Genomic DNA, 1130563 nt, shown 5'->3' on the forward strand with positions numbered 1-1130563 from the left:
GAGAATTCCAAAATTAATGAAAGAAAAAATTCAGCATTGATGAAATAAGTGATAATTTCAGAATCAATAAAGGAAATAATTCCAGAATTGATGAAGGAAAATTCAAGAATTGATGAAAGAAATGCGAATTTTGTTTTTTTCTTCCCTAAAAATGAAATATTTGTTAGTGATTTGACGAAATGCGACAATTTACAAGCCGCTTATGAAGCAGCAGTTTATTTTTTCCGGGTAAATTCTTTAGAGGGAATAATTGTTCCCCTAAATGTAAGAATTTTTTTTACAATCACTGGCGAAATTTGGGAGATAAAAGAATTTTTCGGGAGTCCACAGGAGATAAGAGTAGAAATCCGGGAGACTTGTCAGCTATGCCATTCTGGCGAGGGGTGCTCGATTCCCAGGAGCTGGAGTCGATAAGGTTTTACGCCGGTGCATCTGCTTGTGAAGGTGCCTCAAGAAGCTTCCTCTCTAATGCCGGCACTTTGGACAGCAAAGCATAATCGATGCCGAATCAGTCATAGGCGGCTCAAATTTACGATCAATGATCGATTACGTAATATTTTTCCGTTATGGTCACTTTGACGTTCTGAGTGCACTTCTTTTACCGATGTCAGATGCAGCTCAGTCCATGGTTGTCAAGCTACTTACACATTAACACTAGAAAACGTCACGTACAGTGCGCAAATTCATATTATTTAAAACGTGATAAATAATCCAATATTTAGATTCCACTCATGAACACAATCGTCCATTAATTGATTATACCGGAATTATGATTTTATTGGAGAAACACCCAGGCTCTCGGCTCAGTAGTAAGCACTTCACAGAGGGGTACGGGTGTCTCAGGCAAAGGGGTCATTCAAGTATTACGTCAGCATCGATGGGGGGAGGGGGGGGGGGTTTGGATGATGCTTGCGTCATCAACCACCCTTTATGAAGATATGAAATATTCTTTAATAGCATCTTATGCGGTGCGCCAAAAATGGGAAAAAGAATTTCGGTAAATCCCTTACAAAGCCACTTTAGTGATCTCTAAATGTTTCACGGGTCCTTCAAGTGCTCTGTAAACGTGCTCGGGTCGCTTAAGTGCTCTGGAACTGTCACTGGTCACTTAAGTAATCTACGAGTGATCTCTCCGCGGCTCATTCCCAGATTACTTTAGTGATCCGTGGCACAATTACGGATCACTTGAGTGATGCATGACACAGTTCCAGAGCACTTAAACGGCCCAGACACATTTCCAGATCACTTGAATCCGCGAAACATTTAGAGGTCACTACAGTGGCTCTGTAGGGGGAAACTTATCAATAGGTAGAATGTTAGTTCAGATGCCCACAAAGTAGCGAAAGGTTTTTTTTCCCGTTCTTGGCGCACCAAGTAAGATCTAAGATGCCATTAAGAAAATTCCATATTTTCATAATGGGTGGTTGATGACGTTAGCATCGTCCAACCCCCCCCCCCCGTCATCAAAAATCAGCAAATCGGACCCCCCCCCCATCGATGCTGCTGTAATACTTGAATGACCCCAATGTAATTCGTGTCACTGCTGCAGCCGTGGGAGCTACAGCAGGGGCTATCATACCTAGTGCTCTTTAAGGAATTCTGTAAGTTATTCGTAGTGAAAAATAAATCATCCCGGAAATTTGCGGAATCGGGTCGCTGGGGGTGTGGCGTCTGCTTGGATTTGTGGGCTCCTCCTGGGTTTGCCCCGGGGTGGGGGCTGCAAGTTGCTTCGGACGATGGAGGTAGGGTGCCCCAATTATAGGGGCTGGGGCATAAGCGGAGATAGACTTGGAAGTCTGGGGGGGGGGCACGATGATGATGATGTCAATTCACATATGCATATATACATTAGATCAGTCAATTTCACCTTTGACGCTGGGGGGGGGGGAGGCAATGCCCCCCCCCCGTATCTCCGCCCATGGGCTGGGGGGGCTTGGTCCAACTTCCTCGGGGTAAAAGGCTTATATCCCTCACGCGACAGCCCCCATGACTGGTCTCTCTTTAAGGCAGAAGCATGGAGAAAGGGGCCAGTGCCTTCTATACAAAAAAAGCAACCAATTTGAGAGACCATTAAATTATTGAAGACTAATACGCTCATCCCCCAAGAAAAATAGTTGGGACTTCCCTTGCAAACAAACAAGCAACTCGCTTTCTCTTGCGGAAACAAATAACATTGGCATTTATTCCCTCTTTTGAGCGTCCACTAATTTTTTTTTCAGTGGGAAAATACAATTGTGCAACCACTCTCTCGTGAAATGCAATAAATTTCCAACTTCCTAATGCCAGTTGGTACCCAAAACACCATGGCGTGCCAGAAGTAGGTTTTATTTTGCGTAATAAAATAAAACAGACGTAATACGTATACTGTATGTTGCATTTCCGTTGATCGAAATACAGTCAAAACTCGTTAATGAGTCACTCTTGGGAGAGCAAAAATATGACTTCGTAAGCAGAGTGACTCGTTAAACGGAGTAAGCCATAGCTGTGCCGATTCCTGCCTGAGGACAATTGGGACTTCCAAAAAGTGACCCGGTAAGCACAGTGACGTGTTAACCGGGTGATGCACTAATGAGGTTTGACTTTATATATATATATATATAGACACATTTTTCAACACTTCTCTCGGTGCTTACATAAAATTTACAAATACTGTTTATCTTTTTCCTATACAACACATGCACCCATACAGACTTTATATACGAATTACATATATACGGTGGTTATCTCTATCAGTCACCAATGGCAATAGCCATAGCCACTTACAAGGGTGAGGCCTCCGAGACTTCTAATTATTGTTTTTCACACTATAAATTCACTGTAGAAGCAGAGGTCGGATTTATGATTTTGCCGCCCTTCTAGTCTAATTTTTTTGATCAATCGTTCCTCGAATTCACCGCCCTAGACTATCTGCTCAGCACCCAACCCCTATAAACATGCCTCTGTTGCTAAGTCACTCACATGCTTGCAAACTTTCTTGGTCAATCTTTTGGGCATTCACTGACCCTTGCTTACTTATGTACACGCACTTTCTAGGTCACTCTTTTGGTTGATCACATGCTGTCACAGTTTTGGTCATTCACATACTCACTCTACGTCACTCTTATGATTTTTCACCGACCTGATCCCACGCTGTCTTGGTCACTCATATGCTTGCACCCTATTTTGGTCATAAACTCTTTTTTGCCTGCTCACTGACTTGGTCCCTTGCTTTCAAAATCACTCACATGCTTGCAAATTCTCAAGGCAACTAGTTTAGTCACTTACTAACCTAGTCCCTCGCTCTCTAGCTGAGGCAGATTTATGGTTTTAACGCCCGTGAGAAAAAAAAATTTCCGCTTTTCTCACATTTTCTCTTCCACTCATTACTTAAAATTTGCCGCCCTGGGCTATAGCCCGCTAAGCACCCCTTCAAATACACCACTGTGTAAAGATCCCAGGCCATACCCCTGACATCCTGGAATGAAATCCTTAGAACAGGATCTCTGGGGGACCAACATTCCCCCAACACTGATAATTTTATATCTTTCTGATAAATTCATATTTAAAAAAATTGATTCCAGGCTCACGGTAAGCCTGGGTACGCCCCCTTCACGACAAATTCGGGGGCCCTGACTATGAGTACCGTATTGTTTTTTTAGGAGCAAAAAATTTTATTTTTGGCCATATTTAGTTTAGGGAGAGAATTTTAACAAAAAAAAAAAATCATTAAAAATCAAATTTCACAGAGTACGGGGGGGGGGGGGGGGGGCACCCAAGGCCGAAACTAGATACGTTGCTGACCGAGGCAAGCACGCATCTTGGCACCGCGTAGTGTCGAGATAGCAGTTAAAGGGTGAATTTGGTGCCCCCCACTAATCCAGAGCCCGAGACACCAGACCCGCCTGCTCCTCCCCAGTTGCAGACCCGGTAGCAATCCCACCTGAACAATTATCCGGGCGGAGAATTCCCCCCCCCCCCCTCCTTTCGAACAAAAATATGGTCCCGACATTCCTAGCTACGTCTCTGTCTTAAAGCATGGGCCCACAACTTCAAGTGCATAGGGGCCTTGTGATGAGATTTATTACTATGATTCCGCAGAGTATGTGTGTAAATAGGTACTTTAGCTACATAAAAGGACCTTCACTACATCACTTTGCCTGAGGGCGGGGGAGCACTATACGGTTAACACGACCCTGGACACTGACTAACGTCTGAGCCGGTGATGCTTGAGCGAATCTGGTATTTTGTAGCATTGGGGGTGCTACAAGAATTAAACAGAAACAAACGTTTAATTCACAACACGTACATTTTGACATGCACCAATTCGTTTGAAATTTCATAGAGGAATGTGTACGAGGTATATGTACAACCGTACACATACCTCCTATACATCACATTTAGTTATATGAAATTGTAATTTATTACATCAATTTGTTTGTGATATGCAAAAAATATGAAAAAAAAAATTCATTTTGGATTTTGTGGGGGAGGGGGGGGGCCCATAGAAATTGATCTTCGCTACAAGAGATCTGCGGTGCATTGACCTTCACTCACGCATAAGGCTGACAGGGCTTTAGCCCAGGGGTTCGGGACTTACAATTTTTTTGGTTTTTCAAATGAAAATTTAACTGTACAAGGCACCGCGAAAAATCTGGCTCGAATATCACGAAAGATTCCAGTCTATGGCCATGGACAGAGTCCGGGTCATGTCTGGTTCTACAGTCTAGGGCCTTGATGCAGGATGTGGGGTAGGGGTGGGTCCATGACATCAAACAGGTTAGGAAACTGTTCTACATCTACATGAAGCTAGGGGGGGGCAATAAAACCTTTGCAATAGCAACTCTACCCATAAGACTGAAACACTTCAGATACCCTTCGGCAGAAAGAAGACGGCATTTAGATCAGCAACTCTACCCATAAGCCTGAAACACTTCAGATACCCTTGGGCAGAAAGAAGACGGCATTTAGATCAGCAACTCTACCCATAAGCCTGAAACACTTCAGATACCCTTGGGCAGAAAGAAGACGGCATTTAGATCAGCAACTCTACCCATAAGCCTGAAACACTTTAGATACCCTTCGGCAGAAAGAAGACGGCATTTAGATCAGCAACTCTACTCATAAGCCTGAAACACTTTAGATACCCTTCGGCAGAAAGAAGACGGCATTTAGATCAGCAACTCTACCCATAAGCCTGAAACACTTCAGATACCCTTGGGCAGAAAGAAGACGGCATTTAGATCAGCAACTCTACCCATAAGCCTGAAACACTTCAGATACCCTTGGGCAGAAAGAAGACGGCATTTAGATCAGCAACTCTACCCATAAGCCTGAAACACTTTAGATACCCTTCGGCAGAAAGAAGACGGCATTTAGATCAGCAACTCTACTCATAAGCCTGAAACACTTTAGATACCCTTCGGCAGAAAGAAGACGGCATTTAGATCAGCAACTCTACTCATAAGCCTGAAACACTTTAGATACCCTTCGGCAGAAAGAAGACGGCATTTAGATCAGCAACTCTACCCATAAGCCTGAAACACTTCAGATACCCTTTGGCATAAAGAAGAATAAAACAACATTTAGATCAAACATTAAGACATTTTATTATATAACACTAATAAAAATGCAGTATACATATATTTTTTTTAACAAACATGCCATAAATTACATATTTATACAAAAACACAGGCCTATGGCTTTCAAAAATAATTAAGCTTCAGTTTAAAATGTCACCTCTTTTCACATTCCCGAAACTTCATTTCAATTATTTTTCTCTCGACCCCTTCGAAATATAGAAAAAAGAATGTACTTTAGATAGTTCATAAAAATTATAAATGATTTCAATTAATTATCATTTAAAATTTTTACCAAATAAAACTTTAACCAGGCAATAGTTTATCCTGACTGTACTCAAGCTATCTATCCCTCCCTATCTCTTGATTGGGTTAATATTCTGAATTTCCTACACCACTGTTTCTTGACCTTTTTTCTCGTGCCCACTCCCCTTTCAAACTTTTTTTTCTTATGCCCTTCCCCCATTTTGGGCAGTGCTGTCTTGACGCTCGGGACCCACCCGGGCACTGCCCAGGGGCATAGGCAGAGATAGACGTGAATTTGGAGTGCAAAAAATGAATAGTGTGAAATTCTGGACACGGCTGTCTTTACGATTGGGTGTGGGCCACAGAGGCTCCTTGATGCACTGGGGGGGGCTTTTATGACCTTGTACAATAATTAACATCAAATTTTTCTAGAAATGTATGGGGGGGGGGAATGGTTCATTTACAGACTCAGGATGTTGTTAAGATGTGTCCCACCCCCTCCAGCCTAGGATCGCCAGACTAGAGTCCTGCCAGCCTCCCTCTCATGGGGGGTTCCCTGCTGGAATCAAAAATTATTCCCACTTTTTCCCAAAATATTTTTAACTCTTTTTTTGTTTTTTCACACTATAAACTCACCATACAGGAGAAGCCGGCCCCCCCCCCCACCACAAATTCCACCCCCCCCCCTCCCCGCATAGTTTAGCCCAGGGCTAAACTTCAAAACTTAAATTTCATTTTTTCAACAATGCAAAACCTACTTACCATCCAAATTGGCATAAACTTCAGAAGAGGAAAAAGTTCCGTCGATCTTGATGAGATCCTCAAAGTCGTCCAGAGTGCCTCCAACGCCGAAATAATATGACTTTGCTGCGAGATAGCTTCACAATGTCAAGGTTTGTAATACCTTCTCTTTCTCTAGATGAGTTTATAAATCAGTATATCCAGAGGTGAAATTCTGGTTTTGCCACCTGCGAGGTCACTCTTTTGGTCATACACTCTTTTAGTCATTCACATGCTTGCACACTGTTTGGTTACTCTCACTTTTGGTTAGCCTACTCACACCTTGTTCACTCTTTTTTTGTCGCTCACTGACACGGCTCCTTGCTTTATAGGTCACTCTTTTGATCATTTAAAGAGTAGGTAATTAGGTAAATTCCTTTGGTCATTCACAATGCTTGCACACCGTCTAGGTGTGCAAGGTCTCTTGCTCTGAGTGTCACTCTTTTGGTCATTCATATTCTTGCTTGAGCTCTAAGTTACTCTTTTCACTGACCTAGTCCCTTGCTGTCTGGGCAAAGGCAGATTTATTGAGATTTATACAAATTTTGCCGACCTTCTATCATTCCAGTAACTTTCTTGGTCACTCATTCCTCAAATTTGCCACTCCCTGAACCTGCAGCTCTGAGCTATTTAGCCCACTAAGCCCTCCACCCCGTAAATATGCCACTGAGCGAATCTCAACCTCTCTGAATGGGGACCAGTAAAATATCCGAAAACATTGACGGACCCTCCAACTTACACAATATGCATTCCTTTATTTGAATCTATATAAATATAATATTCATGACAAACAATTAAATAATTTTCATTATAATTTGAATTAACTTTTTGAATCCACTAGCAGACCATAGATTTTCATGGCACAATATTGAATGATTCTAATTTAGTTGGAATTAACTTTCTAAGTGCATTTTAGTTGAGAAATGCCAATATAAACATCATATCGATGAATACAGTCAAACTCTGTTATAACAACCACCATTGACATCAGTAATTGGTTGTCCATGCCGATTCCCTTGTTTATCCTCCCTGAAAATACAATCACCTTAGATATAACGACATATTTTTCGTGGTTTTTGCTTCTGTTTTAATGACATCGTATGAAAAAAAAAATCCTAGAATTACAGCTCATCACATTGAGGCAATGTTTTTGTCTGAAAAAATAAACCTTACACTTAAAAAATGATGGGATGTGAAATTGTGTTTGACGCTCAGAATCAGTCGTAGATATCACCTGTGTGTACAGGACATTCCCGTATTTTTTCGTTTTACGTACCCTTCTTTGAGCCAATACGATAAGTCACCCCCCCCCCCCGTGCTAAGAAAATAAAAGCCACTGAACCCTGTATTGCAATATTCAGCACGTAGCAATGTAAAAACAATAATTAGTTACCATTTTTCTCACCCAAGCTAACAGACACCCCCCCCCCTCTCTCTCTCCTGAAATCTTACGAGAGCTCCTGGTTAAGAACCCCTGATATAAACTACTTTTGAATAGTTTAAAAAAAAAAAAAGGATACATCACACCTGTTGGATTTAGAGAACATTTCATAAGATTCAACAAATGAACGTGGTTCGCCTTCTCGTATATGGTTTCTGAAGTGATGATCATATCGTACCTTTGAAGACAAAATTAAATGAAAAAATCATACAGATCACTAATGTTTCAAACTCATCTTTGCCTATATTACATTTCTTAATACCAATAGCTGTTAGAAACAGAACTCTTTTAAAAATCAGATATTTTAATCTTTTCCCCCCTGGTGGGGAGTACCACACTCGTATTTCATTGGGCAGGCTACCCAGTGGTTTTTCCCTGAACAATCCAGTATTATCTGAACTGAAATTTAACAATATATAATTTATAACCTGTGGATCATACAATATCAAGAAAATTGATTTGAAAATGAAGATATTCAAAACTTTTGCTGGCTTCACAGGAAAAGGTGATTAAAATTTTAACGGCAAAATAATTTGTATGAACTCACTTCGTCGAACCAGACGTTTCTTTTCCATAGAGTTCCGACCTGATATTATCCCAGTCCCCGCAAAGAAAAGTGCATCTTTCGGAAATAGTGTCCTTACAGTGGGATGGAGTATTGATATGAATGTTAGGAATCGTTGAGAATTCTAGAACTTCTGAGTTCTATATTCAAAGAAATTATTACTGACTGTCAGAAAAAAGTTTAAAAATAACACAAACTATATGCATCACAAATTTTTTAAAAAAAGTCAGAATTTGTTTTTGCCGTTTTACGGATGGTTTTTACTAGCTTTACTGTCCCGTCTCCTCTCGCTACGATTCAACCGCACAGAGATTGGTGCAACTACCCATTTTGATATCAGGTAGGCTACTTACTACTACTAAACCAGACATGCACGTCCTCCATATTACTCTGTGGAACTTCTAACGAATTGGTACATGTTGGAATATGTGTGTGTGTATAGTAAACCTTCCGTAAAGTGTTTCTGTGTAATGCTTGTTATGTGTAGTGCTGCCATCTGCAATCAATTTTTTTAAACTAAGTTTTTTCTCAACTCATAGTGAGTGAAGTGTGGTGAATGTGAATAATTGTAACGTTGTAGGCCTGTTGCTCTCAGCGGCGAGACATCAGGTAGCCAGAAAATTCTCTGGGTCAAATACAGACACCATCCAATATTCTTCAGCACATAATTCTTTGATAATGTCCTCAAGATTCTTGAACGTTTTTTTTGTCTCCATGAACTTCTCTGATTTTTGTCTCCTTAAACTTCTCTGATTTGTCTGCCTCCTTTTTCTTCCTCACTTTTTCTTGAATGTCTGCCTCTCGCCATCCTTATTCTTTCGTTGTTTTTCTGACCTTCCACTACTTCCCAAATTTCTATCCTCCTCACTTTTTCTTATAACTTCTGTCCCCTTCCTTGCAGCTTTTCTAAATTTCCTTCATATATTTGTGTTTCCCACTTTACAATTCAGAATTTTTTGTGGTTTTTTTTTTTGGACGCCGACATCTCTACAGGTCAGAATGGTGCATAACAAAATTAGTGTTGAATTTTAAAATTTTCTACACACAATTACAACATGGAATGTCATCATCAAATTGCAAAAAAAAGAAATAATTATTCTGAACATCTTAAAAAAAAAGAAAAATAATGATTCATGGCGCCTAAGAAGTTCGGATTAAGCCTAGATTTTTTTTTTTTTTTGAATTTGTTAAGACTGAGTTTGAACATGCATCACGTCATGAGGTACTGATCTCCAATAAACTTTTTAGAAGCATCTTAAATAAGTGTTTGAAACCAGAAAAAAAGCAGTGATATAACATAAAACCTAACCAACACCGACTTACATAATCTTGAAATGCCACTTTACAACCAGAGAGATAAGCAACTAATCCAGGTATACCAGCGCCACATCCTAACTAAAGAACAAAAGGTCATGCATTAGAGAGGGCGGGGAAAAAAAAGACATACATTAAAAAAACTTCATGTGTGGTGGATATTAAAAACGTACGGTAGAACCTCAATTAACCAGAAAAATGTGTATTCAGAGTCAACTCCGATATCAAAAGCCTCAGTTGAAGAGGCGATTGCTGAAACGAAACAAAAGTAAAAACCTGTCTCAATCAAAGGTAAATTATATTTTCTTCGTGTATAATACAGCTCTCTAATTCCATGCTGTTTCTAAAATTTGTTGAGCCAACGTTGAATTTGTCGGCGAAACACTCATCACCACCTGGCTTTCACTGAAGACCATTCCCTTCCCCAGCAAAATGCTATCAAAGATAGGAACACCTACGCAACATTGCTGTCTGAATCAAACAAGTACTGCTTTATCAAACTTGCAAAATCATTATCGAGTCCATGACAAAAATCTTTCATTTTCAGTTTCTGATTATACACATATCCACACCTGAACAGGGATTCAAACCTAGACCTGCACAGTTAGAGGCTAGTTCCCTAACCACTGGACTGCCAGGCAGTGAACTGATTATCCGAGGATGATGTCACTATCCGCTATCCATACGAATGTTTTTAACCACTGGCTTATACAAAGTTATACTTTGGAAAAAGAGAAAATTCAACTGCCCCTGCGGGGAATATGTCCACACCCATGTCCTTTCACTTGCTAGGTGTGCAATGCCCTAGACCACTAGACTACAGAAGCAATGAATATCTCAATTCAGCTTGTGTGCAATGGGACTGTATGGTCAGACCTAACTCTGGTCAACGCTCATAAATTGCTGACAATGCCACCAGAAGGCAACTTATCTGAGGATGATGTCACTCTTCGCTATCCGTACGAAGGTTATGTATAATGGTATAATGAATAGTGGAGAGGGACATCATCCTCGGATAAGTCACCTTCTAGTGGCATTGTCAGCAATTTATGAGCTTTGGCATGAGTTAGGTCTGACCATCCATGTACAGTCCCATTCAGTGCACACGAGCTCCAGGGAAAGATTGAGATATTCGTTGCCTCTGTAGTCTAGTGGCAAGTGAAAGGACGTGGGTTCGATCCCCCACAGGGGCAGTTGAATTTTATCTTTCCAAAATACATCTCCACATCAGCCAGCTGTTAAAAAAGCCTTTGAGTGATTGATTAATTTGTGATTTTAGACTATTTTAACTGCTATTTCTTCCCTCCCTCCCCCCCCCCCTCCTCCACACAAAGACATCGATACCACAACTCTCTTCCATTTATTTACTTGAAATCGCCACAATGTAAAAGTGAAAAGACCAGGTGTCACAATTAATGGACACCTGATTAACAGAGATTCTACGGTATTAAGGAAGTTGTATTTTTTGCAAAAAAGCAGAACTCTTAATTAAACAGACTGATTCTCACCTCTAATACGTTGGGACTACTTTTGAAGCACTCTTTGCTATGCAGATACTCGGCCAAATCCAATGCACATTCCCAAATCTTGAAGCCACCTGTAATTAGTTTTAAAACATTTTTTTCTTGAAAATTATAGCGAAACCATAGATAATAGACACGCTTAAAAAAATTAGTCTGCTAATGGGAAATTAACGGGTAGTGAAATACACTGAAGTTTTATTCTCTGGTATTCAGAACCAGAGGTGCCGATATGACAAACACATTGAGGCGGGTTGAAACGCTAGTCGTCCTGCATATACGGGACTCAAACACGTACACAGGAGAGGGAAGGTGTATTGCATTGTTTTTTCCAGAAATTATTGGGGGGGGGGGAGCCTCAGCCTTCTTACAAAATTTATTGGGGGGAGGTCTCAAATGGCCTCAGCCGCTAGGTTCAAGCACCTATGTTCAAAACAAAGTGTATCCATTATGAGAGGTTCCTCAGTGGAACCTCTAGTTAACAGACACCCAATCAAGGGACCTTGATCAAGTCTTCTTTGTGAGAAGTATCATGGGAGGTTTCTCAGTTCAACCTTTCAATTACAGATGCCCAATAAGATCAAAAATGGTCTGCTTACTGGAAAGTGTCCATTATGGAAGGATCCTCAATAGAATCTTTCGATAACAGGCACCCAAAAAACTAAAAACAAGTCTACTAACTACAAAGTGTCTATTATATATGGTGAGGTCCTCATTGGGACACCTGAGAAGACCGAAAACGGGCAGCAAACTCTGGAGTGTCCATTTTGTGGGAGGTTCCCCAATTCAACCTCTTGATTGCAGACACCCAACGGGACTCTAGATTTACAAAATGCTATGAAAATAAACAACGTAAATTTTATTCATATGAATATCGAAAGATAATTATGACATTGTTGTGTGAGGACGAAATCATAAGTGTGAACAATTCCTATTTTCCCTGGAAGCGTGCATTTCCATCTGCAATTGCAGCACCACAGGACCAAAACGGTCTGCTATGGGAGGTTTCACAGTGCAATGTCTTGATAACAGACACAAAATGGGTCTAGTGTGCGCCGTTATTGGAGGTTCCTCAGTTTAACTGCTCAATAGCAGTTGTCCAATGGGACTAAAAATGGTCTACTAACTGGAAAGTGACTGTTATGGGGGGGGGGGGATTCCCAGTGCAACCTCTCAATAATGAACACTTAATGGGACCTAAAACGGTTCATTGAATGGGAATTATCCATTAATAGGTAGTGAAGCCTTATTCAATAGGATTTAAAAAAACTGTTAATTAATGGGAGGTGTTTGCTACAGGGGGTCCCTCTAGATCAGGTGTCTTCAACCTTTTTCTAGTCATGAGCACTGCCTTTACACATCACCAAAAGAAGAGCACCCTTACAACAAGTTTGACGTACGAATGCATGGAATCAGGATGATTTCAATCCTCGAATATAGTTTGTACAAGGTATTTGATTGGAAATTGGATCAAGTGCTCGCAAGCACTAAATCGGGCATGAGCATTGAGCACTCTGAGTGTTTTAGGGAGCACCATGGTGTTTGCCAGCAAGCGAATAAATGTTAAATTATTGACTTGTTCACAGATATACGTAACCAATTCTAATTGAAATGCACCAACACACACACACACACATTACCTTCATAAACTCCTGGTATCAAATCCGAGTCACCTCCAAAATCTGTGAATCCGTGACCGGGTCTCTTGGCAGCAAACTTTGCAGCAACAGAAGCCGATGCGATGTATTTGATTGCGTGAGATCCTACATTTATTGTGTTGACGTCATCTTTCACAGCCTTCAGAAACAAGAGGGGGAAAAAAATACTGTTGAATGTTAAAATGCTGGTAAATGTCTATATTTAAAAAAAAAAAGTACAGGAAATATAACATGAGAGACCCGCCAGTTGCCAACATTACGATGGGAAGTCCCGCAGATTGCCGGAGCACACTCCGCGGGGGATCGTCATCAAACACAGTGAAATAGTGATAAAAGAATTGTGCAATATAGCCTAAATTTAAATTGCAAATGTTTTGCGAAAATTATACACGAAAATGCAATATTTTACCTTCATGCAATCAGTGGGCTCACCGTCACCATAGTGGTGGTCTGCGCTGAAGTTTGTTTTCTGTGGTTTCCAACTTCGAGCCACAAATGCGAACCGATCTCCCCGTTAAAAAGTCTCGACACAGAGAGCAACAGGCCTACAATGATGCAATTATTCAATCATTACACTTCACTCATAGTTAGAAAAAAATTATGGCAGATGGCGGCACTACACATTACAAGCATTACACAGAAATGAACTTTACGTCAGGTATACTACACGTACACTCCAAGATGTACCAATTCGTTAGAAATTCCGCAGAGGAATGTGGACAAGGTGCATGTGTGATTTAGTAGTAGCAGTAATCTATTGTCACTAATTACAGCGAATACTTGAGCAAGTCCCCTTTCCGTTTCCAATGCTACTGACTGGGGGGAATAGGGAAACATGGGGTTTATTGTCTTTCCCTAGCGATGGAGGAAGGCATTGTGGTTGCTCTTATAATGTTTTTATGCTACAGGTTCAGGATGGACAGGCCTCCAACCTGGCGGGGAGGGCTACGATTGCTCATATAATGTTTTTACGCTACAGATTCAGGATGGACAGGCCTCTAACCTGGTGGGGCTTGTCATTGCTCTTATAATGTTTTTACGCTACAGGTTCAGGATGGACGGGTGCTTATAATGGTTTTACACTACAGGTTCAGGGTGGACAGGCCTCCAACCTGGGGGGGGGGGCTTGCGATTGCTCTTACAATGTTTTTACGCTACAGGTTCAGGATGGACAGGTTCTTATAATGGTTCTACACTACAGGTTCAGGATGGACAGGCCTCCAACCTGGGGGGGGGGGGGGAAGAGGCCTTGTGATTGCTCTTGTTATGTTTTTACACTACAGGTTCAGGATGAACAGGCTTCCAACCTGGGGGGGGGATGCCTTGTGATTTCTCTTACACTGTGGTCGGGTCGCCGGACATGTTTGTCTCCAAAAATCGCCAAGTTATTCCTTAAACCAAAGCCGTTCCCTGACTTCAACAGATTTAAATGAAATCGTGTGGGGGGGGGGGGGTACAACTTAATATTTACTCCAATACAATGTATATAATAATACAGAATTTGTCATTTTTTTGGAACTTTACGCTACAGGTTCAGGATGGACGGGTGCTTATAATGGTTTTACACTACAGGTTCAGGATGGACAGGCCTCCAACCTGGGGGGGGGGGGGGGCTTGCGATTGCTCTTACAATGTTTTTACGCTACAGGTTCAGGATGGACAGGTTCTTATAATGGTTCTACACTACAGGTTCAGGATGGACAGGCCTCCAACCTGGGGGGGGGGGGAAGAGGCCTTGTGATTGCTCTTGTTATGTTTTTACACTACAGGTTCAGGATGAACAGGCTTCCAACCTGGGGGGGGGTGCCTTGTGATTTCTCTTACACTGTGGTCGGGTCGCCGGACATGTTTGTCTCCAAAAATCGCCAAGTTATTCCTTAAACCAAAGCCGTTCCCTGACTTCGACAGATTTAAATGAAATCGTGGGGGGGGGGGGGGTACAACTTAATATTTACTCCAATACAATGTATATAATAATACAGAATTTGTCATTTTTTTGGAACTTTAGAATTGTAAAACTGATCATTGTAATTATAATCGAAATGATATACTTTTAAATACGCTTCATCAATGTCGGGACTGATATCCTTGAATGATGAATGTCCGGAACTTTTTCGCTTCCTCTCGATACATTCTTCACTGGAAATGGCGGCAACGGAATCGCTTTCGGTTCCGTCCGGACGAGGGAAATCGAAGCGGAAAGTTTGACCCGAGGATTGACCAGAGGCAATCACGTTCACTTCCATGAGCTTCTACACACACTTTCTATTTTGAACGCAATGTTTATTCACGAGGATTGCATTGTTTATCTTCTTCTTCTTCTTCTTCTTCAATTATACAGGGCTTTATGCCTTCGGGCCATCCCCTGTTAGAGAAAGAAACTTCCACAAGAGCATAGAATATGTTATAAAAATGTACTAACGAAAGAGCTTTCAACAATCACAGAACACATAGAAATTTCAGCAATTTCCATTCTTCCTTCTTCTTCAGAAGGGTATGAAAAAAGGAAAAAAAAAAAACACAAACCAGACGAAACAAACGCAGATGGAGATGTTATATGAGATGGAGAAGAAGTCTTCAGGCTTAGGGGACGATGCTAAGCCGCTTTAAAATGATATGATGACATGGAGTCCCTGGATGAGTGTGTGGTAACAAAAAATGAAACCAAACAACCAAGGTAGAAAAGGACAAAAAACCAAACGAGAGAAAGAAAGAGGGGGAGAGAAAAAAAACAAGAAATAAAAACTCAAGAAAATCGTTGACTAAGGGTAACAAACCTCTCAAAGCAACAGATAATGTTCTCAGGTCTGCCTGAACAGAACTCGGACCAACACCTAACTGGTGGAGAAAGAGAATTAAAAGTTGAGAACCGAACCTGGGAGAACCTAATACAAGAAAACAAAAAGTGAGAGGAAGTTTCAGGAATCTTGCATTGTAGACAGAGAGGGTTAGCCATTTTCTTAATACGATGTAGGTATTCGTTCAAGGGAGCTCTATTGCAAATAAGTTTGTAAAATAAACATTCCAACCTTCTATTCGAAAACAAAGGGGAGAAGTTCTGGCAGCAGTTATAGAAGGAGCTAAACTCAGGAATAGATAAGAAAAGAGCATTGCGAATATTTTCCTTGAAGTGGCGATAGTAAAGAGAACGAATGTCCTCTACATAAAGGCTAGAAGGTAGAAGATCAACAGTAGTAGAAGCTACAGTACGAACATGATTGTCAATAGTTTCATTAATGGCAATGCCCGAATGACTTGGGACCCAGATTAGTGATATGCTGTTAACCAAAGAACTAGTATGAACCAGTTGAGCATACAGTAGGTGAGTCACCGTAGATGAATGAATAGAGAAATTGTCGAGAGCCATGATGACTGATTTGGAATCCGTAAATATGAATATTGAAGAATTAGACGATTGAATGAAGGATCTAAGACCTAAAGTAATAGCAAGGGCCTCCGCAGTGAAAACTGAGGAGTCTTTATTAATGAACCAAGACTTGATAACTTTTGTAACCAAACAGAAAGCTCCACAAACCACTTGAGATGATTTAGACGCATCCGTAGCAATTACATGAGCATTCAGCGGCAGAGACTCAATGTACTCTTGGAATATTGTTTGATAAGGGATGGTAGACTTAGTTTTTTGGAAGTTAAGACCCTCCGATATGAAATAGATATTTGAGGGTATCCACGGCCAAAAAGAATAAATTGGACGCAGCATGGACCTGTGGGAAAAACCAATGGTATTATTGAACTGTGATATTTTCCTAGCCAAAGATGGCGAGAGGCGACAAAAACCCGAATCTATATGGTTAGAGTGACCCTGCGTGGGAGAGGCTGTGGCAGAAATACAAGATAACCCAATCCTGAAGAGAATGGAATCCTGAAAGGAGGGTAGGGCGAGAATGGTTCTGAGTTTATCTATGCGAGTTGACGTAGGGAGGCCTAAGATAGATCTCATCGAGGAGTTATAGATTGTGTTTATCTTGGTGAGAGAAGATTTGGCTGCATTAAACCAGGCCACAGCTCCGTAACCAATGGTACCTCCAATGATGCTCATTAGCACAGGTTTGAGGAACTTGCAAGGAATATTTCTTGATGAGTGAGAGATGGAGCGACAAATGTTTAAATATAGAGTGCCCTTAGAACGCAGAGATGATAATTGTTTTTTCCAGGTGAGAGTACAATCCAGATGAACACCCAGAACTTTCAAGTACGGATCAAACGGAATGGATTCGCCATTAATGTTGAAAGAAGGAAAGTATGGAGGTCGTCTCCGTGAAAAAATAGAAAAACGAGATTTGGATAGAGAGATGCACAATCCACTATTTTCAGCCCATCTGAGAATGTTAGGCAAGGTGTTCATCAATCTGAACTCAGCATACTTCCCATCTAACGCATTCATCTGAAGGAAAATATCATCAGCATACATAAAAAACTTAATGTCAGAATTAATATATGAGGTTATATCTAATGTGAACAGGGTGAAAAGTACTGGGGAGAGGGTAGAACCCTGTAAAAGACCGCAGTTGGGAGCAAAGGCACCAGATATGGAACCCCTCCAATGAATGACATGTTTACGGTTCGAGAGATAATTAAAGAGCCAAGTTAAAAATTTACCATGAAAGCCCAAGCGGGCTAATTTGGCAATGAGCAAATCATGCCTCACAGAATCATAAGCAGCTCTCAAATCTAGAGCAATAATGTAGCTAGTATAGCCCCTTTGGAGGGCATATGAAATAGAGGACACCATATCTCTCATGCAAATCTCAGCACCAGTTTTTGGTCGAAAACCATAAAAATTTTTTGGAAAGAGCTCAAATCGTAATGCAATCCAGGTGATCCTAAAAAGAATGATTCTCTCAAAGATTTTGCTAATAGTGTTTATAAGGGTCAGAGGACGAAAGTTCTTCGGATCAGTAGTTGGTTTTCCTGACTTTGGAATAAAAATAATACGTCCTTCTTTAAAAGACGGCGGCACCAGCGATGAAGACCAAAGGGTATTAAAAGCATTCAGAAATTCAATCCCCTTATTTGGAAGGAGTTTGTACACCTTCAATGGAACACCATCTGGACCAGGGGTAGTTGAACGACCAGAACAAATGGCTCTACGAATTTCCGTGGGAGAGAACGGTGCATCCATCTGAGCCTGGAACTCACGAGGAGGACCATAAAAAGTAACGGTTTGAGATCGGCCAGGTGAAGAGAAGTGGTAAAATTTTAAAAGTTGGATCTGTACGAGAGGCTCGACATAACTATTATTAGCAATCTTGAAAATATGCCGGGAATCATCCCAAGTTTTCGCCACGATATAACGGTGTCTACGCAAGACAGAAAAGAGAACTGAGGGCTGAGTAAAAGGATGAAGTTCTTGAGCCAGAGTCTTCAATCGTAGAATGCGAAGGTGGCGACGAAAAACCGAAGCTAATTTTTTATATTTAATCCAGTTGGCCTGAGAGGGCACACGGCGAAATAAGCGGAAAGCCCGTTTTTTTTCGATAAGAGCAATACGCCCTTCTTTATCCAACTTAAGCCAAGGTTGTTTCTTCCGGTACACAGAGTACCTAGCTGAGTTAACAATGGAAACAACATGATTGTAGATACTGTCGAAATCGTTAGTAGCGGGGATGACAGAGAGACCTGCCATTACTGCTGACCATTTAATGTAACGGAATTCCTGAGATATGAATTGTTTATTCAAAGAGACGGAAATTTTAATTGGCAAATGATCACTATTGAATAAGGATTCACAGGGAGTCCAGATAATATATCTATAAAGACCTGGACTACAGAAACATAAGTCGATATAAGATTGTGAGTCCTTGCTATAAAAGGTGGGGCAAAATGGAGGAACTAGACAAAGGTTATGATTAAGATACCAATTAAATAACATAGTACCTGCAGGAGATACAATATGTCCTCCCCAGTTTGGATGATGACTGTTGGAATCTCCGATTATGATGAAATTCCCAGAGATGTATGAGAAAATATTGTCAATAGCAGCGATATTGAAAACACCTGGAGGACGATAAAAATTTACAACATACATAGAAAAATTATTTAGAAAAACTTGAACAATCATAATTTCAAAAAAGGGGTCCGAAATTTTCCATATTAAAGATGAGGAAAGAGATGAATTTACCGCGGTCACTAAACCACCACCTGGGAGAAGTCGATCATTTCTAAAAATCTGAAAACCAGCAAGAAAAAAATGGTCCTTCGGTTCCAGAAAAGTCTCCTGTAAACATAACATATCATAGTTTAAACAAAAATTTCTGATAAAGGTTGACTTGGACTTGATGCCTCGGACATTCCATTGAAGAACTCTAAAATTCATATTATTCATAGTATTTTTTTTTTTTGGAAAGGATTAACTAGAAAAATATATTGAACTGAAGAGAGGGAAAAAGCATCAAATTCACAGAAAAAAAAAAAACAAAAAAAACAACACTTATTTTTGGGAGAGAAAAAGGAAATATCAAGCGAGAAAAACACAATAGGAAAGGGAGGGGAAAAAAAATCAAACGAAGCTCGATTTGATCACAAAAATAAGAATACTGAACTCTTGTCAGCTCTAAATGAGGTAAAGAAAAACCATTATCAAACTCGATAACAGAGAGAAAGGAAAAAAGATCAAACGAGGAACAAACTTTAAACGAGAGGGGAAAAAAAAGGGGGGGGGAGACAAAAATGAAATTAAGTGAAAAACTAGGTTCCAACATTTGAGGCCAAGTCATTTTTCAGTCTCTTAGCTAATCGTCTTTGTTTAACCCTTTCCGCAGGAGAAGTATAGAATTTATTCGATTCAGGATCTTGTGAAAAGTCACTATCATCATTATGCTCAGGGGGCAAAGGTTGATTGAAGATAGCAGTCGAAGGACCAGAAGTGTCCATATTTACATTCGAATTAAGTGGCGGTATTATATTCACCTTATGTACAGCTAGGTTAACCGAATTGACTATTTCGGGAATAAGCGCTCTAATAGAGTCATTCAGCGATTCCTGAAGACTTATTTTCAGATCTTTAAGTACAATTTCTTTGATGGCAGATACTTCCGCTTGGACCAGGGAACTGATCTCAGCCTTGAGAGCACTGAAGTCAGATGACATGGAAATGCTGGTCCGAGCAGCATATGAAGAGGAATTCATTTTACATCTTTCTCGAGCGATGTTTATTGGAACATGATGTTCGGCTTTATAGTGATATGCTTTTGACTCCAAGACATAAGCAGGGCACTGACGATCAGAGGCAAGATGAGTGGAAGCCTTACAGTTAATGCAGGAGATAGGGTTTTGGCAGGTTTCATGGTTATGATTTTGGCCGCATCGTTTGCAGATCTGAGATGATACTCTACAAAACTTTGAGCGGTGAAAGTAGCTCCAGCAGCGAAGGCATTGATTAGGACGCTCAATAAATTTACGTGGTCGAAATATCAAGAACCATAACTTTATTTCCAGCGGAATGTTCCTACCAAGAATCGTTACCAGAACAGTTTGTAAAGGAATTCTTTCTTTTATAAATCTTCGAATACCGATGACCTGTAACCCCTCCGATTGCAGTTCTTCCGCAATTTCTACTACTGCAATATCACACGGAATATTTAGCAAAAATTTGGAGGTAATCGAATCCTTCAAAAGGACCGATTTAACGGGAATGTTCAAAATCATATCTATTTTTTTTATCTCTTTCGCAGTGTGAATATTTTCCGTAGAGATTAACAGCTCACTTGAGCGTGTGAATCGAATCTCCGAGATGTGTTTAGGAACAGAGATTTTTGAGCAGATATCCTTTTTCAGGCACAAAGGCCTGGATCTGGGAATAATTTCTGCACCCGAAAACTTGAAAGTTAGCAAAATGCGAGGGGACTCACCAAAACCGTCCAAGATGTCTTCATCAGATAATAAAGTATTCCAATTATGACTTGTAGACGAGACTTTGTCTGCACTGCCCGCTGGCTGTGTATCTATTTCAACAGCCATAGCTGCACATTTGAAGGAGTCAAACTAGACCCCGGAAACGGGCAGAGCCCTAACCAAGAGCCTTGATCCTTCACTTCAGGAAATTAAATAAAATTACTCCTACGAATATAATAAATAAAGAAAACTGTACTTAAAGAGGGAAATACTAGTAAAAAATTAAATAAAGGGTAAGGCACAAACGCAGAGCGAGAGGGGCGTAACACCAACCACGCTGCCTACATTATGTCATAAACCGCATTGTTTATATTTACATTCAATGACCCCGAAAAATTTATTGTACTCGTTCAAACTCTGGGTCTTTCCGCCTGTTTCGGTTTCGTGAGATGCTAATGACATCTGGCGGCTGATAATCTTTAAGTACGTTAGCTATTTCTTTGTTCCACATTTGAATTTTATCCTCTACATTCAGTTCGCAGCTCATTTCAAATTTGATTTGTTTTCAGCATGAAGATAACTTATTAACAAATAATCTAATGATTTCAATGATCTTCAGTACAAATGTAACAGCACTGATACAAAAATTGTGACCATATTTTACCGAAGAAAAGGCGTGACATTGGATCCAAAATACGGGACATCACCAAAAAGTTGCCAGGCGGCAGCCAATTGCCAAATATTGCTGCATTGCTAAAAAAAATTAAAAACTACGGGGGCTACTATAAACTGATATACTAAAGAGCTACTATAACCTCGCCCTTTTTCTTTTATTGGGAATTACAAAACGAATATTTATTTGCGTTATTTTTTAATTTTTCGAGAATAAAAATGAAGAAGAATGAAAATAGCTGTAATCAACATTATTCAACAATGGAAATGAAATAGCACAGAAATGAAACCTGCTCTAGTGTAACTAGTCTTTGGTAAGAGTGTCAGGTTTAGCATGAAGGGGTCGATTCCCAACTGCAAAACCTTTCCCAGAAGCCCACGACCTCTTGAGGTCATTCTGCACATGGGCCCATCCAGGCACTGCCCGCAGGCTTCAGGTGAAGAAAGGGCCAAAGAAAATGTGGGGTCTGGTCAAATTTCCGACAGTAAATAAGTAAATTGTGTAGCAGGGTATTTCTAGCCAGGTATGGGGAAGAGCCCAGAAAAATCACTTTGTCCAGGGCCTGTGATGACGTTAAGACGGCTCTAGTAAGGCGGAGACTTGAGAATGTGCGTTAAAGCAGCCCTAACTGTAAATCACAGTGAATATTTAAAATATTTGAGAAGGGCCGCAACTATATGCTTTATCACCGGCGAACCGGCATTTTGGCTCCCACGTGCCATGTAGAAGAAGCGTTAGGCAGTTAAAGGGTGAATTCAGCACCCAGGGCACCAGACCCGCGTCCACTAGTTGTGGCTCTGAATTGCGTGAAAGAAAAAAAAATGGGGTAAAAACTCACTGGCTGCCCAAGGATTTGACGATGCCCGGAGCAAATTTTGAGCTTCCTAAAATTACGACTGACGAAATCTGCACGCCTGGCCGTGACTAGGTGGGGCCTCATCTGTTAAGATAGCCCAAGGTTGTATCTCTCCCCCTCCCCTCCTCCCGTTTGGACACACTCCCGCATCAAATACAATTCATTAAAAACGAGGTGAAAACAAACTTGTTTGTTCAAGTCGTGCACCTCGTTGAGTGGCCTCTTTCTCTCTTATCATCTCGCTTCTCGAGTATGTTAATAAAACAATACAACTGTTTTCGTCGCTAATCTCTATTATACGTTCCCGTACGTCTTGGTCACCCCCAATGCCGTCTTATCGCATACGCTTACCCGGGCATGACCGGGCCTCAAGAGGAGAGGGGTTTACAAAAATGAAAAGTGGTTGAAATTTTCCAGAATTTTCCAGGTAAGGCCTCAAAACCCTCACTTGACCTTGGGGCCCCATGACCCATGATGTTCTTTTTTTCTTAACAACATATCTTGTCAGACATCCCCTCTGTGAGGGTCACGAAAAAATTTCGTTTATATTCATTTTAACAACGAATAAAATCCCCAGACTTTCATGTCTATCTCTGCCTATGTATTCCGGATAATGTCATTGAAATAAGCAGAGGATGAAACAATTTGCAGGACTTCACAGATTTATTTCACAGAAAAAAACTTTTTACACTTATTCACAAACAACGGAAACACGTTCGACAGATAACGTCTCTCCTTCCGAATTCATTTCTACAAACCGACCTCGTTTTAAAAGACACATGGAATTTTCCACATATTCTACCGTAGTACCAGTCTGGTGGCACCACCGTATGGAGGTCAACGAAGGCCGTTCTAGATCTTTCCACACAATTGCAATGTTTTTTACGCTTCCGGTTTGGCAACACGAGATTACTGTCCCGAGGGTTTATCAAAAAATTGCGCTACCGATATTTTTCGTAACACTGTCCCTTCCTTTAAAATTGTTCGTATCGAGAATTCGGCCCTCTAGTCGGTGGGTCGCACTTCGTCACTCACCGTGGTAAGGAGCCAAACCGTTCAGTCGAACCACCTTGCATTTTGACGATGGTGTCTTTTGAACCCGAACCAGAGCATCGTTCAATGTCTTCACGACTCTGTAGGCTCCTTCCCATGACGTCTGGAGTTTCGGGCTTACTTTCCGGTGCTTCGGGTTCCAGAGCCAGATGAGGTCTCCTTCCTCGAAGTCATGAGACGTTGCCTTCGCTTCGTAGCGGTTCTCGGTAACGGTCCCAAGACGTCCTTGGCGATTTCCTCGAACGGCGCTCCAATGTTGTGGTTGAAGACGAGCCCGGGTGTGCTTTGGAGGCGTCGCAATTCTTGCAGCACTCTTCCACATCGCGATCCTGGATTTGTCCCAACAAAACCGTTTAAGGGCCTTCAATAAAATCTTAATTATTGTTAGTCGTAATTATCTGAAATGTCCACAGGTCGGGTTTCCGTGCAATTCTTTCACACAACTCCTTGGCAGGACGAGTTGACACCGGAACGTCTTTCCATCCTCCGACTCTCATTTGCGGTAAAGTACGCCATCTCTCATCTCGAGGGAGTCCCATATCACACAGTACCTTTTGGTCGTTGGACTGGAAGAGGCAACGGGTTGCGCTGGTTTATTCCCGGTGGATTCCTTCAAGTCCATTATCGGTCGTATGTCAGGATCTTCTAGCTGGGCCTGCTCTTCTCGCTCCAAGGGTCGTAACTTGAGAGTCGAGATGACAGTTGGCATTTATATGCGCTTTTTCTTCAGGAGACTGGAACTTCCTCTTCATGTCATGGGAGATGAACTCTTTTTCCGCTTTCGGAATGGCCATCATTTTTCGTGGAGGAAATTCAACACGACCACCTGACTGTCTGCAGCGTCAGCGATGGTGGTACGTAGAGAAGTCGTTGCTGGAATTTTTAAGCCAGGTCCGTCCTGACGATGCTCACGTTGGCTCACAGGTGTTGATTACCATTCTACACGGGAGTCCATCCATTTTGTCTCTCACGTGAAGTCCGTGGTCTCCACCATGCAGCTGTGAACGTGATACACTCGGCATGGCGCGTATTTCCCGTACCGGCAGCCGCGATTGAGCACGCACTCCTTGTTGTGTTTTCTTTAACACTTTTGTGAGCCGAGTGGATAACACATGGGTATTTATTTTGATGAGTATTTATTATTACGTTAGACTTAGATAGATTACATACATATAGATAGGAAGAATTTATAAAGCGGAAAGAGCAGAACATTTAGACATCTTGTCTACTTGATGTCCGAGGTGGAACTCCCTAGTTCCCCTTACACAACACTAGGTGGCGTTGTATGTTCTTATCAGTTTAGTTCTTTTAGTCATTTCTTATAAGGACACCACATTCCTCCCCGCTAATTTAAAGATCCAACCGGACAGGAGCTTTCCTGGTTCGTTGGGAACGTCGCAAAGGAACGGGAGTACTGGACATCGCTGGTGGCTTGCTGGACGTCGCTGGTGCCTTAGCTGGTGTTAGGTAGATCGCTACTGATCTCTGTCGGAGTTGTCTGTTCTTCTGGAGCAATTTGTACTTCGGAGTCAGCAGCGACAGGAGTTGATGAAAGTTTGCCTGGAACTCGGGGTATCACCAAGCTTGGCTGGACTTGATTGCCAGCTGCTCTCATCTGGTCGATGTGACGTCGGAAGAGAGTTCCATTTACATCTACAGTGTAGTGTAGAACTCCGTCTTTGTTGAGAACAGTTCCGAACTTCCACTTGTTATTGGCGGATCTGTAATCTCGCACAGCCACACGATCTCCTGGCTCGAAAGTTCGGTCATAGAAGTCTGTGACCTCATTTCTGATCCTTTCTTGAACCCTGTTCTTGATATTTGGCAAAACTAGGTCTATCCTAGTTCGGATTTCTCTTTTTAGGAATAACATTCCTGGGCTTTGCTTGGTAGTCGCATTTGGCGCTTTTCTGTAATTCAACAGAAACGTGCTCACTTTTTGCTAGATGTTTCCGGGAAATCTTTGCATCTCCCGAAGGGATTGTTTTAAGGTGTGAACGTATCGCTCTGCCTGCCCGTTGCTTGATGGTTTGAAGGGAGCACACGTTTTGTGCTTTATTCCATTATTCCTCATGAATATTTCAAACTCGTGTGATGTGAACTGAGGACCATTGTCACTCACTAACACTAAAGGCAGTCCAAATCGAGAGAAACAGTCCCGTAGGCATTCAACTGTCTTGAACGTGTTTGTTGATTTCATCGGGTATACTTCCATCCATTTAGAATGAGCATCGACTACGATCAAAAACATATGCTCGAATATGGGACCTGCGAAATCTACGTGAATTCTCTCCTTGGCCGTGAATGGCTATACAAAATCAATCTAGACTGGAACTCTCTTAAGGCTGTGAGGACCGCTAATGACATGGATCTCAAAAAATTGTTGGATGATTATAAAGAAATTTTCGACAACAAATTGGGTGAGATAAATAACCATGAAGTGGAACTAAAGCTAAAACCAAATGTTACCCCAGAGTTTCGTAGAGCGAGAACTGTGCCCTTCGCATTAAAAGACCGGGTTGAAAAAGAAATAGACCGGCTTGAAAGAGAACGCATTATCGAGCGAGTTGAAACTTCAGATTGGGCTACACCAGTTCCCGTGGTGAAACCAGACGGATCCATAAGGTTATGTGCAGATTATTATGTCACATTAAATCCTAAGCTAGAGGTGCCTCAGCATCCCTTACCAACGTTTGAAGAAATATTCTCATGTTTAAATGGGGGTAAACGATTTTCAAAATTGGATTTCAGTCATGCATATTTGCAAATGAAAGTGCACCCTGACAGTCAACGACTCCTAACCATAAACACTCATAAGGGATTATACGCCTGTGAAAGATTGATGTACGGCCTAAATGCAGCTCCAGCAATATGGCAGAGGTACATTGATAGGCTATTCCAAGGAATAGATGGTGTAAAAGTTTTTATGGATGACGCCAGAGTGACCGGAACAAATGACGAGTCGCATCTCAGGGCTTTGGAAAAATTTTTCAAAAAATGTCAGGAGCACGGGCTGAAGTTAAATTTGAAAAAGAGCAGAACATATAGACATCTTGTCTACTTGATGCCCGAGGTAGAACTCACTAGTTCCCCTTACACAACACTAGGTGGCGTTGTATGTTCTTATCAGTTTAGTTCTTTTAGTCATTTCTTATAAGGACACCACACTCCTCAGGTGGCCTTTTTAGGGCTTTTCCAGCACACCCGTGACTTGTCTTTCCTGTTCCCACGATCGTTGGTGTCACTCTTCAGGAGTCTTTTCAGCTCTCTGATGATGTCCGCCGTAGAGTCCTCCGCAACAGAATCGCTTTCCATTCGGCTGTTTCTCCTCGAAGCTTGCTGGTCTGTACCGGTTGAGGGCCCCGGGCGTACAAGAAAATATAAGGCCGTGAAGCCTGGTCTTCCTACCTCCATCGTCGAGAGGAAGCCACAGCCCGCAGCTCCCCGCACCCAGAATATACTGCGGACCACTTAAGTGATCTGTAAATGTATAGTGAGTCACTCAAGTGATCTGTAAATGTGTAGCGAGTCACTCAAGTGATCTGTAAATGTGTAGCGAGTCACTTTAGTGATCTGGGAATGTGCCGCGTACCTCTTAAGTCAGAGGTATCCAATCTTATTAGTCACCAGCACTGCCTACACCCATCATAAAAAAGAGCACCCTTAAGGAAAGTTAATTCATGAAATCAATGTGATTTTAATACTTTAATGCAATTTGTACAAGGTGTTTAATTGGAACGTACGTTGATAAAGTACTGGTGAGCATGAAATCGAACACAAGTATCGAGTGCGCTGGGTACTTCAGGGAACACCGTGGTGCGGGGGTTTGAAGATGCTTAACTTAAGCGATGTGGAACTGCAGAACAGATAGAGTCTGCATCGCGGGTCACCGATCTGTGGTAATGTGCCACTTGGTTTATTTTTGAAAAATTAGCTGTAAGGTCACAGACCACATCAGATGATTCCTAGGGCCACATTTCGGACCTTGGGTTGAGCATGTATGTGCTGTAGATCATACACTACAAAGACACGACTGTTTCTTTCGTCAGCCTACAACACTTAAAAAAAAGAAACTTTCAAGATATTAATACAGGCAAACTTTGGTAGTCACTAATAGAGGCGGATTTAACGGCGAGCGCACCAGGGGTCCCGACTTCTGAAGAACCCCGAAAATCACAATCTTTACTTTTTTTCTAATTTCAAGGGCCCATTATTTTGTCTTACGCCCGGGGCCTCAACTGACTAAAACCCGCTTCTGGTCACTAACCAATGTACGACAGAGACACAACTATTTATCTTCTAACACACACACACTAATTAGCGCGATGCGCTGCGTAGAGATATAACATCTATAAAAGGCAGCAAAATACCTCGCGAGACTCGCTAGTAGGCCCAATGGGTGCCAGCATCGGCTTTTGTATATAATTGTAAAAAATACAAGTTGATGAATAAATCATCGAGCGGTGGGACTTCGCTGGGTGGTGCGCATGCGCAGCATCGGGGGTTTACCGCTTGGTAAGGAGCCGGATGGCAGAATTCCATCATATCTTACAAGTCCCCAAGTCCCCTTACAAGTGGCCCACAGGGGCGGTCCAGCTGTTTTGCCAGCTTGATGGGACGGGATAGGGGCCCTCAATATGGATAGGGGAGGATAGAGAGTTGGATGTGCCGGAGCGGGGAGCCATCGAATGTATCTCAAGGGAATCCCGGTCGGGCACATTTAGCACTCTCCAGCACGGACCAACTCAGCTGAATAAATGGCTTATATCCCTAGCGGGACAGAGCCAAGACTCTGCCTGGTAAAAAACAAATCCATAAAACCATCAGCATGGTATGGCCGTTGGCAAAGTGATGCCAACAGCACGCGGTCTTCCCAGGGCAGGTGGTCACCCTCCCAAGTACTAACCGCGCCCGATGCTGCTTAACTTCGGTGGTGGGACGAGAACCGGTGTTTTCAGTATGGTATGGCCAGGTGGGTGCTGTGGGTGCTCGAGCACCCACGGGTCTGAGCACCCCCAGAATTGATTGAGAAATCGTAATTTCCACTATAAAAGCTCAAGACGAGCACCCACAGGTTCGAAACATTTCCTACGCCCCTGCGCAATGTGGACTTTCTTTAAATTCAAAAGAAATTAAAGTAGCATTTTATTATGTCTTTTGTAATTGCCCCTCTAATGTCGTCGTTTATGAGGAGGACTCCAAAGATGACGTCAGTTATTGAAAGGAAAAAAAAAATACATACGATGAATGCAAATTAATCGATATAAAATAATTAAAGAGAATAATTTTACTCTTTAAAAAATAGCTTTCAATTTTTTTTCTCCATCTAAATTATTCATTTAAAAAAAAAAAAAAGGCAATTAAAAATGCCTAATATGACTTGACTTGACTTGCCCAGCCTCGTAAACTAGATTTGCTCGGCTGTGATCGAGGATTCGGACGTGAAATATCCCCCCAGACGATTATTTCTCTCATTCACCACCAACCACAGTCACAGCTGCTTGTGAGCTGAATATTTCGTGTTGAGCGAAAAAAGTCACACACAGTCTCGTCTCTCTCTCTCTCGTCGGTGGTTTTGTTCGTGTTTCACAAAAGAAAAGGTTAATCATTATTTTAAATATTTAGTTTTTTTTAAAATAATTACCAACCGATAATTAATTCATAGAAAATCAATCTTTTTGTTTCCAAATTCATTATTTATTTTTCATTATTATTATTATTTTTTTTTTCTTTGATCATCCGAATTCCAATTGGCCATCCTGTCCCTATGTAGTTTTATACGTCAAGACTTTGTGTGTGTGTTGTGTATTGCAGTATTATTGCGAGAGCAGCCTCTCTATCACATCAATCGCAATCGTGAATCATTATTTCATGATTAATCATAATAGTTCGCTGATTAATCACGGAAAAAATAATTGGTAATTATTTCTCTGCACAGGTAAAAAAAAAATCTATATCCCGTGAAAATTTTTTTTTTTTAATATGTATACCTGTGAAAATTTATGGATATAAAAGGTGCGTGGGATGAGATGACTAATTCGTTAATTATTAGTATTTAAAAAATAATTTGGCAATTATTATTTTGTGTGGGATATTGTATTTATAATGACCTTATTAAGATGGGTTTTCAATTTAGGCTATTTCACATAAACATACTGGATATAAGTTATACATATGTAATCAATGTTATAAATGTAATTTGGTTTTCTCAACATTATTAATATATTAAACATAATGTGAATGTTATAGCGAGTTATGAAGTTAAAATTTAGTGTGGGTTATGTATTGAATATCTCGTGTTAGATGGCTTGAATTTCATCTTTGTGATTTATAATTTGGTGGTTTTTCACTGATATTGGTGGTGTTTATGCAACTTTTTGAAAGTAAGTGTGTTTTTATGAACGGGTCTTTCAGTGTTGAGGTTTTTGAATACGAGAGAAAAGACTTGAAATCGCTTGTTTTATTGGACGAAATCATTAGTGGAAGTCTGGATATACTTACAAATGGGAGAAATAATTATAAAGCACGAATCTCTCTTTGGGATTTACTTGAAGAATGAGTTCGAAGAAAATTTTATTGAACTATATTTGGAGTGGGTGTGGTTTTCGAATGAAACACAAAACATGTTCAAGACTATGTTAATACTTTTGTTGGAGTTTAATAAACAAACTCACTATAATTTTATGCTATATTTCTCATTTGTTAGGCGAAAAGAAAAAGGTACTACGAGAGGGTGGCTACGAGAAAAATGTATCTTCATTGAGGATTAAAGTAAAGTGATTACTGTATGATGTTTCATCAGAATTATTGATATCGCGAAAAAACATAATGAAGAATCCTATTCAATGATACTCTCTATAATGATAATTGCCTATATAACGATTGCTCTCGGGTCCCAATGGACTTTTCATAGTGGTGAACATACATCTGGAACGATGACTCCTTTACAACGATATGATTTTCTGGTCCCTTCAGTATCTTTATATAGGCGTTTGTATTCTCACTTGGTATAAAACACATGAGTTTTAGAGTGCTGTCAAAAAGCATTGGGAATGAGTTATCAGTTGTGTTGGTTTGTATTGAGTTATAAATGAAATTTGAGTGTGGTTATACGTATTGAAGCTTTCACGTTAGATGGCTTGAATTTCATCTTTGTGATCATGATTTGGCAATTTTTCACTAATATTGGCTGTGTTTATGAAATCTTCTAAAATTTATTATGGTTGTATGAGTGAGTTTCTCAGTAGTGGATTTTAAGTATAAGAAAAAAAGACTTGAAATCACTTGTTTTATTGGATGAAAACATCAGTGAAGGTCTGAACATACAAGTGAAGAAACAATTATAAAACATGAATCTCTCTGCGGGATTTATTTGAAATATGAGTTTGTAATAAATTGTTAAAATATAGGAGGAGTGGGTGTGGTTTTGAAATGAAAACGCAAAACACAGTGAGAAATCAAGTTAACACTCCCAATAGAGTTAAAAAACAAAAAATCAACATAGTTTTGTGTCATTTCTCATTCACTGGGCTAATATTGTACAAGAGAAAAGGCTATCTTCATTGAAGATTGAGTTAGAGCGTTTAATGCATGATATTTCATCAAAATAATTCAACATACAGTGAAATCATATAGTTAGGCCTATACTGTCTATAATGATAATTGCCTTTTTAATGATATTACTCTATTCACAATCCACTTTTTATGGTGTTAATATAATTCCATCTATAACAATAACTCCTTTATAATGACATGTTTCTCCAGTCCCTTGAGTATCATTATATTGGCATTTCACTGTATTTTGGTGTTGATATTTGAGATTTAGAGCACTATCAAAACATTGGGAATGAATTATATCATGTGTTAGTTGTATTGAGTTATAATGGAAATTTGAGTTTGGTTATATATCAATGCTTGAGATAACGGTTTAATAGCTTGAATTTCATCTTTATGTATATCAGTCAGGGATTTTTTATTAACATCAGGAGTGTTTATATATGAGCGAGTTTCTCGGTATTGAGGTTTTAAGTATAAGAAAATAGACTCTTTTGAAATCGCTTGTTTTATTGGATGAAATCCTTAGTGAAAGTCAACATATTTACGAGGAAAAAAAAACCTTTTTAAAACATGAATCCCTCTTTGGAATTTATCTGAAGAATGATTTCGAAGGAAATTGTTAAAAAATAGATGGAGTGGGTGTGGTTTTCAAATGAAACACAAAACATATTCAAGGTTATATTAGTACTAAGATTTTCAACAGCTGGCTGATGAGAAGATAAATTTAGGAAAGAGAAAATTCAACTGCTCTTGCTGGGAATCGAGAACCCACGTACTTTCACTTGCTGGATGAGCACCCTAGACCATTAGACTACAAAGGAAATGATTCTCAATCTTTCCTTAGAGCTTGTTTGCACTGAACGCAGTCCCTCGCAAGGGCAGTTGAATTTCCACTATCCTAAATTCATCTTTGCATCAGCCAGCTGTTGAAAACCTTCCTAAGGATAGCAAAGAGTGACATCATCCTTGGATATGTTAGTGCTCCCAATTAAGTTTAAAAAACAATGTAATTTCATGTTGCATTTGTTATTCGTTAGGTTAATATTGTATAGGTTATCTTCATTGAAGTTAAGTGATTAATATGCACAATATTTCATCAAAATTATCCTATTTAATTCACGGTTTGAAAATCCTATAATGATAGTATATAACAATAATCACCTATATATAAAGATATTGCTCTCTGGATATAACTATATTATTCTATGAAAACTCCCATCTATAGAGATAACTCCTTTATAACAATACATTTCTGTGGTCCCTTGAATATCACTATATAGGTGTTTTACTGTATTTTGTTTTGTTTTCTTACTTGGTGTAGGTACTTGAGGTTTAGAGAGTGCTATCAAAAAGCATTGGAAATGAATTATCAGTCAGGTGTTGGTTATATTGAATTATAACTGAAATTTATGTGAGTTTGGTTAAATTGAAGATCAAGTTAGATGGCTTGAATTTCATCGGGTTATAATTTGGTGATTTTTTTACTAATATTGCCAATGTTTATACAATGTCCTAGAAGTAATTGTTTTTTTATGAGTGAGTCTCTCGGTATTGAGCTTTTAAAAATATAAAAGAAAAAGACTTGAAATGGCTTGTTTTATTGGTTAAAACCATTAGTGAAAGCCTGGACATAGTTACATGTAGAGTAGGTGCGGTTTCCAAATGATACACAATTTCTTCCGGAGCTGAAAAAGCCATGGAAAAAATCGGCTGGAAGAAATATGTTTCTTCTCAGCGGAAGAAACTAGTTCTCTTCTAATAATTTATCGTATAAGCTAGAATTTATGCTTTAGATTTACAGAAAATGTATATTTTCTATAATATTAAGTAAATTTAATTTCAATAACTTAATTATGTATACAAATCAATAAGTGTATCAGTCTCTTGCAGAGTTAAGCAGTTTCTTAAACTGTGCTGTAACAAACCAACTCTGCTTCTTCCCAGCAGAAGAAACTAGTCTTCCTTTCATATTCATCATTTGCACTTATAATGTAAGAATTATATCTTTTGATCAAGGTCACATATCTAGCTGAATCTTTTCATTAGACCTGGAGAAATTTCATTGGAAGTCTTAAAATACATTTCATCTGATTTCAATCTAATTGACAAAATCACTTTTGACTTTTTCAAGTCAAAACAATAAACAATTCATTTATTAAATGGCACTGATCTCTTTCGTGCTATCGTAAAAAGAAAATTTCGTCTTAATTTAGAAGTCATTAAAAACAGGTTATTACAAGCTATAATTGCAATTTACAATATCTGAAAATAATTATCAAAATCCTCATTTTCCTCACTGCAGTGCAACACTGAAAAACAAAAGTTTTTTAGCAGTTGTGTGCTGTAATTCATTTCTCAGCTTATAAAGAATAAATGTGCAAAAGACAAGAAAATTCTTTTGAGTCATGTGCAGAACTTAAAGGAGTGCTTTAAAAGCATTTCGACACACAAAATTCATCAGGTATGTTGTGCCAGGGTCAGGAATTTTTAGAAAAAGGCAGCCTCGGGTTTCTTCCAAATGAATGCAAAAAGAAATGGAATAAACCAATTTATATAAAACATTAGTTCATTTTGTAGTCATGCAATCATTATTCACTGCAGTTACTACAGGATTTTATCAACTATAATGTTAATATAGTGCCCATTTTAAAAGGTTCTGTTATAGTTATATATTAAATAAAAACTTTATTTATGCATAAACTTTAAACTACTTTTATTGACAAGAAATATAACAGTTTTAAAATTAAAATTCTTACTTTTATTAGTTCAGTTCAACATGGTGTAATAAAACCTTTTTTGTTATGGCAGCCAAAAAGCTGTTCCAAAAATGAGTGGATAAATCCAAAAATATAAAGTTCTTTTTAAACCTGCTGAATTTTTAGGACAACTTAGAAATATTTGAACACAATCACAGCCTTTTGAGAATTTTAGATGTTTAACACATTCTTTCTCACCACGTTATTAGATTAAAAGTACTTTGAACAGTATCACTGAAATGAGTTATAAGTTTTTGCACATGCAATTAAAAAGACAAGTTCGTATATTTTGCCACTTGTTGCTGTTTACAATTTAATCTTTCACCCATTAGGGTAAATTAAAGATCGATAAGACATGCAAACAAATGATGGGGAAGAGAATGTCCTCTTCATATCTTAATTTTATGACCTAGAAATAAGGTATGAAGTCAACATTTTGTAAAAGGCCTCATCCATTTCGTTACAAGAATCGGGACTATTTACACAACCTTTCTGTCACTGATACATTGAGTGCTATAGAAATGGGTTATAGTTGCTTCATTAAATCTTTGAACTCTTCATGCAGACTAAAATTTCTAATTATGTCAAGAATGCTTCTAACCACCCTCACACAGATAGCCATTCACCATGAATTAAAAAACATTACAATTGAAAATGTTTCTAAGCATTTCAATTGGCTGTTTTATGCTGTGTTTCCCAACAGCTTTGGTCTTATTGCATTACCATTTTTTTACGTTATCATTCTTTTTTAGGAAACCACAAACCTGACATTTTTGGGCCTTGCACAATGTGTTAGGCTTAGCCCATTGAGAATTAAGTTATTGTACATATTCATTACTTGAAGCTGTAAATGCCCTGACTACAATTATATATTACATACTGGAATGTGTTTCATCTTATTGCCATTATGCACGTAATACAAGACTTTTTTAGATAGGGTTGAGATTATCACCATTTTATATAAGATAGATTGGTGATGAATTCAAATTACTTCTCTGAACGATATCTAGTTCATGTTTTAGCCATATTATCATTGATAAAAATTATCACACATAAATGAAATCAAGAATGACATGTGATTGGGTAAGTGCTAGTTTTAGAAATGAGACACTAATTTTTTGTGTTGCATACAAAAACCATTGTAAGCAGTTGCACAGAACCTATGGGGGGGGGGGGGAGGAACTCATTGAATTACCACATGCTTTGTTTTGCATTAACTTTATAGACAGATGCAGAGGGTTATGTGTTGATACATCTGGTAACATACAGTGTTGTCCTTTCATATATCTTGTAATATGATTCCAACAGTAGCAGCAGCATAGTCCTGCGCTTGTTAAAATATTTTGTTCAAACTCTAGCCTAATCAAGAACAATGCTGGAAATTCTTCATTACTAATATCTCTAATCATATTGACTTAATTAGCAGCATGATCTCGTGAGCATTTCTCATGAATTATTTCGATATTTTTTTCCAGGGAATATATCAACAAAGTTCACTTTTTTCCATCAGTAGTATAGGTATATAGTGATATAATTACAGTCTCCCCAGAACAATTCATTTTGTAATTGACTGGGAAGAAATTCAAAGAAGTGAACCCACAAATAATAATGCCCAACAAATTCACTGCATTATGTATACTGCAGGGCTTGACAAACCGGGGAAGGAAGAATTTGGGAGGGCATCAATTTCATAGGCATCAAGCATTTTTCCCCGTGATAAAATTGGTTCGAAATAGTGTATTCTTTGACTTGGGGGACCCCATCCCCTTTCATGCCAGCTTATATAATTTCCAATAATTTTGTGCTGCCCTCAGACTTCATTTCAATTATCATATATTAAAAACATTAGGCACAGTATCAATTTTTTAGTCACCTGGGATTTGTCAAGCCCTGTCATACTGATAGCCTATATGATAAATTAATTTTTAAAAATTATAGGATGTTCTAAATATTTTTTAACGTCGATAGTATTATATTATAAATATTATTAACGTCGATATATATATATATGTATATATATATGGAGAATTATCACTCCAACTGAAATTAGCTGAGATAAATTAAATGATTTTTTCAAGGATTATTTGTTTCTTTCTTATTAACAGTTGGAGGAAATCTCTTGAAAGCTCGAAGCTTTTTCTTGTTTTTCAATCGAAAGGGCCGTCAAAAATGATATCATTTAGGAGCTTTATGATTGTAGAAGCCCCCCCCCCCCCCCCCCATCTGAGGAAAAAAAAAACGGCTAAGTAATCCAGATGCACATACAGAATAGCACTCAATTTTCATCCTGTCAGTGACACTTCAATACACAAGTCATTTATCTAGGGGATGGTTGGGTTGAAAGGGCAAGCCCCCAAATGTAGGAAATGATCACTTGAACACATTTAATGGTAAGCTAAGACAGTTTATTCTATCTTGGTTAAAAATATGAAACAAAATAATAAAACAAAATCATCAGAGTGTGGGAGACCACGCACGTATACGTCGATGTCTGCGTCTCTCTCAGCTCAGCTCGGTACCCATCATCAGAGGGCACTTTTATCTTACCGAGAAAGATAGGATATCTTCTTTCTTACATATATAAATAAACAAATACATCTAGAGAACTGGCCCTCGGCTGTGCAAGCCGGCAATACCCTACTCTTCTACTTCTCAAATGAATAGCTGTGGGTGAACCTTTAGCTGGATGTGGAGGGCATGAAGAAATGCTGGGTCCTTGTGCATTGAGCATAATATTGAAAAGAAAAAGTTCCAGTCTGCATTGTAAAATCCTAGGCCTAGGCAGTTAATTGAAAATTTCAGATCGTGTGCCCAGCGAAGGGGTTCTGGTTAGAACTGCGTGTAAATTTTGTGTTCAATATAATGAACATTACAGCAGTTGTTTTTATATCAGTTTTTTTAGCTGTTTTGTTTAATTGTGTAATTAACATTTTTTTTTTGCATCTTCGATGAAGTTTTAATGCCTGTATCAATTGCTAAAGTTTATCACATGACCCTATTTGCTCATTAGCAATGTATTCAAATTTAATGGATACAAAATTACTTCAGCTCTAGCCTTGAGAACCATACAGGGTGTGATTTATTAGCTCAGCAGGCAATGATGGGATGAAAATTGAGTTTTTGTCTGTGTGCCTATCGATGCAAAAGGTAGTTTGGTCTTACTAGGGTTGAATTTATATCCTATCTCTAGAATTTTTATGGGATAGTAAATGTTTATCACATTGTCCTGAATTGGCCTAACCAGGCGTAATATCTTAATATCTTAGAAATCTGAGTAATCAAGGAAACATTTTATTTTCTGGATATTATGCTGAGGTGAACTCGGAAAGAAAAATCATCTTGTCTCTGCTGGGACTCGAACCCAGGCTCTTTTGCATACCGGGCAAGCATGCTACCATCTACACCACTGGAGACATGACCCTGATTTTCCTTATTTCATGCACTGTGGCGTGAGGCACTGAAGTAGAGACGTTAGTAGCCTCTCTTAACTTCAGGAATTGGCCCCCAGGTGGGACGGTATTATATATATATAATATATATATATAATATATATAATTTATATATATAATATATATATATGAGATTATTTTTTGAATTCCAGAAACTTCAGTCACTGCTATTTTGAAATTTTTTTAATTCTGACTAAACTTAGTGATATTTGAGCAAGGTTAGTGATGAATAAATAGAGCAATTTTTCAATTTTTATTTAGTATAATTACTACTTATATTGGACAAATTATGTTTAGGACAAATCAGCTTTTTTTTGGCATCATCAGAAAACTGTGAAAAACTGAAAATCAGTGTTATGAGTGATGGCTGAGATTACTTTGAAATTTCAAGTGTTCAAGTTATATAAGCTTGTTTTTTGGTGGTGGTTGTTTGACGTACCTGAGGCATATTCACTTAACAAATGAATCTCTAATGTGACAGTGATCTCATAAAAGGACCTGTCAAACTAGTATCTACAGTTTAAAACTAAATCTAAGCGGATATTCTATGCTCCTCATTTAGAGATTTGAATCCAGATTTGTCAAATCACGCATCAAGTACTCTCTCAGCTGCCAGATGACGTATTTGAAGCAAAATCTGATTTATATTAATATTTGAAAAATATGTGTGTTAAAACATTAACTGGTATTAATTTTCAGTTGAAATTTTTCTTTCTTTTTTTCCAGTTTTATCCAAACATCGTTCTAGCTGAAATATGTCAGCAAATAATGAAGATCGAGAGGTAATTTTTAAATCGTTTTCACAAAATATATAAATCGAGAAATGTGTACTAATTTTTGAAGTTATAATTTTTTTTTCCTAATCTATTATCTGATACTGATAAATTCATTACAGTCGTCCCCCATATTCACGGGGTTACATTCCGGTGACCGCAAATATGGAAAATCTGTGAATAACCGAAACCATAGGGATTTTTTGTATATTTCATTTATTGAGCATCATGAGAAAGAGCAGGGTGACGCAGAGGTAGAAGGGAATGTAAAAGAGGGTGCAGCGTTTGTTGGCGATGTTTTCTGAAAGAGCACTGTGATTTCTGTTTGCCGTTTCTTCTTCATATCATCAAATATGTTGGAGTGTGTTGACAAAGCTAATTTTTCTACATGCAAAGAACATAAAATAGAGGGATCTATGGGGAAATAATCTATTGCAGATTTGAGCTTGCAAAGCTCCTCCACTATGTTACTTGTGGCGAACTTGTCTTCTACTTCTTTATCTTGATCTTCATCTGGTACAACTTCAGTTTCAAAACCAGTCAGCTGTATTAATTCCTCCTCGGTCAATCCAGTATATCAAAAGAACTTTGAATGGCTTGTATTTCACTTTCAAGGTACCTCCTGACTGCCGGAACGAAACACCATTTAAACCAATCCAGGAAAATTGTTTTTGTAGTCCAAGCCTTTTTATTGTTCGTCCAAAATACTGAGCTTTGGCTTATCCTTCCATTCAATGCTCACGCATTTGAAGATTTGAAAATGATGATGGGCTTTATCATGTACCCATACGCATTTGCACAAAACAACATAGTGAGTCTACCTGTACTTGTCTTAAAACCAGGGGATCGCTTTTCTTCTTGGGTGATAAATGTTCTTTGCAGCATTATCTTCCAAAATAGTGCAGTTTCGTTTGGTTATGCACCTCAGCTGGTGTTTAATACTTTCTCAACAATTTTTTGTAAAGTCTTTGGAAATTTTCTAGCTGCCTTCTGGTTAGCAGAGGCTTGATTGTCAGTGATTTTTACATTGTGTGATCCAAATTGTTTCTTAAACCTATGAAACAACCTTTACTTTCATAAAATTCTGATGACGTTTCACCAGCCCTTTCCTTACAGAAAAGTACAATTTTTCACCTTTTCTGTTATAATATTATAATCAATTGGAATACCTTTTTATATCAGTCTTGTACCCACAAAAAACAGCATTTTCTGTATGAGAATCACATGGATCCCATAGGTACTGTAAAATTTTAACTGCCACGGGTGCAACTACAGCCATGGCTGAACAAATTTCAGATTTCTTTTTCTTGATATATCTCACCGTAGATTCAAATTGATTCCGTAATGGCAGAATTCCTTCCACAGCAGGTATTGACTTACTTTCACCAAGTATAGTTTTCATCAATATATCCAATTTTTCTTGTCAAGTTTTCACTTTTTTTTGTCTTTTCAAAGCAGCATCAGTAGCACTAGAAGAATGAGCCATCCTAAACACGCACAACTCAAATTTTGTAAGCAAAACATGTGAATGACTTGCTGAGTGTTGTCAAAAAAATATTCCAATGAAGGAAAAACCATGAATACAGGTTGGGGGGGGGGGAGGCGACTGTACTTCAATTCAAACAGAAAAAAGTTTTTTTAAGTTGAAGTTTTTTGTTGTAACCTTCATAAATAATGATTTGTGAGTTTTTTTCCCTCCTTCAATGTAGTGCCCTCTATGTTTAGAAGCTTTGGAGTTGGATGACTTAAATTTTTTCCCTTGCACATGTGGATATCAGGTAAGGAAACATTTTTTTCCTTCAAACATTTAAACATTTTTTTAATTATTATGCAGCATTGCATTAGATTTTCCTATGTATATTAAAAGATCTAAAAACTGTAACGCAAAAATTTGGTTCCACCCTTCCTTATAGGCCTATATATATATATATATTTTTTTTTTTTTGTATTTTAATGTTCTTCCATGAAAAAGTAAAAGCAATATTGCTGATTGACAAAGGAAAGGTATTTTATCAAAAAAGTGCAATATGAATCTAGTCAAACTATATTATTAGGGGATAATCACATTAATATAACTCAGGGTTTGTACAGTCCTTGAAAAGTAATCGGAAAAAAATTTAATTTCAAACTCTTTAAAAGTCCTTGGAAAATCATTGCAGTCTTTGAAGGAAAAAAAAAATTCAAGTGCTTAAAGTGCTTGAAAATTTTTTTTCAATGGATTTCTTACATCAATTTTTGTTTCCCTTCAACTAAATCCCCTTTTCCAAATCATGTTTCACTAAGGTGAAAAGGGGTAGAGCAACGACAATGGTGAGCTGAGAAACAATGTTCAAAACAGAACATATGGTTACGCGTACCTGAGATATTTCTGAACTTGAAAAGATGCCTAAAATCTGGTAGCAAAACACTGTGCTTAAGATATTAGTTCAGTAGCTCAAAATATTTTTAAGCAATGAAATGTCAGTTGCGTGTATGTAGGCTGACCACGTTTCCTTGATAAAAAATACTGGAAAATCATTCCAATTGTCAGCAAAAAATGATACCAAAGGTGACAAAAGTTTGCAAATTACCGATAAAATAACCAAAAATTCACCAAAGGCACACAGTAAATGAAGCACCATTGCATTGAAGCAGTAGATTTACATGAATTCTATGAGAAAAAGAAAAAAAACTTGAATATGGGAGATTAATATTTATATTTTAAGTCGTACTTATATAATTTATAGGGTTAGGAAAATATAATTTTAATACTTAATTTCAGTAAAGAACGAAAATTCAAATAAGCTTTGTTAAAAATATGGGTAATAACGAGACATTTTTACATTTTTGTGAAAAGGTCAGAATGGTCAAAATTACATGAAACTCTAAGAATATCTCAGGAAATATGGGTCATATGGTTACCCCACATATGTGACTACATGCTTTCTGATTTTTTTTTTTATTGAAGGCAAATTTCAATATTGTTTCAAACATAAAATGATCTCGGCTTGAATGCTTATTTGTATAGTAAACTACAATGTTTTTCATTTTTTTTTAAAAGCAAGATCTTTGCAACTTAATATTGTATACAAGTTGCAATAAGAATTGTTTTAAAAATTATATATCTTTAATAAATTGGCATTTTGAATAAATCTATATATATAAAATTGATTTTGTGTGTGTGTGCGCGTGCGCTCTCTATACAAATCTACAATTTTAGATCGATCGTCAATGGGCAAAAAAACCGTAGGGCAACAATGGTTTTTGGGCCTCAACAATCACTTTCCGAACGTTTACTTTGATTACCGTGGTTCCCTAGCAATCCGTTTAAGACGTGTATATGCCTTTACAATGGTTTGCCATTTCTTCAACGCTGTCAATATATGTATGATATTTATGCCTTTATAATGGTTTGCCGCATTTTCAATGCTCCCAGTAATGAAGTTTTTTGAATGACGTCATAATCATCATCAGCATCGCTTTGAGGGTCAGGAAAATGGTGATCCTCATAAAAATCAGTGTTAAAATTGCCGATTTTGATGGAGAAATGCGGAAATTTGGTGGGGTTTTCTGTCACATCAATAATTTTAAAAATTGTATTAAATACTCGATTTTTGAAATATTGAGGTCGCGTAGAGATATACAAAGCCCAGGAGATTAAATATGAAGTAATTAGCTGGACCTACTTTCGAGTTGGATATCCATGCAATAACATTGATTTCAACTTTTCATTTATATCTTCTCAAGCATGAAAATCAATGTCTCCGTATTGTCTTTTGATATTCAACTGCATAAATTTATGTGGGTTAGGTTGTTTTAAAATTAATTATGGGCCCGTAAAAAGTACATCGAAAAAATTCCACAGCTTTAATTAAGTATTTTTTGAAGCAGAAACAGGCAGAGATGGTTAACTTGAAGTTCAAAGGGGGGGAATAAAAATACCTAGCACCCTTTAAAAAAAAGAAAAATATATTTATTTATTTTTACGTTTCTTTAAATCTAGATTTCTTTATTTCATGAGTTGCGTAGGAAGTCGCCATATTGGTCAACTTGGACACGGTTTGCATGTCCCTCAAACAAAGAGGGAGATATCACGTGATCCAAAAAAGCCTCATTGAAGAAAGCCCAGGCAACGCCGGGTATTACAGCTAGTGCTTAATATAAATTAAGAAAATCTGATTAATTTAATTTCATTCTTTTAAAAAGTCATAATTTTTATCAACCGCGTTATGAATCTCCTTGAATTTTAAAATTTTGCCTGGAAAAGTACTTGAATAGTCCTTGAAATTTTTTACTTTCAAAGAGTAGGAACCATATGATGGTGCTTTGATGGTATATAAGTGCTCTGATTTAATGTATTAATTTGGTGTGTCAAGTCTTTGCTTGATTTTTATTTTATCTGATGGTGTTCATTAACTCTTTGAATCCAGAATTCACTTTGCAATGAATTTTCTTGCAATTTTTGTGTTATATTAGCTTCTAGTTTAAAATAAACTTGAATTAAAAAAAAATAATTTTTAAGTTAAATTTTGCAGTGGAAGTTGTAATGCTTTATTCAAAAGCTTTTGCATGAAGCTTATTAAATTCTTAGTTTTTATTAACAGATGGAAAAGGTTCTTGTACAAGATAGCTTCCGCCAAGTAGAATAACTGATAAAAACAATTATTTAATGCCATCATTTGGAGACTCGCAAAAGTTAATTTTAAATATCACTTTTATCACAGTCAGTAATTGTCATATTTGACACAAATTAGTTGATCAAATCATCTAATATCTAAAATTTTGAAAAAAAAAACAGAAAAATTCAATTTATGTATCCCATGGTCAGGGTGTGCAGATTTAAATCAGTTGATTTAAATTGTGATTAAAATCTTGGTTTAAGTTACTTGATTTTTTTTAAAAATCTGATTTCAATTGCAAAATTTAAATTTCATTTTTTTCTTTGCATTAACTTTAGTGATATTGAAGTAAAAGTGAAAGTATGGTATGCATGTTATTGATATGTGGTAAAGTTTGTGATTAAAAGACTTATAGAACATCTGGTAAATATAGACTTTAATGTATAATCTCTAGATACAGTGCTGCAGAAAGATAGCTGTTGTATTTATAGATTTTGTACATGGAAAAATATAGGGAGCGCTAAACTTAGATATAACTGCACTAAGTGTTTTTAATGTATTACAATGGGGTAGTAAGATTCCCCTGATAAAAAAACAAATTAGTTTTTGTATGAAGTCTTGAATTCTATGCCCCATATAATTGTTGATTTGAAATAATAGATGCTGTACCCACATAATATTGCTGGACTTGAAATTTTAATAGGGAATGTCTAGAGCATAGTTTCTCAACCTTTTTTGTCCTATCGTCCCTTTAGAAATTTTTTCTCCCATCACCCCCGAATCCATAGGATCCTATGTTATACCCATAGCTTCTACTGTCCCCTGGAACATTCCATAGCCCCCAGGGGGCGTAATGCCCACATTGGGAATCACTGGTCTAGTTTCCTAATTTTTTTTATCAAAACTCATTAAATCTGTGAAAGAATATAACTGTGTAAATTATTAAGCAGCAACATGCAAGTTGTAAACACATAAATACATCCATAAATTGTGCAAGAAACAATCTTGTCCATAGAACATGTTTTTAATTTTGTTGGTGCCGAATGGCCTTTTGGTTGCACATCAAGTGAATCGAGAAACCTGTGCCATATGTGATACCGAGTTGCTATCAAACATTTACTTTAGGGAGGGGGGACGATTTGGGAATAAAAGAACTTCTCTCTACAGGAGAAATGTTAATCCATGAAGTTAAGTTGGGCTCAACAACCTTTCAGGTTACAAAAACACAGATTTTTAACGTTAATAGTTTTTGCTGGTTGTTTGTTTGTAGTTTATTCATTAATACTTACTTATTTACCGAAATGGCATTATTCATTAATACTGAATTAAATTTGAGAGGTGAAAAAAAATAGTTGATATAAAGACATGCATTCTTAATTGGACATTTTGCCTGTTGTGGCGTTGTATTTGTATAATGATTAACAAAGTCACCAAAGTTTGCATATATACCAAATGGGGTCCAATTTAAATGATAAGCCACTTTAAAAATTCACCAGAGCCAGGCAAACTCTGGGAATGGGCAAAAAACTGTAGGGCAACAATAGTTCCTGGGCCTCAAGAATGACTTTTGGAATATTTTTTTGTTACCACAGTTCCCTAATAATTTGTTTCAGACATGTATATGCCTTTACAATGGTTTGTTGCTTCTTTAATGCTGCCAGTACAGGTGAAAAATATAGGCAGCATAGGTATTATATCTAGTAATCAATAATTTTCATTATTTCAGATCTGTCGGTTTTGTTGGCATAGAATCAGAACAAATGAAAATGGATTGTGTCCAGCTTGTCGAAAGGTATTTGTATTGTTGTTAACATATTCAGTTGAAATGTGCAGGAACCATTTTTGTTTAATATTATTTACAGTATTTTTTTATATTGAAAATAAACTCAAGAAACTAAATTTTTTAATATAAATTTTAAATTACATTTTATTTTTCTATTTTAGCAATACACAGAAGACCCAGCAAACTTCAAACCTCTCACAGTTGAAGAGTATGTATAAATTTCTCTAAGTAATTTGAAAATCCTGCATGAAGTCAGTATATTTCAATTGATATGAGAACCAAATCTGAAAAAATAAAAAAATAACTTAATCGGTGATAGAGTTTTCATTTGACTATGTTTTTGCTACTGTAACACAATGAGATTCTTTCTCTGTCTGACTGACTGACTAACTGGCCATCACAAATTTGAATATCAACTCACCATTTCTCCAACACCAGCAGCTGTCTGGCCTTTTTTTATAGGGTCCTGTTTTGTGAAAATTATCCATAATTTTGTGGGAAACTAAACAATCCAGTTATCTCTATTTCACATTGCTATTATACTGATTATTTTGTAAAGTGGTCTGTGGCCTTCATTTTATTGCCACAAAGTGTGGGTGCACTTCCTCTTAACAGCACAAACAGTCCCTGGAGCACAGAAGTTTAAGAAACCACCCCTCTATTAGATAAAACTAACTGAAATGAATGGAACAGAATCAAAACCAGTATTGTTTGTCTTGACTGACTGAATAGTGGGAAAATGCTATTTTCAGACTCAGCTTGATCTTTTGACTCCAGAGATTGGTTGTTCACCAAAACATCCAGAATGCTCTCCACTGGCTGGTAGTAGCAGTCATTTAATTTGTTCTTATATTAATTCTGATTTTTGCCATGGAACAGTGTTTTGTGCTCCTCAAGGTGGGAGGGGGGGGTCCTAGTTTGACGTGGATATGCCAGAGTGGCGTGGTTGTAAGATGCTCTTCTGCCACTGTGAAGGTTGCTGCTATGGTCCCAGGTTCAAACCCAGGGGAGAATATATGACCACTGATAGATGGTGCCTTCATTTCCAGCCCTACTCATTTAATGGCAGTAAATTGTAATATATCGATATGGCCAAAGTTGGTGTTTAGTTAAGTAGTTTGACTTAGATCTATTTGCATCTTTCATTGCCTATTAGCAATATTTGTTTTAATGGAGGGATTTACTCTCAACAAAGTATTAATGATGACTTCTTTTAGCAATATTAAAAGTATTATGAATTTGACCCTTTTCTTCCTGAATATAGCTAATGCTTATGAAAGTCTCAAATTTTTTTTACTGTGTTTTAAAGAGTTCTCTAATAGTTTATGCATAATGAGGAACTTAATTTACTATAGAACTTTTTGTTTGTTAAAAAAAAGAGGGTTTTCCTTAAAAAAATATGGCAGATGGATCAAATAAGTTTTGTGAATCAATAGAAATTTTATATTTTTACTTCAGGCTTCAGCGAATAAAAAATGAAAAGAAGCAGAAAGACATGCAAAGAAAGCAGAAAATTTCTGAAAACAGAAAACATCTCGCCAATGTCAGGTATGGTGTTATCATTTTCTATAAATTACCAAAATACAAACTACTAACACATTTTGTTGTTTTTCCAAGTGATACAAGACTTTGGTAATGTGTGTTGTAAAAAAACAAAATTGGTGACCAGGGCTGCAACTAGATGCTTGGTCAGCCAGGGCAAGCAGTAATTTTGGCACCCTTTTGTAACGTTGAAGGTGATTGAATGGCAAAATTGGTGCCCCTCTGGTACGACGCCCGGATCCCCTGCTCTCCCAGTTACTAGCTCCCCCCATAACTGTGCATGTATGAAGATTTTTCTGTCTAATTTTACGAAATTTTTCTTCTGATTTGCCTAATAGCAGTTTTATGTTTGTTTTTAGGGTAGTCCAAAAGAACTTGGTGTTTGTTGTAGGTCTCCCGCCTAGGATAGCTGATCCAGATGAATTGAAAAAGCCATCTTATTTCGGGAAATTCGGAAAAATAATTAAAGTCATTGTAAATTGCAGCACATCTTACGCTGGATCTCAGGTTTTTTTTCTTTCTCTCTAGATACAGTAAAACTTGTTCAGAGTGGAAACATGAGACCAGATAAATTTTCCATGTGGGCTGAAATTCTGTTTTACAAAAAATAGCAAAAAAATTGTAAAAAGCTGTGTGGGCACTTTTGTAGATGATGCAGATAACCCTCTGTTTGATTATTGAAAATCAGAGATGTATGTTATTAAAATGTACACTATAGTACACAATATTAAATTATCAGGAGAACTTTCCCTAAGTAGAACCTAGGGCCAGTCGAATGAGAAGAATTTTGTTCAAACTGGGAACTTTAAAATAAAATATAAGAAATTACATTGTATTGTACATTGAACCTATAAGGTACCCTGTATAATTGAAAAGTTGCATTGCATGGATATTTTTATAAATACTTGACAAATAACAGCAAAAAAATTAGGAGATTATGTTTTAATAGAGCAAATAGGGATTTTCATCCGATGAATAACTGTGCGTATGTACCTTGGTAACACAAGATCAATCGTAATCAATAGAGCCCGGAAGTTTATGCACTGAAAATGGTCAAAATAGGCAGGCAAAAAGGCAATAAAAATGCCAAAAATAGGCACTAAAAAAAGGCATTTATAATTTATGGAAGAAAGAAAAAAAAACCAAAACTAAGGTGTTAAAGGTCTAAAAACTAGCTGAAAAATTGGTTGCATTTAATCCCTCTACTGCTTTAATTATGGTTTATAATAACTGCATCACTGTTCAAGTTAAACTGATTTCAAGCCCAAAATAAAATGTTAGCTGACCCTCAGGATTAGGTTAATTATAGGGCCATCAATACCAGATGTGGAGCCCGTAGAAAAAATTATCTTTGGGGCTCCTTTGAGTTGCGAATAATTCTCATTTATTATTATTTTTTTATTATTTGGAATAATGATTATCATTTCTATAGTTGAAACATAGCTACCTTGTGTTGTAGTAAAAAAATTTAATTTTTTTTATATTATCACATATGCAAGACTCCTTCAAGTGGAGGGCCTGCTATGGCCGCATTTGTTACACACACCCCTGAGGGTGACTCAGGTCGATTTAATTGAATGTTAAATATGTGTGTAAGATAAGTAGCCTTGGTGGTTTGCAGTGTATGGTGTGAAGAAAACAAAAAAACAATCGGAACGTGGGACCTGCAGTCCCATCTACCCCTACTCCACTTGTGTGAGCCATGATGTCAACTGATGACTTATTGGAACAGTCATCGGTCAGTTATACATAAACAATGCCGTCCAATGTCTGAGCGAGACATACGAAGCACGTGGCGAATCAAAACTTTCTAATTTTCCTCTGCTTTTCTAACATGGGCTGCGTTCATGTGAAACAACATCATTATCGTCTAACACCATCCGGTCAAACGAAAGTTATTACATGGCAACACCGATCTCTCAGATCACTTATTCATGTTTAAATGGGCCTGGTGGGGGCTTTCTGATGATAATTAGTACAGAAAGTTGGAAAATTTTAAAAGAGCAATTCCTTTGTTATCGATGCTCAAAATACAAATGTTTTACAGATTATGGCCTCTGAAATTCACTAATAAACTTAAAACTATGGCATTAATGGCAGGAAAATTAAAAAAAGGCAGTTTTACCAAAAAGTTTTAAAATGGGCAAAAAAAAGCATGTATTTCATTTTTCCTGAACTTCCGGGCTCTAGTGATCAGTGTTTGCAAATACGCATCTAGATGCAGGATTTATGCATCAGAATTTAATTTTACTACTACAAATTTTGTTGGTATTTGAATTTTCATTGGTGTGAGTGCTAGAATTCTCAATTTTTAATTCATCAGTTTTAAATTATCATTAGTTCACAGATTCGTTAGGCCTTAATTTTTTTTTCATTAGTTTTGAAATAATTTCTTTCATCAGATTAAAATTTTCTTCAGTTCTGGATTTTCACTGATTCAAAATTTTCATTAATTTTTACATTTTTACACTTGATTGTGTATATTTGGTTGAGTGGATATTTTTAAGCATTCCTGAACATTGTATATTCCTGAACATAGATAATGAATGAATCTATGGATGCTGACTTCTCCCCCCCCCCCACAAAATATATGAAATCGTTGTTAAGAAGCCCTGACATTTTTGCACTGTGCCCCACATGTGATAAGGACGGCCCTGACTCCACGTGCGCTACTGCAAAAAATGAACTGATTAGTTTTTTGATTAGCAGCAGCATCAGTGACTTCATGTTTACTTGCCAAGGAACAGGTGGAACAAAATCTGATATCACTGTGTGGGTGTGAAAGTAGGTTTCATTTTTATAACACTATCAGCGTTATACTAGAGGTTTTCAAAATAAAGTTTTCTATTTCCTTGTAAGTAAGACAGATTTCACATTTTGCAAAATAAATAACACTCTATAGTCCCAGCCAACAGGTGATATAATTTTTCACTTCAAGATAATTTCCACCTTGGACAAGTTTTATTGTAAAAATTTGAGTTCATAAACAATAGGATTTATTACTTTACCATGAAATAAGCTATAAATATATATTCTTTGATATTTCTGCTATATGCTGGGAGACTCGTTAGATTAATCTCACTAGGATAAAAAGAAACTGTTATAGAGTGGCTTATAAAGTGGTTTTAATCATTATAGTGAACAAATCAGAATGATAGCAAAAGCAGCTGTTAGATAAGAGTTAATGCTTATTTACGAGTTAACAATATGTATAAAATTTACCTACTGAATAACAGTACAAATTTTTCTTTATTGATAGCATTGGTTTTCCCATATCTTCATTTCATATCTTTTCTACAAAGAGCCAGTTTTGAGTAGTTTATTGTGATGAATGATTCTCACACTGCTCTTAGGCCTTGATTACACTATAAAAGTTTGACAAAAGATTTTTTCATAAAATTAAAAAAACGACCAATAAGCCTATAGGTTATATTCACTCGTGAATGTAACTGATACACTTATTGGTTGCATTTTCCAAGTTTTAAAAGAGAACTTTTATGAAACTTTTATAGTGTAATCCTGGTTTTAAAAGTATTTGATTGTTCTTGCTGACCGCAGGTATTTTTTTTCCTCATTCAGTTTTATGAAGAAAGAGGTATGTCATTCTACCTATCAAAGGATTTGGAGAAAAATCAAAATTTCAAGCAGTTTTTATTGAACATGTATGGTTTTTTTTTTAATATTCCTACAAATTCAAGGAATCACAAGTTCTTGTTTCTTATTCGTTAATTTTTATTTTTCACCAATTCTTTTACCATATATGCATCATGCTATACCTTGTTTTCACTAAAAACGTTGTACGAGAATATTATTTACAATGGTTTTTAGGGACTGTTCGAATTAGCCGTAAAGAGATTATAAAAAATAATCCTGTAATAAATTGAAATTAGATTCTGTATTCTGTACTGTTTTTAAACTTTGTTTTATCAGTAGAGTTAGCATATATGCAGTCAATCTCGTAATTGTATATTTTAAATGTTTTTGTAGTAACTATATAGAAACTGGTAGTATAGTAAGTGTTATAGTAATTATGTGTGTGTGTGTGGAATGAATTTTAAAAAAAAATTTCATGGCAGACACCAAGATTTCACAAATAATATTCATTGGTTATCACTGCAAAAGGTGACCGTTTTGCTCATTAATAGATTTTTTTTTGTTTTGTTGCAGCGAAATGCAATACGACAGTGTGTGAGTGAGAGAACTATTCTAGCTTGTAGGGGGGCTGGGCTTTCATTGCATAGCCAAAAAATTTTGTTTAACACAGATCTTGATGTGAATATATTTTAAATGTCAGAAACTTCAAAAGAATTGACACTGTTTTTGCCATTTTACAAATTCTTAACAATAAATGAATAAACAAATCTCTTATAAGAGCATTGAAATCAGTTTATGAATAGTTAAACTTGGTTGATTAAGAATTGGATGATTGTTATCCTTTTGTATTTGCTTTGCGGTTTGGAAAAACATTTAATCAAATAGATTTTTCTTCCTGTACTGAATTGGCCCAGTCTTAGAATTAAATCTCGTTATAAATTATTAGCAGTATTTATTAGTTAATTATGTATATTGGTGGTATAAGTTATAGAAAAGTTTATACAAATAGGTGTTTATATCAGTGTATGGACTTTTTAGGGTCCAAGTGCTAGTGCTTATGTGACATATTACAAAGTAGAAGATGCTTTGAGAGCAATTCAAGCAGTTAATAATTCCAAAGTTGATGGTAGAACACTTAAGGCATCTCTTGGTACAACGAAGTATTGCAGCAACTTCTTAAAAAAGCTTCAATGCCCAAAGCAGGTGAAAAAATGATCTATTTTTCCATGTCTAACAGAATATGGATTTGTACTTTTTATTGGTGAAAATAGTCTCTCTTCATTTATTTCTCATAAATGGAATTTTCTCATTTTATTAAGGACTGTATGTACTTGCATGAATTGGGTGATGAGGCGGCTAGCTTTACGAAAGAAGATATGCAAGCTGGGTAAGATATGTGCGAAATCTTTTGCATGTTTGCAGGTGAAAATCCATTTCCAAACATTTTTCTTCATGGTTTCTGCATTGAATTTCTTGAGTTCCAAAATGAATTTAAAATGTTCAGGCTTTCTTCAATTTTTTCTTCAAATAAGATCTAAAATTTTCTCATGTATACTCATGTTATTTTATGTCATTCAATTTCTCAAATGAGTAATTTTTTTTTTAGACTGCATCAAGAATATGAAAACAAATTACATGAGCAAATGTTAGCAAATGAAGCATCTCACAGGTATTTTATGTTTTTTGAAATTTGATCTTAATGCTGCAATTAAGGTTGGTTTAAAAAAATATCTTATCCCCGGGCATAATTTTACTCTACCAGGCTTGAATTCAATTCTTATATCTATACGGCAGAAAATGAACTGGTTTTTTATCCCCACTTGTATTGATTCTGTGCATTTCTGAGCAGCTAATAGTAGTGTTTGTAAGTGTATTATTAGTGAGGTTTTGTCTTGGCAGATCCTACACAACCTGATGTTAGTAAATAATCTACCCATTATCATTTATCAAATTATTACCACTACTAAACCAGACATCAGGGTTGGTAAAAAAAACGATTTTTTTTAAAAAAACCAAAAAACCGGGGTTTTTTTGGTTTAAATCGGGTTTTTTTGGTTTAAAACGGTTTTTTGTTTTAAATGGTATTAACATTAAAAACAATGAAATTTCTGAAAAATCATTCAAACTTCCAATAATTAACTAAAATAAAATGTTTATTAATGTAATTAACACTATTCCCATGCTAATTAATAAATAAATATTTATTACATTTTAACAAAAACCACCTTTTCAAATTTAATTATTTTTTGCTTAACTCAATGGATTACTGTGTGTTTGAAAATTCTTTCAATGTTATTATTAATCATAAAATATATAAAGGTTTTTCTCCAGTTACTTTTAGTATGCTTAATTATGAAGCTATTTTGCAAAAAGTAATAAAAATTAGGTGAATATAATGTATTTAATGAAGCATAAATAATGCAGATTAATTAGCAATGATTTACGATATACAGGTGATTATAACTAAGGTTCTGATTTCAAAACACTGTAAAAAAAGAAAAATTGTCAGAATGACTTGAAAAGTGACATGAATATTCCTGAAAAAATTCAATTTTATTTGATAAAGGGGAAAAAATACTTAAAAATGTAAAATTAATGACACATCATCCAACATGTGGGAAATTTGCTCGCAGAATGGAAACAATAGCCAGTCATGGCAGAATGATACCTTAATTATAGCATTTCACGATTTCATAATTCATGGAAACATCACAAAAAACGAAGTGATTGAACAAATAACAACTTACTTAAGAAATGTTAAATATGTTGTCCACCTCGTGTTCTGGCTATGAGGTTGAAAGCACAAAAATTCTTGTTCGACAACAGAATCGGAGTATGCCATGGTCATAATGTGGATGTGCTTGCAAATCAGCTTTATTAAACCAAACACGTCCCCCCCCCCCCCCCCCCGTTAATATTTCTAAGGAACTTCTAACATATAGGGGATGTGCTGGAGATTGCAATTCACCAAAAGTTTGCAATCTGACCACTGTTTATAATATTTTGAGGTACTTCCACAGCCAGAAGTTGCAAGGGTTAAGGTGCATCCTGTCATAATGGGTCTTCAGCAGCTGCTTTGCTGGTATTGCAATGTGCATCTTGATAGAAGTTCTATCCACACACTGATGCTGTGGAAGTGTCGAAATGATGTGGTTGCACAAAATATTTATACTGCTGGCCAAGTACAGCATCATGTACTTGCACATTTTGTACTTTTTTCTTTTGCGAAAGAAACTTCCATTGCTTCAGGAGTATCCATGCAAATTTTCAAGTCATTCTGATCAGTACTTATTGTATAGTTTGGAATCAAATCTTAAATTATAATCACCCCGTATATAGCTGATTATTTTTCATAAATCTGTTACTACTATACAGTAGAACCTTGATTAACTGGGCTTAACAGTGGGTGTGTGAAAGTATAAAAAAAGAACTATTGAATATTAAGACTGGGAGATATACAGTAGGAGATGTGCTACTTCTTATGGGAATGAAAATGTATGTGAGGTAATGTAACCACTAGTACACTAGTCTTTGTCCTTTAAGAACAGCTGGTGTCTTTATTGAATTATAGGACCACCTGCCCCTAGCATGATGGTGTCACTACTGTTGCTGCTTCTTTGCGAAGGGAAAAAAAAACCCTGTCAGATAATACACCACTACATTTAGATGTGTGATGCAATCGTCATTCATGAATTTGCTAAAGATATATAGAGCATCAGAATGTAGGCAAAGGTTAGAAAATGTTGTAAGAATGAGAAATTTTGGCTTTTATATATAACTTTAAATAACTAAGATACTTCATATGAAATATATATATATATATATATATATATATATATATTATTCTGGCCACTTTTATGAGACTTTTTAAAAAAAACCACTTACAAAATCTTATGTCATTTAAAGATATACCATCAGAATGTACCCCAAGGATATAAAATGTGGTAAAAATGAAAATTTTGGCTAATAATGAACCAATATGATATTTTTCAAGGAAAAAAAATGATATTTATGCAACTTTTATTTGATTTTTTGAAAAAAAACACTTGGTTAAAGCCAAGGTTTAAACCAAACAACCCTGCCAGACATGCACCTCGTCCAGATTCCTCTGTGGAACTTCTAACGAATTAGTATGTGTTAGAATGTGTGTGAATGCATGAGTGTAGTGAACCTTCCATGAAGTTTGTTTCTGTGTAGTGCTGAATCAAATTATCACAATAAGGGTTTTTTTAGACACTCCAATTTTTTTTTTTTTGCAAGACATTCAGTTTTAATGAAAATGTTTAAACAATTGTATTAGCCTGCTAAGGCTTTCCTTAAGACTATAGATAGACTTTATATAGTAATAGTCAAGAAAATTTTCTGATTTTCATCAAGTATCGTCCATATTGATGGTTTTAAAGCATATGAAATAGGTTCAAGGATGTTGTGTTTCTATGTCTTGTGTTTCAATCACAGGTTTTAAGAAATTAATTTTAAAAATACATTCTCCGTTACTTTTTTTACACTCTTTTAATATTTTGTTCAACTGCCCTCTACAAAATTTGTGCATACATTCTCCTATTGACATTAAGAGATATTTCAACAAATTTTTAATATCAATGTTTCGCCAAATCCAAAATTTCCCTTGGTGGATCCCAGAAAGATTCATTTGACTTGTCAGATGTCTTTGTAATAAGTTCCATAGGTTCTCAGTTAGAATTAGGAAGGCTGTTGGTGGATTACACTCTGCATGTCAAATGATTACTTGTGTTCTTTCAACCAATTTCTCGCATTTTTTAGGCATTTTTGTTCTCAAATATTTCATCATCTTCAGTGAATAAAATGTCCATTGATGGGTGAATATCTATGCTAAGATATGTTTAAGTATTAAACTGTGTAAGGGAGGGTCCTGTTGATTTTTTATAAAATTTTTTATCGAGGTAAATTAAAAAGGTAATGTTAATTTCGCAGGGAATTTTATAGCGAATAAAGAAAACAAATCCATATTTTAGGTATTCATTTGTGTGAAGAAAAAATTCCAGTAATCTGTTTGAATTTTAAGTATTAAACTTTGTAAGGGTGGGTCCTATGGGGGGGGGGGGAGTTGATGATAACATCATCAACCCCCCCCCCCATCATCAAAAGTCAGCTAATCCAAAACCCCACCCCCTCGATGTACATAATACTTGAAGGGTCCCATATTCACCAGGCAGGTTATATTCACCAAATCGCCCATATTGAATCTGCAATCTTGCACTTATACAGGGGCTTGAACGTGACAAGACTGGTTACTCATCTTCTACGTATATTCTATCGCTGCACTATCACTCTTTCTTCATTGTTCACAGATAAGAAAATTTTAAAATAGGAATTTTGCTTTTTTCCACACCAAAGTTATTCTTATAATTGGCGATTCAGATAAAGAGAGTTTGGGTAATTAGAGTTCTACTGTAGTTATCTATTATTGTTATCAGAAACCCAAAGTCCGGATGTGATCACATTAAGGAGCGTGCATTGTATTTATTTGTATTCTTTAATATAAATAGAGATATCTTTGCCAAAAAAATTTGTTTTTGAATATTTGCTGTTACTGTGAAATCTTGTCTGTTTTGATAGTGTATATATTTCCCATTGATACATCTCTATAGTTTTCCAAACCAAGTTAAATGCTTATATTCCTAGATTAAGCATTTAGCCAGGTTTGGAAAATTATTGTACCACTCCTAATATGTACATTATTTGCAGAAAACAAATTTCACCAATTGATCATGGTGCAACCCAAGTCTTTCCTAAGGAGAAGTGTCCTTCAAAGAAAGATCATCAAAGTTCACATCCTCCCAGTCATTACAGCGACTCGCCCCAGTTTGATAAATCAGCATCAAATTCAACAGCGGAAAATAGTCCTGAACCTATCGAACGAAAAGATGATACACCTTCAAATAGTGGACGGTAAGTCAATTCAGATTATTCATCTTTATGTTTAGCATAGGTTTTATATCTTTTTTTTATGAAAAAAATTATTCCTTTTCCACATGATCATATACAACGTTTTTGTCTCCCCTTTAGGTGCTCGGCAGACCCGGTTTCTCAAGTATTGGAGAGGCACAGTGTTCCATTAAATCATAAAACAGTGGATAGTAACAGCACCTATGCACAGGGACAAAATGTGCAAAACTGTGAAATGGCAAACTCTGGAATGTGGCATAACCCTGTCAGGGAGATGCCTGCTGCGTTCAGAACATCAGAACCACAATATCTGCAGAATACGGATCCTCCTGCTCAAAGACAGTCTAAATTATCTCCGTATGAAACTAGTTTCATTTCAGCACATTCAGAAAATATTTTACCACAGCTACAGAATGGTGTTGCAAGCAGATGTCAACCAGTCAATTATGAACATTATGATTCAAAATCTTCACAGGTATTGCAGCAGCAGCAGCAATCTAGCCTCACCAATGGTCTCGGTCATGATGCGTCTCATAAAACCATGTTGCATCCATCATATAACTGGCCAAACGGACAGTCTAAAGAATGTTTAAAATCGTTATTGTCTGAAACAGTTCATAATGCTTCTTCAACAGATCTGCCTAGCTTTTTTAATAACGTTCCAACAAAACCATCATCAATGTCATTTTCTGGTACTAGGAACAATATTCCATTGAGCTTGTATTCTGGAGTTCAGTCAATTCATGGTGAGTAAATATGATTTGAAATGCACTTTTATAAAAAAAAATCAGACATTTTTAAGTATTTCATTACATGTATCGTACTGTACATACTTGTGTATAAGTCAACACCCCCCTCCCACTTGAAGACCACCAAAATAGGGAAACATGTAAAATCTATATTTAAGCTGACCCCTCAAAAGTTTGATACATTTCAGAAAATTGTCTCTAACCTTCTCAATCTTTCTTCTCTTTATTCGGCTGGCAGGCTTTGAGACAGCAATAATGTTTTTCTATTGCATGAGATGAATATGCTATCCATTGTATTGTACGAGAAAGCATAGGTGTACAGGGTGTACCATATTTCAGTTCGCTGTGGCCAGATATGAGAGAAGGCTATCATTCATGGGCAGTGTGTAATATGCAAATACAAAGGCCACAACGAGCAAAATGCCCGCCAAGGTGGTTGAAAAAAGTTGCCCATAAAAATATGGATGTCAAATGTCAATATGTTCTGCTGTCCTGCTTATATGGGCATTAGGTAAGGTGGGTGTCAAATACAGTGATATACCTCTGCTTACAAATTTTTCAGGTGATGATTTTTTTGTGCCTTTGCTAACAAATGCGGATTTGGCTAACAAACATTTTTGTTGATATGGATGCACATGCTGATATAAACTAGTGGTATTGTGACAGGGTTCGCACATCCTTACAAACTCCTTAAAAACTCCTTACTTTTCATTTCCCTCTGGAAGGGCCCTTATAACTCCTTACTTTTTGCAGCCACGCCTGAAAAAGTCTTTTTTTTTTTTTCTCTGAAGGGATGATCTTTTTTAGAATAGGCGTTCCCCACGGTGATGAATAGCATTGCCTAAAAAAATAAGAGTAAGCTTCCCCCCAATATAAAGAGGAAGAAAAGATTTAAAAAAACGCGCTCTCCCTTTATAATAGGAAATGTGAAAGCAGGGGATGGGATTGGAACATCCAATGGTTGTGCATACCTGCCAACCGTTACGATTTTGTTGTATTTAGTAAATTAATACGATTATACGCTTTTGCTTCTGAAAATGTGATTTTTTACCGAATCGCTAGTTTTGACGTGTTTTCCTGCCTATGTCGCAAACTGGTCAGCGTTGGAAATCGATGGTCCGTAGAATGACATCACTCCGCTGAACCAGTAGCCGAAAATTCCCCCATGCCCAGTGGTGAGAAAGTTTTTACTTATGTGGCGAAACGATGTCTCGAACCTCCTATATTACGCAGTATACTGAGTGCAGACCTCGCAGCTTTCCTATTTATCCTACTATTTTCCTACTTTCGCCGCAATTGTCTTCTTTTTTACCACAATTCTCTCCAACTGTTCCTATTTTATCCCTCCTTCCTATTTGCTTACAGCCAATATCTCACTACGAAAATTCCGAGAAACCGCAAAATATCACTGCTTTCCGCAGTTTTTTTGACGTGTTTTATTCACATTACAACTCGCTACTGAAAAAGAAAGGAAAAAAATTTCGAGTAAGGGACGACGACAAGCGTATCTTTTCGCCGCCGCGCCTTAAAAGGCTAAAAATTGAAGTCCAGTGGGGAAAGCGAATCTGTTTCGCAGATTGGTTGCCGTAAATAAAAAAAAAAAGAAAAAAAAAAGAAGAGGTACAGGCTCTATCCACATACAAGATTCCATGAGAGAGAATGGGTTTATCTCTCCTGGGATCTTGTAACGAGCGTTCATCCCTGAAGCCAGGTTTTCCTAGGAGTAGGCTTTTTGCGCCGCGTGAACCTAACTGGATCATTTCGTGTCGGCAGAAATGAGTTACATAATGGCGTTACGCATTTGCGTTTTCCAAGCGTGGCGCATCGGCTCAGGATGGCTATATAGTATATGACCCTGGCGTCATCTACTCTATCGGCTGCATGCTCCGGTTTAAAGGGAAGAGACACAACACGAAAATGAAGGGAAGATCGCTGAAACGCGCGGCACACGACGCTTAACTCACTAGAAGCAGTCTGCCAATCACGCCCGATGTAAAGCGCTGTCGTGAGCCGTATTGCGCTCTATAGGAAAACAGTCGTACTGCTTTTCATATTGATGAATAGACGGCGTGTAGCACTGGGTGATTCATGTTGCGCGTGGCATAGAAAACCTGCTAGTAAAACCCGGCTTTTAAAAGTGACAGTCCGAGCCACGTCTGGTTTTACAGGAGGGGAGGGGGGAGGACGAGCCGATCAGCCACTATAGCTGAACCCACTTTTTTTAACCTTTTAACCTTCTGAAAATAACTTTCGGGTATCTTTATGTTAGGGGTCATTCAAATATTACGTCAGCATGGATGGGGGATTTTTGATTTGCTGACTTGATGACGTGGAGGGAGGGGGGGTTGGACGATTCTTACGTCATCAACCACCCTTTATAAAAAATATGAAATATTCTTAATGGCGCCTTACTCGGTGCGCGAAAAATGAGTAAAACTTTTCACTAGTTTGTGGGCACCTGAACTAACATTCTCCCTATTGAGTCCCCTACAGAGCCACTCTAGTGATCTTCAAATACTTAGCGGATCCAAATGCTCTGGAGCTGTGCCGCGCGTCATATAAGTGATCCGTGATTATGCCGCAGATCATTGCATTTTTAATTGGGTTGCTGTATTTTTGAAATATGACATCCATATTTTTATGGGCATCTTTTTCTTAGCCACCTCGTTGGACATTTTGCCTGTTGTGATGTTGTATTTGTATCTCTCTCTGGCAGAAGTGGCCACAGCTCAAGCAAGATAAAAACAAAATTTATTGCAAACTCAATACATCACTTCCGATTTCTTTAAATCATTTTAATACTATATACTACCGCAACTCTCTCTCTTCTTTCTTACTACACTTCTCAATACCTAATCTTGATCATCATGCTCTGTTACTGTTCAAATTTGTGTTCTCTTGTCGCTTGTTACTCGTGCGTACAGTCACGGCATATCTTTCTTTTCAGCTGAATTTGCTACCCATCATACCCTTTATTCTGAAAGTTGAAGTCTTGGAAACATTGAAAAAGAAATTAAATGAAAATCAATTCACATGTGGGCTTCTTTTATTGTCTAGTGGTGCAATTTTTTTTTCGGAGGGGGCGTGGCCCCATGACACCTTAAAAACTCCTTACTTTTCATTTTGAAAATTTTATATGAGCCCTGAAGAGTTGCTGCAAATATAAATAATTTTGTAAGAAAAATCTTTGTTGGCTGTGGTTTTTATTTTGAATAATTGGAGGGGGAATGAATATCACTTTTAGAATTTTTATAATTTATGTGATGCTATTATGAGTTATATTTTTGACTAACACTTGAAGGTTTTAGAACACTTTGGTGATGACAGAAAGCATGTACGTGGATTGATTATTTTATGAATTCTTATGATGTCGGGTAACAAATGAAAACTTGTAATTTTTGAACCACTTCTACATCTATATTTTTGAGAAGAGGGAAAGTTTGTTTGCAAATTCAAAATAAATTTGCATATGTGCCCCGCCCCCTTTTTTTTTGCTGTAAAACTTGTAAGTTATGAAGTTGGCCATGACTCCTTAAAAACTGCTTAAAACTCCTTAAAAAGTCCTTAAAAACTCCTTACTTTTCATTTTGAAAATTTTGTATGAACCCTGTGTGAGCTAAATTTCCACTCCAATCATCAGAATTACGCTTGCTCAAGCCTGATTAACTCATGTCCACCTCCAATATTTTTCAAGATGTACCTCAACTTTCTGAAATTTTTTTGAATCATTTCATGTAAAATGAAATGTTCAGCTAATAATGCATTGAAAAAAAGCCTATGTTCTCAGAGGGTGCTTCCCGTCAGTGCAAGACTCTGAGCATCAAACTGAACAGTCTGGACATTCTAGGAGCTTATTTTTTCCATCTGCATGTATCAGACACAGACATGAGCTGACTAAATCACAAATGGGGACACCTACAAACTCGACTAGGTTGTGTCATCACCAGCTTTGTGTGTGTGTGTGCGCGCGTGTGTGTGTGTGTGTGCGCGCAAGCAATTTTCTATAGAAACCTATGGAAAATCATGTTTCAGCTTACAAAGATTGTTTCAGCTAACTAACGTGATTCTGGAACGAATCATCTTTGTTAGCCGAGGTATCACTGTATAATCGAAATACAGCAACCCAATATAAAAGCATATATGTATCACGAAAGAAAAAAACCAAATTTATACTATAAATGATACTTCCTATAAAAAAGATTATGGTTTTCTCATTCTAAGTATGGATAGCTTCTTGATTTATCCCACTGTGCTATCATACTTTTTAAACGTGTCAGTTGTGTTAGAATTCACAACCTCCAGAGGTAAACTATTCCATTTAGAAACTCCCTACAACTCTATTAGAGAAAAAATCCCTGCGACACCTCAACCTTGAATTGTCCTTTACTAAATAGTACTGGTGTCCCCTTGTCGAAGCAGTTGATTGGCGGTGTATTAATAACTTGTGGTCCATTCTATCCATCCTGTTGAAAATTTTAAGTACTTAGATCATATCCCCAATATCGGCTGTAGCGTACTCAAGCTACTATCCAGAATTCCCTGATCCCAATTATGTTCACAGGCAGCAAATATAACAAAGTTGGGTTTCAAGATGTGTCAAATGTTATTCATTAAATGCTTCAATTAAAAATTAAACCAATCAGATAATTGGTTTCACATAAATCAAATTAATTTTGATTTTATGACAAGAATATAATCTTAGTTTACTAAGGATCTCGCCCAATTCTGTTGAAGGCGGTCCATGTATCTTTACACTTCATTGCAACATCCAGGTAGTCAGGCAATAATAGAGTATCCAATCCACCAAGTTAGATGAATTTCTCTGATCATGAAAGAAAATTCAGTTCCATTGCACACCAAGTGACGAACATATTTCAAGACATCAGAGGATTTGACAAATGGCAGGAAAAGGCAATTTGGATTATATCAAATGACCACATTCATCAAGACAATCACCAAGCACAAAATGTTAGTCCAGGAGATGAAATACTATCTGCCAACTTTCAGAAGTTATCCTCACTGACGAAGCATTATTTCAGCTATATACCATTAATTCTTCCTGGAAACTATTTCCAAATTGACTAGAACATATTTAAATTTTAGTTATAAGGCTTAGTAAAACATGATTAAAACTTAACAACCTGGACCAGCTGGGGTAGCGATAGTGTGTGTTAGCACAAAAAAAAAAATTGATAATTAGTAGTAACCACAATAACTAGTTGTTAGTAAACATCAGCAGTCAAACTACTATCTGCTGCTATGAACAACCAATGCAAGGGTGCAAGAATGAATGAATATGATCGTATACCTTCCTTGGTAGCTTATACCCAAGTTGAATGGGTTCTATTTCAGTCCAATCGGAGTTCGGAGTACCTTCGGCGTACAGAGAAAAAAATATGTCATCGGAACTATTTTATATATAGCACACAGTAGTGAAATTTCAACTATCGATATTTTTGGATGGCAACATTTTTAACATCATAGAGGAAGCTGGTGAGGCCTCCCCAATGTGTCAACAATAGCCTATTGTCTGTGAGATCAAGATATTATCAGCACCAGCAGAAGAGTATGCGCATCAACTCTGCTAGTGAGACAAGGCATTTGACTTATAAAATTATTAATGTTTGTATTTATATTTCTACATCTGAAAATATATATAATTCATTTAAAATGTATAAATTATTCTCATTGACTCAACTGGGTCTTCTTCCCGGGAAATAACCTAGTATTTCCTGAATTAGAGGTTAATGCTGGCAACAGGACACAGAAATACAGGAATATAGCTCAAAGAGCGATATGTTACCCTGCGTTCCTCCAATGTAAACATATTCAAGAAATCAAGTCTTTCCTCATAGCTTAAGCCATGTGTGCCAACAAGAGCACATTTAGCTCTTCTCTGCATCCTCAACGAAGTCTATATCTCTGTAGGTAGGGTCTCCAAAATCTTATGGCATACTCCAGTCCAGGATGAATTAAGCATTGGAAAAGTGGAAAAATACTTTAGGACAGAGGTTCTCAACCGGTGCTTCGTGTGAACTCCCCAGGGGCTCCACGAAAAATACAAAAAAACCCTGTAAATTCGAAATAAATAATTATTTATTAAAGTATTTTTGAATAATAATAAATCAGTAACTTTGAATGAATGAAATATAGGCCTACGGGGCTCCTCCACAGAAATTATATACCAGAAAGGGCTCTGCGAGTCAAAAAATATTGAGAACCGCTGCTTTAGGAGAATGCAAAGAGGCTTTTTAAGAATGAAACCAAGCATTCTGTTCACTTTTTTGACTACCCCTGAACAGTGTTCAGGAAATCTAAGCCGCTCATTATTAAGAATACCTAGCTCGATAATCCTAGCTGCATCTGGAATAACACCACTCAAATCATAAGTGAAACATAGGTTGTTTGAGCAAAATGAGCGACCATGCACTTGTCAGCGCTAAACATCATGCTCCATTCATTAATTTATTCCGCAGTCCTATTTAAGTTGGGCTGGAGCATCTCTTTATCGCTTTGATTCCTGACTGCCCCCATTAGCTTCATGTCATTTGCAAATTCGCTAATAATCCCATCAATACCCTGTTCGAGTTTATTGATAAAAAGTGAAAAAAGTATTGCCCCCCAAGGACACTTCCTTGAGAGACTCCACTTTTGACACCTGTCTAATCAGAAAATTCCCTGTTCATCATAACCCTTTGCCCTATCTCATAACCACGATTTTATCCAATTCAAGTTGGCCCCAATCCCAATCAAACACTTCAAGATTTTACCATGTTGGACTCAATCTAATGCCTTCTGTAAATTAAGATAAACTATGTCAATGTTTTTATTATTTCCCAAAGCATTAGTCATGTGATCATAGAAGCAAAGTAGGTTAGTTACACATGACTTCCCCTTCCTGAACCCGTGCTAGTTTTTTAACAATATAGTCATTCCCTGTATTCATGGTTTCCGTATTCGAGGTTTTTTCCTTCATTGGAAAACTTTTTTTGCCAACGCTCAGCAATCATCATTCATGTGTTTTGTTTATGAAATTTGAGTTGAACATGTTTAGGATGGCTCTTTTGTCTAGTGCTACTGATAATGTTTCGAAAAGACAAAAAAAGTGAAAAGTTTACAAGAAAAATTGAATATATTGGCTATGTTTGGCGGAAGTAAATTAATTGCTGCTGTGGCTCGCCAGTACGGAATCATTAAATCTACAGTGAGATATATCAAAGAAAAGGAATCTGAAATTCAATCAGCTGCACCCATGGCAGTGTAGACTTTACATCGCCTACTGGATCCATGTGTTTCTCATACGGAAAATGTTTTTTTTTGTGGGTCAAGACTGCTACAAAAAAAGTATACAAATTGATTGTAATTCCTTTTACCACCCTTTTTAAATATCGGAACCACATAAGCAAGCTTCTGATCCCCTGGAACAATACTCTCAACAACACTACTTTTGTAAATCTGTCTTGACGATCTGTCTTCATTTGCACGTTCCCTAAGGACCCTAGTATAAATATTATCTGGTCCTGGTGCTCTGCTGGCACACACATTTTTTAAAAATTTTAGGACTTCCATATCTACTTGAATATCGGAATATAGTGTTGTGTAGATTGATACTTGTGTCTCTGTGGGACCAGTGATTGAACTAATGGTCGGACCTAAATGAAATCTGTTCTAAATAACTAATTTTCCCAAAAATATATTAGCATTTTGAAAGAGGTATGTAACACCAAGGGGGTGTGTGTGCAAAAAGTCATAAAAAATCCACTGTACATCTGTGATTCTCCCATAGGAGATTCTTCTGTAGCTAATTTATCACTGCGAGAGGGGGGGGGGCAAATTTTTTTGATATTGGTTCCGCAGACCACCACAATTTCTTTCTCGGTAGTCCCATTGTTTAATCAGTGGTCTCAGACCGGCGAACTACCAGTGATTTCGAACGCTGTTATCTATAAGTGGATAAAAATTTTCCTTCTCAAAAATTGCAGCGTATGTAATTTATCCGAACCCTCCTTCCAGTACAGAAATGAATTTAACAAAAAAAGGCTTATATATGGGATATTTTAAATTGCTTAATGATGATAGAACATAGTTTCCCAAACTTTTTATTCCATCGCCCCTTCAGAAAATTTTTCTCTCCCATCACCCCCCAACTCAAACTCATAGGATCCTATGTTATACCCATAGCTTCTATCAACCCCGCTGAACCATTTCATTGCCCACTTTGGGAAACACTGACAGAACAAGGTTGTGCTCTATAAAAAGACATTATGGTATCATATTTAGGTTATATGCTATGTGACTTAACCTGACAGCATATGTGTCTTATATTAAAATTTGGACTCCGAGAGGCATGTAGCGCCTCTGAGAACACACCCTTCAATATTTATTTCAGTGATATCATTGAAATACATCGAAATGATTATTTTTTAATTCAGAACGCTCCACTTCAACCTATCCAGAATTTTTTTCATTTTAACTGTTTTCGTCGCTAGCTCTGGAACCTTGTAACTCTGCGTCAGTTTCTAGGTCACTGCAAATTCTTTCATCACTGTCTTTGATAATTTGTCTGTCTGAACTGCTTATGGGGGCCAAACGGTCATATTCCCACCTCCATATCTGAGGCAAACTTTTGAGACATTTTGAAAATTGAGCGAAAACAGGCATGAGACTTAATATATTTTGATTCGTTCTTTTTATCAGAAAATTATTTTTGACAAAATGTTATGTCTTTCTACTGCACTATGATGATAATGAACTTGGACACTGCTAGCAAAAGAATCAGGCCCAAGATACTCGTGCTACTTAGCAGCATGAAAGTAACATGGTTTCGTTCTGCTAAGTAGCATGTGTATCCCAAGGTTAAGTTTTATTTTGCCTGGATTGAGAGGACGACCATTTTATATTGAGTAGTATTTGTTAGACTCCAGCTCAGTGCTGTCAGGTTACCAGTCTTCACTTTATAGTTGGTTAGTTAAAAGACTGAGTCACGTGCAGAATAGTGGTATTTCTTATCCCAGAACAATGCTAAAGGTCTATGCTCAAGGCTCAAAGGCTCTCTTCCTAAATATTCATATTTCAATTAGACCATGTTTTGTTTTCAAGAAGGATTGTATGTACTTTGATAACATTTATGCACTTTTATTCATGGTCATAACTAGGATTTTTTTTAATCCTTTAATCCTTCACTGTGTAAGACTTCTATTTTATAACGAAATGGACAGGACCACAAGTATGGCATACTTGGTCAGCCGGAACAAGCATATATTTTGATGCCCCCATGCAATTTCAGAGAGGTTAAATGACAAAATTTGCACCCCCATCTGGTCCGGTGTCCAGGACATCACAGACCTGCCTGCTCTCCCCATAGTTGTGGTCCTGTGAATGGGACCCATTAGTGGACAAAGAGTTGTGCACCCCCTTTGCCCCTATGATTTACCCCTTTGCCTAGATCCCTGATTTTCATATTTTGAGATCTAATTCAATCATCAAATTCAAGAAAATAATAAATGTTTAATCAAGGAGCAAACACGAGATTCTAATGATATTCTTTTTGAAGTATTCAATTTCATCATGGAATCACGGAAATTTCAAGTTCCATGATGACTGAATTATATATTACTGTCAAATCTCACTATAGTGAACTTTTTCAGTGGTCCCCACTGAATACCTATTTAGCTAATGTTCTTTTAAATGCTTATAGTGAACTGTGTGTGCTCTGAGAAAAAGAAAGTCAGCTTATAGTGAACTGAAATGTCCCTTCTGTAGATTTTTTCCACTTTTTCAAAGGTAAGCTTACACATTTAGGATCCCAAAAGACAGCATTTTCCTTGATTCCCATGTCAAATCCCACTCTTTCACCCTCCCCGCCATTTCTAGGAATCCACTGGTCCACTACAAGATCCCCAAAACTTTTTATTTTTTGAACCACCCATTCAAAAATCAGAACAAAAGACCTGGAGGCAAAGGTTTATATAATAGCGTAGAGGCATCCATTGCCCCCCCCCCCCAATATTCTGCCGCTGCCTTTATATCCATATGACTGTTTCAAACTAAACAGACATTTTGCCATCTCAGCAGTATCTTTAAAAGAAAATCAGTAAAAATGGTGAATTTCGTAAAGAGGAAAGCATTTTTAATTGATAATAAAATAAAAATAATCTAACATTGAAGAGGGAGCCAATCAGGGCTGTAGCTTACCTTCTCTGGGACAGACATTTCCTTGAGCCCTTAAAAAAGGAATAAAATGCAAAATAAGTGTACATTTTTCATGAGACCACCCCCAATTTGGCTCAGTGCCAGGGTCAAAACTAGAGGGAGGGAGGCAGACAGGCAGTCGGGGGGGGGGGCGACTGGCCAAGGGCAGCAAAATTTAAGGGGTGGGAGTTTTAGGTAGGAACTAAAAGCACCGTTACAAAATTATCAAACTTTTAAGTTGTGGGGGTGGTAAAAATCCTAGGTCCTGCTCAGTGCACCTGTTGCTCAAGCCCAGCTATGGCCCTGGAGCCAGCAATCAACAATATGCAAGGAATTTTCCTTATTGAAATCTACAGTTTCCAACATTTGGAAAAATCGCAGCGTGGTCATCACACTGCTCATGAAAAAAATCAGGATGGAGGAAAGAAACTATGTCGGTCTGAAGTGAAAGCGGCTGCAAACATTCCGAATACTTTCTTTTTTACGGAAAATGAGGACAAAAAAGACTTTTGTCTTTTTCATTATTGTCAATAAGAAAATTGATGAGCGTTACTTAAAATCGAAATGCATTAATAATAATTTTTTTCCATAGGATTTGTAAAAACAAAATCAATACTACTTCAAAATTTTTCCTTTCTAATATTTGATTAATTTTCTATTTAAGTGAATCATTTATTACTAAATTGTGTGTTATCGCAGTGAATGTTTCCAACAAAACCACTATCAAATGTTAAGAAATATCAATGTTTCAACAAATTTGGATATAGTGAACCTTTGGTTATAGTGAACTTTTTATTGGGTTTGCAGATGGTTTACTATAACAGGGTTCGACTGTATTATATTTCACTCCCTTTGCCAATAGCTATGATTTTTACTCAGTTAATTTTTATTTTAATGCATATAAAAAACAAAATGAATTTTAATGATTTTATTCATTTTAATTTCTAGAAGGACTGAGTCATGTGCAGAATAGTGTATCTCTGTTATCCCAGAACAATGCTAAGGGTCTATACTCATCATCAGGAGAAAGTTTTCTTAATCATGATGATGATCTTGGTAAGTGCGATGGTCCTTGGTAGTAAATATTTTTTGGTAAAATGTATTTTTTTAGCCAAATATTTTGAAAATCAAATATTTTTTTAATATACAGGGTGCATAGTGAACAGGGGGGAACTGCATTTTACTGGTGAACCGTTGATCCTAGAAGTATACTTCCAATTAGAAAAAGTTTTCAAATAACATGTAATACTCAGCTATGTCATTCATGTTTCAAGGGGTTGTATAGTTATTAAAATAATTAACTTTTTAGACATTCCTGATGTGCCCCAATTAGAAAGTTGTTGCCCTGTCTCTCCTGATGCCAGCAAAAAAAATTCTGTTTCTAATTGCAATATTCACTGAAATGTTTGAATTTGAAATGGAAGGGAAGTGTCTGTTTTTTCCCCTGCCTTTAAATGATAGTGGCTGTAAATAATTTTTTTATAATGATCTGCTGATGAATGAGTGTAATGATCGGGTAAAATGCACCAATTTTTGCTAAAATGAAACAGTTTTAAGGCTATTATTTTTCTGACTTTTAAAATTGCTCAACCTGCTACAGCGTAACCACCAGCCCCTGGATTGTGGTGCAATTGTTTTTCATTTTATGAATTTTCTAGGGCTCAGCATTGCAATATACCAATATAATTGCTATAATATTAATCTACATCAGCTGTGCTCAACTCTTTTCATATAGTGGTACTTGTGTTACTAAAATACTGCAACACTCTTAGAAAAATAAAAATTCTCTTTGTTTTCAAAACCACTGAATGCATAACAATTTGACAATATGTTGCTGAAATAATGTCATACAAAACTGTCTAGTAGTTAGATTAATGATGTTTTCACATATGTTTATCAGTTTCGTGCATGCCCAGTCCCAAGGGATTTTACTGTTTAATTACAAGGCGTCACTATACTAACTATCAAGTCTGGTCCAGGCGGACCATGCAGTACCACATTGAACAAAGCAGAAATCAATATTTTGGAGTGGTTTGGCACAATTGAGTAGATTTATTTGTAACGACACTGAGTGGATCTTGTTTGTCTGAACATGATGCACAATGTTGCAAAGTTTGCCTTCAGAATTATTCACACTGTGCTGAACCCCCCTCTTTTAAACTGCTTTTATCTGATTCTGTGCTGTAGTTGGTCTGGACCTAGTTTCTCAATTTTTATTAATTCCATGTGTGATAATTATTTAAGAGAGATTTTTTAAGATAACTATTAATATTAAATTTATGTAAAAGTTTGATTGTTTTTTGACACAGGTTTTGATCCTTGGCAAGAATCCGCTAAAGGTTTAGCAGATCTGATGCTCAAAGAAGCTGATGAACGAACCAAAGCTAATGGTATTGTGATGAATAGACCAGCGAACTGTTCGAGAAGAAACGTACCATTTAGTGATTCCGTTACAAGGAATAATACTCTATCGGAACTATCCCGATATGCGCAAAGGCCAACTACTACTACTACTGTGCCACCACCTGGGTTTTCACTTCACAATTGTGGTGCCAACGCTGTTCCAAGGCCTTTATTTGGAGGTAAATGGAAATACATTTTTGTGATTTTTATTTATTTTTCAATGTGTTAGGTTTTATCTCACTATTTTCAAATTCGTAAATTTCATTTCAATGAAATGAATTTGATGTCATATATGTTACGGTAAATGTGATAAATGCAATTATTATACATAATAATTGGCTATTATATATACCTACCAAGCATTTTGGTATACTTATTAAATTTGTATGTTATGTAAATTTCTCCCTAAATTTATCACTTTTACCAGCGATTGTATGCATAGTACCCAAGTGTCATTGGTAAATTTGATAAATTAATCATTTTAATTGGTGACTACACATAATACTTAAGCATTGCATCGTTGGTAAACATGATAAATCGTACTATACGATATACTATACACAATAATTCATAAATGTATTCCATCATTATATCGGGGTCCAACATCACACATACTGGACTCATTTGGGATTTTTTTCATATTTATCAACTTCATCAATTACACTTGGGTCACAGATAAAAGTGATAAATTGCAAGTATTCATCAAACTTACCAAGGATGCTTGGATGTTATGCATATTCGTGGTAAAAGTGATAAATTTATCAAACTTACCAAGACAATTGTTAAGTATGCATAATAACCGATTTATCACATTTACTGTAATATATATTCTGGATGGCAAGTTATTGAGTTCATAAGTCATCAAAGAGGTGTTATAATATTTGAAATGGGAGGTGTGTTTGGATGAAGTTACATCTGGGTTTGACAAATGGAGAAAAAAATCTAGGCACAAATCATATTATAATAGCCTATTTTTTTGTCCGAGCTAGTAATCATGTGTAGACAATTTCATGCGTCAATACCAATTTTCCAGTCACCATTACAAATCTCGGATGCCAGATGGCCAACACCCGGTTTTCATATTTTCCATGCAAATAACACTTTTCCCTCTCATTGAACATCTCGGCAGCATTGACTACCAATAGGTCATATATGTCCAACTAGTTCAAAATACTATTAGGAGAAAAATAAGTCATTCATTTCAACCCTTTCTGGCGCAGTATCCCCATAGTGAGACCGCCTGTTTACATTGCTTTCTGTGGGTTTTAGAAAAATGTCTGCCCTTAAAAGGGTTAACAGTTCCAGTTTGTATAAAGACAACATGCAAATCTGTTTATCTTTAAAAAATTTCAAACAATAAATTTGGCTTTCTGAGACCGCATTCGTGATCTCCTCCAGAACATAATTCCTGCGAATACTGAGGGATGATTGTAAATTGTTTTGAAGTTATGTAAGAATAGTCTTAGAAATACTATGCATTTGAAGTAAACAATTTTTTTTCCTTTTTTTTGTGCAGAAACTTTTCATAATAAGTCATTACCTGTGATGAATTCATACAATCAATCTCCAAGTGCCCAAGTATCACATTTTCAACAGAACATGCCTACACAAAATGGCTTCACATTTAATCATATGTTCAACTCTAGAGATACAGAAGTTAGGCCACAGGTAAATTCAGTCTACATGTATGTGTTAAATATATCTATTATTCTTTACAGAAATTCCTTATTTTTCTACATTTTTTGTATTTTATACTCAAATAGTGAGTTTGAACGAGTAGCTGCAGTAATTTTTCAAAATTTAGATGGCTAGCCCTTTTACTTACACATTTTTAGCAATGAATTTGGAGATTTTTGGACTTTTTTTTTGCTAATACTTCAACAAACTGCTATCTTTGCTTCCACATAGGAGCTTTGTTTTGAAATCTTTGCTTGCATTAGCACACAATGAAAGGGTGGAAATAATCTTTTATGGAATTGATTTCCATAGTCGGTGGAATCTTAATGAATGTGCCCACAGGGCTTGGAAATGAAGCCCTAAGTCAAACAAGCCCCCCCCCCCCCAAAGTCGACTTTTTGGTAATATGCACAGGCAATGCATTTTAAAACTTTTATTTTTCATTGGCCCCCCGTAAAATGCTTGAACCCCTCCTCCTGAACATGTTAAGACTGTCTTTCCGGCAGTGAGAGAAAAAGAGCTGTCAGCTTAGTTGTGATCATGTGACACTCTTCAGACAAGAAGAATATATTCTTATTGTCTGAAGATAGTCTGTAAAAATATGTGAAGCCTTTTACTGATTAGTCTTCGTGTAGGAGCATTTGGTATACATTTTGTTTGTATTGCAAGACTTCGCTTGTTTATCGAGTCACAATCGGCTAAAAATTTTTGCTCATCTTCCAAAACTATCACTCAAATTCCAAAATTTTACTTTGTATTGAAGGCTTGTAATTTTCTGATACTATTGACTAATCCATATTTATATTTTTGTGAACTTTGAAGAACAAGTGACAATGAAAGCTCATTGTGCAACAGTTGATCACATTGCAAAGAGCTGGAACTCAATCGTATTGGTTTATAAATAAAATTTTGTAACAGATTTTTTTTTTAAATCTTATGATTGATTATGCATGCTCTTAATGTTTTTATTTGTTCATCGATATTGATGAATCGATAAAATTAGCTGAGTTTTTCTGTATGGTTTTATGAATAACACAAAACTTTATTCAATTACTTTACTTTTGTAATTTTTTTTTTCCAGACGTGTGATTGGCAAGACAATTTCGCAAACATGCAACAAAGAAACTTAGAACTTGCTTATAATCCAATTTCACATCAGTTGCCAAACCATTTGGGAGGAAGAATTTCATGTAAGTTCAAATTAATTTGAAAAAAAATTGTGTGTTTATAAAAATATTTTTTACATAATTTTTTGAATGGAATCAACCTTGAACAAAGTGGCCTCAAATAACCTTGAAAGTGGCATTAAAAATATTAATATATTTCCAAATGTATATAAATGTATATGTATATTCCACATATATTCCAAATATATGGCAAAAAAATATTAATTTTTCTGAATGATCAACCCAGCCACAGCCTTCAATGTTTTTCAATTAAGTTTGTGGCTTATGTGAAACATGACAGAACAGTGTTGCTTCTGTTTACTTCCATAAATTACGTATAAGAAGCTATTGGTTGAAGACTCATCAGCACTTTTGAGATCACATAGAAGATTTACTTACAATCATTTTTATTAGTCCTCAGTTATGAATAAATTTTCAATCGGAGATGAGTTAAAGTAAAAACTTGTAATACAGTTAAATTCTTGAACCCAACTTCAGGTCATACATAGTTGCTGAGCTTGACAAATTGAAAATAAATTCAACAGCCAATTTTCTTAGGGGTCGAGCCTTATTTTTCTTCCAGAAGAATGGTCCAAAATTATTTTTTTTATTTTTCTGAGACTTCAGTTTCCATGTAAAAGAGACACAATAACATAAATCTCAAAATGTTTTACGTTGTGTTCAGATTTCAATTTAGTAATGGCTAATAGATAATTTTTAGCACCAATTCCATTTTTCTTCAAGTCGCCTGTGATTGATTAAACCTTTATCAATCAGGGGTGCACAACCCCCAGCCCGTGGGCCAAATGTGATGTGACAAAGGGCTTCAATTGGCCCACAAAAAAAAAGATTTTTTTTCAAAAAACTGAAGGTTTTCCGTTAGAAAAATATCAGTAGTAAAAAAGACTGACTATATTTACTTCATTGAGTAGTCCGAAGTTTACAGGAATTCCTCTCTTGAAACTGAAATATTTACTTCATGAAAATATGAGAAATATATATCCATATGGCACATCAGCAAAAAATTATCAAAGGTAAGAGATGATTCATTAGAGATGGTTGCAGACCATCTCTAAAATTGCTGAAAAACCACCAATAGTGAGAAATAGTTTGATCCATTGCAACTTGCAATGGATCAAACGGTAATCCCTCCACTCAAAAAAAAAAACCGCTATGTATATGTTTGACAAATATGTGAGATGAATAGAGTGATTGTACGACCCTATTCTCCAAGTCATTTTCATAATTTTGGCCATCTCAGACTTTTTTAAAAATGTCCCATTATTTCCCGTATTCTCAACAAAGCCTATTTAAATCATTATTCTTTACCAGAATCACAAGGATTAAAATTATTTCTCAAATTTTTACAAATTATATTCTTAGAATTATGTTGTGAATATTTATCTCGCATATTTGTCATGGTAATCCACTTATGTGTGTAATTCATTTCAATCCAATGTGATTTGTAGCAGTGTTCCATTTTCCCTCATTGGCAATTTTAAAGTGATTTTTAGCAATTTTGCGTACCTTTGGCATAATTTTTTGTTGCAATAGGTGATTTCCTGTATTTTCCCCAGGAAAATACGGTGTGTGCAAAAAATTAAGAGAATGTCCCATAAAATCAGGGTAATATGGTCACCCTGTACATGCCAAATTCTGGCTCGCAAGTGGTACAAATACCACATATCTGGCTGTAGACTGAAAAAGTTGTTCACCCCATGAGAGCTTTGCTAAGTTTGTTTTGTTTAAAGAAAAAAAGTGTTCAGTTCTGAGATTATGGTTGCAGAATTAAATGTATGAAAAGTATAGCTTGTATACTAAACCATAAAGTATAAACCACCCCAGTTTTTTCTTTTTAATTTTTTAAAATGTGGCTTGTGCCTCGGAAAGCATAATTCTTTTTGTGTGCAAACTTAAAAAAAAAACAAACAAATTCTCTTACCATATCATTTTTCTTAAATTTCAGCTGCATCATCATCATGGAATAACACCTCACTCAGCGAGATGTTGTGGCAACAGCATGACCAGACAGTTAACCAAGGTTTGTAAACCGATTGATCTTGATATTTTCTATGGTAGAGTCTCAAATCTGAGCCTTGAAATTTCAAGTTTCCGGATAATCCGAGGTACTGAAAATTATCAAATTTCCTTCTTGAGACCCCCTTTCTCTTTTTTTTTTCTCTCCAAGCACCAAACTTAATTTTTCTTCCAGGAATACTACATAGTATGTACGTTATTATACAGTCATTTCAGTTTGAAAGGGACTGGGCAGCCCCTTCCCCCCAGCCCTATAATGAGTAACTGGTGTAATAAAATACTGTTACTCCCTTGAATGGATTTAGACCATTTTAACTTTTGGAGGGTCACTGAGAAAAAGCAGGTTTGACTTTTCTGCGTAATGGTGGACATTGTACCCTAACGGTTTATGCAAAATCATTAAAAAGGCAATTGAAAGCTATCTGTTTCTCTGCATCATTCACCATCAATCCCATCCCCAATTCCTCTCAACATTGTATGGCTAAGATCTCTACTCTCTGTGCTGTTTGTAATCTCTGTGAATAAGGCAAAATGACTTTAACAAGTAAAAGAAAGTTTCTTTCTATGCTGAGTTTGAAGCTATAAAAAGATTAGGTAGAGGTGAAACAATTAGAAATGCTACATATATAATAAGTATGCAGTTACTGCTTTTACTAGTCTTTTTTAAAGTAAAATCAGCATTTAAAGTATTTTTTGTTTTTCAAATAGAGTTTCTTTCAATAATTTGAGATGGCTTCGGTCCCATCCACTTTGAATTGACTCTTCTGCAGAGGTCTTCAAACTTTTTCCTGTCATGAGCACTACCTGTACTCATCATCAAAAGAAGAGCACCCTTACAGCAAGTTTGACATAGGAATGCATGAAATCAGGATCTCAATCCTTGAATGCAATTTCTGCAAGGTGTTTGATTGGAACGTTGATCAAATGTTTGTGAGCAGGAAATTGGACATGAGCGTCAAGCACTTTGGGTACTTCAGCAGAGTTCCCACTTGCTATGAGTGGCAGTAGTGAAATACGGATCTACGGGATACACTCTCAATACTATGGAAATTGGTTTTAAAAAAAAATTGGGTCTTTGAGTTTCTTGTGGTATTTTACTTATTTTTACTATTTTCTATAAATACAATACAATACAAATACAACGCCACAACAGGCAAATTGCCCAACGAGGTGGCTGACTTAAGAACATCATGGATCCCTGTGCCATTTTTTGGAGGCCCTACCTACTACTGCTACACCACACATGCACCCCGCCCACACCCCCCGCGGAACCCCCAACGAATCGGTACATGCGGGAATGTGCGTGTACGTATAGTGAAACCAGACGTGAAGTTTTTTGTTTCTCTGTAATGCTTGTTATGTGTAGTGCTGCCATCTGCCACCAGTTTTTCTAACTAAAATTGCATTGATCTTTCCTATAACAATGAATTCGTATATGCATTTGAGAGAGTTCGAGAGAAGACAAACTCAGAGCCGATCTGTTTTGTTTGTGTGTGAAGGCAATCTGTGAAGCTGCATTTAAACCTGCCGCTCGACCAAGACCTTCTGACCTTCTATAGCAGAAAGCCTCTGCGCAAAGCTTGTGCTGTCACTGAAGTCATTCATTTCACCTATAGTCATTATATATACTGCAAAAAAAAGTAAAGATTTTGCATACGTCGTCCTGCTTTATCCAATAGCTGCAGGTGAAATGGATGACTTCAGTGTCGTCAAAGCTTCGCGCCAAGGCTTTCTGCTATAGAAGGTATTAGCTCTATTCGATATTCAAACGCACAAATACCTGTTTTCCAGTAAAACCAACCCACGCTGTGGGATAAAAACAGGTTTTTTGAATGGTCATGGCGGGTCCGGATGTGCCTTCATTTGCATAATGCACGGTCAAGCTCGCAGAACTTGTGTTGGAAAGAATGTTTCATCGTAGAGCTCTAACATGAAGAAAACTGGGATGGGGGTCTAGGGTTGCTAGACGTCCATATATACAGACCAACAAGAGCGTATGCAGGTTGGGATTGCATTGAATATTCATGAATTATTAAAGAACCTGGCGACCTCAGAACATTGTTGCGGGAGGCTGGGGGCCTCGTGACTTGAGCCCTCTAGGTTCCAGTGTCATTGAGGTGCTGTATTTAATGAACTTTGAATTAAAATTCAAAAATTAATTTTTGAGTGATTATTTTTTATTGTACTAATTATGTTGTCCCGGGGGGTACCTCCCATGGCAAAGACGAACATTCATCACTACTGAGGAGCTTAAAGCCAATGTTGGCATGTCTGCTTCAGGGAGCACAGTGGTCCTTGTGAGCAACAAGTTGAAGATGCCTGCTCTACTATAATACAATTTTGTGTGCATATTTTTATCAATGTAATTGTTGCCTATGCATATGAAATATTTTAATGTTTTTGTGGCTCTCTCTTATGGCCAACCACATAGTTTTTGGCTTTTTCTTTTCAAAGTGTACATTATATACAGGGTGGAGAAGAAAATTTAAAAAATTGTGTATCAACCAATTGACATAAATGATATGTGTATGTGTGCTTTGCACTAAAATATTGGCACATATTGTCACTGTGAAACGAAGAACTCGATATAACATAAAATGCAACACAAACAGTGCATAATAAATGTTTGTGACAATTTGTCACATAAAACTAACATTCCCCCCCCCCCTCTCTCTCTCTCTCTCAATGGGAGTGCCTATTTTAGCTGTAGATAAATTTGAATAGGTGAAAGGGTGTTCATGTTAAAATATGGTAATTCTGTGTAATGCAAATTGTTATAAACATTAATTATGCACTGTTTGTTTTGAATTTTATGTGTTTTGTCGAGTTTTCCATTTTACAGTGCCACCTGTGAATGAAATTTAAACTTTTTTATTTATCAAGAATGAAAAAAACTAGGCCATAAGAATTTTATTGTGAACCTCTCTTTTTATGTCAATTGGTTGATTTTTTTAATTTTTAAAATGTGTCCAGGACTTGTCCACGTTGCATATTTCTTTGATTTTTTTTTTTTGTCCCATTAACTCCTGGCTTTTGTTTACAGGTAGAAACATTAGCTCTCTTCAAGTCGATAAAATGTTACAACATCTCAAGTTGAGTGACCAAAATACTGGGCGAATGCAAAATCATATTAAATACACACCATTTACTTCATTCAAGGGTAAGTAATATTGCATTATTATTTTTTCCTTGTTCCAAAAATCTATGTGTGTGTGTATGGAGGGTGAAAACTTTTAGCTCAAATAACTTGTAAACCATTGGTTATAAAAACATACTTTCAATAGAAAAAAAATTCAAATAATGTGGCCATTTTTGATGTGTCATTTTTTTCTTCTAAGGTCATGTGTATGTACCGAGATACAAAGTTTACTTATTTTATGCAGTACACTCACCTTCCCTCCACTGTATTCCAATTTCCAATTGGGAAGTTTTTTCTCTGTGTCTCCTTGAGCTGAACAAAAAATTTCATGTTTCCAAGTTCAGTATTAGTTTACATTGAAGGGTGTCATTGCACAGTTCACATCGGCCAGTGAAAGACTGGTGCACCCTCCCTTAGACTCCTGGTTACAATATAACTCAAATTAGTTTTGTATGCAATTCATTGTATGTGTTGTTCCTCTTGATGGGTGCTATCACCCTTTCTAAAAAGTTTAAGAACACCCTGTGTATATAGTGTTCTTGTCCTCATTTTCAGCAATTTTGAAATTAAAATTTCTTAGCTAATACTGAGCTCGAAAAACATGGATTTTTATTTTTTGAGCTTAAAAAAGACAGAGCAACAACTTTGCATTTGGAAGTAATAGGACAAAAGCACATATATAAAATGAAATTTTTATATCTGGTACATATATACGAGTCTCTAGTAAATGTATATCTGAAATGGGCTTGTTATTTGAATTCTTTTTCACATTTGAATTTTTTTTCTATAACCAATGGTTTATGAGTGATTTCATCTGCAACAGACCAAAATGGAAAACTAAAAAGTTTTCTTGCTTTATAGTGCTGCATTTTTCGTAATAAGTACGTCATGGGTATGTGTCTTGGCAAAAAAAGAAATTGTAAAACCATAATGTGGATGCACCACACCTTTTACAATTGAATTCAGCACTTTTATATTGATCTGTTTCGCTTTATCTCCCCCCCCCCTCCTCCCCATCAAAAAAAATGTCAGCAAATATTCTATGATCGATATTAATGTATCGCTATTATTAAATGATCGATATTGGTTCAGAATATTTTAAATATTATTTAATTGATATTTCAAGGTTCCTACAACCAAAAAAGTTAGGGAAATTTTTTTTGTCATTGATCAGACGTTGAAGTCATTGAATTTCGGGGAAATTTCTAAACACAGATTTTTCTCAGCCTGTGAAATGATATTCATCAAACAAAGGAATAATTTGAAAAAATTCTCAATTTAGTACAATGCTTTTAATATTCTATATTATCTGCATATTTTCATCAATCGATACTAGCACATTTGTTTTAAATGCGGGGTTAAAATTTGCTGAAAGGGGAAAACTAAGCAATGTTTTTTTCGGGCATGTAAATTTTTTTAGATTTGTCCTGCCCTGGTTGACTGCATTTTATATCTCCCACGATATCCTTATTAAATTTTCAAGCTATCATGTTTCATTGCTTGTTATATTTCTCACTGATTTTTTCGCTCTATTGTTTCTTACAGGTGGCAACAGTTAAGTTTCTCCTGTACACTGGTATTTCAATATAACGTTTTCGGTGTGTGTGATGGTGCAGCTTTCCTTCTCCCCCTCCCTCCCTTCTTTTTATATCTTCAAAACTCACACCATTGAAAGCAAAAGGACTCTTTGAGTGTAAGCTATCTCTTCTTTCATTCAGTGAATATTGATTTCCCTTCACTCTCTTAATCACAGTAATTTCACCACTGTTTTATGTTTGTAATCCCCTATTTTTTTCGGTAGTTCACATTTATAATTATTTCATCTGTACTGAATACTTTGTATTGATTATTGTGTGCAGAAAATCTTGATTCGAGCTCAGTTAAAAATTTTAAATTTAAAATAAAATTGTTTGGTATGTATTTTTGGTAAATCTGAAGGGTTTTTAGCTAGTTTGTTAATATCCCCCGATTACCGCAAAAAATTCTTATTTTTAGATGCTTTTTGTTTTTAAAATTTTTGTTTGAAATGATTACATAAATTATCAGATTTTTCATAGTTTTTGTCTATATAGTGGAAATTAATTCTGATTTTTATAATTCGATTTGATCGAAATCATTCGCAGTTCAGTCTTCAACTGTTTGAGTTGGTTACAGCTTATTTTTCTTTTTACTGGCATTTTATATTATGTGCAAGGTTGTTGCATATTTTTTCCTGATAATCGCAATAGCCACTTCATGCTGAGAGTTCGCTTGCTCTCGTTGCCTCTAAGAAGAAAGAGAGGAGTGTCTGAAGATATGATTACGAGATTGAGATTATTGTATCAATTGTTTTTGTTTGATAATCAAGGTTTTTTTACACTTAAAATAAACATGACATTCGGATGCGAATATGAAAAAATAAGATATTGGAGAAATCTTTCTACCCTCAGTTCGGTGCTGTTATCTAAGGTATATATCAGCTTCAAAATGAATCAGCTGATTGTTCTTCCTTTAGCATAACTGCCAGATCTCTCATATTTCTACTCCATCTCCTGAATTCCTGGAAAATTCTTTTTTCTCCCGTGTTTCGACCATGATTATAAAAAGTCCCAACTTTTTGGGAGGGAAATCACTCCCAAAGAATTTACCCGAAAAAAACTTGCTTTCGGTTTTTATCCCTGTAACAAAGTTACAAACATAATGCAATTGTAACAATTTACATCGATCACAAAAAATAAGAATTTTTAAAGACAAAATTCGCCAAACAAGCAGCATCAACTCGACCTTTTGGCATCCGGGATTGGCAAGATGACTCGTATCTGCTTTGACCATGGGATTTTTGAAAAACAATGCATAATTTTTCATCAGTATAAGTAAGTTGTTGAGATTTTTCCCATTGCTGATTAGTCACCAATCATCTCCACTCAGTAGGTTAAATTGCTTGTCATTACTATTCTCAAATTGAATCTCGCCAACAAAGAAATCACTATCAGGCCCAAAACAACATATAGACTCAACAGGAGTCAATGCAGATAAGAGTCATCTTGCCAATTCTGGATGCTTGGCATTAATTAAAGCATAGCTGCCAGCTTTGGAGAATGAAAATAGGGATCCTAATTCCATACACAAATAAATACAAAAGGATTTTTGAAAAACAATCACACAATGTTAGTGTTAAGATGTCGAGTATATTTTTTGCTTGTTCAACTTATCACGTTTTTTGCCGAAGAAAACTTAACTTATGCTGGTATTATGTATCATTTTAAAAGATTTGTTGTAGTAATACATTTTGTGAGGTTTTTGCACCTATTATGATATCATAAAATTCAGTTCTAAGAGTGGTACAATATTTTTTTAGGCGGTTTGGCCATCATAGTATTTTTTTTCTCAAGTGGTAGGCATCTTCAACAGCTATAAGAACCTATGTTTGTAGTTCTGGGTTAGTAATGCTCCATCCGAATTTCTGATTGGCTTCTGTTTTTTCCAATTAAGTTTGTGATTTCTGGCTTTCTTGGTGCTTTAATCCAGGCATTGCTAATTTTTTTTTGTCTCAATGACATCTCTGAAAAATATTGTATTAGTACTTAGTAAATAAAACTTTGAAGAAATGAAAAGTGATTGAAATTGGCAAGTTCTGCATTCCAGGACTAGAAAAAGCAAAAAAATTACCTCTAGACTTGAAACAAATGGCAATGACCAATCACAGCCAGAGTACTGCAAGCAGAAAAAAAAATCTCTCTAGTTAATACTGCTTGCCTTTCACGTAAAACCCTTGCAGGGTTCCCAGTGACCTGAAAAGTCAGAGAAATAAAAAGTGGTCAGGGAAAATGTAAAATATTAGGTGCAAGTCACAGGAAAATATGCAAATATTTGAAAGTCGGGCTGTGAAGGGAAAAGACAAACTGTAATAAGAAAAACTCAGTTTTAGAAATTTATAATTTTGAATTATATTTCTTTCGAAATTTTGGTCAGGTGGGGGAACCCTGCCTTGACGAAATAGCTTGAAAATGTTCTCTGCCCCTCAATAAATCTCTTATAAGTTGATAAAAATGATGTTCGTTCACAACTATATGCTAAAAGTAATCTTCTCTATCTCACTACTTCACTTTCTTCTATGACAACGGCAGCTAAAATCCAGCTTTCTAAACCCATTTTAATATCCAGTGTAAATTTATAAGTTTAGACGATAGCGTTTATATATATTTTTCATAAATTGTTCCTTTCTCTTAAACGTTCAATGTTATAATGAGTATATATACTATAATAATATGTAAACGAAGCTCATTTCTATTTATATTTTGTTTTTCAGATTTCTCGTCTTATTACTGATAGTTATCTTGTCTATAAACGTTTCAACCGAAAAAAGGCTTATTAAAACATTACACACACACACACGAGCGCGCATATGCTTCTGTCTCATCTTTCTTTTTTATAGTCTTTTCTTCTTTTTCTTCTGTTGGAATGCCAAAATCATTTTTAGTCAAAAGCTTCACATTACTGTAAATTTTTTTCCCCCGAAATCGGTTGTATGTACCAGTATTATTAAGGAATCAAAACTTTGTGATATTTTGTTTCATTTACGTATAAAAAAAAAGGCATTGATGAAAAAGCATGAATAAGTTATTTTTATTATGTGACTTTTTTTTTTTTTTGTTTTCGTGTTTAAAAATGTGTTCCTATAAGGTGTGTAAATTGTATTTAAGTATATCTTGTTATAACTTGTTGAATAAAATTGTATTTGAGAAACCTTTGGAAATGAAGTCGCAGGTTGTGTAATTATTTTAAAATGTTTTTGTTTCGATTTCTAGTGTAGTGTGTGTTCTCTATGCACATCTATTAGTTAAAAATTTGACATAACAATACGGTATAAGGCTCAAAAGCCAAAGAAGGACGAAAAAGCCTCAGGACAATGAAAATCGCGAGAACTGAAGAGGGGCATTCAAAAATAAAAGGGGGGGAGGAGAGGTGTGTAGAAAACAATCGAGTAGTATTGTTGTCTTCAGTGTACATTCTTATTCTAATTTTTACTAAATTCCTGTTTAAGTTCGTCTTCATGAGTGCACTATTCGGAAAACCTAGGGACACTACAGATAGTTAATGGGATTTTGAAAGATTTTTTTTTAATTTTCAAGCACAATGTATGGTTTCGCTGTCTGTAGGCTACACAAGTTTTGATGCTTTTCTTTCATTCTTGTTTTCTTTTGACCACTCATTCCTTGAATTTGCTGCCCACTCCTGTAAATATGCCTGGTTTTTTTTTTTTAAGTCGCATACTCTCTAGGTTACTCTTGATCATTCATTGGCTTGAGACCAGATTAACAGTCAGGAAAAATAAGCACGTTCTTAGGGGCGTAAGGGGAAAAGGAACATCGCGCAAATATGATCAAATGGTATATTGTTTTTAAATGTGTTTTTTCTTAATATCAACCATCCATCAGAAAATCTTAAGAATCTTCAAGTGCTCTTAAAATTTTATCGAAAGGTTGACCAGGGCTGCAACCATGGCCCCCACCCTAGTTCAGAGCTGACAGGGAAAGGAATGATTCTTATCACTGATTTTTCACTCTTCAAATTAACTGTGGGGAGGGGGATCTGTACCCAAGCGCTTGACCAGGAAGGGCGTCGAGTTTACTCCTTTTCCTTAAAAATTACTGAGGACACTCGGTGCAACGCTCCAGGAGGCCGCGACGCTTAGCGTACTTTGAGAATTACTGCTGTATACGGATTGGTTTACGGAAGTTTTGCCCCGTCATTTCTTCCCTGACGTTTCGTCTTCACAAATTTCATGCGCGACATTTCGCATGCCTTGACCATGTGAGTGACTAATTTTATCATTTTTGTCCCACCGCGGTCATTTTCTGCATACGAGGGCTAATTAGACCGGGACCTATACTTTATCGATTCTGAACGGCAGCCTTTTTTATATACTCACTGAGAGGTTGATGCGCTAACCCCTCGGTGTGGGAGTCCCTGCGGTAGCATTATTTTTCCTGTGTTCGTGACGTTTCTGTTGTACCCCGGTGTCAGGAGAGTTTCTGACGAGAACGAACCGGATATCGAACTCGCGACACCTCTCAACATCCTTTTGTACTTAAGGAGAGTATCTTATCGACCTAGGTTCCCATGAGTGGCTGAGTGATCATATCAGTGACCAATAAGTTTTCCACCGCGGCCCACGTCTCCTGAGACGAACCAGCTTATATCTCCTGGGGGATACAGCGGGAGTCACGGTTGGTCTGGAGGTGACCAATAAGGGATGATTAATCAATTGAGTTAGTGGGTGAGTGACAGTATGCTAGACCAAGTGTGGTCACTCCTCTTGGCCATTTAGTCACCAACTTGATCGCAAAAACGGTCACGCACCTATTTACATAGTGCCACTCACTCATGCAGTCTCTCACATTCACTCCCACTAGCTTCTCATAGTCACCGACTCACTCACTTGCTCTCATATAGTCACTGACTCACTTATTCATACAGTCACTCGCCACTTCCATGGGGGGGGGGGGGTTTGAAATGTACTGAGGACAAAACGTACCAGGAATGAAACGTTGGATTCGAAATTTCCGGATACCAATACTGTGTGTAAAGTCCTAAGCAATTTCTACTTTTTTTTTTTTTGAACACCTGGAAATAATGGAAATTGTTTTTCCACTGGCGCCCCCTGGTGATAAGGCTGTATAATCATTTACACAAATTGTTCCCGTCATCATTAAGGTAAGAAAAATAGATTACATCGTGTTTAACGACACAGAAAAAGAGGCGATTTTTCTCAATAGCCGCAATCACTCAAAACCATGTAAATGGAGGAGGGCAAAAGAAAAAAAAGGGTTATTATAATTAAAGGGAGGGTATATATAAAACATGTATATAGTCTCTTGACGTCAATTGTATGCCCCTTCCCTTATACATACATACATAATAATAATAAAAGGGTTGTGTTGCGTTGGGCAATCCTTTGCCTTTCATCCTTGCGCTCTTTTCTTTCGGAATTTTTTCTTTTTTCACCCTCCCATTTCTTTTCCCTTCAGATTGGTATGTAGGTCGCTCGAAGGCGAAACCGAAAAAACAAAACCTGCAGAGAAAAATATGAAAGATTTAGGCTTTTTTTTTCTTTCTTTCTCCCTTCATAATCTGAAAGCAAAAGGTTTCTATCGCGTATCTTCTTAACGTAATAATAAAATTAGTAATGTTTCATAAAATATGGCTGTCGGTAGGTTTTTTTTTCTCGTGTATAATCAGGTTCGAGAATAGAGGAAAAACCAAATTGCGGACCTCTGTTCGGTATTTTGATACTAATGTAGGGTCATCGAAATCAGAGTCAGTCGTCCTTAGGGGTGTGTGTGCTCCGCGTTTCAGGGTATGGGGGAGGGGGGGCGCACTTACGGAAATGATAACTTCTTACGTAAAATTTTTTTTTTTTGAATTTCTTCACCCATTCTAGAATTTTGCGTTTTCAATTCTAGAAATATCTGCATTTTCATCTGGAAAAAATGATTCTGGAATTTTATGCTGCATTTTTATCTGGAAAGAAATGATTCTGGGAATTTTATGGTGCATTTTTATCCGGAAAGAAATGATTCTGGGAATTTTATGCTGCATTTTCATCTGGAAAGAAATTATTCTGGAATTTTATGCTGCATTTTTATCTGGAAAGAAATGGTTCTGGAATTTTATGCTGCATTTTTATCTGGAAAGAAATGATTTTGGAATTTTATGCTGCATTTTTATCCGGAAAGAAATGATTCTGGGAATTTTATGCTGCATTTTTATCCGGAAAGAAATGGTTCTGGAATTTTATGCTGCATTTTATCTGGAAGGAAATGGTTCTGGAATTTTATGCTGCATTTTTATCTGGAAAGAAATGGTTCTGGAATTTTATGCTGCATTTTTATCCGGAAAGAAATAATTCTGGGAATTTTATGCTGCATTTTTATCCGGAAAGAAATGATTCTGGAATTTTATGCTGCATTTTTATCTGGAAGGAAATGGTTCTGGGAATTTTATGCTGCATTTTTATCTGGAAAGAAATGATTCTGGAATTTTATGCTGCATTTTTATCGGGAAAGAAATGGTTCTGGAATTTTATGCTGCATTTTTATCTGGAAAGAAATGATTCTGGAATTTTATGCTGCATTTTTATCTGGAAAGAAATGATTCTGGAATTTTATGCTGCATTTTTATCTGGAAAGAAATGGTTCTGGAATTTCATGCTGCATTTTTATCCGGAAAGAAATGATTCTGGGAATTTTATGCTGCATTTTCATCTGGAAAGAAATTATTCTGGAATTTTATGCTGCATTTTTATCTGGAAAGAAATGGTTCTGGAATTTTATGCTGCATTTTTATCCGGAAAGAAATGATTCTGGGAATTTTATGCTGCATTTTTATCCGGAAAGAAATGATTCTGGAATTTTATGCTGCATTTTTATCTGGAAGGAAATGGTTCTGGGAATTTTATGCTGCATTTTTATCTGGAAAGAAATGATTCTGGAATTTTATGCTGCATTTTTATCGGGAAAGAAATGGTTCTGGAATTTTATGCTGCATTTTTATCTGGAAAGAAATGATTCTGGAATTTCATGCTGCATTTTTATCCGGAAAGAAATGATTCTGGGAATTTTATGCTGCATTTTCATCTGGAAAGAAATTATTCTGGAATTTTATGCTGCATTTTTATCTGGAAAGAAATGGTTCTGGAATTTTATGCTGCATTTTTATCTGGAAAGAAATGATTCTGGAATTTTATGCTGCATTTTTATCTGGAAAGAAATGGTTCTGGAATTTCATGCTGCATTTTTATCCGGAAAGAAATGATTCTGGGAATTTTATGCTGCATTTTCATCTGGAAAGAAATTATTCTGGAATTTTATGCTGCATTTTTATCTGGAAAGAAATGGTTCTGGAATTTTATGCTGCATTTTTATCCGGAAAGAAATGATTCTGGAATTTTATGCTGCATTTTTATCTGGAAGGAAATGGTTCTGGGAATTTTATGCTGCATTTTTATCTGGAAAGAAATGATTCTGGAATTTTATGCTGCATTTTTATCGGGAAAGAAATGGTTCTGGAATTTTATGCTGCATTTTTATCTGGAAAGAAATGATTCTGGAATTTTATGCTGCATTTTTATCTGGAAAGAAATGGTTCTGGAATTTTATGCTGCATTTTTATCTGGAAAGAAATGGTTCTGGAATTTTATGCTGCATTTTTATCTGGAAAGAAATGGTTCTGGAATTTTATGCTGCATTTTTATCCGGAAAGAAATGGTTCTGGAATTTCATGCTGCATTTTTATCCGGAAAGAAATGATTCTGGGAATTTTATGCTGCATTTTCATCTGGAAAGAAATTATTCTGGAATTTTATGCTGCATTTTTATCTGGAAAGAAATGGTTCTGGAATTTTATGCTGAATTTTTATCCGGAAAGAAATGATTCTGGGAATTTTATGCTGCATTTTTATCCGGAAGGAAATGATTCTGGAATTTTATGCTGCATTTTTATCTGGAAGGAAATGGTTCTGGGAATTTTATGCTGCATTTTTATCGGGAAAGAAATGGTTCTGGAATTTTATGCTGCATTTTTATCGGGAAAGAAATGATTCTGGAATTTTATGCTGCATTTTTATCTGGAAAGAAATGATTCTGGAATTTTATGCTGCATTTTTATCTGGAAAGAAATGGTTCTGGAATTTTATGCTGCATTTTTATCTGGAAAGAAATGATTCTGGAATTTTATGCTGCATTTTTATCTGGAAAGAAATGATTCTGGAATTTTATGCTGCATTTTTATCTGGAAAGAAATGATTCTGGAATTTTATGCTGCATTTTTATCTGGAAAGAAATGATTCTGGGAATTTTATGCTGCATTTTTATCCGGAAAGAAATGATTCTGGGAATTTTATGCTGCATTTTTATCTGGAAGGAAATGGTTCTGGGAATTTTATGCTGCATTTTTATCTGGAAAGAAATGGTTCTGGAATTTTATGCTGCATTTTTATTGGGAAAGAAATGATTCTGGAATTTTATGCTGCATTTTTATCTGGAAAGAAATGATTATGGAATTATTTCCTTCATTAAAGTCTTAGATTTTCATTAATTCTAAAAATATTTCTTACATTTATTCTGAAAATTTTGAATCACAGTTTTACAAGTATTTCTCTTATTTATTCTGTATTTCAATCAGTTCCGGAATTATTTATTTAATTTATTTTGAGTTTTCATCAATTCTGGAATTATTTCTCTCACTTACTCTGAATTTTGATAATTTTTTCGAATTATTTCTCTCACTTATTCTGAATGTTGATCATTTTTTCGAATTATATCTTTCATTTATTCTGAATTTTGATCACTTCTAAAACTATTTCTATATTTCATTCTGAATTTTCATCAATTCTGGAATTATTTCTTTCATTTATTCTGAATTTTGATCAGTTTTCTCGAATTATCTTTCATTTATTCTGAATTTCCACCAGTTCTGGAACTATCTCACTTATTCTGAATTTTGATCTTTTTTTTTTGAATTATTTCTTTCATTTATTCTGAATTTTCATCAGTTCTAGAATTATTTCTTTCAGTTATTCTGAATTTTGATCAGTTCTCGAATTATTTCTATATTTTATTCTGAATTTTCATCAATCCTGGAATTATTTCTTTCATTTATTCTGAATTTTCATCATTTTTTCGAATTATCTCTTCGATTTATTGTGAATTTTGATCGGTTCTAGAAGTATTTATTTCATTTATTCTGAAAATTTTGATCGGTTCTGGAATCATTTCTTTCATTTATTCTGAATTTCCATGCAAGTGCTGGAATAATCTCTGTCAATTATTTTTGTTGCTTCTGATCAATCGATTCTATATTTTCATTGGTCCTCAGACAAATTCACTTTCATTAGGTTTCATAATTTTAATTGGTTTCGGAATTAGGTCTTTCATCAATTTCAAATTTTCTTCAGTTGGAAATTCCATTAAAATTTTTTTTTTGTATTCATTTAAACTCGATATAAATGTAATATATTGTGTCTATACTTTTTGTATGGTTATTTCTCAGCATTCATGTATACAGGGTGGGCAAAAAGTCCGTACGTATAAACTTTAAAAATTCATAAAAATCGGAAAAATAACCGAAATAAAAAACGGTTTGCAGGGTTAGCATCGCTAGGTCACGAGAATTTTTTTGATAGGGGAAAAAAAACAGCCGATAGGTAGCGCTGATGTACACAAGTCAAAGAAAAGGTACGCAAATGACGAACAGAATGTCCCCAAATCGTTTATTACAGCAGTATGTGTTCCACATGCCCCCACTACAAGGGATAACACATTGCAGGCGAGTCGCAAATCCAGCAACGGCAGAGTGCAGTAAGTCCACATACGCGTTTACAACGGTGAACTGGTTGTGGATTAGGAGCGCAAGTTCTTATAACAGTCTCATTTGCATATTTCCACCGAAGTCACTCGTACCAGCGCCACCTATCGGCTTTTTTCGAGGTTTTTTGTCCTGTCTAAAAAAAAAAATTCCCGTGACCTAGCGATGCTAACCCTGCAAACCGTTTATTATTTCGGTTATTTTTCCGGTTTTTTTTATTCATTTTTAAATTTTCTACGGATTTTTTGCTCACCCTGTACTTTGTAGAATAACAGCAGCTCAATCCACCCTGTATTTGACGAATTCCCCTTTTTTCTCTTTTATTGTCAAGCGATCCGGTAAGCGGTTTTCTCTTTCCTTGTACTTACTTTTCCGCTTCATTTCTGTGACTAATTGCTTGTCGTATTATGGAATTATCTCGTTAAAAAATATTATCAATGCATGGGCAGTCAATAATCAAACCCTCAATTTAATTGGGATTTCCGGTGTTATTTTCATTCTTCTTAGTTTCACGTTGTACAGGGTGTCCAAAAAAAATTCGTGAATAGTTCAAAAATTCATAGAAATTGAAGGAATGAGTATATTCTCACGAAGGGGGGGATTTTTTTTTTTAGGTTAAATGGGGGAAAAATGAGTTCGATTTTTTTGTCGATAGAGGGCGTGCTTGAACACTGCGCGAAAGCAAATTACTGGAGCCCTATAAAATGCAGGATGTACGACCAACAGATCATTTCTGAATTTTCCTGTCACTGCGAGAAAAACTCATGGATTGATAAATTCAGAATTTTCATCATGTCTGGAATTATTCATTTTTATCTAAAAAGAAATTATTCTGCATTTTCATCTCGGAAGAAAGTGTAATTCTGGAATTATTATTTTTTTTAATTCTGAATTTTCACCCTATCTGGAATTGTTTGTTTTTTTTTTAAATAAATTCTGAATTTCCATCAATTCTGGAATTCTGAACTTTCACCATTTTTGGAATTCTGAATTTTCATCAATTCTAAAACTATTTCTTTCATTTATTCTGAAAAATTCCATCAGTTCTGGAATTATTGCTTTGATCTATTCTGAAATTATTTCTTTATTTATTTCGAATTTTCATCAATTCTGAAATTATTTCTTGCATTTTTCTGAAGTTACTTCTTGCATTTATTCTGAAATTACTTTTTGCATTTATTCTGAAATTACTTTTTGCATTTTTCTGAAATTATTTCTTTCATTCATTCTGAATTCTCATAAACTCTGAAATTACTTTTTGCATTTATTCTGAAATTATCTTTCGTTTATTCTGAATTTTCATCAATTCTGAAATTATCTTTCGTTTATTCTGAATTTTCATCAATTCTGAAATTATTTCTTGCATTTTTCTGAAATTATCTCTTGCATTTTTCTGAAATTATTTCTTGCATTTTTCTGAAATTATCTCTTGCATTTTTCTGAAATGATCTCTTTCATTTATTTTGAATTTTCATCAATTCTGAAATTATTTCTTGCATTTTTCTGAAATTATTTCTTGCATTTTTCTGAAATTTCTTTTTGCATTTTTCTGAAATTTCTTTTTGCATTTATTCTGAAATTATTTCTTGCATTTTTCTGAAATTACTTTTTGCATTTATTCTGAAATTACTTCTTGCATTTATTCTGAAATTACTTCTTGCATTTATTCTAAAATTACTTCTTGCATTTATTCTGAAATTACTTCTTGCATTTATTCTGAAATTATCTTTAATTTATTCTGAATTTTCATCAATTTTGAAATTATTTCTTGCATTTATATTCTGAATTTCCATGATTTTCTTTTATTTCCCGAATTTTCGATTCCCCCTTGTTACACAGAGGAGACAAATCGGATCTACGGGGCTTCGCTATTATTCTCGCATCGGGTGAGGGCGACCCGGAGCCCTGCCACCCCTCTTTACGTGGGGGCCTGATGCTTACCACCTCGAGGGCTCGTTTGACTTTCACAGTGTGTAATAAGCATCTAGGCCTTCTAAAGGTCCTTTATTATTTTTTGTTGTTGTAACAAGGTCGAAGGTTAACCTCGATCCAATGTAATGACGATCGATGCCACTGAACCCCACAACTCGTCTCATTGGCTGGCCTTTTAAGTCGGAAGCAAGCAAAAGCGGCCTAGAACCCCAGCTGCGAGCCCGAATTCCTCTCTTCTTTTTTCTCTCTCTCTCGTTCCTACTGTAATTAGGCACATTGCCTATGAGTTCTTACCCTTTTTCACTTCTTACCTTGCATCACACGCACACGCAGGCGTTGCTTGTTAGCTCTTTTTTTTTAGAGAGAAAAAGGGCCAAAGACCTTTTAAAGAACATTCCGGGCCGGATAGGCAAGAATATACACAGAGTGTTGAAAATAATTCTCCTAGGCGCAATTTTTAATAATATAAACAGGCGTTCAACTTGATCCAGCGGTGTTTAAGTCGATGTCACTGTCGGGCCTTGCATGTTTCTCCTCCTCCTCCTCCACCTTCTCATCAATCATGACTAAAGGCCTGCCTAGGATATAGAAATAGGCCGTGAAATTATTACTCCACTGATTTTTCTCATTTTAAAAAGTAATAATAATGTATTATTATATTATTTCCTCGCCTATGCCATCAAAGAAGGACGAGGCCTGTATTTAGGCCATTTTCTTTGAAGAGTGGATGAGGTTCACGGAGGCCCCCTCTGACATTACGAGTTGTCATTTGATGGCCTAGATTTTTTTTTTATATATATTCCATGTTGTGTTAAAAAAAAACCTCCTTCAGCATGTCTATTAATAGATAAAAAAGAGTCATGTCCAGTTTGCTCAAGCATGGTCATTACTTTTCATGAACGTCCATTTTCATTAGCCACTCCATCAATGTAATTGCTATTAACGTTTTGAACTCTGACATCTGGCGGCTGTACGAGAAATGAGCACGGCCTTTATGAGTTTGTGGCCGTGTATATGGATGTTGAATAATTTAGCTAAAGTTGGGGGGGGGGCCCGATTTTGGAATGACGTGGTGGGGGAGGGGGAACCCTGGGTAAAACAACTATGGAAGAGTGTGGAAGACGTTTGATTAGTGAGATGCAGAGCCACATCCTTAGTGGGTTTGAGACAGATGCGGTCACACTGGACCCAGCGTTTTTTTTTTTGGGGGGGGGGGGGGCTCGCCGCCTCATTTACGATAAACAATAATTTCTTTCATGAATTCTGAATTTTCATCAATTCTCGAAACCTGCATTTTCATCTAGGAATGAATAATTCTGGAATTTTGCAATTTGCACAATTTTGCAATACACAATGGCTCTCAGCCTGGGGTCCACATCCCCCTTCCCGTGCTCCTATGATATTTCGGGGGGGGGGGGTTGTCACAGTTGGGCCGGAACTAGGGGAGCGGTCAAGTCCCCCGGTCAAGCAAACCGGAATTTTGGCTCCCCTTGCATGCAGAGGAAGCAGTTAAAGGGCGGATTCGACAGCCCCTTCTGGTTCAGCGCCCGGGGCACCAGACTCGCCTGCTCCCCTCCTAGTTGCGGTCCTGGGCCCAATATCTGGTGGAATGATAACCTGAGAAACCAGGAGCAAGGTCCTTAAATCAAACACAACACTACACACGCACTCAGACTGATAGGTACACACACAGTTACCCTTCCGGCACAACTCACTAGGTAGTAAATCGCCCATAGATGGTCATAGACCTGAGTTGTGCGTTCGGTTTGAAAGAAAAGAAAGAAGGGGCAAGGTTCCCCCCCCCCCCGGACCATCAGAAGAAGAGTGCAAAGAGTGACTGACGAACGTCAGAGAGACAGGATTGGAAGAATATATGGGAAAAAGAGCAATGCAAACTATATAACGTGGACATCGTCACGGCCAAGGATCAGGCTTTCAAGCGGCTCCTCGAGGAGACGGACAACAAGATGGGAAAATGAAAACATTCACAGATGGGGCCGTTCAAGTATTACGTAAGCAAATTTTTAGCCATTTTTGACCCCTCCCCCCACCCCTTGTCAGCAAAAGTCAGCAAAACGCTGACACCCCCCCCCCCCCTCCTTGTCAGAAAAATTTCATCATCAGCTCTGCCCCTCTGAATCCTAACGCGTATTGGTGGAATCAGAGACGTACACAGTTCGTAATGACCTTTATATGTTATTATAATCGATTTCGGTTAATTTCAATGTTATTTGAAGGCTATGAACTTAAAATTTATATCTTTAATAAATTCATTGCGACTCACCCTCTATAAGCCATGTAATGATAAATCGCATAAAGGCCCTTGGCCCGCGGATCAAATAATGGCCCTGGGGGGTTATCTGATGCAGCCTGCCCTCTTCAAACCTAATTTTGTAAAAATGAACTGAGCGGCACATTTACAGATCGCTTAAGTGTCCCGTGGTACAATTCCAGAACATTTAAGCGGCCCGTGGCATATTTTCAGATCACTCAAATGACACATTTAGAGATTGTATGTTGAGCTTCCAGCGATAATTTTAAGTCTTAGGCCGGGATTAAACTATAAAAGTTTTGTAAAAGTGCTTTTATGAAACTTGAAAAATAGAACCAATAAACTGATCGGTTGCATTTGCACGAATGTAAACGATCAGCTTATTGGTAGTATTTTTCGAGTTTTATAAAATCACTTTTATAGTTCTTAGACTGGCATTACACTATAAAAGTTTGATAAAAGTTCGTTTATCGAACTTGAAAAATGCAACCAATAGGCGGATTAGTTAAGTTCGCTCGAATGTAACAGATGGGCTTATTAGTTACATTTTTCAAGTTTTATAAAATAATTTTTATCAAACTTTTATAGAGTGTAATGATAATGTTTTTGTTTGTCGCGCAATTACTTTGAAGTTTTACATGTTTTTGTTGTTAACTTCTTTTAAGCTCAGTATATTGTCGAGAGAGTTGTTTGCTTTTATCGCTGTGTGATCGCTGCGTCGAACCCACCTTACCGTATGCCTGTAAAGGCGGGGGGGGGGTCGGACTTATTGATATAAGTTTGCCACGAGTCACTCGAGTGGCCTGTGAATGTGCCGCAGGTGACTTAAGTGATCTGTTAGTGTGCCACAGGCTGCTTGAGCGATCAGGAACTACGTCGCAGGTTAGTTAAACAATCTGCAAATGTGCAGCAGGTCACTTAAGTGATCTGTGGATATGCCGCGGGGTTCTAAAGAGACTTGGAACTGTGCCGTGGGTCACTTAAGCGATACTTAAATGTGCCACAGGCTGCTTGAGTTATCTGGATCTACGTAGTATTGTGTATCTACTAAAAAAATGTGTAGTATGTCACTTAAGCGATGTGTGAAATGTGCTGCAGAACACTTAAGCGGCGTTCAAATGTGCCGCGGATCACTCAAGTGATTTGTGAATGTGCCGCAGACCGATTAAGTGATTTAGAACCGGCATTCACAGCAAAACGCCACCACGTGGGGTAATGACTGTTTTAACCAAACAATACTTATTTGAACAATGATTTAATTCATTTTTACAAAATTAGGTCTGCGGTGCTCGCAGTCCACATCCGATGACTCTGAAGGCCACATTTTTCCCGCGGGTCATGGGTTGAGCATGTATGATGTACATCAGGGATGTACAACTTTTCGGCTCACGGGCCAGAAACTTGCATGTATGTATGTAGTGACCATACGACCCGTATTTTACGGGACATTTATGTAATTTTGGTCATCCCAAATTTTTCATAAAATGTCCCGTTTTTTCCCTCCATCTTTCAGCAACGCTTGCTTGGATTGTTTGAAATTCAAGAATTGACATTATTCTCATGACATAAATTAATGCCGTTGACTAATATTTTTGGCTGTAATTAGCCATTAACAATTAAAATTTTTGCCTGTAATTACTAACTTGCATTCGACATTTTTTTGTAACTACAGCCAAATTGCGCTTGACAATTTTTCATGATTATTGGCGATATCCCGTATGGATCCGTATTTTTATGAAGGAAATATGGTCAACCTATACTTTAAACGTGTTGTGTGTGTGTTGATACTTTTCTACCGGAGCACCTTTCGCAGGTCGGACTAAACTTCTTAGCGGGCCGCATTTGGCCCGCGGGGCCATTGGTTGATCCACAGGTTTTTTTTGCACCGTCCAGACACAGACTTGGACCATCGCATCAATCCCTATAGATAACGAAAAGGCCGTATCCATTCCGTGATAAGAAAAAACGGTCCCCCCCCAGAACTTATCTCTTATTATCATCACGTCGCAGAATAACTTATCGACTCACGAATAACGAATAAAAGAAAAAAAACAGTGAAAAATAAAAACATACACATAAACGGCCATTTGTATACAAGAAAAGTAATAGTAGTAATAATAAAAAGAAGTTATGTCAGGAGAATAATGATAATAAAAGGGAATATAAGAGGAGAAAGTTCTCTCGGCCGCGCAGAGGAAAAACAAAAACAAATACAAGCGTACGCTTTCGTAACGTTACACCAAGCATACGGGTAACGACGCCAGGTGAACTAAATTCCTGGCATACTTTTGTTTTTGTTTTTTCTCTCGGCCGATTACATTCATAAGAGAAACCGAAACTAGTCCCTTTTTTTACCCGTTTTGACCCCGTAGCAGCAGCGATGATATTATTTATTTCCTTCAAGAGAAAATGATCTTCTCTGTCAGGTCAATCAATGGCTGATTCAAGCCGAATACGATTAAAAAAAAAAAAAAATGACACAGGAAAACTCGGTTATAACGAAGATTCCCCCCCCCCACGAAATGTTGACGTTGTAACCGATGTTGACGTTATCTACAGGGTGGGAAGAAAGATCCGTAGAAACTTTAAAAATGAATGAAAACCGGAAAAATAACCGAAATAAAAAACGGTGTGCAGGGTTAGCATCGCTAAGGTCACGGGAATTTTTGTGACAGGGGGAAAAATAACTCGGAAAACAGCCGATAGGTGGCACTGACGCACACAATTCAAAGAAAAGGTACGCAAATAACGAACAGAATGCCTTCAAATCGTTTATTACAGCAGTATGTGTTGCACATGACCACTACCACATAATGTGTATAATGTGTGATAATGTATTATCCCCCCCCCCCCTGTGGTGGTCATGTGGAACACATACTGCTGTAATAAATGATTTGGAGGCATTCTGTTCAGGGTGACCATACGTCCCATACTTCAGGGACAGTCCCGGTATTTTTTTTTTCTGGCCGTCTCTACTTTTTTAGCAAAAGTGTCCCGGTTTTCCCGGCGGTTTTCCCGGTTATACGAAGAGAGCCTGCTTTTATTATTATTTTTATTTTTTTATTTTAGTCACAGACTAAAATTATTTTTCAACTCATAAATTATATTATGATAATTACAACTATAAATAGGAATTTTAATTTCCCACATTTGTCTTTGGAGGGGGGGCATTTTTTTTTTCGTGGAATTCATTTTAATCCACTGCAATTTGCAGTGATGTTTCATTTCCCGACATTGTGACTTTTTCGTAATTTCAGCAATATTTGGCAACTTTGTTCAGTAGTGGCGTCATTTTTGGCGATGTCCCGTATTTGGAATCACAATTTCCCGTATTTCTCTCGAGGAGATATGGTCAGCCTAATTCTGTTCTTTATTTGGCGTATCTTATCTTTCATTTGCGTACGTTAGCGCCACCTATCGGCTGTTTTTAAGTGTTTTTTTCCTGTCTTCAAAAATTCCCCTTTTAGCAATGCTAACCCTGCAAACCGTTTTTTATTTCGGTTTTTATTCGGTCATTTTTCAGGTTTTTATGAATTTTTAAAGTTGCTACGGACTTTTTGCCTACCCCGTATAAGGCCTTACAACCCTCTATGTTTCAACCCCCTTAAAAACGTGTTGAAAAATATTTTTCGGATACAAGATTGTGTTGTTGACGAATATTTTAATTGAAATAATACATCAACGCAGCAATTTAACTAATTAAAGTGTATTCTTTAATTAGCTAAAATGGTTAATTAAGTGCAACAAAAAGTATGTCATTGGTTTTAATAATATTTTTATTGACAGATAAAATCTTGACAGAATAAAATAATTGACAGAGTTGGATTTACTTGCATTTTATTTCCAATTCTCTTAATTTGGTGCGATTTTATACATTTTTGAACATGTGCGACATTTCAGCTTCCCTCAAAAAATAAATCAACAAAAGAATCAACTCTTTGGAGCCGTTCAAATATTATATCAGCAAATTTCTAGTCACTTTTGACCCCCCCCCCCCTGTCAGCAAATTTTTAGCCATTTCTGACACCCCCCCCCTCATTGTCAGCAAATTTTTAGAAATTTTTGACCCCCTCCTGTCAGCAAAATTTCGCCATCAGCTCTGCCCCCTGCCTCCTAACGCATATTGTTGGGATCAGAGACGTATGCGTTTGGGGGGGGGGGATAGTGGGGCTCGTCCTCACCCCCCCCCCCCCCGACGATCGATTTTTTTTTTTTTTTTTTTAACGTAGGAAAAAATTAAACTTTCGGAAGAAAATACCTCTATATGTGTGTTAGTTCAATCAATTTCTGTTAATTTCAATGCTATTAGGCTAAGAACTCAAAATTTCTTTTTAAGAAATTCATTGCGACCCACCCTCTAAGCCATATATGATAACCCCTTGGTCCGCGGACCAAATGTGGCCACCACCTCAAGCGAAATTTTTGGAAAATGAAGTAAGAGCGGCACATTTACAGAATAGCTTAAGTGACCCGTGCCACAACTGCAGAGCATTTGAGTGTCCCGTGGCACATTTCCAAACCACTTCAGTGGCAATTACAGAACACTTGAGCGGTCCGTGGCACATTTAGAGATCCATTAAGTGATATGTGGCACAGTTTTAGAGCACTTAAGTGGCCCCGCCATATATTTCTAGGGCACTTAAGCGGCCCGGACACATTTCCAGATGACTTGAAGGATCCGCGGAACATTTAGAGATCACTAAAGGGGCTCTATAGAGGACTTATTGATAGGTAGAATGCTAGTTCAGGTGCCCACAAACTAGGAAAAGGTTTTTCTCGTTTTTAGTAAAGGTGCCATTAAGAATATTTCGTATTTTTACAGAGGGTGGTTGTTGGCGTAATCATCATTCAAACCCCTCCCCGTTGTCGATTAGGGGTTAAAAGCGGACGAGACATATGCGGACATGTCGGAAATCGGGACATATGCGGACACTTTATGTTTACCAATAATCAAACGTTACTGGCGAGTAATTCTGGCGAATTTTAAGGTACGTTCTCTGGTCGCGATCGGGTCAAAATCGGACATTTTATGTTTACCAATAATTTAACACTTATTGGCGAATTATTCTGGCGATTTTTCGAGCTACATTTTTAAATGTGTTTAATGGGGGGGGGGGGGAAGGGGAATAAGTTCTTGGAAAGTTTGAAGAAGAATCAATATATGTCGGCTGCCGACCCCATGGGAGATTGTACTATGAAGAAGAATAAATTGACTGAGAGCTGGGAGGATTAGAGTCAATTGTCGCCTTGTTTTCTTCTGAGAAACGTCGTTTTCTAACATTGCCGCCCGTACCTCCAAATACGACTCTTAGCCAGCCCATGAATAAAAAAGTAATTTTAAAACTTTGAGAAGGTTTAAATCAAAGGACTTTTAAGAAGGTGTTTTGCAATAATCTCTGCCTCAGAATTAACAATCGCTGACTTCTGCAAACATAATTTAATACACTAATACACTACATTCCTCATAATGAAGCTTGGCAAAAAGTGACTTACACAGGGGCGGCCGTTATCAGACACGGGGCCATCTCAAAAATTTCGAGGCATCAAAAATGTTTAGGACACCATTAGCCCCGATTTTATATATTTTGTGGGGGGGGGGGGGGGGGAGAGATCATCAGCTATTATTTCAGAATATGCAGGAATGCTGAGAATTATCCTAACAAAAAATTTTAAATGCGTAAATAAAACAAATTAATGATAATTCAGTAGTTAAAGGTAGTTTCAAAGTGATGAGAGGAAACAATATTCCAGAAACTGATGAAAATTTTAGAATTGAGGAATTAAAAATAACTGTAAGAAATGGATCCGACACCAATGAAAATTCAGAATTAATTAGAAAAATAATAACAGAATTGATTTTTTTAGAGTGAACGGAAGAAAAAATTCTAGAATCGATGAAAATTCGGAATTAATGCAAGAAATAATTTAAGAATTGATGGAAGCCTCCAATAAGTTACCGTGAGTGCGGGGCCCGGTGCAACCGCACCTGCCGCACACCTCTAAGGGCGGCTCTAGACTTACAGAACCATGAATTCCGTTTGGGACGTATTATAACCAGATTGCTTTTCAGGCAGAAATTTCTAGTGCTTTGACACGTAGACTGCTCAACACTAATTTTATTGAAAAAAACTTTTTAGTTATTTCAGGGTAATTTTGAGTGCTCATTCTGTGTGTGAATCTGGCATTATTTTTTTTCAAACGCTGTAATTTTTAACATAAAGTGAAAATTAAATTTCAGTAGTACTGCATAAGCAGCACACAAATCGCATTTAAATCTGCGAGCGGAGTTTACATCACTAGAAAGCTTGAATCAATGGAATGAATAAATTTAATCATGAAAAGTAATCAATACATAAATTGCAAGATAAGTCAATACATAAATTGCAAGATAAGTCAATACATAAATTGCAAGATAAGTCAATACATAAATTGCAAGATAAGTCAATACATAAATTGCAAGATAAGTCAATACATAAATTGCAAGATAAGTCAATACATAAATTGCAAGATAAGTCAATACATAAATTGCAAGATAAGTCAATACATAAATTGCAAGATAAGTCAATACATAAATTGCAAGATAAGTCAATACATAAATTGCAAGATAAGTCAATACATAAATTGCAAGATAAGTCAATACATAAATTGCAAGATAAGTCAATACATAAATTGCAAGATAAGTCAATACATAAATTGCAAGATAAGTCAATACATAAATTGCAAGATAAGTCAATACATAAATTGCAAGATAAGTCAATACATAAATTGCAAGATAAGTCAATACTGATGATACTTAGGGCCGGACTTGGGCAAGTGTGAAGGTTGGCCGCAACCGGGGCGTTAAATGTTAGGGGCCGCAAAAACGTGATGAAAGAAAATACTTTGATTGCATTTTAATTTAAAAACTTCGTTTTCAACAAAGCGAATGCATTTAAACCTCACTACAACGATACTCAATATAATGGTAAATTACTCTACAACGATATTTTTTCAAGCCTTGTTTGAAAATGCCTATACTCTAATGTTAAACTGTTACCTCTCGACATAACGATATATAATCCCTACATAATCTACAACGACATTTTTTCTTGGTCTGCAGAGTCGTTTTATCGAGGTTTCGCTGTAGCTTAAAATTTTGTCTAAAACCTTTAAAATTCAGACATCGAACCCTATTCCACTTGCCTAGGGTTTTCACAGAACCACTTCCTCCAAGTCAAGTAAAGGATGGAGGTGGATCTAGTGCTCCGGACGATGGTTTGCTAAATTCTTCTTTTAAAATTTAAAGAATTACACAAGGCATACATAATGCATACTTGCCCGGCCGAAAGAGTATGAAGTTGAGGTCCTGGGTAGGTAATCGGTTCAATTTCCCCGACAGCTCTCCAACCTTTAAATGTCTGGAAGCAGCGGGCAATATCGTTTAAATTTATTGTCAAATAATTTTTTTCTCTGTGACCACACATAAAATAGTAGTTTGATGTTCATTCTGCCTATGTAAACCTGGCGTGCTCCAGGGTGTTCATGGTTACTCAGGGATTAGGAAACTCCGTTTTCGAGGGCCACAAAATGCTTAAGCCCGTCCTTGATAATAAAATAATGCGTATTTGTAAATCAATAAATGCACATCTTTAAAAACACTCCACTCAGTTATCAGATTTCAATATGCAGGCAATGCACGTCACACGAAATTTGTGGTACATTTATGTTCAGAATAAAAGTAAAACAATATATGTATGTATAATATACATTATACATATCGTGTATACATTTATGTATCGTATAATATATGGAATGAAAATAAGGGAATATATTTAGGATATCAGAATAGATCAATGCAGTAATGATATGCTCTATAATGTTGCATTTTGTCCACTAAAATGAACACAAAATGATATTAAATTAATTCAAGGAGAAGCACTTGCATGATTTTCTGTTATGGGTTTTAAATGTCTTTCATAGGAGGCTTCGGTAGAGTAATCAGCCATCATACGCGAGGCTCGAGCTTGCCTTGATACTTCTGTTCCATTACTTTCATATCTTGATGAAACCGCCTCTCGTCATTAAAATGACTCAGATTGTCTGTGAAATTGGACTAAGTAACTAAGAAGAAAATGCGCCTTTGTGCTCATATATTAACAGCCTATTTTTCAAACGTTTGAAAATTTTTAAATTCAAATTACAAATTAATCGTATTTTACTGCAATTCTTCATCGTTCTCTGCTTTGTCAAAAAATTCTCAACAACCGATACGAACGAAACATGATCAAACTGAAGATTGACCGGATTGAACGGATATTGATTAATATCCGTCAAAAACGCTGAAAATTTCGAATCTTTAAGAAATTTATGAATTTGAGAACCATCAAAAATCCCTGCTCACAGCTTTTCATTGTTCAGTCCAGGAAACGTTTTACAAATTAATTGGAAGCACTCGCCACTTTATTTATTGAGAACCTTTATCGAATTGCTTCACTAAGCCGAGTTTTATATGAAGTGTTGGGAGATGTATTTTGTCTATGAACCGCTGGCTCTCTAAAAATATTTTCTTCGTTGTCCCAGTAAGAGGTTCATCAGCTCAAGATCATGACAAATAACGAATGTCTGATGATGTGATATACGCAAATTTTGCGCATAAAATTTCTAAATTTCGCAAAAAAAAAAATTTCTAAATTGGAGATTTTGCATTTATTCGCAAAAATGAACAAAACTAACGATACATTTTTCCTTCAGGTTTCATTTTGAAGCGAAGTAATAAAGTACTTAATTAGAAGCTAATGTTTCAGTAGGCTCCCCATATCTCCTTCTTTAATAGTACTTCCCTCTGTGAGTAGTAACGGCGTTGTAGGTACATAATACAGTCGACTCTCGGTTTACGAAGTTAATTCGTTCCTGAGGTAGGTTGGCAAACCGAAACACATTTGTCCATAGGAATTAATGTAAAAATAGATTCATTCGTTTCTAAGACCCCGAAGATTCCTACAGTGTCAATTTTTACACTTTTTCACGCTCAAGTGAATAACTCGAAACCTATAATAATCATACTGACACTAAAAACACTTTTTTTCCAGAGAAAATCCAGACTTTACGAGAAAACGGGCATATATGCTATACATGGGCAGAGCTGTACCCATGTCTAGTCTGATTAATTTCATCTATTGATCTCAATGTCAAAGCTCTCGAAATTTCTGCCTGCAAAGCAATCTGGCTACAATGCGTTCCAAACCGAATTCATGGTTTTATAAGTCACTTGCTGCCAAAGTTCATCAATAAGTTCTATGAGCAATGTGGGACATTAAAATGATGTTTCTAGAAATCAGATAGTAGTAATTATATATGTATCAGAGGTTATTGCAAAACGTGTTTCAAAAATTTCTTTGATGATAACCGTCCCAAAATTTGAAATGACAAGCTGATCTATGAGCTGGATAAAAGGAGTCGAATTCGGAGGAATGCGTTTGAAAAAATCGAAATGTGGCCGTAGACACTTCAATTTCTCCATTATCATTTCGAATTTAGTCAAATATTTACCTGCTTGCGTGTTCGTAAACCGAATCAATTTTTGTTGTTGGTAAACCGAATTTACGCAAACCGAGACGTTCGTAAACCGAAGGTTGACTGTGTCAGCATTCTTGCTATTAGCGGGACTACGAAGACTTTGAATTACTGCCTTTGCAAAGTAGGTAGTAGAATTTCATTATATTTAACATGCGCATAGCCATCAACAGAAGTATTTTAGATGACTACTGAAAGTAGTATGATTCTATTTATCAATGACTTCATACCATGCCATAACGTTGCAAAAAATATTATCTTGGAGAAGCTTTCCAAAGTACAAAATTTGGGTGCAAAGTTGATGTAAGTGTTGTCACGGCGTCAGATACGCCCAGCATAAAACCCACTGTATATGCTGCAGAGTTTAATTTGTCGCGTCGAATATCGTGTAAAATAAATGTATTTAAACTCTTCTGCTGCTGTCAAACTTTTTTCTGTCTTTTCGAAAAAAATGGCTCTGACTTCTACGTTCATGAGAAAATTAACTTGATGCGCAAAACGTGCGCGAATGGATATATAGTTTGGTCCTTCTATAAATAGTCAATAACAACCATAATTTTCGGACAGAACTCAGAAACGGAAGGCAACTGAACTCTTAATTCACGAGTTAGAATTCAAAAGCATTTTGCTCAGCAAAATCACGACCTATTTTCGCTTAACATTGTAAATCTTCGAAATTTTGTGGAAAAGTTATAAAAATCAAAATTTTCGTATTTATTCATCTACATCGGCTAATTTCACTTTTATCGCATTTATTCCGTAAATATGAAAATTACGCTTCCTTAATGATGCTATGAATGCAATAATATTGAGAATAAGTTACGAAAATAAATGAAAAAACACAAAAGTAAAAATCTGCCGCAAAAAATAGTGATTAAAGACTGCATTGGAATGTTGAGAATATGTACTATCTCAAAACTAGAGTCATTTCGTCAAAACCAACACCAGTTTTGGAATCAGCAGCCCACTAAAACCTAAAACGTTACCCTAAAACCGTTGAAGTTTCTTTGGTAAACCGATTTTTTTTTTTTTGTCTTGAGTAGTGTTATAGAGGATATTTTAACACTTCTAACGAAACTAGACATTCCCTGTCTCTGCCCCAGTCTGACTTTCTCTCTCTCTCTGAGGGAATTCGTTTTTAGTTTATTCAAAGTTCTTTATGACTTTTTTTCAAAAACGTTATAAGCGGGATCCGAATTGGACGAAAACCAAGACTGTCATGTAAAACCAACAGATCTATCCACCCTATTTTTGTAGGTTAACTATCATTCTCCTTCGACAAAGAAAAAGGTTTACCCCCCGCACTCATGAGAAAATCTTCCGTACACTACTGAATGTAATTCGCTGCACACACAATGTACTTAGAGTTCCCGTTTGAACTAGACTGGGACAGAAGGAGTCTTCTCCTGAACTGGGGTCTTCCGTGTACCTATAATAATTAGCTAAAATTTTTCGCAAGCATCTTTATAGTTAATTTACTGTGCCATCAAACAAAAAATATAGCATTCATATATCTGCAAACCATGTCAGTCTCCCTTATAAAGATGTCATGGATCTTCGCAGTCCCAATCTGTAACGAATTAAGTTATTGAATTAATAACAAAGGGGGAGTTGAATTAATAAAAGGGATTAATAACAGGGGAGATTGTGTCTGAATAGGCAGGTCCAAAGAAGAGAAACTAGAAAAATAATTGTTTTAATGTAATTATTATACAGTATGTCATCAAATGGAAGTAAGTTCCTTATCGCCGTTAACTGCTCATGTTTCAAATGCCGCTACACAAGTAGAACGCGGATGGGGCTCCAGCTTTGTGAACCAGGATATAAACGTAGTATTTTCTTAACATTTTTTATTATATTTACCTTTAAATCAATATAGCCCCCCCCCCCCCTCTCGAGAGTCGTTTTCTATCGTTTTTCGGATAATCCGAGTCGGTGCTGTGGGTTCTGAGCACCCATGGTAATTTTTGGCATGCATCCGACACCTGCAGAATCGATCAGAAAGCAAATTTATTTGTTTAAAACAAAGATGAGTACCTACTGGTTTGAAACACTTCCGAAACTCTTGATCTTAGTCCTTGGTAATTTGAGGTAGTCTCGGTGTCATTCACCCCAGATTTTCGTCCAGTGACCCCAGTAATTTTTCTCTAACGATTGAATATAAGCAAAGGGTGTCCGGCCTCCTCCTCCGGTCCACATTCCTCTGGAGCATTTGAAATAAATTTCTTAGTAAATGTAGTTATTCGTGCTCTTCACCCATTTTCGGGCAAGTGTAACTAATGATTGTTCATCAATAAGAGCTGCAATGTGGATCAAGTTATCAAGCATAATCAAGAACAATAAAAAATCCTGGACCACAAAACGGGTAAGTTTATTTAAACGTGGGACGTATGGTCACCCTTATTTTTTTCTTCAATAAGGTGGAAGCTAGCATGAATTACGCAAGTTCCATTAACTGAAGGTTGTACCTAGACCAGATACGTATTGAGCTCCTGAATGAGACAAAGAACATGGAAAGGGAGGAAAAATAAGAAAATAAGTCGTAAATTTTATGATACATTACTATATAGTTGGGAGTAAATAATGGCTGAGACATTTTCTTGATTAAAGACGTAAAACTGGTAACGAATGTTGAAAAGGAAATTGATTCCATAAGTAATATTGAAATACAACACATCATCGTTAAATTTGATTGTCATTATCTTGGCAATAAAAAATTTTTCAATATTTATTTAAATAATAAATAGTATAACTAAAATTCAATGTCAATCATTTGAAATTACAAATAATTTTATTTTCAATTAAAAACCCCAATTTTATTTATGATTGTGTTGAATTTTAAGAAAATACATATTCGGCCGCCGAGTATTCGGTTATTCGCTCAAATCACTATTCGTCCCATCCTTTATAAGACAGTAATATAATTTCAATTCTGAATCAATTAAGCATGAAGATCGCATGTATCTAATTGATATCTATAATTTCGATTCATTATGCTCAACTCAAAGATTTTTTAATAGACCACGTATTATATGCAAATGCATAAATATTATATAATACAGTGGATCCCGCTTATAACGTCTTCCAAAAAACTGTCATGAAAAACGTTGTAAGCGAGAACCGCTTTAAATGGGAAATCTTAATGAGAATTACAGTCGATTCTGCTTATATAGTTTTCCCGCTTAGTACGACTTATTCTGGTGTTTCCAACTCACTAATTCGCTCTAAGATTTTCCATTTAAAACATTTCCCCGCTTACAATGTTTTTGTGACAGGTTTTTTGAAAAAAAAGGTTACAAGCGGGATCCACTGTACTTAGAGTTGAGACCACAGAAATAAGTCGTACTAAGCGGGAACGTTAAAAACGGGATTGACTGTAATCGGAATAAGTGTGTGTGTGCATAGTTTTAGATCACTTCATTAGAATAAAATATTTTTTTAATGTTTCTGTCGAACTAGTTCACATGTTTTCTATATTATCATATTTCTATCCACGTGTGACATCTGTGAGTTGCCGTGATTTTTATTGATTAAATTTAGTTCAGTTGATGTAGTTATTTTTCTTTTCCCACGATATATCTTGCATGTACGATCAATCGATATCGTTTATGTATATGATCGTATAAGTGCTCATTAATTTATGTATGATTTTACTAATTTTCCCTCTTATGAAACAATCAACTTCCTTTGGTTTGACAATGCCGTAGTCCACGCACTGTGCTGACAATACTCAGGCGAGATTAGTTGTAGAGACCCTTCCTAGCATAGAAATCCCTCGGGATAAGGACCTCCGCGCCGAGCCCGGTAATAATAATGACAATAGTTCTACTGAAGCTATATATTATTGTAGTGTTAGTTATGTCGGCGTTTTTTTGTTTTTTTTTACGTGTAGCAATCCATCACTTGTCAGTGGTTCAAAGAGGACGGGTTTTTTTTTAACTTGTTCTGGTGACTGGTAGACGACTCACGTCTTTCATTGTTCAAATTTCATCAAAAGTTTCTCTGCATGTCTTTATAATGTCCATCAAAGAGAAAATCGCCACTTAGCAGCTTGGTGGAAAAATTAGGGATAACCCGCCAACATCGCCGGCTCGGCAAAATTTGTCCGATTTTGACCCGGTTTCTTGTTGTATCCATTTTGTCGCCATTTAACAGGTTGGAAAAACAAATGGGAGATACAGCGCCAACATCGAGGGCGCGGCAAAATTTGTCCGATTTTGACCCTATTTCCATGTTGTCCGCATATGTCCCGTCCGATTTTGACTCGCTACCCCGTTGTCATCAGAAGTCCGCAAACCCGAAACTCCCCTCTCCCCCATCGATGCTGACGTAATACTTGAATGACCCCCCCCCCACCCCCTAATGATAACAAATATTTCACACACCCTGCGTTACGAATATAAACCTGATACACGCGCTATATGGTAATATGGGAAAGATTTATTGGCTTTGGTATTGATAAATATGTAGAAAAAAACAGTTTTTGTATCCTTAGGTATAAATAAAAAAATCGTATAATTATCGATAATCTCCTTAAACAAATCCGACGATACGCTCCAATTTTTTTTTACTTCCTTGGCCGATAATAATGTAAAATGGGTTGGATAGTGTATTCATAATAATAATGATTATAAAACTTCTTAATCTTCAAAAATAATCTACTGGTGTCTAGTATGGGTTCTCTCTGATCGTCTCTTTCATGTCATATGGTAAGTATGAGAAGGCGCCACCAGAATATAGTCATTGAATTTAAATCATATCCATTTCAAATAATTGAATACAAAGTAATTATTTTAGCGAAGGTTCGACCTGTTGTGTTTTACGCACCCCCTTTCAAGGAAACCCATATAAGCAACCTTTTAAACAACCCAGGAAAAAATCGACTAGAGAATATTTAGTATATAATATTAAATAATAAGCGTAAATTGTTCTGTTTTCTACGGACCTCCCCTTGTTAAGAACCTCGGTTCTAGACTGCTTGTGGTTCTAGATCGGTGACCGTTCCTTCACGGTTTCTCATGGCTATTTAGGGTAGCGTGAGATCGGTCAGAGGGTGCTGCATGAAAGCAATTGGTACAAAAAACTTGCAACGGTGCGGCAATTCAGGGCGCCTTCAAAATGCCACGAGATCAGAGAGCGATGCAGATGAAATACCGTAATTCCCTGCGCATAATCCGCTAGCTGATTAATCCCCGATCGATGATGGATTAATCAGTTTTTCGATATTAAAGAAATCTGCGGAATGTTTATTCACGAAATCTGCAGAATTTTTCTCTCTCGAAATCTGTAGAACTGTTTCTTCGCGAAATCTACAGAGTTTTGCTAAAATTTTTGAGTCAATTGTATATGATGAAATCTATGCTCAAATTAATACCCGTATTTCCCCAAATCACTATGTTTTCGTTAGAAATAGATCTATAATAGATCTATAAATCTTATATCTATCATAGATCTATAAATCTTATATCTATCATAGATCTATAAATCTTATATCTATTATAGATCTATAAATAGATCTATTACAGTTACACCAATCTTCTTTCCCTCAATACCCGTATTGTTGAAGCCATAGCTAATAAACGTAAGCTCGATGTAATTTACACAGATTTCGCTAAAGAATTTGACTGTGTTAGCCACTCTAACACAAACTAAAATAAATTGGTTCCTGTGATGATACTTGTAATTTATTTGCTTCGGACCCAAATAGACAGATTGATTTTGTATCTTATGGCTCGTCTCTTAGTGACGGATTTTGTGTAACATCTGGAGTCCTTCAGGGGTCTGTCCTTGGACCTCTATTGCTTCTCATTTTTATTAATGACCTTGCAACTTCTGTTCATAATTACTTATTATTTGCTGATGATTTTAAAACATTGGACTTTATTGTAAATTTTGAATCTTTTTCTATTATTCAAGATAATCGAACAAGGTACCACTGGTGTATCGAGAATCATCAATACTTGAATATAAACAAATTCTTTGTAATATCTTTCACCCGTAGGAAAAATCCTATCCTATACTCTTATTATATTGGACCTGATATTTTGCAGAGAAGATATTCTGCTTCTGACTTGGGTGTAATTTATACCTCTGATTTTACATTTCGTGATCATATTAACGACATTTGTAATAATTCATATCGCAAACTTGGCTGGCTTAAAAGGATAAATAAAGATTTCCACAAATTTGGATACAATGATTGATCTTTTCAACTCTATAATACGATCAAAACTTGAATATGCATCTGTTGTTTGGAATCCTCATTTCAAAAATGCTATTGATGATATTGAAATTATACAAAATTCATTTATGCGATATTTGTGTTTTAAAAAATTTAGAACATATGACATTGCAATGTCAACAACTTTCTTTCGACAAACTTTTTTTAATTACCACTCTCCAGAAACTTCATTCTTTTTGGAATTTTTCTGGCGGTTGCTCAATGGTAATATTGATTGTATTGTTCTTTTCTGTTATCCAAAATAGGATTCTTGGTCACACGGAACTACACTGAGGATCAAGTAAATAATTTGATATAGTTCATTTTAGGGCCTTCGATTGGTCTTTCTTGTGCTGTAAACAGATTTTGTGTTTTTCATATAGCTCACCTGACGAATTTGATATATTTGCAACACCTATTGGTAAATTCAAAAGAGCTTCTTCCCTTCAATGAGCGATTTTTTTTCTTTACATGATTTGTTGTATGTGATTGTTAAAATAATCCGTTTTTTGCTTATTAATTTTTCATATAATTTTTTAATACTCGTGGCCTTCGTTTTTCTTATTTTGTATTCACTTTGTGTTTGTTTTTATTTTTGTATTTTATATCTGTGTATTGCATTTTATCCAGTTTTAGTTTATTTTATTTACATTTCCATGTCTGACCTCGCTGTAATTAGATTGTTTTCTGTAGCTTGGTATATATTCAAATAAATAAATAAATAGAACTGACATCTTCAAGAAATCTGCAGAACTGTTTCTTCCCAAAATCTGAAGAATGTTTCCTTCGCGAAATCTGCAGAACTGTTTCTTCCCAAAATCTAAAGAACTTGTTTCTTCACGAAATCTGCAGAACTGTTCCTTCACGAAATCTACAGAACTGTTCCTTCACGAAATCTTAGAATTGTTTCTTCATGAAATCTACAGAATGTTTTCTGCGCGAAATCTGCAGAACTGTTTCTTCCCAAAATCTGAAGAACTTGTTTCTTCACGAAATCCGCAGAACCGTTCCTTCACGAAATCTACAGAACTGTTCCTTCACGAAATCTTAGAATTGTTTCTTCATGAAATCTACAGAATGTTAAGGGGCCGTTCAGGTATTACGTAAGCAGATTTTCAGCCATTTTTTACCCCCCCCCATCCCTTGTCAGCAAAAGTCAGCAAAACACTGACCCCCTCCCCCTCCTCCCTGTCAGCAAAATTTCGTCAGCAGCTCAGAATATTTCATATCTTCAAAAAGGGGTGGGTGATGACGTAAGCAACCTTCAAAAAACCCCCCTCCCCCCCTTGTCATCAAAAGTTAGCAAATCCGAAACTCCCCCCCACCTCAATTCTGACGTAATACTTGAATGTCCCCTAAATCTGGAAAAAATTTCTTTCTCGAAATTTACAGAATGTTTGTTCACGAAATCTGCAAAAAATCATTTGTTCACGAAATCTGCAAAAAACCATTTGTTCACGAAATCTGCAAAAAACCATTTGTTCACGAAATCTGCGAATAGAGCTATTCCTTCATGAAATCTGTGAAAATTTTCTTCAGCGGACTTTCAGTGGTCCACAGAAATGAAAAAGTTAAAGAACACTGTTCTGAACGATTTGGTACATTTTTTTTATATTTTTTATTTATTTATTTTTTTTTATGTCACTGATTGAAACTACTAATCAAATGAAAATCTACCGTTCGCAACCGAATCAATCTCAAACAACTTCACTGAGGCATTCAAGGAGGAGATTCAAAAGCCAAATTTAGCAACGACTGACCACTCGCCAATCCGAAATGACCATAGTCGATGGCTCTCAGGATCAAAAATCGGAATTATGTCGTAAGACCTACCATCATTAGGTGGTACTTTAATAGGTCTTAAATCATGATACCAGTGCCCATCGGAACGACTTTGGTCCTCGTCCACCTCTGGGGGTCAATCGAATCTCGATTCTAAAAGATTCGGATAGCCAACAGGAAGAAAACGAAATCCTTTCGATTCCATTCAAAGAAAGATTATTCCCATTCATTATAAATATGAATGCACAGCGGGCAAGACCAGACTTGGTCTTGATGAACGCAAGCAGTTGGACACCGCCACTACCACCACCATCATCATCATCTATCACGCATGGCTTGACCCAAATAGATCCCATTTCGTCGACCTCTATCGCTTCCTTCTCCGCCAAATGATCTGTTCTTGTGAGAGACTAAGTTCTTAATCTCTCGTGGGAAGTTTTGAGGAATCATGAAGAGATATACGATTTATAAATGATGTCAGCTCGAACATGTGTGCGAAAAAAAATAAAAAAATCTCGACAATATAACGTTATATAGATTGTGTATGAGAGAGAGAGAGAGAGAGAGCTTTATTATATATTGAGCGCGTGCTCTAACTAAGCCTTAGTATGTATGTATGGTATGGATTGCCGAGTTTAAAGGTCTTTTCTCTTCGAGCAAGAACTATCTTGTGAGTGTGTGCCAACGTGATTTCGCTTCGGGAAATGTGTCATAAGTGAGGTCAAATTGAGCTGTGTTGTGTGTGTGTGTGCCTCCTTTTTTTTTCCAAGTGAATTCTTTTAGTCGTTCTTCTTCTTATTATTATTGTCGATGAAGACTTGGTTAGGAATGTGCTTGAAAAGTTCGGAGCATTATTTGCCGGTTATGCGATCACTAGGTGGCGCAAAGCCCGATGGGGGAGACGAGAGTTCTACAGAACTGTGCAATTCATTTTTACAACTGCGTACCGGTAAAAGTAGTGGAAAAATTTTCGCGAAACGCGGTGGAAAAAAGGATTTGCGGACCGAAAAAAAAGTGAATACAAGGGGAGGAATAATAAATATATAAAAATTGGAGAAATAATTTGTGAACCGGTAAAAAAAATGATATTAGCAGGAAGAATAATTTGCGGGCCGGCAAAAAAATAAATAGATAGGAAAAATAATAAATAAATGGGGAAAATAATAAATAAATGGGGAAAATAATAAATAAATAGGAAAAATAATAAATAAATGGGGAAAATAATAAATAAATAAGAATAATAATAAATGAATGGGAAAAATAATGAATAAATAGGAAAAATAATTTGCGGACGGGGAAAAAAATAATGAATAAATAGGAAAAATAATTTGCGGACGGGGAAAAAAGTAATGAATAAATAGGAAAAATAATTTGCGGACGGGGAAAAAAATAACATTAGTAGGAGGAATAACTTGTGGGCGGCAAAAAATAAGTATAAGAAATAATTCGACGACCGGCAAAAAATAAATAAATAGGAAAAATAATCAGAGGACCAAAAAAAAAAAAAATAAATAAATAAACAGGAGAAATAATTTGAGGACCGGCAAAAAATAGATGGGAGAAAGCAATGCGCAGACCTGCGGCCGGGCTAAGATAGAAATGAAAAACGAATTGAGAGACGGTAAAAAATAATACTTAAAATCTAAAAGAATATATAGTGGCTATTTGATTAAAAATTTTTTCGTGGACCAAGGGTTGAGGGAGTGCCCGAGTGGTCCAGTGGCAAGATGCTCGTCTTACACCATGAAGTTTGCAGTCAGGGTCCACGGGTCCAATTACAGGAGAAGGAAAAAAAAAAAAAAAGCTCTTTTACCTGCCGAGCATAAGGCGACTATCGATAGATGGCGTCTTCGTCTCCCACCCAACAACATCGGTTTGAAATGGCCGTATGGCGACAGGACAGGAGTTGGTGTGTGGTAAAGTATCGGTTGAGAGACACTGTTTTAGAGAACCCTTGAGGACAATGACTCTCCTCCAAGGCCCCCGACTGTGCAAGGCGCGCCTTCCAAACTGTACCCCCCTTCTCTCAAGGTACCTTTCAGTACCGTGACCATCTGCTTTGAAGGTGCCACGGAAAAATTAAAATATGCACTTATGTTTTACATTATACATAAATTGTTTGTGAGAATAACTTCGTGCAAAAAGGGCATTAGCCACAGAAACTAGTTTCTGGAAAACACAGCAAAAAAGAAAACTATTTCCGTAACCTGCGGAATTTTTTGTTTACGAAATCTGAAAAAAAAGTGTCTTCACAAAAACTTCAAAATTGTGTTTTTACGAAACCTAAAATAAATCTCTTTTTTTCACGAAATCTCAAAAATGTTTTTTCCAAGAAATCTCAAAAATGTTTTTTCCAAGAAATCTACAAAGTGGTTTCAGCAAAAAAAATTTTTATACATGATCATGAAATTAGCAAAATACATAGTTCTTGAAGAATTCAAGGATTGCTTCTCCTTTTTCTAATTGAAAAATTTTCTTCATTGCCCTTGAAGTCAACGAAATACATTACATAGTTTCTCATGAAATCATGAAATTTTTCAATGTAGAATCATTTCTTCATGCAATCTGAAAAAAAAAAACATTTTTCCTTCATTAAATCTGCAAAATTTTTTCTTCACGAAATCGGCAAAATTGTTTCTTTACGAGATCTGCGAAAAGAAAAAATTCCGATGTTCAAATGAAGTCAACAAAATATAATTTGTAAAATCTGCAGAATTGCTTCTTCACATAAAGAAGCTGAATTGTTTCTTCGCGAAAAAAGCAGAATTGTTTCTACGCGAAATTTTGAGCATTGTTTCTTCGCGAAATATGCAGAATTGCTTCTTCGCGAAACATGCAGAATTGTTTCTTCGCGAAACATGCAGAATTATTTCGTAACGAAACATGCAGAATTATTTCGTAACGAAACATGCAGAATTGCTTCTTCGCGAAACATGCAGAATTGTTTCTTCGCGAAACATGCAGAATTGTTTCTACGCGAAATTTTGAGAATTGTTTCTTTGCGAAATTTTGAGCATTGTTTCTTCGCGAAATATGCAGAATTGCTTCCTCGCGAAACATGCAGAATTGTTTCTTCGCGAAACATGCAGAATTATTTCGTAACGAAACATGCAGAATTGCTTCTTCGCGAAACATGCAGAATTGTTTCTTCGCGAAACATGCAGAATTATTTCGTAACGAAACATGCAGAATTGTTTCTTCGCGAAACATGCAGAATTATTTCGTAACGAAACATGCAGAATTGCTTCTTCGCGAAAAATGCAGAATGTTTTCTTCATGAAGCATGCAGAATTTTTTCTTCTTGAAATATGCAGATTTATTTCTTCGCGAAATATGAAGAATTGTTCTTCGCCAAATATGCAGAATTGTTTATTCGCGAAATATGAAGAATTGTTTTTTCGCGAAAAAAGCAGATTTATTTCTTCGCGAAAAAAGCAGATTTATTTCTTCGTTAAATATGCAGAATTGTTTCTTCATGAAATATGCAGAATTGTTTCTTCATGAAATATGCAGAATTGTTTCTTCATGAAATATGCAGAATTGTTTCTTCATGAAATATGAAGAATTGTTTCTTCATGAAATATGCAGAATTGATTCTTCACGAAATCCACAGAATTGTTTTACACAATCTGAAAAAAAATTTCTTCCCGAAATCCTATATAATTATTTCTTTACGAAAGCTGCAAAATATTTTCTTCGTGATCGTTCGTGTTGATCATGCTAAATAATTTTTCACTCTTTTTACGATCCCCTCATCTCCACCTATATCTGAGGTCATCATGAATAATGATCGAGTCAGTACGATTCAATTAACTCACGAAATACGGACATAAATTGTAACTTAGGATTGGACCTAAAGGCCCCTCGATTTCGGGTCCCTCTTAGATGATCGTAACAAACTGGGAAAAGTCATTGCAAATGGACATAAACACGTTTGAAATGATTAATATAATGACTTGAGAATAAAATGACAAGGAAATTAAGAGAAACTTTCCTCGCTATGTATATGACCTTAATGAGATAATGTCTTTAATTATATTATTTCTCTGGTCAATTAGCTCGGAATGTCTCTCACCCTGCACCACTAATTACTGAGTTTGGTCGGAAAGGCGTGTTCTATTGGGATATTTGAGGAAAATGGCATAAAAGATACAAGAAAGGTCTTTCGATCCACCACGTGATTGAGGTCATTTTGAATTTACAACAAAAAATTTGCAAGAATTCGTGGACTATACGAACTGCCAGAAAATGGGATACCAGTGGGAGAGGCCAACATTTTCTGTTTCGATTGACGAATTTCATTTTCAGAACCATAAACTTACAGCACTGGATTCTTGACGAGGAAAAGAAAGGGGTACATCGAGGATCCTAAGGACAGGGATGCAAAAAAATGCAAAAATTTTGAGAAACAGAAAAGTTTAAAGACTAGAGTCTTTGTTGAGGAGGATAAAGTACCACACCGATGAAGAGTCTTCAGGAAGACAAGGATGCAAAAACTTCTAAAACTTTTAGAACCATAAAGTCCAAGCACTGGGTTCTTGTTGCGAACAAGAAAGTGGTACACCGAGGACTTTAAAGAAAAGGATGCAAAAAATTATACGATCTCGAGAACCATCAAGTTTAAGGACTGGATCTTCGCGTTAAGGACGAGAAAGTGCCTCACCGAGAATCTTAAGAACAAGGGTAGAAAAACAAACACAGCTAAAATTTCGAGAATCATCAAGTTCAAGGATTGGATACGTGTTGAGGACGAGGAAGTCGTACACACCGAGGATCCAAGGGCGCGGTAACCCAGCTCGATAAGATACTCGCCTAAAGTACTAAAGGATGTGCAGAGATGTCGTGAATTCGATACCCGGTTCGTTCTTGTCAGAAACTTTCCTGATGTAGGGTACATCAGAAACGCCGACGTGACCACAGAAAAACATTGCTACCACAAGGAGTCCCACAGCGAGAGGTTAGCGCTCCAACCTCTCAGTGAGTATAAAAAAGGCTGCCGTTCGAAATCGGCAATAAATTGTAGGTCCCGGTCTAATTAGCCCTCGTGTGCAGAAAACGACTGTGATGTGACAAAAATGATTAAATTACAAGGATGAAAAAATGCTAAAATGCTGAGAACAGAAGACCGGATTCTTTATTTAAGACGATAAAGTGGTATATCAAGGATTCTAAGGACAAAGACACAAAACAATTCCAAAATTTTTGAGAACCATAAAGTTCGAGGACTGGATTCATGTTCAAGACGAGAAAGTGCTGCACCGAGGATCCTAACAACAAAAAATGCCAGAATTTCGAGAACGCGTAAAGTTCAAGAGCTAGATACTAGTTGAGGAAGACAAAATTGTACGCCAAGAATTCTAAGCACACAGGGGGGCATAAATTGCCAAAATTTTGGAAAATGCAAAGTTCAAGGAGTGGATTCTTGTTGAGGACGAGAAAATGGTACACAGAGGATCCTCAGAACAAGAGCACGAAAAATATGTCAGAATTTAGAGAACCATAAAATTCAAGGAGTGAATTTCTGTTGAGGACAAAAGTAGTAGTACACTGAGGTCTGCCGAGGACATGTATCCGAAAAATGCTTACATTTTTAGAACCATGAAGTTCAGGGACTAGATTCTTGTTGAGGATGAGAAAGTGTTACACCGAGGATCTTAACGACTAAAGTAGCAAAGGCTACTAGAATTTTGAGAACTAAAAAGTTCAAAGACTGGATACTTGTTGAGGATGAGAAAATTGTATACGGAGGATCCTCAGGATAAGAACACAAAAATGCCAAAATTTCGAGAAACAAAGTTTAAGGACTAGATTTTCTTAAGGACAAAAAGTGGTTTGCCAAGGATCCTAAAGTCAAGGATCCAAAAAATGCTTAAATTTTGAGAACGATGAAGTTTATTGACTAGATTCTTGTTGAAAACGAGAAAGTGGTACACCGAAGATCTTAAGGATAATAGATGAAAAAATGCTAAAATTTTGAGAAACTTAAGGTTTAAAGACTGATTCTTGATTTTGAGGACGATAAAGTGGCACATGGAGGCTTCTGAGGGCAAAGGAGGCGAAAAATACCAGAATTTCGAGAGTTATAAAGTTCGACTAGATTCATGTCGAGGACAAGAAAGTGTTCCACCGACGATCTCAACGACAAAGCCACAAAAAAATGTTAGAATTTCGAGAACAATAAAGTTCAAGGACTGGATCCTGAGGATTAGTTGTTGAGGATGAGAAAGTTTTACGCCGAGTATTCTAAGGACAATGATGCGAAAATTGCCAAAATTCTGAGAACCGCAAAATTCAAGGAAATGGATTCCTTCTCATTCAGGACGGGAAAGTGGCACGCCGAGGATCCTAACGGCAAAGCCGTAAAAAATCCAAGACTTTCTAGAACTCATAAAATTTAAGGACTGGATACATGTTGAGCACGAGAAAGTGGTACCTCGGGGGGATCCTTAGACAAGAATGCAAAAAATCAATCCGTGGATTGGAATTCCTACTTGAAAGTGATTTCGGATAAATCAGCTGATGATTCACGGTTTCGGTGAAGGGTCCGGGGGTCACTTTCACGCAACACAGACCGGACTTCCATCACTTGAAAGAGTTCACCAGTTTCCCATATGTATTCAAGAACATAGTGGACACACACACAGATCATTTTCCGCCAAAATACATCTCATCAATGAAGGGCTTAATAGAAAAACGGGCCCTAAAGCACCTCAACAATCAATGAATGATGCCGTGTTTCATCATTACCATCGTTATTACATATATAATCATTATACATAATAATATCCCCCCACCCTCCCCATTTCTCTTCTGGGCAGTGTAATAAAGCTTTCTCGGAATGATTCTGATGACGGACTTGCTTTTATTTTCTCCATATGAGGACACACAGACACTCCATCCATGCATTTCGCTCCCTAATGATGCGGAAGTCCAGTCGCTTTTTCGATGGAACAAAAGACGGCTTTTATTGCTGTTAGAAAAGGGGGGGGGGGGATTGGATCAGAGAAATGACGCATTCATATGCGACGAACTACAAGGATCCAGACTGTGTATTACCAGCAAGGAATACACGCCAATGGGTGTATCCCGACACGTAATCGTCCTAATGATATACTAACCATCCGTAAAATGAGTTCTGTGCCCGTCATTTCTCTTTCCTCTCTCTCTCTTCCCGTCGTGGTGGTGGGTCTTGGTGGGAAGACACCCATGGTCTGTGAGATCCAGGATGTCTGTCAATCGGATGTTTCGATCAGCCGGTCAGCTGTATCTTGAGAGGACGGGAGCTGATCCAGAGGAAGCGATCGTCCCCCTCCCAAGAGAGAGAAATACAATGTAAAATAATGGTTCCGTCTCGTAAAATACTTGATGTATATTTACCGTACGCAATTTGCTCTCAGTAATTCGATCCCCCGCCCTAAATATGGATTTGGATCTGATCTTGTCCGGGAAGGAGAGTAATAGGGGCGACCGTCCTCCAAGAGCTCGATAATTTCGGAAAATGGACCTGCCTCGTGAAATGGTACCTCGGTAATCTATATATAGATTTGGGCCGATCTTGTCCGGGAAGGAGAGTAATGGGGGCGATCGTCCTCCAAGAGCTCGATAATTTCGGAAAATGGTCCTGTGCCCCGTGAAAAATGGTACCTTGGTAATCTAAATATAGATTTGGACCGATCTTGTCCGGGAAGGAGATTAATGGGGGCGATCGTCCTCCAAGAGCTTGATAATTTCGGAAAATGGACCTGTCCTGTGAAATGGTACTTCGGTAATCTAAATATAGATTTGGACCGATCTTGTCCGGGAAGGAGAGTAATGGAGGCGACTGCCCACCAAGAGCCCAGAGCTAACACCATCTATAGCAGACGGCATCCGCGCGAAGCTCGTCATTGTCATAGCAGGCCGATGCATGCGCCATCTATACCCTTTTTTGTAGTGTATCCAATGGCTATAGGTGAGATGACCTTCTTCAGTGACGTCACGAGCTTCGCGCGGATGCCTTCTGTTACAAATGGTGTCGCCAGAGCCCGATAATTTCAGAAAACGGACCTGCCCCGTAAAATACTGGACGTATATTCGCCGTATGCACTTTGCTCCCATTACATATAGATTTCGTCCTTCCCTTAAATATAGATTTGGAACCGATCCCCCTGTAGGAGAGTAATGTGGGGAGGCGATTACCCTTCAACATTCTGATAATTTCGGAAGATGGATCTGTCCCGTAAAATACTGGACAATAATGACTATTAATGCACAACAAATTGCTCTCTCCGTCACATCAGACTGGGCCCACACCTGCTTAAGGATCTTCCCTAGGGCTGAGTTTTATCGACGTCATTTGTGTCTAACGTCTTATTGAATGACACATGCACGTTAAGGCCGTCTTAAAAAACAACAACATGTCCCTGCCTCCATAAGGGACGTTACTTGACGGCTGCTGGGGGGCACTACAGAAGTGGTGGTTCGGGGGGGGGGAGGAACTGCTCGGCATTTTGGAACTTTCTCCATCACGACAACGCTCTCCAGGGCACTAAGCTTATATTGCAGTAGCATCAAAGCCTGATCGTGATCGGTTCATTCAGTTCAGTTCAGTTCAGCATCATAGCCCCGGGCAAAGTAAGGTTCTTCGGCTTTGAACTGGCTGAAGTTATAATTGTACTTGATCTCGTTATTACGGGCCCCTTTGTGCAAGGGACTTTGAGATTCCCGGCCGAACCCGGATGAAGGCTCCCCAACGTCGAGACGGCTATGATACACATGTGAAAATGATTCAACAGCCCCTACATTTCTGTGGGGACCTTGGTTTTGGATCAAACCCCCTACTAGATGGCACATACATTATATTAAAGATTTAAAAATATATAATTTTGATCATTGAGGGTCCCTGCGCTAGACTCTGTCAGCCTGTTCTGCGTGGAGGCCGTGTTTTCAACAGCATAATGAGCCCTCGAGTAATGAGGGGCTCTGGGAGGGGGGGGGAGCTTCTGACAAACTTAAAAGTGTCAGAATCTTCTATGATGTGTCAGATGGTATTTTGTTTTGCATATGGTCTCGTTGACATGAGGGCTTCTATGCACCTTTCTGGCCAAGTTGAGATGGTTAAGATGGTTTGGCGCATGTATGACACTGTTTGAATAAAAACCGGAGAAATAACCGAAATAAAAAACGATTTGCAGGGTTAGCATCGCTAGGTCACGGGAATTATTTTAAGACAGGAAAACAAATAACTCAAAAACACCCGATGGGTGGCGCTGACGTACACAAGTCAAAGAAAAGATACCCAAATAACGAACACAATGCCTCCAAATCGTTTGTTACAGCAGTATGTGTTCCACATGACCACCCCCACCACAGGGTATAGATAACACATTGCAGGCGAGTCACAAATCCCAGAGTGCAGCAGGTCCACATACACGGTTTTACAACTGTGAGCTGGTTGTGGATTAGGAGCGCAAGTTTTTATAACCGTCCCATTTGCATATTTCCACCGAAGTCGCTCGTACCAGCACCACCTATTGGCTATTTTTGAGTTTTTTTCCCCCGTCTTAAAAAAATTCTCGTGCCCTCCTGCGATACTAACCCTGCAAACCGTTTTTTATTTCGGTTATTTTTTCCGGTTTTTATTCATTTTTAAAGTTTCTACGGACTTTTTGCCCACCCTGTATTTATGCACCAAAGTCGGATGCATGGTCTATCTATTGACCCTCTCCCCATTGATATTCCAGTCTAATATTTCCTTGACCACTCATTCACCCTAGATTTGCCTGCTTAGCCCTCTTCTATCCGCGCCTGCATCCACACTGGTCCTCCAGGAAGATAATTAATTAATGACCAATTGAGATTAAGTCCTTGTCGTTGGGGGGGGGGGGGTTCCTAACCCCTAAGTCGAGAGGACCCGTCTTTCTCCCAGGTTCCATCATGTCGTCTTAATCTGGTTGTGTCTGGGTAATTCTCGTCACGCTTCTTACCGGGTCGTTGTTCAGAAGACTTCTTAGAGCGAGTGTTCATGCGCAACAGGTGAATTTCATTAACAGAGAGAAGAAGCTGGGGCCCAGGAAAGCGTAAAGACAGGAGGGTGCTCTCATCCATGATGACGATGATAATGATGACAACGATCGATCGATAATCCCATCGAGTATCATCAACAATAATTCGGGATCCGTGAGAATCATGTATCTTCGCGATTCCAATGCAGTACATACAGGGTGTCCCGAAAGTGCTAATGGTGCCCTTTATCTCGGCAAGCGTTTGTCGTAGACGTATGCTTTCAATTTAAAAAAAAAAATGCTCAAAATGTGTTGAACAATTACCCTGTATCAGTTTTGAGAGTGAAAATACAGTGAGCAACAAAATAAAAAGTAAAAAAATCTAAACTAAATTTTTATACGGCACCCCCTTTTCTCTAAGGGGGTCATTCAAGTATTACGTCAGAATCGATGGGGGGCGGAATCCCGATTTGCTGACTTTTGATGACAAGGGGGAGGGGGGTTTGAAGGTTACTTACGTCATCAACCACCCCTTTTTGAAGATATGAAATATTTTAAGCTGCTGACGAAAAAATTTTGCTGACGGGGGTAGGGGGTCATTGTTTTGCTGACAAGGGGGAGGGGGTAAAAACTGGCTGAAAATCTGCTTACGTAATACTTGAATGGCCCCTTATAGATAAGACGGCACTGGACCCCCGTGGATAGCATCAAATTCCTTCCAAGTTTTCCAACCTTTTTTGTCCCATCGCCCCCAACGCAATCTAACCCATAGGGTACTATGTTACAACCATAGCTTCAACCGCCCCCCCCCAGAGCATTCCATCGTCCCCCAGGGGGCGTTAACGTCCACGTTGGTAATCACTGATATAAGACATGTATTGGTACTTGGGCAGTTTTGTTTTTTACCCGAAACTGATTGAATTGTTTGTTCGACGTTACATGCAAACCTGATCGTGTGTAGGAGCCATCCAAAAAACTTGCGCAGTTTCTTTAAGTGAACAGATTGGTTTCTTCATTCAACATACCTGTGCAGGTAAACCTGGATGCGTGTATAGGCCATCCGGTATGCATGCGCAGTTTTCTTTTGACCTCCTGAACGTGAGTAAAAAGTGATCCGTTATACCAGCCAGCACAGTTTTCTTTTTTTAAACCTATGTAGCATGGATTTCTTTCTTCGTTGGATGCATTTCCTATGCATGCGAACCTGAACTTGTGCAGGAGCCATCCGGAAAACTTGCTCAGTTTTTCGACCTGAACGGATGGGTTTCTTACTCGATGCAATTCTTGTGCATGCTAACCTGAACCTGTGAAGGGGGGGGGGGGCATCCGGTATAAAAATGCGCAGTTTTTTTTCTTTCCTTGAATGGATTGCTTTTATCATTCGATGCATTTCCTGTGTATGCAAACCTGAACGTGTGTAGGGGCCATCTGGTTTACACTTGCCCAGTTTTGTTTTACCTGAACGGATTAGTTTCTTCATTCAACGTAACCGTGCACGCGAACGTCAACGTGTTTAGGGGCCATCCGGGAAACCTGCGCAGGTTTCTTTTTCCCGCCTGCGCAGGTAGACCTGAACACGTGTAGTGTTCTTATAGATAAGACGGCACTGGACCCCCGTGTGCGGATAGCATCGAATTCCTCCGCGATGCAAAACATTCGCAATAAAAAAAATCATCATTTGATGGCGGAAGTCTTTTCATGAGGCTTTCTCTCTACCCATACGCTTTCATAACACGCTTTTTTGTTGTTATTATTATTATTATTATTGTTATCATTATTATTATTTCTCCCCCTCCCCCCGTACGTTCTTTTTATTCATGTACCAAACATTCCAAAAAAGCCGACCTTTCAAGCTAGACTAGTCAAGGACGACCGCTTCTGTATAGCGGGTCACCCTCGGGCTATACGGCTAACTCTCGCAGCATCCCTTGCATACATCCGCGTGTAGTCAGAGCCACTATTCGAGGGGTGTCGGAGGGTGGTGGATATATATGCGTACGTACGCTACATACACACATGATTGGAACCCAGGAAGAAGGTATACCAGAAAAAACTGGTAATACCAGAGAGAGATCAAGAAACTGGATTTTTTTTCTTTTTTCCTTAAGACGTTATTACGGCATCAGTCATTCATGACTTCTTCTTTTATCCATGTTAAATCTCTAAAAAAAAAGGTAAAAGAAACACCCCATGGGTTTCAATGTACAATTTCCTTCACCGCCCCCCCCCCCGGTTCTTAATACACACATCTCTGCTCTGCCACCCACCAAACCTTTTCTGGTTCTTGAATCATCAATCTCCTTTTAGAAATTCCTCTAGATGGAAGTTCATCGGATGGTCCATAACCGATGGGGGGTTTTGGAAATTTTCTTGTTTTTTTTGGGGGGGGGGGGGTCCGTAGAGTAAGATGATGATGGATTCCCACCTCTGTTGCCATCCCTCAGGCCAGGATTGATGGTTGTTGTTGTGGTCGTATTGAGTGAGAGTTATATAGGTAAAGGTCGTTAAACCTCCACCCCTCTGAAGAAATAGGATGTGGTTGTTTTTTTTTGAAATCGCGTTTCCTTGGCCAACATCCGTAAACAAGATGCAAGATTCTGTAGGAATGCGTGGATTGTTAGGGAATGGATATTAGCTGCAAGTGTGAGTAGGGTTTAGAAGCCCCACACCCTGTCCCGAAAAAACAGTCACAATTAAGCCAAAGATAACAGGGGGAAACGATAGCGCTGTCCCGTAAAAAACGGGACGCGTGATCTAGTTCCGCTTCCCCCCCCCCCCGAAGCAGCAAGAGGTGCAAAAGTTTGGGGAATTAGAAGACTTTTCTCGAAGTCACAAGCACCATCTGTGCCAGTTGTTTTTCACCAAGGTTCACGGACCCCCTTTAGTTGTCTTTGGAGAGATTTCGGGGGGGGGGAGGGAGGGGGTTCCATGAGCTTGTATGAGGAAAACAATTAACTTACGCTGAATATTATTCCATAAAGGGGTCCCTAGCCTTCATCTTATTTGCGAAGGTCTCTGGCCCCTCGTCTTATAGAGGCAAAAGGTCCGTTGAACGTAAAATGTCATGGACCCCTGAAATCAAGGACCCATAAAATTTGTTTTAGGCTTTTGGTAACTATAAAGTTCAAGGACTGGATTCTTGGTTGAGGCATAGAAAGTGGTGGTAGAACTAGGATCCTATTGACAAGTACGCAAAAAATGCCAATATTTCGAGAGCAATCAAGTTCAAGGACTGGATTCTTGGTTGAGGCTGGGGGAAAGTGGTAGATTCTGTATACAAGGATGTAAAAAATGCTAACATTTCAAGAGTCCAAGGACTGGGTTCTTTAAGAAAACGAGAAAGTACTAATTACAAGGTCCCGAAAATGCAAAAATCTTGAAAACCTTAAAGTTCAAAGACGATTCTTGTTTGAGGACGAGGATCCTAATGACAAGGACGCAAGAAATGCTAAAATTTCGGGAACAACAGAGTTCCAGGACTGCGTTCTTGTTGAAGGAGGAGAAAGTGGTACACACACACCGAGGATCCTACGAACAAGGACGCAGGAAATGCTAAAATTTTGAAAACAATAAAGTTATCGAGGAATCGGGAACCAAGCAGAGCCGCAGCTGGGACCTTTTTCAGGCCCTTTCTGCCCCACTGTAAAGTCAATGGGGTACTTTTTTTTTTACCCTAAAATTTGCAACCCGAGGGGTGATTGCCCCCATTCCTTGTCCTAGCTCCGGCTCTTCTTTTGGGAACCCAAGTCCAGAACTAGGATGCTATTCAAGTGTTCACTCCGGATATTAAGACCGAGGAAACGAAATGTAGCAACTTATGGTCATGTCGGCTCTGACCTCGTCCCGCTTGGGATTCCGTATTATCGCGGACTGTGTAATTACCGATTCCTAATTACCACGTCCACATGGCCAAAAGGGCTATTTTCATACGTTATAACTTTAATGTCCTTAATGAGTTTCAAAAGAAGGAGAATAACTCGTCTTACAGCTACATAGCTGGCTGGTAAGTACACACAAAAGAGGAATTCGATCAAGGACGCCATTGTATCCTCGATCAATTTAGATAAAAAAGAATGGAAAACATTTTTCCAGTGTATGTGTTTTGTGTGTCATTGAATGGAATTCTTCTTTTTTAAGGTATGTATATAAAAGGCTCTTTTCCATGCAAAACAAGATGGCGGATTCATACGCAAATGACACATGCGAATCTTGAATGCACTGCAATGGAAAAATGAAATGCGGGGATATATGGAATGATATAGAGACAGAGAGAGTGTGTGTATGGTGGTCATTGAAAGAATTGACCACCAATGAAGATGAGTCCAAGTTGTGTGGTGGGCATTGTGATCATGGGGAAGGACTGAAAATAGTGAGGTGGAATCACGCGCGTATTCAGGGAGGGGGGGGGGCAAGAGCTAAAAACGCATGAAAAAAAAATTGATCTGTCCCGTAAATTTACGGGACAATTCAACGAACTTAATGATGTCTGCCTCGGCTTTATTCGCAGTTGAAGATGTGTCAGCCTTCACTCAATTCGAAGGTGAATATGTCTGCCTCAGCTCCATTCGAAGCTGGAGATATCTGCCTCGCTTTATTCCCAGCTGAGGGTGAGTGTGGGGCCTCCGCTTCGCTTTCAGCTGAAGATGCCTGAATTCACTCACTCTATATTCGCAGCCTTCTCACTCTAATATTGCCTCAATTTCATTCGCAGCTGAAGATATTTGCCTCACCTACATTCGCAGCTGGAGATATCTGCCTCACCTACATTCGCAGCTGGAGATATCTGCCTCAGCTACATTTGCAGCTGAAGATGCCCGCTTCCGCTTCATTTGCAGCTGTTTATTTTTATGGGCATCTTTTTCTCAGCCATCTCGTTGGGCATTTTGCCTGTTGTGGCGTTGTATTTGCAGCTGAAGATGCCCTCCTCTACTCCATTCATTGCCGAAGATGTCCGCTTCCGCTCTTCATTTGTAGATGGAGATATCGCCTCAGCTTTATTTGCCGCTGATGGTGTTTATCATGGCCCCATTCGTAGCTGAAAATATCTGCCTAGACTTTATTCTAAGCTGGATGAGTCTACCTCGGCTACACCCGCAGCTGAAGATGCTTGTCTCCGCTTCATTCTAGTCTGAAGATGTCTGCCTGCCTCTACTCAGTGATGAGGGAGAATCAAAATGGTGGACAGTTTTTAAGAATGCATATTTAAATTTGTGGGCAGTGTAGGCTAAAGTAATATTCGGAATTGTCTTTAAAAGAATAAATTCGTGGGCCAGAGCGGTCATGGAAATAAGGGGAAGTGTGGGGCAGTGCCGTCTTAACGCATGGGCTTCACCCGGGATCTTCAAGAAAACAGGGGGCCTCACAAAAATTAGAACCGGCTCAAATTTCCGAGAATTCGCCAAGTAGGGCCTTAGAAGAATCACTTGGCCCGGGGGGCCCATGATGCTCAACGGCCCTGGTGTGGGGGGCTGATTTTGATCGAAGGGGAGGAATCAAAATTTTCATCATAATGGAAGCCATCAGCATCATTTCCTCCGGGGGAAAAGTGATGTTCTGGAGGGGGGGGGACATATCTAGCTGGAAGTAGGCCTCTCCACCCATGCCTACAAATTCACATACTTACTCTGGAAAATGATGGCCCCGGAAAAGGGGGGCCTATGCGTTAAGACGAAAGAAGAGTGGAAAATAGTGAGTGATGTGGCTCATAAGCGTGGGTACGATTTACACGTATAGCGGTAAACAAAAATGCGTACTAAGAAAAGAATATTGTTTACCTCGTTTTTAACGTATTCAGACACAACACACACAAATACACAAAACAGGAAAAAAAAAATGATAACATTATCATTTCCTCATCCCCCCTCGTTATCTTATCCCGATACGATACGATAGAGGATTAAGACATCATAATCGACAAGAAAAAAATATTTAAACAAAAAAAAAAAGGGTTTATTATTCTTAGTACGTATAATATTACTTATAAGGAAGTCCCGTACAAAATGGACTTAATTCAGCTGCAGTTGACTGTTTAATAAGGGCAACGACGCCGAGTTTGTTCAGCGGGTTCAGCCGCAGGAGAAGAAGAAAAAAAAGAGCTTATATTTGATGCGGAAATTGAGAATTATATGTATTTACTTTTGTTTCAGTAAATTAGTTATGTCCCGTTTCATTCAAACAGAAGGGCGTCTGGAATGTCTCAAAATTCAGAGGGGGGTAGGCCGCCATTTTGTGTCCATTAAAAGGATTCTTTCTTCCTTTGATTTTGCATGTTGGCATTATGTGTACATGAGTAAATACATTATAATGACAGGGGCGTTTCCCCCCTTAAATACACAAACACACACAAATAACAGCAATGTAATATTACACCGATTACTCTAATGGAGTAGGAAAATGAATGTTGAGAAAGATTCCTGTTTTCGTTTTTTTGAAATGTAAAACATGTTCTGCGACATGGTATTTAGGCCCCGAATACCTAACAACATGGCAGGTTGATGACTGCCGGGGCGTTTTCTGGTTATTCGGGAAGGACTCTCTCTCTCTCATTCTCTCTTCAACATGTTTTAAAGAGAATGGAATTTCATTGATGCTCATTTCCTACTTGTCGTCGTGTTTTAGGGCCGAAAGGGGTGGTGTGGACGAACTTCTCGGGTTTCCAAGAATCTCTGGGTGGTCCAACGTGGCCTGTTACTCATAAGGAAGGGCCCTGGGTAAAAATACAATTTTTTTTTTTTTTTTTGGGGTCCTTATATGAAGTGTTCTTTGAGGCATACGCAGGAAGGAGGGAGGGTATGTGGGCCCCACGTTTATAAAATACAGGATGATTGTAATTAAAGTTCCCGTACTCTGAGTAGTTTTTCGCAAAAACTACTCAAGCTAATATGGACCCCTTTATCAGGGCCGTCTTAACAGCATCATGGGTCCCCGGGCCAAGTGATTTTTCTGAGGCCCTAACTGACAAATTTCAACGGTTCTTATTTCTCCGCGGCCCCTCTTCCCTTGAGGGCCCCCGGGCCGTGCTCGGGTGGGCCCAAGCGTTAAGACGGCACTGCCCTTTATATTCGCCTCCGGCGACAGGGACCAACTGTAGCCTCTTTATATTCGTCTCTGGCGACAGGGGCCACCAGCCCTGGCTCATAGAGCGGGATGGGGTGGATGGGGGGGGGGGGTGCACTGCACCAAAAGCCCCCCCCCCATCTTCGGCTCTCTTTGAGCCCCGCCCACGAGAGGGAGAGAGTGGTCTTGGGTGTCCTCTCTTGAGGGCATGCCCCAGATCTCTCTCGGCTCTGGTCGAGCCCCCCAAAGTACTTAACCCCCAACTACAGACAAATTTTTAGGGTACCTTAATTAGACCATAGGAAAGAGATTTATGAAATAAAAAAAAAAAGGTTCAATTTTTGACCACCAGGTGAATAAGTGGAGCTTTTGTTTATTGGACTTTTCTATTTTCCATATAGCGTATATACCAAGTTTCAATGGAATACGTCCACCATAACGGGCGCTATATAGGTCTGAGTGGTGTCAGTATACTACTACTTCACCAAACACCAACTCTGGCCATATCGCTATAGTGCAATTTACTGCCATTAGTGAGATGGGTTGGAAGTGAAGGCGCTGTCTATCGGTGGTCGCCTCGAGTTCGTTAGGGAAATCTTATCAAGGTTCGAACCCGGGACCCTGACAACAACCTTCACGATGGTAGACGAGCATCTTACCACCATGCCACTCTGGCACGGTGTCAGTATACTGAAACTATTCAGACCCCTGTTGCGCCCGTTCTGGTGGACGCATCCCATTGAAGCTTGGGAAATACGCTTTGTGGACCATGGAAAAAGCACCACTTATTCACCTGGTGTTCAAAAATTGAACTATTTTTATTGCACAAATCTCTCTCCCATGGTCTCATTAAGCTTTCCTGAAAATTTGGCTGCATTCAGATGAGTAATTCTTGCGAAAAACTACTCACACAGAGTACGGGAACATCAATTATAATCACCCTGTTTTTTGGGGCCCGAAAAATTTGTTTGCTTGGGACAAGTACCCCGTTTGCCCATGCAAGAACAAGCTCTGGGGTTCATAGTTTATGGGCCTCTAAAAATCGGTATTCGGAATCGTCGACTCTCCGTGGTGAAGTGTCATTTTGCGGAGAACGGGAATGGAAGTCCCAGGGCCGCAATTGGGGGTGGGGGACAGGCGGGTCTCGTGCCCCGGGCACTAGACCCGAGGGGGAGCAAATTTCATTCTGAAACCTCTCCTTCCACATTACAAGAGGCGTCAAAATGCGCGCTTGCCCTGGGTGACCAACCCTGGGAGGTCCCAATGCCCAAGTTAAAAATGACGATCCTCTATTTTTTTGAAGGCTTTTATACATTGATTCCGATATTATTTCTTTCCCCAAAAATGAATTATTTATGAAATAATTTATTTCACTCATTCTAAAAAAATGTGTAGACTGATTTCGGAGTTCTTCCATTAAACTTAAAAAATTTTCTTTCTTTGATTTTGGAGAATTATTACTGTGATATATTATAAATTTTTTCTCAATTCACTAATTCCGAAATTGTATTCATTGATTTTTAATTTTTACTGTGATCTGAAATTATTTTTCAATATATCCTCAAATCATTTCGTTCATGAATTCTGAAATCATTTGTTATTGATTCCGAAATTATTTCTTTCATTAACTCTGAAATAATTTATTTCATTAATTCTGAAATAATTTCTTTCATTGATTCCGAAATCATTTCTTTCATTAACTCTGAAATAATTTATTTCCTTAATTCTGAAATAATTTATTTCATTAATTCTGAAATAATTTTGTTCATTGATTCCGAAACCATTTCTTTCATTAATTCAGAAATAGTTTGTTTCATTAATTGTGAAATCCCTTAGTTCATTAGTTCTTAGATCATTCATTTCATTTTATAAATATGAATTTTCATTTTTTTTTCAATTATTTCTTTCGCTACTTCTAAAGTTTCCACTGATTCTGAAAACTTTTTTTTTCTTAATTTTGAAATTCATTTGATTTAAAAAAAAATTTCATTACGTCTAAATTGGTTTTTCATTGACCCTGAATTTTCACTGATCCAATTTTCTTTAATTAATTCTGAATTTTCTGCGAGTCTATTTTGTTTCATTAATTCTGAATTTTCTGCGATTCTATTTTGTTTCATTAATTCTGAATTTTCTGCGAGTCTATTTTGTTTCATTAATTCTGAATCTTCTGCGAGTCTATTTTGTTTCATTAATTCTGAATCTTCTGCGAGTCTATTTTGTTTCATTTATTCCGAATTTTCTGCGAGTCTATTTTGTTTCATTAATTCTGAATTTTCTGCGAGTCTATTTTGTTTCATTAATTCTGAATCTTCTGCGAGTCTATTTTGTTTCATTAATTCTGAATCTTCTGCGAGTCTATTTTGTTTCATTAATTCTGAATCTTCTGCGAGTCTATTTTGTTTCATTAATTCTGAATCTTCTGCGAGTCTATTTTGTTTCATTTATTCCGAATTTTCTGCGAGTCTATTTTGTTTCATTAATTCTGAATTTTCTGCGAGTCTATTTTGTTTCATTAATTCTGAATCTTCTGCGAGTCTATTTTGTTTCATTAATTCTGAATCTTCTGCGAGTCTATTTTGTTTCATTAATTCTGAATCTTCTGCGAGTCTATTTTGTTTCATTAATTCTGAATCTTCTGCGAGTCTATTTTGTTTCATTAATTCTGAATTTTCTGCGAGTCTATTTTGCTTCATTAATTCTGAATTTTCTGCGAGTCTATTTTGCTTCATTAATTCTGAATTTTCTGGGAGTCTATTTTGTTTCATTAATTCTGAATTTTCTGGGAGTCTATTTTGTTTCATTAATTCTGAATCTTCTGCGAGTCTATTTTGTTTCATTAATTCTGAATCTTCTGCGAGTCTATTTTGTTTCATTAATTCTGAATCTTCTGTGAGTCTATTTTGTTTCATTAATTTTGGGATTTTTTTTTCTCCATTAATTCTAAATTCTCATTGATTCTATTCTTTCACAAAATCTGATTTTCATTGATTCTGAAATTTTATAATTCTGAAATAAATTTTTTTTTCATTAATTATTATGAAATCGTTTCTCCCTCATTAATTCTGAAACCATTTCTTCTCTATTTTGCTAGCCTGCCCCAGGGCCTTTTGAAAGACCACAGATAGAGTTATCTAGTAGTAGGCGTTAAAAATTTCTGATTTCGGTTTATTTTATTAATTCTGAAGTAATTTCTTGCATTAATAATTCCACAGAATAATTTCTTCTTTTCCTTCGATTCTGATTTTCACCAAAATTATGAAATTAGTACTGTTTTTTTTTTACTAATTGTCGTATGAAACAATTTCTTTCATTAGCTCTGAATTGTTTTTATTCGGAAGTTATTTCAAATACAAAGAATTTTTATAATTAATTATAAATTATACTGATTCTAAAATTATATTATTCTGAGATAATTTTTGTTTATTTTTCGAATAATTTTCGCGTTTCTTATTCATTTCTGTGCATTCTGTAATTATGCAAGCTTTTTTTGGATCCCGAAATTTTCCTCCCAAAATATTAGAATTATGATTTAAAAAAAATGTTTTTGGTCCCAGTGCCCCAAAATCGATAAGTCCCAGGGCCCCGACTCTCTATGATGGGAATCCTATAAGATTCGAAACATAATATCCACGGCTTTCTTGAAGCAACCATAGTTTGAGTAGCACCTGATTCAGGTTCCGAAGGGATTCCGGAAAATTTTCGGCAGTGCCTATCCGCTTGTGGACACTAGCTGCCTTCAGAATAGGCCCCTTTGGGGACCAGTATGAAGAGAGATTAGATTTATAAGCTGATATATTCTGGAAAGAATATTAATTCGAATGTTGTCTAGTCTTAATAATTATGCCACTAAGCCCATGGGCCACACATTTAGGTAAGACTAATTTTGGGAAAGCTCGGGATCAACCCCCTCTATTTTTTATTGAATAGAAAACAAAAAATCCTGTGTCTTGGGGTCCCCCCGAATACGACGGAATTGAGGTCCTGCTGCATTTTGCCCCGAAATCACTTTTAAAAGATTGTTGATCAGTGAATCGCGAGTGCCATCAAACTCCCCCATCAATACTAGAGCGTATTTGCGGGGGAGCTTAGTGGGCTGTAGCCCAGGGCAGCAAGTTCAGAGGGGGTGACAAATTTGAGGAATGATTGGCCAAGAAAATTAGTAGAATGGGAGAAGGGCTTCAAAAAAAAATTTTTTTTTTTGTGCAGCCCTCAATAAATTCGCCTCTGTCCAGACAGCTAGGGGCTAGGTCAGTGAGTGACCAAAATAGTGACCTAGAGAGTTTGCCTGCACGTGTGAGGGAGCAAAAGAGTGACTTGGAGTGTGTGTGCAAGCATAGGCGTACGCAGAATTTTCTCGAGGGGGGGTTTCAGATTATTTTCCTTCTGGGGGGGGGGTAACGTTTTTCCCTGCAAAATAACACTATAATCTTGACTCGGGGGGGGTTAGAACCCCAAACTCCCCTCCCCCCTTGCGCACGCCAATGTGTGCAAGCATGTGAGTGACTAAAGGAGTGACTTTGAAACACGGGTGTACTTGCAGGAGAGGAGGAAGGCCAAGCGGGTTACAGCACAGGGTGGCGAATCGGAGGAAAGAGAGTCAAGAAAATTAGTCTAAAATGAGCGAAAGGGCGGCAAAATTCGTCTAGTAGTACTACAGTGTCCGCGAGCAACAGGTTGAAGACGTCTGATCCTGAATATTTAAGCATTACTGATACGCATGCAGTTCAAGAGGTATTCGACCTACGCGGAAGGAATTCGGTAAAATTATATATTCCGCCCTCTCTAATGCTGCATATTAAAGAATATAATAGGCCCTTAAGACACGGGCTCGTCATCCATTCTCCGTAGAAGGAGGCGTGATGTGAAGCTGCTAATGATGACGGTCATCATCAAAAGAGTTCATCTCCATTCCGGGCATGTTTTATGAACTCTTCAGGTGTGGTTACAGAGTCATTAGAACCATTAACATCATCGTGTAACGGCCATCAACACTTTGAGATGCGGATCTGCACAATGAGGATGGATGGATAGTCGTGGTGAAGATTCGAGCGAAACCCCATGGGCATCCATAATCTAGTAAAACGTCTATAGAAGATAGCGTTCCAGAGCTCCTGAAGGGGCTATATCAGGGGTGGCTCGAGCTTACCTGCCTGCCGCCCGGGTGCGAAACCTCGTGTGCCGCCCCTAATGGTGGCCCTGGCAGGAAGCTGGCAGGACTTCAGTGAAGGGGACCTCGAGATAAACCTGATTAATTTATTTTTTTGAGAAGAAAGACGCACAGCATTGTCTACCGTGCAAACTGTTGTGTGACCATATGTCCCGCTTTTGGAGTATAATTCTTTTTTTCAGAGGTGTGCCAGATACTCCAGGGACCGGACAAGTGAGAAACCGAATTTTTCCTTCGCTTTCATCTGACTATAGTGGAACAAATTCTGGGTGAGAGCATGTCCCCACATCCTAGAGAAGGGCCCCTAGGCTGGGATATTTTGTGCCCTCAGTCAGACTTCGCACGGGTTCTTCTATAGTTAATTTATAGCGTTACAAAGTCAAAAAATTAATTGTCCGGGCCCTTGCGGGGGCCATGGGCAGTGCCGTCTTAACGCATGGGCCCACCCGGGCACGGTCCGAGGGGCCTCAAGAGAAGAGGGCCTCACAAAAACGAGAACCGGTTGAAATTTTCTAAAATTAGCGAGACAGGGCCTCAGAAAAATCACTTGGCCCGGGGGACCATGATGCCCTTAAGACAGCCCTGGCTATGGGAGGGAACCAAAATGTACACTTGCCTTTGTGATGGAGCACAGGGGCAGCGCCTGGCCATGACCTATTGTGGTCGCACGGTGGTGCCGCTCAAGAAGGGTGCTAAATCCGAGGTGAATGGGTAAAAAAAATTTTCATTTCCGAAAAAAATCAAAGAAAAGGTTTTTCTATCTGGCTCCGGAGAGGGGCGCAAAATCCCAGATGCAAGGGCGAAAAAATATTTTTTTTGTTAGGAATTGTTTGGATAAATTGTGAGGGAGGGGGCATGACCCCCAAGGGTAGGGCTGACAGAGCTCCAGCTTGGGCTCGGGACTAAAATCCTTATAATTTTTCTTTTTTTTCACTTTATAAATTAACTACAGAAGGGGCCGCATGGAAAATCTGGCTTGGGCCCCCCGAAATATTCCAGCCTAGGGGCCCTAACGCAGGAGGTAGAGCTATGGAGGGCAATAAGTCCCGCACGGGAAGAGATTTTTGTCTCGAGCCGCCCCGGTAGCTTACATTCTAGTTTCTGGTATTGCGGTCAGAGGTCCTGTATATTTTTTCGAGGTGTAATAACTCAAAAGCGGGATGTCATGTGAATTTTTACTGAGTTAAATTTTGGGGGGGGGGGGGTCTTAACTAAAGTCTACGCTGCCGCCCGGGTGAGCCGCACCCCTTGCACCCTTACTTAAGCCGCCCTTGGGCTATATTTCCCAATTCGCGAAATACTGATCTAGTACATGGGATCACAAACAAGAATAAAAAGCCGCCAACATTCTGTAAAAATTGAACTCTCTCTCTCGGGGGACATCACAAATTAAAGCCAATATTTTCAATGAAGTTTTATCAAGGATGACAAAAAAAAAATCTCAATTCATTATTCTTAGCTATTCGAGCCAGGGCATTGCCTCCTAGATATAGTCGAACCCCCGATTTAACGTCATCATTTTATCTCTAAAAGAGATTTCGGTGCTTCACTGAGTTTGGCGTTGTTGTATTGAATCACGGTTTTAGCACGTGTATAGGAAACCTATTAACTAGAATTCTAATGCCACAAGAAATGGGAAAATTTGTTCAATTGAAAATTTCTGCCGCTAAGCGGGGTCGTCACGATATCGGAGGAGAAGGGGATGCTATAACGGGGTTCATAGTATATATGTATATGTATACATAGTATCACGGCCCTCACACGGGCGGGGCTGGAAGGGCTCTAGCTCTGGGGCCCGAGACAATTCTCATAATTTTTTGTTTTTTCACGCTATAAATTAACTATAGAAGGACCCGTGGAAAGTCTGACCGGGGAGGGGGGGGGGGGCGTAAAAGATCACAGCCTAGGGGCCCTGCTCCAGGATGTGGGGGCCATGCATAGTATATACGTAATATGGATCTAGGAGGTAATGGCCATGAACCTTAAAAATCTAAAACGTATATGTTTGGAAATATGAATCCGGAGAACACGAAATGTGAAGAAAAAAGCTCTTTTTCAAATCAAATTCAAACTCAAATGTATAGCATTACTAGGGGGGCTGGCCCCCCCCCTACAATCTTTGGCGGCCAACCCCCCCCCCCTTTTCCCTCTTCACAACATATCTTGTTTATTTCGTCCCACTTCATCAGAGTGCTATTGAAAGCACCAGATTACTGAAGAAACGAATTTTATAATAATAAAGCAACAAAAAACAAATGTGATCCTTCTAGTACCCCCAGAAAACTTCTCCATGTATGTCCCCAGACTCCAATTCCCTGAATTTTAGTGGGGCCATAGACTGGATTAATCTCGGGCTACCAATGTTGTGCAAATTTTACAATGCTAAACAACAAAAATCAATGAGATTCAACCAGGGGAACCCGAAATGAGGCTTGTCGGACGTCCTCCCTGTGAGGGCCACGAAATTCTTTAATGTTTATTAATTTTACAACGAATAAAATCCAGGGCTCCCACATCCAGTAGCGGGGACCCTATACGCAGATTTTTAGAGGGGGGGGGGCAGACTGGATTTATCTCGGGCTTCCGCTGTTGTAATATTCCACAATGTTGATCAACAGAAGAAAAATGAGATTCATCCAGGGCCCCCAAAATTATTCCTGTCAATTTCCACATGGGACCCCCCCCCCCGTCTTGGAAGCTTGTCTTACATCCCCCCGCTGCGAGTACCACGAAAAATTTTCATTTTTATTCATTTTACGAACGAATAAAACCCAGGGCCCCAACCAATATTACCCGGGATCCAATTCTCATACTTTTTAGTGGGCCCCAGATTGGCTTTATCTCGGGAAACCGATGTCGAAAATTTTACAATGTTAAACAATAAAAATATATGAGATTCATCCAGGGCCCCCGAAAACTGTCAACTTTTTCATGGGGGGGGGCCCTGACCTGGAGGCTTGTCGGATATCCCTCCTGTGAGGGGCAGCGAAAATTTTTCATTTTTATTAATATTACAACGAATAAAATCCAGGGCCCCTACGTCCAGTAGCGCGGACGCGATACGCAGATTTTTAGTGGGGAACCCAGACTGGATTTATCTCTAGCTTTCCCTATTGCAAATTCTACAATGTTAAACAACAGAAAACAATGAGATTCATCAAGGGCCCCCAAAATGAAACCTGTCAATTTACACATGGGGAGCCCCCCAACTAGGGAAGCCGACTTTTTTTCTCCACAGTGTATTTATAAAGATTTCGTACGCTATAAAATTTCCTCCGAAATAAATTTAATAATTTGATGAAGTAGAAAAGGTGCTTCACTCGCTCGCTCCTGAATGTGCGAAAAGGGGGCCCCTGGATCCCCTCTTTCATATTCAACCGGTGTTTCCTCAACCTTTCCAAGAACAAGAACCATTAAAATGCCTAAAAACAACTTGACATACCAAAAGTCAGCCTGCGGACCGACCGACACTATGGCATAGGTCTTGAACCTTTTTCCGTAGCCGCGAGCACTGCCTGTACCCCATCATAAAAAAGAAGAGCGCCCTTACGGTATGCTTAACACACAAATGCATGAAATTAGGACGATTTTAAATCCTTGAATGCAATTTGCACAACGCGTTTAATTGAAACGTTGAATCAAGTGCTCGCGAGCACCAATTCGGATACGAGCATCGAGAATTCTGGGTGCTTTTCAGTGGTGCTCGCGAGCGACGGGTTGATCATGCCTGACCTATGCCATTGTGTCGCGGACCTGAAACGCTGTATCGCAAACGGGGAAAAAAAACCGTTCTAATCGAGTAATACCGGTGTTCGTACTACCGAAAGTGAGTTTTTATATATAGGAGAGAAAAAAAAAATTACTTTCAATGCCGACTTTCGTTATAACGGGGGGGGGGGAAGAAATAAAAGCAGCGAAAACGCGTTGTTTGAGGAAGAGAAGTCGTTTGTTGTTGTTGGTGTTTTTTGGACTCCTTTTATAGCGCATGCGTTTTGTTCAGAATCGCCAGGTATGTGCGGTGTACAGGAGCATGCGTTACAAGGAGACATGGTTATTATGGCCAAGAAAATAATAATAATAATAATAGAATCTTGCATGACCACTTTTGAAAGAAAAATCACGAGGGTGGTCATGAAATTTTGCTTCATCGCTTCGGATTTGGCGACTTTTTCTCTACCCCCCCCCCCTCTCAGTCCTCCCGCCAAATTTATGACGTTATAAGGGGCGTGCCTCTTCTAAAAAAGACGTTTTCGTTTCTTTTCCATGCCGTTATAACGGAATGATATCAATAAGAATGACTCACTATCACTGTGATAACAATGGAGCGATCGATATCTTTTTCTTTTTTTTTGTCATCATCGTCTATTGCCGTTGTGTTTTTTTTTTTTTTTTTGTCAATCTTTTGAATACATATTGAAATTGAGAGTCAATGTGCGGTCAAGGGGGTCGCAAAGGTCGAGGTCTTTGACGGTACCCCTGGGCCGGAATTTTCTGTGGCCACCTTTCTAGTGAATTATAGTTGGAAATAATAATGATTGTATTTTTTTTTTTGGGACAATAATGGTGATTTCCCGATTTTCTTTTTGAATTGATAATAATATTGGAATCTGGAGCACAACATTTTTTCGAATTTGTACGGATATGGGATTTGGATTTTGAAATTTATGGTTGAAATTTTCGAAAATGTTAGGTTTTTTTTTTCAGATTTTCAGGTCTCTGGTTCGAATTTTGAAGAATATTGCTTATATATAGATTTTGAGGCCTTCGGTTTTCACGCGAATTTTCAGAACATTGAATTTAGATTTTGAGGTTCGTAAGATCCAATTTTGAAAAATATTGGGCTTTGGATTTTGACATCCTTGGTTCAGATTTTGAGAAACATTGGCTTCGGATTGTAAAATCCTTGGGTTCAAATTTTGAAGAATATTACCGGCTTCTCATTTTAAGATTTTTGGTTCAAATTTTCAAGAAAACTGTATCTGGATTTTGACATTCGTGGTTCAAATTTTGAAGAATATTAGCTTTGGATTTTGACATCCTTGGTTCAGATTTTGAGAAACATTGGCTTCGGATTGTAACATCCTTAGGTTAAAATTTTGAAGAATATTACCGGCTTCTCATTTTAAGATTTTTGGTTCAAATTTTCAAGAAAATTGGATCCGGATTTTGACATTCGTGGTTCAAATTTTGAAGAATATTAGCTTTGGATTTTGACATCCTTGGTTCAGATTTTGAGAAACATTTGCTTCGGATTGTAACATCCTTGGGTTCAAATTTTGAAGAATATTACCGGCTTCTCATTTTAAGATTTTTGGTTCAAATTTTCAAGGAAATTGGATTCGGATTTTGACATTCGTGGTTCAGATTTTGAGAAACAGTTGCTTCGGATTGTAACATTCTTAGGTTTAAATTTTGAAGAATATTACTGGCTTCGCATTTTGAGATTCTTTGTTCAAATTTTCAAGAATATTGGCTTCGGATTTTGTCATTCTTGGTTCAAATTTTGAAGAATATTGGCTTTGGATTTTTACATTCTTGGTTCAGATTTTGAGAAACATTGGCTTCGGATTTTAATATTCTTGGATTCAAATTTCGAAGAACATTGGCTTCACATTTTCAGATTCTTTGTTCAAATTTTAAAGAATATTGGCTTCGGATTTTCACATCCCTGGATCAGATTCTGAAAAATATTGGTTTCAAATTTTCACATTCTGGTTTCGGATTTTAAAGAATAGTGTTTCTTAGATTTTTTTTACAGTGCCTATTTGCATTTAAAGAATATTGGTTTTGGATGTCGAGATCCGTGTTTCAAATTGCAAAGAATATTGATTATAGATTTTGTGGTTCCAGGTTCGAATTTCCAAGAATTAGGCTTTGGATTTCGACGTCCTTGGTTCAAATTCTAAAGAATATTGGTTTTGGATGTTTCGATCCATGCTCCAAATTTTAAGAGATGTTATATCTAGATTTCGAGATCCTTCGATATATATATTGCATTTCAAAGAGTATTTAGCATTGGATTTCGATATCTATGATTCAATTTCTGAAGAATATTGGTTTTATATATTTTGTGTTTTTTCTTTTGTTGCACCAAAAATCTTGATATTGTCTTTCGAGGTCCTTCAAATTTTGTAGAATATCGGTTTTCTTTTTCTAATTTCTAAGAATACTGGCTTTACATTCTGAGGTCCCTGGTACAATTTTTCCAAGAATATTGGCTTTGGATTTTGATTTGAATCCCAGTTTTCAAAAACACTGTTTTGAATTTTCATTGGAATTCCAGTTTCCGAAAACATTGGCCTTGGATTTCGATATGATAAAAAATACTGGCAATGGATTTTTTTAGATCTATAGTTCAAATTTTGTAGAATATAGGTTTTCGTTTTTTCTTTTTTCTTATTTCGAGAATATGGCTTACCACTCTGAGGTCCCTTATTCAAATTTCCAATCAAACCATTCAAAATTCCAAAGATTTTGATCTGAATTCGTTTCCATAAATATTGGCTTTAGATTTTAATTGGAATTCGTTTCTAAAAATATTGGCTTTAGATTGTGATTTGAATTCGTTTCGAAAAATATAAGCTCTGAATTCGTTTCTAAAAATATTGGCTTTGAATTTTGATCTGAATTCGTTTCTAAAAACATTTTCTTTGAATTTTGATCTGAATTCGTTTCTAAAAACATTTTCTTTGAATTTTGATCTGAATTCGTTTCCAAAAATATAAGCTCTGAATTCGTTTCTAAAAACATTGGCTTTGAATTTTGATCTGAATTCGTTTCTAAAAACATTTTCTTTGAATTTTGATCTGAATTCGTTTCCAAAAATATAAGCTCTGAATTCGTTTCTAAAAACATTGGCTTTGAATTTTGATCTGAATTCGTTTCTAAAAACATTTTCTTTGAATTTTGATCTGAATTCGTTTCTAAAAACATTGGCTTTGAATTTTGATCTGAATTCGTTTCTAAAAACATTGGCTTTGAATTTTGATCTGAATTCGTTTCCAAAAATATAAGCTTTAGATTTTGATCTGAATTCGTTTCCAAAAATATTGGCTTCCAATTTTGATTTGAACTGAAGTTTCCAAAAATATTTGCCTCGGATTTTGATTTTAATTCCATTCCCCAAAAAAAATTTACTTTGAATTTTGAAGTCGTTGGTTCGAATTTCTAAGAATATTGGCTTTGAATTTTTGTGGGTTCCAGATTCTAGAAGAGCGTAAGACAAATGCCCTATAAACAATGAATTTCCGCAATATTCCTACAATCCCTTCTTCCCAAAATCCTGCGAGAATAAACACACGTGCATCAGCAGGTGCGTGTTTTGTGCAACTTTTATCAGCGTTTTTTTCCCCCCCCCCCGTATATTTTCTGGAACGCATTGGCGAGTTTGGCGATAGATTCTGATCGCCAACATAGTCAAAGAGAGTGGTGTTTTTTGTCGTTTTCTTTCTCCTCCCCCTAAGGAAGGAATTAGTTTCTTGGTGGTTAGAGCGGGTTATAACACTGAGGCGAGAAGGGAAGGAGGCAGCTGTTGTGTGTTCGGTGGTCCTTTCTTCGGCTTCTTTCAAGAAAAAGAGAAAAGTTTTCACTTTTTTTGTGTGTTTTGTGTGAACTGATTATACAACAAATAATTTGTGTGTTTATTAAGGTGTTTTTTCACCCGCGATTCAGTGTTCCGTTGGTGTGTTTCGTGCGTAAATTCGGAATCGACAGTTTTTTTTTGACAAGGATTAATAATATACACGCCGAATTGGATTAATAATAGTGGGAGGAGGTGAGAAAGAGAGAGGCTGTGTTGCGCTGATCCAAGATTTTGTTCTTTCTCTTGTGTATCATCTCTCCTTGGTATGCATTTGCTTGCAGATGGTGGTGTCGTAGTGGTACAGCAGCGTCCCACTGCAGGTAATATATATTTTTTTGAGTTTTTGTAAAATATTTTATTCCATAAATGTTTGTATCTGTGGTTGTGGGGTTAGTGGGCAGAGGCGGATTTAACGGCGGGGCCGTTTTGAGAGCATCATGGGCCACCGAGCCAAGCGGTTTTTTTAGGCCCCTTCCAAGTAAATTCCAGAAAATTTCAACCAAATCTAATTTTTGTGAGGTCCCCGGCCCATGCGTTAAGACGGCACTGCCGGGCGCCCCGATTTCTAAAGGGGGCCCGAAAAACCAAAAACCACACTTTTTTTTCTAATTTAAGGGGGGGGGGCCCGCGGTGGCGGCAACATTTCCTCTTGCTCCCGGGGCCTCGACAGACTTTAATCCGCCACTGGTGGTAGGTACGTACGTGGATGGCATTTGAAAGGTTTCGGTGACAAAAACTTAAAGCTCGAAATAGTGGATTGATGGCAGGGCCGGACTTGAGCAGGTGCGAACGGTTGTGGCTGAACCGGGCTGCTAAATTTTAGGAGTCGCTAGAATGGATAAAATTACTTTGATTACATTTTGACCTTAACTTCTTGCAGGGTTAAGAAATTTGGACACCCCCTCCCTTAAATTTCAACAAGTACGTCCCTTCGATAAAATGCTGGCTCAAATTTCCAGCGTCAAAATAGTAAAAAATGAAGGACCCCCCCCCCCTAATTACTTGTTAGTGGGGAAGGACGCGTTATTATCCCAACCTTGAGAAGCCATTGATTATGTGACATTTACAATAGAATTTCATTTTTTTTGACAAAATGTTTTTTGGTATGTGCCCCACGTGGATCCTATTCATTTCTTTGCTTTTTTCGTGTATGGCCCCTTTGGAACATTTATTTTCTCGCGACTCCCCCCCCCCCCCGTCTCATCCAAGGTCCGGCCCAACCAGACATAGATCCAGGCGATGTGTCGGGAGCGGCAATTAATTGTGTTGGATCGTTCCATACTTCACGAGAAATAGAACAATTTTTCCCACATTGTCCCCCGCAAGGTCCATAGGCAGTGCCGTTTTACCGCATGGACCCACGGCTTACGGCTTCAAGTACATGGGGTGGCCCTTCGTGGTTATGATGATATCTCGTTAAAATTTCCCTATGTTAAGCATGTAAATTGGTTAAGCATGTAAATTCAGTCAGGTAAGGGGGTGCCCTCAAAAAATTGTCCCCCCCCCTCCGAAGCTTCTAATATGGCCTCATGGCCGTGAGGTACAATCCTCTTGCATTTCACCCCCTGGCTAGCGGGTTCCATTTAAGTAGTGAATTTATAATGTGAAAAAAAAAATGAGAATCTTCTCGGGTCCCCGAACTGGAGCCCTGATATCCCCTCTTATGGGGATGTGCTTAGTATTATAGCCGCTCGCTGTATTCTCTTGCTACTATGGTGTAAATAGTAGCCTAGGGGATCGTTGGGCAAGTGTAATTCAAATACACTGGTGTAAGTCAGCAAGGGGCGTTGAAAATGTTTTATACTTGCGGGTGCTCAGTTTGAGGTTTGTGTACGAGATTCTTGATTTCTAAAAAGGGTGCTCGGTCTCTTGGTCGATGCATCCTTGGCATGATTTTTAGTCTCATTACAATCATTATTGTCATCGCAGATAGCCTCGAATTCGTTTTATTCGAATCGTTTGTCTAGTCCAGTGGTTTGTCTCTTCCCCGCACCCCCCCCCCGGTTTCCGGGGGTGTTCCGAAATTTGTAAAGAGCGTCGCACTGAGCTGAGGACCCGTGTACGCGCTACACGATGATCAGCCGTGTTTACCCTATTATTCAAACACCTTTTGCTGCTATGAGGGCGTCACAAGGGTGTATGCCTGTACAAGGAAGCTGCAGGTGAATGGCCACCACCACCAGGGCAGTTGAGCCTAAACGAATTAGAGCTAAGGTAAAGTAGGCAAAGGTGAATAAAGACTAGGGAACATGCGGGTATATGACTATTAGGCCACGGGTAAATAACTCGGGCGAATCATCATGGCAAAGAAGCCCTGATCACTGCCAGAGGCGAAAAAACATCGAGTCTTGCTGGGGTATATGTCATCCTGTATATACAGGATTCAATGGTGTGCGCCATGATGGGGGACGTGCGATTTATTGTAGTTAATTGATGAATTATTGGGGGCCTTGGTCCCCTCACAGAATTCTACGGGACCCCCCCCCCAAAAAAAAAATGTTATAGCACCCTAGGTTTCTGCGTCTATGATCACTAGAGTAAAGGGAGACGCTTGTAAACTATCAGTTACTGCCAAGGCTGCACGTTAACAATTAAGCAGGGCTTTACAGATCCCAGATACCATGGCGACTAGAAAATCTGTGTTGGCGCCTAAAATTTTCTATGTGATTGCTGCATTGAAGTCCAAGGATGACCAAATTTTTCTGGTTTCATGACAGGGGGGTGTGTGTATCTCCGAACATGGGAAGGGGTAATTATGTCCGGAATAGGTGGAAAATCATCATTTAGGACCGTTTTCTTAGGGGAAAAAAGATAGCGGGGCCTATATGCAATTTTTTTTCTATTCGTCAAGTCCTGCAATTACGAGGTGGGGGCCAGTCGCAACTGGATAATACTTTGTTACCCGGGGCAAACACACATTTTTTCGCTCCTGTTTAATGTAAGTCCTTCTAGTCCAGCGCCCGGAGCACCAGATTCATCTCTCTACCCAGTGACGGCCTTGGCCAAGGAAGCCCTAAAGCTTGACAGACTTGTGGGGGGGAGGGGGACTGACTATAGCGTATGCGGAGAGTTCGGCCGCACCGGGCCGCTGAATTTTCGAGGCGGCAAAACGGGATTACACCTTTGACTTCTCAACGAAGTAATAACTTGAAATTCTCTTCAAAACGGTGCCAATATAAATCTGAAGGGTTCGTGTATACAGGGCCGCCACTAGTTAATTGTGTCCCGCGGCACATTCCCAGGTCGCGTGCGTGGTATAGTGACGAATCACCGCGGAATAGCCCTAGAGGACTTGAGTGACCCGCGGACACTTGGTCTTTAAATGCAAGTCTTGCGCAAGTTTCCAGCTGGGAGCGCCGACAAACTGCATTGAAACAAAAAACACCCCCAGGGATGTCTGGAAATCGTATTTTGCTACCTCCATTCTTTCAAAGCTTCTGAATATACAGATGGGAAATGAAAAGCTCCTCCATTTGTTTATTTACACCGACCTTGACTCAATAGCATAGAAAATTGAATTCCGGCATTGATGGGTGGAACAAATTATTTTCCCACATGTTTTCAATATAATAATACTCAATACACACAATGGCAAGAGAATAAAAGCAAAAATAAAAGATGTTGGTATTGTTCTCATTTCCAGTGAAAACAGGATGCTCAGTGTCTCGTAATTACCGAACGGGGGCCAGCAATTTATTTACCTATTCTGCAGAACGGCTCTTAGTGGGGGTGGGTGTGCGGTCGCACGGGGGGGGGGCAAGGTTTTCACCAGTTCTTAGATTTCTACTCGCATTTATTCTGATTTTTCATCTATTCTGTAATTTTTTATTTATGCCGTTAATTCTGGATTTTTATCGATTCTGGATTTTTCCTTCCTGTTAATTATGGATTTTCTTCCTGTTAATTCTAAATTTTCATAGATTCTGGATTTTCTTCCCGTAAATTCTGAATTTTTATCGATTCTGGATTTTTTCTTCCTGTTAATTCTTAATTTTCATAGATTCTGGAATTTCTTCCCGTTAATTCTGGATTTTCATAGATTCTGGATTTTCTCCCCGTTAATTCTGAATTTTCATATATTCTGGATTCTCCCCGTAAATTCTGAATTTTCATAGATTCTGGATTTTCTTCCCGTAAATTCTGGATTTTCAGATTCTGGATTTTCTTCCCGTAAATTATGAATTTTCTTTCCGTTAATTATGAATTTTCTTTCCGTTAATTCTGAATTTTTATCGATTCTGGATTTTTTCTTCCTGTTAATTCTTAATTTTCATAGATTCTGGAATTTCTTCCCTTTTAATTCTGGATTTTTATAGATTCTGGATTTTCTCCCCGTTAATTCTGAATTTTCATAGAGTCTGGATTTTCTTCCGGTTAATTCTAATTTCCATCGATTCTGGATTTTCCCCCGTTAATTCTGAATCTTCATCAATCGTGGAATCGTTAAATTAATTCTGAATTTTTCACAAATCGTGAAACTATTACATTAATTCTGTACGTTTTTATGCGTTAATTTTTCTTAATTTTCATTTATTCAGAATTCTCGTTAATTCTGGAATTATTTGCTCCTTCGCAAGACACAGTTTTAATTAAGAAATCTTGAGATAAGTGAATTATTCAGGTTGTTTTTTTTTAATCTCGGAGATAATAATGGCCGTTCTTTTATTTACCGAACGGGAATCACGTCTCTTTTATTGCCGCTGGTGCAACATTTCTCAATAGGAAATCTTATCTCCGTTGCTGTAAATCATTGTCTTTTCCATTTTTGTGTGTGTTTTCTCTTCTCCGTGTGGTAATGCTCACATACCTTATTGTACGTCTACCTTTTGCGTGTGAGCATAACTCTTGTCTGCATTTCTTTTCCTTAATGTGAGAATTGATTGATTTATTTTATCGCGTATCTATATTTGCACAAAGAAAGCGCCGTTGATCTGATTTCTTTTCGCCCTGACGTTGACTCATTGGGAAATGCCAGGTAAATTGAGGAGGCAGATTAGACTGTTTTTTACACTGACTGACTTACGCATTGGTGACACTCGTGATTAATTAACAATGTGTTAAAGTACGGGCCAGCAAGGGATAGCGGCCCGATGTATGGACATAACGGGGCAGCCGATCCTTTGAGAATTGGTTTTCCAAGGGATAAATGAAACCTAAAATTACGTGTTGTTTGCATCTGTTTTCCTGGATGAAATTTCTGACAAAAATTCCGTTTTTGAATTCGCGGGTTCCTGGATTGTGGTTTTTCGACAAAAAAAAAAATATCGTGGTTTTGAAATATTTATTGAATTCGTAGGTCCCTGGTTCAAATATATCTGTTTAGTCACGTTTTCTTTCAACTTTCGCACCTTGTGTTGCAGAAATTGATAGAAATAAATCAATTACGTGTACGATATTGGGTTTTTAAGAATTTCAATTTTTGAATTCGCAGATCATGTTTCCAGGAATTATGGTTTTGAACCGATTGTTAAATTCTAAGTTCCCTTTTCCAGATAATTTTTACGTGAAATCTTTTTTGAATGGGTACCATTCAGACCATTTGTCGAATTCACAGGTCCCTGGTTCAATTTTCTATCAAATCCCCCCACGGGGCTTTCTTCTAACTTTCTGTTGCAGAAATTGGCGAAAATAAATTACGTGTATAAATTCCCGATTTTTTAAGAACTGTTCCTTGAACTCGCAAGTCCTGGGATCAAGTTTCCGACAAGAATTGCATTTGCATCTGAACTGTTTTTTTAAATTCGCAGATCATGTTACCAACAGGAATTTGGGTCTTGAATCGTCTGTCTTGGGTATCTTGTTCGTGAAAATTTTGATTTAAAACAACAGTTCTTGACCGTTTGTTGAGTACGCAGCCATTGGTTCAAGTGTCCCCATGGCCTCCCTTTAATTTCCGCACTTTTTCTTGCACTGGAAATTGATAAAAATAAATTAACTACGTACTATGTGCCAGAACCTGTTTTTTGTTTTGAAGTCACAGATTTCTGGTTCGAGTTTCTAACACGAATAATGGTTTTGAGAACTGTTGAATTCTCAGGTGTCATGTTCGAGATAATTTTCACTTAAATTGTGAATGAATAATATAATCCGAACCGTTTGTTGAATTCGTAGGTCCTTGTTCAAGACCGAAGGACTTTTAACTTTCGTATAGAAATAGTGTCCCTGGCTTTTTTCAAGAGCCATTTTTTTTGAATTCGCAGGTTCCTGAATCAAGTTCCCGGCCAGAACTGGTTTTTTTTCCCCCTCGAGATTCCCAACAGTAATAGTGGTGTTCGAACGGTTCCTTATTAATTTTGAGCTCTCACGTCCATGGTTCGAGTTTCCGACCAGAATCGAATCTTAAAAATTCTGTGGTTCCCAACTTCGAGGCGAACTCCCCTTTAAAAAACAGGCTCACAACGGTACAATTATTCAACCATTGCACTTCACTCATAGTTAGAAAAATAGACGGCCGAATTGCACATAACAAGTATTGCACAGTATCAAACTTCACGTAAGGTTCACAACACGTACGCGCACATTCCAACATGCACCAATTCGTTAGAAATTCCGCAGAGGAATGTGGACAGAGTGCATGTGTGGAATTATAGTACTTTAGTATTGAGCTTAAAAATCGTTTGTTGAATTCGCGGGCAAAGTTTTCGTCAAGAATAGTGGCTTTCGAACCGTGATCGCTAGTCCAATTTCCATAAACTAAACATAAGATTACCTGTTAGGCCGGGATTACACTATAGAAATTTTATCAAAGAGCTTTCACAAAACCTTTATAGTGTAATCCCGGCCTAATCCAGGCCGGGCTATTATAAGGCCGAGATTATACTCTATAAAAGCGTGATAAAAACTTTTTTTTTTATAAAACTTGAAAAATTCAACCAATAAGCGCATTGGTTACATTCGAGCAAATGCAACCGGTGATCTTAGTGGAATTTTTCAAATTTTATCAAAGAACTTTTACAAAACTTTTATAGTCTAATTCCGGTCTTAGGGTTTGTGTTCGAGGAAATCTTAACTTGATGTTTTTTAATGGTTTCCTAAACCGTTTGCTGAATTCGCTGTTGCTGCTGGAATCGTGGCTTTCTTATAATTTCCGCAACTTTTGCGGCAGAAATTAACAGGAATAAATTATATAAGTGCAAATCCCTGGTTCAAGTTTTTAAGAACTGTTGTGTGAATTCATCTGCTCCTGGTTCGAGTTCCCAACAAGAACAGCTGTCAAAAATGGCTAAAAATTTGCTTACGTAATACTTGAACGGCCCCTTACTTGTAAACAGTTTTTTTTGAATTCTCATGCCCGGGGTTATGGTTTCCGACAAGAATCGTAGCTTAAAAATCGTTTGTTGAATTCGCAGGGCAAGTTTCCAACAAGAATCGAGGCTTTAAAATACAGTCGAATCCCGTTATAATGAAAATCTCGTTTTAACGAACACTTTTGTAAACCCTGAGGTAAGTTTACATAGGAACAATGCATATACCTGGAATTCCTTCATAACGAAATTCCGTTGTAACGAAGTGATTCCTTCGATCTCTTGGAGTTTGTTATAACGGGATTCGTCTGCAGTTATTTATTTTATTCTCATGTTCCCGGGTTTCAGTGAGAGTTATGTCCCAAATGTGTGGTTCGTTTCTACGAAGAAGGTTAGCATGTCGGGCTTTGGATTAGCGAATTCCGTGGTGTTGATTTTCCAGTTCAACCGTTGAAATAGGTTTCATTTTTAAATTCAAGATGAAAGTTGATGCGTTAAGAGTTGATAGGTGAGGAATATGTGAAATAGAGTGACGATGGTGACAAAATATCACAATATTCATAATCAGTATTACCTCCAAGCTTAACGATGAACATGTTTTCTAAGAAAGAATTAGCGTAATACGATGCATATATTTTGTGTTTAAGCTCGCTTATAATCCAATGTCAGACTAGTTGTTTTTCCCCGAAAAGATTAGTCAAAAACCTAAAGGCAAAACGCGGCCACTGGGCCTGACTGACTACGCGGGACTTATTAAGTGACCGATTTCGCGTTTAATTAGCGGGTCGCTGTTTTTGTAATTAAGGAGGAGTGAATGAAGAGAATGAGAAAGAGATGATCATTCATTTCATACATCTGATAAACAATGAGTCCACTTATTGTTGTTGTTATTAAAAGTGAGTGTAGGAAGAGGCCGATGTCTTCTCTTGTGCCTGCACGCGTTCGCTTGAAGTCTATATAGGCCTGTGCTTTCCCCCCCCCCTTTTATGTTGTTCTTAATGAAATTCAATGGCCTGTGTGTAATTCATATCGATTTCGTTTTATTGTACAGCGAAAGTGACGTTGTCGTGGACGCTCGAGACGTGTTCATTAATGGGGTTTTCGGATTAAATTGTTCAGTGGTGCAGTCTCGTTAGGTCTAATCAACGATGCCTTTTTTTAAAGGCCCACCCATTAAGTTAGGACTGACAAGGCCCCGTACGATTATTATAAATTTGTTTTTTTCATGCTATAAATTTCAACGAGATATCATTTTTATAAATCCCCTCCCTCTTCTCTTGAGGTCTCTAGGCCGTACTCGGCTCGAAGTTACCTGCCGCCCGGGTACAAAGCCTCATGTGCCGCCCCTAAAGACGACCCTGGTAGGAGACTGGAAAGGATTTCGACTATGGGACTCTGGGATATAAACCCGATTTTTTTATCCTTCCAAAGCTGCAGGACATTGAAAACCAAACAAAATGCTCATGACCCTGCGTCCCGCTTTTAAAAAGAAACTCCCATTCTGGTACACAGTAGTTTCACCATTCTTAATTATGCCAAGTAACATTTTTCCCCCGTTACAGCTCTTTTTGGATGAGCCTTCATATTTTCCTCCCTTTTGGAGCTGAATTTATTTAATTACTCTCAAATCTCCAACCTAGAGTTGAGCCTTGCTAACGCCAAAACATCTACCCCCCCCCCAAGGTGCCCAGGAACTAGGAAAGTGAGGTGGGAGCTCTCTCTCTGGTGCTCTCTAGGCCCTGGACAAGTAGGAATTGGAATTCTTTCTTTGCCTTCACTTGACCGATCCTGAGGAATTACTGCGGAGGGGGGTGGGCACCAAGGGCGTAGCAAGGGGGGACCCAGACTCCCAAGTCCCCCCGCGAAATATGAGAAATGATCCGAAAAAAGGGAAAAAGATGGCCAAACCTATTCTATCACTTTGGTTCCCCCCGAACGAAATTTCTGGCTACACCACTGGTGGCCACAAAAATGCACACTTCCCCCCTTGTGATAAAGTATATTCTTGTTTGTGGTACTGCAGCAGCCTCTGGCCCTGTCTGTTTCCTAAAGTTTTCTAAACATCTTCGTTGTCAAGATACGACACAAAAGAGTGACAGGGCTGGTGTCTTGTGAATTTTTACTGTTCAAAAATTTGAAAATTTATGTTCCTGAGTAAAAGCCCAGGCCGCCGCCGCCCCTTACAATTTGCCATCCGGGTGCACCGCATCACCCTTGCTTAAGCACACCGCTGGTGCGCCCGGGTTGGCCCACGCGTTAAGACGGCAATGGCCGCAAGGGGTTTTGTGGAGTAACTGGAATAAAATCGCAAAAAATATAATAATTTTCCCAAGATGGCCGCGTGTCGGAAATCTTCGTGTCTTGCTCTTGTAGACAGCAATGCGGAAATGATCGTGAGTCGACGTCTTCCATTTTGACGAGTTGAGAGTATCTCGGGCTTCTTCCCAGAAACTTGTTGTACTTGCCTTTTTGCCTCGGGGCAGCCCCCGTCATCATCATTGCCGATGGTTGGCAGTGATGGAGAGAGAGAGAGAGGAAACAACACTAACGCTCAATAAACCGTGAAAAAAGAAGCACCTCCAACTATTCTCTAAAATCAGCCGTTTTCCACGAAAACAGTCGGATTCTCACAAAAGGTTTTTTTTTTTTTTTTCATAACACGTATGCACGCAGAAAGTGGAACCCCCCTCCCCGAGACAATCTACGATGGCCCGGTTGTGGAGAATCTTATTCACATCGGGTGACGTTTCATTTGCTTGAGTACTATGTGGACAGTGGCGTCTTATAACTGGTGGGCCAATAGGTTCTCGAGTCAAATAGCCCTTCTCCCCCCCCCCCTTCTTAATTATTTCAGACTTTCGTTAAAAAATTGTGAAATTATTTTTATTCATACTGGACTCCTTCATTGAATCCGAAATTATTTTTTATTTTATAGAATCATCAATCCTGAAATTATTTTTCATTAAAAGAATCCAATTCTCAAATTATTATTTTTCATTGAAAGAATCATTAATTTTGAAATTAATTTTTTTAATTAGAATCATCTATTCTGAAATTGTTATATTTCATGAAAGTAATCAATTCTGAAATTATTTCTTTTGTTAGTTCTGAAATTATTATTTTTCAATAAAAGAATTAATTCTGAAATTATTCTTCACTAAATGTATCAATTCTGAAATTATTATTTTTCATTAAAAGAATCAATTCTGAAATTATTATTTTTCATTAAAAGAATCAATTTTGAAATTATTTTTCATTAAAAGAATCCAATTCTCAAATTATTATTTTTCATTAAAAGAATCAATTCTGAAATTATTATTTTTCATTAAAAGAATCAATTTTGAAATTATTTTTCATTAAAAGAATCCAATTCTCAAATTATTATTTTTCATTAAAAGAATCAATTCTGAAATTATTATTTTTCATTAAAAGAATCAATTTTGAAATTATTTTTCATTAAAAGAATCCAATTCTCAAATTATTATTTTTCATTAAAAGAATCAATTCTGAAATTATTATTTTTCATTAAAAGAATCAATTTTGAAATTATTTTTCATTAAAAGAATCCAATTCTCAAATTATTATTTTTCATTAAAAGAATCAATTCTGAAATTATTATTTTTCATTAAAAGAATCAATTCTGAAATTGTTTCTTTTATTCTCTTCAAACCTGAGCCAAAACTGAATTCGTTTTGATTGATTTGTGTTCATTGTATGTCAAAATTTCCTTCTAAAATAATTTTTTTTATTTAATTGACAACTTGGGTTGATATTTTTACTGGGATCATTTATATTTGAATCGGTAGCCATTTGTGCACCTCAGGTGTTAACTTGGGAAAATAATCATTAAAACTATCAAAAATTAAGGTACACACGTGTACCTCTGAAACAAAGATGTTAATAATTCTGAAATTATTTGTAGGAATGGGACGAATATTGGTTTGGCCGAATACCGAATATTCAGTGGCCGAATAGCAATTTTCTTAAAATTCATCACAATCACAAATAAAATTGATGTTTTTAATTAAAAACATTTATTGGTAATTTTTAAATGATTGAAATTGTATTGTAATTATGCAATTTATCATTTAAATAAATATGTAAAAAATGGCAATGAGGAGATATACACCACACAATAAAATATAATCAGTAAATTTTTATGGGAAAAATTCTTATATAATTTTTTTTAAATTATCTTGTACTTAGATTTACACAGATATTCGGCCGAATACCTTGGCAGTATTCGGCCGAACTGAATATTCAGCAAAAGGGGCCGAATAGCAACCGAATGCTCGTCCCATCTCTAATTATTTGTTCTATTTATTCTGAAATGATTTTTTTTCATTTATTCTGGAATCATTCACCACTTTTGTAATTTGTTATATTTTTCATTAATTCGGAATTAATGAATCAATTCTGAAATTATATGTTTTATTCATGCCGGAATCAATTCTGAAATCATTTGCTTCATTAATTTTGAATTTTCATTTTCGTCCAGTGCGTGCATGTTATGCATAACATACATTTTCCGTACATTCTGTAATCACGCGTACCTTTTTTGGATGCCTACCAAGTGATTTTCCCTCCCCCCACCAAAATATGGAACCTTTGTGTTCTGGGGGGTAGCAAGAAATGCTCGGGGCCACTCATTTCCCCGGACTTGGTAAGACTGGGGAGCCCACGACGAGAACTACAGTACTTTATAAAACGACCGGGAGTCCGTTATATGGAAACTGAAAGTTGTTTATGCCCGTACTGTGAGGCAGAGAAGAGAATAAACGCATTGTCCGGATTTTGAGAGAGAGAATTAAACTGCGTCACCATCGCATAGTTTCGTAACATGATGGAAATGGCAGTGGTGTGTGTGGGCTTTTGTAACTGACCTAAATACTGAAGAAGTTGTTGCTGTTGTCCATTGTGAGGGTCGTTTCGTCGGACTTCCGTTATTGTAGTAACGGGCCGCATTATATATATATATTTGGTGCAATTTTCTCCCCCTCTGTTTTTTTTTTTGCTGCTTATTTTGTGTATTATGACAGGAGAATGGGAAATACGTATAATATACGCAGATGCGATGACATAACAAGGTCTTGATTGGCTGAGAATTTTATTTTCTGGATTTTTCTCTGTACCCTCTCCCTTAAGGAGCTGCTCAATAAGCCTGGCCTGGTTCGAAAACGAAATTGCGTGTTTCTTGAATTTCTGCCTAATGCGACGAATGTAATCCAGCTCAGCATCATCACGTGGACTGGGAAAGTGGTTTGCAACCGGCGGTACGCGTATACCCTTGTTGGTATGCCTAAATGGGGCTCAATCTTCAGGAGAGTGTGGGCCACTTCATTGGTTTTGAAGACTTGTCGCGGGCCGCTTAAGTGGTCTTTAAATGTGCCGCGATTCACTTAAGCTATCTAAATGAGCCGCTGGTCGTTTAAGTGCGCTGGAATTGTGCCGCGGGCCGCTTACATGCCCTGGAACTGTGTCGCAGGTCACTCAGTTAGTACTCAAGGCTGGCCGTTACTCAAGCGCGATCTATAAATAAGCCGCGGGTCACCGATATGTGACTTGAGTGATGTGGAAATTTGTCGCGGGTCACTCACATGACCTGTAAAAAAGGCTGCGGGTCCTTTGAGTGATCCGGAAATGATTCATTTTTAATGAATTAGATTTGAGGTCGCGGGCCATATCATGACTCCGAGGGCCACAGTTGGTCAGTGGGCCATGGGTTAAGCATATTTGGTATAGCTGAAAGATCATTCAGTTATAGTCCCTGTGTAAATTATGATAAGCGATGGCGTAAAGAAGGATAGAGTAATAAAGTGCAAAAAGCTTTTCAATCAGTCTCATGGCGCAATATACAAATCAGTACGAGCCTCCTGCACATTTCTAGGTGTAGGTACGTCGTTCGCATTGTGTATCCGGAGTACGCATAATCTAGAGAGTACAAATGAATGACGGTACGCACACACACACAAGCCTCTGGCGTCTTAGGGAGGTGTCGTACGATTCTTAAACATTTCCTTGTAGTACTTTACGTTTTTCGATGGGTACGCATATACGTACGCAAATTTCGATAAGTAGCAAGGCCTCCTACGAATTTTAAGGGGTTACGCGTGCTTTTTCTGCGCATTTCTGACCAATCCTCCTGCGTTTTTCCAGGATACGCAACAGTTTTTCCGTGCATTTCTCCGGATACACCGGCCTCTTACGCATTTCACAGGGTGTACATGAAGAGTCTAGTCGAGAAATAAACTGGGATTGAGGCTAGGATGAGGATGCCTGCACGGCATAGTGCGGGGTTGGTGGGGGATTGTCCAAACTGTGAGGTCTCTACCAGGGAGATCCGGGAAATTTGGAATTTTTACAACTACGAATTTTTTTAAGCACTACACTATTTGAATGGTTTACGGAAATTTATTGAATGGTTACGAAACGCTCCTGTCGCGTTTCTCCCCCCGACATTTTGCTTGTGCTGATCGTATGAGTGACCGAGTAAATGACTGACTGTGAGAGTAACCAAGTGATTGTGCGAGTGGCCATAAGACTGACCAAGTGTGGTCGCTGTGAGGGAGAGACCACATGAGTGGGTGACATTTCGCTTGCCCTGATCGTATGAGTGACTAAGTGACTGACTGTATGAAAGCCCATATAAGTGTGTGACCGTATGACTGACCAAATGAGTGATTGGGTGACTGTAAGCGACAGTTCGTGACCGTATGAGAGGCCAAGTGAGTGTGGTCACTAACGTGGTCACTAGTCGCTAATTTGATCACGAAAACGATCGCTCATATTCTCTATTATTCACTCACCCATACGGTCAGGGGCGAAATGTACCGGAGGCGAAACGTCGGGGGCGATGCTACCGTATCCCATTTGAACATAGGGTGGGAAGCAGGACCCATCCATTTCATTCCTAAGTTGCTGGCCAGCTAAGGGGCCCTCGAATGAGTGCTAATTGAGGAACCACCACGCAAGGTCTTCTCAACGTATGGGCATGGCCTCACGCATTAGGGAGGAATCCATAATGATCTGGTACTGCAAATTTCGAGAGTAAGTATGTGCTGCTTCGAATCAGGTAGATAGCCCAGAGCATCACTTTCCCCCCCCCCCCCCCCCCGCAACCCCCGATGCTCTTGAGACGGCCTTGACACTACCCGGGCTGAGTCTCCAGAACAAAACATGACAGACGGGTGTGTTTGAGTTCTGACTTCTTAGGTCAAGACGGAAGCTCGAACATGACTCTCGCATATTACATTCGTTTCAAATTCGAGGCCTAGCTTGGCTTAACGCGGCCTTTTCGGGGCTCTTGAATACACACAAACACCTGTATTGATATTGGGTCGTCGTCATCATCATCAATGATCTAGAATCAGGAGTGTCGAATACCCGTGGGAAATAATGAAGAATTAATGAGAAAAGAGCAATGAAGGGTATAGAGTCTTAAAAAAGGACTCGCGTTTCTATTGGTTCAGATCTTTCTTTTAATATGGCCTGGCACAGGCCTAGGCGGATAGAGTACGTGCGATCAAGTTCAACAACACGCATTGTACTTCTTTTTTTTTGCATCTGATTGGTTGATTGATTTATTGCCCCGGGTAAATCTCGTTTAATTGTTCGAGAATTCTTTCAATTTCTTGATAAAAAAAATTCAGGCCGAAGAAGGAAAAAAAATCTTCTCTAGGCCTTTTATTATTATAATAAGGCGGCCCATCTCGAATATTACTGGCCCATAATCTCATGCAGACCGTGGGCAATTTTGTTTTACCAATTAAACTTTTTTTTCCTTCCCCCTACTTCATTAAGGGCCAAAGGTCAGAGAAGAGAAGTGTGAAATGTGGCCGCCCGTCGCATCTGTGACCCAATTGCCGTACAATGGCCGAAATGCCCATTTAGATACGCCGCGGTGTAAATTCGTTCATTCATTCGAGAGAGGTCCTTTCTCTCCTTTAATCAAGTCCAAGGACCTACTGCTGCTTAGGTAATGAGTGAAAATGGCCCACAAGCGACCACTTTTTTTCTTGTCGTTAATTGCTCCTCGACGGCGGCCACTTTTTCATTATCGTGACATTATAAAAGAGTTTATTATCTCGCGCGCGCTGGACAGTGGCATTGTCCATCCGTCCCGTCGTCCTCTTTTGTTGTGCCGTTCGGACTGGACTTCATTGAAATTCCGTAGATAATGGAATGATTGTATAATCTAGTAATTTATGTGTGTGTGTTGTGCTGGTAAACAATACTTGCTTTTATTGGACGGGGGGGGGGGCGGCTGTCTTTCGTTTCTTCGTGTGGGTTTTAGGTTCGAGATTAGAAATGTTCAGGGACGCCGGAACATATATGCTCATGTTGCTGAACGTAACACCAATCATCATTCAAATATAGCTCATCCCTCCCGTTCGGGCGATGGGAGATTTAGCAAAAACGGGACATTTTTGTTGAATGTGTGACGTATGGTCTTCATACATATCCAAGTGAACATTATGTTCATTATTCGAGTCATACCGAACATTTTTGATTTCCGGCGTCCCTGGAAACGTTAGTGGGGGGGGGGGGAGAGAGAGAGAGAGATGGAAAACAAGCGTTTTTTTAGGTCTCGATCAAGGGTGTTGAGACTTAACCTTATGCGTTAGTGATTAAAGATTGTTTTTCCCAATCTTTAAGGGAGTGCGGGCCACTTCGTTGATTTGGAAACGTGTCGCTGGGCCACTCGATTAAGTGATCTGGAGATGTGCCGCCGGTCAGTTAAGTTTCTTATAAGTATGCGCCGGGTCCCTTAAGCAAGCTAGAAATGTGCCGGTTAGTTAGTTCACTTTTACAAAATTATGTTTGAGGTCGTGGGTCACATCAGATGACTACGGAGGCCATTGTCCGCGGGCCATGGGTTTCGATTGCCATCTATCTTTCACAAGAAAAGATAAAAAAAATTGTTACGCTCCTGCAGTGAGAGAAGCATTGTCCCTGCTGTTCCCGCAACCAATATGAGTCGGTGGGTAAATGGACAACACCTAACGCAAAGACAAAAATTTGGTTAAACCCATTGGTCGAAGCCTCGTATATAGGAAAATTGGACGGTCGCCAAATTCTGTAGAGGGTGGTGTTTTGCTAGCCTTGGGTTTGAAAAAACCTTGTGGGCAGACGCCGATCCGGAGGAAAGCAATGGGGGCGATAGTCCTTCCCAAAAGCCAGAAAAATTGGTCTGTTCCGTAAATACGGGACGATCATACGAACTTACACAATTAGTCGCCCTTCCCGACACGTTGGCTTGCATTCGCGTGCGCTTGTGTATGGCGGAGGGCATTCCCTTCTTTGCACGGGCTCACTAGACCACGGCCCTCAACTGCAGAGGGGCCTCATGAAAAATGGGATATGTTAAAAATTTTCGCGTATAAACGTGTGCATGTTTAAAGCATGTCAGTTGAAAGGCACAAATTTATTACCACGTAGGAGCCCCACGATGCTCTTAGACGGCCCTTTATGTCTGTGTGTGTGTGTGGGGGGGTGTTCAATTTAATACGGGTTGGTTTATGGATTCCGTGGATCCAGTAGACCTCGAACTGGCTTTGAACTGGAGCTACGTAGAATTATGGGCTCATACAAAGCCCGGCTTTTTTCTTTGGAGCTTGCTTTTTTTCGGTCTTGAAATTTGAAACCGCTCTCTCCTAGGTGTTTATGATGAATGTCACGGAAACTTGTGTGGGGTACATTAAAAGTAATCGTATTCGAGAGCACGTGCGATTTTTTTTTTTGGCTTTTCGTTTCAAGATGGGAATAAAATAGGCATATGGAATCCTGTCTATCTTGATTTTTTTTTTTTTTAAGGCTTCATTTCGTAAACCGTAACCTCCACAGAAAACGGACACATACACACACGTGTTGAAGAAATTCCTGACAATAATAAACACAAACTCTCGGGTGTCTAGTTTCGGTCATTTCATGCCTAGTTTTTGTTAAAAAAACAAAACCGAAACCACAGGTTGAACCGGAATCAAGTTGGCCTATACCCCAGTGAGATAGATGCCTGCCTGCCTATAGCACTCACTGCCTTGACACTGTTTCCGGACCTGAAGAAGAATTTTATTCTTTTGACAGAAAAACGATTGCATTAATAGAGAAATTTGCATCCATTGACTCATTCGCCATCTTTTTTTTTTTTGTTGCTTTCTTGTATTATTATTTCTCGTTTTGAAGATGATACGAGATGAGAGAAGAGCCTTGTAATTACGTTTATGCAAATCCGGCCTAAGGAACTGGTTTGAATGTTCGGTAATGCCTATGTATAATAATGCGTAGACTTTTTTTTTTTTTTTTTTTTTTTTTAACATGGTTCGAATTTTGGTAAAGGTTGTAGAATTGCTTATCTTTAAAATTTATAAATGTATCTCAGAGAGGGCACTAGAATTCCTTAAGGCCGGGGGATTACACTTTAAAAGTTTTATAAAACATTGTTTGCAAAACTTGAGAAAAAAAACAACCTATAAGCTTATCTGTTGCATTCGAGCGAATGTAACCGATAGGCTAATTCATAGTTTCCCAAACTTTTTTGTTCCATCGTCCCGAATCCACGCCAACCTATAGAATACTATACTAAACCCAAAGCTTCTACAGCCCCACCCCCCGGGGGACGGTATTGTCCGCTTTGGAAAACACAGGACTAATTGGTTGTTTTTTTTTCAAGTTTTATCGAAGAGCTTTTACAAAACTTTTATAGTACAATGCCGGCCTGAGACAGCCGTAGTGAGCTGGACAATATTGTTAGAATAGGGATTCCACAAAAAGTGTGCCTCCTCATCGTGGGCCCTGCGTCAAACTAGAGCTGTGATTCCCAACGTGGGCGTTAACGCGCCCCCCCCCCGGAGCGATGGAATGTTCCAGGGGGCGGTAGAAGCTACGGGTATGACATAGGATCCTATGGGTTAGATTGCGTCGAGGGGCGATGACAGAAAAAAAATTGCTTTGGGGGAAGCGATGGGACAAAAAGGTTTCTCAACCTTTTCTGACTCGCTTTTCAGTGTATAAAAGAGGAGCCCTTTTTTGTATATTATTTATATCGCGGTACCCTTTAGGCCTCTTTTTTTTGTTTGTTTGTTTATCAAATTTATTGATTTATTTTATTATCCTCGAGTGGCCGCAGAGCCCCTGGGAAGTGCATAAGGAACCCCAAGGGCTCCGCGGAGCACTGGTGGAGAACCGCTGAACCCGAGCAATGTTTTTCAACGGTTGGTCCGCAAAAAGTTTCGTCCAATACATGTAGAATAATTTTTCGAAATTTATTAGATTTTTTGACGGACCGCAAAAATCATCTTCCATAATTTTTTTTTTTTGGCGTTTCGTAAATAAAAGAAAAATTTTGGAAAGGGGAACTGTACAAATACGGGACTCCTGTACTTACATAGGCTATGTCAGCACATCCCCCCCCCCCTCCTGAGTCCTCAGGTTCTGGCGTCTATGGCCTTCAACTAATTCACCCGTGGCACGCAAACGCTTTTAAAAAAATGGAAAAAATTCTATTCCATTTTCCCCAAAATCAAAGAAATTCTCTCCAACTTTTAAACAATCTGTTATGAATGATGATCTTGTAGGCTGCCAAGAGAATTCTAGTTTCCCGTAAAAACGGGATGTATGGTCTGCTTTTTTTTTAAAATTCATAGAGCGGCACGTGCATTGAAAATAATCTTGATTGTGGCACGGCTTGGGAAAAAGGCTGACCACACTCCTGATCTAATTGACCGGGGCGAGGTGGAGGGGGGGAATCCTTAGCCTTCGTCTCATTGGCGCAAAAGGTTCCGTTTGGAATATAAAAGGTTAAGAACACCCCCCCCCCCCGATCTCTAGAGTTCCAATCGAACATTAATTTATATCATCGCAGACAAAAGCTTGCTGATCTTTGGGAATTTGGAGCTCCATGTGGTCATTTTTGGATCCGTATTGAAATACGATTCGATGCCTTTGTCTCCCGCTAACGACTTGTTCGATGCGATATTGTCTTACGGACACTATTCCCATTTGACACGCGAAGGTGATGACATACTCGAGCTGGTTTTTTTTCCCCCCACTAACTAGGCTGCGTTGGCCTATCTGTATTACTACGTTCTTATCAAATGGAGAGTCGAAATATACATCTCTGGAGTTTTTTTTTCACACCTCACGGAACTCTCAGAAAAATGTCTTTTTTCCCCCTAACGATGTCTTTTAATATAGGCCTATAGGCCTAGAATAGTCTCCGAGATGATCGAGATAAGATTGCCTTTTTATATACAAAAAATACGGCCGATTCTCTTGGAAGGATTTACTGACTATGGAAAGAGAGAGATATCTAAGGTTTTAATATCGTCGTTGACATAATGCCGTTTTGCACCATGGCGTATCGAGGACGTGATACATTGACCCGTTTGGGGCCCTAATGATCTCCAACACCCGATAAATCCTCGCTTACGGGGGTCCCGAAGATAAACAATGATATCGTATTCTGATATTTTAGGCCTACACCTTGTCAATTTATTTCTGGGTGCTCACTGTTGCTCCCGAAAAGTTTTTAATGCTTGAAAAGTCTTGATCGACACACACATTTAAACCACCCAACATACGCCAGCCACGTAGGAAGTAACGTCGTAGCCAGGGGCGCTGTGTTTTGTAGAATAAGTGACGCGAGCACCAATTTATGAATAGTTCACAAATCGGAATTCGCTCAAGCTGAGCACCCATAGCTCTAGACTAATTACGACACTCATGCACATCGGTGTCGGGCACATAGTGGTAAGGAATAGCTACTCCAGGAGGCGTGCACCCTTCGACTTTCAAACAGTGCATATGTTTTTTTACGCTCGCCTTATACGCAAGTCTACGGTTAAATAATTAGTTAATATTGCGTATTTCTTGGGTCAGCCGTTCATTCGTATTTATTTCGAGGATACGGACGCCGCCTACGAATTTCTATTGGTAAAATCGGACTCGTGCATGTTTGTGGAACCGCGAGACTCGTATTCATTTCTAGGAATACATTACGCTTCCTATATATATATATACGCATTTCTAGGAATACATTACGCCTCCTATATATACGCATTTCTAAGAATACATTACGCCTCCTATATATACGCATGTCTGGGAGCGCGAGCCTCGTACTCATTTCTGTGGAGACATGCCTCTTGCACGCATTTCTAGGAATACAATACGCCTCCTATATATACGCATTTCTAGGAATACATTACGCCTCCTATACATACGCATGTCTAGGAGCGCAAGCCTCGTACTCGTTTCTGGGGAAACACGCCTCGTACGCATTTCTAGGAAAACACGCCTCGTACGCATTTCTAGGAATACATACGCCTCGAAAACCGGTCTGGAAAAGCAAGCCTCGTACTAATTTCTAGGGGGGAGGGGAGGTAAGTAAACCTCGTATTCATTTCTAGGAATCAAGTAAGTGTCGTATGCTTTTTTCAGAGAGTAAGCAAGCCTCTGTCGTATGCATTTTTAGAGAATAAGCAAGCCCCTCTCCCGTATGCAAATCTAGGAATGCGGCTCTTATGCATTTATGAGAATACGCTGTCTTGAAAAACTGTCTGGGAAGCAAACCTCATACTCATTTCTGGGGGTAAGTCAGTCTCGTATGCATATATTTCCAACGTACATATTTCTAGGAATATGCGTACGTATTTCTAGGAAATACGCGAGCCTTTTCTACGGATTCTCGGTACAAGAGATGTTGTGAAATCATATTGGTCTATGGTTAGGGGATCTTTAACGTATGGCCCACCGAGCTCTTTGATTATACATATAGCTTAGTAGCTAGCGGGCTTCATTAAAATGTTAATTGTGACTCGCGCTGTCTAAAGTTGAAGATGTCTGGTCTAGGGTAGTATCAGGGCCTTTTTTTTCCCCTACATCCGTATAAGTCGCCCCAGTGTAGTAGTGACAGCTCAGTTACCGAACCCAATCACGGCCCGGCACTGCGTATAGGCGTCTACGGCGTAACAAATGATGGCAAGGTGACATTTTTCGATGTCACGGCCTCTGATTGATTCGTCATTGTCATTTTCTGGCTCCGATTCAAGAAGAAAAAACTGTTCGTGCGTATAGCGAATGTTTTCTCCTACGGGCAATAAGATAACGTCATGGCCTATGTACGGAAAAAATTGCAGGGCTTTTTGAGACATGGGCCTGCTGATATCATTAAATCGGGATTAAATTGATATTTTCATTGATGACCACTTTCAAATATCTTGTGTATTATATGCATGATGGTGATTGCTTCATCTCATTCGTGAAGTGTAGCCAAAAAACATACCGTCACGTAGGCGCTGCGTATTTTAAGTCGAAACGCCTATTACGCCTACATTTATTTTTTTAGCGGAACGTAGACGGGCATTTTTTCGATGACAGGGCGTTTATATTTACTCTAACGTTCGAAGTGTTCGGGTGCTTACGAAGGAAAACCATCTTTTTAATACGACGCAGTAAGTCTGATCGTAGTTTTATACTGTATTTTTAGTGTCGTTTCGGCCTGAATTCTTACTAGGGCCTATGATGCCTACCTTAACAGCGAGCTTCATTCGAGATCGCTGGAAATTTCAGGAATTTTTCCTTCTAATTTCGAATGGATTTAATTTTAATTCATGCCTGGTGTTAGGCCGATTTAGCCTATTTTAACTTAACTGTGGAAGAACCGATAATAGAAACGGCCTGAATACGGTTTTTTTCTTCTAGTATTGAAGGTTTAAATTGGACATCAGTCACAAAGTTCTCGCTGTTCTTGAGCACAGTGAGTGGTGCTCTTGAGAATATTAGATGCCCGTTTCATGATTTAGTGCTCGTGAGATATTGGGGGGGGGGGGGGTTGTCTCTTCTGATTATCTTCCAGCTGGCGCGCGTATGTAGGAGATGGCATATTTATAGGCTGATGGAGAAGGCTAATGGACACTCGGTGCTCGTAACCGTGAAAATAAGTTTGTGGACCCCTAGTGTCTTAATCATAAATTTAAAGGGTTATTTAAGGGTTGCCCCTTAGTAGAGAGGGCATTCATTAGTTCAGTCACAGATGGGATTTCTCAAGAGGAGAAATTTCTTAACTGACATCTTCCGAACACCGCTGTGCTCACTAAAGCACCCAAGAGCAATTTATCGTGTCGTGGTTTCATGCTGGCGAGTATTCATTGATCGATATCCCCCCCCCCTCCCCACCTGATCAAGTTGCATATGAGAATTCACATCAGGATTGTCTCTTAATTTAAGCATAGCATAATATATGACCAGGGCCCCAACTTGGAGGGGGGAGGTAGGAGGAGCAGGCAAATCTGGTACCTTAAGTGTCAGACCAGAGGGGGTGCAAATTTCTCCCTTTAACCTCTCCTTCAACATTACACATACGCCAAAATGCGTGCTTGCCCCGGATGACCCGGCTTCTAGCTGCTGCCCTGACTATGACGTCTTATTCAGAGATCACCCATGTTGTACATCAAAATGCTTGTCTCGATGACTTCTATCGATATCTGCAGAATATTTTAGTCATGATTAGACGTTATATTCAGATATCATCCATATGTTGCATGCCAAAATGCTTTTCTGGATGATCCCTATCGGTACCTGTAGAATGTTTTAGTCATAGTTAGACTATGACGCTATATTCGGATATCATCCATGTTGGCATGTCAAAATGCTCGTTACGATGTTACCTCTTTGCTCGTTACCTCTATCGATATCTGCAGAATATTAGTCATGATTAGACTATGACGCTATGTACGAATATCATCCATGTTGCATATCAAAATGCTCGTTTCTATGACTTCTATCGATATCTGCGAATATTTTAGTCATTAGACTATGAAGCTATGTTACGGATATCGTCCATATCGCATGTCGAAATGCTCGTTTTGATTGCCTCCATCGGTATCTGCAGAATATTATAGTCACTATGATGCTTTACTCATGTATCATCCGTGTTGCATGCCAAAATGCTCTCTATCAAAATGTGCAGAAATCCTCGTTCCTTTTTGGGATACCCTGTATGCGAGTGTATTTTCATAGTTTGTGACGGGATGGATTTGGTCTTCCGGGAATTTTAATCAGCTTTCTTGGAGAAAAATAGCGTAATAATTATTTTTGTATATTATTCAGTCGCATTATTTATAAGGAAGGAAAAACGCTGTGTTAATGGTCATCACAATGCTGTTTATAAGTGGTCTTTTTTTCTTTTCAAGAGCGATTCCGTCACTCGAAAGTGACCTTGAGGAATCGGGCACTTTGTTTTTCCTCCTTCCCACGTTTGTTTTCATGCATTTCATGCCGTACAGGGAAACAAAAGCGCGGCGTAAAAAATTGAATTTAAGGGTTTTCCTTTTATTATTTGCAGAATTATTGGTAAAGTTCCCGAGAAGTTTTTCCGTGACCTGTCAGGGGGAATTAATTAACTTTGTTTTTGTTTATTTTCGTGATGCATTATTTGAGTGGACATGGCTGTACATGTACAGCGGGAAATGTCTAAACACGTGTTTTCGACTAGATTAATGTGGAAAATCGAACCAAGGAAGCATGTCTTTGATTAGAATAAAGCAGGGGAGGGTTCTTAACCTACGGGTCGCGACCCAAACATGGGTAGAAGGACTTCCGAGACGGGTCGTTCAAATCAATTGACTGCCAGGGGCTCTTGAGCTATGGATCCCGGCCAAAACTTGATTCACGAGGGCGTCCGAGATGGGTCGTACAAATTCTTTCAGAGCTAGGGATTCTCTAGCTGTGGGTCACAACCTGAGCTTGATCAGCAGCACTTCCGAGATTGGTCGTACAAGCACGCTTACTGCCAGAGTTTCTCGAGCTATGGGGTCACAACCCAAGCTTGATCCGCAGGGGTTTCCGAGCTGGGTCGTTCAAATCCACTAACAGCCAAGCTTTTGAGCTACGAGTCCCGACCAAAACTTGATTCGCAACAGCTTCCAAGAAGGGTCGTACAGTTACAGCCAGGGTTTATAGAGCTGTGGGTCGCAACCCGAACTTGCTTCTCCGCGGGCCTCTTAGATAGGTCGTTCAAATCCACTTACAGTCCTGTTATAAATACTACATTTATTGAATCAATGGTTTCTCTTTCGTAAAAAAAAATTACACGAGTCGCGAAGTTGATCCTTATGCTGCCCTTGTTTTGGGTCGCGGCTAAAAAAGGTTAAGAACCCCCATGGACTAAAGGGGTTTCTTAACCAGGGTCTATGGACTCCTTGGAGAGATTTGAGGAGGTCCGTGAGTTAGAATGAAAATTAACTCATTGTTTTTACATTGCTGTATACACGGAATATAATTTGTAAAGAAGTCCCTGCCCAATCTTATTGGCACAAAGGGTCCGTGAATTATAAACGGTTAAGAACCCTTGAGCTAGAGCATTCGATTAATTTAATGATTGCCCTAAAAGATGTGTAAATGGGTTTTTCATTTTTTTATCATTTCCTAGACACGGGGGCCCCTCTACGCAAACCAAGACTAGTGCCCCCCCCGTAATGAACGGATTTTCGGTGTATGTATAAAGCTAAAAAAATAATAGTTGGCCCCGAGCCCATCGGCTCGGGTTCTGCCACATCTTTTGGGGGAAAGGGGGGGGTGTATAAATATTTATTGTATAGATGGCCGCAAAATGGCTGGGCCGGATATCTGCCTAGTACTCGAGGAGGGATTCATAATGGAAACCCTGAGAGATTTGAACATACCCGATCTAGTCTATGTAAGCAACGCTTCTTCACCCTCAAAGCCTAGTTATTCGTAGGCGGTCACTAAGGTCACCTGTTACTCGGTGAACCCGGTGTGTATGAATGAATTTTAGAAACGAATTCTTCGTAATGCGTAGTCATGTTTGTGTGTGTGTGTCACTCTCGAGGATGCGGCCCTCTCTTAAATCCGCCTCGTCGTCTCCTTGGTGCAGGCTTTCTCTCATATATACATACATAAAACGGCGGCACCCGTTGTCTAGAAAGATGGGCTGAGAGATACCACCCCGACGCCCGTGTGTGCAATTCTTCCCACAAGAGGATACTCCCATTATTGCGTGGGTCCTTCGAATTCGGGCTTGAGGAGTCACAAGCTAAAGATCCTTATGGAGGCCTATCGTAAAAATTTACGGCTCTTTTTTTTTATTTGAGGCGCAATAAAATTCAGGCTGGCATCTAAATTAAGTTCTTGACTGCGTCTTGAGAATAAGAACCATAGGCCGAAGCTTTCTGTCAGTAGGTACTTACCGGGTGTGCTTGAGACGGTATGCTAAGGTACGTATAGGTCGAGTGCCTGCTGAAATTTGCTTTGAATGAGAGGAGGTGGGGAGGGATCAGTTGTACTTGACCAGATTTGACCGTTTCCGTGAGAGTCCCGATTTTTGAATTTTCTCGCCAGAGGATGTATTTTTTTCATTTTAATCCTCCATCCTAGATTGTAGAGGCCATGAATTCGTACTTCTCTGATCCTAGATAGGCTATTCAATCGTATTTTTTAAAATTCTATATGCAAATGCAGGGGGAGCTGCAGCAAAGCCTTCTATGGATACTACTTGAACAGTTGAAGGTTATGCGAGCGAGATTCGTTCACCTATTCTTCATCCATGGCCCTACCGTCTTACATAGGTAGTGAAAAAGTTGTTATGGTGTAGGCGAAGGTGAACATTCGCGATCCCCGTGCAATATACACTTTCGGTGGTTCATCTTCCCGTATCCGCTCATGCCGTCTTAATCACTGTCCGCTCCTTGTAAAGTCAATCTCCCATCCCCCCCCCCGAGCTAGATTCGAGTGAGCTGCTCTCTTGTGAAAGTTCTGTTCAGGGCCGTCCCAACATTATGGGCCATCGGGTAAAGTGATTCTCTAGGGCCCCGAACGTAGCTGGAAGTAAGTTACATATTTACTCTTAAAAATCGTGGCACTATAGAGCTCACTCGTGAACTCATCGTGTAGATCCCCCCCCAGGCCATGCCTAGATGTGCCCATGCGTAAATATGGCTCTGGTTCCTTATACCTGGTCCCTGGTTATATGGCCCTGTCCATGGACAATTCTGTTAGATGTTTAAGGTGATGCCACTTTTTTTCCTTCGCCATATTTTCACGTGAAAAAATTTCTTCATATCTATATTTTTCATCACAGCTTTCTAGGGCGCACTCAATCACCTTCCATGGCCCCACTCTCACTTCATTTTCACTCGGGGTTTCCTTATAATATATCTTCCCCTTAGGGGCCAAAGGAGAACCACTGCCCCTAGCCCATCTTTGGCCTCTAAAGCCTTCTTTGCCCAGGTAAGAGTCCAGATCTTCTATTTTCTAGAGCAAATAGATTCATCAGTAGCAGGTGCTTCCAAAGCCTCGCAGATGCTACTAACTAAACCGCACACGTACCTCGTCCATATTCTTCTGCGGAACTTCTAACGAATTGGTACACGTTGGGATGTGCGTGTCCGTGTTATGAACCTAACTTGAAGCTTGTTATAGTGCTTGCTGCCATCTACCACATATTTTTCGAACTGTGAATGAAGTTTGAAGATTTTATCGTTGTGGGTCTGTTGCTCTCTACGGAGAGACTTTAACCGCAGATGCTACTAAGTAGTACATATCTAGGAGGCTTTTGTACTACCCGAAAGCCCCCACCCCCTCCCCGACATCATTTGAAAAAAAAAAACTCTCAGCAGACACCTTCAGGCAGACTTAACACGATACTTACATAACGTGAAAATTCAGGTACTTATTTTCCAATTCCAAAATATACTACTACACCAAACACTAAGTCTGGCCATATCGCTATATTGCAATTTACTGCCATTAATGAGATGGGTTGGAAATGAAGTCGCTGTCTGTCGGTAGGTCCAAAATATAGAAGACAGAAGGAAGCAACCAGTATAGAAAACGAAATACGTACAATTCTGACAACATCAATAGTGGCCATTCAAGTATTACGTAAGCAGATTTTCAGCCATTTTTGACCCCCCCCCCTTGTCAGCAAAACACTGACCCCCCCCCCCCCCCGCATCAGCAAAATTTCGTCAGCAACTTAGAATATTTCATATCTTCAAAAAGGGGTGGTTGATGACGTAAGCAACCTTCAAACCCCCCTCGCCCCCTTGTTATCAAAAGTCAGCAAATCCGAAACCCCTCCCCCCCCGATGCTGATGTAATACTTGAATGACCCCTTTGGGAAACCATTCAAAAACATCAATTAAAGTTTTTCCCGAACACGAACTCTAAGACCGGAGAATTACACTATAAAAGTTTTGTAAAAGCTCTTTGATAAAATCTGAAAAATTCCACCAAGATGTCGAATTCAATGCGCAAAAGTCAGCAAATCCTAAACCCCCCCCCCCGATGCTGACGTAATACTTGAATGACCCCATACGTTAGGGCCACGCATATACCAGCTTACAAGGAAAGGGTCCCAAGGTGACGTCTTTGAAAAGTGAAGTTCTTGAATTTAAAAAATCCCAAAACCCTAGAGTGATAGTGACGTCATTCAATCAACACGTGATCAAGTACAGCACAAAGAAACAGAAAAAAAAATAATAATAGAAATAACTAATTTCTATAGAAACAGAAACTGGAGGAAAAGAAAGTGAAAAGTTATTTTTCTTTTTATAGATATCGCCAAGAAGCGCGGAAGGGGATGAGTAGCCAATTGTTATAATTGTTAATAGCTTTTTGCCGCCATTTTTTTTTTTCTATGCGAGATGAATGTCCTTAACGGGCGCGGTAGCCGAGGTCGATAAGATACTCGCCTAAAGTTTCAAAGGATGTTTAGAGGTGTCGCTAGTTCAATACCCGGTTCGTCCTTGTCAGAAACTTTCCTGACGCCTGGAGGTACAACAGAAACGGCGGCATGACCACAAAAAAAAAAAAAAAAATTGCTACAGCAGGGAGTCTCACACCGAGCAGTTAGCGCTCCGATCTCTCGATGAGTATGTTAAAAAAAAAGGCTACCGTTCGGAATCGGCAATAAGTTGTAGGTCCCGGTCTAATTAGCCTTCGTCTGGAGAAAATGACCGTGGTTGCCACAAAAAAATTACCAAAAAAATATATCTCTATTCCTACTGCTATCTTTTCATTGCTGTTTTTTCGTCCACCCTTTCTTTCATAAAATATTCAAGAATCGGGACACCAGATTCTTAAATGTTGGAGGGGGAAAGCAAGGTCTGTCGGGGATCACACTGACTACATTCAGTACATTAATACCAAGTAGTGTAAAATAAGCTAATCCTCCCAGTAATTGAAGAAAACCCGGGCAGCGCAGGGTATCATAGCTAGACATATAGAAATGTGAAAGTATGTATGTTTGTTCAACCCCATACAAATCTACAATTTTAGACCGATCGTCGCCAAACTTTGCGCATATACCAAACAGGACCGGGGCTCGAACCATAGGCTACTTTAAAAGTTCGCCAGAGCTGGGCAAATGCCCGAAATGTCGTGCAACAATGGTTCCTGGCCTCAACAATCACTTTCGGAATGTTTACCGTGGTTCCCTAACATTTCATTCCAGACATGCGTATCCCTTTACAATGGTTTGTCTCTTCTTCGATGCTGCCCGTATTATGTACATAATAGTTTATTCCTTTATAATGGTTTGCCACTTTTTCAATCCTCCCAGTAATTGAAGGAAACCCGGGGCACAGCTCCGGGAATTGTAGCTAGTTTCACTGTATTTGTTTTTTTTCTTCACCAGTTAAGGGTCATTCAAGTATTACGTACGCAGATTTTCAGTCATTTTTCACCCCCCCCCCCTCCCCCGTCAGTAAAATTTCGTCAGCAGCTTAGAATATTTCATATCTTCAAAAAAGGGGTGTTTGATGACGTAAGCAACCTTCAAACCCCTCTTGTCATCAAAAGTCAGCAAATCCGAAACCCCCCTCGATGCTGACGTAATACTTTATCTTTATCTGAAACCGACTATAGCTCAGGCCTACCACAATGAAGTGATTTTCTGCCCTTTACCCAATTGGGTGAGCTATAGCGGAAAAATGAGCCTCGTAAAATGACGTAATACTTGAATGACCCCCTTAGGCCAGATTTTTTTCGTTGTAGTTAATGTCATCATCTGTTTCACCATTTTTTTTCTTTTAAACATCACACGGTCAGCAAAACAATTCTCCAAAGCAGCCTTTTTACTTATTGAACTATCATTAGCTATGGAGCAGATCAGTGTTTCCTGGATTTTCGTGCAAAAATCTATTTCTCTCGTCTGTGTAAACTGTTCTCTCCGTAAATGTTTGATTTTTGCATTTGAGTTCTTAGTATTTCATTTTCTGTCTGTTTTATTTATAACTTTTCTTTCTTTTTCCAATTGAATTAAACGTTTTTCGCCATTTTGGACTATTTCACAAATCTTTTGCATGCTGAAAAATCACGCCGCCGCCATTAATGGGGGTCGGGGGAAGCAGGAGTAGAAGCTAGAGCGGATGCCAAATCCGTATTTTATCTCAAGGGTGCTCAATCTTTAGAAGAGTGCGGGCCACTTTGGTTTGAAAACATGTCGCGGGCCACTTAAGTAGCATGCGGTGCTGTTCTGGATCACTTGAGTATTCCGCAAATGTGCCGCGAGGTCACTCAAGTGTGCTGTAAATATGCCACGAGCCGCCCTCCCTAACGATTTGTGAACATGCCACGGGTTGCTAAAGTGCTCTGGAATTGTGTCGCTGGGTCACTCAAGTGATGTGTGAATTTTCCGCAGGACACTTGAGTGATACGTAAATGTGCCACTGGCCACTTGAGTGATACGTAAATGTGCCACTGGCCACTTAGGTGATGTGGAACTGCACCACGAGTCAGATGACTGACCTGGAAATGTGCCGCTTGCAAGGGAAAGGGGTCCAAAGGTGTCATCCGCAAAAAATTCAAGTGCATTCATCTCACCCAGAAATACGCAAAAACAAAAAAATTAGGGACGGAATGCTGTTATTAAAGCCACAAAAAATTACTCAAAATAACAATTGACTACTCATCACCTCTCGCGCTTCTTGGCGATATCTATGGAACCCCCCCCCCCTTGTGTTCTTTCCTCCAGCTTTTTTCCCCTTAGAAACTCTATTTCTTTTTCTCCCTTTTCTTTCTCTGTTTGTGCTGTACCTTATTCGTTCGCCCCCCCCCCACACACACACACTCTCACCCAGGAGCAAGACCCTTTCTACTTATTGAATTGAATTTAGTCAAAACTACATTTAGAATGAACATAAATTTCATAAATAAAAATTGATCTGGGCCTGTGGGACGGGCGCGAATCCAAATAGGAGTGGGTGATCATCCTACCCCAAGAGCCGAATTAAGTTTGAAAAATTTGTCCGTCCCGTACAGTATGGGGCAATTCAATGAGAGAAAACCTACACAATAAATCGCCCCTCCCCCAATGTATCGCCCTGGATTCGTTCCTGTCGTGAGCCAGAGTTCAGTTAAGCTTCCTTCTTAAAGGAGGGGGGGGGGATTCTATGCAGGGCCGTCTCACCATAAGGGAGTCCTCAAGCAAACTGATGCTCTGGGGTCGCAGCATACTTAACGGGGAACAGCAATTTGTTTTCATGCCAACTGACTCGAGAAGATCATTGTGTGTGATCTAGTCATCATTTTGGCACGGGGCCCCCGGTTGATGCCTGGATGGGCCCATGCATTAAGATGGTCCTGGTTTTAATGGGCAGCTTTTCTGAATTCTGATAGTGGTCACATTTTTCCCCACCATACTTCACTTCAAAGCTTTATTTCTTCACAGATTTCTGTTGCCTAGTAACTATCACTCATGGCTCCCCCTTTCACCTGATTTTCACCCGTGGCTCCCCCGGAATATCCCAGAGCCACAAGGGGGGTGGGGGCTCAAATTGAGAACCACTGCCTTAAACCATGCTAAATTAATCTCTCATTCTGCGAGTTGGGGGCTGGAGGGAACCCCCACCAGGAATCCGTTCTAAGAAATCCGCAGATAGACGTGTTTCCGCGTAGTCACAGATTCTGATCCCGTCAAAGAAGGACCACGGGTGACTTGAATTCGCGGAAAACCAATTATCCATCATGATGGGAGTAACAAGAATCGCAGCTTGCCCTCGAGGATGCGAGATGAAAATATGCCTAGAATTGCAAACGATTTTTCCCGTTCCGGAAGAAGTAGAAGGGGAGGCCTTACACTTATTAGAGAGAGGCAACGCCGTCTAGACGGGCCAAAGCGTAGGCCCGTTCGTGCAGAACGGGCTCTCGCTTATTCCACGCCATCTTCCTTCTGAAAGAGGCCGCTTGTGCAATTTACCGTAAAAAAATTACATTTTTTTTTCTATCTCTAGCTCAGGAGGAAGACGTTATTCTCACTTACGTCACATCGGGACGTCGTCGAGACGTCACTACGCGCTTCTTTACACCGATTCAGTCAGTTTCGACGTGATATCGATATCCGTACTTAATTCCCTACGAGTTTCAGTTCTAGGACCCCCCAGACCTTGAAAAAAAAAAGCCTTTATCCCCCGTTAACAATGCATAATGGCCAAAATATGACCAACCCTCGTCGTATATCTTTGGTGTTGCCCAATAACTAACTGTTTGTTATTTTATCTGATCTTTGTTTGGAAACTTTCGATTATTTTAGGACTCACCGGTCCTTCAAGGTCATTTCCATTAGGTAAAAACAAAGAGAAGGTTGGTGCCATCTGTTGTGAAAAGCGTTTAATATCTTGTTAATAATAATGGAAATAATTCATAATATTCATGCCGCGTGGCCTTCGTCTTTAAATTGTTAATTGTTTCCTGCTGAGACATCCGGGGAATTGTCTTTTTTTTAGTTCTGCATTTGCTATTATGCTCTGACAAGGGTTACCTCTCTCTTCAACGTAATAATAAATGTCCTCTGGAGAGAGAGAGTCGTGAGCTGTTCTGGTGACTTGAGCGATTCTTTTGAATTTGTATAAAGAGTCTTAACAATGCTTTATTACACAATTAGCCGCTCTTGCAATGGTGACGGTCCGGTCGAGTTGGTCAGAGCGACGGACTCTCGTCGCGGGGACTCGAAACTGACCCCTTGATCTGTCCCCCATGAGCGGGATATAAGCGGGTTACTCACCCAGAGGATTTGGGCCATGGTGAAAGAACGATGTGACGCCCGAAGTGCTAAGCACCGAAAGACCGACCACCTGCGAGCTAAAAGACACAAAATCGAGGTTACATTGAGCAGGTGCTTACAAAGATGGTGGTTGGTTGACGTTCGTTTTTCTGCGGGTTCCCAATTTTTCGAGACACGAATTCGAGCCGATCTCCTTGTTAAAATCTCTCCACAGAGAGGAGCAGGCCTGAGAGAGAGAGAGAGAGAGAGAGACACGGGACAAATATTCAATCGTTACACTTCACTCACAATTCGGAATATAGATGGAACCACAAAAAATGCGCACACAACGCTATATACGCACTCAGGCCGGTAGCCGAAAATTTCATTCTGTGGGGGGACCAAAGTGGTCGAATTTTGGCCACTCTCACATTTCGGGGGGGGGGGGGGCAGACTCTCCTCTCGCTACGGACTTACACTTCCGGCACAGCTCGATCGGTAGTAAATTGCCCATGGCGAGATAGACCAGAATTGTGCCAAGTTTCAAAGAATTGATGACGGTGGTTTGTTTTTGGTTAGGGGTCATTCCGAGCTTGACTGCTGCATGGTAAAAGTGGGGACATTCTTGTCCAAATTCTCAAGCTTTGTAGTCAGGCCGGATTAAGGCCCTAAGCACTTAAGTGAGTTTTGGTGCCCCCCCCCCCCATAAGTATATTTTACTAAATATTGCAATCAAAGCAAATTTCAACTTTCAAAAGCAATTAACCAGGGCTGCAACTAGGTGCTTGGTCACCCGTGGCAAGCGCGCATTTTGATGCCGCCTTGAAATGTTGAAGGAGAGGTTTCAGAATGGAATTTCGCCCCCGCCTCTCGGGTTCAGCGCCCGGGGCACGAGACCCGCCTGCTCTTCCCTAGTTGCGGCCCTGCAACCAACCTCTAAAGGCAGGATATTGTTAGGAAGTATAAAAGTTGGGGAAAAAGAGGACAGCATGAATTAGGGGAAAGGAGCGTTGCCCCTAAAGGCCGAAACACACTACACTGACGTGATGTGATCATAACATCACGTCAGAGACGTTGTGAATTCTGATTCATGGGAATTCGGTGAAGTGGAAATTATATGACGCAGAATTTCCACGAATCAGGATTCACAACTTCTCTGACAGGACGTGAAATCACGTCACGTCAGTGTATTTCGGCCTTTGGTTTTTTTGCTGTTCTTTTTATAACCTTTCCCCCCAATTTTTGAATTCAAATATCTCAGCGAAGTTGGAAACAGAATTAATTTTTTTTTCTGTTCGCTACAGAAGATACAGGGCAATAACTTTCTAATTGGGAGTTAGAGGATAGGGGGGGTCGCGTATAAAAATTTTGATTTTTTTTTTTTTGTGACACACTGTATATCTTCACTCTCAAAACTGGTGCAAGGTAATTTTTGACCGCACCTTTGACCATTTTTTTTTTTTTAAATTGGAACCATACTTCTACTACGAACGGTTGTGATCAATGAGATAAAGGCCGCATTAGCTCTTATACGAGACACCCTGTATATATCAGTCTTCAAACATTTTTCTAGTCGCGAGCACTGCCTGTACCCATCATCAAAATAAGAGCACCCCTCGAGGCAAAATTTAACATACGAATGCATGACATCAGGATTCATTCCAATTCTTGAATGCAATTTTCACAAAGGTGTTCAATAGGGAACGTTGACCAAGTAAGTGCTCGTGAGCACGAAATCGGACTCGAGCACTCTGGATACTTCAAAGAGCACCGTGGTGCAGGCGATTGCTGTATGAGAGGCTTTCCTCTTAAAACTGTGGTGATGAATAACAACGAGCCTTGTCCTTTCCAATGTCATTGTTAAGAACTTCCTTCTAAATAAACGATGACTCTATCGTTTCCTTGAAAACATCGATTAAAAAATGGTTTTTGGGGGAAATTTGAATACGAGAATTCTCGTGAAAAACGCGAAGGACTTCACTGTTAGGTCCTCTGGTCCTACAGTCAAGGCCCGATTCTGAAAACTTAGCTGTAGGTCGTCGAATCCTACTCGACATTGAGATGACTCGACATCGTGGATGACTTTTTCCTAAGGCTGCCGAAATGGAAATCCTCGTGTCAAAGGTCACAAAGGCCTATACCGGCCCATTAATGAGGAACGGAAAAAACATTCAAATGAGGGCCGAATTTTTTATACTGTACGCCTTTAACGCATTTCAATATTCAACGGACATTCTGCTTCCTCGTCTCGCTATAATTATGCACCGGAATGCTAATTAGGCTGGACACATTAGGCCGCATTGAGCAACGGCAGTTCACCCGATTCCGAATCTTAATTATTATTATTATTAGGAGGCCGTTGCACGTGTCTTAAGAAGGGGGGTAATGAGGTATTTAATTGGATGAATGTCCCAGGTTTCTTTTTTTTTAGATAAACATTGTACTCAAGGCCGAGCTTAGGTATTTTGCGGCCCGTGTCCGTTACCTTCATAAAGAGGAGGTTGATGGAGAGGCTCTAGCTTAAAGGCTCGGGATCTATCACCTCACTGGAAAATCAAAGCTTTGATTATGTAGTTCGATTTTGACGACTCCCTACTATTTTTTGTGGCTTCGCTCAGTATCATCTTAAGAGTCGGGCCGACGGAATCTGTAGTCATGGCCCCACCCCAACAAGGGTGGGGTGTCGACAGGTCTCCGGGATATGTTTTGTGTGAAGCGCCCAAGTGGCGTGGTGGTAAGCTTTTCATCTACCCAGGGCTGCAATTAGATGCTTAGTCAGCCGGGGCCAGCACGCATTTTGGCACCCGTAATGTTGAAATAGAGGTTAAAGAGTGAAATTTTCGCCCTCACCAGTCCGGGACACCGGGGCCTGCACCCCCTCCCTAGTTCAGGCCCTGCGTCTACAACCTTTGCCGTCACAGTCCCATGTTCCCCGCGAGCAAAATATCTTATCTATATTCCTCCCCGGGTTCGCCCAAGGAGGAATACAGATAATATATTTTCCCCTAACGGGCTTGAGAGGCGACCACCGATAGATGGCCCCCTTCATTTCCAACCTAACTCATTAATGGCAGTAAATTGCAATATAGCGATATGGCCAGACGGGGTATGAAAATATCATGATTTTTTTCAAATTTAAAAAAAAAAAAATCGGATTTTTTTAAAATTAAAATTAATTGATCGCTCATTAATTGAAACAAATCTTGTTAATCATTATGAATGCATATTTTCATGTCTCCTAATCTCTCATATTTAATTAAGCATTAATGAATAAACTGCAAACGAACTACGAGCAGAAAATACGAACACCAAAAATCTGTGTAACATGAAAGATCATTGATCCCAAATTAACTTCATGGATTAACATTTCTCTTGTAGAGAAAAGTGCTTTTATTAAGTGAATGCGTGGTGGCAACTCAGTATCACGCATACCGATTTCTTATTTGCCACCAATTGTGGGCCTTTCCCGGCAACCTTACATCGCTTTAAAGCGATTGGTACGTCCCTGCACTACGCTTGCCACATGCTGTCCAGAAACTACGCTCTTTCCCTTCCGTTCGCCGGCTGCCCATCTACACGGACCCAGTGATGGTAATTCGTGGGAAATTTTGAGAGTTCATCAAACAAAAGAATTTTTGCAAAAAATGAAGAAATTAATGCATTGCAATACTTTTCTATTGTAAAATACTTGATTACGTATTTTTCCCGCTAGATGACAGCACATTTTTCTGAATGCGTGGGGGGGGGGGATTTAGTCAAAAGGGAAATTTCGCTGGAAGAGGTTACCATCACTGCACGGACCATAGATACTGCTTCGCATACAGTCGAATCCCGTTTTGACGAATACCGTTGTAGCGAAAAAAAAAATCTCGTCTTAACGAACACTCTTCTAATGCCCCCCCCCCAGATAAGTTAACATGGGAACGATGTATGAACCTGGAATTCCTTTATAACGAAATAATTTCTCCGGTCTCTTGGAGTTCGTTATAACTGGATTCGACTGTACTACGTCGAGAGGAATCAAAAGAAAAGATAGATTAGAAAATGGTGAGATTCCTTGACGGACATCCCCCCCTCGAGAAGATAGGGGGATCCGTCTCCCCCCCCCCACTCCCACCCAGCTCTTGTAACTCCGGTACCAGCGCCGTTAAGGAGATCGCCGCGTCTTCGTCCTGACAGTGCGCTGGTCTGTTTACAAGCGAGGATCAGAATGAATCCCAAAAATCTGATGGTCCCGAAGAAATTTTAAAGATCCTCGACAGTGGACGAAGTCAGTCAGTGACCTAACCGTGACCTGATCAGGTCGGTGAGCGATCGCAAAAGTGACCTGGGGTGTGTGAGCAAGCACGTGAGTGCACCAAAACAGAGTGCACTGACATGTGAATGACCAAAAACAGTAATGCAAACGTGATCGACCAAAAGAGTGACCTAGAGAGTAATAGACCGAATCAGTGAACGGCCAAAAGATGACCTACAGAGTGTGTGTGAGCATTATAGTGTCCTAGTGAGCGAAGGATCAAGTCAGTAAACGGCCTGAAGATTGACCAAAAAACATATGAGTGACAAAAAAGAGTGACTTACGGACAAATGCGTATTTACGGGGGGGGGGGGGTGAACCATAGGCGGAGACTTGGAAGTCTGGGAGGTCACGATGATGTCAATTCATATATACACATATACATTAGATCTGCCCACTCCACTTTTGCACGCCCCCCCCGTATCTCCGCCCATGGGGTGAACTTAGGGCGGTAAATTTTTGAGAAATGGGTGGTGAAAATAAATCAGACTAAAATAGGAGGTCTGGCGGCAAAATATGTGTTGCCCAAAGCCGGCAAGGCCACAAATCCGCCTCCGGCCCCTCCCCACCCATTCCATATCAATGTGGGGGACAACCAGGGCCGCAACTAGATGCTTGGTCACCCGGGACAAGCGCGCATTTGGACGGCCCCCTTGTAATGTCGAAGGAGAGGTTTCAGAATGAAATTTGCTCCCCTGTCGGGTCGTCCAGCGCCCGGGGCACGAGACTCGCCTGCCCCCCCCCCCATAGTTGTGGCCCTCGGGGGACAGCATTCACGATACCATCGAAATCGGGACACACTTCTCTCATTCGCAAACTAATTCCAATAGCGATTCGTTTCGATCACGACCAGAGAATGGAATCTCGCGTTTGAATCAAATCCTCAGCGTGTCCCAACAAAATGGATCCGAGATATTCGCAAAGATGATTGGTTTGGGAACGGGGTGAGAGAGAAATTGGCTTGGTTTTTTTTTTTTCCCCTCGCCGTCTCTCGTATAATCTTGTTTATCTAATGAACTGAATACATTAAGCGGCGATGCTGCCACGTCGAGAGTATGTATGTTCTGGCCACGAGGAACCAGCGCCCGTACCACAAACAAAAAAAAAATCAAGGCCGCGATCTGCATTTTGTTAGGAAAAACAAGAACCTTGATGGCGCACTTAATATTTCTCTTCTCCTCGTTGTAACGGCTTTTCATTTTTTGCTTATGCATGCGTCCTCGCTTTTCGGAGGGGGGGGGGGCGTTCTCGTATTCATGATCATGAATGGACCTAGTTTTCGTACCGTGTATAATATTATCATGAGATATTTTTTCGATGGTGCTCTGCCTTAGCTGTCAATGGAAGTTTTATCCGTTTCATCAAAACCCCCGCTGCATCTTTATGAGCCGGGGCCCTATAGGTTGAGATCCTTAGCGGGACCCTCCCCCAGGCTAGCCATGACCTTTTTTTTTCCGGATCCTCCCCACTATAGTATTATTGTGTGAAAACAAAATAATAATGGAATTATTTATCATCCAGGAAGGACAGGCGTCCCTGCTGGGTACTACGGACACGCTTGAAAATGAGCAACGCATAGTCCAACCTACAGCAACAGAAAGTCCGTAGAAACTTTAAAAATGAATAAAAACTGGAAAAATAATCGAAATTAGAAACGGTTTGCAGGGTTAGCATCGCTAGATCACGGGAATTTTTTTAAGACAGGAAAAAACTCAAAACAGCCGATAGGTGGCGCTGACGTACACAAAGAAAAGATACGCAAGTAACGAACAGAATGCCTCCGAATTGTTTATTGCAGCAATATGTGTTTCACATGACCACCACCACAGGGGGATAACGCATTGCAGGCGAGTCACAAATCCAGCAATGGCAGACAGAGTGCCGCAAGGTCCACATACACTGTTTTACAACGGTGAACTGATTGTGGATTAGGAGCTCAAGTTCTTATAACCGTCTCATTTGCATATTTCCACCGAAGTCGTTCGTACCAGCGCCACCTATCGGCTGTTTTACTTATTATTTTCGAAATTCCCATGACCTATGCTAACCCTGCAAACTTTTTTTTATTTCGGTTATTTTCCCGGTTTTTATGAATTTTTAAAGTTTCTGCGGACTTTTTTGCCCACCCTGTACATATATGTTACGGTAAATGGGATAAATGCCTACTTATACCAATGGTCTTGATAAAGTTTGATAAATTTATCACTTTTACCGGCGAATATGCATAATAGCCAAGTGTCGTTGGTAAATACTTGAAATTTATTGCTTTTAGATCTGTGATTATGTATAATACCCTATAATTGGCAAATTTGATAAATATGAAAAAAAATCCAAATGATCCTAGTATGTGTGATGCATATAGTCGGACCCCCCACCATAATGATAACAAATTTTACGATCGCACCCCGATAACAATGATACAATATATGCATGATGTATACGATTTATCGTGTTTACCAGCGATGCAATACTTGAGAACTATGCGTAATCGCCGGTAAAAGTGATAACGTTAGGGAAATTTATCAAGATAACCGGTTAATTACCGAGCATTTTGATAAGTTATTATGTATAATAACCGGATTTTTTTTTATCACATTTACCCTATACACACCACAGGAGCTCCTATGCGAAAAAATATTGAGGGGGATGAGGAGGCCAAAGCCCAGACGTTCCATTTATTGGTATTCAGCGACTTACGTTCTGGCTCAGCTTTTCACTAAATCACTTTTTTACTAATTTCACTCAAAATTAGCCTAGAAATGCGTGGAAGTTATACTCGCCTCTATTGAAGGTCGTGGAAATATGTAGTGGGCATGCGCACCTTTAATAAAGATGCCTTAAAAATGCGTAAAATAAAGGTCTTGCTTATCATCTAGATATATATGCCTTGTGTTATTAGGCAGAAATGCGAGGACGACGAATCGAAAAAAAAATTTAGGTGCCAGCCAAATTTCTTAGAAGCCAAGCTTGGCTCTTTTTCAAACTCAGACTTAGATTCAACAATCGAAACAAAAAAAATTTAGGTGCCAATATCGAGTTTCTAGTCACCACGGTGACCTGGCGTATAGAGAGAGAAATGATTTTTTTAAAGTTTTTATTTCTAGAAAAATTCACTCATCCTCTAGGCATGCCTAAAAGACGCTCGTAGTACCAAGAAAAATGCTAGAAGCCGCGCCTACTCAGAAAAAATGCGCATTATGTTGCTCGTTAACAAGAAAAATTCGTCGGAGACATTTCATTACTGAAAATGCTTAGAAGTCGTGCGCACTTAGAAAAATACGTAGAAAGCATTTCTTTACCACAAATTCGTCGTGAATGCTCAGAAAAATGCGTATGAGACGGACGTACCTGGAAAAAATGCGTACAGAACATTTCATTGCTACAAATGCTTAGAAGTCGTGAGTAATCAGCAAAATGCGCAGAAGATGGACGTACCTAGAAAAATGCGTCGGAGACATTTCATTACTAAAAATGCTTAGAAGTCGTGCGTTCTTAGAAAAATACGTAGAAAAAATTTCATTACCACAGATTCTTCGCGAATGCTCTGTGAAATGCGTTGAAGACGGAAGTGCACAGGTAAAATGCGCAGAATAAAACTTGCACTGTATTACTATAAATGCTTAGGAGGCGTGCATACCCAAATCCACATTGTGCCATACCTAATTTCCGTCATTGCTGATTATTTTTTTTAGTTGTATTCCTGACTGGGTCGTCGCGTACCACTGGTCGGGAGCGACTAGGTATATACCATATCATCAATAATTCCGTTACAAGAACTTTGGTAACAGAGTTCACGGGCACAAGCAAGTAAAGAGATCTCGATTGGATAATTAGCATGGCATTAAAAGCTAAATCTAATTTTAATTATGGGCGTGTGCTGCCCCAGACCGAACGAAAGGTCGCAATATTTAGGACTTGGTTGTGGTGAATTGTGGTGCTAATTCGTGACTATGTATTATATGGAGAGAGAGATATGTAAATGTTTATGACCTTCGAGGGGCGAGACGTGCCTCGACACGGACCGCCATTAACGTATCGGAGCCGTGTACGATCTCCGGTGTTTTTTGTTTTTTTTGCATTTTTAATAGGTCAATCGTATTAGTTGTGGTATGTGAATTACGTCATTTGCATAAGTAAATTACGAAGCACTCTGGCTTCCTATAGGTGCAAAATTAATTATTTTTTGATAGCTTTCGAAGGTTGTGGGCCACATCAACGCATAGGCACACTCTCGGAGTCCCGTCAGATGTATTTATGTATTATTTGCCCCCCCCCCCCTCCCGAATAGGACACGCCCAGAGGTTCCAAACTGCCTCTTTAAATCTGCCGATCTCCTTTAAAAAAAGTCTCGCAACAGACCTACAAAAACAGTACAAATGTAATTCAATCATAACACACCACTCACTTCCCTTTTGAAATATAGATGGCAGCACTGAAAAAAACAACATTACATATGCACTCATACTATTAGGTACACACACAGTTACACTTCCGGCACAACTTACTAGGTAGTAAATCGCCCATAGATGGCGATAGACGTGAGTTGTGCTCGGTTTGAAAGAAAGAAAGGTTCCAAACAGCGGTATTCGTACCTCATGGAGGGGAGGCGGGGGGGTTTACGTAAAAGGTAATTACTAATGGTGGGGGGGGGGACCAGTAAAGTAATAAAATAAAAAGAGCAAAAAAATTGAGTATGGTACCGTATAGCAAGACGGTACGTAACCTTCTGTTGCGCAACTTTCTAGTAGTATAAGCAAGTCTCCTACGTATTTCGATGAGTAAGTACACCGTTTCAGTATCTCTAGGGGTCTGGCAAGCATTTCTAGGGATATGAAAGCGTTCGCGTTTCTTTAAGGATGTGAAGCATCCGCAGGAGTAAGTACGTACGCCTCTTGCGCATTTCCAGGATGTTAGCAAGCCTCCTGTGCATTTCTGGACAGGGGCGTCGGAAATGTTTCGAAACTGTGGGTGCTCGTCTTTTTATCGGAAATTTTAATTTCTGAATCAATTCTGGGGGTGCTCGGATCCATGCCACAAATTACCGTGGCTGCTTGACCCCCGGCTCCGACGCCTCTGTTTGTAGAGGTATGAAATATATGTTCTGTGTATGTATTGCGTATATAAGTTATGAATATTTTTCCTTTATTCTTTCTGTTCAGGTAAATGAAGATTCAACATGCCAGGGGTAACTTACGGCCAGAGATGGTATAACAGAAGTACAAGATCGACCAGGTACGTACTCTTTTATTAGTGGCTTCCCTACCATAATTATTGTATAAATGGTTTTATTGAAATTACGTAATATTCTGAATGTGTCAATGTCCGTCCGTCCCCACCAGTGACTTGAACACAGACTCCTTGACAAACATGGCGCCTCAGAAGAAACAGCATGATCCTAAACACACCGGAACTTCTCAGTACACCAACGGTTATGGTAAGTATCGATTTCCTATAACACGTACTACCTAGCACAGTACTGGATAAACTCATTCAACTTATATAAGGCTCACAGAGAGAGGGTCGGCCTATATATATTCAGCTTTGCACAGTCCACGAAGATGTTATTCCGATTTCATGTGGTCCTCTAAGCAGGGCCGTCTTGGGGCCCCCGGGCCAAGTGGTTTTTCTGAGGCCCTACCTTGTAAATTCTAGAAAATTTCAACCGAATCTCATTTTTGTGAGGCCCCTCTTCTCTTGAAGCCCGCGGGCCGTGCCCGAGTGGGCCCATGCGTTAAGACGGCACTGCCTCTAAGTAATTAATCTTTCATTCGGCCCGAAAATTTAAACTCCTTTCGTGTTTTTTCTCCGCAGAAATCCGTAAAAAGCGTGCTTACACCCCCCCCCTCCCCCCCAGAAATGCGTAGCATCCGTGGCTCGCCTGATCCCAATGATGTGCGTAAAAGGTACCGTGGCGCACGTGCCTCCCATAAGAAATGCGTAGGATATTTGCGTAATCCGTTGGCATGCGTAATAGGGTGTATCGAAAAGTTAGGAAATTTTTTTTTTTTTTTAAATTACTTCTTCCGGTGCCCCTAGCGCCCCAAAAATAGTTAAAAATTGACATATTGATGAAAAATTTATTAAAAAATTGGTTTTTTTTTTAATTACTTATGGCGTGGGGTGAGAAAGTTGTGTCTTGGATACATTTTATATGTTGCATAATTTTTTTTATTGAAATCCATTCATATCTTCCGGTGGCCCGAGTGCCCCAAAAATAGTTCAAAATTCCCACTTTCATGAAAATGTATTAAAAAATAGTAAATTAATGAAATTTTTTTTTATAAATTTTGCGAAGTATTCAGTTATTAAAGTATAAACCCATAAATAATAATTTTATAATAATACACGAAGTATAAATTTAAAAATCAAAGCAATAAATCACAAAACTTATGAAAGTTGAACTCAGGGCATCATGGGCCCCCGGGCCAAGTCTTTTTTGCCAGGCCCTACCAGGCAAATTCTTGAGAATTTCAACGAGATCTCATTTTTGTGAGGCCCTTTTCCTCGCTTGAGGCTCCCGGGCCGTGCCCAGGTGGGCCCATGCGTTAAGACGGCACTGGTTGAACTTATATAATGGCTTTTTTAATTGTATTAATTTGAAGATTTGCATATTTTTTGGTATTAAAATGTTTTGAGATATGGCTTCTTTTGGTTTTATCCCATTCAATATGAAGCCTCTTCTCCTCTCCATACACACATTCCGACCAGGGCGGTCTTAAGAGCGTCATGGGCCCCCGAAATGGTTCTTTTGAGGCCCTACTTTGCAAATTCTGGAAAATTTCAAACGGATCTCATTTTTGTGGGGGGCCCCTCTTCTTCTGAGGCCCCCGGGCCGGGCCCATGCGTTAAGACGGCATTGTTTCCGACGCCTCAGACACTAGGCGAATGCATTTTTCAACTACTTGGGTTTGGCATGAATATTTTCATCATTCCTTCCAACTTTTACTATTTTACGCATTTAATAATAAACATTAAATGATTTTTCATTCTCTGCCTATATTATTTGCCCCGTGAAATCGATTATTTAACTCATTTTTTTTAAATTGCGAATTTGCATAAAAATCTATTTTTGGCAAATATTTAAGTGCCTTGGGGAAGCACCGGAAGAAATTAATTGAAGTTGGAAAAAAAATTTGCATTTATATACGCTAGTATGCTTAAAAGACAACTTTTGTACCCCAAGCCGATTCTTTTAGCCACATTTCGATTTTTCGATCCACCCTAATGCGTATAATGCCTTCTATAAATCCAGACATGCGTATTTCCTCCCCTAGAAGTGCATAGGAAACTTATATAATCCGTTGATATGCGTAAAGAGCGTTCGGTAACCCCCCTTCAGATGCATACGGGGGCTTGCATCAGGGCCATCTTAAGGACATCATGGGCCCCCTGGCCAAGTGATTTTTCTGAAGCCCTGCCTGTGCAATTTTCGAAAATTTCAACCGGTTCTGGTTTTTGTGAGGCCCCTCTTCTCTTGAGGGCCCCATGCGTCAAGACGGCACTGGCTTGAATACCTTTTGAGGAACCACTGATTAAGGTAAAATATGTCCCGATAGCCGATCACAATTTGTAAAACCACGATGCAGTGTCGTAGACTATCGGGTTATTAATTACCATGTTGATACCCTTAGAGATTTGAACCCCCCCCCCCCCTTCAGGTTCCAGTCCTTAATTAGCACGAAATGACCATGGTGCGACAAAAAAAAACAGACTATCTATCCGAGACAGGTAAAGCCGAATTAGGTTGTATGTGATAAGAGATCTCGTTCACGTGACTCGAATGTTAAAAAAAACGAGTCGTCGTTGTTGTTGTGCCAGGTTAAATAGGAGTCGGGGGAAAGTGAGTCATTGTGCTAAATGCATTGAAAGCTCGTTGACCCCTTCACGCTGTTGCGGTATGCGGTCCGGACACAAAAGGTTTGGACACATGCATATCCCACCACCACTACCAACAACATCCAGGGATGCCTGCGCAGTAGCTATGATACGCGTGTTAAGCACACACATGCAACATGTATGTGATTTTTTTTTTTTTTGTTTATCTTTTCATATTATAACTTGTGGGTGTGGTGTCCATTGGCCGGAATAGACATGATTCTATGATTAAGTATTGTCGAGAGTAACTTTTGACAACATCCCCCTTTCCACATCCTGTGTGATGCCATTGGTGCGTTTGTCTAAACTGTGCACAACGTAGTAGTTTTGTGTCTGTGTCTGTCTGTTGTAACATTTGCGTCGTCTTTTGCAGATAGGAACAGTGACATATATGATTACTATCCCACGTACCTCTTGGAACATTTGGCGACTTTCTCTGTTGGTTCACAGTACGGTGAGTATTGCACATAATTTTTTTTATAATTTATTTATTGTATCTGGGTATGTGACCAGGGCCCGACTTGAAGGGGCCCCTGGGAAAAAAGAGGTATTATCCCCCGCTCCTTGTGTGGATAAAGAGGTTTGGTATGTCAGCATGTACAGTACATGCTTGTAAACACATCAAAAAATAATATACACTATTTTAGATGAGAAATGTAATGTGAAATTCTCACGAAATATCTTAGGCCGGTATTACGCTATAAAAATTTAATAAAAAATTCTTTTATAAATCTTGAAAAATGAATGTAACCAATAAGCACATCTGTTACATTCGAGCGAACTTAACTGATCTGCCTATTGGTTGCATTTTTTTCAGTTTTATAAACGAACTTTTATCAAACTTTTATAGTGTAATCTCGGTCTTAGAATTTTTTTTTTTTGCACTCTCATATGAGCAAAATCATTGATAATGTCATCAACTCATCAGAATCTAATTTTTTAAGTTATCTCAGCTTCACAATGCACAATAAAGCTTAGCGATGATTTTATTCTTTTTAATAACAACAATGATCTTTCTGTGGAACAGTTTGATATTGGTGATGATGTCAATTATGATTCAATGCTGTCTCATCATTTGGAAACATCTCTTCTAAACAGGGCCGTCTTAAGAGTATCGTGGGCCCCCGGGCCAAGTGGCTTTTCAGAGGCCCTACCTCGGTAAATCCTAGAAAATTTCAACCGGATCTCATTTTTGTGAGGCCCCCTCTTCTCTTGAGGCACCCGGGCCCCATGCCTTAAGACGGCACTGCTTCTAAACCTCTAGCGTTATTTAACATTTTTAGCGTGTCACCAACCTGTAACAAGAATGAAAATTGTTGCAGTTCGTCTGAAAATTTTTTTTTTGCAAAATCAGATGAATGAAGTTAATATTGCAATAGATGTGCATTGCACTTGCTGTGTAAAGTCTAGTAATGATTGGTATAATATTAAAATTGATATTCAATAGGGTTTGCTAATAATGGGCAGTGAAATTCTTTAAATTCCAAAATTCTATCAAATGAAGTTTATAAAACTTTTAGTGAAATATATATATACTATATGATAAATACGCTCTGCCTTAAAACATGCCCGTGTTGAGAAATCGGGCTCTGTACGTGACCATAATACATAAAATTACCGTACACAAGATTATGGTTGAAGTTGGTAGGCCTTGTTTGCTACTATTTTTTTTAGCTCAGCGGTTCTCAAAATTTTGATCGCTCGTGCCTTGCCCTATTCACGGTTCATCTGTAGCTCTCCCAAAGCCGTTTCCAACCTATGGTCCGCGGACCAGTGGTGGACCGTGACGGTGCAGCAACGCCTAGAGATAGATCCAGGGCCGCAACTAGATACTTTTTCAGCCGAGGCAAGAACGCATTTTGGCGCCCACATGTAATGAAGAAGCAGTTAAGGGGTCCCCTGAATTACAGCGCCCGGGGCACAAGACTCGCCTGTCCCCCCCAGTTGTGGCTTGGATAGATTTCTCTCTAGGAGGTGCAGGACGGCGGCACGGGGGTTCCGCAGACAGACGCAAGGAAGTTAGAATTACTCCCCTTGAAAGAATCGTATGAGAACCCCCTCTCTTCAAGGCGCACATCGATATTTTCAGCTCGTCGTGAAGCCCCTAGGAGAAACACAAGGGTGAGGGGCTGAAAGGGCTCGACAGCTCTGATTATTTTGTTTTTACACAATAACTTACTGTAGAAGGGACCGCAAAAATCTTACCAGGGAAACGCCATTGACCCTATCCTACGGGCTTTGCTGCAAGATATGGGGGGGGGGGAGCATGCATCTAAGAGAAATACGAGATTGGTGCTAATCGACTCTCCCAAGCAGTGCCTCAATTAGATGCTTGGTCAGCTGGGCCGAGTGCTCATTTTGCGCCCCCTTTGTAATGTTGAAAGAGAGGTTAAAGGGTGAAATTTTCGCCCCCCCCTCTCTCGTCCGGCGTCCGGGACATCAGACCCACCTGTCCCCCCCCCCCCAGTTGCGGCCCTGCTCCCAAAAGCTGGATAATGTGGAGAACATTGTCTGCCCGTGAAATACGGGTTGATCCGACGAACCTGCACTATTCGGTTAAACGCCACTCCGTGCCTGGATACGTGGGTATGCTTAAGGGGGATTGCGTACAGTATCTCTCTAAAAATGCGCTAAAAGGCTTGCATGCGTCCAAAATACGCAACAGCCTTGCGCACCCTCTGCTACGCATAGGGAATTTGCGTACGTCTAGAAATGCACAGAAGGTATTCATAACCCCCGTTTCCTCACTAGAACTGGTGGGAGCAGCAGCAGGCGGGCCTGGTGCCCCAGACGCCGCCAAATTCAAATCTATCAATCAGGACCGTCTCAAGAGCATCATGGGCCTCCGGATAAATTGATTTTTCTGAGCCCCCCCCCCCCTGACTAGGAATACCTGCCTTTTCTAATTTACATACTTTCGAAAATTTGAACCAGATCTCATGAGGCCCCTTCTGCACTTGAGTCTCCCGGGCCGTGCCAGGTGGGCTATTCCGTTAAGACGGAACTGTCACTAACCATTTCAATGGGCTACCCGGGGAGCCAAAATGCATGCTCTTGCCGTGGCCGACGAAGTATCTAATTGCGGTTCTGACTCCCTCGAAAGTCCTTTCTGTAGTTAAAAAAGTACTTGTTTGTTACCCCCCCCCCCCCATCCGTGTCTACATTCTCTAGGCGATTTTAATTTATTTTAATGTAATTCTTATTAGTTTTTGGCATGCAATCAATTGTGAAAAGGGTTGTCTTAATGCTCGGGGTCACCTGCAGTGTTGTATTAAGGCATGGGCCCACTCGGCCTCACAAAAATGAGATCTGGTTAAAATGTTTGAGAATTTGCCTTGTAGGGCCTAAGAAAAATCATTTGGCCTGGGAACCAAAGATGTTCTTAAGACAGCACTGCTCAAATGTAGAAGGCCCCCCCTTCCTTCATTATAATAAGATCTGGTTGCAATTTTCGAGATTACACAATTATAGCTGTAAGCAGGTGCTTCTAGCCCAAAAAAAAATCATGTCTAGGTAACCCTTCAAAAAAAATTCACTTTACCCAGAGGCCTATGATACTGTTGAGACAACTCCGTGCAACCGGGCCATATCAAAGCTATCTTGGGGAGGGGGGGGGGGTCTCTTACCTAGCTGTAGAAACACCAGTGATCTCACATTTCAAGGGAGATGGACACCCCCACGGCTGTGGATCAGCCCATGTGTTAAGACAGCCATGTTTTTCCCTCCCCCAGCACATGTTGTTCAGTTAATGTATGCTGTGAAGTACAGGCCAGAGGTGGATTCAAAGTTTTTCTGCTCTACTTCTGTTTCAGTCCCACTTTTTTTACCTCCAATCATCCAAGTTTGCTACCCCCCCCCCCCACTTTCTCTGTAAGATTAACCAGATTCTGATTGTGAATACTGTAAATGTTTTTGTACTTGATGTCGTTGGTTATATTATACTGCCGGTTTACAATTTACAAAACATTGACAAATCACATCATTCTATATTAGTTGGCAGATTCACCATTAATTTTTCCGATTTTTCATCGCCAAGGGGTTAGCTATTTTCTTGTTAACTAAACAAAATTAAAATTTATGATTCCAGAAGCGAATTTATGATTTTGCTATCTGTTTGCTAAAGAAATTTTGCCACCCTTCTCCAATATTTTCTTGATCACTCATTCTTTAAATTTGCTGCCCTAGGCCACCAACCCTGCAAATACACCTCTATCTTTGTCACTCTTTCGGTCACTCCCATACTCAGATAGGTTACTCTTTTGGTAGCTCACTTCCCTGGTCCCACACTCTGTAGATCACTCTTGACTCTTGATTGCATGCTGTTTTGGTCACCCGCATGCTTGCAAACTCTTTAGGTGTCACTCACATGATTGTAAACTCTTTGGGTTGCTCTTTTTGTCACTCATGACCCAGTTCCTTGCTCTCGAGGCTGATTTACAGTCTTACCATCTGTGGTCAATGAAAATTTTGATTTCCACTTTTCTGCCTATCTACCAATTACCTTGACTACTCATTCCTCTAATTTTCTGTCCTGGGCTATAGCCTGCTAGCCCAGTAAATACATCTTTGCATGCATTAAAACTTAAGTATACCGACATAATGAAGCAAAACCATAGGCGGAGATTGACTTGGAAGTCTGGGGGGGCACGATGATGATGATGTCAACTATATACATTAGATCAGTCGAATCCACCTTTGACACTGGGGGGGGGGGGGGAGGCAAAACTAATTCCATTAACTCTTGATTGATCAAAGAGGGTAGATTCCGATATTGCCAATAAAATGATTTGTATCTGTAGGAAATGAGGTAGGAACTTAAACCAATTTCTAGTGGTATACATATATTTTTTTTCAATTTCATGTGGTCTAAATGTGTGTGTATCTTACATAGGCATTCAAAGTCCCAAAGATGGCCTCCGACGCCTGCTGCAAATGGAGAAATCGAGTGGGATTTGGACCCAGAAGATGCAAATGAGACTCGAGAAGAAATGGGTTATCATAATTGATAATGAAAACGGGGTACGTATGGAAACGTATAATTCATCATGCAAACTGAATAACCACTAGCTTTGTTACCATTTGCTTACATTTCTATTTGACTTTCTTTTTTAGGATATCGTCGAAAGATTTCCTATGAACTTGATCAGTGAACCTACTTCATATACAAGCAACGACCCCAGAGAACTGTACAATAACGTTTTGGTGTTTATCGTCAAGGACGATCCAAAGAACAAAAATCACAACCCGCCAGAGATGCACATATTCCAATGTGCAAGGGTTTCGGTAAATGCTTTCTGCACTACATATATATGCACAGTATATGTGTTGGAAGATTATTTCTTATGACACATTAGAATTTGCTAGGATGAAATAAATTTCTATCATAAGTTTCAACTTGAAAGGTTAGGAGAGATGTGCAATAAATGATAATGTCATTTATTTAGAACATCAGTCAGCTGCTATCGTCAACACTGAAGAATGGGAGAACTATTGTTTCTTCGCCCCTCCCCGAACCATGCAATTTATATTTCCACTGGTAATGTTGATTGTCTATGTCAAAACTCTTGCCTAACCCGTCTGACAAAGAATGAGGCAGACGCTTCGGAAGGGTTTTAGACCTACTGGTGCGATGCACAGCTCTTGAGGATTTCGATCTGAATCAATTCTGGAGAGTGCTCATCCTCCTGCTACACAAAATACTGAGGTCTCGCAGCACTTTGGCTCCAACACCACTGCATTGAAATGCCAGTATAATTTTGCAATGCAATGATTGTATGGCTACTATTGGATGTAGAGTAGTCTTTATTTAAAACATATATGCTCAACGTATGGCCTGCGGGCCAAATATGGCCCTTGTAGTCATCTGATGTGGCCCATGACCCATACTTAATTTTGCAGAAATGAATGAAACAGCAAACTATCAGCTCACTTAAGTGACCCGAGGTGCAGTTCCAGATCACTTAAGTAGTCAGCAGCACAATTTTAGGTCACTTGAGCAGCCTGCAGTACATTCCCTGATCAGTAAAGTGACCCGTGGCACAAATACAGATCACTTAAGTGGCCTGTTGCACATCTACAAATCACTTACGTTATCTGGAGCACTTACTAACCAAAATAGCGACCCAGTCCATATTCCGAAGAATTTCTAACTGATAGGTCACCGCCATGGTAAGATCTGGAGCACTAGTGATCTGCGACGTAGTTCCAGATCACTTAAGCAGCCTGCAGCACGTTTGCAGATAGCTTAAGTGACCTGGCATGCGTTTTCAAACCAATAATAAGGCCAGCACACTCTCCAGCAGGTTGAGCGCCCCTGCTTTAAAATATTGTCTCAGGCTTTCTTGGCTGGTGGCATTCACCGAAAAATATACAGCTTCTGTCTGCTAGAAGCCATAATCTGTGACATTCATAAAGTTCCAGTCCAACCAAAACCAGTGCAACTTTCAGGTTCAAACCTCGGATTATTGGCAGATATTATGCCGAAAAGAAATTTTCATTGTGAGGAGGGGAGCAATCTCCTTCCCTCCTCTTCACATAAAAAATTTCATTATTGGCATAGGATGAAGATGAACAATCCCTTCCCCCCCCCCCACCTCTGTATCTGCTTATGTCTCAGACATGTATTAGTAGCAACTGGACACAATCTGATGTACAAAAATATTTTTCATGCTTGTCAGAGACTTACACATTACTAAAACTAGCTTATGGTACATCACTAACCCCATCCATGCCATAGCAACTTAATTCCGAAGTGACTGTCATTACGTTGTTGAATGTGATGTATGTATCGATTTGCTTTTTATTTCATATCTTAATATATGATCCTAAATGTCTCGTTTGTATTGTCAGGCTCAAGAGGTTGTCAGTGAAATGAAAATGTTCATCAGCGGTAAATGGAAGCCTGGGTAAGAGAAAGCTACATCCATTTATTGCATTGAGCGAATGATAACAAATTTCATGAAAATATACAATCGGTAAAAAACAGTTTGTCTATAAATTAGATTGTGTTTTTTTTTTAAATGCTTCCAATAATTATTTTCAGAGCAAAACAAACACGAACCATACCTCCACCTCCCACTAATCCTCCGCCAGATCCTCCAGTGAACGGAGTTAACGTTCGTGAACAAGTCAATCTGTTTAACGCTGTTGCAGCAGCTGCAGCGTCTCCTCCACGAAGTGGTAAGTTTTAACTTTTTCATTTAAGACCTGTTTGTTGAATTTTTTTTTTTGCCATGTGGGGGTGAAATTTTGTCCATGTTCGTGAAATATCTACACTAAAAGACGTTCTCTTGGCTGTTATTTTTTGACCAGATGTATTACTCACGCTTGAGTGAAAGAGGACGCCAAGATGACATAACAATACATGGCTGCAGAAAATTTTCCTATTCCAAGCATGTTGCTTTGCAAACAAGATGTTTTGCTTCATGAAGTGAAATGTTTTTTCAATGGCAGCAGAGAAAATGGGCAATGGCAGTCTTTTGCATTGTCCAATCTAGTGTGGCTTAAGACCCATAAGTGCATGGGGGGGGGGGGGAGAGAGAACGCATGATGATAATGAGATTTGGCACTGCAACTTTTAAAGTGTTGGTTGGTGTATTTTCATCCAGGCAGGGAAGGCCCAGAACATTACTTTTTCTGGGAGCTCTCCCATGGCTCTAATATACAAATAGAAATGCATGCCTGTGACTGGTGAAAATTGATACCACCAGTTTGGGTTTTCAATGAAGAGGATCACTAGTCTCAAATGAAGTCTCTTTAAAAAATCTCGTCGCAGAGAGCAACAGACCTACAACGGTATAATTATTCATTCATTACACTCTTACTATGAGTTGAGAAAAAATTCGTAGTTTAAAAAAATTGATTGCAGATAGCAGGACCACACATAACAAGCATTACACAGAAACGAACTTTTGGCACAGCATTTGAACACTGCGCTTTGTTTCAAACATACCACTCATACACTGCTTGAAATCGGTGAAGGACTTCATTTGCTGCAGCAACCAATCAGGACATTGCTTTAGACTTTTACATGCAGGCACTCTGGCTTCATTCTGACCCATGCCCTTTGACTTAAACAGATATACACTTCTTTCTGCTGAGCAACCAGGAGTTGAGATTTGATAACCAACTCAAGTGGGATCCCCAGTCAGTATGATAGCGGTTATATTTACCCTCTGAAGACGGTGCCCATTGGGTGTTAAAGTATGTTAGGAATTCTGTAGTTGTTCCTTTTTCATTGGATCTCTCTGAGATTTCATGTTTAATTTGAATCAAACCTTTCAGTTCACCATAATAACATGCAAGAGAGAAACACGAACACCTGTTAACGTATTGCTAATTGCTTTGTTGCTAAATAGTAAATAAGCGTTTCAATGAAATTAAATGTAATTAAAATATGGCAAAACGGTCTATTGTGCCACCATTATGTGCCCAAAATGACTAGAGTAAAATTCAAATAATAAAATAATGCAATTACAGTCAAGCCCATAACTAGACCGGAGCAACCGGGGCCCTGAGCAGAAGACCCCCCCCCCCCCACAAAACATTTACACTTATTTTGCATAGTAATAATCCTCTGGGGGCCTCCAGGGAAGTCTGCCCAGATGCCCGAGATGGTGCGTTACGGTCCTGATTACAGTGATACCCTGGCTTACGCTACCCTGATTTGCGGGATTTCAGAGTTACACTATATTCTATGAAAAATGTTTGGTTTTTGAATTTGGCACATTTCGTAAGCTTTATGGGATTATAGCTGAGATGGAAACTCAGTATGATGTTATTACCAAGTAAAATTATATTGTCTGTTCAATCTGAACACCATGTGTAGCAAAGATGCACTGATTTTTAAGGTGCTAAAAGTAGAAAGCCAGGGAAACTGCTCGAGATCTAAACTTTGCCAGAAATTTTGAAATTCCATTTGGACCCGAGGACCCATGTGGAAATATACCTTCCATTTTTTTTTTTTTTTTTTTTTTTTTTTTTGAAGAATGGTTTTGCCATCATTTAAATATGTTGAGTTCAAAATGATGCTACTTAGAATTTGTTGACAATGCACCCAGTCACTCACTTGCCAAGTAATTTCGACACTTTACTTGACTCTTTACTTCACACTTCATACAAAGAAACAAGAACTAATAACAAAAATATTACGCAGCTTTAACACAATAAGCCTGCTTGTTTTGATGGACCAAAATGTCACCAAATATTCACTATATATTCTCTATACAAATCTACAACTTTAGATCGATGATTGCCAAATTTGGCATATATACCAACCAGGCTCGGATTGAACAATGGGCTACTTTGAAAATTTGTCAGAGCAGGGTGAAACAAATGATAAACTGCCAGGCAACAATAGTTTCTTTGCCTTAACAATAACTTTCGGAATGTTTACTTTGGTTATACAGTGGTTCCCTAACATTGTGTTTCAGACATGCATATGCCTTAACAATGGTTTGTCACTTCTTTAATACTGCCAGTATTATATATAATAGTTTATTCCTTTATAATGGTTTGTCACTTTTTCAGTCCTCCCAGAAATTGAAGAAAACTCTGGCAGCATTGGGTACTATAGCTAGTTTGAAAATCTTAATGAAAATGTTTTAATTACATGTAGGAAAACTTTCAATTTGATTTTTTTTTTTGACAAAAACGTGTTTCTCGGATATAATGGTTCCAATTAACAACTATTTAATGTATTTGTATGTAGAATTTCACCCTGACTTACGCCCTTAGTGTTGGTCCCACCTATCACATAACTGTGTTTACATTACTTAAATTCTTTGTGTTGGTCCAGAATGTTGTATTTTTGCTTCTTTTTTTTGCAGAGGGAATGATTCAAAGAATTTCATCATCTGGCTATCAGAAAATCGAGAGGATGGACAATGGTTCAGACCAAAATGCTATTTACAGTCGAGATTCCAATGACGAGACGAGCTCAACAAGCAGTGAAAAATATGAGAGGGATGTGGTAAGTTTATTGTTGGAATCATTTCTAATAATAACCCACTCTATTCAAACTCGCTCTTCAATTGCTTTAATTACATAGCTATACAAGCATTTAGATCCCCTTTTCTTCCTTTAATGCAGGCTATTCTTAATCACTGTTTCGATGATATCGAGCGATTCATTGCACGCTTGCAACATGCTGCAGCTGCATTCAAGGAACTTGAACGTCGTCAGAAAAGGCGAAAAAATAAAAAGAAAGATCTTGGAGGTTTGTAACGTTTTCAATGACTTTAAATCTGTAGAATTTAAAAGAAAACTCAAGATCTTTTCAATCCTTAAGGATATTTTTTCTCATGTGAGATTTCTTTTTCTTTCGTAGATGGAATGTTGAGCATGAGGGCGAAACCACCTCTGGAACGCGAGTTTATGGACATTTTGCAGAAGTTCAAGCTATCATTCAACTTACTGGTAAATACTCAGATGCTTTTATGTTAAACTGTATTATTGGAATTATATGCATTCAAATGATTCTAAGGGCATGTTTCGACCATCATATTAAAATGTCTTTTATTTTATTGTACATTAGGCTAAGCTGAAAAGCCATATCCATGATCCAAACGCTCCAGAGCTGGTCCACTTCCTTTTCACACCACTGACATTGATAGTAGATGCAGCTAAAGACTCGAATTACAGCATCGTTTTGCCTTCCAGAGTAGTATCACCACTTCTCACGAAGGATGCGATTGAGCTTCTGATGAACTGCTGCACCTCAAAAGAGAGTGACATGTGGCATAGCTTAGGAGATGCGTGGATAATACCCAGGTACATAGTTTTTCTCTTTTGAATACTGCTACTAGTATTCTGAGTGCATGCGTGTCCCTAAGGCATTTATGTTGTTGTATGAGTTATGCATTTTTCATGTTCTGGTGGTGCTTTCTTTCAAATCGGGTACAACTCCATTCTATCGCCATGGGAAATTTACTACAAAGTGAGTTGTGTCGGAAGTGTGAGTGTGTATATAGTGTTGTCTGATTTTTCAGTGCTGCCATCTATATTTCAGAAGTGAAGTGTAATGATTAGAATATTTGTGTACCATTGTAGGCCTGTTGCTCTCTATGGGGAGACTTTTTTTAAACACCTTTTTAAATTAAAAAATATGTTGAGATCGGCTCGCATTTTTGCAACTGCAAAAAACCAACTTTAACCGACCACCACTGTGGTGGTGATGTGGGGTTTGAAACTAGGTCCTCGCTATGGGAGTCGGTCACTATGACCACTCGACCACCACAGCTGCTTTTATAATTTTTGTGGTGATGGCATATGTCCTCCCTATCTTGAACTGAAAATGGCTGATACTTGAATTTTTCATGTTATGTAAGTAGAGTCCAATCCCATTTTAACGAATACTATTGTAGCAAAAATCTTGTTTTAATGAACACTTTTCCTTATTCCCCAGATAAGTTTACATAGTAACAATTCAAACACCTGGAATTCCTTTACAACAAAATTTCATTATAACGAAGTGATTTGTCAGGTCTCTTGGAGTTCATTATAACGGGATTCGGCTGTATTGTATAAAAGATCAGCTGGCTCTTTGCAGAAAGACTTTCCCAAAAAAAAGGAGACCGGTTTGCATTTGCTTGCATCTCAGAGTTGAAAAACTGCGTAAAACCAACTTCATCTGACCACCACTGTGCTGTCAATGAGATTTTAATCTGTATCCTTGCAAATAAGAGTCCAGCAGAATGCCTATACAATCTGCACAGCACCTTTTTGAACTACAGTGGAACCTCTTAATACCCCAAGAGGGGATGAAAAAAATGCACGTTTTCCCAATTTATCAAACAAAAATGTTTGTTTTATATGTTTGAGTTTAAAGATGATTCATGATTGGACTGTAACATATAGAGGACAGCTATACTTATTTATGTGATAACTTTTTTTAAATATAATTAGGGAGCAGTGGAAAGGCTACGAAGCTACCTATCACCCAGTCTTTTCTGATGGCTGGGCTCCAGAATATCCATTCTCAGAGAAACGTGAAAGAGTTGAGGCTACTGCCGTAGCAGCTGCTTCGATGGCAACCAAGATAAGAAAAGATGATCTTCAGCACTCGTCCCGTGAGGAGGTAAAATTTTCCATCCTTGTAATTGGCAATAAGATTTAATATTTGATAATATTTTGATGTGAATAAGTCTTTTAAATCATCTGATTATACTGGGTGAATTCGGAAAAAAGCTGCGTAATGAAATAATTTAAACACTCGTATCTCGGGAATTATTAAGAACATATCTGTGTTTTTAATGTTTACGGGTAGATCTCATTATGATGAATCCAATGATACCACTCTGGTTCTAATAAATATTCCAGTCTGTGCACCAAGTTCACGGCTTGCTTTCCTTTCAAAATTGTTTTACCCTATATCTCGAGAGGTTCGCAATGTAGGTAGAAGCCAATGGTGTCATCTGATGGGCATTTTTGAGACAAATTTCCGATTATACCATTATGTGCTTCCAATGATTTTAATGCTGTTGATTTTATTATCTCTTCTGGTCTGGGCACTAGACCCACCGCCCGCATTCGCAATGAAATTGTTTTATAATATATCTTGAGAGAAGTTAGCTACGCTAAATAGGTATTGTTGGTATATATTGGTATCGTCTGTTAGCTATTCCAAATGTACCAATTATACCAATTTCATTATGTCAGTAACTACTATGCAAAGGTAGGCACAAAGAAAATATTCACGTCAAAACTTTCGAGCGTGTCTAAAACAAATTTATGATGGGTAAAACATTTTTTAAATGTACAACTGAATGGCCGTGCAATGGCTTCTCGTTATGGATAATGATAGCTTGAGTTGATCACACGTATAATTTGCTAGGATGTCTCGTATAAAGATGTGAATTGAACATGACAAATTTCTCTTTCAGCATCCAGAAGTCAGGCAAGATTACCGAGTGCCCTCACGACAAGAGGTTGGAAGTAGATATGGAAGTGAATTCCATTACAGTGAACGCAATGAGAGGGCAATATCTCCTGGTGGACGGCATTCGCCAGACATGTCGCCCCAGCAACAGCCGTTTGAATCAAGATATTACACAGGCCATAATTTTGAGATGCCTTCCAGAGATTCTTTTGACAGGTGAATGAGGGCTGCTCAGTTTACTTCTGTTTTGTTACCTGAAACTATGTTGTATAACCACCTACAAATGTGCTTGTGCATGATGAAGAAAAGTATAGTAATATACCCGTTTTATTTGATTAGGAATGGTGCCATTACTCCGATATCTGATCATGAATATCCTGATCATCGTGACATGCGATCAGACTTCAGTGCCGATTCAATCGATCATGGGAATTCGCTGGATCATCCGCACAGGCAGATGGAGAACCAGCAGAAACTGTTCCTGGAAGATATGAAATCGAGGGGAGCAAGGATAGTCCAGGTGATGTACCCAAGAACGGCCAACAATGACAAAGAGCTGACTGTGGTGAGAGGCGAATATTTAGAGGTAAGTTTGTTTGGTTGGGTTTCATCACGTATGCAATCGCACTTGATTGCACACAATACTTTTCTCCGTTCATTGTAAAAAGCATGTATTTTAATTATTTTTTTAATCAACAGGTTATTGATGACAGTAGAAAGTGGTGGAAAGCTCGAAATGCTCATGGCCAGGTTGCACATGTGCCTCATACGATTGTCGGTTCCGTGGCATTTGATGACGATGGCTTCAACAATCCTATATATGGAAGTCGCACCAATGGATCTAAAGATGGCATGTACACACCGGTAAGCATGAATAGAATTTCAAAATTTTGAATTGTGAAACATGTTGCAATATATATAGCGGGGGGGGGGGGAGACAATTCTGGCAATAGATTTGTAGGAGGTCACAAAATTTATTTTTGAAGTCATCTGTTATTGGTCATCTCATCACATAGATTCCTGTCCTGACCCTTTGCGCCGTCTACCCCAAGCATAACCAGCCTCAGCAATAGCGGCTGATTTTATTGGTCTGTGTTTGCTTGATTTGTCACACTATCCGTTATTGGTTTGAAAAAAAACCATACCGATAGATGATAGCATGACAGACACCTGTTGGTTTCTTTTGCATAATTTTGTGGTCATCCATAATACCTTGGAGTATTCACAGAAGACATCCTGGTTTATGCAAAATGGTGCAAGGTGTCTGACAGGCTGCTTAAGTTTTCTGATTTCCCAGATGGAAATATCGATAATCATGTCATTGCTCTGAACAACCCATGCTTCTCCTAAGATAGGGGGGAGTTGAATGGAGTGGCTGCTACATGTTCACCAGATTCAAATTTGTGCGTTTTCTTTCTTTGGAGGCACTACTACTGGAAATACTCTAAGAACTTGAACAAGTAGTAATTTTATAGACATTTCACAAGAAGTTTCAGGCAAATTTATTCTATGATTTCGACATGTGATACGGCTGAAGGTGGACATTTAAAAAATATTGGAATGCGATTCATAGAACTTGATGATTGATTGGACTTGATTGAACTTTGTGATTTATAGAAATCGACAAAAAAATGAAGAAAAATTAATATAAATTTACGATTGGGATCTCCCAAGCAATCATACGTCCATCCAGGGGCAGATCCATGGCATTTTACACTACTACTACTTAACCAAACATGTACCTCATATACATTTCCTCTACGGAATTTTTAACAAGTCGGCACATGCTGGAGAATGCATGTTCTGGGTGTATGCTTTGGCTCTAATGTATTTATGTTGAGTTGCGCTTGTTTCCAGGGGCGTAGGCCAGAAATTTCATTCGGGGGGGGGGGGAACCAAAGTGATAGAACAATAGATTTGGCTATCTTTTTCCCCTTTTTTGGTCATTTGCTCAAATTTCGGGGGCGGGGGGACCAGACCCCCCCCCAAGTCTCCCCCGCTACTCCCTTGCTTGTTTCATGTTCATGCTGCCATCTGGTTTCCATTTTCTGAAGTAAAGATGGAAATGCTTGAATTTTCATGTTTTATCAGTATCGTGTTGTAGGCTTACCTGCTCTCTGTGGAGAGACTTTTTTTCAAATGGGATATCGGCTCACATTTGTGCCTCGAAGCTAGAAAACCACAGAAAACCAACTACAGCTAATCACCACTGTGCCATCAACAGGGTTCAAACCTGGATCCTCAGGACGAGAATCCAGCAGGATGCCCACATGACCGCACAGTGGCTGACATTTTACACTGCATTTTTTTTTTCTGTGGCAACACATACCATTTCTTATATGGATTATTCTAATCCCATCACTTTCAAAGTAGTTGATAACAGGGGCGTAGCCAGAAATTTCGTTCGGGGGGGGGGGACCAAAGTGACAGAACAATGGATTTGGCCATCTTTTTCCCTTTTTTCGGTCATTTTCTCACATTTCGGGAGGGTGCCAGACCCCCCAAGTCCCCCCCCCCTCACTACGCCCTTGGTTGATAACACTGAAAACTTCATACACACTAATATGACCTATGTGATCTCACATTTGTGCCGCCTCATCCTAACATTTTTTTCAATCAGACATATTTTCAGCAAAGCTGGAAGGCTTTTCACGTTGCATCCTTAGATAAACATGTTTCCCTGATAGTCACTTGAAAAAAGACGAATAAATACGATTAAATAAAATATGCAAATTTATCTCCAGCAGAGCATTACCATTGGAAATTTTTACCTTGATTTACATTGTCAGTTTCTGAACATTTTGATGTAAATTTAGGTATCACTGTAATATTGATAATTATTATTCGTTATCAGGGTGAGTTCCGGACATTTTTCAAGTGTAAGCAAATAATATCTTGGTAATAAAAAATCGCCCTTCCCTTTTAGTTTGTGACCTTAAGAAATTGACCTCCTTCAGATTTCACCTTCTGTGGATGTGTAGTTTGCAGGATTCAAGGTCTGGTCCTGCATAGTATCCACAAGTATATGCATAATTCGTAGCAACTTCAAAAATGAATAAAAACCGGAAAAATAACCGAAATAAAAAATGGTTTGCAGGATTAGCATCGCTAGGTCACAGGAATTTTTTGAAGATGGGAAAAAAATTACTATAAAAAATAAAACAGCCGATAGGTGGCGCTGGTACGAGTGACTTCGGTGGAAATATGCGAGTGAGATGGTTATAAGAACTTACGTTCCTACTCCACAACCAGTTCATCGTTGTAAACCGTGTATGTGGACCTGCTGCACTATGCCGTTGCTGGATTTGTGGCTTGCCTGTGCTGTGGTGGTGGTCATGTGGAACACATACTACTGTAATAAACGATTTGGAGGCATTCTGTTCGTTATTTGTGTACCTTTTCTTTGACTTGTGTATGTAAGCGCCACCTGTCGGTTGTTTGTGAGTTATTTTTTTCCTGTCTTAAAAAAATTCCTGTGACCTAGCGATGCTAACCCTGCAAACCGTTTATTATTTCGGTTATTTTTTCCGGTTTTTATGAGTTTTTAAAGTTTCTACAGACTTTTTGTCCACCCTGAACAGTGAATCTTGCTTTTTAATGTTTTTCAAAAAAACCATTATGGAAAAATTTTGTAAGCGAGTAAATGCTTCAAACAGGAAATCTCAATCAATATTATCAAGAGTTGGGACCATGAAAGTAAGTTTTGCTAAGTGGAAAGGTTGTTTTCGTAAAACGTGTGCATCTAAAGTATTGGAAATTTTTGGTCCCAAATAGATTATTTGCTTTTCTTATTGTAAATTTATAGGGAAGAAAAGCTATATAATGGCTATAAACTGCAGTAAACTGATATGCACTCATGCTGCAATGTCAAGTTTAAGCGATTATTAGTAAAACAATCCCTAGCAATATGTTTCAAACATGCATATGCCTTTACTTGCCTTTACATGTTTGTCACTTCTTTAATGCTGTGCCAGTATTATGTATAATAGTTCATTCTTTCATAATGGTTTGTCACTTTTTCAATCTTCCCAGTAACTGAAGAAAACCCAGGTATTGTAGCTAGTATATAAAATTGGTTTTCTGTCTGTGTGTCTGTTCTCCATATAAATCTGCAATTTTAGGCCGAATTGTTGTCAAATTTTGCATAGATACCAATCCTGACTTAAACGATAGGCTACTTTAAAAAATCTTCAGAGCTGCGCAAATGCCTGGAATGAGTGAAAGCTGTCGGCAGCAGTGATTCCTGGACCTCAACAATCACTTTCGGAATGTTTACTTTAATTAGTGTGGTTCTCAAACCATGCGTTTTGGGCATGTATATGCCTTTACAATGGTTTCACTTTTTCAATTCTCCCAGTAATTGAAGAAAATCCAGGCAGTGCAGGGTATGAGAGATAGCGAGATATATGTGAGATATAGCTAGTATTGTATGTACATAATCTGATTTTCAACTGCATGTACAATTTTAATTGTAATTTCATTGGTAAAAACCAAACTGGTTAAAATTTGTAAATTGATATTTTATTATTCTTACATATTGGGTAAGTTTTCATTATTTCATGTGTAGAAAATTTTTTCATTGTGCACGATTTTCCACTCATGGGGGAAAAAGTTGATTTTAGTGACTTATCAAGACATGTTATAGCTGTTCTCATTTGTTTTCAGAGCGACTCACCAGTCGGTCAAGATCGCTCTCCCGAAAGTGCCTTAAGGGAGCCGCCATCATCACAGCCAAAACCGCACCCAGTCTTGCCAAACCCAGCTCCCGCAGATTGGATCAAGAGGGAACGACAAGGAAAGAAAGGTGAATTTAGATACTTCTGAAAAATGCACCCTTCTTCCTCAAGCTGAACTTTTCTACCTTCCTACTCCTCTTTGCTGCGATTCCATCCAGTTATTTTCCTGCCAAAGCCAAGCATAGAAAAAAAAAAATTACCCTTCGTTGTAATGTCATTGTGTGTCTTGTGTATATATAGAGCAGCTTCTTGTAGTACGACAGAAATACTGGGGGCAAAAAAAAAAATCAAAACTCATGCGAGTGTGTTCCTTTTGTGCTTGCATCCGCTTGCTTTGCTTACCAAGAACTTGTTTGTGAAGAACAGTGCATATATTTTTGACTGATGAAAATTGAGTACAAAAGATATTATATTAAAGACACTTTTTTCGGAAAGCCTATGTATCGGGAACCAAAACAAAGTGATATCGAAACTTGATTTCTCTTCGCATTAAAAGGTTCACATCATCGGACATATGCAGAATTGTCATCCAACTATTGTATAATGTATGTATTTTTATCGGAAAGAAAATGTTGTTCGGGCGTTATATTTCCCAACAATATGCGCCACATTACAAAAAAAAAAATGAAACCGAATTTTCACAAGTATAAAATTCGATCAAATCGCACCACATTGAGATTTGTTACTTGGACATATACAATGTATATATACATGAAGAATATATTTTTATGACGAAATTTTGATGTTTTTTATAGATTTTTTATTATTATCATGGGTGCTAATAGGTGCTCGAAAATGTTTTGGACGTTATTATCAAATAATATGATTCCACGATATTTTCTTTTTTTAGAATCACAATTTTATATAACTGAGTTTTTTTTTTTACATATATAGTCTCAGGAAGTTTATTTTCTTGTAAATGTCTCGGTTTTGTTATCGAAGTTTCGCTGAAATCATTTTATATGTATAAATATATTTGAATGTACATAACACGATATTAGCTTCGAGAGAAAAAGAGTATAATATGTAATTATATCCCTGCTCAAGACAATGTTATTCAGATACATATTTTTTTTCGCATATACGAAATAGCTATTGTAACTATTTTCCCTAGTTTAGTCAAATAATCAGATTCTTCTCCGCAAAAAAAAAAAATAAAATAAATAAAATGTTAATTACGTGAATTTGCATTTTATTTTATTTTTTGTGTATATTACTATTTATGTGCACTGCCAAAATTACAAAACTATTGGTTTTTTGCTATTTTCGTAATAAGAATTTTTTTTTCATTGCCATTTCTGCCGAACTTAAACCATTGCTGATATATATTGAAGGACCGGACACAACCCCGCTTCACATCTCGAGATATTAAAGTGTTCCTGCACTTGAAATTTTTAATTTTTTTTCATGCCCGTCACTTGGAGTCGGGGGAGGGAGCTCCCCTGACTAGCATTTAGACATTTTTATGCGAGAAATGTAAGGGCGTAGCGAGGGGAGGGGACTTGGGGGTCTGGTCCCCCCCCCACCCCGAAATGTGAGAAAATGACCGTAAAAAGGGAAAAGATGGCCAAATCCATTGTTCTGTCACTTTGGTCCCCCCCGAAATGAAAGTGGTTCCCCCCCCCCCCCGAACGAAATTTCTGGCTACGCCCCTGCAGAAATGTTATGCATATATTGAGTTTATGTTCTTTGCTCTCTCCCCCGGAAAAGAGTTGAAATGACGGGGCCCCCCCCCCCTTTTTAAAAAAAAAGATATGATGGCCATAGAGATACTATTCCAATCTGAGAAATGCTTAGAAAGGCGATCGAAAATTACCCTGTACTAGTTTTGAGAGTGAAAATACAGTGTCAACAAAATAAAAACCTAAATTTTTATATGGTTCCCCTTGTTTTCTAACTTCCAGTTAGAAAGCCGCTGCCCTGTCTCTCCTGAGGTCAACAGGAAATATTCCATGTTTCTAAGTGCAATATTCGCTAAGATATTTTTGAATTCAAAAATCGGAGAAAAGTTACGAAAGGGGAGCCAAAAAAAACTAACACAACACTCCCTTTTCCTTCGTTTTCGCTGTGTTTTCCCAACTTTTTCTCTGATTTTTGAATTCAGGGCAACAGCTTTTCTGATTGGAAGTTAGAGGACAAGGGACACTGTTTAAAAATGTAAATTTTTTTTTTATTTTGTTACACACACTGTATTTTCACTCTCAAAAAACAGGTACGAGGTAATTTCTGAATGCCTTTTTGAGCATATTTCAAACTGGAATCGCACCACTACGACGGACAGCTGATGAGATAAAGACCGCATCAGCACTTACGGGACTCCCTGTATGGTGGCGGCCCCTGCCTACGCCATAGTGTCACATGAAAACTACACCGAGAATATTTCCCATGTCATGGATATTTTCCGCACGTTTACTGCTACGCACATATTTTCCTCGTAATTCCTAAATGTTTTACAAACGATTGATTCTTTTTCACGACGATCCATGGCCTCACTTATTTTCCCGGACCATGTTTTGGTCCGAGCATAACCAACATCAGAAGAGTACTCCATGGTTCCCACATCCTGGAGTAGGGCCCTAGTCTGGGATGTTTTACGGACCCTCTTATGATGTATTTACAGCGTGAAAAAACAAAAAAATAATGAAAATCGTCCCGGGCCCCAGGGCTGGAGCCTTGCCATCCCACCCCTTGGGGGGGCCCCCCCCATGGAGCACTCCTCTGATACTGGCTATGCTCGGTGTTCGAGCTTCGAAAGAGGTTGATCATATCCATTGGGTGCACAAACTCTGACCCTTTATATTCTTATTTGGCCTGCGAAACAATTGTATACGGTTTCAACATGACCAGGGCCGTAACTAGGACAACCGGGGCACACCCCTCCCCGGACCCCGCAGAAGTTTACATTTGTTTTGCATAATAATTGTGGGGAAGGGGGGGGGGTTAGCTCAGTCTGGGTAGAGCGTTCGCTTTGCATGTGAAAGGCCCGGGGTTCGATTCCCCACGTACCTCCACATTTATCTTAGCCGCTGTAGTGAGGTCGAATGGCCATAGTGACGGATTCCCATCGCTAGCCGTAGAGCTCCTTGTGAAAAGCAGTCACTCCGACTTCTCACAAATATGGCGGATGAGTCAGAGCCTGAGGTTTCCAGTAACTCAAGGAATGGCTATTCCCCTATCCTAAGAATGGAGGACGGCGAGTCCACCCGGTGTGACACAGGCGCCAAAAAAAGATGAGCGGGCTCGCCACCTATATTTAATTTAAAAAAAACTGGTTTGCAGCTCCAAGCTATGTCTCGGAACTTAAGAGATGTGTAAAAAAGCAGGGCAGGGGGAATAGCGATTGGCTGTAGCACACTAACACTGAATTCACAATTCCTCTCATAGATGGCAAATGAGGAGCTGCTTTGGGGGGGGGGGGGGAGAAGCAATTCACCATAACTGACGTCACGCTTTGGCTCAAAGATGGCGGATGAAGTCAGCTCTACGATCGGCTATAGTGGTGATACTGACGCCAAACTTTTGATCAAAGAATAGAGCGGATGGCGGACGAGTCAGCTTGTAGTTTCAAGGATTCTCTACAATTGTGTATAGCGATAATATTCTACACTTCAGCTAAAGAAAATGGCGGATGAGTCAGCCTGGTATTTTTCGAGGAGCTCTAGCTATAAAGCTGAATGGTTACGACCTACATATACGAAGAAAATCTACGAATGTAAGAGACATTTTACCATGACAGAATTCATACGCTAGAGCAGGCAGGGGCTGTCGTGAGAGCATCATAAGCCCCTTCCCCCCCCCCCCAAAACAAAGTAATTAAAAGCCCCTACTCCAACCTCCTTACACAAACACGAAAATTCTTGCATCTGCTACTTCTCGTTAATGTAAGACAGATAGATGGCAGCACTTCTTCTCGAACACAAAACGCACAGACATTATCAAATGCGTAGTTCCACGCGCACGCGCAATGCATTCGACATCACGTCAGATCATTAGAGATAAGCCTAGTATTCCAACGCCCCACTCCCCAATAGGAACGAGACTCTTATTAAGTTATACATGTCAACTCATGGCCCGCGGGGACAAATGTGGCCCTTGGAGTCACCCATTACTACTCTCAACTGTACGGGCACCTCGTTAACATTCCTAAGCGGAATTTCTACTCCGGTATTGCGTGACCCTAAAAAAAAAAGTGTTCATGTTGTCTGTCAGAGTTGCGCTTGTTTCGTGTTCTTGCTGACGCTGACATCCGTCTTCCATATTTTGAAGTGAAGATGGTAAATGATTGAGCTTTCATATTACGTAATTATCGTGTTGAAGGTCTGCTTGCTTCACTGTGGAGAGGCTTTTTTTTTGCCGGTCATGGAGGACCGGTTCATAATCGTGTCTCGCAGTCATCTTTCTTTCAGACCGAGCACAGCTCCGGTGTATCGAAATGCGCAATTTACTACCCATTGAGCTGTGCAGGAAGTGTGAGTGCGTATCTAGTGTTGTATCTGATTTCTCGGTGCTGCCATCTATATTTCAGCAGTGAAGTGTAATGATTGAATATTTGTATTATTTGTAGGCCTGTCGCTCTCTGTAGCGAGACTTTTTTTTAACGGAGAGATCTGCTCAAATATTAGCGCTGTCTCAAAGTCAGAAAACCAACTTCAGCCGACCACCACTGTGCCACCGACGGGGTTCGAACCTGGATCCTCAGTCAGTCACCTGATGTGGCCTGCTACCTGGAATGTAATTTTTCCAAAGTAAAAGAAGTAGCACATTTCCAGATAGATCAATTAAGTGGCCCGCGGTACAGTTCCACATCACTTGAGTGCCCCCTGGCTTATTCCTATATTCCCAGATAACCTCAGTGGCCCGCGGCGCAGTTCCAGAGTACTCGAGCGGCCCGCTGCATATTTTCAGCTAACTTAAGTGACCCACGGTGCAGTTCCTCATCACTCAAGTGACCCGCGGCACATTTACAGATCGCTAAAGTGACCCCCACCACAGTACCAAATCACTTAAAAATGACATGCGGCATATTTACGGATCATCACGGCACAATTCCAGAGCACTCAAAACGGCTGACGGCCCATTTACAGATCACTTGAGCAAGCCGTTACACAGTTCCAGGTCACTTAAGTAACCCGCGACGCTTTTCCAAGATAACTTAACTAAATGGTCCGCACTCTCCTTAAGGACTGAACACCCTTGAATGTTAGAAAAAATCCCAACTCATAGAACCGATCACAAAAGGTAACCGCCCACTCCTCTACGAAGAAAGATCAACCATAAGTTGCGTTCTTATTACGATCACCGATCACTATAACCAGCACGCACGCACACGCGAATATTTCCACTAATAATAATAATATCAATCTAATGGCACACGGGAATGATCTTCCAAGAGCTCTCTGATGACTGCCTCTTGAGTGAGCACTAGCAGTATAATGAAAAAGATGGCGCTTGTATATCATTTCGATACGCGACCAAAAAAAAAAACAATAGAAGTGTTCGATAAAGTGAAAACTACACACACTGTTATTGTTATTAGAGTTTTTGTTATCGCATCCCGGTTATCATAATTGTTGCTGTAACAGCCCGGTTATTCGGGGACAACCGACACGAACTCTGATCGAGGCCTATCATCACTGATATGTTGTCAAGTTGCAATGGTGGTAACACTGCAAGAGTGATATCATTATTACAATCATCAGCAAGTGATATTCAGATAACACTGATAACAAAAACTGAAGACAATCATGAAATGAACTTTGGGACAGTAGAGAATTACCCCTGTCATGTGATCGAAGTCATAACATACTTTATGCAAATTATATTATTATTGTTTTGGATGGCTATATGGTACATAGAGTGTAGGTGTTGTTTTTTCTCTAGGCTGGTGGAGGGGAACACCGTTCCCCTCTGTCCATGAGAACGGAAGTTTGCCCACATGGGCCCCCCTCGGACATTCCTCAGATGGAAGGGTCCCGCTTCCACTTTGAAGGGGTCGGGTGGTCTAAGTTTTTTTTTGGAAACTTTCCGTGGCGTAGATCTCATCCAACACGCGATGGCTACGTTAGACAGCTAAGAAACAATGGCTGAGTGAGACCCACTAGCAAACGATAACTATTTAAGGTGCTTGGCAAATAATGGTTAGGTGAGACAGCTGGGGAAACGATGGCTGAGTGAGACCATGGCAAACAATAGCTGGGTGAGACAGCTGGGGAAACGATGGCTGAGTGAGACCATGGCAAACAATAGCTGGGTGAAACAGCTGGGGAAACGATGGCTGAGTGAGACCATGGCGAACAATAGCTGGGTGAGACAGCTGGGGAAACGATGGCTGAGTGAGACCATGGCAAACGATGGCTGAGTGAGACCATGGCAAACGATGGCTGAGTGAGACCATGGCAAACGATGGCTGAGTGAGACCATGGCAAACAATAGCTGGGTGAGATCATGGAACGATGTTTGAGTGAGACCATGGCAAACAATAGCTAGGTGAGACAGCTGGGGAAACGATGGCTGAGAGAGACCACTGGCAAACGTTGATTGTTTAAGGCCGTTCGTAAACGATGGTTGAGAAAGCCCACTGTCCAAAGATAGCTGAGTGAGGACACTGTAAAATGATGGCTAGGGCAAAGGAGCCGCTATTAAACGATGGCTAAGTAAGGCAGCTTGGAAACAATGCCTAAGTACCGCTGATTAACGGTGGCTGAGTAAAGGCAGTGGTAAATGACGACTAGGGCGAAGAAACCACGGGCAAATGATGATCAAGATAAAGGGAGCCGCCAGCAGGGCCGGCTAAAGAGCATCGGCTTCCGGATAAAGTCATTTTTCTGAGGTCCTTCCTCGCTATAAATGGCTGCCTACCAGTTTACTGGTTACCCTCGAAAATTTAAACCAGGTCTCATTTTTATGGGGGCCACAAATAGGGAGGCAGCAGTTTAGTCTGGTGCCCCGAGCACAACACCGGGAGGGAGTGGCGCAAATTTCACCCTTTAACCTCCCCTTCAACATGACGGGGGGGCCGCCAATATGCGTACTGGTTGCCCCGGCTGACCAAGCATCTACTTTCAGCCCCCTCCCCGTGCCCATGCACTTGAGGGCGTGCGATACGTTAAGAGTGCACTGACCACAAGTTAATAGTTGCTAGGGCACAGAAGAGAAGAGTTTTCCGACCACAGGTCTATGCTCATCATCCCCCCCCCCAAAGCGAGCACAATACCATTGAGCACTCTTGGGTAAAACGAGCACCGAGGGGAACTCGATCTTATGAATTTCGTTGAGACAGGGAGAGTCGGCCACCCAGCACCCACCCAATGCTAGCTTGAGTTAGATTTCTGATGAGAAATTTTATTCCCAGGCATGTTGTTAACATGAACCAACATTGTTAAAAAGTGCTTCTGAACACCTATTTTTTGTTTTAATCTTTTAAAGTTTATGAAGAGCTTCAAGCGGACATGGTCATCACGGACGATGCCGATGACGTCGACGAGAAATTGACCAATAACTTCAATAGAAGCGTTTCGCCGAGATCAGCTTCTGCGAATGGCAGTCAGGCTTTGCCCAGAGTGTCTCTGATGAAAACTGGTGAGAATTTATGCATATCTGTATACTAATGGGTTTTTTTTTACGATCCCGTAACCAAGCTCCCCATGCATTTTACAGAGTACGCACCCTCTTTACGCATTTCTGGGAATAAACACTTTACCTACGCAGTTGTAAGAGTACTGAAGCTTCCTACGCATACTGAAGAGTACGCACACTTCCTGTGTATTAGTAGGATTACCTAAGCTTCTCTCCAGCCGTTTCTAAAAAGCCGTTACTAAGAGTACGCACCCCCCCCCTTGCATTTGTAGGAGTAGGCACACTTCCCACGCATCTACAAGAGTACTGAAGCTTCCTGCGCGTTTCTGAGAGTACTGAGGCTTCCTACGCGTTTCTGAGAGTACTGAAGCTTCCTACGTGTTTCTGAGGGTACTGATGCTTCTTACGCGTTTCTAGGAATAAGCACTTTCCCCACACATTTGTAGGAGTAAGCACTTTTCCTAAGCATTTCTAGGAGTGAGCATTTTTTTGCGCATTTGTTAGAGCAGTGGTTCTCAACCTTTTTTTGTCCATGCCCCCCCCCCTTTCAACCATTTCTCATTCCTGTGCCCCCCCCCCTCTTGCGAACTTGTTTTCCCCATAAAAACATAAATAAAACATTCCATAAAACATAATTTTCAACTCCCCCCCCCCCCGTTTTCCCATTAGAAGATAGTTATTCAAAAATTGTCTGAAGTATATAAATATGTCTGAATTTAATTTGATTAATTTTCAATTTATGAAAATAACGAAAAGAGCAAAACAAACGCAATAGGAATACAGTAAAATATAGAATAAATTATTTTCAATCAATGTAAACTCTGCGCTTGAAGACGACACAAAGTCATCAAGTTACTTGTACTGGATGAAAAATTTGTATTATTTCCAAATTAGTTTATTTTTGTGTAAATGCGATTATGGTTTCATTGAGAAAATGTCAGTTGTAGCTTCCAAAATACAGTCAAACCTCGTTAATGAGTCACTCTTGGGAGAGAAAAAAATATGACTTAGTAAGCGGAGTGACTCGTTAAACGGAGTAAGCCCTAGCTGTGCCAATTCCTGTTTGAGGACAATTGGGATTTCCAAAAAGTGACCCGGTAAGCGGAGTGACGCGTTAACCGGGTGACGCACTAACGAGGTTTGGCTGTACACATTGTTATAGTGATAAACATTGCAAAAAGCGGCAGCATTTATTGATTTTATTCTCTTCATGCGGATAAAAGTATAGTAATGACGGAGTACATACACACACAGAAATGAATCACAATTGAAAAGTTCAACCTTTCACATCGTTTTCAACGATAATACATGTATCAAGGATATAGGTTCATGTTGTAGTCCGCCCTACTATGAATTTAAAAAAATGAACTAAAATACGTGTGAAAAATTTGTAAATAATGTTTTGAAACATTCATATTCCAGAGAGATTATGCACTCAGTCAGGGCCGGTTTAACCATTAAAGAATGCTATTAATGATTCTGCCAAAGCAGAAATTTTATCATTTTTAAGGTTATTTGGGGGGGGGGGGAGGTGTATGTGGACCATTTGGTTGATTAATTTTTCATTTGCTTAGTTGGAGGGTTCAACAAGTATAGTAGTCATTAAAAACTTCTGTCTGGATGGGAAAATAATTTTGTATTTATTACTTCATGGTCTTGGACAGTAACTCACATTCATCATTCAAAATTACGGTGCAAATAGGTGAAACAACAGTTTGCATTTCAAAGAAGTTGGATACATAGGCCTATTCTAGGTTTGATGATTCTGATGCTACCCAATAGCATTCAGTGGTCTTCTGTATTTTTAAGGCATGAAGAGGCATAAACAATATTTACAATGCTCAGCAAAGAGCTAGAAATGGAAGTGCTTCATTTGTCAAAAATGATTACACTGGCATTGAACAGTAAAATGTGAACAAATCCCTTTAAAAACTATGGACAGCGCAGTAAAACTATCTGGTTCACCTTGCCTTATTTATATCGGATCTTGTAATCTGTACATTTTGCACACTGTGCTTTTGAAAGTGGTTTCGGAGGAGAGTCATTCTTAAAAAACGTACGTCTTCAAAATTTGCTGTGCATTGTCGAAGAGAGTCGACAAGCTCTGCACTTTGGAAGAATGTAATATAATTATATGAGGAGAGACAGCAAAGAATTATCTGTGGTTGCTAGTGCACTGTTTTGGCCAAAAATTTGTTTTGTAACCGTCATTTATCATTTTGCTTTGGCTTGAGTCAATCTTATAGGATTGACTAATAGGATCTAAGGGGGTTACCTTCCCCCCATCCTACTTTTTAGTCCTGCGTTTTCCTACTTTTTCTCATTTTTTGAGTGGGAGCCCTTCATCGATCATCCGATAGAAGATCCTAAAATTTTAAGAACACTTGATTGTATAGTTGAAGATCATTATCACAAGAAAGGGTGGCACGAAAGATGAGAAACTACATAATAATATTGCAAACTAGACTTCACACACACTATTGCTCAGTTTTTCGATTAGCTTTTCACACTTTTCATAAAGTACGCCCAGGGCTGTCTCTTAACATTATCATACGCCCAAATACAAAGCTATTTTTCTGAGAGAGGCACTACCACATAGCTAAAAATCCCTACCTACCTATTCGCAAATTTACTCTTGAATATCGGAACCAGATCTAATTGTCACTTGGTTGCCAAAAGTGCTCAGGTGGGCCCACGCAGTAAACCAAGTTCTACAGAATAAGGACGAGATTTTTGTGGGTCATTAGTGGATCAACTGTGTAGTTTGATCTATAGAAGTAAAAGAAATGCTACCAGGTGTAAATTACGAACTTGACAGGGGCCGTTCAAGTATTACGTCATCATGGGTGTTCCCGATTTGCTGACTTTTGATGAGGAGTGGGGGGGGGGGGGGGCGTTTGGATAATGCTTACGTCATCAACCACCCTTTATGAAAATATGAGTTAGGATTCAGAGGGGCAGAGCTGATGACGAAATTTTGCTGACAAGGATGGGAGGGGGGTCAAAAATGGCTAAAAATTTGCTTACCGAATACTTGAACGGCCCCTGAAAAGAAAAAAATACCCAATATATAACTGTGATTCGTCAGAAATAAGAAACCTACTGGCAGGGCAACTGGATACTTGGTTAGCCGGTTCAACTACTCATTTAGGCACCCCCCCCCCCCCGTAATCCTGAAGGATAGGTTGAATGGTTAAATTTGCGCCCCCTTTTGTGATGCGGCCGGGCCACCAGACCCGCTTCACCCCTCCTCCCCCCCCCCCACTAGTTGCGGCCCTGCCTATTGGTAATTAATATTATGGCCATTCTAAGATTCAATGGTTTCTCCTTGGAGTGTTGTTACAGTTTTTATCTCATCAACCGTTCTAATTTTAAAAATTCTCAAAATGTGATCAGAAGTTATCCTGTACGAGTTTTGAGGATGAAAATACAGTGTACACAAAATGAAAAATTAAGATTTTTATACGATATCCACACCCCCCCCCCCTGTAACTTCCAATTAGAGAGTTGTTGCTCTTTCTCTTCTGAGCCCAACAAACAAATTAGTACATGTTTTTAACTGCATTATTCCCTGAAATAATATTCAAATTCAAAAATGGGAGACAGGTCCGGGCTTAGGAGAATTTTGCGGCCCAATGAAAAAACAATTTTCGGGGCTCCCTATGAAACTTTTTTATGTAGTTGCTCCCCGACTTACAAACTTTTCGAGTTACGGTAGTAAATCTTGAAGGGAAATTTCTTTTTTTCTATTACATTCATTTTTTTTCATTATTTCAGGAACGCGTTGATAGTCTGGATCGTAATCAAACATGATATCCATTGAGAGGGAATGGCATTTAAATTAAATTCTGCCAAATTCATAAATTATTAATAATAATTAGCACGTGGTCCACGTGCTGACACTTCATCGTGGCTCGAACCATATTGAATAGACATGAATTTTTGTCATCATCTTTTTATCAAATATACGTTGCAATTCGATAACTTTGATCATTTTTCGAATCTTTTATAGCTGTTTCTGTTTAATTAATGTAAATTAATAGAAGTAAAGGAATCAGGTACTGGAATTCCATGACCCCCCACAAGAGTGGGGCTGACAGGCAGGATCGTCGTAGGCCCTCGAGCCAGAGGACTTTTTAGGAGGCCCTACCTGAAAATTTCTCGAAAAATTCAACTACGTCTCGTTTTTCTGAGGCACCTTTTCTCTTGGGGGGGGGGGGGGCATGCGTTAAGATGGCACTGCCTAAGGTTCGCACCAGGCGTCCTCCTTTTTCAGTTTTGAATCTGGTAACCCTATCTGAAGACCACATAATCCGTGTTTTCACTTATTTGTTCGATCATCCATATTGTCCGAATGTTTTTGTGGAAAGAAATAATTATTTTTTCTACATAAAATCGATTCTTGCAAATGCACGAATTTTGTTATCGAAATTTTCGTCTCATAAAAAAATTTTATGCCAAAAAATAACAAAGACAACTCTTCCTATCTCTCTTTCATCATCTCATGAGTTGCGTGAAATTTCGAGATTAAATGGCAGCACCAACAGTATATAAATCAAGCCTCCGGAGAGAGTATGACGTCAGCGGTCTCCACCTTTGCAGTACTGAGAACTAGAACTCCTTAATACAGATATGGACGTATATGAAGGCGTCTTACTGAGAACTGTCCCCCGACCCCCAATATCTTTCGTCGGAACATCACGTGACTCGATGAAAACAAACACGATCCCCCGTTATTTTCTCATGGCATAAATAGGAGTTTAAACAATGAATGAAAAAATAATTTCAGCATGGACGAAATAATTCCAAAATTAATGAAAGTTATAATTTCAGCATTAAATAAAGATAATGTCAGCATTAATGTAATAAAATATTCTAGAATTAATGTAAGAATTGATGAAAGATATAATAATGAAATTGATGAAAGATATAATAATGAAATTGATGAAAGATATAATAATGAAATTGATGAAAGATATAATAATGAAATTGATGAAAGATATAATAATGAAATTAATGAAAGAATTGATGAAAGATATAATAATGAAATTGATGAAAGATATAATAATGAAATTGATGAAAGATATAATAATGAAATTGATGAAAGATATAATAATGAAATTGATGAAAGATATAATAATGAAATTAATGAAAGAATTGATGAAAGATATAATAATGAAATTAATGAAAGAATTGATGAAAGATATAATAATGAAATTAATGAAAGAATTGATGAAAGATATAATAATGAAATTAATGAAAGAATTGATGAAAGATATAATAATGAAATTAATGAAAGAATTGATGAAAGATATAATAATGAAATTAATGAAAGAGACAATAAAGTTAATGAAAGAGATAATAATAAAATTAATGAAAGAGACAATAAAGTTAATGAAAGAGATAATTCCATAATTAATGAAAGAGATAATTCCATAATTAATGAAAGAGATAACAATAAAATTAATGAAAGAGACAATAAAGTTAATGAAAGAGATAGTTCCATAATTAATGAAAGAGATAATTCCATAATTAATGAAAGAGACAATTCCAGAATTAATTAGATATAATTTCAATGACAGAAATAATTCCAGCATTAATAAAAGAAATAATTTCAGCATTAATGAAAGAAACAAATCCAGAATTGATGAAAGAAATAATAATTAATAAAGGAAATAATTGCAGAATTAATGAAAGAAAATTCAAGAAATAATGAAAGAAATGATTCTCCAGTATTAATGAAATAAATAATTTAATCTTTTTTCACCTTTAAATGAGTTCTCTCTATCCTTTTTTTAAATCTTAATCTTTTTTAAAAACCCAATATTTAGAGCCCGAACTGTAGATTTCTATGGAAAAATTGCCAGGCGGGAAGTTTGTTTTGACCGAGTGACGTGATGCATTTGATGTCGCTGCAGTCGCGGTGGCTGGATGCTCCCTCCTGTAATATATAATCTCTGTCGTCTGCTTCTCTCCAGGTTACTTGTTTTGGGCGTCTCCTTGTGTCCTGAAAAAATAACTGAACTGGCAGCTCTAACTTCCAGTTCTGTTTGTGAGCTTAGCTTGTAGGGAACCGAACGAACCGTCTGTCGTCTGCTCATTAAGAGGTTCTTTGTTTTGGACGTCTCCTTATGCTCAAATAAAATAACCGAACTTATAGTTTAAATTTCCAGTTCAGTTCACGAGCTTTGTTTATAAGGAACTGAGCGGAATAAAGAATATAGTTTTTTTACTTTAAACTTCATCACCACATGAGTCAGTTTTAAATTTGACATTAGATGGCAGCACATTACTATAAAGTGGGGTGTGGAAAAATTCACTTTTTACGATCTTACCCGTCGTCTGCTTGTGTGGAGGTCCTTGGTTTTGGATGTCTCTTTGGGTCTTGAAAAAATTACTGAACTGGAAGTTTGATCTTTCAGGTCAGTTTATAAGGAGCAAAGCTGAATGAAGAATTTAGTTTTTTATACCTGAGCTTCGTCATCACCACATAAGGCACTTCTAATTTCGAAAATAGGTAGCAGCACCAACAATATTTTTAAAAATGAATTTCTTAAAGTATTCTAGAGTATTAAATATTAATTTTAATTAATTTAAAGCTGTGTTAGTGCCATTGCGAATTCGCTGCAAATGCTACAAGGCAAAAAAAAAAAACTGCTTTAGCGGACGGCGTAAAATTTCGAGTCAGCCGGTATATACGGGTTTTGTCATTGCGTAACGCAGTGACCAAACTGTTCGCGTGAACATAATAATGATTCATTATCAGGATTTCAAGCCCATCGGATAATATAAATAATCAGATTTTCAAATAAGAAAATTATCAGTATAATGTTGACTTGAATTTCGATACGGTGAAAAATCTGATATTTCATTGGAGCTACCTTCAAGTGGCTTTTTGGTTCATAATGTGGCCGCTCTCTCGCAGGCGAACGAAACAACGTGCGAGTTGGCTTAAACACAACACAATATTTCACATAATAGTCTGTACTATATTTAATATACAGGGCGCATAGGTAACGGGGCATATGGCATTTTAATGGCGAACTATTGGTCCTAGAAGCATACTTCCAGTTGGAAAAAGCACCCGCATAATGTGTAGTACTCAGATATTTGATTCATGTTGCCAGGGGTTACATATATGTAACCCTGTGCCCCAAAACACAATTGGGAAGTTGTTTCCCGGTCTCCAACGAAAAAATTCATCGTTTCTAAGTGCAATATTGACTGAGATATTCGAAGAAAGTTTGAAAAAAAACCATCATTAAATGCGAGGAAACCATTTTACTCGCATTTAATGCTGTTTTTTCCCCAAATTTCCTCAATTTTTCGAATTCGCACATGAATATTGCACTTAGAAACGTGAAATTATTTTAGTTGCCATCGGAAAAGACAGAGCAACAACTTCTTAATTGGATTCTTTGGCACACGGGGATGGTATAAAAAGTTGTTTTTAATTTTATTTTATAACTAAACAACCCCTTACAACATGAATGGCATATCTGAGTTGGGCACGTGATTTGGGTACTTTTTCTAGTAGGGTATGTCTCAAACATTAACGCCTCGCCAGTAAAGTGCCATACGCCCTGTTACCCATGCAGTCTGCATATGCACGTAAAAAAATAGTTTGAGGCGAAATACAGTCGACTCTTGTTTCAACGAATACCGTTATAACGGAAAAAAATATCGTTTTAACGAAAACTTTTCTAATCCCCCGGATAAGTTTACATAGAAACAATATAAAAATCTGAAATTCCTTTGTAACGAAATTTCTTTATTACTCCGGTCTCTTGGAGTTCATTATAATGGGGTTTGACTGTATTCCCCCCAAAAAAAATATGTTATTTTTCCACTAAACTAAAGTAATTGAACTTTTGCATTTCTTATGATTATGTCATTTTACTTTTATAAATTTAGGAAGGAAACAAAGGAAGAAAGGGTGGGGAGAAAAAATAGTCAAGAGGGGTTCGGTTGTGCGTAAATGCCTTGAAATTCCTCTTGTGCGCAAATGGATTCGCGCCTCAATCTCAGTTTTATGACAAAATTTCACATTTATGAGACGTTTGATTACGGGCACGATTAATCTCTCTCTATATATATATAGCTTTCAATATTAAAATATTTCATTTATACGAAGCACAATTTCAATTATTTGGCATTTTCATTCGAACTCCAAATCTTTGGCATTTAGACATAATTTCCAACTGTCAAATCCACGAGGTTTTTGCAGATTGTGAAAAATGAGTCGCTGAATCGGTTTTGCATGCGTATTAACAACACTAAAAACCATAAATTTTAGGTTGACAGATACAAAGATACGCATTGAGCGGGTTATGGACATTTCAAAGTGAAGACTTACGTGAGAATTTATAGCACTTTTCTGAGAAATCAACAGACACAGTGAGTCTCAAATAAACGGATTTAAATTGCTTTAAATGTGGTCATACGCCATTTTAGAATTTTTTTCTCCTCATGTCCACAACATTGTTCCTGCAGAATACTACTACATCAAACACCAACTCTGGCCATATCGCTATATTGCAATTTACTGCCATTAATGAGATGGGTTGGAAGTGAAGGCGCTGTCGATCGGTGGTCGCCTCGAGTTCGTTAGGGAAAATATCTTATCTATATCTTTCCTTGGGTTCGAACCCGGGACCCTAACAACAACCTTCACGATGGTAGACGAGCATCTTACCACCATGCCACTCGGGCACTTCTCGCAGTATAGGAAAATTGCATTGAAATTATTTGGGATGTTTCAGGCCAGTAGTAGGCCAGCAGCAGGCTTACATAGTAGGGCAGTTAATAGGAAGCATTACAGTATAGATTAAAAAACTTTAAAGATGTGGTGTCAATCTTAGAGGAAGTCCCCATACATTATCTGCTTGGATTGCATATAGAAACCAATCAGCACAAACCAAATGACGTTAAGACCGTCTTAAATATGTTTAAAATTACGTTTTCCTGTTAAATTGAAAGGAATGACATATGAACACTTGCGATTGAGACACAACAGCAAATTTATGCAATTACAGTTTCTTGAGTTATACAGCAATGGAGTTTTAAAATTTTTAAATTTCGCGGGTATTTTTCCCCCATGTATGATTTGATCTGTTGGAGTTCGTTATAACTGAATTCGACTTTATTTCTTTTCAGCAGAGGCAATGGATTGGCACCCCCTTTCAAAATTCATAAAAAATACCCCAGAGCAATCATTCTCTATTCGATTTTTATAAATATATTCCCCATCAGACCACTCAGTACTGGCTGAAGATAGCTTTGTGCTAAACTAGATGGCTATCCATCTGTAATTGCATGAAAACGATGGGTTTTTTATAAGCTTTCACTTTTCACCCATCTACTTCTATGATTACATTTACTACCAGCACTGAAAAGAATGTCAATGAATGGTCAACAAATCTTTGTCTGCTTTCCTTATGGCAGCCCTCTTTGAATGAAAAGTCTTCGAACACACACAACACTTTCTGTCTTTACAGTTACTCCATTTTGCTTTAAACCTCTTCTATAGTTTGTGTCAGGGCCTACTGTCACCCCCAAGTCGCGAACCCACCGAGATTACATGCAACGCTTTTTTTATTTCCTTCCTCATGTTAATGTTACTTGAATGGGGAAAAATTACGAAAAAGATATTCTATGCATTTTGCTTGAAATTAATTTTTTTTTTCAACAGAGTGACTAAAAAAAATTTAATTCCACAAACTTCTTCGTGGCCCCCGTATCAGTAGCCGTGGCTCCCCTTTTGCCAGATTTTCACCCTTGGCCCCCCTGGAATATCCTAGGGCCCCCCTGAGGCCATATGACCCCCGGTTGAGAACCCCAGCTTACCGTTGCGTTTGTGATCTTACCCAAGATTCCTAGTTACACTTCCAGTAGGCACACTTCCCACGCATCTACACGAATACTGAAGCTTCCTACGCGTTTCTGAGAGCACTAAAGCTTCCTACGTGTTTATGAGAGTGCTGAAGCTTCCTACGTGTTTCCAATAGCACTGAAGCTTCTAACGCGTTTCTAGGAGTAAGCACTTTCCTCACGTTTTTCTAGGAGTAAGCACTTTCCTCACGTTTTTCTAGAAGTAAGCACTTCTCCTATAAATTTCAACAACAACAAAAAAAAGCACGTGCACTTCCCGTGCAATTTCTACCGGTAACACAAACTTCCTACGCGGTTCTTAGGGGCACAGTCACACACTTTCCACGCATAACATGGGGTTAGTAAATGCCCCGGGCATTCCGTGGGGAGAAGGGGGAATTCAAAGCATGAAAAATTTGAAAAAATAACGAGCATTTTTTTTGATGAATTGGTAACCACACACTCTAAAACAATGCTTCTTTATATAACGTGTTTTATGTGTCACAGATTCGTCTCCAAAGCGCAAGGCCCTGCCAACGAAAGCGGCGTCGCCACCGTCTCCAAGTCTGCAAGACTTGCTGCAAGAAGAGCTCAAGAAGCGGGTCACTCTCGGTCCCAAGAGCGGAGCGAAGCTGACAACGGCGGCGGCAGCGTCATCGGAGCAGCACCACAAGTGCAACATCACGGCCGATTCGAAACCCGATGACGTACAGATATGGCTCGATTCCAAGAAGTTCAGCTCCAAGTACGGATAAGAGAATTTCAATATCGCAGTACACACCAGCATACACATGCTCAACCCACGGCGGGGGTCACCCCCACAGCATATTCAGAGATCACATGAGTGATCCGCGGCGCAGTTCCAAATCACTTTAGTGAACTGCGGCACCGTTGAAGGTCACGTAAATGAGCTGCGGCATGTTTATAGGTCACTTGAAATACCCGCGGCGCACTTCTAGGTCACTTAAGGGGCTAGCGGTCCAGTTCCAGAGCACTTAAAACACCCGCGGCACAGCAGAAATCACTGAGCCCTCCCCATAAAATGGCATATATTTTTTAAATTAAGCAGGCTTTCTTCCGATTTTCAGCAAGTGCAAAGTAAATTCCGTAAGGGAATGTGTACGAATTGCGTGTACGGTTAAGCAGTAGCACGTGTAAAGGGTATAGGGAAAATTGTTTCATTGACAAATCAAATTTACAAAATATCTGGGCTTGCCACGATGCTGAAATACGAAGCTTTTAAGGAGGCGGATATCTCGTCAACGCCACATAAAGGGTTAAGCAACCCGCGGCATAGCTGCACACAGAACCAAACACGATCCTCCCCCACCCCCAACTATGTCCCTTGCAGGATACAAATGGGTACTCGCAAGAGTAGACAGTGCTGGGTAAAACCACGCACATTCCCAGCGCGGGCAGGATCCCCCGCGAGTGTGCCAAGCCCAGCAGGATCCAATCTCAAGGAACAGTTCTGAATTATCTAACCCCAGCGGCACCGCTGCAGATCACCGAATCGGCCCGCGGCACATTTTCAGATCGCTTAAGTGATCCGCGGTGCACTTACAGAGCACTTAATTAAATGGCCCTCGACTCGTTTTTAAAACCAGTGAAGAGGCCCACACTCTTCTAAAGCCGGGTTTTCCACAGCGCACGCAGCGTTTTCACGGTGCAAAAGTTCTACTCCTAGGAAAACCCGGCTTGAAGGTTGAGCACCCTTGTACGCGTAGTACAGTGAGTATCTAGAGTTCGTTTCTTTGAGCGTAAAAGCTGAACTGGTGAAAATGCAATGTCTTTTTTTCCCTTAGGACTCGACAATTCCTACAGAATATGAACGGGAGAGACGTCTTCACGATGACCAAGGATAAGATGGACAAGAACTTGGATTCCCAAGAAGCGACGCGTCTCTTCAATCAGATCACCATCCAGAAGAACATCTGTGGGGTAAGCGAGACATTTTCCCCCTCCTTCCCAGAAAAATCGGGCTCAACCATTTCCCTGACCGAAACTCCTGAAAGAGAGCCAAAGTCTCTTAACCCTCTTCAAGTGTTTTCCGAGTTTCATTTTTTTTTCCCCTTCATAGGATTTTTCCTCTGACTTTTGCCAAATATTTTACGTTTTCCCTGACCATTTTCCATTTCCCTGATTTTTTTTTCCTGGGTATTTCTTTGACCATTTCACATTCCCCAAACCATTTTTTCATTTCCCTGATTTCTTCCTGGGTATTTTTTTGACCATTTCACATTCCCCAAACCATTTTTTCATTTCCCTGATATTTTTACTGAGCATATCCTTCACCATATCTCATTCCCCAAACCATATCACTTTCTCACTCGGTCACTCACTCACTCAGTAACTCAATCGCTCACTCCCTCACTCCCTCGCTAACTGACTCGCATTGAACGGTTGTCGGTGAATTTTCCTAGTGGTGAATTGCATGGCAGTGAATTGTCGGTCGGTGAATTTTCCTAGCGGTGAATTGCATGGAGGTGAATTTTTGATTTTTTCCTGGGTATTTCTTTGACCATTTCACATTCCCCAAACCATTTTTCATTTCCCTGATTTTTTTTCTGGGCATTTCCTTGACCATTTCTCATTCCCCAAACCATTTTTCATTTCCCTGATTTTTTTTCTGGGCATTTCCTTGACCATTTCACATTCCCCAAACCATTTTTCATTTCCCTGATTTTTTTTCTGGGCATTTCCTTGACCATTTCACATTGCCCAAACCATTTTTCATTTCCCTGATTTTTTTTCTGGGCATTTCCTTGACCATTTCTCATTCCCCAAACCATTTTTCATTCCCCTGATTTTTTTCCTGGGCATTTCCTTGACCATTTCTCATTCCCAAACCATATTTCATTTCCCAAAACATTTTCTATTTGATAAACCATTTTTCCCCTGTGTGCATTTTCCAGACCATTTTTGATTTCCCTGACTTTCGCAGATTATTTTTCATCTCTCTTTGTGTGACTTTCCCAGTCTATTTTTTATTTCCCCGATTTTCCCATGATTATTTTTCACTTCCATGATTTATCACGGATAATTTTCCCATTACTTTCTGATATTTTCCCTGATTATTTTTTCGTTTCTCAGATCGTTTTTCCCTTCCATCATTTTCCCTCGCATTACAAGTCGCTACGAACCCAGTCTAAACCTGGGGGGATCTTCAACGCTCACAGAATTAATGAGGAATATTCTCAGAATTAATGAAGAGCATTTTCAGAATTATTAAAATAAATATTTTCAGAATATTAACGTAACTTGTTTGACTCGGAGCTCTGGGCTCCATTGAACTCACCCGTTAAGAGGCTGCCACTATGTGAATCTGGATACCGAGGAATTCTTCATGGGAATTCCAAGAACTCCCATGAAGAATATTTCAAATCTGGAAATTGAAGACGCCCCCCACCCCCAGTTTGGACCAATCACGATCGCGGTTTATGTCACTGTGTGAGAACACACAAACACTGATATATATATTATCTGTTTTTTCTTTTTGTTAGTTCAAATCCGGATCCTGCGGGGAGCTCAGCTACATCTTGGAGGAAAGACGGAAAAACCTGGATCGGCCACCGGATCCGGACACTGAGGAAAAACGTCGACGTCCGGAACGGGAGGGCAGAAACGAATCCAGGGATCGACCTATCGAACGAAACGACTCGGACAAAGCGCTTTCTGGAGGATGGTTTTAGTCCGGCCACCCCTTTAGTGTCAGCGTGGTGCCTGACCATCGGCACCTGAAATGCATTACTATGACATGCCTAGAAGACTGTATCGTACACAGGGTGGGCAGAAAGTCAGTGAAAAACCTTAATAATCCATTTAAAAAAACTGGAAAAGGTTATAGGTCAGAAGCACGGGAGATTTAACTTTTGTTTTTGTCATTAAAAAGTTACAAGAAACACCTATAGGTGGCGCTGACGTAGAAAAGGTTTCAAGGGTGTCCCATAAATTCGTAAGCAGTTTAAAAATTTATAAAAATTGAAGGAAGTGGTGCATTTTTGAATACCGTTTGCGAGAAGGTTGTTTGTTTTCACGGAAGGGAATTTTCTTCAGAGGGGGGGGGGGAGTTCTCGTCGACAGAGGGCGCTGCACGGAAGCAGGTCGCTGGAATTATGAAAATGGAAAAACCTATAAAATTATACATGCAGGGCGTGCCGTTAACAGGTCATTTCTGAATTTCCGGTCGCTGGCGCTTACGTAAGGTTTTCATTATGGTGTCATTGGTATATTGGTGTAAACTTCAGCCACGAACGTTTCGGGCACAGATGAGATGAAAGGAAGATTCATATCCAATTAAAGGTGATTTGCTTTTGTGCAGCGCCTTCCATCGGCAAAACTTTGAACTTATTTTTTCCAATAAAAAAATAATTACCCCTACGTGAGAATAACTTCTTTGCAAACCATTCAAATTGCGAATTCCTTCATTTTTTATAAATCTGTTTACGAATTTATGGGACACCCTGTGTATTCATCATTAGTGATCTCTGCATCAGCGACACCTATTGGCGATTTTCGTAACTTTTTTTGCGCCAAAAAACGAAGAAATCGGCAGAAACATATATATAAGTAGTCTTGATACACAAGCCTCCTGAATGTGCGAAATTTATCCACGACCCATCCTGCTATGCCTTAGTGGTTGCGCCCTCTATCGGCAATTTTCGTTACTTTTTTTCCTTTAGTGAAGAAACAGAATCGCCCGTGCTAACACAATATTGAGTTCGATTCTATTATTTTCTTAATTTTTCATGAATTTTAAAGTTTTTTCCCATAGGCTTTCTGCTCACCTTGTGCGTAGACATACGTCGAAGAAATTCATCGGCACCAAACTTTTGAAGCGTTGCATAGAGAGTATAACTTCGGACAGTATTCTATATAATTACATAGTTTTTAACCAAAGAAATAACCTAATAAACATATTTTATGTCTATTTACGGAGTGATTTTTTTTTCCATGCAGAAAATTAACGTGTAAATAGGGTTACCAAATTCGTGAACCTCCAAAATGATGACACGCTTGTGCCGCCTCAATACGACTTATTTATCTCTGTTCACCATAGATGACGCCACCGTAATTGAACAGAACAGAACTATCAAGTAAAAAGAATTGTTTCGACCTTTGATTTAAGGTTACCAGATTCTGAAACTTATAAATGAGGGCACGCGCACTCGTGGCAGAGTCGCGTATTTTCACAACAGTGGCGTGTTTCCCAACGTTCTTTAGTCCCACAGCCCCCTTCCTCAGAATTTTTTTTCTCCCATCGCTCCCCAACGCAATCTAACCCATAGGATCCTGTGTTATACCCGTAGCTTGTACCCCCCCCCCCTGGAACATTCTATCGATCCCCCCCCCCGGGGGGCGTTAACGCCCACGTTGGGAATCACTGATCTATACCAACAAAAACAGTTGTTTTCCAACTGAAAACCGAGACGTATATAATACGTGCAGTGGAACCTTCCATAACGGTCTCTCCTTTAGCGGACACCTCCCGTGAACGGACACTTTTTTTTTTAATTGCATCGACGGGTCTCGATGTATTTTACTATCCATTAATGGACAATACTCGTTGGCGGACAAAACCTTCAGTTTCAAAGATGTCCGTTATCGGGAGGTTCTACGGCAGACTATTTTTTTAGATGGGGGGCCCTAGGCTGCAGTTACCCTTCTGTTTGGATACGAACTCTTTGTCGGTAAATTTTCCTGTCGATGAATTGCGTGGCGGTGAATTTTCCGTAAAGACGGCATCCCTGGAAACTGACACCTTGTTTTTTCCCCTCCTTTCAACTCGGGCACCCACATGGCACCGCTGGTCTATATCGCAATTTACTACCGAGTGAGTTGAGCCGCCCACAAGTGTAATGACTCTCATAAACTCCCTCAATAACCCTCTGTGAATGCGAATCCAGCTCGAGTTCTTATTTTAGTGCTGCCATCTATTTTTCAAACTATTAGTGAAGTGTAATAATCGAATGTTTGTACCGTTGTAAGTCTGTGGTGAGACTTTCCAACGGGCAGATCGGCTCTCGAATTCACTACTCGAAATTGAGAGAATCAGAAAACCAATCTTCAGTCGAGACTACCACAGTGGTTCGAACCCGGGTCTCCGCGATGCGAGTCCGTCACTGTGACTTTTTTTTTTGACGCACACGATCCGACAGCATGGAAACTGGCACTGAATATACTCGGGCCGAGTTTTGCGTGAGTTTTCACTGAGCAAATGAGAGGTGAGCAAATGAGTAACCAAGTGAGCACATGCATGAGTGAATGAGCAAGCAAGTGAGTAATCAAGTGAGAAAGTGAGTGAGTAATCAAGTGAGAAAGTGAGTGAGTAATCAAGTGAGAAAGTGAGTGAGTAATCGAGTGAGAAAGGGAGTGAACAAGTGAGTGAATGAGCAAAGGAGTGTCCAAAAATGCATGAGTGAATGAGCAAGTGAGTAATCAAGTGAGCTAGTGAGTGATGAACAAAGGAGTGACCAAGTGAGCACATGCATGAGTGAACGAGCAAGTGAGTAATAAAGTGAGCAAATGAGTGAGCAAGTGAGCACATGCATGAGTCAACGAGCAAGTGAGTAATAAAGTGAGCAAATGAGTGAGCAAGTGAGCACATGCATGAGTCAACGAGCAAGTGAGTAATAAAGTGAGCAAATGAGTGAGCAAGTGAGCACATGCATGAGTGAATGAGCGAGTGAAAGAGCAAACCAGTAACCAAGTGAGCGAAAGAATGAGAATGTGAATAAGCAAGAGAGTGATTAGAGCAACCAAGAGAGCAAATGAGTGACCAAATGGGTGAATGCGCAAATGAGTGAGCAAGTGAGCACATGCATGAGTGAATGAGCAAGTGAAAGAGCAAACCAGTAACCAAGTGAGCGAAAGAATGAGAATGTGAATAAGCAAGAGAGTGATTAGAGCAACCAAGAGAGCAAATGAGTGACCAAATGGGTGAATGCGCAAGGGGGTGACCAACTGAGCAAGTAAATGAGCAAATGAGTGATCAAGTAATCGAACGAGGGACCAAGTGAGTGCATGAGAAAACGAGCAAGTCAGTTTAGTGAGCAAGTAAATTAGCAAGTTATCAAGTGACTAAGTGAGTGAACGAGCGAGGGAAGAGTGAACGACCTACTGACAGAGTGAGCGATGTGCGGGCATGAGTGAATGCCAGTGACTGAGTGCGGGCTAACTAGTCGTGGTTACGAGCCGGTTTTTTTTGCAGTCCTATTTAATTTTTCACCCAGCAAAGGTTGCTCTCAAATTTTCAGTTCCCTCGCCCTAGCGATGACATGCTTGCGGTTCCATTACCATTGGTCATTCATTCACCAACGTGCTCGCTCACTGGGTCACTCACTTACTCACGAGCAGAGCTCACTGAAGCGCGTAGACTTGACAAAAAGCGGACAAGCATGCATGATCAAAATTCATTCAATTCTCAAGTCGCTTGTACAATCATAATGCTTGCATAAAATTCTCATACAGACAGTCGCTCGAGCATGCTTGTGCAAAACAGATCGAGCATGAATGCTCGCCAAGCTTGTGCAAAAGAGATCGAGCATAAATGCTCGCCAAGCTTGTGCAAGAAAGATCGATCATGAATGCTTGCCAAGCTTGTGCAAAAGAGATCGAGCAGCTCGCCAAGCTTGTGCAAAAGAGATCGAGCAGCTCGCCAAGCTTGTGCAAAAGAGATCGAGCAGCTCGCCAAGCTTGTGCAAAAGAGATCGAGCAGCTCGCCAAGCTTGTGCAAAAGAGATCGAGCATGAATGCCTGCCAAGCTTGTGCAAAAGAGATCGAGCATGAATGCCTGCCAAGCTTGTGCAAAAGAGATCGAGCATGAATGCTCGCCAAGCCTGTGCAAGAAAGATCGATCATGAATGCTTGCCAAGCTTGTGCAAAAGAGATCGAGCATGAATGCCTGCCAAGCTTGTGCAAAAGAGATCGAGCATGAATGCCTGCCAAGCTTGTGCAAAACAGATCGAGCATGAATGCTCGCCAAGCTTGTGCAAGAAAGATCGATCATGAATGCTTGCCAAGCTTGTGCAAAAGAGATCGAGCATAAATGCTCGCCAAGCTTGTGCAAGAAAGATCGATCATGAATGCTTGCCAAGCTTGTGCAAAAGAGATCGAGCAGCTCGCCAAGCTTGTGCAAAAGAGATCGAGCAGCTCGCCAAGCTTGTGCAAAAGAGATCGAGCAGCTCACCAAGCTTGTGCAAAAGAGATCGAGCATGAATGCCTGCCAAGCTTGTGCAAAAGAGATCGAGCATGAATGCCTGCCAAGCTTGTGCAAAAGAGATCGAGCATGAATGCTCGCCAAGCTTGTGCAAGAAAGATCGATCATGAATGCTTGCCAAGCTTGTGCAAAAAAAAATTGAGCATGAATGCTCGCCAAGCTTTCGCAAAAGAGATCGAGCATGAATGCTCGCCAAGCTTGTGCAAAAAAAAAAGATCGAGCATGAATGCTCACCAAGCTAGCAGTTACGTGTGTTGTAGCTGCATTAAGAAGAAGAAAAAGAAGAGAAAAAAATTCACGCGTTTTCGGAGAACGGAGAGGGAACGATATCCCGGTGTAATTTGATCCTAATCGGAATTGCATTGAGTCCATCCGAATTCAATTCCATTCCGGTTTTTGCTGTCGGAGATTCATCGAAATTCTGGATGAGGTCATGGATACGATCGAGATACTCGTAGATTGCGACCCTCAGGTGACTGCGGCAGTAAAGAACTCTGCAAATAAAGGTCCTGCCGTGCCGAAGACCTGCCGAGTCGAGGACGATACACATTCCGCTGGCAAGGTGGTGGCGGGGACCAGAAGCGATCCCGATCGGGCTCGGGCAGACAGCAGCGACCAGTGCCCGAGTGACGAACCGCACGCCATAGCGAGCACGGGATTCGTGTCGACCCTGGAGAAGATAAAGGAAGAGATCAGGTCGTCGTCTTCGGATGACCAGGCGAACACCGCGATGACGGATAGGTACAAGATGGCCTGCGTCAGGTACGGCGAACTGCCCATCCAACAATGCGTCTTCGGGAAGGTCCTGGATCGGAGAGTCGTGGACCTGTCGAACTTGAACGTCGGGGACACGGCGTTCAGACCGGTCGTGGAAACGCTGTTCTTCTCGAACCGCGTCACGAAGCTGGTTCTGTCCAACACCGAGATCGGACTGGACGTCCTCGAGAGGCTGTCGTACCTCTTCGAGCTCAACGAGGGAATCGAGTACCTGGACGTCGGCGGAAACAACATCGGGCCCGGGTGCGAGGAATACATAGAGAGGATCTTGAACAACGGCACCAGACTCGAATACCTGGACATGTCGGAGAACGGCTTGGAGGACTCGCAGCTGTCGGCGATATCCCGGGCCCTCAACAACTCCCCGAGGCTGTCGGTGCTGATACTGAGAGGAAACGACTTCCAAGGAGGACTGGCGGCGATGGACCTGGCGGATTGCCTATCATCTAATGACAAGCTGCAGAACCTGGACCTGTCTTCCAACAAGTTCGGGACGTCCGGAGCCACGCGCATATTCCGGAGCCTGAGGTCGAACGCCTGTTTGAAAGCGCTGAATCTGAGCGCCAACGAAATCGGTTCCGGGTGCGGCGTCGACTTGGGCTTGGCTCTGGATGCGAACAGCTGCCTGGAGGAGCTCGACCTGAGCCGGAACCTCCTGACCAAAAAGAGCACCGGCCCCATAGGCAAGGGGCTCAAATCCAACACTGCCCTGGAGTCCCTGAGCCTGGCTTACAATCCTCTCTTCGCGGAAGGCGCCGCCGTCTTGCTGAACGCGATCGCATCCAGCGGGAACAAGGTCAGGTTCCTGGACCTGAGCGGGGTGAGGGTGGACAAGCCGTTCCTGAGATCGTTGAGCAGGATCAGGGCTTCCGGCAGAAGCCTCGAAGTGAAATACGGCCACCGGATGCGCTGCGGGCTGTGCGAGGCTTCCTGGCCCCGGACCCTCTCGGAACTGATGGAATACGCCGACAGAAAGGGCACGGACCTGAGGAGCGTCATGACGGAAATCCACGCCAATTTCTTCAAGGGCGTCGAGGAAGGGGACAGTCCGCCCAAAACCGGAGCCAAGAAGAAGGACACGGTAGCAGTCACCGACGCGTCGTCAACGAAGGCCTACATAGAGGCGAACAGTCTGGTGCAGAACCTCGTGATGAGTCCCATCAGGGTCCCGGGATCGCTGGCGAGGCAGTTCGTCATCGAATTCGCGAACGATGAGGGCATAGTGGACATCGCGGAAGTAATCCTCAAAATCCCCAATCGCGTCACTCCGAAGGAGCCAGAGAAAGCGAAGGTGACCGCACAGGCTGCCGAGATATAAAACAGTGCGGCGCAATAAATTCCTAGAAGATTCAGATAATTTAGGGGTATTTTATGGCATTTGTACCACCGTGAATATCCATTGTCATGATTAAAAAGTATCTACAGAAAAAGAAGTCTTGAAATAAGCGGTGCTTTATCTAGTTCAAGGGTACTCAACCTTTAGGACGGGGGCTTCCCTACATGGAGGCCTCCCACAAAGGTTGGGCTGACAGGGCCCGTAGCGTGGTGGTAAGATGTTTGTCTACCACCGTGAAGGTTGCCGTCACGGTCAAAGTCTGGTCTGGGGAGTCAGTCAAATGTGCCAACGGGCCCTGCTCCAGGATGTGAGGGGGACATGGTTTCGAACTTAAAGTTTCTCGCGGAACCCTTGATTGTTGTAAGGCCGTTCCGCGGAACCCTTCATGATAATGCTGCTGCTGTTCTACGGAACTCGAGCAAAGTTTTGAATATTTATCCAATAAACAAAGGTCCCTACTGCCCCCCCCCCCCACCACCAGGACAATGATCGTTCATTATGTAATTTTTCGCCTGTATAAATAGTCATATTATGTAAAAACAAGAATTGCGTTGGCGAGTTTGGCGACAACAATGAGGTTCCAATGACGTCATGGCACCAAAAGAAATTTTCTCGTAAGAGATCCCATTCTTTCTACAAAAAAGAGAAGCGTCTCGAGTTTTCTTTCCCCCATATATATATATATGTTACAGCCAAAGCCCGAAGTTGGCTACTTCGCGAACTGACCAGCCCAGTTAATCCGACTTTTGGGCATTCGTTGGCCCCTATATGTCGATCTCCATACATCCCTACATACGGATCACTAAGTTATCAATACAGATTCCTTTGATAATGACGGTTGCCATAGCTGTCCATGATAATTATGGTTAGCTATGGCTAATTATAAATGGCCATAATTATCACACACACAAAAAAATATGCTAACGTGGCGAATGACCCACGCGAAGCTCGTGACGCCACTAAAGGGGGTGAAGCGTTCTCACTTATAGCCATTGGATCCGACCAGTCCAACGCATGCGCCATCTTCACCCCTTTTTTTTTGTAGTATATCCAATACTGTGGGTTCCCAACTTCAAGACGCAAATGCGAGTCGATCTCCCCGTTAAAAAGTCTCGCCACAGAGAGCAACAGTCCTACAAACAGTACAAATATTCAGTCATTACACTTCACTTCTGAGATATAGATGGCAGCACTGAAAAATCATACACAACACTAGATACGCACTCAGACTGTTAGGTACACATACTTACACTTCCGGCACAACTCACTTGGTAGCAAATTGCCCATGGCGATAGACCTGAGTTGTGCTCGGCTTGAAAAAAAAAAAAAAAGTATATCCAATAGCCGCTGTGGTGGTCGAGTGGTCATAATGACGGACTCGCATTGCGGCGACCCGGGTTCGAGCCTCACCGTCACCACAGTAGTGGTCGGCTGAAGTTGCTTTTCTGTGGTTCCCAACTTCGAGCCGATCGCCCCGTTAAAAAGTCTCGCCACAGACAGCAACAGTCCTACAAACAGTACAAATATTCAGTCACTACACATCACTCACTTCACTTCTGAGATATAGATGGCAGCACTGAAAGATCATACACAACACTAGATACGCACTCAGACTGTTAGGTACACGCACTTACACTTCCTGCACAACTCACTAGGTAGTAAATTGCCTATGGCAATAGACCTGAGTTGTGCTCGGTTTGAAAAAAAAAAAAGTATATCCAATAGCTATAAGTGAGATGACTGTCTTCAGTGACGAAGCAGAGCCCTTCTGCTATAGACGAAGAATAGGGGCCGGCCAAAGAGCCTGAATTTCGGACATTAGAGGGGCCAACTTCAGGCTTTGGCACTAGCATATATATGTTCCTGTAGAAAAGTGCCAATACACCATAATAAATACGTAACATGACCTTATTTCTTTCATAAAAGTACGGAAAAGCGGGGGCATTGCAATTATTACCACCAAAAAATTGTCAAATGCAGGTAAAGTTGCCCATCAGGTCTAAAATATTGTCAAATGCAGGTAAAGTTGCCCATCAGGTCTAAAATATTGTCAAATGCAGGTAAAGTTGCCCATCAGGTCTAAAATATTGTCAAATGCAGGTAAAGTTGCCCATCAGGTCTAAAATATTGTCAAAGGCAAGTGAAGTTTTCAATCACATATCCAAAAAGAGATTGTCAAACATTAAAAAAAAAAAGGCTGTAATAGTACATTTGTCAATTACAGCCGGAAAAAAAAAGGTGTGAAAAAGGGCAGTAAAAAACTGCCGATGACAGCTGAAAGTCCAAAGGCAAGTTGCCAACTATCGCTGAAATTGCTGAAAAATCGCCAATGACGGAAAAATAGACAGTGCCGTCTTAATGAATTGGGCCCAACAAAAATTAGAACTGGTTGAAATTTTCTAAATAGGGCCTCAGAAAAATCACTTGGCTCGGGGGCCCCATGATGTTCTTAAGACGACCCTGGAAATAGATGGTAGCACACATGAAATCCTCTGTCTTCTGAATTTAGAAGAAAACAGCTCGGCAGTTTGATTTTATTTTACATTTTCATGGGAATCATGACTATTAACCAAGGCAGAGGCATTGACATGAAGAGTATATTGTGTGTGTGTGGGGGGGGGGGGAATGCATACGCTGGAGGAAAGGGGGCTTGCATTGTATATTCATTAGTTTTTGGGGGCTCAAATAACCAGAGCCTTTAGGAGCGAATCCATGTGTCGGACAGACAAACTTCCCCACGGCCCCCACATCCAGGAGTAGGGCCCTTCTATAGTTCAGGCCCTGTCAGCCCCGGCCTTGTGGGGGCCATGAACTTCCCGCATTATTCTACTCTTAGATCCGCTCCTGAGTAAAGGCATCTTCAGCTGCGAATGACGCATAGGCAGACATCTTCAGATGTTGATGGAATAACTCACTGATTCGTTCAGGCGTCGGAACGTAGGGGGCTGAAGCCATTTGGAGCCCTCGCCCCCCAAATAATTTCTGAAAAACAATGAATTGCAACCTCCCTCTCCTGCGTACGCGTTTGAGTCCCGTATATACGGGATGACCAGCAACTATTTCAGCCCCCACACTCCAATGTTCTCTTCATGTCGACGTCTCTGCAGTGCCGTCTTAACGCATGGGCCCACCCGGGCACCATCTGGGGGGGGGGAGCCTCACAAAAATGAGATCTGGTAAAAATTTTCTAGAATTTACCAGGTAGGGCCTCAGAAAAACCACTTGGCCCGGGGACCACGATGCTCTTAAGACGGCCCTGCTAATGGAACGGACGAAGGAATCTTCAGCTGCTAATGAAGTGAAGGCAGACACGTTCGGCAGGCCTTGACATCCGAGTTGTATTCTGTATTTACGCCCACAACACTATATGCCTCGGTCAGCCGGAACAAACACGCATTTTGGCACTCCGGAGAGGAAAAAATGGTGAATTTTCCGCCCCTCCCCTGATCTGGCGGTTCGGGGCACGAGACCCACCTGCTCCCCCTTTATAGTTGCGGGCCCGGTACTTCAATGTAACAGTTAATAATAGGAATAATTTTTAAGAATGAAATAAAATTACTCGAGGCACCATTGCATTTACAAGAAAAACTGACCAGAGGTACATGTTTATGGTGTTGCCTCCCCCCCCCCCCCAAACCATTCTCTAGGTCTAATTTTCTTGACTACTCCTTCCTCGAATATTCGCCCCCCCCTCCTCTTCCAAGTACATTGTGTCTCTAGAGTCACCCCTTTTAGTCACATGGTTGCAATGTTTTGGTAACTCATAATTGCAAACGCTTTAGGTCACTCGCTCGGTCATTCACATGCCTGCCCAATCACTCTGGAGTATGGGCAGGCTCTTTGCGCACTCACGTGCTTGCAAACTCTCGAGGTCATTCTTTTGATCACTCACCGACATGGTCCTTTCTGTCTGCGCAGAGGTGGATTTATTGAGGGCTATACAACTTTCTTGGCCCCACACTTGCCGCCGTGGGTTATATATAGCCCGCTAAGCGAAAACCATCTATAGCAGGTTGATGCCAAAGTTTCTAGAATATATATTGGATTAGTTGGATTGATGCATCATCATATCCAACCACAGTACAGTGGGGGTCGGCTGAAGCTGGTCTCTCATTTGAAAAATTCTTTCCGCAGAGAACGGGAAGACCTACAACACGATACTGACAAAAATTCAATCATTTTCATCTTTGCTTCAGAAAATGAAAGACAGATGGCAGCACGAACACGAAACAAGCGCAACTCGACAACATATATACGCTAGGGCCAACACACAATTGGTCGATTTTATTGGTCGGAACAGTGACGCCATCTATTGGGAAAATTGGGATAAGTGACGTCACTAATGGTGCGTGAGTGCACAGACGTCCTCCTTTGTGTCTTTGGATCTGGTAATCCAAGGTCAGATGACCTTCAATGACGTCACGAATTTCGCGTGGAGGCTTTCTGCTATAGATGGTGTTAGCTAAGCCCCCCCCCCATTGTAAATACGCCACTGTTAGAGACGCACCTAAACTAAATGAAGCACAACCTTCATGAGAAAGCATATAAAAACTTTAATCGTAACAGATTCATACAGAACAACATTCTCTTACGAGGAAGGATCAATTAAGTTTTAAGTTCAACAAATATAACAGATATAAATGACTTATTCGGACAAAAATTTCTCGTTGCGAAAGCAAAATAATCGAAGTCCTTCCCAAAAAAAAAGAACATATTCAATAATTAAAAATAAAGAAATTGGCATTTCTCTCCAATAACAGTTACACCATAGTTCTCGTGGCCATTAGATTAAAAATAATTGTCTTGTTAAAATACTAGTAATAATTACGATGTGGAAGATTTTTTGAGCTGAATAGCATTGGTCGAGAGGAATTTCGATCTACAAGTCCTTCATTCACATCAGAACGAGCGTTTCTCAACTGTCAGGACAGGGCATTGACTTTGCCCATCACACCAGGTGGAAGCAAAAGGCACACTTTGAAATTTAACGGTTTATTTTACCGTTTGAATCACAATTTCACATTCAAGGAATATTTTGTGGCCCCCACACACCATAGCTATTGACTTTGGAGAGAGATTTCTGTGGATGCGAATTCCGTACACAGACGATATAAAAGGGATTTTTTGATAATGAAAGTAAAATTGTAGGTGTGTGAGTGTTTGAGATGACCCTTGGCTACAGTCATTTTGACCATTAGTTTGAGCCGTAGGCCAACAAATTTTCGGAGTCATACTTAGTGTTCTTTGAGGAAGTGTTTAAAAAGTGCTTTTATTACCCCTTTGGAAAAATGTACAAGTCATTGTCAATCAGCGCCAAGCCGTAAATTAACAGCAAACAGCAAACTCAAATTATGTGTCATTACTACACTCAAATCAAAGATGCAGCACCAACAAAAAATCACCACCGAGGCCAGAAAATAGGACATGCAGACTAAATGGGATGTATAGTCATTCAGGACGCAAGTCATCTCGTTACTTCAACTATGGAGGGACCAAAGTAAACTAATGTGCAGAATGTTTGGAAAATATTCATTCCTCACCCAAAATGAAATATTTTTTTGTAATTTATCACAATGGCGAAAATGTACTTTAAAAATGAGAAATCATTGGGGGGGGGGGACACATGCTTTTCCTGGGTGAATTCTTTGAGAATAATTTTCCCTTAAAAGTAGTTTATTTTTGAAAACGATCGAAAAATTTGGAAAATAAGTTTTTGGGAGCCTGGGAGGTGGAGTGTCAACGTAGTTCAAGTCTTTGATCACCTGCCCATATCTTTGTTGAGACGAAGCGGCGGGCCATGTTCTGGTTAGGAAGAGATGTGGAAAATCTGGTGCCTTAAAATTTAAGAGACCTGACAGCTATGACACATAGATGTATCTTAACACTTTTAGCGGTTTTTAAAACTTTCCTGATTTGCATTATAACTGCCACATTGTGAATACAAGCGTGTTAAGAACCTGAGCTATTTCGGGGTGACCAAAATAAAGCAGATCAAGTTTGATGAGATATCTTGGGATCACCGCTGTAAGGGTAAACGTTTGAGTCTTTAGGAGGGTCAATTAACTGCGCTTTTTTTATGTTTTTTTTTTTTTTACATGTTTATTAAACATGGTCTGAAACTACATTCCTCTAAACCTGGTAACTAACAATAAAGATCCAGGAAAAAACAATACCAAGATTGGCTGAACACTGATGGTCAGTGACAGGCAAGAGAGATAAACTGCGACTGCCCTAGTTTTAGGCAAGAGCTGATGAAGTTCAGCAAAAATGGTATTCGTAGAGCTGTTGGTCTGCTTACTGGCCACTGTAAAAGGCATCTTAATGTCATAGGAGTTAGTAGTGACTCAAAGTGTATTGTTTATATAAGGAAGACACATCTACTCACTTTGTGAATGCGAAATGTACTCTGCACACAGGTTTGAGCACTTGGGCGAGTCCAAGGGCGTGGCGGCGGCGGGGGGGGGTCTTGGGGTCTGGTTCCCCCGAAATGTGAGAAAATGACAGAACAATAGATTTGGCCACTTTTTTTCAATCACTTTGGTCCCCCGAATGAAATTTGTGGCTACGCCCCTGGGTGGGTAGTCATTTGATTGAACCATGTGTGGGAGTGCTTCAAGATATTCCTGTTATATCTCTGCTGAACTTTGCTTCAGCTACAGGTCTCTATTAGAGACTTCTCTTTTCTTTTGGGGATAGTACAATAGACCTCTGGTCGTAGTGCTAGGTTCTGTAGAACCGCCCACCCATAAGTCTCAGTCTAAACAATAAAGATCAACTAGACTCGCTCATACTGGACGTGGACAAGAAAACATTTCAGAATCAAAATTTCTCTGGATCATTTAGCTTTTCAGACCCAGACTCTTACCGCAAGTTATCTTAAATCTTATATAACAGATTATATTTCAAAATTTATTGATTGAATTCACACAAAAAACAGGATTTTCTTGCATAGTTTCATTTAAAATTACGATATAGTTGATATTTTTAAAAAAATATTTCTCTCTACATTAATAACAAATAAACGAACTGCACTCATTCGAAATACACACACATGTTGTATAATTTTCCAACTACAAAATATTTTCCCGAAAAGAAAAAAATACGCGCACACACACATATTGCAACCAAAAAAAATAACACGACTAATTACCTACAACCAAAAGAAAAAAAAACACGCTAAAATTAAAACTGCTTGGTCCACTAATTCTAGAATAAAACATGATATATTGCACCTTATGCACAAATGGTTTCCGTAAATTCAAAGACAAATAATGGGAAAAAAGGCAATTTTCAGCATATTGTAAAAATAATAATGTCCAAAGAGTAATCGTTTTAAGATACAAAATTTTCTTACAAAAGCTTTCAATGAGGAGAAAAAAATTAGGACAAATATAATAAATTCTAATGAAGGTCAGTCCGAGGCCTAAATAATGCAGGGGTAATATCTTGACATCAGTCCATACAGTATTAATAACACCTTTCCCACAAATAATTGTTCTGGAATAACATTTTGTATACAAATGCCACAACAGGCAAAATGCCCAACTCTTTTGATTCCAAAGTTTGCGGACACAAATTTGGACATTCAATAAATTATCATGCATTGAATATTTTTATCGGTAAAAAATTAAACAAGTTTGAAATTGAGTGTTCTGCAATACATACGAAATTGAATTTTCTGGATGTTATGGCCAAACAAATATTTGGAAAGAAAAGCAATACGCCTCCTCCACGAATAAAACCTGAATTTCCCTTGCATACCAGGCAAGTGGCGCTAATTAATACACCACAGAGACTTTCCCAGTATGCAAGGAGCATGTACTTTTATCGACGTTAGGTTCAATACCGAGGACAGTGGAACCAATCACAAAGAACACTTGGGACACGTGCCCCCTGATAAATAGTGATACCTGGGACACTAGATCTGACCACAAGCGACACTAAGTCACCAGAGTTTGATTCTCGGAGAGGAGACAAACCACTTCTCTTTCCAAATATTTGATTCAGCATAACATCCAGTTTCTCAGTGTATCTCCTTATTCCGCAATGCCATTTGAAAAAAAAAATCGAAACAAAAGTCGTTTATATACCGTGTATATATATAAGGGGGGAATTTTATCAAAATTTCTTATATTCAGGATCCCCCTCCTGGACAGTCATATTCTGAGGGCTTTCTACCTTGCTAGAAGTACCAGCTTGCAAATTTATGTACTTGTTCTAGAAAATCAAAGCACCAGATCTGATTATCACAGCCTCACTGTACACCTGAGGCTCTGGACCATGCCAGCAATACAAATCAACATAGCTGCCGAACTTGGAGAAGGAAAATTTACGGGAGAGATTCAAATTTAAAATTCCTTATAAAAAATTTGTTTTAGATTTCTGTGTGGTGTTGACTCCCTTGTAAAATAACTTACTCTCAAGCAAGTACCGTATGTACTTATATATAAGACAATCTCACATATGAGAACAGGTAAGATTTTAAATATAAAAATTGAAGTAAACTGGGGGTTTATTGAATTCAACTCAATATTTTGTATATTCACAGATAAGCGCAATATTTTTTTGGGCGCACTGATGTAAAGGCAGGGCATCGTATTGCATAGGAAATTTTTTAAATTCTACAACCCAGGATCTGATGCAACTGTCTGGATCCATGTCTGGCCTAGGGCACTGAATTAAACAGGGAGCCCCAAAAGTATTGAAAACATTTACAAATTTTGAAATTACCTCTTTCATAAATTCACAATTTCTATTAATTCTGGAACTATTTCTTTCGTTAGTTTTCGAATTGCTTTATTCCCCCAATTCCGAATTCAATTTTTTTCATCAATATTGAATTTTCAATATATAAATCCCGAATTATTTTCTGCCAGTCAAAATCATGAGTGTTTTGGAGTTATTTATTAAAAAAATGAATGGGAATTAATTTGTGTTTCAGTGTATTTTTTTTCGATATTCGATCGTGCATATAGGACGTCATCGTTTTTGAAACCGTGAAAATTAAATGAAAAGTCTTATACTCGAGTAAATACGGTATATATAAATGAATGAGATTTGGTAAAGAAATATTTTTCATCAATACCATGGGATTTTTCATTTGAAACACCCCCCCCCCCTTCCCAGGGGATTTTATTTCCCCCCCCCCTACAATAAAGTGAAATTACAATTTAAAAAATCGAATGGCGATCTAAACTGCTTTGAAAGAAATAGAGAAACGAGAGCAAAATAATTATAGCCAAATGGGTCAGCTAATTCAAGGGGTCTGTTGAGACTTTTTTTTGTAAGGTCCTGTTTTTGTGAAAATTTTTCTTATTTTTGTGAAAAGCGAAATAATCTAGTTAATCTATCACAAAAGAAATGAAACACCAAACTTGTGGTTTCAAAATTTTATTTGGTGAAGGATACGTTTTCCAGATCAGGAATTTTGTGAAAGGTCCGGGATACGAACCCAAATTTTGGTCGGACAGATCCTTGCAATTAAACAAAATCCACTTGTATAACTTGCTATAATCTAAAAGGTTTTTTTCGGCAAAGTGTTGGCCGACCATCACCAATAAGTGCAAACAGTTGTAGAGTATTATCTTGACATAATCTTGCCAATTTAGCTGAATAAAGGGCACTTAGTTGGGGAATACATTTTTTTTTCTCCTTCCAATTGAAACACTGTCATGATTTAGCAAAATGGCAATGAACAGTGCAAATACTGGTTGTCATCATGACTCTGAAAATGGGCATTCAGAAGCCAATGTTGTGCATGTGACATCATTTTGGAAAAAATAACAGAGGCAATGGCCATTTTTTCCAGGACCAATTCGTGGTTTTTTTCTGACAAAAATAGAGATTCCTTGCACTTATAGTAAGAATTAAGATTTAAGAAAAATTTTTTGGGGGCGTCCAAGAGCCTCACAGAAAATCGGGAGTTGGCAGCTATGTATTAAGACGACCCTGCTTATATTTTTCATTTAAAGAAACATTGATTCAACACATAAAAAAAAAAGTACACAGTAATTTTCATTCGTTACTTCAAAGTAAAAAAAAAATTAAATCAGTTTAATAATACGATCAAAATCAAATGTTATTAGTTAACAAAAAATTTAACAACTTTTAACAAATGATTAGCTAACAATGTCAATAGAAACCAAAACAATTTCTTTTGTATACTGTGGGCATTACATAAACACAAAACAACTTTTTTCAATTTAATAGCATTGGGCAACAATTAAAATTTGTGTTATTAACACAATCTTCAAGAATATACAGGGTGTTGTCTTGAAGTTGCGAGAAACTCTGAGGGGCGATATCAGACATCAAGAGGAACAAGTATTGCCATAGAACATACCTCAAACCACGTTTAGTCTCTGAAAACCACAAAAATACTTAGGAAGGGTGTGACGTCAAGTGGAACAAAAAGAATAATAAGTAGAAAAACATTTGACAGCATGATTACAAACACAGCCTGTGGTGTCAGCAACTCCTACAATCATTTCTCTTCTGCTACTTTCCTGACACCAAACTATGCTGCACAGGCTGTATTGTAATCATGCTGCCAAGTAAAGGGTTTTTGTACTTATTTTTACTTTTTTGTACTTATTATTGTACTTTAATTTGACAGCATGATTACAACACAGTCTGTGGTATACAAAATAATGTTTTTCCTACTTATAGTCTATTTCTCCAACTCATCGGCATGTCCTTCATAAGTATTTTTGTGAATTTTACCGACCGACCAAACACGGTTTGTGATACCATGTTCTATGACAATTTTTGTTCTCTTTATGCTTAATATCACCCGAGTTTGTCGTCACTTCACGGGAACACCCTGCATACAAAATAAATGTGTTCTTCATTTAACCCTTTTGCCATTACTGTAAAAAATTAACACATGTTAGAGTGAGAATTGAGAGAGTAATAACTTTATGCTGAATTGGTTATGGGGAAATCTCACAGGTTTTATCTATAATTATGAATACAAGTTTCCGCAGGTCATACTGAAGTTGCACTCATAGCATAAATATAATTTTTATGGCAGTCATAATGCAGTAAGTATTTCATAACAAAATGGTCTATGAACAAATGAAATATCTAACATTTATTGTAGGGAAATCAAAAATCTCACCACCTTAGTTACAGGTCGCTATGAATGCAAATTTTTTGTGCATTATATTGAAATCTCATTCATCACATAAACGATGCAAGCATATCGAAACGAAAGGGTCTATAAATGTCTAAACAGGGGTATTTATTGTGAGGAAATCCGCCACAGTCTTAGTCACAGGTAGTACCTATGAATACAAATACAGCAATGAATACAAATTTCCTATAGTTATGAATACAAAATGTCATACTGAAGTTGTATTCACAGAATTTTGTTTTCGAGGCATTCATATATTCAGTAGCAAAAAGGCTTATGAAATGTCTAAACAGGACACAGTGGCAGTGGCATGGCAGTCATAACAAAGTATTTTGCAGAGAAAGGATATACAAACAAATTAAATGGCAAAATAGGACATTTATTGTGGGGAAATCTCGCTGACTTAGTCATAGGTTGTATGTAAATAGTTAAATACAAATTTGTGTGTAGGGCCATACTGAAGTTGAATTCACAGCATACATATTGTTTTTGCAGCAGTCATAACACAGTATTTCGCAATGAAAGAGTCTATGAAAAAAATATCAAAATAGGACGTTTTGTTATGGGGAAATCTCACTATCTTAGTCATAGGTTATATCTGCAGTGAAGCCCGTACAAAAAGGAACTTCAATAGACTGAAATAATGTTCCATTTCAGACAGATTTCCATTTTATAAAGGTGCAAATAAAAGCACTAATCATTGTGAACAGACAAATTTAATAATTCCATTTAAGACAGGTTTCCATCTCGTACAGTGCCAGTCTCAAGACGGGTTTCCATGTATTTAGCTATAAATGAAAAATTTCTGCACGCCATACTAACATTGCATTCACAGCAAAAATTAACTGCTTCAAAAGGGTCCGAACAAATGAAATATCTAAACAGGACATTTGTCATGCGAAAAATATCTCACTGTCCTAGTCAAAGGTTGTATTTATAGTTATAAATACAAAATTATGCAGGTCATACTGAAGTTTAATTCTCTCACTGCATAAATATAATTTTCATGAGTCTTAACAGCAGAAGGGTCCATGAACAAATTAAATGTTTAAATGGGATATTTATTGTTGGGGTAAATTTCACTGCCTTAGTCACAGGTAGTATCTGTAGTTAAGAATATAAAAATTTCTTGGGTTCATACTGAACTGGCATACACTGTATAAATATAGTTTTAAAGACATAACATGTACATGCGTACAGTTATGAATACAAATCCATAGTTTTTGTTAGTCATAATGCAGCAAGCATTTTGCAACAAAAAAGTTTGTGAACATGTGAAATGTCAAAATAGGACATTTATTTATGGGGGAAATCTCACTACCTTAATCACTGGTTGTATCTATATAGTTATGAATGCAAATTTCTGCAGGCCATACTGAAGTTGCATTCACTGCCAAAATAATGCAGGAATTATTTCACGGCAAAAGGGTCTTGAGTAAATGAAATGCCTCAACAGGACATTTATCAAATAAACTTAGTGGCGAGAAATATGCCATTTTATATATCGCAAATATACTTTACACTTAGTTTTTTAATATGAATTTATGACATAGCGATTCACATAAAATATAGCACAGCTACAAGTAAGATATGAACACTTTATAAGAACACAAACAAATGGCATATTAACAATATATAATAATTAAATTTAATGTTAAGGGGACATTCATATTTACCTTTAATTCCGTCCCGTTTGGAATCGAAAAATATTGAGCTCAACAAACTATATATAATGACAACTATGGACTCATAACGATAATATAGAATCAAATGCTAATCTTCGTTTTTTTTTTCCTAAGACAAACACTGCGTAAAACTTCTAGTTACTGATACATTCTGCTACACTGTAGCTACCGAACAGATAGCAAAAAACATATACTAGGTTTGGCAGTTCCATGTGCACAACATACAAAAAAAAACTTTTTTTTGTGCACAGTGTATTTGTTTTACAAACGCATGACTATCGATATTTTTTTCTAACTTTTCTAAAAAAATAACAGGAACAAAACTTTTTAGTGAAAAATATCTAGCACTTAGCAATCGAAAAACACTATTTTGTTTAAAAAAAAAGAAAAAAAGTGATGCTCGTCCCTCACATTCACTGCATGATGTGCTCAATTTATAATATACAAGTTTTTTTTTAATTGTAATGTTATGCAGCAACGGAATCTGGACAATGGTTCATCGAGAGTTACCTCTTTCCATGATTCGAGACTTTACTGTCTGTGTCTTTGGAAGAGTCTTTGCTTGCAACCTTATCTGAACTTGAGAACTTGTGTTGGCGACGTTCCAGTTCAGCTTTGAAGTTTTCAATGTCTTGTTGACTATAAACGTAAGAGTTTGAAAAATACATAACATTATGATTGCAAAACAATAATTACAAAGTTAAAACTAATGGTTTTTTACTACAATAAATTATTTCGTCAAGAAAAAGTAAACTTGGCTTTTATGAAATCATTGGAACAAAAGGTTGTAATGAAAATGAATCTTGATCACATTGCAAGTGTTGCAAGACCATATATTTACAGTTCTCTGCTTCAGGGCTAGATTAACCACTAAGCAAAATAAGCACATGCTTAGGGCATCAGGTGAAAAGGTACACCACTTGGTTGACCAGGGCCACAACCAAGAAAGGAAAAGAAGGGGGATTCAAAGCTCAGGGCGGTGTCTCTATTTACTCCTTTCCTATTGAAAATTATGGGGTGGGGTAAGAGCTTATGGATACAGAGCCCAAGTGACAGAGTAAATTTGTTTTTCTAGTTGTCCAGCGGGTGGCGCAAAAGATAAAAAACTAATTTCGAACAAGAACTCACATTAATGCTCAGTTTTTGGATCGAGATTTCACTCAATTTCCATAAAGTAATCCCAGCCCAGAATGTCTCAAAAGCATCACAGGCTGCTCCAGGTGAATTTTTTTTGTTCCTCTAACTAGCTATAAACCAACCTAGCAATTTGCATACGTAATCTCACCAAAATTTTAACCAGATCAAATTGTCACAAGGTCTTTACAGCACTTCAAGCTCTCGAGCCATGGCACCACAGGGCACACAAAATGATTTTTCTCAATCCCCCTTCCTTACTCACCTAAAAATACTTTCTTACCAATTTACTCTTAAAAATTATAAACAAATCTAGTTCTGATGAGAGGCCCCTGGACCATGCATTAAGGTTAATAAGTAAAGGAGATGGGGCACCAAAATCACTCTAGTGCTTAGGGCTATCATATAGGTTGATCCAGCCCTGCGTGTGCACTGCTTTGGTGTTTTTGTAAAGTGTTTTTCGCAATGGTTTTTTTTAGAAAAAATAATGATTTTTCTACTAGCAGTTAAAAGTATAAATCTTAGAAATAATAATTATTTTTGGCAAATTAACCCTTTATTTGGTAGTGTTGCTCTTAAAAGTAGCAAGCGTTATATTTTTCAACAAAAAAAAATGTACTTTATATTCTGAGCTCATTTTGGCATTAATACTTTAAAGCAACTGCTAAATATATGGATTTTTACTTGTGAGCAGCTCGTGCAGTTTCCATAATTACCAGCAGAATAGCTCAAAGGTATATATTGTCTTTCAAATAAATCATTTTTATACTATTCAAAAATCTGCGTAAATCATAAATACAGTGTTCTCCCCAAAGTGCAATATCTCATTTGTTTTAAAAAAATATTTCTCCTAAAGTGTGATACTTATGAATCAGATTTCCTCTAGCATGTGAACTTATTAGGCCCTACTTTACCACCAGGACAAGAGAAATACTCATCCACTGCATTTTCACTCCACAGTTACTGGCATGAGACTTGCCCCCATCCTCTTCATTGCCTGCTGCTAGAGCAGAGGTCTTCAACCTTTATCTAATTGCAAGAACTGTCTTTGCCCATCACCAAAAATATCACCTTTACGGCAAGTTTAACATATGAATGAATGGAATCATGATTTAAATCCTTTAATGCAATTTGTACAAGGTGGTTAGTTGGAAAGTTGATCAAGTACTCATAAGCACCAAATCGAACATGAGCATCGAGCACTCTCAATGCTTCAGGTAGCACCATGGTGCTCACGAGCAAACAGGTTGAAGATACCTGTGCTAGAGGATAATTTCTCTCTCTGGTAGATTTCAAAAATAATTAACACTGAATTTTTTGCCCTATCTAGATTATAAAAAAAAATAATCCAAACTGTCGTTTGAAAGGATAATTTGATTAACTCTGTGGGAAAAGAGTACTCCAATCAATTTAGACAAAATGGGGAGATGTTCACAAGAAAAATGAAATTCAGATTTGATATCCCACCAATACAGAGTTGAAAAAAAATTATCAAAAGCAATTCCTAAAAAATAGAAATAGAATAATTACCTAATTTGGACAAAAAGTATACCGTTGATTACATTCAGCATATCCAGCACGCTGCTCAAGGATGGAGGTTGGATCTATAGCATTAAAAACACAATTTACAATCATAGTGATGTCTGGTATACAAACATAAATTGTATAAAAGAACGAATAAGAAAAAATTACAAAATAAATTTCATCAAAACTGGCTTGATGAATCAAAAGTCTGATGCGAACATGCATCCCTATTTTTGAACGAGAATAGCACAAAACACTTCATTGTCAATATATAATATCGACAAAAAGATTTTATTCTCTAAAACAGTATTTAAAATACAGGGTTATTCAAAACGATGTATGGTATTTTAAAATACTATAATATAAACTCGCTTTCATTTTATTGCATTATAAATGTTGTATATGACATAGTTACACGGAAAAAGTACAAACGATAGTCTAGTTCTAGCCAAACTCGTTTCAGCATGTCTAGTGTCACCAAGTTCAGAGCATTACATATGCATGTGTTTAGGACACCTAAAGTTGTGTGATAGCGGTGGCACATGCACGTTGACTTTCACAAAGCCCCACAAGAAAAAGTCACATGGGGCACTCAGGCCTAACCTCAGAGGCCAAGCATGCAGCATTCTCGCCAAGATGTCATTTTTAGTTATAGCAATAGTAGCACCACCATAGCACTACCAGCCAAGGGAAATTTGAAAATTTAAGTTTCCCTTTATTTTAAACCCGTTCTAGTGAGTGTTTAAAAATGAGTTTATTATAGTGTTTTAAAATACCATACATCATTTTAAGTAACCCTTTACAGTAAAACCTCCATAAGTCATCACTCACATTATTGAAAAACTGACTGCTTAAGCAGAGTGAAAATTTAAGGGAAGGATCGTCAGTTTCAATGTGTAATATTGTGAAAATCCTGTAAATTTGAAGTAATGTAACATTAAAATATAAATTAAAACTACCATATTAACAAATTTATGGCTTACGAAATTTTTTATTTCCGAACAGAACGGTGGTATATTTTTATATTTCTCTCTCTCAAACTTTTCCATAGTGACAAGTTGACCGAAATTTACGACTAGTAAACAAGGATTTTGTAACATTGTCTAAACCTGAACAGGGCCGAAGAAAAATGACGACTTAACAAGGTTTTACTGTACTTCTTAAGTTCACAAAAAAAGTTTTCCTTCATTAAAATCTTAAAAACAAATTATATGCTACAAGACAATCAACCACAATTTTTTCCCTAATTTTACAAGGATATCAATAGGAAAAACGAGAATTTCTACTTGTATAGGTGGAAGCATGGTCCCAGAATTCCCTTTATAAATTTCATTCATTTTCTTCTGGAGTACTACAGCCTGTTGAGTTAAGTGACGCAAACACTCGGAGCTTTCCTTTGTCTTCTCGTGTTCCTCACCCAACTGGAATTGTGACAAATTAGATTAACTTTATAAGATATTACTTAATTCAAACAAATAATATACATAACGGAAAGAAACTGAATCAGTGGCAAAAACAAGCAGACCAAAAAAGAATGCTAAATTTACACTAACCTGTTGCTTATATATGCTGTACGTCTCTTTTTCATTCTGTAGAGCACCTCTGAACTCTCCCATACATGACTGGGTTCTGGCTACCAAGTGATAACTTACAGCTACTTTTAAGCTTTTATTACCATAATATCTGGAACAGGTAGAAAATAATATAAAAATTTTGAATGTCACTATTTGTATCTTTTGGTCATAAAAGTATGAAACAAAATACCAGTACATACAACCAAAAATTACCTTTGTTACAAATGCATTAGCATGCATTGATTACGTTAAAATAAAAAGGATGAGAAGACAACGGTTCCCTCATATTATGCTTCTCTCAGAGACTGAACTTAAAGATTTCCTACTTATATTTTTTCATATTGTTTTTATGAGAAATTATTTTAGTTTTTTAGACATAGGTTTTGAATTTGGACTGTTTCGGTACACAGGCCCCATATTATACAGCATATAGATACAAATTTAAAATTCTCAAGCATGTTCGAATAGTTAATTTCATTCAGCTTTGATACATAATTAAACTCAGAATGTTTTTCACACTTAAAATTCAAAAATTTATGCACAATTTTTTTCCATTTTATTATGGGATAGTTAGTTTTTAAATGGTTGAAGAAATGCGTCAGAAAAATTTTTACTATATACAGTCGACGCCCGTTGTAACAATCCCACCTCGCCTTATAGAAACCATTCCATTACGAATGTTTTTGCAGAACTATCATATATGTTTTATTTTTGATATAATGACTCGCCCAGTATAATGTCCATTTTAGATGGGGCAACAGGGGATTGTTATATTAAGTGTCGACTGTACATATAAAAATATATATAAATGCATAAGACATTTTGCAATCTTTCTTTTCCTATCAAAGTTTGTGTAATATCAGAAATTTATAAATATCTGCATGTTAAAAAAAAACTTTGTAAAATAAAGAAAAAACTTTCAATGTACTTACTCTATATTTAACCTCAGTGCACTCTCCAGGAATCGCAATGACAGGTCATATTCACCAACAGCATGGAGAATGAGACCAATGTTGCTCTGGAAAAGGGATAAAAAATAATTGCAATTTATAAGCAGGGAAAAACAAAATCTCAAAGCCAGTGCAATATTTCTCAAATAAACTGAGGCACTAGGCTCTAGCTGTTCTTTTTGGCTTTGAAGCCTGAAATTGTTTTAGCTGAGTAACTTACATCTAAGACTGCCATCTCTGGATGACTTTCTCCACAAACAAGAAGAGCAAGATACCTGGCTCTATACAGTAGTTTCAGTGCAGACGTCACTTGTGAATTTGCAAAGCAGTACAGAGCTAAATGAGTCTGAAATTTTAAAAAACATTTATATTGTTTGTAAAAATCATTTGTATAAATATTTGATATTTATTGAGTGAAAAAGACTGGAAATGCAATCACAAATTATGAGTTTTGGACAAAAAAAAAAAACTTCGGCTCAAACTTTTAAAACAAGAGTGCTTCAAAAAAGATAAGCAGAACAAAAACAAACATATTAAAATTTCACACCAAAAAAAATTATACTCACATATTCAGAGATGGTGTAAGGATGATCGATGCCATTAACTCGCTCACTCATCAATACAGCCTTCTGCTGGCATGCCATAGCCTGATTTCAATTTTAAAAAAAAAACAACTTGAACATGCTAAACAACTTTACAATGCACTACTGAAACTCTAATCACAAGTACATTTCACAGTCAAGTTCTTAAAAAAAGTGATGAATATACAGTTAGACACTCTGTAATGTGTGATTTAGTAGCAGTAGTCAGACCTCCATACAATATCACGCCTGTGGACTAAAAACAATTGGGGGCAGGCTGTGTCATAGACACGACAGCATGTTTTGACGTGAATACAATTTTTTTTGCCTTGAATTGCATGATAGGTCATGACATAATTAAATTGATATTAGATTTGTCTTTGGAATAGCTAACAGACAATACCAATGTTGTCTATATGCATTGCAAACCTATCAAGGTATAGCGTAAAACAATTCTGTTACAAAAGCGGGCTGCAAGCCTGGCACCTAGACTGCAAAAGATGTTAAAATTGAAGTGGTATCAATGGATTTGTCTCAAAAATACATATCAGAGGACAGCATGGGTTTTTATTGTTGAAAACCCCTTGAGATGGAGCGCAAAACAATTTCGTTGTGAAAGCCGGCTGCAAGCCTGGTGCTCAGACCAGAAGGTGTTACAACCAGAGGGGTATCATTGGATTTACTTTAACAAGATCTACCCACAGACATCAAAAGCACTGATATAAACTGAATACTTGAGAAATTAACCTTTAAATTATTTCGTTACACAACTTTTGTGAATGACTCAGTATCATCAGATGATTTAAAAGATTTATTCATGTCAATAAAAATGACTTCATAAGGGTGATAACAAGTTATCCCAATTCGCTAATTATGCTGGCAAGACCTTTGAAAATGGATATTATAAAGAAATTGATGTTAAAAGTGATAGATATTATACCTGCTTGTATACATATTTTTTCTTGAATTTTAATGACAAACAAAAATAAGAATCACATTTATGTTACAATCAATTTTCAAAGTCCGGACACTTCTCATACTGGTCAATGTTTGCAGTTCAAACAATGTGCAAAGTTTTCAGTCCAGACTTTAGACATTGGCAATGATCATTTGTATAAAAAAATATCTTACCTCAACATAATCACCCATAATATAATTGAGACGAGCTAACATTCTGAGACATTGAGCAATTTCAGGATGCACAGCACCGTAAACATTGTTCAGTAAATTCAGGGCTTCACTAATGTATTCGTAGCCTTCTTTCAAAAAACCTTGCTGTATCTTAGACTGCCCAGTTGTATAAAAATTGTATGCATCACTAGCCTACGAAAAAAAATGTGTATTCAAATGAAGACTTTTCAAGAAATTATAGGAAAAGACATGATCATAAAACAAAACCAAAATGATAAGTTCTTAATTATTCATAACTCAATATGACAATCGAGAGCATTTACATTTCCTTAGTTCAAAGTAAAAAAAATAAAGGCGCAATCATCATATTCAAAAAACTGGGACGTACATTGCAGAACCATATCGGGAAGAATTTTAAGAAAAGTGTAGAAAACATTATCATGGGAATTTTTTAAAACAGAAAATTTCCAATCAGCTGAGGATTCATAGCAGAACATTGCGAAAAATTCTTTTTCTTCTCTGGTGTCCACAATATTATAGTATATTCACTAAGTCAGTGTTTCTCAACCCTTTTCTAACCAAAGGGATCCGTAAAATGTTAAACATTTTGACAGACTACTGTGAGTAGTTGACTACATGACCGGTATTTTACGGAACATTCCTGTTGGACTGAATTTTTCTATATAATTTTGTTTTTTCAACAAAGTGCATTTTAATCAGTTATCTTTAAAATTGTAGATATATATTTTTCATAAGTTATAAGCTATGTTCCAATAATTACAACTATTGTGAACATTCATCTCAAATTTTTAATTTCTTTTCCTCAGGATCTGCAATTTCAAGTAGTCCCTCATTTACCTCCCGTTGGTGTTTTTCCCCTAGCAATTTTAGCAATAGTTGGTGATTTCGCTGACTTACGACCAAGTTTTTGCTACAATTGGTTATATCCTGTTTTTTGTCGTAATCAAGATCCCAATTATCTGTCTTATTTTTCCATAACGAAATGTCATCACCAGGTTTTAACTTTTGCGAAATACATTATTTTCACTGTGATTTGCAATAGCACTTAATTTCAGCAATAATTGGCAACTCGATGGCATATGAACATTTAAGCCCTGTTCACATGGGAAATGGAAAAAGTGGGTTTAAAACCTGCTTCAAGAATTTTCACCAATTCCTGATATTCATTTCTTTCCTTACAAGGAAAAAAGTCATCAAGCAGGTGCTAGAGCTCCAAATCCTAGTGTAACATTGCACACTTAAATGGGGCTTTAATGTATAAGAGAGTCTAGTTTTTTTATATGAAAATCCAAGAGAATATAACTAATATTAGTTTCACAACTGAATAATTTTTCATTCAATTACAATTAAATCGTAAAGACTGCCTGTGAACCACAGGTTCAGAAATGCCATGCTAAGCTAATGAACAAAACTTAATAACAATGTTGAAAATATGTGCTTGCGTTCAAACCAAAACAAAAAGCTTACCCTGGGATTTATGTGCTTCACAACAGGAAACATGTTCAAGATGTCATCCTCAGTGAACGTCGGCCTTCCCCTATGGTCAAAATTATACTCTCTCAGCAGGATCTGTACACCGGTTTTCAGGCAAAATGAGCGCAAAACAGATATTTTCTGCAAGCTGCAAGCATCACAAATTGAATCTATGTTGATGTCATAGTCATCTGTGTCCCAATCATAATAGGATATGAGCTCACTTTTCATGTTTGCCCAAAATGTTCTGGGTGTTAGAAGGGCCCACTCATTGGAATCTGTAAAAATAATGTTTTGCAGGGGATTAATTTTGGTACAATATGTGTGAAAAACCACCCAATAAAAGTTATCAGCAGAAATCAACGTGCAAGAACCTGATGAAATGAAAACAAAGTTCATACCTTCATACTTCAACGGGCTCTGTTTCCCCTTCTTTTTGCCTCGCTTCTTCGTTCTTACTTGTAACTAGAAATAACGAAGAAAAAAAAACTAATCCATGATTCTGGAACCAAACATCATAAACACATTTGTGTATGAAACAATCAGAAGAGGTATGGGTTATTGAACAGTGATCCTGGAGGAATCAAACCAAACATTTTGTCAATATCTATGGTAAAATCTTCAGTGACCACAAAGTGATTTTCTCGGCTAACCAGATACTACTCAAGCCAAAGTTGTGCTGGGTATTCATAGTTATAGTGGGTTCAGGCTGCATAGGCCTTCAGTAGAGCTGGACCAATTGAGTTGGATGAACCAACCACGGAACTGACAGGCTTGGGTAGTTTTCTAGAGAGCTGAAAGCCAGGTTCAGTCGATATGAAAGCTTCTTTTCTATTAAGCAGGACTTCGGAAAAAGCAGCCCAAAACTTTCTGTTCTGTGATTGTTTCATTCATTTTCTTCTGCGATTTCTTTACAGCTCGACGTTTACTCAAGTCCTGAGCAACCTGAATCCCAGTTGACATACCAGCACAATTCTGGCCTTGGTTGAATCTGATGAGCCAAAGATATTCCTCTGTCATCACTGAAGATGTGTATCATAGGAGTAGAAGAAATATTTTGTTAATTATGCCTATACAACAAATCTGTTGTCTGAAAACTTCTTCCAATGAAATCGGCTGTGAAAACTTATTCTTTTATTGATTAGAAAAGACACTAAAAATGACAAATGTTTTACACACAATTCAGTCAAAATTCACTGTACTAAAAAAAAACACTGAAGCGAAATTATAGAGCTTGTCAAACTTACATCTTCAGATGAAACTGGGCATAGCGAAGACTGGCACGATGAAAGGAAGCAGTTCAAAAAGTGGCTGACCGCATTAGATATGCTCATGGCATCAACGCCTTGAATATAAGTGTTGAACAAATGCTTTGCTGATCTTGTCAACAGCTCTGACACCATGATTCCCTGAAAGAATGGGAAATTATTTTTTTTTTCAGGATCTTGGATTTGCCTCTTAAGAAGTACATATGATTTATAATGAAATCAATACTATTAAATCAAACATGCACCTTGTCCATATTCATCTGCGAAACTTCTAATGCATTGGTACATTTTGGAATGCGAGTGTACATGTTGTGAACCTAATGAGAAGTTTGTTTCTACTACTCTTTATTTCTTGAACAGAGAGGAAGACAATGTCACCTGAACGACATTGTAGGCCTGTTGCTCAATGTGGCGAGACTTTTCAATGGGGAGGTCAGCTTGCATTTGCACCCTCAAAGTCATTAAAAGTTTAAACACTTATAATGTTTAAATACAGTTGACAATGGGTAAACTATTCCCGGACACTGTGCCACAATAATCTAGGGTACTTTTAAACCGAACATGGCCTATGCTCTATCGCCCCCAGGGCAATTTAAGCCCTTTGTCTCATCAGGGGCTGGACCAATACTTCTAAAGCTAACAGGGTGTCGAGCCTCAAAGTCTTTTAGAATTTTAAAATATGCCACATGAACTTATGCTCATTCATTATGCGTAAGGTGAGTGTTTTCTCCTTTATCAAATATTCTGATTCTTCAGTTTATTAATATAACTCTTAAGAAAGTATCCATTACAAGAGTATATCTATGGAGGGAGGGAAGCTAACCAACATCCAAGCAAAATGTGATAATTCACGAAATTTTCAGAACTTCTATATGATAATACTGTGAGCATTCAATCAGTCTGTTTAAAAAGACATCACATTTTATGCTGCGATTAAAAAAAGGAATTTTTCTTCGATGAAATTAGGCTTTTGAACACTGAAAATGGTTTTTGCAAAAAAGTTGAAACAGCTAGAAAAACAAAAAATAGACCGGAAAATATGGGACATATGGTCACTCCATTCATAGCAAATAATTTTCAGCAATTTATAAAATCACCCCTCCCCCTTCTGCCACAGCGAGCTCTAAATGCGCCCATGATCCATTAATTAACTTTTAGAAAGGGTACTTTTATAGGAAGTGGTTTTAAATACTATGCTTATAAGCTCTTTTTTTTTACACTGAAACAGTTGAGATGTGCAAACTAAAACTTCTGAAATTGTCCTTGATACAACGAGATCCTGCAATCCCTCTGCAATAAAGTGTTTTCTTGGCCTGCAAAATATTGTTATATTGATGCTTTTAGATAGAAATTTATATCCGTTCATTCAACTATGATAAACAACAATCACATAATAACAAAGTTTCTGAACATTCAACACCAACAAGTGATTTTCCATCAGATGGCCACAAACTTCATGGGTTTCTCTATTTTAATACAGTAAAAGTTAAGCATCAAGTATAGTGGAAGTCTGTTATGAAGACAGGTCACAATCACGAGCGAAAATTATTGTGTTGTAACAGATTTCTTGCTCTAAGTAGTAATTTTTCTGCCTGGCCAGAGCAAAAAATGGAAATTTTACTCCGTCTAGGCAGAAAATTACTACTTAGAGCAAGAAATCTGTTACAACACAATAATTTTCGCTCGTGATTGTGACCTGTCTTCATAACAGACTTCCACTATACTTGATTAAAACTTGATCTCCATTAAAACGTCCTTTAGATCGTTTTGTTCCAATATTAATAAATGAGCAGAACTCTAGACATGAAAGTGATTTTTGAGGTCTCACAGCAGTTAATGTTTTAAAGATATTTTTGCATAGAATTTTCCTGTTATCAAAGCATTTCAGGCGATCCAGCTGAACAATTACAAGTCCCTATTATATCACTGCTCACTTCCGTGGCGCTTCATGGATTCGTATAATATTTTCCCGCTAACAAATTTTTTTAGCTTGATTTTTTCAATCATTCGGAAACAACTTTGAACCGCAAGTTCTGGTCCCGTGATCTCCTGACACTGGAAGAGACAAAAGTCACATAAAATCATCACATAACCCATGTGTATAGTGGTGGGGGGGGAGGGGGGAAAGAAATAAGAGGTTAAAACAATGACTTTTCTGTGCCCATCCTTTGTTCGAAATATCTCAGAATAATTTTAAAGCGAAGCATATGCCTGTGTCTCTAAATTACTCTTTCTGTCACTACCATGCAGACAGACTCTAGGTTTCTTTTCTTTTTTTGTTGCTCACTGACCTCTGATCCCCCTCTCTGTCGAAACAGATTTGTAATTTTACAACCTGTGGGCTGTATAAATTTTGCTGCTCTTGGCAAGGAAAGAATTTGGGTTCTCACTTGTCCAATGTCTGGAGCACCCTTTGCACTCCCCTAGTTTCCACCATGGCAACCTTGCAATAGGTATTTCGGCATTAACAAGGGGTTCAACTCTATTAAAAAAAATTAAATTAAAAAATTCAACTGTAAAGAAAGAGAAATATGGTGGCTCATCAACACTAGATGTAATATAGAAAAAGCTATCGGGCATAATTAAGAATGATGAAATAATTCTGGACTAAAACAACGGAAAATGGTTAAAAGTATAGTTCCTTTTGGCTGAAGCCCTTTCAGCCTTCCACCAGGGTCATCTTTAGAGGCACATTTTGCACCTGGGTGGCGGGTGAGGTAGAGCCACCCCTGGCTATTTGGCAATCATTCGTAAAAGTAAGTTTGTTACAAGACGCACTAGTTATAACAGACTTTTACTGTATTAACAGCATCTTGTCACATATTATGCAGTTTGGCATTTCTCAAACACAAGAGAAAACCACTAAATTGTAGGATAAATTCCCTGGGCCACCATGAAATTTCCTTTTTAGTCATTTGGTTCCCATTCCTTCACATACCCAAGTATTTTTTTTTAAGCAAAAACTAATTTAAGCAAAATCACTTCTTGCATAAATTAAGAATTTTCAAGTCGTTTTGAAAGATAATTTTAATTTCAATCAAACTTCCAGATCTATTTACAGGTCATGTTTTTGAATCACAGGTGGGAAATACTGATATAAAACCCAATGAAATCATATTCCAATGTTAAAATCTCTGAAATAATACAGTTGACGCTTGTTATAACGACTCCATGCTATAGCGACCATTTCATTACGATGACCGGTATGACAAGTCCCAAATGTTTTTATAGAACGGCTATCACATGTTTTACTTTTGATGTAACGACCCAATATAATATCTGTTTTTGAAGGGACAAAGGAGGTCCTTATATCGAGCATCGACTGTATGAAGATTATGTCTTCCTATAAAAATCAACCTAAATTAAAGTAACTTGGGTTGTGTGCATGTCCTAAAGCTTTTTTTTTCAACAGAATTGAACATTCTTAAATCGACATGAATTAGCTTAAATTATATACTAGAATTGAAAGAAAAAATTTACACCTCAAATTTCCCTCCCGCCTTAACTTTTCCCATTCCCAATTAACATTAACAGAAATCTATTGTGAGCAGGGCCGTCTTAAGAGCATTATGGGCCCCTGGGCCAAGTGATTTTTCTGAGGTCCTACCAGACAAATTCTTGAAAATTTCTACCAAATGTCTTTTTTGTGAGGCCCTCTCTTCTCTTGAGGTGCCTTGGAAGCACTTAATGCGTTAAGACAGCACTGATTGCGAGTGTTAAATATAACAGCAGAGGTTCTCAACCGTTGTTCCGCAGTGCTTTTTGGGCTCTGTGTGCACTTCCCAGGGGCTCCACAGCCACTCGGGAGAAGAAAAAAGTAAATTTGAAAAACACATTTTAAACAATGAGAATAAATCAGTAACTTTCTTTCAACAAAAAGAAAAGGCCTATCAGGCTCCACCATGGACCATACAGACCAAAAAGGACACACAGAGTCAAAAATTGTTGAGAACTGCTGAACTACAGAATTCTAATAAACATACGATAGCACTTATACTTGCGAGTCTTTTCTGCAATCTAAGTTAAAGCCATTAGCTGAATATGAATATTCATTTCAAATCAACGCTACCAATGAGCATAGAATTTTGCATTTTATATATGTGATTACCAAAAAAACCAGATTGTAATACAAATATGAAAAACTTACATGAACATACTTCAAGGGCGCAACATTTGCCATCATTTTTGCCATTTTTCCAATGTATCGTATGCTGATTCCTCTGAAGAGAAATGTATATACAGTTAGAGGAGCAATGGTCAATTTAATAACGAAAATTTCATTTAACACCAAATCGACCACAAATAAAAATAAAACAAATAAGCTTGAAAATCTAAAAACATTCACCTGGAATGAAGAGCTTCTGTTAAAGTTATTCCATCTATTGGCGAAGCAGAATGGTCCAAACAATCTCGAATCTAAAATTATAGAAAAACTATGATCATAACAGCATGAGAACACGAAAAAAAATTCAAACAAAATTTCTTATCTATAAAATATATTTTCTGTGAGTGTATTCTCTATATAAATCTATAATTTTAGATCTATCGTATTCACAAATTTTGCATATATACCAAACGGGACCCAACTTGAGTTGGAGAGTGCCCAAGTCGATGGTGTTAAAAGTCCATCAGATCTGGGCAAATGCCCGAAATGGGCGAAAAACTGCCAGGCAACAATGGTTGCTCTGCTCAACAATCACTTTCGAAATGTTTACTTTGGTTACCATGGTTCCCTAGCAATGTGTTCCGAACATGTATATGCCTTTACAAATTTAATTATGTCTGTCACTTCTTTAATCCTCTCAGTATATGTATAATGGTTTGACATTTTTCAATCCTCCCAGCAATTGAAGAAAACCTGGGCAGCGATGGGTATTCTAGCTAGATGGATATAAAGTGGATCTTGGACAATACAAGTAAAAAAACACCCGTAATTTCTAATGCATTGAAATAGCAAACCAGGGAGTTTAGATATTTCTGGTCAATGGACCACAATTAGTCACGCTCATAATAAGAAAGTTCAACTTTAAAAAAAAGAGAAAATTTTTGCCAATAAAAAAAACTTTCTAGTCTGATTTTTCCACAAATCTGATACTATGTTAATGAAATAATTTTTTTACTTACAAATCCAGGAATCTGGACAGTCAGTAGAAATTCAGCTGCATCTTTAACGATCTGCTTCTCCTTTTGGAAACGTTCACCCTGAAAAGTATTCAAATGTGAAATTTCAACTCTAGGAAGATATCAATTATTCTAAGTTTATTAGAACTCAAATTTTGGTGCTTAAAGTGAGACTGATTGAAGGTGGAAACTTATGGGTGTAGTACACAGAGATCAGCTGAATGAATGAATGAACGCCAGAACTTTGCCACTGGACTTATCCCGTTGTCGAGATCTCTTCCAGCCCAGCTTCGTGGCAGAGTCTGGAACACTTTATTTTGTGTACAGAGATCAGCTATGAAATTAACAATCTAATTTCTCACCTCATGGTCAGGATGTTTGAGTCCTGGTGAAAATACATCAGGATTGAAACGTATGTCGAACTCTACAAAAATAAAGAAAAACAGGAAAATATTATGTCCTTGCTCCAATAATTTTTTTTTGTAATTCAAAAGCATGTAGTTAATCTAACTGGAATGCGAATGAGATGAAGGATTTAAAAATTGGTTCTCAGGGAGGAGGAATTTTCAACAGCTTCAGGTAGTTCAAACATCAACTTAAAGAGTGTTCATCGTGCAAAGCTGCAGTATTAAAAAAAATACATACAAATTCAGTCTTTAGAGATACAGCTTTTTTCTCAGCTCAGTATATGAAGGAAACATTTTTTGGATTTTATGCTGAGATGAACTCAAAAATAAAAGTCTCTGCTGGAACTCAAACCCAACCCTCGCATATCGAGCAAGCATACTACCATCTACGCCACTGGAGATATGACCCAGCTTTCCTTAAGAGAGGCTACTAATGCCTCTACTTCAGAACTTTATGTCACAATGCGTGAAATAAGGAAGGAAGGGTCGTATCTCCAGTGGTGTAGATGGTAGCATGCTTGCCTGGAATGCAAGAGGCCTGGGTTTGAATCCCGGCAGAGACTTTGATTTCCGAGTTCGCCTTGGCATAAAATCCAGAAAATATGCTTCCTCAATTAAGTCTTTATTTCCATATTGGAAACTTTTTTAGGCCAATATTACAGAAGCCAGCTTAGATAAATACTATTATGCTATGAAATCAGTGAGAAACAACATTAGTCATTGAGAGGAAAAACGTATCAAACGTATGCCACACTTGGCCTTCATTGCTACAAAAAAAAAAACAGAGCATGTTGAGTTATTCTGTACAAGAAACTATGTCAAGTTCATGGATGTGTGTAATCAATGATACAACTTAATATGTTTAATATGATACAAAATTTATAAGAAATGCTAAAGCCTGGATTCAAGTTTTAGTTGCTTGAAAGCATGTTTTACATCAAGATAAAGGGAAATCTGACTGATATTATTTACCTCCTTCTTTCAAAGATCCAACCATTTTGGCTGCCTTCTTTATGATTTCACGTGTTTTATCAGCTAAAAGCAAATGACACATTACAACACAACTGCAAATTCAAAAACACTAAATACATATATACTACTGTATGCTAGTTACTAATACAACTTCACTCTTCAGAATGTACAGTACGTTACAAGTGAATATCAAAATTAAAATATAAAACTTCTAGATAGCAATTCAAAAATTAATATACAGTCAGACCCTGATATAATGAACTCTGTCTAAAGGAATTCCTCTATTTCTAAACATTTTTTTTCTCAAGTTAAGACAAAAATAAAGGTTAGACCCCCCCCCCCATTCAACAAATAGAAACCTTCAATATAACAAATTTTTTTCAAACTATATATTTTTTATTTCTCATCACCCAAAACCATAATCTGAAGATTTAACTTCCCAGGATTTGAGACAGTTCTTTAGAGACAAAAAAAATGGGAGAAGCTGGGGCCTTACCCCCCTCCTCATGCTCATAAAAAGAAAACCAAGAGAAACTGACGTCTAGCGCTGGTGATTACTATAGGTGACCATTCTGAGAGAGCATGTGCATTAGAGACAAATAGATGTTCCAGAATTGATATATTTAATTATGAACAGCTATCAGCAATTGTTGAGCAGTTGGTACCATGACCATCGATGCAGAATCGAAGGCAGCAGAAAAGTTCATGGTTTGAATCCTGCCAGTGTAACGTTATTTTTTCCCTGTTTTACATCTTCGATTTTTTTTAATGCTTTATTTATTTATTTTTCACTTGCACTCAAAGCTGTTATTAAATGTCCCAACATTCCCAGAGGTGTGTCGGGTCACAATGCGCTTGCTGGGGGGGGGGGGGGATGATGTATCAGCCAGCCAGCCAACATACATACATTTTATTACTTTTTGCATAGCGAAATGCAAGTATTTGAGGTTTTGTGATTGTGATAACGCAACGCCATCACAAGTATAAAATACTGTAATCCAAATATCAGCCAGTCGTTCCCTCCACTTCTTGAACAAGCATTGTTCTCCGTCCGTGTATTCTGAAGAAAACCCAAAGAATCATCTGAAGAAGTAAAGTAAGAGGAAAAATAAAGTTTCGAGCGGGATTCGATCCATGAACCTTTAGGCTGCCTTCGATGCTGTGTCGATCGTAGTCATACCAACTACTCAACAGTTGCTGATACCGGTTCATAATTAAATATATCAATTTGAGAACTATATTTGTCTCTAATGCACATGTGCTCACAAAATGGATACCTATAGTAATCAAGAGCGCTAGATGTCAGTTTCTCTCGGATATCTTTTTATAAGCATGGGGGATGGTAAGGCTATAGGAATCTGTTCCATTTTGAGCAAAGGAAGCAATAAAGCCATTTAGAGTGTGCCAGTGAAGGTTTAAGTGTCCAATTGGTGAGCACCAATACCATAAAACATTGGTGCCATTCCCATGTTTAGATGTTTAGATTTCAGTGAGGAAATAAAGTTACTTCAAGTTCAAGCTCTTAAAAAAAATAAAAGATTTAATCAGAATTCGATAAAAACGTTAAGACATACCAAACATCTACCAAGCAATTTTTTTCATGCATTCTCACTTTATTCTTAAGTTTATAGATTTTCTTCAATTGTTGTCAGAAATAAGTTACAAAGCAAGCTCAATGTAAGTACGTTTCATAATTTACCGTTTTGAGTGTGTTTATGCTCCCAATTAATTTGGCTCGATTTAACTAATAAAATTATCAACTTCTTCCAATTCATTAAATCTGGGTTTAACTGTAAATTAGAAATAGAAAAAAAACTTTTCATCATCACTTACCATCTGATTTATCAGATTTATCTTTACTTGCAATCGATTCAACTATCTTTTTGTACTCGTCTACTTCTACTTTCATCTTTTTGTCACTGACAACATCCAAGTCTTTTTTTGCTATAGCTCTACTGTCCAATTCATAATTTGCCAAATTTTCACCAGTTTCCTCATCTGGAACCGTATCGGCAGCAGTATCAGACTCATCTTCCTCATCATCCTGCAAAATACAACATAGGCCACAATCAATCAATCTACATGAATAAAGCAAATATAATTGATTTGTAAAGTACCATAGAGTGAGGTTACTTTGACTAAAGGGGAAACTTTGTGACAAATTTTTAAAATTAAAATTTGAAAATTTGGCACACAAGGTTGTGTGCCAACCTTCAATTTAATGTAGAGAATGATGTGTTAACAAATAAGGGCAGTGTTTTGTGCCATTTTTTTTGAAAGATTTAACACTGATAACAGCTGATTGAGAGACTTCGTGCATCTGCAGCTAACTTCCACTTGCTGGGGATCACCAAACGTTTCTTGCATCATGTATTAATTTTACATGCCAAAATTACTGACGACATTTATAGCTAATTTTTGAAAATCTGTTCATCGTTGGTGGTACCACAGGTACTTTGACCTTTATCCAGGACAACTGACTAAAATCAACGCAGGCGCTGATAAGTCCCCAGTCAACTGCATGGCAAAGAAGGGGGGAACACAATAGGTTTGGTCTGCTCTGAAAGATGAAATTGTTTTTTTCGGCCAGAGAACTGATGACAATTAGCTCTCCACGACAAATGGAGTGTCGAGAAATCTTCCAGATTCCCGAATTAGAAGAAATGTGATGAACATTGTATTCACCAGACATCCTCTGTTTATACACATTTTTTTCCTCCTTTCTTTTTAATCGCACCGTGTTCTTTATTGAAGTTAATTGGAGTACCTATTTTTTCCCTTTTTGAACCTTTCAAAAAATTAAAATTTATTCTGGTTACGTTTCATTTTACTTCCTAGATGAAAAATGAGAAAAAAATAGGTTATTAGGTGATAAAATTAAGATTGCTTGTGGTATTTTTCGAGTAGTAAGGGGGAGTGCAAGGTAACATCACAACAAAAAATTCTGAATGTGTTTTCTATGTGGAAAAAGGCTGTCACAAAGTTACCCCTCCTTATGGAGTGAAATTATGACAAAAAAATTGTGACTTAAGTTATCTTATGTACCAAAAAATTTGTTCTGTTCTAAAATTGTACCTGAGGTGTAAAAGTAGCAAAAAAAAAAAATTATTTCAAATTTAAAAACCTATTTCAACGTACCCAAAAAATTACATAAATCAAAAACTTATCAAAGTAACCTCATTCTATAGTGTAATTACATTTAAAATAATCTTATGTAAATTTTTTTTACCTTCTCTTTCAACAAATTTTTCAAACCAATTTGTTGTAAGTGATATGCTGCCATTTTGATGAACATCATGTAACGTGCCCTATAATAAAGTTAAAAATTCATGAAGTGAATCATTATTTTCGCAAACAGATGACTTTCTATTATTCCATGCTCATAACACTGAACGAAAAATTGACAATTTTTTTTCATAATTTAATCATTTTTTTAAATCAGAAAAAACACAGTAATTTCTCATGTAATTTGGTATGCTGAACATGAATTAAAAAAAGATGGATTGGCCACAGGTTTTCTCTGAAATTACACATTTAATACACTTATAACATAAGTATATAGAAAGCAAAATATGAATACAGAAACAACATATAGAAATTCAATATATGTAGAGGCACAATATTGAGTGTCTGACATGTACTCTGTTTTGCACTGTGTGTGTACTGGATATAAGGAGCGTCTTTTAATTGCCCAACAGTAGTCAGCCAGCATCAAGGTTGACCTTGGTTGACCTTTTTCCCTCATAACGTTATTCTATGGTCCAAACCACTTTTTCACCATACAATAACGCTCGTAAAGTGCTTTTTAAACTGTTAACAGGGTAATATCTAAAAAATAAGAGCCACAAACATTTTCATGATTCTATTCGTGTTCAGCAGGTCAAAACCAATTCAGAATTGTATATTTTTATGTTAGACGCGATTTCATCGTTGTCCAGTGTAATTAGCATTATCTCAAGTTTGATGCAATGCACAACAGACACATTGCACATAAAATGTGAAGGGGACTAAAAGCAACAAAATATTTAGCAATCCAAATTCAATCATTTCTTTCAGACCTGATCACTCATTTTTTTGAAATATTCAAGATGTTTTTGCATTTTTGATACTCAAAAAATACATTAAAAACATAAAATGTAGGCAGATCTTTTATTTTTTAAAATTTTATTTTTCTTTCGTAAAGAAATCATTCGCTTCAAATTTTCCCATCAAGATGATGCAAGGTAAACGTCTTCATATACAATTTTTTCTAGAATTTTATTGCTAAATTTCATTTAATAAATCACACTTTTCCCGGAGGCACTTTCTACTGGAAGCTTAAAACAACCTGAAAAAGTTCAACTTTGGTAAAACTTTAAACTTCAGTTCAAAAGTGCTGCCCTCTAATGAAAGCCCCCCGCCCCCACACTCCAAAGTTCATGCCCACCATATTTCTAACTCAAGACTTACACTATCTTTTATGCCAGGGCTTAATTCCGAGGTTAAATGAAATTCTATATTGAAAAAAAATCAGATAGCATTTATGGCACCAGGGTTCGAAAGGGTTTATAGCAAGTAGTAAATGCACAGTAAAACTTTGATTAACCATCAGTTTCTGTTATTCATCATCGTCTAAAGAAAATACGTAAAAAAACAGCCCCAGATTTTTAAGGTCCAAAAAGATTGGATCACTTCTATGGTCTGTGCAAATGTCACCGTCTATCCTCGATTGCCCCTGCTCGTAATTGGTAAATCCAAAAAATCATGTGCTTTCAAAAATTTCAATATTAACACATTGTCTGTGTTATTATGCCCAAAAAAGTGTGTGGATGGACAAAACAATTTTTATAGAATGGTTCCTCAATGTTTTTGTGCCTCAAGTTACAGCTCATATGGCTGAAAAACAATTGCCGCAAGAGGCACTGCTGTTAATGAACAATGCTTAGACATACCTCTCTTGTAAACTCAAAAGACATGATGCCAAAATAAAATGCCTCTTTCTCCCAACGAATACAACTCCATTTATCCAGCCTATGGACCAGGGTATAATTAAAAATACACAGCGTTGTTACAGAAAAGCTTTTATTTAAGCTTGTTTTCATCTGATATGACGGTCAAAAAATTTTGAAAGAAATACAACATAAAGAATGCTATTTTCAATGTCACCACTCTGCCTGGGCTGTTGTCTTATATTGAAAGTTTATATTGAGTGTTTTGCACGTGTGTGTATAAAATTAAATACAATATGTATGTATTATTAACTTTGAAAGAATTTAATTTTCATTTTCTTTCAAAGTCCACAGTGAAATCACGTTACTGTACATATGTATTAAGAGATTTCTGTTATCCGTCATAGCCCTGGTCTGGACAGTGACGGTTAATCAAAGTTTTACTGAATTATGAAATACATTAAAACACAAAATGTATATATACCTACACATAAAAATTGGGGTAAGCTGGCCACAAGTTCTGACATGAACACACTTTTTGCACCTTGAATTGCGTTTTAGGCTATTATCATCGGCTTCATCTTCGGAGTAGCTAACAATCGATACCAATGTCTCTTTTTGTTTCTGCTGCTCGCTCAACTGCCTGAGATATAGTGGCAATTTTTTTTTACGAATCAGGGCCGTGGGTCTGGTGCCCAGACGAGAGGAGATATTGAAACCAGAGTGATATCATTGGATGCACCTTTGCCATGTGCATCTGATGGTATTGCTTTTGACTTGTGTTAGATACTTCCTGAGATACGAGCATTAAAGAATTTCATTAAGGAATTTTTTTACGTCAGGCTGCCCGAGTGGTGCAGTGGTAAAGATGCTCGTCTTCCACTATGAAGGTTACCATCAAGGTCCATGGGTTCGAATCTGGGCATAGAATATCAGAAGAAAGTTCTTTACCTACGGAGCCTAGGGCGACCACCGATGGATGGAGCCTTCATTTCCCACCCAACTCCACTGGTTGGAAATTGCCGTATGGCGATATACGACTGGAGTTGGTATGCGGTAAAGTAATAGTATCGTCAGGCAATTTAAAAGACGTATTCACATCCAAAAAATATGTCAAATATAATAAGAATAATGTAATAGACACTTACTCAACAAATGCATCAATCAACTCTTGTCGTAAACAACACAATTTGTGCTTGTGCAAACGTGGGAATCCTAATGCAACACCTTCTCTTGACAAAGGTTCACCTTCCACTGCAATAGAATAACAAAAATTTCAGCAAATGGCAAAACTTTCATGGCATGCAGCAACATAAATGTCTGGATATTAGTAATAGGCTGATTGAAAATGTACATTTAGTAAAGTCACTATTCTAATTTGCCTGGGTGTAAATGATGTAAAAGTGTGCCATGGGACAAGGACTTTTATGCACCCTTTATGAAATTTCAAGTATTGGATACACCTACAGCGCATCAGTGACTTAACAGGGATTTAAAATCTGAAATTGGGTCCACAATACGTATACTGTTGGTTGACTTAGAGAAATTTGCTAAGCTGATTTGGATAACATAATAGGTTACGATATAAGCAATGCTCCTTTGGATCAATTTTAAAGTCTGTAAATTGAAAAGAATCGTGCCAGGAATTCTGAATCTTCAACCGTTTACAGGTTGAATTATGAATAAAATTGCTTATTGCTTTGAAATCTGGAATTCAAGGTTCTTTTGCATGCCTATACATATATCAACTTTGAAATTTCAAGAAAAAGAATTTATTTCTTTGTTTCCCATGATGTTCCATAAATGGAAGATTGGCACTTCAAGAGATGAAAGCGAAAACTGGTATTGCCTATATTCTCATGATTTTTTACTTCTAGAGTAGTTATCAAACAAAATTTTATATTTTCTACTACAAATTCAAATTCGCAACACATGCCAACTTTTTTAACATGAAAATGTGTGCAAAAAATTCAATTTTTGGCCAATGTTCCATAGATGGAATATGCATATTTTAACGCGCGTAGCTTGTTCACGTGTAATAGTACAAAAAAAAATAATTGATTTACTTTGATATATATCAAGAGGTAGTAACACAAAATAAATTTTCAATTTACTTTAAAATTGAAATTTTGGCTTTCAAAATTTTCTCCATTTCCAATCAAAATAGAGAAAAAATACCCAAAAAAGTATCAAATTTCAAAATTCTGTCAAAAAACTTTATATGAACCTGAAGTTTCCAAATTTATTTCAAAAAATACTTTGAACTCTTCTCTATGTATGATACAAAACCGGAAATGTTTGAATCAATTTTTATCTGATATTTTTGTAAATAAAAACTGTTCCATTTATAGAACATTGGCTTTTAAATGGTTAATGGCAGAAAGCTGTGACGATATGGTCATAACCAGTTTGTCTATGAGTGTAAAAGAAAATAAAGAAAAAGCAAGGAAGGCCCATTTATAATTATGCGTGAAAGAACCTGAGTACATGTAGTGTGTGTCAACCTTCAATTGAATCAGTCAAATATTATTCAAGAGAATAAGTTGATGGTAATCATAGTGCAAATTATTTTCTAGAACTTAATAAAGAGTAACATTCCGAAAATCTACATGCGGATGCATTAATATCTACATAATATTTAGCAAGTATAAAACAAGGCCAAGCACAAGAAGAAATGTCTAATATTGATGGGGGGAAAATATCCCACACACGTGAAAATACCAAAATAATAATTACTCACAAACCAGGAAGTTTACGTCAGGGGGAAATGTTCTGAGCAGATCTAAAATGTAATGTCTTCCATCATTTCCAATGATACCCTGTAATAGAGAAACATCTGCATGTCATTATGCAGATCACAATAATTAGACCTTAATTTGAACTAAAACTTTTGTCAGCCGAGTGGATGTATGAACACACCGGAACTTACCTTGCATTCAACAGACGAGCAGAGTTCCACTTCTTCATTTTTCTCATTTATCACCCTAAACATGAAAAGGAGTGATTAAATGATAAAATTATATACAGTTCAACTCAGTTATCATGAGAAGCAATATGACATTTGCTTGTCTTAATAGTAAAATCAGTGCAATATAAAAAGTGGGAAAATTAGTACCATCGCTTAATTACACATGCAATTGAATTGCACTTAAGTACACAATTTGTGCTTTGAATTATCACCATAATTTGAAGCACATAATCTATGAATTATTCATTTAAAAATAAGAACCAGATCATTGATCATTTTTGTCATACCATGGTCATTTTCTGCACATGAGGGCTAATTTTTAGACCAGGACCTACAATTTATTGCTGATTCCGAATAGCAGGCTTATTTTGTTTTATACTCATTGAGAAGTTGGTACGTTATCCCCTCAATGGGGACTTCCTGCAGTAGCAATTTTTTTGTGGTCATGTCGCCATTTCTGATGTCAGGAAAGTTTTCTGACAAGGACGAACTGGGTATCAAACTCGCGACACCTATAAATGTCCTTTGGTACTTTAAGCTAGTATCTTATCGACCTGAGCTACTGCGCCCCAAATAAATAAGAACCAGAATTTTTAGAACAGATTGAAGTCCACTGTATTTTATATGCAGTCATTTTTTTATTCCTTGAAGGTTGGAATAGGAATGAATATTTTGAATAATATTTTTTTTTTTGATGTGATATAGATGGGAGCAAAATAAATTCATAGAAGTGTTTGAAACAAATACAGTTGACACTTGATACACCCACCCTCCTTCGCCATGTCAAAAAGGGGACAAAGGGTCATTATATTGAAAGGAAAACATACAATATTCATTATACGAGAACATTTGAGACTCATCCTACCACTACTACTTGGCCATGCATACACCTTGTATACATTCCTCTATGGAATTTCCAACAAATTGGTACATGCCGGATTGTACTGTATGTGTTGTGAATCTAACGTGCAGTTTGCTTCGGTGTAATGCTTATGTGTATTGCTGCCCTCTGCCATCAATTTTTCTATCATTGAACCTCACTCATAGTTAGAAAAATTGATAGCAAATGGCAACACTACACATAACAAACATTACACAGAAACAAACTTCATGTTACATTTACAACAGGTTTATGCACATTCTAGCATGTACATCTGGAATTCATAGTGTTTAAAACAAATACAATCAACGCTCGATATTACGATCCCCTTCGCACAGTCGAAAACAGATGTTATATTGGGAGTCTCGTTATATCAAAAGGAAAACACATATGATAGTCATTATACGAGAGCATTTGAGACTTATCCTACCAATCGTTGTAATGGAATGGTCATTATAAAAAGCGTTGACTATATATATGTGGCCTACTACTAAACCATACATGCACCTTATACACATTCGTCTACAGAATTTATGTATGCGGTTATAGCCTAATCAATTTCTTAGGATTTCATTATTAGAGAATGAAATTTACGTATCATGCCGATTACATCGTCCCCCCACCATACCAGAAACTGGAATATGCAATATCCTTGGGGGGGGGGGGGGGTAAAGAACGTGGGAAATGACTTTTGAATGTTTACTCCACACACTCTATAGAAGTTCCTAAAATGTTTTGTAACAAGTGTTTCAATAGGGATACACATGTGTTTCAGTCGCAACTTAGATAGCAAAATAAGGTATCCAAACAGCCGATTAGAAAAAGGAAAATTTGCACACATTTGTGCTTCTGGCATGCAGGAGACAATATGCAGCTGAGGATTATATTTTTACTCAAAGTAACAAAATTCTTTGCTGATTACATTTTTTTATTAATGTCGTATAAATATGTGAAGCTTTTCAGGAAAAAAAATTCCCAATTTTAGATTCACACAATCTTTTTTAATGTTAAAATTTACAAAGAAAACATTTTTAAATCAAATATTCTTTCTGTTAATGCTTTATTATCTTCCACTTATTTTATAGAGGGCAGTCAGTCAATGTAAAATTTATTAAAGAGTTCAAAAAATTGCATAGGTGACTTCCAGTGCTTGTAAATAGCATTCAATTAGAAATGTTCTCGTATTTTGCATGCATTCTACCATATTTTAGTGAAACCTCCCCTAATGGCCACTTTCCCGATCCAACGGAATAGGGCTTTAATGTTTTTTATTCCCCATAAGCAGACAGTAAAATCAGGCTAACTTTAATTTATTAATTTTTGGTCATAAACCGAGAAGAAAATTTATCATATTCAACTAATTTGAACCCAGTTTGACCCCAAGCTTGTGTTAATAAATATGACAAATCCTCAATTAATTATTTAAATAATGACCATAATTATGGTCCAGGATGGCAAATTCAATTGATATTTTGTTTTTGTTTATAACATGAAGAAAGCCAAAATTACAAGACTGGTAATGTTATGAATGTTTTTACCTTCACACTTAATTTTTATTGAAAAATATCGGTAGAGCAAGTAACATGTACATGTAAAAATTAATCAGTTTAATGAAGGGAAGGCTACAATTTTTCCAACATTTATCACTTTCCAACTTTATTTCGGAATTATGCATAATCGCTGGTAAAAGTGACAATTGTAGTAAAATTTAATAAAACTTTATTTATTGAGATGATTAGTGATTATGCGCGTGCACACACACAAAGCCACCCAGCATACCCCCTTTTTTTACAGTAACAAATTTTAACATTGAACTGTATAGGAACCAATCGTGACTGAAGCCAAATGTCGTATATAAATGTGAAAGGTGTATAGACAAGATTCCACCGTATAATCGTTTACCTCTCTGTTAGCAGACAAAATTTTTGGTCCCACGAGAGGTTCTACTATGCTTATAAAATGTTTTATATATACAATCAATTATGAGCAGAAAAAAAACCGAAAGATAATATTAAAACCTTTAGATGGGTGGAAAAAAAAATTACTCACTTATGAGGAAGAATTTTCAGTGGTTGGCCAGCCTTCTGAAGCTGAAATATTTGAAATATAATTTTTTTACATACATCTCAATGTTTTGATAGCACACATATAATTCATGTAATTGGTGTTAAAAAGAAGTTTACCATTTCAAGGTACTTTGGATGAGTCAAAACAGTCTTGCCAAAATCTACAGATCCGTATACAACAGACTGCTCCTGTTCTCTTTCCAAAATACCTAATAAATGGAGTTAAAGCAGTTAGAACATGAAGTTCATGGAATAAAAGCCATGTAAAAATACTAAAGAGAAATTTTATGAAAAACAGCTGTATTAAATATTTCCGGATCCCCAAAAATAAGGGTGCATCAGATCAATGGCATTGCAAGCATCAGCATAATTCATGTTACTTTTGGTGTGTTGTACAGGGTTTCCAGTAAAATCTGCTTGATAATTACCCTGACCAAAATTTCAAAAATTTTTTCGGCTCTTTCCCCTAACCAAAACTCCAAAAGAAATATACAGTGAAATCTCACTATAAGTGTACTCAATATAACGATAATCCCTCTTCAACCATATTTTTTCTTGGTCTACAAAGTATCATTACATTGAGGTTTCACTGTAATTCAAGATCTCACCTTTCAAATTCCAAACTTTTGTTACTAGAATTTTGTTTTTCTCTTCACAGAGCTTTTCCCTGACATTTAACAAATACAGTAGAACCTCAATAACTCAATGCTCAGAGTATAGATGAACATGTTGATTTAAGCGAATGTCTAGTTCGCAAGGTTTCACATACATTTCATCTCTCCCCTCCCAATTTTTAAACATTATTTATGCCCTGTAGATGTACAAATACTAATACATGCAGAACAATTCCAACATCTTTCTAACATCTATAAATTAATAAAAAAAATAAAAATTACCTGCAATTTTTTTCTATGAAACGTTTCTGCATAATCTCAAATTATGGTGAAAAAAACACAAGTGTATCGAAATATGTTATTTGCAAATAAGCAGAGCAATTGCTGAAAGTTAGGTCTAAAAAAACTCATTTTTTTTTAGCAAAAAATTCTTGATCTAAAAAAGTCCTTTTTTAGCTTATTCAACCATCTTTCTCAAAAATTTCAAATATCATCTGCGCTTATCTGTGACTTTCATATTCCACAGGATAAGTTTCCAGGCTCCACAAAAATGGAAAATTATCATTATCCCCAAGGTACAAGGATGTATTTTTGACCAAACAAAAAACAACGAAACAAAAAAATTGTTGACATACGACAGAAATTTGACAAAAATTAGCTGGCCAATCCACAGTCAATTTTGAAAAATTAGCTGCGATAGCACATTATGAATCGTAGTCGACTTCGACTTAAGCAGGATTTAGCTAGCTTGCGTAGGGTTAAAAAGGTTTCCTCTCCTATTGTGAATTTAGTATTACCCCAACCATGAAAATAATAAGTGTTGAGTTATCAAGGTTCTACTGTATTTGCATATTTCCCTGTCTTTCTAGGTCCCTGGAAACAATGGTATATCAAGTTTTTATGATACTGTGTCATCTGTGAGTGAAATGGACTATTTTAAAATTTACCAAAAAAAAAACTGCCACGATAAATATTTCAGTACCAGCCACACATATTGATTGGGTGATTTTTTAAATAAATTTTTGAAATGCGTCATGAACTTTTCCCACACACTGTATATATCTGTTTATACACTAGCTCCCCTCCCCCACACCAAGTCTCAGATTCAATGTAACATATAGTAGTCACTGACGAAGAAAAACAAAACAAGTTATTACACAAAAAACATCAACTGTTTATATATTGGCTTGTTCTGTTTTAAATGAATGTAAAGTTTGTGAACATTATACAACATTAAATTGAAAAAAAAACAATGATCGGTTGATTTTATGAAAGGAACAATTTTTGGGTATAACAGCTGAGAAAAAATGCAGAGAATTATAAAAATGATGCTCCAAAACTTATTACTGATCTAAAATTTGTTTTGAACTGAAATTGAATACTATACCTGGAATAATTGATTGTGCTGTGACCCTGTAGCCTCTGTAGTCAATGACAACAGTTCCCAATGTACACAGACCTTCAACATCAACAGCACTGTATGCTCGCACACCTTGCAGATCATTATTCTGCCAAAAGAGTAACACTAATTTAAGAAGAAAACACCATAGCAAACTGGAAATGATTTACCTACAATCCATTTAAAAATCAAAAATTCTATGAAAAGCCAAAGTTAGGTTTTTCATTATGAATAACTGGACATTAAATGAATAATAATAAACAAAACAATCAGTTAGATGAAAAGCAGATTCCATTATCAAGGGATTTAAACCCTGATATGCCAAAGTTGGATTTTAGAGCTAACCACCATGCTGCCAGGAAACTCATTTCATGCACCTGTTGACACAATGATTTTTGAGAGAGAAAACATTCTTGCATGATAACCGAAACAAAGAAGAGAGATGAATTTTAAAGGCACTAAGGGTTTAACTTTGTCATAAATTAAATTGATAGTATGAAAATATATTGAAACAGAGCAATATAAAATAAATGTTCGCAAGTGAATTACCGGAGCAACAAATGCAGCAGCATCCCCACCAACTTCTTTGTAATGATCTCGAACATCAAAACCAAGGCTGAAGAAGATATTATTCCAAATGAACATTTGCATCCTGAGAAAAAAAATTTGAGATGTTAAATTTCTGTCACAAACATTATGTATACCTTATGATTAACAGTGGTTTCAGGTGGCAAACAATTAACCCCTTCGCTTACAAGCTATTGGCAAGAAATTCGAATGATCTCTATTTGATAGTTCAGCGATAAATATGGTAATCTTGTCCTAATCTAACCACACATTAGGAAAAAGGGGAAAAAGTAGAAAAAAAATCAAATGAAAGGGGAAAAAAATGAAAAATAAAAGGAAAACATAATAGATAAGTTCATAAGAGTATGTACAAAGTAGATTTCTCTTTTCACCCTCCCCCTGCCTGTTCTCTCTTGCTCTTATATGAATATAGTAGAAGGATACATCACATATGGGGGGGGGGGGGAAATTACTAATGGGAATATAGAAAAAAATGAAGAGGAAAAAAAATTATAGGGTTACAACAAAGCTATGCAATGATGAGGAGAGAAGAAAGCAAACAGAACATTTGAATTTATGATCCTTGATCATTAAGTGCTTAAAAAAATACGATTCCAGTACACTTAATGGTCTTGTTAAACCCCCTAACAGATGTTAGAAAATAAATTAAATTACGCATTTTACATTGAAATAAATTCAAGAAAATTTTCTCACTTTGTCTCTTCACCAGGATTCAAAGCCATGACATTCCCATCAACAACAGCTATCGCCCCTTTCGTAGCTGCGGTAACAAAATCGCTGTGCACCTTGAAAATTGCTCGTTCACGAATTAAACGCTCAGGAAGGGTTTTTCGAGGTAATTCCCTTGTCGTCTGGAGTTCTTCATTCCAATCTCTTGTCTGACCAGGTATGTGCTCTTCATAGCCAAGTTTTGAGGAAAATGCTAAGAAACAATAAAATTAAGGCATATAAAAAATGCACAAAAAGAAAAAAAAAAATTCACAATCTATGTGAAAGAAATGTAAAGTACTTAATTCTCCCTTCTAAATTTACATGAAATCACTCAAACAAGAAGTATGATGGTACATTAGTTACCATCTTCAGCTCGGATCGAATCTACAGTGTGTTCCATGCTGGGAGCACACCAGCTGTAAACTTGATAAGGAGTGGCAACTCTCTCAAATGGGTGACGCTGTGTTCGTTTCTTTTGGATGACACTGAAATTGCGCTTGAACATTGGACTAAGCTGAAAATAGTTAAGAAAATTTATGAAAATTAGTGGAACGAGATATCTTATCAAGTTATCTTCAATTATAAAAAAAATTTCTCATCCTTGTGGATTGAATTGAACGATGACAGTGATTCATCTACTTTTCAAATAAATTGCTTAGTTTTCATTGCTAAATACTAATACAGTCGAACCCTGTTATAGCGCCCCCCCCCCCAATGTAGCATGAACCCAAGCTTAGCTCCACATATTTGCATGAAATTTTCCAAATTGGAATTATAATGTAAGAAACAGGGCCGTCATTTCAACTTTTGCCAGGGCAAAGAGCATTTACTAAAGGTACATATATACATATATATTATTTGTATATATATATACCATTTTTAAGGTATTTTCCAAACGCCGGGTTGGGGGGGGGGACTAAATGACGGACCTGGTAAAAAACTTGTTTTAGCGCAAACTCTTTATCATCCCAGCTTTTGTTTGGATGCATACAGTCAATGTGTCATTTTTCAAGAGAATTTCTACAGCATTTCTTATGCTTTTTTCTTTTCTAAAAAGGAGTCGACGATTTATCCTTATTATTTCACTGTTATTACAGCATAACAATGGTTCAGAGGAAATGAGTTAATGAATAAAGAATGGTATGGTCAGGGTGTCTTAGAAAGCACATTGAATACCTGAAGGTGTGTAGGGACCAAAACAACCAATATGTATAACAAAGAAAAAAGATTTATTGATAAAGGAAAGTGTACAATGAACCTACAGTACCATTATGTTCATGGTTGTCAAGAAAAAATTTTCAACAGTGCATGTTTTTACTTGCTGGTCATTACATTTCGAGTGCCCTGGATTAACTCCACTCAAATCATGTCAAAAGGAGTTATTCTTTCAATGTATAAAAAACTGGAAATTTGTGATTATAAAACCAACACGGACTAAAAAGCAATGACGCCATTATTTTCCTTTGTTTATATTACACAGTGTTATTCAGTGTTCACAATTTTCAAATTTTCTCAGCTTAAGAATGAATGCATATAAAATAGGTTATTTATGGAGTAATACTAAGACACTGAGATACAGTAGTTCATAATAAACGCGTGAATTTATGTAATGGAACTTCCTTAAATGCTATTCCACCCATGATCTGATAAAATGTCAAACTTGCTATAGCGACAAAATTCTTTGATATGGATGGTGGTGCTATAACCACAGGGTTCGACTGTATATATTTTTTAACTTTATCTGAATTTAAGTGTGCCATGGAAGAGATTATTTGCAGGTTTGAGTGTAAAAAGAAAGTTTTAAAAACACTGAATTAAACAACCAAGATATTCCCAGTTCATTAATTAAAACTGCTATAAGAAATTAATCTAGAAGACTTACTTGGCCTAGTAAGTCTACCAGAGAATGATAAACATGTTTTGGACTAGATGCTTTCGGATTAAACTCATCATCTGTTGTCCTACAAATAGAGAAGAAAAAAAAAAAACTTGATTTCCTTTTTACAACTATTCAAGTAATAAATAATATGAATATAACAAGACGTTCATCATGAAATTGAAAGGACAGCAGGGAATCTTAATTACTTATGTCCCACTTATATTTTCTCGCTTAATAAGACTTATTTTTGTGTTCCCAACTCTAAAAAATTCTCATTAGAATTTCCCATTTAAAGCGTTTTCCCGCTTACATTTTTTCATGTCGATTTTTTGAGAAACGTTATAAGCAAGATCCACTGTATTAGCTTTATTTACTCCCCACTTCTACTTTTAGCAGCCAATCTTCAGAAGTGATAATTTACATTGTGACATCACAAAAGAGAACCTACTTTTAATAACTCAGAAAATATATTTAATAACTCTCTTTTGTAAACTCAGAAAATCAAAACTTCAAAAATCAAAGACCTAACCACTTAACACAGTTTTTAGATATCCGAGGCAGGTTCAAAGAGTCCACATTAGCTCTGATAATTAGGAACCCCAACTGTACATCTATTAAGCTAAATATAGTTTATTACTTACAGAGATTAAATTCATAGAACTTCATTGAGAAACCAATAATGCATTCTTAAATATACATACTGGTTGACATAAAAACCTCTTGTTGAAGCAGTTATATGAAACCTTTTGTCTTCCATTGTAACTACATAAAGATACATCAAATCACCTGGGAAAAACAGCAAAGAAAAAGACACTCATCTCAGACACCCAAATATTTCTAATTATTGAAAACATTGTAAGCATCCACAAAGACATAAAATTTAAAATAAAAACGATCATCATTACAGTGGCTCTCTAATTTTTTCCGCTGGCAATTCCCTTGGCATTGTCATCGCTTATCCTTACCACTCCCCAGAATAGTTTAGAAAGAATAATCCAAAGAGCTGAACGGGCACACATCAATACACCAACTCTTTGCTGAGCAAGGTTGCAGACACTCCCATGATCCTCTTTGAAAACCACTACAGTACTAGATCAGTCTTTTACAACTGCTGGGACCAGATACTGATCACACAAGGTTGCAGGAGGATGGTTCTCTTGGAAATAACCATTTCATTTTTTCCTTTCAACCACAAATGTTTTGAATACATTGTATAGCCGTGTATGTGTATGGTTTACTCTCACCATTTATTGCCATGCATTAGAATCGGGCTATCTTAAGTTTTGAGACCTTGTGGCCCAAACATTTAGGCGACTCCCTTTTTCAGCTTCCTTTCAGTGGTAAAACAATGAATCAAATTGGCAGTAACAAGAAAGGATTTAAACGATAAATAAAAGCATTAATAAAAAATTTAAACCAATAAAAATGTGAGGATGATGTCACTCTCCGCTATCCATACAAAAGTTTTTAACAGCTGACTGATGTCAAGTTACATTTTGGAAAAAAAAGAAAATTCAACTACCTTACAGGGAATGGGACCCATGTCCTTTCACTTTCCGGGTGAACGTCCTAGACCACTAGACTACAAAACGAATGTCTCAATCTTTCCTTGGAGCTAGTGTGCATTGAACAGGACCATACATGGATGGTCGGACCTAACTAAGGCCAAAGCTCACAATTGCTGGCATTGCCACCTGACCATTTTTATTAGTTTAAGTTTTTTATTAATGTTTTTATTTATCATTCAAATCCTTTATTGTTACTGCAAATTTGATTCATTGTTTTGCAACTGAAAGGAAGCTGAAAAAAGGGAGTCGCCTAAATGTTTGTTTGGGTCACAAGGTCTCAAAACTTGTTAAGATAGCCCAATTTTGTGTGCTTCTATTTTTCCAAAATATAACTTTGCATCAGCCAGCTGTTACAAATCTTCGTAATAAAAGTCTACAATGATCCATTTCTAGATGTCATTAAAATACGAAATAATTTATATAATCATTACCATGTAATTTTCTAGTTCCAGGAGGTGGATTCCAGCCACTTACAGTCAATACTTTTAATGCAGGAGAAACCTTAAAAAGGGGAAAAATATGAATTAATGAATGTACAAAGTGTTCAGGAAATTCCCTACCAGAAAATTCTCAGACAACAATTCACCGCTGGGAAGATTCACTGACAACAGTATAACACGAGTGAATGAGCAAGTGAACGAATGTTTATGAATAGTGAATCACCAGGTCGTTCACTTAACCCTAGAATTATAAACAATCGTCTCACAGACCACGCAAAATACGTAAACACTTGTAACTTTTAAAGTGAAAGAGAAAGATGAACTTCTAAGTACCTTCCTAGATCGTTCAATAATTAGTATTGCGCCTGTCGCATGTCAGAGTGCACTAATGCTAATGGAGTTACAGTGAGTAGGTCGTCCCACAGATGACAGTGTTGCAATTGTAGAACGGGTGAGATTATTTGAAATTGCATAAGTTCTTGGTGAAACTTCTCTCGCTGATCAAACACAATCCTGTGGATCTCAGAAAAAAATTTGTGCCTTCTGTGATTATAAAAAACGTTGAATGACAAGGTTTTGTTGTACCCAATGTAAAGAATTCATGTGTATGGATCACCACGGTTTATTATGTGTCGATTGCTCAGAATATTGTGTTCATTTTAGAAAATTAATGATTAATAAACAACTTTTCAGTTTTAAAGTGTATTTTATTACTCCTTTTATTCTATGAAACCAAAAATCATCAATATAATATGCTCGTATGAGAGACGAATGTTTATGAATAGTGTATCTCCCATGTATGTTTATGAATCTAGGGTCAATGACTGGGTTGTTTACTCTGTCACACACTCAATCACCAGGTCACAGGCTTATGCACTAGGTCACTCATTCTGTGACTCAATCACTTAGTCAACCACTGGATTACTCACTATGGCACTCACTAGTTTGCTCACTCACCAACACTAACCCTCACCACACTAACTACTTTATAATTTACTGACTCACTCGGTCATTCCTCGCTCACTTACTGGTTCCCATTGATGAATCGTTGGGCAGCGAATTTTCCAAGCAGTAGATTACATGATGGTGAATTGTAAGGCTGTGAATTTTCCGTAAACCGTTTAAACTACACTGTGCTAAAAGCAATATATCTTCAATCATACTTCCTACATAAAATTCACCAAACATTTTTTTACTTACTTTATATTCTTTTAACTGAGGTTGAGAAGGAACAAGAGGGTGATCACGAGATCCTGGCAATGTAAAATCAGGAGGTGTGCAATCAACAGAATCGGGACGAGATTTTTTCTTCTCTGCAGTAATATATAATGTTTGTGAAATATATTGACAAATGCATGTTATTTACTCATATATTTTTCTTTTGAGTAAAGGGTTCTACTTACCAAGTATATCACCCTGTGTAATAGTATTAAGAAAAGATAAGGAACTACATTCCAATCCGTTATAGGCATCAGCTGATTCCAAGGATTTCAGGAGGTCCCTGACATGCCGCACATGTATTCTTGCTTCTCTCACTGTGTATGGTTCTACAAGAATATAAACAGAAATATATATATATATATATATATATATATATATATGAGAAATTTTCAAATTTAACAAAAGAACACCATAGCGGGATTAGAAATACAATGGAATAGAAAACAGATTGGTCATAGAGATATTACTGAAGCAGGCAGATGTTGCATTCAAGGCATCTGGATGATTTTTAGAAATAATGGAGCCGTCAACATAAAAGAGATGACAGATTACGAGAAGAATTTCTTCTGTGAGACAGGCAATGCCGCCTATAAAGAGTCTTTTATCCCTATCTGAAGTTGGGTGAGCATAGGCGGAGGTATAGACCTGAAAGGCTACTGCTACTACTGAACCACACATGCACCTCATCCATATTCCTCTGTGGAACTTCTAACGAATTGGTACATGTTGTATATGTATAATGAACCTGACGTGAAGTTTGTTTCTGTGTAATGTTTGTTGTGTGTAGTGCTTCCATCTGCCATCAATTTTTCTTGCTATGAGTAGTGAAGTGCAATGATTGAATAATTGTATTGTTGTAGCCCTGCTGCTCTCTGACCTGAAAGTCTGGAAGAAGTGGGGAAAGGGGAAATTGTCAATTCATACATGTGCATTAGATCAGTCAGCTCTGCCATGTATTCACATGAAATTATCATTTCGCTTTTTCTAATCTGATGCAATGGCTTACATTATAACAAAACAATTTTTTATTACGTCTAAATATGGAGCTCTGAAGTTAATTTTTAACTTTCGATACAATGATTTCCCAAAAAAAACTACTGTTTTCTGTGGAATGATGGGGATGACAAAGAGCATCAAATGAATATCATGGTTTGCAACTGATGATTTAGATATATATACAGTAAATGTGATAAATTTGTTATTATTGTACATAATAACCAATTACTATGCATACTTAACAATCATAATAACCACTTACTATGCATACTTAACAACCATCTTAGTAAATTTGATTAATTTATCACTTTTTACTGGCAAATATACCCAAGGGCCATTGGTACATTTGAAAAATACTAAAAAAATTATCACTTAGCAAAAATTACGCATTATAACCAAGAGTTTTTTTTTTGGTGAATTTCATATCATAAATACCTGATATTTATCACTTTTATCTGTGAAAACATGGACGATACCCTAGTGTAATTGGTGAATTTGATAAATATGAAAAAATTCCAAATGAGTTTAGTATGCGTGATGAAAATAGTTGGACCCTGATATAATAAAAAAATTTACAATTGTATCCGATATAATGATACAACACATATCGTATAGTATTTACCATGTTTATCAATGATGCAATGCTTGGGTAATATGCATAACTGCTAGTAAAAGTGATAAATTTAGAGAAATTTATTGAACTAATCAAAATGCTTCATTACGTATAATAACCAGATTTATCACATTTACCATAACATATGTATACCTACGGTCAATCACTTGAAATTTGAGAACCAACTGAATTTAGCCATTTCATTTGAATATCACAGCTGGAAGAATAAGGTTTAAACAGTATAAATTTTTCTCTGGGTGTACAGACAGTATATACAGAATCCCCCCCCCCCCAATAGAACTGACTTATGGCAAAATATTTTCTTTTTACCCCCTGAAGAATCAAGTGGGGTTCATGGGGCAGAGATACAGGGTATCTCCGCCCAGGGTATATCCCAATGTCAAAGGTAAAGCAGACTGATTTAATGTATTTGAATATATATGAATTGACATCATTTTCCTCATGCCCCCCCCCCCCGACTTTCAAGTCTATATCCGCCTATGGTGGGGGTTGCATCAGAAATGTCTAATGAGAGCAGCCTGTAATTGGAACGAGTGTTTTCAGAGATACCACTGATACGTGTGTTAAGTGTCATAGCTTGTGATATGTTCGGAAGCATGATTTTACCTTCAACTACTTTGATGATTGATCCCTCTTTCAGTCCATCAATGTTTTTTAACTCTGCAAAATTATCCATCGTTACACCATCAAGTTGCAAAGAAAAACACGTGCGATGGCAGGTTTCTTCTCTGTCCATGAGCATCTGATGAATTTCTTGAACTAATTCTGTAGAACTGACCTGCAATAGCGCAAATTTTCTATCATAACATATACACAAAAAACATGTAACAGTCATAATATTGAATCTGGTCTCACTTAGATTTTATTTATTAATTTCCATAAGATACAATAAATAACATGAGGTCACCACAAAAACATTTGTCAATAATGGCGCCACATGTACAAATTCCTTGTTCAGCACACAGAATTACATAAGAAATTACTTTTTATTTAATGCAGAAACTGTTAAAATTAGTAGTCAAATGTTATTGCACACCACCCTGTCAGATTAGTCATATGGTTAGTCAAGCCAATGTGATAACGTTGAGGGCTGACCATTTCTATGTTTCATATATGAAAAAGATAAGCTCCTAGAATGTCTCAATCATTCAGTTTGATGCTAAGAATATTATGTGCTCTGCAAACATTGAATTCTGAACATAAAAAATACCTCGGCATATTCATTCATTTTGTGTGAAATGATACAAAACCGCCCACTCAAAAAATTAGAAATAGGACCAGGGGGATATCTTATACTTAATATAAACTTATATAAAAAATAAAAAAAATTAAAATCAATTTACTTCATAGCACTATTTCAGCCAAAGCAAAATGACAGGTACAAATAATTTTGGGCCAAAACATACTAGCAACCATATAATTATTTTTTCTGTCTCTTCTCACAATACAAAATTTTTTTCCCCGATGAGTCTTCTAGTCTGTTAACTCTCTTCCTTGATGCATAGGCAACTATGAAGATATGAAGTCACCAATGAATAAGGCAAATATACAAAAAAATATAAAACTGCTACTGCATTTCGACACACATTGGGTGTCGCCTTCAGAGGGGAAAACATACTTAACCACTAATCATGCTGATCCAGGATCCTACTTGGGTTGGGTACCAAATCTAAACTCTTGTTTGCTCAGCAGAAAAAATATATCTGTTCACTTCAAACGTCGTGGTCAGAATGAAGCTGAGAGCCTACGGGTTAAGACCAATACATATTCCTGATTGGACGCTTGCGAAATGGAGCTACCCGATTGGTCTATTGAATTTTTTTCTTCGAATTCCAGTTCATAATGAATCTAAGCCATGCCGTTGTGATCGCTGATGTTGATTTATTGCTGTTAGTGACAATAAATAATCTTCGTTCTGACCACGATGTTTGAAGTGAACAGACGTATTTTAACAATGAGCAATCGAGAGAAGATTTAGTACCCAATCCAAGTGGTTTGCTCAGTCAGTGGTTAAATATGTTTTCCCTCCGAAGACGATGCCCACCATGTGTCAAAATGCATTGGGAGCTTTTTTTGTTTTTCATATATTTGCCTTATTCGTTGGTGACTTCTTAATTTAAGTTTTTAAGAATGAGGCTCCTTCCAGACGACTTCCAAAAGCACAGTACAAAATGTGCAAATTTGTACTGATATAAATAAGCCAAGGTGAACCAGACACGCCCGAAATTTTGCTCGTAATTTAAGCTTTGAACTTCTGATCTGGCGGTTTTTTTTTAATGAATTTCATAACTTGAGTTTTTTGTCATAGGACAGTCAAATTTTGGTTCATAGAAGACAGGTGCGTAATCTCATGGTGTTCTGTGAAAAATAATTAAAGTTGCTTTTGCCGCTGTGGTGGTTGAGTGGTTATAGTGACGGACTCGCGATGCGAGGATCCGGGTTCGAACCCCACAGTGGTGGTCGGCTGAAGTTGGTTTTCTGTGGTTCCCAACTTCAAGGCGCAAATGCGAGCCGATCTCCCCGTTAAAAAGTCTCGCCACAGAGAGCAACAGTCCTACAACGATAAATCATTCAATCATAACACTTCACTCATAGTTAGAAAAACTGGTGGCAGATGGCAGCACTACACATAACAAGCATTACAGAGAAACAAAAAAAAACGTAGTCAGGTTTCACTACATGTACACGCACATTCCCGCATGTACCGATTCGTTGGGGGGGGGGGGGGTCCGCGGGGGGTGTGGTGTAGCAGTAGTAGGTAGGGCCTCCAAAAAAAAAAAAAATGGCTCGGGGATCCATGATGTTCTTAAGTCAGCCACCTCGCTGGGCAATTTGCCTGTTGTGGCGTTGCGTTGTATTTGTATTTTGCTGCACTGTCCATCTTTTTTAAAGAAATCTGTTTGCATTTTACTGTTCAATACCAGCATCATTGTTTTTTTACTAATGAAGCATTTTCATTTCTAGCTCTTTGTAGAGCTTTATATGCATTGTTTATGCCTCTGCATGTTCTAAAAATACAGAAGACAATCGAATGCTATTGGGTAGTCACAAAACCTGGAATAGGCCTATGTATCCAACTGCTTTGTTATGCAAACTGTTGTACAAAATACCTAATGTACAAAATGTGCACCGTAATATTGGATGGTGAATGTTAGTTACGGTACAATGAATAGCCCAATACCAATGAAGTAGTAAATACAAAATTATTTTTCCCACTCAGTACACAAACTTATTGGTAAAAGTTATATGACTTCAATTATCAAAATCTGGCAACAGATGCAAAACCGTTAAAAAGTCTCGTCACAGAGAACAACAGGCCTACAAATGGTACAAAATATTCAATCATTACACTTCACCCACTCTACTTCTGAAATACAGATGGAAGCACTGAAAACTCAGACAACACTAGATACTCACTCCGACTGTTAGGTACACACATTCACACTTCCGGCACAACACACTCTGTGGTAAATTGCCCATGGCGATAGACCCAAGTTGTACTCTGAATGTCTTATTTGGAAATTTTAAAAACAGTAAAAAAAAAAGTAACCAGTAATGTGCAACATTTTTCCACCCATGTGGCTTTTAATTTTTTTTATTTAATAAAAAACAGTTAGATCATTTATTGTGTTCTCATGTGACGGGTTGAAAAAATTATGACTAGTACGATTTAAATAATTTAGAAATGTGCATTCAAAAATATTTTTCTTCCTATGCACCCATACATAAACAGCCAAGGTTATTTAACCCTCTTAAAACTAAGGAACAAAAATGTAAATGGAAGGCAAGTAATTTTAGAATGACTTTACCGCATATGTATTTCAACGTTCCCTTGTTGAGCTTCAAACTTCGATAGCTTGCATTTGTAGTTTTCTCGAATGATTCAAACTAAAACTCCCCAGAGTAGAATGTTTTGCATTTTTCTGCAACAAGCCCTTGGCTGACTGGAAATGTTGTGCAGTAAAAATTCCCAAAATAGTGTTTTCTACAATTTTCCTTAAAATTCTTCCAGATTGTTCTGCATTACCACTGATTGTTCTGTGACATACGTTGCAGATTTCGGCATATCCTGCTTTGGGGCTGAAATTCATTTCATTCAACACAGCACTCATTTCTAGCACATTAATTTACATTTCAAACCTGTATTTACGTTAAACTATTTTTATAGCAAGGGCCACAGTGGGACACATTTTTTGGTTTACAAAATAATTTTTCACGCAAATACTATTGAGATCCATGCTTTGAGAAAATTACATGGGTAAATATAAGTAATACAGGGATATTCATGATTTTTTTCACATAGATCAGTGTTTCTCAATCTTTCTGAATCTGGGGACCAGTAAAATATCAAACAATTAAACGGACCACCAACTTACAGCATGATGGTGTCCAACTATATTGTTGATTTTTTTGCTGACTTCTGGAAGTTTTGATGACAATCAAATATGGCATGATACAGGACATCGTCAAGATCCTAGCTTCCCATATTCTACTCAATGAAATATAATCATGAAGTCATGATGAATGCTTTTTGCAAGAAATACATCTTTGTTTCCTGTGATTTGAAGCAGATCTTTATTTCAGCGAATTTTTCAATATTTAGAATATTTGTCGTAAATGGCATTTTTGACTACATTTAGTGATATACCGTATTTGGGATCAAAATTTCCAAAATTCTCCCCGATGAGATATGGTGACACCAAGTATGAAGCTGTAATTTTTATTTGAACCCATAAGAATATCATTAATATCAATTACACCGATTGCACAACTTTACAATTGATTCAGAAGCAAATTAGCAAGTCAGCCTGTGAACCACCTTTGTCATTGCTACGGACCACAGGCTGAGAAACGCTGACATAGATTGATTCATAAATTTCAGAGAAAAATAAAAACTTCAAAAGCAGTCCACTGTGTCCCACCTTCCTTTACATACTGTGGGGTTAGCAAATTTGAAACTTTTCCCATATACTTTTAAAAATATTTCAGATCTTCCTTATTTGATTAAGGTGTTAATGGCATACCCAATTTAGATTCCAGCCCCGTTATGATTGAGATATTTCTAGTTTCGGCTCAAGGCAGGTTTGAAAGCAGCAATAAAGAGAAAATTAAGATCTTATTATTCAACGGAAAAAAAAAAAAAAATTCTTGCAACAACATCATAAAGGAGGTCCCCCATTAACTGGCATATTTGCAGGGGGCCCCAAAGCAGAATATGCCGAAGTCTGCAACATACTTTGCAGAACAATCAGTGCAATTGCAGAACAATCGGGAAGAATTTTAAGAAAAATGTAGAAAACACTATTATGGGAACTGCAGAACATTTCCAGTCAGTCGAGGGCTCATTGCAGAACAATGCAAAACATTCTGCTTTCGAGGCAGGGGGAGGATTAGCAGGCTATAGCCCAAGGGGGTAAGTACAGAGGGACGGCAAATTTAAGGAATGAGTGGCCTAAAAAACAAAGAATGGGAGAAGGGAGGCAAAATTTCTATAATACTAAATAAATCTGCCTCTGCCGAGACAATAAGGAACTAGGTCAGTGAGCGATTGAAAGAGTGACAGAGTTTGCAAGCATGTGAATGACCAAAAGAGTGACTTAGAGACACGGGTGTACTTGCAGGAGTGGGCAAACAGGTTATAGCATAGGGTGGCAAATTCAAGGAAAGAGTAGTCAAGAAAATTAGACTAGAATGAGAGAAGAATGATGAAATTTGTACAGCCCACAGGCAGCACAACTATAAATGCCCCTCTGCCCCTATTAATAATAATGAAAACAGGGTTACAATAAGAAACATTGCAAAAGATCCATCGATTATACATAAACAGTTATCTCAACAAAATTTATGAATTTTCGAGCATCGGTATAGGACATACTGATAACAGAAAATGATCTTATTGCTATAAATTAATAACTTGAATATGAAAAAAATTCACCTGAATTTCAAATGACTCCAATCCAGGAGCGATAATTTGTACAGCAAATCCAGTGTCGTGTATAAAAACTAATTCCTGCTCTTTCAAAGAGTCACTTTTTTTCTCCTCAATGGCAAGTTCATCTTTATCACATTTAATAGAAACAGTATTCGTAGTATTAACGGGAGTTGGCGGATCACAGTCATCGATATCGTCTTCAATGAAGCCATTGAGTTTTCTAAGACAAGTATCTGTTGAGCTCAACTCTGCAGATATTTGATTGTTATTGTTATTATTTGTTGTGGTAGTAACACCACCACCACCGCCACCTTTTAGTGTAGCTTCTGTCATGTTAGAGTTAGCATCGATAGGATCACAAATGTCACTTGATCCATTACTACTGTGTCCATTCATTGATGAAGTGGCGAGCGGGATCGATGGCTCTTTCACCATTTTTCAATCTCCTACAAATAGACAGAAAAAGGTACAAATTAAAATTAATCTTACAGATACCTGTGAAATCAATGAAGGAAAAATGAAATCAGTCAAAGCATTTTTAGTTCCAAGTCTGAAATGCAAACTTATTGGGGGCATTAAATAGTTCCATATAACAGTCTTTGTTCTCATTTTAACTTATAGATTATTTTAAAGCTCTGGAGATCTTGCTTTAAAAAAAAATCCCATTAGCATACTATATACAAACTACTAAAAATCCAATTTATAGTGTACAATATATTGGTGTACACCGTCACCTACGAACAAATCACGCTACGTTTAAAATAGAATTGAAATTTGTATATGATAAAAAAAAAATCTAAACAGTGATATATGGAACTAACATTCGTTAATTTGATCAATTTAAATATTCTGGAGAAAAATCTTTATAAAATATCACTGCGATATCATAAACTTTGAGAAAAGAAACTCCATCTTGAATGAACAAAAGCGTTCATTAGGAGCTATGAAAAATTTCTGTATGTTGTAGCACGATATCGAAAAAGCATGGAGAGAGGGAAAAAATTAGTTGTGAAAATTTTTTTTTTAGTTAATTACTTTTGAAAAGATACATATCTTGTTTCCTAACTGACAATTATTCCCAAAGATAGTGTATTGCCTACTTCTACAAAAAGCCTGTAGTAAATTCCATTCCAGGGATAAAAATCTGTCTATACAGTTAAGACTTTCTTAAAGACTTTACTTTCTCCATGGGAAAGTTCATAGAAGAGAGACTATACACCTCTTATAGAAATGTCCTCTCCACTTGTTGATACAAGATTCATTGAAAGACTGGTTATTTCTGGAGAGGAAGATAACAAGGATGAAAATTCATTACTGCCCCCATGGGGGCTCATTCACGAGCTATTAGTTGATTGCTGCCGCTGTACATGTACGGTGCCTTTCAACATATGTATTATATACGCTCCAAGGTTGAAATATTGTATCTGCTTCCATAGAGCTTAGATGGTAGAGCACTCGTCCGGCAAGCGAGAGACCGGGGTTCGAGTCCTCGTGGGGGTAGTGATCTTGTAATCTTCATCTCCACAAATAACCAGTCTTTCCATGAACCTTGTATACACCTTTTTCTCTAAAATCTCCTAATCTTCCGAGAAAAACTGAATTGATTCTACCAACCAGACTCTTCACTCAAAACAAATCTTTATCACATTTATTTAAATATTGATTAATGTGTAAATAATTAAAACATGAATCTTACTATCTCTTATTTACTTTACACCACAAAAGTTTAAAAAAAAATATTCAAAATTGTTTGAAATCGAGATCCCCTTCCGAAAAGGAACATCTACTTGTAAAACGAGCACAACCTCTGCTCATCGCCATCGTATGGGTGATTTACTAACTTAAAGGGAGGACAACAACACACACATGCGGAAAAGTCCGATTCAGAAATCATAAAATCAAGAGATAATCGACCAGAATGATGAGGAAATGAAAAAGATCAGACAGTTGACGTATGCCAAATCAACCTGATACCCGGAAAAATTTGTTCTTAGATGAATATTGAAGTAAATCTGAGGCTAATGGGAACATTAATCAAATGTTTCATAAATATTCAAGCAATCATGAGAAAATAACAGACTCCGCCAAACATCTAAAGGCTGAAACACACTACACTGACGTGATGCAATAATCACAAGTCAGAAGCGTTGTGACTTCTGTGACGTGGAAATCTTTACGTCACAGAATTTTCACGAATCTGAATTCACAACGTCTCCGATATGACGTGAAATCAAGTCACGTCAGTGTAGTGTGTTTCGTCCTTCAGTCACTTAAGATTATGTAAGCGATTTCCCTGAGAATACTGTACAAGAACTATTTGTGCACTAAAATACCAACATGCTAGTTTGAGATTAATCAATTAGTAGCAAATCGCGCTTATTATCACAATTCATCAGTGTGTTGCATATGTTACTGCCAAAGTCCGAAGTTGGCCATTTCGCGAACTGGCCGGTCCAGTTTATCCGGCCGATGTCCGAAATTCGGGCTTTGGCCGGCCTTTATACGTCGAAACCTATATATGGATAGCTAAGATATCGAGATTCAGATGCCTTTGATCGTTAAGGCTGCCATAACAAAACCATAATAATTATGGTTAGCAATGGCTAATTATGAATGCCCATAATTATCCCAAAAAGATACGCAAACGGGGCGATGACCCCGAATCATAGGGATCGATATGCAGGGGCCGGTGAAAGACGGAATTTCGGACACTGACTGGGTCAACTGGGCTGGCCAGTTCACAAATTGGCCAACTTCGGGCTTTTGCAATAACACATACGCATCATTTTTCCCTTAAAAATTTTTGAATAAAAATTCCCTTCAGAAAATTTTTAAAGTTTAATTTTTGATTTCCCTCCCCCGTTATAAAAATCGTCGCCTAACTACTATCAGAATAAGTGTTATTTTAATCCACTGTACTAGGAAAACAATCCCGAGATTCCCCCCCCCCCTCCCCAACAAATAACAAATTTATGGGCATAACAAAATCAGGGACTAGAGCACAGTCAACCTCCCACTTGGATAGGGCCATACAACTTCATGTTTCAGAGCAGTCTTCCAGACTCATTCCCCACCCCCCTCCCACTTCTCAAGAAAAATTCCCACCGCCCCTACCCCGGCTAAGAAAAAACAAAAACATACAAATATAAACATTGTAGAAACACATGGTGCATTTGTTGTTTCAAACCCCCCCCCCTCCCCCCAAGGGCCGTTCTATCACCTCCCGCGGGGATGTCATCTGCTTCGGGAAATATTATTTTAGAGTGCGTAGAGTATTTACAAGCACGATCCGAAAAGCATCGCAATCTCCGACTGAAATTTCTTCACGTGGAAGTCATAAGCGGATATAGGATCCTCGAATGGGAGGGGATCCGTTCTATCACCGAGGGAGTGTATAGTGAACGGGGGGGGGGTGCGAATATCCATCTTCCACCCCTCCACCTATGCCAATAATACAAATGTTTTACTGAAGTATCCGCCTATGGTAGTAGGAACAATTGGGAAATACAGGCGAACAACCCGATATAGCGAATCACGAACCTCCGATTGTAACGAAATTTCGGTCCCGTCTTACAGAAAGTTCTCATTAGATCGGATGTTATAACGGACCACATTTTCGGAGCCTTGAAGTTCGCTGAAGCGGGGTACAAATGTATCCCAATGCTCGTTACAAGTCAAAGTGGGTTTACTAAAGCAGGATTCGACTGCACATATGTAAACAATGTTCATGACCTTCATCTACCCAATGTACAATGACCCCTGTACAATGACCAGAATAGGAATATATGAAAGTCCTTTTCCCAAGTTCCTTTACATATTTCAGAAAAGTAAAGTACATACTGTTTAAACCCCGTTATAACAAACTTCAAAGGCGAGAGGGGGAGGGGGCTGAAAATTTTCTTCGCTAAATCCAGCGGTTCGTCATATCCGATCATCCTACGGAAGTGTTTCCCAAAGCGAGCAGTTGCAAATGAAAAACATCAAGGCATACTTAGGCACCGTCTATATTATTCAGGCACAGGGGAAAAAAATGTTCCGATGCAAACACCTTTACACGATTTATGCAATTTTTCTATATCTCCACTCATTCTTTCAATGACATTCACGGCGTTAGAAAACCCTGTCTCCAACATAATTCACCTCACCAAAGGGCCACATTGGAGGTCAAAGTACATTTACATAAAAAAGAGAAATGAATGACAATTCAATTATGCGTCGGTAATGATTATTAAAAAAATTTCATAATTTTCGTGACAGGTGACCATCATTCCGGCACAATTATTATTCCTCTTCCGCCGGCTGAACGGAAGCACGGCCCAAGAACACGAACTTCAACCCTCCGCGAGGTCAAAACCAAAACCAGTCTATTATGAAATTACTCTAAAGATGATGCCGCACGAACCTTTCTCTTATTCAACGCACCTGCATCTGATCAAACACACACCTGCTTACAAGGCTTTGTCAATATTCTTCTTATAACGAGGAGCCTGTCAAAAGTGAACGCGTGGGAAATTATTTTAATTTACTGCCGTACATACTTCGTGTATAAGCCTCAATTCGTGTATAATTTCATTCAAAAATCGGTTCCAATATTTTGGGGGGGGGGGAGAAGTAATACACGAGTTTTCGAGGGGAAAACATCAAAACCTGAATTTTTTGAACCCCCCCCCCCCCACGTTTATAGCTGAAGTGCACTGACTTCGGTCCATAGGCCATCTGCATGACATCATGGGGCCTTTCCAGCCGTGCAATCCGCAACCTACTAAATAACACACATTCCTCATCCATTCTATATTCCTCTCCGGAACTTCAAACGAATTGGTACGTGGTGGAATGTGCGTGAAGTTTCTCCCCACATCCTGAAGCAGGGCCCCTAGGATGGGATTTTTTATGGGGCTCCCCGACCAGACTTCCACGGGGGCCCTCTTTATGATGGATTTATAAAGTGAAAAAACAAAAATGATTAAAATCCTCCAGGGCCCAAGGGCTGGAGCCTTGTCGGCCCACCCCTTGTGACTAACAGCGAAGTGTAATGATTTAAGATATGCATCGCTGTATACGCCTTCTCTCAGTAGCAAGACTTTAATTGGGATATCGACTCGCATTCGCACTTCAAAATTGGAAACGAGCACTGAGGCTCCTCTTAGAAATTGAATTGATGGTAATTACTGCAAAACTTACTGTCAACTAAGACAGACTCCTCATACACCAAGAGGACCTATAGCAGTCAGTGCCGTCTTAACGCACGGTCCGGGGGTCTCAAAAGAGCGGCCTCAAAAAAACCAGAAGTAGTTGAATTTTTCGAGAATTTGCCAGGTAGGGCCTCGGAAAAAATCACTTGGCCCGGGAGCCCATGATGTTCTTAAGACGGCCCTGATGGCAGTGCCAGAACGAAGCTGTGGGAGTGCGTGTGTTGATAGCTGATCAAATACATTGGAGTTCACTGAGAAAATTCAGTAAAAGTGTCCATTAGTGGTGTCCGCTAACAAGAAGAATCGGTTATGGGAGGTTCCACTGTATGTATATACAGTAAAACCTCTTTCGCGGACACCGGCGGGACAAAAAAATTCGACCGTAAAAGGGGGGAGGGGGGTGACCGTTGATAAGGGGTTTGAAATGCATACTTTTATTATACAAAGGGAAATTATTATTTGGCCGTAAAGGAGGAGTGACCGCATCTGAGGGGTTTTTTTTACCGTACTTTCAATATTAGAAATTCATATTTTTCTAAAATTTGCCTATTTTCGCAACTGGGTTCTAAATTTTTTTTCAGTTATTGGGGGGAATCCCCAAATTGGAAGGGAGGGTCGGCTCATACACGAATAGGCAAATAGACGAGTTTATACGGTATACGTATATAGTTAAACTCGGTTATAACGACATCGAATATTCCATAGAAATTTAGCGTTATAACCGAATATCGTTCAACCGAGTTTGAGGAAACGACTTAAAAGCGGAAGCAAAAACGATGAATAATGTGTCGTTATATCCGAGGTCGTTGCGTTGTTATGGACGTCACGAGCAAAGGTTCATCGGGGGACACACACACACACAGAGGGCTCGTGCTTCCTCCTCCAAAGCCGTATCGAAAAAAAATCTTGCAATATCGAAGGAAAATACTTTCAATACGCTATTTTAATCTATTTCTGTTGATTTTTTTTGAAGGTTAGCAACTTAAAATTTCTTAAACCCCCCCCCCCCCGAAAAACTTTTCATGCTCCCTTCTAAACGTCGATCCTGCGAACGAACCCTTGTCCCCGCCCCGATTTCAACGGCGGCAACCCTGCTTATTAAAACCAGAAACCCGTTACAGCACCAGAATTCGGCGAGATAACGTGGTTCAAATCTCAAATCGGAGTTCGACGTCGTATGTAAAATCGGCTACACTTTTCCCATTGAGTACTCCCCATTGATTGGGCTCCACAAAGATCAGTTAAGAGGTATCTTTAAACCTTCTCAAATTTACCATTCGAATTACGTGTGCCGATTTAAACTTCAATCAATTAGAGTGAATCACTGGGCACGGGGGAATAGAGTGTATCATCGATACAAACGCTTACAAGATTCGTCCAAGCACATCATTTATCAATCCAATCACTTTCAGACGCATTACATGTAGAAACTCTTATTTTTGTTTCCAGAAGTTTTGAGATAGACGAAAGAGGGGGGGGGAAACCACGCACCCCTAAACCATCAAGAGACGAGGTAGAGAAAGAGAGCTATATCGATTGTGACGACACTAGATCTAGACAAAGTGGAGCTGGGAACTGCAAAATCGATATCATGCTCTTCGCAGGATATAATACAAGGTTTTTGCAGAGCGAGAGAGAGGGGGAGGACGGAAGAACGATTTTCCGGAAAGGAAGAGAGGATATATATAAATGGTTACAGCACATACAGACCACGTGGGTAGACACACACACACTACTGTACTGTAAAGTGGTCACAGCAATAATGAGAAATTGGCGAAAGTAAATTTCCGAGCAGCTTCCATGCGATACACGTCGCATAGTGTAGACCGGGTCTCATCGCCGAATACACTCCAATATGATCGAGATCGAATAATTCTATTTCCTGTCGGAAAGGGTTGCTGCCCTTTTCGTTTCGATGGCTTTCCACGAGAATAGAGTCGGCGTCAGCATTGGATGGAGGTTTTGCGCATCGGGGGAGGGGGTTCCACCATCAAAAACCACCGTCCCGCCAGCTGGACACGATCAAACTGCACAAGAGGGTGAAACAATCGAAGCAGCAGAGAACCTAAAACCGTGGATGCTGCAATGACGATCGAAGGGAAAACAAAATTGTGGATAAGCACTAAGCTATAAAAAGACGCACCACACCCCGTCATATTATTCCGAGTGATATTGGTCATCAAATTGGATGCACGAACAGTTGTTAGAATTACGGATGTGATAGGTTGATTAATGGCTTTCTTTTACATTTCGGTCATCGACCGAAAGATAGATTACTTCAGGCCGCAAGAGTGGTGTGTACAGCGCGGCCTTCATATTTTTCAAAAGTTTCTGAATAGGCATTGTTTTAGATACGATTTTCGCTTTCTCCTCCGCCGCTAGGTAGCCGAGTATTATTAACACAAACCAATGGTTTTACATATCTATCCCAGTAAGAGGCAAGAAAACAAGACCGAGAATCGGCTACGAAACTGTTGAAAAAAAGGTCTAATTCATAGTTTCTTTAACTTTTTTCCCATCGCCCCACAACTCAAGCCAACCCACAGAATCCTATTCTAAACCCATAGCTTCTACCGCACCCCTGGACCCATAAGCGGATACAGGCTCCTCGAACAGGGAGGGTTTGTGTAGTGAAAGGGGGTGGTAGTGTCCGCCTATGCCAAAAATATAATTTTTTACCGGGGGCGATCACCCCCTCTACCTGGGTTATTCTATCGCTCTCCTAGGGGAGGTATTGCCCCTTGTGGGAAACGCTGGCCTAGTTTGTCCTCATACTCCCAACATTTAAAGCTTATTATTCAACTATAAATGCGTAGAAAGCTTGTCTACTCTAAGAAATATGCAAATCTGCATAAGACGAGTCTATCGTATAACTTGGAAACTCGTAGGAAGCTTACGTACCAACTGGAGGATCAACTACAAAGAAGACTGACTGATAGTACAAGACCAGTATAATGTCATGGAAATCGACCGATTTAAATTGAGGATGAAATCGATTATGAATTTTATCTGATTTTTATTATTGATTTCAATATGTGATTTAGGACTTTATATTCGAATTAAGATATAATATGGAATATATAGGATTATATGCTTGATTTCCGATTGTATACGTAGATTTGTGATCTCGCAATTGATTTTATACTTAGATTATGATTTTATAGTTATGATTGTAATGTATATTTTGTAATGTATGCTTTTTTATGAATAAATTGCCAGAGGTATCCAGTCCGTGTGGACAATGAGCCGATATTGCCATAGGGCGATGTGGCCTGGGTATCTTTCGGTTTGACGGAGGAAAGTGGAAAGCGAGCGTACCAACTGGAGACAAGTGGACCTTTAGAAATGCGTAGAGAACACCCCCCCCCCCCCCCAACGACGGCAGAGCTGGAACGGGACGATTCTCATCTTTTGTTTTTTCACGCCATAAATTCACTATAGAGGGTCTCTGCTACAGGTTGTAGGGGAGCTTATGTAGACAGGCATGCACCAAAATGTGTGTAGGATTCTTGCATATCTCTAGAAACGAATAAGACAGGACTTGACTAATCTGAAAAAAATTTAGGAGCATGTCAAATTTCTCAGGAGCCGCCACCCCCACCCCCATAAAAATGGTCCGAATTTTCCTGGACTTGGTTGACTCTTTCCCGTGCTTGTCGACGCGCATACGTATGGTGATCACCGAGTATAGTAATCACAAAGAATATTAAGCAACAATGGCAATTTTTTAGAAGCCCTGGAGATCTGACGCCTGGGATCAATCAATGGATCATAAACCTGCTTACGAGAATCACACGACCCCTAGATATGAGTATTAATTTTTTTCATAGTTGCAAAGGATAATCCATTGCCTCGTTTGGAATGAAACCGCGGCAGTCTTCAAAGACTGCTTCAGTACTTTATGGCATCACGGAAGAAATTCGAGTCACTGATTCTACAAAATTCTTACATACTGAATCTTTATTTTAAAAATCCATTTAAATGGCAAAATGCATATCGAGATCTTTGTTAAACTTCGCTTTTTCCCGGCATGCCGGGAACGAACAACACCCCGACATACAAAAAGCTGATGCCCCTCGAGCTTTAAGGCATGCCGGCGAATACGGTATGAATCAATTTCCGAATATGTCCAGCTTGCCAAATTTTTTTCCCTTTGCTTTTAGCCCCCCTCCCCCACTTCTAAAAAGGTTTGCCCATCACTGGACCAGTGCGTTAACCGTTCGGCCATAACGCGTCACCAGGCGGGTCTAGGACATGCCAGCCGAGACAGAAATGCCATTATTCTTTAAACACTGAACCGTGTTTTTAATTAACCTTGTGTTGGGCGAAACCGCATAACTGACTAACTCCAGTTCAGCCGTTACTGACAACGGCGGGAAAAAAGTGAAACCCGGAGGCTTTAAAAGAGGTAATTTAAACGGGTTATGAGAACGCATCTCGTTCTCAGCCCGACATGATTGGAGACATGAAAATAAATGACGCGACGAATTCTTCCAAGCTATTAACAAAGATTTATTCGACACGGCTTTCTAGCCACGAGACGGAAGAAAAAGTGTCCAATGGATGTCGTGATCGAATTGATGATTCCGATCGAAAGCGCTCAATTTGATCGTCTTCGAAACATCACATTACGTAATTCTCCGACTATTTTGCCATCTCAACTCCTCACAATAGATATCATTACTGGGTAATCATTCGATATTGGCCTTCGGATTTGGCGATTTGGTAATTTTTTCCTCCTTCACAAGATAGAAGAATGTGCAGATTTCTAAATCGCTGTTCTTGATGGTGGCCATTGAGGAAAAACACATAAGATAAGATGCTATCTTTGAACTCGTTTATCTTTCAACTGAGATGAATGGGAAAGAACACGCAGTTCATTTCACGATAAATCACTAGGGAATGGCAAATATCAAATGAAAAAACTCACACTTAAAAATCCAGTAGTGTGTACGTCCTTGGATTCGAAAAAGTTTTATCCGAATCATTAATTTGTTTACGAGCTCGAAGAGGTGACAAAATAGTCACTAAAAACACGGCCGTACCGTTGGGGGGGGGGGGGGGGGTGGGGGAACGCATGGGCCTCTGGGAAAATATCCGTCCGGGACACACGGACGTTAATTTTTCCCTCATCTAATTAGCTCCCAACGTACTCACTGTACTTGAACAATAGGCTAGTTTGAGTACATGGACTTCATTTTATTGACATAAGGGTTACGCGAAGCTTAAAAAAGAATTCCTGCTTTGAAACTACTGCCAACATTTTTCAGAAACTCCATTTTGTCAAATACATCACAAGCTTCCTTAGGGCAATTTCGGAAGGGGGGCGGGGGAAAAGACAATCCCTGCCGGAAAATTGCCATAATATTGAGATATGGCGCGATTTAAGCCAGCTATTGCACATCACGGTACTGAAAATGCTGCCACATATTGTACAGCCTATTTCCCTCTTTCGAGTACCGATTAGCAATACCTTTTTACTTCCCAATCTCTCATATTTATTTGCACGACGGCCCCCCCCCCCCGTCCTTTCCCAGGAAACCCTTCCTTCACGAGGCGTCGAGCTCACCCCCCGACACATTGAGCAGATTAGCGTACAGAGATAAAACTCGACAATATATATATTTTTTCTGCTCAAACGACTGCACATATAGTCAACGTTTATGTATTTACTCCCATGGAAAAGGTGCTTATGATAATAAATTCCCCTTCGGAGGAGCAGCTTCCGGCGATGCTTGAACCTCCCACTCTACACAACACCACATCACAGGAGGCACAGAAAGAGCAAACGAGCAGCATCATGGATTCGACGTTTAACTGAGGACGACTCTCTTCTCCTTGGCGTCTCTCCAGAATCGTTGGAGAAATAACAGTGAAGAACAAACCTGGAGAAGAGCAAGATATTATGGGGGGGGGGGGGGAAGACGCTTCAAAGACTTGACCTTTAAGAAGACATACGGAACACACCTAGCATTCCGACGGAAAATAAGCTCGGTGTGTCCGACCGTGTGAAAATTCGGACCTCACCTCTCTAGCAGCCCACAAAGCACAGTAATTCTACGGGGTAATAATGCAGACTCGCTAGGAAGGATTTTTTCCAAATTCAACATCTAAAGGGGGTGATAAGGGGTTTTCAGATTACGAAATCCAAGCAAGCAAAGCCGCGGGCAACAATGACCCTCCCACGTCCTGGAACAGAGCCCCTTGGCCCTTGGGATGAGATCTTTGAAGCCTCCCCCCCCCCCCCGCGAGCCAGACTTTTCATGGGCCGTTCTATAGTTAATTTATACCGCGTAAAAAAAAATGATGGCTATTGTCTAGGGCAGGCCCCACCTTTGTGGGGCGGGTGCATGCTATAGTAACACATAAAATTCAACCCAAACATTGCATAATTTAATGTTTATGAAAATTTGCGTTACATAAAGCTACCATATTTCAACATGAGCACCCTTTCACCCGTTTAGATGTAGCCCGTGCTAAAAAAGAGCGCTCATATTGAAATGTGATGTAACGCAAATTGCCGCAAACATTAATTATGCACGTTTTGTTTGCGTTTCATTTTACGTGTTATCTGGAGTAACAGCGCCACCTGTTAGTGAAATTTGAACGGTTTTTTTTTAATTTATCAAAAAAAAACACTCTAGGCCATAAGTATTTTAGTACAAACCGCACCTTTTAATGTCAATTATTTGATTTATTTTTAAAATGTCCAGGACTCTCGTTCACCTTGTATTACCTTCACTCAGAAAAAAAAGATGTCAGAACTACTACTAATATCCAGAATATGCTTCGATGTCCTAACGGTATTCGAGAAACCGGCATTTTATAATATACATAACTGATGGGCCATTTTAAAAAGGGGGCATTCCAATAGGAGCTAGCTCTAAGGCTGTGTCTCATAAAGTGGGTAATATCGTCCCCCCCCCGAGAAGGGGCGCGATGGGAAGGTCAATGGGGCGGGGCGGTAGAAGCTATGGATTTGGTATAGGATCCTACAGTTATCTTGAGTTGGGGGCGATGAGAAGGAAAATTTTTCGAACAAAGAAGCGATGAAACAAAAAGTTAGGTAAACTGCCGGCAGAAGTCTTAACCTTTTTGCAGTCGCGAGCACTGTCTGTACCCATCATCAAAAGAAGAGCACTCTTATACAATTTTAACATACGAATGCATGAAATGACGATTTCAATCCTTGAATGCAATTCCTCCAAGGTGTTAAATTGGAACGTTGATCAAGTGCTCGCGAGCACAAAATCGGATACAAGCATCGAGTACTTCAGGGAACACCGTGTTGAAGATGCCTATTCTAAGGCAGTAGTTTTCAATCTTACACACAAACGCAGTGACCAATGAAGTAAAGATTTCGCACGTCGAGTTGCTATATCCAATGGTTACATGTGAAATGGACAAAAAAACTATGGAGGAAAACTATAGATGTTGGTCAGTCAAGACATGTTATTTTATGTGTAAAACATCAACTGGAGCCCCCTTAGGAACCTGCTGCAGTACCATCTTTTGCGACCAGACTAAGTAATATGATTAAAAGCACATAGCCTACATGGTAGAAATTTGGGAAATGCAAATGAAATGATTTCACAAAACCTATGTAATGCCGCGGAAGTCATAAGGAGCGATGCAATCGGTGACATACCCTCCGCCCAAGAGTACACGTTATTTCTCTTCACTGATGGGCCAAATATAAGGTTTGATGGGCTTTATGGGACCACCATTCAGCATGTCAAAAAGAAAGGCTACGAGAAACGTATGCACTGAGTGCTGCTTCGATTCGAGCGGAACGTGGACGAGAATGAATTAACTCGCCACCAACGGAGAGCGAGTGGTGTACCAATAAATATCCAAAGCATAATTAACAAGGCAGAGAATTCCCCCACACTCTCCACAACCATTCTTTCTCTCTCTATCCTTGATTTCTCTTGTACATAGAAGAATTTCGTCGAGTGAAATAAATTACTAGGCCGTAGTGTGTGTGTGACGCACGTACAAAGACGCGAACCGTCCGAAGACAAGCATCAAGACATTCATCACAATTCCGAGCCGCTTTAGCAGGAAACCGGTTATTGGGATCTCTGGGCTATCTAGAACGCGCGCGTGTAAAAACAAGGGCCCACCGATGGGGTCCCGTCATTATGTTGTTTATCACCCAGATCGGTTCCGACCTAATCAAAGCCACCAAGAAAACCCAATTTCTCAAAGGCTTTAGCTTAATCCACCCTCTCCCTTCCCTCCAGAGAATCACAGACTTTTACGACATCCATCAACGGATTCATCGTATTTTCGTTCCAGAAAGTTCTCCAACGGACAATATACTCAGGATGGCATAAGTCGTGCCTAGCAAGTGGGAAAACAAAAATTGTACAGCATTAAATCAGGGTTTCACAAGTCGAGGAGAAAAAAATCTAGGCACCAAACGAATATTTTAGGAGCCAAACGCATTTCTTTTTGACCGAGCTAGTACGTGGAAAAACTAAGGGACCAATAACAATTTTTCAGTGGCGACCTGGCACTCGTCAAGCCCTGCACTAAATGCTCAAGGAGTGGTCATGCATTTTCCTTGCAACCGCTTATTGTGGTCCATTATCGTACTCCATATGGGTAGGTATCACCGACATTGAGAAAATTTTTTTGGGGGGGGGGGGGAGGAGCTGAAAGTTGCGTCATCCCATATATACGGGATTCAAGAGCGTACACAGAAGTTGGAAAGGTGCATTATATACTCATTAATTATTGGAAGAGCTCAGCCCGCCCCCAAAGAATTTATTGGGGATGACTTAAGCCCCCGGTTTCGGCACCTATGATATAGGTGAATTCAACACGACATACCATACCAAAATGAATAAGCATGCTGTGTGTAAAGCCCTTAAAAAGTTCGGTTCCCCGTGCCAAAAAAAAATCGCTCTGTAGATTTAAAAGCTTGAGATTAAGTTGGCAGGAATATCCTTTTAAAAATAAAGAGCGGAGTCCTCGTTTTCTCTTATATTCCAACAGGAAAAAACCTCTCAGAGAGGTAGGTTTCGGATCGAACAAAGAAAAATGACAAAATACTATTATTACAGCCTTTCCACAGCCTCTGCGAAGCGAGGGTGTGGCCCCGATAATACGAACGTCTTGGAGACAACGAGAGGAAACAGCGCACAGCACATCTGCTTGGCACCAAGTTCCCTTTTTCACTCTCTTGGAGGACAAAAATTCTGAAAATAATATCTCCGAGAGAAATAATACTGAGTAGGTATCCTCCTAGACAGCACAATCCTGCTCTAGGTCAGCTGTGAAATCCAATTTCCAAATTATCGATCCGGTATCGAAGGTGAGAGAGCTGAGAGGCACCACTGTGTGCCAATGCAGATACAATAGGATTTAAAAACAGCAGTAGATCACTTTCAAATGCAATTTTGTAGATCAGGTAACCCGAAGCGGGAGACACTGCCCTGTAGGAACCTGGGGAGGGGGGGGGGTGAACTATAGATGGAGTTGGTGTCGACAATATGGGCTTGCTTCAAGGAAGCACTTTCTCAAGGTGGGAATTTTTGCTGGGAATGTTTGGTCGGCCATATAAGTTGAAGAGGCCGTGTTTGGAAACCCCTTGCGTGCCCAAAACCCTAGAAACACTATCAAGCGGATACGGAAAAACTTCTATGAAGCATGGAAGGTTCCTCTCAAATAGGGTTATACCAGTATTTCCTGAAGGGGGGGGGGGAGATGGGAAGGCCTAGGAGACGGTAGACGTTTTGGATTTAGCAGGATCTTATAGGTTAGCTTGAATTGGGGGCGACGAGAAGAAAAATTCTTTAAACCAGCCTTACCTAAAAGAAAACCCAGGTTCGTCCAAACAGCACCAAACACCCCGGTGGTTCCTCCGACCAAGCTCGAGGTACCTACCCATCTGCTGATTACCTTGAGCAAGACACTTGAATCAGTTTTTCCAATCCGGGTGCTAGCGAGAAGTCTTTCTCTCAGAAACGATTAAAGAGGCCACACTCAAGTCCAGCCTGACCCAATACGTCCCAAAGTTAGTCATGGGCGAGTAGTATGGTCGCCGTCAAATGTTGAAGGCTGGTCCAATAGAACGACCAGGAACTACCCGCCCCTGTCCCCAAGTAAAAAAAAAGGAGCAGCCTTCCTTCCCGATCCTCCAATCTGTTTGACCACACATTGGTCGAAGAACGCCAAGTCAAAAAACACGTAGTACTCTGCAAGCAAGTATTCGCCAAGGAACATCATTCCAGTGCGTAGTCAGCCGATGCCGCTTCAGTGCGAGGCAAATATTTGTGAATAACTATTGGACCAGGCTGGATACGACTGTGGCCCTAGTTTCGTTGATTTAAGTAGCCAAGAACCTACTGCCCTCGTGAAAGAATCGCCCTTAGGCACCACAAAACTGCAGACCTATGCCATGAATGTAGAACGAATAGCAGCAGCAGACACGCAAATAACTTTACTGACCAACCATCTTCACGGTGACAACTAGGATTGTGTTATATTTATAGAATCTGCTAACCAGTTCTTTGTGCATGTTCGTCTTAAAGTGCAGCCATCCTTCTTGTGAATCGGAAGTGAGAAACTGGAATGTTCCTCGCTGTGTGTGAACCAACAAGGCCCGAAATGAAAGCCAGAACTCTGCCGCCGCACTTATGCCGTCGCCGAGATCCCTTCCAGGCCAGCTTCGTGACCGGAATACGGGTAGGGGTAGTTACAAATTATTCTTACCATTAAGCACATACAAGGTTTTTAGTGCATGAACTGGACTCGAAGAGCCTCCCGAAAACGTTTATCCTGCGGAATTCATTAGGACTTTTCTGATGGGTGGTACATTGTTTTGAAGATGATGCATCTTGATTAATATGCTAGTAATGGGGGAGGGGGGCTGAAACTTCACTCGTCTCGACTCCATTGCTGGTAAGTCTGGTATGACATTTTAACGCACACGTGCTCAACCAATGGTCCGCGGGCCAGATGTGGCCCCTGAAGCTAAATCTAACATTATCAGCTTTCGTGAATAAGTTTAAAAAAAGGCAATTCCAGATTTTCTGGGAGGTTGATTGTTCCGAAAAAATTATCCTAATTAGCTTCCCTTTTCAACTTCTTGCAGCCTTTTCGTGGTAAAATACTGAATAGAATTGTCCAAATTAGAATTAAATAAAATGTTGAAGGTTTAGAACGAAAGAAAAATCCTTCAATGATATTAGGCCCTATTTGACCACCCGTTAGACCAGTGTTTCTCAACCACCGGGCCCTGGCATCATTCATACCTTGCCGCGAGTGATTGGTCGTTTAATTCCCCCTCCCCCATTCATTCGTCATTAGCCGTATGTTATCGGGCCTTCTACTTACAACAATAAATGAAACCGGGTTTGCGGAATTCCAAAAGGTTGAGAACTACTGTGTTTAGATGACACCAATTCGTTGTTCTTTGAAATTTTCATTGCAGTATTTAGAGGAAGAGGTAAGAAGGCGTAGGAAAAGTGGGGTCAGGGTTCACGCTGCCGATCGCCACTGCGCCAAATCACGACAAAATATTTAATTTATCGTATAAATGAAAGAACAAATTCGCCAAATCGCGAGTGTCCATTCGGCCTCTTGATGGTCGAATTGGATATTTGTCGCAGGTTTGGAATTCGCATTTCATGACGCGTCAATTTGGCTAAGGTTCTCTCTCATTTGGCTACAAATTTTTCCATCTGATTAGCCAAATTGCTAGAATTGATAAAAAAAAAGTCGGGGGGGGGGGGGAACCCTAAGTAGGATAGTTGCTTTCACCCATAAATAAATTACTTTAATTTGCTCTTGTTTTTTTCCAATGCAATGAAGCTTTCAATGCTTAACATTTATTGCTTGCAAACTTTGGACAAACATTTACCTTGTCATAAATTGAAGAAAAAAAATTTCACTATTCAAAAGTAAATAAAAATTATTTCACAGAATTAAATGCAAGTTTTATAACTATTGGAATGCAAATTGGATGGACAAAGAAGTTTATTTAAAAGAGAACATTCAGTTAAACATTTCTAAGTATATCGAGGAGCAGTGCCGTCTTGCCTGGGGGCCTCAAGAGAAGGGGAGGCCTCAGAAAAACGAATAGTTAAATTTGAGAATTTTCCAGGTAAAGCCTCAGAAAAATTACTTGGGCCGCCAGGTGCCCATGATGCTCAAGACGGCTGTCATCCAGCTTGAAAACTAATTTGTGCTCGACTTTTATGCATAAGTCCACTAGAGCAGTGTTTCCCAAAGTGGGCACTATCACCCTCCCTACGGGTATATCATGAAACCCTGTGGGTTCTCGAGATGGGGCGATGAGAAAAATTGCTGATGGAGGGGAACGATGGAACAAAAAGTTTGGGAAACTATGCAGGCATCTTCAACCGGTTGCTCACGAGCACCACAGTACTCCCCTACAAGCGCGTATATATTAGCGCGCGGATCGTGCAATGAAAGCATTCGCAATTGGCTGTTCAGTAATTTGTACGCTGTTGTGAACGATTCTTGAGCCGTTTTTAACTGGAAACGCCTGACAATGGGGTTTTTTTTTTGAACGAACACAAAGGAAAGAAAGCAACAAAGGAAGTTTTTGTATCCACGAATGGAATAGAACCGGGGGTCGTACGTCGCAAGATCGGCACGCTAATGTATACGCACCTTAAAGCACCCAGAGTGCTCGATGCTCGTGGCCGATTTCGTGCTCGCGGGCACTTCACCAATGTTCCAAATGAATTCCTTTTACATGTAGGATGGAAATTATCCTGATTTCATGTATTTGTATGTCGAACTTGCCGAAAAGGGGTGCTCTTCTTTCGATGGATACAAGCAGTGCTCGCGACTAGAAAAAGGTTAAAGACCTCTTCACTAGAGGGATGAATGGTGCGCATCAATTTAATTCGTTTGAAAATATTTGACAATTTTACAATTGAAGAGTTTTCTTGTATTTAGAGCCATTCAACTGTTATTCAGATTCTTTACTGATTTTGACGAATATGTAGTAGTTTCCTTGTTTGTGAACAGGTATTTCTTTTCATACTTTTGATATGGGTCATTATTTAAATCTGGTCATAGGAATATAATTTTCGAAGCTTTATCAATGTTGCGGTCGTGATTGAAATAGTAAAACCTTTTACGGACACCAACGGGACGAAAAAATCCGTCCGTAAAAGAGGGGTTGAATCAGGGGTTTGAAATGCATAGTTTTGTTAGGTCGGTGTTACACTGTAAAATCTTGATAAAAGAACTTTTATCAACTCGAAAAATGTAACCGAAAAGCGCATCGGTTACATTTGAGTGAATTTGAAATATTTTCACCCTCCAACTCCTGTCAGCCCATTAGGGTCCTATACTAACCCCATAGCTCCTACCACCTCCTTGGACCACTCCGTCGCCCCCTAGGGGAGGGGTGCCCACTTTAGGAACTACTGGTCTAGTGATTTCTGCTGTTCCGTTTACAGGGTTAATGCTTTAAATTTCTATCAGGTGATTGGCTGTACTGGAAGGTGTGATTGTAAACCAGACTCGTGGACGATTCATCCTATATACAAAAAGTGCAACGCAGTGGCCCACCCAGGCACTGCCGGCGGAAGGGGGGGGGGGTGGCTCGGGAGACTATTTGAAGGTGGGGGCACGATAAGGTCATGCAGTCGAATCCCATTATAATGAAATTTCGTTATAAACGGAATTCCAAGCTTTTGCATTGTTCCTACGAAAACCTATCTGGATTAGAAAAGTGCTCGTTAAAAAGAGATTTTCGCTATGGGGGTCATTCAAGTATTACGTCAGCATCGAAGGGGGGAAGGGGTCTCCGGATTTGCTGATAATGGGTTGAAAGGGGGGTCAAAAATAACTAAAAATCTGCTTAAGTAATACTTGAATGGCCCCTATAACGTGTTCGTTAAAACGGGATTCGACTGCATATGGCCCTTTGGAAGTAAGGTCATGCGAAGATCAAACATAATTATCTTTGCAGTGGGATAGGTCATAACTTCACTGAAAGAGCCGATTCATTTGATGTAGCCGGCTTTTATGACGAACGTTTCACACACCCCCCCCCTTCTACAATATAACGAGCAAGTTTTCAGACCTCTCATAAAACGGACAGAACGAACACTATGGACGCTACACTGTGCAATTACCGGGCTCCGGAGATACCTGGCTCGACGGCGATCCCAACCAGGTAATCCGAGAAGATCGAAGATAACCAAGCCACACCGATTGCGTCAGACACTCACTCTCGCTCGCGAATGCCGCGGTATCTCTCCCCCCCCCCCCCAATCTTCCTCTAAAACCAAGGGATGCCCGTTTTCAAAGTTATCACTTTTAAAAATTTTTACAAGGAAATTAGAAATTTCATTGTAGCATTCTCGAATGAATTCTGCAATCGATTTCATATCTAGAAAGTCCCGATTTTACGGCCGTAGAATGCCGACGAACCACACGGAGAGAGGGGGAAAAAAAATCCCATAACTTCCTCGGTGCCATGCAATAGTCACTTAACTCGTAAAAACACAATTAAATCTAATAATAACAATAAAAATAGGTAGCTGCGCGCAACTCACCTTGAAAATGTGCGTGTATAATATATCCTTCAAGTCTCCGGCAGTTAGGAAAATAAAAAACCGAATATACACACACCAAAATATATGCACTATTGTGAATTTGATAGAGAAGGTGCCCGCTATGTAGGGGTAATTTTTTTTGAGAAGGTATTCCAGAGAGATCAAAAACACACACACACAAATAAACAAACACGGAAGAGCACACTATAGAGAAAAAAATATATATAAAAAAAAACACCACGCGCACACACACACAAAATAAATCCAACGAGAGAGAGAAGAAACAGAAGCCGGCGTTTTCTAAGCAAAAATTCAAGGAGAGAGAGAAATTGAGAAATTTTTTGTGCCCTAGCGACCTTTCCGATAATGACGTAACGAGAGATCCGCGCAATCGCGTTACGCGCCTCCGAAAACCACGTGCAAAAAAGACGGGAGGCGCAGAGAGAGAGAGAGAGACGAGAGGGAAAAAGACGAGGAGAGAGAGAAGGGGGGGAGGACTCGTCCTCTTTCTCGCCACGCTCTCACACAGCTGATTACGATGCCGCTCTCGTCACGCCCTCTGCCGGTGACGACGACGGGATCGAAGATTATTACGTATATATATATATATTAGTGTTATTATTATTACTACATGCGGCGGCTGATGCCCGTTTTTTTAGGGGTTAATAAATTTTTAAACTTTCCGATCTGTGGTGTGGAAACGATCCGATCCGACTGGTCAAACGACTTTCCTCTGGAATTGATGATGATTAGGGACACGTAAAATTTTTCGTATTTACGAAATTGATGCGATGAATGCGAAATTCGCGGATTTTGACGGAGAAATGCGAAAACTTGACTTTTTTAACTACTTTTTCTGCGAAATCTCAATAATTTGCAGTTTTAAAAAAGGGAAATCGGTCATAATTCTGTGGTGTTCGGTCAGAACATGACAACTCCAAAATCATATTTTTCAGATATAAGCATTTTCATTGCCAATCAAAAATAAAGCATACACGCAAGTAAAAATTTTAGATGTGGTAAAATTTTCAAAATCTGGTTAAAGAGAACGCTGGACTTGCTCAACTGAATCATCTCGGGATGATTTTTACTTTTACCTCAACATTTTTGGTTGAAATTGCCGTTTCTAGCGAAAAAATGCGAAATTCTTGATTTGAAGTGTTTTTTTTAATAAGAAATTTCTGATTTCAAAACTTTTTTTTCGCCAGAAATTGTTTTTTTTATTTACGAAATTTACGTATCTCTTCTAATGATGGGGAGGACAAAAACAAATCCGACAGAACAAGTGATTACCGACTCGGAACATATATACGCATCACTCGAGGGAAAAAAAGGATAGTCCCAGTGATGTAGAACGCCGCTAATCCGAATTAATTGGGATCAGACCCATGTCAAGATTAGCTAAGAATTCGGATCACCGATGTTCATCTTTTAAACATTATTATTTTTCTTTTATGATCAGCAGCAAACGTAATCAGCGGCGGTTACTTTGGTCAGAGACGCGGATCCAAAAGATGGCGATCGCCCCTTTGAAGAGCAAAAAAAATGGTGGGGGGGGGGGGGAAGAGCCGTCTGTCCCGTAAAATAAGTGAAGATTTAACGAACCCAAGCATTAAATCACCTCTACCGACACATCGTCCTGGATCCGCGCCTGCTTGGTCATCGGAGATGATTACTCGGACCTTGAACACAGAGTCGCCGTCAACAGTAGGACATTCCATAACGAACACAACCGTATTGGAAGTCATTTTCGTCTGGGGGAACGTATTTTGCTACCTATGCCACTATAGAAAAATCAATCATTTTATGTTTTTTTTTCTCGCAAAATGTCCAACCATTTGAAATCGGCTGCAAACTGTAAGTTCGGGCCTAATCAACACCACCTACAGAAGAAGGCATCCGCACGAAACTCGTGACATCACTGAAGAAGGCCATCTCACTTATAGCGATTAGTGCAGGTCAACGCATACGATATTTACCCTTTTCTGTAGTATATCCAATGATCCAATGACAACACCTTCTATAGCAGAAAAACTTCCGCGCGAAGCTTTGACATCACTGAAGTCGTCCATTTCCCCTGTAGCCATTGGATATAGCAGTCTGACGTATGCGAAATCTTGACTTTTTTTTTTTGCAGTATATCCAATGACTACAGGTGAAGCGGACTACTTCAATGACGTCACGAGCTTCGCCCGGAGGCTTTTTTGCTATAGGTGAGATGACCTTCTCAAGTGACGTCACCAGCTTCATGCGGTGGCCTTCTCCAGTGACGTCACCAGCTTCGTGAGGTGGCCTTCTCCAGTGACGTCACCAGCTTCGTGCGATGGCCTTCTATAGGTGGTGTTGGCCTAATAGGCTCTGACAGTGAAAAAAAAAAGATACCCTGGAAACAGCCATTTCAGCAAGGCGGATGAGGAGTCGTGTTCGCCGTTCAGCCACGCTCAATCACGAGTCTGATAGAAATCGTAAATTCGTGGCAGATACTCGAGCGGATAAGAGATTGGATCTCCTAATTGAATATCAATTTGATACAAAGCTTCTGAAAGTGAGGGGAGGGGATGGGGGGAAATAACAGCAAGCCTCTTTTCATCCTTTAACAAGGTTAAGAAAGAAAGAAAATTAGTTTCGTTGGTTCGTGTGTAGAGAAGATGATGTAATTCTGGACCCAAGACATTTCGCCTGCTGGCAAACAAAAGTGAATTCCGTCGAAGAGGGGGAAAAAGGTCGTCTCTTTCTCTGGTGACATTCCAAAAGAGATCTTAGATCATGTGGTGCCGTCTGTTTTATTCCTTAAAGTTCAAAAGTGGGATTTTTCCTTCACGGCAGCAGCTTTAATAGGCCGTCGAAATTAACGCGTAGTTTTAAACGAAATGGTTGCGGCATATATAGCACGACACACAAAATCACGATTAGATGAATGGCTTTTAATAACGGGCCATATACCCGAGGCTGGCAGAAGGGTATCCTACAAAGAGTTTAGTGCATACATGTTCAGCCCGTGGCACTTGGGGGTCATCTGATTTGGCCCGCTACATCAAACACAGTTTGTAAAAATGGTGGCCGGCGGTACAGTTCCACATCACTTGAAAAAAAACGACCCGTGACTTTTTCCCAACAACAGTTGAGTGAATCGAGGCACATTTCCGCATGACTCAAGTGGCCCGCGGCACATTTTCAGATCACTTGAGCGGATCGAGGCACGTTCCCAGATGATTCAAGTGGCCCGCGACTCGTTTCTAAACCAATGAAGTGGCCCGCATTCTCTAAAAGCTTAAAAATTTTTGTTTTAGTGCCATTCTTTTACAGCAGGGGTCCCCAACCCAGGGTGCGCGTACCCCCTTGGAGGGAGTAAGTGATGGGCTATTCAGGGTTAGAGCGAAAAATAATCGGCAAATGGCCGAAAAAATAGGCACGGCAATGAAAAAAAACTGTATTTGATGGTTTCATAAACCAGGAGGTACGCAAGCATACTTCTTGCTAAGAATACTTTCAGGAACTTCTCTAGGAGTACGCAAGCCTCCTGCGCATTAAAAGGAGGTACAAAAACTCGCGTAAGCATGCCTAGGAATGAACAAGCTTCCGACAAGGCCCGCTCCTCACAAAGAGTTCGGGTCCTGGACAAATATGAAATTTTTGGGTATGTAGGTCATCTTTGAGGTTGAGGCGTATGTAGTGGACTGTTCCTAAAATATACAAAATGCAGTCAATCGTGGAGCCCCGGAAATTTGTGGGTCCTGGGAACGTTCCCCCGTTTGCCCACGCAGAGAGAGCCAAGCCCTGGCTACCGACACATTTCAAGGTGCCTGCAACGTACGCTTCTTACGCATTTCCAAGCACTTGGTACATAAAAATTTTGGGAACCACCGCTTTACAACGCAGGAGAAAAACAGGGCAGAAAGCTACAAAATTTGCAGAACTTTGAAATTACACACTTCAAAACAGTGAGACTTCACCTCATTCTGTAGACGTTTTTGCGAGTCTTGAGCACCTATGTCCACATCACAACAAAAAAAAAGCGCACCTATACGATAACTCTGCCGTACGCTTGAACGCAAATGCTTATCCTTGAATGAGGGTATCTAATTAAGGTGTCGATCGACGCCCCGCGAATGCAAAATCGTGCACAGGCTTCCAACACTCTTATTGGGTTGCACAAAACTTTCCGGCTTGTTGCGGGGAGTGAAAAAACAATTCTGCTTACTCGCTTTGACCTTGGGGTAATGGACGAATACGCAAGCATTTGGCGTACCCACTCCCAGATGCACAACCCGGTTGCAATCGCAGAGCCACAGACTTAGCTACACAAAAATCCAAGGAGAGCGATCCATGTCTCTCCGATGTACCGACCGTTTGTGGATCCTCCAACGTTTGACGTTCGTCCAGCGCTCGTTTCTCGGTTTTCAATAAACTAATTTCATGACATCCGCCGCTGTAGATGTACTTTCAGACCAATTTAGCGTCTGCACACCGTATTAATCAATCAATCTAAACATACATGTTCTCAACTGCTTTTCCAGCTGGAGTTTATATATACTGCAAGCGAATGTACCGATTAATTTTGTCGACCAATATTGGCACAAGATGATCTCCAGAGTCCTTAAGCCACAAAACACCGAGATGCAATCCAACTTCAAGAAGGCTGGTGTCCTTCGAGTTTTAACGCATGCCAGCTAATGCAGGGAATACGATATAATTAGTGAAAAGAGTACACGTCCAAATTGGCGTACGCAAGGGAAGGGGGGGGGGTTCCTAATCCCGTCCCCTCAAGCCGAGATTATAGTGTTATTTTGCAGGAAAAAATGTAACTCCCCCCCCTCCTTGAGAAGAAAAAAAATTGAAACCCCCCTGCCCCCCGTGAGAAAATTCTGCGTACGTCTATGAGTCCAACAGCTAACGTCCGACCAACAGCATTACAAAATAAAGGAATCCTTCATACACATTCGTTCACTGCCAAATTTAAAGTTAGATGGCGGCGGCAGCAGCACCACGCACACGGGTTTTCTTTGAGGGATCATTCACGTATTACGTCAGCATGGGGGGGGGGGTTGGATTTGCTGAATCTTGATGACAAGGGGGAGGTTGCTTACGTCATCAACCACCCCTTTTTGAAGATATGAAATATTCTAAGCTGCTGACGAAATTTTGCTGACAGGGGGGAGAGGGGGGGGTCAGTGTTTCGCTGACAAGGGAGAGAGGGAGGGGATCAAAAATGGCTGAAAATCTGTTACGTAATACTTGAATAGCCCCTTAAGGAACAATCCTGACACAACTTTCATCTCCGAGGGGTGAAAAAACGGTAGTAAACTGTCTAATAAACGAGTTGAGGTCGTTCATCAGAGGAAAGTAAAGGTACCTATGAATGTTCTTTAGAAGAGCAGAAATGAAATCGTTCGCATTTCATACGAGCACCTTCACTTATAAGTATATATATTCATTTTTTTCTTCTTCTTCTATATATAGGCCTATGAATTTTCGTTGTTGTGGTTTCCCCCCCCCCCCAATGACTGCTGTGTGGAATCAAATAAGACGGGAAGGAGGTGAATGCTCCAATAATAGCTTCGAGGAAGAGAAAAAAATTGTTTGGAGGAGCACGAGAGAAAGTTAACGGGACAATCCATTCTTCGCCATCTTTTCCACCCTTAAAAATAAGAAGACAAGGACGACGTCGTCGAGCAAAACTACATAAAAAAATTAAATTTCTAAAAATAATAATAAAGGTGGAGGGTAGGTCTGTTCTCTCCCTGGAAAAATGTCGGGTGAAAAATGGCTGAAGAACACCTCAGGTGCTGATGATGCAAAGCCAAAAAAAATTACCGTTGAGGACGAGAAGCTCGCTCTCGTTCTTTCTTTCCTCCCACAAAACTAAACGTATATCAGCAGAAGCCCAACTCCAAAATCACAATGAAGTAATTCATTTACTTAGAGAACTATAATTAAAAAAAGCCATTCACATGGAAATCGCTGGTAATGCGTGGATCCAGTGAATGCTGATATCAAGGGCTGTACGGATTCCGACATCGAGGCATTTCATAAGGATTCCCAAACTTTAGAAGATTAGAATTTTAAATCTTTCGCTGCAACCCTTTTCGATCCCTAGGGCCCTCTTCAGCTCTCCCCCATCCAGTGTTCTCAAAAACGTAGTGATGAACTGACTGGGATTCACAGCCCTAATTACTATTTCAATTACAATTCCATCTTCAAAATATTTCACGGTACCCCCACCCACCCCCACATACACATATCTTGAAAAAAATAACTTCAGTGACATCGGTAAAAAAAAGCTAAATGTCGCCAAAAATGATGCCAAAGGTGAGCAAAGTTGCTAATTATGTAACTGAAATCACTGAAAAATCGCCAATGGCGGGAAATGAAGCGCTACTACAACCCAAAGTTGATTAAAGTGTATTCCACGGAAAATGACGTTTAGCATGATAAATATGTGAGATGAATATCAAGTTATATAAGTATCATAATACCATTAAGTTGGAAAATAATTCTAATCCTTGATTTTTGTAAATAATAATAAAAGACGGCCGAAATTACAGGAATTTCCCGGAAAATGCAGGTCATACTGTCACCTCTAAGATTCTTAATTTCTTATAAGCAATTAAAAAGAATTAAACCCCTCTTGAAGTCTCCGTCAGACAAATCCGCCCTTCGGAAAGGTTGGCTCCCTGTATAGAGGTTTGCATGATCACTTTATTTTCTGCCATTGTCGAATTTTCATTGATTTCAGGTATAAATAGCAACTTTGCTCCTCTTTGGCATCGTTTTCAACAGTAATTGGCAACTTTTTTTCACTGATGGCACTGAAGTTATATAAGCATCACAATACAATTAAGTTAGAAGATAACTGTAATCCTTGATTTTTGTAAAGAATAATAATTCAATTCAAGAATTTGAATTGGAGAATTATTCTTTTCTTCTTTCATTCTGTTGAATGATTTATTTTTCAAGATACCCAAATACAGTCGATACCGCTTATAACGTTTTCTCGTTCTCGCTTAGTACGACTTATTTACTGATTCTCACTGAGACTTCCCACTTCCCATTTAAAGCGTTTTCCCATTAACAACGTTTTTTTATGACCGGTTTTTTGAAAAACGTTATTAGTCGTATCCATTGTAGTTAATCAGGGGTACAGCGAGATATTTTGGAGATGGAATTATAATTGAAATAGTAATGGGGCAAATTATCCCAACCGGTTTATCAATGAATTTTAAGGGGCACGTCGATGGGGGGGGGGGGGGCACAGATCAAATGGAATTGCAGCAGAGATTCAAAATTCTAATCTTATCAAGTTTGGGATGCCGGGATCCATACAGTCATGCATTCACTGAATATACGAATTACTAGAAATTTTTACATAGTTCCACTACTTAAACGAATTACTTCATTGTGAAGTACGAAAGCCTGGATAACCAAGCGGGGAGATGAAGACTAAGTTCGGAAAGAGCATTCACATTCCTCTGCAGGGAATCGAACCACCAACATTGCCCTGTAAAGGGAAGAAAATATCTGTCCTCTGTGGCTCGATGGTAGTAAGAGGATCTGCATCTCCACTTGATTATCCAGGCTTTCGTACTTCGTATGAACTGCGGAGAGACACATCGTTTCTCTGTCTACTTCATTGTACCCTTCTCAATATTCAGGGGAAAAAAATTTTCTAGTAAAGAATGAATGGCCCTGTTGGGATGCGGCCTGTTTTTTTTTTGTTTTTTTTTGGGGGGGGGGGCATGGGCAGAGATATCGGGTGCCCCCCCCCCCAGCATCAAAGGTGAAGTCGACAGATCTAATGCGTATATGTATAGATGAATCGACATCATCATCTTGCCCTCCCCCAGACTTCCAAGTCCATCTCCGCCTATGGGGGAGGGGAAGTAGTCAGACAGCATTTCCTAGATAGAAGGCCTCCACACGGGTTGCCATAAACGTCATTCAGACTACCAAGCAAGTTTGCCACATTTCGAAACACAGCATCCTATTTAGTTTCTTCTTATTTGCGTAGAATTTTCCTGATTGACTCACAAATACCGCATAGTGATTGGATGTTTGGCATAGAAATTGCCAATTCTGGGCCCGATCATTTCTTTCCCGCACAACGAGAGCAGGGTTTTCCCTGAATATTCTGAGGGAAAATGGACTACTTACTGACGTCACAAGCAGCGTGCTGAGTCAGTCCGTCCGTCAGAGTTTTTCACCACACATAAACAGTACCTGAAAAAAAGCGACTCGTTAATATTCAACCAATGTAACTCTATAACTAATAATAAACCACCGAATAGAGTGCGCAGTCAACCGGACTATATTTATTATTCCAGATTCATTTCACGGATTATTATCTCACTGGGCGGCACAAGTAGATAAAACAAGGGGAGATCATCCTCAATATTCCACTTTCCGTAACGCAGAAAAATACACAGTGATTTTCCTTCACCACTCACATTTTCCAACTCCTTTTCCCTATTCTTTCTCCCTTAAAAATAAACGCGTACACTCAATCTGTTCCCAGCTCTTCCGCCAGCGAAAGTCTCAGCTCTAAAAGCACGAAAATTATGGAGCTGAACAATGAACGCACACCCCCCGAATGTTTATGTGCAGCTAAAAAGACATAGACAAAAGACAATAGGCCTTCTTCCTTCCTTCCTTGCGTCAAGATAGAAATCTCTCAATATAACAATAAAGGCTTCTTCCTTGATTCGAAGAACAAAAACCCCCCTCTTCTACTAGCACATTAAGAAATAGGTTTTTTTCCCTGGAAAATTTCGAAGTGGAAAACAATAGCGAAAGGAGGATTGAAAGAAAGATGCATATTAAAAGTTAGCGTATTTTCTTCCAATCGATAAGTATTTTGAGAAACGTTGAAAAACGCGACAACAACGCCAAATACAGTGTAGAGCCAACACCTTCTAGAGCTCTGCTTTAGAAGGTATTGGTAGAGCAGGCATCTTCAACCCGTTGCTCGCGAGCACCATGGTGCTCTCCTGAGGCACCCGGAGTGTGCTCGGCCCTCGTGTCCGATTTGGTGCTCGCGGGCACTTTATCAATGTCCCAATTAAACACTTTGTACAAATTGCATTAAAACGTTGAAATCACCCCGATTCCGTGCATTCGTATAGTCAAACTTACTGTAAGGGTGTGCTCTTCTTTTGATGATGGGTAATGGCAGTGCTCGCCACTAGAAAAAGGTTGAAGACCTCTGCAGAAGAGCATCGATTATGCTCGAACAATTGGAGACTAGGGTGTTCGAATAACTGATTTTTCAAGGGAAAATTTTTTTACCAGGGTCATAGAAGCAATATGAAACAAAATGGTCATTTAAGTAGGCCTACAGTTTAGGAAAAGAAGTCCAAAATTTCCTTTTGCTTCACTAAAAGCACTATCGGCCGCTAGCGGAACTTCTACGTAGAGCGGAAAATTTGAATTTGCCGACTGCGGTTAACCGATGTTTCGGTTAATCGATAATCGACGTTCTACTGTACATGTATTATTCTTTGACGTTATCCATGACCCATCAACATTCGTTTTCTCTCTAGGACAGGTCTTCAACCCTTTTCCTTGTCGCCAGAACTGCCTATGCCTAACCTCAAAAGAAGAGCAAGTTTGACATACATCAGAATGATTTCAATCCTTGAACGCAATTTGTAAAAGGATGCTCAGCTGGAAAGTTGATCAAGTGCTCACAAGCATCGAGCACTCTGGGTGCTTCAGGGAGCATCGTGGTGCTCGCGAGCAACGGGTTGAAGATGCCTGCTCTAGGAGGTGGACTGCCAGACCCCCCCCCCCCCAGAGAGCCCGTACCCGATACGCAACTGGCTTCTCTATTAATTACAGCAATTTTGTAATTCACACTCAACTTGCCGATTTATTGTTCGGTGAAATGGCGATCGACAGCACAAACACAGTTACGTAGGCCAATACAGTGGATCCCGCTTTATAACGTTTTTCAAAGAAATCATCAGGGAAAAAAAACCGTTTAAAGTGGGAAAACGCTTTAAAAGGGGGAAATCTCGATGAGTATTAGTAAGAGTTGACACCACGAAAGCAAGTCGTACTAAGCGGGAACGCGTTCTAAGTGGAAATGTTATATGCAGATCCATTGCATATTACACAGGGCGATTCAATACACCAGGATGTAGAATACCAAAATGAACCATTTCAGCACAGGAAAGCATGATCGGAAACGTCACACAGAGATAGGAGACGCTGTCCTCCGGCGTTCCAAGTGATAAGTTGGGACCTAGGTTTTTTTTACCTGTAGGGTGAGCAAACATCAAAGCCACAGCGTACGAAACATTCGTTGCCCCCACCCTCCTCTCCTCCTCCCACGCTTTGAAATTTACCTCCTAACAAGAATCATCATCGCCGCAATTAGCAGCGATGCATGATGACGACACCGGCAACAGGAAACAGCTGGTGTTCCGAAAAAACACATTTCGGAGGCACCATTACATTTGAGAGCCCCCTATACACAGAATGAGTCCCAATGGTCCCCGTGTGGTGGCAGCGAACAACGACTCCTATCTGCTTCGAGTGACGTTTCCGGCCAGACTGCCTGGAAACAGGACTCGGATACAAAAAACAACACAGAAATAAAAATAAAAGCTTCCAGAAAGAAATAATATCAAAAATCAAACTCAATTTCAATTCAGAATCATCGAAATCCAGAATCTATCAAAGAAGCAATTTCATAGCTATCGAAAAACCAGAATTGATGAGAGAAACAATATCAGAGCTATCGAAAGAAACAATTTCAGAATTAAAGCATTGTCTAAGTTTTCATGAATGGCATTCATTGAATAGGTGTAAAGCAGGGGGTTCTTAACCAATGGGTAGCCACCCAAATTTAGGTCGCCGGTGCTTCCAAGATGGGTCGTTCAAATCCACTAACAGCCAGGGAATTTTGAGCTATGGGTCACGATCCAAACCAAATTCGCAGGGGCTTCCGAGATGGGTCGTAAAAAAAAAACCACACAGCAAGGAAATCTTCAGCTATTGGTCACGACCCAAGATTGATTCGCAAGCAGTGGCGTCGGAACCGCTGGAGTAATTTGTGAAACGGGTCTTAGCATCCACAGAATTCTCAAGTTACCGGCGGCATATTTACAGCTGACATTAGTAACCAGAGGCACAGTTCAGACACCGGCGTTGTAGTCGGAGAGCACACACACACACGGTAATTTGAGACACGAGTCTAAGCACCCACAGAATTGAGATTCAGAAATCAAATTCTCCCGGCATAATACTGATGACGAGCACTCGCAGATTCGAAACACTTCCGACGTCACTGTTCGCAGGAGCTTCCGAGATGGATCGTTCAACGCCAGGCATTCTTCAGATTCAAACAGTTCAAGGGGCTTTCCGAGAAGGGTCTTACAAATCTATTTATAGCCAAAGAATCTGGAGCTATCGGCCGACCCACACAAATAAACTTCTCTCGAGTTATCGGTCACAACACAAACTTGATTCGCAGGGACTTCCGAGATGGGTCATACAACTCCACTAGGAGTCACGGGTTCCGAGATAGATCGTACAAAGATTTCAGCCAGGGACTCTTGAGCCATGGGCTACGACCCAAACTTGATTCGCAGGAGCTTTCTGGATGAGTCGTACAAATCCACTCGCAGTCTCGTCATAAATGGACTTATTGCGGCACTGGTCTCACCACAATTTCAAAAAACAACCCCGCGGGTCGCGAAGCTAATCTTTTTGGTTGATTTTGGGTCGCGGCTGAAAGAGGTTAAGAACCCCTGGCGTAAAGTTATTTTGGAAATATTGGGAAAGCTCAGAATTATTGGGTGGGGTGGGGGATCACAAACATATTTCCATAAGGTGGCAAATGTTTGGGGGGTGGGGGGGCTTAGGCCTATGGAAGTTTACGCCTATGGTTCAATGAATTACATGTCTTATAGGCGTTGGGTTCGAGCAATTGTTCGATTTCCCATTATGGTCAGTTGTTTTCGTCATCACTTTGGCATTCCCTTTGTCTGCTGGTTAACACTGCTTTTGTTCTCAAAGATATTTCCGTGATTTCAGAGTGATTTTGGGGCGCTGATTCCGAATCTGGCATTGGTTTCGCCGAATCGGGCCGTTTTTGAGACGAAGTGAAAATTAAATTTCAATGGTAACGCCTAAGAGGCATACAAATCGCAATGAAACTGTGTGATAAATGAATACAGTAAATCACTGGTAAAGAAACAGTATTTCAGAGATTTTAGAGTCATTTTGGGGCGATGATTCAAAATCTCGCATTAGTTTTGCCTTGAATAGGCTCTAGTTTTTGAAATAATGCATACTCTCAACAATGTGATTTGTATGCTGCTTCTGTGTTACCATTGAAATTTAGTTTTCACTCTATCTCAAGAACTACAGCCAATCTGACAAATCCAATGCCAGATTCGGAATCGGTACCCCCCCCCCCCCCACCCTTATACCCTAAAACGATCAAAATTTCCTAATTGAAGAGTCGGCATTAAGCTGTTTGACAGCGTGTTGTTCTTTCGCACATATGTTATTCAATTTTAGAATTAATGCGTGAAATAATAGAAAATACTTAGAAAACTTGAGTCAATGAAATTCAGAAACAATTTAATATTCATCAAAAATTCAGAATCAATGAAAGAAAAAAATTTCGCCATTTTCAAAAATTCAGAAAAAATGTATGTCTTTAATAATTGTGGTACTCTTGTGTATTGACTCAGAGTCCACGTTGCTCCCTCTTTCCATATGCATTAATAACGTTCTAGATTTTGACTGAAAAAGCTCATTTTTAACCTGGTGTATTTGTCTTCGATGAGTAAGAACCGTCAGCTCTCATAAGCTTTAATCTAAATTAATAACACAATTTATTTGAATTTAATACAGGAAAAAGTAATATTAAATAATGCAGTTGACCCCCGTTGCAACAAATCAGTTAAGTCCGACTGTTTTTATTTGTTAAATCAAGGCTAAGATCAATACAAATACAGTATAAGCACAGGAACTTCTAAAAAAAATTTGTTAAATCAGAGTTCGCTACATCGGGGTATGACTGTATTTTGGATTACTATGAAATTTTATAATTAGATAGTAAACATTTCAAACCGGGACAATTACAAACTTCAATCAAAGCAAACGAGAAGTAAAAAAAAACATGCATTATAATAATTGTTCAAGGCTTCGGAAAAATACATTTGTATTCTGTACTAATCAGTCATCTCTGGAAACCATCTCTTGGCAAAATGCTGCAATAATTTTAAGCTTTGTGGAATTCTCAACTCTTGGCAGTGTTCGAACACTGCCAAGATTGTACAAACTGACAAGGAAAGGGTCTCAAGGTGACATTTTCAAAAATTGTCATAGATTCTACTCATTTAACAAGGAAAAAGAATCTGGTGGAATTATGGGTTACTCAAAATTTTTTTTTTAATTAATAAAATATTTAGGGCGATATCAGTTGTGGGTTTCTCAAGTTTTTGGCGACTATTTCCAGGGGGGTCTATCCAGCCTAAATTTGGGTCCAATTTCTGGACCCTTCAGAACAGCACCAGCAAGACCATAAAACAAGCTCGACTTTAACAACATAAATATGGTAGGGCCAAACATATACACGCACAACACTTTCTCACATGTACTGATTTGTTGGAAATTCCTCAGAGGAATGTGTACGAGGTGCATGCGTGGGTTAAGTGGTAGTGCAGTCCCTTCAGAAAATGCAAATCAACAAAATCATAAATTTTAAATTTCTCCAATAAGCATCTGCTTAATCACTTATCGTGTGGACACTTTTTTGAACAATCTGTAACTTAAAATTTAGTACCTACTTAATTATTTAATGTGTGAACAGGCCTTAAGCTCATTAACCAAAGTTCCACCAAATTAATTTGTTGATGCATGAATCACATATATACCTATGGCAGTGATTTTCAGCATATGCGTTGTGTGTGTGGCTCCTTTTAACAGTGCAGTCACAGAAACCTGGGGGACGTTAATACATGTCTAAGTATTTTATCATGTGTATATATTGTTTATAATTTGCGTTAATTGCATTTTTAATGGGGTTGCTGTATTTTTGAAACATATGACATCCATATTTTTATGGGCATCTTTTTATCAGCCACCTCGTTGGGCATTTTGCCTGTTGTGGCGTTGTATTTGTATTTGTATTTGTATAAGTGAATTGCCGTGACAATGTTCTAGACTGATCTGGCAAATAAATTATGACTTTGAAGATTGAAGTCCTGGACACACCTCATTACACTAAAATACGAATGATGGATAGGACAACAAGACCACTGCCCCCCCCCCTCTAGGGCATATGATTTGACACCAATACTCCCTACTCAGCAGACAGAGCATTTCAAAGTCAGTACTATGGATATTGACATAAAATGTTGAGGAATAAAAATGCTTATAAAGTGCATGCGCAGTGTATCACAAAGCGATCGCAACTAAAAAGTTAAAGCTAACCTCTAAGCTTTGATGTCATTGAAACCAACCAGTATTGAACAAACGGACCCATTTAACACATGGATAAGAAGGAACTAATAATTTGGGGGCACTCATATAGCGTACTATACTCTCATGCCCCATACTTCCTCCTCCAGAGGGGCCCGTTGGCTGGGATCTTTGGCAGGCTTCCACAGGCCAGACTTTTGTCGCTGTGGTGTGGTGCTCGTGTGGTCATAGTGACAGACTTGCATTGCAGGATCCAGAAACTTCAGTTCAAAATATAGATTTCAGCACTATAAAACATAAAGAAACCTCACGTTAGGTTCACAATACATTAAGCTCTACCCTATAGTCCAGAGGTGTATTTACGGCTTTGCCACCTGTGGGCCATACAAATTTTGCTGCCCTTCAATTCTAGTTGAATTTTCTTGACTACTTTTTTCTTAAAGTCACTGCCCAGTGCAATAACCTGTTAGACCCCTTCCCCCCCCCATACTCCAGCAAGTACACCGTATCTGTCTAAGGCCAGGATAAAGCTATAAAGTTTTTATAAAAGCTCTTTCATAAAGCTTGGAAAATGCAACAAATAAGCAATCAGTTACGTTCAAACGAATGTAACTAATAGGACTGTTGGCTGTTTTTTTCAAGTTTTGTAAAAAAAGATCTTTTATCATACTTTTATAGTGTAATCGCGGCCTAAAGTCACTCTTTTCATTATTCGCATGGTTTTACATTATTTTGGTCACTTACATGCTCACACTCTTTTGGACACATGTGCTTGAACATTACTCTTTTGCTCCCTCATGTTTGCAAACTGTTTTGGTCACTCACATGCTTTGCACACTGTTTTGGTCACTCACCTACTTGCAAACGCTCTAGATCACCTGTTTGCTCACTCACCTACTTGCACATGCTCTAGATCAGTGTTTCTTAACCTTTTTCAGCTCATGGCCCCCCATGGATCACATTTTTTTCTCGTGGCCCCCCGGTCCTATCCAGGGCCCCCCTACCTTCATCCAAGAGTTAGACACTTTCTATATTTTTATTACGAATGAAATTTTAATAAATGAGGCCAATCTCACAGATTCAAATTATATAGTAAAAATGGGTCGGTGTAAAATACGGGACGATCCAACGAACATGCATAATAAATCGACCCTCCCAACACATGAACCGTTGCTCTGGCGGCCCTCCATACTAAGTTGGTACTAGATTTGGTACTATGATTTTCACATGTAAGCTATTCTTACATATGCCCCTGGTTCTATGGACGGATCTGATGAATTCTGAAAGTAGTAACATTTTTCAACCATGTTTCACTTTTAAAGCTTTTCTCTTCACAGCTCTCTGACTCCCTTCACCACCTGTCGTGGATCACCTTTCTTCTGATTTTCTCCCGTGGCCCCCCTAGAATATCCCAGGACCGCAAGGGGGCCATATGGCCCCAGGTTGAGAACCACTGCTCTAGATCACTTGTTTGCTCACTCATCCACTTGCAAACTCTATAGATCACTTGTTTGCTCACTCACCTACTTGCAAACTCTCTAGATCACTCGTTTGCTCACACACCTACTTGCAGATGTTCTAGATCACTCGTTTGCTTACTCACCCACTTGCAAACTCTCTCGATCACTCGTTAGCTCACTCACCCACTTGCAAACTCTCTAGATTACTCTTTTGGTCACTCACCGACATAGTACCTTGTTGTCTGGGCTGAGGTGGATTATTGAGGTTTACATACAAATCACACCACCCTTCCCCCATTCTACAAATTTTCTAGGTCACTCTCTCTCCTCAAATTGACAGCCCCCCCCCCTGAACTTGCCGTCATGTTGTAATATAGCCCGCTAAGCCTCCCCCCTACCTCCCCCACTGTAAATACGCCGCTGCCTTAGTGATAAATAAACTACAAAGCCTACTTCGCTCTACGCCTCTTCTTCATTCAAATTGAATTTTTGAATGCACCCTAAATGAAATTGGCATTTTAATAAACAATTCCGTTAATAAAAAAAAAATAGTGAATTAAATAAATGATTTTAAAAGAAATTTAGATCTTATCATCATGGAAATTTATATAAATTATATAAAGGTTTTAAAATTGGTATCAAAATTACATTTCGGTGAAAAACTCACCTGTTTATTTCAACAGCAAGGGAATAATTTCTTTATTAATTATTTGATCAAATTGCGAAACGTATTGATTTTATAAAAGATTTACGATCCGATTAAACAACGACGCCGACAAAAATCGCTCAAGTCGTAAATAAAAAAATGAAACACGTGGGACTCAACTGTTGCCAGATTCGTAAAATTGAATTCAAAATTAGTTTTTGTTTGGTTTTTCTTTTTCAAATGTGAAATTATTTATTTCCCGTACTGTTAATTTTTAAACTGCTAAAACTTTTGATTAAATAAATTCAACTGTAACAAATCTACGATACTGCTCTTAATAATACTAAAAGTTGTGTTACCAGATTCGAAAGCCGAGAAACGAGGACTCATGCGCGTGCACTCCTGTTGACGTCCCTTTTCTAATTTTCCGCAACAGATAGCCTGTTGCGGATATACTGACGGGGAAGGGGAAACCGCCGTTACATTAATTTCCCCCAACCAAAATAGGGTCACCAAAAGCCCTCGTTCAAGAGAACATGTATGTACTTGATGTGATGTCATTATAAATGTCCACCTACGTCCTCCTTTTCAGGCTTCCGGAATTTTTCTCCTTTTTTTCTTGAAAATTTTTTCCCCAATTTGAAACATAAGGTTTTTTTGGATCACGTGATATTTTCCTCTTTCTTGAGGGACATACTAACCGTATCCAAGGTAACCAATATGGCGACTTCCTGTGCGACTGATGAAAGACACAAATCTAAATTAAAGAAACGTAGAAATGAATTTACAAGATTCATCGAAAGACTGGTTATTTGTGAAGATGAAGATTACAAGGAAGAAAATTCATCACTGCCCCCACGGGAACTCGAATCCCGGTCTCTCGCTTGCCGGACGAGTGCTCTACCATCTAAGCTATGGAAGCAGATACAATATTTCAACCTTGGAGCGTATATATATGTTGAAAGGCACCGTACATGGATGGCGTCAACAATCAACTAATAGCTCGTGCATGACAAAGGCCAACCAGAGGCCATATGCATATAGAAACGTCCTCTCCACTTGTCAATACAAGATTCATCGAAAGACTGGTTATTTGTGAAGATGAAGATTACAAGGAAGAAAATTCATCATTGCCCCCACTGGGACTCGAACCATATTCTATTTCTATAGAATAAATTCTATATGCATATAGAATAACCAGTCTTTCGATGAATCTTGTATTGACAAGTGGAGAGGACGTTTCTATATGCATATGGCCTCTGGTTGGCCTTTGTCATGCACGAGCTATTAGTTGATTGTTGACGCCATCCATGTACGGTGCCTTTCAACATATATATACGCTCCAAGGTTGAAATATTGTATCTGCTTCCATAGCTTAGATGGTAGAGCACTCGTCCGGCAAGCGAGAGACCGGGATTCGAGTTCCCGTGGGGGCAGTGATGAATTTTCTTCCTTGTAATCTTCATCTTCACAAATAACCAGTCTTTCGATGAATCTTGTATTGACAAGTGGAGAGGACGTTTCTATATGTAGAAATGAATTGTTTTTTTCTCTTTTCTCTGGCTGTTTTTGCTTCCAAAAATGCTTGCTTAAAGCTGTGGAATTTCTTCAACGAAATTTATGAACACGAAAATTATCAATACGGAGACATTAATTAACATTTTCGTGCTTGAGAAGATATAAATGAAAAGGTGAAATCAATGTCGTTGCATGAATATCCAACTATATCAAATGTAAGTTTGGCTAATTATTTTATATTTAATTTTCTAAGGTTCGTATCTCTAAGCGAGCTGAATATTTCGAAAACCAAAGATTCAATTTAATTTTTAAAATTATTGATGTGGCGGAAAACTCTACTAAATTTCCGCATTTCTACTCTAAAATCGGCAATTTTAACATTGATCTCTGTGGGGATCATCCAGTGTATGTCCCTCCGGAGTGATGATGATCATGGCGTCTATTCGAAAAGCCTTATCTTCATTAACAAGAGTGTTTTTGTGATTTTTTTCATTGATGACCAATGGCCGTCGAAATTTCCAGAATTTTTTTTTACTGTTTTCGTTGAAAAAAACTATTGTTGTGTCCGGTTTTACCGGTCAGAAAAGGGACGCCAGCTGTTTTGAAAACTGGGTAAAGTAACGTCACTAAAAGTGCCGCAGGCATCCTCCTTCTCCAGTTTTCGAATCGGGTAACCCTAAACTAAAACAACCGCAAACAAAACAACGATCCGTCTCCCTTCGCCTATAATCAATTGCTCACACAGTCTGGTCAGTTTTATTACTTTGCCTGAAGCAAGGTGAGAAATTTTCTTTCTCTACCCTCAGACGTTGTTTTCCTTCTTCTGGGACTCGCGTCGCGAGTATCCGGGTTCGAACCCCACCGTCGCCTTAATGGTTGGTCGGCTGAGATTGGCTTCCTGTGGTTCCCAGCTTCGAGGCGTGGATGCGGGCCGATCTCCCTGTAAAAAAACTCTCGCCACAGGGACCTACAAACAGTGCAATTATTCAATCATTAAACTTCACTCACAGTTAGAAAACTTGATGGAATTTTTTTTCCACTCTGAAACAAAAATCTCTCCATTGGCACGAGTGTTTGTGTTTCTTTCAAATAACATATTTCCACGCTTTGACCAATCGGCTTCTGAATTCCTAGAAAACAGAACAAGCGTTACCATATTCTAAAACTGAGAAAGAAAGACGCCTGCGTGCACCCTTGGTCATTCCAATTTTAACAATAGATGGCGTCCCTATACTGACCAAACAAACGACCACAATAGTTTTTCCAGACAAAAACAGAACCGCTAATAAATACAAAAAAAAGAAACAAACAAAAACCCGTCTTTCTAACTCCGTCCTCACGACCAAGGCCAAAATTACACTATAAATGTTTGATAAAAAAATCTTTTATAAAACTTGAAAGATGCAACCATTAAGGGTACCGGTTATATTCGAGCGAATGTAATTACGGAGAGAATCGAAATATTTTATAGAAATTCCTTGTTTTTCTTGTATTTTCAATAAAGTCTATTCGAATTTTTATTACGTACTTAAATCTAGAATAAAAAGTAATTTCCCGACTCACAAATAATTTTTTTTTTATTGGGGTAGTTATAACTTTAAATACGAATTTCAGAATATTCATCTAACACATTGGTAATATTGAACTTTTTTTTCGCAGAATTCATTTTAATTCACAGTAAAGTAAAGCTTCATTTGTCCCCATCGGTGAATTTAGCTCACTTTGGCACCAAATGTCGATTTTCCGTATTTGAAATCCTATACCGTATTTTTCTCAAGGAAATATGTCACCCATCAATCTCGCATATTTTTCCATGTTAAACTTTTTCGTTCCTTGGAGGCCTTCAGTCTGCTTCAGTTTGTTGGCTCCGCTCATAGGGAACTGAAATTAATTGATGTCCACCTGTCGTCTGCTTTTTCCGAGGACATTTGTTTGAAGTGCCTCTTTATTTTGCTGACTCAAAAACTGAACTCTAACTCTAGTTGAGTTTGTGGGCTGCGTCCATAGGGAACTAAAATGAATGGGTGTCTACTTGTCGTCTGCTTCTTCAGAGGTTATTTGTTTGAAATGAATCCTTAATGTGTGACCATACGTCCCGTATTTCCCGGGACAGTCCCGGTATTTTTTGTTTTTCTGGTCGTCCTGACTTTTTGGCAAAAGTGTCCCGATTTTTCACGTTTTTTACACGAAGCCTACTGGGATTTTTATTCCTTATGGAAGTCAAGGATTAAAATTATTTTTCAACTAATAAATTATATTGTGATAATTACAACTACAAATAAGAATATCAATCTCCCACATTTGTCTTAGTGAACGTTTCTTCTTTCGTGGAATTCATTTTAATCCATTGTAATTTACAGTAATGCTTCATTTCCCACCATTGTGATTTTTCCGTTATTTCACCAATACTTAGCAACTTTGTATAGTTTTGGCGTCATTTTTGGCACTAATTAGCGATGTCCCGTATTTGGAATCTCAATTTCTGGTATTTCTCTCGAAGAAATATGGTCAGCCTACTTATGTGCTTACTCAAGAACTGAACTCAAAATCATATATAGATATCCCCCGTCGTCTGCTTCTTCGCAGATGATTTGTTTTGGACGCTTCCTTAATGCGCTGACCGAAGAACTGAACTCCAAATCAAGTCCGTTAGTAAAGCCGGGTTTTCCTAGGAATAAGTTTTTCGCGCCACGTGAACCGAATTTTACCATTTCGTGCCGGCAGAAACGTGTTACATAATCACGCTACGCGTTTGTGTTTTCCTAGCGTGGCGTATCAGATCGGGGCAGCTGTATTATAGTCACTGAGCTATAAGTTTTACTTATAGATCAGTGACTATAAATTTCTTATAAGTTTACTTATAGCTCAGTGGTTTTGGCATCGGGTAACCCTATCTAGATGATATGGAGGCAGCAACCGCGACGCTTTGAACGCCTTCTACCGACTGGAAACATTCATAAGAACTCAATGGTTTCAAAAATGTGTAGATGGCAAAAACAAAACAAACAGAACCTTGTTATGCCATCTTGCGATTGGGGTATGAACTCAAAACAGTTGTAGTTGAAAGTGTGCAGGAGAGATGTGTGTGTGTCAGTCAATGTGCTCTAAGTAAATCTAGCTCAGTGGTGTTGAGTTCTCATGAATATTTTCAATCACTCCATTCGATAGATGCCGCTCAAAGCCTCGCGTTCGCGAGGTATAGTAAACCTTATAGGGTTATAAGTAAACCTTATAGCTCAGTGGTGTCAGCAGCGAACGCGAGGCTTTGAGCGGCATTTATCGAATGGAGTGATTGAAAATATGCATGAGAAATCAACGGTTACAAAATTTCTGGAAGATGGCAGCACTAATCGCAAGGCTTCGACCGCCATCTATTGATTGGAGTGTAAACTCAAATATTGTCACAAATGAAAAGAGTCTGTGAAGCAGTTGATGTGATTTAGCGATTAGGAACTCGAACGGCTACAAACTCTTTAGAAAATTTTACATATGTAGATTTTCCTCGTACAATTATTACTTAAAGCCGGGTTTTCCTTGGAATAGGTTTGTTGCGCAGAGTGAACCGAATTAGACTATTTCACGCCGACAGAAACGTGTTACATAATAACGCTACGCGTTTGTGATTTTGTAGCGAGACGCATCAGATACGAAATCAAATTTGAGGTCGCGGGTCACATCAGATCACTCTGAGTGCCACATTTGGCCCGTGGGCTATGGGTTGAGCATGCGTAATGTAACAACAGCACAGTGGTATTGAATGCACCCAAAATGGTGTGAAATTTTCACTAGACTTAAAAACTTACGATTCGATAAAAACTTCAGAGACGAAAATCCACAAAATGCATACTTTCACTAGAAATGACGTGATAACGGGAAATTTTAAATTTTCTCAGAGTTCAATGTAATTTTGTCCCGTAAAATACAGAGTACATGGTCATGAGATTTCCCGACAGAGTTCCATCTTAAAAGATAGCAACACAAAGTCATCTTGGCGACTTGTTTCGAAGATGGAAAAGTATTATTTCTTGCCAAATATGACAAACTAATAAGTCAGTCCATGCCTACGTCACTCCCTCACCAGCCAATCGTATAACTGTGCCTTTTGGGATTTAACGGCTCGTCCCAAAGGACCACCCAAAACAAAGGACCTCCACACAAGCAGACGACAGGCAAGATCGTAAAAAGTGAATTTTCCCACACTGCACTTTATAGTAATGTGCTGCCATCTAATGTCAAATTTAAAAGTGACTCATGTGGTGATGAAGTTCAAAGGTAAAAAAACTATATTCTTTATTCCGCTCAGTTCCTTATAAACAAAGCTCGTGAACTGAACTGGAAATTCAAACTATAAGTTCGGCTATTTTACTTGAGCATAAGGAGACGTCCAAAACAAAGAACCTCTTAATAAGCAGACGACAGACGGTTTGTTCGGTTCCCTACAAGCTAAGCCCACAAACGGAACTGGAAGTTTGAACTGCCAGTTCAGTAATTTTTTCAGGACACAAGGAGACGCCCAAAAAAAGTAACCTGGAGAGAAGCAGACGACAGAGATTATATATTACAGGAGGGAGCATCCAGCCATCGCGACTGCAGCGACATCAAATGCAAGGAAATCACGTGAGTCGGTGAAAACAAACTTCCCGCCTGGCAATTTGCCCATACAAATGTACAGTTCGGTCTCTAAGGCCGGGTTTTTTGCTCAGCGTGAACCGAATTAGACTATTTCGCGCCGACAGAAACGTGCTACATAATCACGCCACGTCTTTTTGTACCAACCTAGGGTATCACGCCACGCGTTCGTGTTTTCCTAGCGAGGCGCATCAGATCAGGGCGGCTATATAAAGTATATGGCTTTGGCATCATCGGCAAAACCGCAGCACACGACGCATTTGACTCCGGAAGCAGTCGGCCAATCACGCCCGACGTAAAGCGCTGTCGTGAGGCGTATCGCGCTCTGTAGGAAAACAGTCATGCTGCTTTTCTTATTGATGAGTGGACGGCGTGTCGCGCTGGGCGAATCACGTTGCGCGCGGCACAGAAAACCTGCTTCTAGGAGCAGGCTCTCTCCAAGCTTAGTACAAGATGTGCTGCAAGTGAATACTCGTAAAAAAATAGGCAAAATAGAGGAAATATACGTAGAGATGGGCGAAATACTCGAATTAATATATCCGTATATTTTTTAATAGCGAAATACAGACAACGTTCAATTGCCTGGATACCAAGCATAGGTGAATTTCAGAAAGAAAATCCACATTCCCCTCCGTAGGGAATCAAACCATCACTTTCACTATCTGGGAGTGATTTATCCCATTATAAGCTACAGAGAATCGACATTTTCTCCAATAGATATGTTGGTTTGATTCGCCACAAAGGAATGCAAATCCTTCCTGATATTCATCTTCACTTGGTATCCAAGCAATTGTACTTAGCATGATGTACAGCGAGGCTCATCGTTTCATGTGATGAATATAGAATCACAAAGTTTTCAAAAGGTGGCGGGAGAGAAGAGTTCACATTTTTAAAATTTAAATGTTTTGGGGCACCAAGGCATAACAATTTCTGGCCTTTATTACTGCACGGGAAGGAAATGGTTAGCCACTGGGTTTGCCCACCAATGTGGCAGGATTTTTACAGTCGGGCCTATATCCGTATCAAGCTACAGCTCGGGAGGATCAGGAAAGTCAAGTCAATGGATAAGACTGCTCCAATGACGACTCCAGCATATCCCAACGGGGAGAGCTTAGGCAAGATATATCCCAGGGCAGCAAGTTCAGAGGGATGGCAAAAGAAGTCAAGAAAATTAGACAAGAATGGGAGAAGTGCGGAAAAACCATAAACATGCTGTCTTCCAGTCAACATCATCCACGAGCTCAGCAAGTCCCGGAACAAAAGAAGCATACTTCAACATTCAAACAAATGAGCATGAGTAAAAACAAAATTAAATACAGCAGTTCTCTGTAATTTATCATCTAACAATGAGCAGCTCTAATCCTCCAGGACTAAGGATGCATGAAACTGGTTTACGGGATACTATACCTACTAACGGTTCACTGCCAACAGACACGAGCCAGTGACTGAGTAAGCGAATCAGTAAATGAAAGAGTAGCAAGTGGTTACTGTTGATGAGTGGCAAGAGGTAAGTGATAAAAGTGAGTGTCATGATAAGTGACCCAGTCAGAGACCGATACGCCCGGGTGGCACAATGGTAAGATGTTTGTCTTCCATTATGAAGGTTGCCGCCAAGGTCCATGGGTTCAAATCCAGCCAAAAGATCATCATAGAAAGTTCTTTACCTACCAAGCCCGGGGCAACCACCATAGATGGCACCTTCATTTCCCACCCAACTCCATTAGTTGGAAATTGCCATATGGCAATGTATAACTGGGATTAGTATGCAATAAAGTAATGGTAGACTGAGGGATCTAGCGAGTGAACTAATCAGTGATGCGAGTCAGAGAGCTAGCTCTAGAGCAGTGTTTCCCAAAGTGGGCAATATTTCCTTCTGGTAGGCGATAGAAGCTACGGATCTAGCATAGAATCCTATGGGTTTGGGAAAACTGCTCTAGAGTGACAGGCTGAATTTGTTCATTCGTTCACGTGATTACTCATTCACTTGTGTCAATGAATTTTCCGATTCAGTTAATTTTCCAGACACGTATGGAATTATTGGATTTACTTGATATTTTCCATATAAACCCCCATTTCGATATGAATTCATTATTAGCTTCCAATCTATATTGGATCTTATTTCCCCCCATTTTAAGATTCTACAAAAACGCTCAATGGAACGCACCATACTATCACCACCACCATAGAACTTCATCCACTGCAACAAGCACTTTTTAAATAACCTTTATTACCTTAACCTCTTATTTACTTTTATGGGGGGGAACTACGTATGAGCACAATAATATGAGGTTTCAACCTACTGCAATCGACCAATTAGTTGAGAAAACTGAAACAAACATCAATAAAATGACACAGACGGAAAACACCTGAAGTATAAAAAACTATAATCATAGAGGTAAACTGGTATACACATTGTAGCTATTTTCCAGGATGCAAAAAAAAGTGGAATGCGATCCAGACATACGGGCAAAAAACGTCGCTATCGCAACATCTTGCTGAGTTTTCGTTATTAGAGTCCAAGGCATTTTTTTTCTTCTCTATTTTTTCTCTCCTCCTCCTTCCTTCTCCTTAGAAACCATGAACTTTCAGCTGCTCTGCCTTCGCGATGCCAACCTTCGTCAAGAACTGGCAAATATTGTTACGCTGATCGCCTTGCATTTGGATCACTTCACCATATTCTGGATGGTCTACGACTGTTCCGTTACAGGCGAATTCCTATGGGGAAGAAAACATCAAAACTGAATAATTAACTATAGCATTCAAACTATATTGCTGTCCTTTATTTTTCTCTTCAGACCTATTTTACTGGATGGGACCCACCCACCAATACAGAGATGTTATAAAAAAAACCCCTTTACTCGAGAAAGATAGGGATTGTTTACAATTACTGTAAATGCACTAGAGAATTCCTCCTGGTACTGGTCAGTTACTACTACTTAACCGTATCTGCACCTCATACACATTCCTTTTGAGAATTTCTAATCAATCGGTATACACCGGAACGTGTTGTGTACATATGCATGGAACTAATGTCAGAGTTGCGATCGTTTCAAACCACAAACCAGGATATGCCGAGATCTGGAAGAATTTTAAGGAAAAGTGTAGAAAACACCATCATGGGAGTTTTTACTGCAAAACATTTCAGCCGAGGCTCATTACAGAGCATTGTGCTTGGGGGAAAGGAAATTGTGTTCTTGCTCATGCTTGCTCAGTATTTTCAACTGAAGATGAGGAAATGCTTGAATTTTTCATGTTAGCAAGATGTTGAAGATCCGGTGCTCTCTGCGGAGCCTTTTCCAAATGGAAGACTGGCCCACATTTGTGCCTCAAAGCTAGAAAAACGGGAGAAAGCAGCATTCAGCTGACTACCACAGCACCGCCAACTGAATTCGAACCCAGATTCTCGAGATGAGAGTCCAGCCTGATGGCTACATGGCTGCACAGTGGCTTACTGGCTAGTTACGAGAAAGACCACTGGCACAATTCAAAACACTTTCAATGGTAGCCTGAAAGCCAGTAGCTTCATCATCACCAATGGGCAGCCTAGTGACCAATCAGTGCCTCCCCAAAGCAGAATGTTTAGCACTGTTCTACAACGAGTCCTCTTGACTGGAAATGTTCTGCGGTAAAAATCCTAATACATGTCATAGTGGTTTTTTGCACTTTTTCTTCTAAATTGTTCTGCAGTAGCACTAATTGTTCTACATCACAGATTTTGGCACATTCTGCTTTGGGGCAGTGCCTCAAGACAATGTTTTTCATTTTTTTCGACAACAAGTCCTCGGATGACTGGAAATGTTATGGGGTAACATTATGTTATTATGTAAAGATTTATATATATATATTAAAAATTAATTATGTAAAAATAAATTTATAGTTCCTATACGGCAATAGTCTATTATTACGGCATATCTCAATAGTCATATTACAAGAGTCGACAGGATAGATAAGGAAATGGATTCTTCCCCCCCCCCCCCCCGCTGAAAGCAAAGAGGTAGATTTCCTTGTCTTATTACATATATATATTTGAATATTTACCTTCTTGCAGGCTTTTACAATTTTCTTCTTGTCATAATCATCAGATATTCCTTGAACAGTTGTTAGAGTCTTACGTCCGTTACGCTGCTGGATTCTAATGTGGATTAATTTATCCTGACCACCTTGTTCATCCGCCCGAATGGCATCAGCAAATGGATCTGCACAAGCAAAAAAAGAAAAATATGTTTATACCTTCCAAAGTAATTTTTTTGCAAATATAAAGCACAGAGAACCTCGATAATCTTCCATAAATAGGTTGAGCACAGGGTGGATGATCAAATAAAAAGCGGGGGATGCCAAATACCCATAATATACACAACTCTGTTATAGCTTTTCTCTCATTTCATTGAAAATTTTCCAATTTCAATAGAGAATTTCAACAAATGAATCTTCCTTGCAAAGGGATTACACCAGATAAATCATGATTGGATAAGATGCAAAAAACACAGCTGCCAACTTTGGAGACTGAAGAATTAGGAAGGTTTTTATGTTGATCTAAATTTTGAACAAGAATATAAAAAGGGATTTTTAAAAAATTCTAGGGATATTTTTCATAGGTCAAAGTAAAATTGAGATTTTTGCCTTTTCAAAAAACATGACAGTGTGCAAACCATTGCAGATGAGCACCAAGTCGCCAACCAGTAGGTTAAATTACCTGTCATTACTACTCCCAAATCAAATGTCACCATCCGGCTTGAAACAATACAGACTGAATGAAACATATGGCCAGGGCAACAACTAAGGAGGAGAAAGCAGGTCTGGTGCCTCGGGCACTGTACTAGAGGGGATGCTGAATTCATCCTTCAACACTGCTCCTCAACATTACATGGTGGTACCAAAATGTGCGCTAGCACCCCCAAAGCAGAATATGCCAAAATGTGCGACGTACGTCGCTAAACAACCAGTGCTAGTTGAAGTACAATGTTACTAGAAAAGTACAATTTGTTTATACACATACGGCAACTTAGAAGCTACGCGAAACTCTTAGCAGCCCCCAGAACTCTGCTGAATAAATGATTGCGTTAAACTGGGATCCAACTCTACATTAAACTAATGTACAGTCAATCAGGACACCTTTTGTTCCACTGCCGCATCATAAAGTTGTTTCCACCTTTTCTTCCTGGTTGGATATTTTCTTTCATTGATGTTTATTTTTCTTTATTTCCTTTGACTTGTGGGATTGCTATTTAAATTACCCCCTACAGGTTGCTGGTAACAGGATTTTGTGTTAAAGAGCACTGCAATTTAATCCCAGAAAATTTTGAACCTTAATTTCTTTCTCTTGCACCATTTGTCAACTTTTTTATGGCAATTTCCTTTCTGGACAATTGATGCACCCCCCTTCCGATCAGCTGTTTTCTTCCACTGGCGTTTTTCCTACAGCTTATATAGGTTGCTGTTTCCCCATAGCGTTGGTCTGTATCTCATCTAGAATGATGTTTTGCTTGTTATTTTTGTAATTCGTTTTTTGTCAGTCTTTTTGTTTTAAAGACAATAGTTTTCCTCTTTGAAAGAATAATGCCCAAAAGAACGACTGTTTCGGTATTGACTTCTCATCCATACTTTGACGTTTTCTCCTCTTAGGTGAGAAACCTGTCTGAAAACATGACTTTTCCTCTTTGCAATTTCTTCATCATGCTTTCGGATATTTTTCTCACCAAAGTAAAAAAAAATTGCTAACACATCGCCAAACTGACAAGCACCAAAACTTAAAGAAATAGGCCATTCTCAAATGACTCACCAAAAGAGGATAGAGGTTAATGCCCTATACATAGTCTGCTTGATGACACTGGAAAAAACAAATTTAAAAATCCATGTGCTTATGGAAGTTATATTCAAACTACCACCACCTGCATCACAAGTATGGCCGCAAAGAAACGAAATGGTAACCTAGCACCAATAGAGGACTGGAGGAGGAAAAAACTTCAGTCTACCGGTAAGGAATTTGCCAAAGAAATAGGGGCAGAAGCCCTTTGAACAACCCAATAATTAGTGAAAAAAAACCCAATGTAATGCACCTTCTCTTCTATGTATGCGCTTGAGTCATATATACGGGGACGAACAGCAACTTGCAAGCCCCCAAATATTTTCATGTTGGCAACTCGGGATTATACTATAGCTGTTAACTTCATTTCACCCAGTGATTTTGGCACAAATGCAGTATAATCCAGGCCACCAAGACAGGCATAATAATGCAAGGTTAATGTAATTTTTTTTAGATTTTTCATTCCAAGTGGCGCTAGTAATGCGGGGTATTCAATTGGTGCTTCCCTTTGTGTGATAGTATTTGAAAAAGTGTCATTTCGTTGTCCAAATGTCTCACTAGGTATGTTTCCATCAGGTTGTATTTTTCAGATATTTATTCTTATTATTCTTTGTAACTTCTGCCTTTCCGTTTTCAGTGTCATAAAGAAATAATATTTTAGTTTATTATTTTAAAGAGTGATGCCCAGAAACTTATGCTCGGATCGATTTATTATTTCAAAACGAGTTCAGGTTTCATTTTTTCCATACTGAGAATATTTATTTGTAATATTATTGTTGGTTTCTACTTTTGTTACGTTTCCTATGCTGGTTTTTCTTTCTTTGGCGTCCATAGTCACGACCTTGGCAACTTTTCCTTGGGCCATCAGACGTGTTTGGCACCCAAAAAAAAAAGTCGCCAAAGGATCTGGATTTTACTGCATGTGTAGCCCGGATTTTTTTGTTAAGCTTTGTGATGCCCTCCTCGCCACAAATGGACAGCACTGTAGCTGTTCCGATCACAATAAAATCAAGGGACCAACCCAAATATTTCAAGAGCCAAGCATATTTTTTTTTGCCAGAGCTGGTAATTACACATAGAAAATTCTAGGCGCCAATAATGAATTTCCTAACGACCATGGTTTGACCTGGGTTTCGCCAAACCCTGTTGAATATATCAAGCAATTCACATATTACACCTCGAGCGAACCAGACATTTCACTAATAGCGCCAATGAAAGTCCCATTACTACATGCTACACCCCCAATAACAAACTATTCATGCATTGAAACCGCAAGTGAAGCGGACATGGCACTGAAGAATGATGACCTTGGCCTTAATAACCATAATTACATGCGGGAATCGCGTACATCAGCAAATAAATGGAATAATTTCAGTTTAATAGACGGGCAATACAAAATTTATCATTTATATCCAAACAAGCATCATAAATGCAGCTAGGAAGTAGATATCCGAGTTTTCCATTTCGTGAAACATTTGGCCTATTTCAATCCGAAGAGCTATCCTTAAGAAGTCGAAGGGCTAAGTTTTTTAGATATTTCAAAATCACGACGCAGAGAATAAATAAAAAAAAAACTTAGTTCTTAGATAACACGAACGGAATATAAAGTAGAATTTAATTATTTTTTCTTCTCCCCCTTCAAACAGGCATCACGCACGAACGAGGATGCCATGTTACCACCACCCAAAGCAAGCTGATTAATAAATCGAAGACAATGAAAATGACTCACCAAAAGTATTTAGATTCTGGATACCGGTAGACATAGATTTTTCCGATCTTAATCGGCTATATTTAGCCTCACTATGCAGAAGATGAAACTTTTTCAAGGGTATCTACGAATTTATTCAACTAAATATGACTTTGATTGACGGAAAAACTTAGTACAACGAACACTACGGCAAGGGTTAACTTCTGAAAAGGAGCGATCGTGAAGTTCGGAGATCCGGATTCCTGAACGTGACGTGTGAACGATCAGTTTTGGATCCGTTCGATCTGACGCGCTCACGAGACACTTGGAAAACAACGAATGAAAAGTGATTTAACATTTTCAGTTCTAGTTCTGTATATACAACGTTTGTTGTGATTGATGTTGAGTCATTGAACGTTCTATGAGATCAGATCTTTATTTGCATATTTTGAAAGAGAAAATTTTCTTAGAATGTAAATTTACTGAATGGAAATGTAAAATAGACTTGTAAAATGGAAATTTACTGAATAGCTTTGTAAAACTATAGCGAATGACTTTATTTTCATTTTTTTTTATTATTACAACCATAAATATCCGAAAGTAAGAGATCTGATTGTACGTCCCGTTTTAAATAGCATGTGAATTTTGTCACGTTTCTCTGAGAAGGTGAATTTTAGTACTGATATGTATCATTATTACTATTAAAATATTCCACCAATGTCATTTATTCGTGTAACTGACGGTTGAAAGAGATTCAAACTTTGTGAACAGTTGTTGTTATCTATGCTGCCATCCAGTGACATAAGTGGCACAAGACACTAGTGGCAATGATGCTGCTTGTGAACAGATGGCAGCACAGGTTCCATTATGGCTGTGAAATTTTTCAAATCGCAAGAATTCTATACGACAGGGATGAAACTTAAACGAACTGCATTCAGTAATTTTTCAGGAAATTGTTTTCCGTTTTCTCATTTGTTGGTGACAATTAGTCTTGCCTCCAGTGTATCCATGGTCTAACTTGTGAACAGTTGTTCATATCAAATTCGGAAGGTGGATGTCAGGATCCGAATCCATACCATGAGATCTACTCACATTACACGTACTGTTAGGTTTTACAATTTTCTATTCCGCCGTAGCTCTACTATTCGGGGTGGGGGCGCAGGGAATCCAGATCCAGAGGGTAAAGGAGCTTAGTGGGTGACAGACATCCCGCGTATACGAAATTCGAGGGTGCACGTGTAGGGAGAGGTTACGTATTGCAGTTTGTGAATTATGAAGTCGGCTTAGGGGCTCTCGCGAGACTAACATTGGTGGGGGGGGGGGGAAGAAGGCTAACTGTGTTGGACAAAGTCACAACGTGCTTTTTCGGGACTTTTTTCTAGGGAGCCCCCTTGAAAGGGTTACGCTCAGAAAAACAAGGGTTTGGAGGTCTCCATTAATGGAGGGGCACCTACAACCAAATTTGGTTCTAGTTGCCCCTACCCCACCCTAGTTACGGGCCTGCTGGTGGATTTGAACATTAAAGTGGTCGATAAGCGATCGTGGTCCGTAACAGGGTTCGGGCCCCGGGCCGAAACTTGGGAAGGGCAAAGGGTCTGGTGCTCCAGCAGCAGGGCCTCTTGGCCGGGGTCTTGTTGTCGAAATTTCCACGGGCCCCTCTATTGTGAATTTATACTGTGGGGGGAAAAATAATAACCATCTCGCCCCCACCCCTCACCTGGAACTGTCAACTAGGAATGGCTCGAGAAAATCCCCCTACCCGTACGGAAACTATTTTTGGCGCCCCCCTCACCAAGACCACGCTTTTTTTTTTGGTGACGAAACTTTTTTCCGCCTGTTCAACTTGTATTTGGCGCCTCCCTCTCAGATCGGTGATCCGTGCGAGTGGTCGCATAGTCCAAGAGCCGTCTCTTCTGTCAATCCTACCCCGGAAGGGGGTTATGGGCCCAGGCCCTCGACCAGGAAGGGTTGCACCGAGTTTTCTCTTTGTTTAAAATTACCGGAAGGAGGCGCCAAAATCTTTACTAGCCCCGGTGTCTTCCGGAGGAAATATTTACTCGATTAATACTTTTTTTCTCTAGTTCCAGCCCTGCATGACCCCCCCCCCCCCCGCCGTCCTTCAAGGGTAGGATGAACATTGCTTTCAGCCCGAGGGCCCAGTGTTATTCTTATTTATTTTTTGTTCTTTTTCCTCCAATAAAAATTCACTATGGATGGAACCGTGAAAAATCCGGCCTGGAAGGCGCCAAGGATCCCAGGCTATGGGCGGGATGTGGAGGCAGAGCCGAACAGTCCAATATAATCTCCACTAGTCTGGTTCTACAAAACGCAGTTTCGATATTTTATTTTCCTAATAGGTTTATTTTATTCTCATGACCCAAGGACCGAAACTGGGGGAGGGGACGCCCCTTTAACTGATCCTTTTACATAACATGGGGGCGCTAAAATGCGTTCTTTTCCCGTCTGACAATAAGTACTATCTACTTGCGGCTCTGCATGCCCCTTCTTCCCACAAGGATGGGGATGAGACGGCTCCCACCCGGAAGCCCGACAAGATTTTTCCCATATTTTGTTTTGTTTTTTACACCATGGGTGCTCAAACTTCAAAGGAGTGCGAGGCCATTTCATTGGCGACTTGAAAACAAGTCACGGGCCCCTAAAGTGATCTGTTAGAGTACAGCGGGTCACCTACGTGATCTGTAAAACAATCATAGCGGGTCACGTACATAGGCTTCAAAATTAGGGGGGGGGGCAGAATGATGGTGATGCCAATTTATATAAATGCATATACATCAAATCGGTCGGCTCAGTCATTGACAATGGAGGGAAAGAAGTTATTGCCCCCCTCCCAAGGGGGTGGGGGGGGGGCTGACAGGCTCTAGCCCTGGGGAACGGGACAATTCTCACAATTTTTTGCTTTTTCACGCTATAAATTAACTATAGAATGGCCCGTGAAAGTCTGACCAGGGGGTCCGCAAAAGATCCTAGCCAAGGGAGTCCCTTCTCCAGGATGTGGGGGCCCATGGAGGAACATATCCACCCATGTCACGTAAGTGATCTAGAAATGTGCCGCGAGTCAATCTTTTTATCTGTAACTATATATATGCCGAGGGTCACTTGAGTGAACTAACGTGCCGAGGGCCACTTAAGTGATCAAGAAATGTGCTGTGGATCACTTAAGTTATCCGGGAAACTTGCCGTGGGCATTTAAGTGATGTGCACCACGCATTGCCGAAACTAGGATTTTTGCCACTAGAGGCAAACATGATTCATCCGCCCGGACAAACATTAGGGCCGCTCTAGAACTGTGCCGCGAGTCATTCAAGTTATCTGTAGTTACGCCGTGGGGCGTTTGAATGATTTGGAAACGTGCCGTGGACCACTTAAGAGATGTGGAACCACACCAAGAATCACTCAAGTATCTGTAAAATATGTCGTGGGTCATTCAAGTTTTCTGAGAACGTGCCACAGGTCCATGGCCCCCACATCTTGGAGAAGGGAGGGCCCTCTACGCTGGGATCTTTGGTGGGCTTCCATGCAAGACCTTTCACGGGTTATTATCTATAGTGAATTTACAGCATGAGAAAACAAAAAATGGTGGGAATTGTCCCGGGCCCCAGGGTGGAAGCCCTGTCAGCCCCACCTTTGGGGGGAGGGAGGCAATGTGTGGGGTCACTTAAGTGATCTGATAATGTGCCGCTTATTTCGTTATTGAAAAATGAGGTTTGAGATTACTGGCTAAATCAGATCACCTCACTCTGAGGGCCACATTTGGTCATGTGTTGAGCATGTATATTTTACAGAATGAATTCATGATATTGAGAAGGCCGTAAGAACTCTGGCCAGGGGCCCACCAATGATACCAGCCTAAGGGTCCTGCTGGAGGATGAGGGGGGGGGCATGTCGATTCATCCCGTTTCCGTCTTTGACGCTTAGACCCATCCGGCAGCTCAAGTGTTCCAGATGCAGGGTGAGGGGGGGGGGGTTATGAGATCAAGATTAGTTTAAAAAGTTACATTTTTGGTTCTGGCGGGGGAATACATTTTAAGTGATCTGGAAATGATCACTTGAATGATCACTCCCGGTGTCCCACGTGATAAGTTTTGTAATCACGTGTGTGACGTTAGTTTTTAATCCAAGTGTGACTTCACAGACGGGGTGCGTATCAGTGCCATCTTAACGCATGGGCCCACCCGGGCGCGTTCCGGAGACCTCAAGTGAAGAAAAGCCTCCTGGAAGTGAGATCTGGTTCAAAGTTTTGAAAATAAGTATTTTAATTGGTAGGCAGTCATTTCTATCAAGGTGGGTAGGGGGGCTCCAAAAAGCAACTTTGCCCGGGGGGGGGGAGGTGCCCATGGTGTTTTTAAGACGACCCTGGTATGTATTTATGGAATGAATTTCTACAGGAATGCATGACTATATGTCGTTGGTGCTTCTATTCTATCCAGTGCTCGAAATTGACATGGGGGGGGGGGCCTTGGGCAAAGCAGAAATTATGAGGCTCCAGTGACTAAGATCAAAGATGTTTGGTTAGCCCAGGGGTTTCTCACACTTTTTCCGCTTGCGGCGCCCCTCACCCTGATCAACGTTAATCCGCGACTCCCCAGAGCAGTTTAACATTTAAAAAAAAAACCCTTTGACGGGCCTGGACTTCACTGAGCAAAGGTTGGCAGCGCACAGTTTGAGAATCTCCTGGGTAAGCCAATGAATGTATGCTTATTTAAATTTTGAAGCCTCCTGGGAAAATGCGCCACTTGCACATGCCGAAATCGGACATGAGTGCAACCAAATTAGAAGCCATCGATCATAACGGAGAGAAATGAAAATATTTCATTATCCTTATCCAGGTTTTGTGGTTTTCATTGAGGTTTTTCATTTCTTCTAAATTATAAACATAGCAATGAATGTGGTAATGAATTACAGAAAATTCATTACTATTTCAATTTTATTTTAGGAACTTCGGGTGACTTTAAACACAAATATGGCCTCTATATTCAGGAGCAGGGCTGGGGGGGGGGGTCTTCAGCGGACAGCCCTCTAAAGTGAATTCGTAGCGTGAAAAAAACAAAAAATGATGCGAATAGTTCCGGGCCCCAGAGCTGGAGCCCTATAAGTAGAGTTACCAGACGTCCTCCTTCTTGGTGTCATTTCAAGCGTCCTCCGATGTTTTAAAAAATTCGACCCTTTGTTCTCCGCTTTTCAAGTTTCCAGAATAATTTTTTTCACCCTGAAACATACATCACTCGTTCCCCCCCACCCCCACAAACACATATTTTTGCAGGTTCTGATCAATCACCGTCGACATAGCCTCCACAAGGGCGTTGCTGATAGGGCTCTAGCCCCTCCCCCTCCATTGAATCTATAATCATTTTTTTGTTTCTTACATTGCAAATTAACTTCAGGAGGGGGGGGGGTGGCGTCAAAGATCCCAGCCTAGGGTCCAGCTCCAAGATGGGCGGGGGGGGGGGTTGGGTGGCCATCAAAATTTCCAGAGTGAAAGAGCCGTAGAATATAGCAGATACACTTTTAACCCACGGACTAGCTTGCCTATCATGTTAATATGAAATGGACAGTCCGAAAAAAAGCTCCTGGAAGAACATAATCGCAACAGCCATTTTAAGAATGCCATTGTGTGCTCATCTAAGCGTAAGAATGGGCAAGAAGGGCACAGGAATGGCTAGTTACGGCACTGCTTCTGAGGGTAGAGAGAGAAAGCTTCTCGCATTGCTTCAGGCAAAGTAATAAAACTGACTAGACTGGGGAAACAAATCATTATAAGCGAGGGGGGAGACGGATCCTTATTTGTTCTTTTTTTCTTTTTTTAGCTGTTCAGTTGGGAAAAACTATTGTGATGGTGGTGTTTTTTGTTAGTATTGTGTCGCAATCCGTTATAGAAATTGGGGGGGGGGGAGGTGAAACCACAACGGTGTGCGGGCAAGCGTCTCCCAATTGGGATCTTCAAATCTGGTAACCCTATCTATCAGCCCCATCCCTGTGGGGACCACGCAGCAGTGCCGTCTTAAATCATGAGCCCACCCGGGCACGGCCCGGTGGGCTCACAAAAATGAGATTTGGTTGAAATTTTCTAGAATTAACCTGGTAGGGCCTCAGAACAACCACTTGACTCGGGGGGGCATGACGCTCTTAAGATGGTCCTGCCACGCAGACGTCCCTCGATGCCAGAAACTGGCTGAAACACTTATAAAAAGTATATTTATTGCATTCGGTACGGAACTCGAACCTGTTGAATTGAAGGGGGGGTGATGCGTTAACCATTCGACCGCCCGGAGTCCGAGAACTCGCACTTCTTAAGAGAATAAATAAAATCACTCTCCCGAAAACGCATCATCGCATTGAAAGATGATACTCACAAAAGTTTTTTTAAGAATTTATTCTTCAAAATCGTATCAATCTTGATCAAGATCAGCTGTGCACAAATATCGATAAAGATAACTCCCAGACATGAGATGGTGTCTGAGTAATAGCGATAACTTAAACACCAATCAGAATCGATTTCAGAACCAAAAACTATCATTATTGAAATAAGAACTGTATTTTGATTAGCTGCAATGTCAACGACACTGCGAGAAGCGAATTATGACGTCACAATAGAGGAAAAAAAACAACAAAATAGTGGGCTATCGTGACTGTGTGTCAGTAGTTGAACACGCTCGAAAAATGTACATTGAGTTACAGACCAGTGTTTGCTACCCAAACATGCTACGGGGTTTCGTGTAATTTTAGAACATCGTTTTTGTCGTTTTCTTCTCCCCCCCTTCTTTCTATCTCCTTTATTTTTGTTGGGAGAAATTATCTCCTCATTTTAGTGTATCATCATCATCGTAGTTTTTCCGGGAGATAAATAATATTATAAAAAAAAAAGAGAGATGGCTGACGTATTTGATCTGGAATTACACGAAGCAAATGAGGAAGACGAACTAGACGATGATGTCGAAACTGAAGTATGTTTTATTCTGATAATTACATTTGAATATTATATTATTGAGTTATATCATAGGCTATATTGATTATAATCCCCCTCATGGTCACTGATGAATATTCGTGGTTGGTCAAGAATATCGCCTCGGGGTGTTATGAGTTTTTTTTCCTTTCCTTGTACACATCATAGGAAGTTTTCATTGAGCATATGGGTCGATGTTATTGAGTTTAATCATCAATTAATCATTATTAAAATCCCTATGTTGGTTTAATATTATAGCTGGAAATCTATTCTGTGTATTCTCCACAATTGAGTGGATAGTTGACAGGATAGCTCTAGTGGATATGTGTGTCAGTAGGTGACCTTGGCTTGGCAGTTCACTTTCAATGTGGATCAGGAAGATTTTCAATGAATTGAAAAGAATGTGGAGATTCAAGTTTTTTTTTTGGCTAGGATATGTGAATTTATTTATGATTGATAAATTGAATAAAGGTTAATAGCCTTAGTGATAAAAAAATAATTAGAAATGTGAAAAATAATTTTTATTCGAATGGTGATCGAAGAAAATGACCTATTTGCGAAATCGGTATCGGGTCATTATTCGGTGTCACTTTCATGACCTGGAAAGTATTTCGAATTGTTTTTTTTTTTTTTGTTAAATCTAGTTATAGATGGAATTGCGAAAATCTTGATAGTTTTTTTTTCTTTTCAAGGCTATTCGCTCATCACGCAACGAGGCTCGTTTTAAAACCGTATCGTGACATTTAGGGTAATACAGTGAGGGTATTAATACACTTTTGTTTATGACTAAGGCTTATTCGATAAGTATTTGATGTGATCTAATGTTCCCGTTCGCATCACTTTTCGGATAAAGCTTCAATAAAACAAAAAAACCAAGCTTCAATTCAGTTATTCAATCAAGATGGAATAGCAAAAATCTAATTTTTCAAGGATATTCTCTCATTATATAACGAGGTTTATTTTTTTTAAAATTATGACGTTTGTGCTAATACCTTGATATATTAATACGTTTGGTTTATAACATGTATTATTATTCAATGCCGGTTCAATTTTATCTAATGTCTCCCATCCTATCACCTTTCACAAAATGAATGTTGGGGGGGGGGGGGCATTGAAGTATTACGTCAACATCAATGGGGGAGGAGGGGGTTTCCGATTTGCTGACTTTTGATGACAAGGGGATTTGGATGATGCTTATGTCATCAACCAACCTTTATAAAAATATGAAATATTCTTAATAGCATCTTGGTGCGCACAAAACGAGAAAAACCTTTCGCTAGTTTTTCTAGGCACATGAACTAATATTCTCCCTAATAAGTCACCTACAGATCCACTTTGGTCATTTCTGAATGTTTAGCGGAGCCTTCAAGTGCTCTGGAAATGTGCCATGCATCACTCAAATGATTCGTAATTATGCTGTGTATCACTTGAATGATTAGGGAATGTGCCGTGGGGGTAACTTCAGTGATGTAGAACTTCACCGCTTAAGTGCTCTAAAACTATGCCACATGTCGCTCAAGGGATCTCTAAATGTGCCACGGATCACTTAAGTGTTCTGGAACAGTATTGCGGGTTACTTAAGTGATCTGTGAATGTGCCACAGGCTTACTTCAGTGATCTGAAAATGCACCATGAGCTGCTTAAATGATCAGGAATTGTGCCACGCGTCATTTAAGTGATCTGTTTAATGTGCCGCTTAGTTCATTTTCACAAAGTTAGGTTTGAGGGGCAGGCATCATTTGGTCTGCAGGCCAAGGATTTACAGGGTCCGACCAGTTACAAGGTCTTAAAGGATGTCACAATGAATTTCTTAAAGAAATTGATTTCTTAGCCCTCAAATAGTATTGAAATTAACAAATTTATTGTAAGATTATGATTATACATATAAAGGTAGTTTCTTTCAAAATTTAAATTAAAAATACTTTTTATATTTAAAAAATAAATTTTCGTCTAGGGGAAAGCACGAGTTCCCCCGTGCCCCTTCCCGTGTATATCTCTGATTCTCACCAATATGCGTTAGGAGGTGGGGGGCAGTGTCAAGGTTTGACAGATTTTTCTGAAGCTGGGGGAAAAAAATTGCGGAAAAAAGCCAGCAGGAAGAAATAGCAAATGTATATTTTTTGTGAAATAAAGTAAATTTAATTATGTGTGCAAATTAATAAATGCATCAGTTTTTTGCAGAGTTGGGCAGTTTCTTCTGCTTGGAGAAAAACAGCAGACTGTGCTTCTTCCCAGCAGAAGAAACGAAGGGCATTACCATCTCTCCCCCCCCATGTTTATAAAAGGGTATCAGAGAGAAACTGACGTCTAGGGCTCGTGATTACTACAGGTATCCACTCTGAGACCACATGCGCATTAGAGACAAATAGATGTTTGAGAATTATTGATATATTTAATTACGAACAGCTAGCAGCAGTTGAGCAGTTGGTAAGATGACGCAGAATCAAAGGCATCTGAAATGTTCATGGTTCAAATCTCCCCCTTAACGCTGTTTTTTCCTTGCATTTTTAATTTTTGAAATGATTATATTTATTTTTTGTATACATTTTATATTTTTTGCTTGCACTCAAAGCTGTTAGTAAACGTCGGGCATTCGTAGAGGTGTCTGGGGTCACTGCACTTTCTGTGGGGATGGTGTATCAGCCAGCCGCCCCACACACATTTTATTACTTTTTGCATAGTATAATGAATGTATTTGAGGTTCTGTGACTGTATTATAATTGCTTTCTCAAAAATAAGAATTTTTTACAAATGCAACACTATTGCGATTGTAAAAAATACACTAATCCAAATACCAGTCAGTGGTTCCCCTTCAATTCTTGAACAAGCATTGTTTTCCCTCCGTGTATTCGGAGGAAACCCCAAAGAATCATCCGAAGAAGTAAAGTAAGAAAGGGGGAAAATTCGAACCATGAACCTTTCGGTGGCCTACTATTCTACTTCATCATACCAACTGCTCAACAGTTGCTGCTAGCTGTTCATAATTAAATGTATCAATTCTTGAACATTTATGTGTCTCTAATGGACACTTATAATAATTGAGAGCGCAAAACATGATCAAATGAAACATCGAATTGAATTATAAAAATTATAATTAGTCTTTTGACCAAGGTCACATATTTAGCTGAAACTGTTCACATTAGACCTAGAGAAATTTCATTGGGCTAATTCCCAATATATGGTATACCACTGTTTGACGACTAATTTTTTTTATCACAAAAATTAGAACTTTGCCTGTGTATCGTAAGCCATTCGCTATCTCCATGCCACCTCACGGAAAATCCTTTCATCCTCCTAATCAGAAACTTTTGACATTTTCTTCTTTTGTTCATCGAGCACTAAAACTTTGCAGTGATTCAGCCTCCCTCCAGAATGAACTCTATATCCTTCGTGATATCGCTTCCAATCGTGGTTTCTCACCTTTTCACGACAAGATCCTAAAAAAAAATGACCCAGACTCACACCACAAACTTGCTCCCAGCTGACTCAATAAAGTTATCTAATACCGTTGTTCTTCCTTTTGATTCTTCAAGTTTCATGATCTCATCTATCTTAAAGAAATTTGACTTCCATACAATATTCCAGCCAACAAATAAACTCACCTTTTCCCCACTCAAAGATACTATCTCACCCTCCAAAGAATCTGGTATCTACTTCATCCCATGCAAGAATAGCGAAAAAGGTATATTGGCCAAACTAGGAGAAATCTGAATATTCGAGTTCTCGAACACCGAAAGCATGTTGAGAAATGGAAGACAACACTGTTGGCAACTTTCACATTATTTTGATTTTGAGAAAGCGTCCGTTTTTAAAAAAACAACACATAATTCTGAACTGAATTTTCTCGAGGGATACTTCATCAGAACATGCCAGGATTTACTTGTTAATGGTAGAAGGAACACTCCACCTATTTCGTCAGCTTGGACAGGCTTTATTAACTCGAGACAGAATTTTCAACACTTTGCAACAGATGGCACCCCAATTCGCATGCAAAGACCCTTGGACTCAGCAAATACAAAAGCAAACTCTCCACGACGACCAGACATAAACATCACCCCTCCACGGCTCATTTGTGTGATTTCTGACCACGAGATCCTGATGATGGCTCTTCATTGTAGAGCTGAAACGCATCAACCATTCGACCAATTAATTTTGTCTTAAAAATGTGTAAATTTTTTGTATAAAATAATTTTTTTTATTGCTAAATCCGATTTGGAGCTTTTTATTAATGTTACAGGCAGGATGATAGGAATGCCCAAACCATCTGTTTTAGTTCCCAGGGAGGATGATGTTGGTGACAAATCGCTGTTTTGCAGTAATCAAAAACTTGGTGAAAAAATGTGTTCCGTATATTGGGAATTAACCTTTCATTGAAAGTTCAAACTCCATTTCATCTAATTTCAATCCAATTGACAAAATTATTTTAAATTTTTTTCGAAACAAAACAAACTGAGAAATTGAATTTTCTGGATTTTATGCCGAAACAATTATTTGGAAAGAAAAGTGATTTGTCTCCTCTGGGAATCGAAACTGGTGCCTTTTGCATACCAGGCAAGTGTGCTAAGGGCAGTGCCATCTTAATGCATGGGCCCATCTGGACATGGCCCAGAGGCCTCAAGGGGAAGCGAGGGCCTCAGAAAAATAAAATGTGGTTGAAGTTTTTGAGAATTTGCCTGGTAGGGCCTCAGAAAAATCACTTGGACTGGGGACCCCCATGAAGCTCTTAAGATTGCCCTGTTCAAGGGAGGCTGCAATGTCTCCACTCAGCACTTCACGCTAATAAGGTGTTATGAGGAATTGAAAAGTATCTCTCTAGTGTAGTTAGCTCACTTGCCCGGAATGCAAGGGGATCTGGGTTTGATTCCTGGAGGACACATCACTTTTCTCTCCAAATGTTTGTTTCGGCATAACATCCAGAAAACTCAATTTCTTGGTATATTTCGGGCTGACAAAAATACAATCTCTTAAAACAATTAAACATTCATTTATTAAATAGCTCTGGTGTCTTCCGTACCATTGGAAAATGAAAATTTAGTCTTATTTCAAAGATCCATTAGAAAACACAGATTATTATTATGAGTAGTAATTACAAAATATATCAAAAATTATAAAAATCTTCATTTTCCTCACTGCAGCGTAACATTGAAAAACAAAAGGTTTTTTTAGAAGTTGTATATGCTACAATCAATTTCTCAGCTTAGAATGAATGAATGCAAAAGACAAGGAAATTCTTTTGAAATCTATAGAACTCGATAGGGTGCTTAAAAGCATTTCGACATATCTACAAAGTTCATCAGGTATGTCGCTGCCAGGATTAGGTAACTCCTTCTGATGAAACTAATTCCACTGAATGCGAAAGATGGGAGAAACTGATTTCTATAAAAAATTACTTCCTTTCATACTCATGCAATCTCATGAGCTTAATTTACTGCTGTTACAAGAGGATTTTGTCAACTATATAATGTTATTATAATATCAATTTTAAAAGGTTTGATTAGTTGTATGTATATTTGGATAAAAAGTTCTTTATGAACTTCAAATTACTTTTATTGACAAGAAATACAGTTGAATCCTGTTATAACGAATTCCAAAAGACCGGAGGAAGGAATTATAGAGTTTTGCATTGTTCCTATGGAAATAACAAAAGTGTTTGTTAAAACGAGATTTTCGTTATAACTATATTCGTTAAAACAGGATTCGACTCTATAATCATCTTAAAAATTGTTCACTTTTGTCAGTTCAGTGCAAAATGGTGTAACAACTTTTTTTTTACTATGACAGTTATTAGGCTGTTCCAAAGTTTGATTGGGTGGATCCAAAAATATATATGTAATTCTTTTTTTTAAACCTGCTGAATTTGCAGGACAACTTGGGAGCATTTCAACACAATCACAGCCCCCAAAGAAGAATATGACGAAATCTGTGACATATATTTCGCAGAACAATCAATGTTAATAGGCTACAGAACAATCTGATAGAATTGTAAGAAAAGTGTAGAAAACATTCATGGGAATTTTTATTTACCGCTGAACATTTCCAGTCAGTCAGCCGAGAGCTCGTTGCCAAAGAATGCAAAATGTTCTGCTTTGGTGATCACATCCTTTTGACAATTTCAGATGTTTAACACGTTCTTTCCTACCATGATACTATATTAAAACTTGAATGGTATGACTAAAGTTTTGCACTTGCGCAAGAATAAATTGTTGTCCTCACTCACGTATGCAAAGTACAGGCCCACCTATAAAAACCCACTGGCTTTTTGCTAAGGGGTCATTCAAGTATTATGTCAGCATTGAGGGGGGGGTTTCCAATTTGCTGAGGAGGGGAGGGTAGGGGGTCAAAAATGTCTAACAATTCGCTGACATAATACTTGAATGGCCCCTAAGAATAATTTTATCAGTCCACAAATCTCACTTACAAAGTCTTTAGCAAATAAATTTACCTATCTTTCTAGCCTTAGGGGTTTTTACATTTATTTTTTCAAATGGAAATATATATACCAACTGAATACAATTTCTTTGCATAGAAGAATGAATGTTATCCTAATGTATATGAAGTGCAGGCCCGCATAGAAAATGAGTTTTGCTAGACATCAGGTTTTGCTGAAAACCATATGTTAGCCCACAAATCTAAATTATTTAGTGTCTTTAGCACAATGACAAAACCTTTTAGCCCTAGTTTTTTTTTATAACCTATATAGAAATTACTTAAAAATCCTACATGAGTCTATTCACATAATGATCATTAGAATCACCTGGTAGGGTAAGCTCAGGATGATTGGCACAGAAATCAACGAAAGTGCATATTTCACTGCAGAAATATAGGAATTTGGAGTTTTTAGCCACATCAGTAATTTAAAAATCTGAATTCTTTGTTTTCAAATTCTTGAATGTATTTGGAGATAAGGGGCCGTTCAAGTATTACATCATCGATGGGGGTGGGTTTGACTTTTGATTGCTGACTTTTGATGACAAGGGGGGAGGGTTTGGATAATGCTTACGTCATCAACCACCCTTTATGAAAATACAAGTTAGGATTCACAGGGGCAGAGCTGATGACGAAATTTTTCTAACACGGTGTCAGCGTTTTGCTGACTTTTGCTGACGGGGGGGGGGGGGGGGAGAGGAGGGTAAAAAATGGCTAAAAATTTGCTTACGTAATACTTGAACAGCCCCTAAGCTGAGAAAATTATTGTAGGAAAGAAGACGTCCTATCTTTCACGGTAATATACGAGCGCCCTCTGACGATGTATACAGAGCTCAGGCAGACGTCGCCGTGTATGTGGGTGAAACCAGAAGTGGCCTCCCACACTGACGCTTTTGTTGTATTATTGTTTTTTATTTAATCAGGATCAACATAATAAACTATCTTAGTATCCCTTTTAATTGCATTAATGTGAGCATTCCCCACATTATTTATAAAATTATATGCTGGACCTACTTATGAACTCAACCCACACAGGTAAAAGGCTTATATCCTGGAAGGAACAGAGCCTGGGTCGCATCTGGTTTGACGGACCTACTTATGTGTTAGATAGTCATGCAATAACATTGATCTCAACTTTTTCTTTATCTTTTACCAAGTATTAAAATAAAAAGAAATGATGTTTTATTACTTTTTAATATTCAATTATCAATTCATAGTAATTCATACGATTTTTAAAAATTTATAACTATAGCCCATAGATTACATTTAAGAAATTTTACATCTTTAATTGAAGCATTTTTTTTGACTCAAAAACAGATGGGTAAGAGATATAGATCAATCCTACCCTTGAATTTAAAAAAAGCTTTTGCAATATCCAACTGTGAAGAAACGAAATCTGTCCAATTCTACATTTCAATACATCAGATTCCCCCCCCCCTCTCAAATGAATAAAATGAGCATCTGAGGAAGTTGCCATGTCTGTTACCTTCGATACGGTTTATATTTCTCAAAAGCCTTTCGCTTAGGAAGGAACATATGCTACATAACAAGTCTATACACCCTGTACAACAATAATCACCTATGCAACAATATTTGGTTCTGGTTATTCTTTCTGTAGTCTTAATATATTTCGTCTGTAACACTAAGTTCCACCTGCCTCTTTACTATCGTTATATAGGAGTTTCACTGCATTTTATACAGGGTGATCAGCGAATAAGCCCTTATTTCAAAATTAAATATCTCTACAGCAAAGATCAATAGAATTATGCGGTAAACTGTACGTTTATTAGCAAAACTGTAAGAATGTTGTACAGAAATTTTGAAAATTTAGTTTTTTTAAATTTTTTAAAATTAAAAAAAAAAAAAACTGGAGATTTTGGGGTTCCGAAAATCCTCATTTGTGTGAAGAGAAACCACTGCAATTGCCGAAAGTTACTGCATGGGCTGCGGTATGCGCCAGAGGCATTATCGGCCCCTTTTTCGTGCGAGAAACTATTACTACTGAACATTACGTTACAATTTTGGAACAATTTGTCAGCACACATGGTGCATACCGCAGCCCATGCAGTAACTTTAGGCGAATGCAGTGGTTTCTCTTCACACAAATGAGGATTTTCGGAACCCCAAAATCTACAGTTTTTTTTTTTTTTAATTTTAAAAAATTGAAAAAAAACTAAATTTTTGAAATTTCTGTACAACATTCTTAGTTTTGCTAATGAACGTACCGTGTACCGCATAATTCTATTGATCTTTGTTGTAGAGATATTTAATTTTGAAATAAGGGCTTATTCGCTGATCACCCTGTACCATTTGAATACAATTTCTTTGCATGAGAAAGAGAATGTTATTCTTGTTCCCACTTAGAACACTTTCCCGCTTAATACAACTTATTTTCATGGTCCCACAACTCCAACAAATTCTCATTAACATTTCCAGTTTATATTTTCCTGCTTACACAAGGTTATGTTATAATATATGCAAAGTACAGAAAAGTTCAGAAACGTTTTAAAGAAATTTAGGTTTTTTTTAATATTTTAAAAGCTCAATCTCACCAATACTTATTTGATAACTAGCTGATACCCGGCGACGTTGCCCGCCCCGTAAAAAATTTATATATGTATAGCTTATTAATTACTTCTTAATCAAAAAAAATTCTGCATCAAGTAAGAGAAAATTACTTTTATATTTAAATATTTTAATTAAAATCTTCAGGCAATCGCTTGTGGATACACAATATTTTTTCTTTTTCCATCTGGTGTGTAGATGTACAAATTTTTGCTATTACCAACACGCGAACAGGTGACGAAAAGGTGTGAAAAACAGGGCTCAAGTAAGTTGATACCTGCCACTGCTAACAACTGGCCTTGCACTGTGTTGATTCTCATGGCAAAAGCTAAACGAATCGGGAACTGTAATCGCTTGAAAGTGAATGGCATTTCTTCTGTGATGATTGGGATACGTGGAATGAAGACTTCTTTTTCTTTGTAACATCCAGTTAGAATCGTTGCTTCAATGATGCAATTGTGCAATTTCTTAACGCAGAGTCTGTTGCCATAGCAGAGTATCGGTGTCTCCAAATTTCTTAAAAGCATTACAGGTGCTCCGACTTTGAGGGTCAAATTGTGTGGTGGCACACCCGGAATATCCAAAGAGTTCAGAAATTCTGCAGGATACAGAACTGTCTGCGCTGTGTCTGTGACAGTGTCAACCGATTTGTAAGATGTGGAGTCTCCCGGAATAATTTTTAGGATTTTTCCGTTGATCTTGTTCACACTCATTTTTCGGTGCCAGAATTGCACTCTCACAAAGCCACTCATGGTTTCGGTGATTTTGTTGAATGTTTGGGAAGACTTTGTCTGCAAGTTCTTGAACTGAGTTTATATATATAAGAACTGGCAAAATCCATTTGGGAACGTTATCAGTCCAGTGCTTGGGTCTACGGGAATTCTTCTATTGCCAAGTTTGATCAACTGATGTGAAAATGATAGCAGTGCTGAGTCATTTTGCAGTTGAACTCGCATGTTGGTGGATAATGATAATTTTTTAGCTTCGTGCCAGAGTGTTGATGTCCTAACAAACTCGAGGCGACCACCGATAGACAGAACCTTCACTTCCAACCCATCTCACTAATGGCAGTAAATTGCAATGTAGCGATATGGCTAGAGTTGGTGTTTGGTGAAGTAGAGTGCTGATGATTTGAGGCAAGCATGAACTCAAGTTCATCAGCTGGCGTAGAACATTTTTATTCCCTGTTTTATCGTCGTAGTTGTTGTTCTCTGTTGTTAGTGACGTCAGATGTCCAGCTTCTGCAGCGAATATTATTCAAACTCCTTTTAAGCACTTTTTAAATTGAAACTATACCTCAACGATGGGTGGTTGATGAGATAAAGGCCACATTAGCACTTACAGGACACCCTGTATACATGCAAGCAAAAATATCTGGCGCCTCCAGGGTTTTCTTCAATTACTGGGAGTATTGGAAAAGAGCCAAACCATTATAAAGGAATAAACTGTAATGATGGCAGCGTTAAAGATGTGACAAACCATTGTAAAGATATATACACGTCTGAAATGCATTGTTAGGAACCACGGTAACCAAAGTAAACGTTCCGAAAGTGATTGTTGAGGCCCCCAAAACCATTGTTGCCCGACAGTTTTTTGCCCATTTCGGGCATTTGCCCAGCTCTGACGAACTTTTAAAGTAGCCTACGGTTCAATCCCGGACCTGTTTGGTATATATGCAAAATCTGGCGACGATCGGTCTAAGACTGTAGATTTGTATAAAGAGCATACATACATACATACATACATACATACTTTCACATTTATATATAAGATAAAATTTAATTATCATGATATTAGAATATTAATTGCTAAGTACATACAGCTAATTAGATGTATACAAACTATTTTTATACTTATTACTTAATTTTGTAGGTACATTGATATGTAATATTGCAAACAGTATATTCAGAAAAACCCACAAAAACCCAGGTGGGTTGGGCTTTTCTAGAAAAACCCGGGTTTTTGCCAATCCTAATTTTTAAGCATTTCAGTTGGCTGTTATATCTGATATCTCCCAGCACCTTTGTCCTTATTACTTTGGGAATGCCTGTCGATTATACACAAGTCCTATGATAATTCCGTAAATACCTTTACACTTTTGTTAAACGCGACATATTACTCCTTATAGTTAAATATTGCGAAGTGATTAGAAAAATGTGCTGAACATATGAAACTATTTTCTACAAACATGTATTAATTAATACTTTAAATTGCATAATATTTTCTACACACTCAGATTAACATTTTGAGCAGTAATTGAAATAATTTGTTTTAATATGTGTGTGCTTTACTGGGAAATTAAATACTGCACATCTCGGCAAGATATTTATAATTAAATGTTAAAAACAAATATTGTTTTTGAAACACATTTGATATTCACAACCAATGGGGTGAAATAACAAGCATTAATTATATACACCCGAGTGGCGTGATGGTAAGATGCTCGTCTACCACTGTGAAAATTGCTGTCACGGTCCCGGGTTCAAAACAAAGAGAGGATATAGATATTTTCCCTACTAAACTTGAGGCAACCACCGATAAACAGCGCCTTTTTTTTCAACCTATCTCATTAATGTTCTTTGTTCCAACCTAAAACTGCTATATCCCTAAATTCTGCTGCCCGGGGCAGTTGCGCCCTCTATTTATAGCCCTGACATCAGGCCTTATTGACAACAGACCCTTCACAAAATACAAATTTATGGAGCCGTAATGTGGCAATTTCATTTCTTTTGTGATTAATTAACTAGCTTATTTTGCTTCCCCCACACTATTACTTATTTTTCATAAAATTAGTAACTCTTTTCACAGAAATAAAGTTTTTTTCCCTCACAGAAACAGGACCCTACAAAAAAAGTCTGGACAGATCCCTGGACATGTCTTCCTAAAAGAAGACATTAGTAACCCTGCTCCAAGATTTATCATTCAAAAAAGATGAATACAATGAGATTTCCATGAATTTTTGGCAAAAGTGTTGAAGCTTGTAGAAATGAAAAGTGGGGAAGAGGTTAGTAATGTCAAGTGCATGGCAAATATAAAGAGATAGGTTTCCCTATTTATAGCGTTTATGTTTCCCTTGAATTATCTTATCAGATGGAAGCACCTTATCTCTTTTCTTTTTTTTTTGGTAAAAAGATTTATGTTTGACATAACACTGTTTCTTTCTTCATGCACAAAGAGTTAGAGGGAGTGCAAATGCCTTTCTCTGGAAAGATAAGGAGTTGAATTTCAGTGGAAACAACATTGCTTGCTTACTTCTAAAACAACATAACGGTGTGAATTTCTTTTCTTCTGAAAGATACAAGCAGTTGTTCTTGAACTTATTTCTGAAAATTTATCTAATTTTGAAATAATGTTTTAAGGTTTTAATCTCATACACAGCAAAGGTTTCTGAAATCTTCATAACTGAACTTTTAAAACCTCTCGTCATGACCAAGAAAATATTCTAAGAATATTCTCAAACGAAAAGTTGCCGTTGGGGGGTGATTATGTCAAAAATTGCTTTGTTTTAAATGTTTCAGGCAATGAAAACTGATTTATATTTCACAATATAAACAAAATTAGTAAAAAAAATTTAAACTATTTAAAAGAAATGAATATTCTTGATTTTTCTCAAATTTTTACATCCAGGAGAATATGTTCACCTTGCATCTCTATTCTGATGGTATAAGTGGTTTTTCACGATTCTTTCCGAAAAGTGCGTGTTTTATTCCACTGTACTTCAACTGTCGCCGTATTTAAACTCTCGGCCCATCAGGCAACCCAGATAATATCTGTGATCGTGCAACTGAAGATGGTTTGCAATTATCTTTCAGCTTTAAAGCACAAATGCGAGTCAGTTTCCGTTTAAAAAAAAAAAAAGTCGCCACTGGAAGGAATTACAGCAGGAATTACTGTAGTCGATCGTCATTGCGTCAAATCCAGATGTTTCGTGAAAAAAATTTCATTCCGGGAGTAAAAAGAGCATGTCAGTCGAATTACAATTGCTAATTTAGAAATTTTATGACAGCCGCTCTTTCAAACAAGGTGTGAAAAGCCTGAATCACCAAAAACAAAAAACAAGCTGATAAAAAGATGTTTGATAACAAAAGACTGTGCAGTTATTTTATTTTGAAAAGTGGTGAGAGAGAGGATTAACGCAAATATTCTTGTTAATTTCGCTGCTCCAATTTATAAATATCTTCTCAGAATCCTAGATTTTGCTGCTCCAAAACTGCTCCGAATCCTCAATTTGTTGCTCCAAAACTGCTCCAAATCCTGAATTTTGTTGCTCCAAAATGGACTTTTCCCACCCCTGCCTGCTTGAACGATTCTTTCTCACCTGCTGTAGTCGTGCTATCTCGTGACCTTGAAAAAATAGTGTTGTCTGTTGGAAAATGTAAGTTTTTTGAGTTGAGTGTGCAGCCATGCTGTACTTTGAGAGGCCATGAACATTTGGCTGCTATTGGATATTTGTCCTATTCAGCCCTCTTGCCAAACATTCGATTCGGTTAAATATGTGTAAATCTAAGTACATCAAACTAATTAAAAAAAATACACTTATTGGAATTTTTCCCATAAATTAGAAATTTATACTGATTATATTTTATTGTGTGGCATATATCCCTTTCTGTAAAACCGGTTGCTAACGTTGGAGGAAAAGAATAAAGAAAACATGAAACTCTAAATAGAATCCTATTGCAATAAGGTGGAAGTGAGCATAAATTATACACAAGTTAACTGAAGGATGTACCCAGACAAGATGAGTATTGAGGTGCTGAAAGAGCATCTAAAGATGATGAATAAGTCTTAAATTTTATGATTCATTACTACAGTAGAGTCTCGCTTATCCGATATAAACGGGCCGGCAAAATGTTAGATAACCAAAAATGTCGTACAATGGGAAGGTTTTAGGAAAAAGCCTCTATTAAATGTCAAACTATGTTATAATTATACACGTTATGAACTAATCATGTTTTACAACAGAACAATAGAAAAAATTAACTTAGAGTTACAGAATATTCTGAAGTATATATACAGTGCTTAAAAAAGTTCAGTCCTGTGACGATTTAATGACATTTTTGATTGTCTGCTTTCCTGAGTACTGTTTCTTCGTTGCCAAGTCTAGCAAACTTTGCAGCATCATTATGTAGATTCCTGTAGCTTCTTGCTACTCAATGTATTTAATTGCAGTTACCAGAGCCTTTACATTATGTGAAATTCTGAGATTCTCAACAGTTGGTGCTTGATTTTTTTTTCTTTTTGCGGTGGGACGTCGGATAATATGTAATGTCGGATAAGCGAAGGTCAGATAAACGAGACTCTACTGTAGTTGTGTGAGAGTAAATAGTGGTTGATGTTTTTCTTAATTAGATGTAAAATTATTAGTAACAACTGTTGAAAAAAATTAATTCTGTAAGCAGAGCTGCAAACTTTCTGGATTTAGCCCAGCAATACTGGATTTCGCAACGTGTACAGGATTTCCGGATTATGAATTCGTATTTCCAGGTTTCAATTGCTCCATTAATGTTTAAAACAGTGCACACACTTTCAGAAAAATGACTAAAAGAATCATTAATTTTACAGTTTTTTCCTGCTGCCACTGTTTCTTCTCTTCAGAAAGTGACCTCCCCCCCCCCCCCCCCCGATATTTACGTGGAAAACTAGTACACTAGGTGTGGGTCCCTGTATGAATGGTGACAAAGCCATCCAAATCTATCAACGTAAACAAACATGGCGGCTTTTTTTCAATACATGTTTGATTGATGATACTACCAACCGTCAATTGATCAAATGGATCAATCGCTTGCCATATTTCATGGCGAAAATTACAGAAAAATCAAAATAGTGTGTGTGTGCCAGTTGTGGGCAAAATTATTAATTTTGTTGCTAAAATTACAATTTCATAGGAAATTGAGGGCTTTTATAAATCTGGGTGAATTAGAATTAGGCTATTTCACGAAAAATTATTCAAAGAAAATGTCCAGTAAATATCAGAAATTTGAAGCACCATTGAAAAAATGGACATTCCTTTAGAATAGTCGGGCAGCAAATGGTAATGAAATATACAGGAATTTCCTGTGAAACATGGGTTATATGTATCGCTTCTTAAGAACTTAATATGTATCAATTTATGTATCACTTCTTAAGTTTGTTGTTCTCATGACCATGAAGAAACTTGGCAGCAAAAGTAGGCCTACATTTGCCGGATTTTTGAGTAAATTGTGGGACTTTTGTAAGGAAGTTCATATATTTCAGTTTCCGAAGGTTGGCAGGTCTGTGTAATATTAAAATATGCATATCGTTAAATTTGATTGTCAGTATTTTTCAGTTAACAGTGTTTTAATATTTCCTGCTCACCACTACATCAGGTAATCGAGATTTAACTCTGTAGTTAAAATAAGCTTTTTTGATGTGTTGAGTGAAGGTTATTCAGTTTGACTTCTTTTAGTGTGTTTTGTTTATTTTATGTTCATAGTCGTTATGCATGTTTCTCTTTTTTTCATCATAGAAAGAAGAGGAAGAATCGGATATCATTGAAGATGTATGTGATCCCGATACACAGTGAGTATCTTTTAAAATTTAATTATTTTTAATGCATGATGCGATGTAATTTTTTTTTCGTAGAATGGTTGTAGATGTGCATCTCTGTGTGCAATTGATGTAATTAGGTACATGCGTTATGAATGATTGTTTGATATGCAGGTCTGAATCGTTCCCCATCGAGTTACGCAACAACACAAAAATGGGGCCAGGTGATTTCCGAATGATGGCAACTCTGGGTAAAGGTGGCTATGGAAAGGTATGTGTGTGTGATCATGAAAAAAAAATCTGTGTCTCTTCCTAATTTATAGAGCTGTATACAAATACTTTTCTTTTGTGTATGTCTCCCTCCTAATGGTGGGGAAAGGGCAGTCGGGTCTATATTCAAGCTTATTTTTCAATTTATCTTAAATTTCAACTTTCTTGTATGGTACTCTTCTGTTATAACTAGAGCCCGGATCACATGCATTAAAAAAGTGGCAAAATATGCTCTAAAAACATGCAAATATGCGCTTAAAACATGCAAATATGCGCTTAAAACTTCCAAGGTATGCACTGTAAACTGCCAAAGTATGCATTAAAATTCCCAAAATATACACCAAAAATCCTGAAAAGTTGAAAATTTCCGAAATATGTACCAAAAATGAGAAGATCAGCATGTAAAAAATGCAGATATCGTTCTAAAATTCATATTTTCTATTTCTTAGTGCACATTCATTTACAAATGAATGATTTGCGTATACATGCTGCATATGCAAATAACTCCTGCATATTTTTCTATTCAGGGCGGGATCACAGGATAAAAGTTTTGTTAAACTTCTGCTATAAAACTTGCAAAATTCAACCAATTAGCGCATCAGTTACATTTGAACGAATATAATGAACTCAAACGAATAACCAATAGGCTTATTGTTTTATTTTCATGTTTTATCAAATAGCTTTTACAAAACTTTTCTAATGTAATCCTGGCCAGTAATAGCTGATGTTTGTAGCTGTTGAAGTTTTATATTCTGCTGGTTTACAGAATGGCAACTCTTCTGTTTTGTTTATCTTGTACAATTTACTTTTGATATGAGTGGCAACTATCAGTCTTGTTTACGCGGCCATGCTGTACGGTTGTATCTGTCTATCTCTCTATACAATTAAACTTATATTACGGGATTCCCTGCGCCCAGTCAATGTGTTTGACTATGAATTAGTTTCATAATTTTCACAGGTTATGTCCCCAGCCCCTGTTGACAAGTAAATTGTAAGTTTTGAGGGATTTATGTTCTTTGTGAACAAGTTCTAGTTTCCGAATCCGTTAGTTTACGTTTCGACTACCACGATGGCTGCAGTTGAGATTTCGTCAATCAACAAATTCGACGGCTCGAATTATTCCCAATGGAAGTTCTTGGTGAACTGTGCGTTGAAAGCTAAAGGAGTCTACGACGTGGTTGTAGGCGAGAATGCTAAACCGAATGTAGGTCCTGCCCTCGCACGATGGGAGCAAGCTGACGCAACAGCGATGTTTGTTATCACCTCGGCGATGGAGATGACCCAGATATCCCTGGTGCAGAACTGTCGTTCCTCGAAAGAAATGATTGACAAACTAGACTCGATTTATCAGCAAAAGTCCGCCTTCAACAAAATGTTATTGCTGGACAGATTTCATCAGCTGAAAATGGAAAGCAGCGAGTCAGCAGTGGAGTATATAGCGAAAGTTGAAAACCTCGCTCGTCAAATCACGGACGCCGGTGAAGAGGTGAGTGATGTTAAAATCACAACGAAAATTCTAAGTACTTTGCCGACAAAATACAGAAACTTTCGTCAAGCCTGGTTGTCTATGGATTCAAGTAAGCAAACGGTCGCCAATTTAACGGCACGTCTCATCGATGAAGAGCTTTCGATTTCGCGCTACGAACAGAGTGAAACTGCGTGTGTCTCAGTTTCTAAGCCGAAGAAGTACTATTCGTCGAAAAACAAAAATTTTCAGAGTCATGAAAAATCCGAAAAGCGTCTCGACAAGTCGAAAGTGATCTGTTATTCTTGCCGAAGGAAAGGACACTATGCCTCCGAATGTAAACAACGAAAGCACGACTTCAATCGTCGTTCGTCCGAAAATGGCGTCCAATTTTACCGATGTGAATCATGATTTGCTCAGTGCTGAAAGTGTCTCCAGTGCTCTTCAATTGGGTGAAAATGAGTGGATTCTTGATAGTGGCGCATCTGCTCACATGACGTGTATTAAAAAGTGTCTTAGTGATTATCAAGAGGCAGATGGTCAAATTAAGCTCGGCAACAACACTGAATTACCCGTTCTTGGTAAAGGTAAGGTTTTGATTAAGAAATTCGTGAATGGTACATGGAATAATGGGGAGATCCATAAAGTATTATATGTCCCTGGTCTAAAAAGAAATTTATTGTCGGAAGGTGTACTGGCTACCAGGAACATGAAGATAATTAAAAAAAATCACTATGTGAAAATTTATAATGACAATAGATTAATTGCTGAAGGTATTCGTACTGCAAATAATTTGTATAAAATGCTTTTCAAAGTCATATTTAGTGATGAGGTAAATATTACAAGTAACAACGACTTGCAATTATGGCATGAAAGAACTGGTCACATAAATATGAAGGCTCTTAAAGAGCTATGTGAACGAAATATTTTGAAAGAAAATATTAATTTTTCTGATGCCGAAAAATTCTTTTGTGAGGCTTGTCAGTATGGAAAGCAACATAAGCTATTTTTCACAAGAAGGGAACATAAATCGACTATCCCAGGTGAACTAATTCATTGTGATCTTTGTGGACCGATGTCTGTTCAATCGGTGAGAGGATCAAATTATTTCATTCTGTTTAAGGATGATTTCACAGGCTATCGTTCAGTTGCTTTCGTAAAACACAAAAGTGATGCGTTTGAACAGTTCAGAAAATTTGTTCATCTCTGTGAAAACAAATTTCAACATGTTGTCAAAGCAGTCAGAACTGACAATGGAACTGAATTTATCAATAACGAGTTCAACAATTTCCTTGCTCGTAAAGGCATCTTGATGGAAACAACGGCACCATACACACCCGAACAAAACGGTCGTGCAGAAAGAGACATGAGAACTATTGTTGAAAGTGCCAGATCAATGCTGTACGCAAAACAGCTACCTAAATACTTGTGGGCAGAAGCAGTGAATACTGCAGTATATATTCTGAACAGAACACCAACAAGTCAAGCTCCAAATTCTACCCCATATGAACTTTGGACTGGAAAGAAAAATTGTCTGAATCATCTCAAAATTTTTGGAAGCGAAGCGTTCATGCACGTTCCGGACTCTCAAAGAAAAAAACTGGAACCCAAAAGTAAGAAGATGATTTTCGTGGGATATGATAGAGACTCGAACAACTATCGATTATTCGATCCGAATAAAAGAACTGTGAAAGTGTCGAGAAATGTCAAGTTCAATGAAGTCCATGATGTGAAGATGCTTCCTTCAACATCCAAGGTACATGTCATTCCGGATGAAAACAATGATATAAGCCCGAACTGTGATGAAGATATGCAAGATGATATGTCTGATCGTGAATCTAAGAATCCTGATCCTGGAAGAAAAACCCATAGGTACAATCTTCGAGATCGATCTGCAATAAAGTCTCCTTCTTACTTCGAAGCGAATGTGACGGAAATCGAAACACCTGTTTCATATGAAGAGGCGATGTGTTCTCCTCAGTCACAGGAATGGAAGAAAGCGATTAAAGAAGAAATCGATGCTCTTGAGAAGAATGAAGTTTTTGACTTTGTCAATCTACCAGATGGCAAAAGGACTGTAGGTTCAAAATGGGTATTCAAAATTAAATATTTCCCAGATGGAAAAATTAAGAAGTTCAAAGCAAGGCTGTGTGCAAAAGGCTTTTCGCAGATTGAAGGAATTGATTACTCAGAAACCTATTCACCAACTTCAAGATACGACACGATAAGGGTTCTGTTTGCTATTGCTGTCCAACGCAATCTCAAGATAATGCAATTTGACATAAAGACCGCTTTTCTCCATGGTGAAATAGAGGAAGAAATATATCTTGAGTCACCTCCGGGATTAACAAGCGATGACAACAAGGTGTGCAAACTAAAGAAATCTTTGTACGGTCTGAAACAAGCTTCAAGATGTTGGAACAAGAAATTCTCAGACTTTCTAAAAAGTTATGGTTTCGTACAATCAGTTGCAGATTCTTCAGTTTATTTTGGGACATTCAAATTAAAGACTGTGTTACTAGCCCTTTACGTAGATGACGGTTTACTATCTTGTGAAAATGAAGACATCCTCATCGAAATCGTCAATAATCTGAAGAACACTTTTGAAGCTGTGGTGTGTGAAAAGGGACTTTTCGTTGGTATAGAGTTCATTGAGAAGAAAAATTCCATCTTCATCCATTCGAAAAGTTATATTCATAGAATGCTGAAACGATTCTCTGTTGAGAATGCAAATCCTGTCAGTGTTCCTGCGGATCCCAATGCTATAATCTCTGCAGACTCAACACCACTTGAAAAAGGTTCAGTACCTTACCGTGAAGCAGTTGGAACATTAATGTTTCTAGCTATCACAACTCGTCCCGACATAATGTTTGCCGTTAATATCGTGAGCAGGTACCAAGAAAATCCTGGATTGTGTCATTGGAATGCCGTCAAAAGAATCCTCAGATACCTGAAAGGTACATCATCGTACGGAATCGAGTATACACAACAGAGCTCTAATGAATCAACCTTGGTTGGTTATTCTGACGCTGACTTTGCGAATGATGTGGACACTCGAAAATCGACATCAGGATATGTGTTCATGATTAGCGATGGAGCTGTGACATGGGCTACCCAAAAACAGTCAGTTGTGTCTACATCAACCACAGAAGCGGAATACATCTCTGCTTCGACAGCTGTGAAAGAAACTCTGTGGTTAACTCAACTTCTCAAGGATTTTGGTGAAATTATTAATGCCGATGGAGTACCCTTGTGCATTGATAACCAAAGTGCCATAAAACTCATCAAAAACCCGGTATTCCATAAGCGAACCAAACACATAGATGTTAGGTACCATTTCATAAGAGAAAAATTTGAGGATAAATCCATCTGTGTGAAATATGTTAAATCAGTTGATCAAATAGCCGATATTTTCACCAAGCGCCTTCCAAAAGAGAGGTTTGAAAAATTGCGAAATATGCTCAATGTGAAAATTTCATGATTATATATGTATATGTTTTTTTGACAATGTTTGTTTTATATATATGTTACCTGTAAACCATAGAATTGGTGGGAGTGTTGAAGTTTTATATTCTGCTGGTTTACAGAATGGCAACTCTTCTGTTTTGTTTATCTTGTACAATTTACTTTTGATATGAGTGGCAACTATCAGTCTTGTTTACGCGGCCATGCTGTACGGTTGTATCTGTCTATCTCTCTATACAATTAAACTTATATTACGGGATTCCCTGCGCCCAGTCAATGTGTTTGACTATGAATTAGTTTCATAATTTTCACAGTAGCACAAACATTTCTATTAACTTACTAAATCCCACCAGCGAAAAAAAACCCCAGATGTCATGGAAATATTATAAGCAATATTTATTTGAAAAATTATTGAAAAAAGATTGCGAAATAAACCTTCAAAAATACGCATTTATTCTGAAAATTCTCTTGATTTTATGCATTTATATGCATTAATGCTAAAAAGATCAAAATATGCAAATGCATATGCACATAATCCGGGCTCTATAGTCCGTTTCAGGTTAACTTTGCAGTGAAGAGGAAGCTACGAGGGAACCTCATCACTCGTTGCTATGGCAACAAAAGCCTCTTAACCAATGTATCGATGCGCGGCCTGGGTAAGGTATGGACGATTTCTAGGATACCGCGAAAATGTCGTTGTGGTTGCTATAGATTTTTGGATAATGGTAACCAATATTTTTTTCTAATTTAAAAATTTCAAACGAAGAAACATCGGTTCAAAACGATATTTTTCCTTTCTTTTTCACAAAATCATTAAAAAAATTGAAATATTCTGTATAAATGACCATCATAAAACTCCGATTTGTGGGAACTTTATTTTGCGGCGGAGGAGTACACTCTCTACCTTTCTCTCCACTGCAAAGTTAACCTGAAACGAACTATAGTTATAACCATACCACACATTTTCGACAGCATTTCTGACACATTTTGGCTTGTTTCTTTTCATACACCTTGTTTAAAAAAAATTTTTTTGTACAGGCATTACACTATAAAAATTCATATTTAACACCAAACAGGAATATATATTTGAAGAATATTTTTACAGAAACAAAAAAGGTGTCTGTAGTGGTATAAGGGAAGAGCACCTTTTGTGTGTATATGAATATGGTATGCGGGTTGCTGAAAGATTGAATCTTAGGAAACCAAAAAATTTGTTTAGGGAAGGTAAATTAAATCTGCATACACAACTATTCTTACCATTATTTTAGACGTTTTGTGGAACTCGGGGGGGGGGGGGGTTCCCACTTGATCTTTTGATGGATTTTTCTACCAAGTACCTTTGATTTCGTCTCAAATGCTTTGATGATTTTTTATTTGTATCAGTTTTTGAGAGAGTGTGTCTATATGTCTGATTTCAGGTTTATCAAGTTCAGAAAATAAATGGAAAAGACAGCGGCACAATATATGCTATGAAAGTTTTGAGAAAAGTGAGTGTGCTTGATCTTTTCCCAGCGTTCTTTTGAATACCTTTTAAAAATAAAAGTTGTGAGAATCAAATTGAGATTTAAATGGTTAAGAGAGGAGGGGCAGACAAACTGCGAGTAGGTATGTTGCATATATTTCAATCTGTGAGCCAGGCCAGACATGTGGTATCTCTGCTGCTTGTAGGCCAGAAATTTGTATATATATATATATATATATATTAGTGTGACCATGTGCCTTTTTTTACAGGACATTCTCATAATTTTGACTGTCTTGGCTGTTTTATAAAATGTCTTGTTTATTTCCATTATTTTCGACGAATCTTGAATTTATATCTTTCATTGAAGTTAAGGTTCCATGATTGTTTTCATAACTTATGAATCATCATATTATGACAGTAATGTGACTGTTCTTTTCTATAGATTAATTAGTTAGTCATGTAAATATATTTGTCTTGCATGATTGTCACGTTTCTTTTTTTCATGAATTAAATTTTAATACATTGCAATTTGCAGTAGTCCTCTATTTTTTACCGTTGGCAATTTTTCAGTAATTTTTGCAATAGTTGGTAACTTTACTTACCTTTGACAACTTTTTTGGCATAATTGGCATTAACTTTTTTTTGAAATTTTTTTGGTAATGAGTGGCAATGGATCAGGGTATCCCATATTTTTATCAGGGAACTATATGGTCAGTCTAAGTATAATTATATTGTATTGTGTGCATTGATTCTTTTATATTAGAACCCCTTGGCAAGCCACATGTCCCATGGGCAGGAGGTTTTGCACCCCTTCTTAAGAGTGTGAAAACTATTCTGATCATAAAATGGTTTCACGAGTCTCATAGGAACAGCAACAATTTATAAGATGATGTTTAATGTGGTCCATGTATATTCCAGTATTCTGATCTATCCCTAAATCAATGAGATGATTTAAATAGTTTTACACAAATCAAGCTTTGTGTGGTCTGTCATTTTTGCCCAAAAATGTAATCGAAATGATCTCTCTTTACTTCCGTCGAATTGATAACTAGTTAGTTTTAAAAATATCTTTCCTATGCTATTGAGCAATCAGTATTTCATATCAAATGATCTGCAGATTAGTGGGACAGTAGTATAGCCTACTCTCTTTTGATTTCCCAAAATAACTAATATCTACTTATTTTCCTCAACGAAAAATCATGTGATCATCAACATGAAAAATTGTCACATATCGAACACGGGTCGAGTGATAATCCTTAATTTGTTCACCCTGCAATGACTGAAGTTAGAGTATCAGAGTAATCTAAACACTTCTCAACTCACAAAAACTGTGATCCTGCTAATTTTATATAGCAGCGTATTCGAAAGATTAAATTTTTTCTGGCTTTTTTTTATGGTCATTAAAAGAACAATAATAGCAATTTTAAAATAACTGTCAGCCATCCCTATTTGCACGATCTCTATATTTCGTTATTCTATCGTACAAGTGATTCAAATCATTTTTTTTTTTTGTATTTTTCTCTCTCCCCCCCCCCCCTTCAGGCTAGCATTGTGAAGAGCAGAAAAGACGCGGTGCACACAAAAACCGAAAGAAATATATTGGAAGCGGTTAAAGTAAGTTGCTCATTTTAAGAAAGTTTCTAATTTTAATTTTGAGAAATGGCTGATTGAGAAGAAATTAGTATTGACGCCTAAAATTTTCAAAGCACGATTAATAAATTTTAATCTCCATCGTGGGAAGGCGTGGTCAACTTCTGAAAAAGTTAAAAAAAAAAAAAACTTTATACAGTTTTTCCCAGGGAAAAAATGCTTAGTCCCTGAGAAATTTGGCTCGTGCTTGAACTTTTATTAGTAAATCCTGTCAATTTATTTATTATTGGATCAAGTACAGTAGACACCATTTATTGGAATTACTGATAGTGTTATAATTTGGATGTGTTATCACTTTTACAAAGTATTACAGAATGGACCAATTATCTGCGTTGGAAAATTTGTTTACAGTAATCAGGATTTTGGTTTGTTATAAAATTTTTTTTGTGCAAAATATTTTTTACACATTTCGATGCTTAAGGTTGAACCAGACTAATTTTTTCCCTTTAAGTTATTGTTATCAACCTGCAAGACTGTAGGGGGTGAGATGTACCCTCTCCCTTGCTCACAAATATATTCTTGTACTCAATTCTATATATCTTAAACGGGCCACTGTGATCTATGTATGTGTAATTCTTCTTTTTTAATTTCGGTCCTGTAGCAGAAGTAAGGATGGGGGGAGGGGAACCCATTTTCATAGTTTTTAGGTCAGTTTCTTTCGATTGCCTAGTTCCACAATTTTTGCTAGAAGGATAATTCTCGAGGCATCTATGGACTGTACCATACATTTAAAAAGTATTGTAATTCGTGTTCTTCACACATTAGACAATTACGCCTACATTCTAACTCCTCACATTGGGAGAACAATGAGAAAAAAATGTAACGTGGAAAGAGATAATTGTTGTGTGTGTGTGTCCTGTTTCAACAAACTAAATGTATGGCATGCAGTCTCAGCTAGAATTTTTGGATATAGTTATCAATCGGTTAATGTTATCAAACAGAGTCCCGATATGATTATATTTATCAGAATGTGCTGTATTGGTGTGAATAATGCCATCATCATTTATCACGGTCATATACAGGGTAGCCATAAAATAAATAAAATCATATACGAGCCCTTAAGATGTTTGTGGTTTCAAAAATCAACTAAAGCCAATGAAATTTGAGATGTATGTGTTTTTGAGTATGCGCTTTGAGAATGAGATGGAAAAACAAAACTTTAGTTCTTATAATATAGGTTATAGTAACAAAATCTCGGAAAATTTGAATGACAACTCATGTTTATACATTGCAAAATAGTTTTCGTATTAAAAAACCTTAAATGACATTGAAACTACCTGTAGCACCATAAACACTGATGCAAAGAAGGACAATCCCACCAAGAGGTTAACTGCTCGGTCGAGGAATTCCTGCAGATTTGCCGAAGTACAGATTGGTGAGATACTCTTTCTTTATCTGCATCCTGCATCGCTGTTTATAGTGATACCGGTGCCATTTTAATGTCATTCATGGTTTTTTACTGCACAGATAATTTTGCAATGCATCAAAGTGAGTGGTGGTGTTAAAATTTTCGCTGTAACTGAAAGAGCTAGAGTTTTTTTCGTATTCTCTAGCACATACTCGGTACACTTTTAAGTGTATTTTCATTTGCATTAATTGTTTTTTGCAGCCATTAGAGGCTTGTATATCGTCAAAATTATTTTATGATCACCCTGTGCATATATAAATCATTTAAAGAGTTTTTCTTGTACATTCATTTTTATGGTTTTATTTCAGCATCCTTTCATAGTAGATCTGCACTACGCTTTTCAAACACGCGGAAAGCTTTATCTTATCTTGGAATATTTGAGTGGTGGCGAACTGTTCATGCGCCTAGCCAAAGAAGGGACACTGTTTGAAGATAGTGCATGGTATGTAAATAGATTCAAAATAAAGTGGAATTTTTTACTTCAGTGGTTCTCAACTGGTGCTCCTTGGGTTTCTGTGTGCTCTTCCCAGAGGCTTCCCGACTTCGAGTAAAATAAAATAAGTAAATTTGATTTTAAAAAAAAAAATAGGTCTACGGGCTCAGTCATAGAAATTATATACTAGAAAGGACCCAAGACGGAAAAAAGGTTGAGAACTTCTACTTTACTTTATTCTATCGTAATTTCTTGTTTTTTTTCCCTTTTAAAATTGTTTTTCTGCATTGTCAAAACAATATTTTAGGCTTCATTATTGTCTATCAGTACGGTAGATATCATTGAAGACATTATCAGGGTCATGCAATAAAAAATAAAAATGCTTTAAGTGGGAAGCTTCTTAAACTAGAGTTGTTTCTGAGTGGTAGGTGGGAGATTAAATTAAAAAAAAAAGACTTCTTAAAAACTTTGTGGAGGGACCATGTACCGTACCATTAAAATTAGGGCTCTAGCCATGGGACGATTAGTACCATTTTCTGGTTTTTCACAATATAAATTCATTTTTTAGAAGGGCCCATCAAAGGTCCTAGCCTAGAGGCCCAGCTGCAGGATGTGGGGGTGCATGGCACAGTATGTGGTAAAAATATAATACTAAAAATATGTTTCATGATTAAATAAATCTATATTTATTCTAATGAAATGTATACACATTTATAAATTTGTATATGATTATGCCTTATTTTCGTTTTCAGTTTCTACGTGTCTGAAATATTGTTAGCTTTAGAACATCTGCATAATCTTGGAATTATTTATCGAGATCTCAAGCCTGAAAATATTTTGCTTGATTCAGAAGGTATTTTATGCTAACTTTTAAAAAAATATAAGTAGTCCTTTGATATTTCAGTCCTATTTTATTTCTGGAAACTGTATTGGGTTGCCGTGGTGAGATGCCCTATCTTCAGAAATCACAATTTTCAACAAATGTCTGTGGTGAATCCTATGCATATTTCAATTACAGTTTTCTATACAAAGAAAACCGGATGAGCGTTCCTGGTTGTGTCAGATTTCAAGTATATATATACTGGAATAACTCGGGCGCTCTATCTATCTATCTATATATATATATATATATATATATATATATATATATATATATAGATAGATAGAGCGCCCGAGTGGTGCAGTGATAAGATGCTCGTCTTCCACTGTGAAGGTTACATAGGTGCCAATGCTTCCAATTTTTCAGCCTTATTAAAATCTTTCGGTTGAAGATTTAATTCTTCCGATTTTTCGTATCTTCATAGAAAAATCCCTAAAAGTCTTCAAAGTGATTTATTTAAATTTATTTAAAATGCTTTATTTAAATGGAAAATCCCTAAAGAAAATTATCTTCCAGTCCTTGTAATTTCAGGCTGATCCCATTTTCTCAGGAAAAATATGGGAATCGGGATTCAAGAGGGCTTAGCCCTCAAGAATCCATAAATATACAATACCATTTTATTATACAATGCATGCCCCCATGTGGACAATCTTGAATCTCATACTCATGGGACGTCCAGCAACTGTGCTCAATGATGAAAAGTCTCATAGAAACGCATTGAATAGAAAGTCATCTCATAATTATTATTGTAAGAGTGCTACCGTATTAAATAAAGGTTTTGCAGTCTACAAGACCATCATTCATAAGAAAAGGATTGTTCAAAAGTTGGAGAGAATTTATTTGATTGAAAAATGGAATAGAGTATCTTTCATTTTTGGAAACCATTTCCGTGCCACTCTTGATACCATGGCATACCACTTGTAGCATGTGTGCAGCGGGTCAGCTACCCCTGTTTTAGGCCACAAATTGTCAATGCTTTAAAGCCCTTTATACAATCTGAATATACTAAAATTCCGTTGAGAAGTCTTCTTGAGAAGCATTTGGTGCTTTGCACAGTTTGGGGAACCACTGGTCCCAGGTGTTGTTTTGTTTCTGAGGTGTTGCGTGCGATCTACACTCATAAATTTTACTTCATTTACAAACTTGTAAATTTGTAAATGATACCTTATCTTTAAATAAATATCAAGATTCGTTGATTGATACAATGGGCTTTTTCTATGAGATAATTTTAAAACGTGTATTTTTAAATTTTCACTGTACACACTACTATTACTTAACCATACATACACCTCCTAACTATTCCTCTGTAGAATTTTTAAGGAATTAATACTTGCCAGAACGTGTTGAGTGTGTATATGCATGGTCCTAATCTATTTTTGTCAGAATTATGATTGTTTCGTGTTATACATGTTCTACCATCTGTCTTCTATACTCTGAAGTGGAAATGGCAAATGCTTAAATATTCATGTTATGTAAGAGTTATCTGTTATTTGTTTAGGTCATGTGAAACTGACTGATTTTGGTCTGTGTAAAGAGGCAATTCATGATGGCTTGTTGACTCACACATTTTGTGGCACTATCGAATACATGTTAGTAATTTTATATTTTGTGTAATTGTTACTTCTGCATTAAAATATGACTGATATTTGCCTAACATTAGTATCATTACAGGAAATCAAATTTATGTATTTTAATATGTATAAAGAAGCCCCCGGATTTTTCGAGCTCAAAATTTGGAAAAAAGTTTTCAACCAAAGATAAATTTCTTACTTTAAGATGTATTAAAAAAGGGTATTTTTGTATTCATCATGGAAATAATAAAATTCCTCATCACTCATCTTATCATAATCAGCTACACCAACCAGTCCATTATCATCAGTCGCTCTCATTGTAAATTGCAAGGAATTGAGTAATGTGTTACTATCCACAATACTTATCTATGTAAAATGACCTTCCGCCTATTTTTGGGACACAATTTTTGGCAAAAGGGTTCCTCGTGCATGTTAAAGTATAGTAATTCAAGTGAAAAATATTGTTTAGACATTTTGTTTCGTGAAATAATTGTCTTATACATTCGTTACTGAATGGTCAGTGTAGTAATTTCCCATTCATGTTCTATAGTTTTAATGATATTGCATGTTATGTGATGATATCGCTTAGATTAAAATTGACTTGTAAAATTTTTTGTGAAACTGCAGGGCTCCAGAGATAGTAAGTCACAGTGGCCATGGTAAAGCAGTCGATTGGTGGAGTTTGGGTGCTGTTATGTACGACATGGTTGTTGGAAATGTGAGTAATCCTTCATCAGTTCTTTAAATACTATAAACAACCTTAGAATGGCTTGTAGGTCTTTTGCAGTCATCATCTGTAAACTTGTTTTTTTTGGCTATAAGGCCGCAGTGGATTGAATTTTTTACTCAATGATTTACTCGTACTGGTGTTGAGCATCTTCAAGAATGAAAAATTTTGTGAAGACTCTAATCCACAGCTGCCTTACAGTGCAAAAAATTGATAGCTGTGAATTTTTTCCTAGCTGAAGTATATTGATGGTAAACATTAATTTTCTGCAGTTTGTTAAAATGTTTCTATTGTATATTTCAGCCACCATTTACGGCTGATACTCGAAGGCGCACCATGGATAAAGTAAGTTTTCCCCATGAAAATCATATATTTATGTGCGGCTGAATATTGTATATCCAGCATGTTTATTTTGAAGGGAATGATGGATGTGGCCAACTCAATGCTGCAAATTGGGTAACATCGAAAGAGAATTCAGTGAGAAATTTGCAAAGAATATCAACTGAGTGACAGACCATAGGTCAGATAAAAGTCTAATTTAAGATTGCTCACAAGGTATTGCTGATAGTCTACTTAAATAAAAAAAAGTGTTTGATCTCTTCAGTATTGAGCCAGAATTCTTTTGGGCAATGTATATATATCATAGCTGCAGAATCTACCAAAATGTACGTGAGGCTCCCGAATTTCCAGAACCCCATTTTCCAGGCTGTAGAAAAATTCTCATATTTCCCAAATTTCAACAGTGATTGAAAATACCGGTTTTTTTTGGTGGGGGGGGGGGGTACTTATTCCCAAAAAATTTACCTTGAAAAGGTCTTTGTTCCCCCCCCCCCCCCCAAATAACTTCACATTTTCACCACTTTGCCAAATCTAGAAGTTATGTTTCATTTTGGGGAGAAAAAGACAAATTTCAAAACATTTGTCAATTTGGTATCTTGCAATCAAATCGGTTGGATGAGATGTGTATCTGGTGACTACATGTCTGGGTCTGATAGTGATGTTTTTTTGGTGTGATTTTGATTTGAGGGGAGTAATGGCAAGTTATGAAACCTACTGTTGGGTAATGGTTCACAACTTTGAGCCAATTTGGTGATGTTATATTTTTTCTTAAGGGGGGGGAAAATTCTTTTTCAGATTTGTCTGCACATGGTTTTTGTATGAAATTTTGATCCTCGTGAAAATCTCCCTAATTTTCATCCTCTAAGGTTGGCAGCTATGATATATGTAAATCGATTTGAAAGAAGAGAAATGCTATGTGTGTGTGTGTATATATATATAATGTTAAAATCCAAAATCATCAGTTCATGAATTGGCTGGCCCAGTTGAGGTGGCCGGGAGGGTGAGAGCCACTTTATTAGTTTAGGAACGCGTCGCGGGCCGCTTGAGTTATCATGAAATGGGCCTCGAGATGTTCGGGGGGAACCACAGGTCACTTGAATCATCTGGGAAAATTTTGCAAGTCACTCAGGTGTTATGAAAGAGCTGAACGAGTACCGTTGGCTACTTGAGTCAGCTGGAAATATGTCGCAGACAATGTTTGAATTTCAGGTTTTTGCTGGCCTCTGTACATCAATCCCTAAGATATCAGTATTCCGATTCCTTTGATTGTGTTAGGGTTGCCATAACTAACCATAATTATAAATGGCCATAATTATCACAAAAAAATATGCTAACGTTATGATGACTTTGAATCATAGGGATCAATATATAGGGGCTAGCGAAAGCCTGAAATTCAGACATTGGCTGAGTTGATAAATTTCATGCTTTGGCAGTAATATATGTATGTATATATAGTAGAGGACTGTCTGTTAAATTTAAGAGATTAAGAATGCTCATAATTACATGCCCATAATAGCCACAAAACCTTAATAGCCCCAAAAGATGTGCATAAGTTATTTATCATAATTTTTTTTATATTGCTGGATGAATCCAATGACGTTGAATTAAAAGAGAAAAATTAAATTAAATTAATTTTTCATGACATGAATCTGTTTCATGATAGTAAAACTGGCCTTTTTTGTTCTTCAGATCTTGAAACAAAAGCTGCATCTTCCTCACTTTTTGTCACCTGATGCTCGTGATCTTTTGTCGAAGGTAAATTTTAACTATTGCTCTCACATTGACTGAAATTTTACATTTTATATATTGGCGTGTTTTTATTCAAGTGAAACAAATTTAAATTAGGAAAAGAGGTGAGATCACTATATGTCCATTGGATGATAGATTTCATTGATATTGCATGAACTGACATGCTGCTATTCAAGCACTCTGCATTTTGTGTACGTTCTTTCATTGAGCTTCACACACGTTGTTTTCATAGAATTATTTGAGAGTTAATTAATTTTTTTATGCGTTCAACAGAGAATAGATGACTTGAACAATACTAGTTATTATGTATCACACATGTTTCAAAGAGTTATTTTAGATTGCCCCAGGTGAATCTTCTATGTATGTTTTTATTTATATGTATAGCTTTTGAGACGACCAGTGAATAGAAGACTTGGAAGTGGGCCTGATGATGCAAAAACTATAAAAATACATAGCTTCTTCCGTCATGTGAATTGGGATGATGTGCTTGCCAAGAGAGTTGAACCACCATTCAAACCTCCTCTAGTAAGTAAATTAATATTGTTTCTTATATAAACATGTAATTGGAAAAAAAAAATTGAATTAATTTTGCAAAGTGGCTAGAGTCCTGTCAGCTCCCATTCCGCCCTTTTGTAGCTAATGATGTCAACCAACAGGCTATTAAAATAGTCACCGGTCAGCTATTCAACAGAAATGCTATGCAACACATGCTAAGTGACAAACTAATTTAGTCTCAGCTTTTCTTATATTTTACTTTTACATGGGGTGCGTTCATCTGAACTCACATTCTTGATGCAAATTAGACAGTATTTTATCTGAAAGCTACGTGTAGCAGAGATAGTATTTTTCACTTCTATGCCTAACACCAATTTTTCTATCTCTCAGGCACTTATGCCTATTTGTGTCTAAATAGAGCCAGGAGAAGGAAGACTTTCTGTGATGAGAATTAATACTAAGGGTTGAAGATTTTAGAAAGAGAAATTTTTTAAGCAAGAAAAAGGCATTTATGGCATTTGGCCTGAACTTCTGGGCTCCAGTTATTATGAACCATATGAATCATAATGGTTTTTAAGATGCCATATGAAATGATTATTATGAACTTGTGTGTGTATGTAATGACAGTTGAGATTGTTGAAATAGTAGAAATATTAAGCAAATTAAATTCTATTAAACACCCTTTTTCCCACACTATAAATAAGAAAAGCATTATAATGGGACCTTGATCTAATGATACTCTGCAGACCAAAAAAAATATTGTTGTAGAGGGATTTATTGTTAATTGAACATCATTGTAGCGAGGTTTCACTGTAATTGCAAAATGCTAATGAAATCCATGTTTTTTTTAAGTTCTCAATGTTATGTTGGAAATGAATGAAATATAGTCTCATTTGTAACAGTTTGGTGAAATTATAAAAAAAAAATATTCTTGTTTACATATACATTAGAAATTATTTTCAGTTTTAGTTGTCAGACCAATATTTTAAATAATCAAGTGTTACAGCAGCCGAGTCTCTAATGCATTTTATTCATGAAAATTCTATTTACATGAACAAAAAAAAAAAAACCAACTTGCACCTCTGCCTCCTAATATATGTCTGGGTGCCATACCATACCAACTCTTCTTCCATTACTCTCATACTCTCATTGTACAGTTATGAACTGTATTTACTGATTATAGTGTTTATTAAAATAGGACTTGTGTGAATCCTATCAAGTTTAGATACGCTAATCAAGTTAAGTTTGGATATACCATAGACAGACCTGCCAACTCTCCCCATTTAGGTGGGAGACTCTGGATTTTTCATCCTTCCTCCCGCTCTCCGGATTTGTTAAAATTTCTCCGGATTTTGGCAGAAAATTAGATTTCACTTTGTCGTGGTGTCAATAATTACCGTCGTCGTTAGGGAAAACACCCGTAGAGGACAGCCGCAGTCATTTTCATCGAGCAGCCATAAAAAAAAGTATTTGTGACCGCATTTAAGCAACTGGCAAAGATGCGACTTTGTTTTCATATGATTTATCGGCAATCATTTATCAGGGGCATGACCTTCGTTGCCGAAATTCCTGTATAATCGTTATTGTATTCTATTAACAGCCACGCGGTAAACATGTTTTTTTCGTCCGCAGCTTTGTAATTTGAATTTTTTAAATCGTTTCTTCTGATGAAACATCTTCAGAAAGAAAATATAAAAGTTTAAGCTATATACAGCTAAATATAAAGCTTTTAAGAATTCATGTACCCAAGGTTATCAATCACTGATAGCATCCACGAAAGGAAATACATACTTTATGAACAGTATGTAGATGTGATTTCTCTATTCTGCATGGAAAGACTGGCATAGAATTATATTCTTCTCAGGGGCAATGCAGAACGTGCCTTAGGGGGGGAGAATTTAACTTTTTCTTAATTTATTTAAAAAAAAAAATTTCGAAAAAAAATTATGATTTTTTTTTTTGATCGAGTCTATGAGTGTCGAGGGGGGGGGTGCCCCCCCCCCTCGGGAGAATCTCCGAATTTCTGGATTTCAAAAGTTGGCACGCCTGCATAGAAAAATCTTTCTCTCAATGTATTTTATTCATGAAAATTATATTTACAGGAATGTGGAAAAAAACAGAAAAAACAACCAGCACCTCTGCGTAATATATCTAAGCAGTATGGCTGGGTGCCATATCAATTATTCTCTTCTTCTATCACACACTTTCGAATGCAAACCATAAGTGTGAACTTAACTGTTTTACAGTAATGAACTGTATTTACTTATTATATTAAGTTTTTGGGTATACACCATAAAAAATAAAAAGATCTTGCATCTCAGGTGCTATGAAGAATGATATCACCCAGTTTTACATTATTCTGAGTGATATTGGTGCAAACTTGTGTGTGTGAGTTTGGCTTTTGTTACCATTTAACTTATTGCTAAATTCATTAGAGAGATCGTTTCCTTTAAAAGTGACAGTTTTTTAAAGCATGGCTTCACATTATAAAAAATTTAATGACTGACAGCAGTATTGCTTAGGTGAAGCCTCAGTTCACATTAGACTGTGTTTTTCAGTTTTGAACATAATAAGGGTTGCCTTTATTCGTTAAATACATTCCACAGAAAAACCACTTATAAAAAAACTTGAAAAATCATGGATACACACTCCGTAATGGAGGAGTATTAATCCTTTTCTCTGTGATTATGTTCCGTGATTTTCGAAACCTCCCATAAATCTAAAACAATGAGGTGAAATGACTCGAAAAAAGAAAAATCTGGAAATAAAGAAGTCAATTTCAGAATTGTTAAATTTTAAATATTGTATGGTCTAGTTTATTTAACTATTTTTTACAGCTTAATCATATTTTTATAATCAATATCTAGGTTAGCATTGCAGATACTTCTCATTTCGATACAAAGTTCACTCAACAAGCTCCACATGATAGTCCTGATGACTCTCAACTAAGTGAAAGTGCTAATCAACTTTTTGTGGTAATATTTTTGTTCATATTTATTTATGATATTCATGATTATTGCTAACAATTCTTTTTGGTTCCCATTATGTTAGTGTAAATGTTACGAGCCAGTGGCAAAAATCTGTGAATTTTGTGAGCTTTGGCTACTTCATGTTTTGATCAAGTCATTTGGCCAAAGTCTGAAGTATAGGAGCAGTTCACTGGTCCACACTTTGGTATTATTTTTTATACAATCAGTGGTGGATCGGGTTCTACTCCAAAGGACGACGTAACTGAGTAGCAGAAAACACATACCCTGCCTCATTCATGGGTTTTAAAATTTCAGTTTCAAATGGCATGTATCGGGAGAGCTCTTTACAAGTAGTATTTTTAATTTATTTTCAATGCAAAATCAAACTTAACTTTTTCTTTGCTCTTTTGCCGACCCATGTTATGCCCCACTTCTTATCGTCAGCCAGTTATTTGAAGAAGCTTCGGCTTTCAATTTGCTATGTCAAATTGTTTGGTTTTCCTGGGTTTGATAGCTGACACATCAACTTTCAGACTGTGACGCCTAGTCAAATTCCAAAAGAAAAAAAATGTTTGGGTGCTGTTTTTGATAACATTACTCTGTGGTGCCAGGCGTGAATCCAGGCTGATGTGTTGGGGGGGGGGGCGATTTTTTTTTTTTTACAGTGCAGGTTTCGATCGGTGAGGCCCAACCCAGTATCCACAGATGCCAAACATGCTTAAAAGACCTTACCACAGGGAGAAAGCTCGAGGTCCCACTTCCTAAGATGCAAAAATTTCAGTGAAAGGAAATTTGAGAAGAAAAAAGAATTTAAAAAAATTAAGAATTAATTAAAAAAATGTGAGGTAACCAGAATTATATGTTTGCTTGAAGGCTTTTGAGAGGAGCGATCACCCCATCGCTTATTGTTTGAAGGCTCTTGGGGGACGCAATCGCCCCCATCACTCCTGCCTGGATCCACCACTGTGTGGTGTGTTTAGCCCAGTCAGTCACCCTTTAAAATTTAAACTTTCTTTGTTTTAAAAATTATTGTGAAATGTAGAATATATAAGTGTATCCCAGCGCAGAGGCCATGTGTATGAGGTGCATAAGTGGCAATGTTTTGAGTAGCAAATTGCATTTTTTTGTTTTGATGTGAAAATCAGTTACTAGTTTTCTTGATATAAATTGTCTATGTTCAAGCAATTTATTAACATTGAATTTTGCATTTGCAACAAATGTGAGAAATTAACAAATATTCTGATGCATAGGCATACGCAGAATTTTCTTGGGGGGGGGGGGAGATTCAATTTTTTTTTTCTACTGGGGGGGGGGGAGAGGGTTCAAGTTTTTCCTACAAAATAACACTCTAATCTTGGCTTGTGTGTACGCCAATGTTCTGATAACTCCTAATATTTTTTTACAACATTTTAGTCTGTTGAAATAGTTTATGCCATTGAAATATGTATTTTTGCAGATAAAAGTCTACATCCATGTCTGTGTGTAGCATTAAAAGTGTGCATTCTTCATCTAACAAGTGTGCAGATTGTCATAATTTTTAATGAGTGATTGGTTTGACTGTCTTTATAAATCTATTAGTTCTGGTATACATTAATAAGACAAACCTTGGTCGATAGCTCATAAAGAGATATTAAGCTCTAAAACACAACAGAGCATTTCAAAAGTAAAAAGTGATATACAGGCAGCCCTTGACTTCCGCACGTAATTGGTTCCTGAAAATGTGTGCGAATATTAAATGTTCGAAAGTAGAGGGATATAAAATAATAGTGTAAAAAATTGTATATGTATTTTAAAATATTTTTTGCACAATATACATAATTGAGTTAATTTGTTTAATTGCTTTCAGGTGTTTTCTTTAATACCACTACACCACGTTAGAATCTTCTTTTAATTTAGTCTTCCAATCTTCATGCAAACTAAGAGCTTTAGCTTGAATAATTGAAATACTCATGAGGACATCGTTTTGACGTTGATCATCAATCCATGGTGACAAAGATTTTTCCATTTCATCCATCACTACACTGTGTCGTTTGGAAACAATATTTGAAGATACATTTCCACAATTTTGAACATATTTTGTAATTCTTGTTTGTAAACCTAGCATGTTGGTATGAACAGCCGATTGAAGCAAAAGATTCACAGTTTTCAGAATGTCTCATTATTTCCATCTTTGTCTCAACACTGCAAGTCTAAGGCAGCCTGTATAAAGTCAAGAAGTTTCAAGTATGCAAGATAATTTTCTACACATACTGACAGTCATCAAAACACACATTTTCCTGTATGTGGGGGGGGGGGGGAAGAAAATTTACATGAGCTCCCTCTTTGTCAGGAGCAAGAGATAAAAACCTTAGTATGCATTTTATAAGCTAATGATATAGACAGTATTTCTTCCATATGTGCTTTTAATGAACATTAGCTATTTTTTTATTAGTCCATGTAGTGGAATCTGAGTTCTTATGCATGATTCAATCGTAAATAAAAAGTTTGAAGAGCTTTCATGCTGTCATGCAAAAAAAATTAAAATAATAGTTTATTTTAATATAGTTTATTTTGAATATATATCTTTTTTTTTCTTCTTTTCTCAGGGTTTCACCTACAATGCTCCATCTGTTTTAGAAGAAGCCTACAGGGTAAATGGCAAAGGTGTTTCGCCAAGAAAATCTGTGCATAGTCCAAGGATGCCTTTTAGGTTAGGAGAAATTTCTGTCACCATTAGCATTTTTCACAAGTGTTAAATCAGTCATTTTTCCTTTCTCTTTTTTGTTTAGCTAAAAAAACCCTATTTTTTCTCATTCCTTCATTATTGTTTGTTTTCAGTCCTCGCAGAACGTCGCCAAATTTGCATTTTGAATACAGCCCAAACTATGGAAACATGTCTCCTGGTACCAAGCAGTTAGAAGAGCTCATGGACACAAGTTTGTCTATGAATCAAGAATTACCAGTTGCTCAGCCGCCACGTTCTCCAGCAATACCAATGCGCAGTAGGCACTGCTTACAGGTTAGTAGTGAATGATTTTTTTTTGTGGTTTGCTTGAAAAACCCAGTTTCAAAACTCCCATCTTGAAATTTGATTTGTGAAATTTTGTGTCTTTTGAAGTTTGAAATTTTAGTTTTGTTTGTTATCAATAAGTCTGCTATATGTATATTGATTTCAATATGTATGCAGACTTTCCCACTCTCTCGATTTAGGAGGGAGACTCCAAATTTTTTACCCTTCTTCTCGCTGTCTGGAATTTTTAGAAATTTCTTCTAATTTTCGTGGGAAAATTATGAGCGTTAACTGCACTTACATCATTTTCACGCCGTACATTTTGCAGGATGAATGAGATGGCAGAAATTGTACTGCTCTTGATGTGCAGATGGGTGGTTTTCTATTACAAAATGGGATTTTCCGGGAAAAACAGCACTCGACTGACAACTAGTTGTGCATTCGGTCATCTTTGGTGTACTGCTATAATCACACTCATTTGCCATTAGCCCAAAAACTCATTTCCCCCCCCCCCTCGTTTTTGTATGTGATGTTTTGGAAAACCAGTTTGCCAGCTCCCGCGAATTCCTTGCTTAATCTACACGTATGCAGATTTCCCTCACCCCCGTTCTATTAGTTCTATCATACTGTCACATTTACCTGCGCTGTCCTCAGCCCTGCATCCAAATCTGTTTTTGTTTGGTTTGACGGGGCACAGCCCAGCCGGTCTGGATTTTGCTTTATGTTAGTGACTGCGATTGCCGTAGGTTATGGTGGCTGCGGTGATCTATGGGAGCTCTGTGCTGTCAGTAAAGTGTAGGCCGCATGGAAGAAGTTTGAGCTTTTGCTCTTTGGTTGTATTTAAAATGAAAATTGGGACATATTCCAGATAAGCATAAAAATTGAGCAGCAAATGTTTTGCATATTCTGCTCGAGGGAGTATGCTGGACCTACCATGGGGAGGGGGGGGGGAACTCTTCTTTAATTGATTTTTTTTTTTACAAAAACAAAATTTTTTGAGTGGCACTATGGTGGGCTGAAGGGAGGTGTGGGGGCTCCTTCCTCCCAGGTGAAATCTCTAGATTTCAAAAGTTGCATGTCTGTGTATAGTAGAATATATTGCACAATATATCTCGCTGCAAATTATGATTTATCAGAATTTCATAATTGTAATTTTTTGTATTTTTTTTCTTCTGCTCAGATGCGTGTCCCTCATTAACACAAGTGTCTTTTGAAATTGGCTTCAGGTATGACCTTTATTTTGATATATGTTTTCATATATGACTCACTTATTTACTTTAGTTTTGTGATTGCATGAATTAATATGGATCTTGGATTTTGATTTTATTGGCACAAGGACCAATTAGGTCAAGCTGCGCCAATGAATTAATTATTATGCAAAATTAATACAGGGAATTGATAAATTGATACTTCACATAGACTAAATGTTTATTGATGATACGTGTAGGTTTGGTAGTTTTTCAGTCTATTATAGACACATTGTGAAGGGTATGCTGCAAAATGAAATCGATCCTCAGTTCCCACACATTTTTAATATATGATAGAACCTGGATATTTCAGAGCATTGCATAATATGGGAGTTTCAAGTAATATTGAAACAAGCATTAATAATGATGGAAACTGAAAATTCTCTATATCAGTTTGCTTTTCTTTCATGTGATTATATGAAAATTTCAAAACATATATAGAGAAGCTTTTGATAAGGGACACCAATTAGAGACCAGACTTTTGGTCTCTTAAATGGAGGCGTCGTATTCAGAGGTAAATGAGTTCCTATTCAAAGAGACAAGGATCAGAACATCCATCCTTTAAATAGCGGTGTCTTCCGATGCCAATTTTGCTACAGTTGCCTCTTTGATAATCCGGCCATGCACTAGTTTGGCCTGTCCAAGTAATCCAGCATTTTTTTTCTTCGAGCACAGGGGAGGAAAATATGTCACTGCATTTCTATGCATAAAAGTTAATATTATTTAAATAGGATTTTCATTCACCCTGGTATGATACATGCCAGATTAGCAAGCCTCTACTGTACTTTTGGAAAAATAATCTTTGTATAGTCTGCAGGGATATGTATATTATCTGTGGGTAAAATAGTAATAGAAGGTTGTATTTGTCATATTTTTTGTGGGGGAAAATGTCGATTTTTTTTTACTCTCCATTTTATAATATTTGGGAAATATTTTTTACATATTGATTTTGAAAATTATGTCTAACCTCTCTGGAAAAAAAGCTATAGACGACACAGCAGCATATAATCCACACCAAGAAAATGTTTTTTTAATGTGTAAATTCGTGAATTATGCTCTAGAAATACCCTACTACAGCAAATCCATATTACAATAAATCTGATACATAACAAACAAAAGTTTTGTTTCCATCTTCATAGGTTTTTTTTTTTTTTTAAATCGAATATGGTAATGAAATTTTTGTTTTCTCAAACTACATTACAATGGAACTTGTTTATATTTTACATACAGTGATACCTCAGCTAACAGAGATGATTCATTCTGGAATCACAGGTGATGTGATTCCGGAATGTGATTTTTAATAGAGTTCTATTTGTTCATTCCAGTTCTTCCCAAAATTTTCAAAGATAAGTTTTTAAAATACAGAGGAAAAAGGACAAAGACTGTGACTGAAACAAACAGCTTTAAAATTGGATAAATGCGAATCTATGATGTTGAGAGATATTGAAGATCTTTTTATTTTATACTAATGTACGCACACACAAATACGACAGTAGCTTTAGTCTGCTCAAGCTGGTGTTGACACACCATAGTTAAGTTCGTAGGTGCCCAATCCATTTGTGATTTTGTCAGTTCATTTTTGTGTTTGATACATGCAGATAGAAGAGATAATCTCCTAGAATGCCCAGACACTTCAGTTGGATGATAAGAGTCTCGCACTGAAAGAAAGTGTGCTCTGAAAACATAGGCTCCCTTTTTTATAAATTATTTCTCTATTAGCTGAAACTTTCGTTTTATATGAAATGGTTCGAAAACTTTCAGAAAGAGAAGTGGAGGTAGATCTGGAAAAAGATTTGGAGGTGGGCGTGAGTTAATCAGACTCAAGTGAGTAATTCTGATGATTGACGCCAAAATTCAACTCTGACGCTGCTGTGTTATGTTGGCACATGCATCCATACCAATGAAAATCTTCGTTAGAAATCTAGATAGAAAAATCAATGTCAGAAAAATTCATTAAGCAGAAGTGTTTTTTAGCCAAGTTATCACTTTGTTTTCCACCCTCTTCACAAAATTATTGCATTTTTTATAAGTGATTATTTTTCTTGTAACTGATAATTGAATTTTTGTTTTTTGTAGATATCCCCTAAAGCCAAAGCATTGCTCAAGCGATTTCCAAGTCTTGGTGCAGTGGCTGTGAATTTGAGTATCTTTTTTTATGAATGAACCATAGGGCGCTGCGAATCATTTTGGACTTCAAGTTTAACCCTGTTTCGAGAGAAGAGGAGAAAAAAAAAGTTTGCTTTTGTGGCAATTTACTTGTACATAATCAGTACATGGCTTACAGGGTTTGATTTTTTTTAAAGAAAAATGTATTTGTGTAAATATCGAATCTTATATCGACAATTATTTAAATTATATGGAGTGTGCAATGAGAATATCAATTATTGTTTCATTACGCATTGAAATCACCTTTATTGCAGTGTAGCAAAATAGATTTTCTTTTCTCTCCTATGTATCATCGATGGGCATTGAGAAGTGGTTCCTTTTATCAAATCAGGAAATGTTAATAATAAGGTTATGCATGTATATCATCTTTTCTCCATTTTAGTCGCCACAAAACAATATTTTTTTTTATGTGCATAGTTTGAGCAAGAAGATAGTTGAGACTCATAAATGTTTGGCTACTTCCCATTTTCAAATTCGTTATTATGCTGTAATGCTTAGTGTTAGCATTTTATACAGTGCTAGGCTTTTTTTAACGTAGTGAAATTCATCGTTGATTTTTTTTTCTCTTTTCCGTTATTGGAGGAGCAACTTTGATTATTTCATAACGTTGCTGTGGTGTATATTTTGTATACTGTCAGAGTTCAAGCTGCATTTAAAATTTTATGCTCAATATATATCGACTGTGGAATCTCGAAGTACGTGGGAGAGATTCTGGCAGAAATGGTTGATCTAGCGATCTATTTTGTCGATTAGAATTAAAAAAAAAAAAATGTATTTTTAATCCAATTTTTTCAAGTGAACCAGAGTTAGAAGTCTTGGTACTTATATAAATCTTTACTTCCGATTATGGAGTGGTGTATTCAATATTTGGCCACACAGTTTTCAGTTCGAGGTGCACTGTGAATGCTTCCTATTGGATTTTTTTGTTTTAATTATTCACAATTGAGCATCAAATTTTTTGTGATAAATATTCGGTAGATTAGGCTTGTGAATATTTGTTCCGATGTAACAATTTTCTTAGTATCCTGCCGATATAGTCTTAACATACCTTTGCCAAATAATTGAATTACTTGACAGGCATACCATGGAATTCATAAGTGTGTTTGTATGTCCAATTTTAATTGTGCTTCCGATATTTGAGAAGGACTCGAAAAAAATTATTTGTCTTAATTTTTTATTTCTTAGCTGCAGCCGTTTCCGAATGTTTACTGCACGTTTTGATGTAGCTGTAGAAAAATGATAGTTGTTTGCGGTTCTTTCCATTCAGTGAAAGCTCAGACTACTCTCAATTTGAGTCGAAAATAATCTGGATTTATGTATTCAAGCACTTTATTGCAACTTCTTATTTCAAATTTCATTTTTTTAATTTCTCTTCGATTAATATAGTTCATAGTAATATATATATAACCGGGGTGAGAAGAAGGAAATGCTATTTGAATTGAGTTCAATCGCACAAGCGTTACTCAGCCACAATATAAAATAGTTTGTGTGTAGCCACCGACTTGTGGTCTGGTGTTTTATTTCTGTATCACGTCTTTTTCTAATACAAGCTGCATTATGTGCAAGTCATTCTATTGTGTATAAAATTATTTATAGTTTGTTTTTACCAAATGCTATCAAACGATTGTGTGAAGCAATCCAAACTCACGAGAATTCAAAATTGGCAGTTTCCAGAGGACACCTCTTCTCCACCACTTCCTGGTTGGATATTGAGGGAATCAATGACCTTTGTGCTCTGTTGTAGTCAGTCGTTTCATCGTAATTCTAATTACTTCTCCATTACAAAGTAACACATCCCGCAGACCCATGCTTCTCGTTGACCCACTTCTGATGTTATATCGACCATCTTCAGAGCTCCAAACTAGTCCAGATGGTCAGTGTTTCACTGTACATCTATTTCGTGTCTTCACGAATGATTCTTTATAATTCTCATTCATTGAACAGGTCGAACTACTTTGAAATTAGCGTGTTTTGTGTATGTTTATTATTTATTATATTTTTCTTAGTCAATGGTTAGTTGGCGAAATGGATTGTGTCTATATGTATTTATTGAAACACAAAGTAAATACTACTCCCCCATTATCAGTATTTTACGCTATTTACGATCCCACGTAACCATAGAATTGAAAGCCCAATTACGTTTGTAGCGAAAACCTATTCTAAAACAAAAGAAAAGAAACATCTATTACACATTATTATTATTAATAACATGAAAGTTTATTGCACAAGTGTTGAAGAATTCGGAAGAATATATATCGGGGAGCATATAATATACATTTAGTTCTTTTTTTTTAGTGTTTGTTTGTTGGGGACGTCGAACCAATTGTAAATTTATTATGGATTATGATTTCGAGATATATCTGTGCTTTCCAATGTAAATATATTTTTGTTATGTATACATAAGAATATTTTTATGAATAGCGTTTAGTCGAAGCGTTTTTCTTGTAAGATTTTTTGTAAATAATATATATATTGAAAAAAAAGTGTGAATAATTTGTATTATTTTTTTTCAAATGTGTGATTGGACTTATTTCTTTTTTTCGAGCTCATCTAATATTTTAATTGTATTAATTAAGAGATATTTCGAGATATACTTATATCGCATGTGTATGTAAATGTGTATGCATTTATTATTTTGTTTCGTGCTTTTGTATATATTATATATATTTATTTCGTATACAATGTGGTTTTTTTTTTGTAAAGTATACTTTCATGGCGTTATGAATGCGAACCACTTTGCCCCTCGCCTTTTGAACATTGCCATAACGACGGAGGAGTTCCTAAAATACATTTTGAGAACTTGAAAGCTCGTTTTGTCGATTGTGTATGTCTGATCATGATGTTCCAGGAAATGGAAAGACAATTAAAGGGGTGACAGATAAATGATGACACTTAGTCTCTTTAATAGATAGACATGAGTCGTTTGTTTCGGTTTACATATGATTTTGCATATTGTACGAAAGAAAGAATCTATTCTTAACTTCAGTTATAATCAAACCTCATTTTTTTCCTGTTTTTTTTTTCTTTTTTTGTTGATCGGTAGTTTTTCGTCCATTAAAAATTTTAAAGTTTTATTCGAGAAAAATAAATTCAGCGAACGCATTGTTTTATTTTGGTTTTCTAATGAATAATTAATGAAATGTGGCGATTATATAAATGCTTACCCAGATGTGTTTTTTTTTCTCAATAAATACGTGGAATACTTGATGTTTCACAGAATTTAGTGATTGGGTATTTTTGTTTTCGACATTAATTACAAAAAAAAAGATATTTTCTGCAAATTTTTAATAAAAATTGATTGTAAAATATTGAATGTATCAGTCGTGGTTGTTTTTATTCGTGTATGTTTTTTTTTTACTTTTGACGATCGCGAAGCTGTGTGTGCCTTTTCAAGTAATGCATGATTTATTAGTAATAGCAAGGAATGAATTTTTTGAATCACGTGCCATTTATACATTCGGATTAGGATATTTTGCAGGAAAAAATAGCCTACGATACCATTCACTATATTGTCCATCAATATTTGTAAGAAACTGAATAGAACGCTAGTACAGTCAGGCCTTGGTATGATGCTTACTACTTTTTAATATTATTTCAGTTTTTTTAAAGGTCTTGTCATCATGGAATAGCTAATTAGATTCTCATTATTCAGTCATCCTCGCTTATGAAGTTGTTTTTATTCTATCTTCTGGGGGGGGGGGAAATTTTCTGAGGTCTGACTATCAGTAATTAAGTATACATGCGCCTCGTAAACATACCTCTATGGAGTTTCTAACAAATTGGTACATGCTGGAACATGGGTTCAGAGTGTATGTGTGGACCTAATGCATTTATGTTGTGCCTAGTTATGTGTTTTGTGTTGAAGTGGTGTTGCCATGTACCTTCCATATTTAGAAGTGAAAATGACAGATACCCAAATTTATGTTTCGTGCAAGTTTTAAGGGTGGGTCTGCTCTCTCTGTGGAGAAACTTTTTTAAGCGGGAGCTGGGCTTTTTTTGAAGACGGGCCTCTCACTCGTGCCTTTGAAGTTGTAAATCTGACACTCAAAAAAGCTTAACAGGTTCAGAGACAAAGTTTCTACATAAGTTTAGCATGTGCAGAGCAGTAACACATCAAAATTTTAAAGCATTTGCAGTCACAATCAGGCATGAGCGAATATACAGATTATGTCGCTCATTTATGATCTCTAAGAAGTTAATTTATTAGACATCTACAATATCAATTCTCTAAATATGTCGCGCCTCAGCATATAAACCTTCAAGGATTATTGTCCAGTGTTTATCAGTTAGGACTTTTCTGAGGATCTCCATGCTCTGTCATAACCACTCACATTGTTGTTGTCTTTAAAGCACATCCGGAGGAACCCTTGGAGCCAACTTCTCGTGGGGGCTTTTTTTTGAAAATCACTGTTGTAGGTTAGTGTGCAGCAAAGAAGTAAGGAAAATCTGTCTGTATATATAAAAATGTAAACTTTTTTTCTAAAATGGTAGGACATCAAGCACATAAAAAACAATTTGGGCGAAGAGTATAAAACAATCCAAGTGTTTCATCAGTTAGTTTTGATATTTGTTTCAAGAATTAATCGAAAAGACATGATGGAAAATCAAAGTACAATGGAACCTCTCTATATAGGCGTAAGGCAGCTGCTCCCAAAGTGTATGTTGCAGCGAGCCGGAGGTATTAATTTGCTAGTGCCTATTTATGCTTTCGTTTATGTAGGAAAATGCCCACCAAATATTCTGGGAAACCACAGATGAATCACGAATTGGATAAGGGAGCCATGGGAGACAAAAGTTTTAGAACAAATGGTGTAAGGTTAGTTATTGAATACATTGGGGGTGGCGTTGAAACAAATATTTCTAGAATATTATTTATGGAGATATTGGGGGTACATTCAAGTTTATGCCTATTAACATGTGTCTCCACTGGTCTAATAAGGACAAGGTTATTTTGGGGGGGGGGGGACTGCGTGTAGCAATATTATTGAAGATATGGACCACTGGGTGAAATTGTATGTGTATTGTACAATATCAAAAATTAATAGGATGCTTCATTGTGAAATATCACATTAAACTAACACTATTTACAGATTAAGCTTGAAACATTACAATTGAAAGAAATTAACATTCCTCAAATTCAGTACTTGTAGTAACATAAGATCATTTGCAATGTCAATTATGAAACAGTTGTAGGGAAAGATCTCTGGTTCGCTTGGAGAGGCTCTACTGTGTATTTTGCATTTCATTTATAGTGTAACATCTAGATTCTCTAAAATAAATATAGTAGCAGTATCTGAATTTTTTTTTGCAGGATTAACATTCCGGTACACCATGTTGTAATTTTTCTAATCAATTACCAAAAATTTTATTAGACCGTAGAGACTGGTGCGGAAAAACTGATCACTGACGTAACGTATGAAACATTTCATATGTTTACTGACATGAGACACATTCTTCATAATTGTGATATTAAGATGATTGGTGAAAATCGTCTGTGAGAACAAACTATACACGCACACAAAATAACTATTTCACATTTTATTAGAGAATTTAATTCCTCTACAATTTCTTGCAATTTATGTCTTAGTATGGTATTCATGGGTTCCTTCAAAATGTCTTACAAATATAAAGCGAAGACCAATGAAAATAACAATCTTTCAATTTATTTCACACAATAATTTACATTATATTAGAGGTTCTTAACTTGTGTTTCATGTACCCTTTGGGGAAGAGTAAATGAAAAAAATGCTTCATTTTCATAATGGAATAGACCTGTATTTTCCCAACCAGAGCTCCGCAGACTCCTGGGGGAGGGTCCATGGCACCATTTTCATTCACTACTATTGCATGAATGCCAAATTTAGGGCTGTGAAATTATATCAATTTCACAGAATATGAAAGTTATATCAATTTTTTTTTGGTATGCAAATTACACAAAACACAATTTTAGGTTTTATGGGTAAGTGGTCCAAATTGACCTTCGCTGCATTATTGTCCATTCTTTTGAGGTAGAAATATAGCAGCATTATTTACAAATGATTATAGTCTGGAATTGAGATTCTCAAAATTTTTACTTCCACAACAAGTACCCTTGGGAATGAGATTATAATTTTAAATAGCTCGTTGTGCACCCTAAAGAGTGACTGCGACATACCTATTTATTAAACATAAATTATGGTTATTAATTGCTATTAAGCTATTAATTGCTACTTTCACTCCAATTTTACCTCCAAAATTTCATGAGACACTTCCTAACCAGTGACACATTATTTGGGAATCACTGATTTAGCCATGGCTCCATAAGGGTTTGACTGACAGGGCCAGGGACAATTCTTAATTTTTTTTTTTTTTCCATTATACAAGGGCTCATGGAAAATTTGGCCTCCCAACAAGCATCAAAGTCCAGGGGTAGCTCTGCTGTAGGATGTGAGGGGTTATGGGCCAATTATTCTCATTGACTTATGTTAGAATTGTCATTATGTGAATATAACTGACGATTTCAGACCTTTTTGAGAACGCTAGTTATTAATTTTATGATATAGGAATATGAAAAAGCTATAAACAAAATAATACTTGATTTGGAATTACTAAAAGGTCGTACAATTTTTAAACAATCAAAGTGAGGTATTTTTGCTTTTATGTAGATCGGGGGGGGGGGGGTTCTTAGCCTTTGTCTTCCTTGGACCTTTTGTGCTTATAAGTCGAATGTCGGGACCCGTTCTGCCAATAAAATGAGGTCTATGGATAATTTATTACAGAATATCATTCAGCATATAATTGTACCAAAACAATAAGTTAATAGTTTTTCTCATCGAAATCACGGACCTATTAACCCATTAAAGACGATTTTTAGAAAGGAAAAAAATAAAAAACGCCAAGTGTGTGGAACCCACACTCTCACCATTTATTGGCAAAGAAAAAGAATTAAAATTTCGAATGGCAAATTTTCTTATCAACCGGCGTCAATGGCCTTTAACCCTAAAACCTCTTCAAGAATCCCCAAGGGGTCAGTAGATATCTCTGGTTAAGAACCTCTGATGTAGATAGTCATAAGCATCACTGAATGCTATTGAAAATATCCTGCTCGATTGATAAACATATGTTCATTTGGAGTTACTATGTGATTGATTCAAGCAAAACTCATTCCAATTAACCAGAAATGGCTTAATTTTCGTTACAACTATAATTTTTTTTCTTAAAAAAGCTAGAATTCTCAGAAATTCTTTTTCTTGTGGACTTAGAAGAAATTTAGAAGGTATAGAGGGGAATTCTTAAATATATCTAAAGAAAAGCTAGCGAAATTCCTTATTTATGGACTTTGTAAATTTATAAGGTGTATATGTGTGTTGTGTGTGTGAATTCCTAAATATATTAAAACTTCTAGAGCCAGATGGAAAAATAATTCATCGAGCATCTCTCGTAAATTTGTAAGGCACCACCTATAATATCCGGCGATGCCTGGGTTTTCTTCATAGATCAGGAGCATTGAAGAAATTACAAACCATTGTAAAGGAATAAACATGTCTGAAACGCATTGTTTGGAAACCAAAGTAAACATTCGAAAAGTCATTGTTAAGACTTATAAACTATTGTTGCCAGACAGTTTTTTAGTTCATTTCGAGAATTTGCCCGGCTCTGACGAACTTTTAAAGTAGCCTATCGTTGAAGTCGGTGCCTGTTTGGTATGTGTATGAACAATTTTACAGAGATCTGTCTAAAATTGTATGTAGATTTGTATAGAGAATATATGGACTCTCTCAGACATAAAATCAATTTTGTATACATAGATTCTAGGTAATTAAAAAAATCACTAATTAATTGAATTGCAGTGGTATAGTACAGTGCATTATTTTTTATAATTTTCAAAATATGGTAATGGCACCAATTTACATCCGGTTTTTTTTATATTTCAATACTTTTTTATGGGGGGGGGGGGTGAACAATAAAGGGTTAAGAACCACTGGGGTGTACATCATCATACACATCACTGAATCCCATGAAAACATCGGACTTGATTGATGAACATATGTTCATTTTTGAGTTATCCCTCAATTGATTTCAAGCAAAATTCATTTGAAGGAACGGGAAAAATGCCTTAATTTTTGCTACAATATTACATAATTTCAAAAAGCTATAACAAAATTCTCTGTTTATGGACTTGGGGAATTTAGATAGGAGTTCTTAAATATTTTAAAAAAAAGTTTGAAAAATTTCCTGTTTATATGTTAGTTTGCAAATTTATAAGGTATTAGCTATGTTTAATACCCGGCGCTGCCCAGGTTTTCTCCATATACTGGGAGCATTGAAGAAGTTACAAGCCATTATAAAGGAACTAACACATCTGAAACGCATTGTTTAAGAACCACGGCAACCAAAGTAAACATTCGCAAAGTCATTGTTGAGGTTTATAAACCATTGTTGCCCGACAGTTTTCAGCCCATTTCGGGTATTTGCCAGGCTCTGAACAAACTTTTAAAGTAGCCTATCGCCATGGCCCCCACATAGGGGGAGGGGGGCTGACAGGGCTCTAGCCCTGGGGCCCGTGCGGTTATCATCATATTTTTACTTTTTCATGCTATAAATTAACTGCAGAAGGGGCCCGTTAAAAGTCTGACTGAGGGGCCCGCAAAAGATCCCAGCCTAGCGGGCCCCGCTACAGGATGTGGGGGCCATGCCTATCGCTCTAGTCGGGCCCTGTTCGGGTGTAGTAAGCAAAATTTTACATCGGTCTAAAATTGTAGATTTTTGTATAGAGAGCATACACACACACAGACAGAAAATCAATTTTATATATGGAAGCTATGAATTCCTAATTACTAAAACTTCTAGAGCCGTATAGAAAAAAAAAATTCATTGAACACCTCAAAAGAGTACGTTTCCATAATAAATTAACATTAATATTTCGACATACTATCCGTAATTACCTTGAAATAGCTCATCGATTCGAGATCTGCGAGAGGAAAAAAAAAATTTTTTTTCCGATTCGATCTCTATAGACTTACCGTTCAAGCGGATCATCACCCATTGATGTGTGGATCATGTTGGATTCATACCAAATCAACATTATTCCATCGTTTAGTTCGTGAAGGGCACGAGGAGAGATACGAATTTTATTTAATCAATTTCTCTCCAACCGGTGATCACAAATCATTCGCAAAAAAGAGGGGAACCCCCAACAGATACGTGCGGATATCTCGCGAGGAGAAGCGTTCTCTCTTACTATTACAAGAAGGGAAAACACACACAACACACACTTTCCTCACTGCAGCAGCAGCAGCGACAGCACGCGGGGAATGCTGGGCCACATGGACAATTAGTTGTCATTCGTCTTGGGCAAAGATGGCTGCGAGGGATGTTGCAACGGTGGTTCAGCATTGGAAAAAATTTGATCTAACTAAATTACAGGTAAGTGAGAAAGATGGAAAAAAAAAAAATTTTTTTTTCCTCTCCTTTTTTCCCGTGTATATAAAGTATTGTTTTATGATGACCGTTCGGTTATTAGTTGAGTCATGGCTGTGCGGTTATCATCGATCGCTCGATCCGCGTGTATTTTCAGGGGGAGGAAAAAAAAAAGAGGGTCGTGGGAGCGAGAGAAAAGGAGAATTTCTATTGACAGAGTATCGGCGGCCACGATCCTCAACTCGCATCATCATCCTCACACACACAAAACACTATCTCTACTATTTGTTTTGTTTTTTTTCCCCAAGGATAGTGATGTGGAAAAAGACTAAAGCATGGGATGGATTCTATTCTCGTCTAATGTAACCAAGTATCGTATGGGAGATTCAGAGACGGTCTCCGAATCAACCTTGTAATTTCCTCTGCCATTTTACCGTGGGATCTCGTGGATGCCTGCCGTTTCAGACCCGTGTTTGCACGGCAGGGGCGCCAGCCTGCACACCGAGGGTGCCCGATTATTTACATTATCCCATTTGACCCTTTCGGTTATCCTGGTCCGAGCGGCTGATGGACAGGCGCCGTCCTTTGAAGCCCAGCAGTGTCTCATCCGATTTAGCATATTATAATATGAAAATCGGAAATGTAGAAAAAGCGTGGTTATAATTGTGTTTGCACATGAGCGTTATTGCTATGTATGATTCGTTATTGTTTGTAAGAAGCTACGAACAACATGTTGAAGCTTTTTTTCCCCATGGACATCAAATTGATATAAACCAGGTTTATGGATGGTTTGTAAATTACTTCACGTTATATGGAATCAGAATCCATATTGATAGTCTTCAAAGCCATTTTTCTCTTTCTGATATATGTTTTTGGTATATTAAGATTGAATGCATGTTTACTATTATTACATGAAGCAAAAGAAAATTAAGGGAACGATATGAAAGCATAGGTTGATCGTTATGCAAATCATTACCCCACTTGACCCTTTAGGTAATCCTGGTCCGAGCGGCTGCTGTCCTTTGAAGCCCAGTAGTGTCTCATGCGACTTATCATATTTTAATATGAAAATCGGAAATGTAGAAAAGCGTGGTTACAATCGTGTTTGCACATATGAGCGTTATTACTATGTATAATTCGCTATTGTTTAACATGTTGTTGTTCGTAAGAAGCTTTTTCCTATGGGCACCAAATTGATATGAACCAGGTTCATGGACGGCATTTCTTAATTACTGCACATTATATGGAATCAGAATCTATATTGATAGTCTTCAAAGACATTTTTCTTTTTCTGATACATTTTTTTTTGGGTATGTTAGGACTGAATGCGTGGTTACTGTTATTATTTGAGGCGGAAGAAAATTAAATGGGACGATATGAACGCATATTTTGATCTTTATACAAATCATTTACGAATCATTAGCCCCATTTGACCCTTTCGGTTATCCTGGTCCAAGCAGGTTATGGATATTCGCCGTCTTCTAAAGCCCAGTAGTGTCTCATTCGACTTATCACACTATAATATGAAAATCGGAAATGTAGAACAGCATGGTTATAATTGTGTTTACACGTGAGTCGCCATTGTTATGTATTGTCTTACATGTTGTTGTTCGTAAGAAGCTTTTTTTTCCATGGGCACCAAATTGATATGAACCAGGTTTATGGACGGTATATGTGTATTACTTCACATTATACGTGGAATCGGAATCATATTGATATCCTTCGGAAGCCATTTTTATCTTTCTAAACAATATCCTAGATACATTTTTTTGGTATATCAGGATTAAATGCATGATTGTTATTATTATTATTTAAAGCGGGGGAAAAAAAATTAAATAGCATGATACGAACGCATGTTTTGATCGTTATACAAATCACTACCCCATTCGACAATTTCGGTTATCCTGGTCAGAGCGGCTGATGGACAGGCGCTGTCCTTTAAATCCCAGTAGTGTCTCATCCGACTTATAATAATATTATATGAAAAATCGGAATTGTGTTGTATAAAAACGTGGTTATAATTGCATTTACACATGAGTCGTCATTGTTATGCGTGATACGTTATATTGTCTCACATGTTATTCGTACGAAGCTTTTTTCCATAGGCCCCAGATTGATAGGAACCAGGTTCTTGAACGGTATATGTTTATTACTTCACATTATAATATGGAATCAAAATCATATTTTCATAGTCTTCGAGGGCCATTTTTCAATTTTAGGGCAATAGTCTAGGTAAATTTTTTTGGTATATCAGGATTAAATGAGTCATTAACACACTGTCAATCAACTGCTTCGACAAGGGGACACCAGCATCGATTTTAGTAAGGGACATTTCCAGGTTGTGGTGTAGCAGGAAATTTTTATCTAATAGGTTTGTGAATGAATGGAATAGCTCGCCTCTCTCTGGGGGTCATGAATTCTAACATGATTGGCACGCTTGAAGAGAAATACGATAGACATATTGAGATAAATCGAGGAGCTACCCATACTTGTAGATGAGCAACCATAACTTTTTATGGGCAGTATATTCATATTTTTTTCATAATTATTGGTTTTTTATTGGGTTTGCTGTATTTTTGGTATAATTTAGATATGTATTCGATATCCATACTTTTTGCGGGCATCGTTTTTCAACCACCTCGTGGGACATTTTATCTGTTGTGGCTTTTGTTTTTGTATTTGTATACAAGTAGTAAAAAAATGCTACACGAGAGATCAAACCTTAAAACCTTGTTGTAATGCGCAGTGACTGGTTCTTAATCAGGAGTCCACGGACCTCTTGGGGCTACTTGGAGAGGATTCGGGGATGGGGTGGGGGGAGGCATGATCTTGGATGAAAAAACAATTAACTCACTGTTTTTACATTATTGTGTATGTTGAATATTATTCTGTAAAAGAGCCAGTGGCCTTCATCTCATTGGGAAAAGGATGTCCCTGGCCTTTGTCTTATCAACGTAAAGGGTCCGTGCAAAAAAAAAAAGGTTAAGAACCCCCTATTGTAAGGTCACTTAATGGAACTTGATCAATTTTACTAAAAAGGGATGTTATTAGAGTGGCTTACACATACCATTTATAATTGATTAAGACTAGTGACGTAATGGTGACATATTTCAAGTGACATACGTAGTAAAAAGAAGTGCTTGCTATACAAGATTTGTTGCTATACAAACCTTGTTGTAATGCAGTTAGTGGTTCTTAACGAGGAGTCTACGGACCCTTTTGGGGTTCTTGGAAAGGTTTCTGGGGGGGGGGGGGCGAGCTTTCATGAGAAAACAAGTAAGTTACTGTTTTTACATTATCATGTGCTGAAAAATATTCTGTAAAGGGGGCAGCGGTCTTCCAGCTCATTGGCAAGTGAGTCCCTGGCCTTTTTTTTTTTTTATAGGAGTAAGGCGTATATGCTCAACCAATGTGGCCTTCGGAGTCATCTGATGTGGCCCGCGACCTCAAATATAATTTTGTAAAAATGAAGTAAGTGAGCACATTTACAGATCATTTAGGGGAGCCGTGTCATATTCATGGAACACTTGAGTGACCCGCGACAAAGTTCCAGATCACTTCAGAGAGTCGTGACATATTTAGAGATCACTGAGTGACCCGTGACACAGTTACAGAGCACTCAAGTGGCTTGCGGCACGTGTGCATATCACTCAAGTGACCCGTGCCATATTTACACAGATCACTTAAGTAACGTGTGGCACAGTTCCAGATCACTCCAATGACCCACACATTTCTGCGTGGCCTAAGAAGCACGTGGCATATTTCCAGATCATTTGAGTGGCCCGCGAAATATTTACAGATCACTTGAGTGACCCGTGGCATATTTACAAATCACTTAAGTGACCCGTGGCATATTTACAGCTCACTTAAGCTGTTCGTTTTGAAATTTTGGGTATATCCAAACGTCGATTATTCAATTGTATCACTTGAGTGACAGAACAGTTCCAGAGCCCTTAAGCGGCGCGCGACACTTGTTCAAACCAGTGAAGTGGCCCCGCGACAGTTGTTCAAATCTGTGAAGTGGCCCCGCAACACGTTTTCAAACTAGTGAAGTGGCCCGCCCTCTCATAAAGGTTGAGCACCATTGATGTATAGGGTCCGCGAAAAACAAAAGGTTAAAAACACCCGTTCTAAGGTCACTTAATGGGACTTAATAAACTTTACTGACAATGGGAACAATCAAAGTGTGTGTGGTCTAAAAAAATTCCATTAATAATTGATTCAGTAACTGGGAAAAAAATAACATTATAAGTTGGTTGATCCCGTGACTGAGATGACCTTATAACGAGGTAAATGATTGCATGAGAAAACCCCGTGTTTTATTTCGTTCTGGGAATGTTTATGACCAATAAAAACTATGCTTGCTTTTATTGAGAATTTTGTAATTATGATAACTATTGTAAATGATAAATATCATTAAAAAAAGAATGATTAATGATGGTGCACATGCAAACACTTCCTTTCATTATTTAAGATAACAAACAAGTATCCACACGCATGTTCAATTGCATACTTGGCATTCCTATAATCGATAAGTACTATCGATTATGTTATCAACCTTTTTCTGTAGATAATATTCGAAAATTTGGATATTAATTTCTCGTTTACGGAAAAGAAATAAATACTATTATTTCTACCCTTCTCGGCAATTCTGAGATAACTCGTCGAACTTGAACCGCTTTATTTCGGTCATCCCGGAACTATCTCGGGCTCTTAACATGCTTTTATTTCCAATGTGGCGGTTATAATACGGATCAGGAAAATTTTTACCCTCCTACCTCTTTTAATATGGTAAAAAAAACTTTCTTATGCAGAAATATTATTAAAAATAATATTATTTAACCATTCATTTATATATAATTCAAGTTTATAATCGCATATTTGACTGCGTATGTTATCCTATGTGCCAGTGAAAAATTACACATACATGTCTAATACTTAATTGTTTTACAAATTTTCAAAAAAATGCATTAAAAGCAACTTGCACGCGTAATAAAATTGCATTAAATTAATGTAATTGAATAAAAAGAAGTATTTAAAGTAAAGAAAACTGTTTAGTTCATAAAATTGTGAAAAAAGATTGAGATTTTATCCTCTCAATCTTAATTTAAATTTTAAAAATTAATTTTTTTAAATTTGAAATTCTAAATTTTTTTTTATAACTCAAGTATTTATGAATGGATCCTAAATCTTTTTCGTCACTTTATGAACTGAACAGTTTCCTTTATTTTGAATCAATTTTTATTCAATTACATTGATTTCATGCAATTTTATCACAACCGTTTCTAATCTATATTTTTTTTTGAAAATTTATAAAAGAAATTAAGTATTAGAGAGATGCGTAAAATTTTGTACTGGCATAGGATAGCATACGCGCAATGAAATACACGTGGCAAAAAATTTAAATAAATCATTGGATAAAATATTTTCAATAATGTCTCTACATAAGAAAGTTTTTCACCATGTTTATAGCCACGAGATCCCTTAAATTTAGAAAAAAAATCGCGTTTAATAAGTGGAAAAATTTTGAACGTCAAAATGTAATAATTTAATCTAATAATCGAGGGGGCGATGAATTAACGCGATATTTTATATAGATTATTGTTCATAAAGTTATTGAATGAGAGTAATTTTTCTCCCTCTCAAATTTCTCGGTTCCCGTTTGAATTACGCGCCACGTTATTTTATGCCACCAGGTGTTTTTTCGTAAACATCGTCGTAAAAATTAATTTTAGAAATATTATGATTGTTATTATTATTATTATGCTGGGCATGAAGCAAATTATAAAATCCCTTTTCTTGAGTAATCAAAATTAATAATCTCTAATAATCAAAATCCCTTTGTCTTATATGTTTTCAATATATATAAAGTATTTTAATTTGCTGTATTTTTCATAATTAAAGGACAATGTGATTTTTTTTAAACATCACGAAACATATGTCCAGAATTGTAAGAAAAAAAAAACTGGCAACAATGATTCCTTGGCTCTAACAATGACTTTCGGAATGTTTACTTTCGTTACCATGGTTTCCGTGCAATGTGTTTTTTAACTCACGATATGGAGACTTTTTTTTTTTCTAGTCATTCAACAATGACTTTCGGAATGCTTACTTTGTTTACCGTGGTTTCCAAACTATGCGTTTTTCAATAATATGGAAAGCCTTTTTGCTCTAGTGGTTTAATTTCAGAATGTTTACTTTGGTTACCATGGTAGCAATGATTTTTTTTCTAACAATGTGGAGACGTCTTTTATTATAGTGATTTAACAATGACTTTCGGAATGTTTACTTTTTCTACAATGGTTTCCAAACAATGTGTTTTTTCAAGAATATGAAAACCATTTTTTTTCTAGTGGTTTAACAATGAATTTCGAAACGATTACTTTGGTTACCATAGTTTCCAAACAATGTGTTTTTTAACAATATGGAGACGTTTTTTCCCCTACTTGTTTAAAAATGATTTCCTTAATGTTTTCCTTCGTTACAATGGTTTCTATACTATTTTTTTTTTTTTAACAATATGTAGGCGTTTTTTTTCCTAATGATTTAACAATGACTTTCGGGATATTTACTTTGTTTGCCATGGTTTCGATACAATCTATTTTTTCAAGAAAATTGAAACTACTTTTTCCAGATGTTTACGATGACTTTCGGAATGTTTACTTTGGTTACAATGGTCTTCAAACAATGTATTTTTTCCGAACAATATGGAGACACTTTTTTTTCTTGGTGGTTTTATAATGACTTTCAGAATGTTTATTTTGTTTACCGAACAATTAAAAAAAAAAATATTGAAACCTTTTTTTGCTCCAGTGGTTTAACAATGACTTTCGGAATGTTTACTTTAGTGACCACGGTTTCCAAACAATGGGTTTTTTGACAAAATATGGAGATTTTTTGTTCTAGTGGCTTACAATTCATCTGAAAAAAAAAATGAATTTGATAATAATAATAGTAACAATAATGCATATGTTACAGTAAAATCAAAGATTTTTCTAATTTTCTCTCTATTTAAAGAAATTAATAAATTTTATTTTGTAGAAACTGCGTCTGTAAAACTCCGTGAAGACATTCACTGAAAAAAATTCATTATTGAATTTATTTGTTTCATTAAGAAACTCGCCTGTGCTCAAGTTTCGCGGCAGCAAAAGCATTACTGCAGTGAAGCTAACATTCTGGAGCACTGACGAGTTTCTCACACACTAGTATAATATAAGCAGGGCCGGATTTAGGTTTAATGGGGTCCTATATTGAAAGTAATGGGATCCGTTATATGTCCAACTCAAGCTGCCCTTTACAAACGATGGTAATTTATGGACCTAATGCGTGTCTAACATCATTCGTAGATCTTTGAGAGATTTCGCCGAAAAATAACAGTTTGAGATTTTTGAGTCCCTCTGCAGACCTCAGGGCCCTAGACTGTAGCCTGTGTAGCCTCTAGAGAAATCCGGCATTGTACATGAGAGCTATTTTATCATCAGTAAAAAAATGTCAAATTAATATATGACGTATTATTTTCAAGAAATATACTCTTAAAAACGTGTCAATAATTTCATCTCTATGTATGTTTTCATTATCATCATGGCATAATGGAGGTATATTTATGGGTCTGGAATAAACCTTGTTATTTTCCCTTTTTTTTGTAAATTTACTAGGAAGGGCCCGTGAAAAATCTTTTCCTGGGATTCCCGTTCTAGGACATAGGAAAAGGTGTATATACTATAGACATGTTTTTTTGACAGCAGGATACCTATTAATTCAATATACAGTAGACTCCCAACTATCCGACCTAATGTGGCAGAAGGGCATGCGGGATAACAGAAAAACCACATAATCCGATGTTCTGGAAATGCTCACGTCTCGCACCCAATACTATTAAAAAAGCATCCTTTTACATCAAACTCTTAGTCATATTTTCTGACATCTTAGTACATGTCCCAGTGGTTCGTAAATGTTTGTTATGTACTTTATACTGTACGTTTCAAAAATGTATCACAGAAAAAGGACGTCAAAGAAGGAAATTAATGTGTGCACATTTCAAGATAAATTTTGTAATGTCTAACTCCAACTTCATTGCAGGAAACACAAAATGATGTACACTATACAGCATGAATATATAGGGTGCATAGCTAACGCGCCCTCGTCGCATTTTACTGGCACAACCATTGATCCTAGAGGCGTAATTCCAGTTAGAAAAACTATCCGAAAACGCGTAGAATTCAAATAAGTCAGTCATGTTGCAAAGGACTGTATAGTTATCACAAGAAAACAAAAACTAACGTTTAAAACAGACACCCTGGGTCCAAAAACCCAATTAGAAAGTTGTTTTATTTCCATTTAGTTCTTGCATTTGACGGTTCCTAAAAATCATTTTTTCAACAAAGCATTCATTCACCAGAACTTTATGAACACCGGGAAATTTTCAAAAACTTTTTAAAACAATGGTTTCTTACTTAAACAGTAAATTTTGGAATATTTGTCTATGTTGGTTCCCCTCGCAATGCCCTTTTTTTTTGTTTAATTTTGTGATTCTCAAATTTTATGGTTCCCAAAAAATGAGTTTTCCAACAATGCATTGACCAGAAATTTATAAACATAGGGGAAAAATAGGAAATTTTTACAACAATGATTTTTTTTGCTTCAACAGTAAATTTTGGAACATTTATTTACTCCCGCTAACGCTTTTCTTAATTTTAATTCTCACATTTTTATGGCTTCCAAAAGAAATTATTTTTTCTAACAATGCATTGACCAGGAAAACATTGCGACAATGGTTTCTTATTGAAACAGTAAATTTTGGAACATTTTTTTATATTGGTTTTTCTGGCAATGTGTGTTTCTTCATATTTTAATTTTGATTCTCACATTTTATGGTTAACAAAAAATGAGTTTTTCAACAATGCATACACCAGAACTTCATAAACATTGGAAGAAGTCGGAAATTTATACAACAATGACTTTCTTTTTGCTTCAACAGTAAATTTTGGAACATTGTTTACTGTTGTTTCCGCCCACATTTAGTTTTCTTAATTTTTAATTTTCACATTTTATGGCTCCCAAAAAATCATTTTCTAACAATGCATTGACCAGAACTTTGGAAAAGGTCGGAAATTTTTACAACAAAGATTTTTTGCTTCAACCGTGACTTTTTGAATATTATTTATTTACCATGGTTTCCGACTCTACAATGGTTTTTCTTTTAAAATTTTCATATTACATTTTTATTGCTCTCAAAACAAATAATGTTTTTCCAACAATGAATTGACCAGAACTTCATAGAGGTCGGAAACAGTCAGAAAATTTGAATAGAATAATGGTTTCACTTGCCGATAATAAATTTTGTAATGTTCATTTGCTAACCATAGTTTTCAATCACAAAGCGTTTTTTCAATTTTAATTTTCACATTTTATGGCTCCCAAAATAAATATTTTTTTTAACACACACACAACGAGTTGATCAGAACTTTATCTGCAATAATCAGAACATTTTTACAATGGATTCTTACTTCGACAGTAAATTTTGGAATTTTCTATTGGGTAATAAATGCAAGTAAAATACAGGGTTACGCAATAAAAGGTAGGTTGCCCACGAACTAATCCAGACCAACAGTGCTTATTGCAGCCGTATCGTATCGAGCGGATCGATTGAATGACCACAACATATCGGATCATGCTGGATCGTCTATGACAGGGGTCTTTACCTTTTCTCGAGATGCGAGCACTGCATATACCCATCATCAAACGGAGAGCACCCCCCCCCTCGCGACAACTTTGACATACTTATGCCTGAAATCTGTATTTTAATTACTGAATGCAATTTTTATAGGATGTTCAATTGAAGCATTGATCAAGTGCTCGCGAGCACGAAATTGGACACTCGGACACGAGTATTGAGCGCTCTCGGTGGTTTGAGTAGCTCGCGAACAACTGGTTGAAGATGACTGTTCTAAAAAAAGAGGCTCCCCATCAACCATATATTGATTGAAGCAAAGCCGCCGTTGTATAGGGGTGTGCGACAGGTGTGGTCGTAAAGGACCCTGAGTTTTTCGTGGCCCCGCATTTACGGTTATGGTGATTTCTTTTATAAATTCTGAATTTTTATTCGTTCTGGAATTTCATCTTATTGGTAAAGGGGAGTCCCTGGGCTTCGTCTTAATCCACGGCCACACTCGTGCCAAGCTGGCCCTAGTGTTATAAGGTTGATCATGGTCAAGTAGTGTTACCGCTCCACTACTGGCAATGACTGTCGTATGTTGGAGACTGGAAGATATTGGAAGGTTGGCTGAAGAGATCAAAACCAATACGTTCCAGCCTCCAACCTGTGCCCGAGTGGCATGGTGGTAAGATGCTCGTCTACCATCGTGAAGGTTGTTGTCAGGGTCCCGGGTTCGAACCCAAGGGAGGAGGATATTGATAAGATATTTTCCCTAACGAACTCGAGGCGACCACCGATACACAACGCCTTCACTTCCAACCCATCTCACTAATGGCAGTAAATTGCACTATAGCGATATGGCCAGAGTTGGTGTTTGGTGAAGTAGCCTCCAACCTGAGTCAAAGAAGCCATCTTCCTTTCCGATATTCAAATCCGACTGGTCACACAATGGTCAAAGAACGCCAACAGTCACAACATAGAGAGTGTTCTGGAAGCAAATATTCGCCCAGGAACAATTGGGTCGAGCTGGGGCAGTGTGTAGCCAGATTATGCCTAGTGCCACCCGGGCCGTGCCTGGGTGGCATCGAAAGAAGAGGGGCGTCACATAAATAAGAATTGGTTGAAATTTGCGAGAATTTTCCTGGTAGGGTCTTCCTCGAGAAGAGGGCCCTGATGCTCTTAAGACGGCCCTAACTATGCCGCCGCTTCTTCTTTGCATTACGGGAAGGCAAATAATGGAAACAAATATTGGTGAATGGCTATCAGTCCACGGTTGACAGGAGTGTGGCCCTGGTTTTTTTGGTACTAGAGTTGGACAAATCTATTGCCCGACGTGCCGGGAGCGTGCAAAAATCTCGATTGGGCTTGTACCTTTTTCGAATGCCCAATATTGTCATATAAAATAATGATCCGGCCATGTATTATTTCAAGTCGGGATGTAAATTTTTGGAGATACGTCCAGCCCTGATCGGCACGAACCAAAGGTCCGTGGATCACAGAAAAAGGTCAAGAACCCCTGGCATAAACTCCTAAAAAAAGATGGATATCACGTACACACACACACACACACACACACAATACACATCATACAGTTCTAAAAAAAACCCCCGGTTTATCTAGAAATGCGTGGCAACACCAATCAAAGACAAGTGTTCATTTTATTTACTTATGTACTTATATTTTCGAAACTTTTCCTTGTTTCCATCATCAGTAACCACGAAACGACTTTTCCCACAAGGAAAAAGAAAAACCCAATAATATTGCAACTTATCCGAAAAAAAAAAAATAATACATATATTTCTCCATCTTTCTCAATACGAATTTCGGATTTTCTTTTGCGGTTTCATGAACTATCTGTTCTATATCTGTCCGCCATATTTATTCCGGAAAAAAGCAATTTTCAATATCCGACTTCTGTCTCAAATACTGCCTTGGAAATGCTCGGGCATTCGTTATTCTCCAGGTTTTTTTTTTGTGCGTGCTCGTGTAGGAAAAAAAATATATATATGTATATATAAAGGCCAAAGATATAGGATTTAACAATAAAAAGACGAATAATAAAAGATCAGAAATGGTTTCCGTTTTGTATACGTTTCGATTAGAAGCAGGAATGATAAAAATTCTAGCCGGCTTTGGCTTGGCTGTGTTTCTAGCGTTGCCATCTCCATTTTTTTTTATTATATTTTATTTATTTTTTTTTAGGGGAGAGTTACCGTGTTTCGCTCTCTCGACCTGTTTTCTTAATGAACTATCGATAAATTTGTGAAGGTTTTGATGCCGATGGCTCGTGAACCGCCATTGATTGTGTCGGATCGATCTGAGTTCCCCTTTACATCGATTAGGTTAGGGCGAATTCTCTTCACCCCCCAATGTTCCAATACTTCAAACATTTTTTTTTTCTTGTTCTCCACATAGTTTTTATTATTATTTTTTGTTTTTTTTTATCCCATTTACAAATCTGGTATGGTTTTAGGGAGAAAAACTGGAAAAAAGAAAAGGTTCCACCTACTTTTTATCTAGTTTTTATTATATATATTTGTTTTTATTTCAGTAACTGGTTGCTTTTTTGGGAAAAGGGGGGAAATGGAATAAAGAAAAAGGGAGTTTTTCGAGAGGTTTTTAAGAAAAGAAACAAAAAACACACACAGAGAGAGAGAGAGAGAGAGAGAGAGGGATGATGGGAAATGATGTACCGTGGGATGATGTTGGGGTTTGACTCTTTCCTATGTGTTTTTTTGTGTGTGTGTGTGTGTTGAGAATCTTGATGTTGGTTAGTATATTTCATCTCGAAAACAATTTATTTTTTTTGTTAAAGTATTTTTTTTTTTTAACATTCGATTCAATAGAAGAAAAAATATTATTAATGAAAACAAAAGAGTAAATACAATTTTCCTGTGAAATTTAAAAAAAAAGGAAATATCTCTCCCGATATCAGTACTTTTGATTAGTATTCGCTTCAGTTTTACAAGTTTTACCAATAAATTTGTGGTTTTTTTTTTTTTTTTTTGCCCGTTTCATCCATCTTGTTTCTGTCTGGTATACGGTGTTTGCGTACAGTTGTGGAATCTATAGCAGGGGCTCTTAGAATTTAGTGTCCCACGCGCTGCTTGTGTCGATAAGATGAAATCGACGCGCGGACACCTTGTGCCATTAAAATGGAATCCATAGACAAACTTCCTCGTGTCATTGAAATGTAGGAAATGGACACCTTTGTGGCAGTAAAATGAAGTCCATGGGTCCCCTCCCTATGTTATTAAAACCGAGATAATGTGGCAATCAAAGGAATGGCATGGACCTTCTCCCCCCTGTGCCACTAAAATGCAGATCACATACACTTTGTATAAAAAATGAATGCCATGACTCTTTATGTGCCATTAAATAAAAGTGAGCATACGGACACCTTGTGGTGATAAAGTGGATGCCACAGATATCCCCTCCACCCCTGTGTTACTAAAATGGGAGGAAACTGATACTTTGTGGAAATAAAATGAAGTCCATGGACCCCCCCCCCCACCCCCACGTGCTGTTGAAATGGAGGCATTGCACACTTTGTGACAGTAAAAAGTATTATTTTAGTAATTGGTTGATTTTGGAAAGGGTAGAAGAAAAAGACCAAGTTTTTTACAATATTTTCATGCATATATTTCATATAAAACGAATTGTCAAATTTCCTTATAAGGGGGCAGTTGGGTTCCTTGGGGGCAATTGGCCCAAAAAACAATAAAGATTATTCTTATCTTATCTGTTCTTATAAAATGTATTTCAATATTTTTCTCTCTTGTTTTTATTGGGCCAATTAAAGGGAACCCATGGATGTCTCTCGTGTGCAGGGTCGAAACTGGAGGGGGGGGGAAGCAAGTGGAGCTGGTGCCCCTGGAGCTGGACAAGAAGGGGTGCCGAATTAAGCTTTAACTACTTCTTCTACATGCAAGGGTGCCGAAATTCCTTCTTCCCCCGGGTGACAAAGTACCTAGTTGCGGCCTTGTCCCCACGTCATTAAAATATGCGGTAACGGACACATTTGTGACAATAAAATGAAGGCCATGGACACCCCTTCCTTCCCCAGTGTCACTGAAATGCGGATCACGAACACCTTGTGCCAACAAAATGAAGTCCGTGCGCTCTCCCATGTATCATTGAAAGTGAGCCAACATGATGCCTTGTGCTAATAAAATGGATGCCATAGAACACCACCCGCATCACTAAAATGGAAGGCAACTGGTACTTTGTGGCAATAAAATGAAGTCCATGGACCCACTGTGTCGGTAAAGTGGAGGGACTGGACACTTTGTGACAGTGAGGCGAAGGCTGTCGACCCCGCGTGTAGCTAAAATGAACCAGTCAACGGACACCTTGTGACAAGAACGTTTACGCCGTAGTCCCCCGTGTCACTAAAATGGAGGCCATGAACACCTTGCTCCAGTAAAAAAGTATTATTTTAGTAATTCGTTGATTTTGGAAAGAATGGAAGAAAAAACCCCCGTTCTCCAATATTTCAATATTTTTCTCGTTTTTTTTAATTCACCCCATTTACAAATCTGGTAGCGTAAACTGGGGTGACTTTGTGCCACTTTTTGAGGTTTTCCCCTTATACTTTGCCTAGGCTGCTGGGGATTTTGCTGAAGGTAGCTTCACATCTCAGCTTTCGATTTCCGATTTTTAAAAAAAAATTTAAGACAAGGAAGGAACAGGGAATATTTTCACTTGGCACATAGTCGCCCCCCGAGGTCCCCATCACTTTTTCTCACCTATAACTCCCCGGAAACAAGTGGTGGCTCATTGTTGTACCCAGTTTTAGTGAATTCAGATTGCTAACTTTTTACTAGGAACCCTTAAGAAAATTATTTCTGCCCAAAATTAGATCATTTTTGAATTTTTAAATGTAATGAAAGTCTGACAAGAATAAAGAAAACTCAAAACTTGAAAATATATAAAGCTCTCTTCTTGAAAAAGAACACTATAGATAATATTAATTTCTTCAAACCCACTACAAACTTGTTGTTACTGCCAATTGGTCGAGGATTCTTGATTTTCATTGTGATTTGGCTCGTCGGATACCGAATTTCATCGGCTGGGTCGGACCATGAGTAAAATTTGCCAACTTTCTTCATGGTCCTTACACGTTATCGCCCCAATATGATCAAAATTGGCGAGCGTCTGCTTGTTTCTTATCGCACAAAGAGCCTCTTCAAGTGTTTCATTTTAGTAATTGCTAACCACCCAGCTTCCGCACATATTTTCGAACCATTGCTGGAACAATAAAAAGTAACAAACTAGTGAGAAAAAGTCAAAAAACGCTGAAAGAAACAAGTGGCACAAAGTCACCACCCGAATCCTCATTTTTTTTGTATATGTGTCATTTTTCTGTCAAAATGCAGTACAGTCAAACCTTGGAATAAATGCTGTAGATGAGTCACCTACTGCTCCTGAATAGGCATGAAAAATCTTGAAACCGCTAGTTCATCCATACGCTCCCAGGAAGCGCTTGCGTTTTAAAATCCATGAATGGCACATAGTCGGAACCTTGGCACGAAGTCACCCCAATTTACAGTATGGTTTAGGGCAGGGGTTTCTTGACCTTTTTTCAGCCGCGACCCAAAATCAATAACAAGACCGCTTCGTGACCCACGGGACTGTTTGTTTTCCAAATGAAACCCCTCCCCCCTCCCCCCAGTGACGCAATGAGAGTATTTATTATGAGGATTACATGTGAATTTGTACGACTTGTGTAGGAAGCCCCTGTGGACCAAGTTAGGGTCGTGACACACAGCTCAAGAATTCCTGACTGTAAGTTCATTCATTCAAACCGAGCACAACTCCGGTCTATCGCCATAGGCAATTTACTGCCGACTGAGTTGTGCCGGAAGTATGAGTGTGTGTCCCCTCAAAACCCACGTGCCACGAAAGCGATTGCATACAAAGTGTACATTACACAAAATACACTCAACTTCCTGACATTCGACCAGTTGCCACCCAGCCCTCAAATTCCAGTCGCCTCTCGAGCAGTTGCCCAACTGGCATGGTTTTACAATTCGTCCAGTTGTACAGTTGCACAACTCGTCTAGGCAGCTCCGACTGCAAATGAAGTTGTACGACTCACCCTAGGAATCCCCCGCGAATCCAGTTTGGGTCGCGTTTCATAGCTCAAGAATCCCTGGTTGTAAGTTGATTAGTGCGGCCCATCTCGGAATCCCCCTGCGACCCAAGTTTGAGTCGCGACCCATAGGTTAAAAATCCCTGGTTTAGGGGAAACAAACTGAAAAAGGCTCCACCCTATACTTTTTATCTCGTTTCTATTATATATATATATATTTGTTCTATTTTTCAGCAACTGGTTGCTTTTGGAAAGTGGGGAGATAGAAGGAAAGAAAAGGGAGTTTTTCGAGATTTCTATAAGAAAAGAAACAAACAAAGAGGGATGATGGGAAATGGATGTACCGTGGGATGATGTTGGGGGTTAGGATTGACTCTTTCCTCTGTGTTTCTTGGATGTGTTGAGAATCTTGATGTGTTGGTTACATCTAGTATTTCCCGTAGAAATTTTTTTTTTTTGTTATTTAAAGTATTTATTTTGATTCGATTCAATGAAAGAAGAAATATTATTAATCAAAACAAAATGATAAATACAATTTGAAATTTTTACTATTCGCTTCAGTTTTCTAAGTTTTTCTTTACCCGTTCATTTGTCTTGTTTCTTTCTCTCAGGAATATAGTGTTTAAGTACTATTGCGGGATCTATAGCAAGGGTTCCTAAATTTTTTATTTTTTGCACTCTGTGCCAATAGGAGGGGCCGTTCAAGTATTACGTACGCAAATTTTTAGCCATTTTTTACCCCCCCCCCCTCTCCCACCTTGTCAGCAAAATTTCGTCATCAGCTCTGCCCCTCTGAATCCTAACTCATATTTTCATAAAGGGTGGTCGATGACGTAAGCATTATCCAACCCCCCCCCCATCGATGATGACGTAGTACTTGAACGGCCCCGGATGGATAGCTATAATACACGGCGCTGCCCGGGTTTTCTTCAATGAGGCTTTTTGGATCACGTGATATCTTCCTCTTTCTTTGAGGGACATACAGACTGTGTCAACGTTAACTAATATGGCGACTTCCATAAGAAACAAATCTAGATTTAAAGAAACGTAGAAATGAATATATTTTTTTTCCTTTTTTAAGGGGCGCCAGGTATTTCGATCCCCCCCCCCCCTCGTACTTCAAGTTATCCATCTGCCTGGTTTCAGCTTCCAAACATGCTTAGTTAAAGCTGTGGAAGTCCTTCGATGTACTTCACGGACCAATAATTAATTTTAAAACGTCCTAAACTATTTGATTATATGCAGTTGAATATAAAAAGACAATACGGAGACATTAATTTTCATGCTTGAGAAGATATAAATAAAAAGTTGAAATCAAGGTTATTGTATCCAACTCGAAAGTAGGTCCGGCTAATTACTTCATATTTAATTTTCTGGGCTTTGTGGGACTGGGCTCTGTTCCGGGCCCTAAGCGAACTCAATGTTTCAAAAATCGAGAATTCAATATAATTTTTAAAATTATTGGTGTGGCGGGGAACCCCACTAAATTTCCGAATTTCTACAGTAAAATCGGAATTTTCATACTGATTTCTATGGGGATCATCCTTTGTCTGACCCTCAAAGTGATGCTGGTGATGATTCTGGCGTCTATTCAAAAAGCCTCATTACTGGGAGGATTGAAAAAGTGTCACAAACCATCATAGAGGCATAAACTATTATACATATATACTGGCAGCATTAAAGAAGTGACAAACCACTAACTTAAAGACATATACACGTCTGAAACGCATCGCTAGGGAACCACGGGAATCAAAGTAAACGTTCGGAAAGTGATTGTTGAGGCCAAGAAACCATTGTTGATCGACAGTTTTTCGCCCATTTCGGGCATTTGCCCAGGTCTGACGAACTTATAAAGTAGCCTATCGTTCAAGTCGGGTCTTATTTGGTGTATATGCAAAATTTGACAACGATAGATCTAAAATTGTAGATTTGTATAGAGAACATACACACACAGACATAAAATCAGTTTTATATGCATAGATAAATCTATAAGTATTAATCTATCTATATAAGTCGGTGATAAAAGAAAATCAAAACCACTGACAACTTCTTCACATAAAATGGAGGCTATATATCCCCGCGTCATTGGAAACTTGTGTCCGTAAAATGGATTCCATAAACACCTTGCGACCATAAAACGGAGGTCATAAGACCACCCCCCCCCCCTCCTCGTGGCATTAAAATGGAGGCAACAGACCTTGTGCCAATAAAATGGAGTTCATCAACAACTTGCGCCACTAGAATATATTAATTCAGTAACTGGTTGCTTTCTGAAAAGGGGCGGGGGGTGTCGAAAAAATGGGAATTTCGAGAGCCTTTTCTCGCGTTATTAAAATGGAGTCAACGGACACCTTGTGCTAACAAAATGAAGGCCACGGGCATCTTCGTATGTCACTAAAATGGAGGTAACGGATCCTTGTGCCAATAAACTGAATGCCGTAGATCCTTCCGGGTCACTAAAATGGGAGGCAACGGATACCTTGTAGCAATAAAATGAAGGCATTGACACTTTTGTAACAATAAAACGAATGCCATGGATCTCCCCCCCCCCCCCGTGTCGTTAAAATGAAGGAGGCCGCGGAGAACTTGTGCAATAAAATGAAGGCCACTGGTCTCCTCTCCCGATGTCATAAAAAATGGAGGTAACGGACACCTTGTGGCAATGAAATAGAGGACATCGCACCATCTTCCCCGTGGCATTAAAATAGCGGTAAAGGTTGTTACCTTGTGTGAGAATAAAATGAAGGCCACTGGTCCCCCCATGCCATAAAAAATGGAGGCTACGGACACCTTGTGGTAATGAAATGGAGGACATCGCATTCCCTTCCCCTTCGCCGTGCCATTGAAATGGAGGACATCGCATTCCCTTCCCCTTCGCCGTGCCATTGAAATGGAGGACATCGCATTCCCTTCCCCTTCGCCGTGCCATTGAAATGGAGGTAACAGACCGGGTTCCCCGTCATAAAAAATGGATACCATGGACCCCACGTGTCATTAAAAATGGGAGGCAACGGACACTTTGTGACAAGGAAATGGAGGACATCCCCTCGTGTCATTAAAATAGCGATAATAATATTCGCAGTGGTGTCTAGTAAGCCCACTAAAATTTGGTTATAATAACGTGACTCGACCGTGTGTGTGTGTGTACTTGTTATAAATCAGAGGTTGGGTAAGCTATATACATTTAGTGGGCGATAGTGTAGACCTACCTGTGACCTACCTGTAGCTAGCAAGCGTCCCAAGGGGGGGACAGTGACCATCCACTAATGAGACAATAAGAACCCGTATTTCCAGCTTTACAGTCAATGTAGAGTTAGCGAGTTCGATAAACGGCTCCGAAGTAAGTCGTGATGGTCATCAGCCCATACTGGAATTCCAACGAGAGCTTGCCTAACCTTTCTGTGATATCCGGGGAGGAATATTTAACTGGCCTATCATTAATTTCCCTCCATTGGTTTCCTCCTCCCCATAGGCAGGTAAACTTCTAAACATTTCTTCGAGCACATCAAAAGCACTCGACGGATTGAACATTCCCCCCCCCCTCCTTTCGTCATGTCTCAGGAGTGTATAATGGTGGCCGGGGAAACACACTCAGTTGACCAAATACATTCTATTCCACCTTCTATATACTATTTAATAGGCTTAACACACGTAAAAATGTATATATCCTTGACTTATAAATATGCAGTTACTGCCTTCAGGAAAACCTTGGATTTCGCTCTTTCGAACGAAGCTGCAGTGAATTACGTGCTTTAGTTGTAGAGAAAGTTCTGGAAAGTCTGTGGAAATGACTAAGCAAGCAGTTATCCATCAACAAAACTTTCTTCTCTGTGCGTGTGTGACTATTACTAAGCACTATCGGGCCAGCGGTGAAATCAGACGCTGCTCTGTGAAAGACCAATTAAGAGCTCGGTAGGTGTTTCGTATCTCGGACTGTTACCGCATTTGATGTCCGTATAGTAAGTAAGACGAAACTCCCCCCCCCCCTTCTCCAGATCTCATCAGGATATTGAAGTGGATGCATCACCAAATGTCTGTGTAAAGTGTTCTTCCGGTTTCGTAGGACTATTTTTCGGCTAGTCCGGTGAACATTAGTACCGGACATCGGCTGATGAAACTACACTTGAGGCGGCTTTTCGTTGGAGGAATTGGCGATACTGTATGGGGCCAGTTTTGGAATTCATTATTTCTGGAAGTTCGGAGGGGATAGCGCTTATGAGGAAAGAGTGTGGAAATTCTGGAGATTTGATGGATGTATCATTATTATCATTATTGTTTGGCAGCTTGGATCGTAAGTTTGTCTCTGGAGGAGACTAAAAGAACAGTGGTGAGATTAAACATTAAGATGTTTTCCGGGTGGCATTTGAAAAATTAATAATGTTTCGGGCCGCATCGGGAGGGAAAAATTGCTTTGGGCCGCATTTGAAAAATCCAAATGCTGATAGGAGTCAAATTTCCCATTCTTAAAAGTTGAAAAAAAAATTTTTAACTTTTAATTTTAAGAAACGTTAAAAATTTCATTTTTTCTTCTGCATTTAGTGGCAAAATTAACTTGAAATTTACCTAAAACATAATCAAAGTACTGAAGCTCCCACTCCCCCTCCCCCGAGTGGTGGACATCCCTTCACTAGATTTATTATTATCTAGTGATTTATTAGTGAAATCACTTCCTGGTAAGATAAGATAAGCTAAGCTAGATCAGTGGTTCTCAGCTGAAGGTCACAAGGCTACCCCCCCCCCAGGCCTTATGATGTTCCAAAAGAGGCAAGGGGGGAAAATAAAGTGAAAGGGCAAACCATGGCATATGGTTAAGGGGGGGAGGCAGAGAGCTGGAAATTAAATCATAAGTGAAATAATAAGGTGAAGGAAATATGGTGGGAAAAAGTCTGGCTTGTTTCGGAATCCTGGAGAGTTTTCCATGGAACCGAGGCATCCTAACACATAGCCTAGGGCAGGGAGTTCTTAACCTATCGCGACCCAAACTTGGGGTCTCAGGGGATTCCTAGATGGGTCGTTGTTCAATTACACTAACAGCAAGGGACTCAACCTATGGGTGACGACCAAAATTTAATTCGCAGGGGCTTCTGAGAAAGTTCGTATAAATGCACTTATATAGCCAGGGATTCTCTAGCTATGGGTCACGACTTGATTTGCAAGGGCGTCCTAGATTACACGCAAGTCCACTTACAAGTCCTGTTATAAATGCACTTATGTTACTCACTGATTTTTAGAAAGTCTCATGGGTCACGAAGCTGATTTTGTTGTTGATTTTGGGTCGCGGCCAAAAAAACGGTTAAGAACCCATAGGCGCTAGGGGTTGATGAGTATACGGTACAAAGGGAGTGTCTTACATCCTTGCACGTGATGAGATCTTACTTTCTTTTCGAGAGTAAATGTGTAAGCTGTTACTTCCAGTCATGTACGGGGCCCTCAGAACATCACTTTGCTCAGATGGGGAGGGAGGTCTAATAAGGTTTGGAACTCCCTCCTATGTTTCCGGAGATCGACCTTATTTTTTAAATTTTTGTTCAGTATAAATTCATTCAAAAGAACACGAAGATGAATTCATTGAGTAGAAAGGCTTTCAACTCAAGCCTTTCTGCCAAAAAAGGGTTGAGACACACCCAGAGTTATACGACAATATAAAAAAATAGGAAAAAATTCAGATGATATTGCCAACCCCCCCCAAGTCTTACGTTGCTGAAACCCGGACTCAGGGCCGGAACTGGAGGGGGGGGGGGGAAGAGGCAAATGCCCCGGCCCAAAAATTAAAGGGGGCCAGTAGTTTTAAGCACGAACAAAGAACACCGTTATAAAATTATCGAATTTTGAAGTTGTGGGGACGCCAAAATCATGGTTACCCCGTTCGGCAAAAATCTTATTTACGGCCCGGCCTGAACTCAAAAATATCCAGGCCTTTAGCCTCTTCACTGCAGAGGTGGTACGCATAACGTGTGTACCCCATTTTTAAATTGTTCTTAATGATTCTTTTTGTTCAAGTTGAAACCTGAGGTACATATATGTGCATGTACCTAACTTAAATGATCCTAATAAAGATATCAGCCTAAATTAATAAATTAGTTGGTTAATTAATTAATTTTTCTGTTCGTTTCAAGGGGCATTTTGACATACAATAAACACAAATGAATCAAACAAATTTTTTTTTGGTAATCAGTTTTGGCTCAGTTTACTGCATGTACACGCTAAATGCAACTGGAAATAACGGTCAAACCACAACGGTCAGTCAGGCTGATCAGTCCATGTGAATGCCCCCCCCCCCCGACTTGTAACTTGTTTGCAATAATTTACTAATTGCAGTGAAACCATACTTGAGGCTTTGGAAGCGGATTCCAATCTGGCAGATGCAGTCATAAATGTCTGACCAATTCACGCACGCAGGACCGGACATTAGTAGATGCACAGGACTACTAAATATGTGGGCCATAAAAAAGAGTTTATTTACATTGAATTCGCATTGACTGCTTGTGTTGGTGACATTGCGTTGGTGACATTGTGTTGGTGAATACGGCCGCGAGAGGCGTAGAATCCATACCATAGTAAACAAGTGTGTAAACGCATGAGCAAGTGAGTGAGCGGGTAAATGCTGACCAAAGGATTTAGTGAGAAAGGGAACAGCAATTCACCGGAAGTAAAATTCACCGTTGAGAGAGTTCACCATGGCGGCGATATCGAGTGAGCGACCGAATCAGTGAACAAGTGTGAGAACGGGTAAGTGAGCGCGACTTAATGATCAAGAGAGCAAGCAAGTGACCGAATCAGTCAACAAGCGAGTGAGCATTAAGTGAAAATTTTTTTGAGCGAGTAAGTGAAGAAATAGTGAGCATGTGGGTGAGTAATCGAGTTAGCAAGGACGCGAGAAAATGCATGAACAAGTGAGTAAACAATTTAGTAAGAAAATGAGTAAATGCATGAAGAAGTGAATAAGGAGATTGAGCGAGCAAGTGAGAGCGTAGTGAGCGCGTGAGGGACAAATTGAGCAAGTAAGTGAGTTACTAGTGATGTGTGAGTGCTAGCGACAAGTTAGAAAATGGATGAGCAGGTGTGTGAGTGAACAAGTAAGTGAATGCACAAGTAAGCTTCAAGAACCCGAGGTATTTCGGAATTGCCTGAATAAAGTAGACGAGATATCTCGTCATTGCCTCTGTAAGGGTTAAATCATGTGTATGGAGCTAGAAATTCTAAGCAACAAGGAAAATACCTCGGTCGTGTTATGCATACAAGGAGAATGAAGATAATTTTGCGTTTGGAAAAACAGATTCTTTTGAAGGGTAAGGGATAAAGATAGATAAAAAAGGACGAGTTAAGTCACTCTTCCCTAATCACGATAATTCGTCCTTTTTTATCTATCTTTATCCCTTACCCTTCAAAGGAATTCGTTTTTCCCGGACGCAAAATTATCTTCATTCTCCTTGTATGCATAACACGACCGAGGTATTTTCCTCGTAGCTTAGAATTTCTCTCTAGCTCCATACAAATGATTTAACCGTTACTGAGGCGATGGCGAGATATCTCGTCTAACTATATCCGCTGTATTCAGGCAATTCCGAAATATCTCGGGTTCTTGAAGCTCTCCCATTTCGGCAATCCCGAGTCCAGCTACTGCGCTGAGTCGTTTTTACAGTCAAACGTGTTTTCCCGTTCCCCTATTCAATCTGTCGATCAGGTGGGCGGAGTCAGCTTTTGTTCAAAATGTGTTAACAGAAAGAGAGAGAGAGAGAGGGAGGGAGAGGATGTTGGAAATTTCTAGAAGGTGATTTAGTGATTTCCACTGTGTGGCAGTTATAACGCCGATCAAGAAAATTTTTAAAATCCACTTAAAGGGTTAAAAAAAAGTAAAGGATGCTGCAAAATTTTTGAGATGTAGATATCTGGAAAGCGGTATTTTTTTTTCTGATCAGGCAGGAATTTCACTTCATAGAAAAGCCAATCAAAAATGGCTCCACGTCGACGCCAATAGGTCGTCCACGAGACAACATTCGACAGCCTGATGCGAGGGAAAAGCCAGTGTGACCAAATAGTCAGTCTTCTCTAATCATATCACGATAACTCGTCCTTATCTTGTCTTATCTCTAAAATAAGAAATCTGTTTTTCCAGATGCAAAATGATCACCATTGATCACCCATGATTGTGGAAAACGCAAACTCCATTTTTTTGCTCCCCCGATTCCCACCACTCCCACCAAAAAAATCTCGAAAATAGGTTTCAAATTTCTAAAAGGGGATTTAGTGATTTCCACTGTGGCAGTTATAACGCCGATCAAGAAAATTTTAAAATCCACTTAAAGGGCTGAAAAGAAAAGTGCAAGATGCTAAAAATTTGGAGATATAGATATGAGAAAATTGTAGCAGCATTTTCTTCTGATCAGGCAGGACTTTTACTTCTTACCAAAGCCAATCAAATGGCTCCACCGTCAACGAGACAACATTCGACAGCCCGACACGAGAAAAAGGCCAGTGTGACCAAATAGTCAGTCGTCTCTAATCACGATAGCTCGTCCTTATCTCTTCTTATCCTCCCCCACACACCCAAAAAAAAAGAGAAAAAAATCTGTTTTTCCAGATGCAAAATGATCTCCAGTCTCGTGGAAAACGCAAACTCCCTTTTTCTTGCCATCCCCGATTCCCACCACTCCCACCAAAAACTGCTGGATTTTTCCTCTCAATAATCTGTTACAGTTTCCTTTCAGAGATCAATAATAACCAAAAGCATAACCTCTCTCTCTCTCTTCCTACTTCTCTCTCTCTCTCTCTTCGAACTTCCCTTTATGCCTATGCCTTAATCTACACTAATCAATAAATCGGTGTCTGAGTAAGAAATAATAATAATAAAAAAAAAAATCCATCGCTAAATGCAGTGTTATTGATTATTTTTGCCCCCGGATTTAATTATTCAGGCTCGGGTCCAAGTCTTTGTGCGATAGTGAGAGGGGAGAAGAGCATCTACGAACCAATAGCAAATCGAATTCGGCCGTTGCCAACCGGTCGATAACAAATTGCTCCTGCGAAAATGCCCGATGACGCAATTCCCCTCTTTTTCCTATTCCCCTTTCTTCCCTAGTTTTTTTTTTTTCCTATTTCTTCCCTTTTTTCCCCTTTTTTTATATAATTTAAAATTGGCAAGGGATCAAGAAACTAAGAAAAAAAAAAGGCTTCTGCTCACTCTTTGGTTTAGGCTCCGTTCTCTGGATGCCGTTTAAGGGGATGGGAATAACAGCAGCAAAAACAGCAACAAAAAAAATGTCAGTTTCACGTTATGTGCAAATTCTGCCCTACATTTTTTTTAGCATTGCTACGAGCCAAATCTACATCGAATCAATTTTTTTTTTATGGGAAAAAATACAGTAGGCCTCTGCCTATAGAAAGCTGTATTCTCTTCGTCTGTACTGATAACGGCCTCTGTGTCTTGACGGGAGAACAGTGAAGATAAGACTGATTTTGCGTAATGAGGGCTGAGTTTCAATCTTTAAATGCCATTGACCGATGAATTGATTTCATCACGAATGGTGCATGCGATATCCACTGATCTCGAAGATTCCGCGAAGAAGAAATCATAAATATTAAAGATCTAATCGGTGGTAACTGCAAAATTATTACAGACCTCAGCGAGTCTGGTCAAGAACTGCAAAATTTTTGAAGGCCTCGATTGCATGACAACTGAAAAGTCGTTACATTTGTCTGGCACTGTCGAGAGTCAACGGTGATAGCTGCAAAATTGTTACTGTTATTGTCTGGTACGATCAACAACCAGTCATTAGGGATAGTGCGGAAATTTTTTTTATAAGACCTTAACTTCAGTGGTCTAGAGTGAGCAGGTCGGAAGTCAACGGTGACAACTGAAAAATTGTTGCATAGTCGATAGGTATGGCCGAGAATCAACAATGACTACTGTAAAATTTGTACAGGCTTCAACTGGTATGGTCGAGGGTCGATAACGAAAGTGTAATCGGTATCAGTTTTGTTTGAAGAATATCATCCCGTTGCATTAAACGTCTAGTCTATTGAGACACTGAAATGACAGAACACACTATCAAAAACATAGTAATTAGTAAGGGCTGTTGAGAAACTGAAATTGCAGGAAACGATTCCAGGGCTGTTGAGACATCGAATGACAGGACGCAATCCAGAACAATCGTAATTAGTTAGAGCTATTGAGATACTGAAATGACAGGACACAATCCATGTTAATCCTTACGAGCAATGGCTATGGAAACGTGAAAGAAAGGTCACAATCATAGTGAACGAAAACATAGTGTTCTGGTGTCTAATCAGACACGAATTTCATGTTCCTCCAAAAACACTCGGGTCTCGATCTAACTTTCGATACTTAACAAGTTGTAAGACCACATGGGATTCAGTCCAAAATTCGAACTGCGTATAGTTATGATTCCGATATATTCCCAATAGTGATGATGATGTCACGGAATCGAAAATTGAGACAGCACAATGACCACCAAAGCGATATACGAGTGTCGCGAGAACGTGCCGACATTCGGTGGATATGTGTGAGCGTAAAACGAAGATTAATCGATGGCCAACGATGGCGAAGAGAGAGAGAGAGAGAGAGAGAGAGAAAAAATGGCTTGTTTCGAGACAGGGGTCGGCCATCGTCCGAAAAAGAAAATTATAATAAAAGAAGCGTAAAAAAAAAGGAATTTCGAAAATACCGTTTACGTCCATCGCATCAATGAAGGGTCCGTTTCGAATGTTTGTCTTCATCGAGATGTCTTTTGAGACATTTTCCATCCCGTCGCATCGACAAATACAGGGTGGGCAAAAAACTCCGTGTAAAAACTTTAAAAATTCATGAAAACCGGAAAAAATAACCGAAATAAAAAACGGTTTGCAGGGTTAGCATTACACACAGAAACAAACTTCACGTCAGGTTTCACTACACGCACATTCCAACATGTACCAATTCGTTAGAGGTTCCGCAGAGGAATTTCGACGAGGTGCAGGTCTGGTTTAGTAGTGGGGTTAGCATCGCTAGGTCACGGGAATTTTTCTTAAGACAGGAAAAGAAATAACTAAAAAACGGCCGATAGGTAGCGCTGACGTACACAAGTCAAAGAAAAGATACGCAAATAACGAAAAGAATGCCTTTAAATTGTTTATTTCAGCTGTATGTGTTTCACATGATCACCGCCACCACAGGGGATAGTACATTGCAGGTGAGTCACAAATCCAGCAACGGCAGAGTGCAGCAGGTCCACATGCACAGTTTACAACGGTGAACTGATTGTGGATTAGGAGCGCAAGTTCTTATAACCATCTCATTTGCATATTAACACCGAAATCACTCGCACAGCGCCACCTTTTGGCTGTTTTTTCAGTTATTTTTTTTCCTGTCTTAAAAAAATTCCCGTGACCTAGCGATGTTAACCCTGCAAACTGTTTATTTCGGTTATTTTTCCGGTTTTTAATGTTTCTACGGACTTTTTGCCCACCCTGTATAAAACCGTGTATTAGACATTGGTTTCTCTTCCCATGATTGTTGAGAAATTTATTAAATTTTAAGATTGTTCGAAATTCAATCGTACGGATATCGCAATAGGTATTGAGGCATATTCGGTTGAATATGGGGAAGTCTCGGTTTTCATTCTCGATGTCCAAAACTAATTAATAAATTAATTATTTATGTGGGAAAAATTGCAGTATATTTTTTTATGTGAGGTCCCGATTAGACTGATTAATTAATTAATTAAAAAAATCAATTAGATCATTTTTTTTTGTCTGTGCTTGATTAAGATGTTTAAGTGCTTAATTTCTTATGAAGAGATGAGGCCCCCACGGGATTCGAAAATTTCACATCCGACATTTCGCCCCTGACATTTCATCTGCGCAGACCGTATGAGTGACTAAGTGAGTGATTGTGTGAGTGAATGACCACATGAATGATCAAGTGAGTGAATGTGTGAGTGAGTGCTCGTATGAGTGACCAAGTGAGCGTGGAGAGGATGTATTAGTGATCAAGTGAGTGTGGAGAGGATGTATTAGTGATCAAGTGAGTGTGAAGAGGATGTATTAGTGATCAAGTGAGTGTGGAGAGGATGTATTAGTGATCAAGTGAGTGACAATATGACTGTTCAAGTGAATGGCAGTATGAGTGATCTTATGAGTCATTCACTTAGATGTACTACTGCTATGATGTATGTCACTTGTTAACTCATATGTTCACTCACCCAATCACTTGTTCACTGATACGGTCCCTCACTCAATCGCTTGTTCACTCATACGGTCCCTCACCCACTCACTTGGTCACTCAACCACTCACTTGGTCATTCATACGGTCACGGATTTGGTCACTCATACGGTCGTTTCTCCACTCACACGGTCAGGGACGAAATTTCCATAAACCGACCCCCAAATCCCTCAGCAAGGCTCCTAGGCTAGAATCTTTCAAGGGCCCCCACTGTAGTAAATCTATAGGGTGAAAAAACAAAGACAAGAATCGTCTCAGGTCCAGGATTGGAGCCCTTTCAGCCTCACCCTTGTGGGGTCATGGTTACGGGCAATGATTTTCTAATTAGAGATTCAACCAAGTGTTGATTAACTGGTATGTGCCTATAGAAATCAGAAAACATCAAGGTTCAAGGTTAAAGTACAAGGATGTCAACGAGTGACCAGGGTATTACCCCATACACGGTAATTAATTATAGAACATAATAAACAATTATGAAAAGATTTTCTGAAAGGACATGCATCGGCATGTGCAAATTAATATCGTATAAAACGGGGGGGGGGGGTCGGTCTTCAACATTCTTCGAGTCAAGTTTGTGCACTTTATACCCCAGCATCAGAAAAAGAGCATCCATATTTTATGCTATTTATATTCTTATAACTCAGCGAAGGAGCCAAGGATAATGTAAATTTTGGGTTTGTTGATTGGGAGTGTCAATCAAGCAAACATGAAACTTAGCACAAGCATTGAGCAGTTTTGGGTACTTCGGTGCTCATGAAACTGGTATAAACGATGACTAGGTACTAGAAAAAACCGGCAAGCAGTCTAGGGTTTCAAACATTTTATCGAGAATAGAAGATTTATGCCTAGGCCTATACCGTTTTGGGTCATTTGCCGCCTTACTAACTTGGCCCCGTGGATATGTGGCCGTTCATTTTATTAGCGCAAGGGATCAGTGGCCTTCACTTTAGTGGTGCGAAAGGTCCGTAGCCTTCATTTTATTAGTGCAAGTGGGGGGGGGGGGGGTGTGCCTTCATTTTATTGGTACAAGGAGTCTTCGGAATGCTTACAATCAGACTAGAGTAATGTTAATTCTTGGGTGCGACAGGCTTAATTTCGCGGTGACAATCAAGCAAGCATGAAACTGAACACAAGCATCGAGCACCCTTGGGTACTTCAGCGTTCAAGACACCGGTATGTCCAATGATTAGGTACCAGACAAAAACCGTCAAGACGTTCCTGAAATGCTCGCACATCATATCAGGTCATCGAATCGGCATAATCTTTACTGCCAAGCACTTCGATGATCGAGTTAAATCGAAAAACCATCGGCACACTTACCCACAACCACACGGCAAGATCGGTATGCATGCATGCATGCATTCATGTAGATCGGTGAGAGGCGTCTAATAGACGCGAGCATGAAAACGAAACAAAACAAAAAACACGACTTCGGACGTGACGCGATCGTGGAGCTTTCCGCGTCCACTTCCCAACAACAACGAGCTATAAACTGAGTGGACGGACCTAAAAGAGTGCGCGATGCACATAAGAGTCCAGGCCTCGTGCATGCTACGCACAAACACTCCTCCTCCTCCTCCTCTTGGAATAATAATACTGTGCTAAGCTGTGTATATAGTATATACACCTCTCCCTATACTTCCCCATTTTTCTTCCCTACTGTGTATTCCCTACGCATAATTTTTTTTTCCCTACCCAAGTATCACCCACTCTCTCCCGAAACTACTGCTTTTATTTCTATATGTAGCCGAAGTCGTCGTCGTCGTCTCCCCCGCCACCCCCCACACAACTTCCAACAAACTTCCCCCCTAAAAATATCGATTTTTGAAGGGCCCATCGCCTTTGTGTTTCTTTAGGCATGCTATGCATATTAAAAAGTATTGATTTTTTGGGCGAGCTGGAGTAATTTCTGCTGCTGCTCTGCGTATTTGCGCAAGCGATTCTAGTTTTTCCTGGAGGTTAACATGCAGTTGAAAAGAGAGGATGGTATAAGGAGAAAAAAAAATGGTGGGTGGCTTTGGAAAGGGTGGCATGGATTTTTTTTTTGTTTGGTATTGTATATATTGGTCGATTTGTGTTTTTTTTTTTTGCCTGGGCGTTATCCCCTCCTCCCATGAAGTAAGTCTATGTACTGCATAAATACATATTAATGCCAGTTGAAATACTATGTAGGGGAGGGAGGGGGGGGGGAAGAGTGTTTTGTGTGTGTGTGTGTGTGTTAACATGTAAGTGGTGTTATAGGCTCTTCTTGCTGGGGGTTTCACAAATCACATTTGTATTTTTTTTTGTGTGTCTGATGATCATGTACTTATGTCTTCTCTCACTTCTTTGTGAAAAAACTCGGCTCCAGGATGTGTATCAGAGATAATTTTTTTCCCTTTGATCCTGTGCGTATCTCGATTTTTGAATGAGGGAGGAAAAAAAAGTCTTCCGATATTTCAGTTTTTGGCATTTGCTTTTTACCATGGATGGACGTGGTCAGTGGCGTATTTACAAGGTTGGGGGGGGGGTACGTGGTCAGTGGCGTATTTACAAGGTTGGGAGGGGGGGGGCTATTTCGAAGGGGCGGAAAATTTAAGGAATGAGTGCCCGAGAAGTAGTCAAGTGGGAGAAGGGTGGCAATACGCATGAATCTCCGCTTTCGCCGAGAGATCAAGAGACTACGTCTGTGCGCAACCAAAAGAGTGTGCAAGCACGTGAGTGACAGTGACGGTGTGCTGGTAATGGGAGTGACGAAAAGAGTGTGACCTAGAGAGCAAGGTGAGTGAGTGACAGGATCGGTTATCTTGAGAGTATGGAAGTATGGGAGTTACTTGGGAAAACAAGGAAACATGTCAGTCAGCGACTAAATGAGTGATCCAGCGAGCGGGGCGGGGGGGGGGGGGTGGATAGAATGACTTAGAGAGAGTACAAGCATATGAATGATAAAGTAAGTGACATAAAGTAAGAGTGTACAAGCACGGGAATGACCGAAAGAGTGACTTAGAGAGCAAGGAACCAAGTCAGTGAGCGACAAAAAGAATGACATAGAGTGTGCGATGATTGCACATGGTAGTTACCAAAAAAAGTGACCTAGAGAGCAAGGAATCAGACCAGTGAGTGACAAAAGGAGTTGCAAGCATGGGAGTGATCTGGAAAAGGGGAGAACATGTCAGTAAGCGAATGAAAGAATGACCTAGAAGTTAATTATGTGAGCAACTACAAAAGAGTGACTTAGAGACGAAGGAGCATTGAATTTGAAGGAGTGGAAGGGGAATGAATGGTCAAGAAAGTTAGGCTAGAATGGAAAAAGGGCGGCAGAATAGTTCGGTAGCCCGCAGGCGGCACAGCCATAAATACGCCTCTGGACACAGTGTCATCCGATCCAGGAGTGGTTGTACAGAAATTTCAAAATTTTTTTCTCTGATTCTTCTTAAATCCTTAGAGATATTCGGCTTCGGTCTGGAAAAATTACTTCCTGAATTCCCACAGGTATGGCTGGGACTCTACACGGCCCAGGTATAAGCATGGGCCTCCACAAGGGTCACGTGACAGGGCTCTATCCTGGGAGGACTCACAGAATAATTGATGAGTTTAAAACTTTTTTACACCATGATTTTATACTAAGGCCTATTCATAATCCTTATGGCGAGAAGGCAAATATCTTGATCCAAGTGGCTCCCCTCAAGAATGTGGGCCCTCCCATGCGATAGGGTATTGTGTGCGAGTCACTGTAGCATCAGCCTCATTTACTGAAGAGAACCCTTGAACCTTATGAAACTCCAGATGCTACAAATGGGTACGAAATGTTGGAACTACTGTAGTTTTCTTAGAGATCTTAGAAGAGTTTCAATATCCCTTATTCGTTACGATCGGTTTGAATTGTGTGTTATCATTTCGGTGTCTCAATATCCCTTATTCGTTACGATCGGTTTGAATTGTGTGTTATCATTTCGGTGTCTCAATAGCACTAACTCGTTACGATCGGTTTGAATTGTGTCTTGTCATTTCGGTGTCTCAATAGCACTAACTCGCTACGATCGGTTGGAATTGTGTTCTGTTATTTCGGTGTCTCAATAGCCGTAATCACTACAATTGGTCTCTGGATTGCTTTCTTTTATTTCATATTATCACAACCCTTACTAGTTACGATTGATGTGGATTGTGTCCCTTTGTATGTCCCGTTTCCTGTGCCTGCAACATTTAGGGGGGTCTCAATAGCAGTTACTTGTTACGACTGGTATTCCGTTCTGTTATTCCAGTGTCTCGATAGCTATTACTCGTTACTATTAGTGTGTGTGTATTGTGTTGTCTTTTCAATGTGTTAAGATCCCTTACTTGTTATAATTAGTATGGATTGTGTCCTGCCATTTCGATAGCCCTTGCTCATTATAATTAATTGGTCTGAATTGTGTCTGGCTAGTTCAGTGTCTCAACCGCTTTATTCGTTACGATTGGTATGGGTTGTGTCTTGTCATTTCGGTGTTTCAACAGCCCTTACTCGTTACAATCGGAATGTATTGTGCTCTGCCATTTCATTGTCTCAATAGACCTTGCTCATTATAATTGGTCTGAATTGTGTCCGGTCATTTCAGTGCCTCAACAGCTTTACTCGTTACAATCGGTATGGATTGTGTCTTGTCATTTCGGTGTCTCAACAGCCCTTACGCGTTACAATTGATTTGGGTTGTGTCCTGTCATTTAGTGTCTCTCCGGTCATTTCAGCGTGTAAACAGCCGTTAATAGGTACGATTGGTCTGAATTGTGTTCTGTTAGTTTTGTGTCTCAACAGATCTTACTCGTGATGATTGGTCTAAATTTCGTCCTGCCATTTTATTGTCTCAATAGCCCTTTTTCGTTACGATCGGTCTGGGTTGTATCCTGTCATTTCAGTGCCTTTAATAGCCCCTTACTCGTTTTGATTGGTCTGGATTGCGTTCTGTCATTTCAGTGGTTCAGTGGCCCTTATTCGTGACGATTAGTACGGATTAGGACCTATTACTTCAATGTCTCAACAGCCCTTACTTGTTACGATTGGTGGGGATTACGTCGTGTCTTTTCGGTGCCTCAACAGCCCTTACTCGTTATGATTGGTCTGGATCGTGTCTTGTTGTTTCAGTGTCTGAAAAATTCAGATTAATTAGATAGGCGCACATCTGCTGTAAATGTCAGCAGGCAATTTAGTAAGAAACCACTTATTTTACTAAAGGAAGACAAAATTCATGTTCGATTAGACACCAGAAAACAATGTTTCCATTTTATTTTTTTCGTATGCTGATGACAAAAATATGGTAAACATGGAGTAAAAATATTGACTTTATCTAATTTTACATAAATAACCATACATATTGTCGCACATGTAAATTTATCTTCATTTGATGAATAGATTAGAGGTTCTTGACCGTTTGGGGGCCCATGGACTCTTAGTGAAAGGAAGGAAGGCAACGGACCACTCGGTCCATCGTTTCCTTAGTTTCTCACCGGTGGCCCTCTCTTTAAAATAGCCCATGGCTGCAAGATTGAGTGATCAAGTGAGTGAGTAACCGTGTGAGTGATCGAATGAGTGTGAGTTACCAAGTGAGTGATTGAATGAGTGTGAGTTACCAAGTGAGTGATCGAATGAGTGTGAGTTACCAAGTGAGTGATCGTACGAGTGACTCGTTCACCTGTTCACTAACTTGCCGACTCAATCGATGGCTTGCACACGTGCTCATTCATTCGCCCATATGTTCACCTGCTCACTCACTAACTCCTTGAGCCACCATCATCTGCTGATTTTGCGCACTTATTGACTCACTTACTCATCCACTTACTCACTATGTCACTTAGTTGATGAATTTTCCTTCCGTTGAATTGCGTGGCCGTGAATTTGCCGGTGGTAAATTTTTAGCGGTAAACTTTCCGCACACGAAAAAAAAAAGACAGTGATTTTTATAAAAGCGGTTTTCGTTTCTCCTAAAATTCGCTATCCGGGGTAAGTGCACACCACCCCCCCCCCCCAAGTTCCAGCCCTACACACCACATCAAACAACCCAACATTGCATAACAATAATTCCCAGATATTCAAAACCCGATTTCTCAGCGCGTTCCTCTTATACTCTCTCTCTCTATCCATGAATAAATATCTCTTACGTAAGACACACAACGAGCAAATGTTTGAAGCAACAAGTGCGTGTGTGTTCTTCACTGCCGGCGCTAAAAACCGAAACTCGTTTCACCTGTACATTTTCAAGGTAAAAAGGAGAACACAAGAGGCAAGAGAGAGAGAGGCTCTCGGTGTGCTCTCCTTTTCTCCGTTCATACCTTGTGTATGAATCTCCTCAAACCTCCTTCTCTCCGTCATTTTCTATAAATATTTATGTGTATAAAGGGGCGATCTCTCTCTCTCTCTCCTTTGCGCTTCGGGAGCCGTAAGAGAGAGAGGAAAATAATAATAAAATAAGCAAAAAAATAAGACAGTTCCCTCCTGATCAAGAAAGAGAGAGAGAGAGAGAGAGAGAGAGAGGTAGTAAAAGACGAAAAAATAAAATAGGTGAGGGATTTGCGAAAGGGATGTCGAAGAGATGGCGAATGTATACACAGAGATATAGATAGATAGAGAGGAGTGAGAGGGACACATCATCGGATTCTGAGGTGAACCTCTCTCCTCTCCTTCTTTGCCTCTTTCTTAAAAACGCTCCTCTTTCCGCCTCCTCTTTCGTCTTGTAATATTTGCTTTTGTAACAGAGAGTCTCTTTCTCTCTGTGACGACAATCACTTCATCAGTGGTTTAAGCTTAGCTTGTGTTTTATTCTCATGAAACTTTATTCTTTGTCGAGGATTGGAGGAGGCCGGAAAGGCTGACCAAAGTGCCATTGAAATTAGCTCGACGAGAATGTATTTTATTCATTCATACGCTCGGCGTCACTTTCGTTTTGTTGGGAAATGGTTGCACTTTGTTAGAGTTTTGGAGTTTGATTTGGACGCTGCGATATTGTTCTTCTTTGGGGTTATTAATTGTTCGCTGTAATTGGCTCTGGTGGATGGAATTTTATATATATATTTCTTTGTGGGATTTCTAATTACTAATTGGCAAGTAATCAGAGAGAATTGCTTTTATGAGATCTGTTGATATCAGGCATACAATGGCATTTGAAAGATTTTTCCGGCTGAAGAACTGTAGTCTGAACTCTAGAGCAGGGGGTGTTCTCAACCATGGCACCCTTGTTGTCCTGGGATATTTTAAGCGGGTCACGGGAGGAAGTGAAGCAGAAGAAGAACCCGTGACAGGTGGTTCAAGGGGTCCCACAGAAACTTGTGAAAAAATAAATTCGGTTGTAGAAATCACAGGCTTTTGAATGAAATGTCGTGGGAAAAAGTGTGGCTACTTTTAGAATCTAAGTGGAATTGCCCATATAAGCAGGGCCCCCTCAAAGCATAGGCCTATATGGGAAGGGCCCGGGAAAATTTTCATGTCTATAGAGAGCCTATATGATGAGATCTAGTTAGCTTTTTTTTTTATTCTCATGAAACTTTATTCTTTGACGAGCATATATGGTTTGGGAGGGGAGGCGGAAGGCTGACCAAGTGCCACTGAAATTAGCCACCTTCTATAGCGGGAAAGCCACCGCGAGAGGTTCGTGACGTCACTGAAGTCGTCCATTTCACCTATAGGCATTGAATACACCGCAAAAAAAAGGTAAAGATTTCGCATAGGTCGGACCCAATGGCCAATGGCCACAGGTGAAATGGACGACTTCAGTGACGCCAAAGCTTCGAGCGGAGCCTTTGTGCTATAGAAGGTGTTGAATTAGCTCGACGAGAATGTATTTTATTCATTAATACGCTTGGCGTCACTTTCGCTTGAATCATTTTGTTAAAAAATGATTGCACTTTGTTTCTGGGATTTGCTTTGATGTTGGACATTGCAATATTTTGCTTTGGAGTTATTAATTGTTTGCTATAATTGGCTTTGGCAGATGGATTTTTACCATTTTTCGGTCGGGGATTTCTAATTGGCAAATAATCAGTGACCTGTTTTCTGACATCTGTTGATATCAGAGATTTTTTGGAATATTGAGTGTTATTGCCCGAAAATTTTCCGGCTGAAGAGCTGTAGTCTAGAGCACGGGTTTTCCAACTGGTGTTCCGTGGAACCCTGGGGTTCCATGACAGTTCTTTTGGGGTTCCGCATGATAAAACACCACCGTATCCTTAAATATTGCAGATACCGGAGAGCTTTCAAAGAAGAAAACTAGAAAACTTTCTTGTTGCTGATATTCGTGAAGTCTGTGTTTTGAATTTTAATGAGATAGTGCCGCGTGCAAAAAAATCCTGACCACTTGGATGACTAACCTAGAGAATGTGGAGTGACCAAAACAGTGTGAAAGTATGTGAGTGACCAAAATGATGACCTGGTGAGCGAGGGACGAAAACAGTGACCTAGAGGGTGTGAAAGCATGTGAACAACCGAAAGATAGTGACATACAGACATATTTATACGGTGTGAGAGGTTGGTGTTAGTTAAGCAGGCTATAGTCCTGGACGGCTGTTTTGGGGGAAATGAATAGTAAGGAACAATTAGACTAGAACGGATAAATGGATTGCGTCAAAATTTGTATAGCCCCACAGGCCACAAAACGATTAATCCTTATCCGGAAGGAGGGGGTGGACATCGGAGGGCCTAAAATTATGTGGTTCTAGTAAATTGCTCGCATTTCGTGGGAAAATGAGGCTGAAATGAGGAAGAACAACCTTGCTGAGCTGAATAACATTTTTTTATTTTGGTGGTACCAAGGGTCTTCTTTAATTCTGCAGATAGTGGGCACATTCTCTGTAATTTCACCTGCACAGACCTTTTTTCTGCGCAGCAGAGAGAAGCCATGAAAAAATGTCTTAGTTACATACATACCAACATTAACAACATAATATAACATTTCTTAGTCCATAACCAACAAATGGGTAAAAGGAAAATCTAATCAGTCAAAATATGGCTTTTAGAAAATAACAATACACACGCACACAGTATAGTATTATATTGAGAAACTTAACTAAGACCCTCTTCTGCCATCTATCAAATAAAATCACAACCATTAATGATCCTTTAAAATAGAATTAGTAAATAATAATGTAAGCATAAAAAACAATACAGTGAGAGATAAAAAATATTTTAAAATAAAAATACAAACTAAATTGATAAATTTGTTGAAAAACTTTAACAGTTGATAGTTTTGTACAGTAAATAACATCAGTAAAAAAAACGCAACATAATTACAATTGATGCAAGGTAGTGTTATAGGACCTTTCCTCCACAATTATCACGTGAATGATTTTCCAGTGGCAATTAAGGGTATTACTGCGCTGTACGCAGACGATTCAATGATAATTTGTACAGATAGAAAACCACAGAAGGCATTAAGTAATTTACAAGAATTAATTCATCAAGTCGAAACATGGTGCGAAAACAGCAGAGTTAAACTTAATGCAGACAAGACAGTATTTATGTGGATCACAGGAAAACTAGATCTACCCCCCAGATGCCGGAATAGTGGTTGGGGGGAAATTCATTTAACCTGTTATAAGTACTAAATACCTGGGAATAATAATTGACAAACGATTGACATTTGTGCAACAACGCAATTATGTAATACGAAGAGCAGACGTAGCAAAACACACTTTAAAACGCATACTTGCAAGCAGATCAACATTGACAATCAAGAACAAATTAAATGTATACAAAATGGCTATCAGATCCATACTTTTATATGCTGCACCAGTGTGGCTCTACTCGAGCAATCAACACATGGTTAAATTAGAACAATATCAAAACAAAACAATAAGAGCTATGCTGGGAGCCAATTGGTTCATCAGGAATAGAAGTATAAGAAACGATATAGGAATGCCCACCATACACGCCTTTGCTCAAAAGCTGGCTAATAATCTCTTCCAAACTCTTGAAGAGTCAGAATACCAACATCTTAGGGAAATATCCACTTACCCAAAAGATCAGATATCAGCTTTTTCCAGACCCAAAAACTTTCTGATAATGAAAAGACCGGAGGTACCGGGATTGTGAAAAATGTATATAAGCAACTATATATAGTGTAAATAATTAGACCAACTGCAAAATATCAAATTTGTAGATAATATATATTTAATCAAATAATCATAATTAACTGCATTTAATAACATATAATCGCATTTATTAATATGATCTATTGTTGACGCTGAACATAAAAATGAGAGTAGGTAATATATGCATTATGATGAATGATTAATGTTAAAAGAATAGCATTAATTATAACTTAATGACGTCCTAACAGGCTGATGAAGTGACATTCTGTCACTGCCCTGTTGAGTGACACTTTCTGCTTTCTATTTCCCCTCCAGCCTACTTAAGCTTTCTTTTCCCCCTAGATTAATAACCCAACATGGGTAATATTAAACTCTAAGTAGTTTAAAAATAAAACATATACAACCATGGCGAAAATCGCACTACTAGTCCAGGATGGCTAAGAAATGACTCAGGGGTATGCACTGTTTGCCAATTTCAGTCGGAACCCACAGGCCACTATGTCATATTTAGGATTACAATTGACAAAGCTATCTATTTTAATTCTATACGCTTTTCGATTTTAATTAAACTGGAGCCAAAAAAAAAAACTGGTACAGGCATGCGTATGCAAATAAAGAAATATGGAACCAATCAGAGTACGGCGCTGCGGTCGGCAACGCCTATATAACACAACAAGTGTCTGGCCTTGTTGTTAGATCGGTTGCTGCTGCTACAATGGCAGGTTATCGAGATTTAAGTGAGTTTGAACGTGGTGTTATAGTCGGCGCACGAGAGATGGGACATAGCATCTCCGAGGTGGCGATGAAATTTAGATTTTCACGTACGACCATTTCACGAGTGTACCGTGAATATCGGGAATCCGGTAAAAAAATTAAATCTACGACATCGCTGCGGCCGGAAAAAGATCACGCAAGAACGGGACCAACGACGACTGACGAGAATCATTAAACGTGACAGAAGTGCAACCCTTCCGCAAATTGCTGCAGATTTCAATGCTGGGCCATCAACAAGTGTGAGCGTGCGAACCATTCAACGAAACATTATCGATATGGGCTTTCGGAGCCGAAGGCCTACTCGTGTACCCTTGATGACTGCACGACACAAAGCTTTACGCCTCGCCTGGGCTCGGCAACACCGACATTGGACTGTCGAGGACTGGAAACACGTTGCTGGTCTGACGAGTCTCGGTTCCAATTGCTCGGTTCCAAGAACATCATGGATCCCCGAGCCATTTTTTGGAGGCCCTACCTACTACTGCTACACCACACATGCACTCCGTCCCCCCGCGGAACTCCCAACGAATCGGTACATGCGGGAATGTGCGTGTACGTGTAGTGAAACCTGACGTGAAGTTTTTTTTGTTTCTCTGTAATGCTTGTTATGTGTAGTGCTGCCATCTGCCACCAGTTTTTCTAACTATGAGTGGAGTGTTATGATTGAATGATTTATCGTTGTAGGACTGTTGCTCTCTGTGGCGAGACTTTTTAACGGGGAGATCGGCTCGCATTTGCGCCTTGAAGTTGGGAACCACAGAAAACCAACTTCAGCCGACCACCACTGTGGGGTTCGAACCCGGATCCTCGCATCGCGAGTCCGTCACTATAGCGTGAAAAAGCAAAAAAAATGATAACCGTCCCGGGCCCCAGGGCTAGAGCCCTGTCAGCCCTCCCCCTATGGGGGGCAATGGGGAACATGGTATTTTGAAATTCTGCACAGATATCGAAATTCTATTCGCAGAGAAACAGGTCAATGCAGTTGAAATAAAAAACAATATCCCCCATCATACAGGAAGGAAACAAAATTAGAGGACACATTTCCGTGGGAATATCTGTGTGCACATCATGCCCCTCCAACATCATAGAGCCAGCCCCCCCCCCCCCGTATACTCGGATCTTTAGTGGGTACTCCTTAATATTGAGTTTATAGTGTGAAAAAACCGACAACTCATATAAACAACCTATAATTTAATGATTAGCATCATGATTATTTCAAGCAGTTTCATGATTATTTGAAGCAGTGTTTCTCAACCGTTTTTTTGCCCGTGGCCCCCTTTGAAGCATATTTTTTTTCTCGTGGCCCCCCCTGTCTTACTCAGTCTTCGACCCTCATCTAGAAGCAAGATCCTTTATACGTATCGAATTGATTTTTTTTTCAGTGAATTCATACTGAATGAAAATTTTGCAAATAAGATTTGTCTCCAGACCACTGGCCTAGAATTTATTGAGCTCCCCGCTAATACGAGTTCTATTCAGGACCGTCTCAACATCATGGGCCCCATAGGCAAAGTGATGCTATGGTAGTCCCATACTTAGCTGGAAATAAACAGCCTACATATTTTCAAAATTTATTGTACTATACAAAATATCATAAGGGGGGGGGGGTCACCTATGGACATGCGACCCCCGAGCATGACCCCTGACAAGAGTGGGACTGACAGAGCTGCAGCCTTGGGCATGATATGGTTTTTATCATTTTTTGTTTTTCACACTATAAATTTAATACAGAGAAGGGGTGAGTGAAAAATCTAGACCGGGGCCTGCAAAAAACCCCCACCCTAGGGAACCTGCTGCAAAATGTAGGCGGTGAGGCCCAGGTGGGTCCATGCCCCAAGACGGCCCTGGTTTTATGGGTAGTTCTGTTGGATTCTGTAAGTGTATAGTCACGATATAAAGCTTTATTTCTTCACACCTTAATTTTTCTTCTCTGTAGCCCTCCAAACTACCTGTTATGGCCATTTTCTTCCGTGGCCCCCTTGAAGTATCCCAGTACCACTAGGGAACCATATGGCCCCAGGTTGAGAACCACTGATTTAAAGCACATACCAGAGTTCTTGCACGGGAGCTCTGATGATGGCTATAATAAAAGCTTTTTTATTCGTGAATATGCCTCCAATCGAATGACGGGGCTCCAACCTCTTGAGTCCCCAATCATGAGCTCAATCGGGCACGGGACGGCGACCCATGCCCTCTCAAGAACTTGCAGTAGGGGGGTTCCCTGTGCAGTGATCCAAGTTCGAACCTCATTGACATCACAGTGGTAGCTAGGCTGTAGTTGGTTTTCTGCGGTTTCCCAGCTTCGAGGTGCGAATGCAAGCCGGAAAAAGTCAAATGCAATTTGAAAAAGTCTCTCCGCAGAAAACAGGCAGACCAACAACACGATATTGAAATAACATGGGGGAAAAAAAAAAATAAATAAATTTCAAGCGTTTCCATTTTTACTTCAGAAAATGGAAGACAGATGGCAGCACAAACTCAAAACGAGCGCAACTCGACAACATGAATACGTTAGGGCCACACATACACTGAAAACGCTCATTCCAGCATGTGCCGATTCGTTAAAAATTCCGTAAAGGAATGTGCACCAGGTGCATGTACGGGGCACCTAGGCACCAGTAGTAGGGGCCCCTAAGCTGATATCTTTGATGGGATCGCAGGTAAGACTCTTAGAGGGCTCTCACTCTTGTGAACTTATAGTGTGAAAAACAAAAATTATGAGGATGACCCTGGGCGCCGGACTGGAGCTCTCTCAGAACCACCCCCTTGTAGGAGCCATGCTGGGCCCTCAGTTGAATAGGGGTTCCACGGTTCCACGATAAGATCTGGCACAATTATTTATGTCAATAAATATGTATATTAAGAGCAGAGACCCCTAAACAGGGGGGGGATAGGGGGACCGTGCCACCTCCTAAGCCGACCAAAAAACTAAAAGAAAGTTCAATATTTCGGTTTAAAAAAAATTAAAATATCGGAAGAAAATACCTTTTATATGCTATTTTAAGCAATTTATGTTAATTTAAATGCTTTTTTGGAGGGTGGTAACTCAAAATTGCTCGGAAAGACAATTTTTGTACCCAGTCAAAGGTCGATCTTGCCCGTACGGCCGCGATTAAGAGGTGGTGCCGAAGCTCCTCTTTCATTTTGCCCTGTGGGCTATGATGCTGTTGAGACCGCAGTAGGAACAAAAAAAAAAAATTTTTTTTTTGCTAAATATTCAAAAATTTGTTTAAGTTCCGTGAAACAGCCTCGTTATATCATCAAGGGTTCCGCTGAACAGCATTATAACCATCAAGGGTTCCGCCGAAAAGGATTAGAACCGTCAAGGTTTCCACCGAACAGCATTAGAACCATCAAGGGTTCCGCCGAACAGCATTAGAACCCTCAAGGGTTCCGCTGAACAGCATTATAACCATCAGGGGTTCTGCCGAAAAGGATTATAACCGTCAAGGGTTCTGCCGAAAAGGATTACAACCATCAACATCAAGAGTTCCGCCGAACAGCATTAGAACCATCAAGGGTTCCGCCGAACAGCATTATAACCATCAAGGGCTCCGCTGAACAGCATTATAACAATCAAGGGTTCTGCCGAACAGGATTATAACCATAAAGGGTTCCGCCAAACAGCATTATAACCATCAAGAGTTCTGCCGAACAGCATTATACCAACCAAGGGTTCCGCCGAGCAGCATTATAACCATCAAGGGTTCCGCGAGAAACTACGCTGCAAACCCCCCTGGGTCTACAGCAAAGGTTCCTATTTAAGGGGTGTTCTAGAACCCCTAGGGTTCCACGACTTTTTTTACTTTGCCGTTGCTTTCTTACCCCCCACCCTTTCAGACACATTAAACTGTTTTGGAGTCGAACCTTCGGCGAGAAGAGAACAAATCATTTCTACACTATAATCAATATATTAATTCAATTTTTTTTAAATAGCAAATTAATTGAACACTCAATTATTAATGTTATTAGTTAATATATAAATTTATTATATTAATACTTTATCTGTTATAAAAAATGGCTCTAAATTCACTGAAATTTCTCATATGTTTAGGATAACCGAATCCCGTTGAATTGTGATCTCTATAAGTCCCGCTTTCCCTGGAGATTGAGGGAAAACCCCTATAAACGTTAATCCCTGTCCAGGAGGAGTGGATCCTTTTCTAATACTAGTTGAAAATTTTTTTTTTGAGTAAATTTATAATGAACAGAGTTTTTAATAAATGAGCCCAATCTCCAGACCTCTGGGTAAATTTCTGTGAGCTTCCCTCTGGTGGATGGGGATTGGGGTTTGTATGAATTGCCGTCTCTCAGTGTCATGGGTTCCAGGACAGAGTGATGTTTTGAGACTCGCACTTGTCTGGAGAAGCAACAGCTCTTACATATTTATGTACTTACTTTTAAAGCCGTAGTACTAGATCTCATCGTGTAGGGCTCAGGCCCGTCATTTGGGGGGGGGCCGTTGCCCCCCTGGCTTTTGAAAATACAATAAATATGGTATATATATATATATATACATAAATTGAGTACACGTGCTTTGCCTCCCCCCCCCGGAAAAAGTTGAAATGACGGCCCTGGGGTAGGGCTCCTGTGAACAAGAGACCCAAGGTAATGGTAGATGGGCTCAAGCTCTTAGATGGCCCTGGTCCTACGGGCAGTTCTTGCGAGGTTCTGACAGTAATGAGAGGATTACACAGGAATTTTCATTCACACAGAAACACGTTCTTCACGTATGAAGTTTTTTACAGTCCCCTGGGTTCTCCCGCCCCCCTCCCCTAAGCAACTGTTATGGCTCCTTCCTACCAGATTTTCGCCCCTGAACCTCCTTAGAATATCCCCAGGTTGATAACCCACTTGTTTAGAGCAGGTGGTCTCAACCAGGTACCATATGTACTTGAGATGGAATATTGATATTTTCAGAAAAGATTCTTGTTCTCTAGACAGCAAGGGTTCTTAACCTAGAAGGGTTCTTAACCCTAGACGCATACTTCCGATTAGAAAATTATCCAGATAACGTGTAGAACTCAAACACGTCATTCCCAGTCTCGGGGGGGGGGGCACGGTCATTATTGCTGGGAGGGGGCACGATGATGATGATGTCAGTTCATATATACATATATATACATTAGATCTGTTCACTCCACTTTGGACGCTGGGGTGCAATGCCCCCATGCCCCCCACCGTATCTCCGCCCATGTTTCCAAGTGAAATATTCACTGAGATAATTGAATTGACAAATTGGGAAAAAGACAAAATAAGTTTCTTACCCTTATTCATGCTGTTCTTTCTCAACTTCCGATTTTTGAATTCAAATATCTCAGCGAATATTTCACTTGGAAACGTGGATTTTTTTTTAGTTCGCATCAGAAGAGACAAGATAACAACTTCCTGATTGGGTTTTTGAGGACAGGGTGTCCCTATAAAAAGTTAATATTTTTCATTTCAATAACTGTACCATCCCTTGCAACAACACGAATGACGTGTTTGAGTTCTACACGTTATTTGGATGATTTTTCTAACAAGAGGTATGCCTCTAGGATCAACGGCTCGACAGTAAAATGCGGCAACGGGAGTTACGGGACCGCGATGTATACTTAATGTTAGTCCGGAAATGGGCCCGTGGCTTATTTTATTCGTGCAAAGGATCCGTGGCCTCCATTTTATTGGTAAAAGGTGCACGTGGCTTTCATTTTAATTGCATAAGGAGCCAGGGGCCTTCATTTTGTTGGTAAAAGGGGGTTCTGCGGTGTTCATGCTATTGGTGGTGGTTGTGGGGGGGGGGGGGTCAGGGGCCTTCATTTTGTTGGTAAAAGGGGTTCTGCGGTGTTCATGCTATTGGTGGTGGTTGGGGGAGGGAAAAAAGAGGGGGGTCAGGGGGGGCCTTCATTTTATCTGTGAAAGAGATTAGGGCCTCTATTTCCTTTGCGCAAGGGGTCAGGGTCTTCATCTTAATAGGAGGTCCGTAGCCTTCATTTTATTGGCGCAAGGTTTTAGGGGATCTCCATTTCATTGATGCAGTTTCGTCAGAGATCTTCATTTCGCTGCCACAATGCCACTCCGGAACACAGAAAGTTAACAACCCCCTGGTCCAGAGTTGACGAGTTTTTTTTACGGGACACCCTGTACAATCTCAGTGTGGGAATCATTGCACGAAATATCAAAATTTTTGCCGCTGACCACATTCACAGCGGCTCCATCCTCGGACCCATACATCTTGCATCCGATGGAATGTTCCAGGGGGCGGCGGTAGAAGCTACGGGTTTAACATAGGATCCTACGGGTTAGATTGCGTTGGGGGGCGATGAGAGTAAAAATTTCTGAAGGAGGGGGCGATGGGACAAAAAAAGGTTGGGAAACTATGCTATATATATCATTATCCCAAATCATATTCAAATGCGGGGGGGGGGGGAAACGGAACCCAATGAAATCAAATACATCTCTTATCCCGGGATCGATAATCCCTCCTGATAGCCCCTCCCCCTCCCCCACTAACTCCACGGTATTTTCTCAGTAGTAGTAGTAGTAATAGCAGCAGTCTCCCCCCCCCCTCCCGCGCCCCAGAAACAGGGCAAGGAGCCAAAATCTACATTTAAAAAAAAAAAAAATCAAATCACATTCGCCAAGTCAGTTTGAGATAAATGTTATGTATAGCGTGAAAATCATTGCACAAAAGAGAGGAAACGTACATACATGTAAAAAAAAATACATATATATACATTTTTTCTTGGTATTTTGCTATTTGTCAACATTACATCGCACAAATTCTTTTATTGTTTCAACCATTTTTGTTTTGGCGTTTTTTTGCCATTGCAAAATGCTGCTAGATTACGTTTCTTTTCCTCTTCTCCCCAATACGGATAGATATATTTGTCGTTTTCTGTACGCCCGGCTGGGCTGAAGAAAGCCGGTGGTGATACATTACAAACCAGCTGAATTGATGACTGGAATTGTAGAGAGAGAGGAAAAATAATAATAAAAAAGGATAAGAGAGAGAGAGAGAGAGAGACAAACTCGTGAAAGCCGAGTTGTAAAGATGGCTGCTCATCGATACGTGTGAAGGCTCGATACGTCCGTGAGAAATAACTGTTGTGGTGTGTGTGTGGTGGCCACTTAAGTGGAAAAATGGGGAAAAAAACACGGTATTTTGACCCGGAAGAAAAAAAATATATAAGGGGTGTTTCACAAAAAAAGTGTGTAAATATAAATAAAAATTCAAATGAAACATCGACAAAGTGAGAGAGAGAGAGAGAGAGAGAATCGCACCCGTGATACTGAAGCTGTAAAATTGGGAGAAAATATGAGAATTAACAATCTTATATGCTTTCCCTTATGGAAATGATATCAATCGGTGAAATTTTGGCTATTGGGAGCAATTTATCCTGTGATATTTGAATGAAAATTCGCCGAGAAATCGGCGATTGAAATTCTTGATTTTTAAATGATAATTTTCCTTCTGGTATTCTCTTGATAGTTTTTGAGGCTGAAATCCAGGATTTCGTGGATTTCTCTGCATTCAGATTTTATGATTTGAATTTCTTTCGTCATTTCTAACTGAATTGTAGAGATAGAGAGACAGATAGATAGAAAGATAGATAGATAGAAAGATAGACAGAAAGATAAATAGAGAGAGAGATAGATAGATAGATAGAAAGATAAATAGAAAGATAGATAGATAGATAGAGAGAGAGAGATAGATAGATAGAAAGATAGATAGATAGAAAGATAGACAGAAAGATAGAAAGATAGAAAGATAGATAGAAAGATAGATAGAAAGATAGATAGAAAGATAGATAGAAAGATAGATAGATAGATAGAGAGAGAGAGATAGATAGATAGAAAGATAGATAGATAGATAGAGAGAGAGATTGAGAGAGAGATATATATATAGAGATATACAGGGTGATTATAAAAAACTATCCCGACATATGGGCCCCTAACTATCATACCATTCACAGAAACTGAATGAAATTTGGGCATAAGGTATTTTGATGTATGCGCTCAAGAATGATATGGAAAACAACAGTGTCACTCTAACAGTTACGGTTACAGTGAGAAAATTTCGAAAATATCAAATGGCAACACCAAGTTTTTTGTATTGGAATGTGATCTCCATTGTGAAAAACCCTAAATAGCGTTCGAACGGCAACTGTAGCATGAAAATCACCGGCGGTAGATAGGCTAAAAGTGAGGACAGAGAAGCAGCATAAAATAAAGCGTTTTATTGTGTTTCACAAATTTTCCACATGACCTTGTGGAGGACTAATCAGGCCTCAGCCGAAGAAACGGTGTGACGAATGAAACGAACATTAATGCTCTGTCAGGTGCACGGCAAAGTCATTTTTACTTTTTCCTTGCCTAGCTCCGGGGATTTTCGTGCTACAGGTGCCATTCCAACGCTATTTAGTATGGAGATCGCATTCCAATACAAAAAACTTGGTGTTGCCATTTGATATTTTCGAAATTTTCTCACTGTAACCGTAACTGTTAGAGTGACACTGTTGTTTTCCATATCATTCTTGAGCGCATACATCAAAATACCTTATGCCAAAATTTCATTCAGTTTCTGTGAATGGTGTGATAGTTAGGGGCCCATATGTCGGGATAGTTTTTCTATAATCACCCCGTATATATATATAGATAGATAGATAGAGAGAGATTGTGAAGTTAAAAAGGTTACATTTCCAGGGGCCCTTGATGGATCTCATTGTTTTCTTGCTGCTTTAACATTGGAAAATTTGCGATAGCGGAAGCTCATATATCCAGTCTGCCCCCCCCCCCCATAAAATTTGCGAATTCGGTCATGGGTAATTGCCATGAAAATTTTTCATGGCACTCGCAGCAGGGGATGACCGACAAGCTTCCTAGTCGGGGGGGGGGGCATGTTTACAGGTTTCATTTTAGGGGCCCTGGATGAATCTCATTCTTTTCTGTTGTTTAACATTGTAGAATTTGCAACAGCGGAAGCCCGAGATAAATCCAGTCTGGGACCCACTAAAATTCAGCGAATTGGAGTCTGGGGACCTCCATGGGGGAAGTTTTCTGGGGGTACTTGAAGAATCACATTTGTTTTTTGTTGCTTTATTATTGTAAAATTCGCTTCTTCAGTAAGCTGGTGCTGAAGAAGCGAAAGGAGAAAGGGGGGGGGGGCAGAGCCCCTCTAGTACCATAATAAATATCTACTTTGTTTTTTGATGTACTTAGTGTCCCTTATGGAAGTGTAGCGAGGTATATGGTCCTTGACTTTCGTATACAGGGTGATTAAGAAAGATTCATCCGATTTCAAAATTATTCTACACTTGAAATCGACCACCAACAAAAATTTTTCATAAAAAACGTAGACATTTCCCCCCCCCCCCCATATATTCACACATTACTTACTTACTAGTCTGTGTTTTTTAATTTCTAAGATACAGTCGAATCCCGTTATAACAAACTCCAAGAGACCGGAGAAATCACTTTCGCTATAACGAAAAAAATTTCGTTGTAAAGGAATTCCAGGTATATATTTGCATTACTCTTATGTAATCTCATCTGGGGGGGGGGGGAATAGAAAAGTGTTTGTAAAACGAGATTTTCACTATAACGGTATTCGACTGTGCATACAATTCTTCTGAAATCGGGTGATTCTCCCCAAGTCACCCTGTAAAAGTACTAACTCAATGACAACAGAAGCACGAATGTATACAAATTCGGGGGAAATGTATACAAATTCTAAGTTGTGCCTGAAACAAGAATGTGTGTGTATCTCTATTGAAACATGCTACAAAACATTTTAGGAAAATAACTTCCATGCAGTAAACATTCAAACGTCATTTCCCACGGTTTTTTTTGCAAGGACATTGCACGTTTGTGATTCTGGCATGACGGAGCCGATATATAGATTATTGCACAAGTAGAATTTGATGGCATTACATTGTATGATGCATGGTAATTAGCTCAGCTGCATAAAGGCATTCTTTATTTTTGACACATTTTTTAGATTTTAAAAATGAATTTCTTATTTGGAAGTTTTTAGTTTGGAGAATCTCTCATGGGGTAGCGTACCACTGTTCTAGAGATCATAAGCTCCCAAACTTTTTGTTCCACCATCGAAAATTCTTCAGAATATTCTTTAAATCATCGCCCCCCCCCCCCTCAACAGCTCAAGTCAACCCGTAGGATCCTATGTTATACCCGTAGCTTCTACCACCCCCACGGACCTTCCTACTATTGCCTATTTTGGGAAACACTCCTCCAAAAATTAGGTAGGTATTGGCATGGCCCCCCACATAGGGGGGGGGGGCTGACAGGGCTCTAGCCCTGGGGCCCGGGACGGTTACCATCATTTTTTTGCTTTTTCACGCTATAAACTAACTACAGAAGGGGCCCGTTAAAAGTCTGACCGAGGGGCCCGCAAAAGATTCCAGCTTAGGGCCCCGCTACAGGATGTGGGGGCCATGGGTATTAGATAGACTCTCTCTTACCAGTATGTCCGGATTATATGCACTAAAAATGTGGCGAAATATGCTCTAAAAATATGCAGATATACACCTATTAAATTTTAAGTATGCACTTAAAAATCACAGAATATGCCCTAAAAAATCTTGAAAAAGTTGAAAATTCTAAAATATGTGCTCCAAAAATGAGAAAATGTGTAGAAAAAATCCCCACGCAAATGAAAAAGGAGATATGTTTTTAAAATGCATATTTTTCTATTTCTCAATGCATATACATTTACAAAAAAGTATCCCCTTATATGCACGTACTGCATATGCAAATAACTTGGCTGCTCAGTAACGGAATACCTGTATAACGAAAGAATTTCAACGCTATTTCTAAGAAAATTGAACACTTTCGACGCTATTTTTAGCGCCATCTATCGGTGGCCGTGTCAAGCTCGTTAGAGGGAAAAAATATCGTATCTATATTCTTCCCCAGGGTTTGAACCTGGGACCGTGACAACAACCTCCATAGAATCATCACAAGACGGAAACTCACTGAAGTTTATCTCGGAAGAGGGGTGGGTCCGGAGATCCACAAGGATTAGTTCATTGTTTCCATATTATATAATGAATATTATTCTAAAAAAAGGAGGGGAGGGTTTTCATGCACGTCAAATATTTTATTGCAACAAGGGGTCTGCGGCCTTCATTATATTGACAAAACAGGTTCGTTGCCTTTATTTTGTTGTTGCAAGGGGGTCCGTGGTCTTCATTTTGTTGTTGCAAGGGGGTCCGTGGTCTTCATTTTGTTGTTGCAAGGGGGTCCGTGGTCTTCATTTTGTTGTTGCAAGGGGGTCCGTGGTCTTCATTTTGTAGGAGCAAGGAGTCCATGGCTTTCATTTTATTGACACAAGGGGTCTATGGCTTTTATTTTATTGATACAAGGGGATCCATGGCTTTTATTGGCCGAGGGGGTCCGTGGCATACATTTTATTGGTACAAAAGGGTACTTGGCCTTCACTTTATAGGTGCAAGGGGGACAGTGGCTTATACACTTTACAGGCCCAATGGTTCCGTGGAATACAAAAAGGTCAAGAACCCTTGTTCTGGAGCAGGAGTCTTCAACCGCTGACACAGGACGGGCCACATTTGACGTGGGTCGACTGCGCCCCCATAGAGGAATGTAAACAGTCACGACTGACAAAAACAGCGGAGGAACACTTTTTTTGTTTCAAACCTAAAAAAAAAAAAAAAAAACTACCAAAGCGGGTCCCGCTGAAGATTCTGGAATGTGTAGATGTGGCCGCAAGGACAACGCAGTGTGGAACTACGGGCCCAGAGATGGCCCGGGGGCCTTACAAAACGGGATCTAGTAGGGCTCCATGATGCTCTAAAGACGACCCAAGGCTTGGGCTCCACGAAGTGACAACTTTTTTTTGTAATTTGATGTCCAACTACATACTAATATCATGGACTTTTTTTATCTCAAATTATTTTATCTTACTAACATCGAAACCGCTATGAGGACTGACCATTATCCAAATTCTATAATGAATTAAACTATTTTTTTATGCAATATGTATTTGTGTATATCAAAAACGAAAACATCCTACGCGCTACAGAATTGTTTGGGATTATTAGAGTGTAGTTACAGAATTTATCGATAGATGGCGACTCGGCTCCCAATTTTCGGCTCTCATTCATTCCAGTGCACCAGCTGAGCTTCGAGGTGGGGGACTGGAGACCGCGATATTTGAGATTGGTAAATAGGGCTGGAAAAAATTTTCAGGCACTAAAAAAGATCAAAATAGGCCGGCAATAAAAAAAAGCTTGATATAGGAACTTACAAAAGACATTTATAATTCATGGAAGAGCTAAGGCAGTGTTTCTGGAAACAATGACCAGTAAAATGACCGAAACAATTTGACGGACCACTTGCGTCCCGTATTACGGGACATTCCTATAGTTTTCGTTGTGTGTTCTGATTTTTTTTTTATACATTTCTCCCATTTTTTTCAACGATATTAAGATAGTTATGGCAAAAATTATAAATATTAATCTCACATATTTGTCAAATTTAACGTTTTGTCCTCAATTTTCTTTTTGGAATTTTGTTGAATGTTTTTTATGACAACTGGCAACTCGTATTTTACGGATTAGGGCCTCTTATTTAAGAACCCGGTTTACCGTTTTTTTTTAATCAGCGAAATATGGTCATCAGATCATTTGAATATTTTTTTTGTTCGTGAAATACATTTTTTTGTTTGCTGCGATTTGTAGCAGCCCTTTATTTCCTTCAGCTATTTTAGCAGCAATTAGCAAATTGCATATGGAGCAATAAATCGAAATTTTTGGTGAAATTTAGTGATATCCCATATTTAGGATCGCAATTTCGATGAACTGTGATGAACCTAAAGTATGAAGGTATAATTTTATTTAAACCCATACGGGTAGTATTAATATCAACTACAACGGCTGAATAATTTTATCAAGTCTACCTGTGGAACGGCTCTGGTCCACGGACTATAGGTTGAGAAACGCTGAGCAAAGGTATTAAGGGTCCAAAAGTAGCTAAAAAATTGGTTGCAATGCTAATCCGCATTAATATCAAAATTAAATTGATTTCATGCCAAAAAAATGAAATGTTAGTGGACCCTCGGTTATTAGGCTGATTTCAGAGGCCATCATTACCACACACGGAGCCCGCAAAGAAAATGATAGAGGGGCTCCTTCTGGTTACGAATAATTCCCGTTTGTCTTTCGTATTATTTGGAATATTTATCACAATTTTTATAGTTTTAAAACATGTCTACCTTGTTTTATTGTTATAAAAAATTTAACCCACACATATGCGGGATTCCTTCAAGTTCAGGGCCCTGTGGGGCCTTACCTGTCGCACATCCCTGTGGGGGGGGGGGGCTTCGGTTAATTCAATCAAATACTAAGTGTCATTTGTGTATAAAATGACGTTCCATGGCTGTTTGTAGTGTATTTACGGTGTTAAATAAACAACATGGGCTCGAGAGCCAAAGCTCTGTCTGCTCCTGCCACCGCTTTGTGTGAGGCCCTGACATCAACTGATGGACTCTTGGGACAGTCACCGATCAGCTATACTATAATGGAGTCCAATGCGTGAGCAAGAAGTTATGTGAAGCACGTGGGGAAAAGCATATTTCTGATTTTTTTCCCCCCAGCTTCTCTTATACATGGGCTGCGTTCACATGGAACAAAATCGCCTCCCATTTAGGGGGTAATTTTGTTCACCCATAATTCCCTCCCCCCATTTTAGGGGATCGAATTTCGAAAACACTTTTTTAGTTAGTTTTTACGTCATGAAATAAAGCTTCTGACCAAATTACATAATTTCCAGCGGCAGGGGCGGCTTGAGCTTATCTGCCACCCGGGTGCAAAGCCTCGTATGCCGCCCTTAAAGTATGCTAATAGTGGGCACTTTGGAAATAATGTGATGCTATTTATGGAAAATTCTTTGATTTAACAAAATTTTACCAAATAAAATTTATAAAAATTTGAATAATTTTCAGTATTGTCCTAATATTTAATCTAAATTTTATAATATTTTCTATGAAATAAGGAAGGTAGGGTCGTGTCTCCAGTGGTGTAGACAGTAGCACGGTTTGCAAGAGGGCCTGGGTTTGAGTCCCGGCTGAGACGGAATGCCTTTTCTTTCCGAGTTCACACCTGGGCATTATATCCAGAAAACATCTGTTTTCTTGATATCTTGGGCAGAGGCAAAAACCGTCTATGTTTCTCTACCGTCAGACCTGAGGGCCATTTAGTTGAGGTTAACTGAGGCTACTAACGCCTCTATTTCAGCGCCTCACGTCACAACAGTGCGTAAAATAAGGAAGGAAGGGTCGCTTATTCAACTATGAAAGTTACTTTGAAGGTCCATGGGTTTGAATCCGAGGAAGAGCATAAGGAACACCTTCTTTACCTACCGAACCTAGGCAATACCTTCTCTAGCAGAAGGCCTCTCCGCGCGAAGTTCGTGACGTCACTGAAGAAGGTCATTTCGCCTTCAGCCATTTGATAAAGCAGGCCGACGCATGCGCCATCTATACCTTTTTTTTGTAGTACATCCAATGGCTATAGGTGAGATGGCCTTCTTCAGTGACGTCACGAGCTTAGTACCAAGGCCTCCCGCTATAGATGTTGCTGGCCTGGGCGACCACCGATATAGCCTTCATTTCCCACCCAACTCCATTGGTTTAGAAATTGCCAGTGAGCGGAGTTGGTGTAAAGTAGTGGTGCAGAACTGTAGGTGGTGGCATGCTTGCTCGGTATGCTGGAGAAGAGGGGGGGGTGCCTGGATCCAAGTCCCGGCTGACACCAAATAATTCTCCTTTCTGAGTTCATCTCAGCATGTTCATCCAAAGAGAATATCTATTTTTCCTTGCAAAATATTTTCTATTATAAATTTGAACCTCCCACGACCATCTTAAAACATAGGGCGCTGGTCAAATATGCCCATGTTGCCGATTCAGAAATCGGCCAAGGGAACGAAATATGGTCCCATAGTGGGGCTAAAAAAATAAAATTAAGCCAAAGATTCGAACAACACGTTAGATTTCGGAAACAAGTGGAATCCTTTCCTCACACTTTAATCCATGACAGAGCTATTTTCTTCTTCACCGATTTATTATAATCAGTGGTCCCCCCCCCCCCACCCATTGGATAACCTCTGAGTGATGAACTTGATGCTGAATGTGGAGGATGTGAATTAAACGAGAGAAGGTTCGACACACAATCATTTTCTTTCAAAGAGATAAAAAAAAAAGATAGATTTTTTTATATATATTTTTTTCGGGGTTTTTCTTCTATATCTTTCGGTCAAGTCCCGAAGAAGAAGAAGGAGGAAGCGGAGATAAAAGCATTTGCACAGTATCGAAAATCAATATTACTCCTCTCCATTGCTGACGTCACCGATCGATTATCCTATTGATAGGAATTGATTATCTATAGTTTCCTTGGGGAAGTCCGTCTCTCTCTCCCACCCCCACACCACCTTCCGCTTGACCTCCCCCCACCACTCTTATTAGTACTTTTGCTCGATTTTCCTCTAACCCCCCCCCTCCCCACCCTAGAAAACCCCCCACGTTTGCGTGCAGAACGTATCGATTTACCGATGATTTACACAGCTGCAATGAATCGGTAGAATTTCATTCTATTTCTGCTGAAACAGTACACACACACACACACACATTCACAGTACACAGTACACGAAATGTATTTCGCATCATTACCTGAGAGAGAGAGAAACTTCACTCCGTTCAGTCAAACTTTTAACTTTGTTCGTCGATCGGATTGCTTCCTCCTCCTCCTCTTTGCTGAATAGGATCCATTTTTCGAAGGCCCCCCTCCCCCCACTTCCTCGTATGGATCCACAAATATCGGCTGCGAGAGGATTAACATGATGCCGCCGAGCTATTGAGTATGTATCTCTTGTGGTTATTCTAGGTCCCAATTCCCTCGTGCTGACCATTGGTTTCGAGATGGTCAATGCAAAATCATTCGGGGTTGAAAGAGATTTTGAGGAGGGTGGTCTATCGACAAGAGCTGGACGGAGGTATTTAGTTGGTTTATAGGGGGGAATCCTTTTGGTTTGGCTTGAGTTATGGGTATGGTCGTCTAAGCCAGGGGTGGAAAACTTTTACAACTCCGCGGACCAGATATGCGGTATTTCTGCCGCTCGCGGGCCAGAAAATTTTATGTAAAAGGAATGACCATATGACTCTCCTGCGAAGTTAAGCCTTCTTATTGCGGTTTTGGGTGACGAGGAATAAGAAAAATAAAAAATAGGATAGGGCTCCAAAATAATTCGTTATATCGAGGATTTTTATTCATTAAATACGAGTTTAAGCTCTATTTTCACCAGAATTAAAAAAAATCGTTGAATCGCGGAATTCGTTGAATCAGAGTCAGTTATATCGGGATCCGACTGCATATGCATGTACATTAGATCAGTCGGCTCCCTCAGTAACAGTGGGAGAGCATCTTCCCTTAACTCGGTCCCCTTTTTCTTCCCCCGTGATTTGGACAGTGAACTGCTGAACTGTAGGGTGTCGATCGGCCGACACATCCCTCACACCAACAATTATGTGGTACACCAGACATCTATACTTCGGTTAACCGCAGTGCGTCATTTGTCAAGATATTGGACACTTAAACAGCACGTGAATGTCTCCCCAAACCGTCCAGTTTTGAAATCCACGTCGAAACTGTCCTTTTATAGATCCATGGATCCAGGATCTGTCCCGGATCAACAGAGTAGGAATCCCTTCCATCAAACGAAATTCAACCAAGCTCCAATAAGCCTCGCGTTCATCCATTTAGGGCAAGGGTTTTCAACCTTTTTAGAAACTTCCAATGAAGCCACCAGTTCATGTAATTGAGTGTGATCTTAATAGGGGGGGGCGGCCCCGATTTAAACAGGGAAAAAATAATTGAAGACTTTTATTTATTCCGAAATTATTTCTCGTAATAATTATCAATTTTGATTAGTTCTGAAATAATTTTTTTTACTGATTTTCTGAACAAGTCTGATTAATTACTGATTAAATTAATTAATTTTGAAATTAATTTCAATCTGAAATCACTTCAAATGATTCTGTAGCTATTTTCCTCCTCAATATGTTTTTAAATAATTTCTTTTAATTATTACGTAATTATTCTTTTATTGATTGTGGAATAATTTCTATCTGAAATTACGAAATTATTTCTCTCATTGAATAAATTAATTTTTTTCAATTAATTATAAGTTATTTTTTTCACCAATTCTGCAATTATTTGTTTCATAAATTCAAAAATTGTATCTTTCAGTAATTCTGAATTTTCTCTGGAATTATTTCTTTCATTAATTCTGAGTCGTCATCGATTTGTTCCGGAATTAGCTCTTTCATTAAAGATCTAAGTTTTCATTAATTTGTTCTGAAATTATCTCAACCTTTAACAATGTAATTATCTCTTTCCTTAATTCTTAGTTTTCGTCCATTTTGTTCCGGAATTATCTCAACCTTTAACAATGCAATTACAGTTGAATCCCATTATAACGAACTCCAAGAGACCGGAGAAATAAAGGAATTTCTGGTTGTTTGCATTGTTCCTATGTAAACTTACTTGAGGGATTAGAAAAGTGTTCGTTAAAACGAGATTTTTGCTATAACGGTATTCGTTAAAACGGGATTCGACTGTATCTCTTTCCTTAATTCTGAATTTTTGTCAATTTGTTCCGAAATTATCTCTTTCATTAATTCTGAGTTTTTGTCAATTTGTTCCGGAATTATGTCTTTCATTCATTCTGAATCTTCATCAGTTGGAGCCGCAGGTGACAAAAGTTTGAGAACCACTGACGTTTAGGGCAATTGTTTTTGATCCAGGGAAACCTAACGGTAGTGTTATCAGGTCCGAAGACTGAGAAAGGAGGACGTCTGCGCACGCACCCTCAGTAACATCACTTATCCTAATTTTCCCAATAGATGGCGCCACTATTTCTACCAATAAAACCGGCCACAACAATCATTGTTCCCGGCTCTAAAACAAAGCCGCTAAAACGAAAGCAGAAACAGAAAAAATTCTGGCAATTTCGGCGAATGAATTCTGTGAACGCATGTGGAAAAAAAACACAAAAACACTTATATTAATGAAGAAATATACGATGCAAAGTGGAGAAAAAAAAAACTCCGGAAACCTAAAAAGGGGGGACAAAAGGGCGGATTTTCCTAAACGTAGGAAGACGCTTGAAAGTACATCAAAAAGGAAGATGGTTGGTAACCCTACCTAACTATGCTCGAGTGAAAAGTGGCCAGCATGTACTGCTGCCATCTATTATTCTCCCTGTAAATAAAACTTGCTATGAACGCGTTCTAAATTATGTGACGCGGGTATGTCGTTCCAATTAGAATTTTAATTGACCTGAAAGCGGGTTTTGTACATCTGTTTCATCGCATTTATCAGCAAATAGAGGTCGCCCCACAGCGGTGCCTACGGAACTGCGAGCGCGCTATTTAACATGCGAAAACATGAATCAAAAACTCGAAAGAGAATTTCCCATACACACACAATACTAAGGAAATCCTATTCAGATTCAAAGCGCGTGGGGTTCGGGGGGGTTGTTCAAAGTCTCAAGTATCCTCTACAGTACGGCATTGTAAGTAAATGCCTTTAATAGGGTCCTACAAATATCTCATTAAACTCCACTTCCAAGAATCATCATCATGGATAGGGCCCCTCTGCCCCCCCCCCATTCCCCCCCACCGCCCTTCATAATCAAGGATGTGCCGCGCCGCGACCAGATTCATTTCATTAACCACCATTTTCATGAGAATCCCCCCTTTGTGAAAAAAAAAAAACTAATTACTTAAATTCATTCATTGAATGGAAAAATAAAATTAAGGTTCTTTTTCGGGACCGAATAATGAGAAGTAGAAGGAAAAAAAAAAAATTTTCCCGGATTTTTCTCGGGAAAAAGGAATTTTTTTTCCCGGAATTTACCTATTTTATTTATTTTATTATTTCAATTTAAATTAGGCAATAAATGACGAATTTAGATGACGATGGCGCCTCCCCCCCCCCCCATCATCTTGGAACTAACTTTATTATGTAATGAGAGAATAATGAGTTGGAAAAATTTTAGTGTTACTAATACTTTAATTGCGTACAAAAATTTTCAGCCCGTGTTCTCTCGGTCCCGTTTTTTTTCCTCTTTCTCTCTAATATTATAATATCCAATATATTATAATAATATTATTTTTCTTTTATTAAAGATGTTTAATTGGCAATTATTTCGTCCAATTTCCTCATTTAAATTTCTTATTTTTCGAATTCATTTTTCATCTTGGGATTTCTGTACCTTGATTTCTATAAGGGAGGTGTATAATAATTACCCCGTCATTATTATCATTATTTTTTTTATTTTTTGTGGTTATGGGGATATAATGAATGGAGGTATGATCTTAAAAAGGGGATATATTGTGTATACGGTTCTAATTAATAGTGGAATTTCGAATAAAATTTCAAAATTTTTTTTTCCCCTTGAATGAATGAAATTCCTTTAATGAATATTTTAGCTTGGATCTATGTCCGTAATGAAGATTTGAATCCAATTCTAAAATTTAAATTTCATCTTTTTTATTCATCATGTGACGTATATTTTAATGATGATTCCCTGGAAATGCCACGGAACATTGTCTATGGAGAAATCTGGTGCTATTTTGCGGCTGATTTCATATTAGATTTTGATCAATGATTTCCAACCAGAGTATGATGTTTTGGTAGTTTTGGGTTTCTCTTCAAATGCTTCACAATTGATCAAGCAGAAGTGCCGAGCTGGTGAAGTGAGAGAGAGATTGAGTGAGCAAGTGAGTAAAAGATTGAGGAAATGAGCGAGCTAGCAAACAATTGACCCAGTCAGTCAGCAAGTGAGAAAAGCGAGTGACTAATTGACCGAGTCGGTCAGCAAGTGGGTATAAAATTGAGCGAGCCGGAAAGTGAGTCAGCAACGAGTACTTAATACAGGGTGATCAGCGAATAAGCCCTTATTTCAAAATTGAATATCTCTACAACAAAGATCAATAGAATTATGCGGTAAACGGTACGTTTATTAGCAAAACTGTAAGAATGTTGTACAGAAATTTTGAAAATTTAGTTTTTTTTAAAATTTTTTAAAATTTAAAAAAAACAAAACAAAACTGGAGATTTTGAGGTTCCGAAAATCCTCATTTGTGTGAAGGGAAACCACTGCACTCGCCTAAAATTAATGCATGGGCTGCGGTATGCGCCAGAGGCATTATCGGCCCCTTCTTCGTGCGAGAAACGATTACTACTGAAAGTTACGTTACAATTTTGGAGAAATTTGTCAGCACACATGGCGCATACCGCAGCCCATGCAGTAACTTTAGGCGAATGCAGTGGTTTCTCAATTTTCAAAATTTCTGTACAACATTCTTACAGTTTTGCTAATAAACGTACCGTTTACCGCATAATTCCATTGATCTTTGTTGTAGAGATATTTAATTTTGAAATAAGGGCTTATTCGCTGATCAACCTGTACGTTCGTGAGCTAAATCATTTACTCATTCACTTTCTCGCTGCCTCAAACAGTTGCTCACTCATTCTATCACTTTCTCACTCTTTTCATTTGCTCATTCGCTAGCTCACTTATTCGATCATTCATTTGTTCACTCATTCAGCCATTCACTTGCTCACTCATCCAGTCACTCATTTGCTCACTCATCCAGTCACTCATTTGCTCACTCATCTCCACATTGGCTGAAACACTTGCTCACCCACTTACTCCATTACTTGCTCACTTACTTGGTCAAACACTTATTCACTCACTCACCCACTTACTCCATTACTTGCTCACTTACTTGGTCAAACACTTATTCACTCACTCACCCACTTACTCCATTACTTGCTCACTTACTTGGTCAAACACTTATTCACTCACTCACTTCCTCACTCACTCAAACACTTGTTCACTCACTCGCTTAAACACTTGTTGACTCACTCTTTCTATCATTTGCTCACTGACTTCCTCATTTCACTCACACGCTTACTCATTCACTTTTGCTCACTCCCTTCCTCGCTCGCTCAAACACTTGCTCAACCATTTGCTCATCAATTTCTCACTTGCTCGCCAAATACTTGTTCACACTCAATCACTCCATCACTTCTCACTCACTTCTTCACCTTGATAGGTAAAACATTTGTTCACTCACTTGGATCGATCTTGACCAAAGCGAGTTTCTAATAGCATTAGAAAGTAATTTTCAAAGAGTCTTCATCCTCCAATGACCATAATTGATCCAGGTTCTCAGAATTTATGTATTTTTGTGATTTAAATTGCGAATTCGACGTATTTACACTTCAATCAACGCGATTCGATATTCACGGGAAGCCTGTGGGACGTAGGTGTTGGTATCCGCCAGCAAATCGATGACAGAACATCCCAAATCGATAGCCAGATATAAACACGCTTAAAATCCGTTCAAGCCGTCGGCATGTTATTAATTCCTCAACGCATCTCATTAATGATCAATATGATATTAGAGAGGTCCAAAATCTTCGATTTCCATTTTCTCGTTCCGATTACGCCTAGAGTTCATTTTGTATTACTAACGAATGGATATCTTAAATTAACCAGAGTTTACCTGACGGGATCAGGGCTGCAACTAGGACAGGGCTGGAGGATCTATCGCCTGGGGAGCCGAAACAGGAGGTTCCGTCCTTTCTCTTATTTTTTGATCGATTGCTAAACATTTTTAGATGGAAGCGACTGCCCAGACTGACCGTGAGTAAATTTTTAAGTATCTGGTCAGATTTTTGTGTGATGAATGAATGTTTTTCGGGTCTACTAGGCCATTGGAGTTGACACGCAATGCTTCGACCAGCTCTAGCGATTGGCATGGCTCCTGGAGATGTTTCCAGATTTTAGAGTGACAGGTTGAGATTTCAGCCCATGTTTACGCAAGAAATTGGAATTTCGCTGCTCTGATTGGCCACTTTGGCTAATTGGGCCAAGGGCTAATTGGAATTTTCCTGAGACGATTCGCCACTGATTTAAGGCTGATGGATGTTGTAATTCATCATTAAGTAAGGCTGATGAAATTTCCCCTGTTGTGATTCATCACTGACGTAAGGATGATGGAATTTCGCAGTGGTGATTGATGTACGACTGGTGGAATTTCCCTGTTGAGATCCGTCTTTGGTGTGAGGCTGGTGAAATTTCCCTGTTGAGATTGTTGTGATTTTTCTTTGATGTAAGGGTGATTGAAACTTTTCTCTTCTGATTTGCCACTGACGTAAGTGTGATGGAATTTCCCTGTTGATGTTCGTCACTGCCATAAGGCTGATGCAATTTTCCTGCTGCGATCACTGATGTAAAGCTGATAAAATTACCCTGTTTCGATTGGTCACTAAAGAAAGGCTGATGGAATTTCCCCGTTGCGACTCGTCGATGATGTAAGGCCGATGGAATTTCGCTGTTGTTATTTGTCACTGACATAACACTGAATTTTCCTGTTGTTTGTGAACTCTACCACGAATCTTGGTTGGAAGAGATCTTGGCAATGGGATAAGTCCTGCGGCATGGTTCTCGTGTTCTTGTTGTTATTAGTCACTGACGTAACACTGATGAAATTTATCTGTGTCGTTGATGTAAGGCTGATGGAATCTCCCAGTTGTAATTGGTCAACACTGTAAGGCTGATGGAATTTCCCTGTTGTCATTGATAACTTATGTAAGGCTGATGAAATATCTCTATCACGATTGGGCAATGTAAGGCCAATTGGTTGATGTAAGGTTAATGGGATTTCCCTGTTACGATCAGTCAATGATGCAATTCCGATGGAATTTCTCTGATGTGATTGGTTCGTTGATGTAAGGCTGGTGGCATTTCCTTGTTTTTAGTCACTGATGTAGGGCTGATGGAAAAATCACATTTTGATTCATCACTGATGTAGGGCTGATGGAAAAATCACGTTTTTTCCTCACTGATATAGAGCTGATGGAAAAATCACGTTTTTTCCTCACTGATATAGAGCTGATGGAAAAATTCCGTTTTGATTCGTCACTGATGTAAGGCTGATGGAATTCACTGTCAATCGGGAACTCTCTCATTGGTCGACTGGGATAGAATTATGAATGATAGCGAATTCATTCAGACAATCACATTCAGCGAACAGTGACCCATTAAAATTCTCTTTCTCATCACACAACACGCACACAATCAAATGCCAAACCAACTTACAGAAAACACAGTTTCATCTTTTCTTCTTCATAAGGCCTGTCAAGGCCCGTTTGTAATCCTGCCATCAGCTTTCAGGGCTGGGCATGGGGAGGAGGGGGGGGGGGTAAAAATTTGATTCTGGTCTGGTCTCACACTCTAAGATCAAGAAACATTTCCAGATGATGCGTAACACTGGAGTTAGGGAAACGTTGAAGGTAAACCCTAATTTACAATGGGTCTAGTAGTCCGAAAAACGCTTATTCGTATATACATACGTCGAGCCAGGGCCACAACTGGCCCGAGAATCGATATCAAGTCGGTTTTTCTGAAGCGAACAAACCGAAAATTCTTTGAAAGAGAAGATGAAAAACGCATAATAAACTATATACACAGTAGAGAGCAATCAATCGATCGATCGATACAAAATAGTCTTTTTGTGCGTGTGTGTAGACCAACAAAATGCCCAAAAAAAGGGTATGATTTCAAAGACGGGAAAAACACACACAGACGGAAATATCCGTTCTTTGTTGTGATCAAAGAAGGGATGGCAGGGAAGGCAATGGCTTTGTATGGACAGGAATTTAGTTTTTAAAAATGTCGAAAAGGAACTAAATTTGGTGGATTTCGGAGACCAAGATGAGAGAGGATGTATTTTTGCCTGGTGATGTCGATCAGTTCAGTCAGTCTCTATGGCGACCAGATACCATCCACCCTTACCTTCCCTGTTATTAGCTGTCGATAAATCAGTTCGGAGGGAGGATGAAAAAACCAGAGAGGTTGAGGGGGTAAAAAAAAGGAACTGGATAAAAGGGATTAATTGAACCTCTTCCGGTGGCCGTATACTGCAAAAAAGGGAACATCCCTCTCTCTCTCTGTTCGGCTTTGTAGTGTGGGAAAAAACCTCACCGCGTCCATGTGCTCCCCTTTTCTTCACGTCATCCATGTTTGCTCATACATAACATATCAATACGATGAGTTCGTACTCGATCGATGCAAAGACTAATCGGGTCTATTCTTCATGTGATTTTGTGTGTTTAACTCATTCTTTATACTTGTTTTAGCGTTGCTTTTTTTAAGCTGAATATACTGATTTCGAGCTTGAGCAACTCCTGACATGCCGTGTCTTCCTCGAGTATAGGGAAAGGGAAACGATCACTAGCCCCGAAAGCCAAAATGACACAGAAAATGATGTTTGTGTCCCGTAAAATACGGGATGTGTGGTCACCGGACGATCGTTACACCCGCTAAATCAGCCTCAGCGTAACTGACACTTCATCATACCGTGATGTCGATAGCACCGTCTGTGGCTATCACCAGAGGGAAAAGAGCCAACCCAACATATGGCAAGTGAAACCTCTCGCTGAACCCTTGATGGTTATGATACTCTTTCGCTCGTTTGCGGAACCCTTGATGGTTATGATACTCTTTCGCTCGTTTGCGGAACCCTTGATGGTTATGATACTCTTTCGCTCGTTTGCGGAACTCTTGATGGTTATGATACTCTTTCGCTCGTTTGCGGAACCCTTGATGGTCATGAGAAACTTTTGCGGAACCCTTGATGGTCATGAGACACTTTTGCGGAACTTTTGATGGTTATGAGACTTTTGCAAACTCTTGATGGTTATGAGACTCTTTTGCGGAACTCTTGATGGTTATGAGACTTTTTTGCGGAACTCTTGATGGTTATGAGACTCTTTTGCGGAACTCTTGATAGTTATGAGACTCTTTTGTGGAACCCTTGACGGGCACGCGATTCTTTTGCGGAACCCTTAATGATCATGCGGCTCTTTAGCGGAACCCTTAATGGTCATGCGGCTCTTTTGCGGAACCCTTGACGATTATGAGGCTCTTTTGCAGAAACCCTTGACGGTCATGAGGCTCTTTAGCGGAAACCCTTAATGGTCATGCGGCTTTTGCGGAACCCTTGACGATTATGAGGCTCTTTTGTGGAACCCTTGACGATTATGAGGCTCTTTCGCGGAAACCCTTGATGGTTATAAAGTTCTGCCGCGGTTCCGTGATTTTTCATTGTTTCGGACGATCGATTCTGTGGAGGATGAAGAAAAACTCTCATGGAACCCTATGGTTCCACAGAATACCGATTGGAAACCTATGTTCTAATGCAGGGTTCTTAAACTTTTCAGATATTGTTGGCCTTCTTTTGAAACACCGTGATATTCGCGGACCAATAAGTTATACTATGATATTTAAAATCGTGAGATGGGATCTAGATTTAAAAGAACTAGATGTAATCTTCAGTCTGCGTCTCTTAACGGGTGAGCCAACGAGATCGAGTCAAACAGTGTCTTCAAATTATGATTTGAAGGCTGTTACTTAAATAATTAATAATTGTTAATGAAGTTTATTTATCACGGATGATTATTTTTCCATAAAAATTCAATTTCCATCAATGTGAAACCATTTCTTTTTTGAATGTAAATTCTATTAAAACTATGAACTTGAAACTATTTTTATTTCAATAGCTCCGAAAATAAATATTTTTCATTAATTATTAATTTCCATCAATTGTGGAATTATTATTTTCATTAATAATGGATTTTTTTCGAAAAGTAATCATGGAATTATTATTTTCTTCATGAACTTTGGAATTAACTTTTTTTTATGAATTATGTAATAAAAAATTATGAAATGAAGTAGTCTTGCACTAATTCTTGAAATTATTTCATTTTCCTTCAATAGTTCTGAAACTATTTGGTCCGAATATTCTGGAAATAATTGCGATTGTTTATAACATTGATTTCTAATTTTCATCAATTCTGAAATTTTTTCTCTCATTATCTCTAAAATTTTTTCTCTCCATAGTTCTGAAATTATTTCTCTCAATAATTCTGAAATTATTTCTCTAAATAATTCGGAAATTATTTCTATATAAAGTTAATTTTAAAATTATTTCTTTCTTCAATTCTGAATTTTCTTCTCGTTGATTGAAAATGTTCATGAATTAAGAAACTATTTCTCTTATTATCTCTGAAATTATTTGTCTCAATAGTTCTGAAATTATTTCTAGAGGTAATTATGAAATTATTTCTCTCATCAGTTCTTGATTTTTTTTCTATTCATTAAGAATTTTCATCAAATAATAAATTATTTATTTCATCAATTATGACATTATTTACAAGTACTTCATCAGTTTTAAAATTATTTATTTCACTCATTCGAAATTGTTTCTTCCCCTTTTCAATGATAACAAAATCATGTCTTTCATTAAGGGAGTTTTCCAGCATATCCGTAATTACGTATGCCTCTTCCTCGACGAGCCACAGCAAAATACTCCGAGGGGCCACACGTGGCCCGTGAGCAATACGCTGAAATTCCCTTGAAGCAAAGTAAGGGTTTTCCTTTGGCTCCATTTTTTTTACAGAACCATTGCCACGAATAAGATGGCGGTCGAAAGGAGGGGTTCCACTTCATTTGCATACTGATTTGTTTCTTGAGAAGCCTCTCCCTCAGAAAAATAAATAAATATAAAAATGGGATACGGATACAATAGCTAAAAAAAAAAGAAATGGTGGATGAAGACGGAGCTACTGCTGTTGCAGGTTCCAGGACGCAACGTTCAAATTCTCCAGCATCCCATTCGTCATTGTCAAAACCCAGCACTTACATTATTATTAATATCCTCCGAAGCCAGTCGTCACCCATTTCATATACATATATCCACACACACACACGGTCTCCTCGTTATCCCCTTACCCATGATTCCCGAGGGACCCGGGACTAAAAAAAAAATTTCCAGGACAAGGAGATACGCGATGAAGACGAGAGAGAGAGAAGAAAAAATGGCTGCCTTTTTGAAGATTTTTATTTATTTATTGTTTGTGTTTTTTGTCCTGGAGTGACTACACTACCTCCCTGATGAGCGGCATCCTGTCAAACACAGGAAATGACAGAGAATTACGGGTCCGGAGGTGGGGGAAAACGGGAGATCGCGGCCGATCGACTGGAAATGGAACAGAGATACATCTTTTACCACAAAATATACACGAAAGAATCGAGGGACAAAAAAAAAATAATAATGCATGAAAACTATTAAGCAGTCGCCATTTTTTTTCGTCCGGGATAAATAAGAGGGAAAAAAATGGATGAAATGAATCAAGTCTTTCTTCCCTGGATGGATTCGAGAGAGAATGACAAGAAAAAAAAATTTTTTTTTTTCCCTTGCCGTAATTTCTCGTCGTTAATGGCCCGGAGAACAATTTCTCCTGATTTTTCCCGTTGCTGTTCTTATTGTATTTTAATGTATTGCAAATACACACGTGGAAATTTGTCCCGGGTTTTTGTCTTCTCCCGTTTATTGTTTTAAGGTTATTCTTATTGTAATTTCATATGAGTGAAGAATATAACAAATATATTTTTTGGAGATTTTTTTTAAATTGTTTTGTTTCCTGGACCATGTAATTTCGTTTCATGACCGGGAATTTCTGTCCAGCCTGTCATGTAATCCTGTCCCGATTTCAGTTTTTAAAATGCAGCCTGATAGGAATCCGGTCCCTATGATCTATTTTTCTCTCACTTTCAGTTCCTCATAACCCAGTCTGATTTGAAATCCAGTCCTCGGGACCCTTTCATTCCAGTTTTGTACAATTCAGTCTAACGTGAACAGTCCTCATGACCCATTCGGGGATTTTCTGTGCAATCTAGTCTGATGTGGAATCCGGTCAAATTAATTGTTCATTCTAGTTTTTTTATAATCCATTCTGATTTGAAATCCAGTTCCTCATGCCCCCTTTGATTCCAGTTTTGTACAATCCAGTCTAACGTGAACAGTCCTCAGGACCCATTCGGGGATTTTCTGTGCAATCTAGTCTGATGTGGTATCCGGTCCAAATGAATCGTTCATTCCAGTTTTTTTATAATCCATTCTGATTTGAAATCCAGTCCTCATTCATTCCAGTTTTGCACAATCCAGTCTAACGTGAACAGTCCTCATGACCCATTCGGGGATTTTCTAAGCAATCTAGTCTGATGTGGAATCCGGTCCAAATGAACTGTTCATTCCAGTTTTTTTATAATCCATTCTAATTTAAAATCCAGTCCTCATGTCCCCTTTCATTAAAATTTTGTACAATCCAGTCTAACGTGAACAGTCCTCATGACCCATTCCGGAATTTTCTGTGCAATCTAGTCTGATATGGAATCCGGTTCACATCACTTTTATAACCCAGTCTGATGTGGACAGTCCTAACGACCCTTCCGGTTAGTTTTTGTACAATCCAGTCTGATGTGGGATCTTGTTCTCAAGACTCATGACCCATTCGTTCCGGATTTTCATATTCTAATCTGATATTGAATCCAGTCCCCAGGACCTGTTCCTTCCAGTTTTGTACGACCGAGTCTGATTTGGAATTTGGAATTCGGTCTTCATGACCCACCCACCCATTCCAGTTTTGTACAACCCAGTCTAATATGGACAGCCCTCATGACCGTTTAGATTCTGTACAATCCTGTCTAATTTGGAGTAAACATCGAGCACAGATCCTTAGATCCTCGCATTCAGCAAAGCAAGCTGACTGAATGGCATAAGGCCAAGAACTCCAACAAGACTCAACTCTCCCACTATCTTCCAACACTAAAGACCTGAATATATGTGTCTATACAATGTCTTCCGATTTCTATCCCTCCTTTCTCCTTATTTATTCCGCTTTTTATACCCGCAAATTCTTGTTGCAGGTGATTGCCGTATTTCAGGTTGATTCCCATGGTGATCCCCGGGACTACGGGGCACTAAATAAACCAAGCCCCAGGAAGAGTGAAGAACGGGGTATTCCTGGATGCATTTCACGCGAGAAGTTTCATTGTTTTCTCGGAAGGTCCGTCTCATGGGAGTTACCAACTGGCTTCCCGTGACTGAGCAGGATTCCCGGAACGACTAACGGGAATGGGACATTGAATATATATGACAAGTCCTGGATGAGAAAAGCGTCAAATAGGCCATGGGGAGATACAGGTTCGGAATCCTTAATCTTTGCTATATCAGTGACTATAAATTTCTTGCATACTTTTCCCTTTTTCTGTATATTCCGGTGAGGAAGACACCTCGAGCTCTACTATATCGCTGGAATCGGATCGTAAAATGACTAAGTAGCCATTGGCCATTAATAGCTGCCGCTGGTGGTGTGGTGAAGAGAAAAATGCTTGACATTGATTCGATCCTTGTGAGGTTTTGTCAAGGAGCACACATGTGAACTAGCCGTGTTTTCAAAATGAAATCTAGTCCATCATCATAACCAGTACCATCCGGGGACGTAAAGTACGTGGAGCCAACCGGGCAATATCATGGGGCCCGCAAGCTTTAGGAGTTTTTTTTTTTTTTTTTTTTTTTTTTTTTTTTTTATTTGGGTCCTTCAGAAACAACTCCCCGTGTTCCACAGAGTATGCCACGAGGCTTACAAACGTAAGTAACAACAACAAACATATACGGTTCAAGAAACTCAAAATTTGCAATACAGCGTAATACAAAAGAAAGGAAAAATCAGATCAGTATGTACAATAACAATATACGAATGCACTTCAAAGCGCAATATTGCACCAGTGAATGCCATATGGTATCAATGCAATGAAAAAAAAAAAAAAAAAAAAAAAAAAAAAAAAAAAAAAAAATTCAATACACACACATGAATAGAAAAATATACGACCACACATAAGTATATATATAAATCCACACATACACATATATATACACACACCAATACATACATACAAAGATAGTGAGAAAAAAAAAAAATAAATAAATAATAATAATAATAACAATAATAATAATAATAATTAGTACTTAAATGGGAATTTTGATTAATTATTCAAGAATCGAAAACAGCACTTGCAAGGAAAATGAGAATGTACACATTGTATATACAAAAAATAAAATAGAAACCAATTATTTTTTCGCAAAGATATTTTGTACATATATTTTTAGAATGCGAAGGACTTCCTTTGATTTGACCAAATCGGACAATGCAGGCGGCCAAGAAATAGACAGTTTCTTAAGTTCTTTTCTGAAATGAACCCTCTCCTTCGTTAGATTTTTGCACGACAGAAGAAGATGCATAGGATCTTCTTCATTGGTTCCACATATACACAGCGAACTACTGGCAAGTTTCATTCTCGCGAGATAACTTTGAAAATTCCCATGCCCAGTAATAAATTGGGTCAGATGGAAATTTGTGGAGAAATGGTAACACTTCCTTCTCGCCGGAATCGAAGGGAAGAATTTCTTTACCGGCCTGGCATTTTTGGAACTGACATACTCTGTGTTCCACTGATGGATTGATTTGTGTCGATACACATATTTATAGTGAGATTTTGGGACTTTCACATTTTCTATGACATTAAGAAGTGTAGCAGACCGTGCGAGATCATCTGCCCTCTCATTCCCAGTGATGCCACAGTGACTTCGAACATGTGTGAAATCGATTATATATTTTTTCTTTTTAAGATCATTTATAAGACATTGTGTCTCCACCACAAGTTTTTCTGTAGAATTTATATCTTGTAGACTTTGCAAAGAAGAGAGAGAATCTGAACATATCAGCGCGCTATTATTATCGTTTCCAACACAAAATGAAATCCACTTGGTGGCAAGATTCAAGCAGAGGAGCTCGGCTTGAAAAACAGAACAGTTATTTTCTAATCTGAATTGGCGAAACAGGAGCTCATTCTCTTGCTTATAAGCAACGTAAGCGAGACCCACTTTGCCATCAATTTTACTGCCATCAGTGTAACAGATGAGATCGTACTTAGGAAAAGACTCTTCATTGTAATTTACAAGTGCGATAGCAGCTCGTGTCGCTGGGTGCGGAAGAGATGAAAAAGGTACTATACCCGAAAGGGAATTGTCATCACAATTTCTTGAAAATATGTTCTTGGCCTCGTTATTGTAGAGGATAAGGATGTCAATGGGTGTTTGCCCAGAAATAGCAAATAGTGCCTCGTAGCTAACTGAACGATATCCTCTAACAATTCTCAAAAGAAATCTCCGCTGAACTTTCAGAATATTCTTACGATTTATTTTCTTTTTCAGGGAATCACCCCAAACTCTGGAAGCATATGTAAAAATAGGAACGATGGCCTGATTGTATATTAAACACAAGACATCAGATTTCAATCCAAATGTATTCTGAGATACTCTCAAAAGGCCATTCAAAACCCTTTCACATTTCCTAGAGAGGTATGTGATGTGTTTTTTCCACTGGAATTTTTTGTCGACAATGATTCCTAGATATTTCATTTCTTCAACTTCTTCAACTGCCACGCCATCCAGAGTTACATTGACTCCACCTCCATCCGGACATTTTTTATGCACCATCATAACTTTACTTTTTTCAGGATTGAATTCCATCTTGTAAGATTTGGCCCAAGAAGTAACCAGATCGAGAATTACCTGAGACGTTCCGCAAGCATCAGTAAACTTCTTCCGTTGAACAATCAAAAGCAGATCATCAGCAAAAGCAATCTTTGAGCAGTATTCGTGACTTGAAAGAACACGCAGGAGGTCATTTATTATTAGGTTCCACAGAAGGGGTCCAGATACCGATCCCTGCGGACATCCTTAGGAGTTGCCCCGGTAAGCAGAGGTGTCGACGTGAAGAAAACATTGGGGGGGGGGGGGGGTAAAAGTTACCAGTCGTCCTGTTGTCAAGCCTGTACGCAGGAAGGCGGCCGGGGGGGGGGAGGTGCGTTGCATTGTATATTCATTTATTGGGGGTGGGGGGGACGAAATAATGTAGATTATTCTACAATGATGTAGAATTCAGTTCTCATGTACGGTCCAATCTGATGTAAAATTCAGTTCTCATGACCTGTTTGATCCAGTTTTGTACGATCCAGTCTGGTGTAGAATTTAGTCCTTATGGCCAGGGCCGTCTTAAGAATATCATGGGCCCCCGGGTCAAGTGGTTTTTCGGAGGCCCTACCTGGTAAATCCTAGAAAATTGCAACCGGATCTGATTTTTGTGAGGCCCCTCTTCTCTTGGCCCATGCGTTAAGACGGCACTGCTCATGGCATGTTAGATCCAGTTTTGCACGATCTAGTCTGGTGTTGAATTCAGTCCTCGTGACCTGTTCGGTACAGTTTTGCACGTACCAGTCTGGTGTGAAATTCAGTCCTTATGACATGTTCGGTCTAGTTGTGCCCGGTCCAATCTCATGTAAAATTTAGTCCTCATGACCTATTCGGTTTAGTTTTGCACAGTTCTGTCTGATGTGGAATTCAGTCTTCATGACCTGTTTGATCCAGTTTTGAACAATCCAGTCTGACGTAGATTAGTGCTTATGACCCATTTCGTCTTCATGACCTAGTAATTTAGTGCGCAATGGTAAAATGGTTGTGTACTACTATGAAGGCTGTCCTCATGTTTGCTGGTTCGATCCTGGGGAAGAACATGGATAACACCTTCTCTCCCTTACCGAACCTGAGGTGACCTCCGATAGATGGCATCTTCATGTGCGGCCTAACTCGATCCATAGTAAATTGCTGTACTGCGGTGTGACCGGAGAGTGTAGTAAAATAGTATCAATTCGGTCGTTACATATTTCTCACTAATTCTGGGAACGTTTTCATTATAATTCTGGAATCATGTATTTCTTTCATTTCAATCTCTCATCCATTTCGAATTTTCATTAAGTTTTTTTAAAATGAGTTTATATTTTTTGTATAAATATTTTTCAGCATTCTTGTGCATCCTGTAATGATGCTTTTCGTCTGGGTCTCAGCTCAGACTACTAAGATCTTAAAGACACCCCCCTGAAACAGATGACGCAACAAACGAATTTCTAAGGATCGCACGCTGTGTGGATTCATCCGACCCATTTCAGAAGCTCCTACGACCCATAGATTAAGAACCCCCTTACGGTAGACATTCCGCAAAGGATCACTAACGTTACCACATCTTCTTGATGCTTCAGTCTCTGTTTTATTGATATGTAGGCAAATTAGCGGAGCTTTGATGGAAACAAAGGGTCAAGGCTCTCGGGCTGTTTCTACATGCGTGTGTAATGCCTCCTAATTCGGTAGAGTACGTGTAAAAATTCACTCCGTCAAACTCAGATCTATATCATTGACGTCTATGGATTTTTATTGGCCTTGGATCGTGATTGATTGTAATGATTCCGGCACATAAAGATAACGAACCGATCTGCTTTTTTTATATATATATACGCATCTATATTCCTTGTAAGCTTAAAGGAGAAAGCCATTTGCAACCAACGTAAAAGGTCATGGAACTTGACTTTTAGATCAATGAGTGCATTACCCTATAGTAGTGCATAATTCTCTAAACCCCTTTTTTTTGTGGGCAATGACAACTTGAGGAAGGCATTGTGGAAAGGGGAAAAAAGGTATCAAGTGTTTCACTTTGTATGGCGATCGCGACACTTGCCGTACGCGAAAAGGTCTATAAATAACGTCTCCTCCGTGTGTGAAGGTAGCAGACATCTTACCTGGGTGGTTTATAGCAATGTCTTATCATCGGCATTTGAAGAAGTCAACAAGAAAACTGGTTGGAGAGTATATCTTTTTTTTGCCTACCTTTTATATCTAAATAAATCGGTATCTTCTCCCGCTGGTACTTGAGGATTTTTCTTTTTATTTTTTCTGAGTAAGAATGATGGAAATGATCGGATTGTATATGACGGAATTATGGCAAACGCACGCACGCAATGGCTTCTTGAACTTGAAGATGTCGAATGATTCTTTTTTTTTTTGTGGCACACCTTTCACACCGACCCCCCGATGCACCTCTTTTTGATGAAAGTGATTGTGTGAGACAGAAAGAGTGAAGCGCGAAGAGTATTGATTTTGAAGCCCCGGCCGCGTGACAATCACGTGACTGAATGTAGAAAGGTATCAGGATATAAAGTCTTTTACGAACACAGTTAGTGGCATCCCGTTGTATGGCGATTTCTGGCAGTTTTATTCCCAAAATTTTGCCCATCTCTTGCCTATAAGCAATCATTCTCCGGCCTAAGCGGTTTCTTTTGCCCTTGCGATCACTTACTAGTGGTTCCTGTTGTCTCATTCGGTCATCATTTACACGTTGCCCTTTTGCTTTACTTCACCATTCTTTCCCGGTGGCTTTCCTTATCTTTATTGGGCATAATTTACCAGCGGCTATTCGCCATCACTTACCAGCGTGGTTCAAACTCATACTTTACTTCTTCTGTCTTTCCCCAGCGGCTCCCTTATATTTCTCGGTCATCTTTTACCCCCAGACTACTACTTCACCAAACACCAACTCAGGCCATATCGCAATTTACTGCCATTAGTGAGATGGGTTGAAAGTGAAGGTGCTGTCTATCGGTGGTCGCCTCGAGTTCGTTTGGGAAAATATCTTATCTATATCGTCCCTTGGGTTCGAACCCGGGACCATTATATATTAGCAGCTGACATTTCACTTCTTTTTTCTCATAAACTAAGCATGCTAAAGAGTGTTCAGGAATGAATTTCAATTTTCAATGAATCAATTTCAATTTTCAATGAATCAATTTCAATTTTCAATGAATCAATTTCAATTTTCAATGAATCAATTTCAATTTTCAATGAATCAATTTCAATTTTCAATGAATCAATTTCAATTTTCAATGAATCAATTTCAATTTTCAATGAATCAATTTCAATTTTCAATGAATCAATTTCAATTTTCAATGAATCAATTTCAATTTTATCAGGAATTTTTTTCTTTACCATCAGTCACAAAAATGGACCTTTTTTTTAAAAAAAATGGCGGTTGAAAACAATTACTTTTCTAGAAAAAAAAATAAAAATACCAAATACACGAATCTGATTGACACACTTGAAGGAAAAGAAATAATCTTTCGTTCGATTCCCCCGCAAAAAAGAAAAAAACGTAAACTCCCCCATTTGAGAAAGAAAAAAAAATGAACGCCCCCCCACCCCCGAGAAAATTCTGCGTACGCCTATGCTTGCATAAGTCGCCATCTGGTGGCAGAGTCAGTAATTGTGAGCTTGGCTCGAGTCAGATACGGCCTCCCATGTGCAGTCCCTTCCAGTGTACACGAGCTCCAAAGAAAGATCGAGCGATTCGTTGGCTTTGTAGTCTAGTGCGTTCACCCGGAAAGTGAAAGGACGTAGGTTCGATTCCCCGCAAAAAAAGGTAGTTGAATTTTCTCTATCTTTCTGAACGTGAGCGGTAGTATAAGAGGTTCAGATAGATGTGCGCGGTATAGGATTCACCATATTGGAATTTATATATTTTTTAAATGTTTTCGGACATGATTTTTGCAAAACGCACCACCGTGCGACTCGCAGTGATAATTCAAAATTCATATCCGACCCGACCGAAGTTATGTGGGAAAACTGATTATGAATCGTCGCGACCGTAGTCCCGATACGGTACCAAACAATCTTCACTCCAGATTACAACTTGAAGCAGTGTTTCCTAAAGTGGGAAATATCGCCCCCCTGGTGGGCGGTGAATGGTCCAGAGGGGGGGGGGGCGATAGGAGATACATGCACAACATAGGATCATATGGGCTTGCTTGGGGGGGGGGGATGAGAGAAAAAAATTTCTGAAGGAGGGGGCGATGGAACAAAAAGTTTGGGGAACTGGCTTAGAGCATAGTTTCCCAACATTTTTTGTACCATCGCCCCCTTCTTCAGACATTTTTTTCTTCCATTGCCCCCAATGCAATCGAACCCATAGGATCCTATTTTATACTCGTAGCTTCTATCGCCCTCTGGAACATTCCATCGCTCCCAGGGGACGCTAACGCCCACGTTGGGAACGCCACAGGCTTAGAGCAATAACTTTTGAGTCTAGTCTTAGCCTAAAACAAACTTAAACAATATTACGACTAAATTATATTTCACAAACCTTGTGAATACTAGACATAAACAAATCTTAGAAAAAACTAAAATAAATATAATTACTTTTTGCTAAATTTTGCATATATACCAAACAGGACCTGGATTGAACCATGAACTACTTAGAGCTGGGCTCATCAGAGCTGGGCAAACAAAAAAAAACCGTCTGGCAACAATGGTTCCAACAATCACTTCCGGAATGTTTACTTTAGTTACCGTGGTTCCCTAAAAACAATGCTTTTCAGACATGCACGTGCCTTTACAATGATTTGTCGCTTCTTTGATGCTGTCAGTATTATGTATAACAGTTTATTCCTTTATAATGGCTTGTGCCCTTTTTCAATTCCCCCAGTAACTGAAGAAAACCCGGGCAGCGCCGGGTATATTTGCTAGTTCTGTATAAAATACCGATAACTGTACTAAATATTTCTCGTATACAAATTCTTTAATTGCTTTTCTTTTGTACAAACTAAGTATTTCCCATTAGTCGCGCACCTACTGGAAAGACAATTTGTCTTTTCTGATTCAAATATGTACAATCTGATCGAGTACGACGCTCAATGATAACACCAAAAATAACCAAAAATAATGCGCCAAAGACTCGACACGTGCTTTTGTTTTTCTGCGCTGACTTTAAACCATGTTCAATTTCACTCCCAGGGTCCAGTAGATCGGGATATACAGGTTTGGACCCGATTCCAAAGACTCGGGCAAAGACAAACGGGATCCTCCCAAACCTAAGCCTGTCGAACTAGTAGGCTCTGATCACTCAACCATTCTACTTTGAAATGTGGTGATCTCCGGCCTTGACATTCTTCCGCCCGTCGTGAACTCTCCACGATCGGAATCGCTTCGGGTTCGAACCCACTTTTGTCGGCATGAAAAAAAAAAGAAGCTCATTTCCAAATATTTACCCACGTACAATCGACCGAACAGGACACGAGACATGACTCCGAACAAAGTTAAGAGAAAGTGCCAAAAGAGGGGGTTGTTGTTTGAAGAAAAGAAGACATAAAATGGAGACGTTTTATATCCTCAATACATATAAAAAAAAATAGACCTTCAAAAAAGACCGCTGCTATTACATAATAAAATAAAAATAGAAGCCAATATAAGGTTGGTTGGTGGTCGCCTTCGTGGTCAGGGTCGCGTTATGGGGTCGCCCTCGAAATCCACAGGTAAGACATTAAAAAAAAAAGAAAACGGCGTCTCTTTTACCTCGAGGAATCACGCGGCGTTTCTTTTCCCACTTCGGTTAGTATAAACACTGGCGTTAAAAGCTCTTTTGGAACAAACGCGTGGCAACACAACAACACCATCACAACCACGAGAGAAAGAAATCTCTCTTCTTTTATGTGCGTAAAAGGTCCATGAAGTGCGTGTAATTGTTGTACGAGAACGAGGTTTTTATTGGGCTACGTAAAGACCAAAGGTTGATGTTAAAAATGACGAAACAAAGGCGGCGGCTTTTAGGGCCTTCCTCCCCCATATGTAGGTAGGCCTCTGAGTTGATTCAGACATTCTTTTGGGTTTCATCTCCCCCCCCCCCCCCTGAAGTATCCTTTGTGGTGTTTGATACCAATTTTCTACCTTCGACAACTGAGAATTTAGGCCAGCGATTTTTAATGAACGGCCTGTGGGACCGAATTCGGAGCCCACGGAGCTTTTCGATAATTTTTAAGAAATTGTAAAAAATATTGAACGCGACTAAATTAATTAAAAAAATCTATAAAGACAGTATTTCATTTCCATTAAAAACTTTGCATCTCGTACATTAATAGTTAAAGGGGTCGAAAAAGTTTTTTGGGGCCTTCAATTTTATTCCTAAGGAGCGAAAAGTCGTCCTCCAAAAAGCCGTGCATACTATATCTTTATATATGAAATTGAGTTTCTGTGTGTGTGATCTCTATACAAACCTACTATTTAAGATCTATCATCGCTAAATTTTGCATATATACCAAATGGGACCGGACTTGAACGATAAGCTACCTTAATGTTTGTCAGAGCTGGGTAAATGCCCGGAATGGGCAGAAAAACTATCGGGCAACAATGTTTTCTCTTCCTCAACAATCACTTTCGGAATGTTTACTTTGCTTACCGTGGTTCCCTAGCAATGCTTTTCATACATGCATATGCCTTTACAATGGTTTGCAATTTCTTTAATGGTGCCAGAGTTATGTATAATAGTTTATATGCTTTTATAATGGTTTTTGTCACTTTTTCAACTCTCTCAGTAATTGAAGAAAACCCGGGCCGCGCCGGGTATTCTAGCTAGCGTACTATAATTATGCAATTTACAGAAATCTTTGAAAACGCCTTAATGAAAGAAACTATTTCAGAATGAGAAAGAATTTCAGAATTTTAGTGAAAGAAATAATTTAAGAATTATAGTGAAAGAAATAATTTAAGAACTATAGTGAAAGAAATAATTTAAGAACTATAGTGAAAGAAATAATTTAAGAACTATAGTGAAAGAAATAATTTAAGAACTATAGTGAAAGAAATAATTTAAGAACTATAGTGAAAGAAATAATTTAAGAACTATAGTGAAAGAAATAATTTAAGAATTATAGTGAAAGAAATAATTTAAGAACTATAGTGAAAGAAATAATTTAAGAATTATAGTGAAAGAAATAATTTAAGAACTATAGTGAAAGAAATAAGTGAAAGAAATAATTTAAGAATTATAGTGAAAGAAATAATTTAAGAACTATAGTGAAAGAAATAATTTAAGAATTATAGTGAAAGAAATAATTTAAGAACTATAGTGAAAGAAATAATTTAAGAATTATAGTGAAAGAAATAATTTAAGAACTATAGTGAAAGAAATAATTTAAGAATTATAGTGAAAGAAATAATTTAAGAACTATAGTGAAAGAAATAATTTAAGAACTATAGTGAAAGAAATAATTTAAGAACTATAGTGAAAGAAATAATTTAAGAATTATAGTGAAAGAAATAATTTAAGAACTATAGTGAAAGAAATAATTTAAGAACTATAGTGAAAGAAATAATTTAAGAAATATAGTGAAAGAAATAATTTAAGAACTATAGTGAAAGAAATAATTTAAGAACTATAGTGAAAGAAATAATTTAAGAACTATAGTGAAAGAAATAATTTAAGAACTATAGTGAAAGAAATAATTTAAGAATTATAGTGAAAGAAATAATTTAAGAACTATAGTGAAAGAAATAATTTAAGAATTATAGTGAAAGAAATAATTTAAGAACTATAGTGAAAGAAATAATTTAAGAACTATAGTGAAAGAAATAATTTAAGAACTATAGTGAAAGAAATAATTTAAGAACTATAGTGAAAGAAATAATTTAAGAACTATAGTGAAAGAAATAATTTAAGAACTATAGTGAAAGAAATAATTTAAGAATTATAGTGAAAGAAATAATTTAAGAACTATAGTGAAAGAAATAAGTGAAAGAAATAATTTAAGAATTATAGTGAAAGAAATAATTTAAGAACTATAGTGAAAGAAATAATTTAAGAATTATAGTGAAAGAAATAATTTAAGAACTATAGTGAAAGAAATAATTTAAGAATTATAGTGAAAGAAATAATTTAAGAACTATAGTGAAAGAAATAATTTAAGAATTATAGTGAAAGAAATAATTTAAGAACTATAGTGAAAGAAATAATTTAAGAACTATAGTGAAAGAAATAAGTGAAAGAAATAATTTAAGAATTATAGTGAAAGAAATAATTTAAGAACTATAGTGAAAGAAATAATTTAAGAATTATAGTGAAAGAAATAATTTAAGAACTATAGTGAAAGAAATAATTTAAGAATTATAGTGAAAGAAATAATTTAAGAACTATAGTGAAAGAAATAATTTAAGAATTATAGTGAAAGAAATAATTTAAGAACTATAGTGAAAGAAATAATTTAAGAACTATAGTGAAAGAAATAATTTAAGAACTATAGTGAAAGAAATAATTTAAGAATTATAGTGAAAGAAATAATTTAAGAACTATAGTGAAAGAAATAATTTAAGAACTATAGTGAAAGAAATAATTTAAGAAATATAGTGAAAGAAATAATTTAAGAACTATAGTGAAAGAAATAATTTAAGAACTATAGTGAAAGAAATAATTTAAGAACTATAGTGAAAGAAATAATTTAAGAATTATAGTGAAAGAAATAATTTAAGAACTATAGTGAAAGAAATAATTTAAGAATTATAGTGAAAGAAATAATTTAAGAACTATAGTGAAAGAAATAAGTGAAAGAAATAATTTAAGAATTATAGTGAAAGAAATAATTTAAGAACTATAGTGAAAGAAATAATTTAAGAAATATAGTGAAAGAAATAATTTAAGAACTATAGTGAAAGAAATAATTTAAGAACTATAGTGAAAGAAATAATTTAAGAACTATAGTGAAAGAAATAATTTAAGAATTATAGTGAAAGAAATAATTTAAGAACTATAGTGAAAGAAATAATTTAAGAATTATAGTGAAAGAAATAATTTAAGAACTATAGTGAAAGAAATAAGTGAAAGAAATAATTTAAGAATTATAGTGAAAGAAATAATTTAAGAACTATAGTGAAAGAAATAATTTAAGAATTATAGTGAAAGAAAATTTTAGAATTAGTAAAAGAAGTAATTTCAGAACTTCAGTTAAAGAAATAATTTCAGAATGAGAAACAATTTCAGAATGAATTGTGGGCCGGCAAAAAATGAAGAAAATAAGAAATAAATAACTTGATGTGATCGACGAAAAATGAATGAATGAGTGAAATAATTGGTGGGCAGCAGCTGGCAAAAAATAAATGAACGGGAGAGATAATTTGCAGACCGGCAGAAAAAAAGAAGGAAATGATATAATTTGAGGGCTAGCAAAACTAAACAAATGATAGAAGTAACTTGTGGAACTGCAGAAAAAATAAATTGGAGAAATTATTCGCAGATAGATCCAATATAAGGACGGTATAGTATTGTTACAAAAATTATGTAAATAGCCATTACTTATTATGAATCATGTAATTTTTCGCCTGTAAGTAATCATTAATGCTTTTCTCTGCAAATCTCGCCAAATTGACGACAAACTTGGCAAATCGGGTTACAGTGATGATTTGGCGATGTCATATCGCCAAGAGAAGTGTAAAGATGACGCGAGAATCGCTTAGATTTTTCTGGAAGGTTTCTTTCACCTTTACAGTGGCGCCACCAGTAGAAAACTAGAGCAGTTTGGTGAATTTCAGTTGGGAGACGAGGTCTTTTTTGGTGTTGGTCGCACGCTCTGTTCAGCGTGTTTCTTCAAATCGCTGCTTCTGAATACATGTACTACAACATAGCTGTTCTGTAAAATAAATCTGCGTTGTCCTTGAAACTGATTCGTGCTTTGCCATCTCGAGTTCCTTGTGAGAGACATTATCAGGAACAGTATTTAAAAAACAAATCTAAAATTATGTATAGGCTACAGAATTGGTTGAAATGGTCGCACCAGCGGTTGAAGAACGCCGACTTAGGCAACTCAGCTCTATTATAAACGATTTCGAAGCCTCTTTCACTAACTAGCCAGACACAGAGCAGAACCATGGACACATAAGACGCATTCTAACATTTACACGTGTAACTTACTCCAGAAATCCCTCAAGGTGGGGACAAGAAATGATAATTTATTCCCTGTCGTATACTGGCTGGCACGGTACACACACACGCCGAATCTGTTTCCAGAGAGGAGGAGGAGACGAGTCCCCAGGTGAAAATTTATAACAGTAAACGATGACAATGGCAATTATGAGAAAACTCGGGGTTTTTCTTTTTCCCTGGGAAAACGCCAGGGATGCTTTGACAGGTTTAGAAGCGGCGGACTGACTATACGGTCTACACATACACACGAATAACAACACGCCTTTTGCGCTGTTTGATTCGTAAATCCGTGCGCTTTTGTGCGCGACCGCGCGACGGCAGCGATTAATCCTAATACACCGTGACAGTTTCATCTCTTGGCGACGAATGCCTATTAGCATCGTGGAATGAGACTTGCGGAGGGAAGAAGCGAGATATGCATATACGCACGTATTTTCACATGTATGCGCATCTGCTGCCAGCGCGGGGGGGGGGGGTTCCAATATCGCAGGGGGGGGGATGTTGAAAAATGTTTTATTATTTAAATCCCGCCAAAATGTGCCATTCTTTGCAGAGAGTAACTCATACGAAAAAATCAATAATGATTTTCTTATTTTCATTTTTAATATACTGTACTATATATACAGGGTGTCCCGTAAGGGGCCATTCAAGTATTACGTCAGCATCGGGGGGGGGGGAAAGGGGGTTTCGGATTAGCTGACTTCTGGGTGACGGGGGGGGGGTTTTGAAGGTTGCTTACGTCATCAACCACCCCTTTTTGAAGATATGAAATATTCTACGCTGCTGACGAGGAGGGGGGGGGGTCAAAAATGGCTGAAAATCTGCTTACGTAATACTTGAATGGCCCCTAAGTGCTAATGCGGCCTTTATTTCATCGACCGTCCATTGTAGAGGCATAGTTTGAATGTAGAAAATGCTCAAAAGGCGTTCAGCAATTACCCTGTGCCAGTTTTTGAGATTCAAAATAGAGAAGTCATTTCTTGCGATAATTCTGTAATAATTTCTTGCGATAATTCTGTAATAATTTCTTGCGATAATTCTGTAATAATTTCTTGCGATAATTCTGTAATAATTTCTTGCGGTAATTCTGTAAAAATTTCTTGCATTAATTTTCAATTTTTATCAGTTGTGAAGTCATTTCTTGCGATAATTCTGTAATAATTTCTTGCGATAATTCTGTAATAATTTCTTGCGATAATTCTGTAATAATTTCTTGCGATAATTCGGTAATAATTTCTTGCGATAATTCTGTGATAATTTTTTGCATCGATTCTGTGATAATTTTTTGCATCGATTGTGTAATAATTTCTTGTGTTAATTTTGAAATTTTCATTAATTCTTGTCATTTTTTGCGTGCATTTTGTGATAATTTCTTGCGTTAATTCCGCAATAATTTCTTTTTTTCGTTAATTCCATAATAATTTCTTGCGTTAGTTCCGTAATACTTTTTGTGTAAATTTTGAAATTTTCATCAATTCTGAGACATTTCTTGCGTTAATTTTGAAATCATTTCTTGATTTAGTTCTGAATTTTCATCAATTCTGAAATAAATTCTTTCGTTAATTATGAAATTATTTCTTGAGTTAATTGATAAAATTCTTCCTTAATTCCTTAATTATTTCTTACGCCATTTCATAACTCTAATTAATTCCAAAATGATTTCTCCCATTAATATTTTTGTGCAGATATTTTTCCCGGAAATTCTTCATTATATGTACGGGATATTTCTGAACTCCCTCTTCCGGCAAAACATATAAATTCACACAACGCTTGAATCTTAAGACAGCTCTAGAAAATGCTACACCCTTATTAGGATCTTATATCACCTCATTATGGGAAACTATAGTGTGACTTGCCCAAATGACAAATGACTATTCTTCTCCCTCATTTTGATTTCCCTCACCTAGGTTGTGAGTAAGTGGCGTATGGATTTCGCAATGGCGGGATTATACGCAGTTACCGAACTCGTGTCCTGATCGATGACTTTGTAGGTGCTCTCTCTCACACACACACATTTCAGAGTTAATTTACGATTCCCCCTACACATCTAGTGAGGAACAGAGTCGCCAACATCGCACGTCCTTAATCTTGCACGAACGTGGATGTGCCAAAGGCTTTACTCGCTCTGATCTTCTTTAATAATGAATATTTGAACGCGCGGCAAAATCATCGCCAAGCGTCACCATCTACTTTACTCCAGTTGCGAATTTCCCTCGCCCGTCACTTCTCGTGAAATTAATCTTTAGCCAAGTGTCGACAACGGCGTGTCATTGTCATCGCCGCCATCGCAGATGATGTAATTGTTTGTTTTTTTTTTCACGAGTGTAGTTCCTTTGAAAAAAATACACTATTGAATGCTGTCGACTAGGAGACGGCAAATGATTGGTTGGAACCGGCGTTCGAAATTGACTGCTCATTCGCATCCAACGCGCCAATTTGAAACTCAATATTTGGCCCAATTTTGAATGACCAGCTTTTTGATGAAAGAAACACGTCGTCCTCTTCACTGTGTGATCTGAATGCATAGTTCGTCTGATTTACGACACAGGGCCGTCGAAACAGCTCCAGAGGTCCCCCAAAACAGTGATGTTTTGAAGAACCCCTTAATTAGTCCCTGAGCCGTGCCAGAGTGGGTTTAAGACTACCCCGTCAACAGCTCCGGGTGACCAATAAAGGAGGTAATTAGTAAGTTAGTAAGCAGCTAATTAGAGCTTGGTACAATCTCCAAAAAGAAAGCTATTGTTTGGATAAGAACACGCCAAATATTGCCAAGACGTGCCCGTAGCAGCAATAGAGTTGACAAACGTTAGAAAACAAGAGAGAGTAGTATGCTGTGATTCATTATGATTACTTTTCTTTTACTCCATACAGTCTGGTGACTCTTCTTCTAGAACGTAATATACTCTGATGACTCTTATCCTTTTCTCTTCTTTCCGCATTTTATACATTTTGATGACTCTTCTTGCACTTGATACATTTTCATAACTCTTCTTTTCGTACTTGATGCATTTTCCTAACTCTTCTTTTACATCATACACTTGGGTGACTAGAAAGTGATATACTCTGATGACTCGTATCCTTTCAATAGAAACATTTTGATGACTCTTTTTTCTACCCTTGATACATTTTGATGACTCTTTTTCCCACCCTTGATACATTTTCATGACTTTTCTTTTCATGCCAGATACATTTTGATGACTTTTCTTTTCATGCCAGATTCACTTTGATGACTCTTCTTCCACTTGATGCGTTTTGATGACTCCTCTTTTCATGCTAGATGCATTTTCATAACTCTTCTTTCTGCACTTGATACAATTTGATGACTATTTTTGTCATACTCGAAACACTCCAACGACTCTTCTTATTTTACCTCATAGTCGTTGAAACCATTTCTTTTACTTTATACAGAGTGATAACTGCCCATCTGAAACTCAGTATTATCTGACGATTCTGATTCGTGCTCGATACACTTTGATGACTCTTCTTTTCGAACTTGATATATTTTGACTTTTCTTTTCGTACTCAAAACATTCGAATGACTTCTTTCATACTTCAAGCAGTCAAATTTCTCTTGTTTTACTTTTATATACTGAAATGACTCTTCTTCTTACTGTACTTCATAGACGTTAATGATTTTTCCTTTACTTTTATACATCTAGGTGACTCCTATCATTTTACTTAATACACTCTGGTGACTTTTATTTTCGCATCCAGTACACTCTTTATAAGTCTTCTTCTTTTACTTCACACATCCTGATAGCTCTTCTGCTTTTACTCCACACAGCCTGATAGCTCTTCTGCTTTTACAACCTGATAGCTTTTCTGCTATTACTGCCTGATAGCTTTTATGCTATTACTGCCTGATAGCTTTTATGCTTTTACTTCACACAGCCTGATAGTTCTTCTGCTTTTACTCCACGCAGCCTGATAGCTCTTCTGCTTTTACTCCACACAGCCTGATGGCTCTTCTTTTTGTGCTCAGTACACACTTGATGGCTATTCTTCTTCCTTTAAATCAGACAATCTGATGACTCTTCTTTTGAAACTCGATTCAATCTGACGACTCTTATCCTTTCATTCCATGCATTTTGATGACTCTTCGATTTTTACTCGGTAAATTTTGATGCACTTTAGTTCTTTTAGTACTACGAACAATTTCAGGAAAGATTCTGAGAAGAATTTGACTATATAAGTTTTTGGCTATTTCGGTACGAGTTCAATAGGTCTTATTGGCCTAGGCCAACTCGCCAAGACAATTTTTTCACTGTTAAATAAAGCTCTTACCGTAATTCCGGTAGTCTCTATACACTAGCCTCGCACCTGTATCAGCCACAAATGCCACCTCACAAAAACAAAAACACATTACCTTTTTTTTTCCGCATTCATATAATAAGAAGCTTAATCTGCTTATTTTCTAGAATAATTTAAAAATAAAAATTCTCAAGAACCCCTTCATAACAGGGTCACTTAAAAGTCCTTAACATTTTTTTCTTCTTCTAACAGCTTAATAGACATTCACACGCACTCGGAAAGGAGAGGGGGAAAAAAAATCCCATTTTTTTAGGGATTTTTTTCCGGAATTTTTAATTTTTCCCCTAATTAAACAACTTATAAAAAAAACGTTTTTTTTTCCTTTTTTTCCCTCATAAAAGTCCCGAATTTTTTTTTTTTTTTCAGGGAAATTAGCGGCATCTTTTCAACATTGACACGTACAGGAAACTGCTAATTTCACTGACACCTTTTCTGCCATTTTTTTCCCTTTTGCTATTCCTTCTTGTGTGTATTGAATAATACATATTCATACATATATGAGTGGTCTTTTTTTTCCCTAATTTTAATGGAAAGTAATGAAAAAAATATTTTTTTCTTAATGAGGAAATTTTCTTCTTAATGAGAATTCAGAAATTTCTTTGAATTTCTCTCTTTCTACCTTTTGTATTTTTTCCCTAAAAAAAAACATCGCCATTTCTGTTTTTCCTTTAATCTAAAAAAAAATAATTGGCTCATAATAGTAATCTTCAGAAGTCAAGAAATAATGTGATCAATGCTTTTAAATGGCAGTGCTTTTTTTTCAAGTATCACTTTCTCGAGGAACCCTCGAGAGAGGGGCGAGGTCTCCTACATGGGTTATGCCGGAAAGAGGGCGGGGGGGGGGGGGGGTTCTTAACCAATGGGTCGTGACTCAAACTTGGATCCCAGTGGCTCCTGAGATGGGTCGTTCGAATCCGGTTACGAATCCATTTGTTGTACCATTAAATCAGGGCAGCACCTCCTAGAGATAAAAGGCCTCCGCACGCTGCTCGTGACATAAGCAAGTAGTTCATTTTCTCTCAGAATATTCGGGGGAAGGGGGGGGAGAAATTCCCCTGCTCGTGGCAGTATCATCATTGCGCGGAAAAGAAATGATCGGGGCTCAGAATTGGTGATTTCAACTCCCCACATCCAATCACCATGCGGTGTTTTCGAGCACAATAGGGCGATTCTACGCCAAAATAAGAAGAAACGAAATAGGATGCTGTGGTTCAAAATGTGGCGAACTTGCTAGGTAGTAATGATAGCTTTTCTGCTTTTACTCCACACAGCCTGATAGCTCTTCTGCTTTTACTCCACACAGCCTGATAGCTCTTCTGCTTTTACTCCACACAGCCTGATAGCTCTTCTGCTTTTACTCCACACAGCCTGATAGCTCTTCTGCTTTTACTCCACACAGCCTGATAGCTCTTCTGCTTTTACTCCACACAGCCTGATAGCTCTTCTGCTTTTACTCCACACAGCCTGACTCCATACAGATGACTCTTCTTTTTGTGCTCAGTACACTCATGATGGCTCTTCTTCTCTTACATCAGACAATCTGATGACTCTTCTTTTGAAACTCGGTGCAATCTGACGTTACAGATGAACTTGGCAACCAGTGCGGAGGCCTTCTATCTCTAGGAAGTGCTGTTCAGGGTCGTCTTAACGATTTTTGATCGATTTTCGCGACCGCGGACGTTTTTAGGCCCTCTTGGGTCTTGATTTTTATGAGTTACTTACCCCGACCCGGCGAATGTGATTCGCCATATTATTCGTCTTATTATATATATTCGTCTTGATTTTTATGTACATTATGTACAGTACTTTTGGAGGGGGCGGGGAGAAATTGGCATCCAGAATGGCATGACATTATTACAGAATGCACAGGAATGCTGAAAATTCTTTATATGAAATTATCAACATTAATGAGCATTAATTCATAAACTTTAATTAACAAGCATTAATGAAAATTTAGACATGATGAGAATTTGAAATTAGTAAAAGAACGGCGTGATATATTCCAGTGTGAGTGGAAAATATTTCAATGACATTTCGAAAATGGGGGAAACCAACTGATAACAAATAATTCTGGAATAAATACAAATTCAGAATTAATAGAAGAAATAATTCCAGAATATTAATGAAAAATAATTCCAGAATATTAATGAAAAATAATTCCAGAATATTAATGAAAAATAATTCCAGAATATTAATGAAAAATAATTCCAGAATATTAATGAAAAATAATTCCAGAATATTAATGAAAAATAATTCCAGAACAAACGAAAAGTCAGAATTGATGTGAGGGAAGTGATTTTTCAGAATTAGAAGCTTTCAATAATTTGGGACTCGCTGTTCGATTAAGTCCTTGCGCCAGGCCCTGTTCGACCACCTGCTATGACGTCATGGACTACTTTACCGCACGCCAACTCCGGTCATATGTCGCCAATCGGCGATTTCCAACCAGTGGAGTTGGGTGGGAAATGAGTCGCCATCTGTGTTGGTGGTCACCTCAGGCTCAATAGGTAACGAAAGCGTTTCTGACGTTCAATGTCCGGATTCGAATCTGTGGGAAACGACCTCGATGGCAGCATTCATAGTGGAAGACGAGCATCTTACCACTGCGCACACTCGGGCACGACGTCATGGACTGGTTTTCGCTAATTCTGTATATAGACTAATTCATAAACATTCTCATAACCCATTAAAAAGGTCCGGTGGAAGTTGTTGATAACCATCGGGTGGGGGGGGGGTTCCGCGAGAGCTTGCCCGATAGAAAATTCTGCATCAAAATTCAAATCACCAAACTTTGTCAAGGGTAGGAACGTATCCATCTTATCGAGTTCGATTAGACTGGGAAAGTTCTGATCTGAAGTACCTTCCCCCCCCCCCCGATTTCTCAGCTGATTTCTGAGTTTTCCCGGAAGAGCATTAAATGATGTTGCCCTATTACTAGTTCGATATGAACATTATTCGTTGATATTTCTGGGAAAACCGGGAATGTTTTGTGTATTTCATATCAAGAAGTGAATTTCAAGTCACGCGATCCAAGAAAGCCGTAGAAGAGGCTCTAAAGCTTCCCAGCGTAATTGGAACCTGTTGGATTCGCTGCCAAACGCGAATCTGCGAGCTCGATCAACGTTCCGGCTTAATTTTTGGCGTTCCTTTCGATCCGAACGAACAAGATTCTGGACTGAAGTTGACGCATATCATCGATGGCCACGACCAGTAAATGGGACCCGACCCTCAGCGATGACTGGAATCGCTCGAATCCGAACAACATGTGCCTCAAACGCATCAAAAAGGACCTGTTGAGATTCCACACGGAGCCCCCGGCCGACATTTACATCGCGGCGGACGAACGGGACGTAACCCTGGTGCACGCACTCGTCGTCGGACCGGCAGAGACTCCGTACGAGGGAGGTTTCTTCTACTTCTTGGTCAGGTTCCCGCCGGACTACCCGATCCGTTCCCCGAGGGTCAAGCTGATGACCACTGGAGAAAACACGGTCAGATTCAACCCGAACCTGTACAGGAACGGTAAAGTCTGCCTCAGCATCATAGGCACGTGGGAAGGACCCGCCTGGTACCCGGGACAGCACCTGCTGAGCGTGCTGCTGTCGATCCAGTCCCTGATGTGCGAGAATCCTTACTTCAACGAACCGGGCGTTACGATGGAGTTCACGCCGGGAGACAGTCGCAGGTACAACGACATCGTCACCCACGAGACCATCAGGGTCGCCGTTTGCGGGATGGTCGAAGGCACCACGTGCGATTCCCTGAACATGCCTGACGAGTTGAGGCGACACGCCGAGAGGGTTTTCCTGGAGAGGTACCAACGGTACTTGGAGATTTGCGACCGCAACGCCGCGCTGCAGGGGTCGACCATGAATGACCCTTACAGGATGAACCATGGTAAATTCGACTACCTGACGCTGAAGAAACGACTCCACATCGTCCGGGGCATCATCGAGAAGAAACAGGCTTCCAGGGCTTGAAAAGGGTCTACCCTGTTGTCACCATCGTGTCAGCACAATCCGTCGAGTTTAAGTGACGAGGACATTGATTGGATGTACAAATATTCAAAAAATAAAATGCCAAATTCACCGTTTTTTTGTGTAAATTGTGTGTTGTGTATGACAATCTTTTATAGTCTGACATGTGTGTGTCCAATCTCAGTTTAAACTCATCTTAAAAATATTGGAACTCATCTGATGAGCCTGAAGATGCCCTAGTTCTCTCCAATCGTCTTAAACTAGGGCCACACACTAGCCAGCCTAGAATGCTACTACAGCCACTTAGTCCACACTAGCCCAATAGTCGTTCACAAATATTTACTTCTAATATTTGCCTTCCCTGCAGCGATGAAGCATCAGCGCTCTCTGGCCAAATGATCCTTGGCGAATATTTGCTTCTAGAAACAAGCTTCATGTTGTGATTGTTGGCGTTCTTCGACTAATGTGAGGGAAAACGGATTGGATGATCGGGAAAGCAGGCGGGTCCTTGGAAGGTCCTGGTTGTTCTCTTCGACCAGCCTTCTGATACATTCCACCTTCCATCTCCCATGTGGTCTAGTGGTTAGGATTCCTGGCTTTCACCCAGGCGGCCAGGGTTCGATTTCCGGCATGGGAAGTGTTTCTTTTCCACCGCCCCCACATCCGGGGCAATGGCTAAAATTGACAATGGTCGATAGAGCTTGGGCGGTGCACGGTATGAAATGATACATTCTACCCTCCCTCGCCAACGGGGAAGCGGCCACACTACTCGCCCACGACTAACCTTGGAAAGTAATGGTCCAGGCTGGACCCCGAGTGTGGTCTTCGGCTTTTATCTTAGTTGCATGACTGGAGACATCATGGTCCAATTCTTTTGAACAGCGACCTTTCTTTGCTATCGAAAAAAAAAATTGGTTATTTTTATTTCCCAATAGCTATCTTTTCGTCGCCAAGTTCTCGCCAAGAGTACGTTAAAACAGCAATATGTTGCCCACATCAATTCCCCCGGTGCATTTTGAAACATTATTACGCTTTCATAACCGTTTCTACGATAACCCAATCAAATAGCGTCAAATCGGGTCTGGGGGAATTGAAAAAAAAGCCACCAAACAGCACTATACCGTAAATTTGAAATGTACCCGAAATTCAAGCTCATGGTTCCCATATCTTAAAACAGGGGCTTTTGAGCCGGGATCTTTGGTTCCCCTCCTGGGCAGACTTTTCACGGGCAACGTTTTCTGCAGCAGAAAGCCTGCGCCAGAAGCTTTGACGTCACTGAAGTCGTCCATTTCACCTGTAGCCATTGTATAAAGCAGTCCGACGTAGGCGAAATCTTTACTTTTTCCTGCAGTAGGCTATATCCAATGATTATAGGTGAAATGGGCGACTTCAGTGACGTCATGAGCTTCGCGCTGAGGCTTTCTGCTACAGAAGGTGTTGACACAGTACAGTAAATTTATAGCGTGAAAGAAGAATGGATGTTAATAGTCGTCCCAACACATTTTTTTATGCACATTTTTGCACTTTTTAGTGCACATTTTGGGGTTTTTATGCACATTTTTGGGGTTTTATACACATTCTTGCATTTTTAAGTGCACATTTGGGGGGGAGGTTTATGAACATGAGTTTTTATGCATATTTTGGCATTTTCAAGTGCATATTTGCATAATTTTTTTAGAGCATATTTCGCCACTTTTCTAGTGCATATAATCCAGGCTCTAGTTATAACGGAATAGTACTTCCATCAATGATTCCCAAAGTGGGCCGTTTCTAGCAGGCTGGGGGAAACCGTGGCACTGCCCCAGGGTACCAAGCCTAAGTGGAGGGGGAGGGCTCACAAAATAATGCACACTTATTTTGCATGATAACCCCTTCAAGGAGGGCCCCCCCGAAGAAAAAGTCAGAGAAAGCGCGCTACGGCCCCGGTTTCTTGTCGTCGATGAATTCCGTTCAGATGACCATCGTCCTTTCTGATAGATTATATACGTATGATCGACGAGTCTTAATTCTGAAATCCTGTTGTCCCCCCCCCCTTCCAACCTATTCCCTGACACTATAAATTATAGAGGGCGTTCTAGTGCCCCGGAGGTGTTTACACGGGGTAGACGTCAGGTATTCATCATCTCGTAATTGAATATGGTCGTTGGTTGTAATTATTTACGCGGAAGCTATCACTGTGCGGTTTTGATGTTATTATTATTACTATTTTGTTGTTGTTTTTTAATTGGTTAATAATGGGATTTCGGACCAGTTTTCAATCGAGATGATCATTATAAATTTTAAGGAGTGGCGCGTTGCCAATAAAATACTTTACTAGGCGAGGCCGGAATGGCGGCCTCTAACTGGTATTTCGCCTGGTGATGTTACGTGATTGCATGTGTTTTCATATCACTTAAAGTTTAAGGAGTGTGAGACGGGAAAATTCTTTAATATAAAAATCTCCGGAAAGGGGGCTGCTGCTGACAGGGCCCCAAGGGTGAAATTTTACTGTAATGGGTTTCCTATATCGATTCCACAGAAATTTATAGTGTGAAATTTGCAAAGAAAAAAGTCCACGAGATCGATTCTGAAGCTTTTTCAGAGACTGTAGCCATGTCATATGTTTTCTCTTGCTCTTTGAGGGGGAGGGGAAAACACCCCCCCCCCCCACTCCGTGAACTATAGTTTCTTCCCGTGGCCCCCCTCGGTCTTATCCAGGAGCGAGATGATTTCTACTTATTGAAATGAATTCAGTCAAAACTAAATTTATAATAAACATTTTATATGAATAAGGTTAATCTGTGGACCCCCCAGGCTAGGTTTGGACTCAAAGGGTGCGCGATCATCTCACCCAACAAACGAATTATTGTATGGGAAAAACTAATCTGTTAAGTATAATACGGTACAAGATCAAACAAATCTACCCAACCTGTTACCACTGGATGCGTGCTTACCCTGGGATAGAGTTTATTAAGCGCTGCCTTCTTATGGGAGGGTTATATGTAGGGTCGTCTCAACATCATGAGTCCTGAGGAAAAGTTATGTTCTGGGCCACCTTCTCCCATACCTATCTGGAAGTACCGGCATACGTAATATTTGCATACTTACTCGCGAAAATCATAGCACCAGAATCTTACATTTATTAGTGGCATTCATCCATAAGTTGTAGAAATCACATTGAACATTGAAGGACCTGACACACCCCGCTTCCCATCTCAGAGAGTGATATCGAAGCTTTCCCGGGGGATGGATGTATCCGGAAATTTATTAATTTATGTGAAAATAACAAACAACGATATACATATAATACAATAAAGAATCTGGAATAAAAATTGTGATCATAGCACATCATCCACAGATAATCAGTACGTAATCGTAACACTGTTCTTACGTAGATAACCAAAGAATAATCTTGTCTTGTATGTGATAGAATTTGAAATTGAGTTTATCCAATCTAGAATATACCGATCTCATTGATCTTCAGTATAAGCAATCAAGAATAAGCTGAAGAAGCTGCTGTGAAGAAATCGCCGCAGAATTTCCCTATAGCGGACACTTTTAAAGCCCTGGGGAATAGGGCTTCCCTGTATTTGACTATATATTAAGGGACACTCCCAGTTAGCGAAGCGAACAAAAAACTCGGTGCAATCGGTGTCCGTTATCGAGAGGCTCTACTCACTGTATAGGTATTTGAAAAAAAAGTGGGGGGGGGGGGGAATCATCTCTAAAGGTATCATTTAAACCACTGCAATGGGATGTTTCTAAAACATTGAGATTGATTGAAAAAAATAGTGAAATTGATTAAAAGGACATTGAGAAAATGTTAAAATATTGATTGAGAAAATGTTAAAATATTGATTGAGAAAATGTTAAAATATTGATTGAGAAAATGTTAAAATATTGATTGAGAAAATGTTAAAATATTGATTGAGAAAATGTTAAAATATCGATTGAAAATCGATATTTGAATCGATAGGTGAAATTGATTGGAAAAGTGAAGATTGAAAAAAAGGTTGAAATTGATTGGAAAAGTGAAGATTGAAAAAAAGGTTGAAATAGATTGAAAAGCGTTCAAACTTATTGGAATTTTTTTTTGAAATTGATTGTTTTTTCGAAACTGTGTGGAAATTCTTTTGAAATTGATTGAAAAACTTTGAAGTTGATATAAAAACGTAGATATTGATTGAAAAAAAAATGTTGAAATTAATTGGAAAAATAGTGAAATTAATTGGAAAACATTGAAATTGATTGCGAAAAATGTTAAAATTGATTGGGAAAATGTTGAAATTAATTGGAAAAACATTGAAATTGATTGCGAAAAACGTTAAAATTACGAAAAACGTTGAAATTACGAAAAACGTTGAAATCGATCGAGGAAAAATGTTGGAATTGACCAAAATAGAAGTCCGATCCCTCTCTTATACTTCCATATGGTTTTTCCCTATGAACTGTATTCCCCAAATTAGGAGAATTTTTCCCTCCGGAAATATTTGTTTTTTGAAAAAAAAAGAAGAAAAAATAAAATAATATATTTTGTGGTGAGAAGAGAAGATAAAGATAAATGAATGATTTAGGGAAGAGAAGGAGGGAAAAAAAAGAGTTGTAGACACCTTTGGCCCCAAGATGATGGTGAAGAAAACTAACTTTTCTCTGCGGTTATTAATAAAGTATTTCGTTTCTTCGAGGTTTTTATCCCTTTTTCTTTCCCCGCACCCCTCCCCCTAAGGGAATTAATCCCTCGCCAAGCTGGCGACTAATTAGTATGTTAATGCGAGCTCACAACGAAAATAAAATAACAGTAACCAAAAAAAGAAACAAAAAAAAAATTTCCCAGGAAAAATTAAAGTTAAAATTCCATTCGAGGGAGCGGATTCTAGTTGCGAAACCGAAACAAGTAATTTTCCGAAAATATATTGGGTATGCCCACGTGTCGATAGATGGCAGCACTAAAATCGACTGCAGAAGGCCCGCGTTTAAAAAAATAAGCGCTCGTTTTGAAATTTAATTTTACGGAAATGTACGAAATTGACCGCTAGGGGTCGCAGTAATTTCCCAAGGAGGCGAAATGTGACACGTTGTCGATTCCTTCAGCTTTATTATTATGTCGTTGAAATTTTTTTTTCCCTTTCAAGAATTAAGTAAACCAAGGGTGTTCAACCCTTTTGGAGAATGCGGGCCACTTCGACGGTTTGATAAACGTGTCGCGGGGCCACATAATTGATCTGGAAATTTGCCGCGATCTGCTTAAGTGATCTGAAAGATGTGCCACGGGCCATTCAAGTGATTTATTTGTGTCTGTGTCGCTGAGCACTTAATTGAAGTGAGAATGTACCGCGGACCATTTAAGTGATGAGGGAACTGCACCGCGGGTCACTCAATGTCATATGTCTGTGAATATGCCGTAGGTCACTTGAATGATCCGCAAATTTTCGGCGGGTCACTTAAGTGACCTGGGAATGAGCGGCATTCTACTTATGTGATTTGGAAGCGTGCCGCGGCCTACTTTATTGAGGTAAAAATGTGCCCCATGCCATTTAAGTGATCTGGAACAGTGCCGCAGATCACTTATGTGATCTGCAAATGTGCTGAGAGTCACTTAAGTGAATCTGAATCGCGGTACATTCACTTAATCAGAGGATGAAATGAATGTGCCGCGAACTACTAAAGTGATATGCAACTGTATTGCGGGCTACATAAGTGATCTGGTAATGTGCCACTTCGTTCACTTTCACAAATGTAGGTTTGAGGTCGCGGGTCACAACAGATGACTCCGAGGGCCACTAGTGTCCCGCGGGTCATAGGTTAAACATACGTCTACAACGGTAAACGACGTATAGTAGGCTAAGGCGAAATTGTTTTTATGCAAAAATTCTTTATGCAAGGGGAAATTATTATTTAGTCGTAAAGGAAGGGTGACCGCATCTAAAGGGTGACGATTAAGAGGGGGTTTTACTGTATTTATCAGTTGAAAAAGCACCCCCCATCCCCCCGGGACGTTGCAGTTGTGAATGGCCAAATAAAATGTAAGCACAACTGTTTCATAAATTTTATGGGAAAAAAAGAGTCAAAGCAAAGTGAAAATTAATCGCCCCCAAAATTTCATGAATTCATTGTAGATTTTCACTGAATTTACCGAAAAAAACATGATCTACGTATAGCAAAACACTCTAATAACGACCCATCGGCTATAACGTCAATAACCCGCGGTTCTGGCCGATTCACGTAGAGAGAATGATGTTAATGAGCTTTATACATGTAACGTTGATGAAAACCCAACGAACTCGGATACAACGACACTTTTTCGACGTCAAAAGATTGATTGCATGTTTGATGATCTATAACTTGCTTATTTGTGTGACCCATACGCGGGACATTCCTATATTTTCCCGACATTTTGATCGATTTGGAAAAATGCCCAGTTCTTCAATGGAACTCACTCGAATTTATAATCTACTTCTTTTATGTCATCTTTTTCTCTGTGTACAGTGAAATCCCTCTTAACGGACACTACTCAGATACGATCACCCTTGTTTTACGGCCAAATAATAATTTCCCCTTGTACAATAAAAGTAGCCCCCCCCCCCAATGCATTTCAAACCCCTCATTAACGGCCACCCCGTCTTTCACGGACGAATTTTTTTGTCCCGCTGGATTTTTCCTACAATTAAGGATGAAAGTAATTTGTATAATTTACAAATTGTGTTATAATGGTAATATTTATATTATCATTTGATCAAATACAGGGTGCTCCATAACTTCGTAAATAACTCATTATACGTAAGAAGATTATTATTCGTAGAATTATTCTTAAATAATTCATAAAATTTGAAGGAAGTGGTACAGTTGATTGCAGTTTGCAAGAAAAGTTGTTTTCACGAAGGGGGAATTTTTCGGCACAGAGAAAAAAAAGTTCAAATTTTTGACGATAGAGGGTGTTGCATAAAAGCTGATCACTGGAAATATGCAAATCGGGGTCCTATAAATTTCAGGGTCCCGATTAACAACTCATTCCCGAATTCCCTTGTTATTGGCGTTTACATGCGGCGTTCTTGTGATGTTGACATTCGTGGGAGAAGCTCTAGTGATGACCTGGTTTTACTTCATTTACCTCAGCCACGAATCGCTGGCTGAACGTTTTCAGCCAGCGTTAAACGTTTCAGACACAGAAGGGACTCAAGAAAGGTTCGGGTCCAGAAATATGTGGTTTGCTTTAGAGCAGTGCCCTCTATCAGCACCTTCTAGAGATAGAAGGCCTCCGCACGCTGCTTGTGACTTCAGCATGTAGTCCTTTTTCCCTCAGAATATTCAGGGAGAAAAAAATTCCCTGCTCGTGCCAGTATCATCGTTGTGAGGAAAAGAAATGATCTCGGGCTCAGAATTGGCGAATTCTATGCCCCACATCGAATCATTATGCGGTATTTAAGAGCACTGGCGGTTAATAGATTCTTTATGAGATGGACTACATGCCATCATCTTATAATCTTGTTTATAATTTTGATTGCCCGTTGGCGTTTGTTGTTTCGATTTTAATCATCTGTAATATGATTTCAGATTGACGATCGTTTTTATAGATACTTTATTTTTTGTTGCCTTCGTCTGAGGCGACAATGTTTGGTTGTTTATGATAAAACTTTCCGGATACACCCATCCTTCGGGGACGCTTCAGTATCTCTCTGAGATGGGAAGCGGGGTGCGTCCGGTCTCCAAAGGTCAAAGGTATTTATGAGCCAATCAGGAAGATTCTACGCCAAAATAAGAAGAAACGAAATAGGATGATGTGGTTCAAAATGTGGCAAACTTGCTAGGTAGTCTTAATGACGTTACAGATGAACTTGGCAACCAGTGTGGAGGCCTTCTATCCCTATGAAGTGCTGTTCAGGGTCGTCTTAACGATTTCGGTGGCCTGTGCCGGGACCCCGGACATTTTTGGGCCTTCTTGGGTCTTGATTTTTATATACAGTACTTTTGGGGAGGGGAAATTGGCATCGAAAATGGCATGGCATTATTACAGAATGTACAGGAATGCTTGCCGGCGGAGGTCTTCTATCCCTAGGAGGTGCTGCTTCTACCGACCGCAATTTGAACTAAATCTCTTTTCTGCACAAAAAAAAAAAAATTCTTCTTCGTGGGATTTAAAAAAGTTATGCGAATAACTTTTTTGCGCAAACTCATTCAAATGTACCAATTTCTTCAATTTTTACGAATTTTTAAATTATTATGGACACACGTGTCCCTAATTTATGGTATACATTGCACGTTCACCCTAATCATTTTGAAAAAAAAAACTTCATACATAGCATTTGTTTGCATCCGTTACAATTTACACGCTTTAAAGCTCGTGGAAACGTCCACCTCGGTTATAACGGCAAAGTTTCGTTCTTGTCAATGCCAAATCCATCCACGTCAAATATAACTGAGTTTGATTTTACATGGGGAATCACATGATCCGAAGTGTCTTCTCTCTCTCTCTCTCTAAGTATGGAATCGAAAACGAATTAGAAAAAACCAAATTTTTAGTTCGACCCCTCTTGGAAATTTTTCCGGTTGCCCAACTCTTCAACCGCAAAAAGATCCGCAGCAAACCATGCATCAGGCAGTGGATAAGACACACAAACACCAAGGGAGAGAGATAGAGAGGGTAGATGGTAAATGGAATGGAATAAGAACCAACACAAAAAAACACGGTGAAGATCCAAATTGAACAATTAACTGGTTGCGGCGACAACTCCCTCCATCTCCTCTCTCTCTTTCTACTCCAATGCCACATGCATGCACATTTCCATTTTTTCCCAAGGAATTCTCTCCTCTCCCCCCTCCCATCTTTTACTGACTAAAACTTTATTTTTGTAATTTTCTTGGAAAAATATGTTTTATTATTATTATTATTATTATCTTTTTCTTATATTTATAATATATTTTTTCTTCCCCTTCCCTTTCCTAAAATTCACCTCGGGTTAATTTGGGCAAAGACAGAGGAAGAGTAAAACAGTAAAAATATACACAGATATATATATGGGGAGAGAGGGTTGAAGAGTCGGTCGGTGGTGTTAGAGGAGGTCCTTCTTCGTCTTAAGGGAGTCCGTGACTGATTGAGACAGGTTTGAGCCTCAGGACCCTTTGATCGATGGGCTCTGACTGATCCGGGGAGATTAAAAACCGTGGAAGAAATAATTAGTCTCGCTAATTGCTTTCGCTACTTGGTCAGGAAAACATTTTTCCCAGCACTAACGTTTTATACGAATCACTTTATCCGTTGTTGTGAGTGTGCGGAAGGGGGCCACACTTACCATTTTTGCCCTTTTTTTTCCCCTCCCTTCTGAAAATGAATGCACGAGAAGGAGGAAAAAAAAAATTTGTATGTAGATATATCTGAGAGAGAAGTTCATCACCGTTGCCATATGAGGAGGTAAATTAATCGCTTAGGTAATTTCGATTTTTTTTTTTGTAAATGCTGCTCTCTTCCCATCTTAATCTTGCGATCTTTCCGGATAATATTCGTCTGGGACCAACTGGCATAGTACGAGAAATGCGGATAGATACACACACGTACTCTCCCCTCTTAATATGTATCATTTTCTTCTGCTGGGGGCCATCTTGGAAATCGACACTAATACGATTTTGTTGCAAAAAAAAAATGCAGTAAATTGCTTTCCCTCTATCTGTCTTGAACTCCCCTTAATTCGGGAATTTAATGTGTTTTTTTTTTTGTTTTTTACACGTTCGAATAAGAAGCGTCACATATATAGGGTGGCTATAATTGAAAGCTGTCTACAGCCTTAGATATCTACAAGGAAGCTATGGAACTTTAATGAAGGGATAGAGAAATGGGAGAGTGGAAAATAAGTTCCGACAATCACCACCAGAGTGTGTGTGACGTATCAGTTTAAGTTTCAACACTGTGTTTGAATTTTCATGTCCATTAGAAGATATTGTAATGAACAATGGAATTCTACCGTAAATACCATATTCTAGTCCTATCGATGAGAATTTTGAAACTATTTTTTTTTATGGATTCTTTCTTTTCATGTGTTTATTAGTTCCCGTACGGAAGAAGTGCGTGCCAATCCAGTTGTTAACATCGAGCTAATTTCGATTTTTTGTAAATGTTCTCTTCCCATCTTAATCTTGCGATCTTTCCGGATAATATTCATCTGGGACCAACTGGCATAGTACGAGAAATGCGGATAGATAGGCCCACACACACATACTCTCTTCTCTTAATTTGTATCAGTAATTTTCTTCTGCTGGGGGCCATCTTGGAAATCGACACTAATACGATTTCGTTGCAAAAAAAAAAAAAAAAAAAAATGAAGTAAATTGCTTTCCCCTTAATTCTCCTTAATTCGGGAATTTAATGAGTTTTTTTGTTTTTTACACGTTCGAATAAGAAGTGCCACATATATAGGATGCCTATAATTGAAGTTGACGTGTTCTGAGCTATCTACAGCCTTAGATATCTATAAAGAAGCTGCGGGAGCGGAAAATAAGTTCCGACGATCACCACCAGAGTGTGTTTTATATACACGTACTGATTCTTTACACATATATTTTGTGCTATATCAAGCATATGGCTTCAGAGTATGGAATAAAATGTGACGTATCAGTTTAGTTTCAACACTGTATTTCAATTTTATTGTCCATTAGAAGATATTGTAATGAACAATGGAATTTTACATCGTAAATGCAATATTTTCGTCCTATGGATAAGAATTATGCAACTATTTTTTTTCTTTTTATGGATCCCTTCTTTTCATGTGTTTATTAGTTCCCATACCGAATATATTATTCGATATTTTTAATGCTCTCTTCCCATCTTAATCTTGCGATTTTTCCGGATGACATTCGTCTGGAACCAACTGACATAGTACGAGAAATGCGGATAGATACACACACATATTCTCCCCTCTTAATGTGTATCAGTCATTTTCTTCTGCTGGAGGCCATCTTGGAAATCCACACTAATACGATTTTGTTGCAAAAAAATGCAGTGAATTTCTTTTCCCCTCTATCTGTGCCTTGAACTCCTCTTAATTCCGGAATTAATGGGGTTTTTTTTACGTTCGAATAAGAAGTCTCACACATATAGGGTGTCTATAATTGAAGTGTTCTGAGCTGTCTACAAAGCCTTAGAGGAGAGCCTCTATAAGGAAGCTATGGAACTTTAATGAAGAGGATACGGAAATGGGGGAGCGGAAAAAGGTTCCAACAATCACCACCAGATGGTTTTTTTATATACACCTGATGATTTTTTCGCGCATACAGTAAAATCTGATAAGTCAAATGAGCAGTGGCCGACAAACACTTCTAGTTATCGTTAGTTCAAGTTATCGGAAATTCTGATTTTAGAGTGGGACACTGCTGTTTACGAATACCGTATCAGTCAAACTACTGGAGATGAGGAGATTCGAAAAGATAAGTTGTTCTAATGCGATCATATTTAATTAGTGAATGAAAATACAGTCGACGCTCGATACAACGATTCCTTTCGTCCCATCGAAAACGGACGTTATATTGAGAGGGCCGTTTATCGAAAGTAAAACATACATGATAGTTGTTCTATGAAAGCATTTAGGACATATCGTACCGGTCGTTGTGATGGAATGGTCGCTATAACGTGGGGTCGTTATAACGAGTGTCCACTGTATTCAGAAATAAACTAGACATTAAAAGGAATTTAAAGGAATTTAGAGAATTGGAAGGAATTCAAATTAAATTGAAATATCAATTCAATACAATTGAAATATTAATTCAGTACAATTGAAATTAATTCAATTCTAAATATGATGAATGCTTTTTAAAAAGCTACCGAAATATATAACCCAAAAACTATAGAAATCCTCAAAATATTCCAAAAAAAATGAGAAAAATATGAAAAATTGTAAAGAATTGCTTGTAAATCAATTGTAAAAGGAAACTGAAATACTATAAAGAAAAAATCATTAAAAATATTGAAATAATTAAAAATAACTGAAATCAAAAAAAAAAAGATTAAAAAGTGGAAAAATTTCTCAAAAACCCCAATTCCAAAAAGAATTAATTGGAAAAAAATTCAAAAATTTAAATATTTTTAAAAATTATTTAAGAAATGGATACTTTTCTTAAGATTTATCTAAATAACACAAAAATATCAAAATCCTTAATGTTTCCAGAAAATAATTTCATTAAAAACAAAATTAGTGGAATTTCACACATAAACAAAATTGTAATAAACTAAAAAAAATTGAGAAATTTAATCGATTGAAAAATTCTATAAGAAAGATGAAGAATGATAAAGAAATTGTTTGTGTGTGAAAATCATAAAAGAAAAATTGAAATGTAATTAAAAACTACTGAAAAACAATGAAAAGAAATGAAAAAAAAATTCTCCAAAATAATAACAATTGTCTTTTTAAATTATAAAATAATTCCTTAAAAAAAAAAAATTTAAAAATTTAAACATCTTAAAAATTCAAAATATGGTAAAAACTTTTTCAAAAGCTATCAAAGTAAGAAAAAAAGTATCGAAATTCTTAAAAATTCTTGAAATAATAATATTAAAAACAAATTTTAAATACCAAAATAAAATTCTTATAAATAAAAAAAGTAATTATGAAACTAAAAAACTACAACGTTGTTTGAAAATCAATAAAAGAAAATTTATTATATATAACATCAATTATTATAAAATAATGTAAAAATAAATAAATAAAGTTCTTGAAATTTAAAAAAAACGCACACTTTGTTGTGATAAAAAAAAATTTTGAAAAAATAAAAAAAACCTAAAAAATTCTAAATATGATTGATAATTAAAAAAAAACTAAGATAATAACACAAAAAGTATCCTTAAATTTTTCAGTAATAATAGTATTAAAAACAAAATTTGTGTTAAATAGAATGTGAAAACATCTAAAAATGAAAATTCTTGAAAAAATTCAAAGAAAAATATATCTTTATAAATTCTTAGGAAAAAACCAAAGTGGGAAGAAACATATGTCACACATCACACTCTACAAAGAATTCCAGGAAAAAAACAGGAGCGAAAGAGACATCACACAAACACATTCCCGAATTTCATTTGCACACAAAAATGATAAACAAGCTCAACTCGACCAACACAAATACCTACATACCTTCATATAAAACGTCATTTTTTTTCCCATAAAAAAAAAAACGGGAAAAAAATCCAGATTCACGTTATAATACCGGAAAAAAAATTCCCGGACGCGTTTTGCGTCACTCAAATACTTACATAAGACGCATAAAAAAGAATCTGACACATATAATGCAGTAACATCGTCCAGTAAAGGGTTAAGGAATTCTAAGGAAAAAAACCTCAAAAGCTATTTTCCAGGGGCAAAAAATGAACTCAAGGAGCTATTTCCAGACGGAAAAAAAAAATGCATATTAATCTATCGCCCTGGAAATTTTTTTTTCCGGAAATTCATTTGAGAACACATAGAGAAAGACGGGAAAATTTTTTTTTTTAGAAGAATGTGTACATGAGACTATTTGTTTCCATTGCATGTTGCGTGATGGAATTTAACATAGAGGTTATATCTTTGAGAAAGAGAGAGTCAGGATTTATTATATGCTCCGTCACAATCCGGGATGATTCCGGGAAGAAAAAAAAAAAAACCACCACATACACAAAAATACCTCGATAGCAACTGTAAACCTTGGAACATTTCCGCCCTCTAAAAAAAACCACAAAATAGGAAAAGAAAATTGGGAAAAAAAAAACGGGAAGAGTTTTGTGGACTTTTTAAATTAGCTTCTTGAACTACTCGTTTCCGTGTGTCGGCGGAAAATGGCGTGATTTTGAATAAATTGGCTTTAAAGCTTGAATCTGACGATTTAAAGGGGGGGGGGGGGCTAAAAATTTTTAGGCTTCATTGTGCTTTTCGGAAAAGATTAAAAAACTGAATTTCATAAAACAGAAATCTCTCTCTCGTACACACACACACGACAGGTTTTAGACTGTATTTTCGGAGAATTGTTTCTTGTTTTGAAACTATTTTCCCCAAGCTGGAAAAGTTATTAGTCATTCCGTTTTTGGGAAAAGATGAGCGTGAGGTATTTTAAGCTAGAGAGAATGAGGAGAGAGAGAGGGAGGAAACGAGAAAAACGCATTTTTATGAAATTTTCGAGTGAAAATGTAATTGCCGCAATTAAAAACCATTAAAACTTTTTAGCACAAGCGCGAGGTTGATAACTTCATCCGGGTTAATGAAAAGTAAAACGGGAAGCACAAGCCTTCCCTTTTGTTATTATGTTGAGAAGTTTGGAGATAAAAGGCTTCTTCCTTCTCCTGTAAGTTAGGGAGTTGATCATCTTTCTCGGCTTTTGTGGAATTCGGATGAATTAAATGAGTATCATCTTTTTTCGGGGGGGGGGGGGGTTGTGTTGTGCAGTTGTAATAAAGGTGGCGTCTGTGTCAAGTTTATGTCGTGCGTACGGTTGTGTTGATGAGTTTTGGAGCATTGGCCTCGATTTGGAAAATAACAAGATGGAGAAAGGAGGTTTCGGCGTTCAAAAAAGACAATATGATCACTGAATTCTGAAAAAAATATCGAGACAAAACTGTGAAAAAATTTATAGGAGTTTAGAATTTAAATTGAACAGTGAAAGAAATCATTTCAGAATGTAATTAGGAAAGAAATGATTTTAGAATATAATTTTTTTAGGAAAGAAATAATTTCAGAATGTAATTAAGAAAGAAATGACTTCAGAATATAATTAGGAAAGAAATGATTTCAGAATATATTTTTTTAGGAAAGAAATGATTTCAGAATATATTTTTTTAGGAAAGAAATGATTTCAGAATGTAATTAGGAAAGAAATGATTTCAGAATGTAATTAGGAAAGAAATGATTTCAGAATGTAATTAGGAAAGAAATGATTTCAGAATGTAATTAGGAAAGAAATGATTTCAGAATGTAATTAGGAAAGAAATGATTTCAGAATGTAATTAGGAAAGAAATGACTTTAGAATATAATTTTAGGAAAGAAATTATTTCAGAATGTAATGTCTTTTTAGGAAAGAAATGATTTCAGAATCTAATTAGGAAAGAAATGACTTTAGAATATAATTTTAGGAAAGAAATTATTTCAGAATGTAATTAGGAAAGAAATGACTTTAGAATATAATCTTAGGAAAGAAATGATTTCAGAATGTAATTAGGAAAGAAATGACTTTAGAATATAATTTTAGGAAAGAAATGACTCTAGAATATAATTTTAGGATAGAAATGATTTCAGAATGTAATGTCTTTTTAGGAAAGAAATGATTTCAGAATGTAATTAGGAAAGAAATGATTTCAGAATGTAATTAGGAAAGAAATGATTTCAGAATGTAATTAGGAAAGAAATGATTTCAGAATGTAATTAGGAAAGAAATGACTTTAGAATATAATTTTAGGAAAGAAATTATTTCAGAATGTAATGTCTTTTTAGGAAAGAAATGATTTCAGAATGTAATTAGGAAAGAAATGACTTTAGAATATAATCTTAGGAAAGAAATGATTTCAGAATGTAATTAGGAAAGAAGTGATTTCAGAATGTAGTTTCTTTTCAGGAAAGAAATGATTTTAGAATATAATTTTAGGAAAGAAATGATTTTAGAATATAATTTTAGGAAAGAAATGATTTTAGAATATAATTTTAGGAAAGAAATGATTTCAGAATGTAATTAGGAAAATTCATAATGATGAGAGTATGATAATTTTAAAGCCCTGTCAGCCCACCAGTAAAGACGTCACTTTCACTGAAGATTTTATATGTTTTAGTTATTTTTATACGTATTGAGATTAATAAATTTATTAATTGTTAGTCTAATGAAGTGAGTTAAAAGACTTGCGTGGATTATTGGAACTTTCGGTAGACTTGATGAATAGGATGAACTCGTTTGGATTTTTCCCAGGTTGGACGATTCTTTCCAGTTTCTAGAAACGGAATTAGAATTTCGCGTTTTTGTCGCGCTTGACTTTTATAACTTTATCATGCCCTAAACAAGTTGAATGCTTGTGGAACATACATTTTGCCCGAAAATGAAATTTATATACAATTTATTTATTAATTGTTTCAGAATGCCCTTGACGTCACTGCTACAGAACTCGCCAACAAACAGGACGAAAGTGACCTCTCGCGAAAACTTTTACTTGATCTTAGCAGGGACTTCAAGAGGAATACACCGGAAGTAAGTACTATAACCTTTCATAATATTCAAGTGCAGTCGATCCCGCTTATAACGTTTTTCAAGAAACCGTAACTAAAAAACGTTATAAGCGAGAAATGCCTATAACAGTTACACGACATAGTTTTACACCGACCATGGCTTCTTTATTTCCTTTTCAATTTATAAACAAATATTACGGTACATATATATAGATATTTGATAAGAAGTAATTATTCATTTTATAGCAGTCAAACTATAATCATTCAAGTATTACGTCAGCATCGATTGGGGGTGGGAGGGGGTTTCCGATGTGCGGACTTTTGATGACAGGGGGGAGGGGTTTGATGATGCTGCTTACGTCATCAACCACCCTTTATAAAAATATGCGATATTCTTAATGGCATCTTATTCGGTGCGCCAAAAACGGAAAAAAAACCTTTCGTTAGTTATTGGGCACCTGAACTAACATCCTTACTATTGATAAGTCCCCTACAGAGCCACTTTAGTGATCTCTAAATGTTTCACGGATCCTTCAGGTGCTCAGGAAATGTGTCCGGGCTGCTTAAGCGCTATGGAAATGTTTCCGGGCCTCTTACGTGCTCTGGAACTGTGCCACGAATCCCCTCAAGTGTTCCGTAATTATGCCACGAATCACTTAAGTAATCCTGGGAATGTTCCGAGGGTAACTTGAGTGATGTAGAACCGCACTGGGGGCCGCTTAAGTGCTCTAAAACTGTGCCACATGTCACTCAAGGGATCTCTAAATGTGCCACGGATCGTTTAAGTGTTCTGGAACTGTGTCGCGGGTTACTTAAGTGACCTTTGAATGTGAAAGTGGTCTTTCAGGCCTACTTCAGTGATCGGAAAATGTGCCACGGGCCACTTAAATGCTCAGGAATTGTGCCACGGGTCATTTAAGCGATTTGTAAATGTCCGCTTAGTTTATTTTTACAAAATTAGGTTTGAGGGGGGGGGGGGCAAGCCACATCAGATAACCTTCAGGGCCACATTCTGCCTGCGGGTCAAGGGTTTACCATGTATGGCTTAAAGGGTGGGTCGCAATGAATTTCTTAAAGAGAAATTTTGAGTTCTTAGAGTTCGAATAGCATTGAAATTAACAGAAATTGATTATAATAATATATAAAATTTCTTTAAAAAATATTTTTTTTCGTCGGGTGGGGGGGGGGGTGTGTCACGAGCCCCCTACGCCACCTCTCGCGTACGTTTCTGATTCCATAGGAGGTACGGGGCAGTGCTGACGAAATTTTGCTGTCAGGGATGGAGTCAGAAATTTCTAAAAATTTGCTGACGTAATACTTGAACGGCCCCCTTGTGGCTTAAATTTTCCGAAATTTCAATGGTCATGAAATCATCGTATTGGCTGTTATGTGAAGAACTAAATTCAAAGAAGTACAGATGGGAAATATGATTTTTCTTATCCGAAAAAGAACCGCGTTTATAATGCTACTTGATGCTGCCATCTGAAAACTGTCAAATTGTTATCTGTTAATTATTTTCAAACCTGTCAATTTATATTTTGTGTCCATGACGCACTTTTGCGGCTTGATTTTGTATAATAGATTCAGAAGTATATAAGAAAGACCGCCGTTTATTCCTTTGTTATGTAGTCGTCTATAACACCACTATAGGAATCAAAATGAAATCACCGCAAAGGAATCAAAAAAGTAACCTCTTCTGGAGAACTTTTTCTAGTTCTTATTTGTGTGCGCTGCCCGAATGGCGCAGTGCTCGTCTTCCACTATGAAGGTTACCGTCAAGGTCCCCTGGTTCGAGTCCGGCCAAAGAACATCCGAATCAAGTTCTTTACCTACCGAACCTGGGATGATCACCGATAGATGGCGGCCTCATTTCCCGTACGACGATATATGACCGGAGTTTGGTGTGCGGTAAAGTAGTTCTTCTCTGCTAGTCTCCCTATTCAGAGACATAATTTCCATCAACCTTCTGTATTTGAACAGTGGTAAAGGGCAATTATGCTCTGCACACTATTGTTGGACAAAGCGGGAGAACAAGAAAAAGAAAATTTTAAACGCTACCACACATACATAATTATGATTTTCTATTCTCTACATGAAAAGTAAGCTTATTTGAAGGGAGGGAAAAAACCCGTTGTGAATTTTCCGAACGTTGTAAGCGGGAATAGCAAAAAAATTAAACGTTGTATCTGGGAGAAATTAACATTATCAATATGGGAAAAAAGTTAAATTCATGAAAATTAGTCGTACTAAGCGGGAACGTTATAAGCGGGATCGACTGCAATTATTACTAAATTCCTTATAACCCACAAAAAATAATTAAAAAAATCCAAAAGATTGCAAGTAATTTAAACGATAAAATTATTTCCCATATTTCTCAGCCAAATTTTTGAAGCCAAGATCTTCAAATTTCGACTCAAAAACGGGCTAAAAATCAAAATCAAAGCATAATCACAATAAAACTTCAAAAAAGGAGGGGGAGAAAAAAAACAAATTCCTTCATTTATCAATTTAAGAAAATTTCCACAGCGACTTCCTCAAATTACTTTTCACTACTTTTTCCCCCATATTAAAAAATAAAATAAAATAAAATTCCTGATCAAAAATTTTCAAAAAATCCTACGAAAAAATTTTCAATCTCACATATAATTGGGAAAATTTTTTTTTGTAATATTCCCTCATCATTATTATTATTATTATTATCACTCCCGTTTGTAATACTGTAAATTTTTTTTTTTTTTGCGGCTTCTCATTATTATTCCCGGCTAGATAAAATTATTATTATTATTATTATTTTGAACGTCTTAAGATGGGAGGGGGGCCCTAAGATGATGCAGACCCCCCCCCCCCCCCACATCCGTTGAGAGAAGTTGATTTTCATTTGATCTCATTGATCGCCTCTCGTCTCCTCTTTCGTCATCGTCCATTTATCTCCCTTCGAAATTAAAGGAGCAAAAGGAAATATTTCCAACCCATAAATATCCGTCGCCTTCACTCACATTATAAGGCCCTCCATGGGGGCCCCTCCTTGCCCCCCCCCCACCCACCCACGCACACAACCAACAGGCTTAGCTTAGTTTTGATCTTCAACAGTAGGAGACGGTAGGAAAAGTCTCTCCGTGGCCACTATGTAATTTCCAGAAATGACAGGTGGAATTAAAATTACGGCAAAAACGTCACGATTCCTTCGGAAAATATTCATCCGAAGAGCTAACAGCGGGGGCAGATTAAAAACTAATTGTCGCGGGTCCGCCCCCCCCCTCCCTCCCCTCAACGCCGTGATTGGAAAAAGGAGTTTTTCCGGAATAATAATAATAATAATAACAACAACAAGAAAAAAAGAGCAATAATTAGGGAAAAGGACGTGATTAATAACTGAAGGATATAAGGGGGGAAAAAAAATTTGGGAAAGGAGGGAAAAAAAGTTATAAAAGGGATTTCTACCACTTGGCTATGACATGACTTTGTCAAGCTCTAGTTTGGCGTGGAACCCAAAACCGTAACGAGAGATATATATCCATTCTGGTATGTGTGTTGTTGCAACATTACCAACATCATTCCTCTTATCACGCGTTTCTGAACCCGTCCGAAAAAATCATCGCCAAAAAAGGGTGGAAAAAAAACGGTTTTTTTCCCTTTTTTCTACAAAAAATGGGAATTTTTTTTTCACTTGTCTTCCTTCGTTACGCTTGTGGAAAATATTAATCATTTTTTCGCAATTATCAACTTTTTGTCAATTTTTTTGTCCGTCTAGGATTTTTGCGCCAGTTTTCTTTAATGCGCGAGGAAGTTTTTGTGTTTGCGTTTTCTTGCTTTGTCAACTTTTATGTAATTTTTATTTTTTTCCATGGAAAAATTAGAAAAAAAAAAAATTTACGTTGAGTTTGTTATTGCTGCTGCTGTTGTAACACATTGGTTTCAACGCGTAAATGTTTTAAAGAATTTTTTTGTTCTAAACTTTTTTATCCGATAAAAATTATCAAAGAAACAATTTCAAAGTTTGACAATGTTAATTAATTTTTTTTTCCCCTGAAATTCCTGTCATACGATTTTTCACAAATTTTTTTTGCTTTCTCTCTCTTTTCAAAGTTGAAATTCATCGAGCATAATATATGTTGGATATCCAAACTTTAGCTTCAAAAAAAATTTCAAAAATTTGTTTTAATAATTTTTTTTGCATATTTTCTTAAATTAAACGAATCAAAAAAACGTGTACAATAAAATTTCATAAATCAGATTCAAGTTCAGAAATGTGCAATTTCATTATTGATGAAAATTCAGAATTGAATTCCGGCAGTAATGTTAGAATGGAATCGAGACGGAAATAATTTCAGAATTGAATTGAGAAGGAAATAATTTCAGAATTGAATTGAGAAGGAAATAATTTCAGATTTGTGTGTGTGTGTGTGTGTGTGTGTGTGTGGATTGAGAAGAAAATAATTTCAGAATTGAATCAAGACGGAAATTATTTCAGAATTGAATCAAGACGGAAATTATTTCAGAATTGAATTGATAAAGGAAATAATATTTGAGGATTGCGAATTGAGAAGGAAATAATTTTCATAATTGAATTGAGAAGGAAATAATTTTCATAATTGAATTGAGAAGGAAATAATTTTCATAATTGAACTAAGAGAGTAGGAAATGATTTCAGAATAGAATTTACATAGAAATAGTTTCGGTATTGTGAAAATAAATAATTTCCGAATTTATTCAAAAAAACATTTTTAAACTTTGTCAATTTTGTTTTTGTTTTTCGTCTAGAATTTTTCCGCCAGTTTTCTTTAACGCGTGAGGAAGTTTTTGTGATTGCATTTTCTTGCTTTGTCAAATTTTATATATATTTTTTTTCATGGAAAAATTAGAAAAAAAAAAAATTTACGTTGAGTTTGTTATTGTTGCTGCTGCTGCAACACATTGGTTTTAACGCGTATATGTATTAAAGAATTTTTTTAAAACTTTATTATCCGATAAAATTTATCAAGAAACAATTTCAAAGTTCGACAATGTTAATTATTATTTTTTCCTGGAATTCTTGTCATACGACACGTTTTTTTTGCTTTCTCTCTCTTTTCAAAGTTGAAAAACCATCGAGCATAACATGTTAAATATCTAAACTTCAGCTTCAACGAAATTTCGAAAAAAAGATTCATTTTCACAATTTTTTTATATTTCTTAAATTAAAGCCATTCAAAAACTTTTGGAAGCTTTATCCATAAGAATTTGATCAAAGGGTAATTTATGGAACTTTTAGATAAAATATACTCCTATATTATCTTAAATGCCTTTATGAAATCTTTCAAGCACTTTCGAAATTTAGTCCTTGTGGAATTTAGATATTTTGTGGCAATACTGCCACCTATGTCAGTGTTCCTCGGACAAACGCCAATCCGTGGAAATTTCCTGTCGGTCCGCGAAGCATTATGTCCAGTTTATAAAGCTTCTAAATAATTTTATAAATCTGATTTTTAAATATAAGATTTCATAATTAATGTGTAATTCAGATTCGAGTTCAGAAATGTGAAATTTCATTATTGAAGAAAACGCAGAATTGAATTCCGGCAGTAATTTTAGAATGGAATTGAAAAGCGAATAAATTCAGAATTGAACTGCGAAGGAAATAACTTCAGAATTGAATTGAAAAGGAAATAATTTCAGAATTGAATTGAAAAGGAAATAATTTCAGAATTGAATTGAAAAGGAAATAATTTCAGAATTGAATTGAAAAGGAAATAATTTCAGAATTAAATTGAAAAGGAAATAATGTATCAGAATTGAATTGAGAAGGAATTAAATTCTGAATTGAATCGAGACGGAAATAACTTTTCGGAATTGAATTGAGGAGGAAATTATTTCAGAGAGAATTGAATTGAGAAGGAAATAATTTTTATAATTGAATTGAGAAGGAAATAATTTTCATAATTGAATTGAGAAGGAAATAATTTTCATAATTGAATTGAGAAGGAAATAATTTTCATAATTGAATTGAGAAGGAAATAATTTTCATAATTGAATTGAGAAGGAAATAATTTTCATAATTGAATTGAGAAGGAAATAATTTTCATAATTGAATTGAGAAGGAAATAATTTTCATAATTGAATTGAGAAGGAAATAATTTTCATAATTGAATTGAGAAGGATATAATTTCGGAATCGAATTTACATAGAAATAGTTTCGGTGTTGTGAAAATAAAGAATTTCCTAATTGATTAGAAAAAAACAACTTTTAAACCTTATGAAACAGTTTCAGATTTATTAAGAAATATTAATCTTTTTTTTGCAAAATTAACAAATTTGTGTCAATTTTTTTGGTCGAGGAATTTTAAACCAGTTTTCTTTAATGCGCGAGGAAGTTTCTGTATTTGCATTTTCTTGCTCTTTGTCAACTTTTGTGTATTTTTTTCCATGGAAAAATTAGAAAAAAAAATTTACGTTGAGTTTGTTATTGCTGCTGCTGTTGTAACTAACACATTGGTTTTAATGCGTAAAAGTTTTAAAGACTTTCTTAAAAACTTTTTGTCCGATAAAAATTATCAAGAAACAATTTTCAAAGTTTGACAATGTTAATTAATTTTTTTTTCCTGGAATTCCTGTCACATACAACACATTTTTCTTTTGCTTTCTCTCTCATTTCAAAGTTGAAAAACATCGAGCATAACATGTTAAATATCCAAACTATAGCTTCAATGAAATTTCGAAAAAAAAATTAATTTTATAATTTGTTTTTAATATTTGTTAAGTTAAACCTGTCAAAAAATGTATGCAATAAGATTTCATGATTAATGAATAATTCAGAATTGAGTTCAGAAATGTACAATATCATTGTTATATAAAGAAAAGTCAGAACTCAATTCCGGAAGTAATGTTTGAATGGAATCAAGAAGGAAATAATTTTTCAGAATTGAATTTAGATAAAAATATTTTCAGTATTACAAAAAAACAGTTTCCGAATTGGTGAGAAAAAACACTTTTAAAACAGTTTCAGATTTATTAGGAAATATTAATCATTTTTTCGCAATTAAATTTCTTCCCTCATCCCATGCAACAAGTCATCCATTTCTACTATAGAAAGAAATTCCGTACTTAAAATTTCACGAAATAACTGAATTTTCGGTTCTAGTAAAGCAATTATTTAAAATTTTTTATATTTTTTTGTATTTCGAAACAACACATAAACACAATCACATTACAATACAAAGAAATACACAAAAGACGCAATATAACGAAAATAAAACAGCTCTTGGGGACTTATTCGGTACGTTTTAGAGCTTATTAGCTCTTATAATAAAATTAATAAATATTTCTAGAAGTGTTTGAGGGGCATTTTATTTTACAGTCGAATCCCGTTTTAACTAACAGCGTTATAGTGAAAAAAAAATCTAGTTTTTTACGAACACTTTTCTAATCCTAAAGATAAGTTTACATAAGAATAATGCAAAATCCTGGAATTCCTTCACAACTCCGGTATATTTGGTGTTCGTTATAATAGGATTCGACTGCATTAAAAACAACAACAAACCATACGCATAACACAGAACACTAAGAATTTTTTCAGGATGCTGCTCAGGATCCCTAAATATTGAAATTTAGGGATTTCCCCCTTAAGTCGAAACTTTAGTCCCGTTTTATAGCTAAAAAAAATCGTCCTATTGATCGGTTTTACGATCTATACCACATCGATGGTAGTGAAATATCGACCAAAAACATACGTTTAATCTGCAAAGAAAAATAACCACTTCTACGGTTATCATATAAACTGAAATATTTTTAAGGCTAATGTGACTGCCTTTTTATACTTTTCAAAAATAGGGTGATTTTTACAACACCGGTGTGGGTTTTAATCTTGATACGGTGAAAAATAAGAAAATCCAGTGAAATTTCTAAAATACGGTAGGAGTCCGTTACAAAGACAGCTCACAATCACGGGGAAAATTGTCGTTATAATGGACGTCATGAGCGGATGTTTTTTGTAACATTAGCTCTTCGAAAATCACCTGAAAACCACTCGTTATATGGAGATTGTCATTATAAGCCATACTCGTTATAACGGGATTTTTACTGTATATGAAAAACTTTTTGAGACATTTTTTAAACTAGAAACCGCATTATTTTCAGTACTTACGCCAGAGAGTGTACATCGTATTTGATACCGTATGCTGCTATTACAGTTGTCTGTGCAATGAACTAAAAGTTTTGAGGTGCAATAAATATTTTCTGGAATATATCAATTTTCATGAAACTATAACCTTAATTAATTATAACGACCAAAACAAAATTCATTTTTAAACAGCTGTAAAATGCTAAATTCTTGAACAAATAGGCAAGTTCCTAGCTCATTGCTCAGCTCATGTTATCTAAAACTCTGCTGAAAAATTTCACGAAAATACCTTGAGCAATTTATGAGAAATTAAGTTTCGCGTGTAATTTATTAAAGGTAAGAAGAAAACGATCTTTAAAAAACCCATTTGAAAATTATGTTGCCTTTAAAACTATTACTTCAGATGAATTAACTTGGCGATAACCTTGTTTCTATTTCCAACACTTTTGAATACTCTGAATAAAATTCAGAGTATTTTCAATTTCTTTCAAATAAATTAATAAAACAATTTTTGACAATTTTCACAAAATTCGTCGTTCAAAAATTCACTTCCTCGAATCAATAACATAATTCTCGATATTTCTGTCAAAACTTTAATATTCAAATATTCAATTTTCTTTTATCTCTGGCAAATACAGTTCCATAATTAAAACAAAATTATCTTTATAACAAAAAAATACATGATCACATTAGAAATATCTTCTCAAATAAATGATTAAATTCCACGAAGAAGTAATAATTCAAGAGAAATATTTGATTCTAATGTTTCAATTCCATATACATAATAAACTAGCGATAACTAAAGGCAATACACAGACGAAAAAGATAATTAACAAGACAATATAAATATCCGTTATTAATTCCTTGTAAATTTATCCTGATATTAATGACATCTTAAACTCAATATGATTTTTTTTGCGTTTCAGTGGCTTTGGATTCAATCCAAACCGAATAATATCTGCCAAAAAAAAGCAAAAAAAAGCATTTTTTTTGCATTAAAAAAAACTATCCACTTCAGAAAATTGCCTTTTTTTTCGTTATTATTATTATTATTATCACAAGGAATCTCAAAATAAATAATTAAAGCAATTAAATGAGCAGCACATCGGAATAAGAAAAGCGTATCGTTAAAGGATATTTAGCAAAAAAAAAAAAATGCCAAAAGTATTTAAAAGAAAATACGTATATATTTAAGAAAAGTAATAAGGCACAGCAAGTTTATGGCTAATTTTGTCACTCATTTTCCGTAATTTATCACTTTTTCAACAAAAAAGAAAAAAAATACATCTGAAAAAAGTATGTGCATTTTACAGTATAATAATCACCATTGATGTCAATGGGTATAAAGGAGAGTAAGGAGAGAGCATCTCGAATGAGATGCCCATTATTTTGAACCCTCAACTGATGGTCGAACCACTTCTCTTCACATTTCTTATATATTTTTTTTTTCGATATACAATTTCATGCTTTAAGATTTCCAAAAATATTTAAAAAAAAAATACACGAAAAAAAAGATCATTTAATGTATTTTTTTTTCCAAGTTTTTATACAAGTCATCAATTCGTTTTTTCCTTATTTTTTAAAATACTTAATCTAGAGAGAGAGAGGAAAAAGAGAGCATTGACGACGCTCGTCAATGGAGAGAAATGCAAGAGGAAAAATAATAATAATTATTATTATATTTTTTTTCGAAGATTTTTAAGGGTGAGGCGGAAAATAAATTAAAAATAAATAAATAAATGACTTTAGAGGGAGAGGGGAATTTTTTTTTGCATTTGATGTCTGTCTGGTGGAAAAAAAAAATGCCGAAAAAAGTCAATTTTTTATGAATTTTTTGTTGTTATATTTGCTTTTCGGGGATGTATTAAATGGTGATTGGCATTCTACTGATACATCGGCCCGGATTAAAATAAGAGAAGTTCTAAATAACTAATGAGACGTTTATTTGAATTTATTATTAAAGATTTAGAGAGTGTATTTATATATATATTTTTTAAAAATTTTTTTGAAAGAAATTTGAAATGTTTGTCTGTCTCGATGTGTCTCGCGTGTGCTTGAATTGCTATCATCAATGGTGTCCATTTCTTTTCATTTCCGATTGGGATGGATGTTATGAAATGTCTTTTGATATGAAATGAGTGATAATAATAATTTTTTTTTTCTTTTGATATTTTTTTATTTCGAATTTATTTCTGTGGTTGAAAATATTATCAAGTGACAGGAATAATGTTTTTGATTTTTTTTTCTTCTTATGCTGGATATTTTCTGTGTGATGTATTGGGCGAGTTTTTTTGGTATTGACTTTGAATATTTTTTTTAGAATTTTTTGGGAAACTTGGTTTTAGAAGGAAAAATTATTTTTTGGTCGATTTTTATATATAGCGGGAGATTGAAATATTAAAATGATAAATAAAATTTACGTTTCAAATATAAAAACTGAAAATTTTGTGATTTTATGTTTATTATTTTATTAGAATGAAAAGTATGTATTTGCTATGGACAAAAATAATCATAAAAATATTAAGTTATTGGTAATAATATATAAATGATAAAAAAGTGCATATATATTTATATATATAGATGAATAAAATTTCATATAAAGGAATAGTCATGTATCGGAAAATTTATATCAATGAATGAAAGCATATAAATGTGCGGTGGGAATTTATATGAAAGAATAAAATCATATAAATGGTTGGGAAATGTCGAAAATATGTTATATATATATGTAGAAAATTTATATGAACGAATAAAATCGCGTAAATTAATGATGGATTGAAAACTTATATTCAATGAATAGAATTACATATTTGAGCAATGAATTAAAAATTTATACGAATGAACAAAATCACGTAAATGGATGATGGAAAATTTATGTGAAAGAATGAAGTCGTATAAGGAATGGTATACAATTTATATGAACGAATAAAGTTGTATAAGGAATGATATATAAAATTTATATATGAATGCATGAGGCATAAAATCACGCAAATGAATGATGGATAATCCATACAAATGAATAAAATCAGGTTAATGAATCGTTAAGAACTCAAACGAAAGAAAAAAAAACTCCGAAAATCAACGATAGAAACTATAAATGATTAAATTCAAGTAAATTAATAAAAAATCTATGCATATAAATGAATAAAATCATTTGAAAATGAATAGAAATTCAGATAAAGAAATTTAAATCAGGTAAATGATCGTAAAAAAATGAATGCAAGCCTACAAAATTATATAAAAAATAAATAAATGCAAATATGTTAACACAAATTAGTTTAAAGAATAAACTGCATAAAAATTATATCTGCGTTTTTTCCCCTACAACAATAGTTATCAAAAAAATTCCCATGTACTTAACATGTTTATAATGAAATCTAAATTCAGAAAATGAAGCTAATGGCCAAATGAACGCTCAAACAAATGGACAAATGTATACACAGTCGACAAAAATAAATGAATGATGAAAATGTTGGAAATGCAGGATCGTGTGTGGTCCTTCGAATCCCTTCATCTTCATTGAAATAAACTCACATTTCCTCGTTAAATAACTAATACTACCTATAAACTAATATGAAAGAATGAAGTCATATAAGGAATGCGATATAAATGAAAAAAATAGCGTAAATGAATGATGGATGGAAAATTTATATGAATAAATCAAATCATGTGAAAGAAAAACTCAAATGAATGAATAAAAATCACGTAAATATATGATGGGAAATTCATACATATGAAAAAATTACGTAAATCGGTAACAAAAGATCATTAGAAAAATCATGTTAATGAATAGAAATACATATAAAGAATTAAATCAGGTAAATAATCGCAAAAAATGAACGCAAGCCTACAGAATTATACAAAAAATAAATAAATGAAGATATGAGATAAGATAAATGAATATATGATAATTCAATGAATATATGATAATTCAATGAATATATGATAATTCAATGAATATATGATAATTCAATGAATATATGATAATTCAATGAATATATGATAATTCAATGAATATATGATAATTCAATGAATATATATAATAATTCAATGAATATATATAATAATTCAATGAATATATGCTAATTCAGTGAACAAACTGCATAAAAATAATACTTACGTTTTTCTTTCTACAACAAATCTTTAAGATTATTTTTTAAAAAACTCACATGTACTCAACTTGTTTAAAATAAAATCTAGATTCGGAAAATGAAGCTAACTTTTAACCAAATGAATACGAATGAACAAATACGCATTCCACGAAAATAAATAAATGATGAAAAAAAAGTGTTAAAAATGCTGGAAAAAAGGGATCGTAATCCTTCAAATCTCTCCATCTTGATTGAAATAAACTCACACAAGAGGACATTTCCTAGTATAACAACATGATAATTCCTCGTATAATAACTAGGCCTAATATTATTTATAAACTAATATGAATGGATGAAGTCATATAAGGATGATAGGAAACTGATATGAATGAATAAAATCACGGGAATTATTAACGTAAAATTTCCCTGGACGGATCGTGCTGATCCCTTGGGAATGCGTGAGGATCACGTTATCATTATTAAAAAAATTAAAAAAAAAAAAAAAATTATATGAATGAATAAAATCATGTAAATGAATAATGAATGTTCATATAAATGAATAATGAATGTTCATATAAATGAATAATGAATGTTCATATAAATGAATAATGAATGTTCATATAAATGAATAATGAATGTTCATATAAATGAATAATGAATGTTCATATAAATGAATAATGAATGTTCATATAAATGAATAAAATTAAGGAAATCAATGAAAAAAAAATTATCAGAAAAATCATGTAAATGAATGAGAAATCCATACAAAGAATGAAATCAGGTAAATAATCGCAAAAAAAATGAACGCAACGCCTGCGTTTATTTATATATAAAAAGTAAATAAATGAAAATATGATAAAATAATTCAATGAAAAAACTGCATAAAAATAACATCTACGTTTTTCTTTCTACAACAAAATCTTCAAGATAAATTATTTAAAGAAAAAACCAAACTCACATGTACTTAACACGTTTATGATAAAATCTAGATTCGGAAAATGAAGCTAACTTTTAACCAAATGAATACGAATGAACAAATACGCATTCCACGAAAATAAATAAATGAAGAAAAGAATGACAAAAAATGCTGGAAAAGAGGGATCCTAATCCTTCAAATCTCTCCATCTTGATTGAAATAAACTCACACAAGAGGACATTTCCTAGTATAACAACATGATAATTCCTCGTATAATAAATAAAATCTCATATTCACGTCATTATTTACAAAGTAAGCAAAAAAAATAAATGAATTTCTTCTTGCTTCACATGTATTTCGACGGTATTTAAAAAAAAATTCTTTTCCATATTGTCGCCATAACTTTTTTACATTTTTGTCGCTGTTCATAGCGTAAATCCTGATGAATGTTATGACATTATTTTTATTATTATTATTCATGTTGTATCTTCTTCATTTTTTTTGCCTTGACTTGCGTGTGGATGGCAGTTCAACCCTTTCTTTTTCCACATTTATCTACTTTTTTGAACCGAGCTGAAATTTATTTCTGAACAGAATCAGTTCAAAAAAGAAGCAAAATACCAGAGCAAGAACATTATCTAAATATTCAATTCATGCTCTGGATATATGTATTTTTTTTTTTGTCCATATTTTAGTCAGAATAATGACCCCGAAACCTAAGGTTGAACTTATGTAACGTAAATATTAATTATATTTTTTTATCTCCCTTGATATTAATAGGTTCTATGTCAAGCTTAAATATTTTTTGAAATTTTATTTGTGAATTCTGTTTTTTTTTTTAAGTTTTTCTACGTGGTTCTTCATTGAAATATGAGTTGATGGATAGTTCAATAAATTAAGGCGGCATATCATTGAGTAATTTTGAGGTATTAACTTATGTTTTTTTTAGGAAATTTAGGAAAAAATATAATTAAAAGTTTTGGAAGTACTTATAAAAGATTCATTTACCCCCACTGAAAATAATACATATAGAAATGATTAAATAACGATCATATACATTAATTGGTATTTTATTTATAAACCATCCAATTTTTATTAATTTTCAACGAACATACATATTATGCGTATTTAAAACACGTTTAAAAATAATTTTTGTAAGTACAATTAAGTCGACGCTCGTTATAACGACCCCACGTTATAGTGACCATTTCATTACAGTGGCTGGTAGGATAAATCCCAATAACGAGTATCATATGTTTTCCTTTCGATATAACGATTTTCCAAATATTACGTCCATTTTAGACGGGACGATGGGAGTCGGTATGTCGAACGTCGACTGTATTATTAAGTAATTTCGACATAATAATTGTTTTTATTCCTAAATAATTTTTAGGTAATGTAGGAGAACGCAAATTAGGTGAAATGCTAATAAAATATTTATTTATCGTACTTGAAATAATCCATATAAATATTATGCAATATAAATGCGTGTTATAATCCATGTACTCTTATACATTACTTTGTGTTTTGTTACTAAGATTCCGATTTTTATTGATTTTCAACGACTGTGCTTAAAAATTTAATGCACAAATCTGAAAATAATTTTTTATTTAAATATTTACTTTAAACATATGAATATATGAATTTACATTTTTGGAATAAATGTATTAAAATCAATTTAGTTTAAATAGCTAATTAAATTATTTATCAAATGCTAATTCAATGAAGAAAATTAATAAATTTATAAGAAAATACAGTAGAAAAAAATTGAAATAAACTTTAAAAAATGCAATAAAAAATTGAAATAAATGAAAAAATGCAGTAAAAATTTCAAACATTAAGAAAATTTAAAAATGAAAATATTTTTTTAAAAAATAATAAAAAAATTCAAATAAACTTTAAAAATAATGCAGAATGAATGAACGCCAGGACTTATCCCGTTGCCAAGCTCTCTTCCAGCATAGCTTCGTGACAGAGTCTGGAACGAAGTGTGTGTACTTAATAGTCTGAGTGCGTATCTAGTGTTGTGTCTGATTTTTCAGTGTTGCCATCTATATTTCAAATTATGAGTGAAGTGCAATAGTTAAATATTTATACCGTTGCAATGCAAATGCTCTCCGTGGCGAGACTTTTTAAAAATACAGTGAACTAATTCAAATAAATTAAAAAAAAAAGGACAGTCAAAAAATTCAAATAAATTAAAAGTTAATAAAAATATAGTAAAAAAATTTAAATAAATTTATAAATACATTCAATGAAATAAATTTATAAATAAATTCAATGAAATAAATTTATAAATAAATTCAATGAAATAAATTCAAATAAATTTAAAAAGAAATTCAGTAAAATAAATTTAAAAAGAAATTCAGTGAAATAAATTTAAAAAGAAATTCAGTAAAATAAATTCAAATAAATTTAAAAAGAAATTCAGTAAAATAAATTCAAATAAATTAAAATAAATTTAAAAACAAATTCAAATTAATTTTTAAAAAATGCAGTAAGAGGTGCAGAATGAATAAAATTTAGAAAAATATGCAAGAACTACTTAAATGGCATTATTAAACTTATAAAGAAGAATAGAATGGGAAACTATCGGGAAAAATAATCATTTAATAATACCAAGTGAATAAAATAGTTATTCATGTATTTAAAACTTGAAAAAAAATCGATATAATTTGAATAAATTTTTTAAATAAGAGCTGATTTCCAAATAAATTATAAATAAATATGGATTGTTATTAACATAAATACATTAATTAAAATCATATTTCATTTTTATAATCCCACGAGCATTTAATACAACGTATCAATGTTTCCTAAAAAATATATTATAAATAAATTAAAATTTGAAAACTTATCCTAACACAAACTCGTCAACGGCAAACACAATTACTGACAATGATATCGGGGATTGTTTTTCCTCCTAAATTTTCCTAAGTTTTTTTCCCCCCGATTTCCATCTCGTTATTCATTAATTCGAATTCCCTTTAAAAAAAACATTTTTTTAATACAAATTTTTTTTTTTGGAAGAATTTATACATATTTTTTTTTCATTCATTAATTTCCAATGAGAGGGAGATGAAAAAAAAAAAGATTTTTTAAAAAAAAAATTTCAAATTTTTTCTCAATTTTCATTCATTTTTTCCCCCTTATCCCTAAGAGAAAGAAGAAAAAAACAACTAGAAAATGCTATTATTTTAATAACACTTTTCTTATTTACGGATAATTAGATTAATAACATGTTGAAAACCTGAGAAAAGAGGAAAGAAAAAAAAAAATTTCTTTTCCAGGGGAAAAAAAAAAAAATTAGAAAAAAATTCATTTTTTTCCCTCCATCATCATCATTATTGTTATTATTATTATTATTATTATTAAAAAACACATATTTCCTTCTTTTTTGGTCATTACGATTTCCCTAACATACCTTCAAAAATTTCTATAAAATCTGGAATTGTTTCTCATTTTTTTTTTATTATTGTTGTTGTTGTTGTTTCTTCAGAAGTTTAAATGCTTATCTCATACCTCAATTCCAATTCATCACTTGTAAGAAATTGAAAGAAAATACAAAGAAATTATATACAAATTAAAAGAGGAAACTAAAAACAAAAAAAAAATTAAACTTCAAAGAGAAATTATATTTGGAAAAAATGCTATAATATTATCCAAAAGAAAAACTATTAACATTATTTTTTTCCCCCACCATTCCGTAAGCCCCCCCCCACTCCCTCACATTTCGTATATATACATATTATTATTTTTATTTTTTTTTTTGGAAAAACGGAGAAACATAGGTTATAAAATTACTATTATCGTTGTAATTAAAAATGATGGAAGAACGGGAAAAAATTCCGAGTGTGGAGAGAAGAGGAAAAAATTACCAAAAAATTCCGAAAAATAATTTTTTTGGGGTTTTTTTTTTTTTTTTTTTCCTCGTTGGATCACGTTCGAAACAAATTTTTTGTGTGAAGAGAATTCCTAATTTTTTTTTTTTTTTTTTTGTGTTTTCCTCTTTTTCCAGGACTATTATTTTTTCCCGTTATCTATGTTGAAAAGTATGATTTTTAAGGGGGGAAAAAATTAACTTAGAATATGCATATTTTTCCCGTATTGCGTGCATCGGATCGTTTTGCGTAAAGTGAAATTTATGAATTATTATTATTATTTTTTTTTTTTTGAGTAATATTATTTTTACCACAGAGAGAGAGAAAATGATTGTTATTATTACCATTTGATTTTTTTTTTCATCTCTCGTCTCCTCATTTCCATTTTTTTTTTTCCGGGACTGATCAGACTTAGGAATAATAATTTCGATTTTTTTTTCACTCCTGGAAAAAAAAAAATTATTCCCGTTCCCTGATAATTTTTTTTTTCCTTTTACGTCCCTCGCTAGCAATTATTACACGTATTCATTTTTTTTTTTACCTCCGTTCGTTTTGCTAATTATAGGTAATTATGAAATTCAATTGTTGTTTAATTTCCTATATATACATGTGTGGAATAATTTTCCATAATTTAATATTTTACTGTTTTTCTTTCTAATAATGGGTTTGAAAATGAGCGTGCGTCATTTGGATAATGATGATAGAAATTTCATCTTTGGATAATGATTATTTGGATGTTTTACCTACTGCGGAATTTGCATGCTGTTGGACATAGACTATATGAGTTAAAGTCTGTTGACATTCAACCCCAAATGTATTGTATCGATAGTTGAATAAGTTATGAATACTTAGAGTTTTATGGAATTGGATATCATCGAAAATTGGTTCCGAGAATGTGTGCGACTAAATATGAGAGATATTTCATATCAGATATTTCAAAATTTTTTGCATTCGTTAAACCCTTGGGAATGACACAGGAATTCAAAATACTGCTCTCGTGGCTTCTCTAGCAACATCCTATATAAATGCTACTACTACTTAACCGTACATGCATCTGGTAAAAATTCCTCTGGATAATTCCTAACGATCGGTACATGCGGGAACGTGTTTTGTGTGTATACAGGGTGATTTTAAATTCATGAAAGAAACTTTAAGAGATAATATAAGACTCTTAAACAAGCATGTTTGGTACAATCAGAAGGTACATATGCAGTGGTTGATTGCACATATCTCACAGCAAATCCGTCGGAAAATATTATATGTGTTCGTTTTTGGTAAAATGCTGTTGTGCACTCTTTAAAAAACAAAATCTAATACTGGATCGTAACACTGGATTGGATCTGGAAGGACTATCAATTTAAATTGTGGATAAAAAATCCGCTCTACTTCCCTATATATTTCTGACACTTGGACCTACATTCCGACCGAGCCCACTACGGTCAACCCAAAAATAGTAATATACAGGCAGTAACTAAACTGATGGTCAGAACGGTAATGAATGTGGGGTCGGAAAACAAGTGGTGAGCCGCGAGATGGCACCTACGTGGTGAAAATGGAGAGCACATTAAAGGCGAATAATAAAGAATAAAGAATCTTTATTATCGAAAACTTTACAACAAATGCTCAAATGAGCGACCACCAACTGCAATACAGTCATCACATCGGGGATGGATGGCAGATAGCAGCTTAATGACGGGTTCTGCGAAGAAGCGACGTTCTATTCATTTCAGAGAAACCCCCCCCCCCCCATCTCCTCGCGGCTCACCTCTTGTTTTCTGGCACTACATTGCATGGTGAAAATTGTTTTGACGGGTTCTATCGCCAAAACAAACCACCCCTTAAGACCCGGTTACATGTGCAATGTTGCGGTAGCATTGGAAGTTCTGACAACCACTCGACGAGACGTTTTCCCCTTGTAGGGAAAAAGGTATAAAGAAAGAGGAGGAAATATTTACACCCTTATTCCATGAGGAACTTTGCGGTGCAAACAATTTTCCCATGATCCTTCGCGATTTTCTCCTACTTCGGAATAAAGAAAACCGGATTTTTCATTTCCCCATGTAAACGGGACTTCACAGTTCTTGACCATCAATCTACTTTCACCCTATATATTAAATCGTAATACCGGATTGAATCAAGGACTACCTATATTTGAATTTGGTGGATAAAAACCACTAAACCTTCTGTATATTTTTGGCATTCAGGGCCCCACGCTCCAAGTCCACTGGGATCATAAAAAAAAAAAAAACGAATCCTAATATCGGATCATAACACTTCTAATACATTGACACAACATTGACTCCAAAACTCATCAAAAATCATTTTTTAAATAAAAAAAATAGAAACTCCCATTTTATTTAAAGATAGAGAGAGAGAGGAGAGAGAACATTTCAGAGAAGTGGATGCAACGTGAACTGGAAACTCGAGATTTTTCTGAAGTTCACTGAGTATTTGACCCAATGATTTGAGAAGGAGAGGAGGAGGAGAAGAGCACTTTTTTTCATATATATATCTATCTATCTAGTAAATATAGCCTTTTTCCCAGTCATCAATTTGTATAGAGAGAGATGAGATGAAGGCAAGAGAGGAATGTGTAAGGATTTTTTTTTGCCCTTCTCTCTTTTTTCTGTCTATTTGGATGGCACAATATGGATGATAAATAAGCCACGATCACATTCTGAAGCACTCTTTGAAGGCAAAAGGAAGGTTATTGGACTATCGCCAGAGAGAGAGAGAGAGAGGAGATGGAATTTTTTTTTATTATTTAGTTGCTGTTCTTGATGCCATAGAGAGAGAGAGAGCTAGAGCTTCGGCGACAACAACCGATAAACTAAAACGTTTGAAACTCGATTCCCGAACTGTTTTTTTTTTCTCTTTTCCGCCCTTCAGTTTGAGGTCCTTTTAAAGGTCCAAAAAACTGTCGAACCTTTTCCCTCTGTCTTGGATTGGAGGATGGTTGGTGTTGGTAATGGCGGCGGCTTCTTCCACTTTTCTCTCTCTCTCTCTCTCTCTCTCTCTATGCCATTATATTTATTTATGCGTTTTTCTTTTTGGCGTCCGTTTTTATTTTAACTTCGAACTCCCACACATTCTTGAAAATCTTTCCTGATATCAGTTTGCCACACCCCCGTTTCACACACAACCACCATTTTTATTTTATTTTTTAGTATCTGTATCTGTGTGTGTTGGAGGATTTTTGCACATCTATCATTGCCATTGAGTTCCGAAGATGAAAAAATATGACTCATACTTCAACTTTCCGGGAATGATTTATCTGTCGAGTTTTTATATATAAGTATCATTTACATATTGGAATTTAAACCTTGAGATCTCCCGGTCTGGTGATGGTTAGTGTGCGAGCGGCTATCCGAATCTACAGGTTTTGATGGTTATTCTTAGCCATTATGGTGATCTGATAGGGGTTTCCAAAGTTTTTTTGTTCTGTAATTTTCTATCGAATCGTCGTCCAAGCGTTCAGAACTGAAGTTATAAGATATTTGTTCGGTTCTCAAAGTGAATTCGGTCATCGGAAATGGCTTCATAGTCCTCTGTCCCGTTAACGGTTGGTACTTGGAGGAGTACTCTGCTGTCTTCTCTGTTTGGTAACGGACCCTTGGGTCGAGAGTTGGCCGTGCTTAGATGACATCAGTTGCTAGCGAGACGAGGTGCTTTAGAGCCGTGATTGGCCGCTGAGTCGTAATATAAAAAAAAGCACAATGGGACACTATTTTGTGTATCAAGAACTATTCCCGATTATGACGATTATTACGATGCTTTTATGATTTATAACCTGTGATTTACAATTGTGATTTATTTACATGAATCACCATTTTTCGATTACAAATTTTATACTTGTTTACTGGCGAGGTGCGTAATGGCACATGCCCATGTATGTAATATATCTTTCTCAAGATCAATAAATGGTTAGGTTTCCCCGGAGGCACCCGAGTCCCCAGGGACAATGTGCTTATATCACTGAGTGTGACAGAGCCTGGGTGTCTCTCGGTTCCTATCACTATCACTATCACACTATTTTGTGAAACACCAGAAGTTACACTACGGAAGGTTAAACAAGCGTTTATTACCATTTCTCTCTTTCCCAGTAAACCAATCTATAAATATCCATGGGTAGTATGTATATTTTTATCATAATATTAGATTTTTTATTGCTCTTATTGGGGTGCGCTATTTTTATATAATTTTGACATATATATTCGACATCCATATTTTTTACGGGCATCTTTTTTTTCAGCCACCTCATTGGGAATTTTGCCTGTTGTCGCCTTTGTACTTGTATTTATATTTATATTGCCATTGTTAGAACTATAAATACTAGCTATGTTATTATCCCTCACTGGTTGAGAAATGAGGCTTCAAGTGTCTTGAAGAGGTCTGGTTGAGAAATGATGTTCCAAGAGTTCTGAGGTACTCTGAATGAGAATCTCCAAAAGTTCCGGAGAACTCTGGTTGAGAAATGAGGCTCCAAAGATTTCGGGGAACTATTTTTGAGAAATGAGGTTGAGAAACGAGGCTCCAAGAAATCCGAAGAACTCTGGTTGAGGAATGAGACTCATAGAATCTTGATGAACTCTGGTTGAGAAATGAGGCTCCAAAGATTCCGGGAAACTATTTTTGAGAACCGAAGCTCCAAGAAATCCGAAGAACTCTGGTTGAGGAATGAGGCTCCAAGAGTCTTGATGAATTCTGGTTGAGAAATGAGGCTGTAAGGGTTCCGGAGAACTCTGGTTGAGAAATGAGGCTGTAAGGGTTCCGGAGAACACTGGTTGAGAAATGAGGCTGTAAGGGTTCCGGAGAACACTGGTTGAGAAATGAGGCTGTAAGGGTTCCGGAGAACTCTGGTTGAGAAATGAGGCTGTAAGGGTTCCGGAGAACTCTGGTTGAGAAATGAGACTCCAAAGATTCCGGGGAACTCTGGTTGAGAAATGAGACTCCAAAGATTCCGGGGAACTCTGGTTGAGAAATGAGACTCCAAAGATTCCGGGGAACTCTGGTTGAGAAATGAGACTCCAAAGATTCCGGGGAACTATTTTTGAGAAATGAGGCTCAAAAAAATCTGAAGAACTCTGGTTGAGGAATGAGACTCCGAGAGTCTTGATGAACTCTAGTTGAGAAATGGGGTTCTAAGAGTTTCAGCGATTTCTGGTTAAGAAATGGGACTTCAAGAGAGTTCCAGAAAAATTGTAGACTCTAAATATCTGAGAAGCCCTCCGAATACATGAGACGGCCCCGGTGCGAAAGAATCGGAATCCTTAGCCGAACCATGACCAGCTTCTGTATTCACCCAGAAGCAAATACCGAAATAAACTCTAAAGCCGGGCCTTGATTGCGGTAGTTTCCACTGCTCCGAAAAAAAAATCAGCCGTAACATTTATTCACCTTCAATATGCATGTGCCAGTTCAAATGCTAGTTTCAAGTTTTTGAGCTCAAGACTTCAGCCAATACCTCCTAGATAGCCCAAATCACTACGTACTATCTAGGACACGATTGCTCAACTTTTAGCAGAGTGTGGTCGCTATTGGTTTGAAAATGGGCCGCGAGCCACTAAAGTGATTTGTATATATGCCGCGGTTCACTTAAATGATCTGTAAATGTGTTACGGATCACTTAAGTGATCTGTAAATGTGCCGTGGGCCACTTTAGTGATCTGGAACTGCATCGCGATATAATAAAATGATTTGCAAATATGCCGTGGGGCCACTGAAGTGAACTGGAAATGTGCTGAGTGCCACTTATGTGGTCTGTAACTATGCCCTGTGTCCCTCAAATGATCTGAAAATGTGCCGAGGGTCTGGATCCAAGAGGAGGGGGTGGCACGGTGAGCACTGAGATGCTCGCAGATAAAAATAAAATTTTAACAAAAATATTCCTCCTAGAAAATGCTGAAAATAATTATGCAACGCAGTATTACATTACATGTGCAAAACATCAATCAAGTAGAACCCCTGCTGCCACCTATCAAATAAAAAACGCAACTGTTGTAGTTCTTCGATTGAGATTAGTGTTCGGTTTTTGAATGATGTGCCGCATGAAAAAAAAAACCCTGTACGTTATGATATTAATAAATATTTTTTGAGCAATAATGTAAATCAAATCACCAAAGTTTGCTCTGAAGCTTTAACAGGCGTTGTTTGTTTGCAGTAAAATAGTACAATCCAAGCCCACATAAGAGAAGTCGGCTTTCCGTAAATGTGATCGGATGGGACCCAGACTAAACCGACTGACTGCTACTCTATTTTGTGTGAATGTCCAAAAATTTAATTCCAAATATTTGTACTTACCATCCACTTGGTATATTGATATATAGGCACCGATTGTGCATACCATCAAAGTTCCAGTTTCAGATTTTTTTTTTTTTCGCTGGAATGCTATTATTAATTTCCTGCTTATGTCACGATATCTAGCTGGTCATCGTCGCACCGATGTGGCACCGCACACAAGACTTCCAGCGCTCCCTACCGGTAAATTTCGCAACTTTTCCCCGTGGAAAAATCGAGCGCGTGTGTTGAATGTCATGTATAAAAAATTTTTTTCGGTATCGATCCCAACTGTAGAATGCTAAGATGTAGAATAATGCTACGCTGCCTGTTGCCACGGAAATCTAGCGGAAAAGCATCACGTCTCGATCCAATTACCAAATCATCGAAACCACGGTGTAATCAATCTCTGTTATCTCTATGAGGGGGGGGGGGGCAAAGAAAATAAAGCAATGTCAAACATTTATTGCAAAACATACCATGATAAAAAAAAAAACCATACATATTATACACATGGAATCCAACCATCACGTTATATTTTTCCCGTTCTCCCCTTTTGTGTTACACATCAAGCATCATACATTTTCCAGGAAAATATTCCGCTCCCGTTCGACAAAGAACATGAAAATAAAAACGTTTTTATTTTTATGTATTTTATTTTTTTTAAGGTAAGAGATGGAGACCTTCGCCCATTCAATTTGTTTTTCCCTAAAACCTCTAAATTCGGTGCAAAACACCTATTTTTCCCCGTATATATATGTGAGAGACAGAGAGAGAGAGAGGAGAGAATATTGCCCAAACATACACCGGTGGGAAAAATTCCCACCCACTCTTCGAACTTTTCACATGGAAAAGGAAGGGGGAGAGGGCGCTCATGTTATAACATGGGGGAGCTTCCGGGGGGGTATGCGGTAGGAGCGTGGTGGGCACCGGAATGATGGGAGGCGAACCTTAGATAAATCGCCGTCATTTCAAATTCAAAAACTTTTAGTGCACGAAAATTTCATCTGGATCGGTTTAGTGGTTGTGTGTGTGTGTGTGCTGAGGAGAGATGACGTTAAGAAGACTAAAATATAAGGTTGGGGGGGGTGTAAGGGACTATAAAAGCTTGTTATAACACCGTTTCGTGATGGGGCGCCCCCTTCCCCCTCCCCCTTACATTGCCTGGGGAGCTAGAGGAAAAGGTGTGTGCGTGTGGTGTTGTTTGGAACCTGCACGTGATGGTTTGTTGGCCGTCGCCAAAAATTTTTCGCTTCCCCCCCCTTCTCCACGAACGTGTATATACGCTCTCTTTTATGATCGCCAAAACTCTCGTGGTGATCGGTGAGAAGTGAAGGAATTCTCTCTCTCCGGGACGGAAGAGAGAGAGAGAGAGAGAGAGAGAGAATCCTATTCCTTCTCCATCATCATCATGAGAATCGTCTCCGGAATTTTTACCATCCGTCCATTGGTGAATGGTGGCGAACGATACCGTTATACGATCGCGTGTGAACTAATTGCTAATTATCGAGAGCGGAAATCATTGATGTTTGGATAATCGTGTTGATGTTTTATGGAGTGGTCGTTTTTTTCTTCTTTCCCCGGATGATTTTTAGAGGGATTTCGGGAGATTAATCACCGGAATTTTTGGCGACAGTCTTAAAAAACATCCAAAGAAAATTTTTACTGTGTTAGTGCCACCATCGGAAAAAAACAAAACATTCGAAGTAAATTTACTTCAAAGACTTCTAAGAGTTGTACATTTTCATCAACTTATATATATACATGTGAAAGTCTGTCTGTCTGTGTATGTCTGTACGTACGTTTGTCTGTTCCTTATACAAATCTACAGTTTTAGACCGATCATCGCCAAATTTTGCATATATACGTACCAAACCATACCGGGATTGACCCTTAGGCTACTTTAAAAGTTCGTCAGAGCTGGGCAAATGCCCGAAATGGGCGAAAAACTGTCGGGCAACAATGGCTTTGGGGCCTCAACAATCACTTTCGGAACGTTTACTTTGGTTACCGTGGTTGCCAACAATGCGTTTCAGACGTGTATATGCCTTTACAATGGTTTGTCACATCTTTGATGTTGCCATTATAACATTTTATTCTTTTATAATGGTTTGTCACTTTTCCAATCCTCCCAGTAATTGAAGAAAACCCGGGAAAAGCGCCGGGTATTTTTGCTAGTCTTATATGCAAATATGAAAGAATGCCTGTCTGTTCTTCATGCAAATCTACAGTTTTATACCGATCGTCGCCAAATTTCCCATATATACCAAACAGGACCGGGACTGAACCGTTGGCTACTTTAAAAGTTCGTCAGAGTTGGGAAAGTGCCCAAAACGGGTGAAAAAGCGACAGGCAACAATGATTCCTGGGCCCCAACAATCACTTTCGGCATGTTTACTTTGGTTACCGTGGTTCCCAACAATACGTTTCAGACATGCACATGTCTTTACTATGGTTTGCCACTTCTTTAATGCTGCCATTATAACAGTTTATTCCTTTATAATGGTTTGTCACTTTTTCAATCCTCCCTGTAACTGAAGAAAACCCAGTATTTTTGCTAGTATTAATAGACATCATATTTAACAACAACAACGCGATCCTCACGAATTCCCAAAGGGATCAGCACGATCCGTCCGGGGAATTTTCTAGTGTTAGTAGACATCGAGGCCGGAGCCGGGATTGTGAACATCATAAATAAAGAGAAATATTCAAAATTAATTTGTATAAAATTAATTTTGTCTAATGTATTTATCTAAAAAAAGAATCAAATAAAACACTCAAATTAACCACTTTACGATCAAGGACGTGATATTGCGTCCGTCCAAAACGCCAGTAGAATAAATTCAGATATGTTCTTTCTCTGTTTTCTTTCCCCTCTCCTCATAATCTGTTGCAACCCTATGAGAAAAGGTAGTTCTTTTCACCTCTGTTTATTTCTACACCTCCTATTTTTTTCCTCTCACATATGATGTATCCTTCTACTATGTACATATAAGAGCGAAGAAGAACAGGTAGGGTGAGAGTGAAAAGAGAAATGTGCTTTATACCTAATCTCTTATATGCTTATGTATTATACAGTTTTCCTTTCGTTTGGTTTTTTTTTCTTTCTTTCGTTTCTTCTACTTTTTTTTTGCCATTTTCTAACCTGCGGTTAAGTTAGGACAAGGTTACCATACAAGGTAACACTTCAGTTTATAAACACCCGGTATATTTTGATCCCTAAAGAAACATCAGACTTAGGATAAGAGAGAAGTTTTTTTTCTCCCTCGGATACTAAATCGCCAAATGTTGGGAATCCTCTGGAAACAGGGTCGTCTCGTGTCCACCTTTTCCCACGGCCACAGGAAAAGCTCGGTTATGACCATAGCGTGTTTCTTCTCATCGTACGGAGAGGGAGACACAGGAATTTCATGAATCCCAAAACGATTCCCGTTTTTCCTCTTTTTTATATTTTTTTAATACCTGCTTCTCTCTCTCTCTCTGTGTGTATTGTTTTTATTATACATATACTTTTCCCACCAGTCATTTATTCTATATTATTTGAAGCGGGGTCCGAGGGACTTCTATATTTTCCTAGCCATATAGAGGGGGGTCAATATTATCATTTTTTGGTATGTAAAATTGTTTCAAATTGTTTTTCCCCTCATACATTTTTGTTTCCCTTTTTATACAGATTGGAGACTTTGTAAGGTACACGTAACACACAGTCCAAGGCCACTCTCATAGGCAGATACTGAAATAGAGCTTCAGTAGCTTAGACCAGTGGTTCGGAACTTTTGGAAGCGCGCGGCCCGGTCGGTTTCGTGAGTGGAAGGCCCGATTATACACACGACTAATGGGAAATAAATGGGTGGAAATGAAACGGGGAACCACTCACGGCCCGGTTAGACTGATATCAGGACGCGGCGGTTGAGAAACACTGGCCTAGACCAAGAGCCTGGATGACCGAACGATTCGAGTTGCACATTTTCCCCTCACACGACGCTAGTGGAAATACTTCGAAATATTTTTTGAGTTCTTTATTGACTAACAATCACCCGAATATTTGCCAACACTACGTAGTGAGAAGATAGACGACACATTTTTCAAAAACTTGACCATTTGTTAGAGTATATAAAGAAACGAGTAGGCATTCTAACACAGAAACGGTGAACTAATTAGAAATTAACAGGTTACACAGGGGGGGGGGGGGAAAGCGTGAGATGTAGTGCGCCATCTAGATGAGAAAAAACACATTACAAACGTAAAGAAACATTTCATGGAGTAGCGAGGAGACTAGCACGAGAAGTTGCCAGTCAACTGGTCACGAAGGGACTCTCGTCATCGATACTCAAATATCCTCATCAGGTTGGCGCCATAGGCTTGACGCACAAAGGTTAGACAAAACGAGACAGCTTTAGACCAGCTTATTCATTATTGTTCACGTTGATTTGTATGGCGCAACGTTTCAATTTGTATATGACCAACCGATGAGCCATACAAATTAACGTGAGAAATCACTAAGCTAGTCTAAAGCTGTCTAGTCTAATTGGTGAGATACTTCAGATCTATTTCGGCAATAGTCATTGTTGTCGCCGCTGTGGTGGTCGAGTGGTCATAATGACGGACTCGCATCGCGGGGATCCGGGTTCGAACCCCACCGTCACCACAGTGGTGGTCGGCTGAAGTTGGTTTCCTGTGGTTCCCAACTTCGAGGCGCAAATGCGAGCCGATCTCCCCATTAAAAAGTCTCGCCACAGAGAGCAACACGCCTACAACGATAAATTATTCAATCATTACACTTCACTCGCAGTTAGAAAAAGTGGTGGCAGATGGCAGCACGACGCATAACAAGCATTACACAGAAACAAACTTCACGTCAGGTTTCACTACACGTACACACACATTCCCGCATGTACCAATTCGTTAGAGGTTCCGCAGAGGAATATGGACGAGGTGCATGTGTGGTTTAGTAGCAGTCATTGTTGTCAAAGTCCAGCTTAGTCATTGTTGTTCACGCTGATTTGTATAATTATTTTTTAAATGATAATTATGTATTATTGTTTACTGTCTTGTCTAACCGGTGAGACACTCCAGATCCACTTATCGTGCAGTACATGTCTCACAAGTTAGACAAGATGGTGAACAAATAATACCTAATTATAATAATGATAAATAATGATCATACAAATCAACGTGAACAGTGACTAAGCAGGTTTAAAGTATCTAAAGTAGATGGCAGCATTGAAAGACTCACACACAACACTAGATACGCACTCAAACTGTTAGGTGCACAAGCACACAACTCTTGTTTTGATAGTAAATTGCCCATGACGATAGACCAGAATTGTGATCGGTTGGAAAGCCGGAAAAAAAAGAAAGTCCTTTTTACGTCCTATTTTATACCATCATTCAACGGCAGAAAAAAAAAAAATGCTTGTTTCAGTGTGTTCTACAACCTGCCAAAGTTTTTACCATCTTTCTTATATATTTTTTTTGAAATGCCTTGTATTTAATCCATTTCCCGCTTTTAATTTTCCCCCAGGATATCCGGAAAGCGGTCGTGCCTCTGTTAAAGAGCTTCCAAACTGAAGTCGACAGTCTTTCCAGGCGGAGTAAGGCTGCCGAAGCTGCCTTTCTCGCCCTCTACAGGAACTTCATCGAGCTACCAGGTCAGAAAAAGTTTGAAAATTATTTTATTATTACTATTATATATTTTTTTAAGGTTTTGGATGTACAGTGTCTTCAAATGATCGTTTCATCTTAGCTTCGTCGGTGATTCTCAACATGATTCACGAACAATTACTTTATGAAGATTAACCAGTGGTGTGTATTATTGAATTGGATAAAAGACCATGGGAGTTTCTGCCGGACTTTTTCCGCCCAATACTACAAGGAATTCAGCTGAGATAATTGTCAGTGAATAACGATAATCGGCAAGAAAACTGCTGGGCCCCGAGATCAGCCACACAGGCAAAACAAAGGACTGGACCTCTACCCGCCAACACAACTCCCCAGTGAGACCACGAGCGCTCCCGAGCACCCACCCTCAGCTGTGGGAGCCGAATAGGTCACTTCACAGGTCCTGAGACATGGTATTATTACATGCCAATTAGAGAACAGACAAATATAGAAACATAACTACACATCAATACGTTATCGAAGCATAGTTAACACTGGAAAACATTACAATCGTGTCGCCAAATAGACACCAGGACACCACAGCACAGCAAACAGGGCTCTTCTATCACCTTCAAGTGGCATTTCCGATGTCAGTACGGTCCTTTAAAACCTTCTCAACGTCCCGTCAGAGTTTTTGAATCGTCCTCTACAAACGGGATCCGATCTTGAATTGATCGTTCTTGTACTCACGGACCATGTCCAGTAGCCAATGCCCTACTCACCACATAAAAAAAAGAAAAAGATCGACGATCAACCTGAACGATCATCACGTTAATCCAACGATTCTTCGATGTTCTATTAAAACTCCGAAAAATGATTCCTTCTTCGTTCTTCTTTTTTCCCCGCGTGTAATTAGTCGAGGGTGTTGCTGTTTCGCCATCATTTATTTGCTAATGCATTGCCCCCTTTTTTTTTTTTGTGCGTATTTGATGACGGGATACAATGATGTTACTCATGGAAAAAGCATGCGAAAAAAAGAAGAAGGTCCCTAGACGGGCATTCCCTTGGGCTCATGCCATACCGTATAACAGCTCCACCCCTCGGCTTGTTGTATTATTTGTCATGCAGTGTTTCGGTAGTCTCTCTCTCTCTCTTTCCATATTGATTTATCGATACCGATCAGATAGACCAACCACGCCCTGCACACAAAACCATGTTGCCTTAGCAACTGATTTTTCACTTTTTTTTTTTTTTTTAGCTCCATACCATGTTTTAATGTATGCGTTTAGCTACTGTGTGTTTGCAACTATTTTTTTGTGTTCACTATTAGTGTTATTATCATTTAAATGCATCGCCTTGAGCCTTAGTATCATGTCGGTTATTAAGTTGATTATTCGTGTTGTCAGTCTCTCTTTTGTATCCGATGGCTTTGATTGAAGGTGTGATCGTGTTGTGGGCATTGTGAGCACTGTGTGGGAGGTGGGGTGATGATTAAAAACCGATCCGGGACTGGCGATGACGACGCGCCCGATATTTCCTGATGGGATGGGGGAAAAAATCGAAAATGTTTTGTCCGTGGCATGATATGAATCAGTTTCCTGGATCGATTTCTTAGAGCCTTATTCGCACAATGGGAGCTTCTTCAGACCATGGACTATATTCAAATGCAGCGTAACGATGAATCGCTCCGCTAATTATACAAATGCAAACACAAAGGCCGCAGCGGGCAAATTGGCCAACGAGGTGACTGAAATTAGATGTCCATTAAAAAAAATATAGATGTCAAACGTAACCAAAATACGGCAAAGCATATGACACCGAAAAATTGATAATTATAACTAATAAGATATAGACTGCCCAATAAAAACAAGATTACGGTTGCTTCATCTAAGTAGGAACAGCTTCTCGATTTATCCCACTATGTCTATATCGTACATGTTTTTAAACGTGTCAATTGTGTTAAAGTTCACGACCCCCGGAGGTGAGCTATTCCAATTATTGGAAAACCTATTAGAGAGAGAAACTCCCTGTGACACCACAACTTGGTGTTTTCCCTTAATAAACAACACTGGTGTCCCCTTGCCGAAGCAGTTGATTGACGGTGTATAAATAACTTACGGTCCATCCTATCCATCCCGTTGAACATTTTGAACACTTCGATCACACCACCGACCCCTGCGTTCCTCCAGCGTAAACATATTTAAGAAATAGTCTTTCGTCGTAGCTCAAGCCTTTTCTGATAACAAGAGCACGCGTAGCTCTCCTCTGCACCACCTTCAACCAAGTCTATGCACTTTCGTAGGTATGTGGTCTCCAAAACCTTATGGCATACTCCAGTCCAGGTTGAACTAAGCCCCGGAAAAGTGGAAAGGTTCAGTTTAGGAGAACGCGAAGAGATTTTTTTAAGAATGAAACCGAGCATTGCATTCGAGTTTTTGACCATCGCTGAACAATGTCCAGAAAACCTAAGCTGCTCGTCAATAAGAATTCCCTAATCGATTATCCTAGTTGCATCCTGGATAGTGACACCATTCAGCTCGTAAGATAAGTATCAAGTTTACGCGTCCCGCCCCTAGAGGCATCCGCTTATTCTCAAGGTCGGACGTTGCGAATTAACCCAGCCCAGCAGGAGAGACTCGTAAGATAAACGTAGGGTTGACGAAATACAATTCTTAAACGAAGTGCTGTTTATACGAAGGACACTTGACTGGATACCAAGCGAAGATAATTTCGGAACGTAAAGTCGCATTCATCCGTGGTGAATCGAACCACTAACCTCTCACTGTCCGGGCGAGTGCTCTACCATTAAGCTACAATGAACAGACATTTTCTAACTTCACAGCAATATGTTCTTTAAGCTGAACGGGACCGCGCAGTATATATAGATCGGGTATCCAGTCTCAGTTATACTTCGTACGGAGAGGTTCATCGTTACGTTGGTAGCCAATATCGTTACGAGCTGTTGCTGAGTTAAGAGAGCCTGTCGTTTATCAGGCTTGGTCGTTTTATTTCAACCCTGCGTTACTTTACGATCACGTGCTGATATTTCTGTGACGTTTTCTGATGGAGGAGGCAAAGAATTATTGCACCACTTGAATCCAATCCCTAATCAATTTTTTAGTCCTTAAATGAATTTTCATCGCGTTACGAACCACGGACTAATCGTTCCCTAAGATGGTACATCCCTACGAAGAAAATTACGTACCCTGGACATGATATTCCAATGACCACTAACCAGTTGCACCTGAAATTCTCCGCAAACCATCCAACATTTCAAAAAACGTAGACTCTTATTCAATCATAAAATTATTGAATTCTCAAACACCTACTGTAATGCAACGTCCATAAATTTCCATCAAAACATACCAATACCTATGGACAGCACGCATAAATGGACAGACTATTCCAAATGAATGAAAAAATACAAAATAAAAATGATAGAGGATTCTTTTATATATTATCCCTGGTGACCAGTGAAAATCTCTTCCATTGTGACCAACTTGACACCTGTGACTAGATATAATACAAAACAAAAAAATTATGGGGAGAGTGGGGGGGGGGGGCCCTAAGAATTTCTTCATCCAACGAATTAGAAATTAATAGAGTTTCGGTTGAAATTCCATCAATCATAGTAATATTATTATTATTATTATTACATATATTTTTCTTCTTCTCTCGGATAGCCATTCTCTTTATGGTATTTTTCCTTTGACTTTGTATCTAAACATTCGCTCAAGACGAAAGCCGGTTCCTTAAGATCCTTATATATATATATATCTACGTATGTATCTTAATGCATATCTCGAAGAAATATAAAGACATTCTACGAGAAAAGAAAGAAAGAAAGAAGAATAACATCTTATCCTTTAAATCATTACGATGTCACGATGAGAAAGAAGAATGCCTTTGACATTGGAAATCGCTTGGACTCGCTTCAGAATAGAATAAAATACCCTTCGAAGAGAAAAAGATGCTGCTTTTGGCAAGATCTAGTTCCGTTAAAGGCCTTTATTATTATTTTTTTGGCAATTTTTTTTTTTTTTTAATATTTTGGTTGGTTGCAATTTCTGTCGCCTCTTCCAATTGGTTCCTATAAGAGAAATCTTAAAGATAGAGAGAGAGAGAGTCTTTAACTCAAGTGCAGGTAATTTAGGCCTCTCTCTTTTTTTTCATTTTGCTATACAAAAAGCCTTAAAGACTGTGCCTAGTGGCTTTTTTTTTTGCCACTATGCTATTATGTCCTCCAAATTTTGAGGAGGAAGTTCGTAGCCCATAAATGCCCATAATCATTTTTTTCCCCCTCTCTTGGTACCACGACACTCTTTCAATTTCTTTTTTGAAGGGGGATTGGAATTTTTGTCTTTATTTGGTGTGGGAATTTGAATATACGTGTGTGTATAAGATGGTTCCGGATCCAATCTGTCTTCTTTGTGGGGTTTATAATTGTGCCCGGATGGGTTTTTTTGGTCTTATGTTATCGACTGCAAATTTAGTTTTCTCTGTACGGTGTTTTCGAACAAAAGTTTCCTATGGATCGTTTCGAAATTTGAATTAATACGCTTAATGATCCGTTAGCGAGTTCTGTGATAATCGGAACGCAGAAATGAAAATGATTATCGGTGAAAATATAAAAACTAAAATTTTTATACGGCCGTCACAATCAATTGGTGAAATTTGCGTCTGTTACGCAGGGAAAATTTATCCCGTAAAAATTCAGTGAAAAGTCCCCCCAAAAATTTCAGGGAAAAAGTGATGAAAACTAAGTTTCAATGACCGATATTTTTCATCGAATTTTTATATCAAATTTTTTTTTCTCATCATAGAAAAAGAAGTGGAAATTAATTATTAAAATTTTACTATTATTAAAATATTATTAAAAAAATTTTTTTCTTGATTAGGTGCCGTGTGAAAATTTAGATTCACTAATTTTTTCGTGAATTTTGTAAATGGCCGTGTTGACGAGCGTTGTTTCTCTGTGTCCCGACAAGTTCCAAAAACCTTTTTATCTCGTAAAAATTCATTGCAAATTTGCTGAGATGTCGATGATTGGCATCCTTGGATTTTTGGCAGTTTCCACAAATAGCCAATTCCTAAAAAAAACTTTCATTGTAAAAATTCGCGGGTCCTCCCTATCATACCGAAAAAATATCGCGTTAAAATTCAATAAAAATTCGTTGATGTATCAGTAATTAAAATTAAAGTTTTTTACAAAAAAAACAAAACCCTAAAACAATTTCACTGTCAAAATTTGCGTCCAATCCATATTCTACCAAAAAATTTATTGGAAATTCATAAAGATATCGGTGACTGTTGGGGCCCAGAAACCGTTGTTGCCCGACGGGTTTTTTTTCTCGCCTATTTCGGGCATTTGCACTGCTCTGACGAACTTTTAAGTAGCCTACGGTTCAATCCCGGTCCTGTTTGGTAAATTTGGGGACGATCGGTCTAAAATCGTAGATTTGCATAAAGAACAAACCTACGTACATACTTCCACATTTATATACGTATAAGATATATGCTTGATTTTCAACAGTACAAATAATCTAGCGCCAAAAAATTTCGGGGTCAAAATTTGCGTCTCTCCCTATAGTACCAAAAAATGCGTTCCGTAAAAATTCAATGAAATTTCGTTGAGATAATCGTCACGACCCAAACATCTGATTCACACGGGTTTCTGAACTGGGTCGTACAAATCCACTTACAGCCAGGGATTCTTGAGCTATGTATAACGACCTAAACTGGATTCGCAGGGGGCTTCCTAGACGAATCGTACGAACCCACTCACAATACTGTTATAAATGCACTTTTTGCGTCACTAGTTTCATTAATTTCAAAGGACTAGCAGGGATGGATCGCAAAGCAAAGAAATCGTTCGATATGGCTTGGCAGAAAACAACCTGGTTTTAATCGGTTCTCTAGGTGTCAAGGTTGTGATATCTACATCAGTACTATACTAAAAAAAAAGACGTGTGAATATTACTTTAAGAGTTTTCGTTGGAACTAAGGCACCCAAAGAGGCGAGAGGACTCGTCTTCCATCTTTGAACCCAAAACTGGTTTTGCTGCTGCAAGTGACGTCTAATTGTTAAAAAAAAAAAACAGGATAGGTCACAGCGATTGGCTATAGCGATAACACTGACGCCAAACTTGGCGGATAAGCAGTGCCGTCTTAACGCATGGGCCCACCCGGGCACGGCCCGGGGGCCTCATAGTAATCAGATCTGATTAAAATTTACTAGAATTTACCAGGTAGGGCCTCAGAAAAACCACTTCGCCCGGGGGCCCATGATGCTCTTAAGACGACACTGCGGATAAGTAAGCCTGAGGATTCAAGAAACCCTAGTTAGAACGGCCAGCTCAGAGAATACGTTGGCCAAGCTCTATTGGAAAATAGACAATAAATACATGGACGCATTTCGTTCATGAATGGTATCCAAGAGTCCTCCAACCTCCAACGTGTTTTCCACGTATTGCATAAATCTATATACCCATCTAGACAAGGGGGGAATACAATGATTATTAACCTGACCAGAGACTCGGTTAGAAACAACCTCCAGAGCTTTCACCTCCACAAATATGCTATTATCTTATGGTGAGGGAGGGGGGAGCGAGTCACAAAGAGTCATCTCGCACAATATCTGGAAATCGATAAGCCATGAAATTCGACTCCCTAGATTGGACGGACGGCGAGAAAAGAGAGAGAAGAGACCGCCGATGACCGTCTTTAACAGCCCCTCTTGATTATAAAAGCTACGTTGATGAGCACCGCGATATCGACTTCAAGCCTGGATATCATCATCATCTTATCGCGGTCGTCGTTGAAAGGACCATCAACGGATCATGACCGAAGTCAGATCATTAATGTACGTATGATCGTGACTCTCTCCCTCGAACGCACATTGATTATATCACACCTGTCTTACGCTACTCGTATCTTGGACAGGGGTCGGGCCATTTTATGAGAAATTCACTCTGTGGTGGGCCGCTTTTCAAAAGAAAGAGAAGTAGGCGGGAGGGGGGGGGGCTGATTCTGAGATGCAGGGATTCTAAAAAATTTTACGTTGGTGGCACCATTATTTAAGGAAATTTTAAGATGCATTGAAATCTCTCTTTTGCGGTCACCGGCGGGACAAAAAAAAATTCGTCCGTAAAAGAGGGGTGACCGTTAATCAGGGTTTTGCAATGCGTGCTTTTTGTTATGCAAGGGGAAATTATTATTTGGTGTTATTATCATTATTGTCCGTTAAGATGGGTTTTACTGTATCTTACTGCACCCTATCTGATCCGTAGATTTTATCTTATTGGTACAAGGGGTCCGTAGATTTTATCATATTGGTACAAGGGGTCCGTAGATTTTATCATATTGGTACAAGGGGTCGATACATTTTATCATATTGGTACAAGGGGTCCGTAGATTTTATCATATTGGTACAAGGGGTCCGTAGATTTTATCTTATTGGTACAAGGGGTCCGTAGATTTTATCACATTGGTACAAGGGGTCCGTATTATTTAGATTTTATTATTACCGTATTACCGTAGATTTTATCTCATTGGTACAAGGGGGGGGGGGTCCGTGGATTTCATTATATTGGTACAAAGAATCGGACTTTAACCGGAATGGGGTCTTTGGCCTTCATTTTATTGGTACAAGAAATCCATAGACTATTTTATTGGTACAAGGAGCCTACAGATTTTATTGCATTGCCGCAAGGGGGCCCGTAGATTTCATTTCATTGGTACAAGGAGGCAGTAGACTTTTACGAAAAGGGATTTTTCTGAAAAGGAGTCCCTGGCCTTCATTTTATTGATACAGATAGTTCGTAGACTTTATGTTATTGGAACATGAAGTCCATAGACTTCATTTCATTGGCTCAAGGGGCCCGTGGATTTCAATTCAGTGGTTACTTTTTCACAGGACTTTTGTCCTCCCATTTATACGTACAAGGACTCCGTAGGCTTTATTTCATTTTCACAAGGGGTTCGCTTTTTTTATTTTGCTATTACAACGAGCCGAGGGAACTCAAAAAAAGGTTAAGAACCCCTCCTGTGTGTGTGTGTGTGCACACAATGTTACAGAAGTCACCGATTTAAGGAGGGTCATACCCCACATTGACCACATTTCGTTCGCCGTTTGCTAATAAGCCAAATAGAAAGTCTGGTGGGCTTTTTGGTCCACCAGTCAGCATGTTGATCCCAACTCGATCCATTCCGGAAAAAATTTCGATACTTCTCCTACATTCCATCCGTGCTAATGGTAGGAATAAAAGGAATAAGAAAAAAAAAAAAAAAGGGAGGTCACTTTGATTAGATAGAGAGCAACGGCAGCAAATAATCTCAAAGAGCACTCGAGACAGCAACGAGAGTAACTGAGAGAAAGAAAGAGAGAGAGAGAGAGCACCTTTTACCTTTTTACATAATGAAATAAGAAGAAGAAGCACCCCAAGAATCACGATTGAAGTTCAGGAAATGAAATAGCCCCCCCCCCCCCGCATTTTTCCCCATCCACCATAGAAAAGATGGAGTGGTGGGGCCCCCATAAAGTAAAGGATTGAGAGTGAGAGAGCGGAGGCCATAAATTCCAGCTCATACGGGCCGCTCTATTTATGAGCCATAACACTTGCCCCTTTCTGGTAGTTTTGGCTCGTTTAAGGGCCAAGGATTAGTGGGTATTTTTTTCAGTTTTTATTAGTATTATCTTAGCGGTCAGGCCTGATGGAGGAGGTGGCATGAGACAGGCTCGGGCAATATATGCAAGCTAGATCTTCTAGACGCTTGAAAACAAACAAAAAATAAGGCTCTCTCTCTCTCTCTCTTGTGTTGCAGGCCTTTTCAATTTTTTAACAGTCGACCTTTTCTTGAAATTGGGCCCCCCCCTCGAAACAAGATGCATTATGGCCTAAAAGTACTTTACTACAGACAGATTTTTGTGGGTTTATTTTTTCTCTTATGGGGGATGCGTACCGTGTTTTCTGTTATGTCGATAAAGTTAAGGCCAAAAAAAAGGAATTATATGTCTTAGGCTCCAGCTAATATGGCCAATGCCTTATGGAACGGGAATTATGGAACTTTCTGGAAAAGATTTTTTTTCTCCCAAACTTGCCTCTTGCATTTAAATAAGTTTGTTCTTTCTCGATGATCCTCTCTAATTCGGAAATCAAAAAAAGGGAATGTAAAATATGTTTTCTACCTTGAAATTTCTATGGGATGGCTGAATTTTCTGCAGTTTTGCTAACAGATGTCTCTGGATGTCGGGATGGATTCCGGAATTGCGCCGGTACGACGGGACATAAAACATTAAGGGAACCATAAAACGGGATTAAGATAAATTCGTTTTAATTACTTTACCTTCTAAGCGGCATCGACGAGATATCTCGTCTCCTTGGAGGGCTGTCATTTTAGCATTGATATGCCGAGATACAGTCGAGGCCGCTTATTAAAATCATGCATAATGATATCATTTCGGTATTGTTATCACTTTTGCAAAAAACGGAACGGACCAATATCATAACATGGGGAAAAATACATACCTTAACGAAAAAATAATTTCAGAATTTTCTAAAGAATAATTTCTCAGAATTTTTTTTAAAGAAATAATTTCAGAATTGAAAAAGAAATAATTTCTCAGAATTTAAAAAGAAATAATTTCTCAGAATTTAAAAAATAATATCTCATAATTTAAAAATAATAATAATTTCTTTGAATTTTTTAAAGAAATAAATTCAGAAGTTTTTTAAAGAAATAATTTCTGAAATAATAAAAGATTGATAAAGATTTCAAATTTTGGGCGAATAATTTTGGAATTATTGAAAGAAGTATAATTTCAGAAACAAACATTCTATACATATAAAATAACATGTCCTGACTGAATGACTGACTGACTGACTGATTGATCATCGCTGAGCCGAACCCGCCGAAGCTATAAACATGAAATTTGGTCAGTAGTTTCATTTTTAATTTAAAGACTCATTAAGAATGGTTTTTTTTGGAAATTCGACCCTTAAAGGGGGTTCAAAGATAACGTTGAAAAAGGACCCGATGCCCTTTTTCAACGGGAAAATATATTGAAACCGAAAGTATTATCATTGGATGCTTCTCTGCAATGTGCATCTGACGATATTATTGCTTTTGATTTGCATTGCGTACTTTTTGAGATATGAGCATTTAAAGAATTTCATCACGCAACTTTTTTGCGAATTCTTCCAATTTAAAAGACGCATTCACATCAAAAAATTCACACAAATTTCTAGGTGACCATATTTCATGGAAAAAAAATGTTAAACCGGGATCTTAAATACGGTAAAATACGGGACATCTCGCCAAAGTCAAAAATTCGTCGCCATGAGCCGTCAAATCACCAATTTTTGAAATTTCTGAAATATTAAAAATGGAAACGGATTACTCGAAATCGCAGTGAACGTGAAATGTAGTTCACGGGGGAAAAAAAACGTTGAACCTGACAAATATTTCAGATGAACATTTATATAGCCATAATTATATCATAACATAATTTATAGGTTATGAAAATACGGGACATAAGTGGTCCGTCGAATCGTTCCCGACAATTTATTGGTCCTAGGATTCGGAAAGATTGAGAAACTCTGTAGAGTGTGTTGATAGATAAGTAACGATAGTGATTTTTAATTATCAGATTGACTAATTAGAATTTAATGAATCTCAATCAAGGACTTATTCAATTCCATATACAAAACTCTCTATAAAGAATTCTGCTACCAACTTGTCAAAAAAAATATCCAATGGTTATCATTAGAGCCCGGATTATATGCACTTAAAAAGTGGCAAAATATGCTCTAAAAATATGCAAATATACACTTAAAAAGGCTAAATATACTCTTAAAAAGGCTAAATATGCACTTAAAAAGGCTAAATATGCACTTAAAAAGGCTAAATATGCACTTAAAAAGGCTAAATATGCATTTAATGTCATTGGTATGCATTTCATTGTCGTTACTTATGCATTTCATTGTCCTTACTTATGCATATACTGCATATGCAAATAACTTCTAAATATTTTTTATTTAAGCATTTTCAATCAGTATAACGAAATTACTGATTACGGAATTAACACACACACACACACACACACACACACACACACACCCCGATGTAATGAAAATATTATGAGCAACATTCATTTGAAAAACTATGAAAAAGTGATTGAGCGCTTCAATAAACCTTCACAAAATATGCACTCATTATGAAAATTCTTTGATTTTATGCATTTATATGCATTACTGCTGGAAAAAGCCAAAATATGCAAATGCATATGCATTTGCATATATGATCCGGGGGGCTCTAGTTATCGCTGTCTTAATTCATTCCACTTTCTTTCGATCACAATCAAAATCCCGAGAATGTAAATACCATTTCAACATGAACTCAATCATAAAGTCCACCATGTTGAAAGCACAAAAAAAATACATCATCATAATCAGGATCATGATAGTAACGAGCTAATCCCTTAAATGGATAGACAAGGACGGTGGGGGGGGGGGTTTCCTTTCGGCCACAAAAGCATTCCGATGTCACCGAATCTTTTAAGTCCCGAGTCCGGCTTCTTATTTTTTGTTCTTTTCCTTAAGACTTACGTAGGGGGGGGGGGGGAAATGCTTTTGTCCATGCTTAAGAGCCTCAACCCCGGGGCCCTCCCCCCCCCTGCCCCTCCTCAACACCATTATTATCTTCTTTTGGCCAACCAACCAACCACGGGACGTCGTCGATAACTATCGAATAAAGTAACGTCCACGGCCCACCTGAGATCGATTGATAAAGCTCTTCTTTTTTTATTTTATCCGGGCCTGTCAAGATGCCTTTGAGAATCTATTGGCAGGTAAAAGCATGTGTAGAGGGTAGAGTAGGAAGAGAGATTATCAAAGTGCTCAGGGCCCCCCCCCCCTTCCTGCCCCCATGCTGCCAACAATGTTACCTGAGACGAGAATTGGTTTTTTTTGTGGGGGGGGGGGTCGACAACATCGTTTGTTTGTCGGTAGTCACATAATGGTATGAGAGAAAGAGAGAGACACACAACAAGTGATGAGGTGCTCTTGAATTCTTACCACGAAGTGCTCTACCTTTTTACTTCTCCTTGGACGTGACGGAATGTGTGGGGGGAAAGGGGGAGGGCACGTGCCCCCCTTACAGCATTCTGTTATTATTATTTTTTTTCTTCTCTTGACTGTTATCGGGTCGCGAACTCTTTGTAATGTCGTCTCGCGCTTACGTTTGACATTCATTTGAATGGGATTGCTATCGGATGTTGAGGTCATCGTGAGTTTATGTTGGATCATGTGTAGTTTTATTTATTTATTTTTTTTTTCTTGGTGGAATTCCATGATTTATGGTGGTTATTGGCTGATCGTTATTTTCTTTGGGGGGAAAACTGCGATTTGGAGCTATGGAAGAACGAAATGAATCGTACTCCGATAACGTGACGGGAAACTTCGTTTGAAATTGATAGAGGGCGCTGTTCGGTGGATGATTGGGATTTTTTTGTTTGTTTGTCTAGAGGTGGCGGGCATTCGAATCCGCGATCCATTTCTGGGATGTTTCGTACGCTATGGTTTTCAAGAACTCTCAAATAGGACCAACCGGAGCCCTGGGTAACAGGGTATCCCAGTGGTTTTCAACTTTTGTCATCCATGGTTCATCTGCTGCTCCCCAGAATAGTTGGGTATTTTCCCATATAAAAGAACCACTTCTCAAAGCGCAAATAGGCAAATCAATATCTCGAGCTCGCCACGACGCCCCTGACAAAAATTGGCGATGCCCACTAGGAGCTACGACGCACACTTTGAGAAACACTGCTGTGTCCTATAACTTCTGTATGACGGTCATGGTTTCCACGTGAAATGGTGGGAATGTTTTCATGTATATATATATTTTTTTCATGATAGAGATTTGAACTTGTACGTAAAGTAAATCTCGTGAGTGATTGTTTCCTCCCTTTACTACGTTCCGTACTGTCTTGGCACGGATCCCCTCATGAAGAGAAAGAGGGAGTGCAACATGGCTTCAACATGGAGAGTCCCCCCCATATACTACATTAACTTCTCGGTTAAGTCTCTAGAACCTTTGTGTTTAAATAACCATTGAATCTCTGAGAATCGTGATGTTGGGAATTTTCTTGCCAAAGTAACCCTTGATTCTTTGAGTATTTACGTGTTAAATACTTTTACCTTTGATTCTTCGATGGCCTTGGTGTTGTGAATACCATTTATTCTCTGAGAAACTTGGTGTTGAATACCAAATTTTGGTGTTATAAATACCTTCGAACCTAGGTGTTAAATAACGATTAAATAACGGTAAATCTTACAGAATATCGCTGCTATTTTACCTTGATTATTTGAGAATCTTGAAATTAAATTAATTCGAATCTTTGAGAGAGAGAATCTTGGCATCAAATAAATTTGAATCTTTGAGAATCGTGGTGTTAAATATCTTTGATTATTAGGAATTTTGGCTCTGAATTCCCTTGAATATCTCAGAATCCTTGTGTTAAATACCTTCGAATCTCTAGATGTTGAACACTTGATTCTTTGAAATCTTGATGTTTTTACCTACCTTTAAATCTTTGAGAATTTCGGGGTAGGTATTAAACACCTTCTAATCTAGGTGTTAAACGCCGTTAAATATTATAGGATTTTGCTGTTAACAACCTGTGATTCTTTAAGAATATTGGTATTAAATATCGTTGATTCTCTGAAAATGTTTGTATTTAATACCTTTGAATCTTTGAGTCTTGTTATTTAATATCTTTGAGAACCCTAGAGATAAATACCCTGGAATCTTGACGTTATAAATACCTTCGAATTTAATTGTTAAATACCTTTAAGATTTTCAGAGTCTTGCTGTTAACTTGATTCTTTAAGAATCCTGATAATAAATACCTTTGATTCTTTGATAAAATTAGTGTTAAGTACCATTGATTCTCTGAGAATCTTGGTGCTGAATATCTATAAATATTTAAGAATTACGGGGATAAACAGCTTTGAATCGTGGTGTTATAAATATCTTTGAATCTTGGTGTTATAAGTACCTTTGATTCTTCGTGTTATAAGTACCTTTGATTCTTCGTGTTATAAGTACCTTTGATTCTTCGTGTTATAAGTACCTTTGATTCTTCGTGTTACAAGTACCTTTGATTCTTCGTGTTACAAGTATCTTTGAATCTTGGTGTTACAAGTACCTTTGAATCATGCTGTTAAAAATACCATGGAATCTAAGTGCAAAATATCATTGAATATTTCAGAATATTGCTGTTAACTTCCTTTGATTCTTTGAGAATCCTGATGCTGAATACCTTTGACTCTTTGACAATCTTGGTGTCAACTACATTTGACTCTTTGAGAATCTTGTTATTCATTACCTTTTATTATCCTATAGGTCTCTATTTTACAAAAAAAATTTGGATCGAGATAATACTAACTTGTAATAGAATCAATTTTCGTAACATCAGTCAAGGATAGATTTTTTTTCCTAATGTTTCTGGACACGGACCAGAAACGAAAACAGCGGAGAAACGATCACTAGGCTGTATGTAATGTGCTAATCAATCTCGTTTCATGATCGTTTTCGCCGAATTCCACCTTATCACGGACGGGGCCCCACCATGTTGTTGGTTGTTTTTTTTTTGTTCTTTTTCCCATGTATGTATTATCATTCACGCGCTGGTTATTAATAACCACTTAACGCCTTGAAAGAAAAGGGATCGTTACGAGAAGTTTTCCTAGAAACTCGAACAACGTGGTGTCCGTCACGCCAACCAACATCGTGAACAAAAATTATCCCTGGAGAGGGTCGTAGGGGAAGAAACTGACCAACGGCATGTGTGTGTGTGAAATACAAGATCGGTGATCACGGAAGCCATATTTTTTTCAGGGCCCCGTGCGTGAGAAACAGCATTCGATACAGGGCCGCCCTTACCAGACGCGGGACCCAAATAATAGTGGGGGACAGAGGCGCCTTAACCCTTTAAGCGGCAATTAGAAATCATTAACCCCCCCCCCCCCATTCAAATTGCCATATCTTTTTTACTAAAGTAGGCTTTCTTCCTATTTTCAGCAGGTTCAAAGATAGTGCAGGGACAAGTTTTCCATTGAGAAATCAACTTAACAAAATATCTGGGCTTGTCAATGCTGAAATAAGTGGCTTTTATGCAGGCGAGATATCTCGTCATTGCCGCTTAAAGGGTTAATGATTTCACCCCCCCCCCCCATCTTTAGCACAGATCATATAGCGTGCATGTTCAAACTTTGTTTTAACGATATCTAAGATTTCACTGAATTTTGTTGTTATAACCGAGGTGCCGTTACAGCAGGGAATGACGTTTCTAAGACCCTTTTCGACAAGAAATATGCTGAAAACTATCCATACAACAGAATGTATAGACGCCGTTAAATATAAGTTAACAAAAAAAAATGAATGAAAATTTCGAAATGAAGGAAATTTTAAATTGATGAAAGAAATAACTCCAAAAAATTAAAATTATTAACTAATTAAAGAAATAGTCAGAAAACTAATGAAATGTTCGGCATTCTTGAACTGAAAATTCAAAAATAATGGTAGAGATGATTTCAGGACCAATGGAAATTCAGAATAAATGAAAGAAATAATTTCAGAATTGATGAAAATTTAGAATAAACGAAAGAATTCCAGAATTGAAGAAAATTTAGAATAAATGAGAGGAATTCCAGAATTGAAGAAAATTTAGAATAAATGAGAGGAATTCCAGAATTGATGAAAATTTAGAATTCTAGAATTGGTGGAAATTTCAGAATTTATGAAAAGAATATTTTTGATACTCTCCGCGTTTTTATCTAGAAAAATAGGATTCTAGAATTATTTCTTTCATAAATGCTGAATTTCCACCAATTCTACCAATTCTGGAATTCTTTCTTTAACAGATTCTGCATGCCGCAATTATTTCATTCTAGATGAAAATGCAGATTTCCAGAATTGATGAAAATTCAGATGTAACGAAAGAAGTTATTACGAGAGACCGTAAGAGTGCGGGGATCCCCAAAGCACAAGGCCCGGTTGTCGCAACCCCCCCCCTAAGGGCGGCTCTCATTAGATATGTATGTGTATTCGGCAAGTGGGGGCAATTGCCCTCCCCGGAAAAAATGAAAAACGAACGAGGAAATGATTCTCGATGATAGAAGTCGCCAAATAAGCGCTAACAGAAGCCATCTAACGGGCTTTTCTAGGCGGCCCAAACCATGATTTTTCCTCTCCCCCCCTTTATGAATACTTTTTTATATAAAGATGTCTAACCTTAATAGGACATAAGTATAACCTGTCAGTGTTTATTGTGATTTATAGGCGAGTGAACGGGTCACTAATGCCCCTACCGCCTAGCGTATTTACTTTTTTTTTTTTTTGCTTAGGCCTTCAGGTTGAGTGGCCCCCCCCAAGTGAAATTCTTTCTATATTTCTGTGCGTGTGTGATGTGAGCTTTCTTCACGGTAATGTTATGCTTTCAAAAAATAGAAAGAAAAATAGGCTCGAGCCTAGAAGCCTAATTTGGCTTCGAGAAGCCTTTTGATTATGAAGAATTCAAAAGCCCGGATGTAAATATTTTTTGTTAGAAATGTTGTCATTCATTCGTAATTTTTTGCAGTTTATTTGCGAAGTTCGGCGATAATTTGCATAAATCACTTCGTAATTTTGATTAAATTATTTATTTTGAATAAAAATGCTTATTTAATGTATTTATTTTTCTCTCATTTATTGTTTATTTTATAAAACAAAATATTAACTATGTAAAGATATTTTTATATTATGAATTTATTATTAGTTAATTTATATTAAATAAATAATTATTTACTGTTAATTAACATGAAATAGAAACTTTAAATAATAAAATAATGGGAAAAAATTTAATTACTTTTGTTTTTGATCTCAACAACTAATTTTTTCACATAAAATACAAAATAAATTGTGTTTTTGAAATTTAAAAAAAGAAAGATACCGAATGAAATAAAAACACAAAATATTAGTAAATATATTTTCTTAATTTATAAAAAAAATTATCTGAATTTAATTTTTTGACTTATAATCAATGCATTTATTCTTGTTTCAATAAGAAATTATAAAATACAAAAGCCGAAAAATCATGAGAAAATTATTATTGTGTAGAAATTGATAAATTGATGTATAAGTTTTTCAGTTGAAATCAGAAATTTTTATTTTTTATGAAGTTTCATTGATATCATTAAATGAAATTCATTAAAAATCCATTGAATTTTAAAAATTTAAAAAAAAAACGAGAAATTTCAAAAATTACCTAAAATGAATAAATGTCGTGATCACGGGACTTCATAAAACTAATAAGATTTAGATTTTCTTTTTCGAATCAAATTACCTTCATATTGAAAAAAAAGTTGAACAAAATGGTTATGTGGTAAAAAAAAAAAATCCATGAAATCGGGATAGAAATTCAAAAAAAATTAATTAAATTTAAATATTGAAATAGTGGTTAAATAGTTATTTATAGAAACTCTCTCAAAATAAGAGTTAACTGAATTATGAAACTCAAAATAAAAGTTAAATTATTATATTAATTTCATATAATTTGCAGGTAGAATAAGAAATGTTTCGAATTTTTCTAAAATTCTAACATTTTCTAACATGCGCTATAAAAAATTGAAAAGCGAAACGATGAAGTAACAATATAAGTAAATAATTTAAATATCATAATTGAAGAATGTACAATACTATTAGACAGATTCACAAAAGAAACAGAAATCGGTATTGAAGAAATTTATCTAATTGGAAACCACATACATTAAAAAAAGTTGAATTTGAAAATTTGACAAATAAAATATTGAAAAAAAGCTGAAATTTTAAAGATTACTTAAAATATAAAACTAAAATTGAGAGAGAGAGATAACTATTCGTCATAAGAATTTTTTTATTTTCAAATCAATGCACCTCTTTATGGAAAATAAAACTGAATTGTATGAAAAATCTGTGCAAATTATTTGTCACATGAAAAAATTATGAAACCGAAGAAAAAATTAATTAAGAATCAATTATGGAATAGAAAAATTTTAAAAAGTAAATATATCACACACACGCACACAGTGAAAGTTTGAAACACTGGGTATATATTGTGTAAATAGTGTTCAAATAGATAAAAAATAATTAAATAAAAAACATTAAAACATTAATAACGTTCAAGAAAATTAGGAATTTGGATATTGTGATGCATCATAAAATTGAATATATTTTAATGTATCATAATATTGAATATTTTAAATGTATCAAAAATTGAATATTTTAAATGTATCAAAAATTGAATATTTTAAATGTATCAAAAATTGAATATTTCAATGTATCATAAAATTGAATATTTTAATACATCATAAATCATACACGCTCAACCCATGGCCTGCGGGCAAAATGTGGTCCTCGGAGTCATCTGATATGATCCGTGACCTCAAACCTAATTTTGTGAAAATTAACTGAGCGGTATACTCGGTATACTTACCGATCACTTATACGAGCCGCAGCACATTCCCAGATCACTTATACGACTCGCAGCACATTCCCAGACCACTTAAAGGATTCACGGTATGTTTCAGATCACTTAAGTGAGCAGCGGTGCTGTTGCACGTCATTCAAGTGGTCCGCGGCACAGTTATACAGGTCACTTAAAACACCAACAGCACAGTTCCAGAGCACGTAAATGGCCCAAGGTGCAGGTCCACATCACTAAAGTGACCCCACGGCACATTTATAGATCACTTAAGTGACCTGCGATGCTGTTAAGCCTCACTTGAGTGGCCCGCGACACGTTTTGAAACCAATGAAGTGGCAGGAATTTTCCTAACTGTTGAGCGCCCTTGTCAAAAATTTAATATTATGATTCATCATAAATTTGAATATTGTAATGCATCATAAATTTGAATATTGTAATGCATCATAAATTTGAATATTGTAATGCATCATAAATTTGAATATTGTAATGCATCATAAATTTGAATATTGTAATGCATCATAAATTTGAATATTGTAATGCATCATAAATTTAAAAATGTAAGGAAAATTACATAAAGAAATTCAAGAAAGTTGATAACTTTAAAAACTACTTATTGAAGTTTTATTATCAATTTTGAAAAAAAAAATCATAAATTCGAAAATTTAAAGGAAACAGAAAATTAACAAATTTGCGATGAAATTTTCACATTCAAGGGGAACAAAAATTTCCAAATTTTAAGAAAACAAAAATCCAAATTAAAAATTTAAAAGAAAATTCAAGAGAATTGTAAATATTGCTTATATTGTAATTACAAAAAAATTCTATAAATTAATATATACAGTATAGGCCTCTCTACTAATTTTCCATACCAAATATTTCTATAAAAGAAATTTAAATTTAAAAAGAAATTTTTTTTTTAAAAATTCAAACGCTCCGAAAAATTTTAAATAAAAAACACTTTTTTTTTTTTAAATTTCAAAAAAAAATTTTTTTGTATAAAAATGTCACTCACATATAGAAATCTTTGATTAACTTTGAAGATCACCATTATCAGGAAATAAAGGAAGGGGGGAGGGGGGCGAAAAAAAAAATTCCTCACATTCCATTCATTCCTTTCCCCGAACAAATTTAGAATTTTCCAGAACACGTCTATTTACGAATGATATTCTTAATTCCGACAAAGAAATTAAGGGGCGTTAATGAATGAAACTCCTTAATGATGTGCACATTTACACACACACACACACACGTGTGAAAAAAAAAAATTGCAAATTTAAAAAAAAAAGGAAAGAAATTTATTCGGATATAACACACACACACACAAACGTCACGCACGAGTCGAAATTTGGAGTCTTATTAAGAAGCTTCAAGCAATTTATAGAGCCCACCTAATTAAGTTACTTGTTTGAAAAGTACTTTAATTAACGCGCGGTTGACATTTCAACGTGCGGAAGCTCGTCTGACATCTTTTTTTTGCAACTTGCTTGCTTTTACATTTAAAAAACGGGACAACACGTAATTATGAAATTTGAATGAGGAATTTCCTTATTTCTTAATTTGAAATATCACGTTTTTGTTTTGCTGTTTTGTTGTTCTCGACGGCGACGATCAGGGGCGGGTTTTGGTGGTGTTTTTTTTTTTGCCGCGTGTGGGCTGCGCGGAATTTTTGCCGCCCTTATCCGGTCTGGTCTGTAATTTTTGCACTCGTTCCTCAAATTTTCTGACCTGGGCTATAGCCCGCTTGGCCACCCTCCACTTTCCTGTGAATACGCTTGTCTCTGAGTCATTATTTTGGTCACGTGCTTGCAAACTTCAGTGGAACGCTGATGTGTGGCCTGGTCCCTCATTCTTTAAGTCACTAGTTTGGCCTTTCAGTAGCCTTGTCTCCCTTCCCGCTCCCTAAGTCACTATTTTGGCCTTTCAGTAGCCTTGTCTCCCCCCGCTCCCTAAGTCACTATTTTGGCTTTTCAGAGTAGCCTGGCCTCTCGATCTCTAGGTCAATTTTTTTTTCGCTACTCCCTTGTTTACACTCTTTTGGTGTTTCGCTGGTCTCTCACTTTCTAGACCACACTTTTGGTCACTACCATGCTTATACTCTTTTGGTCACTCGCTGACCTGGTCCTTTGCTCTCTACGCCACCCCCGTGTTGGATAAAAAAAGATCTCGGCAACGGGGTAAGTGACAGAGTTCCCGGCGTTCATTCACTGCTGTCTAAGGCACTCTTATGCTTATACTCTTTTGGTCATTCTCGTGCTTACATTCTTTCGGTCACTCCCATGTTTACACTCTTTCGGTCACTCCCATGTTTACTCTCTTTTGGTCACTCCTATGCTTACACTCTTTTGGTCACTCCCATGCTTACACTCTTTTGGTCACTCTCATGGTTACACTCTTTTGGTCACTCCCATGTGCTTACACTCTTTCAGTCATTCCCATGTTTACACTCTTTTGGTCCCTCCCATGCTTACATTCTTTTTGTCACTCCCATGCCTACACTCTATTGGTCTTCACTGACCTGTTTCTTTGTCATATGTCCAGATCACAGAAGTGACCCCGTGGCACTTCTGTGAGAGAACACATTAGCAGAGCACTCACGCGAACCGCGGCACATTCCTAGAGTACGTAAGTTGATGTGCGGTGCATTTGCAGATCAATCAAGTGACCCGTGGCACAGTCACAGAGCACTTAAGCGACCCGCGGTGCATTTATAGATCACTTCAGAAACTGTTTTTAGTAACTTTAGTAACTGGTTTTAAAATCAATGAGGTGGCCCGCACTCCCCACCCCCCACCAAACAAGTTAAATATCCTTTATGTAGCCCAGTGTTTCCCAAAGTGGACAATATCGCTCCCTGGTGGACGATGATATAGTCTGGGGGAAGGGGCGATCGGAGCTAGGGGTATAACATAGCATCATATGGGTTCGTTTGAGTTTGGGGGGGGGGGTGATGAGAGAAGAATTCCTGAATGATGGGGGGGGGGGGCGATGGAACAAAAAGTTTGGGAAACTATGATGTAACCTTTTCCTTCCTGTAGGTGGCGTTTATGTAAACGTTAACGCATGTCTTCATGTTGAAACGAGCAACATAAAAACGCCTTCGCTGTCAATTTAAGGTTCAGAGAAAAAGGGACCGCAAATTGGACTCCCCAAACGTTACAGATACCTGCTAAAAAGTTGGAGGCCCCCACCATCTTGTCAATGTTTCTTTATTCTATATATTTCTTGAAGGGATTTATTTTAGAAGAGACGCGTTCGCAGCGCCGCCTCTTGTCCATCGCCGAAACTAAAAAGCAAAAAAATAACAAAAAAAAAAACCTTGCAGAACAAGCTCGAGCCAAGCAGAGACACGTAACAACAGACCTATGAAAAAGGAATTAAAAACGGGGTGTGGGAGGGAGGGGGGGACCCCAGTGAGGAATAAGGGCCCACCTAATCGTTTTCATAAGTTGGGGAGGGAGGGGGGGGCCCTCACTTACCATCCACGAACGTGAATGAATATATAGAGGAGTGTCCCGAAGAAAATGGTTAGAGAACGTGATGTTTCTTTTAACGGGTGTATATTATATATATATATATAGAGCCCCCCACACCCCGCCGTCCAACAAACTGACCCGGATGTGACATGTATTGGCGGGCGCCTCCTGTCAATACACGGCCAGGGCGTGCTGGGAGGGGGGGGTCCCCCTCTTCTTGTTAAATAAGTAGAGGGAGGGCTAGAACGGAAGAATAAGTATGGAATGATGCGGCCACGTGCGGATGGATGACCCCTTTCCTTCCAAGATGTTTCATTCATTATTTTCATTATTGCTATTTTTTTTTCTTCTTGTCTCCGAGGGCCCCCAGATTATTATTTATTATATTTCCTCCCCCCCCCCCTCCCGTATTATCAGCCTATCAGGGCATCGGTGTCTGTGCCATAGGCGGGGTTTTATTGGTTTGTTGCCATGCGTTGATTGATAATGTCGTGGTTAATGAGATAATATGATTTTTTTCTTCTTAGATGGTGATGGGGGGGTATTGGGGGGTTCGCGGGGGTATTTTAATGAGATGATGTTAATGAAGGATTCGATATTGATATATCGTTTCGGGCTTTTATTATTTTTTTTTAATGGTGTCCAGGGTTAGAATTTGGCAAGCATCTTTGGGGGTCCTCTCCCCCTTGATAGGTATTTTGGGGGGGAAGGGGTTGGTGAGTCCTGGAAGGGCAGGTTAGGCAGGTAGGCCAATTATAAGATGTATGAAAATGCTGAAAAATGCCAAAACGAAAATATGCACAGAGTAAAAGAAAAAAAATAATAATTAAGGTAAATTCAGAATTTCAAAAATGAGAGAAATTTAGAATTTCAGAAATGAAACAAATTCCAAAAAAAATTCATAATTAATTGAATAAACAATTTGAAAAATAATGAAAATTATCAATTAGAAAAATAATGAAAATTATGAATTAGAAAAATAATGAAAATTATGTATTTGAAAAATAATGAAAATTATGTATTTGAAAAATAATGAAAATAATGAATTTGAAAAATAATGAAAATAATGAATTTGAAAAATAATGAAAATAATGAATTTGAAAAATAATGAAAATTACGAATTTGAAAAATAATGAAAATTCAAAATGAATTGACCAAAAAAAAATTCAGAAATGAAATTAAAACTCAAAATTAACTGAAATCGGGAAAATATGAAATCACAGAAATGAATAATTTCGGAATTTTTTTTCAGTATCTGATACAGAATTAATGAAAATTCAGAATTAAGGAAAATAATAATTTCGGAATTAATGAAAAGAAGAATTTCATAATTATTGAAATAAGTATATAGTTTCAGAATTAAAGAAAAGAATAATTTCAGAATTGATGTAATAAATAATTCCACAATTATTAAAATAAATAAATAATTTTTCAGAATCAGCGAAATAAACGATTTCAGAATCGATAAAAAAGTAGAATCAATGAAATAAATCGTCTTAGAATCGATAAAAAAAAAAATCTAACTTCATTGAAACCTTTAATAATTCGCCCATTAAAAGACATCATTTAACACATTCAAAACATCTTTTTATCAACATCAAAATTCCTCATTACGACAGGTATGGAGGCCATTCAAATATTACGTCAGCATCGATGGGAGGAAGGGGGTTTCCGATTTGCCGACTTTTGATGACGAGGGGGGAGGGGGGGGGTTGGGTAATGCTTACGTCATCAACCACCCTTTATGAAAACATGAAATATTTTTAATGGCATCTTACTCGGTGCGTCAAAAACGAGAAAAATCTCCCTATAGTTTGTGGGCACTTGAAGTAAGATTCCCCCTATTGATGATCTCTAAATGTTTCGCGGATCCAATTGATCTGGAAATGTGTCCGGGCCGCTTAAGTGTTCTGGAACCATGCCACGCATCACTCAAGTGATCCGTAATTATATGTCACGGATCACTTAAATAATCTCAGAATGTGCCGCGGGCAACTTGAGTGATGTAGAACAGCACTGGGGGCCGCTTGAGTGCTCTAAAACTACGCCTCATGTCACTCAAGGGATCCCTAAATGTGTCACGGATCGCTTAAGTGTTCTGGAACTGTGTCCCGGGTCATTTAAGTGAACTGAAAATGTGCCACGGGCAGCTTAAATGCTCTGGAATTGTACCACGGGACACTTAATAAGCGATCTATAAATGTGCTGCTTAGTTCATTTTTACAAAGTTAAGTTTGAGGAGGGCAGGCCGCATCAGATAACCCCCAGGGTCATATTTGGTCCGCGGGCCAAGGGCCTTTATGTGATTTATCATTATATGGCCTAGATGGTGGGTCGCAATGAATTTATTAAAGATCAATTTTGAGTTCATAACCTTCAAATAACATTGAAATCAACAGAAATTCATTATAATAACGAATAAAGGTATTTTCTTCCGAAATTTCAATTCAAAAAAAATATATTTTATTTTGCATTAAAAAAATAAATTTTTGATCGTCAAGGGGGGCACGAGCCCCCCCCCCCCCCGCGTGTACGTCTCTGATCCCACCAATATGCGTTAGGATTCAGAGAGGCAGAGCTGATGACGGAATTATGCTGACAAGGGGAAGGGGGTCAAAAATGTCTAAAAATTTGCTTACGTAATACTTGAACGGCCCCTATCCTAGGTGAATTCAATTCCATCCGAAGAATTAATAAAAGGCCAGAGAGAGTCCTCCTTTTCCCCACCGAAATTCCACCAAGCTGGAAAATTTATGCGACAGAGATGGCGACAACGACAACGTCCTTTTGTAAATGCGGCACGTACGAACGAATTGAACGAACTCGTCCAACAAACATCATCTCCATGTCATCCAGAAAGTACAACCATTCAGCCAAACCGAAACTAAAACTGAGACGCCCCCCGCCAACCTCATTCCAAGAACATATTTGGCAACAAAATAGGGTAAAGACAGAGCCAAAAAGTGAAATATAATTAATTAATAAAAAAATTAAAAGAAGTGATGATACGAACAATTTTGGAATCAATTGTAATAAATAATTTCAGGATTATTGAAATCGATAGAAAGTTATAGAATTATTAGAACAATCAATTTCAGAATCAATGGAATAAACAATTTCAGAATCAATGGAATAAACAATTTCAGAATCAATGGAATAAACAATTTCAGAATCAATGGAATAAACAATTTCAGAATCAATGGAATAAACAATTTCAGAATCAATGGAATAAACAATTTCAGAATCAATGGAATAAACAATTTCAGAATCAACGGAATAAACAATTTCAGAATCAATGGAATAAACAATTTCAGAATCATGTTATTCACTTCAATCAATGTTTACTTGCTACAGAAATTTATTTAATTATTTTAGAAAATATTTGTTAATTATTTTAGAATCGCTAAAATAAAACAGTTTCAGATTGTCTAAAAATCGGAATCATTGAAATAATCCAACTCAGAATTGATAAAAATTTTAAAAATCAATGAAATAAACTATAAGCGTCGGTGGTACAGCGGTTAGCATAGCTGCCATCCAAGTTGATGCGAGGATCCGGGTTCGAACCCCACAGTGGTGGTCGGCTGAAGTTGGTTTTCTGTGGTTCCCAACTTCAAGGCGCAAATGCGAGCCGATCTCCCCGTTAAAAATTCTCGCCACAGAGAGCAACAGTCCTACAACGGTAAATCATTCAACCATAACACTTCACTCATAGTTAGAAAAACTGGGGGCAGATGACAGCACTACACATAACAAGCATTACACAGAAACAAACTTTACGTCAGGTTGCACTACACGTACACGCACATTCCCGCATGTACCGATTCGTTGGGGGGTTCCACGGGGGGGGGGTGCATGTGTGGTGTAGCAGTAGTAGGTAGGGACTCCAAAAAATGGCTCGGGGATCCATGATGTTCTTAAGTCAGCCACCTCGTTGGGCGGTTTGCCTGTTGTGGCGTTGTATTTGTATTTGTATTTTAGAATCGATAAAAAATTAGAATCAATGAAGTTAATACTAATTTCGGAAGCAATGAAATAAATAATTTCAGAATCAATGAATAGTTTTTGAGAGAAAGACAGAGAGAACGAGAGAGAGAGAGAGAATGAAAGCAATAAACAGTTTCAGAATCAATGAAATTAATTATTTCAGAATAATGAAATGAACAATTCAGATGAAAAAAAAAAATCAGACTTTATGGAAGCCTTCAAAAATTTTGGTCTTTGTTTAAAGCAAATTAATGGACGCAGCCCGTTAACGACCCCCCCCCCCGCCATCAGGACACCATTTCTCCATTTAAAAGCATTCAATATCTTTGTTAACATCAAAATTCCTCATCAGGTATCCTAGAAAAATTTCGATACCATCCGAAAGAATTAATAAAAGGCTCAGAGAGAAAGAGAGATAGAGTTCAATTTTATTGCTTCTTTCCCCCCCCCCCGCACCCGAAATTCCACCAAGCTGGAAAATTTATGCACAGCGATGGCGACAACGACAACGTCCTTTTGTAAATGCGGCACGTATGAATGAACGAACGAACGAACTCGTCCAACAAACACCATCTCCATGTCATTCAGAAACGAGCCAAACCGAAACTAAAATTGAACCACCCCAAATATCCTCCCTCCCTCCTTCTCCACGAACATATTTGGCAACAGGAGGGTAAAAGACAGAACACAGAGAGAGAGAATTGAGCAAAAGCGACAGCAGCAGCACCAGGGCAATCGCGGTTGATGCGGGTGGGCAATTAAGCGCGAATCCGCGACCGCTAATTACTTAATTAAGGTGAAGTGTCAATCATAATTACTTCCCGTCCAGATAACAACCAGAATATGTTTGGCTTTAATCGCTGGGCCCATCTCCTGTGAACAATGAGATGCCGCTGCTGCTGTGGTTTGAATTCGGTAAGGAAGGAAAGAGAACCGTTTGTTGCTGGTGGTGCTAGCTGGGGTATGTGTGTGGATTGCTCCTCTCTCTCTCTCATTCTCTTTCGCCATGTCCACACCATGGACATGGAGAGAGGAGTCGGCGGCACCTCGAAAATTCCGAATACCACACCACAACCTACCCGACCATCTACACTCTCTTAGTAACTGGCTAATCATCAGGATTCGGAATGTTCTGGAGGAAATCAATTAATCGTGCATCGGAGGGTATTTACCGTCGTTGCCGTCCATGATGGGTCGGAGAGGAGAGAGAGAGAGAGAGAGAGAGAACTCGGCAATGGTGTTCGTTTGTATGAGATTTCCGGCGGCGGTGGTGGCGGTGTCGGTGCTTTGGTTCCAGAGAGTTCTGTGGTATAGAGGGAGATTAAAACTTATCAAATAAGCAACTATTGGTTACAGCTTGTCAACGGAAAGGGTTGTTCGGCGGGTGGGTTGTGAGCTGGCCTTGCTTTTAAAACGGACGCACGGACCACCTACGTCCGCTTTTGGAAATTTTGTTAGCGAAGCATATAATAATTTTGAGAAAAGGCGCCCCTTTCCTAACTCTCGGCTCCCTCTCCTCCCCCCCGAACGATCCTTTTCACGCACTTTGGTACATTATTATTTGTTCGAAGTCTTCGATGAGGAGAAAAGTTTGTTGGTCCGTTTATTAATCCCCCTCTTGTTCTCTTTCGGTAGGTGGGAGCCGTTCTGCGGTTTCTGGTACATCGGATAATCAGATCGTCTTGGGGTGAACGGATGCGTGAAACCGTGGATATAATTTGGGGGGAGCAAGCAGCATTTCGGATATTGTTTGTTAGTTGTTCGAATTTATATGTTCGATGTTGTTGTGTGTTTATATGGATGTGACATTCGTTGAAATTTGAAGAGTTTGTGCTGGAGAAGTGACAATTCGCGAGTCTCCGAAATATTGTTGGTTCTCCGTGAGAATTGTCACCTAATAACGTGATATTTAAAGTTCTCTGGCAAAGTCAAAACTTGTCAACAACCAATCCGTCATTTTAAAATTGTATTTGAATTTGAAGAGATTGACGCTTCAGCTGGGTCTGGATACCGAATGAACAATCTTTGTATTCCACAATAATGCCTCAAACGGTCTGTCTCTGATAGTGCCTGAGCCGAATGTTTCGGTCGATGGTGGGCTCGCAGGGACTAAGAACAATTTAAGTCTCAAATTCAGAACGGTGAGGGTCTGGTCATGGCATTAATAGTAATAGTTGATTCTTCGTCTAGAAAATTTACTTCCTACAATTCACTGATGGGAAAACTTACTGACATCTTAACCGAGCTGCGTACCAACCGAAGACTCACTGACAGTAATTCACACAGCCATGGCAGACTATAACTCTCCGTGACAGTGAATTTTCCTTATAGTAAGTTTTCCTGTAGGTGAAGTTTTTAATCGATGCATTGTGTGTGGCAGTGAATTAATGTCAATGAATTTTTCCTGTTGGTTAATTTTCGGTGAGTTTTCCAGTCGGTGGATTGCTCGGCAGTGAACTGTTGTCGGGGAATTTTCGATTTATAGTAAGTTTTCCGAATTTTTTAGTCAGTAGATTTGCGTGCATTATTGTCAGTTGCCTTCAGTAACTTTTACTTGTCGGTAAACTTTCCCCATTCAACGAATTTTCTAGACAGTGGATTACGGGCAGTGAATTGTTATGGGGCAAATTTTGCCACCACGAATTCACCGATGGAAAACTCATCGAAAAGAAAATTTACCGATAAACTAATTCATAATTCATGGTTAGGAGAATTAATCGACTACGGCAGCTCGTCACCATGTGCATTTTTTGAGTGAGTGACTGAAACGAGGAATGACTTAGCGAGTAGGTGGGTGACCGAGAAAGCGATTGAGTTACCGAGAGAGAGCTCAGCACTCAGTCTCTTCTTTATTACTCACCCACTTGAATGGTTGGTATACACGTGGGGATGAATTATTGTCGATGAATTTTTTCTGTTCGATGAATTTTTCCGTGAACCAATTCCCAGCGAGTACTAATCATCCTTATGGCATCTAGTGTTAATTTCGAGTAGTTCATTCAGGTTCAAGCTTTCTATCTGAGTTAGGCCTAAGTATCTGCGAAGCGTATTTTTTCTTCAGTATTTCATTTATATACGCTGGAACCTTGTGTAGCAAGGATAACATTTTTCATCAAGAAAATACACTGCCGGGCCGGAAACATAGTTGTAACAAATTTTACCGCACCTACTGTTCAAGCCCAATGTGGGAAGCGTTATGGTATGAGTAGCTGTTTCTGCTATTCTTCCCTAGAAGTCAGCAATAAAATGAATTCTAATGAGCATTTTAACATGCTTAACAGCCATATCAACGGAAATTGATTATTCTTTGAGCGAGTCACCATTAGGATCCACCAAGTCTTAATCCAATCGAGATCGTGTATAGAAATTATTATAGAGGTGTCTGAGGACTGCCCGCTCTCTTCTTGGGTCCTAAGGGATCTTCGTTGAATATCGATGCAAATTTGGGAAATAGTTTTTTTGGGCCTGGCAGTGCAATTGCAGAAATATTTTTGATGGTTAATGGAGTCAGACTTCCTCAAGTCTCTTCATTCACACTGTGTGAAATTTCAAAAAATGCATTCAATCCAATAGTTAACAGTCAGATTCAATCACCAGAATACCTTACAGAGCGAAGGGGGAGGGGGTACACAACCAAATATGAGATATTACAATCGCTCCCGTGTCAAAAAAAACACTGGTAGCCAACATATATGCGATGACCACATGACCCGCGTTTTACGGGACGTTCCCATATTTTTGTCGTCCGGACTTTTCTATAAAATGTTCCGTTTATTTGCGTTTGTTCGACGAGAAGCTAACTTGGATTTTTATTCATTAGGGGTCATTCAAGTATTACGTCAGCATCGGGGGAGGGGGGGGGGTTTCGGATTTGCTGACTTTTGATGACAAGGGAGAGAGGGGTTTGAAAGTTGCTTACGTCATCAACCACCCCTTTGTGAAGATATGAAATAGTCTAAGCTGCTGGCGAAATTTTTCTGGCAAGGGGGGGAGGGGGTCAAAAATGGCTGAAAATCTGCTTACGCAATACTTGAATGGCCCCTTAACAAAATCAAGGATTACAATTTAATTCATTGCAATTTTTATTTCTTTATTTCAAAAGACATTTGCTTTTTTTTCAGCAATTTTAACCGGATTCGGCAATTTTCTGCAATTTGTCAACTTGATTTTCACAATTTTTCTGCTATAAAAATATGAACACTTTTAACATTTTTTTGCCATAAACGGAAACACTTTCGACAATATTTTTGCTAGAAATATCAAAACTTCTGAAAATTTTTCGCCGCTATAATTGGCGATTTCGAGTATGGATCCAGATTTCTTGTATTTTTATGATCATCTCAGGCGCAATTGTATCCATCCTGCGTGTGTGTGTGTGTGTGTTGATGCTTTTCTACCGGAACACCTTTCCGCCGGCCTGAGGTTGTGCACCCCAGTTGTAGAAAAAATTGGCACCGGCTTTTAAAAAACCTTGACAGTGAAAAATCGAGTGAAAAAAAACAACAACAATAATTTGAAGGTCTTTCTGATGCCATCGGCCTTTATATATATACATATATATATATATATATAAAAGAGGATAATATCTATAAGACATTCTGGCATTTAGCCATCCTCCAGCCAGACACAGAATCAAAAGAAAACGAATCTTAACTCTAAGATTCAAGAAAAAAACCGAACTTCCCGTTGGATTCCCATCCTTCCGTCAGCATTGCCGAATGTGTCAACTCGCAAAAAGAAATAGTAGCGATTCTGTGGTGAGACATTGACTAAGGTATACCCTGGTACCAGAAAAACAAAACAGAGAAATGGGAAGCCTTTACGGAAGGTGCCTCTATAAATAAGATTCTGTCGTCTCCGGAGACGTAAGTTGAACGTCGGGTGGTAAAAAAAACCACCAAAAAAAACGAACCCCTAGGCCTCTTAAAAAAGAAAATTAAACAGAAAAATAAGAAGCCCCCCCCCCCTTTAAAAGGACGTAGGAAGCCACCAAGAACTAGAAGCAGCAGCAGCAGGCAGAGGTGAAAGCTATCATAAAGTTCCAACTGTTCACAATCCATCAAACTGTCATCCTCGTGCCTATGTTCAGTTAGTGAACTGGAGATAACAAACTAAAAACAAAAGGCCTAGGCGGAAAAATAAGAAACGGAGGCCTAAAAGGAAAAAAAACTCAAAACAATGCCTTACGCGATCCTCCTCCTCTTATAATCTTTACTTATCTCTGAAAGATCTTCCGAAAAGAGATGATTTCTCAATTTATACTTTTCATCCTGTATTTTTCGTAATTTTTTCACCCCTGTAATGGAAGGCACTGTATATAAAGATAAGTATGATTATTATATACAGGGTGTCCAGTGTGTTATCGTTATCCGGTGCTGATTTCCGAGCCGAAGAAACTTCCGATGTATGACTATGGGATATTTTTAATGCTATATTAAAATTATTACTATTATTTTAACTTATTTTTCCGTATAAACACACATACCTGTTCATGAGAATAACTTTTTCAACCAACTGCATTCCGATACACAAATTCCTCCAATTTTTATGAATTTTTAAACTACAGTATTTATGAGACATCCTTTGTCTATATTATGAATGTTATTGTTTTTTGAAAAAAATTATGAAAATATGAACTGCCATAGAATTGAAAAAAAATATGCACTTTTTCTGAAAAATTTCCAATTTTATGCACCTACACTAGAAAAAGTCCAAAATATGCATTTGCATATTTATTCAAAAAAATTATTTCTGATAAATTTATTAAATTTAAATTTTTATACGGTCCTTGTGTCATATGAGTTGCATTATTATTGCAACGATCTTCCATGTGCTGACGGAATTGCTAATTTTTCTACCTCCGAAACTGATCTAGTTATAACTAAAGTTTATAATAAGTTTATAAGATAATATAGTTTAGAATCCCGAGGTTATAACTGAGCCCCTCAGTTTTAATGACGAAGGAAGGGCGGCGGGTTCTATGCCAAATTATATTAGTCAAATAATTTTGGTTAATTTAATTTATTCATTGATGAGAGTCAAAATATAATATATTCATTGTTGAGAGTCAAAATATAATGTATTCATTGTTGAGAGTCAAAATATAATTCATTCATTGTTGAGAGTCAAAATATAATATATTCATTGTGTTGAGAATCAAAATATAATATATTCATTGTTGAGAATCAAAATATAATTTATTCATTGTTGAGAGTCAAAATATAATATATTCATTGTTGAGAATCAAAATATAATTTATTCATTGTTGAGAGTCAAAATATAATATATTCATTGTTGAGAGTCAAAATATAATTTATTCATTGTTGAAGTCAAAATATAATTTATTCATTGTTGAAGTCAAAATACAATTTATTCATTGTTGAAGTCAAAATATAATTTATTCATTGTTGAGAGTCAAAATATAATATATTCATTGTTGAGAATCAAAATATAATTTACTCATTGTCGAGGGTCAAATAATTTATAGACAAATTCAATTTATTCATTGTTTGGAGTCAAAATATGATTTATTCATTGTTTGGAGTCAAAATATGATTTATTCATTGTTTGGAGTCAAAATATGATTTATTCACTGTTGAGAATTAAATAATTTCAATAAATTTGTTTAGTCATAATTGAGAACCAAATAGTTTTGATAAATTTTATTTATTAATAGTTGATAGTAAAATAATTATTATCATCTACAATTGCCGATGAAATCTAGAGAAATTTATTACTAGATAAAACATTTTGAAGGCCCCTTAAAGGTTTTTTTTTTCTTACATATCCTGAAATTCATAAAATTCAATGTTTCATAATTCGGTGAGTTTTTTTGTTTTTTTTTGCTGTAAATGAATAAAATTTTTTTCACAACATCACAGCACATGAAATTTTTTTTCACTAAACATCACTTACAGAACTAACCGGGACCGTAAAAAAAATTTGAAAATTTCATAAATTCATCATAAATAATTCCCTTTATTTTTTCGGCTTCAAATGGCTTCGTAGATGATATACAAGTATGATAATATACACAGATTAACATTTAAGGAATTACTTTTCTGATAACGATAACCCTGTTATGATAATGCCATATGCTGCAAAATATATAAGATGCAAAACGTCTGGAAATTTCTGAATATCCCAGAACTTCTGCAGCTTCGGGCGACCGATACTCTCACCATTTTTTGAGTTATCATCGCCGGGAAAAGGAATTGATAACATATATTGAGAGTAGAAGAATAACTCCGATATAATAAGATAACCATTATAAAATAAGTTTTTAAGAGAATTTTTTTTTTAAGTGATAAGGCCTATTTTTATGAATAATCACGAGCGTTATAAAAAGGTGGAGGAATCCGCCTAAAGCGCTGCTACTTCTACTTATCTTTCTTTTATGATGATGGTGGTGGTAGATTGCGTTATCGAAGCTTCCTTGAGGCTTACATCTTTAAATATAAGCCTCTCCTCTCGACTTGAGTGCATTTTCAGGCATTCTTGAATGGGCTTGATATCCGGATGGGAATGAAAAATTTTGAGGGTAATGGAGTGTTTTGGGAACGCGAAGTCGAATGGTAAGATCTGAATATCGTTCCCGAGAGGATGACGTCAGTTGATTCCTATTTAGACGGGATCAGGATCAACAGTTGATCAACTGACTACGATGATAGTCATCACGGTCATCAGTTGATCGGGATTAGGATCAAAAGCTGATAATCAGTTAATTGCCACTTGGAACTGACTGTTGTTCATTACTTGCCCATTGATTGATTTCCCCAAGAGATCAACAGTCATCTTGGTCCACAAAAGTCCATCGACTGGTTCCGATTAGCGTCATCAAGGGACCATTAGTTGATCGTAATTAGGGTCAAAAGCTGATCATCCCTTAAATAACTAATTCATAATTAACAGTTGACTCACCAATCAATTGTGGATCAGCAGTTCAGGAAATCAGGATCAAAAGTTTATTACCAATTGTTAACAATCACGATCGACAGTATCAGAATAAACAGTTGATTACCGTTTGATCGTAATCACGATCGACAGTACATACAGTTGATTTATTGATTACCGATTGATCGTGATCAAGATCAGCGATATCAGAATCAACAGTTGATCGACTGATTATCACCCCAGTCAACGGGGGGGTCATCAGTTGATCAATTGATTACCATCAGGGTCATCAGTTGAAAGTGATTGGGAACAAAAGTTGATTGTCAGTCAATTGCCACTGTAATTAACAGTTTATTATTAATTGATCGTTGCCGGAATCATCAGTTTGACACTAATTAATTTATGAAATAACCAGCTGACTCATTAATAGTTATCGGAATCAACAGCGGATCACTAATTGATCGTGATACCGGAATCAATAGTTGATCAACTGATTCTCATCAGAGTAATCATTGCGATTCAGTTCTCATTGCGATTAGGATCAACATCCGATCATCAATTAATTGTTTTTCAGGATCACCAGTTTCACTTACAATGGACCATGATCAGGATCAGTAATACCGGCATTGACTGATTCCTATTAGTATCAACAGTGAATCAACATTTGATTACCAATCGATCGGGATTATGATCATCAGTTTGATCACAACTGATCGTAATAAAGATTGACAGCACCAGACCCAACAGTTGATTAACTGATTCCCATCAGTTAACCCTTATTTGATTGTGATTATGATCAAAAGTTGACCATCGATTGATCGCCATTACAGTCAACAGCTAATCACCCATTGGTGGTGATCAGGATCTGCAATTTCGGAATCAACAGTTGATGGACTGATTCCCATAAAGATCTTCATTTTCATCACCCATTGATCGTGATCAGGATCAACAATATTGGAATCAACAGCTGATCGACTGATTCCCATAAAGATCTTCATTTTAATCACCCATTGATAATGATCAGGATCAACAATATCGGAATCAACAGCTGATCAACTGATTCCTATAAAGATCTTCATTTTAATCACCCATTGATAATGATCAGGATCAACAATATTGGAATCAACAGTTCATAAACAGAATTCCAATAAAGATCTTCATTTTAATCACCCATTGATCATGATCAGCAGTTTCATAAACAGAATTCCCATACAGATCTTCATTTTAATCACCCATTAATGTGATCAGGACAATATCGGAATAGTATATCAGGACAATATCTAACAATATCAGACAAGCAACAGTTGGTGGACTGATTCCCATAAAGATCTTCATTTTAATCACCCACTGATCGTGATCAGGTTCAGCAATACCGGAGAATCTACACTTAATCAACTAATTCCCCATCAAAATCATTTATTCGAGGAATCATCAAGCAATTAAATTTTCAAAAAGCCGCTTCAATACAAATCGCACAAAATTTTTAGATGATCAAAAACAGAAAGAGAAAATATTTATTACTTCAACATACGTTCGTTAAAAATTTAATTTAATCACAGATAAAACCCACATAAATAAAAATTATCCATTAAAGAAAAAAAAAATACAATTTTCGTATTTGAAAATTTTCTAAATAGATTACCGAATGTTGAAAGATACTAAAAAAAAACATTTTCCCCTATTTAATACATTGAGAGATAAATGTATTATTAATTTACATTTCAAGTCCAGTTATAGGATAAATTAAAAAGTAAAATATTTTCGGATATATACGGAACCTTATCTAAAAACTCGGGGAAAAAATATTTTTGCGTATCCAATTTTAAAATATTTTACCGAAAATATTTTATTGGCTTAAACATTTGTTGTGTGTGTTTTTTACCAATAGTAAATTTGCAAAAGATAACTTCAGTCGAATTGATGATGATAAGTTTTTGGGAGTTCGAAATCCGTATTTTCCCAACTTGGGTCAGTTTTTTTTTTCCAGTTATTGGATTTTTTCCCTCAGTTAAAAATTAAAATTAAAAATTTTCCAATTTTTTTTTACCAATTAATTTCAGATATCAAAAAACATCGTATCATCTTCTAGTTAAGATCCAACCGCAAAAAACAACAACAAAAAATTTTTAAACAGCAACATCAAACATTAGGCAATTTCCGAAATTCATTAAAAAAAAAAAAAATTGTTTTCCATTTCGTAAAAAAAAAAAAATAAAAAAATTTACATACAAATTCCTATTTTCCCACAAAAAAAATAAATAAATATCCTTTCCGATATTTTTGTTGTATATATGATAAAAACGACTGCCGCAGACACCGGAAAAACGGGACGGAGGACGTAAATAGGATAGGAAAAAATTTTTTTTTGATTTTTTTCTCCCGGTTTTGGAATTAGTAAGTAAACGGGAGAAGAGAGAGAGAGAGAGGAAAAATAGGAGAAAAAGACAATATTCGTCGTTTTGTACCTTAAAATTAATGACCAAAAATCCCAGTAGGTACGTAAATTGAACTGCGATTGATATTCATCTCTCCTGCCGATAACGGCGGTATTTTCCCACCACGCAACACACGGCCCGCCCGTAGAAAATTTACGGCTTTTAAAACAACACAGGAGCCGTATTTTTCCGGGACACAATATGGGGGAGAGAGGGGGAAAAGAGAGAGAGAGGAGGGACACAAAAAGGAGATAAAAACACAGATTCCCGGATACTTTCCACGGAGAATATTTCGAACCGTTAACAAAAAAAAAACAATAATAAATTTCCCATCGCAAACACGGGCGTTTTGATACCGGGAGGAAACAATGGAATTTCATTTGATTGTTTTAAAACTTTTCTCTCTGTTTCGCGTCCCTCTGTTTATTGGATACTGACAGTAGAGAAGGAGGTCCGGGCATTTTTACGTATGTCCGCGTCTCTCCTCTTTTTATTCATCCATTCGTTTTTAAACAAAAGATTTTCCCTCGGTAAACACATACACGTACTGATATATTCCAAAACGATGAGATAGTCTATACTTCCGACGTATTGTGTCCCGGATTTTTTCGTGTTTTTGTTCGTCGTTGTCCCGCCCGCCCGCGCCTTTTACACACGCGGCGTGTAATAAATTACGAGTCCTCTAATAGAAAAATATTGTTTTAGTATTACTATATTTTATTTTTTTGAATTTTTTTAAATTGATAAAATTCCTATTGTCCCGTAGATATTTTCCGTATCGACTAACGGGGCGGGTGGATGTAATACACGTATGGCTTTTTCACGTAATGTGACGTTTTTGGGAGCGATTCTCATTTGGAACTTGACGTGGTTGGTCATCAATCCTTGTCTTTAACATTTTAGGGATTTTTATCAATCTATTATTTTTAATTTTTAATTCCCCCCCCCCGTTTGTTCGTTCTCTTTTGAATGTAGGAATAAACCAATGGAGTGATGACGTGAATTATTTTGAAGGGAAATTTATCAAATTTTCTCCCGATTGTGTGTGAAATGTCCTTTTTTTTAAAATTTTGTGTCCTTTTGTGATGAGATGATCGATCTTGTTTAATGAGTGAATTTTTGTCTCTGTAAATGAGTGTTGAATATGTTACGGTAGGTTATTATGTATAATCGCCTATCGTCTATGTAGGTTTGATAAATTTATCACTTTTAATCCGCGATTATGTATAATACCCGAGGGTCGTTAGTCAACTTGATAAATGCTAAATATATATATATATGGCGTATAATAATTCGTAATGACATTTTGATAAAATTATACGTAATGTCGAGCCGCGATCGTGGAATTTGTTGAATAAAATTCATTATATCACGGTAGAATCGTAAAATTTGTTAAATATAAGTTCGTTATATCGAGGTCTGGTTGTAGAGTTCGTCAAATAGCGGGTTAGTTATATTGGGGCCCGATTATATACGTACAAAAACTAAATCAACTCATTAAATCAAAGAATTTGTTAGATGAGAGTTCGTTATATCGGGGTGGTGTCATAAAATTTGTTAAACGAGAGTTCGTTATATCGAGGTAGGATTTCAGAATTCACGTACGCCTCCTCGTTTTTTATTCATTCATTCTTTTTTGAACAAAAGATTTGTCAATAAACACAAACATACTGATAGTGTTATCCCGCTTTCAACGTCTTTTTTCAGAAAAATCACAGTGAAAAAAAAACACTGTAAGCGGGAAATCCCGACGAGTATCAGTAAGAATTGGGACCACGAAAATAAGTATCAGTAACCGGGAAAACGTTTAAGTGGGAACGTTATAAGCGGGATCCACTTTATATTCCAAAATGATGAGATAGTCTATACTTCCGACATATTGTGTTTTAGTTCGTTATCCACACACTAACATGCGACGTGTAATAAATTATTTGTCCCTAATAGAAAAACATTGTTTTATTACTGTTGGTTAAATTTCTGAATTGGTAAAATTCCTATTGTCCCGTAGATATTTCCCGTATCTACTAACGAGGGTGGATACGTATAGCTTTTCACGTGAATTCTCGTTTTTTGGGAGGATTCTCATTTGGAACTTGACGTGGTTGATCATCAATCCTCGTCTTTTAACATTTAGGGATTTTTATCAATCTATTATTTATAATTTTTCCCCGTTTGTTCGTTCTCTTTTGAATGTAGAATAAACCAATGGGATGATGACGTGAATTTTTTTGAAGGGAAATTTATCAAATTTTCTTTCCGATTGTGATTTTTTTTTTTTAAATTTTGCGTCCTTTAGTGATGAGGTGAATCGATCTTGTTTAATGAGCGAATTTCTGTATGTAAATGGGTGTTATATATGATACGGTAAATGTGATGAATAGGTTATCATGCATTGTAACCGATTAGTGTGCGTAATCGCCAATCGTCTCGGTAAGCTTGAAAAATTTGTCATCACTTTTACCGGTGATTACGTATAACAACCAGGTGTCGTTAGTGAACCTGGCAAGTGCTAAAAAAATTATGCGAAATGATAATTTGATAAAATTATATGTTATTGTCGGGGGTACGATCGTGAAATTTGTTAAATGGAAGTTCGGTTATATCGAGGTCCGGTTGTAGAATTCGTTAAATATGGGTTGTTAAATTGGGTTCAATTGTAAAATTCGTTAAATAGGAGTTGGTTATATTGAGGTCTGATTGTTAATACGCACGAAATCTTGTAAAAATTCGTTAAATCACAGAATTTATTAAATGAGAGTTCATTATATCGAGGTGAGATCGTAAAACTTATTAAACGAGATTTCGTTGTGTCGATGTATGATTTAAGAATTTACGTACGTCTTCTCGTTTTTTATTCATTCATTCGTTTTTAAACAAAATATTTTTCAGTAAACACACACATACTGATACATTGGATCCCGCCTATAACGTTTTACAAAAAAAAAAAATAATAATAATAATGTAAGCGGGAAAACGCTTTAAACGGGAAATCTGGGTGAGTATTAGTAAGATTTTCAACCACGAAAATAAGTCGCAGTAAGAAGGGGTTGTTTTTGTTCGGTGTGTGCATTGGAAAATTTATATGGATGGAAAGAGAGAAATTGAAAGTTTGTTAAATTCATCGAAAGTTTGCTGACTTTGGGAACTAAATTCGGAAAACATGCTAAAAATTAATGATAAATGGAAAAAAAGGAATCATCTATTGCGGGTGAAGTATAAAATTTGTTTGCAATTTATAACGTAATTATTAAACATTATAAAAAATGTAAAAGTTGGTAAAAAATCTGTATAATATAAATGAAAATTTCTCTGGAAAAAAAGAACTTTTCAAAAACTGCAAAAAAATTAGGAAAAAATTGAAAGAATGTAAATAATATGTAGTCGGGAAACGTAAAAAGATTAAATTAAATTTAAAAAAATTGGTTCAAAATGTAAAGATTATTGAAAAAATTTGCAATTGTAAATAATATCATAAAAATATCTGTCGAGAATGTAAAAGAGATTTTACACACACACAGTAGTGAGGTAGAAAATGTAAAAATTAGTAAAAAAAATCTGTATATAATATGAATAAAAATATCTGGTGGAAAATTTTGAACATTAAATTTAAAAAAATTGGTAGAAAGTATTAAAAGATTTAATAAATTTCAAAAAAATTGGTAGACAATTTTAAAGAGAAAATTCACAAGTAGGTTGATAATGTAAAAAAAGAAATTACCTTGAAAACTGGTACAAAATATAAGAAAAAAGAATTAAATTGGTGGGGAATGTGTGGCTAAACGCTTTTAGATTTTAATAATTCTTAAAATATTTGAATAATTCATAAAAATTTTGTATTCATAATAATTCGTAAAAATATCTGGTAGAAAACTAAAAAAAATTTATTGGAAAAACCGGTAGAAAATTCTAAAAAAATATTATATTGAAGAAATTGATAGAAATTTAAAAAAGAATTTCTATTGAAAAAAACGTAGTAAAATTTTCCGTAGTAAATGCATGAAGTTATTATATTTTTTAAATCAAAACTAAGATACTCAAAGCAATTTTCACTTTAGAGGGAAAAAGTTATTTTATTTGAAGAACAATAATAATGTTTTTAAATACCAGTGAAACCAATTTTTTATTTCTTTCCAATTTTCACAAAACCAAAAATATATTCCCGAATTCGATAAATTAAAAAAAAATAAAATAGAAAAACTTGACCGGAATTTGTCGTATCAAAATCCATAATAATATACAATCATTATTACACGATTTCCAAAAAAACACCGATGGAAAATGTCGAAAAATTTATGAAATATTTCTTACAAAAGTGTAAAAATTCAATTTTTAAAACATTAATAAAAAATGGGGAAAAATAGATAAATGTAAAAGCTTAATTAAACCATTCGGCAGAAAATAATCTAAAAAATTTAATGTAAAACGTACATTACAAAGATAGTGAACACAAAAAATAAGTGGGAAATATAGGAAAATGTAAAAGAATTAGTAATATGTGAATGAAATTATTATAACTTTTTTACAAAATTAGATATTCAAAGCAATTGTTTTTGGAAGAAAAAATTATTTAATCGGTTTGAAAAACAAAATAATATTTTACAATACCAGTGAAGCAAATTTTTTATTTCTTTCCAATTTTCCCAAAACCAAAAATATTTTTCCAAATTCGATAAATTAGACAAAGAACATAGAAAAACCGATCAAAATTTGTATCGTATCTGAATCCATATACAAACATTATTACACGATTTCAAAAAAAATTTATTGAAAATGTCCAAAAATTTATAAATGTAAAAAACTGATTTTTTTTTAAACACTAAAAAAATGGAGAAAAGGTAGATAAATGCAAAAGCTTTTAAACATTCCGCAAAAAAGTAGAACAAAAATGTATTTTATAATAATGTAAGAAAAATAATTGAACAAAAGAAAGTTAGTAAAAAAAAATTAGTAATAATTGAATAAAATTATTATAATTTTTCTTTCCTAAATTAGAAATTCAAAGAAATTTTTTCGCAAGAAAAAATCATCCGATCTATTTTAACATTGTTATTTTAAAATATAAGTCGTACCAATTTGCTATTCCTTTCAATTTTTACAACAAAATTATTTTTCCGAATTCGATAAGTTAAAAGAAAAAATTGATAATTTTTGAATCCTTAATATAATACATCCACGATAAAACGATTACACGAAAATATTTCATCTCTATAATTAACGAACTCAATAATAATAATAATTATCTTCCAGAAAATATCGAAGTTTTCGGGGATTATATTCCCCCCCCCCCATCCCTATATTCAAATTAGGATCCTCCAGTTAAAAATTTCTCCGGAATATTCCGGTTGTTAAAAGAGTGTGAAGGCACATTACACATGCCTAAAACGGCTAATTACGCTCAAAGAACTAAGGCATTAATCAACGATTCCTCGAATCGCACCTTCGCAGAGAGAGAAGTGCTTCTCAGTTCCAACACAAGCTTTAACCCTTTGACGACTTTTAGGGGGGGGGGGGTATGAAGATTTTTACCCTTCTCCGCACACCGCACACAGTCCTTTCCTACCTCCATCCATCCCGCCTTTTCCACACGCACTGAAAATGTGTTTTCCACTCACTTAAAAGATGCTAATTCCGATTTCCAAAAGAGCCTGACGGTGGCTAATTTTATTTACTCGTGTGTGTGCGTACGTACGTACGTACTCCACAAAGAACGAGGCCTCAATCACGCTAGGGGCCCCCCGTTCTCTCACTCTTTCTCTTTCAAACTCTTCCTTTTAAGTGAACGAAAGGAGCCCTAAGATTTAAGAGGCATGGCAAAAGTTTTCTTGGGTGCTGTTATGTGTATAATCGCAAGAGCGTGTGTGTGTTGCTTTTGCTTCTTAGCATTCGACGATTGTATCACCTTCTAACCCTGATTACGAGCGGTCTCCTGAATCTTAATGCTTTCCTTTGCCGCCGCCCCCCCCCTCCCCCCACCAGTCTTCCGGCCTACCTACCTACCTTCAACCTAGGCCTTTACGTGGAAAATCAAGCAACCTTTAAGAGTTTTCTTCTCTCGCCGTTGTTGTTCGTAGATGTGTGTGTGTATGCGGAGGCATGGAATGGGGTGTTCGGGAGGGAGGGCTCACCATCCCCGACACCCGGCAATTACGGGCTCTTTTAAGAGAGAGAGAAAAGACTTAGGCCCTTCTAATTTAATCTCACACTTCCTCGGTGGGGGGTCGGCCGGCCGGTCGATCGTTCGCGTGCCTTTTATCCTTCCTCCGAGCCTTTATAACCATCTTGTCTTCACTTTCATTCACCCTATGTGCCTACCTTACCTTTTAAAGCACCTCCTCCTTTTACCTTTTCAACATGCTCTTCTTGTTCGTACTACTCTTCTTCTTTGGAAGGATGATGATGGCGTCGTGTCGAGAAAACATGTGTGTTATGTATAAAGAGGAGGGGGGCTATGTGCGGGAGAAAACAAAACTTACGCCTAATCGTTAATACCTTCCTTTCTCGATCTCAAGTGGGCGCAAAAGTTTCGGAATTGGAAATGAATTCCGGGCCTTTTCCTACATTTCCTGAAACCAGAGTTGGCCCGCAATTGTTTTATCATTCGGTTAATCCTACCGGAGTCTATTTTTTGGCTTTCTAAGATAGTCTGGTAGTCTTAAATAGCGAGGATTTTTAGGGACATCACAATTAGAATGATTTTTCACGAAATGAATTATACCGATTTAGAAATTTTTGAATTGACTATTTTCATTCGATGTATGGGAATTTAGTCGGGGGGGGGGGAATGCGGAAGGAATTTTCGAAGGAATTCGCAGGAAAATTTTTCTTCTACAATTGTTAAGATTATTATTGCTAAGATATCTCTGAGTTAGCCTATTGTAACTTTAGAATTCGTATTTATTTGTGTTTGAAAGACCGAAGAACCTGGGTCGTGCACTGCTTGAAAGACCGAAGAACCGGGATAGTGCAATGTTTGAAAGACCGAAGAACCTGGATCTTACACTGTTTGAAAGACCGAAGAACCTGGATCTTACACTGTTTGAAAGACCGAAGAACCTGGATCTTACACTGTTTGAAAGACCAAAGAACCTGGGTCGTACACCGTTTGAAAGACCGAAGAACCTGAATCATACACTGTTTGAAAGACCGAAGAACCTGGATCGTGCACTATTTGAAAGACCAAAAAACCTGGATCATACACTGTTTGAAAGAAGACCGAAGAACCGGGATCTTACACTGTTTGAAAGAACGAAGAACCTGGATCTTACATTATTTGAAAGACCGAAGAACCTGGATCGTACACTGTTTGAAAGACCGAAGAACCTGGATCGTGCACTATTTGAAAGACCAAAAAGCCTGGATCATACACTGTTTGAAAGAAGACCGAAGAATCGGGATCTTACACTGTTTGAAAGACCGAAGAACCTGGATCTTACATTATTTGAAAGACCGAAGAACCTGGATCGTACACTGTTGGAAAGACCGAAGAACCTGGATCTTACACTGTTTGAAAGACCAAAAAACCGGGATCGTGCACTGTTTGAATGACCAAGGAACCTAGGATAGACAAGGAGTCCTGTGCGTTAAACATTTTTTACATCTTCAGACCGGTGAAATTAGTTGAACACACTTTTGGACAGGTGGTAATGCGAGAAATAATTTGCGGACCCGGTAAAAAATGAATGGATAGGGGAAATGATTCGCAGATCTCCGAAAGACAGAAATAAAAACCGATAGATATCTATACTATACACTATTTTTATTTACTAAATCTAAAACTATAAACCGGTGCTACATGCATTGGGCGAAATGTTTCACTGAGGGGAAACGGTCCACTGACCAGCAGTCAAAGAACACTGGCCCAAACCGTTCACTGTTTGAAAGACCAAGGAGTCCCTCTGTAATAGACAAGGAGAATTTTTAGTGTCTTATGTGATAAACAAGTAGACTTTAACTCTGTAAAATACACGAAGAGATTTTGGTACTGTAGACAAAGTCACTCTAATGACTTCTGTGATGGAAAAGAAGACTTTGGCACAATCTGTGACAGTTTTGGGGGGGGGGGGTCTTCGTACCCTCTGTGATAGATGGGAAAAATTTTCGTACCCTCTGTGATAGATTGGGAAAATTTTCGTACCCTCTGTGACAAACAAGGGAGGTCTTCGTATCCTATGGGATAGACCAAGGGATATTCCTACCCCCCCCCCGTAACAGACAAAAATATTCTGATACTCTTTGTTATACACAAGGAGACTTCGGTGCTCTCTGTGATAGAAAAGGAGACTTTGGTATTGACTATGATAGACGAAGTGTTTCGAATGATCTCTGTGTGATAGAAAAGAAGACTCTAACAACCTCAGTGACAGGCAAAGAGACTTTGGCACACTTTGTGATGAACAAGGAGACTTTGGCACACTTTGTGATAGACAAGAGAACTTCGGTGCCCTCTGAGACTTGGATACTCTCTCTGACAGACAATGTGATTCCAATAAGCTTAGATAGAAAAAGAGATTTTGGTACAATCTGTGTCAGTTTGTGGGGAGGTGGTTCTTCGGACACTATCTATCACATAGGGTACTCTCATAGGGATATACCAAGGGGGTATTCGTATCCCCTGTAACAGGCAAGAATATTTTTGCTGCCCTCAGTGATAGACAAGGCACCCTCTGGGATTGATTGATAGATAGATAGATAAGGAGTCTCCGTACCTCCTGTAATAGACCAAGGGATTCCCCCCTCCCAAGGCGAATGCTCATCGAGACACTAAAGATACCTGAAACTAATTAGGAATTCCTGTGTCCCAGACATTGCACAGCCAGACTAAAATCGTGTTGAAGACTGAATGAAACCCCGGGACACACCAACAACTTACGTCAATGTATTCGGAATAATCTTAGGAAAATAATTTTAGTGACAGGAGGAAAAAGACAGATATGGGAAGAGAGAAACTATCAATTCCCTCACATTTCCATTCATATCGTACCAACCATCCATCCATTGAATGATATTTTGCCGACTCTTTTCACCAAGAGAAAAGCGTCTCGTCGTCAACGTCGTCCAATGAAAATCCCCATTCAATTCAAATTCATTTTCGCCTTCGTTACGAACGGAAGTTCGTTCAAAATGATTTCGGTGGAGGGGGTTTGAAATACAGCAGTTTTCCAGGAACGACAGAAATCCAGGACACTTTGTGTGTGTTTTCTTCTCTCTCTCTCTCTCTCACCACATTCTCCCGTTCCTTTTCCCGGACCCCAGTATCACCGGAAGCCGTCCATTGGGTATTGAACAAAACGCGCGCCCTACTGTACGTAGATTCAAACAAATTTCCAGCGTTTTGAGAGGAGGCATCTACATGCTAAACGGGAAAGGGGGGAAGATAGTAAAGGTGGCAACAGACAGAGACAAGGAGACAGACTTTTCCAGGCCCCCCCCTTTTCGTAGGAAAGGGTGGCTGGAAATTAATTAATACAGATAAATCAACGGAACGGTTCAATTTTTCCAGAGGAAAATATCATCATCACCGTTTCACCGCCTCCCATGTTCAATTTCCTACCTTGCTTCACATCCTGATATGCGGAAAATCGCCTCAGATATATCTGCCACAACAACACATTCATACACACACACACACAACGACAGCTGCTCATTGTGATATTTAAGTGTACGAAAATGCATTCTTTCGCGTGGTGAAAGGAACAATGGAGCCGTGATCCGAGGAATAATCCTATTTGTTCTGTCTCTCAGTCATCATCTGATTGCACTTTGCCGGTAAACGACAAGAGATATATCTACAAGGGGGAAACACCAAAATATTTCTTGGATTCTTGCGGTTGGAGTCGAATATAAGTGGGATTTATTTATTTATACGCACACACAGTGGCGCGTGTTTACGGGGGGACGGCGGGTCACTCGGTGGGCTATAGCCTAGGACGAGGATTGATTGGCCGAGAAAATTAATAGAATGGGAGAAGGGTGACGGAATTTGTGTATAACCCTAAATAAATCCGCCTCTGCCCAGACAGTAAGGGTCTAGGTCAGTGAGTGATCAAAAGAGTAACCTAGAGAGTTTGCAACCACATAAGTGAGCATAAGAGTGACCTAAATAGTTTGCAATCACACGAGTGAGCAAACGAGTGACCTAGATAGTTTGCAAACACATGAGTGAACAAAAGACTGACTTGGAGCGTGAGCAAGCGTGTGAATGGCCAAAACAGGATGCAAGCATGTGAATTATCAAGAGAGTGACCTTGAGCGGAGCAAGCATGGGAATGAGCAAAAGAGTGACCTTGAGCTGAGCAAGCATGTGAATGACCAAAAGAGTGACCTCGAGCTGAGCAAGCATGTGAATGACCAAAACAGTGTGCAAGCAAGTGAGTGTCCAAAACAGTGTGCAAGCACCTAAGAGAGCAAAAGAGTTACTCATAGAGCGTGAGCAAGTACCTAAGTGATCAAAAGAGTGACTTATAGAGCGTGAGCAAGCGTATGAGTGACCAAAACAGTGTGCAAGCGAGTGAGTGACTAAAAGAGTGAATTCAGAGACGCAGTGTACTGAGTTTGCAGGGGGGGGGGGGGCTTATAGCACAGGATCATGAATTCAAGTAAAGAGTAGTCAAGAAAATTAGACTAGAATGGGAGGAGAGTGGCAAGTGGCAGAACCATAAACCCACCTCTGTATACACATAGACGTCTCAACAAGCAAGCATTGCCTATACTATGTAAGGTAGGACTATAATATGTAACGCAGGATTATATTTTTGATACTCTTCGCAATCAAATATCTATAAGAGATTTAGTTCATCTAGATCATACATGCTGAACTCATAGACCGCAGACCAAATGGGGCCCTTGGAGTCACCTGAAGTAGTCCGCGACCTCAAACTTAATTTTGTTAAAAAATGGACTAAGCGCAGCATTTAAAGATCATTTAAGGGAGTCGTGGCATATTTAAAGATCACTTGAGTGACCCACGGTACAGTTTCAGATCACATAATTGACCCGCGACATATTGAATGACCCGAGACACAGTACCATTGAAATTCCCGTATCATACATAACTTTGGAGCAGCAGCAGTGGGTACAGTTCCACATCACTCAAGTGACCCGCGGTGCATTTAAAGATCACACAAGTGACGTGTGGCACAGTTCCAGAGCAGTTAAGTGGACTGCGGTGCAGTTCCACATCACTCAAGTTACCAACGGCACGTTTTCACATAACTCTCGAGTGGCTCGTAACACATTCCAAAATCACTTAAATGGCCATTGCCTGTGAATATGACACTTAAGGGCGTTTGGCACATTTTGCAGATCACTTAAGTGGGTCCACGACACGTTTTCAACAAACAAATAAAATGACCCGCACTCTCCGGAAGGCTGAGCACCCTTGATGTAGATATTCCTTGGCATTGACAAGTATCTCGCCTCTAATATTTCAGTGACGAGGGTTAGGGGCCTACATAAGAGTTCGTATCAGCTCAATAAAAACAGATTTCCCAACTGTGAGATTGATGTTCTCAACATATTTAGGTCGCGGGGACACTGTCTGCACTCATCATCAATAGAGAAGCACTTCGACTTCGAAAACCCAACCCAACCCCTCGACGTGTCACTGAAGATTGAGTGATATCTGCTGTAAAGGTTCACAACGCGAAAGTCACACATTTTCCTACTTTGACATACTCAAATATGAATCCTAATTCTTAATTAGGGTGCCAAATTGAAATTTGAATTAGTACCTTCCGAAAGTATGAAACTTTTAGGTGCATTATGGAGCACTGCTGATTAAAGATCAGCAACAAGAGAACGAACGATAAAGCTGTAAAGATGCGGCCCCTAAATTGCGTCTTATACCTTTCAGACCCCGGTGTCACAAATGTGTGGGTTGGTTTTTCTCAGTACTGCACGCTACTCTAAACCACACAAGCATTTCGTCCATATTTCTCTGCGGAACTTCTAGCGAAGTGGTAGGAGTGCGCGTGTAAGTGTAATGAACCTGACGTGAAGTTTGTGAAGTTACAGTGCTGCCATCTATTTTCCGAACTATGAAGTGTATAACGATGCTTTTTCCCCCACTGTAGAATTCTTTTCTTTTGACCACACGGAACTAAGCCCTGACTTAAAAAATTGTGTATCCTGACTTAAAATAAGTTTTGTGTTATAAATATGTGATGAAATACGATCACTGGGGCTTTCATGAGGGGCAGCAAGTTCAACTTCCAGAGAGGTTTTTGGCCAATTCCCAATATACGGTATACCGTTTGTCGCCAAATTTTCGTACGCGCCAAAAAAAGATATGTTGCCAACATAATTTAACTATGCTTTATGACTCCCAGGTCCTAAAACATAGATGGCGGCTGATTTTCTTTTCCAGCTTATTGTTGCCATTTCGTTTTCCTCACAGTTGGTTTTGCTTTTCCCGTGCCGTTTTTTTCACGCTATTTCCCGTGTTTTTCCCGCGTAGATTTAATATATCTGCACCACCTACAATTTGAAGGGCCAAGAAGCGTTATAGACTTCCGTATGAAGATGGGGCCTGTGTGTTAATGGGTCTTTTCATTTTTGGGTGTTCGGGCAGTAATCCTAGTGCATGGAGCCTTGCCATAGCCTTTCTGGTGGTCCGAGATCTGTGTATTCAGGTCCGGGGGCAGGGGCCACCCCTTAACGGCGCGACGAGCGTGAACTTGGTGGCGAAGCCGTTTGCGTTGCACGCGTGTACGAAGTACGACCTACAGGCGTTTACTGATTTTTATTGATTAAATAACAATTATTATTATTAATATATTTAATATGTATAATTTTTTTTTTTATCTCCACGTTTTTAATCGTTTTTGGGTAACCCCAGCGCTAAAGCGGGTTTGGCGATAAAAAAAAGTCGCCAAATCTCGGTATACCGTATATTGGGAATTTACCGGATTATTAAGATAGCTTCTCCAGGAGAAAGTACCTCCGGGAAAAGTGGGATTTATTGACTAAAATTTAGCAATAAAATTCTGAAAAAAATTGTATATGAAGATGACTATACGTTGCATCATATTGGCTGAAAAAAATCAGAATGAAGTGAATTATTTTTTCAGAAAAAAAAAATGGAATGTTAAAAAGATATATAGATTTGGTGGGATTTATGTTTTAAATGAATTTTTTTTAGTAAAATGCAATTCCAAAGAAATGAATGCCATGATCTGAAAGGGTCATAACATAAGTGAGCTGATATTTGACATCATTCGAGACCACGTTGACCCAACACTGATTTTCACCAATCTCAACCCTCCATCATCCACATCCCACGAAACTTAATCATCAACGAAACATTTATAGAGACTTAAAAACCAAATACACTTCTCACAACCCCTTAAATATAATTTCCGTAATATATTCCGCAAAACTTAATAAATTTTACTCAAACAAAAATTCCCATATACCACAAAAAAAACCCACAACTTAAATTTTTTCCCATTTACGTACAGATACAAAAAGACATTAGACTTAAAATATGCTAAATATTTAATAAAAAAACAAAAAAAAATATTAAGATATTAATCATCAGTTTTATATATATATATATACACTTGAAATATAATATTCTCTTTCTCTGTCTTTTCATATGGCATCTTCTCTCAATGCTATTTCTGTAATTTTGGCAAAAAAAAAAAAAAGCGTCCATCATCAACAACACGTAAAATACGTAGTCTTAATAACGTGGTAGCATTTTATTTCATCTTTCTTTTTTTTGTCCATATTTTACATATTTATAATAAAATAAAAAAGCTTTAGGAAAAAAAAAGACCGAAAACAAAGCAAAGTCGCCTTCCAAAAAGAAACTAAAAAAAATGTCGCGAAATATGCAATTACGTAAATTTAAGTGGTAAATATCTTTCCGACTTTCTCTTCTGTCTAATCCTCACTCACACACAAAAAAATTATCATTTCTAGCCACAAATGACAAAAAAAAATTTTTTTTATGCAGCAAAAAATGTATAAAAGCCCCCACTGCCCATTTTTTTTTTTTTTTTTGCATTTTTTTTGCATTTTTTTTTTTTCTGTACCTAAAGTAAGTTTGAATATCATTTTTTGGGGTCGAAAAAAACACGAATAAAAACTTCTCCCTCTTAAGTATTAAAAAAAAATAAATTATTATTTTTTTTTGTAATTAATATTACGAATGAGAAGGAAAGAAGTACTTTCTTCATTCTTGGAAAGAAAGAATGGATATAAGCAACAAAAAAATAGGTTTTTTTTTTTTTTCAAGTCATTCTTATATTCTCGTCCCCACATCTCGCTAATTTTTTAATAACTTTCCGCGTATACACGGGGAGTACGAGGATAAGAACAAGAGGGGAGTACGTATGATATACTTATACATATACGCGAAAAAAAAAAAATGAGACAATGAGAGAGCGAAATTAATAATCACCTTACGCGACAAACGAAATAATAATAATACTGGCAAGCCGCAAAAATTACAAAAAAACGAGAGAAGGGAGGGTAAAAAAACCCTCATGAGAAATTTTTACACGAGGAAATAAAAGAGGTTTTTTTGGGTGGGAAAGGGAAAAATAAGTAAAAAAAAAAACTGGAGGAGATGATGAGTACTTCTCTAAGAAATGATAAGAATGCAGCGAGCAACCCACCTGAAAATAAAGTAATTATGTACGGCTTTTGTTTCCCGAAATTAATATCCAAAGTTATTAAAACAATGCCGGGAAAACAACACACACACACACGAACCTCTCGCTCTGTTTTCTCCTCTCGTACACTCGACAAAAATTTTTGTCTATGTGTGTGTGTGTTAGTTAGATACTCTTGGAGTTGTGACGAGTACCCCGGGTACTTTCCGAAGTTTCGTTGAGTTTTGTACGATTAGGACGAATTTTTTTGTTCGGGGGGGGGGGGGGTGATTATGATCATTATCATCTGAAGTTTTGATGATGTTTGTGTGGCCGGGAGGTTTTAAGACGTCTTATAAGGATGAGGTCGTTTCTGTAGGTGATTCTGGTACTCGTGCGAGGAGGTGGAATTTTTCGCGTGATTTCGCGGTGGGATTAATGGTATTTTGAGGCGAGCGTGGATCCGGGGGGGGGTGAGGGTGATGGGGGCGATCGCTTCCCCCTCCCAAGAGCAGAATAACGTAGGGGAGAATTTGTCTGTCCCGTAAAATACGGGATGGTCTCCGACGCATCTGCACATTCAGTCACTTCTCCGACACATCGTTCTGTACTAACACCCCCTGTAGATAAGATCTTGTCTATAGGGGGTGTTGCTTGTACCCACCAGCCACTGCTCCACTTGCAACAAAAGCTGAAGATGTTTGCCTCCGCTCTATTTGCAGCTGAAGATGTCTTCTCTTCATTTGAAGCTGAAGATGTCTTCGCTCCATTTGAAGCTGAAGATGTCTTCGTTCCATTCGCAGCTGCAGATGTTTGCATTCCATTCGTAGCTGAAGATGTCTGCCTTCGCTCCATTTGAAGCTGAAGAAGTCTTCTTCGGCTTCATTCGTAGCTGAAGATATCTGCCTCTGCTAATCTGCAACAGAAGATGCTTGCTACTCATAATTAACGGAAGAAATAATTTCAAAAGTAATCAAAATTCAAATTTAATGAAAGGAATAATTTCATAACTGATCAAAATTCATATTCAATGACTCAATTGAATTCTAATTTAAATTCACACGTATTCGAAAAAGAATTGATCCAACTTCACATTATTGGCCGAATGAAATAATTTCGGAATTAATCAAAAGTCGCGTTGAAAGCAATAATTGTTTGTTTGTATTGTAAAAAACCTCGGCTGAGGCTCACTATTATCTGGAGGGCCCTCGCACCAAGAGGGAAAGAGGCCTGTTATGGGAAAGAAACCTACTAGCCCCCCCCCCAACCCCATAGACTAAAAATGCAAAGTCAGCGTACAGATCACATTCCATACACATATCCACGGGAAAATTTAAATAACAATATTATTATTATTACAATAATCCTTTTTCTCCGGAAAATAAATAAAATCGAGGCTCGTTCCAGAGTCACGGGGCCCCTAAATTCTAAGCCTCGCGAATTCCGACGCGATATAAACACCGCAATAGGCACTAGAGATCTTTAGCCTATCATTATAGACACATATGGGCAGCAAAAAAATAAATAAATTCTGCGAATATATAAGAATAACAAGAAAATATGAAATTGATATTTCTTGGTTTTTCATAACAAATGTTATAAGCAAAAATATTTATTTATTTTTTTGCTGTAGTTATTACTGGGATACATATGAAAGGGTAGTCCGCGCGCGTTTATATTACTGTGTGCCGGCCGGCTTGTCGTGAGGAAGTTTGAGGCCGAGTTCCGTTTGGCCTTTCGATGGCCTTTTTTGATTACGGGATTCTTCAGATTCATAATCTGCTCTCACACAAAAGATGGGATTCATGGCCACAAAAGAAAAAAAAAATAATAAATAAATTATAATATGGAAAAGAAAATTTTTGCTTCGAAAAACTGTGATTATGGAAGGCCCGACCTTTTCTCTCTCTCTCTCTCTTCCACAACGGCCCATAGGCTGCAATACAATGGCCTTTCTCTCTCCTATAAATATAGGTCTTATTTTTCCGTTTCCATATTGTACTTTTACGCGCTCTCGGAAATTTTTAATTTAATTTTTTTTAGGGAATTTTTTTCTCTCTCAATATTGACCTTTATTCTAATAAAATTTCAGTGTCGGGTGGATTTTTTAAATTCTGGAATATTTTATGGTTTGAAGTTTCTAAAAATTCTGATTTTGATTAGAAATTGGCTGTTGATAACTTTTTTTTGGTGATGTTATTAAATTTTATTCTTTTTGTTTGGAAGTTTTGTGAATTAAAATTGAAATTTTTTTGGAAAAATTGGGGAAAAAAAAATTTTTGATTTTGTGAACAATATTTATTTCATGATTTTTAATTATGTAAAACATTATTTTTGAATTTTTTATCATTTTTATAACTTTTATGACTTTTTTTAAATATTTTTACGAATTTTAAATTTTGTGACTTTCTCCAGTGTCAAATGTTGACATAAATTCTTAACGTTTTGAATTTTGTGACTTTCTCCAGTGTCAAATGTTGACATAAATTCTTAACGTTTTGAATTTTGTGACTTTCTCCAGTGTCAAATGCTGACATAAATTCTTAACATTTTGAACTTTTTGACTTTCTCCAGTGTCAAATGTTGACATAAATTCTTAACATTTTGAATTTTGTGACTTTCTCCAGTGTCAAGTGTTGACATAAATTCTTAACATTTTGAATTTTGTGACTTTCTCCAGTTGACATAAATTCTTAACATTTTGAATTTTGTGACTTTCTCCGGTGTCAAATGTTGACATAAATTCTTAACGTTTTGAATTTTGTGACTTTCTCTAGTGTCAAGTGTTGACATAAATTCTTAACATTTTGAATTTTGTGACTTTCTCCAGTGTCAAGTGTTGACATAAATTCTTAACATTTTGAATTTTATGACCCCTTTCTGAAATAAAATTTTGTTTTAGAAGAAAATTTCTTCAAATTTCAGAAATTATCAGACACATTGTGCAATATTTTCGAGTTTTATTAAGAACTATTTTACTTTTTTTAGAAATTCCAAATTTTTACTTTTGTTATTTTTAGAAATTTAAAATATTTTTACTAACTGAAAATTCCAGGAATTTATAAATATTGAAAATTTTAACGAAATATTTTATGAAAAGAATTTTAGATGAGTATCTATTAGAAGAAATTAGATAAATTATTATTTCAAAACTTCAAATTTTTTTAAAACTAATTTTAAAAAAAATCTGAAAAACCGAAAGTTAAATAACACATAAATTATTCTTTTTAAAATTTTACTACCTGCAAAAAGTGTATGAACGTTTTAGAAATTTCGGTTAAAATGACAATGAAATTGCGGAAAAATGTCAATGTTATCCTGAAATGACTGACCTTTATGGGACCCCTGCTATAATATACAGGGTGTCTCATAAATTCGTGGACAGTTTAAAAATTCATAAAAATTGAAGGATAATTTGTATACTTGGATGCGGTTTGCTTAAAACATAGTTTCCCAACCTTTTTTGTCCCAACGCCCCCTTCTTCAGAAATGTTTTTCTCCCGTCGCCCCCCCAACGCAATCTAACCCATAGGATCCTATGTTATACCCGTAGCTTCTACCACCCCCTTGGAAAATTCCATCACCCCCTAGGGGGCGTTAACGCCCACGTTGGGAATCACTGGTTTAAAAGTTACTCTATGGAAAGGGGATTTCTTCTGATACAGGAAGAAAAAATTATTTACAATTTTGGTTTTGAACGAAGTAGTTTCAAGATATGTTGAGGATGAAATAGTTACAGAGTTATCGAAATGAATAATTGCAGAATAATCGAAATAATTAATTACAGAATTATTGAAATAATTAATTACAGAATTATTGAAATAATTAATTACAGAATTATTGAAATAATTAATTACAGAATTATTGAAATAATTAAGTACGGAATTATCTAAATAAATATATCGAAATAAGTAATTACAGAATCATTTCAACTCATTACATTGCAAGTGAAAGAAGTAATTATTCAAAATATTTTTCATTATTCATTAATTTTTTTTCCGGAATTGGTGAAACAAATTATTTGAGAACCAACCGAATTGATAATTAATGAAAGAAACTTTTGTTTTATCAATTATTTTGGGCCTCTGGTAAACTCGGGACTCCCCCTCCTCCCGTTGGCCCTTTCTTCAAGACGTCACTGTACATAACATGAGAAGCCCTTGCAAAAATCTGCATTCCATCTTGCAATTCTAAATTACTCAGTATGAATTTGTAGCCCACGGACTTTTCGTGGCAAGTTCCGATTCGGCCCGTGATATCTGAAATATTGAAGACCTCTGACCTAAAATTGATTATATTGTCACTCAGCGACACCAAGAACACCAGCGTCACGATCCGCGCTCTCGTTAACGTCCACACCACGACTAATCCATGGCCCACTAAGACAATCGACGAGAGATGGACGAGATGGACGCTTTCCTACCACACGCTGTAGAAGTGTGGACGCAGCAGTGTGGATGGAGAAGTGGCCCACATAGTCGTGTGCTCTCTTCCATCATATATATATATATTAAAGTACTTCTCAATCGTCTCGGACCGCAAAAAAAGGAGCAACAGCCAGACCAACCAGAGAAACCAGTGCGTGTGCGGCGTGATATTACAGATGGTGGTGTTGGTGGTGCGCCATAGCGCACCAAGAGTGATGATAGAGGAGGAGGATGGACCATATGGATGGAAGAGGTGGTTATATATGTATATACGGGGGGGGGGGGGTAAAGAAAAGTGTATTTTCTTGTTTTCTTTCACGATCTTTTTATTTCTATCTCGGTTCTGATTCAGTGGGCGGTGCCGTGAAGATTCGGCCGATAGTGGAAATGCGAATGCACGGGGTTCCCACATATAAGAAAGGGAAAGAAAAATTTGCAACTAGAAATTAAGATATTACCATGCAGTGCAGCATTGATAACGTTTCCGTGGGACGGGACGGGGACGGGGAGAAGGGGGGGGGGGGTTGAAAGAGATCTTGAATCACGTCTTCGACAAGTCCATTTTCAATGTTACACAGCCTCCCGCGCGGTACCCCCCCCCTCCCCTTCACAGAAATATATGCATGTACGTATCGGTGCAATTTTCTCCAAGTGTTCCCTCCCGTATCAGTTCCAGCAATCAATTGTGTGTATCTTCTCTTCTCGAACATCCATCAGTGTGGGGGAGCAAGCAGATCCGGCAGAAAAATGAAAGAACAAATCTAGCGGGAGGTGAAACAAGTGCATTCTAGATGGAGCTTGGATCGTAATAAGCTTTGTAGGGCTGTAATATCGACTAGGAATGAATTGATTGCAATGGCTCGGAGACCATGCACTGGCGTCGAATTAGATTCTGATCTGCGGAAGTGTTTACTGAAGGGTTATGGATCAAAATGTCTTTGCAGGGCTTCTGACTTGGGGGTTTATATGTTACCGCCAAAGCACCCGATAGACACTTCGCAATATGGCCGGCCCAATTGAACCAGCCAATGTCCGGAATCGCTGGGCTTTGCCCGGTCCCTATATATCGATCCTTACATATTCCAATAATAAATCTCTATGATTCGGGATCATCGCCACGTTGGCGTGTTTTTTTTGCGATAATTATGGCCATTTATAATTAGTCATAGCTAACCATAATAATTATGGCAACCCTAACGATCAAAGAAAGCTGAAGATTGATATCTTAGTGATCGTTATATAGGACAGTATAGGGCTCGACATACAGGGGCCGGTGAAAACCCAGCGAAAGCCTGAAATTCGGACATTGGCCGGATCAACTGGCCAACTTCTAACTTTGGCAGTTACATATATATAGGGTTAGGAAATTCACCGCCAACAATTCACTGATACGCGATTGACCTAGAGGAAAATCCATTGAGGGGAAAATTTACCGAAAAGAATTCACTGCCACGAAATTTCCCGGAAGGAGCTTATTCACCAAAGATTACTACCGCACGGAATTCCACACCGCAGAGTCAGTGCACCAACCTCTCGGTGAGTGTAAAAAAAAAAAAAAATGTGCCGTTCGGAATCGGAAATAACTGTAGGCCTCGGTCTAATTAGCCCTCGTGTGCAGAAAATAACCGTGGTGCGATAAAAAATGATCGAATAATCGAACGCTACCAACCGACAAAGAATTCATCGACAACAATTCACTGAAAGTTAAATTCATCGAAGGGAAAAATTCAGCTAAAAATAATTCATAAACGGAAAATTCCCTGAGAAGAAAATTCGCTTAACAACAGGTATAGTCACCGAGAGCACGATAGAGTGATCGACTCAGCGGCTAAGTGAGCGAGCTCGCTCACTCAGTCGCTGCCTTTCTTGGTCACCCACTCTCGCTTACCCTTCTCTTCACTTCTCTCTCAGTTACTTACCGATTTGGTCACTCACTCGATTCGGGGAATAATATTGTCGGGGGGATTGTCAATGCAAAAATTATCAACAAACTCAATAAATTGTTTGTCGGTTAATATTATTACCCGCGAGATGAGTTTTCCTTTCCGTGAGTTGTGTGATAGTGAATTATTGTCGATAAATTTTACCTGCTAATGAATTTCACTTTCGGTGAATTTTTCGTCGATGAATTGCTGGCAGTTAATTCTCGTGAATCCCGAGGGTCCGTAAATCCGGAAAAGCAGCTGGGAAAAACACAAGGGGGCACATGCTTCCCTTCCCTACAGTGCCATCTTAAGGTATGGGGCCCACTCGGGCACGGCCAGGGGGCCTCAAGAGGAAAAGGGCCTCACAAAAATGAGATCTGGTTCAAATTTTCGAGAATTTGCTCGGTAGGGTCTCAGAAAAATCGCTTGGCCCGGGTGCCGATGATGCTCTTAAAGACGGCCCTGTTTCCCTAAGGCGTTTAATAATTTACTGATTCAATATAAAAATGAAGAGCTCTTCGGTTCTTTTTCAACAAATTCAATTAGATTTAAAATTTTCAAGATTGTGAACTCAATTTGTTTCCCTGAAAGATATTCCCTATATCGCGTCAATTTTCGAACCACAAGTGTGCCCTCCCCCCCCCCCCTAATGGCAGGGCGCTTCGTACGCCTCTATACTTTCACTGTCTTTTGGTATCCTGTCTGGTATACCTCCACTGGTAAGCAACCGGGTTTGGTCACTTCGGCTGCTTCGCCTAATGCCTCACCCGAGCCAACAAGCCTAGGAGGGAAGAAGTGGCCCAGGACCTGGGGTGTCTTTCCACAGGAAACAACTAACGGCTCACTAAAGCTACAAAGACATAATAAGAGCTCATAACCATAAATTTGTATAATAGGAATTTTTTAAATCTGTACATACCTTCTTTTTAATGTGTTTTAAATTCATGTACTGTATTAAATATGCATAATAAAAAACCCGACGCCACCCAGCCCCCTCATCCAGGACAATGGCTAAAATTGGCAATGATCGATAGAGCCTGGGCGGTGACCGGTATGGAATGTGAAATCTACTTGGTCTAATGTGGGGGCTTTCCTGGTCCTAAATGCCTTTAGGTGGGGTTTTTTTGCCACTGTGGCCCACATACTCTGGATAACTGACAGTGATATTCAATTTCAATTAACATAAATTACGGAAAACTCGTGGCCGTCCCAGTGGAACGTGATGTCAAAGACCGCCCTGCGCGTATAGCCGATCATTCCTACATTTTCGACCAAACCTTTCAAAACTTTCTTCTTGGACCTCTTCTGGAAACAGAGCAGGGGTCGCAGTCAATTTGGTGTTGGTGGGGTGGTAAGCAGCTGGTGGGTCTGGGTGTCTTCGACTGTTTGGCCAAGATGCGGGGCTTTTCTGGTTTGAATGCCGTTAGGCTATTTCTCACTGCGGCCCATATCCTCTGGATAACTAGTTTGCATCTCTTCTGGAGACAAAGCAGGGGTCGCAATCGGGTTGGTGTTGGTAAGCAGCCGGTGCTCGTGCAGTTCTTCCAATCAAGACCTTGTCAGTCGGAGAATTTCTGCTATCATCTTCCATACAAAGAGAATAACCAACTCCACCTAGGCCAAATCAATTTCCACCCACTATACAAAAAAAAAAAAAAAAAAAAAAAAAACGATAGACGCGATTCAGTACATATATATATATATATTCATACCGATATATCGCCCGAAGACATCTATCTCGCTACTTACTACCTTTCGCAGTTAGAAACGATTTAATACGCGTGGCCTTTATTTTGCTCAGATATCCTCTCGTACACCAGGACTTGTCAAGAATGATAAATTGTGCATTAACCAAGTATAATATTACTTCTTCTTTACAGGGATAGAATTAGAGAAAGGCGGCCGGGCCGAAGTATGTAAGAGAGCCACCAGCTCTCTCTATCGCTCTCTATGGTGACTCCACCCGCAATGTAAAAAAAAAAAAAAAAAATATTATTATTACTATTTTTTTTTTCATCTGTTGAAGAAGAAAGGGCGAGCCACCTACACTGAGAATGACGACCAGCAAGAAAATAAGGTTCGACCTTCTTCTATTCGTAAAGGAATTGAAGGGCTTTTTTTCCTTTAAAGCAACCACTCCCCATTACAAGAAAACGACTTCTTTATAATATAATATAAGTAAAAAAGAAAATAAAAACTGTCTTGTGAAAGGATGGCTGGAGTGGAAAGAATCTTCTGGAAACGTGACCGATAGGAAACTTATTTTTCCCCTAAAGGTGCGACTCTTGAGCCCCATGGCCACCTACGATTACGGATGTGATCTCTCTCTCTCTCTCTCTCTATTTTTCTATCTATGTATAGGCCCATTACGTTGCTTAGGCCTCTCTTTTCTGTAGGGTGATTTATGACTAACAAAAATTAGACTATTTCCTTTTTTTTGTTTCTTTTTCCACTCTTGCCTTTTCCATCTTCTTGCAATATCAATACTGATTGATCGACTGTAAGGTCGAGAGGTAAAATAATATTACGTAAAAAAGAACTAGTGATTTCTTGACCTCTATCTCCGAGAAATTGTACTGTCAAGTCTAAGGAGGGTGGGTTGAGTTTTCTTCTTCTTTGGGCCCTTGTTGTTCAATTTGTGGGCCCCCTTCTCTCTCTCTCTCTCTAGAGGGAATAATAATCATCAAAGAGTAATCATCTTTCTTAGAACTTATCTAATCGGTTTTTTTATATATATTTTTATGTTTTGACTCGTGATCAACGTGAGTTCATTAATTCAGTTTTTTTTTTCCCCTCCCGTGTTCAGATATGTCTTCTTTCTTCTCGTTTTCTTAAACCGTGGTGTCTACGACATGCAGATGCGATCCATAATCATCGATGGTTGTGTTCCACCTTTTATTTTAAAATAGTCTAGAGTTCAAAATATGTATTACGTGGGGTTCTCGGGCTGAAGATGGTTGGTATGTTTGATTTAGACCATGCGGTTCTCGACCTTTTTTGACCCACGGAGCCCTTTCTGGTATGTAATTTCTATGGCGGGGCTCCGTAGGCCTGTTTTCTATTTATTCATCAAAGTTATTGACACTTATTTTTATTATTCCAAAATGTTTATAATTTTTTTTTTTTCCTCGAGCGGCCGCGGAGGCCCTGGGAGTTCACACGGAGCACCGGTTGAGAACCGCTGATTTAGATAGTAGGTGATTATTGGAAAATCTGACCGGATATTATGGACATTGAATCGGGAGAGAGAGAGAGAGATGTTGACGAGTTAACACGTTTAAAAAAAAAAAGAAAGATGGATGAGATCTGTGTCATGGCAGACAATTTCCGGAGGGTGCCGGATTTGGCACTTGTCAGGATATGCCGGATTATCGAAATCACTTCTGTATTACTTTCAAACCGAGCACAACTTAGGTCTATCACCATCTATGGGTGATTTACCGTTTAGTGAGTAGCGCCAGAAGTGTATCTGTGTCTGTACGTAACAATCTGAGTGCGTATGCAGCGTTGTGTTTGATTTTTCAGTGCCGCCATCTATATTTCAGAAGTGAAATGAGTGATGTGTTGTGATTGAATTACGTTTGTACTGTTTGTAGATCTGTTGCTCTCTTTGGCGAGACTTTTTAAAGGGGAGATCGGCTCGCATTACTGTATTACTGGAAGTTAATTTCAGAAAATCCCATTTGAATTCTTCTTCTAAATCCCACGTGTGCGCCTCGTTCATTTTCCCTCTGCGTGACTTCTAACGAATTGGTTGTACGTTGGAATGTGCGTGCACGGGATGTTAACCTAACGTGAAGTTTTTGATTCTGTGTAATGCTTGTGAAAGTGCTGCCATCTATTTTTCGAACTGTGAGTGAAGTGAAATGATTGAATATTTGTACCGGTGAGGTTCGAACCTGGTCGCCATGTGAGTCCGTCACTATGGCCACTGAACTCCCACAACGGCTCACTTGAATGCTATAAAACTTCTATAAAATCTGTCCCATTTAAATATTATAAGTGTCTGCTCAAAGACTTCCAGTGACATGTTTTCCTCTTCATGCTCCAAGAAAACCCGCCTAAAAAAACGCCGGATTAGTGGACGGGCGGACAAGTGAAAGGTCGAATTATTGAAAGTCACTGTACAGTAAAATCCCTCTTAACGGACACCCCCCCCCCTCTTTTACGGACAAATAATAATTTCTCTTTGTATAATAAAAGCATGAATTTCAAACCCCCTGATTAACGGTCACCCTCTTTTACGGATGATTTTTTTTTTGTCCCGCCTGTGCCCGCAAAAGAGAGGTTTTACTGTATATCCCTATTAGTTTTTCTTTGAAAATCGATATACGCGTGCTTGATAAAAATAATCGTTGGGGAGCAAAAGAGCTATGGGCATGTAAACATCAGGAAAGGTGGTTCATGATTGAATACCACTAAGGCAAGGGATTCACGGTTAAATTATCACTTAGGCAAGAGAGCCGCAGGAAAATGATCGTGAGTAGTGAAAGAACCATGGGTATACAAATTTCCCATCCGAGGAGGGGGGGGGGGTCACAGTTAGGTAACCACCAAGGCAAGAAGGAAAAATCGGTTGAGGTCAATCAATCATGTAATGGCTCTTTTGATTGAACTGATCATTTTCCTCACTGCTCCCTTGCCTCTATGGTCATTCAATCGTGACCCTTTTTCGGATGGTCAAATACCCATGGCTCTTTTGTCCTCCAACGATCATTCCCCCCCCCCCCCACGGCTCTCTTGCCTTTGAGGTCATTTAAGCGTTATTCCCTTTCCCTGGTTGAAGAGCCCATGGCTCTTTCACCCCGCAACGATAATGTTTCACGAGTCTCCCTTGCCTTTGTGGTCATTTAAGCGTGACTCCCTCTCACTTTTCCAGATAGTCAAATAACCATGGCTCTTTTGTCCCCGTACCATCATATTCCCCGCGGTTTTCTTGCCTCTTTCTTACCTCTGTGTGGTCATTTAACTGTCACTACTTCTTTTCCTTTGATGGTCATATACCCATTATGATACATGGGATTATATATACATGGGTATATCACCATCGGGAAATAGAGTCACGGGTGAATGACCACGAAGGCAAGGAAGCCGCGTAAAAATAAAATAATTGTTTGTGGGCAAAACATGGGTATACTATCATCAGGGAAAGACAATCAAGTTTGAATGTTTACTTAGGCAAGGAAGCCACGGGAAAAATTATCATTAGGCGGTGAAAGAGCCATGGGTAAATTACCATCAGGGAAAGGGAGTCACGGGTCAATGACCACAAAGGCAAGGAAGCCACGTAAAAAGTAAAATGATTGTTTGTGGGCAAACCATGGGTATACTACCATCAGGGAAAGACAATCAAGTTTGAATGTTTACTTAGGCAAGGAAGCCACGGGAACAATTATCAGTAGGCGGTGAAAGAGCCATGGGTAAATTACTATCAGGGAAAGGGAGTCACGGGTGAATGACCGCAAAAGCAAGGGAAGTATGACCATTAGTGGAGAGCGAAAAGAGCCATGGGCAAATAACCAACAGAGAGTCACAAGAAAATTGTCATTGGGGAAAAGATACCGAAAGAGGGAACGACGACAAGAAAGCTATAGTTAAATGACCACTAAGGCAAAAGTACGACAGTTAAATGACCACCAAGGAAGCCACGTTGGAACGGTAAACGATCATTACCTCGAGTAGCATCGGCTAATCACCACACTAGGGCAAAAGAGCCACGGTTGCTAAAAAGTTTGAGAACTGCCGGTTACACACACGCGCGCGCACGAAACCAATGCCGTCTTAACGCATGGGACCACCCAGACACTTCAACTACTACTATTACACCGCACATGCTTTTCGTAAATATTCCTCTGAAGAACTAACGAATTGGAACGCGTCGGAATGTGCCGTGTACGCGTTTTGTACTAAATGTAAATTTTGCTTCTGATTCGGCAGGTTGTTATGCCTGTTATATTTCAGGTGAGTTTTCTACATGTTGCAGGCTGCCCGATTGCTCGCTCGTAAGGCGAGTTTTTTTTAAAGGGAATTCGACTCACATTCTCACCTGCCACGCTATCACTGCCGGGTTCAAGTATAGGGGGACCTTATGACAATGAGATCTGGTGAAAGGAGGTGGGGGGTAGAGAAAAATCACATTTATGTATGGTGGGAGGGGAGACTACAACGCTTCGAGTCAAACAGCGCCATCTACCGACACCAATGCAAACCACAGAAACCAAAACCCTCAAAAACTTACACATCATAAACATATTTCCTTTCACACATATACACAAAAACGGAAGCTGCTCATTCAGCACAATATAACGGGATATTTCATTCCCAATTTTTTTTTTCTCTTCACAGTAAAAAAAAAAAAACATACTCCTATACCATTTATACCATTCCTAAAAATTAAAAAAAAAATTTTAAAATGTGCACAGGCAATTTTCCTCGAAGCAGCATCTTTGGTAACGACGATACCAGAAATAGATTCCACCAAAAAAGCGTTCATTCGCCCAAATCGGTACATTCCCTATCCCCCCCCCCTCCTTCTTTTTTCAAGAAAAAAAAAAGTATATACTCCGATTCTTTCAAATTTCTTCTCTACTAAGAATCTTGAGTTGGTGGGGGGGGGGGGGGGGGAGGAAAAAAATCGGTTTCTTCTTAAAAATAAAATAAATACGAAAGTTGAGTTTTTGGTGCAACAGCAGCAGCAGCGATCTATCGCTGTCTTTTGGAGGCCGGATGCGGTTGACGACGAAGAGTCATCAATTAGAAGGGTCTGTCACATCTTCTTACGCTTCTTTTTTCTCATAATACTACACGTACTTGTTATATATATATGTGCGTGTGGTAAAAAAGAAAACCAAGAAAAACCAACTTCGACGATTGTTGATCTCACTACCAGATCTGACCTAAGAACAAGAAACTACTACTACTGGTACCATCGTCGTCTTCATCAAGAGACTGATGCGCGAATTCCCTTCCTCCTCTTCCTTGAAGATTCTGTTGCTGAGAATTTTGTTTAAAATTCCTAAGATTTACCGGAATCGTGTACTTATTAGGTTTCTTTTTGTATATATAAGACGTAAATATTTATTGGGTGCTATATTTTTAGAGTTTTTCGAGTTTTTCCCCTAGAAATAACGGTGAATTAATCACTCGCTCTGTGTTTCGTAATTAAAAGTAGGAAAGAGGATGATTTATTGGTAGAGATTATTTATTTATTGGAGGGATTATTTATTTATTGAAGAGATTATTTATTTATTGAAGAGATTATTTATTTATTGAAGAGATTATTTATTTATTGAAGAGATTATTTATTTATTGAAGTGATTATATTTGGAGGGGAATTTTTAAAAATATAATATAATATAATCCTCACAATAATTAATTAATTGTACAGGGTGTTGATTTCTTATTCGTTGCCCAATAGGTAATTTTATTACCCAGCTTAAAAAGGGATGGTTTCATTGAAATTGTGAATTAGAATTTTTTTTTATAAATGTTCAAACGAAACATTCAGAAATTAAGAAATTTATGAATAAAATCATGGATTTAAAATATCGAGAAATATATGAATCGTTAAAATATCAAGAGATTTATGAAAAATTAAAACATCAGGAGAGATTTATAACAAAATCATTAATTAAGAAATTTACAACAAAATCATTAATTAAGAAATTTATAACAAAATCATTAATTAAGAAATTTATAACAAAATCATTAATTAAGAAATTTATAACAAAATCATTAATTAAGAAATTTATAACAAAATCATTAATTAAGAAATTTATAACAAAATCATTAATTAAGAAATTTATAACAAAATTCAAGAAACTTATTTAAAAAATTCATAAACGGAAAAGTAGATGAAAATCAGAACTTCGAGAAATTTAAGGAATTCAAAAACAATGAAAAATTAAAAAAACATTGAAACTTTTAAGAAATTGAAAAAAACCATGAGAAATATTTAAGAAATTCATTTAACATAATTCAGAAATCAAAAAGATTACAAAAAATAAATAAAAAATTTTGGAAATTAATGAAAAATCTGGCATTTTAGAAATCTATTTCAAAAAATGAAAAATTTAAGAAATATAATTAAAAAATTAAAAATATCAAGAAATTAATCAAAAGTCACAGGTTCAGAGAAACTTGTGAAAAATTTTAAATTGATTAAAACGTTTAAGAATTCTTTTAAAACCAGAAATTTAAAAAAATTCAATTTTTCTCTTTTTTCTCAATTTTTTCTTACTAAGGATTTTGTTTGAAATTCCTGAGATTACCGGAATCGTGTACTTAATAGGTTTCGATAATACGACGTAAATATTTATTGAGTAGGCTGACCATATTTTCTCGAGAGAAATCCGGGAAATTGGGCTTCGTATTACGGGAAAATACGGAACCGTGCCAATTATCGCCAAAAGTAAGCAAAGCTGCCAACTCATACTAAAGTCGCCAATCGTTGGAGATGAAGCGCCACTTCAAATAGCAGTGAATTACAAAAAAAACATGACAAGTATGTGAGACGAATATTCTTAGTTGTAGTCGTAATTATCGTAATGTAATTTCTGATTTGGGAAGATAATTTTAATGGTTGGTTTAAAGAATAAAATGAATAAATAGAAGTCAGGATGTCTTCGATGAACACTTGAAAAACCGGGACATTTTTTTCGAAAAAGTCGGGACGGCCAGAAAAAACAGGAAAAATAAAACCGGGACGATCCTAGGAAATACGGAACGTATGGTCACCCTATTACTGACTAATATTTTTAGATTTTTGAGTTTTCTAGAAACAAAAACGGTTAATTAATCTTTCTGTCGAAATTAAAAACAGTACAGAATGATGTATTTATTCAGCGATGAGAATTATAAGTTTCGTAGGTTTTTTTCTTTTCTTCGGTTGATGATTAAATAATTTAAATTAATTCGTAAATTATACAGGGTGTCCCATAAATTCGTAAATACTTTAAAAATTCACAAAAATTGAAGGAATAGGTATAATTGAATGCGGTTTGCGAAAAAGTTATTCTCATGAAGGGGTAATTCTTTTCAGTATGGAGGAAAAAATTCAGTTGAGATTTTTGTCGATAGAGAGGACTATACAAAGGCAAATCAGAATTCTAGACCGAACCTTTCTTCTACCTCTTCTATGTCCGAAATGTGGCGTACAGCTAAAGCCGGTGATTCGTCACTGAAGTAAAACAACGAAACCACTAGTGTTCGATATCAGAATGAAAACCTTATGCAAGGGAAATTCAGAAATGAGCTGTTGATCGTACAACCTTCATTTTAAAGGACTCTGATTTGCATATTTCCAGTGATTTGCTTTCGTGTAGCATCCTCTATCGATAAAAATTTGAATTAATTTTTCTTCTCTTCAGCAAAAAAATCCTCCTTCGAGTAAGTGACTTTTTTGCAAACTTCATTCAAATATATCAATTACTTAAATTTTTATGAATTTTTAAACTGTTTACGAATATATGGGACAGCCTGTATATCTCCATATATATGTGTATACAGGATATCACTTCATAGAAAAATCCTTATCCCAATGGCTTTCAGTTATCGATTCCCGGGGGCGGAATTAGAAATTAAGAAATGATATTTTATAATAAAATATATTTTCTGAAATTCAAATTTAAAAAAAAAAAGTTAGACTTTTTCATTTAGATCTTAAAAAACCCCATAAAAAAGTCGATAAATTCATGAAAATTATGAATGAAAATTAAAAAAAACATTGAATAAATTGTCAATTTTTTACCTATTGAGAAATTCAGAAATTTATGAACAAGAAACATAAATTCAAGAAACTTGTTTAAAAAATTAAAACTCAAGACATTTATGAAAATCATAAATTTGAGAAATATGTTTCAAAAAAAAAAATCACAAATCATAAATTAAGAAACATTCAAAATATGGAAATGATAAAGATTTTAGTTAAACAAAGTATCAGAAATTTCATTCTTTTATTTAAAGAAAGTATCAGAAATTTCATTCTTTTATTTAAAGAAAGTATCAGAAATTTGATTATTTTATCTAAAAAAGGGTCAGAAATTTGATTATTTTATTTAAAAAAGTACCAGAAATTTTATTATTTTATTTAAAGAATCAGAAATTTAAGAAATTAATTTAAAAATTAAAAATACTCAGACACTCACTAAAGAAAGTATATACTTCAAGAATCATACTTAGAAATTGATAAAAAAAATTTAGAAATATCAAAAAATTTACAAAAAATCTGGAACTTAAAAATATTTGAAAAATTCAGAAATTTAATGGATTTTTAAATTTTTTTTACTAAATTTTAAAATAAATTGAATTTATTTAATTATTAGTTAAGTTAATTAAATTTTTAAATAGAGTAATTAAAGTATTTTTTAAATAAATAAATTTAATTTAATTTAATTTTAAAAATTAATAAATAATTTAAAAATAATTTAATTTCTTTAAAATCTAAATAAATTACGAAATTTATAAAAAAAAATAGAAAAAAATTAATTTAAAAAAATTCAGAAAAAAATTAATTTCAAAAAAATTCAGGAAAAAATGCGATATCATAAGCATCGAAAAAATTCCGTATCTTACAATCCAAAAAAAAAACCCAAACACCATCGACTAACAACTTAACCATTAAGAAAACAACAAGAAACAATTAATCACTTTATCGAAAAATTCGCTTCAAAATAAAAAAACAACAACGAAAATATTTCTGTTAATTTCCGATCGATATATCTTTGAAGGAATCAAAAACCTTTAAAACGTAGCAATTAATTTCCACACCTTTTAAGAAGAAAAAAATAAATAAATTTACACAATTTTTTTGTTGTTTATTGTTTCTTCTCGGTTAAAAATAACCAGTTTCGGAATCATTTCAATAAGCTTTTAATTTTTAAAACGAGGAGGCAAAACACGTTTCCAACGCGGGCGGTAATTATTCCAAGGCGGAGGGGGAGGGCGGGGGGGGGGGGGGAAAGTCGTTTAAATGCGTCCCTATCGTTCGGTTTTGAAGAGCACCCCCCCCTTCCCCCCCAAAAAATCGACTTATCGGTAATCTTTAGGCATTTTTAGCACTTTCTCTCTCTCTCTCTCAGAGGAAGGAAGTCATCGTCATCGTCGATATATACGATGAGCCCCTTTTCCTCTCTCTCTCTCTCTAATCCATTACTTCATCCAACTTTCAACTTATTAGCATCTTAACGATTTTTCATAAAGAGACACAATTTATTATCTGCCGACGCGGGAAATCAATTTCGTATTTGCTTTCGTACAATATACAATATTCTACGTGTAAACGAGGAGAAGAAGGAGAAAAGCACACTTTCCAATTTTCCAAGTGTCGTGACAAAGGTCATCAAATCGTCACGGAATATCGAAGAATCTTCTCCTGTTGTTTTGACTGGAGAGGGTGATGATGGCGGTGTGACGGTGCTCTCCTTATATATATTCCCCCATTCCGTAATTCGTAAGAGGTATCCGCAAAAGCCACTATAGTCATTGATTTTATGTATTATCTCCTATGAAAAGAGAAAGGCGATGATATTCTTCATTCCGGAGATGATTCCTGGAAGATACTTTTGAGGATAACGGAGGAGCGTTGTGGATATTTCGATTGGAAGCGATGTGACCCTTCTTGTGGACATCTCTGGATGATTCTTCTGCGTATTTACCAACGTGCTGAATGTCTGTTACCGTTTGGTTTAATGTGTTTATATGGTGAAGATGGATTTCGTCTGTGAACCCCTGATCGTTTGAAGTGTTCCCAAACTTTTTCATGACGCGGACTCCCTTCAGTGAAATTCAATGCATCACGTAACGCCCTATAGCAGTATTTCTAAACCTTACTGGAAACAAGGACCAGTAAAATGTTTGAAACACTTTGACAGACCACTTACGGGACATAACCTGTAATTTTCGTTGTCCGGATTTTATTTACATACTAACTGTAATAAACGGCGCTGCCAAGGTTTTCTTCAATTTCTGGGATTATTGAAAAATAGACAAACCATTATAAAGGAATAAACTATAATGAAAAATGTTTGTTAAGGCATGCGCATGTCTGAAATTCATTGCCAAGGAATCACGGTAACCGAAGTAAACATTCCGAAAGTCAGGATTGAGGCTCAGGACCGATTGTTGCTTGACAGTTTTTCACCCGTTTTGGGTATTTTCCCAACTTTGACGAACTTTCAAAATAGTTTAAGATTCAATCCCGGTCCAGTTTGGCACACATGAAAAATTTGGCGATGGTCGGTCTAAAATTGTACATTTGTATATAGAGAACATATACATATATACACACACACAGACAAACAGATAATCAATTTTATATAGATTAATTATTTTTTATATTATTATTTTTTATATTATTAATTATCATTTTAATTCTGACCAAATACTAAAGTCGTATCACACACACATCGTTTTCATGATATAAATATAAATTATATATGGCCAAAACTATAAATGTTCATGGCACATATTTGTTAGGTTTAGCGTTTGTTTTCGCAATTTTTCAGTAATTTTAATTGCGATTGGTGACTATGCCTATTTTCGGCAATGTTTTTTGATGACCAATTGGCGATGTCTCGTATTTTGATCCAGTTGACCGTATTTTTCTCAATGAAATGTGGCCATCAGGTGATTCCCACTCCATGGATAATTTCAGGTTATTCCCACTCCATGGATATTTTCAGGTGATTCCCACTCCATGGATATTTTCAGGTGATTCCCACTCCATGGATATTTTCAGGTGATTCCCACTTCATGAATATTTTCAGGGGATTCCCACCCCCATGGATATTTTCAGGTGATTTCCATATCAGGGGATTTCTCCTAGAGATTCCCTAACCCCGGATATTTTTCTACATGATTCCCAGATCATGGGCCTTTTTCACAAGATTCCTAGACCCTGGATATTTTTCTGTTGATCCATACAACACATGGACATTTTCTAGGGCTTTTCTCTACGAGATTCCTGGACCATGATCTTTTTTTCAGTTGAATCCTATAAGATTTGTGCAACTCTTATCCTGATCATGGGCATTTTCCATATGATTCTTAGACCATAGCATTTTCCGTAAGATTCTTAGACCATAGCATTTTCCGTAAGATTCTTAGACCATAGCATTTTCCGTAAGATTCTTAGACCATTAGCATTTTCCATAAGATTCTTAGACCATTAGCATTTTCCAGGAGATTCTTAGATCCATTAGCATTTCCCACGAGACTTAGATCACGATCTTTTTTTAAAGTTGATTTCTAGATGTACGCAGCTCTAATCCGAATCATGGGCATTTCAAGCAAGAGTCCTATACCATGGATAGTTGGACCAGTCCTATACCATGGATAGTTGGACCAGTCCTATACCATGGATAGTTGGACCAGTCCTATACCATGGATAGTTGGATAGACCATTGTGCAATTGGTCCCTGATTCGCATCTTTTGCGAGATATCGAGGCGTAGATGGGCGAATCTGAGTTTCTTCATTTTGAAACTTAAATTATGCCAATAATGGCATAGATTACCTAATTATTGGCAACGGACAACAACGCCAAGGAGGGGTAGGGGAAGTTTGAGAAGTACTGCTCTCTGCAAAAAGTCAATTTAAAGTCCATGACATATCATTGCACAGAATTTGAATCAACGCACAAACACACGCACGAACGTGCAACGCGTATCCAATCGAATCACGTCGGCTGATAACAATAACAATAATGAAAAAAAAATTAACGGTCAACGGCTTTTATTCATTACCATCCCTATTATATTATCATCATCCTCATCTATTGTCGTCGAATAAATATCAGAAAAATACCAACTAATTTTTCAAACACGTCGGCAGCTTTTTCTTCCCATCAGTCTCTGGAAAATTTATTAGCCATTTTATCAGTATATTCTTATTTATTAATTAATTTTTAACGATATCCAAACGAGTCCAAGAACCACTAAGGACTTATGGTAAGCAAGTCACAAACCAAAAACAAAGAACCGAAATTATAGCTATCGTCTTAAATAGTCGTTATATATATCGTCTTGACCTTCAAGATGATTCCCAAACCACGGGTACTGTCCAGGGGATTCCTAAACCATGGGTACCTTCCAGGTCATTCCTAATGGGTATTATTTGAAGTGGTTCTCTAGACCATGGATATCTTACAGGGGATTCCAAAATCCTAGATTCCTTCCAGGTGATTCTTAAAAACCTTTCCTCGTGATTCTTAGACAACTCACATTTTAAAGGTGATTCTATACTGGCTATGTTTCGTGTGATTCCTAGATTATGGGTGATTTCCCCGTGGTTTCTAGATTACGGATGATTTCCCTGTGATTCCTAGATTATGAATGATTTTCCTTTGATTCCTAGATTATTTATGATTCCCGCGTGATTCCTAGATTACGGACTGTTTCCTCGGGATTTTCGACATGGATATTTTACACTTGATTTTTGATCATGCATATTTCCTGTGGGATTTTTAGACAATGAATACATTTTCTTCTTGATTTCCAGAAGTCACGCAACTTTAAAGGTTCGCCAGAACAGTGTTTCCTTTTTCAGCTCATGGCCCGCTATGGATCACATTTTTTTCTCGTGGCCCCCTGTTCTATCCAGGGCCCCTCTACCCTCATCCAAGAGTGAGATACTTTCTATTTTTTTATTATGAATGAAATTTTAATAAATCAGATCAAACTCTGGAATCCTGGCTAGGCACGGATTCAAAAATGGTGGATTACCATCTTTCCCAGGAGTCAAATTATATGGTAAAAACGGTCTGTGTAAAATACGGTACGATCCTACGAACATACACGATACATCGACCCTCCCAACACATCAGCCGTTGCTCTGGCGGCCCTCCATACTTAGCTGGAAGTAACAGCTTACATATGAAAATCATATTACCAAATCCCATATAGCGCAATCCCCCTCCCTCCATTATAGACATGAAGAAGAAGGGTTAAGATTCCACTGGTTCTATGGACGGATCTGATGAATTCTGAAAGTAGTAATATTTTTCAACTATGTTTCACTTTTGAAACTTTTCTCTTCACAGCTCTGTATGACTCCACCTGTCGTGTATCACCTTTTCTCTGATTTTCTCCCGTGGCCCCCCTAGAATATCCCAGGACCACAACAGGGGCCATATGTCCCCAGGTTGAGAACCACTGCTCTAGAACACGCATGAAGATTTTTTAAGGGTTTTCTAGAACATGGAGATTTCTTTAAGGGTTCATAGAGGATGGAGATTTTTTAAAAAGGGCTCATAGAATATGGAGATTTCTTTAAGAGACTTCTTTCTTTAAGGGTTCCCTAGAGCATGGAGATTTCTTTAAGGGTTCCCTAGAGCAGGGAGATTTCTTTAAGAGACTTCTTTAAGGGTTCCCTAGAGCATGGAGATTTCTTTAAGAGACTTCTTTCAGGGTTCCCTAGAGCATGGAGATTTCTTCAAGGGTTTCCTAGAAAATGTAAATTATTTAGAATCCAAAAAAATTATCAAAAACATTTTGAAAAATTGCTCATCGGAACGTCAATTTCAAGCCTATGGCATATCATTGCTTATATTCCAGTATCGAAATCAACGCGCACACAAAAACGTGCAACGTGTATCGAATCGGACCACGTCGGCTGATCAACAATAACGATAGCAACAACAACAACAATAATAATAATAATAAAACAATTTAACGGTCAGGGAAGGCTTTTATTCATTACCATCCCCCCCCATTAATATTATCATCATCCTCATCTACACTGTCATCGAATAAATATCAGAAAAATACCTACTAATTTCAAACACGTCGCCAGCTTTTTTCTTCCCATCAGTCACTAGGAAATTTATTAGCCATTGAATTTATATCCACACAAAAAAATTAAACGAAAAAAAATGAATATAAATAAATCAGTATATTTATCTATTTTTTTTTTTTTAACGATACCCAAACTGGTCACGTGTCCAGAACCCACCAATAGAAAAAAATCACAATTTTGTTTTTTACCAAAGGATTTATGGTAAGCACGTCACACGAAAACCAGAAAGAATAAAAACCAAAGTTATATCTGGTCTTAAATAAGAAGAAAGAACCGTTTTTCTTACTTTATCATTCTTCTTCTTTCTTATAAAAAGACATCTCGAGACATTTCTTATTTTCTTAGATATTCGAAAGGGGTTTTTTTTAGTCACTTTGTGTTAGAACAGGTGTTGCCTTTTTCTTGTCGTTTATTTCTCGAATCCCGCCATGATACTTACTTACTTACTTCATTCGGTATTCGATTTTGGTATTCAGAGTATTCTTCTTGCTGTTTTGTTGCTGTTGTTGTTGTGTGGCCCTGAAGAATAAGAAGATGCCACCACGGTAATGAACAGTAGTCTAAGATGTTGTCCTTTTTTTCCGTGGTTTAAGAGTTCAAAAGCTACACTATGTTTTTCCTTGTTTAAGGTTTTATATTCGGTTGGAATAATTGATTAGCCTTGTCTGTGTTATGTGTCATATACGGCTGTGACTGTTCTTTTCTACGCCTTTTTTTTTCGCATTATTATTATTTGCGTATCTTATTTGCTTTGCTTTATATGTTAGGTAAAGGATAATGAACCTTTCTGTGTGTGTAAGGTTGATGACCTTTGTAAAAAAAAAAATTGTCTTTTTTTTTTTAATGTCTTGTGAATAATCTTAATGGAGAATCTCGTTTAAGAAAATTGTGTTGGAAATCTTAATATGAGTGTTTGGGTTTCGGATATACTTCCGTGGGATATGTAACTGCAATTTAGCTTAGTGTGTATGTTTATAATGCGATGATTCATAAACGGGTGTGAGATATGGGATATTTTAGGGGTGACGCGAGATACGTGTGTTAAGGGTGAAATACCGAAAGTATCGAGTTGGAAATGTGTTTTTAGGATGGCGTTTAAGTGCGTCGTGACTGACCATGTGTGACGTGAGATGTTTAGAGATGAAATATTAGAAGCAGTGATGCAGACAATGTGTTTTAGGGTGGCGTTAAAGTGCGTCGTGTGACTGATCATGTGTGACATAGGATGTTTAGAGATGAAATATTAGAAGCAGTGAGATGCAGACAATGTGTTTTAGGGTGGCGTTAAAGTGCGTCGTGTGACTGATCATGTGTGACGTAGGATGTTTAGAGATGGAATATTAGAAGCAGTGAGATGCAGATAATGTGTTTTAGGGTGGCGTTAAAGTGCGTCGTGATTGACCAGGGGTGGCATGAGATGGCATATTGGAAGTAGTTATTAGGGTAACGTTATTTTAGGGTATCGTTAAAGTGCGTCGTGACTGACTAGGAGTTCGTCCAGGGATAACGTAAGGTATGTTTGGGGTGAAATATTGAAAGCTGTTATGGGAATTATGGGAATTTGTTTTAAGGGGCGTCAATTAATTATGTTTATATTAAATGGCGTCGTGACTGACCAGAGGTAACGTGAGATACGTATGGTAGGGGGTGAAATATCGAAAGTAGTTGTAAATGTGTTTCAAGGTGGCGCTGAAGTGCGTCGTGACTGACCATGTGTGACGTGATATGTTTAGAGATTAAATATTAGAAGCAGTGAGAGAAGAGATGCAGATAATGTGTTTTAGGGTGGCGTTAAAGTGCGTCGTGTGATTGACCAAGCAGGCATATCGGAAGTAGTGATTAGAATAACGGTATTTTAGAGTATTAAAGTGCGTCGTGACTGATCAGGGTTTTGTCCAGGGGTGAATATAAATGAGATATGTTTGGAGTGAAATATTGAAAGCTGTTATGGGAATGTGTTTTAATTCGGAGTTGAAGTGCATCGTGACTGACCAGGAGTAATATGAGATGTTTAGAGATGGAAGATTGGAAGTATTGATTGAGATTAGGCTAATGACGTTTTAGAATGGCCTAAAAGTGCGTCTTGATCAACCGGGAAGATGTGAGATTGCTGGTGGCGTTCAAGTGCGTCGTCACTGACCAGGTGTGATGAGAGGAGTTTAGAGATGAAATATTGAAAAAAAAGAGAGTATATTCTCTAGTATATAAAAAAGAGAGAGAGAGAGAGCATCGAAATCTACTCCAAGGGTACCTTTTTCTACAGGGTCTTTCTTATGGAGGATAGATGGTGAAGTAGAATCGTAATGTATTTCGGTAACTACCATTTTCACCATTCGCAGTTTTCGAAGTGCTTCTTATACCATAGTTTTCTCTCACTGCGCATTGGCTCTTGGTGCTCACGCAAGCAACAGCTTGAAGATGCCTGCTTTACACCAAAATCGTTATACGCCATATAACCAAGAATACTGTATATCCACACAATATGCCATTTAATAACCCATCCCATAATCTTCGGGAAATAATTCTCATTTATTGAGGTTCCAGTATTACGCTGGACTTTTTGATATGAGTGCTCTTCTTCTAATCACGGGAATCAACAGTGCTCGTGACTCAAAAAAGGTTGAAGACCTTCCCCCCTCTCAGCCCAGGGCGTTCAGTGTTACCCTGCGGACAACATTTCACCCTCTGTCACACAAATGCCGCCACGTTCTTTTTTCTCTTGACCCCTTACGCCAGTTCAGGCAAAAAAAAAAATCTGCATAAATTCCATGAACGAATCACAAATGTCTAAATAATTATCATCGATGATGAATTAATATTAAATGAATGGATAATACCATACGGAAATGATGAATTTGTTGGGATAGAGGAAAAAATAAAACTTGATTTTTTTTTTTAAGGGGCATTCGGCAGGTTTCTTCTCTCTCCTTGGCTAGATTTCTCGAAATTTCTCGAGCCTAGGCGGCCTTTAAAAAAAATTTTTTTTTTCTCTCTCTCTCTCTCTCAAAGAGAAGATAGGTGAAGAATGCCTACCATAATCAGTATGCTGATCAGCTGTCATACACACTCATCGCTGAACCTCTTCCGTGTAATTCGAAAATGTATTCCCGAAATGGAAACGTTTTTCCAATGAGCCTTTACATAGGCTTTTTTTTTTTTTTTCTATGGAAGTCGTCGACCCAAGGGCGAAAAAAGAGATTGAGGTTTTTTTAATAATCATGGCTGCCATATTTTATTTTTTTATTTATATTTTTATTTTCCTATCATTTTCCTCCTTCAACTCGAGAGTAATCGATTAAATGCTCGGGACAATAATTCGCGAAATAAGATGAGAAGCCGCGTGCGCACCTCTTTGCCTCCCCCGCGGAAAAAGCACGACCGCGGCCCGAAATATAATAATAATAACACGTGAAAAAAAAAATATATATATACATATAGGATACATAGGGAGAATGAAAGAGATAGGGAGAGAGAGAGAAGGGACGTGAGCTTATAATAAATCGCTAGCCGATCCGGGTCCTCGGCTCTTATGATAGATCACTTGACCTCTTGGTTGACCCGAGGCGTGTTCTTCGGAAAACCGCGCCGCACCCCACTCAGGTGGTCATCGAACAAAACGAGAGAGAGAGAGATGACTTGTGGATATAATATGTATGCCGTACGGGCGTACACGCTTACTTACGCCTGTTGCGCAATAATCTCCATCTTCTCAATGGTATTAGACAACAAAAAAGCAACAGAGAAGAGATTCATCAAAGTATATCTCGAATACGTTATAGACTCATTTTTCGGGAAAGTTTATTAATCACTCTACTAGTCAAAGATAGTCACTCTTAGTGAATTATTGGAACATCACAGAGATCGAGTCCGTGAAATTTTTTTTTGCAGGGAGGGCCTGGATGGATCGCATAGGCTGGGGGCAAAGGCCGTGAAACTGGATTTAATGCATCGATTACGCATTAAATGCTGAAATTGGCTTAGCTAAAGCTGGAAATTCTATAGATCTATCTCAATAGGAAAAAATATAAGTCATGCACCTTATTTGACAGACCCACACAGACCCATGCCCCCACATGATTAAATGGGGGTCTTGATTTTTTTGTAGGACTCCCAGACAAAGACTTACAGCTGAGTCCTTAAATCAATTTTCATGAAAATATATACGTAAGATCGATGACCAGGCCCTTAGATTAGACCAGTGATTCCTAACGTGGGCGTTAACGCCCCCTAGGGGGCGATGGAATGTTCCAGGGGGGCGCTAGAAGCTAAGGGTATAACATAGGATCCTATGGGTTGGATTGCGTTGGCGGGCGATGGGAGAAAAAATTTTCTGAAGAAGGGGGCGATGGGACAAAAAAGGTTGGGAAACTGTGGACTAGACACTAGAGCCGTGTCATCTTTTCGTAGAAGGAACACCTAGGGCAGCACCATGAGTCCTTCGGGTGAATTGATTCTCTGGGAGTTTCTAGTATCAGACTTACAGGTTTAAAGTGGATGGAGATATGAATAACATTTTTAGTTTCGATTTCCCATTTTTTTCTAGTTCTTCGGTGGAGCAAAATGAAGGCTCCATCCATCGGTGGTCGCCCCAGGCTCGGTAGGTAAAGAACTTCTGACGTTCTATGCCTGGATTCGAATCCTGGACCTTGACGGTATCCTTCATAGTAGAAAATGAGCATCTCACCACTGCGTCAATCATGCGATCTCTCTGCACCACTGGTCAATTTTTATGAACTTTAAGGGCACTCTGAAATGCATTGTCCTTTTTACCACTTCCAATGTTTCCTCCTCAAAATGTCTCTCGACACCTCTGGTCGGGCACGCTAAAATTCATTGTCCTTTTCACTCTTTCAATATTTTATATCCACATATCACATGGCACCCCTGGGTGATTTGCACTTTGACGGCATCCTAAAATACATTGTCCTCTTTACTACTTTTAATATTTCGTACACTCAACACATCTAACAGCACCCTTGGTCGATATCGATGAACCATGAAGGCACTCCAGAATACACGTACTTATTACTACTTTCGACATTTCATATCCAAAATATCTCTCTGCACCCCTGGTGAATCTCGGTGCACTTTAAAATTGCAACGTTAATTGCCCTTTTAACTTTAAATTGTGTTTTAACTTATTAAAATTCTCTTTTTTTTTCCTACTTTTACTATTTCATATCCACACATCTCGTGGCACCCCTGGCGATTTCGATACACTTTGAGGGCATCCTAAAATGATTGTTTTTGTTACTACTTTCGATATTTCATTCGTCTACATACCTCTCGGCAACTCTGGTCATTTCGATGCAATGTAATTTAGCTCTAAAATACGTTGTCCCTTTTATTACTTTCAAATATTTCATGCCTAATGTACTTAGTAGAACACCCCTGGCTGATTCCCATGAATTGTAACGGCATCCTAAAATACATGGTCCTTTTTACGGACTTTCGATATTTTATATCTATATATTATCTCGCGGCACCCCTGGTAAGGTCGATGACCTTTAAAGGCATCCTATAATACATACTGTTTCAAAAATTTCATCCTCAAAATATCTCCTGTCACCAGTGCCGTTTTAAGAACATCATGGGGCCCCCCGGGCCAAGTTAGCTTTTCTGAGGCCCTACCTGGCCAATTCTCGAAAATGTTAACCTGTTTCTCGTTTTAGTGAGGGCCCCTCTTTTCTGAAAGACCAGACGCGACTCCACGTTAATATTCGTGAGAACCTCTAACGTATTGGAGACGCACCGGAGACCGTTTATTGAGAAAAAGAAAATTTGACTGCAAGAGCCATACAGAATGGACACAACCGTGGAATACAATACTGCTCCATCACGAGTCCAAGATTCTTGGATATATTCGAGAAAAGGAAAAGTGACAGAGCAGCGCGTCCGCTTTCGAGGGAGCTTGGTGTCCAGACCTAGGCTCCCATCTAGCCGTTGCTAGAGAGCGCTCCCATCCAGCAAGCTGGAGAGCCAAGTTTTACGAAGGGGAGACACCGTGCAGTCCCTCTACGACGGTTACAGAAAAAAAAAAAGATTGAGCGAAGCGGCCCCTCTTTTCTTGAGGCCTCCGGACCGTTCCCGGGTGGTCCCATACATTAAGACGGCACTGCCCGCACCACTGATAGACTTAATGCACTTTAACGGCATTCTAAAATTCATTGTCCTTTTCATTATTTTCAATATTTATATCCATAGCACCCATGGACAATTCCGATATACTTTGGTGGTATCCTAAAAGGCATCGTTCTTCTTACTACTTTCAATATCTCATTCGTCAACACATCTCTCGGCACCTCTGGTCATTTCGATGCCCTTTAACGGCACTCTATAACACAAATTGTACTTTTTTTTTTTACTACTTTCAGTATTTCGCCTACAAAATATTTCTTTCCAGCCTTGGCTAATTTCGGTCAACTTTAACGTCATCCTAAAATGCATGGTCTTTTTTTTTTACTACTCTCAATACTTCATACGCCAAACTATCTTGCGACACCCCGGTAGATTTCGGTGCACTTTTACAGCATATTTTGAGGTTCCAGTGTGAACATGGATTCATCTCAAGCAATGACAAGTTGTTCTCAAGCGGAGGGAGGCATTCCAGCCATCACGAAATCGATAGTAAAGTAGGTAGGCAGGTAGGAAGAGAGATGAATGAAATCGTGCCTTTCTTCGTATCAGCAAGTAAGATGATCATTAGTAATGCGTAAGTCGTGAATCTCGACGATGATCAAAATGCTGCTGCTGCTGCAGGCCTCCTATACTTCCATGACCTTAGTCATCGCCCAGCAATTGAAAGAGGATTGTTCTTATTTCGGCAATGGACGAGTTTTTTGTGTTGCTCTGTGTTTTCTTCTGGAAACCATATTGCTGCTGCTGCTGTTCAGAAAAGAAAACGTGGGAGGAGTACCACAGAAATGATGTGGGCTGGGTGGTGTCCGTGGTATTAGAAGAAAAGAACCTTTTTGCTTGATCTGAACTTAAAGGTCCGCGGGACGATGGATGATGGAGAAGAGGAAAAGGGGTCGATGTTCTCAGACATAAAGAGAGAACAACTTCTCTGATTGCTACTTTCCAGAGAGCGGGTCTGTGTTCTCTATCTGGTGCCTGTAACTATCAATTTCAGCGGGGGGAAAAAATCTTGAGAGATTGGCTATTCATTCATTGAGTCACTCTAGAGGTGAAGACACTATAAAGACAGAGTAAACGCCAGACCTTTAAGCTTTCATTCATTCATTCTTTTCTAAGTGTGCAAACAATCTTTTGCGCATGACCATGGAAAAAAATTGAGACATTTGGTGGAGTAAGAAAAACAGATTTGGGTAATGTTGTGAACAGGTCTGTAACTAGGATTTTTGCCGCCAGGTGAAAACATGATTCAGCCACCCGGGGCAAGCATTATTTAGCCCCCCACCCCACAACTTTAAAATTCGATAATTCTATAACGGTTCTTTGTTCCCACATGAAACTGCCGCTCTCTAAATTTTACTGCCCGGAGCAGTCCCCCCCCCCCCCCAGTTCCGGACCTGGCCGTGAATATTGCTCTAGAAATCATTATTAAACTCGGACTCTTGAAATTCACTGTATATTAGAATTCTTATTCACATTAACCCTTGTGCTACTGTAAAATAGTCCCATGAGGAAGTCTTAATGCATGAGCATACCTAGGCGATTTTAGTGGAACCCTTTCACGAGATAACTCATCATTGCAAAAAGTGTCAATTATTATCACAGACTGGTGCCCTAGTGCAGGAACTCTTCCAAAACAATCCTCTTCATTATAGACAATTCCAAGATCCAAGATTTGGTCGCATGAAATGACTAAAAATGGCTTCGAAATCAGTCATCAATTGGAACACTTAAACTCTTCAAGGTTATTCACTTCGTCAAAGACAATTCTAAGATCTATGGTCATATGAAATGGCCAGCAAAGACTAAAATCGATCATAAGCTTGAGCAGACATTCTTCTGGGAGGATCCACTTCGTCAAAGAAAATTCCAAGATCCATGTTCGCGTGGAATGACCAAAAACGGTTGGAATCGGTCATAAGCGTGAACAGAAACTATGACAAAATGATCCATTTCGTCAGAGACCAAGATCGTCCAAGATCAAAGACCAATTTCGTCCAAGATCTAGCAAACCAAAAATAACTTCGAAAACCTATCGGAAGGGTTTCAGTTCACGCATGTGTGGAACTGAAATTCTTCGAAGAGGGTTCGCTTCGTGAATTCGAAATAAATCATAAACGTGAGCAGAAACTCTGCCTAGGCGATTTACTTGTTCAAAAACAATTCCAAGATCCACGTGAACCAAAAATGACTTCGGTATTGATGATAAGCGTGAAGAACTGAAATTTCACAAAGATTATCCACTTGGCCAAAGGCAATTCAAAGATACGTACACGAAAACTGAAATGACTTCGAAATCGACCATAAGTGTGAACGGAAATTCTTCCGAGACGATCCACTTCACCAAAGATGCAATGAAAATTCCAAGATCCATGGTCACATAGAATGACCAAAAATGACCGGAATAGATCATAAGCGTGAACGTTTATGTTCCTCCAAAAGGATCCACTTCGTCAAAGGCATATCCAAGATCCACTTAGTTAAAGACAAGTATCTTAGTTAAAGACAAGTATCTTAGACAAGTATCTTAGTTAAAGACAAGTATCTTAGACAAGTATCTTAGTTAAAGACAAGTATCTTAGTTAAAGACAAGTATCTTAGTTAAAGACAAGTATCTTAGTTAAAGACAAGTATCTTAGTTAAAGACAAGTATCTTAGACAAGTATCTTAGTTAAAGACAAGTATCTTAGTTAAAGACAAGTATCTTAGTTAAAGACAAGTATCTTAGACAAGTATCTTAGACAAGTATCTTAGTTAAAGACAAGTATCTTAGTTAAAGACAAGTATCTTAGTTAAAGACAAGTATCTTAGTTAAAGACAAGTATCTTAGTTAAAGACAAGTATCTTAGACAAGTATCTTAGTTAAAGACAAGTATCTTAGTTAAAGACAAGTATCTTAGACAAGTATCTTAGACAAGTATCTTAGTTAAAGACAAGTATCTTAGTTAAAGACAAGATACACTTCGTCAAAGGCGAAGATCCACTTAGTTAAAGACAAGTATCTTAGTTAAAGACAAGTATCTTAGTTAAAGACAAGTATCTTAGTTAAAGACAAGTATCTTAGTTAAAGACAAGTATCTTAGTTAAAGACAAGTATCTTAGTTAAAGACAAGTATCTTAGTTAAAGACAAGATACACTTCGTCAAAGGCATATCCAAGATCCACTTAGTTAAAGACAAGTATCTTAGACAAGTATCTTAGTTAAAGACAAGTATCTTAGACAAGTATCTTAGACAAGTATCTTAGTTAAAGACAAGTATCTTAGTTAAAGACAAGTATCTTAGACAAGTATCTTAGTTAAAGACAAGTATCTTAGACAAGTATCTTAGTTAAAGACAAGTATCTTAGACAAGTATCTTAGTTAAAGACAAGTATCTTAGACAAGTATCTTAGTTAAAGACAAGTATCTTAGACAAGTATCTTAGTTAAAGACAAGTATCTTAGACAAGTATCTTAGTTAAAGACAAGTATCTTAGACAAGTATCTTAGTTAAAGACAAGTATCTTAGTTAAAGACAAGTATCTTAGTTAAAGACAAGATACACTTCGTCAAAGGCATATCCAAGATCCACTTAGTTAAAGACAAGTATCTTAGACAAGTATCTTAGTTAAAGACAAGATCCACTTTGTCGAATACAAATTCAAGATACACTTTGTCAAAGACAAATTCAAGATACACTTTGTCAAAGACAAATTCAAGATACACTTTGTCAAAGACAAATTCAAGATACACTTTGTCAAAGACAAATTCAAGATACACTTTGTCAAAGACAAATTCAAGATACACTTTGTCAAAGACAAATTCAAGATACACTTTGTCAAAGACAAATCCCAGATGCATAGTCATATGAGACTATCGAAAATGACTTCGAAACTAATCACAAGAGGGAACAGAAACTTTTTCAAGGAAAAGATGATTAGTCCAAGGGTACATGAAATGACCAAAAAGAAAAGCTTTTGAACCCGATTATATAAGCGTGAACCGAAATTCTTCCAAAAGAATCTCGTTCGTCAGAGGCGTACGCAGGGAAGGTGGGGTGGAATAGGGACTCGTGCCCCCCCCCCCTTCTCAAGCCGACTCAAAATTTGGAAAAATAAATACATAAATATTTTCGTAAAAGGATAGAGTATCAAAAGAAAATACCTTTTATATTATAATTTATCATTTTAACCAATTTCTGTTAATTTAAATGCTTTTTGAAGGTTGGTAACTCAAAATTTCGTTGGGAGATTTTTTTTTTGCTTCCCCCCCCCCCCCTTCCAAAGGTCTATTCTGTTTACGTCCCTGCACCTCGTCAAATACAATTCAAAAATTCACTATCATACGGAATGACCGAAAATGACTTTCGATCAAAAGCGTGAACAGAAACTCTTCCGAGAGGAAGATAATCCGTCAAAGACCATTTTAAGGTCAATGGTCATATCGGATGACTAAAATCGATCATAAAGGTGAACTGAAATTCTTCGAAGGGAGAGAAATCCACTTCATCAAGACAATTCTGAGATCCATGGTCCTAAGACGATTCCATCTTAGAATCGTCTTTGACCAAGTGGATCCCCTTTGGCAGAGATTCTGTTCACGCGTAAGCGTGAACTGAAATTCTTGGAATAGGATTCGTTCGTGACTTGGAAATCAATCATGAGCGTGAGCTCATTCTGCCAAGAGAATCCACGTGGTCAAAAGACAGTTTCAAGATCCACGGGAATCAAAAATGACTTCGGTATCGGGGATAAGCGTGGACTGAAACTCTCCCAAGCAGGGGCGTATTTATTTATGGTTTAGCCGCCCGTGGGTTAAACGAATTTTTCTGCTCTCTCATATTCTTGTCTAATTTTCTCGACATCTCTGTCCTCGAATTCGCCACCCTCATAGGCGGAGATAGACTTCAAACGCTAGGCGGTGGGGGGGGGGCGGCACGATGATGGTGCTGGGGGAAGGAGAAGGATAATGATGATACCCATTCAAATATACACATCCGTATTAGATCAGTCGGCTAAGTTATCTCCGGTCATATCCACCCTGTGCTATAATCCGCTTGGCCCTCCCAACCAGCAAGTACACCAGTGTCTTTAAAGTCATTCTTTTAGTCACTATTTAGGCCAATCCCATGTTTTCACACTGTTTTGGTCACTTATACACTTGTACCTGTTTTTGTCACTCACACGCTTGTACGCCGTTTTGGTCACTCACACACTTGCATACCGTTTTGGTTACTCACACGCTTGTACGCTTGTACACCGTTTTGGTCACTCACACACTTGCATACCATTTTGGTTACTCACACGCTTGTACGCTTGTACGCAGTTTCGGGCACTCACACACTTGCATACCATTTTGGTTACTCACACGCTTGTACGCTTGTACACCGTTTTGGTCACTCACACACTTGCGTACTATTTTGGTTACTCACACGCTTGTACATTGTTTGGTCACTCGCATACTCGCACACGCTCTTGGTCACGCTGTCCGACTCTTTTTGCTGTCTGGACAGAGGCGGATTTATTGACGGCTATACAAACTTCGCCGACCTTCTCCCGTTCTGCTAATTTTCTTGGCCACTCATTCCTCAAATTCGCCACCCCTCTGAACTTGCTGCCCTGGGCTATATAAACCGCCCCCTCACTTGCAAATACGCAACTGCTTCCAAAAAATTAGCAAAAAATGACTTCTAAATCGATTGTAAGCGTGCACTATCGCATTTGGATTCGGCAACTGGTTGGCCCGAAGAAAAATAATTTTTAATCCTTTAATGGACCTCACAGATGAGAGAAATGGTGGCCATTTTTTCTTAAGCACGGTTCAAGAAAGAAGAAAGGGTGGGGAGTAGGGTTGAGACAAGGCAATGTTGGAACGTAGGCACAACCTTTAAATGAAAATAGAATCTCATTAAAAGCCGGGCAATCACCATCATCATCATCAACATTACCGTTCGCGCGCGCGCGTGAAACGTGCACCGATGAGGTCCTCCACGTAGTAACGCACCTGTTCCAAGCCAAATGTTGCAGACAAGACCGACACACCGACCGACCAAAACCATCTTGCATCGTTACCGGTTTCTGGTAAAGGAGTGGCCCCCGCCAAACCACCAATAATAATAGAAGATGGACGGGTGGAAGAATGGGCCGGATAATACACTATAAAATAGAATAGGAGATCGCCCATTCAAAATGCCTATAATAATAATAACAACAACAACAACAAGCAGTCCATCGCGGAAGAATTACCTGCCCTGAATTCCAATACCTCACTTTTCTGCCTCCCTTACCGCCCCCGAGATTTTCAATTAAGACAACGAATCCGAGGGCAACATTGAGTTCGAGGACACACGCAAGCATTACACCGGGCGGACTCAATTATAAACCATTTTCGACTGGCGGCCTGGTGTGTGTTGGGGGGTATCTTCTCCTTTCCACCTTTAGAAATAAATGGTTCGTTCATTGATAGTTACAGCCGAAGTCCATCAGGCACAACCGCCGCCATCTCTCTGATTCGAATTTTCGGGATGGGGCCGGATTTTGATTAGACAGCGGTGGCCGCCAGGGATTTATTTCGAAGGAGCAATTATAATCAGGGACGGGCAGGCCCGTAACTAGGCTGGGGGCAACTGAGCCGAACGGGGGCTCAAAAATATATACGTTTATTTCACAACTTTTGCAACGGGTTCCAAGAATAAATCTGCCCCAGGGCCCTCCGGGGACGGGTTTAAGTATTTTGCGGCCCTCTAAAACTGGGAAGAAGGAATGTGATTCGAGAGGAATGAAGTAAGAAGAAAAAGAAAAAAGTGAAGCCCCTATATGTATTCTGCGTTATGACAGCGAAGGATCTCTCGATGTGACGTCACAAAACTCACGTTCGCGTGTGAAATATACTCTCGTGTGACCAGGGGGTGCGGCAGTATGCGGGGTAGAAACAGAAAATAAACTGTCTTTGTCCGACACAAACCGTCCAAACCAACCTCCCGAACCACCATCACCACAATGGATCTGTTTCTCGGAACTTCATCCCACAATCATTTATTCTACGGAACGGGTTTTGAGGAAAAAGAAAGCGTTTCACTTTTTGCGATGAATTTCTTTTCCCCTCACCAAAAATTCCCTACCCTGGCTAAAGAAGTTTCACTTCAAACATTCTCGCCACAAGAGCGCAACATGCCCCATATAACGGTACGAATATTCAATTATTACATTTCCCCCATAATTTGAAACTTAGATGTAGATGGCAGCACAAGCTTTACACAAAACAGATGTCAGGTGGCAGCACTATAACAAGCGTTTACATTAGGAAAAAAAACCACGTTAAGGTTCACAACACGAATCCGCATATTCCAACATACAATGCCGTAACTAGCTATTCTTGTGCCATGTGCAAGCATTTGCATTTAGGTCCCTTCTGGCTTATTCTTGGGCCGAGAATGGCCTATTCTAGCCCCTTCTGGCTTATTCTTGGGCCGAGAATGGCCCATTCTAGCCCCTTCTTCCAAGTCGGCCCTGTGCGGGTGCACCTGTTGCACCTGCCTAGTTACGGCACTACCAACATGTACCAATTCGTTGGAGGTTATATAGGGGGATATAAACGATGTGCATGTGTGGTTTAGTAGTAACTATTTGATTATTTTACTATAGTAACTATGCCCAGAGATGAAAAACTCGAATAACAACGCATTGAATAGAAAGTCATCACATGGTTATTATTTCAAGAGTGCCTACACCATGCAAAGTATGGGCAGCCGACATGACCATCATTGAAAGAAGAGAATTTCTTTAGTTGAAAAGGGGCCATTAAAGTATTACGTAAGCAGATTTTTAGTCATTTTTTACCTCCTCTCCCCTCTTGTCAGCAAATCACTGACCCCCCCCCCCTTATCAGCAAAATTTCGTCAGCAGCTTAGAATATTTCATATCTTCAAAAAGGGGTGGTTGGTGACGTAAGCAACCTTCAACCCCCCCCCCCCCTCCGTCGTCAAAAGTCAGCAAATCCGAAACCCCCCTCTCGATGCTGACGTAATACTTGAATGACCCCAAAACTGTATAAAGAATTTCTTAAATTTTTGGAAAGCGTTCGCGTGCCACTCCTCATACCATGGCGTGCCGCGTGTCGGCCACCCCGTTCTAGACAATGCCACGAAGCTATACGGGAAGAGAACTCGGCGAGGGGGGGGGAAGGGATAAGTCTGGCGGAAGAGCTTTGGAGCGTTCATTCATTCCGGGGTCCTTGTTTAACGATGTTTCTCAGACTATGACTGTGTTAAGATCGCATGGCTTTTATGGGCAGTTGCGCTGGATTCTAAAAGTGCTCACCATTTTCTCACCATATTTAACTCGAAAGCTGTGTTTTCCACACAACCGAATTTTTTTTTTTTCCCACGACTCTCTGTGTGGTACCCCTTCCTCAGACACGTGTCATGGCTCCTTTACCGTTTGATTTTCACCCGTAGCCCCTTAGATTATCTGTGCTAGGAAAGAGGGGGCTGTATAGCCCCAGGTTGAGAAATACTGGCCTATGGCATAGCTGAAGGGCTGTCTATGGTTCTGTTCTGGTTTCGGAAAGGAGTCCGCCTCGTGTACTTGCTTACTAGAAAACACTGCTCAATCTGAAACAAACCACTCCGACTTGGACAAGATTATGTCCAACTTGTTTTAATAATCGGCCAAAAACGCTTAGTTGGCATCATGCGCCTTGTGGGCTAATGATTTTCGCTTCATGTGGCCCTTATGATCCATGAAATTATGCAACTTCGAGAACAAATTCCAAATGAAACCCATCTTCTTTTTCTTATGAGGCTCCTCGATCTGGTTGTGATCCGCCGACTCTTTGGCGATTTCACTCCGGGCCATCTCGATCCCTTCCGACAGTTCCGTGACCATCTGTTGCAGGTCCGGATCCGATATTGCCTTGGCGATGCACAGGTCCTGCCGGGCGCTTTCTTGAGCTTCATCCAACATGTTCAACCGCAGCTGGCATTCGCACAACTTTTGCAGGGCGTACCCTCTCTCCTCGTCCGTCGTGGCCACGTCGACGACCTGCGTGAAAGCGGACAATGCTTCGGGGTAAGCCTCTTTGCCCATGTAGCTCTGGCCCAAGTACCACAGGGCTCTGTACATTTCTTCGTTGGGCAGGCCCTTGAGGGCTATGTCTCTCTGCTGTTCGTGGATCTCGATCGCGGAGTCGTACTCACCGAGCGCGTAACACGCTGCTCCCATCGTCTCCAGGGTTTCGGCCATTTCCACGTGATCCGAAGGTAATATGTGATTTAGGGCACTGGAGCTTAATTCGTAGGCTTTCTGGTTTTCCCCGGCTTCTAACATAGCGATGGCCTCGTTTATGCACCTCGCATAGGCAGCGTGGTGTTTCTCTTGGAGCCTCTCTTCATCTTCGAAATGACTCAAGGGAACCTTCAGCAAGCATCCGAGTCTCTTCCTTGAATACAGCGGACGTCGCATCTGCCAGAAGTCCTGGCGATGGTTCAAGAAAACCAGGCCTCTCTCGCATTCATCCTCGATGGCTCGATCTCTGGGTATAGGCTTTTCTTCGAGTGTCTTCACCATGAACCATTTGTCTTCGCAGGCTGTCCGCAAGTATATCCTGGACTTGTATATCTGTTCGGCGGGGTCCACCTCCTTTTTCTCGTCCTGCACGTGCCTGTCCTTGCGGCCGCTGAAGTATTCGTGTTGCTTCTTCTTCAGGTGGTCCTCGACGACCTGGACGTCGTCCTTGGTCAGTTTCAGTTTGGATTTCGGACCGATCGATTTCATGATCGCGTCCATGCACTTCTGGCGTCCGATTTGGAACGGTTCATAGTTGCGCTTCCTCACGTACCCGTTCTGGAAAGTGACGTAAGCGAATTCGAAGTCGCCCATCACGTACTGGATCTCGCCTTTCTGGCAGATGCTGGCCACGTTCTTGGGATCCAGCTTCAGGGCCTTATCGACGTCCCTCATGGCGTTGTCGAACTCGTGTAGGCGCAGGTAGCACATGGACCGGTCGACCATCGCCTTGACGTTCTTCGGGTCCCTCTCGAGTACCGCGTCGAAACATTCGATGGCCTTGCGGTAGTTCTTCAGCCGGTAATGCACGTGTCCCTGAGCTATCGGAACCGAGATCGGATATTTCGGTCCCTTGACCTCCTCCTCCTCTTCTTCACCTTCGCCCTCGTTACCTTCTTCTTCCAGCATCTTCTATATAATAATGTTCCGGTCGAATTTTCTTCTCTCAAAAAAATTATCGATTATCTTTGAACCAAAAAAAATTTAAAAATATATATCCGTTTTTTTAATTCCTCAAATTCACTGATACCTATCAATTTGCGTCACCATTGTTGCGGGAAACGAGTCCGGGGAAGAACTCTCTTATTGATGATCCCAACACTCAACATCCAACAGAGTGGCGATCCCAACTTTTCATCATTGGCGTACAACACCCCCGCCCCCACCCCAACTTCTCGCCTTGAGTATGTATGGGTGTCTTCCGTAACCTCCCACCCTCCCTTGAATGGTGAACAAGAACCAGGACCGTCTTAAGGGAGTCATGGAGGCCCTACCTTCCTATCAATTAACATGCTTGCTCTCGGAAATACGTTAACCTGGTCTCATTTTCACATGAGCCCCCCCCCCCTCCGCACACACACTTGAGACCTCCGGGTCGTGCCCGGGTGGGCACTTGCGTTAAGACGGCACCGACCAGAACTAACATGTAAGTTTTTTTTTTGTTATTACTTCATTCGTTTTCATTATTGATTAGTTTTTGTGTATCTTTCAATAGCCCGTAACTATTTTAAGCGGCAAATCTTAAATCTTTTGGAATAGAACTTGACCCTTTTGTTCGGCCCATAAGGTCTTACAACTGCTCGTGTAATTAACACATTTCTCTTCTTTAATTGTCACTTTGTTCATTTTGTACTTAGTAATGTTTCGCTGCACCTGAAAAATGAGCAACATTTTCTTCATTTTTTGCAGGTTCACAAATTCTCTACAATTTTTTTGTCGATACGCTAATTATTTATTTTTTACCTGTCCGCAAATTATTTCCACATTTTTCCAGCAGGTACGCAAATTATTTCTCGAACTGATTTGGTTTTTTTGGTCGGTCCGCAAGTTATCTCTCTATCTCTCATATTTATTTGATTTCTGCCGGTCCGCGAATTATTTCTACAATTTTTCCGCTGATATGCAAATTATCTCTCTTATTTTTATTTATTTTATCTATTTTTTTGCCTATCCGCAAATTATTTCCACAAAATTTTTAGCCGGTACGCAAATTATTTCTAAAACTAATTTTTTTTTGTTGGTCCGCAAATTATTTTCTCTCCTATTTATTTTTCGCCGGTACGCGAATTATTTCTACGATTATTATCGTTTTTTTTTTTTTTTTTTGCTGATACGCAAATTATTTCTCCAATTTATTTATTTTTGGCAGTCTCCAAATCATTTCTAAAAATTATTCATTTTTGCCAGTCCACAAATTATTTTTCTCCCATTTATTCATTTATTTTGCCAAATTACTTCTATTTATTTGTTAATTTTTGCCATTCATTTATTTTTTGCCCGTCAGCAAAATCATTCCCCCATTCAAGGGGACACCAGTATCGATTGGTGAGGGACAATGCAAGGTTATGGTGTCGCAGGGAATTTTTCTCTAATAGGGTTGTTAATAAATGGAATAGCTTACCCCCGGAGGTAGTAAATTGTAACACAATTGACACGTTTAAAAAGAAATACGATAAACATGTTGGGATAAATCGAGAAGCTATCCATACTTAGAATAAGACAACCATAAGTATTATTTATGGGCATTGTATAGTATTTTATCACGTGTATATATTGTTTATAATTTTTGTTAATTGCATTTGTAATTGGGTTGCTGTATTTTTGAAATATATGACATCCATATTTTTATGGGCATCTTTTTCTCAGCCACCTCGTTGGGCATTTCACCTGTTGTGGCGTTGTATTTGTATTTGTATTTACATCAGCACATGAAATTTCTCAACCTCTTTCACCGGTCCAACAGCCATTGCCGTAACTAGCCATTCCTGTGCCCTGTGCAACAATTTGCCGTTAGTCCCCCTTGTGGCCCATTCTTGGGTCCATAATGGTCCATTTAGGCCCATTCTGCCCCTATCTTCCACGTGAGCCCTGTGAGGAGTGCAGCTGTTGCACCTGCGCAGTTACAGAACTGCCAGCAGCTATAAAAAAAGTTGAAGAACACTGGTCTAAAAGTTATTAAAATCCAAATTCAACACGTTTTTTTTTTGTGACGCTCAAAGAATCGTGCCGATTTTACAAGACGTATTCACGTCACAAAAAAGTGAACACTTTATCCCACAAGAAACTGTACACCACATAAACATTAGCTTTTTTTGAGAAGGCTACCATCATCAATCGAACCTCGATCCACAACAACACAACGAGAACAGTTTTCCATCGTTATACACAGTATCCACAGACAAGCAAGACCATAACAGAACAAAACAAAACAAAAAAAGGCAACAAATAAAATAAGACAACAGTTGATACTAACCAGATGGCCCGGCTCGTCCAAGACAGCTAAATTACGGTACTTCAGCAACAGACTCAGCAACAAGTCCCAGAACAAGGATGAGGAGATAGTGATGACCCTTGCAACAACCCCTTTCGAGAAGAAAAAAAGAAGTATTTTTTTCCGCCTCCGTTTCATTATTATCAGTAGCCTCGCTGCAATAATCTCGCTGCTCCAATAATCTCGCCATTAAAAAAAATAATAATAATAAAATAATGATTATATCATAAAACAGTATGGTGGTCAATGGATTCCAGAGAATATAAAAAAAAAATAGCTGACAATTTACGGGAGGGGGTAAAACGAAAAGAGATAATGATGGCAAGTATCATCAACATCATGAAAATCCATTAATGTTGCCCCTGCAACACATCAAAATCATCATTTCTAGAACTTATGGAATGTATTTCGTTCGCATTTTAAGGAATTTAAACGTCCCGACAAGAAGTTATGGTTCGGGAAAATTCGAAATTGAATTTTTCTACGTATGTATTCAAAATATTTCTCGTATATGTTCACAACAAAATCGTTTCTACATTTTTTACCAAGAGAGTTTGGGATTCCATTCGAAAAAAAATATTTTTATATCTTTCATAAATTCTGAATTTTAATCAATACTAGAATTTTTTGATAAATTCTGAATTTTCGTCGATTATAGAATTATTTCTTTAATTAATTTTTAATTTTCTCACGATTCTGGGATTACTTCGTCATTAATTATGAATTTTCACAACTCTTGAATTATTTCATCATCAATATTGAATTTTCGGACGATTCTAAAGTTATTTTATCTTTAATTCTGAATTTTTACACGATTCTAGAAGTATTTCAACATTAATTCTGAATTTTCATCGATTATGGAATTATTTCCTTCATTAATTCTTAATTTTTATCGGTTATGGAATTATTTCTTTCATCCAAATTCTGAAAATTTTCATCAATTCTGGTATTGTTTCTTTCATCATGTCTGAATTTTAACGGTTTTGGAATTATTTCTTTGATTCATTTCGAATTTTCATGCATCTGGATTTATTTCTTTCATTAATTCTGAAATTCTTTTCACGATTCTATGAATTATCTCTTTCATTTATTCAGAATTTTGACCAGATTCTGGAATTTTTTCTGAATTTTGACCAGATTCTGGAACTATTTCATCATTTTTTTCTGAATTTTGACCAGATTCTGGAACTATTTCATCATTTTTTCTGAATTTTGACCAGATTCTGGAATTTTTTCTGAATTTTGACCAGATTCTGGAACTATTTCATCATTTTTTTCTGAATTTTGACCAGATTCTGGAACTATTTCATCATTTTTTCTGAATTTTGACCAGATTCTGGAATTTTTTCTGAATTTTGACCAGATTCTGGAACTATTTCATCATTTTTTTCTGAATTTTGACCAGATTCTGGAACTATTTCATCATTTTTTCTGAATTTTGACCAGATTCTGGGACTATTTCATCACTTTTTCTGAATTTTGACCAGATTCTGGAACTATTTCATCATTTTTTCAGAATTTCCACACGACGCTAGAACTATTTCATCATTAATTTTGAATAATTTCTTTCATTAATTTTGAATAATTTCTTTCATTAATTTCGAATAATTTCTTTCATTAATTTTGAATAATTTCTTTCATTAATTTCGAATAATTTCTTTCATTAATTTCGAATCATTTCTTTCATTAATTTCGAATCATTTCTTTCATTAATTTCGAATCATTTCTTTCATTAATTTCGAATCATTTCTTTCATTAATTTCGAATCATTTCTTTCATTAATTTCGAATCATTTCTTTCATTAATTTTGAATAATTTCTTTCATTAATTTTGAATCATTTTTTTTCATTAATTTTGAATTATTTCTTTAATTTTGAATTATTTCTTTAATTTTGAATTATTTCTTTAATTTTGAATTATTTCTTTAATTTTGAACATTATTTCTTTCATTAATTCTGAGTTTTTTTCCCATTTCTAGAATTATTAATTATGTATTTCCAAATGATTCTTGAATTATTTCTTTCATTGGTTCCGAATTTTTTCACGTTTCTAGATTTATTCCATCATTAGTTCTGAATGTTTTTTCACGTTTTTCTATAATTATTTTTCTCATTAATTCTGAATTATTATTTTTTTTTACGTTTATTCGGAATTTTGACCCTATTCTGAAATTATTTCATCATCAATTCTGGAATTACTTTTCTGAATTATTTCATCATCATTTCTGGAATTATTTTTCTGAATTATTTCATCATCAATTCTGGAATTATTTTTCTGAATTATTTCATTACCAGTTCTGAATTATTTCATTACCAGTTCTGAATTATTTCATTACCAGTTCTGAATTATTTCATCACCAATTCTGAATTATTTCATCACCAGTTCCGAATTATTTCACGATTCTAGAATTATTTCATTATTAATTCTGAATTGTTTCTTTCATTAAATCTGATTTTTCGCGATTCCAGAATTATTTCATCATTAATTCTGAGAACTTCATTCACATTTTAGGAATTTAAACGTCTCGACAAGAAATTACTATTCGACAAAATTTGAATTTCTCTACGTATGCATTCAAAATATTTCTTGAAAATATTCGACAAAAAGTGATCATTTCTCTCTCCTTTTATCAAAAAACATTCGAGATTCCATTCAAAAAAATATATATATATCTTCTATGGAAATTTTCTTACCACAGGTCTCTTTTATTGTAAAAAAATAAAATAAAATAAATTTTTGAATACTTTTTTGTGGCAACGGCAACGCGACATAAAACGATTGTATGTGCATGCAAGTAACCATTCGAGAAGCTCCGGGGCTAAAAGCAATATCATAAGGAGCGGAGAGAAGAATATATTTAAGGGGGGGTTGAAACTAGCCCATGGGCTTAAGCATATCGAAAATAATAATAAAAATTTATATATTATTTTATTTTATTTTTTCCACGCTCGTGTTATCGCTTTTTTTTAGCGTCAAGACGTTTTCAAAAGACGTGCAAAATTTGTTTTTTTTTTTTACATTTTTGTGGTTGGAAAAACTTTCATAGGGAAATGAAAATTAAGGTTTTTCCCTAAAAATGGAAAAAAATAAGGGGGAAAAAAAGAACGGGTTATCGTATTCATTTCTTTAATATCTTCGATTTCAAGTCCTAAGGAATTACTAACGGAAGTAATAAAGACTTTTTTCCCTTTCTTATGTATGTACAAAAGGGGGGAGAAGGAAATTCTAGAATCTCGCGTTTTCTCGTACTTTCTCGAAGAAGGGGGGGAAAAAAATGAAACTTTCTTTCGAGATTACTCGTCAGCCAATCACGAGAGTATCAATAACAATAGGAAATGCGATTCTGTTTTTATTTTTATTTTATTTTTTTACAGTGGCGTATACGATGTCGTGTTCTTTAAGTGTCAAGTGCGTGTTGAGAGTTTTTATCGTTTTTAATGGCGATGGGTTTTTTTTTTTTTATGAAATTGCAGCTGTATAACCCTCTTTAAAAAGGGGACCCCACCTCTCTTTAGGGCCACTTTTTTTTTTCTCAGTTTTCTTCAGTTATTGGGACTTCTTTCCGTGTGGCTTCTTACCTTAAGGGTCGCTGTTTGGTGCGTTTATTTTCTCTTTTGGGTTAGGTTTATGTTTTTTTAGTGGATGTTCTTGTTCCATAAATTCTAAGTTTTCATCGATTCTGGAAATATTTCTTTCATTAATTCTGAATTTTCACATGATTATGGGAATATTTCACCATTGTCCCCTGAATTTTAACGATTCTAGAATTATTTCTTTCATTAATTCTGAATTTGCACGTATCCAAAACTATTTCTCTCATTAATTCTGAGTTTTCACATGATTATCAGATTATTTCACCGTTAATCATGAATTTTAACGATTCTGGAATTATTTATTTCATTAATTCTGAATTTTTGTCGATTCTGGAATTATTTCTTATATTAATTCTGAATTTTCACATGATTATGGGATTATTTCACCATTAATCTTGAATTTTAACACGATTCTGGAATTATTTCATGTATTAATTCTGAATTTTCAGATGATTATGAGATTATTTCACCATCAATCTTGAATTTTAACATGATTCTGGAATTATTTCGTGCATTAATTCTGAATTTCCACATGATTATGGGAATAGTTCACCATTAACCCTGAATTTTACCGATTCTAGAATTATTTCTTCCATTAATTCTGAATTTGCACGGATCCAAAACTATTTCTCATTAATTCTGAATTTTCACATTATTATGGGATTATTTCACCGTTAATCCTGAATTTAACGATTCTGGAATTATTTCTTTCATTAATTCTGAATTTTCGTCGATACTGGAATTATTTCTTTCATTAATTCTGAATTTTCACATGGTTATGGAATTATTTCACCATTAATTCTGAATTTTCACATGGATCTAGAATTATTTCACCATTAATTCTGAATTTTCACATGGATCTAGAATTATTTCACCATTAATTCTGAATTTTCACATGGATCTAGAATTATTTCATCATTTTTTGTGAATTTCACACGATTCTGGAATTAAGAATTTTCATGATTTTGGAATATTTTCATCATTGGTTCTGAATTTCCACGCTATTCTGGAATTATTTCATTGTTTAATTAAATAAAGGTTTTTTTCCCTAAAAATCGGGAAAAAATGAAAAATTGGAGGGAAAAGGAACGGGGGTTATCGTATTCATTTCCTTAACACTGTATCTTCGGTTTTAAGTGCTAAGGAATTACTAACGCAATTAATAGAGACTTTTTTCTTATACAGTCGATCTGGCTTATAGCATCCCCACTTGCAATGTTTTTGTTTTTTGTGCTTAGTACGACTTATTTCAGTGGCACCAACTCTAAGCAATTCTCATTAAGATTTTCCGCTTGCAACGCTATTTATGACGGTTTTCTGAAAAAACGTTATAAGCAGGATCCACTATAGATGTAAATAGGAGAGGAAAATGCTAGAATCTCGTTTCTCGTACTTTCTCGAAGAATTTCTTTCGAGATTACTCGTCAGCCAATCACGAGAGTATCAATAACAATAAAAAATTCGATTATGTGTCGATTATGTTGTGTTTTTAAAGGTTTCCGATATCATAATCCGGCGGGGGGGCTTAGCTCCCCCCACCCCAAGAATTAATGGATATGCAGTGCAATTGTACAGTCGAATCCCGTTATAATGAACTCCAAGAGACCTGAGAAATCACTTCGTTCCAAAGCAATTTCGTTATAAAGGAATTCCAGGCTTTTGCATTGGTCCTATGTAAAATTATCTGAGGGATTAAAAAAAGGGTTCGTTAAAACGAGATTTTCACTATAACGGTATTCGTTAAGACGGGATTCTACTATATTACACGATGCACGTGCCCCCCCCCCCCCACCATACGGACGATCCTGAATCTCGTATATGTGGGACGTCCAGAAACTGTGGCAGCAACGATGAAAAACTGAACATAAGAATGCATTGCATAGGATTATCATTGCATCACACAATTATTATTTTTGGAGTGCCTACCGTACTAAATGTAGGTTTGGCAACCTACAAGATTCAGAAGAAAAGAAGTGTCTGAGAGAAAATTTCTTTGATTGAAAAATTTATTCAGATTTCTTTGAATTTCTTTAGTTTTTCGAATATCTTTCGCGTGCCACTTTTGACACGCGTGCCGCGGTTCGGCCACCCCCCGATCTATTCAATGATAGCGAATTCTTTTTTTTCATTTTAGTAATTCTGGAAAATTCTTCTGATTATTCTGAAATAATTCGTTAATAATAATTATTTCTGAATATATTTCTCTCAGTAAATACTGTAATTCATAATTATCATTATTTCTTATTACAGTATTAAAAAGATTCTGAAATTATTTCTGTCAATAATACCAGATTTTCGTTATTCTCCCTTTGATTACAATTTTTTTTTCATCAATTTTAAATTTCTCTCTCTCCCTCTCATTGATTCTGAATTTGAATTAATTTCTTGCAATTATTCGGGAGACTCCCATAAATCTACCTCAGGCAATGGAAGCCCCGGGTATGGGAGTCTATACTCGGCTTCTCATTGAAACTTATGGGAGTCTATAGACTCCCATAAGCTTCATTGTCCGATGCTACTCCGCACGAGCTGGATGATTTCCCCCATTTCTTAATTTCAAGTTTCGTGATCATTTATTTCTTCAATTATTAAATCACTTGCTTCCATTTATTGAGCACCGTGAGCACAGAGCACCGACGATCGTGACGAACGCCGTAACGTGTCAGGGGGGCGCTTGGAAGCTCCAGAAGGAAGAAAAATTTCCCCATCTGAAGCAACTGGTTTCAATCTATCAATAAACTCTCAATAATGCCTCTTCTGAAATCCAATAGATGGCGCTAATAAATACTTTCCTCTCATTCTCCCGTTGCTTTTTACGGACTCGCAGCGGGGATTTGAAAACTATTGGCATTAATCAATTTAATAATCGTCTCTCATCGATTATGATTTTTCTTTCGAGAACCGAGAGAAACGCACCCAAAAAAAAAAGGAAAAAAAGATAATTAATAAGATAAGCTAAAATAATGTTGATGTAGATGTAGAATGATTATTTATACCACAGAAATTTACATAATAATAATAATATAATCGTATCAATCAGGAAATGGGAATGAAGGCAGTGCGTCTTAACGTATGGGCCCACCCGGGCACGTCCCGGGAGCCTCAAGAGAAGAGGGGCCTCACAAAAATGAGATACGGTTGAAATTTTCTAGAATTTACTTTTCTAGAATTTTCTTTAGGTAGGGCCTCAGAAAAACCACTTGGCCCGGGGACCCATGATCTTAAGACGGCCCTGAATAAAGGAACTGTTGGATGAAGGTTTTAGCTTCCTTCGGAACGGTGTTTACAGAGAGGACATCGTAGTCCCCCCCAGGAAAGTGAGAGAACTTCTTTTAGGAAAGCGTCCTAAGCAATTGATGCGCACATCCCTCACATTTATAGCGGTTTTCCGTGTTTGGTACGCATCATGGGCGGAGACACGGGAGGGCGTGGGGGGCATTTCCCCCCAGCGTCAAAGGTGGAGTCGACTGATCTAATGTATATATGTATATATGAATTGACATCATCATCATCGTGCCCCCCCCCCCCCGCCGGACTTCCAAGTCTATCTTCCGCCTACGGTACGCATGTCGAGGGATAAGCAAGCCTAGTACGTTTCTCTAGGAATACGCATGTCTCCTAAGTATTCAACGCTGATCTACCGTGCATTTATAGGAGCACACAAAACTCGTGCGCATGCCGCGGAATAACCCGTGCGTATCTCTCTTTAGCAATAGGGGAACACCTCTTTTTCATTTCAAGGAATACGCACATTCTTTGTACGCATTTTCACGCGATACACAAGACTCGTACATTTGTGTCGAAATAAGTAAGATTTGTTCACACGTGACAAATAAGTAAGCCTCGTACGCTTCTCCAGAGAGTTACTAAAGCCTCTTACTCATCTCAAGGGGTACGCGAGAAATGGTACACATGTCTCTAGGGATATACGCATGCCTCCTGTTTACTTGAAAGGGTACGCGAAACTCGTACGCATGTTCCAAGCCTTCTGGGCATCCATAGAGATAGATACACAAGACTCACAAGCATTTCTCGGAGTGAACAAGTCTCCTGTGCAGGAGACTTGTTCACAGTGATGCGCGCGCTTCCTACTCATTTCAAAGCTCGCCTTCTATGCGTTTCTGCGGTCGGGAGGGGGTTGCTTGGCCCTGGGGCCCGGGACAGTTATCACCATTTTTTTGTTTTTTTCACGCTATAAATTCAATATAGAAGGGCCCGTGAAAAGTCTGGTCTGGAAGCCCTCCAGATATTCCAGCCTGGGGGGGGGGGGTCCCCGATCTAGTATGCGGGAGCCCTGGGGGGTGGTATGCATGTGATAAAATCCTTGTAGGCTTTTTAAGGGGTTTAGGAAAACCTAATATAAATGTGCTAAGATCCTCGTGCGCTTTTCTGAGTGCGCTATTAAAGCCTTGCACGAATGTGCCCAGGTCCAAGTAAGCTTCTTTAGAAAGGGTTAGGCAAACCTCATACGTTTTTCTAGAGGAGGAAACGGGGGGGGGGGGTTCGGTAAGCCTTGTATACATGTGCTAAGATCTTTATGGGGTTATTGTTGGGGGGGGGGGGGTAAAGACAGCCTCGTACATACTTTATTATGCTCGAATGTTTCTCAAGGGTTTTTTTAGGAAAGCCCGTACGTAGGGCCGAACTAGAGGGGGGCGGGGGAGGCAACTTACTTGGGCAGCAGTTTTAGTTGGGGACAAAGAACACCGTTATAAGATCATCGAATTTTAAAGTTGAGATGAATCATGTTTACCCCTTGCGGCAAAAATCGTAGTTACGGCCCTGCCCGTAGGCATGTGCCATGATCCTCGTATGCTTTTCTATTGGCGGATGGGGGGGGGGGGTAGGTAAACCTCGTAGTTATATCTCTAGGGAGAGAGAAAGCAAGAAATTATACACATATCTAGGTTTAAGCATGTATCCTATGCACTTGAAGGGTGTTGCGGACGCCTCCTACGCATTTCAAAAGGAGAGTTACATACGCCTTTTTCGTAATTCCGGAACCACACTGGTAATGAACCGTTCGGACGGAAACAATTCGGCTTTAAGAAGGAAAACAAAAAGGACGTTTCCAAAGACGAGAAGATGGTTATTCGACAATAAGGAAGAGACGCGCGTAGAATATTTGTCCGCACTCTGTACGAGAGATTCGCGGAATCCCATCGCACGTCACGTCATCATTTCCTGAATAACGGCGATGGCCATCGTCAAGAAATTTCACTTCAGACCTATTGGGAATCGATTTCGAACATCTTAATGTTCTCTTCCGAGAGATAAAAAACGATGTCTCTTTTATTTTTCTTGTCATAATGCTTTAATTTTGAGGTTATGCAAATTATCTCGCGGAACAATCGGTCGTTCCCGCGGTGTCGAGAGTTCAGCGTAAAAAAAAAAAAAAATGTAAAAATGCAAATTTTCCATTTTTCTGGCAAAGACGGTTATTTGTTTTAAAGTCGAGATAGATCGCTATCGACATGCTTAAACGACGTCGTTGAGACACGACATGTCGGCCGTTCCTTGTTGTTGTTGTTCGAGAGATACTTAGCATTCCTCCACGCATGTCTGACTGTATATTGTGTGTGTGTGTATAATATCCTGTGGGAAAAAGGGTCGACATTCAGTTGTGTGTGTGTGTGTATAGATATATATATATTCGTTTTGCCGGTCATCACGTGAGAATTGTTAGAATTCCGTTCTGGAGATGAAATACGTGTTCTTCAATGGAATCTTTTTTTTTCGGATTCCAAGTTTCAGGAATTCTTTTCATGATCAATTCTTTCGAAGAGACATCAGAGTGATAGGCTATGCTCCATGTCTTCGCATGTCTTTATGGGGGTTATTCAAGTATTACGAAAGCAGATTTTCAGCCATTTTTGACCCCCCCCCCCCTCCCTGTCAGCAAAAGTCACCAAAACGCTGACCCCGCCGTCAGCAGTTTAGAATGTTGACGTAAGGGGCCGTTCAAGTATTACGTAAGCAAATTTTTAGCCATTTTTGACCCCCCCCCTTGTCAGCAAAATTTCGTCATCAGCTCTGCCCCCTCTGAATCTTAACTCATATTTTCATAAAGGGTGGTTGATGACGTAAGCATTATCCAACCCCCCCCCCTCCCTCCCCCCTTGTCATCAAAAGTCAGCAAATCGGAAACCCCCCCCCCCCCATCGATGATGACGTAATACTTGAACGGCCCCTAAGCAACCTTCAAACCCTCTCCCCCTTGTGATCAGAAGTCAGTAAATCAGGAACCCCCCCCCCCCCGATACTTGAATGCCCCTATGATTGTGCTTGAATTCGATAGGGGAAGGGGGTGCACCCATAATTTGGTCCTGCTCTGAGAGTCCCTAATTTTATATATATTTTGCGCGTATCAGCATCTCCCAAAAGGATTATCACATATTGTACGTGGGGAAATTTCGAAATTGATGCAAGACATAAGTAATGCCAGGGTTCATGCAGATTTAAGAACTGATGGAAATTTGAAATTAATGAAATATTTTAAAAAAAGAAAATTTAGAAACGATAGAAATTCCATATTGATGTGGAAATAAATAATTCCAAACAAATGGGGAAAAAAAATTATTCTAGAACTAATGAGAGAAAAAGTTACAGAACTAATGAAGAAATAACTACGAAACCAATGAAAAAATAACTACAAAACTAATTAAAAAATTAAAGAAATAATGATAAAATAATTACTGAACTAATGAAAATATAATTACTGAACTAATGAAAATATAATTACTGAACTAATGAAAATATAATTACTGAACTAATGAAAATATAATTACTGAACTAATGAAAAAAATAACTATACAAAACTAATAAAACTTAAGAATGCATGGAAATTTAAAATTAATGAAAAAATAATTACCGAAATAATTACAAAATAATTGCTGATGAAAAATTAGAATTCATGTAAATTTGAAATTAATGAAAAAATGGTTCGAGAGCTAATGAAAGAAAAGAGTAATGAATTGAATAGTATGGGAATCCGAAAATGATGGGAATTCGAAATTAATGAAAAAAATAATCACACAATAGCATGGAAAATTTGAAATTAGTGAAATAAATAATTCTCTCCTAATAACAAATAATTTTCAATAGCTAATGAAAAAAAGTGATTCCAAAACAAATGAAAAAAAAGTGATTCCAAAACTAATGAAAAAAAGTGATTCCAAAACTAATGAAAAAAAGTGATTCCAAAACTAATGAAAAAAAGTGATTCCAAAACTAATGAAAAAATCACGTACTAACAAAAAAAGTGATGGCAATGCTAATGGAAAAAATGATTCCAGAAATAAGTAAAAAATCCAGAAATAAGTAAAAAATCCAGAACTAATGAAAAAAATGATTCCAGAAATAATGAAAATTCTTAAGAAAATTCTTAATTACTGAAAATTCAAAATTGATGAAAAGTTTAAATTAATTAAAGAAATAATCCGAGAATTAATGAATACTCACAAATAATTCTTAGAAAAATGAATTCAGAATTTTATTTGAGCCCTCCGGCAAAATTTTTTGACCCTCCGGTTCGATTCGGGGCCCCGTCGGGCCCAACCTTAACACGTCGCTACAAACCATTCTTATTTCATCAATGAAGTTGTTCCCGTACGGGCATAAGCATATATTTCTATATTAATTCTCCCAATTATTACACGCTGTTGTTTCCCAAAGTGGGTGGATTATGAATGAACGAAGTGGGGGAAGGGTGCAGCAACAGCGCCACCTACATCAGGGAACCGTACGACTTCCTCTTCGAGAAATATCCATGCATACATAAGAGACGAAGGGGCTTGGTGTGTGGCGTCGCAAATTTGCCGTTCCGGAACACCTGTTGCAATGGTGGTTTTAATATTATAAGGCGAAGGGTGACTATACGCTTCAATGCGATCCCACCGTACGCATGCGTATGCGTATGTGATGCATGAACGCATCCGACAGGTGCGTATAGATCCCATCCTATTGACCTAATCTCCAGCGGATCTTCCAAACAATTGGAAAAGCGGATGAACCGTTAACAAAGGCGACATCTCATTGACTTTTGATGACTCATACAAATACACACACACACACATCTATTTTATTGTATCATCGTACCTTAATGCGGCGGCGTTGCTGCTGATGTGAATTATAATTTGTGGGTTAATTACCACGTGGGGATGGTTGATTGCATATCCCGCCATTAATGTCCCGATCGGAGGTTATGACAATAACCTATTCTGTGTGTGTGTGTGTGTGTGTGTGTGGGTTTGAAATGTCGTCCGGTCATTACATCGGGTGGTGTCACTACTCATTCCCCCCAAGAGACTGGGTGCAAAAGAGAAAATAACATCGGAAAATAACGGTTCTGTCCCGTAAAATACGGGACGCATTATCACGTGTCTATTTACATCGGACGTAGCTCTGGGTACTATGGAATCACTCCGTCATTGTTGTAGGTAATAAAATTATACAGGGGGCTGCACCCTCTCCCTCCACATCCTGCAACAAAGCCCATCGGCTGTGATTTTTTGGCTGTCACTCGCCAGGATGGATTTTTCCATTTGCCCCGTAACGTGAATTTATAGTGATAAGAATCCTTCCGGACCCCATCCCCCCCCGAAAATCATTGTACCAGATTTCATAATCATGAGTGCCCCTCCTTCCCCTCCATGCACGGGTGAAATGATGTGACATGAGTCGCAGGTCTTGCGCTAAAGATCACTAGGGCAAGGAAACAGTCGTAAGAGGGCAAGTAAGGCCGATTAGGGGCAATGGATTAGGGCCGCAGTTATAACAGCGATAACAAAGGGCAATGGGACAATATTTTTCTGATAACTATATACCGCAAGGAAAACAACATTTTCCGACAGCTGGAGGGGGGAGAGAAATGGAGTCACAATCTTCCGACAGCGAGGGGAGAATGGGGGTTATAATTTCCCTGATAACTAAGAGAGGGAATGGAGCCACAGTTTTCTGAAAACCAGGGGGGGGGGGGGCAAAGAGATAATATTCCGTTAACTAGGGGGGCAATGAAGCCACCGTTTTCCTATAAGTGCCAGCCACAATCTCCGATACCGAGGGGCAATGTAACTACGATTTTCCGACAGTTTCCCGATAACTAAGGAGACAATGGAGTCACAGTTTTCCAGTAACTAGGGACAATTGGAGAAACCAAAATTTTTCTACTAGGAGAAATGGAGCCACAATTTTCGAGAAAGTAGGGGCAACGCAGCCAGTTTTTCCGATAACCGATGGACAATGGAGCTACAGTTTTCCGATAACCAAGGACAATGAAGCTACACAGTTTTCTTTTTAACTAGGGGCGATGAAACCACAGTTTTTCGATAACCAAGGGCAATGGAGCAACAGTTTTCCGATAACTGGGGCAATCGAGCCACAATTTTTCCCGATAATTAGGGTGATCGGGCCACAATTTTTCCCGATAACTAGGGCAATCGAGCCACACTTTTTCCGATAACTAAGACAAAGGAGCCAAAATATTTTACGACAGCGGCAAAATTTCAAGAGTTCGACAACAATGTTTAGATAGGGTGACTTGATCCCACCAGGACAAAACTGAAACATCCACGGGGGTCAATTCTCGAGTATTTCAGGGCCAATTTTCGCCAAATATCTGTAGTTTTTTCCGAAAATCACCCGCTACACCTAGTAGACACCTAGTCATTCCATCGTCCGATGTGAGTGATGCAATACGGACAGTGGCCAGTTGAGGAAAGTAAAGACAGGGACTGATCAAACCTCCTGGGAAAACTAATCACCACTAGAGAACCTTTGTTGCTCCGACATCAAAACGTCCGAAACGTTTCATAAATGTTTGACTTCGTAGTGGTGCTTGGGGTCCCTTGACAACATTAACGACTTGCAAAAAAAAGCATTCACGGCTGATACAGTCCATGGTACGTCCCGGGATTTCAACACTAAATATCGCCATAAAAACCGTTAGCAAGTGAAACTCGTCTGAAGTTATTTCACGGGCTATTGGCTGTCAAGAGATTCATCCCTTCCATCCATCCATCCCCATAATAATCACCATGGAAGGTGATCGAAGGTGATCATTAGTTCACTTTCGTTGGACACAAGGAAAGGAAAAAAAAACAGGTTTGGTGGAACTTGTCGAAAAATCTGCCATTGGATCATTGGTAACGGCTCAGTAGGTCTGATGTCTTGCATCGGAAGCGTGTCTTCTTTGGACACTTTGAAGATGGAAAATTGGTTTCTCTCTCTCTCTCGGTGACGCGCTTGACTTAAAGGTCACTCGAACGATTTCGCAACGGCCTGATGGATTGGGCCCATCATCATCATCATTGGCAAAAAAAAAAAAGCAAAGAAAATAGAAAACAAACGGATCTTTTCTGTCTGTTCTCGCCTTGGTCCGTTGGTTTTGTTGCATTGAGACCTCGATCGGTTTGATGGCAAGACCTTCTTTATTTTCCCTCTTTCTGACAAACGATTCGCATCAATGGTATCGAACACTGGGATCGAAACACTTTCTTCGGCTGCCATTGGATTGTGTCGAAGGCAATGCTAGCGGGGTGGCTTGGACTCTTTTTCGACGACGATGATGTGTCAACGGTTTTTGGTGCTCTCTATCCACTAGATCCGATTGATCAGTACAGTCAGGGTGTGGCTATAGCCACTATATATCCTTATACAGTAGCCTTAGGTGGGGCGTATTTCTACGGGGAGGGGGGGGGGCTAAGCGGGCTAATGGTCGCAAGCTCAGAGGTGCGGCAAATTTGAGCAATGAGTTGTCAAGAAAATTAGTAGAATGGAAGAAGGGCGGTTAAATTTTTTTATAACCCTCAATAAATCCACCTCTGCCCAGACAGCAAGGGACTTGGTCAGTGAGTGACCCAGAGAGTTCGCAAGAACGAGAGTGAGCAGAAGAGTGACTTAGAGCGCGAGCAAGCATGTGAATGACCAAAACGAATGACCTGCAGAGTGAGGGTCCAGGTTAGTGAGCGACCTAGAGCGTGTGTAAGTATATGAGTGACATAGAGCGTGTGCAAGTATGTGAGTGTGAAAGCGTGTGAGTGTGAAAGCGTGTGAGTGCCCAAGACAGCGTGTGCAAGTATGTGAGTGCGAAAGCGTGTGAGTGCCCAAGACAGCGTGTGCAAGTATGTGAGTGCGAAAGCGTGTGAGTGCCCAAGATAGTGTGTGCAAGTATGTGAGTGCGAAAGTGTGTGAGTGCGCAAGAGAGCGTGTGCAAGTATGTGAGTTCGAAAGCGTGTGAGTGACTAAAAAAGCGTGACTTTTAGAGACGCGAGTGTCTTTGCAGGAGTAGGGGGACGTGAAGGACAAGCGGATTATAGTAAAAGGTGGTGAATCCGAGGAAAAAGTGAACAAGAAAATGAGACTGAAATAGGAGAAGGGCGGCGAAATTCGTGTATCCCACAGGCTGCAAAACCATAAATGCACTTCTGAGTCAGGGCCACAACTTGGGGGGGGGGGGCACAAGTCTTCTGCCCTGGTCGTTAGACCAGAGGGTGCGCAAATTTCACACTTTAATGTCTCTTTTCTTCGTTGGATCGTCACGTATTTTACACAGACCTATTTTTCCCACACATAATTTGGCTCTTCAACCACCAATTTCTTGAATCCGTCCCTGGCCCGGGATTCAGGAGATCGATTTTATTTATAAATTTTTTTTTTATTATAAATTTAGTTATAATTAAACTCAATCCGATAATCAGGAAGGATCTCGAATAACTTTGGAATTATCTTAGAATAACTTTTCCCGAATGAATTGGCAGTTTTTGTCCACCGGTATCAGAAGTGAAGTTCCTCAAGGAAGTGTCCTTGGCCCCATAATGTTTTGTTTTTTTTTCACTTTTTATCGAGGAACTCGATCAGGGCATCGATGGGATTGTTAGCAAATGACGTGAAGCTAATCGGGGTAGTCGGGAATCAAAGCGATTGGGAGTTGTCCCTGCCTAACTTAAACAGGGTTGGAGCATGGGCAAATGAACGGAGTACGATGTTTAGCGTTGTATTTGTATTTTTCGATCCCCCTCTCTCAAAGAAAGAAGAGTGGTGTGTGTGTGTGTGTGTGTTTGTGTTTTGAAATTCACGCGAAAGCCCTTCCGATTCCGTATCATTTTCGAATTGCTGTCCCGCGTCCCTTCAAGCAATCAAATTAAATTGCAGTTGCAGGGCGGATAAATTCGGACTGCAGAGAGGGTTTTGCAGAGCTTACCAGTGAGCTGCCTTCAGCTTTCTTTAGCTGTTGATGTAGCAGTTTGGTGCATTACATTGTCGTGTAGAAGAATGAAACGAGAAGACTGGCAAACACACACGTTTCGGCAACCCGTGGTTCAGGCAATCTTCAATTGATGGATTGAGCTCTCCCACGGCTTATACTGTACCAACTGTTGATGCTATCTATTTCTGATGTCTTTATGCGGCTATCTACTTCGATAATTTCGTGAACAGCACCAATGTTTTATACAGTAGGGGCTCATTTTCGACCACAATTGTTTATGAAAGTCATACACTTGAGTTTTGGAGAATGTTTCTTTCCCTCAATTGAAGTTTCAGACGCTTTTTACCGCTGATGGCCTGCGGCAATGGATGTATGCACCTCTTGCTCGATCATTGTGCTACTGAGTACAGATACGAGTTGCTGCAGACGACAAGATGAAGTCCGTTAAAGGGCCACCTATCAATAACCCTACCTTCCGGAACGAAACTCGGGGTTATATTTGCTTTGCCTAGGTAGATCTTTCTTTCCTTTCTTTCCAACCGAGCACAACTCAGGTCTATCGCCATAGGCAATTTTCTACCTAGTGAGTTGTGCCGGATGTGTAAGTGTGTGTACCTAACAGTCTGAGTGCGTATCTAGTGTTGTGTGTGATTTTTCAGTGCTACCATCTATATCTCAGAAGTGAAGTGAGTGATGTGTCGTGACTGAATATTTGTACTGTTTGTAGGTCTGTTGCTCTCTGGGGCGAGACTTTTTAACGGGGAGATCGGCTCGCATTTGCGCCTCGAAGTTGGGAACCACAGAAAACCAACTTCAGCCGACCACCACTGTGGCGACGGTGGGGCTCGAACCCGGGTCCCCGCGATGCGAGTCCGTCACTATGACCACTCGACCACCACAGCGGCGCCTAGGTAGATCAGAAGCATTCCAATGATGTGCCCGTGGCTCTAGCCCGGAGACTAGGGATAACTCAGGACAATGTTAACGATTTGTGAGCTTTGGCCCTGAGTTAGGTCAGGCTGTCCATGTACCGCACTGTTCAGCTCACACGTGCTCTAAGGAAAAAGGTTTCGTCGGCTTTGTAATCTAGTTGTCTAGGGCACTCACCCGGCAAATGAGACGACGTGGAGTCGTTGCAAAGCCAGTTACTGAGTGATCTTCACAGTGATAAACTACGAATGTGTGGCATTGGTACCTGCAGCACCATAAACGCCGGCGCAGTACGCGGACAAAGAAAGAATATCTCACCAAGGGGTTAGTACGCTAACCCGTCGGTGTGGGGGACTTTCTGCGGCAATAACGTGATCTGCATTGGTTGCTTGCCCATATTTCTTTGTCAGCGTCTAGCTCCGGCGTTATTGGGCTTCCGTTCCAACGGGATTTACGGTTTTCTAACCGCGTCGATGACTTTCCAATCCATAAAATCGAGTGCTGCCATTTGAATCTTTCGAATTTTTTTTTTTTGGTGTTCGTAACTGCGAGAGCTATGTTTTTGCTTCCCTTAATTCCAGAGCGCATACACTGCCACTGTAAGATCAGACATGGCACAGGCTCTGTACTATAGGGGATGTAAGCTCCATACTCCAAAGGACTGGGCCACGCTGGAGAGAGAGAGAGAGAAACACTTATATCTCGAATTTCATTCGTTCGGTGATTTTTGCAGCCACCAGGGGGCTCCTATATTGGGAAAGTTATTTTACGAACACCCTGTATTTCAAGAGCTTAAAGACTCATTTCCAGAACATGCATAAAAAAATATCTACACGGTAATTAGAAAATCTAGCAGTAATGATCAATATCCAATCACAGTGGCGTAAAAACAAAATTCCAAACCTATAAAATACGAACAAAACATAAAAAAGGGGAGGGGAGGGGGCACGACCTACGCCCTCTCGACAACAGCCGCCGCCACTGTTTTGGATGTCTCTAGAAAGAAAGTGTGTCAGGAAGTCAGCGGGAAATCCTATCGCAGACAGCGTTTATAGCGAAGCAGACAGAGAGAGAACCGCTCGCACACACACATACTCTACTTTCATTCATACACCACTGTGTGATACACACACACGCACACACACAGTCCCTCTCGCTCTCCATCTTTCAGTCGCCAAACCGCTTCCAATTATCGATCGATCGAACCCAACGATGCGAGTCACCGGCTTCCCATCATCCATCCATACAAAAGACAATGATTCCACGTGATGGCGGAATGGCTTCTTCTTCCATGAAAGAATGGCCTCTCGATTTCTTTTTTCATTGCGCGGATTGATCTTTTTCGTTTTGTTCGGCAATGAATTTCGATTTATTTTGTTTGTTTGTTTGTTTGTTTGTTTGTTATGCACGTGGTCCTCGTGTCAGGAGCGATCAGAATCGGACACGATATTCGTGACTTTGCCGGAATCTGATGGAGACGGTTTTGTGGTGTTTCGAAATTTAGCGAGGGGGTGGATAGCCATATCATTTGTATGGGATCAGCCAGGAATGCGAAAGAAGCGCCCGACTGGCGTGGTGGTAAGATGCTCGTCTTCCACCGTGGAGGTTGCCGTCACGGTCCTAGGTTCCAACGGGGGAAGAATGTAGAGAACAAGTTACTTTCTCTAACGAGCTTGAGGGGACCACCGAGAGACGGCACCTTCATTTCTAACCCAGCTCGTTAACGGCAGTGAATTGCAGTATGACGATATGGCTGGAGTTGTGTGTGTGTGGGGGGGGGGGGTGAAATAATAGTAGTAGTAGCTACTACTACTTAACCGTTAAATGCACCTCATTCACATTCATCTGCGAACTTTGCAATGAAAGAGGACATGCAGAAACGTGTTATGCGCGCGCGTGCCTGTCTGTGTGATCCTACGTATTTATGTTGTCGGAGATGCGCTTCTTTCGTGTTGTTGCTGCTGGTGCTGCCATCTGTGTTCCCATAGTTTGAAGTGAAGATGGAAAATGCTCGAATTTTCGTGTTATATTAAGTCTCGTTGCGGAGAGACTTTTTCAAATGGGAGACCGGCTCGCGCGCATTTGCTTCTTGAAGTTGGAAAACCGGAGAAAACTAACTTCAGCCGCTAACTGAATCCGATCGAGAAATATCCATACAAAAATCGTTTTGAAAAAGTATCTACACATATTTTTTGTAAAATAACTGTTAAAAAAAAGCTCGTTTGAAAAATATCTATCCAAAAATCTCATTTTGAAAAATATCTATACAATTTTTTCTTTCATATGAATCCATAGAAAAATTGGGAAAATGTTTGTTTGAAAAAAATAACCATACACACACAAAATTGTTTCGGAAAACTATACAAAACCATTTGAAAAAATATCTTTTAAATAATTTTTTTTTGAATACCTATACAAGAAAATCAATGTAAATTGACAGTTATTACAAGTTCCTTCCACAATTTTCTCAAAAAAGGAAACAGAATTGGATGCTAGCTCATGTTCATTCAAGCCTTACCATCGTAAAAAAGAAACAAAGTTCAATCCCAAATACTCATTTAAAAAAAAAAAAAAAGATTTTGAAGACTTTTCTCAAAAGCTTAACCATTTGAAGCAAAGGAAAGTCACATACACGCTCCAAAACCAAAAGACAAAAAAAAATAGTTTTCCTGTTTTCCTTGGAAGAAACTGTTTATCAGTTTCTTCCAAGACACCCTCATACAGCCATATCCAATAGTAATAATAGACTTAGAGCAACTCTTGACAACAATCATTCACTACAACAATTCTTGACAAAAAATGTGTGAAAAATATTTGTTTTTTTTAAAAGAATGGGTATCTATTCCTACTTTTTTAATATCTAAACATTTTTTTCTTCTTTTGAAATTATCTATAGAACTTAAAAAAAAAAAAGTATCCATACAAAAATCTAAAAAAAATATATTTGTTTGAAAAATATCGGTACAAAAATCATTTTGGAAAATGTCTAAACAAAAAGCATTTTCAAAAGTTCTATACAAAATCATTTTTAAAAGTTCTATAGAGAAATAATTTTGAAGAATATGTATGCAAAAATCATGTTCAAAAATGTCTATACAAAAATCATTTTAAAAAGGCCTATACAAAAACCATTTCCAAAAATGTCTATGCAAAAACCATTTTCAAAAATGTCTATACGAAATCATTTTCAAAAATGTCTATAAAATAATAATTTTTAAGAATATGTATGCAAAAATCATTTTCAAAAATGTCTATACAAAAATCATTTTCAAAAATGCCTATACAAAAATCATTTTCAAAAATGCCTATACAAAATCATTTTCAAAAATTTCTATACAAAAATAATTTTAAAAAATATTTATACAAAAATCATTTTGAAAAATATTAAGATGCAAAGGGCAGTCACTTACACGCACAAAATCAGAGAAAAAATAAGCAACGTCTTCTAAGAAAAACAAAATCGATATTTTTGGGTCGTCGTCCGCCCAGCTTAGAAAGAACATGCATCGAAGCCTCCACGGACTACCGGTTGAGGAACCAATGCACAGAACATATCAATCATAATCCATTTCTATTATTATTTCCATTCAGAAAACACAGCCAAATAGATTGACAGGAATTGTTAGGCAAGAAATAAAACGGGGAGGAGCTTGTTCCTCTTTACCCCTCGGCCAGTAATCAATGGACAATCATAGATCATGTAGCTGAGGCAAAGGATTAAAAGAGTCCAAATGAAATAATAAATGAATACCAGACGGACGGGGGGAAAAAATAAATAACCCTTTAGGGCCTAGAGGCTCTCTCTCTCTCTCTCTGTCGGAGACAATATAAATACGTAATAATAATAGCAGTAGAGACAGATAGGATAGTCGTAGGCGGAGGCTCGGCCTGACAAAAAAAGAGAGAAAGTCTTTTCTACTTAATCAACGGCCCGAAACCACTCTTCCAACATGCTATGGAAAAAAAGGGAGAGATTAGTACTTCCTTTCGGCGAAATATCGACTTTATTTATTTTATCTATTTTTATATTTTATTTTTGTTTTCTCTGTTGAGTCCATTTGGAAAGAGTCAATAAGTTGATGAAAGGATTCGAATCCGCTGGAGAGTTTTGTAAATCGAAGAGTGTTTTGATATCCGGATGGAAAAAAAAAAGGAATTAGTTGCGAGTTCCGCCGCCAGTTGATAATTGTTTTAATTATTATGCTTCTGATAACAATAGGTTTGAAGATTTCTCTGTTCAGTAGTTTTTTTTTTTTTAACAAATTAGTCAGTAGAATGGTAAGGGAACGCAAATAAAAAGAGGGAATTAAATGGCAAAAATGTTTTCCAGATTTTTTTTGGCAACAATGTTTTTAGAACATTCAAATAACCTTTTTTTAGAACATTCAGATAACAATGTTTTTAGAACATTCAGATAACAATGTTTTCAAAACATTCAGATAACAATGTTTTCAAAACATTCGGAAAATAATTTCAAGATATTCACTCAACCATACTTTCAAGACATTCAGACAACAATATTTTCTAAAACACTTATTTCGACAACAATCGTTCACTAAAAGAACTATTGACAACAATTTACCAAAACAACTTCTGACAACAATTTACTAAAACAACTTTTGACAACAATTTACTAAAACAACTTCTGACAACAATTTACTAAAACAACTTTTGACAACAATTTACTAAAACAACTTTTGACAACAACCGTTCGCTGATACAACTCCTGACAACAAGCATCCACTGCAACAGCTCTTGGCAACAATCATTCAATAAACACTTCTCTTTGCAACAATCATTCACTAAAACACTTCTCTCTATAACAATCATTCACTAAAATACTTCTCTCGATAACAATCATTCACTAAAACAACTCTCTCGGCAACAATGAAAATCACTACAGCAATTATTGACAACAATCATTCACTGAAACAACTCTTGATAACAATCATTCGCTGAAACAACTCTCTCGACAACAACGAAAATCGCTGAAGCAACTATTGACAACAATCATTCACTGAAACAACTCTTGCAAACAATCGTTCATTAAAACAACTTCTGACAACAACCATTCACAAAAAACAACTCTTTACAACAACCATTACCAAACAAAGCCGGAGAAACAGCAGTTTTCTTCACAGTAAAAAAAAAAAATCCTCCACTGTTAACAATAATCCTCCCCACAACACCATATCAGACAACACTTCCCCCTATATAGGAACGACCGAGAGGAAAAAAAAAAGCAACAAAGCAATCCCAACAATAACAATAAACATCAATTATTGGCTCTTACATCGAAAACAAAGAAAAGAAGAAAAAGCACATGCACGTGCGATTCCCAGAAAATTGAAACTTTGCCGCGCGTTAACAGATGCGCTCTCCAGATGGCGCCCCGCTCGCTCGCTCCCCCTCAAACTCAACGTGACGTCACGACGACACGTGACTAGCGGGAAACGAAGGGAGGAAAGGGAAAGGGTTTCTCTCTCTCTCTCTGTGTTCTTTCTTCCCCCCCTACCCGTCTTCCCCGGCGTGCGGTTCGGCGCGTAGAATGAAGAACAACACAAACGGTGGGAAGAAGTTGATCCAACACACAGCTAGGGCGCGCTCTCTCTTCCTTCCTTCATCTTGTTTTGTTATAACAGTTTTTCGTCGTGCGTGTTGTTGTTTTGTTGTTTTAAAACACTTGGTTGGACTATTACATATCATTGTTGTGGCTGTAAAAGACGGTCCTTATAACAGTGGCATGTGCCTCCATGTCACCGACTTGAAGGCCGGAATATTCAGGTGAGTGTTGCGACGTTTTTGTTTTTTTTTCTTCTACATGGTGCCTCTTTTCTTCTTGTGTGCGTGTGGTATGATTCCGAGAGGACGCGCGGGGGAGTCAACGCACAAGCCAGTCAGTAGTGTATTGTAATCTCTTTTGCTCGCGTATAACGGGGTCCCCCGACGCCAGTCTTCAATGATTATCAGTAGAGGGAGAGAAAAAGGGACAGACAGTGTATATAACAGTGGAAATTCTTATTGGGAGAGAGAGGGGAGGTTTATTCTCAGAAAAATTCCAACGACAGTGTCTGTTGTTGTTGCTGGAGAAATGCTTGTGCGGGGGTGGATCAGTTGGTGATAGATATGGGCTTTCTTTTACTTTTTTAAAAATCTTGGCGACTTTCTCGGAACTGTGCAGCCAATATGTATCTATAGGGTGTTGCCTAATGTGGGTTTTTGTCTGTGTGTGTGTGCTAATGTTCCGTCTCGTAAGAAAAATGCCGTTATGCGACCGGAGCGGATATGCCGTTTGTAACGCTGGCCGCCGGAAATGGTGTCCCGATCGGAAGCGTTCAAAATAATTGATGGTGAGGGCGTATCGAGAGATTCCTTTCGGTCATGAGGGTTTGTGTTTCTGCGGCAGTCACTTTAGGACAGTGGTTCTCAAACTTGTGTCACCTGCGGCTCCCTTGTCAAATTCATGCTTCGTACGCGGCTCCCCATTGTAGTAGATGATTTCACTTATCAAATAACCACTTCAAAGCATAAATAGGAACATAAATGAATATCTCTAACTCCCCGTGACACCCCCGATAACGGTACGTGACACCTCTAGGAGCTGCGACGTTCATTTTGAGAAACACTGCTTTGGAAGGACATAATTTCTAAAACTTTTTGTTTATCGCCAATCCCCCTGCTCAAGCCAACCCATACGAAACAAAACCCACAGCGTTTACCGCCCACTGGACCAACGGCCCCCACCCCCGCGGCCGATGTTGCCCATTTTGGGAAACACTGCTTTAGAAGAACGAAGTGTGTTGAATCTTTATGCGTATATATCTGATATAACGGTTTTATAACTTTCTCGAGTGCAATCGAGCGCATTTTCTTTCAAATTTAAGACGTTAACCTCCTTAAGCGTCTAATGTCACATCCGTTTTAAGACAATGGGAAATGTCTCAAGAGACTTTCATTTGTCCTTATCAATTCTTTTCCCCCCGTTTCTTTTCTTAAACAAGGAATTAAGGGTTATTAACAGATCATCAACCACTCCACATTGTTGGCAATGTGATCGCTGTTCTGGTGCCCCGAAAGAAAAATGAAATTACATTGTTGTTCAATTTCATTTAATAATCGTTTCTTCCTCTAGTTTCTATGCAAATTGGAGATTGCCTCAAGTCCCAAATTCGAGTAGTAGACGCGAGATCCAGAAAGTAAACTCGCAGTGAAAGTCGACCAATAACTTTGGTTATGAAGACAGTAAAGCGCGATGCGCCGTATACGTCGATGGTGTACGTAGCTCGCCGTATTCTTCTAAAGCTATTATATTAAAATCTGTGTAAGTTGGGCACCTACGTATTGATTATAATCTGCCCAAGAGTGATATAGTGTTGTGGTCATTCTTTGTTGTAAGATATGGTTGGTTCTATTCAAAACCTTCCAATGTAGGGAGGTGTCTAGGATATAGATGTGTCCAAACTGACAAATTTTACTATATAAAAAATATGGTTTAATATCTACTTTATAGAAGATCACTGCAGTGATCCCGATGATGAAGGAGATGTAGGCCCATGTGGGTCTGGCGTCCTGTTATTACAGATTCATCGTCATGAATGGTATATTAAGTGATTTTGCGTGCGCTGAAGCAAATGTGTCGTGCACACGAGTAGTAGCCTAGAGGAAAAATTGGTTACAAAAAGTCAATAAATGATCTGATTATTCTATATGATATGATTTCCGATCAAAATCTTTATGCGTATATATCTGATATAACGGTTTTATAACTTTCTCGAGTGCAATCGAGCGCATTTTCTTTCAAATTTAAGACGTTAACCTCCTTAAGCGTCTAATGTCACATCCGTTTTAAGACAATGGGAAATGTCTCAAGAGACTTTCATTTGTCCTTATCAATTCTTTTCCCCCCGTTTCTTTTCTTAAACAAGGAATTAAGGGTTATTAACAGATCATCAACCACTCCACATTGTTGGCAATGTGATCGCTGTTCTGGTGCCCCGAAAGAAAAATGAAATTACATTGTTGTTCAATTTCATTTAATAATCGTTTCTTCCTCTAGTTTCTATGCAAATTGGAGATTGCCTCAAGTCCCAAATTCGAGTAGTAGACGCGAGATCCAGAAAGTAAACTCGCAGTGAAAGTCGACCAATAACTTTGGTTATGAAGACAGTAAAGCGCGATGCGCCGTATACGTCGATGGTGTACGTAGCTCGCCGTATTCTTCTAAAGCTATTATATTAAAATCTGTGTAAGTTGGGCACCTACGTATTGATTATAATCTGCCCAAGAGTGATATAGTGTTGTGGTCATTCTTTGTTGTAAGATATGGTTGGTTCTATTCAAAACCTTCCAATGTAGGGAGGTGTCTAGGATATAGATGTGTCCAAACTGACAAATTTTACTATATAAAAAATATGGTTTAATATCTACTTGATAGAAGATCACTGCAGTGATCCCGATGATGAAGGAGATGTAGGCCCATGTGGGTCTGGCGTCCTGTTATTACAGATTCATCGTCATGAATGGTATATTAAGTGATTTTGCGTGCGCTGAAGCAAATGTGTCGTGCACACGAGTAGTAGCCTAGAGGAAAAATTGGTTACAAAAAGTCAATAAATGATCTGATTATTCTATATGATATGATTTCCGATCAAAAGATTCGAAATTGCCTGAATTAGAGAAGTAAAGACTAGCCAGGGCTAGACGAACGAAGTCATTATACAACTTTGAAGCAAATTTTAGTAATTGCCGAAAGTGCGTTTGCTGTGTTGGAAAATATCCAACCTGACATAATACTTTACTGCGTACCAACTACGGTCATATCACCATACAGCAATTTAAGATGACATAATTGCTCACTCTGAGCCCCAGCGACAACCCGGAGTCCGTTATCGCAACCGGAAATTGGAAATCGCATCGCAATATTCAACAATGTGAATAAACCCCAAAACCGGCACATACGTTTTTCAACCGGAGCGACCACACAATGTAATGCCCTTTATTCGTCACGAGTGATCGAATTCAAAATTGAGGGACTCGGATAGCTAAATAGCCCCCCCCCCCCCCTGCTTCTAGTTCGTTATAGCTCTGGAACAACCAAAAATATTCCAAGTGTTGAATAATGTTTGCGAAGTCCAAAAAGTGGTAGAACGTTCTATTTCTGGCTCCAAGCGAATCTCTATGAAGATGTATTGGAAATGTTTTGGGGGGAACGGTTTTGGACAGCTCTCAGCCATTTTATTTATATATCAGTCAGTTGTGGAGAATCCTCGTTGATTGAAACCTATAAATAACGCGACTGCGCATCTTTTGGGGGGGGGGGGGTGCTGCAAGGATCACTCCTCGTGCCCCAGCGTGACTGTCCCCCTTCAATGATAGGTATTCCATCATCTGCGTGTTTTGTACGTGCGGATAATCCAAACTAATAATACACCCGTTGTCGGTGATGATCAATAAATAATTAAACAACGGACGAACGCGCGCCATCGAAAGAAGTTCGAATGTTTTCGAGGTTTGTTTTTGACGAATAATTAATCGTTCGAGTGAATTTTAAAACTGTCGGTGGCAGTGGCCCCCACTCGCACGCACGAGAGATAGGAAAATGATGTATTTGCGGTTGTCATTCTTTTGAAAATTTCGGAATATATCTCCGGTTCCTATTAATTACCGATCAATGATTGCTTTCCTCTCTGTCTCACTCTCAAGAGCCGCCACCACCAACACGTGTGACGGTTTTGTTTTGCCGTTGTCAGCTCGTTATTTGTTCGAATAGGATTTCGTGCCGAGCATCGAATATGGCTTTCCTTGTTCATCTCCCGAAGAACGAAACCATCCGGCAGCCACATACCAGGGAATCAATTTCCCCTGAAAGTGCTGCACATGCTGGAAAACTTATTAAAACTATAACTAAAATTTTTGAAAATAATAATATATTTTTTTTTCTTCTCTAGAACTTTTCAAGGCTCGGAAAATTCGTTCAGGGCCCCCATGAAGCTGCCGAACTTGTTGTTCGTCGAAACACACTTTTACACACACACACACGCTCGTGTTTTGTGTGTGTGTGTTTTGGTGGAAACTGTTGCGTGCCGTTGGAAACTTTTAAGGGCCTTTGGTTGCTTTTCTTTTGAAAGAGAAGGGAAAAGCTTTATAGAGAGAAGAGAGAACACTCTTTTCTCTCTCCTCCTTTTTGATATGAGCGACGATCTCTGGAGCGTGGGATTTTTGCCTTGCGCAACGCGCACACATACGCACACACGAGAAGAGATAACCCACTCTATCTCTCTCTCTTTTCTAATTTCCCCCGAGTTATTATTATTATTATAATAATCGATTAAAAATTTTTCGGAAATTAGTTTTCGCAATTTTATGGTGGTTACTTCGCTCCAGTTTCATCATGCACGCATTTAGTTTTCACTAACTTCACGTAAAGCCGCGTAGAAAAAAAAATAAGCTAGAGAGAGTGTGTGAGGCGGCCTTTAGTTACTTAGTTGCACGGAGAACGTTCATTTGTTATTTTGTTTGACCTCCTTGATAGCGAAAATATTGTAAGAGCTATATCCTAATGATCGAGGTAGACGAGGTTTTTCTGTTTGGTACGTTTAAATCTTATGAGATTAACTCTCAATTAAAGTTGAGTTCCCCTATTGAATAGCTGAGGGGGTATCGATAGATATTATAGGGCAGGGGTGCGCAAACTGTTTTTTTTAGCCCGCGGGCCAGATATGCGCGGTATTTCTGCCTCTCGCGGGCCAGAAACTTGTAAATAAAGACTGACCATATGACTCGTAATTTAAGTCGTCACAACTGTTTTTTATAAAATGTCACGTTTTTTTCCCCTGATTTCAACAAGGCATGGTTGCATTTTTGAAATCAAGAATTAAGATTGCATTTCCATGACTTATAAGTTATATTATGATGGTTATGACTCTACTCATCATAATTGTAAGTATAGGCATGTAAATATGTTCATCTGATATATTTGTCAAACACATACGTACGTCTTTTTTTCTAGCTTTGGTGATTTTTGGACATTTTTAGTTGCAAAATTCATTCCTTTCCGCGATTTGCAATTTTTCAGCAATTTTAGCTATATCTGGCAACTGACTTCACCTTTGCCAATTTTTTTCGGCTACAATTGACAACTTTACTTACCTTTGACAATTTTTTTTTTCGCCTGTAAATGACAAATTTACTCGCCTTTGAAAATTATCTTTTGACTGTAAACTGGCAAATTTCACTTGCGTTTAAAAATTTTCTTGGCGTCATCCTGTACTTTTATGAAAGAAGTATGGTCAGCCTTGGTATTCATCATGTGTTGCGTGTGTGTGTATTGATACTTTTTTCTACCGGAAGAACTTTCGCGGTCCCGATTGTACCCTTTGACGGGCAGCATTTGGCTTGTGGGACGGAGGTCGTGCACCCGTATTATAGGGATGTGTGTCGAAAAACAGTGTGTGTCGTAGCACCTCATAGCTCCACAAATGGGAGTGTTTCAGTTTTAGATAGCAAAATGTTACTGAATTCTAACGGGAAATGGAGGACAGGGGTTCTCAACCAGGCGCCCACGGACTCCTTGGGGTACGGGCTTACGTAAGAACGACCTTCGGATAGGGTACAACGAATCTCTCCCAGAGAGATTTTGAGTAACTAGCCTTCAAAAAGGATTTTAAATCACCAGCAATCGGTTAAAACGACATTTAAAGGTGCCGGGTATTTGCTTTCGATATTCTAATGTTCCAGCACAAATATTTTAAATTTTTGATCTGAAGAGGTTTAGTTCCCCTAAGCTGAGGGGAGGCGCACGCCTCTGCCTTGGGGTCCTTGGAGAGATTTCTGGGGGGAGGGGAGTCCGTTAAAACAACCAACTCTTTCTTCTTACATTGCTATATGCGTAATATGTTTGTAAGAGGTCTAAGGGAACACAAATGGTTAAGAACCCCCCCCCCCTCGGTATAGAAGATAAAAGCATCAGGAGACTGTGTCAGGGACTCTAGCCCGGAAGGAATATTCTTTTATTAATTTTTTATCCTATAAACTTGAACATGAAGTCCCTGTTAAAATAATCCGAAATTGGTTACGGTATTCTTGACCTACGTGTTTTTGCAGGGATGTCGAGGCCCTAAAAATTTCATCTGTGTGCAGGCCTAGCTTTTTTTTAAATTTTTTACAATGAAGATAAGCGTGTATTTTCACTCTACAGAGACGTAGGGCAGAGGTCTGCAACCTTCTCCCAGTCGCGAAAACTTCCTGTACCCCATCATCAAAAGAAGAGAACCCTAACGGCGCAAGTTTGACGTACGAATCTTGAAAGCAGGGTGATTGTAATCCTTGAATGCAATTTGTACGAAGTGTTTAATTGAAACGTTGATCAGGTGCTCGCGAACACGAAAACCAGACGCGGGCACCGAGCACTCTGTATACTTCAGAGAGCACAGTGGTGCTCGCAAGCAACGGGTTTGAAGATGCCTGACGTAGGGTGTTTTTTGGACAAGGAGCCAAGACTTGATTGCAAAGGAGGATTCTGAGGAAAAACCACGGATTTTTTTCGTATCTTTATCTTGTAGCTCAGTGGTTCTTAACCAGGGGTCCACCGACCCCTTTGGGGATACTCGTGGAGGTTTCGGGGGGGGGGACCGTTAGTCTGCATTAGATAACAATTCCCTGATTGTTTTTCCATTATCGTGTGCTGAATATTATTCGGTAAAGGGGGGGGGGGGTCCGTGGCCTTCATTTCATTGGCAATGGGGATCCCCGGCCTTCGTCTTATTTACACAAAAGCTCCGTGGAACGCAAAGAGTGTTGAAACAATGTTATAGTTATAGGACTGTGAAGTTAGCTGTGTCCCGTCCCTCAATCTAGTTATAGTGAGAGGATCGCATTTCACTTGCTACCAAACCTTGAGGACTACTGCCTACAGCAGGCATCTTCAACCCGTTGCTCACGAGCACCACGGTGCTCGATGCTTGTGTTCGATTTCGTGCTCGCGAGCACATGGTCACAACATCACAATTAAACACCTTGCACGAATTGCATTCAAGGATTGAAATCCGCCTGATTAAGGGTGCTCTCCTTTTCATGATTGGGACAGCCAGTGCTCGCGACTAGGGAAAAAGGTTGAAGGCCTCTGGCCTACAGAGTTGAAGTTTGAGAATCAGTTATTTCGACGCCTATTGGTCATGAGACTATCTCTGTGGATTTCCGACTAGAAATTCGAAGTCATTGCACAAGGAAACGACTGCCCCGTGATAATGGGTTCGTTACTGTACCATCGGACACCTCTGACGGTACAGTAACGAACCCATTAACACGGAGCAGTGGTGTGCACGTCAGAGGTGTCCGATGACCATTTTCCTGGGTATATGCGTTTTTATAATACGGATTTTTAATCGTCCTTCCAATAAAGTGACGTTGCTTGTGCCATTAGCGGAAAAACAAAAATGAGCCTATAGGCCATTTGCCTGTAAAGGTCTTCATCGCGTTGTTCATCATCATCATGTATATAATACTCTTTCAGAGAAAAACCCTCCTCCTCCGGCAGGTTGACCGCACGACCTCTCAATTTACGTGAGTTCAAGCTGAGGGGGGTCACGGGTCAAGTCGCGGAACATGTCAAACTGCTGATATTTCCGAGCTTTATAGGAATCGGTTTTTATTACTACTCTTTCCCCCCCCCCTTGTAATGACACTAATACATTAAGGGGGAGGGGGAGGAACGTCGTGGGGAGAAATGACGATGATAATAATAAAAGACTATCTTCTTGGAGATCAGATTTTCCGCGGGTGAGTTTTTCGGGTTTTTATTTTGTTTTTTAGGCGGCCATCATGGTTATTGCTGGTCGTATTTTGTCGCTTTTTATCCTCGATGGTAAATCTCTCTATACTTATTTCCCCGTTGATATGGTAATGATATTAAGGGGGATGAATAAATAAGGCGGGAATGGGTTTTGATTGATGCATCGTGCCGCGTAACGATCCCTCGTCGATGTGTCATGTCCGTCGGTACTCGAAACCAAGCGGGAGTCACCCTTAGATTAGGCATCTCCAACCCGTTGCTCGCGAACACCACGGTGCTCCTCGAAGCACGCAGAGTGCTCGCGATACTCATGTCCGATTTCATGCTCGCGAGCACTTGACGAACGGTCCAATTTAACGCCTTGTACAAACTGCATTCAAGGATTGAAATCGCCTCGATTTCATGTGTGCATTCGTTTGTCAAACTTTCCCGTAAGGGTGCTCTTTTCTTGATGATGGGGGTACAGGCAGTGCTCGTGACAAGAAAAAGGTTGAAGACCTCTGCCTTATTAGATGGTATTCACGCCAGTTGCAATCCTATCTCGCAGGGATTTAAGTTTTCGCGGTTGCGAACGAATCAAGAAGATAGTGATTCCCAAGCTGACCTCTAGGATTAGGGGGTCATTCAAGTATTACGTCAGCAACGAGGGGGGGGGATTTCGGATTTGCTGACTTTTGATGACAAGGGGGGGGGGGTTTACGTCATCAACCACCCCTTTTTGAAGATATGAAATATTCTGAGCGGCTGACGAGGGGAGGGGGGTCAGTGTTTTGCTGACTTTTGCTGACAAGGGGGAAGGGAGGTCATAAATGGCTGAAAATCTGCTTACGTAATACTTGAATGGCCCCTTAGGTTTTGATTCAATTAAACAGAAATTTGTTTCGGTTCAGAAACCTCTAGTACTTTGTTGAAGAACTCCCTCATCCTTTTGTGGGTGATACGGCCACTTCTTGGACTACTAAACCCCACATGCACCTCGTCCGTATTCCGCTGCGGAATTTGTACATGTTAGAATGCGTGAAGTACGTGCACTGGACTTGACGTGAAGTTTGTTTGTGTGCGATGCTTGTTATGCGCAGTGCTACCACCTACCACCAATTTCTCAAACTGCGACTGAAGTGTGATGATTGAATAGCTGTTTCGTTGTAAAATTGAATGGAGACGAGACGAGCTCGAATTTGACCCGTAACCTTCGGATTGCTAATCGAACGCGCTAGCGACAGTATACCAGAACCGATTTATGTGTAGTGCTACTACTATTGAACCACACATGCACCTCGTCCATATTCCTCTGCGGATTTTCTAACGAATTGTTGTATGTTGGAATGTGTGTGTGTGTATGCGTAGTCAACCTGACGTGAAGTTTGCTTCTGTGTAAATGCTTGCTGTTTGTAGTGCTTCCATCTGCCATCAAATTTTCTAACTATGAGTGAAGTGTAATGATTGAATAATTGTATTGTTGTAGTTGGCCTGTTGCTCTCTGTGGCGAGACTTATTAACGGGGAGATCGGCCCGCATTTGCGCATCGAAGTTGGGAATAAGTTCACGTCTTGGACTAAGTTATGATTCAGCTAGATGTCGAATCAGGACCGTCTGAAGAACATCACGGGCCCTCGGGTGAAGGAATTTTTCTGAGGGCCTCTCCTCTACCTGGCTAGAAATGCCTGCCTACCAATTTGCATGCTTAATTCTCGAAATTTTTACCACGGGTGGGGTCCATGCGTTGTCTCAAACTAGAAAGACGACGGTCATTCCTATGCAAAAAAGTTATCTCTGGGACTTGGTTTTGATCTGGTGGCCTCTCCATCTCAGTGGAAAATCACACACATTTTCACTATAGCCCTACTTTATCACACACACGCCGATTCCGGTCATATCTCCAAACAGCAATTTACTACCAATTGTGTTGAGTCGTAAATGAAGGCACTATTTATCGGTAGTCGCCTCAGGTTCAGTAGAGAAAGAACTTATTACCTATATGTCCTTCCCCCAAGAATCAATCCCGCGGACTTGACGGCTGCTTTCATGGCGGTAAGATGAGCATCCTACCAATGCGCCACTGGGGGTTATCATTGAGACTATGTTTTGATTCCATTGCTCGAAAAACGGTCTTCTAGATTCAGTTCGAGATATAATTGAATCACTGTAACTAGGTTTTGATTCGATTATACATTCGAATCCCGCTTTAACGAATACCGTTATAGTGAAAAAAATCTCGTTTTAACGAACACTTTTGTAATCCCCCCCAGATAAGTTTATACAGAAACAATGCCGAAGACCTGGAATTTCTTTATAACGAAATTTCGCTGTAGCGAAGCGATTTCTCCGGTCTCTTGGAGTTCGTTATAACGGGATTCGACTGTATCTCGGACATGGTAGAATGTCGTCTTTTCGCGCAATTCAGGTACCTCTTAAATTGGATCTCAAACTGACTGTCCTTTCGAGCAATTCAGAAAACTCGAACTGGGCAGAAGACTGTCTTTCCCGGATAACTCAGAAACCCCCTCGGACTGGCTTTCAAACTGACGTCCTAACCCGGGCAATGCAGTTAGTATTCGGAGTTACTTGTGGGACTTGATTTTGATTGTTAAATCTGGAACTATGTATAGGATCGTCTTTTCAGGAAACTCAAGTTAACTCCCGATCGTCTCTCCTGGGTATTTCAGCTACGTCTTGAGCTGGATAGAAGATCTTCTCTTCCTGGGGAAATGGAGTTTGTTCCCTTGGTACTTGGTTTTGATTTAGTTATCTTTCGAATTGAGTAGAAGATAGTCATTTCGGGCAGTCCAGTTAACTTCCGAACATGGTAGACGACGGCCTATCTTGGGCAACACTGCCGCTTCTGGGATTAGGCTTTCGGTCAGCTACCTTTCGAATTAGGGAGAAGACTCTGGTATTTGGTTTTGACTCAGTTAACTCTTGAACTGGGAAAACTTTTCGGGCTTCAGTTATCTCTTGAATTGGGAAGATCGTCTTTTCGGGCAATTCAGTTATCGCTTGTATTGATCTTCTCAATTACTATCCCTTGAATTATCTTTTCAATACTATCCCTTGAATTATCTTTCCAATACTATCCCTTGAACTGATCTTTCTAATACTATCCCTTGAACTGATCTTTCTAATACTATCCAGAAAAGACGATCTTCCCGTCTTTTTGAGCAATTCAGTTATCGCTTGAATAGGGAAGATCGTCTTTTCGGGCAATTCAGTTATCGCTTGTATTGATCTTCTCAATTACTATCCCTTGAATTATCTTTTCAATACTATCCCTTGAATTATCTTTTCAATACTATCCCTTGAATTATCTTTCCAATACTATCCCTTGAACTGATCTTTCTAATACTATCCAGAAAAGACGATCTTCCCGTCTTTTTGAGCAATTCAGTTATCGCTTGAATAGGGAAGATCGTCTTTTCGGGCAATTCAGTTATCGCTTGTATCGATCTTCCCAATTACTATCCCTTGAATTATCTTTCCAATACTATCCCTTGAACTGATCTTTCCAATACTATCCCTTGAACTGATCTTTCTAATACTATCCAGAAAAGATGATCTTCCCGTCTTTTTGGGCAATTCAGTTATCGCTTGAATTAGGGGGATCGTCTTTTCGGGCAATTCAGTTATCTCTTGAATAGGGAAGATCGTCTTTTCGGGGCAATTCAGTTATCGCTTAAATTGGGAAGATAGTCTTTTCGGGGGCAATTCGGTTATCTCTTGGATAGTTCGTTTTTTTGGGTAATTTCAGTTACCTCTTAAACTGTGAAGATCGTCTTTTCGGGAAAAATTACCTCTCGAACTGGGTCTTAAATTGGCTGTCTTTTATTGGGCAATACGGACCTCTGGGAGTAGGTTTTTATTCAGCAACCTCTTGAAGTGTTTAGAAAACTATCTTTTTCTCCCGAGCAATTCTCTTCTTTCGTAGGAGAAGGAATTACTAACTGTTCATACGTTGTCAAATAAATGCGTGTTTGTGTGGTTTTCCGTGTCATCTTAACTTCTGAGTTCTCGAATGTTCTTATTATTTGGGAAAAGCAGGGACACACAAAGTTAAGTGTTGTTGTTCGTGGTGGTTGGTGATGGTGGTTCGGAAGGTCGCGTTGGAAGTGGGATGGTTCTGAGGGGCTGCGGGCGTCGGCTCATTGCGTTTCGTTCATCCGGTGCACAGGTATATTAGGTTCCGTGGCCCATCGTCTCTTTTTTTCCCCTCTCTCTCTCTCTCTTTTCCATTGCCTGTCCACGTGATTAACGTGGTGTGGTGCTTTGCTTTTGCCCAACCACCATCCGTCTCCTCCCAGAGCACGCAAAGAACCATAAGGTCTCTCGGTAATAATCGATGCTACGAATGCGTACGGAATTCGTAAATTATCGACCCGACCCCCTTGCCATCTGGTTGACTAGGTTATAACGCGAGGGCGACGCGGGGCTCGATTGCACTGTTGCAGGTCTCTTCTTCCACTCTCCCTCTATATTTTTTTTTGTGCGGCACGTCTTTCGGAAACTACCGTGTTTCTGGCAAACGTCTAGTTTATAGGATGTATGTATGTATGTGGAGTGGGTGGAGACAAGGTTCGGAACATTTTTCTGTGAATATGTAGAGATTTCTCTCTCTCTCGGATCGGCTACTGATTCGCAACAGCGCGTGCACACACTCATACACACACACACACACACACACACAGCTCGTGCCTGGGAAAATAAGCGTTTTTTGCTCCATGTTCCTACACCCTCCAATTATCGATTTTATTTCGCTTATTATGTGTCCGACCCGAACTTAATGTAAGCGTTGTTGCATATCGAGTTACAGCTTGTTAGTCTCGCTCCTTTTCTAGAGAAACTTTCTCTCTCTCTTTCTCTATGAGCCACTTCTCATCTATGATCACGAAGTCTTAGCACGGTATCGCTCTTGAAATTGGGAGGATACGTTTTGACATACGAGACTGAAATACACATAAACGGGGCAGTTCTTGAATGATTCGCAACACTTTCGGTGATTTATTTGTGCAACGGGAATTTTGAGGTCTCGGAACTCGGCTAACGATCGAATCAATGGGCCGCATTAGACTCTAGCTCTCTCTCTCTCATTCCTCTTGCTTTTGTCTCGCCGCAGCCATTTTGAACAAAACGAGGGCTAATTAAAACGCTGCAGTTTGGAACCGAGCCCAGAGAAGACGTATATTCTGGCCATTGCGGACACCTGTGCGTCAGAAAGGAGTCTCTCGGTTGCAACTGAGAAATTCAGTCATCATCAGGGAGGGAACAAACCTACGATTTCTACTGAGATCTTTGGATCGAGTCTTTTATTAGGAGGGATTTCGTGAGCCTCTAGCCAGACTCCATTTTTAGCCCTTTGCTGTTCAGAGGTTTTTTCGGCACTCCATTGGTAGAGATAGAGATGAACGGCTTTTCCCTTCATCCCAATATCTCAAGGAAACAGAAAGTTTCTGGATTTTAAACCGAGGTGAACTTGGGAACTCGAACCCAGAAACCGGGCTACCGTAGTACGCTACCATCTACACCGCTGGAGACACGCCACGGTGCGTGAAATAAAGGAAGGCAGGGTCGTGTCCCCAGTGGTGTAGATGGTCAAATGCTTGCCCGATTTGCTAGAGTGCCTGGGTTCGAATCCCGGCGGAGACTTTCCAAGTTCACCTCGGCATAAAATCCACAAACTTTCTGTTTCCTCCGTTGATACTTTATACTGCGTACTTTCTAGCGGCCTTCCGCAGTCAGGACTGCAAGTAGGCCCGTTAGACGATAGCGTTTGCTTTGTATAAGACTTATACTATAAGCTATTGTACTCATTATATCCAAAGAACACAAAAAGTTAACATCTGGGGGGGGGGGGGGTCTTCCTGTAATCGTAGGGTAAGTGTAGATTCCACCTCGACAATTGACCTCAAAGGGTGATACAGCAGGGTTCCCAGTGACCTGGGAAGTCGGGGGAAAACAGGGAAATGAAAAATTGTCAGGAGAAATGTAAAATATTTTGCAAAAGTCAGGAAAATATCTAAATATTTGATAAAACTCAGGGAAAAATCCTGTGAAGGAAAAAAACTAAAACTTTGGGGAAAAACATAAAGAGTTTTGGCCAGGGAAATGTTGAAGCAGATTTTGTTGGGAACCCTGTAGAGGGACTTGCAACTGAAAAAAACATTGCCACGTACGTCAAGAGATCAATTAGTTTCTCTCTTAGCTTATAATATTAGTCTTTCTTGATTGTCCTTATTTCTAGAATTGAGGTTGGACTTCATATTGAGTCAATAATGAGTGATTTGGAATTTCTCAATTTCCTCTTAGTCGTAATTTCCCGACTGTTTATTTTTCTGATGCTTATTGAACGACAATCAGGTGACCGATGAGAAGACCCCACCGGTCAACCTGAGAAGCTCAAGTAGGTCCTGTAGATTTGAATGGATTTCCAGACGTTCTGCTCACACCTGTGGGAGATAACGGCGGTGACGGAAACGAGATCACCGTGATCTCCTTAGATACACAAAATGCTTAGAGTCGTCTCTGGTGGAAACTTCTGGAAGTCCAAATTCCTCTAGATTAGTGATTTTTGGCTGGACGGGAACATATTCGGACATTGTTTCATAATTGCAATATTTATGCTTAGAAATGAAGTGGCAGAGAATATGTTGTTTGGAGACTGCCATAGTTTGTTAGCAAATGCGAGACAATGAGTGGTTTATCTTTTACAACTATTATTTTGAAATCTTCTGCGGGCCAGAATTATCTTCCCATCGTGACGCCGGCTGTGAAAGCCTCCGTTCTTGTATCAGGTGACTAGATATTTTGCATTGTTTATATTCCTCCTCAGCTATACCCGAACTTTTTACGTTCGCGGAGAAGATAACAATTCGATGTCCTTCGCATGTAAACCTGCAGGGTTCCCATGGATCTGGAAAGTCAAGGGGGGAATCATGGAATTGGAAAAATAGTAAGGGGAAAACCGGGGAAAAATGTGAAACATTTCACAAAGGTCTCAAGAAAATGTGCGAATATTTGATGAAAGTCAGTTGAAAAATCTGAAAAGGAGGGGGACGATTAACTTCGGATTAGTTCTTGGAATAATCAGGAGCGTTTTTGAGTTTTGGTCAGGGAAAGTGAGGGGAAAATGGCCAAGCAGATTTTCCCGGGAAGCCTAACCTAAGAACTTTGATGTCACTTTACTCTCTAAAGTTCTTTGACTCATCCCATGGGAATCATCAATCATTACTTTACATTAAATGTCTTAAATATAACTCGTGACACTTCTCACCATCGTCGATCTCACTACATACAGAGTTCCCAGTGACCTGGAAAGTCAGGGGGAAAAAAACATGGCCAGGGAAATGTGAAATATTTGGCAAAAGTCGGAGAAATATGCAAAAATACGTATTTGATAAAAGTCATGGAGAAATTCTATGAAGGGTAAAAACCGAAACTCGAAAAGCGTGGGGGCTCAAGATTCCGAGTTGCATTTCTTTCTTCAGAAATTTTGGTCAGGGAAATGATAAAGGAGATTTATTTATTTATTTACCGGGAACCCTAAACCCCTGACTGATCTCGAAGAAGTTTAATGTCACTTTACCCTCAAGTTCCTTGACACCCCGCTCACTACATCACAAAATCATAATTTCATACATTAAATATCGCGTGACACTCCTGACTACCGCTGATCTCATTCCATATCAGATTCCCGGCGACTTTTGAAGTCAATGGAAGGAAATATGGCCAGGGAAAGGTAAAATATTTGACAGAGGTCGGAGAAATGTGGGGAAACATTTGGCAAAAAGTCGGGGAAATGTGCAAATATGTATCTGATAAAAGTGATAGGGAAAAATGACTAAAACTCGAAAAATCATGTGGAAGCTTAATATTCTGAATTGCATTTCTTTCTTCAGGAAGTTTAGTCAGGGAAACGATCAAGCAGCAGATTTTTCCCGGGAACCCTGGCACGCGGCCGATTTAGTGCCATACCGTTTCGGGATCACTGACTGCTCTTGACACCCAGATGTGCATAGTCATCGGTGGCAACCTGGTGATGACATCCGCCAGTTCTTTAGAACTTCGGTTATCTCCAGTTCTGAGTTATCAGGGTCCGTGAGACCATTCACAGGATCTGCTTCTCTTTTTCTTCTCTAAAGTACATCCAAATGATCTTGAATGGAACACATTAAAACCTCTAACAGACATTATAATGTTTCTCGAACAGGAATAGACTCGGAATTTTTTCGGACTTGAAGGAATGCGGTCGTCTTCTGAGAGATATAGAGAAGAGAGAGAGAGATAATTCTCGAGATCGAGGGGAGATGAAGGAAGAAGAATAAAGAGCATTCTCGAAAGCTTCTTATGAACAGAATCACCGTCTTGCATTCTGATTTGATCGCGTAAATATATTTGTGTGCGACCACATTGCTCCGAATAAATACTAAGTCGCTATTTGACCTCGAACAACTAACTCGGCGTTGCATATACGCATATTTATGTACGCGTATTTATTTATTTAGTTTCTTCTCCTCTTCTTTATTTGGATGGGACATAAATCGCGTCGTGTCGTCTTCTTCTTTTTTTTTTTTTTATACCTACCTACCCACCGGTCACTGGATGTCTTGTGAAAGAGTTGAGAGTGGCAATACTGTGAATACGCAGGTGCATTTTGAGTGATAAGACTTCATGTGTCCATGTCGGAATGCGCGACTTGTCTTTCTCTCTCTCTCTTTCCGCCACTCTTATAATCTTCGAATGTCTCCTGAACATCTCGGATATATTTGATTGCAACCATCTAAGGTGCTGTTGGGCAAGTTTTCCCCTCGCGTTCGAAACCCATGCAAATAAATCTTCAGTGACTTCCATTTCGAAACTTTATTTATTTAGCGTCTTCTTCTCTTCCGATCGATTTATGATCCTTTTGTTTAGATCAAAAAGACTGATTTCGATTCTGCTTCTTATTTCTTGAGAATATAAATATAATAATAATATATTTTATCTTCTCTTTTTTTCTCTCTCTTCTGTTTCTCAGTGTTTAAGAAGATCATAATGTAATTTTTTTTCTTCTCCTCTCTACTTCCGTATTCGATAATATGCAGAGCACATACAAAATAGTTGTCGCCAGAATGTTCTCTTTCTCTACCCGCGTAACGATAAAAAAGTGAATACAGAAGTGATTTTTTGTTTTTTTATGTGTCTAGTACAGACTACAAATCACTATTTCATGCTAATAGGTCTCTTTTTGAAGTGATGGGAAGAAAAAAGAAAAAAATGTCGCTCTGTATGGTATGTAATAATCAATGGTGAGAGTTAGTTGGAAACAAAACTCGTAATCTGAAAAAAAGTCTTCTTGGACATTCGGTTGAGGAAGTGTTCAGAAGTCATTTGTGATATCGATGATCGTAGAGCAATGAAAGGGAGGTCTTCAACGTGTGGCCCCTCCACTTGAAGCTTTAAAGCAGTATCCGACCGACGATATGGCTGTTTAAAAAAATTGGGGAAAGAAGTAATTTCTAAATTACTTTTGGAGAACATTTCAGAAATACTTTCAGAATTAATGAAATGTTGCAACTTCAGAGTTAGTGTAAAAAATGTATCCCGAAATTCATGAAATTTCATAATTAATGTAAACGTATTTCCAGAATTACTGAAAGAAATATTTTAAGAATGAATGGAAAATTTTTTATAGAATTATTGAAAGAAATATTTTCAGAATTAACGAGGAATCATATTAAATAAAAATACTTTAGGAATTGATCGAAATTTGTATTTAATACGAAAAATTTCAGATTTAAAGAAAATTCTTATTTGATACAACCCTGTGCTACCGACCCCTTTACAAAATAATATGTAGTATTCGGAGTTGGCAGTTACATATATCCCTTGGCGGTTACTGAGGCTGTTCCACGGAACCCTTGATAAGTTACGAGACTTTGGAACAGGCATCTTCATCGAGACATTGCTCCCCCTGAAGTACCTAGAGCGCTCGATGTTCGCGCCTGATTTCGTGCTCGCGAGTACTCTTGGTCAACGTTCTACTTAGATAACTTGTACAAATTGCATTCGAGGATCAACATCATCCTGATTTCATGCATTCGTATGTGCAACTTGCCGTAAGGGTGCTCTTCTTTTGATGATTGGTACAGGCAGTGCTCGGGACTTGGGAAAAAGTTGAAGACCTCTGCGTTTAGAATAATCTCGGAACCTTCGATAGTTACGACTTCTACGGAACATGAACAAAAATTCAAGCTATTCATAAGTTATATTCATTCTATAATTATTCTATCATTCTATAATTATTCTATCATTCTACAATTATTCTATCATTCTATAATTATTCTATCATTCTATAATTCATTCTATTAATTCATCTACAACTATTCATTCTTCAAAACAAGCTATTTATAAGTTATTATGACACCAAAGAAAAATTTTTGAAGCTTTTGATACCGCGAGAATATAAGGCCTAAGGTGCCACGGAACTGCAGCAGAGGCGTACGCAAATAGGCGCATAGGAGAGTGGGGAGTGCCGTGGTCCCGTTAAATATCTTTATAAAATAACAAATTTTGGAAGAAAATACCTTTATATGCGATTTTGATCAATTTCTGTTCATTATATTTTTTGAGGTTTGTAACTGAAGACGCTCAGTAAGAAATTCCCTGTGCCTCCTGCAATGGTCAAGGATTGACAAATCCCAGGCGCCAGATCACCGTGGTGACTAGAAACAAATTAATATTGGCGCCTAAAATTTTCTGTATATGATTATGAGCTCAGGCAAAAGAAATACTCTTGCCTCCAAAGAAAATTTAGTTGGCGTCTAGATTTTTTCTCGATTTATATCAAGCCCTGCATATGATCAATGTTGATCACGTCTCTGAACACTAGTTAGAAACCTAAGCATATATTACATGCGTAATGCGGTAATATATGCATTATGCTCAAAACACATTTTGAGAATAATGTTATGTCTTCGAGTAATTATGAGTTGATTATATTCTTATTGAGAATGCTGGCGAGTGTCGGGTGTACCCAATGATCTAATAGTTAGTATTTGACGAATTCATAAACTCTAGGGTTCCCAGAGATCTCAAAAAATCAGGAAAAGTCAGAGAAAAAGAAAAATGGTCAGGGAAAATGTCAAATATTTGAAAAAAGTCAGCGGGGAAAGCTCGGTGAAAGGGAAACAAAAACTTGAAAAGCATTTGGATGGTTAAGATTTTGAGTTACACTTCTTTTTTCAGAAATTTTAGTCAGGGAATTTGAGTTTTATTTAGGGGAAATCAGAAAAGTTTTTAAGTTTTATTTAGGGGAAATCAGAAAAGTTTTTAAGTTTTAGCCAGGGAAATTTTCGAGTTTGTCTGAGAAAAGGCAGGGAAATTTTCGAGTTTTATTCAGGGAAAGTCGGACATTTTTGAGTTTTACTCAAGGAAAAGTCAAAGCAATTTTGGACTTTAATTCAGGGAAGGCCAGGGAAATTTTTGTGATTTAGTCGGAGAAAGTCAGAGAAATTTTTCAGTTCATAGTCACAGGTAAATGATCCAGCAAATTTTGCTGTGGAACCCCGAACTCTATTGGAACCAACGAATGTTTCACGCCCGAAATCGTAAATTTCGAGTCCACCGTCCACGTTGGTGTGGAAGTCGAGTGCTCGTTGTATTTATTCATCGTATTTCTCAGGATACACTCATCGAAAGCGGACGAACGATCTCGTTCCAGAGAGGGTTTCCGAATATACAACTCAACTAGCATCGTCGTCCGCCAGCCATATGTACGTATGTGTATACGATATACATTACACCCATGGCGTGGTGAGATGACGTATCCTTCCGTTTGTTTGGACGCCCCTCCTTCTGCGCTGTTTTTGTGTGTGTGTGTGTGTGCGCTCATAAAAATTCAAATCACGTCCGTCCATTCGGTCATAGTCAGGATACGTTATCGTCGTTAAGGTAACTGCTGCTGTAAATTAACCCCATGTCTGTATGTGTTGGTTGGTTGGTTGGTGCGGTGCGTGAGTTTGAGGCCCTTGGCTGTAGGCACCGCGCGACCGATTTGTTATATTCATTCGCCTTGGAAATTAGTTCCAATTGTTTCCTTTTTCTTGTTGTATTTTTGCCTTAATTCTTTTACTTTAAGCAGATAAAGTCTTTGATCGTCAAAAAGGAGGTATAGAAAGATATATTTTTGGTTCTCTCTTGCGCCGTAGAGGTTAATTTGATAATTTGCCAGTTCGTTTTGCTAGTTTGTAAGCCCCCGTTTTTGTTTTTTTATTCCAACGGTCATTTATTCTCTTTGGGGGATTTCTGTCGTATTTATTATGATGGCCGCCGCTTCCTTGGTTTTTGTTTTTAGATAAGTGAAATTTCGGGATTTTTTTTTTTTTTGCTCCTTTTCCTTGTGGACACTGGATGTACTACAATCGATATCTCTGTTTTAGCGTGTTCTTTTGAAGAACTGACGTTGCACATTCAGTTTACATTTTTGCGTGCCATCTCTTTCCCACTAGGTTGTTGCGCTCTCGAGATACAGTTATCGGCTCTTACTACGTACTCTTTATTCATTGAAAAGGTACAAAATTTAGGCACGTGGGAAAAGAGAAGATTTTTGCGTCTTTAGTGGCACAGAGGGTATTGAGTCTACACAGCAGGCATCTTCAACTCGTTTGCTCGCGAGCACCACGGTGCTCCCCCCCCCCCCCGAAGCACCCAGAGTGACGATGCTTGTGTTGGATTTCGTGCTCGCGAGCACTTGATCAACGTTGCAATTAAAAACATAAGGTCAGGATTACTTCTTGGAGTTGAAATGACGAACTTTCCGAAAATGGTGCTCTTCTTTTGATGATGGATACAGGCAGTGCTCGCGATAAGGGAAAAGGTTGAAGACCCCCTGCTACACAGCAGTGGTTCTCAAAATGTGTGCCACGGTTCCTCTGTTAAGCATTCCAGACTTTTACTCTGAGCGCACTGTTTTTCAACCTTTTCACAACTGTGGACCGGTGGAAATGGGAGAAATGATTAGCGTACTGGGGAAAAATAAATAAATGGGAGAAGAATGGCGGAACAGCAAAAAAAAAAAAAAAATAGATAAATGGGATTAATAACTTGAGGACCGGCAAAAATAAGTAAATGAGAGAAATAATTTGAGACCCGGACACAAAATAGATGAATGGGAGAAATACTTTAATTTGCGGACCAGCAAAGAATGGATAAATGGGAGGAAATATATACAGGGGGATTCAAAACTCAACGTAAAAACTTTCAGGGGCGGTAGAAAACACAAAAACGGCAAAACAGAATCACATAGGAATGTATGACCGGAAAGCCCAACCTGATCAGCTGGAGGATAAACGAAGACACAGAAATGACAAGCCAATAATGGGTGGGAAAACTCTTTATCCAGCGATACTTTGCGTGAGGACAGTACGTGTATACGTTAAGTTTCGCAACAAGTGCTCAAAGTTCTCACCATCCACATTATATGTACGCTTCACAACGGCGACGCATTGATTGCCGAACCCTTTCAAAAATACCTGTCATTTCGCTGACGTTTGCAGCTGCGACGGAGTTTCTTGCGATGTTTATGGCAAGAACTTTGAGCACTTGTTGTGAAACTCAACGTGTACATGTACTGTCCTCGTGTAAAGTATCGCTAAATAAAGAGTTTTCCCCCCACCTATTATTGGCTTGTCATTTCTGCATCTTCGTCTCCTAAAAGTTTGTACGTTGAAGTTTGAATCACCCTGTATACAGAGTCGATCCCGCTTATAACGTTTTCCTGCTTAGTGCGGAATATTTTCGTGGTCTCAACTTAAAGTAATTCTCATTAAGATTTCCCGCTTGCAACGCTTTTCATTACAGTTTTTCGAAAAACGTTATGAGCGGGATCCACTGTATATAGTTTGCGAACAGCAAAAAATGCATAAATTGGAGAAATAATTTGCGGACTGGAAGAAAAAGGGTAGAAGTAATTACCAGACCTTCTGACGGGGATAGGACAGACATGAAAACGAATATAGAGACGATATAATATTTAATTAAATCTAGAATTACGCAGTGCCTACATGAATTGGGCGAAATGTCTCGCGGACCTGCAAGAAATTCCTGCGAATCAGCGTGTTAGAGAGCACCCACACTGTCGATATCCTTCACGACCGTCATGAGCAGGCCACGGGGGCATGTATTTTAATTATCAAGTAAAATCATCTTATAAACGAACATCCAGCCGATCATAATGCTCATTAAAGGAAAGAGAGATCATTGGATGATCCTTTTATGTATATGTATATACGAAATGTAATATATATTCAAAGAGTTCGAGGTCTCTGAGGTCGAAGCTATATTTCATGTATTCTCACACTACGCAAAGGGGTCTTACGAGATAGAGAGAGAGAGAGAGAGGCTAATCTGAACAATTTTAATGATAATATTAATCACTCGTCGTATAGTTAGAGCCTTCTCTCGTCATCATCATCGTATCTTAGGCTTCAGCTTCGCGTATATACAACCTGCGCCTTGGCTTATTTTTTGTTTGTTGCTGTTTAATAACTTCAATTATTTTCTCGGTTCATGAAGGTAAAATCTTCCCACGCCTTCGGTTCAAAAGCAATTAGTTTGGTCGGAATATAAAACTGGCACAATCAGTTTATACAAATGCTTTGTAATACGCAATGAGCTTCTACAACAACAGTAAAGAAAATATCTTGTATCTATCAGTTTTGAATGCAAATTAACTGAAATGTAAATTCATTTTTTTTTTCTTTGAACTGGTACGTTGTGTGTGAGTGGAAGAGAGAGATAGAGAGAAGAAAAATATTACTGTATATAAGAGATTCGGGTCAGGTAGGAAAAGAAAAGATCTCTCAGATTTAGCAACAGAGATCGCCTCCTCCTCCTCATATCCTTTGTTCGTTGAAAGCAGTGAGATATTTTGTTATAGGCGAACCGGCTTGGTATGCTGCACGCCATACGCCACTGGTTGTCGTACGAAGCTCTGTTGCACTCGTTTGCATCTCTGTAACTGCAAGTGAATTCGGTGTTCTTGAACTATATTTGGAATTTGTATGCACTGTCAGAACCAGGATCGTTTTTTTCCCCTCACATAATGGAAAAAAATTGTCACATATCTTGAATCGTCCTGCAACAACGCAGGATTCCTAACGAACTGGGAAATCAGGGAAAGTCAGAGAAATGAAAAAAAATGGTCAGGGAAAATGTAACATATTTGACACAAAAGTCGGGGAAATTCGCAAATATTTCGTAAAAGTCAGGGAACTTTGCGAATACAGTCGACGCTTCTTCTCGGTCGTTGAAAACAGTGCGATATTTTGTTATAGGCGGATCGGCTCGGTAATCTTCACTCCATACGCCACTGGTTGTCGTATGAAGCTCTGTTATACTCGTTTGCTTACGTAACTGCAAATGAATTCGGTGTTCTTCAACTATATTTCGAATTTGCATGCATTTTAGAACCGAGATAATTTTTTCTTACATGGTGGGAAAAACTGTCGCGTCTTGAATCGTCCTGCAACAAACAACGCAGCGTTCCTAGTGACCTGGAAAATCAAGGGATATCAGGGAAAAAGTCGGGGAAATGAAAAAAATGTGGTCAGGGAAAATGTAACATATTTGACACAAAACTCGGGGAAATTCGCAGATATTTTATAAAGTCAGGAACATTTGTAATACAGTCGACGCCTCTTTGTTCGTTGAAAACAGTGCGATATTTTGTTATAGGCGAACCGCGGCTCAGTATGCTGCACTCCATACGCCACTGGTTGTCGTATGAAAGCTCTGTTATACTCGTTTGCTTACGTAACTGCAAATGAATTCGGCGTTCTTGAACTATATTTCGGATTTGCATGTGCATTTTAGAACCAAAACAATTTTTTTCTTACATGGTGGGAAAAATTGTCGCGTCTTGAATCGTCCTGCAACAACGCAGCGTTCCTCGCGACGAGGGAAATCAGGGAAAGTCAAAGAAATGAAAAAAATGGTCAGGGAAAATGTAGCATATTTGACACAAAAGTCGGGGAAATTCGCAAATATTTCGTACAAGTCAGGGACCTTTGCGAATACAGTCGACGCTTCTTCTCGGTCGTTGAAAATAGTGCGATATTTTGTTATAGGCGGATCGGCTCGGTAATCTTCACTCCATACGCCACTGGTTGTCGTATGAAGCTCTGTTATACTCGTTTGCTTACGTAACTGCAAATGAATTCGGTGTTCTTCAACTATATTTCGAATTTGCATGCATTTTAGAACCGAGATAATTTTTTCTTACATGGTGGGAAAAACTGTCGCGTCTTGAATCGTCCTGCAACAAACAACGCAGCGTTCCTAGTGACCTGGAAAATCAAGGGAAATCAGGGAAAAAGTCGGGGAAATGAAAAAAATGTGGTCAGGGAAAATGTAACATATTTGACACAAAAGTCGGGGAAATTCGCAAATATTTGACAAAAGTCAGGGACATTTGCGAATACAGTCGACGCCTCTTATTAGAATCACAGATAATGTTACCGTTCGGGTATTGCTACCACTTTTGCAAAGAACGTAACGGACCAGTGTCATAGCATAGGAAAAAAATTCGTTTTTTTGCAAACGGGACTTCGGATAATGTTATATTTTCTCCTGTAAGTTATCGTTATCAGGCTGCAATTCTAGATTTAATTAAATATTATATCGTCCCGTTTGACCAAACGAACTGTACGGTCCCCGTACATTTTGAAACGGGAGTTTTATCGGATCTAACTATCATTTTGCTATTGTTATTGGAATCCCCGAGTCCCGATGTGATCACATTAAGCGGTGCGGACTGTATTTGATAAAAGTGAGGGAAAAAAATCTGTGTGGGGGGAAAAAATTCAAACCTCCACACACAAAAATATTCAGATGGGTTAGATTTCGAATTATATACAAGGTGTCCTGCTAGTGGTAGCACTGTCTTTGCTGTTTTTCCCCCACAGTTTACTCCGTTCTTAGAATTCGAATATCTCTGTGAGTATTGCACTTAGAAACGCGGAATTTCTTTTGTTGGAATCAGGAGAGACGGGGCAACAACTTTCTAATTGGAAGTTAGAGAATATCTTACTATGCGGACCATATAGTAATTTGGGTTTTTTTATTTTGTTACACACTGTATTTTCACTGTTTTCATACAGGGGGGTTTTAATGTATCCTGGTATACTGGATGCACGCGGACCACCCTTTGGTAATCACGCTCTATTTCGTTGTCCTCAACCCTTTTTTTTTGACGTAACTGGATCGAGCTTCAGGTACAGTTAAGAAAATATAGGCAACCAGGCTACTTCACCAAACCTGGCTATATTGCAATTTACTGCCATGAGTGAGATGGGCTGGAAGCGAAGGCGCTGTCTATCGGTGGTCGCCTCGAGTTCGTTAGGGACAATATCTTATCGATACCCCTTGGGTTCGAACCCGGGACCCTGACAACCTTCACGATGGTAGACGAGCATCTTGCCACCATGCCACTCGGGCACACATATGCAACTAGGCTGGAAATGCCTACCTATTTCATTATTACTCTCAAAAATCATAGTAGGCCTTCTAGATCAGTATTTCTTAACCGCTGGGCCGCGAGTGATAAGCCGTTTCATTTTTCCTCATTCATTTTCCGTTGGTCGTGTGTTTGACCGGGCCTTCGACTCACAAAAATGAACGAAACCGGGCCGCGGTCTTGAAAAGGTTGAGAACCACTGTTCTAGATCACATTGCCGTGATGGGGCGGGTTTAAGTATTTTTGCGGGAAGGTGCACAAAAAGCGTTGCGGCTCTCTGAACAGGAGTTTCTCAATACTCCAGTGTTCATGGGTACCCTGGTTCACATTGGCTCCCAAGAAATGATATCAAACTATTTTATTATTGTCATAAAGAAACCATTCGGCAAGGGCGCGGTAGCCCAGGTCGATATGATACTCTCCTAAAGTACCAAAGGATATTTATAGAGGTGTCGCGAGTTCGATACCTGGTTCGTCCTTGTCAAATACAAATACAACGCCACAACAGGCAAATTGCCCAACGAGGTGGCTGACTTAAGAACACCATGGATCCCCGAGCCCCTACCTACTACTGCTACACCACACATGAACCCCCCCCCCCCCCCCGCGGAACCCCCCAACGAATCGGTACATGCGGGAATGTGCGTGTACGTGTAGTGCAACCTGACGTAAAGTTTGTTTCTGTGTAATGCTTGTTATGTGTAGTGCTGTCATCTGCCCCCAGTTTTACAAACTATGAGTGAAGTGTTATGGTTGAATGATTTACCGTTGTAGGACTGTTGCTCTCTGTGGCGAGACTTTTTAACGGGGAGATCGGCTCGCATTTGCGCCTTGAAGTTGGGAACCACAGAAAACCAACTTCAGCCGACCACCACTGTGGGGTTCGAACCCGGATCCTCGCATCACGAGTCCGGCACTATAACCACTCGACCACCACAGCGTCAGAAAACTTTTCTGACACAGGGGTACAACAGAAACGGCGACAACATGAGCAGGGAGTCCTCCATTGAGGGGTAAGCGTACCAACCTCTCGAAGACTATAAAACACAAGCCTGCCGTTCGGAATCGGACATAAATTGTAGGTCCTGGTCTAATTAGCCCTCGTGTGCAGAAAATGACCGTGGTGCGACAAAAACGATCAGTGATCAAACCATTCGGCAATAAATATGGACAATAATGTCCGCTGCCCAGCGAAAAAATTTCAAGGTGTACCCAGGTATTTAAAAGGGGGGGGGGGACTGTCAGGGCTCGAAAACTGATTATCTACCCAGAGCCTCCACTAGCTATTCTTTCAGTCGCGTAAGCATACATTTTGCCTCCTTCATGTAATTTTGTGAATAAGTAGGCTTAAAAAGAAAAATTTAGTGATTCCCCCCCCCCCCCGGTCTCCCGGGACACCATATCCAACTGAACCCCAATTCTTGGCTTGGGGGGGGGGGAAGGTCTGTTAGACCAGATGGTTCATTGTCTGAATGTTAGAGGTCTCTGTATCTTGGACGGAATTTCAAGCTATTGCTTTGTTAAGTTGAACTCTAAATGGAACCAAAATATTTTTCATCTCCTTTTGCGGCCCCGGTTTTAGTGGCCCGGTGCGGTCGCACCCTTCGTACCTGCTCAAGTCCGGGCACAAAGGCCCCCTCCATGCATTTAAGGCTTTCGGGCCTGCTTAATTTTTTATATATTCAGGAAAACAAAAAAGCTTTCATATTTTGCCCACAAAAGTTATCTTCGTCCGAAATAGCCCGCAAGTCGGAAGGTTTATACACTAATGGATTAATGCGAATTGTGAAGTACATGATTAATACAATGTATACTTTCAATATGTATTAGTACAAGAAAATTTTCCGTATTTCCATATATGCCATTGTCTTATACCGGGCATGAATAATTCCTGTCACAATGGGTATACCCCTACCTCCCCCCCCAACTTCAGACCCTGGTGCCACAAATGTGTGGGTTGCTTTTTCTGACTGCGCAATTCTTTTCTGTTCGAAGTTATCTGACTTGAAGGATTGTGTAAGTTTTGAGTTAGAAATATGGAGAATATGAATTCTGGGGAGGGGGGGGGGGCTTTAATCAGAGAACAACACTAGAAATTGAGCTTTGAGGGGGGTTCTTAAGACAACTGACTAATTCAAATGACCGTTTTTTTCGAAAATGATTTTATAAATTCATTTGGAAGAACGTTTTATGCAGAATTCAAAACTGTTTTATTCTTGTACATGCAATAAGCAACAACAGAGTTGTTGGGCTGATTTAAATCATCTGCAACAATGGTTTCTAAGGTAACAGACAATTTTCAAACGCTTATTTTGAAGATTCACTTTTTCGTTTACTTTATTCCGCGCGAAACATAATCTCTCAAAAACTATGCAAGATATTCTCATGAAATTATCCAACAGTGTTTCTAGATAACGTTAGCTGTGCAGTGAACTAGGATCTTGACCATATGTTCAGAATTTGATATTTTACCGCAGTTTAAATAAAAAAATTTGATTTTTTTTTTGTGAAAATATATATTCACGTACTGTTTCACGAAAACTGCCGTATCTCAGAGAATATTTTACGCATCTTAAAACTTTTAGTTCATTACACAGATGGCAGTCATAGAGTCATACAGTATCAAAACTATTCACATAGATTGTGAGGTTTTCATTGTCCAATATCTGGTGTAAGTACTGAAAATGAACCAATTTTGAGGACATTATTTAGAATATCTCAAAAAGTTTTAAGAGATATATTTCAGAAATTTCACTGGATTTCCTTATTTTTCATACAGTATTTTGATTAAAACTCTTTCTTAAAAAGTGCCCCGTACGTAGTCAGTTGCCTTAAGATGGCATCCAGGGAAAAGTGTTTCGGGAAAAAGTCTAATTTATTGCATAAAATTTAGCAATAAAATTCTGGAAAAAAATATATATGTGTAGATAGATATATCCTGCATCATCGCGGTTGAAAGTATTTCAACAAAGCTAATTATTTCTTCACACAAAAAATTGAAAATTTGAAAATAGTTTTGAAAAAATAAATAATAAAGATTTGCTGACATTTATGTTTTCAATGCATTTTTGTGAGTATCAAAAATGCAAAAACATTTTGAGAAAATTCCGAAAATTTAAAAAATTTAACGCTCGTAAAAGTTAACGAAATCGGAATACATAATAAATACGACTTATACAGCAAAAATATATATCAGTAGAGGTCTCTCATATTAAGTTTAATAAAATCAAGAATTTCCGTATTTTTCCATGTACGCCATTGTCCAACACCGGATAATTCATGTCGCATCGGGTATCAGTAGCGTATAACAAAAGAGAAATATTCGAAAACATCGTCAACTCATCATCACTGAAGAAGCTCGAGAAACTCTTCCCTATTTACGCCACTGAAACAACAACAAAAAAAATAGTTTATTCTTCAAATTACTATATAGTAATGTGAATTTATCAGTGATAACTCCACACACACACAAGACCACAAAAACTACAACAAAGTTTTCAGTGTCGTAAACAGATGCGTATTTTTTAATACTAACCTCTATCGGGATAACGAGAAAAATTTTGTGATACATTATAGTGGGAAAAACCACACACGCACGCACACACACACACGTTAGTGATAATATTGATAGTTATAATTAACACACAGAGAGAGATAATAATACCGAAGAAAGAATAGAATGGGGGAAGGGCGAGAGAGAGACAGAAAAAAAAATACGTATTTATATTCTCTTAAAGGTAATTGGTACGAGACCAGTCATCGCCAGGAGCAGTATTAACAAATTAATTATCCCCCTACCAAAAAGTTTCAATTTTTGTTCCCGTAAAAAGAGATAACACTAGAACTCGCCCCCAGTGTTCTTTTTTTTTCTTCTTTCTCCTGTGTTTCCCGTGTTTGTTTCCTTCACATATCGTAAATTATTCAAACTCATGCAAAGGACCAATGGGGGGCAATAAAATAATGAACGTGTTTATTGTAATTATCTCTGCCTTATTACACACACACACAGAAACACTGTGTAAGAGGGGTGGGGGGGGGAGAGGGAAATGAATATTTTAAAATCCGAATTGTTATATTTATTTATTTGTTATTATTATTTAACGTTTTTCGCTGATAATGCGGAAGGATAACTAAAAATGTGGGAAAACTTAGTTTCCTGTTTTAGGGGGAAAAAAAAAAACATTAGTACAGTAGAATATTTTTTAGTGTAGGGGGAAAATTAATGAGTAGTAGAGAAACATGAAAGGATATGAATTGGGGGAGGGAAAACCCGGTGTGAGGGGGGGGGAAAATGTCTTTTCATTAAATATTAATATCGAATTTTATGAGTTTTTGAGCATTGAATATATGAAAAGAGGGGAAAAAAAACAATATTTTTTTCTTGAAATTCTATGAATATCTTTTACCGTTTTTCTGGAATATTCCCTTGATTACTTAAATACCTATAATATTTAATTTTATTGCGAGGTTTTCGAGAAGTTTTGGAAGGACAAAAAAAAAAAATCAAAAAATCGTAATTTCTCTGCTTTTATCTTAATTATACGAGTTTTCTGTTATTTTTTGGAAACGTTTGGATGTTATTTGCAATTTTCTTGATTATATGGCTTTTTTTGGATACTGTTCTTGAATGTATAATTGGTTATATATTCTTTTTTTTTTCTCTTCTTCTCTAGGTATGGTTTCTTTTAAATGAATACTTATGTCAATTGGTGAGTGTTTCTTTTCTTTTGAGTTTCAAATAGAAGCAGTTACTGATGCTCCAGGCCCTGTTACATGGGTTTTCAGTGACAGTGTTAGGCAGGGCTGTACAATTCGCAAAAAAAAAAAAAATCTAGGGGCCACGACAACTTTTTTTTTAGCGGCCGAAAAATTTTTTTACCCGAAAAAAAACAGGCAAAATAATGTTTTGTACATTAATTTACATAATAATGTCAAAAGAAACACAATAATGTTTCGTTTGATTTTTACGAAATAGTGACCCTCTTTCATGTTGTTGCTGATATAAATTTCAAGCATTTTGTACTGTTCTCGGACTCTAGTAACTATACTGAGAAAATTTTAGACCCCCAATATCAATTATTTAGACGCTATGGTGACGTGGCACCTGGGATTTGTCAAGCCCTAGTGTAAGGCTGTATAATCTTTAATATGTTGCCCGCGGGGTCAATGAAGGACCCTAGATTCCTTATACCCTATTAGGCATTCGCTGCTGGATATGGATGGTGTTCGTAGCTTGAAAAAAAAATTGATTATTTATTTATTTTGTACAATAATGTCGGCCGAGGCCTATACACGAGATTATGCGATTGATGGTGTCAGAAGTAATGTTTTACATTTTTCGAAAATATGAAGGGCGTTTGGGTGAATCAACGACAGTGGAGGAGAGTTTGTTTGAGTTTGCTGTGGTATGCGGAAAGAAACTAAATTTAAAGAAGATAGGGTTTATCTTATCTTGGATGGTCAAGTGTCTGCTAGAGACAGTGCCGTAGCTAGCCATTCCTTTGCCTTGTGCAAGAGTTTGAAATCATTTAGGAAAATCATTTAGGCCCATTCTTCTATTTAGGCCGTTCTGTGCCTCCCTTTCTAGTGGGCGATGTGCGGGTGCACCTATTGCACCTGCCTAGTTACGACACTGGCTGGAGATATAGGCCTGTGTGTGAGTATTGACGTGGAGATAATACCAGAAGTATCGCAGTTCAGATGTCCATGGGGGATTTTAAAAAGCATGGTTAATCGAGGAAAGAAAGGCGGTGAGTAAATACTTAGCGGGAGAAGATTATGTTTTAGGAGTTTTTGTTTAACATATAGGAGCTGAATTAATAATTTGCTCCGGGTTTGAATGAAAAACATTAATTGAATTAATTGCTCTGCGGGGTCCGAGACAAAACTTTCGCACTGTCAGAAGTTCCTGCACCCATGCATATTTTTTATGAGAACATTCCTTGCGCAGGGTTCCCAGCGACCGGAAAAAGTCAGGGAAAATATGAAATATTTGGTAAAAGTCAGGGAACGGAATCCTATGTTTAACTGGTCGGATCCATTATTTTCCGCATAAATCCTGGATTTCGGAGGAGGGGGGGGGGGGCGATTAGTTTTGGATAAGTGCTTGGTGAAAGTTACTGGTATATCGAGTACGACCTTTTAATCTGGTAAATTTTTGAGATTAGGTCGGGGAGTAGATTTTGCTGAGAACCCCCGACCTGTCTTTTGCCCAATATTTAAACTTCGGGGTTTTTTTTATGGTTGAGAAAATTTTCTTTTTACAGGATTCTCTGCTACCTGAAAAGTCAGGAAAATGAAAAATGGTCAGGGAAAATGTAAAATATGTGGCAAAAGTCAAAGTCAGGGAAATATACGCAAAACGCAAATATTTGATAAAAGTCAGAAGAAGAAAATCTGAAAAATGTGGAAGAACATTTGGAAAGTTTGGGTTTGAAATTCGAAACACAGTGGATCCAGATTATAACATCTTTCACAAAGCCGTAATAGAAAACGTTGTAAGCGGGACCTACTGTATTTCTCTCTTAAGAAACAATTTTATTGTTTTTGTAAATACTTGAATTTAGCACTTGGTCAAAATTGATATCATTTACGTCTTTTTAGTGAGAAAAATTCTTGGCCTGGGAAATGATCAAGCTGATTTTTCTGGGAACGCTCTTCTATTAAGATTCGCATTAAAGGCAAAAAACGTTCTATATGGGAACGTTATAAGCGGAACCTACTGTAATTCTTAGGAAAAAATTTTATCGTGTTTTTTCAATGCTTAAATTAGCGTTTAGTCAAACTTGATACCGCTTATGCATTTTTTAATAAAGAAAATTAGGGAAAGTCAAGCGAATATTTGAGTTTTGCTCTGGGGAGAGTCAGGGAAATTTTTGAGTTTTGGTCACTGAAAAAACGATCAAGCAGATTTTGCTGGGAACTATCTTCTATCAAGAATCGCACTAAGCGGGAAAACGTCAAACCTGATATGATTTATGCTTTTCTGAAAAGGGAAATTTTTAAGGAAGTTTTGGTCTGGTCTGGGAAATTCAGGGAAATATTTGAGTTTTAGTCAGAGAAAATCAGAGAAATTGTGACTTTCCGTCTTAGAAAATCAGAGAAACTGTGACTTTTCGTCTTAAAAAATCAGAGAAATTGTGACTTTCCGTCTTAGAAAATCAAGGAAATATTTGAGTTTTGGTCTGGGAAAGACAGAGAAATTTCTGAGTTTTGTGGGAAAATAAATTATCAAGAAGCTTTTTCTGGAGAACGGCTAGTCTATTACGATTCGTACTAAGCAGGAAATTTTTGTTGTTTGTCGCTACTTAGAATACTTGTCGAATTAGCACTTGGTCATAGCTGATATCGCTCAACCCGTCATCTAGCTCAACCGAACGGTGCTCTACGCCTGTGTTCGATTTCGTGCTCGCGAGCACTTCATCAGAGGTTCATTTCGAAGCGTTCTGTGAAAATTGCTTCCGAGGATTAAAATTACTCAGATTTCAGGGGCACACTTATGTCAAAGTTGCCGTGGCGGTGTGCTCCTCGTTCGATGATGCTCGCGACTCAATAAAGGTAGTAGAAGCTTTTTTTTTAATAAGGGAAATATATTTGAGTTTTTTGAGTTTTGGCCTGGAAAAGTCAGGGAAGTTTTTGAGTTTCGGACAGGGGTAATGATCAAGCAGATTCTGCCGCGAATCCTGTTTGTTCCATTCGGGAAAATTTCCAGAATTTAATTCTTATAATTTCTTTTGATATATACCTCTCGTATCTCCTTCATACATAGTTATAAGTATAACAATAAATCAGAACCATGTAATTTCTCCAATTTTTTTTCCCTCCCCCAGAAAATGATGATCCCCACCTCCCATCCCGTTTCTTCGAAGGGATAAATAAAAATTCATTTTTATTTATTTTTTTTCCCTGTCTCTCATCTTCGAACGTTTTCCTCGGTTTTTAGATAGAGAGCCTCCGCCCAATTTTTCGCGAATGCGCGGTTCCTCCCCCAATGCGCACGGAAAAGAAAAAGAAAAAAAGAGGCGATTATGCCGAAGATGATTTTTTCCCCTCAAAAAAGTAACTTTCCAAAAAATGCAAAAAAAAAAAAAAAATCTTTATATACATATATACGAGTGAAAAGAGAGGGAAAAAAAGAGGTTTGAACGGAACCGCCGCCGCCGTCGTCCCGAAGAGACAAGGCGGAGGTGCGAGCAACAACGTAGAGCTATTTTCGATCCTCGCGCCGCTTGTCAATCAACGTTTCTACCACCTCCCACTCGGATTCCGAGTAACCAATCGGCCGGCAGCTCAGGTGACCCAGCCTTGAACGTGATTGGTCGATACGCATCGACATCCGGGTATTTTAAGACACCGATTTCAACGGTGATCGCGCAATTTTCTTTTCTCCGAAAAAAAGAGAGAAATAACTTTTTTTTTTATTATTATTATACATTTCTTGTTGTTGTTGTTATTTCTTCTTCTTCTTCTTCTTCTTCATTCGGTGTTTCGTTTTAACTCAAAAATCGGGAACATGCGCCGCTAGAGAACAAACGTTAGTTTGTCGCCAAATGGTTGCGCCAATGCCTCGGACGACGACTCCCTGCGCTGCTAGTGAGGTAAGTGCGAAAAATCCTGTTTCCCCGGGATGTACCCGGGGGCCCCCCCACTCGTACTTCGGGGGTCCCGTTACCGTCGGAAAGAAATGAGTTATCCTGTTTTTTTTTTTTTTTTGTGGGGATTCCGATTGACCCGGTCGGGAAATATTGGATATATTTATTAGAAATGAAATGAACAAAAATCTTAATTTTTTTTATTAATTTTAATATTTAATTTTGATAATTTTTAATAAAAAATGTTTTCTGGGTCGATATATTGAGGAAAAATCCACGTATAAAACAATACTGTAGGCCTATTCACATATTTTTTCGATATTTGTCAATGAATTAATTAGTATCTGGAACATTTTTCATTTGACGAAATTACGTTCTTAATAGAAATCGAATTCAGAAATTTTTACGGTAATTATCAATGAATGTCTTTTTTTTATTTCACAGCTGATTTATATTTTAATAGAAATTAAATTATAAGAAAAGATGAGGAAATTTTTTTCAAAATATTATTTTATTCCTATTTGTAAAAAAAAGAAATTGAATTAATCGAATTTGATAAATTTTTATAACATTGGATAAATAAATGTTTAATAATAATAAAATTATAAAATAGGGGATTTTTAGTCGGCATGTTAAAAAGAAATACATTAATTTTTTGTAATATTAATAAATTTATTCTTCGTTTACAAAAGTAGAATCAAATTTGATAAATTTTTAAAAAATAGTTCATGAGTCGACATATTAAAAAATATATATGCTTAAAAAACTGTAAATTCGGAAATTTTTTCGATAGATATGAAAGTAATAATCCGAAAAATTTGTTTGTTGAATTAAATTGCATTTGATTTACGTTTTTTTAATGGAAAATAATTTACAGGGAAGCATTTTTTTGCACATTAACGAATTTATGTATTTTGTATAATTGTGCATTTTTCAGCTGTAAATCAACTGAAAATGAATTCCAATTTGATGATTTTTCAAATAAAATAAGTCTACGTATTTAAAAAGACAATCCACATGTAAATTCAGAAATTTTTACGATAGTTATCGATGAAAATTTTTTGTATTTCTCAGAAATAATAACTGATTTACACTTTTAATAGAAATTATAAGAAATACTGATTTTTCTCTTCATTTCTTCCTTTTTGTAAAAGAAAAGTTTTAATTGTAAACATTTGATAAATTTTTAAAAATAGGAGTTTGTTAGTCGACATATTTAGAAAAAAAAAATCCATGCTTAAAAATATTAAATTCAGAAATTTTTACAATAGTTGTTTGTGAAATAATACCCGGGATTTTGAAAAGAATTATTGCGGATTTTTGATGGAAATGAAATTACATAAAAAGAAATCGGAACATTTTTTTTGAAATATTCATTCATTTACTCCTATTTCGGAAAAAAAAATTGGATTGATTGAATGTGATAAATTTTTAAAAATTAGTTTATAAGTTAACATTTCGGGGAGAAAATTTTTTCCACGTATGGAAATATGAAATTCAGAGATTTTTTCGATACTAATCTATAAAACAATTTTTGATTTTCTTTTTCTTTGACGAAATTATAGCTGAAATCATCTATTTCGTCAACATAGTTTTTAATGTTTCTAATGGTAATTGTTTTTTATAGGAAAATATTTGAGGATTTTTTGAAATATTTATTCATTTATTACTTTTGAAAAAAAAAATCGAATGAATCAAATTTGATAAATTTAAAAAGAAAAGGTGGTTATGAGCCGACATTAAATATCCAGGAAAATCCATCCATCTTATAGGAAATATTAAATCCAAAAATTTACCAATAAAATTATACCTGGAAAAATTTTTTGGAAAAAAATTATAGCTGATTTTATACTTTTTACAGACATGAAATTATAAGGGAAAATATTGGAATATATTTTTAAAATAAGCATTTCTGAATTTACATGTGGATTGTCTTTTTAAATTCGTATGTTTTTTTCCCGAAAACACTCGTTGTAACGAAGTCCAAGAAACCGGAGAAATCACTTAGTTATAACGAAATTTCGTTTTAAAGGAATTCCAGGTTTTTGCATTGTTCCTATGTAAACTTATCTGATGGATTAGAAAAGTGTTCGTTAAAACGCGATTTTCGCTATAACGGTATTTGTTGAAACGGGATTCGACTGTAATTCATCCCATTTTATAAGTTTTTTAAAAATAATTGTTTATTTGAGTCACCACGTTAAAAAACAAAAAAATCTACGTACTACATCTTAATTCAGAAATTTTTATATTTAATTGCGATCGATATTGAGTTAACCATAATTATCAAAAATTATTTCGGGTAAAAAAATTTCGAGTTTAATGGAAATTTTATTATTACGGAACCATTTTGAATGAATTTATTGAGTTTTTTTTAATTTTTTTATCTTATTTTTGCATTGATTTAAAAATTTTGGAAATCGATCAATAGCTCATTTTTTGAAGATTTCAGGAAAAAAATTTCGAAAAATAACGAAAAAAATTTTTTTTTTGCGTTTTTTGTAAATAATTTAAAAATTATTAATCATCGAAAAAATATAGATTTCTGAAATAATTAAAAAAAAGGATTTGATTGTGAATTTTCGGCTGATAATCAAAAATAACATTAGGTTTTCCTTTAGATTTTCCTGCATCAATATATTTCTTTTGATTAATTTCCTTAAATAGTGAAAAAATGATCTAGGAATAGTTTTCAGTTCAAGAGGTTTTCATGGAGATTTAAAATACATACAGTCGATCCCGTTTATAACGTTTTCCCACTTGGTACGACTTACTTTCGTAGTGCTAACTCTAAGTCTAAGTAATTCTCATTAAGATTTCCAGCTTGCAACGTTCGTTCATGACGGTATTTTGAAAAACGTTATAAGCGGGATCCACTGTAAATAAAACATTTATCAGTATCCGAGCTTTTCCTTCTTTGAAAAATAAAAACAAATTTAAAAAATAGTTGGAAAATATTTGTAATTATTTTAAAGCTCTCTAATACAGATATTTTCAAACACAATTATCGAAAATACTCCTGCTTATTATTATTATAGGATTTTTTTTTTCAAATAAACCATTGTTGTCTCAAACAATGTTGAGAAACAATGATTTTAGGATGGTCCTGGTCGGTAAAACGAATGTTTCCGCGTTTCCTCGTTACCTAATGGTTATGTAATTATATACATGAAATACGTACATGAAAGCTTTTTGTTACTCAAGGAAACATTCAATCGATTTTAAGAATGCGGGAAAAAAAATCTGAAATTATATCTTCTTTAATTAAATTATTATAATTTAATAAATAAATAATTATTTAATAAATGAATAATTATTTTTTTCAAATTTATTATAACGTGGTAATAATTTCATTAAAATTATACTAGTTCTATAAATCACGCGTCATTTTTGATGGCCTTGTGTTTGGGGGGGACTATTGGACAGAAATATGCGATCATTTCGTGATAGTGTTGTTTAAAATTATATGAAATGTATATATACAGGATGCATAGCTAACAGTACGCACCACAAATTACTGGCGAACCGTTGATCCTAGCGGCATACTTACAATTATAAAAAGTATCAAAATAACGTGTAGTACCCAGATTGGTGATTGACATAACTCTCTGGTGAATCCCAGATAGTTATGTTTATGATATATATGTGTATATATTTCATATTAATTATATCATATATATATATAGTTACGTTTCTGGAGGCAATATTCGCTGAGATATTTGAATCTTGGATTTTTTTTTTATCACAAAAAACGGAGGATAGTAGGATAACTGGATAAAAACGCATTGCATCAGTTAAACTTTCTAATTAAATTTTAAACTTCCTAATTAAACCTTTAAACTAATTGGGTTTTTAACCACAGGGTGGCCGTATAAAAAGTTAATTTTTATATTTTAATAACTACGCAAACTCTTGCAATATGAATGACGTACCTGAGGTCTATGCGTAATTTGGATAAGTTTTTCGTATGTTTCTAGGATCACTGGTTCGCCAGTAATTTGCGTTGCGTGCTGTTAGCTATGCACCCTGTATATAATATATATAGTACAAATAAGTTTTTCTCCGACATTTCTGTTCTCAGGAATAATTTATTTAACTACGGCCGGGATTACACTATAAAAGTTTGATAGAAGACCTTTTACGAAATTTGAAAAAAAAAACAGCCAATAAGAGAGCCGATTGGTTACATTTACCCGAATGTCACCGATACGCTTATTGGTTGAATTTTTCAAGTTTTATAAAATAACTTTTCTAAAACATTTATACTGCAATCCTGACCTACGACGGAGTTGCGCATAAAAGTTATTTTATTAAAAAAAATATAATGGTTTTTGATATTTAAATATAGAATATGACTGTATATCTGTAATCTATGTAAACGTACAGTTACTGTATTTAATAGAAATTGTATAAGGCTGGGATTACACTATAAAAGTTTCATAAAAGTTCATTTCTGAAACTCGAAAAATACAATCTAATATGATCGATTGCATTTGCTAGAATGTTACCAATGCTCTTATTGGTTGCATTTTTCAACTTTTATAAAAGTACTTTTATCGAACTTTTATAGTGTAATGCCGGCCTTAATGTACAATTCAAAACTGTGATGAATGATTAAAGCGCGTGTACTAAGCCGGTATTACGCTATGAAAGATTCATTAAAAGCTTTTTTACATAAAAGTTGAAAAATTCAACCAATAAGCATATCGGTTGGATTCGAGCAAATGCAACAAATGATCTCATTGGTTGTTTCTTTCAAGTTTTGTAAAAGGTCTTTTATCAAACGTTTATAGGGTAATCCCCGCCCTAGACCATTATTACACTATAAAAATTTGGTAAAATGTTTTTATAAAACTTGAAAAATGTCACCAAACCAATAAGCACATCTGCTACATTCGAGCAAACTTAACCGTTCCGCCTTTCAAGTTTTATAAACCAACTTTGATCAAACTTTTATATTGTAATGCCGGCCTTAGGGATTATTGCGGTTTAAAGTTAGATACAAGAAAACACGTTGATTCCGGGAAGAGATATCTCATTTCTTTGAGTATTCGATTTATAATTGAAATTATGAAATGGTATTACATAATTACGGTTGAATAATATAATGTCGCTATTATTCTAATAATTAACGTACGAGTATAAATTTTTGCACATTATGCAGAGAATTTATTATGCTGCTTTTTTTTTTTCAATTGTGCATGGGTTTAATTAACATATAAATTCTATGGATTATAATATAATTAAGGTGCAAGTTTTTCAATACGAGTTTCTTTGAAAAGTCTTGTCCTTAAAAAACAAAAAGTATTCTTTTCTAGGCTGTGGAGATATCGGTCAATAGTCGTGGGAACTTTTCTGTATAAAAACAGCGTTGTTGAGGGGATATGCATTCTTGAGAGAAAAATAATTAATGAGAAAGTAACGAAAGGAGAGGAAAACTATTGTTGATAGGAGAATTGACAAAGTACATACAGTCGATCCCGGTTATAACGTTTTCTCGCCTAGTACGATTTGTTTTCGTGGTGTCAACTCTTAAGTAATTCTCGTTGAGATTCCCCGTTTTAAAGCCTTTTCCCGCTTACAACGTTTTTTTCACGACGTTTTTTTTTTTTGGAAAACGTTATAAGCGGAATAGACTGTAATTATCGGAAAAAAAAATTATCGTTACAGTAGACTGTCGATAATCCGGCCCGTGTAAGTAATAAGGTTTTCGGGTCGACGGGTTTTCTACGAGCATTGAAGATTGAATCGTGTCATAGCGCGGACGTTTATGTTATTTAAATGGGCTTTTTTCTACTGCTTGACTACCAGTAATACGCAGTGACGTCTTAACGCATGGGCCACAAGAGAAGAGGGGCCTCAGCAAAATGAGACGTGGTTGAATTTTTCAAAAATTTGCTGGGAAGGGCCTCAGAAAAATCACTTGGCCCAGGGGCCCATGATGCTCTTAAGACGGCCATGGTAATACGGTATACCCTGCTCTGATATGTGCCGCCGGATTAGAGAGAGTCTGCTGTATTAGTCTTTTTTGTGACAATGGCGGAAAAAAATTTCAGTTGGCAAGAGCGTTTTTTACGGTATTCCCCCCTCAAAGTAATAAGTGTTGAGAAAATATCGTTCAAAACATCAAAAATGGGGTGGGGCCTTGTTCAAGGAAATGATGTTCGATTCAAATAATGTTTTTAACGATTTTCCGATTATTTAAAATTTTGAAAAAATGTCTTTTAAATTTATGACTGAAATAGTGGAGTCGTTCAAACCCACATTAGATTTAGGTTCTCAGCGACTTGGAAAGTCAGAAAACGTGTTAAATATTTGGCAAAAGTCATAGAAAAAGTAAAATATTTAGTAAAAGTCGGGAAAGTATTCAAATATTAGGTAAAACTCAGGAACGCTCGGAAACGGAAACTCCTGAAATATTTGATAGGTTCAGAGAGTCATAGAAATTTACGAGCTCTGTTCATGAAATGCTCAAGTTAGAAAGCCCAAATTTACAGTTTGACTGTAATTTGCGTTTCCATCTTCTAAGACAGAGTTCTTCAACCCTTCTCCAAGTCGCGAGCACTGCCTGTACCCGTCATCGAAAGAAGAGCACCCTTACTGCACGTTTGACAGACGAATGCATGAAATGGGGATTATTTCCAGTCCTTGAATGCAATTCGCACAAGGTGTTGAACTAGAACGTTGATCCAGTGCTCGCGAGCACGAAATCGGACACGAGCATCGGCTCTGGGTGCTTCAGTGAGCAACGGGTTGACGATGGCTGTTCTAAGAGATTTCTCTCGAGCATATCGGTGGCAAAAAATTTGCATAAAGTAGATTAAATGCGTCCTGAAATGCCAAATTACTTTTTCCCTCTTTGTTTCGGAAATTTGCATATCATGAAAATTGTCGTAAAAAAAAATTTGTGACTTTTGAGGAACGGATTATTACATAAATATTTTCATGCAAATTTACATCAACTTGTTGGAATAAGTGTTGTCTGTCTTCCCTGGTAAACCTAGAATAGATCAATCTTCGCATTACGGTTAGAAAAACGGGACATTCCTGCAAACGCGAAATTGCGCTCGTATCTGCTTAGACCAGAGCTCTTCGACCTTTTTCCTAGTCGCAAGCACTGCCAGTGCCCATCATCGAAAGAAGAGCACCCCTTACGGCGAGTTTTGCATACGAATGCATGAAATCGGGGTGATTTCAGTTCCTAAATGAAATTAGTACAAAATGTTTATTTGGAACGTTGATCAAGTGCTCGCGAGCACGAAATCGGACACGGGCATCGAGCACTCCGGGTGCTTCAGGGGAGCACAGGTTGAAGATGCCTGGCTTAGACATTATGAGAAAAACACGCGCTGATATCGTGCGAATTAATTTTACTGTGGCCCATCTTTGGCTTTGACTTTGGATTCTGTGCATCGCGACATTGAATTGATGAGTCTCCGGCACAGATCTGGATCGGACCTCAACCATGAATCTCCCATCGTTGCTATTGTAGAGCCGATAGCAGCTGGTTCACGACTGATCCGCTTACTTTTTTTAGCAGGGCACACCACAATCTTGATGGGAACAGCATCAGGTACAGTCATCAGATATCACGAAAGCCGCCCCAAGTATCGATGGTGTTTGATAGACATTGCGGAATTCTTGATCTAGTTTGAATTCGTCATCTCTTCAACCATAGTCTTCAGCAGTGGCGGATTAAAGCGGCACCTCCTAGAGATAGAAGGCCTCTGCACTGTTTGCCACAAACGTCATTCAGACTACCTAGCAAGTTTGCCACATTTTGAAACACAGCATCCTTTTTCGTTTCTTCTTATTTTGGCGTAGAATCTTCATGATTGGCTTACAAATACCGCATGGTGATTGGATGTGGGGCGTAGAAATCGCCAATTCTGAGCCCGGTCATTTCTTTTCCTCACAACGATGATACTTGCACGCGAGCAGGGAATTTTTCCCCCCTGAATATTCTGAGAGGAAAAATGGACTACTTACTGACGTCACAAGTTGAGTACGGTGGCCTTCTATCTCTAGGAGGTGCTGATTAAAGTCGGTCGAGGCCCCGGGAGCAAAATAAAATATTGCCCCCCCCCCCTTAAGCCGTTAAATCCGCCTCTGGTCTTCAGTCTCTAAATTCCCAAAAATATAGTCCAATGAACTAAGAGGAGAAAACTGGAATTGTAAAAGCATTTGAAAGGGGTTAAAATTTCAAATTATATTTCTTCCGTCGGGAGTTTTGATCCGGGAAATGATCCCGAAGATTTTGCTGGGACCCCCGCAATACGCGTAATTTGCGACTGTTACTTGAAACGTCTCGAATCGAAACACGCACAAATTCGCTCCCTTTTTAATAAACACCTCTTCTTTTTTCTTTCGCCGAATATTCTAGGTCACATATGTTCGACCCATGGCCCGCGAGCCGAATGTGGGCCCCGTTGGAGTCATTTTATGTGGTCCGTCACCTGAAACTTTATTTTGTAAAAAATGAACTAAAAGACGCGTTCACAGATCACGTGAACCGCGGGGCAGTTGCACATCACTTGGTTGTCTCGTGGCGTATTCCCGGACCACTTAAGTGATCCGTGGTATACTTACAGACCGCGTGAGTGACCTGCGGCGTAGTTTCAGAGTACTTAGGTGACCCATGACACTGTTAAAGACCTCCCAAGTGGCCCGTGATTCAATTTACAGATTTTTTGAGGGCTCTGTGGCACAGGGCACTGAAGTTGCCCGCGGCGCATTTTCAGATCACTTAAGTAGAACGCGTCACAGTTCCGGACCAATTGAGTGTCCCGTGGCACATTCCCAGATAACTTAAGTAACCCGCGGCACATTCACAAATCCCTCTAGTGACTCGCGGTACAGTTCTAGCTCATTCAAGCGACTCGCGGTACAGTTCTAGATCATTCAAGTGGCCCGCAGCGCATTTACAGAGCACTTAAGTGACCGTGGCACCATGACCCCCCACATCCAGGAGCGGGGCCCCTAGGATCGGACCTTTGGCGGGCCCCTAGACCAGACTTTTTACGGGCCTCTTTATAGTGAATTTATGGCGTGAAAAAACAAAAAAAAAATGATGAGAATCATCCCGGGCCCTGTTAGCCTCCCCCTTGTGGAGACCATGTGTGGCACATTCCCAGGTCATTCAAAAGTAGCCCGCGGCACATTACTTTAGTAACATTCAGTGCTGTTCCAAATCACTTGATTAGGTAGCCCGCGACGCGTTTTTAAATTGACGAAGCGTGGCCCGCAGTCTTCTTCAAAAGGTCGATCAACACAACCCTTGCTCCTTTTATTGTAGACCCCTTTTATGCAAGGCGATCCTTTGATCAGGGAACAGAACAAAACGAAAACAGATTTTTCTCTGGAACAGATTTCCCGCAATACGCGTAATTCGCGACTGTTACTTGCAACGTCTCGAACCGAAAGGTGTCATTCGCTTCCTTTTTAATGAACACCTTTCTCCCAACCCCCGGTGTCGAATATTCTAGATTCTACACCCCGGTAGGTGTCTTGGAATAGTCCACACAACTCCGACTTTTCTTTCCCCCCTTCGCATCAGGGAACGCTCTTCAGTCATTCGATATATTACGTGATCGGGACCGAAAGCGGTGTCTATATCGGGAAGCAGTGAGTGGTGTTTGTGTGTGGGTCTATTTAACTAATCGAATGGTTCTTCTTTGCTCTAGCGACTCCTTGTGAAGACATGTCGCAATTCGTTTTTTCCCCCCCTTGCTTATTTTCCTACCCCTCCTATTACTTACCTTTGCTTCTCATCCTTCTTATGTCAGTGTTGTATAAAGAGGAGGTGGAGGAGGGGGGAGGGGTACCGTCCTGGAGCTTGCTATTTTTGTGGTTTGTATGCCTGCCTGCTGTGGAAATCTGATTCATTAGATGAGATAGAAAACGACTTGCGCGGGTTATATGTGTATATATAGATTTGTGTGTGTCTCGGTGTCTCTCTCTCTCTGTCGTTGTCGACGTTGGTGCTGAACGAACGGATCTTTCCTAATCGAACATTGGAGCATGTGCCAATTTTTGGGACTCTCTTTCTCTCTCTCTCCTTTCCGGTCCCTCTATATCTGGGGATCCCGTTTTATTTATATTTTTCCAAGTCATAATTCATTTACGTATTTCTCTCTCTTCGGTTGTTTTTTTAGACACCAGGTGCAATGGAATCGATGGTTTTTAGAAACGCCTAAACGCGAGCAATATGGATGTGTTGCAACGCTGAGTTGTGCTGCGACTGAAATTTCTGCAAATGTTCCTTTGACGGATTGATGGTGGTTCTCTTGAAGCTCTACTTGTCGTCGGCGGGCTACGGCAGGGCTACCGGCGACCTAGAAAGTTAGGGGGGGGGAATGAAAAGGGAAGAAAGGGTGATTATACAGCACAAAATGAGATCTGGTTGAAATTTTCGAGAATTTACCAGGTAGGGCCTCGGAAAAATCATTTGGAACGGGGGCCCATGATGGTCTTGAAACAGCCCTGTCAGTGTGTGTCTATCCTTGTCGACGTTGGTGCTGAACGAACGGATCTTCCCTAATGGAACATTGGAGCAAGTGCCAATTTGTGGGACTTTTTCTGGTTTGGTCAAAGCCGGTATCACGTTATGTAGGCTTTTAATCACGAAAATTTTAGACTCTTGGGCGGGGAAAGTTTTGATTTTCATGCCTGCGTGATGTGGAAATCCGATTTATTAGATGATATAGAAAAATACTTTTTTTTTTTCAGGGTTATGTGTGAGTGTGTGCTATATGTTACTGCCATAAAGCCCGAAGTTTGGCCACTTCGTGAACTGACCGACCCAGTTGACCCGGCGAATGTCCGAAATTCGGGCTTTCGCTGTTCCCTATATATTTATCCCTAATCCCTATGATTCTCTCTTCTTGTCGACGTTGGTGCTTAACGAACGGATCTTCCGTAATCGAACATTGGAGCAAGTGCCAAATTGTGTGTTGGGACTCTCTACTTTTTTCCTCCTCTTCGGTCCCTCTTTTTGGGGAATCTGTCTTATTTATATTTTCCCACAAGTCATAATTAATTTTCTTGCATCTAGTTCTCAGTTATTTTTTAGCCACCAGGTGCAATCGAATGGTTTTGGAAACGTGTTACGCGCAATATGGATGGATGTTGCTACTCTGAGTAGTAATAACAATTTCTAGAAATGTTCGTGGATGGTGATTCTTAGTGCTGTATTTGTCGGACCTCAGCAAGGTTCTCAGTGACCTGAAAGTCAGGGAAATTAAAAATGGTCAGGGAAAGTCACAGGGAAAAAAATGTGAAAAGAGAGTTATTAGCCTTGGATCCGCGCTTGGTCACATAGCTGATATCGCGTATGGCCTTTTAATCAGGAAAATTTTCGACTTTTCGGCAGGGAAATTTTTGAGTTCTGGTCAGGGAAAAATAGTCTGGGAAATTTTCGACTTTTTTTTGGTCAGGGAAATTTTTAAATTTTGGCCTGGGAAAATTTTTAGTTTTGATCAGGGTAAGTCAAAGAAATTTTTTGTTGATTTTTGGTTAGGGGAAAAGTCGGGGAAATTTTTGAGTTTTGATCAGGGAAATGATCAAAATGATCATTTTGCTGGAGAACTCAGTACAGTGGTGTATAGCTCACAAACGACCCCCACCCCCCGATATATTTCAACGAACCTCCTCATAGAAATAGCTGGTGAAGGGAAATTTGAAACTTTCTTCGTCTTCGAACACTTCTGCCCGTTGAATCCACGTTGTCGCAAAATGGCCGTGGTCCCCCCCGGAGGTCCACAAGATGTTTCGGAACACATTGCGTTTCTCAATAATTTATACTATAACATCCTTATTTTCCCTCGACATTTTACCGAGGGGTCCTCCATTAAGCGACTGACAGGAAACAATCAAGCTTGCCTTTGTTATAAATTGCTCACGGCTCTCTCTTTTCTCTCTCTCCTCCAAATTATTCCATAAAGAGCAAAAAATATCTCCATTCAGAGAGCAAAGAGAGAGAGAGATAAAGGCGTAAACTTGATAACTAGATTTTTATTAGTATTAATTATCGCAATGATAATGATAATAATAACAACACATATTTATGTTCTTGTTGGGGGACCTTAAACAATCGATGATAGAGAGTACGTATTCGTTTTTTTTCCCACCAGTGTGTTGATTCAATTTATAATGTGAAAAACCAAAAACGAAAAAAAAAATCCCGAACAATCTCGCTGATCGTGATAAACAACGAGAACGCGATCAACCGCAGATTCGCTCACAAGAGAGAGAGCTAAAAAAAAGTAATTAAACTTAATTATCTGGCGATTAACAAGGTCAATTAAACGTAATTAAGTCTCTTCAGGCTCCTCCCTCTCTCCATACCTTTCACATATTGGGTTCGTGCGTGATGGGGCGGGCCGTAAAACAAGAAAGGAAAGCCACACACACAAAAAAAAAAAATGGGAATCACTGCAACACGTGGCCACCTATCATTAAGATGGGAATTGTGGGAAAGCCGGGGGGGGGCCGCCCTAATTGGTGAAATCTCGTTAATTTTTACCCTTTTCGCCCCCCTCCACCATCACGTACGTGTCTATAGCATGGAACCAAATCAAATAACAATAATAAAGGATTAAACAAAAATGATCCGTTTTAGGCATTAATTATTACACCCCCGAACACCACTAATTTGCGTATTTCTCGCGTTATCAGTTCGATAGCTTGACGTTATTTTCAACGTCCTCTCACTCACTCTCTCTCTCACTCACTGTAGGCCTTACGTTTTGCTGGGCTTTTTGGAGAGAGAGAGAGGGTAGGCCATGTGTTCAGTGTACATTTTTCGATATGAGAGAGAGAGAGAGAGAGTTTGGAGAGGAGTAGGAGACAAGTTAGAGAGAGAAAATGTTACGTTTTACCGCTGCTTATTTTATCGCCCATTCATTACAATTAGCATCAGATGCCGCGTCGGTAGTGTGTGTGTGTGTGGGGGCCCACTTTTCCTACCCATTTGGCCCGACGCGAATGCGTAAGAGGGGGGGGGGGCTCAGGATAGAGAGAGAGAAATGGAATTAATAATAATGATGATGATGAAGAGCAAAAATATGGCTAAATAACTGAGCATTTGAGGCCTTCTGGCGAATAAGTTCCATCATCAATCGAGGGGGGCGGGCAGGCGGGCCGGGCCTCTTCTTCTCTAAAAAGCCAAAAACGCGGTGGCGAAGTTACTTGGCTTCTGGCTCCCCCCCCCCCCTCCCCCACTCTATTCTGTGCGTTAGGGGCGAGATGGAAATTGGGCTCTTCATGTCGCAATTCATTTCATTAACTCGCCAGCTGCTTTATTTATTCGGATGTCCGCTAATAACGGGCCCTGCCTGGCCGTTGCAGCCGCGCCGATGCCCGCGTTATATTATATCAGCCGCAAACGAGGCACATAAATGAAAACCCGTTCGAAGATAGGGCCGGGGAAGCCATAATTAAGGATCAGCCGCGGTTTTTTTTTATTCGATTTAAATCTTTTTTTCCATCTCATGTGGGCCTTTCATTAGAAGTTATTTCGGCCCTCGAGTTTTCTGCTCATGGAAATCACCGATGCTCTTTTAAAATGATTATCAAAGGGGAGGGGTGAAGACGTGCAAGGCCGCTTTGATCCAGTCATCTTTAACCGGGTGCCAAACTGGCCTATCTGACAGGTGCTGGATTTTGTGCTTTTTAGGCCTTAATTGAAATACGGCAATCAAGTAGCATTCCTTAATCCATACTATGCTGGACTGAGTTTGAGTATGGAATATCCTCACGAGTTCTCTTCTGATTCTGGCCATGAACGGTGCTCGCGACTTACCTGATTCACGCTACGCTGGACTGAATTCGAGCAGAGAATTAACCTGGTGAGTGCTCTTCTGATTCCGAGTTACTACAGTATTCTGGACTGAGTTTGAGCCTATAGAATCGCCTCATGAGTGCTCTTCTGATTCTATGCATGGACGGTACTCCCGACTTGAATCATACTATGCTGAACTGAGTTTGAGCATAGAATCGCCTCCCTCGTGAGTGTTCTTCTGCTTCCGGACATGAACGGTTACTATGCTGGGCGGAGTTTGAGCCTGGAATCGCCTCATGAGTGCTCTTCTGATTCTAGGCATGAACGGTACTCGCGACTTGAATCATACTATGCTGAACTGAGTTTGAGTATCGCATTGCCTCATGAGTGCTCTTCTGATTCTAGGCATGAACGGTACTCGCGACTTGAATCATACTATGCTGAACTGAGTTTGAGTATCGCATTGCCTCATGAGTGTTTTGATTCTGGGCATAAACGAACGGTGCTCGTGACTGATTCATACTATGCTGGACTGAGTTTGAGCATGGAATCGCCTCATCAGTGCTCTTCTGATTCTCCGCATTCCTCATGAACGGTGCTCGTGACCCGGAAACTTCGAAGGACCCCCCCCCCCTCCTTCTCCCGCCGCCCTGCCTTAACCAAGCTCGGGCGTTTCAAGTTACGCTCATTATTTTTCCGTACCGGCGTACTGTTCCTCATAATTTCGGGCCCTTGGCAAATTTGAGCTTTTGGGGGCCCTTATGGTTTCTTGGAGGCAGAGGCGTACGTAGGTAAACAGGGCGTGTAGGCTGTGCCTAAAATGCGTTTGCCTGTGCAGCGCGGGCGCTTCTGGAAGCACCGCAGTGCTCGCGAACAACGGGTTGAAGATGCTTGCTGCATTAGTCCTTGAATGCAGTTCTTGCAGTGTGGGTTTAATTGAAGCTTTGATCAAGTGCTCTCGAGCGCGAAATCGGGCATGAGCATCGAGCGGCGCTTCTGAGAGCACCGCAGTGCTCGCGAACAACGGGTTGAAGACGCCTGCTGCATGTGTGTGTGTGCGCGCGCGCGCTGTACTCTGTTCCGATGGTCTCATTTGCCCCGGTGTGTCGCCCTCCCGTAGAATTTCACTATTATTATTAGTTTTGGCTCCCAGTCCAAAAAAAAAAAAAAAACCAAAATGGTGACTCCAATTCCCAAAAGGAAGGAAACTCTCTCTTTCCTCCATTCCCTTCATCTCAGAATGGGAATAATTTCTAACGAACGTAAATGAGGCGAGAAACTAGTGAAACAGTAGAGCCCCTGTTCTCGACTTTTTTCATTTCCCCCAGCACATAAGAAAAAAAACGAACCCTAAAAAAGTCAAGATATGGACGGAGGAGGAAGGAGGACCTCTGGTGGGGGCGTATATAAGAAAAGGACTAGAAAAAGATGGCCGCCGCCACGGCATAGTATAAGATAGTGGTCTCTTATTCTTTTCTTTTTTCTTCTCTTCGACTTCTAAGAGATGGCATTTTCTTTTTTATGAATTACATAAGAAACAGCTGTCTTTTTTTAGACATAGATGCTACAACGATTGCCGTAGAGAGGAAATAAATGAGGGGAAATAAGAAGGAGTAAAAGAAAGGAGGACCGTATGTTGTGGAATCGCTAACGTTTAATCGACCGAGTCCCAATCGGAGCCACCCCCCTTCTCCCCCCGTTTTTTTATAAGAAGGGCGTCTTATACGAGGGGAGGGGGGGAGTGAAGCCGAAGATGAAATAAATAGGGGGGGGGGAAATGCCATGCCGACCTTTGACGTCTTCCCACGAAAAAAGACCGGGGATTGGATGGAAGGGAGTCTCTTTCTGTGAATCTTTGGGAGTCTTATTGAGTTGCGAGTTTTTTTGTTTTTTCTGTGGATATATGATGAGATGAGTCCTCTTATGATGACGGTGTTGAGAGAAGCTTGTATTGATTTCGGAGGATTTCTTGCCCCCCCCCCCCCCGAAAGCCGTATTCGAGACCGAGTCCATCGTCGGTTTTTTTTATGATGATGATGTGGATTTGGAGACGTCGATGAGCGGCGTTAAATTGTTGATATTTTAGCCGGATCCACGCAACACCACCTATATATATATGTGTAACAAGGCTTCCGCACGAAGCTCGTGACGTCACTGAAGAAGGCCATTTTTTACCTATTGGAATTGGATATAGCAGGCCGACGCATGCGATATGTTTACCTTTTTTTTTTTGCAATATATCCAATGGCAATGGGAGAAATGGCCTTCTTCGCTGACGTCGCAAGCTTCGTGCGGAGGCCTTGTACTATAGATGGTGTTGATCCACGCCGTATCAGAACTCTGCAGAATTTTGCCGCGTGAAAACCGGTTTTGTGGGGGCTACGCGAAATCAACTATTTAAGCCGCCCGCGCTGCATCTAGCCACGCCTTCAAACCTGTTTTTTTTTTAGCTGCGGAATTTTCTTGGTGTGGATCCGGATTTGCAACTGTCACGGGTTGATTTCCAAACAGTGTGCCGTGAGAAACCCCCTCCGAGATGCCAGGACATATTTTTGCAGTAGCAGGACCACGTTAACTCCTATTCGTGCCACCCAAAAATTGCTTTGTGCAGGACTTCCTCTAAGCAAGGACCAGTCGTCTTATAAGACTAGTACCAGGGTCTCCCTCTTTTACCGACTGATATTCAGAACATAATAATGTGAAAACAATGTCAACTAGCGAGATGATTTTTTCCCCTCAGCTCCAAGACTTTTTCTGGAAATCAAGCCGAGGTGAGAATGCGGAAAGAAAAGTCTACTGGTCTCCGCCGGTAATCGAACCCAGTCTTCTTGTAAACCAGGCATCAATACACTTCACTCATAGATGGCAGCACTGAAAATTCAAAAAAAAAAACCCCAATATGTTACAAACACGCTCAGACCTTTAGGTACCTGTAAACATGCGTACTTCCGGTACAACTCAATCGGTAGTAAATTGCTCTTGGTGATATAGACCGGGATGAATGAATGTAAACCAGGCAAACACGCTATCCGTGTACACCGCAGGAGATACAAACATTTCTCTCTTATGCACCTTCAAAGGAATGGCCGTGTCTCCTGTGGTGTTCACGGATAGCGCGCTTGCCCGGTTTACAAGAAGACGCGATCACCGGCGGAGACCAGCAGACATGTCTTTCCGAGTTCCCACCCCTCTCTCGGCTTAGTTTCCAGAAAAAAAAAAATCTCTCCTTCGATAAGCTAATTGTTTTCTGATCCAAGCTCACGGACCCACTTGGAAGCATTTCCGAGGACCTCCGAAGCCGGTAAAGAATCACCGCTGTAATCTGGAGGATGCCGTGAATGTAAAAAGAAAAGTGTCGAGAATCTCTGTTGTAACGAGAGGGTTTTTTCGATGAGATTACCGGTGATATAAGATGATTGGTAATTCCTTCACGGAAAATGTTTACTTTCCTTAGCGGAGGACAGACTCTTGCGAGAAACCCCACGCCTGAAATAATTTATTTGTTCTTTTGGGACCCTCGGACCAATATCTAATGATAGGGAACTCGAGAACTATATCAAATTCTAGGGGAATCCTTGCAGCAATAGGAAATTCTAAGGAACTTTACGAACAGTATACAATTCTGGAGAACCCTTGGAATAATGTCCAGTAATAGGAACTTTACGAACAAAATCTGAATCTGGGAAACTTAACTAACAGTGTCCAATTCCAGGGAACCCGTGCAGCAATATTCATTTTCTAGGAAGTGTTGAAATAGTACATCCATGTTCTATAAAACCTTTGAAATGCATTTCCACATTTTATATGGAAACCTTCTAGAAAACCTTAGAGCATTATCCATGTTCTAGGGAACCCTTGAGGTAATTTCCATGTTCTAGGGAACCCTTGAGGTAATTTCTATGTTCTAGGGAACCCTTGAGGTAATTTCCACGTTCTAGGAAACCCTATATGAAGATATGTACACACACTCTCTAAGAATACCCTGAGAAATATTTAATACATATAGACTAGTGAACTGCATATACTAGTACGCATGTTTTACGGCAAGAAGTGCTCAACCTTTCAAGCCTGCAGACCCGATATTTGACGTATATAGTTACGGCCTTCAGGTTACAAACTGCGTAGGTTGTACTTATCGTACTAGTATGGATTGATGCCTTTCTTAAGCCGTATACAATCATTCTGGTTTTAGAAGTTGCGCAAACCCTCACTTCTGAAAGGAATTTCTGTAATAATATCAACCGATAAGCCTTGAAGTAACGTCCTTCCTTTTTTCGAATAATGTGTGTTCTTCGCAACTATTGCTAAAAAAAAATGCCTGGCAATATGATGGAGAACCAGAGAGTTCCGCGGATCACCGGTCGGGAAAACCTGCCTCAAGACTATTTCTCATAGACGCCGTTGAAGTTTTCAAAGAATTTGGAAGGAAACATTGCCGTTTCCTGCTCCAAAAAGAAAAACGGCAAAAAATGTCATTTCCTTGAGAGTTTTCTTATAATATTTTTTTTGTTAATCAATAAATCACTTCGCGTATTTTTCGGGGGGGGGGGGCGTCGTTTTTCTTGGAAGATCTTTCTCGTAGAAAAAAAAGATCTTTACGATCTTCATCTCTCATATTATGTACATTTTTTTCTTCTCTCCTTCCTCCATGTGTATTTTCAATAAGGATTTTTTCTTTTTTGCTCTCTCTTTCTGGTCTCTTTTTAGTGGTACTTATGGGGGTTTTCCGGCGTTTTCTGGTTAATAGCTCGCAGCTGTTCGATTTTTTGGTGGGGGCGACGGCAACTACTAATATTATATCCGTGGCTGAGGAAAAAAAAGGGACATTTTTCGAAGTTTTTTGGTCGTTATGTCACAGAGACTGAGACTCTCTCCACCTGTTCTACATCCATCTTGTTCTTTTACTGTTGTCTCTCTATCTTACTCTAACCCCACAAGCCTCCTTGGCTTCGAAAAATTCTTGTTGCTCACTGGTTTTCTCGAGGATTTCTCTTTTTCCCCTCGTCTCTTCTCTGTTTTTTCGTTATTACTATTATAAAAGACGAGACTGTGTTGACTCTCCTTCTGAAATTTTCTCCACCGTTTTTGCGGTTTAGCACATATGGATTTCTCTCTCTGTGTGTGTTCGTTACCTCTCTGTGGAGCAATACCATTTTTTGTTTTAAATTTTTTAGAAATGTGATTGTGCTAAAATTAGTTGTGTTCGGCTGAGTATCTCGTAGTTTTCAGGAATTATCTAATTTTTATTCCGAATTATCCGATTAGGAAATTCTTTATCGCCGATTGGTTTGTTTGATATGTTGACTAATTATGGAGACGGGCACAAATAATTAGGTAGAGTTGGATTTGTATGACTGATATATCGATCTGTAGACACCGGAAATCCTTATGCATGGATACCAGCGATTCCAGTAGTCCGGGGAAATGTAAAACGTTCATCAAAACTCAGGGAAATGTTTGATAAAAAGTCGGGGAACACAATCTGGAATTTGAAAAAGTGAGGTTATAACGTTTAGATTTCGAATTATATATAAATTTTTTCAGGAGTGGTTTCATCAGGGAAGAGTCACAGGAATTTTTGAGTTTTGGTCAAGGATAGTTGAGCAATTTTTGAGTTTTGGTCAGAATTAGTCAAGGGAATTTTTGAGTTTTGGTCAGAATTAGTCAAGGGAATTTTTGAGTTTTGGTCAGGATTAAACAAGGGAATTATTAAGTTCTGGTCAAGGATAGTCGGGAATTTTCAAGTTTTGGTCAGGGATAGTAAGGGAAATTTTTGAGTTTTAGTGGGGGGGGGGGGGAAAGCATGGAAATTTTTCGGTTTCAATCAGGGAAGTTTTTGAGTTTTCGTCAGAGAAAATCAAGGAAGTTTTTTGAGTTTTCGATAAGGAAAATCATGGAAATTTTTGAGTTTCAATCAGGGAAGTTTTTGAATTTTGGTCAAGTGAATGATTGAGCAGATTTTGAATAGATTTTGAATGTTCATATCTCTGGCGAGATATGAACATTCCAGTATCATCCCAGTATTTCGAACATGACAGTTTGAAAACATCCACGAGTTCACATCATTATAATGCCAATTATAAGTATCATTCAAATAGTGTTTATCTTTTTTTTTAAGTGAACTTAGACATATTTCTAGAGAACGAAATAAAAATATTCTTCATCTTCTCTCTCTCTCTCTCTCTCTCTCCTATCCCTCAGAAGCAACAGTTTGTTAAGATAAAGCAGGATAAATAAGAATACTAACAATAAGAAACCACTTGTGGGTTTTCTTGTTAATTCTTCGCGAAATTTCCATGAAAAAAGAAAAAAAATTCCTGTTTCTCATTACCATGTTTCTTTTCTTCAGATATTTACTTTTAATTAGAATACCTAGTGAAAAGTCGTCGCCACACACTTTTTTCTTATCATACGTGGTGTGTGAAAACTTGAGAGAAAAAAAAAACGAATGTGTTTTATCTCCGATTGGAGTTACATAAGAAGTAAAAAAAAACACTTATTTTTATTATTATTATTTAAGTAAGAGTCGGCTTCCCGTGCTTAAAAGTGTCGAAAGGAACAATGGCGGAGGATGAGAGTTCGTTTCATAGGAAGTGTTTTTTTTTTTTTTTTGGTAAACCCTTCAATGTCTAAGCTTTCTTTTTTGCCATATCTCTGTAATTCAAGACTCCTGTTTGCTTCATTTTTTCCAGAATGTGCGTGCGTTCTTATTCTTCCGACGTTTATTTACGTTTTGCGTATCCTAGTCCTTGAAACGCTATCTCTTCACGTGTTTTTAGTAAGTCCTTCCCCCTTTTTCTTTTAAATTTGGGACCGTAAAGGACTTGACTTTCCCTCAGGGTCAGGTACTAGAAAAGTTTTCTTTTATGGGACTTTTTTTTAAAAATATTTTCAGTTGGTGTTCCGTGAGAAAATAGGATATGAATGATTATGATGATGATAGAAGAATGATGTTCATTATAAAGAGTTTCTTTTAATGTTATGTACTGAAATTATTATGTCTTTTTTTTTTAAGAAGTACTAAACTTTGAAGTATCTAAAAGGGTGGGAAATGTCTTTTTCCTTAAGGAAATTTTTTCTTAATTCAAGTTTTTTAGGAAATTTTAGAGGATTTGAATAATTGAAGGAAAACGAGATTCAGGGAAAAGGAACAGGAAATTGGGAAATATTCAAATGAAAAACAGTGTTAGTCCTGGAAATTGAAAATGTCTAAGCCTTAGAAATGAAATAGTCTCCTGGAATTGAAATAGTATAAGCCTCCACAAACGTTTGCTTCCCTCGCTCTCCTTCCTCAGAAATTTTTTTCTCTCATCACCCCTCAAACTCAAACGGACCCATAGGATCCTATATTAAATCCGGAACTTCTGTCGCCCACCAGGGAGGGGCAATATTGCCGACTTTGGGAAACACTGGTCTAAGCTTTCTTTTTTTTGCCATATGTCTGTAGGTCGACTCCCATTTGCTACGTTTCTCCTGAATGTGCATGCGTTCTTATTCTTCCTACGTTTATATAAGACGTTATAACGTTATATAAGACTTATAACGTTTTATAAGACAACCATAAGTATTCTTTATGGGCATTGTATAATATTTTATCATGTGTATATATTGTTTATAATGTTTCTAATTACATTTTTAATTGGGTTGCTTTATTTTTGAAATATATGACATCCATATTTGTTATGGGCATCTTTTTCTCAGCCACCTCGCTGGGCATTTTGCCTGTTGTGGTGTTGTATTTGTATTTGTTTATTTGCGTTTTTGCTTATCCTAGTCCTTGAAACGCTATCTCTTTACGTGTTTTTAGCGAGTCCCTTTTTTTATTTGGGACTGCAGAGGACTTTCCCTCAGGGTCAGGTACTAGAAGACTTTAAAATGAGACTTTTTATTAAAAATATTTTCAGTCGTTGTTCCGTGAGAAAATAGGATATGAACGATTATGATGATGATAGAAGACTGATGTTCATTATAAAGAATATTTTTCAGTGTTATGTAGTAGGCAACTGAAATTATGTTTTTTAAAAGCAGTTAAAGGTATGTAAGAAGATGGGAAATGCTTTTTTTCTTTAGGGAATTTTTAAATTAAAGTTTTCTAGAAAAAATGTCGGAAGGTTTGAGTGATTGAAGAAAGAGGGAATTCAGGAAAAAGAACAGAAAATGGGAAAATATTTAGATGAAAAACATTATTAGTCCTGGAAATTGAAACCGTTCTATGTCTAAGCTTTCTTTTTGCCATATTTCTGTAATTCAAGACTCCAGTTTGCTTCATTTTTCCGGAATGTGCATGCGTTCTTATCCTTCAGAATTTTATTTACGTTTTTTGCATCCTAGTTCTGGAAACGCTTATCTTTTCACGTGTGTTTAGTAAGTCCCTTTTTTTTATTTGGGACAGTAAAGGACTTGATTTTCCCCTCAGGTACTAGAAAATTTTGTTTTAATAGGACATTTTTTTTTAAATATTTTCAATTGTTGTTCCGCGAGAAAATAGGATATGAATGATTAAGGCGAATGATGTTCATTATAAAGAATATTTTTTCAGTGTTATGTACTGAAATTGTAGGTTTTTATTTCATTTTTAAGATGTACTTCGAAGTGGTTAAAGATTGGAGAAAAATGTATTACTTAAAGAATTTTTTTTAAATTCAAGTTTTTTAGAAAATTTTTGAGCATTTCAATAATTCACAAAAAAGGAGATTTAGGAAGAACAGTGAAACACACACACACACATTTAAATGAAAAATAAAAAATAGGATGAAGTATATTATAATTCTGGAAGGGGGGAAAGGGGAAATCCCGGTGTGGAAAAGTCACGTGTAGTATATGATTTTTGAATGTACTTATGTATATTTAGGTGCGCACTCTATATTCTAAATGGCTCCTTTCGAGTTAGATCAGCACGGAACTTGGCTTTTTCTTGAAATTATTGAATTTGCGACACCCTTGACAATGAGATTATGACACTCGAAGAAATTGGTTTTTTTTTTTTTTAACGTTGGTCCTGGGGAAAAGTTATTCAGCTTTTAAGGGACGCTCTGGAAAGGTTATTCAGCTTTTACGCGGTCGTCGAAAAAAAAGTTTCTCAGTTTCTACGGGTACTCGAGAAAGGTTATTCGGCTTTTAGGCTGCCCTCGGAAAGAGTTAATAAACTTTTAAGCGATCCTCAAAAAAAATAAGTTTGGAGGATTCTGATCAGAACAGTGGTTTTTCAAACAGAACCATATTGTCTGTCTACTGTGGGCCCTGGGATATTCTGAGGGAGCCGAAAGAGAGCTGTGTAATGTTGACTTGAAGAAAAAAAAGTGTAAAACAAAGCATGCTAATATTTTTTTCACGCCAGAAATTTAGTTCTCAGAAATCAATTTATGTTCAGCTTTTACACGGTCCTCGGAAAAAGTTATTCAGATCTCGAAAAGGCAGTCCTCGGAAAAGTTACTTAGCTTTCACGCGGCCCCGAAAAAAGTTATTCACAACTCAAACGGTCCTTGGGAAAAGTTATTCAGCATCCGCGTTATCCTCAAGAAAAGTTATCCAGCGCTTTTATGCAGGCCTCCAAAAAGTTATTCAGCATCCTCGAGATCCTTGGGAAAAGTTATTCAGATTTTACGCGGTCCTCGAAAAAAGTTTTTCAGCATCCACGCGATCCTCGGGAAAAGTTATGCATCTTCTACGTCAGTCCCTGAAGAAATAATTCAGCTTTTTTGTGACCCACAAGTCGAAAAGTTTGCGCACTCGTGCTTTAGACAGAAATCGTCAAGTACTACAACACCAGTGATGAAAGGGGTGGGAGAGGGGGGGGGTGTGTCACCCCCCTCAATTCATACTTTAGATATCAATTATCCCGATACTCGTGCCGGTTCTCGTGGGGACCGATAGTGCTACGTCACTCAATTCGGAAGTCACCGGATTAGCCAGCGTCTTGTGTGATGGAATACGACAGCGCGCCTGTCACAATTATGGAAACGTAAAAATACAATAACCCTACACACAATCCTCTTAATTATAATAATGCCGTTCACTAGGAACACAGTCCACGATGATAATAAAATAGCCTTTTTCCTCAGTAGTTCTGAAACGTTTCATTTTCCATGATGGCGGCTGCTGGAATGTGTCAAGCCGCCTGTCAGTATTGTCGTGTCTTGTTTATTTATGTTTTCGGTGTTTAATCGCCATCGTGAAAAGCGGCAACGAGGATGATCCCTCCTTCCCTTCGGCTGTTATTTTTATAATGTTACTTCTGCGCGGGAATTGAACCTCGTGTTTTTTTTTTTTTTTTCATTATTATTTTGCTCTCATGATCTGTATGTGTTGACAAACTGCGCCGGAAACCATCATAGAGGGGCCCCCGTGCCCCCGCCTCTCTATTTCCGGTCCCCCAGCATGCATGTCGATTCTGCGCATGCGTCACTTGGGAATTGCAAAAAAAGAAAGAAAATGGCGATGTCTTTTTCTCGTATGTAGTGTAGTGCAATTCGATCCTTTCCAGCAGATGGCTAGCTGCCTGGAATTCATAATAATAATTATATATCGCCTGGCATAGATATATACACTAGTGGGCTCGAACTCGTATATTATGACTTGTCCTCCTATCATCATAAGTGCCCTCGTAGTTCGCGGGGGCGGTCCACGGATTGATTCTTGATTCTTATACTCTTTCTTGTCTGTGTGTCGTTGTTGTTATTTTCCCCTCGACGTAGTTCCTTCCATCTTGATTTAGACTCGGATATTATACCCACTAACTAATTAAGAACTTGCATAGAGGTCGAAATTTGATTCCCTGCCGCAGACTTCAAGTTGGTCTCGATCTCATCCTCTTTATTTAGACCGGGCGGGGGGAAGACGGAAGGAGAAGACAGAGAGAGAGAGAGAGATAGTTATTGCAGAGTGGCATGAACGAGCATGAAATGATCCGTTTTTCATTGATTACGCCACTGGTGGACAATCGGTCTCGGTATGGAAAATGTATCTGTGAGTGTCAATGAGTGTTTCTGCGGGGGGAACATCATTGAATTGGAACCCCATCTGCCACCTATCAAATAAAATTGTCATAATTCTCCGGTTCAAACTGTTGACCGGCTTTTAAATGAAGTGCCGCATAGAAAAGTCAATGTAATATGATGTTAATAAATATTTTGCGAGTAATAATATTAGCTAAATTGTCAAGTTTGCTCCAAAATTTTAACAGTTGTTGTTTGTATACGGTAAATTAATATTAGTACAATGCGCAAAACGAAACTTTTACTAATTTTGGGTGCAATTCCAAAAAGTTCTATTAAAAGTTTGAAGTAAACTTAACAATCTAACTAATATTATTGCGCATAAAATATTTCTCAATATCATACTTTACACACATTGGCTTTTTTCTGTATTTAAAAACCAGTCACCAAGATTTCAACCGAAGAATTATGACAGTTTTATTCGATAGGTGACAGAAGGGGGGTTCCAGTTCAATGATGTTTCTCACTTGTAACATAATTCTGTACTATATGTTTTGGTCGGCTGAAGTTGGTTTTCTGTGGTTTCCAACTTCAAGGCGCGAATGCGAGCCGATCCCCCCGTTAAAGTCTCGCTACAGAGCAACAAGCCTACAACGTTACAAATATTCAATCATTACACTTCACTCACAATTTGAAGTACAGATGGCAGCACTGAAGTATCATACACAACACTAGCTACACACTCAGACTGTTAGGTGTACACACTCACTTTGTTCCAGACTCTGCCACGAAGCTGGGCTGGAAGAGATCTCGGCAACGGGATAAGTCCGGTGGCAGAGACCCTAGCGTTCATTCATTCACGTACTATATGTTTATTTTCTGCAGGCACATTTTTTTACTGATAAAATTTTTTATTTACCCGTTTATTGATTATGGGCGAAAGTAACAAAGGAAAACTCATTTTTTTCATGGGGAAATAAAGTTATGAAGTGTGTGGACGTTTAGAGCCTGAGAATGATTGAGTATGCTTCCCTGTACACAGAGTTTTTATTAAGCAGAGAAAAATTCCCTATTATTGTATAAGCATTTTATTTTGTCTTTTGTCGTTTTGCACAGATATCGAAATTCCGTGAGCAGAGAAACGACAGGTAAGTGCAGGTGAAATAAAAGAGAACGTGCTCTTGGGGGTAGGGGGAAACGGATCCGTCGTATACCACCGTGATTGGTTTTTTTTACACCTCCGAAATATGTATATATTTTCATTCAGCTCAGTAGGGTTTTTAAAAGCAGGCTGATGTTAAGTATTTTTTATATTTCATAAAAATGGCGGAAGGGGTTCCACAATGTAACGATAGTATTTATTACTTGCGTACTCACGCGTATCCCTCTTGGTCACTCTGTTTTTGTCACTCGCTTACCAGAACCAGGTCATTCTTTTGGTTACTCACATACTTGCACACTCTCTACGTCAGGTGTTTCCCAAAGTAAAACTTCGTGCGGAAACCTTAACAGCTTTCGTATCTCTAGGAAATCGTAAAGGGCTTGTGCCAGAGGCGTAAGCAGGATCCACCTTTGGTGGGGACACAAAAGGCTTGGGGAGGGGGGCGAAAAATTTCGAATTATCACCCTTCAAAAATGTAAATTAACACAAATTGGTTAAAATATCACATAAAAAGTGTTCCGAATATATACACACATTGGTTTTTAGTCGGATGCACGCCCCCGTGCCTCACCCTGCATACGCCTCTGGCCTGTGCCACTATCTACAAATAATTAGGAAACGCTGTTCCTTGTAAATGTGTACCTGTTCTACATGTTGCGGATCACTGGTCCAGAATGTCAGTGTTGACTCCGTCCCAAACCCTTACAGCAAAATAAAAATGCGCCTAATACTATACCTAGACTACCCACTGCCAATATACGCATGTACCTCGACAATTATCGGTAGGGTAGCGTATATTATTTCGATGTCATGTCATATATCGTGTCATCTTTTGTAAAATCTCACGAGGAAGAGAGTCGCATCTCTCACAAATCTCACAATCATGTACATAATTTGCGTTTCCTTTCCCCAACTTGACCAATTGTAGGAATTTGGCCTACGAGTGTAGCCAGTGGGGAGTGTGGGTTTTCGGAGGGTTATTTATTAATCCAAGCATGCGCATTTTTAGTCTTTCAAATTGTTACCTTGTTTTATCTACCCCAATCTCCTCCTTCATCTCTTGGGTATATATTATTTTATTTCTTCTACGCATCCAGTCCACACACGCACATACTCACGAATTTGGTTATCAGTCGCTGCGGATCTCATCGCCAGAGGTCGCGATTAAAAACTGGAGATACGCGGGCCGAATATGTGTACATGTTAAAAGGCCGAACGTCATTTGTTTGTCGATTGTGTCCCCGGTCGTATCTGTTAACGCGATGGAAACCCCGTAAATTCCGAATGCCCGGGGTCAGCGCTGTCATGATAAGCGCTGATATCGACGCCTAATTTACAGGTGTGTTTACCTGTTCGGCTGACAGCGGCTGACAGAGTTACGGTCTTGAGCCAGTATCGCGCCCTCTGTGTCTGGTCTTTGCAGGTTTGAACACTAGAGATAAAATAGAAAAATGGCTTCTTTTTTTTTTATTGTTGAGCACAAAAAAAACCTCCTCCTTTTTTTCTCTCAACCATATAGATCGCAATTTTTTTTCCTCGCCACTGTTTAAATAGATGTTTAATTTTTGACTGGCTGATGCGATTCCATTATTTCTCAAACGCCTACACACGTTTCACTTTTTATCTTCAGAAACTCGTGTAGGAACTAATTTTCGACTTATTCGGTGTCGAAAATGAGGTTGTCGTTCTTTTTTACTTCTAGGTAATTGCGTAAGAAAGATGCTAGACACATTTTTATTGCGGATTTATCAATGCTGTTAAATGCATCAGCGTGTGGGCAAGGGCCACAGAAATGTGTCTCTTCAAAACAGGTTGAAAAGTCATGATAATTTCATACCAGGAAATTTATTGTGTTGATTTTCATTTAGGGCAGTGGTTCTGGACATGGGGGCAAATGGCACCCCTCGTGGTCCTGGGATATGCTACCTAATTCCTGGGATTAAAATTAATTAAAATTAACTTTAAGAGGGGCCATGATGGGGGTGAAGTTCATGTGTTAAGAAATGAAATAACCCTTTAAGCGGCATAGTAGAAATCACTAACCCCGAAAAAAATTACGTATCTTTTTTAATGAAGTAGGTTTTTTTTCGAGTTTCAGCAGGTGCAAAGTAGGGGGGGGGGTATAAGGAAGAGTGTTCCATTGAGAAATCAACTTACTAACCGAAACGGCGACCCAGATCATATTCCGAAGAATTTCTAACCGATAGGTCACCTCCGGGGTAAAAAAGAGTAACTTTAACAAAATAACTGGGCTTGTCAATGCTAAAATAAAACACCTTTCAGCAAGCGAGTTATCTCGTCAATGCCGCTTAAAGGGTTGGGGAAAAGTGTGACTTACTTGCAGGAAGCGAGTTATCTCGTCAATGCCGCTTAAAGGATTGAGTGAAATGTAGTGGTGGGGAGAAGTGTGACTACTGTAATGTCAGAATACGTCTGAGAATGACTCAAAGACCTCATGGCCGAAACGAGAGGAGGTACATGATAATATCTGTGGTACGGTACTGTGATTTTCTAGAGTAAAGTCAGGAGAATTTTCGAGTTTTAATCACAGAGAAATTTTTGAGCTTTAGTCAAAGAAACTTTTGAATTTTGTCAGGGAAAGTTTTGGATTTTAGCCAAGGGAATTTTCGAGTTTTGGTAAGGGAAATGTTTGAGCCTTGGTCAAAGAAATTTTTGAGATTTTAGTCAAGGAAAGTCAGGAGAATTTTTGTTTGGGGGTTTTTTTTTTGTTGCTCTCGAAAATTTTGAGTTTTAGTCAAGGGAATTTTTCCAGTTTTATTGAAGGGAATTTTTCCAGTTATATTCAAAGGAATTTTTTTAGTTTTATTCGAGGGAATTAGGAATTTTTTGAGATTTAGTCACGGAAGTTTTTGAGTTTTATCAGGGAAAGTTTTGGATTTTAGCCAAGGGAATTTTTGAGTTTTGGTCAGGGAAATGTTTAAAGCCTTGGTCAAAGAAATTTTTGAGCTTTGTCAAGGAATAAAGTCAGGAGAATTTTTTTTTGGGGGGGGGGGGGGTTTGTCCTCGAAAGTTTTGAGTTTTAATCAAGGGAATTTTTCCAGTTTTAATCAAGGAAATTTTTCCAGTTTTATTCAAGGGAATTTTTCCAGTTTTATTCAAGGGAATTTTTTTTAGTTTTATTCGAGGAAATTGGGAATTTTTATTAGTTTTATTCGAGGAAATTGGGAATTTTTATTAGTTTTATTCGAGGAAATTGGGAATTTTTATTAGTTTTAGACAGGAGGATTTTTGAGTTTTAGTCATGGAAATGATCAAGCAGATTTTACTGCGAACTGAAAAAAAAAAGGTAACACTTGCTTAGCCAACAGTCAGTACAAACCTGACCTAAGCTTATAAGATTTTACTGGCCATCATCGATTAATACATTCTGAATTTTCCACGCAGTCAATCACAATCCTCTCCAAATCCACAGGCAATTCCCACTAACCATATCCAACCTGTTGGTGTTAAAAAAATACTAATAAAAATAAAAATCCCCGAGAATTAACTCAAAAACAATCCCTTCGATACAATTCTTTAAGAAGTCCTCCGGGACACCCTCGCAAATTTCCCCTCCCAGCATTAATACCGAACGACGAGAAAGCAATTACGCTTTTTATCAAAAACCACTGCCACACACACACACACTCGCATTAAATTGCCAATACCTAAAGCAAAGATACCTCAATCTAATGTAAAGGGAGAATAAGAAAAAAAAATAAAAACGGGTAACAACCCTTCATTTCCTTCGCGAAAAAGCTAAAAAGCTATTACTTACCTGAGAAGGAGGAGCAAAAATAAAATAAAATAGGAAAAAAAAAATGGAATTCCCACGAAAATTGGAAGCGATTTACGAGGGAAACCATTTAGAAAGGCTTCAAACCGATTACTGGAATCAATAACTGCCTCTTAAGAGAGAGAGCAAAGAGAGCCTCTCATCCTCCCAAAATCGATGTTGCCACCTCAAAACCAGACACTACTGCCTTTTTAACATTAAATTTAAATATCCTTTATGTATATATCTATGTGGTTTTTTTTTTTTTCTCCCGGCAACACAAGAGAATTCCTTTTTGAATCTATTTTCCGCGTTATTTAAGCGGAGGAGATGGGAAATTAATACACCGAAAACACGAACAAAACACTGAGAAAAATAGAGAGCTTGAGCTCTTCTCTCTCTCTCCTATTTAATGTAATGAAAGTAGGAAAAAATGGGGCGACGGGGGCGGGGGGGGGGGCTTGAGGAATTCTAGTGTACGGTGGGTTTTCCTTAAAAACACAATTATTATATTACGTATGTCTTTTCTGGGGGGGGGGGGAAGGGTGGTATTTACATGGATACCGTACCGATGTTGTCACTTGCAACTGTGGTTCTCGGTGGGAAAAATCCTGTCGGAATCGATGTCAAGTTGCGGAGAATTTTGGGGGCGATGTTTTATGTTATCTAAAAATAAGGTAAAAAGGGGGGTGGGGTGGAAAATAAAGTAACAAAAATGGGATTTTGTTCCGAGTTTGGCTTTATTAGTTCCCCCCCCCCCCCCCCCCTTCTCTCTTAAAAGATGTTTTTACCGCAGCTCCCTACACTTATTTGTTTTTTGTGTGTGTGTGTGCTGTGCTTACTCCATTGCCTCATTCATTCATTCGGCAATTTGTTTTTGTTTTTTTTCGGCGGAAATATACGTAAAATATTATGCATGCGCCGAGTGGATATGTGGATGTTGTGGATTTGCCATCAGCGTCGTCGCGATATCTGGATGTGATGCGCTGTTATTATCGGTGGTTTTGTGGAGATTTTTGGTTGATCAAGCACAGATAGAGAGATAGAGAGAGAGAGTAATATTTAAGTTAATGGTGGAGGGATTCCGGGCATTTGTCCGTGACAAGACGATATGACAAATATACTTTGATACTTTGTACATGTGTTGTACTTGTAAAAATATATTTATGTATTTATTGTTTTTTTTTTTTTTTTGCGGTGGTCTTGGAGAGATGCGCGTGGAACATTTATTTACCCTTGTTTTGTTTGCCCTGTTTTTGAAGTTTTAAATGGAATTTATGTGGATGCTTTTTGGTTGTGAGGAATTATCTTGAGGGGAAAAAACGTATTTTTGTGTTTTGGAGAGAGAATTAGAATTGCCAGAGAGATAGAGCGGGAATAATAATAGTTAATTGTGTTTATTTTTTTTTTGTGTGTGGATGTGTGATAAATTTTGAATAAGAGCGGGTCTGTTCGGGGATTTTCAGTTAGCTGAGTTATTTTAGAATGATGTGGATAGTATCCGGGGAAATCCACCGAAAACAAAATTCATGGACGGAAAATTCAACGACAATAGTTCGCTCAACGAGAAATCCAGTAAATTAGTGAGCAATTGAGTGCGCGAGTGACGGCCGTATATTCACCAACTACAGTCGCAGGTGAAAACCGTTTCGATTGAAGATCGAAACGGATTGGTTAAATTGAGGATTTTAACCAATCCGTGTCGATCGCTAATCCTTTAACCTGCGATTGTAGGTTAAACTGTGTTGGTTAGTACGGCCGTTAGTGTGTCGGGAAGTGAGTTGGCAAGTCTATCACTCACTTTTTCGCTCATTCAAAGTTCACTAGATAGCTCTCTCACTCACTAGATAGCTCTCTCACTTGCTTAGTAGACCGCTCTCTCACTCACTAGATAGCTCACTCACTTGCTTAGTAGACCGCTCTCTCACTCACTAGATAGCTCACACACGACTCACTGCTCACTACTCATATTACTTGCTCTCTAACTCAATTTGCTCACTCATTTGTTCCTCACTCACTTTCTTGCTCATTCAAATGCTCACTCGCTTGCTCTCTCGCTCAATTTCTCACTCACTTGCTTACTGACTAGGTCACTTACTCAATCTTTCACTCATACCTTGGAAAAATATCTCGTGGCACTGTACATGGCAGTCTGAAGTGCCGCGGCACAGCATTTGAGAATCGCCGGTCTGTATCCATCCCTCGTGAATGTGATCAACCATTGTGGTTGGTATAACTCATACATGCTCAACCCATTGCCCGCGGACCAGATTTGGCCCTCTAAGTCGCTGGATGTGGCCCTTGACCTTAAACCTGAATTCGTAAAAATGAACTAAGCGACTCATTTCCAGATCACTCAAGGCAGCCACGGCATATTTATAGATAACTCAAGTGGCCTGCAGTATAGTTTCGAGTGCACCTGAGGTGCACTCGCACATCACTTTAATGGTCTGCGCAGCGCCGCCACTCACGCGCCTGACGTGCAAATGTGCCTTGGGTCACTTGAACAATCTCGAACTGCGCCGCGGATCAATTAAGTTATCTGTATGTGTGCCGTGGGGACACTTGAGTGACCTGGAACTGTGTTGCGGGTAATTTGAGTGACATGGAACTGTGTCGCGAGTAACTTGAGTGACATGGAACTGTGTCGTGGGTAAGTTAAATGATGTGGACCTATACCGCGGGTCACTTAAGCAATCTGGAACTGCATCGCAGACCACTTAAGTGATGTGCAAGCGCACCGCAAGCCATTTGTATCACAATGTGTAAGTGATCTGGAACTCGCCGCAGGTCACGCAACTCACTGTAAATATGCCACTGGTCACTCAACCCCTTAAGCGCCATTGCGACGAAATATCTCGCCTCCTTGAAAGCATTTTATTCTAACCTTGACAAGCCCAGTCATTTCGTAAAGCTAATTTCTCAATGAAACGCTTTTGCCTATACCCCTTAGTGTTTAGCATATACTAGTCGTGAACCCCCCCCCCCCTCCTTGCCGTTACCATAAAATAAGTTCGTTAAAATTACCAGAATTTATTTCAATTAAGAACGAATAAACCGTGTGGTCACACTGTGAATAGCGGAAACCGCGTCTTCAAGTCACAGCAACAGTTTCAGCCTTTTAATGTTGTCAGCCCTAACCTCAAAACGCTCAAATGGGAAGATCATTTGAAACTGGCTCAAGTAGCTTCTAACTTAATCCCTTACGGTAACTTTTACAGAACTGTCAAAGTGGAATCTTTAGGGTACCAGAAAGGGGTAGGGAGAGGGGGTGGGGTCACTTTTCAAAAGCACCCTCCTTCCTTGTAGAATAGGAATCCTTTGATATGAATCTTTTCCACTTCAAAAAGCCACGTTCCAAACCTATAACATACGGTGATGAAAGGGATGTCGATCGATGGTGAAACGGAGGGTCAAACCCGATATTTATCCCGTTTTAAGGACGTTTCTATGACAAGATCACGAGGATGACACGAGTAAGTTCCTTAGCGTTTAAGCATTTGGCAGGAGTCACGAAATCAACTCCGGGTGGAAGATCGCTCTTTTGAAGAGAACCTACTCGATATAAGGAAAACCGTTAATGGAAATTTATTAATTTCTGATCACACGCAGGAGCTGATTTTTCGAGTCGACTCGCCTCTTGGTGCGTGTTCGGAACCGTGTGATGTTTTCACTATAAATAACTTTTGCATTTTCGAGAAACGCGTCGCAATTTTATGTAAAAGACAATCCTGGCTTGCATTCAATCCTCCTGAAATATCCGAATTCTTCTATATTTGGGGAATTCTTTAAATACGCAGGGACATTTGGCGTGAAATAAAAATACCGATTTGATCATTCTGCGCCTTTGCCAGTCTCGGTTGAGATTCCCGAATAGAGAGTCTCGGGCGAACCGAATTCACTATCGATGCTTAAAAACAACGGTATCCCAATGACGATAAGTTTCAGGCAATAGAATCAATGGCTCGAAGATTGCAATAGCCTGGGGACAATGGCTGTAGGACAAGAATACCCGAGTAACGATAGCTTTAAGGCAACAGGGAAACTCTCCCTCGTTGTTTTAGAGCTACTATATTCTGATGAATATAGGACTACAGTTTTCTGGAAGCACAATAACTTTAGGACACAAGGATACATGGTTCAACAATAGCTTTAGGACACAAGGATACCTGGTTCAACAATAGCTTTAGGACACAAGGATACCTGGTTCAACAATAGCTTTAGGACACAAGGATAACTGGTTCAACAATAGCTTTAGGACAAGAATACCTGGCAAGCAATTACTGCAGGACAAGAATATTCGGTCAACTGTAGCTTCAGAACAATTCCCGGTAGCTTCAGAACCGGTCAAAAATAGCTTTTTGACAAGAATATATGGTCAAGAATAGCTTTAAGACAACAGTGGCTTGAGGACCACAATATTACCACAATATTCTGGTGACAATGGTTTCAGGACGCAATAATACTAGTACTATTGGGTATATAATCTAGTCTAATAATGTCCTCTAAATATAACATCTTTGGGACAACAATGCTATAAATAACATTTCTATCCAAAACCATGGCTAAATACAATGAAATAGCTTATTTATGGAATAAAGATATGGCATTTTTTGCTTAAAGATTATCAGTATACTGTTGTCTGTAAGAGATGTTATCATCAAGATACTGTTGCTTTAAAGAGAAATTGCTATCACGATACTGTTGCCTTAAAGCCGCAGAGTACTTTTGTCTCAACACCATTGAAAGCAAGATACTTTTGTCTCAACACCATTGAAAGCAAGATACTTTTGTCTCAACACCATTGAAAGCAGGATACTTTTGTCTCAACACCATTGAAAGCAGGATACTTTTGTCTCAACACCACTGAATGTCCTCAACACCACCTTTTGTCTCAGGGTTTCTAAGCCATTGTTAGCAAGATACTGTCGTCTCAAAGCCATTGTTAGCAAGATACCGTCGTCTTAAAGTAATTGTTAGCAGGACACAGTTGTTGTCTTAAAACCATTGCAAGGAGAATACTGCTGTCTTAAAGCCACTTTATCACCTGCTCCTAATAAAAACTCGAAATCCTTAAAGTGTCGTCTATTTTGACTATTCACGCAAACTATTTTCGACCATTATATTCTCCACCGATTCCTCCACGTCACCGCAACTGGAATTCCCACGGAGGTAACTGCTCTCAGCTACGCCACTGCATACTTAAACGCACATCTGGACGATCCTGCCACCCTTCATAGATACTACGTAGGTCCGCTATTCAATAGTCTAATCTCGTGCGCTGGAATTGCAACCTCTTCCAAGCAAATGGGTGAGAAGGACGTTGAAAAAAAAAAAACCCATCAATATATCGAAAAGGATACGAAAAAATAAAAAAATACAGTGTATGGGAAAGAAAGAGAAAAAAAAAACCGTCTAAGAGAAGGGTCCAATGAAGAGTCCAATTGCTATTTACTGAGCTAAATTTTAAAATATGGCTCTCCTTTGTGGAGAATATTTCGGACTCTAAATTATCACAACGAGTGTCTTCATGACACCGAACGTAATTTAGCATCGCCTAAATCCGAACTTAGCCAGCGATAAATTAGGAATATATTTTTCGCCTCCGCCTTGAATCGTGATGTGCTCTTTCTTTTTTCTACCCCAAAAGGAAGTAAATATGTCTTGTTCTTTCTTTCTTTCTTTTTGTCTTTCCTTTGCTAACGATTTTTTGGGGTTTTTTTTTTCTCTTCTTGTTTCCCTTGAAGTTGTTGGACAAGTAACCACAAATTCCATCTCGATGCGCCTCTTTCGGAAGAGCCTTTACCGTATGGCTGTATGAGACGAGTCTGTATATTTGAGAGGACGTTTACGAAGGTGGGTATTAATGCATGTGCGTGCTCTACCCGTGGTTCGTTGGCCAGACGTGGCCCTCGGTGTCGTCTTATGTTGGGGGGGTGGGGCCCGCGAGGTCAAACCCGATTTTGTGAGGATGAACTGCGGTCCGCGACGTTTTAAGGTCACATTAGTGACAGATCACTTGAAGTGATCGGTGACAGGCACATGTACAGATCACTTAAGTGACTTGCTGCGCAGTTCCAGAACGCTCAAGTGGCTTGCGGAACGCTTTCATACCGGTGGAATGACTCGCGTTGCAGTTTTACATCACTTAGGTGTCCCGCAGCACATTCCCGGGCAACTTAAGTGATTCACGGCACAGTTTTATAGCACTTTAGTGGCACGCGTCGCATTTCCAGATCGCATAAGTGATCCGCGGAACATTTACAGATCCACTGAGTGATCCGCGGCACATTTCCAGATCGCATAAGTGATCCGCGGCACATTTCCAGATCGCATAAGTGATCCGCGGCACATTTCTAGATCGCGTAAGTGACCCGCGGCACAGTTCCGAATCACATAAGTGATCCGCGGCACATTTCCAGATCCACTGAGTGATCCGCGGCACATGTCCAGATCCGCTGAGTGATCCGCGGGACATTTCCAGATGACTGAAGTGAACCGAAGCACATTTCCTGATGTCTCAAGTGGAGACCCGCGGCACGTTTCCCGGACAACTCAAGTGACTTAGCAGATTACGGCAAAATTTTAGAGCACTTTAGTAGTCCGCGACGCGTTTTGATATCAGTGTAGTGGCCCACATTTTCCAAAAGGTTGAATATCCTTTGTGATTCAAGGTTACTCAGCCTTTGGGAGAATTTTGGGCCACTTTTCGTTGGTTTATAAACGTGTCGCGGGCAACTTGATTAAGTGATCTGCAGCAGCACCTGAGCTAATTAAGTGATCCGTCAATACAAATACGAAGGCAACTACAGGCAAAATGCCCAATGACGTGGCCGGATGTCGAATATATCTGCAATACAGCAACCCAAAATAAAAGCAATTATCACGAAATGCTAATAATTATAAGGAAAATATAATGCGCTGCCCGTATTAAAAATTATGGTATGGATAGAGCTTCTCGATTTATCCCTATGTGAATATCGTATTTAAAGTGTATTATATACTGCGGGTCGTCAATTTTTGTCTTATTAGTGTGTCGCGAGGGGACATCTGATGACTACGAGAGCCACATTTGGCCCGTGAGTGGAGCATGCAAGGTATAATTTCCAAAATTTTTTTTACTCATCGCCCCCCCCCCCCCGTTCCTGAGCTATCCCATAGGATCCTATATTGCGTCTGTAACTATCATACCCGTCTCCGGTACATTCCATCTTCCCCTGTGGGCGATTTGCCCACTTTAGAAAACGCTGGATGTAAGGGAGTGTCTCCTGATTTTGTCCGAATTTTCTGGGGGGGGGGGGGAATTATATTAGAGGTTAATCGGGAGTATTACCATGAATGTGTGATTCGGAGGGTCATTTCTCGTTTCTGTGATCTTTCAGTGGCGTAGTTGGAAGAGGATATGCAGAGGAGAGAGGGGGGTAAGCTAACTTGTCTCTTCTTTGGCCGATGTCCAAGAGGACGCACACTTTTCGTAGAGAATGTATTCTGTGGTAAAACGAATCAAAATGTGGAAAAATGGTGATAGTGTGTTGCATAGGTTAAAATAATTATTTGTTACAGGAGGTTGCTTCTCTCTCTCTCTCTCTCTCTCTCAATCCAGTGGCGAAAGGGGAAAAAAGCAACTACAGCGATTGCGTATTGATACTCGAATGGTAGGCCTATGAAAACTTGAGTAATCTTGATATGTACGTACCGTTGGCAGCTTAAATGATCTGGGAAACGTGCTGCGATCCACTGAAATAATCTGAAAATGTGCCACGGGCAAGACCAGATGACTCCGAGGGCCACATTCGGCCCCGTGGGTCAGGGGTTGAGCATGCATGCTCATGATCAGTGGTTCCCAAACGTTTTGGAGCGCGACTCCCCTTTTGATAGGAATTTTGTCTTCGACAACCTCTGGGTGACCAGATGTCCCGTTTTCCGGGACATTCTTGATTGGGGTTTTTTTTTCACAAACTACCCACTCTTTTTTCCATAGCTTTGAATTCTGCGGTGGGTGTCATCAACGGAGCCGCAATTTAGGACTGAATGCCCATCTTGCCGACCCCACTAGTTCATTAGCGTGAGGTGGGGAGGGGGGAATCCCGACCCACACTTTGGGAAAAACAGCTTCAGATTATGCCAAACTCTTTTTTTGAATCAATGATTCACACACGTGTCAGGAACGACTGGAATCCTCAACACGTGCTCAGTCACATACGTCACCGAAGGAAGAAAATGAATGGAATTTTTTTAATATCAGAATCCTCTGAAAAATTCCGGCACATATTTTTTAGGGCGTGTGCGGATTTGGATACGCACACAAAAAAAAAAAAATCTCTGCCCTAAAATTTTGATAATAGTAAGAGTATTAAGTGTTGATGATACAAATATGTTGAATGATGATAATAATAAAAAAAACGGGTGGATCCATGAATATGAATAATGGGAGCAGCTCTTCCTGGGAAAAAAAAACATATCTATGCCTATAGTGAAAGTGTGTTTGGAGGGCACCAAAAAAAAGTGAAAAAAAAACGCTCTCTCTAAACCGAAAAAACTCTCGTTTTTATTTTTTCCATTATTACTCTTTTAAATGTATTTTTTTTTCCTATTATTATTATTATTCTATCCTCCATTGTTGTATTGTGTGTGTGTGTTTCCAATCTCTCCCCCCCCCCCCCCCCGTCAGCAAATGAATCCGAGCTTGTCAATCGGGTCTCGATTTCCGTCGACGGCGGCGGCGGCGACCGTCGACGACACATATAGATGCGCCCGATACATACATGCGATTCCAATGGTAGGTAGCAAGCAGCGAATTGCGCAAAAAGACGCCCACGCAGCGCAACAACACAAACGCACGCAACTATTTTATTTTATTATTTTTTTTTTTTGCAACTAGACAAACGAGAGAGAAAATAGTTGTAGTTGTAGTAGTGATAATAATAATAAAGTATTATGATTGTGTTTTTTTTTTTTTTCAATGGAATAGTATTTCCGAGCTTTTTTGGCTGGACTGTAGGATCGAGGTTGCTGGGGCGTTGCTTAATTTTTTTTTTTTTTTTTTGGCTATTGAATCGAACAAAATGCACGGACGATCAGCAATCGAGGTCGAACTCTCTCTCTCTCTCTGTACAATACGTATGAAAGCCATATTGCTAATCGTTATTAAGGTGAGGGGAGAGAGCGATAGATAGGTAAATATGCCTTTCGCGTGTTTCGGGATTTTGTAATTTCATTTGCCTAATTTTTTTTTTTTTTTTTTTTTTTTTTCGTGTGCGGTTACGTGCGGAGTCCATTTTATTCGTCGTAATTTCAGAGAAGTTTCTTGTGTATTGACTGGTTTTTTTTTTTTTCCAATTCCCGTGAGATGTGCGGCTTCGTCGATTGTTCGCCAATACGCATCTGGCTGCGTGATTCACGAATTGAAATTTTACTCGTCGAAATTTCGTTGAGGAGTAAATGTACTCGTTCAGATTTGTGGGATTTTTTTTTCTGTTTTTCATAAAAAGAAATACCCTCTTTTTTTTTTAAAGGTACCCTCTTAAAGTTTTACAGGGGCAGGGGGATTTCTCTTAAAAATAGATTTTTTTTCTTCTTCTGATAAGGGGCCGTTCAAGTATTACGTAAGAAAATTTTTCGCCATTTTTGACCCCCCCCCCTGTCAGCAAAAGTCAGCAAAACGCTGACTCCCCTGCCCCCTCTTGTCAGCAAAATTTCGTCATCAGCTCTTCCCCTCTGAATCCTAACTCATATTTCCATAAAGGGTGATCGATGACGTAAGCATTATCCAAACCCCCCCTTCCCCCTTGTCAGCTAAAGTCAGCAAATCAGAAACCCCTTTCCCCCCCCCCCCCCATCGATGATGACGTAATACTTGAATGATCCCTAACACATATAGGCCTATACGAGTGTTGTTAGTATCCGGAGGAAATTTCGAGATGATATGTGTGTTGGCAGGGTTCGCAGTAGCCTGTGAAGTCAGGGGGAATGTGAAATGTTTGGCAGAAATCAGGGGAACATGCAAATATCAAATAAAAGTTGTTTTGTTTTTGGGGGGAGGGGATTCTGCCGAGGCAAAATCCTGCAACTCGAAAAACATTTGGTAGGTTAAGATTTTATTTATTTATTTTTTTATTCTGAAGAGTTTTGATCTGAGAAAGTCAGGCATTTTTCAGTTCCGGTCAGAGAAAGTTAGGGGAATTTTTCAGTTTTGGTCAGCGAAAATCAGGGGAATTTTTCAGAAAAATATTCAGCGTCTAATGATGTAAGAACGTTAATTGCTTTCTCATCTCCAAGCCTACGAAGCCCCGCAAAACCACTCCAAGAGACCGAATTCTGTACCCCTGTTATAAACTAGACAGGGCCTATATGCTCTATCAGCTAATGTATTGCCAATTTTACCCATTGCTTCTGTTGTAGCTAGACAGTGCCGGAAATTGTTTCTTAACTGAGAGGGACTCCGTAATATCATGCTTGAATTCCAATAAATAAATGGTAAGGTAATGGAGTAAGGTTCCCCGAGAGAGAGAGAGAAGAGCTTTATAGATGGATGTTTTTGCTTAACTGCCCTGGAGTGAAGGGTTGCCGTGAAAATCTGGTGTTCCCACCGATTTAGAAAGTTATTGAAAATTTGACGTATTTGAAAGTTCAGGGGAAGAAAATCTGTGAAGGGAAAAAACTCAAACTCTTGAATAAGGTTTCTTCACAAGTTTTGGTGAAGTCAGGGAAATTTTCGAGTTTTTGTTGAGGAAAAGTGAGAGAAATTTCCGAGTTTTGGTCAGGGAAAAAATACCGGGAAATTTTGAGTTTGTTCGGGGAAAGTCTGAGAAATTTTGAGTTTTGGTCAGGTGAAGTCGGAGAAATTTTTGAGTTTTGATCGGGGGGAAAAAAAGTCAGAAATTTTCGAGTTTTGATCAGGAAAAGTCAGAGAAATTTCTGATTTTTTTGTCAGAAGTTTTTTGGTCAGCAAAAAACAGATATTTTTTTGAGTTTGGTCAGGGGAAGTCTGAGAAAATTTTGAGTTGTGGTCAGGGAAATATTCGAGTTTTTGTCAGGAAAAGTGAAGGAAATTTTTGATTTTTGGCGAGAGAAATTTCGAGTTTTGTCAGGGAAAGTCGGAAAATTTTTGTTCTTAAATCGGGGAGGGGGGTTCCAATATTTTCATGTCTGCGCGGCACACTCGCGCTTGTGGGTCTCTTCTTTAAAAGAACTCTCCAGCAGTTAAGGAGACGTTGACACCTCTAAAATAACAATAATAATAATAATAATAGATAAAAGGTCGAAGGAATTAGTGTTTACTAGTTGCTCGCTCTGAGAAATTATTGTTTCGGTTCCTTGCGGTGTATCCGGTTGTGGAACCGAAGCGCGTGTGCAATTTTTTGTATTCATTCCGTAAAGGGTGGGGCCCCGCCATCGTTTTCAGTTGTTGCGCGCCCAAGTGTGAGATAGAAAAATTCTTTCTTTCTCTCTCTCTCTCTTATAAAGACAGGGGGGCCCTTTTTACACATTAAAAAAAAAAAGAGATAGTAATAACACAATAAATGGTTGAGAAAGAAGAAAAGACGTCGTCGGTTGGCCTATTTCATTGAAGTTGAGCAAGACTTTCTCTTCATCCTTTTTCCACCTTCGTGCTTTATGTTTCATTTGGAGCGTGGACGATTGGATGATGCTGCTGCTGCTGCTGCTGCTTTCTCTTTTCTTTTCACTCTGTGGAGTGTGAATTGGATCACGATCATCCATCACACAATGGACGACCAGATACAAACACAATCCGTTTTAAGATGTTCTTCTCTTGGTCGGTGTGTGTGTGTGTTAAGGACCGGATTGATAGAAAGATAGACACAAAATAACGCGTCTTGGATGCGATTGAGGGGTGTGCTTGCGAAACGAGAGGTCTTTTAAATGGATGATAGAAACTGTATCACAGTTGAGTTCAGTCCCCCTTCGCGATTCCACGCACATTTTGTCCAATTCCCTCGAATCTCCTCAGTATTGTTTCTTTACACACAGTCGACACTCGTTATAACGACCCAACATCAGTGCCGTCTTAACGCAAGGGTCCACCCGGGCACGGCCCGGGGGCCTCAACCCCACTGAGAAGTAGTTGAATTTTTCGAGAATTTCTAAGGTGGGGCCCATAGACTAAAGATATAAGATATATATTATTCTAGCTCTGTGGTGGGGCCTCAGAAAAATTACTTGGCCCGGGGGCCCGTGATGCTCTCAAAGACGGTCCTGCCCCACATTATAGCGACCATTCCATTACATTAAAAACCGTATGTTTTTATAGAACAACTATCGTATACGTTTTGCTTTCTGTATAACGTCCGTTTTCGGTGGGGAAAAGGGGGGGGGTCGTTATATCGAGTGGTGACTGTATTTTAATTTTGGTGTGAAATTAGAAAGATTTGTTTTACACTTAATTTTGAGTGTTTTTTTGTATACTATGAAGAACCAGGACAATTATTTCACACGTGCCAATGATTCCGATTTTTCATCCTTATTAAAATCTTCCGATCGGGAATCAAATTCTTCCGATTTCTCGTATATTTATAGAAAATATCTAAAGATCCGAAAGTTTTAGCTTCGCACACATAAAAAAAATCACGAAACAAAATTCGTCAGGCCTTACAATCCTTAGTTGATTATGTTTCTTCCAGAGAAATTCAGGAATTGGGATTCCAAATACGGGAAATCACCGATTGTCCAAATAGGATGTCCATGTGTAACAAATTGGCCAAATATCGCCAAAATCGGCCAAATTCGCCGGAAACTCGGGCTACTGGAGGGAAATGAAGTGCTACTGCATATCACAGTGTATTAAAATGAATTCTACGAAAAAGAAAATGTGTAAAATAACTAATATGTGAGGGGGAAATATTCATAGTCGAACTGTCATAACATTATTTACAAGTTGACAAAATAATTTTCACTCTTGATTTTGATGAAGAATAAGAATTCGAGAGCCTTCGTTGAAAATACGGGACATTTTCATCAAAAAAAGAAGTCGAAACAATCAAAATTACGGGACAAAATTTCCTGGTCTGGTCACCCTATATGAAATCCCCCAATTTTCTCGTTTGGCATGTTTTCTTTGGCAATGAAATATTTTTTCACGTGACAAACTAGATTTTCCAAATCTGATAATTGACACCTAGGCATCATGAAACTTGTCGCCTATGTATCATGAAACTTGTCACCTATGCATCAAGAAACTTGTCGGACACTTTGGACGTTTTTGTGAGTTTTTCTTTTCTCATGTGTCGTATTGCGTCAGAGCGTTTTAAAATTAACTTATCATATTCTAGATCAGTGTCCCAAAATTTTTTGTGCCCTTTCCCAGGGCCGCAACTAGTTGCTTAGTCACCCGGGGCAAGTGCGCATTTTGGCGCCCCCCTTGTAATGTTGAAGGAGAGTTTTGAGAATAAAATTTGCGCTTTCTTTGGTCCAGCGCCCGGGGCACGAGATCCGCCTGCTCCCCCCTAGTTGCGCCCTGCCCTTTCCCCCATAGGGCACCTTTCTCAGATGTTTTTGAATTAATTGCCCGCCCCATGTGCAGTAATCATGTTCAAAAACCCGAAACCTCTTGACAGCACAGCCATCCCAGATTCACTCTTGAATAACGAGACCAGGGGTCAGTGACTATCCATGACGATTGTTTTTATTATTACTTCCATGTTAAATTGGCGGAAGTTTGTGACCAACCATCGGGTAAAAATATGTCGTTCCTAGTTGTTGTTTTTTGTGTTGTTGTTGTCTCTCCGTCTAATATGTCTGTTCATAAAGAACGATGGATCTCTATTTGTTACGCATCGGTCATCCCATTAGGGGTAAAAAAAAAATTGCCGACCATTTTTGTTTCGCCCATTTTTTGATAAAAGACCAGAAGAAGAAGGGGGGGGGGGAATCAAAAGAAGAGAAAAGTGGCCACCGATTTACTTGGGCATGGTCCACGGGGCATCATCATGTTGCCGAACATGATGGAAAGAAATTGAAGGAGGTGGAGAAGAGAAGAAAAAAAGGGGGGGGGACGGATTAATATACATTTTTACAAAGGAAAAGATACGCACGGGGTACAATTTACCCAGAGATCACCCACCCAAAAAAAAATAGAAAGCCAAAGGTGAATGGTTAAATGTAAAAAAAATATATTAAAAAAACGGGTTTTTTTTTCTTATATAGATGGTTACCGGTGGCGGCGGCGGTGCTCTTTTTACGTGGGTGCTCCATTTTATTTCTTGGTCCGCTGAGAGATGATGCACCAGAGCAGTAACTTGTATGGAATCTTTTTTCAGCTTTTCTTTGGGACCCTATTAGTTGGGGTGGAGCCGTGTTTTCTTGTGCGTTGTCTCGCCTGGTGTGCCACGAATTGATAGCTTTAAAAGAATATATATATATAAGAGATTTATCTCATTTTTTTTCTCTATAAATATACGGAATCCTGTTGGACCTGCATGGATTCATCTCTTTTGATACGAACAATTAGAAAAAGGATAAAAAGAAAATGAAAATGCGTGAAAATTTTCCCGAGTCGGTATTGTGTGTCGTTTCTCCTCCGGCGGCATTCGGAGTCCTTATGTAGTCCATGAGAAAAGAAGAAAAAAAGAGACAAAAATTAACTTGTGTGTGACTTTTGCTTTTGTGTAAGTTGGATGGACCTTTACGGTGAAATATCTTACAGAAATTTGTGAAAAAAAAAAATTGCTTTTTGGAAGTTTTGAGGGTGTGGTTCCAGGAGACATGGTTGATGGAATTCGTGATTTAAAAGTTTTACGACAAATAAAATAGGTGGAATATATATATATATATATGTGGATATATACTTATGTACTTTGGTAATATTGAAAATAAAAGGAGCTCGTGTGTGTGTGTTGGGTAATCTGCGTTGGTCTTGCCTCGTTTCGGATGGACACGTGATTAGTTGTGCTTTTTTAAATGTCGGTTCAATGTCCTTTTTTTGGATGGGAAATTGCGAGCTTTCGCTGTTGTTTTCTGTCCCGGAAGACTTAATTGTTGCCCGTGTTGCTTTTTTTTTAAGCAGTTCGTCTTCGAAATAATTATTGTCCGTGAAGATTTTCGCAGTGAAATTTGAACTTTTGGTTCGTAAGAAAACGCTATTTAGCAATTTTGTACCATTATGCGATAGTTTTTTTTTTTTTATAAATAACTAGCAAAAATACCCTGCGCTTCCCGGGTTACTGAGAGGATTGAAAAGTGACAAACCATTATAAAGGAATAAACTGTTATATGTAATACTGGTAGCATCAAAGAAGTGACAAACCATTGTAAAGGCATGTGCATGGCTGAAAAGCATTGTTAGGGAACCGCGGTTTCCGAAGTAAACATTCCGAAAGTGATTGTTGGGGCCCAGGAACTATTGTCACCCGACGGTTTTGCTCCCATTTCGGGTATTTTCCCAGCTCTGGTGAACTTTTAAAGTAGCCTATGGTCCAATCCCGGTTTTGTTTGGTATGTATGCAAAATTTGGCGACGATCGGTCTGAAATTGTAGATTTGTATAAAGAACAAACATGCGTACATATATAAATACATAATTTTACATTTATATATAAGATAACACAAACATAATGCACGATAAATTATTTTCTGACCGTTTTCCTTCAATAATGCTTTTAAATTTGGAGAAGTATTTGTTTACTAACAACAGTTTTTCAAAAAGTGCCATATCCAGGGTTCGTGCAAAATCTGTTTCATCTTCCCTGACTTTCCCTGACCAAAATTTAGAAAATTACCCTGGCTTTTCCGGAGAAAAACTCAAAATTTACCTTGAGTGTTTTCATACCAGAAGTGAAAAAATTATCCTTACCTTTTCTGACGAAAACTCAAAACTTATCCTGGCTTTTCCTTGCCAAAATGCAAAAATTACCCTGGCTTTTCCTTTCCAAAACTCAAAAATTACCCTGACTTTTTCCTGAGCAAAACTCCTGAAGAAGGAAGAAATATAATTCAAAACCGAACTGTTTTTTCCAAAAATGTTTTCCAAGTTTCAATTTTTCCCTCCATAGAACTTTTCCCTGACTTCTATCAAATATTTGCGTATTTCCCCTCATTTCTCCCCAAAATTCCTGCATTTTTCCCGACTTTCTTCTGACTATTTTTCATTTTCCTGACTTTCCATGTCACCGGAAAACTCTGATTAGTTCAACTGAAATAGTACAACAATGCATTCAGAGGAAACAAATTCTATCAGTAATATTCTTTCTTTCGAAGCAATGCATATCCAGTAAACAGTCATTCAACAGTTTCTTTATAGCGGTATTTCCCAGAGTGGATGATTTCATTTCTTGAGGAATGGACACGGTTACGGACTGAGAAGGGGGAACCCTGCAGAAAACGCTGATGCAATTTAGGATCATATGACTTGTGTGGGGACACTGAGAGTATCCATCTACTGGTTCTTTTCCTCTGAAATAGAGACTAGACTAGAGATTTTTTTCATAAAAAATGAGTCAATAATATCAACTTAATTCAATAGGAAGGTGAGGAAAATTTTGACTTTTTGTCAGGGAAGTCTAAAGTCAACGATTCAAATTATGATTAGGGAAATAAGATTTTGAGAGCTTTTGTCAGGAAAAGTGTGAGATATTTTCGAGTTTTTGGTCAGGAGAAGTCACGGAAATATTCGAGTTTGTTCAGGGTGAAAAAAATCAGTGAAATTAAATTTTTTCAACTTTTGATCAAGGAAATTTCTCGAATTTCGGTCAGGGAAAATCAGGGAAAAATTTGAGTTTCGGTCAGGAAAAGACACGGAAATTTTCGAGTTTGGTCAGGGTGAAAGTCAGCGAAATTTTTAAGCTTAGATGAATGAAACGTTCGACCTTTGGTCAGGGAAAATTTTGAGTTTTGACCAAGGAAATCAGGAAAAGGCAGATTTTGCTGGGAACCGTCTCTCAGAATTGTAAATATGCTAAAGCAGGTTTGCCACGTGGGATCTAAAACTTCACATTGGCGAAATCGGAATGAGATTAGTTTCAAATAAGCCTCGTGACACCCAGCGGTGCACATGTCGGGAATCACGGCCCTATGGCCGGTATTACACTGTACAAGATTGATGAAAGTTCTTTATATAAAACTTGAAAAATGCAACCAATAAGCGTTGCATTCTTGTAACCAATAGGATTATCGGTTAGTTTATTCGAGTTTTCTAAAATATCTTTTATTAAACTTTTATAGTGTAATGCCGGCCTAATAAATACTTTTAAATGCAATTTTATTTTTAAAATAAGGGCATTTCAAAAATTGTGGGTTTAAAAAATAAATGAACCACCCTCAAAAACAATAATTTTTAGAACAATACTGTTTAGTTAAAATTCTCTTCAACAATGCTAAATACTTCAATGAAAAAATGCACTCTTGTCATCAAAGGCCTTTTTTTCAAGTAACAATATGTTTCTCCCATAGTTCTAATACTAACACTGGGTTCTTAATGCAAAAAAAAATTAATCAGTGAAACTTCATAAAACAGTTCATAAATGTATGAATATTTTCTTTTATTCTTTTTTGTTCAATTTTATTCAATTTCTTTTCCGTTCCGATTTTAATTAAACCGAAAAAAATTATATCATGTATATATGACAAAAGGTGAATAAAATTCGGTGGTTTTTTTTAGTTTTGGTCGCAGAAATTTTTTAGTTTTGATCAAGGAAATTTTGTAATTTTTTTCAGAAAAATTTTGTATTTTTGGTCAGGGAAATTTTGTAGTTTTGGTCAAAGAAATTTTCGAGTTTAGGTAAGGTAAATTTGAATTGTTGTCAGGAAAATTTTCTAGTTTTTGTCAAAGAAATTTTTTGTTTTTGTCAAAGAAATTTTTTGTTTTTGTCAAAGAAATTTTTTGTTTTTGTCAAAGAAATTTTTTATTTTTGGTTGGAGCAATTCTTTAGTTTTGGTCAAGGAAATTTTGTAACTTTTGTCAGGGAAATTTTGTATTTTTGGTCAGAGGAATTTTGTATTTTTGGTCAGAGGAATTTTGTATTTTTGGTCAGAGGAATTTTGTATTTTTGGTCAGAGGAATTTTGTATTTTTTGTCAAGAAAATTTTGTATATTTTGTCAAGAAAATTTTGTATATTTTGTCAAGAAAATTTCGTATTTTTCGTCAGGGAAATTTTGTGCTTTTCCCCAGAAAAATAACCAAACAGATTTCGCTGGGAATTCCAAAATAAAATGGGAACATAACGTAACAGGTTTGTCTATCACCTACTAGATAACATTTGAAAATTCTGCATCAGCAATGGATTTTACTTTGACTGAAACTGGACTCCTTAATACAACAATAAAAAAATTTTTAATCAGTGAAATTTCATTTCTTAAAACAGTTCATAAATCTATGAATATTTTTTTCGTATTAATTATAATAATTTTTTTTTGTACGTATAAATGTTCGAATTTTTTTTCCCCCGCTCTGGTTTTAATTAAACCGAAAAAAAAAATTATATACTGTATTTGAAAAAAAAGAACTAAATAAAAAAAATCCGTGTGTGCTTAGTCAGAAAATTTTATTTATTTTATATTTTTTCACTTATTTCATATCCAGTTGATGCCCGGATGTAATTTACCGTCTTGGTTTCACTTCAAGTCGGCGGAAATAATTATTCTTTTCGGCTGTAGGAATGTATTTTCTTCTCCGCTTTTTGCCTTCATCAACATGGCAAGTTTGTCTATATATATACTAGTATAAATGAAAAAAAAAAAAATTTATAAAAGTTTTAGGCCTCTTTTAAGTTTATTCTGCGGTTTCAAATTACGGCCTAGATTTTTTTTTTTTCTTATTTTTCCAGGAGGAGGGGATTTTAAAATGGCAACAGTTAAGATTTTTGTGCCGGAAGCCATACTTCGCTGATCAGTTTTTTTTCTTATTTTCCTGGAAACCATCTGTTTTTCCTCCAGGAGAAGTTTTTTTTTTTTTTTTCATTTCAGTTCTTTCAATTTTACATATATATGTATAAAGAAAGAAAAAATATTCCGATTTTTTTTTTTTTTTGTTTAGTTTCGGTTTTCCTTTTCCTGCATTTTTATTACTGATTTTTCTTCCTAGAATTTTATTCTTTTTTTTTTGGGGGGGGTTTTTTTGCGGAATATTATTTCCTAGTTTTCGAACTTTCTACTGTTTTTCTGAAGACAAACGTAGTGACGACAAAGAAGAAGAAGAAGAAAAGTGAAAAAAATTCCAAATTAAATAAGATTAAAACTCCGTCTGTAATTAAAACCGCTATTTTTTTTCCTGTTTTTTTTTCCTCCTTTATTTAATTCGTCCTGGAACGGATTTGTGTTTGTATATTTTTGTATTTTTTTTTTCGTTGATACATATATATTTTTTTTTGTATTTTTGGTTTTTCCTGCCCGTCCATTAAATTACACTGGAATTGACTTTGTTTCGAGTTGTGTTTGACTTTTGGAGGCTTCTCTGCATTTATTAGAAAGAGAGAGTCAGAGAGAGAGCTCTTTCTCTCTCTCTCTCTCTATATATATATATATAAATAGTGTGTGTCTGAAGGAAAATCCGGGGCGTTAGCTTTGAGCAAGTTTTTCCTGAAATTGATGAAGATTACCGCGCGTAATGAAATGGAACCAGGGGCTTGCCGGAATTTGAATAATTTTTTTTTTTTTTCCGTCTTACCTTACCACAATAGGGAAATGAAGAAGACTTGGGGGGTAAAAAAAAGAGGAGTTGGGAGAAAGGAAAAAAAATTACGTCCCGGAAAAAAAAAATAGAGTCAGGTCCTGGAAAAGTTGAAAGTGGGATTTAGGGGGCTTCGTAGAAAGGTTTGAAAAAAATAAAATAAAATATTAGCCTGGCATCTCGCGGAAGAAAAGAGCCCTGTCAAGTCGGTTTTTGCAATTTCAGGCAATTAAAAAATATATATATTTCTCCTTGTTCGCGATTTTTAATTAAAATTTAAGCGAGCGGAGAGAACCTGAAAAACTTTATTGTCTTCTTCTTCTATTCTGTTTCTTTTTTACCCTAAGAAAGGGCTTTTTTTTTTTGGAAGTCCACGTACACGTTGGGAATGAGAGTCATCGTGCATGTTATCCATGAGACTGTTCGTTATTTGTCTTCCAGAAGAACCCACGGGTAAAATGAACAACAGTCTGGTTAATGTATATGACGGTATTAACTCTGTTGTTATCCTGCTCGGTTTCCTCCCCTTGTGGTTTGCGTATTCATTTCCGAGTGAAGAATCGCGTGGACTTTTCTTGGTCACATCGTATTTTCTTGCTTGATGATCGTGTATATTTCATTTGATTTAATTTGTTCCGGTTCTTTAAGTCGTGTGTGGATTTTAAATACTTCTTGTGGCTCTATATAGTCGTACGGAATAGCGTTATTTATAGCCAATTTATAGAAAATTTGACTAAACGCGTTGTTCGGTATACCCGGAGAAAATTTTTCTCAACTTTTCTCTTGTTCTACTGCCACCCGTTCTTTTTTCTGCCCCCTTTCCCTTAAGCTGATACATATGATCCTGTAACATAGAGCCATGCCCCCTCCCCCGCATCCTGCAGCGGGGCTCTTATTTTTGGCGGGTCCCCGAGGAGGCAAATTTGTCATGGGACCGACTACAACAGGCATCTTCAACCCGTTGCTAGCGAGCACTTCATCGACGTTCCAATTGAACACCTTGTACAGATTCATTCGAGAATTAAGAAGTAACTGTGATTTCGTGCATTCGTATGTCGAACTTGCCGTAATAAGGGTGCTCTTCTTTCGATGGCAGGCACAGGCAGTGCCCGCGACTAAAAAAAGGTTGAAACCGTCTGCTCCTATATAAAGCAACGAGTTGATTGTTTCCTCATCCCAGCTCACGGGGGCCCCCTGAAATCTTTCAAGGATTCCTCTGGTCAAGACCCCCCCCCCCCCCAGCTTAATGAAAAATATCAAAGCATTCATTGAAAAGTTGCATAAATCTATTCAAATCTATTTTTTCAGCTTTGATCAAGGAAATTTCTTGAATTTTGGTCAGAGAAAATCAGGGAAAAGTTTGAGTTGCGGTCAGGAAAAGACACGGAAACTTTTAGTTAGGGAAAAATTGAGTGGTTTTTTTTGCAGGAAAAGTCAAAGAAAATTTTGAGTTTTGGTCAGAGAAAAGTCAGGAAAAATTTTGAGTTTTTTGTCAGGGAAATCAGGGAAAAGTCAAGCAGAAAATGAACAAGCAGATATTGTTATTAACTACATAACACAACAGCCTCATTGAAAATCTGCTCCCCGGAAAACCCATCCATAAGCAGCTTAGTCTTTGCTGCGACCATTTAGTCACGTTGACGTAAAATCTTTCTATTTTTATTTCTTCCCCAACACTAATTCAAAAAACACAAAAACAACAACAAAAAAAATACAATTCTCACGCTTCAGACAAATTCGTCGGTTCAAGTCGACTCGGCACAGGCTACTTACTTCTAATACGTACGAATACCAATTACGTACCGATATGAAGAAGAACAAGAGAAACACACAGAGAAAAAGCGCGAATGGGAATAAAAGCAATATTAAAAACAAAAAAAAAAAAAGCCATCGAATTCTCTCCAACAATGAAAAAAAAAAAAAGGTGCAACTGATAGACAGACTGACAGACAGACAAGGGAGAAGAGGGGGCAGGCAAGCAAGCGGGACTTGTAATGCGTAACGCGAATTGCCGCATTCAATCTGCTATTCTATTAAGCGCAGTCGGTCAGTGCCACAAACAGACCGCAAACAAAGCGACTACTGACAGCAGCGGCAACACAAGCCAGAATCTCTCTCTCTCTCTTTCTATCTCTAGATAGATAGATAGAGATAGAGATGAGAAAAAAAAATTGAATAAAATAGCCAAGAAAAGTATAAAGAGAGCACTTTTTTCTCTCTCTCATCTCTAGAGCTTTGTTGTTAATTTCTTCTCCGTGTCCTTCTAATTCCCTCAAGATTTTTTTTTCTCTTAGTTCTTTCATCTGTCTTGCCTACATAACATGGGTATCTCTCTTTTCTAGACTCTTTTTTTCTTATATATATCTCTCAAGAGAAGTTACACATCACAGAATGACCGACAATGGTAAGATTTTAATTACCGGAAATCGCCTCCGGTTCGATCTTATTCTTCGGGCTCTGCAAGCGGTCTGTCGGTTCGGTCGAATTCATAATACAAGAGACAGAGCTAGAGAGAGAGAGAGAGATATTACATACACACGGTGTGCCTTAAATAATAATAATAATAATAATACCCGAATGTGTTCTGAAATTTCATTCATTTTCCAACACACAACCTACCTTTCATGATGAGCATTGACTGAGAAGTAATAATGAGTAGGAGAAGTGCGAACTCGTTTTATATCTTCTTTTTTTTTGTGTGTGTGTTTTTAGTCTGTAATGTATTTATTGCCGTTCTTGTACTTTTTTTGTTGTTGCTGATTTACTTATTCACAGGTGACAGGCTCTAGGAATAGATTGATTTGCCTCCTGAGAAAATTTCTAGTCTTTTTTTTTAATGAATTTGTTACTGCTGGCTTTTACTTTCTGATTCTCTGTTATTGCTGATTCTATTATAGCTAACGGACCGAACTCGATCTGTCTTTTTTGTGATGTCTCTTGAGTTTTTTGATGTATGGTTGTTTTATGAGTTGAATATTGATTTCAATGAGTTGAATATTGATTTCAATGAGTTGAATATTGATTTCAATGAGTTGAATATTGATTTCAATGAGTTGAATATTGATTTCAATGAGTTGAATATTGATTTCAATGAGTTGAATATTGATTTCAATGAGTTGAATATTGATTTCAATGAGTTGAATATTGATTTCAATGAGTTGAATATTGATTTCAATGAGTTGAATATTGATTTCAATGAGTTGAATATTGATTTCAATGAGTTGAATATTGATTTCAATGAGTTGAATATTGATAGCACTGAACATACCGTATTTTCATTCGTATAATACGTGGGTTATTATGTTGAAACACTAGGAGTTCCTAGTGTCCTGGAAAGTGAAGGAAATGAAAACAAAAAACAATTGTCAAGGGAAAATGTAAAATATTTGGCATAAGTCAGGGAAATATTCAAATATTTGATCAGTCAGAGGGATATTTTGTGTGAAGGGGGGAAAAAGAAAACAAGCTCTAAAAGCATTTGGGAAAAGTTCAGATTTTGAATTTTATATATTTTTTTCCCCTTTAGTTTTGGTCCGGGAAAGTCAGAGAAATTTTGATTGGGAAAAGACAAGTTTCGAGTTTTTGGTTAGGGAAGTTTTCAGTTTTGGTTCGAGAAAATCTGAGAAATTTTTGTTAGGGAGTTTTGGTGAGGGAAAATTTGGGTTTCGGTCAGAGAAAATTTGGGTTTCGGAAAATCTGAGAATTTCTTGGGTTTTTGTCAGGCAAAATTCTAGTTTTGTTCAAAGAAATTTCTGATAATCTGAAATTTTTTTTCAGTTTTTGTCAAGGAAATTCGAGTTTTCTCTAAGAAAATTTGGATTTTGGAAAATCTGAGAATTTCTCAGATTTTTTTCAGGGAAATTCGAGGTTTGGTCAGAAAAAAAAATCGAATATTTTCCAGGGAAATGATCAAGCAGATTTTGCTGTGGAAATCCTTTAAAAAATACTTAATTTTCTTGGAGCGTATTATAATTATTCAGGAGATGGAAGATCATGAGATGATTCATACGTATCATTGGTTGAGGGTTTATCATTGTTGTTCATCATGGTGGATGGGGGGCCGCAGAGAGGAGCTACGCGTTCCCTTGTTGGCTCACAAGGATTGAGCTGTGAAGAAAGACTTGATTCCTTGAATATGTTCACACTAGAGGAACGCAGGTGTCGGGGGAGGGGGAGTATGATCGAAGTGTTTATAAAATTTCCAACGGGATGGATAGGATGGACCATGAGTTATTAATACACCGTCAATCAAATGCTTCGACAACGGGACACGAGTACCGTTTTCAGTTAGGGACATTTCCAGATTGCGGTTTAGCAGGGAGTTTTTCTCTTATAGGGTTGCCAATGAATGGAATAGCTTACCTCGGGGGGTCGTGAATTCTAACACAATTGACTCTTTACCCGTTGTGAAGCTACCCATACCTAGATAAGACAACCATGATCTTTTATGGGCAGTGTATTATATATTATTATTATTATTATTATTATTTATTTTTTGTTAATACAGTCGACACTCGATATAAGGGGCCGTTCAAGTATTACGTCATCATCCATGGGGGGGAAGGGATTTCCGACTTTTGATGACAAGGGGGGAAGGGGGGTTTAGTTTGGATAATTCTTACGTAATCAACCACCCCTTATGAAAATATGAGTTAGGATTCAGAGGGGCAGAGCTGATGACGAAATTTTGCTGACGGGGGGGGGGGGGGTTCAAAAATTGCTAAAAATTTGCTTACGTAATACTTGAACGGCCCCTTTATGTCGATCCCTATGTATGGATCACTAAGATATCGACGTTATATCGGGAGGACCGTTATATCGAAAGCAAAACATATATGATAGTCGTTCCATGAAAACATTTAGAAACTTATCCTGCCGGTCGTTGTAAGGGAATGGTCGCTGTAACGTTGGGTCATTATAACGAGCATTCAACTGTAACTGTATATGCTTTTATATTAGGTTTTGCTGTATTTTGGTTATGATTGAAATCCATATTTTTCTTATTTTCCACCTCGTTGGGAAATTTGCCTGCTGTGGCCTTTGTGTTTGTATATTTACCTGACCTGTATAATATTTATTGTTTAGTTTCCAAAAAAAAATATTTTTCTCTCTATTGTAAAACTCTAATAAAATTCTCAATTTCTAAATGCATTTCTAAATTTCAAATTTCCTCATTCCTCAATTTCTAAATGCGTTTTTTTTTGTTTTCCTTGCAGGTAAGGAAACATGAACATTATCTCATTGTCGTTTTGAAAGTCTGTATATATTTTCCACCTTGTGAGTACATTGATGTTTCCACATTTTTCTCATGAATGACATTGACTCAGAAAGTGGCTCCTCTTATTTGGAGAAGCTCATTTTTTATTTGAAGGAGTGACACTCCTCCCCCCCCCCTCCACCAGGCCGGGACTACACTATTAAAGTTTGGTAAAAGATCTTTTACAAAGCTTGGAGAAAAAAAAAACAACAACCAATGACCCTGTTGGTTGCATTCGCTGAAAGATGGTCGATAACGTTATTGGCTGAATTTTTCAAGTTTTATAAATGTGAACTTTTATAGTGTAATCCCGGGCTCTCTCTCTCTCAAGCCGGTATTACACTATAAAAGTTTGATAAAAATTATTTCATAAAACTTCAAAAATGTAACCAATAAGCACATCTGTTACATTCGAGCGAACTTAACTGATTCGCCTATTAGTTACATTTTTCAACTTTTATAAACGAACTTTTATCAAACTTTTATAGTGTAATCCCGGCCTCAGTGAAATAATCTTAAAATTATCTCAAATAGGTGTGTGTGTGTGTGCACAACCTTTGGGGGCCATTCAAGTATTACGTCAGATTTGTAGCCTTTTGTGACCCCTCCCCCCCTCCCTCGTTAAAATATCGGAAGAGAATACATTTATGTATATATATAAAGGTATTCTCTTCCGGTATTTTATTGTCGAATTCCGTTTTAACGAATACCGTTATAGCGAAAATCTCGTTTTAACAAGCACTTTTCTAATCCCACCAGATAAATTTTTATAGGAACAATACGAAAAAAAAACCTGGAATTCCTTTTACAACAAAATTTCGTTATTACGAAGTGATTTCACCGGTATCTTGGAGTTCGTTGTAACGGGATTCGACTGTATTATTATAATCAATTTCTGTTAATTTCAATGCTGGTTGTAGCCTAAGAACTGCAATCCAAGGCCCCTCGATCCTGCGCACGCCTCTGATTGAGATTGCTCTCCGAGAATATACATGGGACAATATGTGTTATAAAGCCGGTATTTACACTGAAAAAGTTTGATAAAAATTATTTTATAAAACTTGAAAAATGTAACCAATAAGAACATCTGTCACATTCGAGTGAACATAACTGATCCGCCTATCGTGTGTGTGTGGGGTTGCATTTTTCAACTTTAATAAATGAATTTTTATCAAACTTTTATAGTGTAATGCCGACCTTAGGTTGAGATTACACTGTAAAAGTTTTATAAAAATGCTTTTATAAAACATGACAAATGCAACCAATAATCTTATCTCTTCCATTTGCTTGAATGTAACCAAGGTGATTATTGACTGAGTTTTACAAATTTTATGAAATGAATTTTATCAAAATTTTACAGTGTAATACCGGAATTACATTATAAAAGTTTTCTAAAAGTTCTTTTATAAAATTTAAAAAGTTCATCCAATAATCGGTTGCATTTGCATAAATGTAACCTATAAGCTTTATAGGTTGAATTTTCAAGTTTTATAAAAGGGATTTTATCAAACTTTTATAGTGTAGTACCGGCCTTAGACCGGTAGTACACTATAAAAGTTTGACCAAAGTTCATTCATAAAACTTGAAAAATGCAACCAATTAAGGGTTCCAACTTGGAATTATCGGTTGCATTTGCTCGAATGTAAGCGATAACCTTATTGGTTGAATTTTTAAAATTTTATAAATGAACTTTTATGAAACATTTATAGCGCAATCTCGGCCTTAGGCCGGTATTACACTATAAAAGTTTTGTAAAAGTCCTTTTATAAAACTTGAAAAATGCAGCCAACAAGGTCACCGGTTGCATTTTCTAGAATGTAACCTTATTGTTTAGATTTTGCAAGTTCCATAAAAGGAATTTCATCAAACTTTTACAGTGTAATACCGGCCTTACAGGAGTCCTGGTGCAGTATGCGGGGGGGGGGGGGGGAACGTCCCTGATCTTCAATCAAAAACCCTCATGGGAAAAAAATCGATACCTCCAAACATTAGGCGGCCTATATGAGCGGACAGTCACAGAACCGCAAAACTAAACTACATAGGCATTATAACCTCAACATTGTCCTATAGGTCGCTCATCTCCGGTTTTGTGACGAAAAACATTATCTCTTTTAGTGAATGTTTTATTTATTTATTTTGTGGTGAGCAGGTAAAATGGTTGGGAAACACAAAAAAATGGTGATGATGAGCCTCGTGTGTGTGATGAGTGAAAAAAAGCGACCGCAGCGCCCCCAACTGGCGCCTTGCGGTTGGTGTGTGTTATTATTATTATTTATTTTTTTTTTTTCAAAACCATACTGTTCTATGGAAATGTGGGTTAATGACAGGATGTGACTTTCGCCTCAACTCGCTGCTGCTCCTCCTACTACATGCAGCCATGTTTTGCTGTTTTTTTTAACACTGTCTTCTACCATGTCTGCTCTCTCTTATCTCTCTCAGCTTCCATATAACGCGTTCTTCCACCCTCATCTCTCTTTTCCCCCATCCGAAATTTTGCTTTCTGGAGTCGTGTGTTCCGGGAGAAACGAGCTATCAAGTGTGTGTGTGTGTGTGGACCGAGTCAGACATTAGAGGTGAAGTTTCTGACGGTGCTGTCTTTCACTTTGGCACATTGGCGTGGTGGATTTGGCACATCATCGTGCTCGTGTGGATGCTGCCTGTTGATTGAGAAATAATTATTTCCAGTTGTGTGTGTGTGTGTGTGTGGGTGGGTGTGTGTGTGTGTGGGTGGGTGGGTGGGTGGGTGTGTGTTAGATAATTAATTATGGGAATTTTTCTGGGACACAAAAAAAATTGCCTTGTGTTGGCTATAGCTTCTAAAACACCAAGGGTGCTTGGCCTTTTCTTTCTAGGGTGAGGGGCCACTTGATTCGTTTGTGAACGAGTCGCGGGCCACTCAGTTACTACATCAGCAAAGTTTTAGCCACTTCTGACCCTTCCCCGTCAGCAATACCCCCCCCCCTTCTCAGCAAAATTTCGTCAGCTCTGCCCGTTGGCGTACGCAAAGGGAGCGGGGTTCTAACCCCCCCCCCCCCGAGCCAAGATTATAGTGTTATTTTGCTGCGTAACCCCCCTCAGAAGGGGAAAAATCTGAAACCCTCCCCCCCCCCCTCGAGAAAATTCTGCGTACACCTATGGCTCTGCCCCTCTCCTTGCCACTTTCAAAGAGGATATCATTTTCATTTCCGTCTATCGCATTGCTGATGCAACACTTTTTGAAGGATCGGATGATAATTTCGGTGGAAACAGAATTCCACGCCTCATGTACCCATTGGCACAATAGGCCAATGTCAGGTTTCTTCCAACGCACTACTTTTTTTGTAGTTTCTTTATCATCGGAACTCATCCATTCGATCCACAAATTCTTCAAATAGTCTTTGAAAGACTTCTTGATGCTCATATAAGGCTTTACAATCGACGTTAGCCCACTTGGTATCAAAGCCAATGATGTTTCGATTTCTTTGCCTCGTCTTTGACATTATCAGGGTTTTGAACATATCCCGTACCAATAATGCCAGTTTCTCGAACACTGCTACAAAAATGACTACTGATTGTGGGGTCGATATTTTCTCATCAAAGACTGACCCGAGTATAAGCCGACCCCCCCCCCCCCCACCCACTTGAGGAACGAATTTTTCCACAAAAAAACTCGGCTTATACACGAGTATATACGGTATATACCATTTTTAGTGGTATATAAAAGCCGGAGGGGGGGGGCTTTTATATACTAGGGCCTTTATATAAGGGGCGTTCTTTTATAAAACTTGAAAAGTGCAACCAATAAGATCATCAGTTGCGTTTGCTCGAACGTAACCAATATGCTTATTGGATCGAATCGATTTCTCAAGGTTTATAAAAGAGCTTTTATCAAACTTTAATAGTGTAATCCCGGCCTAAGAGCCCCTTTTGTTAGTAATATTTTCCACGGTAGGTGGAGAAAGAGAGAGAGAGAGAGACGACGACGAGATGATGAAGCGAAAGAGGCAGCAAAATGTGTCTGATGATTATTATTTATTAGCACTGTCAGGCCCCACGCCCATCGGCTAAATACGCGTGTCCGATGCTCCGTGTACCCGAATGTTCTCGCTCTAGTTTAGATGGATGAATCGCCGCTCTCTTTTTATACCGTGTATGTGGGAAAAAGATTATGTACGTATATACCTTCCTTTTTTTTTTCTATCCACACGCGCGCCATGTCCATGTCCACCACTAATATTTTTCATCCATTTTTTTTAACCAATGCCCGGCCTGCTGTGGATGAATTATTTGTCTGTGTTATCTCCAATTATGATCTTTCTTCACATGATTGATTGCATTGATCCGCTCCTGAGTCGTGAGTAATAGTCCGGCCCCAGTAGGTGCTAGTGTGTTTCTATCATTAATTCGCAATTAGTCATGATGACGATGATCTTCTCATCATGGTATAACGTACTAGTGGCTATTATGAAACGGAATTTTTTTTTCTTCTGTGTCTGTGTGTGTGTGTGTGTGTGTGTGTTGGTCATGTCGAGGATTATGATGTCGTCGATTCTCTTCCGGCCATTACCGTAATTTGTTCTTATTATTGGAATTAGTCTTAATATCCGCGGTTACGGTCAATTTTTTTGACTCGTTCCCGCGGCGATTCTCTTGTTTTATTAACTCCGTGTTGTGATCATATCGTTGGGCGGAATTTGTTTTTTTTTTTGGCTATGGGCATCGAATAAGGGACCATTCAAGTATTACGTAAGCAGATTTTTAGCCATTTTTGACCCCTCCCTTGTCAGCAAAACACTGACCCCTCCCCCCCCCACCTTGTCAGCAACGTTTCGTCAGTAGCTTAGAATATTTCATATCTTCAAAAAGGGTGATTGATGACGCAAGCAACCTTCAAACCCCCCCCCCCCACCCGTCATCAAAAGTCAGCAAATCCGAAATCCCCCCCCCCCATGCTGACGTAATACTGGAATGACCCCTAACAAAATTTCACTATTAATTTCAAAGTCAATGGATGAAATTCGCAAACTTTGTGTGTTTAAGGCTGGCGTCACACTATAAAAGTTTGACCAAAGTTCGTTCATAAAACTTGAAAAATGCAACCAATAGGCGGATCAGTTAAGTTCGCTCGAATGTAACATGTGCTTATTGGTTACGTTTTTCAAGTTTTATAAACTAATTTTTATCAAACTTTTATAGTGTAATACCGGCCTAAGGATGGAATTACACTGTAAAATTTTTCTAAAAACTATTTTATACAACTTGAAAAACGCAACCAATGGGTTTACTGGTTGCATTTGCTCGAATGCAACCGATGCGCTCATTGGTCGCATTTTACAAAATAAGTTTTACAAAACTTTTATATAGTGTAACACCGGCCTAAGAAGTTCCGTTCTGGGTCTGAGTTCGCCCTGCTTCGGTTGATATATGTCTGATTTCTATAGGAAAGTTTACATTGATCCAAGATGCATGAAGCAAGTTGATTCAAGTTGCATTGGTGCACGCAAATTTTCCAAAAAACATGTTTTCGAATTTTTGAATTTTGAAATACTAGTATTCTGCGTCTAAGGCCCCGGGATTGCATTATAAAAGTTTGATGAAATCCCTCTTACAAAACTTGTACATTCCAGCCAATAACGCTTATAGGTTACATTCAAGTAAATGCAACCCATAATCTTACTGGTTGAATTTTTCAAATTTTATAAAAGAACTTTAGAAAAGTTTTATAGTGTAATCCCGGCCTAATTGTGTGTTCAAGTTTTTGCTCCACCTGTACTAGAAATATTTTTTAAATATTTCGCTATGAACTGCTGTCAGGCATTGTAATTATATGCTAACGTTTTCCGTTACAGTGCCACTTTTCTCAAAAAACTAAGTTCTTTGTTAGATAAGGAACATTTTCTCGAACACCACTCGTTCAAATGTCTTTGAAACTTTGTGTGTCTCTGAACACTATGGTGTTACATACGTTAACACGAGAATATTTTATTAAAATTATTTTAAAGTTAAAATTCAATAAAAAAAATTACCAACAATTAAAATCCTAAATGCTCGCGTTAAATTATATAAAAATATCCATAGAATTTGAGAGAGAGAAAATTTTAGGAGATTTTTTCCCATAGGAAAGCATGGGAAGCCAAGATCGTACACCAACCCCGTTATATCTTTGCTTAATATGCTTTCCTATGGGAAAAAATCTCCTTTGTTTAAGGAACATTTAAAAATTTTCTATTCACTTTGGGCACTCAATTTTTTTTTCTCAAATTCTATGGATATTTTTATATAATTTAACGCGAGCATTTAGGATTTTAATTGTTGGTTATTGTTTTTTTCTCGAATTTTAACTTCAACAACATGCAGCTTTTTTTCAAAAGTCACTGAAATTTACCCCTACTTTGTGCCAGAAAATTTCTTCAAATCGTTTTAATAAGATATCATATCGTTAAACTATGTAACACCTTAGTGTTGAGAGACATGCAAAGTTCCAAGACATTTGAACCAGTGGGGTTCGAAAAAATGTTTCTTATCTGTCAGAAAAACTCAATTTTGAGAAAAGAGCATTTTAACGGAAAACATTAGCATATACTGTATAATGCCTGCCGGCAGTTTATCTTGAAATATGTTAAAAATACTTCTAGTGCATAAAGAGAACAAAAACTCGAACACAGACGCAGAAAATTTTATAGCATTCGGAAATTGAAAAATTCGAAACGTGTTTTTGAAAATTTGCGTGCACCAACACCCCACTTAAGATATGTCTAGAAAATTTCTAACGTTTGTCTTAACTGTGTAGAATTGGTATCAGCTGAATTGGGAAGAAATTCGATATTGAATAGAAATAGCATAAGCTAAACTAAGAAGGAACTCGATTGAATTTAGTAAGAACTTATACGTAGACTGAATTCGCCAATAATTAAGCATGGAATAATTTTTACATCCATTATATTGGGAGTGAATTTTGCTTCTATTGAAACTTTGGCGTAGACTGACTGAACTTGGGAAGAACTTATGAACTTTATGGGAAGTATGCAAATATTTTCCTGAGAAGTCGGAGGAAAACTCTATGAAGGGAAAAAACTGAAATTCGAAAAACATTTGCAAGGTTAAAATTTTGAACCTATTATAATCATATTTCTTTCTTTAAGAGTTTTGATCAGGGAAGGTCAGGGAAATTTCAAATTTTTGTAAAAAGGAAAGTCAGGGAAATTTCAAATTTTTGTGAAAAGGAAAGTCGGGGAACTTATTGAATTTCAGTCAGGAAGTTAGGGAAAAATGATCGAGCAGATTTTGATGAATCATCAACTGAATTCGGAGAACTTCGGCATCGATCGAAGTAGAAATAAATTTTTACTTTACTGGAATTAAGCCGGGATTACACTATAAAAGTTCGATAAAAGATCTTTTACAAAACTAAAAAAACAACTAATAAGCTTATTGCTTACATTCGCTCAAATGTCACCGATATTGGATGCATTTTTCAAGTTTTATAAAAGATCTCTTAACAAACTTTTTTAGTGAATTTATTATATATTTATGATATTACTACTGAATATTCCCAGCCAAAGTAATGACTTTTCTATCAACTAGATTTGATAAAACTTTGACCTCAACTGAATCTGGGGAGAATTTTATCATAGGCTGAATTGGGAGGAATTTCGACGTCTATTGAAAGGAAATTTTTCCATAAACTGAATTAGGGAAAAAAATTTTCCGTCAATTAAATTGGGAGGAGAACTTCGGGAATAGTTTTGGTGTCTACTGAATGTTATTCCTTTTTGTGTCGATCAATGGCCCCGCCAATACGAAATTAAGTACAAACGTCGAGCACTCCGAAAAGCTTCAATGAGCAAAGCGGTGCTCACTTGAAGGCGCCTACATATAGGTCGGAGTAGTAAAAAAAGTTCAGCTTCAGTCCAAGCTGAACTAGTAGCTGAATGAATATTTACTATAGTGGTTGTTCTTTAAGTATTTCCTAAGAATCTTAGGATCACTACGCAAATTTCCACTAATAGAAAAGTAAAAAGAGGAGTGTGAAAATTTGCCAATTTCACTTCACGTTTTTTTTGTTTCCACTTCACGGTACGAGTGGAGGACGCGTGTCATCACCACCATCATCATCGTGAAAGCGTTTCGCACTTGCCGTGTGTTGTTAAGCAAGTATTTAGTGTTATCTGCAAACTCTACGCTTATTTATTTTATTATTTTTTCCCGTAAAGAAAGAAAATAAGAAAAAATAAGAAAAATTAAGATTTTTCATCGTTTTCTTTGGCAAGTTTTTCTCTCTTTCCCCCCCCCCCCTTTCCACACTGCAATGTTTTAGTAGCGAAGGGCCGGCCGCTGCGGCCTATCAGTCAGTATGACCCGCAACGACCTAGCAAATAAATACGTAACCTTTTTTTTCTTATTCGATAACTTCGCCAAAGTAAATATACTCACATACATATATATATTTTTTAAAAAGTCTTGGGCGGTGTTTGAGTGGGTTTTACTCGTATTCTTAGAAGTTAAAAAAGAAGGAAAAAACACTCTTTTAGAGTTAATTAATTTGCTTTTAATGAGAAGTTGGGAGAAATCAAAACAATAGTTGACGCTATTTTATCGATGCTTTTTTTCTAATTGAAGGCAGCAGCAGCATCCGAGAGACAGAGAAAAGCGAAAACCGGCCGTATTTGATGTAAGGCCTATACGAAATAGACGAGTAAATAAATACGTAGTAGTATTTAAAAATGCTTATGCATTTTCCCCCTTTCTATTGTTCCGTAATTAAGACCGATTTGGTTTTTGATAAATGACCTAGGCGAGGGCCGGTTGTCGATTGCTATTTCGGCATTGGTGTATAGCATTTACTGGTCGAACTCATCTCAGAAGTATAAGATGGATATACGTATGCGAATCGAGCTCTTGTTTGTGTGTGTGTAATAAATAAACATGCACAGCCCTGTAAAGATGTGCACCTGGGAATTCCACTCCGTTTATTTGTTTTGCGTGAAGGCATATAAACACTTATCCATGTACGTGCTGTCTGTCACGGGGTATTGATGGGAAAAATGTTTTTAAAAAGTATATATATGAAGATCTGTTCTCTTTAGGGGAGTGAAAACCTGATCCGTACACAAAACATCCGATTTACGTCGAAAATCGGTATTTTTCTTCCGATATTTCTCTGACAAACGCCAGTCTCGTGACACCAAGTCACGTTCTACGGTCGCGCCATTTTGTGTAATACGCGTTGCCAATTTTTTTGCAAAAAGTATTAATGGAGAATATATGTATCAGGCCTCATTTTGATGACTGATTCCTTTTTCCTGCTAATAAGATGCCTTAATTTTGATGAATAGATAGATGAATAGAAGTTCAATTTCAAAAGTTCAAAAATTTTCATAAATCAAAAAGTTCAATACAATAAAGACATTTTCACAGATTTTAGTTCGTTGAAATTCTGCTCAAAAGACAAAAAAAATTCTATTTTGCCCATAAAAGAAATTTTGCCCAATTCAGCTTTTGAAAGATATTCTTCCCAATTTAGTAAATAAAAATTAATTACCCATTTCTCATGCAAAAAAAAACTGAAAGATATCGGCTCATTAGAGAAAACTATTGAATTTAGCTCGTAAAAAACGTTTTCACCGATTTTAACTCGTAAGAGAAATTACATCCAGTTCAGCTCGTAAAAACAATACGTTTTCATAAATTGTAGCTCGTAAAAAAATCCACCAAATTCTACTCATACAAAAGAGGAACAGCCGTTTTAACTCAAAAAGAAATTCTATCAAATTCAGAAAAAAAATTTGACAGCTTGTGAAACGAAAATTTTGACAGCTCGTAAAAGAAAAATATCTTTCGAATTCTGATTATATAAAAAATATCCACTTCAGCTAATAAAAATGAATTTTTACCAAATTTTGCTCGCAAAAATAAATTCTGCCCAATTCAGCTCGTCAAAAAATGTTCTTTACTGCTCTTAAAAAGAGATCCACCCAATTCTGTTCAAGAAATTTTACCAAATTCAGCTCTAAAAAAAGAAAGTTCTAGTGAATTCATCTTGTAAAACCAAATTATGTTCAATTCAGCTCTGAAAAGATATACTATCCGATTCAATTCGTAAAAACAAATTTTCACAGATTTTAGTTGGTGAAAAAAATTGAAAGATAGAAAAACTATCCAATATAAAGGAAAAATGTCCAATTCTGCTCTTAAAAAGAAGTTTTCTCCTAATTTATATTGTAAAATAAATTCTTTCCAATTCAGTTCGTAAAAAGAAATTTTCTCGGAATTTAGCTCATAAAAAGAAATTCCGTCCGATTCAGCTCGTAAAATGAAATTTTCTCGGAATTTAGCTCGTAAAGATAAATTTTCTCGGAATTTAGCTCGTAAAAAGAAATTTTCTCGGAATTTGGCTCGTAAAAAGAAATTTTGTCGGAATTTAGCTCGTATATATATTAAAGAAATTCCGTCCGATTCACCTCGTAAAATAAATTCTGTCCGATTCAGCTTGTAAAAAGAAGTTTTCTTCGAATTCACCTCGTAAAAGAAATTCCGTCCGATTCAGCTCGTAAATTTTTTTCTCTCCGTTCTCTAGATTTAGCTCCAATTTTCCCTTTTTTCACCCAATTCATCTCGTAAAAAAATTCAACACAGCTTCTGTTGCTCGCAGGCCAGCTAGAAATTCCTATCCAATTCAGCTCACCGATCAAGTTATACGGAGCGCGCGCCATATAGCAGTACAGTATATATATTCAGCCGTCCACATATAAAACATATTTTAAAATTCAGCTAATTATTTTCTCATGAACTTTCTCACTGAAAAACTTAAAGGACCAATTACTCCTCAAGCATTGAGGAGCTTGCAAAACATCATTATCACAAGGCTACAATTTTTACGTAATAATAGACGCACTTTATTCGAATTCGTTCTCATTTGAATACGAAATTAAAAATTCCCTCGAACGGAAAAGGCTTTTGTGAAAAAGCCTCCCATTAATTCCTGTGATGTGTTTACGGTTTTAATACAATAAAAATACATTAATGCATTTATTACATTACGTATATCAATTTATTATCCGAGTGCATGAATCATTTCCCGCCGTTGCTTATAATGACCGTGCAATAAGTCCGAAGTCTTAATGTATCGAAGAAATGCGAATGATGTCACCCCTTGTGTGAGCACCCCTGATAATTCAACTTCTTTTTAAAGTCATCCTATTTATATGTATGATATGGTATTTGTGGTGTAGCGTATAACCACGCGTACGTGATTGGAATCCCGTCCGAGTGGGACAACCCGCTCGTGGTACGGAAATTAAAAAATTCTCGTAAACAAAAATAATGATGCATATTATAATCTCTGGGATTGAAAAATACTCTCTTCGGAGATTTTTTTTTTTTTTCATAATAACCCTATATATAAAATGTGGATTCATTCAACTCAAGGCGAGCACCCCCTCGGTACGATAAATGATGTGTCAAAATATATCTTGTTTAATCGCTTTTGTGGCTGTGAGCATGATGATGATGATGGTGATTCTCATCTTGTGTAATAATAATAATCGGATTGAGATGGTCAGTGATGAATTAAAATGACCGCGGTTCTATAGAGAATGTATGCACATGTACGTACGAGCGATGGCTATCGGTTATTATAAGAGAGCATTGGATTTTTTTAAGGGAAGGCTTTTTTATATATAAATGAAGTCATGCTGGGACATTTGAAAGAATGTTTTGATGGATTTCTTTACCTTGATCTGTCTTGTCTTTCTATGGGGTGGACCTGTGGACCCAGTTTGATGACCGAATTGGGACATTGTGATTTATTAACAGGGAATCAGATGGAATTTGGGATAAGAATAATAGAAGCTCTCTTTTTTTCATTTTTTTTTCACGGGTAACGAATGGTTTTGAAGGTTCGACTTTGTGTTTTTCCCACTTGTATGGATGATCAATTTGGTGTTGATTCCTTTTGTTGCTGGTTTTGGTCTTCGGTTGCCGTTTTGCCGATTTTGGCTCGAGCTTGCGGCTGGTTTGGTTTCATGTTGTGGTCAGGTATTTGCGTTTGGCATTGATATAAATTGGGCATAAATATTTGTTGGTAACCTCAGGGGGTATCAAGCAGCTTTGTGTGGGACCCCAAGTAAGTAATTTGAGAAAGGTTAGCATCAATGTCCGGATTTTAATTTGCTTGCCCCAAGTGCAGCCCATGGGTTTTGCGAGTGTGTCCTGGTTTGGTATAATTCCCTGCTGTTTGTTTGGTGTCTGAACTTGGTGTTTTGTTTTTTTTTGTGGTTTTTTTTTTGATTCACTTCACTTCGGCTTGACTCAGTATTCTTTGTACTTGGTCTAATGTCCTGGATCCGCATTCTCTGCATCATTCTACCCCATTTCCTGGAGCGATGTTCTCTTCATTTGGTCTCATGTCCTGGTTCGGCATTCTCTGTATTGGGTCTCATGTCCAGGTTCGGCATTCTCTGTATTGGGTCTCATCTCCTCTGTATTGGGTCTCATCTCCTCTGCCGTGGTATTCTCTGCAAGCTACCCAGTGTCCTGGCCCGGCATTTATCTGCATTCTACTCTATTTCATTGTGTGGTAATCTCTATATTTGGTCTGATGTCCTGCCATGGTATTCTCTGCAATCTTCCCTATTTCTTCGTGTGGTATATTCTCTCTCTGTATTTGGTCTGATGTCCTGCCATGGTATTCTCTGCAATCTCCCCTATTTCCTGGTGTGGTATATTCTCTCTCTGTATTTGGTCTGATGTCCTGCTATGGTATTCGCTGCAATCTCCCCTATTTCCTGGTGTGGTATATTCTCTCTCTCTCTGTATTTAGTCTGATATCCTGCCACGGTATTTTCTGCAATCTCCCCTATTTCCTGGTGTGGTATATTCTCTCTCTGTATTTGGTCTGATGTCTTACCGTGGTATTCTCTGCAATCTACCCGATGTTCTGGCTCGGCATTCTCTGCATTTTGTCAAATGTCCTGCCGTGGTGTTCTCTGAATTCTACCCAATATCCTGGCGTGGTGTTATCTTGATTCTATCCAATATTCTGGCGCGTGGTATTATCTTAATTCTATCCAATATTCTGGCGCGTGGTATTATCTTGATTCTACCCAATGTCCTGGGTCGGTATTCTCTGAATTTGTACTTATGACCTGCTTCTGTATTCTTTGAATTCGGTCTCTCAAATAGGTAATTATGGCTTATTTCGGTATTCTTTAGTTTAGACATTATAATCTGTTTCTGTATTCCCAGCATTTAGCTTCATGTCCTGGCTTGGTATTTTCCGTATTTGGTCTCTAATACTCTGTGTCTCGGTATTCTCTACATTTGGTCAAGTGATCTGTTTTGGTATTCTTTGAATTTAGCCTAGTGTCTTGGTTGGATATTGTCTGAACTTGGTTCAATGTCCTGGTGCGGTATTCCCTGAATATGTTCTTATAACCTGTTTCGATATTCTCAGCATTTGGTTAAAGGTCGGTCGTGTATTGGTATTTTCCGTATTAGATCGGTATTCTGTGTATCCGGTGTCTCGCGTACTTGACTCGGTACTGTTTGCGTTCGGCCTCGGATATTCCGCGTGGTTTTTATACGTTTGATTTCTTCGTGTTTGTGGTAATTGCGTTAGATTTTCCCACGGTCTTCGATCCCGATCGGTCGATTTGATCTGTTTGCATGCACTACTCTTAACAACCCATTCTTCTCCCGCGTGCACAGTATTACACGCCTCACGCCGGATTCTACTTCCCACCGAAATGATTATTTTATTTCTCAGATTCTCAAGTCGAAAAAGCATCGAGAGAGAGCTTCACTGATTTACGTTTTTTCGTTTTGATTCCGCGATCCACTCCATGCATTAGTAATCGTGTCCAGCAGAGAGAGGGAGTCCGTGTCAAGACCAACATTTCCACTCGATTATGGTCAGTAAAAAAAACAGGGGAAGAGGTCGTCGTAATGTCCGCGGAACCGAAGCAATAAAAAGTAAAAGTATTTATGTTTTCCTCCTTCTCCCGGACGGGGAATGTTCCGAGACAGTTTTCGGAGGAGGGGGGGGGGTGGCAGGATCCGTGGGATCAGGAGAAAATAAAAGGGAGGATAAAATAGAAATTCACCAGCACGAAAAACAACAACAACAACGAGGTAAGTATCACTTGTTCTTTTTCTACACTTAAGATGGACCCGTGCTCTTTTTTTTTTTTGATGTGTCAACTTTGTGTGGCCCTGTGCAACTTTCGAGCGCTTTTCCCTTCACGCTTCTTATTTAGCCATGAATCCGGGAGGGTTGCGCTTGCTCCCGGTGCTCCCGTAGTAGTAGTTGGTATAGATATTCCATTTGGTGATTTCCCCGGAGGATTTTCCTACCGGAGCAAGTCCTCTGTGGCGGGCGGTGATGGTCAGTCTTGGCTTCTGTCCGTGGCAAGGAGAGGATGTTTCGTTTTTGTTTTTTTTATTACTGATCCCTAGTGGGAATGGACGGAAGCAACAAGAATTCCTGTCGCTGTCCGCTTGTGTGAGGAACTCACCTGTGGCACGCGAACTGCTCTTATAGTCAGATGAAGGACCCCGGGAATCGATTTTCCTCCCAGATGGACGCGACGTCCACGATTCCATTACTTACCATACGAATGTATATACAGTGTTCAGAAAATGGAAAGTTTTATTTTCGTAGTACATATGTGATATTGATATTGAAAACCTTCAGCTTCTTATATTAATTGAAAATTTTTGTAATGTTTGATTGTGTGAATTATAATAATTAGGCTCTGTGCTCTCATAAATAATAGTTATAATAATTAGCCTCTCTCTTGTAAAGGCTGTCCCAAATTGTTTGCAATGCAGATATCTCTGGACTTGTTGACTTCAATTGTTACTTTAAAATCTCAAAATTTGAGGGGTTGTATGCATAATAAAATGAGGAATTAATTATTTATACATTCCCCCCCCCCCTCCCCGCGTGTTAAAAGTTCCAATTATTTGAAATGTAGGTCTCTCTCTGGATTAATATTTTCAATTCAATTTGCAACAAATTTCATTTAAAAAAAACGATATTTTTTTTTATCAACAATGAGTATTCAATATTCATAATCAGCAACGTCCATTCAATATCCATATTCATTAAAGAAAATCAATGTTCAACACCCAGCAATCAGTATTGAATAGCCAACAATCAATACTCAACAGCCAACAATCAATATTCAACAGCGAACAATCAATATTCAACAGCGAACAATCAATATTCAACAGCGAACAATCAATATTCAACACAATGAGTATTCAACATTCAACAATCAGTACTGAACAGCCAACAATCAATATTCAATAATCAGAATTAAATATCCAATGCATATAATCAACAATTAGATTTCAATATCCATATTCATAATCAACAATTAGAATTCAATATCCATATTCATAATCAAAAATTAGAATTCAATATCCATATTCATAATGAGCAATCAGAATCAATATCCATATTTATAATAAACAATCAGAATTCAATATCCATATTCATAATCAACAATAAGTATCCAATATCCCTATTTATATTCAACAGTCATGACAATAAGTATTCAATACCCTCAACAATCGTGTCAACAATAAGTATTCAATATATCTATTTATATTCGACAGTCATGACAATAAGTATTCAATACCCTCAACAATCGTGAAAAGCAATAAGTATTCAATATCCCTATTTGTATTCAACAATCATGACAACAATAAGTATTCAATACCCTCAACAATCGTGTCAACAATAAGTATTCAATATACTCAACAACCATGTCAACAATATGTATTCAATATTCCTATTCATATTCAACAACCATGTCAACAATTAGTGCTCAATATATTCATTAAAAAAAACAATCATTCATTAATGAATATTTTCTCAAGAGAATACTTCGTATTCCCATTGTTGGTTAAAACCGTATTAGAATTTTTCAAACAACACTCTATTATATATTTGTTGACTCCAAAATCCTTACAGGCTAACATTAAGGAGAAATTTCCCAACACACGATCTCCCCTTACTCGCCATTGATCTCGCAGACATTAATTCACAAGCCAACACTGTACTTCCCACTCAAAAAAAACAACAAAGAGAAGTGACCGATGACATGATGAGAGTAAATTACATATACAAGCATTTCTTTTTCAATAAAGTAAAAATAATAATAATAATAATAAGTAAATAAATACAATAAAAATCTCGCCACCGAAAAATCACGAGAAATTTATTTATTTCTCACGCGGTCTTCTCTTATCTCCTTATCTCTCTCTTTTTTTTCCTATTTCATTCGGGCGCTCGGATCTCAGAGTTTCATATTAATTCCCTTTTTTTCCATTATTATTTATTTTTTTCATTATTTGTCCGGCGAGAGGTTGATCATTAAACGGCACACTTCAGTAACGATTATAGTAATTTTATTGACTAATGATACACAGCGGTTGAAAAACGAGTTCCCTATCTACTCTCTCTCTCTCTCAGGATAAAAAAAAAACACCAAAAAGAGGTGAGAACTGATGATCAGACTCAGAGAGTAGAGAGAGAGAGAGATTGATGCTCAGAATGTGTGTAAAAAAGAAAAATATATATATATATATATTATTATTTTTTACTGAATCAACAGCGGGATAAAACAAGGTATCGGAGAGAGGAGAAAAAGAGAGAGTCAAGAAGCTATTAAACCGTGAATAAGGAATAAAAGATAAGAAAAAAATCGCTTCGATTAAGATTCTCTTCTCTTTTCTACGATTTTTATCTTATTTATTTTAATTTTTTTTTTTTTTCATTTTATGGTGAAATTATATTTTATTTGAATTTTTTTTATTATTATTATTATTCATTGAAAGTGATCATTTGTCGGGTGTAATCTTGATTATTCTCCGAGAAAACCGCATTTTATATTCTTAAAATTTTTTTTTTTTTTTTTTTTTTTTTTTTTTTTTTGAGGTTTTAAATTTTAGGGTATCGACGTTAAAAAAGACATTTTATTCTAATTTATTTTATTTTTTTAAAGTATTTTAAGTAAGGAAATGTTCAGATATTCGAAGAATTGAGAAATATTTCCCGTGTTTTCGATAATAATAGTAATAATAATTTCCTTTTTTTTGTGTGTGTGAAAAGGCGTTATAATTGACTGTCTATCGACTTGATAAATTACATAAGTTTTTTGGGAAAATTTTTATTCCTGGGAGAAAGGGGGGAAAAAGAATCGTTTTTAATAGATCTGAAATTAATTACGGATTCGTGTTGATTTATTTAAAATTTTTTTTTTCTTCTTCTTCTTTGGATTTGTTCGAGCGATTCTTTTGTGTGTTTCATTATTGTTGTTTTTGAAAAAGGAATGATCGGAATTGGTCAAGAGTTATGTGGGGGGGAGAATGTGTTTTTTTGTTGATAAATTTGTAAAAAAGTTTCTTTGACAGTTTTTCGGAAATCTCTTTTTTGATTAATGTTTTGATTTCTTTGGCTTTTGCTTCTGATGATTGTGTGTTTTGTATTGAAGAATAGTTATCGTGGGACTGTGCGGACCGTAGTCTTATCCTTTGAGTGATGGACCTCGGCCGGAATGTTTTGTGGGTCGCCGGACAGAGACTTTCATAAGGGCCAGTTATTTTGTGGTATGGTTTATAGTGCAGAATATTGAAAATATTGCATATGGCTGACACCACCCCTCTCTCAATTGTAAACGCAGGCAGAGGCGTCGGAAATGTTATGCACCTGTGGGTGCTTGGCTTGACCTTTATGTAGAAAATTTTGATTTCTGGATGAATTCTGGGGGGGGGGGGATGCTCAGACCAGTGGTACAGAATACTGTGGGTGCTCCGGCACCCACTGAACATGGGGTGTGGTTAACTTGACCAATTCCGATCATTCCTTTTTTAAAAACAACAATAATAAAACACACAAAAGAATCGCTCGAACAAATCCAAATAAGAAGAAAAAAATTTCAAATAAATCAAAACGAATCCGTAATCAATTTCAGGTCTATTAAAACTTCAACAATCTCCATGATCCTCTCCCTCCAAAACTAAAAAATTTGCCTGACTTCCCCTGACCAGAATCCACTGAACCAGTGATAGTCAGAGAAATTTTTGAGCTTTTGTCAGTGAAAGAATCAAGCGGATTATGCTGGAGCCCCTGAAATAGCCCTGTTAGCCTCTTTCCTTATGGGGGGGGGGGGTCCGTGTTGTGGACAACTGCTTGGGAAACCCCGTAGCAGCGCAATCATGAACCCAGGGTTAGTTCTGGACATTTATCAAGTGTAAGAGAATAATATTTTGGTGATAAAAATCACCTAAAAACAATCAGCCCCGTTGAGTTGGCGCCTTCTGCAGCCGCGTAGTTCGCAGAATCCAGCACCTTAAATTTTCGTTCTTAGCTAGTCTTGTAAGGGAAAGGCTCATTTTTGAACTGATAAAAAAAAACGAAGCCGAGTGATTATCACTCGGGCCTGATGCCTCGATGCCGGCATCGAGTCCCTGGTGTCAATGGCGATAGGCTAAAGTAGAAGGCCGGCCTGCAAATTCCACGACTTGGGCACCGACCCGCCCCAAAATTCAATTTCGGTGGATGTATAGAACTAAAATGAATTAATCTCTGGGCCTAAACCCCTCCCCCCCACCACCATCAAATTATCTCTCGCAATATTGAAGAGGGCCACAAAACTGTTTTCCTCGTCGGACCGCTAAATTACCAAGTCCGGCCCTGTGGGCAGTAGAGGACACGAGTTGAGGTCGTAGCCATGCCATATCACCTGGCGGCAGCAGTGTGGGCAGTGACCATACTGTGTAATTAGTGCGATAAAATAATTTCAATTAATCAAATTCAAATACATTTTTCACAATGCACAAACAGAATATATCTATCGAAATGGATAAAAATCCGTGGCCTTTTTTTCATTCAATCCTGAACTCGATCGCTATAATGAAAGTCGTGTTATGTGAATAGCCATTTTACTGGGGTTACGGGTACGGGGAAATATTTTTACGCACACACACATACACAGGGCCCAGGTAAAAATGCCTCTCGTTGATCGAAATGCAGCTAATATTAGCCGTACTAAAAATAACGGGCTTTTTTTCCCGGTTTTGTGTCCAGTTTCTCACGGAAAGTATCCTTTTTTTATTATTATTATTATTTTGCCTTTGACTTGCTCCTGCTGCTGCTTGCAATCACTGCACTTAATCAAATGCCGAGGCCCTTCCCCGTTGCTGCGGCCGCAATAAAACATCAAGACCCTACGAAATGACCCCTGGCTATTGGTCACTGGGGGCTAATGGACATGCAACGGTTAGGGGTTTTATGGACCTCCAGGGTGGTAATGGCTGCACTTTAGGGTCAGTGGGAAACCGCCACCTCTCCCTTTTCCCCCTTCCCACCCTTTTTTTTCCGGGGCCCTCCGCGGGGGGCGTTCGGAACCTTCCGCGCGCGTGAAACCAAGAATCTGAAGCATGTATTTATGGCACACATATATATTATTAAGATGTGCTGTAACACGGGACTTAGGGATGAAATTGGACGCGGATATGTTGTTTGCTTTTCCTTGTACCTGTAGCGATTTGGGCAATAAAAAATTATGGGTCGCATTGGCGGTGGGTGGCGGGGGGAGAGGGGCCCCACTTCCCCCCCCCTCTCTCGCAATACCTAGCCGTATACTTGCTGCAACTGCACCCACGAGGTAGCGAGAAAAATCAAAATAAATAACCGGCTTTATACTCTCTCTCTCGGGCAAGACCGTATATTTCCGTTCTTTCCTCTATGGTTTTTCGGTTATTTCGACATTACCCGGAGTCATCGATGGGAATCGTGAGGGTTGATGGTGAAAGATTTAAGTGCAATTTACGTACCGATAATCAGGCCGACTTCAATAAAAATCCAATACAGCCCTCCCCCCTTTTTCTTAGGAAACCGGCCCTACGTAGTAGTGGTGCCCCCCCCCCCAAAAAAAAAGGTGTAAATTGAAGTGAAAAACTATTAACTAGAAAATGTTTTTCCTTTTTTGGGAAGAAGACCCCCGCAGATAATGATGACCCCCCCGTATACAGTTTCACTGTATTTCCCATTTTTTATTTCTACCTAACAAAGGTTTCCGACTTTTTACGTTCAGGGCACCCCTTGGAACAAGATTTGGATTCCTTGATTTCTCAAGGATGCGTAATTAATTGTATAATGGCATTAGTCCAACTAACTGATGATAGGAATGAGAATGACCACGGATCCCCTCACATCCTCGAGGTGGGTTCCCTCGACCAGTGGTGAGGCCCTCTTCTTTGACTATTCTAATGGGCCAGAGGCGGATCTAGAGCTCGCTGTTGGGAGCGGTGATTTTCAAATTTCTGTGGATGACCATACGTCTTGCATTCTGTCCTGTATTTTCCGGGACAGTTGCAGTTTTTTCTGAGTTTTTTTTTCTGTCCCGACTTTTTTCGAAAAAAAACACCCAAGTTTTTTTGCAGTTTTTCTAGTCGAAGTTTTCTTGAATTTGTTATTTAATTAAAACCGTTGATACAAGTAATTTTCAACTGATTTATTGAATGCAATGCAGTCGAATCCCGTTTTAACGAACTCCAAGAGACCGGAGAAATCACTTCGTTATAAAGGAATTCCAGGTTTTTGCATTGTTCCTATGTACGCTTATCTGAGAGATTAGAAAAGTGTTCGTTAAAACGAGATATTCGCTAAACGGTATTCGTTAAAACGAGATATTCGCTAAACGGTATTCGTTAAAACGAGATTCGATTGTAATATTATATTCGCATTTTACTCGGGGTGGAGGGAGTGATCACCCCCAATCAACCCCCCCCCCCATAGTTCCACCACTGTAATGGGCACACACGACTCTACTAAATAATCTATTCAATAAATGTATAGGGTCCCAGTCCTAGATGAGGGGGGAGATCATTGGTCACAAAAGCTCAAGAAACACTACCATGGAGCAAGACTTTAATATCGGGCTCCTTATATTAATTTTATACTAAAAGAAACTAAATCACAGGGCCCCTTCTTGTGATCTTTGAATATTCTAATGGGCCAGAGGCGGATCTAGGATGCTGGAGGGGGGGGGGTTACAATTGTTAAGGGGACGTGAAGAATCGAATAACCCCTTTATTCAACCGACTCACCCCGCTCATGTAACGACAACTACACATCACGACGGTGACGCCCCCTTTTCGAGCATTTTTAAAGCCCCCTTTTAAACCTCTTCTTGCTCTCAAAAAAAAAAAAACCTTCATCATATCTCAAATATCCATAAACTTCAACCCATACACCCACATTTAAAAATACAAAAATTCCCAAGATCCCCCCGCATTTTCCATAAATACGGAAAAGAACAAAGACAGAAAAGCCGCAGAAAAATCCCCAAGAAAAAATAGACAAAACAAAAATTTTTCCCCTTCACCAAAATAAAAACCACGTGATAATTCTTTAAAAAAAAATATTCCATATATACCGTGTCTTTTTTTTTTCTTAGAATAGGAATAAAATAATAAAAGAATCCGTCTTTATCCCTGAATTTTCCCTCTTTTTTTAACCGAAAAGGGCCTAAAAACCGCGCCGCCGCCGCCTACATCTCCCATATAGAGCGTGCGCCTCCTCGAAGAGAGGCGAGACCTTTTCTATTATCCATATCTTATTTTTTGGGCTTTCATATTCAGCGGCTTTCACCTTTTTCAGGGGTTGCTTTCTTTTTTTTTTTTACCCCCTCGAAGAACATTTTTCTCGTTTTTTTTCCTTTTAATGATAACTTGAAAGTCGCGCGGGCGTCGTTTCTTTCTGTTATTGTTATCATTTCTTACCCCCGGTGTGTAAGAAAGCGTTATCATCCGCGAAACGCACGTTGTCTACAACTAATAAGCACGTTCAAGACGTTATCCCATACCTCAGTTTCTGATCATATTGATAAAAAAAAAAAAAGATGGGAAAATTGTTTCGTGGGGGGCGAAGGGGGGCGATGATTTCTTTTATTCTATTTCATTCATGTTAGCGATTATTTGTGCTTTTCTGATTCCGTCTATTGATTCTTGTGTGTGGGTTTGGTTTTTTTTTTTTTTTTTTTTTGCAATATTTTTTCACCCTTTTAGCACCCCGTGTATGGTAAATACCAATTTCGGTATATTCGGTATTTACCCCCTTTTTTTTTCTCGTTCAATAATTTCATATTCCGTGACTTTTCGTTTTGAGTTGCCCACCAGTATGGTTGATTGAACTCCCCCCCTTTGAGCCCTGAAGCGCCCCCTAACCACTATTTATGTAAAATGTGCATCATGATATCGGTATTGTTTGTGGTATTTGCCACGCTGAAATGATTTTTTGTTCTGTTTCGGGCTATTGAAATATTGAAGAAGAAACGCGTGGTTTTTATGTAAGAAAATATTTATTTTTTGTGATTTTTTTATCCGACGGGTGGAATAAAATATTATCTGAAGATGATACTAATATATATAAATTGTAGTTTTTTTTACACGTAAAATAGTCTTGTTTTTTGTTACTATTATATGCCTCGGGTTGTGTCTAGACGGGGGTTTCGTAACTTTTTCGATGTCTGTTTGGATTGGAAGAATTGCAAAATGCTTTATTGTCGTGTATTTTATTGGTCGGTTGTAATGACATTAATTAAGTATCGTAGACATTGGCCGTCTTAATGATCTCGGGGCCCTGATGGCAGAAATTTTTGGGGTTTCTTTTCCGATTTCTATTGCGAAAATACCGTAAACCCTCGATAAGTCGTCACCTCATGTTATTGGAAAATTGTGGCGGTTTAAGCGGAGTGACGGCTTATGCGCTATTGTGAAAATCGTATAAATTTAAAGTAATATAACATATATGTATTAAAATATGAATTAAAATTACAATATTAAGAAAATTTATAGATTACAGAAGAGAAAAAAATTGAAATATTTTTACCTTTTTTGAGCTCTTATTACTTAAGTTATTGTATTAAAATACACTGGTACACTTTGATTTATACTAGTAATTTCTAATTTATACTAATCAGAGCAACTGTTAGGATAGTTAGCTTTTCGCAACAGCACTGCTGCTCATCAATTTTACATATACATAATTTAGTTTCAGTGTTTTAATTCTTTATTAGTAGTTCATGATACAACTACAAGGGTAATCTACAACTAATCTTGGTAATCTTTCACATACTAACTGCAAGGTAATCTCGAACACAAGATCCACTTTGAGGGAGTTGAGGGGGAGGCCTTTGTAGGGAAAAGCACACATTAGAAGACCTTAACTTTGGAAAAAAATGTCTGATTCTTCAACAAAGATAATTTGTTTAAATTTGACCCTAAATTAGTGGGGTCTTTTCAGAAATCAGGTCTAGCTCGAACAGCCCCTAACATTTCAAAAACTTCAGTCGGTAAATGAACTTCCCCAGCCTAACTTTCGTTACTTGAACTGTTCCGTTTTGGTACATGAGGCTTTTATGGTGACTTTTAAGCATATGGCAATGCTCTTAACAAGCTATTGTTTTAAAAGAAGCCATAGAAATCATCCTGTTCCTCTATCTCAAATTTTTTCATTGTGACGAGTTAACCGAAATTAGCGACGAGTAAACGAGGGTTTAATAACATTGCTGATGAAAGCTGGACAGGCCTGAAGAAAAACGACGACTTAAATAATTTTTACTGTATATGTCTTTTAATGGTTTAAACTCTTATGCATGCATCTACAATTCAGTTCAATTATAACCCCCCCCCCTTCCGGTGATTCGAGAAGTGTATGACGTGTTAAACCGACATGAATGTTATAAGCGAGGTCTTGAAATTATCTTATATGTAGCAGTTGTAGACATGCATAAAATACATTATTGAAGTTGTCGCGTAGCTTATGCAGCAGGTAATTAAATTTATAGAATGAATGTACTTTTTGGTTTATATATAATTGTACTGAAGAATTTAAAAAATTTATTAGTGTATTATCATATAAATGAAAAGTGGTCTGGAAAAGGCAGGGAAAAAAATATAAAGTATTTGGTAAAAAGTCAGGAAAAAATTCTGTGAAAATGAAAAAAAACCGAAACTCGCGTAAAACATTTGGAAAAGATAAAGGTTTTGTATTATATATCTTTCTTCAGGAGTTTCTGTCAGGGAAATTTCTGAATTTTAAGAAGGGAAATGATCAAGCAGATTCTTCTCTGAACCCTGTGAATCAGGGTTTTTCTAACCAGAGGTCCTTGGAGATACTTTAGGGTCTTCGTGGACTGGAAATGAGAAACCAAACGACTCATTGTTTCTACACCGCTATGTACTGAATAATATTTTGTTACGGGATTCGCGCGCGACATTCATTTTATTGCCACGCGTTTGTCTGTGTACTTCATCTTATTGTTACAAAGGCTATATAGAGCAGCAAAATCAGGGGGGGGGGGGAGTAGTCAGTTAAATATTTGGTATGTGGGAGGAGGGGATATGCAAATATTTCATAAAAATCAGGGAAGAACACTGAAACTCGGGAAACTTTTGGAAGGTTGTGATTTTGAATTACTATGCATATTTGTTTCTTATAGGGCCAGAGAAAGTCAGGGAAATCTTAATGTTTTGGTCAGGAAAAGTCAAGGAAATTTCTTGGTTTAATCAGGGAAAGTCAAGGAAATTTATTAGTTTGATCAAGAAAATTTTAGTTTCGATTAGGAAAAATTAGGGAAATTTCCCAATTTGGTTGGGGAAATTTTTGAGTTTTTAACAACAAATGTCAGGGATATTTCTGAGTTTGTTCGGGTAAACTTCTGAATTTTGAACAGGAAAAGCCGAGGAAATATCTGAAATTGGTCAAGGAAATTTTTGAGTTTTGATCAGTTCGAACAGATTTTGGTCAAGCAGATTTTTGCTGAGGACCTGGCATATGATGATGTGGAATATCCCAAAATATGGCATGAAAGATAATTTCAATACAAGGTCATCACCGCTTCTGTGTATTCAATACAAGTTTCAGACACTTTGACGCTTACACAGAGATTACTGCCATTGGCCTTCACCAGAGTAGACTCCGAAAAGTGAGAAGAAATCGATAATACACGATAATCCGAGTTTATCCTACTTGGATTAGTTCTTAATGATGCCAATTACAACGGAAATTGTCTAAACATTCTTCCGTCATAATACTTGTATTTCTAAGAAACTGAATAGGAGGAAAGAAGACAAGTGCCACCAGAGCCAGACAGACAGAAAGAGTGTGTGTGTGTGCTCATTGCGTCACCACCGCGGCTTCTGTGGCGATCCTCACATTTCTAAATACGTCTGCGTGGCTTTCTTTTCTGTGTGACCCATTCATTCAGTCAAGTCAGTCAGTCATTCAGACATTCAGCGCTCTCCAGCAGAGGCGAAAGAATCGTTTTTCCTTTTCTATTTTTTTGGGAACTTTTCGCGTATATCCTCATTACTATTACTAAACTCATGCGTTGTTGTCCTCCATCCATACTGTGATGGGGACTACTCATGTGTTTCTGTCCTGCTGATCTGCTTCGATGGCTATTATCTGTGACATTGGTTTTGCTCCTGCTGCTGCCACGCTCCGCTTGGGCCACTTTTTCGGACGTCTCTCTCTCTCTCTCTCTCTCGCCATTTCTTTTTTTTATTATTATTTTTAGCCATTATTATTTTATGGAATTGGTAGGAGGAGGGAATGGTGGAATCGAGAGCGCGATGGGCATCCTCATCAGAGATAGATAGATAGATGGATAGGAAAGTGCTCCTTGTGCCCCGTTGTTCACAGTTCAATAGTAATTACCGTGCTTCCTGTGCCGTGGCCACTTCCGCTTCTAATTAAGGCGATCCATGGGCCGTTCGACGGAGACGACTCAAAAAAACCACACCAATCACTATCCACGCAGCGGGATTTGGTTTTTTTTTCGTATATATAAATGGCTATCTTTTTTTTTTTATTATCATTATTGAACACTGATATTAACACGATTCTTGGAAAATCATTGTTTCGATCGTCCAGCAGGTGCGAGCTTCCATTCTTGTCTATATCTATGTGCGTCGGCCAATAGGAAATGGGTTTTTTTTTATATTTACCATTTCTATGTTATTCGAGTCAAGCTAATGGCAGGGATAACGGTATTATTTGTCAACGATGGCTTTTCCGTCTCGATCGAAATGAGTATTTAGAACGGTGGTTCTTAACCGGTGGTCTACGGATCCCTTGGGTTTCTTTGGAGAATTTTCAGGGGGGGGGGGAGAGTCCGTAACGGGCACGGGTCCAGGTCGATTTGTCGGGAGGGAAGAATTGTGTAAATTCTTTGAATCATCCCGTATTTTACGGGACAAACAAATTTTCCTGTATTATTCAGCTTTTTGGATGGGCAATTGTTCTTATCCTCCTAACCAATGCAACGAATGCGTGCCTGAGCGAAGGCAGACATCTTCAGATGCGAATGAATCCTAGACAGATATATTCAGCTGCGAAAGAAGCCGAGACGGACATCTTCAGCTATGAATGGGGCAAAAACGGACATCTGCAGCCGCATAGGCAGACGAACACAGGGCGATGTGTCGGAGAAGCGACTTATTGTGTGGGTGCATCGGATCATCCCGTATTTTATGGGACAAACAAATTTATTCCTTCCCCCATATTATTTGAGTCTTGCGAGGGGGCGATTGCCCCGTCTCCCTCCTCTGAATCCACGCTTGGTCCGTAAGCTTGGATGAGAAACCAATCAACTTACTGTCATTATACTGAAAAAATTCAGTAAACAGGTCCGTGGCATTTCTCTCATTTGCAAGAGGGGGGGGGGGTGTTCCTTGTCCCTCATCTTGTCGGCGCTGAGGGTCCGTGGAAGACAAAAGGTTAAGAACCCCTGATTCAGAGCCACCAGATGTCCATGTATGACTGGGACATACTCTGCCAATTTTTGAGTTGTCCCAGAAGAGGATACAGTGCGATATAATTTGATCTTGATCCTAGAAATGGCCCTCGCATCTTGCAGAAGGAGTTATGTAAGCTAGTATCTTTATCGGGCCTCCAGGCTAGGTTTTTCACGGGCTCCTTTGTAGTGAATTCATAGTTTGGAAACACAAAAAATGAGAAGAATCTTCTCGGGCTCCCGGGCTGGAGCCCTGTCAGCTCAGCCCACCCTCGCGAGTCGGCGGCCTTAATCAGTGTAGGCCGCCAATTTGTCAGTTCAATTTTATCCACAAATTGGCTTTCAGTGGAGCCCACTGGATAGACGTTGATCCTTATACGATGTCGAAATTTTAGCTTCCTTTTCGAAGTCCATTTAATACGGTTTTTTTTTTCTCTCTCTCTCTCTCTCGTTTTTCCTGCGCTCGTTAATACGTTTTTCCATGGAACAGGAAACATCATCTCTATATAACGATTTTTTATCCAATCTTTTGATTTTTACTCATTTAAAAACAGATATTGCTACTATTATCTATCGTCAAGCTTCGTTAACTCCCTTCTGGAAAGATTATCTCTCCATTATATCTGTGGATATTGATGATGACATTATTTGTTGTTTACCGAAAAACATCAGGCAAAATTGTCATTGGAAGAGGACATGTTTAATATACTCGACAATATTAAGTTGTTGTTTTTTTCAACTTTTGAAGTATGGTTGGTTGAGAGCCGTGATGGCCCGTTGGGACCGCGTCGACGGATGGCCAACGTTAGCTGGAATTCTGGCCCAGCCTCTCTTGAAATTAAAACCCCTCTATACTTGAGGTTTCAGGGATATAATAAGTATAGTTTTCTTAATTCATTTCTGTGTCTTTAATTGAGTAGAGAGAGTATTTGATTTAAAATTAACTGGTTACTGTATATACTTTTCTCGGCCACAATCTGAAATGTGTTGCGAGTCCATATAAAAACTACCTTGGATTCGCAGCATGTTCTACGCCAGGGCTTCTTAATAAATTTAAGGCCACGGACACTCGCCCTTATGCCCATAAAATGAAGACCCACAGATCCCTTGTGTCCGTGGCCTTCATTTTAAAGTCCACAAACCTTTATAATGAAGGTTACGAACCTATTGTACCTATAAAATGGCAACCAAACCTTTGTGTCTATAAAATGGGAACCACGGATCCCTCGTGCCTATGAAATTACCTTCACGGAACTCCTTGGGTCTATAATATTAACTACACCTTGTGCCTCTGAAATTAACTTCACGGATCCCTTGTGTCTCTGAAATGAACTTCACTTTGCCTATGAAATTAACTTCACGGACGCCTTGTGCACATGAAACAAACTTCGCGGATCCTTTGTGTGCCTATAAAGTGAAGGCCACGGATCCCTGGAGATTTCATGTACGTTAGAGGTACCGTGAAGGATGTTCCTTGAGAAGAAGGACACCTCAATAATTGCATTAGGAAGGGTAGTCGCAGGACTGACTGAGGCTCTTGCTTTTTTTTCCTATATGAAAGTTTGCAACGAAATCGTGAGACTACTCTTTTCTTAAAGTATCAAGTGACCGCGGCACATTTCTAGATCACTCAAGGGACCCTCGATGCAGTTGCACATCACCAAAGTGGTCCGCGGCGTATTTCCAGATTCCTTAAATGCCCCCCCCCTCCCCAGTACATTCACTGATCACTTAAATGACCCCCGCAGTGCCGTTTCACATCAGTGAAGTGGACCGCTCGGTGCGGTTTAACATCAATTGAGGGGGCCCCCGCTACACAAAATCGCACCAACCCTCGGACAACGGGAATGTCACCGTCCAGCTATCCCCGAGCTCGAAGATTCGTTGGTCATCACGCGTTTGTTCAATCCATGGCCAGTCAGAGTCCGTGTCCTCCCTGTCCTCCCTTCTTTTCCAAAGCTCTCTCACCCCTACGATAAATCTCTGCAGTGTTAATTGTTCAGAAATGCGTCTCCATTTCAAAAATGTAATTTATTTTAAAAGTTTCCGGCACGTTATACCCTGGAAACACGAGAGTAACTTCATATTCCCCAGGTGTTTTCGAGGCCCTAAAAAAAAAGAATTACACGGCTCTCGTGGGCAGTTCCCGCCGTAGATGAATGTTCGGGGGATGTTCATGTACAGAAGAGGTGCAGAGTGAAATAAAAGGATGTTGTTTCTTCAGAAGAAGAGCACCCTTAATAGTTGCACAAGGAAGGGGTGGGTCGCAGGGCTGACTGAGGCTCTCTTGCTTCTGTCTCATAGTTATATGAAAGTTTACGACGGAATCGTGAGGCTGTTCTTTTCTTAAAGTATCCACCCTTCATTGTGATGAATACTCTCGAAAGAAGACGAAAAATATATATTTTTTTTTGTGACCCTTAGGGGATTCCTTCACTGAACCATCATTTGTGCACGCGTAATGGCTACGATGTCTAAACGTTTTTGAAACAATGCGTTTTGTCACGCTAATGATAGCTGTTTTTTTTTTTGCTGTTTCTAATAATCAAAATTAATGAATTAATGTTTATTCATTAATGATCCCCCCCCCCCGTTTTGATTTGCATTAATATTCTATTTAGTTGGAAATGGTGGTGTTTTTTTAGGAAGTTTCTAGAGCTATTTTTTGCTATTTTTGACTCTCCTGGGTATAGTGTTTGTCTCGCGGAGATGAAATGACCTTCTACACTAAAAACTTGGAAATAGGGAAGAAAAATAAACTTCTTACCACAAAATTATAAAATTTTCTCTGAGGAGCAGCAGCTGGAATAGCTTTTATCTTCCCATAACTTCGTGGAAGTTTGGGTGAAAAAATTGAAGAATGCAATTTTTTTTCATTTTCTCATTTTCTGATCCGATTCTTGGGGGAATTTTCGAAATTGCGAGGAGTTGAAAAGTAGGGAAAAGAATTGGGGGTCCTTTTTTTGGAAGAAGAAACGATGTTGAAACTTTTATTTGTTTTGGAAAATATTACTGTTTCTGGATTTTTGAAGCTATATCGTAGGAAAGGTTTTTTTAGTGGTTAATTGCTCTTCGACGATTGTTTTAAGCCTTCAGTGACATTTCAGCAATGGTTTTTTTTGATCGTTGATTGCCTTTCATCAATGATATTTTATGCTTTTAATAAAACTTCGTCAGTGATTTTTGGTCGTCGATTGACGTTCAACAACGATTTTTTTTGCCTTCAGTGGGCTTTTAACATTAGTTTTTTGTCTTGGATTGCTTTTCAACAATGATTTTTTCTTCTTCTTCTTCTTCTTCTTCGCTAGACCTTCGACGGCGATTTTTGACCATCAATTTGCTGTTCAAAAATGATTTTTAGTTCACTGTTTTTCAAACTATTATTTTCTGCCTGCAATAGATCTTCGACAATTAGTTTTTGGCCGGCAATTGCCTTTCTACAGTGATTTTTTTTACCTTCAATAGACCTTCAATAATGATTCTTCGTCGTCAGTTAACTTTCAATATCAATTTTCGTCGTCGACTGCCTTTCAACAATAACTTTTTTTTTGCCTTCAACAAACCTTCGATAATGATTTTTTTTTGTTGTCAGTGAATCTTGGATAATGATTTTTGGTCGTCGGGTTATCTTTCAACAATGATTTTTGGTCGTCGGGTTATCTTTCAACAATGATTTTTTGCTTTGAATAGACATTCAAAAATGATTTTTTCTTTCTTTCAGCAGACCTTCAACAATGATTTTTCGCCTTCGGGACGGCGACTTTTAACTTATTAACTCAACATTAATTTTTTGGTCTTCATTTGTCTTTCAACAATGGTCGCCGATCGCATTTCAACAGTGACTTTCTACTTTCAATAGACGCCCAATAAGAATCTCAACTTTCTATTTTGACTTTAAACTTCTTAGTAAGCTTCAAAAATGTATATTTAATTTTGGTAGCCGTATTTTCCTTAACAATCAGTTTCTTTCAGCTATGTATAATCATATCTTTTACCTCTTGATATCGTTTTTTCCTCTTCGTGTTACTTTCAGTATATCTTAGTCGAATTATACAAGCCCTCGCAGCGCGCGAATAACTGATTTGGGCGACTAAATTCATCTCAGTAATAGCCGAAAATGAGAAAATCGAACAATAACAGTTTTTTTTCCCACATCAATTTCTGATTTCGGTTTCCACTTTTCTCAAAAAAATGTCGAAACAATGTAATACAAGACTACATTTTCACCGAAGTAAAGCATTACATTCGTCATACGAACTAACAACAATGCATTAAGAAACAAAACCCATGATCATCGCAAATACTCTCCCTATATAGATCCTACAACAACAGTCCCCTTAATTTTTTTTTTTAGTACGTCATTGTTACGGACCAGTTCAAGCATGAATCACCAAAATATCACAGACAAAAACATTCCAAAGACAAAAAAAATACATTTTTTTTTTGTATCCATCATCCATAAATACCAAACGATTTCTTCAATTACGACATTTTTTTTCCTCACATACATACGCTCATAAAAACAACAAAGGCTTTCATAATAATCAGTACAAAAAAATAATAATAAATGGCGGGGGGAACGTGGAGAATTTCCGTTTCTGTGGGGGGGGGGAAGGGGGAATCGGTGGGGGCCCCAAGTGATATCCTAAAAACAAAAGCCTCCCAGTTTTAGACAATAATCTTTTATAAGTAATTAATCGTCACATCTTTTTAAAAGAGATGGTGGGGTTCCGAAAATCGTCGTAACTCCGGCGACCATTTCACGCTCAGCGAATTCTCAATTCATTTTCCACCCTTAAAAATACGTATATATACGATTTTTTTTAAATTTCGTTTCATTTTATTGTGTTTTTATTTTATTATTATTTTTTTTTTACTGAACTTTTCTCAGTGTCTTTACAATTCGGTGAGATTTTCTCTCCGGCTCTCTTTTGTTTTGTGTGTGTATGTGTGTGTGTCTCTCTCTCTCTCCTCTTCTCTCTCTCTTTGAGTCTTGGGGTTCCCCCCTTTAATTGTGGGACCTCCACTAATCAGGGCACGTTTTCATGAAAGACTTAAACCACAAGACTCTTCTTTTACCACCCTCCCCACTTTCCCGTCCGCCACCCGTAAGTAAGAAGTGTGTATGGAGCCTTGCTTTTGTATGGTGGGAAAACGCAAAATAGTCGCATTTTTACGCTGGGGGTTGTGGGGGGGCAGAGGCATCTTTTTGAAGACGCGTGGGTGAACCCCGGTGGTAAAAGGGAATGAATGAATGATACGGACGTGGTGGAAAGAGACTGAGACAGAGAAGGAAATAAAATAATAATAATAATGTATAATAATAATAATAACCGAAAGAGAGAAGGAGAAGAAGAAAAAAAACACAAGTAATAATAGGAAAGAAGGGCGAAAGATTGGAGTGAGGTCGAGTCTTTCGTCGCTAGTGGTTCATTAAGTGGTCTAGTAAAGAGCCGTTAATGATTCCAAAGCTTTTCCCTCTTGTTTCTTGGGAGATGCTCCTACTACCACTTGCCCTCCACATTTTAAGTTTTAAGCCCCCCCCCCCCCGGTTCGAATATATATATATATGTATTATTATTATTTTTTTAATTTTTAAATTTTTTGGTTATTATTTTATTTTCTATGATTTTTCGTTTCGACAAAAGCCTTGTCTTTTGCTTGAGAGAACCGTTTTAAAACATGCTCCAACGCACTTTTCAACTCTCTCTATGTCTCTTTTAAAAATTTTTGGAGATAAATAGGAAATGGGAGATAGAGGGGGGGGGGAGGGGGGTAGAAAATGCGTGCGGGTGGGGGATGGAAACGGATGCTTTAGGCGACAAATCGAGCGTACAAAGCGGAGCGGAAAAATTAGTAGGAATTTTCTAAAGGCGAAAATGTTTTTTTTTTAGAGAGAAAAATTTAAAAAAAAAATAATAATAATAATTTTCTGCCATTAAATTCTACAATACGGACATCATGTCATAAATATATGTGCCTATCTGCATGCGGACGCGACTTATTATTATTATTATTATTCCCCGGCTAAATTGGGGAGAAAAAGCGACTTTTGCTCGGTCTTTGGGAAGTTTTCTTAGTCTCTGTGGTCTCTCTCTCTCTTACCCGGCGCTAACAAGGGACGAGATGCTTGTTTAATGGCTTTGAAATCTATGTGTGTGTGTGTATACATTACAAAATTCCTGTTCCATCCACGCCGATGGCTTTATAAACGACGATGAATAAATAAGGAAGTCGTAATGAGGATTTGTTTCGATTTCTGGCCTGTTGTTATCGCTTTCTTTTAGAAAAAATAAAACATTCTGTGCCAGGTTATTGTATATGGAATAACACGTGTGAGGTACTCACTTATCTTTGCAGTTCCCAGCGAACCTGAAAAATCAGCGAAAATACAAAATATCTGGCAAAAGTCAGGGAAATATTCAAGTAAACATTTGATGAAAGTAGCCCGTAATCGCAAGGAAGTGTTCTCCAATACGCATCAAAAAATTCTATTTTACTCCTCCAAATTTCATTGTAGAGTGAAAATACTACTTCACAAATGTGGGGGAGATAAATTAGATGTGGGTTTGGATTCCTGCTTACGCATGGATGTTATTTTCCAAATGCCCGCAATCTGTTCTAAACTGTAGGTACAAGTCGAATAAGCCTTTGCATCAGGAAATGACCGCGTTGTGTTGGTTACTAGAGATAACTCGAGTAGAGTTCGGAGTCATGTCACCTGGCAGTGAAGCAGGGTTCCCAGTGGCCTGAAAAGTCAGGGAAAATGTAAAATATTGGTAAAAGTGAGGAAAAACGTACTTGGCAAAAGTCAAGGAATTGTATGGGATAAAACTCAAAGAAAATAAGGGGAAATGAAAACTAGTTAGGGGAAAATGTAAAACGTTTTTGGGAAAAGTCAAGGGAAAAATTCTTCTCTTATACCAAATAGAATCGGACTTTTATACCTTTTTTAAACGAGCCTTTTTGCATTTTGGCATTCTTGTTTGCAGCTCATTGCCAAGCAAAATGAAATTTGACCCGGTTAGATGTAGCCCGAGCGAGAAAGAGCAATCAGATTGAAATGTGGTAGTTATACACCTACTGAATCTGAGAAGAAAAAAAAAAATTAATTAACCACCATTTTGTGTTGAGTTTTTCGTTACACAGCGCCATCTGTGTCTCAAATTACGAGTTAATTTTTTAAATTTATCGAGAAAAAAAAAATTCTACGCCATGATAAGTATTTTTTATGTCAATTGGTTGCTTTTTTAGATTAATTTCTTTTGTCAGTGTGTGATGGACTTTGCACTTGCATATCTGATACAATCGAGAAAAATTCATTACTTCCCCTGTTATTCAGAAGAAAAAAAACCCTTAAATTCATATCACTGATTTACAGAAGAAATATTTTCGGATTTTCCATAGTGGTTAGTTTTTTTGGTTTTTTTCCATGGAAAGGAGTCAAATGAATTCTCACACTGAGTTGGGGGGGGGGGAAAGAATGGTTATTGCAGGTCAAGAAACAAACAGATAGAGAAGGAGTTCGTGATTCAGCGATAAGCCATCGCGGGGCCCGTACGTCAGAGGGCTTCTCGAGCCGTTACCCACATGTGTAATACACTCACTCACTCACTCACAATGAATCCTATATCATGGAACCAAAAAACCTTCCCACAACATACAAATCACAAACACGGATACAGAATATCATCACGATCGTAAAAAAAAGAGAGAAGAAAACAGAGAAGGAGACGGGAAAAAAAAGATCTTGTTCTTCGATCTTCCTTTTTTTTCTTTCGAGAGTTGGATTCGCTTTTTTTCCAGATCTGATACAGCAGTAACATATATATATCCTTGGATTCATACAAATATTATACGCTCCGAAACACGTTTGATTTATCCGTTATTGACCACGACCAGTTGCTGCTATCGGTCGATCGGTTTTCGGACCGATCAATACCCGCAAATGGTCGAGGTGGTGAGTCCGTGATAGTAGTTCTCCCTGACAGCCATCTGGAAAACTCGAGGCCGACGTGAAGGAAACATGGGGGGGTTGGTGGAAATTTCTGGTCATCCGTCCCGTATATGCGTCAAAGGTCGAGTCGACTGATCTAATGCATACATGTATATATGAATTGATTGACATCATCATCATCATGCCCCAGCAATAATGACCATGCCCCCCCCCCCAGACCTCCAAGTCTATCGCCGCCTATGGACTCAAGCGCGTATACTGGATAAGGAGCGTACATTGCATTGCTTTTTCAGAAATTATTGGGAGGGTGCGGGGGCTCAGCCCCCATATAGAGTATACTGGCTGAAGCACACTGGTCTAAAATAAGTGCCGCAGTATAGCAATACAGTATAAAAGTAGGCCTACCGGCAGGTTTCTTGACTAATCTGTAAAATTTCCGCGGGTTTCCTGTAAATATGGCGCGTGTCATTTGAGTGATCTGTGAATGCGCTGTGAGATACTAAAGTGATATAAAAATGTGCCGCTGGCAGTTTGAGTGATCTAAAATTCTGCCGGTGGGCACTTGAGTGATCTATGAATGAGCCGCAGGTCGCTTAATGGATATGTAAAACATGCCGTGGGCCACTCAAGTGATCTGTAAATTTAGTCATGCCACTTCAATCACCTGTGAATGTGCAGCGGGACATTCAAGTGGTCCGGAAATGTGCCGCGGGTCATTTGAGTCACTTGTAAATGTGCCGCGGGTCACTCGAGTCACTTGCAAATGTGCCGCGGGTCACTCGAGTCACCTGCAAATGCGCCACGGGCCACTCAAGTGATGTGGAACTGCACCGCAAGTCACTTAATTGATCTTGACGCCGCGGCGCTTGTTTAATTTTTACGATATCAGGGTCGAGGTCGCGGGCCACATCTGGCCACGCGGCCATGGGTTTAGCATACATGATGTAGATATTTTTTTTCGAAGTTCGAACGTATCCATCGGAAACACAACGAAAACTGTCGGAACGTATCCGGTATGGTCAATGTCTTCCGTCGCGCTAATTGTTTGTTTCCCCCCCCCCCCGAACCGGGCTTCATCGGGGCACCAATTCCGTTCCGATCGTGACATTTTTAGCAGCGATGACATGTCAAAGAAAAAACAGCACTCTCTCACAAACACACACACACACACGTACGAATCAGCGAATTGGTTGCCCCAGTCAGCGGATATTGCCAATTCATCTGAATTTTCTAGGAAGGTCATTTTCATCACCAGCCTATGAAAGTTTTTCATAAGCAAAGGCTTCGTTGTATATTATGGCAAGGGAGAGAAGAGAGAGAAGAACATTAGCGTTTTTTTTCTCCTCTATCTATACAAGGGACAATAAGGGACAGGAAAAAAAAAAATGTGCGGACGGGACGGACCGACAGTGGAAGAAGAGCTTCCTGTCTCCCAAATGACTTCTCTCTCATCCCACCACTCTTATCTCCCTAGAGTAAATTATTAAAAAGGAAAAAAAAAATTACATAAAAAGAGGAAGAAGACAAATTGCCAATTTTCAGCTTTATTCTGATTGACAATATATGATGTGATGAGGAGAAATAATTTTTTTTTGCCCGTTCCTGGGGCCCCCACAGTCATTGGGATTTTTTTTTTCCCCCCGTGCGTGGGATCCTTACCCCCCGAGTCTAAGGTAAAGGTAAATTTTTACTACACAAACAACAAAAAATGCAAAAAAAAAAAAAAATGCTTTATGAAGCTACCACGCCTTTTATCATTGAGACGATACGCAGTATATACTTTTTTTTAAGAGAAAAAAAAAATGGCAAATCTGCTATTGTAGAAAGCATTTTATGAAAAATTGCAGTTTGGGAAGTTCCCTTCATTAATAAGGGATATTTTTTTGCAAAAAATAATTTTAAATGATGACTCTCCGGGAGTGAGGAACTCCCATAAAAAATGAGGAGCCAAACTGAATTGACAAAAAAATGCAAAAAAAAAAAATTTTTTTTTTTGTTTTTGCAGTGTGGGTGGTGGAGGATATATTTTTTTTTTGTTACCCCTGGGTAATCTCCCGGGGTTTTTCCCGCTTTTCATTCCTTTGCGCTCTCTCTCCTCTCTCTTCCATTGGCTGCTGTCAGGGTAAATGTAATATTTTTGAATTTAAACGTTCTGATGGTGATACTAAATAGTGGATTTTTTTTTTTTGATGCAAAAAAAGGTAAGGAGAATCTTCAAAGAATAATTAATTACCGAACAAACGGGACAAGCTCTCGCCATTCTTCCCTTATTCAAGAATGGAGCTGAGCTTTTTCATAGGCGTCATCTTCCCATTTTTCTAATAACTTCGCCTATTTTTGAGTTAATAGAGGATATAAATTGTATTTAAAGTTATTGATAACATCACCTCCTATTTTTTTTTGAGTGAATTTTGAGGCTCTTTTTTTTTTGTAAGGATGCGTCTATTAGTTTAATCTGAAAGCATTGTTGACTGGGGGGAAAAAAAAAGGAAAAGTTTCGATAAAGTCATCAATTATTTTTAGGAAATTTTGTGCACTAACAATGGATTTGTTTGAAATTTTTCTGTTGTTGTCTTCGTGCGATGTTGGTGGTTTTTTTTTTTTTAACAATACTTTCGGTGAAAATGGATTGAATAGCCTCGTTGGGATATGAATAGCCCCACCATGAATGGTGTAGAGTTATTTTGAAGTGGCTTTTTTCAAGGTGGATATGAATATTTTTATGGATCGTATACTGACCAATTGCGATTGGGGGACTGAATAGTTGAAATTTTTTGAAAGTTTAAAATTGTATGAATTTTCTTTTTTTAAAGCAACTTATTCACTATTTTAAATTCAGTTTCTTCTTTTTAATAAAATTTATTCACTATTGAATTTATTATTATTTTTTTCTATGTAAATGATTTCTTCACAATTTGATTTCATTTTCTTTTGTGAAAATAATTCCTTCACTATATTAAATTAGTTTTCTTCTTTGAAAACAATTCTTTAATATTTTAAATTAGTTTTCTTGTTTGAAAACAGTTCTTTAATATTTTAAATTAATTTTCTTCTTTGAAAACAATTCTTTAGTACAATTCAATTCAATTCAATTCGCCGAGAGAGATTCTTTAGTACAATCAAATCCCGTTATAACGAACTCCAAGAAACCGGAGAAATCACTTCGTTATAATGAAATTTCGTTATAAAGGAATTTCAGGTTTTTGCATTGTTCCTATGTATATCTTATCTGGGGCATTTGAAAAGTGTTCGTTAATACGAGATTTTCGCTATAATTGTATTCGTTAAAACGGGATTCGACTGTATTTTAAATTAATTTCCTTTTTTGAAAACAATTCTTTAATATTTTAAATTATTTTTCTTCTTTGAAAATTAATTTTTAAATTTTAATTTAATAATTCAATTCAAAATCAAATTTTAATATTTTAAATTCAATTTCTTGTGCATAAAAAAACTCCTTTTCTATATAATATTTACTTTCTTCTACAAAATGAAGTTCTTCACTATTTTAAATTGATTTTCTTCTTTCAAAATAATTTATTCACAATTTTAAATTCGGTTTCTTTTATATATATATATATATATAGAGAGAGAGAGAGAAGAAACCGCTCTATACTATCACTATAGAGCGGGAAAAAATTAAATTTATTTTATTTTTGTGGAAATAATTCCTTCACTATTTTAACTTAATTTTCTTCTGAAAAATTATTTATTTACTACTTTGAACTCAATTTTTTCAGTTCAATTTGGGATTAACAAGTTTCTCCACTATTAAGTTCATTTATTTTCTTGTGCGAAAATGTTTGTGAAATTTTACATTTATTTTCTATTTTGTTGTATAGAAATATTTTTCTTAAAATTTTTAAATTTATTTTCTTCCATAAAAAAATTAATTTCTTCATAATTTTGATTTGATTTTTCTTCACTATTTCAAATTTATTTTGATCCTTAGGGAATATTACAATTTTGGAATTTACATTTTTTTTTATTATTTAAAGCCGTCTGTATTATAATTTTGTAATTTCTCATTGTTTTGAATTTGAAATATCAAAAATTTTCAACTGTTGTGAAAATATTTCCTTGACAATTAAAATTAATTCTTTCTTTTAAAAAATTCATTCACTGTGTATACATTTACATTTCTCTTACGTAAAAAAAAATTCTTCGCTTAAATTTCTTTATTGTAAAATAGTTTCTTTATTATTTGCATTTTATTATCTTCTGCAAAAATATTAATATAAATTTCAAACCTTTGCTAGTAAAAATCATTTTTCCCTCATTCAAAATTTTCCAGTTTTTTTACATAACTTATTGTTTCTTGAGCATTAGAACGACCTCTTTGCGTTTCTCGCAACAATGTTGTTTTTTCAACAATGCTTTCGGTAACAAAACCATAAATGTTGTTCAAGGTAGATATTATTTTAATATCTTTAAAAGAAAAGTTTGTGTTGCAGTTTTGACGTAATCGTTAGGAAATTCAGAAAAAAAAAATCTAAAATAGGAATTTCAAAATTTCTTTATGATTTCAAATTGAATTTTTTAATTTTTTGTATTAGTTTGAAAAAAATAATCAAAATATATTTGTTTTTTTCCGAGTTTTAAATACTACATCTCTTGTATTTATTATCTCTTCATCATCATAATATAGATAAATCATCCTCGATTTAGAAAAATTTATAATTTTTCCTTAATATAAATTTTTATTTAATCCGAAAAATTGAATTCGTTAAATGAATTTTTGAACTAGAATATTTTTTTTTTACTTCTTAAAAATTAGAAATTCAGTGTATTTTTTTTTTCTCAAAAGAATAACTTCACTCTCTAGTACTTGGAGAAATAGTAACAAAATTCTTGTTTGGAGCAATTTATTTGCTACACTTGCCTTGTGAATATATATACCGTTAGTTAAATTCTTTTAAAACTTAAATTTATTTTTTTTTCAATTTTTTAAGAGAAGTAGAGAGAAGTCTCTCTCTCTCGATAACTTTATTTGTAGAAATTTTATGCAAATTCGCGTATTGATATTCTCAGTGGCAGTTCAAGCCGAAAAGCTAAGATTTAATTATTTAGGTTCCGAGTCTCTTCGAAGGGAAAAAAAAATCTAAAATTTTTCCCTTCAAAAATTGTCATTGGAAAAAAATTCCCTTCTCGTTTTTTTTTTTTTCCCCCCTAAATCTTCAGTTTTAAGGGAAAAAAAATAAAATATTCGATAGATTTTTGTCATTCCGGTTAACTGTAGTATCTGTTTTCTGTCAAAACAAAGTTTATATGAAGGACGTTTCCCGTCGAATAGAAAACTTCTCTTATATATTTAATATTTTTATGAACTATGTACTCTCTCCACAAGCCACACGAATTTTGTTTTTATTTTTTAGGAATTGAGTTGATTTGATTACTAAGGTATGACCGTGCGTTTCGAATTTTTTTTTTTTTTAAGGGAAAATTTTAGTTTCGCGTGGACGTCTATTGAAAAATCAAATAAAAATTTGGTGTATGAGGAATTTTTAAAGTTGAGAGAGACAGAAAGTGAGAATTTTTTTTTCCTCCTACGCATATTTTAACAAATGAGTGACTAAATTCTGTGGTGGGAATTTTTTTTTTTAATTTTTACCGATTTTTTTCTGAAAAAAAAAGTGTATTTCTGTCAGTTAAGAAAATAATAATTTTGAGGGATTTTATTTGTCTCTCTGGGAATCGGTGAATTTTAGCGAAAATTTTCTGGAGTTGAAAACTTGTGTATTTTTAGTCAATATTCATTTGTATGTTTACCTACTTCATGAATTTGTTTGAAAGCGGAGGAGGAGGGTAAAAAAATGGACATCATAGTGATGGAGGAGTTTATTCATTTAGGTTCAAATATCGTGTCAAGTGGACAGACTAATAAAGGACTGTACTATATATATGTGTGTGAGGAGATTATATATTTTTCTGTAAAGGGGTCCGTGGAATTCATTTTACTGGCCGAAGAGATCCGTGTGGCCTTCATTTTACTACTTCGCCAAACACCAACTCCGGCCGTATCGCTATATTTCAATTTGCTGCCATTAATGAGGTGGTGGGTTGGAAATGGAAGACACTGTGCATCGGTGGTCGCCTCGAGCTCGTTAGGGGAAAATATCTTATCTATAGGGAGCCGGTGATCATTATACTGGCAAAAAGAGATTCGTGGCCTTCATTTCACAGGCAAAAAGGGTTTAAGGCCTTCATTTCACTGGCAAAAGGGGGGGGGGGGTGTCGGTGATCATTTTACTGACAAAAGAGATCCATAGCCTTCATTTTACTGGCAAAAGGGGGAGTCGGTGATCTTCATCATTTTATTGGCAAAAGAGGTCCGTATTCTTCATTTTACCGGCAGATGGGAGTCTTTAGCGTCCATTTTACTATAAAAAGGGTCCGGGGTCGTTATTCTTCTTTCAAGAGGGATAACATTTAACCGTGTTCTTCATTTTACTGGCAAGAATGATCCGTGGATTTCATTTTATTCACAAAGTTGGGTCCGTGGCTTTTTATTTTACTGGCAAAATGGGTCCATAGTTTTCACTTTCTTGTCAAAAGGAGTCCACGGCCTTCATTTTCTTTGTAAAAAGGGTTACCGGTCGTCATTTTACTGACAGAAAGGGGTCTGTGGATTTCATTTTACTTTCGAAAGTTCGTCCGCGACCTTCATCTTATCGACATGAATTAATACGAAAAGGTCAAGAACCCTTGCTCCACAAGAGAGATCTATCTCCACTGTATTAATATTTATTAAATAGGAATCTTCCGAGGGACAATTCCTACAGCGATTCCCGTCAAATTTTTCATCTCCCGATCAATTGATTTTTTCTGTGGTGACATATACGACAACGGCGTTAAACTCAAGAGCCGTCTCTGAGGACGGTTTAACGAGGACCTTATTTCCTCTTTAAAAGACATATCTAACTGTTGTTGGGAGGTCAATCCCCTCTTGAAGGGCATTTTTTTGCAGTACGGGCCGGTCAAAAAAAAACAAAAAAAACCTTTGGCAATGGAGTTTACTTTATGGCTCGCGGGAAAAGGGTCCTATTTCTTCTAGCTTCAGCGATGGGAAATTCCCAAAGATAGCGGGAATAAGGGGAATAGCTGTCTATTTCACCGACCCTCCCTCAACAAGGACCAGTCAGTCCGTAGATAGAATGTATTGACAGCAGTAGATGAGACACATTTCTCTGTCTCTCTCTCTCTCCCAACCTCTTGATGAATTTTTCCTCAAGTTTAGTACCATGCCTATCGGACGATATTTTCTTACACGCGCACCCCCCCCCCTTCCCTGCGTTCCCGATTTTACGGATAGATATACGATATCGTTCTAGGAAAAAAGATGCTAGGAACGAGAAAAATAATGTTGGTATTTCTTAGAAGAAAACAAAAAAAAATCCGTAGTGGAGGGGTCGCAGCAGACAAACGAGCGAGTGGAGAGAAAGGAAGAAGTGTCTGTTTTTTTGCCTGGGTCGTGTTACAGTGGAACCTCGTTTATACGACGTTCATAAGACTGGGTCAAAACGTCGTATAAATGCGTAAGTCGCGTAACTGAGACTCATCCACCCCCGTCCAAACGGACACGCAAAATGTCCATTTGAATCAAAATATTTCCGAATAAATCCGATGTGTTTGATTGCATCTTGCATTTTTAGTGTTTTCAATGCCATACTCAATTCATGGCCCACGGGCCCAAGTGTGACCCGTCGGTGTGTCATTTGATGTGGAACGCGACCTCACAAACCCTAATTTCGTAAAAATCTTTTTTCCCACGTCATGACCCCGCAGCGCAGTTCTAGATCGCCCGCGTTTAATTTCGGATCACTTAATTGACTCGCGGCATATTTGCAGATCACTTGCAATTTGTACAAGGCGTTTAATTGGGACATTGATCAAGAGAGCATTCGCGAGCACCAAATCGGGACACGGACGCCGATCACTCAGCCGCTTCAGGGGAGCAGCACCGTGGTGCTCGCGAGCATTGAAGATGCCTAACGTACGTAGGAACCCAATCGAAGCCGAACGTCGTACAAATGCGAAAGACGTATAACTGAGCGACGTATAAACGAGGTTCCGCCGCGTATATATATATGTGGGTGGATGTTGAAGCATCAGCAGCAGCAGCGGAAAACGACAAGCTGTTTGAGCCGCTTCCCCACTGACCTTCGACATGGAAGACCGAAAAAAAAAAGGAAGAGTCTTTTTTTTTTTTTGGCTGGGGATTCGTGATCAACACCCTGAAACGGTCACGTTCCATTGATCAACGTAACTGGCGACCCTCAAAACGGTCCACACTCACACACACACACACTAGGCAGACAGACCGATTGCATTGCTGACACGGTATGGATGGGAAAAAAGTTGTGTAAAGGTGGAGAAAGTCGGTTTGGCTTTTTTTTTTCGACTGGCGAGGAAGTGAAATTTACTACATGTCGGATGGCCGGCGGGAGGGAACTATTGTTGGTGTTGTTGTGCCTCGGCCTGAAATAGACATGATATGGGGGTGTTTTTGATTGGGGTGACCATACGTCCCGTATTTCCCGGGACTGTCCCGGTTTTTCTTGGTTTTTTTTCTGGCCGTCCCGATTTTTTTGTTTGTGGAAATGTCCCGTTTTTTTTGGTTTTTTTTGTTCGAGGCGTATTTGAATTTTTATTCTTTTGATTGAGAAGTCAAAGATTTGAATTATTTTTCAACTCATAAATTATGTTAGGGACCATTCAAGTATTAAGTAAGCAGAGTTTTAGCCATTTTTGACCCCCCCTTGTCAGCAAAATTTCGTCAGCAGCTTAGAATATTTCATATCTTCAAAAAGGGGTGGTTGATGACGTAAGCAACCTTCAAACCCCCCCCCCCCTCCCCCTTGTCATCAAAAGTCAGCAAATCCGAAACCCCCCTCCCCCCTCGATGCTGACGGGATACTTGAATGACCCCTTATGATAATTACAACTATGAATGAGTATTTATGTCACGTATTTGTTTTTGTTAACGTTTCCATTCTGTGGAATTCGTATTGATTCGCCGCAGCTTTTCAGTAATGCATCATTTCCCGCCATTGTGATTTGTCCATGGTTTTCAGCAATATTTGGCAACTTTGTTTACTTTTGGCATCATATCTAGCGATAACCGGTGATGTCCCGTATTTCTTTCGAAGAAATATGGTCAGCCTAGATTTAATGTTGTGATATTTTTTTTTTTTTTTTTTTTTTTAGTGGAATGGTGTTTCGATCATGAGGAAATGTGGAAGTATGGTTCCTATGCGATTGGTTTGAGAAGGCTCAAGCCCACGGGCCCCGACCCGTGTATCTCAACCTTTTTCCACCCCGTGGCCTCCAGTCTTATCCAGCCCCCCCCCCCTCCTTCCCTCAGCTAAGAACCTTTCTACTTATAGAATTGAATTATGCCAGAAATAAATTTATAATGAACAAAATTGTATAAATACGATTGATCTCTGGAACCCTGGGCCAAGCACGGATCTACATTGGAAGGGAGGGAGGGAGGGAAGGAGTTTTCATCCCACCCAATATTCGAATTATATGGGAAAAATAGGTCTCTGTAAAATACGATTCAACGAACCTACGCAGTGAATCAATCCTCTCCACCCGATGGGTCCTCTCACCCTGTGCCTACACTGGCTATAGTTCAGTGAGCTTCCTTCATGTACGGTTCTATGGATGGCAGGCAGAGTGGTGTTCTGAGGCCCCCATACTCAGGCTGGGGTCCATAACAGCTTATATATTTGCATACTTACACTCGAAAATCATAGCACCAAATCTCATCGTATAGGCCCTATGGACATGAAGCCCCGGAGTTAAGGAAGCCCATGAGTTAAGGAGTCCCTTGAACCATGGAGAGCTCTGCTAGTTTCTAAAAGTAATCACATTTTTTCCCCCTCATGTTTCACTCTTGGAAGCTTTATTTCTTCACTTCACCACATGTCGTAACTCACCTTTCATCTGATTTTCACCCGTGGGCCCCCCCCCCCCTTAGGACATCCGAGGACAGCAAGTGGGACCATATGGCCCCAGGTTGAGAAACACTGATTTAGGCTATTATAGAGGGGGGCCCCAGCCATATCAGGGGGGAAAAGAGCAATGCCTATTTGCGATCTATTTGATGTCAAGAGCAAGTGCAAGGGTACCAAACCTCGAGCTCTATCGACTATCGATTATGTTGCCGAATGGTGTAAGGCCTGAAAATGGTTTTTTTCTTCTCCTACTAGGCCCAAAACGGTTTTTTTTATTCTGGCTTCTGGTTTGAGGCTATAATTTCCTTCATTGCCAACATTATTTTTTCCTATGTCTTGTGACGGAACCTGTCACATTTACGCCGAAAAGATCGAACCGTACATTTGTGCCAGGGCATTTACGAGCCATTCAATTGTACGTAATTGAATTGACCATTGGCTCTTTCTCTTTCACTCCACCTTATTGAGATGGTAACTACTCATTTCTTCTACGACTGACTATTATATATATCTGTGTGTGTGTGTGTTTGGTCATTAATAATGCTATGAACGATTCTGATCATCATAACGATGAGACAGACGTCTAGTTAGCTGTTCATTTTAGGGCAGGGGTCCTCTTCAACCTGTTGTTCGTGAGCACCCGAGAGCTCGTTTGTTGAACCCGAATTATTGCTTGCTATGTCGTGATAGAAAGCCCTATTGAACCATCCAATTCTAATTACATTCAAGAATTCACACTTGTTTGAGACTATGCCATAGTTACCCTGCGAGTGCTGATCACGAACGCGTGTGACTCGGGGGGGGGGGGGGGAATGAAGAACCCGAGTTTTTAGGATTATATCCTGAAAAGTCCTATCTGGGTGATTCTAAATGTCGGTCAGGAGCGATCCTTTCCAGGAATTACATCCATGGCCGCAACTGGAGGGGTGTGGGTCTGGTACCCTGGGTGCTAGACTAGAGGAGGCGCCCAATTCACCCTTTATATAACTGATCCTTCTACATTACACGGAGACGCCAAAATGAGTGCTTGCCCCGAGTGACAAAGTCTATTTTACGGTCAGGGGCCATTCAAGTATTACGTAAGCAGATTTTCAGCCATTTTTGACCCCCTTCCCCACTTGTCAGCAAAAGTCAGCAACACACTGACCCCCTCCCCCCACCGTCAGCAAAATTTCGTCAGAATTTTTTTCGTCTTAGAATTAGAATATTCCTTATCTTCAAAAAGGGGGGTGGTTGATGACTTAAGCAACCTTCAAACCCCCTTGTCATCAAAAGTCAGCAAATTCGAACCCCCCCCCCCCCTCCCGATGCTGACATAATACTAGAATGACCCCAAAAAAAAGAAGGGGTGACTGTTAATCAGAGGGTTGAAATGAATACTTTTGTTATACGGGGGAAGGGGATATTATTATTTGGCCTTAAACCCGAAGGGTCACCGCATCTGAGGGATGTCCGTTAAGGGAGGTTTTACTGTACCTAGTTGCGGCCTTTTTGGTATAATGCGATAATGCCTTAATTTTGACAGCGTCTCCAAAAATTCTTAAATAACTTCATGTTCCCCGTTAGGACCCCCCCCCCCCGCAACTTCGAACGAAACCCAGGGCAGGATATTTGATGCTCTCCTCCTTCCAGCCCAGCCTACTGAACGTTTTTTAGTGTGTGGGAACACATTTGAATAAAATAGAGTCGTTTAGATTCTCTGCCTCCATGGTTGTCTTGTTTCCAGCGAGGGCCATGCTTAAGGTCTATTTCAAGGACATGGGCCTCTTATCAGATTTTCGCTTCCTCTCGGGGCGGAACTTGTATGTTTGGAGACACATACTGTGTGCCAAAAATATCACACGAAATCTCTCTGAATGCATTTGCCACTTCACTAAGCACGTCCAGGCTTTTTTTTTTTTCGAGTCGTGAGCACCGGGTCTGTGCTCGTCATCGTAAAAGAAGAGCACCCGCTCGTGAAACCTCTCCGGTGCATCCAATCGGCGGTTATCGAGCTGGTTTAGTTGATCTCTCGAGCATAAAAATCGGACGAGTAATGTTGGGTGCTCGCAGAATCGCAACTAGTGGGGAGCAGGCTAGTCTCGTGCCCCTAGGGGGGGCGCAAATTTCATTCTAAAACCTCTCCTTCAACGTTACAGGGAAGGGGCGTCGAAATGCGCTCTTGCCCCGGCTGACCAAGCATCTAGTTGCTACCATGGGTGCTCGCGAACTACGGGGTTAGCTTAGCTTAAAAAGTCACTCATTTATTTCTTAATGGGAGTATACCAATGATATTTCGTGAGCGTTTTCAATATGATTCACACGAATGGCGGCTACCCCTCGTGTGAATCACACCAAAAGGGGGGAAAAATGAATAAATGTACGGATGCTCTTTTTTTTTCATCACAAATTTCGCAAGGACATGAATTCGTTTGCAAGCATCTCTATTGTTGAAACTCTTCGAGCATTTTTTCTCGACTCAGTCGTCATTTTGTCATCGTCACCACAGTCCTCACGGGAGAGGCGGACTGTCGCGTTTGTTAAAACAGCCGTACCAACACGTTCCAACATTCCCCCCTCTGTCCACAAGCACTATATATATATATATATATATTTGTCCATCTATAATTCCATCAAAAAATAAAATACTACGAAAATGTTAATATTTACCTCACGAATGACCAAACGTCCAATAATCCACATATTTTCACGGCGCAACGGTCACTCAGTAAACATATCAATCACATGTACGCGGCCATTGTGTCTGTCGCCCGTAAAATGCAATCGAGTCTCGTTTCCATAATAAATATATAAATATAACAAAAAATTTCGATTTCTTTTTTCAATAGTTTCTCACCTTTTAAAACGATGAAAAAACTACGCTCTGTCTACAGTGTACAGAGTTCTTCAACCGCGCGATTGGAATTTCAAAATACCTTTATATGTTATTATAATCAATTTCTGTAAATTTCAATACTATTTGAATGCTAAGGACTCGAAATTTATTTCTGAGGAATTCATTGCGACACACCCTCTGACAGACAATATATGGTAAGACCCTTGGCCCAGGGGACTATCGGATGTGCCCTGCCCCCCCCCCCAAATCTAATTTTGTAAAAATGAACTAAGCGACACATTTGCAGATCGCTTAAGTGACCCGTGGCACAATTCCAGAGCATTTAAGCGGCCCGTGGCATATTTTCACGATCACTCAAGTAGGCCCGTGACACAATTCCAGAGCATTTAAGTGGCCCGTGGCAGTTTCAGATCACCCATGCAGGCCCGTGGCACATTCATAGATGTTACTTAAGTGACCTGCGGCACAGTACCAGAAAACTTAAGCGGTCCGTGGCACATTTAAAGGTCCCTTGAGAGACATGTAAGGCAGTTTTGGAGCACTTAAGTGGCTCCCAATGCTGTTCTACATCACCCAAGTTACCCCGCGGCACATTCCCAGATTATTTAAGTCATCCGCGGGATAATTACGGATTACTTGAGTGATGCGTGGCGCAGTTCCAGAGCCCGGACACATTTTCAGATCACTTGGATCCGCGAAACATTAAGAGATCACTGAAGTGTCTCTGTGTAGGGGGCTCATCAATAGGGTGAATGTTAGTACAGGTGCCCACAAACTAGAGAAAGGTTCTTCTCGTTTTTAGCGCACTGAGTAAGATGTCATTAGGAATATTTCATATTTTTATAAAGGGTGGTTGATGACATCATCCGACCCCCCCCCCAGTCATCAAAAGTCAGCATATCGGCACCCCCATTCCCCCATCGATACTTGAATGACCTCTTTGAGCATGACGGACGGTTGATGATATAAAGGTCGCATTAGCACTGACAGGACAAACTGTATACCAAAGGGTGCTCACAACCTTTAGGAGTGTATGGGTAGTTTCAGAACGGGCGCACAGGCCACTTAAGTGCTTTGCAAGTGGGCCTCGGATCACTCGAATGATCTGCAAATGTGCCGCGGGTCACTTGAGTGATGTGGGAACTGCACCACGGGATGCCTTAGAATTTCTCTGGAACTGTCACACTCGCAGGTCATTTGAGTGTGGTGTTGTCTTAGAATATCGGCCCACCCGGGCGCGACCCGTTGGAGGGAAAGCTCAAATGCAGAAAGTGGGGGGGGGGGGGGTCTCATGGAAATTAAATCTGGTTAAAATTTCCGAGAGCAACCATGTAAATTTGTAGGCACGAAATTTTCAACCAGGTTAGGGCCTCAGGAAAATTTATTTGGCCACCTTAAGTGATCTAGAAATGTGCTGCGGGTAACTTAACTGCTGTGAAACTGCACCGCGGGCAGCTTAAGTGCTCTGGAAATGTGCCTGTAATACGGCGTGATTGTAATCTGTAAATATGGCGCGGGACTCTTAACCAGGCCAATCTGGCCAATTAATTTCTCCTTTTCCCCCTTTCTTTAAAGTTTGAAGGAAATGAAAACCGACTTCACACACACCATATTCTTAACCGTGTTTTTAAATCATCAAAAAAATTATAATACAGTAAAACCTCGCTACAACGATACTCGATATAATGACAAATCCCTCTGCAACGATATCTTTTCAAGTCTTGTTTGGAAATGTGTATACTCTAATGCCTGTAACGGTAATTTAACGACAATCCCTCTACAACGATTTTTTTTCTTGGTCCACCGACTATCGTTATATCGAGGTTTCACTTTAATTGAAATTATTACTAATTAGTTTTCAAAAATTAAAAATAACTAGACCAAAAAAGAAAAAACCCCCCGGCACGACGTATTATTCCGTCGTAGACAGGTGACTGGTTAAGTGATCTGGGGAAATCTACCAACTAAAGTAAATTTTAACAAAATTACGTTTAATGATCGCGGGCCACATCGGATGAGTTCAAGGGGAGGCCCGCATTCGGTCCGCGGGCTCAGTATGCACGGTACTCGCAATCAAACATACGTGTGAAAAATTCGAAATACATAAATCAATGCTTAAATAATATTTCTAACGGGTATTTCTACTGTAGAAATTTTTTGTTTTTTTAACATGTTAAAAGGTAGAAGAACCCCCCCCCCCCTCCTCCTCCCCCTTAGATAAAAACAAAATGGCGGATCTTGAATCTTTTCGGTTAGATGAGCAACGATTTCACACCTCTGTAGATCATTTACAAAAAAAAAAAAAAAATTTAAATTAACATATTTGTGGGAATCCAAGAAGAATGGGGGGCGAAAAAATTGTCTTAGTTAATGTTCTCGGGTAAAATTTTTTCCCCCTCCCTATACAAAATACCCGCAAAAATTTCGTAAAAATGGGGGAAAAGGGGGGAAAAAAAAAGAGACTAATCTGAAATTGCCGAAGTATGACTAAAAGGCAGATTTCACGTCCGAACAAATTTTAATTGGCATCTTTAAGGCATCTATTGAAAACTATAATTAAGTGGAATAAAACCCACTTCTTTTTTGAAAATAAAATTAATAATAAAAATATAAATATTTGAATGAACTTATGGATTCAGATGGGGAGAAATTTTTTTTTAGGGAAAAAAAAAAAAGGAGCAAAACTGTCAAATGCCCTAAAGGGAATCTCCGAATAAGGGGGGAAAAAAAACTCCTTATTGACTCCGGCTTTTTCTTTGAAAAAAAAAAAAAAAATTTTAAATTGAGTATTTTTCTCGGTAATTTTCTCCGCGGTTAACCGATCAAAGAGGTTTCGATTTGAAAGAATTAAATAATAATTTTCTAAAGAAATTTTCCTTCTGATGGTCTTTTTTTTTGTGTGTGGAGATGAGAAATTGACAATTACTAAAGAAGTCTTTGGATGAATGTGATAATAATGATGATGCTTTTGGGAATTATATTTTCACCTTTGTTGTTTGTGGATTGTTGAATATTCGGTGGAATTTGTTGTTGTTGTCTTTTTTTACTGATGGACTTTGCAACGGGTAATTAAATGTAGTCGAATCCCGTTTCAACGAATGTCGTTATAGCGAAAAAATTTGGTTTTAACGAAAACTTTTATAATCCCCCCCCCCTCCCCTTCCAGATAAGTTTACGTAAGAACAATTAAAAAAAACCTGGAATTCCTTTAAAACGTAGTGATTTCTCCGGTCTTTTGGAGTTCGTTATAACGGGATTCGACTGTATTATACTGTCCTAATACATTTAAAACTATGAAAATGATTTCTTGACAATTTGATTTCATTTTCTTTTGTGAAAATAATTCCTTCACTACATTAAATTGGTTTTCTTCTTTGAAAGCAATTCTTTAATGTTTTAAAATTAATTTTCTTCTTTGAAAACAATTCTTTAATACAGTCGAATCCCGTTATAACGAACTCCAACAGACCGAAGAAATCACTTCATTAAAACGAAATTTCGTTATAAAGGGATCCCAGGTCTTTGTATTGTTCCTATACAAACTTACCAGAAAAGTGTTCGTTAAAACGAGATTTTCGCTATAACGGTACTCGTTATATAAAGGATTCAACTGTATTTCATTAGGATTTCAACAGCCTAAAGTCCATCAAAGTTCTATCAATTTTATAAATGTGTAAACATGATCGGATTTCTCTTTATAGAGGGGGTTTCCTAGTGACTCGGAATATCAGGGAAACTGGTTAGAACAAATTTGGAATACTTGGTTTAAAAGTCAGGGAAATATGCAAAAATCTGATAAAAGTCAGAGGGAAAAATTCTGTAAAGGGACAAGAATTAAAAACATTTGCAAGGTTAGATTTAGATTACTAATATTTTATTTATTCAGGAGTTTTGTCAGGGAAAGTCTAAGGGGAATTTTTCACTTTTGGGCAGGGAAAAAAGGCATTTCTGAGTTTTTGGTCAGGGAAAGTTGGAGTTTTGAGTTTTTTTGAATTTTTGAGTTTCGTTCGGGGAAAGTCGGGACAATTTTCGAGTTTTGGCGAGGGAATATCAGGGGAATTTTCGAGTTTTTTTTGGTAAGAAAGTTGGGGGAATTTTTGAGTTTTCGTCAGGAGAAGTCAATAAACTTTTTAGTTTTGATCGGGGAAAGTAAAGAGAGTTTTTGAATTTTTGTCGAGAGAGAAAGTTACGAAAATTGTTAAGCACAGGTCAGGGAAAGTAAGAGGAATTATTGAGTAGATTTTGCTGAGAATCCTTCAGGGAGACTTCACCCCTTCACCCACGGCTTCCCATCAGTGTTCACCAATACGCATCTAGATGCGTGATTCATCCAAATTCATCTAAATTCAATTTTACTAATTTCGTTGAGGAGTGAAAATACTCCTTCAAATGTGAGGTAATTTTTTTAATACAGTTATTTCTCTGTTTCATAAACAAATTACCCATCTTTTTACATAATCACCCTTTAAAATTTTAGGGAGGAGAGAGTACAAAATTATTCTTCAAATTATTTTTTTTCGGGTAACACTGCTTCCCATGGTTTAAAAACGGTGACTTCTTACAGTTATTTTCGCGGAAAGTGCCTAATTTTCGGTGTTATTCAGGGCCTCCGCAATTCAGTCTTTCTCTGATGCCTTTAAGCTCAATCTCAGGTACACTTTCGGACTGAAGACCCCCCTAGACCAGGATTTAGGACGGACCAGTGTCTTTAAAACAGCATTTTTGAAGCTCCTACATGAACTGAAAGAATTCAAGAAACACTGGGCTAGCGCCTAGTCAGCCTCCCTCTTTCGAAGGGAACCTAGGAATTCGAGTAGAGGTTCTCTCTCTGACCGAAAAGTCAGTGGATCTTCCAATAAGACGGGATACACGGCAAGATTCCATTCAGAATTTGTTTCGCCTTGGTCCGAATCTAGACCTGATATTGAAGCGTTTCCAGCAGCCATTTTGGTTTAAGCCCTAAACTGTGAGTCCTGGTCTAATTACAGATGTGTTTAAAATGACCGTACTCCTGCAGAATGATCAAATATCCGTAACTACGGTAGTTTCAATGCATTTTAATGGGCTATTTAGGGCATCTAGTGGGTGCAAAGATGATTACTAACGGATATGTATGTAGACGTCAAACCCACGGAATGGGATTGAAACCGAGTTGGTTGGTAGGTTGGTCATTGGACTTTTCTGTGTTTGATGGGGCGGCAAACGAGTCCGAGAAGAGGCTCGCGGATCACCAGACGGATCGTTTATTAGTTTTGAGAGCAGCAGCAGCTACCAGCGTTAGTATATTTTAATTTAACGGGAAGAAGAGTATGACGGAAAAGAGAGTAAAAAAAAAAATGGCGATTAGTGGTGCGGCTTTTAGGATTGGAAAGGAGTAATGGCGGAGGGAGAGTTTTGTGTGTCGTTCGTAATAACCGCTGCGTTTTCCGAAGAATAAGTGTATCGTCGCCTCATAATGTCAAGCATGTGGTTGTCGTCCTCGTGGAGCATTGACCCGAATAATTTACTACTTTCTATGAAACAGGATGTGTTGTGGATGTTGGTTGTGTGTATGTGTAACGTACGTGCGTTCGCGTGCGATTTTTTTTTTAACACTCATTTACTGATATGTTGTCGGCTTTTTTACAATTTTTTATTATTATTTTTCCATCTTAAATGAGAGCAAAAAAAAAAAAAAAAACGCATCATTATCATCATCAACACAATGCCCGTTGCCCCCGCGAGTAAAAAAGTAGGCAGAATGGAGTCGTGTTGTGCTCATGATCATTCCGTGGAAATCGAGGTCTGATCCCCGCCCGCCATCGTCAGATAATGATCGCAGTCATGGTGCTCTTTGCTTGCTTACTTTGGTGCCCGGAATGCCTTGTAATTTCGACTCATTTAGCTTTTAAAAAGAAATACTTGTTGTTTGTTAGCGTGGGTATGTATTTTAAAATCTATCGGACCTGGGTTCGAGAGCTTGAAACTCGTACCCACAGAAACGTGTGAAAAACGTGCGTACCCAGCAAAATGCTAGAAGGGAGTATTCGCGTGAGTTGCGTACACCTGCGTGGTATGGGAGTTGCGAAAAATCCTTGAAATGCGTAGAAAGCGAGCGTTCTTCTTTGAAATGTGCAGAACGGTGGGAGGCTTTAGATACCCAAAGAAATGCGTGAATCGACGAAAAACTTGCTTATTCGCGGAAATGCGTAGAGAGAGAAGTACCTCCTTAAAACGCGTATAAAGGTGGGAGGCTTACATACCCCACAGAAATGCCTTTCAACGATCGAAGGCCTTTATACCCCAAGAAATGAGTGGAATGCGTGAGTTACGTAACTGTAGAAATGTATAAAAGGTGTCCATGGTAGAAGGCATGCGTACCCACAGAAATAGCCAGAAATTGTGAGTCATGTAACTCTAGAAATGCGCAGAAAGCGAGCGCTCTCCTCCTTGAAATGCGTAGAGTAATGGAGGGCTTGCACATACATACAGAAATGCGTAGAATGAGTCAAGTAATCGCAGAAATGCGTAACAGGCGTGTGTACTCCCAGAAGTTCTAGAAGGGCACACACACACACACACACATAGAAATGAATAAAATGCGTACAACTATAGGACTATGAAGGTCTATCTTCCACAGAAATGCTCAAAAAGGTTGCACTCAAAAGCTGCAAAGGCACTCAAAAGCTCAAAAAGCTGCAAAAAGGTCTTGAAGAGTGAAAGGCGTGCGTATCGCTGGAAATCCGTAATGATGCTTGCGTTTTTTCCCTGAGAAAGTAAGCTTTCGTACCTTCCTAGAAACGTATGAGAGACATCCCTGTAAATTTTACGTAGCAAGATTGTGTGTGTGTACTCAACTTCCCTTTTAATCAAGTGCTTTTCACTTTTATTACGTTACTCGTTTTTCCCGCTTGTCTTTGAATAGCCCGTCACGTAGCTCTTTGCTGTACGCGGGACATAGATTGGGAACCACTACTCTTTAGTTATCGGACGACTCTTTACACCGAGGGTGTTCAACCTTTTAGGAGAGCGCCGGCCATTTCATTAATTGGAAAACGTGGGCCACTTAATTAAGCGATCCGTATACGTCCTCGTGGGTCACGGCACTTGAGTGGTCTTTAAATGTGCCTCGGAGCACTTGGGTGATTTGAGAGTATGTCGCGGGCCACGTAATTAAGCGATCTGTATACGTCCTTGAATGTACCGCGGGCCACTCGAGTGGTCTGAATGTGCCACGAACCACTCGAGCAATCTGCGAACGTGCCGCGGGCCACTTAGTTAAGTGATTTGTATATGTCCCATGGGGTCACTTGAGTGATCTTTGAATGTGCCTCGGGCTGCTTGAGTGATCTACGAACGAGCGATCTACGAACGTGTCGCGGGCCACTTAAGCGGTCTGAAAATACGCAGTTTAGTTCATTTTTCGCGAAATTAGTTTTGACCTCGTGGACCTCATCAGATGTTTCCGAGAGTCAATTTTTTTTTTGCCCGCGGGCCCATATTTTTATGGCCTATATCACAGTAAATTTCTTCCATTAGAGCGTTTTCCCTTTTTCACCTTTCAAAATCGAGACGGGACGACAACAACAACAACAAACAATCGAAAATAAATCGAATTTTCGTGCGACGAGGTAGATCCTTCCTGGAACGTGTGTGTCTTGCCTTCTTCTTATAACGGGGACATTATTTATTTTCTTCAAAACCGCTGATGGCCAACGTCCGTCTTGCGGTCAGTTATAAGAGACATAAATTAATGGAGGTAAATCTCTTAATAAATAGAGTGCCTTCAGGAGCGCGGTCGGGTGTACCGCACTCTCTCTCTCTCTCTCTCTCTTTAAAAAACAAATGCGTATTATTCCGAGGCACTGCTAATCCACTTTGACGTCGAAGGGAATGAAAACTAATGACCGTTTGCCTTCCTCGTTTTCCGAATATTGCAAAGTCAGGGCAAAGGGAAATATAATTTATGGCAAAGGAAATATCTCCATTTTTTTCTCCCCCATCTTCTTAAGTACACTTATGCATAGAAACTTATCCATCTCCAAATAGGACTCCTTGCAACAACAAAAAAAAACACGTGTAAATGGATGCTCCATTCTTTTTATTCTCAATGCGTATGAAATTCATACGGGAATTAGCTGTGTGTGTATATACATACTTATATCAGGAAAAGAATTGTATTGTTATTATTATTAATAATACGAGAATAATGCGTACGCATTTGGAGAAATGATGCCGCCAAAAAATGAAATGCAATATTCTTAATAGCGGCTGTATTGCGTCTTCTGAGGAGAGCGGAATTAAAATGGCTGTTAGACTAACGAACAACCCCACCTTTTACTCGATTTGCGTACCTTTGGTTGGAATTTGTACTCGTGTGTGTATCATGGAATGGATGGTGGATCCGAAGGAGGTATCAGGCTGTATAGGAGAGTCATCATCAATCCTTACGAGTGCGATGGTAATGGCGCGGCTTTGTTCCTTCCTCTCGTACCTTGAGATATCGTTATTTTCAATGGATATGAACGGTCGAATTAATCTAATTTTTATTTTTTTGCGTGGGAATTTGTACCTTGGTAGGTCCCGGAGTATATTGTCGATTTAGGTTTGGATTTTTTTTTTCCTGCCGATGTTAAGGATGGCTGGGACGTACGTACTACCTCCTCATCCTTGACGAGAATTCGGTCCTCAAGTCTTTTTTTTTTCACCAATCGGTCCAAACCAATCGAAAATGCTTATGAGGTGGTAGGTACTCTACGTTAGGCCCCGAAACAATCGCTTATCATGTGTTTTGGTTGCTTTTTAAAATACAGGGTGTCCCATAAATTCGTGCATAGTTGAAAAATTCATAAGAATGAAGGAATTGGTGTGTTTTAATGTAGTTTGCAAAAAAAGTTATTCTCACGAAGGGATTTTTTTTTTTTTTGTTATACGGGGAAAAAAATTAGTTCGAATTTCTGTCGACAGAGGGTGGTGCACGAAAGAAAATCACTGGATGTATGCAAATCAGACTCCTGTAAAATTCAGGGGATTGTCAGGGAAATGAAAAATCATCAGAGAAAATTTAAAATAAATTTACCAAAAGTCTCGAGGAAATGTGCGAATATTTAATAAAAGTTACTGAAAAAATTCTGTGAAGGGAAAAAACTGAAATTTTTAAAGATATTTGGGAGGTTGAGATTTTGGATTAAATTTATCCCCAAGATTTTTGGTCGGGGGGAAAATCAGGGAAATTTTTTTTCAATTTTGATCCGAGAAATTTTTGTTTTGATCAGGGAAGGTCATAATTTTCTTTTGTTTGCTTTGGTCAGAGAAATTTTTTTTCCCCCTGAATTTAGGGATTTTTCAATCAATATTTTCTTGGTAACAATGCCCGCAGTTTTAGTCAGGGGAAATTAAGGACATTTTAGGAGAGAGTGAGTGAGAGATTAGGGACATTTTCTTATTTGTATATTCATATAAAATTTCAAATTTTCTCAGCTTCTAGTTATGCACGAAAATAATGATTTAAATCAGTGACAATTTCAAACCGTGACAATCTAGGGTGGGTGCCACGAGAGATCAGTCACTGGTGCCACAAAGAACTTTTTTTGTGGGGTGGGATTAAAAAATTAGTAATTGGAACAGTGATTTCTTTCAGTACATCACGTCACTCGAGAGTTCCGTAAGTCTATTCGCTCGAACCCAGGATAGAGCATTGTGGACATACCCCTGTGTGTGGAAAGTGTTGTTACCCTCCCCCCCCCCCCATACTTTCAATTTACACAAAATTCAGTGCCGGAAAATTCACCGACGGAAAAATCACCGCTTGGAAAATTCAATGATAGCAGTTCGTCACCAGTGAGTGAGTTATTGAGCAAATGAGTGAATGTGTGAGCAGCCGAATCAATTAGGGGAATGAGCTAGCGACAGAATGACCGAGAGATTAGGTGAGTGACCAAATGAGTGACTCACTCACTCTTTTTCTCACCTACTCACTCACTTGCTCATCTGTTTACTCACTTGTTCATTCACCTACTCACTCACTTGCTCATCTGTTTACTCACTTGTTCATTCACCTACTCACTCACTTGCTCATCTGTTTACTCACTTGTTCATTCACCTACTCACTTGCTCACTCATCCAGCCTTTTTCTCGCTCGCTCACCAACTCCCCCTCTGTATCGTTCCAATTTTAGTATATGTACTGCCATAAAGCGCGAGTACAATATCATATTCATCAGGAGCATATTTTTTAGTGACCTGTTTGTTCACTCAGCGGTATTTTTGTTGTGAAATAACACTACTACTACTACTTCGCCAGCTCTGGCCACATCGCTATTATTGAAATTTACTGCTATTAATGAATGAGATGGGTTGGAAATGAGGGCGCTGTCTATTGGTGGTCGCCTCAAGTTCGTTAGGGAAAATATCTTATCCATATCCTCCCTCGGGTTCGAACCCAGGACCGCGACCTTCACGGTGGTAGACGAGCATCTTACCATCGGGCGCACAAAATACTTCAGTCACTTACTCACGTCTTTCACCTGCTTATGCCACTTCGCCGATTAATTGCTTGTCGGCGAATTTCCCTAATGGTGCGTCGCAAATGAATGTCACGTAGGTGAATTGCTTGGCAGTTAATTTTTCCGGTGGCGAAACTGTTGGCGGTGAATTTACCACACACGAAATACTTGACCAATTGACCCACAAACATGTGAACTGAAGCAACAAAAATAACATTAAGCCCGTACAAAAAATTTAAAAGCACCCCGAAGGGCATTTGATATCATCACTACATTACGTCCGTCTCGATTCTTCACTTCAAACACCCCCCCCCCCCCCTCCCCACCGCACAAATTCAATAAATTATACCTCAACACGGTTAGAAAGCGATCAGATCGATACACACACCACTATCAAAAACCGATATTCACCGAAGTAAGAATGAAACCAATCAAAAAAGAAAGGGAATAGGGATCGGTCGAGATATTTTCCAATTATTTCATTTCTGTCAACTCTCGTATTCTTTATTACGCTACTGTTTTTTTTTTTAATTTCTTACTTTATTATTATTACGCCACTGGCTTCTCTCTCCAAATATAAGAAATCCATGTCCTCGGACGTGTAAGAGTGAGACGGACCAGGGGTTAAGTCTCACGATTAATGCGTCAACCGATTTTCGAATCGTGAAAAAAAAAAAAAAAAGTGTAATTAGCGCTCACCAGAGGGCTACCAGATATTTATATCATTATTGAGAGAGAGGAGTCGGAGAACAACTTGTTAACCTTTCCCTATGGCGCCTCCAATTTGTCTTACTTTTTTCTTTGGGGTGTTGGAGGTGAAAAAAGAAAAGAAAATTAATAGCAAAATCAATGGAACCGCAAGGAAAAGATCGTTTAGTCAATCGGAAATTTTTCCCTCCAGAGGGCGGAGGGGGGCACTCTCGAATTGGTGTCCTTCGCGGAAGTGGTGCCGTATATGTAATGTATGTGTGATTGGTGCTTGTTTCTCCTTCTTTTCCGAAGGATCTGGATTAGGATACTTCTCCGATAATTTACTTATTTCTTTTTTTTTAGTTTTTTTTATATCTTCGAGGATGTGGCGATTGATTTGTGCTCGTGGACTTTTTTGAAGGAATTTTTAATCGAATTTCCAATTGGATATTTTTACTCATTTACTTTACTTTTGATGTCTTCGGAATTTTCTGTGATGAGGAGAGTCAAAAGAGAGCGGTGTTTCTCCACACACGTTTCCGCCCGTGGCCCCGCTTCCAATCGTGCTTTCTTTAAGTGCCCAACCCTGAGGCGTGCATCCAGGGTGATGTGTGGGGAGGGGCGATTTATTGTTTAGGTTCATTATATTACGGGATATATAAATCCCCCCCTCATTTTTTTGGCTCTTAGGAGTTGTAACCCCCCCCCCCACCCACACCCCACTTCGGATACACGCATGAGCCGAAACGGACACCATCAGATGCAAATAAAGCCGAGAATATAACTCCAGCTGCAGATAAAGCTAAGGCGAACCTTTTTGATGACGCGGACCTCTTTCAGTGAAATTCAATGGATCGCGGACCCCTATAGTAAAGGTCAATTCTCTGCGAACCCCCTGCAGCAAAAATCAATTTGGAGCCCCCCTTCCCCCTCCCCCCATAAAATCCAAATGTTTTGTGCAATTTGAATATCATGAAAAATTTATGAAAAAAAAATGTAATTTTGCAGCACCCTAAATGTGTCATTCATATAATACAGTGAATGAAAAAATGACACCGCGGTCCCCTTACAAAGTACTCACGGAACCCCCAGAGTTCCGTGCGCGCGCCACACGTTAGGGAACACTGGTGTAGGCTAATAAGATTTTACCATATTGTCCGGCTCTTGGAAGTGACGATCGCCCTCTTCTCCCGGATCTGCGCCTGCCCCGGGGCTCCTACGCTAAAGCTGGAGACGAGCGCACCCCGCCCCCCAAGTGCCTACGCAACTGCCGACGACCAAGTGCGGATCCAGGGCAATGTGCCGTAAGGAGTGACGTATTATGTAGGCTCCTTGAATCGTCCCGCATTTCACGGGACAGACAAATTTTTCCATATTTTTTGGCTCATAAACGCCTGCTTCCTCCCGAACAATAATCTTTTGTTCAAACGTTTACCGTGTGACAGAAAATAGCCTGATGAAAATGATTTATGGAGTAAACATGATTTTGAAATTTGTTATAGGTTTATTACATTTTTGCAAAGTGCGATGAAAATATATATATTTATAATTATAGCATTTCTCAGACCACAGTACCCCCCCCCCCCCCCATCAATATTTTTTCGTAATTTTTTCACTAAAGTCTATAACTAAAGTTGGTGTGTTTTCAGCTATACAGCCTTGAAAAATTCTACAGCCTCATCAGAAAAATTATGAGACTTCAGGAACGTGTTAATGAAGGGAGAACTTTTCAACGTACAAAAAATCACCGTAAAGCTTTTTGCGTTTAGAATCAGAGCGGCCGTACGTGGCGCCGCTCTAGGAAGGGCTGCCAAATACGAGTTAAAAATGCGAAAAAAAAAAAGCTTTGTCGACCAAAAAAAACGTGATCGGAGACCCCCAAAATAGATCCAGCATGGGTAGAAATTTTTTTCTCGAGCCGCCCCTATATGTGTGGAATGGCCGTGTTCGTGAAACTGTTTTACCTGCAAAGCAAGTTCTTGTGTAAACTCGACGTTGTGGTGAAGGAATTCGTGGTTTCCAGCTACCTAGGAAACCAGGGAAAAGGGGAAAAATGGTCAGTGAAAATGTGAAATATTTGGTAAAAGTCAGGGAAATCTGTAAATATTTGGTAAAAGTCAGGGAAATCTGTAAATATTTGATAGAAGACAGGAAAATTCCGTGAAGGGCAAAACTGAAACTCGAAAAACATTCACAAAAAAAGTCAAGATTTTGAATTATATTTCATTCTTCAGAAGTTTTGATCGGGGAAAGTCTGAGAAATTTCGTGAGTTTCGGTTTGGGAAGTTTAGTCAGAGGAAGTTGAGATAATTTTCAAGTTTTGTCTGTGAAAGTCAGGTATTTTTGAGTTTCGGTCAGAGAAAGTCAACGACATTTTTGAGTTTTTATCATTAGAGGGACGTTTTTGAGTTTTGATCATTAAAAGTCAGGGACGTATTTGAGTTTTGATCATTAAAAGTCAGGGACGTATTTGAGTTTTGGTCAGAGAAAGTCAGAAAAATTTTTGAGTTTTGACCAGAAAACATCGGGGAAATTTTTTACTTTTGGTTAAGACGTTCCTAAATTTGTTTTATAGCTTTCTGATTGCTAGAGGCTGTAGATAGCTCGGAAACATGTTCATTAATGTGACTAGCGACCAAATACCATTTGTCTCAGCTCATTTTCAGCTGGGTACAACTATTCTTATAATCAAGCGGGGCTCTAAATCTAGTTTCCATCATATTTAAAATGCAAAGATTGGAAACAAGAGCAAAATCATATATCCCGCAATGTCCCGTTTTCTTTCATATTCCACAGGTCCGACTAATAAACATGATTTAAAACCGAAAACGTTTACTTTTGCGGTTCTTTTTCAATAAAGCAAAGTTAAAAATTCACCGAATAAATTTTTTCCACTTTTCATTTCAAACTTTTATTTTTCCCCTCTTCTTATCTAACATACATAAAAAAAAATAAATGCTGAGTAATATCGGCGTTGAATCGCTCGCAATATACATGCATAGATACAGGCGCGATGTGCCTATACTTCACAAATCAGTCCGGGGCTGCAAATAACAGTACGAAAAAATAGGAAAAAAATAATAATAAAAGGGTATTTCTGAGGCCGTAGTGATTCGATTCCCCAAGGAAGGTTTTCCGGTTCGACGTATGCAAACATTAATAATCATTTGTGGGATACACATATATTACCGCCACCCGCTTTCTCGTACATCACATGAGCTTCCACATGCATAACATGCGGTATCATGCGTCTCTCTCTCTCTCTCTCTCTACCTCCTCCGTTCGTAAACTGCGAAACCCCTGAGGCTCGATCTCTGTTATAGGTACCCGTGTGCAGTCCCGTTTTTATTAAGAAATAAGATATATATCTAAACTCTCTCTCTCTCTTTTTCAAGGAAAGTACAGTCTTGGTATTCCGTCTTCACCCACCGCACAATCAGTTTGTTTTTTCACTCAAAAGGATAACATTTATAAGAAATTTTTTCTCCTCTCTCTGACACAGAAAAATTATTGAAATTTTTCTGAAAATTGAAAAAAAAAAAGGATTTTTTCCCTCGAAATAGTTTCTTTTCGAGTGGGAGAAAAAAAAAATTATTTATTTTAAGTTTTTACGGGTATAAGTAATATATTGGAAGTTTCATTTTGTGTAATGTCTCGTCGAAGATGGGATATATTTCTTTATATATTTCTTAAGGGTTATCGTGGCATGAGAAGCCAAATGTTTCTTTGAAACGTGTGTGATTGGGTTGTTTTTTATATTTTGACGTGGCACGCGATTTCTATCCTCTTTATTTCTTCTGTTGTTGTGTTATTACTCTTGGAAATACCCGGTACTATCCCGGTTTTTTCTGTTAAGTGAGGGTATTTCTTATCCATTCATCTCTAAGACATGGTTCCTAGAGACCTAGAAAGTCAGAGGAAAATCAGGGAAATCGAAAACGGTCATGGTAAAAAAAAAGAGTAAAATATTCGGCAAAGGCCAGGGAAACTTTTGGAAGGTTAAGCTTTTGGATTATATGGACCAGAGGTTCTTAACCCTTCTTCAGCCGCGACCCAAAATCAGCTTCGCGACCCATGGGACTTTGTTTTCTAAAATTGTTGAAGCCAGTAACGCAATAAGGGCACTTATAACAGAACGATGATGAATTTTTGTGAGACCCATCTTGGAAGCTCCTGCGAAACAAGTTTGGGACGTGATCCATAGCTCAAGAATCATTTGGCTGTTAGAGGATTTTTTACGAGCCCATCTCGAAACCGCAGCCAATGAAGTCTCGGTCGTGGTAATAGCTCAAGATTATCTAGTTGTTAGTGGATTTTTACGCCCCATCTCTCGGAAGCCCCCTGCGAATCAAGCTTGAGTCGGGACCCATAACTCAGAGTCCCTGGTTGTTAGTGGATTCGGACTGTTTGAATTTGGACAACGACTCATCTCAGAAGCCCCAGCGACCCACGTTTCGTGGGTCGCGTCCCATAGGTTAAGAACCCATGATATAGACTGTATTGCGCTTTCGTCGGGAGTTTTGTCGGGGAAAATCAAACAAACCTTTGAGTTTTAGTCCGAGGAAGTCAGAGGGAAATTTTTCCGTTTTGGTCTGGGACAATCAGGGAAATGGGAAGTCAAAGAAATGGAAAATGGTCAGAGAAGGTCAAGGAAAATATTAAAAATTTGTGAATAGTCAGAGAAATATGCGAATATTTGATAAAAGTCAGAGAGAAACTCCGTGGGTGGAAAAGGTCAGAAACGATAAACTTTTGGAAAAGGTTAAGATTTCTCGATATATTTCGTTCTTCAGGAGTTTTGGTGTGGGGGAAAAATCAGAATTTTTGAGTTTTGGTGTGGGGGAAAAATCAGAATTTTTGAGTTTTAGGCAAAGAAAATCAGAGAAATTTTTGAGTTTTGGCCCGGTAAAGTAAGAATTTCTGAGTTTTGGTCAGGGAAATGATCAGATTTTGCTGGGAATCCTGTTGTGTGTGTTTAGGATACTGTTCAGGTATCAGTTGAGACTGGTTAAGGGGCGAATCCAATCTGTTTCGATGGAGTATGAAATCATTTTTTGTCGGTTCCAGCATGTCTTGATGAGAGAAAGGGCGACCAGTTTTTACGCCATCGTTCGTGCTCATTTGTGGTTTTTTTTTTTTCCTTTTTGAATGGAAAACAGTGTGGTAACTATATACTACTCACTACGATCGTGAGTTCAAAATAAATTAGCTGAGGGAATAATTAGTCAATGATGACGTGATTGTTGTTCACCGCTATATGATATGGATCATTACAACAAACTTCTCTGCCTTTAAATCAGTGTTTCCCAAATTGGGCGATGTCGCTATTCTAATGGCGATGGAACATACCAAGGAGCCGATAGAAGTTAGGGACCAGGAGCTTCTCTCTCAAGTGGATGAATGAGCCTCTTCAGACCACGTTACAGAACCACAAACCACATTAGTCTGTCTTAGTGGTTCCCAACTTTTTTCAATCCATGCCCCACCAAAGCCTCTCTGGAATCGTGATGTACCCCCCCCCCCCCCGAAGAAAAACAATTCATAATTCCATGGCTTTGTTGTCAAGTTTGCTTTGCATTCCTTAAATTTTGCAACCCGGGGCCTTACACATTGCCTTCCCACTCCCCCTAGAGAGTTTTGTCTCTTTCCCTCGTTTTCTTGTAATTCTTGTTATTTAAAAGGGTAAAGTCCTATTCACGTTGAGGAATCCAAAAAAGTTATTTACTTAATAAAAAGCAACGGTTGTCAACCAAGGGTCCTTTGATAGACTTCGGGGGGAGGGTGGGTCCATGAGGTTGGGTAAAATAACAATCAATTCCATAGCTACAAACAGAATATTATTTTGTAAAGGGGTCCGTGGCTTGTATATTTCTGCGTATTATTGGCACAGGGTGTCTGTAGACTTTATCTTACTGGCACGAATTGTCCTTGAAACGCAAAACGTTAAGAACCCTTGGTTAAACCCCTTCCGAAGGAAAAAAAAAAGGAAAGCAGTCATCAAGAAATTGTTTTAAACGGCTAAACAGATATAAAAATGGTTGGACTTCTGGAAAGTTACAAGTCTCAACAAAACTCATTATCAAATTACCCCCCCCCCTAATAATCAAATTGCCCCCTTATGGGGAGTGGGCCACCACGTTCAGAATCACCGGTCTATCTCCAACCGGGAGACAGTCTACAGCAGTATTTCTCAACCGCTGGGCCCTACCATCAGTCAAACCGTGCCGCGAGTGATTCACTCTGTTTCATTTTTTTCTTCAATTATTTCCCATTATTCGTGTGTGTGTGTGTGTATGACGGGTCCTTCCACTCACAAAAAAAAATCAGTCGGGCCGTGGGCTTCAAGATGTTCAGAACTACTCGTCTACAGGGTTCCCAGCGACCTGGGAAGTCAGAAAAATGAAAAATAGTCGAGAGAAGTCAGATTTTTTTTTTTAATATTTGGCAATAGCAAACATGGAAATATTTGATAAAAGTCAGAGAAAAATTGTGTGAAGGAAAAAAAAAATCCTAAAACATTCGGGAAGGGGGGGGGGCTGAGCTTTTTTGAGCTTTGGTCATGGGAAGTCGGGACAGCAGATCAAGCAGATATTTCTGGCAACTTCGTCTGCTTCCATTTTACACCGATAGTTGAGTTTGTCGTCGGAATATTTTGCTAGATAACCAATGATCATATACGCACACAGTAGTTCAAATCTGGAGACTGTCGTCCTAATGGTCACGAGTCAATTACGATACAATGTAAGATTGCTCCTATAAGTAGGCACGTATTTTCTGGTAGGGCAAAGCCATAGAAGTTACGTGAACAGCAAAAAAAAAAAAAAAAAATTGCCCTCACAATCGGCAAAGTGTTAACAGTTGGAAACAGATGAGACAAAAAATCTCAGTTGACTCGCTGCAATACGTCCTTGATCCGCTTGAATATTTATAACCGAAACCAAACCGTACTGAGAAAGATGAGAGAATGAATCCTGAATCCTCAATTTCCATTCAACGGCAAGGAGTAAGAAAAAATTCTAAATCCTTTAGATGAGGGGGGAAAAAGCAATTCCTACTACATTATTCAATCGACTGTATTATTGCGTATGGGCTCGGATCGATTCGAAGACACTTAGTGTAACGTCACTTTGAAAATATATTCTCAAGAAAATAATAATAATCCGAGGAGATTGTCACACGGTTGTTTTTAAAAAAAAAACCGGAGAAAAAAAACATTTTCAATGAGGTGTTGAGGAAGCAATCAACGTAAGGATTGAATTGAAATCAAACGAGAGGCACCAGCAGCAATTTTAGTCTATAAGAGATGAGGTTGCGGGCTCATTTCTATCTTTTTTTTTTTTTTTTTTTTAGGGCAGGGCTTCGAGTAATCAATGGTCCAAAAAAACAAAAAAAACATATCAGATAAGAAAAAAACGGGAAAAAAAAATTATTATTTTTCCCCGTGTTCTTGTCACTCCCTGGAGTTTAATCCCATGCTATAAGGTGACGAACTCCTTACCTTTCCCCCCCCCCCAAATGTGGAATTTTGCGGGGATTTTTTTTTTCCGCCCCCCACCTCATTTAAATATCGTGAATTTTTTTTTCATTCTTGAAAAAATTCCCTCTGAATTTTTTTTAAAGTCTGGGGGAAAAAAGTGTTGGAAGGAGAGAAATAGGAGTAAACATTAAATTTACACGCGCCCCCTGGAAGTTTTCTCTTCCTTGATGCTTTCTTCCGCGTGTTTCGTTCATCTCTCATTTATATGTGAGGCTCGTCGTATAAAATTGGTGAAAAATAATAAAAAAAAAAATCACAGTGTGTCGAGGAAAATGCTCTTTTTTCTCCTGTCGTAAATTAATTTCCACGCGTTTCGCCGACGTTTTACGGGATGGTTTTTTTTTTTTTTTTGCTGTTTCCTGGAAATTTCATGTCGGATGGATATAAGGATCGTATATACCGGTGAAGAAAAAAAATGGACGAAGTAATTACGATTTTCTTTCGAACGATTGGTACGGACTCGGACCGGGTTTTTTTTTTAAACCAGGGATCCTTGGAGAGATTTCGGGAGTCCGTGAGCTCAGATGAGAAAGCAAAATAGTAGTGATTGTTTTTGCATTGCTGTGTACCGAATGTTATTTTGTATAGAGATCCCGGCCTTCACTTTCACAGTGGCACAAGATGTTCTTGGACTTAATTTATTGGCACGGGGGATCGGAATACTTCATTTTATTGACACTAGGATTGTGGACTTCGTTTTATATTGCTATGTGGGGTTCATGGCTTTCACTTTATTGATACAGTGGGATCTATGGCCTTTACCTTATTGGCACAGAGGATACGTTAACACTTCACCATATTGGCACAAAGGATACGTTAACTTCACCACATTGGCACAAAGGATACGTTAACTTCACCACATTGGCACAAAGGATACGTTAACTTCACCACATTGACATAAAATATTCGTGGACTTCAGCTTTTTTTGCATAAAGGGTTCTGAAATTTCAACATATTGCCACTAACGATCCGTAGAATTCATCTTATTAGCACTAAGGGTCCATAGACTTCACCTTATTATTATTAGTGCTAAGGGTTCGTAGACATTATCTTAGCGCTAAGGGTCTGTAAATTTCATCGTATTGGCACAAAATATCCGTAGACTTCACCTTTGTGCAAGTGTCCATGGACTTCACTTTTGTGCAAAAGGGTCCGTAGACTTCATCTTAATAGCACTGAGGGTCCATAAGTTCCACCATGTTGCCACAAAAGAGCCGTAGACTTACCTCATTGGCTTTTTGGGTCCGTGGAACACAAAATTTTAATAACCCCTCTGACTTAGCCCAACTGAGGTCTCTTAAATTATTTTACCAATGCGATAAGTACATTAATGACAATCTCGATAATCTTGTTCGTTACTGGTAAAGTTGTGCAACTTTCAACAGGAGAGGAAGAGCACCTACATGTGTGGCGATACCTATATGCTAAGTGGCGACTGGACCAACGGAGTGCTGGCTCAGATTTTCGAGTCAAACAGGAGGGCCCCCAAATTAGTGAAATGATTGTAATAAATTCTGAAATTATTGCTTTTACTGATTCTGAATTCTCATAAGAGTAATCTTTGTGCACTATGCTCATTTTTTATTTTATTTTGGCGATCTTTAGCATTTATGTATATGCTGTGATCGTTTATATCTTTTTGGATGGTGAGTCCGAATTAATGTGAACGATATGAATGTCTACGAATGTCAAAATTGATACTAAATTTTTCTCTATTTTCTCGAAATCTGCAGATCCTCTTCCGGTGCTGGAGCTGTGCCACTCGCTTCAGCAGCGGGCAATGCGTAGCCGGGATTTGGAAATAGAAAACCGGCACCTGAGGGAGGCTGTCGCTGATTCCGCTAACCACCGACACCATCATTGCAACGGGCAAGGTAAGTACCGCATACACCAGTTCCATCTCTCTCTCTCTTCGAGTATGCACAGTAGAACCTCCATCAAAACCGACGTGACTCATCAACTGAGGTTCTGACCAAACTCGATCGGAGTCACAATTTTGGGCCAGTATGGGCGACAAATCTTCTGCTATTTAGAAAATTTAAAGGAATATAGCGAACAAAATTTCTGGTTATTGTGAAGTTTGTTGTAGCGGGGGTTGAATATATTTTCAGGCATTCTTAACCAGTGCCGTCTCAACGCACGGCCTCACAAAGAGAAGAAGGGCCTCACAAAAATTGTAACTGGTTGAAATTCTCGAGAGTTTATCAGGTAGGGCATCAGAAAAATCAGTTGGCCTGGGGGAGGGGGAGAGGCCCGATGCTCTTAAGACGGCCCTGTTCTTAACCCTATAGAATGAAAAAACAGTTTCCAGAATATAAAAGTGATGAGATGGAAGACTTTTTTCCTCATCCTAAGATATCAAAGAAATTGATATTTTCTGGACTTTATGCCAAAGTGAACTCTGAAAGAAAAGCCGTCTGGTCTCCCCCGGGACTCGATCCCGGGCGCTCTTGCATTCAGGGCAAGCATGCTACTATCTACACCACTGGAGTTCACCTCGGCATCAAATCCAGAAAATATCTTTTTCTTTGATATGTTGGGCTGAGAAAAAAGCCGTCTGTCTCTATCGTCCCACCTGGTGGCTATTCGCTGAAGTTAAGAGTGTGGCTACAAATGCCTTTACTTCAGCTCCTCACGCCACAGCGCGTGAAATAAGGAAGGCAGAGTAGTGTCTCTAGTGGTATAACATGGTATCACGCTTTCCCAGAATGCAAGAGGGGCCCTGATTCGAGAGAGAGTCCCGGCCGAGACCAGATACTTTTTCTTTCCTAGTTCATCTCGGAATAAAATCCAGGAAATATCTGTTTCCTTTATAAAACTGATGAGTTAATTTTATTTTATTATTAATTTTAATTATACTTTTTCTTCAGGAGTTTTGGTAAAGGAAAGTCGGGAGAATTCTTGAGTTTTTTTGGTAGGAAAAAGTCATGAAAATTTTTGAATTTTGGTCAGGGAAATTTCTGAGTTTTGGTCAGAGGAAGTTAGGGGAATTGTTTAGTTTTTGAGTTTTGGTCAGCAGAAGTCTGGGAAGATTTTTTTTAATTCTATTCAGGGAAGGTTCGGGTTAGGGAATGTCCAGGAAAATTTTAGTTTTGGGCAGGGAAAGCCTGAGAAATTTTTCAGTTTTGGTCAGTAATAATCAAGAAAATGTTTGAATGTTGATCATGGAATATAACAAAATTTTTGAGTTTCCGTCAGCGACAGTCACGAAATTTTTTTCAGTTATGGTCAAGGAAAGCCTTGAAAATTTTTATAGTTTTGGTCGGTGATAGTCACGGAAATTTTTCAGTTTAAAGGCCATGGAAAATAACGAAATTTTTTAGTTTAGTTCTGCAAAAGTCAGGGAAATTTGTGAGTTTTGTGGGGAAAAGTCGAGGAAATGATCAAGCAGATTTTTCTGGGAACCCTGTACCATCCGTATCTATTCTTGGAACCCGCTATAACTCTCCAGTTAATCGAAGTTCTACTGTATATCGATATTGTTTGACGCCAATGTGAAGAAATCTCTTAAATTTACATCCATGTAAAAATATCCCTTAAACAAATATAAGATTTCGACTCGTCCATCCCCGAGAAAAACACCGCAAAAATTTCCTTGGGTTTTATTAAATTAATAATATTTTTATACCGTGTTTGCTTTGAGCAATTCTTGAAACAGCGGTCGGCCAGATGTGTCATTACCCTTTCGGCGGCGACGCACGTGTGGCAACTGAATATTTGAGCAAAATACACTTTCGAAACAACATCTACACCGGTGAATTCTAGATTGATACAGATGCCGTCTTGAGAAAATGACGTTATGGTCAATGGCGGGTCCTCTCCTGATGACTTCTCGAATCATAACAACGAAGCAAAAAATATATCTATTGCTTCTGGATACTTCAGTGCACCTGTAGTTAACCCTTTACCAACCCATATAGAAACCGATGTTTTCCTTTTTATTGGGGTTTGGGTGCTCTCGTTTGTTCAGGCGCATCGCGTGAGTCAATACTCAATAATCGTAAACACGGGGTAAACATCCAAGATATTATTCGTAGCCATCGTTATTAGAAGATTTTTGCTGTATAATAGATTTTTATTTTCTTTTTTTTTGAAGCATATTTACTTCTCAGAGCCCTCTTCATGATATAAGCCGAATTAATTGGTAATAATGCTGAAGAAATCGTTTGGATATTCTTGGAATTTTCCACGAATGATGAGGATCGGTACGGGTAATATGTATTGGATATAATCCCTATTGTTAAGTAAACTTCCATGTTACGAGACTTGTGTAAGTTGCGTAGTGAAGGGTTTGAAGATAACGCTGTGTAGACAATCCAAGATGAGGATGTATTATAAATCTTGGCATGAACATTTTTGTGTAGAATATGTATGGTCATAGGTGCCAATACTTCCAATTTTCCCGGAATCCTTCCGATTTTTTAGCCTGATTAATATCTTCCTGTCGGATACGAAATTTTTCCGATTTTTCGTGGTTTTACAAATAAAAAGGTCCCTGAAAATCTTCAAATTATGTTTTTTACAAAAATAAGGAATCCCTAAAGGAAATCCTAGTCTGGCCATGTTTTCACGACAAAAGTACGGAAAATTGGGATTTCAAAAAACTCGAAATCGTTGATTGTGTTGCCAAATATGATGCCGGAAACGAGCAAAGTTGAGCGAATAATAGCTAAAAATTGGGCAATGGCGGGAAGTAAAGTGCTGCTGCAAATCACAATGGAATAAAATGAACTCTACAAAAAAGCACATACAAACACACCATTTAGCACATGGAAACATATGTAAGATATGTTTTTTTTTCTTGTGTTTTTTTAATTTTTGCTTGTCGGTATTTTGTAGCAGCATTCTTGGATTTTTTTGCTCAGATTTTGGTGTTTTTTGGATTTGTTGGGATTTCAGTATTGTTTGGATTTCGCCTTATCAGGATGTTTTGGTATTATTTGCACTTTTGCTTGTCGGGATTTTTTTTCTTACTTTGGTATTGTTTGGGTGCGTCTGCATAGGTTCACTCGTCCTGACCCCTGTTCCTCTGTGCTTCTTGCTCTCTCTCGCTCTCTCTTTCTTCTTTTCTCCCCCCCCCCCCAAACACAATTTGGTTCCGACCACAACCTATACAAAACCAAAGGACGCAACGTAAGGACACCCCCCCCCCCCCGAATCCATCTTCGGCGGAGTCTCCCAAGTTAGACGTGCGTCTAATGTGTGCGTAATACTTGGCTCGCGATGAAAAATTTTGTTACAACCGTACACATGGATGGAAATTCATAGCAAACCACTTAAGCACAAAGTATAGTATAGCGCGCGCGCGCGTGTAGACGTACCTTTTGGTATTTTGATCGTCAGGGTTTCAGTATTTTCTGGATTCTGCCTCGTCGGGATTTTGGTGTTTTGCCTAGATTTTTTCCCCTAATCAAGATCTCGGAATTTTCTGGATTTCTCTCGGCTTGTTTAATTTATGTTTAGTTTTTTAATTCTCAAGATTTTTTTTGGTCAGTATTTTGTAGCAGCATTCTTGGATTTTTTTGCTCAGATTTTGGTGGTTTTTTTTTTTGGATTCGCGCTTGTTGGGATTTCAGTATTGTTCGGATTTCGCCTGTCAGGATTTTTTAAATTTGTTGAGATTTTGACTGTCCGGGCTAAGCTATGTCTGGAACCGCTGCTGCCCATATTGCCTGTGATTGCCCTTGGAGTACGAACTAAATAAAATACATTAACTTATAGGAACACAGCAGATGCTATTTCAAACTAAAGTTTTTTTTGTGCTATTCAAGAAGTCTACGTAATTATCCGAAAATTTAATAAAATATTAGACGTTTGATCTCACGCGCATTTTCTTATTAAATTCGCTTAATGATCAGCTCGAGTGTTGAAATAGGGGTACCAAAAAAAAAAGAAGACACAAGTAGGAGGAGATCACGAGGAGGCAGGAATCGGTCTCACTGTTGCTTTCTTCTCATGTCTCTATTTACTGAAAATACTGTAAAAAGAAGAGAGATTGAGTTAGCTCTTGGCTCTTCTCTTCACTCACTGTACATTCGAACACACACACAACATATTTGCGCTGCTCTTTTTCCCCCCACTACTTTCCTCCACCTTTAATAGAAAAGAATTGGACAGCCAGAACGTTTACGAAAAATGGGAACAGAATCAGCCTTTATTTTTAATGCGGGGAGTTTTAGGCCTAATGATGTAGATAGCGTTTTCCCGGGCGCCGTCGCCGCCGCTTTCCGCCTCGCAAACTGCCCCTCATTACGGAATAGGAAGTATGTGTATGGGAAAGACCCGGAATTACCCTATAAATATTAGAAGAATAACATTAAAATAGTGGGGGTATAAATGAGAAATAAGAGGTTTTCGGAAGGGGGGGGGGGGTTAGCTTAAACTGCCCTTTTTACTCCTTGAATACCTTCGGAAAGGGGCGGGGGCGAAGGGAACCGGGTAGCTGCAAAAATAATCGCCGCGAACGACAATATTATCGATTCGCCTCGCCGAGTGATATTTATGGCAATTATTTCGACGTAATGAAAGCCGTTGCGGCCCGTTCCGATAAATAAAGCTTCTCCGACGAAATACACGAGAGCCTTGCGTTCTCTCTCTCACACCCCTCTCCCCCATCCAGTATCCATTTTACACCTTAAAACTCGAATATTATAAGAGCCAAAGCTCGCAAAATGTTAATATTAAGGCCCGTGCGTGTGTGTGTTAAGGTTTTAATACCCAGGGCGAGAGCGCGATTTTCCTTAAGCTACTAATGAGCAGAGACGGGGCGATGGATAATTTTATTGTAGGCTAACAATGAGCGAAAGCCCTCCCTCCATCCCTTCTCTCTTATTTTTTGAAAAACGTTGTGTATGTGGGGGTGGGTACGAGAGGGTGGTACCGCGACTGGAAATTGGAAACGGCTCCCGAAAAATCATTCCAGAGAAGAGAGAGAGTGAGAGGAAAAAGTTATAAAACCCAGTAATGATTCTGAAGATGCATCTCGAAAAATCTTTTATTGGTTTCTCACCATCCTCTTTAATTTCTTCGCTTGCCTTTTTTTGGGGGGGAGGGCGAGGGGGCGAGGTTGGTGGAAATATTTGTGGAATATCGTTGGAAAGCAGTTTTCGCCTTTAAAATTGGTGGGGAGGGGGGGAGGAGGAAAGGAGTAATAATAATACTAATTTTGATATGTGCTTTATATTTTTGCCGCTCAAAATGCGTTTTAAAATCGCCCTGTTTGTGTTTCGGAAACGCGATATGCCAGCAAAGACATTAAATACTCCTTTTTACCAACCTCCCCCCCCCCTAGAAACGCACTTGATACAACGTTTTCAGTGTTAAGTGAAAATTTTTAAACTGTTTCCCATGAATCCTTCTAGGTGTGTGTGTGTGTTGCTTCTCGCGAATAATAATAATGATAATAATAATAATAATAACTTTTTGGAAATTCATTTCGTTCGGTTTTAAAAAGGATATGATGGCTATTTTCTCTCCCGTGTAATTCATGTTTTGTGTGCGGTGATCATTGGGATGGAATTAGTTTTTTATTGAAGTTTCGAAAAGTTATTTTAGAATTTGTTTGCGGGTTTTGTTTTGTGTGTTGGGGTTGATTAGTACTTAATGTGCGGAGCGCCATCTGTTGATTTGTAATTTGAGCGTTGTTTTTATTAGATTTGTGTGTGTTTTCTCTTGGAGTTTTTTTTTACTATAATTATTATTTTACGGCCGTTTCAAAGAAGTTGTGGGTCCTACATAAACGCCTTGGGCTTTGCTGATATGGTATAGGTGGGAATTTCATGGTTTCCCAGTGGCCTAGAAAGGTAGAGGGTAATATCTGGGAGGGGATCAGTTATCGGTTCAGTAGTTGGTCAAAGTTGATGTCTCTCATATGATCTTTTAATTAAGAAAACATTTCTCAGTTTTTGTCGGGTAAATTTCTGAGTTCTGGTCAGGGGCATAGTTAGGAAAATTTTTGAGTTCTTGTCGGGGAAATGTCAGGGAAATTTTTCAGTGTTGGTCGGGGAATGTCAGGGAAATTTATAGTTTTTGTCTGGGAATGTCAGGGAAATTTATAGTTTTTGTCTGGGAATGTGTCATGGAAAAGTTAGGTTAGGGAAATTTAGTGTTTATTTCGTTTTTCGCCAACTAAAATTTTTCCGTTTTAGTTAGGGAAAGTCTGGGAAACTTTTGTGGACTGCTTAGGGTAAGTTTTCCTGACCCTAAGCAGTCTAGACCCTAAGCTCCCAGACAAAAACTATAAATTTCCCTGACATTCCCCGATCAACACTGAAAAATTTCCCTGACATTTCCCCGACAAGAACTCAAAAATTTTCTTAACTTTGCCCCTGACCAGAACTCAGAAATTCTCTCTCGATGAGAGAGAGAATTAATGAATAATCTGGAACTGGAGTTTTGGTCATAGACGTCTGGAAATTTTTGAGTTTCGGTCAGGGCAAGCCTGGGTAAGCTTTTAGTTTCGGTCAGAAAATGTCTTCATTGTTCGAATTCTGGTCAGTGAAAGTTTGGGCAATTTTTTTAGTTCTGCTTAGCGAATGTCAGGGAAATTTTCGTCAATGAATGAACGGCCTGGAACTGTAGTTTTTTTTTTTCAGGGAGAGTCGAATTTTTTGAGCTTCGGCCAGGGAATGTCGGGAAAATGTTTCTATCTTGGTCAGGGAACTTTTTGACTTCAGGTCAGAGAATGTTACGAAAATTTTTGAGTTATGGTCAAGGAAATGAAGCAGAAATCGTAGCCGATATCTTTATTATTATAATATGGGAGTGGCAGTAACGGACCGTGAAATATTATGGGCCGCATGGAAATAATGGCTTCAATAACAGACTTCCAAGCGGGCTTTTAGGCGGACCACCTGCATTGATTTTATAGTGAATAAAACAACAACAAAAATTATTTCTTGAGACTTTAGGCAGGGCCCGACGATGGGAGTAGGCGATGAATTCAATCTTTTAGTTCAAAATTTCATAGGGAGATAAGAAAAATGGATTTTCGAAGACCCGGATGATGGAGGACATTTTTATTTCTAGTCATTTTCCTTCGCTTCTGAAAGAGACCGGTAAGCTTTTCCCTTGTGTAAGGCCGCAAACTTAATTTCCTAATCATTTACATGAAAACAAATCAAGGCCCTCCCCCAGCAAGTGCAGGGCTGACCATAGGAGATAGACTTGGGGGGGAGGGGCACGATGATGATGATGTGTCAATTCATATATACATATATACATTAGATCAGTCGACTCTACCTTTGACGATGGGGGGGGGGGGGGCAATGCCCCCCACGGCCCCCCCCCGTATCTCCGCCCATGGGGCTGACAATGCTCCAGTCTGAGGGCCCGGGACGTTCTTATGTTGTTTTTTTCTCCCTACGAATTAATCCACTGAAGAAAGGCCCCGGGAAAAATATGGCTGGAGCCCTGCCGGTGACCATGAAGCAAATAATCCAACATATCTCAGCTACTCATAATCATCGATAATCCATTCAGGAAGTAAAACAATCGACCGGACACAGGGAAGCCGATGGCTATCAAGTGAAGACATCACCTGAACGAAAAATGGCAATAATACGAGCTGCTCCCCCCCCCACCCCCTATTTAAGCCTCCCATTACCGTTAATACAGTTTTTGAGGCCCCCGTCGATGCCGTTCATCCTGTACCTAGAAGAAAGGTGGGGAAGGGTGGGGGAGCTGATCAGGCCCGTAAATTTCGGCTGCGCTACGTGGCCTTCTCGGCTCCCGTTATGTACCAGATGACTGAGTGACTGACTGCATGGGCCCATATAGGCAGGCCTACCGAGCAAGGATGGAGAAGGAGAAACACAAAGGCAGGAAGTGGCTGTCATTTCGAACGTGATATCCCCAATACGCACGCATACGTAATAAACCGACGGGGGCGAGCCTTAAATATATATAACAAAAAAAAAAGGCCTGGAATAGGTTTTCCGTAAAAAAAAATAAAAACAAGGTTACGGTGTTTGCTTTCAAATGGACATCGCACAGAAAAATATCGCCTCACTTTTATTGTGAGCGGATGGTGATTGAATGAGCGACGCCATCTTTGTTTTTTTATTTTTTGGCGGTCCTTCTCCGACCCCCCCCCCCCATCCCCTTCTTCCTTGCTTGGCGATTTCTGTTATAGGCATTGGATCGTGAATCATTGATGGATGCCGACGTGGCCAAGGACACCAAATGTTTTCGGTTTTATTTCTATTTATGTTGTTGTTTTTTGGTGGAGAATTTGGTCGTCGTTTTTCCCTTTGGCGTCCCGTATTTACGGGACAACGGGTTGTCGAGAAGAGGTTGGGGGGGGGGGGTGGTTGATGTGAAAGTATTTTTGTGTGAAGGGTTGATGAGATGAATAAGTTCGGAATTCTCTGGTCTGTTGAATCCGTGGGGGAGAAAATTGGTCCCGTATTTTAATTTTGTCCCGTATTTGAATTAATTTTTTTTTAATTTATTTAGACAAATATGGATGACGCTGGTTTACCCTATATTGTACTCGTGTGTAAGATTTAGGGGAGGGGGTACAACTGAGAGAGGGCGGAGGAGGGTCTGTTGCCGAGCGATGGACTAGGAAGGAAGCTAGGGTCACTCTTTTTCCATCCAAAAATTTCCGGGGGCGCCGAAATGTGTACTGGGCCCCTGGTGACGGAGGTTCTTTTTTCTTCTTAGTTGCGGACCTGTCACAAAATGTCCCGTATTCTGTTTTTAATTCAATGTCACAAATTAAATTTTGAGAAATTTCATTTTAGGGAACCGAAAACTTCCTGGTAAAAAAAATGTGTCCCGTATTTTAATTTAATGTCAGAAGTAGAAAGATTCTGGTTTAAATTGCCTCGTGAGAGAAAAAAAAAATGCGCGCGCGTCCCGTATTTTAATATTTAATTTAATGTAAACATGCTCAACTAATGGCCTGTGAAGGGGCTGATAAAGATTATCATCTGATTTGGCCCGCGACCTCAAACCCAATTTTTGTAAAACATGCACTTAGCGGCTCATTTCCTGATGATTTATGTGACCCGTTTTGCAGTTTCACATCACTTGAGCGGCCCGTGGCATATTCCCAGCTCATTTGAAAAGACCCGATGCACATTCCCAAATCATTTAAATGATCTGTGGTACAGTTCCAGAGGATTTACGTGTCCCGCGGCACAAATATATGGATACAGACTCTTCGAACGGGTGTGGGGGAGGGAGGGAATGTCCCCCTCCGCCAACCACCTATGCCAATTTTTCACTGAACCGTGTGGGGGGGGGGGTTTCGATGGCCCCTACGTGCCTCCCTGTCTTCGCTTTATGGCGGCACATTCCCAGATGTGGCCTACATTCCTCCTAAAAGGGTTAAAACCTACCTCCCTAAAATCTTTATAGATACAGTATTTCCGTTAACCAATTCAAAAATTACTGAAGGGCGCTGGTGTGACTCGGCCTTCCTGATGGCGGAGGTGGTCTCTAAGATACCGTATTCGTTTTTTATTCTCCAAATTTACTGGAAAGAATCCCGCTCAAAAATTACCCTTTTCAAAATGTGTGAGGGGCCCCTGGACGCAATTAACATTTTTGTTGTAATTTTGTTTGTATTTCATTCATTAGGGGTCATTCAAGTACTACGTCATCATCGATGGGGGGGAGGGGGTATCCGATTTGCTGACTTTTGATGACAAGGGGAAAGGGGGGGGGTTGGATAATGCTTACGTCAGCGACCACCCTTTATGAAAATATGAGTTAGGATTCAGAGGGGCAGAGCTGATGACGAAATTTTGCTGACAAGAGGGGGGGGGGGTCAGCGCTTTGCTGAGTTTTGCTGACAAGGGAGGGGAGGGGGGGGTCAAAAATGGCTAAAAATTTGCTTACGTAATACTTTAACGGCCCCCTTATCCCAAGGTACCTCTCCAAGAACCCCCCCCCCCCCCAGGCAAACCTCGCGGAAGTGATATCCATCGATAGAAATTTTCCAATACCATTTCCCCCTTTGTTACGGGAACCCGGGACGGACGGGTGCCACAGAAAATAGAAGGGGGAAAAAAAATCAGACAAAAATGTATTTTTTTGGGCGAAGTTGGAATACTGATGGGGCGTGCGCATTCCTCGTACATACGTGCAATAACCATTATGTAAGCCACCACAAAATATTCTTTAATTGTTGGTTCAATGGAGATGGAAACATCCGCCACTGCCATTGTGGCGTTGGTTAAAAGAGAGAAAAAAAAAAGGAGATGGGTTCGAAGAGAGAGAGAGGATCGCACACGATGGTACGAGGGGGCAGACGGAGATGTGGCATCTGCGATGGCAGAAATGAAGGCAAAGGAAGTTAATCGCGGAGGAGGTTTGGTCGATTTTCCTTTTTCAAGTCTAGTATGTACTTACTTACTACTACCACTACTCGATAAGCTCAAGGATAGCCTTAATGACGCTTAATGACAGACGTCGAAAATGACACACACACACACAACTGATCCCTTGCACCCACTCACTCTCGCTCTCCGGCGTACACGCGGCCCATTCTTCGAGACCCGTTTTTTGTTGTATTTTTTTTTGCCCATTTTTTTTCTCGAACGGAATGTTCCGTCACCCTCTGCATTTGGCATCATCATCTGATGATGGAGAAAGGAGAAGAAGAAGAGATCGTTGATGGGTATTCCTCTCCGTCACAAGAAGTGTTTTCTTATTCCTCGTGTTTGTGTGGAAGAGATGTTGTCTATCTGGGTGAATATCGGAGTTTTTGTCTGGATGGCAGATGTGTTTGAGGATGAGGTCACTGTTGGGGTCTCTCTCTCTCTCTCTTGGGAAATGTCCGTGGCTTGGCTGTCTACGGGTTTTCTTGGTGTGGAGCGATTTCCGCATTGGTGGGCATTGCGGGAAGTGGGACGTTGATTATTCCAGAAGTGGTTGGCTAACAGTTGATGTCGCAGCAGCCGGTGTGGCTTTTAATTTTTTTTTTTCGATCATTTTTGTGATGGTCTTTGCTCCGGTCGTGGTTTCCGATTGCCACCTGCCATCTAATCTATCTTACTGGATGAATGATCTTGGGCCACTTGAAATATGGCAGTATGGTGAAGTCGTTCCAATAACCGTCGCTTTTCTGAATTTTTGCTCCTTTTGATGCTTTTTTTGAAGTTTTGCTCTTTTGGCGCGTTTCTGAATTCTCGCTGTCTTCCCCCCCCCCCCTTACACGACCCGGTAGTTTCAGAATTTTCGATCCACCCTGTGCTTTTCTGAATATTCGCCCCTCCCCCCCGTACTCGCCAATGGTGTTTCTGTGAATTTTGCCCGTTTTTCTGTGCATTTTTGCTGTTTTCCCCCAATTTCGCTCCGTTTTTTGCTTCCCCTGGTGCTGTGGTGAATTTTGCGACGTTTTTCTAGATTTTCGTTTCCTTTCACAACTGATCCCTTGCACCCCCTCACCCACGGGCATACACGCGGCCCATTCTCCAAGTCCCGTTTTTTTTCTTGAACGGAATGCTCCGTTACCCTCTGCATTTGGCATCGTCATCTTATGAGGAAGAAAGAAGAAGAGATCGTTGATGGGTATTTCGCAGTGAAGAAGTGTTTTGTTATCATTGTTTCCTGTGTTTGTAGAAGAAATGCTGTCTATCTTGTTGAATATCGGAATTTTGAGGATGTGGTCAGTGTTGGGGGTGCCTTTCTTGGGAAACGTCTGTGTCCACGGTTTCTTGATGGGAGCGATTTCCACATTAGTGGGCCATTGCGGGAAGTGGGACGTTGATTATTCTAAAAGAGGTTGGCTAACCCCGATGATGCCAGAGCCTGTAGGTTTCGTAAATTTCTTAATGGACGATCCTTCTAATGTCGGGGGGGGGGGGGGTAGGGCTGTTCTTTGCTCTTGCAAACCCAATTGACCTGTCATCTATCCCATAATTCCGCGTGGTCTTGAGTGTGGATGGATGTTCGCTTTTCTCAATATTCGCTCCTCTTTTATGAATTTTCGCTGTTGATGCTTTTCTAAATTTTCGTTCTGTTTTACCGAATTTTCGCTCCGTTATTCTCTGAATTATCGTTCTGTTTTTCGAAATTTTCGCTTTCTCCGGTGCTATTATGGATTATGCTGTTTTCTGGATTTTCGCTCCGTTTTTCCAAATTATCGTTCCGTTTTTCAAAATTTTTGCTTTCTCTTTTGCTTTCATGGATTTAGCTCTGTTTGCTTTTCTAAAATTTAGCTTGCTCTAGTGGTTTTCTGAAATTTTGCTCCCCATAGTGGGTTTTCTGAATTTTCGTTCCATTTTTCTAAAATTTTGCTTCCCATAGCGGGTTTTTCTGCATTTTCGTTCCATTTTTCTGAAATTTTCTTCCCATAGCGGGTTTTTCTGCATTTTCGTTCCATTTTTCTGAAATTTTGCTTCCTATAGCGGGTTTTTCTGAATTTTCGTTCCATTTTTCTGAATTTCCGCTTTCCCTGGTGCTTTTTTTTTCTTTTTTTCAGTTTGTGTTCTCACCCTTCTCCCATGTAATTTCTTGAATTTCTACCAGCTTGTCACAATTTTTACCCTTCTCCGATATAATTTTCTGAATCGCTGAGCGCTCGCCCTTCTAAGATAATTAGCCGGTTAATCAACACACTAAAAAATTGACGTTTCTTTAGGATTGGCTTGGTGTCCCGATTGTCTTAGAAGCAGCCTTGTGATAATTTCCAGGGCGAACTCAAATTATCCTGGATTAAAAAAAAATCCCGGAAAAGATTTTTTTTTTTTTTTAAATCTTCTCCGTTTTTGGAATCGCGGAAGGTTTTGCTGTATCCGTGGGGGCCCTCCGTACGGTAGCTACAGGTGTGCTTGCGGCGGCGGCGCTCTCGGACGCCTCCACGGGCGAAGGGAGATTTGAGGCGCAATCGGGAATCGGCGATCGATTCCCGGTTTCTTCCGGAGCGGTGCGTTCCAAGGAATTCCCCGAGTTACGTACCGAAGGTGATTGGAGTGGGAAGGGGGGGGGCGCTGTTGCGATCATCATCATCATTGGCGGAAAGTTTTGTTGTTTTTTTCGGTCTCGGGAGGTGAAGGCATTTATTGTGAAGAAGATGGAGGCGTGTTACATTAAATCATTTGAGAGGAGCCGAAACTTTGCTCTCAGCCTTTTGTCTATCGTAGGCGTTTTCGTGTGCCGCCCCGTTCTCCGAAGCCATCACCTGCCATTGGTTGCCTATTGACGCTCGCTGACAGGTGCGTCGTCGAAAATCTCGATCCGCTTTTGCGCAATATTTACTCAATGCAGCCAATCGAATTTTTGCGCCCCCCCCCCTCCACGCCCTCGCCCTACACACTTTCCGTCCATCCATCTCTCTTTCTCTCTCAGGCACTGATTTTTGCGCAGGTTGCGGATTCCGGGAGCAAAGGAGTTTCGTAGGCGGACATCGGCACCGTCGATAGGGTTGCCAGAGGTGTGGGTGTGGAGATCGTCCCATCAGGTAAAAAAATTGCGGCATATGCTATATATATACATTTTCATGTGTGTACAGGGTGCTTCAAAAAGAGTGTCCGAAAGAAATTGTATGGTTATGATTCTGAAATTGAAATGTGAACTCTATTTTATTCCTAAATAATTTTACCCCGTAATATTTGAACGAAATTTCGAAGAAATGGCGATGATTGAAATTCCCTATTCTTGCCAATTTTCCCGAATGTTACCGTATTCCTCCCGGGACTTGGTCATTTTGGCTCGTAAAAATTGGCGAAAATTGAGAATTTTTATTCCCTATATCTCAACGAACTTTCATTCTACAACGGGGTTGCCCAACTTTTTTTTCAGTCCGCGGGTCAGATATGCGGTAAGGTTACCGCTCGTGGGTAAAAAAACTTGTATATATGTAGGGTGACTTGTATTTTACGGGACATTCCCGTAATTTCGGTCACCCCCAACCATTTCATAAAACGTTTTGTTTCATTTTTCTCCTCATTTTCAGCGAGGTTTAGTTGAATGTTTGAGATCATGAATTAGGATTATATTTTTGCCTTTGACAGTTTTTCCGTCTGTAATTGGCACCTTTTACTTATCTTTGACAAATTCTTTTCGCTGTGATTGGCAGCTCTACTTGCTTTTGACAATTTTTTCTGGGCTGTATTTAGCGACTTCACTTGCCTTAGAAAATTTTTTTGGCCTTAATTTACAACTCTACATGCAATTGAAAGACATTTTGGTGATAATTGGTTTTAACCCACATGGATCGTGAGATTTTCCGTTTTTTTTTGGAAGGAAATATGGTCAGCCTATGCATTTATGGTGTTGCTGGTGTGAAAACTCCAGAACACCTTCCGCGGGCTGGAATTTCTGCACGTCTGATCTAAATTAGGTTAGTGCGCTGGAAATTTCTGTTTAATAAAGAGGCATAAATTTTACAATTAGTTTTTGATTTTTTCGTTGAAAGCCCTTGCAAAATTTCCAAAAATTATTCCATCCTAGCTCAATTTCTCCTCTTTTTTTTGCTGGTACAGCTGTAATTTTTCAGGTGTCACTTCAATTTTAAGGTGAATTGAAGTGAAACCTGGAATTTTCACTCCTTTCGGTCACTCTTCGTGAACCACTCCATATGTGTGTCCATCACACAATCTTACAGTAAAATACAAGGCCATTCTCTCGTAAGAAATTTTTTAATTCGGGATGTTATTGTTATAGGTCAGCTAGTATACCTTAAATTTAATCCCAATAACAGTATTCACGAAATTTGGATGAGTGGAGCAAACATCAAAAATCCGATTCCTACCAAAATCGACTCGATAAGGACGAAAATAATTAGTCCTTATCATAGCTGCCAAGTCTCCCGAATTTTAGCTTCATCACTCGACCTCCCGAAAATTTCTTAAATCTCCCGAATTTTTAAGAAAATCACAAAAAATCCCTAATTGTCCCTAAACATTTCCTACTTCATTAAAAAAAATCCCGCGTAGGAATTTTATTACCAAGGGTTTAACTTTCATGTTTGTAAAATCCCTATTTCAATTTAACTTCAGTTTTTGAGTAGGGATTTTATTCCCTACGCTTTAACTTTGATGTTTGGAAAATCCTTATTTTATTTGAAAAATCCGTATTTTATTTGAAAAATCCCTATTTTATTTGGAAAAATCCCGATTGTATTTATTAGGGAGTGGTTTAAGCATAAAATACGGGTTTGCACGAAAATCTCCCGAATTTTCATTTTCAAAAGTTGGCAGCTATGCCTTATCTACGTTGGTGATGATGGTTGCTCCCAGTCCTCTCTGTTTTGAATTTTATTGACAAAGATCACGGAGAGGACTTGAGAAACACCTGGAGGAATTTAACTGTATGGGAAGCAGGGATCTTCAACATATGGCCCGAAAGCCAAATGTAGCCTCCCGGAGCTCTTCAAAGTGGCCCTGTGATTAATTTTAGGAAATAGCTGGAAAACATGAAAAAAATCGATTAAAATTAAAAATAATAATAATAAATCGATGAAACTTTCATTCACAAAACTACCATCACGGCTGCGCATCGGATGCATTACCTGGGCCGTCAGTGACAATTTCTGAATTACTGAAACAAATGGTTTCAGAATTAGTGAACAGAAATAATATGAGAATTATCTAAATAAATTTAAAAATTATTAAATGAAATAATTTATCAAAAATGAATTTTCCTGATTGAAATGAATTGCTAGTGGGCTTTAGTTTGTAATCTGGCCCATGTTCGGCTAATCTATTAAGCCAACCACTGCACATTATATCAAGTTCTTGTGTGAATGGATTTCATCTTACAAATATGAATACTGTCGTATGACTTTGTGTGGTGGCCCGCGGACTTCATAGGAAGTTAGAATTTGGCCCGCAATGGTTGATGACTCCTGGTATAGGGATTTGATAATATTTTATAAAGCCCCCACCAAGTGTTTCATAATTACGATCCTAGTGTTCTTCAACCTTTTCACAGCTGCTGACCGGTGAAAGTAGTTGAACAGTTTTGCGTACCGGCGGAAATAGGAGAAATAATTGCGGACCGGAGAAGAATTAAATGGAGATAATTTGTAGATGGGCAAAAAAGTAAATAAATGGAAACAATTTGAGGACCAAAAAAAATAATTACTGAAAAGGGGGAATAATTTGAGAAAAATTATTAAATAGGAGAAATAATTTAACCCTTTAAGTTGCACAGCAGAATTCTCTAAAAGCCCCTTCAAAATCTCATCTTTTTCGGAAAATAAATGAATGAGAGAAAGAGTCTTAAGGAGCGATTATTAGACAATAAGTAGGAGAAATGATTTGCGGACCAGAGGGAAAGAGGAGTAAATAACTTGTGGGCTGGGGAGAAAAAGAGATTTGCGGACCGGAAAAAAATTAAAGAGTACGAGAAATAATTCGCAGTGATAGCAAAAATTTAAGGGCCGTAACTAGGATTTTTGCCTCCCGGAGCAAACATTATTTTGCCCTACCCCACACAACTTAAAAATGGGATAATTTTACAACGGTGTTCTTTGTCCCACCTAAAATTGCCGCCCCCTAAATTTTGTCGCCGCCAGGGGCAGTTGCCTCTCACCCCCTAGTTACGGCCCTGCCGGTACCCAAGAAATAAATGAGACAAATAATTTCGGCAAGAAATAGATGAGACAAATAGTGTCAAGATATAATTTGCGGTCTGGGAGAAATAATTCGTGGACCGGGGAGAAAAATTAGAAACAATTTACGGACCGACAAAGATAAATGATAGAAATACAGTCGACGCTCAGTATAACGATCCCATTCGTTCCGTCGAAAACGGACGTTGTATTGGAAGGGTCGTTACATTGAAAGTAAGACATATATGATAGTCGTTCTACGAAAACTTTTAGGACTCATCCTACCGGTCGTTGTAATGGAATGGTCGCTATAGCGTTGGGGGGTCATTATAACGAGCGTCGTCTGTAAAATTTTAACTTTCTAAATAATATAGAGACGGTTATCTTATTCAAGTTTAAATCTAGAATTACGTTGTGGCTGTATGAATTGCTCGAAATGTTTCGCGGTCCGACATGACCGGCATCGGTCCGCGGACCACCAGTTGGAGAAGACTGCTCTAAAACACGTGGTGAAGCCCACACCGATCCGCGGAAAAAGTGGTGATTTTTTTACTACTTGAAAAAGAAAGCCACCTATAAGCGTTGTTCTTGTTGTTTTGAGCGGAAAAAGAACAAGAATCGGGTTCTTTTCTTTCATTGTTATCACCCGTTATTGCGTCAATACCGGTAAGAAAGAAGCATGCAGTAGCGTAACATATTGAAAAAGCATTACCAATGCATTCAATTCAATGTGGTGGTGGGGGGCGGGGAAGTAAGAGGCGCAGCAGAACTTTTGTGGCAACTTCCGTTGTTTCAACGGCAAAATCCGCTCAATCCTCTTTCTCTCATGGCTCTTTTTTTTCTGTCATTTTACGTCAGGAATATTCCGTCGACCGTGAAGTAAATGAAATGGAGTTCTCTCCCTTTCTCTGTAATGAGGAGAAAAACATGGAGGAAGAGGCGCTTATAACGCAAATACTTACTCTCCGACTGACTCTCTCTGGAGTCGAATCAGAGAACGGGAAAGAGAAAACATTAACCCCCCCCCCCCCGATATAACGGCAGTGAAAGGGTTATTATTATAGGATATGGATTCTGACTTGCCGTAAACCCTGGTGGTGAAATCGCGTACTATTTAAGGTGTCCGACTACCTTTCTTAAGACTTTTTATATGAATTGGTACTGGAGTTTGAACTTCAAAAAAAAATTTTTTTTAGAGATTGCGTCTCAAAATGATGTAATCATTAGTAAAATATTGGACTATCTATGCCATTGTTTTACCTAAAAGTCATTTTTATGTCGAATTGTAAAGCGAAATTCGTGTAATATTCGAAACGCGATTGTTTCGAATATTACACGCGAAAAATTCTATGCGTAAAATGGCAACACAGTTGAAACTCTCGCTCCTGGCAGAATTTGACTCCCGAAAACTGGTGAAAGAAATTTCTGTTAGAAATTGATTCCCGAACTTATCTTTTTTTAGTCCCTTGTTTGATTTCCCAACTCGCTCCTGCCGGGATTCGATTCTTCCCAAAGAACTGCTGGAACTCTTCACCTGGTTCCAATCCGATTCCAGAAAAACTTCTGCAACTCTCGCGCCTGTTGATTCATGGTGGTTTGATTCCCTCCAAACTTGCTTTTGTCGAAATTCGTTTCCTGAAAACCGCTTAAATTTTTCCACCCTAGTCCCGATTTTATTGCCTAGAATTGCTCCAACACTCGCCACTTTCGGAAGTTGGATCCCGATGTCGCAATATGATTCCTGAGCTCTCATTTACAGGAATTTGATTCCCGAGAACTGTGGAAACTTTGTGCTTCCAGTCTGAATATGATGCCTGAGCTTGCACCTACCTGCCAGAATTCGGTTCCAGAAACCAGCGTAAATTCTGTGCTTTCAGTTCCAATATGATTTCTTAGCTCGCGTTTGACGGAATTTGCTTCCCGACAACTGCAGAAATTGTCTTCTTTCAGTGGCAATAGTATTCCTGAGCCCTCGCCGGACGTAGTTTAATTGCTGATAACTGTGGAAACTGTCTCCTTTCAGTCACAATAGGATTCCCGAGCCCTCGCCTGCCGTAATTTAATTACTGATACTTGCGGAAACTGTCTCCTTTCAGTCGCAATAGGATTCCCGAGCCCTCGCCGGCCGTAATTTAACTACTGATACTTGCGGAAACTGTCACCTTTCAGTCACAATAGGATTCCCGAGCCCTCGCCGGCCGTAATTTAACTACTGATACTTGCGGAAACTGTCTCCTTTCAGTCGCAATAGGATTCCCGAGCCCTCGCCGGCCGTAATTTAACTACTGATACTTGCGGAAACTGTCACCTTTCAGTCACAATAGGATTCCCGAGCCCTCGCCGGCCGTAATTTAACTACTGATACTTGCGGAAACTGTCTCCTTTCAGTCGCAATAGGATTCCCGAGCCCTCGCCGGCCGTAATTTAACTACTGATACTTGCGGAAACTGTCACCTTTCAGTCACAATAGGATTCCCGAGCCCTCGCCGGCCGTAATTTAACTACTGATACTTGCGGAAACTGTCTCCTTTCAGTCGCAATAGGATTCCCGAGCCCTCGCCGGCCGTAATTTAACTACTGATACTTGCGGAAACTGTGTCCTTTCAGTCGCAATAGGATTCCCGAGCCCTCGCCGGCCGTAGTTTAATTACTGATAACTGAGGAAACTGTCTCGTTTCAGCATTAATATGATTCCCGAGTTCTCGCATGCCAGAGTTTGACTCCTGGAGAACTGCTGTAATTCTTTCTCCCCTTGTGATTAGATTCCTGAAAAACTTCTGTAACTTCCGCACCTGTCGGAATGTGATTCGGGAGACGGTTCGTTTTCTTCCTGAAACTTTCTTCTGTCGAGATTCGTTTCCTGTAACCGGCTAAAAACCCTTCCCCCACAGTCGAAAATTTGCTCCCCCAAACGCAGCCGTAACTCTCGCGGATTCTTGAGGATTCGATTCCAGAGAAAACCCCCCAACGATATCATATAATGTAAATTAGGATTTTGTTTCACCACAAAGAAAACGCGATCTTTTGTTCGAACATATCATCAGAAGACGAGGGGCGAGAGGCCCTATTTCCCCCCCACCGAAACTCGACATAAATACATACATTTCCCACTATTTTTATGGAACCGATCGGCACCAGGAAGGCTATCGATAGTCCATGGAAATGAAAGGATCCCTTTGAAGGAAATGAAAAGCAATATAAAGTAAGCAGAGAAAAGAGAGATATATATAGAAAACGCCATTCATTTGGGTGAATGAAGCGCCGTGACTCGAACTTTTGCACGATTTCTAGGTAAAATGATTATTTTCATTCTCTTTGACGGCGGTGCACTAAAAAAAAAACAAAAAAAAAATTCAAGGGGCGCTCCTCCTGGCCTATGTGGTTGCCGATTTCCAACGTCTAAATCATTATTATTAATACCAGGTGTAGGAATTCACCGGGGGCCCCCGATGGTTGTTGCGGAGAAATCATTAAGAATCATTCGAATATAACGCAGGCGTGTAACAATCGAACGGGAGGAACAATCGCGTAGTATAAACCGCGAGGAGGGGAATGGGGAAAATGGACACAAATATATTTCTCAATGTGGCTTCTGGGGCCCCTGGCTCCGTGATGATGATGATTGAATGAGAGAGAGAGAGAGAGAGAGAGAAGGAGAGAGATGTTTTTAATTGGATTACAGCAGGAAAGGATCAGTAACAAGCGTCATCGAGGCCAAAAAACAACGTGTGTGGTAAAGGTATTTAGCATTAATCTAATCAGAAATTATTCAATAAATTTATTTGCTCGCTGAGCTAAGTGGTGTTTTTTTTTCTTGCGGTGGCCCTTTTGACGTCGGAGGGGAAAGATGGTCCCAGAGATTACAATCGAAATGGGGGCAGAAATGATAATAATAATAATAATAATATAATGATAATATAACAAAGAAGGACAGAGAGAGAGAGAAGTTTGGTGGATCGCGTGACACGGCTCTTAAGAAGTCTCTCTCCTTGTTATAAAATGTCTTAAAAAAAGAAGACTGAATGGAGCTTCTTCACCTTTGTGAGAGGGGATTATCCGTCGTAATCGCTTTCTGTGATTCTTGATGAGATGGATGGCTGGAAATGTGACGACGAAATTTTAAAAAGAAATGTGCTCGAAGTTTCTCGTAGTTTTTGTAATGTATTGCGATTCGGTGCAGTTCCCGGGCGGTGCTCCGCGGAACGTCTGGCTATTTCGCCGTGAGAGAAATTGATCCACCGGAAAGTTTATCGACACCGGTTTGCCGAGTGACTTAAAAGAGGGAGTGATCGAGTTGGGGCTTAAACGAGCAAGTGAGTGCCTTGAGTGAACGAGCAAATGCGTGAGCGCTGGAGAAGTGAGCGCGTGAGTGGCATGCTCATTCACTTCCTCGCTCGCTCACTGACTCTTTCATTTGCTCGCCAACGGTCGCGGGTCCAGAGCGATGCTTATATCCCTTAGGGGGGACAGAGCGGGGGACCATAGTTGGTCTGGAGGTCCAAAGCGATGTGCCGGGAGGGACGATTTATTGTGTGGGTCCGTTAAATCGTCCCGTATTTTACTGGACACATTAACTTTTCCCATATTTTTCTACTCTTTGGTCAAAAAAAGGTGCAAATAAAATCAAATAAGCGTTACATTTTAAGATCACTTATGTGACCCACGGAGCAATTACAGATCACTCAAGTGGCCCACATAATATTCACAGATCACTTGGGTAACCTGCGGCACAGTTCCAGAGCCCTTATAAAACGTAACTCACAGCATATTTACAAATTACCGCGATACAATTAAAGAGCACTTAAGCGGCCCATGCCGTGTTTACAGGTCGGTAAGTGTCCCGCAGCGCATTTTCAGGGCAATAAAGTGATCCGCAGCATATTAACAGATCACCGCGGCACAATTCCAGATTATTAAAGCAATCCGGGCTTATTTACAGGCCTCTTAAGTGACTCCCTCACTCTCCTAAAAGATGAGCAACCCTTTCATTGCTGACGAATTTTTTTCAATTCCCGTGACATTCCGTTCAATAACTGTGTTGTAAATTTTAGAATTTTTATTGGTTATCGCAGCATATTTGCAGGTCACTCAAGTGATCCTCAGACTTATTTTCAGTTCACTTCAAGCGACCCGCAGCATATTAACAGATCACCGCATCACATTTTCAGATCACTTAAGCGACCCGCGGCACGTTAACAGATCGCTCAAGTGAAGCGCGGCACAGTTCCAGATTATTAAAGCGGTCCGGGGCTTATTTACAGGCTTCCCAAATGACTCCCGCACTCTCCTAAAAGATGAGCAACCCTTTCATTGCTGATGATTTTTTTTTTCTAGTCCCGTGACATTCCGTTCAATAACTGTGTTGTAAATATTAGAAATTTTTATTGTTGTTGTTGCTGCTGCTGCCTCTGCCTTGGAGGAGGAGGAGGTTATACGACTGCACGGCGAGTATCTAAGAATCCATTGTTCCGAGATACTCTTACGCAATTTGTTACTTTTACTCCTCCAGTAGTTATTCACAGATTCGGAAAATATGCTCTTTTTTTGTTTTTTGGGCCCTCGCGGGTTTAATGAATTGGCAGTGGTTGTGGTGTTTCTCTATACTCGGTTGTGCGGGAAGAGTTGGGGAGCCCCCCCCAAAAACAATGGAAGATTCGGCTCTTTGATTGCCAATAACTTAGATCCAGTGTATGTGTGTGGCCGATGCTTCATATGCATTTTTTGCTCTTAAGCTTAATTAAACGATATGACTTCGTGATCTCTCGGTAATACGTTGTTGTTGTATTTCTTTTTTACACGATCCTTTTTTCTTTTGGCTCCGTGGAGAGTATTTGGCCATTATACGCAATGCGTGACCGCATATAATGTGTTTAAAACAGTTTGCCGGGACAGTGAATAAAAGAAAAAAAAGGCTTGATAGTGTACATATAAAAATATATATAGGCTATATATATAATAATAGCATTTATGGAATTAATATTTTTCAATGTCTCTCGCTGTTTATTGGCCGTTTCATTCAAATTAGACTCCGGTGGTCTTTGGCTGGCCCAAGGAGTTCGTCTCTTCTCCCTGCCCCGATCCGTCCGGTAGGCCTACGGCATACGTATATGGTAATCTGGTATAACATCGCGTGAGATTTTCTTGGATGCTATTTATTAATTGGGCCATTCCGGTGTTATTTGGGATGAGCGAATATAAGATTTTGTTTGGCTGATTGGATTTTTGTGTTTTGTTGGCTAAATTATAGGATTTATGTTAAATAAAATAGTTTCACAATTATTGAAAATTCTGAATCTATGGAAGAAATAGTTTCATATCTTTTGGAAGTCCGTAGTTAACGGAAGAAATGATTTATTAAAGAGTTTCCAATCAAAAAAAAGTGAATTGGAAGTGAAAAAAGTGAATTAGAAGTGGAAAAAGTGAATTTATCAGAATTATTGCAAATTCAAGACCAATGAAAAAAAATTCCAAAATCAATGGAACAAATGATTCCAGAATATCAATGAAAATTTATAATCGATGGAAGAAATAATTTCACAATTACTACATATTCGTAGTTAATGGAAGAACTAATTTCAGAATCAATGAAAATTCCCGATGATGAAAGAAATGATTTCAGAATCAATGAAAATTCACAAATATTGGAAGAAATAATTTCACAATAATGGAGAATCCAGAATCAATGGAAAAAAAATATTTTATATTTATTTATTTTATATTTTATATCACAATATCATTCAAAATTCATAATCAATGAAAGAAATCATTTCACAATGTATTGTCATTCAAAATTTATAATCAGTGGAAGAAACAATTTCACAATTATTGCACATTCATAGTTAATGGAAGAATTAATTTCAGAATCATTGATAATTCACAAATATCGGAAGAAATAATTTCACAATATATTATCATTCAAAATTCATAGTTAATGAAAGAAATAATTTCACAATATATTATCATTCAAAATTCATAGTTAATGAAAGAAATAATTTCACAATATATTATCATTCAAAATTCATAGTTAATGAAAGAAATAATTTCACAATATATTATCATTCAAAATTCATAGTTAATGAAAGAAATAATTTCACAATATATTATCATTCAAAATTCATAGTTAATGAAAGAAATAATTTCACAATATATTATCATTCAAAATTCATAATCAACGGAAGAAATAATTTCACAATTACGGAGAATCCAGAATCAATGGATGAAATATTTTAACAATTATGGAAAATTCAGAATCTCAATAGTAGAAATCATTTCATACCTTTTGAAAGAAGTATGAAAATGAAGTTTATTTTAGAATTATTGAAAATTCGGAATTGATGAAATTTATCTTCAAAATTGTGGAAAAGTCACACTTGAAAGAAATACTATATCAGAATTATTAAAAATTCAGAATCAATGGAAAAGAAATAATTTCTTAATTATTGAAAATTCAGAATCAATGGAAGATATATTATTGAATGCATTATTTTATAATTAATGAAACTTATTTTAGAATTATCGAAAATTCCAAATCAATGAAATTTATTCTCAGAATTAATGAAAAATAATTAAATGAAAGAAATAATTTCAGAATATCAAGGAAAATTCAGAATATCAAGGAAAATTCAGAATATCAAGGAAAATTCAGAATATCAAGGAAAATTCAGAATATCAAGGAAAATTCAGAATTAATAAAACAAAAATTCAGAATTAATAAAAATGAAAATTTAGAATTAATAAAAATGAAAATTTAGAATTAATAAAAATGAAAATTTAGAATTAATAAAAATGAAAATTTAGAATTAATAAAAATGAAAATTTAGAATTAATAAAAATGAAAATTTAGAATTAATAAAAATGAAAATTTAGAATTAATAAAAATGAAAATTTAGAATTAATAAAAATGAAAATTTAGAATTAATAAAAATGAAAATTCAAAATTAATAAAAATGAAAATTCAAAATTAATAAAAATGAAAATTCAGAATTAATAAAACGAAAATTCAAAATAAATATAAAAAAATCTTCAAAAATTCCATTTCCACTCGAGCCCAGGCCCAGTCGACCCACTCGAAGAGTCCGTACCAGAGGCGGATTTAACGATGGACGCCTGGTCCCCGACTTCTAAAGGATCCCGAAAAACGCTAACTTCACACTTTTTCTAATTTGGGGGGGGGGGGCGATATTTTCGCCCGGGGCCCCGAACCAACTTTAATCCGCCACTGGTCCGTAACACACCTCTCAAGTTTGTAACGGGGACGAACAGCCATCAAGAATGATGGACCGAGGCTTTAAGTGGTTTCTAACAAACAACAGTGACATCAGCTTCAAAGGCAGCAGCAGCAGCGGCACATTTGGAATCAATCTCTTGGAGTTTAAACAACACATAGCTGGATTCTGTTTTCATAATTTTCAAGGCTCTTGAGCATATTGAAATATTTATGGGGATCCATCCCTCCATCCTTTTGCGCACACGTACAGTATCCGCGGTTAATAATAAGTGGCTCACTACTGTGTCTTTGACCTAACTTTTGTCGTTGGATATTGGTAAAAAAATATATATGAAGAAGAGACCCCTTGGAAGATGAACAACAACATGAAGAAGAGTCTCGTAGAATGGAGGAGGAGGAGAAAGACGCTTTCTTCTCCCTCATGAATAAATGCATCAGTGAAAAAATAAGAAAGCCAAATAATAATAAAAAAAAAAGCAAAAGAAGTGAAAGCGGTGTTTTCTTGGGCCATATTTTTTGCCATTAAGAGCTATTCATAAAAGTGATCTGGAATATCAAAAGTCTCCGATCTCTGCTCGGAGGCCATTTGGTTACAGATTACTTCATTAGATGCCCTATTTCTAATTTAGCGGGCCGGCCATCCAGCCATAAATAGGGAATATTCCGGGCATTAAAGTCCCATTTCTGATTCCCTTGTATCCAGAGGCCGCCGCTTTTGAAGTGTTGTTGTTGTTGTATATGTATTACTTTCTCGGCGTTCTCCCCCCCCACTTTCTCCTTGCTTTTTTTTTTTTTACCCCCGTTACAACGACTCTTCTCCTGTTTTTTTTTTTTTTCTTTTGCCTCTTGCTTCCTTATAGCGATTATGCTTCCATCCGCCCTCCACTAGCCGTCTCTTCCAATCAATGAGAAATGTATTTTATGGGAAACACGGTTTTCATGTACCGTTGGGTAGATGGAGACTTTTAAAGGTCCTGGAAAATTTCTTTTTTTGTTAATTTTTCTATATTGAAGTTTTTCTTTTATACTCTATCTGGGGCTTAAGAATCTTCCTTATATGTTTAAAATTTTACAAGAGGTTTCTCAAAGTATGTGTTACAGGTTTCTAGATTTATATATCCAAATACCATATTAACTGTCCCTAACTGTTTGCAAAACAGATATCTCTGCAAACTTTAACGTTAGAAACATGCTTCAAATTACGAAAAAAAATTTCAAATATGGCGTACAGTTACTTAAAATCTCAAAATTTGTTCGAGGGGGATCGTTAAGAAATTAAATTTTTATACGGTGCTAAAATTTCCAGGTTTTGGCATGTAGATGATCCCGCTCCGAAAGGTCATTTGCAAAAAATACTTCATGTTTTTAAATGCAATATTTATCGAATTATTCAATGAATAAAATCGCTATGTGTTTTGGCAATTTATCACTGTGTTAGCAAGTTTTAATTAGCTCAAAAGTTGCACTTTTTAGGGACTGTGTCCGACTAGAATGAACTCACCCATTTCTTTTCTAGATCACAATTAAATATAATTTTTTTTTTTTTTTTTTTTTTTTGACGATTACAGAATTTTTACAAATGGCAATTTAATTTACGTTTCGCAATTTTTGGATCGCGTCCTCAACCATCGGCGATAAATGCTGAAAACTTCAGTCAAATATCTCCATTAATATTGCATTTTAAAAATATGCAATTTTTTGTAAACGGCTTTTCAGAGCCTACAAATTTGAAATTTTAGTTCTACATAAAAAGTTAATTTTTCTCGTTTTTCCTCATGTGTGTGACCCCTGGAGAAATTTAAGACATTTTGAGTGGCCGCACGTCATTTGAAAACTTTTGTTAATTTAAAGTTTTTTTTAAGTCAACGGTTGCAAAGATATCCGCTGTGCAAACAATTTGGGACAGTCTGTAGAATCTATAAATGGTGTTTTTCAATTAGAATTTAGTCGAAGACCCCCTTGGTCAAACACTGAGAGAATTTGGAACCCCTTGTAATAGGTCATAACCGCTGCATTTCCTCTTTTTTCTGCTTTGTTTTGAAACAATCCTTTAAAGAAATTTTGCCGACTTGTTGGAGTCTACTGATCCCTTTTTGAAAATTAATATTATAGAAAAATTCTAACCCTTAGTGAAATTTTGGATGAAAATTGTTTTGAATCATTGAATGATGGTTGAGCTATATACTGACTGCTCTCGGCAGCTTCCTTCCCGAAAGAGATTCGAAGTAGAGTATAAACAATTTTGCCACAGAGATAGTTCTCTAAACTTTCTCTGTTCCATAAATGCTTCTTCACAATGCTCCACTCAACTAAAACTTTCACCATTGCTCGAATCAAATAAAACTTTCGATAATGCCCCAATCAACTAAAACTGTCGAAAATGCCTCAATAAACTAAAACTTCCGACAATGCCTTACTCAACTAAAACTTTCTGCAAGGCCCAACTCAACTAAAATATTCAACAACTAAACTTTCGACAATGCTCCAATCAACTAAAACTTTCAACAATACTTCAGTAAACTAAAACTTTCGACAATGCTCCAACCAACTAAAACTTTCAAGAATACTTCAGTAAACTAAAACTTTCAACAATACTTCAGCAAACTAAAACTTCCGACAATGCCCTACTCAACTAAAACTTTCGGCAATGTCCAACTCAACTAAAATATTCAACAACTAAACTTTCAACAATGCTCCAATCAACTGAAACTTTCAACAACTAAACTTTCAACAATGCTCCAATCAACTGAAACTTTCAACAACTAAACTTTCAACAATGCTCCAATCAACTGAAACTTTCAACAATACTTCAGTCAACTAAAACTTTCAACAATACCTCAGTCAACTAAAACTTTCGGCAATGCCCAACTCAACTAAAATATTCAACAACTAAACTGTCGACAATGCTCCAATCAACTAAAAATTTCACCAGTGCTCTTTTGACTCAACTTTTTTCATTTTGGTCAAGGAAAGTGAGGGAAATTTTTGAGTTTTGATCAGGGAAATAGTAAGGAAAATTTTGCGGGGAACCATGCCATATAAAAATATGCAAATGGTTATCAACTTTTTTTCGTTTTTGAAATGTACGTCGGGGGGGGGGGGATCAAATGGTAGGGGTGGGGAATAGGCATTGCTTCGATGGCTGAACCACTTCTATTTCTTTTATTTCAAGCAAAAGTTTCCGTCAGAAGAATCAACCAATATTAAAGAATGTACGCTTATGACGTCAGAGTATATTCTGATCGTTCCTTGTAATTGAACGAATATAAACTTTGTCAAATTCGATCCACGTTGACACGTAGAAAATCTTCTTCCCACGCTAGAGCTACTCTCTCTCCAAACAGAAAAAGAAAAATCCAATATGGCGCCCTCCAGTCCCGAAACCCAAGAGGTCACCCCCTCCAAACGCCTCGAACAAACTTCAAAAAAGAAGAGCAAATCGGCATGTGTCGCGACAGGGTCACGGGGACGTCGTGTGGATGGCTTCATAAACCACTCGCAACTGTCACCTGTAAAATGGGCAACCCTCCAAAAAATACTGAAAAAAAAAAAATTTTGAGGGGAAAGATGGTTTCGTGAATTTATCGTATAGATCTTTATCCACTATTGACTGCCGTTCGATGTCACATATAAAGCCTTCTTCTTATTGTGTTGTTCATGCCACGACGGACGGCCTACGCGGCAAAGGATCATAAATTGCGTCGCTTGTGAGTGCGTATGTATGTGCGTACCAAGAGAGAGAAGCGAAGAAAAAAAAACTGATAAGGTTACAGGCTGCGTAAATCTATGATGTTGGATATTTTATGGATTCCGTCAAAAATGAAACCAGCAACTCGCAATCACATGCTTAGCAAATCACGGGACAGAGAGAGAGAGAGAGAGCCCTTCACTTTAACTTCTTATATTATCTTATGTTATACGTGCTTCTGCCTGCGTACCACTGTATCTCCCGATTCTTAGTTGATAAGTTATTGCGTTCGTAGAACCATAGACGACGAACGTTAGGATATGCCTTGGCTTCGTCAATGTTGTGACTTTTTTTCTCCTCACTCCTCCGGCAGGCCTCACTCCTCTACTGCAGTGTTTGATGCTCAATTGCCGTGGCCATGCTTGCTTGCTTGCTTGCTATCACTTTTTTTTTTCTTTTTCAATGTCGCGTTTTTTTGTGTGTATGCGGTTATGAATTTCGGGCATTCTTGACGGTTTTGACTGTGACGTGATCTTTTTCCTTCTGGATAAGCAATTTTTTTTTTTGACATGATTTCTTTGGTCGAGCTTATCGTGATATCTTGCCACCGCTGTAATATCTCAGTGCCGATGGGAAATATTCAGCTCTGAAGAATTTATTGTTATTATTATTATTATTATTATTAAGTGAGGTTTTATCGAGGAATTTTATGAGTATATATAGGCATCTTTTAATAGGGTCTTCAACCTGCGGCTTGCGGGCCGCTGGTGGTCCGCCGATGATATTGAAGTGGCCCATCAAGGTACAGTGATACCTCGGCTGGCGAAGATGATTCGTTCAGGAATCATGTTCTTAGATCTGCGTAAGCCAAAACGGGATTCCTCATAGGTTTTCAGGGAAAATCGTTTGATTCGTTTCAGCTTCTGCTCAAAATTTAAAAATAGGTTTTTTTTAATACATTAAGGAACGCTACAAGAAAAGACAAAATCTGACTAAAGGCTAAAATCAATAGCTTTCAAAATTGGATAAATGAGAATTTACAGAAAGGCGAGATGCTGAAAATCTTTTTTATTTTGCACCAACGTACACAACCAACACCAGCTTCAGTCTACTAAAGATGATAGTCACACAACGCAGATGAGTTCGTAGGTGTCCCTATCCATTTGTAATTTGGTCAGCTCATTTTTGTGTCTGATACATGCAGGTTGAAAAGATAAGCTCCTGATAATGTCCAGACTGTTCAGTTCGATGTTGGAGTCTTTCACTGAAAGAAAAACGCGTGTTCTGAGAACATATAGGCTCCTTCGTTTTAACGCATTTTCTATTAGCTGAATCCTTTATTTTGGATGAAACGGTTCAAAAAATTTCAGAAACAGAAGTGGATGTACACCTGGAAAAAGATTCTGATGTTGAAGTCGGACTCAGTGAAAGTAATTCTGATGGTGATGATGATCATCACCCTGACCGACTAACTGGCTGACTGAGGTAGATGCATTTTCTCAGGGCGTATCCAGTCCGTAGACTCCCATAAACTTCCCTGTTCGAAGCTGCTCTGTACGAGCTGGATGAAGAAGGTAAAAAATTGTTTGAATGTGATAGTTGGGTGTGGGTGTGTAAGGGGTATGTCAATAAAATATGATAAAATTTACAGCCTATGCTGTACTCAGAGAGTCAGTATATATCAAATCGATTGAAATCATTTAAAAACATATGAATTCGATAAGTTGAGGCTTACTTATAAAAAATTTGGAATTCGCAGTCCAAACGGAGGTGAAGGAGCAAAATTCAAGAACGCTGAGTAAACTCACTTGCATTTTATTAGCGCTAGGCCCATGATCTTCATATGTAATTACAGGATGTAATTATGGATTATCATCCATATCAACGATAATGTTCGTTATCCGAATTCTCATTCGTTAGCTGAGGCAGAAAAATCACGAAAAAAAGTCCTCGTTAGCCGAGGCGTTCGTAAGTCCAAGTATCACTGTGCTTTCATTAGTTACAAACGAAATCGGCCATCTGAAAACCATGATTGGAATTCTCATTCATTTTGTCAATCCTTTCCATTGTGCTAACAGTTGGTACGTCTACAGAAAAATCAAATCTTGGCCAGAATGACCAAGATTCCGCTGACCAGTTTCTACTTCAGAACCATAAGAAAGTAATTAAAGCACATCAGATTTTTTTAAAGCAATATTGGTTGGGGGGGGGGGGGGTTGTCAAACCTTAGAATATATATATGTATATATAAGTCTATTGAAGAATTAATTCGCTATTTTTAAAATTAAAAGTAGGTGGTTTTTTTTGTTGCATCTGACTGACTAGCCCTGGGTATTATTGGGCAAAGCTTTGCGTGAGCGATCTCTATATTTGTCAGATTAATAAATAATTGCTTAACAATTAATGATTGTTTGTTAGCTTTTGATGACTTTGATTTTTTTTTTTGCAAAATCCCGACTGAATTCCCTCATTTTACTCAAGTCAGATCATACGAGAGGTTGTGTCCACATGGCGAAAGAAAGAGAACAACGTAACGGCGAGCGAACAATCGCCAAATCATTATTACCCCCCAGGAGTTAGAATGACGCCCAAGAGAGGCATTAACAAATCTTGAGGCTCACATTAAGGAACGATTCCCTCCTTGAAGAATATGCCCCCTCCCTCCATATTTAGACTGAAATTTTTGCTTGTTCTCGTGAGTGTTTCTTCTCACGTTTCCCGCAGCGTTTGTTCTTTATTTTAATACACTAGAAGTACAGGGTCATTCCGTAACAACCCTTGCCGCATTTTACTGGCGAGCCGTTGATCCTGGAAACATACGTCCAATTAGAAAAATTATTCAAATAACGTGTAGAACTCATACGTCATTCAGGTAGCAAGGGGGCTGGATAGTTATTGAAATAAAAAAAAACTAACTTTCTACACGGACACCCTGTCTTCAAAAATCCAATTAGGAAGTTGTTGCGCTATCTCTCCTGCGGCCATCAAAAAACATTTTACGTTTCTAAGCGAAATATTCGCTGTGGTATTTGAATTTGAAAAACTAGAGAAAAGTTGGGAAAGAACATCATAAACGAGAGAAAGAAACAATCTCCGTTAGTGTTTGACCTTAAAGAGGAAAAAGAGTCTGTTTGGCGGGGTTGTTGATTGGCACGGTTTGCGGTCTATCTAGCCTGAAATATTTAGTCTTCACAGAAAAATAATATTTAATAATAACCGCCAGAAAATCTTGATAGTGGGAGAGAATTTTGAAAACCGCTAAGAGTTTAGTGTAGAGATGGTAACCCAGTTCTAAACAAGGTTACCAAAACATTCAGGAAAAAAGGACTCCACCGATTGGTCAAATGCGGAAACTTTTTTTTTCTCGTTAAGGCCTAGTGTTAGTTTATGTTGTTCTTTCCCATTTTATTGGTTTTTGAATTCAAATATCTCCACTAGCGAATTTTCCACTCGGAAACGTGGATCTGTTTATCTATTTTATTATTTATTTATTTATTATTATTATTATGCCTCAGAAGAGACGGGGCAACAAGAACTTTCTGATTGGGTCCTTTTGGACGGGATGGATAAATAAAAAGTTGTTTTTTTTAATTATTTTAATAACTATGCAACCTTTTTTGAACATGAATGACGTATCTGACAAGGAAAGGGTCCCAAAGTGTCTACCTCAAAAAATTATGAAAAATTTATGTAGTCATCTCACCCAGAAACACATAAAAACAAAAAAATTAGCGGTGGAGTGCAATTATTTATTAGTTGTTCAAAATTATTAGAAATTATAGCAGTTGGCTACTCGTCGCCTCTCGCGCTTCTTAGTGATATCTAAAAAAATTCTTTTCTCACTTTCTTTTCCTTTCTTTACTCCAGCTTCTTTGTTCCAGAAATTAGTTTATTTCTCTTTTTTTCTTTTTCTCTTTCTTTCTCTATACTTACTTGATCATGTGTTGTTTGAATGACGTCACTCTAACACTAGGGTTGCGGGATTTTTAAATTATTCTTGGCTTATTTCTTCATTAATTCTGAATTTTCATCTGTTTGTTCTGGAATTATTTTCCTTCATTTATTCTAGAAATATTTCTTTTATTTTTTCTAGAAATATTTCCTTCATTTATTTTCAAATATCTATTTCATTTATTCTGAAATATTTTTATTTATTCTAGAATTATTTCTTTCATTTATTCTCATTCATTTTAGAATTATTTCTTTCAGTTATTCTCATTCATTCTAGAATTATTTCTTTCATTTATTCTCATTCATTCTAGAATTATTTCTTTCATTTATTCTCATTCATTCTAGAATTATTTCTTTCATTTATTCTCATTCATTCTAGAATTATTTCTTTCATTTATTCTCGTTTATGTTAGAATTGTTTCTTTTATTTATTTTAAAATTGTTTCTTTTATTTATTTGTAAATTGTTTCTTTCACTTATTCTAGAATTATTTCTTTCATTTATTCTCATTCATTCTAGAATTATTTCTTTCATTTATTCTCATTCATTTATTTTAGAATTATTTCTTTCATTTATTCTCATTCATTTATTTTAGAATTATTTCTTTCATTTATTCTAGAATTATTTCTCTCATTTATTCCAGAATTATTTCTCTCATTTATTCTCATTCATTTATTTTAGAATTATTTCTTTCATTTATTCTAGAATTATTTCTCTCATTTATTCTAGAATTATTTCTCTCATTTATTCTAGAATTATTTCTCTCATTTATTCTCATTCATTTATTTTAGAATTATTTCTCTCATTTATTCTCATTCATTTATTTTAGAATTATTTCTTTCATTTATTCTAGAATTATTTCTCTCATTTATTCTAGAATTATTTCTCTCATTTATTCTAGAATTATTTCTTCTATTTATTCTGGAAATATTTCTTTCATTTATTCTAGAATTATTTCTTTCATTTATTCTAGAATTATTTCTTTCATTTATTTTCATTTATTCAAGAATCGTTTCTTTTATTTGTTCACATTTATTCCAGAAATACGTTTTTCATTTATTTGCATTTATTCTAGAATTATTTCTTTTATCTATTCTAGAATTATTTCTTTTATCTATTCTAGAATTATTTCTTTTATCTATTCTAGAATTATTTCTTTTATCTATTCTAGAATTATTTCTTTTATCTATTCTAGAATTATTTCTTTTATCTATTCTAGAATTATTTCTTTTATCTATTCTAGAATTATTTCTTTTATCTAGAATTATTTCTTTTATCTATTCTAGAATTATTTCTTTTATCTATTCTAGAATTATTTCTTCTATTTATTCTAGAACAATGTCTTTCATTTATTCTAGAATTATTTCTTTCATTTATTCGCATTTATTCCAGAATTATGTCTTTCATTTATTCTAGGGTTATTTATTTCATTTATTCTAGGATTATTTATTTCATTTATTCTAGGATTATTTCTTTCATTTATTCGCATTTATTCCAGAATTATGTCTTTCATTTATTCTAGGATTATTTCTTTCATTTATTCTAGAATTATTTCTTTCATTTATTCTAGAATTATTTCTTTCATTTATTCTAGAATTATTTATTTCATTTACTTTCATTTATTCAAGAATCGTTTCTTTTATTTGTTCACATTTATTCCAGAAATACGTTTTTCATTTATTTGCATTTATTCTAGAATTATTTCTTTTATCTATTCTAGAATTATTTCTTTTATCTATTCTAGAATTATTTCTTTTATCTATTCTAGAATTATTTCTTTTATCTATTCTAGAATTATTTCTTCTATTTATTCTAGAACAATGTCTTTCATTTATTCTAGAATTATTTCTTTCATTTATTCGCATTTATTCCAGAATTATGTCTTTCATTTATTCTAGGGTTATTTATTTCATTTATTCTAGGATTATTTATTTCATTTATTCTAGGATTATTTATTTCATTTACTCTCATTTATTCTAGAATTATTTCTTTTATTTATTCTAGAATTATTTCTTTTATTTATTCTAGAATTATTTCTTTTATTTATTCTAGAATTATGTGTTCCATTTATTCGCATTTATTTTAGAAATGTCTTCCATTTTTTCGCATTTATTCTAGAATTACCTCTTTAATTAATTCCGGAATTATTACTGTAATTATAGAATTAATCATTTATCAATGATTTTAACCATTTTCTGAAAATAATCGGTGGGCCACGACAAAACGCTCCAAGAGCCAAATGTGGCCCTCGGGCAAGACCCTCCCTGCTGTAGGATCAGCGGTTCGCCAGTAAAATTCGGCAGAAGGGGGGAATTTTATGGAATCACCCTGTATATATATAACGGTCCTTTCCGTCGTCAACCGCGAATAATAAACATTATCCCTCAGCTGAGGAAGTTGATGGGCCGAAGACGCACAGAGGCGCCAGGGGTGGCCGCGGCCATCTCTTTTTCTTTTTTTTTAACTCTCGTGGGGGGGATAGCTAGTGAGATTGTTGTTGTTGTAGGCGGAGAAGAGATAGCAAATATACAGAATAAAAAAAATAATAATAATATAAGATGGAAAGGGGCACGAAATGGAAATGGGAAGACGGAGGGAAGAGAGAGAAGAAATTGACTCGACTCTAGAGAAGGATGGAGGAATGGTAGATGGAAAAAATACCAACAAGAAATTGCCTATAGTGTTGTCTGTAGGTCGGTATCGCCAAGATGGCGACACAATGGCTGTATGTTGCCATGGAAACAAATTACCGTTGCCAACCGCATATTCATCAATTGATCTGAAATATATATTTTTTTTTTTTTTCGCATTCCGTACCCTCTGGTTTTTTTTTTCGGATGTATATGGAGCTCTCTCTCTCTCTCTCTTTCTCGCAAACACATCCAGTGGGTTCACCCCTTTTTGTGTGTGTGTGTGTGCTTATTTTTGTTTATTTATTTTATTTATTTATTATTATTTTGTTGTGGGTGAATATCTATCTATCTATCGGCATCAGCGACTCGATGTGTCTCGCGGGGTTTATTTAGGAGAGGCCAAAGCAAACAAACTCATCTCGTTCATCCTCCGGGGCCCTCCCTTCTTATTTCTTGGTGTGTACTGTACGTATGTATGTATGTATGTATATGTATAATATAATACTGTGGGGGGGGGGGGAGATTCCAATGGAAGAGCGAGTACCGTCTCAAAAGAAGAGAATTTGCTTTTGCTAATGGAATTTCGTTTCTTTATGGCCCTTATTTTTTTTTTGTGCTTTATTATTTTGCAAATCTTTGGCTAAACGTCAGATATTGACGAGCGGGACGGAGGGAATGATTCCGGCCCCGACTTTTCGCTGTATCTTGTGCCAGGGTTTTCTGATATGAGTTTTTTTTTTTTCTTTTAATTTGATCTTCTCTCCATGTAAAGATTTATTCCGTCATCGCTGTCGGTTTATGGCGAGGTTGCTCAACTTTTAAGAGAGAGAGACAACATTCTCGTATCGGTTTCAAAACGTGTCGCGGGCCACTTGATTAAGCGATTTGGAAATGTGCTGCGGGTCACTTAAGGAATGTGCAACTGCACCGTAGATCACTTAAGTTATTTGGAAATGCGCTGCAGGTCACTTAAGGGATGTGCAACTGCACCGCAGACCACTTAAGTTATTTGGAAATGCGCTGCAGGTCACTTAAGGGATGTGCAACTGCACCGTAGATCACTTAAGTTATTTGGAAATGCGCTGCAGGTCACTTAAGGAATGTGCAACTGCACCGCAGACCACTTAAGTTATTTGGAAATGCGCTGCAGGTCACTTAAGGGATGTGCAACTGCACCGTAGATCACTTAAGTTATTTGGAAATGCGCTGCAGGTCACTTAAGGGATGTGCAACTGCACCCTGGGATGCACTTAAATGATCTGTGAATGTACCGTGGGCCACTTCAGTGATCTGGAACAGTAGGTCTCTAAAGTGACCTGTAAATATGTCATGGGTCACTCAAGTGATGTGTAACTGCACCGCAGGTCACTTAAACCTTTGAGAGAGTGCGGGCCACTTCATTGGTTTAAAAACTTGTGAAGGGCCACTTAATTAAGTGATTAGGAAATGTGCTGCGGGCCACTAAAGTGATATGTAACTGCACCGTAGATCGCTCGAGTTGCTGTCGGTTCGTCCACGTATCGCAGGGTCACTTGAGTGATCTTGTGCCGTGGGACACTTCAGTGATCTGGAACAGCAGGAAGATCCTTTGAGTGATCTGTAAATGTGCCGCGAATCACTTAAGGTCTCTGAAACTGCTCCGCGGATCACTTAAGTGATGTGTAGCTGCACCGCAGATCATTTAACCCATCTGTGGCGAGGGCCACTGAAGTGATGTATAAATGCACGGAGATTCACTTGAGTAATCTGTATTGTACAGCGAATCACTTTAGATACCCATGGATATGTCGCAGGTTACTTGAATGATCTGGAATTGTGACGCGGGTCACTTGAATTATCTGTAAATGTGTCACGGTCCACATGAATGATGTGGAACTCCACCGCGCAAGTCACTAGTTGTTTGTATATGGGTCACTTAAATGCCCTAGAACTGTAGATAACGCCTTGGGTCTTTCAAATGATCTATAAATGTGCGCGTGGCACTTAAGTGACGTGGAAGTGCACCGCGAGTCACTGAAGTGATCTGGATATGTTCTGCGGATTGCACACTTAAGTTACTCAATGTCACCCAATTTTACAAAATCACGTTTGAAGTCGCGGGCAATATCAGATGTGTCTCCGAGAGCCACATCTGGCCCGCGGGCCATGGGTTGAGCGTTTATGAAGTGAACTGTCAGTGCTGTCGGTTTATAGTACCTCGTGGTTTTTATTGCAGGAATTAAGACCGAAGTGTTAAAACTATTTGGCAACGGTTCTCCAGTCTGAAAATTTATCAATCTGTCTATATAGAGCAGTGATTCCCAACGTGGGCGTTAACGCCCCCTTGGGGGCGATGACAGAAAAAAATTTCTGAAGAAGGAGGCGATGGGACAAAAAAGGTTGGGAAACTAGTGTCTGCAGAACTTATTTTTTCTACCGTCCCTCTTGTTTGGAAAAAAAACTGCTTCTCGGTATGGTCTTTCCTAAGCCAACCTATAGGACTGTGTTGTTTCTTTTACCGCACTCTTGTTGTGGTCCAGCCTTCCCCCACCCCCCGAGGGGTGATATCCCCAACTTCAAGGAAATATTGGCCTTGTCCATCATCACTTCTTCCCTATCTATGGGAGAGACCACCCATCGAAAAACAACTGTGGCATTCGATTGCCAACAACTGTGATGGCCAAGTCTTAAAAGCAATAACGAGATAAATTAAATTTATAAATTAGAAACTGAGTTATTGATTCCGACAAATTTTCATTCAGATATTAGGGTAAATACATATCAAGTTATTCTTTAGACGTAAGCAAAGAAGGCTGCAAATTATTAATATTAGTGGCTGTGTGTAAAAATTTCAATTTCACACAATCGTCAATATCAGCGACTATATGAAAATTCACATTTTGAAACTGCTCCCTATTACAAATATTAGCAAGTCTGCATAAATTTTTCTTTCATTTCACCCAATTAATCAATATCAAGATGGCTGTATAAAAATTTCAGTTATGTCACCCAATTAATCAAAATGGATGGGTGTATAAATTTTATTTTTCATTTTTCACTCAGTTAATCATTACCGATGGCTGTCTAAAAATTTCAGTTACTCAATGTTACCTAATTGATCGATATCAGCAGCTGTCTAAGGGCCGTATTCACCGACATGGTTTAAACTGTAGTCACACACAATTTTTGGGTAAGAGATCAACATAGATTGGTTAAAAACTGAATTTAACCAATCCGTGTCTATCATGAGAGGGGTTTGTTTTTCCCCTCCATTTTCTCGGATACTCTTATTGTTCCAATGTTCGAGATGAACTATACGTTTGTAGTTAAAGGCAAAAATACTCTCCCTATGTATAGAAAAATAATGTAAAAATAGAGATAGGGAGGAAGCATTCGAACTCTCTAGAAAGACATTTTCACATCGGTGTACAAAAAAAGAAGCAATAATTTTTTTTTCAATTTAAAAAAATGAATATCAGCAACTGTACAAAATTTTCAATTTGTCCATTTCACCCAATCATCATTATTAGCGGCTGCATAAAAATTTCAATTTTCCATAATGCATACACAAAATTATCAGTATTAGCGGCTGTGTAAAAATGGCAAATCAATGTGTAAAAAATGTTTTCGATATCACCAAATTAGCGATATATCAGAGGCTCTATAAAAATCTCTATTTATCTATATATTAGCAGCAGTATAAAAATTTCAGTTTTTTTCATTTCAATAAAAATTATTAGTATCAGTGGCTGTATACAAATTTATCTCTAAAAATTAAATTTAAAAATTATCACTACGTATCGATATTAGCGGCTGTATAATTCAGTTTTTGAATATCACCAATTTATCAATATCAGCAGCTGTATAAAAATTTAAATTTTGCAATATCATATAAAAATGATCTACATCATCGGCTGTATAAAAATTTCAGTTTTCCCACTATCACCAAATTATTGATATCAGCGGCTGTATAAAAATTTCAGTTTTCCTCTATCACCAAATTATTGATATCAGCGGCTGTATAAAACTCTCTATTCATCGATATTAACGGCTGTATAAAATTTTTAATTCCACCCATTTATCATTTCTTACCTACCATAGCTCCATTTCACTCTTCTTGCTGATATTTTCACTCAATAATAATTATTATTAAATTATTATTATTATTAAATTATAATTTTAGGGGACGCTGACCATTTGGTGTTCTGAATATTGAACAACATTCGCCATGTTATGACCGTATTATTCGATTTGCCATTCATCAAATTCCGCGTCAATATAATTAATTAATCAACTCGGCTCTTTTCTCACACCAGAAGTATTCATATTCATTCCCTACAGTAGAAATCACGGTATCCGAAAAAAGAAGCAAACATACACACTCATAATACTAGCTTCAATATTTCATAGCCATAATCTGCCTCATAATACTGTTTTCTTCGGTGGACTTGCTCACGATGTCATGAGAGGGGTTTGTTTTTCCCCCTCCATTTTCTCGGATACTTTTATTGTTCCAATGTTCGAGATGAATTATACGTTTGTAGTTACAGGCAAAAATTCTCTCTCTCTCTCTGTATATAGTAAAATAATGTAAAAAACAGAGATAGAGAGGAACCATTCGGACTCTCTTCTCTGGAGGTAGAAAGGCATTTTCCATCGAGAGAGAGAGAGAGAGAGAGAGAAAAAAGCATTCAAAAACAGCGCTATAAATAATGAGGCGACAACGCAGAGGAGACATTTTTGCATAAGGACTTATTGTTCGCAAATTGATTAGCCATTTATAGCTGGCTGCTCAGCCATTTAATAGGCAGTTCCGAGAGACTTCTCTCTCTCTCTCTCTGTCTATTCGGCCGCAAGGTCGATATGATGGCTGCCGATTTAAAAAAAATATAATATATATATATATATATATAAAAGAGGAATCTCCAGAATGAATACCGTACATATTTACAGACGTAGAGGAAAAATAGACAATAATATATGGAAGAGTTGGTCGATTGGATTTTTTTTTTCCTATTGTTTATAGGTTTTGAGTATAGGTGCGTGTTTGTGTATTACATGATATATTTGTGTGGGGATTTTTTACGTCTATATTCTCATCGGCAACGATTCGATTGTTGGGGGAAAAAGATCGACAAAATAACCAAAAAGAAAAAAACCGATCTCTTCCAGCGTGTTGTTTATTGCTCACGTTTTCCACTAAACGTAGGCCGAAGAAATATTTTTTTTTGGATCGGAAAGATGTTGCTGCGGCTGCATCATGATCAAGGCCCGGATTTATAGCGATGCTAGCTAGGCCTCTCACAAAACAAGCTGCCATCTTTATATTATTAAATATATATTGCCCTAGTGTAAAGGACTCTTTGGTACTTTTCTTTTTTTTTTCCTTATTCTTGAGAATTGTTTCTTTGTTTTTGACGTAATGCCGTCAATGTATTTTTGCGTTTTATTACGGACTGTCTCTTGTTATTTGAGATTCACTTGTTATTATTGTTATATTTTACAAAAATCTTACGTCAAGCCTGTTTGTTTCGTTTTGAAATTGACATAGTTACGGATGTACAGCGCTGATTCTGTTATGCGTATGGGTATCGTGGTCTTAGAATGGTTACAAAACAAGTTTTAGTGGAGTTTTAAGGATATTTCACCGTTAGACAATACATTGTCAACATTTGTTAGACAACGTTAGGCAATACATTGTCAACATTGAAGTATCCATGACCAATGCTGCTTGATTTTGTGCAGGATTTCGAAAAATGGTCAGGGAAAGTGTAAAACACCTGGAAAAGGTCACGGGGATATATTTCATGAAAGTTGAGGGAAAAATTCTGTGAAGGGGGAAAGAACTTAAAATTGAAAAATTTGGAGAGGGTTAGGATTTTGAATTAGGTTTCTTTTTTTCAAGAGTTTTGATCAGGAAAATATTTGCCAGGGAAAAAGTCAGAGAAATTTTTTTTTAGTTTCAGTCAGGGATGTTTTCGAATCCTAAAATCAACCACTTAAACTATTCAATTTAAACAAGTCATGATTATGCCGAACTTAGATTTGAAAGCATCAAAGTTGCACCGGGTGCTCTTCTAATGCTGGGCGTAAACGGTGCTCACGACTCGTGAAAGGTTAAGCAAGTACAAAATTGCTGACAGATTTATTAGTATTGCCCTGCATAGAACGGGACAAAATGGAGGAGGAGGAGGAGGAGGCCCAAATGTGCGCATACGCTACTAAGCCACTCTTTTCACTGCTCACTTACGTGGTCCTTCGTTCTATGGTCACTTTCATGCTCACACTCTCTAGGTCGCTCTTTTGATCAGTAACATGCTAACACACTTACACACACGCTCTAGATCTCTTTTGGTCAGTCCCCATGCTTACACACCGTAAGCCTTTCTTTAGGTCTATCATTGGCCTGGTCCTTCGCTTTCTAAGTCACTGTTTCGATCATCCACGTGCTTGCGCACCCCGCTCTACGTCACTCTTTTGGTCATTCACGTGATTGCATACGCTCTATGTCATGAATTTTGTCACTCACTAAGCTGATCTCTCGCTCTCTAGGTCATTCTTTTGCTCACTCACGAGCCTGCACACGCTCTAGTGTACTTCTTTGGTCATTCAAGTGCTTGGATGCTCTTTTGTTCACTAACATAGTTACAGACTCTCGTTGGTCACTCACGGATCTACTCCTTCACTCTCTGGGCAGAGGCGGATTCATGTTTCAAATTCTTCCGCTCTTCTCCCATTCTACTAATTTCTTTGGTCACTCATTCTTCAAAATTTTCCGCCCTGCCAAGCCCACCTGCAAATACGACACTGATTGATCCCACGCTTTAAGACGCCACTGCCGAGGACGACGAGTAAGTAATTAAGAACATATCACACAAACAAAACTGAATCGAAAAAAAATTGTTGAGGATCATCCTCGAGTCTCTCGTACTCATTGCAGGGAAACGAGATAACAATGGGGCAGAGAGTAACAAAGAAGCCAGTAAAAAGGCCTCGGCTCGCTATCAGAGGAAACCCACGTGGTGGTTGGCGAGTATACACGTCGAGGGAGTTTTGTATCGCAGCCATTAACTTCTTCCTGTCAATTAAGCAAGTACAAAAATGTTGACAGATTTATTAGTATTGCCCTGCATATAACGGGCCAAAATGGAGGAGGAGGAGGCCCTTTTTCTGCTCCTCTCTCTTGGCCGTATATGGGGGGAAAAGGAGGCCCTCCGACAAGGCTGGGGTAAATTTCTGATAAAAGCAAAAATAACGGGCCGGGGGGGGGGGGAGGCCTAATATATAACCTGTTAGTAGCTTGTGGTGCTGCTATCATTGCCGAAGCAGGAACGGCAGCTCCTAGATATTTAATTTCGCCATCCTATTTTTATAGGCGATGCCCACGATGATGACGTCATTCCCACTGATTATATTGATCTTTATGTTCGGAATATGGCTCTTGCAACATTATAGATCTGTCAAAATACTAATGATAATAATGATGATGCATAGACAGAGAGAAGAGAGCAACAATGGGCTTTGTTTGATGTATCGGCTACTATTATGGTGTATACCTATGCCTGTTCGGAAATCGCATTCTCGTGATGGTTATTGCCAGAGATAATGAAGTTGGATGATGGCTGGTGTGTCATGGGTTTGATGAGATTTCTTTCTTTTCTCAACAATGCGTCTTGACTTGATGTTAGTTTGATTGTTGTTTCAATTTTTTTTTGAAACGGAAAAAAAGGTTTGCTGTGATGATTTTGTAGAATACAGCGGTTTTTATAGGTTCTGAATATTTCTGATAGATTTCTTACAGATATTTTTTGAGCAATCATTGTTGTTTAGATAGTCAAAACAAATTGTTACAGATCATTCTAAAATAATTGTTACAGATCATCCTGAAATAATTGTTACAGATCATCCTAAAATAATTGTTACAGATCATCCTAAAATAATTGTTACAGATCATCCTAAAATCATTGTTTTTGATCATCCGAAAACCTTTTTTGTTGAGCTGTCGGATCGACTAAAAGTTACTGTTGTCAGGGATTGTCCAAAAACTATTGCTACAGATCATACGAAAATCCATTGTTATAGATCATCTGAGAAAAATATTTTTTTATATCATCCAAGAAAAATATTGTTTTAAATCATCCGGAAAACCATTGTTATAGATCATCCGAAACCCATTGTTATAGATCATCCGAAACTTATTGTTATAGATCATCCGAAAAACCTTGTTGTTTCACCATCCGAAAAACCTTTTTGTTTGACCATCCGAAAATATTTTCTATTGGACTATCTAAAAATTATCGTTGTCACGGATTGTTCAAAAATCATTGTTGTCAAAGATTGTCCAAAAACCATTTTTATCTGTCGTCCGAATATAATTTTGTCATGATTGATTGCCCAAAAGCTATTGTTATCAAGGACCGTGGTCAAAAGCCATTGTCGTCGAGGACCGGGAAAAAACGGGTGCCAGGTATCGTCTAACTCTAAACACTATTGTTATCGGGATCGTCGGAAACCTATTGCCCGGGGCCGTTAAAAATGGATTGCCTGGGATCATCTAAACATCATTGCTGTCAGGTATAGCCAGAAAGCCATTGCCAAATATCGTTCGAAAGACATTGCTGTCAATAATCTCCAAAAAAAAACTATTGGGGATTATCCAAGAAAAAATATTCGCCAAGGATTGTCCAAAAAAACCATTGTTGTCTGGGACTGGTTGAAAATATTTTTTGACTGCTTTTTCTGTGAATGAACGACATATATTTCGTGTTCCATTGTTAAAAATTACGTAGTTTTCGTTTTTTTCCCTTCATTGTTGAAAATATATTCCGGAACATGAGCGTACGCAGAATTTTCTCGAGGGGGTTCAACGCAAAATAACACTATAATCTTGGCTGCCCCCCCCCTCCTTTGCATACGACAATGTTCCGGAACAATTATTTCTTCTCAGCCATAAAAAAAAATGCAGTACCAGTAAAATGGCCATACAGTATTATACAAATACTATAATACTGTATTGTCAATTATAATTGTAACAATTATATTTATTATCATGTTTCATTTGAGCATGAAATTTATAAATTCTATTGTTGTTTCTCCAACAGAAGTGACAATCAAATTATTAGGGAAGAAAAGCAGTGAAAAGGACATCGAAGAAGACGACGAGATCTCTGAGCCGCCGTTCGAAGAAGAAGTGAGTAATTAATCCATTAATTAAATAATCAACAATAATGAACATTTAGTAATGCCCTAATAACAATGCCTATAGTAATAATCTACGATAATAATAATCTATGCCTATAGTAATTTTCATCCACGATCCGAGGTACAGCTTTACCACTGTTCTGAAGGGAAATTTTTTTTTCGCCGAGCTTCATTGTTGTGTGGCTTTCCATTGTTTCGAAAGCGATAAATATTCACCGAGCTTTATTGTTACGCCGCTCCCCACTGTTTCAAAAGCAATAAAGTTTCACCAAGCTCAATTATTTCAAAAGCGATAAAGTTCTAGCCCCATTGTTACGTGGTTCCCCCACTATTTCAAAAACGATAAAGATTTGAAAGCGATAGTTTCACCGATCCCCATTGTTAAGTGGTTTTTCATTGTTTCAAAACCGATAAGATTTCACTGAGCTTTATTGTTACATTATTTCAAAAGCACTAAAGTTTCGCTGAACTATATTGCTACTTTGTTTCGAAAGCTATAAAGATTCACCGAGCTCTATTATTACATAGTTCGACTGAGCTATATTGTTACTATAGCTGTATATTTCAAAAGCGATAAAGTTTCACTGAGCTTTATTGTTACATTGTTTCAAAAGCGATAAAGTTTCACTGAGCTTTATTGTTACATTGTCTCAAAAGCGATAAAGTTTCACTGAGCTTTATTGTTACATTGTTTCAAAAGCGATAAAGTTTCACTGAGATTTATTGTTACATGACTTCCCATTGTTTCAGACACTATAGTTTCACTAAGCTTCATTGTTACGTGACTCCCCGAAATTTCAAAAGCAAAATCAACAACAAATGTATAGAATTAATCTTACCAACCTCTCTTCGACAACCTCCATTCTTGAGACGATTCCGAAAATGCTACAATTTTCAACAATTCAAATAATACAATTATATTACAAAATATCTGAAAGTTTCTCTGAATCACGTATTATCATAAATTTTTGGCAGTGAAGTCCCCCCCCCCCCCCATCAGAGAAATCGCTTTAGAAATTATTATTGCGGTAAATATATCGTATATTTACGATATTAAAAGGCCATATTTCTCGCTCGGGAATTTAAATCCTCGTGAAACTAACAATTGAATGTCGCGAAATTTTCTGAACGTTGCCAGAATAATGGCAGGGATTTATCATTAATCTTTCGGCGTTTTATATAAATTTGACCGATTGTCTGATTTTGACTGTAACGCTGGCTTACGCTTAGCGTATGCATGCGTTCATATACCCAGCGTTATCATTATTAAGAGTTGCGGAGAAGCAAAATTTTGCGCCCACAAGAGGATGAGGAGAGACTTTCTTGAATTGTGCACATGTGGTACATCTTTCGAAAGGAACCAGGTAGCAAATTCTTGGCGCGCTCTCCCCCCCCCCCCTCCCCTCGTGTATTCAGGACGTCATTATTTCACGAAAGCCCCATTAGTCTCCTCACCAAAAGTCCCCCCCCCCTCACTTCGGCAAGGGCGCCCTACCCCTTTACGTAAAAGCAAATGTTGTGAATATTCGCAGTTATACGATTATTCTTGTAAGCTTCATTCTGATGAAAATATGTACCGAATAATCGATATAACTTTTGACTTTGATTGAGTTTCGATTTTCATTAAATATGGATCGATGATGATGAATGATTTTATTCGAGGATCAATATTATTTTTAATCATTCAAATATAGATCCTGGATCCTCTAAATAATTCTTGTCTATGTAAAAGAGAATCCTGACCGTGGGGGGGGGGGGAGCGGAGCATTGCCTCGACCCTAGGCTGGAATATTTGGTGCCCCCCCTCCCCAGGCCAAACTTTTCACGGGGTCTTTGTATAGTTAATTTATTATTATTATATATATATACACAAAAGATCATGATAATTGTCCCGTGCTCTGGGGCTTGATCCCTGTAACCCCCTCCCCCTTGTGGGCAAATTCATTTCCCTGTAAAATTGATTGGCAAATTGATTTACCCCCGCTTCCCCACCCGTTCATTGCTTACCAATTTGCATGCTTGATCTCGAAAATCTTTACGAGGTCGCATTATCATAAGCCCCCTTCGCTTCTGTACTCTACCCGCCTACCCCCGCTCTGGACCATGCCCGAGTGCGTTAAGACAGCATTGTGTGTGGTGGGGGAGGGAGGGGATTGAATCTCATCCTTGAACAGCGTCTTTTCCAGAGTCGAGGCCTATTTATAAGACGATTAAAATTTATTTTTTGGTTTTTATTAAATACTGAAGATGGACTAAAAAAGCAGTGATGGGCGAACTTTACTTTAGGAGTGGTGCAAAAAACAAAAGAAAGAAAATTTGGGGGGGGGGGGGGCAGGACATATTCTGAAATTGATTCATAATTGGGAAATTTATGTTTAGAAGTGAAGCACTGTAGATTCTGCGAGGGGCCGGATAGAACCCGTGAGCGGGCAGTGGTTTGCTCATCACTAGACTAAAGGATAGACCCTAGAAAGACGACATAACATCTACTGCCTTTTGAGCGCGTTCTTCGGTCCTTTAAGGAGTCGAGATATCTCGTCAATGCCACTGAGAAGATTAAAATTCCCCCATGATGCTGACCTTCGCAAGCGAGTACTCTCGTGTTCTTCAGTTATTCCCACGGTTCTAGGGGGATGACGACGATCATTCCACGCTGCAATCAAAAACAATTTTATACTAGTTTTTGAAATGCATTGAGAATTTTTTGGTTTCACCCTGAATATAGTCATTTACTCAAAGCTTTTCATGTACAATATTAAATAATATATATCCGCCAGAAGAAAACCCTTTTAACTTTAACAGGACGTGCTTTCAATTTTGTTGTTTCATCAATAAATTACGGCGACATATCGATCAATTTCGCACGCTAAAGGAGAAATAAAAAAAAAAAATGGAGAAATTTTCGCTGCGAAGGAAAAGATTCTCAGGAAAAGATGGAGCGATCCCTATCAAGAAAAAAAACGATCCCTAAAAAAAAGGAAAAGCAGGAAATTTTCGCTCTTTCAAAAACAATTTACAATGCTCTAGTGAATTTGATACTTCACCGTGTTTGTGGACGAGCGATATTGCTGTTTTCTTCCTCTCTTTCTCTCTCTCTTTCCAGGCTAAGACGAACTGATAGGCTATATATGGTGCAGTAGCCCATCCATCCATCCTCTATAACTTAACCAAACCCTGTTCATTCGGCTACCTTTTGCAGCATTGCTCCCCGACATGCATTATAGAATAGATCGTACCTGTGTTCGATATGTCTTATAAATACTACATCGTTTCCTTCTTGAAAACTGTCCACGGGAAGAAGAAAACACTTTCGGGTAAGGTTTGGAGCCCTCTTCTCCCCACCCCCGTCAAATATGACGTCATAGACGGGCTGCTTTTGACAGCCCCCAAGTGATTTGGTCCCTTCCACTGCTACAATTTTTTCTTGCTCCCGTTCCCATAAATTCATAAAAGATTCAAGTCGTAGATGGAGAAGGTAACACTTTTGCCATACACATATATCCTATATATTTCTTGGCCGTATTTTTTTTTTTTTAAAGCTTTTTTTTTGGGTCTTGATGAACCCAACGACCATCGTATTGGGTCATCTGTAAAGAGAAATCGACTTCTTGGGATAGAAATGCTTTATGTACTGTCATTGGAAGCGTGTGAATGTGCTGTTATTAAAGCGTGTGCAAGTTAGTGTCCGCCATCGGTTTTTATAACTCGAGATCCTATCTCCGTGGACCAGGGTGCGCATATTAACAAACTTCACATTTAAACGAATGGAGGAGAAATTTAGCTTCCTGTGATTGGTCGCGATGATTGACGGAAGAAGCGTTGTCATTTTTGGCGAAATTCTTGGCGTCAAATGAAGACGGAGGGAATGACGATTCCCCTTTCTCCCTTATGCCTGACGTTCTTTTTACTTTCTCGAGTTTCTGCAGACAATTTCTTCAACTTTTATTAAATTTTAAATTTCATCTCTTGATTTTATAGTATAGGCAAAACGGGGGGAAGGGAATCTTCATTCTACTTTCAAGAACTCCGCCAATGGTGTCGTATTCTTCACCCATTTTTTTTTTCTCACTCATATCAATGTAAGGAGTGTAAGTGTAAATATGAGGCTGGAACAATAGCTGGTGTACAATCCAGAAAAAAATTAAAGGAGGCAATGTAAATTAACTGTGGGACCTATCTGACAATATATTTGAACATTATTAATTCCATAAAATTTCTAACAAGTTATTTCATCAATGGATTTTGATAACAATGGTTTTTATTCCACCATTTTTTTGGTAACAATGACTTTCTAACAATGTGTTTAGCAATAATAGTTTTTCCCAACAATCGGCAACTAGGCTTTATCAAAAACGATTTTTTTTCATTTGCTGATCATTTTTTTTTACTGATGCGTGTAGCAATAACTTTTCTAGCAGAACTTTTTACTAACTAAGCGTTTAACAATGCTTTTCTTTACAAATACAAATACAAATACAACGCCACAACAGGCAAATTGCCCAACGAGGTGGCTGAGTTAAGAACATCATGGATCCCCGAGCCCCTACCTACTACCACTACTGCGCCACACATGCATCCCCCCCCCGCGGAACCCCCTCCCCCAACGAATCGGTACATGCGGGAATGTGCGTGTACGTGTAGTGCAACCTGACGTAAAGTTTTTTGTTTTCTGTGTAATGCTTGTTATGTGTCGTGCTGTCATCTGTCCCCAGTTTTACTAACTATGAGTGAAGTGTTATGGTTGAATGATTTACCGTTGTAGGACTGTTGCTCTCTGTGGCGAGACTTTTTAACGGGGAGATCGGCTCGCATTTGCGCCTTGAAGTTGGGAACCACAGAAAACCAACTTCAGCCGACCACCACTGTGGGGTTCGAACCCGGATCCTCGCATCACGAGTCCGGCACTATAACCACTCGACCACCACAGCGGCACTATTAATTTCGGTCACAATCGATTTTATTCTTTTTTACAATTCGAATCGATAAAAATTATTAGTTTCGTTTTTTTTTTGAAATTTTGAGAATTTCATTTATATTTCCTTATTGGTTCTTATCATTTGCCTAAAATTTCTTCAGAAAATGTTGAAATATTGGATTTGCCCAATATCAAAATTATTGTGGATGAACTAAGATGAAAATTTTGTAATTTCATAAATTAATTTTAGAGTATCTCCAAAATTTCAATCTCAAATCAAAAAAAAAAAAAAATTATTAAAATTGACTTAAATTTTGATTCACGGGACTATAATAAATTCCCAGGAAATACACAAATTACACAGGGAAAGAATATTCTTAATTAACAGAATTTACTTCATTACTATAAATTTCAGATAAAAGAAAAAAAAAACCAATTAAATTTTTTTTTTCATCTCATCGAGATACGAGAAAAATATGCAAATGAAATGCGAACAAATCACTAAATCTCTGCAGCGATGACAAAATGGCGTTTCTTTATCTTTGAGGCGATAACAAATGACTTTACACTCCCATCGCTAGTGTTAAAAACAAACTCTATTATGTTGGAATCGAGAAGAAAGAAAGACAACCATATATATAGGAAAATGTTGATAGATGGACCTTCTAGTATATCCTTTGGATTCGCTGCGAGGCTCATGAGTAATTCAAGCTTATGGTCCCCACGTTGATACTTTCCACGAGGTTGAAAATTCTACGTCATTCCCGTAGAAATGCCGTTTACTTGCTTCTTCCACACATTTCTCATTCTTTTTTTTACTCGCTTTTAGCACCAACCCCCCCCCCTTAGTCTTATCCTCTGTTTTACCTATCTGGATTAATTCGATAAGTATCCTCGTTATGTCACTGAGTAGGAACTCATTACCCTAACCAACAAAGAGCAGTCCAGTCTTTAGCTTGGGCTACGACCGCCATATAATTACACACATACACATGATTCCTTGTGAAAAACTAGTACAAAAAAGTGTTTTCCATTTCAGTATCGGACGAATATTAAGGGAGTTATGTAACGTGACGTGTCAGTTTACTAACGGTTAGTTACGCGCCAAACACCCAAAGAAAAAAAATCCCCCCCCCCCCCCTGCAGCTGGTTGCCACTAATTTAAAATGAACTGAAGTATTCAACCTAGTTAGAAGCCAAGTTCACTTATTTTGTTTCACGATTGGCGATTTTTTCCCCGTTCGTGTACAGTGGTGTTAACCTTGTTATTACGCGTTACCTTCGCCGCACTATATTGGCAAATTTATCCCCAGATTTGTAAAGCGTTAGCCAAACGAGATCTATTGGAAAAATTGTTTTCCCAACATCAATACTTCTTCGCCAAAATGTGGTAATTTTTTCCCCTCCCTTCACTGTTAAGTGAAATTTTTCGAGGCAAAATGACAAAAAAAAAACAAACTGGTTTTCACAGTTTTAGGCTTTTTTGATTACGGTCAGGGTTGCACAACATTGCTATCAGCCTAAAAACGTCAAGTTATACGTTCGGTGAATTTGGCAGGATTCGGAAGTGACGTCATCAATTTTTAATAGGTTATAACTCCATAATTATTGGTCAAATCAAAAATCTGAAGAAAAAAAAAACGTTTCCATATTAGTTTTTTCTCAAGGAATCACGTGGGTGATCGTTGCGTGGTCGATAGTATCCACCCTGTATATGGGACTATCTATCTCTGAAGATGTTTAGTGTGAGAAAATTTTTTAAAAATAGGAAGGCATTAAAATTATTATATTGCGATTATTTACGGCTAAAAAAGGCCTTTGATACATTGGGCTACGCGTACTTCCAGCCGAGTAGTACGCAACGGGTAATATCAGCGATACGCAAAAAATAACCAGTGATTACCAAAGTAATGAGTAAAAATAAATAAGTTATTTCAAAAATTATTTATGGCACATTATAAAAGTAAAAATACGCAAAATACCTACGCATTTCTAAGGGATAAACAAGCTTTCTATCAGTATATAGGGATACGTATACTCGTAAGCATTTTTAAGGGTAAGCAAACCCCATAAATATGCATATATAGGAGAAAGCCTCATGAAATGCCACGTGTTTAGTTGTAAGAAATACTCATGCCATAGTCATGAAATACGCATGTTTAGTTGTAAGAAATACTCATGCCATAGTCATGAAATACGCATGTTTAGTTGTAAGAAATACTCATGCCATAGTCATGAAATACGCATGTTTAGTTGTTAGAAAGCCTCATAAAATACGCATGTTTAGTTGTTAGAAAGCCTCATAAAATACGCATGTTTAGTTGTTAGAAAGCCTCATAAAATACGCATGTTTAGTTGTTAGAAAGCCTCATAAAATACGCATATACCGTATAAGCGTAAGAAAGCGTGGACATGCTTATTTTATGAGACTAGCGTACAAAAAAAAGCATTGTCATGCATGTACCATTAGGTAATCAAGCTCCCTACGCATTTTTAAAGGTAAGAAAGCGTCATAAAATTATTTATAGGGGGTAAAAATGCCCCTGGGCATTTTATGAAATTAATTTACAAGAAGTAAAGTAAAAACCTCATACAGCTATGTCCTGTGGGGGGGGGGGGCGTATTCCTTTCTCTTTTCTGTTCCTAATCTCCTAATCAGAAACTATAGAAATTAACGCAATATATGGGACTGATTTCGATTTGATGCTCGAAACGGGTCCTGTTGTTCGTAAGTCGGAAAGTACTCGTTTTTTCACTCAGGGGGCTTGAATTGAGGTCCCTGTCAAGGTTCGACTTTACTTCATGACGGTGTGAACATGCCGTTTGTGTGAAAAGACTTTTTTTTTGAAATAGGGACTGACTTAACCCCATCAGACCCTGCATGCACAGAGAGAGAGAATGTGGATTGCTTTTTTTACCTGTAGAATTTTTTTCTTTTCACCTCAGGACCTTTACCCCGACTTAAAAGATTGCGTAAGTTTCGAGTTAGAAATATGATGAATATGGACTTTGGGGGAGCTTTCATCAGAGGGCAGTATTTACAGATAAACTTTCGGGATTTTTTTAAGATGTCTTCCGGGAGAAAGTGCCTCCTAATAAAAAGTGTGATTTTATTACATACAATTTAGCAATAAAATTCTGGAAAAAATTGTATGTGAAGATGAATGTACCCTGCATCATCATCTTGGCTAGAGAAATTTGAACGAAGTGAGTTATTTCTTCACCAAAAAAATTGAAAATTTGAAAGAAAAAGATTTTTTTGACATTTATGTTTTTGATGTATTTTTATCAAAACTCCAAAAACCATCTTGAAAATTCCAAAAAATGAATGCTCGGGTCTGAAGGAGTTGAATTTACGGCTCTCGAAATTGGAAAAGCCGCCAAAAAAAAACACCCAATTCCAGCTGACCACCACGTATCAGTCAGTCCTAAGTCCCCGTTAATTACAGACCCCCGTTATCAATTACAGACCGATCAAATGGGTCTTTTTAGGTAGAATATTTGTGAAGATGGAATTTCCATCTAATTTGCTGATTATTCTGGGATTATTATTCGTCAAAGTGGATCGCGTGGCTTATTTTTTTTTCCTCCCCATCCCTAAGGCCTTTGTTAATTGAAATCAGTGCGCGACTTTTCGCTCTAATCACTCGTCCCGGCATTTATTTCTCGTGTTTGTTCAGCGATCGCTCTTTTGCATTAATCCAGAATGGAAGTTATACGTGGGCGATGTACCGAATGATTTGTCTTCTACACCTGAACCAACGCAACCCAAACATTTCTATCTAACCCTTTAGTTACCGCTCTTCCCAACAGTCGCACACACACACAGGAAATGGATTCCTCCTCGTGCGCCTTTTTTTTTTTTTTTTAACGGGAAGCTCTCGGCTCCAATTTTCTCAGAAATGATAATAATGAATGAATATAATAAAAAAAAAAATTGCAATAATAATGGCCGGAGAGGGATATGAATTAGTTAAGTCTTGGTAGAAAACGCGTCAATATTTGCATCTATGTGTGCTTGTTGCGTCAGGATTTCTGGGCTATGTCGCACCTGCCGTTCGTCGCAGTAGTGACAACACTAGCCTCCGTTAAAAAACGAAAATAAAAATCAGATATTGGTGTTGGTTTAGATCTGTTTTTAGCCGTTTTCGTGTGCTAATGGGCATGTTTTGCTGTTGGTTTGAGATCTTGCTGGTGCGTTTTGTTTTTTGTTTCCCCCCCCCCCTTCCCGTAATAATGATTATAATTTCGAACTCCGTCTTTTATTTTCACGTGTGACACGATTTAAGACGAAAAATTGTGGGAAATTGAGCACGAGATCGAGGTTATTAGGATCCTCTTGAGAATTCGGAGATCATTTGTGAGTTGAATTCGTGAGATTGGCGGCGTTGTAGGAAGCCATTCGGGAGCAATTAATCAGTATTCCGTTGAGAATACGTTTCGAACAGTTTTGCCTGTCGGTTGATTGGGAATTTCATTTGTCGATTGGTTTGTGATCGAGGAGAACCGGTGATGAATTGCGAGCAGAAGTCATTGATTGAAGAACGGGGACTGGGGAAAAAAGATAAGGACCACAATTCAGAAGGTTGAAGAAAAACTGCGGTATGAAAACAGTAGATTTTTCGAGAAAAAGAGCTCGGGGAACAACACATGCGAGAAAAATACCTTAACTGAAAGCTGTGGGAGAGATCGATCATGCCGAGAGCCACATCTTAGATTAAACGACTTTAATTAACTGGAAGTTTTGAGAGAAACACGGGATCCGTATCTCAGAAAGCTGTAGGAAAGACCACGAGAGCCACATCTCAGAAAGCTGCAGTGAAACCATTTCAACGGAAAGCTGCAAAAATACTGCGGGAAAGAAGCAGATTCCCGATAGCTACAAAAAAAAAGCTGCTTTAATTAAAAGCTGTGGGGGGAAAACTCCGGTAGCCACATCGCAGAAAAGCTACAGGAAAATTACCTTAACTCAAAGATATAGGAAAAGCCAAAAGAGCCACATCTCAGATAGCTACAAGAAAAACTACTTTAACTGAAAGCTGAGTAAAAGACCGTGGAAACTACATTTCTGATAGCTGCGGAAAAACTACTTTTTACTGAAAGCTGTGAGGGGCCAAATAAAGGGCCAACAACCCAAAGCTAGACAAAAATAGCTCTAACTGAAAGCTGTGGGAAAGGCCGCGGGAGCCACATCTCAGATACCTACACAAAAACTACTCCAACTGAAAGTTGTGAGAAAGACAACGGAAACTACATCATAAAAATGGATACAGAAAAATTCCTTTAACTGAAAGCTGTACGAAATGTAGGACCGTGGAAGCCACATATCCGATTTATGCAAGAAAATAAAATGCAGTTTTAACTGAAAGCTATGGGAAAGACCGAGGGAAAGGTATAGAATGACGGAGAAACCGAATACCAGAAGGATACAGGCTGACCATGGGAACTTCGTAGACATGCATGCAATGACCATAGGTACTCTGCAAAAAAAACCCACAGCAACTGAAAAAAGTGGATGTCCGGTGTGCTAGATTACGAGTACCGCATCCTTAAAAGGCTACCGAAATACCACCACGATTCGCTACATTGGACATGGTAAGGAATGATCACGGGAGTCGCATACCAGAAAGCTGCAGGAGAGCCTTTTTAACTAAAAACCGTGGAATATAAAGCTACACATTGTCTATCTATATTCATGCAATGACTACCGGGACACTGTGCACAAATCACCAGTAGATACGCGGTGAAAGACGGGAAACTCCATCCCAGACAGAAGGCTACAGACCCTGCTAAAATACCACGGTGACTTGAAACAGTAGGTATGCGAGGAATGGTCACGTCCCCGTGATCCCCTGGGTATACATATCGTATTTTTTTTAAATTTTTCCCACTCTACAAATTCACTAGAAAGCCAATAGAAGTTCCCGCTAAAAGGATCGGCCTGGGGAGACCTAATCCTAGCCTAGGAGTGTCCCATTCAAGAAAGTGGCAAGAGAAGCATACACATCCGAGAAGGCTACAGAAATACTCCCGCAAAGTAAAATACCCGATTAGAAAGAAAAAAGAAAGGAAAAAGACATTTTCTTGGAAACTTCCGCGCTTAAATATCAATATAGCGAAAAAAATTAGCCTCTCAGTCCGATCTATCAAGTGACGTGATCATAGCGCCATCTGTCGAGAAATTCCATCACTATTGCTGTTTTTAGAGAAAGAGCAGCTTTTTTCTGAAATTTGGAACACTACCCGTAATCAGATTAAGGAATTTTTTAGTACAAGAAAAAAAAAACCATGTACAAAATGACAATACTATGTACAGTAAAACCCCTTCTTATCGGACACCTCTCTATTACGGTCAAATAATAATTTTCCCTTGTATAATAATCACATCGATGCTGACGTAATACTTGAATGGCCCCTATAAATGAATGGCATTTGAAAATATTCGATTAATCGGTTCCCGGTCCTAATTTTAAGGCATATTTTCGTGATTTTTAGTCATTTAAGACATATTTTCTTCTCTTTCTTTTGCACATTATTTTGCATATTCCTGCATTTTCTATGAGAATTTTTTTTTTTATTTGCCATCCATCCCAGTTTGGCTGTAAATCGATTCATTATCCAATTTATTGCTGGCAGATTACGTAACTATAACAAAAGGACTCAATATTTTCATATTCTCTGCTGTTTCCCTGCAGAGGCCATAGCGGCTATGGTCAAACAGGCTATGGCCATAGTATGTAGCTGGGACCTACTGATGCTGTAATGACATAGCTGCCAAGTCTCCCGGATTTTCCAGGAGGATTCCGAATTTCTACTCTAACTCCCGGACTCCCGAAAAATTCTTTTATCTCCCGAATTTCGCCTGTAATTGTAAAAAAAATCCCTACATTTAGGACAAAAAAATAGTCCCCAAGAATTTACCCGAAAAAAAAAAAAACTGCTGCTTCATTAAGCGTTGTGTAAATTGTCGAAATTTCGTCAAATCACGAAATAAAATATTTCATTTTTGGGGAGAAAACAGAAAATTCGCCAATCAGCAAGCGTCAATCCGGCCTTTCGAAATCCAAAATCGGCACTATTGTGTGTGTATCTGCTTTACCCATTTGTCCCGTATTTCGGGCCCGACGGAGATTTTTTTTTTTTTGGTTTGCGAGATTTGATTTTTGATAGTTAATTTAACCCAAGGACTTTAACCTTCTGGGTTGGCCGTGATTGGCGATGGCTTGCACGGTGTCACGGTTTTCGCAACAGGAAAATATCCCTAAAATTCCCCCTTCTACTGATGAAAAATCTCTAAAATGTTTTTTAAAAGATCCCTTTTACATTTATTTCTATACGGAATTTGGATCCGCGCGAAAATCTCCTGAATTCTCATTATCCAAAGTTGGCAGCTATGTAATGAGCATGTGGTTGTTAGTAAATTGGAGTCTCAGTCCAAAAGCGACAACTAATATTCTTTTTCTAAAGTGGTATTACATTTATTTGCATTAATATTTCTCATTCTCACATCATTTTGCTTCAATTAATGCCACAGGAAACAGAAAATTTTAAGGGTTTTTTTTTCGTTTATTGGACATATTTTTAGTTTTTTGAGAGCATAAATGCATTTTTTATAGGGCATTTTCTATCAGTTTTCAAGTCATATAACACCTACTCTCTCTCTCTCTCATCAATATAATAAATATTTTCGAATTTCAAAGAAATGCTCCGACCATCGACATTTTCTTGACAAAAAAAAAGTTAATTTCTGAAACGAGATTTTCGTCGATATTTTCCGACCGCCATCAACTGCGTGTATCTCCAAGAAATTACTTTTGCACAGGGAAATTCTTCAATATTTTTCCCCCCAATTAAATCAGTTCATTCATTGAGGAATGTGAGTATGTTGTTATCTAATGCACTAATCAGGTGGTTCAATGGATATTCGGGGGGGGGGGAGAGGACGCCCCCCCCTTTTGTATTGAATAGAGATTCCTCCTCCTCTTTTCCATTCCCATTAAATTCGTCATTTTGCGCTGTAATTAATTTCTCGAGTGTCCTCTCGAGAGGATGAGGAGTTGGATGAAGAAAACACGCTCTCATCATCATCATCATCCCTCCTCCTCATCATTATCATCATTACAACAAATTTTTATAGGTGTGTTTTCAAGCGTTAAATATACATGTTCAATAGCTCTTTTATATGTCGAGTGCGTGTGTGTGTGTGGCCTCTTCTTGTAATTTTTTTGTTAAATTTCAAAATTTTCGATTTTTATTCTTATTTTCCTTTTTCCGTGGGGGTGACGTTGTTAACGTAGAAGCGAACTTGGCTGGAGGAGAAAGATTTGACGAACCGACTGCAGCAGAAAGAGCGAGAGCTTCTAGAATCCGAGCTAGAAGTCGACGAAAGACTAGAGCAAGCCCTGAAGCAAGTTGCCCAACTCCAAAGTGGTTAGTTCAGTTCAGTTCAGTTCAGTTAATTGCATTGATTTATGCGAAAATTTGTCTCTTAAATTGGAATTTTTTTAATCCGGGGCAGGCCTTTGGGCAGGGGCAAAGACTGCAATCGCTTCGGGCCGCAAAATATTTAGGGCCGGAAGCGTATTTACTGGGGGGGGGGCTGACCGGGCTATAGCAGGAGCACCACAGGGGTGGCATATTTAAGGAGTAAGTGGTCAAGAAAATTAAAGTATAATGCGAGAAGAGCGACGTATAGCCACAAATACGCCTCTGCCTAGAGAGCGAGGGGGTCAGGTCAGTGAGTGACTAAAACAGTGACTTGAAGAGTGTGCAAGCGCATGTGAGTTACTAAAAAAGTGTGAAAGGATGTGAGTGACCGCAAAAGGGATAAAGCGTGAGGTGGATCAAGTAATGGATCGGCCAAAACAGGGTGACCTAGAGAGTGTGTGCAATCATGGGAGTGACCAAAACATTGCTCAAGCGTATGAATGACCAAAACAGGGTGACCTAGAGAGTGTGTGCAATCATGGGAGTGACCAAAACATTGCTCAAGCGTATGAATGACCAAAACAGTGTGACTGAAAGTGGTCAATCAAAAGAGTGACCTAGAGAGCGTGCAAACATGTGAATGACCAAATCAGTAATCCAGAGAGCGAGGCGGGGGTTATGTTGGTGATTAACTAAAAGAGCTACCAAAACAGTGTGCAAGCGTGTGAATGACCAAAACAGCATGCAAAAATGAGAATGACCAAAACTTGTGATTGACCATGAGCTATACAGTGGAAGGCCGGGTTAGTGAGTGACCTAGAGAGTGTGGCAGAGACAAAAGTGTCACAGACACAGTGTGGCAGAACATGGCAGAGACAAAAAGAGTAAACTAGATAGTGTATAAGCATGTGAATGACGAAAAGAGCGACCTAGAGTAGTGGTTTCCTCAACCGCCGTGCCCCGTGAGTAGTTCATTTTTACCCATTTATTCCCCTTGTGTTCTCCTGTACTGGGCCTTCCATTCACAAAAAATAACTCAACCGAGCCGCGGGATATCAAAGGTTGAGAACCACTGACCACTCAGACGATATGAAAGTTATGCGAGTGACCAAAAGAGTGTGCAAGCATATGAGTGACTAGAACAGTGACCTAGAAAGTGAAAGGCCATGTCAGTGACCGACCAGAATAGGTGCCAAAAGAGTGTGTACAAGCATGTGTATGACCGAAATAGTGAAGTAGAAATCCAGGAGTTAGGTCAGTCTGTGACCTAGAGAGTGTGTGAGCATGGCAGCGATCGAAAGAGTGATCCAAAAGAGTGTTTAAGCGTGGGAGTGACCAAAAATAATGACTTCGTGAGCGAGGAAAAGAAAGGGTGTCCTAAAGTATGTAACCTAAACACTGACAGATGCACATTTACGCGGGAGAGGACGTAAGCGAGATGTAGCCACAGGATGGCAAATTTGAGGAATCAGTAGTCAAGAAAACTATACCCGAACGGGTACACCGTGTGACTGAGCGACCCAGAGAATTATCGAGGGAGCGGGTCAACGAGTGAATCAATCGAGAGGTCAAGTGATCGGGAGAAAGTGAAAAAACAATTCATTTTCTGACCACTAATCTTAGTCGCTCTCTCTCGATTCGATCTCTCAGTGACTCATTCAAGAAATACACATCACGACGAACCATCGTCGGTGAACAGTTTGTCGGAGAATTTTCCATGAACCCCATTGCGAGTAGCAATAAATTGTTTTTAATACAAAAAAACACCGAGTCATCAGTCAACGATCTACAACATTACGTAACATTCGTGACATGCAGCGCTCTCTGAGCGAACCACGTTTGCATGTTGCATAACCCCCTTTCCTTCCCCCCCTCCCCAAGGGATTAATGTCAAGCAATACACGTACATGGAAAAATATAAGTGCCATATCCTACCTACCATAGATTATGCCACGGTTTTTATTGCCGTTTCTCTGAAATGACCAGCCATATCATTTTTGTGTCAAATAATAATAATAATATCGATGTTATTTTGTTTATTACAGCCTTGGATATTAGCCAGTCCGAACTTTTTGACTTGAAAGCCAAATTTGAGGAAGAGTCTCAAACGAAGTTAGTATTACATTGTTATCATTGTCATTATTGACAAGATAATACACTGAAACCTCTCCAAGAGGGCTGACCTAACACCCCCCCCCCCCATAGATAAGATCTTATTATATATATCTTATCTTATTCTCACTGTATAACTCCTATGTGTTATCTATTTGCTCAATATACAGGGTGTCCTGTAAATGCTAATGCTGTCTTTATCTCATCAGCCGTCCGCTGTAGAGGGTATGGTACCAATTTGAAAAAATGCGCGAAAGGCGTTCAAAAATTGCCCTGACCGGTTTAGAGAGTGAAAATAACAGTGTGTCACAAAATTAGAAAAAACTTAACTTTTATACCCCCCCCCCCCCCCCCCCCCGGTATACCAAAGTGAAACTCTACGGCGAACGGTTGATGTGATGACGGCTGCATTAGCACTTACAGGACACCCTGTTATAACCTGTTTGTCAAAATAATGGATTCTTCACGGCATTTTTATTTGTTATAGGGCCCTAGATGGGCCTATTAGGAAAGTAGCTCATCTGTAGAGGTGACTCTTTAGATGTGTTTTCACTGCATAATTCCTATTTTGAAATTTTTTCAGTTTTGTGTTTTGAATACACTATGATGGGTTTTTTTCTTGGCATTGATATATATTTTAGCATGTTACGTTTTCGATATGTGTGTTATAATGATGTATTTTATTGTTATATTGTTGTTATTTCCAATAGATGTGATGAAATAGAAATTTTAGTGAATGACCTGGAGCGAGCGAACCAAGTATGTTCGATTGTTTACTTTCATTCGTTGTTGCCTTATTGATTGCTATGCTTTTCTCATCGATTTTCCTAATGATTGTGGAATTTGTATTTTTTCTTTTAAAGTTCGCTTTGTTGTCTATAATATTGTTGGTGTTTTAAAATGGCCCTTGTTACGTTTTACCGAGACGAGAAAAAAAAATTACATATTGTTGTATGAGCCACATTGTTAATTTGCTTTGCTGGAAGAATTCTTGAAAATGGTGGGCAGAAGTGGTCATGGGAAGGGTGAAAATGATGGGCAACAGTGAACGTAGGTAGAATTGAATTGGTGGGCAAAAAAAATGGCCACAAAAAAGATGAAAATGGCGAGGAAAAGTGTCCACAGAAAAGATGAAATTGGTAGGCAGAAGTGGCCACAGGAAAGATGAAAACGGGCGGTAAAGTGCGTATAGGAAGAATGTAAATGGTTGACAAAAGTGGTGTGTGCGTGCTCATAGGAAGGATGAAAACGGTAGGAAAGAGGGATGCGAAAATGGTGGCCAAAAGTGGCAGAGAAAGAATGAAAATAGTGGGCAAAAGTGATCGTGAATGAGGATGAAAATGTTGGGCAAAAAAGCCGTAGGAAGGATCAAAACGATAGGTTAAGTGACGGTGGGGTCGGTCGGACAACTTAATTTGTGGACCAAGTGGACCACTTTCAGAGCGGTGAGAGCCAACTGGTTATAGGAAGAATGGAAATGGTGGGCAAAGTAGTTATAGGAAGGACGAAAATGCAAAGAAACTGGTCAGGTAGTTTGGTTTACCAGTCTGATCAGAGGAAAAATAGAAATGAAGGGCCAAACTCTCTCTCAGGAGCGGTTGAGTGTATCGGGCCGCCTAATGACCAAAGGGGGGGGGGTCTCTAGTAGAAGCGGTGGGCCTAGTGGTTATGGGAACGATGAAAAATTATGGGCTAATACATTATAATCACCGGTTGTGAACCTAATTGTCGTTCGTCCGGTACTGACCATAACAATCATTCGAATATGCTCTCATGAAACTTCAACGGGTCCCATCCCGTACTGACATAATTAAAATTCTATTTCCGAAACGATCAAATATGTCAAAAGAAGGGAAGGGGGCGCCTAAAATTAGTAATTGAGGGGTCCCAGATGTACAAGCAATCAGTCTCAGGTGTTCATTTCCCATAATACACATTACACTTTTTTTTTCTCTCTCATCAATAAAAGCGTTCGTCGTGATTATCAAAATTCTTCAACGTCGAGGTTCGTTCTCGCGCCACGGCATCCAATAAGTCCAATAAATTTAGTGGCCCGTCCTCCCACTCTGCCCCTGTAATGATTTTGCCAGGGGTCCGGCGATATCTATATCCATATATATATATATATATATACATCTACATCAAATTTCTGGTACATTTTAGCTTGTTCTTCTTTCTTCGGGGAGGGGGGGGGCCATTCTTGGGGCCATCAAGATGGGGAGGGGGGGGGAGGGGAAATGAATCGATAGCAATGGAACCCCGATGAGATGGTGGTGCTAGTAGAAGGTGACCGACCGAAGTATCGGCTGCAGCAAATTGTTATTGCCCTTTCTTCGAATAGCTGTTCGAGGCTGTAAATCAAATAGGAAAAGAGCAGAAAGAGGTAGGAGGGGGAGGGATGGTGGCCCCCAAAGAGGGATATTAGTTGCCACGTTTATGGGATGATTGTTCTTTAGGAATACATTCGGCGTTTTCGATGGCCATTTTTGCTACTTTCCACTCTCTTCCATCCCTGAAAAACGATTTTCCATCGATGGGTGCCAGAAATCGCTCTCTTTCTCTCTCTCTCTCTCCCCCCCGTAGGCCAACAGCACCCTTTACTTCATTGCCTTATTCTGAAAAGAATTCGCCGAACTTATCGGGGCACCCCCAGTGTACATGAAACTGACCTATCCTTGTTTCTAGGCTGATAGAGAAACGATCATATATCCGTCCAAAAGCCATTATAATTAGATATCCTCGGAGAAACCGAAACTAATAACCTATCAAGTCCAAAGTGGTGGCCTGACGCTTTTAGTCAATTGAGTCTAATTCGTTTAAATTTTAAGTATAAATTTTTGAACTTCAAATGATGAATACAACGACTGCAACTGTTTAGAGCTTACCACAGTGTTTCCTCAAAGTGTACGTCAAGGCTCCTGGGGGTGTCATCAAGTTTTGTCAAGGGCGTCGTGGCGAGCTGTTGGCATTGATGATTGCCTATCTAGTGTTTTGAAGCTGTTTTTTAGACTATTCTGGGGAGCATCAGGTAAACTTTGGCAGCGAGTGGCAAAAGTTTGGGCAAAAGCGAGTGACGAAAGCCACAAAGTGGGAAAAGATTCCCGTAACAAGTTTGCTACTTGTTATGGGCATCTTTTTTTCAGCCACCTCGTTGGGCATTTTGTCTGTTGTGGCCTTGTATTGGTATTTGTGTTATATAACTACCCCTCCCCTCGCTCCCATATGAAGACACTTTTATCTGATATGTCAGTGGTTCCCAAACTTTTGCCACTCGCAGCCAACGTTTATCCGATGCTCCCCAGATTAGTCTAAAAAAACAGCTTCGAAACACTAGATAGGCAATCATCAATGTCAACAGCTCGCCACGACGCCCTTGACAAAACTTGGTGACGGCCCTAGGAGCCGTGACGTACACTTTGAGGAAACACTGTGGCAAGCTCTTCTTCTCACTTCATAGAATGTTATTGAATGCGGCCCGCGTCTAATATTCATCTCGTTGATTGGTCCTTTGCTACGTTTGAGTTGACTAGTGACTAGTTCTCATCAAGAGAGTAGAGTGTAGAATTTAGAATTTTTTTAATACTCACGTTTATAAAGCAATCGTGGCTCCCAGATTTGAACCCATTCAGGAAACTCTTGTGAAGGGGTTGGTGTGATAGGATATTTATTGGCTCTCGCTTACTGAGTATTTTTCTAAAAATCTGATTTTCTGCAGTTGTTATTGCTCCGATTCAGGGCCTGGCTTTTTGACATGAAGGGACCCTGGACAAAGTGGTAATTAGGTGGCCCCTGCAACAAAGATTAATCAGTGAATATATGTTGTTAAATTTTGTCCCTCTTGTTGTTGTCCCTCTTGCCTATGCGGAAATCAGCCCCCCCCCCCCCACCACGAGGCCGTGACTAGTGTAAAATTGCTGAGCTGAGGTGGGGGGGGGGGGGCAGCTTACTGGTCAATACAAACACAAAAGCTGAGATGAATGTAGCTGTTTTCAGTCCATATTCTGAAGTTTCAATCAGCTAGTCACCCCCTAAGCTAGAGGTGTAATTACGAACGAGTGTGTATCATCCAGGTAAGCTAGTTAGATGTAGAAACTTGTGTCCCGTATGCTAGTCTTCCCGGGAGCACCTGCCGTCTATACGGCCTGACATAATCTTGCCCAGTGGAGTACGCAGAAGGACATCTCCCCCCCCCCCTTCCCTACCCAACACTATCAAAAATAGAATATATTTTCGAATATTTGTGCTATCTTAATCAATTTCTGTTGATTTAACATGTTTTTTGGAGTTTTTTTTTTTTTTGGTAACGCCCTGTAAACGTACGCCCCCCCCCCCTTCAAATGCCGATCCCGCTTACGTCAGTGGTTCCTGCCACGGGCCCACTGTGTCGTACAACGGACTTCGTGGACATGACATCGTCAGACCTCGCATTGGGCACACGCACATCCCAAACAAATTATGTAATCACCAGTTCCTATCAAATGTAATTTTCTTTTTGCTTAACGCACAAAAAATAGTATAATAAAGCCTAGGTCAATACCTGGCGCCACGGCAACAAACTCGCAACCCACGCTGATACACGGGCCATAAACTCTTCGAGAGAGAAATGTATTTATTTACGACTGATTCATGCTCAAAAAGGCACCTGATTTCAGATAAAAACAATACATATAAAAATAGGAATAAAACAATAACAATAATGTAACGGCCGGAGAATTTCATCAGAAAGATAAGCCACGAGACCGGCCCAAGGAAAAACAAAAAATTCCCTCAAAAATTATTTATAACACTTTTATTTTGCTATTTACTTCAATGATTAGACACGAGGGAGATCAACAACCAACCAGTGAAAGGTGTTCGAGGCAGGTCCGAAGTTCGAGTCTAGAATCCAAAAAGCTCTCGAAAAAATTTTTATGTCGGGCTTTAGGTAATAATCGAATATCTGAACCGCCATAACAGATACGCCGCCATAAATCCATATCATACATACGTATAATAATAATAATAATAATCGCTCCTACAAGTGGCGGATATCCACGTCCAGAAGAGACACCAAAGATAAAATATATAAAATAGACATTATCGCCGCCATTGTGAAGGGGCGCTGTGTGGTAAGGAAGGGCCATAAAAATGCGTCCGCTAAATAAGATAAAGTTTTGCGAGAGGGGGAGTATCGCTAATCATTTATACCTACTCTTTCCGGGCCGTATAATTCGCTTCAAAGGCAAACTAATAAAAAGTAACTGGAACTGTTATAGGAACCGACGACCCTTGAATTTTATTTATTTTTTTTTTTTCGGGCCCGCCGTAATCAGCCGTGTTCGATAACGATTTTGCTGTTTTTAAAAAGCTGGATATCGGTTATCGTACGGGAAATTTCAATAGTACGTTTACGCCGCGTGTACGACAGCCGGGTTCTTGTGGCGTTATGCCGATAAGAGATAAAAGAATTTAGCGGATATTAAATCGCTTTAGAGAGAGAGAGAGAGACCAGCGATTGGCTTTTTTTGTGTGTTATTTGTGGATTGTTTTTTCACTTGATTCGATTTGTAGGTTTTCGTGGGCTGCGACAAAAGAGAGATTGGCGGGGCTGTCTTAACAGCATTGTAGGACTCGGGATGAAGTGGTTTTTCCGGGGCCAGATGCATTGGCATTATACACGCTTACTTCCGAAAATTATAACCAGATCTCATTGTCACGAGGGTGCTTATGCATTTGAGGACTCCCGTGTCGTGTCTGTTTGGACGGCACTGGAGAGATTGAAAGGGTTTTTATTCCATAATTTGTTCAGTATTCTCCCTCTGCTCACTATTTTTCATCCTTCCTTTAATTACTTTGCTCTATGTTGATATATTGCCATCCTTCGTATAACTACTTTGCTCATCATTTTCATCCTTTCGCTCAACTACTTTTTTGAATCTCATTTTTTCATCTTTTTGTTCAACTACTTTGTTCCTCATTTTCATCCTTTTGTTCAAGCACTTTGCTCTTCATTTTCATCCTTTTTTTCAACTATTTTGATCATCATTTTCATAATTCTTCGTCTAACAACTTTTCCCACTATTTTCATCCTTCGTATAATAACTTTTCCCACTATTTTCATCCTTCGTATAATAACTTTTCTCACCATTTTCAACCTTTGCATGTTATTTTCCCACCATTTTCATCCTTCGTATGTTATTTTCCCACCATTTTCATCCTTCGCATGTTATTTTCCCACCATTTTCATCCTTCGCATGTTATTTTCCCACTATTTTCATCCTTCGTGTACTACCTTGCTCAACATTTCCCATCCTTCGTATAACTACGAAGATAATCTACGTAGAAGGTCTAGAATTTTGAAAGAACGGGGCTCTGTGTCAGCCTGGAGGGCCAAAAAAAAAAATTTGACCTTAAATTTTTTTTCTCAAACTACAATTCGGCGGGAAAAAAATCAATATAAACACCAAAATTCCTGTTTCGGGTATCAAAAATCCCGTCTTAGGGAGCCCTTCTTCAGGTCGCCTAAAAGAAAAACTATGCCAAGAGCCTCGCTGATGAGACATCTCTACAGATTACTAGGAAAATATCGCTAAAAAATCTTTCGGAATATTTGTTAATTGAAATTGATCCGCCGGCCGCCCTTCTGGTAGACATTGGTCTCGAAAAAAAATAAGTATTATGGGGTCGTGAAAAAGGCCACTTATAGTTTACGAGCGCTCACTTATGGTGGGCCCCAGACCGTTAGCCCCGATCGTATATCGTTTTTCGCTTTGGATCATTTGATGCTCTCACTCGTATCTGATTTCTGACGTGGTTTTTTTGTTTTTTTTTCTCGCTCAGTATAATGTACGAAAAACGATTTCTGACTCACACACATACGAAAGATCGATCGATATCGACTCTTGGAAAATACCGATGGTCATCTTAACATTGATTGGGCAACGGCTAAACACAAAATAGCCTTCGAAGAGATACCAACTATTTTTCGTGTGTTTTATCACTTATCATTATTATTCGAACGAGTTCACGTGCGACGTATTCGACGTTTCGTGCCCCGGATGTTACCGTATTTATGTTATTATTTATTTTAATAATAATCATAATATCCACGAATGCCGATGCACGTTATTGATGGCACATACCTTTCCCCCCCCCCCCCCCACAGGAATTTTTTTTGTTTGTTCTTGGAAAAAATGGATAATAACAATAAAATATGGACGGGGAGTATCATCGAGCAACAAACGTCAAGATCATCGCGTGCGTCGTTAAATTTTCTTGTTTGACAAATATTATCATTATTGTTATTATTGTTATCGTCGTCGTTGTGTTGTGTTGTGAGTGTGTGTTCGATACCAGGGATGATATTTGGCAATTTGCGTGTGTGTGTCCGAAAATCTATCTAACAAAATAAAATCCTCTCTACTCTCCAGCATTACTTATGTATGGACCGTATGCATGCGACGAGAGAGATTTTTGGTGATTTTATTTATTTTTTTTCGGGGTGGAAAAATCACGTTATCGGTGACCAATGAAGAGTAGTGAATAAGTAAAAAATATAAAAAAAATCAATAAATGTATTGTTGTCGCGAGAAGAAACACGCGTCATAACGTATGTATATTGAACAGGGTCATCTGATGACCACTCGTTCGTATATCATGCTTTCTACCGTTTTCGGACATTTATTACAGCCGATGTTGCTGCTGCGTTCGATTATAATAATAATTCGCCCTGGTTTTATTTCTCGTTTCTTTTGTCACCGGTGAGTCACTGTTTTGTGTTTTTCAATTGTTGAATAATTATTTTCAATAATAATCTAGTCAGATAATACATCGCCGTATCTATTAGTGAAGGGATATAATGTTTCGATCGAAATTCGTCTTTGACATGTGGAAAAATTAGTATGGTTCTGTTGTGAGGAGAATTGCTCGGAAAGCAATTGTTGTCCAGTGGCGATGATCAGTGCCCCGTCTTAACGCATGGTCGAACCCGGGCACTGCCCGATGAGCCCTCAAGAGAAGGGGGGGGGGGACCTCACAAACATGAGAACTGGTTGAAACTTTCGAGAATTTGCCAGGTGGGACTCTCAGAAATATCAATGTGCCCGGGGGCTTACGATGCTATTAAGACGGCCCCAGCGATGACGCTTGTTGTAATTAGAAGTTTTTAATTGACTTTGGTTTCGGTTAATTGAAGTTATGTAATAGCGATTTTTGCTGATCATTACATGAATCATGGAATTCCACGGCTAATTTTAGTCTAAATCATCGAATCGTGTGATTTATTACTTGATGGTTAACTTAAATATTTTTACTTAATTTCCTGTCAAAATTCGCAACGTAATTTTATCATTTAAATTGACTAACTTTTACCGTGTGTTAAACAAATACCGTTACTCTGAACCGTGGAATCGTAAGTGCCTATCAATAATTCGAATCATGGAATCGTATGGCCGATCGATAATCTGAATCATGCAATGGTATGGCTCATCGATGTTCTGAATCGAGGAATGATAGGGCCGATCGTTAGGTCGAGGTGGACTCGACATGGGACCGCATCAGGAAACGACGGCACTTCATTCTTACAACGGCCCCTTACGATAATAAGAAGCCCCCCCCCCCCCACCCCAGTGTATTCAGCGTCCCACAGCAAAAAATTTATATGTTACACAAAAACCACAAAGGGACAAACATCCAGGGGGCCTTCCTCGTTGCTGGGGGAGGCGTTATAAAGTACGAACTGTGCCAACGAAGTGCCGAAGAAAATCTCTAGACCGCAAAGTGTTAATCGTAATGTGAATTGTGGAGTCGTTATGCCGAATATTACTGTGAAAATCAAACGCAGTTACTTCATCGTAGTTAGTCATCAATTAAATTATATATTTGGGAATCACTGCCGACTGGAATTGGCATCATTAGGCTATCGTTGGCTTGAGTAAAAAAAAAAATGTCGGGATTACACTATAAAAGTTCTTTTATAGAAAAATTCAACGAATAATCGTGCCGGTTACATTCGCGCAAATGCAACCGATAGTCTTATTGGCTGCATTTTTAAGTTTCATATCAAACTTTTATAGTGTAATCCCGGCCTGAAAGGTAAAATGGTGCTCAAAACTTTGACGGTATATATAATATAGGAGCGTGTGTATGTGTGTTTGTTGATTTTTGTAAATTTAGGGAAAATGGGTTTGTGAAAGATGACTTGTTTGCTTGCCAATGGTTGTTGATATTATATAATTTTTCTCCCTCTGATGTAATGAAGAATCTGTAATTCCTGAAATGAATGAAGTTTCGGAAACCGCATAAATATCAGAAGGATAAGGATATCGTTTCATATAGGCCTACCTCACCACCATTTCGTGATTCTCTCTTTTCATTCGGTTATCCTTTGAGCTTTGGCTCAACAACTTCTAGAGTATAACAGAGAATATATACGCGTCTAATGTAAAACAAAAAAAAATTCTGTATCGGGATCGTTTTCTGTTCGACTCGCTTAATTGGATAAAACGGGGAAAAAAATTGTCCCTTTTTTTTTTTTCTTTTAATTTCCGTACGTTGCGACGGCCACGAGTGGTCACCTAGTGAAATCCTTGTTGGATTAAGTCCTACAGGAAAACTGATCCCAGATTATTTCTTTCTTTCCCAAACACAATTGATTGTATCTCTTCCGTTATGAACGAAGTCAATGTGTGTTGTTGCTGTTGTTTGACGAATTGCGATCTTGGTTGAACAATTTCCAATTAGGAATTAGCTTATGATTGTTGAAAAAATTCCTTCTAAAAAGATTGGGTACCTGAGAAATTGAATTCTCTGGATGTTATGCCGAAACTAATATTCGGAAAGAAAAGTGATTTGTTCTCTCCGGGAATCGAACCCGGGACCCCCCTCCCTTGCATACCGGACAAGTGCGCTAACCAATACACCAGAGACACGCTTTTCAATTCCTTATAACACGTATTAGCAACGTGAAGCGCTGAGTAGTAGACAAAGCAGCCTCCCTTATAACTACAGCAATTTTCACCCCAGTTGGCGTTTTTGTATTTAAGAGATGGTTTATTCGGCCCGAAATATACTGAGAAAATTGAATTTTCTGGATGTTATGCCGAAAATAATTTTTGCCGAAATAATATATATTATACCTTTCATTTTATACACATCTCGAGAAATTTCACCAACGCGCGATTGATTACTCAACTATGAACTATGTCTGACGTGGATTACAAAAAATTGGTATCTCACATGGCCCGTCCCACATGGAGTGTGGAAATTTATGTCTTTCTTAGGCCTTAAAACTCTGTGTCTGATATGTTTGAACTTACATGAATCTTAGAAATGGGTGTCTGATATGTTTGAACTTACATTAATCTTAGAAATGGGTATCTGATATGTTTGAACTTACATGAATCTTAGAAATGGGTGTCTGATATGTTTTGTTATCCAGTGAATCGTAGAAATGGGTGTCTAATATGACTTGTTATCCAGTGAATCGTAGAAATGGGTGTCTGATATGTCTTGTTATCCAATGAATCGTCGTAGAAATGGGTGTCTGATATGTCTTGTTATCCAATGAATCGTTGAAATAGGTGTCTGGGTGCATTGCGTCCAAAACTTATATTAATCGTAGAAATGAGTGCTTGATGTATCTAACGTGGACTTACGTAAATCGTAGAAATAAGAGTCTGATATGTTTTGCATGATCTTCAGAAATTTTTTTTTTAATATGTTCTTGAAGCTACATGTATCAGGGACTTGCGTAGTTGATTGTGATCCGAATTGCTGAATCGCACAACAAATCGCGATATAAACTTACGGAATTATTTAGCTATTAAACTATGGATTATTTATTAATCATGGGATAGTGCGATGATAGTCTGAATTATGGAATTGTTTGAACGAAATCATGGAATGGTGGAGGTGCTCCTAGCCGGAATCAAGGAATTGTGCTGTATTGATTGTGGTTGAAATCACATGGAATCGTATGACCGAAATCATGGACTGGCGCTGTTGATTCTGGTCACAATCATGGAATCGAATGAGCTTGAAATCATGGAATGGTGCTTTTGATTCTGGTTAGAAATCTTGGAATCGTACGACAGAAACCATAGAATGGTGCTGTTGGTTCTGGTCGGAATCATGGGATCGCATGACCAAAATTATGAAATGGTGCGGTTGATCGTAGTCGGAATCATAGAATCGTATGCCCGAAATCATGGAATGGTGCTGTTAATTCTGTTCGGAATCATGGAATCGTATGACCGAAATCATGGAATGGTGCTGTTGATTCTGGTCATAATCATGCAATCGAATGAGCTTGAAATCATGGAATGGTGCTTTTGATTCCGGTTAGAATCTTGGAATCGTACGACACAAACCATAGAATGGTGCTGTTGATTCTCGTCGGAATCATGGGATCGCATGACCAAAATTATGAAATGGTGCTGTTGATCCTAGTTGGAATCATAGAATCGTATGCCCGAAATCATGGAATGGTGCTGTTAATTCTGTTCGGAATCATGTAATCATATGCCTGAAATCATGGAATGGTACATTTGATCCTAGTCACAATCATATATAACGGAAATCCTGGAATTGTATAGTTAGTCTTAGCTTAGGATCATCTATCCCAGATTCGAGAGCATCACCATTATTATGGACGGGCCATTACTCCAATATAATCTCGACAACAACAATTCCCCAGCGTATGCTTCCGACGCTATTTAATAACGGGAAAGGGGGGGTGGGGGTTCCCGCGTTTGGACACTCCGTCGTCAAACTTCGGATGGCATTTGCATATTTGCTTCTTCCCGACGTCGTTGTTGTTGCAGCCACGCTATCATATCGGAGGGTCGGAGAAAGAGTCCAACCGAGCAGAAAATTGGTTATTTTGGCGAAGGAAGAGAAGTTGGCTCTCGCGCTTCATTATATACCCACACACCGCGAAAGCTCAATATTATATATTGTATATTTCTGGGGAAACCCTTATGGAAGAGAATTTCAACACGCGTTCCATATCATCTCCACCGTGTACCTTGGCTTCAATTACAGTTTCATAAAAAGAATTCTCCCCCTCTGGCGCCCCCGTCTTCAATTTCGGGCTCGAACCTCGCTTTAACATTCTCTGATACACACTGATACTGACTCTATACATGAATATATTATACGCATCGTAATTTAAGAGAGCGCTTTTCTAACTCCCCACCTCCCTCTCTGACACAATTCTCTGTGAAAAAAGGGGACCAAAAAAAGGGTTTTAGGAATTTTATTTTCCAGAGGGAGAGAAAGAGCCATCGCCAACACCCCCAAAATACGTTTCGAATATATAACACCAAATATTTTTCATATTATTATTTTCTTAGTCCAGTGGTCCTCAACCTTGGGTCATATGACCCCAGGTTGATATTTGCCCAAATTCTCATAATTTTGGGGTGGTCCCTCGTAAAACTAGGACAAGAGGGAAGCTTACCGAACTCTAGCCCTAATTTTGGTCATCGCGGGCCACTTAAGTGATGTGGAACTTGTGTCACTGTACTATGTGGCCCAGTGTGTATTAAGGGCTCTAGAACTGTGTCGCAGGTCGCTCAGCGTGATGAGTAAATATTCTGCGGGTCACTTGAGTGATGTGGAACTGCCCCGCAGGTCACTGAAGTGATCACTGACGCCACTCGTTTTGCCGAGAAGTCGATGACCCGCAAAACGGTCCCGCATAAAACTAGGACAAGAGTGAAGCTCACCGAACTAGGGTCCAGAGCTGACTAATTGCTTTATAAAAGTTTTGTCCCCCCTATGCAATTTTACTGAAAAAAAATTAAATGATCATGAAGTGCCTCGTTTCTGTTTCGGGAGGGGGGGGGGGCAGAAGGCCCCTCGAAAAGACAGGGGTGGAGACGAGAAGAAAATATGGTCAAAGTGAGGCAATGAGAAAGAAAATTGAGAAACACTGTTCCCGACCTGAAAAGTTTTCCCACTTCCACCAGTTTTCGAAAATTTCGGTACATTTGGCTTCTTTTTCGTCGCGTGAAATCACGCCAAGAAGAAACTCGCCAATTTCATTGTCTGTCTTCTCACGGATCCTCTAATGAACCCCGTTTTAACCCCCCACCACCAACCGGAGAGAAATCTCATCAAAATCACGGAATGAAACGCTATTAGCGTCGTCATCGAAATTTGCATAGATACTTTAATTCCGGAATTCCAAGATCGCCAAGAATGGGGAGGGGGAGGCACGATAGAGGAATGTAGATCCGGAACCCCCCCCCCCCCCACAAACACTCCTCATTATATCTGGGCATACACCCCCCCGTCCCCGCGTGTATAGCCTACTATATATAAACTTGTATATATATAGGAGAAATTCGCTTATCGTTCACCCATATGGGAGGGGGGGGGGCAATCCAAAAAAAGCCACCCATATATTATATATGCATATGTATATTTTTCGTGGGCTTCTTGATTCCGGTCCAAAACTCCTTCGTATGAATGGCACAAAAAAAGAAAATCGCTCGCTCGGCCGAAAATAATAGAGAAATGGTGGGTGAATGGGCACCGTCGTCCCAACCCCCCCCCCCACCGCCTATGTCGTAAGGGTTGAGGGGAAAGGATAGGGCGCAAACACTTGTTCATTGTTGGTAAGAATTTGCATACCGGTTGTGTGCGTGCGTATGTATACATATCTGGGTCTTTAGGAATCGGTGAGCGTGTTGTGTTGTGTTGAAGGGAGTTTTTTAGAAAAATTGGGTGGGGGGGACGAATTTTTACGTGACCCCGTGGAGCGTGTGGAGCTCCCTTCCCCCCCCCCCCCTCCCCCCGCTATAACGATATTTTCCGTGGAAAAAGTCGTAGAAAGAATATGCTATGAATAAGGATTGTGGGAAAATAAAAAATATATGGGAATGTATATCTCTGGTTGGTGGGGAGTAAGCAAGAAAACGGGAAGATATTACCTATTTGGAGTATGATAATACGGGACGCGGGGAAAAAAAACATACGGGAGAGTTGTGTGTTCAATGTTTCGAGCTTTTTATAATAAGGTTTCGGAGAATTTTTTATTTTTCTTTTATGGTTATGGATTCCTGTATTTCTTAGAATTTTTAGGCGGTCGTGATGCGTACGTGAGATCTTCTCTTACCTCTTTTTTTAGATGGTGGAGCCCCCTGACGTCACTAATTTAAGATGTACGAAGGGGAATATCTCTGGGGGAGGGGGATGTGTCAATTAGGAGAATTCGGGACGAATTGTCCCACAAATCGGGTATTACGAAATATCGGTTATAACGAATTTGTCCCCCGTCCCAGTGAACTTCCAACACCGAAATAATATTAATATCGGATATAACGAAGTTTTTGGTAAGAGTGGAATCTTTATAGACGGTTTTTTTCCTCAGCCCGATGTATTAGGAAAACAGATATTTTCTAGATTTTCGTGCCGAGGTGAACCCGGAAAGGAAAGTCATCTAGTCTCCGCCGGGATTTGAACTCAGGCCCTCTTGCAAAACCGGCAAGTGCATTCTACCGTCTACACCACTGGAGACACGACTCTGCCTTCTTTATTTCACGCACCTCAGCGTGTAATATCCAGAAAATATCCGTTTTCTTGGTACATCGGGCGAGATTTGAGAGCAAAGCGGCCTGTCTCTCTCTCTATCGCCCCGCCTGGGGGGGGGGGCATTTGCTGAAGTTAAGAGAGGCTACATACACCTCAGTGTTTCCCAGAGTGGACGATGGAATGGGTCCCGGGGGGGGGGGGGCGATAGAAGCTACTGATATAGGGATCCTATGGATCCCTCGCTCGAGTTGGGGGCGATGGAGCAAAAACTTTGAGCTATACTAATGCCTCTTCTTCCGCCACAGTGCTTGAAATAAGGAAGGCAGGGTCGTCGTCTCCAGTGGTGTTGATGCTTGTACGGTTTGCAAGAGGACCTGGAATCGAGTCCCGGTGGACACCAGATGACTTTTCTTTCCGAGTTCACACCAGCACAATCTCCAGGAAGTATCCGTTCCATTCCTTGGAATGGAATCTTTTTTTTTTGTTGGATTAAGTTCCCTGTGAAATCAGAAATTCCCCTTCTAAAATCCAATCAGATTGTGGAGTACTACCATACATACTATTCCGAGAAAAGGCTATAGTTGTGTTTCGTCAGCGCCATCTATCGCTAGAGGACGATGTCTAGCTACAGAAAGCGCTCTGGTCCCTGTTAATTCCCAGAACCTCTTGAATAAAGAGGAATCGGCATAACCACGGGTTTCGTTTATACGCCAGCGTTTCTTAGTTTTTGTAAACCTCCAGGCAGGGCCCCCGAACTAGATTTTTCACGGGCCCTTCTATAGTGAATTTTTAGCATGAAAAAAATCAAAAAATGATGATAATTGTCCCGGGCCCCAGGACTGAAGCCCTGTTAGCCCTGCTCATGTGGGGGCCATGCTTCCAGGACCATCGGAATCTCTGTAGCAGTTCGACGGGTCATTCACAGCAGTGCTTCTTTAACCACTTCACGTACAAGGTTTTGGCCGCAAATTGGGATTGTCTCTATTTGACGAATTGGCGATAAATCTGGTAACCTTGTCCTAACCTAACCGCACGTTAGAAGAAGGAAGATGAGGGAAAGTAGGAAAATATAAAAAAGGAAAGAGAGTAAGATAATGAGTTTTTATTTTTTTAGATTCTTTTTCCACCCTCACCCTACGTGTTGTCTTTTGCTCTTGCATGTATATAGTAGAAAGATGCGTAGAGTGTGTGGGAGCCACTGTGGTGGTCGAGAGGTCATAGTGTCGGACTCGCGTCGCGAGAATCCGGCTTCAAACCCCACCGTCGCCACAGTGGTTAACGGCTGAAGTTGGTTTTCTGCGGTTCCCAACTTTGATGCGCGAATGCGGGCCGATCTCCTCATTAAAAAGTCTCGCTGCAGGGATCAGGCAGGCCTACAATGGTACAATTATTCATTTATTACACTTCACTCACTATGAGTTGAGAAAAAACTCATAGTTTAAAGAATTGATTGCAGATGGCAGCACTAGACATAAGAAGCATTACACAGAAACAAACTTCACGGAGAGTTTACTATACGTACGCACACATTCCAACATGTACCAACTCGTTAGAAGTTCCGCATGAAATATGGAGCAGGTGCATGTCTGCTTTAGTAGTAGTAGTAGTATGTGTGGTGGAGGAAATCATTAACTGGAGTATAGAAAGAAAGGAGAAAAAAAAGAAAAGGCAACTTAAGTTGTTGATAGGGTTACAATAAAGCTTTGCGATGGTCAAGAGAGAGGAAATAAAACACAGAGAACTTGTTTGAACTTATTCCACTGGCGTTACGACGTAATATCAAGCCCGTGATCGTAAAAAAAAAAAGTCAACACCTTTTTTGTCACCCAAGGCTCCCTTGTTCCTGTCAATATTTATTCGTTGCGTCCCCGAATAGTCTGATAAAAGAATCGCTTCAAAAGCACTGAACAGATAGATACACACCAGTATTGACAGCCCGCCTCTGACAAACGTTGGCGACGTTCCTGGTGGGAGACGCGACGCGCACTTTTTGAGAACTAACTGACTTTACAGTAATACGGGTCAAATATTTTATTGAAACCTTTGCGGATATCGTTAATATATTTACGGCACTAATGGATAGTTTACATCAATGCTTCTTAACCTTTTTTTGCCCGTGGCCCCCTTTGAACCATTTTTTTTTCTCGTGGCCCCCTGTCTTACCCTGAGTCTTCAACTCTCATCTAGAAGCAAGATCCTTTATACGTATTGAAATAATTTTTTCATTGAATTTATACTGAACGAAAATTTTGCAAAGAAAATTGGCATCCAGACCACTGGCCTAGAATTTATTGATCTCCCCGCTAGCCGCTAGTCCGAGTTCTACCAGAACCGTCTCAACATCACGCCCCCCCCCCCCCAGGCAAAGTGATGCTATGTTAGTCCAGTACTTAGCTGATAATAAACAGCCTACACATTTCCTACTTATTTTCAAAATTTATTGTACTATACAAATATCATAATGTCCCTACCTTACTTATGGACATGAGGGCCCCGGGCATGACCCCTCACAAGAGTGGGACAGTCAGAGCTGCAGCCCGGAGCCTGATATGGTTTTCAGCATTTTTTGTTTTTCACGCTATAAAATTTAATATAGAGAAGGGGGTCTGTGAAAATCTAGCCAGGGACCTTCATCCTAAGGAAACTTCATCCTAGGGAACTTGTTGCAAAATATAGGCGGTGAGGCCCGGGTAGGTCCATGCCCTAAGACGGCCCTGGTTTTATGGGTGGTTTTGTTGGATTCTGTAAGTGTATAGTCACTAATATAAAAGCTTTATTTCTTCACACCTTAATTTTTCTTCTCAGCTCTCTGAAGCCCTCCAAACCACCTGTCATGGCCCCTTTTTTCCATTTTCTTCCGTGGCCCCCTTGAGGTATCCCAGTACCACTAGGGGGCCATATGGCCCCCGGTTGAGAACCACTGGTTTACATTATAAGTTTTTATGTTTATAACCACAAACTTTGAATTTGTTTACGCACTAAAAGGACAACAGAGAATGAAAGTCTCATGTAGCATTTTCCGTTATTGTTGCAATAAGCTTGTTAAAAAGCCCATGCTCAAGCATTTTCGCTCGAAATACGCACTTTACACGAAAAGCTCCCGAAATTGATACTATCGACATTATTGATTGACTCCAATAAATATCAACAGAAATATATGGGAGAAAATGAATAATGGGGAAAACTGTATTCATCAAAATTGTAGTTATTATGATTGATTGAGTTATATTTTATACTTAGATTATGATTTTATAGTTGTTATGATTGTAATGTATGCTTTTTATGAATAAATTGCCAGAGGTATCCAGTCCGTGAGGACAATGAGCCGATATTGCCATTGTGACCTGGGTATCTTTCGGTTTGACGGTTCGGAAATATGTGTGATTTGGGGACTGATTTTTTTTTTAAATTGTTATCTACAAGACAAAAAATTATTCTATATGCTTATATATTATCCGATAGCTCTTTTCTCTCCCATGACTTTCCTCTTTCTTTTATGACTATATTTTTATCCATGACTCTCTCTCTCTGATTATAGTTTTCTCTTTGAATCTCTTTTGCTACGACTCTATTCATCTTCATGACTCTTCTTTTAGCTTTCTGTATGAATCTCCCCCCCCCCCCCCCATGACTATATTTTTCGCCGTGACTCTCTCTCACTCGCTTTCTCTATGAATCTCTCTTTCTCTCTGTATGAGTATTTTTCCTTTTGTCTCTCTCTCTCTATGTATATATTTTTAATCTATATACATATTCCACTATGTGAATCTCTCTCTCTCTCTCTCTCTCAAAAAACTAGCTTCTCCTCCATGACTATTTTCCTACATATATGACTATTTACGTGCATGTTTACTTTCTTCATGACTCTCTTTCTCTGACTCTTTTTCCTCCAAAGCTCTCTCTCTACTCTCTATGACATTCTCACGCTCTATTTCTTAACTTTAAATCTTCCTTTTTCTCTGACTTCCCTCTCTCTCTCTCTCTCTCTCTCTCTCTCTCTCTCTCTCTCTCTCTCTCTCTCGCTCTGATTATAGTCTTCTCTTTGAATCTCTTTCGCTATGACTCTATTTATCTTCATATGACTCTCCCTTTAGCTATCTGTATGAATCTGTCTCTCTCTCTCTACGACTATTTTTCTATATTTTTCTCCGTGACTCTCTCCCTCACTCGCTTTCTCTATGAATCTATCTTTCTCTCTATGACTATTTTTCTTTTTGTCTCTCTCTATGTATATATTTTTCATCTATTTTCCACTATGAATCTCTCTCTTTCTCTCAAAAACTAGCTTCACCTCCATGACTCTCTTTTACTACATATATGACTATTTACGTACATGTTTACTTTCTTCGTGACTCTCTTTCTCTGACTCTTTTTCTCCAAAACTCTCTCTATCACTTTCTCACGCTCTATTTCTTGACTTTTCACTTTCTTTTTCTTTGTGACTTTCTCTCTCTCTCGGACTCTCAAAAGAAGCCCACTCACCATTATATTCCAGAATAAAGTCTTTGTGTTGGCTTCCGAATATTTTTCCCGTTTGTGGACTCTCGCTCTCTCTCTCTCCAAGATAGTCAGTTCCTGACGCAAGGAAAAAAACACTTAATAAAAATGGCCGGCACTGCTGGGAGAAAAAAGATGGAGGCACACACACACAACCAGTTGGAGTGTATTAAAGGTATTAAGAAAACGTGTGCTCTCTCTCTCTCTCTCTTAAGGAGGAACTTTCACCCTCCGTCTCCCCTTCCTAAACTCCTGTTCCCTGATCCAGAAATTTTGGCTGTTTAAATGGCCAAACACGTAAATGAGAGTTTTGCAATTAAGCCACCCCAACCCGGTTTTCTTAGCAGCAGTCGCCCCCCCCCCTCCCACTATATCAGATAGGAGGTGGTTTCCAAGAGGAAAGAGTCGCTTTTATGGGCGGCGGCGGCGCCCCCCCCCCCAAGAATTACGGGAGGAGTGGAAAGATGGGGGGGAAATATGTTGCCTTTGTTGCTGTAATTAACATTGGTATCTCTTGATTAGGACTAGGCTAGTTGCAATTAGCGAATGGCGCAGATTTTCCTTTCTTCCTTTAACCTCCCCTTCCCTCTCGCCCCGTATTTTGAGGTGAGGAGGAGGAGACGGTGGGCAAGTATAAAGTGGTGGGCTCTCGTTCGAGAGTATGTGTGGATGCGGGGGGGGGGCGTTGGGGGCCGAAGATTTTTAGCGTTGAAGTACCCACCGTTTGTTGTTGTCTGCCGAGGCGTGTGTTGGGTTTTGTCACGAAGGGAAGGCCGCCCCCCCCCCTTTTCCTCATTTCTCCCATTTTCTCGGAAGATTTGATCCTCGGAGGGATACCGACGCGATAGGGGGAGGGGGGTCCTGGGGCGGCAACGGGCGTAGAGAGCAAAGCCGACGTCGTGCTCCAAAAAGCTGTTAATCATTTGATAAACTCTCTCGTGTTCGGGAGATAAACCCTTAAACTCTCTCTCCGTTTTCTTAATTTGGTTGCGCGACACCCGTTTTCTGCTGACGGCAAGAAAATAAGAGCCCCCCCCCCTCCTCACTCCTATTTACTTACTCCACTGCCACTTTCGTCGTTCACAACTGAGAAAGAACCCCCCCTCCTTTTCAACCCCCGTTAAGTCCTTAAAACTTGGTGACTGCTGCGTCCCAAAGATTGCTCCGGATGAAACTTGTTAGGGTAAACTGTCTGGGATGATTCCGTTTATTGTCTCTTGTCCACCATTTTCCCATTACTGAAGGAAGGGGAGGAGTCCGTCCCCTGTTAGTCTTATCACACCGGGGACTTGAACGAGATCTTTATCTTATAGTCACGGGAATAATCTCCTAATAATTTGATAGCTTCTCGGTTGCCCGAGATTTCGGAAATTTCCGTCTTTGGAAGTCACTCAGTCGCCCCCCCCCCCCGCGCCCTTCTCGTGAAGATGCTTCAACACGTGGATTTTGCACCCGTTTCGTTCTAAGTGCAACGAAAATGTCATGAAGCGCTTTTCGGTTTTCCCGAGTTGAATGACGCCTCTGGGGCAAGTACCCCGTTATGAACTTATCAACATCGCAAAAAAAAAAGGTTTTGACCGACTAAAGCTGTTTTTCCCAAAAGCTACAGAGTTGGTATAGCATCCTATAGCTTAGAAGGGATCATGTATTGGTAATGTCTGAAAGCTGCAGATGTCGTGTAAGATCCTATGGCCTAGAAGTAGTCCTGTAGGATCAGGAAGGGTCCTGTAGAAACTTAGAAAGCACCTTGGAACTGGCCCCCAAAGCTTCGGATGTGATGTAGGATCCTATGGCCGAGAAGAATCGCTATAATGGATCTCTCTAAAAGCTGCAGATGCGATATAAGATTTCGTGGCTCAGAAGGAGGCCCCTGAATCCGTAGAGGCTACAAATGCGATATAATATCGTATGGTATGGCTGAGAGAGAGGGGGGGGGGGCAGTGGAATAAATCTCTAATAGCTGTGGATGTGATATAGGATCCTGTATCTTTGAAGAGACCCTGGAATGGATCTCTAGAAGCTGCAGATGAGATGTCGGATCTCTAGAAGCTGCAGATGAGATGTCGGATCTCTAGAAGCTGCAGATGAGATGTCGGATCTCTAGAAGCTGCAGATGAGATGTCGGATCTCTAGAAGCTGCAGATGCGATATCGGATCTCTAGAAGCTGCAAATGCTGAATCTCGGCTTTGATGAAGTCCCAAAATAGATCTCCAGAAGCTACAGATGCAATGTAGATCCTGGGAGGAGCTTCGAAATGGATCACCAGAACCTACAGTTTGCGATATAAAATCCCACGGCTCAAAGCCCTGGAATGGATCTCTAAAAGCTGCAGATGTGAATAGGATCCTATAGCTTAGAAGGAGCCCTTGAATGGGTTATTAATGTTGCAGTTTGTTATATGGGATTCTATGGCGTGTGTTGAAAGAGATCTAGAATGGCTCTCTAGAAGTTGCAGATACGATGGGATATATGATTGCAAGAAAATAGGGTTAGAACTGTTTAACTGCTTTACTATTGAAGAAATCCCCACCCCCCTTCAACCCCGTTAAGTCCTGAAATCTTGGTGACTGTGAGTCTTCAAGATTGCTCCGGATGAAAATTGTCTGGAATGATTTCGTTTATTCTGTGGTTCACCATTTTCCCATTACTGAAGGGGAGAGTCCTTCCCTTGATAGTCTTACCATACCGGAGACTTGAACGAGATCTTTATCTTACAATCACAGGAATAATCGAATAATTTGATAGCTTCTCGGTTGCCCGAGATTTCCGTCTTTGTAAGTCACTCAGTCGCCCTTTCCCCCTTTCTCTTGAATATGCTTCAACACATGGATTTCGCACCCGTTTTGCTCTAAGTGCAACCAAAATGTCTAAAATATCACGTTTTCGTTTTCCTGACTCGAAACGCCTCTGGAGGCAAGTGCCCCGTTTTGAACTCGTTACATTACAGAAGAAAGATTTTACCGACTAAAACGGTATTACCCCCCCCCCCCAGAAGCTACAGATTTGGTATAGCATCCTATAGCTTAGAAGGGACCATCGATTGGATCTGTAGAAGTTGTAGATGGGATATAGAATTCTAGAGGCTTAGAAAGGGTCTTGGAATTAATGTCTAAAAGCTGCAGATGCGATATGAGAACCTACTGCTTAGAGGGGCCCGTGATCTGCAGAAATTTAGAAGAATCCCTGTAACAGGTCCCGAAAGCTTCAGATTTGATGTAGTACCCTATGTCCGAGGAGATGTCCTGGATTGATCTCTAGAAGCTGTGGATGCGATATAGCAGTTCATGGCTTAGAACTTAGGTCTTTGACCTTTCAGATGCGTTGAGTCAAATTGAAACTTTCCACGTATCCCGCGGGGCCACCAACTCATGTAATTAAATGTCATCTTGATAGAAGGGGCCGATGGGGGGGGGGCAACGAGTTAAACAGCGACAAAAAATAATTGAAGACTTTCATTTACACTGAAATTATTTCTTTTATTATCAATTTTGGTCAGTTCTGAATTATTTTTTTACTTATTCTGAAAAGTTTTTGATTGATTACTGATTAAATTATTTCAATTCAATTAGTTGCGAGATTGATTTCAATGTGAAATCACTTTAAATGATTCTTTAATTATTTATTTCGGTAATTCTGAAAAATTATTTTCTTCTTTATATGTCTCGTAATCATTTCTTTTTCAATAATTATGTAATCATTCTTTTAGTGATTGTGAAATAGTTTTTCTATCAGAAATTACGAAAATTATTTTTTTCACTGATTCTGAAATTATTTGCCTCAAAAATCACAAAATAATTTATTTCAGTAATTTTCATCAGTTCTAGAATTATTTCTTTCATAAATTCTGAAATTTCATCAATTTGTCCTGAATTATTTCTTTCTATTCCGTTAATTATGAAATTTCATCAGTTCGTTTTGGAATTTTTTTTTTCATGAATTTTGAATTTTCATCACTTTACCTGAAAATATTTCTTTCACTAGTTCTGAAATTTTATCAATTCGTTTTGAAATTATTTCTTTCATTAATTATGAAATTAATTTTTAAAATCATTTCTTTTATTAATTCTAAAATTGATCGTTTTTTACCGTTTTTCACCATTTCTCTGAAAATGATCGGCGGGGCTACAACAAAAAGCACCGAGGGCCATACGTTTAAGACCCCCTGGCTTAGGAGGCCCCCTAAATTTATCGCTAGAAACTACAAATTCGATATAAAAAGGGCCGCGGAATAAATGTCTAGTAGCTGTGGAGGTGATATAGGATCCTATATCTTAGAAGAGACCCTGGAATAGATCTTTTAATAGCTACAGATGCGATACTGGATCTCTAGGAAAAAGTGGAGGACCACCTAAACTTCGTGATTTTTTTAAAAATGTTCGATATAGCGACCTCCCAATATAACATCTGTTTTCCGTGGAACTAGAGGGGGGGGGGTCTTTATAACGAGCGCAGGTTCTGTGCTATTCTGAATTCTTCAGGAATTTGGCGAAATATTTGACGTACCGGCAGGAAATTCTCACGGACTAGCGGTTGAAGAACACTGATCTAGAAATTGGGAAATAATTTTTAAGGATTCTTCACACAACGGGCAGAAATATTAGGGAAAGCGACTTTAAAAGGACATGGGAGGAAAACTTTTCTCGTCACCGCTCCACCCCGTCTGGACGGATAATCTCTTGCCCCGTTCAGCGGGCTTCCGATCACAGATCGAGACAATACAGTGAAACATTTCAAATATTGGCACGGGGTGGGGAGGGCCACAGAACCACGAAACTAACGGCAATCTGAAACTAGATAAAACTCTCTTCGAGTAGGGGGGGGGGGGGTTCTAAGGACTAAGCAGGCTGTATTGAGGTAAAAATGATTACGTCCGTGAGAATCACCACAACTTCAGCCAATTAATTCTTCAAGAACTCTCTCATCTTCCCAAACTTTTCAGATCAGGAAGGGGGGCTAGGGAAGCACCACCCTTCATTACGCGGCCATCATCGAAAAAGATGGAGGTGGGCAACGACATAACGGCGGATATCGGAATCTGCCGTTCACAATTCGGAGCTAGCCAAGTCAGATTCATTATTGTATTCAAACTATTAACCATCGCCCCCTTAAACATACACACACACAAACACACTTTCTTTGTGACCGAACCGATACGGTGGTGAGGGGGGGGGGGACGACAACAACGACGACATTTGTTTCGACACAAAACGTCAAGACCAGCAGAGGAATTATTCCATTTCCCTCAAGTTATCGGTCAGAGCCTTAAAATTTCTGGAAGTTAGCTGAAATCGGAAAAGAGTTGCTTATTGGGAACAGGGCTTTGTGGGGGGGGAGGGGGGCGACCACACTCTCCACGACGACGACTCGATGTTCGATATCAGCCGTAGGGGGATGGGGGCCAAGTAAATGGGTAGGCAAAGTTTTCGTGGTCAATAGATTTTCCTCTCGCTCTTGTGTGTGAATTACGGATATCGGTTTCCACGGATGTTTCCGTTCCATCTTTATTTGGCCTATTGCATGCAATGCGCGTGTTCCGGAATGTTCCGCGTTTAAAGTAGCAAATATTAAATGATCGCGAGGAATTCTCTCTCTCTCTCTTGGAGCGTTCTCCCGAAGTTGAAGTCGCCGTGATGTGTGTGACACGCAAGCACCCGGTGACAACTGTCAATCGATGACGCGTTGCCACCCTTTTTCGCCCCAAACACATTCATTTACTAACTGGAAAGCGCGTCGTCTTCTCTCGTTTTAATCGGTGAATCGCGAGAGACGTACTAATTCCTCGGGAAAACGGACACGTGTCGCTGACGGCCGATAACACGTACTGAGACCCAGATTTTTATCATTACGGATTCGATTCCTCCGAGAAGGGAGGCCCAACCTCCCACTTACTCCCCGCGCGCCCGCAATATTAACCGAGATCTCAGCCAGGCGATGGGTCTACCAATGGACTTGTCCATCGAAAATCAAGCGAACTTACTTAAGGGGTTCTTTTACTTTAGTCCGGGGTCTTTAAAAAAACGTATTTTTCCAACCACAAGGAAAAAAATTTCCCCCTCCCCAGGGTCCTTCTAAACTATAACATCCTATATCGCATCTGCAGCTTCTAGATATTCATTCCAGAGTCCTTTATAAGACATAGGATCCTTTATTGAATCTACAGCTTTAGAAATTCATTCCAGAGATCTTTCTAGACTATAGGATCTAGCCTTCGCATCCGCAGTTTCAGGGATCCATTCCAGGACCCATGGGATCCTATATAGTATCTACAGTTTTTAAAGATCCATTACGAGGCTCTTCCTCAACTCTAGGATCCTGAGTTCGTCATCCACAGCTTCTAGAGATTAATTTAAAGACCCACTTCTTAAGCCATAGGATCCTACATCACATCCACAGCTTCCATAGATTAATTTGAAGACACCCCCCCCCCCCCCACTTTCAAAGCCATAGGATCCTACATCACATCCACAGCTTCTAGCGATAAATTCAAAGACCCACTTATATAAGCCATAGGATCTTATATCACCCTATAGCCTCTTCTATGTTATAGCTTCACCCTATAGCTTCTACAGATCCATTCCAGGGCTTCTTCTCGACCATACTATCGTATATCACTTCTGAGGCTTTGGGTATCCATTACAGGGATCCGCGGCACAGTTCCAGCCAACTTAAGCGGCCTGCGGCTCTTTTCCAGATTACTTAAGTGACCCGCAGCACATTTACGGAAGTGACCAGCAATACAATTTCACATTTAAATTTTTCGGACACACCCATCCTCCGGGAACGCGTCGATATCTCTACGAGATGTGATGTGAAGCGAGATGCGTCCGGAGCGCTTGGAGACTAACGGATGGGTAATGATAAAAATTTGGGGCAAGGTGCCCTTTGCCCCCTTCCCCATACGGGAGGGAGCAAAACTTTCTGTTATCGTCTTTTCTCGAAGAATCCCGAAATTCTTCCGTATTTACTGCCGACGACGAAGGGGAGGTGGGTCATATATTGGAGAATGAGTGCTGGAGATTCGTGGAGCCCCCCCCGCGATTACGTAATGAGAATTGATGCGGTAGCAAACCGGGGGGGGGGGGGGGGGTGGAGTGGTTGCCTTGAGTCCCGAGTTCTCTAATCTTTCGCTTGTGTGTGTGAAATGCACGTACCCGGAAAACACAGGGCCGGGGAAAAAGGAGGGGAAGCGGGTGGGGGGGAGCGAGAGTGAGTTTCGGTGGCCGCAAACATTTGCTTAACAAATTGCCCGAAAACGACGAGGAGGTTGAAGTGTGACCCGTCACCAGGTGTCGCCACCGACTTCCAAGCGCCGCTGCGAGAAACAGATAACGCACCTCGGATTTCGTGCCATAATTACACATTAGTCAAGTGGCAACAGTATTTTTCCTTTCCCCCCCCCCCCTCCCCCGCAACGTCTACAATCCGGAGGCCCCCCGGATTTGCTTCGGTTTTCTTCCAGGGCCGCCCCCTCTCTCTTTCATAGTTCGCTTCTTTCGAACCCCGCGCTTATGTTAGCGTGTGTGTGTATATATGCTAAAACCTTATATAATTAGGGGGGTAGTGGTAGGGTTTCGGGTCACGTGTTAGATGACTTATAACTAACGGTGGGGGGGAGGGTGCCCGGGACTCAGTTGCAATAATGTGCGAAACGGACGAAAAGTTCCGCTCTCTCTCTCACTCCTTTTTCCCAGAATTTCTATCTGAACGACCAGTCTGGAAAGGGAGGGGGGGGGGGGGGGGGCTCGGTTCGAGTCCAAGGGATGAGCGCTTAGTTGATGGCAATGTAGGAGGTGGGGGCGGGAAGCCTCTTCGAGCGAGCCCACCGTCTCTAGCTTTAAGAATTAATTACCTAGAGCGCTTCCCTCTCACACCATCTCGTGCAAACTTTGGGAGTTAATAGTTATTACCGGGGAGTTATTAAGGCTCTTAATGAATATTCATGGTCGGGCCCCGCGATGAACAGCTATATAAATCTACAACGCTTGAACTGTTTTACCCCCCATCGCACCCCCCCCCCAACTCCCATTCTCGTGTTGGGGGGGGGTGTTTGCAACAACACACAAAACTCTTCGCTGATGCTGCTGGCTGTGCCCACCTCCACCGCGCTCCTAAACAATGCCAAATTAAAACCCATTTGGTTATAATGAAGCAAGCGCCCCCCCCCCAACTTACCTCACGGTTCCCGTCACTGCTTTGCAAAGCGCGCGAGCCACCCCCGCCTCCCCTCCCCCTACCGTCTTGATTGATGGTAATCCTCCCGCCAAGAGCCAAGCAAGCGAGAGTTTGCATCAACATTTCACGTCCCGATCTTCATCCTCCTTGTTCATGGCCGTGTTATAACACACACACACACACACAATGCCTTCGCCCCCGCCCAACAATTTTACCGCCCGCTTTTAAAACGCGCTCTCCCGAGCAGAAACAATTTTCTCCGAAGATACAAAAGTGGAGTTAAAAGTCCGGGAAAATAAAACAAAAAAAATAAGAAGGATCTTCCCCGGGTAAAGGACCCACGTTCTGTTGCTCCTTGGTTGGACTCCCCCCGCCCCCACTCATTGCCATGTCAGTATTGATACCCTTTGTCACCTTGGAAAACAACTAGATGCGTCTGGGTTGTCTGGTTTCCCCCCCCCCCTCCAGCTGATCTTACACCGTGGACGGGAATGGTGGGAAATCTTTCCTTTTTACCCATTGCCACCCCCGTTTCGTTCTCTGAAGGGGGCGCAAGTGACTGGAGATGGGGGGGGCGACAGCAGGGACAAGACTTCGCAGGATGCCAGAGGCAGTAGCTGTCAGGCCAATTAATGAGGCGTTAGCATTATCCGACTTATAATACCTCCAATCAGTGGCGGGCGTCGGTTGATGGGGGGTGGGGGTGGCTTAACTTATATCTACGAGGCGCGTTGTGTTTACAGCGCCTCCTGACATGACAGGGGGAGAGGGTCCGTGGCGGGGGGGGGGGGGGCAAATAAAAGTCCTAAGCTAGCAGCGAGATTTGGCGTATTTATGGTTTTCTATGGAAGTTGGGGGGCAATAAACGACGGGCGTCTCGTAATGAATTTGACAGATACTTTCAGACTTCCTTTAATTTGTATCTTCCTTTTGATACAAGAAGTCCCTCCGGGGGGGGGGGGGCCCCCCCGGAATAAATCCGCTTTTTCCCCCCATGTTTAGAATTTTTTCGGGGGCGGGCGGCTTACTGATTTCAAGGGAGTAAATTCGATCGCCCCCCTTAATATCTTTCCTTAGACTATGGAACGATAGTGTAGTGTGGAAAGCTGTGGATACCGTGGGGTTTGGGGCGGCTCAGATGCCGTGGAGTTTTCGCTCAAGCGATACCCCCGAGAGGATTTCATTAATGAATATTCAAGGTTTTAAGCAACATTAATTATAATATTTAGTGATCCGAGGGCTCTTAGGTATGACGAAAAGTATGGGTGGGGGGGGGCGCCTTCTATCGCACGCGAGTATAAAATAACGATAACGTGCGTATATTTTTCCCGCGAGATTCGCTTATAAAGCGGGGGCGGGGGTGGCGTAAAATCGTTTTGTAAAATTTTGACAATTCATGGGCGATTACTTATTACTGAATGCTGATGTTGTTTCCTATCTTTGCCCCATTTTATTCCCCCATCTAGGGCGGCGGTCCAAATGGGAAACTATTACTTTGCTCTCGATCGTCAATTTTTAATTTCTGGAAACCGCGGAATTTTTAGCGGACGGAATTTGTTTAAGAAGTTTCCATTTCCTCCCATTAATTGTCATTTCCCAAGATGCGAAAATCTTGGGAAAATAGGGCGAATCGGGGCAAGTTTCTGTAAATTCCCGTTTTAATAGTAATCACCGAACTTATGTCACGTGTTGGAATCACTCTATTGCCATCTTTGTAGAGGTTCGGAGGCTTGAGAGCTCTTGAAAGAAGCATTTTGAAGTAGGCTGAAGCTCAAAAAGACTTTGTATATCTTCGATAAAATTCCCATTAGGAATATTCGGTGTCCATAATTACCGGATTTAATGTCTAATATGAAATTAAAGTCTTTAACAGAGGACTTCATTTGTGCTCTTTGTGAAGCTTGGAGAAGCTTGAGGGTGTCTTCGAATCACAAGTCTGTTCCTTGAAGTCAAATATGAAAGTTTGATTCATGGAAGACTTTCCTTCTGGAGTCTGATATGAGCTTTGGAGCTAAGGGGACTTTCCCCAAGTCAAATATGAGCGTGGAGTCCATGAAAAACTTGCTTCGAGTCGAAAAAAGGACCTTTCACATATGCAAGATTGGGGGGGTCGCTTTGGTGATAATTACCGGCATGACAACTTTTTTCCCCTCGTAGGGAAGAAAAAGGTGGGAGAGAGGTTCATAAAAAAAAGCCCATCTTTCTTGGGGTGGATTGGTGGTCGACACCGACCTTCTCTCCCATAATCCTTTGCGCCGCGAAAACTAGTATAAGCTCCTTCGTCAGCCATCTTGAATCAATCACTTCCGTTCAACCTACGTAACCAGTGACGCCTTCCGGAAAGAAGAGGGGGGATTACCGGCATAAACTTAACGTCATGTGAATGGTTTGTAGCGAAAACCCCCGTTACCGGGAACTTCCCGGGATGTTTTATTGCACATGTGGCGCATATAGTTGACTTTGAGGGGGAAGAACTAGAGTCGAAGAACCTTAGAGGCATTGACCAATACGGGAATTCAAATCAATACGAGCCTACAAAATCGTACCTCTCCTCTTTTTTTGTGTCGAATAAAAGCTTGAGGTCATAATTTGGATTCTTTTCGTGTCAATTGTCTTTCGAGCTTGAAATCATAAATGGGACTTGTGTCAAAAACGAGTTTGCAACTCATAAATTGCATAAATTGTATTCCCTTTGTATCGAATGAGAGCTTGAGGTCATAAATTTGTATTCGCTTCTTGATGAAGTCATAAATGGGACTTGTGTCAAAAACGTGTTTATAATTAATAAATTGGATTCCCTTCGTATCAAATTAGAGCTTGGTGTCACAGCTTGAATTCTCATTGAGTCAAATGTGAGCTTGAGATCATAACTGGGACTTCGTGTAAATGGCGAGCTTGAAGTCATTAATTGTGCGGACATTGTGTTAAAAAATGTCTTGTAAGTCATAAATTTGATTCTTTTTGCTTCAAATTCGAACTTGAGGTCATAAATTGGATCCCCTCTCTTGTCGAATGCGGGCTTGAGGTCGGCATCGGATTCCCTTCGTGCCAAATACGATCCGAGCTTCAAGCCATCTACTGACATTCAAAGATCAGCTGAAGCTGAAGAAGAGGACCTCGTAAAATAAGAGAAGTCATAAATTGGATCCCTCTACCTTTAAATTCGATGTTGAGGTCACAAATTGGATTCCATATAATTGCTTGAGGTTAATAAAAGAGATTTCTCGTATTAAAACGTACTTTTTAAGTCGAAAATTCTCCTTTTTTTTCGGATGTGAGCTGGATGTCATAAATCGGATTTCTTTCGTGTCAAATGAGAGTTTTAGGTCATAAATTGGATTCCCTTCCGAGCTTGGTAATTCTCATCGCATCAAATGCGAACTTAAGATCATAAAGGGGACTTCGTGTCAATCGGGAGCTTGAAGGCATTAATGGGGCATTGTGTCAAAAAAAAAAAAAAACTAGCTTTCAAGTCGTAAATTCGAGTTTTTTCGCTTCAGATTCCAGCTTGAGGTCATAAATTGGATTCCCTTCGTTTCAAATACAATCCGAGCTTCAAACCACGTATTTCTGACTTACCCTCAAAGATCAGTTGAAGCTAAAGAATAGAACCTCTTAGAGTGTCAAACAAGAACGTACGGGAATTCAAAGTCACAAACATTTGTAATCACGAAAATCTTAGAATCGCGAGTCTCTTACAAATAATCTAGCTTGCTCAACCAAACTTCCTTAAAATTCTGAATAGATTTTTGTTATTTGTGATCCCACCACGCTTCCGAATAAGATTTCACCGGCAACGAGGCTAACAAATTTGCCAACACACACACAGAAAAAACGACTTTGTTGAAACTCTCCGACAAAGCCCCATCCGGGTATATAAATGGGGGGGGGAAAGAGTTAACAAACGATTTCCACGACATCCAAGCCAACCAAAAATCATCGACAGACGTTCCTAATGAGATTCTCGGATCCGTTCGTTATCAACGATCGAAATTTTTAACTACTGGGGTGAAGACGGGGGGGGGGGGTGGCCCCGGTGGGTTTCGAAGGGAGCTCTGTTCGAGTGAGGGCTCCCGCTCTCTATTTTCCCAAGAAAGTGTCTTCGCCGTCCGTCTCACTTAACTTCGTGTCACGAACAAATAAAGCGAATTATGTACGAACGGGTTATTATATATACACATCTTGCTCTCTGTTATCCTTTGGTTACCTTCGTCCCGATCCCGTTTCACCCTCCTCCTCCTCGAAATTCATATTTTCCTAGAGGAAAAATCTCGAATTTTCTCTCAAGCGGATTGAAAATTCTTAGGGAGGAGGAGCAGCAGGAAAAATCGGAAATTATTCGAGCGACATGTCGCGTGTTTTATCCATTAAATTGAATTTTTCCCGTGCTCTCGATATAAGTTTTACTTCGGACGGGGGTTTGCCCAAGCATTTGTCATCAGGCTGGTGTCGGTAGCGTGTCTGTCGTCTTCCAATCACAAGAATGAATGCGATTTCTCTCTCTCCGGAGTGAATGAGAGGCAGAGGAATCAACTGGAACCACCTTTCCAGTCATAAGTGGAAGTAAACGTTGGATACATACGTGCATATCCTCGACTGAAGAGAATAGCCACCCCCCCCCCTTAGCGCCCCTTTTCCTTTTAACCCGGTCGTTTCATCCGAACTAACATTCGACTCTCCTCTCCAAGCCGCCCTTCTATCCCCCATTTCCTTCTTCTTCGTCTTTGTACAATATCTCTAGCGCCCCCCCCCCCTGCCCGTTTACACGATGACGACTACCGCGAACACCCTATTAATCAAATTGAGTCTTTAAGAGACGCGCACCAATTTCGATAATGAATGTAGTTACCCTTGCCCCGTTGTCCCCTACGAAACGTTCCTTATAAGAGCCCCCCCCTCCTCCCGCCACCTCTCACGTATCCCAAACCTTACGAGCATGAATCTCTGTGCATATGTGTTTGTGTGCGTCTCGTTATGGATTATTGCTGGGAGTCTCGAGAGTTGGAGAAGCGAGCGTATCCAATTACCGGGGCCCCGGTCGCGATTGTGCATTAATGCTCCGATAGGCTTCAGGCATGACGAGTTTCGAACTAAAATACGCGTGGGGCGGCGGAGGAGGAAGGCCCCCTATTCGTCTCGAACCTGTAGGCTTTCCGGGAGCCCCCCGTAATGATGATGATGGTGGTGGTATAACGATGACGGCGGTATTCCGACCACAAAGGCTTGTCGGTTTGAAACGACCTTTGTGGTCTTTGAATGCAAATTTTGGGTAATACTCGTTTCGAGAATATTCGAGGATGCATTCGGGCCCCTTCTTAACTAAATGTTTTTTTTTGGGGGGGGGGGGGCGGTCCCCCTTATTGCTTTGTACCAAACTCACGGATCGCGGGATTCGTGGATTGAGTGAGACGAGCTTCTGATATGGAAATGATTGTTTGATCTCGTGGATTCTCTTGTCCCCCCCCCCCTTCGGTTGGACCGCCTTGGCTCTGTACTGATTATAACGTATTTCCATGCCTTCCCCCCCCCCTCTAGTAATTATCAAAATGTGCGGGGGGTGCGCAACTTATACGTGTTTTCCGAACGTGACGCCCTACAAACAAACAGTTTTACGATTATTGTCTCTCACTCTAAACCGCCGTGTATAACGCTCAAGCGAAGCACATAGGAGGAGTTAATTCCCCGAGTACGAGGGGGGGGGGAAATATCTGTGGCCACCCGTTTACCCCCCATTTAACTCCCACTCCCGACCGACGCAAAAATATGACGGACACCACATAGAGAAAAGCCAAACCGCTTCCAACAAATCACGGTGTGTCTCTTCTCCTTGAAGGCAATCTTATCGTTTAGGGCGCAAATCTTCGCCTTTTATTGCCTTGTTGGGGGGTGGGGGTGGATGTGTATACGAAGTTTGGGGCCCCCACATGCCTTATGTTATGAACAACAACAATCGGTCCACCGAAGCGCAAACAAGTTAATTTATGGCCTCTCGGTGGACGGTGTGTTCTCTCTCTCTCTCTCTGGTAATTAATGTCTCGCAATAGAAATGCTAATTCTCTCTCAGTCTCTTTTATGGCCTGTTATTGAGGCGAGAGGAGTGATTACACGAACAAACCCGAGCCCCCCATTTATTTCCATTTCTGCTAATAGTGGGGGGGGGGGGCGCCTCTCTCGCTTTCTTTTTTTTTTTTTTTTTGTCAGTGAGTTTTCTTGTCCCATAATAATCGCTTTTAGTTTCTTCGATTACCCCCGTCATCGTGCTCAACAACTATCAGCATCAGGACTAGTCTTATCCCGTCCCGTCCCCCACTACCATCAACCCGTTTAAATTATTCATGGGGCTGGGGAGGGCTATTGCCCCGTTCCTTAAATGCACATTTCAACTGTTATTTTATTTCGATTTATGCTTTCATCGTGGATATTGTCGTTGAGAATGTCGTGTTTTTGAATTTTTGATGTGCGTTTGTGAGGGGGGGGGGAGGAGGGTTTGGAGCAGGTCCGTATTTAGGGTCTCTTACGATTACCCTGTGCAGTCGAATGTCTTGCGCCTCTCGAAGAGCTTCAAGTGGTAGCAGACTTGTTTTTTTTATTAAGGAAAAATTGGCAACCCTTTAAATTTTGTCCTCCCGTGCTGCTAAATACTGCCGTTTTGTGATTTCTTGGAAATATTTTAGTCGGAAATTAGGGTGGGGGGGTTCTCTGAGGTGATAAGGAGAAGGGTATGAAGGTATTTGGTCGGCCTCCAAGCTAGACTTTTTCAGCCTACCCTAAAAATGTATAGTGTTACACTATAGTAAAAATTACTTCGCCGGATGATGCTTTTGAGACTGCCCTGCCAGGTGCTAGGGACTATCCCGTCTCCACCACGTGGAGATTTCCCCATCAACGGGGGTTCCGTTCCGTCCATCACGTTCGATGGTTATTCTCCGATCATCGCGATCGGAACAATGGGACGTCGATTCCGGGAATTATTTGCGATTTTTTTACGGGTTCCACGATTGGAGGAGAGCGCGGCCAATCAGGTGAGTCCCCGATCGGCGACGATCCGCGCGCCATCTGTCGCTATGAATCGATCTTGCGAGAAGATTAAATTCAGTCTGATTTTTGTTTTTGATCGTGTTGTGTGTGTATCTGTGTTCTTCTTCGGGATGTTCCGACGTCGTATTGATTTGGATTTTTGTGTCGTTTCTCTCCGCCGACAGAGGGCAGCACTAGCCGAGATCGAGGTGCGCCACCTGAAGGAGCAGCTGGCGGCCGCCAAACAGTCTTTGCAGCTGGCTGATCAGATTCAAAAAGCTCCGGACATGGAGCAAGCCGTAGACGTGGTCGCCAGGTCTGCGCTCGAGATCGAACTCGCCGCCAAACAGAAAGAGGTAAGTTTCGGTTTCCGCTATCCTTTTTTTTAACCTTTCCTCTCTTTACAGTAGCGACATCTCGCGGGCAGCGTGGTAAACTCTGATTTAGCACGTGTTTTTTCCGCGTGAAAGTTTGTTTTTATTCCCTGATGGAACGACAATTTCTGTGATTGATGCTAGAAATTGTGATCATCCGGAAGCTGACGACAACAGTATCTCCTCTTTAATCTTCAACAACACTGAGAGTATCAACGGTTTTAGGACGATATCTCATACTAATAAAGTCCAACAATTGCTTTTTGAGCAAAGTTTTACTCGACCATGTGAAGTGCTGCTACACAACGTGGTATTGAGATGAAAACTGAACTATTGTTTCCGGCTGAATTCGCACTCAATAATGGTTTTTCCGGATGAATTCTTGACCAACAATGACTCTCTAAATGAGTTCTTCAAATGGCTTTTAGATGAGTTCTTTCTCAACATGGAACTTTTGGATAATTATTTCTTGCTCAACAATGGTTTTTCGGATGATTTCTTGGTCAAAAACTGTTTTTTAAACGAATTCTTTGTGAAAAACAATTTTTCCAGACGAATTTCCAATTGTTATTTTCGGATGATGATAATTTTTTTCATACGCATTGTTACGTGTCAGAATGACCTTTAGATGCGCCTAATCCTTGCTTAAAAATTATTTCGAATGTATTCATCACAAAAAAAAACCTTTTAGATGAATTCTTACTCAACATGGACTTTTAGACAATGATTACTCAACAATGGTTTTTCAGGATAAATTATTTCCCAACACAATGGTTTTTAAGGATAAATTCTTTCCCAACAATGGTTTTTAAGGATAAATTCTTTCCCAACAATGGTTTTTAAGGATAAATTCTTTCCCAACAATGGTTTTTAAGGATAAATTCTTTCCCGACAATGTTTTCAGACAAATTCTTTCCCGACAATGTTTTCAGACAAATTCTTTCCCGACAATGTTTTCAGACAAATTCTTTCCCGACAATGTTTTCAGACAAATTCTTTCCCGACAATGTTTTCAGACAAATTCTTTTGCATCAGCATTACTTGTAGATGTTATTTCTTCCTATAAACAATGGTTTTTAGATAAGTTCCTGCTCAAAGCTTTTTTTTGAACGTGTTCTTGCTTAATAGTAGTTTTCTAGGTGAATTCTCAAGCATCAGAAAGATGTAGATGTTCTTCAGTTTTGATAAATAAGGGTTTTCTGATGAATTGTTGCTCAAAAATGATTTTATGGAAACAAGTTTTTGCTCAACAAATGGTTTTCCAAATGAATTTTTGATTAATATTCACAGATGATAACTAAACAATATTTTTCAGACGAATTTTTTTACATCAAAATTACTTCCATGTGTTATTAATTCTTCCTCAACACAATGGTTTTAGATCAATTCTTGCTCAAAATTGTTCTTTCTTTTCTTTTTTTGAACGAGTACTTGCTCAGGAATAGTTTTCTAGATTAGTGCTTACGCTTGTAGATCTCAATTCTTTCTGAACAATAGGTTTTTAGGTGAATTCCTCATCAGAATAGTTTTATGAACATGTTGTTGCTCAACGATGCTTTCATGAAGAATTCTTAGTAGTAGTTTTTTCCGAACAGATTCTTTTCAAACAAAGGTCTCAAAGATGGATTCTTGCAATGGTTTTCAGGCGGGTTCTTACCCAACAATGGTTTTCAGACAGATTCTTGCTCAACAATGGTTTTCAGACAGATTCTTGCTCAACAATGGTTTTCAGACAGATTCTTGCTCAACAATGATTTTCTACACGCATTCTTTCTCAACAATTGTTTTCGGATGATGATTCAAAACGATGTTTTTCAAATGAATTCTTGCGTATCAGAACGACTCGTAGGTGTTCATAATTCTTTCTCAACAATGAGCTTTCCTGAACGAATTCTTATTCAACAGTAGTTTTTAGACTGATGGTTTTTAATAACTCCTCGCTCTACAATCATTCCTGAAGATGCTTCTCAACATCGGAAACCCAGCAGTGTTTTCCGACGTCTGTTCATCGAAATACCAAAATGTATTACAACACACATATATGACATTTCAAGACGAGGGTTTTGCAGCAAATAAGAATCACTGCATCCTTGCCTTTTGCCTTACAAAAAAATTCAACCATGAATATTACATTTATTTGCGTCGAAAATTTTAGGATAATCCCTTATACGATCATCGAGGTAAATACCTGACAATCAGCGATGGATACTTTCAACTCGCGTCTCGGATTTCCCAATTGTTGCGGGGCAAAATAATTAATTACGCAAATGCCAATTAGATTTCGGTTATTCTTTGCTCCACCCTCATTTTATAAGATTGTTTGACAATCTTCGTAATTAGAAAAGCTTTTCGTTTTTACTTCGAACTCAACAAAAGTTTCCGACGCCTATTAACGGTGGTGAAATTGAAATTTTCTTATTGTTGTTTGTTGTTTCCTTGTTATTGCTGTTCTCTCTCGTAACATCCGAATGGTGACAACACTTGTTACCGAGTGTGTGTATTTTTGTTGCTGTTGTTATTATTATTACAATCATTATCTTGGCGAGAGATTTTTGTTGGTTAGCCCTCTCCATTCCCATTACAAAACAACAATGTAAAACAATAATGGACGGATACCCTTCTCACCCAAGAATTCCGCGAATCTCTCTCTCTTTTGGAACGGGAATGTTCGAGAAATGGAATTTTACCGCCAACCCCCCCCCCCCGCCTTCACGTGATGTATTAAATTCTGAGATAGGAATGGGGCTCCACATATCTCCCCCCCCCCCTTTATTATATCGTGCTGGATGGGGGCGAGAGGGACACAGAGAACTCTCGCTCTCTCTCCCCAATTTTAATGGCGTCGACCGGCGGGAAATTATTCCGGCCATTGTTAATTGCTCGTAATAACGGGGTGCCTCCAAAACTCCCCTTTATAACCCCCTTCTCCACCAATCTTAACCTTTATTATTTTTGGGGTTTTTTTTTTATTCCATTGTTAGAATATTCCGCTTACGTCACTCCCTCTCTAGTCGTAGGACTAATTAAAAATTAGCCATACAACATGACCATTCGAAATTGCTGCTTGGTTATGGTGGAGTGAGGCTGTTATTGTCTTGGCGGTTTAATTATAAAATGCTGTTATTTTTGGCACGTGGGGTTCCAATTTTTATCCTGTAAGGACCCCGTGGATTGGCTTACCGGCAAGACGAAGCTTCGTGCAGTGAAGCCTACTTCATGTATGGACAATTTTTTTCCCCCCAATTTATTCGAATAATAATCTTTATTATGGCCGATGTCCGAAATGTGGAAGCCTATTCGCGAATTGGGTAAAATTCCGGACATTGGCTATGATGTACTTCAGGGGTCCTTAACCTGTTTTACCGACCTAAAAATCAACCAAACGACCAACTTCGTGACCCATATATATTTAATTAAATATTCTTGATAAACTAAATCTCAATTTGTCTTAACAAATGTGCCAACAGACCCTGATCCTAGAGCTCCGAATCAAACAGGAAGTCCCAAATTATTAAAAGTTCTCACTAATTCTCAAATCATTTCTTTCATAAATTTAAATTGTTTTTCATTTAATGCTGGAATTTTGTATTTCTTCAACAAAATGTATTTCATTTAATTTTTCATTATTTTTTAATATTTGTTCATTGATTCTTCAATTATGCATTTTTCACTAATTTTCAATTATTTTCACAAAAAATTTTGCAATAATTTTTCATTAATTCTTTAATAATGTATTAATTTCGAATCCCGATTGATTCCACGTTTTCATTAATTTTTTTTAGTGTTCATATTTTTGTAGAGATATTTTTCAACAACCCTTTGCATTCAGTAATAATATCGTGCCATTTTGGATTCGCCGAACTCGCCCCCAAAAAATGCCTGGGTCTCAGTTCAGGCCACCGATATCGTTAAAACGCCATTGAAACCAGTCACAACAAACGTATTTATAACTGGATTATAAAGTAAATTTTTGTACAGTCCATCTCAGCAGCCCCTGCGACCCACAGGTTAAGAACCCCGATGTATTTCTATCTGATTGGTTGGTTGATGGTCACGTGGTCTTTTTTTTTTCCAGATTTCGCAGCTAGTAGATGATATCCAACGATTGCAGTCTACATTAAACAACCTACAGGAGACAAGTGCCTCTAAAGTGAGTATTGCTCATGCTTTTTAACACCTTACAGCTTTATAACATTTGTGAAAAAATGGTGGTGATCGTCCCTCTCCCTTGTTTGAGCTTCTCCTCATGTCAAAAGACCCCTCTCCTCCTCCTCCCCCCCCCCCCGACTAATTTGAGATTGTATGCAAGCGTCTTAAAGGGATTTGTAAACTATCATACGCCTATGGCGGTACGCTTCAAGAACGTTCAGACTTAGCGCGAGATATTTTGTGGAGGAAAGAATATCGATCACAGGACGGTGATTCTCAACTGGTTATTCGTCGGACTTCAGGGGAATGGTGCCCCGAGATCACCCTGAGGGGTTGTTACGAGATATTTTCGGATGGTAGTAATTCTCAAGTGGTGTGCGTGGAGGAGGTTTTCCAGCTTCAGCCGACCCTACCGCGTTGGACATTTTGTCTGTTGCGGCCTTATATTTGTATTTGTAACGATGGGGTTCGAACCCGGGTCTTCGCGATGCGAGTCCGTCACTATGACCACTAGACCACACAAACACAATGGCTATATTGTGCTGACCAGATGAAACCTGGGGATCTCTTCGTACATAACAGGGTTCCACCTCAGGGAACAGGAAAGTGAGGGGGGAAAAATCAGGGAAATGAAAAATGATCAGAGAAATTTCTGAGTTTTATCCAGGGGAAATGATCAAGCAGATTTCGCTGGGAACCCTGCACGTAATTTACAGACTTATTGGGACTCTTACATGACGGCTTCGCACACCCCTCCCAACCACATAACAACTCACTCCTCACATAAGCTCCTTCCAATCCACAGAAATTGATATTATTCGGAATTTTTTCTCATTTGACCCGAAACCCACAATTCCAGCAACATTTAAAATGTCTCTTTCCACCAAAACATGCGGAGTTATTTCCTTATATATAAAGCATGAAAACGGAAGCCAAAGTCATCTAATAAATGGATGAACAAATTGCGCTCACAACTCGAGCTCAATTCACTTGACCTCAGAAAATGTGTCGTGTGTGTGTATCGGGCTCTTTCCTCTTCCATCCACCCTTTCGAAACTATTCAATTCCGAGCTAAAGATATTATTTAAAGTATGAAACATTCCCTTCTCCGAAGGCAAAATGCCTATAAGCGTTTTCACCTCCTCTCCGACTTCTCTCTCTCTCTTTCTATGCTCAAGATGGAGTCAGAGAGAGAGAACGCACACACATATATACAAGGAGTTCCGTTAAAACGCGAGTTTCAATTTATCTAGCTAGTGACGTTTGGTTTGTCGGAAGAAAACTTTCGGGTATATATGGAGGTGGTGGGGGGAAGGGAGCGGTATAACGCGTCTAGTACCGCTGGCTGTAATTTAAACCCCAAAATTCTGGTCGCGTCTTTAAATTTGGCTTCTCCTTCTCTCTCTGTTCAGTGGCGTAGTACAGGCATTTGTAAAAGCCTATCAAGGGAGTGTCGTGGAGGCAGTGAGGGCAACACACACACATACAGAGAAAATGCGAAATATTCCAACACAATTCAAGCGAGTTAACTTCTGGAACATTTTCGCGGTCGGTCAAAACCGCGTGGTTTCTCGTATTAGAGCGGAATGCTTTAATTGTGAGCACACGTGTGTGTGTATTTGTGTGGTTTAAGGAGGAACGTGGTGGTGGTGGTGGGTTCCGTTAAGTGCTTTAGCTTTATTGCTTATAAACCAGTGATATAACTTCAAAAGGCCTGTCGGGATTGAAATTCTTATAAAACGTTACCTTGATGATGATTTTCCTCCTCACGGCTCCCTCTCTTGCCCATAGATAATGTTTGCGGGCAAATTACGCTCACATTCGGCGTATGTTCAGCTCCAATCCAGAATAAGATTTTGCTCTGGATGTGGGAATGGTGAGATGGAATTCCGAGAAATGTAAGGAATAGCGGGGGAAGGGGAGATAAGAGTCCCTTTTCCCCCTCTGATTTGTGAAAGCCCCTTGGTCATTAAAATGTTAGATTTTTATTGGGTGTTTTCCCGTCGGTTTGGTGTTTTAGCGTATAAATATGGAAGTCATAAGATCTTTTGGGAGATGCTGAGATCCTGTTTTTTATAGATTATAGATAGAATTTATCGATTAATTTGAACAGGGCCGTAACTACGCGAGTAATTGGGGTGATGTTCCTGAGCTTCAAGAAAGTGGGAGTGGACATTTGGTGGCTCTTCTCTCGATCAGGAAATATTTTGGATGCATTTATATACTGCGCCTGATTACCTTCTTGCCGAAAATGATGCACGTTATGGAAGATTTATTATACACTAAGAAAACAATGTAATGTAAACAAACCTCAGGGGCGCTAATTTCATTCGCGAATTGTAATGGTGCCACATGGGGGAAATATGTAAATTATAATTTATTGGAGAAACAATAAACGGGGGCGGGAAGCTGATGTCCTTCTGCTGGTGGCTGTCCGGCTGGACCTGTGCCCGGATGCCTGACGGTGCTTCCTCCTTGTACTGAGGGAGAGTTGTCACAGGCACGGATCTATGAGGGGATCGTGGTGATCACCTCCCCCCCCCACACAAGCGAAATGCGATAATTCATAAAATTTTCAATACTTCTGAATAAATCCGTTAAAACGTCAATGTCGCTTAAATAGTCAAGGGGCAAAGTACTCATTTAAGGACAAAAAAAACATTTTAATTCGCTTTACGAAGGTGGGTAAATGGTAAGGCTTAATGGAGGGTTTTTCTAATGGTAAGGAGGTGGTACATCCCCTCCTGGATGGGGAATCCTTATTCAGGATTGTACTTATTCGGCTCGATTTAGTGTTCGTGTCCCATCGATTATATAGAGTGATTTTCAGAAGTGTACACCGTACGTCTAGCGAATCTATGACTCTCTCATGCCAAGATTGAGGACCGGTAACTTATTGGGAATAAAGGTCGTACTGTGACGGTAGGTTCCCGTATCTTACGGATATTATAAAAAAATATTATTTTCCCATATCCCCCCCCCTCCCCCAAGGCTCTTGTGTGGAGGTAGGCTTCACACAAGAGCCTGGACTGGACAATCCATAGCAGATTCCCGCCTATTATGGATTGAGAACTAGCCCAAGAACCTTTCTTCTGCTTTTTTTTACACTATCTAGTTCACTGTTTTAAGGGGTCAATAGAAAGTCTTGGCCTAATGGCACCGCTGCATAATTTGAGGGGTTCTTAGTCCGATCGATTGGTTAGAATACAAATCAGAAGGTGGTCACCTTTTTTTTTCTACCGTTATTTTCATGTGGGTGCTGTGACTTGTATTATTCAGGCAAGAAGGGAAGTAACGCAAAGGCCGGGAGGGGGGGGGGGCTGAGGCTGTTTGAAACCTCCCCCTCTCGACAATAATTAATGAATGTACAATATATGTAATGCACAACCCTCTCTCCTGCATAAGGGCTTGAATCCCGTTTATACTGTATAACTGGCAACTTTCAGCCCCCACCCCAATGTTTTCTTCATTTCGGCGCCTCTGAAGCAACTATTTTAGATACGCTACCTTAATGGTGGGGGGGGGGGAAAGGGCTGAGCACGTGTGGGCATTACTATGACATGTGATATGATTTCCTCACGAAATTCTCTCTTTTTTTTTGGCAGATTGCTCAACTCGAAGATTTAGTAAACGAAAAAGACAAGATGATTGTCGAACTCGGTGAGAAACTTGTCAAACAGCAAGACTATGACGAAATCAAGAAAGAATTAAGGTGAGTCGGAACACCCTTATGAATAATGCCTTTGGCTTCTTTTGAAAATGAATTGCTCTTGAAGGGGGGGGGAGGGGGTTTAACGGTGTAGCAGTGTTGATAATTTTGTGATTGATTCGCAGCCTACTCAAATCCGTGGAGATGATGTGCTCGAAATCATGGGCGTCAAACAACAATAACGAGGAATCGAGAAAAGATGAGGAGATCCGCAGGCATGTCCTGGAGCAGGCAGACAGCAGCTGCCCAATGAAAATTCCGAAAACCGAAGGTAAGACTGGAGAAAGATCGATCTCATATGATCGATCAGATTGTAATTGATGACACTGGGATGTATATATGATACGATGACCGTTTTTTTTTTCTCTCTCTCGGTCCGTCCCTTTAGATTCTCACACAGCGACGTCGTTGCAGAACCTAGACACCGACCTGTCGCACGTCGTCACCAAAGAAGAGCAACGCAGCCGATCGCCGACGCCGTCAAAGTCGGCGACGGACATGATGATGACGGACAGGAAACCGACGCCGACGGCGTTCGAGTCGTCTCCGCAGGCGATGAACGCGATGACGATGACGTCTTCCCCGGAACCGTCGCCGACTTCCAAAGACTCGATGATGTTGACCACGGCCGACAAAACGTCGCTGGAGAAGCTCCAGGAGGTCCTCCGGATCAACATCGAGAAGTACGCCAACGACACCCTGAACACTCTGAACATTTCGCGCTGCGTCAGGGAGCTCCTGAGCGTCCACAACATCGGACAGAGACTTTTCGCCAAGTTCGTCCTGGGCCTCTCTCAGGGAACCGTCAGCGAACTGCTGTCCAAGCCGAAGCCCTGGGACAAGTTGACTGAGAAAGGTCGAGATTCGTATCGGAAGATGCACGCGTGGGCTTCCGACGAACAGTGCATCCTCATGTTGAAATCTCTGGTGCCAAGAAGAGGTATCAGTCGATCATTTTGTTTGTCTATGATCCTAGATACATTAAACTTTCATTGATTGGTAACTAAGTCGCCCCCTTGTTTTCTGTTACAGGAAAAGAATCCGGATGTTCGAGCATGTCGAACTTCAAGTCTGACGACCAGGGGACGGAAGAAAGAATAGCCCAGATCCTGAACGAAGCTCAGATGGCCATGATGAACGCCAAGCAGCAGCAGGGCGACAAGAAGAGTGGCATCGTCGGCGCCTCGACGCCGACTCTGTCGAATGGCAACGCGCTCATCTCAAGTATGACCAGTGATTCTCGTTCGGGAGATGACAATCGAGCCGATAATAACAATAACAACAGTAACGATTACAAGATCTCCCACGTCCGAGATTTGTCGAATACCAACGGCTCCCGCCGATCCAGGAAATACGAGAACGACGACATCCCGCAAGAAATGGTCGCCCGGATATACCAAGAGGAGCTCGCCAAACTCGTCGGCCAGCGAGTCGAGGAGAGCTTCAGGACCCCGCGAGACCAGTACGAGAGGACGCAGGAGGAAATCCGCCAGGCCCTGACCATTTACCACCAGGAGCTGACGAGGCTGTCGCATCTCATCCCCCAGACCCATCCGAATTCCTTCAACCATTTCCTCGCCAACGGCAACGCGTTCGCGAACAATCTCGCAGCTCAGCACCACACGAGTGCGATCGTGCCAGTGACGACCTCGTCGAGCAACGGCAACCACCACCACCCGCACCACCTGCCACCTCAGGAATGTCCCGTAGACGCCACGGTAGGGAGCCGGACTCGTTCGGATTCTTCATCCAAAGCCTCCTCCGCTAGAGACGAGCCCGAAATTCGACACCACGGAAGTGCCTTCTCATTAGTCAGACCAAAGACGGAGCCAAACTCTTCTTCTTCATCTTCGACGAGCAACAATAATAAATCCTCATCTTCCAGCGGAAACTCTCAGTACCACTTGCACAATTCGTCCCCGGCTCCTCCGCCGCTTCTTCCGATCGCCGAGGCCAACACGCCGGGATCCGGTCCTCCGGGTGGCGGAGGCAACAACAGCAGCAGCAACACAAATAACAACAACAACAACAATGCCACCGAGGATCTGTCGACTTCAGCCTCGCCGCTGCAGAGAATGCAGTCCATCACCAACTCGCTACTGTCTCAGAGCTCTGTGCCGTCTATGCCGAATCCACCGCAGAGACCCGCTAAAGCCGTGCTTCCACCCATCACCCAACACCAGTTCGACCAGTACAACAATCTCAACACAGAGGATATCGTCAAGAAGGTGAGTTATCCATTACTTCCCTTACTTCTATTTCTGTCGTGTCGTTCGTCAAACATGACGACTCCTGTGCGACTAGAGTTGGCGATAAGACGTTTTACCCATTTGGCGGTTATGCCACACTCTCGAACTTGCTAACTGCATGAAATGTTCATATTATGTATGACCAAGTTCTTCGGGTTTGTAATATGACGATTAATAATCCTTTTTTCCAGGTGAAAGAGCAGTTGAGCCAATACTCAATCAGTCAGCGTCTATTTGGCGAGAGCGTGCTCGGTCTATCTCAAGGCTCGGTATCTGACCTGCTGGCCAGGCCCAAACCTTGGCACATGCTCACTCAGAAAGGCAGGGAACCGTTCATACGCATGAAGATCTTCCTCGAAGACGACAACGCTGTCCACAAGCTAGTCGCGTCCCAGTACAAGATCGCTCCTGAGAAACTCATGCGCACTGGAGGTGGATTCGGTAACACGACGAACCCGTCAGGTGTCCTCTCGTCGTTTGGTGAGTCTCTTCTTGACTTTCGTTTAGAAAATGTGGATGTAATAGCTTCCTCCCCACGGCCGAAAATTTCTTAATGAAATGATTTTGGTTTTGTATTTTTCGAGCAGGTACGGGCAAACTGGCGACTCGCACGCCCGAAGCCAACCACAGGATACCACCGGAACCTCGGCCGCCACCAAACTCCAACAGCACCAGCGGCAGCTTGTTTTCGGCGCAGGGTCATCACAACCCGCCCCGAACATCGTGCATCACGCCCGACACCTTGCCCATGTCTCTGACCGTCAACAGCTCGAACAGCAACTCGGCCGCTACTTCCCTGGTTTATTCGGCGACGAACAACCGGAAGCCATCGTCCAGGGGTTACAGTCAACCGTCTGTCTATGAAATGGCCGCATTGACCACGGATCTCGACACCCAGACCATCACTTCCAAAATCAAAGAGACTCTAATGGCACATAATATTGGGCAAAAGGTAATCGTATTAGCCACGCGATTCTCCAATGTCATGGTGGCATATGATTCGCGATTAACTCCTTTCAATTGTACTAATCTTCTCTTATGCATATATTTTTGAACAGATATTCGGCGAAGTTGTTTTGGGTTTATCTCAAGGATCAGTCAGCGAACTCCTGTCGAAACCCAAGCCTTGGCACATGCTTAGCATAAAGGGCCGAGAACCGTTCATTCGTATGCAGATGTGGCTCAACGACCCTCACAACGTAGAAATGCTCCAGACCATCAAGAACGAAAGGCGAGAAGGTAATTAATCGATGGGCTCATGGTTTCTCCATTATTCAAATTCTAGATTTATTGCGAAGTGTTTTTGTGGATGCCTTGATCCGTTCATTCATATCCTCTCGATATTTTTTTTGCAGCCAACAAGCGAAGACGAACTGGCGATGGGCCCATGGACAGCCCAAGAAGCAATTCGGACAATCAAATCTACGGTTACAACTTCCCGCCGCCCTCACCTTACCCACCTGCCAAAAAACCCCGAGTTTTGTTCACGGACGAGCAGAAGGAAGCACTGCGCCTCGCCTTCAACCTGGATCCGTATCCCAGCACGGCCACCATCGAATTCCTCGCCAACGAATTGAATCTCTCGGTCAGGACTATAACGAATTGGTTCCACAACCACCGGATGAGGATGAAGCAGCACGGAGCCAGCAACTCGGACGACGACACGAGGAAATCGTCTTCGGACATACCGTCTCCGAATGCTGTCGTGCCCGTCAGAGAAGGGATGGGTTTCGACCCGATCCACTACAGAGTCCTACTGAGTCAGAGGCTGTCGGAGAAGTTCAGGGAAAAGCAAAGCGGCGGTCAGCCTTTCTCTGGCAGCTACAGCAGCGGCATCCCGTTCCTGTACTCGCCCTACAGAAACTGTTCGCCGCTGTCGTCGTCCGGGGACGACGCTGGCACGTTGGACTTGAGCATGTCTAGTCAGTTGAGAAATTCCGTCAATTCGGGAGCCGGTAAACTGGACAACGCGGGCGGCAGCAGCAGCACCGACGACAGGTCCAATAGCGAGATGAACGACGACTCGAACCTCTCGCAAGATCCTACGGTCGCAGACGTCAGCGACCGAGACTCTCCGGACGATAACCGCAGCAACCACCAACACCACCGGTCGAGGAGGTGTTCACCCTTCAGGCAGCACCAGCAGCAACCAATCCGACTCTCGACGTCGGCCAGTAACACTACCACCACGACGACGACCGGCGGCAGTAGCAACAGGCGGAAGCCCGCGATGCCCCAGTGGGTCGATCCCGGCCTGGAACTGTCACCGGACAGCGACGTCCACACCGACGACGACGACGATGATGTCGACGATGACGACGAGGACGCGATCGGCGAACAGGAACAGATAATCAACGGTGTGTGCGTCAGGCAGACCGAAGACTTTGATCTGCTGTTGCCGCGCGAGGAAACTGTTCATATCGTGCCGGTGCCTGCTCCGGATTCCGACAGAAGGCACAAGAAAACCCTCGGCGTCGTGAACAGCAGTCTACTAACGGCGACCCCCAACAACAACAACAAACTCAACAGTCGTTTCGCCGCCGTGGACCGTTCATCATTCAGTGACCGACGAATTGTAGACTTCTCTAACCAATCTCGGACAACGGCCACCGCTACCGGAACGACGACGACTTCCCCGCGGCCGACGGCCGAATCCGCCGAGGATTTGACCAACGGCAACGAGTGCGCGGTTAAGGACAACGACGACGACATCATCGACGACATAGACGACGAGGACGATGTCGACGACGACGACTCGGACAAGAAAGTCTTCTCGGACGACGGTGGTGACGAGAGCTGGGACGACGCCGCTGAAGCCAAAGACAGACGCAAAAATATCGAAAAGTTACAACAGCGACTCGAAAAAGAGGACGCTGGCGACGATTGGGAATTCTGAAAAGACAAAAAAACAAATTCCCCTACAAAACAAAATCTCACAAATGTGACAAGAGGCTTTAAAAATAAAAATATACACACACACATATATATATATATATATACACATATGGACGACGGACCGGACACTGGTCATCCATCGCCAAAATAAAACCATTGTGGCGGAGCTCCAAGAGACTCCCACAGACACAACAAATTCAAAAAAAAATATTTCTCTTCTTCAAACTTCTTCTCTTTATATTCCTCTCTCAAAAAAAAAAAATCTCTTCTCTATAATCACGTCATTTATCATCGCAGATGGTGTTTAATTTCTTTTTTGTCCTCCATCGAAAACGAAGAAACCTCATCCCGGTGTCAAAAAGAGTGGCCTTAGGAATCTTAAAACACATGGACGACGAATTGCTGATGTAATAATGAAGAAAAAACACGTTGTAAAACACCGCCGAGGTTTTTTTTTTTCCTTTCCTTTACGAGAAATCATTATGCTAATGGATTGTGATATTATAATTATTATTATGATAATGATTCTCCATTTTACATACGGAAAAAAAAAATTATATCTTCACGCCTTCTTATTGTCCAGCACATTTTTGAAAGTTTTCTCAAGCATTATTATATATATATAGCCTGTGTACATATATATATGATTGAAAAAAAAAAACAAATTTTTTGCCAGTAGTAAATTGATGATAATAACTGAAGAAAAACCAAACCCTTTAAGGAAATCTGTGTATAAAGTGCACGAGCTTAAGGTTAACACTCATTATCTTTTTTCCCATGTTTATGTGTGTATTGATGAGGATATGAATGTGTGTATTAATTAATTAGCATTAATTGGTTTCTGATGATTTCAGGTTCCCCCCCACGATTGTTTTTCCCTATGTCATGCGTTTTCCTGGCCCGCATTAAGCGAGATATCTCTAGAATGACTTTATGGTGTTTGTGGTTTGTTTGAATTTTTCGTGTGTGGCCATTTCGATATGACAGGCGGAAAACGTATTTGATAGTGACCATATTGATGGGGGGGGGGCAATGCTTATAGCATCCAGGACATGTCTGCAGGTCAGGTCATAGTTTATATCAAAAAGAGATCTTCCACTCATGGCTATCACTCATAAGAAAATCAAGTGTTACAGGATGGACTAACTGACGTCATCCATGAAGTATTGTTCAGGAATATTCAATATTCAGAAAATACTATAGATGAGACCGGGGATGTTCAAGTATTACATCAAAGGCTGACTGGAAAATGACCGCTGATTGCTAGGACACTGATTGATTCATATAGGGAGGTCGAAAATTCAAGAGGTTCGAATAAAAGATCAATCCTCAAATTTCTGTGCAGATAGACACATTCACCATTCGGGAAGATCATAGTTTGGATCAGGAAAAATATATCCACTGACCACTATGTGCATGGAAATATCTGGCATTTGGGAAGTCAGGGAAAAGTCCAGGACATGTCCAGACAGACCTGTTACCACAAAAGTCTGAAGCGGTAAGTAACCAACTGCTGATCACTATCAAAATATGGGGCTACGGGAGAGAGGTCATCATCATCCATCGGTCATTGCCCAACTGATCAGGCTGAAAGTTCAGAGGTAATCTTCTCACCAACCATTACTTACTGGTCATTATAACCATTGCTCAATAGAGCTATCATATGGCACACCTTTTATGGTCATAAGTCATCAGGGTCATAAGGTCATAAATAGTCATCAGCCATCTCGAAAAAGTCACACAGAGACTTAAAACTGGAAAAATCCACAAAACCTTATGATATTCTCTATCAATAGTCATTCGATGGATATCTCATTATCGACTGCATTACCTTTTTATCAATGTCCATTAATATAGCTGCATATTCCATAATTATCTCATTTTGTGCTCAATTCCTTGTAATTGTAAAAATCCTTAATGATAATAATAATAATAATGAAATTGTCTTTAATATGCACACACATCAGGTACATCAATGCCAAGAGTATATACCTAGCATCATTTCTGACTCCCCCTAAAATCATGCCAATAGTTGACAGTATTTTAATAACATTTCAGAGCGAATGTGCGCGTGTGTGAATGATAATGATAACAATGATAATTTCATGTAAATATAGCACAAAAGATAAGACACATTGTCAAAACATGTGTTGTATGCAAAAATATTCTCTTTTTCTACCTTTTTGAAGAAAAAAAACGATCTCTTAACTGTGTTTTTCGGGTCCTTTACAACCTTATATGACACAATTATGATAATAATAATTATTATTATTATCATTATTATTATTATATTTGATGACTTTAATGGTGTGCACATGATGAGAATATTGAATAAAAAAATAATACTGTTTTTTTTTTCTTTCTTCCAATGTATATGTAATAATGTCTCGAAATCTTTGAAGACATCATTAATGATCAAAAATAATGGTAATAATGACCACGCAGCTTTGTTATATAATAATGATAATTTTTACATCTTTTTAGGGTGACCTAGTCTATCTCTAATCTTATCAAGTTCTCTGTAGTTGCCTTCTTGATACATTGTACATATTATAAATACTTATTATATCAACTATGCATTGCATACGTACAAAAAAAACAATAGCTTATCATTATTGAAATAAATTGTCAGGACAATTTTTTGTTTTGTTAATTATCCTGCCGTCTCTTTCGAATTATTTAATTCTGTGGCTGTTCTTTTTTTAAACTAAAATTTCATTATTTATTCCTCCATTATTTTTTGGTGGAAACAAAACAATGCCAAAATAACTATAATTTGTTTGTATCATTTAGTGGATAAGACGTCAACAATAAGTTATAGGAAACGGTATCTCAAAAAGGGGAGGCCCCGCCTTCAAAAACATTATCTCTCACGGCATACTGAAGAACTTTTCAGAGTCACCTTGAAACAATCTTGAATATCTCTTGAAGGGTTAGTCCTAAAAAAGAGAAATTGATATAAAAATTCATTTCATGGACATTCTAACAATGTAATCATAATTTGGGTCTCAAAAAGTTGTAATCAAACAGAAACGAATTGTGTGCTTACTCTCGAAGGTCTGTTGATTTGTCCCTTTTGGGAAATGGCCATCCAACACTATTGTTATGGGAAGGAATGATCAGTATTTTGGAAGTCTGGTAACAGAAATCAGGTCAAATTTTGGATCAGAAAGTTGGTGTTGTCTTTCGATATATAGCATTTAACATTCGGGAAGTTTTAAGCAGATCAAATAGACTATACGAAGTAACATCAATCTACCTTCCAGATAGAAATGTTTTGCGTTCAAGAAGTCTATAACAAGTGATATCATAGTTTGGGGATCAAAAATCGCAACTGACCCCATCCATATGGGATGTTTTAATGTTTGGAGGAGTACAAGATCTAAAGTCGAGTACATAACTGACTTTACTTAGGAACGGATCTAGTTCAAAAGCAAATGGCTTTAATGACCTCCAGTTAAGCATTTTTGGAGAGCTCGCTGAATGGACTTGCTTTCAATATTATACTTTTCTGGAGATATTCGAGATCAGACAGTGGACAGTACCAAAATTCGGAGATTGAAGTGTACCGTCAAACGGAATGAGAATTGTCAAAAGCTTGGAAAATTCAAATTCTACTCGAAAATATTACTGGAAAATTTTTTTGTTACTTTTCGGATCTTTTATGCATTTTCTTAGATATACCAACACATTTATATGGTGTTTGAAATTTTATTGGGTAAACTTTATGCAGGAAAAAATAATTAGCAAATCAAAACATTCTGCTCAGTTTTCGTTATTACTTCTATAACAGCTGTTTCTTTCACTATCAGTTGATATTGACAACGTGTGTGGTGCTCAAGCTACTATTACTGTGAGGGAAGAGAAGCATTTTTCTTCCATTTAATTGATCAAATCAAGATTATTGGGAATTTTCAAAAATTGATAGAATTTTGCTAGATTTCAAGGGGAATTGTCACAAGAGTTTTTGCACTGAATGATAGTTACACAGGCCTCGCTGTGCTAGGAACTTTCATAGTTGTTCAAGTACAGGAAAAAAAGGTACAGATATCTCTCATTCAGGCAGCCCCATTACAGTTTTGCTATAACAGGATTTCGAAAAGTTGATTTTAGAAATTACAACTTGCAAAATTTGGCCTGGATGTCAATCCTGAAAATGGGCTTGCATATCAAAGACATGGCGTAGTTAAAATTACAAAGTTGACGTCATGATTTAGATGAGACAAATGTGGAAGAAACGCTTAAATCTAATTCACCAGATCTCATTTATCAACATCTTTTGATAGCATTGGCAATGTTATCAGAATTTTAACCGAAGAAAAAAGATCCTAATGAAACCATAATTTTTGAAGGATATTCAAAATTCTCTGGATTCTCTTGGTACTGAAAGTTTCATAAAGAGACAAAGAATGTTGCTTGCCACCTGAAATTGTGTTGCTCTAAGTTAAAGGGCATAGCTATCACAGCAAAATATGTGAAATTTTGGCAATTCTCACCCCATCTGATGGTAATAGTGCTGTTATATATGATACTGGATGGTTAGTTTTTCTTGTTTCTGTTCTCATAACTGGCCACCATATAATGTTGGTTTATATAGATATAGCTTCCACTATACGGCTTAAGCTGTCCTTGCTCAGGTTTTGAAATTTGTGAAAACGTTGACCATAGGTGCCAACAGGTTGATTAACATTACTCTATCATTAAAAATTTAATTTGACAAGGTATTTATGGGCATCTAATGCATTTAAACTGAAAAAAAAATTCTCCCGGGCATCCCCCATTTTTTCTGTGATGTTTTTATGACTTTTGTTATTCTGATATTAACTGCTGAACTGGACATTGGAGAGTGTGACTCTATCGTGAATATTTCCTGTCGCTCAAATTGTTTGTATTTTTCAACAATGAAAAGAAAAAAATTTCTATTGTTATCGTTTCTATATTGTTTGTGCTCGAGATTAATATCATCAACGGGCTGATAATTGCATGTCTGTCTGTGTTGTTTGGAAATAGCAAAAAAATTGTGTCTTGGTTTTTCACACGGGCCTATTGCAATTGCCACCAGGAAGAGCTGCTGATGCAATACCTGGCACCATCTGTATTCCTTTCTTTTTATTCTTTCAAAAATTGTTTTACAATAATGTGGCATGCATTTCGGTCATCTCTTGTGTTTGTTGTTTGTCATTATTTTGTATGTTTGTGTGCGTGTGTGTGTTGTACAGTTCGAATGATAACAATGGATTATGAATCCGAATTGGTGCTTATATACATTTGTAAATAAGTGAATATGTTATAAATATCTCTTTCTCTCTGTGTGTGTGTGTGACATATTTGCCATTTAATTGTCACCAACATTGTATCTCCCTTTAACGCTCTATATTCTCTATGGTATGGAAACTTTATTTAGCTTGAGTTTTTTGGATTTTGCGCTACAGGAATTAAACGCACATTACAATATTGCGATGCTCTTCATCTTCTTTTTCTCTCCGATTTTTCTTAATCTTGAAATTGCTTAATTTAATCTACAGTTGCTTGTGACTACTCTTTTATACATATACACCCGCACACATTTTATACACATAAAATCTCTTTTCTTCGAACCAGCCCACCATATATATATATACACACACAGCATATAGTTTGTTGTAATAATACTAGAAAAAGCAACAAAATGGAGTATTATCATTACCGATACTGTTTTCAGAAAGTTATCAATCATCATCTGTTGTATCGCACCGGCCAGTTGGAATTTATTTGATGATTTACTTTAGTATTGGAAGATTATTAATATTATTATTGCACTATTTACTTGCTGCAAATATGTTGTGTATCTTGTATTTTTATGTGTGTTGTGTGTATTCGTTTCGTTGACTAACGAAGGGGGCATTAATTAATTATATGCCACCTGATTATTATTATGTGTTTCGAATCAGTATTTATGATCTTGTCTGTTTTGTGTCTCAAATATAATTATAAAAACAAAAATGATTTTCTTTTTGTTTTTTTTTTAATCAATTTATTGAATTTATACTAGTTATTATTATTGGTGTTCGTCCCACACACACGATTTTTCTTTCTTTTTTTTTATGTGTATTACTCAAATTTTGTAGTTTGAAACTTGTGAATATTTTTGTTTGATTTATTATTCAAGAGTGCTATTGTAATACCTTTTTTTTTGGCAATACTCTTCAATTAGATGCAATCCGGACGGCCGTGACTTTTTTTTCTTTTTCTTCTGCATGTTTTTTTTCACCCTCTCTGTATTTTTTCAGTGTCTAAAACAATAGAAAATACAATAACTGGTTGATATGAAATCATAGTATGAGAATGAAATTTTCACTGACCATGATGGCCGAATTAATAAGTTATTGATTACAAAGTACCATATCAATGGTCTTTTTTTTTTTTCCTTTGGGTTTCGGTCTCCAAGATCTGGTCAGCATAGTCAGTGAAGGATGTGAAGCATAGTCAAGTTTTAGTTTTTTAGTATTATTCAGACTCAGTCTCTTCAAAACAAAATGATCAATCCAAATCATTTTTTTTTTAAATCCAATAGATTTTATTTTCAAGAAAATTCAGAAATTTATATCTTCACTTTCGAATTCTCTCTAGTCCCGGGATAATTTTTTCCCCCCATGATTTATATCTCTCGCTAGAAATTTTAAAAGGCTTTAGCAGAAGAAAAAAATTGGAATATTACGAGGGAGCTTTTAAATATTATACATTTTAAAAAATATTTCATGCGTGTAAATATTTTTCTCGCCAAAAAAAATCCTTATTCCTGTATAAATCGAAACCTGCCTGATTCTGAAATTTTACCAGAAAAAAAAAACTGAATAGCAAATTTGTATTGTTAGCTTTTATTATTATTATGTTTATGCTGCTGCTAATTACAATGTCCATCGATTATATTGTGCTATATAATTATTCTCGTTCCCCTATTTCTCCCTCCCTTATAAGACTTGTGCAATTGAGAATTTTTTCCCGAAGAAAAAAAATATTATGAAGGTTCTACAACACATCACCATCATATTATTATTATTATTATTATTATGCTGCTAGTTTTGTCATAAAGAATTAGATTAGTGCAATGTGTAATATTTGAAGGAGGAAAAACAAAAAAAAAACCTTTGCCTCGTATATTATCATTACGGGCTATTTTTATCTAAAAAAGTCCCCATTTTTTCTTCGTGTGTTCTTTATGTGTCTTCTTACGCTTTGCTCTGATACCATTGGACAAAATAAAAAAAAATGATGGAAGCCTGTATGTTTGATATTCAGATTGATATTACTATTTTTATTCCACTTTCAAAATGATAATAAACTTGAAACTTCTCAGCCATTTTCTTCTCATGTATGTGTACTTATTTTTCGGTTTTCTTTGTTGAAGATATTATTATGGATGGAGGGGTTGGAAAAACAAATAATTACAGAAACGAATATATAATGAACTAGGTTCCTTGGGGAAGGATGTACATAATATGCAAAGGATATGCTTCACATAGATTATTATTGTTAAATATCTATCTGATTGCACCATTTAAAAGTCACAAGGGATTAATGTTCCATACTAGGATCAGCGTTACAATTGAAAAATTCACTGGACAAAAAGTCACAATGGTCCCACGGAATATGAGAACCTACTGGTCTGCAGACATCGTGACTGGTCCGATAAACGAAATCTGTTCTGAATAATGGAAATTTTGTTTTTCCTAAAATTTGTGATAAGATTCACAAATGTCAACATTGGTTAAGAAATAATTAAAACAAAATATCTTCATTATTGCAAATGTTTTATTTTTTGTCATATTCAGCAAAACATAAGACATTTTTAGGGGGGTCAGAGCTGCAAAGACAGACAAAAAAAAGAACTCCAGAATGTGTGCTGTCTATGCACACTGTGGAAAAAGGGGCAAAAGGAACCACCTACATTTTTGTCAGTCGCAAAGGTAAAAAATTAATTGGAAGGATCCTAAAAGATTGAGAATCAGTTGAACTCAAATCAGTGACTCAAAATCATGTTCTAGTACAATGCTGTTTTTTAGACACACACACACACAGATTCAATAAAATTTCAATTTATGAGAGCATAAAAGATTAGGATGGCATGCAAATGCTGAAAAAACATTGATTCATCAAATGGATGCAAAAGGATTGAGGCACCAGATGGTATATACACTGGGGTAGGTCTAAAAAGTGAAGTTTTTATTTTCAAATCGCTATAATGCGGAAAAGTTGCCTTCTTTATTAAGAAGAAAAATGATGTAAAAATTTAAAAATCGGTTGATATCTTCCAGTAGCACATCGTACTTGAAGTTTATGGAAATTGATGAAATGAAAATTTTTCTTAAATTTCTTAATATTAGTTAAAATTCTACAATCGACATGCTATAGTTTGTTATGCTTATTTTGTGGTTCAATAAAGTAAAATAAACTAAAACATCATTAATATTTCACTGTTTATTGGTCGTGCAATGTGCTCGAAAAACGGGAATTATCCAAATTTTTGCATGGTTCATTGTGCAGCTTTTCACCCGTTTTGTCAGAACAAAATGACCCAGAATTCATCACATAGCTGCATGTCGAGTTCCACTCACACCCTACCCAAACAACCATCCAAACAAACATCCAAAGTAGTTGTGTGTGTAATTTACATTAAATTTCACTAGTCACCAAAATTGATGTGTTAAAAATCTGACTTTCGGGAGAAATCAGGAATAACTGATCTTGATAACAGTGTAGATCTGATGTACATCTCTAGCTTCATGTCTACATGCTTTAGTTGAGGCCTTGATAACAAGTTTGATACATCTCTCGACTGTTCTGAGTCCATTGGAGGAAACTTTTGATGCCTCTGATGTGGTTAGAGTCGGAATGGAAGAATGATATATCATCACATATACTTCCCGTAGCATTGGCGGAAGGATACAACAGGCAAGTGTTCTAGTGTAATCGGTAGCTTCAAGGTTTATCTTACGTAGCACGCAGTGTCTAATGTTTTTTCCTTTAGATATGGATTATCTTGCTTTTAATCCTTTATATCCGACATTGTGAAATTGGAATAAGAGAAAATTATAAATTAAAATAAAAGTATAAATGTGATGACACTAATAAATAGTTATCATGTAAGTTATTAGGTAAGTAATTTTAGTTCTAATTAAAGACAAAAAACAAAAACAATATTTATGAAACAGTTTGAAACAAATTATCTAGCCTGGTACTTCAAAGTACCATCAAGGTATAAGTTCTTCTATATCCAAACTTTCTCGAATGTGTTCTCTGTCACCAACGATCATAGCCAACATTAAATTTGCAGGGTGTGCAAACAACGCATTACATTCAGTTACTATGCATTAGCAACTTTAAGTAAGTCGTCAAATAAATACAGCAATGTTTGAAATGCTGGAAAAACATGTTTAGTGTGTCTGAAATATTTGTTCTTTTTGATGTGGAACCATACCGGCATGTACGATTTCAAAATGATGAGAACAGGTTCGCAGAAGGATTTGGCTAACTTGAGTAGGCCTACACCCTTACTATTGGCCACATTTAGCCATCTAGAATGTGACAGACGATGAGGATCTCGAATTGAGAAAAATCCTGTGGACAATGCCCCGACTTTATTTTGCTTTGGATATGTCTAATAAATACAATATTCCTGGTCTTTGCTCAGCATCTTTCTGCCTACTTCTAGAATCCAACAATCTACAGATTCATACTCCACCACAGGAATCTTCACATCCAGTAAGCTGCTATCCAATGGGCCCAGAAAAAATATTTTGACCCTGTGGATGCACCATCTATATCTATGGTTCCCAACTTAGAGGAGCAAATGCGAACCTATTCCCCCCCCCCCCCTGTCAAAACGTCTCACCATAGAGAGCAACAGGCTTACAACGACACACATATTGAATCATTTCACACTTCACTCACAATTTCAAATACAGATGGCAGCACTAAACATTCCCACACAGTCAGATATGCACACTTTGTTCCAGTCTCTGCAACAAAGCTGGGCTGGAAAAGATCTCAGCAATAGGATAAGTCCTTTGACAGAGTCCTGACGTTCATTGATTTATTACACCATCTATATGCTGAAAAATATGATGGAGAGGGAGTTCTGTGGGATGGAATAGATACACAATCCACTGTAGTGGTCTTCTCAAGTGCAGTTCACATGTGCTCCAGTCACACAAGGGCAGTCGAGAGATGTGTCTAACTTGTTACTGAAGCCTCACCTAAATTATGTGGGCATGAAACTAGAGATAGCTACATCAGATCTACGCTATTATAAAAATCAGTCATGCCTGATTTCTCCCAAAAGTCAGACTTCAACGTGTGCACTTGGAAAAGAAACAATAGAAGAAACTAAATCCCTGAACCCTAGTCAATTTTCGAAACTAGTTTTAAAATATAATGTAAATTATACATGCACGTCTACTTTGGGTGGTTGTTTGGGTAGGGTGTGGGGTGGAACTCAATGTTCAGCTACCTCCTTGTGATGAATTCTGGGTTGTTTTGTTCCGACAAAACAGGCAAAAAGCTACACAATGAAACTTGCAAAAATTTGGGTAATTCCTGTTTTTTCAAGCACGCTGCGCAACCAATGAGCATTGGAATATTAAAGATGTTTTAATTAATTTTACTTTACCAACGCATGAAAGAAACATAAACTTTTGCGTTTCAATCATAGAATTTTAAATAATATTAAAAAATTGAAGAAAAATTTTCAATTTTGTCAATTTCCATAAACCTCAAGTCCAATGTGAGACCGGAAGATAAACCGATTTCAAAATTTTTTACGTAATTTTTCTTTTTATTAAAGGAGGCAACTTTTCCACACTATAGGGATTTGAAAATAAATACTTCCATTTTTTCGACCCCACCCTAATATACACTGTATGTATACACACAGCACATCAAAATCAGTTTCGCTCATAAGTTTTTGAATTGCGGCAGATGATGTTTTCAAAATATTTTTTACAGCAAATAAAAGATTATGATTTGACATTTAAATGGCTGAGACAACATAAATCGATTGAGGATCTGTGATTCTCCCATAGGAGATTCTTCTGCAATTAATGTATCGGGGGATTTTCAGCTGCTGGTCCAGCAGACCCCTATCATTTTCTTCTCTGTGGTCGAATAGTTTAATCAGTGGTCTCGGACCAGTGGACCACCAATGATTTCGAACGCTTAGGGGTCTTCAATTCATGGCTGACTCTGATAACACATTAATCAAAGCATAGTGTGGCCTGCAGTCTTAATTGCAATTTTCTGGTCTGCAATGTTTGAGTCTGCTATTAAGTGGTGGTCGCAAAAAAATAGTTCAAATAGTATCCTGAGTATGACCAAATAATAAGCTAGATCTCATACATAAAGTAATTTTACTCTTACTGTTAACAAGGAGAACCTGTATTAATTCAAGTCAGGCTTGTTGCACTTTACTACAGGAAACCTGGAGCTTGGACATGTGTGGTATGCTTTCTTGCATGATATTAATAAAATTGAGTATGAAAACAATATACAGTATGTAGTTCAAAAAGCAATGAAGCATTTTCAAGAGGCATCTCAGCGTTAGAAGAGCGTTAGTCGAGAGAGGAAAAATATTCTAAACACAATGAGAAAAAAGTATTCTAAATAGTACAAAAAAGTCTGATTGGAGGAAAATTATGCGTAGTCTTATAATCAGTGTTAAGAAGTCTTTCAATTTGTGCAACTAATTTATATCAAAATTTTATGCTACTTTCAATATAACACAGTTTAATGTTCATCTATAATATTTACATAAATTATTCACAAATAAAAAGCCAACCGTCACATTTTTGTATGTGCCAACACCATGATACTGATAAAAAAAAATGGATTGACAGTTCTTGAATTGCATAAGAAACAGTACCTACATTCTGTAGAGGCATCATTTTATCATTGAATGATAAAAATTAGGTAAAACTAAATAAACAAACACATGGATATGTATGACATCATAAATGCATGTCACGATTATCACCAAGGTCGAATCTTCATATATATTTTAATGGCCTATGAAAAACCCTGGGTTGGTAAGTATGCCACAGTTTGGGAGAACCATTTATTTATTCTATGATTCTTCTGGGCTGTTAGATCATTGTTAAACAAACCAAGCACTTTGTCTTCTGCAGATATGACCAACAATCGTCAATGAATAGCGGTAAATTAGGAATATCTATTCCTTTTGATTAGAATGTTTTGATGTAGTAATAGTTATAGTAACTTACAGTTAGAGATAACTTACTTACAGTGTAGATAGTTATACATGTTCATTATGAATCATTAAGATCATCACCTATTCACAGAATTTTAGACAAGCATAATGACCCAGAAGAATCATTAAGTTGTCAGAAAGATCAATAAATATACATTTTGATTGATTCACATACACATTTTAAAACAAAATGCTAAAACATGGAACTTCATAATTGAAAAACAATGGAAAAGTGAGAACAGAGAAACTTGAAGAAAATAAAGTATAATTTAATTTCATTCGAAGATAGTATGTAAAATATTTACTGATTTTTTTTTTTCCTGATTTCTTGATGAGAATATGTTTTAACATCGAAATAACATCAGCTAATTAAACACTTTCTTCATTCTAAAGAGATTTACAATTTTGCTACGAAGAGCAATATTTAATGATGTATGTTGCTTTATGTCCTCCAGAAATAAGAATTGATTATCCCTTCTGGCTGTGATATGGATCCTCTTTTAATCGCCTGCTGTAGAAAATCTTTAAGTCGACCAATGGGGCCACCGGAACTTTCTATGTGTTTTATCTTCAGAAAATAATCCTTGCACAATGTGTGTAACACTTTTTTGAATTGTTTACCATAGCATTTGAATAGAGCGTGACCAGAAACTTCCAAGAAAGCTAATAGCATAGTCGCTGTTATGTCGGGTCTCGGATCAATATTCAAAACCTGGACAATCCATTTCCATCCTTGCACCAAGGTGAAAAACTTCTGAGAAGGATATCCGGGAACACACTGGCTTTGTATCATTGCAGCATACAGACCCATGCAACCGTGCATTCTCTTCAAGAAGTTTGTCTTCTCTTCAATTTTCCCGTCTGTGTATTTATACCCAAGGGCACTGAAAGTCACAAATTATATAAAATTTACATCAATAACAATGAGAAAAAAAATTACAATCATTGGTAAAATTATCACTGGTTTTTAATAACTTTTAATACACTAAATTAATGTCCTTAAGGTAAGTTACACAGCAATTGAATGATACAGAGTTGCTTCAGACAAACTTGAATATGATCACAACATGGGCAACAGAACATGAGTTTCAGCATTGAAAAGTGCATGGTCGCTCATTTTGGTTCAAGCAACCAATATTTTGCTTACTAGTTAAACTTTAGTGTGTATTAATTTTTTCATGATAATTGCTCATATTTTGGGTTGCTGTGTTTTGGTTGAATCTGGCATCCATATTTTTTATGGACGATCTTTTTTCAGGCATCATGTTGGGCATTTTGCCTGTTGTGGCCTTTGTATTTGCAGTCTAAAGCAGTGGTTCTCAACCTGGGGCCATATGGCCCCCTAGTGGTATTGGGATACTTCAAGGGGGTCACGGAAGAAAATGGAAAAAGGGGCCATGACAGGTGGTTTGGAGGGCTACAGAGAGTTGAGAAGAAAAATTAAGGTGTGGAGAAATAAAGCTTTTATATTAGTTACTATACACTTACAGAATAAAACAAAACCACCCATAAAACCAGGGCCATCTTAGGGCATGGACCCACCCGGGCCTCACCGCCTACATTTTGCAATAAGTTCCCTAAGGATGGAGTTTTTCGCAGGACCCCGGCTAGATTTTTCACAGACCCCTTCTCTATATTAAATTTATAGTGTGAAAAACAAAAAAAATGATGAAAACCATATCAGGCTCTGGGCTGCAGCTCTGTCAGTCCTACTCTTGTGAGGGGTCATGCCCGGAAGTCTCATGTCCATAAGGATAGGGTTGATACCACATATTAATACCCCACTTTAAGATATTTTGTATAGTACGATAAATTTTGAAAATAAGTAGGAAATATGTAAAGACTTTATTTCCAGCTAAGTATGGGACTACCATAGCATCACTTTGCCTAGGACACCCATGATGTTGAGACGGCCCTGAATAGAACTCGGACTAGCGGGGAGCTCAATAAACTCTAGGCCAGTGGTCTGGAGGCCAACCTTATTTGAAAAATTTTCGTTCAGTATAAATTCACTAAAAAATCAATTCAATACATATAAAGGATCTTGCTTCTAGATGAGGGTCGAAAACTCAGGGTGATACAGGGGAGCCACGAGAAAAAAATATGATCCAAAGGGGGCCACGGGCAAAAAAAGGTTAAGAATCACTGGTCTAAAGCATAAATACACATACTTATGAATTAAGAAAGGATGAAATATACTGTGAATCAATTAAGGCAAACGGTCACTAGTTATCACTCAACAGTAGATTAAATTATATACTTACTGCACTCAAACTAAAATCAGAAGGAAAAATCAACACCAGAACATAAAAAAACAGGACATACTTATTAAAATAGGAGGTTCGCAAACTTTTTTTTTTTAACACAGCTGGTGATCCATCAGCCTTTATATTTGGTTCACCCCAGTAAAGAGAAAAAATTTACACTCAATGGGCTAAACCACTCATGGCACCTATCTTTTTTTCTCTCCCAATTATGATGCCCCACAACACCCTTAGATACTCTTTCTTCAAAGTGGCCCACTAATTCGAATTTTGTATAAAATGATCTGGATGTTCCGTCATCTAATAAATAAATCATCTCACCGATTTGATTGGCAAAAGAATGAATTGACACAGTGGCCTTGCATTCTCAACTTTTTTCCTCACCAAATGATGGTGTAAAATGGAACATTTGGCATAACGGCAAGTGACAGTAAAAATTCTGTTTGTTACAATGACCTTAAAACATAGGTTTTCAAAGTGTGCATGAAGTCGAGCACCATAGTGGCCAAGTAGGGAGGAATTCTCAATAGTTTCCAGCATAAGTATGATATATGGTTATAAATATGGTTGAAGTATTTTGTCTGCTAGTAACAGCCTTGCCTTAGCCTTTTCCTGGTGTCTAAATAGTCTGTGCCTGACCAATAAAAATTACTCTAACACGAAGGAATAACAATCTTAAAATGATTGTACAATTCTTCAATATGCACCAAGACAAAGAAAGCACTTTCAAGTCCAATTCTCAAAAGACCGTTGATATGAATTTTTCATTTGTTATGGTTTTCTGGTTCATCTGTCTTTCATTGTTTTTCTGGAACTTTGCTTATCACGAGAAAAAATAAAACTAATTGAAAATCGACTTACATGCAGTAATCATCATCAGAGAGCCCTTCTTCTTTGGTAGGATAATAAGGAACTAAATACGGACACTTCATATAAAAATGGCCCATAATAAGTTGTTCCACATCGGGAAATTGCGAACAAATTGTCACAGCGACACATGCGAATGGGAACGCTGCTGCAGTTTTCGAACCAACTTGATCTTCTCCTTGCATCTAAGAATTAGAAAGAGAAGAGAATTAGATACAACTTAATGGTAACTTAATGCTACTAAAATCATGTATGACAATGTAAACTATGTATCCATGACCTAAATTTAGATACAAGAGAAAAAACACTAACCACTATTTTCTCTGCAAGGAGGTTCTTGCAATAACTAATGGCTAGCTGATGTTCATTGGCTGAAATGCGTTTCCCTCCACATTCAACTGTTTGACCTGACAGCAATGATACAAGGCTACGAACTTTGTCTCGTAACTGAGAACCTGATGCATCCGATATGGTATTAATGGCCACTGCTTTATGGAGCATCAATCTATACTTTTTTTGCTGGAAAGAATAATAATAGTTTTACTCTAAAAGCATTTATCACAATAAGTTCAAAAACACTATAATCTTTGAATGTGTTTACATTGGAAGAGCACAGATGTGTTGGAGGGATAATGACTGAAGTGATTAAAATTTTCAATGGGATGGATAAAATGGACGAGTTATTAATACATCGTCAATCTACATGCTTATCTCCGGGGGTCGTGAATTGCAACACAATTAACATGGTTAAAAAGAAATACAATAAACATATTGGGATAAATCGAGAAGGTTTCCATACTTAGATGAGGAAAACCACAATTTTTTATGGACAGTATATTTATATTTCATCATATAATTATTAGTTTTTTTATTGCTCTTATTGTGTTACTATATATTTGATGTAGGTTATATATATTAGACATCCTTATTTTTTATGGGTATGTTTTTTCAGCCACCTCATTGAGCATTTTGTCTGTGGTGGCCTTTATATTTGTATTTCCGATGTGTACCTTCGTATGAAAATATTTGATATGTACGACTGGCTCAAGACATTCAATGATTTGTTGTTGGATTTTAAATAACTTCAACACATTTTACAAGGCTTATGCACTGGTTTTTAAAATTTGAATATTTAGCTAAATGTTCTAAAAAAACGAATGTACATGTTATAATGAAATTAAGGTATGGCTACACAGTTGTATAAGAGAAAAAATTTTACTATACACAGAGATGCCATTGTACTCTAATTTACGTGGTCCTGGGACCCAGGTTATTGGCAAAATCTTAGTCATTTTTGAGTGAAAGTGGGTCCCTCTCAAAAAAATAGTATGCCTTCCAAACCTCATTCACTGGTATCTTGTGTGAATTTTTTTCAACATGGCCCAGGTCTTTGATCACGTGCTTATATCTCTTGGTTGAGACAGAGCGATGTTAGTTAGGAGGAGGAGGTATCTCTGAGAGAATCAAATAAATAATTTATTTTCTAAAAACATGTTCTATCCAAAGGTTCACTGGAAAAAAATGATTAATCAAAGTTAAAGCTTATAACTAAATTCTTTTACTTTAATTGTCTACTACAGTGGTTATCAACCTTTTTTGACTGGTGAAGCCCTTTTCGGTCTATAATTTCTATGGTGGAGCCCTGCTTGACTCGAGGAGCCCTTTTTGTGAATATTTTTAATGGTAGAACCCTGTAAGCCTCTTTTTTTTATTTACTTGTCAAATTTGCTAATTTATTTTATTTCCCTCGAGTGGCTGCAGAGCCCCTGGGAAGTGCACACAGAGCACCAGTTGAGAACCGCTGGTCTACTAGTAGAAAAGCTTGCAAAGAAGCCCATTAACACTGAGAATTTAACATATTATAATAAATCTGAAACAAATATACAATCAATCCCACTTATATTGTTTCCATTTAGAATGTTTTCCCACTTAGTAAGCAGCCAGATACCAAAACTGTGGCTATTCAAGGTAGAGTTTTTCAGATTCAGTTTTTTGTTGGTTTTTTTTTCTCAACAATCTCTGAAATTTTTTCACAATTTGAACGGGCATTCTAAAAAATCCTTTATGATGTTTTAAAAAATGCACATTCACAACCTTGTGGGAACGAGGCGAATTTATGCTGTCATTGAATGCCGGCAGATAGCCAGCATACGAAAGAACTGTAGTTTCCAGGATGTAACCTGGAAACCTGTAAGGAGAAAAACCAGCAGGGGAATAAAAACTTCAAAATTTAAAAATTCAGTACACTGCCCATCATTCAGGGATACAACCAGATATCCATCATCTTATTCTTCAACAATCCGCATGTATATCAATACAATACAGTACAGTAAAACAACTTTTTCAAGGTCATGCGATCATGATAGACAGTAGAAAGAGGGGGGAAAAAGAAAGGGCAAAAAAGTTGGAGAGGTTTTTCCTCTACTTTTCCCCAGGAACTAGGAAGGGACACGTTCCAGGGATGCATGAACCAAGTTTTTATAGATCCTTTTAGAAAATTCCGGGTATTTGACATGCTATAGCACGTCAGTGGCATTCCTGATACAGGTCATTGTACACAGTCATGATCTATAAGACTCATCAGCACAGGAATAATCAAAACCCCTATGGCAAGATCAAACATAAAATTACTCAGGGATTGAGGTGTGGGGGGAGGGGGGGGGCTCTCTCACAGTCATACACTGCTGAGAGGTATAGAGATAAGACCATACAACTTTATATTTGGTCATCTTTATATTGGTCTTTATATACAGGTCATAGTACACAGTCATGATCTATAAGACTCGTCAGTACAGGAATATCCGAAACCCCTATGGCAAGATCAAACATAAAATTACTCCAAGATTGAGGTGTGGGGGGCTCTCTCACAATCATACACTGCTGAGAGGTATAGGGATAAGACCATACAGCTTTATATTTGACTTTTCAAGGGATCCCAGTTTATTTTTATAGAGACGATCATTCACATCATAGGGCCCACCTAATCTATGATTATCTCAAAAGTGAGGACATTTGCCAGATGAATTGGCTAGACAGATTTCAAGACTGTTATACTTTTTTTTCACTGCACACCAACTCCAGTCATATTGCCGTACAGCAATTTACTACAAATACAAATACAACGCCACAACAGGCAAAATGCCCAACGAGGTGGCTGAGAAAAAGATGCCCATAAAAATATGGATGTCATTTCAAAAATACAGCAACCCAATTAAAAATGCAATTGACAAAAATTATAAATAATATATACACATGATAAAATATTATACAATGCCCATAAAGAATACTTATGGTTGTCTTATTCTAAGTATGGATAGCTTCTCGATTTACCCCAACATGTTTATCGTATTTCTTTTTGAACGTGTCAATTGTGTTACAATTAACTACCTCCGGGGGTAAGCTATTCCATTTATTAACAACCCTATTAGAGAAAAATTCCCTGCGACACCATAACCTTGCATTGTCCCTCACCAATCGATACTGGTGTTCCCTTGTAAAAGCAGTCGATTGGCGGTGTACAAAAAGTTCATGGTCCATCCTATCCATCCCATTGAAAATTTTGAACACTTCCATCATATCTCCTTGACACCTGCATTCATCCAATGTAAACATATTCAAAAAATGAAGTCTCTCTTCATAACTCAAGCCCTGTGTGCCAATAAGGACACGCGTAGCTCTTCTCTGCACCCCTTCAATCAAGTCTATGTCCCTCTGTAGGTATGGTCTGCAAAACCTTACCGCATACTCCAGTCCAGGACGAACTAAGCCTCGAAAAAGCGGAAGAATGACTTTAGGAGAACGCGAAGAGACTTTTTTGAAAATGAGACCAAGCATTCTATTCGATTTTTTGACCACCGCTGAACAATGTTCAAAAAACCTAAGCCGCTCGTCAATGAGAATTCCCAAATCGGTGACCCTAGCTGCATCTGGGATAGTGACACCATTCAACTCGTAAGAGAACCGTGGGTTGTTCAAAACAAAATGAGCGACCATGCACTTATCAACGCTAAACGTCATGCTCCATTCATTTGCCCATGCTGCAATCCTGTTTAGACTGGTCTGGAGCGACTCCCTATCGCTTTGATTCCTGATTACCCCCATTAACTGCGAATCATCATCTGCGAATTTGCTAGTAATCCCATCGATACCCTGATCGAGTTTATCGATAAAAGTGAAAAAAGTGTGGGGCCAAGGACACTTCCCTGAGGAACTCCACTTGTGACGTCTGTCCAACCAGAGAATTCCCCGTTCACCATAACTCGTTGCGACCTATCTCTTAACCACGATTCTATCCAATTCAGCAAGTTGCCCCCTATTCCAATCTCGTGTAAACGCTTCAAGAGTTTACCATGTTGGACCCGATCGAATGCCTTCTGGAAATCAAGGTAAACAACATCTACATTTTTGCCCTTACCCAAAGCCTTTGTCACGTGATCATAGAAGCAAAGGAGGTTACTTACCTATCGAGAGGGGGCCAACTGTCCCCCTTACATCCATTATTGACGTATCGAAAAAATGATTTTGGGTCAGAGCCAATGTTATCTGCCAACGTAGATTCAACTTCCTTTTTACTATCCCTTATCGCTTTCTTCAACACTCTTCTTTTATCAGTAAACAATGATAGGTCACCTCGTTTACTTTTATACTCTCTGAATGTTCTTTTCTTTTCAAGATAAAGGTTACGCATGCTATTCGTGAACCATAGAGGGTGCGATGTACAAACACGCTTTTTTCGAACAAAGAGTATGCCGTCGTGCAAAACAGAGGACAATTTCAAACTAAATTCTTCCCATCGACTTACCACCCCTACTGATTTCAACCTGTCTTTGAAAACTTTCGCTAACCTTCCTCTCAAAACATCAAAGTTAGTTCTTCGAAAACAAGGAACCAGTCTTTTGTTATCAACCTTACCCCGAAGAAAAGTTACAGTGAAATCTGACTATACGATAATCACTGGAAGAAAACTCTTCCCCCACCGAAACATGTTCAACAAGATCCTCAGAACTAGTGAGAACTAAATCCAAAACAGCAGTACCCGTAGTGGTTTCTGATACATGCTGATACAAAAAAATTTCAAGCACCAACTTAAGAAAGTCACTTTCATACTAATCTCTATAGATGAAAGGTTCTCCCAATCACTACCAGGATAATTGAAATCCCCTAGTATTAGAACCCTCTTACGCTTACACATGTAGGAAATTTCATCATGCAATTTGGCGATGTAGTTTTGACCCCTACTCGGTGGATCGCAACAAACCCCAACAATAAGTTTATGACGTTCGAATTCGACGACTACCAATCGAGTTCGATTGGAAATCTTTTCCCTCTAGAGAAAGTCATGTTGTACTTCTATCCACATCTTGAGCATGGAGAGGACTTTGACCAAGGGCATACTGAGAGGGCTTCATCTAATTGTGGTCACCTCAGGTTCATTGGGGCAAGAACTGCTCTTTGCTAATCCTTGGGTGCGAACCTGCCTTCCGTAGTCTTCATGGTGCTATATGAACATCTTACCACTGCATCATTTCAGCCCTGAGACCTACACCCTAATGAACATGTTTTGAGATGCTCCTGAAAAGGCAATCACAGCTCACCATCTCCCTTTGAGAACCATACAAGAGCTGAAAACAGTGTTGCTGCAGGAGTGGGCTCTACTGCCACAGGGAATCATCAACTGCCTTGTTTCCAATACGACATGACACCATGAGAATTGAATGAGGGGACAACCCTTCATTTTAGAGTTTATTTTATGCTCAATCTTTCAGCATGGTGTTTTAGACATTCATGTGCTAATGAGCCTTGTTGAGTATGATGAGCGTGTACCATGACTGTTATGTGATATAATTTTTCCTTATATAACTGACTATCCATACCAAATTTAATTGAATGGTACATGTTTTCCAGAACTTTGAGAAAATGTGAAATTCTCTCTCAATTTTGAACACCACTCTGAATGTGTGTATAATTAAGCTTTCAATGAGGGTAAGACTTTATTTTGTGATACTAGAGTGTATTATATCTTATTTTTGGTACAGTAGATCCTCATTTAACGAAGTCTCTGGCAAACGGTCAGACCAGGTTGACCGACAGAGCATGATGAAAGTTCCCATAACACATGGCTTGGAGTTATAGTGTCAACAACTTCATCAATATTGATTTGTCTTTAATGGAATCCAAAAAAAATAAAAAAACGGCAGTGTGTGACAAATGAAACAGAATAACTTTTCTTTTGAAGACTTACTTTGGGATCGTTTCTGAATGACTCCAAGGCAGTGTCTAATTCTTTCATAGTCTTCATGACATTGTAATAGACCTGATATGCAGATACATCAATGTATTCAGATGCAGGAGTCTTCTTTTCTTTTTCTGTGATTGTTTCTTCTGCTATTGCTTGATATCAAAAAGAAAATATTTTTGTGATTAAACATTTCAATACTGATCCATCACATTTATAATAAAAAAAGGAAGATTAAACACTTTTATTAAAGCTGAAATTTGATCTTGGAATGTGTACAATTTAGAAGGAAAACAAAATTAGCATAGTTTGAAGTTCATATTTTCGTGTAGCTATGTTAAATACCCTAATTTCTTGCATAAATAGGTTGCAACAGAGAAAACATTGCCCACAAAGTTAAAAAAATTAGTATCTAGTCTGCATTCACGTATTTGTACTATTTGTTCTCGCAACTCTTTAAAAGGAAGATTAGGTTGGATGGAGAAAATCAGATGAAATATCGGTAAAGTGTGCAGCATTTCTCTTAAACTTGTTCCGGAGTGGGATAAGTAAAAATCAAATGACATTTTCAGATTGAAACTTTGTCCAATTGTAATAGAAAAAAAATAAATCTTCCCATCCACACATCATTATATTGTCTGTGAAGCATAAAAAAACTTTTTTCTTAGATAATCCAAGCATTATACATACATTTATCTATAAGATTTAATTTATAATCAGGTAAATAGAATACAATCACTACCCAATTAATAAACACATTCCATTCTTAACCTGAAAGTACCGTATATACTCCTGTATATAAACAGATTTTTTTATTTTGTGGGGGGGGGGGGGGGGGGGTCCTTCAGATGTGAGCATCCACAGCAAGATTATTTAAGGAATTTATGGGCCGCCTGGCAGTTGAGTGGTTAGAGGAACTAGCTTCTCACTGTGTAGGTCTGGGTTCAAATTCCAATTCGGGCATGGATGTCTACTAACACTAACAAATTCCCTGGACGAATCATGCTGATCCCTTGGGAATACGTGAAGATCATGTTATGTATTTATTTAAATGGAGAAGTTTTAAAGATAAAAAAACACCAAAAAGTGATGCCTTAAAGAAACCCAACATTGGCCTAGTTTTCCAGTGGATTCACGAGATGTGGAATTCTGTTTCCACAAAAATCATCATCAAATCCTTTAAGTGTTTTGTGAGTAACATGATGAAGAGAACTGAAGACAACATTTCTCTTTGCAAGTGGTGACAGCAATGACAGCACAGTTGAAAATAAAAACTGAGATGCCACACTGTATGATAGCTTGGCTGTTGATGTAGAGCTTGCAGAATTAGAAAAAGAAATGGGCCAGAAAGTTTGAATCATTTTTCATCTAAGGGCTTATACAAAAGTATATACGGTATGTCAAGATGTTCTTATGCCAGAACTCATAAGAAGTACATCACAACCCACCACCCACCTTTAAGATTAATGATGTTTCAGAATGTTGCTCTTGAAAAGCCCTAATTGATTCAAAGTGTTACAGACTTTGAATTTTTATTTTGTGGGAAACCTTTATTTAGCATTCATCAAAGATTGCTACAGCAAATTTTCCAGAATACAATCTGTGTCTGAATTACAGGCATGAATGCGAGCTGGTCTCCCACTGGAAAAAGTTTCTCTGCTTAAAGCAGGCAGACTTTTTAACGATACATACATTGCACAAACATTTGTGCATGTCATTTAAAATATGGAAGCCAGAGGGCAGCACCACCAAAGAATATGAAACATACATAAATGTCAAGGTCACACATACATTCAGAGCACACATTTGTGCATGTACCAATTGCACCTTGCACCATGCAACCGTACATGCACCTTGTAAATATTTCCCCGAGAAATATTTACAAGATGCATGTACGGTTAAATGGAAGTAGTGTATAATCTGCATATTAATCTGAATTCTGAATTTCTTAGTGTGGGGGATTATATACAAGCACTTTATGCAATTAATTTGTTCTACAAAATTGTTGCGTATGAAGAAATTGTATAAAGTGAGTTGAATTTAAGATGGGAAAGAAAGGTAGTGAGGTTGGTTTTCTTCAGGAGTAAAAAAAATTTAACCCAACAGCATAGAAACTTTTTAATGGATTAATCATTCAAACTTATATGAATAAATATTGTGAATTTATTTAGTATGAATGAATTAAATTAGTACTTTTTCTATCTTTACTACTTCTGATTGATTCTACATAATGAGTGGGCATTTTTTCTTTCCTGAAGAGCCTGGCATGATAGGCTGATAACTCTTTTTAATGAAACAGTCAAGATTCTGCTGACAAGCAGCATTTTTTATCTCGTTATAAAAATTTTAGTTGCAAAGCCAGAGAATTCTGTATATTTTTTACACATATGAAAATTCTAGTTTCACTGAAACCTCTTTTTTCAATTAAGTTTGTCATAGCATTCTCAATATTGTTCAAATGTTGTTCATCAGTGAGATCTAATGAATTGTATCTGAAAATTTCTCTCATATTTGTCTCAGCTACATCATCAAATCCAATGCATTTTGTCCATTAAAGGATTTAACTATGTTATAAATATTTTTGATTGGCACGTCCATTTCCAGGATCAAAGTTAAACTTCAAGCCGAATTTTACAGGTTGGAACTCCTGAAATCAACTTTTCGAAAATTGTGTTATAGCAAAACCGCATAAATAAGGGATACCTGTACCTCTGCATATTACCTACAGCTTTCTGAGAAAGGTTGGAACAAAATAAATATTTTTAAAAACAAGCTGTGCTGAGAAGAACTATATAGTTATATTAAAATTTACTTCCGTTTGGTAGCTAATGAGAAAAAAGAAATCAAGCTTGTACACAATAGAACTCACCATTTTGATTGTTACATTCATCTTCTTCCATAGCATCTACCTCAGCTGTTTCTGACGGAATTTCATTGTTGACTATTGGTTTTTCAACAACATCTGCAATAAAAATTATTTAACAGAAATAGTTAGAGTAATGACAGGAAAACTGATAATTAAATTGATGGTTTGATAAAATCACATACAAAAAATATATAACTTTTAGCAAATCTTTAGCAATATACAATAGCATCTCAATGCACTCGAATTCTTCTGGAGTGCACAGGAGCATGCATGAAATTATCAAATACATGCATAGCCTACAGAGAACATTGTCTAGAATTTGGTTTCAGAATTCGAGTGACAGGTTAGTGTCAAATATATATTGCAAGGCATCACTGTGTAAAACGTTTTCTAAGCAAAACACTCTGAATATTGACAAAAACTACCACCAAGCTCTTTTCAAAATGAAATCACTAGCATTCTTGGGGGAAAAAATGAAAAAAGTTGTGTTCTTTGGAGAAAAAAAAAGACAAATAAAGAGAGAGCCTTGAGAAGAAAACAAAAAATTAAATGACCTGTAATATCAATCTTTCAAAGACTGATTTTTGAGACCCTAATATAGAGTAAATCTCAATAACACTAATGTACAGTGGCCAGCAAAACACTTCGAGTTATCGTTAGTTCAGCTTACCAAAAATTCTGACTTCAGAGTGGGGAAAGAAGAAAGATTTATGCAAATAACTATGATATTTACAAATATCGCATCAATAAAACATTTCAAACAACTGCAGATGAAAAAATTTACAGAAATAAATTATTCTAATGCAATTTTATTTAATTAGGTATTGAATGAGAATGTTTTAAAAAAAATAGATGTACATATTGTATTATGGAAACGGATGCATACCTGATACACGTATAAATGAAGCAATTATAAATAAAGTGTGTACAAGATTATTTTCCATCAAAAAACGTGATGATTTTTGACTGCCTCTTTCTTCTTCGTCTTTCTTTTGTAAGAAAGTCATTCACTTGTTTGGAAGCAGACAAATAAATTCATGAAGCCTTTAGCCACTTATCGGAATGTTATCGTGTTGTATCTGATATGTTTGAAACCATTTCAATAAAGCTGTTTCAACTTCTAGACAGTATTCTGCATACTGTCCTTATTTTTTAAAATTGGTGATCGGGTGTGAATGCCGTAATTTTCAGCTTTTTTTAGATTTGGATTTCTTTCCATTTCATCGATAATTTCTCTTTTTTCATTTAAATGTAACGTTTTCGACTTTTGTTTCAACATTTTTGGCAAATTTAGGTTAAATCAAGATTTGTACTGCACTTTAGAACACTGCATTCATCTGCAAATGAGCGAAAACTAATTTGCGATTTCAACATGACCACACATGCAAGAAAAGAAATGTAAACACAGGTGGTTAAGTTTATTGTCATTGGTCAATGTTTATCTAGAAAACTGGAGAGGGGAAGCGGATGACGAGTGAGAAAGGAACTCCTTGCATTATGAAAACCACACCCATGGTTTCCACTCACTGGCGGTTAAATGCTGTTTTCTTTTAATTCCTCTGTCCTGAAAAACTTCAACTCAGAGGAAGAAAAATTCGAGTCAAGGGAAAATTCTAACACTAAAATATAAAAAAGTTCTAGGGCTGAGTGAAAACTTCGACTTAAACAGATATCCCAGGTATCGGAGTTCGAGCTATCCTGAATTGTAGGTACTTATGTGAATGTGGCACTAAAGAAACAATAAAAAAAAAAAAATACCATTTTCAGAAAAAGAAAGCACTTCTCTCTTTCTGCTTTCTAGTTCTTTTCTTCTATTTTCTTGTTCCCTTTTTCTATTTTCTTCTTCCATTTCAGCTTCTTTGCTAGCTTTAAAAAATAATCATAAAGTAAAACATAAGTACATTTGATACAATTTGTACATTCTTGGCAATTCTACCCCCCCCCCCCACAGTTTGGTTGATATATTGATTGATTGTTTACATTGGAGATCAATGCTGTCAATGGATTCGTAAGGGAATTAATAGGATTGTTAATGCCAGTAGTAAACTTTAAAAAGAAATGGAGAAGCTACTTAGAATAATAATAGGCATTGTTTTCGTAATTGCATTGGGCATCTCAACCATTTTGTCGGGCATGTTGTATTAGTTAAGTATTTTTTTAAGCGAAAACAAACACAAAATTTTCGAAGTAGATTCATGTGCGTCTCTCAAAACACTAATTGATATCACAGGGGGAAAAAATTCCTTCAATTTTTTGGCCGGGAATTTGTTCCTCAATTTGACGCCCTTTGTAAATAATTTGTACGAAATAAAGTAACAAAATCCAACGAGAAAGTACAGGGGTCCAAAAATTAACACCTGTTTTGATTCATACTGCACAAACTTTGCATACTGTCGACTTTCATGAAAATTTTGTTGCGACATCGTCTGAAAATTTTTTTTATGATCAAAAAATTAGAAAGCCTGTGTTTGTTACTTTACAAATTATTAGTGAAGGATGTTAAACTCATAAGGTATCAATTGATACCAAACCTTCAAAAAAGGAATTTTCCTATAGTTTTTTTGTGGTTTTTTTTTCTCAAGAAAAGTCCACCCCTGAAAAATTACGTTGTCAGGTGTGAGCATTTCAAAAAATAAAGTACTGAGAATTGGGATGGAGTATGGCTTATTTGCAATTTTTTTGTTGTCTTTTTGCGACATCGTTTTGTTGCCGTATAATGTGTGGCAATTCATTTCTCGGGTGAGGATCTCAAAGGTTTTTAAGAAATTTTCCGAACAGCACAGACACACACACAATGCCCTAAAAAAAATTTAATAACACCGCCAAGCCCGGTCATCTTGTCCACCCATTCAATAGGGGAATTTTCTTCCCAACAAAATGCGGGGGGGGGGGGGTGGACTTTTATTGATAACTCTTTGTAACAAACACTGACTTCCCAAAACCTTTATCATAAAAAATTCTTTTGATTAAAATAGTCTTTTATGGGGATAGCTGTCTTTTTTTGTAACCCAATGAATTTGTAATGTTGCCACAATACTTTGAGATTTTTCTTCTTGATTTGAACAACGAATTGCCAGCCTTTTTTGAAAGGGTTAAAACGCACAAAATGGTTGCCCCGAATGTGTTCACATACTTTTCTGAAACACTGTAAGAGGCAATTTTTACCACAGAACATTTTTAGTCAGCTGAGGGCGTGTTGTGGAAACATTCTGCTTTGGAAGCATGCATTATATTCACACAAATCCTTACTGCTTACCTGCAACACATGATATGTCTTGCAACAACTTCTCAGCTTGTTCCAAAAGCATCTGGCACTTCTCAAGATCACTTAGGGTTGCCATGTTCGAGGTCAAACCTCCAGATATCATTTCCAGAGCTCGAGTGAAGTGTGAAGCTAATGACTTCCATTCAACATAGGGAAGATCTGGAAATCCTTTCTGCTCACAAAACTGGATCTTTTCTTGAATCTTAGGAAAAATACCAGACGTCAGAGCCTCTTGCAGATTTTCATACTTCAATTTCAGTTCTTCTTGTTCTTTATGCCTAGTGATTAGATGGGAAATAAAAAAAACTAAAAAGTTTACTTTTCAGGATCTTTCTACATGTCTTGTTTTTTTAATTTGTTGATTGATTATGATAACAATATAATTGATTATGATAACAATATAATTGATTATGATAACAATATAATTGATTATGATAACAATATAATTGATTATGATAACAATATAATTGATTATGATAACAATATAATTGATTATGATAACAATATAATTGATTATGATAACAATATAATTGATTATATTGATACTGTAATATTATAATAATTGATTAATCGAAGAAGCTGCAACTAGAAGGGAATCAGGCTGGTCTGGTGTCCCGGGTGCAAGAACAGAAGCAAGTGCAAATTTCACCTCTCAACTTCTCTTTCAATATTACAAAAGAGCACCGAAATGTGTACTTGCCTTGGCTGACCAAGCGCCTAGTTGTCCCATTAAACAATTTACAGTGCTATTTTTAACAGCCTACAATTTAGGTTTGCAATGCTGAGATAGAAAACAACAGAAACAACTTGCCGAGCAAAACTGATATGAACCAAGACGGTGCACCAGCAACCCCCAATAGTTCTTTATACTAACAAATATTTAGATGGATAAACTTTGAAAAAAATTATAATTTTATTACTAATGTTGGGGAGGGGGACATCTTGAAGATCTACTTTACTTAAATTTTGCTTTAAACAAATACTCTACTTCAATGGTTTTGCAATATATATTTTTAAGTTTGTCATTCATATCACAGGAAGTAACTCATAAAATGAGTACAGTATGTAACTGACAAACAATATTGATTTTTTTCTCCCTTTTATGGTAAGCAGCAGAATGAATACTCGCCAACCTGTAAAATACTCAACAGTCTTGTAGCCTTCGTATTTCATCAAAGTAGAATATTCAAACATACATTTAATACATAATTTAAATGTAATATGTTTCACCCCATTAATAAGAGATGAAATACACATCAATAGTAATCATATAATAGTTGTGCTTTACATGATCATTTCCATTAAAATGAACAGTCCTAAATATTTTCATATGACTATCATATATGTTTTCTTTGTGATATAATGTTTTTTGTGTCAACTGTCTATCTCATTTTTCGGTGGGAGTGGGGGGGGGGGGGGGGTTAGGCATACAATCAGAGCTGAGTACAAGATTACAAAAAAAAAGTCTAGCGAAAAAAATTTTGAACAAATAAATAAAATGAAATTACTTTTTGGTTAAAACTTCATTTTCCATCTGAACCTGGTCTTTTCTTGAGTCAGACATTTGTGCAGAAACTTGCAGCTACAAAACATACAAATATGTAAGTTGAAAAAATAATAATCTTCTAATGCTCTTATGTATGATGAACTAATACTGTATTTATTCAAACCCGTAAGTTCACCTTATTTATCAGCAACAAAATTCATGTTTTCTCTCAACCCTCCATCACGGCCAATTTATTTACACCATTATCAACTGAAAACAGTCCTACTACTGTCCAACCGAAACAGTTTTAGACTATATCATCTATTGACAATATCCGCCTTTGCAGGAACTGGACTGATTTTTTACTTCACAGAATTTTACTGTAAAATCTGCAACATTTCAAAAATCCCTGCAAGCACTGAAAAAGTTTTTCAATGTCTCTTTGTCTCTTGAATCATCTTTTACTTGCACATTATGCGTAAAGCTCTCACCACATGCAGCAGTTACAGCTGAACTAGTTTGTAATGAAACAAAATGTTTCGAATATCATTTCACAGCATCTACATTTTAAAAAGCTTTACAGAAAGTGCCTTGGCTAACTCAAAACGTAGCGCACCAAAGCTCACATAACACTTGTTTTGGCTATGCCTTTGTCGATTTCTTTTAAATTATGTTTTCCAAACAAAATGTAATACATCGTTTTCCAAACTTATTGTTGTATCATCTTTTTAAAAAATTTTTTTTTCTTATCCCCCAACTCAAGCCAATCCATAGGATCCTATACTAAGCTTGCAGTTTCTAGCGCTCCTCCTTGGATCATTTCATCATCCCCTGGGGGCAATATTGCCCAATTTGGGAAACACTGATGTAGTATGACAATACATTGCATCAATCTTAACACAAGTTTTGAAACTGTGCTCATGAAACTGCAGGCAATGTGGCATTTATTCCAAAAATTAAACTGCAGTCAATGCTCGATTTTATTAACCACTGATTTATGAACTAATTTTCTGCTCTCAAACAATATACTATTTCTTTAAACGTCTTTACTATTTATGAACTTTTGATTTTAAAAACTATCATTGAAGTCCATATAGGGATGGGGGGGGGGGGGGGGATTGTAAAAAAAAGTGTCAACTGTACAACCAATGTGTGAGTTCACCAACTCATCTATTGCAATAAACACTAACAAAATCATGAAAATGGCATTTGGAAAATTTATGAGGTCCATGAAAGAGACTTTGAGCAAAACTAAATTCCAGAAAAAATCATGTTATTTGTTTTCTCACTGCACAAGTAATTTACATGTAATATATACATGAGAAATAATATACAGTAAAACCTCTCTTTTGCGTACACCAATGGGACAAAAAAATTTGTCCATAAAAGAAGGGTGACTGTTAATAAGGGGTTTGAAATGCACACTTTTGTTATACAATGGGAAATTATTTGGCAATAAAAAAGAGGGATGACCGTTAATCAGGGTTTTACTGTACTTTATACATGACATCAACTGTAATATACTAATAATACTTGTCATTAATAACAATTATCAAATCAGTTATTCAAACCTGGGAGTCTGTTTTCACAGCTGGTTTCTTGTAACATGCTTCAAATTCCTTGAAGCTAAAAAGAAGTACATAAGTTGTTAAAACTTTGTTTAATGTTTCACAAAATATACACAGTTGAACCCTTTGACAAAATTTACACAGTTAACCCCAATTTCACAAGTTGGATACATGGAGGGAGGGGGGGGGGGACAAAATTTTTATTCACCAAATTTAGTAAAATTGTTAAATCAGGGGAGTGAAGATGAACATGAATTCACACATATACCGCATTCAAATTAGGGCAATTTGTTAAATTAGGATCGGCCTGTATATACAGTAATGCCTCGGCTTACAAATTTTTCTGCTAATGAACATTTCAATCGATATGGATGCATAAAACAGCCCCACCATGAGCTAAATTTTTGTGCCAATCCTCTTGAGTTCATTTCCAGTCCCTAATTCACTGCAGAATAGCATCAGTGAATAGCATGATGCTTGTTCTTGGATAAACTGCACTTGGTTACCTGCATAAGGGCACCCACTCAAAAGATTAGAAAAAGTATGATGGGGGAGGGTACTCCCCTTAGACAACATAATTACATAAGCATAATTACATAATTTTAAAAAAATTCTAAAATTTTTTTTTAAATTTCAAAATTAATTCTCTCCCCCCCATAGCACTATTTCAGTATCCTGTAAGATTGACTCGAGCCAAAGCAAAATGACAGAAATGACTTGGTTACAAAAACAATTTTTGGCCAAAACAGTGTACTAGCAACTACAGATAATTATTTCCTGTCTCTGCTCACAATAAAAATTATTCTTTTTTGGAGTCTGTCAACTTTCTTCGACAATGTGAACACAACAAATTATAAAGGCATGTAAGTTTTATAAGAATGACGCTCTTTAGAGACCACTTCCAAAAGCACAGTGCAAAATGTGTAAATTAAAAGGTCTGATGTAAATAAGTAAAGGTGAACTGGATGGTTTTACTGCATTGTCCATCTTTTTTTAAAGGGAGATTTGTTTACATTTTGCTGTTCACACAATACCAGTAAAATCATTTTTGACAAATGAAGCACTTCTATTTCTAGCTCTTTGCTAAACATTGTAAATATTGTTCATGCCTCTGCATGCCCTAAAAATACAGAAGACAATGGAATGCTATTGGGTATCATCAGAGCCACAAAACCTAGAATAGGCCTATGTACCCAACTGCTTTATTATGCAGAGATGCCACTGTACTCTAATTTACCTGGATCCCGGGACCCAGGTTATTCGAAAAATCTGGGTCCTTTTTGAGTGAAAGTGGGTCCCTCTCAAAAAAATTTATCTTGAAAAAGATTATGCCTCTCCCCCCCCCCCCAATAATTCACTGGTATCTCTGAATTTTCTTCCGGCATGCCCCAGATCGTTGATATCATCTGCTTATATTTGTTCATTGAGACTGAGAGGTGAGTCATGTTCTGGGTAGGAGAAGAAGGTGTCTGTGAATCAATTATTTCTAAAAACATATTTTATCCAAAGGTTCATTTGCTTTCATTGTCTACTAGTAGGAAAAGCTTGCAAATAAGCTCATTAGCACTGAGAATTTAACGTATGGAATTCCGCACAAGTAATAAATCTAAAACAAACATACATTTTATCCCGCTTATAATGTTTCTCCCATTCAGAACATTTTTCCTCTTAGTACAATTTATTTTCGTGGTCCTAACAATAAGTAATTCTCATTAAGATTTCCATGCATGTTTCGTGTTCAGTAGGTGGTGCTATCTATCTAGTGCCACAACTATATACTTTCTCAAATGGGACCAGCACACATTTTGGCACACCCATGTAATGTAGAAGCAGTTATAGGATGCAGAGTGAATTTGGTGGCCCTCTCTAGTCCAGAGACAGGACACTAGACCCGACTCCCCCCGCCCCTAGGTGCAGCCCTGCATCTATCCTCCAAACTGGTGATGCATGCATTTGAAGTTTAATGTATACATATTTGTGTCATACGTCTGTGTGATCACAGTGGCAACCAGAAGTTTTTTCAAAGGAATAGTCAACTCAAAATTTGAAAACCTTAGAAAATCAAATTTTTAGCCGATAACATTGCGCGATCGTGGATTTCAAACCCACATCTTCACAAACCATATTGGTTATTCATGTATCATTGAATGAATAACAGAGAGTGACATCATCTTCACAAATCATGTCGGTTATTCATGTACATCATAAACTCTCTAAAATCTGACTTACCAAGTTTGTTCAAAGCTTTGTAATTCAAAATTTTTCTGTAAGGCTTGTATCTCATGTCGCTGCCTCTCTATATGGTACTGCTGTTCCACTTGCTTCTGGAGACCACCAGAAAACTCTTCGAATTCTTTTAACTTGACATCACACAATTGCTGCAAATGCACATAAAACCAAATTTCAATTTAAAAAATAACTATTTGCCAACTCAAACAATGAAGCCTTAAGCTGAATATTAAAAAAAAAAAAAAAATGAAGCTGCTACGGCACACCAGCAAAGATACGCATTCTAGTACTATGCGGTTAAACTCAATTTAATGACATCCAAGGGACCACAAAATTACATCATCATAATTGAGGTGTCATTAAAACTAAAAGCCAGAGGTTTCTATGGTAATATACTTTATTTCGTTAATCAATTAATATATGTTGGTTAAAAACTTAACACTTGCCCAAGCACTGTTCGGGTGATGCAAAAGCCAACTTTGAATAAAAAAAGTTTTTAATTTCATTGAAAAAAAATGACAATAATAAATTAATAAATTCAATATTTGTAACAGCCTTGATTGCTGATTTGAGAATTTATGTAATCTATTTGAATAAAAAATTGTTTATTAAAAAATATGCTTATTTTTGGACACAGTATGGCAGAAAAAAGAAACCGTTAAATGATTGAATTTTGAGACCCCCAAACCCATGAGGCTGTGGGCAAAATGACCATGCAGAAATCAGGCCCTATGTGTGTGCGTGTCTATGCACAGAAGTTTACATTAGTTAAATGGGTTTTTTTTTAAACTGCCTTCACGTAATCCAGCGATTTCTACAAACTGGCACAACAACCCCTAGTTTGATAACTATATTTCTAAAAGTCTGCATGTTTTTTTTTTTTCATTTGCTCAAATTTCTAGAAAAATACTACACAAATTGTTCTGAAATTTTGGTCACGGGATCCCTATGCTTGTACTCACAATGTCTGTAGAGAGCAGAAAATCATTTACAAGCATATTTAGTATTTATTCTTAGTATAATATAGTGACTTTAAACATTACATGCAATTGATGAGTGTATTTTCAACGGGAATTTTTATATTGAAAAGCAATATTTGAGGTTTTTGACCTGCCAACCCTGATTAGTTGCTTCTATATAAGTTAATTATAAATATGATGACTGCTTTGAATGAAAATTATTAGCTTAAACCCAAATAATTCAGTCAAATCAATTAAATTAAGCAAAAATTTATGTATATTCGGTATATCATATACTCTGATAAATTCCTCAGGACATACATATCAACTGAAAAATACATTCATTCTATATTAAATTTAATTACGTGCTGTGTAAGCTTAGCTTGTCCATGACAATCTCAATAATGCACTTTGTGACTGTATACATGCATAAATTGTATATATGTATGTATACGACTATATACATGCATATACAGTCGTATACATGCATAAAGTGCATTATTGAGATTGTCACAGACAAACTAAGCTTACATAGAACGTAATTCAATTTAATATAGAATGAATGTATTTTTTAGTTGATATGTATGTCCTGAGGAATTTATCAGAGTATATGATATGCCAAACATGCATAAATTTTTGCTTAATTTAATTAATTTGACTGCTATGTAAGCTAATTTCAAGACCTCACTTATAACATGACATCTGTTATAACATACACTTGAATCACCATGGGGGGTACAGTATGTAATAAGCAAACTCGGCTGCATTTTGTGAAAGTTACAAATCTTTCAAACAGTTGTTTTTATCAAACAGGATTGATGAAAACCCCTTTTTTTTTTGGTATTTGATTTTTTGCCACCCCCTGAATTCACTCGTGTCTAAATTGTGCTGGATTCGGGAGAGAGTCTATTGTACTGTGAAAGTGCAATATAAACAACTTTATGTCACATCTAATAATAATAACAGCAACTTCATTAGAAACTGAACTAACCTGCACAGATTTTAGTCTTTCGGATTCATATTGGACGATAGGCAACTCTGTTTCACTCAACTGTTTAAAAAAGTGTACATCCTCAGAAGTTTTGCGAATCTGTCCGTTGAGTCTCTTTTCTTTCTTGTCTTTCCGAGCTCCCGCTGGAACATCATCAACGCATTCATCGGCACATTTTGTTTCATGGTTTGTCACGCAGCCTTTCTCGATGATTTCCAGAGCTTGTGAACTTAGTGTGAGAGTTGAGAACTTTTTCGTTATCTCATCTAGGATTTCCTAAAACGTACAAAACAACTTGCATGTGATACGAGTGAAAAAAAATTGGAGAGAAGATCAGCAATTTTTCTTTTGCACAGTCTACACTCATTATAACAACTCTGGTTCCATCAAAAATGGCCGTTATATCGAAAAGAAAATATATAGTAGGTAGATACATGAAAACATGCAGGAACTTATCTTACTGGTCATTGTGATGGAACGGTCGCTTTATTAGGGGTTATTATAACAAGCGTAGACTGTATGAGTTAATAAAAAAATTTCAGATTTTTTGATTTTTGGGTATTGATCTGACACTCTGAGTAGATTGCAACCATAGATTCCATTGTAAATATGGTTCGTCTTGATGGGTACTATGGGTACTACCCAATTTTTTCTAAACAGTTTACGAATACCCTGTATAGAGAGGGGCAGGAACAGCCACATTCTAGGAGGTGCAGTGCACCATTCTAGGAGGGTGACAAATTCGAGTTGAAGGGTAAAAAAAACTTTATCCACCCAAAAGAAACAGGGTCATGGAGCCAAAAATAGCTCCCACACAGGCAGTGATTTTTTCTCAAGACGTCCTTGGAGGGGGGAAGATATCACCATAATGGATTCTGTTCCAGGGTGAGAGCCCTTAATGGCACCTTAGTATTTATAATAAAACAGGTATGTCATAGGCGTTATTATTGTTTTCATAAATCAATAGGCTCAAGTGTACTAATCATACTTACGGAAAGATTGGAACCTGGTCATTAATTTCCATTTATTGTGACCCTTCATGCACGAACAAGAGGGAGATTAACTCACAGGTGCCACAATTTCAGGGGAGAGAACCCCAAATTTATACATTTAAAATATCCATACATGTTTATAGGAACATACTTCTTTTGTGAAAGTTCGGGACCCAGCTCATGAGCATCAAATACTTTTACGCTATTTAGCATACAGGTCCCCACAAAGGTGAAGCTGGCAGGTTCCAGACTGAGACAATTTTCAGCACTTTTTTCTCCGCTGTGAATACATACACGGCGCCATTTATTCCAGTGTGCAACAGAAGCCTATAAACGGAAGTGACGTGATGCATACAATAGAAGCCTATAAACGGAAGTGACGTAATGCATAGGCCTACATGTGATACTGCCAAAGTCTATATACAATGTTTTATACTCGTGTCCAAAAATTAAGCAAGCGACAGCTTTTATAGCAAAACGACACTGCTTTAATCTTGCCCTTCTGGATTGGACAGTTGGTGGAACATAAACGCGTGGTACCCGAGCATAAAACAAGTACAGTACTGGCAGATAATGTCTTACCAAGTGATGCTGCAACCATGGATATAACAGTCATGGTGGTCCGGGAGGAAGTCTTCCCAGCAAAAAATCATTACCTAAATGGGACCTACTTTTTGCGCCCATGTGTTACTGGTATTAATAGCGCAGTGTTTGAATCAGCTAAAGCTTTTTCTTTTCTGTCTCATTTTTTCCATTTGTTGGTAGCATGTTATCCCTTGATTTTTTTTCCGTTGAAATATTCCCTTTCCTCGTCAGGTCGTACATTCCATTCATGTTATTTTTTCGCGCTGACCACTGCATTATTTAAAATAAAGTCCAGATTTTTATTTGTTACCAAGTTTTTATTTCGGAATCATGTTTTCATTCACAACCCGTTGTTCATTTTATGGGGGGTTTTCCTGTTATAACCATCCACTTGGCACATTTTTTTGTTTTAGCAAATTTGCATCGCCAGTTCGGCTCAGATTCTTTCCTGACGAGTTTTCTTATTAGAGTCAGTTAGGCTGATGCGAACAATTTTCATTACTGTTCAGTAAAAAGAATGTTTTTTTTTCCATTACAACGTAAGTTACCTCTGTTGCGATATTGAAAGTGTTGCTTGATTCAACGGAACTATGTTATCTACGTGCTGAAGTGTCAGCCAAAAGGTGTATTACCTTTGATACAGCTGTCATTTCAACAGTGCTGGTTTACATTCAGACTCCCCAGCGCGACCCAACCCGCAAGGGTAAAAGGCTTATATATCTGGAGGGACAGAGTCTGGGTCATGACTGGTTTGTCGGTTTACATTCAGAGATATTCCAATAAATTCTGTTAAATATTTTTATATAATAATGTTTTTGCTAAATATTTGCAAAGAAGCCTAAACATCAAACCGGAGAGCCTAGTATTTCGCCATAGAGATCTCTGCAACGGGATAAGTCCGGTGGCAGAGACCCTGGCGTTCATTCATTCAGTATTTCGTCATAGGAACCTGGAGAGAATCAAGCCAAAACGTGCCCATTTAGTGTTGAAAAAATGTGTGAATAGTTATAACAGAAAGTATCATATTAAGATATGGGGACAGCTATAAGTAAATTCCTTTTGGCGATGTCTTGGCGATTTTTTTTCTTCAGTGAGAAAAACTCAAAAAGATGAAAAGAAATCACTAAGAGTGAAGGAGAGTCATGCTTTCCGAGGTATTTCTTGCCCATGAAAAAAATAACCATTTGGCAAAAAAAGTCTAAAAACATGACAAGAAGTTACAGCAGAGTGAAACGGGGTCATGCTTTTGAGCATTCTTCTTGTCTAAGGAAAAAAAACGCCGAAAAGTAATTGTACTATGGCTGTTCCTAATTCCTTTTTGACCAATTCTGCGCTCAGGCAAGAAGAATGTCCAAAAGCACGACTTGGTTTGGCGAGTCTCTTTTGACTCTTGGCGACTTTATCTCAGGCTCTCTGGTGTTTTTCTCGCCAAAGAAAAAAAAATCACCTACACATTGCCAAAATGGAATTATAGACCTACATTAGCTGTTCCTCAGATTATTTTTATTGTCTTTTTTTTCGTTTTAACAGTCATAGTATAATTTCTTTTCGGAGACCTGTTGGCGATTCTCTTCTTGGACAAGAACGTCTCAGAAAGCATGACTTCTCATTATGCTCTGTTTTTCTCGCCAAATGAAAAAATTTGCCAAAAATAGATTATACTACAGCTGTTCTCAGCTTGTGGGAGAAAAGAGTTACTGCAGAACGGGGGGCTACTACTACAGCTGTTCTCAGCTTGTGGAGGAAAAGAGTTACTGCACGACGGGGGGCACAGCTGTTCTCAGCTTGTGGGGGGAAAGAGTTACTGCAGGACGGGGGGAGGGGTTGCTGTTTAGAGATTTATTTCTACCTACAGATTGATCTTGTAAGAAAAATATATATTTGAAAACGGATCTCACTCCATTTCAAGCAATGCCAAAAAAGAGATAAAAGGGATATTATTACCTACTACCTATTTGCCAAAAAGTCTATTATACTATAGCTGCTCCCAGCCTGGGGGGGGGGGGTGAGAACTGCTGCCTGGTGTAAGGGGGGGGGGCTATTTGTAGAGATCAATCTCTATTTTTTTTTTTTATTTTTTTTTATATAGATTGATCTATATGTATACGAAAAATAGATGATATAGAACCCAATCGGAAAAACCTACTTCAGTGCGTCCTTCTTCGTGCCAATTGCGATCATATTTGAGTTGACCTTTACGGGATCTACGCAGAGCTGCAACTATTTCCAGCGTCTTCTCAGGATCCATGGAGCGGCCTGGAGGATGAGACTGTCCTTAGTTCGATCAAAAGTGACAGGATCCGCTATCTATGCTTTTGAAGAAACTGCGGCTCTGCATTGATAAGGGCTTCCTAAAACGCCAGACCATATCAGCTAGTCACCATCAAATCAGCCGCTTCCTGTTCGTACACAAACACCGACTCACTTTTTTTTTTGCGATCTGGTGAGTGGGAACGTTGTGCGCGTGGCCTTTTCACCTACCCGGAGGTTTTTTTTTTTTTAAATTTTGGATATTCAAAGTCACACGTGCGTGCTGTAAATGCTGCTAGAGCTAGTTAAACGTCATGTACAGTAGATCCCGCTTATAACGTTTTCCCGCTCAGTACGATTTATTTTCATGCACGTTGGATCCCACTAATGGCCCTCACAAGAGTAGGGCTGACAGGGTTCCAGGCACGGGAAGATTCTTACAATTTTCCGGCTTTTTCCCTATATCACCCTCTGAGGCGGATTTAACAACGGGCAAGCGCACCGAAAAACCTCAACTTTATCTCTTTTTTTTATTTAAAGGGCCCAATATTTTCTTCTGTGCCCGGGACCGTAACCGACATTAATACGCTTTTGTTCACCATAGAGGGAGCCCCGCTAAAGATCCCAGCCTAGTGTAATGTTAGGGGGCCCTGGCAATGCTGTCTTAACGCATGGTTACGCACTAGCCAGGGCCGCAACTAGATGTTTGGTCACCCAGGCGCATTTTGGCAAACCCCCCATCCTTGTAATGTTGGGAATAAAATTTGCGCCCCCTCTGGTCCAGCGCCCGGGACACGAGACCCCTCCTGCTTCCACGCCCCCCCCCCACTTGCGGCCCAGATCATGGGGGGAACCCCGAGCTAAGTGAGTTTTCTGAGGCCCTACCAGGGAAATTCTCGAAAATTTCTACCAGATCTGATTTTGTGAGAGCCCATGCTTTAAGACGGCACTAGCATCATAACCTCACCCCCCGCCCCTCAAGAAGAGAAGAGCCTCACAAAAATTAGATAAACTGTAGTTGAAATTTTCGAGAAGTATGGATGTAAATTTGATGATAGGGCCTCAGGAAAATAACTTGGCCCGGTGCGAAATTATCAAGCGCTGTAGACATCAGTCTCATACCCCCCATCCTGGAATACGACCCCTAGGCTGGGATATTTTACGGGTCCCCCTTTATAATGAATTTATAACGTGTAAAAGCAAAAAAAGATGAGAATCGTCTTGGCCCATGGGTTCGAGCCCCTCCACCTTCGATTTATTTTGGTGTGGACTCCTATGACTTAGGGTGGGAATGGACGGTCCTGGTTATTGATCAGCCTTCCAACCCCTAACATTTGACACCCATGAAACATTGGGCCAGGCTGAACATGGAATATGAAACAATAATCAGAACCGCAACTACATATCTACCTGGGCAGCAAGTTTAAGCCATGACCACCTAAATAACCTATGTATAATCTAGGACAGTTTCTCCCTGGCTGTGGCTGGAGTCAGGGCCGCAACTAGATGCTTGGTCAGCCGGGACATGCACGCATTTTGGCGCCCCATCATAATGTTGAAAGAGAGGTTAAAGAGTGAAATTTGCGCCCCCTTTAGTCCAGCGTACCAGACCTGCCTGTACCCCCTAGTTGCGGCCCTGACATTAGTCAAACCAGGACGTAAGTGATTCACTGTTTTATTTTTCCCCATTTGCTTCGTCCAACAGTCATTGGCGTTTTAACGCATGGCCCACCCTGGGACCTCGTGATAAGGAGATTTTCCATATTAAACATGCAAATTAATAAGCAACCACATATAGTCAGGTAGGGGTCCACGATGCTCTAAAGACGACCCTGCCAATTGTCATTCGCAAATATCTGCTTCCAACATGCTTGCTTTCCCTTGCTGCAACGAAGCACCAGCGGCATAGGCAAGCTGCACACAATGTTCCTTGGCGAATATTTGCTTTGAACAAATTAATACACCAATGCGTGTTGTCGGGGGTAACTGGGGACTCTAATGCCCTGGACTAGGGGGGGGGGTGAATTCACTACTAAATTACACAGGGGTGCCGAAGTGAGTGCTTGCTCTGTCTGACAAAGTATCCAATTGCTGTCCCTGGGTTGTGACTGGTCGTTCTCCGACCAATTTGTGGCCAGAACAGATTAGAAGATCGGGAAGGCAGGCGGCTCCTTTCATTAAGGTTGGGGGGGGGGGATGGAAAATCCTGGCCATTCATTTCGACCAACCTTCGAGCCTCCAACATTTGACGCTCATGACCAATCTTGGAATGTATTAGGCCAGGCTGGATACAACTAGGGCCTACTTACAGAAACAAATCAACGTGGCTGAGGTCTTCGAAAGGTTAAGAACCACTGATCTAGGAAGCAAGAAGTAATGTTGAAGGAATGGTTAAAGCAGGGCATAGGCGGAGATAGACTTGGAAGTCTGGGGGGCACGATGATGATGATGTCAATTTATATATACATTAGATCAGTCGACTCCACCTTTGACACTGGGGGAGGCAATGCCCCCCCCCCCCCACATCTCCGCCCTTGAGAGAAGCAGAGGCTCTTAACCTTTCGTTATATATAGACCTCTTTGCAGGAATAATTTTCAGCACATAAACATAGTGGACGCCAGTGGTTCTTAAACTTTTTTCACCTGCGACTCCTCCTCCTCTAGTCAAATGTGCCTATATATCTGTGTGTTGTCGTGTGTGTGAGCGTGGCTCCCCACAATAACTTAACTAAGAATCGCCCCAAATCACAGAACCGACACACACACTTTGAGAACCACTGCCGTACGCAGTATTTTCTCGGGGGGGGGGGGTATCCAGCTCCACTCCTCGCCTATGCTAATTTAATACATTTTTTTAACTGAACGGTGGGGGGCTCTCTTTCTGCATCCACCTGTGTGGGACGTTTCCATCCCTTTTTCTTCCCAAAGTGGCTTTTAGCACAAAATATTCCAGCTCAAGAGAGGGTTAAACATTAAACACCCAGCGTACTCCATAAAATATAAATGGCACAGAGGACGCCAGAAACCCACTCCTCTCAGTTGACAATGGGCCAGATAGGGCCCATAGATGGAAACGGGGGTGGGGGGGGGGAGTGCGGGAGCGTGATCGCCACCCCCAGTGGAAAAGTTTATTATTGGCATAAGCGGAGATGGCCAGTCATCCCCCGATTTGAGCAGACTATATCCACTTATGTTAGGCACTCCTGTGGCCAGGCCATAAGTGTTTCAAGTCAGGGAATTCTTCACCCGGGACATATTTTACATTTTAATGAGGCCAGCAGGACACTAAACGAAACACACATTGTCAAAGAGCTTGGGGCCATGCGTTAAAGAACCCCCGACACCTAATCACAAACTCAAAAATAAGCTTGGTTGGCTATATAACAGCTTTATTTAGCTTTCGCTCCAAGAAGAAAACTGCAATATCGTGCAAAAACTTGGCAGCTTTCAACTCAAAATTCTTGTGACTGCCACAATAAAAAGAAAACATCTTACGTTTTAAGCACACACAAAAATTTGGAATTAAACCGTACAAGGTACAGCGATTTAAATCGGTTTGATTTAAAAAAAAAACTGATTTGAATCACAAAATTTAAATCTCATTTCTCAATTTTTAAAAACTTCAAAGTAAAAATGATCTAGCATGGAACAAATGTTATTGAAATGTGCTGAAGTCAAAGTTCTTGATCAACAGAAATGCAGATCTAGTAAATAAAGGGTGACATTCACCGACATCGTTTAAACTATAGTCCCAATTTTTAGACAGGAGATCGGCACGGATTGGTTATATAACTGAATTTAACCAATCCGTGTCTATCTCCTATCCAAAAAAAATTGTGACTATAGTTTCCCCAACTTTTTGTACCATCACCCTCTTCAGAATTTTTCTCTCATCGCCCTCCTCCAACTCAAGAGAATCCACAGGATCCTGTTATACCCATAGCTTCCATAGCCCACTTTGCGGGGGGGGGGGGGGGGGGGAAGACAGCTAAACCATGTCGGTGAATATCCCCACCCTTTTCTACTTATATAATCTCTTGCTCACTCACTGACTCTTTCATTTACTTGCGTACACTAACTCACCCAACTGAGCTCATTCACTTGTTCTCTGACTCCCTTGCTCACTCTGCGACTCACTTTATAGCCACCACTCACTTGATCACTAACTCGGTTGTGGCGAAATGTCTGAATTTTCCCTACACAGATATTCTTGCCACAGCTGGGAACGAGAAATCCGCGATTGTCGAATTTCAGGCTGGTGGTGTAAGCAAAGCAAATCTCTTCATCTGATTTCTCACTAAATTTTAGTCGAATTTGCCAACTTGAGTGGACTCAGACAGAGGAGTACTCCCTTTGTATCAATCACCATGGGACCGAGGAATATGAAGGAGTTTCCGATGACGGAATTCAATTGGGATTGAAATAAATATCTCATAATGAGTTCTGAACACGGACTGTTATCCGAAAAATTTATGAAGAGTATAATTTCACTCCTCTCCCAATTTTTTTTTTTTTTTTTTTTTGGGGGGGGGGGGGATTTTTCTAACAGTGAAAAAAATAATTTTAAATTTTAATTGGAACATAGTGAAAACCATGTGAAACACCAAAAGACATTCGTAGCCTATATGAAATTCATGATACATAAATGAAAACATACGTTAAACTTTAAAACTTAGAACATTCAATCAAACCGATTATACTAAATATTGATTTGATACAAATACAGGGTTGGTAAAAAAACCGGGTTTTTTGGTTTAAACCGTTTTTTTGTTTTTTGTTTTAAATAGTATCAACATTAAAAACAATGAAATTTCTGAAAAATCATTCAAACTTCTAATAATTAACTAAAATAAAATGGTTATTAATGTAATTAACACTATTCCCATACTAATTAATCAATAAATATTTCTTACATTTTAACAAAAACCAACTTTTGCAATTTAATTATTTTTTGCTTAACTCAATGGATTACTGTGTGTTTGATAATTCTTTCAATGTTATTATTAATCATATAGTATATAAAGGTTTTTCTCCAGTTACTTTCAGTAATTCATGTATTCCTAATTAAGCATCATATTCATGTATGCTTAATTAGGAAGCTATTTTGCAAAAAGTAATAAAAATTAGGTGAATATAATGTATTTAATGAAGCATAAATAATGCAGATTAATTAGCAATGATTTACGATATACAGGGTGATTATAACTAAGGTTCTGATTTCAAAACACTGTAAAAAAAGAACATTTGTCAGAATGACTTGGAAATTGACATGAATATTCCTGAAAAAATGCAATTTTATTTGGTAAAGGGGAAAAAAATACTTAAAAATGTAAAATTAATGACATCATCCAACATGTGGGAAATTTGCTCGCAGAATGGAAACGATAGCCAGTCATGGAAAAATGATACCTTAATTATAGCATTCCACGATTTCATAATTCATGGAAACATCACAAAAAACGAAGTAATTGAACAAATAACTACAACTTACTTAAGAAATGTTAAATATGTTGTCCAACCTGAGGTTGAAAGCACAAAAATTGTTGTTCAACAACAGAATCGGAGTATGCATGGTCATGATGTGGATGTGCTTGCAATTCAGCTTTATTAAACCAAACGCGCCCCCCGTTAATATTCCTGAGGAACTTCTAACATATAGGGGATGTGTTGGAGATTGCAATTCACCAAATTTTGCAATCTGACCACTGTTTGACATTTTGAGGTACCCCCCACAGCCAGAAGTTAAAAGGGTTAAGGTGCATCCTGTCAAAATGGGTTTTCAGCAGCTGCTTTGCTGGTATTGCAATGTGCATCTTGATAGAAGCTTTTCTATCCACACACTGATGCTGTGGAAGTGCCAAAATGATGTGGTTGCACAAAATAGATTATACTGCACAAATAGATATACACAAAATAGATTATGTAACTACTAGTACACTGGTCTTTGTCCTTTTAGGACAGCTGATGTCTTTATTGGACCACCTGCCCCTAGCATGATGGTGTCACTACTGTTGCTGCTTCTTTGTGAAGGGAAAAAGAAACCCCGCGAGATAATACACCATTAGATGTGTGATTATCATTTAGATGTGTGATGCAATCCTTATTCATGAATTTGCTAAAGATAGAGCATCAGAATGTACCCAAAGGGTAGAAAATGTGGTAAGAATGAGAAATTTTGGCTTTTGTATATAACTTTAAATAACCAAGATACTTCATATGAAAAAAATATATATATTCTGGCCACTTTTATGAGACTTTTTGAAAAAAACCGCTTATAAAATCTTATGTCATTTAAAGATATAACATCAGAATGTACCCCAAGGATATAAAATGTGGTAAAAATGAAACATTTTGGCTAATAATGAACCAATATGATATTTTTCAAGGAAAAAAATGATATTTAGGCAACTTTTGATTTTTTGAAAAAAACCACTTGGTTAAAACCAAGGTTTAAACCAAACAACCCTGTGCAAATATATAAAAAGGTACGATATATATAACAAGAACCAACTTAATCATACATATAGTGTATGTATATATTTATAGACTCTAATTTTTTTCAGCGACTTTTTGTTCCCATATCTTAACAGCCAGTTCAAAACCCATATCACATCGCATGATCTTATACTAGGGTGTCCTGATTGTCATCACCAAGTTGAGCCCTCTTTTTTGATTTTATATGATTTAATGTCTCAAAACCACGTTCACATGATGCTATTGAAAGAAGCAAAGGCAAGGCAATTGCGATCAACTTTGTATATTCTTGGATGCATAAAAAAAAGGTATATAATCACCACCTCTGCACCCAGATATATTTGCGAAATTGCCATTTTCATCGCTTTATATTTATGCAATAGCGTTCTTTTACAAATAACCATTCTTCCCTAAGTGGCTCTTCTTTAGGAAGTTTATATATATTCATCTTTATACAAAGTATTCCAATTTCCTTCACAAAAGAGACAAATTGGACTGTCCACTGTTTCATCAGAACTTGGGTTGTAATTCGTTCCTGAACCATTATACAGAGTATCATTTTTTTTATCATTGGACATGAAAGTTTTTGCACATGTTATATCATTCATAGGATTCAAAACTGCGTCAATGAAAATGTTCATTGTACTTTTTTCAAACCTGTTTGAGTTTTCAACCACAGATGGTGTAAAAACTTTGCTTTAACGGAATTTTGATCCAAATTGAGCATTTTTAATTTTTGTCTGTAATACTCATTTCCTTTTTCGAATTGTGAAGTTTTTCAAACATTCCAGGGTCATTATGAAAATTTTCTATATTTGGAATTTCGTTAATTTTTCAACTTCTCAATAAGTTAAAAATCTTGGTTGTCTGCTTAAAAAGCAACTGATAGTTTGTCGACCAAGACATATTTTAAGAGACGAATGCAACTCAGATACTGCTTCTAAAAGACTGGAGTATTTGAAAAAAAATTTAACTAAATTTTGAGTGTTTTCACCCCCGCCCCCTAAATTTTCAGGGGGTAAAATACGCATCTAAACACTTATTGGCAAATGCTGCTCGGACAAAAATTTTCATGGAAAAACAATTCCTAGCAGACACCCAAGATTAACCACTTCACGTACAAGCTCTTGGCAACAAATTAGGATTCTCTCAGATAAATCTAACTTAGCCACACATTAGAAAACAGAAGATGGGGAAAGCAAAAAATATATAAAAAGACAAAGTATGATAGATAATGTAGACAAGTTTTTTAGAGGCCTCTTTTCACCCTTGGTCTATACATACTCTCCTTCGCTCTTACACATGTGTATAGTAGAAAGATACACAAGTGTGGGAAAAAAATGAGTATAGAAAGGAGGGAGAAAAAAGCAACTTCAGTTGATGGTGTTGACTTAAACCTCAACCCTAGATAGTGCAGAAAGAGCTGAGCACATGAGTAGCTGATCTGTTTCTAGCTTTGCTTGTGCATGGAGAAAAAAAATTGCAGAAAAATATAGAGAGCTTCATTACACCAAATACTTTTAATGTATTACAAAAGGGATACTAGTTTCCTCTAATGATGAAATTTAAACTAAAAAAAATCACTTTTTGTGTAAAACCTTGAATTCTATGCTGTAATTGTTTATTGAAAATATTAACAGATGTTATACCAACCACAGGACTGGGTAAATCTAAAAACATGCCCAGTCGGGCATGTAACTTTAAACATTGTTAGTTTTCCCTTTTTGAGCAAATTTTTGCCACACATTTAAAACGAATGTGCTGCTATCTTATTGATGATATACAGATAATTTTCCATATTATGTTTTGCACTACATTGAAAACAAAAAGTTCAAATTATTCCTTTTGGTTGATGAAATCTCAATTTTCTGTAACACTTAAAAAATTTCCCCCACAGACCGATTTCGGGAAATGCCCCCCCCCCCCCCCCCCAGTTTCGATCAGTGATGGCCACCTAGTCTAAGGTTGCTATTACACTGACTTTGACAAATGCAACCAATGAGCAACTAGTCTCTTACACTTGAGCAAATACAACTAATAATCAAATTGGTTTCCCAACTTTGAGGCACAAAATGAGAGCTGATCTTCCCTTTAAAAAATCTTGCCACAGAGAGCAACAGGCCTACACAGCGGTACAAATGTAATTCAATCATTACACATCACTTCTGAAATATAGATGGCAGCACTGAAAAATCAGACCACTGTTAGGTACACACACTTACAGCAAAACTCACTAGGTAGTGAATTGCCCAAAAAATGGCGACAGACCTAAGTTTTACTCAGTTTGAAGGAAGGAAAAAGAATCCCATTTGGTTACATTCGTTCAGTTTTGTAATCACAATGAACTGCCTTCTGGCACAGACTCTAAAGCCGAAATTATGCTGTAAAAGATCTTTTGCAAAACTTAAAAAAAAAAAAACCAATAAGCCTATCAGTTACATTTGACAAATTTAACAGTTATTGGTTGCATTTTTCAAGTTTTATAAAAGAACTTCTCTAAAACTTTCACAATGTAATACCCTGGCTTTACATACATACGTATTGAAATACAGCTACTCAAATAATGATTAAGGTGTGAAATTTATTTGAACAGAAATATAAGAAACGTAAGCAAAAAGTTTCGATAACTTTTATTGACAGAAAAAAAAATAAAATAGAACTTTTAATGCTAATTTTTTTTAAAGCTTAATGCAAGATTAAAAAAAAAGAAAAAGAGGTTAAAATATACAGTAAGATAGCATTTCAACAGCATAAACATAATCGCAACTAAAAGGAGGAAAAAAAAAGCTCGTATGCTAATAAAAGAACATATGGAGTAAAAAAAAAAAAAGGATACATCAAATCGATTACAACAATAATAAAGCTACAACCTTTGGGCAACACTCGAACAGGAACGTTTGAAACATACACAGTTAATATACTTTTCTTGCTTTGGTATATCAAATCGAATTTGCGAATAATAATAAAACACAAAAAACAAACCCACCATCTTCGACAGAACGAGAATATATAAAAATTTCGATTCCAGGGAGATCTTTTAAATTTTTTTTCCCCTTTTATATATGTTATATATAAAAATGGATTTGATCGAAAACTTCGTTATTTACAGTACTATACGAAACTTGAAACACAGTGTATAAATTTTAGATATATATATTTCTCTTCCTTTTTGAATAATATTTTTCATTAGTTCTATATGAATATAATTTTCCACACACAAGTTCAATTTTCCACATTTTCAACACTAGTTGAGAGAATACCTTCGGTTTTGAGCACCTCCGCAGATTCTGCGCTCACCGCTGACGGATCTTGAGGTACTTGAGGGCTGCAGTTTATTTCAGAGGACTCTCTTTTGCAGGTTTCGACCAGTGGCGACTCTTTGATATCACATTCCAGATTGAATTTTTCAGTGGAAGATTTTGATTCCTCGTTACACAGTTCTACAGTGTCTGCTTGCTGGCTGCCATTACTGCTGACGATTGCGCTAGCTTCTTTGATGATAACGCTGGACTTGCAGATGGTATTCTTTTTCGTCACCAGCTGCTGCTGCAAAATAGCTTTCTTTGGCTGTGAAACTGTGCTAGCGGGCATCATTTTCTTTGATTTCATCACAGCAGAGGCAGTCTTCCCTGTGGTGGCAATGGCTGATTTTTTGGCATCACCAATTGTTGTCGCTTTGCTTTGAGTAGTGCTCGGCAAGCCTGTTGTTTTTCTCGCAACTAGCTGCTTATTCATAGCATTTTTTGTTTCTTTTATTTCTGGATTCGGCTTGGAGACTTGCAAATTTCTCTTAGGTGCTATCGCCTTTGCTTCCACAGAACCTACTGGAGGGTTTGGCCTTGAAATACCGTTTCTTGAAGACAAGCCTACTGGTTTCTGAACAGCTGCCAACTTCTTAACTGTAGGCTTTTGAACCGTACTCGAAAGACCAACTTTTTGGGCAGGCACTGGATTTGATGGTTTAACCGCAGAGGGCGATGTCGCTGGTTTCGATTTCAAGTATTGGGGCGTTGATTTTGGTACTGGCGACGACACCGTACTAGTTTTCTGGGAAGCAGCAGCAGCTGGAGACCTTGCCTTGTGCAATACAGGCGAGGCAGTTTTATGAAGTGCTGGAGTTGTTGTTTTTGGAGCCGTTAGAGACATTTTGGTGGGAGCTACTTTGGTAGAAATGTCCTTTTTAGCAACTGGTACTGCAGGTTTGGCGACGTTCCTCGAAACTATTTCCTTCTTAGCAGCAACTGAAATATTGGATTTAGTTGTTTTTGAACTATCTGTGACGCTAATCTGACTTGTTTTTGTTTTCATGGCAGGTAGAACTTTTGATGATTGCAGAGTTCTTGCAGTTTTAGATGCCTGGGCTTGAGAAGCAGTATTAGTAAGACCAGCTGCTTTGATTGGCATTTTAGGCAACACTGGTGATCGTTTCACTGGCGCAGTAGACTTGATAGCAGAATCTGCTTTCTTTTGCTGATCAGCTCTTAACACTCGCTGTTTGATAGTTGAAGTTTTACTGGATTTACCAGATTCTAATTTGATTTTGTTACTTGAAACTTCAGTGTTTTCAGACGATGTCTCTTGGTTCCCACCTTCACTTGACTGAATGATTTTTCCAACTTCATCCAAGACATTATCGGCTGCTTTCATGTAACTCCAGCCTCCATCTTTCTCTGAATCAGAATCAATGTCCTCACAGACACCCTCTGCCTCAGGAATCCCATCAGGAACGGATTGCAGATCGACGGCCACTGTAAACTCTGTAGATGAAGCATCAGAGCGCTGAATGACATCATTTACCGCATTCATTAGGTTTTCAACCTTTTCGTTATTCAAGTTCTGAGAAATTTCTGATACAATAGATGGTACATCTGCCTGTGGAAGAATCACAGAACCTGTGGGCGCTTCTAGAATTTGGTTCTCAGCAACTATTTCCTCTTTCATGAGTTCAGAACAGGCTTTTGACACTGGCTCAGCCAACTGATCTATAAGACATTCCTGCGCAATGGGCACAATTAGTTCACTTTGTGCGTTAGGCTCCTTGACAAGGGAGTTCAGATGATCTGTAATTTGCTCCGCAGCATTGTGAGAATCTCCTCTGCTTTCGCTTTGATCATCAGTTGCAATTTCGTTAAGCTCACTCTGTATTGAATGCTGTAAATTCTTGAAATTCTGATTTTCCACACAGACATTGACAAGTAGTTCACTGCTTTCATCAAATTTCTCAATACAATGCGTGGATGTTTCCTCAATTTCAACAGACCGAAATTCCTCTGTCTTCACTTCTTGTGCAATAGGAGAAAGTTCCACATTGCAGAACTTAGGCACAAATGCTGCTGCTTCTGGATTCAACTGTGAATGGATGGATTCGAATGAGCTTTCAATTTTTTCCACCACCGTAACAGACTCGAAATGCTCCTCCACAGATTCACCAGCCGAGTAATTTGTATTAAGGACAGGAGCCTCACTATTCATCTCGGCAGTGGGGTCAGTAAGTAGGTCAAACAAATCTCCACTCACATCGACAGCCTGATTTGAATTATTATCTTCGATGTTGTGCGAGCTGACATAATTTTCTTCTTGCTCTATTGATTTTTCCATTACCTGACTATGTGAATAATATTCTGAAAAATGATTTTTAATTTCGTCAATTGGAGGCGTGGGAAGCTCACTGAATTCAGTTGGATCTGTTTCTGCAGGCATGTCTGACGGTTCGTCTTTGGACTTTGGACATAAACTCGGAAAACTGATGATGTTCTCGAGAACTTTTGGTCTTTGAGGACAATGGACTTCTCCAGTTATTGGTACATTTGTTTCATTTGCGGTTTGATGCAAATCTCTTTGGTCTTTATCAGCTGAAATTTCTGGAATACTCCTCAGATAAACGACTAATACAGTAATATTGTCATCAGAACCAAGTTGCTTGGCCTGGTGCACTAATTTTTCAGCCATGGTATCAGCATTCGTACTGGCACAAACATTTTCATTCAAATTCCTGTAAAGCATGGTAGAAACATCCTTAGGAGTCATGGCATCCCATAGTCCGTCACAAGCTAGAATCAAGAAGTCTTCTGTGCCTTTCAAAGATATAACATTCAATTCTGGCTCGGCACTAACAAACGGCTTCATCTCGTGGTCTCCTGGAAAAACAAACAAAAACTTACTAACTGTAAACTTCATACTTCTTTCTTTAAAGAGGGAAAATGCAAAAATATGAAAAAAAAGAATTGAAACAATTTTGCAAGTATGGGTCAATATACTTTATCCAAACGAATCTGAAAATTCAAGCAAATACACTATGGTTATAAGTAAACTGACACTATTCAGATTTGTATGTGGCACCCATTCAGATGGAGGCATTTTGATGGAAATATGGTATATAGACTCTATGGGGGGGGGGGGGGGGGGGAAATAAAAATTCAATTTAAAAAAAAGTTTAATTTTTTTATCACCAGGTGATAAATGGGAGGTTTTTTTTAAATCAGTTACCTTTTACCCATGGTCCAAATAGCATGCATACCAAGTTTCTGTGAAATACTAATAGGTAACCTGAATATTGATATTTTATCGGATCGACAGTACATCATTGATTAGTATCTAATCAATCTCTCCGAAAATGGATTGATCTCTCTATACAGTGAACCAACTAGAGTCACTGCAAATACTGCAACATGCATTGATTATTTATTTGTTTGTTATTCTCCAAAACATATGGATGTTGTATCAGGCAAATTTAGATGTGATGTTACAGATCATTATGCAGTTGTGTGCAGGGTTAAGTTTACTGGTCCACATGATTTAAATCTCAAGGAGACACTCATTCATCAAACTCGTTCAATAAACTATAAAGCGGTTTGTAATTTTCTCTCAAACTATAAATTTTTTTGTTCTTCTGATAATCTAGACATTCAATATAATAGTTTCGTTTATGCTATAGATTCTATTAAGCAAAATTTTAGTTTCAATAAAAACCAAAGATTTAAATACAGGAAGCCTTGGGTCGATGATCAGATTCATGAATTAATTCTTCTCAAAGAAAAACTTTGGAAAAAGTGCTGTAGGCATCCTTTTGATGAAATTTATAAATGTGAATATAAATCAGTTGCTCGAAATCTTAAATTAAAAATTATTACTGCAAAAAATTAATATCTCTGCACTGAATTTAAAAAATGCAACACAAATAGAAAACAATGGTCTTTCGTAAATAATTTAACTGGTAATATTTCTAAGAATGTGTTGCCTGATAGCACTGACGATAACATTTTAGCTGAAAACTTTAATTCTCATTTCAATATAATATAAACTGTAACACCTTCATTGATGTAAATACTGTTGATTTTAAAAAATTCTTAACCTAATCTTCAACTTCATTTGTCTTTTATCCACTTGAGGACTCTGAAACACTAAGCGTTGTAAATTTAATCTGTAAAAAGAATACTTTGGATTATGATGGTATTAACACTAAGATTTTGAAATCTTTCAGTTTTAAAAACTTACAATTTCTCACAAATTTTATAAATATATATAATTCCATCACTCGTAATATAATTCCATCACTCGTAATAGCTTTCCTTTTTTATCATCTTGAACTAGCGATATCCTGAAATATGAGTAATATTTTTACCGAAGCCGCCTCCTGGGAGTTTGACATTTTTGTGTTTTACTGAGACACTTTATGCCAAGCCCCCGTCAACTTATTCTTATCAGCAAAGGCAGATTATTATATGCTGAATAATGAACAAAATATTCACATATAATATTATTAATCAGTATATAATGTTAAAACAAGTTGATTGCTTTCTCACCCAAAGCTCTCTGAACCCCTGAAAGCTCTCCAAGGACACCTATCCTATAAAATAGCCTTCAATATAAAATTCTGTATGCTGGAGGTAAAAAGGCCACTGTCTATTTTTTTTTTCAATATTGTATTAACACAATTAATTTGCTGTATTTGTTTCATTATACTACACAGAGGTTTAGGAAATTAAGTCCTATTTCAATAAACAACAGATATTCACTTTATAAAACAAGCAAGTTTACACAGAAAGCCATACTCAAAAAAATCGTTTTGACCTGCTCTCCTGTAAAATTTACTGTTTGTGACACGGTGCACCTTTGGCATACAGAATTAAGAATAAAATGTAAAATTTTTTAATCTGTACGCCATCTTTGAAATCATAGCTGGCATGCAGGAGATAGACACATCATTTGAATTTGCAATAGTGCACCTTTGGCATACAGAATTAAGAATAAAATGTAAAATTTTTTAATCTGCACGCCATCTTTGAAATCATAGCTGGCATGCAGGAGATAGACACATCATTTGAATTTGCAATTGTTCTTATGGAAAAGTTTACTTTGATGTACAAGTGTTTCGGATTAAGGAGAGCCACGAGATAGACTGTAAGAGACTGTATATTGTGTTGTCAATTGAGCCCCACAGGATTACAAGTAAGCCAGCTGATCTCTTTCGCTCACTGAACTTGTTAATATGGCTTTGTCTGCAGAATCCGGACATTTTTTAGGGATCAATGCAATGAAAACCTTCCATAGTTTAGGGAATGTTGTTTGACTTTGACTACTTCTTGGGCCCCATTCATTAAGAGATCACTGACTATGGGAATGGCAATCATGCCCAAGCATGAAAGATTGACTCACTTTCTTGTGGTGTGTGTTAATGCAAGCAAGGATTCCAAAGTGAAAAGCACCTGCTCTTTCGTATCATTACAAAAATGCTTCAGCCTTCAATGTAAACTAATTGAAAATGCAATAACACAATGATCTCTAACTTATATGCTTATCTTAGTTACAAGACTATTTTTTGCACCCTGTCAAAGATATTACATAACGTTATTCATTTATACACCTCTTCTACTTATGCATCTTTTCTCCTACTTCCCTTGCACCAACAAATACGTGAGAGATCAGTTTACAATTAAATGAACTTGCACTTTATCTTTGAAAAGAATCATGGCTACCACGCAGGAGAAAGTTGTGGAAAGAATCCTTCGCGTGTTTGCATCATTTCTTATACAGAAGTTTGATTTAACATACAAATTAATTTCATATCATAAGCACATTTACGAAAAAAATTATACTAGCAAACTGACATTTTTGTTTTATCAACATTTCATCATTAACAGATTCTTTTCACTGTGATTGTATAGATATTTCTCATTCTTGTTGTGATTTACAAACTATTGCATATTATGGGCAGAAAAACTCAAGGAAATATTACCTAATGCTCTGGAAACAGCTAGAGAACCGTTCACTCTCCACGTACCAATGTGATGAACAAATCCCCCAAGATTCTCTATTCGTTCTTTTTCATCCTATGATAAAATTAACAGCAAAGACTCGCTCAATGAAGAAACATATTTTAAAAAAATCACTTCATAAATGTAATTTTCTCATTCATTTTAAAATCTTCATGCAATACAAGTTTATCTTATCCTCTTCAAATTTGAGCCAAAACTGACAATCAAATTCCCCCCCCCCCCCGATCGATTTGTGTTTATTGCATGTAAAAATGCACATTTAAAAGGGGGAAAAATTGATTAATCTATCTGGGTTGTCTTGATAGCTTTATTATGACTATTTGAGTTAGGTATGCATATGTGTACCTCTGGTCTTAACTAGGGTTGGCAGGTTTTTGATGGTTTAAACCAGTTTCCCAACCTTTTTTGTCCCATCGCCCCCAACGCAATCTAACCCATAGGATTTTATGATATACCTGCAGCTTCTATCGCCCCCCAAGGGGACGTTAGCGCCCATGTTGGGAATCACTGGTTTAAACAGTCATTTCAAAAACCTTTCAATTTCAAAATTCCCATTGGAAATACACATGTTAATTGCATGCAATGTTCAAATAAACTATGTTATACAAAGAACAAATACCTAATATGATTGCAAAATAATTTTCAACTTTACAGAATTATTTTGGACAATATTTTTTTCTTATAAAATATACACTTTGAATAAAGCATAACATAAATGCTGAAGTGAAAACCTATGGAATGATTTAATAATCAGTTAAAGATGATTCTTGACCTGACAGGAGGTTTGTAGAAGATGGATGCAGCACAAGATCTTATGGGTTTGATTAACCAGGGAGAGGGATCCTGGCCCCTACATCCTGCAGCAGGGCCCTAAGCTAGGATCTTTAGCAGTTTCCCCAGACCAGACTTTTCAAAGCACCCCCCATTAATACTGGATTTATAGAGTGGAAAAGTAAAACATAGTAAGAATTGTCCCTGGAGTCCTACCCTTGTAGGGAGCAATAGGGAAAAATATCAATATTTTTTTTTAGAAAGGGTTGTTAGAAAAAAATAAAAACTAATTTTCAAAATATTGTGAACTGTAAACACATTGAGACTGCTACATACATTCTGGCATACCTGTTGGGTATACCAGAAAATGTAGAACACTTACAATATTTCATGTAACTTCATACTACATTCATTTGATCTTTATATTGCACTGAAAGAAAAGCGAGAAACATAATATCATAATTTCTGCATTTGTGACTCAATTCATTTCATCTAACCTCAAAATTCTGCAAGGTCTGTATTATCTGAGGTTTCAATTATCAGACAATCACATACTCAGAGGAATATGCAGGGACTTTTCCTTCACTTATTTGGAGAAATAACTATTTTGCTTACAAAATGAAACATTTCCTCTCTCGAGATTTGATGTACTGACAATAAACAACAGAAGCCTTCGTTTGTAGTACCTTGTTATGGCACCAAGACAGAAAATTATCTTCAGCCGATTGCCACTACACGATAGCAGGTATCTGAGATGGAATACCTGGGGGGGGGGGGGGAGACGTGATTTTTGGCAGTAAAATTGAGCATGGAACTTGCTAGAAAAAAATTCTTAAAATGAATTCTTAAAGAAAAAAATCTGACCTTTTTATTTTGAGTTTTCATAATAATAATAATAGACACTCTTTAACAGACATTCACATTGGCTACAAAGAAATACCACCTATTAGAGTGAAAGATATATTGAATACCTGTCTGTTAGGTTTATGAGGATTCATAATTGTGATGGGCTGGCCTTTCTCAATCAGAATAGCCTGAGAATCTCCAAGCCAAGCTAAAACCAAGGTCTTGTCTCTGATCAGGGCAGAAACAGCTGTACATCCACTTTTGACACCCTTGAATAAAAGAAAAGGAAAAAAAAAAAATCAGCAATGTTGAATCTCTAAACAAATCTAGAGAGCTTTTACTAGCAATTAATTCAGTAGTTCTAGACTTTTAACAAATAACAGCCATATAAAAACTCCCCAAAATCTGCATGCTGCTTCCCTGAGATTAAAATTCACACACATTTGATCCCCCCCCCCCCCAGCATAAGAACCAATTTGAATATATTTATATTATATAAATATTGAAGCAGTACACAAAAAAAAAGTTTGCCACAGAGTAGCTTTACAAATTTTTAAGGTCTTGTGTCTTTCTTATGAAACTTCAGTGTGGCCCAAATGCCTCGCAACAGAATATTTTGCATTTTTCTGCAACAAGCCTGCAGCTGACAGAATGTTTACGGTAAAAATTCCAATGACAATGTTTTCTACACAGAAGTTAAAATTCCTATCAAGATTATTCCGATAAGAATTTCATAAGTTCAGCAGTACCGATTACTCTGCAATGTGAATGTCACAGTCCTCACAGCAGAATTTTTCACATTATTCTGCAATGGGCTCTCAGCTGACTGAAAATGTTCTGCAGTAGCAATTCCCACACAATAGCGTATTTCTACACTTTTCTAAAAAAATTTCCAGATTGTTCTGCAATGTATGTCGCACATTTCTGCATATTCTGCTTTGGGGGGTTACAATTTTTGGCATATTCTGCTTTAGAAGACACCACTCTACAGCACCAGAAATTTCCAGTGAGCAAATCTTCCATACACAGTGGAACCTCTCAATAACAACACCCTGAAGAAGTAATTTTTGTTCGCTAACAGTGTCTCCATTAATATAGTGAAACCTGTCTAAGACGGACATCACATGAGACAGAAAACTATCTTTAATGGAATCAAAAGATAATCTCAGCAATGATTACTGCTTTGATGCGTACCTTTATAAAACAAATGTGTCTAAAACAGATTATTTCAATCACTTGAAGTTACATGGAAATGCAACGTAAACATTCACAATATCTGATATCCATAATAACTGATACATACTAGAGTTTAATGAGGGGAATCAACAGTGTTTTTCTAACCACCAAATGAATTCTAGTTGAATTTTTAATTCTCTGAGGATCATCTCTATCAATCAAAATTAATTCAGTAGTAGTTCAAGTAGTTCTTATCTTTCATATTACTTTGGAGCCGCTGGTCAATGCTGACTAAGACAAGGGAGTTTCAGATATTTAAGAATCACTGCTATAAGTGGTACAAATATCCGCCTAACTGTTCGATATTTCAATGGTCCAGAAAGATTGAGAAAAGCTGACATAAATAAAGCTGGGTTATGCCAATCCCCATTTTTTCAAACTATTTTGGGAATGAACAGAATCAGCGCTATCTAAAACTAGAGACTGCCATAGCCTTTCTTGGAATGCTACAGTATTACTTCATATTTTGACCATGTATCTGAAAGATTTTCTGACATTATAGAACTTAATTCTTTGGAGAAAAAAAATTCCATTCTTGCAAATCATTATAAGCAATATTTTTAACATCACTTGGGTATTGCAGGTTCACTGGAATAGAAAAAAAATTATAACAGATACTTTATAATACCCAATTTTATTTTAAGTGGGCTCTATATATATTACACTAAACCCATTACATTAAATTGAGTAGGACCTAATTTTATTACATACACAACTGCAACATGCCAAATTTAGACTACCCAATGGAACTTACATCAGTTAAAGCTTTCTTGCAGAAATTTGCATCCGTAAGTCTGTAAGCATTCTCCATCGCACTGCGCGGGTCATTGAAGAAGTCTGGGTCTCTAGCGAGGTTCACATGCAAGTGAGCAGCAGCATAGCTTGCAGCATCAACCCCAGCATGACCATCAAATACAGCGTAATAGCTATTAACTGCAGAAAAATTCTGGTGAGAGGAAGAAAAAAAGCCTCGCATAAAAATCAAGGAATGACAGTCTCAGAAAAATACTTGCAACACAAATAGTCTATACACATCTAACAAAAAATTTCAAAATCACAAATGAAGAAAAAACTATAAATATGACTAATATTTAATAACCAAACCCTTCCATTCACGTACAATCTTAACATTCCAAAGCAGGGGGGGGGGGGGGATGCAATCTTTCCAGTCCACAAACTTGTATATTCAATTTAATTTTATTCATCTCATATCAACGGACTTGCATTGCACAAAACGAGGAAAATCCATCCAAGGGATCGTTGTCGATCCATACTGATGAGCACGATCATTATTGAGTTAACTTTCAAACACGAATAGTAGATAATAAACTAATCCTAATACTATAAAACGTAACCTTTATTTTACAGGATATTTCCATAATTTTGGTCACCCTAAATTTTTTTCCTCTCAAAACATTGTCCCCCCCCCTATTTTCAACAACCATATGTAAATTTTTGAAATCATAAAATTTCATGACTTTATAATTATGATCATAATATATAATTTATAGTCATTATAAATATATCACATTTACAATATATTTTTTTAGTGAAATCACATTTTACCTATTGAAAGTTGCTGTAGCCCTTTATTTACTGCCATTAATACAAATACAAATACAAATACAACGCCACAACAGGCAAAATGCCCAACGAGGTGGCTGATAAAAAGATGCCCATAAAAATATGGATGTCATATGTTTCAAAAATACAGCAACCCCATTAAAAATGCAATTAACACAAATTATAAACAATATATACACATGATAAAATATTATACAATGCCCATGAAGAATACTTATGGTTGTCTTATTCTAAGAATGGATAGCTTCTCGATTTACCCCAACATGTTTATCGTATTTCTTTTTAAACGTGTCAATTGTGTTACAATTTACTACCTCCGGGGGTAAGCTATTCCATTTATTAACAACCCTATTAGAGAAAAATTCCCTGCGACACCATAACCTTGCATTGTCCCTCACCAATCTATACTGGTGTCCCCTTGTAAAAGCGGTTGATTGGCGGTGTACTAAAAGTTCATGGTCCATCCTATCCATCCCATTGAAAATTTTGAACACTTCGATCATATCTCCTCGACACCTGCGTTCATCCAATGTAAACATATTCAAAAAATGAAGTCTCTCTTCATAACTCAAGCCCTGTGTGCCAATAAGGACACGCGTAGCTCTTCTCTGCACCCCTTCAATCAAGTCTATGTCCCTCTGTAGGTATGGTCTCCAAAACCTTACCGCATACTCCAGTCCAGGACGAACTAAGCCTCGAAAAAGCGGAAGAATGACTTTAGGAGAACGCGAAGAGACCTTTTTGAAAATGAGACCAAGCATTCTATTCGCTTTTTTGACAACCGCTGAACAATGTTCAGAAAACTTAAGTCGCTCGTCAATGAGAATTCCCAAATCGGTGACTCTAGTTGCATCCGGGATAGTGACACCATTCAACTCGTAAGAGAACCGTGGGTTGTTCGAACCAAAATGAGCGACCATGCACTTATCTACGCTAAACGTCATGCTCCATTCATTTGCCCATGCTGCAATCTTGTCTAAGTTGGTCTGGAGCAACTCCCTATCGCTTTCATTCCCGATTACCCCCATTAGCTTCACATCATCTGCGAATTTGCTAGTAATTCCATCGATACCCTGATCGAGTTTGTCGATAAAAAGTGAAAAAAGTATGGGGCCAAGGACACTTCCCTGAGGAACTCCACTTGTGACGTCTGTCCAACCAGAGAATTCCCCGTTCACCATAACTCGTTGCGACCTATCTCTTAACCACGATTCTATCCAATTCAGCAAGTTGCCCCCTATTCCAATCTCGTGTAAACGCTTCAAGAGTTTGCCATGTTGTACCCGATCGAATGCCTTCTGGAAATCAAGGTAAACAACGTCGACATTTTTGCTCTTACCCAAAGCCTTAGTCACGTAATCATAGAAGCAAAGGAGGTTAGTTACACATGACTTCCCCTTCCTGAACCCATGCTGATTATCCGACAATACATTATTCTCGTCCATCCACTTCACAAACTGCCTTTTGATGATAATTTCCAAAATTTTCGAGAGGGAGCTCGTCAAACTCACTGGACGATAATTAGACACCACTTCTCTACTACCCTTCTTAAATATCGGAACAACGTTAGCCAGTTTCCAATCTCTCGGGACGATACCCTCAGCAACACTACTCCTGTATATCTGTGCGACTGGCCCCAACAATTCATTAGCACCTTCCCTGAGAACCCTGGGATAGATATCATCTGGTCCTGGTGCTTTGCTTGCACATACATTTCTTAGAAGATTTAGGACCTCCACGTCTTCTACTTGAATATCGTTGAGGGTTTTATTACCCCATGCAACACCCGTATATCGAATATCATTATCTCCATTAAAAACCGACGCGAAAAAGTCATTGAAAGCACTACACATGCCTACATTGCTCTCTACCTTAGAGCCTCCTATCGAGAGGGGACCAACTGTCCCCTTGCATCCATTATTGACGTATCGAAAAAATGATTTTGGGTCAGAGCCAATGTTATCTGCCAACCTAGATTCAACTTCCTTTTTACTATCCCTTATCGCTTTCTTCAACAGTCTTCTTTTATCAGTAAACAATGATAGGTCACCACGTCCACTTTTATACTCTCTGAATGCTCTTTTCTTTTCAAGATAAAGGTTCCGCACGCTATCCGTGAACCATAGAGGGTGTGATGTACAAACACGCTTTTTTCGAACAAAGGGTATGACGTCGTGCAAAACAGAGGACAGCTTCGTACTAAATTCTTCCCATTGACTTACCACCCCTACTGATTCCAACCGGTCTTTGAAAACTTCCGCTAACCTTCCTCTCAAAACATCAAAGTTAGTTCTCCGAAAACAAGGAACCAGTCTTTTGTTATCAACCTTACCCGAGGAAAAGTTACAGTGAAATCTGACGATACGATGATCACTGGAAGAAAACTCTTCCCCCACCGAAACATGTTCAACTAGATCCTCAGAACTAGTAAGAACTAAATCCAAAATAGCAGTACCCCTTGTGGCTTCTGATACATGCTGATACAAAAAATTATCGAGCACCAACTTAAGAAAGTCTCTTTCATACTGATTTCCAGATGAAAGGTTCTCCCAATCAATACCCGGGTAATTGAAATCCCCTAGTACGAGAACCCTCTGTCGCTTACACATGTAGGAAATTTCATCATGCATTTTGGCAATGTAGCTTTGATCCCTATTCGGTGGATTGTAACAAACCCCAACAATAAGTTTATGACGTCTGTTGCTCTCAAGTTCAACCCATATGGTTTCAATATCACTTCTCTGCACGTTACACTCTCTAGCCTTCAAACAGGATTTCACGTATATCAACACTCCACCCCCTTTCCTATCAGATCTATTTCTCAAAAAAGTATCGTATCCTGAGATGTGTAAGAAAGATTCATCCCCATCGTTTGCCCAAGATTCTGTAATGGCTATAAGATCCAAGCCCTCCACAACTATCATAGTTTCTAAAAAATCTTTCTTATTACCCAAGCTCCTGGCATTTATTAACACACATTTTAATTTGCAGTAGTACACGGCAACTTTAATCACTTTTGGCTTTTTATGGCAACTCTAATGGCCTTCGACAATTTTTGATTATAATTGGTAACTTCATTTGCTTATTTGCATCTGACAATATTTGAGATAATTGGTGATATATGGTATGATTCCCCGATTTCCCATAGTCTTACAAAGGAAATATGGTCAGCCTAGGCAATTACTGTGTTGTGTATGTATTAATACTCTTCTAACGGAGTACCTTTCACAGGTCAGATGGAACCTGCTTTGTGGGCGGGAGGTTGTGCACCCGTTCTAAATAATAAGCATAAAAAAAACATACACAAAACTCTTGTAGATAAAAAAAAAAAGATTTTATTACTAACCTTCAATCCAAGCAAAGTATTTAGATCACGAATCACGACGTGTCTGTCTTCCATTTTCCTTCGTTTATTTCTAATGGCAAACGCGGACACATCGTGTGGCAGCGATTTCTCTGATGCTACAAGTTTATTCAGTTCCGTTTCAAAGGAAGGCTCGCTCAATAAACTGCTGATCATCAGTTGAAATCTGTTCGGCAAGGTATTTAATATCGATGACATATCTACATCTGAAAAAAGAATTTTTTCCATAAATAACACACACACGCAGCCCTATACTAAAATTTTGCAATGCATTCTTAAATCTTCAGAAAAAAAAAAAAGATTTAACTTGTAGAAAGCAGATATAACATTGATAAATAAATGCTTTAAAGAATAGCTATAAACATACTTTGCAACTTTGACAAGTTTCTTTATGGTTAAGGAATTTAATGTTCGGAAATGTATGTTGTGTTCCCAGTCCTTTTATTAACTTCACCCAAATCTTTTCACAAGGAACAGTACCACCAAAATCGCATGATATATACACAGTCGAATCCCCTGTTATAACGAACTCCAAAAGACCCGAGAAATCACTTTGTTATAACAAAATTTCGTTATAAAGGAATTCCAGGTTTTAGCATTGTTCTTATGTGATCTGGGGGATTAGAAAAGTGTTCGCTATAATGAGATTTTCACTATAACAGTTATTCGTTAAAACAGGATTCGACTGTATATATAAACATGGCAACTGAAATGACTTTTGCATGAAAAACTCTGGGTTACTTTATTACAACCTTAAGCCTTCTGCCCCAAAACACAATATGTCAAAAATCTCAATGTACGTTGCACAACAGTCTTTAGAATTTAAAAAAAAAAAAGGCATAGAAAACACTATTACAGGAATTTTCACAGCAGAACATTTCTAGTCAACTGAGGTCTCGTTGCAGAACAATGTAAAACAGTCTGCTTTTGGGGGTTCTGCTAAACTGCTCTGACTAAGGTTTTTTAACAGCTGGCTACTTGAAACTCACTTATCTTTTTGATAACATATATTTCGTACAGCTTAATTGCTGGCAACTTTGTTAAACTGTCACACGTGGTCAGCGCTGTGCCAAATGTTGAACTTGCTCAACTTAGTTTAAAAACAAAAGCATCTCATAAGTTTTTCTGTGAATGGTAAACCGAATCCTATTTTAAATACAAATCAGTACTGCTGCACCTGTTGCTTCATCTTTTACTCTTCTAGAACTTTATATATACCCCCCCCCCTCACAATATGAATTTTCTTTCGAAATTCATCTTCACTCAGTATCTAGGCAATTTTAATTTATAATTAGCACTTAGGTTCATTTCATACTACTGTGATAGTTGATATGATGGAAACTACAGCACAGTTTTTCTAATCTTATTTGCCTTTACACTATAAAAGTTTGATAAAAGATCTTTAACAAAACTTGAAAAATGCAGCCAATTAGTTTATCGGTTACATTCGAGTGAATAATTCGTGAATAGGCTTTTTATAGTTTAATTCCCAGTCCAACCACCTCCTGTCAAATTTTTTTCCTATTGTCCTCACCATTTATTAAAAACACATAATTAGATTCATATCAAATTTATCAATTTTTGGATCTCACCACATCTAAGATCGGTGAATTATAATTTTCAATGTTGTGGATGTCTGGGAAGAAGTCTGAAAGTTACTGTTCCCTGCTCATGGACTCGTAGCCGATTTACATTCCAGGACCAGACATGGGCAAACTACAAGGGAAACAGCAGCACTAGGCCACAAAATATTAAGAGCTGTAAAAATAAAAGATTAAAAAGCATCGACTACATAATCCATCGCAACTGCCTGCCAATGTCCTAGCTGAGAATTAAATAACTAGTAGCTACTATATAAATAACAATTATTTAGGAGCTAGTGCCCACAAACTTTAATTATACGGCAGGCCCTTACCCAAGATTTTTTATTCACAACCAAGTTTATTGGAAACAATTGAATTAGAAAAAGTATCCAAATATCGTGCGTATTTTAAGCCTAACCCTACACAGGCTACGCTACACAATTTTGAGCTGCATAAAGTCGGTTTTTTGGGTGTGACAGAGCAGAAGATTTTAATAGCCAATTTTACATAGCTACACCTAAAAAAATGTTTTTACAAAGCTTGAAATCATATAGCACGCCGGTGCTAACCCAGCTTTACACCACCATTTATTTTACTAGTGCCCCCCCCTCCCCCCAGTAAACTTTCTGGACAAGTTGTATTATATGCCATACAAACCCATATCTGCCTTATTATGCACCCAAACAGTCATTGCGTCGTGAGTCGCAAAATGACCGATCCCAGCCTTGTGGTAATTTCAGTAACAAAAAGATTAGGTTTTCTAAGGCCTTTTCGTTTCAAATGTTACAAGGAAGGGATGCCCGTGAAATGCTTTTACACCACCAATAATCATAATAAAAATACGGAAGTGTTATAATTTTTTCGGTTTTTTCATGTGCTCACATTGGGCACATGGTTGAAAAAAATACATGTCCCGGACAATCAATTTGTCCAACCCTGCTCTCCAGCACTGCCACATTTCCCATATTGCTCTAATATATTTCATCTAGAACGATAAGTCCAGTACAACTATATTTATCCTGCGTGCATCAAGTATTTTTGTAAAATGGGTAGCGTTTAATGTCGAACCAGTACATGAAAAACAAAAAATTCAAACCTTGTCACTCAAAATCAACCATAACATCAATGATATGGAAGACAAATAATATTGTACGTGTTGCGCCCAAAGCCTGAAATTGGCCAGTTTGCGAATTGGCCAATCTTGATGTAAATTGATCAGGACATGCCAAAATTTCAGGATTTGACCAGCCAGTTTACAAATTGGCTGGAAATCCCTGGCAAAAGTCTGAAAGCAAAAGCATGATTTAGGTTTGTCCCCAAGTTAGCATATTTTTTCATGTCTACGTCGGCTATGGCAACGCATCGTATCACAGTCATGTAATATGATGCAGTAATCTATCTTTTTCAAAATTTTCTTTATTATTACAGTAAGATCTCTGTATTACGAACACCGGAGAGACAGAAAACATTCATCCGTAAAAGGGACCATTAATCAGGGATTTTAAATACATACCTTTATTATATGAGGGGAAATTATTTGACCGTAAAAGAAGTGACCGCATCTGAGAGGTGTCCATTAAGAGGGGTTTTACTATATAGTTTTTCTCTCATGACATGAAGGTAATCCAATACAGCTACTATATATAGCCATTTATAACATGGATATTGGCGATGCAAAAAATGGATTTGGCATCTACCAAAAAATCACTAGTAATTCCAATTAGAGACTTAATTCCTCCAGTCAGACTTGAAGTCAACCAAAACTATCTCAGACTTCGCAAATTGGCCGCACTTCGGACTCTGGCTGTAACATATACATTTCCCACAACTACAAGAACTTACCCCCTTGTCCTTGAACGAAATCTTGCACCTGCTCTGACAAGGATCTGGCCAAGAACAACGACAACAAATGAGGACATTTCCTATATCACGAAGAAAAAAAACTTGTTACCATCACATTTACACATTATAAGAGAGAATTTTCAAATATTTAAACATTTTGTACAAATTTATTCCGATTAAATCAGAACAGCCACAAACAGGAAAAAAAAAAAAAAATTCATGTGCAGTTTCGAATCCTCTGGTCAGACTTCTTAGGAGGACGAATCTCAGCTGTAATGGTAAAAGTGTTTTAGTTTCTTCTAGGCATAAAATACTGATGCGATACTATATTTCAACCTCATCGGGGACAGGATTTATACTCTTACACCAACCCACACCTTGAATACATCATCTGGTGTCTAGGATGATGTACGATACATCAACTATGGTCTAGAGCAGTGTTTCCCAAAGTGGGCAATGGAATGGTTAAGTTGGGGGGCGATGAGAGGGTAAAATTTCTGAAGAAGGGGGCGACGAGAGGATAAAATTTCTGAAGAAGGGGGCGACGAGAGGAAAAAGTTTGGAGACCATGGTCTAGAGTATAGTTTCCAACCTTTTTTGTACTATATATCGCCCCCTTCTTCAGAAATTTTTTTCTTCCATCGCCCCCAACGCAATCTAACCCATAGAATCCTATGTTATACTCGTAGCTTCTACCACCCTCTGAAACATTCTATTGCCAAAGGGGGCGTTAACGACCACATTGGGAATCACTGGTCTAGAGAATAAAGGATACACCCATTTGACAGACAACCACCGTGTTGAATTCAAGGACTCCAAAATAGGATGCCACAAACACCATAAAGCACTTGGCGACATGGCAAGAGCACACTGCGGGAATACAATATACAAGCAGGAAGACTTCAAATTTTATTTGGCACAGTTTATGTTCCGGCAGGCATGAGCAGCTAAAAAAATGGATGTATTCAATGCCTTTTTGGAAATAGTTAGGGGAGCCAAATGGGAGGATTTCAAAACCGTCTAGACAATTGTAGGCTTTCCGCGATCCTTTTCCATTTATATATGTAAATAATTATATATTAACCCAGAAATCAGCATATATCAGATTATAATCCAGAGCTTATTTATGTACAAATATAGTATTTATTTTACTCAGAAATCATCATATGGATTCCATAATAATCAATAGTTTATTAATTAGAATATTTTAATTGAAACATTTTATTATAATTTGTGGTATAGTATTACCCGCAGCCGGTTCATTGGACTTCCCGCTCGCATTTGGCAGGGTTTTTCTTTTATTGCATGCAGATCTCTTGGTGTGGCAGAATGGAGTCAATAATTTACCCAGGGCGACTCCACACCCAAAGGGCGAGCGGGAAGCCAATATATTCTCGGCGCAAGCAAAGTGCACTCCGTTACTTGTTGGGATAAAGTAACAATTACAAGTAACACTGTTATTTATTATAATATATATATTTTTAATAACGACACAAATTATATTTTTGTTGCCATACGCCACTGCATTTATTGGACAAGACCATTTGGGGGGTTTTGTACAGGTATCATGGTCACTTCCAGCAAGTAAATCGACCAACAAGTAACTTGCGTGCTTCGCTTGTGCCACGGATATATCTGCTTCCAGCTCCCTCCCTCGCCAAGTAGCGGGCATGGAGGGTCGCATAACAGATAAAACCCAGAGATCATTCATTGCCCTCATGCATTCAATTTGGCTGTTCTCGCAACTCAATAAACGCAAATTGTAATGATAGATCAATAAATAAAAGGTTGCAACAACATATTTAAAGCCAGGTTTTCCTAGCAGCACGTTTTCTGTGCCGTGCGCAAAACGTGATCCACCCAGCGCAACATGTCATCCACTCACCAATAAGAAAAGCAGTACGACTGTTTCCCTACAGAGCACAATATGGCTCACGATCGCGCTTTACGTTGACCGTGATTAGCGGACTGCTTCTGAAGTCAAATGCGCCATGCCATGCGTTTTGCCGATGTTTCCTTCACTCTTGTGTTTTCTTTCCCCTTCCCGTCAAACCAGAGCATACAGACAACAAAGTAGCTGATGCTAAAGCTGGGTTTCCCAGAATTAGGTTTTGCGCCGTGTGAACCAAATTAGATCATTTTGCACCGGCAGAAACGTGTTACATAATCACGCTATGCATTTGTTTTCCTAGCATGGCGCATCAGATCAGGGCGGCTATATTATAGCATATGGCCATGGCGTTAGCTACTCTGTCATCTGCATGCTCCGGTTTGAAGGGAAGGGAAAGCAAACACACAAGAGTAGAGAGAACATCGGCGAAACGCGCGGCGAATGACGCATTTGACTACTCCAGAAACAGTCCGCCAATCACGCCCGACGTAAAGCGCGGTATTACGCTCTGCAGGAGAACAGTCATACGCGCGCGGTACAGGAAACCTGTTCCTAGGAAAACCCGGCTCAACACGCCATATACTATAATATATCCGCCCTGATCTGATGCGCCACGCTAGGAAAACACAAACGCGTAGCGTGATTATGTAACACGTTCCTGCCGACGCGAAATGATCTAGTTCGGTTCACGCGGCGCAAAACACCTATTCCTAAGAAAATCTGGCTTAACATCAAAATTTCATATAATTACAGCTAGAACATTGAATCCCAAAGATTAAAAACCCTAGACATTGCCCTCACAGGCACTGTCATCAAGGAGGATTCCTCGGGGAATTATAAAATAACACATGCATTTTTTTTTTTTTTTTACCTCTCCTCCAGAGAACTGCGAATACAGTCGCTGATTTCGTTCGGTACTTCCTCCGGCGTGAGGCTGTAGAGTTTGTAAAATATCGGTGAAATAATAGCGGCGGAATTCGTTTCTTGCTCCGTTGCCGCTGTCGGTGAAGAAGATGCGTTGTTGTCGTTTCCGAGTTCCTTAAGGAAACTTAAGACTTGCGCTGTCGTCTGCTCTACATCCATGGCTGTTTCCGTCGGTCGTTTTACTTATCGTAATATTCACCGAGGAAAATTCCGGAGAGGAGATTCCTCCCCTTAAAAATTTAAAAAAAAAACAAAGACAACGGACACGCCTAAAATAAGTGCCGCCGGAATTTTTTTTTCTTTCATTCCTATTTGGGCTTTACAATGACGAAATATAAAGAGCATCTATTCCATTGCCAACTTGAACAAAAAAATAATTCTAGTAATCTTAACACCATACATCCCGTTTTTGTGGAATGGAAATATTTATGATTTAATAGTGACAGTGATAAATGACAAGAAAGTAAACACATATTAAGCACCAGTTTTGAGAGCAATTCGCTAATATAATTAATATAATTCGTTCCCCATAACCAAAAAACAAAAATCAAATGAAAATTTCATAGCGTGAGACAATCACGACATATCAAAAAGGGTTGTTAATTTTAATTAAAGATGGTAGCACCGTCTCTTTAATGACAGTTAAGTTAATATTACCATATTCAAAAATTGAGAAAGAAGGATGCCTGCGCGCGCACCTTTCATGATGTCATTTTCCCAATTTACACAATAGATGGCGATCATGGAGGTCTCTTTATTATTCCTCCATTAAAGAGTTATTCTTTCCTCCATGGATGGCAAGGATGGCAATACTTTTCTGCCAAAGAAAAGAGAAAAAAAACCCACATCTCTACAATAATTTTTCCCAACTAAAACAAAACTGCTAATATGTTATGGAAATTTAATAAATTCAGTTATCATGCATAATCACCGGCTATTATGAATAATAGTTACCAACCATTTTTATAAGTTTAACAAATTTTGTTTTTCACATTTACCGGTGATTACGTGTAATCGTGTTAGTAAATATGATAAACCGTCCATAAATTATCTAAATTCAGGGCCGCAACTGGGGGGTCTCGTGCTCCGGGCGCTAGACCCAAAGGGGGCACAAATTTCATTCTAAACCCTCTCCTTCAACATTAAAAGGGGGCGTCAAAATGCGCGCTTGCCCCAGGTGACCAAGCATCTAGTTGCGGCCCTGCCTAAATTTCCGAGAAATTTTGCTCAAATTTCACTCTAAGATGATGGATTCGATCAGTGATTTTATGTTTAAAAATGTTGATAAATGTGATTAAAGTTAACATTAAAATTAACAACGTTGTCGAAACATAAGTTATTACTTGGCAACAAGTCGTGCACTGCTCGGCCAAATACATGGATATCTTTCACGGAGTTTAACTGTAAATATACATTTCCTTTTCGGCATGATGGGAATTCATCTTAAACGAAAACAACATAAAACTTGTTTTTAACCTTCAAATATTTTACCGATAAAATTGTAATATATTTATGTTTGTTCATTTTAATAGTTATGAATACCGCCCGGATTATATGCACTAAAACGTGGCGAAATATGCTTCAAAATTATGCAAATACGCACTAAAAATATGCAAATACGCACTAAAAATATGCACCAAAAAGAAGTTAAAAATCCCAAAATATGTACTAAAACTGAGGAAATATGCATTTGAAAATATGCAATCTCAAAGCAAACATGTTTTTAAAATGCATATTTTCAATTTCTCAGTGTATACTCATTAGAAAAAAATTATCATATATACATTTTTTATTTGGAAATTTCTAGTTTCTAGTAATGGGTGGGTTGGTTACCCTATTAGTGATGTCAGGACAGCAACTAGGTACTTTTTCAGCCGGGCAAGAAAGCATTTTGGCACCTACGTGTAATGTAGAAGAAGCAGTTAAAGGGTGCATTTGGCGCCCCCTTTCATCCAGCGCTAGGGGCACAAGACCCGGCCCCCCCCCCCCATCCCCCAAGTTGTGACCCTCCTGAGTGATGCTCACTATAATTTAATTTTTCTTCACAGAGCAATTTGTTCGTCTTGCATTTTTTGGAAAAAAACCTGCGGAAAATTTAATACTCACTCTATCTGTCTTAGGAAGGCAGGGTCATGTCTCCAGTGTTAATCTTGGATTTTGTTTGTATCAAGAAACTCTTGGTTTCAAACAAGTAATAACATTGAACAGAGCTCATATACAGTGAATCCCACTCTTATAGCGTTTTCCAAAATCTCATGGAAAACGTTGTTGGCGGGAAAACGTTTTAAACGGGAAATTTCAATAGTGTAAATTTCAATAAAAGTAAGGAGATCCCGAAAATAAGTCGTACTAAGCGAGAAAACTTTTTAAGTGGGTAAACGTTAAGCGGAATACACGCTGTAGTAATTTTAAATTGATCTACATTTACAAATGTAGTTCTAACGTGTTTCAGAATGTTTATTTTTTTATTTTTTTGAATTCCACATCCCCCTCCCCACACATCCTGGAGCAAGGCCCCTAGGCTGAGATCTTTAGCTGGCCCCAAGCCAGACTTTTCACGGGCCCTTCTGTAATGAATTTATTGCATGAAAAAAAAAATTATGGTTATATTGTTCTCCCGGATCCCAAGGCTGGAGCCCTGTCAGCAGTGCTGTCTTAACGCATGGACCCACCCGGGCACGGCCCGTGGGGCCTCAAGGGAAAAGGGACTCTCACAAAAATGAGATATATTTGAAATTTTCGGGGAGCGTACATGTAAATTTGCCTGGTAGGGCCTCAGAAAAATCACTTGGCCCGGGGGCCCATGGTGCTCTTAAGACGGCCCTCACACCTGAACAAAGTGATATATATGAGACCCCCCCCCCCCACTTCTGGCTGGAAATGCCCACCCAATAATTTGCATGAAAAATGCTCCGTAAAAAAAGTCCACCAAATCCTATTATTCTGAACCCCCACCCCGGGTGGACCCTGGCCCGTAAAAGGGCTGGGGCAACCAGAGGACTGCCTCGAGCAAGTATGGGAGGGTCGCACAGGTCGCACGGGCTCTGTGGGGGCTGAAAGACTTCAGCCTAGTTTCTGATATATATATATTTTTTTTTCATACTATAATTCTTTATCGAGGGACCAGTGAAAAATCTGGTCTCTAAGGCCCCCAACAAGCGACCCCTGCTACAGGACGTGGGTGCGATAAATGCATCTAGTCCTTCCGACTAGGCCAGTACGTCTTATAGATATTGTATCTAGGAAATAATGAGTCCTGCCGTATATATCGGGTCACTCGAAACGTTACGCCGTCCGCCAATAGCAGTTTTTTTTTTTGCCTTGTGCCGCGAATTTACAATGGCACTAACAATTTTAAGGGAATTAAAACTAATTTAATACTCTCTAGAATACTTTGACATTCATTTTTAAAAATATTGTTGTTGCTGCTATCTACTTTCAAAATTAGAAGCTCCTTATGACGAAGCTCAGGTATAAAAAAACTAAATTCGCCATTCAGCTTTGCTCTTTGTAAACAAATCTTATAAAATGACCGACCTGAAAAATCGAACTTCCAGTTCAGTTATTTTTCAAGATCCAAGGACACATCCAAAACAAATGACCTCCAAACAAGTAGACGGCAGGTAAGATCGTAAGAAGTGAATTTCCACACTCCACTTTATAGAAGGTGCTGCCATCTAATTTCAAATTTGAAAGTGACTAATGTGGTGATGATGAAGTTTAAAGTAGAAAAACTATATTCTTTATTCTGCTTAGTTCCTCATAAACGAAGCTCATAAACTGAACTGGAAATTCAAACTAAAAGTTCAGTTATTTTATTTGAGCAGAAGGAGACGTCCAAAACAAAGAACCTCTTAATGAGCAGACGACAGAGAAGAAGTCGATTTGTTCGGTTCCCTTCTTGCTTCACTCACAAACAGAACTGGTAATTCAAACTTTCAGTTCAGTAATTTTTTCAGGACACAAGGAGACGTCCAAAGCAAGGAACCTGGAGAGAAGCAGACGACAGGGATGCTGAGGCTTGATTTATATACTGCTGATGCTGCCATCTAATCTCAAATTTGAAAGTGACTCATGTGGTGATGATGAAATTCAAAGTAGAAAACTATATTCTTTATTCTGCTTAGTTCCTCATAAACGAAGCTGATAAACTGAATTGGAAATTCAAACTAAAAGTTCAGTTATTTTATTTGAGCATAAGGAGACGTCCAAAACAAAGAACCTCTTAATGAGCAGACGACAGACAAGAAGTCGATTTGTTCGGTTCCCTTATTGCTTCGCTCACAAACTGGCAGTTTGATTTTCAGTTCAGTAATTTTTTGAGGACACAAGGAGACGACCAAAACAAGGAACCTGGAGAAAAGCAGACGACAGATATTCTGAGGCTTGATTTATATACTACTGGTGCTGCTATCTAATCTCGAAATTTCAGGCAACTCATGCGATGATGAAGAAGGGAGACAAAGAGGGAGAGAGAGAGAGAGTTTTAGCATAAAATATTTTTATTAGACGAAAATTTTAATAACAAAATTCGTACATTTGCAATAATCGATTTTATGTATAAAAAATACTTACAGTCGAATCCCGTTTTAATGAATACCGATATAGCGAAAATCTCGTTTTAACGAACACTTTTCTGATCCCCCAGATAAGTTTACATAGGAACAATGCAAAAGTCCTGGAATTCCTTTTATAACGAAATTTCGTTGTAAGGAGTGATTTCTCCGGTCTCTTAGAGTTCGTTATAACGGGATTCGACTGTATTTCTTTCCACAGACAAAATTCGGACAATATGGATGATCGAACAAATAAGTGAAAATACGGATTATGTGGTCTTCAGATAGGGTTACCAGATTCAAAACTGAAAATGCAGGACGTCTGGTGTGAAGCATGTCCCCCCCCCTAGGCAGTGCCCGAAGGGCCTCAAGAGAAGAGGTGCCTCAGAAAAACGAGACGTAGTTGAATTTTTAGGGTTGAATTTAGTGAATTTTTCAGGTAGGGCATCCCTTAGCTCGGGGGCCTATGATGCTCTTAAGATGATCTTGCCTGTCAGCCCCACTTTTTGTGGGAGGTCGTGGAATTCCAGTACTTTATTCCTTTACTTCAGCGCGTTCCTGAAATAATGAAAAAATGAGTGTAATAAAATGCGTTCTTTCCGAAAAAAATTTCTATTTATGTTCGTAACTCGAAAAGTTTGTATGTCGGGGAGAAACTACATACAATTTTTTGAAAGGAGCCGCAAACATTTTTTTGCATTGGGCCGTGAAATTCTCTTAAGCCCGGACCTGTCTCCGATTTTTGAATTTAAATATCTCAGGGAATAATGCAGTTAAAACATGTAATTTTTTTTTTTTTTTTTTTTGGGTCAGAAAAGAAAGAGCAACAACTATCTGATTGGAAGTTAGAGGACGGGGGGGGGGGGGGAGAATCGTATAAAAATTTACATTCTTTATTTTGTGTACGCTGTACTTTCATCTTCAAAACTCGCACAGGGTGATTTCTGGTCACATTTTGAGAATTTGTAAAATTAGAACCATACCACACTACGACGAACGATTGATGAGATAAGGGCTGTAACAACACCCCAAGGAGATACCATTGAATCTTAGAATGGCCATAATATTACTAATAGGCAGGGCCGCGTTTGTAATTTACACCTGGTAGCAACTAGTGGGGAGGGGGGGGGAAGTAGGTCTGGTGCCCAGGGCGCATCACAAAAGGGGGCGCAAATTTAACCATATAACCTATCCTTCAGCATTACGATGGGGTTGCCTAAATGACTAGTTGCATCGGCTAACCAAGTACTCAGTTGAGGCCCTGCCAATAGGTATCTTATTTCTGATGAATCACCGTTATACAAATACAAATACAACGCCACAACAGACAAAATGCCCAACGAGGTGGCTGAGAACCTCGTTGGGTACTGTTTCTTTTAGATATATTCTCAAGTTTGTAATTTACACCTGGTAGCATTTCTTTTACTTCTATAGATCACACTACACAGTTGATCCACTAATGACCCACAAAAATCCTGTCCTTATTCTGTAGAACTTGGTTTACTGCATGGGCTCATTTGGGCACTTCTCCGGGGTGTCAAGTGACAATTAGATCTGGTTCCGATTTTCAAGAGTAAATATGCAAATAGGTAGGTAGTAGTGCCTCTCTCAGAAAAATCGCTTTGTATGTGGGCGTATGATAATGTTGAGACAGCCCTGGACGTACTTTATGAACATTTTGAAAAGCTAATCCAAAAACTCAGCAATAATGTGAAGTCTAGTTTGCAATATTATTAGTTTTTCATCTTTTGTGCCATTCTTGGGATAATGATCTTCAACTATACAATCAAGTGTTCTTGAAATTTTAGTATCTTCTATCGAATGATCGATGTTGGAAAAAAACATTTTACATTTTAAAAAAATATATACCAATTGATACATTTTTGTGGTGCCCCTTTTCTACTAACGCCCTAAGCACGTGCTTATTTTGCATAATGGTTAATCCGGTCCTGCCCGTTTCATATCGTCTTGATGTTTTGTCTCCTCCAAAAATCCCGATTCCATCCATTGTTAGGCAGAATATACTATTGTCGTGCCCCCAACTGTTTCATTCTTCATTCTTTCCATTGTAAGGATTAAAGAAAAAAAATCAGATTAAATTGTTACGAATTTTAGCAATGACGTAACAGACGAGGCAAAAATATATATAAACAAGTGTTGTTTCAGTTTGTTCATATGCAGCAGTCGCTCCCTAATTGGGTAGGCTTTTTGAAGTGTTGCTGCGCCTTCGCAAGACGTTTCTCCCTGAATGTGGACTCGTGCCCCTTCTGTTGATGAAATAATTTTGTAAAGGGCCATCTCCATATATCGGTAGTCGCTAAGGGCTTCTCCCCTCGATGGCCGATTGTCTGAGTAGCTCTATTTTAGTCGTTTAGTTTGCTCTTTTATTGTTAGTCGTTTGCTCTGTTATTGTTAGCCGTTTGCTCTGTTATTGTTAGTCGTTTGCTCTGTTATTGTTAGTCGTTTGCTCTTTTATTGTTAGTCGTTTGCTCTGTTATTGTTAGTCGTTTGCTCTTTCATTGTTAGTCGTTTGCTCTTTTATTGTTAGTCGTTTGCTCTGTTATTGTTAGTCGTTTGCTCTGTTATTGTTAATCGTTTGCTCTTTTATTGTTAATCGTTTGCTCTGTTATTGTTAGTCGTTTGCTCTTTCATTGTTAGTCGTTTGCTCTTTTATTGTTAATCGTTTGCTCTGTTATTGTTAGTCGTTTGCTCTGTTATTGTTAGTCGTTTGCTCTTTTATTGTTAGTCGTTTGCTCTTTTATTGTTAGTCGTTTGCTCTGTTATTGTTAATCGTTTGCTCTGTTATTGTTAGTCGTTTGCTCTTTTATTGTTAGTCGTTTGCTCTTTTATTGTTAATCGTTTGCTCTGTTATTGTTAGTCGTTCTGGAGAATATCCGTTCGACCGAGTCTACATGATAAAATGTGGTCTTCGGGGATGGTCTTAACACTTTTAGAGCTACATGAAGTTTTTCTGTTTTTTTCTTTGGATTGTAAATAATGTTATGGAGAATTGAAAAAATTAAGGTTTGTGAACCTATGAATATACACAGGGAGTTGTTAAAAATTTGAAATATTGAGGTGTATTATTTTCATATATAATGTTAAGGAAAAGGTATTCATTATTAGTTATAGTATTCATATATATGTACACACACACACATAAATTTCCCCCAATCGAAGTCTGCGTCCGACACTAACGAATCCCTCATTAATATGTTGTATTGAAGCATGATGAAATCATAATTATTGCTATTGTATTATGTGCCAACGTGCGAAAACTGAATCCTCATTTTCGCCACATTGATTCTGTCCTCCCCACCCCCTCGCCATGCCCAATGTCGTAAGTTGTACCAAAAGATGGGGGAAATTTTCTAATACCCAAAACAAATCTCACGTCGATACATTAATTAATAGCTCCGGCGTGAAGTTCATGCATTCCCTAATATGTTGAAATGTGTTTTTTGGAGTCGGTGAGTCGCTCTAAAAACGTCATTTTTGCATCTCTTTTTCCCTGTCCGTTTCCATCGAAGAAGATGGGGTGGAGTTTTCTTTTTTATTATGGTATACGCTTTTTTTTAAGTAATAAACTTTGAATTTGGTACAGAAACCACAATAATTTAAAAAAAAAAGCTGTGTTACTGATTCTATGAGAAGTCTTTACATTTGGTAGTCGGTAAACTGAAGAACTACAGTTCAAGCTAAAAAATTGATGATTTAAAATAGTTTTAATTGCATTAATATCATTATTGGTTTGATTTCTCTAAAATCTACTTTACGGGAGAGAAATGGAAGAGGAAAGATTTTTTAGGCATTTTTCTTCTTTTATAGCGCATGTATTACAGTCGAATCCCGTTTTTACGAATACCGTTATTGAGAAAATCTCGCTTGAACGGACACTTTTCTAATCCCTCAGATAAGTTTACATAGGAACAATGCGAAAACCTAGAATTCCTTTATAACGAAATTTCGTTGTAACGAAGTGATTTCTCCGGTCTCTCTTGGAATTCGTTATAACGGAATTTGACTGCATTGGGCATAAACACATTTTTTAATCGAGCATTCTTTAGATCATAAAGTGATAATAATAGTTTTATTAACAATATGACATTTTATAAGACTCGGATAACTTCTATGGTGAGTTACAACGCAGGGGGGTGGGGGGGCACGTTACAACGTGAGCAGGTTATCATCACTACTACTTCTTTTTTTTTTCTAGCTAAGATTAACACTAAATAATCATTTGATCATTTTTGTCGCACACCACGGTCATTTTCTGCACACGAGAGCTAATTAGACCGCGACCTACAATTTATTGCTGATTCCGAACGACAGGCTTGTTTTTTATACTCATCGAGAGGTTGGTGCGCTAACCCCTCGATGGGGGGGGGGGAAATCCCTGCGGTAGCAACTTTTTCTGCGGTCATCTCGACGTTTCTGTTGTACCCCTGTGTCAGGAAAGTTTTCTGACAAGGACGAACCGGGTATCGAACTAGCGACACCTCTAAACATCCTTTGGTTCTTCAGGTGAGAAAAAAAAAATCAATAATGAAATAAACCTAAAAATTACTTATTACTGTAGGTTATTAAATAAGGCGTGTTATATATATACGTCAGATTTCATAATCGGACACATTCCCGTGTCATGTCAGCACAGTGTGAACGTACCTACAGACAGACAGACACGACCGCCCAGAGAGACCATCTTGGGGATGGTTTGCTCTCTTTCCCAAAGGGATGGACGGTCTCGGAGAGGAATGTACCTACAGACAGACAGACATGACCGCTGACAGCCCAGAGAGGCCCTCTTGGGGATGGTGTGCACTCTTTCCCAAAGGGATGGACGGTCTCAGAGAGCAAAAAGTTTGTCGTTCCGCCCAAACGGTGGAATCGAACCACTCTGCCGCTAGACAGCTACGAGTTTGAAACCCGCACACTAGACCACCACAGCTCATCTGGGCGAACGTATCCACAGAAGATTCATAGGTGGAATTTATATCGCACGCATTTCTACGTGGTCCCACGTGAGGAGCAAAACTTTTGAGACCAATCCCCGACTCCTCGAAAATTTTGAGACCCTTCTGGTTTAGACCATAGTTCCCCAATCTTTTCTGTCCCATCGCCCCCGTCTCCAGAAATTTTTGTCTCCCATCGCCCCCCAACGCAATCTAACCCATAGTATCCTGAGTTATACCCGTAGCTTCTACCGCCCACGTTGGGAATCACTGGTTTACGCGATGCTGTGTAAAACAGCCCATGTTGTCCGTGTTATCAGCATTTATTTATTTATTGCACCAAAAACTCAGATATACTAACCTGGAGAGAGAGAGTCTGAATTCCGAAAAAGGTATCTTATCTTGAATTTATCATTGTGATGCTTTCTTATTGAAACAACCCTGCTCTTCTCGGAAAGACAATAGATGCGTTTGTCCTACTGTTTTGGGGGGTATCTCCTCATGATTAGAGGTTCAGGGGATGTACCACCTTCTGATTCTTAATAAGAATCCGCTTCTTAACTATGGATTTGATCTTTAGTTAAGAATCGAGAGAGAACTTTACTACCACATTCTTAACTAAGAATCGTTTTTGTTCCATAGTTAAGAATCGAGTTAAGAACCAAGGCTACCCACTTCTTAGCTTGATTCTTAGTAAACATTTTTTTTCTTCTATGCGAGATAACTTAAATTCTTTCTTTAATAGAAGTTTTCTATGATTCATATTTTAAAAAATGGAAAAAAAAATTAACAATGCATTTTTATTTCAAAATAAGGAATTCGTCAGACTTTTTAAGTTATCGAAAAGTTATCTGAAGGTTGTGTGGGAGAGTTGAAAACAGTGTTAGAGTCTATATACAGCACATATATGTTGATAATAGTGATAAAATATCGGATTATTTCAATAAAGTTTGATAAATTTTGCTACATTTATCACATTTACCAGTGATTATGCATAATTCTCAAATTTTCAATCCATAAATATCATGATCGATGAGTCGTAAACACAATTTTTTTCATATTATGGGAACTTAATATAACTCATATTATGGAATTATTAAATTCAAATCATATATGATTTGAAATTTTTTATTAGTTTAAAACTTAAGAGAAAATTGAATTTCGCCCACAAAATATGTGAGATAAAGCTTCAATCGGCCGAAATATAATTGTACATAAATTAAAAATCATTATTAACCTGCTGCTGCGTTTGTTTTTTTCACATACTTTGGTGTACGTGAAAAAGCAAACATTACAGAAGCGATGACCATTTTTAATATTGGTGTATTATCTGATCACTATATATTATTTTTATTTGGCCACGAAGCAGCTATGCAATACATGTACAGTACCACGTTCATTTCGCCATGACAATTAATTTAAAGAAACATGAAGCATATTATAAAAATTATTGTTAGTCTTGTAATGTTAGCTTCACTTACATACATAATGTAAACACAACGATGATTCATTTATCGCATTAACCATGGGTTGACAATTATGCATAATGACCTACAAATGTGATAGATTCACGGTATATGAGCAAAATTTATCAAACTTACCGAAATGGCCGGTGATTATTTATATAATAACCGCAGCTCTTTATCACTTTCACCATAACATATATAGCATAGCCCCTCTTCGTGGAGGGTGGCAGGGATCCATCCAGGGCCGATCCATCCCAGTGAACGTGGGATGAATCTTTGATTCGAATCATATCGGATGATTAAGTATGGATATGTTTGGTTTTTACTGTAACATATTAAAAAAATATTATGTATTTATCATTTCTTCAAAACCGTATTCACATTTGCTGAAATAATCTCCGCCATTTTTTCAGGCTAGCGTCGCTCTAAAATTTCTTTTCCTCCTTATCTTGTCAACAACAAGCTGTTGTTAATTTTTAGCTGGGTGCTGATTGGCCAATGGCGAAATTCCCCAAAAGGGAAATTTATCGGCCTGTCCATCGTCACGTGACCTTAAGAATAACTTTTAACAATCACATCGTGGTTGCATTCGGAGCTCGATTCTTAACGTGATTCTTACGAACCGATTCTTACGTATGGATGATTGGTTATTAAGAATCAGAAGGTGGTACACCCCCTGGTTTATGAGGTTCCGGTTCTTATCAAAGGGTGAAATAATCCCTATCAACATTTATTTAGTGTGTCCGTAGATTTGTCTCCGTTCATTAGCGATTGTCAATTCTTTGCCGGCGCATCCAAAAAATCGCTAATATGTTGTTGCCGATTGTGGTTAGTTTTGCTTTCCTTTTGTTCCACCTACAAATTTCTGAAGGTACAAATTGTTTTTTTTTTGTTTTTTTTTCATGTTATAAAAATGGTAAAAATTTTACGTAAATCCTTTTCCATCTCCAATGTGAATACTAAATTATCTTCATATTTTAGAACTGTTTGGAAATTGAATTTCAAAAGTATTTCTGTGGTTCAAAATCATGAGTCCGAATTTGGATCTGATATTAAATGATGTAGCTTGGGGGGGGGGTGCCAAAATGGTGCCCCCCCCCACCGAAAGAACCAGTAGCAGCCCATGACGTCCCCGAAAAACTATGAAAAATGTATTTTTAATTTCATAAAAATATGAATTATTTTGTTATTGAAACTTATGAAGAATCAATCTCAAAAAATTGGGAACCGAATGAATCGGCATCGAGAGCCACTAACTCCATTACTACATAATCGCGAGAAATTTACTCTGTTCAGCGACGGTTACTTTTTTTTTAAGAATTGGATATGTTACGGCAAATGTGTGATAAATTGGTTATTATGCATACTCACCAATCGTTTTAGTGGGTTTCATAAATTTATCACTGATACCGGCGAATATGCATAATACCACTACCTCCTATATATGTACTGTACATATATGTGTATATAGGAAGTAGTGATAATACCCAAGCATTGTTGGTAAATTTGATAAATACTTGAAATTTATCGCCTATGTCTGTGATTATGCATAATGTAATTGGTATAATTCATGAATCTTATGGGGGGAAAAAAAATTGCAAATGAGTACAGTATGTGTATAGTCGAACCCCGATATAATATCAACTTTTACGATCGTACCCCGATATAATGATACAATACAAGTGTGGATTATCGTGTATAGTATATCACATATAATACGATTTATCATGTTCACCAACGATGCTCAACTTGGGTATTATGCATAATCTCCGGTAAAAGTGATATAATTTTATTTTCTCTATTATTTATCAAATTTACCAACGACGCTTGGGTATTATGCATATTCGTCGGTAAAAGTGCAAAAAATTTATCAAACTTACCAAGACGATTGGTAAGTATGCATGATAACCGATTTATCACATTAACCGTAACATAGCCACTGCATAATTTTAGATTTAAATTAAATAAAATACAGTCTACACTGGTTTTTATTCTGGTCTTAGCCTTCCACGGATGTGCGAATTTATTTCTCCTTTTTACGTACTTTTTGCTTGTCCTTGAATCATTTCTCCTCTTTATTTCCCCAATGGTTGCTGGTCCCCAATGTACTTCTCATATCTATACTTAATTATTTATTGCAACTTATTTATCCTACTTACGATTTTTTGCCGATTCTCAAATTATTTCTCCACGCACGAACGACACGGTCCAAGAGCCGCCCCTGCATGACCCTCATGTATACCTAAGAGATTCATATTATTTGTCCAGGGAATTTGTTTGTTTTAGATCATTTGATCGTTTTTGTAGCACCGTCATTTACTGCACACGAGACCCCGGGACCTACAATTTAGTGCCGATTCCGACTGGCAGGCTTGTTTCTTATACTCATCGAGAGGTTGGTGCGCTAACTCCTCGATTGGGGACTCCGTGCGGTAGCAATTTTTTGCTGCGGTCATGTCGCCGTTTCTGTTGTACTCCCGTGTCAGGAAAGTTTTCTGACAAGGACGAACCGGGTATCGAACTCGCGACAGGGCTGTCTTAAGAGCATCATGGGCTCCTAGGCCAAATGATTTTTCTGTGGCCCTACGTGGTGAATTCTCGGAAACTCCAACCACATTTCATTTTTGTGAGGTCCCTTTTCTCTTGAGGCCCCCCGGGCCGTGCCCGGGTGGGCCCATGCGTTAAGACGGCACTGACTCGCGACACCTCTAAACATCCTTTGGTACTTTAGGCGAGTATCTTATCGACCTGAGCTACCGCGACCCACTAAAAAATCAATAAGGGGTCATTCAAGAATTACGTCATCATCGATGGGGGGGGGTCCGATTTGCTGACTTTTGATGACAAGTGGGGGGGGGGGGAGGATTTGGATAATGCTTACGTCATCAACCACCCTTTATGAAAATATGAGATAGGATTCAGAGGGGCAGAGCTGATGACGAAATTTTGCTGACAAGGGGGGGGGGGTACAAAAATGGCTAAAAAAATATGCTTACGTAATACTTGAACGGCCCCTAACGAAATAACAAACCTAAAAATTATTTACTATTGTAGGCAATTAAATAAGGCGTGTTACGGCAGATTTCATAACGCGACACATTCCCGAGTCTTTGACGGGAAGAAAATCTTCCTATTGCTCTTCCTTATGGTTGCCCTATTTTGGTGACTTCCTGAAGTGAAGTAATACACGTGTTCCTCGAATAAGCGGGGTACGACGCTTGATTTTCCTTTACAAAAATCGTTCGTCTTGACGTATACTACCACCCCTCTCCCATTTTAGTAGTAGAGATCTCGGTCACCCTGTATCTTGTGGGGAGGGGGGGGGGGCGGTTGATTCTTTATGCTGCAATAATACATTGACTATTTTATATCTCAAATAATTATTATGCGTAATCAAATAAAATTAATCATATTGGTTTGTGAAACATGGATTTATTTCTGATTCAATCCTCATTTTTTCCTATCAGGCAAACCTACAAAGAAGGATTACGATAATGGAAATTGTAGGAGAGATCAATACCGATGTGCAAATGGAAACTGCATCGAAAAAAGTTTTTTCTGTAATGGCCGTTACGACTGCTCGGACAATTCTGACGAAAACTATTGCAACTGTAGGTACTCCCCCACCCACCTTTATATACAATACAGTTTTACTTGTTTCTATATTTTTCTGGGTGATTCAGAAGTTATTTGGCACATTCGAAAAAAATGTATTTCACAAAATAACTAATACCCCTCGCCATGAAATAAGCATGCAAATGCATGAAACATATGGGGCAGTTATTCAAGCGATTTTATAGCACGTATGAAAATATTCTTCAAAACGTATTATTACTGACGTGCTATCGAAACTAGTTTTTTCTGCTCAATTTTTCTACCAAAATGATTTTCCAATCTGTTTTGTCATACAAAAGGAATTAAGTATCTAATCTCGGGTGCTCTGTTATTAGTCTTTCCTTGATCGTGGTCATGGACCATCCCCTCATGGCTATAGCCATAAAGGGAAGTCTTGGGGAATCCGTTTCCCCGCAACCCCGAAATGTTGGAAAATCACGGATACTGTTATACGGGCTATCCCAAATTGTTTGCACAGCGGATATCTCTGTAACCGTTGGCATTCAATATATACTTTCAATTACATAAAGTTTTCGAATGACGTGCAGTTATTTAAAATCTCAAAATTTGTTTGAGGGGTCATATGCATAAAAAAATAACTTTTTATGCAGTCCCCAAAAGAAAAACCAAAAACCAAATTAAAAAGTTGTTGCCCCCTGAATCACTTAGAAACATGGAAATTTTTTTTGTGGGCCTCAGAAGAGGCGGGGGCTTTCTATGTACTTGTGTTTTTGAGCACACGGGAACTGTATAAAAAGTTAGTCTTTTTATTTTTTCATGTATACGACCCTTCAAAAAAATTTTTGAGATTTTAAGTAAGTGCACGTCATTTAAAATTTTTTTTGTAATTGAAAGTATATTTTTCGAAAGTCAATAGTTACAGAGATATCCGCTGTGGAAACAATTAGAAACAGCCTGTATATGAGATCACATATTCAAGCGCATTTTACTCTCAGTTTGTTCCCCCCCGTTCCTCGAAAGACCAGTAGTACCTCACAGATCAAAGAAAATAATGCGTGCTATAATACGACTGTGTGTACTCCCCTTCTGAACGAAATTTTTGGCTACCGCCCTGACATAACAGACAATGGTGTTTAGTATTTCATGAAAGTGCTGTGTTAATCGAGATGTATATATGTACTTGTTTATACAGAATGGGTTCTATCGACCGCCTAATAATTACACAGCCGATTCTTCGTGAAAATAAATATAGAAAAATGTTTTCACTTTTTTGATTTGACCAGTAATTATGGAGTTATAACGCATTAAAAATTGATGACGTCACATCCGAATCCTGCCAAATTCACCGAACGTGCACCAAACGTTTTTTTTTTAACTGATAGCAATGCCACAACCCGGAACGTAATCAAAAAAAGCTAAAAAGCTGTGTGTGTAAACAAATTATTTTTTCTTGCTTTTTCCCTCAAAAAATGTGACTTCACAGTGAAAGAAAAAAAATTACCACAATTTGGCGAAAAAGTATTGATTTTGAGAAACAATTTTTTCAAAAGATCTCGTTTGGCTAACGCTTTACAAATCTGGAGTGAATTTGCCAATAGAGGGGGGGGGGGGGAGGCAAAGGTAATACGTAATAACAAGATTAACATTACTCTACACCATAGTTTCCCAACCTTTTTTGTCCCATAGCCCCCTTCTTCAGAAATTTTTTTCTCTCAACGCCCCCCAACGCAATCCAACCCATAGGATCCTATGTTATACCCGTAGCTTCTACCGCCCCCCCCCCCTGTAACATTCCATCACCCCCCAGGGGGCGTTAACGCCCACGTTGGGAATCACTGCTCTACACGAAAAGGAAAAAGGCGCCAGTCGTGAAAGAAAATTACTGTACTTGGCTTCTAACAGGGTTGAATATTTCAATTTATTCGTTCATTTCCACCCGGCTGCATGGGAATTTTTTTTTTTTTTTCGTTGGGTGTTTGGCACGTAACTGACAGTTAGAAAACTTACATGTCACAAAAATTCAAAACGTTATAATTCCTTTAATATTCGTCAGATCCTAGAATGGAAAACAGTTTTTTACATTAATTTTCCCACAAAGAACCACATGTGTGGGATTATTGGACGGTCGATGGTATCCACCCTATGAATGTGTTCATTAATTTGTATGTATAACTCTTTTTTTTTTTTTTACACTTTTTTCAGCTTACAGGAGTTATTGCCCCACGCATTATCCCCATTTCATGTGCAGTAATAGGTACAGGTGTATACCAAAAGTTTGGCAGTGCGATGGCATCTATGACTGTTCAGATCGTTCAGATGAGTTCGACTGCTGTAAGTATTCTTTTGATGAGAATTTGCTGTTATAATTTCTTTAGCTTTTCCCAGAATGGAGGATAGGATCCACAGACTTAATTCGAAAACCATCCTTATTCCACGGCCACCTCTGTATGCGGTTGGCGGCCAAACTGTCCACGGCCACTTCCTTATAGATAAGAGTTGAAAAAACAGCATATATATACAGTCAAACCTCGTTAGTGCGTCACCCGGTTAACAAGTCACTCCGCTTAACGGGTCACTTTTTGGAAGTCCCAATTGTCTTCAGGCAGGAATCGGCACAGCTATGGCGTACTCCGTTTAACGAGTCACTCCACTTACTAAGTCATATTTTTGCTCTCCCAAGAGTGACTCATAAACAAGGTTTGACTGTATATATATATATATATATATATATATAACTTTTCGAATCGATCCGATTTTCTGCGCATGTGTCACACTATCAGGCTGGAAACATTTGTAAATAGGACGACAAACGTTAATGCTATACGGTTGATCCTAAATGATAAGAGTTTAAAAAATTTGCTCCTGGGATAACAAGATAATAGCCTATGACAGGATTATAGCAAGACAAATAGACTATTATCTTTACTGATTAGGTAAAAGATGTTCTGGCTTTGCGGAAACTTTCTTCACAATTTAGCACCCAGAGATATAATAGAACAACAGTGTGGGAGAAAAAAAATTGCGAGAAAAGAAAATGTGTACAGTACTCGATATAAGGGAAGAACAGATCTCTGATAATACAGCTTAACCCCTTCACGTACAAGCTTTTGACAACAAATTTGGATAAATCTGTCAACATTGCGCTAACTTAACCGCCGTTAGAAAAAGAGAGAAGGAAAAGGGAAAGAAAAAAATAGGAGGAAAGGAATGAAAAAAATTAATGGAAAGAGTAGATATAAGAGAGTATACAGAAGATAAAGTAACTCCCTTTCACCATCACCCTACGTGTTCTCTTTCAATCTTACATGTAAATAGTAGAAATATACATTATACGTGTGTGTGGGGAGGAATCACTAACAAGAGTATAGAAAAAACGGGGAGGAAAAAAACAACTCCAGTTCATAGAGTTACAATAAATCTTCGCAATGGTGAAGAGAGAGGAAAGAAAACCCAGAGAACTGGATCAAATTTACTTTACTGACGTTTGGACGAAATATTTCGTCCGTGATCGCAGAGGTGTTAAGGAAAACCTTTTAATACCGGATGATCTGGTATTTCAAGTACTGCATAAAAAAATAGGATGAAACCTCGATATACATAACGATACCGAAATCCGTTACGTTCTAAATACAGCAGTACAGATTTCAGTGGCAGAAGCTCTTCAATGAATTTTTTTTTGAAGTGAAACTTCTATAGCGACATAAAAGTGAATTTCTGAGAGGGAGAGGAAATTTCTCACACAAAAAGTGAAACGCTTTCTTTTTCCCTCAAAACTCAACTTTCTTTTCCCCCTCTAACTGATAGTGTGATGAAGGTATTGGGGGGGATGTCAATAGAGGTTCCGCTGTGTAAGAAAATTAAGTGGGGGGGGGGGGATGGTTTGGACGGCTTGTGTCGGACACAAAGGCAGTTTATTACCTTTCCGTACTCCCCGTGACACTGTCCCCCCCCCCGACCACACGGGAGTATGTATCGCACGCGAACTCAATTTTTGTGACGTCACAGTGCCAGCTCCTAATCAGCTGCGCTGTCATAAAGCAAGTTCTTTAATTTTGAATAAATTTTTATTCAATTAAATTGTCGGGTTATTTATCATGCGTGCAAACTGTCTTTAATGCATTTTTAAACTTTATTTGACATAATTTATATTATACTGCCACATTTATATAATATTTATAAATTTTCGAAAATTCGTGAATCTAGTCACCTAGAAGTTTCACTTCTATCGCGCGAGATTCTCACGCAGATTTTTTTTTTAATTAAATCGTTTTTCTATGTAAAGTAGCTAGTTCCTAATGATGGTCGGCGGGCCACAGCAAAATGCTCGTAGTGCTATATTTGGCCGGTGGGCCATGGGTTGAAGATCCCTGACCTATGCCATCGTCGCGAACCATAGATTGAGAAACGCTGCTATATTCCCTGTAGCACAACGATGTAGTACAATATCTGGACCATATTGTTACATATCGAAATGTCAGACGAATATCAGATGTTATAACTATGATATAGAACGATCTTGTCCTATATGGTGCAAATTATTTATGATATTAATTGAGCAAGTCCTTAATTTTTCAGTCGAATATGTATTTGATTCCATGTGAATAATCTCTACTTTGAAGGACAACTTGGGACAATAAATTATTTTAATATAGTTTGAAAAACAGATCTATATCGTGAACCAGTCAAAGATCTATATCAGATTCTCGATATAGACCTATAGACCTGATATAGATCTATCAAAGAAGACATAGCTCTATATCCTGAACATGATATACGGGCCATCTATATCGTGAACCTGACATACATCTATATCGTGATTTATTATTTAGTTTTTTCCTTTGATGTTTCCATTTTTTACCATACTTTGAGAATTTTAACTTTTTTTGTGTTGCATATTTTTTGCTTTTTGCTTTATTAGCATAAATTAAAAATTTTGAAACGAATAATTAATATACTACACAATACATTAATTTGTTTCTTGTGTTTTTTGTATTATATATAATTTTCTTAATTATAATATAATTTTCTTAATTATAATATAATTTTCTTAATTATAATATAATTTTCTTAATTATAATATAATTTTCTTAATTATAATATAATTTTCTTAATTATAATATAATTTTTCAATTATCTGCCTCAAAATGATAAATATGTCTCAAAATTTGTATATAGTAATTTTTGTGCATACATGAAAATGAATAAATGATTGAAAATACAAGTAAAAAACCATTACTTGTGTAAACTAATGTTATAATAACAATCTGTAGTGGTGGGTTGGTAAGATACGGAGGAAGAGTTCAGGGTACCGGTACGTGAGTTGAAACCACAGTCTATGGTTGAAACCCACCCACCCACCTACAGAAAGTAACACTTTTTTTTTATTTCTTCTGAAAGGGCACCATCTATCGTCCAAAATTTGAAGTATTTGAATATATTACATTCACGATATGAATCTATTTATCTCTGACTATGCCTTTTTTAGCCAGAACGATATCGTGGCCCGATATAGATCTATCTTGAAAACTGAAATTTTACGATGTAGATTTCATTCTATATCTTTGTACTACTTGGGATATAGCACATATCTTATAATGTATGTTGTTGCCTTCTACTTGGCACATTCACCATTGCCTTGGAATCTGTGTGCAAGAGAACTTGTATTGTCTCCAGAATAAAAAAGCTTCAATTCATTTTGTATCATTCATTATTTTTCAGATAATGACGTGGAAAAAATTTCCGGGGCCCGCAATGCTAAGAACAAGGGAATCTCTTGGGTACGGAACCAAAGGAAAAATGTTTTGGGACAAGCAAAATGGGGAAGGAACGTTCTTCGGATTGCTGTGATGCTCTACTTGATTGATGACAAATATTTCTCTCCTAAGAACACAACTGGGGAAGAGCTGGCCTATGAAGTCGAAACTCGTTTACTATCGAGGCTATTGAGGTAAATACGCAATATAATTACTTATTAGAGCCCGGATTTATATGCATATACATAATACTAAATACCATTGCATACTTCAGCACTTTTTTTATAGTGTGGCGACAGCGTCCACCACTGGATGGCGCTGTCCTTAATAGGAAAAGAGCGCGCTTGCATAGAGCGAATAAGTGCATAGTTTTAAAATTTTTTTCTATTAATCGCATTGCACGATAAAAATTATTTTTATATTTTCACTCTTCAAATTTCATCGTATGTCTTTAATTTTTTCAAGAAAATATTTCACTATTGAGTATTGTTTTTTTAAGAGCATTTTTAAATACATATTTGTGCAATGCTAAAGGTGACTTTTTCATTTTTTGCTCATATTTTCTAGTTAACTGCATGTCTCTTTTTTTCTTAAGCCATATTTCAGTGCGCATAACATGCAAATTTTTTTGTGTGCATATTTCTCCTCTTTAGGGGAAACTTCAGCATTTTCCCATGCTTATTTTCAATATGTGCGCTTGTACCCACATAATGGCATATGGAAATTTTCTTTTGTTACTTATATTTTGGTATTTTCGAAGTCATATTTCGACATTTTTAAGTGCATATTTCGACATTTTTAAGTGCATATTTTCACAATATCTCCTTGGGGGTGGGGGTGAGATGGCCGCACTTAGTAAAGGAGGAGGAGGGGGATAGAGAGAAAATGACCAGAGGAGTTCTACAATGTAAGGTTGTGATGATGACGATCCCTCCGCAGAAGCTCTTCTTTTTTTTTTTTAAAGAAAGAGAGAGAGAGAGAAAAAGAAGAAAACAAGGACCAATCAGCAGATTGAGGTGAAAACAAATTTATTTGCTCAAAAGTCACGCACCTCGTTGAGTGGTTTCTTTCTCTCTTTTGTTCCGCTGTTCCAGTATGTGCACTACGTATGTGTGGGTGTAGAATACGGTTGTTTTCGTCGCTAATCCCAATTATACGTTCCCGTTCCTCTTGTTCGCCCCGCTATGTGCGTTGCCCTAGATTTGCTTTCATTTTTCGCCCATATTTTTGATTTCACAGCATATCTTGTCATTCGTAAATGCAGACTTATCTTTATTTTTATTATATATCTTTATTATCTTCATTAGCAGATTTGTCTTTATCAAGACAGAACCACTGTCGTAAGGTATAACGCGACATACCGTACGTCAAATTGTATTTCCATGTGTGTATAGCATATTCCCCCTTTTTTTCATTCCAATACCTGACATACGATGTTGTCATCTTATCTCTAACCATGTTTTGGCAATGTATTTACGCTATACTTGAATGTTATTGTTTTTTTTCCCAGGGAGCAGCACGAACCACTTTCTTCGAGTGAGTTGGCACTAGCAATCCATGCTCTTCTAGTAACTTGTAACAACCCTAGGGAATTCAAAGGGAGGAATTTTGTGGCTGACCTAAGACAACTTGTAAATGAGCAGGAGGATTATACGAATCCTTTCGTACTGCTGGCTCTGTGTAATGCGGGAGAGACCATGACACAGTTGGATGTCGAAAAACTACTAAATATCACTGAAAGGCCTTTGCATCCCCTTTGGGCAGGTGAGACCATTACAGTAAGATATACGCTCATCAATCTTCACTCTCCGGGGAAGATTGGTTCACTTTGTGAAACAAAGGATTAAACGCCCTTCAAAATTTGGAATTTCTGGTGCCACTCATATATATATATATATGTTGTTATGCCATGAGTAAAACTACCTTTTCCTTTCTGCAGATACTCAAGCTTTGGCGCTTATGGCTTTAACTTGCATCGCGCAGAGACCAGGGCAACCTAGAGTGCCTACAAACAGCTCCAGTCTCGCATCCGAACTGAGGCATCTCCAATCGAAGAATGGTAGCATCGAAAGTTTGAAAACTACAGCTTTGGTCATGCAGGTTATATCTTAAATTCATCCTTTGAATACTAAACTTGATGCATGCATGCAACTTTGAATTGTTCATGTAAACTGATGGTAACCTGGCTGAGCTTTGTGCATTGCTTCTAATCAAATGGTCTTGAGCCATTTAATTAGGGCTAAATAAGTTGACAGGCGGTATAGGTTATGAAATAAACTAAGACTTTTCATTAAAATTCTCAGGCATTGCTGGCATCCGGCGAAGAGAACGACGATGAATGGAACATGGAACAAGCTGTGAAGTACATCGTAAAAGAGCAGAAATCGGACGGGTCATTCGGTAACTTCCTCACTACGTACTTCGTCATGCCGTTGTTTCAGTACAAGAGTCTTCTCAACATAAGTTCGAATCATTGCGACAACAGCACTTCCGGTGGTGGTAAGTATTACTTATGCTATTCCTATTCCATAAGGTACTTTAACCCTTCGCGGCCATTCAAGTATTCGTCCGCAAATTTTTAGCAATATTTGACCTCCCCCACCCCGAGTCAGCAGAAGCCATCTTTCTTGATTTCAAACAGAGCACAACTCCGATCTATCGCCATGGGCAATTTGCTACAGATTGAATTGTGCTGGATGTATGAGTGTATCTAAAAGTCTTAGTACGTATATAGGGTTCTGTGTGCATTTTTAGTGCAGCCATCCATATTTCAAATTCTCAATGAAGTGTAATGATTGAATATTTGTGCCGTTGTAGGCCTGTTGCTCTCTATGGCAAGACTTTTTAACAGGGAGATCGGCTAGCAGTTGCACCTCGAAGTTGGGAACCGCGGAAGACCAACTTCAGCCGACCACCACTGTGGTGGCGGTGGGGTTTGAACCTGGGTCCCCGTGATGCGAGTCCATCCACTCCTATAACCACTCGACCACCACAGCAGCATCAGCAAAAGTCAGTAAAACTCTCACCCCGCTCACCCTCGGCAGCAGTTTCGTCATCTCTGCCCCCCTTTCTACCGCATATTGAGATCAGAGGCGTACGCGGAGGGAGGCGTAAGGGGGCATGTGCCCCCCCCCCCCAAGATGATCAAATATGACAAAAAATATTTTTCCAAAAAAAATTAAAATAACGAAAGAAAATATACCTTTATACAGGGTGATCAGCGAATAAGCCCTTATTTCAAAATTAAATATCTCTACAACAAAGATCAATAGAATTATGCGGTAAACGATACGTTTATTAGCAAAACTGTAAGAATGTTGTGCAGAAATTTCGAAAATTTAATTTTTTTTAAAATTTTTCAAAATGAAAAAAAAAAAACTGGAGATTTTGGGGTTCCGAAAATCCTCATTTGTGTGAAGAGAAACCACTACATTCGCCTAAAGTTACTGCATGGGCTGCGATATGCGCCAGAGGCATTGTCGGCCCCTTCTTCGTGCGAGAAACGATTACTACTGAACGTTACGTTACAATTTTAGAACAATTTGTCAGCACACATGGCGCATACCGCAGCCCATGCAGTAACTTTAGGCGAATGCAGTGGTTTCTCTTCACACAAATGAGGATTTTCGGAACCCCAAAATCTCCAGTTTTTTTTTTAATTTTAAAAAATTAAAAAAAACAACTAAATTTTCGAAATTTCTGTACAACATTCTTACAGTTTTGCTAATAAACGTACCGTTTACCGCATAATTCTATTGATCTTGGTTGTAGAGATATTTAATTTTGAAATAAGGGCTTATTCGCTGATCACCCTGTATATACGTTTTCAATTTCAATGCTATTTGATAATTCAATTCAATCAGGAAATGAGTTTGTCATAATCAAACATAGGGATTCGTAAGCATGCTTAAGAACAGAGGGAAGATCATTTAAACTGACGTTATGCAAGCTTTTGCAACACCTAGTTGTCCTGTGTTTTGAAGCAGAAACTGTAAAATCGACTGCAGAAAAATCTGCTACATTATTTTGTTGGGAAGGTATCAATGTTATTTCAGTCATAGTCACATGAAATAAGGAAATGTAGCTTCAGAGAAGGGCGGTTTTGCATCTTTTCCTCAACCCAGTCCGAAGTCGATCAACATAAATAGTGCTGTGGGAAATTTGTTTTTACATTCTATTACCAATATTTATTTCGACAGATGGGTCGTTCGAAGAGGACATGAGGAACAGACACGGGAAAAAAGTGAAAATCTCCTATTCCTTGTGGTATGGTGACAAGGCAGATATTGTAAGAACTCTGGAGTTGAGAGTAACCGACAATTCTTCTTTCTTTGATGTGATGCGTTATTCGGCAGCCATTGACGATCGATACAAGTAAATATAATTATCAATACATGCTGTATTCTTCTCTCTTGGTTAACAAAGCCAGTCTTTACATAATAAATTATTTACTGAGATAAAAGTTTGATTGAAAACTAGGAGCTGTGTTCATTTGAGACAGCTAGGGCCGAAAACAACAGCGCCGACATAGAGTTTAGCTATCTTGTGTTAAAGAGGTTTCTCCCCGTTGAATTTAGTATAATGCCACCCATAAGAATAATAAATGTCAAGTTATTTGACGTGCGGATAAATCTGACCGGCAGTAGATTTATCCGCACGTCGAGTTATCGATCTACTGTACTGTGTTTACCATTGATACTACTAACAAAGAGAGAAAGAGGACAATTAACCTCTAAATTCTGTGCATAGTGATTAACATCTCATAATGCTCATTCCAGGGCTGGCCAGGCCTATCACCCACCATGACCTTTGAAGCCCGGGCACACCCCGCTTCCCATCTCAGAGAGATATAGAAGCGTTCCCGAAGGATAGGTGTGTCCGGAAAGTTTTATTAAAACGCCAAAAGTTTATTAAGCGCCAACCAGATTTTTTACAGAAAGTGAAAAAGAAACTTTTGTAGAGTGTATTTTTTCAGCTAACGCTTGTTAAAATGTTAATGTGAAGCCGTTAAAATTTTAAATTTCAAACGTTCAGTTCAAAAAATACACTCTACAAATGTTTCTTTTCCACTTTCTGTAAAAAAAAATCTGGTTGGCGCTTAACGAGTTTAGCAACTGAACGACTCATAGAAAGTTGTTGCCCTGTATCACCTGAAGGCAACAGACAAAACTTCCATGTTTGCAAGTGCAATATTCGCATTCAAAAATTGGAGAAAAGTTGTGAAAGAACAGCAAAAACTAACGGACAATGCTTCTTTCCCTCATTCATGACGTACTTTTTCCCTCCCAACTTTTCTCCGATTTTTGAATCCGAATATCTCAGCGTATAATAGTAACAACTGCATCACTTTGATAAAGAAGTTATTGTGATCGTTCAAGCTTAGGTCGGAGAGGCGACTTTATTTAAATAGTTAGTAGATACATAATTACCTTACATGCAAAATAATGTTAGGCAAAAATAAAGAACAATAAAATTAGTGAATATAGTTATAATTACGTTTTAATTGAATCTATGTTCTTACAATCTCGGTGTGAATTTGATGGTATATTGATTTCTATCTAAAAACTATGTGCAGAGTGGAGTTGAAAAGTCCTTTGTCACTACAATACAAAGCTTGTCAGATTTCTAACTCTAGGGCATTAATGCTTATTTGCGTTTGAATGGAGTAGGAGATGGGGAGCTAAAGAATTGAAATTTTTATGAATAGAAATTCCTTTGAGGTTCTCTGAAGCTAAAATATCTGAGTTTGACAGAATGTTGCCTCTAAGATTCAAGAGAAAAAACATAAAACAATGTCGAAATAGGCATTTACCGCAGGAAAAATTAAAAAAAAAGGCATTTTTACGAAGAAAAGCTTAAAAATAAGCCAAAAAAAAAAATGGCGTTTATGTCATTTTTTCCTGAACTTCCGGGATCTAATTATAAGCTTCAGAATGTATGGTGGAGCTCGAATCTAACACGATCATTTGTGACTTCTTGTGTTGTTGGATATCTTGCAGATTTGAATACAGCGTCGTGAAATCGAAACCGTATATTTATTCATTATCGGACGTTCAAAATGATCCAGAGAAAGACAAATATTGGTTCCTGCATAAAGTTGGTGGAAACCACACGATTTTGCCGGAGCGTCTGGATAAAAGTAGGTCGATGGTGTTATCCAAATATTAATAAATGAATTATCACTCTGTGTTTGTTTCATTATCAAGACTTTTTTTTCTACTTTTTTTTAATAGGCCCATCGGAAATCCAGGTACATAACAGAGACCACTTCGTGATGTGGTACAGAACCGGCCACTGGAACAAGCAGCTTGCCAAAGAAGCTAGGAGTGCTCTTGAGAACTTATTGGATGACGAAAATCATGATTTTTGAATTGTCTTATCACGTTTATTAATTATCAGTGAATAGTGGAGATCAAAATAGAAACATAAAGATGAATATTAGAGAATGATTTTTTCTCCATCTTAGTTTTGTTTCGGCTGAATATTTCGATGGAATGTAATATACAGATGTAATTAATAAAGATTTCTTATCTTTTCAAAAAAGTTTAAAATTCATGCGTGACGTGACGTGACGTCGTGGTTTGACGATCCTCGTCCCAGAAAAGCAAAATCTGTTTTTTGTCGTAAATCATTCCTTAAATTTGCCATCCCAGGTAATAGCCCGCGTAGCCCTTCCTCCCACCCCTGCTACTGTAAATAAGCCGCAGTCTTTAAGCAGCCCTTTTAGTTAATCACATGCTTGCCCACTTTCTTGGTTACTCTTCTGGCCACTCACTGTCCTGATCCCTCGCTCTATAGGTAATTTTTTCCGTTACTCTCATGTTTGATAACTATTTTGGTCATTCACATGCTTAGGACTACAAACTCTTTAGACCACTCTTTTGGTCGCTCACTGCCCTATACTCTCGCTTTCTAGGTCATTCCAGTGCCGTCTTAACGCACAGGCCTGGGGGGCCTCAAGAGTAAGGGGGGCCTCATGAAAATTAGATCTAGTTAAAATTTTCTGGAATTTGTCTGGTAGGACGTCAGAAAATCCACTTGGCCCGGGGCCCCATCATGCTTTTAAGACGACCCTCGGTCATTCTTTTGGTCTCTTACATGCTTAGACACTGTTCTGTTCATTCACACGCTTGCACTCACTATTCTGTTCCCTCAAATGATCGCACACTGTTCTGTTCATTCAAAGTGAAAATACAGTGTGTCGTAAAATTCAAAATATAAATTTTTATGCAAAGGTTTTTAACAGCTGGCTGATGTGAAGATATATTTAGGAAAGAGAGAGAAAATTCATCTACCGTTGCGGGGAATCAAACCCACGTCCTACACAACTAGACTACAAAGGCAACGAATATCTCGATCTTACCTTGGAGCTCGTGTACACTGAACGGAACGGTACATGGACGATCAGACATAATTCAGGCTAAAGCTCACAATTGCTGACACTGCTACCAGATGGCAACTTATCCGAGGATGATGTCACATCATCTTGGGAAATTTTTATGCGTTCCCCCCACTTCTCTAACTTCTAATTAGAAAGTTGTTGCCCTGTCTTGTCTGAGCCCAACAGAAAAACTTCCATGGTTTTAACTGTAATATTTGTAGAGATATTTGAATTCAAAAACCCAGTGAATATTGCACTTAAAGATATACGTGTTTTTTTTTTGTCAGCCTCCTAAGAGCCTAAGCAGAATGAATTATTTTTGGATACTGAATTAGCCTGGAAATAATACTAGATTTTAAATCAGCAGAATTAACACGTAAGCTGATGAAAAAACAGTTTTAATTTTCGTACTTCTTAAGAATATCGAATAACAGATGACTAGACGACCAGTTTTTTAAACTGTCCAACAACTTATCAAACTTTTGTGCTCCTTCCAAGATCCCAAGTATTCCATGGAAGCTTTTCTGGTTTCGGTGATCAGTGATCCTATCTTGTGGGAAATTGTACGTTCGAATTTTGTCTGATCGAGCAGCTGTTCCCACCTGGATGAGGAAAAACAAAATTTAAATGAAGGATTAATATTTACAATCAAACGACACTGAATGTATTACTCAAAGCAAAAATCCAACACAGATATTTAAAAAAGGTGCATCGTGGAGAAAAAATAGGAAATATAATCAGGCATTAACCCTTTAAGTGGCACATTGAATATTGAACGACAGGGCATACCCGAAGCATTACTGAAGGATGGGTGTGTTCAGCAACTTATTAAATAATAACAAAAACTTCAACAAAACATGGTCACATATACAGCAGTGCATCCTTGTAAAAGTATAAATTATAAACGAAAGTCAGTCCAATTGCCATTTTAAAAATCTCTATAAACTGATCGTCACACTATCAATTGATCTCATGAACACCATGTTTGCACCATCATCAATCGGCCATTGCCAGTCATTATTCAGGGAATCATCCTCCATCCACTGTCCTCGCTATCTTCCTCTGTATCCATCGCTCTTGAGCACAGATGGTGTCTGATATCAAATTGTATATGTCTGAATGAGCATGATACTATCATGCAACAGCTCATAGTTCTCATTGTCTGAACATCTCTGCTGCACCCGTAGCACTGATCTTTTATTGCAGGTGCAGTTTCTTCTTAAGGAAGCTAATTAATGTCTTGAGCTGTAGGTTGTTCAACACTCTCAAAAGTTTCCTTTTTCTACCAAGTCATCATAGTTTCCGTCTTATGTTCAAAGTGGTATATCGTCGTTTCCGGGCAGGTTGTAACACAGTGAAACAAGGATCCCTCTGAACAGCATAAATATTGATCATTCCCAAACTTTTTAAAACACCCTAAGTACCGTGGGAATGACCTGTATTCTGTCATTGATTTTTTTACATAGCATAGTTTATTTTTTTTGAAAGCGGCACAGCAGAAGTCACTAAACCCCTTTTCAAAATGCAATACATTTTTCTGATGAAGGCTTTCTTCTGATTTTCAGTAGGTGGAAACTAAGGGTATAGGGAAGTGTATTCCATTGACAAATAAAAACTCTACAGAATCCCTGGGCTCGTCAGAACTAAAATAAGTGGTTTTTAATAAGGTGAGATATCTTATCAATGCATCTGAAAGTGTTCATTAACTGTTAGTGTATTCTGTGTGATCATCTTAATCACTTTTGATGCTTATTTTATACACTCAAGGACTAATCGAATCAAGCTGTATAATTTAAAGCCAATTCAAAATGACCGCTTGAGCAGCTCCATGCCCTGGCAAGAAATTAAGCCCAGAGACTCTTAAATACCAGAGACTGCTAGCTTATTACATTGATCATCTCTGAATGTAATAAGGTCTATCAAATATTTATTTATAAATTTTACCATGGCAAATAGATAATAAACGTAGTAGCTTGCTGATTTGCGATACAGGAATTTTTTTTTGTGTGTACAGGAAAGTGTATTTCCATCTATTTGCACAGTTTAACTTTTTTACAGCTGGTCTTTCTTTTCCCTTCAAAGTAGACTCGTCCAAGTTTTGACAACTGTTTTTTCTCCTCACCTTTTTATACAACTTAGACTTGTTTCCACCTCTGACGAGATCTTTCATTTCTTTTCTCACCCTTCACCAATCCGAAACCTACCCATATATTCCCTATCTTTGACTTTAAAAAGTTAAGCAAAGCCTTGTTGGAGCAGTTTATGATATACGAATACAATCAAGCCCCTTTCAAAAGCTGAGATTAATCACAAAAACAAAAAATAAAGCAACAATACAAGGAAAAAAGTTATCACCTGGTGTTTTCGACTCAAAGTGGTTTCTTGAACAGACTTTTGTAATTCTATCTGGTAAAGCTTCGCTCGTAAAGATTTCATTGCTATCTCATGGTTCCTATATTGCATGCGCTCCATTTGGCAATTCAACTACAATTCCTATGTAAATTGGAAAAGAAACACACTGTCAACTGTTACTATTAGAATCTGTGAGGCAAAACCATACCTAAGCGTCAGCAATCCAGAGGGTTCTTAAATACACGAAAAACCAGCCTCTAAATAATTTGAACTGTATTAACCAAATAAAATACAGTACAAATAATTTAGAGACACGCCTTTGTTATTTATACGACCTCTTTCTATGCAATGATAAAATGACATTTCAAATTAGTAAAAATTATGTCTGTACCTGTAGGAAGATGAGTAAGACGAACACAAGTGAGTGTTTTGTTCACATTCTGTCCACCTGCACCGCTCGAGCTCTTGTGTTCTGTTTTTATGTCTTTCGGGTTCAAAGTTATGTCAATCTGTAAGAAAAGATTTCAATATGCCATTGAATATTTATACTGATCAACACTGAGATTTGATAAAAGAATAATATTTGAGTATAAATGTTAAAATAATCAAATAATAAGGAATAATAGACACACTGAAGTATAAGTTTTACACATGGATAACTACTTACATTTAATTGACAGAATAGTTACAAAGCAAAGCATAGTTACAAACTTGATTTAGGAAGGTGTTGGGAAGAAAATTTCTTCAACACTGTTGCAACTCTGATTATGCAGTAATCTCTTACATATGCATCGGTTTAAGAGAACAAGGAAAAAAAAAAAGAGTCATAACTGAGAGAGGCGTACAAGTGAATATAGCATTATTTAAATATATCCTTGACCGGAAGAGCAGAAAACCATCTTATACCTGAGAGAAACACTCAAGTGAGAGGATGTATAAGTGAGATCACTGTATGTACATGAGAGAACATTATGGTTTCTATAGAGCATCTAAAAAAAGTTGTAGATGGCAAACACCATTATAGTGTTATACATGCAAACAGAACTGCAACCACTTACAGTGATCGACTTACACAAGTAATTCAATTCCAAAAACGACACAGCAAGTCGGGAAAAAAAAACATAAGCTGAGATTCATTTTTGCAATGACAATGATGCTCCCTCCTTAGGAACAGGAGGAGAATGAAAAAAAATATACAGATTTTTTTTCTTTGTTCTTCTTATTGCAGAGACTTGATTTAAAGAACATCATCAACAAAAGCTTCTATTAACTTAAACCCCAGGGCCAAGATCAACTAGTTTTATATCAATTTCACTGGCGAAGTTTGATTTTTATGCGTTTGTAAATAAATTGGCCTGTGATTGGCCGACCTTGTTTTGGGTGGGGGAGGGGGGGAATTGTCTCTGTTAACAGAAGATTTCATTACTTTTTGTCAATCATTATACAGCAAAACTACTTATATATCACTATATACATCTATCATACACTACTACATGGGGGGGGGGGGGGGGACTCCCTGCGGTAGCAACTTTTTCTGCGGTCATCTCGACGTTTCTGTTGTACCCCTGTGTCAGGAAAGTTTTCTGACAATTACGAACCGGTTATCGAACTCACGACACCTCTAAACATCCTTTGGTATTTTAGGTGAGTATCTTATCGCCCTGGGCTACCGCGCCCCACTAAAAAATCTATAATGAAATTAATCGAAAAATTACTTATTATTGTAGGCTATTAAATAAGGCGTGTTATATACGTCAGATTTCATAATCGGACACATTCCCGCGTCACGTCAGTACAGTGTGAACGTACCTACAGACAGACAGACATGACCGCCCAGAGAGACCATCTTGGAGATGGTTTGCGCTCTTTCCCAAAGGGATGGACGGTCTCGGAGAGCAAAAAGTTGGTCGTTCAGCCCAAAAGGTGGAATCGAACCACTCTGCCGCTAGACAGCTACGAGTTTGAAACCCTCACACTGAACCACCAGAGCTCATCTGGGCGAACGTATCCACAGAAGATTCATAGGTGGAATTTATATCACACGCATTTCTACGTGGTCCCGCGTGACGAGCAAAATTTTTGAGACCAATCCCCAGACTGCTCGAAATTTTGAGACCCTTCTGGTTTAGACCATAGTTCCCCAACCTTTTCTGTCCCATCGCTCTCGTCCCCAGAAATTTTTTTTCCCATCGCCCCCCAACGCAATCTAACCCATAGTATCCTGAGTTATACCCGTAGCTTCTACCGCCCCCCTGTGGGCGTTAACGCCCACGTTGGGAATCACTGGTTTACGCGATGCTGTGTAAAACAGCCCATGTTGTCCGTGTTATCAGCATTTATTTATTTATTGCACCAAAAACTCAGATATACTAACCTGAAGAGAGAGAGTCTGAATTCCGAAAAAGGTATCTTATCTTGAATTTATCATTGTGATGCTTTCTTATTGAAACAACCCAGCTCTTCTCGGAAAGACAATAGATACGTTTGTCCTGCTGTTTTGGGGGGTATCTCCTCATGATTATTAAGAACGGTTCCGGTTCTTATCAAAGGGTGAAATAATCCCTATCAACATTTATTTATTGTGTGTCCGTAGATTTGTCTCCGTTCATTAGCGATTGTCAATTCTTTGCCGACGCATCCGAAAAATCGCTAATATGTTGTTGTCGATTGTGGTTAGTTTTGCTTTCCTTTTGTTCCACCTGCAAATTTCAGAAGGTACAAATTTTTTTTTTTTTAATGTTATAAAAATGGTAAAAATTGAACACAAATCATTTTTCATCTCCAATGTGAATACTAAATTATCTTCAAATTTCAGTACTGTTAGGAAATTGAATTTTGAAAGTATTTCTGTGGTTCAAAATTTGGATCTGATATTACATGATGTAGCTTAGGGGTACCAAACTGGTGGCTCCCCGAAAGAACCAGTGACGGCCCGTGACGTTCCCGAAAAACTATAAAAAATGTATTTTTAATTTCATAAAAATATAAATGATTTTGTTATTAAAACGTATGAAGAATCAATCTTAAAAAATTAGGAAACCGAATGAATCGGCATCGAGAGCTACTACATTATAATGAAATATAAAAGCTACATACGGCAAATGTGATAAATTGGTTATTATGCATACTCACTAATCGTTCTAGTGAGTTTGATAAATGTATCACTGATACCGGCGAATATGTATAATACCCAAGCATCGTTGTTATCATCGCCTATGTCTGTGATTATGCATAATGTGATTGGTATAATTGATGAATCTTATGGGGGAAAAAATTGCAAATGAGTACAGTATGTGTATAGTCGAACCCCGATATAATAACAAATGTTACGATCGTACCCGATATAATGATACAATACAAATGTGGATTATCATATATACTGTATTATATCATATAATACGATTTATTATGTTCACCAACGATGCGAAACTTGATTATTATGCATAATCTCCGGTAAAAGTGATAATTTTTTTTTAGTGTATTTATTAAATTTACCAACGAGAGAGAGATAGAGACGCTTGGGTATTATGCATAATCGTCGGTAAAAGTGCAAAAAATTAATCAAACTTACCAGGACGATTGGTGAGTATGCATGATAACCGATTTATCACATTAACCGTAACATAGCCACTGCGTAATTTTAGATTTAAATAAAATAAAATACAGTTTACACTGGTTTTTATTCTGGTCTTAGCCGTCCATGGACCTGTGAATTTATTTCTCCTTTTTACGTATTTTTTGCTTGTCCTCAAATCATTTCTCCTCTTTATTTAAATTTTGCTGATCCCCAATGTACTTCTCATATTTATACTTAATTATTTATCGCCGGTCCGCAACTTATTCCTCCTATTTACGATTTTTTGTCAAAATTTTTTTGCAAATTATTTTTTCCCGCTTACAAATTTTTTGGCCGATTCTCAAATTATTTCTCCACGCACGAACGACACGGTCCAAGAGCCGCCCCTGCAAACCCTCATGTTATATCCAAAAGATTCGTATTATTTGTCCAGGGAATTTGTTTGTTTTAGATCATTTAATCGTTTTTGTCGCACCGTCATTTACTACACACGGGGGCTAATTAGACCGAGACCTACAACTTATTGTGTAGGTCGCCGCTGTGGTGGTCGAGTGGTTATAGTGACGGACTCGCGATGCGAGGGTCCGGATTCGAACCCCACAGTGGTGGTCGGCTGAAGTTGGTTTTCTGTGGTTCCCAACTTCAAGGTGCAAATGCGAGCCGATCCCCCCGTTAAAAAGTCTCGCCACAGAGAGCAACAGTCCTACAACGATGAATCATTCAATCATAACACTTCACTCATAGTTAGAAAAACTGGTGGCAGATGACAGCACTACACATAACAAGCATTACAGAGAAACAAAAAAAAACTTCACATCAGGTTTCACTGCACGTACACGCACATTCCCGCATGTACCGATTCGTAGGGGGTTCCGCGGGGGGGGGGGCGCATGTGCGGTGTAGCAGTAGTAGGTAGGGCCTCCAAAAAATGGCTCGGGGATCCATGATGTTCTTAAGTCAGCCACCTCGTTGGGCAATTTGCCTGTTGTGGCGTTGTATTTGTATTATTGCCGATTCCGAACGGCAGCTTTTCTTTTATACCCATCGAGAGGTTGGTACGCTAATCCCTCGATGTGGGACTCCCTACGGTAGCAATCGTTTTCTGCGGGCATGTCGCCGTTTTTGTTGCACCCCTGTGTCAGGAAAGTTCTCTGTCAAGGACGAACCGGGTATCGAACTCGCGATAGAGATCTGGGACACCATGTGTCTTGTGGGGGGGGGGGGTTGATTCTTTATGCTGCAGTAACACATTGACGATTTTGTATCTCAAACTAGGGGGGCTAAGCCCCCCCTGACGCCTACGGCGTCCAACCCCCTCCCCCAACTCCTCCAATGGAGCTAACTACTTGTCACATCTTTAATTATAAAGCAAAATATTCCCCAGGCACTGCGAATGCCTGCGAAATAGTCATTCAATTGCCAGTTTCGCATTCTGATTTCGATAAGCAATGCACTGCCATAATAAATACAACAGAATACTCGATACACCGCAATACATACGTGATACACCACGATAGGCAATACAGCACAATAAGTAATGCACCACCATATGCAATGCACCATCATATCAGCAATACAGCAAATTAAGTAGTGATTCACTATATACGGTGTATCACAACACGCAAAGCACCACCATCGGCAATAAAGCACAATACTCAATCCACCACCATATGCAATGCACCAACTCAGCAATACTGCAAAATAAGTAGTGTACCATGATAAGGAATGCACCACAATACGAAATACAGCACAATACGCGATGCATCGCAATAGGCAAAGTACCATAATATGTACCACAATACATCGTAAGCACTGCATTACAATAAGCAATACAGCACAATATGCAGTGCACCACAGTACGCAATGTATCGCATTAAACAAAACACAATAATACGCAATGCACCACAATACGTAATAAGCACTGTGTTGCAATAAGCAATACAGCACGTGATGCACTACAATTTGGAATACACTACTATTTGCAGTACGCCGCAATAAGCTATACACCTCAATATGCAATAAGCAATCATTAAAATAAGCAATACAGCACGCGATGCACTGCAATACGCAATGCATTACAATCAGTAATGCACCACCATTTTCAGTGCACCACAATAAGCAATACAATATAACATGCAATCCACCACAATACGCAAACGCGATGTATCGCATCAAGCAAAGCACAATAATACGCATTGCACCACAGTACAGCACACAATACAGCACAATATGTAATAAGAACTGTATTACAATAAGCAATACAGCACAATATGTAATAAGAACTGTATTACAATAAGCAATACAGCACAATATGTAATAAGAACTGTATTACAATAAGCAATACAGCACAATATGTAATAAGAACTGTATTACAATAAGCAATACAGCACAATATGTAATAAGAACTGTATTACAATAAGCAATACAGCACAATATGTAATAAGAACTGTATTACAATAAGCAATACAGCACAATATGTAATAAGAACTGTATTACAATAAGCAATACAGCACAATATGTAATAAGAACTGTATTACAATAAGCAATACAGCACAATATGTAATAAGAACTGTATTACAATAAGCAATACAGCACAATATGTAATAAGAACTGTATTACAATAAGCAATACAGCACAATATGTAATAAGAACTGTATTACAATAAGCAATACAGCACGTTATGCACTATAGTACGTAATGCATAACTGTACAAATCAACAACCAGCAAAATCAGCAATGCACTGCAATCAGCGAAGCATCGCAATAAGCAATTTACCACAATACGCAATACAGACTGCATCGGACTGCATTAGAATAAGCAATACAGCTTGCGATGCACTAATATCAGCATCGTATTTGCAGTGCACCACAATAAGTAATACAGCACAATAGCAATACCCACTGCATTAGATTAAGCAATACAGCACACGATGCACTACAATACGCAATACATTATAATAAACAATACAGCACAATACATAATGCACCACAATACGGAATAAGCACTGCATTATAATAAGCAATACAGCATGCAATGCACTACAATACGGAATAAGCACTGCATTATAATAAGCAATACAGCATGCAATGCACTACAATACGTGATGCATAACAACACGCAATGCACCATGCTGCAGTGCACCACAATAAGGCCTACAGCACAATAAGCAGTAGGCACGGCATTATAATAAGCAATACGGAACACGATGTACTACGTAATGCATACAATACGCAATGCAACGCAATCAGCGGTGCACCACAATACGTAATGTACCATACAATGCGCATACTGCATTGATGCATAACAATACGCAATGCAACACATTCACCACCGCATTATAATAAGCAATACAGTACGCGATGCACTACAATACGTGATGCATAACAATACACAACACACACCATAATAAGCAATACAGTTCAATGCGCAATAAAGCACTATACATCGCAATTAGCACCACAATACGCCATAACCACTGAAACACAATAAGCAAGCGATGCACTATAATCAGCAATGCACTACTATTTGCAGTGCACCACAATAAGCAATACAGCCCAATACGCAATGCACCATCAGCGATTTGTTGCAATAAGCAATGCACCATTTTAGGCAATGCAGCACAATAAGTAGTGCAGCCTTATATTAAGTGAACCACAAAAAACAATGCACCACTATATTCAGGGCACCACATTAAGCAATACAGGACAATACTTAATGTCCACCATCGGTAATACAGCACAGTGTTTATTGTACCACCATCGGCAATACAGCACAGTGTTTATTGTACCACCATCGGCAATACAGCACAATAAGCAATGCGCCACCACAGGCAATACAGCAAAATAATTAGTGCACCACCATATTCAAAGCACCGCAATAAGCAGTGCACCCCATTAAGCACAATACGCAATACACCACAATAAGCAAAACCACACAACGCGTAATTTACCCCCAACGGCAATACAGCACAATAAGAAATACATCACAATATGCAGTGCACCACAATACGCAATGAACCACAGTACACCATAAGCACTGCATTAGGATAAGCAATATGGCATGGGATTCACTAAAATACGTTATGCATAACAATGCGCAATTGGCCAATATTTACAGTGCACCACGATAAGCAATGCAGCGCAATACCTCATGTACCGCAATACCGCACAATACGCCATGCATCGCACTAAACAAAGCACCATAATACGCAATGAGCGAGCCATAATAAGCCATAAGCACTGCATTACAATAAGCAATACAGCACTCAGTGCACTACAACACGTAAAGCATCACAATCAGTAATGTAGTAATGTGTGTTGTCAGTAATATTGTATACCACAAATAAGCAATGCAGCATAGTATGCGAGCGATGCATCGCAATAAGCAAAGCACTATAGTACGCAATGCACCACAATACACATCAAACACTGCATTACAATGAGCAATACACAGCACGCGATGCCCTACAACATAGTTTCCCAACCTTTTTTGTCCCATCGCCCCCTTCTTCAGAAATTGTTTTCTCACATCGCCCCCAACGCAATCTAACCCATAGGATCCTATGTTATACTCGTAGCTTCTACAGCCCCCCTAGAACTTTCCATCGCCCCCAAGGAGACATTAACGCCCACGTTGGGAATCACTGCACTACAATATGCAATGCACCGCAATCAGTAATGCACCATTATTTTTGCAGTGCCACTATAAGCAGTGCAGCACAATGCGCAATGAGAAGCAAGTATTCATCCTCGACTCAAAATGAAACCTGTCAATTTTTCCATAAATAGATCTGTCCAATGCCCCGCCCTTGGTACCCGGACCCTGTGTGTTGGGAGCACTGGTGATGTATATATACCTCTGGGTACATGCACAAAACTTGGTCCCTACAGGTCAAGTGGTTCCCGATGTCCTCAGGAGTTAAATGAATACTTGACCCAAAATCGTAACCGACTTACGTAACACAAAAACGTAACAGATTTCCGTCACCCATTTCTGTAACATAAAATCGTCACTAATTTCGGTTGCTTAGCAACAGGCCCTTTTCGAGTTTGTGATTTTATATTATAGAGTAGATAATTATTATGTGTGATCAAATAATTAATCATATTGGTTTGTGAAACATGGATTTATTTCTGATTCAATCCTCATTTTGTCCTATCAGGCAAACCTACAAAGAAGGATTATGATTATGGAAATTGTAGGAGAGATCAATACCGATGTACAAATGGAAAATGCATCCAAAGAAGTTTATTCTGTAATGGCCGTTACGACTGCTCGGACTACTCTGACGAAAGTTATTGCAATTGTAAGTATTTACCCCCTATATACAGGGCCGCAACTAGATACTTTGTCATCGGGGGCAAGCCGACATTTTAGCCCCGTTTACATGTGCAAGATTGCGGGGTAGCTTTGGTGATTATTACCTGCACGGCAAGTTGCCGTCGGCAACTTTTTTTCCTCATGGGGAAAAAAAAAGGGTGGACGGAAAGAGTCCCATCTTTAACCCCGTTCACATGTGCAAGATTTGGGGTCGCTTTGGTGATAATTACCGGCATGGCAACTTTTTAAAGGGTGAATTCCCTAAAAAAATGTCACTTAACAGTGAAGAGAAAAAAATTACTACATTTTGGCAAAAAAGTGTTGATTTTGGGAAAACAATTTTTTCAACATATCTCGTTTGTCTAACGCTTTACACAAATCTACTGATAAATTCGCCCCAATATAGTGGGGCGAAGGTAACACGTAACAACAAGGTTGACATTATTCTACACAATAAGGAAAAAGCGCAAATCGTGAAAGAAAAAACTGAACTTGACTTCTAACGGGGTTGAATATTTCAATACATTATTACATTTTCAGTTAGCAACAACCCGGCTGCATGGGGGAAAATTTTTTTTTTTCGTTGGGTGTTTTTGGCGAGTAACTAACAGTTAGATAAATGGCACGTCACAAAAAGTCAAAACGTCATAACTCCTTTAACCACTTCGCTCACAAGGTTTTTGGCGAGAAATTCGGATGATCTCTATCTGACGAATGGGCGATAAATATGGTAACCTTGTCCTAACCTGACCGCACGTTGGAAAAAGGGGAAAGAAGATGAAAGGTAAAAAAGTAGAAGGAAGGAAGGAAGAGAGAAAAAATTAAATGAAAGAAAAACAGTATAATAGATAAGTAGAGGTAAGACTATATATATATATATATATATATATAGGTATACGAAGTAGATTTCTCTCTTTCCACACTAAGCTACCTGTTGTCTTTCCCTATTATATGTATATAGTAGAATACATCATATGAGGGGGGAAAATACTACTAATAATTATGTACAAACAAAAAAGGAAGGTAAAAAGAACAACTTCTCGTAGGGTTACTTACGGTGATGAGGAGAGAGGAAAGAAAACAGAGAGAGAACTTGTTCAAATTTATTCTACAGATGTTTGGATCTTTGATCCAAAGTGATCATAAAGAGGTTAATATTCGTTCGATCCTAAATGAAAAACACTTTTCTGCATTAGTTTAGCGTGTTAATATAACGATCACGTGTGTGATTATTGGGCGGTCGATACTGTCCACCCTGTAGATATGTGTGTTCATTAATTTGTATGCATACTGCATTTTTTTTTTACACTTTTTTTCAGCTTACAATAATTATTGCCCCACGCATTATCCACATTTCATGTGCAGTAATAGGTACAGGTGTGTACCAAAAGTTTGGCAGTGCGATGGCATCTATGACTGTTCAGATCGTTCAGATGAGCTCGACTGCTGTAAGTATTCTTTTGATGAGAGAATTTCTTTTTTTTCTTAATAAATGAAAATAATTACATATTTTTTTCCATTTACGACTATACAATGCATCTTCCGGCCTATCACGCCGTGGGTCGGTCACTTACGTACGACTATCCAATGTACATATTGACTTTCCTCCCTGTCTCTCTCAGTAGCGCCCTAGTGGTGCAGTGGTAAGATGCTTCCACTGCGAAGGTTTGCTCCAAGGTCCACGGATTCGATAGCGGGTCATGTCAGTCGATCGTCAGTAGCGCCGGAATTGTAAGATGCTCATCTTCCACCATGAAGGTTACCGTCAAGGTCTACGGGTTAAAATCCGGGGATGAACATCAGAAACCAATTCTTTACCTACCGAGCCTGGGGCGACCACTGATAGATGGCACCTTCATTTCCCACACAACTCCAATGGTAGGAAATTGCCGTATGGCGATATTGTCGGAGTTGGGGTGCGGTAACGTAGTAGTCCATGGTTTTCCAAACGTTTTTGTTCCGTCGCCCCCTTCTTCAGAGATTTTTTTTCCCTCATCGCCTCCAGCTCAAACAAGCGCATAGAATCCTATGTTATAACCGTATCTTCTATAGCCGCCTCCCTGGGCCATTACATCGCTCACCGGGGGCGATATTGCCCACTTTGGGAAACACTGTAGCAGTCGCTCACCAGTAATATAGTTTAACCTTTTTTGCATCTCTGAGGGGAACAAAGCTTAAAGAGTACGGTCATGGGCTTACGCCCTATTTTTTGAGCTAGGGGTATAGTTCGGCCAGATTGGTTATTAAGAATCAGAAGGTGTGGTATACCCCAAGACATTATTTGAAAACGTTTCGATCTGAAATATGTATTCCTTCTGGAAGAGAAAAGTGGCCGCAGTTTTGGAAACCTTGAACCTTTTGGCGCGTCTGTAATTTTTTTGTTTATCTTCCATTACGTCAAGATCCTCAATTAATCAATATGTATAGCTAAGATAAATGAAATAAACCGGTGATTATGTATAAGCACCAATTTTCTCGTTAAGCTCGATAAAGTTCACTATATTTACCGCTTTTACCGGCGATATTCATAAGCCCCGTTCACATGGGAAATAGAAAAAGCGAGCTTAAAACCCGTTTCAAGAATTTTCACCAATGACTGCCCTCCACTTTTTCTCCTTACGAAGGAAAAAATTCGTCAAGAGGGTTCTAGAACTTCCAATGCTACCGCAATATTTGCACATGTGAACGGGGCTATAAATGCGCGTATACATTACCGCGCTGATCTTGCAACGTACGACCCCCTGCAGTGGTTCTAATCCGTTCGTAGGCACACAAACTTCCTTTGCGCTCATTGAAAAAACCGATTCCAGGTGGGTCCAGTTTTAAAACAGCTCAAGAATCGTTCACAATACCGTACAAAATACTGAACAACCAATTGCGAATGCTTTCATTGCATGATCCGCGCTCTGTATCAAATACACAAAGCGTAGCTGGTTGAATTAGATAAATACAGCGAAACTTTCATAGGCACCTCTATTCCGCAGCCACCTTCCCTTCGCGGCCAGTTTTTCCCGGAAGGGACAATAGGCTCCATAAACTTAATACAAAAGCTTCCCTATTCCATGGCCACCTCTGTATGCTGTCGGCGGCCAAACAGTTCAAATACAACTACAAATACAACGCCACAACAGGCAAAATGCCCAACTAGGTGGCTGAGAAAAAAAGTCTGTAGATATCCTATGGGTGGATTTGAACCCATGTACCCTGAACTCTTTCCATCTCTGACTCCATGTTCATGGCTACTTCCTTATAGACGAGTTGAAAAAAAATGCTTTGTGCGTTTTTTTTTTTGTTTTTTTTTTAAATGCATTAAGAGCTGATAGTTCTCTTTGCATAAGTTTTTGTATAACCTCATATGATCTTTATATATCAGCATAAATAATTCGGTTTTGACATGTGTGTGACACTATCAGGCTGGAAACATTTGTAAATAGGATGACAAAGGCTAATGCTATACGGTTGATCCTAAATGATAAGACAGTTTAGAAATTTGCTTCCAGGGTGACAGGATAAGCAATACAAATAGCCTATGATCTTTACTGATTAGGTAAAGGATATTATGGCTTTGTGGAAACTTTCTTCTCTTTTAGCACCGAGAGATTCAGTAGAACAACTGTGAGCGAGAAAAATGTTGCTAGAAAAGAAAAGGTGTACAGTACTTACTTTCTTTCTTTCAAACCGAGCACAACTTGGGTCTATCGCCCCATGAGCAATTTACTACCTAATGAGTTGTGCCGGAAGTGTGTAAATGTGTGTACCTAACAGTCTCAGAGTTCGTATCTAGTGTTGTGTCTGATTTTTCATCTATGTTTCAGAAATGAAGTGAAGTGAGTGAGGAGTAATGATTGAATATTTATAGCGTTTTCACGCCTGTTGCTTTCTATGGCGAGGACTTTTTTAGAGACTATGGAGATTGGCTAGTATTCGCGTCTTTAAGTTGGGAACCGCAGAAAACAAACTTCAGCCGACCACCACTGCGATGACGGTGAGGTTCAAACCCGGGTTTTCGCGATGCGAGTCCGTCACTATGACCACTCGACTACCACAGCGGCTGCAGTACTTACTATAAGGAAAGAACAGATCCCTGATAATGCAGCTCAAACCCTTCACGTACAAGCTTTTGGCAACAAATTTGGATTATCTCTATTCGACGGATCGGCAATAAATCTGGAAATTTTGTCCTAAAATATCCGCACTTTAGAAATAAAAAGAAATAGGAAGGAGAAAATAAAAAAAATAGGAGGAAAGGAATAAAATAATAATAATAAATAAAAAAGAGTAGAGATACAATAGAGTATACAGTAGATTTCTCTTTTCACCCTCACCCTACGTGTTTTCTTTTGCTCTTACATGTACATCGTAAAAAAGATACAGTAGGCCTATTTGTGGGGAAAAAATAACTAACAAGAGTATAGAAAAAAAACGGGAAAATATATTGAATGATATTTCGAGAGAAATACAAAATATAATATCGTTGTAGCGGTTTCAAAATATCGTCAAAAAAAAAATATCGTCGTAGAGGGTTTTATCGTGGTAAAGGAAGTCGTTGTCTCAAGAGGAGTTAAACATTAGACAATAGGCGATTCCAGACGGGATTCGAAAAAAAATATCGTTGCAGAGGGATTTAGCATTATATCGAGTATCGTTGTAGCGAGGTTTCACTAAATAAAAATCTTCAGTAAATAAATTGAATATAAGATTTTTTTATGGCATTGAAAACCGTTATTTTGAAACGCCCCCTGAAATGTTTTTTTCCTGTCACACAACATATATTAGGCGATATCCACCGCATGCGGAGGCGCTCACTATGTTACAGAATGCCGAGTGGACGTCTTAGAGAAGTTTCACTGCACTTGCAATTTATTGCTTATGATACAATGATTATGCATAACACCCTAGTTTAATTGGTGAATTTGATAAATATGAAAGAAATTTCCAAATGAGTCTAGTATCTAGTATTTAAGTTATTGAATAAAATATAGTATGACCCTGAGATATAATAAACTAACATTTAACGAATTTCATGATTTATCGATTAAAATCGTGATTTCATTCCCCCAAGTGATTGTGTGATGATGTATCACTCACGAACGCAAGTTCTGTGACGTCACAGTAACAGTTCCTAATCGGCTGCACTGTCATAACGCAATTTCTTTAATTTTAAATAAATTTTTATTCAATTAAATTCATGTCGGGTTATTTTATCATGCGTGCAAGCTGTTTTTAATGCATTTTTAAACTTTATTTGACATAATTTGTACTATATTGGCCTATTTATAATAATTACAAATTTTCGAAAATTCGTGAATCTAGTCACTTAGAAGTTTCACTTCTATCGCACGAGATTTCCACACGGAACTTTTTTTAATTAAATCGTTTTTCCATGTAAAGAAGCCATTTCCTAAAAATGGTCGGCGGACGCAAGCTAAATACTTGGAGGACCATGAGTTGAAGAACCCTCACCTATACCATCGTCGCGAACCATAGGTTGAGAAACGCTACTATATATCACATAACCTATACGTTGTTTCCTTCTGCTTGACACATTCACCATTGCCTTGAAATCTGTGTCCAAGTGAGCTTGAATTGGCTCCAGAATAAAAAAAATCTCCAATTCATATCATAATATTCATTATTTTTCAGATAATGACGTGGAGAAAATTTCCGGGGCCCGCAATGCTAAGAACAAGGGAATCTCTTGGGTACGGAACCAAAGAAAAAATGTTTTGGGACAAGCAAAATGGGGAAGGAACGTTCTTCGGATTGCTGTGATGCTCTACTTGATTGACGACAAATATTTCTCTCCGAAGAACACAACTGGGGCAGAGCTAGCCTATGAAATCGAAACTCGTTTACTGTGGAGGCTGTTGAGGTAAATACGCAATATAATTACTTATTAGAGCCCGGATTTATATGCAAATACATAAAATTATATATTGTATGCCCATACTGAGTTGGCCTCTGACCTTGACGAGCGAAGGGAGGGTTCATTTTCCAAGGGGGGGGAGGGGAAAAACTCACTAAAATAGCGCAAAAGACGCCAACAGAAAATACCAACCTGCTTCTTTTCCCTGCTACCTTTTTACCGAAAGAAGAGAAATGGAATCGCCCATCGTGACGTTTCATGACGTAGGCAGAGGCCAACTCAGCGTGGGTATACAATACCATTGCGTACTTCAGCACTTTCTTATAGTGTGGCGACAGGATGGCGCTGTCCGCGTAATAAGGAAAAGAGCGCACTTGCGCGATGGAGAAACTGGACTTTCGTTTGCCGCTGAAACTGGACTTTCGTTTGCCGCTGAAACCAGACAGTCAAACGGTCCGCTCATATCGATGTAATACGTTCGTATAGATTCTGTTGCGTTAGCTAACCCTGACATACGATGGTGTCATCTTATCTCTAACCATGTTTTGACAACGTATTTACGCTATACTTGAATGTTATTGTTTTTTTTCCAGGGAGCAGCACGAACCACTTTCTTCGAGTGAGTTGGCACTAGCAATCCATGCTCTTCTAGTAACTTGTAACAACCCTAGGGAATTCAAAGGGATGAATTTTGTGGCTGATCTGAGACAACTTGTAAATGAGCAGGAGGATTATACGAATCCTTTCGTACTGCTGGCTCTATGTAATGCGGGAGAGACCATGACACAGTTGGATGTCGAAAAACTACTAAATATCACTGAAAGGCCTTTGCATCCCCTTTGGGCAGGTGAGACCATTACTGTAAGATATACGCTCATCAATCTTCACTCTCCGGGGAAGATTGGTTCACTTTGTGAAACAAAGGATTAAACGCCCTTCGAAATTTGGTATTTCTGGTGCCACTCATAATATATATGTTGTTATGCCATGAGTAAACTACCTTTTCCTTTCTGCAGATACTCAAGCTTTGGCGCTTATGGCTTTAACTTGCATCGCGCAGAGACCAGGGCAACCTAAAGTGCCTACGAATAGCTCCAGTCTCGCATCCGAACTGAGGCATCTCCAAGCGAAGAATGGTAGCATCGAAAGTTTGAAAACTACAGCTTTGGTCATGCAGGTTATATCTTAAATTCATTCTTTGAATACTAAACTTGATGCATGCATGCAACTTTGAATTGCTCATGTAAACTGATGGTAACCTGGCTGAGGAAAATAAATAGTCCTAATAAAATGGTCTTGAGACATTTGATTAGGGCTAAACAATTTGACAGGTTAACACTTTTCATTAAAATTCTCAGGCATTGTTGGCATCCGGCGAAGAGAACGACGATGAATGGGACATGGAACAAGCTGTGAAGTACATCGTAAAAGAGCAGAAATCGGACGGGTCATTCGGTAACTTCCTCACTACGTACTTCGTCATGCCGTTGTTTCAGTACAAGAGTCTTCTCAACATAAGTTCGAATCATTGCGACAACAGCACTTCTGTTGGTGGTAAGTATTACTTATGCTATCCTCGCTCGATAACGTACTTCGCGGCCATTCAAGTATTACAAATTCAAGTATTACAGCAAATTTTTAGCAATTTTTGACCCCCCCCCCCCCCCCAGCAGAAGCCATCTTTCTTGATTTCAAACCGAGCACAACTCTGGTTTGTCGTCATGGGCAATTTCCTACAGATGCAGTTGTGCTGGATGTATGAGTGTACCTAAAAGTTTTAGCGCGTATGTAGTGTTGTGTGTGAATTTTTAGTACTGCCATCTATATTTCAAATTGTGAATGAAGTGTAATGATTGAGTATTTGTGCCGTTGCAAGCCTGTTGCTCTCTGTGGCAAGACGCTTTTTAACAGGGAGATCGGATAGCATTTGCGCCTCGAAGTTGGGAACCACGGAAGGCCAACTTCAGCCGACCACCACTGTGGTGGCGGTGGGGTTTGAACCTGGGTCCTCGTGATGCGAGTCTGTCACTATGACCACTCGACCACCACGGCGGCATCAGCAAAAGTCAATAAAACTCTCACCCCCCCCCCCCAGAAAAGTTTCATCACCTCCGCCTCCTTCCTACTACCGCATATTGGGATCAGAGGCGCACGCGCGGGGGGGCATAAGGAAGCACGTGCGCCCCCTCCCAAGATGATCAAATATGACAAAGAATATTTAAAAAAAAAATTAAAATATCGAAAGAAAATACCTTTATACGTTGTTACTTGCAAATTTATGTCAATTTCAATGCTATTTGATAATTCAATCAGCAAATGAGTCTGTCATAATCAAACAGAGGGCTTCGTAAAGCATGCTTAAAAACAGGGAAGATCATTTAAATTGAGGTTATGCAAGCTTTTGCAACACCTAATAGTCCTGTGTTTTGAAACCAAAACTGTAAAATCGACTGCAGAAAAACCTGCTACATTATTTTGTAGGGAAGGTATCAATGTTATCTCAGTCATGGTCACATGAAATAAGCAAATATATCTTCAGAACAGAGAGATAGAAGGGCGGTTTGGCCTCTTTTTTTCTCAACCTAGTCCGAAGTCGATCAACATAAATAGTTCTGTGGGTAGTGTATTTATTTTTACATTCTATTACCAATATTTATTCCGACAGATGGGTCGTTCGAAGAGGACATGAGGAACAGACGCGGGCAAAAGGTGAAAATCTCCTATTCCCTGTGGTATGGTGACAAGGCAGATATTGTAAGAACTCTGGAGTTGAGAGTAACCGACAATTCTTCTTTCTTTGATGTGATGCGTTATTCGGCAGCCATTGACGATCGATACAAGTAAATATAATTATCAATACATGCTATATTCTTCTCTCTTGGTAAACAAAGACAGTCTTTACATAATAAAGTATTTACTGAGATAAAAGTTTGATTGAAAACTAGGAGCTGTGTTCATTTGAGGCAGCTAGGGCCGAAAACAACAGCGCCGACATAGAGTTTAGCTATCTTGTGTTAGAGAGGTTTCTCCCCGTTGAATTTAGTATAATGCCATAAGAATAATAAATGTCAAGTTATCCCGGTAGTAGAATTATCCGCACGTCGAGTTATCGATCTACTGTACTGCGTTTACAAATGATAGTACTACGAGAGAGGACAATTAACCCCGAAAATTCTGTACATAGTGATTAACGTCTGATAATGTTCATTCCAGGGCTGGACAAATTTATTGCCCGCCATTCCCGGGACATACCTAAAATTTCGACCGGGCATGGTTCTTTTCACGACCACACGGCCAACGTGAGCATACACAAGTAGTACTGTAAGTGCTAATGTGGCCTTTCTCTTCATCAACCGTCCGTCGTAGCGATATGATACCAATTAAAAAAAAAATGCTCTACAGGCGTTCAAAAATTACCCTGTACCAGTTATGAGAGTGGAAATAGTGTTTCACAATGTAAAAAAAAAATCTAAATTTTTATACGGTTCCCTTGTCCTCTTTCTTCCAATTAAGTCGTCCAGTTGCAAAACTCGTTAAAGCCGGGTTTTCCTAGAAATTGGTTTTTTGCGCAACGTGAACCAAGTTAGACCATTATGCGCCAGCAGAAACGTGTTGCATAATAACGCTACGCGTTTGTGTTTTCCTAGCTTGGAGCATCAGATCTATTTTATAGATCGGCTATTTTATAGTATATGGCCTTGGCATCAGCTACTCTGTCGTCTGCACGCTCCGGTTTGAAGGGAAGGAAAAGAAAACACACAAGATTGAAGAGAACATCGGCAAAACGCGTGGCGCACGACGCATTTGACTCCTCCAGAAGCAGTCCGTCAATCACGCCCGACGTAAAGCGCTGTTGTGAGCCGTATTGCGCTCTGTAGGAAAACAGGCATGCTGTTTTTCTTATTGGTGAGTGGACGGCGTGTCGCGCTGGGTGAATCACGTTGCGCGCGGCACAGGAAACCTGCTCCTAGGAAAACCCGGCTTAAGCGCCAACCATATATTGTTTTTTTTACAGAAAGTGAAAATTTTTTCATTTTGATCGTTTTTGTCGCACCACGGTCATTTTCTGCACACTAGGGCTAATTAGACCGGGACCTACAATTTAATGCCGATTCCGAACGGCAGCTTTTTTTTATACTCATCGAGAGGTTGGTGCGCTAACCCCTCGATGGGGGACTCCCTGCGGTAGCAATGTTTACAGAAAGTGAAAAAGAAACTTTTGTAGAGCGTATTTTTTCAACTAACGCTTGTTAAAATGTTAATGTTAAGCCGTTAAAATTCAAACATTCAGTTCAAAAAATACACTCTACAAATGTTTCTTTTCCACTTTCTGTAAAAAAATCTGGTTGGCGCTTAACGAGTTTCGCAACTGAACGACTCAATTAGAAAGTTGTTGCCCTGTATCACCTGAGGGCAACAGACAAAAATTACATGTTTGCAAGTGCAATATTCGCATTCAAAAATTGGAGAAAAATTGTAAAGAACAGCAAAAACTAACGGACAATGCTTCTTTCCCTCATTCATGACGTCCTTTTTTCCCTCTCAGCGAATAATAGTAACAACTGTATTTGATAAAAAAGTTATTGTAATCGTTCAAGCTTAAGTTGGAGGCGACTTTATTTAAATAGTTAGTAGATACATAATTACCTTACATGCAAAATAATGTTAGGCAAAAATAAAGAACAATAAAATTAGTAAATATAGTTATAATTACGTTTTAATTGAATCTATGTTCTTACAATCTCGGTGTGAATTTGATGGTATATTGATTTCTATCTAAAAACTATGTGCAGAGTGGAGTTGAAAAGTCCTTTGTCACTACAATACAAAGCTTGTCAGATTTCTAACTCTAGGGCATTAATGCTTATTTGCGTTTGAATGGAGTAGGAGATGGGGAGCTAAAGAATTGAAATTTTTATGAATAGAAATTCCTTTGAGGTTCTCTGAAGCTAAAATATCTGAGTTTGACAGAATGTTGCCTCTAAGATTCAAGAGAAAAAACATAAAACAATGTCGAAATAGGCATTTACCGCAGGAAAAATTAAAAAAAAAGGCATTTTTACGAAGAAAAGCTTAAAAATAAGCCAAAAAAAAATGGCGTTTATGTCATTTTTTCCTGAACTTCCGGGATCTAATTATAAGCTTCAGAATGTATGGTGGAGCTCGAATCTAACACGATCATTTGTGACTTCTTGTGTTGTTTGATATCTTGCAGATTTGAATACAGCGTCGTGAAATCGAAACCGTATATTTATTCATTATCGGACGTTCAAAATGATCCAGAGAAAGACAAATATTGGTTCCTGCATAAAGTTGGTGGAAACCACACGATTTTGCCGGAGCGTCTGGATAAAAGTAGGTCGATGGTGTTATCCAAATATTAATAAATGAATTATCACTCTGTGTTTGTTTCATTATCAAGACTTTTTTTTCTACTTTTTTTTAATAGGCCCATCGGAAATCCAGGTACATAACAGAGACCACTTCGTGATGTGGTACAGAACCGGCCACTGGAACAAGCAGCTTGCCAAAGAAGCTAGGAGTGCTCTTGAGAACTTATTGGATGACGAAAATCATGATTTTTGAATTGTCTTATCACGTTTATTAATTATCAGTGAATAGTGGAGATCAAAATAGAAACATAAAGATGAATATTAGAGAATGGTTTTTTCTCCATCTTAGTTTTGTTTCGGCTGAATATTTCGATGGAATGTAATATACAGATGTAATTAGTAAAGATTTCTTATCTTTTCAAAAAGGTTTAAAATTTATGCATGGGGTAACGTCATGGTTTGACGATCCTCGTCCCGGAAAAGCAAAATCTGATTTTTGTCGTAAATCATTTCATAAATTTTCCATCCTAGGTAATAGCTCGCGTAGCCCTTCTTCCCGCCCCTGCTACTGTAAATAAGCCGCTGTCTTTAAGCAGCTCTTTTGATTAATCACATGCTTGCACACTTTCATGGTTACTCTTCTGGCCACTCACTGTCCTGATCCCTCGCTCTCTAGGTAATTTTTTCCGTCACTCTCATACAAATACAAATAAAACACCACAACAGGCAAAATTCCCAGCGAGGTGGCTGATAAAAAGATGCCCATAACAAATATGGATGTCATACATTTCAAAAATAAAGCAACCCAATTAAAAATGTAATTAGAAACATTATAAACAAATTATATACACATGATAAAATATTATACAACGCCCATGAAGAATACTTATGGTTGTCTTATTCTAAGAATGGACAGAGCTTCTCGATTTACCCCAACATGTTTATCGTATTTCTTTTCAAACGTGTCAATTGTGTTACAATTTACTACCTCCGGGGGTAAGCTATTCCATTTATTGGCAACCCTATTAGAGAAAAATTCCCTGCGACACCATAACCTTGCATTGTCCCTTACCAATCGATACCAAAAGCGGAAGCATTCTAGATGACCAAGCATTCTATTCGATTTTTTGGCCACCGCTGAACAATGTTTAGAAAACCTAAGCCGCTCGTCAATGAGAATGTATAAATATGTTTGAATTTAATTTGATTAATTTTTAATTTATGAAAATAACGAAAAAGCAAAGTAAACGTAATAGAATACAGTAAAAAAAAATTTAATAAATTATTTTCAATCAATGTAAACTCTGCGCTTGAAGACTGCACAAAGTCATCAAGTTACTTGTGCTGGATGAAATTTGTATTATTTCAAATTAGTTTATTTTTGTGTAAATGATTATGGTTTCGTTGAGAAAATGTCAATTGTAGCTTCCGAAATACGCATTCTTAGAATGATAAAAATCGCAAAAAGTGGTAGCAAGCAGTTTTATTTATTTTATTCTCTTCATGCGGATAAAAGTAGTAATGAGGGAGTACATACACACACACAAATGAATCACAATTGAAAAGTTCAACGTTTCACATCGTTTTCAACGATAATACATGTATCAAGGATATAGGTTCATGTTGTAGCCCTACTATGAATTTAAAAAAATGAACTAAAATACGTGTGAAAAATTTTTAAATAATTTTTTGAAACATTCATATTCCAGAGAAATACAAATACAAATACAACGCCACAACAGACAAAATGCCCAACGAGGTGGCTGATATATTCCAAATCATGTGCGCAGTGACAGGGCCGGATTAACCATTAAGCAAAATAAGCACGTGCTTAGGGCATCAGTACAAAACGGGCACCACCAAAAATATATCATATGGCATTTTCTTTTTAATGCACGATTTTTTTTCAACATCCATCATCCGATAGAAGATCCTAAAATTGTAAGAACACTTGATTGTATAGTTGGAGGTTATTATCACAAGAATGGCACGAAAGATGAGAATCTAATAATATTGCAAACTAGACTTCACATTATTGCCTAGTTTTTCGATCAGCTTTTCGAATTTTCATAAAGTACGCCCAGGGCTGTCTTAACATCATCATACGCCCACATACAAAGCGACTTTTCTGAAAGAGGCACTACTACCTTGCTAAAAATTCCTACCTACCTATTTGCATATTTACTCTTAAAAATCGGAACCAGATCTAATTGTCACTTGGTTGCCAGAAGTGCTCAGGTGGGCCCACGCAGTAAACCAAGTTCTACAGAATAAGGACGTGATTTTTATGTGTCATTAGTGGATCAACTGTGTAGTTTGATCCATAGAAGTAAAAGAAATGCTACCAGGTGTAAATTACAAACTTGACAATGTATCTAAAAAGAAAAAAATACCCAATATATATACAACGGTGAATCGTCAGAAATAAGATACCGACTGGCAAGGGCCACAACTGGATACTTGGTTAGCCGGGGCAACTACTCATTTAGGCACCCCCCCCCCCGTAATGCTGAAGGATAGGGTGAATGGTTGAATTTGCGCCCCCTTTTGTAATGCGCCTAGGCCACCAGACTCGCCTGCTCCCCCCCCCCCTCACTAGTTGCGGCCCTGCCTATTGGTAATATTATGGCCATTTTAAGATTCAATGGTTTCTCCTTGAAGTGTTGGTACAGCCTTTATCTCATCAACCGTTCGTCGTAGTGGTATGGTTATAATTTTAAAAATTCTCAAAATGTGACCAGAAATCACCCTGTACGAGTTTTGAGGATGAAAATACAGTGTAAGCAAAATAAAAAATGTAAATTTTTGTACGATCCCCCCCCCCCCCTCTAATTTCTAATCAGACAGTTGTTGCTCTTTCTCTTCTGAGTCCAACAAACAAATCACATGTTTTTAACTGCATTATTCCCTGAGATATTTAAATTCAAAATCGGAAACAGGTCCGGGATCAGGAGAATTTCGCGGCCCAATGCAGAAAAAAATTTTTGCGGCTCCCTCTAAAAACATTTTATGTAGTTGCTCCCCGACTTACAAACTTTTCGAGTTACGAACATAAATCTTGAAGGGGAAATTTTGTTTTCACGAAAAGAACTAATTCTATCACACTAATTTTTTTTTCATTATTTCAGGAACGCGTTGATGATCTGGATCGTAATCAAACACGATCCATTGAGAGGGAATGACATTTAAATTAAATTCACAAAATTCATAAATTATTAATAATAATTAGCACGTGGTCCACCTGCTGACACTTCATCGTGGCTCGAATCATATTGAACAGACATAAAGTTTTGTCATACTTTTAAAGCGCTTCATCATCTCTTTATCAAATATACGTTGCAATTCGATAACTTTGATCATTTTTCGAATTTTTTATTGATGTTTGTGTTTAATTAATGAAAATTAATAGAAGTAAAGGAATCAATTACTGGAATTCCATGACTTCCACAAGAGTAGGGCTGACAGGCAGGATCGTCGTAATAGCATCATAGCTCCCCCCCCCCCCCCCCGAGCAAGGGATTTTTTGGAGGCCGTACATGGAAAATTCTCGAAAAATTCACCTACGTCTCGTTTTTCTGAGGCACTCCTTCTTTTTCAGTTGTGAATCTGGTAATCCTATCTAAGACCACATAATCCGTATTTTCACTTATTTGTTCGATCATCCATATTGTCCGAATGTTTTTGTGGAAAGAAATAATTATTTTTTCTACATAAAATCGATTGTTGCAAATGCACGGATTTTGTTACCGAAATTTTCGTCTAATAAAAAAATTTTATGCCAAAAAATAACAAAGAGAACTCTCTATCTCTCTTTCATAATCTCATGAGTTGCGTGAAATTTCGAGATTAAATGGCAGCACCAACAGTATATAAATCAAGCCTCTGCAGAGAGTAGGACGTCAGCGGTCTCCGCCTTGGCAGTGCTGAGAACTGCGTCTCCCAAGAACATCACGTGACACGGAACATCGTCGGAACATCACGTAACACGGTGAAAACAAACACGACGCCCCCCCCCCACACTGTTATTTTCTTATATCATAAATAGTAGTTTAAAACAATAAATGAAAAAATAATTTCAGCTTGGACGAGATAATTCCAAAATTAATGAAAGTTATAATTTCAGCATTAAATAAAGACAATTTCAGCATTAATGGAAGAAAATATTCTAGAATTAATGTAAGAAAATATTCTAGAATTAATGTAAGAAAATATTCTAGAATTAATGTAAGAAAATATTCTAGAATTAATGTAAGAAAATATTCTAGAATTAATGTAAGAAAATATTCTAGAATTAATGTAAGAAAATATTCTAGAATTAATGTAAGAAAATATTCTAGAATTAAAGTAAGAAAATATTCTAGAATTAATGGAAGAAAATATTCTAGAATTAATGTAAGAGATAATTACAGCATCGATAAAAGTGATAATTCCAAAATTAGTGAAAGAATTAATGAAAGCGATAATAATAAAATTAATGAAAGCGATAATAATAAAATTAATGAAAGATAATTCCAGAATGAAGGAAAGAGATAATTCCAAAATTAGTGAAAAAGAAATAATTCCAAAATTAATGAAAAAGAAATAATTCCAAAATTAATGAAAGAGACAATTCCAGAATTCATGAGATATAATTTCAGAATCAATGAAAGAAATAATTCCAGCATTAATAAAAGAAATAATTTCAGCATTAATGAAAGAAACAAATCCAGAATTGATGAAAGCAATTATTTCAGAAGTAATGAAAGAAATAATAATTAATAAAGGAAATAAAATTCCAGAATTAATGAAAGAATATTCAAAAAATAATGAAGGAAAATTCAAGAAATTATGAAAGAAATTATTCCGGTATTAATGAAATAAATTATTCCGGTATTAATGAAATAAATTATTCCGGTATTAATGAAATAAATTATTCCGGTATTAATGAAATAAATTATTCCGGTATTAATGAAATAAATAATTTAATCTTTTTTCACCTTTAGATGAGCTCTCTATCCTTTTTTTAATCTTTAAAACCCAATATTTAGAGGCCGAACTGTACATTTCTATGGGCAAATCGCCAGGCGGGAACTTTGTTTACACGTGATTCCCTTGCATTTGATGTCGCTGCCGTCGCGGCGGCTGGATGCTGCTCCCCCCAGTAATATAAGCTCTCTGTCGTCTGCTTCTCTCCAGGTTACTTGTTTTGGGCGTCTCCTTGTCCTGAAAAATTAACTGAACTGGCAGTTCAAACTTCCAGTTCTGTTTGTGAGCTTAGCTTGTAGGGAACCGACTTCTTCTCTGTCGTCTGCTCATTAAAAGGCTCTTAGTTTTGGACGTCTCCTTATGCTCAAATAAAATAACCGAGCTTATAGTTTAAATTTCCAGTTCAGTTCACGAGCTTTGTTTATAAGGAACTGAGCGGGATAAAGAATATAGTTTTTTTCACTTTGAACTTCATCATTACCACATGAGTCAATTTTAAATTTGACATTAGATGGCAGCACATTACTATAAAGTGCAGTGTGGAAAAATTCACTTTTTACGATCTTACCTGTCGTCTGCTTGTGTGGAGGTCCTATGTTTTCGATGTCTCCTTTTGTCTTATTACTGAACCGGAATTTCGATCTTTCAGGTCAGTTTATAACCTTTGTTTATAAGGAGCGTAGCTGAATGAAGAATTTAGTTTTTTATATCTGAGCTTCTCGTCATCACCACATAAGGCACTTCTGATTTTGAAAGTAGGTAGCAGCACCAACAATATTTTTAAAAATGAATTTCTTGAAGTATTCTAGAGTATTAAATTAATTTTAATTCCCGTTTAAAATTGTTAGTGCCATTGTGAATTTGCGGCAAATGCTACAAGGCAAAAAAAAAAAACTGCTATTGGCGGACGGCGTAACAGTTCGAGTCACCCGATATATACGGATGTTGTCATTGCGTAACGCAGTGACAAAACTGTTCGTGCGAACATAATAATGATTCATTAATATAATGGAAAATCTATAATGGAAAAGTCAGCAAATCCGAAACCCCCGCCCTCCCCTCGATGCTGATGTAATACTTGAATGACCCCTAATCAGATTTTCAAATAAGAAAATTATCAATTTGTTGACTTCAATTTTTCGATACGGTGAAAATCTGATATTTCATTGCATGACAAGCTACCTTCAAGTGGCTTTTTGGTTCATAATGAGGCCGCTCTCTCGCAGGAGAACGAAGCAACGTGCGAGTTATCTTAAACACAACACAATATTTCACATAATAGTCTGTACTATATTTAATATACAGGGCGCATAGGTAACGGGGCATATGGCATTTTAATGGCGAACCATTGGTCCTAGAGGCGTACTTCCAGTTGGAGAAAGTACCCGAATAATGTGTAGTACTCAGATATTTGATTCATGTTGCCAGGGGTTACATAGTTATTAAAATATTAACTTTTATGTGGACTAAAAATTATTAACTTTTTATGTGGACACCCTGTGCCCCAAAACCCAATTGGAGAGTTGTTTCCCGGTCTCCAACGAAAACATTCATCGTTTCTAAGTGCAATGTTGACTGAGATATTCGAAGCAAGTTGGAAAAAAAAAATCATTAAATGCGAGGAAACCATTCTACCCGCATTTAATGCTGTTTTTTTTCTCAAATTTCCTCAATTTTTCGAATTCGCATATCTCGGTGAATATTGCACTTAGAAACGTGAAATTATTTTAGTTGCCATCGGAAAAGACAGAGCAACAACTTCTTAATTGGGTTCTTTGGCACACGGGGATGGTATAAAAAAATTTTTTATTTTATTTTATAACTATAAAACCCCTTACAACATGAATGACATATCTGAGTTGGGCACGTGATTTGGATACTTTTTCTAGTTGGGTATGTCTTTAAGACTAACGGCTCGCAAGTAGTGTCATACGCCCTGTTACCCATGCAGTCTGCATATACACGTAAAAAAATACAGTTGACTCCCGTTTTAACGAATACCGTTATAACGGAAAAAATATCGTTTTAACGAAAACTTTTCTAATCCCCCGGATAAGTTTACATAGGAACAATATAAAAATCTGAAATTTAACGAAATTTCTTTATTACTCCGGTCTCTTGGAGTTCATTATAATGGGGTTTGACTGTATTCCCACCAAAAAAATCTGATATTTTTGCAATTTCAATTTTTGATGTGAGAGCAGTCCTTTTTATAATGATTATGTCATTTTACTTTTATTAATTTAAGAAGGAAACAAAAGAAAGAAAGGGTGGGGAGAAAAAAAGAAAAATGGCGAAGGGGGCTCGCGGTTGTGCGTAAATGCCTTGAAATTTCACTTGTGCGCAAGGGGATTCGGGCCTCACTCTGTTTCATGACAAAATTTCACATTTATGAGACGTTTGACTACGGTTACGATTAACCTCTATATATAGCTCTTTCAATATTAAAATATTTCATTTATACGAAGCACAATTTCAATTATTTGGCATTTTCATTTTGACTCGAACTCCAAATCTTTGGCATTTAGACATCATTTCCAACTATCAAATCCACGAGGTTTTTGCAGATTGTGAAAAATGCGTCGCTGAATCGGTTTTGCATGCGTATTATCATCATCACTAAAAAACCACAAATTTTAGGTTGACAGATACAAAGATACGCATTGAGCGGGTTATGGACATTTCAAAATGAAGACTTGCGTGAGAATTTATTGCACTTTTCTGAGAAATCAACAGACACAGTGAGTCTCAAATAAACGGATTTAAATTGTTTTAAATGTGGTCATACGCCATTTTAGAATTTTTTTTTTCTAATGCCCACAACATTGTTCTTGCAGGATAGGAAAATTGTATTGAAATTATTTGGGATGTTGCAGGCCAGCAGCAGGCTTAGGTAGTAGGGCAGTTAATAGGAAGCATTACAGTATAGATTAAAAAAACTTTAAAGATGTGATGTCAATCTTAGTCCTACTAAGTCCCAATACATTATCTACTTGGATTGCATATAGAAACCAATCAGCAAACCAAATCAGCACAACAAAAAATGGCGACTTGACTGCAGCGGAAAATTGCTACTGCAGGGAGTCTCCCATCGAGGGGGTTAGCGCACCAACCTCTCGATGAGTATAAGAAACAAGCCTGCCGTTCGGAATCGGCAATAAATTGTAGGTCCCGGGGTTTAATTAGCCCTCGTGTGCAGAAAATGACCGTGGTGCAACAAAAATTATCAATGATCAGACCACTCAGTGCCGGTTGAAGATAGCTTTGAGCTAAACTAGATGGCTATCCGTCTACAATTGCATGAAAACGATGGGGTTTTTTTACACACAAGCTTTCATTTTTCACCCATCTACTTCTTGGATTGCATTTACTACCAGCACTCAAAAGAATGTCAATGAATGGTCAACAAAGCTTTGTCAGCTTTCTTTATGGCAGCCCTCTTTGAATGAAAAGTCTTCGAACACACACAACACTTTGTCTTTACAGTTACTCCATTTTGCTTTAAACCTCTTCTATAGTTTGTGTCAGGGCCTACTGTCACCCCCAAGGCGTAAACCCACCGAGATTACATGCAACGCTTTTTTTATTTCCTTCCTCATGTTAATGTTACTTGAATAGCAGAAAAATTGCGAAAAATATATTCTATGCATTTTTTGTTTGAAATTAAATTTTTTTTAGTCAGAGTGACTAAAAAAATTTAAATTCCACAAACTTCTTCGTGGCCTCCATATCAGTAGCCGTGGCTCCCCTTTCGCCAGATTTTCATCCGTGGCCCTCCTGGAATATCCTAGGGCCCCCCTCCCCCTGAGGCCATATGGCCCCCGGTTGAGAACTACTGCTCTAGACCACTAGACTACAAAGGCAAATAATATTTCAATCTTTAATTGGAGCTCGTGTGCACTGAAAGGGACTGTACATGGACCTTCAGACCTAATTCAAGCCAAAGCTCACAACTGCTGACACTGCCACCAGATGGTGACTTATTTGAGGATGATGTCACTCTCCGCTATCCATACAAAGGTTTTTAACAGCTGGCTGGTGCAAAGATATATTTAGGAAAGAGAGAAAATTCATCTACCCCAGCAGGGAATCAAACCCTGCAAGGGCAGATAAATTTTCTATCTCTCCTAAATTTTTCTTTGCATCAGCCAGCTTTGACATCATCTTTGGAAATTTTTATGCATATCCCCCCCCCCCCCCCAAACTTCCAATTAGAAAGTTGTTGCCCTGTCTTTTTTGAGCCCAACAGAAAAAACTTCCATGGTTTTTAGCTAATATTTGTAGAGACAGTTGAATTCAAAAACCCCAGTGAATATTGCACTTAAAAATATACATTTTCTTTTTTGTTTTTCTCAGCCTTCTAAGAGCCTGAGCAGAATGAATTCTTTTTGAATACTGAATTAGCCTGGAAATGATACTAGATTTTAAATCAGCAGAATTAACACGTAAGCTGATGAAAAAACAGTTTTAATTTTCGTACTTCTTAAGAATATCGAATAACAGATGACTAGACGACCAATTTTTCAAACTGTCCAACAACCTATCAAACTTTTCTGCTCCTTCCAAGATCCCAAGTATTCCATGGAAGCTTTTCTGGTTACGGTGATCAGTGATCCTATCTTGTGGGAAATTATACGTTCGAATTTTGTCTGATCGAGCAGCTGTTCCTACCTGGATGAGGAAAAACAAAATTTAAATGAAGGATTAATATTTATAATCAAACGACACTGAATGTATTACTCAAAGTAAAAATCAAACACAGATATTTAAAAAAAGTAAATTGTGGAGAAAAATTAGGAAATATAATCAGGAATTAACCCTTTAAGTGGCACATTGAATATTGAACGACAGGGCATACCCGAAGCATTACTAAAGGATGGGTGTGTCCAGCAACTTATTAAATAATAACAAAAACTTCAACAAAACATAGTCACATATACAGCAGTGCATACTTGTAAAAGTATAAATTATAAATCATAAACGAAAGTCAGTCCAATTGCCATTTTAAAAATCTCTATAAATTGATCGTCACACTATCAATTGATCTCATGAACATCATGTTTGCACATCATCAATCGGTCATTGCCAGTCGTTATTCAGGGAATCATCCTCCATCCGCTGTCCTCACTATCTTCCTCTGTATCCATCGCTCTTGAACACAGACAGTGTCTGATCAAATTGTATATGTCTGAATGAGCATGATACTATCATGCAACAGTTCATAGTTCTCATTGTCTGAACATCTCTGCTGCACCCGTGGCACTGATCTTTTATTGCAGGTGCAGTTTCTTCTTAAGGAAGCTAATTAGTGTCTTGAGCTGTAGGTTGTTCAACACTCTCAAAAGTTTCCTTTTTCTACCAAATCATCATAGTTTCCGTCTTATGTTCAAAGTGGTATACCGTCATTCCCGGGCAGGTTGTAACACAGTGAAACAAGGATCCCTTTGAACAGCATAAATATTGATCATTCCCAAACTTTTTAAAACACCCTAAGTACCGTGGGAATGACCTGTATTCTGTCATTGATTTTTTTTACATAGTATAGTTTTTTTTTTAAAGCAGCACAGCAGAAATCACCAAACCCCTTTTTAAAATGCAATACATTTTTCTGATGAAGGCTTTCTTCTGATTTTCAGCAGGTGGAAACTAACTTCCCTATACCCTTACGGGGTGTAGGGAAGTGTACTCCATTGACAAATAAAAACTCAACAGAATCCCTGGGCTCGTCAGAACTAAAATAAGTGGTTTTTAATGAGGTGAGATATCTCATCAATGCATCTGAAAGTGTTCATTAACTGTTAGTGTGTTTTGATCATGTTAATCACTTTTGATGCTTATTTTATATACTCAAGGACTATTCGAATCAAGCTGTATAATTTAAAGCCAATTCAAAATGACCGCTTGAGCAGCTCTATGCCCTGGCAAGAAATTAAACCCAGATTTCTTAAATACCAGAGACTGCTAGCTTATTACACTGATCATCTCTGAATGTAATAAGGTCTATCAAATATTTATTTATAAATCTTACCATGGCAAATAGATAATAAACGTAGTAGCTTGCTGATTTGCGATACAGGAATTTTTTTTTAGTGTACAGGAAAGTGTATTTCCATCTATTTGCACAGTTTAACTTTTTTACAGCTGGTCTTTCTTTTCCCTTCAAAGTAGACTCATCCAAGTTCTGACTACTGTTTTTTCTCCTCACCTTTTTATACAACTTAGACTTGTTTCCACCTCTGACAAGATCTTTTATGTTTCAGACTCGCTGAAACATTCGTCCGAGTGGAAGACGATAGAAGACGAAGTGAACTCTTTGACTTATTGCATTTAATACACATACACATGATAAAGGATGAAGCACGAATAGAAATAGATGTTAACGCGTTAGCTACATGATTGCGAATGCTCGAGAGAGCGTGAGACACAGAAGCAGAACAGACAGCAATCTTAAATCACTTGGACATTATAAACAAAGCACAGAATAAGGTCTATTAGATGCTGCCATCTATATTAACGAAATAGATCACAGCACCCCTCCCTTCTTAGTTAGGAAAGTCGTCGATTCCCAGTCGTTTTGGGCAAATGATTGTTCGTTTCGGTCTCGGAGTCTTTGTTGCCACAGTTCCGTTATCGTTTGGTATCTGCTCGCTTGCAAACGTTGAACTTGAAGGTTCTGCACTAGTCTCTGTTGACACATCTGCGGGAATTGGACTCGATCCGGAAATCTCTGAACTTGTAGGATCTGTAGGATAACGGTTCATCATTTGGTCAGCGTGACGTCGGACAACATCTCCGGTATTGGTGATGGCTTTGTATGACACTGGTCCGGTTGGTTTCACAACAGTAGCCAGAATCCAGGATGCACCCTGGCTATAACTTCTGATGTAGACAGCATCTTTGGCATCGAATCGTCTCACTTTTCGTTGCTTTTGCTCTGTAGCTGCATCTTGTTTCCACCTTCCATCACCCACCAAGTCTGGATGAAGACGGTCCAAGACAGTAGTCAGCCTCCTTCCCATCAGCAGCTCAGCTGGACTGACCCCTGTTACTGAAGATGGCGTGATGTGTTGATGAAGTAGGAAATTGGAAAGACGCTTTCTCCAGGAACCTGAAACGATGCGTTTTAGAGAGTCCTTCACCGACTGGACAGTTCTCTCTGCTTGACCATTTGCACATGGTCTGTAAGGAGCAATCAGTGCTTGACGAATACCATTACTTTCTAGGAAACGGCGAAAATCGTTAGATGTGAACTGAGGTCCATTATCGGAAACTACAACATCCGGCAAACCATGAGTAGCGAAAATCTCGCGCAGCACATCGATGGTTTCGGTGGCAGTAGTTGATGTCATTCGTCGTACTTCAGTCCACTTGGAGTAAGAGTCAATCAGAATCAAGAAGTTTTGTCCTTGAAATGGTCCAGCGAAATCTATGTGAACTCGGGACCAAGGCTTTGTCGTTATTTCCCACGGATGGATTGGAACTTTGGGAGGTGCATGCCTTGTACGTTGACAGTTCGTACATCTTCTTACGTAGTTTTCAATATCAGCATCCATGCCTTGCCACCATACGAACGATCTTGCAAGAGCTTTCATGCGTTCAACGCCTGGATGCGCGACATGCAATTCACTTAAAACTCGAGATCGACCTGGCACTGGAATAATTACTCTATTTCCCCATAATAAGCAATTTTTATGCACTGATAGTTCATTCCTTTTTATGAAATAAGTTCGAAACTGTGAATTTTTAATCTCAACAGGCCAACCTTTTAGTACCCAGTTCAACACTCTAGAAAGTATTGGATCTCTAATAGTCATTTTTGAGATATCCACAGCATGAAGTGGTGGATTTTCTAATTCTTCTATGAATAGCACTTCTAATGGAGAAGTGACCATGGATTCGGGAGTTTTTGCATTCGGTAATCTGCTTAGGGCATCCGCATTACCAATTTTCTTTCCCGGCTTATGAATTAACAAAAAATCATATGCATTTAGAAGCAAACTCCACCTTAGCATTCGCGGAGATAAAATCTCTTTCGTGGGCTTATTTTTATTGAAAATTCCCAAGAGAGGTTGGTGGTCAGTAACTATAGTGAATGAGTGACCATACAGAAAATGATGAAACTTTTTTACTCCAAATACTATACCCAAAGCTTCCTTATCGATTTGAGCATAGTTTCGTTCTGTAGTAGTTAAAGTTCTCGAGGCATAAGCTATTGGTGCTTCTGAACCATCAGGAAGTACGTGACTCAAAACCGCACCAACTCCAAAAGGTGAAGCATCGCATGCCAACACAATGGGAAGCTTTTCATCGAAAGGAACTAACACACAATCCGAACTTAACAATTCCTTCAGAGAATTGAAAGCATCATCGTGGATCTTTGACCATTTGAATGGTGCATTTTGATCCAGTAATCTATGCAACACTTCCGCAACTGTAGCCTTATCCTTAAGAAAACTGTTATAGAAATTTATCAGTCCTAAAAATGCCTGCAATTGCTGTTTGTTTTTTGGAATGGGAGTCGAACGTATTGCTTCAATTTTCGAATTGGAAGGGTGAATACCCGCAGCATCGATACGGTACCCTAAAAATTCAATTTCAGTGACTCCAAAAAGACATTTTTCTCTTTTAGCACGTAATCCGACATTTTTAAGTTTGTCTAGCACGCATTCTAATCTTGATGCTAATTGATCTAGAGAATTAGCCCTGATCAAAACGCCATCAAAATATGGAACTACTCCTTCCAAATTTGAAAACAAATTTTCGATCATATTTTGGAAAATTCCAGGAGCAACATTAACACCATATTGCAATTTGTTAACCTTGAAAGCACCCTTGTGAGTTACAATTGTCTGGGCCTCGGCTGAAGTTTCGTCTACACGAAGCTGTAAATAAGCCTGAGCTAAATCTATTTTAGCGTAATATCCTCCACCCTTCAGGTTTGACAGTAACTGATTAACAGCTGGAATTGGATAGGGGTGAGCATTCATGGCCTTATTCAAAGTTACCTTATAATCCCCACATAATCTAACGTCACCTGAAGGTTTAATAACGGGAACAACAGGAGTTGACCACTTTGGGTTCGAAATAGGTTCAATAACTCCTTCATCCTGAAGTTTTTTCAAAGCAATCTCGATTTTTGGTTTCATTGCAAGTGGAACATTCCTAGCCTTGAGTCGAATGGGAGGAAATTGAGGATCAAGAGGTAAAGACACGACAGGTCCCGCAAATGTACCCAATCCAGCATCAAAAACCTCGCTATATTTTTGAATTACAAAATCCACAGGATTAGATTCAATCTTTTTGACTCCATTCAATGAAATACCCAGAGGCTCAAACCATGAGAAACCCAAAATATTTGTGCATTTACATTTTGAAATTAGCAATTGTAATCTGACGTTCTTGTTCCCAAATTGTACTTCTACTATGCATGAACCTAGAAGTGAAATTAAATTTCCTTGAAAATCCCGCAACTTCACAAAAGTGTTTCTAATCTTAGGTTTGCAGCAACCAAACAAAGTTTCAAAAGTTTCTTTAGAAATTATAGAATAATAAGATCCAGAATCAATCTCCATTTTTAATGCATGGTTGTTCAATAAAACCTCGATACCTTGTTTGAAACCAGAAAAGTTAACTACAGAATTCGAATATTCATTTTCGGTTTTAATTTCATGTGTATTATGTGTGTATGCTTTATTTTTCTGATTACTCTTGGCCCGGCATACAGTTTGTACATGCCCTTTCTTGCCACAGTGCCTGCAAGTCGCTGATTTGAAACGACAATCAGAACGGTCATGTCGTCCACCACAACCAAAACATACATAACTGTTATTAGAAAAATCATCCTTTGAAACATTTTTTTGTTTCGAATTAAATTTCTTTTTACACTTCACTTGTTCAACGAAATCAGAAGTTCCTGAATTAGAAACTTGAGAATTTTGAGAATGAATTTGTTTTGATTGTGAAAACGCAGTTTCAGCTGCAAGGCACTTGGCAACAGCATCGTCAAAATTCAATTTTGGCTCTGCCAGTAACTTCCGTTGAGTTCCTTCATCTCGTAATCCACATACCAACTGATCGCGCAATCGTTCAGCAAGAGTAGCACCAAAATTACAATTTTCAGCTAATTTTCTTAATTCGGTAACGTACGAATTTACTGACTCATTGTTTAACTGTACTCTCTTATGAAATTGAAATCTGCAATAAATTTCGGAGGGTTTTGGGCAGAAATGATTCTTCAGTAGTTCGAGTATGTTATCGAAACTCACATCAGAAATCTGCTGAGGCGACACAAGGGAACGCAAAATCCCTAGCGTTTTTATTCCGCACACAGCCAAAAGAACAGCCCTTTTCTTTTCAGGAAGCGTTATCGCATTTGCTTCCAAGAAAAAAGTCAGCTGTTGTATATATAAATCCCAAGACCCCGAATTTGAGGTATCGAACTCAGGCATAGACCCAATTGTTGCCATGTTAGAATTTTATAAACATCAATATAAATAGATACCAGTGCCACGCGAAACTCGAGCGTGATAAGGAAAAGCAATGTCGAAATAAACATACCAGCTCTCATCAGGCATCAGTTTGGTAAACATCCCATAGTTCGTCGCCAGTTTTATGTTTCAGACTCGCTGAAACATTCGTCCGAGTGGAAGACGATAGAAGACGAAGTGAACTCTTTGACTTATTGCATTTAATACACATACACATGATAAAGGATGAAGCACGAATAGAAATAGATGTTAACGCGTTAGCTACATGATTGCGAATGCTCGAGAGAGCGTGAGACACAGAAGCAGAACAGACAGCAATCTTAAATCACTTGGACATTATAAACAAAGCACAGAATAAGGTCTATTAGATGCTGCCATCTATATTAACGAAATAGATCACAGCAAGATCTTTCATTTCCTTTCTCACCCTTCACCAATCCAAAACCTACCCATATATTCCCTATCTTTGACTTTAAAAAGTTAAGCAAAGCCTTGTTAGAGCAGTTTATGATATACAAATACAATCAAGCCCCTTTCAAAAGCTGAGATTAATCATAAAAACAAATGAACGCAACAATACAAGGAAAAAAGTTATCACCTGGAGTTTTCGACTCAAAGTAGTTTCTTGAACAGACTTTTGTAGTTCTATCTGGTAAAGTTTCGCTCGTAAAGATTTCATTGCTATCTCGTGGTTCCTATATTGCATGCGCTCCATTTGGCATTCAACTACAACTCCTATGTAAATTGGAAAAGAAACACACTTTCAACTGTTGCTATTAGAATCTGAGGGAAAACCACACTTAAACGTCAGCAATCCAGAGGGTTCTTAAATACATGAAAAACCAGCCTCCAAATAATTTGAACTGTGTTAACCAAATAAAATACAGTACAAATAATTTAGAGACACGCCTTTGTTATTTATACGAGATCTTTCTATGCAATGATAAAATGACATTTCAAATTAGTAAAAATTATGTCTGTACCTGTAGGAAGATGAGTAAGACGAACACAAGTGAGTGTTTTGTTCACATTCTGTCCACCTGCACCGCTCGAGCTCTTGTGTTCTGTTTTTATGTCTTTCGGGTTCAAAGTTATGTCAATCTGTAAGAAAAGATTTCAATATGCCATTGAATATTTATACTGATCAACACTGAGATTTGATAAAAGAATAATATTTGAGTATAAATGTTAAAATAATCAAATAATAAGGAATAATAGATACACTGAAGTATAAGTTTTACACATGGATAACTACTTACATTTAAATGACAGAATAGTTACGTAGCAAAGCATAGTTACAAACATGATTTAGGAAGGTTAGGAAGAAAATTTCTGCAACACTGTTACAATTCTGATTATGCAGTAATCTCTTACATATGCATCGGTGTAAGAGAACAAGGAAAAAAAAAAGAGTCATAACTGAGAGAGGCGTACAAGTGAATATAGCATTATTTAAATATATCCTTGACCGGAAGAGCAGAAAACCATCTTATACCTAAGAGAAACCCTCAAGTGAGAGGGTGTATAAGTGAGATTTATGTATGTATATGAGAGAACATTACGGTTTCTATAGAGCATCTAAAAAAAGTTGTAGATGGCAAACACCATTATAGTGTTATACATGCAAACAGAACTGCAACCACTTACAGTGATCGACTTACACAAGTAATTCAATTCCAAAAACGACACAGCAAGTCGGGGAAAAAAAAACATAAGCTGAGATACATTTTTGCAATGACAATGATGCTCCCTCCTTAGGAACAGGAGGAGAATGGAAAAAAATATACAGATTTTTTTCTTTGTTCTTCTTAATGCAGAGACTAGATTGACCCAGCAGCAACAGGGCCAAAATCAACTAGTTTTATATCAATTTCACTGGCGAAGTATTATTTTTATGTATTTGTAAATAAATTGGCCTGTGATTGGCTTTGTTTTGGGGGGAGGGGGATTGTCCCTGTTAACAGAAGATTTCATTACTTTTTGTCAATCAAGGTTATTAAACCACTTTTTTTCACTATATACATCTATCATACACTAGTACACATCGAAGCTATTATATACATCAAAATCTCCATGCAAACAACACGTACATGCCAATCAGAGGTGCTGGCATGAATAAAACATTTGGGAGGCTGAAAGTTGCCAGTCCTCGTGTACATAGGGGACCCAAGCTCATACGCAGGAAAAATGGGGGGGGGGGGTAGGATGCTTTGCACTGTATATTCATTAATTATTGTAGAGGTTCAGTTTCCTCACATAATTTATTAGGGCAAGGTGTTCAAATAGCCTCAGCTGCCAGCATCTCTGATGCTGATGACATTAGTGAGGGAAATAATTAGATTATGCATAACCCACCAGATTTATATCATGATTATGTATATATAATCATTGGTTGTAATTCATAACCATAAGATTTATCACATTTACTGCAACATATATATATATATATATATATATATATATATATATTAAATCTATACAAATCCAACGTGGTTACTACCTCTTTTGGCTGCGGAAGAACGGCTACTGACATAGTACTGGTATGTATTCTACCACTTCTTTCCGTCTTTGGAATTCTCTGCACCCTGTGTATACCACTCTCATACTTCATTGTCTGATAAACATTGCTCCCGCTTAAACTCAGGTGCGCAGTTCTGAGGCCACCTAATGAAAAAAAGAATAGAAATTTGTTTGGAGAAATAAAATTTTTAATGAAAATATTTTTCATGAGGACTGCAATTACCTATCTCTGTTGCATCATACTTCATAATCTCTGACTGCCACCCTTTGAATAATGCATAGTTCATGTACATATCGAAGATATCTCTTGTAAATAACATTGCTTCTTGGCCACCGACACCAGCAGTGAGTTCTAGCACAATATCTTTTTCATCCATCGCTTCCCTGGGTAACAAGTAATGAAGTATCTACAACAAAAAAAGTATAGTGAAACCTGTCTTTAATGAAGCCTGTCTTTAATAAAACCTGTTTTCAATGGATAAAAATCATGGTCCTGTGATTTCAATGCTAAAATACACATTAAAAAACCTGGATTAAATAGAAACTGTCTAAAGCAGAAATAGAAAGAAAAATTGCACCATTTAATGGAAAATTTCGCACAAACACTGTGAGTGTTTGGCAACCAATAGACCAAAGGATCATACAAAATATTAAAGTGTTCCACCGAAATATTTTACACAATATATGCTTGCAAATGCGAGTTCGTTTTGGTACTTGATACTGTGGTTTTGATAAGTTATATGTAGTAAAGCATTGAAATTGTAACAATTTTTTATGGGAAAGCAGGCTCTTCCACAGGAGAAATGAATGTAAGGGTTGAATTTCCAAATGATATGCAAGATTTACAAAACTTATGGAAGCTGTCGGCATTCTGTGATCGTAAGGCTGAGCAAGGCCAGAATTAATTAGAGAGAGCAAAAAACAACTGCCCTGGCAGTAAAATTCAGGGGATGGGAAATTTTAGGTTGTGATAAAAACACCATTATAAAATAATCGAGTTTTACAGCGGTAGGAGTGGCAAAATCATGTTGCTCTCTCTCTTCTCTCTCAAAATTATTAATTACGGCCCTGATGCTGAGGATTACATACACATATACGATAATGTACAAACCGAACCTGATATGACAGATATTGACACCCTAATTGAAAATTTTTGGGGAAGTTAAAAAGAACGTAAATGTTATTTTAAAAGAAAAACAGTGTAGGTCAGACTTTTATACAAATACCATCAAAATTTAAATAGTACAATAGTGCCGTCAAAATCTAATCTAAATAGTATAATCACAGTAGTTAGTAATTATAGGCTAATTATTTATTTTATCAATATTTAAATTATTTATTTTATCTTCGATTAATTTATTTTTCTTTTACTCTAATTACATATGAGATTGTTACAAAATTTTATAACACATTATGTCAATTAAACCTTTATTAAGTGGAAACCTGTGTGTTCAACAGAAAAAAATCTTGGTCCCTTGCGATTCTGTTGAAGACAGGTTTTACTGTATTGCGATTACAAGCAAAAACTATAACTCCCACATTGCCTCACTCATCGAAGTATGTTGGTTATATTTAACGTAAAATTAACCATAAAGGAAAATGGTGAAAAATTTCTTGAAAGTGATTTGGAAGCATTTTAGTAATACTTAAAAAATCAGTATATTGAAAGATGTTGATTTGTTAGATGTTACTTGAAAATCACATATCTGCAAATATCATACCGCTTCTTCTGTAGCTTTTACATTCTCCCTGCAAATCTTTTCTTCCTGCTGAGCCGCAAATAAGAGATCTTTGTCTTCTGCTTTTTCCAAATCTGAAAAAAAAGACATAAATTATGAAACAATCATATGAACTTTATTAAAGTTGTACGAAAGCTATGTTCACTCAAATCCTCAGTCATAATGGCTGAAACAATTTTACATAGAAGAGTCAATTCTTCCACCCTAATTTAAATGGGCAAATGGCAATCTTGTAGCAATAACTGCCAAACTCTATCAATATGTGTTGCCGTTCTACTCATCATGTGTCTCCTGCAATGATGCACATTTTCAACACTTTCATGACCATCACAAAAATGTGTGAACCACTGAAATACTGTCGTGCAAGATACAGCTTCATGTTCGTTACAGTTTTACCTGATTTGAAACAGAATTTCACATTGATTCTTTGTCCCATTACGCAATGCACTAACAACTCTTACATCAAACAACTGTGAGAAATTCTGAAAAATAAGCACAAATGTGAGGTAACATAGGAAAGAACGCAATCATACATCAGAGCTTCTGACCGTTCACATTTTCAAAAGCAGGGGCGATTCATCTTACTTATCAGTCACCCTTTGTATCTTACAAACAAATACATGTTTTACATGTTTATAGCCATCTACTGATTTATTTTGTAGGATTTAAAATTAAAGAGAAGACTTTTTACAAACTGTTTGATTTAAACCTTTTATGAGTATTTGAAGTTCTCGCTCGTCTTGTTTGTAGTTCTCAAGCTCTGTGGTTAGCATAAACAAAGTTTTAAGCGAACTGATTATTTGTTTATGTTCATTTTGACTCTTCCCAGATTTTATAAGCATGTTAGCTTCTTCGTAACTTTTTTCAAGTGATTTTATGTATCTTTGGACCCTTATATCATTCAAAGATAAACTTTTCAGTTCTTCGGTGAGTAAATTCCGTAATAAAACCGTGCTCGCAGTCTTAGGTTTGATTTTGATTTTAGGACGTGAAAACAGTCTCGAATAACGGCGTTTTGAACAACTTGAATGCACTCTCATTAAAGCTTGAAAGATGTTTGTAAAGGAAAATTGAGTCATCATTTGGAAACTGGAAAACACGTGGTTAAAAATTGGCCAACTACACCGGAATTTCACGAGGAAACACAATAAATGTTGTTGCCATCCCAAAGGCTTTTGTTTACATCAACATGTAAACATGTTGTCATGAGAGAGAAAATAGGACGGCTATAACCGCTGTTTTTGAGCTTAGTAATGAAGTTAAGGCCGGCTCGATAAAAAAGGCGGAAGAGAGGTTGGTTATTGCGATTTACTAGTTAAAAGCCATTTAAACTCATATTTATACTATGATATAAAATTTTTATCACGTTGTTATTTCTTCTATATAGTATTAATATTTTTTCTCATTATTACCATTATTATTCACATTGGGAAAATATTTTCAAAAAGCATTTGTTTTGAAAGCAAAAAACGGTGGTTATAGCCGTTCACTTCTGTGTCCCTTCCAGTAGGGGAAATAATTTCAACGATTGCTGTCATTGAGTACGAATACACTAACTACCGATAATTATAGCTAACATTAGCCTTTGTTGAAAAGTAGTTTTATTGAAATTTAATTGAAACCGAGAATTGATTTTAATATAATTAATTAATGGATAAAGATCAATTGTCGAAGCACAAAAGCTTGTATAAAGCTAGGCCACCTTGGAGAGAAGCGTTCAAAGAGGTGAATATGTTTTTCTTTTCATAGATTTGATTAGATCTAAAAAATTGAAGTGTAGGGCTATAATTCCGTAAGCGAGGTTGTGCCAAATTCGGTGATTATTTTTTGCCGCCTTTTGATCACCTTGTCGCTTCAGCTCTTTCAAAAAATTTTCATTGGCGACAGTAATGTTTTTGGTATAACCCGCCACTTAGCGATTATTCAGTGACTTTTTTGTTGCCAAACACTCCCGATGGCCTGATGAAAAGTTGCCAAGGCCGTAATGGCGAAAACAGAGTTTACCCTTATGGGGGCCAAGATCTTGGGTTGCAATCCTAGTGCAACCAGAGGCATAACGTAGGGGAATAGAAAAGTATTTTTACCATTGACCTGTTTTTTTTTTTTTCATCCTCTTTCCTCCAAAAGTCACAGTAATAATTCACTTATACACCTCTCTCACTTATGCATCTTTTTTTTCTAATCCCTAGCACAGATGCATAAGTGAGAGATCACAGTATATTATAATTAGCATGATGAGATTTTGCTTTCATTTTGCCATGGCAGCTCACATAGGGGGCCGTGAGCGTGCTTCACTCACTGATATCTGCCATCCCACCAGCAAGCGTTTTACGCCCCCCCCCCCTCAAATATAAGTACTTAAAAATTAATCAATTGAAGGCTCGCTCTAAGGCGATGAGATTTTTTTTTATTTTGCCGTGACTGCACGCTTAAAGGCAATTTAGCATTCACTCATTGATATCTGCCATCTCATGCAGCAAGCGCTTTACCCCCTTACCCCCCCCCCCCCATAAATATAAGTATTTAAAAAATAATCAATTGAGGGCTTGCTTCAAGGAGATCCTCCGGGGAGTACTGGATGCGTATTAACAACTTAAAATATGAGTGAAAAACAAAGAAAAATAAGTTTTAATCATCCAAAAAATCTATGTAAGAGAAGAAAATAAATCCAAGATGAAGGTAGGGGAGGGGACTTGAGTAATGAGCAGGATTCAAACCGTCAACCTTCACACTGCCAGGTCTATATTCTACTAAAATAACAGTGGATGCTAGCTGGAGTCCTAATTTAATGTATCAGTTCTTGAACACCTACTTGTCGCTAATGCACTTGTACTCTAGAATGGACACACATAAATGGCATCACTTCTTGTTTCACCGTACACTGAATAAACATCCATCCCCGTATACATATTCACAGCGTTTTGCAAAATAATGTTGAATGGTATGAAATAGGCTCACCATTCCCTAATGAAGCAAATTTAATTTGACATAGACACAAAGCACATAGTAGGTAAGTAATTATATTAGTTCAGGATTATTATGACCTTCACACCGCTAGTCCATAGGTATCACATCCATGAAAATATCATGGTTTATAGCACAATAATTTTATTTGCTTCTATCCTTGATCAGATTTGTTCTAATCATTTATGAGTTTTCAAATTTTTCACTTTTTTTAAATGAATTCCATTTTGTTACAGCAATGTGTCCAGAGATTGAAGAGTAGTCGGAGGCGATTGGTTGATAAATTTCGCAGCCATGGACAAGCTTTGAACGAAAAGGAATTGACCGATTTGATGGAAGAGGAGTGGGAAAACCTTTGTCAACAGAAGAGGAGCTTGCCCAGTTTATTAGGGAGCTTTACAGATCTTGACGTATTACATAGTTTTTATCTTCAGTTGTTTAAAAATGATTAATAATTGCTTTTGATGATATGCTACAGTGATTCCCTCCAGACTAAACCTTAAAAAAAAAAAACCTACAGTATTCTAAGAAAATGAAGCATTTCAAGTCAAATGTGCAGATGAGTTAGGATACATTTTTAGGTACACTCCAGTACGTGGATACAAATTTTTGTACAGTGAAACCACATCTCAAATTTCAGTCTCAAACTTTTTCAGCTTTTCCAAAAATATTGTTCGTTTTTTTTTACTCACGTCGTCAAGTGGAAGATGTTGGCTATTTCGCTGATACCCTAAACTGAATTTGCTCTGTGCCTAATGTCAGCAGGGACAAATGAACATTATAGAGCTTTGTTTGGGATTACACTATAAAAGTTTGATAAAAGTCATTTTATAAAACTTGAAAAATGTAACCATTACATTTGTTCAAATGTAACTGATGCGGTTATTAGTTGAATTTTTCAAGTTTTATGAAAGAACCTTTATAAAACTTTTATAGTGTAATCTCGGCCTAATTGTATTATTCACATATTATGACAACATATAACCAGCGAAATATCTTTGAACAAAGTTTTTTTTGTGGGTTTGTGGGGAAAAGTTTATATTGCTCGCTGTGCCTAGCGCTTTCAAGTCAAGCTCTGTCTTCACTATATTTTTTTTCAGCATCATTTATAGCACAGTTCTTTAAACTTTTCATTCCATCGTCGCCACCTTCAACAAACTTTTTTCTCATCACCCATCAACTCAAGCCAACCCATAGGATCCTATGCTAAACCTGATGCTTCTACTGCCCTCCATCGGGGAAAAATATTATGCACTTTGAGAAACACTGATTTAGAGCATGGATAAACAAACGATTGTTTTTCTTGCAGAAGCAATGACGAGAATATTAATCAGCCACAGATCATTAAAACATAGGCCTATGTATTTTATTGCATTGAAATTTAACATAAGTTAATTATAATGCATATAAGAAATAGAATTATGCAAACTGCAGATATCAATTAAGCTCACATGAACATCTATCCAAGTAATGGCTAGGAATAGAATTTTGTCAGTGCTTTTTTTACCTATATTTGGTCTTGAAAGAAGTAGCTCTTGTGTGACCGAATAGAAATTCTAGGCAAAAAAATAAAAAAATCTGTAAGCCATAAAGTTTGTGCACTTATGATGCATAGATAATTTGATATGGTACAGATAATTTCAATCATTTTATTTGTTTCAGGGTGTAGAGGATCCTGATTTTGAAGAAATTCTTGCTTTGATGGAAGAAATCAAGAGTGAACTTGTTGAGGAAGGTAACACAATGACATTATGTTGCATTTTTAAAGATTGCTTCTTCTGGAATTTTTTCCAATATATTTTCATTATGCTATTTTCAAAATTTACAGTATTATTATTATTTTCGCTGAGGTTGTAAATGTGATGAACCCCTTTGGATTCTCAAGACACAGGCTAATTTAATAATTTCCAACTGCCAACCATCATATTCGCATCTATGGCCAGGTTTAAGGTCTTCGTTCTTCAGTCCAGGTCCCTAGTTGTTTTTTTTTCTTGCAACAGGAACCAAATTTTTCAAACTATCTGATAGCTGTGGTGCAACTGCACCTTTCGGAAAGAAAATATAATGGGTGGCTTATGTTCTGATTCAAACTCTTAAAATGATTCTCGAATTCATGAGCATTGCATGTTTTCCTTTTCACATCTCAAATGGCACTAAGCAGTGTACAATCTGTAACATTGCTGTAGAGTCCCCCTGATTAGCAACTATATTTCTTGGATTTCTGAAAAGTTCTTGAATCTCTTCAAAATTTTTACCATAGTTTCAGAAAATCAATTATCCCCCCCCCCCAAAAAAAAAGATTCCAAAAAGGATTTTAAGAATGTCTGTTGTGCTGTTTTGCTTCCCTTTAACCCCCCCCCCCCCCACCCTTTAATTAGGTTACATATTTTATGGTGGTTGTGAAATTTTTGTTTTAGAGAGGTTTTAGGGATAGTGGTTCTGAAACTTTTAGCACCCCTGCTGTTCCCTTTTTCCCAGTGATCATCTACTTGCAGTGTCCTTGCCCCTATCCACAATTTAACAGTTGCTGCTTTATTCTGGTCATTATTAACATTCTTTTCCCTTTCTCCGACAATACATTTATGCAATTTGCCATTAGCCAGGTAAAATCAGAAGTTTCTAATAATCATTACATAAGTATTCTTGATTATCTACAGCTCGGCCTGGCACCTTCAAAAAGCTTTGGTGACATTCCTGAGAGCTGCAATACACCCTTTGAGAACTTTGTTTTAAGTTTATGGTGAAAGTGCAGTAAAAGTCTGTTATAATAAGCATGGCTTATAACAGGAATCTTGCTATAACGAGTGATTTGCAAGTGATTGTCAAATAGCTAATGTTAAAGATACAGAAGATTTTTGACTATAGTGAACTCAAAATTGGAAAGCAGTTGCTATAACATAAAAAAATTCTCAGAAATGTCAGTTTTTCCCTCTCTCTCTTCAAGAATTAAACATGATGACTCTCATCATGGCACATGCTCCTCATAAAAATTACCCTGAGGTATGAGGTACTTCTAACAAAAAGTGAATACAAAAAATAATTTTAACAAACCTTCTTATTTGTGGGCTTCTCCACTATACACATAGGTTATGTAATGATTTTATTCTATTTTATTTTTGTCTCTTACTGGAAAAAATTACGGGACCAGAACTTGCGGTTTCATTTCCGAATGAATGAAAAACTTGTGCTCAAAATTTTCTGATTAAAAGGAAGAAGTTCATTCCGTGCAGTCATGGAAGTGAACAGTAATATAATAATTGTGACCTTTAATGGTTTGATTGATTGACTAAATTGCTTTGATAATACAAAATTTTATGCAAAAATGTCTTAGCTAATTAACTGTTGTGAGACCAAAAATCAATACCATGACTAGAGTTTTGTTCATTCATTAATATAGGAATGAAATGATCTAAAAGATATTTTAATGCAGATAAAGCATCAATTTTCTATTTAAAATTTTATAGCCTGGCAGAGTGAAAAATATAAATTTGTTTATAATGCGAAGTCTGTTATAACAACAATTTTCCTCGTAATTTTGAATTATCATTATAACAGACTTTTACTGTATTTGCTGCTGAATCATTGTCATCACCAAGTTATAATTGTTCTTACAAGAAAGATAAGAGGGAACATCACCTTTTTGACTACAAGAATGATATGGAAAAAATCCTTATTGTCAGACAAGTTGTCTGTGATAAAGGGACTAAATTTCAGACTGATTTTGATCTCCTTTGTACATGTTTCTCCCTACCCCTGTTCTATCAGGGTATTGCTTCCCCCCCCCCCCCACCCCACAAAAAAAGACACTCATGTAAAGATTCAGAAGCTCTTGGGCCGCCTCTTCCGAAAAATACTTTTGCATCTTCTCAAGGAGACTCGCTCCCGCAGTTTCACAAAACCTTTTTATATTGTCGCAAGTTTCATTTGCTTCTGCTTATTATTTTATAAAGCATTGCTTTTTTCCAACCTTATGTATCGTAACGTTCCTCATGCCAGAAACAGGAATGGGAAAAATGAATGTTGGAAATATTGTTTTAATGTTGTTTACTCTACTCATATGCTACTCTGTGGAAGTTATTTTCCTAAAACGTGTTATAACATATGCTTCAATGGGGATACACATTTACATTTCAGGCAAAACTTAGCAAAATAAGTTATCCAACCAGCTGATAAAGAAAAGGGAAAATTTGCACATTTGTGCTTCTGTCATGCTGGGAACGATAAAATGTCTACTAACATGTTACAGTTTATATAAAACATTTTTTTAAAATGGCATGAGTGAAATATTGATGATATTCAAATTTTATCTATTTTATTGTGAATGTTGTAATCAAAAATTTATGTTTTGTTTTGTTTTAGAGAAAAGTGTTATAGCTGATGATTATGTGGTTCAAGAAACTGCTGCACTGGAATCGGCCATGAATCTGATGGAAGATGAGGTTCTTTGTCCCATATGCAGGAAGTAAGTAAGACGCTGTTCTCATTGCACCAACTTCTGTATGCAGCCACTCCCCAACTTACAAACTTTTCAAGTTACAAATTGAAATGTTTGTCGTAGGCAAATCCTAGATTGACTTTGACAATGTTTGATAGAAATATTTTGAGCCAATCTGCTGCCTGCCCCCTCTCATTTTAAATGGGGAATTAATTAATTAATTTAATTAATTAGTCAATGGTACTCAGCCTGGAGATATATGGCCCTGGGATATTCTAAGGGAGGGCCACGGATGAAAATCAAGTGAAGGGGGAGCCATGGAAAAGGCTTAAGGAGCCACAGAGAAATGTGAAAAGCAAAATATAGAATGCAAGGAAAAAATGTTTTTAAGGGAAATGAATGTGTGAAAAAAGTGTTTTAATTTCAGAATCCAGTAAAATAAGTATGGAACCGGGGGCTTTAAAACATGGCTACAGATCTGATCATGGCCAGTGAGTCTATACAATAAGACCTAGTACTATAGGTTTAGAGAGTAAATATGTAAGCTGTTATTTCCGGTTGATGGGGGTGACCCAGAGCATCACTCAAACTGAGTTAAGGGAAGCTGATGAATTATATTGATTATCAAGATCTAATCCCAATTATGACGATTTATGTGATTTGTTTACCTCTATCATTTTTTTCTTTATCGTTTTATTTATTTACCTCTATCATTGATTATTAATTGTTTTTACACTTGTTTACTGGTGATGTGCATGAAAGGTCAATGCACCTGTCCGTGTACATGAATTTTGTTCAGAATACAATAAATTGTTAGGTTTCCCGGGGGGGGGGGGGGGGCTTTGGTGCCTCCGAGACAGTGTGCTTACATCACCTAGTGTGGCAGAGCCTGGATGTCTCTCTCTGTTCCTATCAGTATCACTCTAACTGGGGTCCTGAAATGTTGGGACAGCTCTGTGTAGAGACTCTACAAGAAGGTGGAGCCCAGGAACCCTGGAGATAAACTTTGTTCATACAATTTTTGTTCACTATAAAGAAACTATGGTATGTGTGTTATACTATTAAACTTTTTTGTTTCATTGCCCCCTCCTTCCTTTAGTTTTTTTTTTTTTCATCACTCAGAACGTGTGTGAGCATGGTAGTGGGAGTGACTTGGAGACACAGGTTTACTTGCGGGGGGGGGGGGCAAGTGGATTATAGTGCAGAGTGGAATAGCAGGTGTAGCACAGGGCACAAGTTATAGAATCTCACATTACAAGCCCATAGCTTCTGCTGTCTCCCCCCCACCAAACGGGTGATATTGCTTGCTTTGAGAAATACTGGTCTGAACTCTGAACAGCTGCACATTAATGGTTTTGCCACCTGGGCTACACAAGGAAAATACTCCTTCTCCCATTCTAGTCTAATTTTCTTGACTAGTCTTTCCTCGAATTCCACCCTGTGCTATTTCCATTGTGCGAATTCCACCCACATGCCCTCCCCATGCAAGTACAACTGTGTCTCTAAGTCACTCTTTTGGTCACTCTCACTAACATGCTCACACACATTCTGAATCACTCTTTTAGTCATTCACAAGCTTGTTTGGTCACTCATGTATTTGCACACACACACTCTACAGGGCTCCTGCTTTCTAGTTTTTGTCCTTTTCCTACTTTTTTACCAAATCCTATCTTCAAAATTTAGGTAGTTGGTTTTAATTGAGCAGGGAATCATTGATATATTGCCAAATAGTAAAAATGTTGTAGATTACAATTATAATGATTCTGCCAAAGCAAAAATTGTATCATTTTCAAGGTTATTTGGGGGTTGTATATGAACCATTTGGTTTATTAATTTTTATTTTGCATAATTTGAGAGTTCAACAAGTAGAGTAATCATTCAAAACTTCTATCTGGATGGAAAAAATTATTTTGTATTCACTTTTCATGGTCTTGGACAGTAACCAGCAGTCATCATTCAAAATTATGGTGCACATTTTGTGTATAGGTGAAACAACAGTTTGCATTACAAAGCAGTTGGATACATAGGCGTATTCTAGGTTTGGTGATTCTAGTGCTACCCAATAGCATTCCATTGTCTTCTTTTAGGGGCATGCAGAGGCATAAACAATCCATACAATACTCAGCAAAGAGCTAGAAATGAAAGTGCTTTATTTTTCAAAAACGATTACACTGGTATTAAACAGTAAAATTTAAACAGATCCCTTTAAAAAAAGGGATGGTAATGCAGTAAAATCATCCGATTCACCTTGACCTCCGATATAAATAAACATCGGAGCTTATAATTTACACATTTTGTAGTGTGCTTTTGAAAGTGGTCTTGAAGGAGCGTCATTCTTAAAAATCTTACATGCCTTCATAATTTTCTATGCATTGTCGAAGAGAGTTGACAGGGATGAGACTGTGGAAGACTCCAAAAAAAGAAGTGTAATTTATATTGTGAGGAAAACAGAAAAGAATTATCTGTGGTTGCTAGTGCACTGTTTTGGCCAAAAATTGTTTTTGTAACCAAGTCATTTCTGTCATTTTGCTTTGATTTCAATCTTATAGGATACTGAAATAGTGCTATGAGGAAAAAATATATTATTGTTATTATGTTTGATTATGTTGTCTAAGGGGGGTACTCCATCCTACTTTTTCTAATTTTTTGAGTGGGAGCCCTGACTCTAGGACACTCTTTTCGTTGCTCACTGACATGGGTTATTCTTTTGGTTGCTTGCCGATATGGTTCTTTGTTTTATGGACCACTATTTTTATCATTTACATATTTACATTGGCTCTTTTGGTCATTCACATGCTTTCTCATGCTCTAAGTCACTCTTTTGCTCACTCACATACTTACAAACTCTCTAGTTCACTTTTTGGTCACTCACTGACTTATCCCCCAGCTGTCTGGGGAGAGGCAGATTTATCTATGGTTATACAGATTTTGCCGCCCTTCACCCATTTTACAAATTTTTTTGAAAACTTATTCCTCAAATTTGTTGTCCCCTCTGAATTTGTTGCCGCTCTAGGCTGTAACCTGCTTATAGTGGGCTACAGCCTAGAGTAAATATGCCACTGGGTTTGAGTCATCGAAGTGATGAGAAAGAATTGATTTAAAAAGACAAATTAAGAGAGAGAGTTAGAAAAAGCTTTCCACAAAGTTCCTGAAGAAGTTGAAATCATTGACTTGTGAACTTGAAAATTAGATGGAAATGCAGCCTGATTTATTGAAAGCAGATTAAAATATACAGGAGAACCTATGTTATGAACTAATTTATATTATCACAAAAATGAGAAACTTTGCCTGGTTTTAAACACTGTTGGCAACGTTCACATTATTTTGATTTTGATAAAGCGTTTGTTTCTAAAAAAGCAACACACAATTCTGAATTGAATTTTCTCGAGGGATACTTCATCAGAACATGCCAGGATTTCCTCGTTAATGATGGAAGAAACACGCCACCTATTTCGTCAGCTTGGAAAGACTTTATTAACCTCAGTCGTGCCAAAACTTTCAACACTCCTCAACAGATGACTCCCCAATTCGCATCCAAAGACCACTCGGACGCAGCAAATACAAAGGCAAACTCTTCGGATGACCAGACGTAAACATCACCCCTCCACGACTCATTCGTGTGAATTCTGACCATGAGGTTCTGATGACAGCTCTCCATTGAAGAGCCAAAACGCGTCAACCATTCGACCAATTGAATTTATTTGTCTTAAAAACGTGGCAATTTTTGTATAAATTAAAATAATTAATTTATAATTTTAAAAGAAATGGAAACTTTGTTTGGTCTCTGTTGGACAGCCTCTTTTTTTAAAAAAACCATTAAAATAACAAATTTTGTAATGTACCACATCATTTATAATTATTGTCCCCCCCCCCCCCCCTGTATATTTCTTCATTGTTTCAGGCTATAAATTCTGTCTCGTTTCTTATTCAAATTTGTGATTTTGACACTTACTGACAATGCTCAGATTGGATCCTATCCATAAGTCGGGTAGTGACTATTTTGCTGAGGTCTGTATTAGTGTTATTTCCTGACCACCTACCAAGTGGTTGGATCAACTTTTGATTTGACAGGTCTGGATTGACTGTTGGAAGTGGCATGAATGATTAGCCATTTGGAATAGACTTTAAATACAGATGTCTGTCTGTTAGGGTTTTATAGAACAGTGTTCTTCGACTTTTTTTACAGCCATGGACTGAATGAATGAATGCCAGAACTCTGCCACCAGAATTATCCCATTGCTGAAATCTCTTCCAGCCTATCTTCATAGCGGAGTCTGGAACATACAGCTATGGACTGATGAAAGTAGTTGAACAATTTCACTACTCGTGGAAATGTAGAAAATAATTTGAAGATCTGCTAAAAATAAATGAACAGGGAAAGAAATTTGCAAATTGACCAAAAAAAAAAATAAATAAATGGAAGAAATAATTTGTAGACTAGCGAAAAATAAATCAATTGTAGAAATAGTTCAGACCAGCAAAAAATAAACAAGCATAGCTTGCAGACCTGTTTACAGCTAAGATTGAAATAAAAATAAATGTTGAAAAATTTAATATACAGTGAAACTTTGATATAGCAATACCCTGTGGACCAAAAAATTGTTGTAGAAGAATTATCATCACATCGAGAAGCAGCAGTTTAATTATGTATTGGCTATACAAATTAGTTTAATTTTTTCATTGACCAGCATCGGTCCATGGACCAGTGGCTGAAGAAAACAGTTATAAAATGCATATCACACAAGTTATGAATTACATACAAATTCAGCAGGAGAAACTTTTTGAGATATTGAAAATTTGAGTTGTAGAACTTGACTGTATTTATAAATTTCGTTTACAGGTGTGCATTGTCACAGGTGGGCTCAATCATTGTTTGTAGTTGTGGACTGAACATTGACACTAAAGTGAGTAAAATCCTCTAGCTTTTGCCCCTCTATATTATTATACATTAATAAAACCGAAACTGCTCACAACTTTTAAATTAACCCTGTCTGGATTTATGAAAAATATGCAAAGGCTTCTTCAGTGTGTGGAGATCACTATTAGATCAATATCTGTGTTTTTGATATTGCTTAGTCTGTTACCATCTATAACTGTAATCAAAAACAAGATTGTGTGTTCAATCTTTGGTATGCAGCCAATGTTCAGAGAATTGGGGGAATACATTTTTTATGAGTGATAGATCACAAGTCCGTCTTCTGGAATACTCACATCTTTCATTGAAAAAAAAGTTTGAAGAGCTACATCAGTTGACACTTTCTTGAAGATATTGATGTGAAGGTTTTTGGTGGTATGGCACCTGAGTGGCACAGTGGTAAGATGCTTGTCTTCCACTACGAAGATTACAGTCAAGGTCCATGGGTTTGAATCTGGCCAAAGAACATCAGAGAGAATCAAGTTGTTTACCTACCAAGCCTGGGGTGACAACCAATAGATGGCGCCTTCATTTCCGACCCAACTCCACTGGTTGGAAATTGCTGTATGGCAATCGATATATGAGTGGAGTTGGTGTGCAGTAAAGTAGTAAAATGGTATAGAGGATTAGCAAGAAAGCATGGCACTATGCAAATAAATACTTTATTAATTAAAATAAATACAATCATCCTACTAAGAAAAATATCTTTCATTCTTGATATTTTCTATAATATTAATGAGTTAGATTTTCCGTTGCATTTCTTTATGTATATAAATTCTGTTGAACTGCTAATATATATATATATATATATATATAAATATCATTATATATAAATATCGTCTCATTCACATACATATATATATATGAATGAGAGAATGTTTGCTATTTGCAGCAAGATGGATTGACCATTTCAGATTTGAAGAAAAACCTACACGAAGGACTTTCAAGTCACGAGGAGCAGTGCAGTCATTCCCCATCTTTCTCTCTACTCAGAATAGGAGAAATAACAAACCTCGCTATCACGTGTGATGTATGTATTCTCGTTTTTGATGCTATATTTATTTAATATTTTTTGGCAGAGGTTTATATGTAAGAGAATGTAGGAGTTAATACTGATATATATAAATGTTGTTTTATATTTTGAACAAAATCAGTAATCGTCTGATACTCAATAATAGCGAGGGAGAGGGCATTCAAGTACCATACCAACAGATTTTCAGCCATTTCTGCCCTCCCCCTCCTCCTCCACAACTTCTGTCAGCGAAATTTCGTCCGCTCTGCCCCACCTCCTGCCACGTTTTGGGTTTAGAGGTGTATGTGGGGGAGGGGATGCATAAGGATATTTAGGTGCATATTTCACAGATTTAATGAGTTTTTGGTAAAAAAAAAACAAGCAAACTCAAAATCAGGGCATAGAATTCAAGGCTTTATACAAATAATAATTCCTCTTTATTTTAATAGTTAGGACCCTAGTGCCGTGTGGCAATGCATTGAATATAATGCAGTTTACCTAAGTTTATCTCCTTATATTTTTCTTCTATGTTTTCCCATGCACAAAATCTAGAAATAGAGCAGCTTTCTTTCTGCACTGTATCTAGGGATTAAGTTCAAGTGTACATTTACCCCAAAAAAGCTTTTCTATACTTCTTTTAATCACAAGCTTTATCACATACAGTAACATGCAAATCATATCAGGTTACATTTGCTTCAATATCATTGGAATTTATTTAAAAAAAACAAATTTTAAATTTTGTGATTTAAATCAATGATTATTAAAAAAAATCAAGTGATTTAAATTAGCGTACCCTGATTAATTGTAGCCTTTGGAAATTAAACTGTACATTTCAATTGAGAAATTTCCTTGCGTGAATTGTGTATTAAGGGACGAGGGGGAGTTGGTGCATGCAAAATTTTACTAAAAGTGAATTTTTTAATAAAAATTTCTACATCCAACTGTGTTCTGCTAGCAGTATTTGTATTCTGCTGATATTTTCCATTTAATTGCACTTTTCTGGAAACTGGTTTTTTGTCAGATAAGGAACATTTTTCAAACACCACTTGTTCAAATGTCTTGAAATTTTGTGTGTCTCGCAATATTAAAGTGTACATGCTTTAAGGAAAGAATTTCTTATAAATGATTCAAAAACAATTTATGGTACAAAACATGGGTAAGTTTTGAAAAGTTGCATTTTGTTGAAGCTAAAATTTTAAAAAAAAAAGCCAGTTTTTAAAATCCTAAAAGCTCTCATTAAATTGTATAAAAATATCCACAAAATTTGAGAGAAAAAAGTGAAGTCCTAAAGTGAATAGAAAATTTTAAAATGTTTTTTTAAGGGCGGGGATTTTTCCCATAGAAAAGCGGGAAGCCAAGATCGTGCACCACCACCCCCAATCCCTTAAATGCATCCCATGTTATCCTTGTATTCAATATTGCTTTCGTTGCGCCAGCTCTTTCCTCCCTATAGTAATATAAGCTCTATGGAAGCACCACCTTATTAGGCAAATGTCTTTTGACAATATTGAGATTTTAAACACATCTATCAACATTCGCACCCAATTTGTGCCTGCTGTCGTACTGTTGATCTATTGTGAGATTTATTTCAACTGTTGGGTAAGAAGCACTCAAACATCCTTATTACCTCTATTATAAACCCCCAAAGAATTCTAATGTCTGTTTAAGGTGATTTTATTAGCATTGTGGGCCCTTCGAGCAAAAAGATTCTGTGAGGCTCCCTTTCCCCGGCCTTCTTCAGAGATTTTGATTACATCAATCTTTATGCTGGTGTCCAGTGTCTAATAAGGGCTAAGATAAAACAATAATGTGATCTTCACATATTCCCAAGAAATCCGTAAGATCTGTCTAGATAATTTGTTAGTGTTAGCAGACATCCATGCCCAAACTAGGATTCAAACCCAGACTTGCACAATCAGAGGCTAGCTTCCTAACCACTTAACTGCCAGGTGGCAGTTGATGGCTGGACTGCCATAACTGGTCTTTGATGTGGCTTGAGAAAAACTGAAGGGACATGAAAGTATAATCGATATAATATGCAGTGTATGTACATAACAAGCATTACACAGAAACAAACTTCTCGCCAGGTTCCATCATTAAATGTACACGAACATTCCAACATGTATCAATTCGTTAGAGATTCCGCAAAGGAATATGGACGAGGTGCATGTCTGGTTTAGTAGTAGTGTATGTTGCTCCTGCTTTCTTTTCATCAGTCATTTGATCACGAAGAGGAGTGGGAACTAAATGTTCAGATTTTTGTTTTATTCTTTCTTATTGCCTCTTTGATAAGGCTCTGGCTGCAAAACATTTCCATTCTAAGAACACTATGTCAAAAACCTTCAAGATTTGCTCAAACTGAAAAAATGTTTTTAGGGCAAGACAACGTAAGTCAGGGGTATTTTATCAAGTTCCACAAGACTGCATTAACTTCGAAGAAACAATCACTGTGTCGTTAAAAACGTTTGCTTAGTGTCTCATTTGTCTCGACAGTTTGATTGAACCTTTGCTTCAATTCTCACTTCCTCTTTTTCAGGTGTGCAACTTTATGTACATAGCAATTTGATTAATGCTTGAGGATGATGATTTTTTGAGGATACAAGAATCCAGTATTATGGAAATCTAAATTAGATGAAACTGTGGTTTAATTTATTCTCCCCTTGTTCAATGTAATCAATATATTGTAGCATTTTTTCAATTTGTACATCATTGTATTTAAAATTTATTTCGTGTATTTATAGTCGATACATCATTTATATATATTAGCAATCATTTCGTGTTAGAATTAGGTAAAATCTATATGAGATTTTTTTTCCTTTCAAAATTGTGTAGAAATCAATCATTTTATTATAATGAAGTTATAAATGTTTTTTCTTCTGTTTAATAAGAGTGTGAAGTCTGTTTGTCATCTAGAGATTTTCTTTCATATTTGCGGTCAATAATTCAAATGAAATGAACGAAAACATTTTTTAAACTGTTGGTATGTGGAAGGGGGAATTAAATTGCAGCACATAGCTCAAAATTAGTTTCGAAATTTCCCATCGATTGTGGGAAAAACCTGCCCCTTATTTAATGATGTGAACTATGCATATAGTCGACATTTCTTTTTTATGAATTCATATGGACTTGAACAATTAGTTTTTAAAATTAAAAAAGTTTGTGAATGGGAAAAACATGTTCAAAGAAATAGCATATTGTTGGGGGGGGGGGAGATACAAAGGTTTTCTTATAGGGAAGTGTTGAGTTTACTAGCCTTTAACACTAGAACGATGGAAGCAGTCATTTTGACAGGAAAGCTACTTGCGATTACATCCAAATGGTTTATCTCAGGTTGTTGAAAAAAAAAAGTTGCATGACTTTTCTTATCTTGTTCAGGCTCTTAAATTCCTAAAAAACAAATGTTGTTCTAGATTTCTTAATTTAGCTGTAAACTAAGAAATCTAGAACATTTGTATTTTAGGAATAAAGATAAGTCATGCAACTTCACTGAGTTCTTCTCTGCCTGCTCTCTGTGGGGAGACTTTTTGAAATGGAGGACTGGCTCACATTCGTGCCTCAAAGTTGGAAAACCACAGAAAACCTACTTCAGCCAAAGTTGGTTTAAAACTGAAAAACTTGGAAGGAAACAACCATAATTTTTTATCATATTACAAAAATCAAATTGCTAATTTAATAATAGAATAATTAACAGAAGCACCAGATTACTGGGAAATATTGAATAATTCTCAGATTATTGAAATAATTTTGGAATCATTTCAAAGCACTTCATTTATTCTGAGTTCTTATAAATTTTCCCTTTATAATATACAGTAGACTCTCGTTAATCCGGCACACATCAATCCGAGTACGCCAGATTACAAATATCCCCCCCAAAACATTACTGAAAGTCAATTGAAAAAAGTTCATTTAACCCTTTAATTAGCAAGCATTGACATCCAGAGAAGAAAAGGTTTTTTTTGGGGGGGGGGAAATATACACTGAAGAGCCAAAAAACTGGTTCACCTGCCTAATATCGTGTAAGGTCCCCGTGAGCCCGCAACACGACGTGGCGTGGACTAGATAATGTCTGAAGTAGTGCTGGAGGTAATTGACACCATGAATCCTGCAGGGCTGTCCATAAATCCGTAGGAGTAAGAGGGGGTGGAGATCTCTTCTGAACAGCACGTTGCAAGGCATCCCAGATATGTTCAATAATGTTCATGTCTGGGGATTTAGGTGGCCAGCGGAAGTGTCTAAAGTCAGAAGAGTGTTCCTGGAGCCACTTTGTAGCAATTCTGGACGTGTGGGATGTCGCATTGTCCTGCTGAAATTGTCCAAGTCCGTCGGAATGCACAATGGACATGAATGGGTGCAGGTGATCAGACAGGATGCTTACGTACCTGTCAGAGTCATATCTAGACGTATCAGGGGTCCCATATCACGCCAACTGCACACGCCCCATACCATCACAGAGCCTCCACCAGCTTGAACAGTCCCCTGTTGACATGTAGGGTCCATGAGGTTGTCTCCATACCCGTACACGTCCATCAGCTCGAAGCAGTTGGAACCGAGACTCGTCAGACCAGGCAACGTGTTTCCAGTCCTCAACAGTCCAATGTCGTATTGTCGGGCCCAGGCGAGGCGTATAGCTTTGTGTCGTGCAGTCATCAAGGGTACACGAGTGGGCCTTCGGCTCCGAAAGCCCATATCGATGATGTTTCGTTGAATGGTTCGCACGCTGACACTTGTTGATGGCCCAGCATTGAAATCTGCAGCAATTTGCGGAAGGGTTGCACGTCTGTCACGTTTAATGATTCTCGTTGGTCCCGTTCTTGCATGATCTTTTTCGGGCCGCAGCGATGTCGTAGATTTAATTTTTTACTGGATTCCCGATATTCACGGTGCACTCGTGAAATGGTTGTACGTGGAAATCCAAATTTCATCGCTACCTCGGAGATGCTATGTCCCATCTCTCGTGCGCCGACTATAACACCACGTTCAAACTCACTTAAATCTCGATAACCTGCCATTGTAGCAGCAGTAACCGATCTAACAACTATGCCAGACACTTGTTGTGTTATATAGGCGTTGCCGACCGCAGCGCCATACTCTGATTGGTTCCATATCTCTTTATTTGTATACACATGCCTGTGCCAGTTTTTTTGGCTCTTCAGTTTATAATCACAATCAATATTTTACATCAACTCTTTACATATCACCAAAACATGCATTCAGGTTGCAAAAATCAATTTTATTTACATATTATTATACATCACCAGGGCTGGGAATCCACTAAAATTTTTAACAGGTTAATCAAAAAATTTTAATTGATCACTGATTAATAGAATTTTGATCAAATATTTTCAAATGCTAATCAAATCATTAGCAAATGTAGTATTGGTAATGATATAATGCTAATTGATGCTATACAATTATAGTCTATTCATTTCACGCACCTATCCACTGAATGAATGCAAACAAATATAGTAACAGATTAAGAAATGAAGACCGCTCACTTGAAGCTATTTAATATGCTGAACATACTCATCATATCCTGGAATTTCTTAACTTGGAAGAGAGGAGAGATTGTCTTTTTTTATCAGTTATTTTAGGTTAGTCACTGATTTTGAAACTAATTTTGATTCCCGTTTGTTACTTTTTTTCCTGAAACTGCTCTCAAATGGTACTGGCGAGGAAGGGAGAGCTGATGTTTCCGAATAAGAAAAGCGCTGTTTACAGTGGAGACAATAAAATTTTGGTCTTGTCTTCTGAAACTTCCATCTAACTTAATTTGAAACTGAAATTATGATATCACCAGTTTTTGTTGAGTCAACTTGTATTTCCCCCATGTCGAAAAATTTGATAAAAATATTGCTGCAAATATTTTTAAATATGGCCACGCATCAGAAATGTTATGTATAACATAATTCAAGACATCTAATTGGTTTCCTTAAATAAATCAAGTTAAATTATAAACTTTTAATAAAAGAAAATTTTAATTGGATTTATCGTGTCAATTAACTTAACTGAAACTTTTAAATGTGATTAATCAATTAACCAATACAATTAATCAGACCAGCCCTATATATTATATATTGAATCTATTTATTTACATATTATATACAAGACATATATAACACAAAATAATAAGAAATTTCATAGCAATGAAACTTTTGAACGTGTATAAAATCATAAGACAACTGTGATACACATCAATGTAGAATATTTTTGGTGCACTAAAATGTTTTACATTTCAGTTACTGATATTCACTAGTACTAGCAAACTCATGTAGCATGTCTATAAATTATCAGCTCACAGATCACTACTTTAAGGGTAATCAATTTACAGTTCATTGTGTTGAAGATGTGATTCGCTTAACCATTTTTTATAAACTTGATATGGGTCTGTCATCCAGTGCTTGTGAAATGAGACTGCTTCTTGGTGTTTCAAAAATTCTAAGCTGTAATCTTCAGGACGAGCCTGGAATGAATTAAAAAAAACACATATTTTATACATTGGTAGCATAAAACTAATGATGAAAAGCATTTAAGAAATTATTCAAAAAGAAATTGAAATTTTATTTTTAATTACCTGATGAAAGTAATTTGAATGAATGATGGGAACATCATTTTGCTTGAGGCAAATCCCTATTATCATGTCATCTGGAGAAGAAACTGAAGGGCATTGGCAAGAGTAGGCCAACATCTTGACTGTAGGCATCGAAAAAACCATTCTGCAAATAAAGAATATATATAAAAGTTGATTGATAATGAATCTTTCAATTCTTTCTGAAAAATTCAAGTTCAAATTGTTTGGAACATTGAAAAGTTTTTCTCCAACTGGATTGCTATAACACTGTCTCTAAAACAAAGTTCATCAAATCATTCTACAATACTTTGAAACCATGTCAGGCAATTATTTTTTTTTTAATAATAACATGATCCTCACGTATTCCCAAGGGATCAGCATGATCTGTCCAGGGAATTTGTTAGTGTTAGTAAACATCCATGCCCGAACCGGGATTCGAACCCAGACCTGCACAGTGAGAAGCTAGTTCCCTTGCCAGGCGGCATTGACTGCCTCCACCATTTACCTGATAAGACGATGACGAGACCACTTGTTGGTAAATCAAAAAAAACAAAATTTTCACAAGCCCAGTCCTGGAACTTTTCTGACAAAGGTTGTGCACAAGTAATAATGATAACTGTAAATTCAATCATCCAGTCTTTAAAAAAATATATTAATATCCTCTTATTCTTTGGGATATATTCATTCGAGTACACAGCATCTGGTTAAGTATCAGAAAATAAGGATATCTCTCTCTGTGAAATAGCTCTCCCCTTTCCAAAGCAAAATTTGGTTTGGTGGGGGGGGGGGGGTGTATTATCTGGCAAATACATTAAAATATTTGGGTGAAAAAAGCCTTGAGAATCCGTAAATATTTAAACTACGATAATAAACATTTATAGCTTGAATTTAAAAATAGGGGAAATAATCAAATCAAATTGTAAAAAAATGAATATCTTGCATACCCTCCTCCACCAGTAATGTAATCGTAGCCAGTTGTCTGTGACAAGCCATAACCATATCGCTCCCCTAAAGCTACATGATCAGATGAGTTATAGCACGAGAGAAACTTCATCAACCTTGGAACACTAAAAAGCATTTATGAATTGAAATTGTCATTTGTTATCAACTTGGTAACATACTAAATGAGAGTTTTAACCGAAATCTTAAAAAAAAATGTTTATTACATTGTAAATAAACTGAAACGCTTTGATATGACTTTATGAAGCCATTTGAATGTCGGTCTTTAAATTCAAATGACATGTAACAGTTATCAATGACCCAATCACCTGATTAATGTATCATCATCGACTATCACGATCCATTTCAATCTGGGATCTGATGAGCGATTCAAATGCCGGATGATGGACATGGTTTTCTCACAGTGACCAGTATCAACATTCTCAACCAGCAGATCTATTGTAGGAATGGATAAATCTTCTGTATCACTGAAAAATGCTATCCTCAGATCTGGTTCTTTGGCCCACGTATTCTTTACAACCTTGACTTTTCCAGAAGAAAAAAAAAGGAGGGGGAGCACAATTCGTTTGAATAGAAATTAGGTAAGCAAAATGCAACATAGATAAAGAATGAACATAATTGATCATGACCAAATGAAATGACATTATATGAATCTGAGATGTTGACATGTTGATATCGCTTTTCAATGTTCCCCACAAAAACAAATCTGGAGAAGTCGCTTTTGAGAAAAAAAAATCAGAGCCCCAAACTATTATGCCAGTGGAAGGGAACACGCGGAGCACATTCAAACATGTTTGTTCCCCATTAGTGTGTACAAAGCTCTTCTGATTTTACAGATAAAAAAGCCAAATGAAATATCGATAGCACAAATTTTGCAGAAGAAATCTTTTATCGATTCTGTGCTCATTTGGCAACACAGCCCCGAATGTGTAAAATGTCCTTCAGAATATTGAGTGCTGAATGCTGATAATTAGTTTGTAATTAATATTAAGAGAATATTACAGTAGGAATATTATGTATATTATATTCCTACTTAAGGCATTGGAAGCTTGCTAATTTTGTTCCGATATTTAAAAATGATAGTAGAGAAGCTGTGTCCAATTATCATCCGGTGAGTTTGACGAGCTCCCTCTCGAAAATTTTGGAAATTACTATCAAAAGGCAATTGGTGAAGTGGATAGACGGGAATAATGTATTGTTGGATAATCAGCATGGGTTCAGGAAGGAGAAGTCATGTGTAACTAACCACCTTTGCTTCTATGATCACATGACTAAGGTTTTCGGTAAGGGCAAAAATGTAGATGCTGTTTATCTTGATTTCCAGAAGGCATTCGATCAGGTCCAACATAGTAAACTCTTGACTTCACACGAGATTTGGGGGGGGGGGGGGCAACTTGCTGAATTGGATAGATTTGTGGTTAAGAGATAGGTCACAACGACTTATGGTGTAATGGGAATTCTCTGATTGGACAGGCATCACAAGTGGAGTTCCTCAAGGAAGTGTCCTTGACCCCATATTTTTTGTCATTTTTTATCAATAAACTCGATCGGGGTATCGATGGGATTGTTAGCAAATTCGCAGATGACGTGAAGCTAATGGGGGAAATCGGGAATCAAAACGATAGGGAGTTGCTCCAGATCAACTTAAACAGGATTGCAGCATGGGCAAATGAATGGAGCATGACGTTTAGCATTGATAAGTGCATGGTTGCTCACTTTGGTTCGAGCAACCCACGTTTCTCTAACGAGTTAAATGGTGTCACTATCCCAGATGCAACTAGGGTCACAGATTTGGGAATTATTATTGATGAGTGGCTTAGGTTTTCTAAACATTGTTCAGCGGTGGTCAAATAAGCGAATAGAATGCTTGGTTTCATTTTCAAAAATGTCTCTTCGCATTCTACTAAAGTTATTCTTCCACTTTTCTGAGGCCTAGTTCGTCCTGGACTGGAGAATGCTGTAAGGTTTTGGAGACCATACCTAAAGAGGGACATAGACTTGGTTGAAGAGGGTGCAGAGAAGAGCTACAGTGTCCTTATTGGCACAGGGCTTGAGTTATGAAGACTTCATTTTTTGAATATGTTTACATTGGATGAACGCAGGTGTCAGGGAGATATGATCAAAGTGTTCAAAATTTTCAATGGGATGGATTGGATGAACCATGAATTATTAGGATGGACCATATTAGTACACCGTCAACTGCTTATAAGGGGACACCAGTATCGATTGGTAAGGAACAATTCTAGGCTATGGCATCGCAGGGAATTTTTCTCTAATAGGGTTGTCAATAAATGGAATAGCTTACCCCCAGAGGTAGTAAATTGTAACACAATTGACACGTTTAAAAAGAAGTATGATAAACATGTTGGGGTAAATCGAGAAGCTATCCATAAGACAACCATAAGTATTCTTTATGGGCATTGTGATATTTTATCATGTATGTATGTGTATGTATATGTGTATATATATATATATATATATATATTGTTTCTAGTTTCTGTAATTGCATTTTTAATTGGGTTGCTGTATTTTTGAAATATAGGACATCCATATTTGTTATGGCAAATTTTTCTAAGTCACCTTGTTGGGAATTTTGCCTGTTGTGGCATTGTATTTGTATATCAAAGATAAATAAACTTTTTGGAAATTATTAATCAAATTTATAGCAATAAAGCTTTGATTTCAATTCAAAATTCCAGGTGTCATTTTGATACCACATAAAGTCCACCTCTGGCAAAGCACACTCCTCAATCTCATTTCCATTGCTTAGTTATTTTGTTTGTTGCATAGAAAAAACCAGGGTCAATCATAAGTAAAACAAGTGCTTGTAGCACTTATTTTTGAATCTTTTTACCATCGATGGTATCTAACAAACTAATAGAAAATGTTAACATAATACCTCTGCTATCATGATACTTTTGACAAGTTTTCACAGCAAACATAACATTTTCTTTTGTAACCACTGATTTCTGAAATGAAAAACAAAATGAATCTCACTCTTCTTTGAAACTACTATTCATTACTAAATCATACATGCACTCTGTAAATATTCCTCTAGTAAATTTTATTATTTGAAAACAGCAAAGACTTATGAAACTCCCTTCTTATGTGTCATGCACTTCAAATAACTCAGCATTCCTCAATCTATGGTCTGCAAACCAGAAGTGGTCAAGGAAAATGAAACAGGTGGTCCTCAGGTAGATTTGAAAATTTGATTCAAAAAGTAAATTAAAATTATTCTATTGAAAGCAACACATACCGTGTATGTATTGTTCCCATAGACTTAAATAAAAGATTAGACCCGAATACTGTAAATTCTCTTGGTCTCTTGAATTATTCCCAACATTTTACTGGCTTCTGGGTTCAGAAATATTTTAAAAAAAACTGAAATAACCCATTAACACAACCTCTGATTCCTGATCAACGTTTAACACTAGAATGATGGGAAATTTTGAACTACCTAGAACGACGTAACGATCATTTTGACTATAACAGGAACAAATCAATATAAATTATTTTTCTTTACCAAAAACTTCTTAACCCATTATGGCACACTACTCTTTAAAGTTGGAATTTCAACAAAAAAAGTTGTAGGCTGTCTACTTAGGCCTAAAGGAGTACACAGGTACAATTTTGTAGTCACAAAAAAATATACAAAATTTCTTGTAAATATGAGAATTTTAAATAACGTGTCACAGCTGAAGATCATGGATTGCTTTGTTTGGTAGTCTTTTATGATTGAAAAGGAAAGTCCAAAGTAAATGGTAAACCTCTTTTTATCCATTTATAATTGAATTTAACGGTTTTTGATGCCGATTACATTGTGCACTGAATAAATTCATTTTGTAAAAAAAAAGCATCAACAAAATTCATTAGTAAAGTCATAAAATTTCATAATTTTTAGCAGAAATTTCCTTTTTTTGCAATTTTAATTTTGTGTATGCAGGATACTCAAGACAGATTTTCTCTGATAACACCAACTGTGGATTTTTTTTTTTTTGCTCAGTCGCAAGCATATGTTGTAAAATTATGGTTCACATCATCCATCAGGGCACCTGGGCTGAGATATTTGGTGGGGCCCTTTATCTTTAGTGAATTTGCAATGTGAAGATACAAAAATGATAAGAATTGCTTTAGCCCCCAGGCTGGAGCTTTGTCCATGGGTAAAATGGTGAGGAAAAAAAAAGGATTCTTTTGGAAAAATGGCTTCTTACAAAAATGACATCTATGTAGGGCAGCCTTAAGAGCATCATGGGCTCCCAGGCCAACTGACAGTGACTTTTCTGAGGCCCCACCAGACAAATTCTTGAAAATTTCATATCTCATTTTTGTGAAGCTCCCTCTTCTCAAGCGAGGCCCAAGGGTCATGCCTGGGTGGGCCCATGCCTTAAGATAGCACTGCATCTATGTGACTCCAAGGGACCTTAATCCTTCCAGGAAGCCTACAAGGTTTTCATTATAAGGTAATTTATAAATTAATACAACTTCACACTATATTCATTGAATCTTTAAATTGCATTGTACAGCAATTAAAAATAACTAATATATTCTGTTTTCCTCCAGATGGTCCGGCATGGATAGATCCTAAAAGGCAGACAAGCAAAAGGTTTGAATCAACCAATTAAATCGATTTTTAGTGTCTGAGAATTATCTAGAATATGTGGCTTGATTTTTCTAGCATGCCAGAAAAGACAGGTATTCCCAGCATTCTGGTCTCCCTCACTTTCTCCTGGAGCTAATGCTGGCTAATACCTTATTAATCAAGGTAATTTTTAAGAAAAATAAGAAAAAAAAATTCAAATGTAATTTTCAAGTAGTAATGACAGTGTTAATACATAAAAATTGTAATTACAATATAAATACATACACATGGAAGAAAATCATTTTGAATCCAAGTGACACATTCCTTCTTTTTCTGAAGGCAAAAACGCAAATCATTTTCCAGTTCAAGTCCATCTACCTCTTCCTTGAGGAATTTTGCCAGCTAAGCAGAAAAATTAAGGGAAAACTATATTGCATAAACTAGAAATATAATTTTTAAAATATAAATTCACAAAAAACACAAATGATGACATTTGAATGATGTTACATTAACTTTATTGAAAATTAAATAGTTGAAAAGCAAGATAATTTTACTATGGAATGAGTGCAACACTAATAATGCTTTTTTTTGGTTTTAATGTATTCATCACACATTCCCAAGAAATCTTTACAATCTGTCCAGGTAATTTGTTAGTGTTAGTAGACATTCATGCCCGAAAAAGGATTCGAACCCAGACCTGCACAGTCTGAAGCTAGTTCCCTAACCAATCGACTTCTAGGCAGTAGTCGAGCTTTACCGATTAAAAAAACAACAACAATGATTATAATTTTAGCCAGCTAGAAGTAATATCTTAATCTGACTTTCCCTGATCTGAAAACATCTCCCGATCATGAAAACTGCCAGTATTACAGAAAGAACTCAAACCAAAAGAAAAAAAATTCTCCCAATTAAAGTACCATTTAAAAAAATCATTTAATCATTTTATTAGAAGATTTTCTGTTTAAAAGATGAATTAGGATGTGTATTTTTTCAAAACCTATCAATCAGATCAAAATCATTCAATCTGTTTGCAATATCTCACTTCATATTTTGGATCGATAGAAAATCCCTGTTCATTGAGCCCAGTCCATTTTTCAGAACCTCTGAAAATTAAAAGAAAAAAAAAACCATTGACCACATGATATAATAAATCATGAAAGATATTTTCATTTCTTTCAATATCAATTTCCACAAAAAAATCATTAATAATAACAATAGATTTTTTCTTACTTGAATAAAAACTACTGAGAGGACTAGGGTCCCATACTGGTTATTACAATAAAAAAATATACAATTTGCCATTCATGCCAATATAAAGTAGAGTTGTTCATTAGAAATAAAATATAAAATACAGTGATACCTCGGCTAACAAACATAATTTGTTCCAGAATAATGTTTGCTAGCTGAAACATGATTTGCTATAGGTTTCTATGGAAAATCATTCAATTCGTTTCAGGTATGATCCAAAATTCAACAATAAGGTTTCTAGAGCACTGTAAAAAAAGACAAAAGTTGACCAAAGGCTGAAATGAGCACCTTCAAAATTGGATAATGAGAATTTGCGGGAAGATGAGATACGATGAAGATAATTTAATTTTACACTTGTACACAACCATTACCAGCTTTAGTCTACTAAAACAGCCGCTATATTACATTTAGTTTACTAAAGCTGTTGTTGACACAACTTAGTCGCAAGAGCTACTTCGAAGGGACAAAATAGTCTTTTACTATATGCTGGGTAATTAAAATTGTGTGTCCATAGGACTAACTCTGTAACTCTGACTTTAGAAGTATAATTCCAATTACAAAAAGTGTTCAAGTAATAGGAGGTTTCTTTAAATCATGTAACTTTTTTTTGAGGGATTGTACACATAAACAAATTAAGTTTTTTAAACAGTCTCAGTGTGCTAAAAAATCCAACTAGAAAGTTGTTTCCTTGTCTCTACTCACGCCAACAAAAAATTTCATGTTTTTTAATGCAATATTCGCTGAGATATTTGAATTTAAAAAAATGAAGGCAAGTTGAGGAAAAAACAGCATAAATGTAAGGGGGGAAGCATTTTCCATTATTTTTTGCTGCCTCAGTTTTCCCCCAATTTCTTATATCAAGTATCTCAGGGAATATTGCATTTAGAAACGTGAAATTGTTTTTGTTAGCTTCGGGAAAGACAGGGCAAAAACATTCTGCCTGGGTTTTTGAGCACATAAGAAATGTATGGAAAATTTATGTTTTTATTTTTTATGTGTACAATCCCTAAAAAAATTACATCACTTAAAGAAAACGCTTGTTATTTGAAAAATTTTTGTAATTGGAAATATACTTCTAAAGTCAATTACTACAGACAAATAATTTGAATCACGCTGTATAGCCTGGATTCATAACAAAAATGTTTGTCAGCCAAATCCCCATCAGTAAGCAGAGGCAGAATAGTCACAAAAAAAAAACTTTTGTTAGACAAAAAATTTGTAAGTTAAGGCGTTCATGAGCCGAGGTATTGCTGTACACATTTTATGTGTTAAAATGTGCTTGAAAAAATATTTTTCACTTTAACGCCCAGATTTTTCCCCCCTTAAAGTTGACTCCCCCAAGTTTTGACTACTTTTTTCCTCCTCACTCTCCCATGCAGACCTGCATCTTTCCGTCTCTGATTACACCCTTCATCTTCTAATTTTGGAATAAAAAGAAAGGGTGCTTCTGCAGTCTGTGTTTATCATTAATCAGTGAATACCTTAGCAGAGTTACTTTGATTTCCCAAATCAGCTATCAGCCACAATGCGATACTTAATATTTTTTTTTATGTGAGACAATCCTTCAAGTTTTCACACTCTATATTTTGATGGCTTTCATCTCAACCCTTTAAGCGGCACATTGACAAGATATACTGCCTCCTTAAAAACCTCTCATTTTAGCATTGACAAGCCCATATATTTTGTAAAAATGATCTCTCAATGGAAAACTTTGCCCTATAACCCTTAGTTTATACAAGCTGAAAATCAGAAGAAAGCCTACTTCATTAAGAAAGATATGAAATTTTGAAGGAAGTTTATTGATTTCTGTTGCATTACTTAAAAGGTTAAAAAATACGTTAAGAAAGTATTATGGAAAATGCTGAGGATCTGGCTCTTGCACCTATGATTTACCATTTTTTAATGTGTATAAGGAACCCCTTTTTGGCAAAAATTGGGTCCCAAAAAAGGGGGTTTCCTATACATGGATAGTATTATAAATACAGCTTTTAAATCTTTTCCCAAATTATAAGATGGGGTTCTTTAAAAACGTTAAAATACTTTACTTTTTCAGCACTGAGAATGAGATGACGAAACCAGCAGAAAAGTCTGGATAAACAAATGCTTCATCCTCGCTGGTCGAGTCAAAATGATGAATAATAGTAGGTTGTTGATCTTTCAAACCATGGCCGATGAAATGATTCTTTAAAAAAAATTGTGGCATGGTACCAATCAAATGTGGTAATGGTAATAAGAACAATTCAAAAATAATACATAATACTAACACTTTACTTTTTTAAAAAAATTCACAAAGGTCGCACAAGTGAACGATTCACACTTATTATGTAAACTAGTTATGGAATCTGTTTCAAGAAACTTTTTTTATTGATGTAAAATATTAATACTATAATAAGATATGATGAACACATTTTTTTGCACATATCATCTTCCATAATCTTATTGACTTATAAAAGCTTTATTTTACCTTCCCATCCTCATACTCATGCAAGATCTCTAACAGTTTCGATACACTGACTTCCGTTTCTTCTTCTAAAAATACTGCCCATGAAATATGAGGTATTTTGACTAACCTGTGACAGAAAATAAAAATTAACTTTAAAAAAACAATTACATGTGCTGAGTTCTGACATAAAATATCCGATTTAAGATCATCATACGAAGTATAAATGACTGGACATCCAGCAAAGATGAATTTCGGAAAGAAAATTCACATTCTTCTTTGGGGAATCAAACCACCAATGTCTCACAGTCCAAGCGATTGCTCTACCATTAAGATACAGAGGATAGACATTTTTTTCTCCCATGGAGCATGTTTATGCTGAATGGGACTGTGCAGTGGACAGCCTTTTAACTCAGCTAACAGCTCATAGCAACATTAACCCCCAGATGATGAGATACAGAGAAACGATGTACCTATGCTAATTATAATTTTTCTGTAAGATCATCATCTTCATAACTCGTATGGCACTTGGCTTTCTGACAGGGTTAACAAAGAATATTAAAAAATGATGCACAGTATGAACAAAAATGATTTAACTTATACAGCTGCTTGAATTGAAAAACTAAGATGATGTTACAAGCAAACTAACCTCTCAAACAGAGTAATTATTATCCAGTATCCAAGTTCATAATTGAAATCGGAAGGTGCAATTAATATTCTATCTTGCTCCTACAGACAGGAAAAAAAAAATTCACAACTTAATATACAATAAACAAAAAACACCATATATTTTAATTTTGAGAATTTTTCACAGAAAACTTGTTTTTAAAACTCTTTAATGTGAAAATTGTGACCAGAACGGAAACAGACACATTCTTAATTCTATCCTGAATGTTATGATATTGTGTATATTAAGGATAAAGCATTACAACATACCGATAGAATAAGTTTGTAAAATCCATCAAAGTGTGGTACCAGTGTTTGCCAATACACATCAAATTTTACTCCTCTAAATTTCATTGAGGAGTGAAAATACTCTTTCAAAGTTTAGATTTTTTGTTTAATAGTTATTTCACACTGATAAAAAAAATCCCCCTCAAAATTTTGAAGAGGAGTGAAAGTGCTCTTCAAAAAATGGCATTTGCGGATAACATTGTGTGATACCTTCATAGCAGCAACAGCAGCACAACTTGAAAAAATTTTACTCCCAGTTTAGGCATCCTGTTCATTCAAAATGATTTCATTTGCTATCTGAGGGCATTGGTATAAAATGCAATATGTAAAAAAAAAAATTACCATTTATACCCATTTTTCTACCCATTTGAGTGGGAAAACTTGTACAGTACAATATATTGTGACTGTTTTTGACTACACAGTGGCCAAAATTTCAAACATGAAATAATTCAATAACATTAATAAAAATATGAAAATTACCCTATTTAATGTTATCAGCTGAGAAGAAATAGATATTCTTTTCTCATTGGCAACCTTTTCATGGTATTCATTTTGCTGACTCAGAATAACAAACACTAAAAACATAAACATCTTTAAATAAGCTAAAACAAAACAAAAAAAATACTCTAGAAAATTCAGGATGTGACACGTTCGGTATAACAGTAAGAATAGCCAGATATCCATGATATGCAACTAATTAGCAGCAGAAAAAAAAATTGAGCTCGTATTTCGTCATAAATAAGCTGTAAGTTTATACAGACAACATTTAAAGAGGTCATTATGTTTCTTAGTGACACAAATCAAGTACAGGACTTCAATTAACTGAGAGATTCTGGTTACTTAAGGTATAATCAGACCAGACCAGAATGTCTGGTATGGTCTGATTATACTGGTTTTATACCAGTCAAAAAACTGGCAAAAGCCAGTTACATCCTTCATATGGCTTAAGAAGTGGCACTTTGGACCCTATGAAAAATCAAGGTATAAAGTGCAGTAAAAAAGTGAACGAAACGCTTTGCGATGTCACAAACTGGTTCACAGAATGTGCATGTGCACAGCAGTGTGTAACAAGACTTCAATATGGTGTGAAGGTAGACCACACTAAAGTGGTCTGCCTCACACTATTGCCTGCTTAGGGAAGACGGAACAAGCCAGGGGCCAGAGAGAAGCTACAGATACTACATAGGATACTATTGGTTGACTTAGCAGGGAGACTACTTCACCAAACACCAACTCTGGCCATATCGCTATATTGCAATTTACTGCCATTAGTGAGATGGGTTGGAAGTGAACGCGCTGTCTATCGGTGGTCGCCTCGAGTTCATTACGGAAAATATCTTATCTATATCCTCCCTTGGGTTCGAACCCGGGACCCTGACAGCAACCTTCATGATGGTAGACGAGCGTCTTACCACCATGCCACTCGGGCACTTAGCAGGGAGACTGGGGGAATAGGAATTTTTTCTAACAAAAACGGGGATAGGTGAGTAGGAGTTTATTGGAATACTCTGGATACAATAAACATCTTAAACATGGTGCTCACTGAAGCACATTAGAGTGCCTGATGATGAGAGACCTTCAAAGTAAAGTACTGCATTCAAAATAATCTTCGAAATGTTTCAAAATGTAAATACAGTAAAGCACTTAATATAACTTCACACTATATTCATTGGATCTTTAAACTGTATCGTACAGCAATTAAAAATAACTAATATATTCTGTTTTCCTCCAGATTGTTCGGCATGAATAGATCCTAAAATGCAGAGAAAAGAAAGGTTCGAATCAGCCAATTAAATTGATTTTTAAAGTCTGAGAATCTAAGAATTATCTGGAATATGTGGCTCGATTTTTCCAGCATGCCAGAAAATACGGGTATTCCCAGCATTCTGGTCTTCCTCAATTTATTCTGCATACTGGCTAATGCAGAATAATATGGTGTAATGTTACATTTCAAAATTATGTATATTAAAACTGTTATAACCTCAGTAAAACGGAATCATATATATGCACAAGATTATTAAACAAATACATAATATTTTATGTCAAAGCCGTTGACATTCACATATCAATCTCACCAATAGGACTGACAGCACCTGCTTCAGCAATCGTCAGAACTCCAAAACAAACTGAAAGTAAAAATAAAAACTTTTTTAATTAAAAGGAGTGAAAAAAATTAGACGACGAAGCAGGTAAGAAAGAGTGTGAAATTGAAAAATTATTTTCTTTTAGAAATTCTCTAGTGTGTGTTTAACCCTTTAGGTGGCATTGATGAAATATTTTGCCTCTTATTTTAACATTGACAAGCTCAGATATTTTGTAAAGTTGATTTCTCAATGCATCACTTTTCCTTACATCCCTTAATTTGCAACTGCTGAGAATAGGAAGAAAGCCCTTTATTAAAAAATATATGATATTTTGAAAGAGCTTCAGAGATTTTTTGCTGTGCCGCTTAAAAAGTGAATTAAATGAAGGCATCTTAATCATTTAAATTTAAGTGCAGTCGAACCCTGTTATAACGCCACGATCCATCCCAAAGAATTTTGATTGTTATAACAAATTTGGAGTTATATTGGATCACGATCATAATAGCGTTTCAGAAAAACTGCATTTTATAAATTCACATGGTTATTATGAACTACTGTATCTCAGTCAGGCCTGTCATTTCAACTTTTTCTTGGGTGGGGGAAGGGGGGGAAGAACATATACTCTATGCATGCATGTGTGTATATACATACTATTTCTGGTGCATTTTTTAAAGCCAGAGAGGGGGTGGCAATCACCTCCTCTTTCCAAATGACGGGCCTGATCTTCGTGTCTTATTTAGTGTTACTCCATAAATAAAATAACCTATTTTATACGCATTCAATTTTAAGTTGAGAAAATTCATAAAACTGAAAACCATATCAAGAGAGGAGGAGCACCTTAGCGGCAAGTTTGACATACAAATGAATGAGATCAAGATAATTTCAATACTTGGATGCAACTTGTTTACAATTATCATGTGGGATGATCGTATTATTTAAAAGAAAGCCTATATATAATGTTTTATTTTTAATCTTCATCCTTTATTTAGACTACACCAACACTTCTCATTATTATGCTATTTTGCTACACCTGTTATCTGAGATATGAATGAAAACATTTTATAGGATATATTTTTCATTTTATGCGGCATAAATGAATTTTTTTATAGAGCATTTTTCTAAAGTTTTTAGGGCATAAAAATTCTAGCCCTAATGATTAGCGCTGCCATCTTAATACGGGGACCCACACAGGGCATAAGGGAAGAGACCTTCGTGGTAATATGATCTGGTACTAAGATTTGTGAAAGTTAGAATAAAATTTGGAGGTAGAGATCTTGCCGGCCTGCTACAAAGTGCTTGAAGTTAACATTCTTTAAGTGCTTTGGCCTGGTGGGCCCCCACCCCCTGCAAAAGCACTTGAAGGAACAATTTTTTCAAGTGCTTTGGGGGGGGGGCCCGGGGTAGGCATGTTATTGTTAAAATGGCCTTGGTGATTAGTTGCAGTTGTATCTACTTTCAACAATGATTGTAAAGTCAAGTTAGAAAACTAAAAATCCTTACTAGAAAATAAAAAAATGGTAAACTTTGAAGATTTTCTACAAAGATTAAATGATGTTATAAATAAATAAAAAGCAAGACTCGACATTATAAATCAGTTCCATTGAATACTGCCAAGTGTGGGAGGGAAAAATATCGGATCTCTCCACAACGTGTATGATATGATAACTATCCCGGGCAAACTGATGTAAACAATTCAATCAATGACAGTGAAAGCATTTATAGCCTTTTCATTCTTTTTATTGGAATCGAAACCAATACCGAATAAATACCAAAACTTATCATTGCCCACATACATTTTATTTTATTCAAATAGTATATTCAGTTGTTTATTCTAGAAACTTTAAAATCACGAGTTTGCAGCAGCATTAATTTTTCAATTTGTTAGGTTTATCAGATCCGGAAACTCCGAAATGATGGCTCACTTATCTTTGTTAACAACAGATAGCGCTACTATATTAAGAAGCAATAGTTGTCTAAAAGAAAAAACAGATCCGCAGTGCAGATCATTTTATTTTTTAGCCTTTGACGGTCAGATCTGAAAGCGACGTCCACTGAGCTGTAAAGCCGGGTTTTCCTAGGAATAGGTTTTTTGCGCCGCATGAACCGAATTAGACCATTTGGCGCCGGCAGAAACGTGTTACATAATCACGCTACGCATTTGTATTTTCCTAGCATGGCGCATCAGATATAAATGCGGCTATATTATAGTACATGGCCTTGGAATCAGCTACTCTGTCGTCTGCATGCTCCGGTTTGAAGGGAAGGGAAACAAAACACACAAGAGTGAAGAGAATATCGGCAAAACCGCGGCGCACGACGCACTTGACTCCTCCAGAAGCAGTTGGCCAATCACGCCCGACGTGAAGCGCTGTCGTCAGGCGCGTTGCGCTCTGTAGGAAAACAGTCGTGCTGCTTTTCTTACTGGTAAGTGGACGGCGTGTCGCGCTGGGCGAATCACGTTGCGCGCGGGACAGGAAACCTGCTCCTAGGAAAACCCGGCTTAAGTAAACTTTATTTATAGCTCAGTGGTGACGCAAAACAGTGAAATTTCAAAGACGTATGAGAACATTTAGAACTACATAGAAAATGAGGACGTCTAGTAACCGTATGCATGCTCCACTCACTTTTAACTTGCCCACCAGTATTGTGACGTCATAAGCATGAATCATCCACAGTCTTGAACTGGATGTTTTGAAATTTGAAGGTCTTAACTGCAACCCAGTGGTCCGGGTCGCCCCTTTTTAGAGAAGTGTTGAAAATCATGGGAGCGAAAGTATCGAGAACGGATTTCGAGTGGGTTTATACGGATGAGCCCCATGCCACAAGGAGAAAAGAAATCCTTAGTATGTGTAGTAAATTAGTAAAATTAATTATTTGTGTTAATTAAACTTTATATTCGTGACTATCAGGTCCGAAGGGCATGGGTTCGAGTCCCTAAGGACTCTTGTTATACTAATCGTTGTTGGTTAGTCAGTGAATTATAACACAGCAAATCCTTTGTGAAAAGAAAGAAGTGAAAACGTATAAATTTTCTAATTTATTGTCTTGAAGTTTTAATGTTTCCTCTTGTGTTGCTCTATGGGTTGTCACAATATAGATGTACATGTGTATATGAAAATGATTGAATAGTGTATTTGACAAGCATGATTATAAGTATTTTCTATGAGGCTGCATTGTATCTAAATTGCACCTGTTTAACTTGTTATTTCTGGCACGAGCAAGGATAAGTCTAGTAAGTTTCCATTATTGATTAGGTGGAGTTCATGGGTGAAGATGGGTCGTAACGAAGAATATCCCTTTGTTCTGTATAATCTTAGTAAAAAACAGTGAAATATTCCTAACACGTTCCGACACATGATGGGCGCTGTCTTCTGAAGATGCATATACGCAGAAGACTTGCCGGAAGTGATGCAATGCTCCTTGCCAGATCTTTTAGAGACACATTAAAACAAACTAGTGCACTCCTGGTTTAATTTCGTTTTTCCAAATTTGATCATTGGGGGATGACAATAAAGAATAGCACAACACAAATTTTTCCACTTAAACTTTCATTACAGTTAATTTACATTTAGTAACATAAATGTAAATTAACTTTAATTTGTCTAAAATTTAATTTAGGCAAATTATTTTCTTTCAATAATCCAAATAATGCAACAAATACAAATATACAAATACAATCCAAATAATGCAACAATTAAGCTTTACATTAATAGCATATCTGTGTAAATTAGATCTCGCCCGATCCACTATTAACATCAGCCCGACTAAGATATTTCTAGACATTCTGTCACTCCCGAACCACTTTTACGTGACACCACAATCGCGCCAAACAGTCCATGCTGATCTGCATCACCTTTCCGCGAACACCACAATGAGAACAGGGGTCTTCTGGGTGAGAGAGCGTCCTCGAATAAATCCATGATTGGTTGCATGAAACCAGCAAATGGGGGACCAAAGGAAGTTATTTTATGATCATCAGCATGAGTATTTCCACAAGGATCTGCAAGACACGTTTATAACGGAAGAATCTGAGTGATTATTAGCAAGGAACTATTATATCCATTTGATCATCTCGGCATGACTGCCAAAGCAACTACCGGGGGGGGGGGGGGGTAATCACATACGATCCATTATAGCATCCAAATGATCGGAAAGTGCTCTAGGCACCTTGCGTTCACTCAGATAATAACTAGAAAAGAGCAGAAGAGGAACTAAAGTAAATGTTCACAGCATACAACTAGTATTTAAGAGGTAATTACACAGGAGCCAATTGGCTTCAACATCAGTTAAACAATTCACATGTATACACATAATATTGAAAGATCATTTCAATCTGAATCTGACAATATGGATTGACAGTGATCGCTGGCACGAGATCATATTTTTGACTTATGATATTGATATAACTTTATCATCAGTATTTTCATGTATACCATTTCCATTTTCTTTCTTTTTACAGAAAAATATCCAGAGATCAAGAATCTTATGGGCTATGATCCAAACTTCAAGTATGTGGTCACGGGAATGGTCCTCGCTCAGTTCGTATCGCTATGGCTGCTTAAAGAATCGTCATTTTTTACTCTATTCCTTGCAGCGTATTGTTTTGGTGGCGTGATTAATCATTCACTTATGTTGGCGGTTCATGAAATTTCTCACAACCTCGCGTTTGGTCATTCACGTCCTATGTATAACAGGATTTTTGGGATGTTTGCAAATCTGCCAATTGGGATCCCGATGTCGATATCTTTCAAGAAATATCATCTGGAGCACCATCGTTACCAGGTAAATATTTCTAATGAAATTGCCTGAATCATTAATACTTCAAGAAATCACCTGTAACTTAAATTTGAAATAGTTTTGCCATGTTCATGTAATTTCTCAATTGTCTCTTGTTTAAGTTTATTCCTGAAAATGAGTATTTTTTTAATTTTATTTCAGGGTGACGAAAAATTAGATACTGACATACCTACGAAACTTGAAGGAATACTGTTTTGCACCACTTTCACGAAGCTCATATGGGTCTTTTTGCAGCCTCTGTTCTACTCCTTCAGGCCGTTCTTTGTCTATCCGAAGAATCCTACTATCCTGGAGGTTATAAATCTTGTGGTCCAACTAGTTTTCGACTTCCTGGTGTACTATTTCTGTGGTGAGTGCTTATTGTTATTTTTACCCAACCTTATTTGTATATCGTGCTTTCTTAAACTGTGTATGTGTTACTGCTGAAGCCAGAAGTTTGTCAGTTTGCGAACTGGCTGGTACAGTTGATCTGACCAATGTCTGAATTTCGGGCTTTCGCCAGCCCCTATATATGGATCACAAGGACATCGATATTCAGATTAATTTCTTTAATCATTAGGGTTGCTATACTTTACCTTAAAATTATCACAAAAAAATTAACCAACATGGTGATGACCCCGAATCATAGGGATGGATATATAGGGGCTGGCCAAAGTCTGGCAGAAGCTTGAATTTCGGACATTGGCATTGGCCGGGTCAACTGGGCTGGCCTGTTCGTGAACTGGCCATCTTCATGCTTTGGCAGTAATATATACATTTCCTATCTGATCATTTGTCAAGCTATGGTCATTTTTTCACACATAATGGCTAATTACACTAGGACGGAGGTCTTCCACCTGTCTTAGGTCGTGAGCTCTATCTGTATCAATCATCAAACTAAGAGCAACCTTACGGCAATTTCGACATGAGCATGCTTGAAATCTACATAATTATAAGGACTTGTATAATCCTTGGATGAAGTTTTTACAAGGTGATTGATTGATTAATTGATCAATTGCTCGCAAGGACAAAATCGAACACGAGCATTGAACACTCGTGATGCTTCCAAGAGCACCACTGTGCTCACGAGTAACAGGTTGAAGACTGGGCTAGGACATGCAGTTTATAGCAGGGTTGGGATTTCGATGACATAAACCAGTTTCTGACATGACAAGTGTCAAAAACTGGTTTAAACTGTCAAAAACCTAAATGAATGCTTTTGGATAATGTTTTCAACACAATAGGTATATAACATTATGAGAAACTTAGTTTGTTTTCATATTATAATGTTTTATTTTTAAACACCAATTTATTACAATAAATTAAATCTAAATGCAATTTTGGAATTTCTTGAGTCTACCACTAATAATATACAATTTTATGGGCCATTTTATTGAAACTACTTTCTCTCAAACCAAGCTCAACTCTAGTCTAAGGCCATAGGCAATTTACTGCAGATTTAGTTGTGCCAGAAGTGTGAGTATGTGTACCTAACAGTCTGAGTGCATATATAATGCTGTTTGCGAATTTTTTTTTTTCAGTGGTGCCATCTATATTACAAATTATCTAAACTACTGATTACCTGTGTTCAATTGATGATGCAAAATATCAGAACTGTTTACTCAAAATATGCATGATAGGGCATCAGGGTTAGGTTTTTGACATCAGAAACAAACTCTGTATTAGGGATGTCAAAACTAATTTTTAGTGTTGTCAAATATATTTTTTTTTAACCTGACATGTTAAAAATGTAGATTAAAATGTTTTGTGTTTTGAATTATAATTATTGAGTATGAAATATATATTTTGATATTAAATTTTGTTTTTGATCTACCCAAAATTTTATCTCATTAGAAATTCTCGTGCAGCATCTGTTAATACACTGAACTAATCTTCTCTTTCATCCCCACTGAGTTTTTCCCTTCGAGATTTCATATTTGCTCCTCTAATTTTAATATATGATGAATGTGAAGTTGCGAAAACCTGACTGTGTTTTTATACATAGTAGCTTAAACTTGCTGTGGATAAAATTGTTTATGCATATGTTTTACAGGCATTCACATGGTTTACTACTTGCTTGCCGGCTCTCTTTTGGCAATGGGCCTGCATCCTGTAGCTGGACATTTCATATCAGAGCATTATATGTTCAAGAAAGGTTATGAAACTTACTCATACTATGGTCCCTTGAATTTCATCACGTTCAACGTCGGTTATCATACGGAGCATCATGATTTTCCCAGTGTTCCTGGTTCAAGACTACCGCAAGTGAGTTCATTTATTTGTATATCAAAGATTGTATATAACCAATCTCTGATATTTCTTTTTTGTCTGGAGAAAGTTTTGCTTTGCAAAAAAAGCACTTGGATTTATGATGGGCTTATATTTGTGTATAAAGAAAGTGTGCTCTGATAATGACCGCTGTACATGATAATTTATTGAAATTAATGATACTTTATTCCATAGTTTTCCCAAGCTAACTTGCTCAGAAAGTCTTTTTTTTTTCTCATTGCCTCTCTTCCTGAGCGATTCCATATTATCATGTATTGTATCTGTAACAAGTATTGTTCCCCCAGTACATTCCAACCCCCCCCCCCCCATGGAAGGTATATAGCCCACTTTGGGAATGCTGCTTTACTTTTTCATGTGATTTCAATTCATGTTTATTTTCTGCTTGTTAGTTTTGATTTAAAGCATTTAAATACTATGATACCCTGTTGCTGATAGATGGCTTTTAAGTTTGAATCAGTCTTCAGTGAATGCTCAAAGAGGTGATAGAGCCCGAAAAATCTATTTGTCAATGAACAGCGGCTCTAAAAATCCAACAAAGTATTTACTTGTTTTATTTATACAGCAAAAGATGCCTAACATACTGGGATTACATGCCGCAGAAAAGTGAAGAATCAAATTACATTGAACTGCCTGAATCCCTCTTTGTGCCAGTTCTTCAATCCTGCTGTGATACCAGTTCTCCTCTGAGGTGGAGTACTCATTCACTATGGCTTCCACATCTTCCAAGTTGCCGAAATGTTGCAAGCTCGTATGAGAATCTGGATCTAAGTATAATCTTGAGTAATTATCAAATCTAAGGGTTGAGATCTAAACTAGATGCAGGAGGCAACATTAACAGAACAGAACCAAAAGTTTTTCTACCAATTTTTGCCATTAACACGGTTTAAAAACTGACTTCAGAGACTTCTAAAGCCTATGGGAAAAAAAATCTGCGTCAGTTCCTGCAAACTAAACTTGAAATGACCTGTAGGGTCATTTCATATTAGCACAGAAACTTTGACAAATGATGTAAAGGAAGAAAAAAGTAGAAGAATGTCACATAAATTTGTCAAATAAATGTAAACAGCCAGCTTCAAAGGCAATGATAACAGGATGAACCAGACGCATTTCTTTCTCAAGAGGGTTGCAAGATCAGCAATGTGTAGGGTACAAAATGACACCACCATGCCTGCCAGAAGGGTTAACACATTAAAAGAGCCATATTACCATTGCACGTTTGCATGTGGATTATATTGTCGCGATGCCGGATCACAATATATTTTATGTTACATGAAATAAACTATACTCATTGAACATACTCAGGTGACATTACGTTGTTCCACAATTACATTTTATCTTCAAAACAATTTGAAATACAAACATATTTTCCACTTAACCTGCGACTTTGGTTGTTAAATAGAAATTTAATTAAAACGAAAAGCAAATTCACATTACAGAAAGAATCATACTAAAAACCACTCAAATGGAAATTATAATAAAAGCTGGGCTAATCTCACCAAAAGCCACTCAAAATACAAAAAACAACACCCGCCCACCATCATTCTCTGCCCTTGGAAGCACCCAGTGGCAGGAAAACTCTGTTCTATTTTGTTACATTTTTAAATTGAGTTTCAAAGCAATTTGGATTGGTCCAGCCGGATCTCTTTACTCTAAAAGTTCCTGCCAAGAAGCATGTGATACACCTAGATTTAAAAGCAATCTGACAGAGATGCTATTTTCTGATTATCTCATGGCCATCTGTATCAGCCACATTTACCTCAAGGGGTCTCAGCACTTTGAACAGCATCTGGTACAGGTTATTTGATGTACGTGCTGCAAATGCCAGCAATATCGTCATCGTGATTGTAAGTTTTGGCACCATTCTCATCTTTAATTATTTTCATTCCTTTGCTTGTAATAGTTCCTTCAGAGAATAAGTTCCTCTTTAGGCTGGCACATACAGTATATTGTAGTCGAGCCCTCGACCCATGTACTGTTGACATATTTCAATTTCTTTACCTCGCCCTTTTCCCTCTATGGGGACCTCGGTATTGTTGCCGAGGCGAACTTGGTCACCACAATCCAACCATTGAAAGTTACATAAAATTTTATGATCAAAGGTCATTTGTGCAGACGCACCACTATCGAGGATCCATTTATCCCCGAGGTTGACTTTGGTTCGCCTTTAGCCTTGAATGACTTGCTGAAAAATTCGGCTTAATATGATTCGCGAAGAATGCAGACTCATTTTGCTCGTTCTTAGGTAACTCGATTTCTTCAATGAGCCTGGTTGTTAAGTTGACTATATTTTGCTTGCTTTCATCCAATGATAGCCATGCTTACCGAAAGTTCCGATATTTTGCCGTAAGAGTTCCTGGAGTTATTGTTATCAGTCTAGCATCGCTGATGCTTTCACCAGTTTTCCTTATTTGATGGCCAAGGTTCTCGACTTTAGCGATGTACCGCACTACAGTATCGCTTGGATCCATTTTCATTTGTTGGAATTTGTCCAACAACATTATCTTGTTGAAATCTGATTTCTGCTGGAACACTGTGTCCAACTTCTTTAGTATCTCTGCAGAACTGGTGCAGCTTTTGATGAGCATGATTTGTTTCATGTCCATCGCTGCAGTGATGGTAAACATCGCCACTTCATCGCTTCTTTCCCATCTTTCAAGACCGTTTCAACGTCAGGCTTTGCTCTAGTTCCTCTCACAATGGCGTATACATCTTTTGCCTTCGGGGCACATCCTATTTAGAATCTCCACTGTGAATAATTATCACCATTGAATTTACCCATGGTGGAAACGTCCACTCCGGCCATTGTACTTATAGTAGCAGGAAGGCAACTGCTGGTGTGTTACTGTCGCAAGTATTATAACTAAAAATCCAAAAAAAAAACTTAGTTTCATGTCTGGGTGTGTCCTGGGCCCCATAACCTATGAAATTCTTTACTAGTAGACTTGGTTCTAGAGATTAACTTAGTTTAATATTCAATTATGGCTATTACAATAATGCAGTACACACCACTGTCACACTGTGATGATCAGCATTTAAAAAAAAACGTGAACAGGACAAATTCGTTGCCAGATTTAGCGCACACATTCTTGGCTTTTCTGACAAGGGATAATTTTTTTTGTGAGGAACTTTGATAATACATTTAACAGTCCCTGTGTGCAAAAGCTCCAGTTATTGAAATGCAGATTCTGCTGTGAGAAAAGTCATTTGCAAAAAATTTCATATTTATAAATGAAATATTTATTGAGATATTAAATCCCATCTTTTGGTTAATTATCACTGTGTTGACAAACTTTCTTCCGCTAAAAAGGTGTAATTTTTAGCGACTGCACAGAAATAGAATGAACACAGGGTCATAAAAGTTTTCTATTTTTTTATGTATATGATCCCTTAAAAATTTAAGACATTTTGAGAGTATATTCCTAAAATCAACGATTGCAGAAATATCCATATCCCAAACAATTTGGGACACCCTGTAAATCTAACTACCCTTTCTAGTGGTTAATATTCCAGTGGTGATTTGCTTTGTCACACATGCTTTACTGTAAACCAGTGTTTCCCAAAGTAGGCAATATTGCCTCCTGGTGGGTGATAGAAGCTATGTACTTCACTTGAGTACCTATGGGTTCACTTGAGTTGGGGGGGGGGGGGGAGAAAACGATGAGAAAAATAATTTCTGATGAAGGGCACAATGGAACAAAAGGTTTGGGAAATGATGATGTAAACAATGCTATTATGCCAATATTGCATAACTATTCACATTGACATATTGTGATTAAATCATTGTTTAAATGAAAATATTTTTCTCGTATTTCAAAAATTTCAGGTGAAAGCAATTGCCAAAGAATATTACGAGGATCTACCGCAACACTCTTCATGGACCAGGGTGCTGTATGATTTCATCACAGATCCAGACATCGGCCCATATGCACGAATGAAGAGAAAGCACAGGGGACTCGACTAATCAGGCACACTTTTGTAGAAAATGAAGAAAATCTAGCTAAACATGCGACTATTTTTTATAACAGAATACAACATTTCTATTTATGTAAATATGTATAAGTGTGCTCTGGTCTTACACCCTTTGTAAACCTAGCTCCTCGGGAAAGTCATTATAAATAATCCTCTGAGAGTATGTTGTTGTTTTGCAGGAACAAACTTGCTGGGAAAGTTTGAAATTTCAATAATTTTGTCAAATTTCTGCTGCAAGCATTGTGTTTTGTCAATAAGCATCTAGTGCTAGTTCATATGTGTAACCATGTTAAAATCTGTTTTGTAAAAGAAAAAACGCTGCATGAAAATTTTAACGTATTGTCTGCTTCATCCTGCATCGTGGGCCGCAACTAGATGCTTGGTCATCTGGGGGTGAGCCAGCACCTCCTAGAAATAGAAGGTCTCCGCACGTTGCTTGTGATGTCACGCAAGTAGTCCATCCTTATCAGAATATTCAGAGAAAAATTCCCTGCATGTGCTAGTATCATCATTGCGCGGAAAAGAAATGACCGTGCACAGAATTGCTGATTTCTATGCCCCCACATCCAATCACCATGCAGTATTTGTGAGCCAACCCGGAAGATTTTATGCCAAAATAAGAAAGGAAATGGGATGCTGTGGTTCAAAATGTGGCAAACTTGCTAGGTAGTCTTACCAGACTATTCTCATGACATTCAGATGAACTTGTAACCTATGCGGAGGCCTTCTATCCCTAGGAGGTGCTGGGTGAGTACACATTTTGGCACCCGCTCCCTTGTAATGTTGAAGGAGAGATTGAAGGGTGAAACTTGCACCCCCCCCCCCTGCTCTGGCACCAGACCTGCCTGCTTTACCCCTCTCTAGTTGTGGCCCTGGCTTCATAATTTTTGTAGCTAACTCACTTTTTCTACATAGGTTTAAATTTTACTGTGTGCCTTTGCTGTTAAGACTTAGTAATAGTTGAAGTCATACATTGCACGTGCTGTTCACAACCTTTACATTCTATTTATTTTAAAACTATTCATTATTTCTGTTAAGCTGCGGCAAATAGGAAGTTGTCACGGATCAGAATCTCAACCATTGTTTTACTTTTGGTTTGAAGATTAAAGAAATAAATAACGAGAGCGAAAAACTAGTCATTCCAGTTTAGCATCTCAAACGCACAGGGTACCATTCAGTGAGGTTGAAAACGGTTATTATACCATGGTCTCAAAAGTTCGAAATGTCTTTCTATAAGCTATTGAGTGAAAGGGGGAAAGAAGACTTGATTTCAAATTCATCAAAGTATTCCCTATTTCCCCCCAACTTCAAGCTATCTTTTGAGCATTTTTGAATTTTTGTCATGTGTTGAACTTATGATGGTTTGAAGACTAACATGTTATCTGTGCTTTTCACAACGCCTACATTTTACAAGTTATTTTCATAGAATTTTTTGAAGAGCAAAAAACTATGTCACTGAGATTATGGAATGTCTTATGAGTTTGGTGAATGTAATAGAACATCCCAACCAGTGTTTGCCAGTATGCATTTAGATGTGCATTTCATGCATGAAAATTCAATTTTACTCCTCTAAATTTTGTTAAGGAGTGAAAATACTCCTTCAAATTTTAAGCGATTTTTTAATGAAGTTAGTTAGCCCCTGTTAGTCAGCCCCACTTACATAGGCGTAAATGCTTCTGATTTACCTGGAAGCCCCTTCGAACAAAATTGCACTCTTAAACATGCATTCATCAGAAATTGTCAACTTCTGGGATGACATAAGACAGGGGTTTTCAACGCATGGCTTGCAGAGCTTTTCTTCGTGGCTTTCCTATCATTTTCAGAAAATGGTTATATCATTGGGAAAACAATTCTAGAATAAATGAAAGAAATAATTCTGGACCAAATTGATGGTAATTCAGAATTACTAATTTATTTATTACTACATTTATAAAGAAATAATTTAAGAATTTCGAAACACATATTTTCAGAATTAGTGAAAAAAAAACCAGTGAGAGAAATAATTTGTAATTTCATAATCAACAATTACATAATTATTAAAAGAAATGATTTCTAGATATATTTACAAGGAAAATAATTTCTGCAATAAATAATTGCAGAATAATTTAAAGTGATTAGGATGGACCATGAATCATTAGCAGACCGTTAATCGACTGCTTTTACAAGGGGACACTTCTAGGTTATGGTGTCACAGAATTTTTCTCTAATAGGGTTAATAAATGTAATAGCTTACTCCTGGGAGTAGTAAATTCTAACACAATTGACACGTTTAAAAGGAAATACGATAAATATGTTTGGGTAAATCGAGAAGCTATCCATACTTAGAATAAGACAACCATAAATACGTTTTTTGGACATTATATATACATGATAAAATATTATACATTGTTTCTAGTTTTAGTAATTGCATTTTTAATTGGATTGCTGTATTTTAGTAATATATGACATCCGTACTTGTTATGGGCATCTTTTTCTCAGCCACCTCATTGGGCATTTTGCCCGTTGTGGCTTTGTATTTGTATTAAAATTAACCAGAATTAATTAATTTAATCAATAGGTAATTAATCAAAAACTTTCCAGAGTTAGTGAAAAAAATTAATGAGAAAGAAATAATTTCAGAATAAATGTCTTCAATATATACAGTCAAACCTCGTTAGTGCGTCACCCGGTTAACAAGTCACTCCGCTTACCGGATTACTTTTTGGAAGTCCCAATTGTCTTCAGGCAGGAATCGGCACAGCTATGGCTTACTCCGTTTAACGAGTCACTCCGCTTACTAAGTCATATTTTTGATCTCCCAAGAGTGACTCATTAACGAGGTTTGACTGTATATTATTTTCGTCCCTGTTTAACTCGGGGGGGGGGGGGGCTTTTATTAAGATGTCACTAAATTACATTAGAGTTGGTGGTTCGCAGGCTTCGTGGAAAGGTTCAATTTGGCCTGCTGTGTTTGAAAGGTTGAAGATCCCTGACCTAAGATATTGATATTAAACATGCAAGTGAAACATTCATGTATGTTATGTTAATCATTTGTTGAGTGCTCAAATGAAGAACATCTATATTTTAAAAGGTCAATTGGGGAGCTTATTTTCAAAAGGGAACATTTTTCCACTTTTGCTTAACTTACAGTAGATGTAAAAACATTTTTTCTCCAGAATGGATTGCTTTGCAAAAGTAGGAAACAGCCCAACAGATAGCATAAAGGAGTAGTATAAGAATATTTAAATATGTTTCTTGATCAACATTCAAAGGGGTTATCTATATTCAAATTTTAGAAATGTTCTGTCTTGAAAGAAAATTAATGGAAAATATTACCTTTTAATCAAAATTGAAGCTGGTTAAGTTTTAAAAATTGGAAAATTTTCCACTCTACCCGTTGATTCCAGGTTTCATTTAGCCAAATAAGGTAGCCTTACTTCTTTCTCGTGAATAACAAACATGATCATTCTGCAGTGGAACCTCACATAACGGACACTCCTGTTAGCAGACACCTCCAGCAATGGATACTTTTTAAATTACATTGACAGGACTTGTTGCATTTTACAGTGAAGTGAAAACACACTTCCCTCAGTGAACACACATTAACAAACACTCCTTGTTAGCAAACAAAATTTTTGGTGCCTTGGTTGTTCAATATCGAGAGGGTTCTACTGCAGAATACGACTTTGAAAGTGCTTCTGAAAAATGTGCAGTTTTGAAAAAAAAATCCCTTGACACCCCCAATAGGAAAACTGCTTTGTTATGTTCCTTTTTGAATGAAAAATACTGAATGCGATGTCAATGAACTAGGTGGATATGTTCCCTTTGGTAGAAACGACTAACTTTGAATATTCAGAAACCATTGAGAAGTTCATTTCGAAAAAAAAGTGGAAATATGTGCCCTTTTGGAAATAAAAATTGTGAGATGATCCAAAAATTCTAATGTAATGGGTTTGAGATCATGTAATTATTTTGTCTGCTGCTCTGTCTTTCTTTGTACGTATTACATTTGAATTCATCATTAGTTTTAATTAATGTTTCAGTTTGCAATGAATCGAAAAAATTCATAGGGAGGAAAAGGAAAGAAATTTATTGTAAATTTTTTCTTTATTTCGATGTTCAATTTTGTATTATCCTACTTAAAAGGTTTTTTTAAGTGCCAAAAATATATTGAAGCAAAACATTTTTATTAAGTACATCATATAACACCTCTCCCCAGTGAAGTACCGAGTAAAAAAGTTGACAGACTCAAAAGTTTTCAGTACTGATCGATTCATGATAAATGAACATGGACTGTAACACGATTCGAATTGCCTAAATGAAAAAAATGGTATCTTTTTGAAAAAGTCAAGAAGTAAAGATTTAAATATATTTGTGGTTTTCCCTTAGCATCGTAAAAATTGTGCAAAATCCTCTGTTTATTTACCCCTGAACGCCATCGTAACTGTTTTGTATATTTTGAAAAAGCTATTGAGCAATTTAATAAACTGTTTTGCTAATTACAGTGACATCTCGTGTGAAGCAATTTTCTTTCTAATGAAAAGTATGTGTGCAATATATCAGAGGGGCCAGCATTTTGTGCAGCCCCTGACCAGGTAAAAACCTTGTGTATTAAATTGAATTAATCATCATTATTTCAGCAATTGGTTCCAACCACTGACTTCTCCTGGTGGACGAAAATGATTTACTATGTTCTCACCATACTGACTTTTTGAACACACAAATTGCCCTTAAGGTCTATTCACAACATCTGTCATGATTCATCTCTGTCTCATGTGTCAGCTCAAAAACATGTTTCCCCCACTACACTTATTAGCAGCAGAGGGAAGAATATTTTCTTCACGAGGCAGAGACGAGCTGTGACGTGTGTGTTATAGACCTTTAAAGTTTGGAATGCAATTATTTTTTGTATTTCTTCCTGCTACCTTGTTGGACAAGTTGTCTTCGTATTTGTAGCTGAATACATATTTGGTGATCTGCTCACTGTGAATAAACTTTTTCGAAGTGGATGCCAAATTCACAACTTTAACAAACTAGACTATGCAGATCAAAATAGCATTATGTATATGAGAGCGGGACACTACGGAAAGCAGATGAGAAAATAATTTATTCCTTCGAACTTTGGTGCTGGAGGAGGATGCTTAGAATTCCGTGCACAGCTAAACGGACTAACAAATTGGTTATCGAAGTCAAGGTTGACTATTCTCAAGAAGCAACAGTCACTAAACAGAAATGTTTTTATTTTGGCCATGTAATACGTACAGAAGGCTCACTAGAAAAAATGGTAATGCTTGGGAGAATGGAGTGAGGGAGAGGCAGACCAAGCACCAGATGGATATAAGAGGTGTTGCAAAGCACTGGAATGAAGCTAGCACAACTGAGACATGCTGTGAATGACAGACCTGCTTGGGGAGCTATGATCTATAGCAGCGGTTCTCAACATTTTTTGACTCGCGGAGCCCCTTAGGCCAATTTTTAAATTATTCATCAAAGTTATTTGATGATTTATTTTTACTATTTAAAAATATTTATAATTTTTTTAAATTTTACTGGTTTTTTTTTATTTTCCTTGAGCGGCCGCAGATCCCCTGGGGAGTGCACAAGGAGCACCGGTTGAGAACAGCTGATCTATAGAGTCGCCAGGAGTTGAAATCGACTCGATGGTCCCTAACAACATGTATATATAAGATAGTCCGGTTCATATGATGCTATTGACCACAGGAGTTTGACTCCCGAACATGATAATTATTTGCGCCGAAAACAGCATTCATTTTCGAATGGCAAGTTGGTGAAATTCAACATTGCGGCAGCACTGGCACTTCTCCGAACCGAACCAACGACAATGTGGTTAAAGAAGGTAGCTCACATAATTAAAACACATTGCAAATCTGGTTCCATGCTATCGAATGGACGTACAGGAGAACCAGGTAATGGTCTAGGATTGCATCTTATTTCGGTACCATCTTGTGCTTAGCCACTCCAATGGTTAAAACTCTCTCCACGTGACAGGCTTTTGGTACTCTTTTCATCTCCAATAATGAAACTCCTAATTCCTCTGATGCTTAAAATCAACTTCTCGCGCGTCTATTAGACCTGTTCGGCCACACGGGTTACTGCTGCAAGTCAAGGGGGAAGAAGAAAAAATGAATGCAAAAAAATTTGGAAGAACTTTAAAAAGAAAATTGAATGGAAGAAAGTGATGCATCTAGTTTGAAACACAACTGCATAATAAACGGTGACAACGTATCCATTCATGAAGGAGTGGAGGAATATAAAGCCCAGTGCAGACATTTAATGACTACATTTTCAGTGTTTCATATACCATATTACTTATGGTAAAGACAAATCTATATATTTTCTGTGACATTTTACTTTTGTGGCTTACATACCAGAGTGTTTCCCCTGGTGCCGCTGTGGCAGACCATTATGTTGGCCCTCAGGCAGAGAGAAGTTTGCCACCCCCTGCAGTATATGATACTGTCAAATGGAAAAAGAATAAGGATTGCAGGGGAAAAAATCATCTACTAAACCAGACAATGCAGCTCGCCCACATGCCTCTGCAGAACTGTTAATGAATTGATACATGTTGGAATGGACGTGTTGTGAACCTACTGTAAAGTTTCGTTTCTGTGTAATGCTCATCAATTTTTCTAACTATGAGTGAAGTGTAACGATTGAATAATTGTGCCGTTGTAGGCTTGTTGCTCTCTATGGCGACTTTTTAACGGGGAGATTGACTTGCATTCACGCCTCAAAGTTGGGAGGAAAACAAATCTACATTACAAAAGTCAAGCATGATGTGTTATATCAAGAAATCTGGGTGGGGGATACATGTGGATTACATCAGCATAATCTATTATACAAAAAAATCCTTTCAAAAATGTATAAAAGGACCGAAAAAAAGAAAAAAAAATGTAAACCATGGTTTTTTTTTTTCAATGTTGAAGAACTGCTATTATCTTGATCGAGTTCCTTGAATATAGTCAGTCAACAGTCAGGTCTTACTGCAAGTCATCACAAAGTCATGTCCAGGGCTTGACAAATTGAAAAATATTCAGGTGCCAGCCCAATATCTTAGGAGCCAAACATGGTATTTTGCTCAAGGAAAACGGTCCTAAATAATTTTTTCTTTTACTTTTCCCATGTTAAAAGATTTAGGCCGGGTTGCTATAAAACTTTCAGAAAAGTTCATTTATAAAACTTGAAAAATCCAACCCATAAGCCTGTTGGTTACATTCACTCGAATGTAACTGACATGCTTATTGGTTTTATAAAGAACTTTCATCACAAACTTTTATGGTGCAATACTGGCCTTAGCATAATGAAATTAGAAAATTTTGTGTCACTTTCAGACTCCAATTTAGCAACCAGATTTAGAAAATTTTAGGCACCAATAACAATTTTCTAGTGGCCATGGCGACCTAACTCATACCTATACAATTATACAGCAACTTGAAGTATACTATTACTACTGGAACAAACATTCCTCTGGGGAATTTTTAGCGAGTTGCCATATTATTGATTGAATATTTCAATTAAATTAATTAAAAACACTTTTAATTCACTGCACAGCAGCTCAGTAGAAGAGCTATGCTATTTTAGCGAAATTTAGCATATGTCATTGGCACAGCTGCCATTTTTTGAGAATGTATCCGTGCAAAATTCTCCCTCATTTTCAAAATTCCATGAGAGGAATTTTAATTAACAAAGTAAGGATTTTTCATAAATGAAAGTAAAATATTGGTGATTTTTCCACTTACTGCCATTGTGAAATAACTATTGAAAATTATCTAAAACTGTATCAAAAGAAATATTTAAAACCAGACAAGAAATAGGGAAACAGAAGGGAGGGGAAGCTAAATCGATTGCCAGTTAATTGGCCAAAAAAATAAATTTTAGATTATTATTCCTATGTTGGCTGATCTCAAAACGGCAGAACATCTCGTGCCAGCCATTGCAATCTACACAAATTATTGTCTAACAGTGGTGTGAAGCAGGCCCGTCATTTAGGGGGGTGGGCCTTCCCTGCCTTTTGAAAATACACTAAAAATGGTATATATATATATACATTGAGTACATGTGCTTTGCCTCCCCCCCCCGGAAAAAGTTGAAATGACGGCCCTGGTGTGAAGTACCTATAATTACTAAACCAAAACAAAATCACCATTGGGTTCAAAAATGGGAAAGAATTATTCAAGTTTAAACTGGTGAGCAAACTTGTATGTTGAATGACAATATAACTGCCCATTTTTTTGGCTACTTCAATATACACTGCTGGCCACCCAAATTGCAACACCAAGAAAGACAAGAGATATCGCAACAATATTTATTTTGTAGATAACATGTTGACCAAGCATCAAATGATTAAATTTATAGACTTCTGTGGAGTGTGGTTCCTGCCAAAATCAGTAGCCAGAGTAGCCGCCATTGTTGGAGATCACCGCTGCCACACGCCTCGGCATTGATTCAAAGAGACTTTGGATGTGTTCTTGGGGTACAGCAGACCAAGCAGCTTCCACGCGTTGCCAAAGTTGATCTGGTGTGACAGCTGGGGATGTAATCTGGGTCAATCGTTGAGCAACCATGAACCACATGTTTTCTATCGGCGAAAGATCCGGAGAGCGAGCTGGCCAGGGAAGCAATTCAATCTGGCGATTGACGAAGAACCATTCGACAATGCGTGCCACGTGTGGTCGCGCATTATCCTGTTGAAATATGGCTGTGGGCAAGCCCTGAAGGTAAGGAAGGACAACTGGCTCCAACACCTCGGAGATGTAGCGCTGGCTTTTTAAAGTACCGGCAATGCGTACTAGAGGAGTGCGAGAGTGATATCCAATACCGCCCCATACCATAATACCCGGTGCAGGACCAGTGTGGCGGTGCATAACGCAGCTGTTCAGCATCCTCTCTCCACGGTGTCTCCAGACTCGAATCCGACCATCGTGGTGTTGCAGACAGAAGCGTGACTCGTCAGTAAAGACAATTTCATTCCATTGTGCCGTCCACATCCTTCTTTCATCGCACCATTGGTGGCGGAGACGTCTGTGGTTCTGCGTCAAGGGTAGACGAAGCGATGGACGTCTTGCGGACAGACCACTCTGCTGTAAACGGCGTCGAATGGTACGCGCAGACACTGGATGATGCGGTACAGATTGAATGTGCTGTGCTATGGTTCGTGATGTGGCCGAGCGATCCGTCACTGCCATACGCACAATACGCCTGTCATCACGTGAAGTGGTGCACTGAGGTGGATGCGATCGAACACGGCGGTCCGTCGTACCCTCCTGCATCCAACGGTCACATATCCGCATTACAGTTGTTTGGTTTCGTCCAACACGACTACCGATTTCCCTGAAAGATAATCCACAATCTCGGTAGGCCACTATCCTTCCTCTATCGAACTCGGATACTTGATCAAAAGATGATCGCTGTTTTCTACGAGGCATAATTGATCGTTTTTTTGAAAAAACCACAAGAAAAACACAATTGCCGTACTTCAAATCGTCGAAATCTCCAAGCCTTAAATAGTGCTTTGAAGTGGCGCCACAGGCGCGCGTGATGTGCGTCTGCGCTGAAATTCTAATCATTTGCATATCTCACCTCCGCTAATGCATGTTGTAAATTTCATATTATTTGCATGCTTCCTTCAGGGTGTTGCATTTACGGTGGCCAGCAGTGTATTTTCCTCGCCAAATGAAACATTGTCATGATTAGGCATAATGGCGACGACTAACGTTACAGGAGGAAGAGGTACATTTAATGGACACTTTTCTAGGTAAATTCCTTGGGAATGAAATTTTACAGGATATGCAGGAAACTGGTTGTTATGTAGAGATGATTATTGGAAAGAAAAATAAACATTTGACTGTAACCACAGCCCTGTTAGTCTGGGTGAGTGTGCTACCCCCTACGTTATAGAAACAGTAAGAAATCTCTTCCTTAGAGTGTGCATATGTTATGGGCAAAGTCTGAAAATTAGTGGTTTTTTCCTACTTCGGCCACATTTCTCACTATTAATGATTATCTTTATATTGATTTACACAAGACACAAATCATGACCGCTATATAATTTGTTTCTTGTGTGTGAAGCTATATAAGTAATCTCTCTAGTGAGAGCTGTGGCTGTTCCCTATGGTGGATTTGTACCGTCTCATGTTCACAGAATGTTGACACCCCGCCCCCCCTAAACTGTCTCCAACATGCACGTCTTAAAGAATAACAACAAAAAAAAAAAAATTGTTTGCAAAATGACTGGCCAAAGTAGAAAAAACACTAATTGTTGGACTACCAATTCCCGACTTAATATCGCCCTCACGTATATATGCTGAACACAGGAGGTGGCAGCACAATTCAAGTTCAAGGGGAAAAAAAAAACTTTGCCGACCAAAAACAACTTAGTCAGGGGTGCCAAAATATAAGTCCTGCATGGATAGAGATTATCGCTCGCGCTACTCTCTGGCTGAACGGTACGTGATGGACAGTGAAATCAATGAGCTATACAGGGTGTCCTGTAAGTCCTAATTCAGTCTTTATCCCAGCAACCATTCATTGTAGAGGTATGTTTTTAGTTTAAAAAAGGTGTTCAAAAGTTACCCTGTACCAGTTTTGAGAGTGGAAATACAGAATGTCACAAAATAAAAAAATCTGTATCTGGTCCCCTAATTTCCAATGGGAAAGTTGTCGCCCCGTCTCTTCTGAGGTCTACCAAAGAAATGGGTTTCTAAGTGCAATATTTGCTGACATATTAGAGTTCAAACACAGAAGAAAAAAGTTGGAAAATAACAGCATTAATATGGGAAACGAACCGTTGCCCATCAGTGTTTGCTGTTCTTCCATATATTTTCTCTGATTTTTGAACTCAAATATATCTGTGAATTAGAAATGGATTTTTTTTTTTTTGTCTCAGAAGTGGCAGGACAACTTTTTCTCTCTCTCTAACTAGCCTAACTTAAGTCCATTCCGAGTGGGCCATGTGCGGGTGCAACTGTTGCACCTGCATAGTTACGGCACTGACAGGATGTCCATATAAAAATTTAGATTTTTTATTTTGTCACACGTATTTTAATTCTAAAAACTGGTGCAGGATGATTTTTAAATGCATTTTGAGCACTTTTTAAATCGAAACCATTCCTCTACAATGAACGGCTGATAAGATAAAGACTGAATCAGGACTTACTACAGGGCACCCTGTGTAATTAATGGCTTGTAAACAACATGAAGACCAGAATTTTCCCCAACAATAAGGAATTTTCAAAATAGGGGAAAACACGAATTCTCTAGACAAAAAATATACAAAACCAAATAATTTATTTATTACAAATGCATTTATGGAAACAGAAATGATATCACTTTGCTCTCTCAATGCTATACAATAAGCTGCTCAGATACTCGACACACGATATATATAAATGTTTTATAATTAGCTTCTTCATTTGTTAAACAAACTCTGGGACAAACAATGAATTTATTTAATAAGAACAGCATATGAAAACACTCAGCGGAAAGCCGGAGTTCTCGGAACAGTTTTTTTTTTTGTAAAAAAAGGGTAAACAGATAAAACAATATGAATGACGCTTACGATGAACATGCACGCTCACACATACACATTTAAGAATGATCGCTCTTACGCGAAAATGACTTTTCGGTTCAAAGAGAACAAGAAATTCTCTGTTGACGTATGCAATGCAATGTTAATTGACAACAAAAGTTCTTGGCGGTCCATTGTCACTCTCGTCATCTGAATTGCAACAGCTCTGGTGGCCGATATCTTTATTTGTTGTCGTAATGTTTCCTGTGAAAGTGGGGGAGGGAAAAAAATTATTGTATCAAATATTTTCTGTTGTATGAAACTAGAAATTATAATATAAGAAGTATTTGTGGGAACATTAAAATTACAGTCAGCTACGGAAAATTAATTTCATCACTGAATACTTCAGAGGTCAGATTAGATTTACTTAGATTTAAAAATCTAGGAAACGACATCTTTTCGAAACCTAATCAAGAAAATTTAGTCAATTTATAATCGATGCACATCATCACTACATGGATAGCAGAGTTCGAAATCATTGCTAGTCTGCTGGTCCGAAACCACTGATTAAGCAATCGGACCACCGAGAGAAAAAACTGAGGTGGTCTGCCGGACCAGTAGCGAAAAACGTCGCAATCCATCCTCACAGTGATACATTGATCGCGGAAAAATCACCTATGGGAGAATCACTGATCAGCAGTGAATTTTTTTTATAGCTTCTTGCAAACCCTTGGTGATATATTACTCTTCTAAATGCTAATATATTTGGGAAAATTAATTATTTAGAACAGATTTCGTTTAGCAGACCAGTCGTGATCCCTCCGAACCAAGAGGTTCTCTAGTTAACTTACTTTTCAATTCTAATGCTAGATAGTAAGGGGGGGGGGGGGATGATATCTTAAAACTAAAAACACAAACGACGGTTATCGATATGTAGAACGCCAGTCATTTTGATAATTAACAGATCAGCATAACTGTTACAGTAAGTGTGATAAACCAGTTATTATGTATACAAGGAATCGACCATTAACCACATTTTTATCCCCCTCCCCCCAAAAGAATGAATGTCATCAAGAGTTTTCTGTTGGTGGTGCCTAAAAGCGTCTAGAGATGTATGTCAATTAGGTGGTGCTATCTATCTTCCATATAAGCAGCGAGTGAATGCATTGCCTTTTATTTGAGTATCATGTCAAAATGTTTCCTGAATAAATATTCACTGACTTGAAAAATGAGATTTTTATGCATAGAAACGTAATGTACACTCTTTCCAAGCTCATCAGCGAATTAATAGTATCAGCCCCCATCAGTCACACCGCCTGCACTTCTGAATAATTTACTTCTTCACAGATAGACAATAAAGATAAGGCACATACGTATGTGGTATTGATTAGTAAGGCCGCATGAAAATGTGTTAGATTTCAAATCAAATATATTCATGACACCTCCTAGATTGTTCCCAGAAAAATTTCCTCACGTCATCAAACCGATCTAGAGCTACTGCACAGAACACTTGTTTGTCGCAGTAGGCATTATTCCCCAATCATATGAATCACAAGCTTGTAAAAGGCAATGGCGATTATTACCATCTATCCTGGAAAAGATTAAAACAAAAACAAAAAGAACTATTAACATAATAGATCAATTTAACATGGTAACGGACAATGTTATAAAACATTCATTAAAAAAATAGATTATTCTTTCTTCTAATACTGTATGCATCAAATGACAACACACCGAAGCTGCTTTCTCTACTATGTATATGTTACAGCCAAAGGCCGAAATGGCAGAGAGGTTTGGCCAAGGTCTGTAAGATGGTGCCAAATACATTTTTTTCATTGCCAATGTGTGATACACGGATATGTATAGAATTAGCTCTATGTGACGAGAAAAAAAAAATTTAAGAGAAAATACTATTTATATAATTATTTTGACATGTTTTTTCTGTCAAATTTCGAAGAAAAAATTATTACCGCATCATGACTGCAGTTTGATGGGTTGCTATAGCTAACGTGGGCATAATTATCACAAAAAAGTATGCTTTGATGATATGCACTTGGGGATATATATATGATGTGTATTTGGAGATGACCCAGATTCACATATCTTTTGTTATCACACTTTGGCCTGGTCAATATTCAATGATATTGGCCATTTTGGGAACTGGCTGATTTCGAGCTTTAGTAGTAACACACATAGTCCTCCAAACACAAGATGAGACTTGGCTACAACATGTGACGTAATGTTGAAAGTGTTTCATTCAATTCTTATAGGCAAAATTATTGTGCATTGAGAATAGCTTATCAGTGACTGAGCTTTCATGTTTGGCTTGTCTTTCTGGAAAAGAATAGAATCGTCTGGCGTGATGTGCAGTAACCAAGTCTCATCACGGTGAAGTACTGTACAATGGACTGAGTGCTAATGAAGACCTATATTGTAATTTCCTGCTTGCTAATAAGTTTGAAAAGTTTCGTATCTAGCCATGGGTGTACCTAGCAAGGGACAGAGGAGGCAGCTGCCCCCCAGAAGAGAAATTAAAATGTAGTAATTGACACACAGCATAGACGTATCAATTTAGTACCAGTAAGTTGCTCCCCCTCTAGTTCAGATCCTGGGCACGCCCTTGTATCTAGCCCACCCCATTGTATTGCTCACATTTGCGATTGCTACCTCTTCTTCTCCCCAACTCCTTCGAGAGGAGATAAATGAGTGAAAATAGAATGAATATAGATAAAATGAAATTAATTTTCATTCTACACAAGTTATGCTGATGGGGCCTCCCGTCCTGGGACCCATTAGTGATCTTGTTGTTATATTTTTAGTTTGCGTTGTGAATTTATTACCAGGAAAGTCAAAAATCTGGGCATGGGATTCTATCTATAGGTCTCATTCATGCATATACACATGCATATTAGAGACAAATAGATGTTCGAGAATTGATATTAGAAACCTGGCTATCAGCAGCTGTTAGAGCAGTTGGTACAATGTAGAACTAAAGGCAACTAAAAAGTTGATGGTTCGAATCCTGCCCAAAATGCTATTTTTTTCCCGCTCTCTTACTTACATCTTTTGAACAATTTTCTGAATGATTATTGATTTACTACTATTTTTTCGGTTTTTATTTGTACTCAAAGCTATTATTAACACTTTCAAGCCAGCTCAGAAATTTAATCAAAAGGAATGATTATGATGACTCACCTTCTAAGAGGCCAAGGCTAGCCATAGATACTCAAAAACAGCGCGATGGGGCAGCAGAAAAAAAACCTCAATCGAGAAAGTGGGGCAAGATGCACAGCGTATGATGGTTGCGAATTGGGGCTTGCCGCCTATGATGCACCACGTATAGAGATCCATGCAAAGAAGTTAAACATCCCGACATCCCCAGAGAGTGCATCCCCTTGCTGGGTGGGGGCAGATCAGTGGGTGAAGCAAGCCAGCTGTCCCACACCCTTTTATTACTTTTCCCATAAAAAATGAAAGTATCTGATGCTTTTGCGATTACATTATAATTATTTTTCATAAAATAAAAAAAATGAATTTTTCAAAACACGACACTATTGCAAGTGTAAAATAGTATAATCCAAATCTCAGTGAAAGTGGTTCTCCCCCACCCCTTGTGTTTGCTCCATTCACGCGGAGCCAAAACAATGCTTATTCAAGGAGCCAAAATAAGCCCTGCATGGGTAGATTTTTTTCTTGAGCCCTGTAACGTAGCAAGCTTTGAAGGGGTTGCCCCCCACTTGAAGCTTTTCAAATGGGGGATGACGGCTATGACGACCTAGGATTTTGAAGCAGTGAAAATTGAATTTAAAAAACCTTGTGGTATATGCGAGTAAATGTAGTATTTTGGGTCCTTCGAAATTTTGTTATTATTTTTAAATTACCCTGTGCAATTATTTTGAATATTGATACATATGTGAAGGTATTTGTTCACAGTTACACTGGATGCAATTTATGATTGCAGTTATATTAAAATTTTGTACAATATCATTCTCTTCAAAATTAACTTTTCTTCGTTTAAATCATAGTTCATAAAACCATGATGCGACATTAAACATCCTACCTGTGTTGCTTTGCCAGCGTACATGGTCCACCATCCATATTCATATAATAGATATACAAGAAGCCATCTGATGATGCAACGAAAACATGCAACACTTTCCCTATCCTGAGAAAAAGATATAGGCTACATGTGTAACACAAGATAAATACATGCTGTCCCATAAATGTGGACGGATTAAAAACAAAAGTCACTAAGAAAAATCAACACACTAACGTACTGGGTAGCAGTTTGTGCCATTAGACTTGTCAAAGATTGATTTTTTTTTTGCTACAAGAAAAAAAATTAGTCACAATTTTCATAGAAAGGTGGCACCATGTTAACAAAATACATGAAAAGCATCTAGATTAGGAAGCAGACATTCATTTTTTACTTAAAAATGTAAAAACAACTACAAAAGTTTGAATCAGATGCATAAACATTACGAAAATTTAGATCGGAAAATAAAAGATCAGCAAATGGCCAGATCAAATAACTGAAGTTGGGCGCAGACAGGTACAGTGAAACATGTCTAACAAAAACATGGATGCTGTATGAGATGGAAACCTGTTTTAAATGGAATCAAAATATAGTCTGTTCAATTAGTGCTTTTATTTGAGTCTTTATAAAATGGAAATCTATCTAAAACAAAATATTATTTCAGTCTATTGACGTTTAGTTTCTTACAGATTTCACTGTAGAACAGAGATTCAGTGAAACTGGTGGCTTAAAGCAGTGGTTCTCAATCTCATTTAGCCCATGCCCCCCCCCCCCCCCCCCCGAACCATATTTTCTTTTCGTAGCCCCCATCATCTAACCTAGGGCCTCCCACCCTCATGAAGGAATGAGACAAAAATTTTATAAGTAATATAGATCTCTGTTACTCTCTGCCACGCACGGATCCTGGGGAGGGGGGGGGGGGGAAGATTTTCATCCATGTCAATAGTCAAAATATATGGAAAAATAGGCTTGTGTGTGAAATACTTTTTTTTTCAAACCGAGCACAATTCTGGTCTATCGCCATGGGCAATTTACTACCTATTGAGTTGCACCGGAAGTGTAAGTGTGTGTACCTAACAGTCTGAGTGTGCATCTAGTGTTGTGTTTGATTTTTCATTGCTGCCATCTGTATTTAAGAAGTGAAGTGAGTGAAGTATAACGACCGAATACTTGTACTGTTTGTAGGCCTGTTGCTCTCTGTGGCGAGACTTGTTAATGGGGAGATCGGCTTGCATTTACACACCGAAGTTAGGAACCACAGAAAACCAACTTCCGCCAATCACCACTGTGGTGACGGTGGGGCTCGAACCTGGGTCCCCATGATGCAAGTCCATCACTATGACCAATCAACCACCACAACTCTGTGTGTGAAATACTGGGCGATCTAATGAGCCTACACAATAAATTGCTCCTCCCGACACACTATGGGTCCACACCTATCCTGAGCTAGAGTTCAGTGGCCTCTTTCTTTTGGGGTTCTATGCATGGCTGTCTTCCCCTCATGTGTTCCCTGACAAAGTGATGTTCTGGGGCCTCATACTTAGCTGGAGGTAACTGCAACAGCTTGTATATTTACACTCAAAAATCATAGTACCAGAGATGTCAGCCATGAAGGACCCCTATGGATATGAGGATCCTAAGCGACGCTCGCATGGGAATCTAAATGGAGCAGGGCTGCTCCATAGACAGCTCTGCTGGATTCTGAAAGTGATCACATTTTTCCCAATATATTTCACTTGAAAACATTATCTCTTCACATCTCTTTGAGGCTCCCTACACACTTGTCATGGCTCCTTTTTCATCTGATTTTCAACCATGGCCCCTTAGAATATCCCAGGACTGCAGGGGGGGGGGGGGCACATGTGGCTTCAGGTTAAGAACCACTGGCTTAACTTAAAGGTTTGTCCTCAGAGTGGGGGTCATAGCCGCCATGATATTCTGCAGGATTTTCTTACATATGGTGGTGGACATGTCAAACATTCATAGTTTTTTTAACATTCTCAAGTGAAAATGACTGGTTGCTGCATAATCTAGATGCTTTTCATGTATTTTGTTAACACGGCACTGCAACATTGTTCGTTGCATCCTCAGATTCATTTTTAAGATCCATGAACAACAGATAACAAAGTGAAGACAGAAACTTCAACTAACAAAAAATTTTAACACAAATTTCAACTAAATTCAATAATCATTTCTCATATTTAAAATTGGTCATAAAGACAAAACAGTCATGGTCAGCAAAGCAAAAACAATGAACTATCTCAACCAATGTGATTGTAATACGTGTCCTTATTCATTTCCAATTTCAGTTGAACGTTCAAATCAATCCAGTTGTGTTCACATCTCTGGAGTAAGTCTGCAATTGTCAGGACAGGTTATTGGCTCATTTGTTGATCCTCCATTCCAAAGGTTAATACTAAAGTCTAGGTCAGGACTTTCGGCTTCTTCCCAGCCAGAAACATGCGGATGGACAAAATCGATTAGCTTTGTTAGTTGATCAACTGATGTGGGCAGCAATCATGTGGCTCATAGACTCATCAGAGATCAGACCTCAAATACAGTGTTAAATCACTTAAAACATCTGGAACTACCGGTAGTAAAAATGCCAGGGCACAGGTTCTGTTAACTATTACTATTTCATTTTAATTTGAACTTTTAATGACCAAAGGTCAAAATGAAAGTTAAACTAAATGCATGAATACAAGCAGAGCATAAGAGTAGCCATACTTGTCAGATCGCAGACAATATTTATAACGCAATATATGGATAAAATTTTAGGCACAACTGATCTAATGAAACATTTCATTTTGAGAAGGGAAAGGATTACATCAAAAAATTATTTAGATATTTCTACATGTGATTAAAAATACGAAATATTTCTGATTGGCAACAACAAGTGATTGTACACGATCACTGATAACACAACCACTGTCACTGATCACGAACAAAAAAAAAAATATATATTTTTTCTAACAAAGTAAACAAAACAATTGTAAATAAGGATTTTATTTTACATTTTATAGAACACGTTACAGCGTCACGTTTTGGTGAGAATTTTAACTAATTTTTGTTCTTGTGTCAAAAAAATTCAACTCTGACAAGTTTTAAGGGCACAAACCACACTCTGGTACATCAATTCAGTATGATCTTTTGAAATCCACCTAAATTTATGGGACAGTGTGTATATCCACTAGGATTAGAGATATCAATGAAATAATTGACTGAGAATAACATTCATACATAATATTTAAATGAAAAATACATATTCTGGTCTTCACACAGAATGAAAATGTATTTCGTTATAAATCGAGTGTGATTATGTTCGGTCACTATTATCACAGTGTTATACGTTGTTTTTTTCCCACAAACTAGAAGATAAACTATAATTAGTGACCACCAAACATTATAAGCTTAGAGAGCACATCTGCTATATTACCTAGATACATATAGCCTGAATGCTTCAATGGTGTGGTTTGATTTGATGTATTGATCGAGAACTTGTGTAAGCTCAAATCAAGAACTCTTTAGAGATTCACGGAGAGCTCTCAAGCAATCGGAAAAATGTCTACTTTACTGCACTGTCCAATAAAAGGGATAATATGTCGTGGATTTAATGAGTGTGTTTATGACACCTTACTGCAGCGGTTCTCAAACTTTTCACACCCGCGGCTCTCTTGCCTAATTCATGATTCGTCTGCGGCTCCCCAGAATAGTTTAGTAAATATTTTCAAATATAAGAGAACCACTTCAAAGCATAAGTAGGCAAACGAATCAATATCTCTAGCTCACAGTGATGCCCCTGACACAGGTTGGTGATGGCCTTAGGAGCTGTGATGCATGCTTTGAGAAACACTGTCTCACTGGTTCAAGGCTTGAATTGTTTGCATGGTTTGAAAAGAGTGATGGCAGGTTATAGCTAAGCCAAAAAAAATAAAGAAGTTACCTGGATATAGCGGAAATGTTCTTGAGACCAGAGAAAGGTAAATGAATTATGGCGAATGATCTAGTCTGAGTTAAAACATCAGACATTTGAGCTGGAAGATACTTAGCAGAGTGTGTCAACATCTTCCCGACAGCACCCATCCATCCTTCTGTTTCCTCACTGATTTCCCTAAAAAATAAAAATCAATGCATATCATAAAATTTACAGAGAGGTTTCAGGGCTTGATAATAAGACGGGAAATTCGCCAGTTCAGGCTGAGTTCAAGTTTTATATAAATAGAAGAGAATTACGTCTGGTTTTCATCATCTTCGTCATTCGAGAGCTTGAAGATGTGTACAGTTTCCGTATTGCTAGATGCACAGAGGAAGTCTGAACCAGGGCTGAAGGAGAGTGAAAACACTGTGACGTACCTGAAATTGGCAAATTGTTCATCATAAACGAAAATTTACAGAATCTTTCAATTCAAGAAATTATCGATTATTTATTCTGTAATTCTAAAATTGGTTCTTCATTCAAAAGATTTGGTCATGTTTTGATGTATTATGCAAATGAGGTGTATGTGTTTAGAGCATAGCTGCCAACTTTTGAAAATGAAAATTCGGGAGATTTTCGCGCAAACCCGTATTTTATGCTTAAACCACTCCCTAATAAATACAATAGGGATTTTTCCAAATAAAATAGGGATTTTCCAAACATAAAAGTTTAAGCGTAGGGAATAAAATCCCTACTCAAAAACTGAAGTCAAATTAAAATAAGGATTGTACAAACATGGAAGTTAAACCCTTGGGAATAAAATTCCTACGCGAAAAACAAGTGAAATTGGAGGCCAAAACTTCAGTGATGTAAAAATAAATATTGTGTTCTATCAGAAACGCTGCGAACAAACATTCTGCGTGAATGACCCCAAAATCATCGGCAGATGAAGGAAAAAAGCGTCAATTTTTGAAGAACACTGACTAATACACTTGCTTGATTTTTTTCATTTTTTTTTCATTTCACGAGTAATGATTACAGTCTTTCCATGACCGATGATCATGTCCGTAACACAACTTGTACAAAAAGGAAAAGTCGGCCCTCTTCTGTAACATTTGATGAGAGGAAATGCATCGGAATAAGTATCTTTAAAATTGATTAAATATGTTTTTGCTTATCAGTATTCATGTTTTGTTATATCGCACGTACGTAACTTCAACAAAAGAAATTTTGACCATATGCGCGTCACTATAATCTTCAATTATTATCCAGGACTATTGGCTGCTAAGCCATTTCCCTGCGCGATAAGACACAACTTTCTTGTTACCATCAGAGGGTTTTGTAAAACTTCCTGAAAAAGGGAATTTCCCCATTTACGACGTGTGGCGTCATTTCAAAAGGGGAAAAAAAGAGTCTTCATGTCCCGAAAGAAATTCCTTAGGGATTGTTTTCATAAGCGGCGATTTTTTTTTAATGAAGTAGGGAATGTTTAGGGACAATTAGGGATTTTTTGTGATTTTCTTAAAAATTCGGGAGATTTAAGAACTTTTCGGGAGGTCGAGCGATGAAGCTAAAATTCTGGAGATTCCCGAAAAATTCGGGAGACTTGGCAGCTATGGTTTAGAGTATCAAGGTAATCTTTGAAGGTGGATCCACATCATCAGTGTCACTCTGTGCCAAATCAAAAATAGAGGGGATTCCCATGAACAGTCACAGATTTCAAGCTAACACTTTGAGTACTACTACTATGTTGTGAACCTAACGTTAAGTTTGCTTCTGTGTAATGCTTATTATGCTATCATCTATTTTTTTTAACTATGAGTGAAGTGTATTGAAGATTTGTGCCATTGTAGGGCTTGCTCTCTGTGGCAAAACTTTTTAATAGGGTGATAGATACACATACACATCTCGAAGTTGGGAACCACAAAAAACCAACTTCAGCCGACCACTACTGTGTCATTGGTGGGGTTCAAAGCTGGGTTCTTGCAATGCAAGTCTGCCATTATGACCAGTTGATCACCACAGTGGCACACATTGAGGACTGTAGGTTTTACTTTGTTCAATTTGCTTGGATTTCCTCTTGCGTATGAGATTACTGTTGCAACTTTGATACATGATTCTTTCTAATTACTCTTATGGCGCATGGAAGGTAATCAATGCATTATATCAAGACAAAATAGGTGATGCCCATCTGATCAAGAAGTACACAATGTAATGCAGTTTGGCCCAGACTTGCAAGCACTGTACTGTTCGTTCAGTATGGCATGGTCTGTGTGGATTGCCTTAATAAATCCATATGTAAAAGTAAAAAAGAAAAATCACAGTCGATATATTTTTTTCAGCATACATACCACGAAACAAAATCCAGATTTGAAAAACCGGATGAGAATTAAAATTAAAATTTGTCATATCAAGGGAAGTGAATAAATATTTTATTGCAATTCTGATTTTTGATCAAATTAGCTTCCATGCACAAAAACATTACTTTGAAGCTGAGAGGTTCATACCCATACCCCATTTGCTATACCGCAATTTTTGAAATGAAAATCAAACAACATGTAATACCTGCATGTAAATAATAACAATGTTCCTGCTGTAAATCACCATTAAGCCAAAATGGTTCGAGCAAATTTAAGGCCAATGCAGCCAAACAAAGGCTCAATTTGACTATATTTTTCTATTTATTATAATATGACAACATTGGGTGGGTGAACTGGAATTCATACATTGAAATAAGCGAGAGAAACTCTGCACAAATGTGCAAAACATATGTCCTTCTATGCCACACTTTATTTACAGGAGCCATCCCACAAAACATGTTGCCAAGAGGTCAACTACAAATTATCTTCATGCTTTTGGTATAACCAGCTATTATAAAGCCTTCATTTTTATATCCTAACACTATTTGGATATAATTTTTTTCGTCTGATTAGCCAACACAAAAATCAATAAAATGACATTGAACACTGAAGGATGGGAGTAGAGTTGTGGAGTGGGACATAGTCCACTCCACAACTCTCCCAAAAAAACAACGCTCACAGGCTGTTAACAAAATCTCTGCATTAGTAGCAACCAATAAACTTTTCTACTTGGTTATGCATGTGCATAAAAAAAATCATCTGTTCAATTTTGATGTTATTCATCCACAATTATGAGAGAGACGCATAAAATTGTCAAAAATCATAATCATCAATTTTGTCACTGGGCTATAAATAATAATAAGACAGTGGTTCTCCAAGTGTGTGTGCTGTGGCTCCTTGGGGCATGCTGCCACCAACCATTGGCAGGGGCGCCGATGTGAGATGCCATTATTGACGTGTGCCTACCCAATACCATGAAGTAGTTCTTTGTTAGACTATTCTGGGAAGCCACGGATACATGTCCACTAGGACAAGGGAGCTGCAAGAGACAAAAACATGAGAACCACTGCCCTAAGATACATGCACATACACAAAAATTATGTGCTAGCAAGCATGTAAAACTCTGATATATGTCACCATTATTGCACAAATAAACAATTAAAATATGTTGCAAGAACTTCTCAGAAATAAATTAGAAAGCTAAAAAAAAAACCCACAAATTATTTTGAAATGAAAAATTATCATTATTATGATAATACTTCACCACCTTACACCTCGTCTGAACTCGAACAACGTATGGCCATTGCAAACATCGAAGATGCGAATGACTGTGCCCTAATGTAGAAAAAAAATTAACATGCATGAAACTATATGAAAACAATGAGAAATGCACAAATAAATATGCACTTATTTGTGACTGAAGGCATCCACGAGTCAAAATGAAGAACATTGATTCACAAAAAGTTTAATTTAGATAAAAAAGTAAGTTTCAACTATTAATTATAAATAACCTTAACAATGAAGGTTGCCAATGAGTTAAATGAAAAAATGTAGTCAATTTGACAATTATAAATACAGAAAAAAATAATAACACCAATAGGTTTCACCTTCTCAGAAGCCGATGCTATCTTAGATCCATCATCGTTGAACGAGATGGCCATTATCGGACTATTGTGAGCTGGAATGGTTGTTTTGGCAAGCTGAAAAAAGAATTGCGGTTCCCATAGTAAATTCTTGATTTTTGTTTCCAACTGAAATCTTTTGCAATAAACTGAAATATTATAATAAGTTGTTTGCAGTGCTGTAACTAGGCAGGTGCAACAGGTGCACCCACACAAGGCCCACTTGGGGGGGGGGGGGCATAAAATGGGAATAAATGGTCCCTTCTCTCTAGGCCAGAAGGGGTCTAAATGCAAATTCTTGCACAGGAATGGCTAGTTACGGCTCTAGTTGTTTGAAATTGTTATATACATCATATATAAACACATGCTTACCAATTTCGTAGCATCGAAGATCTGTATGTCACCAGCAGTGCTGCTTCCAGGGTACGCAAGCAATGAGTCGTTATTGCACCAAGTTAACGCACAAATTCCTTTCGGATTAGAAGGAGTGTTTGTTATCACATGTTTCAAGTTCATCATGACAATGTCGAAAATGTGCAAACTATCTTCTAAGCACACGACATACACCTGCAAAGATATGAAAATAAAATAATGATTTAAAACACTGCACGCCAGTTTGTGGATGCATCATGTTCAAAAGATTTCAGACCAAAGAACTACAGTCAATATTCTTTCCTATTACTATTATATTACTAAAGATGGCTATGGTCATGGGTGGAGATATGGGGAGGGGGACATGTCTGTCCATCCCCCAACATCAAAGATGTGTATGAGTGTCCTATACATATATGGGTGTGTGTGTAGGGCCAGAACTAGAGGGGGCAAAGAGGGCAACTGCCCCAGATAGCAAACCTTGGGAGAGAACAAAAACACTTATAAAATAATTAATTTTTACAGTGGTGAGACACCAAAATCCTGGTCATGGCCCTGTGTGTGAGTTGACATCATCACTTCTCACCCCCATACCATCAAATCCATCTCCGCCTAAAAGTAGGCTGACAATATTTCCCCCAGAGAAATAAGGGAAATTGGGATTCCAAATATAAGAAAATACAGTACATGACTTGCTATTGCCAAAAACAATGACAAAGGTGGGAAAAGTTGCCAACTATTGCTTAAATCACTGAAAAATCGGTGACAGTAGGAAATGAAGCAGTATTGCAAATTGAAGTGGATTAAAATTAATTCCAAGAAATAAAACAGTTAAGATACTATGTGGGAGAGATGGTTATTATTACTAGAGCCCTGCTAATCTGAACTCATTGGGACCAAGGCTTGTTTTAATTACTTGGGTTTGTCTTTTTAAACATGGCGTTTTTAAAGCTGTAATAATAGTGAGTATCCCTAAGGGTGGGATAAGAGTTACAGACCAGATAAATCTGTTTAACAATGGCTGAAATAGTGTTGAAAATTAAAGTGATTTTTTTACTTTCCAATGTTATGTTTTTGTTTCAGCCAATGGACCAAGAGGATCATAAACAATCAAACAGGTGTAAAAAAAATGCTAAATAAAACCTGAGAAAAATAATGGCCAAGGCTTACTTTCGATGATAATTAAGAAACAACAAAGGAATCCAACAGAATCCTCTGGCTTTTACAAGAAATCCTTGGTTGCGAAGAAGTAGGGGACAAATATGCGAGTGGAATGTTGTCATTAGACTGTATCAACCATCAAATTTTCACGGATGCAGAAATCCTCTCTGAAGTTTCAACTGAAAATGGCTCATCGTCAAGCAATGGGTTAGATAAGTGGTTCTCAAAGTGTGCATTGTTTTTCCTAAAGATGTCAAACTTTTGTCAAGGGAGTTGCGGTGAGCTGCAAGCCTTGATTATTGCCTATTTGGTGCTTTTGAGTGGTATTTTCTTAGACTATTCTGTGGCATCACGGATAAATTTTGCCATAGCAAGAGAGTAGCAGATAGCACAAGTTTGAGAACCTGGGTCAGATTATCACGCTAGATATATGTTGCTTCTTCAAATGAAAACAGAAGCTTTTATCAAGACACATATGTCTGTAATTCATTATTATGAGGTATGATCATGTATTCATTGTGCATAGGTAAAATGTAATTGTGTTTTCTGATTAGTGGGGTTTTAGTGTGTATGTATTGACAACATCATTGTGCCCCCCCCCCCAGACCTTCACGTCTGTCTCTGCCCATGTCTATAGCAGTTGCAAACAAAGAGTCTGGAAGTAAAATTTCTTTTGGATCTTGTTGCGGAACCTTCTCACAAACACCAACTCTACTAGTGTACTTGCACATACAACAGATTAGAAAAATAGAAATAGTCACACAGAATTCATCCAATTTAAATAGCAAATATTTTAAGACATTTAAATAGCTTCATATCAATATTTTTACCTTCCGATTTGTCTTTACAGCTAAAATTGTGTTGGGAAAATGTTTTAAGGTGATTTCTTCTTTTGTAACAAAATTATAGAATGTTAGCAGCCTAGGTGACGACAACTTGACCAGCATAACCAAACTCGTGCAATAGTGTCGGTCAACAAGACAAATGTCTTCATTAGTCTCTGCAATAACAATAAAGAAAGCAATATAGCTCGTAATAGAGAAAACCATCATTGAGTTTCATCAAAAGGCAAAATTGATTTTTAGACACCCTAACCAACAGAAAAATCACATAAAAGTGTTAAAAAATCCAAATATACATTTTTATACACACAATCGGAGGTGGATTTGTGCTTTTGCTACCCTTTTTTACTCTAGTCTATTTTTTAGCCTCTCATTGCTCAAATTAGCTGTCTAAGGCTATAGCTCTCTTCCCTGTATACTAAGTCACTATTTTAGTCACTGATCTGGACAATTGTTTTGGCGGTAATTGGCAACTACATTTCTCTTTGAAAATTTTTTTTGGCGGTAATTGGCAACTACATTTCTCTTTGAAAATTTTTTTTGGCGGTAATTGGCAACTACATTTCTCTTTGAAAATTTTTTGATTGTAAATGGTAGCTTTGATTGCCTTTGAGAATTTTTTTTGACAGTAATTGGCAACTTTTCTTGCCTTGACAACTTCTTTTGAAAATATATATATATAATGACATGCCCTGACTGACTGATTCATCATCGCCAAGCCGAAACCACTGAAATTATGAATATGAAATTCAGTCAGTAGTTTTATTTTATAAAGTAAAGACCCACTAAGAAAGGGTTATTTCAAAATTTGACCCCTAAGGGGGGTCCCAAGGTTATACAGAGAAATCATGCCGAGCCGAAACTACTGCAGCAATATTTATATAATTTGGTCAGTAGTTTTATTTTATGACGTAAAGACTCACTAAGAAGGGGTTTTTTTTTTTTCAAAATTCAATCCCTAAATGATGGTGGTAATGGTGCTCTTCTTTTGATGATTTTGATGATCGGTACAAGCAGTGCTCGCGACTAGAAAAAGGTTGAAGACCTTTTCTCTAGGAGCTTATTTTTTTCCATCTGCATGTAACAATAAAACTTGTATAAGTTAGACATCTATGATTTCATTAAAATCTGTCCAAGTTAGAGAGGTGTCCAAACTATTTAGGTACTGTATTTTGGACACACTGTGTTATAGATTAAATTCAGTTCCATTCAAACCGTCTGATGTATAGGGAGTCATCTAAAATGGTCCAACGATGTCACAAATCTCAAGCAAGTCATGCAGCTATATGATTTGGCAAAGCGGGGGGGGGGGGGAGGGGGGGGGTGTCTATATTTTCTCGGCAGAAACTGACCTTATGTATAAGCTTATCCCCCAAATTAAAGGACAAATTTTTTAATGACTAAAAACACACTCATCTTATACACGAGTATAAATACCACAATAAAAAACAAATACTCATCAAAACATTCATACCCTGATCGCCATCTTTAATGAGTTTGCTAATGTCCTGCAGAGAATATAATTTGTATCCAGTTTTGGTTCCGACAGAGAGAGCACTGAAATGGAAACAAACAGCAATGAAGACCCTGATTGACATTTTCATTGATAAATAAGCAGTAATACCTCAGCTAATGAAGATAATTCGTTCTGGAATTATATTCGTTAGCCGAAAGTTTTGTTAGCTGAAACACAATTTCCCATAGGTTTCTATCAAAAAATCTTTCATATCTCTTTCTGGTTCCTGCACAAAATTTAAGGATAAGCAGGTCAGATATATGATAATTCTGCAGCTCACGGGTCAGAAACTTGTGTATATAGGGGTGAAAATATGGCCCGTACTTCCACAATTTTATAACCAACTTTTATTCCTTACTATTTTCACAATGAGCCTTACTTGGATTTTTAAAATTAAGAATTAAGATTATTCTCATGATTTATAGCTTGATGTCTTTGACAATGATTTTGGCTGTAATTGGCAACTCCACTTGCCCTTGACAACATTTTTGGCTGTGACTAAAAAATTTATTCACCTTTACATATTTCAGCCAAAAAAATCGTGAAATTTATTTGCTTTTCACAATTTTTCTGGCTATAACTGTCAATCTTACTTCCCTTTAAGAACATTTTTGGCTGCAATTGCTAAATTTATTCGCCTTTGACAATTTTTTTTGGCTTTAATTGGCAACCTCACTTGCTTTTGAAATTTTTTCTGGCTGTAATTGGTGGATTTATTTGCCTTCGACAATTGTTTTGGCTATAATTGCCAACTTTAGACACTTGTTTTACTATAATTAGCTGCCACTCTATGGATCCAGTTTTCCCATATTTTTATGAAGGAAATACGGTCAGCCTGACTTTTATGTATTGTGTGTATTGATATTTTTCTGCAGGAACACCTTTCGTGGGTTGCATTTAGCCTGCAGTTTGATGCTAAGCTGCCGTGTGCTTTGTGTGGTTATAGTGATGGACTCGCATTGCAAGGACCCAAATGGTTTGCTAGGATTACCATCCATGTGCACTGCTGTCACAAAATATTTCATTACGAGCCAAGCAACTAGACTAGACAAACTAGATTAGACTGACTAGACAAAATAATAAACTTCAGAGGCTTTGCAGCAGATGGATTTAAGGAAGGAGCTTAAGTTGTGCCTCTGTGGTTACGTACAGCTAAAGGCTGAGGTTGAAACTTGGTCATAAAATGGGGGACGGGGTACTTCATTTCACTCTTGGTGACTTTTCGTCATTCTTTCGGGCATTTTTCTCGCCAAAGAAAAAAAACCGCCAACACATCATACACAAATTATACTATCGCTATTTCCCCCAAGTTCAAATATTTCATTTCATTAGTTTTTCTTCCGTTACTCTGATCTTGTTTCACGTATTTCCTCAACACCTCTCGAAGGGTGCGCGAACCACACGTTGGGAACCACCGATAAGAATCCATGTTACTTTTTGGGGGGGGGGGGGGCTCCAACATCGACAAATAATAAAATTCAACAGAATAACACATACAACCATTACAAGGAAACATATTGAATAAATAAATATATAACAAATACATACGTGCCGTTTTGGTTGAAATTGACGTAAACAATATCATTTGTAGATGGGTCGCCCCCTCCTTCACACGGAGTTGCGTTCATAATTAGGATACTTATGGGCTAGGGATGAGGGGATACAAAGGTCAAAAAGGGACGGAGGGAAAGCTTTATGAACACAACGACTTCATATACAACAGGGAAAACTCTGAACATTGTAAACATTCAGTTCAGTTCTGATCTACAACGAATGAGACAATTTCGATCGACTCTGTCGGAAAACAAAATTATTATCGATGGATGAAATTCATGAGATAAAAGACAAAGAAAAATTATTTTCACGCGAAATAAAGAATACAAATATTTTTTTAATCGTTAATGTTTCTATTAAAAGTATCATAGTTTTTGAGAATGACCGGGCATAGAAGGAGAAAGACATGACGTCATAGAAAATTTAGAGGGGGAAAAATTACATTTCTTCTTTTGGTAACACATAGGGTGACCATACGTCCCATATTTCCCGGGACAGTCCCGATATTTTCTGTATTTTTGGTCGTCCCGACTTTTTCGCAAAAGTGTCCCGGTTTTTCCCGTATTTTACACGACGCTTACTTGAATTTTTATTCTTTATTGAAGTCAAAGATTGAAATTATTTTTCAACTAATAAACTATATTATGATAATTACAACTATAAATGAGAATATTTATCTCCCACATTTGTCTCGGTGAACGTTTTTTTCGTGAAATTCATTTTAATTCACTGCAATTTACAGTAACGTTTCATTTCCCAACATTGTGATTTTACCGTAATTTTAACAATATTTGGCAACTTTGCTTGGTTTTGGCGTCATTTTTGGCAATAATTGGCGATGTCCCGTATTTGGAATCTCAATGTCCCGTATTTCTCCCGAGGAAATATGGTCAGCTTAGTAACACATAAGGGATCCGAGTGGTGAAATACGCCATTCAAGGGGCAAAATCTCTATAAGCTTAAACTTTAAGTTGGGGTTTTTTAGGAACTGTGGTTTGTTTCGTTACGTGAACCGAATTAGACCATTTCGCGCCGGCAGACACGTGTTACATAATTACGCTACGTGTTTGTATTTTCCTAGCGTGGCGCATTAGATCAGGGCCGGCTATATGATAGTATATGGCCTTGGCATCTTGTCTTGCCACTTGCCATCAGCCTTGTCTGCATGCTCCGGTTTGTAGGGAAGGGGGAAAGAAAACACACAAGAGTGAAGAGAACATCGGAAAAACGCGCGGCGAACGACGCATTTGACTCCTCCAGAAGCAGTCGGCCAATCACGCCCGACGTAAAGCGCTGTCGTGAGGCGTGTTGCGCTCTGTAGGGAAACAGTCATGCTGCTTTTCTTATTGGTGAGTGGACGGCGAGTCGAGCACAGGAAACCTGCTCCTAGGAAAACCCGGCTTTAAGTATTGCTTTGCTGAATGAAGGTGGTGTTGATAAAACCGTGCCTTCCCCCACATCCTGCAGAAGGGCCTTGATCGTTGCCCCCCCCCCCAAACCAGCTTTTTCATAGGCCACTCCACGGTAGTGTGCAGAATAAAAAAAGTGATAAGAATCGTTACGGTCCCCCAGGCATAGGTGGAGATACGGGGAATAGGCGTGGGGGGCATTTCCCCCAGTGTCAAAGGTGGAGTCGACTGATCTAATGTATATATGAATTGACATCATCATCAATGACCGTGCCCCACTCCCAGACTTTCAAGTCTATCTCCGCCTATGCCTCCAGGGCTAGAGCCCTGTCAGCACTGCATTTGGAGGGGGGCATGGACAAAACGCATAGGAATAAAAAAATATTTATTTATTTAATTTTGTGGGGGGGGGGGGGTGTGCAATCCAGGGCCGTCTTGAAAACACCGTAGGCTCACTAGCGAGGGGCCGAGATTTTGGGTTTTTTCAGGGAGGAAATCGAACCCCTCCTTCTAAGGAAAATATAAAAAAATTATGAATTCACTCCCAGGTAATATGATTTTTCTAAGCCCCGGAACCACTACTAAACCAGACATGCACCTCGTCCATATTCCTCTGTGGAACTTCTAACGAATTGATACATGTTGGAATGTGCGTGTCCGTGTTGTGAACCTTCCGTGAAGTTTGTTTCCGTGTAATGCTTGTTATATGCGTAGTGCTCCCATCTGCAATCAATTTTTCAAACTATGAGTTTTTTCTCAACTCATAGTGAGTAAAGTGTAATGAAGGAATAATGATAACATTGTAGGCCTCTAAGCCCCGGTACCTATAAGAAGGGACACCGCAGTTGCGGCTTGAGCAGTAGGGTGGGAACAAGAGATGCGGTGCACCCTTGCACCCTGTTCGTAGGTTGAAGGGGGTGGCAGCCAAAGCCTTTTTTCAGACTCATAAATGTTTTAAATCTTTGGAAGGTGCTGTCACTATGCTGAGCCATACCTAAAGCACCGGAACCCCTTCGCACTCCTTATTTTCTGCCCTGGAGAACCTTGGAGTAGATATTTTGGCATGCGCAAGGTTCAGTTCTATGTTGGAGATTTTAGATTAATTAAAAAATTCCCCTGTGTCTCCCTTGGCTAAAGCCCTTTCAGCCTTCCATCACGGTCATCTTTAGGGCCGGCACACGAGCGGGCCCTAACTGGGGGAGGGGGGAAGCAAGCAGGTCTCGTGCCCCGGGCACTGAACCAGAGGGGGTGCAAATTTTATTAAATAAGCCTCTCCTTCAAAATTACAACGGGGTGCCAAAATTTCTCACTTGCCCCGGGTGACGAAGCATCTCGTTGCAGCCCTGCACACGAGGTTTAGAAGTAGGATGGCAGGTGGGCTCGAGCAAAGCCTCCTAGATGCTTGAACCAGGAGGCTTTGGCTCGAGTCGCCCATGCGTTACCGGATTCGGAATCTCCAAAATTAGGAAGCATTTTTCTGTCATATATACATAGATTGATACATATAGTTTGATTCTTATTTTGTATATTGCAGCAGCAGTAGCAGTTTCGTCTACCCCCCCCCCCGCCTTCTCCCCCCCCCCCCCCCCCCCCACTATGATGAGTATTGCTAGGGGTCACCAGATTCTGAAACTGTGCGACGAACGTGCATGACACTTCCGGAACGTCACTTGCTTCTGTTTTCAACAGATGGTGCCACCACTGAAAATAGGTTGTTTTTTCCAATCAAAAATTCGATGGTTTCACGACCACCACAGGCCGCTGTGGTGGTCGAGTGGTTATAGTGACGGACTCGCGATGCGAGGGTCCGGATTCGAACCCCACAGTGGTGGTCGGCTGAAGTTGGTTTTCTGTGGTTCCCAACTCCAAGGCGCAAATGCGAGCCGATCTCCCCGTTAAAAAAGTCTCGCCACAGAGAGCAACAGTCCTACAACGATAAATCATTCAATCATAACACTTCACTCATAGTTAGAAAAACTAGTGGCAGATGGCAGCACTACACATAACAAGCATTACAGAGAAACAACAAAAATTTCACGTCAGGTTTCACTACACATGCACGCACATTCCCGCATGTACCGATTCGTTGGGGATTCCGCGGGGGGGGGGGGGTGTAGTAGTAGTAGTAGGTAGGGCCTCCAAAAAATGGCTCGGGGATCCATGATGTTCTTAAGTCAGCCACCTCGTTGGGCAATTTGCCTGCTGTGGCGTTGTATTTGTATAAAATTCGGTTTTTTGATATTGGTAAAAATTTGTGAAAATTTTTAATTTGAGAATTGGGGTGAAAATTCAGAATTAAGGAAAGAGATAATTTCAAAATTGATGGAAGCATGTTTTCCCAGAATTGGTGAAAATTCAGCATTAATAGAATCGGCATGGCAATCACCGAATAGTTAGCGTGTTGCCCTTTGGCTGTGCAGATTACTGAGGAAATTAAACTGCTTCCCGCAAACAAACTAACATTAGAAATCTGATAGCAATTTAGATCATCCATCCCCCCATTTTCAAATAAAATTTTAGTTATCATTAACCCTTACAGCGGCCATACCTTTTATCACGTGATATTTCGCGTCGTCAAAGCTCTCTTATTTCGACAATTATGAGTTCAGCTGGCTCTGTATAGAGGCCTTTGTTCACAAACATGCGTATTTTTAACCCCCCTCCCCCTTCCCAGATCAACTGCCAGTGGGCGGAGTCGGCTTTTGTTCAAAGTTTGGTAACACAAAGAGAGTAACGGTGTTCTCCCCCGCCCTTCTTTTTTAGGTAGTACATTAATATGCGTACAGTAATAATGGTAGAAAAAAATATAAGAGTATTTATGTACTTTGTTTGTTTTTTTATTATTGTTATCGGTGTTGGGGGGGGGGGGGGGAGCACTTACCAGTCACACAAAATCGAAAAAAATAAATAAATAATTGAAAAAATTTGTGGTATTTTAAAATGTTTAGTGATTTCCGCTCTGGCAGTCATAATGTTGCCCATCGGGGAAATTTTAAAAAACCGGGATATTGAAGGGGTTAAGGGTTGACCGCTTTTTATACAGCATAGGCGGAATTACCGGGAGGGGGGCGTGGGGGGCAATCCCAGCGTGAAAGTGGAGTAGACTGTGTGATCTAACTTATATATGTATATATGAATTGACATCATCATCATCATTATGCCCCCCCCAGAAATAATGACCGTGCTCCCCCCAGACCTCCAAGTCGATCTCGCCTATGTTATAGAGCATCGGTTCTCAACCGGTGCTCCGCGGAGCCCTTGGGGCTCCGTGTGCACTTCTTAGCGGCTCCGCGGTGAAAATAAAATAAGTAAGTAAATTTGATAGATATATATAAAATGAAAAAAGGAGGCCTACAGGATTCCACCATAAAAATTATATACAAAAAGGGCTCCTCCAGTCAAACATGGCTCTCATTTAAAAGTTATGTACTGATAAGGGCTCCGCGAGTCACAAAATGTTGAGAACCGCTGATCTAAGTTGTTCCTGAAACGCCGATGTGTATCCCTTTTGAAGCACACGTTACAAAACATCTTAGGAAAATAGCTTCCATAGAGTAACATGGGTAGAGAATACATTCAAATGTCATTTCTCACGTTCTTTTTTTCTTTTGCGAAGACATTGCACATTCGTGAATCTGGCATGACGTAGCCGATATATTGGTTATTGTACAAGCAGAATTTGACAAAATTACATTACAAAACAAATTACAGTATGATACAGGGTAATTAGCTCAGCTGTATAAAGGCATTCTTTAGTTTTGACATATTTTTTAATAAAAATTTCTTTGTAAGTTTTTATTTTGGAGAATCTCTCATGACCCCCGCCCCTCCCCAACCTCACCTCAGTTCATTGACACGACCCACGGTTTGCGCACCACTGTGATTCGCTCTTACCATAGTTGAATAACAATGTGTTTCAACAAATGAATTACTTTCTCGCTCATTATTGAGCAACGGCGGAATCTCTTAAAAATACATTTTGGAGGTGTTGAAACGTCTGTTGAAAATCATTCGTGTTGGAGATTCCATTCCGGCAAGACGTGTTTGCGTCTAACCTCGAAGGAAGGCCTCTGTATGAGGCTTAATCTAGATTCAGGTAAGAATCACAGTTTTTAGGGGCTTTGGTCGTGGGCATTGACACGGTTAGGTAGCTCTGGGAAGGGTTCCCAATGTCCTCGTTTAATGTTTTTGTGGTTCGTTGTTCTTTCTCCCCTGCTAGTTTGGCTTAGCTCTGTGGACCAGAGAGGTACCGAGCATCGTGACCCCCGGCAGTTTGAGTGAGCGAACCCTTTGCGTTCGTCCTCTCTGCATTTGGAGGTCAGTTGCTCAGCCACTTACACTCAACATCGTCGTGGCAATGGTATCACTGGCTCGTTGTTTCGAGTCACTGTACCAATGGTGCCGGGTTTTGAGGTGGTGGGCTAACGGTTCGCAGAGCTGAGCAGAAACCGTTTCATTCAAGACTACTGCAGTCAAACTTAGGTATGTACACTAAACCACTGTGGTAGTCGAATGCGAAAACCCGGGTTCGAACTCTACCGTCACCACAGCGGTGGTGAAGTTGAACCATCTGAAGTTGGTTTTCTGTGGTTCCCGTAAAATTTTCATCGGGATGGATAGGATTGACCACATGAGTTATCAATACACCGTCAATTGACTGCTTCGACAAGAGGACACCAGTACCGTTTGAACTGTCTGAGCGGAATGGGGGTGCTCCAGCCCTCTGTCATGTAATCCTTGATCAATCAAACTTTTGATTGCTCCTGTGATATACCTGAGCTCGGCTCTATACTATACTACCTGAGATACCCGGTCCCCCCCCCCCCAAGTACAGTAAAACCTCTCTTTTGCGGTCACTGGTGGGACGAAAATACTATTTGGCCATAAAAGAGGGGGTGACTCCATCAGTGGAGTGTCCCCGTTAAGAGGAGTTTTACCGTACTACTTAACCGCACATGCATCTCATAAACATTCCTCTGGGAAATTTCTAAGGAATTTGTGCATGCAGAACGTGTTGTGTGCATATGCGCGACTCCCAACGTACAGTCAAACTCGGTTGTAACGACACCTCGGCTGCAATTATTGACTGTTCGTACTCATTCCCATAAAGAATAATGTTAATGAACATTGCTTATAGCGTCGATAAAATGCAACCACCTCGGATACAACGACGAATTAAACTATTAAATTTGTGATCTCCACGTATTCCCAAGGGAATGGATCAGCCTCCCCCCTCCAGATCAGCATGGTCCGTCCAGGGAATTTGTTAGTAAACATTCATTTCCGAACCGGTATTCGAACCCAGACCTACACAGTGAGAGGCTAGCTTCCTAACGGATCGACTGCCGGTCACTTTTGCTTCCATGCTGATGACGTTTTCTCAAGAAATTGTTGAGATTAGAGCTGATTACATCTAGGGAATGCTCGTCTGTTCTTTTATACCTAACGTTGGGGAAAAAGATTTATTGCATGTAAATCGTAACAATCGTAAAATTTATCAAACAGGTGTTTGTTATATCAAGGTCAGGTTTCAGAATTCGTCAAATATGAGCTAATTATAGGTGTTATTTCGAAGATGTTCGGAAAAATTCGCTAAATCAGAGTTCATTATATCCGATTCCGATAGTCATCTGGATAATAAAATGTTATCACGGAAATGGACCGATTTATCCCACTTACCAATACGAAGTGTTGATTATGCATAATAACCGGCGAATGTGATGAATTTAGTACGATTCATCATGTCATGGACGACGCTTGGGTATTATGCATAATCTACGGTAAAAGTGATAAATTTAGGGAAGCTCATCAAACTTACAAAAATGGTAGGTAATTACGCAAAATAAACGGATTTATCACATTTACCGTAACATTATCACCCTAATCATGGCTCCCCACATCCTGAAGCACGGCCCCTAGGCTGGGATCTTTTACCCCGACCAGACTTCCACGGGGCCCCTTTCATGATGAATTTATAGCGTGAAAAAACAAAAAAATGATTAAAATCCTCCCGGGCCCCAGGGCTGGAGCCTTGTCAGCCCACCCCTTGTGGGGGCCATGACCCTAATTATTATAAAGAACACTGATTAACAGGAAAAAAAAAACCCGATTCGCTATAACCGGGGAGTCGTTGCATTTTCATTGATAATAATGTGGGATGAATATATTCATGTGATTATAATTAATTATAGTCATACTGAGTCATAATTATAATGATATAATTTATAAGTCATGTAAATAATCTTAATTATTGATTTCAAAATTTCAACTAAGCCTTGTTGAAAATAGAGGAAAAATAAAAAAGCCAATTTTTTTTAAAAAGTTCGGATGGTCAAAAATACGGAATGTCCCATGAACATATGAGTCATATGTTCGAATTTTATGTACGCTACTGCCAAAGCCCGAAATGCAGCCAATTCGCGAATTGGACGAGAGTTTTGGTCAAAGTTCGATGTGCTGATGAAAAAAGGTCCGGTGGGCGGCGAATCCATATTTTTTCACCGCCAACGTGTGATACGTGGCGACATATAGTAGCTGCATTGGATTAGCTCCATGTGACGAGAGAGAGAGAGAAAAGAAACTTGAGATTTTAAAAAAATTATTTACATATAATTATATAGGTACAGTTTCTGTCAAATTTTGACAAAAGTAATCGGTCAGCGGTCATATCCGTCTGTAAAATTTTGAAAAAACAAAAAATGATTACCGCATTGTGACTGTGATATGATGGATTGCACATTAGCGGACGTGCACACGATTATCACGAAAAAAATGCGCTAAACGGTGATGACCCCGAATCACCGTTTCTTTTCGGCCAGGGATCTCTAGCCACTTCGCGCGAACTGGCACGACCACCTAGATAACCATCTATAGCCGTTTTATATAGGAGCCTATTTATATAGGAGGTCGTGGAACCGGGTTCAGGCTTTGGTAGTAACATATATATATATACAAGGTTGTGCAACCCCCTACATTAGAATGTTCGTTAGCTGAATCCGTATTTGCAGTAAAACCCCTCATAACGGACAGCCCTCTTTTACGACCAAATAATAATTCCCCCCTTGTATGCTAAAACTATGCTTTTTAAACCTTTGTGATTCACAGCCCCTCTTTTACGGACAATTTTTTGTTTTTGTTTTTGTCCCATCGGCGTTCTCGAAAGGGAGGTTTCAGCGTATTAGCCAAGGTAGGAAAAATGTCGAAAAGAAACCTTCGATAGCCGAAAAATTCGTAAGTCCAACCGTTCGTTAGCCGAGGTATCACTAAACATACCAATTTCACACATCAACGGACTTTTGATAACAATATCTGGAACCAAACCTTAACGAGTAAGCATCGATCATTGGTTCCAAATGCTCACAATAAAAACCAAAAAGAATCTCTCTCTCCGAGTACATCAACTAAGCCAACTCATCAAACGTTGAACCGGGCCACAATCACCATCATCATTAAGGTATCGATAACACACGTTATCACTCTCTCATCCAGTACATTAACGAAAAGCATCGAAAACTAATCATTATGACCGCTAATCCGATTCATCTTGCTATTTAACCACTAACGCTGCTAATTACCTAATTTTTAATTACGCATTTATTTTACGGAGAGGACCTGTACATATTAACCATAACCACATTCTCTCCAACGTGGAGTAAAACCGAAACTTATCAACACTGCTAAGCCGAAAGTGAATCACGTGAGAGATTAGTAATTAGCGCATCATTGATTTTTATTGAGCGAAAATATTGAAGTAATATTGAAAAATTATGCAAATCAGTCACTATTGAAGAATATCTTATATCCTCGATTCGTGGGAAAATTCGCCGACAGCAATTCATCTCGCCACGCAATTCACCAATATGAAAATTTCACGGACAAACAGTTCGTCACGAGTGAGTGAGTGATTGAGCGAGCGAGTGAATACTGTATGTGATTGAGCAAGTAAGTGAATATGTGAGCAAGTGAATGAATGTGTGAGCGAGTGATTGAATGTGTGAGCGAGTGATTGAATGTGTGAGCGAGTGATTGAGCAAGTGAGTGAATGTGTGAGCGAGTGATCGAGCAAGTAAGTGAATGAATGTGTGAGCGAGTGATTGAGCAAGTGAGTGAATGTGTGAGCGAGTGATCGAGCAAGTAAGTGAATGTGTGAGCGAGTGATTGAGCAAGCGAGTGAATATGTGAGCAAGTGAATGAATGTGTGAGCGAGTGATCGAGCAAGTAAGTGAATGTGTGAGCGAGTGATCGAGTAAGTAAGTGAATGTGTGAGCGAGTGATCGAGCAAGTAAGTGAATGTGTGAGCGAGTGATCGAGCAAGTAAGTGAATGTGTGAGCGAGTGATCGAGCAAGTAAGTGAATGTGTGAGCGAGTGAGGAACCGAATGAGTTGGTGAATCAGCCAGTGAACAAGCTAGTAAGTCATTAAAGTGTTCATGTGCTCACCAGCTCACTCACTTGCTCACCTGCTCTTTCACACGCTCATCTATTTACTTACTTGCTCTCCCACCCACTAAAAAAAACTCTCGCTCACTCACCTACTTATTTTTCCACTCACTTGCTCAGCACTCCTTCACTTATTCTTATTTCTCATTAGGGGTCATTCAAGTATTACGTCATCATCGATGGGAGGGGGGATTTCCGATTTGCTGACTTTTGATAACAAGGGGGGAAGGGGGTTTGGATTTTGCTTACGTCATCAACCATCCTTTATGAAAATATGAGTTGGGATTCAGAGGGGCAGAGCTGATGACAAAATTTTGCTGACAAGGGGGGAGGAGGGGGTCAGCGCTTTGCTGACTTTTGCTGACAAGGGGGGTCAAAAACGGCTAAAAATTTGCTTACGTAATACTTGAACGGCCCCTTGACCGTCACTCGCTCAACCGTCAGTTTCTGTTATCCGTCATCGTTTTAAAAAAAAAATGCGTGAGTATCAACACAAACAGACATCTTTAAAATTGTCCACGGATTACTTTTACACCCTTATAGAGGATACGATGAGCCGCCTAAGAGAATTTCTGTGTGATTCCAGATATATATCACCGAGTTATCACCTATCCCACCGATCGTAGGCGGATATATGAGGGGGGGGGGCATTCTATTTAATTCCATTTCATTCCCCTTTTTTGAAGGGAGGGACAGAAGCTATTGAAGCTTGAGATCAGCAGGAAAAGTCATTGGAGACGATGATGTTTCCCCCAAAACATTGTTTCTCAACCTATGGTCCGAATGGTATAGGTGGTCCGCAAGCGGACTCGATAAAATTAATTCTAATAAAACTTAATTCCAACTAGAAGAAAAATTATTGAAATCTTTGCAATTGATGTTAGTTTTTCTTCTGCACATGGGTTCAAATAAAAAATTATACCTTCATACATGGTTCAACATCATTCATATTCAGGATTATGACGGGAATTGTGGTCCCACGGGATGCGATAAATACGGAGTATCACTAATTTTAGTCAAAAATTGCAATTTATTGCATAAATGCAATTTTCCAATTGCTGTAGAGTGGGGGACGACGATGACGACGATGAAGGACTGCTGCTACAAATCACAGTAAACAAAAATGTATTTCAAGGGAAAAAATATTCAAATGATCAGATGACGGATATTTCATTGAGAAAAACAAATTACACTGGGATTTTAAATAGGGCAAAATGCGGGACATCGCCAATTGTCATCAAAAACGTCGCCAGAATCACCAACTGTTATAAAAATTGCGAAGAAAAAGTTGAACCTGAAAAATATATGAAATGGATATTTATTGTCATATAATTATCATAATATAATTTATATAAATATGTATATTTTATATGATCTTAGTAAAATACTGCAAATTCAGTATTTATTGTATAAAAAAAAAATCGGAACAACCAAAATTGAAGGAATCTGCCCCAATTACGGGACACAAGTGGCCAGTCAAATTGTTTCAGACATTCTACTGGTCTTTGGGTTCAGAAAGGTTGAGAAACGTTGTCCCAAAAAACAGCAATAAAGAGGTCTATGTAAAATGCTTCAATCCGGGCTTTTTGAAGATCATTCCTCTCCAAACTTCTGAAGCGACAGGTTGCCCGGATAGCTCTCCGGCTCTGAGTGGATTTCCGGCAACTCAACGAAAAAGATTACGGCTTCACGCAGTGGCGTCGGAGCCGGGGGTGCTGTGGGTGCTCGAGCACCCGCGGAAGTTTGTAGAACGGGTTTGAGCACCCACAGAATTGATTCAAAAATCGAAATTTCCTACATGAATCTCAAGACGGGCACCCACAGGTTCGAAACACTTCCGACGCCCCTGGCTTCACGAAATGTGTTTTGTTTTGTTCGTCTTGAGCATTCTACGTTGAAAGTCATTTTCATGTTCGAAAATGACAGCATATTATGTCTCTGTTGCAAAAGTTTCTGGAGGAAAATGAGGAGAGAGACAAAAAACAACCAAGCTTTCTTTTTTTCCTAGATTTTCTTTTGCTTTCTTTCATTGAAGGAGGGCTGGCTCAATTACAGCACCGTAAAGTTATATACTGTTCCGCATAATTTCTCACCAGTCCTTGAAATAAGCAGAGAGAGAAACCAATTTGCAGGATGTTACAGAGTTATTTTTACAGAAAACAGCCATGCCCCCCCCCCCCCCCATAGGAGAAGGGGGCCTGACAGGGCTCTAGCCCTGGGGCCCGGGACGGTTATCATAATTTTTTTGCTTTTTCACGCTATAAATTAACTACAGAAGAGCCCGTTAAAAGTCTGACCGAGGGGCCATGGAAACAGCTATTTATAAGAGTAAACTAGTACAAATACGAATCTCGCATTCAGGATAAAGTCCAACAACTCCCACCGTTTTTTTAGATACGACGAAAATTCTAGAAGTCTTCTATAGTTCCGGTTTTGTGGCGCCACCGTCTGGAGACCTTCTATAGATCAGTGTTTCCCAACCTTTTGAAGTTCGCGGCACCATTGGGAATAACGTTAAAATTTGGGGCACCCTTCCTTGAATACAGAGTTTACTGCAACAAAAGTCACTGAGCGAAAATACATCAATAGAGTTGATGTTCGATTAATCATTAATGTGAAACTTTTAATTGATGCTTAGAGCACAGACACTTGATACCGTATCAGGCCTTACAATTGGCAACGGAACACCCACATCGTTCTCAAGGCCTTGCAGTGTATTTATTGCTTTGTATGACGAGAAATGTAAAAAATATTGTCTCCACATAATCAGAACAGGCTCGCTCACATATAATGATATGATGTTGAAAAGGGTGAAATCTGCGTTAATTGCTTTCTTCATTAGATTAAGTTACTCCTCTGTCAAGCCAAAAAACTGCGAGCGACACCTCACTCTTGGTGAACTTACCTTTGAGTGTGGAATCAGCGCATAGGTCAATAAATTCATCTGGTTCGGCAAGCAGTGAAATCTATTTTATTCTGCACTGTCTGCGAAATCAAATGGTGAGACATCCCCAGTCGAGATTCTCAGTGAAAAGAGAGGGGAAAGTACATATCTATTGCATCTTGCAATCTTGATAAATGTTGAAAAATGAAGTCCTTCAGTTTATCCAAAGATGATGTCACCCTTTGCTATTATTACGAAGGCTTCGACAGCTGGCTGATGCGAAGATAAATCAAAGAAAGAAAATTCAACTGTCTTTGAGGGAAATTGAACCTACGTCCTCTCACTTGCTGGGTGAGCGCACTAGACTACAAAGCCAACGAATCATCTTTCTTCAGAGCTCGTGTACTCTGAACGGGGCCGTACATGGACAGCCAGGCTCAGGCAAAAGCTCACATTGCTGACACTGCAACCATAGATGGCGACTTATCAGATAAGTCTGTCATGCATTAGAGTAATTTATTCGACTTGATTAATTTTAAGACCTTAAATGCATTGCAATATTTTTTTTTATTTACCTCCATAATATCTCGTGGCACACCGGTTGGGAAACACTGTTCTAGATTAATCTAGAAGCATATTTTGACATTTCCGGTTTTGCAACAGGAGATTATTGTCCCGAGGAGTTCTTCAAAAATTGTGCTACGATATTTTCCGTAACAGTACAAAGTTATAAAAGTTTATACAGTGCACCGCAAAAGTTTAAACACTTATGAAATGCACTCTTAAATTTAAAAAAAACACACACACACGCAAACGAATTATTGAATATTAAGGCTTTTGGTATTTCTATACCTCTCTCAGTAAAAATATTTTTCGAACATTTGAATATTAAAAATAGCGCTGTAATACGTAAAGGCTGCCCCTGTGTAAGGGGGCCCCCATCCGATATACCTGAGCAGTTTTTTTCCCCTTTAGTACGTTTTTTCTTCAAAAACCGAGAGAAACTCTGGTCTATCGCCTGGGGCAATTCACTAACGAGTGAGTTGTGCCGGAAGCGTGAGCGCCTAACAGTCCGAGTGCGTATATAGCGTGTTGTGTGTGATTTTCAGTGCTGCCATCTATATTTCAGAAGTGAAGTGTAATTATTGAATATTTGTACCGTTTGTAGGCCTAGTTCTTGGGGTGTTCCTAGTTCTTCTATTCTAAACCCGGGTCCTCGCGATGTGAGCCCGCCACTATGACTACTCGACTACCGCAGCGGCCCCTTTAGTACTGATAACTACGTTAAGCACAAATAGCAGCTAATTAATTTATTAACTTTTAAGAGACGGAGATTGCCTTTTAAAGCTACTTTTTTTCAAATATCGTAATTTACATTTTTTCCGTTTTTCTTTCCCACTATTTTTTTATATAATAATAGAGAAATCAAGTAAAACTTCAGAAATATTTCGACCATTGTTCAAATTCACAAATTTTCTGAAACTAGTCTATTTTCAGTATTTTTCCCCGTAATTATTAGAAAAAACAGCATCATTCATGGATAGAATTCGAACCAGCACCTCCTAGAGATAGAATGCCCCCGCAAGGGTTGCAAGTTCTTCTGTAATGTCATTAAGATTACCTAGCAAGTTTGCCACATTTTGAACCACAGCATCCTATTTCGTTTCTTCTAATCATCTTATTCATATAATTCATTCAATTTTGGCCGTAGAATCTTCTTGGTGTGCCCACAAATACCACACGGAGATTTGATGTGCGGCATAGAAACAATCGCCAATTCTGAGTCCGATCATTTCTTTTACTCTCAACGATGATACTGGCACGAGCGAGCAGGGAATTTTTTAACCCTGAATATTCTGATGGGAAATGGGCTACTTACTGACGTCATGAGCAGCGTGCGGAGGCTTTCTATCTCTAGGAGGTGCTGTAGTGATCCAGCACCTCCTAGAGATAGAATGCCTCCGCACGAGTTGCCATAAACGCCATTATGACTACCTAGTATGTTTGCCAAATTTTGAAACACGGCATCCTATTTCATTTCTTCTTATTTTGGCGTAGAATCTTCCTGATTGGCTCACAAATACCGCATAGTGATTGGATGTGGGGCATAGGCGGAGATAGACTTGGAAGTCTGGGGGGGCACGATGATGATGTCAATTCATATATACATATATATATATACATTAGATCAGTCGACGCCACCTTTAACGCTGGGGTGGGGGGGGGAGGAACAATGCCCCCACGCCCCCCTCCGTATCCCCGCCCATGATGTGGGGCATAAAAGTCGCCAATTCTGAGCCCGATCATTTCTTTTCCTCACAACGATGATAATGGCACGACCTGGGAATTTTTTTCCCTGAATATTCCGAGGGAAAATGGACTACTTCCTGACGTCACAAGCAGAGTGTGGCGGCCTTCTATCTCTAGGAGGTGCTGACCAGTACCTCCTAAAGATAGGCCTCCGCACTCTGCTTGTGATGTTGTGCGGAAAAGAAATGATCGGGCTCAGAATTGGCGATTGTTTCTATGCTCCACATCCAATCACTATGCGGTATTTGTGAGTCAACCAGGAAGATTCCATGCCCAAATAAGAAGCGAAATAGGATGCTGTGTTTCAAAATGTGGCAAACTTGCTAGGTAGTCTGAATGACGCTTATGGCAACCCGTGCGGAGGACTTCTATCTCTAGGAGGTGGTGGCTGGATCTGCCCGCATTTGTACCGTGAAGTTGGGAACCCCCCTCCCTTTAGTAATTACCGAAAACGACGTTGAACGATGGCAACGAATCAATTTATTGATTTCTGAGAGACCGATTGCCGTTTTGAAGCAATATTTTGGCGTAGTTTACATTTCCTACGGCGTTTTATTTTGTTTTCATAATTTTTTATATAATAAAGAAATCGGGTAAAACTTTAGAAATATTTCGGCCATTGTTCAAAA

At 38.3% G+C, this 1130563-nt stretch overlaps 18 protein-coding genes, 3 non-coding genes and 2 pseudogenes across 34 annotated transcripts; 10 read left to right on the forward strand and 13 right to left on the reverse strand.

Moving 5' to 3' along the window:
• Positions 1–5560: 5560 nt before the first annotated feature.
• Positions 5561–15385, reverse strand: LOC149079668 (histidine protein methyltransferase 1 homolog). Its single transcript, XM_089240277.1, has 8 exons — positions 15131–15385; positions 13062–13218; positions 11410–11498; positions 9911–9982; positions 8570–8727; positions 8102–8200; positions 6564–6679; positions 5561–5764 (listed from the first exon to the last, which is right to left on the reverse strand). The coding sequence occupies exons 1-8, from the start codon at positions 15323–15325 to the stop codon at positions 5712–5714; spliced, it is 939 nt and encodes a 312-aa protein (XP_089096403.1). The 5' UTR covers positions 15326–15385; the 3' UTR covers positions 5561–5711.
• Positions 15363–21189, reverse strand: LOC149079669 (uncharacterized). The gene is made up of 3 exons (XM_089239927.1): positions 20951–21189; positions 18978–19097; positions 15363–15460 (listed from the first exon to the last, which is right to left on the reverse strand). Exons 1-3 carry the CDS (start codon positions 21057–21059, stop codon positions 15363–15365), a joined length of 327 nt encoding a protein of 108 aa, XP_089096053.1. The 5' UTR covers positions 21060–21189.
• A 3779-nt stretch (positions 21190–24968) lies between these two features.
• LOC149079670 (uncharacterized) lies at positions 24969–25388 on the reverse strand. Its single transcript, XM_089239928.1, has one exon. The coding sequence runs from the start codon at positions 25386–25388 to the stop codon at positions 24969–24971; it is 420 nt and encodes a 139-aa protein (XP_089096054.1).
• A 3531-nt stretch (positions 25389–28919) lies between these two features.
• On the forward strand, positions 28920–81589 carry LOC149079671 (uncharacterized). Of its 4 annotated transcripts, none has more exons than XR_016193679.1 (20): positions 28920–29115; positions 38004–38059; positions 39760–39828; positions 44375–44440; positions 44593–44639; positions 45890–45979; positions 46333–46480; positions 50606–50770; positions 50887–50954; positions 51174–51236; positions 55295–55498; positions 55616–56241; positions 67384–67491; positions 68745–69017; positions 70355–70506; positions 71597–71705; positions 73648–73722; positions 76762–76878; positions 78403–78550; positions 81146–81589. XR_016193679.1 is itself a non-coding variant. In XM_089240278.1 (19 exons), the coding sequence occupies exons 2-19, from the start codon at positions 38033–38035 to the stop codon at positions 78414–78416; spliced, it is 2421 nt and encodes an 806-aa protein (XP_089096404.1). In that variant the 5' UTR covers positions 28998–29115; positions 38004–38032; the 3' UTR covers positions 78417–81587. The 4 variants fall into 4 exon arrangements, 2 of the variants coding, with proteins under 2 accessions (XP_089096404.1, XP_089096405.1); XR_016193680.1 differs by lacking the exon at positions 28920–29115 and adding an exon at positions 29300–29453; XM_089240278.1 differs by having other exon boundaries at positions 28998–29115; positions 78403–81587.
• Positions 81590–139642: 58053 nt separating this feature from the next.
• On the forward strand, positions 139643–224153 carry LOC149079672 (epidermal growth factor receptor kinase substrate 8-like). 5 transcript variants are annotated; one of them, XM_089240280.1, is made up of 21 exons: positions 139643–140072; positions 181450–181522; positions 181630–181724; positions 184539–184619; positions 189057–189184; positions 189278–189448; positions 191015–191070; positions 191208–191344; positions 193993–194135; positions 194255–194381; positions 194493–194581; positions 194700–194935; positions 196070–196241; positions 197047–197258; positions 197382–197628; positions 197742–197906; positions 201708–201846; positions 209204–209356; positions 219731–219968; positions 221029–221164; positions 222727–224153. In XM_089240280.1, the coding sequence occupies exons 2-21, from the start codon at positions 181467–181469 to the stop codon at positions 222913–222915; spliced, it is 2970 nt and encodes a 989-aa protein (XP_089096406.1). In that variant the 5' UTR covers positions 139643–140072; positions 181450–181466; the 3' UTR covers positions 222916–224153. The 5 variants fall into 5 exon arrangements, with proteins under 5 accessions (XP_089096406.1, XP_089096408.1, XP_089096409.1 ...); XM_089240281.1 differs by lacking the exon at positions 139643–140072 and adding an exon at positions 161317–161443 and having other exon boundaries at positions 222727–223039; XM_089240282.1 differs by lacking the exon at positions 209204–209356 and having other exon boundaries at positions 222727–223038.
• Positions 224154–242157: 18004 nt separating this feature from the next.
• Positions 242158–321811, reverse strand: clu (clustered mitochondria protein homolog). 3 transcript variants are annotated; one of them, XM_089240285.1, is made up of 35 exons: positions 305098–305470; positions 285357–285799; positions 280028–280199; positions 277974–278117; positions 277771–277883; positions 276562–276631; positions 275264–275348; positions 274566–274644; positions 273047–273197; positions 272666–272894; positions 271934–272036; positions 271373–271493; positions 269489–269580; positions 269355–269395; positions 266387–266441; positions 266198–266276; positions 264606–264711; positions 261759–261837; positions 260363–260573; positions 258530–258592; positions 257513–257574; positions 257154–257231; positions 256375–256445; positions 256177–256249; positions 252009–252170; positions 251163–251226; positions 250756–251039; positions 249268–249459; positions 248122–248202; positions 247776–247901; positions 247538–247623; positions 246585–246714; positions 246318–246452; positions 245038–245111; positions 242158–243012 (listed from the first exon to the last, which is right to left on the reverse strand). In XM_089240285.1, exons 2-35 carry the CDS (start codon positions 285786–285788, stop codon positions 242880–242882), a joined length of 4176 nt encoding a protein of 1391 aa, XP_089096411.1. In that variant the 5' UTR covers positions 285789–285799; positions 305098–305470; the 3' UTR covers positions 242158–242879. The 3 variants fall into 3 exon arrangements, with proteins under 3 accessions (XP_089096411.1, XP_089096412.1, XP_089096413.1); XM_089240286.1 differs by lacking the exon at positions 305098–305470 and adding an exon at positions 321661–321811 and having other exon boundaries at positions 242757–243012; XM_089240287.1 differs by lacking the exon at positions 305098–305470 and adding an exon at positions 313249–313314 and having other exon boundaries at positions 242757–243012.
• Positions 321812–330153: 8342 nt separating this feature from the next.
• On the reverse strand, positions 330154–335509 carry LOC149079674 (eukaryotic translation initiation factor eIF1-like). The gene is made up of 3 exons (XM_089240288.1): positions 335319–335509; positions 331825–331982; positions 330154–330501 (listed from the first exon to the last, which is right to left on the reverse strand). The coding sequence occupies exons 1-3, from the start codon at positions 335350–335352 to the stop codon at positions 330355–330357; spliced, it is 339 nt and encodes a 112-aa protein (XP_089096414.1). The 5' UTR covers positions 335353–335509; the 3' UTR covers positions 330154–330354.
• A 6416-nt stretch (positions 335510–341925) lies between these two features.
• LOC149079675 (ribosomal protein S6 kinase beta-1-like) lies at positions 341926–386329 on the forward strand. The gene is made up of 17 exons (XM_089240289.1): positions 341926–342238; positions 357716–357768; positions 357910–358006; positions 364354–364422; positions 365940–366011; positions 367764–367897; positions 368641–368741; positions 370267–370357; positions 370967–371057; positions 371370–371411; positions 373095–373160; positions 373539–373679; positions 376517–376624; positions 379204–379307; positions 379436–379616; positions 380788–380833; positions 382931–386329. The coding sequence occupies exons 1-16, from the start codon at positions 342164–342166 to the stop codon at positions 380803–380805; spliced, it is 1443 nt and encodes a 480-aa protein (XP_089096415.1). The 5' UTR covers positions 341926–342163; the 3' UTR covers positions 380806–380833; positions 382931–386329.
• A 6030-nt stretch (positions 386330–392359) lies between these two features.
• Positions 392360–911720, forward strand: LOC149079676 (homeobox protein cut-like 1). The gene is made up of 18 exons (XM_089240290.1): positions 392360–392425; positions 497143–497253; positions 526015–526141; positions 796894–797034; positions 841248–841336; positions 854560–854692; positions 856735–856801; positions 857512–857560; positions 891191–891361; positions 895455–895529; positions 899134–899240; positions 899363–899508; positions 899626–900177; positions 900270–901465; positions 901678–901966; positions 902074–902438; positions 902545–902725; positions 902842–911720. The coding sequence occupies exons 1-18, from the start codon at positions 392360–392362 to the stop codon at positions 904380–904382; spliced, it is 5406 nt and encodes a 1801-aa protein (XP_089096416.1). The 3' UTR covers positions 904383–911720.
• LOC149079677 (ubiquitin-conjugating enzyme E2 Z pseudogene) lies at positions 480321–481103 on the forward strand (annotated as a pseudogene).
• Positions 481666–481737, forward strand: TRNAE-UUC (transfer RNA glutamic acid (anticodon UUC)). Its single transcript has one exon. It is a non-coding gene; the product is annotated as a tRNA-Glu (tRNA).
• Positions 911721–916875: 5155 nt separating the features above from the next.
• LOC149079679 (uncharacterized) lies at positions 916876–943376 on the reverse strand. Of its 2 annotated transcripts, none has more exons than XM_089240291.1 (12): positions 943076–943376; positions 939353–939628; positions 937403–937551; positions 935177–935231; positions 933628–933701; positions 932111–932397; positions 930613–930720; positions 928858–928950; positions 925995–926143; positions 920066–920272; positions 919748–919938; positions 916876–917506 (listed from the first exon to the last, which is right to left on the reverse strand). In XM_089240291.1, exons 1-12 carry the CDS (start codon positions 943175–943177, stop codon positions 917065–917067), a joined length of 2133 nt encoding a protein of 710 aa, XP_089096417.1. In that variant the 5' UTR covers positions 943178–943376; the 3' UTR covers positions 916876–917064. The 2 variants fall into 2 exon arrangements, with proteins under 2 accessions (XP_089096417.1, XP_089096418.1); XM_089240292.1 differs by having other exon boundaries at positions 925995–926137; positions 943076–943374.
• Positions 943377–952266: 8890 nt separating this feature from the next.
• Positions 952267–973327, reverse strand: LOC149079680 (uncharacterized). Its single transcript, XM_089240293.1, has 7 exons — positions 972917–973327; positions 970155–970234; positions 966712–966935; positions 962536–962727; positions 960671–960814; positions 958889–958982; positions 952267–955790 (listed from the first exon to the last, which is right to left on the reverse strand). Exons 1-7 carry the CDS (start codon positions 973126–973128, stop codon positions 952876–952878), a joined length of 3861 nt encoding a protein of 1286 aa, XP_089096419.1. The 5' UTR covers positions 973129–973327; the 3' UTR covers positions 952267–952875.
• Positions 973328–982396: 9069 nt separating this feature from the next.
• On the reverse strand, positions 982397–982483 carry TRNASTOP-UCA (transfer RNA opal suppressor (anticodon UCA)). Its single transcript has one exon. It is a non-coding gene; the product is annotated as a tRNA-Sec (tRNA).
• A 2030-nt stretch (positions 982484–984513) lies between these two features.
• LOC149079682 (uncharacterized protein CG3556-like) lies at positions 984514–999809 on the forward strand. The gene is made up of 10 exons (XM_089240294.1): positions 984514–984814; positions 987411–987554; positions 989722–989850; positions 993238–993466; positions 994783–995036; positions 995212–995372; positions 995576–995771; positions 997472–997646; positions 999272–999411; positions 999506–999809. Exons 1-10 carry the CDS (start codon positions 984754–984756, stop codon positions 999640–999642), a joined length of 1626 nt encoding a protein of 541 aa, XP_089096420.1. The 5' UTR covers positions 984514–984753; the 3' UTR covers positions 999643–999809.
• A 1242-nt stretch (positions 999810–1001051) lies between these two features.
• Positions 1001052–1005164, reverse strand: LOC149079683 (peptide chain release factor 1-like, mitochondrial; annotated as a pseudogene). Its single transcript, XR_016193632.1, has 4 exons — positions 1004982–1005164; positions 1003397–1003514; positions 1003009–1003146; positions 1001052–1001255 (listed from the first exon to the last, which is right to left on the reverse strand). The product of XR_016193632.1 is annotated as a peptide chain release factor 1-like, mitochondrial (transcript).
• Positions 1004919–1005005, reverse strand: TRNASTOP-UCA (transfer RNA opal suppressor (anticodon UCA)). Its single transcript has one exon. It is a non-coding gene; the product is annotated as a tRNA-Sec (tRNA).
• Positions 1005165–1005519: 355 nt separating the features above from the next.
• Positions 1005520–1024572, forward strand: LOC149079685 (uncharacterized protein CG3556-like). The gene is made up of 10 exons (XM_089240295.1): positions 1005520–1005720; positions 1011745–1011888; positions 1013222–1013350; positions 1017546–1017774; positions 1018362–1018615; positions 1018785–1018945; positions 1019127–1019322; positions 1020434–1020608; positions 1022984–1023123; positions 1023218–1024572. Exons 1-10 carry the CDS (start codon positions 1005660–1005662, stop codon positions 1023352–1023354), a joined length of 1626 nt encoding a protein of 541 aa, XP_089096421.1. The 5' UTR covers positions 1005520–1005659; the 3' UTR covers positions 1023355–1024572.
• Positions 1024573–1032512: 7940 nt separating this feature from the next.
• Positions 1032513–1044023, reverse strand: LOC149079686 (peptide chain release factor 1-like, mitochondrial). The gene is made up of 7 exons (XM_089240296.1): positions 1043522–1044023; positions 1042795–1042886; positions 1041297–1041480; positions 1041054–1041217; positions 1039537–1039654; positions 1039152–1039288; positions 1032513–1032737 (listed from the first exon to the last, which is right to left on the reverse strand). The coding sequence occupies exons 1-7, from the start codon at positions 1043892–1043894 to the stop codon at positions 1032534–1032536; spliced, it is 1272 nt and encodes a 423-aa protein (XP_089096422.1). The 5' UTR covers positions 1043895–1044023; the 3' UTR covers positions 1032513–1032533.
• Positions 1044024–1044296: 273 nt separating this feature from the next.
• On the forward strand, positions 1044297–1058903 carry LOC149079687 (RPA-interacting protein A-like). Of its 2 annotated transcripts, XM_089240297.1 has the most exons (7): positions 1044297–1044537; positions 1046013–1046186; positions 1047439–1047511; positions 1050136–1050238; positions 1055052–1055115; positions 1056019–1056156; positions 1058675–1058903. In XM_089240297.1, exons 1-7 carry the CDS (start codon positions 1044463–1044465, stop codon positions 1058702–1058704), a joined length of 657 nt encoding a protein of 218 aa, XP_089096423.1. In that variant the 5' UTR covers positions 1044297–1044462; the 3' UTR covers positions 1058705–1058903. The 2 variants fall into 2 exon arrangements, with proteins under 2 accessions (XP_089096423.1, XP_089096424.1); XM_089240298.1 differs by lacking the exon at positions 1058675–1058903 and having other exon boundaries at positions 1044328–1044537; positions 1056041–1056123.
• Positions 1058904–1061349: 2446 nt separating this feature from the next.
• Positions 1061350–1076669, reverse strand: LOC149079688 (beta-1,3-glucosyltransferase). The gene is made up of 13 exons (XM_089240299.1): positions 1076475–1076669; positions 1074966–1075016; positions 1073371–1073465; positions 1072586–1072665; positions 1071961–1072066; positions 1071542–1071678; positions 1069291–1069351; positions 1068534–1068650; positions 1066566–1066635; positions 1063975–1064191; positions 1063651–1063773; positions 1062710–1062851; positions 1061350–1062598 (listed from the first exon to the last, which is right to left on the reverse strand). Exons 1-13 carry the CDS (start codon positions 1076557–1076559, stop codon positions 1062461–1062463), a joined length of 1422 nt encoding a protein of 473 aa, XP_089096425.1. The 5' UTR covers positions 1076560–1076669; the 3' UTR covers positions 1061350–1062460.
• A 1004-nt stretch (positions 1076670–1077673) lies between these two features.
• On the forward strand, positions 1077674–1090491 carry ifc (delta4-sphingolipid-FADS-like protein ifc). Its single transcript, XM_089240300.1, has 5 exons — positions 1077674–1077817; positions 1079434–1079756; positions 1079913–1080120; positions 1081804–1082015; positions 1085863–1090491. Exons 1-5 carry the CDS (start codon positions 1077736–1077738, stop codon positions 1085998–1086000), a joined length of 963 nt encoding a protein of 320 aa, XP_089096426.1. The 5' UTR covers positions 1077674–1077735; the 3' UTR covers positions 1086001–1090491.
• A 6784-nt stretch (positions 1090492–1097275) lies between these two features.
• Positions 1097276–1115099, reverse strand: LOC149079690 (WD repeat domain phosphoinositide-interacting protein 2-like). 2 transcript variants are annotated; one of them, XR_016193681.1, is made up of 11 exons: positions 1114888–1115099; positions 1113298–1113380; positions 1111812–1111981; positions 1109821–1110015; positions 1109434–1109526; positions 1109094–1109161; positions 1105784–1105903; positions 1105494–1105661; positions 1101575–1101679; positions 1098957–1099105; positions 1097276–1097778 (listed from the first exon to the last, which is right to left on the reverse strand). XR_016193681.1 is itself a non-coding variant. In XM_089240301.1 (11 exons), exons 1-10 carry the CDS (start codon positions 1114965–1114967, stop codon positions 1099009–1099011), a joined length of 1179 nt encoding a protein of 392 aa, XP_089096427.1. In that variant the 5' UTR covers positions 1114968–1115089; the 3' UTR covers positions 1097276–1097778; positions 1098989–1099008. The 2 variants fall into 2 exon arrangements, 1 of the variants encoding a protein (XP_089096427.1); XM_089240301.1 differs by having other exon boundaries at positions 1098989–1099105; positions 1114888–1115089.
• Positions 1115100–1130563: the final 15464 nt, after the last annotated feature.

This window comes from Pholcus phalangioides, unplaced genomic scaffold, assembly GCF_987345545.1.
Source record: "Pholcus phalangioides strain wild (caught in Gottingen) unplaced genomic scaffold, Ppha-v1.0 ptg000012l_1, whole genome shotgun sequence".
NCBI classification, from domain to species: Eukaryota; Metazoa; Arthropoda; class Arachnida; order Araneae; family Pholcidae; genus Pholcus; species Pholcus phalangioides.

What these genes read in the sequence shown, in the direction of transcription:
- LOC149079668 (XM_089240277.1), bottom strand. Translation starts at nt 15,325, where the DNA reads ATGGAAGTGAACGTGATTGCCTCTGGTCAATCCTCGGGTCAAACTTTC. An exon ending in GTAGTCCCAACGTATTAGAG is followed by an intron (nt 9,983 to 11,409) that starts GTGAGAATCAGT and finishes TTTGTTCTTTAG; the next exon opens with TTAGGATGTGGCGCTGGTAT. An exon ending in CTAAATCCAACAGGTGTGAT is followed by an intron (nt 6,680 to 8,101) that starts GTATCCTTTTTT and finishes GACATTGTGAAG; the next exon opens with CTATCTCGCAGCAAAGTCAT.
- LOC149079669 (XM_089239927.1), bottom strand. Translation starts at nt 21,059, where the DNA reads ATGGCTGTTGAAATAGATACACAGCCAGCGGGCAGTGCAGACAAAGTC. An exon ending in AGACATCTTGGACGGTTTTG is followed by an intron (nt 19,098 to 20,950) that starts GTGAGTCCCCTC and finishes ATCGTCCTCCAG; the next exon opens with GTGTTTTCAATATCGCTGCT. An exon ending in ACATATTGTATCTCCTGCAG is followed by an intron (nt 15,461 to 18,977) that starts GTACTATGTTAT and finishes CTCTTGTGGAAG; the next exon opens with TTTCTTTCTCTAACAGGGGA.
- LOC149079670 (XM_089239928.1), bottom strand. Translation starts at nt 25,388, where the DNA reads ATGTTATTCCTAAAAAGAGAAATCCGAACTAGGATAGACCTAGTTTTG.
- LOC149079671 (XM_089240278.1), top strand. Translation starts at nt 38,033, where the DNA reads ATGTCAGCAAATAATGAAGATCGAGAG. An exon ending in TGGAGTTCAGTCAATTCATG is followed by an intron (nt 56,242 to 67,383) that starts GTGAGTAAATAT and finishes TTTAATTTCTAG; the next exon opens with AAGGACTGAGTCATGTGCAG. An exon ending in TTTGGGAGGAAGAATTTCAT is followed by an intron (nt 71,706 to 73,647) that starts GTAAGTTCAAAT and finishes CTTAAATTTCAG; the next exon opens with CTGCATCATCATCATGGAAT.
- LOC149079672 (XM_089240280.1), top strand. Translation starts at nt 181,467, where the DNA reads ATGCCAGGGGTAACTTACGGCCAGAGATGGTATAACAGAAGTACAAGA. An exon ending in TCAGTACACCAACGGTTATG is followed by an intron (nt 181,725 to 184,538) that starts GTAAGTATCGAT and finishes CGTCTTTTGCAG; the next exon opens with ATAGGAACAGTGACATATAT. An exon ending in TCCAGAAGAACATCTGTGGG is followed by an intron (nt 221,165 to 222,726) that starts GTAAGCGAGACA and finishes TCTTTTTGTTAG; the next exon opens with TTCAAATCCGGATCCTGCGG.
- clu (XM_089240285.1), bottom strand. Translation starts at nt 285,788, where the DNA reads ATGGTGAAAGAGCCATCGATCCCGCTCGCCACTTCATCAATGAATGGA. An exon ending in AATCATCAAAGTAGTTGAAG is followed by an intron (nt 278,118 to 280,027) that starts GTAAAATCATGC and finishes ATATTCTTGTAG; the next exon opens with AACCATACACAGTGAGAGAA. An exon ending in ATCCAAAGTACCTTGAAATG is followed by an intron (nt 269,396 to 269,488) that starts GTAAACTTCTTT and finishes CAAATATTTCAG; the next exon opens with CTTCAGAAGGCTGGCCAACC.
- LOC149079674 (XM_089240288.1), bottom strand. Translation starts at nt 335,352, where the DNA reads ATGTCTACCGGTATCCAGAATCTAAATACTTTTG. An exon ending in CCAGAATCTAAATACTTTTG is followed by an intron (nt 331,983 to 335,318) that starts GTGAGTCATTTT and finishes TTGCTTGTGCAG; the next exon opens with ATCCATTTGCTGATGCCATT. An exon ending in TTGTAAAAGCCTGCAAGAAG is followed by an intron (nt 330,502 to 331,824) that starts GTAAATATTCAA and finishes TCTTCCCCATAG; the next exon opens with GAATTCGCCTGTAACGGAAC.
- LOC149079675 (XM_089240289.1), top strand. Translation starts at nt 342,164, where the DNA reads ATGGCTGACGTATTTGATCTGGAATTACACGAAGCAAATGAGGAAGAC. An exon ending in CACCATTCAAACCTCCTCTA is followed by an intron (nt 373,680 to 376,516) that starts GTAAGTAAATTA and finishes ATCAATATCTAG; the next exon opens with GTTAGCATTGCAGATACTTC. An exon ending in GTGCTAATCAACTTTTTGTG is followed by an intron (nt 376,625 to 379,203) that starts GTAATATTTTTG and finishes TTCTTTTCTCAG; the next exon opens with GGTTTCACCTACAATGCTCC.
- LOC149079676 (XM_089240290.1), top strand. Translation starts at nt 392,360, where the DNA reads ATGGCTGCGAGGGATGTTGCAACGGTGGTTCAGCATTGGAAAAAATTT. An exon ending in AGCCGCCGTTCGAAGAAGAA is followed by an intron (nt 841,337 to 854,559) that starts GTGAGTAATTAA and finishes TTGTTAACGTAG; the next exon opens with AAGCGAACTTGGCTGGAGGA. An exon ending in GAAATCAAGAAAGAATTAAG is followed by an intron (nt 899,241 to 899,362) that starts GTGAGTCGGAAC and finishes ATTGATTCGCAG; the next exon opens with CCTACTCAAATCCGTGGAGA.
- LOC149079679 (XM_089240291.1), bottom strand. Translation starts at nt 943,177, where the DNA reads ATGGATCCTGAGAAGACGCTGGAAATAGTTGCAGCTCTGCGTAGATCC. An exon ending in CTGTGAAAACAGACTCCCAG is followed by an intron (nt 933,702 to 935,176) that starts GTTTGAATAACT and finishes TATGTTTTGTAG; the next exon opens with CTGCAAGTTTCTGCACAAAT. An exon ending in TCTGATGATGATTACTGCAT is followed by an intron (nt 917,507 to 919,747) that starts GTAAGTCGATTT and finishes TGTGACTTTCAG; the next exon opens with TGCCCTTGGGTATAAATACA.
- LOC149079680 (XM_089240293.1), bottom strand. Translation starts at nt 973,128, where the DNA reads ATGGATGTAGAGCAGACGACAGCGCAAGTCTTAAGTTTCCTTAAGGAA. An exon ending in GCAAGAAAGCTTTAACTGAT is followed by an intron (nt 960,815 to 962,535) that starts GTAAGTTCCATT and finishes CTTTTATTCAAG; the next exon opens with GGTGTCAAAAGTGGATGTAC. An exon ending in AGCTGTTTCCAGAGCATTAG is followed by an intron (nt 955,791 to 958,888) that starts GTAATATTTCCT and finishes TTGTTTTTCCAG; the next exon opens with GAGACCACGAGATGAAGCCG.
- LOC149079682 (XM_089240294.1), top strand. Translation starts at nt 984,754, where the DNA reads ATGTTGTTGCCGATTGTGGTTAGTTTTGCTTTCCTTTTGTTCCACCTA. An exon ending in CTACAGCTTTGGTCATGCAG is followed by an intron (nt 995,373 to 995,575) that starts GTTATATCTTAA and finishes TAAAATTCTCAG; the next exon opens with GCATTGCTGGCATCCGGCGA. An exon ending in GCCGGAGCGTCTGGATAAAA is followed by an intron (nt 999,412 to 999,505) that starts GTAGGTCGATGG and finishes TTTTTTTAATAG; the next exon opens with GCCCATCGGAAATCCAGGTA.
- LOC149079685 (XM_089240295.1), top strand. Translation starts at nt 1,005,660, where the DNA reads ATGTTGTTGTCGATTGTGGTTAGTTTTGCTTTCCTTTTGTTCCACCTG. An exon ending in TTTGCATCCCCTTTGGGCAG is followed by an intron (nt 1,018,616 to 1,018,784) that starts GTGAGACCATTA and finishes TCCTTTCTGCAG; the next exon opens with ATACTCAAGCTTTGGCGCTT. An exon ending in GCCGGAGCGTCTGGATAAAA is followed by an intron (nt 1,023,124 to 1,023,217) that starts GTAGGTCGATGG and finishes TTTTTTTAATAG; the next exon opens with GCCCATCGGAAATCCAGGTA.
- LOC149079686 (XM_089240296.1), bottom strand. Translation starts at nt 1,043,894, where the DNA reads ATGATGACTCAATTTTCCTTTACAAACATCTTTCAAGCTTTAATGAGA. An exon ending in TAAAAGCTACAGAAGAAGCG is followed by an intron (nt 1,041,481 to 1,042,794) that starts GTATGATATTTG and finishes TTTTTGTTGTAG; the next exon opens with ATACTTCATTACTTGTTACC. An exon ending in TTCTTCCGCAGCCAAAAGAG is followed by an intron (nt 1,039,655 to 1,041,053) that starts GTAGTAACCACG and finishes CTTTTCTTACAG; the next exon opens with ATTGACATAACTTTGAACCC.
- LOC149079687 (XM_089240297.1), top strand. Translation starts at nt 1,044,463, where the DNA reads ATGGATAAAGATCAATTGTCGAAGCACAAAAGCTTGTATAAAGCTAGG. An exon ending in GGAGAGAAGCGTTCAAAGAG is followed by an intron (nt 1,044,538 to 1,046,012) that starts GTGAATATGTTT and finishes ATTTTGTTACAG; the next exon opens with CAATGTGTCCAGAGATTGAA. An exon ending in GACTGAACATTGACACTAAA is followed by an intron (nt 1,055,116 to 1,056,018) that starts GTGAGTAAAATC and finishes TGCTATTTGCAG; the next exon opens with CAAGATGGATTGACCATTTC.
- LOC149079688 (XM_089240299.1), bottom strand. Translation starts at nt 1,076,559, where the DNA reads ATGTCGAGTCTTGCTTTTTATTTATTTATAACATCATTTAATCTTTGT. An exon ending in ATGAGTATGAGGATGGGAAG is followed by an intron (nt 1,071,679 to 1,071,960) that starts GTAAAATAAAGC and finishes TTTTTTTTAAAG; the next exon opens with AATCATTTCATCGGCCATGG. An exon ending in AAAATGATTTTCTTCCATGT is followed by an intron (nt 1,066,636 to 1,068,533) that starts GTATGTATTTAT and finishes TTTTCATTTCAG; the next exon opens with AAATCAGTGGTTACAAAAGA.
- ifc (XM_089240300.1), top strand. Translation starts at nt 1,077,736, where the DNA reads ATGGGAGCGAAAGTATCGAGAACGGATTTCGAGTGGGTTTATACGGAT. An exon ending in TGGAGCACCATCGTTACCAG is followed by an intron (nt 1,079,757 to 1,079,912) that starts GTAAATATTTCT and finishes ATTTTATTTCAG; the next exon opens with GGTGACGAAAAATTAGATAC. An exon ending in CTGGTTCAAGACTACCGCAA is followed by an intron (nt 1,082,016 to 1,085,862) that starts GTGAGTTCATTT and finishes CAAAAATTTCAG; the next exon opens with GTGAAAGCAATTGCCAAAGA.
- LOC149079690 (XM_089240301.1), bottom strand. Translation starts at nt 1,114,967, where the DNA reads ATGAACGCAACTCCGTGTGAAGGAGGGGGCGACCCATCTACAAATGAT. An exon ending in AATTTCAACCAAAACGGCAC is followed by an intron (nt 1,113,381 to 1,114,887) that starts GTATGTATTTGT and finishes TTTCCATTTCAG; the next exon opens with TGCTCTCTCTGTCGGAACCA. An exon ending in GAAGATGATGAAAACCAGAC is followed by an intron (nt 1,105,662 to 1,105,783) that starts GTAATTCTCTTC and finishes TTTATTTTTTAG; the next exon opens with GGAAATCAGTGAGGAAACAG.